Source organism: Ranitomeya imitator, chromosome 3 (genome assembly GCF_032444005.1).
Source record: "Ranitomeya imitator isolate aRanImi1 chromosome 3, aRanImi1.pri, whole genome shotgun sequence".
Lineage (NCBI taxonomy): Eukaryota > Metazoa > Chordata > Amphibia > Anura > Dendrobatidae > Ranitomeya > Ranitomeya imitator.
The window spans coordinates 11,875,876-12,931,515 of record NC_091284.1 but is presented as its reverse complement, the minus strand read 5'-3'; the positions used below and the strand labels follow the sequence as shown (position 1 = coordinate 12,931,515).

Sequence of the window (1,055,640 nt, the reverse complement as noted above, 5' to 3'; positions counted from 1 at the left end):
TGCCCACACAGTAGTATACAGCACTGCCCACAAAGTAGCATACAGCACTGCCTACACAGTAGTGTTATGACCTGGTGGTTAGGACAATAATGGACCTGGTGGTTAAGAGCACCCGGAAAGACCTGATAGCTACAAAAACACAGGACAAGCTCTGGGAAGTGGGAACTCTGCTGACCGCAATCCCTAATCCTATCACACACATTAGAAATAGCCGTGGATTGCTCCTAACGCTCCCTATGCAACTCTTCACAGCCTCAGAACTAGCTAGCCCTAAAGATAGGAAAATAAGCCTACCTTGCCTCAGAGAAATTCCCCAAAGGAAAAGGCAGCCCCCCACATATATTGACTGTGAGTAAAGATGAAAATCAGAAACACAGAGATGAAATAGATTTAGCAAAGAGAGGCCCGACTGACTGAACAGACAGAGGATAGGAAAGGTCACTTTGCGGTCAGCACAAAAACCTACAAAAAGCCACGCAGAGTGTGCAGGAAAAAAAACCTTCCGCACCGACTCACGGTGCGGAGGCGCCACTCTGCATCCCAGAGCTTCCAGCAAGCAAGGCAATATTCACAATAGCAAGCTGGACAGAAAAAATAGCAAACAAGAAAATAGCAAGGAGGAACTTAGCTAGCTTCTGCTGGAGTAAACAGGTAACCAGAACGATCCAGGAGCAAACTAGACCAATAGTACAACATTGACAGCTGGCATGGGACAGAGATCTAAGTGGAGTTAAATAGAGCAACCCGCTAACGAATTAGCCTCGTCACCTGTGGAAGGAAACTCAGAAACACCCACAGCCACCAGAGGAAGTCCATGGACAGAACCAGCCGGAGTACCATTCATAACCACAGGAGGGAGCTTGACAACAGAATTCACAACAGTACCCCCCCCCCCTTGAGGAGGGGTCACCGAACCCTCACCAGAGCCCCCAGGCCGACCAGGACGAGCCAAATGAAAGGCACGAACCAGATCGGCAGCATGAACATCAGAGGCAAAAACCGAGGAATTATCCTCCTGACCATACCCCTTCCACTTGACCAGGTACTGGAGTTTCCGTCTCGAAATACGAGAATCCAAAATCTTCTCCACCACATACTCCAACTCCCCCTCAACCAACAACGGGGCAGGAGGATCAACGGATGGAACCACAGGCGCCACGTATCTCCGCAATAACGACCTATGGAACACATTATGGATGGCAAAAGAAGCTGAAATGGCCAAACTAAATGACACAGGATTGATAACCTCAGAAATCTTATACGGACCAATGAAACAAGGCTTAAACTTAGGAGAGGAAACCTTCATAGGAACATAACGAGACGACAACCAAACCAAATCCCCAACACGAAGTCGGGGACCGACACAGCGCCGGCGGTTAGCGAAACGTTGAGCCTTCTCCTGGGACAATGTCAAATTGTCCACCACATGAGTCCAAATCTGCTGCAACCTATCCACCACAGTATCTACACCATGACAGTTCGAAGACTCAACCTGCCCTGAAGAGAAACGAGGATGGAAACCAGAATTGCAGAAAAACGGTGAAACCAAAGTAGCCGAGCTGGCCCGATTATTAAGGGCGAACTCAGCCAACGGCAAAAAGGACACCCAATCATCCTGATCAGCAGAAACAAAGCATCTCAGATATGTTTCCAAAGTCTGATTAGTTCGTTTGGTTTGGCCATTTGTCTGAGGATGGAAAGCCGAGGAAAAAGACAAATCAATGCCCATCCTACCACAAAAGGATCGCCAAAACCTCGAAACAAACTGGGAACCTCTGTCCGAAACTATGTTCTCCGGGATACCATGTAAACGAACCACATGCTGGAAAAACAATGGCACCAACTCAGAGGAGGAAGGCAATTTAGACAAGGGTACCAAATGGAGGCAGACCTAGCGAACCGCTTAGTGCGCTTAGGACAATCAGAGATAGCATGAGTGGAATCACCACAGTAAAAACACAGCCCATTCCGACGTCAGTGTTCTTGCCATTCAGCTCTGGTCAAAGTCCTATCACATTGCATAGGCTCAGGCCTATGCTCAGATAATACCGCCAAATGGTGCACAGCTTTGCGCTCACGCAAGCGCCGATCGATCTGAATGGCCAAAGACATAGACTCATTCAGACCAGCAGGCATGGGAAACCCCACCATGACATCCTTAAGGGCTTCAGAGAGACCCTTTCTGAAGATTGCTGCCAGGGCACACTCATTCCACTGAGTGAGCACAGACCACTTTCTAAACTTCTGACAATATATCTCCGCTTCATCCTGACCCTGACACAGAGCCAGCAAGATTTTCTCTGCCTGATCCACTGAATTAGGTTCGTCATAAAGCAATCCAAGCGCCAGGAAAAACGCATCAACATCACGCAATGCCGGATCTCCTGGCGCAAGGGAAAATGCCCAGTCTTGAGGGTCGCCACGTAACAAAGAAATAATAATCCTTACTTGTTGAACAGGGTCACCTGAGGAGCGAGGTTTCAAAGCAAGAAACAATTTACAATTATTTTTGAAATTCAGGAACTTAGATCTATCACCAAAAAACAAATCAGGAATAGGAATCCTAGGCTCTGACATCGGATTCTGAACCACAAAATCTTGAATGTTTTGTACCATAGTAGTGAGATTATCCATCCAAGAGGACAGACCTTGAATGTCCATGTCTACACCTGTGTCCTGAACAACCCAGAGGTAAAGAGGAAAAGAGAGACAAAACACACTGCAATGAAAAAAAATGGTCTCAGAACTTCTCTTATCCCTCTATTGAGATGAATTAATACTTTGGGCTAGCTGTACTGTTATGACCTGGTGGTTAGGACAATAATGAACCTGGTGGTTAAGAGCACCCGGAAAGACCTGATAGCTACAAAAACACAGGACAAGCTCTGGGAAGTGGGAACTCTGCTGACCGCAATCCCTAATCCTATCACACACACTAGAAATAGCCGTGGATTGCTCCTAACGCTCCCTATGCAACTCTTCACAGCCTCAGAACTAGCTAGCCATAAAGATTGCAAAATAAGCCTACCTTGCCTCAGAGAAATTCCCCAAAGGAAAAGGCAGCCCCCCACATATAATGACTGTGAGTAAAGATGAAAATCAGAAACACAGAGATGAAATAGATTTAGCAAAGAGAGGCCCGACTGACTGAACAGACAGAGGATAGGAAAGGTCACTTTGCGGTCAGCACAAAAACCTACAAAAAGCCACGCAGAGTGTGCAGGAAAAAAAACCTTCCGCACCGACTCACGGTGCGGAGGCGCCACTCTGCATCCCAGAGCTTCCAGCAAGCAAGGCAATATTCACAATAGCAAGCTGGACAGAAAAAATAGCAAACAAGAAAATAGCAAGGAGGAACTTAGCTAGCTTCTGCTGGAGTAAACAGGTAACCAGAACGATCCAGGAGCAAACTAGACCAATAGTACAACATTGACAGCTGGCATGGGACAGAGATCTAAGTGGAGTTAAATAGAGCAACCCGCTAACGAATTAGCCTCGTCACCTGTGGAAGGAAACTCAGAAACACCCACAGCCACCAGAGGAAGTCCATGGACAGAACCAGCCGGAGTACCATTCATAACCACAGGAGGGAGCTTGACAACAGAATTCACAACAGTACCCCCCCCCCCCTTGAGGAGGGGTCACCGAACCCTCACCAGAGCCCCCAGGCCGACCAGGACGAGCCAAATGAAAGGCACGAACCAGATCGGCAGCATGAACATCAGAGGCAAAAACCGAGGAATTATCCTCCTGACCATACCCCTTCCACTTGACCAGGTACTGGAGTTTCCGTCTCGAAATACGAGAATCCAAAATCTTCTCCACCACATACTCCAACTCCCCCTCAACCAACACCGGGGCAGGAGGATCAACGGATGGAACCACAGGCGCCACGTATCTCCGCAATAACGACCTATGGAACACATTATGGATGGCAAAAGAAGCTGAAATGGCCAAACTAAATGACACAGGATTGATAACCTCAGAAATCTTATACGGACCAATGAAACAAGGCTTAAACTTAGGAGAGGAAACCTTCATAGGAACATAACGAGACGACAACCAAACCAAATCCCCAACACGAAGTCGGGGACCGACACAGCGCCGGCGGTTAGCGAAACGTTGAGCCTTCTCCTGGGACAATGTCAAATTGTCCACCACATGAGTCCAAATCTGCTGCAACCTATCCACCACAGTATCTACACCATGACAGTTCGAAGACTCAACCTGCCCTGAAGAGAAACGAGGATGGAAACCAGAATTGCAGAAAAACGGTGAAACCAAAGTAGCCGAGCTGGCCCGATTATTAAGGGCGAACTCAGCCAACGGCAAAAAGGACACCCAATCATCCTGATCAGCAGAAACAAAGCATCTCAGATATGTTTCCAAAGTCTGATTAGTTCGTTTGGTTTGGCCATTTGTCTGAGGATGGAAAGCCGAGGAAAAAGACAAATCAATGCCCATCCTACCACAAAAGGATCGCCAAAACCTCGAAACAAACTGGGAACCTCTGTCCGAAACTATGTTCTCCGGGATACCATGTAAACGAACCACATGCTGGAAAAACAATGGCACCAACTCAGAGGAGGAAGGCAATTTAGACAAGGGTACCAAATGGAGGCAGACCTAGCGAACCGCTTAGTGCGCTTAGGACAATCAGAGATAGCATGAGTGGAATCACCACAGTAAAAACACAGCCCATTCCGACGTCAGTGTTCTTGCCATTCAGCTCTGGTCAAAGTCCTATCACATTGCATAGGCTCAGGCCTATGCTCAGATAATACCGCCAAATGGTGCACAGCTTTGCGCTCACGCAAGCGCCGATCGATCTGAATGGCCAAAGACATAGACTCATTCAGACCAGCAGGCATGGGAAACCCCACCATGACATCCTTAAGGGCTTCAGAGAGACCCTTTCTGAAGATTGCTGCCAGGGCACACTCATTCCACTGAGTGAGCACAGACCACTTTCTAAACTTCTGACAATATATCTCCGCTTCATCCTGACCCTGACACAGAGCCAGCAAGATTTTCTCTGCCTGATCCACTGAATTAGGTTCGTCATAAAGCAATCCAAGCGCCAGGAAAAACGCATCAACATCACGCAATGCCGGATCTCCTGGCGCAAGGGAAAATGCCCAGTCTTGAGGGTCGCCACGTAACAAAGAAATAATAATCCTTACTTGTTGAACAGGGTCACCTGAGGAGCGAGGTTTCAAAGCAAGAAACAATTTACAATTATTTTTGAAATTCAGGAACTTAGATCTATCACCAAAAAACAAATCAGGAATAGGAATCCTAGGCTCTGACATCGGATTCTGAACCACAAAATCTTGAATGTTTTGTACCATAGTAGTGAGATTATCCATCCAAGAGGACAGACCTTGAATGTCCATGTCTACACCTGTGTCCTGAACAACCCAGAGGTAAAGAGGAAAAGAGAGACAAAACACAGTGCAAAGAAAAAAAAATGGTCTCAGAACTTCTCTTATCCATCTATTGAGATGAATTAATACTTTGGGCTAGCTGTACTGTTATGACCTGGTGGTTAGGACAATAATGAACCTGGTGGTTAAGAGCACCCGGAAAGACCTGATAGCTACAAAAACACAGGACAAGCTCTGGGAAGTGGGAACTCTGCTGACCGCAATCCCTAATCCTATCACACACACTAGAAATAGCCGTGGATTGCTCCTAACGCTCCCTATGCAACTCTTCACAGCCTCAGAACTAGCTAGCCATAAAGATAGCAAAATAAGCCTACCTTGCCTCAGAGAAATTCCCCAAAGGAAAAGGCAGCCCCCCACATATAATGACTGTGAGTAAAGATGAAAATCAGAAACACAGAGATGAAATAGATTTAGCAAAGAGAGGCCCGACTGACTGAACAGACAGAGGATAGGAAAGGTCACTTTGCGGTCAGCACAAAAACCTACAAAAAGCCACGCAGAGTGTGCAGGAAAAAAAACCTTCCGCACCGACTCACGGTGCGGAGGCGCCACTCTGCATCCCAGAGCTTCCAGCAAGCAAGGCAATATTCACAATAGCAAGCTGGACAGAAAAAATAGCAAACAAGAAAATAGCAAGGAGGAACTTAGCTAGCTTCTGCTGGAGTAAACAGGTAACCAGAACGATCCAGGAGCAAACTAGACCAATAGTACAACATTGACAGCTGGCATGGGACAGAGATCTAAGTGGAGTTAAATAGAGCAGCCCGCTAACGAATTAGCCTCGTCACCTGTGGAAGGAAACTCAGAAACACCCACAGCCACCAGAGGAAGTCTATGGACAGAACCAGCCGGAGTACCATTCATGACCACAGGAGGGAGCTTGACAACAGAATTCACAACACAGTAGTATACAGCACTGCCCACAAAGTAGTATACAGAACAGCTCACACAGTAGAGTAGTATACAGCACTGCCCACACAGTAGTATATAGCACTGCCCACACAGCAGTATACAGCACTGCCCACACAGTAGTATACAGCCCAGCCCACACAGACGCCGGTATAGTTCAATGCGGTGGGGGAGTTGGCACTGGAGGCAGGCGGGCCCCCCTGCCTCACAGAGGCCCCATAGCGGCTGCGTGACTTGCCGCTAGCTGGGGACCCCTGGGGTCTGCCTGCCCCTAACACCAGCCCTGGAAGACGGATGAGGATCAGAGGAACATAAATGTCTATAGAATCTGGACAATAAAAAGTATTTAGAGAGGGAAGATGTGACCTAGAGAATATTTAGCACAGGTTGTTAGAAGAGAAAATATTGTGTGAGAAGAATAATCACTGTTACTTGTATCTATCGACCATCAGTCCGTCACACTTAGGCTATGTGCACACATTGCAGATTTGTTGTGGATCCGCAGCGTTTTTTCTGCGCAGAATTGCACCAAATCCACAAAGTACTGCTCAAGCAATGTTAATCAATGGGAATCCAGAATTGGTGTGCACATGCTGCGGAAAATTCCATCCTGATTCACAGCATTTAAATTTTCCACAGCATGTGATTTCTTTTTGCAGATCTGCAGCATTTCTGCACCCATTGACTTCCATTGAGCCAGTCAAATGCGGAGCAAAACCGCAGGTGTAAAAAGGACTGTGGATCTGCCTGCCAAAAACACTGCAGAAAGGAAATGATGTCAGAAGGAGGAAGAGTGAGCGGAGAATATGTGCGTGTCTGTCTGTCTGCGGGTGAGTGTGTACCCAGGTGTCGTCTGATGGGACTACTACTCCCATTCGAATATGTCTGCTGTCACATATAACAATGACAGCATGAGCCGATGATGGGAGAATAATCTCATCATCCGGTGACTGTGTTCAATTGTAAAAAAAATAAAATAAAAACATTTACAGAATTACATACAATGTACATCACCAAACACCTAATCCAAGACATCCGAGTCTCCTGTAAACAATCAAAAGTAATAAACCAACATACCCCCTGTCCGCCGTAGTCCATTCAATACTGAGTGTCTCACGATGATCTCATTTGTCACATCTCGCTCTACCTGTCCACTGGCGATACACTGACAGGTAATTGTTCCTGTATAAGGGGGTTGACTGAAGCCATGAAATGTTATGTTTATTTAATATTTATTTATGCTTTAAAATCTTGTATTGTTTCTAACATGTATTAGGGAGAGCGTAGTACCCTAGCTGACCCACTAGATGGGGGTGGAGAGTTATTCAGCTTGTAAATAGTTAAGTGGGCGGAGCTAATGGCAGTTAACCTGAGAAACATCTGGAAATTTGAATCAGTTGGGCAGGAGCGCCCTGTCAGGGCAGTCAGCTCTGCATAAGTCCAAGGTCCAGTCAGACAGCATCAGGGCCAGGAAGGCCACGAGAGAGAAAGAAGGAAGGCACTGACAGCGCAGTATAAGTGGGACTGTATCTGACAGGGAGGAAAGAACTAAGCAGTACGGATAGGTCACTCCGAATGTGGCGGCTTGCTAAGTGGATGGATGTACTCGGGACCATGGCGAAATGGTTTAGAGGAATCCATACTAAAGTAAGACTGGGCACAGAGGACACTGGAGGACCAATAGGCACAGAGGACGATGAGCACAGTCAGTTCCGGAAGCGAGCTTAGTAAAGATGAAGGAAAGGCAGAGAAAGAGGAGAAGCTGTATAAAGCAAAGCCAGACATAAATGCTGACAAGTAAAGAGAGGAGACAGGGACAGAGAAGGAAACTGTTTAATGTAAAGCCTGCTGTAAATGCTGAAGAGAACCGTTAAGTGCTCGTCTTTAGTAAAGTTTATTGTTCATGCGTTCAGTGGGACTGTGACTGTTTATTCTACTTCGGCTGAGGAGAACGTGCAGTGCATTACAGGAAGCCCCAGAAGTAAAGCAGCAGCAGGTATGCTGACTAGGAGTCGTGGAGTGTATGTGAGGGGAGGTCAAGGTGTGCAAGAGACTTTTACCTCAGCCACGACTACCGCCCTGGTTTACCCTTACACCTGCAGTGTATCTCTGCACCGCCGTGAGAGTTCACCGGAGTTCATCAGCTGATCAGCTCCGGTGCTCTCACTCGCGGCACCACTGCGTGAGAAAATTCTCACGCAGCAGTGCCATAAGTGACAGCACTAGAGCTGATGAACTCCGGTGAACGCTCAGTGATACACTGCAAGAGCAATTACCTCCTGTCACAAATCCGTGGTGTCACTAATTCGTCACGTGTCCGCTCTCACACGTGACTTGGGGTTGTGCCTGCAAGGGTAATCTATCTCCTCACTCTCAGTCCAGCAGCATTCAACCTCTGTCCTATGCTGTAATGGGAGCATAAATCACACACCGACCCAGGCCACACACCCGCTCATACACGCTGCCACCACTCACCGAATACACGAGCGATGAGTCCCGGACTATTATTATTATTATTATTTAATTTATATAGCACCATTAATTCCATGGTGCTGTACATGAGAAGGGGTTACATACAGGGTTATAAATATCGTTTACAGTAAAACAAGTTTACAGTGACAGCCTGGTACAGAGGGGAGAGGACCCTGTCCTTGCTGACTTACATTCTATGGGATAGTGGGGAAGAGACAGAAGGTCAGGGCGAGGCGGCGGCTCTGACGATGGAGAGGCGGCGGCTCTGGCGATGGCGGCTCTGGCGATGCAGCAGAATGGTTATTGCAGGCTGTAGGCTTTCTTGAAGAGATGGGTTTTCAGGTTCCGTCTGAAGTAGCCGAGGGTGGTGGATAGTCAGACGTGTTGAGGCATGGAATTCCAGAGGATGGGGGATATTCTGGAGAAATCTTGGAGGTGGTTGTGTGAGGAACGAATAAGTGTGGAGGAGAGTAGGAGGTCTTGGGAGGATCGGAGATTACGTGACGGAAGATACTGGGAGATTAGTTCAGAGATATAGGGAGGGGACAGGTTGTGGATGGCTTTGTAGATCAGTGTTAGTAGTTTGAACTGGATTTGTTGGGGAATTGGGAGCCAGTGGAGGGATTTGCAGAGGGGAGAAGCAGGGGAGTAGCGAGGAGAGAGGTGGATTAGCCGGGCAGCAGAGTTGAGGACAGACTGGAGTGGTGCAAGAGAGTTAGCGGCGAGGCCACAGAGGAGGGTGTTGCAGTAGTCGGGGGGGGGAGATGATGAGGGCATGCACAAGAGTTTTGGTAGATTGTGGGCTGAGGAAGGAACGGATTCTGGCAATATTTTTGAGTTGGAGGTGACAGGAGGTGGCAAGAGTTTGGACGTGCGGTTTGAAGGACAGAGCAGAGTCGAGAGTAACCCCTAGGCAGCGGATTTCAGGTGTGGGAGAGAGCGTGATGCCGTTTACCATAATAGATAGGTCAGGTAGGGGGGATACGTGAGATGGGGAAAGATGAGGAGTTCGGTTTTGTCTACATTGAGTTTTAGGAAGCGAGAGGTGAAGAAGGAGGATATGGCTGACAGACACTTTGGGATTCTGGACAGCAGAGAGGTGACATCTGGGCCAGAGAGGTAGATCTGAGTGTCGTCCGCATACAGGTGGTACTGGAATACTAATATTGTCTACCACTCATAAGGCTCACACACCTTAGCCTATGGATTCTTTTAGAACATTCAAGGTTCAACTTGTTAAAGTTTTATGCTTTAATACGAAAAAGTTTCAGTGCCTACTATAAGAAAAGGTATACAATATGATAATAAAAAGACATACAACTTGTGCAAAACAGTATAAAAAAATAAACAAGAGAAACTTCCAGAAATTATCTAACTGGTATTTGCTTTCTGCTCCCTGAGGGTAGGACGAATGTAGATTGGATCACACCAGCTTCTCAGGCTGCCCCCATTATGTGAACACAATTCTCTATACAGCCTTAATTTATAGCTTGGTCTAGAGGTCAGGTTTCTGGACCGCCCCTTAGGTTAATATCATAATTGCTGAATATATTATTTTTTTCTTGAGACACCCTGTGTAACGGTTCTCACGGATAGATACCATCAGACCGCAATTAACATCTTCCCTCCAAGAGCTAGGAGGTGTCAAATGTTACCTTTCTTCTTGGCTCTAGCTAGACCCCCTGGTGAGATTTTTAGACAGAGGTCTACTTGTCTCAGGGAAGTACATATTAACACCTGGGTGTGACATGCAGCTTTTCAAGACATATGTTACATTATTGCCAGTGACACAATAAATCTATACATAGTCCGCTGCACACATTGATTATATATATATATGTATATATATATATATATATATATATATATACTGTATATATACACACACACACACACATATTTCACCACATCTCCTGTAAGTGTATCACCGGAGGCAGGGTAGAGCAAGATGTGACTGTTCTACGCATGAGATCGTCATGGGACACTCGGTAATGGCCTACGTCGGACAGGATAATATTATATGTCGCTTTATTTTATTTTTGTTGCAGGAGATGAGGGCGTCGGGGATTAGGCGTTCAACAAGTATGGTAAATTTAGATTCAATAAAGGAGTCTGTAATTATTTCAAATAAAGGACTTTATTCTGGCTGTTACCATGTAACTATGGGGTTAGTAATGTTTAGGTGTCTTATAGACGCCTCTCCATTACTAATCTGTGGGCTTGGTGTCACCTGACCATACAAAGGTGACATCAACCCCACAAATATGAACCCCACATGCTACCGCTACAGGGCAAGTGGGAAGAGCGAGGCTAAGTGCCAGAATTGGCGCATCTATAAGATGCGCCATTTCAGGGACAGCTGAGAGCTGATGTTTTTAGCCTGGGGGGTGCCAATATTCATGGCCCTTTCCCAGGCTATTAAAGTAATAGCTTAGTAAAGGCTAAGTAAACAGCTGTGAGCTGATATTAATAGCCTGGGAACCTTTATGGCTCTTGTCTCCTTCCCAGAATATTAACATCTGCCCTCAGCCGTCGGCTTTCCCTCTGCTGGTTAATAAAATTATGTGGGAGCCCACACAATTTTTTAACTTTTTATTTTGAAAAATAAACAGATATTGCATTTCCCACAGATTTCTGACTGTTGCTTTTTTGTTACAGCATATGTAAGTTAATTATGTTAATGTTCCTACATAGGCTGGTGTGTGTGTGTGTCTTCATTTAATATTAATGAGGGTATCTGGTGAAAGAGGTTGAACAAGGAAATGGCATCTCAATTTTTTTTTTTTATAATATATCTTTGTTTACAAAAATGCCTGAAAATCTGCTTCAAAAATGCATCAAATCCACATAAAAACGGCGCAGATTTTCAACTGCGTTTTCTGCATAGAGAGGCAGATACTGCACAGAATTTTACACATGCAAATCCGCAACGTGTGCACATAGCCTTAGGTTATGTTTCCACGGACCGGATTACATCCGGATTAGTTGCGGATTGAATGCTGAGTACAACCGCAGCGTTCAACCCGCAGTGTCCAGATGTTACAGCATAGTGGAGGGGATTTTATAAAATCTCGTCTCCACTATGCATGCAAACACGCATCCGGCGGCCCTGCGTTTATGGACATGCGGCGCGTCTTTTTAGAATGCTGCTCCGTCGCCGCAAGATAAATCACACTGCCCTATGCATGGGGTGCAGAAATTCCAGATGTGTGCAATGAACACATCCGGAATCACCTCGCGTACAGAAAGGGGCGGAGCGGGTTTTGCGCTCCGTTCAAAGCGCCGTCATTATGGACCGTGAACACGCACCGTCACCGTGTGTCTATAGACCGTCAGTTAGGCACATTTACAATGTATCTATAGATCTCTCAATATCTTCCCTCACGTAATCTCCGGTCCTCCCAAGACCTCCTTCTCTCCTCCACACTTATTCGCTCCTCACCCAATCGCCTCCAAGACATCTCCCGAATATCCCCCATCCTCTGGAATTCTGTGCCCCAACACATCCGGTTATCCACCACATTTAGATCCTTCAAAACAAACCTGAAAACCCATCTCTTCATAGAAGCTTACAGTGTGTAATGACCACACGGCCACCTCAACACCATCGGAGCTACTGCAACCCTCGACCTACTGTCTCCTTCCCCATAATCCTGTAGAATGTAAGCCCACAAGGGCAGGGTCCTCGCCCCTCTGTACCAGTCTGTCATTGTTAGTTTTGTTTACTGTAAGTGATATTTGTATTTTGATGTAACCCCTTCTCATGTACAGCACCATGGAATTAATGGTGCTATATAAATAATAATAATAATAATAATAATAATAATATACATTCAGCCCAGCAAACTTACCACGTATTTGTAGTCCGTCAGTCTGGCACACGTACCGTGTATCTGTAAGGTACCGGAGGGCGGTAACCTTGGACAAACTGCTCTTCCATCACTCCCTGGCACTTTACAGGAAAATCTTGTCCCAATCCCAATGTGACGCTGAGTGTGGGTTGTGTGACAATCACTTGTAGGCCGCAGGCCTCTGGTGTCTTCCAGTCTCCATCTCCAGGAGCCGCTGCACATAAATCAGGGGACTTCCAGTACGTTTCAGCACACAAAAGTTTACTGGACAGTTCCAGTTCATCAGATTGTTACACGCTGTATCGGGCGGCAAATATCTCATGTCTTGTTTCCTTAATACAGTACAATTTCAGCATTCCTTTTCATTCCTCCTGGACTATCCCTACGTTTACTGATTTTTGTCAGCCTCAGGGATTTCCCGTCCAGTTCTGCACTACACACGAGATCCGCTACCTTCCCTCAGAGCTCCCACCAGGAATTTCAGGGCCAACGTTTTTGGGCCCCCATGAGAATGCACTCAGGCTCTACCCCAGCTCCTCCTCCAGGCCTCGAACCTTCCACAGTCCCAACTCCACTTCTTCACTACGTCCTCACCAATCACACATTAACAGTTCCCATCAAACAGCAGATCACATACATAACCATACACTTGTTCTGCATGACAATGTGACATTATACACAGAAGTTCTGTATATAGTGTCAGTGTGCAGGTAATACAGTGACCACCAGTGACATTATACACAGGAACTTTGTATATAATGTACAGATAATACAGTGGTGTGCGGTGACATTATGCACATGACCTCTGTATATAGTGTTCAGGTAATACCGGAATCACCGTTGTCCTTATACACAGGAGCTTTGTACATAGTATACAGTGTATAGTGTCAGTGTACAGGTAACACACTGGGTCACTGGTGATGTCTGTAGTTGAAGTCCTTCATCTTTCCTTTTCTTTTTCATCCAGCGCAGACCGCCATCAATTCTTCAATCCAGGACTTGAAAATCAGTTATTTAGAGCAAATTCCCCATTTTTTCCCAACTTTTACAGTGTGTCACCCTGCACAGTAAGAGGACCTCCCCCTCACTGAAAATAGTATCCTCACAAATAAAATACATCTGTCACAAGGCAGAAATAGCAAAACAGGAGATGAGGTATCTGGGCCCCTGAACTGCCCCTCAGGCTAGGGGAAGCCCTGTCTTTCCTTAACTTGGGGGTACCCTTGAATGTAGGGAGGCCCAAGTCACCAACCTATCCCTGTCTCCTGTTAAACCCTGAATTAAACCCCCAACCCCCACCCCAGGAGGTGAACAGTGTAAACAGCACCACAAAGCAAATAAATAGGAATAAACAATATGAGAGTGAGGGGAACAAGATACCACAAGGTGAATGCACAAACTACAAAGGGACAAAGAAACAATAACACCACACTTAGCTTTCTCTGCTGCAATGCACCGCACAGCAGAGTAAGGCACCAGGAATAAGTATTCAGCTGTAGAACAACAGCACTCAGCAAGCTCCTATTCCAGCAAGGTTGGTATTCAAAGGACCTATATAACCAACAGTCAGCTGATTCACCAGGTGACCTTATAAATAATAATAATCTTTATTTTTATATAGCGCTAACATATTCCGCAGCGCTTTACATTTTGCACACATTATCATCACTGTCCCCGATGGGGCTCACAATCTAAATTCCCTATCAGTATGTCTTTGGAATGTGGGAGGAAACCGGAGTGCCCGGAGGAAACCCACGCAAACACGGAGAGAACATACAAACTCTTTGCAGATGCAAACTCGGCTTTGGGAAAATGGCCGCCACGATCTCTTGTGCGCACGCGTGGCATCCCGCGGCCATTTTCCTGAAGCCCCGTGCAGCAGAGCACTCCATCTGCGCACACGTGGCCCCAGGAAGATGGCCGCCCCCACCGATGAAAGGGATGACAGCGCAGATCGCGCGCTGTGTCTTCACATGGGCGCAGGGAATTCGGAACTTGGACATGCGCACACCACTACGCCACCAACGGAAAGCTGGGGAAGAAAAGAGCGCTGTGAACACGCCCATCCGACCTGACCAGCCTGATTGACAGGCGAAAACAGCGACTTTGGTAATGTATTTCTCAGCATAGGTGGGGAATCAGGGTACACTACATACACTATAGTAACGCACAGCACAGGCCCTATTTAACAGTATTTATAGCTCAATCTGAAAAAATGGGGTAACAGGTTCCCTTTAAGTAGTTGTTGAAAACAACACTGCATTAGGCCTACAAATTGGGTATGTGGTGTAGAGACGGTGTGTTCCACTCCAAGGTGTTCCCCAGGTTTCCTCTCCATTGCTTCAATCTTCTGGCTCTCGTTTAGTAGTTGTTGAAAACAACACTGCATTAGGCCTACTATTTGGGTTGGGGCCTTCTATCTGTGTCAGCCGCTCCTTGCTGTTCTCCTACAGTGAACAAAGCTGTGCCGCCGGTTTACTACTGTTGCCAATTTGGAACTGCATTTAGAATACTTACTGATTTGGGCCTACTCTCTGTGTCAGCCTCTCATTCCAGTTGTCCTCCACTGAACAAAACAATGCCCCCTGGTTAATCCTGTTACCAATTTTGAACTGCATTTAGCCCACTTTATTCTTTGGGCCCATATCTGTTTCCCCCTCATCCTGCCCATTGCCCAGCCAGTGATAGATGAGTCTGCTGGTACATTGACCCATAACGCAACCTTCCCCGTGCACGCTACACTGCAAGATTGTGACCCTGCTGAAAGTCAGGTCCCCCTTCCCGCATACCATACCACCTTACACGGGGACAAAGAGGAAGGTGCAGATGAAGGTGCAGGTTCCTTCATCAGGTAGGGGGAGGAATACTCGTTGGCGATGTCACTGGCACAGGGCCTCTCATAGTACGCAAAAGTGTTGCTGCCGGTGGGAGGCGCCCCCGCCGTGCATACACACCGCTGTACTTTGAGGGGCCCTGTGCCAGTGCCAATGCCAATGAGTGGGCCCCCCTGCTTTCTCAGTATCACAGCACTTGCAAAGTTTAAATACTTACCTCTCCCTGCTCCACTGCCGTGACGCGGTCCAGATTTCCTGGGCCCACTAATTACTTGAACCAGCCCTACCCCCCACAACTTTAGCCAAATGACCCCCAATTTCAAATGCCTTACAATTATTATAAGCTAAATTACGATTGACAAGCTTCAGTAACAAGAATGGATGTTTTTGCCAATACAATGGGCTCTGTACATGATTTCCTGGCCTCTTCTCACTGCCGACTATGCTCTCCCATTGACTTGCATTGGGTTTTGTGTTTCGGTCGATCCCCGACTTTTCGCGATAATCGGCCGATTCCACTCGACTCGACTTTTGAGATAGTCGGGTTTCGCAAAACCCGGCTCGACTCTAAAAAGGTCAAGGTCGCTCAACCCTACCCCCCACCTTCTATACCCCATGTACTGGAGACTACAGGTAAGAGGGTATTACTGGGGTATTATATGTACCCCCAACCTTCTATACCCCATGTACTGGAGACTACAGGTAAGAGGGTATTACTGGGGTATTATATGTACCCCCCACCTTCTATACCCCATGTACTGGAGATTACAGGTAAGAGGATATTACTGGGGTATTATATTTACCCCCCACCTTCTATACCCCATGTACTGGAGATTACAGGTAGGAGGGTATTACTGGGGTATTATATGTACCCCACACCTTCTATACCTCATGTACTGGAGACTACAGGTAAGAGGGTATTACTGGGGTATTATATGTACCTCACACCTTCTATACTCCATGTACTGGAGATTACAGGTAAGAGGATATTACTGGGGTATTATATGTACCCCCCACCTTCTATACCCCATGTACTGGAGATTACAGGTAAGAGGGTATTACTGGGGTATTATATGTACCCCACACCTTCTATACCTCATGTACTGGAGACTACAGGTAAGAGGGTATTACTGGGGTATTATATGTACCTCACACCTTCTATACTCCATGTACTGGAGATTACAGGTAAGAGGATATTACTGGGGTATTATATGTACCCCACACCTTCAATACTCCATGTACTGGAGATTACAGGTAAGAGGGTATTACTGGGGTATTATATGTACCCCACACCTTCTATACCTCATGTACTGGAGATTACAGGTAAGAGGGTATTACTGGGGTATTATATGTACCCAAACCTTCTATACCCCATGTACTGGAGATTACAGGTAAGAGGGTATTACTGGGGTATTATATGTACCCCACACCTTCTATACCCCATGTACTGGAGACTACAGGTAAGAGGGTATTACTGGGGTATTATATGTACCCCACACCTTCTATACCTCATGTACTGGAGATTACAGGTAAGAGGGTATTACTGGGGTATTATATGTACCCCACACCTTCTATACCCCATGTACTGGAGATTACAGGTAAGAGGGTATTACTGGGGTATTATATGTACCCCACACCTTCTATACCCCATGTACTGGAGACTACAGGTAAGAGGGTATTACTGGGGTATTATATGTACCCCCCACTTTCTATACCCCATGTACTGGAGACTACAGGTAAGAAGGTATTACTGGGGTATTATATGTACTCCACACCTTCTATACCCCATGTACTGGAGATTACAGTTGTCGGGGTCGTCACGACAATACCCTTCATCCACCAGTCATTCCAAATCAGATTTAAAGCAGTGGTACCGGAGTGAAGAATGAGTCAGACAAAATGCTGGTTCAAACTCAGTGCCTGCTTATGCTTCCACACGTAGTGGTAACCTCGCAGCAACTGAACTCTTTATTTCATATACACAACATTATATTGTCCATTGGGGAAGGTGTGCAGAGGGCAGGGTTAGGCGGGGTTTAAGCAATGTATCTAGTATTCAGTCCCTCTGGTTGGCCTGACATCATCTGATGAATCTTCCTTTGTCCACATCTTGTTAAGTTTCCATTTCTCCAGAAACGATACTTTAGCTTCAGAAACGAAAGTAGATTCTTGGCAAGTACAAAAACTAAGGCAAAGGTGAATACTGGCAGCCATCTTAAATACAATTACATATGCATTTGGCAAGCAAAGGGGAAAAACTTATTGTTTCACAGCATAAGAATATATATATGTACAAAAGTGTATAAAGATATATATTTTCACCTTGACAATCCCCCTAAACACTAAGTTTTTCCCTAAAAAGAAAGATCCTTCGAGACTGTCCATGTGATGGGGAAAGGGGAGGTGGATTTCTTCATCCAGACACCTCAGAAGCTCTCCCCTTGTGAGAGGCCTCCAGGCAGCTGAACCCTTCACTAGCTTCACATAGAGTTCTCCCGCTGTCCCTAAACTAAATCTCTTAGCATCATCTGAGAGTAAGGGGTATTGTCTATCTTCTTGAGGGGGACATACTTGGGGATCTCCCCTGGATCAGTGCCATCGTACTCTGATGGGTCTACTTCTTGGTTAAGGAAGGTGCCAGTCGGAGTTGCCTCAGTAATAACCTTTTTATACAGGGGAATAACACAACAGAGGATTATCGATCCAACCACAAGGAGAGCAATCAGTACTAGACAAGCTTGTTGAAGGAATCCTTTGAGCCCACCCAACCAGCCGGAAAAGAAAGATGTGTCTACTCCAGCATTAGATTTTAATTCTGCTGCTAACCCATTTATCTTTTTAAGGGCTATCATGGTCTTTCCATTTACCCCAGAGTTCTGAGGGATATAGGTACAACATTCCTCTCCCACCATCCCACAGACTCCTCCTTTCTCAGCTAAAATCATATCGAGGGCTAGTCGGTTTTGGAGGGTCATTCTAGTGTTAGGGCCCAATTCCTCTACTATACCTTGGAAGGCATCACAGGTAAAATTGACAAACCTTTGTTCACTGTAATATATATATATATAATTGATCCAAACAACATTTTTATTAATCTGCACTTGTGGATTAAAGAAGCAAAGCCAGCATAGATCTGATTCTGGGCCTTAAATTGGTCAGGCACCCCCCTTGGCACTCCAATGCCATCGACATATACTAATGGATCTTCTTCATAACTCATATGGAGCTGATCAAGTTTTCTCCTCTTTCGGGTATATTCATCAGGTGTCTCTGGATCCCAAGGTAAAATCTTGAACTGCACAGCTAGTTTAACAAGGGTGCATTGACCTGTCCAGGCATTAGGCAACCTAGATGGAGCTTACCATCTCCACATAATCAATAAATATCGTACATATACTGTGTATGATTAGCTAGCAAGTCAGTATCTAGGGAACTGTTCTCTTTGCAGAAACCTGTCTCGAAGACCCCTACTGATGTACCTGTAGTGTCATGGGAATTATAGCAGGTATAATTATCAGCTAACACAGTTATCCCTCCTGGGACCTTTAATTTAGATGCTTCATGAATTAGTGGGACATAATCTGAGCAATCAGTGGGCTTTAAATCCTTCAACAGATTCATAACGCAGGCAGTGGTATTGTCATCAGGAAAAAACAATGCATATGTGTATAGATGTGTATTCGCTGCAGCACAAGCAATACATCCTACAGAGATATTCTGGACTCGTACATTGTATCTTACCCATTCTAACCATAAATTTGTCCTTGGGGCTGTTTGTGTTTCTATGGAGAAGACTTCTTGCCAACTAAGACCTGGAATGGGGATTACTTCGTTAAATATATTTTACAAACGTTCACCTGGGCCTGTTTTAGCTGTACTGGTAACGGGGGCCTTGGTTGGTCTGAGGCTAATATCCTGGAGCTGTATATGGCCTAAATTCCCATAGTATCCACTATTAAACACATTATGAAAATATCTTCCCAGCACAATTGTTATCTCTGGTAACACATATATAAAACTGGATAATTCCCTCTACCACCCGCTGAGTCTCGGGGCACTTGACTACATTGCAGAAATCAAATCACCAGATATTTACCGGGGCCGTTAGATTTACCCAGAGAATAGTGGCACCGGAATTCTTATTTACAATAGGGGCCGGGGAGGTAGGGGCGAGGATGGCCCCCAGCCTCAGGACCGAAAACAACAGCAACATTTTTCTTTAATCACTGCTGCGACTAGGCGCTGGTCCGGTCTCCTTTGCAGTGTGAAGCGTGGATTCAGGTGCTCTTTCCTTCAAGTTTTACTGACATAGCTTTTCACGACCATAAGACCACCTGGCTTCAAATTGTGACCAATATCGGTTTCTGCTGAATCTGGAAGGGAAAAAGAAACTAAAACATGGGTGTTAGCAACATTTTTTACTAAACTGAATAACATATTGAACAGCACGGTCAGTTTCTTCTGACAACTACTGAGACTGGAAATTTGCAACTGAGAACCTAGCACCAAACAATATCTCATATGGGGACAGGCTATATTTTGAAATAGGGGTAGTACGAATGTGTAAGAGCCCTGGCCATGGAGGTGTAGTCTCCTGCATCATTTTGGTCAATTGTCCCCTCAGTGTGCCGTTCAGCCTCTTAACTTTCCCACTAGATTGTGAATTGCACGGAGTATGGAGGGCTACAGTGGATCCAAGCATTGTCAGAACCTCCTGATACACATGAGAAGGAAAGTCCGGGCCTTGGTCACTTTCAGCAACTTCTGGAACACCATATCTGCATATAACTTCCATCACCAGTTTCTTTGCTGTGGTCTTTGTAGTCACATTGGTAACGGGGAATGCTTCTGGCCAACTGGAGAACATGTCGACAACCACCAGACAATATTCATACCTTCCAGACTTCGGCAATGTGATGAGGTCCACCTGGAGCCTTTGGAAAAGATAGTCGGGCTTAGCAAGGTGCTTCGGGGGTACACGTTGAAGTTGACCGGGATTGCAGGTCTGACAGATACCTCGATGTGTGGGCCCATGCGCCCACATGGCAATAGCAGGGTACATCTGCTTAGGGAGACACACAAGTTGGTCCTTTTTCCAGCGACCATGTCCATACGTGCTCCATCAGCCTTTCACTGCTTCACTTCTTCCTTTGGAGACATTCTCTGCATCGTCATTAAGCGGTCTCGCGGGGTCCGGTAGAAAACCTCAGTCTGTCATAGATCATCAGGTTCCTGTAGAGTCAGTGTTTCTTGTAACTGTTTACGCTGAGAGCGTGTGGTCACCATAGCTGGTATGGTCTGTTCAACGGGTAGAAGAGCAGCGGCTTTTGCTTGCATATCCGCAAAGGTGTTACCAACAGTCTGTGGCCTGTTCCATGGTACCGTGCTCCTTAACTTTGATAATGGCCACCTGAGTAGGTAATTTGATTGAGTCCATGAGGGTTTTAACAGCTTCAGCATTCTTCACTGAGTCCCGGCAGTAGTAACAAATCCTCGATTGGCTCATAGGGCTCCGAAATCATGAGCAATACCAAATGCTTACAGTGAGTCCGTGTATTTATTAGCCCGCCTGTCCTTGGCCAAAGTACATGCAGTAGACAGAGCCTGACGTTCTGCTTCTTGTGCTGACAGGATGGGAGGGAGTGAGTGCAGCTCCGTGTACTACAGTGTCTCCCGTAGTAACAACTTATCCGGTGTGGAGTCTGCCAAAATCATCACCATATCTTGAACAGTCTTTCAGGGCATTGTAGAGAAATTGCATTATGCGGGATGCGTCAGGTATCCACTGACAACAATAAGTACATAGTCCAAGGAAACGCTGGAGCTCAGTCTCATCTTTTGGGAATGGAAGGGAGCTGACGGCTATTTTTCTTTCTTCTGTGAGGTGTCTGGCACCCTGAAGGAGACAGTGACCCAAAAATATCACTTGACCAAGGCAGAACCGAAGTTTCGAGGCCGAAGCCCGACAGTTCAGATCTGCCAGATACTTGCGAAAACTAACAGTGGCAACAATGGCTTCCTGCTCTGTCTGTGCACACAACAAAAAACAAAAAAATTACCCACATACTGAAGCAGCATAACATAAGGATATTCTAACTGCCAGGGTTAGAGACACTATCCCCCCTATTTTTTTTTATTTTTTTTTTTTAACTGATTGGGAAAGGACATGTAAGATACACATCTCATTATATTCATCTGCATAGGGGTTATATAACATAAATACCATCTGACCATCATCTTGGCTCACCAACTCTCTAGGTCTGCTGAGGTGCACTTATACGTCCATCATATTGTCTTTGTCTGTAAAATGGGAAAGGTTTGTTCTCAGGGTCAGCCAATTATTTTAGCGTAGCTAGCTAGTCAGAGGGCTTCCAGGGATAATACTCCTGTATCTGTCTTACACTACCTGATATGGTTGGTTCTCTGGTGGTGGGGGTGACTAGATGACCGGTTGGGTGTGACATGACATGCTGGTCTACAGCTCCTTCCCAAAAGGATTACTGTCAGCCTACTCCCAAAGTTAATGTCCCCAATACCCACAATCCTGTGTCAGCTTCTTATGTCACTACATGTGATCTTATCTGGACAGGAATCAGTGTAGATTGGGTTGCAGCACAGATTATATAAGTATTTCTCCAGTCTGGGTTTGTCTGACCGCAATATTTACAAATCCATCTGTCCTGTCTTGGTCTGAGAATTAACATGGCGAGAGATTTCCAGACACAGGGTTAAAATGAATATTGGAATATGAGACTAGATTTGTGTAAGGGAGGGGGAGCTGGAGCTGAAGTCTTCTGCTTCTTGGGCCACTGATAAGGAACCGAGCTGCGAGCTGTGTGTCCTTGAAGCTGCGGGGGCTAGAGAGCGGTGGGGGCCAGAGAGCAGTGGGGCCAGAGAGCGAGTGAGGATCGCTGCAGCTGCTGATACAGACTGGGTTAAGTTCTTCTGAAAACTTTGGCCCCCCTTTCTCTGGCCCGCAGCACAAAGAGAAGAAGTCAAAAAACAATTCGCGCAGGGGTTCACCCCTCCCATCAGCTACGAACACAGAAATAAAAATTTACAGCATTCCTCAACACAAAAGAAGAAAAACAACAACGCAGCTATTTGACTCCCCCCTCCCATCGGGTGTCTCGGAAAACCACAGTAACGGAATACAGCAATTCTCAGACTCAATTTCTACAAAACCTTCACACAATTCCTATGCCAGAACACCTCAGAAAAACCAATGACTGAGATATTTTATAACCAAACACGGGCTCTGCATCCTTTCATCTTTCCTCTCCATCAACCTTTTTCCTCGTTCTTTAAACCTCGCGCAACTCGCAGATGAGCTTGCACTTGTTCTAACAGTCCTTCATCTTTCAACATTCTTGACTGCCTTCTTGCCCTCCCGTGACTCTACTATTGTCTTGACTTCCACAGCATCCTCATCTAACTCGTGGGGCACGGACTTCTTCTGCCATAAGAGACGCAACATGACTCACAGAATACTACGCCCTTCTGCAGTAGGCCGCTGACAGCGATAACAACACTGGTTTCCCATAGAAAAAAAACACGGAGCCTCGCGTTCGACGTGTTGTCCCTAACCCCATGAACACCAGTGATTAACAGTCTACCCTGTCACGATATTCTAACCAGTCGGGAGGCGGTCTCCTAGTGAGAGCCCTCCACAGAAAAACAGGTGGTCCCCTCTCGGGACGTCTTAATTACCTAGTTGGTACAATATCGCAGAGGCTGCGTCTCCTATCCCTTTCTCAAAGCCGCCCCCAATCCACAAACTTCCTCAATCTTTCACTCTATCACTACTACACAATAGTCACGGGTAGGGTGGTTGAATGGAGTACAATGACCGGTGGAGGAGGTGTGGTGTACACGAGGACACGCAGAGTGCGACGTCTCTCAGTTGCTGGTTCGAAGCGTGGCACGGGATCGCGCTCGGTCTCACCACTCGACCGGTCACTCCCCAGACCCAAGGAGACCACAGACTAACCAATAACGGCTGAAACACTAGCAAGTGTGACACATACATAGTATGTGATCTCCACTTACCGTGCTTAGAGGGTGATCAGTACTCGAGGTCAGCCACTATGGGTGTCGTCCACGGACGTCCAGGCATGGGTCCAGGGGGTCTCGAATCGCGGGCCACGCCCCACGTTGGTTGCACCAAATTGTCGGGGTCGTCACGACAATACCCTTCATCCACCAGTCATTCCAAATCAGATTTAAAGCAGTGGTACCGGAGTGAAGAATGAGTCAGACAAAATGCTGGTTCAAACTCAGTGCCTGCTTATGCTTCCACACGTAGTGGTAACCTCACAGCAACTGAACTCTTTATTTCATATACACAACATTATATGGTCCATTGGGGGAAGGTGTGCAGAGGGCAGGGTTAGGCGGGGTTTAAGCAATGTATCTAGTATTCAGTCCCTCTGGTTGGCCTGACATCATCTGATGAATCTTCCTTTGTCCACATCTTGTTAAGTTTCCATTTCTCCAGAAACGATACTTTAGCTTCAGAAACGAAAGTAGATTCTTGGCAAGTACAAAAACTAAGGCAAAGGTGAATACTGGCAGCCATCTTAAATACAATTACATATGCATTTGGCAAGCAAAGGGGAAAAACTTATTGTTTCACAGCATAAGAATATATATATGTACAAAAGTGTATAAAGATATATATTTTCACCTTGACACAGGTAAGAGGGTATTACTGGGGTATTATATGTACCCCACACCTTCTATACCCCATGTACTGGAGACTACAGGTAAGAGGGTATTACTGGGGTATTATATTTACCCCCCACCTTCTATACCCCATGTACTGGAGATTACAGGTAAGAGGGTAATACTGGGGTATTATATGTACCCCACACCTTCTACACCCCTTGTAATGGAGATTACAGGTAAGAGGATATTACTGGGGTATTATATGTACCCCACACCTTCTATACCCCATGTACTGGAGATTACAGGGAAGAGGGTATTACTGGGGTATTATATGTACCCCCCACCTTCTATACCCCATGTACTGGAGATTACAGGTAAGAGGATATTACTGGGGTATTATATGTACCCCGCACCTTCTATACCCCATGTACTGGAGATTACAGGTAAGGGGGTATTACTGGGGTATTATATGTACCCCACACCTTCTATACCCCATGTACTGGAGATTACAGGTAAGAGGGTATTACTGGGGTATTATATGTCCCCCACACCTTCTATACCCCATGTACTAGAGATAACAGGTAAGAGGGTATTACTGGGGTATTATATGTACCCCACACCTTCTATACCTCATGTACTAGAGATTACAGGTAAGAGGATTTTACTGGGGTATTATATGTACCTCACACCTTCTATACCCCATGTACTGGAGATTATAGGTAAGAGGATATTACTGGGGTATTATATGTACCTCACACTTTCTATACCCCATGTACTGGAGATTACAGGTAAGAGGATATTACTGGGGTATTATATGTACCCCACACCTTCTATACCCCATGTACTGGAGATTACAGGTAAGAGGGTATTACTGGGGTATTATATGTACCCCACACCTTCTATACCTCATGTACTGGAGATTACAGGTAAGAAGGTATTACTGGGGTATTATATGTACCCCACACCTTCTATACCCCATGTACTGGAGATTACAGGTAAGAGGGTATTACTGGGGTATTATATGTACCCCACACCTTCTATACCCCATGTACTGGAGTGTTATGAAAGGTAATTCAGTACCACAATGGACATAGAGGTCAGCGCACATACAGTGACCTGGCAATAACCCAAAAAACAAGAACGAGCTCTGAGACGTGGGAACTCTGTTGACCGCAATCCCTAATCCTCTCCAACCACACTAAAGGCAGCCATGGATTGCGCCTAACGCTCCCTATGCAACTCGGCACGGCCTGAGAAACTAGCTAGCCTGAAGATAGAAAATAAGCCTACCTTGCCTCAGAGAAATACCCCAAAGGAAAAGGCAGCCCCCACATATAATGACTGTGAGTTAAGATGAAAAAACAAACGTAGAGATGAAATAGATTTAGCAAAGTGAGGCCCAACTTTCTGAACAGAGCGAGGATAGGAAAGGTAACTTTGCGGTCAACACAAAACCCTACAAAAACCACGCAAAGGGGGCAAAAAGACCCTCCGTACCGAACTAACGGCACGGAGGTACACCCTCTGCATCCCAGAGCTTCCAGCAAGCAGAAAAAAACAAATTGACAAGCTGGACAGAAAAAAACAGCAAACAAATAGCAAAGAGGAACTTAGCTATGCAGAGCAGCAGGCCACAGGAACGATCCAGGAGGAAACAGGTCCAATACTAGAACATTGACTGGAGGCCAGGATCAAAGCACTAGGTGGAGTTAAATAGAGCAGCACCTAACGACTTCACCACATCACCTGAGGAAGGAAACTCAGAAGCCGGAGTACCACTTTCCTCCACCAACGGAAGCTCACAGAGAGAACCAGCCGAAGTACCACTTGTGACCACAGGAGGGAGCTCTGCCACAGAATTCACAACACTGGAGATTACAGGTAAGAGGGTATTACTGGGGTATTATATGTACCCCACACCTTCTATACCCCATGTACTGGAGATTACAGGTAAGAGGGTATTACTGGGGTATTATATGTACCCCACACCTTCTATACCCCATGTACTGGAGATTGCAGGTAAGAGGGCATTACTGGGGTATTATATGTACCCCACACCTTCTATACCCCATGTACTGGAGATTACAGGTAAGAGGTTGTGAGGCAGTGAGGAGAATAGAATGCGATGGCCGGTATGTGTCCCCCAGGATGTGGGTAGACACATATTAAACCTGCTGGAGTGCATTGTGATTATAGCAAATGTGTGTGATTACAAGGCGGAATAAAAGTGAGTGTGGATGTGGTCAAACTAGTTGTGCTTAATTGTATATATTCTGTTTTATAACAGTTCTGCTTTTGGGATTTATTTGTGCTTGATTTCTTATTGGGATGTTCTTTGTGGGTAAAGCACTTTGATGTTGATGTACATCTTTATATTTGTCCTGTGTGAGAGTCTGGTAGTGGTTCTTCAGCGGTATGGGTGCTGACAGCCTCTTCTTCCACCGGCTTCTTGGGTTCACATGCTTCCATTTCTCTTCTTCTGCGGGTAGATAGAAAGCTGCTTCTCTCTGAGCATCCTGAATAGTTATCTCTACTCTGTCATTATCTTCTACAGGAGCACTGAAAAGTTCTTCTCTCTCCATATTCTGAAGAGATTATTCTGCTCTGCACTTCTCCTGTAGACAGATGATTCCTTGTTTTCATTAGAGAACCCCTGTAAGTGCATCTTGTTCCAAGTGTCTAATGAAAATAAAGAATCTTTTCCTAATTAATATCAGGGAGGACAAATAACTTCCATACACAGTACAATCCACCAAGACCAATACTACCACATACAAGGGAGAAATACAGCCACACCATGACCAGACCACATAATAGCCAAATAATACTACATTCAATGGACACACACTGCCACACGGTGACCAAACCACATAGTGATGAAATAATGCCACGCACAGGGATAAATTCCACATCATGACCAAACCACATATTACAACATAGTGACCGAATTTTACCACACTGATCATTAATAAAGACAACAATACTAACAACACTGTTATTACCATTGGTTACATAACACAGAGCAGCTCTGTATATAGTATGCACTGTGTAGTGTAAGTGTACAGTGACTCACCAATTACATTATACAGAGGAGCTCTGTATATACTATATATAGTGTACAAGTAATACAGGGATCACCAGTTATATTACACACAGAAGTATACAGTGTCAGTGTACAGGTAATACAGTGATCATCAGTGACATAATACACAGTAGCTCTGTATATAGTGTATAGGTAATTCAGTGATCACCGGTCTCATTACACACAGGAGCTCTGTATAAAGTGTCATTGTACAGGTAATACATTGACATTATACTCAGGAGCTCTGTATATAGTGTATAGTGTACAGGTAATACAGTGATCACCATTGACATTATACACAAAAGCTCTGTATGTACTGTCTGTGTACAGGTAATACAGGGATCAACAATGATAATATGCACAGGAGCTCTGTATATAGTGTACAGGTTATTATCAGTGATCACCAGTGACATTATACAGAGGAGCTCTGTATATAGTATTAGTGTACTTGTTTCTGCAGAAAATATCACACAGACATCTCTAGCTGATAGCTTTTATGGCACATTCCTCAACTTATACACTATACTAGATGAAGAAAAAAGCTACATATTGCCGCCGTGCACAGTATCAGGACCCCCCCCTTTTGTTCCCCCATGGAAAACAGTATTCTGAAAAGTAAATTATAGCACAGCAATCCAACACCCTAAGATTCCAGCTGAACCCCTCTATGTTCCTGGCACTGATTTCTCCCCAACCCCTCTATGTCCTTGGTCGCATATCAAGCAGCAAGCGTAAAAGGAGAGGGGAAAAAAAAAAAGATTCTTCCTCAGACACACATTCAGTTGAAACCAATCGGCCCCCTCTATGTCCTACTCGTGGGCCTGCCAAGGACACTGGCCCATCAGAGAATTCTCCTGTGTCCCAGTGAGCCAGTACAACCCTGCTTACAGCCGCCTTTACCCAGCACATGCAGTTTGTCCACAGCTGTCACACTTGCTTCCTGGGGATCTTGCCTGCATTCTCCTCCATCTGTGTTAAATTGGCTCACTTGGCTCCACATAGAGGTAGACACAGGAACGCTGTCTCTTTACGCCTTCCACTGGTTTATTAAAGATACTGCATAAACCAGTGCAAAGTTAGCAATATAAACGACCTTCCTGGCCTAACAGGGAAACAAAACATGACATATGGCACAGTCCTTGTTGCTGCGGGAATCTGCCTCCTTCAGGAACAAACAACAAAAGGTTCAGCTTTCTTTGGAGGGAACCTGTCACCCCCAAAATCGACAATGAGCTAAGCCCACCAGCATCAGGGGCTTATCTCCAGCATTGTGTAATGCATTCTGTAATACTGTAGATAAGCCCCCGATGTAACCTGAAAGATAAGAAAAAGAGGTTAGATTATACTCACCAGGGGCGGTCCCGCTGTGGTCCGGTCCGATGGGCGTCGCGGTCCGGGGCCTCCCAACTTCTTACGATGACGTCCTCTTCTTGTCTTCACGCTGTGGCTCCTGCACAGGCGTACTTTATCTGCCCTGTTGAGAGCAGGGCAAAGTACTGCAGTGCACAGGTGCCGGGAAAGGTCAGAGAGGCTCAGCACCTGCGCACTGCAGTACTTTGCTCTGCCCTTAAGAGGACATATCAGTACGCCGGAGCCGCAGCGTGAAGACCAGAAGAGGACGTCATTGTAAGAAGATGGGAGGCCCCAGACCGTGACGCCCATGGGATTGGACCGCAACGGGACTGCCCCTGAGTGAGTATAATCTAACCTCTTTTTCTCCTCTTTCAGGTTACATCGGGGGCTTATCTACAGCATTACAGAATGCATTACAGAATGCTGTAGATAAGCCCCTGATGCCGGTGGGCTTATCTCACCTTCGATTTTGGGGTGACAGGTTCCCTTTAACATCAAAACTACAGCTCCTGAGTCTTCACCTCCAGACACCCCCAACACTGAACGTATTTATCTGGACTCCTCCCAGTCTACAACTGTTCAATCAACCTATCACTAAACATGGCTGATTATCCCCTCTCAGCACTTAGTATGCTGGAGCATTTTCCTATGTCCATATCACTAAAGCTAACACCCTCAGTGAAACATACCTCCCCTCCAGTTTTTTGCCAGTGACTTTGTCACAATATACAGTGTATATTTTGTTTACGTAATTCCTCTATAGGACTTTAACTTTTATTACTCAGGTAACTGGTGTAATGCTTTATACCTGTTAGTGTTACACTAACAGAAGCCTCTTAGACTGTGTTCCTGGCATGGTCTAACAGGTCTCCATAGTGGAGTTCATCATTTGATTTTGGGTTGCCATAACAACTATTGGCAGTCTGCGATTACGTCTTCTAAATACTGCGATCACTATTGATCGGAGCTTTGAGAGGGTTAAACAGCCGGGGCCGTGCAGCATAATGCACGATCCCCATGAAGTACTGGTACGTTCAATTTCAAGAAGGGCATAAGCATAATTGATGTCATTATATCTGTAAAAGTCCAGTCTATCAAAGTGTATATTTTTTTACCATATCCTGAACCTCCCCAAAACCCTTCAAATGCTAGATTTGTTTTTTTCAGACAGTTTTTCACAAAAAAAAATCATTTTTTTTACTGAATAAAAAAAGTAAGAAATCTATCTAAGTTTGCCACTCACCTAGCCAGATCTCTTACTTTGCACTGCTGAGGATCAATATTCCAAAACACCTCATCTGCAAATTCAGTTTCTGATTTGGCTTATATGCCAGGTCATAATACAAGGCTCGTCAAAGGGTCGATAATGATTTGTAGAATCGCTGCTTCCAACAGGTGACACTAGAGTTCTAGTTCTCTTCCTCTCTGAAGAGGCAATTTGCATATTCCATTTCCCAGAGGAGCATTGCATGGTGAATAAGCCTCCTCACCTTGGCATGCCAGAGCCGGTACGTCAGTCCCCACAAGGAGAAACGTTACCCCTTAGACCTCTATCCAAGTTTTGTATTGCTGTAATTGTACGGAGCTGTTTCCACGTCCTTTTTACTGCACGATGGACTCCGTAAAGCAAAATCCAATAAACAATGATGGAATTGCAGTTTTTTTCACAAGCTCATTCCACTTGGAGTATTTCCCCATTTTTCAGTGCCCTGTCTGGTAGAATGAATGACTCAGAACTACAACTCATCCCGCAGTGTCCAAGGCCCGATGTTGGGATGATAAAATTTGTTGGTCATGAAAGGGTTATTTGCTTTGCAGGTGTAGTCCCTGATGTGGACCCGCAACCATTAGTGGAATTAATTAGTGTAATTTATTGTTTCCTATTCTCTGATGTTATAACCGGGGGGAGTCTTGTGGTCGTAGAAATCTGGTGGTTGCAGTGGATTCTGTTGTCTTCCTGTCTCCGGCCGCTCTGATTCGTCTTCTTTCTCCCATCAGCAGATTTTCCTGTTGTTGCTGTGGTCGTTCCTGTTGTTTTCGTGCTTCTGTTATGGCTGATCGTTTTTGTTGTGATCTTTAAGGTAAGTCGGTTTTGGGCAATTTCATGGATAAATATAAGATATAAATCTGTAGAGGAGACGTGGGATCTACTAGATCTGTGATCTCTTATATTTCTAGTCTAAGAGGAAAATGTTTTTCTATCTACTGGCACGGTACAAAGATATATATCTTTCCTGTAGTGTAAGAGGAAGAAGAAGAGATCGGAGTCCAGGACTGAGGATCTGGAGATGAACCGTCTTCAAAATTATTTTACCGCTCCCTCACTCTCACCCAGCCTCGGCGCTGATCTTGCAGGTGTCGTTATGTTCATGATTATTTTCCTGTTTATCTGATGCTGCATTCCCACTACCATTACCACTAACATTCGTACAGACTAGCGGTGGTCGTCACATAAGGCTACTTTCACACTAGCGTCGGAATCTGCCCGTCGAAATGCGTCGGGCAGAGATTCCGACGCTAGCGTTTGATGCGCCGCACAACGGGTGTAGCAGATGCATTTCTCCGGCACATCCGCTGCCCCATTGTGAGGTGCGAGGAGGTGGGGGCGGCGTTCCGGCCGCGCATGCGTGATCGGAAAAAGCGGTCCGTCGGCAGCAAAAAACGTTACATTTAACGTTTTTGCTCCCGGCGGTCCGCCACAACACGGCGCAACCGTCGCACGACGGTTGCTACGTGTGGCAATGCGTCGCTAATGTTAATCTATGGGGCAAAAACGCATCCTGCAAACAACTTTGCAGGATTCGTTTTTTGCCATAAACGACGCATTGCGACATGTTAAAAAAAACGCCAGTGTGGAAGTAGCCTTACAGATCATGTGATCAGAGGGACGCCGGCTCCAGGAGTCACTGGCAGAACTAGTGGAACTGACAGTATATCGAGGCTTTCACCATGTACATTGATTAACTCCTGGGCCTGTTCAATGCCGGCAAACACCAGACACTACAATCTGATGGACACATGTTCTTCTCCTTTCACCTCAAACCCCTGAAGATGCCACATGGTGAAACATGTTGGGGCAGCCGATGCTATGTGTTATATATATGGCCACCTCTGGTCGGGGGATGTTTTCTTGGGTCAGACAGCAACTACCCGAGACGTCTAGATGGAGGACAACTCTTTATATCTACCTACAAAATATAGGAAAGTGTTACAATCCTACAGATCGGTCTGTTGTGAGTTCTGTTTTTGGGCTCCCTCTGGTGGTTACTGATGGTACTGGGTGACTTGTATTTTCTGCGGTCTCTGGGTTCCACCTGTTCCATCAGGATATGGGAGTTTCCTATTTAACCTGGCTTTCTTGTCATTTCCTGGCCGGCTATCTATGTTATCAGTGTGTCTTGTTGCCTCTGCTACTGGCTTCAGTAATCTTCAGGACAAGCTAAGTTTTTGTTTTTTCTGTTCCACGTTTTGCTTAATTTTGGTCTTAGTCCAGTTTGCAGATATGTGATTCTTTGCTGCTGGTTGCTCTAGTGGGCTGTAATTACTCCTCATGTTCCATGAGTTGGAACATGAGATCAAGTAATTTCAGGATGGTTTTTTGAAGGGTTTTTTGCTGACCGCGCAGTTTACTTTTGTATCCTCTGCTATCTAGCTTTAGCAGGCCTCATTTTGCTGAATCTGTTTTCATACTACGTATGTGCTTCCCTCTCATTTCACCGTCATTATATGTGGGGGGCTGCTATTTCTGTGGGGTATTTCTCTGGAGGCAAGAGAGGTCTGTGTTTCTTCTAATAGGGGAAGTTAGATCTTCGGCTGGTGCGAGACGTCTAGGATCATCGTAGGCACGTTCCCTGGCTATTGCTATTTGTGCGTTTAGGTTCAGGGTCGCGGTCAGCTTAGGTTCCATCACCCTAGAGCTCGTTTGTGTTTGTCCTTTTGTGATTCCCTGCCATTGGGATCATGACATCGGTCCTCCATATTGTATCCTAGTCGGGGGTCAGCGGCCGGATGTTCGTCCTGGCCTGGACCATCTGTTACTGGCAGCCGGATATACACAGTCTGAGGAGTGAGAACAGCGCCATACACTAGGTAGTGGCCATTGTCAGTACTGCAGCTCTGCTCCAATGGAAGTAAATGTGATCTGAGCTGCAGAACATCTGACTACCACCAGAGCTGCTAACAGACGTCAGACCCCCGTCTATCTGACATCAAGGGCTTTTTCCTAAAGATACGTCATGAATAAGAAATTATCGCATACCCCTTTATAGCAGCGGACCCCAACCTTTCTTACCTTGAGGGTCACATTCAACTCTGTGAGATGATCACAGCCAGCCTCGGACTGGCCCACCGGGAAATCGGTGGATCCCCCGATGGGCCCCTGACTCTGACAGTGTCTGGCTTCTCAGCCTCGCTGCATGCACGATTTAAGCCACGCCCATGGTGTGGAACACAATTGTGAAGTTGAACGAAATTTATTGGTTACTTTAAATTTTTGTGGAAATTCAAAAACTGAAAAGTTTGTTTGTGAACAAAATACAAAAGAAAGTGCTGGAAGTGAATGATGGCCTCTGTCTGCGGCACTGCTGTCAGCCAAGCTCTAAGCTCTGTCGTCGGCACTGTCAGGAGGGGGAGGGGAGGCTCAGGAGGAACGCGGGCCTGAAGGGAGTACTGGAGCTTCCTGTTTGTCTCTATCCATTCCTGACTCTCTCCTGTCCTCCATCCCAACAAAAGCTGTTTTTTCCTGTTTGCTGTGCTCTCTCTGCCCCCTCTACCCTGCCTTGTAGTTGATGATATCACAATACCTTCCTCCACTGCTGTTCTGTGATGGTGACTGGGGGTCCCATCTTCTTCATGGCGCTTGCTGCCAGAGATCCATCTTACTTCGTAGAAGGGTATGTTTCCACGCTCAGTATTGGCAGCGCTTTGTACGCACGGTGATTCCGCACGTGTTCATTGAACCGTGCAGAATCTCCGCAAGATAAATAGACATGCTGCGGTCTGGAAAGACGCGCCGCATGTCCGTGTACGCAGGGAAGCCGGAGGCGTCCATACATGCATAGTGGAGATGGGATTTCATAGAATCTCATCCACTATGCTGTAACATCTGGAGGCTTCGGATGTACGCAGCGTCCAACCCGCAGCGTTTCCTGACCGTGGAAACATACCCTAAGGTGTACAAATCACATATATACACTATAAGGCCGACGTCACACTCAGCGTATAAAAATACGGTCCGTAATTTACGGCCATAATACGCAGGAAAGTCCCCAAAATAGTGGTTCGTAGCTCCTCCGTAGGCAGGGTGTCAGCGTATTTTGCGCATGGCATCCTCCGTATGTAATCCGTATGGCATCCGTACTGCGAGATTTTCTCGCAGACTTGCCAAACCGACATATGGACATACAATGGATCCATGTGCTCCCAAAAACATAAAAACATATGTACTGTCTATATATATATTGTCAGTGAGACACATATATGTATATATATTAATATTTCATCCAGCGCGAGATAGCTTTAAAGCCGGTAATTCAATTGCCGGCTTTTGCTTTCTCCTTCCTAAACCCGACATGATATTAGACATAGTTACATACAGTAAACCATCTCATATCCCTTTTTTTTTTTTGCATATTCCACACTACTAATGTTAGTATTGTGTATGTGCAAAATTTGGGCTGTCTAGCTATTAAATTAAAGGGTTAAATGGCGGAAAAAATTGGCGTGGGCTCCCACGCAATTTTCTCCGCCAGAGTAGTAAAGCCAGTGACTGAGGGCAGATATTAATAGCCTGGAGAGGGTCCACGGTTATTGCCTCCCCCCCCTGGCTAAAAACATCTGCCCCCAGCCACCCCAGAACAGGCACATCTGGAAGATGCGCCTATTCTGGCACTTGGCCGCTCTCTTCCCATTCCCGTGTAGCGGTGGGATATGGGGTAATGAAGGGTTAATGTCACCTTGCTATTGTAAGGTGACATTAAGCCAGATTAATAATGGAGAGGCGTCAATTATGACACCTATCCATTATTAATCCAATAGAATGAAATGGTGAAAAAAACACACACAATATTGCAAAGTATTTTAATGAAATAAATACACAGGTTGTAATATTTTATTCCACTCTCAATCCACCTGAAGACCCTCGACCTGTAACAAATTAAAAATAATAAACCAACAATATCTCATATCTTCCGTCGATATGTCCCACGATGTAAATCCATCTGAAGGGGTTAAATTATTTTACAGGCAGGAGCTCTGCTATAATGCAGCTGTGCTCGTGCCTGTAAAACCTCGGGGAATGAATGGAATGTAGGTCATTGACCTGTAGTTACCTCGAGTTGCGGTGATGCGCCCTCTGCTGGATGTCCTCATATGACCTCGAGCGTGGGAACTTTTCTGAATATTTTCCCACGCTCGATGTCATAGGCAGCAGTTTTCCCTGAGTTGTACAGTACCATGTAAGCCTATGGAAGACAAAATCTGTAGTGCACATGCTGCAGAAAAAACTGCGCAGAAACGCAGCGGTTTATATTCCGCAGCATGTCAATTCTTTGTGCGGATTCCGCAGCAGTTTACACCTGCTCCATAATAGGAATCTGGAGCGCCCCCACGTTGCGCAGGGCAGCGGGGTACTCGGCACCGGGTCTCTCTCTCTGTCTCGGTTCGTTCCGGGGATGTCACGGTGGCCCTGCAGAGGGGCGTCCACTTAAAGAGGATTAATTAGTAGTTTGTTTGTCAAGTGTTCATGACGCCACCTGTGGTATTTGGTCAGGGTGACCGACGCTGCTAGGGGTCCGCTGGGGTGATGGAATGGCAGCTAGATGGTATACCTTCCCACAGGTGAAGTATGTCCCCAGGGCTTCCCTTGATGTGTAGGTGGTGATGGTGGATGTTGTAAGGCGCAATGAATAACGAGGACACAATGGGTGCAGTCTCTTTACCTTTTACTGAAGACTTCAGCGTCCACAGTCCAGAGTACCGTTCACAGGGTAGGCAGAGTCCGGCCGGTCCGAAGGCACATCCAGAGTCCCCTTAGCCAGGAAGAAATCAGTAGCCTTCCTACTAGCACCTGTGTGTTGTAGAACCTCCCTGCTGAGCACCACGGGAAAGTCCTCACAACCTTTGTAGATGTTTCTCTCTCTGTCCCCCAGATGGTATGGATAGGACAAACCCGTATGACGGGGTAGGCCTGGAGTTAATTTATAGGGACCCTAGTGATGCCCCTCTCCCACAATTGCCTCTGTTGTCTTCATTAGGTTATTAGATTGGACAGCCAACTTGGAATTAACTGCCCTGCCGTTGTTTGGAGTAATGCGTAGAGTCAGTACTCCCTCGGTGTTCCGGCCACCGGCTACGCGCCTCAGAAGGATGTTGCCACGATCTTACGGCAGGACTCTTCTAGTGTTATCTTCTTGTGATGTGACTTCGGTTCTCACTCTCCACAATATACTTTGCTTCTTGTCCTTTCTTAGGAGGCTGCCGCAATCAGGTGCAGGCGCAGCTCCGTAACGATCTATCTCGTGCTAGGCCGCTGTCAGGATCCCACCCCTGACAGGTCCTCCCTGGGTCTCCCCAGTCAGCTTTCTCTTCTGACTCGATGTTACTTGGGCAGAGCCCAGTCTGCAAACTCTCTAACTTCCTATCCGACTCCCAGTTTTACCCGTGTGTGAGGAGTGGCCTAATAGATAGAACCCTTTGCTCCCCCTGGTGGCCGGAGTGTGAAATGTAGTGTGTGACTGTGATACCTGGCAAGGTGAACTCCTTTAGTGCAATCAGACGTACCATCACTCCCCCTATTGGAGGTGTAAAACCTGTAGGTGGAATCCGCGGGAAAAAATGCGATAAATCCACGGTAAATCCGCAGTGTGGTTTACCTGTGGATGTACCAAAATTAGAGCGGAAAAATCCACACACCATTCCGCAGCGTGTGTACATAACCTGAGATTTAGGGTATGTGCACTCGCTGCGGAAAGGTGTGCGGATTTTTCCGCACTGATTTTGGTAAATCCGCAGGTAAACCGCACTGTGGATTTACCGCAGAATTACAGCGGATTTTCTGCGGTTTTACACCTGCGGATTCCTATAATGGAACAGGTGTAAACCGCTGCAGAATCCGCACAAAGAATAGACATGCTGCGGAATGTAAACAGCTGTGTTTCTGCACAGTTTTTTCTGCAGCATGTGCATTGCGGATTTTGTTTTCCATAGGTTTACATGGTGCTGTACACCGAATGGAAAACTGCTGCGAATCCGCTGCGGCCAATCCTCTGTGGACCATTCCCGGTGACTACCTCTTGAAGTTCATCAAGAGAATGCCAAAAGTGTGCAAAGCAGTCATCAAAGCAAAAGGTGGCTACTTTGAAGAACATAGGATATAAGACATTGTTTTCAGTTGTTTCACACTTTTTTGTTAAGTATATAATTCCACATGTGTTAATTCATAGTTTTGATGCCTTCAGTGTGAATGTACAATTTTCATAGTCATGAAAATACAGAAAAATCTTTACATGAGAAGGTGTGTCCAAACTTTTGGTCTGTACTGTAGTTCAAGTAGACAACTAAACCTTATACCTAAAAAACTGCTTGAACACTAGAATCAAAGCATAATACAAAAAATCATATTCATAATAGCCAGGGCCCCTGTTGAGTGTACAAGGTTTGCTATGCATGAGGGGGGCGGCCGAATCGAATGTTGCTGTTATTGTGGTGTTATAAAAAGAGGCAGCAGCGTCTGTGTCATGGAGGGAAGCTATGTCTGTGAGAGGGAGAAGGGACTCAGAGAGAGATTGTAAATTGTGGTGTTTGAGATTTCGGTGAGGGTGAGTGAGTTTGTGGAGTGGGGGTTGCGCACTAGGGGAGAGGGAAGAAAATGACAGTAGGTTGTGGTCAGACAGGGGGAGAGGTGAATTAGTGAGATTAGTAAAGCAACAGAGGCGGGTGAAGATAAGGTCCAGCATGTGATCATCTTTGTGAGTGACTTCAGAGAACCATTGAGTGAGGCCGAAGGAGGCAGTGAGCAATAAAATTTTAGAGGCAGCTGAGGTGGAAGTGTCAATGGGGATATTGAAGTCACCCGTGATGATTGTGGGGATGTCAACAGAGAGGAAATGAAGTAGCCAGGTGGTGAAGTGGTCGAGAAAGGTGGAGATGGCTAGTTCTGGGGGGCGGTAGATGACACCAGATGGAGGCTGGAGGGGGAATAGATGCGGACAGAGTGCACCTCAAACGAGGGAAGAGTAATGGAGGGTGGTAGTGGGATTGGAGTAAAGGAGCAGGTGTCGGACAGGAGCAAACCAACCCCTCCACCACGTTTGATGCTGGGGCGAGGGGTGTGAGAGAGGTGGAGTCCGCCATAGGAAAGTGCAGCTGGAGAGTTTGTTGGTGATGAAGAGGTCAGGGATAAATGTCAGTTTGTTGCAGACGGAGCGTGCGTTCCATAGTGCTCAAGGTAGTGGGATCGGAGGAGTGGGGGCTGGATGGATGGGTATGAGGTTATCATGGTTGAGAGAACGTGTAGAGGATCGTGGTAGGGGGTTAGAAATGAGTGTGGGGATGTGTTGAGGAGGGCAGGGATTTGGGGATATGTCACCAGAAATGAGGAGTAGTAGAGAGAGCGTTAGAAGGTGGGAGCAGGATAGGACACGATGGGGCCGTGTGTCTCTGGAGAAAGAGGATTGTATGTGGAGGAACAGCTGTGAGGAGGATGGAGGGTGAAACTACTTGTTCCTTACTGGGTGGGGGGATTGCAGGTGGTAGGGAAAAATATAGAGTAGTATAGGTTTGAAAGTGAAAAGAAACTGAAACATTGTAGTGGTTTGATATTTGAAAGATACATGGATTAGACTAAAATCTGGATCAGACCCATGGTTCAGGCTATATCTGGGATTAACCCCTTTTATGACATTAGACGTACTATCCAGTTATGGTGGGGTGGGCCCCTATGACCACCGACGGGATAGTACGTCATACGCGTTTGGCCACGCTCACGGTGGGAGCGCGGCCGAGTGTCAGCTGCCTATCGCAGCTGACATCCGGCACTATGTGCCAGGAGCAGCCACGGACCGCTCCCGACACATTAACCCCCGGCACACCGCGATCAAACATGATCGCGGTGTGCTGGCGGTACAGGGAAGCATCGCGCAGGGAGGGGGCTCCCTGCAGGCTTCCCTGAGCCCCCCGCAGCAACGCAATGTGAGCGCGTTGCTGCGAGGGTCTCCTCACCTCCCTCCCTGCTCCAGGCCCGGATCCAAGATGGCTGCGGTATCCGGGTCCTGCAGGGAGGGAGGTGGCTTCACAGAGCCTGCTCAGAGCAGGCACTGTGAAGCCTGCAGTGCTGCAAGTCAGATCAGTGATCTGTGATGTCCCCCCCGGGACAAAGTTAAAAAAAATTTTTCCAAATGTGAAAAAAAAAAAAATCCTAAATAATGAAAAAAAAAAAAATAGATATTATTCCCATAAATACATTTCTTTATCTAAATAAAAAAACAAAACAATAAAAGTACACATTTAGTATTGCCGCGTCCGTAAGGACCCGACCTATAAAACTGTCCCACTAGTTAACCCCTTCAGTAAACACCGTAAGAAAAGAAAAAACGAGGCAAAAAAACGCTTTATTATCATACCGCCGAACAAAAAGTGGAATAACACGCGATCAAAAAGACGGATATAAATAACCATGGTACCGCTGAAAACGCCATCTTGTCCCGCAAAAAACGAGCCACAATACAGCATCATCAGCAAAGAAATAAAAAAGTTATAGTCCTGAGAATAAAGCGATGCAAAAATTATTATTCTTTCTATAAAAATAGTTTTTATCGTATAAAAGCGCCAAAACATAAAAAAATTATATAAATGAGGTGTCGCTGTAATCGTACTGACCCGAAGAATAAAACTGCTTCATCAATTTTACCAAACGCGGAACGGTATAAACGCCTCCCGCAAAAGAAATTCATGAATAGCTGGTTTTTGGTCATTCTGCCTCACAAAAATCGGAATAAAAAGCGATCAAAAAATGTCACATGCCCGAAAATGTTACCAATAAAAACGTCAACTCGTCCCACAAAAAACAAGACCTCAAAGGACTCTGTGGACTCAAATATGGAAAAATTATAGCTCTCAAAATGTGGTAACGCAAAAAATATTTTTTGCAATAAAAAGCGTCTTTCATTGTGTGACAGCTGCCAATCATAAAAATCCGCTAAAAAACCCACTATAAAAGTAAATCAAACCCCCCTTCATCACCCCCTTAGTTAGGGAAAAATTAAAAAAATGTATTTATTTCCATTTTCCCGCTAGGGTTAGGGCTAGGGTTAGGGCTAGGGTTAGGGCTAGGGTTAGGGCTAGGGTTAGGGCTAGGGCTACGGTTAGGGTTAGGGCTAGGGTAGGGCTAGGGTTAGGGCTACGGTTAGGGTTGGGGCTAAAGTTAGGGTTAAGGCTACAGTTAGGGTTGGGGCTAAAGTTACAGTTAGGGTTTAGATTACATTTACGGTTGGGAATAGGGCTGGGATTAGGGTTAGGGGTGTGTCAGGGTTAGAGGTGTGGTTAGGGTTACCGTTGGGATTAGGGTTAGGGGGTGTGTTAAGATTAGGGTTTCAGTTATAATTGGGGGGTTTCCACTGTTTAGGCACATCAGGGGCTCTCCAAACGCGACATGGCGTCCGATCTCAATTCCAGCCAATTCTGCGTTGAAAAAGTAAAACAGTGCTCCTTCCCTTCCGAGCTCTCCCGTGTGCCCAAACAGGGGTTTACCCCAACATATGGGGCATCAGCGTACTCAGGACAAATTGGACAACAACTTTTGGGGTCCAATTTCTCCTGTTACCCTTGGGAAAATACAAAACTGGGGGCTTAAAAATAATTTTTGTGGGGAAAAAAAAGATTTTTTATTTTCACGGCTCTTTGTTATAAACTGTAGTGAAACACTTGGGGGCTCAAAGTTCTCACAACACATCTAGATAAGTTCCTTAGGTGGTCTACTTTCCAAAATGGTGTCACTTGTGGGGGGTTTCTACTGTTTAGGTACATTAGGGGCTCTGCAAACGCAATGTGACACCTGCAGACCATTCCATCTAAGTCTGCATTCCAAACGGCGCTCCTTCCCTTCCGAGCTCTCCCATGCAGCCAAACAGTGGTTCCCCCCCACATATGGGGTATCAGCGTACTCAGGACAAATTGTACAACAACTTTTGGGGTCCAATTTATTCTCTTACTCTTGGGAAAATAAAAAATTGGGGGCGAAAAGATAATTTTTGTGAAAAAATATGATTTTTTATTTTTACTGTTCTGCATTATAAACTTCTGTGAAGCACTTGGTGAATCAAAGTGCTCACCACACCTCTAGATAAGTTCCTTAGGGGGTCTACTTTCCAAAATGGTGTCACTTGTGGGGGTTTCAATGTTTAGGCACATCAGGGGCTCTCCAAACGCAACATGGCGTCCCATCTCAATTCCTGTCAATTTTGCATTGAAAAGTCAAACGGCGCTCCTTCGCTTCCGAGCTCTGTCATGCGCCCAAACAGTGGTTTACCCCCACATATGGGGTATCGGCATACTCAGGACAAATTGTACAACAACTTTTGGAGTCCATTTTCTCCTGTTACCCTTGGTAAAATAAAACAAATTGGAGATGAAGTAAATTTTTTGTGAAAAAAAAGTTAAATGTTCATTTTTTTTAAACATTCCAAAAATTTGTGTGAAACACCTGAAGGGTTAATAAACTTCTTGAATGTGGTTTTGAGCACCTTGAGGGGTGCAGTTTTTAGAATGGTGTCACACTTGGTTATTTTCTATCATATAGACCCCTCAAAATGACTTCAAATGAGATGTGGTCCCTAAAATAAAATGGTGTTGTAAAAATGAGAAATTGCTGGTCAACTTTTAACCCTTATAACTCCCTAACAAAAAAAATTTTGGTTCCAAAATTGTGCTGATGTAAAGTAGAGATGTGGGAAATGTTACTTATTAAGTATTTTGTGTGACATATCTCTGATTTAATTGCATATAAGTTGGAAAATTGCTAAATTTTCAAAATTTTCGCCAAATTTCCATTTTTTTCACAAATAAACGCAGGTAATATCAAAGAAATTTTACCATTGTCATGAAGTACAATATGTCACGAGAAAACAATGTCAGAATCACTGGGATCCGTTGAAGCGTTCCAGAGTTATAACCTCATAAAGGGACAGTGGTCAGAATTGCAGAATTGTAAAAATTGGCCTGATCATTAATGTGCAAACCACCCTTGGGGGTAAAGGGGTTAACACTGCTCAGCTGTGAGAGAATCTGGGTGTGTGGGGCCAGAACACATGTTCACATTTAAACAAAGGCCATAAAAAGGGTGGAGAGGTTACACTGACCACTCAGATATGCCTGCAGATACCGGAGCAGTGAAATACATAGTGGATACATAGTGATGGGTAAGCACAGCATACCATAGAAAATCAATGCAATATACCGATACATTCAGGAACCAGGGAGAGCTGGGGAAAGTCATTGCATCCCTGTGGGAACAGCTCGATTAGATGGTTCAGATGATGATGATGATAATATTGTAGCAGTGATGAGAGGCCAAATGCATTGTAGAATTCAAGTCTAATTCAGAGTAATGTAATTAGAAATCTGTAATTTGAAAGATACATGGATCAGACTAAAGTCTGGATCAGACCCATGACTCATCATATATCACATTGTATGTGATTGATAAAGGGGGATATTTTGTTTAGGTCTTTTCCTCAGTAATGGGAACCTGTCACCATGAAATGTCGTCCAGTCTGCAGGAGGAGCAGACAGTGAAGGGAACGGCCAAAAATCCCAGAGCAGAGCATTAGATGATTAATGCACGGGTTATACTGAATATGGACTCATGAAATAATCAATCTGCTCAGCTCCCCGGTCTATGACATGGGCTGCACATTGGACAGCAGTTACATTAAGAGGCTCCAGGCTGATAACTGTATTGGATTATCTTCCCTGGAATATTTGGTTGTCGGTATCTGGGGTATGACTGTGCACCCATAGTAGGAGCTCACTGACAAGCATTTATAGTTCTTATGTGAGCACTGGTACTCTCCATTACATGTGGACGTAACCATATTTTGCTCTAACACACTCGTATATATTCTCTCCCTTATATTGAGGAATAATACCTTCTGACACCACTTAGTGGAGACATTGTATCACTAACTCCTTTTTCAGTCAGTATTGGAGAATGTATATACATAAACACATTTTCTCCATATGGATCCACTTAACTGTGTTGTAAACTGTTGAACATTTCTTGTGAAATGCGTTTTATTTGTTTTTATATAGTCTTTTTTGCTGTGGAATTTTTTCAATAAAGATATACTGAGTTAATATACGTTTTACATTGGAGAATTTCTGCGGGCTGCACATTTTGATGGTGACAGGTTCCCAAAGAATCTTGTCAGCGGGAATTTGTTATGTAATCTGAGAGGAGCGTGATGTAGGGGCAGAGACGCCGATAGTAGAAATGTGTCACTTAGGCTACATTCAGACTAGCGTTGTGCGCCGCTGCGTCGGCGACGCGACGCACAACGCACCGAAAAACGCGGCAAAACGCACGCAAAAACGCTGCGTTTTGCGACGCGTGCGTCGGTTTTTGCCGAAAATCGGACGCAAGAAAAATGCAACTTGTTGCGTTTTCTTGGTCCGACGCTTGCGGCAAAAAAGACGCATTTGTTGCAAAACGCAACAAGCAAACACGCATGCGTCCCCCATGTTAAACATAGTGGCGCATGACGCGTGCGTCGCCGCTGCTTCGCCCGACGCGGCGCCGACGCACACTAGCACAACGCTAGTCTGAACGTAGACTTAATGAGCTGCTTCCTGTAGTTTTGATAAAATCCTTGTTTTATCTGCTGTAGATATAGGAGTGCTCAGAATGCAGAGCTCTGTATAACCCCGCCCTCAACACTGATTGGCAGCTTTCTGCCTATACACAGTGTACACAGAAAACTGCCAATCACTTCTGTGGGTTATACAGAGAAAGCTCCCAATCACTGGTGGGGACGGGGTTATACAGAGCACATGAATGTGGAGTAGGGTTGAGCGAAACGGGTCGGCCATTTTCAGAAGTCGCCGACTTTTGGCAAAGTCGGGTTTCATGAAACCCGACCCGACCCCGTGTGGGGTCGGCCATGAGGTCGGCGATCTTCTGAATCTGGAATCGGAATTCCGATACCGATTCCCGATATGTTTAAGATATCAGGAATTGGTATCGGAATTCAGATTTAAGTGTAAAATAAAGAATAAAAATAAAAAATATCGCTATACTCACCCTCGGACGAGCCCTGGTTGTAACCGGGAGCCTTCCTTCCTAAGAATCAGCGCTTGCAGGACCTTTCGATGACGTCACGGCTTCTGATTGGTCGCGTGACGCCCATGTGACCGCTCACACGACCAATCACAAGCCGTGACGTAATCGAAAGGTCCTGCAAGCGCTGATTCTTAGGAAGGAAGGCTCCTGGTTACAACCAGGGCGCGTCCGAGGGTGAGTATGGCAATATTTTTTATTTTTATTCTTTATTTTACACATTAATATGGATCGCAGGGCCTGAAGGAGAGTTTCCTCTCCTTCAGACCCTGGGAACCATTAGAAACCCAATGCACTGCATTGGGTTTCGTGTTTCAGCCGACCCCGACCCGACTTTTCTATAGGATCAACCGATTTCACTCGACCCGACTTTTGAAAAAGTCGGGTTTCGTGAAATCCGACCCGATCCTATAAAAACAAAAGTCGCTCAACCCTAATGTGGAGGACTACATAGCCGTGTCTAGTGATCTGCTGATAACAAAACAGCAAGCAGCCCAATAATTGACACATTGCTGGAAGCAGGGTCTCTGTCTCTACATCAAGTTGCTCTCAAATTAGAGGGCAAAAACCTGCTGACATATTCCCTTTTGAAGAACGGGTCTTCTGTATATTGTGACATCGCTGTGATGATGGATCTGATTGTTTCCTTCAGATCTCATGAGGACGGATGATGACCAGGATTAGGTACGGACTGGGGATGAAATTCAGCCCAATATTTCTAATGATACCCGTGGCTGCTCCATCACAACTCTTAACAGTATGGGTGTCTTGAGAACACCGATTCTGTTAACAACATAGCAGACAAGGCGACCTATGACCAGACAGGCCCTTCTGGCATTTGCCAGAATTGCCAGATGGCCAGTCCGGCTCTGACCAGGATCCTATGATGACAGATGAAGATCAAAGGTACTGTACGTAAATGTCTATAGGATCCAGACAATAAAAAGCATTTAGAGAAGGAAGATGTGACTTAGAGAATATTTAGCACAAGTTGTTAGAAGAGAAAATATTGTGTGAGGAGAATAATCACTGCGTTACTTGTATCTATAAACCATCAGTCCGGCACACTTAGGCTATGTGCACACGTTGCGGATTTGTTGCAGATCCGCAGCATTTTTTTCTATGCGGAATTACACCAAATCCACAAAGTATTGCTCAAGCAATGTTAATCAATGGGAATCCAGAATTGGTGTGCACATGCTGCGGAAAATTCCATCCTGATTCACAGCGTTTTATTTTCCACAGCATGTCAATTCTTTTTGCGGATCTGCAGCGTTTCTGCACCCATTGACTTCCATTGAGTCAGTCAAATCCGCAGCAAAACTGCAGGTGTAAAAATGACCAAAAACTCCGCAGGAAGGAAATGTCAGAAGGAGGAAGAGTGTGTGGGCGGAGAATATGTGCGTGTCTGTCTGTGTCTGTGTGTGTGTGCATCTGTCTCAAGGTGTCTGCGTGTGCGTTTGTCTGCGGGTGTGTGTGTGTACCCAGGCATCGTCTGATGGGACTACTACTCCCATCCGAATATGTCTGCTGTCACTTATAACAGTGACAGCATGAGCTGATGATGGGAGAGCAGTCCCATCATCCGGCGACTGTGTTCAATTGTAAAAAAAATAAAAACATTTACATAATGACATACAATATACATACTCACCAAGCACCTAATCCCAGACGCCCGCGTCTCCTGCAAACAATCAAAAATAATAAACCAACATATACTCCCTGTCTGCCGTAGTCAGGGGCGGATTATCAGAGGGTCAATATGGGCGGTAGCCCAGAGCCCAGTGGTCTGGGGGGGCCCTGGGCTACCGCACAGATTGACCCTCCACTAATTGTCTGAATGCCCGCCGGCATTTGTGTGCCCCCGAACCCGGTGGGCAGAGAGAGGGGGCCCGCATTGGTTGGGAGGTGCGTGTATCAGCCAGTCAGCTGAGAGCTCCGAGTCCCTGCACCAGGCCTGCACAGCAGCACACCACATAATGGCTGCTCTGTGCACAGGACCTGTGATGAGGTCACAGGATGGGAGGAGTCAGGGGTCACATGATCGGGAGGAGGACCTCCGTGTACAGGACTTTGCCGGTTGCCATGGCGCCGGAGGAGGGTAAGGCAGCGTATGTGTGAGGTCAGGAGGTGTTTACAGGGTGGATGTAGCAGAGCCGTGTGTGTACGAGGTGTATGGATCAGAGCAGCGTGTGAAAGGTCTATGGAGCGGAGTCGTGTGTGTACGATGTGTACGGAGCCGTGTGCATGAGGTGTACGGAGCGCAGCCGCGTGTGTACGAGGTGTACGGAGCAGAGCAGCGTGTGTATGAGGTGTACGGAACGGAGTTGTGTGTACAAGGTGTACGGAGCACAGCCGCGTGTGTATGAGGTGTACGGAGCGCAGCCGCGTGCGTACGAGGTGTACGGAGCGGAGCCGTGTGTACGAGGTGTACGGAGCAGAGCAGCGTGTGTATGAGGTGTACAGAGCGGAGCCGTGTGTACAAGGTGTACGGAGCACAGCCGCGTGTGTATGAGGTGTACGGAGCGCAGCCGCGTGTGTATGAGGTGTACGGAGCGGAGCAGCATGTGAAAGGTGTACGGAGTGGAGTCGTGCGTACGAGGTGTACGGAGCGGAGCCGTGTGTACGAGGTGTACGGAGCACAGCCGCGTGTGTATGAGGTGTACGGAGCGGAGCAGCATGTGAAAGGTGTACGGAGCGCAGCCGCGTGTGTATGAGGTGTACGGAGCGCAGCCGCGTGTGTATGAGGTGTACGGAGCGGAGCAGCATGTGAAAGGTGTACGGAGTGGAGTCGTGCGTACGAGGTGTACGGAGCGGAGCCGTGTGTACGAGGTGTACGGAGCACAGCCGCGTGTGTATGAGGTGTACGGAGCGGAGCAGCATGTGAAAGGTGTACGGAGCGCAGCCGCGTGTGTAGGAGTAGCTATGTGTGGCCATTATCATGTGCGGCCAATATACTGTATAGAGCATCATGTGTGGCCATTATACAGTATGGAGCATCATGTGCGGTCATTATACAGTATTATTGAGCATCATGTGCGGTCATTATACAGTATGGAGAATCATGTGTGGCCATTATACACTATGGAGCATCATGTGCGGTCATTATACAGTATGGAGCATCATGTGCGGTCATTATACAGTATGGACCATGATGTGCAGTCATACAGTATGGAGCATCATGTGCGGCTATTATACAGTATGGAACATCATGTGTGGTCATTATACAGTATGGAGCCTCATGTGCGGTCATTATAAAGTATGGAGCCTCATGTGCAGTCATTATACAGTATGGAGCATCATGTGCGGCTATTATACAGTATGGAACATCATGTGTGGTCATTATACAGTATGGAGCCTCATGTGCAGTCATTATACAGTATGGAGCATCATGTGCGGCTATTATACAGTATGGAACATCATGTGCGGTCATTATACAGTATGGAGCATCATGTGTGGCCATTATACAGTATGGAGCATCATGTGCGGTCATTATACAGTATGGAGCATCATGTGCGGTAATTATACAGTATGGAGCAATATGTGTGGCCATTATACAGTATGGAGCATCATGTGGGGCCATTATACAGTATTGAGCATCATGTGGGGCCATTATACAGTATTGAGCATCATGTGGGGCCATTATACAGTATTGAGCATCATGTGGGGTCATTATACAGTATTGAGCATCATTTGTGGCCTTTATACAGTATTGAGCATCATGTGGGGTCATTATACAGTATTGAGCATCATGTGTGGCCATTATACAGTATGGAGCATCATGTGTGGTCATTATACAGTATTGAGCATCATGTGGGGCCATTATACAGTATTGAGCATCACGTGGGGTCATTATACAGTATTGAGCATCATGTGCGGCCATTATACAGTATGGAGCATCATGTGTGGCCATTATACAGTATGGAGCATCATGTGTGGTCATTATACAGTATTGAACATCATGTGCGGCCATTATACAGTATGGAGCATCATGTGTGGCCATTATACAGTATGGAGCATCATGTGTGGCCATTATACAGTATGGAGCATCATGTGTGGTCATTATACAGTATTGAACATCATGTGTGGCCATTATACAGTATTGAGCATCATGTGGTCATGTGGGGTCGTTATACAGTATGGAGCACTGTGTGGCCATTATACAGTATGGAGCACTGTGTGGCCATATTTTTTTTTTATAATTATTCTTTATGAACAGTGTGATCAGCAGTGCTAAATGGGTGTGGTTGAGACATGGATATGGGTGTGACTAGTGAATGGGTGTGGTCAGAGGTGTGGCCTAAAATTTGCTGCGGCGCGCAACGCGCCGCAAACTTTGTCCCTCTTCCCCAATTTCAAAAGTTGGGAGGTATGGTAATATGTGGTCTGGAAATGGTGCGGTGGTATTTGTCCCTTGTATGTGATATTATTGGTCAAGATATACCTAAATTGTATTGCAGATTTTAACAAATATTTCCTAGGTTACAGTAGAATAGGGCCCGGCCCTTTTTCTGGAATAATCTGGTTCGGGTGTATCATGACCCCCGTCACATGACCCCCGTCACATGACCCCCGTCACATGACCCCCGTCACATGACCGGGGGGCCCACAGTGTGTGAACAGCCCGGGGCCCTGGCTACCCTTAATCCACCCCTGGCCGTAGTCCATTTAATACTGAGTGACCTCACGTGTAGAACAGTCACATCTTGCTCTACCTGTCCACAAGCGAAACACTGACAGGAGGTAATCGCTCCTGTGTAAGGGGGTAGACTGAAGCCATGAAATGTTATGCATATTTAATATTTATTTATGCTTTAAAATCTTGTATTGTTTCTAACATGTATTAGGGAGAGCGTAGTACCCTAGTTGACCCACTAGATGGGGTAGAGAGTTATTCAGCTTGTAAATAGTTAAGTGGGCGGAGCTAATGGCAGTTAACCTGAGAAACATCTGGAAATTTGAATCAGTTGGGCAGGAGCGCTCTGTCAGGGCAGTCAGCTCTGCAGAAGTCCAAAGTCCAGTCAGGCAGCTTCAGGGCCAGGAAGGCCACGAGAGAGAGAAAGAAGGAAGGCACTGACAGCGCAGTATAAGTGGGACTGTAGCTGACAGGGAGGAAAGAACTAAGCAGTACGGATAGGTCACTCAGAATGTGGCGGCTTGCTAATTGGATGGATGTACTCGGGACCAGGGCGAGTTTAGATGGTTTAGAGGAATCCCTACTAAAGTAAGACTGGGCACAGAGGACCAATAGGCACAGAGGACGATGAGCACGGTCAGTTCCGGAAGGGAGCGTAGTAAAGATGAAGGAATGGCAGAGAAAGAGGAGAAGCTGTATAAAGCAAAGCCACACATAAATGCTGACAAGTAAAGAGAGGAGACAGGGACAGAGAAGGAAACTGTTTAATGTAAAGCCTGCTGTAAGGCTGGTTTCACATTTGCGTTTGCCGCTGCGTTTTAGCGCAAAAAACATGCGTTTCTTTTCCTATACTTAACATTAAAAACGCATGCGTTTTTTTGCATGCGTTTTGCCGCATTTGACGATGCATGCGTCGTTTCTATGCTTGCGTTTTGTTGCGGAAATGCAACATGTAGTAATTTCTAGAGGCTTTTTTTGCGGCAAAAAAACGTATTGCTGTCTATGTAAACGCATGCGTTTTTAAGCACATGCGTTTGGTTGCATTAAAAACGCATGCGTTTTCATAGAAAAAAAAAACAAGAATACACACTTATAAGCCACCCCCCACCATAAAGGTGATAAAGGGATCCTAACCCTAACCCTAGCTATTTCTGTTTATAGTGGGTTTTCTAGTTGATTTTGATGATTGGCAGCTGTCACACACTTCTCATCTTGCGTTTCAAAAACACAAACGCATGAAAAAACGCATGTAAATGCGTCAAAACGCTGCATTTTTTTACCACATGTAAAAACGTATGCGTCTAAAAAATGCAGCGTTTGCACGCGTTTACATGCGTTTTTTTCACCACCTGCGTTTGCGTTTTAAACGCTGCGTTTTTAAACGCAAATGTGAAACTAGCCTAAATGCTGAAGAGAACCGTTATGTGCTCGTCTTTAGTAAAGTTTATTGTTCAAGCGTTCAGTGGGACTGTGACTGTTTATTCAACTTCGGCTGAGGAGAACGTGCAGTGCATTACAGGAAGCCCCAGAAGTAAAGCAGCAGCAGGTATGCTGACTGGGAGTCGTGGAGTGTATGTGAGGGGAGGTCAAGGTCTGCAAGAGACTTTTACCTTAGCGACTACTACCGCCCTGGTTTACCCTTACACCTGCAGTGTATCTCTGCACCGCCATGAGAGTTCACCGGAGTTCATCAGCTGATCAGCTCCGGTGCTCTCACTTGCGTGCCGCCGTGGGCAGAGTCGAGAGTTACCCCGAGGCAGCAGATTTCAGGTGTGGGAGAGAGCGTGATGCCGTTTACCATAATAGATAGGTCTGATAGTGGGGATATGTGAGATGGGGGAAAGATGATGAGTTCGGTTTTGTCTACATTGAGTTTTAGGAAGCGAGAGGTGAAGAAGGAGGATATGACTGACAGACACTTCGGGATTCTAGACAGCAGAGAGGTGACATCTGGGCCAGAGAGGTAGATCTGCGTGTCGTCCGCATACAGGTGGTACTGGAATACTAATGGAATACTAATATTGTCTACCACTCATAAGGCTCACACACCTTAGGCTATGGATTCTTTTAGAACATTCAAGGTTCAACTTGTTAAAGTTTTATGCTTTAATACTAAAAAGGTTCAGTGCTTACAATAAGAAAAGGTATAAAATATGATAATAAAAAGACATACAACTTGTGCAAAACAGTATAAAAAAACAAACAAACAAGAGAAACTTCCAGAATTTATCTAACTGGTAGTTGCTTTCTGCTCCCTGAGGGTAGGATGAATGTAGATTGGATCACACCAGCTTCTCAGGCTGCCCCCATTATGTGAACACAATTCTCTGTATACAGCCTTAATTTATAGCTTGGTCTAGAGGTCAGGTTTGTAGACCGCCCCTCAGGTTAATATCATAATTGCTGGCTTTTTGATTGGGCCACGGCCGCGCTACTAATGAATATATTATTTTTTTCTTGAGACACCCTGTGTAAAGGTTCTCATGGAAAGATACCATCAGGCCGCAATTAACATCTCCCCTCCAAGAGCTAGGAGGTGTCAAATGTTACCTTTCTTCTTGGCTCTAGCTAGACCCCCTGGTGAGATTTGTAGACAGAGGTCTACTTGTCTCAGGGAAGTACATATTAACACCTGGGTGCGACATGCAGCTTTTCAAGACAGATGTTACATTATTGCCAGTGACACAATAAATCTATACATAGTCCGCTGCACACAATAATATATGTATATATATATCTCAGAACGAAGAAAATGGAGCGCACTCGCCGATCATCTAGTGCAGGTATCTTTATTCAAAAGCTGTGCTATACATCTTCACGACCGGGGGTGCTGAACAAAGATTGCGGCAAAGCTGGACGACGGCCGTTTCGCGCCTGGCTGGCCCCCAGCTCCTCCTCCACGCCTTGAACCTTCCACAGTCCCAACTCCACTTCTTCACTACGTCCTCACCAATCACACATTAAAACAGTTCCCATCAAACAGCAGATCACATACGTAACCATACACTTGTTCCGCATGACAATGTGACATTATACACAGAAGCTCTGTATATAGTGTCAGTGTGCAGGTAATACAGTGATCGCCAGTGACATTATACACAGGAGCTTTGTATATAATGTACAGGTAATACAGTGGTGTGCGGTGACATTATGCACATGACCTTTGTATATAGTGTTCAGGTAATACCGGAATCACCATTGTCCTTATACACAGGAGCTCTGTACATAGTATACAGTGTATAGTGTCAGTGTACAGGTAACACACTGGGTCACTGGTGATGTCTGTAGTTGAAGTCCTTCATCTTTCTTTTTCATCCAGCGCAGACCGCCATCAATTCTTCAATCCAGGACTTGAAAATCACAGTTATTTAGAGCACATTCCCCAATTTTTTCCTAACTTTTACAGTGTGCCAGATAGAGAAAAAAAGCGACAGTGTCACCCTGCACTGTAAGAGGACCTCCCCCTCACTGAAAATAGTATCCTCAAAAATAAAATACATCTGTCACAAGGCAGAAATAGGAAAACAGGAGATGAGGAATCTGGGCCCTTGAACTGCCCCTCAGGCTAGGGGAAGCCCTGTCTTTCCTTAACTTGGGGGTACCCTTGAAGGTAGGGAGGCCCAAGTCACCGACCTGTCCCTGTCTCAGGTTAAACCCTGAACTAAACCCCCAACCCAGGAGGTGAACAGTGTAAACAGCACCACAAAGCAAATAAACAGGAATAAACAATATGAGAGTGAGGGGAACATGATACCACAAGGTGAATGCACAAACTACAAACAGACAAAGAAACAATAACACCACACTTAGCTTTCTCTGCTGCAATGCACCACACAGCAGAGTAAGGCACCAGGAATAAGTATTAAGCTGTAGAACAACAGCACTCAGCAAGCTCCTATTCCAGCAAGGTTGGTATCCAAAGGACCTGTATAACCAACAGTCAGCTGATGCACCAGGTGACCTTATAAAGGATGGTGGGAGTGGTCACAAACATCAGCTGACCCAGCAGCAATGCAATAACACCAGCGGCCACCGGGGGGAGAAAACTGCATTAACCTCCAATGACCAGAAAGGAAAAAAGGTTTAAATCTGAGGGAAACCAGATCTGCCACAGATCCAAACATGGATCGTGACAGTACCCCCCTTTCAATGAGTGGCCTCTGGACACAACATCAGACCTCACCACATAACAACCTATGGTGAGGACGCCTCGATCCACCAATGTTCACCTCAGCAGTCACCTGACTCAGGTTTACGGCAAACGTGGCCTGATGAAAATGCCACCAGTGAGGGCTCCGGAGGCGCCACAAACCTCCAGAGGGCCGACCTGGGGAATGAGTTGTGTATATGCATAACTGGGGGTAACTCCAACTGATAAGTCCCTGGGCTGAGAGTGGCCGACACCTGATATGGCCCAATCACCCTGGAACTCCAGGACCCAGTTGCACACTGCCACCTGATGTTTTTGGTGGAAACCCATACATACTCATTCATACCCAGGTCCGGACCTGAACGTTTATTTCCATGCATGCGTCTGGCACAAGATGGTGAATTCCTAGAGGAATTGACAACAGAGGCGTCTCCCTGTGTCACTAAACTCACACCCCCATTATGCTCAGAGGGAACCACCACCCTCCTCTGACCCCTCCACCTAAGAGGTCTCTGACACACCAGGTTAGCATGTAGTGAGGGACGAGTCTTGCCCCCACTCTCTGACAGCATCTCTGCTGCCCCCATTGGAGAGAAAGGGGTAGGTTGTAGAAGGACGGCAGAGACAGTTGCCCCTGGGCAGCAGCCCTCACATGACTGATACCAGCTGACCACTTCCCTTGACCGCCAATCTATGACCGGGTTGTGTTTTTTCAACCAAGGGAGTCCTAAAACGATGGTTGTTGGTATTCCCCCCAAGACATAGCACAACAGGAACTCCTCATGATGAGTCCCTATACGCAGGTGTATATCATCCACGACTTGGGTCACCCACCCCTGGCTGAGTGGTACGGAGTCAATGGCCTGTACGCTTAGGGGTTTAGTTAGTGTTCTACACCTCAGGCCATGGGTCATAGGCTGAACTGGATGGACAAATGTCTTTTTTCGGCCTTACTAACTATGTTACTATGTTACTATGTTACTATGGGTCTGGACAAAATGAGCATCCACCAGATTGACACCTGCTCCACTGTCCACAAGCACCGGTATACACTCAGTTACCCCGCCAACCACTACTTCAGCTGACAGGTTACACTGAGGAGATATGGAGGAAATATACACTCCCTGGTCGCCTCCCTCCACACGACCAGGGGAATGCGGCTTCTTAGGTGGTACAGGTATTTTGGCGCAAGCCGGGCAGACACCGATAAAATGACCGGTCTGCCCACAGTAAAAACATGCCCCCACACCACGGCGAACCGCAGGCAACCCCATTTGAGAAACCACTCCTCCCACCTGCATGGGTTCATCCACCCGCTCAGGTGTGTCCTCCTCCCTAGCAAGGACTACCAGAGACACATTAGGTGTATGTCTCTCCCTCAAGCGTCTATCTACCCGGATGGCAAGGGACATGGCGGCCTCCATTGACCCGGGGGCTGCATACTGCACAAGAGCATCCTGCAACCTTCGAGACAGACCCTGCCTAAAATGGCTCCTAAGGGCAGGGTCATTCCACTGTGTGTCAGTAGCCCATCTCCTAAACTCCGAGCAGTACTCTCCCTGCTCAATAACAGTGTAAACAGCACCTCAAAGCAAATAAACAATATGAGAGTGAGGGGAACACGATACCAAAAGGTGAATACACAAACTACAAAGGGAAAAAGAAACAATAACACCACACTTAGCTTTCTCTGCTGCAATGCACCGCACAGCAGAGTAAGACACCAGGAATAAGTATTCAGCTGTAGAACAACAGCACTCAGCAAGCTCCTATTCCAGCAAGGTTGGTATCCAAAGGACCTGTGTAACCAACAGTCAGCTGATGAACCAGGTGACCTTATAAAGGATGGTGGGAGTGGTCACAAACATCAGCTGACCCAGCAGCAATGCAATAACACCAGCGGCCACCGGGGGGAGAAAACTGCATTAACCCCCAATGACCAGAAAGGAAAAAAGGTTTAAATCTGAAGGAAAACAGATCTGCCACAGATCCAAACATGGATCGTGACAACATCACAGCAGTAATAATATCTCTTAATCAGCCCCTACAGTAATAATATCCCACATCCTGCTCCCATATGTATTCCATTCTGGAGCCCACACGTCTCATTCCTGGCCCCTTGTGGTGTCTCTTTCTTGGCCTCATATGTTATCATCCTGCCTCCATGTCTCTCCACACTGCCATTATGTAGTCTCCATTCTGTTCTCATGTCTCTCTATACTGCCCCCATGTCTAAACCAAACCGCATACCCAACTTAGGATCTCAATAATACAAATACAATAAAACAAGTTGGCCTGTGCAAAATTTTCGCACATTGGTTGCCGGGGGCGCAGGCAATTTCAGGAAAATCAAGCTGGTCAAATGTAAATGTATGTAATGAGATGATGAACACAGAGAGGTATGTGTCTCATATATATATATATATATATATATGTATATATATATATATATATATATATATATAGACTGTATATATGTTTTCACGAATATTTGAGCCCATGGATCCATTATATGTCCATTTTGCAAGCCGGCGATAGAATCTCGCCATATACTGTAGATGCCATACGGATGTCACACGGAGGCTTACATGCGAGAAAATCGCAGCCTCGCACTGCACAAGGATGACACACGGATCACTGTTCAAGAACATTTCTGAGATTCTGGTCTGTGTAAAACGGACCGATTTGTTTTATATGTTGTGTGTGACTCCAGCCTAAAGGAGATCCCTCAACATTAAACATAATGGTATTTTATTTACTGATCAGAAGGGGTCTGATTGTCAGGACCTTGCAAAAGAACAGGGGCAGCAGCATTTTTCCCCCTCCACAGCAGCACTGCCATCTATCTGCAGTGTAGGGAAGTGCAGCACAGCCCTATGTATGTGAACGGAGCAGCTCCCTGTACAGCAGTGCCTCATAGACAGTAAAAAAGATGAAGGAGAATTGACCCATAACTCAGCGTATTTACACCATTGTATAATAATTGGGAATATCCCTTTAAAAAAGTAATATCTGCAGATTATTTTACCTTTTTTTTTCCTATGGTTGGATTTTTTTTTTCAATTTTTGCAAGGTTGTTTCCACCAATCTGTTTCATTGGGAAACAATGTACAGTCTGAGTTCTGTCAACACTGCAGTTTTTTACTTGGAACCAGAGGTGACTCCAGGTCACCAATAAGCTGCAAGGAAGGAAAATAGACTTTTCAATGACTGTCCAATAATAAGGAAAATCTGATGGTTCAGAACCTGTCCGATCCCTTTTAGGCTTCATTTATATCTTCAGTTTTAAAGCTGAAGTCTTAAACAGAGACAAGAGGAGAAATGATCCAGCTGAAGGCGGAGGCGATTCAAACTTTGTGAAACTTTATTGGACAACTAAAACAATATAGCGTTCTTCAAAAGAATCTATACATAGCGAACACCTAGGCACACCAGTGAGGACGATCAACGCGTTTCAACTATGGAGTCTTACTCATGATCTACCTGCTAGTGCATTGAAAACATATATATAATGTGCACGTGACATTGATTGGACGAACAATTAAAAATGCAAAAAAACATGTATAAATGTAGAAAGAAGTAATTACCGGTTAAGAATATCATGGAAAAAACTTAAATTGACATAATATATACCCTTAAGGAACATTACTTAAACATTAATTAGTATTGTTTAATTAAATCTTGTCTAGCATTGAGACCAAAGGGGATACGTGTGTCAAGCATGAACATCCAGTATGTTTCTCGATTGAAAAGTTTCTGCTGTAAATTCCCTCCTCTCGGAGGTTTGTAAACCTTTTCTATTCCACAGAATCTAAGACTAGTTAAATTAATAGTTAAATTACCTTTGTGCACATTGTAAAAGTGTCTGGACACAGCTGAGGCAGAGAGGGCTTTAGAATTTATGGCATCTGATAGGTGTCATCTAACTCCTACTTTTAGCAGACATGTGGTGCAGCCTATGTACTGGACTTTACATTAATTAAGCAAAAACAGGACTAAAGTCAGCATAGTAAGGGATCCCTAAAGAGAAATCAGAAAATAAAAGATATAACAATGCTGATAAAGATAAGGACACAATAAACGAACTAGTCACTGATATACAATAGAGAGGAGTGGGTCAAAAGACCCCAAAAGTTCCAAAAATAACAACAAAAACTAATAATTTAATATAATTTTATTAATAAAAAAATAGCAAACAGGTAGGGACATGGCGCCGCATAGCGTACAAAAACACCGCACAGTCGTGTATAAATAATAATAATAGTAATAATTTTTATTTATATAGCGCCAACATATTCCGCAGCGCTTTACAAATTATAGAGGGGACTTGTACAGACAATAGACATTACAGCATAACAGAAATCTCAGTTCAAAACAGATACCAAGAGGAGTGAGGGCCCTGCTGCTCGCAAGCTTACAAACTATGGGGAAAAGGGGAGACACGAGAGGTGGATGGTAACAATTGCTATAGTTATTCGGACCAGCCATAGTGTAAGGCTCGGGTGTTCATGTAAAGCTGCAAATGTAAATACTAAGGGCGTACGGAGCCGGGGAATCAACACACCTATATACTTTTCAAGATCTCCACATATCGTTTGGCATTGTTGCCAAAAAGTTCGATTTTGGTTTCATTTGACCAGAGCACCTTCTTCCACATGTTTGGTGTCTCCCAGGTGGCTTGTTGCAAATTTTAAACAACACTTTTTTTTGGATATCTATGAGAAATGGCTTTCTTCTTGCCACTCTCCATAAAGGCCAGATTTGTGCAGTGTACGACTGATTGTTGTCCTATGGACAGACTGTCCCACCTCAGCTGTAGATCTCTGCAGGTCATCCAGAGTGATCATGGGCCTCTTGGCTGCATCTCTGATCAGTCTTCTCCTTGTGTGAGATGAAAGTTTAGAGGGACGGCCGGGTCTTGGTAGATTTGCAGTGGTATGATACTCCTTCCATTTCAATATGATCGCTTGCACAGTGCTCCTTGGGATGTTTAAAGGTTTGGAATTCATTTTGTATGCAAATCCGGCTTTAACCTTCTCCACCACAGTATCACGGACCTGCCTGTTGTGTTCCTTGGTCTTCATGATGCTCTCTGTGCTTCACACAGAACCCTGAGACTATCACAGAGCAGGTGCATTTATACAGAGACTTGATTACACACAGGTGGATTATATTTATCATCATTAGGCATTTAGGACAACACTGGATCATTCAGAGATCCACAATGAACTTCTGCACTGAAAGTAAAGGGGACGAATAATATTACACGCCCCACTGTTCAGTTTTTGAATTTCCACAAAAGTTTAAAATAACCAATAAATTTCATTCAATTTCACAATTGTGTTCCACTTGTTGTTGATTCTTCACCAAAAATTTACATTTGGTATCTTTATGTTTGAAGCACGATATGTGGGAAAAGGTTGAAAAGTTCCAGGGAGCTGAATGATTTCGCAAGGCACTGTGTGTATGTGTATATATATATATATATATTGTAGTGCAGCGGTAGCACACGTGCGCAGTGCAGAGGCAGTGACCCACAAAGTTCCAGCACTAAGTCTCTTTCATGTGTTACTGCACAGAGTCTATCCCTCACAAGTACATAGATTTTATGTTTAGTTGACATAAACATTGCACTACATAATACACGGCATCTTCCAAGTCACAGTCCCTACACACGCCGGACTTCTCTTTGCCCAGTTTCCGTGGGGTGACTGCAGGTTGTGACCAAGTCTGTTACACACACAGCTTCATATGTTGCAGACACTACACGCCACTCCGCCTCTGACTAGTTCCCGTGGGTGTCCTGCACCGCTGTATCACAGTCTCTTTACTCACACAGCTTCTATTCACAACTCCATTGGTTTGTGGCCACTAAACACGCTGGTCCTCCTCTGACCAGTTCCCGTGGCTGGTGGCAGCGCTGTGTTAGCTGTAGATGCCAGGCGTCTCAGCTCCCCTGGCTGCTTGGCTTCGCTCTGTCCTGTGTCACTGCACACCGACAAAGCTCCGCAGAGCCTCTTGCTCTGTCCTCCTTCAAACACCAGCCGGACACTGACTCTGACCCTGACATCTTACATAGTTACATAGTTATTAGGGTTGAAGGAAGACTATAAGTCCATCTAGTTCACCCCATAGCCTAACCTAACATGCCCTAACATGTTGATCCAGAGGAAGGCAAAAAAGAAACATGTGGCAAAGAGTAAGCTCCACATTGGGGAAAAAATTCCTTCCCGGCTCCACATACGGCAATCAGACTAGTTCCCTGGATCAACGCCCTAACAAGGAATCTAGTGTATATACCCTGTAACATTATACTTTTCCAGGAAGGTATCCAGTCCCCTCTTAAATTTAAGTAATGAATCACTCATTACAACATCATACGGCAGAGAGTTCCATAGTCTCACTGCTTTTACAGTAAAGAATCCGCGTCTGTTATTATGCTTAAACCTTTTTTCCTCCAACCGCAGAGGATGCCCCCTTGTCCCTGTTTCAGGTCTATGATTAAAAAGATCATCAGAAAGGTCTTTGTACTGTCCCCTCATATATTTATACATTAAAATAAGATCACCCCTTAGTCTTCGTTTTTCCAAACTAAATAGCCCCAAGTGTAATGACCTATCTTGGTATTGCAGACCCCCCAGTCCTCTAATAACCTTGGTCGCTCTTCTCTGTACCCGCTCCAGTTCAGCTATGTCTTTCTTATACACCGGAGACCAGAACTGTGCACAGTATTCTAAGTGTGGTCGAACAAGTGACTTGTATAGAGGTAAAATTATGTTCTCCTCATGAGCATCTATGCTTCTTTTAATGCATCCCATTATTTTATTTGCCTTCGTAGCAGCTGCCTGACACTGGCCACTGAATATGAGTTTGTCATCCACCCATACACCCAGGTCTTTTTCATTGACGGTTTTGCCCAGAGTTTTAGAATTAAGCACATAATTATACATCTTATTACTTCTACCCAAGTGCATGACCTTACATTTATCCCCATTAAAGCTCATTTGCCATTTATCAGCCCAAGCTTCTAGTTTACATAAATCATCCTGTAATATAAAATTGTCCTCCTCTGTATTGATTACCCTGCAGAGTTTAGTGTCATCTGCAAATATTGAAATTCTACTCTGAATGTCCCCTACAAGGTCATTAATAAATATGTTAAAAAGAAGAGGGCCCAATACTGACCCCTGTGGTACCCCACTGCTAACCACTACCCAGTCCGAGTGTGCTCCATTAATAACCACCCTTTGTTTCCTATCCCTGAGCCAGCTCTCAACCCACTTACACATATTTTCCCCTATCCCCATTATTCTCATTTTATGTATCAACCTTTTGTGTGGCACCGTATCAAAAGCTTTTGAAAAGTCCATATACACTACATCCACTGGGGTCTGACACACCCTTACCCTTTACTGCAGGGTTTTTAACAAACAAACCTGTGGCTTCCTGCCACATGGAAAACCCGGACCAGAAATAAAACGGACTGCACCATTAACATACTGAAGTCAGTTTCATAACACAAAACCCAGAGCAGCCTTCCCTAAATCTGTGTTGGACAAACAGTATGTCCAAGACTAACCTTATTTATTATTACATTTATCCTGCATTGCAGTCAATGCTACGCCCGTGACTGCCATGCACAGCTATGGACTTCAAACGCCTCCATGCACAACCTGGGGAGAACACACAGCGACCCCCTGTGACATTGGTCACTACTTCATCATTGCAATCACAGCTACACCTGCAATTGCAATACCCCCTCATGGCCTCACTACGCCTCTGTGCGCATTCTGGGGAGCATATACATACAGTACAGACTAAAAGTTTGGACACACCTTCTCATTTAAAGATTTTTCTGTATTTTCATGACTATGGAAATTGTACATTCACACTGAAGGCATCAAAACTATGAATTAACACATGTGGAATTATATACTTAACAAAAAAGTGTGAAACAACTGATATTATGTCTTATATTCTAGGTTCTTCAAAGAAACCACCTTTTTCTTTGATGACTGCTTTGCACACTCTTGGCATTCTCTTGATGAGCTTCAAGAGGTAGTCACCGGGAATGGCCTTCCAACAATCTTGAAGGAGTTCCCAGAGATGCTTAGCACCTGTTGGCCCTTTTGCCTTCACTCTGCGTCCAGCTCACCCCAAACCATCTCGATTGCGTTCAGGTCTGGTGACTGTGGAGGCCAGGTCATCTGGCGTAGCCCCCATCACTCTCCTTGTTGGTCAAATAGCCCTTACACAGCCTGGAGGTGTGTTTGGGGTCATTGTCCTGTTGAAAAATAAATGATGGACCAACTAAACGCAAACCAGATGGAATAGCATGCCGCTGCAAGATGCTGTGGTAGCCATGCTGGTTCAGTATGCCTTCAGTTTTGAATAAATCCCCAACAGTGTCACCAGCAAAGCCCCCCCACACCATCACACCTCCTCCTCCATGCTTCACGGTGGGAACCAGGCATGTAGAGTCCATCCGTTCACCTTTTCTGTGTCGCACAAAGACACGGTGATTGGAACCAAAGATCTCAAATTTGGACTCATCAGACCAAAGCCCAGATTTCCACTGGTCTAATGTCCATTCCTTGTGTCTTTAGCCCAAACAAGTCTCTTCTGCTTGTTGCCTGTCCTTAGCAGTGGTTTCCTAGCAGCTATTTTACCATGAAGGCTGCTGCACAAAGTCTCCTCTTAACAGTTGTTGTAGAGATGTGTCTGCTGCTAGAACTCTGTGTGGCATTGACCTGGTCTCTAATCGGAGCTGCTGTTAACCTGCGATTTCTGAGGCTGGCGACTCGGATAAACTTATCCTCAGAAGCAGAGGTGACTCTTGGTCAGGGCCGGACTGGGACTAAAATTCTGCCCTGGCATTTGTAGTTACACAGGCCCACTTGTCACAAGGTGACTGTATAATATCTTTGTACACTTGTAGGCAGGGCCGGTTTTAGGCAAAGTGGGGCCCTAGGCAAAGTTTAAAATGGGGCCCAAAATGCTAACATATTGCACATCACACAAAAGCATTTCGGTTGTATTTACATGCGCTGAGTTCAGGCCGCTAAGTGAGTTTGATCGACAATACTGAAGTTGTTCAACACTTGTTTCCCGGCCTCTTTCCACCAGCTGAGGAATAATGATGGGACAGAACCATCACTAATAGATCACTAACAGATCACCATACAGTATCATGTTATCAGCAGCACATCTACAGTTTACAGCAGCAATGTGCTGCTGAGAACAAGGATTTTTGTTCCGGCAAAAACAATCTGAATATGCAGCATTTTACTTATTTAGTAAAATACACCCCATAGTCCTCCATATATTATAATGTGCACCACAGTCCTCCATATAGTATAATACACTCCCTATAGTCCTTCATATATTAAAATACACTGCTCAGTCCTCCACATAGTATATTACACTCCTCATAGTCCTTCATACAGCATAATACACTCCTCATAGTGCTCCATATAGTATAATGCTCCGACATAGTCATCCATGTAGTACAATTCACTTCCCAGAGTATAATGCACCCCATAGTTCTTCATATAGTATAACGTATTCCCCATAGTCCTCAATACAGTATAATGCAGCCCACATATAGTATAATGCAGCCACCACCCTACAGAGTATAATGCAGCCACACCAGAGTATAATGCAGCCACACCAGAGTATAATGCAGCCACCCCAGAGTATAATGTAACCCTCAAAGAATATAATGCAGCCCCCCATAGAGTATGATGCAATCACCCCTCATAGAATATAAATATAATACAGCCCCCCCATAGAATATAATGTAGCCCCGAATAGAATAGAATACAGCCCACCTCCCCATAGAATATAATGCAGCCCCATCAAAGAGTATGATGCAATCATCCCTCATAAAATCTAATACAGCCCCCTATAGAATATAATGCAGCCCCCCATAGTATATAAGACAGCCTTCCCCATAGAATATAATATACCCTCCATAGTATATAACACGGCCTCCCCCATAGAATATAATATACCTCCCATTGTATATATCAAAGCCCGCATATAATAGCACAACTTGCATAGTATATAGCACAGCCTGCATAATATAGCACAGCCCGTGCAGTAGTATACAGCACAGCCCGCGTAGTAGTATATACAGCACAGCCCGCGTAGTAGTATATACAGCACTGCCCACGTAGTAGTGTACACAGCACAGCCCACACAGTGGTATATACAGCACAGCCCACACAGTGGTATATACACAGCACAGCCCACACAGTAGTATATACACAGCACATCCCACACAGTGGTATATACACAGCACAGCCCACACAGTGGTATATACACAGCACAGCCCACACCGTGGTATATACACAGCACAGCCCACACAGTGGTATATACACAGCACAGCCCACACAGTGGTATATACACAGCACAGCCCACACAGTGGTATATACACAGCACAGCCCACACCGTGGTATATACACAGCACAGCCCACACAGTGGTATATACACAGCACAGCCCACACAGTGGTATATACACAGCACAGCCCACACAGTGGTATATACACAGCACAGCCCACACCGTGGTATATACACAGCACAGCCCACACAGTGGTATATACACAGCACAGCCCACACAGTGGTATATACACAGCACAGCCCACACAGTGGTATATACACAGCACAGCCCACACAGTGGTATATACAGCACAACCCACATCTCATCCCCCCGATAATGGCTCCACACTCTCCTCACCTTTCCTCTTGCCCACGCTGCTCCTGTCTCCTGTCTCGGTGGCTGCAGTCTGCCCGGGACACAGCAGGTGCGCGATGATATGACGTCAATGCACACCCGCAGTGTCAGAGGCAGAGCGGGGAATGATGGGAGAGGGAGCGTCAGCGGACGCTCTCTCCTCCATCATTGCATTGAACTATACCGGCGTCATACTGGCACCGGCCCTTCTGGCATTTGCGAGAAGTGCCCGATGGCCAGTCCAGCCCTGCTCTTGGTCTTCCTTTCCTGGGGCGGTCCTCATGTGAGCCATTTTCTTTGTAGCACTTGATGGTTTTTGCCACTGCCCTTGGGGACACTTTCAAAGTTTTCCCAATTTTTCGGACTGACTGACCTTCATTTCTTAAAGTAATGATGGCCACTCGTTTTTCTTTACTTAGCTGCTTTTTTTCTTGCCATAATACAAATTCTAACAGTCTATTCAGTAGGACTATTATCACGCTACAGAGAGAAGGGAACAACCCGGGAGTGGATCCTCTGGGTCACGGCCCCAGAGCCCCCAAAGGCGAGCAAACCTGGTGGATGCGCCCCCTATACAGGGAGCGTTAGGAGCAGGCCCTAGGAAGATGGAACCGCAACTGCCAGAGCCAAAGGGACGAATGGGTCAAGACGAGGTAGCAGAACGAAAGGAAATATGCAGGAACCAACGAATAGCTGAGTCGGAGAGCTGTAAATGAAACATAAACAGTAAATAACAGTAACACAGAGGACAAACAGACACAGGGTAGGACCATAGGACATGGACAGTACGAGATAGGGAAATGGCGGAAATACTGAAGGCACAGGAGTGGTAACAACCTAACAAAAAGGACAAGGGCATGTAGACTGATAACAGAGAGAACAGGAAGGGCCTGAGGACGACGAAGGGACACCTAAACAAAAGGCGTCACAGCAGCGAAGATTCGCAGGCGACTTACCTGGGTAAGCGCCGGACAGAAATACACGGTGGGCACCGCCATATTGGAGGCGGAGCCACCGGGTCACAACCTCCCAGAATCCCAGGCGGCGGAAGAAGCGCTATGGCTCATGCGCGAACCGCCGAAGCACTTGGAGCCGGAGAAGCCAGGCAGAATGCGACCAGGAGAGACATCGGGAGCACACCGGCCGGACAGGTAAGTATGAGCGGTCGTGACAGTACCCCCTCTCTTACTCCCCCTCTTTTTAAAGCTGGAAAGAAACCTCTTCAAAATATGGGGAGCATTGATATTCTCCCGGGGTTCCCATGACCTTTCTTCAGGACCAAATCCCTTCCTGTCAACTAAAAACAAAGTCCGACCCCTAACAGTCTTTTGGGCAAGAATACCCTTAACCTCGAATATATCATCAGTAGTGGAAAATGAGAGGAACTGAGTTTGGGACGAGTGAAAACGATTGAAGACTGCGGTTTAAGAAGCAAAACATGAAAAGTATTGGGAATTCGCAAAGAGGTAGGCAACTTCAACCTATAGGCCACATCGTTGATCCGACTAGAAATTTCGAAGGGACCAAAGAAACGAGGACCTAGTTTTTGAGAGGGAATCTTTACTCTAATGTAACGAGAAGAAAGCCAGACCTTATCCCCCGGTTGATATGGAGGAGCCTCAAGACGTTTCTTGTCGGCATACTTTTTCATACAATTACCAGCTCTGATAAGAGCTTCTTTAGTGTTAGGTGTCGAGTTCCCGCTTCTGCACAAGGGGAATCTCGAGCCATCTCCGCTGCGGTCTCCCATTCTTCTCCAGCCACAGTGGAGTCTGCTCAGAGGAGACGTCAGTCCCAGCGTCTTGCTCAGTCTCACTCTGTACAAAGAGTTACTGCTGCTTTTCCTGCTTCTGCCATTGAAGTCAGTGTTGGGCAGCAGAGAGCAGATGCTTTTGGGACTAAGTCCTGTTTTTCTCTTTCTGAGCATGCCCAGGGCAAGATCTCCCGTTGGAGATCGAGGGTCACATGCTCAGGTACTGCAGCACATCCCATTGGTCCTCCAGGAAGGTCCTGAAAGGGCAAAACTTCGGTAGCAGCTTCCCATTGGTCCTTTATTGGAAGGTCCTGAACGTGCTGCAACTATATAAGCTGCGCATGACCACACGGCCATGCACTAGTATAGACTTGATAATTGTGTGTGTGTTGTGAGTGAAAGTCGTTCATTAAAATCCCCTCCCTATTGGATGTCTGTTCGCGGAAGGTGGGTGATTGCTATCTAGCGCCCGACTCAGCTACCAGCACGTTACACACTATTCAGCGTCTATTGCTGTGACCACCAGTGCGGCACCGTGCGCTTTCACAGCGCTTTCCTGACCCAAGCCTGGGTGGTTAGTGGCGTCCGCCAGAGCGGCACCGCATGCACTCTCGTGCATATTTTATTATTACTTTGGTTACGCTAACACCCCATTAGCGGTGTTGAGCGCAAGTAGTCTAGTCGGACTCGGATCCCAAGTCTTGGGTCTGAGTTTGGTGACTCCTTGATTGCGCTCTTGTGTGCGGTACCATGGCCCTGTGACTTATCAGGGTTCGCTTCCTTCACACAGGGTGAAGTTAACCCGTGTGTGTATTCACATTGTACCGCCATATAGTCCGTCATTACTTGGCAGCAGGTTTTATCTCTGCACGGTGGACCCCGGGCTGCGAACGCACCTTATCTTATTATTTGGTGTGTTCCGCTAGCCCTAACATTATACTAGCGCCAGGGTCTGGCTAGTAATGACGGACAAACAGCAATCCTTGCGGTATATCCAGCAGCTGGAGGGTAGGTTGGCGGCTCTCGAGAGCTCAACCTCAGCTGTGGATGTTACCGCAGTTGCTGTACAGGCTGCTAGCGTGGCTGCAGCAACCTTGTCCATTGCCACCCCTGTTCCGACATTATCTCGCCTCCCGCTGCCAGAAAAATTTTCTGGTGATAGCAAATTTTGTAGGGGATTCGTGAGTCAGTGCTCTATTCACCTCGAGCTCCTGGCTGCACGGTTTCCCACAGAGCTGGCTAAGGTGGGATTTATAGTGTCTCTCTTGTCGGACAGGGCTACGCCGCTGTGGGAGCGTGGCGATCATGTGGTGCAGAGTGCTCCGCTGTTCCTGAGCACTCTGAAACAGGTCTTTTTAGGACCTCAAGTCACCCATGATACTGCGCTCCAACTGCTGGCATTAACTCAGGGTGAGTCCTTGGTCAGTCATTTTGCCGTCCAATTCTGCACTTTAGCTTCTGAACTGGAGTGGTCGGATAAAGCCCTTATCCCCATATTTTGGAGGGGCCTGGCTGATCACGTTAAGGACGCTCTGGCCACTAGGGAGATTCCTGCCACACTGGAGGAGTTAATAACTGTCTCTACTCGAATTGACCTCCGATTTAACGAGCAGAGGTTAGAGCGAGCCCAGTGTAGGCAGAGGTTTCGGCTGGCTCCTACTTTCGCCAAACCTCTGGAATCTCTGGTCCTGGTTCCTGAGTCACATGAGGCCATGGAAGTATCACGAGCGGGATCTAAGTCCCGGACCGCTTGTGCACTCAAGGTCTGTCATGTTTGCCAGCAGTCAGGACATCTAGCCACCAGATGTCCTCAGCGGTCGATGAAACGTCAGCGTCTAGTGGTAGTAGGTGGAGGTACACTAGACACGGCGACGTTTGCCTCCAAATTGTCCTTTAAGGTGACAATTATTATAGGCTCATTCTCCCACTCGGTAGAGCTCTGCGTGGATTCTGGGGTGGAGGGCAATTTTATGTCTTCTGCCTTCGCCCAACGTCACGCAATACCCCTGGTTATGCTAGCTCAACCAGTAACGGTACGAGTGGTGAATGGGTCGACACTGCCCTCACAGATAACACAGCAGACCATCCCTTTTACTCTGTCCATGTCACCATCTCATCAGGAGATTATTTATCTGCTCATCATTCCTGAGGGAATTGATGAGGTCCTGTTGGGAATACCTTGGCTACGGTACCACTCTCCTCATATCGAGTGGTCCTCAGGCAGAATTCTGGGATGGGGCGAATCTTGTGGGGGTAGGTGTCAGAGGGAGTGCGTTCAGGTTGCTACTACAGAGGTACCCGCAGATCTATCTTCTCTCCCCAAGCAGTATCGGTCTTTTGCAGACGTGTTCTCCAAAAAGGCGGCGGAGACCCTTCCGCCCCATCGCCCCTATGACTGTCCTATTGATCTCTTGCCTGGTGCTGAGCCTCCCCGGGGTCGAGTCTATCCGTTATCTCTCCCGGAGACGGAGGCAATGTCACAGTACATCCAGGAAAATCTGGCAAGAGGATTCATTAGGAAGTCAGTGTCACCTGCTGGGGCAGGGTTCTTCTTCATGCAGAAGATTGGGGAACTACGTCCATGCATAGACTACAGGGGTCTTAACGCCATCACCGTTAAGAATAAGTATCCTTTGCCCTTGATATCTGAGCTCTTCGATAGGCTTCGGGGAGCAAGGGTATTTACTAAATTAGATCTGCGGGGTGCTTACAACCTGATTCGCATCCATGAGGGGGACGAATGGAAGACGGCTTTTAACACCAGGGGTGGGCACTATGAATATCTGGTGATGCCCTCCGGGCTCTGTAATGCCCCAGCCGTTTTCCAAGACTTTGTGAATGACATCTTCCGGGATATGCTTTCCACCTCGGTCGTAGTCTATCTGGATGATATTCTCATCTACTCTCCAGATATTGACTCCCACCGGAGAGATGTTTGCAAAGTCTTCGACCTCCTACGGGCAAACTCCCTCTATGCCAAGTTGGAGAAGTGTATGTTCGAGCAGGAGTCCTTACCTTTCCTATGCTATATCATCTCTGCCCAGGGATTGGCTATGGATCCTGCCAAACTACAGGCTGTGATGGACTGGCAGGAACCCCATTCTCTTAAAGCGGTGCAGCGCTTTATGGGGTTCATTAATTATTATCGCCAGTTCATTCCACACTTCTCAACTTTGGTAGCTCCCTTGGTTGCCCTCACCAAGAAGGGGGCAAATCCCAAATTGTGGTCTGAGGAGGTCTCCAAGGCCTTTAACTCCATAAAGTCACACTTCGCTAGCGCTCCCATCCTACATCGCCCCGATGTAGATAAGCCATTTATCATGGAGGTGGATGCCTCTTCTGTTGGTGCTGGAGCAGTCCTCTTCCAAAAGGATGCTCAAGGGCGGAAGCATCCTTGCTTCTTCTTTTCTAAGACCTTCTCACCAGCAGAGAGGAATTATTCCATCGGGGACAGGGAGTTGCTAGCCATGAAGTTGGCTTTCTCGGAGTGGAGACATCTCTTGGAGGGAGCTCGTTTTCCCTTCCAAGTCTTCACAGACCATAAAAATTTGGTGTACCTGCAGACAGCCCAGCGGTTGAATTCTCGCCAGGCCAGATGGTCCTTATTCTTCTCCCGGTTTCATTTCACCCTCCATTTTCTTTCTGGGGAGAAGAACATTCGGGCCGACGCTCTCTCTCGCTCCGTTGTGTCATCTGCGGAGGAGGAAGAGGAGCCTCGGCTTATTGTCCCCACCGAAAGCTTGAGAACTGTGGCCCCGATTTCGCTAGTCTGTGCCTCCGGGCAAGACTTGTACCATCGAGTTTGCGACCAGAGGTTCTCTCTTGGGCACACTCGTCCAGGGTGGGTGGACATTTTGGTTCCAAAAGGACATCTGAGTTACTGGCGAGGACATGCTGGTGGCCGCATATGGCTCGTGATGTCGCAGAATATGTTCGGGCGTGTGTCTCTTGCGCCAAGAACAAGTCACCTCGGCAACGGCCAGCTGGTTTGCTTTACCTTCTGCCGGTGGCTGACAGGCCCTGGGAGATGGTCGGGATGGACTTTGTGGTGGGCTTACCCAAGTCTCGTAACTGCATAATTATCTGCGTGATCACCGACCATTTTTCCAAAATGGTGCACTTGGTGCCTCTTCCACGGCTACCTTCTGCACGGGCTTTGGCTGTCTTGTTCATCAAACATATCTTTCGCCTACACGGTATGCCAGACCAAATTGTTAGTGACCGGGGTCCCCAGTTTGTGTTTCGATTCTGGAGAGAGCTTTGTCGTCTACTCAGTATTGAGTTGAATCTCTCTTCGGCATATCATCCCGAGACGAATGGGTTGGTAGAGAGGGCCAACCAGACCTTGGTCACATATTTACGACATTTTGTTTCTGCCAGGCAGGATGACTGGGCATCCTTGCTACCGTGGGCAGAGTTTGCGCTTAACAACGCCGTAGCCGACTCCACAGGTCAGACTCCATTCCTCCTAAATTACGGCCAGGATCCGCGTGTCTCTGTGCCCATGCCTGTGTCTTCCGCTGACTCCAGGGTGGCAGACTGGGCTGTGGAGGCACGGGACCGCACTCAGGATGCCATTCGGGCCTCCAAGGAGAGAATGAGGTCCTTCGTCGATGCTCATCGGCGCCCTGCTCCAACCTTTGCTCCTAGCGACTTAGTGTGGCTCTCTGCCCGTAACATCAGGCTGCGTGTTGAGTCCACTAAGTTTGCACCTCTCTACGTGGGTCCCTTCAAGGTCCTCGAACAGGTTAACCCTGTGGTCTACTGTCTGGCCCTTCCTCCACGCTTGGGTATCACCGACACCTTTCATGTGTCCCTCTTGAAACCCGTATACATGTCCCAGTTTTCCGAGTCATCTTCCGGGACATCGGGTTCGTCTACGGACGATTACGAGGTGAACGCTATTTTGGGGTGCAAGGTGGTATGTGGCAAAAAGTTCTATCTGGTGGATTGGAAGGGTTATGGCCCAGAGGACAGGTCCTGGGAGCCTGCTGAAAACATTCGGGCCCCACAGCTCATTGCTGCCTTCGAGCGTAGCGAGGTCCAAGGAGGGGGAGGTCCTAGGAGGGAGGGTAATGTTAGGTGTCGAGTTCCCGCTTCTGCACAAGGGGAATCTCAAGCCATCTCCACTGCGGTCTCCCATTCTTCTCCAGCCGCAGTGCAGTCTGCTCAGCGGAGACGTTGGTCCCAGCATCTTGCTCAGTCTCGCTCTGTTCAAAGAGTTACTGCTGCTTTTCCTGCTTCTGCCATTGAAGTCAGTGTTGGGCAGCAGCGAGCAGATGCTTTTGGGACTAAGTCCTGCTTTTCTCTTTCTGAGCATGCCAAGGGCAAGATCTCCCATTGGAGATCGAGGGTCACATGCTCAGGTACTGCAGCACATCGCATTGGTCCTCCAGGAAGGTCCTGAAAGGGCAAAACTTCGGTAGCAGCTTCCCATTGGTTCTTTATTGGAAGGTCCTGAACGTGCTGCAACTATATAAGCTGCGCATGACCGCACGGCCATGCGCTAGTATAGACTTGATAATCGTGTGTGTGTTGTGAGTGAAAGTCGTTCATTAAAATCCCCTCCCTATTGGATGTCTGTTCGCGGAAGGTGGGTGATTGCTATCTAGCGCCTGACTCATCTAACAGCACGTTACACACTATTCGGCGTCTATTGCTGTGACCGCCAGTATGGCACCGTGCGCTTTCACAGCGCTTTCCTGACCCAAGCCTGGGTGGTTAGTGGCGTCCGCCAGAGCGGCACCGCATGCACTCTCGTGCATATTTTATTATTACTTTGGTTACGCTAACACCCCATTAGCGGTGTCAAGCGCAAGTAGTCTAGTCGGACTCGGATCCCAAATCTTGGGTCTGAGTTTGGTGACTCATTGCTTGCGCTCTTGTGTGCGGTACTGCGGCCCTGTGACTTAACAGGGTTCGCTTCCTTCACACAGGGTGAAGTTAACCCGTGTGTTTATTCACATTGTACCGCCATATAGTCCGTCATTACTTGGCAGCAGGTTCCATCTCTGCACGGTGGACCCCGGGCTGCGAACGCACCTTAATCTATCTTATTATTTGGTGCGTTCCGCTAGCCCTAACATTTAGTCTCTTGCCAAATTTTGGAGAACTCCAAGGACAGAGAATCCGCCGCCGGTATGCCAGAGGTGCAAAGAATGGGAAGAGGAATGCCGGGGTGTTGCCCAAAGACCACAAAAAATGGAGACTTGAAAGAGGATTCGCTGGGATGATTATTGTAAGCGAATTCTGCCCATTGAAGCAAGGAAACCCAATCATTCTGATGAGCATTGGAGAAATGTCGTAGATAGGATGTGAGAACTTGGTTAACATGCTCAACTTGACCATTAGACTGAGGATGATAAGCGGAGGAGAAGTCAAGAGTCATTTTCATTAGACCACATAAAGTCCTCCAGAATCGAGCTGTAAACTGGACTCCTCGATCTGAAACAATATGCAGAGGGAAGCCATGAATTTGGAAAATATAATGGACGAAGATTTTTGCCAATTCAGGAGCAGACGGTAGTCCAGATAAAGGAATGAAGTGGGCCATCTTGGAAAACCGGTCCACAACTACCAAGATAATGGTGCAGTTCGAGGAAGATCCGTGATAAAATCCATAGCAATATGACTCCATGGAACTGAGTGCACAGGAAGCGGATGCAGTAGTCCAGAAGGTAACTGTCGTGGAACCTTGTTTCTGGCGCAAGAGGCGCATGAAACGGTGAAATCCAGGACATCTTGGCGAAGAGTCAGCCACCAATAATGACGTGAAATGAGAGAGGGTCTTCTTACCTCCTGCGTGCCCAGCAAACTTGGAGGAGTGACCCTACTGCAGAACTCTCATTCTGTCACTGCTTGCCACAAAGGTCTTCCCTGGAGGAGGAGAAACAACATTTAAAGGAGCCTAGCAGGATCAATAATATGTGCAGAATCCTCCACTTCATCCAAAGGCTGAAAGGATCTTGAGAGAGCGTCGGCCCTGATGTTTTTATCACCAGGACGAAAGTGGAGCTCAAAGTCAAAACGTCCAAAAAACAGTGACCATCTGGCTTGCCGAGGGATTAGCCTTTGGGAAGACTGAATGTACGCCAGATTTTTATGATCCGTGAAAATGATGAAGGGATGGATAGCCCCTTCGAGAAGATAACGCCACTCCTCTAAAGCCAACAGTTCTTTGTCACTGATGGAATAATTACATTCAGAGGAGGAGAAGGATTTAGAGAAGAAGCCACAGGTGACGATGCGTCCGGAATGGGACTTTTGTAGAAGAACTGCTCCAACTCCTACGGAAGAAGCATCCACCTCAAGAACAAAGGGTTTGTTGGCATCCGGACGGTGCAACGCTGGGGCGGCAGCAAATCTTTGTTTCAGAGTTTGGAAAGCGTCCTCTGCCTCCTGAGGTCAGTTGTTAGAATCGACTCCCTTGCGGGTGAGAGCAGAGATGGGCCTGGTTAAGGAGGAGAAATTAGGAATAAATTGTCTGTAATAATTGACAAAGCCAAGGAAACGTTGAATGGCCTTTACCCCAACGGGCCGTGGCCAATCGAGAACAGCAGACACCTTAGAAAGGGTACACTAGACTGCTCAAAAACACACTTCTCGATCTTGGCGAAAAGATGATTCTCCCTCAGACGTTGTAAGACTAGACGAACGTCACGTCGATGAGTGGAGAGATCCGGAGAGAAGATGAGAATGTCATCCAGATAGACTACGACACTAGAATACAGACAATCTCTGAAGATATCGTTGACGAACTCTTGAAAAACAGCAGGAGCGTTACAGAGACTAAAAGGCATGACTAAGTATTTGTAGTGACCATCACGGGTGTTAAAGGCGGTCTTCCACTCATCCCCTGCACAGATACGAACGAGATTGTAGGCTCCTCGAAGATCAAGCTTAGTAAATATTCGTGCCCCTCTAAGACGGTCAAAAAGCTCGGAGATTAACGGTAATGGGTATTTATTTTTCACTGTAATGTTATTTAAACCTCTGTAATCTATACAAGGACGAAGAGAGCCATCCTTCTTTTTGACGAAAAAGAAGCCGGCACCGGCAGGAGAAGAGGATTTCCGAATGAAGCCTCTGGCGAGATTCTCTTGAACATACTCAGACATGGCTTGAGTCTCTGCTGGCGAACGAGGATAAATTCTTCCTCTCGGAGGCATAGTTCCCGGAAGAAGTTCTATTGGGCAATCGTAGGTGTGATGCGGAGGAAGATTCTCTGCTTCTTTTTTATTGAATACATCAGAAAAGGAACTGTAAACAGAAGGCAAACCAGAAGGATTGAGGGAAGGGCGAGAAACACCAACAAGACGCACCGGCAGCAGATACCGAGCCCAACAGGAATCTCCCCAACGAAGAATGTTGCCATTATGCCAATCCAAAGCGGGTTTGTGGGTCCGCAGCCAAGGTAGGCTGAGGAGTACTGGATGCGACATATTGGCCAAAACATAGAACGTAATTTTCTCTTTGCAGGACCCCTACCTGAAGTTCAACTACCTGCGTAATTTGGGTTACAGTCTCCTGCAGAGGTTTGCCATCCACGGAGGCGAGGAAGAGGGGATTTTCTAAGGTCCTAACAGGCACAGAGAACTTAACTGCCTCTTTCTAGCCTAATAAAATTCCCCGCAGCACCCGAGTCAATATAGGCTAGCAAGGAAAAACGTTTACCATAAACGTGCAGTAAAACAGAAAGAGTGAGGGGTAGAGAGGTATCACATGCACCTAGGGAGGCCTCTCTTACCTGGCCTAGGCGGAGGAGTTTTCCGGACAATCCGGGCAAGCACGAAGAAAATGGGAGGCACTGCCGCAGTAAAAACAAAGACCTTGGGTGCGTCTCTCCTGGCGACGTTGCTCAGACAATTTGAGCCGGTCTACTTGCATTGGTTCCGAGGCCGGTACGGAGGTGGACACCCAGGAACGAGGACTAGGTGGTCTACGAGAAGGCTGGGAAGGCCAAGGATTCCTCCTCTCACGGGCTTGCTCCTGAAATCGAAGGTCAATACGGGGTAGCCAAAGAGATGAGATCCTCTAAATTAGTTGGTGTATCGCGACCCGCTAACTCATCTTTTTTTTTAATCAGATAAATTTTTATTGAACATAATAAATGTTATCTACTTATACAACAAGGTGCATTTGTGTTTTTTATTTTAACAAGAAAATATACCCCTTCTCCCCCCTCCCTCCCTCAGATAACCAACCCCAACTTTCCCCCCCTCCTCCACAAGAAGATCTTCTTTATTACAAACATATTGTATTATTAACATTGTTTTCCACAACCTCTTAATCATTCCCATTTAGCCATGGCTGCCATAGCTTTTGAAAAAACCCCATCCTATTCCTCTTGGTATAGATGCTTTTTTCGAGCTGGACAATATGATTCACTTGTGCAACAAACTCTCGTCTGGTTGGAGGTTCCTCCCTAATCCAGTATCTCCCAATCACTTTCCTTGCAACGAAGAGCAATCTAGCTATTGCCATTTTGGCAGTTTCATCGGCCGACAATTCCTCCACATACCCAAGTATACAAACCACTGGATCCATGGGAACCGCACATCCATAAAGCACCCCAATTTGGTTCAACACTGCTACCCAATACGAAAAGAGCCTGGGGCACACCCACAACATGTGAAGCATACCCGCCTCAGTCTGAGTGCACCTAGGGCACTCCGAATCCAATCTCACTCCGGCTTTGAACAACAAGTCTGGTGTCTTATAGGCCCTATTAACCACATACAGTTGCGACAGTCTCCCAGGCTCACTCATTGACAATTTAGGTATGTATTCCAGAATAGACCCCCATTTATCATCGTCTATTTCCCCCAGTTCGGCCTCCCATTTCTCTCTAGCTTTAATCGGGTAATCCTCCAAGAATGTGTGTAGTAAATCCCCATATACTTCCGATATAGCCCCCTTTGTTCCATTATTATTTAGTATACAATCTAGCATGAGATCCTTCTGAATCACTATGGGCCCCCTTCTCCTCTGTGCCTGAAAAGCGTGCTGAACTCTCCTATATTGATACCATTTCAACCCCGGAAACTGAAATTCCTGCTGCAGCGCATCATAAGACCTAAGACTCCCATTGTGAATCAATTGTCCTAATAGTCTAATGCCCTTTTCTCTCCATTCTCCCATTCCTTCCATATGGTTAAATTCTTGAAGAGATGAGTTATCCCAGATAGGTGAAAATTCCGTGAATCCCCCAATTCCCCTAATTCGCTTCAGCATCTGCCATACTCTATGAATTAAATACATGGTGGGACATCCAGTCCCCAATTTCCTAAATAGTCCTGATTCCAAACCCAAACTCAAGGGCCACACCCCGCTGATATGCGCCAGACTACTGTGACCCATTTCTTCCTCTAACCCTTTCCCCCATCCCCTAAGATGTTGGCTCTGTGCAGCCAGAAAGTACAACCATGGGTTGGGTAACGCAAGCCCCCCCTCATCTTTGGGTCTCTGCAGAGTCTCCTGCCTAATCCTCGGGCTCTTCTTTCCCCACACCAACTCTCCGAATAACGATCTCAGCTTACGGAATGTTCTCATCGGGATCCATACCGGAGAATTATGTAGGACATATAAGATCTGAGGCATCACCACCATCTTGAGGAGATTTACTCTTCCTACCACCGACAAATTTAGTTTACTCCAAGCTGAGATCTTAGTGCGTATCTTAGTTATTAAAGGCTCGAGATTAAGTTCCTCAAATCTGGTTAAGGGAAGAGCTACTTGAATCCCCAAATATTTAAATTGCGTGACCACCCTTAATTTTGTACTTTCTTCCACCTCCCTTGTACAATCCACTTCTCTATCTACCTGCAAAACGCTCGATTTGTCCCAATTAATAACTAGCCCTGAAATTTGCCCAAATCTCTCAATTAATGCTATTACGTTCCTCAATGGTTCCCCAGAGCTCTCAAGAAAAAGCAGTATGTCATCTGCATATAGGGCGATTTTTTCCTCCATCTTCCCATATAAAAACCCCTTCACCATTTGAGACCGTCTGATAGTCGCTGCCAGTGGTTCCACCGCCAAAGCAAACAGTAGCGGGGACAACGGGCACCCCTGCCTTGTACCTCTAGAAAGCTGAAAGCTGTCTGACATCATATTGTTCACCTTGATTTTGGCCACCGGAGACGAGTATAGGAGTCTCACCCATGACATAAAGACTGGCCCAAACCCACAACGACCCAGCACCGACCACAGGTATTGCCATTCTATACTATCAAAGGCCTTATGTGCATCGAGGGAAACCACCACTCTCCTGCCAGCATTATCAGCCGGTATTTGCATATTGAGAAATAGCCTTCTTAAATTAATGGCGGTTGATTTATTAGGCATAAAGCCTGATTGGTCCGAATGAACCACTTTTTCTATCACCCGGGTCAGCCTGTTCGCCAGGGCCTTAGCCAGAATCTTGACATCTGTCGTCAGGAGTGATATCGGTCTATATGACTCCGGTAACCGTGGGTTTTTATCTGGTTTGGGGATGACCACAATAATGGCCTCCCTCATGGAATTAGGCAATATACCTCTCTCCAGCGACTCCTCAAAGACCCCCAACAACTGAGCCATCAGCTCCTCAGCAAGGTCGCCATATATTTCGACAGGAATGCCGTCCGCCCCCGGCGCCTTCCCTCCCGCCATGGATCTCAAGGCCCCCTCCAATTCCTCCACCGTAAACGGCCTATCCAACCAATCTCTATCCTCTGTCTCTATTCTAGGTAAGTCTGCCTCCTCTAGGAACCTGTCAATTCCTTCTTCTCCCTGTTCCAGTCGTGATGTATATAATTTGCTGTAAAATCCCTTAAATCCTTCCACAATTTGGGCCCCCTGTGTGACAATACTGCCATTCTCCAATTCTAGGGCATGTACATGTGCCGATTCCCTTTGCGCCGATGCCACCACCGACAGCAGATGACCCACTTTCTCTCCCTCCGCATAAAATGTGTTATGTCTGCTAATGAAAGGTGTTATGAAGGCAATCCAGAGACACAGTGTGTCTAGCGATCAGAGCGCACACAGTGCTCTGACAAATACCCAAAAACAAAGAAACGAGCTCTGAGACGTGGAAACTCTGTAGACCACACACCTGATCCTATCCTAAACACAACTAAAAGTGGCTGTGGATTGCGCCTAACAACTACCTAGGCAACTCGGCACAACCTAAGAAACTAGCTAGCCTGAAGATAGAAAAATAGGCCTGACTTGCCCCCAGAGAAATACCCCAAAGGAAAAGGCAGCCCCCCACATATAATGACTGTGAGTAAGATGAAAAGACAAAACGTAGGGATGAAATAGATTCAGCAAAGTGGGGCCCGATAATCTTAGACAGAGCGAGGACAGTAAAGCGAACTTTGCAGTCTACAAAAAACCCTAAAGCAAAAACCACGCAAAGGGGGCAAAAAGACCCACCGTGCCGGACTAACGGCACGGCGGTACACCCTTTGCGTCTCAGAGCTTCCAGCAAAACAAAAGACAAGCTGGACAGAAAAAAACAACAAAATAGCAAAAAAGCACTTAGCTATACTGAGCAGCAGGACACAGGAACAATCAGGAGAAGCTCAGATCCAACACTGGAACATTGACTAGGAGCAAGGATAGCAGCATCAGGTGGAGTTAAGTAACGAAGCAGCTAATGAGCTCACCAGAACACCTGAGGAAGGAAGCCCAGAAGCTGCAGTACCACTTGTGACCACAGGAGTGAATTCAGCCACAGAATTCACAACAGTACCCCCCCCTTGAGGAGGGGTCACCGAACCCTCACCAGATCCCCCAGGCCTACCAGGATGAGCCGCATGAAAGGCACGAACAAGATCGGGAGCATGAACATCAGAGGCAAAAACCCAGGAATTATCTTCCTGAGCATAACCCTTCCATTTAACCAGATACTGGAGTTTCCGTCTAGAAACACGAGAATCCAAAATCTTCTCCACAATATACTCCAATTCCCCCTGCACCAAAACCGGGGCAGGAGGCTCAACAGATGGAACCATAGGTGCCACGTATCTCCGCAACAACGACCTATGGAATACATTATGTATGGAAAAGGAGTCTGGGAGGGTCAAACGAAAAGACACAGGATTGAGAACCTCAGAAATCCTATACGGACCAATAAAACGAGGTTTAAATTTAGGAGAGGAAACCTTCATAGGAATATGACGAGAAGATAACCAAACCAGATCCCCAACACGAAGTCGGGGACCCACACGGCGTCTGCGATTAGCAAAAAGTTGAGCCTTCTCCTGGGACAAGGTCAAATTGTCCACTACCTGAGTCCAGATCTGCTGCAACCTGTCCACCACAGAATCCACACCAGGACAGTCCGAAGACTCAACCTGTCCTGAAGAGAAACGAGGATGGAACCCAGAATTGCAAAAAAATGGAGAAACCAAGGTAGCCGAGCTGGCCCGATTATTAAGGGCGAACTCAGCCAACGGCAAAAAGGACACCCAATCATCCTGGTCTGCAGAAACAAAACATCTCAGATATGTTTCCAAGGTCTGATTGGTTCGTTCGGTCTGGCCATTAGTCTGAGGATGGAAAGCCGAGGAAAAGGATAGGTCAATGCCCATCCTACCACAAAAGGCTCGCCAGAACCTTGAAACAAACTGGGAACCTCTGTCAGAAACAATATTCTCAGGAATGCCATGCAACCGAACCACATGCTGAAAGAACAAAGGTACCAAATCAGAGGAGGAAGGCAATTTAGCCAAGGGCACCAGATGGACCATTTTAGAAAAGCGATCACAGACCACCCAAATGACTGACATCTTTTGAGAAACGGGAAGGTCAGAAATGAAATCCATCGAAATATGTGTCCAAGGCCTCTTTGGGACCGGCAAGGGCAAAAGCAACCCACTGGCACGAGAACAGGAGGGCTTAGCCCTAGCACAAATCCCACAGGACTGCACAAAAGTACGTACATCCCGTGACAGAGATGGCCACCAGAAGGATCTAGCCACTAACTCTCTGGTACCAAAGATTCCAGGATGACCAGCCAACACCGAACAATGAAGTTCAGAGATAAGTTTATTAGTCCACCTATCAGGGACGAACAGTTTCTCCGCTGGACAACGATCAGGTTTATTCGCCTGAAATTTTTGCAGCACCCGCCGCAAATCAGGGGAGATGGCAGACACAATGACTCCTTCCTTGAGGATACCCGCTGGCTCAGATAAACCCGGAGAGTCGGGCACAAAACTCCTAGACAGAGCATCCGCCTTCACATTTTTAGAGCCCGGAAGGTACGAAATCACAAAGTCGAAGCGGGCAAAAAATAACGACCAACGGGCCTGTCTAGGATTCAAGCGCTTGGCAGACTCGAGATAAGTCAAGTTCTTATGATCAGTCAATACCACCACGCAATGCTTAGCTCCTTCAAGCCAATGACGCCACTCCTCGAATGCCCACTTCATGGCCAGCAACTCTCGGTTGCCCACATCATAATTACGCTCAGCGGGCGAAAACTTCCTGGAAAAGAAAGCACATGGTTTCATCACTGAGCAATCAGAACCTCTCTGTGACAAAACCGCCCCTGCTCCAATCTCAGAAGCATCAACCTCGACCTGGAACGGAAGAGAAACATCTGGCTGACACAACACAGGGGCAGAACAAAAACGACGCTTCAACTCTTGAAAAGCTTCCACAGCAGCAGAAGACCAATTAACCAAATCAGCACCCTTCTTGGTCAAATCGGTCAATGGTTTGGCAATGCTAGAAAAATTACAGATGAAGCGGCGATAAAAATTAGCAAAGCCCAGGAACTTTTGCAGACTTTTCAGAGATGTCGGCTGAATCCAATCCTGGATGGCTTGGACCTTAACTGGATCCATCTCGATAGTAGAAGGGGTAAAGATGAACCCCAAAAATGAAACTTTCTGCACACCGAAGAGACACTTTGATCCCTTCACAAACAAAGAGTTAGCACGCAGGACCTGAAAAACCATTCTGACCTGCTTCACATGAGACTCCCAATCATCTGAGAAGATCAAAATGTCATCCAAGTAAACAATCAGGAATTTATCCAGGTACTCACGGAAGATGTCATGCATAAAGGATTGAAACACTGATGGAGCATTGGCAAGTCCGAACGGCATCACTAGATACTCAAAATGACCCTCGGGCGTATTGAATGCAGTTTTCCATTCTCCTTGCCTGATTCTCACCAGATTATACGCACCACGAAGATCTATCTTAGTGAACCAACTAGCCCCCTTAATCCGAGCAAACAAGTCAGATAACAATGGCAAGGGATACTGAAATTTAACAGTGATCTTATTAAGAAGGCGGTAATCAATACACGGTCTCAGTGAACCATCCTTCTTGGCTACAAAGAAGAACCCTGCTCCCAGTGGTGATGACGATGGGCGAATATGTCCCTTCTCTAGGGATTCCTTCACATAACTGCGCATAGCGGCGTGTTCGGGCACAGATAAATTAAATAATCGACCTTTAGGGAATTTACTACCAGGAATCAAATTGATAGCACAATCACAGTCCCTATGCGGAGGTAGGGCATCGGACTTGGGCTCTTCAAAAACATCCTGATAATCAGACAAGAACTCTGGGACCTCAGAAGGGGTGGATGACGAAATCGACAAAAATGGAACATCACCATGTACCCCCTGACAACCCCAGCTGGATACCGACATGGAATTCCAATCCAATACTGGATTATGGGTTTGTAGCCATGGCAACCCCAACACGACCACATCATGCAGATTATGCAACACCAGAAAGCGAATAACTTCCTGATGTGCAGGAGCCATACACATGGTCAGCTGGGCCCAGTACTGAGGTTTATTCTTGGCCAAAGGTGTAGCATCAATTCCTCTCAATGGAATAGGACACTGCAAGGGCTCCAAGAAAAACCCACAACGTTTAGCATAATCCAAATCCATCAGATTCAGGGCAGCGCCTGAATCCACAAACGCCATGACAGAAAACGACGACAAAGAGCATATCAAGGTAATGGACAGAAGGAATTTGGACTGTACAGTACCAATGACGGCAGACCTAGCGGACCGCTTAGTGCGCTTAGGACAATTAGAAATAGCATGAGTGGAATCACCACAGTAGAAACATAGCCCATTCAGACGTCTGTATTCCTGCCGTTCAACTCTGGTCATAGTCCTATCGCACTGCATAGGCTCAGGTTCAATCTCAGGCAATACCGCCAAATGGTGCACAGATTTACGCTCGCGCAAGCGTCGACCGATCTGAATGGCCAAAGACAAAGACTCATTCAAACCAGCAGGCATAGGAAATCCCACCATGACATCCTTAAGAGCCTCAGAGAGACCCTTTCTGAACAAAGCTGCCAGCGCAGATTCATTCCACTGAGTGAGTACTGACCATTTCCTAAATTTCTGACAATATACTTCTATATCATCCTGACCCTGGCACAAAGCCAGCAAATTTTTCTCAGCCTGATCCACTGAATTATGCTCATCGTACAGTAATCCGAGTGCCAGGAAAAACGCATCGACACTACTCAATGCAGGGTCTCCTGGCGCAAGAGAAAATGCCCAGTCTTGAGGGTCGCCGCGCAAAAAAGAAATAATAATCAAAACCTGTTGACTAGGATTACCAGAAGAATGAGGTTTCAAGGCCAGAAATAGCTTACAATTATTTTTGAAACTTAGAAACTTCGTTCTATCTCCAAAAAACAAATCAGGAATAGGAATTCTTGGTTCTAGCATATATTTCTGATCAATAGTATCTTGAATCTTTTGTACATTTATAACGAGATTATCCATTGAAGAGCACAGACCCTGAATATCCATGTCCACACCTGTGTCCAGAAACACCCAAATGTCTAGGGGAAAAAAAAAAAATGAACACAGAGCAGAGGAAAAAAAAAAAATGATGTCAGAACTTTTTCTTTCCCTCTATTGAGAATCATTAGTGGCTCCTAGTACTGTTATGTCTGCTAATGAAAGGTGTTATGAAGGCAATCCAGAGACACAGTGTGCCTAGCGATCAGAGCGCACACAGTGCTCTGACAAATACCCAAAAACAAAGAAACGAGCTCTGAGACGTGGAAACTCTGTAGACCACACACCTGATCCTATCCTAAACACAACTAAAAGTGGCTGTGGATTGCGCCTAACAACTACCTAGGCAACTCGGCACAACCTAAGAAACTAGCTAGCCTGAAGATAGAAAAATAGGCCTGACTTGCCCCCAGAGAAATACCCCAAAGGAAAAGGCAGCCCCCCACATATAATGACTGTGAGTAAGATGAAAAGACAAAACGTAGGGATGAAATAGATTCAGCAAAGTGGGGCCCGATAATCTTAGACAGAGCGAGGACAGTAAAGCGAACTTTGCAGTCTACAAAAAACCCTAAAGCAAAAACCACGCAAAGGGGGCAAAAAGACCCACCGTGCCGGACTAACGGCACGGCGGTACACCCTTTGCGTCTCAGAGCTTCCAGCAAAACAAAAGACAAGCTGGACAGAAAAAAAACAACAAAATAGCAAAAAAGCACTTAGCTATACTGAGCAGCAGGACACAGGAACAATCAGGAGAAGCTCAGATCCAACACTGGAACATTGACTAGGAGCAAGGATAGCAGCATCAGGTGGAGTTAAGTAACGAAGCAGCTAATGAGCTCACCAGAACACCTGAGGAAGGAAGCCCAGAAGCTGCAGTACCACTTGTGACCACAGGAGTGAATTCAGCTACAGAATTCACAACAAAAATGCCTCTCTTTGGAAATTCCTTGTCCTTTCTGCTCTACGTAAGTGTAACTTATTCACCTCCTCCTGAGCCTTCTTCATACGTTCTATGGTGTCCTGTGAGCGCAGATCATTCAGTGCAGCCTCCGCTACCCTCAATTCTTCCATTATTGCTTTATCAGATTCCCTTGTTCGTGTTTTGTGCCTAGATATCTCTCTAAATAATATCCCCCTCAAGAATGCCTTCATGGTATCCCACACCACGTATTTCGCTGCACTACCGTTATTAATTTGAAAGAACTCCTCCAGCTCCTCCCCTATCTTTCCCATATCCAGAATTTGCAACCAGAAAGGGTTAATTTTCCACCCCCGTTTAGCTATCTCCCCCTGGCTTTCAATTTTCAGTGTTACCACCAGCGGACTATGGTCCGAGATTACCCTAGTCATGTATTCCACCTCCTCCACTAGCCCGTCCATTCCTTCATTACCTAGGGCCATATCGATGCGAGACAACGAGCCATATGTCGCCGAATAGCAGGAAAAGCAGTATGTGTCAATGTTACGGACTCTCCACAGATCCCTCCATGCCACTTCTTTCAAATAACTGCCAAACGCTGTCTCATTCCCTTCCGCCCTCAGCGGTGCGTGTTGACCCTTATCCCAGTGATCATTAATAATATTGTTGACGTCTCCTATTATAAGCAAAGGAACTCCTCCCCATCTACCGGCTATATTAAGGATTTCCTGCAATTTTTTCCCCGAGTACGGTGGAGGAGTATATACCGACACTACACATAGCAATTTAGCAAATACTTTACATACTAGGAATACATACTGTCCATCACTGTCTATCACCACCTCCACCTCCTCAAACGGTACGCTCGTGTGCACCAGAATTGACACCCCTCTAGCGTCGGCCGAGAATGTCGCGTGGTACGCCTTCCTCACCCATCTTTTATGCAGTATATCCACTTTTTCTTTTACTAAATGGGTTTCCTGAAGGCATATCAGCGAGGGCCTTTGTTTCAAGATATATTGCAAAATCGCCATACGCTTTGTATTTTTTGATAGACCTCTAATGTTCCAGCTCAAAATTTTTACTTTATCTCCCATCATATTGCCAAACAATGAAAATATTCTTCTCCCATCTTTTGATCTTCTTCCCCCCCCCTAAACTGACCCCTCCCACCCCAAACCTCCCTCCAATCCCTCATTATTGCAAAATAACCTGAACCTTACCTCTCCCTCCCTCAATAACCTCCTTCCTCGCAGAACTCCTACTCCCTCTCTATATGAGAAAAAGGGGAACGTATTAACACTCCTACCAGTGACTCAAAAGCTGACACTCACCCACAATAAATTTCCCACTATCCAACAGTCGTTCCCCTCCCCCCGCCCATCTGAAACATAATGTAAAAACAGTTGCGCCGCCGAACACAACCATAGCGCACTAGTCCTACAAAACAAGTTACTCCAGTATTTTGTCACAGTGAACCCGTAACTCAGTTAATTCTGTCAGATGAACACTTTAGACAGAAAATCACTCCTGGTCCTCCTCAGCGGTTCTTTTCCGCTCCAATACGCTTCGCGTTCAGGTCCAGCCAGTGTGACACTTCCTCAGGGCTCTGGAAAAAGTGGACCCTATCCATAGCCACCACGCGTAGTTTTGCCGGATACAACATAGAATAAGCCAGGCCCAGTTCACGCAGACGTCTTTTAGCCTCTCCAAACTTCATCCTAAGCCTCTGCACAATTGTGGAATAGTCAGGATAGATAGATACTCGATTGCCATCGACGGTTAATTCCTCCATATTCCTGGCCTTCCTCATCAGAATATCTCGGTCTCTATAATTCAGGATTTTAGCCAGAAAGGTCCTTGGAGGGGATCCAGGGGGCAGAGGTCTGGACGGCACCCTGTGCGCTCTTTCAACCGCGAATAATTTAGTGAGACTATCTCCTCCCACCTTAGTTTTCAACCATGTCTCAATGAATTCCGTGGGGTTGTTTCCTTCTGCCTTTTCAGGCACACCAACAATTCTCAAGTTATTTCTCGCTAACTCATCTTTAATACGCCCGGATAAGCCCCGCCAAAATGCTCCCACCAAAGCTTCGTTATTCCAGCCTAAATCGGAGGCTACAGTGCGGAATTGAATGGCGTACTGACCCACAGTTAAAGACCCCTGCTGTAAATTAAATAGGGACTCAGTAGTAGAGGCCAGACAACCAGGTTTGTCAAATACTCGATGGAAGGTCTCAAAAAAGTTAGCTAAATGCAAAATTACAGGATCATCATGCTCCCAGAGAGGATTCACCCATGCCAGCGCATCCCCCTCCAGATGAGAAATTATGAAAGCTATCTTGGCCCGATCAGTGGGGTACTGTAAAGGCAGAAGCTCAAAATGGAGGCGGCACTGATTTAAGAATCCCCAACATAATTTGGGATCCCCGTTATAGCGTGGTGGTTTGGCCAGATGGGGAGGAGGGTGAGGAGCCGAGGGAGGAGCGGCAGCAGATGCAGTAGTCTGCATGAGAGAAGTCGAGTATCTACGGAAGCAATGTAACTTAAAATATGAGCCTGAGTGTCTCGCTGTTGCGCCAGCTCTTGTTGTAAGCTGGCCAACTGAGAAGCATTACTGGGGTCAGAAGTCTGAAGAGCGGACAGACGAGAGTCCATGGACTTCATAAAAGACATCATACGGGACTGGTTTTCACGTAAAAAGACTAACTCTTTTTGAGCGGCTGAGGCTCCAGCGGGATCCATGGACTGCGAATACTATCACGCTACAGAGAGAAGGAAACAACCCGGGAGTGGACCCTCTGGGTCACGGCCCCAGAGCCCCCAAGGGCGAGCAAACCTGGTGGATGCGCCCCCTATACAGGGAGCATTAGGAGCAGGCCCTAGGAGGATGGTACCGCAACTGCTGGAGCCAAAGGGACGACTGGGTCAAGACGAGGTAGCAGAACGAAAGGAAATATGCAGGAACCAACGATTAGCTGAGGCGGAGAGCTGTAAATGAAACATAAACAGTAAATGACGGTAAGGGCTTGTTTCCATTTGCGAGAAACACGTCCGTGTCTCGCATGTGGAAACGAAGCTCTGGTGCTGGCACTCCGGAGCGGAGCGTGCGGCACCATGTGTTGCTATGCGGCCGCACGCTACACTCCGGAGTGCCGGCACCAGAGCTTCGTTTCCACATGCGAGACACGGACGTGTTTCTCGCAAATGGAAACAAGCCCTAAAGCCGGCCTCACACTAGCGAGTTTTACGGACGTAAGAGAGGTGCTGAAAATACGGATTGCATACGGTACAATGCTTCTCTATGCCCCTGCTCCTATCAGCCGTATTTTACTGATCCGTATTATACGGTCTTCTACGGCCGTAGAAAATCGCAGCATGCTGCGTTTGTCACCGTATTGCGCAAAAAATCCACCAATGAAAGTCTATGGGGGCCAGAAAAATACGGATTACACACGGACCAGCAGTGTGACTTGCGAGAAATACGCAGCGGTGTTACAGAGAAAAGCCGGCAATTCAGCGCGGAGTACAGTAAAATCACACTGACAGCTTACAATAGAATATGTAGAATGTGTACACATAGAATAGGTATGTATATATATATATATATATATATATATATATATATATATATATATATATGTCATTGAGACACATATATGTATATATATTATTTAATACAGCGCTAGATAGCTTTAAAGCCGGTAATTCAATTGCCGGCTTTTGCTATCTCCTTCCTAAACCCGACATGATATGAGACATGGTTTACATACAGTAAACCATCTCATATCCACATTTTTTTTGCATATTCCACACTACTAATGTTAGTGGTATGTATGTGCAAAATTTGGGCGCTCTAGCTATTAAAATAAAGAGTTAAATTCTGGCACTTGGCCACTCTCTTCCCATTCCCGTGTAGCTGTGGGATATGGGGTAATGAAGGGTTAATGTCACCTTGCTATTGTAAGGTGACATTCAGCCAGATTAATAATGGAGAGGCATCAATTATGACACCTACCCATTATTAATCCAATTGTCTGAAATGGTTAAAAAAAACACACACACATTATTAAAAAGTATTTTAATGAAATAAACCCACAGGTTGTTTTAATATTTTATTGCTCTCTCAATCCACCTGAAGACCCTCGCTCTGTAACAAAGGAAAAATAATAAACCAATAATATACATACTTTCCGATGATCTGTAACGTCCCACGCTGTAAATCCATCTGAAGGGGTTAAAATATTTTACAGGCAGGAGCTCTGCTATAATGCAGCTGTGCTCTGGCCTGTAAAACCCCGGGGAATTAAGGTAATGTAGGTCAATGACCTATAGTTACCTTCAGTCGCGGTGATGCGCCCTCTGCTGGATGTCCTCATATGACCTCGAGCCTGGGAGCTTTCCAGGAACGTTCCCACGCTCGAGTTCATATGAGGACAACCAGCAGAGGGCGCATCACCGCGAATGAAGGTAACTACAGGTCATTGACCTACATTACCTTAATTCCCTGGGGTTTTACAGGCACGAGCACAGCTGCATTATAGCAGAGCTCCTGCCTGTAAAATATTTTAACCCCTTCAGATGGATTTACATCGTGGGACGTTACAGATCAACGGAAGGTATGTATATTATTGGTTTATTATTTCTCCTTTGTTACAGAGCGAGGATCTTCAGGTGGATTGAGAGAGCAATAAAATATTAAAACAACCTGTGTGTTTATTTCATTAAAATACTTTTTAATAATGTGTGTGTGTATTTTTTAACCATTTCGGACAATTGGATTAATAATAGATAGGTGTCATAATTGACGCCTCTCCATTATTAATCTGGCTGAATGTCACCTTACAATAGCAAGGTAACATTAACCCTTCATTACCCCATATCCCACTGCTTCACGGTAATAGGAAGAGAGTGGCCAAGTGCCAGAATAGGTGCATCTTCCAGATGTGCCTTTTCTGGGGTGGCTGGGGGCAGATGTTTTTAGCCAGGGGGGGGCAATAACCATGGACCCTCTCCAGGCTATTAATATCTGCCCTCAGTCACTGGCTTTACTACTCTGGCAGAGAAAATTGCGCGGGAGCCCACGCCAATTTTTTTCGCCATTTAACCCTTTATTTTAATAGCTAGAGCGCCCAAATTTTGCACATACACACTACTAACAGTAGTGTGGAATATGCAAAAAAATGGGGATATGAGATGGTTTACTGTATGTAACCATGTCTCATATCATGTCGGGTTTAGGAAGGAGATAGCAAAAGTCGGCAATTGAATTACCAGCTTTCTGCTATATCGCGCTGAAGTAAATATAAATATATATATATATATATATGTGGCTCAATGACATATATATATATATATATATATATATACACAGTTAGGTCCATATATATTTGGACAGAGACAACATTTTTCTAATTTTAGTTATAGACATTGCCACAATGAATTTTAAACAAAACAATTCAGATGCAGTTGAAGTTCAGACTTGCAGCTTTCATTTGAGGGTATCCACATTAAAATTGGATGAAGGGTTTAGGAGTTTCAGCTCCTTGACATGTCCCACCCTGTTTTTTAAAGGGACCAAAAGAAATTGGACAGATTCAATAATTTTAAATAAAATGTTAATTTTTAGTACGTGGTTGAAACCCCTTTGTTGGCAATCACTGCCTGAAGTCTTGAACTCATGGACATCACCAGACGCTGTGTTTCCTCCTTTTTGATGCTCTGCCAGGCCTTCAGTGCGGTGGTTTTCAGTTGCTGTTTGTTTGTGGGCCTTTCTGTCTGAAATTTAGTCTTTAACAAGTGGAATGCATGCTCAATTGGGTTGAGATCAGGTGACTGACTTGGCCATTCAAGAATATTCTACTTCTTTGCTTTAATAATCTCCTGGGTTGCTTTGACTTTATATTTTGGGTCATTGTCCATCTGTAGTGTGAAACGATGACCAATCAGTTTTGCTGCATTTGGCTGGATCTGAGCACACAGTATGTGTCTGATTACCTCAGAATTCATTTGGCTGCTTCTGTCCTGTGTCACATCATCAATAAACACTAGTGACCCAGTGCCACTGGCAGCCATGCATGCCCGCGCCATCACACTGCCTCCGCCGTGTTTTACAGATGATGTGGTATGCTTTGGATCATGAGCTGTACCGCGCCTTCACCATACTTTCCTCTTTCCATCATTCTGGTAGAGGTTGATCTTGGTTTCATCTGTCCAAAGAATGTTCTTGCAGAACTGTGCTGGCTTTTTTAGATTTTTTTTAGCAAAGTCCAGTCTAGCCTTTTTATTCTTGATGCTTATGAGTGGCTTGCACTGTGCAGTGAACCCTCTGTATTTACTTTCATGCCGTCTTCTCTTTATGGTAGATTTGGATATTGATACGCCTACCACCTGGAGAGTGTTGGTCACTTGGTCGGCTGTTGTGATGGGTTTCTCTTCACCATGGATATTATTCTGCGATCATCCACCACTGTTGTCTTCCAAAAAAGAAAAAAAAAAAAAAAGAGCATGAACCGCACATCCCAAAATCATACGTTGATCTAAAGCCGCTAGGCAAAAATTAATATAACTGAATATGAGGTTTTCAGTTTAACATTCTGATCAGACTGTATGAAGCCCACTGCCCCTTCACGGCAAACCTCGTAGTGGGTCCTATCGCCCTAACGGAGCGGAGCCGTGCGGCGCCCACCGCCACAGCGGCCATGCACCAGCAGGGCGGACGGCCTGTTGCCCCACAGCACCATGCTGCAAGACTGAGTCCCCAAGACTCCAGACCGCGCTGCCCCACCAGCACAAAGCCACAGCAACAATGGCCGCCACACAGCACCAACACCAAAATGAAAGGAGCACTTAAACTCACCTTCCTCCAGCTCTTCAGTGAGAGCCAAAATGGGCTAGACCCCTTACTTTGCAGTCTCCTGTTGTCTTCCGTTGGCGCCCAAGTCTTTTTGCATTGATGAGTTCACCAGTGCTTTCTTTCTTTCTCAGGATGTACCAAACTGTAGATTTTGCCACTCCTAATATTGCAGCAATTTCTCGGATGCGTTTTTTCTGTTTTCGCAGCTTAAGGATGGCTTGTTTCACCTGCATGGAGAGCTCCTTTGACCGCATGTTTACTTCACAGTTAAACCTTCCAAATGCAAGCACCACACGTCAAATCAACTCCAGGCCTTTTAACTGCTTAATTAAGAATGACGTAACGAAGGGATTGCCCACACCTGTCCATGAAATAGCCTCAGAGTCAATTGTCCAATTACTTTTTGTCCCTTTATAAACAGGGTGGCACATGTTAAGGAGCTGAAACTCCTAAACCCTTCGTCCAATTTTAATGTGGATACCCTCAAATGAAAGCTGAAAGTCTGAACTTCAACTGCATCTGAATTGTTTTGTTTAAAATTAATTGTGGTAATGTCTGTAACCAAAATTAGAAAAATGTTGTCTCTGTCCAAATATATATGGACCTAACTATATATATATATATATATATATATATATATATATAGACAGTATATATGTTTTTATGATTTTTTGAGAACATGGATCCATTGTATGTCCGTATGTCGGTTTTGCAAGCCTGGATAAAATCTCGCAGTACGGATGCCATACGGATTACATACGGAGGATGCCATGCGCAAAATACGCTGACACACCCTGCCTACGGAGGAGATACGGACCTCTATTTTGGGGACTTTTCTGCGTTTTACGGCCGTAAATTACGGACCGTATTTTTATACGCTGAGTGTGACGCCGGCCTAACACAGAGGAAAAACACACAGGGTAGGACCATAGGATATGGACAGTACGAGATAGGGAAAGGGCGGAAATAGGGAAGGCACAGGAGTGGTAACAATCTAACAAAAAGGACAAGGGCACGTAGGCTGATAACAGAGAGAACAGGAAGGGCCTGAGGACGACGAAGGGACACCTAAACAAAAGGCGAGTAAAAAGATCAGTGCAGCCCTATTATATCCCATATGGAAACGTCAGCCGGTGCCCAACATTCGGTCTACACTTAGTCTCTGCCATTACGCATTACACAGCCTCATCTAATATGGTGACCATATTTTCTCTTATGACGTCCGGTGCCCCACTTCCGGTTCGTCATATCCGGTCCCTTCCTACTATTACATAAACTAAAGCCTTATCCAATATGGCGACAACACCTTTCCATATGACGTCCGGTGCCCCACTTCCGGTTCGTCATATCCGGCTTCTGCCCGCTCGTTCGGCATGTTTACACAGAGCGGCTAGCATTATCAGCCATAGCGCGTCACTTCCACCCTATTTTGGACGTTGACGCTTCCCGATCCTGACATTTCCGGCAGTTATCCCGCCCTCTGGGCTTATATGCCCTATCCACACAGTTCTTGTTACTTCTACAGCGGTGGACACCGCGGTATCAGCTCTCCTGAAGGTACTGTATTATGGATATTACACCTACTACACACCGACTAGGGCACCTGTTCCCTGACCTCCCTCTCCCCTTTCTCTAGGCTGCATTTAAGAGACTCTCATTTAAGATAGACGCTGTACTCTGGATAACACTGGTAGGCCACAATTGATATGCTTCCCACTGACTTTTACTCCTCACTTTACCAGGACTTACTGGTTCTAGCCATATTTTCACTTTCATTTTAGGCAGCACCTATAGCCATTGGCATTTATGTACCATCCCATTCTTTGGTATGTATCTTTTTTACATCCTCCCACCTACTTTTTGTCTTCTTACCTCACCGGGGCTAACCGGTTATTTGCCATGTTCTCACCTTCATTTTAGGCAACGTATTTAGCCATCAGTATATATCTACTATCCAAACCTTTGGTATGTATCTCTCTACATCTCCCTCTTCACTCACTGTGCCATTATAGTCTTATAGCTCTCATATATCACATACGCTCCACAGACATATTATCTCTCTTGTTTGCCATATACATGTACGGGTGTCCATGTTTATGTTGTATATACTTCATTTATTATTTATGTATTATTTATGATTTGTATATCCCATTTTTTTGTACCTTATTTTGATGTATTATTTTGACAGTCACTGACGAAGGTCACATGTGTGACCGAAACGTTTGAATTATGCGTTGGGATTAAATAAAGTACCCAATTTTCTTCTCACAACAAGTTGAGTGCTGGGTTTTGTAATTAAGTTAACCTAAACAAAAGGCGTCACAGCAGCGAAGATTCGCAGGTCGCCTTACCTGGGTTAGCGCCGGACAGAAATACCCGGTGGGCCCCGCCATATTGGAGGCGGAGCCACCGGGTCACGACCTCCCAGAATCCCAGGCAGCGGAAGAAGCGCTACGGCGCATGCGCGAACCTCCAAAGTGCCTGGAGCCGGAGAAGTCGGGCAGAATGCGACCAGGAGAGACGTCGGGAGCGCGCCGGCCAGACAGGTAAGTATGAGTGGTCGTGACAACTATCAGCTGTGTATCCACCAGACTTCTGCACAACACAACTGATGGTCCGAACCCCATTTATAAGGCAAGAAATCCTACTTATTAAACCAGACAGGGCACACCTGTGAAGTGAAAACCATTCCGGTGACTACCTCTTGAAGTTCATCAAGAGAATGCCAAGAGTGTGCAAAGCAGTCATCAAAGCAAAAGGTGGCTACTTTGAAGAACCTAGAATATAAGACATATTTTCAGTTGTATCACACTTTTTTTGTAAAGTATATAATTCCACATACGTATGTTAATTCATAGTTTTGATGCCTTCGGTGTGTATGTGCAATTTCCTGAAAATACAGAAAAATCTTTAAATGAGAAGGTGTGTCCAAACTTTTGGTCTGTACTGTACATACAGTGGGGCAAAAAAGTATTTAGTCAGTCAGCAATAGTGCAAGTTCCACCACTTAAAATGATGAGAGGCGTCTGTAATTTACATCATAAGTAGACCTCAACTATGGGAGACAAACTGAGAAAAAAAAATCCAGAAAATCACATTGTCTGTTTATTTAACATTTTATTTGCATATTATGGTGGAAAATAAGTATTTGGTCAGAAACAAACAATCAAGATTTCTGGCTCTCACAGACCTGTAACTTCTTCTTTAAGAGTCTCCTCTTTCCTCCACTCATTACCTGTAGTAATGGCACCTGTTTAAACTTGTTATCAGTATAAAAAGACACCTGTGCACACCCTCAAACAGTCTGACTCCAAACTCCACTATGGTGAAGACCAAAGAGCTGTCAAAGGACACCAGAAACAAAATTGTAGCCCTGCACCAGGCTGGGAAGACTGAATCTGCAATAGCCAACCAGCTTGGAGTGAAGAAATCAACAGTGGGAGCAATAATTAGAAAATGGAAGACATACAAGACCACTGATAATCTCCCTCAATCTGGGGCTCCACGCAAAATCCCACCCCGTGAGGTCAGAATGATCACAAGAACGGTGAGCAAAAATCCCAGAACCACGCGGGGGGACCTAGTGAATGAACTGCAGAGAGCTAGGACCAATGTAACAAGGCCTACCATAAGTAACACACTATGCCACCATGGACTCAGATCCTGCAGTGCCAGACGTGTCCCACTGCTTAAGCCAGTACATGTCCGGGCCCGTCTGAAGTTTGCTAGAGAGCATTTGGATGATCCAGAGGAGTTTTGGGAGAATGTCCTATGGTCTGATGAAACCAAACTGGAACTGTTTGGTAGAAACACAACTTGTCGTGTTTAGAGGAAAAAGAATACTGAGTTGCATCCATCAAACACCATACCTACTATAAAGCATGGTGGTGGAAACATCATGCTTTGGGGCTGTTTCTCTGCAAAGGGGCCAGGACGACTGATCCGGGTACATGAAAGAATGAATGGGGCCATGTATCGTGAGATTTTGAGTGCAAACCTCCTTCCATCAGCAAGGGCATTGAAGATGAAACATGGCTGGGTCTTTCAACATGACAATGATCCAAAGCACACCGCCAGGGCAACGAAGGAGTGGCTTCGCAAGAAGCATTTCAAGGTCCTGGAGTGGCCTAGCCAGTCTCCAGATCTCAACACTATAGAAAACCTTTGGAGGGAGTTGAAAGTCCGTGTTGCCAAGCGAAAAGCCAAAAACATCACTGCTCTAGAGGAGATCTGCATGGAGGAATGGGCCAACATACCAACAACAGTGTGTGGCAACCTTGTGAAGACTTACAGAAAACGTTTGACCTCTGTCATTGCCAACAAAGGATATATTACAAAGTATTGAGATGAAATTTTGTTTCTGACCAAATACTTATTTTCCACCATAATATGCAAATAAAATGTTAAAAAAAACAGACAATGTGATTTTCTGGATTTTTTTTTCTCAGTTTGTCTCCCATAGTTGAGGTCTACCTATGATGTATATTACAGACGCCTCTCATCTTTTTAAGTGGTGGAACTTGCACAATTGCTGACTGACTAAATACTTTTTTGCCCCACTGTATATATATATATAGGGTCTTTGAAGCTCCCAAAATCTGGTGATTAACAGTAACAACATATTTAGTGAACAAATAACGGACCATAAATTACTCCCAGCCGTTAACCCACTGGCTCGGGAGCACCATTACCCCACCGGGGTTCAATTGTCCACTTAAACCCTGGAGATCTGGCACCACTGCTGAAATCCCCCCAAAATCACCAGACCAAAACCATATAATAACAATTTAGGAATCCATATCCCCATGGATCCCCAAAACAAATTTAACACCAACTTCAAGACCCCCTCAACCGCCACAACGATGGCATTTGAACACCTCAAATGCCAGAGACCCCACCAGCACGAAATGCTATGTCCCTTTCAATACCATCCTGCAGACCCAGAGCCCATAAATACGATGCCCACAGCATTCAAATGCACTCCGTCTGCTAACCAAAACTCGCCATCCCTTTTTTCCAGATCAAAATGACAAACAGCAACACCCCTACTCCTAACCACAAAACTGGATACAGCTCAATTAACCTTGATTCGCGCCTTGTTAATTTTCTCAATTGACCTCGCGTTGCTCCAACATTTACGTGGAACAATCTCTGACCAAACCACAGTCAATCCTTTTTAAAGATAACCATAACCTAAGCAAATCATGCTTAACGTCCTTTACTAATTCCCGAAACGGACGAACCACCAAATCATTCTCCCCAACATGAAGAACCAATATATCCGGTGACTTATCCAGCCGGGCGCTACCATGTACCTCCTGCAATACTCGGCTCCAACCCATCCCCCTAAACCCCAGCCACCTGATCACCGCCAAGCTTCTGGAAAACCAGAGCTGCCTCCCTTCACGCCGCATGTCTGAATGGCGGGCTCCCCAGTGGACCTAACAGTGGCCCAAAATCCAGACCAACAATGGAACGGAACCTACAATGAAAAAACACAGCAATTTAACACCATAAACTTTTCACAACCGAAATGAAACAACACCCTTCACAAGCGCAGATCAGCCTCAGCCCCTTGAGGCCGAATATAAGACCTATAATGCCTGGAATCCCATCTCCCGATACGCTGAACTATATCAGAACCAAAGCAACCAGCCGCTGCTTCTATTGCCGCCCCGATTCTGAAAGAATGAGACGCAAACCTTGAAGCATCTAAACACAGACACACCAAGGACTCTCGGAACACTAAAACAAACTGGAACCGCGATAAAAAGGAATCATCAGCATGACACAACAATGGCCCATTGCGACAAGGCTGAAAAACATATCCCCGTAAGCAGTGCACTGGACACAACAAGGATCCCTGGACCGAACCTAGCACAACCCGCTTAGCCTTTCCTTTCTGATTGGTTTTTGATCGCCTGATCCAAAACACCAAGCCTCCGTTGACAATCAACACGTCCTTGGCCAGGAGACCTCCCCCTTGTTTCTACTGGGAGACACGAGTTCGCCAACCCGCAATGCCCCAAAGAAGGCAAGGGAAAAAGCGAAATGAAAAAGACAAGCCTCAAAAACTGAAACAAAAACCGTATCCAAACACCCACCTAACCGTTCTAGAATACTAAAAGACACCGGGCGCCCTAAATTTGAGAGCTTGTTTAACCAAAAAATTTTTTGTCAAGTCATCCTGACCCCTAAATTTGAAACCAAAAGCCAACCCCGCACATACCTGCGAGACTTTCAGCACAGACCAACCCTCAGCCGCCCCTTAACTCGACCACAATAAAGCTCCTACCTGATCTGAAACAGAACCCCCAACCTTACATGCCACCAACCATTTCTCCCAGGAACACCACTGTTCTGTCTTCCTCCACGTAGGATGCTGTGTGAATTCCAACATACGGCTAAACCTTCATCCACATCCCAGTAAACAGACTGTGTTGATGCTTAAGTCTTATTTATTAGGGTGATGATAACCAAAACTATAACGTTGAACAACAATGGTGGACGGTATTCATAGTAGATGATCGAATAGTGAATGATGTTGATGTACAAAGAGGATGTTCAGTGAATAATCATAGTGGATGACTGATCATAGTGAATGACTGATCATAGTGGATGACTGGTGAAAAACTGTAAAGAATAACAGCATATCAGTATATGCACATACAGGGTGCAATGACATAAATAACTGGGACATTACAGCAGAAATCATACAGAGTGCATTACACAGTAATTCTGCAGCACTGCCCTATTCTATACAAAGATGCATCTATCTAAATGCAGAGTACACATTAACCTAACTGCAAGCTGCAAAGCACAATCTGCCTAAACTATATTTGACTATAGGAGCTGCATAAGGCTTAAATACTAACACAAACATAAGATGCATTAAACCTTTATAAACGTACCGAGATCCGTTAGGACAGGGGTAAGAAAGTAAGCGAGACAGGAGCACGTGTGCTTATCTCCAGACCAGAGGAAAATGGCTACTGAAGCTTGTCTTCCACAAAAAGAATGAGGGCGGAACTTACCCAGAAGACATTGCTGTTCTAAGTGAAAGATTGGTAAACAACATGAAAAGTAGGTAACTGATGACCTCCAGTGGCCACAACTTGAATAACAAGATAATAAACTCTCTGCACATTAAGATGGGCAGAACACTCCCCGCTTGGCGTCAACAGATGCCACAATTAGGTTCTTTTGGGGAAAATAATAATACAAGCTCGGTAGCGGGCCTGAGGAACAGTTTGTTTTCTCCAAGCTTGCACACTCTGACCTCTACTTTCCGTACTTTCCCATCTTTACTGGGAAGGGTCTTAACGACTAGGCCGAGTGGCCACTCGTTCCGATGTGACTGACTGTCCTTGACGAGTACAACATCGCCAGATTGAATGATTGAATGTTTGGGCGGTCTTTCTGCCACTTTGTCCTGGTTTGCAGAGTGGAGAGATACTGTTTCCTCCATCTATTCCAGAAGACGTTGGACACGCTTTGTACTTGCCTCCATTGTCGTCTGTAGAGGTCTTTGTCATCGAATTCTCCGAGTGGAGCTTTCAGGACACAGGTTTTCTGTGTGAGTAACATTGCAGGAGTAAGGATGGATGGATCTCCAGAATCACTAGAAAGTGCTGTCAGTGGCCTGGCATTCATGATGGCTGAGACCTCTGCCAAGAACGTGGATAAACTCTCTTGTGTAAGTCTGGTGTTAGCTTGCAAGAAGATAGAGTCTAATATTCTGCGTGCTATCCCTATCATCCTTTCCCACGCACCTCCCATGTGCGAAGAGTGTGGTGGATTGAAGGTCCAGGTACATCCTTGCTCACCTAGATACCTTTCCACATTATCGATGTCCAGATTGGAAGGGATTTGGAGTTCTCTTGCCGCTCCGACGAAATTCGTACCTCGGTCAGAACGAATATGCTTCACAAGGCCTCTGATTGCGATGAAGCGTCGAAGTGCATTTATAAAACTTGATGTGTCCATCGATTCGATTACTTCGATATGAACGGCTCTGACGGACAGACACGTGAATAGAACTGCCCAACACTTTGCTTCCGTAAGTATTTTTCTAGTCCGTCGTGTAGCCACAGACCAAGGACCGAATACATCTAGTCCAACGTTGGTGAAGGAAGGTTCAGAACTGAGTCTGTCGGGTGGAAGATTGGCCATCTTCGGATTTTGGAATGTGCCCCGGAGTTTGCGACACGTAACACAGTCGAAGATGAGTTTGCTCACTCTTCTCTTAGCTCCAACTATCCATAGTCCAGCTGCCCTTAGGTTTCCTTCAGTGAACAAACGACCTTGGTGTCTCACCAAGACATGATGGTGTTGAATCAGCAGGGTTGCTACGTGATGACGTCCAGGAATTATCACCGGGTGCTTCTCTGAAACTTCTACCTCAGCTTCTTGAAGACAACCACCGACTCTCAGCAGCCCTTCTTGATCGACAATCGGATCGAGCTTCCTCAGCCCACTGACCTCAGGAATGGGTTGTCCCTTGTTGAGGTTGTCTATTTCTCTGCCATAGGTTTCTCTTTGTACGGCACGAAGTATTATAACCTTGGCTCTTTCCAGGTCGGGAGCAGTAAACGCAAGCCTGCAGTGATGCCAACCTTTACAACGTCTCTGGCTATCAGGTAGTGCTGACTTGTAGGACTGGGTTACATGAAATAGACAAGCTATAGCTCGAACAAGTGACTTCCATGTGGAGAACCTGCTGAACCGGTGAGATTCGAGGTGGCAGCTTGAAATCTCTGTATGTAGAGCAGACACTTGAGGTCGGATCTCTTCGTCTGTGTCTGGACCCACTAGTTCGAAAGTTTCAGGCCTGCTGATGTGGGACATCGAACGGTACAAAGAGGTAGGACCTGTGAACCATGAAGTGTCCTTCAGATGACTGGGTGCAATGGATCTAGTCGCGTGGTCCGCAGGATTGTGGTGAGTAGGTACGTAGTGCCACTGATTAGGGTCGGTGGATCTTCTTACCCGAAGTACCCGGTTGCTGACGTAGACGTAGAAGCGTCGTGTCTCGTTACAGATGTACCCCAGTACCACCTTGCTATTGGTGTAGAACTCTGCATCCTTGATCTTCAGGCTCATCGCATCCGAGATCAGTTCGGCCAACTCAACTGCGAGGACAGCAGCACAGAGTTCCAGTCTGGGTATCGTGTGTTCACGAAGTGGCGCCAATTTCGTCCGGCTCATAACGAACCCGATATGGCATTGTCCGCTTACGTCTGTGGATTTGAGGTACGCTACTGCTGCAATCGCTTTGACTGATGCATCACAGAAAATACAAAGTGTTCGCGTTTTCACCTCTGTGGATGGCACAGGAGCATACGGTCGTTTCACACGAAGGTTGGTCAGGGCTTCAAGAGACTTCCTCCACTCTGCCCACAGGTCAGCCTTTCCCGCTGGAAGTGGATCATCCCAATCAGTAGTGTCTTGGGTGAAGTCCTTGAGCATCAGCTTCCCTTGGATGGTTACTGGAGCTACGAACCCCAAGGGGTCGTATAAACTATTCACGAAGGAAAGAACTCCTCTGCGCGTGAAGGGTTTCTCATCCTTGCTGATCTGAAAGGTGAAGGTATCTGTCTTCAGGTCCCACAGCAATCCAAGGCTCCGTTGCATGGGAAGGGGGTCGATGCTGAGGTCTAAATCCTTTAGATCGCTGGAATAGTCTTCAGAGGGAAAGGCTTCCATCAACTCTCGGCTGTTGGAAGAAATCTTGTGTAACCTTAGGTTAGACTGAGCGAGCATGTCTCGAGTCCTCTTTAGTAGACTGATTGCGGCCTCACTTGTCGGTGTGGACTTCAAACAGTCATCCACGTAAAAATCCTTTTCCACAAAGGACCTGACGTCCGAGCCATACTCTTCTTCACTCTTTTTGGCAGAATGTCGGAGGCCGTAGATTGCGACCGCTGGGGAAGGACTGTTCCCAAAGATGTGTATCCGCATCCGGTACTCTGCGATGTCTTCGTCCGGGTCGTTGTCCCGGTACCAGAAGAACCTCAGGTAGTTTCTGTGTTCCTCTTTGACGAGAAAACAGTGGAACATCTGTTGTATGTCAGCCATAAATGCCACTGAATCTCTACGGAAACAGAGTAATACGTCCAGAAGTCTATTGTTGAGGTCTGGGCCCGCCAGTAAGACATCATTCAATGACACGTCTTCGCATTTGGCACTTGAGTCGAATACCACTCTAATTTGACCTGGCTTCTTAGGATGGTACACTCCGAAGATGGGCAGGTACCAACACTCCTCTCCGTGTCGAAGTGCAGGTGCAATCTCTGCGTGGTTGTTCTGGAATATCTTTCCCATGAAGGCAAAGAAATGTTCCTTCGTCTCAGGTGACTTCTGAAGCTTGTGTCTTAGGGAGATGAATCTGCTGTAGACCAATTCCTTGTTGTTGGGTAGGCGTCTCCTCTGAGGTCGAAATGGTAGAGGTGCGACCCAACTATTCGACGTATCCTTGACTATTTGTTCGTCCATGATGTCCAGGAATATCTTGTCTTCTATAGACATAGCTACCTTGTTGTCTTCCTTCGTCCTGTGGAAGACTGTACATCCTATGTGGTCTTGTTCACCTTCACAGGCGTGGTCTTCGTTGATAGGAACTGAGAAAGGGCAAGGTAGGGGAGTGCTGCTCGGTAGTTCCTTTACCAGCAGACTATTGTGACACGGCTGGAAGAGAGATGGACGTCCATTTTCTAGTGTGCTGGTAAGCATACTGTTGACTGAGACCGGCTTGTGTGCTCCTCCTAGACAGACATCTCCTACAATGACCCATCCAAGGTCTTGCCTCTGCGCGTATGGAGCATTCCGTGAGCCGTTGATATATTCTCTAGTCTTGTGGACTCGTAGTATATCTCTTCCCAGAAGTAAAGCTATTGGGGCTTCTGGTTCCAACTCAGGTATCAGGTGGGCTATACTCTTCAGGTGGGGGTGATACGTTGCCACCTCTGGTGAAGGTATCTCAGACCTGTTGTCAGGAATCTGGTTGCACTCCAGGATGGTCGGTAGTGACAGACAGGTCTGGCCATCCATGGACTCCACTTTGTATCCGGTTGCTTTCCTCCCCGCCGTCTCGACGGTACCTGAACATGTCCTAAGGGAGTAGGGAGAACCGGGGCCTACAATGTTGAAGTTGTCAAAGAAGATGGACCTGGCTAAAGACCTATTACTTTGGTCATCTAGGATTGCATATATCTTGAGCGCTTTGTCTCTGTGGCCTGTTGGATAGACTCGGACAAGGCAGATTTTTGAGCAGGATCTTCCTCCCGTGAGTCCCTTACAGATCTCCGTACATTGAGCGATGACCGCAGGGGTGTCTTCTTCGGTGTTCTTCTGCTTCTCATCGTGCTCCTCTGCTTGTGACAACACTCCTGGAGGTGGTCCAGGATGCAAGGCTGTATTGTGATCCGTGCTGCTGCATTCTGCACATTTCACGCTAGCTCCACAGTTCCTGGCGAAGTGAGAGGTTGTAGCACAGCATTTGAAGCAGATGTTGTTTTCCTTGAGGAAACCTTTGCGATCCTCTAAAGTCTTCTCCCTGAAGGCTCTGCACTTTAGTAAAGGATGTGGTTTCCTGTGTAGAGGACACTGCTTACTGACATCCTGAGGTTTGCTCTCTTCCGTAGGGGGCTTAGTTGTCTTGTGTGGAGGACCTGTGGAATCAATATCAGTTTTATGGACTGCCACGGGTGTCTTACTGGGTTTGACACCAGGGGTAGTGGAACATGACAGAGTGAAATCAAAACTAGGGTCATTTCTGATCTTGGCTTGTTGGGTGACAAACTCAACAAATACAGTAAAAGGAGGGAATGGTACGTTATGAATTTGTTTATACCGTGAACCATGTATAATCCACCTTTCTTGAAGATTGTAAGGAAGTTTTTGTACTATTGGATTGACACCCCTAGCAGTGTCTAAGAATGCCAATCCAGCCAAGTGACCTTCCTTCTGGGCGACCTGTAACTCTATCAATAAATCACTCAATTCTCTAAGTCTTTGATAACCCTTGGGCCCTATCTTAGGGAAATCATCAATTCTTTTGAATAAAGCATTCTCTATTACTTCTACGGACCCATAGCATTCGTCAAGTCTTTCCCAAACTTTACGTAAACCTATGTGTGGGTATTCTATGTTAATGTCTCTTAGTCTTTTAGCATGCTCGACCGATTCAGTTCCAAGCCACTTTACCAGGAGATCTAACTCCTCACTACTAGAAAGGTCCAGTCCCTGAATGGCGTTCTGGAACGAAGCTCGCCACGACCTGTAGTTTTCGGCTTTGTCAGTGAACTTTACAAGTCCTTTTGTTACCAGTTCTCGGCGGGCAAAGAACTTTGCCAAGTCTATGGTGGCTTGATCAGTGTTGGTACGAGCCGGTATGTTATAGCCATGTCTAGTGTGTGGTGCATCACCATACCTGTGAGACGCTCTTGGCTTCGGAGAGTCTGCATAGTACCTTTCTAGTGAAGAAGATGTCTCTTTAAGGCGAGGTGGGAGCTGTACCTTCTTCTCAGTGGAATGGTAGCTGTGGTCGACTCCTCTTTGTTGGATGTCTTCTTGTTTGTAGTAGTGAAGTTCGGGGTTGGATCGATGATAATCGGCGTAGGCTGATCGTTGTAGTCTGTCGAGGGTGTTGTCCATGCTGGAGTGTCGATGAACGTACTCTGCGACGCGCTGAGCTGGATCTTGCTGCTCTAGATCTGTTCCAAGAACGTTGCTGCGTCTCTCATAATCAGGATCCTTCATGGCTTCCAAGCACTCTGCCTTAGCTATTGCAGCTGCTGCCTCTTTGTCTACCATAAGTCTTTCTAGAGACACTTGCAGGCGCGCACCTTCTGCTTCTTGCTCTGCCCGCAAACGTGCGGTTTCAGCCTGCAAACGTGCATTTTCTGCTTCATGCTCTGCTTGTCTCAGCTTTAGATGCATTTCTTTCTCGGCGAAGGAAGACCTCGCTTTGGTTGCTTCAGCTTCAGCACGAGCGACAGCAGCCAGCTCTGCTAATGATGACCTGCTTGAGCTTGCTCGTGACCTCGTCTTGAGTGAGGATGTGCTGTTTCGAGACATTGTGCACTTAGCTGCGTACTGCTGAGTGTTTTGGCGGGAAACTGAGTCTATGTGCGGTGAGCTTCCGCGTGGCGGGAATGATGTAGCTCTTCTTGGCGGGCTGCAGTATAGTCCTGCGGCTGTATGGCGGCTGCTGTAGTACCCAAATGCGGAGCAGTGTGGGTGTTAGCGGTTCCGTACAGTCTGATCAACTACAGCCTGCGACCGGCTATCAGTTTCACTGAAGGCAGCTAATCTGTTCTTACTTTACAAACACCGCCTGCGACTGGCGGTCTCGTTTTTCACTGTTCTGTCTTCCTCCACGTAGGATGCTGTGTGGATTCCAACATACGGCTAAACCTTCATCCACATCCCAGTAAACAGACTGTGTTGATGCTTAAGTCTTATTTATTAGGGTGATGATAACCAAAACTATAACGTTGAACAACAATGGTGGACGGTATTCATAGTAGATGATCGAATAGTGAATGATGTTGATGTACAAAGAGGATGTTCAGTGAATAATCATAGTGGATGACTGATCATAGTGAATGACTGATCATAGTGGATGACTGGTGAAAAACTGTAAAGAATAACAGCATATCAGTATATGCACATACAGGGTGCAATGACATAAATAACTGGGACATTACAGCAGAAATCATACAGAGTGCATTACACAGTAATTCTGCAGCACTGCCCTATTCTATACAAAGATGCATCTATCTAAATGCAGAGTACACATTAACCTAACTGCAAGCTGCAAAGCACAATCTGCCTAAACTATATTTGACTATAGGAGCTGCATAAGGCTTAAATACTAACACAAACATAAGATGCATTAAACCTTTATAAACGTACCGAGATCCGTTAGGACAGGGGTAAGAAAGTAAGCGAGACAGGAGCACGTGTGCTTATCTCCAGACCAGAGGAAAATGGCTACTGAAGCTTGTCTTCCACAAAAAGAATGAGGGCGGAACTTACCCAGAAGACATTGCTGTTCTAAGTGAAAGATTGGTAAACAACATGAAAAGTAGGTAACTGATGACCTCCAGTGGCCACAACTTGAATAACAAGATAATAAACTCTCTGCACATTAAGATGGGCAGAACAACCACCCTGAATTACATGTTGGGAACCAAGGATGCCCGGATCAAAGGTTCTGCAGCCCGGAGGCCACATCCCAAAGCCCAGCCGGGCATTCCAAACTGTCTTCCTCTGCATCCGGGGCCAGAGACCGAAAGCGTTCCCACTGCAAACGAGATAAAGAATCAGCAATTGAATTCTTAGCACCCAGCACATGGGAGACAGTCACATGCGCATTCAAAGACAAACATGTCAAAACCAATTGCCATAAAACACGAATCACAGGAGGCGAAGAAGCATTCAGACTGTTAATAGCACACAATACCCCCATATTGTCACAGTTAAAACGAACCCTCCTGTCCTGAAACTCCTTCCTCCAAAGATACATAGCCAACAGAATCGGAAACCATTCCTCAGGCCACCTAGCTGTGCACCATTGACCTCTGAAATATGCCTTAAAGCCGACACCACCAGATGTATCCGTAAACAAATCCATTTCAACACTTTTAACTGCCTCTGCCATGAGCAACGAACGGCCATTGTACTGTTCCAAGAATCTATCCCACACCTCCAAATCCGCCCTGTGTTCACTGGACAACCACACAAAATGATGTGGAGCGCGGACACCAGCAGTGGTGCTTGCCAAGCACCGAGAAAATACTCTGCCCATCGGGATGATGCTACATGCGAAATTCAACTTCTCTAAAAGCGACTGGAAATCGTGCAATGACAACTTTTTGAGATGCTGGACCCGAGCCACCTCTTCGCAATCTGAATTCCGATGCAACCGAATCTGTCACGATTCCCAAAAATGAAAGGCACGTACAAGGCCCCTCCGTCTTCCCCGGAGCCAACAAGACACCAAAGAGATCCGCCACAAATTCAACCGCCCTCAGAATCCTCTCGCAACACCCTGAATCACCAGGACTTATACACAAAAAATCGTCCAGATAATGTATCAAGGAATCAAAACCAGACACTTCACGGATGACCCATTCGAGAAACGAGCTGAAGGCCTCAAAAAATGCACACGATAAAGAACAACCCATCGGCAAACATCTGTCAACAAAAAACTCCCATCCCCAATAACAACCCAACAATTTAACACTATCTGGATGAACCGGTAGCAATGTAAAAGCAGATTCAATATCTGTCTTAGCCAAAAGCGCCCCTCTTCCACAAGCCCGAACCCAACGTGCTGCTTCGTCAAAAGATGTATAGACCACAGAGCAAAGCTCTGGATCAATCCCATCGTTCACGGACCTCCCACGAGGAAAAGACAAATGATGAATTAGCCTAAATTTATTCGGCTCTTTTTTAGGAACAACTAGCGGAGAAACAACTAAATCCTCAAACGGAAGGGCACTAAATGGACCAGCCATACGACCTAGCATGACCTACTTACTAAGTTTTTCTGACACAACCTCCGCAAATTGGCTAGCTGACCGAAGATTCTTAAGCACCCGAGGTATTTCTAAAGGAGGAGCAGGAATTCTAAAACCATCCCGAAAACCCGACAACAACAATTCCGCCAAAACACTATCCGGATGTCTACTTAGATAAGGGGGGCTAGTTTCACTGGAAACTCCCCCTTTGGGATTACTACTGTCTGCCTTAGCATTGCCTTTTCTAAAACATCTGGCTGCGCCGTGCGATGAACCACTGCAGTGTGAGCACATGTGTTTGAACTTGCAGCTGGCTCCAAATTTGCACTGCCCCTCAATAAATTGCTAGCAGAGACGGGCTTCTGTATTCTGAGCTGCCCAACCTGTCCGCCTGCCCTGTGAGAATTCCCCTGGTTGGTATGCTGCCCCCCCCCCCCCCCCCGTCCCCCAGGAAAGGACTGGCCAAACCTAGTCTGCGCCATAACCCTCAGCCACAAACCAATGTCTTTCTGATCCCACCTTATCGCCGGACGAACAGCCTTCCTCTGTTGAAACTGCTCGTCATAACGAAGCCATGCCTGACCCCCGTATACCCTATGAGCCTCCCCGATAGAATCCATATAGCAAAAAAGAGGAGAGCAATTCTCAGGCGCTTTCTCCCCAATCACACTCGCCAAAATCGCAAACGCCTGCAGCCAATTTGCAAACGTCTGAGGGATCAGGCGCCACCTACGCTTCTCTTCATCCTCTTTTTTGCTATCATACTTTTTCCCTTTATCTAAATTAAACTCAACGTATTCATCTTTCCATATTTTCTCGCACACCTTCTTAAGATGAGCCTCCAATGGACCCTCAAAACAAATGTAAACCTCGCCATGCGCCCTGTCATTTAAATGAATACAAACTGCAGGAGGTGTGGGTTAAATCCACGCTGCCTTAATGATGAAGTTCCAAGGATACTAAATTTAAAAGGTGGTTTATTCAACGCGTTTCAAGGTCAGTGCTACCTCTTCTTCAGGAAATTCCACATACAACATACATGTTGTATGTGGAATTTCCTGAAGAAGAGGTAGCACTGACCTTGAAACGCGTTGAATAAACCACCTTTTAAATGTATTATCCTTGGAACTTCATCATTACGGCAGCGCGGATTTAACCCACACCTCCTGCACAGTTTATATTGTCATACGGCCGTTGATCGGCTTGTGGATCAGCAGCAGCCGAAATCGCTACATGCTCTTCATTCAACAAAATCAGGTGAGCAATTCTAAGAAAGCTCTCTTGGTTATCTAGAGGATAAGACCCTATTTTGCGCTTTGTGTCTCCAATTTTTTTTCCTATAGCATCTAAATGAATACGACATTCCTTCTCTTTCTCCGTCTGCACCGAAACCAACACCGGGTCCAAAACTCTACTTGGCGCGCAAGGACCCCCATTAGCCAGACCTGGACCCAGATATTGTGAACCCATCCACGCGGCTAAAAGCGCCGGAGACATTCTCCCACCTTCCAAACGAGCCAGTAACTCCCTAAGATTCCTAAGGATCTCACTAATCCTATCAACCCCTGGCAAAATGTGAGCCCCCACATCTTGTCCCGCTGCAACCGACTGCAACCCACTACCGCCCCCAATTACTGGGGATCTAACAACAGGGGGAAACACACAAGACATGGAATCATACCAGGCTGTGAGGAAGCTGTGATCCCTCCAGCCACAAATCCCGCATCCTGTGCTGCTCCTTCCCACTGTATCCTCTGGGACCAGAGATCCGAAGCTCCTGGCTCCCACGGGTGCTGCCGAAACTCTACTGGTCTGTTCCAATCCTGACTGTACATGTCCGCTGACAAATCCCAGGCTAGCCAGCTGAACCCGTGAAGGTAAACCCCCAGGTGTCAATCTGCCACCAGATCAAAATACCGACTACTGAGGATGAAGGCTCTCCTGTGCCCCCACAGCTCCTGAAGCAGCACCTGCAGCCCAGGAAAGGGCCGGTAACCTCAGCTGCGGAGGGGTCCCGCCCTCCACTGCGACATCCTGGATAATCCCATTGTCTGTAGCAGAGAAGGCAGGCCGCCGGACTAGGACCTCACCGTGGCGACCCGCCGTGACGTCACCGGAAGTCGCCGTTCTAGCGCATGTAGGCCCCGCCCCTTTTCCGCTCTGAGGCGAAGGCCTACATACCGCCGCGGGACCCAGCCTGGCTCGTGGATTCCTCCCTGCGCGGGACCAGGAACCGCGTGTGGCCAAGAACCTGCGCTGGAGGGTCCCTAGAGGGGCTCCTGCGCCGACGCTGGGTCCGAGGAGCTGTGTCCGGGGATAACCGCTCTGGGGGCCTAGCTTGGCGTGAACACCGCAGACCGGGGGAATCCTCTGGCCTCACACCACTGGCATCGCCCAAGATCCTCGACACCTGCAGCTCCAACCAGCCAGAAGGCTGTGGCTCCGCCGCTGCTCTGAGCCTCTCCAGGATTTGGGCCACAGATCCCATGACGGCAAGACAAGGGGACTGCTCATGAAATCACCGGAGCGGGAACTGAGGTACCCTCCCCAGCAACCAATCTTAAAATACCCCCCAAATTTACATACCCCTCCCTTCTACCCACTACCCCACCCCCTCCAAACCCCTGTCATGCAGGCCTTTGCTTACACCGCAGGGGGAGGGGGCGGTTCGCTCAGGCCTTTCCTGTAGAGCACTTGCATCAATACCTACCACCGCAATAACTCAGGTAGGTGTCTAGACAAGCAATTACACCTAGGGCTAGGTCACTCTTTTCTGCACGTCGGTTGTGAGTGTGTATATCTACCCAAGAATATTTTCACTATTCTATATCAAAGGTACTGTCAATAGTTTTGAGGTATTTTTCTGGGCATACCCCTGTTTACCCTTATTATGGCAGGGGTCTTTCTAGTATTCCTATGTTTTGGTTACTAATTATGTAGATAGCTGAGCTTCAATCTATTATTCTCAGCATCTCTTGTCGTTTTTGGGCCCAGGTTATCAGGCAATTTTTTCAATAAAGAACGATCCCATTTTTAGGTTTTTTTTTAGCATTGGTATATTTAATAAAGATATTTACGTTTTAGGTGTTTTTTTTTAGGTAAGCACCACAATAACTCAAACTAATAATCTGATCTATGAGACTGCCTCAGCAATCATGGAAATGCTTAGCTACACAACCAGCAAGAACAACAGAAGTACGTGCCCCCCTTGGAAAGGAAGACAGGAGACCAAGATCAAGGTGACACAAAGGGAAGTCAGCCAACTAACAGAAATACAGAAGGGTGTAAAGATCAAAAAGATCAAGTTAGACAAGTACAAAGGCCTGACCCCAACTGAAGCCCTAAAGACTGCTAAACAAAGGCTCATAGCACTCGCTGAAAGACTAGGGAGATACACTAGAGAAGCTGAGGCCAAGAAGATAAATGCCCTGTTCTCCAAAGAACCATCCAAGGTGTACGCCCAACTACAGAGTAACAGCACAAAGGCAGCAACTCCACCAATAGCAGAGACTGAACAATACTGGAGGAACATAGGGGAGAAGGAAAAAATACACAACACCAGTGCAATGTGGCTGAAAGATCTGAGAATGAAACACAGCAACCACCTAGAGCAAGAACCAGTCACCATTACAGAAGCAGACATCCAGCAGCGCGTCAAGAACTTGAAGAGATGGACAGCACCTGGCCCAGACATGATCCACATTTACTGGCTAAAGAAATTAACAGCGGTACATGAACATATGGCAAAGCAGATGAACCAACTGCTAGAGGTAGACCACCACCCAGCTTAGCTAACACAAGGAAGAACAGTGCTGATCATGAAGGATCTTCACAAAGGAACAGTTCCATCCAACTACCGCCCAATAACCGGCCTTACAACAACATGGAAACTCCTGTCAGGCAGCATAGCCACCAAGCTACAGAACCATATGAACCAGTACATGAATCCAGCTCAGAAAGGCATTGGGACCAACACCAGAGGCTCTAAGCACCAGAGCAGTCACTCAAGACTCAAGATCCAGACAGACAAAACTCAGCAGAGCCTGGATTGACTACAGGAAAGCCTATGACTCAATGTCACACACATGTATCTGTGAATGCCTGGCTCTCTACAATGTCAACAGGAAATTAAGAACCTTCCTCAAAAACTCAATGGGGCTTTGGAGAACAACATTGGAAGTCAACTCAAGACAACTAGCACAAGTGACCATCAAATGCGGCATACACCAAGGTGACGCACTGTCCCCATTGCTGTTCTGCATAGGCTTGAATCCCCTCAGTCAGATAATTACAGAGTCTGGCTATGGATACAAGTTCAAGAGTGGAAGCCCCATCAGCCACCTCCTCTACATGGATGACATCAAGCTGTATGCGAGAAATGAACAAGAAATCAATTCACTGATCCACCTGACAAGGATCTACAGCGAAGACATCGGGATGTCCTTTGGACTAGAGAAGTGCGGCTGGTTGGTAATAAAGAGTGGGAAGGTAGTCAAGACTGATGCAGTGAAATTATCAGCAGGGCACATAGCAGATGTACAGACAAGCTACAAGTACCTCAGCATCCCACAGGGATACGGTAACCATGATGAGGAGGCAAGGAAAGCAACAACATCCAAATACCATCAAAGGTAAGACAGATCCTGATGAGGCAGCTCAATGGGAAGAATAAAATTTGCGCCATCAATGCATATGCCCTACCAGTTATCAGATACCCTGCTGGCATAGTCTGCTGGCCAAAAGAAGAGATGGAAGCTGCAGATGTGAAGAGTGAAGAGACGAAAGCTCCCCACAATGCATGGAGGTCTTCACCCTAAGTTAAACACACAAAGATTATATGCCAACAGAAAGGAGGGTGCATGAGGCTTGATAGGCATCCAAACCACCATCACAGATGAAACAAGGAGTATCCAGGAATACATCAGAAAAATGGCACCAAAAGATGAGATGCTGACAGAAAGCCTAAGGCAGCAACAACAACAGATCAGGAAGTAACAGGAACATGAAGTGCCATGGCAAGACAAGCTGCTGCATGGTATGTACCATCAACAGATAATGGAGGTGGCTGACATGGAGAAATCCTACCAATGGCTGGAGAAAGCTGTACTCCGAGAGAGCACAGAGGCACTAATCACAGTGGTACAAGAGCAAGCACTAAGTACCAGATCCATAGAAGAAGGTATCTACCACACAAGACAAGACCCAAGATGCAGTCTATGCAAAGAAACCTCAGAAACCGTTCAACACATTGTGGCAGGATGCAAAATTCAAGAACAGCGTATACGGAATGCCACAACCAAGTAGTGGGAACCAACCAGACATTGTGATAGTAGACAAGAAGACAGAAAAGATAATAGATGTGGCAGTGCCAAGTAACAGCAACACCAGAAAGAAGGAATATGAGAAGCTGGAGAAACACCAGGGCCTCAAAGGAGAACTGGAGAAGATGTGGAAGTTGAAGGCAACAGTGATTCCAGTGGTGATAGGAGCACTTGAAGCAGTGACCCCCTAAGCTGGAAGAATGGCTACAATAGATCCCAGGGGTGACCATCTGAGCTCTCTGTCCAGAAAAGTGCAATGCTTGGAACAACTAAGATCCTGCGCAGAACCCTCAAACTCCCAGGCCTCTGGTAGAGGACCCGAGAATGGGAATGGACAACAAATACCACCCCAATTGGGGGTGAGAAGGAAGTATATATATATATATATATATATATATATATAATGTTCTGTCTTCATACACGTTGACACTTTACAACGAATAGAAAAGTATACAGGATGATGCAACTTCTACATATAACTACATACGCTAAGTCCCTGGTAATCACATTTCCTGTGTACTGGCTGCTATACAGTTAATCACATTCTGTACAACACTACATTGCAAGAACAGGGAAAATGATCTTACCGGATAAACTTAAGCGGGATGGCAAGTAAGTGAGGTAGTTCCAACACAACAGAAGAACACATGTGTCCAGGAAGAACACAGAAAATGGAGGTTCCTCATCCCAAAATGCCTTGGTGCAATCCCACAATGCAACACTCTAATTATTACTGAAAAACACAGGTAATAATTTTAACCCCCACTGGGTGGTGCTATAACACAACAAACCAACACTATAGTACCAAACTTTAATGCATCATCCAAAACCCCTGTCCTTCATTAGGATGGACAGAACACTCCCCGCTTGGCATCAACCGATGCCACTTACAGGTTCTTTTGGTGAAAACAGTAAGACAAGTTCTGCCACTGGTCTGAGGAATAGTCTACTCTCCCCGGACTTGCCTACTTTGACCTCAACCTTACGCACCCTCCCATCTTTGCTAGGGAATATTTTAGTGATGAGGCCTAATGGCCACTCATTGCGGTGAGACTGGCTGTCTTTCATGAGAACAACATCGCCGGTTTTGATGTTAGGTTTGTCGGCCTGCCACTTCTTCCTTGGTTGTAAGGTGGAGAGGTACTGCTTCCTCCATCTGTCCCAAAAGGTATTGGAGAGACTTTGAACTTGTCTCCATTGTCGTCTGTAGAGATCCTTGTTGCTAAATTCTCCAGGTGGAGCGCTGAGAACACTGGCTTTCTGAGTAAGTGTTACACGCGGTCTGTTTACTGTACCTCTCTGTCAGGACTCTCGCTCTGTGCCGGCTTCAGGCTGCCTGGACGCAGCCCCCATCTCTCCTTCCCCTCCTGCTTCCTGGCGTGCAGCCAGCAGGTTCCCTGGAAGGGTTCTTAGGACACACGCGCGCCTGCTCCCGGTCTCTTAAAGAGACAGTGTGCATTTTTCAAATGTTGCCTCTAACCAATGGTGTGTGTTTGTCTATTATTTCTAGCCTTTCCACCATAGGGAGGGCGCCGGAGCAACAAGTGTCTACTGTTGCTAACTTCCGGTTCCTGTTATTCTGTGCTTCTGTTTCTGAAGTATCTGCAAGGAACTCCGCTTATTCTGTCTGTTTCCACATATTGTCTGCTACCAGTTACCCGGTTAATCTGGACTGCATCCACAGTATCTACTCTGGACCTGTCTTTTCCTGCCAGTCTGCCAGCCTCACTTCCGAACCACGCCAGTACCACCGGCACCAGCTTCTACACCTGGTATCCTCCAGTCAACTCTGCAATTTATTATTATTATTATACATTTTTATAGCGCCATTTATTCCATGGCGCTTTACATGTGAATATGGGGCAAATATAGACAAATACATTAAACATGAGCAGATAACAAGGCACACGAGTACATAAGGAGGGAAGACCCTGCCCGCGAGGGCTCACAGTCTGCAGGGGATGGGTGAGGATACACTAGGAGAGGGAAGAGCTGGCTGTGCGGCTGTTCAGTAGGTTGAGGATCACTGTAGGCTGTAGGCTTGTCGGAAGAGATGAGTCTTCAGGTTCTTTTTCAAGGTTTCTATGGTAGGCGCGAGTCTGATGTGTTGGGGTAGAGAGTTCCAGAGTATGGGGGAAGCACGGGAGAAGTCTTGGATGCGGTTATGGGAAGAAGAGATGAGAGGGGAGTAGAGAAGGAGGTCTTGAGAGGATCGGAGGTTGCGTGTAGGTAGGTATCGGGAGACCATGTCACAGATGTATGGAGGAGACAGGTTGTGGATGGCTTTGTATGTCAGTGTGAGGGTTTTGAACTGGAGTCTCTGGGCGATAGGAAGCCAGTGAAGGGCTTGGCAGAGAGGAGAGGCCGGGGAATAGCGGGGGGACAGGTGGATTAGTCGGGCAGCAGAGTGTAGGATGGATTGGAGCGGTGCCAGAGTGCTAGAGGGGAGTCCAGAGAGTAGGAGGTTGCAGTAGTCGAGGCGGGAGATGATAAGGGCATGTACTAGAGTTTTTGCAGTGTTGCGGTCAAGGAAAGCACGGATCCGGGAAATATTTTTTAGTTTGAGACGACAGGAGGAGGCAAGGGCTTGGATATGTGGCTTGAAAGAGAGGACAGAGTCGAGGATCACCCCGAGGCACCGGGCGTGTGGGACTGGGGATAGTGAGCAGCCATTGACATTGATGGATAGGTCTGGTGGAGGGGTAGAGTGAGATGGGGGAAAGATGATGAATTCTGTTTTGTCCATGTTCAGTTGTAGAAAGCGAGCAGAAAAGAAGGCTGAAATGGCAGACAGACAGTGCGGGATTTTGGTAAGCAAGGAGGAGAGGTCAGGTCCAGAGAGGTAGATCTGCGTGTCGTCAGCGTAGAGATGGTACTGCATACTGTGGGATTCTATGAGCTGTCCCAGGCCGAAAGTGTAGATTGAGAAAAGTAGGGGTCCTAGAACAGAGCCTTGAGGAACACCGACTGACAAGGGGCGAGGTGAGGAGGTGGTGTGGGGGAGGGAGACACTGAATGTTCGGTCTGTCAGGTATGACGAGATCCAGGAAAGGGCCAAGTCTGTGATGCCAAGAGATGAGAGGATTTGTAGCAAAAGGGAGTGGTCAACAGTGTCAAAGGCAGAAGACAGGTCCAGGAGAAGGAGGATAGAGTAGTGTCGCTTGCTCCTGGCAGTTAGTAGGTCATTGGTGACTTTAGTTAGGGCAGTTTCAGTTGAGTGATGGGAACGGAAGCCTGATTGTAACCGATCAAAGAGGGAGCAGGAGGAGAAGTGGGAGGACAGTTCAAGATGGACGTGTTGCTCCAGCAATTTGGAGGCATAAGGGAGAAGAGATATTGGGTGATAGCTAGACACAGAGGATGGGTCGAGGGAGGGCTTTTTGAGGATGGGTGTGATCTTGGCATGATTGAAGGATGAGGGAAAGACACCTGTTGTGAGTGAGAGGTTGAAGAGGTGCGTTAGGGTTGGGATGAAGACCGTGGAAAGGTTAGGGATGAGGTGGGATGGGAGCGGGTCAAGCGTGCAGGTGGTGAGGTGTGATTTTGACAGGAGGGTGGAGAGCTGATCTTCTGTCATGGTGGAGAAGCTGGTTTTTGAGGAGCAGGATTGAGCAGCTAAGAGGGGCAGTGGGCGCTGTGGGCCAAAGCTTTCTCTGATCGTATCGATCTTCTCTTTAAAGAAAGAGGTGAAGTCATCAGCAGAAATGAGGGGGGAGGGAGGAGGTGCGGGGGGACAGAGTAGAGAATTGAAAGTGTTGAAAAGCTGTTTAGGGTTGTGGGACAGGGAGGATATGAGAGATGAGAAGTAAGTTTGTTTTGCGGCAGTGAGCACAGACTTGAAGCTGGCGAGGGACTGCTTGTATGCGGTGAAGTGGTCGGCAGAGTGGGATCGCTTCCATCTCCGCTCAGCAATCCTGGAAGCCCGTCTCAATTCTTTGGTCAGGCTGGTCAGCCAGGGCTGCCTGTTAATTCTACGAGTTTTACTATGCATGAGCGGGGCAGCCGAATTGAGTGTTGCTGTTATTGTGGTGTTATAAAAAGTGGCAGCAGCATCTGTGTCATGAAGGGAAGCTATGTCTGTGAGAGGGAGAAGGGACTCTGAGAGTGATTGTAGGTTGAGATGTTTGAGATTTCTGCGAGGGTGAGTGAGTTTGTGGAGTGGGGGCTGCACACTAGGAGAGGAGAGGGAAGAGAATGTCAGTAGGTTGTGGTCAGACAGGGGGAGGGGTGTGTTAGTGAGATTAGTAAGTGAGCAGAGGCGGGTGAAGATGAGGTCCAGCGTGTGGCCATCTTTATGGGTGGCCTCAGAGGACCATTGAGTGAGGCCAAAGGAGGCAGTCAGTGATAAAAGTTTAGAGGCAGCTGAGGTGAAAGTGTCAATGGTGACATTGAAATCACCCATGATGATAGTGGGGATGTCAACAGAGAGGAAATGAAGTAGCCAGGTGGTGAAGTGGTCAAGAAAGGTGGAGATGGCTAGTTCTGGGGGGCGGTAGATGACAGCCAGCTGGAGGTTGGAGGGGGATTAGATGTGGATGGATTGCACCTCAAATGAGGGAAGACAAGCGGAGGGTGGTAGCGGGATTGGAGTGAAGGAGCAGGTGTCAGACAGGAGCAAGCCAACTCCTCCACCACGTTTGTTGCTGGGGCGAGGGGTGTGAGAGAGGTGGAGTCCGCCATAGGAGAGCGCAGCTGGAGAGGCCAAGTCAGAGGGGGTGAGCCAGGTTTCGGTGAGGCCGAGGAAGGAGAGCTTGTTGGTGATGAAGAGGTCATGGATAAATGGCAGTTTGTTGCAGACGGAGCGTGCGTTCCATAGTGCTCCAAGTAGGGGGAGCGGGGGCTGGATGAATGGGTATGAGGTTGTCATGGTTGGGAAAACGTGCAGAGGATCGTGGCAGGGGGTTAGAAATGAGTGTGGGGATGAGTTGGGGAGGGCCGGGATTTGGGGATATGTCACCAGCAATGAGGAGTAGCAGACAGATCATTAGAAGGTGGGAGCAGGATAGGACATGATGTGGCCGTGTGTGTCTGGAGAGAAAGGATTGTATGTGGAGGAACAGTTCTGAGGAGAAGGTGAGATGGCTGGGGAGGATGGAGGAAGAAATGACTAGTTCCTTACTAGGTGGAGGGATTGCAGGAGATTGTAAAAAGGAAAGTAGTATGGGGGTGAAAGAGAAAAGAAACCGAAACATTGTAGTGGTCGGTGTTCTGTTACCTTCCAGTCAATTCCAGTCCAATTCCGTCTAATTCAGAATCATAATTAAAAAGATGGAATTTAAAAGATGATTTGCAGCAGACTGAGTCTATAGCAGACTCCTGCATGTGAATATATCCCCAGTTAAGGGCAATCAGGTGTGAATGAGGGGGTGGCTGGGTATGGGAGAGCAGATGTAGAGAGTTAAGCAAAGGTCATAAAGAGAGGGAGGGGTAAGACTGACCACTCAAAGAGATTCCAGGATCACACAATGAGATACATGAAAACAGGTCATGGAAAACAAGCTGATAGGTAAATAAGCATACTAAAAGGATTATATGTGCTGCACCAAGACACTCAGATCTAGGGGAGGCATAGAAAAGTCAATGCAATATACAGAGACATTCGGGAGCCAGGGAGAGCTGGGTAAAGTCAGTGCATACCATGGAAAATCAATGCAGTACACAGAGACATTCGGGAGCCAGGGAGAGCTGGGTAAAGTCAGTGCATACCATGGAAAATCAATGCAGTACACAGAGACATTCGGGAGCCAGGGAGAGCTGGGTAAAGTCAGTGCATACCATGGAAAATCAATGCAGTACACAGAGACATTCGGGAGCCAGGGAGAGCTGGGTAAAGTCAGTGCATACCATGGAAAATCAATGCAGTACACAGAGACATTTGGGAGCCAGGGAGAGCTGAGTAAAGTCAGTGCATACCATGGAAAATCAATGCAGTACACAGACATTTGGGAGCCAGGGAGAGCTGGGTAAAGTCAGTGCATACCATGGAAAATCAATGCAGTACACAGAGACATTCGGGAGCCAGGGAGAGCTGGGTAAAGTCAGTGCATACCATGGAAAATCAATGCAGTACACAGAGACATTCGGGAGCCAGGGAGAGCTGGGAAAAGTCAGTGCATACCATGGAAAATCAATGCAGTACACAGAGACATTCGGGAGCCAGGGAGAGCTGGGTAAAGTCAGTGCATACCATGGAAAATCAATGCAGTACACAGAGACAGTCAGGAGCCAGGGAGAGCTGGGTAAAGTCAGTGCATACCATGGAAAATCAATGCAGTACACAGAGACATTCGGGAGCCAGGGAGAGCTGGGTAAAGTCAGTGCATACCATGGAAAATCAATGCAGTACACAGAGACATTCGGGAGCCAGGGAGAGCTGGGTAAAGTCAGTGCATACCATGGAAAATCAATGCAGTACACAGAGACATTCGGGAGCCAGGGAGAGCTGGGTAAAGTCAGTGCATACCACGGAAAATCAATGCAGTACACAGAGACATTCGGGAGCCAGGGAGAGCTGGGTAAAGTCAGTGCATACCTGTGGGAAGAGGAGAACAGCTCGATTAGATGGTGCAGATGATGATAATATTGTAGTAGTGATGAGTAGCCAAATGCATTCTAGAATTCAGTCTAATTCAGAATCATAATTAAAAAGATGTAATTTAAAAGATGGAAGATAAAAGATGAATTGCAGCAGACTGAGTCTATAGCAGACTCCTGCATGTGAATATATCCCCGCTAACCTTGCTGGCCCGTCTGTTCCGCTGGGACAGCCGCCACGAGTACGGGGTCTAACTGAAGGTAGCACCCGTGTGATCCAGGCATTCCATTCTGTCCCTGTTCGAGGGGACTTACTATGGGTGTCTGGGGCTCACGCAGTAACGCCCCCTTCGGAGCCCCCCGGACTGTGGTCTAGTGGTTCCACATCAAACCTTATTAAATACGAATGTGGACTTCTACATCTGTGCCTCCGTTTCCATTCGTTACAGTAAGTAACATGGCAGGAGTGAGAATGTTCGGATCCCCAGAGTCACTAGAAAGTGAAGTCAATGGTCTAGCATTAATGATGGCCGAAACTTCTGCCAAGAATGTGGTCAAACCTTCATGTGTAAGTCTTGCGCTACCTGCTTGCAAGAAAATGGAGTCAAGGATTCTGCGTGACTTTCTTATCATCCTCTCCCAAGCACCTCCCATGTGAGAAGAGTGTGGCAGATTGAAAGTCCAGGTGCATCCCTGCTCATTCAAGTATCTTTCCACACTGGTGGTGTCTAGGTTGGAAGGAATTCGAAGTTCTTTCACAGCTGCTACAAAGTTGGTACCTCTATCGGAGCGTATGTGCTTCACGGGGCCTCTGATGGCGATGAAACGTCGGAGTGCGTTTATAAACCCTGGAGTGTCCATGGACTCAATTACTTCAATGTGGACTGCTCTGATGGACATACAGGTGAACATAACTGCCCAGCATTTGGCGTTGGCTTGGACTCTTCTAGTGTTCCGTGCAACCACAGACCATGGCCCGAACACATCCAGTCCGACGTTGGTAAAGGGACGTTCTGTACTAAGTCTGTCCGATGGGAGATTGGCCATCTTCGGCTTTTGAGTCCCTCCACGGAGTTTGCGACAAATTACGGAATTGTAAATGAGTTTACTCATGCATCTTTTAGTTCCAACTATCCATAGTCCAGCAGTACGTAGATTCCCTTCGGTGAACAGTCGGCCCTGATGTTTCACCAAAACGTGGTGATGTTGCACAAGCAAGGTCATGACATGATGATGTCCGGGAATAATTACAGGGTGTTTCTCCCCGAATTCCACTTCAGCTTCTTGAAGACGACCTCCAATTCTTAACAGCCCATCTTGATCGATGATTGGATCAAGCTTCTTCAAAACACTGTCTCTAGGAACAGGTTGGCCTTTATTGAGGTTATCTATTTCTTTGGTGTAACATTCACGTTGTATGGCACAAATTATAACCTTCTTGGCATTTTCCATGTTTGGAACGGTAAACGCAAGGTTGCAGTGGTGCCAACCTTTGCAAGGTTTCTGAATGGCAGGTGATGTTGACTTGTAGGATCGAGCCACATGAATTAAACAAACGAAGGCACGAACAAGCGAGTTCCAAGTTGAGAACCTGTTGAAACGGTGGGATTTGAGGGGATTGTCTTTAGTCACCGTATGTAGAACGGATACCTGAGGATGGATTTCCTCATCTGCCTCTGGATCTACCAGTTCAAAGGTGTTTGACTCGTCGATGTATGGCATCGAACGGCATAAGAATGTAGGGCCAGTAAACCAGGTTGTGTTTTTAAGATGTCTTGCTTCAATGGATCTGGTTGCATGGTCCGCAGGATTGTGGTGTGTGGACACATAGTGCCACTGTTTAGGGTCCGTGGATCTCCTGATCCTTAGCACTCGATTGCTGACATAGACATAAAAGCGACGAGTTTCATTGCAAATGTACCCCAGTACTACCTTGCTGTCAGTGTAGAACTCGACTTCTTTGACGTCCAGGTCCATTTCTGTCAAGATAAGTTCAGCTAACTCTACCGCTAGCACAGCTGCACAGAGTTCCAGTCTGGGTACTGTGTGTTCACGGAGTGGGGCCAGTTTTGTCCGGCTCATAACAAGCCTTACATGGGATTGTTCGTTGATGTCGGTAGTTTTCAAATACACTACTGCTGCAATTGCTTTGGTTGAGGCATCGCAGAAGATACAAAGCCTTTGCATCTTGACTTCTGTTGATGGCACAGAAGCATATGGTCGTGCCACGTAGAGACTTGACAGGGCTTCTAAAGAGTTCTTCCATCTTACCCATAAGTCTCTTTTCTCGCTGGGAAGCGGATCATCCCAATCGGACGTCTCTTGGGTGAAGTCTCTCAACAACATTTTACCATGGATAGTTACAGGAGTTACAAATCCCAGAGGATCATACAAGCTGTTTACTACGGACAGGACACCTCTGCGAGTGAAGGGTTTCTCTTCTTCGCTGATCTGGAAGGTGAATGCATCCTTTTTCAAATCCCAGAGTAAACCAAGGCTCCGTTGCATGGGAAGGGAGTCCGTGCTTAAATCCAAGTCTTTTAAGTCGGTTGAGTAATCTTGAGAGGGAAAGGCTGCCATTAGTTTTTTATTAGTTGGAAGCAATTTTGTGCAACCTCAGATTGGACAAAGCGAGCATTTCTTGTGCCCTTTATAGGAGACTGACTGCTGACTCATCTGTGGGTGTGGATCTCAGGCAGTCATCTACGTAGAAATCCTTTTCTACAAACGATCTTACATCCGATCCATACTTTGCTTCACCCTCTCTGGCTGAATGTCTAAGGCCATAGATAGCGACAACAGGGGAGGGGCTGTTCCCGAAGATATGTACCTGTTACGGAGAAGCGGGGTCAGTGGGTGCTCTTGTCCGCTGGCCCGGCTGTCTTTAGCAAGACTGCATGGACCACGGCTCATACCACTGAATGCCCACTCTATCTCCCAGTGGGCAATACACTACACAAACAACACAGGGTTAAGGTAAAACAGTGTGGCAATACTTTATTGAACCACAGCTCACAATAGCAAACAGAGCATTCCCAACATGCCTGGAATTGTATGGGTACATGGGCGCATATAAAATATCACTGCGTCTCCACGTATTTCTAGTATGACACGATGTCAGAGCTCCCAGGGTCGCTACTCCATCTGTGGATGAACGCACAGAGAAGGGGTAACGACAAGCATAGGGAGATGACCAAGAACTGTCCATAGAGTCCATACAAGTTCCAAAGCCAGTCGACACGAGAGTCACCACCTGTCTTATCGGACCATCTCCATGGAACCAGGCGGCCAGCGGGTCCCAACCCTGGCTTTCTCCAAACATATCCATGGTGCAGAGATGGTCACTGGATCAAATCTGTGTCCTTCAAACCGGAGCCGAAAACTCCTAGGTTGTATCCTATAGAATCCTAGACCAGTGTCCCTCATGATGGTGCCATGATGAATTGGCTGCAGTCCTTCTGTCTGTAGTGTGGTTTGCAGAATGTCCGGCTGGTAGCTCTGTATTACTTCAGACTCCCAGGATGTGATCTCAGTCAATTTATACCCAAGGCATGTAAGCTATTTTTAGAATTACCCAGGGTCTTTCAGTCCAACATCAAGATAAGGTAAACAATGGTGATGGGATTAAGTAGCACTATTAGCATATAAGCACACATCAATAAACAAAGCTTAACCCACTCAATGTACAGTCACTATTACAGACTTACACAGTATGTTAGATAGTATATCAGTGGGCAGTCTGTCTTTTTGACCCACCAGACATAAACACCTAAATTCACAAGCCAATCTACAGATTAAAAAAAAACAGTTCTTTTGTTTATGCAAAAAATGTAGCTGTCTGGGTAATTAAGATACAATCTGGTTTCTTCACAGTACCTTCATATGATATTCCAAGATGTCCTTGTAGGGGTCATTATCGTGGTACCAGAAGAACCTCAAGTAGTTTCTGTGTTCTTAACAAGGAAGCAGTGGAACATCTGTTGTATGTCGGCCATAAATGCTACTGCATCTTTGCAGAAACGAAGAAGTACTCCCAGAAGTCTGTTGTTAAGGTCTGGACAAGACAAGAAGACATCGTTTAAAGAGACACTTTCGTATCTGGCACTTGAGTCAAATACTACTCTTATCTGACCTGGTGGATGATACACACCGAAAATAGGTAAGTACCAACATTCCTCAGAATCTTGAAGAACAGGTGCAATTTCCGCGTGGCCACTCTGGAATATTATCTCCATGAAGGTAAAGAAGTGTTCCTTTGTCTCTGGTGTCTTCTGCAGTTTGCGTGTAAGGGAGACAAATCGACTGTAGACAAGTTCTCTGTTGTTGGGTAAGCGTTGCCTCTGTGGTTTGAATGGTAAAGTTGCAACCCAACTCTTTGATTCATCTCTTACTATCTCTCGCTCCATGATGTCCAAGAACAGTCTGTCCTCTATGGACATTGCTACCTGGTTGTCTTCTCTTGTCCTGTGGAAAACTGTGCACCCTATATGATCTTCTTCACCGTCACATGCATGGTCTTCACAGGAAGGATCGGCTAACGGACAAGGTGGAGGGACGTTGTGTGGCAATTCTTTAATCAGGAAACTGCCCTCGCATGGCTGGAAGAGAGACGGACGTCCATTTTCAAGAGTATTGGTGAGCATATTGTTGACTGATGTCGGCCTGTGTGCTCCACCCAAACAGACGTCTACCACGATGACCCATCCTAGGTCAAGTCTCTGAGCATATGGGGCATTTTGTGGGCCATTAATCTGTCCTCTAGCCTTGTGGACCCGTAGTATGTCTCATCCGAGGAGTAAGACGATTGGAGCTCCTTGGTCCAGTTCCGGTATCAGGTGAGCTATACGTTTCAAGTGGGTATGATGAGCTGCTACCTCTGGTGTAGGTATCTCAGACCTGTTGTCGGGAATCTGGTTGCACTCCAGTATTGATGGCAAGGATAAGCAGGTTTGACCGTCCATAGACTCTACTTTGAATCCGGTCGCTTTCCTCCCCGCCGTCTCAACAGTACCTGCACATGTCTTCAAGGAGTACGGAGAGCCGGGACCAGCAATGTTGAAGGTGTTGAAGAAAAAGGACTTAGCTAGAGACCTGTTGCTCTGATCGTCCAAGATTGCATATACCTTGATTGCCTTATCCTGTTGGCTCGCTGAGAATACTCTGACAAGACAGATCTTCGAGCAGGATCTTCCTGCTACAAGTTCCTTGCAGATCTCTGTACACTGAGAAGTGACCACTGGGGTGACTATGTCAGTGTCCATCTGTTTTTCGGCAGACTCTTCTACTCGCGACGATACCCCTGAGGGTGGCCCGGGGTGTAAGGGTGTGTTGTGCTCCACACTACTACATTCGGCGCATTTCACACTGGTTTCACAGTTCTTGGCGAAGTGTGAGGTCGTCGCGCAGCATCTGAAGCATATCTTGTTTTCCTTTAGGAAACTCTTACGGTCTTCTAGAGACTTCTCCCTGAAGGCTCTACATTTTAGTAGAGGATGAGGTTTCTTGTGTAGGGGGCAGTGTTTGCTGAGATCCTGAGGTTTGTCCTCTTCTGGAGAGGACTTACTTGCCCTGTAAGGAAACCCTGTGGAGGTAACGTTAGTTTATGGACTGCCACTGGTGCTTTACTGGGTTTTTCACCAGAGGCAGTGGTACATGACATAGTGAAATCGAAACTGGGGTCATTTCTAACTTTAGCCTGCTGAGCAACAAAGTCTACAAACACCCTGAAAGGAGGAAATGCTACCTTATGAGCCTGTTTGTAACGGGACCCGTGACTGACCCACTTTTCTTGTAAGTTGTAAGGGAGTTTTTGGACAATCGGGTTGACACCCCTGGCGATGTCCAGGAATGCCAACCCTAGTAGGTCACACTCTGCCTGAGCAGCATGTACCTCCATTAACAAGTCGCTCAGTTCCCTGAGCTTTTGGTAACCCTTCTTTGCTATCTTGGGAAAATCGTCAATTCTTTTATACAAAGCGTTTTCTATAGCCTCTATTGACCCATAACATTCTTCAAGTCTCTCCCACACCATACAAAGTCCTGTGTGTGGGTACTTTATGGTAATGTTCCTGATTCTTTTGGCATGTTCAGCTGACTCGTTCCCAAGCCACTTTACCAGTAAATCTAACTCTTCACTACTGGAAAGTTCCAAGTCTCTGATGGCGTTCTGGAAGGAGGCTCGCCATGCTCTATAGCTTTCAGCTCGATCAGTGAACTTTACAAGTCCCTTGGTCACCAGCTCCTGGCGGGTAAAGAACCTTGCAAAGTTCATAGTGGCCGGGTCAGTGCCGACATGAGCTGGTGTGCTGTTGTCATGCGGTGTGTGTGGTGCGTCCTCATACCTGGTTGGAGCTTCTGGCTTAGGAAAGTCTGTATAAAACCGTTCCGAAGCGAAGGGTGTCCCTGTCAGTCTTGGAGGAGGCCGTACCTTCTGTTCTATAAGACGGTAGTGGTGGTCGACGTCGTTTCGCGGTGTTCCTTCCTGCTTCCAGTTCGACTTTTGGAGGAAGGATCTCTGGTAATCTGTATAGGCTGGTTGGTGTAACGGGTCGGAGTTATCGTCTATTCTAGAATGTTGGTGGACATATTCTGAGACGCGTTGAGCTGGGTCCTGTCGATCAAGGTCTGGTACAAGTACGTCGCTGTCTCGCTCAGATTCCGGAAACTCCACGGCTTCTAAGAACTCAGCTTTGGCTAATGCGGCTGCTGCTTCTTTTTCAGCGGAAAGTCTTTCTAAGGTCGCTTGCAGGCGGGCTCTTTCTGCTTCCTGTTCTGCTTGCAGGCGGGCTCCTTCTGCTTGTCTTAATTTTAACTGCATCTCTTGTGCAGTGTAGGAAGATCTTACTTTCGCCGCCTCAGCTTCTGCACGGGCGAGAACGGCAGACTTTTTCGATGACGACTTGCTAGAGCGGCTTGTTTGGGACCTCGTCCCTAGTGAGGATGTAGGACGTCTCAGATCGGGTAGGAATGACCTCAGCATGGACTGAGACGTGTCATGCTTGGTGGGCTGTACTCTCGGTACTTGTGGCTATATGGCGGCCGCTGCGGTATCTGCAGGCAGTGCGGTGTGGTACAAGCGGCTGCGTAAGTGGTCTTTGTTATTGCTGGCGTCCAGCCTGGTTTTACTAGCTACCGCTGGCGTCTAGCCTCCGTTTTACTGTTCTGTCTTCATACACGTTGATACGGTTTGTGATCCAACATACAGCATAAACCACTTTCTGTCCTTAATGGGTCTGAGGTCGAAGGCTTCTCTTCCATGAACCCTTGTGATCGGGGTATAAGGGCTGCTTCTTGGACTGGCACCTCCTTAGGGGACTGTGATGTACTCTCTGGCCAGGATGCCATCAGAGCCATCAGGCGATCTGCCTGCCACAGGGCCTCAGCCACACTGACATGGTCGCCTCCACCTCTGAGCCAGACTCTGAGTCAGGACCTTCGGTGAGACCTCTGGTGACATCACCTAGTAGTGCTCACAGGGCATCCAGTGTACAGCAGATCTAGTAGTGCTCACAGGGCATCCATTGTACAGCAGATCTAGTAGTGCTCATGGGGCGTCCATTGTACAGCAGATCTAGTAGTGCTCACAGGGTGTCCAGTGTACAGCAGATCTAGTAGTGCTCATGGGGCGTCCAGTGTACAGCAGATCTAGTAGTGTTCACAGGGGGTCTAGTGTACAGCAGGTCTAGTAGGGCTCACAGGGTGTCCAGTGTACAGCAAATCTAGTAGTGCTCATGGGGCATCCAGTGTACAGCAGATCTAGTAGTGCTCATGGGGCATCCAGTGTACAGCAGATCTAGTAGTGCTCATGGGGCGCCCAGTGTACAGCAGATCTACTAGTGCTCATGGGACGTCCAGTGTACAGATTTACTAGTGCTCATGGGGCGCCCACTGTACAGCAGATCTACTAGTGCTCATGGGGTGTCCAGTGTACAGCAGATCTAGTAGTGCTCACAGGGCGTCCAGTGTACAGCAGATCTACTAGTGCTCATGGGGTGTCCAGTGTACAGCAGATCTAGTAGTGCTCACAGGGCGTCCAGTGTACAGCAGATCTACTAGTGCTCATGGGGTGTCCAGTGTACAGCACATCTAGTAGTGCTCACAGGGCGTCCAATGTGTACAGCAGATCTACTAGTGCTCACAGGGGTCCAGTGTACAGCAGATCTAGTAGTGCTCACAGGGGTCCAGTGTACAGCAGATCTAGTAGTGCTCACAGGGCGTCCAGTGTACAGCAGATCTACTAGTGCTCATGGGGTGTCCAGTGTACAGCACATCTAGTAGTGCTCACAGGGCGTCCAATGTGTACAGCAGATCTACTAGTGCTCACAGGGGTCCAGTGTACAGCAGATCTAGTATTGCTCATAGGGGTCCAGTGTACAGCAGATCTAGTAGCGCTCACAGGGTGTCCGGTGTACAGCAGATCTAGTAGTGCTCACAGGGTGTCTAGTGTACAGCAGATCTAGTAGTGCTCACATGGTGTCCAATGTATGCTGTATGTCCACTCTGCACTAAGTGCTGCTTTTCTTATATGTGCATCCCCCACCCTCGGATATAGGATCGGCCATTCTAGTCACCTTCGTCCACACCAGTCCCCCCGGCGCTGGCTGCTAGTAGATGTTAGCAGCAGTCAATAATGCCTGTAGAGGGCCGGTCATTGTGACCATACAGGCTGTACACCGGAGCGCCCCCTAGTGTTATATTCCTACACACGGTCCTCCCGCTGCTGGAGATGGGACAACGGTGACCAGTGCGGCGGTTGCACCAGGTGCCGTCCCTGATCTGAGCCGTAATGTAGCCGTAATGTACGATTATTTTTTCTGCTTATATAGCGCCATCATATTCCACAGCGCTGTACAGGAGGAAACCGGGAAACCCCGCAAACATGGGGAGAACATACGAACTCCTCGCAGATGTCGTCCTTGGTGGGATTTGATCCTAGGACTGAACCAGCGAGAAATATATGTCCTCTACCCCATTATTTCTAGGGTCTTACTAACCCTCGGTCATTAACCCTTCCTTCCCTGACAGTTCATGCTTGTGGAGCGTTATCACATTCAGGCTTCTGTAACTTATCATTTCCTTACAGATCGTCCGGAATAGAAGAAAAGATGAAGGGATGAAGAGGATGACATCTATGTAACCAGGCAGCACATTATAGAACTGTTTGTGACTGGCTACATGTATCTGCACAGTGGGGGGGATTCTGCTCTGTGATCTCTCCCCAGTCTCAGGGACACTTCTATCCATATGCACTCAAGCACCTTACTGCAGTTGGGTCATTCCATGTCAAGTGAACCAAAGATTTTTCCTCTATATTTTTAATTCTTTTGAGATTTTGTTATTTGGTAATAGTGTGTCAGAGAATACAAAATGTGAAGAAAAAAATTATATATATATATATATATTTTTTTTATTGGTTTTCAAAATTCGGAAAAAGTGTGAATTTCGGTGTTGCCTGCCTTTACATTTGTCCTCATAACTCAGGCTAGAATAAAGATAGAGAAACAAAATAAACACTATTCTACTCAGAACTGTACAGGCTTTCACCAGATATGTCAGAAGAGTATCTTTGTTAATATTTTGTGTAAATCTTTTTATTGATATAAGTTGTATAAGATTATTCATTACAGATCAGATCATCATTAAACAAATACATAGTGAAATAGTTTTCATTGTAAGCACTTTTGAACAATAAAATGCATTGAAATTTGAAATAAACCTGAGTGGCGATATTCCTTTTGTCTTCCTTAATGTAGATATATAGAATTGGTTAAGGTTCGAGAACTGGAACATCTATGTTGTAGCATCATATAAAAACCTTGAGATAGCTTAAACTTTATTTATGTTTAAGAAGAGAGAGAGAAGATAAGAGATAGAAGAGGGGGAGAGGAGAGGGTTCGGTTCCTGGTTTCCTGTCTACAATCAACTGTTTCTGGTATGCTTATAAAGGTCCTGGGTATAAGTAAGTGTAATTCAAAAAATTTAGTCAGTCAACCCATCCAAGACATCAAGTCCGGAGTCTCTGAACATAATCCATGGAGACCATATGTTTAGAACTTTGTCCAAGGTTCCAGTATCTTGTCGAATCAATTGCTCCATTCTGTATATATGGTTCAATTCCAGGACAAGATTGGAGCGTGAAGGAGATTTTGATTGTTTCCAATAACGGGGTATTAGGTTGCGTGCGGCTGTGAGAAAGTGTCTAAGAAGGCTTCCATTAAATGTGGCAATGGAGAGATCGCATATAGATAGTAAGGCTAGTTCCATTGTAGGCTGTATCTTGTAAAAGGATAATTTATTGTGGAGATCGAAGACGTCCCCCCAAAATTTATGTATAGGTGGGCAAGACCACCAAATATGTGAGTACGATCCCTTCTCTGTCCAACACCTCCAGCATAGATCTGGGGTTGAGGGAAACATGTTGTGGATACTGTCCGGGCATCTATACCATCGGGTCAGTAGTTTATAACTTCTCTCTTGATGGTCAGCACATAGTGAAGATCTGAAGGTGTGAAGGAGGCTCTTGGATCTATCCTCCAGTGATGTTTTATTTAAATCATTCTCCCATTTCACAAAGAATGCAGGAGAGCCAAGTGCTGTTATTTGCTGGTCTTGGAACATCTTGTATAAGAACGATACTAAGTGCGTAGGAGGGTTCGCACCCAAGCAGGCCGACTCGAAGGGAGTGAGGGATCTAAATATATTAGTCTGTTTAGATATCTTGTTAATGTAACTCTTAATCTGTTCATATAAGAGCCATGTGCCAGGAGGTGGGTCTGATTCGGCAAAGAGGGACCGTAAGGGTTTTACTGTGGATTGAGTTACCGTATATACTCGAGTATAAGCCGAGATTTTCAGCCCAAATTTTTGGGCTGAAAGTGCCCCTCTCGGCTTATACTCGAGTCACGGTAGCGGTGGGGTCGGCAGGTGAGGGGGAGAGGGCGCTGAGGCATACTTACCTAGTCCCAGCGATCCTCGCGCTGTCCCTGCCGTCCCACGGGCTTCTGTGCTGCAGCTTCTTCCTCTCTTCAGCGGTCACCGGCACTGCTCATTACAGAAATGAATAAGCGGCTCCACCTCCCATAGGGGCGGAGCCGCCTATTCATTTCTCTAATCAGCGGTGCCGGTGACCGCTGACAGGAAGAGGCTGCAGCACAGAAGACGGGGAGGAAGGCAGGGACAGCGCGAGGATCGCCAGGACTAGGTGAGTATGTTATATTCACCTGTCCACGTTCCAGCCGCCGGGCGTCGCTCCATCCTCCCGGCGCCTCCATCTTCCCGGCGTCTGCGCTCTGACTGTTCAGGTCAGAGGGCGCGATGACGCATATAGTGTGCGCGGCGCCCTCTGCCTGATCAGTCAGAGCAGAGACGCCGGGAAGATGGAGGCGCCGGAACGAGACGCTGGGAGCTGCAATCAAGGGAGGTGAGTATGTGTTTTTTTTTTTTTTTTTTATTGCAGCAGCAGCAGCGGCCATGGCACAGATATATGTGCAGCATCTATGGGGCACAGTGAACGGTGCAGGGCACTATATGGGGGCAGTATGAACGGCACACAGCACTATATGGGGGCAGTATGAACGGCACACAGCACTATATGGGGGCAGTATGAACGGCACACAGCACTATATGGGGGCAGTATGAACGGCACACAGCACTATATGGGGGCAGTATGAACGGCACACAGCACTATATGGGGGCAGTATGAACGGCACACAGCACTATATGGGGGCAGTATGAACGGCACACAGCACTATATGGGGGCAGTATGAACGGCACACAGCACTATATGGGGGCAGTATGAACGGCACACAGCACTATATGGGGGCAGTATGAACGGCACACAGCACTATATGGGGCATCTGTGCAGCATTTATGGGGCAGTATGAACGGCACACAGCACTATATGGGGCATCTGTGCAGCATCTATGGGGCAATATGAACGGCACACAGCACTATATGGGGCATCTGTGCAGCATCTATGGGGCAGTATGAACGGCACACAGCACTATATGGGGCATCTGTGCAGCATTTATGGGGCAGTATGAACGGCACACAGCACTATATGGGGCATCTGTGCAGCATCTATGGGGCAGTATGAACGGCACACAGCACTATATGGGGCATCTGTGCAGCATCTATGGGGCAGTATGAACGGCACACAGCACTATATGGGGCATCTGTGCAGCATCTATGGGGCAGTATGAACGGCACACAGCACTGTATGGGGCATCTGTGCAGCATCTATGGGGCAATATGAACGGCACACAGCACTATATGGGGCATCTGTGCAGCATCTATGGGGCAGTATGAACGGCACACAGCACTATATGGGGCATCTGTGCAGCATCTATGGGGCAATATGAACGGCACACAGCACTATATGGGGCATCTGTGCAGCATCTATGGGGCAGTATGAACGGCACACAGCACTATATGGGGCATCTGTGCAGCATTTATGGGGCAGTATGAACGGCACACAGCACTATATGGGGCATCTGTGCAGCATCTATGGGGCAATATGAACGGCACACAGCACTATATGGGGCATCTGTGCAGCATCTATGGGGCAATATGAACGGCACACAGCACTATATGGGGCATCTGTGCAGCATCTATGGGGCAATATGAACGGCACACAGCACTATATGGGGCATCTGCAGCATCTATGGGGCAATATGAACGGCACACAGCACTATATGGGGCATCTGTGCAGCATCTATGGGGCAATATGAACGGCACACAGCACTATATGGGGCATCTGTGCAGCATCTATGGGGCAATATGAACGGCACACAGCACTATATGGGGCATCTGCAGCATCTATGGGGCAATATGAACGGCACACAGCACTATATGGGGCATCTGTGCAGCATCTATGGGGCAATATGAACGGTGCAGAGCACTATATGGCACAGCTATGGGGAAATAATGATCTATTTTTATTTTTGAAATTCACCGGTAAATGCTGCATTTCCACCCTAGGCTTATACTCGAGTCAATAAGTTTTCCCAGTTTTTTGTGGCAAAATTAGGGGGGTCGGCTTATACTCGGGTCGGCTTATACTCGAGTATATACGGTATATAATCATAGATTATCGGGCAACTATCTTTGCGTTTGTGTAAAAAGGAGACTTTATCCCGTCCAGCGGGAAAATCCTGGTTGTCAATACCCGGAGTCATAGGGCCAGGTATCGAGGTAATGTTAAGTTTTTGGTTACAATTTTTAATGAAAAAAACTAGATTTCTTGTGAGAAAGGGAAGGTCCTCTTTCAATTCCTGTGCGTTTTTCTTTTGCCAAATGTTTGCAATGGGATTAGTCGATGAGAGCTTAGATTCTAGGCTTACCCATTTTTTGCTACATGTGTGATGAAAAAGATCCAAAACACATATTCCTAGAGATGCGTAGTTATAGAATTGGAAGTTTGGAAGGCTTAGTCCTCCTGTCCGTTTAGACCTGCTTAGGAGCTGGTATGATATACGTGAGAGCGCTTGCCAGACCAGATATATCGTGTGATTATAGTCTTAAGTCTGGAGAAGAAGGAAGGCGGGAGAGCCATAGGGATAGTCTGGAAAAAATAGAGGAGGCGTGGCAGCAAGTCCATCTTGATGGAATTAATCCTATCCAGCCAGGATAAGTGTAGTTTGCTCCACTTTTCCAGATCCATCTCTGCTCTGCGGAGGGCTAATCTATAATTGGCCTCATATAACTATGTTGTTTTTGAGGTTAGTGTTATGCCCAAGTATCTAAGGGAGTCCGTTCACCATCTGAACGGAAAGGAGGAGTGCAGCTGAGAGACCAGAGAGGGCGAAAGTGAGATATTTAGTACTTCCGATTTATGTGAATTTATTTTGAAATTGTTCAGAAATCCAAATCTCCGCAACTCTGAGATGATGTTAGGAATAGTAGTTATGGGGGAGGTAATGTATACAAGCACATCATCAGCGAACAGGGCTAATTTGTGTTCTTCTGACTGGATCTCTATTCGCTTTATAGATGGATTATTGCGAATCGCAGTGGCTAAATGTTCCATAGTTAATACGTACAATAAGGGTGAAAGGGGACACCCCTGCCTAGTGCCATTACGAATATGTATAGGGTACGACAGAGACCCATTCACTTTGATCTGTGCCGAGGGGGCTTCATAGAGCGCCATGATACTCCTCAGCATTTTCTTTTTCAACCCAATGCCCTCTAGTGTTCTGTGCATGAATTCCCACCCCACCCTATCGAATGCTTTTTCGGCGTCAATTGAAAATATACACATGGGGTCACCGCCTCTGTTGGCCCTATCAATCAGAGAAATAGATCTTATAGTGTTGTCTCTCGCCTCCCTTCCTGGAATGAAACCGACCTGGTCCTGATTGATTAAATGGGGTAAAATATCGTTTAATCTTTTAGCTATCATTTTGGCGTAAATTTTCATGTCTATATTGATAAGTGAGATGGGGCGATAACTGCTACACAGTGCAGGGTCTTTCTCCGTCTTTGAGACGACCGTTATATGTGCAGCTAGGGCTTGTGGTGGAAAGGACTCTCCTGAGGCTACGAAATTACAAGAGGTTAAAAGCGGAGAACATAGCAGATCCGAGAACTGTTTGTAAAAGCTAGCTGTAAAACCATCGGGTCCAGGGCTTTTACCTAGTTTCAGATCCTTAATCACAGAGGAGACCTCTGCTAATGAAAAATCGTCCTCCAGATCTGCCAGGGACTCCTCTGAAATAGTAGGTAATTGGTTTGACTGGATATAGGACTTGATTTTATCTTGAAGTGAGTGCGAGGGAAGATCTTTAAAGTGACCCTTTATGTTATATAGAGAATTATAATAGTCATGGAAGCCAGAGAGTATGTCCTGCGTGCTATAAACTTTTTTACCCTTGGCGTTTTTGATATATGGAAAGAATGTTTGTGGGCCTCGTGGATGGAGGGCTCTTGCTAAAAATTTGCCACTTTTGTTACCTAGGTGATAGAAGCGACTCTTTATTTTCTCTCGTAAACACCGGGATTTCTGATCTAGAATAGTGAGTAATTTTTGTCTGGCCGTGGACAGGCTTGACAGAGTGAGCGGTGAGAGATCCTGTTTATGCTGCGTTTCTAGTTTGTATATTTGGGAGGAGAGCTCAGCAATTTCTGCAGTGCGTTCTCTTTTAAGGCGAGCACCGTGTGATATGAATACACCCCTTAAGATACACCTTAGGGTCTCCCATTTGATCGAAGGAGACGTGAGGTCGTCAGCATGGTCCGCCACAAAACGTTTCACTTCCGAAACACAGGTCGGATCCTGTAGTAGATTCTCATTTAATCTCCACGAGAACCTGGATCTCACAAGGGGATCCAGCTGTATCGAAAAATAAATAGGTGCATGATCAGACCACAGGACCGACCCCACGTCAGCCTCCACCCCGCGATCCAACAAAGAGTGTGAGATGAAAAAATAGTCAATTCTGCTATATGTAAAATATATTGGAGAATAAAAGCTTTAGTCTTTCACGTCTGGGTGCAACACCCTCCACACATCCATCAACCGCAAATCACTCAACTGCTTCTTCACTTTTTTGATAGAGGATAAGGGGTATGAGGACTTACCCGATGACACATCAATTAGAGGATTCATTGGGAGGTTGAAGTCACCGCCAAGGATTATCGGCGAGTCTCCTGCAAATTTTTCTAGAAGCTTTTTGCATGTAGAGCCAAATTTGTGCTGACCCTGATTAGGGAAATAAACATTTGCTAATATGAATTCACGAGATCTCCAAGCCAGTTTGAAGAAGATAAATCTCTCTTCTGTATCAACTACCGAATCGAGAATCTCTGGGAGGAAAGACTTGTGGAAACCTATAGATTTTGAGTAAGGGTTCGTACTATGGAACCATTTGGGGTAATAATACGATGTACAGTTAGGAGTCACTCCCGTCTTAAAGTGAGTCTCCTGTAGCATTAGTATTGAGACACGTTGCTTGTGGCTAGAGTACAGTACCTGTCTTCTTTTTCCCGGTATGTTAAGCTCTTTGGCATTAAAAGAGCAAAATTTAACTCTAGCCATAATCAGGATGTTGGTTGGATAATTGATTATGAGAACAGTGAAACCAGGTCCATGGTAGGTCCATGTATGTTTTTTGGACGGGGAGTGGGTTAAGGAATTGGGAGAGGAAAACTATGAAGAGGAGGAGAAAGGAACCTACAGAGTATAGGCTAAGAAAGAAAAGTGAAAGTATAGTGATTGAACACCTAAAGGAGGAAATCTTGGTGCGGTGATGCACTTAGATGCCACCACTCGCATCAATTTGGGTGAGGGAGAGCCAAAGGCGAGGCTCGGTCTCCCCGTCACCCCCACGGTCTAAGGGACATATCAACAATTGAATAACATTGTGTAGGATCAAACATCAGATATTGATAACTATACCTGTTTGGGTTAAACTAGAGCTCTAACTAGATAATACAAATGTTGAAGAAGAAAATTAGATTAATAAAACCTCAGTATTATACCAAACATCAATGACAGACACTTAAATTTAACTTGTATGAAGACGGTTCATATAACGGAACATGGCTAATTCCCATCACATAGCAAGCCCAGAGTTAGACCGGCTCAGTAGGGTAAGAGTGATTAATTTAAATCACATTAAGAGCAAACAGGATATAGAAAGCAGACCCTCAGGTCTGATCAGAGGGCGAGTCATGTTTCTTATGTTGCTTGGAGCGTTGGACCTGTAACCATCTCGGTGATATATCTGGAAGCTGAGGGGAGCTTGGCCAGTCAGGCAGGGCAGTCATCGGCAGCTCGAAAGTACCTAGAAAGTTGGCCAGATCACCCAGGTTACGAAAAGTAGCTGTTTTCCCTCCTTTAAAGGCTATCAGTTGGAATGGAAAGCCCCATTTGGAAGGGATGTCTTTTCCCTGGAGGAGAGACAGTAGTGGTCGCAGAGCTCTTCTCAATTGCAGAGTTCGCCTGGATAAATCTGAGAGTATTAGAATCTGCGTTCCACAGAAATGAATTGTGCCCTTCTGTCTAGCAGCCAGCATTATAGATTCCTTAGTTTTATAGTAGCGTACTCTGCAAATGACGTCCCTGGACCTTGAGTCTGATTGTGGTTTTGGGCCAAGGGACCTGTGGATCCGGTCAAATTCTATGGAACCTGTCCCCTCTTCATTTAGGATTTCAAGAAATAATTTCTGAACTGTGGGGTCTAGTTCAGATGGACCTATGAACTTTGGTAGACCACGGATCCTGATGTTGTTACGTCTGTTACGATTTTCTAGGTCCTCCGTTCCAGTTGCTAATTCTTCCAGTCTCAAAGTATGACTTGTTATAACCTCCCTGTGAGTTTGTAGCTTTGGAATACGAGTTCCTGAGTTTTCTCTACCTCTTCCACTCTAGTTGTAAATTCTGATTTTAGAGCATGGAGCTCCTTTTTATAGGAGTTTTCTATTGTAGAAGCAAATTTCTCCAAGTCTATTTTGGTGGGGAGGGTTCTCATAAATTTACTGAGATCCTGTACGTTCAGGTCCTCAGGAAGTTCGTTGCTATCATCGCCTTCCTCTGTTGCCCTTTCAGGAGAGCTGTGTGAGGTCCATTGAGTCTTGTGAGAATAAACGGTCCTCTGAGATCTTAGTGGAGGACTGAGATCTGGTGTTTCTGTGTTGCTTATTAGCAGTTAAGAAGCGATCCATATCTGTAGAGTGGGCTGTAGAGTCCAGAGGTACCTCCGAGCATTTTTTGGATTTGCCCATGAACATTAGCAATTTTTATAAGCTAATAGTTGGCCGTGGGGGGTACTCATGAGACCTGAGGAGCTACATCAAGTATCTCACTCCTCACTTAGCAGAAACCTCTCCCCAGGGAAATTTCCCCTTTATTTATTTAGGGGGATAGTCTGGGGCCTTACAGGTGGTGGGCAGCACAACCAATCCGGCGCTGCACCCAGGGACAGTTCAATGTCCTTGTGGAGGGGCTAAGCTAGCTCCTGTATGTAATGGCGTCGTTTGGTGCCAAAAAGAGGGCTTGGGAAGGAGGGGGGACCAGGACAACCACCGCTCCGGTCTTCCACAGAACTCTGCTCTACACCTGCGCCTGGCAAGAGCGATATGGAGGAGGTAAGCGTGAGGGGACGATAGGGACAGGCAGCGTGAGTGTCCTCGCTCTGCGTGCCGTCTGAGTCACGGCGGCCTCTATGTGAAGATGGCCACCGATGTAACGGGCGGTCTCCCCCTGCTCCGCCGGTGTTCCCAGACTCACCGGGTCCTTCTGCGTTGTGCCGCAATCCCCCTCCTTGCCTCACGTCTCTATGTCCGCTCCGGGGTTCTGTCTCCCGCCGCTCCTTCAACACAGGAGCTCCACGGGGGAGCAGTAATGGCGCCTTCTACCTGAGGTGCTGCGGGCTCCGGCCGGCGACTCCTCCTCAAGAAGCTTCCCTCAGCACGGGGTTCAGGTAGCGCTGGGTGAAGATCTCTGTGTTCTCCAAACTTGTGGGCTTTTTGGAGATTTAGGTGCAGGTTTGGAGCTCCCAGTCTAGGAAATCTGGGGGGCTCGTACCAGCCACGTCTGCTCCGTTCAGTATCTTTGTTAATATTTTACCTATGCGAGCTCAAACGCTAAATTTTAACCCCTTTACCCCCAAGGGTGGTTTGTACGTCAATGACCAGGCCAATTTTTACAATTCTGACCACTGTCCCTTTATGAGGTTATAACTCTGGAACGCTTCAACGGATCCTGGTGATTCTGACATTGTTTTCTCGTGACATATTGTACTTCATGATAGTGGTAAAATTTCTTTGATAGTACCTGCGTTTATTTGTGAAAAAAACGGAAATTTGGCGAAAATTTTGAAAATTTCGCAATTTTCAAACTTTGAATTTTTATGCCCTTAAATCACAGAGATATGTCACACAAAATACTTAATAAGTAACATTTCCCACATGTCTCCTTTACATCAGCATAATTTTGGAACCAAATTTTTTTTTTGTTAGGGAGTTATAAGGGTTAAAAGTTGACCAGCAATTTCTCATTTTTACAACACCATTTTTTTTTTAGGGACCACGTCTCATTTGAAGTCATTTTGAGGGGTCTATATGATAGAAAATGCCCAAGTGTGACACCATTCTAAAAACTGCACCCCTCAAGGTGCTCAAAACCACATTCAAGAAGTTTATTAACCCTTCAGGTGTTTAATAGGAATTTTTGGAATGTTTAAATAAAAATGAACATTTAACTTTTTTACACAAAAAATTTACTTCAGCTCCAATTTGTTTTATTTTACCAAGTGTAACAGGAGAAAATGGACCCCAAAAGTTGTTGTCCAATTTGTCCTGAGTACGCTGATAGCCCATATGTGGCAGTAAACCACTGTTTGGGCGCATGGGAGAGCTCGGAAGGGAAGGAGCGCCGTTTGATTTTTCAATGCAAAATTGACAGGAATTGAGATGGGACGCCATGTTGCGTTTGGAGAGCCACTGATGTGCCTAAACATTGAAACCCCCCACAAGTGACACCATTTTGGAAAGTAGACCCCCTAAGGAACTTATCTGGATGTGTGGTGAGCACTTTGACCCACCAAGGGCTTCACAGAAGTTTATAATGCAGAGCCATAAAAATAAAACAAAATTTTTTTCCCACAAAAATTATTTTTTAGCCCCCAGTTTTGTATTTTCCCTAGGGTAACAGGAGAAATTGGACCCCAAAAGTTGTTGTCCAATTTGTCCTGAGTACGCTGATACCCCATATGTGAGGGGGAACCACCGTTTGGGCGCATGGGAGGGCTCGGAAGGGAAGGAGCGCCATTTGGAATGCAGACTTAGATGGAATGGTCTGCAGGCGTCACATTGCGTTTGCAGAGCCCCTAATGTACCTAAACAGTAGAAACCCCCCACAAGTGACACCATTTTGGAAAGTAGACCCCCTAAGGAACTCATCTTGATGTGTTGTGAGAGCTTTGAACCCTCAAGTATTTCACTACAGTTTATAACGCAGAGCCGTGCAAATAAAAAATATTTTTTTTTCCACAAAAATTATATTTTAGCCCCCAGTTTTGTATTTTTCCAAGGTTAGCAGGAGAAATTGGACCCTAAATGTTGTTGTCCAATTTGTCCTGAGTACGCTGATACCTGATATGTGGGGGGGAACCACCGTTTGGGCGCATGGGAGGGCTCGGAAGGGAAGGAGCATCATTTGGAATGCAGACTTAGATGGATTGGTCTGCAGGCGTCACATTGCGTTTGCAGAGCCCCTAATGTACCTAAACAGTAGAAACCCCCCACAAGTGACCCCATATTGGAAACTAGACCCCTCAATGAACTTATCTAGATGTGTTGTGAGAACTTTGAACCCCCAAGTGTTTCACTACAGTTTATAACGCAGAGCCGTGAAAATAAAAAATCTTTTTGTTTTCCCACAAAAATTATTTTTAGCCCCCAGTTTTGTATTTTCCCAAGGGTAACAGGAGAAATTGGTCCACAAAAGTTGTTGTCCAATTTGTCCTGAGTACGCTGATACCCCATATGTGAGGGTAAACCCCTGTTTGGGCACATGGGAGAGGTCGGAAGGGAAGGAGCACTGTTTTACTTTTTCAACGCAGAATTGGCTGGAATTGAGATCGGACGCCATGTCGTGTTTGGAGAGCCCCTGATGTGCCGAAACAGTGGAAACCGCCCAATTATAATTGAAACCCTAATCCAAACACACCCCTAACCCTAATTCCAACGATAACCTTAACCACACCTCTAACCCTGACACACCCCTAACCCTAATCCCAACCCTATTCCCAACTGTAAATGTAATCTAAACCCTAACCGTAACTTTAGCCCCAACCCTAACTGTAGCCCCAACCCTAACTGTAGCCCCAACCCTAACCCTAGCCCTAACCCTAATCCTAGCCCTAACCCTATTCCCAACTGTAAATGTAATCTAAACCCTAACCCTAACTTTAGCCCCAACCGTAACTGTAGCCCCAACCCTAACCCTAGCCCTAACCCTAGCCCTAACCCTAGCCCTAATGGGAAAATGGAATACATTTTTTTTTTATTTTTCCCTAACTAAGGAGGTGATGAAGGGGGGTTTGATTTACTTTTATAGCGAGTTTTTTAGCGGATTTTTATGATTGGCAGCCGTCACACACTGAAAGACGCTTTTTATTGCAAAAAATATTTTTTGCAATACCACATTTTGAGAGCTATAATTTTTCCATATTTTGGTCTACAGAGTCATGTGAGGTCTTGTTTTTTGCGGGACGAGTTGACGTTTTTACTGAAAACATTTTCGGGCACGTGACATTTTTTGATCGCTTTTTATTCCGATTTTTGTGAGGAAGAATGACCAAAAACCAGCTATTCATGAATTTCTATTGGGGGAGGCGTTTATACCGTTCCGCGTTTGGTAAAATTGATAAATCAGTTTTATTCTTCGGGTCAGTACGATTACAGCGATACCTCATTTATATCATTTTTTTATGGTTTGGCGCTTTTATACGATAAAAACTATTTTACAGAAAAAATAATTATTTTTGCATCGCTTTATTCTCAGGACTATAACTTTTTTATTTTTTTGCTGATGATGCTGTATGGCAGCTCGTTTTTTGCGGGACAATATGACGCTTTCAGCGGTACCATAGTTATTTATATCTGTCCTTTTGATCGCGTGTTATTCCACTTTTTGTTCGGCGGTATGATAATAAAGCGTTGTTTTTTGCCTCGTTTTTTTTTTTTTCTTACGGTGTTTACTGAAGGGGTTAACTAGTGGGACAGTTTTATAGGTCGGGTCGTTACGGACGCGGCGATACTAAATATGTGTACTTTTATTGGTTTCTTTTTTTATTTAGATGAAGAAATGTATTTATGGGAATAATATTTTTTTTTTTTTCATTATTTTGGAATATTTTTTTTTTTTTTTTTTTACACATTTGGAAAAATTTTTTTTTACTTTTTTACTTTGTCCCAGGGGGGGACATCACAGATCAGTGATCTGACAGTTTGCACAGCATTCTGTCAGATCACTGATCTGACATGCAGCGCTGCAGCCTTCACAGTGCCTGCTCTGAGCAGGCGCTGTGAAGCCACCTCCCTCCCTGCAGGACCCGGATCCGCGGCCATCTTGGATCCGGGGCTGGAGGAAGCAGGGAGGGAGGTGAGACCCTCGCAGCAACGCGATCACATCGCGTTGCTCCGGGGGTCTCAGGGAAGCCCGCAGGGAGCCCCCTCCCTGCGCGATGCTTCCCTGCACCGCCGGCACATCGCGATCATGTTTGATCGCGGTGTGCCAGGGGTTAATGTGCCGGGGGCGGTCCGTGACCGTTCCTGGCACATAGTGCCGGATGTCAGCTGCGATAAGCAGCTGACACCCGGCCGCGATCGGCCGCGCTCCTCCCGTGAGCGCAGCCGATCGGCTATGACGTACTATCCCGTCCAGGGTCAGATAAGCCCAGGGCACCTCGACGGGATAGTACGTCTAAGGTCACAGAGGGGTTAAAATGCATTTCCGAAAGAAACGTTTTATTTAAAAATTTCAAAAACTGCACATGTGCCTGCTGTGCTCCTAGCAACATCTGTACCAAATTAAAAGCTGGGATCAGATTTAAAAAAATAAAATTATTACAATGTCAATTCGAAAATCTTGTATTCAGATCTGTTGAGCCTGTGGTGTATAAGTGCGGGGTCCATATTTTCCCAATAATCCATGATTGTTAGATATTACTGTATTATGTTACATCTTAGAAGCAGGAGAGGACAGAGGAGAAGCTTTGTTAGGGCTGAGAATGAGCAGGAGTAGACGGTGACTGCAGAGCAGATGACGGCCGGCAGCTCCAGTCTCCAGAGGCCACATTCACACCAAATCTTATCACCCAGGAAACTCCTCAAATGGAGGGAGAAAAATATTCTTAACATCCAGTTCATGTATTGTACAAACCAGGACTACGAAGAGGAGGAGAGTTTGTGAAAACATCGGTTGCAGGAAGCAGATCCCATCACAGAGACTCCGCAATACCGGACTGTCAGTCCACGTAGTGACACAGAAATAAAAACAAAGACAGTGAAGTCCATGCAGTGGTAGAAGGCGGCACAAGATCGGCCATGGATGACAGAACTGGTGATGTGACCTGTGAATATGATAGGCGCTGGTGGCGGCTCCTGTACTGCTATATGGATTTCCATAATGTCTTCACCGACTGATCTCAGCTGTGTTACCACCTCCATCATGGAGTTCATATGCTCCTGCATGAATAGTTAGTGATTTAAGCTGGATCTTTCATGTCGCTTTCTCAATGCTTCCCACATTCCCTTTGTGGTGTTCTCATTTATTATGTGGATTAATTGACCATCCTCCAATAATTGGGTCTGCCTGCAGTGATTATTACCTCCCATAAATCATCTTTAGACAATAACGTCTCCACTTTGAACTTCCATAACTGATAGTTCTTATTGTTCAGCTTAGCTACTGTGAGTCTCAGCTCTGAACTGCTGCTCATCTTTAACCTATTTGTCTTACTTGTTTGGAGAGAAGTGCTGTTACAGAACCCCCAGCACCAAGAATATGCTATGCTATATATATATTCTGTATAATAGTTTCCATGTGAAATGCATCAGTCCACAGGCTGCGCCCCTGGACAAGATATTCTCTTTCTGACTTCCCCCACCTTTGTAATTCCCACAGTAAATACCAGCAGGCTCCGGCCCCCTGCGGCTATTGTAATGTATGTCTGGCCTGCTTTTTCTATTGGCCTGCCCCGTGTATCTGTGTTATATATTCTGTGTGTTGTAAATAAAGTGTGTTCTTTAGACTGGAAATACGTGGAGAAGCAGTCAGCTTTTATATGCTCCCATGTAGTCAAGAAATTCTAGCCAGCGTCCTTCATTCAGAATCCAAGAAAAGCAGAGTGGACATCATGAAACACGGGGGGTGCTGAAAGAGGTACTACAGCACAGTAGACCCCGTTACAAGTGCTCTGAAGTATTCCTTTGCATTCACCAAGTCCTTTTTGTCTTCTATACTCAGGCCCATAGCCTGCTGCTTAGTTTGGTTGCAGAAGAAACTTGTGAGAGTAGATTATATGGGGTAATTCATCATTTATCTACATAGAACATGAGGTACATGCATCAGCTTCTTAATACAGCATAACAGGAAGGACTTTTTACTAGAGAGAAAGTGAAACCAAAGTACAACAAGTACATGCATTATATTCAACTAAGCATACAACAGTAACAACATCGCCATCTACTGTCAGAAAAGTGTAAACTCCTCCTGCACACAAATAGGTCTGTATCTGTTGTATATCTGCCAACAAGGTTATCACTTAAGTTGTGATTTTAAAAAAAATCCTGAAGGGCTGAGGACATCCCACAACACACCACATGTGAGGTCATCAACGGGGAAAGAGGGGGTATCACAGGTCCTGATAGAATATCAAGGAAAGTGCTGATGTGTGTTCAATGCTGAGGAAGATACATAGTATAGGCTTGATCCCATTAACCAGACATTTTCAATTGGATAGCTTCCATCTGCTAGCTCAGCCATCTCTGTGGTCGGCATAGTAAGTTTTTTATGTCTTATCCTTTTATTTCATGTAATTGTATATGATGTATTATTTTGCTCCTTTGTATGATGTTTTGTATATTTTTATAAACACTGCCTATTGTTTGGATTAAATATAAAATTTAATAGTTCTATTCCTTTTTTTCTGTAAACCGCGCCTCGAAACCATATGCTACCTACCAGGAATCCAGTCGGCTTGAATATAAAAAATGACTGGTGGTGGCAGCTAATGATCTGTCTGAGGTTATTGTGGTGTTCCAGTGACCGTATCTGGGGTACATACTTATATTCCAGGCGTTTGAATCAGAGGTGTATGTTCCATGTTATCACTGTTAGTTTCCCGATAACCAGACTAGAAACAGCCCATGGCCTCCTCCGTTAATTGTTGGTCAATTGGGTAATTGTCTGGACAATAGGGGGCAGCAGAGAGCTGTTTGCTCACAAGATAACAGCGGGTGGGTTAAGTGATGACCCCCTAGATGTAAACAAAAAAATTAAGATATATATGTATAATATCTTCCATAAAAGTTTTATCTTCCAAAGAATAAAGATGTTTAGCCCATACGGTAAACTCCGTAAACAAAAAGGTTGAAACCCCAAAAGTTGCCGCATCTAAAATGGAATAAGAAGTGAACAAATCATATGTACTTCAATAATAAAGTCAGCTCATCACACAAAATAAGTCCTCACAGCCCCACCAAAAGAATGATACAGGTCTTAGAAAATGGTGACACAGAAACATTTAAAAAAAAATCTGAAGTTTTTCACTGCCTAAAAAAAATAAACTATACAGGTTTGCAATTGCAGTAACTGCACTGACCTGTAAAATCACAGGAGCAGGTCACTTTTACCGCACAATGAACACCGGCTCTCTGCTTCTGTTGTGCACTGTGACGAGTCGGACCGCACTTTGTGGAGCAGAACTCGCCGCGGTGTAATCCTACCAGGACTTTGATGTTTGTCCCATTGTCCAGTATGGAGATCGCGACCTTCTATAATCTAACCAGTCACAGTGCGGGTCCCATGGTGCAGAAAACGGGTCCCACACTGATAGAAGGGAATGTGGTGATGAATAAGTATATGAACAACAGCACATTATACATAGTAACAAAGGGAATAAACGTTACATAATTGTGGTCTAAGAAAAAGAGCAACACACGGACTGCAGGTGTAATTGGGCACTGTCTGTCTGTTTCCAGTATAGAAACAAAGGCCCCATTCACCATGATGTTTATATTGTGGTCTAAATCAACTTCAAATGGCGCAATATGATGTCACAACATAAATACATATATTCTGCGGCGTTTGTCTCCATTTATTTCCTGCTCCTCTGATATCGGTGGAGCTGTGGGGGGACGGGTTGTGGCCACTCCTGTGTTACAAATTTACTTAATGTTGTGGTGTACCTTACTACAGAAGAATTATTCCAGTAACATTCCTACCTGCACACCAGTGACTAGATGTCCATTATTCATTAAGTGACTGACATCTATTACTGATTTCGATGCCTCTCATTCCTGCACGCCTCATTCAGACTGGGGTAAGAGACGCCGGTATTAAAGAGGTCGTCTACTGCTCTATCACTGATTGGTCCTTATCATAGGTCATCACTGTCTGGTCACTTGGGATCCAGCACCCCACACCCTGCCAATCCGCTGTTATTGGTATTCAGATCAATAGGAGGCCGATGTGCAGCACCCGGCCACGGACACTATCAGAAGATGGAACCGCTCCGTAATTGAGCATTTCCGGACATGGAGAACAGCAGATCGGCATGGGAGACGGGTGACGGACTCAGACTGATCAGATATTGATGTCCTACCAATTGGGAGAAATATAACCAAAATATTATTTTAGGAAGAACAACTCCATGAATCCACAAAGATGCGAAACCCAGACCAGGATCCTGATGAGCCGCAGGTCTCCTGTAAGAATGACGGTCTGGGCCTGAACGTCCATGTGAGCGGACGGGTGATAGAGCGCTCCCGCTGCTAACGCTGACATTATCCTTATAAGCCGCAGCTGAGCGGCGATTCAAGGCGCTTACCGGCTGCAGGAGAGTCCCGGGAGTGCGGCGGTGTATAGAGGCGGCCCCGAGGTCAATGAGTATGACCAGGAGGAGGCAAAGAGATGCAGGAGCCGGCGAGGCTGGGATCAGCCAAGATGGCGCCGACGCCAGAGAGAAGGCGGAGAAGGACAACGCGGCATGCCAGAAGAGAATGGCGGCGGCGGCAAAGCTCCAGCAGTTTGCTAGAGTGGAGGCCGCAGGGAACTCAGGAAAAGCAGAGGAGGACGCCGGAGCAGACACAGACACAGAAGGAGAGGAGGAAAGTCCAGCAGAGGAACAGGAGGTACAACAGGGGAGCAGGGATGGTGATATGGCGGTGGTAGTAGGGGGATCTGAAGATAAGGAGCCAGGAGCAGAGCCCACCCTTAGAGATGTCTTTGCACTGGTATCATCATGCAAACAATCCCTGACCCAGCAGCTACAGGAGGTTAAGGGGGACACAGCCCAGATAAATGCAGCCCTGCAGAAGATTGACAAACGTGTGGGGGCTGTGGAGGAAAGAGTGAGCACTGCAGAAGACCATATAGTGCAGCTGCAGAAAGCGGAGAGGAAGTTTACTCAGGCAATATCGGAGCTGGCTGCAAAAAATGAGGATCTGGAGAATAGGTCCAGAAGAAATAACATTCGCATAGTGGGTGTCCCTGAAAAAACTGAGGGGAGGAATCCAACGGAATATATTGAAAGCTGGCTCCTTGAGACTTTTGGTGATGCAGCACTGACAAAAGTATTTGCGGTAGAAAGAGCCCACAGGGTCCCACCGAAACCACCTGTCCCTGGAGCAAGTCCCCGTACCATGCTTGCCAAAATCCTAAACTACAGAGACAGAGACATTATCCTGAGGAAGGCTAGAGACATGACAGATCTGACAATTGGAGGTCAAAGAATCGCTATCTACCCCGACTATTCCGCCCTGGTACAGAAACAACGGATGATGTTCACGGGTATCAAGAGACGGCTGAGAGAACTGGGAGTGCAATACTCCATGATGTTTCCGGCACGACTGAGAGTGGTAGCGATGGATAAGATTCACTTTTTCCAGACGCCGGAGGACGCTACCCAGTGGATAGATCTTAACGCTAAAAAGCTTAAAGGGAAAGGAGATTGAAAATGTGGGGCGGGTTAGTCGGGAGGTATTTTAATTCTTTCAAAAAGGAGAAAAAGAGTTTGACTGACAGTACATTGGTAATTGAAATGTGCAGGTTGGAGGGTGGAGCTGGGCATTATTCAGGGAATGCACTGGGTGTGCTGATGCGGCGGAGAAGTACGAGGGAGGAATGGGGTGCAGCGTACTAAAAGTTTATTTAGTTTCTTGTAGTTGTAATGTAATACAGGTTGAATTATATTGTTCTTCTAAGAATTGCGCCGAATTCTGTTATAAACGGTAGCGGGAGGCGGAAGGAGAAGGTTACGTTAACAAGAGTGTTCGCAATGGGTGATGGTGCCCCACTCTTGATAAGAGGCAGAATGTATAGTAATGGGGGTGTGGGGGAGGGGGGGGGGGGTGGGGGAAGGGTGGGAAGGGAAGTTAGACAGCTCAGAACCGGGAGTAACGACATAATTAAAGATGATGAGTCACATAATAGGGGACCGCTTTAAGATATTGAGCTGGAATGTGAGAGGCCTGGCGGATAGGTCCAGGAGAGCTGTGAGCCTGCAGTATGCGAAGGATTAACGGGCCTCTATGATATGCTTGCTAGAGACGCACTTGATACAGGAGAAAGTGGATGTACTGAATAGACGGTGGATACAGAAAGGGTATCATTCTACCTTTTCGACGTACTCAAGAGGGGTGTCAGTGTTGGTGCTGATGGGAGTGCAGTATGAAGAGGTGAAAGTATGCGTGGATGCTGAGGGTCAGTATGTGGTGATACAATGTATATTGTATGGAGTGAGATTGTGTGTTGCGGCAATGTATATTCCACCTCCATATTCAAGTAAGAAGATCAGGGAGGTGTTGGAGAAGGTGGAACGATGGGAACCACTACCACTCTTAATTATTGGGGATTTGAACAATATCTGTGACGACTTTTGGGATAAAAATAAGAACACCCAGAACAGGTCGGAGGGGCACACTACAACATTTGGTACCTATGTGCGTGAAATAGGCATGATTGATTTATGGAGAGTCAGACATGTTGGGGAGAGAGGGTACTCGTGCTACTCGCCGGCTCATGCTACGCTATCCAGAATTGATATGGCGCTGGGTAACCGCCTGTTGGACACAATGGTGGGAGAGGTGCGTTATCTGTCGAGGGCCCTTTCGGATCACAGTCCAATTGAGGTGGAGGTTAGGTTGTTGGGGACACGGACCGCAAGTGGGAGAGAATGGAAGATCCATCCTAACTGGTTACAGAGTATTGACTTGGACGGTATAGGGAAGGAGGTGACGGAATTCTTTGCTTTAAATGATGGGAGTGCAGATGCTCTAACTGTTTGGGATGCAATGAAAGCGTACCTGAGAGGGTTACTATTTAGAGACATTAGTAGGTGTAAGAGGAGGACAAGGGAGGCGGAGAGGGTGGCGATGGAGGAGCTGAAAGCCGCAGAGGACGAGATGGTAGTGCTGGGGACTTCCGAAGCAGAGAAAAGGTTGAGAACAGCGCAAACTCATATGGAGAAGATTCTGTTGGGAAAAGCTGAAAGGAAGCGGGAGTTTCAGAGGGTGACTTATTTTCAGGAGGGAGAAACAATGGGACACATGCTATCGGTGGTAGCCGCGGCTCAGCGTAGTACCTCGTATGTACACTCGTTGGTTTCAGATGGGGGGAGAAGGGTATCTGAAACACCTGAAATTATAAAGGTCTTTGCGGACTTTTACGCGGACTTATATTCCTCCAGGGTCAATGAGTCAGCCGGAGATACGGAGACTTTCCTTGAGAGTCTGGGTCTTCCGAAATTGAGTGAGGAGGATAGGGTGAGCCTAGATGCCCCTATCACCGAGGAGGAACTGAGTCGGGCGCTGAAGTCTATGGCCAATGGGAAGGCACCTGGGGTTGATGGGTTACCAGCTGAAATCTATAAAAGTCTGGAGGAAGTGCTGATTCTAGATTAAAGTTAGTACTGGAGGAGGCTGGACGCCGGGGGTATCTCCCAGCATCTATGAGGGAGGCCACTATAGTGGTTATTCCGAAGGAGGATAAGGATCTGGGGAAGCCTGAGTCATATCGGCCAATCTCTCTGTTAACCATCGATGTCAAGCTCTTGGCCAAGGTGTTAGCTACCCGTCTGTCCAGTGTCATTACTAACCTTGTACATTCGGATCAGTCTGGTTTTATGCCTGACAGGTCTACAGCGGTTAATCTACGGAGGCTGTATATGAACCTGCAGCTGAAGTCTGACAACTGTGGCCGAAGGCAGATGAATAAAACTTGGCACTCAATTTGAGAAGAAAAGCTTCTTAGTTTATTGATGCATCCAGACAAACAAAAGTGCTAAACGTTTTCGGTCCACACCGGACCTTCGTCAGAGCGTTTCTTTGACATTGACTGGATGAGGAAGCCAGAAAGCCTGGATGAGCGTTAGCAAGAACAGAAAATCCAAGAGCTGCAGTATGCTGGAGGATCACAATGGAGAGTGCCGCGTCATGAAAAGGCACAGAGCCTGAGGGGAGTAGCGGCGCTGGATCCTAAGCGCTCAGTGGAGCAGGGCAGAGAGGAGCCCACTGTCGCCCCTTCTGTTTGCCTTAGCTGTGGAACCACTGGCCGCCAAGATACGACAATCGGATGAGGTCCCTGGGTTCAGATATGGGAGTGTTGAGGAGAAGATCGCGTTATATGCAGATGACATCTTACTGTTCCTGGCGGACCCGGATGAAGCCTTGAATGGGGCTATCGAGATCATTGGGAAATTTGGAGACTTGTCGGGATTGAGGATAAATTGGGATAAATCGGTCCTCTTTGAGGTGGATGGGGTGGAGGAGAGCAGAAGTGAGCCATTGGGAGAGGGGCGGCTTAAGGTGGCATCCCTTTTCAAATACCTGGGAATATGGATCTCGATGCCAGTTACGGAGTTTTTGTGTAGGAATTTGACTCCTCTCATGGGCGCCCTTAAAGCAAAAGTGGATGCGTGGAATAAATTGCACCTATCGGTGGTGGGTAGGGTTAATCTCATTAAAATGGTTCTGATGCCCAAATTACTTTACGTCCTACACAATGCGCCAGTTTGGATTCCACGTGGGAAATTCCGGCAGATTAGTGCTCTTTTTAGAAGTCTGATATGGGGGAGGCGGTACCCACGTATTCGCCTGGAGACGCTTCAGCGGCCCAAGGAAGATGGAGGATTGGCTTTACCCAATCCTGAGTTATATTTTCTTGCAGCCCAGAGTCAACATTTGAAGGGCTGGGCGCGGGAGGCGTCTGCCAGTGCGGTACAGCACTTGATGGAGAGGGTGACAGACCGACGACCGGTGGCGCAGTGTCTGGAGGATGGCTCCTTGAAAGTATTGGGGAAATTATACCCAACTATGTTTTTGATACATAAATTATGGACCAGACTGCGACAGATTCGAGGGGGTTACGGGGCTGACTAAATTTACACCGATATGGTTTAATAATAATTTGGTTGAGTTTGCGGCCCTTGGAGTGCTGGCGGAGTGGCAGGCCAAAGGAATCCACTTGGTGGCTCAGATAGTTCAACAACGAGGATTAAAGTCCTTTTCACAGCTGCAAGGGGAGTTTGGATTGAGACCGGCTGGGGAGTATCAATATGCTCAGATGAAACATGCTTTTAAAGCTCAAAACAGGGGCGGTGGTGTTGAGATCCAAGAGGACATAGTTCTGGAATACGTGTGTGGGGAAGGGTCCACAAGGGGAGTCATTACCACCCTTTATAAGGACCTTCTACATGCATATTTTCTAGACTTCCCCCTAAAAGCGAGAGTGAAATGGGAAAGAGATTTAGGCCCAATGGAGGATGAAACCTGGGAGTCGGTGTTGGAGTGGGTTCCACGAGTGTCACTGAGCGAGCCGTATAGACTATCGCAGCTGTACATCTTGCACAGAGTCTATAAATCACCGGAAGTGTTGTGTAGAGCAGGGTTGCGTGCTGACTCTGAATGCCCGAGATGTAAGACTGAGAATGCAGGAATGCAGGAATGCAGGAATATACCATGTCGTGGACATGTCCAAGACTGGCTGCTTTCTGGCTGGTTGTGATGAGCCGGGTGGAAGGGGCGTATAAATGCAGAGTGCCGAGAGATCCGATAGTGTGTATACTAGGATATGTAGAGGAAATTAGAGTGGATAACACCTGGAAGATAGCAATAGCTAGGCTATTATACATGGCAAGGAAGGTAATAGCAAGGAACTGGATCAAGGAGGAACCGCCTACAAGGGGTGAATTCCTGAAGTATGTTAAACATGGTCTCAATCTGGAAAAGGGGGTCTACAAAAGACGTGGGAAAATAGAAACGTTTGATAAAATGTGGTCTCCGTGGCTCGAGCTAGGATGAGTAGTTATGGGAAATGGGAGGATGAGGGCCTCTGAAAGGAAGAGAGTGCTAAAGGAACAAGCGGACATAAGTGAGTCAAATGGCTCAAAGAATCATCAATACTGGTAACAAAAGTATAAATGGCTATGAGCTGTCAGGGGAGGGGGAGGTTTGGGTTTTGTTGGGATTGGAAAATGTAAAAATTTTGTAAAATAATGGAAAAATGCATAAATTGTATTGTTCATATTCGACTTTAATAAAAACCTATTTTATAAAAAAAAAAAAGAATGACAATCTGATGCAATCTGCATATAACAAATATAAGAATATACAGAACATTGCACCAGAGGATCTACTGTGCAGGAAGTAATCAGATGAGAGTGATCAAGTGCGGACAAAAATGGATCAATCCCATCTCAGCAATAAGAGTCACCACACGTATCACCGATTGTGGCGCTTCATCAGGGGTGAGAGCCAAATGAGCACAGGACCCTTTTATTATACAGCTGCATATACATAATGTGTTTACACTTATTAATTCATTCACATCAATTAGCCCCATAACATCTTACATAATATGGAGCAGCGTGTTCAGGTCTCAGGCGTCGGCTCAGCGTCCAGAACTAGTGTAACGCCCAGGTCATATCCGCCGTACGCCTGCGCATAGTGACGACCAGTGTTACCAAGCAGATCACCGCAAGTAGGCACAGACAGGAGAATCTGTAATACTACGTCTGATGAATAATAATCCAGCGATCATTACATGAATAGATCCTGAATCTCTGGTTCTGTCTCATTACAGCGACTGACAAGTAGTGACACTTGTGTCATGTGATGGAGAAATCTGAATCCGCCATCCGTGTACACTGTGGGGTCATCTCCGCTGTGGATGATGGTGGTTCTTATACTATAGGGACCCCCATGTGCCTGAGATGATGGTAACGGGGGCTCCCTGGAGACTTCATAAGTTCATGGTTCTTTGTCTTTTGGACTTTGTTCCCACCTTGTGTATTTTCTCTGTATCACAATTGCAGCGTCTCACAGTCCAGTAAAGTGGATGGAGTCATAGAAATCTTCTGTCCTCCGGGTTTATTCAGCATATTCTGACTCGCGAACTTCACATCCGCAGCTCGTCACTTTCTCTTGTGGATACGCTGAGTTTTATGTGCAGATTTTTCCAATAGATTTACATTAAATATGGAAAATCCATTCGTACAAACACATTTAATCCGCACATGACCGTAGCCATAAAGGTTTGTCAAAGACAAATACCAGGAAGCATCAAAAACAAAGAAGCTTTATTTTAAGAAAAAAAAAAGAGATAAAAACCATATAAAAAACAAAAACGCGATATTAAAGCGTGTAAAGAAAAACGCACAAAAAAACTACAATGAATAAAACACAATTTACCTTCTTTACATCGTATGTGCAGAAATGGTCCAAAAAAATCTGCAACACTGGAAATTCACCAAGTTCTGATCATCGGAACGTCGCCTGGAAAAAAAATCAGAAGTTATTTCTGCTGATATGGGATAAATCCCGATCACTGGACACGAGCACAAACGACCTCCGACTAATGACTGCACCGCCATAAATACAGTAATGTCAGGAGTCAGGTATTATACATGCTGCGTCTCATAACGTCCATCAATATAATGGGTGCATATAATACATACAGTACAGAATACTGACAATATGGCGCCTGTTCATAAAGGATCCATTTGAGTTAACCTCACACCGCGCACCCCCATCCATCAGCCGTTACCAGACCCCGCGGCGTCCAGGTGTAAGCAGTGGACGGGGCAGAACCTCACAGCTCCACACACTGTAGTGGCCGCTCCCGGGTGCTGCAGATCAGCTCCAGTCATACTCGCCCACCACATCCCTGTAGATCTCATGACTTCTTTTTGTGGCGATGGTGACAGGTGACCGCTGCAGACAATTCCTGAAAGAATCCGCAGCGATCAGACAGAGGCATTGACTTCATTGGGGTAAACAGAGCACAAAACATCAATTCTTGGCCTCCATTCATCATGACGCATTGTCAGTCTATTAGGATGAACATGATGGGAAATGTATAAGGTGAATAAATGAAGTGTGACCATAAGGCTGTGTGCACACGTCAGGATTGTCTGCAGAATTTTCCTGAACAAAACCAGAATTTTTCTGCAGGAAATCTGCATCCGGTTTATAATGAGAAGCTAATTACTCCTGGAGGTTCATTATGAGTGATGTCAGCAGTGTGACTCAGTATTTTCTTTATAAATAAAGCTACATCTACATGGATCATCTTCAGGAACCACATCAATTCCAGAAAGCAGAACTCACAGTAGATCTGTTCCCGGCTGTGATCTGTTGTATCTAACAGTGAATCTTTGGGAAGACGACACGGCGATGGCTCTCGGGATCCTCGGGCTGACGGCCGTTTATTCCTCAGGTACCTCCATCCTGTGCTCTCTATGTGCTGTGTGTACGGGGTCCTGTGTGGATTTTTTCCATCTGATCATTAGATTACCGGCTGTGATAACGATCTGCAGTATTAATGTATCAGTGATCCGCTCTTTGGTTGGGGCAGATGATGCGGAATATCCGGCCGTATCCATCACTTCTCCACTTTGTTGGTTTCACTTATTATTGAGGAGACAAAGAATCTTCCCCTGACACCTCATTCTCACCTCTGTGTTCCTTGTATTTTTCTCACAGATAGAACACGTTCCCTTTATTATCTACGGTGCTGTTCACATCTGTAGGGTTTTTTTTTATCAGAATGGATGACAAGGGGCCAAACAAGTCTGTGGAAAACACGACAAGGATGACATTAGTGTACGGTCTGTACGTCCTGTGTGTAACATTGCAACGGAACGAAGAAGTCTTGTGTTTTATTTGAATAGTATTTAGGGTACAATGAATGGTGGCCCTGACCACGAGCTGCGGTTATCACCGTCCTTTACTCCAGCGTCCGTGTCCAGAGATGCCGCACTCCCCCCACTGCTCCTCCGGACATGTACGCTGCAATAAAGGACGGTGATAACCGCAGCTCGTGGTCAGGACCACCATTCATTGTACCTAAATACTACACAGGTTGTTTCCTATTGTGAAGCACCAAGAAATATTCCTGCATTTGGCTATTTGTTTCATACACGAGGACTGAGTACACAGATGAGATATAGGACCGAGTATACAGAAGAGATATAGGACCGTGTACACAGATGAGATATAGGACTGAGTACACAGATGAGATATAGGACTGCGTACACAGATGAGATAGAGGACTGAGTACACAGATGAGATATAGGACTGCGTACACAGATGAGATATAGGACTGCGTACACAGATGAGATATAGGACTGTGTACACAGATGAGATATAGGACTGAGTACACAGATGAGATATAGGACTGCGTACACAGATGAGATATAGGACTGCGTACACAGATGAGATATAGGACTGCGTACACAGATGAGATATAGGACCGCGTACACAGATGAGATAGAGGACTGAGTACACAGATGAGATATAGGACCGCGTACACAGATGAGATATAGGACTGTGTACACAGATGAGATATAGGACTGCGTACACAGATGAGATATAGGACTGCGTACACAGATGAGATATAGGACTGCGTACACAGATGACATATAGGACTGCGTACACAGATGACATATGGGACCGTGTACACAGATGACATATAGGACCGTGTACACAGATGACATATAGGACCGCGTACACAGATGACATATAGGACTGCGTACACAGATGAGATATAGGACTGCGTACACAGATGAGATATAGGACTGAGTACACAGATGAGATATAGGACTGAGTACACAGATGAGATATAGGACTGAGTACACAGATGAGATATAGGACCGAGTATACAGATGAGATATAGGACTGCGTACACAGATGAGATATAGGACTGCGTACACAGATGAGATATAGGACTGAGTACACAGATGAGATATAGGACTGCGTACACAGATGAGATATAGGACCGCGTACACAGATGAGATATAGGACCGCGTACACAGATGAGATATAGGACCGCGTACACAGATGAGATATAGGACTGCGTACACAGATGAGATATAGGACTGAGTACACAGATGAGATATAGGACTGCGTACACAGATGAGATATAGGACTGCGTACACAGATGAGATAGAGGACCGCGTACACAGATGAGATATAGGACCGCGTACACAGATGAGATATAGGACCGAGTACACAGATGAGATATAGGACCGCGTACACAGATGAGATATAGGACTGCGTACACAGATGAGATATAGGACTGAGTACACAGATGAGATATAGGACTGCGTACACAGATGAGATATAGGACTGCGTACACAGATGAGATAGAGGACCGCGTACACAGATGAGATATAGGACCGCGTACACAGATGAGATATAGGACCGCGTACACAGATGAGATATAGGACCGTGTACACAGATGAGATATAGGACCGCGTACACAGATGAGATATAGGACCGTGTACACAGATGAGATATAGGACCGCGTACACAGATGAGATATAGGACCATGTACACAGATGAGATATAGGACTGCGTACACAGATGAGATATAGGACTGCGTACACAGATGAGATATAGGACCGTGTACACAGATGAGATATAGGACCGTGTACACAGATGAGATATAGGACTGCGTACACAGATGAGATATAGGACCGTGTACACAGATGACATATAGGACTGCGTACACAGGTGAGATATGGGATATAAAAAAACCCAAGACATATATTCATGTCGCAAAGCACTTAGGACCCCTTGCATTAATAACAACTGTGCAAAACTCAATAGATTCATCTTTAGTTTTAAATACAGTCTGGACAAAGTGAGACGTTCTGCTATAATTAAAAATCGTCACGTCCTAAGTTCAGATAAAGATGTAAGGCTGGAAACACACGAGAGAGTTTAAAATCGGTCCGGTTTTGATGCAGGAGAGTCGGACGAGTGTCATGCGTTTTTTATGCGAGTATAATCTGATTTTTCACACCTAGCATCCGATTTACATCCGAATACCGTGTGATTGCTATTAGACTGCAATGCGATTTTAACATGAAAAAATACAAAAATATTGAAGGATAGCGGCGCTGTTACGTTTGACAGGGGTGGACTGCAGCAGGTGGACCCTTATATCACTTATAGGGTGAAAGGCTAAAAAGATAAGAACAAATATACACAATAAGTGCATACACACCCGCGCAATGTCCTACGTTGCTTTTAAGTAATCACACTACCGATATGACATTTACCTGCTCGATGAAGTATGTTGGATGATTTTGATAGTGGCACAAATCAAATCAGGGATAATATAAATGTATTTACTAAAAGAAAAAAGTGAGGATATATATTAGACTAGCTGAAGAGCCCGGCGTTGCCTGGGCATAGTAAATATCTGTGGTTAGTTATAGCATCTCACTTCTCTTATTTTCCCATCACGCCTCTCATTTTCCCCATCACATCTTTCATTTTCCCCCTCATATCTCTCATTTTCTCCCTCACTCCTCTCATTCCCCCCTAACACTTGTCATTTCGACCTCACATCTGTCATTTTCCGATCACTCCACTATTTTCCCTCACTCCTCTCATTTTGCACTCACACCTTTTCATTGTCACCTCAGTATATACATGTTTGTCATCTCCCTTATATATAGTATACACCTGTATGTCATCTCCTGTATATAGTATATACCTATATGTCATCTCCCCTGTATATATAATCTACCTGCTGCGTGTCATCTCCCCTGTATATAGTATATACCTGTATGTCATCTCCTCCTATATATAGTATATACCTGTATGTCATCTCCTTCTATATATAGTATATACCTGTATGTCATCTCCTCCTGTATATAGTATATACCTGTGTGTCATCTCCCCTGTATATAGTATATATCTGTGTGTCATCTCCTCCTGTATATAGTATATACCTGTATGTCATCTTCTATATATAGCATATACCTGTATGTCATCTCCTCCTGTATATAGTATATACCTGTAGGTCATCCGCTCCTGTATATAGTATATACCTGTGTGTCATCTCCTCCTGTATATAGTATGTACCTGTATGTCATCTCCTCTATATAGTATATACCTGTGTGTCATCTCTCCTGTATATAGTATATATCTGTGTGTCATCTCCCCTGTATATAGTATATACCTGTGTGTCATCTCCTCCTGTATATAGTATGTACCTGTATGTCATCTCCTCTATATAGTATATACCTGTGTGTCATCTCTCCTGTATATAGTATATACCTGTGTGTCATCTCCCCTGTATATAGTATATATCTGTGTGTCATCTCCTCCTGTATTAGACCTCGTTCACACATTATTTGCTCAGTATTTTTACCTCAGTATTTGTAAGCTAAATTGGCAGCCTGATAAAGCCCCAGCCAACAGGAAGCCCTCCCCCCTGGCAGTATATATTAGCTCACACATACACATAATAGACAGGTCATGTGACTGACAGCTGCTGTATTTCCTATATGGTACATTTGTTGCTCTTGTAGTTTGTCTGCTTATTATTCTAATTTTTATTTTTGAAGGATAATACCAGACTTGTGTGTGTTTTAGGGCGAGTTTCGTTTGTCAAGTTGTGTGTGTTGAGTTGCGTGTAGCGACATGCATGTAGCGACTTTTGTGAGATGAGTTTTGTGTGGCAACATGCATGTAGCAACTTTTTGTGTCGAGTTGCATGTGACAGGTTAGTGTAGCAAGTTGAGTGCAGCAAGTTTTGCGCATGGCGAGTTTTGCGCATGGCGAGTTTTATGTGTGGTGCCTTTTGAGTATGTGCAAGTTGTGTGTGAGGCAACTTTTGCATGTGCTGCAACTTTTGTACATGTGGCAATTTTTCCGCATGTGCAAGTTTTGCGTGTGGCGAGTTTTCCATGAGGTGAGTTTTGCACTTGTTGCGAGTTTTGTGTGAGCCTAGTTTTTGCATGTGGCGAGTTTTGCGCGTGGCGAGTTTTGAGCGCCGACTTTTGTGTTTCGACTTTTATGTGGCGAGGTTGGTGTATGTGTGGTGAAATGTGTGCTGAGGGTGGTATATGTGTTCAAGCACGTGGTAGTGTGTGGCGCATTTTGTGTGTGTCCATATCCCCGTGTGTGGTGAGTATCCCATGTCGGGGCCCCACCTTAGCAACTGTACGGTATATACTCTTTGGCGCCATCGCTCTCACTCTTTAAGTCCCCCTTGTTCACATCTGGCAGCTGTCAATTTGCCTCCAACACTTTTCCTTTCACTTTTTCCCCATTATGTAGATAGGGGCAAAATTGTTTGGTGAATTGGAAAGCGCGGGGTTAAAATTTCGCCTCACAACGTAGCCTATGACGCTCTCGGGGTCCAGACGTGTGACTGTGCAAAATTTTGTGGCTGTAGCTGCGACGCCTCCAACACTTTTCATTTCACTTTTTCCCCATTATGTAGATAGGGGCAAAATTGTTTGGTGAATTGGAAAGCGCGGGGTTAAAATTTCACCTCACAACGTAGCCTATGACGCTCTCAGGGTCCAGACGTGTGACTGTGCAAAATTTTGTGGCTGTAGCTACGAAGCCTCCAACATTTTTCCTTTCACTTTTTTCCCCATTATGTAGATAGGGGCAAAATTGTTTGGTGAATTGGAACGCGAGGGGTTAAAATTTCGCCTCACAACATAGCCTATGACGATCTCGGGGTCCAGACGTGTGATTGTGCAAAATTTTGTGGCTGTAGCTGCCAATCCCGGACATACACACATACATACATATACACACACATTCAGCTTTATATATTAGATATGGATACTAAAATAATCTGTATAGGAACGCTATTATTTTTACACACATTGATAGCGTTGTTCTGCAATCAAGAGCTGGATTGCTCGAATTCAGGGCACTTGTTTTTGCAAAAAATGTAATCTGAAAGAAAAGAAAACTTCTATATACTCCTTAATAGAAATAGCATACTTTTCCCGTTATATGGTTTAAGGGTTAATAGATACCTGTACTTAGCATGAGATAGTGCACATTTCCCAGATCATGGGCTGCTTCATGTAGTTCAATGGGTTAATGTGGAATACACAGAGCTTCAGACAGCGCTATAGTGATGACTCAGAAAACAGTCTGGCATGCGGCACAGCTGCTGATCGCTGTTTAGTGCTGGTACACTGTGGCTAAATAACGGAGTATGGAATGCAGGAGTCTCAGTGGGCGCTGAGGAAGCAGTCAAGCAGACGGTGAAGTGTATGAGATAGAGCTACTTAGCTGAAAAGTTGCTGCTTCCTCCTTGTTCCTTTCGGTAGCTGTATGTGGGAGTCTTCAGCACACGCTGTCCCGGCCGGTGACAGGCGTGTGCATAACTCAGAGATGAACGCCGGGAGTTGAGAAAGACCTGCAGGAGGACCTTCGGTATCCGGGTAACTGAGTCACGTGATCACCAGTCACGTGATGCTTCTCTCTCGAGGTACGGAGCGTGGTGGAAGCCAATAACCTACGCGTTTCGGAATTTCTACGGATTCCTTCCTCAGGAAGTCACCTGTCCCGGACGTCACCAGCGCGGGTGTGTATGCACTTATTGTGTATATTTGTTCTTACGATTTTAACATGAGCTTTTACATAGAGAAATTCTCTAAGTCATTTACACATCATTTTCAAAGGAAATATTCTTCAAAACATATAGATAATAATAATAATTTTATTTATATAGCGCCAACATATTCCGCAGCGCTTTACAAATTATAGAGGGGACTTGTACAGACAATAGACATTACAGCATAACAGAAATACAGTTCAAAACAGATACCAGGAGGAGTGAGGGCCCTGCTCGCAAGCTACAATCTATAGGAAAAGGGGAGACACGAGAGGTGGATGGTAACAATTGCTTTAGTTATTCGGACCAGCCATAATGTGAAGGTACCGTCACACTAAGCGACGCTGCAGCGATACCGACAACGATCCCGATCGCTGCAGCGTCGCTGTTTGGTCGCTGGAGAGCTGTCACACAGACAGCTCTCCAGCGACCAACGATCCCGAGGTCCCCGGTAACCAGGGTAAACATCGGGTAACTAAGCGCAGGGCCGCACTTAGTAACCCGATGTTTACCCTGGTTACCAGCATGAACGTAAAAAAAACAAACACTACATACTTACATTCTGCTGTCTGTCCTCCAGCGCTGTGCTTCTCTGCACTCCTCCTGCACTGGCTGTGAGCGCCGGCCAGCCGGAAAGCAGAGCGGTGACGTCACCGCTCTGCTTTCCGGCTGCTGTGCTCACAGCCAGTGCAGGAGGAGTGCAGAGAAGCACAGCGCCGGGGACAGACAGCGGTAGGTAAGTATGAAGTGTTTTTTTTTTTTTTTTTTACTTTTACGCTGGTAACCAGGGTAAACATCGGGTTACTAAGCGCAGCCCTGCGCTTAGTTACCCGATGTTTACCCTGGTTACCAGTGAAGACATCGCTGGATCGGTGTCACACACGCCGATCCAGCGATGTCAGCGGGAGTCCAGCAACGAAATAAAGTTCTGGACTTTCTTCAGCGACCAACGATCTCCCAGTAGGGGCCTGATCGTTGGTCGCTGTCACACATAACGATTTCCTTAACGATATCGTTGCTACATCACAAAAAGCAACGATATCGTTAAGTGTGACGGTACCTTAAGGCTCGGGTGTTCATGTAAAGCTGCATCACCTAAGTATGTAGCAGTACAGACACAGAGGGCTATTAACTGTATAAAGTGTATGAGAACATGATGGAGGAACCTGATTATGGTTTAAGTTTTTTGAATAGGCCACAGGGATAATTAGGTTAATGCGTTGAGGCGGTAGGCCAATCTGAACAAATGCGTTTTAGGGCATGGTTAAAACTGTGGGGATTGGGGATTAATTGTATTAACCTGTGTAGTGCATTCCAGAGAATCGGCGCAGCATGTGTAAAGTGTTGGAGACAATAGATAGATAGATGAAAAGACAGCATTTCATATGCGGGTACAGTAAAATTACACTGACAGATTAGAATAGCATAGATATGTATAAACATAGAATACACACGTGTGTATATATATATATATATATATATATATATATATATATATATATATGTATCCTAGTCAGAAAAAAGCTGAGGGCACTCACCAGTCTTCAAAGGTCACTTCTTTATTAATATCTGTGCTGCAGGCACAGCGCGAAACGGCCGTCGTCCTCCCCTGCTCACACGAGCTTCGGCTCCTTCTCCACCGGCCATGAATTTTATCTGGAGTTGATATTAATAAAGAAGTGACCTTTGAGGACTGGTGAGTGCCCTCAGCTTTTTTCTGACTAGGATACATGGACAAAAGTTTTTTTTCCCTGAAGGAGCACCCGATGTTCTGGGTCAGCGGCGTGTGGATCAGTTTCGTCTAGTGGCAGACCCTGGGTGTTTTGGTCTCGTGGCATCGTTGGATGTGGGTCTGTGCCGCTCGCATTTTTGTTTCTGTTGCGGGATATATATATATATATATATATATATATGCTGTACATGTCAGTGACACAGTGACACACACACATGCACCGTGTCCCAAATTATTATGCAAATTGGATTTGTGTCATAAAGATTTATTTGCTTTGTTTTTCAAATAAATTTGTGGATGGTATTGTGTCTCAGGTCTCAATGGATCACTGAAATCAATCTTAAACACATGTGATAATTAGTTTTCCAGGTGATTCTTATTAAAGGAAAACTACTTAAAAATTATGTTCCACATTATTAAGCAGCCACAGGTTTCAAGCAATATTGGAAATAAAAAGGATCTCTCTGCTGCCGAAAAGCGTTAAATTGTGCAATGTCTTGGTCAAGGTATGCAAACATTAGATATTTCACGAAAACTTAAGAGTGATCATCATACTGTGAAGAGATTTGTGACTGAATCTGAGCACAGACAGAGTTCATGCAGATAAAGGCATAATGAGGAAGGTTTCTGCCAGACAAATTCATTGGATTAAGAGAGCAGCTGCCAAAATACCATTATAAACCAGCAAACAGATATTTGAAGCTGCTGGTGCCTCTGGAGTCCATCAAACCTCAAGGTGTAGGATCCTTCAAAGGCTTGCCTTGGTGCATAAACCTACTATTCGGCCACCCCTAAACAGTGTTCACAAGCAGAAACGGTTGCAGTGGGTCCAAACATACATGAAGACTAATTTTCAAAGAGTCTTGTTTACTGACGAGTGTCGAGCAACCCTGGATGGTCCAGATGGATGGAGTAGTGGATGGTTGGTGGATGGCCACCATTAGTGATGAGCGAACGTGGGCCTACTAACTGTGTTTCCTTCTCATCCTGCCCATTGCCCAGCCACTGCTAGATGAGTCTGCTGGTACATTGACCCAGACCACTACATTCCCCTTGCACTCTACACAGCCAGAATCTGACCCTGCTGAAAGTGAGGTTCCCCTTCCCGCATACTATACCACCTTTCACAGGGACAAAGAGGAAAGTGCAGATGAAAGTGCAGGTTCCTTCATCAGGTCGGGGGCATACTCGTTGGCGACGTCACTGGCACAGGGCCCCTCATAGTACGCAAAAGTGTCTCTGCCGGTGGGAGGCACCACCCGCCGTCAAACACACCGCCGTACTATGAGGGGCCCTGTGCCAGTGCCAATGCGAACGAGTGGGCACCCCTGCTTGCTCAGGATCACAGCACTTGCAAAGTTGAAATACTTACCTCTCCCGCCTCCACTGCCGTGATGTAGTCCGCGTTTCCTGGGCCCACGAAAAACTTGAACCAGACCTACCCCCCACAACTTTAGCCAAATGACCCCCAATTTTCAATGACTAACTATTATTATAAGGTAAATTAAGATTGACAAGCTTAAGTAACAAGAATTGATGTTTTTGACATTAAAATGGGCACTGTAGGTGTTTTCCTGTCCTCCACTCACTGCCGACTTTGATTCCCCATTGACTTGCATTGGGTTTCGTGTTTCGGTCGGCCCCCGACTTTTCGCAATAATCGGCCGATTTCACCCGACCCGACTTTTGAGAAAGTCGGGTTTCACGAAACCCGACTCGATCCTAAAAAAGTAAAAGTCGCTCAACTCTTCTCTTCCCTTCTAAGCATCGGTACGCTATCAATGACCCTAAATCTCAATTGACTCACTGAATGTTTATTATCGATAAAATGTTTAGGGATTGGTAATTCCACCAATTTAGTCCTGATGGTACTTTTATGTTTACCAACACGTGTTTTACCTTCCATAGTTGTCTCGCCCACATAAGTGAGCCCACATGGGCATACAATCATATACCCTACAAAGCTGGAAGTACATGTGTATCTATCGTTGATATAGATCTTCCTCCCAGTGTGTGGATGATGGTAAAAATCACCTTTCAACATATTGCCTCACCAGGCACACCCAAGACAGGGGAAATTTCCACATCTTGGGGGCCCAATGTCCACTGTACAGAAACCCTTTCATGGCCTATATCTAATTTGACAAGCCTGTCCTTCAGATTCCGTCCCCTTTTAAATGAAAAAATAGGAGGCTGAGTAAATTCATCTATATCTGGAAGACCTTGATGTAACACATGCCAATGTTTAGTAAGAATACCATTAGTGTGACCACTAGCTGTACTAAACGTAGAAACAAAAGGAATGCGCTTATCCTTACTTTTAGCCTTCTTCCTTCTAACATCCAATCTTGTCAAACTCTTTACCTTATTCTTGTAGTCTATCACTTCATTATCAGGATAGCCTCTGTTGGTAATTTTTTGCACATCTCATCCAATCTAGGATCAAGTAATGAGTCATCTGCTATTATTCACCGAACCCTCATCATTTGGCTCCAAGGCAGTGACTCAACCATCTTCCTCGGATGGTGACTGTTAAAATGCAACAAGCTGCTCCTGTCAGTATTTTTGACAAACAAATCAGTCTTCAATGATAGCCCCTCTTTGTAAACCATAGTGTCCAAAAATTGGACAAGTTCACTGGAGTACGTCAATGTAAAATCCAATTCAGTTCCCGATGGAACTCAAGGAGCTCACTCGATTCACCTCCCCACACTACAAAGACATCATCAATGTAGCGCCACCAGGCCCGGACATGGACCAAAAACTGGAGCTGTACACGTACCGGTGCTCTAATACCACCATGTAGATGTTGGCATATGTGGGGGCCACATTTGCCCCCATGGTGGTACCCCTCAACTGTAAGTAGTAATCATCCCCAAAGAGGAAATAATTCCTCCTGAGGATGAACTCAAGCAGTGAGAGGACCAGCCGTGCACACCCCAGTTCCATGTCCGAGCCGGATAGCACCACATCGACCGACGCAAAGCCTCTTGCGTGTTCAATCGAGGTATATAAAGAGACGACATCGAATGACACCAATATCGTATTAGTTGTTACAGTCAAGTTATCAATCTTATCCAAAAAGTCATTAGTGTCTTTGATATATGACTGTGCGGATAAAGCAAATTTAGACAGAATTTTATCCAGAAAAATGGCTACTTTATTAAATATAGAGCCCCTGCCTGACACAATCGGGCATCCTGGGGGGTTAAAATAGTCTTTATGTATCTTGGGCAGAATATATATCAAAGGTCTAATTGGACAATTGACCAATAAATATTTTGACAGCTTAAGGTCAATGAGACCATCTGACAAGGCCTCATTGACAAGAAGCTGTAATTCTTTCTGAAAACGAATCGTAGGATCACCAGACAATTTACAGTATACATTCTCATCAGCCAATTGGCGTAATATCTCCACTTTATATTTAACACTATCCATCACAACCACTGCTCCACCTTTATCCACAGCCTTTATTGTAATGGAAGTGTTCATGGAAAGGCTGTCTATAGCTCTCTTCTTATCAGAGGTTAAATTATGTCGATCACGATTTCTAAAGTTCTTTCTTAATAGTTCAAAATCTCTCTCAACCAATTGAACATACGCCTCCAGAAAAGGGTTCTTAATAGGAGGTTGAAAATTACTCTTATTGTAGAAACCTACGCTTTGAAGAGAAAAATCTACAGAATTACTCATCAATCCAACACTCTCTTATTGTTTATCTGAAAGGACACCTCCTAAAAAAAGAAAATAAATCAGTCTCAAGTTCAAACCAGTCTGGTAAATTAGTCGGACAAAAATATAATCCCTTTTCTAGAACACTCAGTTCAAATTCAGACAGTGCAGTAGATTAAATATTTACCACAGTCTTTTCAGATAATTGTTGATCTTCCGTTTCTTCTCCGTGTTCTTCATTTTCATCGTAGTATTGCGTGTTGCCCTCTGATCTTGTGTTGGCCTTTTTCCTTTTATGTTTCCCCATGTATGCCAACATCTACATGGCGGTATTCGAGGACCGGTACAGCCCCAGTTTTTGGTTCCATGTCCGGGCCTGGTGGCGCTACATTGATGATGTCTTTGTAGTGTGGAAGGTGAATCGAGTGACAGGAACAGCTTGTTGCATTTTAACAGTCACCATCCGAGGAAGATGGTTGAGTCACTGCCTTGGAGCCAAATGATGAGGGTTCGGAGAGTAATAGAAGATGAATCATTACTTGATCCTAGCTTGGATGAGATGTGCAAAAAATTTACCAACAGAGGCCATCCTGATAATGAAGTGACAGACTACAAGAATAAGGTAAAGAGTTTGACAAGATTGGATGTTAGAATGAAGAAGGCTAAAAGTAAGGATAAGCGCATTCCTTTTGTTTCTACGTTTAGTACAGCTAGTGGTCAAATTAATGGTATTTTTACTAAACATTGGCATTTGTTACATCAAGGTCTTCCAGATATAGATGAATTTACTCAGGCTCCAATTTTTTCATTTAAAAGGGGACGTAATCTGAAGGACGGGCTTGTCAAATCAGGTATAGGCCCCGAAAGGGTTTCTGTACAGAGGATGTTGGGGAGGAGATAGAATTAAATTGTTAAAACAAAAGGAACTCAGGTTGATATCTAGGTTGGGATGACCTGGCCCCCCTGCCCCTGCTCGCCCTTATTGAATCTGTCAAATTTGTGATTTGTGTTATTAGGTGTCTCATATTATATTGTGCTGTTCTTTTCCCTCTTTTCCCCTTCTTTTTTCTACATAAGTTGACTATATAGTGTGGTCTGTCATTATACTTTTTATAAAATGTAAATAGTACGAGAGTACGAGTGCTGCTGTTATATACTTTGTACGGAGCGCAAATAAAATCTCGTTATATGCTATACTGATCTGTAGACATTAGGCAATGGTTGCCATGGATATGGCTATATACTTTAGCCGATAGGTTTAAGTGATGTGCTAGGAGGTTTGCGTGCCCTCCGCGTTGTTGTGGCGGCTTTGCGTGGTTGGCATGTGATGTTCTCCTTCTCTTGTGAGTTGAGATACTAGCGCGCCTGTGTGCGGTTGCCGGGGACACAATAGCAGGCGTGTGTGATCTCCCTTGCTGTAGTGACGGTATCACGTGGTTAGCCATGTGGTGTTGTTTACTCCTACGGGTGATCTCATCAGCGCGCCTGCGCACGTGTGCCGGTGATGTACTAGTAGGCGTGCGTGATCTTTCTCGCTGGGGAGGCGGCATCTCCTGGTTGACCATGTGAAGTTGTTTACATTCTTGAGATGAGACTCAGGCGCCTGCGCTTGTATATGCCTGTTACAGATCGGGTTTTGTGATTGGATGATAGCGCTGCATTTAGGTAACATCTATTGGTTTTTAGACATGTGCAGTTTTGGCGCTTAAGTTTTGCAGCCCATCTATTGGTGGAGCAAGTACGTTTACAATATATCCTATGAGACATCTGAAATGATTGGTTCTTGTATACAATGACACACTTTGGAGAAGGTGGTGATTGGCCTTGATGTGCTGATTATATATTGGTGGGATTTTGACATGTGGGCTTCCATTGTGGGAAGGAGTACTTCATTGGTTGACAGCTTATTAGTGTTGAGCATTTCAATACCGCAAGTATTGGGTATTGGCCGATATTTGCGGTATCGGAATTCCGATACCGAGTTCCGATATTTTCAGTATATCGGATACCGGAATGGGAAGTTCCCATAATTCAAAGAGCCAGAATTCAGCCAATGAGGAATGCTTAGAAGTGTAGGCACATCCTGTTCTGCATGGTAGGCATGTAACTACTGGCATGGCTGTGATTGGCTGCTAAAATTATGTCATGATGCACTATAAAAGTCGCCGCCGCCATTTTGGGCTCACTCTGCTGTGAATTCAGTTAGGGACAGGATGCTGTGTTCTGACTGAGGGCCAGTTTAGAGATAGCGATTTGCTTCATTGTCCTTTACCCAGGCTAATTTAGCAGCCGCTGTGTGAGAACCTTGTTTTTGCTTTGCAGCGCTGTTCAAAGCTGTCTGCAAGGTCTCTGTGTGTGTGAGTGCAGCTCACTCTGTCCACAGCCACAGCCGGTTGTGGTCAGCTCAGGGTGCGTCACTGCCTCATACTGTTCAATCCATTGTCCTTTTTTGCAATTAGTGCAGCCTGCTGCACATTTTTTCAAATAATTCCTATTAGTGGCTTTCCATCTGTATCCTGCTAGATTGTGGAAAAACACTATATAGGGTTACATAGAGGAGCTTGTTTTGGCCTTGCAGTGCACGGTCTGTGTGAGTGCAGCTCACTCTGTAGTCAGTTCTGCCAAAAAAAATAAATAAATAAAGTTCACCAAACACACCACTTTACAGTTGTGTAGGCCACATTAGCTCATATTAAAGTCTAGTCCACACTTTAGAAAATTAGTGTTTCTTATACCTGTTAGGAGCTGTTCAGGAATAAGTACAATAAGCCCTTAGTACTTTTCTGCTTATCTTTATCAGTCAACCAAGATGAAGAAGGCAGGGAGTAAAGTGTTCTGATTAGGTAATTCAGAACCACAATGGACTTTGAAGTTCAGAGCACACCAAGTGACCTGACAATAACCAAAATACACAAGACGAGCTCTGAGACGTGGAAACTCTGCTGACCGCAATCCTAATCCTATCCAACCACACTAGAGGCAGCCATGGATTGCGCCTAACGCTACCTATGCAACTCGGCACAGCCTGAGAAACTAGCTAGCCCTAAGAGGAAAATAAGCCTACCTTGCCTCAGAGAAATTCCACAAAGGTAAAGGCAGCCCCCCACATATAATGACTGTGAGTAGAGATGAAAGTACAAACGCAGAGATGAAATAGATTTAGCAAAGCGAGGCCCAGCTTACTGAATAGACCGAGGATAGGAAAGATTGCTTTGCGGTCAACACAAAACCCTACAAACAACCACGCAGAGGGGGCAAAAAGACCCTCTGCACCGACTAACGGTACGAAGGTGCTCCCTCTGCGTCCCAGAGCTTCCAGCAAGCAAGAAAAACCAATAAAGCAAGCTGGACAGAAAAAATAGCAAACAAAACAACACAAGCAAACTTAGCTCATGCAGGAAGACAGGCCACAGGAACGATCCAGGAGGAAGCAGACCAACACTAGAACATTGACTGGAGGCCAGGATCAAAGCACTAGGTGGAGTTAAATAGAGCAGCACCTAACGACCTAACCTCATCACCTGAGGAAGGAAAGTCAGAAGCCGCAGTACCACTCACATCCACCAACGGAAGTCCATAGACAGAATCAGCCGAAGTACCACTTGTGACCACAGGAGGGAGCTCGACCACAGAATTCACAACAGTACCCCCCCTTGAGGAGGGGTCACCGAACCCTCACCAGAGCCCCCAGGCCGACCAGGATGAGCCATATGAAAGGCACGAACAAGATCGGCAGCATGGACATCAGAGGCAAAGACCCAGGAATTATCTTCCTGACCATAACCCTTCCACTTAACCAGATACTGGTGTTTCCGTCTCGAAACACGAGAATCCAAAATCTTCTCCACTATATACTCCAACTCCCCCTCCACCAAATCGGGCAGGAGGATCAACAGATGGAACCATAGGTGCCACGTATCTCCGCAACAATGACCTATGGAATACGTTATGGATGGAAAAAGAATCTGGAAGGGTCAAACGAAAAGACACAGGATTAAGAACCTCAGAAATCCTATACGGACCAATGAAACGAGGCTTAAACTTAGGAGAGGAAACCTTCATAGGCATATGACGAGATGACAACCAAACCAAATCCCCAACACGAAGTTGGGGACCCACACAGCGTCTGCGATTAGCGAAACCTTGAGCCTTCTCCTGGGACAAGGTCAAATTGTCCACTACATGAGTCCAAATCTGCTGCAACCTGTCCACCACAGTATCCACACCAGGACAGTCCGAAGACTCAACCTGCCCTGAAGAGAAACGAGGATGGAACCCAGAATTGCAGAAAAACGGCGAAACCAAGGTAGCCGAGCTGGCCCGATTATTAAGGGCGAACTCAGCCAACGGCAAAAAGGACACCCAATCATCCTGATCAGCAGAAACAAAGCATCTCAGATATGTTTCCAAGGTCTGATTGGTTCGTTCAGTCTGGCCATTTGTCTGAGGATGGAAAGCCGAGGAAAAAGACAAATCAATGCCCATCCTAGCACAAAAGGCTCGCCAAAACCTCGAAACAAACTGGGAACCTCTGTCAGAAACGATGTTCTCTGGAATGCCATGTAAACGAACCACATGCTGGAAGAACAATGGCACCAAATCAGAGGAGGAAGGTAATTTAGACAAGGGTACCAAATGGATCATCTTAGAGAAGCGATCACAAACCACCCAAATGACCGACATTTTTTGAGAGACGGGGAGATCCGAAATAAAATCCATAGAGATATGTGTCCAAGGCCTCTTCGGGACCGGCAAGGGCAAAAGCAACCCACTGGCACGAGAACAGCAGGGCTTAGCCCGAGCACAAATCCCACAGGACTGCACAAAAGAACGCACATCCCGCGACAGAGACGGCCACCAAAAGGATCTAGCCACTAAATCTCTAGTACCAAAGATTCCAGGATGACCAGCCAGCACCGAACAATGAACCTCAGAGATAACTTTACTAGTCCATTTATCAGGGACAAACAGTTTCTCCGCTGGGCAACGATCAGGTTTATCAGCCTGAAATTTTTGCAGCACCCGCCGCAAATCAGGGGAGATGGCAGACACAATTACTCCCTCTTTGAGAATACCCGCCGGCTCAGACAAACCCGGAGAGTCGGGCACAAAACTCCTAGACAGGGCATCCGCCTTCACATTTTTAGAGCCCGGAAGGTACGAAACCACAAAGTCAAAACGGGAGAAAAACAGCGACCAACGAGCCTGTCTAGGATTCAACCGTTTGGCAGACTCGAGATAAGTCAAGTTCTTGTGATCAGTCAAGAACACCACGCGATGCTTAGCTCCTTCAAGCCAATGACGCCACTCCTCGAATGCCCACTTCATGGCCAGCAACTCTCGATTGCCAACATCATAATTTTGCTCCGCAGGTGAAAACTTCCTGGAAAAGAAGGCGCATGGCTTCATCACCGAGCAATCAGAACCTCTTTGCAACAAAACAGCCCCCGCTCCAATTTCAGAAGCATCAACCTCGACCTGGAACGGAAGCGAAACATCTGGTTGACACAACACAGGGGCAGAAGAAAAACGACGCTTCAACTCCTGAAAAGCCTCCACAGCAGCAGAAGACCAATTGACCACATCAGCACCCTTCTTGGTCAAATCGGTCAATGGCTTAGCAATACTAGAAAAATTACAGATGAAGCGACGATAAAACTTAGCAAAGCCCAGGAACTTTTGCAGACTCTTCAGAGATGTCGGCTGAGTCCAATTATAAATGGCCTGGACCTTAACAGGGTCCATCTCGATAGCAGAAGGGGAAAAAGTGAACCCCAAAAATGAAACCTTCTGAACACCAAAGAGGCACTTTGATCCCTTCACAAACAAAGAATTAGCAAGCAGGACCTGGAACACCATTCTGACCTGCTTCACATGAGACTCCCAATCATCCGAGAAGACCAAAATATCATCCAAGTATACAATCAGGAATTTATCCAGGTACTCTCGGAAGATGTCATGCATAAAGGACTGAAATACTGATGGAGCATTGGCAAGTCCGAATGGCATAACTAGGTACTCAAAATGACCCTCGGGCGTATTAAATGCAGTTTTCCATTCATCGCCCCGCTTAATACGCACAAGATTATATGCACCACGAAGATCTATCTTGGTGAACCAACTAGCCCCCTTAATCCGAGCAAACAAATCAAATAGCAGCAGCAAGGGATACTGAAATTTGACCGTGATTTTATTTAGAAGGCGGTAATCAATACAAGGTCTCAGCGAACCATCCTTCTTGGCCACAAAAAAGAACCCTGCTCCCAATGGCGATGACGACGGGCGTATATGACCCTTCTCCAAGGATTCTTTTACGTAACTCCGCATAGCGGCGTGCTCAGGTACAGATAAATTAAACAGCCGACCCTTAGGAAACTTACTACCGGGAATCAAATCGATAGCACAATCACAATCCCTATGCGGAGGTAGGGCATTGGACTTGGGCTCATCGAATACATCCCGGTAATCAGTCAAGAACTCTGGAACCTCAGAAGGGGTGGATGATGAGATAGACAGAAATGGAACATCACCATGTACCCCCTGACAACCCCAGCTGGACACAGACATAGATTTCCAATCTAATACTGGGTTATGGACTTGTAGCCATGGCAACCCCAACACGACCACATCATGCAGATTATGCAACACCAGAAAGCGAATATCCTCCTGGTGCGCAGGAGCCATGCACATGGTCAGCTGGGTCCAATACTGAGGCTTATTCTTGGCCAAAGGCGTAGCATCAATTCCTCTCAATGGAATAGGACACTGCAAGGGCTCCAAGAAAAACCCACAATGCCTAGCATACTCCAAGTCCATCAAATTCAGGGCAGCACCTGAATCCACAAATGCCATGACAGAATAGGATGACAAAGAGCAGATCAAAGTAACGGACAAAAGAAATTTCGATTGTACCGTACCAATTGTGGCAGACCTAGCGAACCGCTTATTGCGCTTAGGACAATCAGAGATAGCATGAGTGGAATCACCACAGTAGAAACACAGCCCATTCTGACGTCTGTGTTCTTGCCGTTCAGCTCTGGTCAAGGTCCCATCGCACTGCATAGGCCCAGATTTACGCTCAGACAACACCGCCAAATGGTGCACAGATTTACGCTCACGCAAGCGTCGACCGATCTGAATGGCCAAAGACATAGACTCATTCAGACCAGCAGGCATAGGAAATCCCACCATGACATCCTTAAGGGCTTCAAAGAGACCTTTTTTGAAAATAGCTGCCAGCGCACATTCATTCCATTGAGTGAGCACGGACCACTTTCTGAACTTCTGACAATAAATCTCAATCTCATCCTGACCCTGACACAGAGCCAGCAAATTTTTCTCAGCCTGATCCACTGAATTAGGTTCATCGTACAGTAATCCGAGCGCCAGAAAAAACGCATCAACATTACATAATGCAGAATCTCTTGGAGCAAGGGAAAATGCCCAGTCCTGAGGGTCGCCACGTAATAAAGAAATAATGATCTTTACTTGTTGAACTGGGTCACCAGAGGAGCGAGGTTTCAAAGCCAGAAACAGTTTGCAATTATTTTTGAAACTCAGAAATTTAGCTCTATCTCCAGAAAACAAATCAGGAATAGGAATTCTTGGTTCTAACATAGAATTCTGAGCCACAAAGTCTTGAATCTTTTGTACTCTTGCAGTGAGATGATCCACACATGAAGACAGACCTTTAATGTCCATCACTACACCTGTGTCCTGAACCACCCAGATGTCTAGGGGGAAAAAAGGCAAAACACAGTGCAAAGAAAAAAAAATGGTCTCAGAACTTCTTTTTTCCCTCTATTGAGAAGCATTAGTACTTTTGGCCTCCAGTACTGTTCTGATTAGGTAATTCAGAACCACAATGGACTTTGAAGTTCAGAGCACACCAAGTGACCTGACAATAACCAAAATACATAAGACGAGCTCTGAGACGTGGAAACTCTGCTGACCGCAATCCTAATCCTATCCAACCACACTAGAGGCAGCCGTGGATTGCGTCTAACGCTACCTATGCAACTCGGCACAGCCTGAGAAACTAGCTAGCCCTAAGAGGAAAATAAGCCTACCTTGCCTCAGAGAAATTCCCCAAAGGTAAAGGCAGCCCCCCACATATAATGACTGTGAGTAGAGATGAAAGAATAAACGCAGAGATGAAATAGATTTAGCAAAGCGAGGCCCAGCTTACTGAATAGACCGAGGATAGGAAAGATTGCTTTGCGGTCAACACAAAACCCTACAAACAACCACGCAGAGGGGGGCAAAAAGACCCTCCGCACCGACTAACGGTACGAAGGTGCTCCCTCTGCGTCCCAGAGCTTCCAGCAAGCAAGAAAAACCAATAAAGCAAGCTGGACAGAAAAAATAGCAAACAAAACAACACAAGCAAACTTAGCTCATGCAGGAAGACAGGCCACAGGAACGATCCAGGAGGAAGCAGACCAACACTAGAACATTGACTGGAGGCCAGGATCAAAGCACTAGGTGGAGTTAAATAGAGCAGCACCTAACGACCTAACCTCATCACCTGAGGAAGGAAAGTCAGAAGCCGCAGTACCACTCACATCCACCAACGGAAGTCCATAGACAGAATCAGCCGAAGTACCACTTGTGACCACAGGAGGGAGCTCGACCACAGAATTCACAACAGTAATGGTACCTTCACACATAACGATATCGTTAACGATATCGTTGCTTTTTGTGACGTAGCAACGATATCGTTAACAAAATCATTATGCGTGACAGCGACCAACGATCAGGCCCCTGCTGGGGCTCAGGACTTTATTTTGTCGCTGGATCACCCGCTGACATCGCTGAATCGGCGTGTGTGACGCCGATTCAGCGATGTCTTCACTGGTAACCAGGGTAAATATCGGGTTACTAAGCGCAGGGCCGCGCTTAGTAACCCGATGTTTACCCTGGTTGCCATTGTAAAAGTAAAAAAAAAACACTACATACTCACATTCCTGTCACGTCCCTCAGCGTCAGCTTCCCTGCGTCCCCCAGTGTCAGCGCCGGCCGGCCGTAAAGCAGAGCACAGCGGTGACGTCACCGCTCTGCTTTCCGGTCAGCGCGCTTACACAGTGCAGGGAAGCTGACGCTGGGGGACGCGACAGGAATGTAAGTATGTAGTGTTTTTTTTTTTTACTTTTACAATGGTAACCAGGGTAAACATCGGGTTACTAAGCGCGGCCCTGCGCTTAGTAACCCGATGTTTACCCTGGTTACCCGGGGACTTCGGCATCGTTGGTCGTTTGAGAGCTGTCTGTGTGACAGCTCTCCAGCAACCACACAACGACTTACCAACGATCACGGCCAGGTCGTATCGCTGGTCGTGATCGTTGGTAAATCGTTAAGTGTAACGGTACCTTAAGGGTATACTATCATTAACCCTTAAAGTGCTAATCAACAGTTTCCTTATCTCTCTCTACACATGCAGGACTATCTGTCTATCCCCACGGGCCTACTGCATTTTCTTTTTGTAAAACCTAGCATTTAATTTAACTTCAATTTTATTCAAAGTACATCTCTTTAAATTATTTCCTATTCTAAACATCAAACATTCTATACTAACTAGCTTCTAGCCACATACCATCTGCTATGTGAACATTATTACCCTTTAGCAAGGTGCAACAAGTAAACATTCCCTTTAAGAGGGAAACTGAAGTCTTTGTCGAGGTAGTGCAAACAATCAACAAGTCATTTATCACTTTTAAACAGCAAAACTTTCACGAAGTCCTCAGGAACAGTTTCTTTGCAAGGGCTTCTTTTTGTAAAACCAGTAGAGAGCACCTTTAAGGTGCAAACTATGTACAACAGACTGTTTGTGAACCATTCATCGTCCATGATTCCAATGTTCTTTAGAAACAATGATCAACTTGTACAAAACTTGAAACAATAGGGATCCCGGGTAAACAAAGGGATCCCTTTAAGTGTTAACCCAGGACGGGTTTTAAAGCAAAGAAACAGGGAAAGTTTTAAAAGAACTATTTACATTTTCAGGGTTTCGAGGTTTATTGGAGTTCTCGAGGTAGCAATGGTCGAGGTAGCCCGGCTGGATACTGGCGGCTACCAGGTGCTACATAGGGGGCTCCCTCACTCCAGCTGGGGGTTTGCGTGCCCACAGTCTTCTGTTTAGGAGCAGCTGGAGCACAGGCCATCACCGAAGTCAACTCTTTGGCCACCACAGTGCTAGTAGTGGTGACGGTACATGTCGTGGTCCTGATGATGGTACACGTCGGGGAAACGGTTGTGGTCTTCGTAATAGCAGTAGTCTGGACGCAAGGTGGCACTGTTGCCACAGGAGACGATTGGGCTGGAGCTTTGGCATGGTGCACCGCAGGGTTTCTCTTTTTGTGCACGTTTAAGGCGAACCAGCCCTTCTCACCTCGCCTCCTGAGGAAGAACTGCGAAACGCGCGTCGGAGCACCAGGTTGGGGTCCAGGTCTCTGTTTGGAAGTAAGTTAAAGTTGGATATATTTGGAACTTGGAGTTCTGTTAGCACTAATAGCGGGATTATTACGCTGCACTGGCAGCTTATTTTTCAGCCTCCTAGTTGCTGTAATTAGCATTTGGGATAAACTTAATGTTATACAAGTATCCTTGCCACTCTTACTTACTTCCTCTTAAAGGGCCAGACACAATTTTCGGTTTCCTATAGTTTACAGCAACTTTGCACAAAAATTGATACGGATATATATGAAACCTTATTTATGGTCTGGGCATTTATGTTTACTGTATATAATAATATTTATTAAATTTTGATGGTATGAATTGCCTTTTGTAATATACCTGGTTCTATTCCCCTGTAAACCTGTTTGGTGGGTGGTACTCTACTTCCATATAAGTGAATTTTGTCTATGTATAATAAAGTATTTATATTGAAAAAAACTCTTTACCTCATTGATTAATATACAATTGGGGTTTTAGTGTTATAGTTTATTTAGAGTTAAATTGATATCTAATTGTGAGATCCTATGGTATTTAACTTTTCACCAAAGTGCCTGGTGTAGGTGACGGTGTCTCCCAGGTAAAGATCTCGGTCTGGATGGCCTTCCCAAAGGTGGGATTCCACGTCCCTCCTATTTACAAAGACCTCGGCGTACAGTCCTTGCTCTTTGATGAAGCCCCATCCTCCTCGGAGTTTGAAGGCTACAACTGTGCCCGGCTTACGCGGGGCCTGGTGAGTGTTGCGGTCCTTGCGGGCCTGGGTCTTGACTGCTAGGTCCCGTTGGTCATGAGCCTGGCGTTGGGCCTGGTATTCCTCCTTCTCCTCCCACTTTTGGGCAAGTTGGGCCTGGTAATCCTCCTAACTTAGAACTTCCACCGTCTCTCCCTTTTGTTGTTCTGCCCCGGGGAACCCCATGAAATTTGATCCGGGATTCACCCAGCGGTACACAGTCCGCTCCGCATAGACCTCACCCGGCAGGGTGGTGGGTGAAATTGGGGCCTTCAGGAATTGCTCCATGCCCGTGGTCTGGTCCCAGGGCTCGAGGCACTGGAGGCGGTGAGCACCGCGGGAAGGTGGCGCTGCGAAAGGGCCCACTAGCAGGTCCTCAGTTACCGGGCAAGGTGCAGCGTCCTTACCTGCCACCACAGTGTCCTGGGTGTCGACTGGCTCTGCCGGCGGCAGTGTCCGCGATGGTGTCGGTAGCAGCTCCGGTAGCGGTGCAGGGAGTGATGTCAGCGCCGGTGGATCTTCTACAGGCGCCACCTGGTAGGAGGCCCTGGTCTTCACCTGCAGCTGCAGGAGTTGGTCTATCAGCTCCTCCATCCCAATCTGCAGGGAGTCAGCGTCAGCGGTGAAGGTTTGGCTGCGGTGCCCTTCCGGGTAGCTGGGGGAGTCCTCTGCTTCGACCCCACGCTCTGGCTCCGGGGTGCTGGCCAAGGCGTCCTCCACATGGCTCACTTCCTTGTCCTTTTCCCGCTCTCTCCTCCGAGGGCGGTTCCTGTTTTGTTGTCTCCGCCCGCCATTGAGGATCAGGAGGCGGATCTCGGCTGCTGACGGACATGTCCTCAAGGTACAGAGATATTTAGACTTGGTGGCCATTGTTTTTTGCGCTTCTTGTCGGGGTCGTCACGACAATACCCTTCATCCACCAGTCATTCCAAATCAGAATAAAGCATGTTGGTACCGGATAAGAATGAGTCAGACACAATGCTGGTTCAAACTCATAGCATGCTCGTGTGTAACGTCACAGCAACAACTGAACTTTATTTCCTGATACACAACATTACATGATCTATTGGGGGAAGGTGTGCAGAGGGCAGGGATAGGCGGGGTTTAAGCAATGTATCTAGTATTCAGTCCTTCTGGTTGGCCTGACGTCATCTGATGAATCTTCCTTTGTCCACATCTTGTTAAGTTTCCATTTCTCCAGAAATGATACTTGTCCTTCTGGAATGCGAAACTTTCTTTCTTCAGCAGAGCGAATCTGGGACAAAGGTGAATACTGGCAGCCATCTTAAATACAATTACATATGCATTTGGCAAGCAAAGGGGAAAAACTTATTGTTTCACAGTATAAGAATACATAAAGTACAAAAGAGTATAAAGACATATATTTTTACCTTGACAATCCCCCCTAAACACTAAGTTTTTCCCTAAAAAGAAAGTTCCTTCGAGACTGTCCATGTGATGGGGAAAGGGGAGGTGGATTTCTTCATCCAGACACCTCAGAAGCTCTCCCCTTGTGAGAGGCCTCCAGGCAGCTGAACCCTTCACTAGCTTCACATGGAGTTCTCCCGCTGTCCCTAAACTAAATCTCTTAGAATCATCTGAGAATAAAGGGTATTGTCTATCTTCTTTTTTTTTTAACCAATCAAATTTTTATTGTAGAAAGGATTTACAATAATAACATAAGGAAAGACAGGGAAAGGGGAATAAGAGGGAAATACCACCATTAACAGTTTACAAAAATGCGGCAAGAATAGAGATACTTGAGATACATATGAGTACATTATTATAAACAGCATTAAACATAAGACAATACTACTAATTTGTAGGTCTGGGCAGTAGATCGCTGGGTAATGACATCAGAGGAGAGGTAATCCAAGGATCCCACCAGGTGAGGACCTTATTCTTTTTGAAAAGGGAGCCAGCTGTGATCAGTTCATAGCTGAAGTGTAGGTTGATTCTCGCAACTAGTTCAATTTTGGAGGGAACTATAAGGGATTTCCAATATTTTGTGATACAATATCTGGCTGCAATAAGGATGTTGGAGGTTATGGGTTGGAGGGGCTTGGGGAGAGTCAGAAGCGAAATCCCCAAAACAGCTAATGGGCCAGTTAAGTCAAGAGGGAGATGGGTGACCTCTGATATAATGGACTCAACCTGACGCCAGAACAATTGAATACGCGGACATTCCCACCATACATGAGCTAGGGAACCATTGGAGTTACAACCTTTCCAACATTGGGGAGAGGAGGAGAGGTGAAATTTGGCCAATTTGATAGGAGTAAGGTACCACTGTAGGTGTATTTTTTTGATTTGTTCTAAATGTCCGATACAGGAGGAGAATTTGGATGGGTGTATCATAGCAAAGTGCCAGTCGTCTGGGGATGCCGAAAATGAAAGGGCAGCTTCCCAAGAGGACATAAAGGGGAGTTTATCCGCCATGTCATGAGACAGAAGAGCTTTGTAAATGATTGAGATACCATGGGGAATCAAGGTATTTGGCCTGAAAAATCTTTGGATTGGAGTTTCCTTTGCCAGGATGGAGGTGAGCGCCCCGAATAGACCGGAGCTTTTCAAAAGGCTACGCAATTGAAAATATTGGAAGAAACACCTACCAGATAGAGAGTACCGGGTAGCTAGCTCCGAGAATGGTATCAAGCCATTGGAATCGTATAGATCCCGTATCCATAGTAACATAGTAACATAGTTAGTAAGGCCGAAAAAAGACATTTGTCCATCCAGTTCAGCCTATATTCCATCATAATAAATCCCCAGATCTACGTCCTTCTACAGAACCTAATAATTGTATGATACAATATTGTTCTGCTCCAGGAAGACATCCAGGCCTCTCTTGAACCCCTCGACTGAGTTCGCCATCACCACCTCCTCAGGCAAGCAATTCCAGATTCTCACTGCCCTAACAGTAAAGAATCCTCTTCTATGTTGGTGGAAAAACCTTCTCTCCTCCAGACGCAAAGAATGCCCCCTTGTGCCCGTCACCTTCCTTGGTATAAACAGATCCTCAGCGAGATATTTGTATTGTCCCCTTATATACTTATACATGGTTATTAGATCGCCCCTCAGTCGTCTTTTTTCTAGACTAAATAATCCTAATTTCGCTAATCTATCTGGGTATTGTAGTTCTCCCATCCCCTTTATTAATTTTGTTGCCCTCCTTTGTACTCTCTCTAGTTCCATTATATCCTTCCTGAGCACCGGTGCCCAAAACTGGACACAGTACTCCATGTGCGGTCTAACTAGGGATTTGTACAGAGGCAGTATAATGCTCTCATCATGTGTATCCAGACCTCTTTTAATGCACCCCATGATCCTGTTTGCCTTGGCAGCTGCTGCCTGGCACTGGCTGCTCCAGGTAAGTTTATCATTAACTAGGATCCCCAAGTCCTTCTCCCTGTCAGATTTACCCAGTGGTTTCCCGTTCAGTGTGTAATGGTGATATTGATTCCCTCTTCCCATGTGTATAACCTTACATTTATCATTGTTAAACCTCATCTGCCACCTTTCAGCCCAAGTTTCCAACTTATCCAGAGAATCCCACACTCCCCCCAGGCAGAGAGAGACAAACCATCAACAGCAGATTCAAGGGCATGGAGGGATAAATAATGGGAAAGATTTGCGAGGTGAGTGGGACCAAGTTCCAACCAAATTTTTGTAGCGGAGAACATTGATTTAAGGAAGGAGCCACGTGGAATAGAACGGAGCAAACCGAGTTCCAGCAAATTTTTAAGGGACCGACTAGGAGCAAAGTGTGATTCGATGCTAAACCATCTGAGCGAAGAGCCTCCCTCCCACCAAATTTTGAGGGGTTCTAGGAGAGCGGCTTTATGGTACGATTGAATTTTGGGGGCTCCAAGACCCCCTTGTGAGTATGGGAGTGACATTAAAGAACGTTTAATTCTATAGGGTTTACCGTTCCAGATGAATCGATCAATCAGTGATTGGAATGCTGAGATATATTTAGATGGGATAATGAGGGGGAGGCATCTAAAAAGGTAAATAAGTTTGGGAAGAATTAGCATTTTACAGGTTTGAATTCTAGCCATCCAGGAGAGATGAGAATTAGTAAGTTGGTCTATCTCTTTTTTAATCTCTGATAGGGATGTGTCACAATTAACACGTACGATGTTGTTGGTGTGCGTTATTTGAATACCTAAATAGGTAAATCCGAGGGGAGACCAGATAAAAGGAAATTTAGCTTGGATATGTTGTTGGAGAGGAGTTGGGAGGAACAGAGGGAAGATTGTAGACTTGGATAAGTTTAGTTTATAATATGAGGCCGCAGCGAATTGGGTAAGGATATTGGAAATCGCATTAAGGGAGTCAAGGGGGGCTGAGCAGGTCAGAACCACGTCGTCTGCATATAGACCGATTTTATGTTCATGGTCTCCCACACTTATTCCCCGCACTTCCGGACACTGTCTCACAATGGCGGCGAGAGGTTCCATGATGAGAGCAAAGATGATGGGGGAGAGAGGACAGCCCTGACGAGTGCCATTAGAGATAGGAAAGGTTCTAGATTTAAAACCAGCTGAGCGGACAGAGGCACAAGGATTAGAATAAAGGGCCATAATAGCTCTAATAATTTGGCCAGATAGGCCGAATTTTTGAAGGGTAAGTTCGATATACCCCCAGTGCACTCTGTCGAACGCTTTTTCTGCGTCAAGGGATAGGAACACACAGGGAAGACTCCTCCTCTCCACCACATCCAGCAGGTCAATCAAGCGCCTCGTGCCATCTCTAGTTTGTCTTCCGGGAACAAACCCAACCTGGTCTGGATGGACCAGGGAGGGAAGGATCGACATAAGCCTATTAGCCCAGATCTTGGCATAGATTTTAACGTCGCAATTTAAAAGAGCTATAGGGCGGAAATTCCCTGGAGAGGTCAAAGGTTTCCCCGGTTTAGGGAGGGTTGTGTTATGTCTGCTAATGAAAGGTGTAATGAAGGCAATCCAGAGACACAGTGTGCCTAGCGATCCGAGCGCACACAGTGATCTGACAAATACCCAAAAACAAAAGAACGAGCTCTGAGACGTGGAAACTCTGTAGACTGCACACCTGATCCTATCCTAAACACAACTAAAAGCGGCTGTGGATTGCGCCTAGCAACTACCTATGCAACTCGGCACAGCCTAAGAAACTAGCTAGCCTGAAGATAGAAAAATAGGCCTGACTTGCCCCCAGAGAAATACCCCAAAGGAAAAGGCAGCCCCCCACATATAATGACTGTGAGTAAAATGAAAAGACAAAACGTAGGGATGAAATAGATTCAGCAAAGTGGGGCCCGATAATCTTAGACAGAGCGAGGATAGTAAAGCGAACTTTGCAGTCTACAAAAACCCCTAAAGCAAAAACCACGCAAAGGGGGCAAAAAAGACCCACCGTGCCGAACTAACGGCACGGCGGTACACCCTTTGCTTCTCAGAGCTACCAGCAAAACAAAAGACAAGCTGGACAGAAAAAAAGCAACAAAATAGCAAAAAAGCACTTAGCTATACAGAGCAGCAGGTCACAGGAACAATCAGGAGAAGCTCAGATCCAACACTGGAACATTGACAAGGAGCAGGGATAGCAGCATCAGGCGGAGTTAAGTAACGAGACAGCTAACGAGCTCACCAGAACACCTGAGGGAGGAAGCTCAGAAGCTGCAGTACCACTTGTGACCACAGGAGTGAACTCAGCCACAGAATTCACAACAGTACCCCCCCCTTGAGGAGGGGTCACCGAACCCTCACCAGAGCCCCCAGGCCGACCAGGATGAGCCGCATGAAAGGCACAAACAAGATCGGGAGCATGAACATCAGAGGCAAAAACCCAGGAATTATCTTCCTGAGCATAACCCTTCCATTTAACCAGATACTGGAGTTTCCGTCTAGAAACACGAGAATCCAAAATCTTCTCCACAATATACTCCAATTCCCCCTCCACCAAAACCGGGGCAGGAGGCTCAACAGATGGAACCATAGGTGCCACGTATCTCCGCAACAACGACCTATGGAATACATTATGTATGGAAAAGGAGTCTGGGAGGGTCAAACGAAAAGACACAGGATTGAGAACCTCAGAAATCCTATACGGACCAATAAAACGAGGTTTAAATTTAGGAGAGGAAACCTTCATAGGAATATGACGAGAAGATAACCAAACCAGATCCCCAACACGAAGTCGGGGACCCACACGGCGTCTGCGATTAGCGAAAAGTTGAGCCTTTTCCTGGGACAAGGTCAAATTGTCCACTACCTGAGTCCAGATCTGCTGCAACCTGTCCACCACAGAATCCACACCAGGACAGTCCGAAGACTCAACCTGTCCTGAAGAGAAACGAGGATGGAACCCAGAATTGCAAAAAAATGGAGAAACCAAGGTAGCCGAGCTGGCCCGATTATTAAGGGCGAACTCAGCCAACGGCAAAAAGGACACCCAATCATCCTGGTCAGCAGAAACAAAACATCTCAGATATGTTTCCAAGGTCTGATTGGTTCGTTCGGTCTGGCCATTAGTCTGAGGATGGAAAGCCGAGGAAAAGGATAGGTCAATGCCCATCCTACCACAAAAGGCTCGCCAAAACCTTGAAACAAACTGGGAACCTCTGTCAGAAACAATATTCTCAGGAATGCCATGCAACCGAACCACATGCTGAAAGAACAAAGGTACCAAATCAGAGGAGGAAGGCAATTTAGCCAAGGGCACCAGATGGACCATTTTAGAAAAGCGATCACAGACCACCCAAATGACTGACATCGTTTGAGAAACGGGAAGGTCAGAAATGAAATCCATCGAAATATGTGTCCAAGGCCTCTTTGGGACCGGCAAGGGCAAAAGCAACCCACTGGCACGAGAACAGCAGGGCTTAGCCCTAGCACAAATCCCACAGGACTGCACAAAAGTACGCACATCCCGCGACAGAGATGGCCACCAGAAGGATCTAGCCACTAACTCTCTGGTACCAAAGATTCCAGGATGACCAGCCAACACCGAACAATGAAGTTCAGAGATAAGTTTATTAGTCCACCTATCAGGGACGAACAGTTTCTCCGCTGGACAACGATCAGGTTTATTCGCCTGAAATTTTTGCAGCACCCGCCGCAAATCAGGGGAGATGGCAGACACAATGACTCCTTCCTTGAGGATACCCGCTGGCTCAGATAAACCCGGAGAGTCGGGCACAAAACTCCTAGACAGAGCATCCGCCTTCACATTTTTAGAGCCCGGAAGGTACGAAATCACAAAGTCGAAGCGGGCAAAAAATAACGACCAACGGGCCTGTCTAGGATTCAAGCGCTTGGCAGACTCGAGATAAGTCAAGTTCTTATGATCAGTCAATACCACCACGCGATGCTTGGCTCCTTCAAGCCAATGGCGCCATTCCTCGAATGCCCACTTCATGGCCAGCAACTCTCGGTTGCCCACATCATAATTACGCTCAGCGGGCGAAAACTTCCTGGAAAAGAAAGCACATGGTTTCATCACTGAGCAATCAGAACCTCTCTGTGACAAAACCGCCCCTGCTCCAATCTCAGAAGCATCAACCTCGACCTGGAACGGAAGAGAAACATCTGGCTGACACAACACAGGGGCAGAACAAAAACGACGCTTCAACTCCTGAAAAGCTTCCACAGCAGCAGAAGACCAATTAACCAAATCAGCACCCTTCTTGGTCAAATCGGTCAATGGTTTGGCAATGCTAGAAAAATTACAGATGAAGCGACGATAAAAATTAGCAAAGCCCAGGAACTTTTGCAGACTTTTCAGAGATGTCGGCTGAATCCAATCCTGGATGGCTTGGACCTTAACTGGATCCATCTCGATAGTAGAAGGGGTAAAGATGAACCCCAAAAATGAAACTTTCTGCACACCGAAGAGACACTTTGATCCCTTCACAAACAAAGAATTAGCACGCAGGACCTGAAAAACTATTCTGACCTGCTTCACATGAGACTCCCAATCATCTGAGAAGATCAAAATGTCATCCAAGTAAACAATCAGGAATTTATCCAGATACTCACGGAAAATGTCATGCATAAAAGACTGAAAAACAGATGGAGCATTGGCAAGTCCGAACGGCATCACTAGATACTCAAAATGACCCTCGGGCGTATTGAATGCAGTTTTCCATTCATCTCCTTGCCTGATTCTCACCAGATTATACGCACCACGAAGATCTATCTTAGTGAACCAACTAGCCCCCTTAATCCGAGCAAACAAGTCAGATAACAATGGCAAGGGATACTGAAATTTAACAGTGATCTTATTAAGAAGGCGGTAATCAATACACGGTCTCAGCGAACCATCCTTCTTGGCTACAAAGAAGAACCCTGCTCCCAGTGGTGATGACGATGGGCGAATATGTCCCTTCTCCAGGGATTCCTTCACATAACTGCGCATAGCGGCGTGTTCGGGCACGGATAAATTAAATAATCGACCTTTAGGGAATTTACTACCAGGAATCAAATTGATAGCACAATCACAATCCCTATGCGGAGGTAGGGCATCGGACTTGGGCTCTTCAAATACATCCTGATAATCAGACAAGAACTCTGGGACCTCAGAATGGGTGGATGACGAAATCGACAAAAATGGAACATCACCATGTACCCCCTGACAACCCCAGCTGGATACCGACATGGAATTCCAATCCAATACTGGATTATGGGTTTGTAGCCATGGCAACCCCAACACGACCACATCATGCAGATTATGTAGCACCAGAAAGCGAATAACTTCCTGATGTGCAGGAGCCATGCACATGGTCAGCTGGGCCCAGTACTGAGGTTTATTCTTGGCCAAAGGTGTAGCATCAATTCCTCTCAATGGAATAGGATACCGCAAAGGCTCCAAGAAAAACCCACAACGTTTAGCATAATCCAAATCCATCAGATTCAGGGCAGCGCCTGAATCCACAAACGCCATGACAGAAAACGACGACAAAGAGCATATCAGGGTAATGGACAGAAGGAATTTGGACTGTACAGTACCAATGACGGCAGACCTAGCGGACCGCTTAGTGCGCTTAGGACAATCAGAAATAGCATGAGTGGAATCACCACAGTAGAAACACAGCCCATTCAGACGTCTGTATTCCTGCCGTTCAACTCTGGTCATAGTCCTATCGCACTGCATAGGCTCAGGTTTAACCTCAGGCAATACCGCCAAATGGTGCACAGATTTACGCTCGCGCAAGCGTCGACCGATTTGAATGGCCAAAGACAAAGACTCATTCAAACCAGCAGGCATAGGAAATCCCACCATGACATCCTTAAGAGCCTCAGAGAGACCCTTTCTGAACAAAGCTGCCAGCGCAGATTCATTCCACTGAGTGAGTACTGACCATTTCCTAAATTTCTGACAATATACTTCTATATCATCCTGACCCTGGCACAAAGCCAGCAAATTTTTCTCAGCCTGATCCACTGAATTAGGCTCATCGTACAGTAATCCGAGCGCCAGGAAAAACGCATCGACACTACTCAATACAGGGTCTCCTGGCGCAAGAGAAAATGCCCAGTCTTGAGGGTCGCCGCGCAAAAAAGAAATAATAATCAAAACCTGTTGAATAGGAGTAGTGTATAATAGCCAGGTTTCGTCAAACTCAATCTGACAGGTGCCCCGCCCCTATCAAAGTGTATCAAAGTGTGTAACCCCTCCCCTCCCCTTGTCTGACGGCTGGTATCCAGCTGTCCCTCCTTGTTTGATTTTCCCTTTTGATATAGTTTAATATAGTTTAATTTGTTGTAGTTTTGATATTATTCCCGTATTTTGTGGAATAACACATGTTTATAATTATAGCCTAGTCGTGTATTTATTTTACACGTGGTTTATAACACCTTTCTCATTTGTTTTATAATAGATTTTATACGTAGCCCCGAGTTTGATTCTGTAAGCTTTTGTTTTATTCACAGTGTATCCATATAGTGAATAGGGCTGATGTTTCTGTATGCAATCCTACATCCTGTTATGTGAAAAGTATTCTCAAACACTAACTAAATGGTGAACATTACCTAAATTAGGTTAACTGTGGGTCAGAGGTTTATAGCACCTAGGTCAAGCAATTGTTGTTGTATTTGCGTACCCCATAAATGTTTATTCTCACAAACAGAAAAGTTATTGTGTCCTGAAGATGGCATCTGAGGTTATTTGTTTTTTGTATTAGCTTTCTCAGAAAACAGCTGTGTTATCTGAGGGTCAGATATTTTTGTACAAACTCATGCTGTTTGGTGATCTTTGTGAAGCAGAACTTTGTTTTATAACACATTTGTACTTGTATTGTACCTGAATTGATATTTGCTTTCTCTTTTTTGTGTCCTGAAGAATCACATTGTAGCAGATTTTCCCCTTGTGGCTGCCTTATATACACAGAAGCGATATGCACCAATGTCACAACACAAGTTATAATATGACCCAATGTTACAACACAAGTAAAACCAAAGACACGATATTGTAAAAAATTTAAAAAGATTTATTTCTCACAATAAAACAGCATCTCAAAGACATTTCATTACTATAAAAATTCATACAGAATATAAAAAGTAAAAACATTAAAATAGTACAATGAACATTCATCATTACACTTCTTACAAAATAATTAATATAGAGTTACAAGGCAAGTACAGCATTTTAGCCAGTACATTCTTTACATCGTGAGCCACATGGTTTGCAGCATCGGTAGAGACCTTTTTTAGGTAGCAGAGTTCCACGTGTGGTACCTAATGACGGGGAATGTAAAGATTGAATTGTACGGGGAACCGCCGCTAACTTCAGCGGTGTAGATACAGAGCGTGTCTCACTGTTGGTAATTTTTAATTCATCTAAAAGTTTCCTAGTAGCGGTGTTACCCACAACTGTAGACGGCATATTTAGTTCGGCCATAGCCTGCATAAATGAATCCCAACCCGGTGGTAAATTTCTACTGTTCAGAGCATGGCTCTGCGTTGTACTACGTACCAAATCCAGTAAGTTAGACCCTGGTATTACGGATCCTTTGAAAATAAATTCAGCATTATTATTCCATGCTGTGACATTTTTATTCTGCAGCAGCCTGCTTAGTAAAAATTCAGCATTCTTTTTATATCTCTGGTTTATATGGCTGACAATTTCAGCGATCTCATGATTTTTATCAGAGTCGGTATGATTTTTATCAGAGTCGGTATTTGGCAATTGATATATATATATATATATATATATATATATATATATATATAAAATATGACCCAATGTTACAACACAAGCAAGTAAGAAGCGGTATGTTTTATACGAATAAAAAAACCAAAGACACGATATTGTAAAAATATAAAAAGATTTATTTCTCACAATAAAACAACAGCTCAAATTTTAACATGAAATAGACATTTAGGACTTATTTATGTTATTATCTTTATGCACGTTGCCTGTGCTGTCTATAATTTGACTCTATCCTTGTTTTGTTGAAAATAACTGGACATACATAAGAAACCGGGCAATATATCTTTATAGAAATAACACTTCTGCACTCTTTGTGCATTTCTATCAGTTTTATTCATGCATTTATAACACACCATGTTTGATATTGGTAATTTGATTCTGGGAACACATTTTAAGTTACTTCTGCACATGTATTACTGTTTTTTAGGCCATATAAATAGAAAATTATGTAGAAACCCAAAGTTTTGATAAGTGTATGAAAATACACCAATATTAACTATTTGTGCTATTTTAGGCGTAAATTTGTGCTATATGTATAGCAGTCAGGAGTTGGGGCGATGAAATATGTGTTACAAGCGTAGTGAATTGCAGATATATTCTACAGTGTATGTCATTTTGAGAAATGTGTGGCATAACTAATTACCTATTACGGACACATTTCTATGCAGTGTATTTTAGAACCAGTGTTTCTGGCTGCAGACTGTAATGTGTAAGGTATTCTCATTTTTATATATTGTATTTTATAACACACCATGCCGTTTATATAATAATCACAGTTGTGTCTCTACAGGACAACGTGGCTTACAAAGACATTTCATTAATATAAGTGTGAAACTGACAGACAAGCACAGCTGTGTCTCTACAGGACATGCTGGTCACTAGACAGCCAGAGTTTCTGTGGGGGAGATATACTAACAGAGGTTCTGTTGACCCAATAAACCGGTGTAGAACGTACACAGAGAGCAACTTACAATATTTACTAAGGTAGCGGAAATGAGTTTACTGCAGTTATCAGAGCATTGTATTTTATTTGACAGCCACAAGTCACACAGGTCATGATGATAGTGTATCTGCAGCATGTTATTTGGAAATAAAGAAGCCTTTTTTGTATTCGCCCGCATTTTATATAAAATCTGCATAAAAAAAATCTTCTTGGCTACACCAAAACACGTAAGAAACAAATGTATAACTTTTAGATCTACCGCATCCACAGATATTATTTCAGCGTTCTTTAATTCTACATTATTTTAGCACATATTAATTTCACAACTTTTATATGATATTTATAACACTCATTTTATATGAGTTTTCTAACACATTCTCACGGGAATATTATATATATATATTTTGTGTTTTGCGCAATTATTTGACACTGTAATTCGCATTTTATATAAAATATGCATAAAAAAATCTTCACATTCTCACGGGAATATTATATATATATTTTGTGCTCTGCATCATTATTTGACACTGTAATTCGCATTTTATATAAAATCTGCATAAAAAATCTTCTTGGCTGCACCAAAACACGTAATAAACAAATGTATAACTTTTAGCGCTGTCGCATCCGCAGATATTATTCCAGCGTTCTTTAATTCTATATTATTTTATCACATATTCATTTCACAACTTTTATATGATATTTATAACACATTCTCATTTATAAGGGATTTATAACACAATATTGTAAAATCATTTATTGGTTCGCGGCCTTACTAATATCCTTTGAAAATAAATTCAGCATTATTATTCCATGCTGTAACATTTCTATTCTGCAGCCTCCTGTTTAGTAAAAATTCAGCATTCTTTTTATATCTTTGGTTTATATTATATTAGCTTTTTGATAATCCCGGGAGTGCCATCTATCTAGCCCTAGTATTTTTGTTATCTCAAAAGGGTGTGACACAGTCCCATATATTATTCCAGCATTCTTTAATTCTACATTATTTTAGCACATATTAATTTCACAACTTTTATATGATATTTATAACACTCATTTTATATGAGTTTTCTAACACATTCTCACGGGGATATTATATATATATATACAGTGGGGCAAAAAAGTATTTAGTCAGTCAGCAATAGTGCAAGTTCCGACACTTAAAAAGATGAGAGGCGTCTGTAATTTACATCATAGGTAGACCTCAACTATGGGAGACAAACTGAGAAAAAAAAATCCAGAAAATCACATTGTCTGTTTTTTTAACATTTTATTTGCATATTATGGTGGAAAATAAGTATTTGGTCAGAAACAAACAATCAAGATTTCTGGCTCTCACAGACCTGTAACTTCTTCTTTAAGAGTCTCCTGTTTCCTCCACTCATTACCTGTGGTAATGGCACCTGTTTAAACTTGTTATCAGTATAAAAAGACACCTGTGCACACCCTCAAACAGTCTGACTCCAAACTCCACTATGGTGAAGACCAAAGAGCTGTCAAAGGACACCAGAAACAAAATTGTAGCCCTGCACCAGGCTGGGAAGACTGAATCTGCAATAGCCAACCAGCTTGGAGTGAAGAAATCAACAGTGGGAGCAATAATTAGAAAATGGAAGACATACAAGACCACTGATAATCTCCCTCGATCTGGGGCTCCACGCAAAATCCCACCCAGTGGGGTCAGAATGATCACAAGAACGGTGAGCAAAAATCCCAGAACCACGCGGGGGGACCTAGTGAATGAACTGCAGAGAGCTGGGACCAATGTAACAAGGCCTACCATAAGTAACACACTACGCCACCATGGACTCAGATCCTGCAGTGCCAGACGTGTCCCACTGCTTAAGCCAGTACATGTCCGGGTCCGTCTGAAGTTTGCTAGAGAGCATATGGATGATCCAGAGGAGTTTTGGGAGAATGTCCTATGGTCTGATGAAACCAAACTGGAACTTTTTGGTAGAAACACAACTTGTCGTGTTTGGAGGAAAAAGAATACTGAGTTGCATCCATCAAACACCATACCTACTGTAAAGCATGGTGGTGGAAACATCATGCTTTGGGGCTGTTTCTCTGCAAAGGGGCCAAGACGACTGATCCGGGTACATGAAAGAATGAATGGGGCCATGAATCGTGAGATTTTGAGTGCAAACCTCCTTCCATCAGCAAGGGCATTGAAGATGAAACGTGGCTGGGTCTTTCAACATGACAATGATCCAAAGCACACCGCCAGGGCAACGAAGGAGTGGCTTCGTAAGAAGCATTTCAAGGTCCAGGAGTGGCCTAGCCAGTCTCCAGATCTCAACCCTATAGAAAACCTTTGGAGGGAGTTGAAAGTCCGTGTTGCCAAGCGAAAAGCCAAAAACATCACTGCTCTAGAGGAGATCTGCATAGAAGAATGGGCCAACATACCAACAACAGTGTGTGGCAACCTTGTGAAGACTTACAGAAAACGTTTGACCTCTGTCATTGCCAACAAAGGATATATTACAAAGTATTGAGATGAAATTTTGTTTCTGACCAAATACTTATTTTCCACCATAATATGCAAATAAAATGTTAAAAAAACAGACAATGTGATTTTCTGGATTTTTTTTTCTCAGTTTGTCTCCCATAGTTGAGGTCTACCTATGATGTAAATTACAGACGCCTCTCATCTTTTTAAGTGGTGGAACTTGCACTATTGCTGACTGACTAAATACTTTTTTGCCCCACTGTATATTTTGTGTTATGTACCATTATTTGACACTGTAATTCGCATTTTATATGCCGCTGCTTTTTCTTGTTTTTTGTGTAAAAATCTCTGGCAGACAGGCACAGCTGTATCTCTACAAGACATGCGGGACACATCAGAGACATTGGAAATTGGGGGTTATAATGTCGAATTCAGAAAATAACCATTTTATATTGAATGACTAATGATTTCTATAGGCCTACTTTACTATGAAATTATGCATAAAAAATCTTCTTGGTTAACCCAAAACCGTAAGAAACAAACGCATAACTTTTAGCTCGAGCACATCAGCATATATTATTACAGTTTTTTGCTGAATTAAAAATTATACAGTTATTTCATATTTTTGGGGCTTCATGACAGGAGAAATTATTGATAGAAACCCAGAGTTTTGATACGTGTATGAAAATACACCAATATTAACTATTTGTGCTATTTTTGGCACAAATTTGGTCTATATGCATAACAGGCAGGAGTTGGGGCGAAGAAATATGTGTTACATGCGTAGTGAATTGCAAATATATTCTGAAGTGTATGGCATTTTGAGAAATGTGTAGCATAACCAATTACCTATCACGGTCACTAGATGGCAGAATATCATATTAATTATACATTGGGGTTTACTTTTGGAAGCTTATAAAGGCGGTGTGTATGTGCACAGGATGACTTATTTTGTTTTTATAGTCACTAATATCCATATTAAATGACTCTTTAGCTTTATGAGTAAGAGACAACATACAAATAGAATCCTTTTCCCTAGTAGTTTTATATTCTATGTCTGATATATTTCTACACAAAGCTACAAAACTATTTTGTAGTTTATAATGTATCACAGTAGTTTCATGTGAAGTTACATCTTAGGTTCTGTTCAGACTATTGTAATATCTATAGCTTAAAATAGAGCCAAATAGCTACTTTCAAACACGGACATACACCATTGATTTTCGTCACAAATGGATCCAATATATCTCGTGTCACGGTTTATTTTTACCGCGTTGCGGTTTAAAGTTATAAGCATTTAAATAATAATTTTCTCATTAGACATGTGACTCGCGATATTTATTTGCTTAGGTTAGATCATTTTCAGTTTAACAATACATTTTATCACAAAAATGACCTTATCTGGGGCCCTAGAAACAACATAGCAGCATTAGTAAGCCCCTTTCTTTTTAGATTATCAAGAATCCTTGGGTTAAGATAACGTAAGTTTATATGCATAAAGCATTTAATATAGTGCACCAAACATGATATGGTTTTTGATTTCTATGAACTGTCGCGGTCTAAAATGTAATCGCACTATACACTATGTGTGTTGTGTGTGATGCATGTGTTGTATGTGTTCTGTGTGTTGTGTGTGTGTGTGTATGTTTGTCGTGTGTGTTGTATGTGTTGTGTGTGTTTTGTATGTTGTGTGTTTGTTGTGTGTGTGTGTGTTCTGTATGTTGTGTATGTATGTTTGTTGTATGTGTTGTGTGTGTGTGTTTTGTATGTTATGTGTGCTTGTGGTGTGTGGGTTCTGTGTTGTGTGTGTGTGTGTGTGTTCTGTATGTTGTGTATGTATGTTTGTTGTATGTTATGTGTGTTTGTTGTGTGTGTGTGTGTGTGTTCTGTATGTTGTGTGTGTGTGTGTGTGTTCTGTATGTTGTGTATGTATGTTTGTTGTATGTGTTGTGTGTGTGTGTTTTGTATGTTATGTGTGTTTATGGTGTGTGGGTTCTGTGTTGTGTGTGTGTGTGTGTTCTGTATGTTGTGTATGTATGTTTGTTGTATGTGTTGTGTGTTTTCTGTATGTTATGTGTGTTTGTTGTGTGTGTGTGTTTGCCTGCAGCCATCTCCTTTCTGTAATTCTCCTCTCTCTTTACAGCTCCATAAATCTATAATGGCCAATTCATTTACCCATATTTATATAGAAAAGGTAAAAATCACAACTGAGGAAGAAACCAGTAGTACATGAACAAAAGTAACACCCGGAAAATAAAATACTGTAAACAATAGTAAAACATTATATTCAATAATAGTGTTCTGTATGTTGTGTATGTATGTTTGTTGTATGTGTTGTGTGTGTGTGTGTTTTGTATGTTATGTGTGCTTGTGGTGTGTGGGTTCTGTGTTGTGTGTGTGTGTGTTCTGTATGTTGTGTATGTATGTTTGTTGTATGTTATGTGTGTTTGTTGTGTGTGTGTGTGTTCTGTATGTTGTGTGTGTGTGTGTGTGTTCTGTATGTTGTGTATGTATGTTTGTTGTATGTGTTGTGTGTGTGTGTTTTGTATGTTATGTGTGTTTGTGGTGTGTGGGTTCTGTGTTGTGTGTGTGTGTGTGTTCTGTATGTTGTGTATGTATGTTTGTTGTATGTGTTGTGTGTTTTCTGTATGTTATGTGTGTTTGTTGTGTGTGTGTGTTTGCCTGCAGCCATCTCCTTTCTGTAATTCTCCTCTCTCTTTACAGCGCCATAAATCTATAATGGCCAATTCATTTACCCATATTTATATAGAAAAGGTAAAAATCACAACTGAGGAAGAAACCAGTAGTACATGAACAAAAGTAACACCCGGAAAATAATATACTGTAAACAATAGTAAAACATTATATTCAATAATATTCATATTTTTAACCTTATATGATTTGTTTGCGACAGTTCATAGAAATCAAAAACCATATCATGTTTGGTGCGCTATATTAAATGCTTTATGCATATAAACTTACGTTATCTTAACCCAAGGATTCTTGATAATCTAAAAAGAAAGGGGCTTACTAATGCTGCTATGTTGTTTCTAGGGCCCCAGATAAGGTCATTTTTGTGATAAAATGTATTGTTAAACTGAAAATGATCTAACCTAAGCAAATAAATATCGCGAGTCACATGTCTAATGAGAAAATTATTATTTAAATGCTTACAACTTTAAACCGTAACGCGGTAAAAATAAACCGTGACACGAGATATATTGGATCCATTTGTGACGAAAATCAATGGTGTATGTCCGTGTTTGAAAGTAGCTATTTGGCTCTATTTTAAGCTATAGATATTACAATAGTCTGAACAGAACCTAAGATGTAACTTCACATGAAACTACTGTGATACATTATAAACTACAAAATAGTTTTGTAGCTTTGTGTAGAAATATATCAGACATAGAATATAAAACTACTAGGGAAAAGGATTCTATTTGTATGTTGTCTCTTACTCATAAAGCTAAAGAGTCATTTAATATGGATATTAGTGACTATAAAAACAAAATAAGTCATCCTGTGCACATACACACCGCCTTTATAAGCTTCCAAAAGTAAACCCCAATGTATAATTAATATGATATTCTGCCATCTAGTGACCGTGATAGGTAATTGGTTATGCTACACATTTCTCAAAATGCCATACACTTCAGAATATATTTGCAATTCACTACGCATGTAACACATATTTCTTCGCCCCAACTCCTGCCTGTTATGCATATAGACCAAATTTGTGCCTAAAATAGCACAAATAGTTAATATTGGTGTATTTTCATACACGTATCAAAACTCTGGGTTTCTATCAATAATTTCTCCTGTCATGAAGCCCCAAAACTATGAAATAACTGTATAATTTTTAATTCAGCAAAAAACTGTAATAATATATGCTGATGTGCTCGAGCTAAAAGTTATGCGTTTGTTTCTTACGGTTTTGGGTTAACCAAGAAGATTTTTTATGCATAATTTCATAGTAAAGTAGGCCTATAGAAATCATTAGTCATTCAATATAAAATGGTTATTTTCTGAATTCGACATTATAACCCCCAATTTCCAATGTCTCTGATGTGTCCCGCATGTCTTGTAGAGATACAGCTGTGCCTGTCTGCCAGAGATTTTTACACAAAAAACAAGAAAAAGCAGCGGCATATAAAATGCGAATTACAGTGTCAAATAATGGTGCATAACACAAAATATATATATATATATAATATCCCCGTGAGAATGTGTTAGAAAACTCATATAAAATGAGTGTTATAAATATCATATAAAAGTTGTGAAATTAATATGTGCTAAAATAATGTAGAATTAAAGAATGCTGGAATAATATATGGGACTGTGTCACACCCTTTTGAGATAACAAAAATACTAGGGCTAGATAGATGGCACTCCCGGGATTATCAAAAAGCTAATATAATATAAACCAAAGATATAAAAAGAATGCTGAATTTTTACTAAACAGGAGGCTGCAGAATAGAAATGTTACAGCATGGAATAATAATGCTGAATTTATTTTCAAAGGATATTAGTAAGGCCGCGAACCAATAAATGATTTTACAATATTGTGTTATAAATCCCTTATAAATGAGAATGTGTTATAAATATCATATAAAAGTTGTGAAATGAATATGTGATAAAATAATATAGAATTAAAGAACGCTGGAATAATATCTGCGGATGCGACAGCGCTAAAAGTTATACATTTGTTTATTACGTGTTTTGGTGCAGCCAAGAAGATTTTTTATGCAGATTTTATATAAAATGCGAATTACAGTGTCAAATAATGATGCAGAGCACAAAATATATATATAATATTCCCGTGAGAATGTGAAGATTTTTTTATGCATATTTTATATAAAATGCGAATTACAGTGTCAAATAATTGCGCAAAACACAAAATATATATATATAATATTCCCGTGAGAATGTGTTAGAAAACTCATATAAAATGAGTGTTATAAATATCATATAAAAGTTGTGAAATTAATATGTGCTAAAATAATGTAGAATTAAAGAACGCTGAAATAATATCTGTGGATGCGGTAGATCTAAAAGTTATACATTTGTTTCTTACGTGTTTTGGTGTAGCCAAGAAGATTTTTTTTTATGCAGATTTTATATAAAATGCGGGCGAATACAAAAAAGGCTTCTTTATTTCCAAATAACATGCTGCAGATACACTATCATCATGACCTGTGTGACTTGTGGCTGTCAAATAAAATACAATGCTCTGATAACTGCAGTAAACTCATTTCCGCTACCTTAGTAAATATTGTAAGTTGCTCTCTGTGTACGTTCTACACCGGTTTATTGGGTCAACAGAACCTCTGTTAGTATATCTCCCCCACAGAAACTCTGGCTGTCTAGTGACCAGCATGTCCTGTAGAGACACAGCTGTGCTTGTCTGTCAGTTTCACACTTATATTATTGAAATGTCTTTGTAAGCCACGTTGTCCTGTAGAGACACAACTGTGATTATTATATAAACGGCATGGTGTGTTATAAAATACAATATATAAAAATGAGAATACCTTACACATTACAGTCTGCAGCCAGAAACACTGGTTCTAAAATACACTGCATAGAAATGTGTCCGTAATAGGTAATTAGTTATGCCACACATTTCTCAAAATGACATACACTGTAGAATATATCTGCAATTCACTACGCTTGTAACACATATTTCATCGCCCCAACTCCTGACTGCTATACATATAGGACAAATTTACGCCTAAAATAGCACAAATAGTTAATATTGGTGTATTTTCATACACTTATCAAAACTTTGGGTTTCTACATAATTTTCTATTTATATGGCCTAATTAGCAATACTATTCAGTTACATTCTGAGATATATATATATATTAATGTACACTCTGCACGCCATCATGCCTGAACAAAACAGAAATGTAGATTTTTTGCGAATTTATTAAAAAGAAAACTGAAATATCACACGGTCATAAGTATTCAGACCCTTTGCACAGTATTGAGTGCAATATTACACTCAGTCATTCCGCCTGTTACTGTATACATTGGTTATGCCACACATTTCTCAAAATGACATACACTGTAGAATATATCTGCAATTCACTACGCTTGTAACACATATTTCATCGCCCCAACTCCTGACTGCTATACATATAGCACAAATTTACGCCTAAAATAGCACAAATAGTTAATATTGGTGTATTTTCATACACTTATCAAAACTTTGGGTTTCTACATAATTTTCTATTTATATGGCCTAAAAAACAGTAATACATGTGCAGAAGTAACTTAAAATGTGTTCCCAGAATCAAATTACCAATATCAAACATGGTGTGTTATAAATGCATGAATAAAACTGATAGAAATGCACAAAGAGTGCAGAAGTGTTATTTCTATAAAGATATATTGCCCGGTTTCTTATGTATGTCCAGTTATTTTCAACAAAACAAGGATAGAGTCAAATTATAGACAGCACAGGCAACGTGCATAAAGATAATAACATAAATAAGTCCTAAATGTCTATTTCATGTTAAAATTTGAGCTGTTGTTTTATTGTGAGAAATAAATCTTTTTATATTTTTACAATATCGTGTCTTTGGTTTTTTTATTCGTATAAAACATACCGCTTCTTACTTGCTTGTGTTGTAACATTGGGTCATATTATATATATATATATATATATATATATATATATATCAATTGCCAAATACCGACTCTGATAAAAATCATACCGACTCTGATAAAAATCATGAGATCGCTGAAATTGTCAGCCATATAAACCAGAGATATAAAAAGAATGCTGAATTTTTACTAAGCAGGCTGCTGCAGAATAAAAATGTCACAGCATGGAATAATAATGCTGAATTTATTTTCAAAGGATCCGTAATACCAGGGTCTAACTTACTGGATTTGGTACGTAGTACAACGCAGAGCCATGCTCTGAACAGTAGAAATTTACCACCGGGTTGGGATTCATTTATGCAGGCTATGGCCGAACTAAATATGCCGTCTACAGTTGTGGGTAACACCGCTACTAGGAAACTTTTAGATGAATTAAAAATTACCAACAGTGAGACACGCTCTGTATCTACACCGCTGAAGTTAGCGGCGGTTCCCCGTACAATTCAATCTTTACATTCCCCGTCATTAGGTACCACACGTGGAACTCTGCTACCTAAAAAAGGTCTCTACCGATGCTGCAAACCATGTGGCTCACGATGTAAAGAATGTACTGGCTAAAATGCTGTACTTGCCTTGTAACTCTATATTAATTATTTTGTAAGAAGTGTAATGATGAATGTTCATTGTACTATTTTAATGTTTTTACTTTTTATATTCTGTATGAATTTTTATAGTAATGAAATGTCTTTGAGATGCTGTTTTATTGTGAGAAATAAATCTTTTTAAATTTTTTACAATATCGTGTCTTTGGTTTTACTTGTGTTGTAACATTGGGTCATATTATAACTTGTGTTGTGACATTGGTGCATATCGCTTCTGTGTATATAAGGCAGCCACAAGGGGAAAATCTGCTACAATGTGATTCTTCAGGACACAAAAAAGAGAAAGCAAATATCAATTCAGGTACAATACAAGTACAAATGTGTTATAAAACAAAGTTCTGCTTCACAAAGATCACCAAACAGCATGAGTTTGTACAAAAATATCTGACCCTCAGATAACACAGCTGTTTTCTGAGAAAGCTAATACAAAAAACAAATAACCTCAGATGCCATCTTCAGGACACAATAACTTTTCTGTTTGTGAGAATAAACATTTATGGGGTACGCAAATACAACAACAATTGCTTGACCTAGGTGCTATAAACCTCTGACCCACAGTTAACCTAATTTAGGTAATGTTCACCATTTAGTTAGTGTTTGAGAATACTTTTCACATAACAGGATGTAGGATTGCATACAGAAACATCAGCCCTATTCACTATATGGATACACTGTGAATAAAACAAAAGCTTACAGAATCAAACTCGGGGCTACGTATAAAATCTATTATAAAACAAATGAGAAAGGTGTTATAAACCACGTGTAAAATAAATACACGACTAGGCTATAATTATAAACATGTGTTATTCCACAAAATACGGGAATAATATCAAAACTACAACAAATTAAACTATATTAAACTATATCAAAAGGGAAAATCAAACAAGGAGGGACAGCTGGATACCAGCCGTCAGACAAGGGGAGGGGAGGGGTTACACACTTTGATACACTTTGATAGGGGCGGGACACCTGTCAGATTGAGTTTGACGAAACCTGGCTATTATACACTACTAATAGGATTACCAGAAGAATGAGGTTTCAAGGCCAGAAATAGCTTACAATTATTTTTGAAACTTAGAAACTTAGTTCTATCTCCAAAAAACAAATCAGGAATAGGAATTCTTGGTTCTAACATAGATTTCCGATCAATAGCATCTTGAATCTTTTGTACATTTATAACGAGATTATCCATTGAAGAGCACAGACCCTGAATATCCATGTCCACACCTGTGTCCAGAATCACCCAAATGTCTAGGGGAAAAAAAAAAATGAACACAGAGCAGAAAAAAAAAATGATGTCAGAACTTTTTCTTTCCCTCTATTGAGAATCATTAGTTTGGCTCCTTGTACTGTTATGTCTGCTAATGAAAGGTGTAATGAAGGCAATCCAGAGACACAGTGTGCCTAGCGATCCGAGCGCACACAGTGATCTGACAAATACCCAAAAACAAAAGAACGAGCTCTGAGACGTGGAAACTCTGTAGACTGCACACCTGATCCTATCCTAAACACAACTAAAAGCGGCTGTGGATTGCGCCTAGCAACTACCTATGCAACTCGGCACAGCCTAAGAAACTAGCTAGCCTGAAGATAGAAAAATAGGCCTGACTTGCCCCCAGAGAAATACCCCAAAGGAAAAGGCAGCCCCCCACATATAATGACTGTGAGTAAGATGAAAAGACAAAACGTAGGGATGAAATAGATTCAGCAAAGTGGGGCCCGATAATCTTAGACAGAGCGAGGATAGTAAAGCGAACTTTGCAGTCTACAAAAAACCCTAAAGCAAAAACCACGCAAAGGGGGCAAAAAAGACCCACCGTGCCGAACTAACGGCAGGGCGGTACACCCTTTGCTTCTCAGAGCTACCAGCAAAACAAAAGACAAGCTGGACAGAAAAAAAGCAACAAAATAGCAAAAAAGCACTTAGCTATACAGAGCAGCAGGTCACAGGAACAATCAGGAGAAGCTCAGATCCAACACTGGAACATTGACAAGGAGCAGGGATAGCAGCATCAGGCGGAGTTAAGTAACGAAGCAGTTAACGAGCTCACCAGAACACCTGAGGAAGGAAGCTCAGAAGCTGCAGTACCACTTGTGACCACAGGAGTGAACTCAGCCACAGAATTCACAACAGGGTTGCAATAGAGGCTTCCAGGCCTTCGCTTTTGATGTCGCCTGTAGAAAGCCAGTGATTAAAAAGGCGTAGAAGATAAGGGGACAGAGTTGGGAGAAACTGAGCATAATAGGGAAGGGAAAAGCCATCCGGGCCAGGGGCCGAACGTTTCTTTGCCTCCTTAATGATTTGAGCTATTTCAGAGGGCACAATCGGGGCATTAAGGAAGGATAGTTGATCTGAAGTAATTGAGGGAAGGTCCGCTTTGTCCAAAAAAGAGGCTATGGAAGCCTGGGACGGTTGAGGAATATTGGGATCTGATTTAAGATTATACAGGGAGGAGTAATATGATGCGAATTCCTCTGCTATATGGATGGGATTATAGATACGAGAACCATCTGATCTTTGTATATAATGTATCTTAGACTGAACCTCCTTTTTTTTTTGACACGTTTGGCCAGCAACGCACCCGCCCGATCACCCATTGAGTAGAATTTGGCTTTAGATTTCCTGAGTGCATGTTCAGTTTTACAGAGGAGCAGTTGGCGGAGGTGAAGACGGGATGTAGAGAGGTCTGTGAATAATTGCGGAGATGGAAGTAGCTTGTGCTGGGCCTCTAGGAGGCCTATCTTATTCAGGGCCGCAAGTAGACTCGCGTTATATTTCCGTTTAGCAAGAGTAGCCATTTTAATAAAGTGGCCACGAATCACCGCCTTGTGAGCAAACCAGAGAGAGTCATCACGTATTTCCGCAGAGTCATTTAAGGGGAAAAACTCCTTTAGAGATGCCTCTATTACTTGTGAATTCGATTGGTCGTTTAGGAGAAGCTCATTAAGCCGCCACTGTGAGGGTGCTCTAATTGCCATAGGGTCACTCAGGGAGATCGAGACAGGCGCGTGGTCGGACCAAGTAATATTGCCTATTTCCGCAGAGATACATTGGGGGAGGGCTACATCATCTACCAAAATGTAATCAATTCTGCTATAAGAACTATGTCTGGGGGACCAGAATGTATAATCGCGCTCGTTGCAGTGGAAGTATCTCCAGACATCATGTAGATTAGAGGTGCTAATGAGTTGAGCGGCTTCGCCCCTGGATAGTGAGGCGGACGAGCAGTCCAGATTTTTAGATACGGGAATGTTAAAGTCGCCTGCGATCAACTTATAACCATGATTAAAACCATTCAGTGTCTGAAAGAATGCCGTTAGAAATTTGATTTGACCGAAGTTAGGGGCATAGACTGAAGCAATAGTATAGGGGGAGTTGTTAATTAGACACAGTACTATAAGGAATCTGCCCATAGGGTCAGCTACAGATTTGATCAATTGGAAAGAGTTCGCTTTGCTGAAAAAGATGTTGGCAAAGAATTGATGTGGAAATAGGTCTGAGTGCATTCTAAAGTTGTCGCACTCAAGCAAGTGGGTTTCTTGAATGCATATGATGTCGTGGCGGGTCTTAAAAAGTTGGCGCCAAACCAGCGACCTCTTCCCAGGAGAGTTAAGGCCGTTGACATTAATAGAATAGAGTGAGATACTCATTATCAGTGTTAAGGGGGATGCTAATTATGTTTTGTACTCTGGTGAGATGTGAAATCTTATAACAGCAAAGCGGACCAACCAGGTTTACCAGCAAATAGAATGGTGGGTTGGGGGTAGGAAGGGAGGAAAGGAGGGAAGGATGTAATAACAGGGTAAACATCAGAACATGAAAGTCCATTCAGGCACAACCTGAATCCAAAGGTGAAAATCTACAAACAGTCCACCTGTGGGGCAAAAAAACTGAGGTAGACCCAGCAGAGAGCTACTCTCAGTAGTGAAAAAAGTTTAAAAGGGGGAATGGGAAGCAAATAAAGGAAAAATAAGAAAATGTGAAGAAAAAAGAAAAACAAAAGTTATGCGGGAAGAGGAAAAAAAGAATTCCAGCCAGGAACCAATATGAATGAGAAGTCAGGCGACCTTCCAGTCAGGGATGATCCGGCGTCTTCCAGGTTTAGCGCCTCCGGGCCCAGGAGTAGCCGAGGAAGGAGGAGGGTTGGGAAGATTTAGTCCCCATTGGGCTAGGGTCTTCGCAGCTTGAGCAGGGCTTGAACACGTGGTAACTGAGCCATCTTTGCGGATGCAGAGTTTAGTGGGAAAACCCCAACGGTATAAAATGCCATTTTCTCTCAGGGCTGTAGTATAGGGCAAGAAGGCTTTACGCTGAGCCAGAGTTCCGGGGGACAAGTCTGGGAAGACGGAGATGCTGGCAAACCGTTCCGGGAGTGTTGGTTTGCCTCTTAGTGCTTGTAGAAATTCCTCCTTCATGATGAAGAAATGTATACGAGCCAGCACGTCTCTGGGAACGGTGGGTCCTAGTCCTGAAGGCTTGGGGATCCGGTGGATGCGATCAATGATAATGCCCTCTTTAGTTGCATTAGGGAGGACTGCTAGTATAAAATCTTGTAAGAAGGATCTAAGGTCTTCTGAAGGCACTGCTTCATCAATGCCTCTGAGCTTAACATTGTTTCTTCTGGATCTGTCCTCCAAGTCCAGAGTTTTAGAATACATTTTAGTGGCAAGAGAAGATAATTCTTCATGAGCATCCCATAGCTCATTGTGTGAGGCCACAAGCTCTGTCATTTTTTGCTCTAAGTGATCTGTGCGACCTCCCAGCTCCTCCACCTCCCCTTTAAGGTCTGCCAGCATGGCGCGCATATCTTCCTGCAAGGAAGTGCGGAGGTCTCCCAGCATGTCCCTCATCAAGGATGCTGTGATCGGAGCGTCGGCGGGGTCGGCTGCAGCCACGCTCGAGGAGGAGGATTGTGAGCTCCGCCGCGCTGAGCGGGAAGATCTGGGTGACAGCGGCGCCATCTTGGATTTCTGGCGCTGCTGGGGAGAGGCGGCGAAGAAATCCACAATGCGCCTGGCAGGGTCCCGGGAATCAGCCTTCGCTTTCCCCATGTACTCACAGGCGGGTGAGGGACTGGAGCGGGCAGCAGCAGGACCGGAAGGGCCAAGGGTATGTCGTTATGTGCCGCTTGGTTCTATCTGGCAGTGGAGCTCCCGCGCTATGCGACCTGCTCCATCAGCGGTCAGGCCACGCCCCGGTATTGTCTATCTTCTTGAGGGGGACGTACTTAGGGATCTCCCCTGGATCAGTGCCATCATATTCTAGTGAGTCTACCTCTTGGTTGAGGAAGGTGTCAGTCGGAGTTGCCTCAGTGATAACCTTTTTATACAGGGGAATAACACAACAGAGGATTATCGATCTAACTACAAGGAGAGCAATCAGTACTAGACAAGCTTGTTGGAGAAATCTTTTGAGCCCACCCAACCAACCGGAAAAGAAAGATGTGTCTACTCCAGCATTAGTTTTTAATTCTGCTGCTAACCCATTTATCTTTTTAAGGGCTATCATAGTCTTTCCATTCACCCCAGAGTTCTGAGGGATATAGGTACAACACTCCTCTCCCACCATCCCACAGACTCCTCCTTTCTCAGCTAAGATCATATCAAGGGCTAGTCGGTTTTGGAGGGTCATTCTAGTGTTAGGGCCCAATTCCTCAACTATACCTTGGAAGGCATCACAGGTAAAATTGACAAACCTTTGTTCACTGTAATATCTATAATTGATCCAATCAACATTTTTATTAATCTGCACTTGTGGATTAAAGAAGCAAAGCTAGCACAGATCTGGTTCTGGGCTTTAAATTGGTCAGGCACCCCCCTTTGCACTCCAATGCCATCGACATATACCAATGGATCTTCTTCATAACTCATGTGGAGCTGATCGAGACTTCTCCTCTTTCTGGTTTATTCATCAGGTGTCTCCGGATCCCAAGGTAAAATCTTGAACTGCATAGCTAGTTTAACAAAGATGCATTGACCTATCCAGGCATTAGGCAACCTAGGATGGAGCTTACCATCTCCACATAACCAATAAATGTCGTACATATACTGTGTATGATTAACTAGCAAGTCAGTGTGTAGGGAACTGTTCTCTTTGCAGAAACCTGTCTCGAAGACCCCTACTGGTGTACCTTTGGTGTCCTGGGAATTATAGCAGGTATAATTATCAGCTAATACGGTTATCCCCCCTGGGACCTTTAGTGTGGGTTCTTCATGAATTAGTGGGACATAATCTGACATTGTATCTTACCCATTCTAACCATAAATTTGTCCTTGGGGCTGTTTGTGTTTCTATGGAGAAAACTTCTAACCAACTAAGACCTGGAATGGGGATTACTTCGTTAACTATATTTTGCACCTGGAGCTGTATATGGCCTAAATTCCCATAGTATCCACTATTAAACACATTATGAAAATATCTTCCCAGCACAATTGTTATCTCTGGTAACACATATATAATACTGGATAATTCCCTCTACCACCCGCTGAGTCTCGGGGCACCTGACTACATCGCAGAAATCAAATCACCAGATATTTACCGGGGCCGTTAGATTTACCCAGAGAATAGTGGCACCGGTATTCTTATTTACAATAGGGGCCGAGGAGGTAGGGATGAGGATGGCCCCCAGCCTCAGGACCAAAAACAACAGCAACATTTTCCTTCGATCATCACTGTGACTAAGCGCTGGTTCGGTCTCTTTTGCAGTGTGAAGCGTAGATCCAGGTGCTCTTTCCTTCAAGTTTTACTGACATAGCTTTTCACGACCATAAGACCACCAGACTTCAAGTTGTGACAAATATCGGTTTCTGCTGAATCTGGAAGGGAAAAAGAAACTAAAACATGGGTGTTAGCAACATTTTTTACTAAACTGAATAACATATTGAACAGCACGGTCAGTTTCTTCTGACAACTACTGAGACTGAAAATTTGCAACTAAGAACCTAGCAAACAATATCCTATGGGGACAAGCCATGTTTTGCAATAGGGGTAGTACGAATGTGTAAGAGCCCTGGCCATGGAGCCGTAGTCTCCTGCATCAATTTGGTCAATTGTCCCTTCAGCGTGCCGTTCAGCCTCTTAACTTTCCCACTAGACTGTGGATGGTACGGAGTATGGATGGCTACAGTGGATCCAAGCATTGTCAGAACCTCCTGATACACATGAGAAGAAAAGGCCGGGTCTTGGTCACTTTCAACAACTTCTGGAACACCATATCTGCATATAACTTCCATCACCAGTTTCTTTGCTGTGGTCTTTGCAGTCACGTTGGTAACGGGGAATACTTCTGGCCATCTGGAGAACATATCGACAACCACCAGACAATATTCATACCTTCCAGACTTAGGCAACGTGATGTGGTCCTCCTGGAGCTTTTGGAAAGGATAGTCGGGCTTAGCAAGGTGCTTCGGGGGCACACGTTGAAGTTGACCGGGATTGCAGGTCTGACAGATACCTCAATGTGTGGGCCCATGCGCCCACGTGGCAATAGCAGGGTACATCCGCTTAGGGAGACACACAAGTTGGTCCTTTTTCCAGCGACCATTGTCCATACGTGCTCCATCAGCTTTCCAGTGCTTCACTACTTCCTTTGGAGACATTCTCTGCATCGTCATTAAGCGGTATCGCGGGTTCCGGCAGAAAACCTCAGTCTGTCGTAGATCATCAGGTTCCTGTAGAGTCAGTGTTTCTTGTAACTGTTTACGCTGAGAGCGTGTGGTCACCATAGCTGGTATGGTCAGTTCAACGGGTAGGAGAGCAGCGGCTTTTGCTTGCATATCCGCAAAGGCGTTACCACCAGTCTGTGGTCTGTTCCATGGTACCGTGCTCCTTAACTTTGATAATGGCCACCTGAGTAGATAATTCGATTGAGTCCATGAGGGCTTTAACAACTTCAACATTCTTCACTGGAGTCCCGGCAGTAGTAACAAATCCTCGATTCGCTCATAGGGCTCCGAAATCATGAGCAATACCAAATGCATACTGTGAGTCCGTGTATTTATTAGCCCGCCTGTCTTTGGCCAGAACACATGCAGTAGACAGATCCTGACGTTCTGCTTCTTGTCCTGACAGTGAGGGAGGGAGTGCAGCTCCGTGCACTACAGTATCTTCCATAGTAACAGCGTATCCGGTGTGGAATCTGCCAAAATCATCAGCATATCTTGAACAGTCTTTCAGGGCCTTGTAGAGAGGTTGCATTATGCGGGATGCGTCCGGTATCCACTGACAACAATAAGTACATAATCCAAGAAAACGCTGGAGTTCAGTCTCATCTTTTGTAGCTGACGGCTATTTTTCTTTCTTCTGTGAGGTGTCTGGCACCCTGAAGGAGACAGTGACCCAAAAATATCACTTGACCAAGGCAGAACCGAAGTTTCAAGGCCGAAACCCGACAGTTCAGATCTGCCAGATACTTGCGAAAACTAACAGTGGCAACAATGGCTTCCTGCTCTGTCTGTGCACACAACAAAAAACAAAAAAAATTACCCACATACTTTAGCAGCATAACATAAGGATATTCTAACTGCCAGGGTTAGAGACACTATCCCCCCTATTTTTTATTTTTTTAAACTGATTGGGAAAGGACATATGAGATACACATCTCATTATACTCATCTACATAGGGGTTATATATAACGTAAATACCATCTGACCATCATCTTGGCTCACCAACTCTCTAGGTCTGCTCAGGTGCACTTATACGTCCATCATATTATCTTTGTCTATATATTGGGAAAGGTTTGTTCTCAGGGTCAGCCAATTATTTTAGCGTAGCTAGCTAGACAGAGGGCTTCCAGGGATAATACTCCTGTATCTGTCTTACACTACCTGATGTGGTTGGTTCTCTGGTGGTGGGGGTGACATGATGACCGGTTGGGGGTGACATGACATGCTGGTCTACAGCTCTTTCCCAAAAGGATTACTGTCAGCCTACTCCCAAAGTTAATGTCCCCACTACCCACTATCCTGTGTCAGCTTCTTATGTCACTACATGTGATCTTATCTGGACAGGAATCAGTGTAATTCACTTAGGTTGGGTTGCAGCACAGATTATACAAGTATTTCTCCAGTCTGGGTTTGTCTGACCGCAATATTTACAAATCCATCTGTCTTGTCTTGGTCTGAGAATTAACATGGCGAGGGAGATTTCCTGACACAGGGTTAAAATAAATATTGGAATATGAGACTGGATTTGTGTAAGGGAGGGGGGCTGGAGCTGAAGTCTTCTGCTTGGGCCACTGATAAGGAATGGAGCTGCCAGTGGTGTCCTTGAAGCTGCGCGGTGGGGGCTAGAGAGCGGTGGGGGCCAAGAGCGCAGCTGCTGATACAGAATAGGTTAAACTCCTCTGGACTCAGCGCGTACTGAACCAAGGACAGAATATACACAACTCCATATTCTTCAGCGCAGCTGGCCCCCCTTTCTCTGGCCCGCAGCACAATTTACAGCATTCCTCAACACAGAAGAAAAACAACAACGCAGCTATTTGACTCCCCCCTCCCATCGGGTGTCTCGGAAAACCACAGTAACGGAATACAGCAATTCTCAGACTTAATTCATTTCTACAAAACCTTCACACAACTCATATACCAAAACACCTTAGAAAAAGTAATGATTGAGATATTTTATAACCAAACACGGGCTCTGCATCCTTTCATCTTTCCTCTCCATCAACCTTTTTCCTCGTTCTTTAAACCTCGCGCAACTCGCAGATGAGCTTGCACTTGTTCTAACAATCCTTTCTCTTTCAACATTCTTGACTGCCTTCTTGCCCTCCCGTGACTCTACTATTGTCTTGACTTCCACAGCATCCTTACTTAACTCGTGGGGCACGGACTTCTTCTGCCATAAGAGACGCAACATGACTCACAGAATACTACGCCCTTCTGCAGTAGGCCGCTGACAGCGGTAACAACACTGGTTTCCCATCGAAAAAAACACGGAGCCTCGCGTTCGACGTGCTGTCCCTAACCCCATGAACACCAGTGATTAACAGTCTACCCTGTCACGATATTCTAAACGTTGGGAGGCGGTCTCCTAGTGAGAGCCCTCCACAGAAAAACAGGTGGTCCCCTCGTCTTAATTACCTATCTGGACAATATCACAGAGGCTGCGTCTCCTATCCCTTTCTCAAAGCCGCCCCCAATCCACAAACTTCCTCAATCTTTCACTCTGTCACTACTAGGCAACAGTCATGGGTAGGGTGGTTGAATGGAGTACAATGACCGGTGGAGGAGGCGTGGTCTACACGAGGACGCGCAGGGTGTGACGTCTCTCAGTTGCTGGTTCGAAGCGTGGCACGGGATCGCGCTCGGTCTCACCACTCGACTGGTCACTCCCCAGACCCAAGGAGACCACAGACTAACCAATAACGGCTGAAACACTAGCAAGTGTGACACATACATAGTATGCGATCTCCACTTACCGTGTTTGGAGGGTGATCAGTCCTCGAGGTCAGCCACTACGGGTGTCATCCACGGACGTCCAGGCATGGGTCCAGGGGGTCTCGGATCACCGGCCACGCCCCACGTTGGTTGCGCCAAATTGTCGGGGTCGTCACGACAATACCCTTCATCCACCACTCATTCCAAATCAGAATAAAGCATGTTGGTACCGGATAAGAATGAGTCAGACACAATGCTGGTTCAAACTCATAGCATACTCGTGTGTAACGTCACAGCAACAACTGAACTTTATTTCCTGATACACATTACATGATCTATTGGGGGAAGGTGTGCAGAGGGCAGGGATAGGCGGGGTTTAAGCAATGTATCTAGTATTCAGTCCTTCTGGTTGGCCTGACGTCATCTGATGAATCTTCCTTTGTCCACATCTTGTTAAGTTTCCATTTCTCCAGAAATGATACTTGTCCTTCTGGAATGCGAAACTTTCTTTCTTCAGCAGAGCGAATCTGGGACAAAGGTGAATACTGGCAGCCATCTTAAATACAATTACATATGCATTTGGCAAGCAAAGGGGAAAAACTTATTGTTTCACAGTATAAGAATACATAAAGTACAAAAGAGTATAAAGACATATATTTTTACCTTGACATTCTCAGTTCGTTCACGCCCACAACTCCACGCCCTTTTTTTTCTCCAGCGTTCCTCGTGGCGCGGTAATGGCGGTGATTTTGGCGGGAATTTTTGGCGGTAAATAGCAATACACAGTCGTTAAGCACAAACAGTTCAAACACAATTCTGGCACAGTTCTTAGGCGCACATGACCCAATTTTCAGGCTTAAGTAGATCCTGTTCATGATGCCAAACTTGGATCGCCCCCACGTTAGGGCAATGGGGTACTCGGTACCGGGCCCCTTCTGTAGTCGGTGGAGATGTCACAGTGGCTGGACCCGGCTCGTGGCCCTTTAAAGGGCGTCCAATAAAAGGACAACAGTTTATAGGATAGTGTTCATGACGCCACCTGTGGTATTCGGTCAGGGTGACCGACGATGCTTAGGGGTCCACTGGAGTGATGTTATGGCAGCTAGATGGTATACCTTCCCACAGGTGAAGTATGTCCCCAGGGCTTCCCAGAGTGTAGATGGTGGATGGTGCAGGGTGCAGTGAATAACGAGGACACAAGGGTGCAGTCTCTTTACCTTTACTGAAGGCTTCAGCATCCACAGTCCAGGGTAGGCACCACAGGGTAGGCAGAGTCCGGCAGGTCTGAAGGCAAATCCAGAGTCCCCTTATCCAGGAGGAATTCAATAGCCTTCCCCTAGTGCACAGTAACACAGTAGGCCCCTACTTGCATAAGCTCCAATAAGGTCCTCACTGTTATTAATCCTCTCTGTCCCCCAGCTGGTGTGGATAGGACAAACCCGTATGACTGATGGCCTGAGGCTTTTTATAGGGACCCTAGAGACGCCCCGACCCCCACAAGTTGCCACCGTGTCTTCTTAGGTATTAAGGTCGGGCAGCTAATGTGGAATTAACTGTCCTGCCAGCCTCTGAAGTAACGGCATAGAGCTCTTTACTCCCTCTGTGTTCTGGCCACTGGATCTGCGCTTCAGATAGAGGCAGCCTGCTTCTAGCTGGTCTCCCACTGATGTTTCACTCCTGTTGCTATGACTTCTTTTCTCACTCACTACAGCACAATTCTCTTCGTGTCCTTTCCTGGGATGCTGCCGCATGGGATGCAGGCGCAGCTCCATGTACCCTCGTCCTCCTCAGACCGTAGTCTGGATCTGACTGGACATCACTCTAGCGAAACAGCCGGTTCCTATATATAATAAAACTTAGCTTTTATTAAATACTCATAAAAGAAAAAATACCAAACACAATAGTGCAAAAAAGTGCCAGGTGCAAACAGACAGACACAAAATACGCTAAAAGATCACCGCCAAGGAATTATAACCGCTATAGTATTATTTTTCGGTTATTCCAATACCACATTTTTTTGGTAACTTACTATATATTTAGCAGGGTCCCCAGCCCTTAGTTTTCATCATGTTTCGCTATAAAGATTTTTGGTTCTTATACCATTGAGAGTCTAGCTGCTAATTGACATCACTCTAGCCAGCTCGACCTGGAGACCTTTTCTCGTCGGTCCCCAGCCAGAAACTCTCTAACTTCTTCCCCAACCTACCAGTTTTACCCTAGTGTGAGGAGTGGCCTAATAGATAGAACATTTGCTCCCCCTGGTGGACTGGAGTGTGAAGTGTGTGTGTGGCTGTGATACCTGGACAGAAGATCTCCTTCATTGCCTTCAGACGTAACATCACTCCCCCTGGTGGAAGAATAACATTACTGCAACGAACCAGGACTCTGGGGCGCTGCAGTTGCTGCCCGGAAGTGCTGTTTGCACAGAGAAAAACACTCGCTCCTGTGTTAGTGGGGTTCAGTAACGCCAGCTGCTCCCCTGCTGTGTATCTGGCAGTGTGTACTGCGACCGCCATGCTGACACTCCAACAGATGTTAAACTGTGTCAAGTGCAGGCTTCGGCCTACACTCTGCTCCTCCTGCTGACCCTGGGCTCCAACACCGCTGGTTGCTGCCTGGAAGTGCTGTTTGCACAGAGAAATACACTTGCTCCTGTGTTAGTGGGGTTCAGTAACGCCAGCTGCGCCCCTGCTGTTTGCGGCAATAACTCTAGCCTGCTCCTCCTGCTGTCCCTGGGCTCCAACACCGCTAGTTGCTGCTCAGAAGTGTCTTTGGCACAGGTACTCCCTCCTGCCCAGCCCGGTTACAGCACGCCAGCTGTTTCCGGGTAGTGTCGAGGTCACTTGGCCGCCAACACGTTGTCCTGTTGGGTTGAGGTCAGGTTAGCCGACTCCATGGTGCCTGCAGTTTAGGTGCTTCCTATGTGGACTGCAGGAACTGGCAATCAAGGCTGGTTCAGTAGTGCCAATAGGACAAGCTCCCCTTTTAGGACTGTGGATTTTTGGTAACCACGGCCGGCTCGCGGCCTAGCTACTTTTGTTTTTCCAGTGGCCCTTCTTCTGCCTATCTGAGTTCCAGCACCATTAGCTGGTTCTTAGGAAGACAATCTTGAATAGGTCCCCCTGGATCCACTACCGTCCGCTGGTTCCGGGCAAATCCTTTGGCTTAGGTGCCTCCTCCTGGGTATCCGAGTTCCACCAACATCAGGTGGTCCTTGGTAGTGCTTTTTGGCACTGGTACCTCCTGCTTAGTAACCAGGTTCCAATACCGTCAGCTGGTCCTCGGTTGTTCCATTGGCTCTTTTACCTTCTGCTACCCATTCCGGGTTCCAGTACCGTCAGCTGGTTCTCGGCAGGGTCTTTTGCTCTTGTACCTTCTGCTCCCCATCCTGATTCCTGTACCGTCAGCTGGTTCTGGGCAGAACCTTTGGCTTAGGTGCCTCCTTCTGGGTATCCAAGTTCCACCAACGTCAGGTGGTCCTTGGTAGTGCTTTCTGGCACGGGTACCTCCTGCTTAGTAACCGGGTTCCAGTATCGTCAGCTGGTCCTCGGTAGTTCCATTGGCTCTTGTACCTTCGGCTAGCCATCCGGGTTCCAGTACCGTCAGCTGGTTCTTGGCAGTGCCTTTTGCTCTTGTACCTTCTGCTACATTTCCAAGTTCAAGACCCTAAAGATGACGACCCTGAAGACCGAGAAGCAGAAGAACAAGAAGCTGCAGAACAAAAAGCTGAAGAACATTAAGCATAAGACTATAATAACTGTAATAACCTGCAGGTACTGAGTATGTCACCACGGAACAGACAGACAAACAGTTGAAGGGTTTAATAACAGTAATAAGGTTCTTCTCGCAGGGAGGAAGCAATGGGGAAAATAACTAGCAATAAAACAGTGCAAAAATATGGGAGTCAAACAGTGTAACAGAATTAAGCAGGATTTTCTTGAGAAAAGAGCACTTATCCGTCTGATGAGGACTTGCTTGAAGGGTCGTCTTCTCCAACGTAGGCGCCGAGAAACAGCAGCACTTGTCGTCCCTCTGTTGTCCGTGGGTTGAGTAGTCTCTAGGAGCCTGCTGCCTGGGGTTTTCGGGAGTTAATGTGATATGCACAGGCTCTGAGTCTTTAGATTTTACAGAACAGCAGGAATCAGGGGCTCTGCACTGTTAAGTCTCTGTACCAGGAATCAGGGGCTCTGCACTGTCGAATCTCTCACCAGGAATCACAGTCTCTATATGGGCGAATGTCTCTACATGGGTCTCAAAGCGCCCCTCACCAGTCACAGCAGAGTCTGCTTTCAGGTACTCACAAGATGCAGTCTTTCCTGTCTTCTGAGAACTGGAAACTCTGGGGTTAAACCTGTGCAGTCTTTTCTCTTCAAAGTGAAATTGGAACCAGGAAGTAGCACAGTCTCGTCAGTCACTGCTGCAGGATTCTCTGTAAGCCTGGCAGCTTCTCTGTAGTAAAGATGTCACACACACACTGGGCAGTTACTTATTACACTCAAGGATCTTTGCTTGTCACTGCGGTCACCAGGGCTGCGGTCACCAGGGCTGCACTCGAGTCACTGTCTCTGCACTGTCAGGGGAAGAGTCTTCTCAGATTATGGAGGCTTCCAAGTCCCCACTCTCACTCCAGCCTTAGTGCCCTCACGGGGAGCACTCTGTCATGGGGAGCACTCTGTCATGGGGAGCACTCTGTCATGGGGAGCGCGACGCTGCAGCCTGCCCTCTTTCTGTGCAGCTGTCCCCTCTGTCTGGCGCGCTCTGCTCTCCCGCACTTTTCTGACCACACCTCCCTCTCTTCCTCCCTGCCCCAGCCGTCACATGGTCTCTAGTGTCCAGAGCAGAAAGTCTTCCCCCGGACAACCCAGCTGTCTGACTAAGTTGTTCCAGGTAAGGAGCAGGGACAGCAACCTCCTTACAGTGCCCCTGGATAAAGCCTGCTGCTGCAGGCCAAACTGAACGCGGACAAATACTGTTGTAACTCTTTTGTGACAGGCAGAACGGAAGGTGTAATCTTCAAACTTTTATAGATAACAACTACAGGAATGCCTGTCACAAATAAGAATATGATGAAGAAGTAGAATATGAAGAATAATAATTGAATAAAAAGAATATGAAGAATGTAACAAAAAAGAATAATAGGTGGAAGATGAAGAAGAATGTGAATAAGGTGAAGAAGAAGTTGATGTAAAAGATGCTGCTGCTGAGGATGATGAAGAAGAAAGTGTGGGAGAAGTAAAAAAGAAGGTGAAGAGCATGGAAGTAGTGAATCATCAATATCTGACAAAAAATAAAAAATCTTAACATAGTCAATATCTTTGTAACTCCGAACGTCTTAAAAAAAATAAAAATCCTGCTATTCCATTTGATTGGGCTAAACCTCTATGCCTTTAATGTCTCCTCCACCTCCCCCAATACATCCTACATTATTCTTAGTTGTTTTCCTTCATGTAGAATTAACCTACAAGGAAAGAAAGGGTTTATTTTAATTCCGATATTTTGGTCCCATTGACTTGCATTGGTATCGGGTATCGGCGATATCCGATATTTTTTGAATATCAGCCGATCCAATCCGATACCGATACTTTTGGATATCGGAAGGTATCGCTCAACACTACAGCTTATGCATATATGAGACAGATATACCCCACATTGGTGAAACTACATCCTTGATGGGAAACACTTCACATTTGTGTACCTTAAAGAGCTCACTTCAAAAGCTCCATTTTGTGTTGCCTGGTTGCTCAAATTGGACACAATACACCATATAAATTTGTTAAAGCACTGCTGTTAGTTTGGCTCAGTAGTTGATTAAAAATAGAGCTTTGTCCACTATATTAGTTTCTCTCCTTGCGAGCCTTAACTTTAGCTGCCTCGAATGTACAAATGGAGAATGTACAAATGGCGATTTGTAAACAAGATTGAAATACTGTATACCGAATGTATTCAGACAATCACATAGCTGCATTACTTGTAAAACATTTACAGATGTGACAGACAATGCTCATAGTGACACAATCTTGATAAATGTTTGTTTACTCACTTCACAAACAGTTCAAAGTCTCTATATGTTTGCTGTTTGTCATTGTAAAACATTAAGGTTTACTGAAACTATGCCGGTGGTGGCTTTTATTTTCTTGGGGTTTATGGCCCCTTGTCTGATGACTCCATGATATGTCAGTTTCATACAACCTTGAAAAGTGGCCACTTGAAGGTGTGGGTGAAACTAGAGTTAGTACATAGTGTTATTCAGTATATAATACCAGAGAAACATGACTAAGACAGATGCCAAAACTGGGGTACCTGTACATGTACAGTGTGCTGATACCTGCATAATTTGGGATGCCCATGCAGTGTAGGTAATCTCCCAGAGGTTCTCTGTCTTGGTGTTGCTTCTCGGATATTTCAGACGGATGATGCTTAAAAGCCTCTTGGTGATGATCTAAGTGTACTGTATGTAGTTAATCTTCATATATACGTAATCACTATATTTATTTAATCCTTATATGTACTTATTATTAACCTTTGCATGTTATTGTTAACATATACAAAAATGTACACACTCACACTATTCAATCTTAATTATCCTTGAATTTTGTAGTTTGCAATTAAATTGCTTTGTATTGCAAGGATTTGCCTTTTTATCTGAACCTTAGTGTTAAAAACATGGCAAACACAATTGCCAAATTCTCCTGTAAATAATTCTGCAAAGAAGGAACCATCATACCATTAAAAAAATACGAGTTAATTTTCCTGGGCACATCCAGTATGTGGGTTCCAAGGCCTAATGGGGTGCATATGACTGACTATGCAGCAGGGCTCGCCTTCCTGCCAATGTGTAAAACAAAGAAGTACAGGAGCACAAAATGCATATTGTGAAGTGGATTTTCATGGGCCCATCCAGTATGTGGGTTCCAAGGCCTATTGGAGTCCATATGACTATGCAGCAGGGCAGGCCTTGCTGCCATTGTGTAGAACAAAGGAGTACAGGAGCACAAAATGCATATTGTGAGTTGATTTTCATAGGCCCATCCAGTATGTGGGTTCAAAGGCTTATTGGGGGGCATATGAATTAGTAGCAGGGCAGGCCTTGAATTCAATGCAACACTTTTTCAGGAGTCCCCCCTGGACATCTTATGACAGGAGTATTGTGGAGCGTCGTAATTCTTGGCAGCCCATCCACTCACAGCTCATAGGCTACAACAGCTTAGGAGACCCACTGTTTAATAATGGCCCTTTAAGAAGATTAATGCCGCCTGATGCACCAGTAAAAATAGGCTCTGTGATTTTAAGAGTCCCTCCTTCGTACATGAAACAAGATGGGTCTGCTTATGTGTCACACACCACATGGCCAGCTAGGGGGGTTACATGTTACAATGACATTTCCCAGTGAATACATTTGTAGTGGTTGAAAGCATTTCTAAAGTTGAAAAACGCTTCAAAAATGCTGCGTCTGAACTAAGCCTAAGTGGGAGAGGGAATTTTCGTTCGGGGTTATATTTGGCCTTAGAGGCAAGTCATTAACCTGCAAAGGATGTACCTTGACATATTTCCCAGCAAAACCGTTTTGGTTTCGTTCTCATGTGCTTTTTGTGGCACCGGGAAAAATTGCATGAATCTTGGAAAAAAATTATTAAAGCTGTGAACTAGGAGTCAGGCATGCTTCCAGGGGCAATCCCCATGAGGTCCCTGTGTCATTTGAGCAGTGTTTCCATCATTTTCAGACGTTTTTAGACCTTAAAAGGACCCCCGGGGAGATCGCGGTAAAAATACTCGGGTCTCCCATAGACTTACATTGGGCTCATTGTTCTGGCCGAGTACCCGAGTATTCCAATCTGCTAATTATTTTTTCTATAAAAGTTTTTATTGTATAAAAGCGCCAAAACATAAAAAAATGATATAAATGAGGTATCACTGTAATCATACTGACCCGAAGAATAAAACTGATTTATCCATTTTACCAAATGCGGAACGGTATATACGCCTTCCCCCAAAAGAAATTCATGAATAGCTGGTTTTTGGTCATTCTGCCTCACAAAAATCAGAATAAAAAGCGATCAAAAAATGTCACATGCCTGAAAATGTTACCAATAAAAACGTCAACTCGTCCCGCAAAAAACAAGACCTCACATAACTCTGTGGACCAAAATATGGAAAAATTATAGCTCTCAAAATGTGATAATGCAAAAAATATTTTTTGCAATAAAAAGCATCTTTTAGTCTGTGACGGCTGCAAATCATAAAAATCCACTAAAAAAGCTATAAAAAGTAAATCAAACCCCCATTCATCACCCCCTTAGTTAGGGAAAAATTAAAAAATTAAAAAAATGTATTTATTTCCATTTTCCCATTAGGGTTAGGGCTAGGGTTAGGGCTAGGGTTAGGGTTGGGGCTACAGTTAGGGTTGGGGCTAAAGTTAGGGTTAAGGTTGGTGCTAAAGTTAGGGTTAGGGTTTAGATTACATTTACGGTTGGGAATAGGGTTAGGGGTGAGTCAGGGTTAGAGGTGTGGTTAGGGTTACCATTGAGATTAGGGTTAGGGGTGTGTTTGGATTAGGGTTTCAGTTATAATTGGGGGGTTTCCACTGTTTAGGCACATCAGGGGCTCTCCAAACGCAACATGGCATCCGATCTCAATTCCAGCCAATTCTGCGTTGAAAAAGTAAAACAGTGCTCCTTCCCTTCCGAGCTCTCCCGTGTGCTCAAACAGGGGTTTACCCCAACATATGGGGTATCAACGTACTCAGGACACATTGTGTTAGGGCTAGCGGAACGCACCGAGAAAATAGAGATGTTTATTATAAATGGTGCGTTCGCAGCCCGGGGTCCACTGTGCAGGAGGAACCTGCTGCTAGCGAATGGCGGCACTGTTTGGCGGTATAGACTAGCTCTGTTACTCCACAGAGTAGCCGTGAAAGGGAAGCACTGCGCCCTGTTAGCCTCACAGGAGCACAAGCTTACTGCCAAGCTGATAACAGTCAGTGGTTATGCGACATGCAATCTCCTTACCGGAGAAGCCGGTATTCTAGGGGCTTATTTCAGCCGGGTCCCTGAACACACTCATGCATAACCACACTGGCGCAAAGCACATATATGAATTGACACTAGCGCATGGCCGTGCGGCCATGTGAGCCTTATTTAGCTGCAGCAAGTAAAAGACCTTCCTAGAAGGACCAATGAGAGACTGCCATACCTGAGAATGTGACCCTAAATCTCCACTGAGAGATCTTGCCCTGGGCATGCTCAGTTTGTGCAAAGCAGGACTTAGTCCTAGCACTTAAAGGACCTTCCTGAAAGGACCAATGGACTTAGCTGCAGTATCTGACCATGTGACCCTCGATCTCCACTGAGAGATCTTACTCAGGGCATGCTCAGAACAAGAAAAGCAGGACTTAGTCCCAGAAGCGTCTGCTCGCCGCTGCCCAGCAGTAGTGACTTCAATGGCAGAAGCAGGAAAAGAAGCAGTAACTCTTTGTACAGAGTGGGACTGAGCAAGACGCTAGGACCGACGTCTCCGCTGAGCAGGCTCCACTGCGGCAGGAGAAGAATGGGAGACCGCAGCGGAGATGGCCTGAGATTTTCCCTGTGCAGAGGGGGGAACTCGACCCCTAACATTACCCCCCTCCTAGGGCCCCCCCCCTCCTTGGGCCTCGCTACGCTCAAAGGCGGCAATGAGCTGCGGAGCCCGAATGTGCTCAGCAGGCTCCCAGGACCTGTCCTCAGGACCAAAACCCTTCCAATCCACCAAATAAATTTTTTTGCCACGTACCACCTTGCACCCCAAAATAGCATTCACCTCGTAATCGTCCGTAGACGAACCCAATGTCCCAGCAGATGACTCGGAAAATCATGACATGTATACGGGTTTCAAGAGGGACACATGAAAGGTGATACCCAGGCGTGGCGGAAGGGCCAAACGATAGACCACAGGATTAACCTGTTCGAGGACGTTGAAGGGACCCAAGTAGCAAGGTGCAAACTTAGTGGACTCGACCCGCAGCCTGATGTTATGGGCGGAGAGCCACACCAAGTCGCCAGGAGCAATGGTCGGAGCGGGGCGCCTATGTGCATTGGCGGAGGACCTCATTCTCTCCTTGGAGGCCCGAATGGCATCCTGAGTGCGGTCCCAAATATCCCGTGCCTCCACAGCCCAGTCTGCCACCTTGAAGTCGGCGGAAGACACGGGCATAGGCACAGGTACCCGCAGATGCTGACTATAGTTGAGGAGGAATGGGGTTTGTCCAGTGGAGTCGGCTACGGCGTTGTTCAGTGCAAACTCTGCCCATGATAGCAAGGATGCCCAGTCATCCTGCCTGGCTAAGACAAAATGTCGCAGATATGTGACCAAGGTCTGGTTGGCCCTCTCTACCAACCCTTTCGTCTTGGGATGATATGCGGAAAAGAGATTTAACTCAATGCTGAGAAGACGACAAAGCTCTCTCCAGAACCGAGACACAAACTGGGGACCCCGGTCACTGACAATTTTGTCTGGCATACCATGTAGGCGGAAGATGTGTTTTATTAACAACGCTGCCAAGGCCCGTGCAGAAGGTAACCGTGGTAGCGGCACCAAATGCACCATTTTCGAGAAATGATCGGTGATGACCCAAATGATGGTACAACCGCGAGACTTGGGTAAACCCATAACAAAGTCCATCCCGACCATCTCCCAGGGCCAGTCTGCCACCGGCAAGGGATAGAGTAACCCAGCTGGCCGTTGACGAGGAGATTTATTTTTGGCGCAGGAGACACTTGCCTGAATATAATCTCTGACATCCCGGACCATATGTGGCCACCAGTACGTCCTCGCCAGCAGCTCAGATGTCCTCTTTGTCCCAAAGTGTCCACCCACCCTGGACGAATGAGCCCAAGAGAGAACCTCCGGTCGCAAATTAATGGGCACAAAAGTCTTGCCCGGTGGCACAGACTCTAGCGAATCCGGCGCTACGGTTCTCAGGCTCTCTGAAGGGACAATAAGCCGAGGCTCCCCTTCCTCCTCCTCAGATGACACAACAGAGCGAGAGAGAGCGTCAGCATGAATGTTCTTCTCCCCAGCGAGATAATGAAGGGTGAAGTGGAACTGAGAGAAGAACAAGGACCATCTGTCCTGGCGAGAATTTAGCCGCTGGGCTGTTTGCAGATATAACAAATTTTTGTGGTCCGTGAAGACTTGAAAGGGAAAACGAGCCCCCTCCAAAAGATGTCTCCATTCTGAGAAACCCAGCTTCATCGCTAGCAACTCCCTGTCCCCAATGGAATAATTTCTCTCCGCAGGTGTGAAGGTCTTGGAGAAGAAGAAGCACGGATGCTTCCGACCTTGAGCATCCTTTTGGAAGAGGACTGCTCCTGCCCCAACGGAAGAGGCATCCACCTCCATTATGAACGGCTTATCAACATTGGGACGATGTAGGATGGGAGCGCTAGCAAAATGGGACTTAATAGAAGAAAAGGCCCTGGAGACCTCTTCAGACCACAATTTGGGATTTGCTCCCTTCTTGGTGAGGGCTACCAAGGGAGCTACCAAAGTTGAGAAGTGGGGAATGAACTGGCGGTAATAATTAATGAACCCCATAAAGCGCTGCACCGCTTTAAGAGAATGGGGTTCTTGCCAGTCCATCACAGCCTGTAGTTTGGCAGGATCCATAGCCAATCCCTGGGTGGAAATAATATAGCCCAGGAAAGGTAAAGACTCCTGCTCAAACATACACTTCTCCAACTTTGCATAGAGAGAATTTGCCCATAAGAGGTCGAAGACTCTGCCAACATCTCTCCGGTGGGCGTCAATATCTGGAGAAAAGATGAGAATATCATTCAGATAGAATAGACTACAACCGAGGTGGAAAGCATATCCCGGAAGATGTCGCTGACAAAGTCTTGGAAAACGGCTGGGGCATTACAGAGCCCGAAGGGCATCACCAGATACTCATAGTGCCCATCTCTGGTGTTAAACGCCATCTTCCATTCGTCCCCCTCACGGATGCGAATCAGGTTATAAGCACCCCGCAAATCTAATTTGGTAAATACCGTAGCTCCCCGTAGCCTATCAAAAAGCTCAGAAATCAGGGGCAGCGGATACTTATTCTTAACGGTGATGGCGTTAAGACCCCTGTAATCTATGCAAGGACGTAATTCTCCGTTCTTCTTCTGCACGAAGAAGAACCCTGCCCCTGCTGGTGACACTGACTTCCTAATGAACCCTCTTGCCAAATTCTCCTGGATGTATTGGGACATAGCCTCCATTTCCGGGAGAGAGAGGGGATAGACACGTCCCCGAGGAGGTTCTGCTCCAGGCAAGAGATCTATGGGACAGTCATAGGGATGGTGAGGTGGAAGGGTCTCCGCAGCCTTTTTGGAGAAGACGTCTGCATAGGACCAATAGTATTTGGGAAGAGAAGAGAGATCTGCGGGTATCTCAGTGGTGGAAACCTGAACGCACTCTTTCACACATCTGCCCTTACAGGATTCACTTCAACCCAATATCCTCCCAGAGGTCCACTCAATATGTGGGGAGTGGAAACAGAGCCAGGGTATTCCCAGCAGAATCTCATCCATTCCCTCGGGAAGGACAAGAAGGGAAATTATCTCCTGGTGGGATGGGGACATAGCTAACGTGAAAGGGACAGTCTGGTGTGTGATCTGAGATGGAAGTGTTGACCCGTTCACTACTCTAACAGTCACCGGTTTGGCGAGCATCACCAGAGGTATTGCATGGCGCAGAGCAATAGCCGAGGACATGAAATTCCCCTCTGCTCCAGAGTCTACACAAAGCTCGACTGTTAGAGAGTAAGAGCCTAATATGATTGTTCCCTTGAAGGACAGCTTGGAGGAAAATGCCGTTGTGTCTAGAGAACCTCCTCCAACGGTTACTAGACGCGATCGTTTACCCAATCGCCGTGAACATTTATTGGCATAATGTCCTTCTTGTTGGCAATTTCTGCAAACCACATGTACTCGAGCGGTCCAAGACTTAGGTCCCGCTCGAGAAACCTCCATGGCCTCATGGGAGTCGGACGCCTGAACGGAAGATTCTAGAGGTCTGGCAAAGGTGGGAGCCAGCCGAAACCTCTGCCTACACTGGGCCCGCTCCAACCTCTGCTCGTTAAAACAGAGGTCGATGCGGGTAGATATAGAAATAAGCTCCTCCAGTGTGGCGGGAATCTCCCTGGTGCCAAGGCGTCCATCACATGGTCTGCCAGTCCTCTCCAGAACACCGGAATAAGGACTTTATCCGGCCACTCCAGCTCAGAGACCAGAGTCCGGAATTGGACGGCGAACTGGCTGACCATGGACGAACCCTGGGTTGTTGCCAACAATTGGAGCACGGTATCGTGGGTGACACGATGTCCCAAAAAGACCTGTTTCAGAGCGTCCAGTAAGAGAGGAGCACTCTGCACCACATGATCATTGCGCTCTCATAGCGGCATTGCCCACTCCAACACTCTGACCGACAAGAGGGATAAAATAAATACCACTTTCGCCCGTTCCGTAGGAAAACGTGCAGCCAGAAGCTCAAGATGTATGGAGCACTGACTCACGAGTCTCCGACATTGCTTACGGTCACCAGCAAACTTGTCTGGAAGCGGGAGACGGGATAAAGTCGGAGCAGGGGTGGCAGAGGACAAACTGGCTGCAGCTACACTTGCTGCCTGAACAGCGACTGCGGTAACATCCACAGCTGAGGTTGTGCGCTCGAGAGCCGCCAACCTACCCTCCAGCTGCTGGATGTACCGCTGTAAACGCTGATCGTCCGCCATTTACTAGCCAGACCCTGGCACTAGTGTACTGTTAGGGCTAGCGGAACGCACCGAGAAAATAGAGATGTTTATTATAAATGGTGCGTTCGCAGCCCGGGGTCCACCGTGCAGGAGGAACCTGCTGCTAGCGAATGGCGGCACTGTTTGGCGGTATAGACTAGCTCTGTTTCTCCACAGAGTAGCCGTGAAAGGGAAGCACTGCGCCCTGTTAGCCTCACAGGAGCACAAGCTTACTGCCAAGCTGATAGCAGTCAGTGGTTATGCGACATGCAATCTCCTTACCGGAGAAGCCGGTATTCTAGGGGCTTATTTCAGCCGGGTCCCTGAACACACTCATACAATCTCCTCACCGGAGGTGCCGGTATTCTAGGGGCTTATTTCAGCCGGGTCCCTGAACACACTCATGCATAAGAAAGTCAATCTCCAAGAAACGCAGTAGCCCGCACCACCTCCTAATTGCACAGCTGAGCTCTCACGCCTGAAACAGGGATGTGACCGCCGGACCTCGGGTGCTTCTGCCGACAACACATTCCAATAGATCCGATAAAGATAAAGAAAGGCAGCACTCACCGATCCTTCCAACTGACCTGTAGAAGCGCCAGGAGGGCGCGAAACGGCCGTCGTCAGGCCTGCTGCACTCTATTCATCTGTACCCCCGGCCGTGAAGACTTTTAATGTTACAATAAAGATACCTGTCTTGGAAGGATCGATGAGTGCTGCCTTTCTTTATCTTTATCGGATCTACACTCATGCATAACCACACTGGCGCAAAGCACATATATGAATTGACACTAGCGCAAGGCCGTGCGGCCATGCAAGCCTTATAAAGCTGTAGCAAGTAAAAGACCTTCCTAGAAGGACCAATGAGAGACTGCCATACTTGAGCATGTGACCCTAAATCTCCACTGAGAGATCTTGCCCTGGGCATGCTCAGTGTGTGCAAAGCAGGACTTAGTCCTAGCACTTAAAGGACCTTCCTGAAAGGACCAATGGACTTAGCTGCAGTATCTGACCATGTGACCCTCGATCTCCACTGAGAGATCTTACTCAGGGCATGCTCAGAATGAGAAAAGCAGGACTTAGTCCCAGAAGCGTCTGCTCGCCGCTGCCCAGCACTGACCTCAATGGCAGAAGCAGGAAAAGCAGCAGTAACTCTTTGTACACAGTGAGACTGAGCAAGACGCTGGGACCGACGTCTCCGCGGAGCAGACTCCACTGCGGCAGGAGAAGAATGGGATACCGCAGCGGAGGTGGCCCGAGATTCCCCCTGTGCAGAGGTGGGAACTCGACCCCTAACACATTGGAGAACAACTTTTGGGGTCCAATTTCTCCTGTTACCCTTGGGAAAATGCGAAACTGGGGGCTAAAAAAAAATTTTTGTGGGGAAAAAAAGGATTTTTTTATTTTCACGGCTCTGCGTTATAACCTGTAGTTAAACACTTGGGGATTCAAAGTTCTCACAACACATCTAGATAAGTTCTTTGGGGGGTCTAGTTTCCAATATGGGGTCACTTGTGGGGGTTTCTACTGTTTAGGTACATTAGGGGCTCTGCAAACGCAATGTGACGCCTGTAGAACATTCCATCTAAGTCTGCATTCCAAATGGCGCTCCTTCCCTTCCGAGCTCTCCCATGCGCCCAAACGGTGGTTCCCCCACATATGGGGTATCAGCGTACTCAGAACAAATTGGACAACAACTTTTGGGGTCCAATTTCTCCTGTTACCCTTGGGAAAATACAAAACTGGGGGCAAAAAAATAATTTTTGTGGGAAAATTTTTATTTTTTTATTTTCACGGCTCTGCGTTATGAACTGTAGTGAAATACTTGGGGGTTCAAAGCTCTCACAACACATCTAGATGAGTTCCTTAGTGGGTCTACTTTCCAAAATGGTGTCACTTGTGGGGGGTTTCAATGTTTAGGCACATCAGGGGCTCTCCAAATTCAACATGGCATCCCATCTCAAGTCCAGTCAATTTTGCATTGAAAAGTCAAATGGCGCTCCTTCCCTTCCGATCTCTCCCTTGCGCCCAAACAGTGGTTTACCCCCACGTATGGGGTATCAGCGTACTCAGGACAAATTTTACAACAACTTTTGGGGTCCAATTTCTTCTCTTACCCTTGGTAAAATAAAAAATTGGGGCGAAAAGATAATTTTTGTGAAAAAATATGATTTTTTATTTTTACGGCTCTGCATTAAAAACTTCTGTGAATCACTTAATGGGTCAAATTGCTCACCACACATCTAGATAAGTTCCTTAGGGGGTCTACTTTCCAAAATGGTATCACTTGTGGGGGGTTTCAATGTTTAGGCACATCAGGGGCTCTCCAAACGCAACATGGTTGTCCCATCTCAATTCCAGTCAATTTTGCATTGAAAAGTCAAATGGCGCTCCTTCCCTTCCGAGCTCTGCCATGCACCCAAACAGTGGTTTACCCCCACATATGGGGTATCGGCGTACTCAGGACAAATTGTACAACTTTTGGGGTCCAATTTCTCCTGTTACCCTTGGGAAAATACAAAACTGGGGGCTAAAAATAATTTTTGTGGGAAATTTTTTATTTTCACGGCTCTGCGTTATGAACTGTAGTGAAACACTTAGGGGTTCAAAGCTCTCACAACACATCTAGATGAGTTCCTTAGGGGATCTACTTTCCAAAATGGTGTCACTTGTGGGGGGTTTCAATGTTTAGGCACATCAGTGGCTCTCCAAATGCAACATGGCGTCCCATCTCAAGTCCAGTCAATTTTGCATTGAAAAGTCAAATGGCGCTCCTTCCCTTCCGAGCTTTGCCATGCGCCCAAACAGTGGTTTACCCCAACATATGGGGTATCAGCGTACTCAGGACAAATTGTACAACAACTTTTGTGGTCCATTTTCTCCTTTTACCCTTGGTAAAATAAAACAAATTGGAGCTGAAGTAAATTTGTTGTGAAAAAAGTTAAATGTTCATTTTTATTTAAACATTCCAAAAATTCCTGTGAAACACCTGAAAAGTTAATAAACTTCTTGAATGTGGTTTTGAGCACCTTGAGGGGTGCAGTTTTTAGAATGGTGTCACACTTGGTTATTTTCTATCATATAGACCCCTAAAAATGGCTTCAAATGAGATGTGGTCCCTAAAAAAAAATGTTGTAAAAATGAGAAATTGCTGGTCAACTTTTAACCCTTATAACTCCCTAACAACAAAAATTTTGGTTCCAAAATTGTGCTGATGTAAAGTAGACATGTGGGAAATGTTACTTATTAAGTATTTTGTGTGACACATCTCTGTGATTTAATTGCATAAAAATTAAAAGTTGGAAAACTGCAAAATTTTCAAAATTTTTGCCAAATTTCCATTTTGTTCACAAATAAACGCAGGTAATATCAAAGAAATGTTACCACTATCATGAAGTACAATATGTCACGAGAAAACAATGTCAGAATCACCAGGATCCGTTGAAGCGTTCCAGAGTTATAACCTCATAAAGGGACAGTGGTCAGAATTGTAAAAATTGGCCCGGTCATTAACGTGCAAACCACCCTTGGGGGTAAAGGGGTTAAGGTTCCTGAAGGTGTGAAAATGACCTCTGCAAAGTATATAGAGTTTCTGACTGACAACTTTCTTCCATGATCTAAAAAGCAGAAACGTGTCTTCAGGAGCAAAATCATCTTCATGCTGACAATGCCCCATCTCAGGCCGGCGTCACACACAGCGTATGAAAATACGGTCCGTATATTACAGCCGTAATACGCTGAAAAGTCCCGAAAATAGTGGTCTGTAGCTCCTCCGTAGGCAGGGTGTGTCACCGTTTTTTGTGCATGGCATCCTCCGTATGTAATCCGTATGGCAACCGTAATGCGTGTTTTTATCGCAGGCTTGCAAAACCGACATACGGCTATACAAGGGATCCATGTGTAAAAAAATAAATAAAATAAAATATATATATATATATATATATATATATATAGACAGTATATATATGTCAGTAGACACATATATGTATATATATATTAATATTTCATCCAGCGCGATATAGCAGAAAGCCGGTAATTCAATTACCGGCTTTTGCTTTCTCCTTCCTAAACCCGACATGATATGAGACATGGTTACATACAGTAAACCATCTCATATCACCATTTGTTTTGCATATTCCACACTACTAATGTTAGTAGTGTGTATGTGCAAAATTTGGCTATTCTAGCTAGTAAATTAAGGGGTTAAATGGCGGAAAAAATTGGCGTGGGCTCCCGCACAATTTTCTCCGCCAGAGTAGTAAAGCCAGTGACTGAGGGCAGATATTAATAGCCTGGAGAGGGTCCACGGTTATTGGCCCCCCCCTGGCTAAAAGCATCTGCCCCCAGCCACCCCAGAAAAGGCACATCTGGAAGATGCGCCTATTCTGGCACTTGGCCACTCTCTTCCCATTCCCGTGTAGCGGTGGGATATGGGGTAATGAAGGGTTAATGCCACCTTGCTATTGTAAGGTGACATTAAGCCTAATTAATAATGGAGAGGCGTCAATTATGACACCTGTTGTGGGTTCTGTTTTTGGGCTCCATCTGGTGGTTACTAATGGTACTGGGTGACTTGTGTTCTCTGCGGTCTCTGGTGTCCACCTGTTCCATCAGGTTATGGGAGTTTCCTATTTAACCTGGCTTTTTTGTCATTTCCTCGCCGGCTATCAATGTAATCAGCGTGTCTTTTTACCTCTGCTACCTGCGTCTGTTATCTTCAGGACAAGCTAAGTTTTGATTTTCCTGTTCCACGTTTTGCTTAATTTTTGTCTTAGTCCAGCTTGCAGATATGTGATTCCTTGCTGCTGGTTGCTCTAGTGGGCTGAAATTACTCCTCATGTTCCATGAGTTGGCACATGAGTTCAAGTAATTTCAGGATGGTTTTTTGAAGGGTTTTTCGCTGACCGCGCAGTTCACTTTTGTATCCTCTGCTATCTAGCTTTAGCGGGCCTCATTTTTGCTGATTCTATTTTCATAACTACGTATGTGCTTTCCTCTCATTTCACCGTTATTACATGTGGGGGGCTGCTATTTCTGTGGGGTGTTTCTCTGGAGGCAAGTGAGGTCTGTGTTTCTTCTAATAGGGGAAGTTAATCCTTTGGCTGGCGCGAGACGTCTAGGAATCATCGTAGGCACGTTCCCCGGCTACTGCTAGTTGTGTGTTTAGGTTCAGGATCGCGGTCAGCTCAGGTTCCATCACCCTAGAGCTTGTTTTGTTTTTGTGCTTGTCCTTTTGTGATCCCCTGCCATTGGGATCATGACAGTATAGCCGGCCCGAAAAAATTTGTCATCGTTTTGGCTGAAGTAGGAGGAAAAGTAGTCTGAGGAAGTTTTTTTTTTTTTTTCCCCCTCCTCAGTGTTTGCTGCCTAGCCTTAATTGCAGCTTGGCTGCTTCTTTCCTCCTCTTAATCCTTGAATGGCTCTGACCTCAGCTGTTTATCATGGACGTCCAGAGTTTGGCTTCCAGCCTGAATAATCTTGCTGCTAAGGTTCAAAATATACAAGATTTTGTTGTACATACTCCTATGTCTGAACCTAGAATTCCTATCCCAGAGTTTTTTTCTGGAGATAGATCTAGTTTTCTGAATTTTAGGAGCAATTGCAAGTTGTTTCTTTCTTTGAAATCTCGCTCCTCTGGAGACCCTGCTCAGCAGGTCAAGATTGTTATATCTTTCCTGCGGGGTGACCCTCAGAATTGGGCATTTGCATTGGCACCAGGGGATCCTGCGTTGCTCAATGTGGATGCGTTTTTTCTGACATTGGGTTTGCTCTATGAGGAACCTAACCTAGAGATTCAGGCTGAAAAAGCTTTATTGGCTCTCTCTCAGGGGCAAGATGAAGCAGAAATATATTGTCAGAAATTTCGGAAATGGTCGGTGCTTACTCAGTGGAATGAGTGCGCTCTGGCTGCAAAATTCAGAGATGGCCTTTCTGAGGCCATTAAAGATGTTATGTGTTATGTCTGCTAATGAAAGGTGTAATGAAGGCAATCCAGAGACACAGTGTGCCTAGCAATCAGAGCGCACACAGTGATCTGACAAATACCCAAAAACAAAGAACGAGCTCTGAGACGTGGAAACTCTGTAGACTGCACACCTACCTATCCTAAACACAACTAAAAGCGGCTGTGGATTGCGCCTAGCAACTACCTATGCAACTCGGCACAGCCTAAGAAACTAGCTAGCCTGAAGATAGAAAAATAGGCCTGACTTGCCCCCAGAGAAATACCCCAAAGGAAAAGGCAGCCCCCCACATATAATGACTGTGAGTAAGATGAAAAGACAAAACGTAGGGATGAAATAGATTCAGCAAAGTGGGGCCCGATAATCTTAGACAGAGCGAGGATAGTAAAGCGAACTTTGCAGTCTACAAAAAAGCCTAAAGCAAAAACCACGCAAAGGGGGCAAAAAAGACCCACCGTGCCGAACTAACGGCACGGCGGTACACCCTTTGCTTCTCAGAGCTACCAGCAAAACAAAAGACAAGCTGGACAGAAAAAAAGCAACAAAATAGCAAAAAAGCACTTAGCTATACAGAGCAGCAGGTAACAGGAACAAGCAGTAGAAGCTCAGATCCAACACTGGAACATTGACAAGGAGCAGGGATAGCAGCATCAGGCGGAGTTAAGTAACGAAGCAGTTAACGAGCTCACCAGAACACCTGAGGGAAGAAGCTCAGAAGCTGCAGTACCACTTGTGACCACAGGAGTGAATTCAGCCACAGAATTCACAACAGTACCCCCCCTTTGAGGAGGGGTCACCGAACCCTCACCAGAGCCCCCAGGCCGACTAGGATGAGCCGCATGAAAGGCACGAACAAGATCGGGAGCATGAACATCAGAGGCAAAAACCCAGGAATTATCTTCCTGAGCATAACCCTTCCATTTAACCAGATACTGGAGTTTCCGTCTAGAAACACGAGAATCCAAAATCTTCTCCACAATATACTCCAATTCCCCCTCCACCAAAACCGGGGCAGGAGGCTCAACAGATGGAACCATAGGTGCCACGTATCTCCGCAACAACGACCTATGGAATACATTATGTATGGAAAAGGAGTCTGGGAGGGTCAAACGAAAAGACACAGGATTGAGAACCTCAGAAATCCTATACGGACCAATAAAACGAGGTTTAAATTTAGGAGAGGAAACCTTCATAGGAACATGACGAGAAGATAACCAAACCAGATCCCCAACACGAAGTCGGGGACCCACACGGCGTCTGCGATTAGCGAAAAGTTGAGCCTTCTCCTGGGACAAGGTCAAATTGTCCACTACCTGAGTCCAGATCTGCTGCAACCTGTCCACCACAGAATCCACACCAGGACAGTCCGAAGACTCAACCTGTCCTGAAGAGAAACGAGGATGGAACCCAGAATTGCAAAAAAAATGGAGAAACCAAGGTAGCCGAGCTGGCCCGATTATTAAGGGCGAACTCAGCCAACGGCAAAAAGGACACCCAATCATTCTGGTCAGCAGAAACAAAACATCTCAGATATGTTTCCAAGGTCTGATTGGTTCGTTCGGTCTGGCCATTAGTTTGAGGATGGAAAGCCGAGGAAAAGGATAGGTCAATGCCCATCCTACCACAAAAGGCTCGCCAAAACCTTGAAACAAACTGGGAACCTCTGTCAGAAACAATATTCTCAGGAATGCCATGCAACCGAACCACATGCTGAAAGAACAAAGGTACCAAATCAGAGGAGGAAGGCAATTTAGCCAAGGGCACCAGATGGACCATTTTAGAAAAGCGATCACAGACCACCCAAATGACTGACATCTTTTGAGAAACGGGAAGGTCAGAAATGAAATCCATCGAAATATGTGTCCAAGGCCTCCTTGGGACCGGCAAGGGCAAAAGCAACCCACTGGCACGAGAACAGCAGGGCTTAGCCCTAGCACAAATCCCACAGGACTGCACAAAAGTACGTACATCCCGTGACAGAGATGGCCACCAGAAGGATCTAGCCACTAACTCTCTGGTACCAAAGATTCCAGGATGACCAGCCAACACCGAACAATGAAGTTCAGAGATAAGTTTATTAGTCCACCTATCAGGGACGAACAGTTTCTCCGCTGGACAACGATCAGGTTTATTCGCCTGAAATTTTTGCAGCACCCGCCGCAAATCAGGGGAGATGGCAGACACAATGACTCCTTCCTTGAGGATACCCGCTGGCTCAGATAAACCCGGAGAGTCGGGCACAAAACTCCTAGACAGAGCATCCGCCTTCACATTTTTAGAGCCCGGAAGGTACGAAATCACAAAGTCGAAGCGGGCAAAAAATAACGACCAACGGGCCTGTCTAGGATTCAAGCGCTTGGCAGACTCGAGATAAGTCAAGTTCTTATGATCAGTCAATACCACCACGCGATGCTTAGCTCCTTCAAGCCAATGGCGCCATTCCTCGAATGCCCACTTCATGGCCAGCAACTCTCGGTTGCCCACATCATAATTACGCTCAGCGGGCGAAAACTTCCTGGAAAAGAAAGCACATGGTTTCATCACTGAGCAATCAGAACCTCTCTGTGACAAAACCGCCCCTGCTCCAATCTCAGAAGCATCAACCTCGACCTGGAACGGAAGAGAAACATCTGGCTGACACAACACAGGGGCAGAACAAAACCGACGCTTCAATTCCTGAAAAGCTTCCACAGCAGCAGAAGACCAATTAACCAAATCAGCACCCTTCTTGGTCAAACCGGTCAATGGTTTGGCAATGCTAGAAAAATTACAGATGAAGCGACGATAAAAATTAGCAAAGCCCAGGAATTTTTGCAGACTTTTCAGAGATGTCGGCTGAATCCAATCCTGGATGGCTTGGACCTTAACAGGATCCATCTCGATAGTAGAAGGGGTAAAGATGAACCCCAAAAATGAAACTTTCTGCACACCGAAGAGACACTTAGATCCCTTCACAAACAAAGAATTAGCACGCAGGACCTGAAAAACCATTCTGACCTGCTTCACATGAGACTCCCAATCATCTGAGAAGATCAAAATGTCATCCAAGTAAACAATCAGGAATTTATCCAGATACTCACGGAAGATGTCATGCATAAAAGACTGAAACACAGATGGAGCATTGGCAAGTCCGAACGGCATCACTAGATACTCAAAATGACCCTCGGGCGTATTGAATGCAGTTTTCCATTCATCTCCTTGCCTGATTCTCACCAGATTATACGCACCACGAAGATCTATCTTAGTGAACCAACTAGCCCCCTTAATCCGAGCAAACAAGTCAGATAACAATGGCAAGGGATACTGAAATTTAACAGTGATCTTATTAAGAAGGCGGTAATCAATACACGGTCTCAGCGAACCATCCTTCTTGGCTACAAAGAAGAACCCTGCTCCCAGTGGTGATGACGATGGGCGAATATGCCCCTTCTCCAGGGATTCCTTCACATAACTGCGCATAGCGGCGTGTTCGGGCACGGATAAATTAAATAATCGACCTTTAGGGAATTTACTACCAGGAATCAAATTGATAGCACAATCACAATCCCTATGCGGAGGTAGGGCATCGGACTTGGGCTCTTCAAATACATCCTGATAATCAGACAAGAACTCTGGGACCTCAGAAGGGGTGGATGACGAAATCGACAAAAATGGAACATCACCATGTACCCCCTGACAACCCCAGCTGGATACCGACATGGAATTCCAATCCAATACTGGATTATGGGTTTGTAGCCATGGCAACCCCAACACGACCACATCATGCAGATTATGTAGCACCAGAAAGCGAATAACTTCCTGATGTGCAGGAGCCATGCACATGGTCAGCTGGGCCCAGTACTGAGGTTTATTCTTGGCCAAAGGTGTAGCATCAATTCCTCTCAATGGAATAGGACACCGCAAAGGCTCCAAGAAAAACCCACAACGTTTAGCATAATCCAAATCCATCAGATTCAGGGCAGCGCCTGAATCCACAAACGCCATGACAGAAAACGACGACAAAGAGCATATCAAGGTAATGAACAGAAGGAATTTGGACTGTACAGTACCAATGACGGCAGACCTAGCGGACCGCTTAGTGCGCTTAGGACAATCAGAAATAGCATGAGTGGAATCACCACAGCCCATTCAGACGTCTGTATTCCTGCCGTTCAACTCTGGTCATAGTCCTATCGCACTGCATAGGCTCAGGTTTAACCTCAGGCAATACCGCCAAATGGTGCACAGATTTACGCTCGCGCAAGCGTCGACCGATTTGAATGGCCAAAGACAAAGACTCATTCAAACCAGCAGGCATAGGAAAACCCACCATGACATCCTTAAGAGCCTCAGAGAGACCCTTTCTGAACAAAGCTGCCAGCGCAGATTCATTCCACTGAGTGAGTACTGACCATTTCCTAAATTTCTGACAATATACTTCTATATCATCCTGACCCTGGCACAAAGCCAGCAAATTTCTCTCAGCCTGATCCACTGAATTAGGCTCATCGTACAGCAATCCGAGCGCCAGGAAAAACGCATCGACACTACTCAATGCAGGGTCTCCTGGCGCAAGAGAAAATGCCCAGTCTTGAGGGTCGCCGCGCAAAAAAGAAATAACAATCAAAACCTGCTGAATAGGATCACCAGAAGAATGAGGCTTCAAGGCCAGAAATAGCTTACAATTATTTTTGAAACTTAGAAACTTTGTTCTATCTCCAAAAAACAAATCATGAATAGGAATTCTTGGTTCTAACATATTTTTCCGATCAATAGCATCTTGAATCTTCTGTACATTTAAAACGAGATTATCCATTGAAGAGCACAGACCCTGAATATCCATGTCCACACCTGTGTCCAGAATCACCCAAATGTCTAGGGGAAAAAAAAAAAAATGAACACAGAGCAGAGAAAAAAAAAAAAAAAAAAAATGATGTCAGAACTTTTTCTTTCCCTCTATTGAGAATCATTAGTTGGCTCCTTGTACTGTTATGTCTGCTAATGAAAGGTGTAATGAAGGCAATCCAGAGACACAGTGTGCCTAGCAATCAGAGCGCACACAGTGATCTGACAAATACCCAAAAACAAAGAACGAGCTCTGAGACGTGGAAACTCTGTAGACTGCACACCTACCTATCCTAAACACAACTAAAAGCGGCTGTGGATTGCGCCTAGCAACTACCTATGCAACTCGGCACAGCCTAAGAAACTAGCTAGCCTGAAGATAAAAAAATAGGCCTGACTTGCCCCCAGAGAAATACCCCAAAGGAAAAGGCAGCCCCCCACATATAATGACTGTGAGTAAGATGAAAAGACAAAACGTAGGGATGAAATAGATTCAGCAAAGTGGGGCCCGATAATCTTAGACAGAGCGAGGATAGTAAAGCGAACTTTGCAGTCTACAAAAAACCCTAAAGCAAAAACCACGCAAAGGGGGCAAAAAAGACCCACCGTGCCGAACTAACGGCACGGCGGTACACCCTTTGCTTCTCAGAGCTACCAGCAAAACAAAAGACAAGCTGGACAGAAAAAAAGCAACAAAATAGCAAAAAAGCACTTAGCTATACAGAGCAGCAGGTAACAGGAACAAGCAGTAGAAGCTCAAATCCAACACTGGAACATTGACAAGGAGCAGGGATAGCAGCATCAGGCGGAGTTAAGTAACGAAGCAGTTAACGAGCTCACCAGAACACCTGAGGGAAGAAGCTCAGAAGCTGCAGTACCACTTGTGACCACAGGAGTGAATTCAGCCACAGAATTCACAACAGTTATGGTGGGGTTCCAGGCGCCTACAGGTCTGAATGAGTCCATGACTATGGCTATTCAGATTGATCGGCGTTTACGGGAGCGCAAACCTGTGCACCATTTGGCGGTGTCTTCTGAACAGGCACCTGAGATAATGCAATGTGATAGAATTCAGTCCAGAAGTGAACGGCAAAATTATGGGCGGAAAAATGGATTGTGTTTTTATTGTGGTGATTCAGCTCATGTTATATCAGCATGCTCTAAACGCACAAAAAAGGTTGATAAGTCTGTTGCCATTAGTACTTTACAGTCTAAGTTCATTCTGTCTGTGACTCTGATTTGTTCATTATCATCCATTTCCGTCGATGCCTATGTGGATTCAGGCGCTGCCCTGAGTCTTATGGATTGGTCATTTGCCAATCGCTGTGGGTTTAGTCTGGAACCTCTGGAAGTTCCTATTCCTTTGAAAGGAATTGACTCTACACCTTTGGCTATGAATAAACCTCAGTACTGGACACAAGTGACCATGCGTATGACTCCCGTTCATCAGGAGGTGATTCGCTTCCTGGTACTGTATAATTTACATGATGTCTTAGTGCTTGGTCTGCCATGGTTACAAACTCATAACCCAGTCCTGGACTGGAAAACAATGTCTGTGTTAAGCTGGGGATGTCAGGGGGTTCATGATGATGCATCTCCGATTTCTATCGCTTCTTCTACTCCTTCTGAGGTTCCGGTATTTTTGTCTGATTATCGGGAGGTTTTTGAGGAGCCTAAGCTCAGTTCGCTTCCTCCTCACAGGGATTGTGATTGTGCTATAGATTTGATTCCTGGCAGTAAATTCCCTAAAGGTCGTTTGTTCAATCTGTCAGTGCCAGAGCATACTGCTATGCGGAATAATGTTAAGGAGTCCTTGGAAAAGGGACATATCCGTCCATCTTCGTCCCCTTTGGGTGCAGGTTTTTTTTTCGTGGCCAAAAAAGATGGTTCCTTGAGGCCTTGCATAGATTATCGTCTTTTGAATAAGATTACAGTCAAATATCAGTATCCTTTGCCATTGTTGACTGATTTGTTCGCTCGCATTAAGGGGGCTAAATGGTTCACTAAGATTGATCTTCGGGGTGCGTATAATCTTGTGCGGATAAGGCAGGGTGATGAGTGGAAAACCGCATTTAATACGCCTGAGGGCCATTTCGAGTATTTGGTGATGCCTTTTGGACTTTCTAATGCTCCTTCTGTCTTCCAGTCTTTTATGCACGATATTTTCCGTGAATATCTGGATAAATTTATTATCGTGTATTTGGATGATGTTTTGGTTTTTTCTGATGACTGGGAGTCTCATGTTCAGCAGGTCAGGAAAGTGTTTCAGGTCCTGCGGGCCAATTCTTTGTTTGTAAAAGGTTCTAAATGTCTCTTTGGAGTCCAGAAGATTTCATTTTTGGGGTATATTTTTTCCCCTTCTACTATTGAGATGGATCCCGTCAAGGTTCAGGCTATTTGTGACTGGACGCAGCCTACATCTCTTAAGAGTCTACAGAAGTTCTTGGGCTTTGCTAATTTTTATCGTCGCTTCATAACTAATTTTTCTAGTGTTGTTAAGCCTTTGACGGATTTGACTAAGAAGGGTGCTGATGTTACTGATTGGTCTCCTGCGGCTGTGGAGGCCTTTCAGGAACTTAAGCGCCGGTTTTCTTCTGCTCCTGTGTTGCGTCAGCCAGATACGTCGCTTCCTTTTCAGGTTGAGGTTGATGCTTCCGAGATCGGAGCGGGGGCGGTTTTGTCACAGAGAAGCTCCGATGGCTCAGTGATGAAGCCATGTGCGTTCTTTTCTAGAAAATTTTCGCCCGCTGAACGGAATTATGATGTTGGTAATCGGGAGCTTTTGGCCATGAAGTGGGCATTTGAGGAGTGGCGTCATTGGCTTGAGGGTGCTAGACATCGTGTGGTGGTCTTGACTGATCACAAAAATCTGATGTACCTTGAGTCTGCCAAGCGTCTGAATCCTAGACAGGCTCGTTGGTCACTGTTTTTCTCCCGTTTCAATTTTGTGGTTTCATACCTGCCAGGTTCAAAGAATGTGAAGGCGGATGCTCTTTCTAGGAGTTTTGTGCCTGACTCCCCTGGAAATTCTGAGCCCACTGGTATCCTTAGGGATGGGGTGATTTTGTCGGCTGTCTCCCCAGACTTGCGACGTGCTTTGCAGGAGTTTCAGGCGGATAAACCTGATCGTTGTCCGCCGGAAAGACTGTTTGTTCTGGATAATTGGACCAGTAGAGTCATCTCCGAGGTCCATTCTTCTGTGTTGGCAGGTCATCCTGGAATATTTGGTACTAGAGACTTGGTGGCCAGGTCTTTTTGGTGGCCTTCCTTGTCGAGGGATGTGCGTTCTTTCGTGCAGTCTTGTGGAGTTTGCGCTCGGGCTAAGCCTTGCTGTTCTCGGGCCAGTGGATTGTTGTCACCTTTGCCTATCCCGAAGAGGCCTTGGACGCACATTTCCATGGACTTTATTTCGGATCTCCCTGTCTCTCAAAAAATGTCCGTCATATGGGTTGTGTGTGACCGCTTTTCTAAGATGGTTCATCTGGTACCCTTGCCTAAGTTACCTTCCTCCTCTGAGTTGGTCCCTCTGTTTTTTCAAAACGTGGTCCGTTTGCATGGCATTCCGGAGAACATCGTTTCTGACAGGGGATCCCAGTTTGTGTCTAGATTTTGGCGGACGTTCTGTGCTAAGATGGGCATTGATTTGTCCTTTTCGTCTGCATTCCATCCCCAGACGAATGGCCAGACGGAACGAACTAATCAGACTTTAGAAACTTATTTAAGGTGTTTTGTTTCTGCTGATCAAGATGACTGGGTTTCCTTTTTGCCGCTTGCCGAGTTTGCCCTTAATAATCGGGCTAGTTCTGCTACCTTGGTTTCTCCTTTCTTTTGTAATTCGGGGTTTCATCCTCGTTTTTCCTCTGGTCAGGTGGAGCCTTCTGATTGTCCTGGAGTGGACATGGTGGTGGATAGGTTGCATCAGATTTGGAGTCATGTGGTGGACAATTTGAAGTTGTCCCAGGAGAGGGCTCAGCAGTTTGCTAATCGCCGTCGCCGCGTGGGTCCTCGACTTCTTGTTGGGGACTTGGTGTGGTTGTCTTCTCGTTTTGTTCCTATGAAGGTCTCTTCTCCTAAGTTCAAGCCTCGGTTCATCGGTCCCTATAGGATCTTGGAAGTTCTTAACCCTGTGTCGTTTCGTTTGGATCTCCCGGCATCGTTTGCTATTCATAATGTGTTCCATCGGTCGTTGTTGCGGAAGTATGAGGTACCTGTTGTTCCTTCGCTTGAGCCTCCTGCTCCGGTGCTGGTGGAGGGTGAATTGGAGTATGTTGTGGAGAAGATCTTGGATTCTCGTGTTTCCAGACGGAAACTCCAGTATTTGGTCAAGTGGAAGGGTTATGGTCAGGAGGATAATTCTTGGGTGATTGCCTCTGATGTTCATGCTGCCGATTTGGTCCGTGCTTTTCATAGGGCTCATCCTGGTCGCCCTGGTGGTTCTCGTGAGGGTTCAGTGACCCCTCCTCAAGGGGGGGTACTGTTGTGGGTTCTGTTTTTGGGCTCCCTCTGGTGGTTACTGATGGTACTGGGTGACTTGTGTTCTCTGCGGTCTCTGGTGTCCACCTGTTCCATCAGGTTATGGGAGTTTCCTATTTAACCTGGCTTTTTTGTCATTTCCTCGCCGGCTATCAATGTAATCAGCGTGTCTTTTTACCTCTGCTACCTGCGTCTGTTATCTTCAGGACAAGCTAAGTTTTGATTTTCCTGTTCCACGTTTTGCTTAATTTTTGTCTTAGTCCAGCTTGCAGATATGTGATTCCTTGCTGCTGGTTGCTCTAGTGGGTTGAAATTACTCCTCATGTTCCATGAGTTGGCACATGAGTTCAAGTAATTTCAGGATGGTTTTTTGAAGGGTTTTTCGCTGACCGCGCAGTTCACTTTTGTATCCTCTGCTATCTAGCTTTAGCGGGCCTCATTTTTGCTGATTCTATTTTCATAACTACGTATGTGCTTTCCTCTCATTTCACCGTTATTACATGTGGGGGGCTGCTATTTCTGTGGGGTGTTTCTCTGGAGGCAAGTGAGGTCTGTGTTTCTTCTAATAGGGGAAGTTAATCCTTCGGCTGGCGCGAGACGTCTAGGAATCATCGTAGGCACGTTCCCCGGCTACTGCTAGTTGTGTGTTTAGGTTCAGGATCACGGTCAGCTCAGGTTCCATCACCCTAGAGCTTGTTTTGTTTTTGTGCTTGTCCTTTTGTGATCCCCTGCCATTGGGATCATGACAGACACCTATCCATTATTAATCCAATACTAGTAAAGGGTTAAAAAAACACACACACATTATTAAAAATTAATTTAATGAAAAAAACACAAAGGTTGTTGTATTAATTTATTCTACTCTCAATCCACTCACTGAAGACCCTCGATCTGTAAATCAAAGAGCTCGAGATCATAAGAGGGCACCCTCTGCTGGTTGTCCTCATATGAACTTGAGCCAGGGAGCTTTCTAGGAAAGTTCCCACGATCTAGGAACAGCCAGCAGAGGGCGCCTCACCGCAAATGAAGCTAAATATAGGTCATTGACCTACTTTACCTTCATTCGCTGGGGTTTTGCCGGCAGGAGTAGCGCTGCATTAGCAGAACTCCTGCCTGCAAAATATTTAACCCCTTCAGATGGATTTACATCGTTGGACCTTACAGATCCTCAGAAGGTATGTATATTCTTGGTTTATTATTTTTTTTTTATTTACAGATCGAGGGTCTTCAGTGAGTGGATTGAGAGTAGAATAAATTAATACAACAACCTTTGTGTTTTTTTTCATTAAATTAATTTTTAATAATGTGTGTGTTTTTTTTTAACCCTTTACTAGTATTGGATTAATAATAGATAGGTGTCATAATTGACGTCTCTCCATTATTAATTAGGCTTAATGTCACCTTACAATAGCAAGGTGACATTAACCCTTCATTACCCCATATCCCACCACTACACGGGAATGGGAAGAGAGTGGCCAAGTGCCAGAATAGGCGCATCTTCCAGATGTGCCTTTTCTGGGGTGTTTTTAGCCAAGGGGGGGCCAATAACCATGGACCCTCTCCAGGCTATTAATATCTGCCCTCAGTCACTGGCTTTACTACTCTGGCGGAGAAAATTGTGCGGGAGCCCACGCCAATTTTTTCCGCCATTTAACCCCTTAATTTACTAGCTAGAACGGCCAAATTTTGCATATACACACTACTAACATTAGTAGTGTGGAATATGCAAAAAAAATGGGGATATGAGATGGTTTACTGTATGTAAACCAGGTCTCATATCATGTCGGGTTTTAGGAAGGTGAAAGCAAAAGCCGGTAATTGAATTACCGGCTTTCTGCTTTATCGCGCTGGATGAAATATTAATATATATACATATATGTGTCTCAATGACATTATATATATATATATATATATACCTATTCTATGTGTACACATTTATTCTACCTATTCTACTATAAGCTGTCAGTGTGATTTTACTGTACACCGCACTGAATTACCGGCTTTTCTCTCTAACACCGCTGCGTATTCCTCGCAAGTCACACTGCTGGTCCGTGTGTAATCCGTATTTTTTGGGCTTCCATAGACTTTCATTGACATTTTATTTGCGCAATACGGTGACAAACGCAGCATGCTGCGATTTTCTACGGCCGTAGAAAGCCGTATAATACTGATCAGTTTAATACGGCAGATAGGAGCAGGAGCATAGAGAATAATTGTGCCGTATTTTTTGCGAGTTTTACGGACGTAGTTTCTGCGCTCTTACGTCCGTAAAACTCGCAAGTGTGACGCCGGCCTCATGCTGCAAAGAAACCTCTGAGTCATTGGCTGCTATGGGCATAAAAGGAGAAAAACTCATGGGGCGGCCATCATCTTCCCCTGACCTCAACCCTATAGAGAACCTTTGGAGTATCATCGAGCAAAAGATCAATGAGGGTGGGAGGTCGTTCACATCAAAACAGCAGCTCTGGGAGGCAAAGAAATACAAGCAGAAACTCTCCAAAAACTCACAAGTTTAGTGGATGCAAGAATTGTGCAGGTGAAATCAAAGAAGGCTCCTATGTTACATGTAACTTGGCCTGTTAGGAGGTTTGGAGTTTCAGTGGAATTTCAGCTTTTTTGTTCAGTGAATGTGACCTCCTAATGCTGCAAATTCCACAAATGAGCATTTTCAGTTCTTTATATCAAATGTTTAGAAATTCTACTGCGAGTAATAATTTGGAACAGTGCATTGTGGGGTTTTATTCATTGTGGAGATTATACTGTTATCATTGGGAGGTTTCTTCAATAAAATTTGATGTATAATCTAACGGGTGATGACTTTTATTAGACTGTCATTTGCACCGATCATTTAGGAAAATCTGAGAAAAATGTCATCTGCATAATAATTTGGAACACAGTGTATATGTATATATATTACATAGATAGAAGAAAAGCCGGTAATTCAGCACCCGCTGTAGTGTAAAATCACTGCAGGATCCGACAGGATAGAAGAAATGCATCACACACAGTAAATAAATATAGAATAGGTAGATATATAGATGTCAGTGACAAAATACAATTAGTACATTGCGTGTGCAAATTACTGTACATGTATTTGTCATGATATGTACTTTTGCCCTGTCCTGTATTTGAATAATATGCCATTTGATGTATGTAACTGTTCTCTGGTTTCTATTAGCTGTAATTTATGTATTTTCTTGTGCTGGGAGTTCACCTGTAACAATATGTCTCCTTCCCCCAATACTTGCAGCCCTAAGCTATAATGTAATTAAGCTTTGTCAACATCACTAGTGGAGGAATAGCCATTCTTCCTCACAGCAGGTGGCTAGTCAAATGTACATACTACATAGACTAAGCAGAGCCCACCAGTCTAGAACCTTCTGGTGGACCCAACCATTGAATAGAAGGTGTGACCCCTACCCCCCTTCATGGGCGGATCCCAGGAGCTCAGACAATCCATTCTTATTTTGAGATCAGATGTGAGTTGATCCTTAAAGGAGAAGGAGTGGGGATTCTTAGCTGAGGAAAGACCCCATGTTCATCTGTGACTGCGGAAGCGAACGGTGCGAGACTTGAGCCGAGGACATATCTCGTCGTTCATGGGATTGTTTTGGGATCCCTTGGACTCGTGTGGACTATTGCTTTGTTAGCTGGCACAAGGATTATCGGGAGGTGCCCCCGAATCTGTTCCGTTGGACTAATTGTGGACTCTGTAGATCTACCTGCATGTGTTGTTCCAGCGTTCTTGATGATAAATCTGTTGAATCATCCCTCGGCCTGTTGTCCCTTCTTGCTCTGCCGTACACCCCGTCACAAACTGGTTGGCAGCAGAGGGATCAGAGCAGAAGGAATGGAGGACAATGGCCCAACATTGGGAACCAACACCGCAGAGTACAAGAACTGGACTTTGGGGAGCCTCCAATCAAAGGCCCGTGAAGTAGGCGTCCGTTTTAAAGGACTCTCCAAGGAGCAGCTAATTGAGGCTTTGGAAGGAGTTCGCCTGCAAGATGACGCTGAGGAAGGATCCTCACAGCAAATGGAGGAAGGACTGCAGCCAGAGGTAAATACCCAAAAAAGTCAGTGGGTTGTGTGGTACGAGGAGGAGTTGGCATTGCTGGGAGAAGAGGCTACCATAGACGATAAGAGGGAGGCCATTCACAGAGCCGAGGAGAGGGAGGCCATTCACAGAGCTGAGGAGAGGGAGAGGGAGGCCATTCACAGAGCCGAGGAGAGGGAAAGGTGTTATGATCCGGTGACCTTGGAGCCGCATGAATAACTTTCACTGGAGTAGGTGGTAACTGTACTGACCGCAAATCCTGATCAAAAACTCTGGAATTTCAGAAGAGGAAGAAGAGGAGATTGACATCAAAGGAACATCATTATGAACGCCCTGACAACCCCAACTAGTCACAGACATGGACTTCCAATCCAACACAGGATTATGTACCTGCAACCACGGAAATCCCAGCACGATAGCATCCTGCAAATTATGCAACACCAGAAATCGACAATCTTCCTGATGGGCTGGCGACATGCGCATGGTCACCTGTGTCCAAAACTGGGGCTTATTTTTAGCCAAGGGTGTAGCATCAATGCCCCTTAAAGGAATAGGGTTTTGCAAAGGCTGCAAGGGAAAACCACAACGCCTGGCAAACTCAAAGTCCATTAAGTTCAAGGCGGCACCTGAATCCACAAACGCCATGACAGAAAATGATGACAATGAGCAGATCAAGGACACAGATAACAGAAATTTAGGTTGTACAGTGCTGATGGTAAATGAACTAGCGATACTCTTTGTCCGCTTAGAGCAGACTGAAATGACATGAGAAGCGTCGCCACAATAATAACACAACCTATTCTGACGTCTGAATCATAGTAACATAGTAACATAGTAACATAGTTAGTAAGGCCGAAAAAAGACATTTGTCCATCCAGTTCAGCCTATATTCCATCATAATAAATACCCAGATCTACGTCCTTCTACAGAACCTAATAATTGTATGATACAATATTGTTCTGCTCCAGGAAGACATCCAGGCCTCTCTTGAACCCCTCGACTGAGTTCGCCATCACCACCTCCTCAGGCAAGCAATTCCAGATTCTCACTGCCCTAACAGTAAAGAATCCTCTTCTATGTTGGTGGAAAAACCTTCTCTCCTCCAGACGCAAAGAATGCCCCCTTGTGCCCGTCACCTTCCTTGGTATAAACAGATCCTCAGCGAGATATTTGTATTGTCCCCTTATATACTTATACATGGTTATTAGATCGCCCCTCAGTCGTCTTTTTTCTAGACTAAATAATCCTAATTTCGCTAATCTATCTGGGTATTGTAGTTCTCCCATCCCCTTTATTAATTTTGTTGCCCTCCTTTGTACTCTCTCTAGTTCCATTATATCCTTCCTGAGCACCGGTGCCCAAAACTGGACACAGTACTCCATGTGCGGTCTAACTAGGGATTTGTACAGAGGCAGTATAATGCTCTCATCATGTGTATCCAGACCTCTTTTAATGCACCCCATGATCCTGTTTGCCTTGGCAGCTGCTGCCTGGCACTGGCTGCTCCAGGTAAGTTTATCATTAACTAGGATCCCCAAGTCCTTCTCCCTGTCAGATTTACCCAGTGGTTTCCCGTTCAGTGTGTAATGGTGATATTGATTCCCTCTTCCCATGTGTATAACCTTACATTTATCATTGTTAAACCTCATCTGCCACCTTTCAGCCCAAGTTTCCAACTTATCCAGATCCATCTGTAGCAGAATACTATCTTCTCTTGTATTAACTGCTTTACATAGTTTTGTATCATCTGCAAATATCGATATTTTACTGTGTAAACCTTCTACCAGATCATTAATGAATATGTTGAAGAGAACAGGTCCCAATACTGACCCCTGCGGTACCCCACTGGTCACAGCGACCCAGTTAGAGACTATACCATTTATAACCACCCTCTGCTTTCTATCACTAAGCCAGTTACTAACCCATTTACACACATTTTCCCCCAGACCAAGCATTCTCATTTTGTGTACCAACCTCTTGTGCGGCACGGTATCAAACGCTTTGGAAAAATCGAGATATGCCACGTCCAATGACTCACCGTGGTCCAGTCTATAGCTTACCTCTTCATAAAAACTGATTAGATTGGTTTGACAGGAGCGATTTCTCATAAACCCATGCTGATATGGAGTTAAACAGTTATTCTCATTGAGATAATCCAGAATAACATCCCTCAGAAACCCTTCAAATATTTTACCAACAATAGAGGTTAGACTTACTGGCCTATAATTTCCAGGTTCACTTTTAGAGCCCTTTTTGAATATTGGCACCACATTTGCTATGCGCCAGTCCTGCGGAACAGACCCTGTCGCTATAGAGTCACTAAAAATAAGAAATAATGGTTTATCTATTACATTACTTAGTTCTCTTAGTACTCGTGGGTGTATGCCATCCGGACCCGGAGATTTATCTATTTTAATCTTATTTAGCCGGTTTCGCACCTCTTCTTGGGTTAGATTGGTGACCCTTAATATAGGGTTTTCATTGTTTCTTGGGATTTCACCTAGCATTTCATTTTCCACCGTGAATACCGTGGAGAAGAAGGTGTTTAATATGTTAGCTTTTTCCTCGTCATCTACAACCATTCTTTCCTCACTATTTTTTAAGGGGCCTACATTTTCAGTTTTTATTCTTTTACTATTGATATAGTTGAAGAACAGTTTGGGATTAGTTTTACTCTCCTTAGCAATGTGCTTCTCTGTTTCCTTTTTGGCAGCTTTAATTAGTTTTTTAGATAAAGTATTTTTCTCCCTATAGTTTTTTAGAGCTTCAGTGGTGCCATCCTGCTTTAGTAGTGCAAATGCTTTCTTTTTACTGTTAATTGCCTGTCTTACTTCTTTGTTTAGCCACATTGGGTTTTTCCTATTTCTAGTCCTTTTATTCCCACAAGGTATAAACCGCTTACACTGCCTATTTAGGATGTTCTTAAACATTTCCCATTTATTATCTGTATTCTCATTTCTGAGGATATTGTCCCAGTCTACCAGATTAAGGGCATCTCTAAGCTGTTCAAACTTTGCCTTCCTAAAGTTCAATGTTTTTGTGACTCCCTGACAAGTCCCCCTAGTGAAAGACAGGTGAAACTGCACAATATTGTGGTCGCTATTTCCTAAATGCCCAACCACCTGCAGATTTGTTATTCTGTCAGGTCTATTAGATAGTATTAGGTCTAAAAGTGCTGCTCCTCTGGTTGGATTCTGCACCAATTGTGAAAGATAATTTTTCTTGGTTATTAGCAGAAACCTGTTGCCTTTATGGGTTTCACAGGTTTCTGTTTCCCAGTTAATATCCGGGTAGTTAAAGTCCCCCATAACCAGGACCTCATTATGGGTTGCAGCTTCATCTATCTGCTTTAGAAGTAGACTTTCCATGCTTTCTGTTATATTTGGGGGTTTGTAACAGACCCCAATGAGAATTTTGTTACCATTTTTCCCTCCATGAATTTCAACCCATATGGACTCGACATCCTCATTCCCTTCGCTAATATCCTCCCTTAAAGTGGACTTTAGACAAGACTTTACATAGAGACAAACCCCTCCTCCTCTCCGATTTTTACGATCCTTTCTAAACAGACTGTAACCCTGTAAGTTAACTGCCCAGTCATAGCTTTCATCTAACCATGTCTCGGTTATTCCCACTATGTCAAAGTTACCTGTAGATATTTCTGCTTCTAGTTCTTCCATCTTGTTTGTCAGGCTTCTGGCGTTTGCGAGCATGCAGTTTAGAGGATTTTGTTTTGTTCCAATCTCCTCACTGTGGATTGTTTTAGAAATGTTCTTACCTCCCTTCTGAGTATGTTTTCCTGGGTCGTCTTTGTTCGAGTCTAATGTTTTTCTTCCCGTCCCCTCCCGAATCCTCGTCGTTCCGTTCTAGACAGAATCCTATCACACTGCATTGGCTCAGGAATCTGCTCTGAGGACAACGACACAGCGCGCACAGTTCTGCGCTCCCGCAAGCGCCGGTCAATCTGAATGGCCAGAGACATAGAATCACTCAGACCGGAAGGCATGGGAAACCCCACCATAACATCTTTAACGGATTCAGAAAGACCCTTTCTGAAAATTGCCGCCAAAGCATCATTATTCCATTTAGTCAACACAGACCATTTTCTGAATTTCTGACAATACAATTCTGCCGCCTCTTGACCCTGAGACAGGGCCAACAAGGTCTTCTCAGCTTGATCCACAGAATTAGGTTCATCATATAATAATCCTAAAGCCTGAAAAAAGGAGTCTACATTAAGCAAAGCCGGATTCCCAGATTCCAGGGAAAACGCCCAATCCTGCAGATCGCCACGCAGCAGGGAGATGACGATTTTAACCTGCTGAATGGAATAACCGGAGGATCGAGGTCTCAGAGCAAAAAACAGTTTACAGTTGTTTTTAAAACTCAAAAATTTGGACCTGCCATTAAAAAACAAATCAGGAGTAGGAATCTTCGGTTCTAAAACAGGAGTCTGAACAATATAATCAGAAATACCCTGTATCCTAGCAGCAAGCTGGTCTACACGAGAAGCTAATTCCTGAACATCCATGCTAGCACAAGGCTCCTCAGCCACCCAGAGATAAAGAGGGAAGAGAAGATAAAGCAGACTGCAGAGAAAAAAAAATGGCTCAACACCTTTCTTCCCTTCTTCTGAGATGCATTTAACTCATTATTGGCCAGTTGTACTGTTATGATCCGGTGACCTTGGAGTCGCATGAATAACTTTCACTGGTGTAGGTGGTAACTGTACTGACCGCAAATCCTAATCTAACACCGCAACTAGAAGTAGCCATGGGGTGTGCCTAACAAACCCTAGACACCTCGTCATAGCCGGAGGACTAAATACCCCTATAGATGGAAATAGGAATACTATCTTGCCTCAGAGCAGAACCCCAAAGGATAGGCAGCCCCCCACAAATATTGACTGTGAGTAGGAGAGGAAAGACACACACAGGCAGAAAACAGGATTTAGCAAAAGAGGCCACTCTAGCTAAAATAGGAAAGGATAGGACAGAATACTGTGCGGTCAGTATTAAAACCCTTCCAAAAATATCCACAGCAGATTATACAAAAAATTCCTCCATCTAACTAAAGACGTGGAACGTATGTCTGCAACTCCAGAGAATCCTACACACAGAGCAGAAATACAATCAAAAATCCAGCACACAGCATGTGTGCCAAAGAAAAAAAAACCAGACACTTATCTTTGCTGAATTGGCAGCTAAGCAGGAGAAACCAGACAGAGGTCCAACACCTCCCAATAACCATTGACAACTGGCAAGGACTAATGAATCCTGCAAACCTAAATACCCCAGTCAGAATTGCAATCAGCAGATACACCTGACCAGGACTACAGTCCAGGGACAACTGCATTACCACCTACAACCACCGGAGGGAGCCCAAAAGCAGACTTCACAACAGTACCCCCCCTTGAGGAGGGGTCACCGAACCCTCACCAGAGCCCCCAGGCCGATCAGGACGAGCCAGATGAAAGGCACGAACCAAATCAGCGGCATGGACATCAGAGGCAAAAACCCAAGAATTATCCTCCTGGCCATAACCCTTCCATTTGACAAAGTACTGAAGCCTCCGCCTCAAAAAACGGGAATCCAAAATCTTCTCAACAACATAATCTTCTCAACAACAATTATCTTTCACAATTGGTGCAGAATCCAACCAGAGGAGCAGCACTTTTAGACCTAATACTATCTAATAGACCTGACAGAATAACAAATCTGCAGGTGGTTGGGCATTTAGGAAATAGCGACCACAATATTGTGCAGCTTCACCTGTCTTTCACTAGGGGGACTTGTCAGGGAGTCACAAAAACATTGAACTTTAGGAAGGCAAAGTTTGAACAGCTTAGAGATGCCCTTAATCTGGTAGACTGGGACAATATCCTCAGAACCAATAATACAGATAATAAATGGGAAATGTTTAAGAACATCCTAAATAGGCAGTGTAAGCGGTTTATACCTTGTGGGAATAAAAGGACTAGAAATAGGAAAAACCCAATGTGGCTAAACAAAGAAGTAAGACAGGCAATTAACAGTAAAAAGAAAGCATTTGCACTACTAAAGCAGGATGGCACCATTGAAGCTCTAAAAAACTATAGGGAGAAAAATACTTTATCTAAAAAACTAATTAAAGCTGCCAAAAAGGAAACAGAGAAGCACATTGCTAAGGAGAGTAAAACTAATCCCAAACTGTTCTTCAACTATATCAATAGTAAAAGAATAAAAACTGAAAATGTAGGCCCCTTAAAAAATAGTGAGGAAAGAATGGTTGTAGATGACGAGGAAAAAGCTAACATATTAAACACCTTCTTCTCCACGGTATTCACGGTGGAAAATGAAATGCTAGGTGAAATCCCAAGAAACAATGAAAACCCTATATTAAGGGTCACCAATCTAACCCAAGAAGAGGTGCGAAACCGGCTAAATAAGATTAAAATAGATAAATCTCCGGGTCCGGATGGCATACACCCACGAGTACTAAGAGAACTAAGTAATGTAATAGATAAACCATTATTTCTTATTTTTAGTGACTCTATAGCGACAGGGTCTGTTCCGCAGGACTGGCGCATAGCAAATGTGGTGCCAATATTCAAAAAGGGCTCTAAAAGTGAACCTGGAAATTATAGGCCAGTAAGTCTAACCTCTATTGTTGGTAAAATATTTGAAGGGTTTCTGAGGGATGTTATTCTGGATTATCTCAATGAGAATAACTGTGTAACTCCATATCAGCATGGGTTTATGAGAAATCGCTCCTGTCAAACCAATCTAATCAGTTTTTATGAAGAGGTAAGCTATAGGCTGGACCACGGTGAGTCATTGGACGTGGTATATCTCGATTTTTCCAAAGCGTTTGATACCGTGCCGCACAAGAGGTTGGTACACAAAATGAGAATGCTTGGTCTGGGGGAAAATGTGTGTAAATGGGTTAGTAACTGGCTTAGTGATAGAAAGCAGAGGGTGGTTATAAATGGTATAGTCTCTAACTGGGTCGCTGTGACCAGTGGGGTACCGCAGGGGTCAGTATTGGGACCTGTTCTCTTCAACATATTCATTAATGATCTGGTAGAAGGTTTACACAGTAAAATATCGATATTTGCAGATGATACAAAACTATGTAAAGCAGTTAATACAAGAGAAGATAGTATTCTGCTACAGATGGATCTGGATAAGTTGGAAACTTGGGCTGAAAGGTGGCAGATGAGGTTTAACAATGATAAATGTAAGGTTATACACATGGGAAGAGGGAATCAATATCACCATTACACACTGAACGGGAAACCACTGGGTAAATCTGACAGGGAGAAGGACTTGGGGATCCTAGTTAATGATAAACTTACCTGGAGCAGCCAGTGCCAGGCAGCAGCTGCCAAGGCAAACAGGATCATGGGGTGCATTAAAAGAGGTCTGGATACACATGATGAGAGCATTATACTGCCTCTGTACAAATCCCTAGTTAGACCGCACATGGAGTACTGTGTCCAGTTTTGGGCACCGGTGCTCAGGAAGGATATAATGGAACTAGAGAGAGTACAAAGGAGGGCAACAAAATTAATAAAGGGGATGGGAGAACTACAATACCCAGATAGATTAGCGAAATTAGGATTATTTAGTCTAGAAAAAAGACGACTGAGGGGCGATCTAATAACCATGTATAAGTATATAAGGGGACAATACAAATATCTCGCTGAGGATCTGTTTATACCAAGGAAGGTGACGGGCACAAGGGGGCATTCTTTGCGTCTGGAGGAGAGAAGGTTTTTCCACCAACATAGAAGAGGATTCTTTACTGTTAGGGCAGTGAGAATCTGGAATTGCTTGCCTGAGGAGGTGGTGATGGCGAACTCAGTCGAGGGGTTCAAGAGAGGCCTGGATGTCTTCCTGGAGCAGAACAATATTGTATCATACAATTATTAGGTTCTGTAGAAGGACGTAGATGTGGGTATTTATTATAATGGAATATAGGCTGAACTGGATGGACAAATGTCTTTTTTCGGCCTTACTAACTATGTTACTATGTTACTATGTTACTATATATTCCCACTCCCCATCAACCAACACAGGGGCCGGAGGATCAACAGAGGGAACAACGGGCTCCACATATTTCCGCAATAAAGATCTATGGAAGACATTATGGATCGCAAAAGAGGCCGGAAGCGCCAGTCGAAAAGACACCGGATTAATAATCTCAGAAATCCTCTAAGGACCAATAAACCAAGGCTTAAACTTAGGAGAAGAAACCTTCATAGGAACATGACGGGAAGACAACCAGACCAGATCCCCAACCCAAAGCCGGGAACCAACACACCGACGACGGTTAGCAAAACGTTGAGCCTCCTCCTGAGACAACACCAAATTGTCCACCACATGAGCCCAAATCTGCTGCAACCTGTCAACCACAGAATCTACACCAGGACAGTCAGAAGGCTCAACCTGCTCAGAAGAAAAACGAGGATGAAAACCAAAATTACAAAAGAAAGGCGAAACCAAAGTAGCCGAACTAGCCCGATTATTAAGGGCAATGGCAAGAAAGCCACCCAATCATCCTGATCAGCAGACACAAAGCATCTCAAATAAGTCTCCAAAGTCTGATTAGTTCGCTCGGTCTGGCCATTTGTCTGAGGATGAAACGCAGAAGAAAAAGACAAATCAATGCCCAGCCTAGTACAAAAGGCCCGCCAAAACCTAGAAACAAACTGGGAACCTCTGTCGGACACAATATTCTCCGGAATACCATGCAAACGGACCACATGCTGAAAGAACAACGGAACCAAATCCGAAGAGAAAGGCAATTTAGGCAAAGGCACCAAATGAACCATCTTAGAGAACCGGTCACAAACAACCCAGATAACCGACATCCTCTGGGAAACCGGAAGATCAGAAATAAAATCCATAGAAATATGCATCCAGGGCCTCTCAGGGACCGGCAATGGCAAAAGCAACCCACTAGCACGGGAACAACAAGGCTTGGCCTGCGCACAAGTCCCACAGGACTGCAGCACAAAAGAACGCACATCACGCGACAAAGAAGGCAACCAAAAGGACCTACCAACCAAGTCTCTGGTACCAAAAATGCCAGGATGACCAGCCAACATGGAACAGTGAACCTCAGAAATCACTCTACTAGTCCATCTGTCAGGAACATTTTCCCCACAGGACAGCGGTCAGGTCTGTCAGCCTGAAATTCCTGAAGAACCCGTCGTAAATCAGGGGAAATGGCAGAAAGGACCACCATTTCTTTCAGAATACCGACCGGTTCCAAGACCTCAGGAGAATCAGGCAAAAAACTCCTAGAGAGGGCATCAGCCTTAATGTTCTTAGAACCTGGAAGGTACGAGACCACGAAATCAAAACGGGAAAAAAACAAGGACCATCAAGCCTGTCTAGGATTCAGCCGTTTGGCAGACTCGAGGTAAATCCAATTCTTATGATAGGTCAAGACCACAATACGATGCTTAGCTCCCTCAAGCCAATGTCGCCACTCCTCAAACGCCCACTTCATAGCCAACAACTCCCTATTGCCGACATCATAATTGCGTTCAGCAGGCGAAAACTTACGAGAAAAGAAGGCACACGGTTTCATTAAAGAACCAACAGGATCCCTCTGAGACAAAACGGCCCCTGCCCCAATCTCAGAAGCGTCAACCCCTTTATGAGGCTGCAGGCAACATTGAGGGCTTCTTCCGGGACTTTGAGCATCAGTGTCGATTATTGGAAGTCCCGGAACGGGAGCGAGTCCGACATCTGGTGGGGCTCTTAGAGGGTGGAGCTGCCGCAGCCTATAGAGCTATGGACCCTCGGGGGAACTGTGAGTATGCGGAGATTAAACGGACTATTCTAGAACATTATGCTGTTACCCCAAACACTTACAGGACTCAGTTCCGTACTTTAGCCTGTGATGAGGAAGTGTCTTTCAAGATGTATGCCCACAGACTCAAACAAATATGTCATCGCTGGCTGGAGGCAGAGGGGGCCTTAACCTGGGAGACCTACCTCCAGGTTATCCTAAAAGAGCAGTTTTACTTCAAGTGCCCTGCTGAGATCCAGGAGGATCTAGCTGATGAGGCTCTCACCATCAAGCCTCAGTGGAGGGTTCTGTTGGAGGATGGAGAGAGGCCTACCAGCTCCACAACACCGGTGGCCCCCTGTTCTTCTGTCCCCATTGTTCCCCGTTCCTCTAAGCCACCACCTCATGCTGATACCCGTGTAAATGTGCCTCCAGTTGCTTCTACTGCGTTTTCTGGAATACGACGAGGAGAGGAAGTAGCAGAGCGCAGGTGTTATGGTTGTGGGCATCCGGGGCATCTGCAGGCCTCATGCCCAGCCAGCCCATGGAGGAGTCATCCTCAAAACCCTACAGCACCTTCAGGTGGGGGCCGGCCTCCAGGTTCCCTTACCCCTCGCCAAAGAGGTCGCCTTGGATGGAGTGAGACCCAGCACAGATGCTATCGATGTGGACAGCCGGGGCATCTGCAAGCCTCCTGCCCAGCTGTTCAAATGAGGATTAATCCTGTACCCAGTCGTATTATTAATTATGTACAGCCAAGTGCCATGGAAAACGACGTGTCACCACTACGTGAGGACTGGCCTAGTGCCTCACCCACCCATGTTGCACCACTAGGAGTTTATGGTGTGCGACCCGCAGCTATGACGACTTCTGCTCATCGAGGTAAGCAATTGCAGTAGGTCGTGCTGGATGGACAGACTTATTGGATTTTGTGACTCAGGGGCTTTCCTCACACTGGCTGATCCCCGAGTGGTTCGGCCTGAGGCAATCCATCAAGGACCTGGGATTGTCATTGAACTGGCTAGTGAACAATGGAGGACTATTCCCACAGCCACTGTGGATCCGAACTTTGGTTTTGGGGTCAGGCGATGTGTGGTTGGGGTGATGGGTGGTCTGCCTGCAGATGTTCTCCTGGGCAATGATGTGGGAGAGCTACGATGCCAATTCGTGGCTGCATGAAGCCACATGTAAGTTACGCTCTGCCTGTGTGTACTTAACCAGCGACCTGTAGAGGTCCCTAGTACGTACACAAATTGGGAGGGGAAGGGATTGTCATGATATGTACTTTTGCCCTGTCCTACATAGTAACATAGTAGCATAGTTAGTAAGGCTGAAAAAAGACATTTGTCCATCCAGTTCAGCCTATATTCCATCATAATAAATCCCCAGGTCTACGTCCTTCTACAGAACCTAATAATTGTATGATACAATATTGTTCTGCTCCAGGAAGACATACAGGCCTCTCTTGAACCCCTCGACTGAGTTCGCCATCACCACCTCCTCAGGCAAGCAATTCCATATTCTCACTGCCCTAACAGTAAAGAATCCTCTTCTATGTTGGTGGAAAAACCTTCTCTCTTCCAGACGCAAAGAATGCCCCCTTGTGCCCGTCACCTTCCTTGGTATAAACAGATCCTCAGCGAGATATTTGTATTGTCCCCTTATATACTTATACATGGTTATTAGATTGCCCCTTAGTCGTCTTTTTTCTAGACTAAATAATCCTAATTTCGCTAATCTATCTGGGTATTGTAGTTCTCCCATCCCCTTCATTAATTTTGTTGCCCTCCTTTGTACTCTCTCTAGTTCCATTATATCCTTCCTGAGCACCGGTGCCCAAAACTGGACACAGTACTCCATGTGCGGTCTAACTAGGGATTTGTACAGAGGCAGTATAATGCTCTCATCATGTGTATCCAGACCTCTTTTAATGCACCCCATGATCCTGTTTGCCTTGGCAGCTGCTGCCTGGCACTGGCTGCTCCAGGTAAGTTTATCATTAACTAGGATCCCCAAGTCCTTCTCCCTGTCAGATTTACCCAGTGGTTTCCCGTTCAGTGTGTAATGGTGATATTGATTCCTTCTTCCCATGTGTATAACCTTACATTTATCATTGTTAAACCTCATCTGCCACCTTTCAGCCCAAGTTTCCAACTTATCCAGATCCATCTGTAGCAGAATACTATCTTCTCTTGTATTAACTGCTCTACATAGTTTTGTATCATCTGCAAATATTGATATTTTACTGTGTAAACCTTCTACCAGATCATTAATGAATATGTTGAAGAGAACAGGTCCCAATACCGACCCCTGCGGTACCCCACTGGTCACAGCGACCCAGTTAGAGATTATACCATTTATAACCACCCTCTGCTTTCTATCACTAAGCCAGTTACTTACCCATTTACACACATTTTCCCCCAGACCAAGCATTCTCATTTTGTGTACCAACCTCTTGTGCGGCACGGTATCAAACCGTCCTGTATTTGAATAATATGCCATTTGACGTATGCAACTGTTCTCTGGTTTCTATTAGCTGTAATTTATGTATTTTCTTGTGCTGGGAGTTCACCTGTAACAATATGTCTCCTTCCCCCAATACTTGCAGCCCTAAGCTATAATGTAATTAAGCTTTGTCAACACCACTAGTGAAAGAATAGCCATTCTTCCTCACAGCAGGTGGCTAGTCAAATGTACATACTACATAGACTAAGCGGAGCCCACAAGTCTAGAATCTTGGATGGGCGGATCCCAGGAGCTCAGACAATCCATTCTTATTTTGAGATCAGATGTGAGTTGATCCTTAAAGGAGGAGTGGGGATTCTTAGCTGAGGCAAGACCCCATGTCCATCTGTGACTGCGGAAGCGAACGGTGCGAGACTTGAGCTGAAGACATATCTCGTCGTTCGTGGGATTGTTTTGGGATCCCTTGGACTCGTGTGGACTATTGCTTTGTTAGCTGGCACAAGGATTATCGGAAGGTGCCCCCGAATCTGTTCTGTTGAACTAATTGTGGACTCTGTAGATCTACCTGCATGTGTTGTTCCAGCGCTCTTGATAATAAATCTGTTGAATCATCCCTCGGCTTGTTGTCCCTTCTTGCTCTGCCTTACACCCCGTCACAGTATTTAATTATTAAAAGATTATTTTTCGGGAAAAATTGGTGTGGGCTCCCATGCAATTTTCAAAACCAGCAGAGGGAAAGCCAGCAACTGGAGGCAGATGTTTATAGCCTGGGAAGGGGGTAATACCCAAGGAGCTTCCCAGGCTATTAACATCAGCTCACAGCTGTATACTTAGCCTTTACTGTCTATTAAAATGGGGACCCCAAAACAAAAATGACGTGGGGTCCCCCTATAATTAATAACAAGCAAAGGCTATGAAGACAGCTGTGCGCTGATATTAATAGCATAAGAAGGGGCCATGGATACTGGTCTACCCAGCTAAAAACATCAGCTCTCAGCCACCCCAGAAAAGGTGCAGCTCTAAGGTGCACCAATTCTGGCACTTTGGTTGGCTCTTCCCACTTGCTCTGTAGCGGTGGCAAGTGGGGTTCATATTTGTGGGGTTGATGTCACCTTTGTTTTGTCTGGTGACATCAAGCCCATGGGCTTAGTAATGGAGAAGCGTCAATAAGATGCCTATCCATTGCTAATCCTATATTTCTATGGTAAATACACAGCCAGAATATACGTACGCTACTCACCTGGTAGCAGTGTTTTTTCAGGAGCCATGACAGCACAACGAGAGAGGGGATCCGCCCTTCAGGGACAGGAAACCTACAGACATAAAAAGGGCGGCACCTCTCTCCCACGTCAGTTGTTTCCAGAGCATGAGAGGACCACCTTGGTTAATAACACAGATGCAGTATATACATGAATACTTTTTATTATGCAAGTGAACATAAACTTTAACTCAAGATTAACAGGGTGTTGCATCATCCAAAAATATAGGGTAGGGAATCTAAGGGTGCTGTCATGGCTCCTGAAAAAACACTGCTACCAGGTGAGTAGCGTACGTATTTATTCAGTCGCCATGACAGCACAACGAGAGACTTTCAGAGACGAAAGATTTAGGGGGGGATAATAGCTTCTAGCACTCTTCTCCCAAACGTAAGGTCTGAGGAACTACCCAGATCTAATCTGTAATGTCTAAGAAAGGTAGAAGGGGAAGACCATGTGGCCGCCTTACATATGTCTTCGATTGACACTTCTGACCTCTCCGCCCAGGAAGATGCCATGGCTCGCGTGGAGTGTGCCTTTATACCATCTGGAACTTCGTTGCCACCTGCGGTATAAGCGAGAGAGATTGCCTCCCTAATCCATCTGGCTAGAGTGTTTTTAGATACTCTAAGACCTTTCCTTACCCCTTGATAGGCTACAAATAAAGAGTTATCTTTTTTCCAGGAATCTGAAACTGTAATATATCTAAGGAGGCATCTCCTCACATCTAAGCAATGGAATTTACGTTCTTTATCGTTAGTAGGATTGGAGCAAAAGGAGGGAAGGACTACCTCCTGAACCCTGTGAAATTTAGACGCAACTTTAGGCAGATATAGGGGATCGGGTTTTAATATGACCCTATCCTCCCTAACTTGCATGTATGGTGGATGTCTGGAGAGTGCCTGCAGATCACTAACCCTCCTAGCAGATGTGAGAGCAACTAACAGGGCTGTTTTGATTGACAGGATCTTCACAGGAATAGTATCAATGGGCTCGAATGGGGCTTGCGTCAGGGCTGAGAGTACCAAATTTAGGTCCCATGGGACTAACCTTTGTTTAATAATTGGTCTAGACCTGGTGACTGCTTTAAAGAATCTAGCAATCCAGTGATTACTGGCTAAATTAAGATTATATAACGCTCCCAGCGCTGACACCTGAACTCTAAGAGTACTTGTGGCCAAGCCCATTTCCAGGCCTTTTTGTAAAAATTCAAGAACCTGGTTAATACATGGTTCTTGGTCAATTTGAGCCCCTGAAAAAGATAAAAATTTTCTCCATACTCTCACATAAATGCCCGTTGTAGATGGTTTTCTACTTTTAAGGAGAGTATTAACCAGATTCTGAGAGAATCCTTTCCCCCTCAGTAAGGACCTCTCAAGTTCCATGCCGCTAGGTGTAAGTTGGCTACTTGAGGATGGAGGATTGGTCCCTGGGAGAGCAGATCTGGTAGCTCTGGAAGAATCCATGGTTGGCAGACAGACATCTTTCTCAGCCAAGGAAACCAAGCCCTCTTGGGCCAAAATGGAGCTACCAAGATTACCCGGGCCTTGTCCTCCCAAATCTTCCTCAGGACTAGGGGAATTAGATTTAGAGGGGGAAAAGCATACGCGAGCCTGAAGTGCCAAGATATCAGCAGAGCGTCCACAGCGTATGGGTTGTCTTTTGGATTTAGGGAGCAGAATTGATGTAATTTTTTGTTCCCTCTGTTGGCAAAAAGGTCTATCTCCGGACAACCCCATAACTGGATGATCTGACTGAAAATGGCTGGATTTAACGACCACTCCCCCTGTCTGAGCATGTTGCGGCTTAGATAGTCGGCTTTGGTGTTGATACTTCCTTTTATATGAAGCGCCGTCAGGGAGAGAAGATGTACTTCGGCCACCTGAAAGATATGATTTGCGACCTCCATCAATGTACTGGATCGCGTGCCACCTTGACGATTAATGTAGGCCACAGTTACCCGATTGTCTGACAAAAGCCTGACGTGTCGACCCTGTAGGGGTACAAGGAATCTATTTAAGGCATGTTTTACTGCCAACAGTTCTTTCAAGTTGGAGGAAGAGTCCTGTTCAGACAGAGACCATAGTCCCTGAATCCAATCCTCCCCTAAGTGAGCCCCCCACCCTTTGGGGCTAGCGTCCGTAGTCAGCACCCTAGATATGTGATTTATCCAAGGGACCCCCCTGTGTAAATTCGAAGTGTGAGTCCACCAACCAAGCGAATGTACAGTCTCCGCAGAAAGTGTGAATTTACTGTCGAGGTGAGCATTTAGGCGACGGGAATTGTGTAACACGTCCCACTGTAAAGCCCTCGTGTGGAACTGTGCCCAGAGAACTGCCGGGATGCAGGATGTAAGAGAACCCAAGATTGACATCGCACTTCTGACTGATACTAAGGGATTATTTATTGCCCTGGTGACCAAATGCTTAATCTTCGCAACCTTTGTGTCCGGCAGGCGACATTCCTGCTGACTAGAGTCTATAACATATCCCAGGAATTCTTGTACTTTTAGGGGCTGAAGGCGCGATTTTTTTATATTGATCATCCAGCCCAATTTGTGTAACGCATCCATAACTTTCTGTAGTTGGTCTGAGCAATGCGACTCAGAATGACCCACAATTAGCAAATCATCCAGGTACGGGACTATTAATATATCCTGTTCATGCAAGTGCGCCATAACCTCCACCATGATTTTTGTGAACACCCTGGGTGCAACTGCGACTCCGAACGGAAGTGCCTGATATTGAAAGTGTTCTACTGTGCCAGCTAGTGAGACCGCCACCCTAAGAAATCTCTGATGATCAATATGAATTGGTACATGGTAATAGGCGTCTTTGAGATCTAAGACAACCATAAAACAGTGGTGAAAGAGTAATTTTATTGCTGTCTTAACCGACTCCATTTTGAAGGAGGGTATGAACAGAAAATTATTCAGGCCTTTTAAATTAATAATGGTGCGATATGAACCATCAGGTTTTTTGACCAGGAACAGAGGGGAATAAAACCCCCTACCTTCCTCGCCTGCAGGGACTCTGACTAGAACATTCTTCTGTTGGAGCTCCCGGACCTCAGACTCTAGTGCCAACTGCTCTGTAGAGGAGGAACGAACAGGTGTTAACATAAATTTGTCCCGAGGAGTATGGTGGAAGTCTAAGGTTAGGCCTTTCTCCACAATGCCTAGAATCCATGGATTGTTTGTAATCTGCACCCAGGCTGGGTAGAAGGCCGAAAGCCTACCCCCCACCTGGTCCGCTAGTCATTGTGGTTTCTTAACCTCTCGTGAAGGATTAAACATAAATCCTCTACCCCTTCTTCTGCTGTTGTCATATCTAGTAGATTCTCTGTTGGAGTCTCTATATGGTCTTCTGCGGTTGGACCATCCTCTATTATAGTCCCGTCTGTAGAAGGGTCTTCCTAGGAAGGGAAAGCGTTTTTTACTATCCCCTGCTTTTTCCAATAGCTCGTCTAGGACTGGTCCGAACAAGTGAGCTCCTTCACAAGGAATGCTACATAATTTTGTTCTAGCTTGTAAGTCCCCTGGCCAGCATTTTATCCATAGTGCTCTCCTGGCTGCATTGGATAATGCCGAGGACCTGGCGGCCAACCTGACCGAATCTGCTGAAGCATCTGAGAGGAAGGCTGCGGCATCCTGGATTGTGGACATAGAGGACAATATTTCCGACCTAGGGACTTTATCTCTGAGCTGATCTTCGAGGTGACCCAACCAAACCATCAAGGATCGAGCGGTACAAGTGGCTGCAATGGCTGGCCTCAGAGACCCTGCTGAAGTCTCCCAAGCTCCCTTAAGGAAGATGTCGGCTTTCCTATCTAACGGGTCTTTCAAATTTCCCAAGTCGTCGAAGGGGAGAGACGACTTTTTGCATGCCTTAGCGACTGCCGCATCCAACTTCGGGACTTTATCCCATGAGGACGAAGCCGCTTCTTCAAAGGGATACCGTCTTTTAAAGGCTGGCGGAAGCGACCCCTTCCTTTCTGGTTTCTTCCATTCTTTTGAGATTAACGATTTGATCTTGTCAATCACTGGAAAGGCTCTTCGGGATTTTCGCTCAATACCCCTGAACATAACATCCTGAATGGAACATTCCGATTGGGTATCTTCTATCCCCATTGTGCTGTTAACTGCTTTGACCAGATGGTTAACCCTTTCTAGGGACAAACAGGCTCGAGCAGACTCCTGATCCTCAGAGGAGGAAGTGGACGGAAGAGACCCTGAGCTCAGCTCACCCGAATCCGAATCTACCTCAGATAAAGGGGATGACCTTTTAGCTTCTGCCCCCCGAGATTTGGATCTCTCGGCACCTTTAATTTCCTGTCTCACCATCTCTCTTATTGTAGAGGTTAGATCAGGCGCCTCCTCCTCCAGTAAACGTTGAATACATATTTTACATAACTTCCTCAAATGTCCATCTGGAAGCGGCTCTGCACATTCGGCACACTGCCTATGTTTGGCTTTGGACAAACTTTTCCTCCCCTGATAGAGGAAAAAAGACAAGGGGAACACAACCATCACTAAGTGGACTTTCACGAAGCTCACTTACCCCGTCCAGTAATGAGTGGTACCGTAGATGGGGGATCCTTCGAAGCCGGCAAATCTTTACGGGCTGAGGATTTTGGTATAGAGATCCGTGCCTCCTTAGCTCCACCAGCGCGGCTACTGCCACTAGACCGACGCTGGGAGCTTCTACGAGGCTTATCTGACAGCTGCTGCGGCTCCTGCTGCTGCTGGCTGGTAGTTCCTTCTGGCGACTCCATTATGGAATGGGTGAGGAACTCTGATTATCCCAGCTTGCCGCATTAAATACCCCCAAGGTACCGCCCCCGGATGGGGGCCAGCAGGGAATCCCAGGTGGCCATTAAACCGTCTGCCGCTGTGCTGCGCTACCCCTCCCTGAAGCCCAGACTGATCCCGCAGCTGGGCGCCGCCATTAGCCGGAGATGACGCTACTGCGCATGCCCAGCCGCGTCATCCGGCCGCGCCGCCCGCCGCGTCATTCGGACACGCCCCCTTCAGGACGCAGCGGCGGCGCCAAGCCGACACGCGGACCAGGACGCCAGCAAACCCCCCGGACCAATGCCGCGTCCCCGCCCGGACCAGCCATGACTCCCGGGACCCTGAGTTGCCAAGCACCTCCATAGGTATGTGCGGTTGCCTGAGAAGCTAGCCTATCAGAGGCTGCTTCCTCCTGCTGTCACCTACACCGCGCAGTGCCCCTGCCGTGTGGTGCTTCCTGCCCCCTGGACGGGCCGAGGTAGGGGACCCCCGCTACCTGTACCGGGCCGCCAGGAGTGGGGAGTCTTCTTACTTCGACCCTCTTGTCAGGGCCTGTCTGCAAGAGGTTCCGCTGTCAGGGACAGGAAACCAAACTGACGTGGGAGAGAGGTGCCGCCCTTTTTATGTCTGTAGGTTTCCTGTCCCTGAAGGGCGGATCCCCTCTCTCGTTGTGCTGTCATGGCGACTGAATAAAAAATCCTTTATTTGAAAGAAACACAGACTATATTATTCTTAATTAAACTATACTTACAACCCCAAGTAATTCCTGCAAAGCCCTCGATCTCCTGAAATAAAAGTAAAATAATAAATCAACAATATACCATATCTGTGTGAAGTTGGGTCCCACGCAGTAATCCATATCTGGGGGATATACAATTTTCAACATGGATGGTGCCAAGATGTGACCATCCCAGCTGAAAACCTCTCAGCCAGCCTGAACTGCGGTCAACTCTGGACCGTGGGAAAATGCACAAGCTTTTTCCCACAGTCCTGAGGTCACCGCAGTTTAGCCTGGCCGTGATGATGTCACCGCTGGGGAATTATACTGCGCTCTCAGCATCTCATTCACCAGTGGTTTTCAGCTGGGTCGGTCGCATCTTGGCACCGTCCTGGTTGAAAATTTTATATCCCCCAGATATGGATTACGGCGTGGGACACAGCGATGAGGAGTTATGGTATATTGCTGATTTATTATTTTATTTTATTACAGGGGATCGAGGGCATTGGGGAATTAGGTGTTAAAGTATGGTTTAATTTAGAACTTTAAAGGGGTCTGTATTTATTTCAAATAAAAGCCTTTATTCTGTCTCTGTCTTTATTTAACATTACAAGTTCAACTATAGGATTAGTAATGGAGAGGTGTCTTATAGATGCACCTTTTCTGCAGCTGCGGGCTGCTGTTTTTAGGCTGGGGGCTATATCAATGGCCTCTTACCAGTCTGAGAATAGCAGCCCCCAGCTGTGAGCTTAGCAAGGCCGGTTGTCCAAAATGGGGGGGACCCAACGCCGTTTTTTTAAATTCTAACAGTGACTCTAGCTGCACGCAGCACAACAGCTCCATCTAGTCCCAACGGCTCCAGCTCCACACAGCACAACAGCTCCATCTAGTGCCCACAGCTCCATCTCCACGCAGCACAACAGCTCCATCTAGTGCCCACAGCTCCATCTCCACGCAGCACAACAGCTCCATCTAGTGTCCACTGCTCCATCTTCACACAGCACAACAGCTCCATCTAGTGCCCACAGCTCCAGTTCCACGCAGGACTACAGCTCCATCTAGTGCCCACAGCTCCAGCTCCAGGCAGCACAACAGCTCCGTCTAGTGCCCACAGCTCTATCTCTACACAGCACAACAGCTCCATCTAGTGCCCACAGCTCCATCTCCACGCAGCACAACAGCTCCATCTAGTGTCCACAGCTCCATCTCCACACAGCACAACAGCTCCATCTAGTGCCCACAGCTCCAGCTCCACGCAGCACAACAGCTCCATCTAGTGCCCACAGCTCCAGCTCCACGCAGCACAACAGCTCCATCTAGTGTCCACTGCTCCATCTCCACACAGCACAACAGCTCCATCTAGTGCCCACAGCTCCAGTTCCACGCAGCACAACAGATCCATCTAGTGCCCACAGCTCCAGCTCCATGTAGCACAACAGCTCCATCTAGTGCCCACAGCTCCATCTCCACTCAGCACAACAGCTCCATCTAGTGTCCACAGCTGCAGCTCCACACAGCACAACAGCTCCATCTAGTGTCCACAGCTGCAGCTCCACGCAGCACAACAGCTCCATCTAGAGCCCACAGCTCCAGCTCCAGACAGCACAACAGCTCCATCTAGTGTCCACTGCTCCATCTCCACACAGCACAACAGCTCCATCTAGTGCCCACAGCTCCAGTTCCACGCAGCACAACAGCTCCATCTAGTGCCCACAGCTCCAGCTCCACGCAGCACAACAGCTCCATCTAGTGCCCACAGCTCCAGCTCCATGCAGCACAACAGCTCCATCTAGTGCCCACAGCTCCATCTCCACTCAGCACAACAGCTCCATCTAGTGTCCACAGCTGCAGCTCCACACAGCACAACAGCTCCATCTAGTGCCCACAGCTCCAGCTCCACACAGCACAACAGCTCCATCTAGTGCCCACAACTCCATCTCCACACAGCACAACAGCTCCATCCAGTGTCCACAGCTGCAGCTCCACGCAGCACAACAGCTCCATCTAGTGCCCACAGCTCCAGCTCCACACAGCACAACAGCTCCATCTAGTGCCCACAGCTCCAGCTCCACACAGCACAACAGCTCCATCTAGTGCCCACAGCTCCATCTCCATGCAGCACAACAGCTCCATCTAGTGCCCACAGCTCCAGCTCCATGCAGCACAACAGCTCCATCTAGTGCCCACAGCTCCAGCTCCATGCAGCACAACAGCTCCATCTGGTGCCCACAGCTCCATCTCCACACAGCACAACAGCTCCATCTAGTGCCCACAGCTCCAGCTCCATGCAGCACAACAGCTCCATCTGGTGCCCACAGCTCCATCTCCACACAGCACAACAGCTCCATCTAGTGCCCACAGCTCCATCTCCATGCAGCACAACAGCTCCATCTAGTGCCCACAGCTCCAGCTCCATGCAGCACAACAGCTCCATCTGGTGCCCACAGCTCCATCTCCACACAGCACAACAGCTCCATCTAGTGCCCACAGCTCCAGCTCCACACAGCACAACAGCTCCATCTGGTGCCCACAGCTCCATCTCCACACAGCACAACAGCTCCATCTAGTGCCCACAGCTCCAGCTCCACACAGCACAACAGCTCCATCTGGTGCCCACAGCTCCAGCTCCACACAGCACAACAGCTCCATCTAGTGCCCACAGCTCCAGCTCCACACAGCACAACAGCTCCATCTGGTGCCCACTGCTCCAGCTCCACACAGCACAACAGCTCCATCTAGTGCCCACAGTTCCAGCTCCACACAGCACAACAGCTCCATCTAGTGCCCACAGCTCCAACTCCACACAGCACAACAGCTCCATCTAGTGCCCACAGCTCCAGCTCCAGGCAGCACAACAGCTCCATCTTGCCTCGCCAACAAAATGGACGAATTAGAACTAATGTTGTTGGAGCATAATTATGACATGGTGGGGATATCTGAAACGTGGCTGGATGAGAGCCATGACTGGGCTGTTAACTTGCAGGGCTATAGCCTGTTCAGAAATGACCGTACAGATAAGCGAGGGGGTGGGGTGTGTCTATATGTAAAATCGTCCTTAAAACCCATCCTGCGCGATAATATAGGTGAATTTAATGAAAATGTAGAATCCCTGTGGGTGGAGATAAGGGGAGGGGGAAAAATAATAAATTACTGATAGGGGTTTGTTATAAATCTCCAAAAATAATGGAAGCAATGGAGAATATCCTCGTAAAGCAAATAGATGAAGCTGCGACTCAAGGAGAAGTCATTATTATGGGGGACTTCAACTACCCTGAAATAGATTGGGGAACAGAAACCTGCAGTTCCAGCAAAGGTAATCGGGGTCTGACAACTATGAGAGACAATTACCTTTCACAACTGGTTCAGGACCCAACAAGAAGGGGGGCACTGCTAGACCTAATATTAACCAACAGGCCCGACTGTTATGAACTGGTGATTCAGAACCACAATGGACCTAGTGGTCAAGAGCACACAAAGCGACCCGACAGTAAAGGCCCCTTCACATTAAGCGACGCTGCAGCGATACCGACAACGATCCGGATCGCTGCAGCGTCGCTATTTGGTCGCTGGAGAGCTGTCACACAGACCGCTCTCCAGCGACCAACGATGCCGGTAACCAGGGTAAACATCGGGTAACTAAGCGCAGGGCCGCGCTTAGTAACCCGATGTTTACCCTGGTTACCATCCTAAAAGTAAAAAAAACAAACACTACATACTTACCTACCGCTGTCTGTCCCCGGCGCTGTGCTTCTCTGCACTCCTCCTGTACTGGCTGTGAGCACAGCTGCCGGAAAGCAGAGCGGTGACGTCACCGCTCTGCTTTCCGGCTGACCGACGCTCACAGCCAGTACAGGAGGAGTGCAGAGCACAGCGCTGGAGGACAGACAGCGTTAGGTAAGTATGTACTGTTTGTTTTTTTTACTTTTACGATGGTAACCAGGGTAAACATCGGGTTACTAAGCGCGGCCCTGCGCTTAGTTACCCGATGTTTACCCTGGTTACCAGTGAAGACATCGCTGGATCGGTGTCACACACGCCGGTCCAGCGATGTCAGCGGGAGTCCAGCGACGAAATAAAGTTCTGGACTTTGTTCAGCGACCAACGATCTCCCAGCAGGGGCCTGATCATTGGTCGCTGTCACACATAACGATTTCATTAACGATATCGTTGCTACGTCACAAAAAGCAACGATATCGTTAACAATATCATTATGTGTGAAGGTACCTTTAGCAATGACATAGGACGAGCTCTGAGACGTGGGAACTCTGCTGACCGCAATCCCTGATCCTATCATACCACACTAAAGGTAGCCGTGAAGCGCTCCTGACAATTCCTAGGCGCCTCGAGCACAGCCTGAGAAACTAGCTAGCCCTGAAGATAGAAATATCAGCCTACCTTGCCTCAGAGAAATTCCCCAAAGGAAAAGGCAGCCCCCCACATATAATGACTGTGAGTTGAGATGAAAATACAAACACAGAGATGAATTAGATTTTAGCAAAGTGAGGCCCGACTTACTGAACAGACCGAAGATAGGAAAGATAGCGTTGCGGTCAACACAAAACCCTACAAACAACCACGCAGAGGGGGCAAAAAGACCCTCCGTACCGACTAACGATACGGAGGTGCTCCCTCTGCATCCCAGAGCTTCTAGCAAGCGAGAAAAACCAATAAAGCAAGCTGGACAGAAAATATTGCAAAACAAAAGTAACACAAGCAAAACTTAGCTTATGCAGGATAGGCAGGCCACAGGAACGATCCAGGAGAGAGCAAGACCAACACAAACATTGACTGGAGGCAATGAGCAAAGCACTAGGTGGAGTTAAATAGAGCAGCATCTAACGACTTCACCTTGTCACCTGAGGAAGGAGACTCAGAAGCCGCAGCCCCACTCACATCCACCAAAGGAAGCTCATAGACAGAACCAGCCGAAGTACCACTCACGACCACAGGAGGGAGCCTGACCACAGAATTCACAACACCCGACCGCATATCAAATATAAGGGTTGGGGGTCACTTGGGAAATAGCGATAACAAAATAATAAGTTTTCATGTATCCTTTAAAAAGATGTGTAATAGAGGGGTTACAAGGACACTAAACTTCAGGAGGGCAAATTTCCAACGGATGAGAGAGGATCTTGGTGCAATTAACTGGGACGATATCCTGAGACACAAAAATACACAAAGTAAATGGGAGACATTTATTAGCATCCTGGATAGGACCTGTGCACAGTATATACCGTATGGGAATAAACATACTAGAAATAGGAGGAAACCAATATGGCTAAATAGAGCTGTAAGGGGCGCAATAAGTGACAAAAAGAAAGCATTTAGAGAATTAAAGGAACTAGGTAGTGATGAGGCATTAAATAAATACAAAAAATTAAATAAATTCTGTAAAAAGCAAATCAAGGCAGCAAAGATTGAGACAGAGAGACTCATTGCCAGAGAGAGTAAAAATAATCCTAAAATATTCTTTAACTACATAAATAGTAAGAAACTAAAAAATGATAGTGTTGGCCCCCTTAAAATAGTCTGGGTGAAATGGTGGATGAGGATGAGGAAAAAGCCAATATGCTAAATGACTTTTTTTCATCAGTATTTAGGGTATGTGCACACGTCAGGATTGCATCAGGATTTGGTTAGGATTTTTCATCAGGATTTGTAAGCCAAAACCAGGAGTGGAACAATTAGAGGAAAAGTATAATAGAAACCTATGCACCACTTCTGCATTTTTCACCCACTCCTGGTTTTGGCTACAAATACTGATGAAAAATCCTGACCAAATCCTGATGCAATCCTGAACGTGTGCACATACCACACAAGAAAATCCCATGGCAGACAAAATGACTAGTGATAAAAATTCCCAGTTAAATGTCACCTGCTTAACCAGCAGGAAGTGCGGCGGCGTCTAAAAATCACTAAAATTGACAAATCTCCGGGCCCGGATGGGATACACCCCCGAGTACTGCAGGAATTAAGTACAGTCATTGATAGACCATTATTTTTAATCTTTAAAGACTCCATAATAACAGGGTCTGTGCCACAGGACTGGCGTATAGCAAATGTGGTGCCAATATTCAAGAAGGGGACAAAAACTGAACTCGGAAATTATAGGCCAGTAAGCTTAACCTCTACTGTGGGTAAAATCCTGGAGGGCATTCTAAGGGACGCTATACTGGAGTATCTGAAGAGGAATAACCTCATGACCCAGTATCAGCACGGGTTTACTAGGGACCGTTCATGTCAGACTAATCTGATCAGCTTCTATGAAGAGGTAAGTTCCGGACTGGACCAAGGGAACCCAGTGGACGTAGTGTATATGGACTTTTCAAAAGCTTTTGATGCGGTGCCACACAAAAGGTTGATACATAAAATGAGAATAATGGGGATAGGGGAAAATATGTGCAAGTGGGTTGAGAGCTGGCTCAGGGAAAGGAAACAAAGGGTGGTTATTAATGGAGCACACTCGGACTGGGTAGCGGTTAGCAGTGGGGTACCACAGGGGTCAGTATTGGGCCCTCTTCTTTTTAACATATTTATTAATGACCTTGTAGGGGGCATTCAGAGTAGAATTTCAATATTTGCAGATGACACTAAACTCTGCAGGGTAATCAATACAGAGGAGGACAATGTTATATTACAGGATGATTTATGTAAACTAGAAGCTTGGGCTGATAAATGGCAAATGAGCTTTAATGGGGATAAATGTAAGGTCATGCACTTGGGTAGAAGTAATAAGATGTATAATTATGTGCTTAATTCTAAAACTCTGGGCAAAACCGTCAATGAAAAAGACCTGGGTGTATGGGTGTATGACAAACTCATATTCAGTGGCCAGTGTCAGGCAGCTGCTACAAAGGCAAATAAAATAATGGGATGCATTAAAAGAGGCATAGATGCTCATGAGGAGAACATAATTTTACCTCTATACAAGTCACTTGTTCGACCACACTTAGAATACTGTGCACAGTTCTGGTCTCCGGTGTATAAGAAAGACATAGCTGAACTAGAGCGGGTGCAGAGAAGAGCGACCAAGGTTATTAGAGGACTGGGGGGTCTGCAATACCAAGATAGGTTATTACACTTGGGGCTATTTAGTTTGGAAAAACGAAGACTAAGGGGTGATCTTATGTTAATGTATAAATATATGAGGGGACAGTACAAAGACCTTTCTGATGATCTTTTTAATCATAGACCTGAAACCGGGACAAGGGGGCATCCTCTGCGTTTGGAGGAAAAAAGGTTTAAGCATAATAACAGACGCGGATTCTTTACTGTAAGAGCAGTGAGACTACGGAACTCTCTGCCGTATGATGTTGTAATGAGTGATTCATTACTTAAAGGGGGACTGGATACCTTTCTGGAAAAGTATAATGTTACAGGGTATATACACTAGATTCCTTGATAGGGCGTTGATCCAGGGAACTAGTCTGATTGCCGTATGTGGAGTCGGGAAGGAATTTTTTTCCCCAATGTGGAGCTTACTCTTGCCACATGGTTTTTTTTTGCCTTCCTCTGGATCAACATGTTAGGGCATGTTAGGTTAGGCTATGGGGTGAACTAGATGGACTTATAGTCTTCCTTCAACCTTAATAACTATGTAACTAGTGCCCACAGCTCCACGCAGCACAATAGCTCCATCTAGTGCCCACAACTTCAGCTCCACAAAGCACAACAGCTCCGTCTAGTGCCCACTGCACCATAGCCAGGCAGCATAACAGCTCCATCTAGTGTCCACTGCTCCATCTCCACGCAGCACAATAGCTCCATCTAGTTTCCACAGCTCCATTCTGCACAGCAGCTACATCTAGTGTCCACAGCTCCACGCAGCACAACTCCATCTAGTGCCCACAGCTCCACACAGCACAACAGCTCCATCTAGTGCCCACAGCTCCAACTCCACACAGCACAACAGCTCCATCTAGTGCCCACAGCTCCACACAGCACAACAGCTCCATCTAGTGCCCACAGCTCCACACAGCACAACAGCTCCATCTAGTGCCCACAGCTCCACACAGCACAACAGCTCCATCTAGTGCCCACAGCTCCAACTCCACACAGCACAAGAGCTCCATCTAGTGCCCACAGCTCCAACTCCACACAGCACAACAGCTCCATCTAGTGCCCACAGCTCCACACAGCACAACAGCTCCATCTAGTGCCCACAGCTCCAACTCCACACAGCACAACAGCTCCATCTAGTGCCCACAGCTCCACACAGCACAACAGCTCCATCTAGTGCCCACAGCTCCACACAGCACAACAGCTCCATCTAGTGCCCACAGCTCCAACTCCACACAGCACAAGAGCTCCATCTAGTGCCCACAGCTCCAACTCCACACAGCACAACAGCTCCATCTAGTGCCCACAGCTCCACACAGCACAACAGCTCCATCTAGTGCCCACAGCTCCAACTCCACACAGCACAACAGCTCCATCTAGTGCCCACAGCTCCACACAGCACAACAGCTCCATCTAGTGCCCACAGCTCCAGCTCCACACAGCACAACAGCTCCATCTAGTGCCCACAGCTCCATCTCCACGCAGCACAACAACTCCATCTAGTGCCCACAGCTCCAGCTCCACGCAGCACAACAACTCCATCTAGTGCCCACAGCTCCAGCTCCATACAGCACAACAGCTCCATCTAGTGCCCACAGCTCCAGCTCCACACACAGCTCCATCTAGTGCCCACAGCTCCAACTCCACACAGCACAACAACTCCATCTAGTGCCCACAGCTCCAGCTCCACACAGCACAAGAGCTCCATCTAGTGCCCACAGCTCCAGCTCCACGCAGCACAACAACTCCATCTAGTGCCCACAGCTCCAGCTCCATACAGCACAACAGCTCCATCTAGTGCCCACAGCTCCAGCTCCACACACAGCTCCATCTAGTGCCCACAGCTCCAACTCCACACAGCACAACAACTCCATCTAGTGCCCACAGCTCCAGCTCCACACAGCACAACAGCTCCATCTAGTGCCCACAGCTCCAGCTCCACGCAGCACAACAACTCCATCTAGTGCCCACAGCTTCAGCTCCACAAAGCACAACAGCTCCGTCTAGTGCCCACAGCTCCAGCTCCATTCAGCACAGCAGCTACATCTAGTGCCCACAGCTCCAGCTCCACGCAGCACAACAGATCCATCTAGTGCCCACAGCTCCAGCTCCACACAGTACAACAGCTCGATCTAGTGCCCACTGCTCCAGCTCCATGCAGCACAACAGATCCATCTAGTGCCCACAGCTCCAGCTCCACACAGTACAACAGCTCCATCTAGTGTCCACTGCTCCATCTCCACACAGCACAACAGCTCCATCTAGTGCCCACAGCTCCATCTAGTGCCCACAGCTCCAGCTCCACCCAGCACAACAGCTCCATCTAGTGCCCACAGCTCCTGCTCCACGCAGCACAACAGCTCCATCTAGTGCCTACATCTCCATCTCCACACAGCACAACAGCTCCATCTGGTGCCCACAGCTCCACACAGCACAAAAGCTCCATCTAGTGCCCACAGCTTCAGCTACACACAGCACAACAGCTCCGTCTAGTGCCCACTGCACCATAGCCAGGCAGCACAACAGCTCCGTCTAGTGTCCACTGCACCATAGCCAGGCAGTACAAAAGCTCCATCTAGTGCCCACAGCTCCACACAGCACAACAGCTCCATCTCCACACAGCACAACAGCTCCATCTCGTGCCCACAGCTCCAGCTCCACGCAGCACAACAGCTCCATCTAGTTTCCACAGCTCCATATCCATTTAGCACAGCAGCTCCATCTAGTGCCCACAGCTCCAGCTCCACGCAGCACAAGAGCTCCATCTAGTGCCCACAGCTCCAGCTCCACGCAGCACAGCTCCACCTAGTGCCCACAGCTCCAGCTCCACGCAGCACAACAGCTCCATCTAATGCCCACAGCTCCAGCTCCTTTCAGCACAACAGCTCCATCCAGTGCTGTCACGATTCACATCGTGACCGTCACCTCCACATCACAGATCGGGGTGACTTTAGGCCAACAGACGGCTATCACATGTGCAGGGGGGCTTATCTTAGTTATCCCTCCACTGCTACAATGTGATGAAAAAAACACACACAATTCTATGGACCTCTTAGTTTACAGCAGCGGCTTATTCTAGTTATCCCACTGCTCTTCAATATACCATGAACTGCAGGGATTTATGTCTATCCCGCTTTACAGTTCTGCTTGAACTTGCAGCTCTCTAGCACCCCCCATACCCTAAGGTCAGATTAGGTACTGCACCTAGGGTAATTAGTCGCCAGAAAGGCTGCCTGCTATGTACTGGCTATTGGGCACGCTGCAACGAGGCGATATATCTACTCCCGCTCAGGCAGGAACAATAATTATCAATGCCGCAGTCGCTACAACGACTCCCAAAGGCACAGAACAAAGGTATGCTGCTACCAGCTTCAATTAAACGGGTCCGAAGCTAACCCAAAACAGTAGCGTAATTCCCTTCAGAAGACTTAGGGTACGTTTTAGAGCAACAGAACGAATCTAGTATTTTAAATATTATACTCCATCAAAGATTTAAGGCAGTGTTTACAAAAAGTTATATAAAGATGTTACAATATGAGACAATTGAAAATATGTACAAGGTAATTATAAAATAAAGGGATTAAAAGAGAAATTAACACTTACATGTGTTCAGGTCATTTCAGGCAAAACCAGGCTAGTGGGCGGAGCTCCCAATTGTCCCAATGCATCAGGACTGGCAGTGAGGGCTCCTCAAGTCAGACTCAGACAGACTCTCCAGACTCTGAAGGCTGGGTATAGTGGAGTCACTTAAATAACCACAGCCTCGTGACATCACTAACAGGGCTGATTTCCTCAGACCCTCCTATCTCTTCAGCCTTACTAAATTTAACACGTTTGTCTAAAGCCTGTATCTCCACTACAGAACATGTCAGAACCATAACACACCCAGCATTCATCTTGCATTAACATTGGCCTTCCAATGAGACCAAATTTGCTCTTGATGGGATACATAGTTTCAGAGAAATCCATACTCTGTCCCTGTTGGAACTAGAAGCCCGCGCTTACCGTGGCTGAAAAATGCATCGATGGAGATTTCCAAACTGGACGTAATATTTTCCTAGCCTAAACCATTGGCCCAATATCTCACTATAATGGAACAAAGGACTTCTTGCCTTTAAAGAAGATCAAACCAGTTTCTGCAGGAGGAAGGTTTGAGCCAAAACCAGCGATTGTAAAAAATCTTTTGGGAGGGGCAGGAGAAGTAAGTTGCTTAAAGTCAGGAATTTGCAGCAAGGAGCCATAAAAGCTCTTCTACACCCATTGAAAAGAAAAGCAAAACCCTGAAGTAAAGGGGGGTCAACGCCCACCCTATATGTGCTGGCAGAGAAACTAAACTTATTATATACATTTTCCTCACAAGTACCCACAGCTCCAGCTCCACGCAGCACAACAGCTCTATCTAGTGCCCACAGCTCCACGCAGCACAACAGCTCCATCTACTGCCCACAGCTCCAGCTTCACACAGAACAACAGCTCCATCTAGTGCCCACAGCTCCAGCTCCATGCAGCACAACTGCTCCATCTAGTGCCCACAGCTCCAGCTCCACACAGCACAACAGCTCCATCTAGTGCCCACAGCTTCAGCTCCACGCAGCTCAACAGCTCCATCTAGTGCCCACAGCTCCATCTCCACACAGAACAACAGCTCCATCTAGTGCCCACAGCTCCAGCTCCATGCAGCACAACAGCTCCATCTAGTGCCCACATCTCCAGCTCCATGCAATACAACAGCTCCATCTAGTGTCCACAGCTCCAGCTCCACGCAGCACAACAGCTCCATATAGTGCCCACAGCTCCAGGCAGCACAACAACTCCATCTAGTGCCCACAGCTTCAGCTCCATGCAGCACAACAGCTCCATCTAGTGCCCACAGCTCCACGCAGCACAACAGCTCCGTCTAGTGCCCAAAGCTTCAGCTCCACAGCACAACAGCTCCATCTAGTGCCCACAGCTCCAGCTCCATGCAGCACAACAGCTCCATCTATTGCTCACAGCTTCAGCTCCACGCAGCTCAACAGCTCCAGTTAGTGCCCACAGCTCCATCTCCACACAGAACAACAGCTCCATCTAGTGCCAACAGCTCCATATCCACAGCACAACAGCTCCATCTAGTGCCCACAGCTCCAGCTCCATGCAATACAACAGCTCCATCTAGTGTCCACAGCTCCAGCTCCATGCAGCACAACAGCGCCATCTAGTGTCCACTGATTCATCTCCACACAGCACAACAGCTCCATCTAGTGCTCACTGCTCCTGCAGCACAACAGCTCCATCTAGTGCCCACAGCTCCATCTCAATGCAGCACAACAGCTCCATCTAGTGCCCACAGCTCCATCTAGTGTCCACAGCTCCAGCTCCATGTAGCACAACAGCTCCATCTAGTGTCCACTGCTCCATCTCCATGCAGCAAAACAGCTCCATCTAGTGCCCACAGCTCCATCTCCATGCAGCACAACAGCTCCATCTAGTGTCCACTGCTCCATCTCCACACAGCACAACAGCTCCATTTAGTGCTCACAGCTCCATCTCCACACAGCACAACAGCTCCAGCTGGTGCCCACAGCTCCAGCCCCACGCAGCACAACAGCTCCATCTTGTGTCCACTGCTCCATCTCCACTCAGCACAACAGCTTCAACTAGAGCACACAGCTCCAGCTCCACGCAGCACAACAGCTTCAACTAGAGCACACAGCTCCAGCTCCACGCAGCACAACAGCTTCAACTAGAGCACACAGCTCCATCTCCACGCAGCACAACAGCTACATCTAGTGCCCACTGCACCATAGCCAGGCAGCACAACAGCTCCGTCTAGTGTCCACTGCACCATAGCCAGGCAGTACAAAAGCTCCATCTAGTGCCCACAGCTCTATCTCCACACAGCACAACAGCTCCAGCTGGTGCCCACAGCTCCAGCCCCACGCAGCACAACAGCTCCATCTTGTGTCCACTGCTCCATCTCCACTCAGCACAACAGCTTCAACTAGAGCACACAGCTCCAGCTCCACGCAGCACAACAGCTCCATCTAGTGCCCACAGCTTCAGCTACACACAGCACAACAGCTCCGTCTAGTGCCCACTGCACCATAGCCAGGCAGCACAACAGCTCCGTCTAGTGTCCACTGCACCATAGCCAGGCAGTACAAAAGCTCCATCTAGTGCCCACAGCTCCACACAGCACAACAGCTCCATCTAGTGCCCACAGCTCCATCTCCACACAGCACAACAGCTCCATCTCGTGCCCACAGCTCCAGCTCCACGCAGCACAACAGCTCCATCTAGTTTCCACAGCTCCATATCCATTTAGCACAGCAGCTCCATCTAGTGCCCACAGCTCCAGCTCCACGCAGCACAAGAGCTCCATCTAGTGCCCACAGCTCCAGCTCCACGCAGCACAGCTCCACCTAGTGCCCACAGCTCCAGCTCCATGCAGCACAACAGCTCCATCTAGTGCCCACAGCTCCAGCTCCTTTCAGCACAACAGCTCCATCCAGTGCTGTCACGATTCACACCGTGACCGTCACCTCCACATCACAGATCGGGGTGACTTTAGGCCAACAGACGGCTATCACATGTGCAGGGGGGCTTATCTTAGTTATCCCTCCACTGCTACAATGTGATGAAAAAAACACACACAATTCTATGGACCTCTTAGTTTACAGCAGCGGCTTATTCTAGTTATCCCACTGCTCTTCAATATACCATGAACTGCAGGGATTTATGTCTATCCCGCTTTACAGTTCTGCTTGAACTTGCAGCTCTCTAGCACCCCCCATACCCTCAGGTCAGATTAGGTACTGCACCTAGGGTAATTAGTCGCCAGAAAGGCTGCCTGCTATGTACTGGCTATTGGGCACGCTGCAACGAGGCGATATATCTACTCCCGCTCAGGCAGGAACAATAATTATCAATGCCGCAGTCGCTACAACGACTCCCAAAGGCACAGAACAAAGGTATGCTGCTACCAGCTTCAATTAAACGGGTCCGAAGCTAACCCAAAACAGTAGCGTAATTCCCTTCAGAAGACTTAGGGTACGTTTTAGAGCAACAGAACGAATCTAGTATTTTAAATATTATACTCCATCAAAGATTTAAGGCAGTGTTTACAAAAAGTTATATAAAGATGTTACAATATGAGACAATTGAAAATATGTACAAGGTAATTATAAAATAAAGGGATTAAAAGAGAAATTAACACTTACATGTGTTCAGGTCATTTCAGGCAAAACCAGGCTAGTGGGCGGAGCTCCCAATTGTCCCAATGCATCAGGACTGGCAGTGAGGGCTCCTCAAGTCAGACTCAGACAGACTCTCCAGACTCTGAAGGCTGGGTATAGTGGAGTCACTTAAATAACCACAGCCTCGTGACATCACTAACAGGGCTGATTTCCTCAGACCCTCCTATCTCTTCAGCCTTACTAAATTTAACACGTTTGTCTAAAGCCTGTATCTCCACTACAGAACATGTCAGAACCATAACACACCCAGCATTCATCTTGCATTAACATTGGCCTTCCAATGAGACCAAATTTGCTCTTGATGGGATACATAGTTTCAGAGAAATCCATACTCTGTCCCTGTTGGAACTAGAAGCCCGCGCTTACCGTGGCTGAAAAATGCATCGATGGAGATTTCCAAACTGGACGTAATATTTTCCTAGCCTAAACCATTGGCCCAATATCTCACTATAATGGAACAAAGGACTTCTTGCCTTTAAAGAAGATCAAACCAGTTTCTGCAGGAGGAAGGTTTGAGCCAAAACCAGCGATTGTAAAAAATCTTTTGGGAGGGGCAGGAGAAGTAAGTTGCTTAAAGTCAGGAATTTGCAGCAAGGAGCCATAAAAGCTCTTCTACACCCATTGAAAAGAAAAGCAAAACCCTGAAGTAAAGGGGGGTCAACGCCCACCCTATATGTGCTGGCAGAGAAACTAAACTTATTATATACATTTTCCTCACAAGTACCCACAGCTCCAGCTCCACGCAGCACAACAGCTCTATCTAGTGCCCACAGCTCCACGCAGCACAACAGCTCCATCTACTGCCCACAGCTCCACACAGAACAACAGCTCCATCTAGTGCCCACAGCTCCAGCTCCATGCAGCACAACTGCTCCATCTAGTGCCCACAGCTCCAGCTCCACACAGCACAACAGCTCCATCTAGTGCCCACAGCTTCAGCTCCACGCAGCACAACAGCTCCATCTAGTGCCCACAGCTCCATCTCCACACAGAACAACAGCTCCATCTAGTGCCCACAGCTCCAGCTCCATGCAGTACAACAGCTCCATCTAGTGCCCACATCTCCAGCTCCATGCAATACAACAGCTCCATCTAGTGTCCACAGCTCCAGCTCCACGCAGCACAACAGCTCCATCTAGTGCCCACAGCTCCAGGCAGCACAACAACTCCATCTAGTGCCCACAGCTTCAGCTCCATGCAGCACAACAGCTCCATCTAGTGCCCACAGCTCCACGCAGCACAACAGCTCCGTCTAGTGCCCAAAGCTTCAGCTCCACAGCACAACAGCTCCATCTAGTGCCCACAGCTCCAGCTCCATGCAGCACAACAGCTCCATCTATTGCTCACAGCTCCAGCTCCACACAGCACAACAGCTCCATCTAGTGCCCACAGCTTCAGCTCCACGCAGCTCAACAGCTCCAGTTAGTGCCCACAGCTCCATCTCCACACAGAACAACAGCTCCATCTAGTGCCAACAGCTCCATATCCACAGCACAACAGCTCCATCTAGTGCCCACAGCTCCAGCTCCATGCAATACAACAGCTCCATCTAGTGTCCACAGCTCCAGCTCCATGCAGCACAACAGCGCCATCTAGTGTCCACTGATTCATCTCCACACAGCACAACAGCTCCATCTAGTGCTCACTGCTCCTGCTCCATGCAGCACAACACCTCCATCTAGTGCCCACAGCTCCATCTCAATGCAGCACAACAGCTCCATCTAGTGCCCACAGCTCCATCTAGTGTCCACAGCTCCAGCTCCATGTAGCACAACAGCTCCATCTAGTGTCCACTGCTCCATCTCCATCTAGTGCCAACAGCTCCAGCTCCATGCAGCACAACAGCTCCATCTAGTGCCCACAGCTCCATCTCCATGCAGCAAAACAGCTCCATCTAGTGCCCACAGCTCCATCTCCATGCAGCACAACAGCTCCATCTAGTGTCCACTGCTCCATCTCCACACAGCACAACAGCTCCAGCTGGTGCCCACAGCTCCAGCTCCACGCAGCACAACAGCTCCATCTAGTGCCCACAGCTCCATCTACACACAGCACAACAGCTCCATCTAGTGCCCACAGCTCCAGCTCCACGCAGCACAACAGCTCTATCTAGTGCCCACAGCTCCAGCTCCACACAGCACAACAGCTCCATCTAGTGCCCACAGCTTCAGCTCCACGCAGCACAACAGCTCCATCTAGTGCCCACAGCTCCATCTCCACACAGAACAACAGCTCCATCTAGTGCCCACAGCTCCAGCTCCATGCAGTACAACAGCTCCATCTAGTGCCCACATCTCCAGCTCCATGCAATACAACAGCTCCATCTAGTGTCCACAGCTCCAGCTCCACGCAGCACAACAGCTCCATCTAGTGCCCACAGCTCCAGGCAGCACAACAACTCCATCTAGTGCCCACAGCTTCAGCTCCATGCAGCACAACAGCTCCATCTAGTGCCCACAGCTCCACGCAGCACAACAGCTCCGTCTAGTGCCCAAAGCTTCAGCTCCACAGCACAACAGCTCCATCTAGTGCCCACAGCTCCAGCTCCATGCAGCACAACAGCTCCATCTATTGCTCACAGCTCCAGCTCCACACAGCACAACAGCTCCATCTAGTGCCCACAGCTTCAGCTCCACGCAGCTCAACAGCTCCAGTTAGTGCCCACAGCTCCATCTCCACACAGAACAACAGCTCCATCTAGTGCCAACAGCTCCATATCCACAGCACAACAGCTCCATCTAGTGCCCACAGCTCCAGCTCCATGCAATACAACAGCTCCATCTAGTGTCCACAGCTCCAGCTCCATGCAGCACAACAGCGCCATCTAGTGTCCACTGATTCATCTCCACACAGCACAACAGCTCCATCTAGTGCTCACTGCTCCTGCTCCATGCAGCACAACACCTCCATCTAGTGCCCACAGCTCCATCTCAATGCAGCACAACAGCTCCATCTAGTGCCCACAGCTCCATCTAGTGTCCACAGCTCCAGCTCCATGTAGCACAACAGCTCCATCTAGTGTCCACTGCTCCATCTCCATCTAGTGCCAACAGCTCCAGCTCCATGCAGCACAACAGCTCCATCTAGTGCCCACAGCTCCATCTCCATGCAGCAAAACAGCTCCATCTAGTGCCCACAGCTCCATCTCCATGCAGCACAACAGCTCCATCTAGTGTCCACTGCTCCATCTCCACACAGCACAACAGCTCCAGCTGGTGCCCACAGCTCCAGCTCCACGCAGCACAACAGCTCCATCTAGTGCCCACAGCTCCATCTACACACAGCACAACAGCTCCATCTAGTGCCCACAGCTCCAGCTCCACGCAGCACAACAGCTCTATCTAGTGCCCACAGCTCCAGCTCCACACAGCACAACAGCTCCATCTAGTGCCCACAGCTCCAGCTCCACGCAGCACAACAGCTCTATCTAGTGCCCACAGCTCCAGCTCCACACAGCACAACAGCTCAATCTAGTGCCCACAGCTCCATCACCACGCAGCACAACAGCTCTATCTATTGCCCACAGCTCCAGCTCCACACAGCACAACAGCTCCATCTAGTGCCCACAGCTCCAGCTCCACACAGCACAACAGCTCCATCTAGTGCCCACAGCTCCAGCTCCACACAGCACAACAGCTCCATCTAGTGCCCACAGATCTAGCTCCACGCAGCACAACAGCTCCATCTAGTGCCCACAGCTCCTGCTCCACGCAGCACAACAGCTCCATCTAGTGCCCACAGCTCCAGCTCTACGCAGCACAACAGCTCCATCTAGTGCCCACAGCTCCAGCTCTACGCAGCACAACAGCTCCATCTAGTGCCCACAGCTCCAGCTCTACGCAGCACAACAGCTCCATCTAGTGCCCACATCTCCAGCTCCACCCAGCACAACAGCTCCATCTAGTGCCCACAGCTCCAGCTCCACCCAGCACAACAGCTCCATCTAGTGCCCACAGCTCCAGCTCCACCCAGCACAACAGCTCCATCTAGTGCCCACAGCTCCAGCTCCACGCAGCACAACAGCTCATCTAGTGTCCACAGCTCCAGCTCCAGGCAGCACAACAGCTCCATCTAGTGGCCACAGCTCCATCTCCACATAGCACAACAGCTCCATCTAGTGCCCACAGCTCCAGCTCCAGGCAGCACAACAGCTCCATCTAGTGCCCACAGCTCCATCTCCACACAGCACAACAGCTCCATCTAGTGCCTACTGTCACGGGGAAGCTAGGTAGGCTAAAGCTAATAACCCGGGCCCCTGCAATTTCCCTAAGACTATGGAAACCCTGTCTGTCCCTCTCCCAGAGATTACTCTGATGGTGTGCTTGTCTGGGCCGCCAGGCCTGACCCTGACTCCTGATTCAGTACTAAACTGAAACCTCAACCCTCCACCCAGTGATAATCTTCACACCAACCCTTACAGAAAGCACAGACAGGGAAAAACCAAAAATGCACCACGCCGCAAACACACTCAGGAAAACACTATAATGTGCACAAGGCAAAATAAAACAGGAATATAGGAAGGAGAAATATGACAAAGCATCATACACCACCAGATATGATATTTCCACTCCAAGACCACCACTCCGAACCAAGATCACCAGGCACAAGCTATAATCGGCGATGCCCAAACTTCAGAAGAACTATTTAAAGGCCGTGGGCGTGCCCCAGCCTCCAATCCGTGTACCAGCTAGATTAACCCCGGACAACCTAGATAAAATCTAGCCGGCGCCACTGAGCGCATAGTGGACGAATGCAGAATTACCGCTGTCTGTCGGACACCCTAGTGTCAATAGTGTCCGACATGACAGTATCCGCCTTCTACGAGGGACCCCAGGGCCCTCACGACTTATAGGACCTGGCTTGTCTGGATGGCGGCGGTGAAACATACTGACTAGCCGGTCCGCATGAATATCCGAGGCTGGTACCCAAGACCTCTCCTCAGGCTCATAACCACGTCAGTGTACCAGGTATTGTAAAGTGCAGCGCACCACTCGAGAGTCAACCACCTTGGAGACTTCAAACTCTAAATTGCCATCCATCAAAACTGGATGTGGCATCGGCGCGTGTCTGAGACCGGCCAGTCCGATGGCACATCCAGAGTTCCCTTCACAGGTGTAAATCGTTGCCTACCAATAGCGCCTGTGTGTTGCAGTGCTAGCCTGCTGAGCATTCGGAATAGTCCTCACAACTTCTGTTCTCGTTCGTTCTAGTTCTTTCTAATTCGCTCCAGATCTTCCTAGTTCTCCGTCCCCCAGGTATGTTATGGCTAGGACGCACCCGTTTGACGGGTAGGCTCGGAGCTCTTCCGGGACCCTAGAGATGCCCCTCTCCACGCGTTGCCCCCTATGTCTGCGTAGGTGATGTAAGGTAGACAGCCAACCTATAATTAACTGTCCTGCAGAGTTTGAAGTAAGGCATAGTCAGTTACTTCCTCGGTGTTCCGGCCACCGGCTACGTGCCTCAGTAGGATGTTGCCGTTCTCGGGGCACGACTCCTACTGGCTCTCCTTTGTGCTTGATCTCGTTTCTCACTGTTACACAATATCCTTCGCTTCGTGTCTCTTTCTTAGGATACCGCCGCAAGGTAGTGCAGGCGCGGTTCCGTAACGTTCTGTTCTAGTCGCTAGGTACCTGCCAGGTTCCCACGCCTGGCAGGGACCCCCCTGTGTCTTCTCCCTGCAACACCCCCTGCCACGGGATGTTGCCTGAATCCAACCCAGTCAGCTTCTGAACTAACTTCCTATCCAACACCTAGTTTTACCAGTGTGAGGAGTGGCCTAATAAATAAAACCTTTTGCTCCCCCTAGTGGCCGGAGTGTGAAGTGTAATGTATGCTTGTGATACCTGGTCAGAAGAACTCCTTTAGTGCCATCAGACGTACCATCACTCCCCTTAGTGGCAGAGCGATGTTACTGCAACGACCAGATCTCTGGGGCGCTGCACTTATATACTGTAGGGAGCTCCAATTGGTAGGCTACCGGGTTAATGATGGCAGTGACCCTAAACGGACCAATAAACCTAGGACCCAATTTAAGGGATGGTATTTTGAGTCTTATGTTTTTTGTGGACAACCACACCCAGTCACCCACACTCAGGTCCGGACCCGGCACACGTTTACAGTCAGCCACACGTTTGTACCTTGCCCCCACACTCAACAGGTGCTGTTTCACCCTCCTCCAGACTGATAACAGTTGTGCTCCTAACTGGTCCTCCTCCGGGACGCCGGAAGAGCCCCCCTGACTCAAAGTACAAAATTGAGGATGGTGCACAAAAAAACAGAGACTCCCCAGAAGATTCCTGGCGGTGATTATTTATGGCAAACTCAGCCAAAGGAAGGAACATCGACCACTCCTCCTGGTTGTCAGAAACAAAGCAGCGTAAATACTGCTCCAAATTTTGGTTCATCCGCTCGGTCTGGCCATTTGACTGAGGATGAAATGCCTTGGCAATCTCAGCCTCCATCTCGGTTGTGAGAGCCGAGACTACTACACCCTTTTGGAGGATGGGTACGGGTTCTTCCCGAGGTTCTCCCCCTGGAAAACACCTGGACAAAGCATCTGCCTTAGTGTTCTTAGACCCAGGTCGGTAAGTAACAAAAAAGTTGAACCGCGAGAGAAACAATGCCCAGCGAGCCTGCCTGGGGGACAGACGCTTGACAGACTCCAAATAAAGCAAATTCTTATGGTCGGTAATAACAGTAACCTGGTGAACCGACCCCTCCAAAAAGTGCCGCCATTCCTCAAAGGCCAACTTGATAGCCAACAACTCCCTGTTGCCGATATCGTAGTTACGTTCGGCGGGCGACAATTTCATGGAGAAATAGGCGCAAGGACGCAACTCGCTCAAGGATGAGCCTTGTGACAGCACCGCCCCCACATCAACCTCAGACGCATCGACTTCCACGGTAAATGGTTTTGATACATGCGGCTGCACCAGAATGGGGGCCGAAGCAAAACTGTTCTTAAGAAATTCAAATGCGCACACAGCAGCCTCAGGCCAGACAGAGAAATTGGTACCCTTTTTCGTCATGTCAGTAAGCGGTTTAGCAATGATCGAAAAATCCTTGATAAACTTCCTATAGTAGTTAGAAAACCCAAGGAACCGCTGGAGCGCTTTTAGGTTATCAGGCCGTTCCCAACGCAGTACCGCTTGCACCTTAGCGGCGTCCATTTTAAACCCAGAAGCGGACACAATATAACCCAAGAAAGGCAACTCCTGAACCGAAAATACACATTTCTCAAGTTTTGCATAAATCTTATTCTCTCTGAGAAGCTGTAACACCTGCCTGACATGCTCTAAATGAGTATCACGGTCGCAGGAATATATGAGAATGTCATCAAGGTACACAATAACGAATTTCCCTAAAACATGCGAGAACACATCATTTATGAAATGTTGAAATACTGCAGGCGCGTTTGTCAACCCAAATGGCATCACCAGATTCTCAAAATGACCCTCAGGGCTATTAAAAGCCGTCTTCCACTCATCACCTTGACGGACTCTTATGAGGTTGTACGCCCCTCTGAGGTCAAGCTTGGTAAACCACTTAGCACCAGCCACCTGGTTGAACAAATCAGGTATCAGTGGCATAGGGTATGGATCACGAACCGTCATCTGGTTTAGCTCCCTGAAATCCAGACACGGGCGTAGTCCGCCATCTTTCTTCTTAACGAAGAAGAACCCCGCTGCCCTGATGTGCCCTTTGCTCAAACTTTCAGCAATGTAGTCCTTTAACGCTCGCCTCTCAGGACCAGAGATGTTAAACATTCTTGCTTTCGGCAATTTGGCCCCTGGTTTAAACCTGATAGTACAGTCATAGGGTCAATGTGGTGGCAATTCTGAGCAACCCTTCTCAGAAAACACATCCGCGAAATCCAGCAATGACTCAGAAATGCTAGGAGTCACAGCAGACACACATGTGGCCAGGCAATTCTCCTGGCAAAATTCGCTCCACTGAATTATGTGCAGGAAGATTACTGAGCACCCTACATGTAACCTGCTCAGAATGAAGGACCACAATGTGGAGTTTAACCTCAGCCACAAACTCAGTAATCTCCCCTGTGGGAGAGGAGCAGCATTGATGGTGACGACCCGGATAGGATGAGGCAGTTTATCGACCATGAACCCGGCTGTGCGCGCAAACTCCTCATCAATGAGATTAGTGGCAGAACCACTATCCACAAAAACAGTGATTGGCAGCTCTCTGCCAGCGACCACAACTCTGGCAGGGAGCATACATTGAGAGACCCCCATGGGGGATATGCATAAGCTCAGATTGGCCTCCTCCACACCCTCTGAGCTTAGTAGTTTTCCGCCGTTGCGCTTTTCTTAGATAGCAGAGGACAAGTATTTACATAATGACCAGTTTTACCACAGCAAAAACAGGCTCCCTGCTTCCTGAGCAGAGGGGCTCGAAGTTTAACATGTGACACCCCTGCGATTTGCATTGGCTCCGTGGGCTCACCTGCAGCAACCACACGTGCACCTACGCCCTCCCCCATAAACGGCGTCTCTTGCGCCCCCTGACGCAAACGGCGATCAATGCGGACAAGACTCATAGCGGACTCTAGAGAATCAGGAGTCTCGTACATCAGGAGGGCTTTTTTAACCCTTGCTGAGACCCCATGAACAAACTGACTCCGTAGCACGGGATCATTCCATTGTGTGTCCACCGCCCAGCAGCGAAATTCCGAACAGTAATCCTCCGCCATACGCTCCCCCTGGCGGATAGCGCAAATTTTAGACTCTGCTAGAGCCATTCTGTCAGGATCATCATAAATGAGTCCAAGAGCAGAAAAAAAACTCTCCACTGAGTTAAATGCAGCTGAATCAGATGGTAACGAAAACGCCCATGCTTGGGGGTCCCCGTTGAGTAATGACAACACCAGGCCCACACGCTGAGCCATCATTACCTGAGGAGATCGGGCGCATATGAAAATAAAGCTTGCAAGCTTCACGAAAAGTAACAAACTTACTGCGTTCCCCAGCAAACCTTTCAGGTAAAGGGAACTTAGGCTCTGCAACTCTCCCTGCAGATTCAGCTTGCACATTAGATACTACTAGACCCTGTTGTTGAACTGCCCCCTTCAACTCAGTGACCTGTAGGGACAGCGCCTCCAACTGGCGGGTTATGGAACTCATGGGATCCATGGAATACAAAAATATGGGCCAATTATAATGTCACGGGGAGCCTAGGTAGGCTAAAGCTAATAACCCGGGCCCCTGCGATATCCCTCAGACTAGGGAAACCCTGTCTGTCCCTCTTCCAGAGATTACACTGATAGTGTGCTTGTCTGGGCCGCCAGGCCTGACCCTGACTCCTGATTCAGTACTAAACTGAAACCTCCACCCTCCACCCAGTGATAATCTTCACACCAACCTTACAGAAAGCACAGACAGGGAAAACCAAAAACGCACCACGCCGCAAACACACTCAGGAAAACACTATAATGTGCACAGGGCAAAACAAAACACAAATAGGAAGGAGAAATATGACAAAGATCATACACCACCAGATATGATACTTCCACTCCAAGACCACCACTCCGAACCGAGATCACCAGGCACAAGACACAAGCTATAATCGGTGACACCCAAAGTTCAGAAGAACTGTTTAAAGGCCGTGGGCGTGACCCAGCCTCCAATCCGAGTACCAGCTAGATTAACCCTGGACAACCTAGATAAAATCTAGCCACTGAGCGCATAGTGGACAAATGCAGAACTACCGCTGTCTGTCGGGCACCCTAGTGTGAATAGCGTCCGACATGACACCCACAGCTCCACGCAGCACAACAGCTCCTTCTAGTGTCCACAGCTCCAGCTCCACGCAGCACAACAGCTCCATCTACACTGTGTTCCAAATTATTATGCAAATGATATTTTTCTCGGATTTTCCTAAATGGTCGGTGCAAATGACAATCAGTCTAATAAAAGTCATGTACTGCCCACAGTTCCAGCTCCACGCAGCACAACAGCTCCATCTAGTGCCCACAGCTCCAGCTCCACACAGCAAAACATCTCCATCTAGTGCCCACAGCTCCAGCTGCACGCAGCACAACAGCTCCATCTAGTGCCCACAGTTCCAGCTCCAGGCAGCACAACAGCTCCATCTATTGCCCACAGCTCCAGCTCCACACAGCACAACAGCTCCATCTAGTGCCCACAGCTCAAGCTCCAGGCAGCACAACAGCTCCATCTAGTGCCCACAGCTCCAGGCAGCACAACAGCTCCATCTAGTGCCCACAACTCCAGCTCCACACAGCACAACAGCTCAATCTAGTGCCCACAGCTCCAGCTCCACACAGCACAACAGCTCCATCTAGTGCCCACAACTCCAGCTCCACACAGCACAACAGCTCCATCTAGGGCCCACAACTCCAGCTCCACACAGCACAACAGCTCCATCTAGTGCCCACAACTCCAGCTCCACACAGCACAACAGCTCCATCTAGTGCCCACAGCTCCTGCTCCACACAGCACAACAGCTCCATCTAGTGCCCACAGCTCAAGCTCCACACAGCACAACAGCTCCATCTAGTGCCCACAGCTCAAGCTCCAGGCAGCACAACAGCTCCATCTAGTGCCCACAGCTCCAGGCAGCACAACAGCTCCATCTAGTGCCCACAACTCCAGCTCCACACAGCACAACAGCTCAATCTAGTGCCCACAGCTCCAGCTCCACACAGCACAACAGCTCCATCTAGTGCCCACAACTCCAGCTCCACACAGCACAACAGCTCCATCTAGGGCCCACAACTCCAGCTCCACACAGCACAACAGCTCAATCTAGTGCCCACAGCTCCATCTCCACGCAGCACAACAGCTCCATCTAGTGCCGACAGCTCCTGCTCCACACAGCACAACAGCTCCATCTAGTGCCCACAGCTTCATCTCCACACAGCACAACAGCTCCATCTAGTGCCCACAGCTCCAGCTCCACACAGCACAACAGCTGCATCTAGTGCCCACAGCTCCATCTCCACATAGCACAACAGCTCCATCTACTGCCCACAGCTCCAGCTCCACAGAGCACAACAGCTCCATCTAGTGGCCACAGCTCCAGCTCCACACAGCACAACAGCTCCATCTAGTGCCCACAGCTCCAGCTCCACACAGCACAACAGCTCCATCTAGTGCCCACAGCTCCAGCTCCACACAGCAAAACAGCTCCATCTAGTGCCCACAGCTCCAGCTCCACACAGCACAACAGCTCCATCTAGTGCCCACAGCTCCAGCTCCACACAGCAAAACAGCTCCATCTAGTGCTCACAGCTCTATCTCCACACAGCACAACAGCTCCATCTAGTGCCCACAGCTCCAGCTCCACGCAGAACAACAGCTCCATCTGGTGCCCACAGCTCAATCTCCACGCAGCACAACAGCTCCATCTAGTGCCCACAGCTCCAGCTCCACACAGAAAAACAGCTCCATCTAGTGCCCACAGCTCCTGCTCCACGCAGCACAACAGCTCCATCTAGTGCCCACAGTTCCAGCTCCATGCAGCACAACAGCTCCATCTAGTGCCCACAGCTCCAGCTCGACACAGCAAAACAGCTCCATCTAGTGCCCACAGCTCCAGCTCCACACAGCAAAACAGCTCCATCTAGTGCCCACAGCTCCATCTCCACACAGCACAACAGCTCCATCTAGTGCCCACAGCTCCACATCCACACAGCACAACAGCTCCATCTAGTGCCCACAGCTCCAGCTCCACGCAGCACAACAGCTCCTTCTAGTGCCCACAGCTCCAGCTCCACGCAGCACAACAGCTCCATCTAGTGCCCACAGCTCCATCTCCACGCAGCACAACAGCTCCATCTAGTGCCCACAGCTCCAGCTTCACGCAGCACAACAGCTCCATCTAGTGCCCACAGCTCCAGCTCCACACAGCACAACAGCTCCATCTAGTGCCCACAGCTCCATCTCCACACAGCACAACAGCTCCATCTAGTGCTCACAGCTCCATCTCCAGGCGGCACAACAGCTCCATCTAGTGCCCTCAGTTCCAGCTCCACGCAGCACAACAGCTCCATCTAGTGCCCACAGCTCCAGCTTCACGCAGCACAACAGCTCCATCTAGTGCTCACAGCTCCATCTCCAGGCGGCACAACAGCTCCATCTAGTGCCCTCAGTTCCATCTCCAGGCGGCACAACAGCTCCATCTAGTGCCCACAGTTCCAGCTCCACGCAGCACAACAGCTCCATCTAGTGCCCACAGCTCCACACAGCACAACAGCTCCATCTAGTGCCCACAGCTCCATCTCCAGGCGGCAAAACAGCTCCATCTAGTGCCCACAGCTCCAGCTCCACGCAGCACAACAGCTCCATCTAGTGCCACAGCTCCAGCTCCATGCAGCACAACAGCTCCATCTAGTGCCCACAGCTCCATCTCCACACAGCACAACAGCACCATCTAGTGCCCACAGCTCCAGCTCCACACAGCACAACAGCAACATCTAGTGCACACAGCTCCAGCTCCACACGGCACAACAGCTCCATCTAGTGCCCACAGTTCCAGCTCCATGCAGCACAACAGCTCCATCTAGTGCCCACAGCTCCAGCTCCACGCAGCACAACAGCTCCATCTAGTGCCCACAGCTCCAGCTCCATGCAGCACAACAGCTCCATCTAGTGCCCACAGTTCCAGCTCCACGCAGCACAAGAGCTCCATCTAGTGCCCACAGCTCCAGCTCCATGCAGCACAACAGCTCCATCTAGCGCCCACAGCTCCTGCTCCATGTAGCACAACAGCTCCATCTAGTGCCCGCAGCTCCTGCTCCATGCAGCACAACAGCTCCATCTAGTGCCCACAGCTCCTGCTCCATGCAGCACAACAGCTCCATCTAGTGCCCACAGCTCCATCTCCATGCAGCACAACAGCTCCATCTAGTGCGCACAGCTCCAGCTCCATGCAGCACAACAGCTCCATCTAGTGCCCTCAGTTCCAGCTCCATGCAGCACAACAGCTCCATCTAGTGCCCACAGCTCCAGCTCCACGCAGCACAACAGCTCCATCTAGTGCCCACAGCTCCAGCTCCATGCAGCACAACAGCTCCATCTAGTGCCCACAGTTCCAGCTCCACGCAGCACAAGAGCTCCATCTAGTGCCCACAGCTCCAGCTCCATGCAGCACAACAGCTCCATCTAGCGCCCACAGCTCCTGCTCCATGTAGCACAACAGCTCCATCTAGTGCCCGCAGCTCCTGCTCCATGCAGCACAACAGCTCCATCTAGTGCCCACAGCTCCTGCTCCATGCAGCACAACAGCTCCATCTAGTGCCCACAGCTCCATCTCCATGCAGCACAACAGCTCCATCTAGTGCGCACAGCTCCAGCTCCATGCAGCACAACAGCTCCATCTAGTGCCCTGTTGTGAAGTCTGTGGCTGAATTCACTCCTGTGGTCACAAGTGGTACTGCAGCTTCTGAGCTTCCTTCCTCAGGTGTTCTGGTGAGCTCATTAGCTGCTTCGTTACTTAGCTCCACCTGATGCTGCTATCCTTGCTCCTAGTCAATGTTCCAGTGTTGGATCTGAGCTTCTCCTGATTGTTCCTGTGACCTGCTGCTCTGTATAGCTAAGTGCTTTTTTGCTATTTTGTTGTTTTTTTTCTGTCCAGCTTGTCTTTTGTTTTGCTGGAAGCTCTGAGACGCAAAGGGTGTACCGCCGTGCCGTTAGTCCGGAACGGTGGGTCTTTTTGCCCCCTTTGCGTGGTTTTTGCTTTAGGGTTTTTTGTAGACTGCAAAGTTCGCTTTACTGTCCTCGCTCTGTCTAAGATTATCGGGCCCCACTTTGCTGAATCTATTTCATCCCTACGTTTTGTCTTTTCATCTTACTCACAGTCATTATATGTGGGGGGCTGCCTTTTCCTTTGGGGTATTTCTCTGGGGCAAGTCAGGCCTATTTTTCTGTCTTCAGGCTAGCTAGTTTCTTAGGCTGTGCCGAGTTGCATAGGTAGTTGTTAGGCGCAATCCACAGCCGCTTTTAGTTGTGTTTAGGATAGGATCAGGTGTGCAGTCTAAAGAGTTTCCACGTCTCAGAGCTCGTTCTTTGTTTTTGGGTATTTGTCAGATCACTGTGTGCGCTCTGATCGCTAGGCACACTGTGTCTCTGGATTGCCTTCATAACACCTTTCATTAGCAGACATAACAGTACTAGGAGCCAACTAATGATTCTCAATAGAGGGAAAGAAAAAGTTCTGACATCATTTTTTTTTTTTTTTTTTTCCTCTGCTCTGTGTTCACTTTTTTTTTTTTTTCCCCTAGACATTTGGGTGTTTCTGGACACAGGTGTGGACATGGATTTTCAGGGTCTGTGCTCTTCAATGGATAATCTCGTTATAAATGTACAAAAGATTCAAGATACTATTGATCAGAAATATATGCTAGAACCAAGAATTCCTATTCCTGATTTGTTTTTTGGAGATAGAACTAAGTTTCTAAGTTTCAAAAATAATTGTAAGCTATTTCTGGCCTTGAAACCTCATTCTTCTGGTAATCCTAGTCAACAGGTTTTGATTATTATTTCTTTTTTGCGCAGCGACCCTCAAGACTGGGCATTTTCTCTTGCGCCAGGAGACCCTGCATTGAGTAGTGTCGATGCGTTTTTCCTGGCACTCGGATTACTGTACGAGGAGCCTAATTCGGTGGATCAGGCTGAGAAAAATTTGCTGGCTTTGTGCCAGGGTCAGGATGATATAGAAGTATATTGTCAGAAATTTAGGAAATGGTCAGTACTCACTCAGTGGAATGAATCTGCGCTGGCAGCTTTGTTCAGAAACGGTCTCTCTGAGGCTCTTAAGGATGTCATGGTGGGATTTCCTATGCCTGCTGGTTTGAATGAGTCTTTGTCTTTGGCCATTCAGATCGGTCGACGCTTGCGCGAGCGTAAATCTGTGCACCATTTGGCGGTATTGCCTGAGGTTAAACCTGAGCCTATGCAGTGCGATAGGACTATGACCAGAGTTGAACGGCAGGAATACAGACGTCTGAATGGGCTATGTTTCTACTGTGGTGATTCCACTCATGCTATTTCTGATTGTCCTAAGCGCACTAAGCGGTTCGATAGGTCTGCCGTCATTGGTACTGTACAGTCCAAATTCCTTCTGTCCATTACCCTGATATGCTCTTTGTCGTCGTTTTCTGTCATGGCGTTTGTGGATTCAGGCGCTGCCCTGAATCTGATGGATTTGGATTATGCTAAACGTTGTGGGTTTTTCTTGGAGCCTTTGCGGTGTCCTATTCCATTGAGAGGAATTGATGCTACACCTTTGGCCAAGAATAAACCTCAGTACTGGGCCCAGCTGACCATGTGCATGGCTCCTGCACATCAGGAAGTTATTCGCTTTCTGGTGTTGCATAATCTGCATGATGTGGTCGTGTTGGGGTTGCCATGGCTACAAACCCATAATCCAGTATTGGATTGGAATTCCATGTCGGTATCCAGCTGGGGTTGTCAGGGGGTACATGGTGATGTTCCATTTTTGTCGATTTCATCATCCACCCCTTCTGAGGTCCCAGAGTTCTTGTCTGATTATCAGGATGTATTTGAAGAGCCCAAGTCCGATGCCCTACCTCCGCATAGGGATTGTGATTGTGCTATCAATTTGATTCCTGGTAGTAAATTCCCTAAAGGTCGATTATTTAATTTATCCGTGCCCGAACACGCCGCTATGCGCAGTTATGTGAAGGAATCCCTGGAGAAGGGACATATTCGCCCATCGTCATCACCACTGGGAGCAGGGTTCTTCTTTGTAGCCAAGAAGGATGGTTCGCTGAGACCGTGTATTGATTACCGCCTTCTTAATAAGATCACTGTTAAATTTCAGTATCCCTTGCCATTGTTATCTGACTTGTTTGCTCGGATTAAGGGGGCTAGTTGGTTCACTAAGATAGATCTTCGTGGTGCGTATAATCTGGTGAGAATCAGGCAAGGAGATGAATGGAAAACTGCATTCAATACGCCCGAGGGTCATTTTGAGTATCTAGTGATGCCGTTCGGACTTGCCAATGCTCCATCAGTGTTTCAATCCTTTATGCATGACATCTTCCGTGAGTACCTGGATAAATTCCTGATTGTTTACTTGGATGACATTTTGATCTTCTCAGATGATTGGGAGTCTCATGTGAAGCAGGTCAGAACGGTTTTTCAGGTCCTGCGTGCTAACTCTTTGTTTGTGAAGGGATCAAAGTGTCTCTTCGGTGTGCAGAAAGTTTCATTTTTGGGGTTCATCTTTACCCCTTCTACTATCGAGATGGATCCAGTTAAGGTCCAAGCCATCCAGGATTGGATTCAGCCGACATCTCTGAAAAGTCTGCAAAAGTTCCTGGGCTTTGCTAATTTTTATCGTCGCTTCATCTGTAATTTTTCTAGCATTGCCAAACCATTGACCGATTTGACCAAGAAGGGTGCTGATTTGGTTAATTGGTCTTCTGCTGCTGTGGAAGCTTTTCAGGAGTTGAAGCGTCGTTTTTGTTCTGCCCCTGTGTTGTGTCAGCCAGATGTTTCTCTTCCGTTCCAGGTCGAGGTTGATGCTTCTGAGATTGGAGCAGGGGCGGTTTTGTCACAGAGAGGTTCTGATTGCTCAGTGATGAAACCATGTGCTTTCTTTTCCAGGAAGTTTTCGCCCGCTGAGCGTAATTATGATGTGGGCAACCGAGAGTTGCTGGCCATGAAGTGGGCATTCGAGGAGTGGCGTCATTGGCTTGAAGGAGCTAAGCATCGCGTGGTGGTATTGACTGATCATAAGAACTTGACTTATCTCGAGTCTGCCAAGCGCTTGAATCCTAGACAGGCCCGTTGGTCGTTATTTTTTGCCCGCTTCGACTTTGTGATTTCGTACCTTCCGGGCTCTAAAAATGTGAAGGCGGATGCTCTGTCTAGGAGTTTTGTGCCCGACTCTCCGGGTTTATCTGAGCCAGCGGGTATCCTCAAGGAAGGAGTCATTGTGTCTGCCATCTCCCCTGATTTGCGGCGGGTGCTGCAAAAATTTCAGGCGAATAAACCTGATCGTTGTCCAGCGGAGAAACTGTTCGTCCCTGATAGGTGGACTAATAAACTTATCTCTGAACTTCATTGTTCGGTGTTGACTGGTCATCCTGGAATCTTTGGTACCAGAGAGTTAGTGGCTAGATCCTTCTGGTGGCCATCTCTGTCACGGGATGTACGTACTTTTGTGCAGTCTTGTGGGATTTGTGCTAGGGCTAAGCCCTCCTGTTCTCGTGCCAGTGGGTTGCTATTGCCCTTGCCGGTCCCAAAGAGGCCTTGGACACATATTTCGATGGATTTCATTTCTGACCTTCCCGTTTCTCAAAAGATGTCAGTCATTTGGGTGGTCTGTGATCGCTTTTCTAAAATGGTCCATCTGGTGCCCTTGGCTAAATTGCCTTCCTCCTCTGATTTGGTACCTTTGTTCTTTCAGCATGTGGTTCGGTTGCATGGCATTCCTGAGAATATTGTTTCTGACAGAGGTTCCCAGTTTGTTTCAAGGTTCTGGCGAGCCTTTTGTGGTAGGATGGGCATTGACCTATCCTTTTCCTCGGCTTTCCATCCTCAGACTAATGGCCAGACCGAACGAACCAATCAGACCTTGGAAACATATCTGAGATGTTTTGTTTCTGCAGACCAGGATGATTGGGTGTCCTTTTTGCCGTTGGCTGAGTTCGCCCTTAATAATCGGGCCAGCTCGGCTACCTTGGTTTCTCCATTTTTTTGCAATTCTGGGTTCCATCCTCGTTTCTCTTCAGGACAGGTTGAGTCTTCGGACTGTCCTGTTGTCGATTCTGTGGTGGACAGGTTGCAGCAGATCTGGACTCAGGTAGTGGACAATTTGACCTTGTCCCAGGAGAAGGCTCAACTTTTTGCTAATCGCAGACGCCGTGTGGGTCCCCGACTTCGTGTTGGGGATCTGGTTTGGTTATCTTCTCGTCATATTCCTATGAAGGTTTCCTCTCCTAAATTTAAACCTCGTTTTATTGGTCCGTATAGGATTTCTGAGATTCTCAATCCGGTGTCTTTTCGTCTGACCCTCCCAGACTCCTTTTCCATACATAATGTATTCCATAGGTCGTTGTTGCGGAGATACGTGGCACCTATGGTTCCATCTGTTGAGCCTCCTGCCCCGGTTTTGGTGGAGGGGGAATTGGAGTATATTGTGGAGAAGATTTTGGATTCTCGTGTTTCTAGACGGAAACTCCAGTATCTGGTTAAATGGAAGGGTTATGCTCAGGAAGATAATTCCTGGGTTTTTGCCTCTGATGTTCATGCTCCCGATCTTGTTCGTGCCTTTCATGCGGCTCATCCTGGTAGGCCTGGGGGATCTGGTGAGGGTTCGGTGACCCCTCCTCAAGGGGGGGGGGGGTACTGTTGTGAAGTCTGTGGCTAAATTCACTCCTGTGGTCACAAGTGGTACTGCAGCTTCTGGGCTTCCTTCCTCAGGTGTTCTGGTGAGCTCATTAGCTGCTTCGTTACTTAGCTCCACCTGATGCTGCTATCCTTGCTCCTTGTCAATGTTCCAGTGTTGGATCTGAGCTTCTCCTGCTTGTTCCTGTGTCCTGCTCCTCTGTATAGCTAAGTGCTTTTTTGCTATTTTGTTGTTTTTTTTCTGTCCAGCTTGTCTTTTGTTTTGCTGGAAGCTCTGAGACGCAAAGGGTGTACCGCCGTGCCGTTAGTCCGGAACGGTGGGTCTTTTTGCCCCCTTTGCGTGGTTTTTGCTTTAGGGTTTTTTGTAGACTGCAAAGTTCGCTTTACTGTCCTCGCTCTGTCTAAGATTATCGGGCCCCACTTTGCTGAATCTATTTCATCCCTACGTTTTGTCTTTTCATCTTACTCACAGTCATTATATGTGGGGGGCTGCCTTTTCCTTTGGGGTATTTCTCTGGGGGCAAGTCAGGCCTATTTTTCTGTCTTCAGGCTAGCTAGTTTCTTAGGTTGTGCCGAGTTGCCTAGGTAGTTGTTAGGCGCAATCCACAGCCGCTTTTAGTTGTGTTTAGGATAGGATCAGGTGTGCAGTCTACAGAGTTTCCACGTCTCAGAGCTCGTTCTTTGTTTTTGGGTATTTGTCAGATCACTGTGTGCGCTCTGATCGCTAGGCACACTGTGTCTCTGGATTGCCTTCATAACACCTTTCATTAGCAGACATAACAGTGCCCACAGTTCCAGCTCCATGTAGCACAACAGCTCCATCTAGTGCCCACAATTCCAGCTCCATGCAGCACAACAGCTCCATCTAGTGCCCGCAGCTCCTGCTCCATGCAGCACAACAGCTCCATCTAGTGCCCACAGCTCTAGCTCCACGCAGCACAACAGCTCCATCTAGTGCCCACAGCTCCATCTCCTGGCAGCACAACAGCTCCATCTAGTGCCCACAGTTCCAGCTCCACGCAGCAAAACAGCTCCATCTAGTGCCCACAGCTCCATCTCCAGGCAGCACAACAGCTCCATCTAGTGCCCACAGCTCCAGCTCCACGCAGCACAACAGCTCCATCTAGTGCCCACAGCTCTATCTCTACACAGCACAACAGCTCCATCTAGTGCCCACAGCTCCAGCTCCACGCAGCACAACCGCTCCATCTAGTGCCCACAGCTCCAACTCCACGTAGCACAACAGCTCCATCTAGTGCCCACAGCTCCAGCTCCACGCAGCACAACAGCTCCATCTAGTGCCCACAGTTCCAGCTCCACGCAGCAAAAGAGCTCCATCTAGTGCCCACAGCTCCATCTCCAGGCAGCACAACAGCTCCATCTAGTGCCCACAGCTCCAGCTCCACGCAACACAACAGCTCCATCTAGTGCCCACAGCTCCAACTCCACGTAGCACAACAGCTCCATCTAGTGCCCACAGCTCCAGCTCCACGCAGCACAATAGCTCCATCTAGTGCCCACAGCTCCAGCTCCAGGCGGCACAACAGCTCCATCTAGTGCCCACAGTTCCAGCTCCACGCAGCACAACAGCTCCATCTAGTGCCCACAGCTCTAGCTCCACGCAGCACAACAGCTCCATCTAGTGCCCACAGCTCCATCTCCTGGCAGCACAACAGCTCCATCTAGTGCCCACAGTTCCAGCTCCACGCAGCAAAACAGCTCCATCTAGTGCCCACAGCTCCATCTCCAGGCAGCACAACAGCTCCATCTAGTGCCCACAGCTCCAGCTCCACGCAGCACAACCGCTCCATCTAGTGCCCACAGCTCCAGCTCCACGCAGCACAACAGCTCCTTTTAGTGCCCACAGCTCCAGCTCCAGGCGGCACAACAGCTCCATCTAGTGCCCACAGTTCCAGCTCCATGCAGCACAACAGCTCCATCTAGTGCCCACAGCTCCAGCTCCACGCAGCACAACAGCTCCATCTAGTGCCCACAGCTCTAGCTCCACGCAGCACAACAGCTCCATCTAGTGCCCACAGCTCCATCTCCTGGCAGCACAACAGCTCCATCTAGTGCCAACAGTTCCAGCTCCACGCAGCAAAACAGCTCCATCTAGTGCCCACAGCTCCATCTCCAGGCAGCACAACAGCTCCATCTAGTGCCCACAGCTCCAGCTCCACGCAGCACAACCGCTCCATCTAGTGCCCACAGCTCCAGCTCCACGCAGCACAACAGCTCCATCTAGTGTCCACAGCTCCAGCTCCAGGCAGCACAACAGCTCTATCTGGTGCCCACAGCTCCAGCTCCAAACAGCACAACAGCTCCATCTAGTGCCCACAGCTCCAGCTCCACACAGCACAACATCTCCATCAAGTGCCAACAGCTCCATCTCCAGGCGGCACAACAGCTCCATCTAGTGCCCACAGCTCCATCTCCAGGCAGCACAACAGCTCCATCTAGTGCCCACAGCTCCATCTCCAGGTAGCACAACAGCTCCATCTAGTGCCCACAGCTCCAGCTCCACACGGCACAACAGCTCCATCTAGTGCCCACAGTTCCACGCAGCACAACAGCTCCATCTAGTGCCCACAGTTCCAGCTTCACGCAGCACAACAGCTTCATCTAGTGCCCACAGTTCCAGCACCATGCAGCACAACAGCTCCATCTAGTGCCCACAGCTCCAGCACCATGCAGCACAACAGCTCCATCTAGTGCCCACAGCTCCAGCTCCAGGCAGCACAACAGCTCCATCTAGTGCCCACAGCTCCAGCTCCATGCAGCACAACAGCTCCATCTAGTGCCCACAGCTCCAGCTCCAGGTAGCACAACAGCTCCATCTAGTGCCCACAGCTCCATCTCCAGGCAGCACAACAGCTCCATCTAGTGCCCACAGCTCCAGCTCCACACGGCACAACAGCTCCATCTAGTGCCCACAGTTCCACGCAGCACAACAGCTCCATCTAGTGCCCACAGTTCCAGCTTCACGCAGCACAACAGCTTCATCTAGTGCCCACAGTTCCAGCACCATGCAGCACAACAGCTCCATCTAGTGCCCACAGCTCCTGCTCCACGCAGCGCAACAGCTCCATCTAGTGCCCACAGCTCCACATCCACGCAGCACAACAGCTCCATCTTGTGCCCACAGCTCCAGCTCCACACAGCACAACAGCTCCATCTTGTGCCCACAGCTCCTGCTCCATGCAGCACAACAGCTCCATCTAGTGCCCACAGCTCCACGCAGCACAACAGCTCCATCTAGTGCCCACAGCTCCATCTCCAGGTGGCACAACAGCTCCATCTAGTGCCCACAGCTCCAGCTCCAGGCAGCACAACAGCTTCATCTAGTGGCCACATCTCCATCTCCACACAGCACAACAGCTCCATTTAGTGCCCACAGCTCCTGCTCCACGCACACAACAGCTCCATCTAGTGCCCACAGCTCCATCTCCACACAGCAGAACATCTCCATCTGGTGCCCACAGCTCCAGCTCCACGCAGCACAACAGCTCCATCTAGTGCCCACAGTTCCAGCTCCATGTAGCACAACAGCTCCATCTAGTGCCCACAGCTCCAGCTCCACGCAGCATAACAGCTCCATCTAGTGCCCACAGCTCCACGCAGCACAACAGCTCCATCTAGTGCCCACAGCTCCATCTCCAGGTGGCACAACAGCTCCATCTAGTGCCCACAGTTCCAGCTCCACGCAGCACAACAGCTCCATCTAGTGCCCACAGTTCCAGCACCATGCAGCACAACAGCTCCGTCTAGTGCCCACAGCTCCACGGAGCACAACAGCTCCATCTAGTGCCCACAGTTCCAGCTCCACGCAGCACAACAGCTCTATCTAGTGCCCACAGCTCCAGCTCCACGCAGCACAACAGCTTCATCTAGTGCCCACAGCTCCAGCTCCACACAGCACAACAGCTCCATCTAGTGCCCACAGCTCCAGCTCCACACAGCACAACATCTCCATCAAGTGCCCACAGCTCCATCTCCAGGCGGCACAACAGCTCCATCTAGTGCCCACAGTTCCAGCACCATGCAGCACAACAGCTCCATCTAGTGCCCACAGCTCCATCTCCAGGTAGCACAACAGCTCCATCTAGTGCCCACAGTCCCAGCTCCATGCAGCACAACAGCTCCATCTAGTGCCCACAGCTCCAGCTCCACACAGCACAACATCTCCATCAAGTGCCCACAGCTCCATCTCCAGGCGGCACAACAGCTCCATCTAGTGCCCACAGCTCCACGCAGCACAACAGCTCCATCTAGTGCCCACAGCTCCATCTCCAGGTGGCACAACAGCTACATCTAGTGCCCACAGTTCCAGCTTCACGCAGCACAACAGCTTCATCTAGTGCCCACAGCTCCAGCTCCACACAGCACAACAGCTCCATCTAGTGCCCACAGCTCCAGCTCCACACAGCAAAACAGCTCCATCTAGTGCCCACAGCTCCAGCTCCACGCAGCACAACAGCTCCATCTGGTGCCCACAGCTGCAGCTCCACGCAGCACAACAGCTCCATCTGGTGCCCACAGTTCCAGCTCCACACGGCACAACAGCTCCATCTAGTGCCCACAGCTCCAGCTCCAGGCAGCACAACAGCTCCATCTAGTGCCCACAGCTCCAGCTCCACACAGCACAACATCTCCATCAAGTGCCCACAGCTCCATCTCCAGGCGGCACAACAGCTCCATCTAGTGCCCACAGTTCCAGCTCCACACGGCACAACAGCTCCATCTAGTGCCCACAGTTCCAGCTCCATGCAGCACAACAGCTCCATCTAGTGCCCACAGCTCCATCTCCACGCAGCACAACAGCTCCATCTAGTGCCCACAGCTCCATCTCCAGGTGGCACAACAGCTCCATCTAGTGTCCACAGCTCCAGCTCCACGCAGCACAACAGCTCCATCTAGTGCCCACAGCTCCACACAGCACAACAGCTCCATCTAGTACCCACAGCTCCAGCTCCACGCAGCACAACAGCTCCATCTAGTGCCCACAGCTCCATCTCCAGGTGGCACAACAGCTTCATCTAGTGCCCACAGTTCCAGCTCCATGCAGCACAACAGCTCCATCTAGTGCCCACAGCTCCATCTCCACACAGCACAACAGCTCCATCTAGTGCCCACAGCTCCATCTCGAGGCAGCACAACAGCTCCATCTAGTGCCCACATCTCCAGCTCCACACGGCACAACAGCTCCATCTAGTGTCCACAGCTCCATGGAACTAGAGAGAGTACAAAGGAGGGCAACAAAATTAATAAAGGGGATGGGAGAACTACAATACCCAGATAGATTAGCGAAATTAGGATTATTTAGTCTAGAAAAAAGACGACTGAGGGGCGATCTAATAACCATGTATAAGTATATAAGGGGACAATACAAATATCTCGCTGAGGATCTGTTTATACCAAGGAAGGTGACGGGCACAAGGGGGCATTCTTTGCGTCTGGAGGAGAGAAGGTTTTTCCACCAACATAGAAGAGGATTCTTTACTGTTAGGGCAGTGAGAATCTGGAATTGCTTGCCTGAGGAGGTGGTGATGGCGAACTCAGTCGAGGGGTTCAAGAGAGGCCTGGATGTCTTCCTGGAGCAGAACAATATTGTATCATACAATTATTAGGTTCTGTAGAAGGACGTAGATCTGGGGATTTATTATGATGGAATATAGGCTGAACTGGATGGACAAATGTCTTTTTTCGGCCTTACTAACTATGTTACTAGCTCCAGGCAGCACAACAGCTCCATCTAGTGCCCACAGCTCCAGCTCCACACAGCACAACATCTCCATCAAGTGCCAACAGCTCCATCTCCAGGCGGCACAACAGCTCCATCTAGTGCCCACAGTTCCAGCTCCACACAGCACAACAGCTCCATCTAGTGCCCACAGTTCCAGCACCATGCAGCACAACAGCTCCATCTAGTGCCCACAGCTCCATCTCCAGGCAGCACAACAGCTCCATCTAGTGCCCACAGCTCCAGCTCCACACGGCACAACAGCTCCATCTAGTGCCCACAGTTCCAGCTTCACGCAGCACAACAGCTCCATCTAGTGCCCACAGCTCCAGCTCCATGCAGCACAACAGCTCCATCTAGTGCCCACAGCTCCAGCTCCAGGTAGCACAACAGCTCCATCTAGTGCCCACAGCTCCATCTCCAGGCAGCACAACAGCTCCATCTAGTGCCCACAGCTCCAGCTCCACACGGCACAACAGCTCCATCTAGTGCCCACAGTTCCACGCAGCACAACAGCTCCATCTAGTGCCCACAGTTCCAGCTTCACGCAGCACAACAGCTTCATCTAGTGCCCACAGCTCCAGCTCCACACGGCACAACAGCTCCATCTAGTGCCCACAGTTCCACGCAGCACAACAGCTCCATCTAGTGCCCACAGTTCCAGCTTCACGCAGCGCAACAGCTCCATCTAGTGCCCACAGCTCCACATCCACGCAGCACAACAGCTCCATCTTGTGCCCACAGCTCCAGCTCCACACAGCACAACAGCTCCATCTTGTGCCCACAGCTCCAGCTCCATGCAGCACAACAGCTCCATCTAGAGCCCACAGCTCCACGCAGCACAACAGCTCCATCTAGTGCCCACAGCTCCACGCAGCACAACAGCTCCATCTAGTGCCCACAGCTCCATCTCCAGGTGGCACAACAGCTCCATCTAGTGCCCACAGCTCCAGCTCCAGGCAGCACAACAGCTTCATCTAGTGGCCACATCTCCATCTCCACACAGCACAACAGCTCCATCTAGTGCCCACAGCTCCAGCTCCACGCAGCATAACAGCTCCATCTAGTGCCCACAGCTCCATCTCCACACAGCACAACAGCTCCATCTAGTGCCCACAGCTCCAGCTCCACGCAGCACAACAGCTCCATCTAGTGGCCACATCTCCATCTCCACACAGCACAACAGCTCCATCTAGTGCCCACAGCTCCAGCTCCACGCACACAACAGCTCCATCTAGTGCCCACAGCTCCATCTCCACACAGCACAACAGCTCCATCTAGTGCCCACAGCTCCAGCTCCAGGCAGCACAACAGCTTCATCTAGTGGCCACATCTCCATCTCCACACAGCACAACAGCTCCATCTAGTGCCCACAGCTCCAGCTCCACGCACACAACAGCTCCATCTAGTGCCCACAGCTCCATCTCCACACAGCAGAACATCTCCATCTGGTGCCCACAGCTCCAGCTCCACGCAGCACAACAGCTCCATCTAGTGCCCACAGCTCCAGCTCCACACAGCACAACAGCTCCATCTAGTGCCCACAGCTCCAACTCCACACAGCACAACAGCTCCATCTAGTGCCCACAGCTCCAGCTCCACGCAGCATAACAGCTCCATCTAGTGCCCACAGCTCCATCTCCACACAGCACAACAGCTCCATCTAGTGCCCACAGTTCCAGCTCCATGCAGCACAACAGCTCCATCTAGTGCCCACAGCTCCAGCTCCATGCAGCACAACAGCTCCATCTAGTGCCCACAGCTCCACGCAGCACAACAGCTCCATCTAGTGCCCACAGCTCCATCTCCAGGTGGCACAACAGCTCCATCTAGTGCCCACAGCTCCATCTCCACACAGCACAACAGCTCCATCTAGTGTCCACAGTTCCAGCTCCACGCAGCACAACAGCTCCATCTAGTGCCCACAGTTCCAGCACCATGCAGCACAACAGCTCTATCTAGTGCCCACAGCTCCAGCTCCACGCAGCACAACAGCTCCGTCTAGTGCCCACAGCTCCACGGAGCACAACAGCTCCATCTAGTGCCCACAGCTCCATCTCCAGGCGGCACAACAGCTCCATCTAGTGCCCACAGTTCCAGCACCATGCAGCACAACATCTCCATCTAGTGCCCACAGCTCCATCTCCACACAGCACAACAGCTCCATCTAGTGCCCACAGTTCCAGCTCCACACGGCACAACAGCTCCATCTAGTGCCCACAGTTCCAGCTCCACACGGCACAACAGCTCCATCTAGTGCCCACAGCTCCAGCTCCACGCAGCACAACAGCTCCATCTAGTGCCCACAGTTCCAGCTCCACACGGCACAACAGCTCCATCTAGTGCCCACAGTTCCAGCACCATGCAGCACAACAGCTCCATCTAGTGCCCACAGCTCCATCTCCAGGTAGCACAACAGCTCCATCTAGTGCTCATAGCTCCAGCTCCACACAGCACAACAGCTCCATCTAGTGCCCACAGCTCCATCTCCAGGTAGCACAACAGCTCCATCTAGTGCTCATAGCTCCAGCTCCACACAGCACAACATCTCCATCAAGTGCCCACAGCTCCATCTCCAGGTGGCACAACAGCTCCATCTAGTGCCCACAGCTCCACGCAGCACAACAGCTCCATCTAGTGCCCACAGCTCCATCTCCAGGTGGCACAACAGCTCCATCTAGTGCCCACAGTTCCAGCTTCACGCAGCACAACAGCTTCATCTAGTGCCCACAGCTCCAGCTCCACACAGCACAACAGCTCCATCTAGTGCCCACAGCTCCATCTCCAGGTGGCACAACAGCTCCATCTAGTGCCCACAGCTCCACGCAGCACAACAGCTCCATCTAGTGCCCACAGCTCCATCTCCAGGTGGCACAACAGCTCCATCTAGTGCCCACAGTTCCAGCTCCACGCAGCACAACAGCTCCATCTAGTGCCCACAGTTCCAGCACCATGCAGCACAACAGCTCCGTCTAGTGCCCACAGCTCCACGGAGCACAACAGCTCCATCTAGTGCCCACAGTTCCAGCTTCACGCAGCACAACAGCTTCATCTAGTGCCCACAGCTCCAGCTCCACGCAGCACAACAGCTCCATCTAGTGCCCACAACTCCATATCCACGCAGCACAACAGCTCCATCTGGTGCCCACAGTTCCAGCTCCACACGGCACAACAGCTCCATCTAGTGCCCACAGTTCCAGCTTCACGCAGCACAACAGCTTCATCTAGTGCCCACAGCTCCAGCTCCAGGCAGCACAACATCTCCATCTAGTGCCCACAGCTCCATCTCCAGGCGGCACAACAGCTCCATCTAGTGCCCACAGTTCCATCTCCACACAGCACAACAGCTCCATCTAGTGCCCACAGCTCCAGCTCCAGGTAGCACAACAGCTCCATCTAGTGCCCACAGCTCCATCTCCAGGCGGCACAACAGCTCCATCTAGTGCCCACAGTCCCAGCTCCACGCAGCACAACAGCTCCATCTAGTGCCCACAGCTCCATCTCCAGGTGGCACAACAGCTCCATCTAGTGCCCACAGTTCCAGCTTCACGCAGCACAACAGCTCCATCTAGTGCCCACAGCTCCATCTCCAGGTAGCACAACAGCTCCATCTAGTGCCCACAGCTCCATCTCCAGGCGGCACAACAGCTCCATCTAGTGCCCACAGCTCCATCTCCAGGTGGCACAACAGCTCCATCTAGTGCCCACAGCTCCATCTCCAGGCGGCACAACAGCTCCATCTAGTGCCCACAGTTCCATCTCCACACAGCACAACAGCTCCATCTAGTGCCCACAGTCCCAGCTCCACGCAGCACAACAGCTCCATCTAGTGCCCACAGCTCCATCTCCAGGTGGCACAACAGCTCCATCTAGTGCCCACAGTTCCAGCTTCACGCAGCACAACAGCTCCATCTAGTGCCCACAGCTCCAGCTCCAGGTAGCACAACAGCTCCATCTAGTGCCCACAGCTCCATCTCCAGGCGGCACAACAGCTCCATCTAGTGCCCACAGTCCCAGCTCCACGCAGCACAACAGCTCCATCTAGTGCCCACAGCTCCATCTCCAGGTGGCACAACAGCTCCATCTAGTGCCCACAGCTCCAGCACTATGCAGCACAACAGCTCCATCTCGTGCCCACAGCTCCAGCTCCACACAGCACAACATCTCCATCAAGTGCCCACAGCTGCAGCTCCACACAGCAGAACATCTCCATCTGGTGCCCACAGCTCCATCTCCACGCAGCACAACAGCTCCATCTAGTGCCCACAGCTCCATCTCCACACAGCAGAACATCTCCATCTGGTGCCCACAGCTCCAGCTCCACGCAGCACAACATCTCCATCAAGTGCCCACAGCTGCAGCTCCACACAGCAGAACATCTCCATCTGGTGCCCACAGCTCCATCTCCACGCAGCACAACAGCTCCATCTAGTGCCCACAGCTCCATCTCCACACAGCAGAACATCTCCATCTGGTGCCCACAGCTCCAGCTCCACGCAGCACAACAGCTCCATCTAGTGCCCACAGCTCCATCTCGAGGCAGCACAACAGCTCCATCTAGTGCCCACAGTTCCAGCTCCACACGGCACAACAGCTCCATCTAGTGTCCACAGCTCCAGCTCCAGGCAGCACAACAGCTCTATCTGGTGCCCACAGCTCCAGCTCCAAACAGCACAACAGCTCCATCTAGTGCCCACAGCTCCAGCTCCACACAGCACAACATCTCCATCAAGTGCCAACAGCTCCATCTCCAGGCGGCACAACAGCTCCATCTAGTGCCCACAGTTCCAGCTCCACACGGCACAACAGCTCCATCTAGTGCCCACAGTTCCAGCACCATGCAGCACAACAGCTCCATCTAGTGCCCACAGCTCCATCTCCAGGTAGCACAACAGCTCCATCTAGTGCCCACAGCTCCATCTCCAGGCAGCACAACAGCTCCATCTAGTGCCCACAGCTCCAGCTCCACACGGCACAACAGCTCCATCTAGTGCCCACAGTTCCACGCAGCACAACAGCTCCATCTAGTGCCCACAGTTCCAGCTTCACGCAGCACAACAGCTCCATCTAGTGCCCACAGCTCCAGCACCATGCAGCACAACAGCTCCATCTAGTGCCCACAGCTCCAGCTCCAGGCAGCACAACAGCTCCATCTAGTGCCCACCGCTCCATATCCACACAGCACAACAGCTCCATCTAGTGCCCACAGCTCCAGCTCCACGCAGCACAACAGCTCCATCTAGTGCCCACAGCTCCATCTCCACACAGCACAACAGCTCCATCTAGTGCCCACAGCTCCAGCTCCACAGAGCACAACAGCTCCATCTAGTGCCCACATCTCCACATCCATGTAGCACAACAGCTCCATCTGGTGCCCACAGCTCCACGCAGCACAACAGCTCCATCTAGTGCCCACAGCTCCACATCCACGCAGCACAACAGCTCCATCTAGTGCCCACAGTTCCAGCTCCATGCAGCACAACAGCTCCATCTAGTGTCCATAGCTCCAGCTCCAGGCAGCACAACAGCTCAATCTAGTGCCCACAGCATCTGCTCCATGTTGCACAACAGCTCCATCTAGTGCCCACAGCTCCAGCTCCACACAGCACAACAGCTCCATCTAGTGCCCACAGCTCCATCTCCACATAGCACAACAGCTCCATCTAGTGCCCACAGCTCCAGCTCCACACAGCACAACAGCTCCATCTAATGCCCACAGCTCCATCTCCAGGCAGCACAACAGCTCCATCTAGTGCCCACAGCTCCAGCTCCACACAGCACAACAGCTCCATCTAGTGCCCACAGCTCCAGCTCCAGGCAGCACAACAGCTCCATCTAGTGCCCACCGCTCCATGTCCACATAGCACAACAGCTCCATCTAGGGCCCACAGCTCCACGCAGCACAACAGCTCCATCTAGTGCCCACAGCTCCAGCTCCACGCAGCACAACAGCTCCATCTAGTGCCCACAGCTCCACACAGCACAACAGCTCCATCTAGTGCCCACAGCTCCATATCCACATAGCACAACAGCTCCATCTAGTGCCCACAGCTCCACACAGCACAACAGCTCCATCTAGTGCCCACAGCTCCAGCTCCATGTAGCACAACAGCTCTATCTAGTGCCCACAGCTCCACACAGCACAACAGCTCCATCTAGTGCCCACAGCTCCTGCTCCATGTAGCACAACAGCTCCATCTAGTGCCCACAGCTCCTGCTTCACACAGCACAAGAGCTCCATCTAGTGCCCACAACTCCAGCTCCACAGAGCACAACAGCTCCATCTAGTGCCCACAGCTCCAGCTCCACACAGCACAACAGCTCCATCTAGTGCCCACATCGCCACATCCATGTAGCACAACAGCTCCATCTGGTGCCCACAGCTCCACGCAGCACAACAGCTCCATCTAGTGCCCACAGCTCCATATCCACATAGCACAACAGCTCCATCTAGTGTCCACAGCTCCTGCTCCATGCAGCGCAACAGCTCCATCTTGTGCCCACAGCTCCAGCTCCATGCAGCACAACAGCTCCATCTAGTGCCCACAGCTCCATCTCCACACAGCACAACAGCTCCACCCAGTGCCCACAGCTCCAGCTCCATGCAGCACAACAGCTCCATCTAGTGTCCACAGCTCCAGCTCCACGCACACAACAGCTCCATCTAGTGCCCACAGCTCCATCTCCACACAGCACAACAGCTCCATCTAGTGCCCACAGCTCCATCTCCACACAGCACAACAGCTCCATCTAGTGCCCACAGCTCCAGCTCCACGCAGCACAACAGCTCCATCTAGTGCCCACAGCTCCAGCTCCACGCAGCACAACAGCTCCATCTAGTGCCCACAGCTCCAGCTCCAGGCAGCACAACAGCTCCATCTAGTGCCCACCGCTCCATGTCCACATAGCACAACAGCTCCATCTAGTGCCCACAGCTCCACGCAGCACAACAGCTCCATCTTGTGCCCACAGCTCCAGCTCCAGGCAGCACAACAGCTTCATCTAGTGGCCACATCTCCATCTCCACACAGCACAACAGCTCCACCCAGTGCCCACAGCTCCAGCTCCATGCAGCACAACAGCTCCATCTAGTGTCCACAGCTCCAGCTCCACGCACACAACAGCTCCATCTAGTGCCCACAGCTCCATCTCCACACAGCACAACAGCTCCATCTAGTGCCCACAGCTCCATCTCCACACAGCACAACAGCTCCATCTAGTGCCCACAGCTCCAGCTCCACGCAGCACAACAGCTCCATCTAGTGCCCACAGCTCCAGCTCCACGCAGCACAACAGCTCCATCTAGTGCCCACAGCTCCAGCTCCAGGCAGCACAACAGCTCCATCTAGTGCCCACCGCTCCATGTCCACATAGCACAACAGCTCCATCTAGTGCCCACAGCTCCACGCAGCACAACAGCTCCATCTAGTGCCCACAGCTCCAGCTCCACAGAGCACAACAGCTCCATCTAGTGCTCACAGCTCCATATCCACATAGCACAACAGCTCCATCTAGGGCCCACAGCTCCACGCAGCACAACAGCTCCATCTAGTGCCCACAGCTCCAGCTCCACGCAGCACAACAGCTCCATCTAGTGCCCACAGCTCCATATCCACATAGCACAACAGCTCCATCTAGGGCCCACAGCTCCTGCTCCATGCAGCACAACAGCTCCATCTAGTGCCCACAGCTCCACACAGCACAACAGCTCCATCTAGTGCCCACAGCTCCAGCTCCATGTAGCACAACAGCTCTATCTAGTGCCCACAGCTCCTGCTCCATGTAGCACAACAGCTCCATCTAGTGCCCACAGCTCCATCTCCAGGCGGCACAACAGCTCCATCTAGTGCCCACAGCTCCTGCTCCATGCAGCACAACAGCTCCATCTAGTGCCCACAGCTCCAGCTCCACGCAGCACAACAGCTCCATCTAGTGTCCACAGCTCCAGCTCCATGTAGCACAACAGCTCCATCTAGTGCCCACAGCTCCAGCTTCACGCAGCACAACAGCTCCATCTAGTGCCCACAGTTCCAGCTCCATGCAGCACAACAGCTCCATCTAGTGCCCACAGCTCCAGCTTCACGCAGCACAACAGCTCCATCTAGTGCCCACAGTTCCAGCTCCATGCAGCACAACAGCTCCATCTAGTGCCCACAGCTCCACGCAGCACAACAGCTCCATCTAGTGCCCACAGCTCCTGCTTCACACAGCACAAGAGCTCCATCTAGTGCCCACAACTCCATATCCACGCAGCACAACAGCTCCATCTAGTGCCCACAGCTCCAGCTTCACGCAGCACAACAGCTCCATCTAGTGCCCACCGTTCCAGCTCCATGCAGCACAACAGCTCCATCTAGTGCCCACAGCTCCAGCTCCATGCCGCACAACAGCTCCATCTAGTGCCCACAGCTCCAGCTTCACGCAGCACAACAGCTCCATCTAGTGCCCACAGTTCCAGCTCCATGCAGCACAACAGCTCCATCTAGTGCCCACAGCTCCAGCTTCACGCAGCACAACAGCTCCATCTAGTGCCCACAGTTCCAGCTCCATGCAGCACAACAGCTCCATCTAGTGCCCACAGCTCCACGCAGCACAACAGCTCCATCTAGTGCCCACAGCTCCATCTCCAGGCGGCACAACAGCTCCATCTAGTGCCCAAAGTTCCAGCTCCATGCAGCACAACAGCTCCATCTAGTGCCCACAGCTCCAGCTCCACACGGCACAACAGCTCCATCTAGTGCCCACAGTTCCAGCACCATGCAGCACAACAGCTCCATCTAGTGCCCACAGCTCCAGCTCCACGCAGCACAACAGCTCCATCTAGTGCCCACAGCTCCACGCAGCACAACAGCTCCATCTAGTGCCCACAGCTCCATCTCCAGGTGGCACAACAGCTCCATCTAGTGCCCACAGTTCCAGCTCCACGCAGCACAACAGCTCCATCTAGTTCCCACAGTTCCAGCACCATGCAGCACAACAGCTCTATCTAGTGCCCACAGCTCCAGCTCCACGCAGCACAACAGCTCCATCTAGTGCCCACAGCTCCAGCTCCACGCAGCACAACAGCTCCATCTAGTGCCCACAGCTCCAGCACCATGCAGCACAACAGCTCCATCTAGTGCCCACAGCTCCAGCTCCACACGGCACAACAGCTCCATCTAGTGCCCACAGCTCCAGCACCATGCAGCACAACAGTTCCATCTAGTGCCCACAGCTCCAGCTCCACGCAGCACAACAGCTCCATCTAGTGCCCACTGTCACGATATGGTATGAAATATCATAAGTTTAGTTGCTCGTCAGCTCATGAGGTGGGCTAAACCCCCCCCCCCTTCACTAGCTGACTCTACTTGTTTCTCTCTGGGCTACGGACTGTATGCTAGAAGGGGGTTTTATTGCCCTGGGGTCGTAAATTCCAGGCTCAGAGGAAAGTCCCTCACCCCTCCCACCTTCACTAGTCAGAACTGGTAAAGTGGCTCCAAAATTCATGAAAGATCCTTTGTTTGGTTTTGGTACGATATTATGCACCATGTTTAAGCTAGGAACATGAAAATATATATTCATAGTCTCACTCGGTGTATCTACACCTCCCATGAAACTTGGGTTTCTAACTCCGTCTGGTAAAGAAGTAGGGTTTTCTCTGTAAATATGTATCCCAGATAGGACATATTTGATCTCATTAGAATGCTCACGTTAATCCGAGATGAATGATAGGTTTGGTCTGACTCTGTCATGTTTTGTAGTGAAGTTATAGAAATTAGAGAGAATAGTTTAAAGTTTAGGCAGAATGTAGAGAGAGGAGGGTCTGAATAAGCCAGCCCTTCTGTGATGTCAAAGCCTTAAGGTATTAAGTTTGTGGCAGGAGCCCCAGCTCAGTCTCTTCTGCTGATGTCTCCTGCTGGACTGCTTGTCTTCTGAAGCCAGCAGCACGTCCAAATGAGCTGGGACATATGGAAAAACTCCACTAGCCTGGATGCCTGTCATGCTTTAAACATGTGAGTGTTGCTTTTCTCATTTATTCCCTTTATGTTATAATTACCCATGTACATAATTGCAATTGTCTCATTTGTAACTTCTTTATAAAATATTTTTGATAAAGCACTGCCTAATTAATTTTAAATGGGATATACTATTATATATTAGTTCGTTCTCCTGTTCTAAACCGTACCCTAAGTCTCTTGAAGGGAAAATACGCTACTGTTACTGTTGTGTTGGGTTAGCTTCGGACCCGTTTAATCGAAGCTGGTGGCAGCGAAAGTGCGCTGACTGTTGGATTATGCTGAAGCAACTGCGGGTTTGATAATTATTGTTCCTGCCTGAGTGGGAGTAGTTATCGCGTCGCTGCAGCGTGCCCAATAGCCAGTACATAGCAGGCAGCCTTTCTGGCGACTAATTACCCTAGGTGCAGTACCTAATCTGACCTGAGAGTAAGGGGGGCGCCAGAGAGCTGCAAGTGTTAAGTAACATAGTAACATAGTAACATAGTTAGTAAGGCCGAAAAAAGACATTTGTCCATCCAGTTCAGCCTATATTCCATCATAATAAATACCCAGATCTACGTCCTTCTACAGAACCTAATAATTGTATGATACAATATTGTTCTGCTCCAGGAAGACATCCAGGCCTCTCTTGAACCCCTCGACTGAGTTCGCCATCACCACCTCCTCAGGCAAGCAATTCCAGATTCTCACTGCCCTAACAGTAAAGAATCCTCTTCTATGTTGGTGAAAAAACCTTCTCTCCTCCAGACGCAAAGAATGCCCCCTTGTGCCCGTCACCTTCCTTGGTATAAACAGATCCTCAGCGAGATATTTGTATTGTCCCCTTATATACTAATACATGGTTATTAGATCGCCCCTCAGTCGTCTTTTTTCTAGACTAAATAATCCTAATTTCGCTAATCTATCTGGGTATTGTAGTTCTCCCATCCCCTTTATTAATTTTGTTGCCCTCCTTTGTACTCTCTCTAGTTCCATTATATCCTTCCTGAGCACCGGTGCCCAAAACTGGACACAGTACTCCATGTGCGGTCTAACTAGGGATTTGTACAGAGGCAGTATAATGCTCTCATCATGTGTATCCAGACCTCTTTTAATGCACCCCATGATCCTGTTTGCCTTGGCAGCTGCTGCCTGGCACTGGCTGCTCCAGGTAAGTTTATCATTAACTAGGATCCCCAAGTCCTTCTCCCTGTCAGATTTACCCAGTGGTTTCCCGTTCAGTGTGTAATGGTGATATTGATTCCCTCTTCCCATGTGTATAACCTTACATTTATCATTGTTAAACCTCATCTGCCACCTTTCAGCCCAAGTTTCCAACTTATCCAGATCCATCTGTAGCAGAATACTATCTTCTCTTGTATTAACTGCTTTACATAGTTTTGTATCATCTGCAAATATCGATATTTTACTGTGTAAACCTTCTACCAGATCATTAATGAATATGTTGAAGAGAACAGGTCCCAATACTGACCCCTGCGGTACCCCACTGGTCACAGCGACCCAGTTAGAGACTATACCATTTATAACCACCCTCTGCTTTCTATCACTAAGCCAGTTACTAACCCATTTACACACATTTTCCCCCAGACCAAGCATTCTCATTTTATGTACCAACCTCTTGTGCGGCACGGTATCAAACGCTTTGGAAAAATCGAGATATACCACGTCCAATGACTCACCGTGGTCCAGTCTATAGCTTACCTCTTCATAAAAACTGATTAGATTGGTTTGACAGGAGCGATTTCTCATAAACCCATGCTGATATGGAGTTAAACAGTTATTCTCATTGAGATAATCCAGAATAACATCCCTCAGAAACCCTTCAAATATTTTACCAACAATAGAGGTTAGACTTACTGGCCTATAATTTCCAGGTTCACTTTTAGAGCCCTTTTTGAATATTGGCACCACATTTGCTATGCGCCAGTCCTGCGGAACAGACCCTGTCGCTATAGAGTCACTAAAAATAAGAAATAATGGTTTATCTATTACATTACTTAGTTCTCTTAGTACTCGTGGGTGTATGCCATCCGGACCCGGAGATTTATCTATTTTAATCTTATTTAGCCGGTTTCGCACCTCTTCTTGGGTTAGATTGGTGACCCTTAATATAGGGTTTTCATTGTTTCTTGGGATTTCACCTAGCATTTCATTTTCCACCGTGAATACCGTGGAGAAGAAGGTGTTTAATATGTTAGCTTTTTCCTCGTCATCTACAACCATTCTTTCCTCACTATTTTTTAAGGGGCCTACATTTTCAGTTTTTATTCTTTTACTATTGATATAGTTGAAGAACAGTTTGGGATTAGTTTTACTCTCCTTAGCAATGTGCTTCTCTGTTTCCTTTTTGGCAGCTTTAATTAGTTTTTTAGATAAAGTATTTTTCTCCCTATGGTTTTTTAGAGCTTCAATGGTGCCATCCTGCTTTAGTAGTGCAAATGCTTTCTTTTTACTGTTAATTGCCTGTCTTACTTCTTTGTTTAGCCACATTGGGTTTTTCCTATTTCTAGTCCTTTTATTCCCACAAGGTATAAACCGCTTACACTGCCTATTTAGGATGTTCTTAAACATTTCCCATTTATTATCTGTATTCTCATTTCTGAGGATATTGTCCCAGTCTACCAGATTAAGGGCATCTCTAAGCTGGTCAAACTTTGCCTTCCTAAAGTTCAATGTTTTTGTGACTCCCTGACAAGTCCCCCTAGTGAAAGACAGGTGAAACTGCACAATATTGTGGTCGCTATTTCCTAAATGCCCAACCACCTGCAGATTTGTTATTCTGTCAGGTCTATTAGATAGTATTAGGTCTAAAAGTGCTGCTCCTCTGGTTGGATTCTGCACCAATTGTGAAAGATAATTTTTCTTGGTTATTAGCAGAAACCTGTTACCTTTATGGGTTTCACAGGTTTCTGTTTCCCAGTTAATATCCGGGTAGTTAAAGTCCCCCATAACCAGGACCTCATTATGGGTTGCAGCTTCATCTATCTGCTTTAGAAGTAGACTTTCCATGCTTTCTGTTATATAAGTGGAACTGTAAGCGGGATATACATAAATCCCTGCAGTTCGTGGTATATAGAAAAGCAGTGGGATACCTAAAATAAGCCCCTGCTGTAAACTAAGAGGTCAATAGCCTTGTGTGTGGTTTTTCATCACATTGTTAGCAGTGGAGGGATAACTAAGATAAGCCCCCCTGCACATGTGATAGCCGTCTGTTGGCCTAAAGTCACCCCGACCCGTGACGTAGGGGTGACGGTCACGGTGTGAATCCTGACCAATTGGTGACAGCGGTCAGGGGAATCATGACAATTGGTGGCGAGGCGGTGGGATATCTTAGAGCATTAGTGATTTGGTTTGAGTAATCATTCCTCTCACTAAAAACTTGCAGAAAGTTCTTGCGAGGACTCTGCGCAAATAAGTTTGGAGAACGAACTCAGTGCTTTTTAGTTGTGAGACAATTGCGTACTGGTAATTATCCCCTCCCTTTCTCTTCGTTTTTCTATCCTATCTTTTATTTGGCAACCATGGCTGCGAAAGGGGAAGCCTGGTACAACCAGCAGAAGAAGGACTTTCTTGCTGGGATATGCACGTGCCATGGCCTGAACCCCCAGGGGAAGACCAAGACTCAAATGGTCGCTGAACTGGTGCAATTTGAAGCAGACCAAGCCAGGTCACAGAGCCCAGAGGCCGCAGAAGCCAGTACAAGCGAACATGGTGCTGCAGCAGAGGTCCAACCACTGAATACGGGCCCTACTGGCAACCAGGGGGGTGCAGACCTCCTCCTGCAGATGGCTCTGCAACAATGCTCCGCAGATGACCTAGAGAGGCGTCTGCAGCTGATCCAGCAATACCAGGAGCGAGCCGAGCGAGAGGCCGAGCGATCTGAGCGGAAGGCTGAGAGAGCCGAGCGCCGAGCCCAGCGAGAACATGAACTGGAGATGCTCCGGCAGGGGGGGATGCCCTCCACCGCCCAGAGACGTGAGCCCAGCAGCGCTCAGATACCTAAGCCCCGGCCCGATCACTTTCCTGTTATGGAGAAGGACGGGGACTTGGACACTTTTTTGCGGGCCTTTGAGAAAGCCTGCAGGCAGTACCAGCTGCCTACAGATGAATGGGCCCGATACCTGACACCAGGGCTGAGAGGTAAAGCTCTGGAGGCGTTTGCTGCCCTCCCTCAAGAACAAGATGGTGACTATGAGACCATCAAAAAGGCTCTGATAGCCAAGTACCAGCTTACACCCGAGGTGTACCGTAGAAAGTTCCGGACCCTCCAACGTGGCCCACACGACAGTTACAGTGATGTGGTGCATGGAATGGGGACCCACTTTGACCAGTGGACCCAAGGACTGTCAGTGACCACCTTTGCACAGCTGCGAGACCTGATGATCAAAGACCAGTTCTTTCATCTTTGCCCAGCTGAGGTGCGACAGTTCGTGATGGACAGAGAACCCAAAGACGTGACGAAAGCAGCGCAGATTGCCGATGCCTATGAGGCCAACCGTAGATCGGAAGTGCGGAAGCCAGTCACCACCAGCTGGAGAGGGGGTAAGCCTGCAACCAACGCCAGTACCCCTGCCAGCCAACACACCAGAGGTCCTGTCCCCGTGGCCAACAGCACCAGACCGACCACCGAACCTCGCACGTGTTACACCTGCCATCAGACTGGTCATATCAGTCCCTCCTGCCCAACCAAGCAGAAGAACACCCCAGCCAAGGCCTCAGGGCCTAATGCAGCAGTTCTTTTGGTGGGTGGTGTGGTTGGGAGGGTGTGTGACAACGTACAGCACGTCACTGTGGGAGGCCATGTTGCTACAGGCCTCAAGGACACCGGGGCTCCCCCCCTTCACTAGCTGACTCTACTTGTTTCTCTCTGGGTTACGGACTGTATGCTAGAAGGGGGTTTTATTGCCCTGGGGTCGTAAATTCCAGGCTCAGAGGAAAGTCCCTCACCCCTCCCACCTTCACTAGTCAGAACTGGTAAAGTGGCTCCAAAATTCATGAAAGATCCTTTGTTTGGTTTTGGTACGATATTATGCACCATGTTTAAGCTAGGAACATGAAAATATATATTCATAGTCTCACTCGGTGTATCTACACCTCCCATGAAACTCGGGGTTCTAACTCCGTCTGGTAAAGAAGTAGGGTTTTCTCTGTAAATATGTATCCCAGATAGGACATATTTGATCTCATTAGAATGCTCACGTTAATCCGAGATGAATGATAGGTTTGGTCTGACTCTGTCATGTTTTGTAGTGAAGTTATAGAAATTAGAGAGAATAGTTTAAAGTTTAGGCAGAATGTAGAGAGAGGAGGGTCTGAATAAGCCAGCCCTTCTGTGATGTCAAAGCCTTAAGGTATTAAGTTTGTGGCAGGAGCCCCAGCTCAGTCTCTTCTGCTGATGTCTCCTGCTGGACTGCTTGTCTTCTGAAGCCAGCAGCACGTCCAAATGAGCTGGGACATATGGAAAAACTCCACTAGCCTGGATGCCTGTCATGCTTTAAACATGTGAGTGTTGCTTTTCTCATTTATTCCCTTTATGTTATAATTACCCATGTACATAATTGCAATTGTCTCATTTGTAACTTCTTTATAAAATATTTTTGATAAAGCACTGCCTAATTAATTTTAAATGGGATATACTATTATATATTGGTTCGTTCTCCTGTTCTAAACCGTACCCTAAGTCTCTTGAAGGGAAAATACGCTACTGTTACTGTTGTGTTGGGTTAGCTTCGGACCCGTTTAATCGAAGCTGGTGGCAGCGAAAGTGCGCTGACTATTGGATTATGCTGAAGCAACTGCGGGTTTGATAATTATTGTTCCTGCCTGAGTGGGAGTAGTTATCGCATCGCTGCAGCGTGCCCAATAGCCAGTACATAGCAGGCAGCCTTTCTGGCGACTAATTACCCTAGGTGCAGTACCTAATCTGACCTGAGAGTAAGGGGGGCGCCAGAGAGCTGCAAGTGTTAAGTGGAACTGTAAGCGGGATATACATAAATCCCTGCAGTTCGTGGTATATAGAAAAGCAGTGGGATACCTAAAATAAGCCCCTGCTGTAAACTAAGAGGTCAATAGCCTTGTGTGTGGTTTTTCATCACATTGTTAGCAGTGGAGGGATAACTAAGATAAGCCCCCCTGCATATGTGATAGCCGTCTGTTGGCCTAAAGTCACCCCGACCCGTGACGTAGGGGTGACGGTCACGGTGTGAATCCTGACCAATTGGTGACAGCGGTCAGGGGAATCGTGACACCCACAGTTCCAGCTGCATGCAGCACAACAGCTCCATCTAGTGCCCACAGTTCCAGCACCATGCAGCACAACAGCTCCATCTAGTGCCCACAGCTCCAGCTCCACGCAGCACAACAGCTCCATCTAGTGCCCACAGTTCCAGCTCCACGCAGCACAACAGCTCCATCTTGTACCCACAGTTCCAGCTCCACGCAGCACAACAGCTCCATCTAGTGTCCACAGCTCCAGCTCCAGGCAGCACAACAGCTCCAGCTCCACACTGCACAACAGCTCCATCTAGTGCCCACAGTTCCAGCTCCACGCAGCACAACAGCTCCATCTAGTGCCCACAGCTCCAGCTCCACACAGCAAAACAGCTCCATCTAGTGCCCACAGATCCAGCTCCACGCAGCACAATAGCTCCATCTAGTGTCCACAGCTCCAGCTCCAGGCAGCGCAACAGCTCCATCTAGTGTCCACAGCTCCAGCTCCAAGCAGCACAACAGCTCCATCTAGTGCACACAGCTCCAGCTCCACACAGCACAACAGCTCCATCTAGTGCCCACAGTTCCAGCTCTACGCAGCACAACAGCTCCATCTAGTGTCCACAGCTCCAGCTCCAGGCAGCACAACAGCTCTATCTGGTGCCAACAGCTCCAGCTCCACGCAGCACAACAGCTCCATCTAGTGCCCACAGCTCCATCTTCACACAGCACAACAGCTCCATCTAGTGCCCACAGCTCCAGCTCCACGCAGCACAACAGCTCCATCTAGTGCCCACAGCTCCAGCTCCACGCAGCACAACAGCTCCATCTAGTGCCCACAGCTCCAGCTCCAGGCAGCACAACAGCTCCATCTAGTGCCCACCGCTCCATGTCCACATAGCACAACAGCTCCATCTAGTGCCCACAGCTCCACGCAGCACAACAGCTCCATCTAGTGCCCACAGCTCCAGCTCCACAGAGCACAACAGCTCCATCTAGTGCTCACAGCTCCATATCCACATAGCACAACAGCTCCATCTAGGGCCCACAGCTCCACGCAGCACAACAGCTCCATCTAGTGCCCACAGCTCCAGCTCCACGCAGCACAACAGCTCCATCTAGTGCCCACAGCTCCATATCCACATAGCACAACAGCTCCATCTAGGGCCCACAGCTCCTGCTCCATGCAGCACAACAGCTCCATCTAGTGCCCACAGCTCCACACAGCACAACAGCTCCATCTAGTGCCCACAGCTCCAGCTCCATGTAGCACAACAGCTCTATCTAGTGCCCACAGCTCCTGCTCCATGTAGCACAACAGCTCCATCTAGTGCCCACAGCTCCATCTCCAGGCGGCACAACAGCTCCATCTAGTGCCCACAGCTCCTGCTCCATGCAGCACAACAGCTCCATCTAGTGCCCACAGCTCCAGCTCCACGCAGCACAACAGCTCCATCTAGTGTCCACAGCTCCAGCTCCATGTAGCACAACAGCTCCATCTAGTGCCCACAGCTCCAGCTTCACGCAGCACAACAGCTCCATCTAGTGCCCACAGTTCCAGCTCCATGCAGCACAACAGCTCCATCTAGTGCCCACAGCTCCAGCTTCACGCAGCACAACAGCTCCATCTAGTGCCCACAGTTCCAGCTCCATGCAGCACAACAGCTCCATCTAGTGCCCACAGCTCCACGCAGCACAACAGCTCCATCTAGTGCCCACAGCTCCTGCTTCACACAGCACAAGAGCTCCATCTAGTGCCCACAACTCCATATCCACGCAGCACAACAGCTCCATCTAGTGCCCACAGCTCCAGCTTCACGCAGCACAACAGCTCCATCTAGTGCCCACCGTTCCAGCTCCATGCAGCACAACAGCTCCATCTAGTGCCCACAGCTCCAGCTCCATGCCGCACAACAGCTCCATCTAGTGCCCACAGCTCCAGCTTCATGCAGCACAACAGCTCCATCTAGTGCCCACAGTTCCAGCTCCATGCAGCACAACAGCTCCATCTAGTGCCCACAGCTCCAGCTTCACGCAGCACAACAGCTCCATCTAGTGCCCACAGTTCCAGCTCCATGCAGCACAACAGCTCCATCTAGTGCCCACAGCTCCACGCAGCACAACAGCTCCATCTAGTGCCCACAGCTCCATCTCCAGGCGGCACAACAGCTCCATCTAGTGCCCAAAGTTCCAGCTCCATGCAGCACAACAGCTCCATCTAGTGCCCACAGCTCCAGCTCCACACGGCACAACAGCTCCATCTAGTGCCCACAGTTCCAGCACCATGCAGCACAACAGCTCCATCTAGTGCCCACAGCTCCAGCTCCACGCAGCACAACAGCTCCATCTAGTGCCCACAGCTCCACGCAGCACAACAGCTCCATCTAGTGCCCACAGCTCCATCTCCAGGTGGCACAACAGCTCCATCTAGTGCCCACAGTTCCAGCTCCACGCAGCACAACAGCTCCATCTAGTTCCCACAGTTCCAGCACCATGCAGCACAACAGCTCTATCTAGTGCCCACAGCTCCAGCTCCACGCAGCACAACAGCTCCATCTAGTGCCCACAGCTCCAGCTCCACGCAGCACAACAGCTCCATCTAGTGCCCACAGCTCCAGCACCATGCAGCACAACAGCTCCATCTAGTGCCCACAGCTCCAGCTCCACACGGCACAACAGCTCCATCTAGTGCCCACAGCTCCAGCACCATGCAGCACAACAGTTCCATCTAGTGCCCACAGCTCCAGCTCCACGCAGCACAACAGCTCCATCTAGTGCCCACTGTCACGATATGGTATGAAATATCATAAGTTTAGTTGCTCGTCAGCTCATGAGGTGGGCTAAACCCCCCCCCCCCCTTCACTAGCTGACTCTACTTGTTTCTCTCTGGGCTACGGACTGTATGCTAGAAGGGGGTTTTATTGCCCTGGGGTCGTAAATTCCAGGCTCAGAGGAAAGTCCCTCACCCCTCCCACCTTCACTAGTCAGAACTGGTAAAGTGGCTCCAAAATTCATGAAAGATCCTTTGTTTGGTTTTGGTACGATATTATGCACCATGTTTAAGCTAGGAACATGAAAATATATATTCATAGTCTCACTCGGTGTATCTACACCTCCCATGAAACTTGGGTTTCTAACTCCGTCTGGTAAAGAAGTAGGGTTTTCTCTGTAAATATGTATCCCAGATAGGACATATTTGATCTCATTAGAATGCTCACGTTAATCCGAGATGAATGATAGGTTTGGTCTGACTCTGTCATGTTTTGTAGTGAAGTTATAGAAATTAGAGAGAATAGTTTAAAGTTTAGGCAGAATGTAGAGAGAGGAGGGTCTGAATAAGCCAGCCCTTCTGTGATGTCAAAGCCTTAAGGTATTAAGTTTGTGGCAGGAGCCCCAGCTCAGTCTCTTCTGCTGATGTCTCCTGCTGGACTGCTTGTCTTCTGAAGCCAGCAGCACGTCCAAATGAGCTGGGACATATGGAAAAACTCCACTAGCCTGGATGCCTGTCATGCTTTAAACATGTGAGTGTTGCTTTTCTCATTTATTCCCTTTATGTTATAATTACCCATGTACATAATTGCAATTGTCTCATTTGTAACTTCTTTATAAAATATTTTTGATAAAGCACTGCCTAATTAATTTTAAATGGGATATACTATTATATATTAGTTCGTTCTCCTGTTCTAAACCGTACCCTAAGTCTCTTGAAGGGAAAATACGCTACTGTTACTGTTGTGTTGGGTTAGCTTCGGACCCGTTTAATCGAAGCTGGTGGCAGCGAAAGTGCGCTGACTGTTGGATTATGCTGAAGCAACTGCGGGTTTGATAATTATTGTTCCTGCCTGAGTGGGAGTAGTTATTGCGTCGCTGCAGCGTGCCCAATAGCCAGTACATAGCAGGCAGCCTTTCTGGCGACTAATTACCCTAGGTGCAGTACCTAATCTGACCTGAGAGTAAGGGGGGCGCCAGAGAGCTGCAAGTGTTAAGTAACATAGTAACATAGTAACATAGTTAGTAAGGCCGAAAAAAGACATTTGTCCATCCAGTTCAGCCTATATTCCATCATAATAAATACCCAGATCTACGTCCTTCTACAGAACCTAATAATTGTATGATACAATATTGTTCTGCTCCAGGAAGACATCCAGGCCTCTCTTGAACCCCTCGACTGAGTTCGCCATCACCACCTCCTCAGGCAAGCAATTCCAGATTCTCACTGCCCTAACAGTAAAGAATCCTCTTCTATGTTGGTGAAAAAACCTTCTCTCCTCCAGACGCAAAGAATGCCCCCTTGTGCCCGTCACCTTCCTTGGTATAAACAGATCCTCAGCGAGATATTTGTATTGTCCCCTTATATACTAATACATGGTTATTAGATCGCCCCTCAGTCGTCTTTTTTCTAGACTAAATAATCCTAATTTCGCTAATCTATCTGGGTATTGTAGTTCTCCCATCCCCTTTATTAATTTTGTTGCCCTCCTTTGTACTCTCTCTAGTTCCATTATATCCTTCCTGAGCACCGGTGCCCAAAACTGGACACAGTACTCCATGTGCGGTCTAACTAGGGATTTGTACAGAGGCAGTATAATGCTCTCATCATGTGTATCCAGACCTCTTTTAATGCACCCCATGATCCTGTTTGCCTTGGCAGCTGCTGCCTGGCACTGGCTGCTCCAGGTAAGTTTATCATTAACTAGGATCCCCAAGTCCTTCTCCCTGTCAGATTTACCCAGTGGTTTCCCGTTCAGTGTGTAATGGTGATATTGATTCCCTCTTCCCATGTGTATAACCTTACATTTATCATTGTTAAACCTCATCTGCCACCTTTCAGCCCAAGTTTCCAACTTATCCAGATCCATCTGTAGCAGAATACTATCTTCTCTTGTATTAACTGCTTTACATAGTTTTGTATCATCTGCAAATATCGATATTTTACTGTGTAAACCTTCTACCAGATCATTAATGAATATGTTGAAGAGAACAGGTCCCAATACTGACCCCTGCGGTACCCCACTGGTCACAGCGACCCAGTTAGAGACTATACCATTTATAACCACCCTCTGCTTTCTATCACTAAGCCAGTTACTAACCCATTTACACACATTTTCCCCCAGACCAAGCATTCTCATTTTATGTACCAACCTCTTGTGCGGCACGGTATCAAACGCTTTGGAAAAATCGAGATATACCACGTCCAATGACTCACCGTGGTCCAGTCTATAGCTTACCTCTTCATAAAAACTGATTAGATTGGTTTGACAGGAGCGATTTCTCATAAACCCATGCTGATATGGAGTTAAACAGTTATTCTCATTGAGATAATCCAGAATAACATCCCTCAGAAACCCTTCAAATATTTTACCAACAATAGAGGTTAGACTTACTGGCCTATAATTTCCAGGTTCACTTTTAGAGCCCTTTTTGAATATTGGCACCACATTTGCTATGCGCCAGTCCTGCGGAACAGACCCTGTCGCTATAGAGTCACTAAAAATAAGAAATAATGGTTTATCTATTACATTACTTAGTTCTCTTAGTACTCGTGGGTGTATGCCATCCGGACCCGGAGATTTATCTATTTTAATCTTATTTAGCCGGTTTCGCACCTCTTCTTGGGTTAGATTGGTGACCCTTAATATAGGGTTTTCATTGTTTCTTGGGATTTCACCTAGCATTTCATTTTCCACCGTGAATACCGTGGAGAAGAAGGTGTTTAATATGTTAGCTTTTTCCTCGTCATCTACAACCATTCTTTCCTCACTATTTTTTAAGGGGCCTACATTTTCAGTTTTTATTCTTTTACTATTGATATAGTTGAAGAACAGTTTGGGATTAGTTTTACTCTCCTTAGCAATGTGCTTCTCTGTTTCCTTTTTGGCAGCTTTAATTAGTTTTTTAGATAAAGTATTTTTCTCCCTATGGTTTTTTAGAGCTTCAATGGTGCCATCCTGCTTTAGTAGTGCAAATGCTTTCTTTTTACTGTTAATTGCCTGTCTTACTTCTTTGTTTAGCCACATTGGGTTTTTCCTATTTCTAGTCCTTTTATTCCCACAAGGTATAAACCGCTTACACTGCCTATTTAGGATGTTCTTAAACATTTCCCATTTATTATCTGTATTCTCATTTCTGAGGATATTGTCCCAGTCTACCAGATTAAGGGCATCTCTAAGCTGGTCAAACTTTGCCTTCCTAAAGTTCAATGTTTTTGTGACTCCCTGACAAGTCCCCCTAGTGAAAGACAGGTGAAACTGCACAATATTGTGGTCGCTATTTCCTAAATGCCCAACCACCTGCAGATTTGTTATTCTGTCAGGTCTATTAGATAGTATTAGGTCTAAAAGTGCTGCTCCTCTGGTTGGATTCTGCACCAATTGTGAAAGATAATTTTTCTTGGTTATTAGCAGAAACCTGTTACCTTTATGGGTTTCACAGGTTTCTGTTTCCCAGTTAATATCCGGGTAGTTAAAGTCCCCCATAACCAGGACCTCATTATGGGTTGCAGCTTCATCTATCTGCTTTAGAAGTAGACTTTCCATGCTTTCTGTTATATAAGTGGAACTGTAAGCGGGATATACATAAATCCCTGCAGTTCGTGGTATATAGAAAAGCAGTGGGATACCTAAAATAAGCCCCTGCTGTAAACTAAGAGGTCAATAGCCTTGTGTGTGGTTTTTCATCACATTGTTAGCAGTGGAGGGATAACTAAGATAAGCCCCCCTGCACATGTGATAGCCGTCTGTTGGCCTAAAGTCACCCCGACCCGTGACGTAGGGGTGACGGTCACGGTGTGAATCCTGACCAATTGGTGACAGCGGTCAGGGGAATCATGACAATTGGTGGCGAGGCGGTGGGATATCTTAGAGCATTAGTGATTTGGTTTGAGTAATCATTCCTCTCACTAAAAACTTGCAGAAAGTTCTTGCGAGGACTCTGCGCAAATAAGTTTGGAGAACGAACTCAGTGCTTTTTAGTTGTGAGACAATTGCGTACTGGTAATTATCCCCTCCCTTTCTCTTCGTTTTTCTATCCTATCTTTTATTTGGCAACCATGGCTGCGAAAGGGGAAGCCTGGTACAACCAGCAGAAGAAGGACTTTCTTGCTGGGATATGCACGTGCCATGGCCTGAACCCCCAGGGGAAGACCAAGACTCAAATGGTCGCTGAACTGGTGCAATTTGAAGCAGACCAAGCCAGGTCACAGAGCCCAGAGGCCGCAGAAGCCAGTACAAGCGAACATGGTGCTGCAGCAGAGGTCCAACCACTGAATACGGGCCCTACTGGCAACCAGGGGGGTGCAGACCTCCTCCTGCAGATGGCTCTGCAACAATGCTCCGCAGATGACCTAGAGAGGCGTCTGCAGCTGATCCAGCAATACCAGGAGCGAGCCGAGCGAGAGGCCGAGCGATCTGAGCGGAAGGCTGAGAGAGCCGAGCGCCGAGCCCAGCGAGAACATGAACTGGAGATGCTCCGGCAGGGGGGGATGCCCTCCACCGCCCAGAGACGTGAGCCCAGCAGCGCTCAGATACCTAAGCCCCGGCCCGATCACTTTCCTGTTATGGAGAAGGACGGGGACTTGGACACTTTTTTGCGGGCCTTTGAGAAAGCCTGCAGGCAGTACCAGCTGCCTACAGATGAATGGGCCCGATACCTGACACCAGGGCTGAGAGGTAAAGCTCTGGAGGCGTTTGCTGCCCTCCCTCAAGAACAAGATGGTGACTATGAGACCATCAAAAAGGCTCTGATAGCCAAGTACCAGCTTACACCCGAGGTGTACCGTAGAAAGTTCCGGACCCTCCAACGTGGCCCACACGACAGTTACAGTGATGTGGTGCATGGAATGGGGACCCACTTTGACCAGTGGACCCAAGGACTGTCAGTGACCACCTTTGCACAGCTGCGAGACCTGATGATCAAAGACCAGTTCTTTCATCTTTGCCCAGCTGAGGTGCGACAGTTCGTGATGGACAGAGAACCCAAAGACGTGACGAAAGCAGCGCAGATTGCCGATGCCTATGAGGCCAACCGTAGATCGGAAGTGCGGAAGCCAGTCACCACCAGCTGGAGAGGGGGTAAGCCTGCAACCAACGCCAGTACCCCTGCCAGCCAACACACCAGAGGTCCTGTCCCCGTGGCCAACAGCACCAGACCGACCACCGAACCTCGCACGTGTTACACCTGCCATCAGACTGGTCATATCAGTCCCTCCTGCCCAACCAAGCAGAAGAACACCCCAGCCAAGGCCTCAGGGCCTAATGCAGCAGTTCTTTTGGTGGGTGGTGTGGTTGGGAGGGTGTGTGACAACGTACAGCACGTCACTGTGGGAGGCCATGTTGCTACAGGCCTCAAGGACACCGGGGCTCCCCCCCTTCACTAGCTGACTCTACTTGTTTCTCTCTGGGTTACGGACTGTATGCTAGAAGGGGGTTTTATTGCCCTGGGGTCGTAAATTCCAGGCTCAGAGGAAAGTCCCTCACCCCTCCCACCTTCACTAGTCAGAACTGGTAAAGTGGCTCCAAAATTCATGAAAGATCCTTTGTTTGGTTTTGGTACGATATTATGCACCATGTTTAAGCTAGGAACATGAAAATATATATTCATAGTCTCACTCGGTGTATCTACACCTCCCATGAAACTCGGGGTTCTAACTCCGTCTGGTAAAGAAGTAGGGTTTTCTCTGTAAATATGTATCCCAGATAGGACATATTTGATCTCATTAGAATGCTCACGTTAATCCGAGATGAATGATAGGTTTGGTCTGACTCTGTCATGTTTTGTAGTGAAGTTATAGAAATTAGAGAGAATAGTTTAAAGTTTAGGCAGAATGTAGAGAGAGGAGGGTCTGAATAAGCCAGCCCTTCTGTGATGTCAAAGCCTTAAGGTATTAAGTTTGTGGCAGGAGCCCCAGCTCAGTCTCTTCTGCTGATGTCTCCTGCTGGACTGCTTGTCTTCTGAAGCCAGCAGCACGTCCAAATGAGCTGGGACATATGGAAAAACTCCACTAGCCTGGATGCCTGTCATGCTTTAAACATGTGAGTGTTGCTTTTCTCATTTATTCCCTTTATGTTATAATTACCCATGTACATAATTGCAATTGTCTCATTTGTAACTTCTTTATAAAATATTTTTGATAAAGCACTGCCTAATTAATTTTAAATGGGATATACTATTATATATTGGTTCGTTCTCCTGTTCTAAACCGTACCCTAAGTCTCTTGAAGGGAAAATACGCTACTGTTACTGTTGTGTTGGGTTAGCTTCGGACCCGTTTAATCGAAGCTGGTGGCAGCGAAAGTGCGCTGACTATTGGATTATGCTGAAGCAACTGCGGGTTTGATAATTATTGTTCCTGCCTGAGTGGGAGTAGTTATCGCATCGCTGCAGCGTGCCCAATAGCCAGTACATAGCAGGCAGCCTTTCTGGCGACTAATTACCCTAGGTGCAGTACCTAATCTGACCTGAGAGTAAGGGGGGCGCCAGAGAGCTGCAAGTGTTAAGTGGAACTGTAAGCGGGATATACATAAATCCCTGCAGTTCGTGGTATATAGAAAAGCAGTGGGATACCTAAAATAAGCCCCTGCTGTAAACTAAGAGGTCAATAGCCTTGTGTGTGGTTTTTCATCACATTGTTAGCAGTGGAGGGATAACTAAGATAAGCCCCCCTGCACATGTGATAGCCGTCTGTTGGCCTAAAGTCACCCCGACCCGTGACGTAGGGGTGACGGTCACGGTGTGAATCCTGACCAATTGGTGACAGCGGTCAGGGGAATCGTGACACCCACAGTTCCAGCTGCATGCAGCACAACAGCTCCATCTAGTGCCCACAGTTCCAGCACCATGCAGCACAACAGCTCCATCTAGTGCCCACAGCTCCAGCTCCACGCAGCACAACAGCTCCATCTAGTGCCCACAGTTCCAGCTCCACGCAGCACAACAGCTCCATCTTGTACCCACAGTTCCAGCTCCACGCAGCACAACAGCTCCATCTAGTGTCCACAGCTCCAGCTCCAGGCAGCACAACAGCTCCAGCTCCACACTGCACAACAGCTCCATCTAGTGCCCACAGTTCCAGCTCCACGCAGCACAACAGCTCCATCTAGTGCCCACAGCTCCAGCTCCACACAGCAAAACAGCTCCATCTAGTGCCCACAGATCCAGCTCCACGCAGCACAATAGCTCCATCTAGTGTCCACAGCTCCAGCTCCAGGCAGCGCAACAGCTCCATCTAGTGTCCACAGCTCCAGCTCCAAGCAGCACAACAGCTCCATCTAGTGCACACAGCTCCAGCTCCACACAGCACAACAGCTCCATCTAGTGCCCACAGCTGCAGCTCCACACAGCAAAACAGCTCCATCTAGTGCCCACAGCTCCAGCTGCACACAGCACAACAGCTCCATCTAGTGCCCACAGCTCCATCTCCACGCAGCACAACAGCTCCATCTAGTGCCCACAGTTCCAGCTCTACGCAGCACAACAGCTCCATCTAGTGTCCACAGCTCCAGCTCCAGGCAGCACAACAGCTCTATCTGGTGCCAACAGCTCCAGCTCCACGCAGCACAACAGCTCCATCTAGTGCCCACAGCTCCATCTTCACACAGCACAACAGCTCCATCTAGTGCCCACAGCTCCTGCTCCATGCAGCACAACAGCTCCATCTAGTGTCCACAGCTCCAGCTCCAGGCAGCACAACAGCACCATCTAGTGCCCACAGTTCCAGCTCCATGCACACAACAGCTCCATCTAGTGCCCACAGCTCCAGCTCCACGCAGCACAACAGCTCCATCTAGTGCCCACAGCTCCAGCTCCACGCAGCACAACAGCTCCATCTAGTGCCCACAGCTCCAGCTCCACGCAGCACAACAGCTCCATCTAGTGCCCACAGCTCCAGCTCCACACAGCACAACAGCTCCATCTCGTGCCCACAGCTCCAGCTCCAAGCAGCACAACAGCTCCATCTAGTGCGCACAGCTCCAGCTCCACACAGCACAACAGCTCCATCTAGTGCCCACAGTTACAGCTCCATGTAGCACAACAGCTCCATCTAGTGCGGCAGTTCCCACAGCTCCATGCAGCACAACAGCTCCATCTAGTGTCCACAGCTCCAGCTCCAGGCAGCACAACAGCTCCAGCTCCACACTGCACAACAGCTCCATCTAGTGCCCACAGTTCCAGCTCCACGCAGCACAACAGCTCCATCTAGTGCCCACAGCTCCAGCTCCACACAGCAAAACAGCTCCATCTAGTGCCCACAGATCCAGCTCCACGCAGCACAATAGCTCCATCTAGTGTCCACAGCTCCAGCTCCAGGCAGCGCAACAGCTCCATCTAGTGTCCACAGCTCCAGCTCCAAGCAGCACAACAGCTCCATCTAGTGCACACAGCTCCAGCTCCACACAGCACAACAGCTCCATCTAGTGCCCACAGCTGCAGCTCCACACAGCAAAACAGCTCCATCTAGTGCCCACAGCTCCAGCTGCACACAGCACAACAGCTCCATCTAGTGCCCACAGCTCCATCTCCACGCAGCACAACAGCTCCATCTAGTGCCCACAGTTCCAGCTCTACGCAGCACAACAGCTCCATCTAGTGTCCACAGCTCCAGCTCCAGGCAGCACAACAGCTCTATCTGGTGCCAACAGCTCCAGCTCCACGCAGCACAACAGCTCCATCTAGTGCCCACAGCTCCATCTTCACACAGCACAACAGCTCCATCTAGTGCCCACAGCTCCTGCTCCATGCAGCACAACAGCTCCATCTAGTGTCCACAGCTCCAGCTCCAGGCAGCACAACAGCACCATCTAGTGCCCACAGCTCCAGCTCCACACAGCACAACAGCTCCATCTAGTGCCCACAGCTCCAGCTCCACGCAGCACAACAGCTCCATCTACTGCCCACAGCTCCAGCTCCACACAGCACAACAGCTCCATCTAGTGCCCACATCTCCACATCCATGTAGCACAACAGCTCCATCTAGTGCCCACAGCTCCACACAGCACAACAGCTCCATCTAGTGCCCACAGCTCCTGCTCCATGTAGCACAACAGCTCCATCTAGTGCCCACAGCTCCAGCTCCACACAGCACAACAGCTCCATCTAGTGCCCACAGCTCCAGCTCCACGCAGCACAACAGCTCCATCTAGTGCCCACAGCTCCAGCTCCACGCAGCACAATAGCTCCATCTAGTGTCCACAGCTCCAGCTCCACGCAGCACAACAGCTCCATCTAGTGCCCACAGCTCCAGCTCCACACAGCACAACAGCTCCATCTAGTGCCCACAGCTCCAGCTCCACGCAGCACAACAGCTCCATCTAGTGCCCACAGCTCCAGCTCCACGCAGCACAACAGCTCCATCTAGTGCCCACAGTTACAGCTCCATGTAGCACAACAGCTCCATCTAGTGCGGCAGTTCCCACAGCTCCATGCAGCACAACAGCTCCATCTAGTGCCCACAGCTCCAGCTCCACACAGCACAACAGCTCCATCTAGTGCCAACAGCTCCAGCTCCAAACAGCACAACAGCTCCATCTAGTGCCCACAGCTTCAGCTCCACGCAGCACAACAGCTCCATCTAGTGCCCACAGCTCCATCTTCACACAGCACAACAGCTCCATCTAGTGCCCACAGCTCCTGCTCCATGCAGCACAACAGCTCCATCTAGTGTCCACAGCTCCAGCTCCAGGCAGCACAACAGCACCATCTAGTGCCCACAGTTCCAGCTCCACGCACACAACAGCTCCATCTAGTGCCCACAGCTCCTGCTCCACGCAGCACAACAGCTCCATCTAGTGCCCACAGCATCTGCTCCATGTAGCACAACAGCTCCATCTAGTGCCCACAGCTCCTGCTCCATGTAGCACAACAGCTCCATCTAGTGCCCACAGCTCCAGCTCCACGCAGCACAACAGCTCCATCTAGTGCCCACAGCTCCAGCTCCACGCAGCACAACAGCTCCATCTAGTGCCCGCAGCTCCAGCTCCACACAGCACAACAGCTCCATCTCGTGCCCACAGCTCCAGCTCCAAGCAGCACAACAGCTCCATCTAGTTCCCACAGCTCCAGCTCCAGCTCCACGCAGCACAACAACTCCATCTGGTGCCCACAGCTCCATCTCCACATAGCACAACAGCTCCGTCTAGTGCCCACAGCTCCACGCAGCACAACAGCTCCATCTGGTGCCCACAGCTCCATCTTCACATAGCACAACAGCTCCATCTAGTACCCACAGTTCCAGCTCCAGGCAGCACAACAGCTCCATCTAGTGGCCACAGCTCCATCTCCACACAGATTTGCAGAGCTGCCTGGTCCTCGGTCCATTCCTTTACTAAACATTACAAATTAGATTTGTTCTGTCCCTACATGAGGCGAATGGAGGTATGGTTGATTAATAAGCGTTGTGAGAGAGAATCGTACCTTCGTATTTTCTCAAAATGAGGCAGACAGGACCAATGCTGCTCAGCGTCCGAAGAGATGATGCACACCAGGGATTTATTTGGAAATCTGGACATACAGGGTATAACTGGTAATACAGTACTTTCTCCAGAAATGCAGGTGTAGACAAGGTTCAGTAAGATGTAGCACCAAGTGTGATTGCAAGTGTGAGCAACAAAAGAGAGTGAGTGGTCGAAAGACTGATGCCTTCCTAAGCCAGTTAAAGAGCGTGTCCTCTCACAACAGAAAGTAAACTGAAAATGGCTGCCAGAGGAAGAGAAGACTTGACCCCTGAACCAGAAGTGAAAGACATACCCACAAGAAATAATGAATAACAAGCTGCCATGCGGAAAAAGGCCATTGGGTGGCAGCAGAGTTAAATATAACAACATACACAGCATGAAGATGCATAAAACTAAAGAATACAACTTACACGGAACAGCACACTACCTGTCTGAAATTCCGTAAGGGATTTCACTATATTAATGTCCTTGAAATAAAGTCCATCCACCTAGAAAATGAAACCAAACATGCATGCAATGCAATAACAACGTTAAACAAGATAAGACATTAAGTCAGTTCCTGAGATAATCCAAAGGAAAACCCATCTTCGGATCAGAGAAGCCGCACTAGGCCAAACTATCTCTGACCCACTGTAATCCAATGGACAAAGTACTAGTGCAGTGTTCTGTTCATAGTTTATCCTACCGGAATGTCCTTAGTAGAGAGTGGTTTTTGGCAGACATGCCAACCGTGACACTTTGTCTCCTTGTGAATTGTGATGAGATCTCGCAATGTGGATTAACCTTGCAATAGTCTTGACGAGTTACATCCAACTGGAGAAGCGTTCGAAGCGCTGGCAACCGTAGGTGGAGGTTGGTTTAGCGTTCGTGGCCAGAGCACTGACCTAGGAGCGGACTTCTGGATCATCATCCGGATCCTGGATGCTAAAGACTTCCTGGACACATTCACTTCCCTTCTGTTCCAGCAGAAACTTTGGACCTGAAAGCCAAGAAGAGTTAGCAAAAGAATTTATAGACATAGGTCTAGTGGCATGGTCGGCTGGATTAAGTTCAGATGGGATATAGTGCCACTGTTCAGGTTTGGAAGATCTTCTTATTCTCTCGATGCGGTTAGTGACGTACACGTAGAAGCGCCTTGTTTGGCTGTAGATGTAACCGAAGACAACTTTACTGTCACTGTAGTATTGTACATCATCTATGTGAGTGTCCTGAATAAAGTTTGCAACTTCTACTGCAAGCTCAGCCCCACAGAGTTCAAGCCTGGGAATAGTGTGGTCAAGCTTGGGAGCCAACTTAGCCTTGCCGAAAACGAAACCAACGTGATCTTGGTTGTCGGATCCCGTCACCGTCAGGTAGGCAACAGCTGCAATGGCCTCCGTGGATGCATCCGAGAACACATGGAGTTCCGTCCTAGTGCTAGTGCAGCGCCCCAGAGACCTGGTCGTTGCAGTATGGCACTCTGCCGCTAAGGAGAGTGGCGGTACGTCTGATGGCACTAAAGAGTTCTCCTGACCAGGTATCACCAGAACACATTACACTTCACACTCCGGCCACTAGGGGGAGAAAAAGGCTTTATTTATTGGGCCACTCCTCACACTGGTAAAACTAGGGGCTAGGGAGGAAGTTAGTCAGAAGCTGACTGGGTTGGAACCAGGCAACATCCCGTGGCAGGGGGTGTTGCAGGGAGAAGGCACAGGGGGGTCCCTGTCAGGCGTGGGAACCTGGCAGGTGCCTAGCGTACAGAACAGAACGTAACGGAACCGCGCCTGCACACCCTGCAGCGGTATCCAGGAGAGAGACACGAAGGGAAGGATATTGTGGAACAGTGTAAACGAGATCAAGCACAAAGGAGAGCCAGTAAGAGTTGTGCCGAGAGAGAGAGGCAACATCTTACTGAGGCGCGTAGTCGGTGGCCGGATCACCGTAGGAGTAACTGACTTCAGGCCTTACTTCAAATTCCACCGGACAGTTAATTATAGGTTGGCTGTCTACCTTACTACACCTACGAAGACATAGGGGGCAACGCGTGGAGAGGGGCATCTCTAGGGTCCCGGAAGAGCTCCGAGCCTTCCCGTCAAACGGGTGGCGTCCTAGCCATAACATATCTGGGGGACATTAGAAACTAGTAACATCTGGAACCAAAGAACGAGAGAGAGAGAGAGAGCTGTAGAGAACGAACGAACGGGAACAGCAGTTGTGAGGACTATTCCGAATGCTCAGCAGGGTAGCACTACAACACACAGGCGCTAGTGGTAGGCAACGATTTCCATCTGCGAAGGAAACTCTGGATGTGCCCATCGGACCGGCCGGTCTCTGATAGCCCGGTTAAACGTGCTCTGGATTGAGGATCCTGAAGTCTTCAGTAAAGAGGTAAAGAGACTGCAACCTTGTGTCCTCGTTATTGCCTGCACCTCACACCATTACCATCTACCTTACTGGAAAGCCCTGGGGACATACTTCACCTGTGGGAAGGTATACCATCCAGCTGCCATTCCATCACCCCAGCGGACCCCACAGCAGCGTCGGTCACCCTGACCGAACACCACAGGTGGCGTCACGAACCCCTGACAGACTCTATCACCACCTTTATTGGACGCCCCTTAGCAGGGTCACGACCGGGTCCAGCCACCGTGACAACCCCAGAACTGAGACAGAAAGGACCGGTGCCGAGTAACCCGTAGCCCTGTGTCTGGGGGCGCTCCACTAGCAGCAAGTGAGATTCCAGCGTAGCATCTCGGTTTATGGATTTCATCCAAAGCACACAAAGACTGCTTCCAGGTTTCCCATTTTGGTTCCTTATCAGGAGGTAGTGGGGTATCCCAGTCCTTGACGGTTTTGGAAAGCTGTCTCAGAAGGGATTTACCTTGTATGGTAATTGGTGCCACGAATCCCAGTGGGTCATATAGGCTATTTACCACTGACAGGACACCACGTTTAGTGAATGGTTTGTCTGCACAGTTGATTTGGAAACCGAAGGTGTCGGCTGACAGGTTCCACGTCAGGCCTAAGCTTCTTTGCACAGGCGGACGGTCTGGTCCTAGGTCTATGTCCTTGAATCCAGGTGCGTGGTCACTTGACTCAAAGGCTCTCATGACAGCCGAGCTGTTTGAAGCAATTTTGTGCAGTCTAAGCTTCACCAGGTACAGCATATGTTGGGTCCTTTTAAGTAGGTCGATTGCCACTTCTTCTGTGGGTAGAGATTTAAGTCCATCATCTACGTAAAAGTCTTTCTCTACAAAGTCTCTGGCGTCTGTTCCATACTCGGATTCTCCTTCTAGTGCAGTTCTCCGCAGGCCATATGTTGCCACTGCGGGTGAAGGGCTGTTCCCAAATACGTGCACCCGCATGCGATACTCCACCATCTCTTTGCTGGGGTCATTGTCCTTGTACCATAGGAACCTGAGGAAATTCCTCTGGTCTCTCTATGAAACAGTGGAACATCTGTTCAATGTCGGCGGTGATGGCAATGGGCTTTTTCCTGAACCTCATCAACACTCCTACTAGGTTGTTCGTTAGATTAGGACCTGTGAGGAGGACATCATTGAGAGACACGCCTTGATGTTTGGCGCTTGAATCAAAGACAACTCAAATTTGTTTAGGCTTCTTCGGGTGATATACTCCAAATGAGGGTAGGTACCAGCACTCCTCGTTTTCCTTTAAGGGAGGCGCTGGCTCCGCATGGTTGTTATGGAATATTTTGCCCATAAAGGTGACGAAGTGTTCTTTCATCTCTGGTGAGTGTGCGCTGGAGAGAGTTGAATCTGGACAAGGCTTGTTCATGATTGTTTGGGAGCCTTACCCTGGTAGCTCGGAAGGGTAAGGGGAAAACCCAGTGATTAGTCTTGTCCTTGAGGAACTCATTGTCCATTATCCTGACAAATTCCTTGTCTTCCATAGACGGGGCTACTTTGTTGTTATCCTTAGTGGTACGAAACACAGATTTTCCCAAGTCGTCTGCATAGGGAGAAGGGATAACATCAGGCAGCTGTACAGGATCTTGAAGCTTTTCCTTCACCTCATAGTGATGAGGACATGGTTTGCAGAAAGTAGTGCGCCCGTCTTGGCGTACGTAGGTCTTAAAGGAATGGACTCCTGTTCAAGCATACATTTCCTATGACTACCCACCCCAAGTCAAGTCTCTGGGCGTAGGGGGCATAGTCGGGACCATTACACTGTTGGCGGACCTTATGTATACTCAAATTGTCTCTGCCAAGCAGAAGTAGGATTTCAGCGTCTGTGTCCAAAGGTGGGATAACGCTGGCTAGATGCCTTAAGTGTGGTTGGTGGAAAGCAGCTTCCGGGGTAGGGATCTCATCCCTTTTGTTGCGTATTTGATCGCATTCGATTAGCGTAGGTAGGGGTATTTCTACGTCTCCATTGACAGGAGAAGCGATGAAACCTTGTGCTCTTCTACCGCTAGTCTCTATGCGCCCCAAGCAAGTATTCAGAGTGTAGGGCGTTGCTAGTCCCTTGATTCTGAAGGCTTCAAAGAACTCAGGTCCAGCTAGGGATCGATTGCTCTGATCATCAATGATGGCGTACATTTTTACTGCCTTCTCTGGTTGCCCTTCTGGATAGATTCTGATTAGGCATATCCTGGCACAGCATTTAGCACTTTGATTCTCCCCACATACCTCTGAGCATGAGCAGGAAACAGCTGTGGTGGACTTGATGTGATTCTGTGGCTCCCCGCCATGGTTTGTAGCGGGACTAGAGGTAACTGCAACTGCTGGATCGCCGGTGACTGAGGCTGGGTGCAAAGCTGATGGGTGTCTGTCGCTGTGACACTCTTCACACTTAATGACAGATTTACAGTCCTTGGCCATGTGTTCTGATGAAGCGCAGTACTTGAAACATACCCCAAGTTCACTGAGGATTCTCTTGCGCTCCTGCATGGTTATGGATCTGAAGCCTCTACATTTGTTCAGTTAGTGTGGTCTTTTATGAATGGGAAACTCACGATTGAAAGACTTATCCCTCGACGGAATAGTGTACTGCTTATCGGCAGGTACTGCAGGTGATGGCAGGTTAGTCTTTCTGACGCTTACACTGTTCCTTGAGTCCTTGCGTCTATGTGTGATGCTCTCATACCTTGATGAAGGTGTTGCTAGAGCTGCAGTGTTAGACTCCAGGAAGTCGAGGCTAGGGTCGTTCCTCATTTGGGCTTGTTCGTCAATGAACTTGCAGAACTGAATGAACGGAGGAAAGGTGACGTCATGTGATCTTTTATACCTGGAGACGCACACTGCCCACTTCTCTTGCAGACTATGTGGCAGCTTTGAGACGATCGGGTTCACCCCATGGGCAGTGTCCAGGTAGCACAGTCCAGACAGATGAGGGTCTCTTTTAGCAAGATCCAGCTCCATAAGCAGGTCACTTAAGTCCAGAAGCTTGTGGGCTTCCTTAAGGTTGATCCTTGGAACGTTCTGCAGTCTCTTGAATAGGGACTTTTCTATGGCTTCAGCGCTGCCGTAAGTTCTTTCAAGTCTCTGCCAGGCCGCAGCGAGGCCTGCTTCAGCTTGCCCCACATAGATGGTCCTAAGACTCTTAATACGATTTGTGGATTCGGGACCCAACCATTTTACCAGGAGGTCGAGCTCCTGCTCCGCGGATAGGTTGAGATCGGCAATGGCGGCCTTGAAGGTTGCTTTCCAGGCTCTGTAGTTCTCTGCACGGTCATCAAATTTTGAGAGGCTAGTGCTGATTAGCTCCCTGCTCACCATGAACCTGGCAAACTCGGACATGTCCGATCCTTCACTCCTTGTTACCGTATCAGCTTGTGGTGCCCCTCGGGCGTATAAGCTCTGTGGCGTGGAAGGGTGAATTGTTCCCGGGTAGAATGATGTTGCTGCAGGGTTGAGCTGTGGTTTAACCTCTGGAGATTCTGATGACTGCTGCTTGAACTGTGGAGGCGGGTTGGAGTGTGCCTTGCGGTCGTCTTGCGGTGATGACTGCTCCTGAGGGTTTGCATCACGGCGTTGGTCTTGGGTCTCTGTCGGGGCTGTGGGCGATACTGGCACCATAGGTTGGGCTGACTTGGACGTTTCCACAATGTTGGGTTGAACGTCACTGGAGAAGGTGTGCGCTGCAGGTATCTGTTTCTGCACGTAGTCTCTGGTACGAACAGCTGGGTCGTCTTCTTCCTGTGGTGGCAGGGATATTGGGTCGAGGTTATGCTTCAATGCTTGCTCGAGTATTTTTACTTCAACTAATGCGATTTCTTCCTCCATTTCTGTTTGAAGAATCTTTGCTCTAGCCTCTGCTTCTGTTTGAAGAATCCTTGCTTGAGCCTCTGCTTCTGTTTGAAGAATCTTTGCTCGAGCCTCTGCTTCTGCTTTCTTTGCTTCTGCTTTAGCCTCTGCTTCTGCTTTCTTTTCTGTGTATGAACGTCTTAGTTTGGACCGTTCTGCATTTAAACGGGCCTCTAGGATTCTGTCGCTGAGGGCTGAAGTTCTTCAGCAGGATGATTTGTATGACCGAACAGAGTGTTTAGACGAGGCTGACCTGTGCGATCTAGTTTCTTGCAGATGGGCGATACGAAGCTCTGCTTTATCTTTGGCATCTTGCACGGCAGCGTCCCTTTCTCTGTCTATGGAATCTGCCTTGCTTAACTCTGATAGGGCTTCGCCGATTTTAGAGTCTTTTAGGAAGGCAGCATACTTTGCGATCTCTTGTATCTGCTGTGGGCCGTGTCTAGCTGTCTTATAGTGTCCTGTAAACTCGCTGCATCATCTTTGTGGCGTTGGACGCTTGACATGAGGGAGGTGACTCGCCCCCATGAGTCGTCCAGGTTGTCATTGAACTCATCCCTTGTGGAACAGTAATTCTCGAGGACCTTTAATGTTGGCTTGATCGAGCGTACTGGTCGTGTATCTGGGTCTGCTGCGGAAGCAGGCTCTGCTTCCCGGTCTTCATAATGGACAGTATCGGGTTGTATCACTGTATCACATTACAGTGATGAATATGCGGCTCCACCTCCCATAGGGGTGGAGCCGCATATTCATCACTGTAATAAGCGGCACCACGTGACCATTCATACAGGAAGAGCTGCGACACTGAGAGGATGGAAGCGTCGAGGGAACTGGGTAAGTATTTTAATGCCAGCAGGCGGGCGCACAGGGGGTGGGAGGGGGGTGATTACCGGGAACTTTATTTTAACAACAAAAATTTAAAAAAAAAAAATGATTTTTCATTCCTTCTCTCCAGCGAACGCTGCTGGGAAGAAGGAATGAATTCTGGATTCAGCACCCAAAGCAGGGGACAGCGCTTAACTCTAGCACTGTCTCCTGCACGGTGCGTGTGGTACCCAGTCGCCACACAGATGACACACAGCTGCCGCACGTGTGCCACACTGATGTGCCACGTGAGTACACGGACACGGATAACTCCAGTACCGATTTTTACGGTACCGGAATTATCTGGACGTGTGGGACATGCCTTACCAGTAATTCGGTTTCTAAGACCCTCAATGACAGCACGGGTAATTTTGCCCCCTAAGAATGTTATGTTCACTTGATTCCTTGCGATTCATTCTGTGGGGTTCTTGGTTTAACACTGAGGATGGAGGGAGGGGAGGGCTACTTAAACGTCTCGTGTTTCCTGTCCCTAATTAGAATAGGGAGGCAACCTCCTGTGTGCCGTCATGGAGGGTCTTAGAAACCAAGTTATGGTAAGTGTAATTCTGTTTTTATGCCATTCCTCGTGCGGTATTAGGTGACTTTATTCTTCGGGTCGGTGCAATTACAGTGATACCAGATTTATATCGGGTTTTTATGTTTGGCTGCTGTCTCACACTAAAAGACGCTTTTTATGAGAAAACTAGTTTTTGCGTCACCGTACTTAGAGAGGTATAACTTTTTTACTTTTGTGCTGATCACGCTGTATGGCAGCTTGATTTTTGCGGGATAAAATGACGTTTTCAGCGGTACCATTTTAATTTACATTCATCTTTTTTATCACATTTTATTCTTCTTTTTGTTAGGCGGTATGATGATACGGAAATTGTTTTCTGCCTCGCTTTTTTATTTTTTTTTATGGTGTTCATATTTATTTATGGGTCTAATATATTTTATATTATTTTTTACTTCTTCCCACTATGGGACTTTCACTTTTTTGCAGTCTGATCGTAGTAATAAAGCGTAGTAATGCAGGAGCATAGTTATAATGTATAGCCTGTGAGTGCTGCAGACACAAGTTAGTGCACTGCACATGATCTAACTAACTTCATAGTGTCTGGTGACCCGGATGTCATCATGATGACGTGGAGGGCAATGATCAGGACCCCACAATTGCCTCGCGGGGTTCTCCGATCCAAGGGCAGAGGGGCTTTCTTCCTTTTGCCTGCTCTCTAAAGCTGTGATCACACCACTCCTGGGATTGAGATCCGGGTGTCACCTGTCAGAATCAGTGGCCACCTGGGGCAATCGCTGGCGCACATCCCCCTGTATGCGGGAGATCGCCATCATGTACATGTACTGCCAATGTTGGGAATGGGATTAAAAAGGCGGAACACCCTAGTGCCACATGAAAGGCAATACATTTGTAGGCAGCTTGTGACGTATATCTCCAGGACATCTAAATCGCCTTGTACACTCTTCCTATTTTTGTGAGTGATTTTTTTTATACACAAGTTGACTGCAGCCTAACGCCGCTGCTTCTTTATGCCACTTACTAATTTTTAGCCTGATGATTTTGGCTGATAGCAGAAAAACCCTCTGTCTGCATCGCCCATTGTGGCCACCATTTATCTCTTCTGCATCGCCCATTGTGGCCACCATTTATCTCTTCTGTATCGTCCATTGTGGCCACCATTTATCTCTTCTGTATCGCCCATTGTGGCCGCCATTTATCTCTTCTGTATCGCCCATTGTGGCCACCATTTATCTCTTCTGCATCGCCCATTGTGGCCACCATTTATCTCTTCTGTATCGTCCATTGTGGCCGCCATTTATCTCTTCTGTATCGTCCATTGTGGCTGCCATTTATCTCTTCTGTATCGCCCATTGTGGCCGCCATTTATCTCTTCTGTATCGTCCATTGTGGCTGCCATTTATCTCTTCTGTATCGCCCATTGTGGCCACCATTTATCTCTTCTGCATCGGCCATTGTGGCCGCCATTTATCTCTTCTGTATCGTCCATTGTGGCCGCCATTTATCTCTTCTGTATTGCCCATTGTGGTCGCCATTTATCTCTTCTGAGTTCCCTGTTGGTAACAGTGAGCAGAGGTGAAAGAACTGGGGAAGGTGGAGGCAGATCGCTGATCTGTGTTAGATGAAGGGAAATCTGCTACCAGCGTCTCTTCTCTACAGATAATTCCCACAAACCGATCATCCTCTTGTGTCTACACAGGTCTCGTTATCCTGACCGCAGTACAACTGTCATCAGGAGAAGTCTATGTGCGGAGAGGATCGAACATCACTGACTGCAGCATGAAATGTCCTCATACTGACGGGGTCCTGCAGCTGTACAGAGACTGTGGAGGAGAGGAGACCCAACTACTGGAGCTGTGGTGTGATACGATGTGGCTCCATAATCGCTATAAGCCCAGACTCCTCTATAACAATAGCACCGGGTGCTGGAGCCTGAGAGACGCCGGGAAGAACGACTCCTGTGTGTACATTGTGGTGTATGACAACGGAACGATATCCCGGAAAACGTTACACGTCACTGTACTAGGTAAGAGCCGCTGATGACCCCAGAGCTCACGCTCTACGGGGAACGAGCGTAACTGCTGTATTTGGAATTTGCTTCCAAAGATGGGGAAATTATTATATGCCTCATAGGGGTTTTACTTTTACTCTGGATAAATATGTTACAGATCTGAAGAGTCTTATGTCTTATCTTCAACCTTAAAAACTATGAAGAAATGAGCTGCATATTCCAGATGAGTACGCATGAATGCTAAGTGGTTATATTACGTCTCTGTCACACAAGTCCATGCCAATTATAATCCGTGACAATATCCTGCTCATCTTATAAGTCGCTGATTGACATTGTCCTGTTAATTAATCTGTGATCTGCAAGTGACTCTCCTAGTTTTACTCTCTCTAGTACAAAGTCCAAAAACCATAGATCCACAGCTGCTCTATAGTAACGCTCTGTATATACTATATATCCACAACTCCTCTCTGTAGTCACACGCTCTGTATATACTGTTATGTCTGCTAATGAAAGGTGTTATGAAGACAATCCAGAGACACAGTGTGCCTAGCGATCAGAGTGCACACAGTGATCTGACAAATACCCAAAAACAAAAGAACGAGCTCTGAGACGTGGAAACTCTTTAGACTGCACACCTGAACCTATCCTAGACACAACTAAAAGCGGCTGTGGATTGCGCCTAACAACTACCTATGCAACTCGGCACAGCCTAAGAAACTAGCTAGCCTGAAGATAGAAAAATAGGCCTGACTTGCCCCCAGAGAAATACCCCAAAGGAAAAGGCAGCCCCCCACATATAATGACTGTGAGTAAGATGAAAAGACAAAACGTAGGGATGAAATAGATTCAGCAAAGTGGGGCCCGATATTCTTAGACAGAGCGAGGACAGTAAAGCGAACTTTGCAGTCTACAAAAAACCCTAAAGCAAAAACCACGCAAGGGGGGCAAAAAGACCCACCGTTCCGGACTAACGGCACGGCGGTACACCCTTTGCGTCTCAGAGCTTCCAGCAAAACAAAAGACAAGCTGGACAGAAAAAAAGCAACAAAACAGCAAAAAAGCACTTAGCTATACAGAGCAGCAGGTCACAGGAACAATCAGGAGAAGCTCAGATCCAACACTGGAACATTGTCAAGGAGCCAGGATAGCAGCATCAGGCAGAGTTAAGTAACGAGACAGCTAACGAGCTCACCAGAACACCTGAGGAAGTAAGCTCAGAAGCTGCAGTACCACTTGTGACCACAGGAGTGAATCCAGCCACAGAATTCACAACAGTACCCCCCCCTTGAGGAGGGGTCACCAAACCCTCACCAGAGCCCCCAGGCCGACCAGGATGAGCCACATGAAAGGCACGAACAAGATCGGGAGCATGAACATCAGAGGCAAAAACCCAGGAATTATCTTCCTGAGCATAACCCTTCCATTTAACCAGATACTGGAGTTTCCGTCTAGAGACACGAGAATCCAAAATCTTCTCCACAATATACTCCAATTCCCCCTCCACCAAAACCGGGGCAGGAGGCTCAACAGATGGAACCATGGCAACCCCAACACAACCACATCATGCAGATTATGCAACACCAGAAAGCGAATAACTTCCTGATGTGCAGGAGCCATGCACATGGTCAGCTGGGCCCAGTACTGAGGTTTATTCTTGGCCAAAGGTGTAGCATCAATTCCTCTCAATGGAATAGGACACCGCAAAGGCTCCAAGGAAAACCCACAACGTTTAGCATAATCCAAATCCATCAGATTCAGGGCAGCGCCTGAATCCACAAACGCCATGACAGAAAACGACGACAAAGAGCATATCAAGGTAATGGACAGAAGGAATTTGGACTGTACAGTACCAATGACGGCAGACCTAGCGGACCGCTTAGTGCGCTTAGGACAATCAGAAATAGCATGAGTGGAATCACCACAGTAGAAACACAGCCCATTCAGACGTCTGTATTCCTGCCGTTCAACTCTGGTCATAGTCCTATCGCACTGCATAGGCTCAGGTTTAACCTCAGGCAATACCGCCAAATGGTGCACAGATTTACGCTCGCGCAAGCGTCGACCGATCTGAATGGCCAAAGACAAAGACTCATTCAACCCAGCAGGCATAGGAAATCCCACCATGACATCCTTAAGAGCCTCAGAGAGACCCTTTCTGAACAAAGCTGCCAGCGCAGAATCATTCCACTGAGTGAGTACTGACCATTTCCTAAATTTCTGACAATATACTTCTATATCATCCTGACCCTGGCACAAAGCCAGCAAATTCTTCTCAGCCTGATCCACTGAATTAGGCTCATCGTACAGTAATCCGAGCGCCAGGAAAAACGCATCGACACTACTCAATGCAGGGTCTCCTGGTGCAAGAGAAAATGCCCAGTCTTGAGGGTCGCTGCGCAAAAAAGAAATAATAATCAAAACCTGTTGAATAGGATTACCAGAAGAATGAGGTTTCAAGGCCAGAAATAGCTTACAATTATTTTTGAAACTTAGAAACTTAGTTCTATCTCCAAAAAACAAATCAGGAATAGGAATTCTTGGCTCTAACATAGATTTCTGATCAATAGTGTCTTGAATCTTTTGTACATTTATAACGAGATTATCCATTGAAGAGCACAGACCCTGAATATCCATGTCCACACCTGTGTCCAGAATCACCCAAATGTCTAGGGGAAAAAAAAAAATGAACACAGAGCAGAAAAAAAAAAAAAAATGATGTCAGAACTTTTTCTTTCCCTCTATTGAGAATCATTAGTTGTGGCTCCTTGTACTGTTATGTCTGCTAATGAAAGGTGTTATGAAGACAATCCAGAGACACAGTGTGCCTAGCGATCAGAGTGCACACAGTGATCTGACAAATACCCAAAAACAAAAGAACGAGCTCTGAGACGTGGAAACTCTGTAGACTGCACACCTGAACCTATCCTAGACACAACTAAAAGCGGCTGTGGATTGCGCCTAACAACTACCTATGCAACTCGGCACAGCCTAAGAAACTAGCTAGCCTGAAGATAGAAAAATAGGCCTGACTTGCCCCCAGAGAAATACCCCAAAGGAAAAGGCAGCCCCCCACATATAATGACTGTGAGTAAGATGAAAAGACAAAACGTAGGGATGAAATAGATTCAGCAAAGTGGGGCCCGATATTCTTAGACAGAGCGAGGACAGTAAAGCGAACTTTGCAGTCTACAAAAAACCCTAAAGCAAAAACCACGCAAGGGGGGCAAAAAGACCCACCGTGCCGGACTAACGGCACGGCGGTACACCCTTTGCGTCTCAGAGCTTCCAGCAAAACAAAAGACAAGCTGGACAGAAAAAAAGCAACAAAACAGCAAAAAAGCACTTAGCTATACAGAGCAGCAGGTCACAGGAACAATCAGGAGAAGCTCAGATCCAACACTGGAACATTGTCAAGGAGCCAGGATAGCAGCATCAGGCGGAGTTAAGTAACGAGACAGCTAACGAGCTCACCAGAACACCTGAGGAAGTAAGCTCAGAAGCTGCAGTACCACTTGTGACCACAGGAGTGAATCCAGCCACAGAATTCACAACAGTACCCCCCCCTTGAGGAGGGGTCACCGAACCCTCACCAGAGCCCCCAGGCCGACCAGGATGAGCCACATGAAAGGCACGAACAAGATCGGGAGCATGAACATCAGAGGCAAAAACCCAGGAATTATCTTCCTGAGCATAACCCTTCCATTTAACCAGATACTGGAGTTTCCGTCTAGAGACACGAGAATCCAAAATCTTCTCCACAATATACTCCAATTCCCCCTCCACCAAAACCGGGGCAGGAGGCTCAACAGATGGAACCATAGGTGCCACGTATCTCCGCAACAACGACCTATGGAATACATTATGTATGGAAAAGGAGTCTGGGAGGGTCAGACGAAAAGACACAGGATTGAGAACCTCAGAAATCCTATACGGACCAATAAAACGAGGTTTAAATTTAGGAGAGGAAACCTTCATAGGAATATGACGAGAAGATAACCAAACCAGATCCCCAACACGAAGTCGGGGACCCACACGGCGTCTGCGATTAGCGAAAAGTTGAGCATTCTCCTGGGACAAGGTCAAATTGTCCACTACCTGAGTCCAGATCTGCTGCAACCTGTCCACCACAGAATCCACACCAGGACAGTCCGAAGACTCAACCTGTCCTGAAGAGAAACGAGGATGGAACCCAGAATTGCAAAAAAATGGAGAAACCAAGGTAGCCGAGCTGGCCCGATTATTAAGGGCGAACTCAGCCAACGGCAAAAAGGACACCCAATCATCCTGGTCTGCAGAAACAAAACATCTCAGATATGTTTCCAAGGTCTGATTGGTTCGTTCGGTCTGGCCATTAGTCTGAGGATGGAAAGCCGAGGAAAAGGATAGGTCAATGCCCATCCTACCACAAAAGGCTCGCCAAAACCTTGAAACAAACTGGGAACCTCTGTCAGAAACAATATTCTCAGGAATGCCATGCAACCGAACCACATGCTGAAAGAACAAAGGTACCAAATCAGAGGAGGAAGGCAATTTAGCCAAGGGCACCAGATGGACCATTTTAGAAAAGCGATCACAGACCACCCAAATGACTGACATCTTTTGAGAAACGGGAAGGTCAGAAATGAAATCCATCGAAATATGTGTCCAAGGCCTCTTTGGGACAGGCAAGGGCAAAAGCAACCCACTGGCACGAGAACAGCAGGGCTTAGCCCTAGCACAAATCCCACAGGACTGCACAAAAGTACGTACATCCCGTGACAGAGATGGCCACCAGAAGGATCTAGCCACTAACTCTCTGGTACCAAAGATTCCAGGATGACCAGCCAACACCGAACAATGAAGTTCAGAGATAAGTTTATTAGTCCACCTATCAGGGACGAACAGTTTCTCCGCTGGACAACGATCAGGTTTATTCGCCTGAAATTTTTGCAGCACCCGCCGCAAATCAGGGGAGATGGCAGACACAATGACTCCTTCCTTGAGGATACCCGCTGGCTCAGATAAACCCGGAGAGTCGGGCACAAAACTCCTAGACAGAGCATCCGCCTTCACATTTTTAGAGCCCGGAAGGTACGAAATCACAAAGTCGAAGCGGGCAAAAAATAACGACCAACGGGCCTGTCTAGGATTCAAGCGCTTGGCAGACTCGAGATAAGTCAAGTTCTTATGATCAGTCAATACCACTACGCGATGCTTAGCTCCTTCAAGCCAATGACGCCACTCCTCGAATGCCCACTTCATGGCCAGCAACTCTCGGTTGCCCACATCATAATTACGCTCAGCGGGCGAAAACTTCCTGGAAAAGAAAGCACATGGTTTCATCACTGAGCAATCAGAACCTCTCTGTGACAAAACCGCCCCTGCTCCAATCTCAGAAGCATCAACCTCGACCTGGAACGGAAGAGAAACATCTGGCTGACACAACACAGGGGCAGAACAAAAACGACGCTTCAATTCCTGAAAAGCTTCCACAGCAGCAGAAGACCAATTAACCAAATCAGCACCCTTCTTGGTCAAATCGGTCAATGGTTTGGCAATGCTAGAAAAATTACAGATGAAGCGACGATAAAAATTAGCAAAGCCCAGGAACTTTTGCAGACTTTTCAGAGATGTCGGCTGAATCCAATCCTGGATGGCTTGAACCTTAACTGGATCCATCTCGATAGTAGAAGGGGAAAAGATGAACCCCAAAAATGAAACTTTCTGCACACCGAAGAGACACTTTGATCCCTTCACAAACAAAGAATTAGCATGCAGGACCTGAAAAACCATTCTGACCTGCTTCACATGAGACTCCCAATCATCTGAGAAGATCAAAATGTCATCCAAGTAAACAATCAGGAATTTATCCAGATACTCACGGAAGATGTCATGCATAAAAGACTGAAACACAGATGGAGCATTGGCAAGTCCGAACGGCATCACTAGATACTCAAAATGACCCTCGGGCGTATTGAATGCAGTTTTCCATTCATCTCCTTGCCTGATTCTCACCAGATTATACGCACCACGAAGATCTATCTTAGTGAACCAACTAGCCCCCTTAATCCGAGCAAACAAGTCAGATAAAAAAGGCAAGGGATACTGAAATTTAACAGTGATCTTATTAAGAAGGCGGTAATCAATACACGGTCTCAGCGAACCATCCTTCTTGACTACAAAGAAGAACCCTGCTCCCAGTGGTGATGACGATGGGCGAATATGTCCCTTCTCCAGGGATTCCTTAACATAACTGCGCATAGCGGCATGTTCGGGCACGGATAAATTAAATAATCGACCTTTCGGGAATTCACTACCCGGAATCAAATTGATAGCACAATCACAATCCCTATGCGGAGGTAGGGCATCGGACTTGGGCTCTTCAAATACATCCTGATAATCAGACAAGAACTCTGGGACCTCAGAAGGGGTGGATGACGAAATCGACAAAAATGGAACATCACCATGTACCCCCTGACAACCCCAGCTGGATACCGACATGGAATTCCAATCCAATACTGGATTATGGGTTTGCAGCCATGGCAACCCCAACACGACCACATCATGCAGATTATGCAACACCAGAAAGCGAATAACTTCCTGATGTGCAGGAGCCATGCACATGGTCAGCTGGGCCCAGTACTGAGGTTTATTCTTGGCCAAAGGTGTAGCATCAATTCCTCTCAATGGAATAGGACACCGCAAAGGCTCCAAGGAAAACCCACAACGTTTAGCATAATCCAAATCCATCAGATTCAGGGCAGCGCCTGAATCCACAAACGCCATGACAGAAAACAACGACAAAGAGCATATCAAGGTAATGGACAGAAGGAATTTGGACTGTACAGTACCAATGACGGCAGATCTAGCGGACCGCTTAGTGCGCTTAGGACAATCAGAAATAGCATGAGTGGAATCACCACAGTAGAAACACAGCCCATTCAGACGTCTGTATTCCTGCCGTTCAACTCTGGTCATAGTCCTATCGCACTGCATAGGCTCAGGTTTAACCTCAGGCAATACCGCCAAATGGTGCACAGATTTACGCTCGCGCAAGCGTCGACCGATCTGAATGGCCAAAGACAAAGACTCATTCAACCCAGCAGGCATAGGAAATCCCACCATGACATCCTTAAGAGCCTCAGAGAGACCCTTTCTGAACAAAGCTGCCAGCGCAGAATCATTCCACTGAGTGAGTACTGACCATTTCCTAAATTTCTGACAATATACTTCTATATCATCCTGACCCTGGCACAAAGCCAGCAAATTCTTCTCAGCCTGATCCACTGAATTAGGCTCATCGTACAGTAATCCGAGCGCCAGGAAAAACGCATCGACACTACTCAATGCAGGGTCTCCTGGTGCAAGAGAAAATGCCCAGTCTTGAGGGTCGCTGCGCAAAAAAGAAATAATAATCAAAACCTGTTGAATAGGATTACCAGAAGAATGAGGTTTCAAGGCCAGAAATAGCTTACAATTATTTTTGAAACTTAGAAACTTAGTTCTATCTCCAAAAAACAAATCAGGAATAGGAATTCTTGGCTCTAACATAGATTTCTGATCAATAGTGTCTTGAATCTTTTGTACATTTATAACGAGATTATCCATTGAAGAGCACAGACCCTGAATATCCATGTCCACACCTGTGTCCAAAATCACCCAAATGTCTAGGGGAAAAAAAAAAAATGAACACAGAGCAGAAAAAAAAAAAAAAAAAAAAATGATGTCAGAACTTTTTCTTTCCCTCTATTGAGAATCATTAGTTGTGGCTCCTTGTACTGTTATGTCTGCTAATGAAAGGTGTTATGAAGACAATCCAGAGACACAGTGTGCCTAGCGATCAGAGTGCACACAGTGATCTGACAAATACCCAAAAACAAAAGAACGAGCTCTGAGACGTGGAAACTCTGTAGACTGCACACCTGAACCTATCCTAGACACAACTAAAAGCGGCTGTGGATTGCGCCTAACAACTACCTATGCAACTCGGCACAGCTCTGGCTGCGAGAGTCTGGCGACTCCCCAAGTCGCAGGATACCGGTGGAGGTCCCTCCGCGACTAGGTAGAGCTGTGTGCTCCCATGGGCTGCCCCATCCCCTCACAAAAGGGGCTCTGAGGCAGCAGCTGCGGCGGCGGTGTCCGGCGCTCCCTCAGGCTCCACGTGCGGTCGGTGCTGGCATCGCTCCCCTGACTTCCGGTCCGGCACTCCAGTCGGAGGTGACGACTTCCGGGGGGCGTGGCTGGATTCCCGGGGTCGGCGACGCCGATGCATTTCCGGGTGCGCCTGGGAGCTGCAGGGGGAAAGCAGAGCCGCAACAATGTCTGGATCATGCGCCGGAATCTAGGTCCCAGGCTGGTCAGCGTGCGTTCCAGATGACGCATGCGCAGTACAGCTGGGAACCTGAAATCACCGTGGAGGCCAGCAGCTGAGCTCGGAAGGAGGACGAATCAGATGTCTTGAAGCTGGGTAAGACTGACTACTTAATGACTGACATCTGACAGCACATTTGACCCAGTAAGATGGAAGGTGCTACTCGCCCAGACGTCAAATCCTTAGAGCTACACACGGACCATGTGAGTAGTACGTGGTATGGGATGCATTACAGAACTTTAGTTCCGTAGCTACAGGGATCTCCTTTACATTTACAGGATAAGGACATTCCCAAGAGGCCAACTACTAAAAAAAGGACTAGTAGATGTCCATTGTGCACCAACAAGCTCCCAGATGGCTATAAAAAGAAGTTATGCGAAAAATGCATCGCTAAACTTCTAAAAGACGAACAGGCTTCGCTGTTAGATAATATCAAATCTATGATTAGAGACGAAGTCCAAGCTACGGTGTCTACAATGGTGCCACCCCAGTCTCCGCGGCCTAAAAAGCCTAGATGGGATATGAATTTAAGTTCTGAGGAAGGAGAGGTCTCGGGTTATTCCGATCCGGGCTCAAATGAAGAGGATAATACATTGGCTGTGCTTCCAGAAGAACGGAAGAAATACCTGTTCTCATCCGAAAATACGGATGTGCTGCTAAAGCAGTGAGGAGCACTATGAAATAGAAGACTCGTCTGAGCCACTATCGGTTCAAGACGAAATGTTTGGGGGCCTGAGAACTCGCAGGAATAGGGTTTTTCCGGTCAACAATCACATATCAGCAATGATAATGGAAGAGTGGGAAGATGTGGGAAAAAAATTAGTAGTCCCAAGAGACTTCAAATACCGTCTTCCCTTTGACCCAGAAGAAACTAAGGTCTGGGAATCGGTTCCAAAAATTGATATTCCTGTGGCCAAAGTTACAAGGAAAACAGCTATTCCCTTCGAGGACTCATCAGGGTTAAAAGACCCAATGGATAAAAGGTCAGAAGATCTTCTTAAGAAAGCCTGGGAGTCGTCAGCCGCCATTATGAAGACGAATATAGCGGCTACCTCTGTAGCAAGGTCCATGAGTCTTTGGGTGGACGAGCTGGAGAGTCATATTAGAAACACAACTCCAAGAGAGGAAATGCTTAAATCTTTTTCAGTTCTGAAAATGGCGACTGATTTCATGGCAGATGCTTCAGCGGAATCTGTACGTTTTGCTGCCCGGAATAATGCGCTGTCAAACGCAGCGAGAAGGGCCTTATGGCTGAGATCGTGGACGGGAGATACCCAATCCAAGAACAAGCTGTGTTCGATTCCATTCTCAGGATCTCACGTCTTTGGTCCAGTCCTTGACGAGCTACTCGAAAAAGCGTCCAATAAGAAAAAAGGCTTCCCTGAAGAGAAGCCAAAGAAACCACAATTCTTCCGGAAACCTCGCTCCCACCCAAGACAGGACTACAGAGGAAAAGGGAAGTCCGGCAGGTGGAGCTACCCTAAAGAGGGCAGAGGAAGAGGTTCCTTTCGAGACCAGTCAACAGGACCCAGCAAACAATGACGCCAACAATATAGGAGGAAGACTACAATACTTCCAAGAAGGATGGCTGAACATAACTCAGAATCAGTGGATTCTACAGACAGTTGCACAGGGTTACAAGATAGCGTTTACTCATCTACCCCCCAAGAGATTCTGCTTAACACAGATAGAGTCGTCAGCAGTACATCAAAGGCTGCTAACAGACATACAGGAACTCTTAGAATTAAACATCATAATACCGGTACCCCATCATCAACATTTTCAGGGGCATTACTCCAGTCTGTTCTCCATAAAAAAAAAAAACGGAGATTACCGAACAATAATAAACTTAAAACCATTAAACAAATGGGTGGCGTACAAACGCTTCAAGATGGAATCTCTCAAATCAATTACACCGTTAATAAAAAAGAACTCGGTAATGTGCACGCTAGATCTCAAACATGCATACAATCATGTTCCCATCCATCCCTCAGATCAAAAATTCCTCAGATTTGCAATAAGAAACCACAAGAAAATACTTCATTTCCAGTTTCAGTGCCTACCATTTGGTCTCTCCTCTGCCCCAAGGATATTTACGAAGCTCATGACGGAGGTCATGGCCTATTTAAGAGAAAAAGAAGTTCTCATCGCACCATATCTGGACGATCTGTTGCTGATCGCAGATTCATCCCAATAGATGGAAGAATCCTTAAAAATTACCATGTCACTCCTGAAACGTCTGGGGCGGGTAATACATGCAAAAAAGTCGAGTCTCGAACCAGAGACGCAGAAGATATTTCTGGGGGTACTACTAAATTCCGAACTAGAATACTCCTTCCTACCAGACCAAAAACAACGGTCAATCAAAAAAGAACTTCAATCAATAAAAAGACGGAAATATATTTCCATCAGGAAAGCGATGAGGATTCTAGGATTCTGATGACCTCATGCATTCCCAGCGTACAGTGGAGCCAGTTTCACTCCAGAACGCTTCAAAGGGAAGTTCTTTCGGTATGGAACGGAAGAAAAGATTCATTAGACAACAGCATGTGGTTACCCAGCGAGGTAAAGCAGTCCCTCTCATGGTGGATCGACATAAAAAACCTCAAAAGAGGAAAACCATGGAAAATATCTCCATGCGTAAACATAACCACCGATGCAAGCTCAAGGGGCTGGGGAGCCCACATAGAAGGTCGATACCTTCAGGGGGCATGGCCACCGTCGGTACGCGACAGTTCCTCCAATTACAGGGAACTCAGGGCAGTCTGGGAAGCACTAAAGAGGTGCCAACACGAGATTCAGGGACACCACATCCGAATCTTCTCAGACAACTCGACCACGGTAGCTTTTCTCCTACATCAGGGAGGATCAAGACACCGTCCACTTCAAACACTAGCAGAAACAATATTCTCCTGGGCGGAAGATACTGTGAAGTCCATCACAGCAGTACATCTAAAAGGTTCACAGAACCAAATAGCGGACTTTCTCAGCAGAGAGAAAGTACAGCCGTCAGAGTGGTCTCTAAACGGAGAAGTCTTTACTCAGCTAATTCAACAATGGGGCACTCCACAAATAGATTTATTCGCCTCAAAGGGCAATACAAAAATGGAAAAATTATTTTCGTTAAATCCAAGAGACAATCCAACCGGCATAGATGCCTTGGCTCAACATTGGGACATGGAACTTGCATACGCGTTCCCTCCACTAGTCCTTATTCCCAGAGTTTTGAGGAAAATTCAGGAAAGTCTAGCTGTAGTGATCCTAATAGTGCCATATTGGCCCAAGAGGAGCTGGTTTCCTCTGCTAAAGTGGATGGCGGTGGAAGACCCAGTGCTGCTACCACTGACACGGGATCTTCTAATACAGGGACCACTTGTCCATCAAAATCTAAAGATGCTACAACTCTCAGCGTGGATCTTGAAAGGGAGATCTTGAGATCAAAGGGACTGTCTGAGTCAGTTATCTCAACCATGAAAAAAAGTAGAAAGCCGGTGACCTCGGCTATATACCAGAAGATTTGGAAGAAATTTTGTGCGCAGAGCAATACTCCAATATCCGTTCTCCAACAACCAGATATTCCTCAAATTCTAAATTTTCTCCAAACAGGCTTTGATATGGGCTTGAGACCTAGTACGCTAAAAGTACAAATCTCAGCTTTAACTGCCTTTTATGATTATCCACTAGCGAATCATCCCTGGATAATGAGATACATCAAAGCTACACAAAATATCAGACCAACAATACGAAGCTCAGTACCCTCATGGAACCTCACTTTGGTACTAAATGAGCTACGAAAAGCTCCATACGAGCCACTTGATCAAGTCTGTGACATTCAAGGCTGTCTTCCTTGTCGCAATAACGTCAGCAAGGCGAATAGGCGAAATTCAAGCCCTGTCCATAACACATCCATACTTAAAGATACAAGAAGATTGCATCGTTTTAAAGTTGGATCCCTCATTTCTTCCAAAAGTTGTGACGGACTTTCACAGAAACCAGGAAATAATTTTGCCTACGTTCTGTCAGAACTACAATAACGAGAAAGAACGTTCTCTTCATTCCCTGGATGTTAAGAGAACAGTATTGCAGTATCTAAAACTTACAGACAGCTGGAGAATTGACTCAAACCTCTTTATCCAGATGTCTGGGAAGAATAGAGGCAAAAAAGCCTCAAAAGCGACTCTGGCCAGATGGATTAAATCTACCATTTGCGCTGCGTATACTTCAGCTGGTGAATCTCCTCCAGATCACCTAAAAGCCCACTCACTGAGAGCAGTATCTGCTTCATGGGCAGAGAGTGCGGGTGCATCCATGGACCAAATTTACCTTTTGCAAACACTACAAGCTGGACGTTCTTTCAAAGCAACAAACTAGCTTTGGAAGAAAAGTCCTCCAAGTTGTAATCCCGCCCTAATAGGAGTTATTTGGTATTTCTCTTATGGTGCTGTCATGAGGGACGACCTGGAAACTAGGAGTTAGTCATACCGGTAACGGTATTTCCAGGAGTCCATCATGACAGCACCCATTATTTGCCCTCCCTTGAACTCCTGTCTGATGTGTGATATGAACATGTATAGAGAGGAAGCTCAATAAAATTGTGTTGTATCCATCCTGGTGTGGTATTTTGTAAAATCACTGAAGGGTGGAGGTGGGGAGGGGCTATTTAACCTCTTCCTTCCTGTCCCTATCGAGGATATGAAGAGCAACCTCCTGTGGTACTGTCATGATGGACTCCTGGAAATACCGTTACCGGTATGACTAACTCCTAGTATCCACAGCTCCTCTCTGTAGTCACACGCTCTATATTCAGTACTATATATCCACAGCTCCTCCCTGTAGTCACATGCTCTGTATATACTATATATCCACAGCTCCTCTCTATAGTCACGCTCTATATACAGTACTATATATCCACAGCTCCTCTCTGTAGTCACACGCTCTGTATATAGTATATATCCACAGCTCCTCTCTGTAGTCACGCTCTATATACAGTACTATATATCCACAGCTCCTCTCTGTAGTCACACGCTCTGTATATAGTATATATCCACAGCTCCTCTCTGTAGTCACACGCTCTGTATATACTATATATCCACAGCTCCTCTCTGTAGTCACACGCTCTATATACAGTACTATATATCCACAGCTCCTCTCTGTAGTCACACGCTCTATATACAGTACTATATATCCACAGCTCCTCTTTGTAGTCACACGCTCTGTATACACTATATATCCACAGCTCCTCTCTGTAGTCACACGCTCTGTATATACTATATATCCACAACTGCTCTCTGTAGTCACACGCTCTGTATATACTATATATCCACAGCTCCTCTCTGTAGTCACACTCTCTATATATAATATATATCCACAGCTCCTCCCTGTAGTCACATGCTCTGTATATACTATATATCCACAGCACCTCTCTGTAGTCACACGCTTTGTATATACTATATATCCACAGCTCCTCTCTGTAGTCACACGCTCTATATTCAGTACTATATATCCACAGCTCCTCCCTGTAGTCACATGCTCTATATATACTATATATCCACAGCTCCTCTCTGTAGTCACACGCTCTGTATATACTATATATCCACAGCTCCTCTGTAGTCACACACTCTATATACAGTACTATATATCCACAACTCTTCTCTGTCGTCACACGCTTTGTATATACTATATATCCACAACTCCTCTCTGTAGTCAAATGCTTTGTATATACTATATATCCACAGCTCCTCTGTAGTCACACGCTCTGTATATACTATATATCCACAGCTCCTCTCTGTAGTCACACTCTCTGTATATACTATATATCCACAGCTCCTCTGTAGTCACACACTCTATATACAGTACTATATAGCCACAGCTCCTCTCTGTAGTCACACGCTCTGTATATACTATATATCCACAGCTCCTCTGTAGTCACACGCTCTATATTCAGTACTATATATCCACAGCTCCTCTCTGTAGTCACATGCTGTGTATATATTATATATCCACAGCTCCTCTCTGTAGTCACACGCTCTGTATATTCTATATATCCACAGCTCCTCTCTGTAGTCACATGCTCTGTATATACTATATACTATATATCCACAGCTCCTCTCTGTAGTCACATGCTCTGTATATGCTATATATCCACAGCTCCTCTCTGTAGTCACCTGCTCTGTATACACTATATTTCCACAGCTCCTCCCTGTAGTCACACGCTCTGTATATACTATATATCCACAGCTCCCCTCTGTAGTTTTCACACTCTGTATATACTTTGTGGCCACAGCTCCTCTCTGTAGTCACACGTTCTATATTTACTTTGTGGCCACAGCTCCTTTCTGTAGTCACACGTTCTATATATTCACAGCTTCTCTCTGTAGTCACACGTTCTGTATATACTATATATCCACAACTCCTCTCTGTAGTCTCATTATCCTGACCATGCTACAACTCTCATCAGAAGGTGTAACCATTCCAGTGGTTAAAAGAAGGAATTCCGTATTTAGGGATAATGTTGACAACTACAGATCAGATAATAAAAGTAAATTTTACAAATCTACATTTACAAATTAAAACTTTACTAGAAGATATGCATAAAATCACCACTTCTTGGAAAGCCCGTATTAATGCTTTTAAAATGATAGCCTTACCAAAGATCTTGTACTATTTCAGAACCCTCCCCCTAAATATTCCTAAAAAATATATTTATGACCTACAATTATTAGTTAGTAAATATATATGGGCGTATATGAAACCACGCGTAGCAAAGGCAACACTATATCTACCTATGGAAGAAGGGGGGATGGGAGTTCCGGATTTAATGGCATATCATAGAGCCTCAATATTAGTGGGTTTAAAAGAATGGTGGCAGATGACTGGAAACCATAGATGGATGCAGATAGAAAAATTTTACTCTAGACGGGGTTCCACACGTCTGGCGTTAGAGACAGAGTTAATTCAAACCGGACCCTCCTCCCCCTTATTGCCAACAATGCAGGCGGCAATCCAGTTATGGAGACTGTTATTGCCCTCGTTGCTAGGGATACCATGTGAAACATTATCAATATATGCTCTGTATGTACTATATATCCACACGCTCTGTATATACTATATATCCACAGCTCCTCTCTTTAGTCACACGCTCTGCATATATTATATATCCACAGCTCCTCTCTGTAGTCACATGCTCTGTATATACTTTATATCACATCTCCCCTCTGTAGTCACACGTCCTGTATATACTATATATCCAGAGTTCCCCTCTGTAGTTGCACGCTCTTATGCACTATGTATCTACAGCTCCCCTCTGCAATCGCACAGTTTACATATTCTATATATCCACTGCTCTCCTCTGTAGTCACATGCCCTGTATATACTATATATCCACAGCTGCTCTGTAGTCGCACATTCTGTATATACTATATAGCCACAGCTCCACTGTAGTCAAATGCTCTGTATATACTATATATCCACAGCTCCTCTGTAATCACACACTCTGTATAAACTATATATTCACAGCTCCCCTCTGTAGTCGCACTCTCTGTACTTACTATATATCCACAGCTCCTTGTCACGGATCTCACTGTGCTGCCACCAATATGTCATGGTTCACGGTGAGGATACCTTTATCATCCCCACCACTCACAACAATTTGTCATGAACGGGGTTGTTTGGTTAACCCTGGTTCCTTCTGAAGGGGATTTATCTATATCCCACTTCCCAGTTCCGGTTTGGAACTTGCAGATCTCTGGCGCCCCCTTACCCTCAGGTCAATCAGGGTATTACAACTAGGGTAATTAGTCGCCAGAAGGGCTGCCTGCTATGTTCTGGCTATTGGGCACGCTGCAGCAAGGGCAATGTAACTACTCCCACACAGGCGGGAACAAAAACTCTCAACGCCGCCGGTAGCTGCAAAGACGCCCGATTGCACAGGACAAAGTATGCTGCCACCAGCTCCGATTAATGGGTCCAGAGTCAACCCAAATCAGTAGCATAATTCACTTCAAGGGATGCCACAGTTAGTTTGGAGCTGGGAGAGACAAGCTAGTAATTTTATATTTTACTCCAAAAAAGGTAGGCAGTGTTTACAAAGTATAAAAAGATGTTATAAAAAGACAAATCATTTGTACATTACAATTACAAATAACAAGGGATTAAAATTGAAAAGAACACTTACATTTCTCTCAGATCATTTCATGTCATGACAAACCATGTGGTTCGGGGGAAGGGGAAACATATGTCCCAGTGCATAAAAGACTCTCAGCTAGCTTCCTGGTCAAAGGCTAGTGAAACCTGAACTCCCAGGGTCTTATACCTCTTGGTCATGACATCACTAAGTGGGCAGAGCTATCCAATGCTCTTCTACTTTCTCAGAGGGACTCAGAGGTATAAAATATTCATATCCCCCATAGTTCCAGGATGCAACCTCGTATAGCAATCACAGAACTACCCTTGATCTTATTTTGCGACTAGCATTCTATTAAGACCAAATATGATCTCTCTTGGCACAGCAAGTAAGCAGTAATTCGTTTCTCCATATCCGCTAGGCGCTGCGCCTAGAAAACACACTATGTGATGGCCCGGCCGGTGCACATACAAAATATATAACTCCCATATCGCTGTCACTAATTGGGTTCAAGTTATGCCTTACTATTAAGTTGTACATGAGCAAGACAGCACATGGTTTTCAGACAAAATGATTTGTACACCCTCCTGCGTTCGAGAGGGAGGAGGGGGACAGAGTCCCACACTGGAGTTTCAATTTACACAGTGTATCTGCCATAGGGCTTTGCTTGTTGTGTGAGCAAATGCAGAGGGGGAGAAAGGGAGATCAATTCTGCAGTGTGTGCCTGGAAAGCCATGTAACCTTCTGAACTAAATTCACAATATGACATTTTTACATTATCGTGACACCATCCCCTTCCTCTCGGTACTCCTCAAAGCGCACTTCAGTAGGTTCACCCTGGCGGGACAGTCCATCTGCATTCCCATGCTCCCTTCCCATTTTGTGTTCAATGGTGAAGTCGAACTGCTGAAGGGCAAGGCTCCAGCGTAGCAACCTGCCGTTGGTTCCACACATGGCGTTTAGCCAGCGCAGAGGGTTGTGGTCGGTCACCACAGTGAAGGTGCGACCGTACAAGTAGGGCTGCAAGCGTTGCAGGGCCCAGACTACGGCCAGGCACTCCTTCTCGATGGTGGAGTAGGCCACTTCCCTCGGCAAAAGTTTCCAGCTCAGGTATAACACGGGGTGCTCTTGGTCCTCCGAGTCAATCTGGCTTCAGGGTGTTCCCGCCTACCCGGTGCCCCAGGTAGTGAACCTCCATCATGCCCATCTGGCACTTTCCTGACTTGATAGACTTCTCCAGTCCCTGAAGCAGGAGGTTGACCATCCGCTGGAAAGTGGCAGGGGCATTCTTCATGCCGAAGGGCATGACCGTGGACTCGTACAGTCCAAAGGGTGTGATAAAGGCGGACTTCTCCTGCGCCTCGGGGCTCAGGGGAATCTGCCAGTATCCTCTACTCAGATCCATTATGGTCAGGTATTTTGCGCCAGCTAACTTCTCAAGCAGCTCCTCGATGCGCGGCATTGGGTGCGCGTCAGAGGCTGTGATGGCGTTGAGCCCCCTGTAGTCCACGCAGAACCGGGTGGTCCGGTCTTTCTTTGGCACGAGAACTACAGGTGATGCCCACGCGCTCTTTGACCGTCGAATCTCTCCCAGCTGTAACATCTCATCGATCTCTTGGCGCATAATCTGCTGCACCTGGTCAGAGATTCGATAGGGTGTTCGCCGTAGTGGGGCGTGATTCCCGGTGTCCACCTCGTGGACTGCTAACTGAATCCTCCCAGGTCGGTTGGAGAACACGACCCGGAAGGGTTCCAGTGTGGTTTGCAACTGCAACCGCTGGGGTTCCGTTAACGAGGCGCTTACCTCCACGTCCTCGATGGACCCATTGGTCTTGGCTTGGGCCAGCATGTTCAGGAGGGTGTCTTCCTCCCCGTCTTCGGGCAAGCTGCAGACTGGTAGGACGAAAGGTTCACGTTCGTGAGGAGCCTTCATGTTGACGTGAAAGGCCTTTCGCCTACCCTGAGCGTGGTCAAGCGTGACCACGTAAGTGACCGGGTTGAGCTGTTGGTGGACGACGTACGGGCCCTCCCAGGCTGCGTGAAGCTTATCCTTTGGTACGGGGACCAGCACCCACACCTTTTGACCCACGTGGTAGGTCAGCTCTCGGGCGTTCTGGTCGTACCAGTGCTTCTGGTCAGCCTGAGCCTGCGTCATATTGTCATGCACCAACTGCGTCAAGGTCTGCATCTTGTCACGGAAGCGCATGACATACTCCACTATGGACACTTCAGAAGGGTTCGGCTCCTCTTCCCAGGATTCTCTTACCAACCCAAGGGGTCCCCGGACTCGCCTGTCGTACAGGAGCTCGAAGGGGGGAGATCCCCGTCGAGGCCTGTGGAACCTCTCGGTAAGCGAACAGCAGGTGTGGGAGGTACCGCTCCCAGTCGCGCCCTTGAGTCTCAACCAGCATGCGTCGCATCTTTTTGAGGGTACCATTGAAGCGTTCACACAAGCCATTGGTCTGTGGGTGATACGCACTCGATACCAGGTGCTTCACCTGCATTCTCTTACAGAGAGCTTCCATTAGGCGAGACATAAATTGGGTCCCTTGATCAGTAAGCTTTTCCCTGGGAAATCCTACACGTGAAAAGATGGCCAACAGGGCATCCGCCACCTTATCTGCCCTAGTTGACGACAGAGCTACTGCCTCTGTGTACCGGGTAGCGTAGTCTACCACAGTAAGGATACATTGCTTTCCAGAGCTGCTGGGGACGGCCAGCGGGCCCACAATGTCCACCGCGATTCTCTGGAAAGGCTCCTCTATCACTGGCAACGGGATCAGGGGAGCCTTAAGAGCAGGCCCCGCCTTCCCCACTCTTGGACAGGTGACACAGGAGCGGCAGTAGTTTGACACATCTGTCCCCATCTTAGGCCAATAGAAGTGTTGAGACAGTTGGGCCTTCGTTTTGCTGATCCCCAAGTGTCCAGCTAGCGGGATCTCATGGGCAATGTCATGATTCCAATGGCAGGGAATCACAAAAGGACAAGCACCAACGAGCTCTAGGGTGATGGAACCTGAGCTGACCGCGACCCTAAACCTGAACACACAAATAACAATAGCCGGGGAACGTGCCTACGTTGATCCTAGACGTCTCGCACCAGCCGAAGATCTAACTTCCCCTATTAGAAGAAACACAGACCTCTCTTGCCTCCAGAGAAATCCCCCACAGAAATAGCAGCCCCCCACATATAATGACGGTGAAATGAGAGGAAGGCACATACACAGTATGAAAACAGATTCAGCAAAATGAGGCCCGCTAAAACTAGATAGCAGAGGATACAAAAGTAAACTGCGCGGTCAGCAAAAAACCCTTCAAAAAACCATCCTGTAATTACTTGAACTCATGTTCCAACTCATGGAACATGAGGAGCAATTACAGCCCACTAAAGCAACCAGCAGCAAAGAGACAATTATATGCAAGCTGGACAAGACAAAAATAAAGCAAAACGTGGAACAAGAAAATCAAAACTTAGCTTGTCCTGAAGATTACTGAAGCCAGAAGCTGAGGTAACAAAACACTCTGATAACCTTGATAGCCGGCGGGGAAATGACAAGAAAGCCCGGTTAAATAGGAAACTCCCAAATCCTAATAGAACAGGTGGACACCAGAGACAGCAGAACACAAATCACCCAGTACCATCAGTAACCACCAGAGGGAGCCCAAAAACAGAACTCACAACAGTACCCCCCCTTGAGGAGGGGTCACCGAACCCTCACGAGAACCACCAGGGCGACCAGGATGAGCCCTATGAAAAGCGCGGACCAAATCATCAGCATGAACATCAGAGGCAACCACCCAAGAATTATCCTCCTGACCATAACCCTTCCACTTGACCAAATATTGGAGTTTCCGTCTGGAAACACGAGAATCCAAGATCTTCTCCACAACATACTCCAATTCTCCCTCCACCAGCACCGGAGCAGGAGGCTCAAGCGAAGGAACAACAGGTACCTCATACCTCCGCAACAACGACCGATGGAACACATTATGAATAGCAAACGATGCCGGGAGATCCAAACGAAACGACACAGGGTTAAGAATTTCCAAGATCCTATAAGGACCGATGAACCGAGGCTTGAACTTAGGAGAAGAGACCTTCATAGGAACAAAACGAGAAGACAACCACACCAAGTCCCCAACACGAAGTCGAGGACCGACGCGGCGACGGCGATTAGCAAACTGCTGAGCCTTCTCCTGGGACAACTTCAAATTGTCCACCACATGACTCCAAATCCAATGCAACCTATCCACCACCATGTCCACTCCAGGACAATCAGAAGGTTCCACCTGACCAGAGGAAAAACGAGGATGAAACCCCGAATTACAAAAGAAAGGAGAAACCAAGGTAGCAGAACTAGCCCGATTATTAAGGGCAAACTCGGCCAGCGGCAAAAAGGTAACCCAGTCATCCTGATCAGCAGAAACAAAACACCTCAAATAAGTTTCCAGGGTCTGATTAGTTCGCTCCGTCTGGCCATTCGTCTGAGGATGGAATGCAGACGAAAAGGACAAATCAATGCCCATCTTAGCACAGAACGTCCGCCAAAATCTAGACACAAACTGGGATCCCCTGTCAGAAACTATGTTCTCCGGAATCCCATGCAAACGAACCACGTTCTGGAAAAACAGAGGGATGTTAAAAATCGTTATTGCGCAAAAATATCTAATCAAGACTTAACCAGGTGCGTTATTCTTAAAAGAAAAATGTCATGATTTTCTGAAGAAAGTATAGTGGTTTATTGACTAGTCCACAGAAAAACCAAATTGCAGAAAACATAAAAATAGATTGTCCATGTGTAGATATCAGCGCTTTTCTTATTACCCATCTTTCCAAGGTCCTGAATGGTAGAAGTCATCTGTCTGTGTGGAGTTTGAAGTCATCATGGCATGGAGTAGCTAACAGCTGTTGTTCCTCGTGTCTTGTCCCATGTCCATGGAGAATGATGGTGAAGGAAGGGAGGTGACCGTCCCACGTGACAAAAAGCCCCCCACCCCCTCCTAAGAGACGTTTATATATGGTTTCTACAGATCACGTGTTCCCTGTATATGGAGTTAACTTATACTCTGAGCTACATACACAGAAATAGCTTTGGATAATGTCAGCAAGAAACCATGTGCTCGGTACAGAATAAAAATAAGAATAATTAATATTTAACAATTCCCCCTTTTGAGGGTGACAGACATTGATTGGAACCCTCAAATTAAAATAATAATAAAATCTACTTTCTTCTTTGGCAAAATGATGTAATAAATAATATCAATAATAATATTGTTATATGTTCTCAATAATATAATGATATGTAAATTCATGTTATGGTAAGCCGTGACCAATATTCATATAAAATATATATATATATATTATACTTCCCTATATCTACTTGAAGTATCTCAGGTCTGATGTCATCTGGTCTTCATATTGATGTCTTCTTCTTTTAAAACAATCTTTATTATAAGTCTTTTGTAATAGATGATAGCATGTAGATATGTAGAGACTGTGTGTCATGTGTCAATCAAAGTCCATAAATTCAAATGTTGATAAGAAAACAAAGTTCATAGATGAAATGAAGCTTTAATATCTGTGCAGTGTCACCTTTAGAGACCTGGACTTACATTGGCTCGCCTTGAAATCATCTGGAATCCTCATATCATCCGCACTGGTCTTCGGACAGGTGTGACGTCTTTGGTCAGCACAGCAAGGGTTACATTGACTCTTCCTTGCCAAACATAGCACCATAACCAGTCCTTAGTGCACAGGACACATGTCAGGGTTGTAGCGTCCTGACAATTACCTGAGTGTTCACCAGCTTTCATGGAAGTCTTATAGGTGATAGGAAACCACTGGATCGTGATAAGAACGTAATAACACAGTTCATCTTTGATACTGTACTCAGTTGTCAGTGATGGATGCTGTAGTTGTTGTCAGTAGTGACATGAATTGTATTTGACACAGTCTATTATTACTCAGAAATCATAGCATTGTTACCTTGTGGAACTTCTGGATAACGGCTTTTCTTCTTGTAACTTTTAAGAATCAATTGAATTTAGAAAAATGTAAAATCTTTATTAACGTCTTTAGTATCTTGATTGAAGTCTTCATTCCCTATTCTATACCAAATCTGGTAATTTCCCTAACTGATAATATCACAGCGTACCATAGCAATCAATAATATCCATATAATTATTAAATGATATTAAAATGGAATTTATATTTGGAAAAATAAAATAATAATAATAATAATAAATTATAAATGATAGTATATTATTAACCATATTCTTCATGTGATTGGACATTTTTATGTCATAGGTGTAATTTCTTTTTGAACCCATAGATGTCAGTGTGTCTTTTATGTAACAAGTGCTGATATTTATTAAAACTTTATTAATTTATGTTCAGTAGACCAATAATATGTAAGTATGTATAGCCATGAACCAAAATAAGAATATATATATATAAATGAATGAATGAGTGAAAGAATTGTTGTATTTAACTCAGAATTGAAATTTTCTTATATGAAACAAAATGATCACTATATTTGATAAAGCAATATGCTTGTAGACATTACTCTATTAAATATTGATTTTTCCTTGATGAAAAATAAGAATGAAAAATAAAAATTGAAAGAAAAGTGGAAAAAAATGAAAAATAAAAATGAGAATAAAAAATAAAAATAAGGCCTTTATATGTTGATGACAAATGCTGAGATTATGTCTTAGTAACACATTCCCTTAATATTTTTGTAGATGTTGTCATAACCTTGGATTACCAAAATATTGGAATTATGCAGCTTTGCATATAATACCCTTCATTAGAGGAAAAAAATGACTTTTATAATATTTATTGTTATTGTACCCAATAATACCTTATTCATATTTCTTCTTTATTAAAATGTGTGAAGAAGAGGTATTGTTGAAATGTGATGATGTGATCAGGATCAAAAACACATTTCCCCCTTAATATCAAAAAATATTATTTTATGAAAAAAATTAATTTGTAAAAACCCAAGTGAAAAATGATTCTTTTTATAACTGTCATATCAACTTGTGCCATATATTTGTTTGAAGATGTGTACTCATTTATGTAAATATAAAAAACACTGAAATATGAAAAAATTATCATTAGGAAAAAATGTTCTAAATGTATATTTCCTTGATAAACCATATTGATGTGTTTTATACTTATTAAATAATAATAATCACTAAAGAAATATATGTTGAAAAATAATATTTAAATATATCTTAATATTCTAATAATTTAACTGAATCTTATTTATTAAACACAAAGTTGTTTTTTTATTCTTTCAAACATACCATAAATCACGACTGAGGCCTCTGTCAAACTGTGCATACACATTCCACATTCCACATTCCACGCTCCGGTCACTCTTGCATTACATCTCATGTCAAATTCACTCAGCAGCTGCTCATATGTTCTCTCACCTGTCACATGTGACTCACATAGACGTTCACAATACATTTCACATACAAAGAATAAAAAACATGTATATTAACCCAAAATATTGTATCCTAATTATCAATCAATGCGCATTGTAATCTATTAAATTTAGTATTCTAATATTCCTTTGAATATTCCCCAAATATTATCTAACACTATGTTTTAACCTATAGAAAAGACTCCTCCATTTACAAGAAACCCGAGTTGAATGTTTCACAGCTAATCCTGGAACAAGCCTGTAACTGAATCCGGTTGAATGCAAAGCCTGAGGAAAATTTCTAAAACTAAAACAAGGCTATATGATATCCCTTAACTCACAGCTGTCACGTCATGCACCATGCAGTGGAAAAAAAACATAATGTTACAGAAAAATATGTAGTACACACATTTTAGGTTTTTAGTAATTATTTTAAGTGTTAAATATATATATATCATGCAGTTAATATAGCTTCCTGTGTGAATAAGACGTAAATTCATGAAACAGGTATTTTTTGTTCAATCCTCGCTTTGAAAGTAAAATTCTAAGTGAAAATGAAAGATAAAAGTTAATTTCATATTTATTTCAAAACAAAATAATTTAGATATCTTATACATATGTATATATTTAATAAATGTATTTAATTGTAATTCTAAATATTTTTTACTGGAGTAAATTTTAATTATTTCACTATATATATAAAAATGCAGTTAATATAATCTCTACTTATACAAATATGCTACAGTATTTACTGTATACTATATTAATATATATAACTGCAGAATTATATTGAATAAAATAATTACATTAATAAATAATACATTGTATAACTCATCATATAATATAATTAATTTTTAGCCAATTCCTATCCCAAAATTTAGCTGTCTGTCGATAATTTGCTGAAATGCTAAATTTAGTAAGGTCAGTTTTAACCCTATGGACTCTTTGAAGAGCTGCTGCGATAATGGAGTGTTCAGCTGAGCTCCCCCTGGGATACTCACCTGCTTCCGTCTGTCAGTCTCCGCCATCTTTAGAGACAGATCTGAGCCTTCAGATTTTAACCCTTTCAAAGGAATTTCTTTAATTGATTCCTGAATCGTTTCATAGGGTTTGTAGCAAATATGTAATTTTCTTCGTACTTCATAGATTTGATTTTGGATCAGATTTGAAGATTTTGATTTTGGCTTTTGATAAGATTGAATTCTGCCTGGTTTCAAAAACTTAGTAAAATGTGTTTTCCTTTCAAGATTCTCGTGTTTTCTAGAAAAATCAAGGGATTGGGCGCATTCGTATAAAGAATTTTTCTGTGTAGCAATTATACGAGATACAGGATTTAAGAATTTAAACTTGTTTACAAAACAATTTATCATGGATTGTTGATTCAAATTCGTACAGACCAATTTATAAATCCTTTCAAAAATGGCCATAAAAATAAACGTACATTCTTCCCGGCCAATCTTCAATTTTAGAAGAATATCAAGATCTGGATAATTTTCTTTCAATCCACAGAAAATCAAAATTCTTAATCTTTCTACATCAGTCATATTTTCATGGAACTCATCAGTCTGAATTTTTAATGAATATCTTCTCATAAAATGTCCCGGAATCCAAATTTTAAACAAATTATTTTTCCCCTGATTAGTCAAATCAAACTTATCAGCAAAACTTTCAAATATCTCTGAATTTCTGCACACATGGATTTTGTCATCATATGCAGGAATGGTTTTGCATAATTTTAGCAGGATTTTCCTAGATTTAAGTTGGAGTTGGGCCTCTGAGTCGTCTATTTTTAAGGGCAATGGTACATCTGTCCCTCGTAGATCATCTTTGTCAGTTGTCATCTCTCCTACGCTTCCTCCATCTTGTTTTTCATCATGTGACACGTCAATGTCACCTTGGGCGGCCACACACACGTGTGTCACATCTTCCTCACTCTTCTCATTACAGTCAATCTTGGGAACATCATTAGTTTCCTTAGAAATTCTTTCTACACTGTCTTTTTTGGACTTCTCTATGACAAACTCGTTAAATACATAAACCATATGTAAAATATTTTTAAGTTGCTCTTTTTCTTTTTTCTTAGACATTAGCTTAGAATCCAATTTCAAATTCGAATTCGCTATTCTGCATTCTGCAAATAAATTAGACCAAAATATTTCTAAGCTAGATCCGTACAAACTTACATATTTTATCTGACTTGATTTAGCATATGAATTAATCAAATCCATTTGTCTTACCTTGAAATCTCAGCTTGTAGTTCCTTTGCTGTACAACGCTGGGCTCCGGACTTCAGCACGGCTATTTTTAGCACGTCTGTTCTTCAGCTACTGCTTGTCAATCCGTCTGACACCTGTTAGTCTCCGTCATTCGTAGGTTCTTGTGAGATCTTTGTGACTTGTAGTTTTGAAGTGGAATTCCTGAATACTTGCACAATCTAGCGGAACTGTTCTGTCTTCCCCCGTGTGCAAGAAGAAGGAAATTCACGCAAAAATAGCACAAAAAATCAAAACTGGCTGGCTTGGCCAAATGTTAAAAATCGTTATTGCGCAAAAATATCTAATCAAGACTTAACCAGGTGCGTTATTCTTAAAAGAAAAATGTCATGATTTTCTGAAGAAAGTATAGTGGTTTATTGACTAGTCCACAGAAAAACCAAATTGCAGAAAACATAAAAATAGATTGTCCATGTGTAGATATCAGCGCTTTTCTTATTACCCATCTTTCCAAGGTCCTGAATGGTAGAAGTCATCTGTCTGTGTGGAGTTTGAAGTCATCATGGCATGGAGTAGCTAACAGCTGTTGTTCCTCGTGTCTTGTCCCATGTCCATGGAGAATGATGGTGAAGGAAGGGAGGTGACCGTCCCACGTGACAAAAAGCCCCCCACCCCCTCCTAAGAGACGTTTATATATGGTTTCTACAGATCACGTGTTCCCTGTATATGGAGTTAACTTATACTCTGAGCTACATACACAGAAATAGCTTTGGATAATGTCAGCAAGAAACCATGTGCTCGGTACAGAATAAAAATAAGAATAATTAATATTTAACAAGGGACCAACTCAGAGGAGGAAGGCAACTTAGGCAAGGGTACAAGATGAACCATTTTAGAAAAGCGGTCACACACAACCCAGATGACAGACATTTTTTGAGAGACAGGGAGATCCGAAATAAAGTCCATGGAAATGTGCGTCCAAGGCCTCTTCGGGATAGGCAAAGGTGACAACAATCCACTGGCTCGAGAACAGCAAGGCTTAGCCCGAGCACAAACCTCACAAGACTGCACAAAAGAACGCACATCCCTCGACAAGGAAGGCCACCAAAAAGACCTGGCCACCAAGTCTCTAGTACCAAATATTCCAGGATGACCTGCCAACGCAGAAGAATGGACCTCGGAGATGACTCTACTGGTCCAACTATCCGTAACAAACAGTCTCTCAGGCGGACAACGATCAGGTTTACCCGCCTGAAACTCCTGCAAAGCACGTCGCAAGTCTGGGAAGACGGCCGACAAAATCACCCCATCCCTAAGGATACCAGTGGGCTCAGAATTTCCAGGGGAGTCAGGCACAAAACTCCTAGAAAGAGTATCCGCCTTCACATTCTTTGAACCTGGCAGGTATGAAACCACAAAATTGAAACGAGAGAAAAACAGTGACCAACGAGCCTGTCTAGGATTCAGACGCCTGGCAGACTCAAGGTAAATCAGATTTTTGTGATCAGTCAAGACCACCACACGATGTCTAGCACCCTCCAGCCAATGACGCCACTCCTCAAATGGCCACTTCATGGCCAAAAGTTCCCGATTACCCACATCATAATTCCGCTCAGCGGGCGAAAATTTTCTAGAAAAGAACGCACATGGCTTCATCACCGAGCAATCGGAGCTTCTCTGCGACAAAACCGCCCCCGCTCCAATCTCGGAAGCATCAACCTCAACTTGGAAAGGAAGCGAAACATCAGGACGCAACACAGGAGCAGAAGAAAACCGGCGTTTAAGTTCCCGAAAGGCCTCCACAGCCGCAGGAGACCAATCAGCAACATCAGCACCCTTCTTAGTCAAATCCGTCAAAGGCTTAACAACACTAGAAAAATTAGTTATAAAACGACGATAGAAATTAGCAAAGCCTACGAACTTCTGCAGACTCTTAAGAGATGCAGGCTGCGTCCAGTCACAAATAGCCCGAACCTTGACGGGATCCATCTCAATAGTAGAAGGGGAAAAAATATACCCCAAGAAAGAAATCTTCTGGACTCCAAAGAGACACTTTGAGCCCTTTACAAACAAGGAATTAGCCCGCAGGACCTGAAACACCTTCCTGATCTGCTGAACATGAGACTCCCAGTCATCAGAAAAAAACAAAATATCATCCAAATACACAATCATAAATTTATCCAGATATTCACGGAAAATATCGTGCATAAAGGACTGGAAGACTGAAGGAGCATTAGAAAGTCCGAAAGGCATTACCAAATACTCAAAATGGCCCTCAGGCGTATTAAATGCGGTTTTCCACTCATCACCTTGCTTTATTCGTATAAGATTATACGCACCCCGAAGATCAATCTTAGTGAACCATTTAGCCCCCTTAATGCGAGCAAACAAATCAGTCAACAAAGGTAAAGGATACTGATATTTTACGGTAATCCTATTCAAAAGACGATAATCTATACAAGGCCTCAAGGACCCATCTTTTTTGGCCACGAAAAAAAACCCTGCTCCCAAAGGGGACGAAGATGGACGGATATGTCCCTTTTCCAAGGACTCCTTAACATAATCCCGCATAGCAGTATGCTCTGGCACTGACAGATTGAACAAACGACCTTTAGGAAATTTACTACCAGGAATTAAATCTATAGCACAATCGCAATCCCTGTGAGGAGGAAGCGAACTGAGCTTAGGCTCCTCAAAAACATCCCGATAATCAGACAAAAATACAGGAACCTCAGAAGGAGTAGATGAAGCGATAGAAATCGGAGGTGCATCATCATGAACCCGCTGACATCCCCAGCTTAACACAGACATTGTTTTCCAGTCAAGGACTGGATTATGAGTTTGTAACCATGGCAGACCAAGTACTAGAACATCATGTAAATTATACAATACCAGGAAGCGAATCACCTCCTGATGAACGGGAGTCATACGCATGGTCACTTGTGTCCAGTACTGAGGTTTATTCATAGCTAAAGGTGTAGAGTCAATTCCCTTCAAAGGAATAGGGACTTCCAGAGGCTCAAGACTAAACCCACATCGCTTGGCAAATGACCAATCCATAAGACTCAGGGCAGCGCCTGAATCTACATAGGCATCGAAGGAAATGGATGATAATGAGCAAATCAGAGTCACAGACAGAATGAACTTAGACTGTAACGTACTAATGGCAACAGACTTATCAACCTTTTTTGTGTGTTTAGAGCATGCTGATATAACATGAGCTGAATCACCACAATAAAAGCACAACCCATTTTTCCGCCTATAGTTTTGCCGTTCACTTCTAGACTGAACTCTATCACATTGCATTGTCTCAAGTGCCTGTTCAGAAGACACCGCCAAATGGTGCACAGGTTTGCGCTCCCGTAAACGCCGATCAATCTGAATAGCCATAGTCATAGACTCATTCAGACCCGTAGGCGCAGGGAACCCCACCATAACATCTTTAATGGCCTCAGAAAGGCCATCTCTGAACTTTGCAGCCAGGGCGCACTCATTCCACTGAGTAAGCACTGACCATTTCCGAAATTTTTGACAATATATTTCTGCTTCATCTTGCCCCTGAGAGAGAGCTAATAAAGCTTTTTCAGCCTGAATCTCCTGGTTAGGTTCCTCATAGAGCAAACCCAATGCCAGAAAAAACGCATCCACATTAAGCAACGCAGGATCCCCTGGTGCCAATGCAAATGCCCAATTTTGAGGGTCACCCCGCAGGAAAGATATAATAATCTTAACCTGCTGAGCAGGGTCTCCAGAAGAGCGAGATTTCAAAGAAAGGAACAGCTTGCAATTGTTCCTAAAATTCAGAAAACTAGATCTATCTCCAGCAAAGAACTCTGGAATAGGAATTCTAGGTTCAGACATAGGAGCATGTACAACAAAATCTTGTATATTTTGAACCTTAGCAGCAAGATTATTCAAGCTGGAAGCTAAACTCTGGACGTCCATGATAAACAGCTAAGGTCAGAGCCATTCAAGGATTAAGAGGAGGAAAAAAAAAAAAAAAAAAATCAGCCTGGCTGCAATTAAGGCTAGGCAGCAACCTCAGAGGAGAGAAACAAAAAAAAAAAAACTTCCTCAGACTACTTTTCCTCCTACTTCAGCCCAAACATTTTGGCCGGCTATACTGTCATGATTCCAATGGCAGGGAATCACAAAAGGACAAGCACCAACGAGCTCTAGGGTGATGGAACCTGAGCTGACCGCGACCCTAAACCTGAACACACAAATAACAATAGCCGGGGAACGTGCCTACGTTGATCCTAGACGTCTCGCACCAGCCAAAGATCTAACTTCCTCTATTAGAAGAAACACAGACCTCTCTTGCCTCCAGAGAAATCCCCCACAGAAATAGCAGCCCCCCACATATAATGACGGTGAAATGAGAGGAAGGCACATACACAGTATGAAAACAGATTCAGCAAAATGAGGCCCGCTAAAACTAGATAGCAGAGGATACAAAAGTAAACTGTGCGGTCAGCAAAAAACCCTTCAAAAAACCATCCTGTAATTACTTGAACTCATGTTCCAACTCATGGAACATGAGGAGCAATTACAGCCCACTAAAGCAACCAGCAGCAAAGAGACAATTATATGCAAGCTGGACAAGACAAAAATAAAGCAAAACGTGGAACAAGAAAATCAAAACTTAGCTTGTCCTGAAGATTACTGAAGCCAGAAGCTGAGGTAACAAAACACTCTGATAACCTTGATAGCCGGCGGGGAAATGACAAGAAAGCCCGGTTAAATAGGAAACTCCCAAATCCTAATAGAACAGGTGGACACCAGAGACAGCAGAACACAAATCACCCAGTACCATCAGTAACCACCAGAGGGAGCCCAAAAACAGAACTCACAACAGGGCAATCCGCAACAACTCACCCCGGAATTGCTGCGGGACGACCAGCTGTCTTTCCCTCAACCACTCCTTTTGTGATTCTCCGGGTACTGTCTCCCGGTACAACCTTCCTCGTTCCCAGAACACCTTCTCGTTATCAATCTCGGAGAAGAGCGTCCCGGTAAGTTGTCTCAAACTCTCTAGGCTCGCATCTGTGTGCAGAGCGGCCTGAAACTCCTGGCTAGGGGAAGCCAAAAGCGACGTCAGGGTCCCTTCCCCACGGGAACCCTCTTGGACCTGCTCTGGGTCCACCTCTGGTTCAGTCACACTGATGACTGAGGAGGGTCCGGAAGGCAGACAGTTCTCTGCGTTCCGGGTACTCTGACTGCGGGTGACAGCAGCTACATAGGCTGTCTCCCCGGGGGTTTCTACAGACCCATCAGCCGGCGCTGCTATGGGCTCTACCTCCCCATCCACCCCCAACACTCCAGGGGCAGTGCTACTTATGGGCCAGTTACGTTCCTCTGTGGCACTGGTCTCCTGCATGGCATCACCTTCCTCACGGTTCCCATGCATCTCCCCATTTCCTGTAGCACCGACACTTGCCCCTGTTAGGGGTTCCTCAGCCGTCTCTGTTGTGAATTCTGTGGCAGAGTTCACTCCTGTGGTCACAAGTGGTACTTCGGCTGATTCTCTCTGGGAGCTTCCGTTTGTGGAGGAAAGTGGTACTGCAGCTTCTGAGTTTCCTCCCTCAGGTGATCTGGTGAGGTCGTTAGCTGCTTCTCTACTTAACTCCACCTAATGCTTTGATCCATGCTTCCTGTCAATGTTCTAGTGTTGGACTTGTGTTTCTCTGGATCATTCCTGTGGCCTGCTGCTCTGCATAGCTAAGTGCTTATTTGCTATTTGTTGCTATTTTTTCTGTCCAGCTTGTCTATTTGTTTTGCTGGAAGCTCTGGGACGCAAAGGGTGTACCTCCGTGCCGTTAGTTCGGTACGGAGGGTCTTTTTGCCCCCTTTGCGTGGTTTTCTTTAGGGTTTTGTGTAGACCGCAAAGTTATCTTTCCTATCCTCGTTCTGTCTAGAATATCGGGCCTCACTTTGCTGAATCTATTTCATCCCTACGTTTGTCTTTTCATCTTACTCACAGTCATTATATGTGGGGGGGCTGCCTTTTCCTTTGGGGTATTTCTCTGAGGCAAGGTAGGCTTATTTTCCTATCTTCAGGCTAGTTAGTTTCTCAGGCTGTGCCGAGTTGCATAGGGAGCGTTAGGCGCAATCCACAGCTGCCTCTAGTTGTGTTTGGAGAGGATCAGGAATTGCGGTCTACAGAGTTCCCACGTCTCAGAGCTCGTTCTATTATTTTGGGTTATTGTCAGATCACTGAATGTGCTCTGATCGCTGTGTACATTGTGTTACTGAATTGCCTATCACAGCAGTACAGGAAGCCCCAAGTACTAATGATTCTCAATAGAGGGAAAAAAGAAGTTCTGAGACCATTTTTTTACCTTTGCACTGTGATTTGTCTTTTTTTTCCCCTAGACATTTGGGTGGTTCAGGACACAGGTGTTACAATGGACATTAAAGGTCTGTCTTCATGTGTAGATCAGCTCATGGCAAGAGTTCAAGATATTCAAAATTTTGTGGTTCAGAATTCTTTGTTAGAACCGAGAATTCCTATTCCAGATTTGTTTTTTGGAGATAGAACTAAATTTCTGAGTTTCAAGAATAATTGTAAACTGTTTCTGGCTTTGAAACCTCGCTCCTCTGGTGACCCAGCGCAACAGGTTAGGATCGTCATTTCTTTTTTGCGTGGCGACCCTCAGGACTGGGCATTTTCTCTTGCGTCAGGAGATCCTGCATTAAGTAATATCGATGCGTTTTTCCTGGCGCTTGGATTGCTGTACGATGAGCCTAATTCAGTAGATCAGGCAGAAAAAAATTTGCTGGCTCTTTGTCAGGTTCAGGATGAGATAGAGCTATATTGCCAGAAATTTAGAAAATGGTCCGTGCTCACTCAATGGAATGAATCTGCGCTTGCAGCCATTTTCAGAAAGGGTCTCTCTGAAGCCATTAAGGATGTCATGGTGGGATTTCCTATGCCCGCTGGTCTGAATGAGTCTATGTCTTTGGCCATTCAGATCGGTCGACGCTTGCGTGAGCGTAAATCTGTGCACCATTTGGCGGTATTACCTGAGATTAAACCTGAGCCTATGCAGTGCGATAGGACTATGACCAGAGTTGAACGGCAAGAACACAGACGTCTGAATGGGCTGTGTTTCTACTGTGGTGATTCCACTCATGCTATCTCTGATTGTCCTAAGCGCACTAAGCGGTTTGCTAGGTCTGCCGCCATTGGTACTGTACAGTCAAAATTTCTTCTGTCCGTTACCTTGATATGCTCCTTGTCGTCGTATTCTGTCATGGCGTTTGTGGATTCAGGCGCTGCCCTGAATTTGATGGACTTGGATTATGCTAAACGTTGTGGGTTTTTCTTGGAGCCCTTGCAGTGTCCTATTCCATTGAGAGGAATTGATGCTACACCTTTGGCCAAGAATAAGCCTCAATACTGGACCCAGCTGACCATGTGCATGGCTCCTGCACATCAGGAGGTTATTCGCTTTCTGGTGTTGCATAATCTGCATGATGTGGTCATGTTGGGGTTGCCATGGCTACAAGACCATAATCCAGTATTGGATTGGAATTCCATGTTGGTGTCCAGCTGGGGTTGTCAGGGGGTACATGGTGATGTTCCATTTCTGTCAATTTCGTCATCCACCCCTTCTGAGGTTCCAGAGTTCTTGTCTGATTACCGGGATGTATTTGATGAGCCCAAGTCCGATGCCCTACCTCCGCATAGGGATTGTGATTGTGCTATCAATTTGATTCCTGGTAGTAAATTCCCAAAAGGTCGACTGTTTAATTTATCCGTGCCTGAGCACACCGCTATGCGCAGTTATGTGAAGGAATCCCTGGAGAAGGGGCATATTCGCCCGTCATCATCGCCATTAGGAGCAGGGCTCTTTTTTGTAGCCAAGAAGGATGGTTCGCTGATGGTTCGTGTATAGATTACCGCCTTCTTAATAAGATCACTGTTAAATTTCAGTACCCCTTGCCATTGTTATCTGATTTGTTTGCTCGGATTAAGGGGGCTAGTTGGTTCACTAAGATAGATCTTCGTGGTGCGTATAATCTGGTGAGAATCAGGCAAGGCGATGAATGGAAAACTGCACTTAATACGCCCGAGGGTCATTTTGAGTATCTAGTGATGCCGTTCGGACTTGCCAATGCTCCATCAGTGTTTCAATCCTTTATGCATGACATCTTCCGTGAGTACCTGGATAAATTCCTGATTGTGTACTTGGATGACATTTTGATCTTCTCGGATGATTGGGAGTCTCATGTGAAGCAGGTCAGAACAGTTTTTCAGGTCCTGCGTGCTAATTCTTTGTTTGTGAAGGGATCAAAGTGTATTTTTGGTGTGCAGAAGGTTTCATTTTTGGGGTCCATCTGGTACCCTTGTCTAAATTGCCTTCCTCCTCTGATTTGGTGCCTTTGTTCTTCCAGCATGTGGTTCGTTTGCATGGCATTCCAGAGAATATTGTTTCTGACAGAGGTTCCCAGTATGTTTCGAGGTTTTGGCGAGCCTTTTGTGGTAGGATGGGCATTGACTTGTCTTTTTCCTCGGCTTTCCATCCTCAGACTAATGGCCAGACCGAACAAACCAATCAGACCTTGGAAACATATCTGAGATGCTTTGTTTCTGCTGATCAGGATGACTGGGTGTCCTTTTTGCCTTTGGCTGAGTTCGCCCTTAATAATTGGGCCAGCTCGGCTACCTTGGTTTCGCCGTTTTTCTGCAATTCTGGGTTCCATCCTCATTTCTCTTCAGGACAGGTTGAGTCTTCGGACTGTCCTGGTGTGGATACTGTGGTGGACAGGTTGCAGCAGATTTGGTCTCAGGTAGTGGACAATTTGACCTTGTCCCAGGAGAAGGCTCAACTTTTCGCTAATCGCAGACGCCGTGTGGGTCCCCGACTTCGTGTTGGGGATCTGGTTTGGTTATCTTCTCGTCATATTCCTATGAAGGTTTCCTCTCCTAAATTTAAACCTCGTTTTATTGGTCCGTATAGGATTTCTGAGGTTCTTAATCCTGTGTCTTTTCGTCTGACCCTCCCAGATTCTTTTTCCATACATAACGTATTCCATAGGTCATTGTTGCGGAGATACGTGGCACCTATGGTTCCATCTGTTGAGCCTCCTGCCCCGGTTTTGGTGGAGGGGGAATTGGAGTATATTGTGGAGAAGATTTTGGATTCTCGTGTTTCAAGACGGAAACTCCAGTATCTGGTTAAATGGAAGGGTTATGCTCAGGAAGATAATTCCTGGGTTTTTGCCTCTGATGTCCATGCTCCCGATCTTGTTCGTGCCTTTCATGTGGCTCATCCTGGTCGGCCTGGGGGCTCTGGTGAGGGTTCGGTGACCCCTCCTCAAGGGGGGGGTACTGTTGTGAATTCTGTGGCAGAGTTCACTCCTGTGGTCACAAGTGGTACTTCGGCTGATTCTCTCTGGGAGCTTCCGTTTGTGGAGGAAAGTGGTACTGCAGCTTCTGAGTTTCCTCCCTCAGGTGATCTGGTGAGGTCGTTAGCTGCTTCTCTACTTAACTCCACCTAATGCTTTGATCCATGCTTCCTGTCAATGTTCCAGTGTTGGACTTGTGTTTCTCTGGATCATTCCTGTGGCCTGCTTGTTGTGAATTCTGTGGCAGAGTTCACTCCTGTGGTCACAAGTGGTACTTTGGCTGATTCTCTCTGGGAGCTTCCATTTGTGGAGGAAACTGGTACTGCAGCTTCTGAGTTTCCTCCCTCAGGTGATCTGGTGAGCTCGTTAGCTGCTTCTCTACTTAACTCCACCTAATGCTTTGATCCATGCTTCCTGTCAATGTTCCAGTGTTGGACTTGTGTATCTCTGGATCATTCCTGTGGCCTGCTGCTCTGCATAGCTAAGTGCTTCTTTGCTATTTGTTGCTATTTTTTTTGTCCAGCTTGTCTTTTTGTTTTGCTGGAAGCTCTGGGACGCAAGGGGTGTACCTCCGTGCCGTTAGTTCGGTACGGAGGGTCTTTTTGCCCCCTTTGCGTGGTTTTCTTTAGGGTTTTGTGTAGACCGCAAAGTTATCTTTCCTATCCTCGTTCTGTCTAGAATATCGGGCCTCACTTTGCTGAATCTATTTCATCCCTACGTTTGTCTTTTCATCTTACTCACAGTCATTATATGTGGGGGGCTGCCTTTTCCTTTGGGGTATTTCTCTGAGGCAAGGTAGGCTTATTTTTCTATCTTCAGGCTAGTTAGTTTCTCAGGCTGTGCCGAGTTGCATAGGGAGCGTTAGGCGCAATCCACAGCTGCCTCTAGTTGTGTTTGGAGAGGATCAGGAATTGCGGTCTACAGAGTTCCCACGTCTCAGAGCTCGTTCTATTATTTTGGGTTATTGTCAGATCACTGAATGTGCTCTGATCACTATGTACATTGTGTTACTGAATTGCCTATCACAACAGTACAGGAAGCCAAAAGTACTAATGATTCTCAATAGAGGGAAAAAAGAAGTTCTGAGACCATTTTTTTTCCTTTGCACTGTGATTTGTCTTTTTTTTCCCCTAGACATTTGGGTGGTTCAGGACACAGGTGTTACAATGGACAATAAAGGTCTGTCTTCATGTGTAGATCAGCTCATGGCAAGAGTTCAAGATATTCAAAATTTTGTGGTTCAGAATTCTTTGTTAGAACCGAGAATTCCTATTCCAGATTTGTTTTTTGGAGATAGAACTAAATTTCTGAGTTTCAAGAATAATTGTAAACTGTTTCTGGCTTTGAAACCTCGCTCCTCTGGTGACCCAGCGCAACAGGTTAGGATCGTCATTTCTTTTTTGCGTGGCGACCCTCAGGACTGGGCATTTTCTCTTGCGTCAGGAGATCCTGCATTAAGTAATATCGATGCGTTTTTCCTGGCGCTTGGATTGCTGTATGATGAGCCTAATTCAGTAGATCAGGCAGAAAAGAATTTGCTGGCTCTTTGTCAGGCTCAGGATGAGATAGAGGTATATTGCCAGAAATTTAGAAAATGGTCCGTGCTCACTCAATGGAATGAATCTGCACTTGCAGCCATTTTCAGAAAGGGTCTCTCTGAAGCCATTAAGGATGTCATGGTGGGATTTCCTATGCCCGCTGGTTTGAATGAGTCTATGTCTTTGGCCATTCAGATCGGTCGACGCTTGCGTGAGCGTAAATCTGTGCACCATTTGGCGGTATTACCTGAGATTAAACCTGAGCCTATGCAGTGCGATAGGACTATGACCAGAGTTGAACGGCAAGAACACAGACGTCTGAATGGGCTGTGTTTCTACTGTGGTGATTCCACTCATGCTATCTCTTATTGTCCTAAGCGCACTAAGCGGTTCGCTAGGTCTGCCGCCATTGGTACTGTACAGTCAAAATTTCTTCTGTCCGTTACCTTGATATGCTCCTTGTCGTCATATTCTGTCATGGCGTTTGTGGATTTAGGCGCTGCCCTGAATTTGATGGACTTGGATTATGCTAAACGTTGTGGGTTTTTCTTGGAGCCCTTGCAGTGTCCTATTCCATTGAGAGGAATTGATGCTACACCTTTGGCCAAGAATAAGCCTCAATACTGGACCCAGCTGACCATGTGCATGGCTCCTGCACATCAGGAGGTTATTCGCTTTCTGGTGTTGCATAATCTGCATGATGTGGTCGTGTTGGGGTTGCCATGGCTACAAGCCCATAATCCAGTATTGGATTGGAATTCCATGTTGGTGTCCAGCTGGGGTTGTCAGGGGGTACATGGTGATGTTCCATTTCTGTCAATTTCGTCATCCACCCCTTCTGAGGTTCCAGAGTTCTTGTCTGATTACCGGGATGTATTTGATGAGCCCAAGTCCGATGCCCTACCTCCGCATAGGGATTGTGATTGTGCTATCAATTTGATTCCTGGTAGTAAATTCCCAAAAGGTCGACTGTTTAATTTATCCGTGCCTGAGCACAACGCTATGCGCAGTTATGTGAAGGAATCCCTGGAGAAGGGGCATATTCGCCCGTCATCGTCGCCATTAGGAGCAGGGTTTTTTTTTGTAGCCAAGAAGGATGGTTCGCTGAGACCGTGTATAGATTATCGCCTTCTTAATAAGATCACTGTTAAATTTCAGTACCCCTTGCCATTGTTATCTGATTTGTTTGCTCGGATTAAGGGGGCTAGTTGGTTCACTAAGATAGATCTTCGTGGTGCGTATAATCTGGTGAGAATCAGGCAAGGCGATGAATGGAAAACTGCATTTAATTCGCCCGAGGGTCATTTTGAGTATCTAGTGATGCCGTTCGGACTTGCCAATGCTCCATCAGTGTTTCAATCCTTTATGCATGACATCTTCCGTGAGTACCTGGATAAATTCCTGATTGTGTACTTGGATGACATTTTGATCTTCTCGGATGATTGGGAGTCTCATGTGAAGCAGGTCAGAACGGTTTTTCAGGTCCTGCGTGCTAATTCTTTGTTTGTGAAGGGATCAAAGTGTCTCTTTGGTGTGCAGAAGGTTTCATTTTTGGGGTTCATCTTTTCCCCTTCTACTATCGAGATGGATCCGGTTAAGGTCCAAGCCATCCATGATTGGACTCAGCCGACATCTCTGAAAAGTCTGCAAAAGTTCCTGGGCTTTGCTAATTTTTATCGTCGCTTCATCTGCAATTTTTCTAGTGTTGCCAAACCATTGACCGATTTGACCAAGAAGGGTGCTGATTTGGTCAATTGGTCTTCTGCTGCTGTGGAGGCTTTTCAAGAGTTGAAGCGTCGTTTTTCTTCTGCCCCTGTGTTGTGTCAACCAGATGTTTCTCTACCGTTCCAGGTCGAGGTTGATGCTTCTGAGATTGGAGCAGGGGCTGTTTTGTCACAGAGAGGTCCTGGTTGCTCAGTGATGAAACCATGCGCTTTCTTTTCCAGGAAGTTTTCGCCTGCTGAGCGAAATTATGATGTGGGCAACCGAGAGTTGCTGGCCATGAAGTGGGCATTCGAGGAGTGGCGTCATTGGCTTGAAGGAGCTAAGCATCGCGTGGTGGTATTGACTGATCATAAGAACTTGACTTATCTCGAGTCTGCCAAGCGCTTGAATCCTAGACAAGCTCGTTGGTCGTTGTTTTTTGCCCATTTTGACTTTGTGATTTCGTACCTTCCGGGCTCTAAAAATGTGAAGGCGGATGCTCTGTCTAGGAGTTTTGTGCCCGACTCTCCGGGTTTATCTGAGCCGGCGGGTATCCTCAAGGAAGGAGTAATTGTGTCTGCCATCTCCCCTGATTTGCGGCGGGTGCTGCAGAAATTTCAGGCTAATAAACCTGATCGTTGCCCAGCGGAGAAACTGTTTGTCCCTGATAAGTGGACGAATAGAGTTATCTCTGAACTTCATTGTTCGGTGTTGGCTGGTCATCCTGGAATCTTTGGTACCAGAGAGTTAGTGGCTAGATCCTTTTGGTGGCCGTCTCTGTCGCGGGATGTGCGTACTTTTGTGCAGTCCTGTGGGATTTGTGCTCGGGCTAAGCCCTGCTGTTCTCGTGCCAGTGGGTTGCTTTTGCCCTTGCCGGTCCCGAAGAGGCCTTGGACACATATCTCTATGGATTTTATTTCTGACCTTCCCGTTTCTCAAAAGATGTCAGTCATTTGGGTGGTCTGTGATCGCTGTTCTAAGATGGTCCATCTGGTACCCTTGTCTAAATTGCCTTCCTCCTCTGATTTGGTGCCTTTGTTCTTCCAGCATGTGGTTCGTTTGCATGGCATTCCAGAGAATATTGTTTCTGACAGAGGTTCCCAGTTTGTTTCGAGGTTTTGGCGAGCCTTTTGTGGTAAGATGGGCATTGACTTGTCTTTTTCCTCAGCTTTCCATCCTCAGACTAATGGCCAGACCGAACGAACCAATCAGACCTTGGAAACATATCTGAGATGCTTTGTTTCTGCTGATCAGGATGACTGGGTGTCCTTTTTGCCTTTGGCTGAGTTCGCCCTTAATAATTGGGCCAGCTCGGCTACCTTGGTTTCGCCGTTTTTCTGCAATTCTGGGTTCCATCCTCATTTCTCTTCAGGACAGGTTGAGTCTTCGGACTGTCCTGGTGTGGATACTGTGGTGGACAGGTTGCAGCAGATTTGGTCTCAGGTAGTGGACAATTTGACCTTGTCCCAGGAGAAGGCTCAACTTTTCGCTAATCGCAGACGCCGTGTGGGTCCCCGACTTCGTGTTGGGGATCTGGTTTGGTTATCTTCTCGTCATATTCCTATGATGGTTTCCTCTCCTAAGTTTAAACCTCGTTTTATTGGTCCGTATAGGATTTCTGAGGTTCTTAATCCTGTGTCTTTTCGTCTGACCCTCCCAGATTCTTTTTCCATACATAACGTATTCCATAGGTCATTGTTGCGGAGATACGTGGCACCTATGGTTCCATCTGTTGAGCCTCCTGCCCCGGTTTTGGTGGAGGGGGAATTGGAGTATATTGTGGAGAAGATTTTGGATTCTCGTGTTTCAAGACGGAAACCTCCAGTATCTGGTTAAATGGAAGGGATATGCTCAGGAAGATAATTCCTGGGTTTTTGCCTCTGATGTCCATGCTCCCGATCTTGTTCGTGCCTTTCATGTGGCTCATCCTGGTCGGCCTGGGGGCTCTGGTGAGGGTTCGGTGACCCCTCCTCAAGGGGGGGGTACTGTTGTGAATTCTGTGGCAGAGTTCACTCCTGTGGTCACAAGTGGTACTTCGGCTGATTCTCTCTGGGAGCTTCCGTTTGTGGAGGAAACTGGTACTGCAGCTTCTGAGTTTCCTCCCTCAGGTGATCTGGTGAGCTCGTTAGCTGCTTCTCTACTTAACTCCACCTAATGCTTTGATCCATGCTTCCTGTCAATGTTCCAGTGTTGGACTTGTGTATCTCTGGATCATTCCTGTGGCCTGCTGCTCTGCATAGCTAAGTGCTTCTTTGTTATTTGTTGCTATTTTTTTTGTCCAGCTTGTCTTTTTGTTTTGCTGGAAGCTCTGGGACGCAAGGGGTGTACCTCCGTGCCGTTAGTTCGGTACGGAGGGTCTTTTTGCCCCCTCTGCGTGGTTTTCTTTAGGGTTTTGTGTAGACCGCAAAGTTATCTTTCCTATCCTCGTTCTGTCTAGAATATCGGGCCTCACTGTGCTGAATCTATTTCATCCCTACGTTTGTCTTTTCATCTTACTCACAGTCATTATATGTGGGGGGCTGCCTTTTCCTTTGGGGTATTTCTCTGAGGCAAGGTAGGCTTATTTTTCTATCTTCAGGCTAGTTAGTTTCTCAGGCTGTGCCGAGTTGCATAGGGAGCGTTAGGCGCAATCCACAGCTGCCTCTAGTTGTGTTTGGAGAGGATCAGGAATTGTGGTCTACAGAGTTCCCACGTCTCAGAGCTCGTTCTATTATTTTGGGTTATTGTCAGATCACTGTATGTGCTCTGATCGCTATGTACATTGTGTTACTGAATTGCCTATCACAACACCTGCTGCTCTGCATAGCTAAGTGCTTCTTTGCTATTTGTTGCTATTTTTTCTGTCCAGCTTGTCTATTTGTTTTGCTGGAAGCTCTGGGACGCAAAGGGTGTACCTCCGTGCCGTTAGTTCGGTACGGAGGGTCTTTTTGCCCCCTTTGCGTGGTTTTCTTTAGGGTTTTGTGTAGACCGCAAAGTTATCTTTCCTATCCTCGTTCTGTCTAGAATATCGGGCCTCACTTTGCTGAATCTATTTCATCCCTACGTTTGTCTTTTTATCTTACTCACAGTCATTATATGTGGGGGGCTGCCTTTTCCTTTGGGGTATTTCTCTGAGGCAAGGTAGGCTTATTTTTCTATCTTCAGGCTAGTTAGTTTCTCAGGCTGTGCCGAGTTGCATAGGGAGCGTTAGGCGCAATCCACAGCTGCCTCTAGTTGTGTTTGGAGAGGATCAGGAATTGCGGTCTACAGAGTTCCCACGTCTCAGAGCTCGTTCTATTATTTTGGGTTATTGTCAGATCACTGTATGTGCACTGATCGCTATGTACATTGTGTTACTGAATTGCCTATCACAACACGTCTCACTCCGCAGAGCGACGTGGCTGGGCACGCCTGTACCTATGGACACAGTAACCTTCACAGAAAAATCATTATCAGGTTCAGTTGGCACAGGAACAACATTTTCACCATCAATCCTAGGAAAAAAATCATTATTAGATGCATCATTACAAGATACAGCATGGTCAGGTAACACATGCGATTTCCCATCATCGTCATCATCATCAGGGTTAACGTTACCCTTATTAGCAGATTGGGGAGGGGCGTCCGGGACGTAGTATGCAACCATCCTCCCCAAATCAGTCCCCAACAAAACATCAGTGGGCAAATTATCAGACAGCCCCACTTCCTTCACCCCGCTCCCAGCACCCCAATCAATATAAACCCGGGCCATCGGTAAGGGACAGCTGATGCCCCCAATCCCAGTGACAGTTAGGGTTTTCCCCGGAATGATTTCTTCAGGGGCCACCAGTTCGGGTCGGATGAGGGTTCGTTCAGCCCCGGTGTCCTTGAGGCCTGTAGCAACATGGCCTCCCACAGTGACGTGCTGTACGTTGTCACACACCCTCCCAACCACACCACCCACCAAAATAACTGCTGCATTAGGCCCTGGGGCCTTGGCTTGGGGGTTCTTCGGCTTGGCTGGACAGTAGGTACTGATATGACCAGGCCTATTGCAGAAGTAACACTGGCGAGGTTCGGTGGTAGGCCTGGTGTTGTTGGCCACGGGGGCAGGACCTTTGGTGTGTTGGCTGGCAGGGGTACTGGCGTTGGTTGCAGGCTTACCCCCTCTCCAGCTGGTGGTGACCAGCTTCCGCACTTCCGATCTACGGTTGGCCTCATAGGCATCGGCAATCTGCGCTGCTTTTGTCACGTCTTTGGGTTCTCTGTCCATCACGAACTGTCGCACCTCAGCTGGGCAAAGATGAAAGAACTGGTCTTTGATCATCAGGTCTCGCAGCTGTGCAAAGGTGGTCACTGACAGTCCTTGGGTCCACTGGTCAAAGTGGGTCCCCAGTCCATGCACCACATCACTGTAACTGTCGTGTGGGCCACGTTGGAGGGTCCGGAACTTTCTACGGTACACCTCGGGTGTAAGCTGGTGCTTTGCTATCAGGGCCTACTTGATGGCCTCATAGTCTCCATCTTGTTCTTGAGGGAGGGTAGCAAACGCCTCCAGAGCTTTACCTCTCAGCCCTGGTGTCAGGTATTGGGCCCATTCATCTGTAGGCAGCCGGTACTGTCTGCAGGTTTTCTCAAAGGCCCGCAGAAACGTGTCCAAGTCTCCGTCCTTCTCCATAACAGGGAAGTGATCGGGCCGGGGCTTATGTATCTGAGCGCTGCTGGGCTCACGGCTCTGGGCGGTGGAGGGCATCTCCCCCTGCCGGAGCATCTCCCGTTCATGTTCTTGCTGGGCTTGGCGCTCGGCTCTCTCAGCCTCCCGCTCGGCTCTCTCAGCCTCCCGCTCGGCTCGGGCCTCTCTCTCGGCTCGCTCCTGGTATTGCTGGATCAGCTGCAGACGTCTCTCTAGGTCATCTGCGGAGCCTTGATGCAGAGCCAGCTGCAGGAGGAGGTCTGCGCCCCCCTGGTTGCCAGTAGGGCCCGTATTCAGGGGTTGGACCTCTGCTGCAGCACCATGTTCGCTTGTGCTGGCTTCTGCGGCCTCTGGGCTCTGTGGCCTGTCTTGGTCTGCTTCAAATTGCACCAGTTCAGCGACCATTTGAGTCTTTGTCTTGCCCTGGGAGTTCAGGCCATGGTACGTGCATATCCCAGCAAGAGCGTCCTTCTTCTGCTGGGCGTACCAGGCCTCTCTTTTCGCAGCCATGGTTGCCAAATAAAAGATAGGATAGAAAAACGAAGAGAAAGGGAGGGGATAATTACCAGTACACAATTGTCTCACGACTAATAAACACTGAGTTCGTTCTCCAAACTTATTTGCGCAGAGTCCTCGCAAGAACTTTGCAAGTTTTTAGTGAGAGGAATGATCACTCAAACCAAATCACTAATGCTCTAAGATATCCCACCGCCTTGCCACCAATTTGTCACGATTCACACCGTGACTGTCACCCGTACGTCACAGATCGGGGTGACTTTAGGCCAACAGACGGCTATCACATGTGCAGGGGGGCTTATCTTAGTTATCCCTCCACTGCTAACAATGTGATGAAACAACACACACAAGGCTATTGACCTCTTAGTTTACAGCAGGGGCTTACTTTAGGTATCCCACTGCTCTTCACTATACCATGAACTGCAGGGATTTATGTATATCCCGCTTACAGTTCCACTTAACACTTGCAGCTCTCTGGCGCCCCCCTTACACTCCGGTCAGATTAGGTACTGCACCCTGGGTAATTAGTCGCCAGAAAGGCTGCCTGCTATGTACTGGCTATTGAGCACGCTGCAGCGATGCGATAAACTACTCCCACTCAGGCAGGAACAATAATTATCAACGCCGCAGTCGCTACAACAACACCCAACTACCCAGTACAAAACGTATGCTGCCACCAGCTTCGATTAAATGGGTCAGAAGACAGGGTACGTTTTAGAGCAGAAGAACAAACTAGTATTAAATATTATACCCCATAAAGTTTTAAGGCAGTGTTTATCGAAAAATATTACAAGGATGTTACAAAAGAGACAATTGAAAATGTACAAGATAATTATGAAATAAACAGGGATTAAATAAGAAAAGGTACAACTCACATGTTCTCATTTCATATCAGTCCAGGCAAAAAAACCATGCGGCATGCACAGCCCAGATGTCCCAATGCATAGTACAGATCGAGTCCTCAGGCAACAAAACTCCAACTGCCGGCTGGGTTAAGTGTGGGGGCTTATATACTCCAGCCTTGGGACATCACTAATGATATTCACTGAGGTCTCCGAGATATTTACGTTTTGAGACTCTCCAGACAAAAACATTCCTGACTAAGAAGGGAGGGACCACAGGTGGCTTTGCAGGATTGGTCACCTGCAGGTTAAAGCCACACCATGCTCACACACAGCTTCAGGTTACCTAGTGTCTGCCCTAGGGCTGGTTGGTGGTATTCAGGAAGGGGAAAGAGAGGGGGGTTTTACAGCTACCATGTGTTTTTCTGCACCATGGTTAGAAGTGCAAAATTCCCTCAGCTATGGTGCTAAAAGGCAGAGAAACTACTACTGATATTATACATTTTCCTCACAGACACAGTTTTTATAAGGTAGTTTTTTAAATATAATAATAAAAGTTATTTTTTATAATTTTTTTCTCTGTGCTGTTAGCCAGGCTTTAGCGATAGCCACATCTAATTTTGGGGCTTTCTCCCAGAAGAAGCACAAAGGGGTATTTTCTTTTGGGGGTGAGAATGCCCTTTTTTCAGTTTTTTTCCCATTCTTTTTTAATTAAGTCTTGGACTTTTTCGTTCAATGGGAAAGATCTTCTGGATTTTTGTTCAAGCCCGCTAAACATTATGTCTTGAATCGTTTTATTTGGTCCTGAATCTACTAGACCCATAGTGGATCTAATTACTTTGATTAAGTTATCTGTTTGCGCTATTGGAAAACAGCACCGACCATCCTCAGAAGAAGATGACGAAGCAGAAGAATGTGAGCTATCAGAATCTGACTCACTCCTGCTCTCTGAACTACCGGACTCAGAAACAGGGGAAATGTACTTAGTTTTCTGATGTTTTTTCCCTGTCTTTTTTAAGGATTTAAGGGAATCCTCCACCTGGTTTTTAATTAGGGACCTAAGGTTTTCGGCGAAGTTTGGCGCTTCCTCCGAAACGGTTTGCTGGATACAAAAGCTACACAGCCTCTTCACCCAAGTAGTGGGTAGATCCTCTTCTCATAGTGCCCATATACTGTGTTTAGTCTTGGTGGTAAATTTCTTCCCCTATAAGACAAGAGGAATAGGCCCTAATTACAGAGTGACTTTCACAAAGTCCACTTACCACCCAGCAGAGAACGGAAGGATACCGGATACGATGACCCTTTATTTGAAGATGGACTTTCCTTCCCGCTGACTACCGTGCTAGGGCTCTTACTATGTTGAGAGCCTGAACGGTTGCTGTTGCTGCGTCTATGGGAAGGATCCTTCTCCGTTCGTCTCTTCTGCTGTCGTGGCTGCTGCTGCTGTGGCTGCTGCTGCTGAAGGCTTGACCGAGAGAAACTCTGGCTGGGAGAGTGACCCAAAGGGGCCTGCTCTTCTGGGAGCTCCTAGTCGCTCATACCTGGTAGGAATGGCGACTCACTGAGAAGCGCCTGCTTGAAACTCAGAATGGATTAAAAAGCTGCTCCAGGACCTCCCCCAGCCTCCATTCCATTAAGGCAATGTTGCTTGCCTCCATTACAGTGTTCCCAGCAATGCACTGCGTGCCTGATGTCATCGGGATCCTGCACAAGGGCCGGGAGAGGTGATCTTCTGTTACTTCTTCTGCCATCTCTCCCCGCACACCCTCAATGGCCCGCTGACCCTGGTGGTGGCGCTTCGGAAACCGCCCCAGTCGAGGCAGGGAACCCCCTGCCTGCAGTGAACTGACCGTCCTCGGAATCTGCGGTGACAGAGGTACGCTGAAGGAGCTGTATAGTTCCCTCGGGACAGGAAACCAACTGATGCAGACGAGGGGTACCGCCTTTTTATCTGTAGGTTTCCTGTCCCGACAGGGCGGATCCCCTCTCTCCGTGGTGCCATCATGGGGGCGAGAGAGAAAAGCATCTATCTGCTGGTCTTGTGTCACCACACAGCAATATACGGTAATTTGTTTGGTCTTCTATCAGTGATGGCCAAAAGGGCGTAAACTCCAAGGAGGCCGCACACCGCTCTGTGTTCAGAGAGTGCGACTGTTATGGTCCAATACACCCCAGTATCTAGAAGGATGAATCTCGAATCTTGCACAAAATCCCAGATCTCCTTTTGTCTCTTATTCGTTTTTTGTTTTGTTTTTTTAAAGAGCAAAAAGTTGACTGATCGTTCAAAATGTTGCATGTTGGACTTAATCTGTGCAAAAATAACATAGCACGATTTTGTACTTCACAAGGGCAGTCACAAATGATGTATTGGGTTATGACTTCTGGTTCACCAAAGTCATGTCCACATGAAAAACAATAATCTTATTTGGTATCGTCTCTTATCTCCTGGTGAACGACCTTCTCCTTATACTTCCAGATCCAGTTCGCATCTCTAGCATCACCAGTAACAGCACCCAGCAGGGTGAAGACATCGCTGTGAGCGTCCAGTTCTCTGGAGAGGAGACGGCTGTGACCTGGGAGGTGGACGGGGGGCTTCTCCCTGACCGATATCGGCTGATAGATGATAACAGGACGGTGATTATCCCGAGAGCCCAGAGAGACGACACCAAGAAGAGATTCTGTGTCCGGATCACAAACCCAGTCAGTGAGGCGACCGGGGAATACCAGCTGGAGATTACAGGTAAGAGGATATTACTGGGGCATTATATGTACCCCGCACCTTCTATACCCCATGTACTGGAGATTACAGGTAAGAGGATATTACTGGGGCATTATATGTACCCCGCACCTTCTATACCCCATGTACTGGAGATTACAGGTAAGAGGGTATTACTGGGGTATTATATGTACCCCACACCTTCTTTAAACCATGTACTGGAGATTACAGGTAAGAGGATATTACTGGGGTATTATATGTTCCCACACCTTCTATACCCCATGTACTGGAGATTACAGGTAAGAGGATATTACTGGGGTATTATATGTACCCCACACCTTCTATACCCCATGTACTGGAGATTACAGGTAAGAGGGTATTACTGGGGTATTATATGTACTCCACACCTTCTATACCTCATGTACTGGGGATTACAGGTAAGAGGGTATTACTGGGGCATTATATGTACCCCACACCTTCTATACCTCATGTACTGCCTCCTACTACAGATCCTCTCCTCCTTTGGCATCAAAGACCTCGCCCTATCCTGGATCGCCTCGTACCTTTCCAACCGCACATTCAGCGTCTCCCACTCCCATACTACCTCCTCATCCCACCCTCTCTCTGCAGGAGTCCCCCAAGGCTCTGTTCAAGGACCCCTACTCTTCTCAATCTATACACTTGGCTTGGGACAACTCATAAAGTCCCATGGATTCCAGTACCACCTCTATGCTGATGACACTCAGATCTACCTCTCTGGCCCAGACGTCACCGCTCTGCTGTCCAGAATCCCAGAGTGCCTATCAGCCATATCCTCCTTCTTCTCCTCTCGCTTCCTCAAACTCAATGTGGACAAATCTGAACTCATCATCTTTCCTCCATCCCACAAATCTTCCTTACCTGACCTATCTATCGTAGTCAATGACATCATGCTTTCCCCCGTACCCGAAGTCCGCTGCCTCGGATTAACTCTGCCCTGTCCTTCAAACCACACATCCAAGCTCTTTCCACCTCCTGTCGCCTCCAGCTCAAAAATATCTCCAGAATCAGTCTTTTCCTCAACCCCCAATCTACTAAAATGCTTGTGCACGCCCTCATCATCTCCCGCCTTCACTACTGCAACATCCTTTTCTGTGGCCTCCCTGCTAACACCCTTGCACCTCTCCAGTCCATCCTTAACTCTGCTGCCCGACTAATCCATCTCTCTCCTCGCTACTCCTCCGCTTCCCCCCTCTGCAAATCTCTTCACTGGCTCCCATTCCCTCAGCGTATCCAGTTCAAATTACTAATACTGACCTACAAAGCCATCCACAACCTGTCTCCTCCATATATCTCTGAACTTATCTCCCGATATCTTCCCTCACGTGATCTCCGGTCCTCCCAAGACCTCCTTCTCTCCTCCACACTTATTCGCTCCTCATCCAATCGCCTCCAAGACTTCTCCCGAATATCCCCCATCCTCTGGAACTCTCTGCCCCAACACATCCGACTATCAACCACAGTCGGATCCTTCAGACGGAACCTGAAAACTCATCTCTTCAGGAAAGCCTACAGCCTGCACTGACACCGCTGCTGCCTCATCACTATCGAGCTACCGCCTCACCAACACCGGAGCTACCGCCTCACCAACACCGGAGCTACCGCCTCACCAACACCGGAGCTACCGCCTCACCAACACCGGAGCTACCGCCTCACCAACACCGGAGCTCCTGCAACCCTCAACCTACTGTCTCCTTCCCCATAATCCTGTAGAATGTAAGCCCGCAAGGGCAGGGTCCTCGCCCCTCTGTATCAGTCTGTCATTGTTAGTTTGTTTACTGTATGTGATATTTGTAACTTGTATGTAAACCCTTCTCATGTACAGCACCATGGAATCAATGGTGCTATATAAATAAATAATAATAATAATAATACTGGAGATTACAGGTAAGAGGGTATTACTGGGGTATTATATGTACAGCACACCTTCTATACCCCATGTACTGGAGATTACAGGTAAGAGGGTATTACTGGGGTATTATATGTACTCACACCTTCTATACCCCATGTACTGGAGATTACAGGTAAGAGGATATTACTGGGGTATTATATGTACCCCACACCTTCTATACCCCATGCACTGGAGATTACAGGTAAGAGGGTATTACTGGGGTATTATATGTACCCAGACCTTCTATACCCCATGTACTGGAGATTATAGGTAAGAGGGTATTACTTGGGTATTATATGTAGCCACACCTTCTATACCCCATGTACTGGAGATTACAGGTAAGAGGGTATTACTGGGGTATTATATGTAAACCACACCTTCTATACCCCATGTCCTGGACATTACAGGTAAGAGGGTATTACTGGGGTATTATATGTACCCCACACCTTCTATACCCCATGTACTGGAGATTACAGGTAAGAGGGTATTACTGGGGTATTATATGTACTCACACCTTCTATACCCCATGTACTGGAGATTACAGGTAAGAGGGTATTACTGGGGTATTATATGTACTCACACCTTCTATACCCCAGGTACTGGAGATTACAGGTAAGAGGGTATTACTGGGGTATTATATGTACTCACACCTTCTATACCCCATGTACTGGAGATTACAGGTAAGAGGGTATTACTGGGGTATTATATGTACCCCACACCTTCTATACCCCATGTCCTGGACATTACAGGTAAGAGGGTATTACTGGGGTATTATATGTACCCCACACCTTCTATACCCCATGTCCTGGACATTACAGGTAAGAGGGTATTACTGGTGTATTATATGTACCCCACACCTTCTATACCCCATGTCCTGGACATTACAGGTAAGAGGGTATTACTGGTGTATTATATGTACCTCACACCTTCTATACCCCATGTACTGGAGATTACAGGTAAGAGGGTATTACTGGGGTATTATATGTACCCCACACCTTCTATACCCCTTGTACTGGAGATTACAGGTAAGAGGGTATTACTGGGGTATTATATGTACCCCACACCTTCTATACCCCTTGTACTGGAGATTACAGGTAAGAGGGTATTACTGGGGTATTATATGTACCCCACACCTGCTATACCCCATGTACTGGAGATTACAGGTAAGAGGGTATTACTGGGGTATTATATGTACCCCACACCTTCTATACCCCATGTACTGGAGATTACAAGTAAGAGGGTATTACTGGGGTATTATATGTACCCCACACCTTCTATACCCCATGTACTGGAGATTACAGATAAGAGAGTATTACTGGGGTATTATATGTACCCACACCTTCTATACCTCATGTACTGGGGATTACAGGTAAGAGGTTATTACTGGGGTATTATATGTACCCCACATCTTCTATACCCCATGTACTGGAGATTACAGGTAAGAGGGTATTACTGGGGTATTATATGTACCCCACACCTTCTATACCCCATGTACTGGAGATTACAGGTAAGAGGGTATTACTGGGGTATTATATGTACCCCACACCTTCTATACCCCATGTACTGGAGATTACAGGTAAGAGGATATTACTGGGGTATTATATGTACCCCACACCTTCTATACCCCATGTACTGGAGATTACAGGTAAGAGGGTATTACTGGGGTATTATATGTACCCCACACATTCTATACCCCATGTACTGGAGATTACAGGTAAGAGGGTATTACTGGGGTATTATATGTACCTCACATCTTCTATACCCCATGTACTGGAGATTACAGATAAGAGGGTATTACTGGGGTATTATATGTACCCCACACCTTCTATACCCCATGTTCTGGAGATTACAGGTAAGAGGGTATTACTGGGGTATTATTATATGTACCCCACACCTTCTATACCTAATGTACTGGAGATTACAGGTAAGAGGGTATTACTGGGGTATTATACAGTTAGGTCCATATATATTTGGACAGAGACAACATTTTTCTAATTTTGGTTATAGACATTACCACAATGAATTTTAAACAAAACAATTCAGATGCAGTTGAAGTTGAGACTTTCAGCTTTCATTTGAGGGGATCCACATTAACATTGGATGAAGGGTTTAGGAGTTTCAGCTCCTTAACATGTGCCACCCTGTTTTTAAAGGGACCAAAAGTAATTGGACAGATTCAATAATTGGAAATAAAATGTTTATTTCTAGTACTTGGTTGAAAACCCTTTGTTGGCAATGACAGCCTGAAGTCTTGAACTCATGGACATCACCAGACGCTGTGTTTCCTCCTTTTTAATGCTCTGCCAGGCCTTCACTGTGGTGGTTTTCAGTTGCTGTTTGTTTCTGGGCCTTTCTGTCTGAAGTTTAGTCTTTAACAAGTGAAATGCTGCTCAATTGGGTTGAGATCAGGGGACTGACGTGTCCATTCCAGAATATTCCTCTTCTTTGCTGTAATAAACTCCTGGGTTGCTTTGGCTTTATGTTTCGGGTCATTGTCCATCTGTAGTATGTAGTTTGGCTGGATCTGAGCACACAGTATGGCGGCTCTGATGACCTCAGAATTCATTCTTCTGTCCTGTCACATCATCGATAAACACTAGTGACCAAGTGCCACTAGCAGCCATGCATGCCCGCGCCATCACACTGCCTACGCTGGGTTTATGCATGCCCGCGCCATCACACTGCCTCCGCCGGGTTTATGCCTGCCCGCGCCATCACACTGCCTCCGCCGGGTTTATGCATGCCCGCGCTATCACACTGCCTCCGCCGGGTTTACAGATGATGTGGTATGCTTTGGATCATGAGCTGGACCGCGCCTTCACCATACTTTTCTCGCTCCATCATTCTGGTAGAGGTTGATCTTGGTTCCATCTGTCCATAGAATGTTCTTCCGGAACTGTGCGGCTTTGTTAGATGTATTTATCCTTTTTATTCTTGATGCTTATGAGTGGCTTGCACCGTGCAGTGAACCCTCTGTAGTTACTTTCATGCAGTCTTCTCTTTATGGTAGATTTGGATATTGATCGCCGACCTCCTGGAGAGTGTTGGTCACTTGGTCGGCTGTTGTGAAGGGGTTTCTCTTCACCATGGAGATTATTCTGCGATCATCCACCGCTGTTGTCTTCCGTGGGCGCCCAGGTCTTTTTGCATTGATGAGTTCACCAGAGCTTTTTTTCTTTCTCAGGATGGACCAAACTGTAGATTTTGCCACTCCTAATATTGTAGCAATTTCTCTGATGGTTTTTTTCTGTTTTCGCAGCTTAAGGATGGCTTGTTTCACCTGCATGGAGAGCTCCATTGACCGCATGTTTACTTCACAGCAAAACCTTCCAAATGCAGCACCACACCTCAAATCAACTCCAGGCCTTTTATCTGCTTAATTGAGAATGACATAACGAAGGAATTGCCCACACCTGTCCATGAAATAGCCTTGGAGTCAATTGTCCAATTACTTTTGGTCTCTTTAAAAACAGGGTGGCACATGTTAAGGAGCTGAAACTCCTAAACCCTTCATCCAATTTTAATGTGGATACCCTCAAATGAAAGCTGAAAGTCTGAACTTCAACTGCATCTGAATTGTTCTGTTTAAAATCCATTGTGGTAATGTCTATACCCAAAATTAGAAAAATGTTGTCTCTGTCCAAATATATATAGACCTAACTGTATGTACCCCACACCTTCTATTCCCCAGGTACTGGAGATTACAGGTAAGAGGGTATTACTGGGGTATTATATGTACCCCACACCTTCTATACCCCATGTACTGGAGATTACAGGTAAGAGGGTATTACTGGGGTATTATATGTACCCCACACCTTCTATACCCCATGTACTGGAGATTACAGGTAAGAGGGTATTACTGGGGTATTATATGTACCCCACACCTTCTATACCTCATGTACTGGAGATTACAGGTAAAAGGGTATTACTGGGGTATTATATGTACTCCACACCTTCTATACCCCATGTACTGGAGATTACAGGTAAGAGTGTATTACTGGGGTATTATATGTACCCCACACCTTCTATACCCCATGTACTGGAGATTACAGGCAAGAGGGTATTACTGGGGTATTATATGTACCCCACACCTTCTATACCCCATGTACTGGAGATTACAGGTAAGAGTGTATTACTGGGGTATTATATGTACCCCACACCTTCTATACCCCATGTACTGGAGATTACAGGCAAGAGGGTATTACTGGGGTATTATATGTACCCCACACCTTCTATACCCCATGTACTGGAGATTACAGGTAAGAGTGTATTACTGGGGTATTATATGTACCCCACACCTTCTATACCCCATGTACTGGAGATTACAGGTAAGAGGGTATTACTGGGGTATTATATGTACCCCACACCTTCTATACCCCATGTACTGGAGATTACAGGTAAGAGTGTATTACTGGGGTATTATATGTACCCCACACCTTCTATACCCCATGTACTGGAGATTACAGGTAAGAGGGTATTACTGGGGTATTATATGTACTCCACACCTTCTTTACCCCATGTACTGGAGATTACAGGTAAGAGGGTATTACTGGGGTATTATATCTACCCCACACCTTCTATACCCCATGTACTGGAGATTACAGGTAAGAGGGTATTACTGGGGTATTATATGTACCTCACAAATTCTATACCCCATGTACTGGAGATTACAGGTAAGAGGATATTACTGGGGTATTATATGTACCCCACACCTTCTATACCCCATGCACTGGAGATTACAGGTAAGAGGGTATTACTGGGGTATTATATGTACAGCACACCTTCTATACCCCATGTACTGGAGATTACAGATAAGAGGGTATTACTGGGGTATTATATGTACCTCACAAATTCTATACCCCATGTAACATAGTAACATAGTAACATAGTTAGTAAGGCCGAAAAAAGACATTTGTCCATCCAGTTCAGCCTATATTCCATCATAATAAATACCCAGATCTACGTCCTTCTACAGAACCTAATAATTGTATGATACAATATTGTTCTGCTCCAGGAAGACATCCAGGCCTCTCTTGATCCCCTCGACTGAGTTCGCCATCACCACCTCCTCAGGCAAGCAATTCCAGATTCTCACTGCCCTAACAGTAAAGAATCCTCTTCTATGTTGGTGGAAAAACCTTCTCTCCTCCAGACGCAAAGAATGCCCCCTTGTGCCCGTCACCTTCCTTGGTATAAACAGATCCTCAGCGAGATATTTGTATTGTCCCCTTATATACTTATACATGGTTATTAGATCGCCCCTCAGTCGTCTTTTTTCTAGACTAAATAATCCTAATTTCGCTAATCTATCTGGGTATTGTAGTTCTCCCATCCCCTTTATTAATTTTGTTGCCCTCCTTTGTACTCTCTCTAGTTCCATTATATCCTTCCTGAGCACCGGTGCCCAAAACTGGACACAGTACTCCATGTGCGGTCTAACTAGGGATTTGTACAGAGGCAGTATAATGCTCTCATCATGTGTATCCAGACCTCTTTTAATGCCCCCCATGATCCTGTTTGCCTTGGCAGCTGCTGCCTGGCACTGGCTGCTCCAGGTAAGTTTATCATTAACTAGGATCCCCAAGTCCTTCTCCCTGTCAGATTTACCCAGTGGTTTCCCGTTCAGTGTGTAATGGTGATATTGATTCCCTCTTCCCATGTGTATAACCTTACATTTATCATTGTTAAACCTCATCTGCCACCTTTCAGCCCAAGTTTCCAACTTTTCCAGATCCATCTGTAGCAGAATACTATCTTCTCTTGTATTAACTGCTTTACATAGTTTTGTATCATCTGCAAATATCGATATTTTACTGTGTAAACCTTCTACCAGATCATTAATGAATATGTTGAAGAGAACAGGTCCCAATACTGACCCCTGCGGTACCCCACTGGTCACAGCGACCCAGTTAGAGACTATACCATTTATAACCACCCTCTGCTTTCTATCACTAAGCCAGTTACTAACCCATTTACACACATTTTCCCATGTACTGGAGATTACAGGCAAGAGGGTATTACTGGGGTATTATATGTACCTCACACCTTCTATACCCCATGTACTGGAGATTACAGGTAAGAGGGTATTACTGGAGTATTATATGTACTCCACACCTTCTATACCCCATGTACTGGAGATTACAGGTAAGAGGGTATTACTGGGGTATTATATGTACCTCACACCTTCTATACCTCATGTACTGGAGATTACAGGTAAGAGGGTATTACTGGGGTATTATATGTACCCCGCACCTTCTATACCCCATGTACTGGAGATTACAGGTAAGAGGGTATTACTGCGGTATTATATGTACCCCACACCTTCTATACCCCATGTACTGGAGATTACAGGTAAGAGGGTATTACTGGGGTATTATATGTACCTCACACCTTCTATACCCCATGTACTGGAGATTACAGGTAAGAGGGTATTACTGGGGTATTATATGTACCCCACACCTTCTATACCCCGTGTACTGGAGATTACAGGTAAGAGGGTATTACTGGGGTATTATATGTACCCCGCACCTTCTATACCCCATGTACTGGAGATTACAGGTAAGAGGGTATTACTGCGGTATTATATGTACCCCACACCTTCTATACCCCATGTACTGGAGATTACAGGTAAGAGGGTATTACTGGGGTATTATATGTACTCCACACCTTCTATACCCCATGTACTGGAGATTACAGGTTAGAGGGTATTACTGGGGTATTATATGTACAGCACACCTTCTATACCCCATGTACTGGAGATTACAGGTAAGAGGGTATTACTGGGGTATTATATGTACAGCACACCTTCTATACCTCATGTACTGGGGATTACAGGTAAGAGGGTATTACTGGGGTATTATATGTACCTCACAAATTCTATACCCCATGTACTGGAGATTACAGGCAAGAGGGTATTACTGGGGTATTATATGTACCTCACAGCTTCTATACCCCATGTACTGGAGATTACAGGTAAGAGGGTATTACTGGAGTATTATATGTACCCCACACCTTCTATACCCCATGTACTGGAGATTACAGGTAAGAGGGTATTACTGCGGTATTATATGTACCCCACACCTTCTATACCCCATGTACTGGAGATTACAGGTAAGAGGGTATTACTGCGGTATTATATGTACCCCACACCTTCTATACCCCATGTACTGGAGATTACAGGTAAGAGGGTATTACTGGGGTATTATATGTACCCCACACCTTCTATACCCCATGTACTGGAGATTACAGGTAAGAGGGTATTACTGCGGTATTATATGTACCCCACACCTTCTATACCCCATGTACTGGAGATTACAGGTAAGAGGGTATTACTGGGGTATTATATGTACTCCACACCTTCTATACCCCATGTACTGGAGATTACAGGTAAGAGGGTATTACTGGGGTATTATATGTACCCCACACCTTCTATACCCCATGTACTGGAGATTACAGGTAAGAGGGTATTACTGGGGTATTATATGTACCCCACACCTTCTATACCCCATGTACTGGAGATTACAGGTAAGAGGGTATTACTGCGGTATTATATGTACCCCACACCTTCTATACCCCATGTACTGGAGATTACAGGTAAGAGGGTATTACTGGGGTATTATATGTACTCCACACCTTCTATACCCCATGTACTGGAGATTACAGGTAAGAGGGTATTACTGGGGTATTATATGTACCCCACACCTTCTATACCCCATGTACTGGAGATTACAGGTAAGAGGGTATTACTGCGGTATTATATGTACCCCACACCTTCTATACCCCATGTCAGGGCCGGCGTCAGCACCCGGCACAGCGGGCAAATGCCGGGGCCTTGGGAAGAAAGGGGGGCCCACTAGCAGCTGGGAGAGCAGAGCAGGAGATAACATGCTCTCTCCGCCCACAAAGTCACTGCTGGCTGCGTTCTCTTAACCCCTATGTGCCAGCTCTGACACAAGCATCTTCTCACTCAGTCAGTGCAGCCAGGCAGGCACACAGAGGGGTTAAGAGAAGGCAGCCAGCGTGACTGTTTGTGGGCGGAGAGAGCACGTTCTCTGCTCTCCCCCCTGGCTGGCTGCAGACAGTGCTGCTGAGCTGAACTTATCAGGAAGATTCCGGAGGAGCTAGTCCTACCAGAGTGCAAAGGTATCCAGCAATAATTGCAGTTGGTCCTGTGGCTCAGTCTGCTGCTGTCTGTCTCCGCTGCCTAAAAATGTGGGTGATGTCTGGAGGAGCAGCTGGTGGGGTGCAGCCTGCAGCCGCCCAGCTCTCCCAGAACCCCAGAATACATGCATGCTGCACCAAACCTGCACCAGTGGGGTAGGAAGAAGCTTAACCCCTTCCCATCTGTATGAAGGTTATTGCTAAACCTTAAATATAACAATCTGACCCGCATAAATGGGGTTAACCAGATGCCAGGAGGAAGGGGAGCTGCTGCCATGTGGGCTGTAGGTTGGGGCCCGTGGCCCCATGCTGGTGACTGGAGGGACTCTGCCCAGTGCTGGCATGTGGGTGATTTCTGCTCCGGAGTCTCAGCTTCTCTCCTCCAGGTCACACTGTGCAGTCACAGCAACATTGGTTGTGTCTGTCCAGGTCCAGCAGCTGCCACTGGTCCCACCACGGACATGGCATCACTTAACCCTTCCCCTGCAGCCTCCGGCAACAAATCCACATTATTCCTTGATTAAATCAGGTTCCAACCCAATAGAGGAGCAGACATTTCCTGCTGCCATTAGGGTCCGGGAGGGGTGACATTGGCTGCCCTGCTACTCTGTAGTGGGGGGTGACAAGTGTAACATGGGGTAACGATGACGGAGAAATGCACAGGATAATAGTGAGAGCGACAGAGGGCAGTGTATGGTATGGAGCAGTCAGGGGGTGGGCTGCAGGATCCCCCCATACTGTACATGACTGCTCGGGACAGGGAGGCGTTTAATGAGCTTCTAATGACGGGGCACTAATTGGGTCATTAGGGTTTGTGGAAAGGATTCAGCATCAGGTCCCTCATTAATGCCCGAGCGATGTTACTTTGTAGCACAGATCTGTTAGGGCCGCAAAACCAAACAACGTTGTTTATGTAGAAAAGTCTTTGTTTCATAGAAAAACTCAAAACAGAAAAGATTTTCTGATACAACAACGCCCTGCTCACGACACTGCACAGCACCTCTCCTGTATATATACACTGCACAGCACCTTTCCCCCTGTATATATACACTGCACAGCACCTTTCCTCCTGTATGTATACATTGCACAGCACCTCTCCTGTATATATACACTGCACAGCACCTTTCCTCCTGTATATATACACTGCACAGTACCACTCCTCCTGTCCTGTATATATACACTGCAGAATTTACAATAGCTGTCACTCATGTAAGAAGTGAAATCTGGCATTGTACTATACATTTCTCTGCCATATCTGTGCATCATAAATCGGGTATGTGTTAAAGGGGGGGGGCCCACTGAGACTCTTTCGCCCGGGGCCCTCAAAAACCTGGAGCCGGCCCTGCCCCATGTACTGGAGATTACAGGTAAGAGGGTATTACTGCGGTATTATATGTACTCCACACCTTCTATACCCCATGTACTGGAGATTACAGGTAAGAGGGTATTACTGGGGTATTATATGTACCCCACACCTTCTATAGCCCATGTACTGGAGATTACAGGTTAGAGGGTATTACTGGGGTATTATATGTACAGCACACCTTCTATACCTCATGTACTGGAGATTACAGGTAAGAGGGTATTACTGGGGTATTATATGTACCCCGCACCTTCTATACCCCTTGTACTGGAGATTACAGGTAAGAGGTTATTACTGGGGTATTATATGTACCCCACACCTTCTATACCTAATGTACTGGAGATTATAATAATAATAATAATAATTTTTATTTATATAGCGCCAACATATTCCGCAGCGCTTTACAACTTATAGAGGGGACTTGTACATACAATAGACATTACAGCATAACAGAAATACAGTTCAAAACAGATACCAAGAGGAATGAGGGCCCTGCTCGCAAGCTTACAAACTATGAGGAAAAGGGGAGACACAAGAGGTGGATGGTAACAATTGCTATAGTTATTCGGACCAGCCATAGTGTAAGGCTCGGGTGTTCATGTAAAGCTGCATGAACCAGTTAACTAGGTTTTTTTTTTTTTTTTTATTAGGCCACACAGGGATCGTTAGGTTAATGCATTGAGGCGGTAGGCCAGTCTGAACAAATGAGTTTTTAGGGCACGCTTAAAACTGTGGGGATTGGGGATTAATCGTATTAACCTAGGTAGTGCATTCCAAAGAATCGGCGCAGCACGTGTAAAGTCTTGGAGACTGGAGTGGGAGGTTCTGATTATAGAGGATGCTAACCTGAGGTCATCAGCGGAGCGGAGGGCACGGGTAGGGTGGTAGACTGAGACCAGAGAGGAGATGTAGGGTGGTGCGGAGCCATGGAGCGCTTTGTGGATGAGGGTAGTAATTTTGTACTGGATTCTTGAGTGGATGGGTAACCAGTGTAATGACTGGCACAAGGTAGAGGCATCGGTGTAACGGTTGGTGAGGAATATAATCCTGGCAGCAGCATTCAGGACAGATTGGAGCGGGGAGAGTTTGGTAAGAGGGAGGCCGATTAGTAGAGAGTTACAATAGTCCAGACGAGAATGAATAAGTGAAACAGTAAGAGTTTTTGCAGAGTCGAAAGTAAGAAATGGGCGAATTCTAGAAATGTTTTTGAGATGCAGATAAGAAGAGCGAGCCAGTGATCGGATGTGGGGGGTGAATGAAAGGTCAGAATCAAGGATGACCCCAAGGCAGCGGGCATGTTGCTTTGGAGTAATGGTGGAACCGCACACGGAGATGGCAATGTCAGGCAAAGGTAGGTTAGTAGAGGGAGAGAACACGAGGAGTTCAGTTTTTGACAGGTTTAGTTTCAGATAGAGGGAGGACATGATGCTAGAGACAGCGGTAAGACAATCACTGGTGTTTTCTAATAAGGCAGGCGTGAGATCAGGAGAAGAAGTGTATAATTGGGTGTCGTCAGCATAGAGATGGTACTGGAAGCCAAATCTACTGATCGTTTGTCCAATAGGGGCAGTGTACAAAGAGAAAAGGAGGGGGCCTAGGACTGATCCTTGAGGAACCCCAACAGTAAGGGGAAGGTGAGAGGAGGAGGAACCAGCAAAACATACAGTGAAGGATCGGTCAGAGAGATAGGAGGAGAACCAGGAGAGAACGGTGTCCTTGAGGCCGATAGAGCGGAGCATAGTGAGGAGGAACTGATGATCCACAGTATCAAATGCTGCAGAGAGATCCAAGAGAATTAGCATGGAGTAGTGACCATTAGATTTAGCTGTTAGTAGGTCATTAGAGACTTTAGTGAGGGCAGTTTCAGTAGAGTGTAAAGAGCGGAAGCCAGATTGAAGAGGGTCGAGAAGAGAGTTATCTGAGAGATAGCGGGTAAGACGGGAGTGGACCAGGCGTTCGAGGAGTTTAGAGATGAAGGGAAGATTAGAGACAGGTCTATAATTAGCGGCACAGTTTTGATCGAGGGATGGTTTTTTAAGTAATGGATGTATGATGGCATGCTTAAATGAGGAGGGAAAAATACCGGAAGTGAGGGAAAGGTTGAATATTTTTGTTAGGTGAGAGGTGACAGCCGGGGAAAGGGACTGGAGGAGATGTGACGGAATGGGGTCACTGGTGCAAGTGGTCGGGCGAGAAGATGCAAGGAGCCTGACTACTTCATCTTCTGTAACTGCTTCAAAGTCAGAGAGTGAACTAGATGCAGTGGGGGAGGGAGGACAGTGCATGGTATGAAGAGATTGGGAGATGATTTCCTGTCGAATATGGTCAATTTTTTCTTTGAAGTAATTGGCCAGATCGTCAGCACGGAGATCCGTGGTTGGGGCCTGCGCTCTTGGGTTGAGTAGGGACTGGAACGTGTCAAAGAGACGTTTAGGGTTATTGGACAGGGAGGTGATGAGGGTGTTGAAGTAGGTTTGTTTGGAGAGGTGAAGGGCAGAATTGTATGTCTTTAGCATGAACTTATAATGGATGAAATCTTCGGGTAGATTAGATTTTCTCCACAGACGTTCTGCGCACCTGGAGCACCGCTGCAGGAAACGTGTTTGCAGCATGTGCCACGGTTGTTGCCGTCTGTGCCGGGTTGTTTTATGTATAGGAGGAGCAGCTTCATCCAGGGCACTTTGCAGGGTTTCGTTGTAATGCTTCAGAGCAGAATCAGGACATGAGATGGAGGAGATTGGGGCCAATGAGGACTGCAAGTTCTTCATAAGTTCCTGGGTGTTAATGGCCTGTATGTTTCTATAAGTGTGGAAAGTGGGGGTGACCTGAGCGGGATGGCAGTTCTTGATAGAGAATGAAAGAAGGTTGTGGTCAGAGAGTGGGAGAGGGGAGTTTGTGAAATCATCCACTGAGCAAAGCCGGGAGAAGACCAAGTCAAGGGAGTTTCCATCTTCATGTGTTGGCGAGTTAGTATGCTGCAAGAGGCCGAAAGAGGAGGTTAGAGCCAAAAGGTGAGAAGCAGATGGGGAGAGGGGAGAGGCAATAGGGATGTTGAAATCACCCATGATAAGGGTGGGGGTGTCACAGGAGAGAAAGTGTGGAAGCCAGGTGGCAAAGTGATCCAGGAACTGATGAGAGGGGCCGGGAGGACGATACACCACCACCACTCGCATGGAGAAGGGGACGTAGAGTCTGACCACATGGACCTCAAAGGAAGGGAAGACAAGTGAGGGTACTTGGGGGATAACTTGGAAAGTACATTTTGGTGAAAGGAGCAGACCAACGCCTCCGCCTGCTCTGTTGTCTGATCTTGGGGTATGAGAAAAATGTAGTCCACCATATGAAAGAGCAGCAGCAGTGGTGGTGTCTGACTGCTGGATCCAGGTTTCAGTAAGAGCCAGGAGATTAAGAGAATTAGAAAGAGATTACAGGTAAGAGGGTATTACTGGGGTATTATATGTACAGCACACCTTCTATACCTCATGTACTGGAGATTACAGGTAAGAGGGTAATACTGGGGTATTATATGTACCTCACAAATTCTATACCCCATGTACTGGAGATTACAGGTAAGAGGGTATTACTGGGGTATTATATGTACCCCACACCTTCTATACTCCATGTACTGGAGATTACAGGTAAGAGGGTATTACTGGGGTATTATATGTACCCCCCACCTTCTATATCTCATGTACTGGAGATTACAGGTAAGAGGGTAATACTGGGGTATTATATGTACCTCACAAATTCTATACCCCATGTACTGGAGATTACAGGTAAGAGGGTATTACTGGGGTATTATATGTACCCCACACCTTCTATACCCCATGCACTGGAGATTACAGGTAAGAGGGTATTACTGGGGTATTATATGCACCCCACACCTTCTATACCCCTTGTACTGGAGATTACAGGTAAGAGGGTATTACTGGGGTATTATATGTACCCCACACCTTCTATACCTAATGTACTGGAGATTACAGGTAAGAGGGTATTACTGGGGTATTATATGTACAGCACACCTTCTATACCTCATGTACTGGAGATTACAGGTAAGAGGGTAATACTGGGGTATTATATGTACCTCACAAATTCTATACCCCATGTACTGGAGATTACAGGTAAGAGGGTATTGCTGGGGTATTATATGTACCCCACACCTTCTATACCCCATGTACTGGAGATTACAGTTAAGAGGGTATTACTGGGGTATTATATGTACAGCACACCTTCTATACCTCATGTACTGGAGATTACAGGTAAGAGGGTATTACTGGGGTATTATATGTACCCACACCTTCTATACCCCATGTACTAGAGATTACAGGTAAGAGGGTATTACTGGGGTATTATATGTACCCCACACCTTCTATACCTCATTTACTGGAGATTACAGGTAAGAGGGTATTACTGGGGTATTATATCTACCTCACAAATTCTATACCCCATGTACTGGAGATTACAGGTAAGAGGGTATTACTGGGGTATAATATGTACCCCACACCTTATATACCTCATGTACTGGAGATTACAGGTAAGAGGGTATTACTGGGGTATTATATGTACCCCACACCTTCTATACCCCATGTACTGGAGATTACAGGTAAGAGGGTATTACTGGGGTATTATATGTACCCCACACCTTCTATACCTCATGTACTGGAGATTACAGGTAAGAGGGTATTACTGGGGTATTATATGTACAGCACACCTTCTATACCTCATGTACTGGAGATTACAGGTAAGAGGGTAATACTGGGGTATTATATGTACCTCACAAATTCTATACCCCATGTACTGGAGATTACAGGTAAGAGGGTATTGCTGGGGTATTATATGTACCCCACACCTTCTATACCCCATGTACTGGAGATTACAGTTAAGAGGGTATTACTGGGGTATTATATGTACAGCACACCTTCTATACCTCATGTACTGGAGATTACAGGTAAGAGGGTATTACTGGGGTATTATATGTACCCACACCTTCTATACCCCATGTACTAGAGATTACAGGTAAGAGGGTATTACTGGGGTATTATATGTACCCCACACCTTCTATACCTCATTTACTGGAGATTACAGGTAAGAGGGTATTACTGGGGTATTATATCTACCTCACAAATTCTATACCCCATGTACTGGAGATTACAGGTAAGAGGGTATTACTGGGGTATAATATGTACCCCACACCTTATATACCTCATGTACTGGAGATTACAGGTAAGAGGGTATTACTGGGGTATTATATGTACCCCACACCTTCTATACCCCATGTACTGGAGATTACAGGTAAGAGGGTATTACTGGGGTATTATATGTACCCCACACCTTCTATACCTCATGTACTGGAGATTACAGGTAAGAGGGTATTACTGGGGTATTATATCTACCTCACAAATTCTATACCCCATGTACTGGAGATTACAGGTAAGAGGGTATTACTGGGGTATAATATGTACCCCACACCTTATATACCTCATGTACTGGAGATTACAGGTAAGAGGGTATTACTGGGGTATTATATGTACCCACACCTTCTATACCCCATGTACTGGAGATTACAGGTAAGAGGACATTACTGGGGTATTATATGTACCCCACACCTTCTATACCTCATGTACTGGAGATTACAGGTAAGAGGGTATTACTGGGGTATTATATGTACAGCACACCTTCTATACCCCATGTACTGGAGATTACAGGTAAGAGGGTATTACTGGGGTATTATATGTACCTCACAAATTCTATACCCCATGTACTGGAGATTACAGGTAAGAGGGTATTACTGGGGTATTATATGTACCTCACACCTTCTATACCCCATGTACTGGAGATTACAGGTAAGAGGGTATTACTGGAGTATTATATGTACTCCACACCTTCTATACCCCATGTACTGGAGATTACAGGTAAGAGGATATTACTGGGGTATTATATGTACCCCACACCTTCTATACCCCATGTACTGGAGATTACAGGTTAGAGGGTATTACTGGGGTATTATATGTACAGCACACCTTCTATCCCTCATGTACTGGAGATTACAGGTTAGAGGGTATTACTGGGGTATTATTTATACCCACACCTTCTATACCCCATGTACTGTAGATTACAGGTAAGAGGGTATTACTGGGGTATTATATGTACCCCGCACCTTCTATACCCCTTGTACTGGAGATTACAGGTAAGAGGTTATTACTGGGGTATTATATGTACCCCACACCTTCTATACCTAATGTACTGGAGATTACAGGTAAGAGGGTATTACTGGGGTATTATATGTACAGCACACCTTCTATACCTCATGTACTGGAGATTACAGGTAAGAGGGTAATACTGGGGTATTATATGTACCTCACAAATTCTATACCCCATGTACTGGAGATTACAGGTAAGAGGGTATTACTGGGGTATTATATGTACCTCACAAATTCCATACCCCATGTACTGGAGATTACAGGTAAGAGGGTATTGCTGGGGAATTATATGTACCCCACACCTTCTATACCCCATGTACTGGAGATTACAGTTAAGAGGGTATTACTGGGGTATTATATGTACAGCACACCTTCTATACCTCATGTACTGGAGATTACATGTAAGAGGGTATTACTGGGGTATTATATGTACAGCACACCTTCTATACCTCATGTACTGGAGATTACAGGTAAGAGGGTATTACTGGGGTATTATATCTACCTCACAAATTCTATACCCCATGTACTGGAGATTACAGGTAAGAGGGTATTACTGGGGTATAATATGTACCCACACCTTCTATACCCCATGTACTGGAGATTACAGGTAAGAGGGTATTACTGGGGTGTTATATGTACCCCACACCTTATATACCTCATGTACTGGAGATTACAGGTAAGAGGGTATTACTGGGGTATTATATGTACCCACACCTTCTATATCCCATGTACTGGAGATTACAGGTAAGAGGACATTACTGGGGTATTATATGTACCCCACACCTTCTATACCCCATGTACTGGAGATTACAGGTAAGAGGACATTACTGGGGTATTATATGTACCCCACACCTTCTATACCCCATGTACTGGAGATTACAGGTAAGAGGGTATTACTGGGGTATTATATGTACCCCACACCTTCTATACCTCATGTACTGGAGATTACAGGTAAGAGGGTATTACTGGGGTATTATATGTACCCCACACCTTCTATACCCCATGTACTGGAGATTACAGGTAAGAGGGTATTACTGGGGTATTATATGTACAGCACACCTTCTATACCCCATGTACTGGAGATTACAGGTAAGAGGGTATTACTGGGGTATTATATGTACCTCACAAATTCTATACCCCATGTACTGGAGATTACAGGCAAGAGGGTATTACTGGGGTATTATATGTACCTCACACCTTCTATAACCCATGTACTGGAGATTACAGGTGAGAGGGTATTACTGGGGTATTATATGTACAGCACACCTTCTATACCCCATGTACTGGAGATTACAGGTAAGAGGGTATTACTGGGGTATTATATGTACCTCACAAATTCTATACCCCATGTACTGGAGATTACAGGCAAGAGGGTATTACTGGGGTATTATATGTACCTCACACCTTCTATACCCCATGTACTGGAGATTACAGGTAAGAGGGTATTACTGGAGTATTATATGTACTCCACACCTTCTATACCCCATGTACTGGAGATTACAGGTAAGAGGATATTACTGGGGTATTATATGTACCCCACACCTTCTATACCCCATGTACTGGAGATTACAGGTAAGAGGGTATTACTGGGGTATTATATGTACCTCACAAATTCTATACCCCATGTACTGGAGATTACAGGTAAGAGGGTATTACTGGGGTATAATATGTACCCCACACCTTCTATAACCCATGTACTGGAGATTACAGGTAAGAGGGTATTACTGGAGTATTATATGTACTCCACACCTTCTATACCCCATGTACTGGAGATTACAGGTAAGAGGGTATTACTGGGGTATTATATGTACCTCACAAATTCTATACCCCATGTACTGGAGATTACAGGCAAGAGGGTATTACTGGGGTATTATATGTACCTCACACCTTCTATACCCCATGTACTGGAGATTACAGGTAAGAGGATATTACTGGGGTATTATATGTACCCCACACCTTCTATACCCCATGTACTGGAGATTACAGGTTAGAGGGTATTACTGGGGTATTATATGTACAGCACACCTTCTATCCCTCATGTACTGGAGATTACAGGTTAGAGGGTATTACTGGGGTATTATTTATACCCACACCTTCTATACCCCATGTACTGTAGATTACAGGTAAGAGGGTATTACTGGGGTATTATATGTACAGCAGACCTTCTATACCTCATGTACTGGAGATTACAGGTAAGAGGGTATTACTGGGGTATTATATGTACCCCGCACCTTCTATACCCCTTGTACTGGAGATTACAGGTAAGAGGTTATTACTGGGGTATTATATGTACCCCACACCTTCTATACCTAATGTACTGGAGATTACAGGTAAGAGGGTATTACTGGGGTATTATATGTACAGCACACCTTCTATACCTCATGTACTGGAGATTACAGGTAAGAGGGTAATACTGGGGTATTATATGTACCTCACAAATTCTATACCCCATGTACTGGAGATTACAGGTAAGAGGGTATTACTGGGGTATTATATGTACCTCACAAATTCCATACCCCATGTACTGGAGATTACAGGTAAGAGGGTATTGCTGGGGAATTATATGTACCCCACACCTTCTATACCCCATGTACTGGAGATTACAGTTAAGAGGGTATTACTGGGGTATTATATGTACAGCACACCTTCTATACCTCATGTACTGGAGATTACAGGTAAGAGGGTATTACTGGGGTATTATATGTACCCCACACCTTCTATACCCCATGTACTGGAGATTACAGGTAAGAGGGTATTACTGGGGTATTATATGTACCCCACACCTTCTATACCCCATGTACTGGAGATTACAGGTAAGAGGGTATTACTGGGGTATTATATGTACCCCACACCTTCTATACCCCATGTACTGGAGATTACAGGTAAGAGGGTATTACTGGGGTATTATATGTACCCCACACCTTCTATACCCCATGTACTGGAGATTACAGGTAAGAGGGTATTACTGGGGTATTATATGTACCCCACACCTTCTATACCCCATGTACTGGAGATTACAGGTAAGAGGGTATTACTGGGGTATTATATGTACCCCACACCTTCTATACCCCATGTACTGGAGATTACAGGTAAGAGGGTATTACTGGGGTATTATATGTACCCCACACCTTCTATACCTCATGTACTGGAGATTACAGGTAAGAGGGTATTACTGGGGTATTATATGTACAGCACACCTTCTATACCTCATGTACTGGAGATTACAGGTAAGAGGGTATTACTGGGGTATTATATGTACCCCACACCTTCTATACCCCATGTACTGGAGATTACAGGTAAGAGGGTATTACTGGGGTATTATATGTACCCCACACCTTCTATACCCCATGTACTGGAGATTACAGGTAAGAGGGTATTACTGGGGTATTATATGTACCCCACACCTTCTATACCCCATGTACTGGAGATTACAGGTAAGAGGGTATTACTGGGGTATTATATGTACCCCACACCTTCTATACCCCATGTACTGGAGATTACAGGTAAGAGGGTATTACTGGGGTATTATATGTACCCCACACCTTCTATACCCCATGTACTGGAGATTACAGGTAAGAGGGTATTACTGGGGTATTATATGTACCCCACACCTTCTATACCCCATGTACTGGAGATTACAGGTAAGAGGGTATTACTGGGGTATTATATGTACCCCACACCTTCTATACCCCATGTACTGGAGATTACAGGTAAGAGGGTATTACTGGGGTATTATATGTACCCCACACCTTCTATACCCCATGTACTGGAGATTACAGGTAAGAGGGTATTACTGGGGTATTATATGTACCCCACACCTTCTATACCCCATGTACTGGAGATTACAGGTAAGAGGGTATTACTGGGGTATTATATGTACCCCACACCTTCTATACCCCATGTACTGGAGATTACAGGTAAGAGGGTATTACTGGGGTATTATATGTACCCCACACCTTCTATACCTCATGTACTGGAGATTAAAGGTAAGAGGGTATTACTGGGGTATTATATGTACCCCACACCTTCTATACCCCATGTACTGGAGATTACAGGTAAGAGGGTATTACTGGGGTATTATATGTACCCCACACCTTCTATACCCCATGTACTGGAGATTACAGGTAAGAGGGTATTACTGGGGTATTATATGTACCCCACACCTTCTATACCTCATGTACTGGAGATTACAGGTAAAAGGGTATTACTGGGGTATTATATCTACCTCACAAATTCTATACCCCATGTACTGGAGATTACAGGTAAGAGGGTATTACTGGGGTATAATATGTACCCCACACCTTATATACCTCATGTACTTGAGATTACAGGTAAGAGGGTATTACTGGGGTATTATATGTACCCACACCTTCTATACCCCATGTACTGGAGATTACAGGTAAGAGGACATTACTGGGGTATTATATGTACCCCACACCTTCTATACCCCATGTACTGGAGATTACAGGTAAGAGGGTATTACTGGGGTATAATATGTACCCCACACCTTATATACCTCATGTACTGGAGATTACAGGTAAGAGGGTATTACTGGGGTATTATATGTACCCACACCTTCTATACCCCATGTACTGGAGATTACAGGTAAGAGGGTATTACTGGGGTATTATATGTACCCCACACCTTCTATACCCCATGTACTGGAGATTACAGGTAAGAGGGTATTACTGGGGTATTATATGTACCTCACAAATTCTATACCCCATGTACTGGAGATTACAGGTAAGAGGGTATTACTGGGGTATTATATGTATCCCACACCTTCTATACCCCATGTACTGGAGATTACAGTTAAGAGGGTATTACTGGGGTATTATATGTACCCACACCTTCTATACCCCATGTACTGGAGATTACAGGTAAGAGGGTATTACTGGGGTATTATATGTACCCCACACCTTATATACCTCATGTACTGGAGATTACAGGTAAGAGGGTATTACTGGGGTATTATATGTACCCACACCTTCTATACCCCATGTACTGGAGATTACAGGTAAGAGGACATTACTGGGGTATTATATGTACCCCACACCTTCTATACCTCATGTACTGGAGATTACAGGTAAGAGGGTATTACTGGGGTATTATATCTGCCTCACAAATTCTATACCCCATGTACTGGAGATTACAGGTAAGAGGGTATTACTGGGGTATAATATGTACCCCACACCTTATATACCTCATGTACTGGAGATTACAGGTAAGAGGGTATTACTGGGGTATTATATGTACCCACACCTTCTGTACCCCATGTACTGGAGATTACAGGTAAGAGGACATTACTGGGGTATTATATGTACCCCACACCTTCTATACCCCATGTACTGGAGATTACAGGTAAGAGGGTATTACTGGGGTATTATATGTACCCCACACCTTCTATACCCCATGTACTGGAGATTACAGGTAAGAGGGTATTACTGGGGTATTATATGTACCTCACAAATTCTATACCCCATGTACTGGAGATTACAGGTAAGAGGGTATTACTGGGGTATTATATGTATCCCACACCTTCTATACCCCATGTACTGGAGATTACAGTTAAGAGGGTATTACTGGGGTATTATATGTACCCACACCTTCTATACCCCATGTACTGGAGATTACAGGTAAGAGGGTATTACTGGGGTATTATATGTACCCCACACCTTCTATACCTCATGTACTGGAGATTACAGGTAAGAGGGTATTACTGGGGTATTATATGTACTCCACACCTTCTATACCCCATGTACTGGAGATTACAGGTAAGAGTGTATTACTGGGGTATTATATCTACCCCACACCTTCTATACCCCATGTACTGGAGATTACAGGTAAGAGGGTATTACTGGGGTATTATATCTACCCCACACCTTCTATACCCCATGTACTGGAGATTACAGGTAAGAGGGTATTACTGGGGTATTATATGTACCTCACAAATTCTATACCCCATGTACTGGAGATTACAGGTAAGAGGATATTACTGGGGTATTATATGTACCCCACACCTTCTATACCCCATGCACTGGAGATTACAGGTAAGAGGGTATTACTGGGGTATTATATGTACCTCACAAATTCTATACCCCATGTACTGGAGATTACAGGCAAGAGGGTGTTACTGGGGTATTATATGTACCCCACACCTTCTATACCCCATGTACTGGAGATTACAGGTAAGAGGGTATTACTGGAGTATTATATGTACTCCACACCTTCTATACCCCATGTACTGGAGATTACAGGTAAGAGGGTATTACTGGGGTATTATATGTACCCACACCTTCTATACCCCATGTACTGGAGATTACAGGTAAGAGGGTATTACTGGGGTATTATATGTACCCCACACCTTCTATACCCCATGTACTGGAGATTACAGGTAAGAGGGTATTACTGGGGTATTATATGTACAGCACACCTTCTATCCCTCATGTACTGGAGATTACAGGTTAGAGGGTATTACTGGGGTATTATATGTACCCACACCTTCTATACCCCATGTACTGTAGATTACAGGTAAGAGGGTATTACTGGGGCATTATATGTACAGCACACCTTCTATACCCCTTGTACTGGAGATTACAGGTAAGAGGTTATTACTGGGGTATTATATGTACCCCACACCTTCTCTACCTAATGTACTGGAGATTACAGGTAAGAGGGTATTACTGGGGTATTATATGTACAGCACACCTTCTATACCTCATGTACTGGAGATTACAGGTAAGAGGGTAATACTGGGGTATTATATGTACCTCACAAATTCTATACCCCATGTACTGGAGATTACAGGTAAGAGGGTATTACTGGGGTATTATATGTACCCCACACCTTCTATACCCCATGCACTGGAGATTACAGGTAAGAGGGTATTACTGGGGTATTATATGCACCCCACACCTTCTATACCCCTTGTACTGGAGATTACAGGTAAGAGGGTATTACTGGGGTATTATATGTACCCCACACCTTCTATACCTAATGTACTGGAGATTACAGGTAAGAGGGTATTACTGGGGTATTATATGTACAGCACACCTTCTATACCTCATGTACTGGAGATTACAGGTAAGAGGGTATTACTGGGGTATTATATGTACCCCACACCTTCTATACCCCATGTACTGGAGATTACAGGTAAGAGGGTATTACTGGGGTATTATATGTACAGCACACCTTCTATACCTCATGTACTGTAGATTACAGGTAAGAGGGTATTACTGGGGTATTATATGCACCCCACACCTTCTATACCCCTTGTACTGGAGATTACAGGTAAGAGGGTATTACTGGGGTATTATATGTACCCCACACCTTCTATACCTAATGTACTGGAGATTACAGGTAAGAGGGTATTACTGGGGTATTATATGTACAGCACACCTTCTATACCTCATGTACTGGAGATTACAGGTAAGAGGGTATTACTGGGGTATTATATGTACCCCACACCTTCTATACCCCATGTACTGGAGATTACAGGTAAGAGGGTATTACTGGGGTATTATATGTACAGCACACCTTCTATACCTAATGTACTGGAGATTACAGGTAAGAGGGTATTACTGGGGTATTATATGTACCCCACACCTTCTATACCCCATGTACTGGAGATTACAGGTAAGAGGGTATTACTGGGGTATTATATGTACCCCACACCTTCTATACCTAATGTACTGGAGATTACAGGTAAGAGGGTATTACTGGGGTATTATATGTACAGCACACCTTCTATACCTCATGTACTGGAGATTACAGGTAAGAGGGTATTACTGGGGTATTATATGTACCCCACACCTTCTATACCCCATGTACTGGAGATTACAGGTAAGAGGGTATTACTGGGGTATTATATGTACCCCACACCTTCTATACCTCATGTACTGGAGATTACAGGTAAGAGGGTATTACTGGGGTATTATATGTACCCCACACCTTCTATACCTCATGTACTGGAGATTACAGGTAAGAGGGTATTACTGGCGTATTATATCTACCTCACAAATTCTATACCCCATGTACTGGAGATTACAGGTAAGAGGGTATTACTGGGGTATTATATCTACCTCACAAATTCTATACCCCATGTACTGGAGATTACAGGTAAGAGGGTATTACTGGGGTATAATATGTACCCCACACCTTATATACCTCATGTACTGGAGATTACAGGTAAGAGGGTATTACTGGGGTATTATATGTACCCAGACCTTCTATACCCCATGTACTGGAGATTACAGGTAAGAGGACATTGCTGGGGTATTATACGTACCCCACACCTTCTATACCCCATGTACTGGAGATTACAGGTAAGAGGGTATTACTGGGGTATTATATGTACCCCACACCTTCTATACCTCATGTACTGGAGATTACAGGTAAGAGGGTATTACTGGGGTATTATATGTACCTCACAAATTCTATACCCCAAGTACTGGAGATTACAGGTAAGAGGGTATTACTGGGGTATTATTTGTACCCCACACCTTCTATACCCCATGTACTGGAGATTACAGGTAAGAGGGTATTACTGGGGTATAATATGTACCCCACACCTTATATACCTCATGTACTGGAGATTACAGGTAAGAGGGTATTACTGGGGTATTATATGTACCCAGACCTTCTATACCCCATGTACTGGAGATTACAGGTAAAAGGACATTACTGGGGTATTATACGTACCCCACACCTTCTATACCCCATGTACTGGAGATTACAGGTAAGAGGGTATTACTGGGGTATTATATGTACCCCACACCTTCTATACCTCATGTACTGGAGATTACAGGTAAGAGGGTATTACTGGGGTATTATATGTACCTCACAAATTCTATACCCCAAGTACTGGAGATTACAGGTAAGAGGGTATTACTGGGGTATTATTTGTACCCCACACCTTCTATACCCCATGTACTGGAGATTACAGGTAAGAGGGTATTACTGGGGTATTATATGTACCCACACCTTCTATACCTCATGTACTGGAGATTACAGGTAAGAGGGTATTACTGAGGTATTATATTGTCGGGGTCGTCACGACAATACCCTTCCTTCACCAGTCATTCCAAATCAGAATAAGAGCATTGGTACCGGAGTGAAGAATGAGTCAGACCAAAGCTGGTTCAATCTCAGTGTACGCTCGAGCTTCCACACGTAGTGGCAACGTCACAGCAACTGACTGTTTATTTCATATACACAACATTATATGGTCCATTGGGGGAAGGTGTGCAGAGGGCGGGGTTAGGCGGGGTTTAAGCAATATGTCTAGTATTCAGTCCCTCTGGTTGGTCTGACGTCATCTGATGGATCCTTCTGTCTCCACGTCGCTCTAAGTTTCGATTTCAAGAGAAATGATACTTGGCTTCTGGAATGTGAAACTTTCTTCTTTAGCAGAATCAGAATTTAGGGCAAAGGTGAATACTGGCAGCCATGTTAATTACAGTTACATTTGCATTAGCAAGCAAAGGGAAGAAAAACTTATTGTTTCGCAGCATAAGAATATAAAAGTACAAAAGTATATAAAGAAAATATATTTTCACCTTGACAATCCCCCCTAAACACTAAGTTTTTCCCTAAAAAGAAAGATCCTTCGAGACTGTCCATGTGATGGGGAAAGGGGAGGTGGATTTCTTCATCCAGACACCTCAGAAGTTCTCCCCTTGTGAGAGGCCTCCAGGCAGCTGAACCCTTCACTAGCTTCACATGGAGTTCTCCTGCTGTCCCGAAACTAAATCTCTTAGCATCATCTGAGAATTGGGGGTTTTGTCTAACTTCTTGAGGGGGATGTACTTGGGGATCTCCCCTGGATCAGTGCCATCATACTCTGGTGGGTCTACTTCTTGGTTGAGGAAGGTGCCAGTCGGAGTTGCCTCAGTGATAATCTTTTTATACAGGGGAATAACACAACAGAGAATTATCGATCCAACTACAAGAAGGGCAATCAGTACCAGACAAGCTTATTGAAGAAATCCTTTGAGCCCACCCAACCAACCGGAAAAGAAAGATATGTCTACTCCAGCATTAGTTTTTAATTCTGCTGCTAACCCATTTATCTTTTTAAGGGCTATCATGGTCTTTCCATTTACCCCAGAGTTCTGAGGGATATAGGTACAACACTCCTCTCCCACCATCCCACAGACTCCTCCTTTCTCAGCTAAGATCATATCAAGGGCTAGTCTGTTTTGGAGGGTCATTCTAGTATTAGGGCCCAATTCCTCAACTATACCTTGGAAGGCTTCACAGATAAAATTGACAAACCTTTATTCACTGTAATATATATAATTGATCCAATCAACATTTTTGTTAATCTGCACTTGTGGATTAAAGAAGCAAAGCTAGCATAGATCTGGTTCTGGGCTTTAAATTGATCAGGCACCCCCCTTGGCACTCCAATGCCATCGACATATACTAATGGATCTTCTTCATAACTCATATGGAGCTGATCGAGACTTCTCCTCTTTCTGGTATATTCATCAGGTGTCTCTGGATCCCAAGATAAAATCTTGAACTGCATGGCTAGTTTAACAAGGGTGCATTGACCTATCCAGGCATTAGGCAACCTAGGACGGAGCTTACCATCTCCACATAACCAATAAATGTCGTACATATACTGTGTATGATTAGCTAGCAAGTCAGTATCTAGGGAACTGTTCCCTTTACAGAAACCTGTCTCGAAGACCCCTACTGGTGTACCTGTATTGTCATGGGAATTATAGCAGGTATAATTATCAGCTAATACGGTTATCCCTCCTGGGACCTTTAATTTGGGTTCTTCATGAATTAGTGGGACATAATCTGAGCAATCAGTGGGCTTTAGACCCTTCAACAGATTCATAACGCAGGCAGTGGTATTGTCATCAGGAAAAAACAATGCATGTGTGTATAGATGTGTATTTGCTGCAGCACAAGCAATACATCCTACAGAGATATTCTGGACTCTTACATTGAATCTTACCCATTCTAACCATAAATTTTTCCTTGAGGCTGTTTGTGTTTCTATGGAGAAAACTTCTTGCCAACTGAGACCTGGAATGGGGATTACTTCGTTAACTACATTTTGCAAACGCTCACCTAGGCCTGTTTTAGCTGTACTGGTAACGGGGGCCTTAGTTGGTCTGAGGCTAATATCCTGGAGCTGTATATGGCCTAAATTCCCATAGTATCCACCATTAAACACATTATGAAAATATCTTCCCAGTACAATTGTTATCTCTGGTAACACATATATAATACTGGATGATTCCCTCTACCACCCGTTGAGTCTCGGGGCACCTGACTACATCGCAGAAATCAAATCGCCAGATATTTACCGGGGCCGTTAGATTTACCCAGAGAATAGTGGCACCGGAATTCTTATTTACAATAGGGGCCGAAAAGGTAGGGGCGAGGATGGCCCCTGGCCCTAGGACCAAAAACAACAACAACATTTTCCCTTCAATCACTGCTGTGACTAAGCGCTGGTCCGGTCTCTTTTACAGTGTGAGGCGTGGATCCAGGTGCTCTTTCCTTCAAATTTTACTGACATAGGAGTGATGAGGAGGACCTGGTAGGGACCGTCATACAAGGGTTCTAGTCCGTGTTTTCTGACATGCCTTTTCACGACCACAAGACCACCAGACTTCAAATTGTGACCAGTGTCGGTTTCTGCTGAATCTGAAAGGAAAGAAGAAACTAAAACATGGGTGTTAGCAACATTTTTACTAAGCTGAATAACATATTGAACAGCACGGTCAGTTTCTTCTGACAACTACTGAGACTGAAAATTTGCAACTGAGAACCTAGCACCAAACAATATCTCATATGGGGACAGGCCATGTTTTGCAATAGGGGTAGTACGAATATGTAAGAGCCCTGGCCATGGAGCCGTAGTCTCCTGCATCATTTTGGTCAATTGTTCGTTCAGTGTGCCGTTCAGCCTCTTAACTTTCCCACTAGATTGTGGATGGTACGGAGTATGGAGAGCTACAGTGGATCCAAGCATTGTCAGAACCTCCTGATACACATAAGAAGAAAAGGCCGGGCCTTGGTCACTTTCATCAACTTCTGGAACACCATATCTGCATATAACTTCCATCACCAGTTTCTTTGCTGTGGTCTTTGCAGTCACGTTGGTAACGGGGAATGCTTCCGGCCAATTGGAGAACATGTCGACAACCACCAGACAATATTCATACCTTCCAGACTTAGGCAACATGATGTGGTCCACCTGGAGCCTTTGGAAAGGATAGTCGGGCTTAGCAAGGTGCTTTCGGGTTACACGTTGACGTTGACCGGGATTGCAGGTCTGACAGATATTACATGCACGGTTGAGTGCTGTCAGGACTGTAGAAATACCTGGAGCCCAGTAGAATTTTTGTACCAGGGCTAGGGCCTGTTTTTTTTTCCTCGATGTGTGGGCCCATGTGCCCACATGGCAATAGCAGGGTACATCCGTTTAGGGAAACACACAAGTTGGTCCTTTTTCCAGAGACCATTGTCCATACATGCTCCATCAGCTTTCACTGCTTCACTTCTTCCTTTGGAGACATTCTTTGCATCGTCATTAAGCGGTCTCACGTGTTCCGACAGAAGACCTCAGTCTGTCGTGGATCATCAGGTTCCTGTAGAGTCAGTGTTTCTTGTAACTGTTTACGCTGAGAGCGTGTGGTCACCATAACTGGTATGGTCTGTTCAACGGGTAGGAGAGCAGCAGCTTTTGCTTGCATATCCGCAAAGGCGTTACCAGCAGTCTGTGGACTGTTCCATAGTACCGTGCTCCTTAACTTTGATGATGGCCACCTGGGTAGGTAATTTGATTGAGTCCATGAGGGTTTTAACAAACCCTCGATTGGTCCATAGAGCTCCGAAATCATGAGCAATACCAAATGCATACTGTGAGTCCGTGTATATATCAGCCCGCCTGTCTTTGGCCAGAACACATGCAGCAGACAGACAGAGCCTAATGTTCTACTTCTTGTCCTGACAGGGAGGGAGGGAGTGCAGCTGCGTGCACTACAGTGTCTTCCGTAGTAACAGCGTATCCGGTGTGGAATCTGCCAAAATCATCACCATATCTTGAACAGTCTTTCAGGGCCTTGTAGAGAGGTAGCATTATGCGGGATGCGTCCGGTATTCACTGACAACAACAAGTACATAGTCCAAGAAAACGCTGGAGTTCAGTCTCATCTTTTGTCGCTGACGGCTATTTTTCTTTCTTCTGTGAGGTGTCTGGCACCCTGAAGGAGACAGTGACCCAAAAATATCACTTGACCAAGGCAGAACCGAAGTTTCGAGGCCGAAACCCGACAGTTCAGATCTGCCAGATACTTGTGAAGACTAACAGTGGCAACAATGGCTTCCTGCTCTGTCCGTGCACACAACAAAAGATTACCCACATACTGAAGCAGCGTGACATAAGGATATTCTAACTGCCAGGGTTAAAGACACTCGCCCATATTTTTTTTTTTTTTTTTTGGTTCAAACTGATTGGGAAAGGGCGTGTAAGATACACATCTCATTATATTCATCTGCATAGGGGTTATATAACGTAAATACCATTTGACCATCATCTTGGAATTATATTCTGGAGTGAACTGTGATAATAAATCTGCCCTCAATAAATTTGCCGAACATAAAGGAGAGATTACAAACTGAGCAATAACTTCAGGGAAAGATCCCACAGAGATGGGTTTTGTGAGAGTATATTTATTGGGTCTGCCATCTACTCTAATTAAAACAAGCTCTTGGTCTGAGAATTAACATAGCGAGGGAGATTTCCAGACACAGGGTTAAAATTGATATTGGAGTATGAGACTGGATTTGTGTAAGAGAGGGGGGCTGGAGCCTGGGCCACTGATAAGGAACCAGCTGCGTCCTTGTACTACGGTGGGGGCTAGAGAGCGCAGCTGCTGATTTAACCTCTAATTTCACTACTGATACAGAATGGGTTAAGTTCTTCTGAAAACTTTGTACTACTTTTTTCTTCAATGCATCGTCCGGAGTGGAACAAATCTCTCGATTCGCTGCTATTTGTCTATAGAAGGCCATGGGGGATGTTCGGGCTGATAATAAATGCTTCACCCATACACAGAGCAAGGCTTAGGTTAGTGGCGCTTCCCACATCAATATATAAACCAATCCGAATAATCGGGAACAAAAGCCAATGTAAAATTTCAAAACTTTATTATGAACAAAAATAAGAAAGGATAAATCACATACATGTAAATTAAAATAGAGGATACTGCTGCACAATACAGCCGCCTTCCCAGGTAGCATACCCCTCTAATATCCTAACTATCATAGAAGGTTAACGCCCATTTGGCTAAACACCACACAGATATTTAGTACCTCTAGCTATAGGTGAACATAATTAAATTCGTTAAGGAGGCCAGAAAAAAGCACTCCATGTGTAGTGCTAACAGTATGCAGGAATTAATTGCTGAAAAATAATGTTACCACATGATATAAGAGTATAGGCTGACACAGCTCATGTGCTAGATATAGCTAAGTGTAGCAGGGTAACACAATTCTCATCTATTGATAGCGTGGCAATCACAAGTGTGTGGCTGACCGTAAACAATGCCTGTAGTGTTCAAAGTCAGGGCAAGTGCCCCAATATAGCCACTGAGTGGCACACATAGGCACAGTATGCAGCCAGCAAAGCCGGAGCAAACAAATCCAATATAACAATAGTAACGACCACATATGAGATCAGTCTAAATGAAAGATATAGGGGGGCTACACGACCTGGTATAGCGGAGTGGATCCCCGACGCGCGTTTCGCGTGTTGCTTCTTCCTGGGGGATTCTTACCGTATAGGTGAGCGTTTCTAGCATGCTTTTATATCCCCATATTCAGTGGTGGCAGTGGTATGAGCGGCGCTTCCGCCCACAAACCGGGCATGACGTAGGTCCATGTCAGCGTCACGTGCCGGCGGCGCGCACACCCCCGTCCGACGCGTCAGGATGAAGGGGCGGAGCCGGCAGCAGTACAGACGCGTCTCCAGGACTACACATACCCGGAAGTCCGCGGGAGCGCTCACCGCTGCAGAATGCAAGATGTGTGAGTCTGTGTATTCCCTATGCTAAACAGCTATGCTGTTCTCAGGATGGATATTGTTATGAGAAATCCATAAAAGCCAAACTGGCCCAAAGTGACAGTATACTCAGGATAAAAACATAAATGGTACATATTGATCTAAAGTGCATATGTAAAAGATATAAATAGGAGGTCGGACCCGTAAGTCGTACCATATATAAAGATAGTGCACTTATAAAAAGATATTGCACGTTTAAGTGAGTGAGTTATTTATCATTAAGGGTGCATAAAGTGTACTTATAAGATAACATTCCCTGTCTCAAGTGTTACCTCGGGGGTGAAAAAAAATATATATAAAAAAACTACAAGATAAAATATCATTTAGATCGATCTCATAAAGTGCATAAGTGCAAGACAAAAAAAATAAGGATAAGAAAAGAAAAATATACAGTATACATAAGGATAATTATGATATACCAAAAAAACCATAAAAACTAGACTCACTGTCCATCAACATTCAGCAACATTATATATCATAGTACGGCATCTAGAATATATGATCCTCTTATAAAATAGATGAAACAGATGAAAAATTGGATATTCAGAGATTTAGCTGGGCTAATTATCCATATAACCCTCTTATAAAGTAGATGAAACCAAAAAAAGGATTGAGTGTCCAGGAGATTAGCCGGACTTTCTTCGATGGTCTACGGTTATTTAGGATCTTTCTTCTGACAAGATATATAACAACTCCGATCTTTTGCTGAGTTCCATGGGTCCATACAGAAGCTCATTAGCCCACCACCGGGGACGAGAAAGCACGGTAGGTTAAAGATATACTAGAAAAAAGAGAAGAAAATAAAAACCTTGGTAAAATATAATAAAAACATGTATAAAACAATTTTTTCAACACCTATTGAAGAGGCCTGCACATATTAGAGAAAGGAGGCATAACTAAGAACCTCGTTTAGCCCTTTAGGTTTAACCGTATCAATTTTGGCGATCCATTTTGCCTCCAATTGGGCCAGGTCCCTCCTCCAGTTTCCACCCCTTTGGTCTATGTGCACCTTATCGATCCCTATTACTTTCAAGAGTCTCCCATCACTGTCATGGAATTGCCTGAAATGTCTGGCTACTGGTTTCAAATTAGTTGTATCCTCAATTTCTTTAGTCTTAATTATGTCCCTGTAGTGTTCCCTTACGCGGATTTTTAAAAGTCTAGAGGTTAGGCCGACGTAAATTTTTCCACAGGGGCATGTGGCGTAGTAGACTACCCCAATACTGTTACAGGTGATATGTTGTGTGATCATAAATGTCCTAGTTCCTGTACTGGACTCAAAGGTGGTAGCCTTCACCATGTTGGGGCATGCTATGCAGCCCCGACATGGAAAAAAAACCCATCTTTGCCCCTTGCAACCAAATGCTGTTTCTGGTGTTGGTCCCTTGTAATAAATATGGACCAATTGGTCCCTTAAGTTACTGGACCTCCTGTAAGTGATTGAGGGCCGGTCATTGATGTGTTTGCCCAGGGTTTTGTCAGTCAACAGTAAGGGCCAGTATTTTTCAAGGGCCGCTCTTGCTTCAGACCATTTCTCCCTATAAGTTGAGATAAATCTTACTTTAGGTTCGGTTCATTCTTTAGCCTTGGGTGCCAATAGATCCATTTGTGTTGTTTTGCGCGCTTTCTTAAATCCTCTTTTAATGCTGCGCTTTGAATATCCTCTATCTTCAAACCTAGATGATAGGATCTCTGCTTGTTCTGCAAAGGCATCCTCATTAGAGCATATCCTCCTGGCTCTCAAGAACTGACCCGTTGGGATTCCATTAATTAAAGGTCGTGGGTGCGAGGATGTTGCATGGAGTATAGAGTTGACTGCCGTGTCTTTTCGATAGACATTAGTTTCCAGTATTCCATGTGGGCCTTTTTGAATCTGGATGTCGAAAAAATCGATTGATGCCTGGCTGCGTTTACATGTCAGTTTAATGTTCATATTGTTGTTATTTAGGGCATCCACAAATTCAAGAAGGTCCTGCTCCGAGCCCTGCCATATCATGAGGATGTCATCGATATAGCGGACCCAGAACAGGACCCTCTCAATGTAGGCTATAGGGTTCACGAAAAAAATTGACCTTTCCCACATACCTAAAAATAGGTTTGCGTATGAGGGGGCAAAAGCTGCCCCCATAGCAGTCCCTTGTTTTTGCAGGTAGATCGTGTCCTTAAACATAAAGTAGTTGTGGTTTAGAACAAATTCAAGAAGAATCAGGAGGAAATTAATAAATTCTGGCTCATGGTCAGTCATCAATAGGAACGTCTTGGTGGCCAGTATCCCATCATGGTGGTGTATTGATGTGTATAAAGATTCCACATCTAAGCTCACTAACCACATGTCATTATCCATTGGGATGCCTTCTACCTTCTTCAGGACATCTCCTGTGTCCTTTACATGTGATGGTAGGTCAAGTACCAACGGTTTCAAATAGAAGTCGAGATACTTAGAGATCGTCTCACATAGGCTCCCATTGCCCGACACAATGGGACGTCCAGGTGGTGTTGTCAGGCTCTTATGGATTTTTGGGATAAAATAAATACACCCCACTTTTGGGAATGTGGGTATCAGATTGTTTCTCAGTTCTTTACTTATAATCCCCTTTTGGAAAGCTTCTTCCAAGATGTCTGTTATTTCATCCTGATAAGTTATTGTGGGGTTAAATGTTAGCCTTTGGTAGCACATGTTGTTCCTCAGTTGCTTAAAGGCCTCTTTCTCGTATAGTTTAGTAGGCCACACCACCACATTTCCCACTTTATCAGCGGGTTTAATCACTGCTCCCTTAAGTGCTTTTAGTTCTCTCAACGCGTTCCTCTGGGCATAGGTCAAATTGCCTCGTGTGATCTTCTCCGAGATTTTCTCAAATTCAATAGACACCAATTTCACAAATAACTCCACATTAGAATAAAGGTTGAGAGGGGGAAACTTCTTTGGGGTGGGAGGTATAAACTTACCCCTCGTGGTGGAATTATCCTGTTCCTCACTCAATTCTTCTAATATTGATATAGCTTCCAACTCCTTTTCGTTCCATTCCTCACCCGTTGTTGGTTTCTCATGTGGCTTCTTCAACACCAATTTTCGCGCAAACAGGTGGAGGTCTTTTATGGCTAAAAAAGAATTAAATGGAGCAGTGGGTGAGAAGGATAGGCCCAGGCTTAGAACTTCCAGTTGGGGTTTGGTAAGTTCAATTTCCGTTAGATTAATTACCTGAAGTTTAGATGTAGATGGAGTGTCCATTCTCCTTTCCCTGCTTTTGTAGTTGTCATTCCTTCTCCAGTTGGTATGCTTTCTTAGATTATATTTACGATTCACCGGTGTGGTTTCATCCTCTCTGGAGGAAAGCGATGAGAATGAAGACGTCCTCACACTGTTCGTTCCTTTGTTATTTGTTGATTGCCATCTGTACACGGTGCCATTTTTGAAATCCAACAGATCCCTTTGGAATTTCTTGGCTTTGCTCTCCTTTACCTCCTTTTCCCAAATGATAAACTGTGCGTCTATATCTTTATTTAATGTTTCCACCTCAGACCCTGACAAATTTTCAAGCAGTTTTGTCCTCGTCGACTCGATTTCCACGTCCATTTTCTCTAAACTTTTTTTGTTATTACCAATTAATAGCTCAATCAAAGATCTGGAGCATGTGTTACACGCTTCTTCCCATCTAGTCTGAAAGGTAGCATCCTCAATTGGCTAAGATGGCATTATACGTACTCTCAGACCACGGGGGATTAAACTCTTAGCGAGGTAGTTCTCCAGTGATGCTTTATTCCACCACATACGTGTTCTCCTCTTCAACAGGTATTTGATACAATTTTTCAATTCAGATTTTTGCCCACCATTGGTGGAATCATTATGCAGAGTATCTCCATTAAACACTGTATCCATACAGGATAACCAGTTTTGGTCTCTGGTTTTGATATCCATTCTAGCCTGATAAACACTGTAACAAAGTACAGAAACAATATAGTTCACCCATACACAGAGCAAGGCTTAGGTTAGTGGCGCTTCCCACATCAATATATAAACCAATCCGAGTAATCGGAAACAAAAGCCAATGTAAAATTTCAAAACTTTATTATGAACAAAAATAAGAAAGGATAAATCACATACATGTAAATTAAAATAGAGGATACTGCTGCACAATACAGCCGCCTTCCCAGGTAGCACACCCCTCTAATATCCTAACTATCACAGAAGGTTAACGCCCATTTGGCTAAACACCACACAGATATTTAGTACCTCTAGCTATAGGTGAACATAATTAAATTCGTTAAGGAGGCCAGAAAAAAGCACTCCATGTGTAGTGCTAACAGTATGCAGGAATTAATTGCTGAAAAATAATGTTACCACATGATATAAGAGTATAGGCTGACACAGCTCATGTGCTAGATATAGCTAAGTGTAGCAGGGTAACACAATTCTCATCTATTGATAGCGTGGCAATCACAAGTGTGTGGCTGACCGTAAACAATGCCTGTAGTGTTCAAAGTCAGGGCAAGTGCCCCAATATAGCCACTGAGTGGCACACATAGGCACAGTATGCAGCCAGCAAAGCCGGAGCAAACAAATCCAATATAACAATAGTAACGACCACATATGAGATCAGTCTAAATGAAAGATATAGGGGGGTACACGACCTGGTATAGCGGAGTGGATCCCCGACGCGCGTTTCGCGTGTTGCTTCTTCCTGGGGGATTCTTTGTACTACTTTTTTCTTCAATGCATCGTCCGGAGTGGAACAAATCTCTCGATTCGCTGCTATTTGTCTATAGAAGGCCATGGGGGATGTTCGGGCTGATAATAAATGCTGTCAGCGTTTACCAAGGGAAAGGTGGGGGCTACAACTCCGGATCTTCTTGCTTCACAATTGTAACAGACATCTTTCCACTGAGAATTAGTAACTCTGCATACATCACAAATCCACCCGGCAGGATCATAGGGTGGGGGCGCACTAAGTTTTGGCAACCCAGGATATATTGAAGCTTTGGGGTTAAGGGGCATAGGGCTTACAGTCGGGAGAAGAGACTTAATTTCCTGGGGAGGGACCATATTACCCAACAGGGAGCACCCCTGTTTCAGATTATTATTTTTAATTATTTGTCTTTCTAACACATTACCCTCAATCACTTTCTCAGTTCCCTCTTGCACCACAAACATCCAGTTTTTGTCATAGTAATAGACAACTTTCCTTTTTCAACATAACAAAAACAAATCCAAATTCACATCCTTTGTTAATCCTTAATTTGCTATATATCAACCACTCAACTTGAAGCAGGTGAATCTTTTACCAATCTTTCAATCACACTGATAACCAAACAATCTCTTACAAGTTTTCTTCTAAAACAAAACACCACATTTCACTTTAAACTTACAAGAATTCTTACTACACAAGGAGAGGACGCAGCGACTCGCCCCCTCCATACCAGAAACACGGAACAGAAAAGAACATCACAGCATTCCTCAACACAAAAGAAAGCAATAGCGCAGCTGTTTGACCCCTCCCATCGGGTGTCTCGGAAAACCACACAGAATAACGGAATACAGCAGTTCTCAGACTCAATTGATTTCTACAAAACCTTCACACAATTCATATGCCAGAACACCTTAGAAAAACCAATGATTGAGACATTTTATAACCAAACACGGGCTCTGCATCCTCCCTCTCCATCAACCTCTTTCCATTCTTCATTCTTTAAGCCTCGCGCAACTCACAGATGAGCTTGCGCTTGTTCTAACAATCCTTTCTCTTTCAACATGCCCTTTTTGTTCTCTATGAGATGGTGCCATGTAGACGGCTGCAATCTCCCTGATGAGGGCAATCCTACATGCTTGTACAACCTCTCAACATTCTTGACTGCCTTCTTCCCCTCCCATGACTCTACTATTGTCTTGACTTCCACAGCATCCTCATCTAACTTATGGGGCACGGACTTTTTCTGCTTCAAGAGACGCAACATGACTCACAGAATACTACGCCCTTCTGCAGCAGGCCGCTGACAACGACAACAACACTTGTGTCCTAAACATGGAGCCTCGCGTTCGACGTGCTATGAATAAAGAGCCTCGCGCTCAATATCCTGTCCCTAACCTGAACACCAGTGATTACAGTCTGCCCTGTCACGATATTCTAAACAGTCGGGAGGCGGTCTCCTAGTGAGAGCCCTCCACAGAAATACAGGTGGTCCCCTCTCGGGACGTCTTAATTACCTAGTTGGTACAATATCACAGAGGCTGCATCTCCTGTCCCTTTCTCAAAGCCGCCCCCAATCCACAAACTTCCTCAATCTTTCACTCTATCACTACTAGGCAATAGTCACGGGTAGGGTGGTTGAATGGAGTACAATGACCGGTGGAGGAGGTGTGGTGTACACGAGGACGCGCAGAGTGCGACGTCTCTCAGTTGCTGGTTCGAAGCGTGGCACGGGATCGCGCTCAGTCTCACCACTCGACCGGTCACCCCTCGGACCCAAGGAGACCACAGACAAACCAATAATGGCTGAAACACTAGCAAGTGTGACACATACATAGTATGTGATCTCCACTTACCGTGTTTAGAGGGTGATCAGTCCTCGAGGTCAGCCACTACGGGTGTCGTCCATGGACGTCCAGGCATGGGTCCAGGGGGTCTCGGATCGCGGGCCACGCCCCACGTTGGTTGCGCCAAATTGTCGGGGTCGTCACGACAATACCCTTCCTTCACCAGTCATTCCAAATCAGAATAAGAGCATTGGTTCCGGAGTGAAGAATGAGTCAGACAAAAGCTGGTTCAATCTCAGTGTATGCTCGAGCTTCCACACGTAGTGGCAACGCCACAGCAACTGACTGTTTATTTCATATACACAACATTATATGGTCCATTGGGGGAAGGTGTGCAGAGGGCGGGGTTAGACGGGGTTTAAGCAATATGTCTAGTATTCAGTCCCTCTGGTTGGTCTGACATCATCTGATGGATCCGTCTGTCTCCACATCGCTCTAAGTTTCGATTTCAAGAGAAATGATACTTGGCTTCTGGAATGTGAAACTTTCTTCTTTAGCAGAATCAGAATTTAGGGCAAAGGTGAATACTGGCAGCCATGTTAAATACAGTTACATTTGCATTAGCAAGCAAAGGGAAGAAAAACTTATTGTTTCGCAGCATAAGAATATAAAAGTACAAAAGTATATAAAGAAAATATATTTTCACCTTGACAATATGTACCCCACACCTTCTATACCCCATGTGCTGGAGATTACAGGTAAGAGGGTATTACTGGGGTATTATATGTACCCCGCACCTTCTATACCCCATGTACTGGAGATTACAGGTAAGAGGGTATTACTGGGGTATTATATGTACCCACACCTTCTATACCTCATGTACTGGAGATTACAGGTAAGAGGGTATTACTGGGGTATTATATGTACCCACACCTTCTATACCCCATGTACTGGAGATTACAGGTAAGAGGATATTACTGGGGTATTATATGTACCCACACCTTCTATACCTCATGTACTGGAGATTACAGGTAAGAGGGTATTACTGGGGTATTACATGTACCCCACACCTTCTATACCTCATGTACTGGAGATTACAGGTAAGAGGGTATTACTGGGGTATTATATGTACCCACACCTTCTATACCTCATGTACTGGAGATTACAGGTAAGAGGTTGTGAAGCAGTGAGGAGAATCGTATTCGAGGGCCAGTATGTGTCCCTCAGGATGTGGGTAGAGACATATTAAACCTGCTGGAGCGCATTGTGATTATAGCAAATGCGTGTGATTACAAGGCGGAATAAAAGTGAGTGTGGATGTGGTCAAACTAGTTGTGCTTAATTGTATATATTCTGTTTTATAACAGTTCTGCTTTTGGGATTTATTTGTGCTTGATTTCTTATTGGGATGTTCTTTGTGGGTAAAGCACTTTGATGTTGATGTACATCTTTATATTTGTTCCGTTGTCCTGGTAGCGGTTCTTCAGCGGTATGGGTGCTGACAGCCTCTTCTTCCACCAGCTTCTTGGGTTCACATGCTTCCATTTCTCTTCTTCTGCGGGTTGATAGAAAGATGGTTCTCTCTGAGCATCCTGAATAGTTATCTCTACTCTGTCATTATCTTCTACAGAAACACTGAAAAGTTCTTCTCTCACCATATTCTGAAGAGATTCTTCTGCTCTGCCCTTCTCCTGTAGACAGGTGATTCCTTGTTTTCATTAGAGAACCCCTGTAAGTGCATCTTGTTCCAAGTGTCTAATGAAAATAAATAATCTTTTCCTAATTAATATCAAGGAGGACAAATAACCGCCATACACAGTACAATCCACCAAGACCAATACTACCACATACAAGGGAGAAATACCGCCACACCATGACCAGACCACATAATAACCAAATAATACTACATTCAATGGACACACACTGCCACACGGTGACCAAACCACATAGTGATCAAATAATGCCACGTACAGGGATAAATTCCACATCATGACCAAACCACATATTACAACATAGTGACCGAATTTTACAACACTGATCATTAATAAAGACAACAATACTAACAACACTGTTATTACCATTGGTTACATAGCATAGAGCAGCTCTGTATATAGTATGCACTGTGTAGTGTAAGTGTACAGTGACTCACCAATTACATTATACAGAGGAGCTCTGTATATACTATATATAGTGTACAAGTAATACAGGGATCACCAGTTATATTACACACAGAAGCTCTGTATACAGTATCAGTGTACAGGTAATACAGTGATCACCAGTGACATTATACACAGTAGCTCTGTATATAGTGTATAGGTAATTCAGTGATCACCGGTCACATTACACACAGGAGCTCTGTATAAAGTGTCATTGTACAGGTAATACATTGACATTATACTCAGGAGCTCTGTATATAGTATATAGTGTATAGTGTACAGGTAATACAGTGATCACCATTGACATTATACACAGGAGCTCTGTATGTACTGTCTGTGTACAGGAGCTCTGTATATAGTTTACAGGTTATTACCAGTGATCACCAGTGACATTATACAGATGAGCTCTGTATATAGTATTAGTGTACTTGTTTCTGCAAAAAATATCACACAGACATCTCTAGCTGATAGCTTTTATGGCACATTCCTCAACTTGTACACTATACTAGATGAAGAAAAAAGCTACATAGTGCCGCCCTACACAGTATCAGGACCCCCATGGAAAACAGTATTCTGAAAAGTAAATTATAGCACAGCAATCCAACACCCTAAGATTCCAGCTGAACCCCTCTATGTTCCTGGCACTGATTTCTCCCCAACCCCCCTATATCCTTGGTCCCATATCAAGCAGCAAGCGTAAAAGGAGAGGGAAAAAAAAGATTCTTCCTCAGACACACATTCAGTTGAAACCAATCGGCCCCCTCTGTCCTACTCGTGGGCCTGCCAAGGACACTGGCCCATCAGAGAATTCTCCTGTGTCCCAGTGGGCCAGTACAACCCTGCTTACAGCCGCCTTTACCCAGCACATGCAGTTTGTCCACAGCTGTCACACTTGCTTTCTGGGGATCTTGCCTGCATTCTCCTCCGTGTTAGATTGGCTCACTTGGCTGCACATAGAGGTAGACACAGTGACGCTGTCTCTTTACGCCTTCCACTGGTTTATTAAAGACACTGCATAAACCAGTGCAAAGTTAGCAATATAAACGACCTTCCTGGCCTAACAGGGAAACAAAACATGACATATGGCACAGTCCTTGTTGCTGCGGGAATCTGCCTCCTTCAGGAACAAACAACAAAAGGGTCAGCTTTCTTTAGAGGGAACCTGTCACCCCCAAAATCGACAATGAGCTAAGCCCACCAGTATCAGGGGCTTATCTAAAGCATTCTGTAATGCATTCTGTAATACTGTAGATAAGCCCCCGATGTATCCTGAAAGATAAGAAAAAGAGGTTAGATTATACTCACCAGGGGCGGTCCCGCTGCGGTGGGCGTCACGGTCCGGGGCCTCCCAACTTCTTACGATGACGTCCTCTTCTTGTCTTCACGCTGCGGCTAAAGCGCAGGTGTACTGATCTGTCCTGTTGAGGGCAGAGCAAAGTACTGCAGTGCACAGGTGCGCACTGCAGTACTTTGCTCTGCCCTCAAGAGGACATATCAGTACGCCTGCGCCAGAGCCGCAGCATGAAGACAAGAAGAGGACGTCATTGTAAGAAGATGGGAGGCCCCGGACCGGACCGCGACACCCATCGGATTGGACCGCAACGGGACCGCCCCTGGGTGAATATAATATAACCTCTTTTTCTCATCTTTCAGGATACATCGCGGGTTATCTACAGCATTACAGAATGCATTACAGTATTCTGTAGATAAGCCCCTGATGCCGGTGGGCTTAGCTCATCGTCGATTTTGGGGGTCACAGATTCCCTTTAACATCAAAACTACAGCTCCTGAGTCTTCACCTCCAGACACCCCCAACACTGAACGTATTTATCTGGACTTCTCCCAGTCTACAACTGTTCAATCAACCTATCACTAAGCATGGCTGATTAACCCCTCTCAGCACTTAGTCTGCTGCAGCATTTTCCTATGTCCATATCACTAAAGCTAACACCCTCAGTGAAACATACCTCCCCTCCAGTTTTTTGCCAGTGACTTTGTCACAATATGCAGTGTATATTTTGTTTACGTAATTCCTCTATAGGACTTTTATTACTCTGGTAACTGGTGTAATGCTTTATACCTGTTAGTGTTACACTAACAGAAGCCTCTTAGGCTGTGTTCCTGGCATGGTCTAACAGGTCTCCATAGTGGAGTTCATCATTAGATTTTGGGTTGCCATAACAACTATTGGCAGTCTGCGATTACGTCTTCTAAATACTGCGATCACTATTGATCGGAGCTTTGAGAGGCTTAAACAGCCGGGGCCGTGCGGCATAATGCATGATCACCATGAAGTACTGGTACGTTCAATTTCAAGAAGGGCATAAGCATAATTGATGTAATTATATCTGTAAAAGTCCAGCCTATCAAAGTGTATATTTTTTACCATATCCTGAACCTCCGCAAAACCCTTCAAATGCTAGATTTGTTTTTTTCAGACAGTTTTTCACTAAAAAAATTCATTTTTTTTACTGAATAAAAAAAGTAAGAAATCTATCTAAGTTGGCCTCTCACCTAGCCAGATCTCTTTGCACTGCTGAGGATCAATATTCCAAAGCATCTCATCTGCAAATTCAGTTTCTGATTTGGCTTTTATCCTAAGTCATATTACAAGGCTCGTTAAAGGGTCGATAATGATTTGTAGAATCGCTGCTTCCAACAGGTGACACTAGAGTTCTAGTTCTCTTCCTCTCTGAAGAGGCAATTTGCATATTCCATTTCCCATAGGAGCATTGCATGGCGAATAAGCCTCCTCACCTTGGCATGCCAGAGCCGGTACATCACTCCCCACAAGGAGAAACGTTACCCCTTAGACCTCTATCCAAGTTTTGTATCTCTGTAATTGTACTGAGCTGTTTCCACGTCCTTTTTACTGCACAATGGACTCCGTAAAGCAAAATCCGATAAACAATTGTGGAATTGCAGTTTTTTTCACAAGCTCATTCCACTTGGAGTTTTTCCCCATTTTTCAGTGCCCTGTCTGGTAAAATAAATGACTCAGAACTACAACTCATCCCACAGTGTCCAAGGCCCGATGTTGGGATGATAAAATCTGTTGGTCATGAAAGGGTTATTTGCTGCGCAGGTGTAGCCCCTTCTGTGGACCCGCAACCATTAGTGGAATTAATTAGTGTAATGTATTGTTTCCTATTCTCTGATGTTATAACCGGGGGGGCGTCTTCTGGTCCTAGAAATCTGGTGGTTGTAGTAGATTCTGTTGTCTTCGTGTCTCCGGCCGCTCTAATTTGTCTTCTTTCTCCCATCAGCAGATTCTCTTGTTGTTGCTGTTGTTGCAGGGGTTGTTCCTGTTGTTTTCGTGCTTCTGTTATCGCTGATCGTCTTTGTTGTGATATCTTGGGTAAGTCGGTTTTGGGCAATTTCATGGATAAATCTAATATATAAAGCTGAATGTGTGTATGTATGTATGTATGTATGTATGTGTGTGTGTGTGTATGTATGTGTATGTCCGGGATTGGCATCTGCACCGTCGCAGCTACAGCCACAAAATTTTGCACAGTCACACGTCTGGACCCTGAGAGCGTCATAGGCTATATTGTGAGGTGAAATTTGAACCCCGCGCTTTCCAATTCACCAAACAATTTTGCCCCTATCTACATAATGGGGAAAAAGTGAAAGGAAAAGTGTTGGAGGCAAATTGACAGCTGCCAGATGTGATCAAGGGGGACTTAAAGAATGAGAGCGATGGCACCAAAGAGTATATACTGTACAGTTGCTAAGGTGGGGCCCCAACATGGGATACTCACCACACACGGGGATATGAACACACACACAAAATGCGCCACACACTACCACGTGCTTGAACGCATGTACCACCCTTAGCACACATTTCACCACACATACACCAACCTCGCCACATAAAAGTCGAAACACAAAAGTCGCCACTCAAAACTTGCCAAGCGCAAAACTCGCCACATGCAAAACTAGGCTCACGCAAAACTCGCCACACGTGCAAAACTCACCTCATGGAAAACTCGCCACACGCAAAACTTGCACACGCGGAAAAATTGCCACATGCAAAAGTTGCCTCACACAAAACTTGCACATACTCAAAACGCACCACACATAAAACTCACCACGCGCAAAACTCGCCATGCGCAAAACTTGCTGCACACAACTTGCTACACTAACCTGTCACATGCAACTCGACACACAAAAAGTTGCTACACGCATGTCACCACACAAAACTCATCTCACAAATGTCGCTACACGCATGTTGCCACGCAAAACTCATCTCACAAAAGTCGCTACATGCATGTCGCCACATGCAACTCAACACACACAACTTGACACACGAAACTCGCCCTAAAAAACACACAGGTCTGGTATTATAATTCAAAAATAAAAATCTGATTAATAAGCAGACAAACTACAAGAGCAACAAATGTACCATATAGGAAATATGGCAGCTGTCAGTCACATGACCTGTCTATTATGTGTATGCGCGAGCTAAAATATATACTGCCAGGGGGGAGGGCTTCCTGTTGGCTGGGGATTTATCAGGCTGCCAATTTAGCTTACAAATACTGAGGTAAAAATACTGAGCAAATAACGTGTGAACGCGGTCTAATACAGGAGGAGATGACACACAGATATATACTATATACAGGAGGAGATGACACACAGGTATATACTAAATACAGGAGAGATGACACACAGGTATATACTATATACAGGAGGAGATGACACACAGGTATATACTATATACAGGAGCAGATGACACACAGGTATATACTATATACAGGAGCAGATGACACACAGGTATATACTATATACAGGAGGAGATGACTTACAGGTATATACTATATACAGGAGGAGATGACACACGTATATACTATATACAGGAGGAGATGACATACGGGTATATACTATATACAGGAGATGACACACAGGTATATACTATATACAGGAGGAGATGACACAGGTATATGCTATATACAGGAGGAGATGACACACACATGTATACTATATACAGGGGAGATGACACACAGGTATATACTATATACAGGAGGAGATGACATACAGGTATATACTATATACAGGAGGACATGACACACAGGTATATACTATATACAGGAGGAGATGACACACAGGTATATACTATATACAGGAGGAGATGACAACCTGGTATATACTATATACAGGGGAGATGACATACAGGTACATACTATATACAGGGGCGATGACACAGGTATATACTATATACAGTGGAGATGACACACAGGTATATACTATATACAGGAGAGGAGGAGATGACACACAGGTATATACTATATACAGGAGCAGATGACTTACAGGTATGTTATAGCTGTTTTTCATTCTGACCCAAATGTCAGCTGACAGATCACCAGTGAAACCAAATTGTGGAGTTACGCCCATCATTTTACAAGCGCGCTTGGAGACAAAAAGACACCTCACACATATCACTTTTATCTGAAGTAATAGAGCAAGAGGCAATATTATATACCATTTACAACAACTGTGGCTGTCAACGTCGCCATGTAGCCCCCACCATCACCCAGGGTCATACTGACCTTTATTCTCTAACGTACCCAGAACATGTTGTGACTGACTATTGGGAACATACATGATAAGAAGTATGGTCTCCTTGAAGTGGAGACACTAAGACTACTGCATCAACAGGTTCTAGCAATTGTAGCAATTAAAGGCAAAAGGCACTTAAAGGCAAACTATTAACCCTTCTATATCAATTTCCCCCTTTTGTAAATGGTATAACCTCTGCTACGGGGTCAGCTTATGTCCACAAAGGAGCTACTGTCTCATGGGTCTAGTACCCACAAGGGGACTTCCTACCTGCTTCACCCATCCACCCTCAGTGTGGACACTCACCTCCCCCGTCAACAGTGGCCATACTACATGATATACTACAGAAGGTTCAGCCTTAGGGTTTTTTTCTACACATACATTATTCCATAGGTAATACATATATTAGCGCTTTTACGGCTACATAAAACAATAAGCAAAGCAACAAAATTTGCATATAAGTCTGTAAAATACCAAAAATAATCCTTCCCGCTAAGCCAATTGGCTGGATTAAAAAGCAGTCTCTATATTGTATTAGTCTCATTAAGAGCCTTAAGAAACCTGGAAAATCTGAGTCCAAGTCTCACTGTGCATGCAGTGGGGTGCTAATACCTTCCTTGGCTCCTGGGGTAAGGCTAAGTACAGCATAGTCCTTGCAGATACTGGGCTGTGTGCACAGACCCAACAGTCCAGCAGGTTTTGTTTTTCCGCGTCTTTTATAAGAAAAGCAAGATGTTGAATAAGTTTGTTTATCTAGTGTCTCTGTAAGGTGCAAACATCCTGCCATTGCCAGCAAGGTGATTAGGAGAACCGTCATTCTGCTGGTGAAAAGATCTTTTTGCAGTGACTGGCATGGATCCAGGTGGGCTTTCCCTCAAGTTTCCCTGAGGTGAATGTGGTCAGCTGGACTTTAGAATGGGCCGTCAAATCGTGGATCTAGGCTCCTTCTCACGTGTCTGTGTATGACCACCAATCACCTGGATTCAGCTGATGTACGTCTGTGTATGACCACCAATCACCTGGATTCAGCTGATGTACGTCTGTGTATGACCACCAATCACCTGGATTCAGCTGATGTACGTCTGTGTATGACCACCAATCACCTGGATTCAGCTGATGTACGTCTGTGTATGACCACCAATCACCTGGATTCAGCTGATGTACATCTGTGTATGACCACCAATCACCTGGATTCAGCTGATGTACATCTGTGTATGACCACCAATCACCTGGATTCAGCAGATGTACGTCTGTGTATGACCACCAATCACCTGGATTCAGCAGATGTACGTCTGTGTATGACCACCAGTCACCTGGATTCAGCTGATGTACGTCTGTGTATGACCACCGATCACCTGGATTCAGCAGATGTACGTCTGTGTATGACCACCAGTCACCTGGATTCAGCAGATGTACGTCTGTGTATGACCACCAATCACCTGGATTCAGCAGATGTACGTCTGTGTATGACCACCAGTCACCTGGATTCAGCTGATGCACGTCTGCGTATGACCACCAGTCAGCTGATGCACGTCTGCACTGGCATTAGTATCTGGAATGGATGAAAACACATGTTTATGCACCACATTAAGTCTTTTCTGTAAGGCCTGGACATGGGCTGTCATAGCACCGTGTTGCTTTTGTAGCACCTGTGGGAAGTACAGACCAGCCTCTGGCAAACTACTAAACAGGACTTCAAAAGGACACAAGCCTGTCTCTCTATTTGGAGTGTGCCTGACTGACATGAGTGCAAGAGACAAACACTCTACCCCGCTCTTTCCTTTGTCTGCCATGGCCTTTGGTTTTCCAGTTTAAGTGTCCCGTTTAGTCTCATCACTTTCCCACTACTTTGTGGTCTATATGGTGCATGATATGCTTGCTGTACTCCCAGGACCTGCATGACTTCCCTCATTATTTCTCTCGTGAAGTGTGTGTCCCTATCGCTGTCTATGGTTTCTAGGACACCATACCTGCAGATCAGTTTTTTTCATGAGTTTGTCTGCAGTTGCTTTAGTATTTGCACATTTTACCAGATAGGCTTCCAGCCAACCTGAGAAGAGATCTACACATACTAGGATATTTTTCACACACTCCTACCTTGGGTAGCTGTATGTAGCCAGTCTGCAGTCTCTGAAACGGGTAGAGAGGCCTGGGTGTCGCTTTCTTAGGGATTTTTACTGTTTTACCTGGGTTGTGCTGTGCACAGATGAGGCATGACCGTACGAGCTTTGCGGCTGCGTAACTGAAACCAGGAGCGATGCAGGAGGCATCTTGTGTTGCTTGCGCCATGATTGGGAGCAGGGATCTTGGTATATACGATTTATCCTTATTCTCCCATACTCTTTCTGAGTTCAGCTCAGCTCCCATTCTCTCCCAGTGTTCCTTCTCTGTTTGGGCAGCTGGAGGGATTTCAGGACATCTAGGCTCAGTGTGGCTGGAATATGCTGACTCCCCGCCACCGTCCACTGCTCCCTAGGCCGCCTTGCTGCTACTTTAGCAGCCTCGTCTGTCCTTCTGTTGCCCTTTTCCTCCACAGAGTCACTGTCCGTGTGTGCTTTTTACCTTGACGATGCCAACCTGGACTGATAACGTCAATGCCTCCACTAATTGTTTCACCAGCTCTGCAATTTTAATGGGCTTACCGGCTGATGTAAGAAACGTTCTGCTTCTCCAGATAGGGCAATAATCATGGGATATTCCCCATGAACAATTTGAATCTGTGTAACTGTTAGCGACTTTACCTGCAGCAACTCTACACGCCTCAGTGAGTGCCTTCAACTCTGCCTCCTGCACCGACATGTGAGGAGCGAGTGGTTCAGCTCGGATTACCTCATGTGAGGAGCGAGTGGTTCAGCTCGGATTACCTCATGTGAGGAGCGAGTGGTTCAGCTCGGATTACCTCATGTGAGGATACTACTGCATATCCAATGTAGCGTCGCCCATTCTGGTGGTATCTGGAGCCATCTACAAAAATAAAAAACCTCAAAATATGCATTAGAAACAGGTTTTTTTCTTCCCACGAACATATGTAAAACCCACTGTCTCCTGACTCATCAGTTCCTATGCAGTCATGTTCGTGCGTCATGTCAACGTCATGTTATGTTCTCTTTCCCACCTGCCAATGCTGTCACCAATTCCCCCTTTTCTGAATCCACAGGCAGATGAGTGGCTGGATTCAGAACATTATGTCTTTTGAGGGTGACATATTCAGGAATTAGTATTAGAGCACATTCAAGTCTGATCTGTCTGATCTGTCTATTCATGGGAGGCCCGGGTACAGGTATTTTGGTTGAACTTGTACGAGTATGGCATTAATGTCACGTGGGGAACAAATTGTCAAAAAGAAAAAGTCAGTGTGATCTCACATGCCTTTCAGTAATACAGCAGCTCTTACAGCACAGACACATGTAGAAGACCCTCTAATCACTGGGTCTAATTGTGCTAAGTAGTAAGCTATCGGTCTCTGTTTCTCTCCATGTTGTAGTGTCAGTACTGCGATAGCATGTCCACCCTGCTCTGTGAAAAATAAGAAAAATGGCTGATCCTAGTTTGGAATGTCTGACACAATGAGCAGCTTGAGAGAGTGGAAGGAGTCAATTGCTTCTTGAGTGAGATTGTAGGGGTCTGATGGCAAACAGTCATAGAGTGGGTGCATCATTTGTGAAGCAGACCTTATCCAAGGCCTACAGTAGGTCACCAAACCTAGAAAAGTGCGTAGATGCTGGTGTGACCTGGGTAAAGACAGATTTGTATTGCCTGTTTTCTGTCTTCAGTCAGGTGTCTTGTACCTTCAGCAATACAATGTCCTAAAAATGTCACCTTTTGTTTGCAATCAGACTCTGCAACCCTTTCCTGCTAAAACACACAGCAAGGAAACTGTAGCTTCCTTGCAGGACGTCTGGTCCGGGCAGCAGAGCAAGAGGTCATCCACGTACTGTAATAGTACAATCTGTGGATGAGGTGGTTGCCACTGACAGTCAGAGTGCAGTGGTACAGAGAAGAATGCATTAGCCAAATCAATAACTGTGAAACATTTTGACATCGCGGGGATCTGTGACCGTACGGTGTGTGTATTAGGGACAGTTGAGGTCACACTCACTGTAACATCATTAATAGCTCGTTAGTCATGAACTATTCTGTAAGTGTCAGGGGAACCCTTGGGTCCTTTTTTTTTTCTTAACGGGATACAAAGGGGTGTTGCAGGGGGAATATCTCTGCACTAGAACCCCTGCCTTAACATACTCTGTAATATTACTGCTCAGGGCCATTGATCTGACTAGACTTAAGGGGTATTGCCTTAACCAAAGAGGAGTGATTACTTCTCTTGATTTATCATGACAGGGGGAATGGGCAGCCGACCCATATCAGATTTTCCCCTTTCCCAAACGGTGTCTGGTACCTGACTCTTTTCCCTGTCCTCAGACATTCTGGTGTCAGGTGTTACTTTCACTACTCTTGCCATATACACCATTTCTGCAATATTACACAAGTGTTTATATAAGTCATATATTAATGTCCAAATATTTATACCCGTATTTGATTGGGTAGAGTATCCCTTAAAAAAACTAAATTTGATTCACAAAATGTTACCAAAAGAAAATTATATATGTAATTAAGAAAGATACTGAGTCATAAAATGGGGGAGCACAATGCCATAGGTCACAGCAAAGCACAAGCTTATTCTAAGAAAGTAGCAGCCCTATATAAATCCATAACTAACAGTTCCAAATACAAAAAGAAGGAATTTGAAAAATACCAAATATCAATGCCAGTTGCCTGCGATAAGGTATAAGGACTGGAAAAGACAAATAAACAGTGACTATGGTTTGAGCCAATATAATGAATGGCTAAAAAAAACTATATATCATATGAAGACAACCTAGAAATACACAGTAACTATACCATCTTGTGTAAGGAAACTACTAAAACTGGCAAATGAATGGAATTAAGTGTAACTATACTAGGGCATGATTTACCTGTGGTATAATGTGCACGTGGAAGACCCTGGCGTCCCTCTGCCACAAGTGTTTATATGAAAAGGGGACTTGTGACTGTAATACCCTCAGGAGAGTACTGTATAGTGCCTAGACAGCACTCAACTCTGCTCCCAGCAAATTCATAGGGGTATTGTCACTAACACTAAGTTTGTAAGCACCTCTTGGCTGTCTCGTGACTCTAGTCTTTTCTTGTTTAGTCATAGGTGCTTCAGTCGCTTGTTCCCCTACCCTCATGTATTCCACAGTCTCGTCAGTAATCATGTCTGGCAGTATCAAGTCTTTATGTACTAGTCCCAGCTGCCCCAGTGTCGGTCAAGAATTCTGTCTATTTCCCTCCCAGCATTGGTATGGTGGTCATCAAAGCAGGACCAGGTCTGAAGGGGACAAGAACAGGGCACACATTTGTCACTGGGTTGTCAGTTTCCTAGTCTGAAGGTGAAGGAGGTGGAAGATTGGTCTGAGTGTCCATTTTCTCCACAATTCCAGCACTTCACTGTTTCTAAGTCCTTAGGCCCCTTACTACGTCTCTACTGTTTTCCTTGTGCTCCAGCATACATGACACATCGTCTTATTGTCCTAGTTTCTTCAACTCCTGAGCAACCTTCAGGAGGTCTTTGGATCTACATTTCTCCATTTAGGTCTGGCTGTCTGTTCTGCGTCTCGTAAGCCTTTGTCATACCGTCAATGAATGTATTTACCAATATTTTAACATTGAGTGGGTTTACTGGACTTTACCCCATGTCTGCCCATTTCAGCTGTAACCGTCCAGAGTACATCTCTACACTCTCTCCTTTTGCCACATCTGTAAAAGTCTTAATTTGCATCCTAGTACGTCACCTGCTTTGGTGCTCACCAACTCTCTAGGTCTGCTCAGGTGCACTTATACGTCCATCATATTGTCTTTGTCTGTAAAATGGGAAAGGTTTGTTCTCAGGGTCAGCTGTTGTGAATTCTGTGGTCAAGCTCCCTCCTGTGGTCATGAGTGGTACTTCGGCTGGTTCTGTCCATGGGCTTCCTCTGGTGGATGTGAGTGGGGCTGCGGCTTCTGAGTTTCCTTCCACAGGTGACGAGGTTAAGTCGTTAGGTGCTGCTCTATTTAACTCCACCTAGTTCTTTGCTCCTTGCCTCCAGTCAATGTTCCAGTATTGGTCTTGCTCTCTCCTGGATCGTTCTTGTGGCCTGTCTTACCTGCATAAGCTAAGTTCTGCTTGTGTTTCTTTTTGTTTGCTATTTTTTCTGTCCAGCTTGCTATTTTGGTTTGTCTTGCTTGCTGGAAGCTCTGGAACGCAGAGGGAGCACCTCCGTACCGTTAGCCGGTGTAGAGGGTCTTTTTGCGCCCTCTGCGTGGTCTTTTGTAGGTTTTTGTGCTGACCGCAAAGCTATCTTTCCTATCCTCGGTCTATTCAGTAAGTCGGGCCTCACTTTGCTAAATCTATTTCATCTCTGTGTTTGTATTTTCATCTTTACTCACAGCCATTATATGTGGGGGGCTGCCTTTTCCTTTGGGGAATTTCTCTGAGGCAAGGTAGGCTTATTTTTCTATCTTCAGGGCTAGCTAGTTTCTTAGGCTGTGCCGAGGCGCCTAGGTCTGGTCAGGAGCGCTCCATGGCTATTTCTAGTGTGGTGTGATAGGATTAGGGATTGCGGTCAGCAGAGTTCCCACGTCTCAGAGCTTGTCCTATGTTATTAGTAACTATCAGGTCATTTTGTGTGCTCTTAACCACCAGGTCCATTGTTGTTCCAACTACCAGTTCATAACAGTACTGGAGGCCCAAAGTACTAATGCTTCTCAATAGAGGAAAAAGAGAAGTTCTGAGACCATTTTTTTTTCTTTGCCCTGTGTTTTGTCTTTCTTTTCCCCTAGACATTTGGGTGGTTCAGGACACAGGTGTGGTAATAGGACTTTGACCAGAGCTGAACGGCAAGAACACAGACGTCGGAATGGGCTGTGCTTTTACTGTGGTGATTCCACTCATGCTATCTCCGATTGTCCTAAGCGCACCAAGCGTTTCGCTAGGTCTGCCACCATTGGTACGGTACAGTCGAAATTTCTTTTGTCCGTTACTTTGATCTGCTCTTTGTCATCCTATTCTGTCATGGCATTTGTGGATTCATGCGCTGCCCTGAATTTGATGGACTTGGAGTTTGCTAGGCGCTGTGGGTTTTTCTTGGAGCCCTTGCAGTATCCTATTCCATTGAGAGGAATTGATGCTACGCCTTTGGCCAAGAATAAGCCTCAGTACTGGACCCAACTGACCATGTGCATGGCTCCTGCGCATCAGGAGGAAATTCGCTTTTTGGTGTTGCATAATCTGCATGATGTGGTCGTGTTGGGGTTGCCATGGCTACAGGTCCATAACCCAGTATTGGATTGGAAATCTATGTCTGTGTCCAGCTGGGGTTGTCAGGGGGTACATGGTGATGTTCCATTTCTGTCTATTTCATCATCCACCCCTTCTGAGGTCCCAGAGTTCTTGTCGGATTACCGGGATGTATTTGATGAGCCCAAATCCAGTGCCTTACCTCCGCATAGGGATTGCGATTGTGCTATCGATTTGATTCCTGGTAGTAAGTTTCCTAAAGGTCGACTGTTCAATTGGTCTCTGCCTGAGCACGCCGCTATGCGGAGTTATGTAAAGGAATCCTTGGAGAAAGGTCATATTCGCCCGTCGTCGTCGCCATTGGGAGCAGGGTTATTTTTTGTGGCCAAGAAGGATGGTTCGTTAAGACGTTGTATTGATTACCGCCTTCTTAATAAAATCACAGTCAAATTTCAGTACCCCTTGCCGCTGCTGTCTGATTTGTTTGCTCGGATTAAGGGGGCTAGTTGGTTCACCAAGATAGATCTTGTGCGTATTAAACAGGGCGATGAATGGAAAACAGCATTTAATACGCCCGAGGGCCATTTTGAGTACCTGGTTATGCCATTCGGGCTTTCCAATGCTCCATCAGTATTTCAGTCCTTTATGCATGACATCTTCCGAGAGTACCTGGATAAATTCCTGATTGTATACTTGGATGATATTTTGATCTTCTCGGATGATTGGGAGTCTCACGTGAAGCAGGTTAGAATGGTGTTCCAGGTCCTGCGTGCGAATTCTTTGTTTGTGAAGGGGTCAAAGTGTCTCTTTGGTGTTCAGAAGGTTTCATTTTTGGGTTTCATTTTTTCCCCTTCTACTATCGAGATGGACCCTGTTAAAGTTCAGGCCATTTATGATTGGACTCAGCCGACATCTCTGAAGAGTCTGCAAAAGTTCCTGGGCTTTGCTAATTTTTATCGTCGCTTCATCAATAATTTTTCTAGTATTGCTAAACCGTTGACTGATTTAACCAAGAAGGGTGCTGATGTGGTCAATTGGTCTTCTGCTGCTGTGGAAGCTTTTCAGGAGTTGAAGCGTCGTTTTTCTTCTGCCCCTGTGTTGTGCCAGCCAGATGTTTCGCTCCTGTTCCAGGTCGAGGTTGATGCTTCTGAGATTGGAGCAGGGGCTGTTTTGTCGTAAAGAAGTTCTGATGGCTCGGTGATGAAACCATGTGCCTTCTTTTCCAGGAAGTTTTCGCCTGCTGAGCGTAATTATGATGTTGGCAATCAAGAGTTGCTGGCCATGAAGTGGGCATTCGAGGAGTGGCGTCATTGGCTTGAAGGAGCTAAGCATCGCGTGGTGGTCTTGACTGATCACAAGAATTTGACTTATCTCGAGTCTGCCAAACGGTTGAATCCTAGACAGGCTCGTTGGTCGCTGTTTTTCTCCCGTTTTGACTTTGTGGTTTCGTACCTTCCGGGCTCTAAGAATGTGAAGGCGGATGCCCTGTCTAGGAGTTTTGTGCCCGACTCTCCAGGTTTGCCTGAGCCGGCGGATATTCTCAAAGAGGGGGTAATTTTGTCTGCCATCTCCCCTGATTTGCGGCGGGTGCTGCAAAACTTTCAGGCTAATAGACCTGACCGTTGCCCAGCGGAGAAACTGTTTGTCCCTGATAAATGGACGAGTAGAGTTATCTCTGAGGTTCATTGTTCGGTGTTGGCTGGTCATCCTGGAATCTTTGGTACCAGAGATTTGGTGGCTAGATCCTTTTGGTGGCCGTCTCTGTCGCGGGATGTGCGTTCGTTTGTGCAGTCCTGTGGGACTTGTGCTCGGGCTAAGCCCTGCTGTTCTCGTGCCAGTGGGTTGCTTTTGCCTTTGCCGGTCCCGAAGAGGCCCTGGACACATATCTCTATGGATTTTATTTCGGATCTCCCTGTCTCTCAAAAGATGTCGGTCATTTGGGTGGTTTGTGATCGCTTCTCTAAGATGGTCCATTTGGTACTCTTGTCTAAATTACCTTCCTCCTCTGATTTGGTGCCATTGTTTTTCCAGCATGTGGTTCGTTTACATGGCATTCCGGAGAACATCGTTTCGGACAGAGGTTCCCAGTTTGTTTCGAGGTTTTGGCGAGCCTTTTGTGCTAGGATGGGCATTGATTTGTCTTTTTCATCGGCTTTCCATCCTCAGACAAATGGCCAAACTGAACGAACCAATCAGACCTTGGAAACATATCTGAGATGCTTTGTTTCTGCTGATCAGGATGATTGGGTGTCCTTTTTGCCTTTGGCTGAGTTCGCCCTTAATAATCGGGCCAGCTCGGCTACTTTGGTTTCGCCGTTTTTCTGCAATTCTGGTTTCCATCCTCGTTTCTCTTCAGGGCATGTTGAGCCTTCGGACTGTCCTGGTGTGGATACTGTGGTGGATAGGTTGCAGCAGATTTGGACTCATGTAGTGGACAATTTGACATTGTCCCAGGAGAAGGCTCAATGTTTCGCTAACCGCAGGCGCTGTGTGGGTCCCCGACTTCGTGTTGGGGATTTGGTTTGGTTGTCGTCTCGTTATATTCCTATGAAAGTTTCCTCTCCTAAGTTTAAGCCTCGTTTCATTGGTCCGTATAGGATTTCTGAGGTTCTTAATCCTGTGTTGTTTCGTTTGACCCTTCCAGCTTCTTTTTCCATCCATAATGTGTTCCATAGGTCGTTGTTGCGGAGATACGTGGCACCTGTGGTTCCATCCGTTGATCCTCCTGCCCCGGTTTTGGTTGAGGGTGAGTTGGAGTATGTGGTGGAGAAGATTTTGGATTCTCGTATTTCGAGACGGAAACTCCAGTACCTGGTTAAGTGGAAGGGTTATGGTCAGGAAGATAATTCCTGGGTCTTTGCCTCTGATGTTCATGCTGCCGATCTGGTTCGTGCCTTTCATTTGGCTCATCCTGGTCGGCCTGGGGGCTCTGGTGAGGGTTCGGTGACCCCTCCTCAAGGGGGGGTACTGTTGTGAATTCTGTGGTCAAGCTCCCTCCTGTGGTCATGAGTGGTACTTCGGCTGGTTCTGTCCATGGGCTTCCTCTGGTGGATGTGAGTGGGGCTGCGGCTTCTGAGTTTCCTTCCACAGGTGACGAGGTTAAGTCGTTAGGTGCTGCTCTATTTAACTCCACCTAGTTCTTTGCTCCTTGCCTCCAGTCAATGTTCCAGTATTGGTCTTGCTCTCCCCTGGATCGTTCTTGTGGCCTGTCTTACCTGCATAAGCTAAGTTCTGCTTGTGTTTCTTTTTGTTTGCTATTTTTTCTGTCCAGCTTGCTATTTTGGTGGTTTGTCTTGCTTGCTAGAAGCTCTGGGATGCAGAGGGAGCACCTCCGTACCGTTAGCCGGTGTAGAGGGTCTTTTTGCGCCCTCTGCGTGGTCTTTTGTAGGTTTTTGTGCTGACCGCAAAGCTATCTTTCCTATCCTCGGTCTATTCAGTAAGTCGGGCCTCACTTTGCTAAATCTATTTAATCTCTGTGTTTGTATTTTCATCTTTACTCACAGTCATTATATGTGGGGGGCTGCCTTTTCCTTTGGGGAATTTCTCTGAGGCAAGGTAGGCTTATTTTTCTATCTTCAGGGCTAGCTAGTTTCTTAGGCTGTGCCGAGGCGCCTAGGTCGGGTCAGGAGCGCTCCACGGCTATTTCTAGTGTGGTGTGATAGGATTAGGGATTGCGGTCAGCAGAGTTCCCACGTCTCAGAGCTCGTCCTATGTTATTAGTAACTATCAGGTCATTTTGTGTGCTCTTAACCACCAGGTCCATTGTTGTTCTAACCACCAGTTCATAACAGTCAGCCAATTATTTTAGCGTAGCTAGCTAGTCAGAGGGCTTCCAGGGATAATACTCCTGTATCTGTCTTACACTACCTGATGTGGTTGGTTCTCTGGTGGTGGGGGTGACTAGATGACCGGTTGGGGGTGACATGACATGCTGGTCTACAACTCCTTCCTAAGGATTACTGTCAGCTTACTCCCAAAAGTTAATGTCCCCACTACCCATTAACCACAATCCTGTGTCAGCTTCTTATGTCAATACATGTGATCTTGTCTGGACAGGATTCAGTGTAATTCACTTAGGTTGGGTTACAGCACAGATCATACAAGTATTTCTCCAGTCTGGGTTTGTCTGACCGCAATGTTTACAAGTCCATCTGTCTTGTCTTGGTCTCTGGTTATACAAAGGTATAACGGTAACAGTAATGTGTCAGTCATAGTCGGACTTTTAAGCATGAAAACATTCATAATACACCTTACTTCTGTCCTGCTGCACTCTCTCAGATGCCATTTATTCACATGCTATTTTCCTCATTTGTCTGTGCCTTTTTGAACTTCCAAACATCCATCCACTCACTGGCATTTTTGCCTGTTTCAATATTGGTCTCACATCTTTCACTGCTTCCTTTTTCCAATCTGTACAGCAGTTTTTCCAATCTGTACAGCGGTTTTTGGATCCCATTGGGGGCCCTGACTGCACACAGAATAAGTTGCCCATGGCTTCAACTTATCCGCTCAACACCGAGCAGGTTCCCTACCTACCACTCGGTGGCACCGAGCAGGTGCACTATCTACCACTCGGTGGACTTAAAGGATTTTACCGAGCAGGTGCACTACCTACCACTTGGTAAATCAGCTGGCTAGCACAGCTCCATGGACGGCAAGGTTACACCACCTAATGCCGTAGACTGACTGTAGCAGGTTACTCCGTACACTACATCAGCCGTGCGGTTGGCTACCTCCTCTGTTGATCCTCAATTTGCTATATCAATCACTCAACTTGAAGCAGGTGAATCTTTTACCAATCTTTTCAATCACAAGTTTCCTCTAAAATAGGCACAATTCTTTCACTTTCAAATTCCAACTTAAACTTACAATATTTCTTTCTACTTCAATACATACAGTACTGTTGCTTTAAACACAAATCTCTCAGCGCGTACTGAACCAAGGACAGAATATGCACAGCTCCATATTCAGCACAGCTGCATGGCCCCCCCTTTCTCTGGCCCGCAGCACAAGGAGGAGAAATCACAAAATTTGCGCAGGGGTTTGCCCCTCCCATCAGGTATAAACACAGATAAGAGGCTTGTTGTCTTACACGCACAGAAACAGAATGCAGCAGTTTTCAGACTTAATCTCTACAAAATATTCATTCTCTCGGAATTAAAAACAGTTTCTCTATACAGGCAGATCACTGCACAACTTGAATAAGCTGATTCTGACCGCGTCCGGCCAAAACACATATAGAAATCTATCCAATGTCAAACCATATATAACAAGGGTTTCACTGAATCTCAGATGTAAATTAAATGTACATTAAAAATATCCACAACTCATTCATCCTGGACAATTAACAACAGTTAGATAAGTAATGATAATTATGTGATCACTCATACATACATGCTCATTCAGGGATTGTTGTTTCTTTTCCTTTCACTTTTACAAGAAGAAAATCCCTTATCTCAATCACTCCACCTAATTCAGCTCATTCAGAGTTCTCATAGACATACAAGGTTCACACAGCCTGCCTATTTTGCACTTTGGAATTAACACAACTCTATATAACAAAAACTGCAGCAGTGTCCACTGACACTCTGAAAGCACTTTAAGGCGAAACAACAAAAACCACAGCTCTAATACAAAATGCAGCTTCATATAATGTACTGCCAATCCAAAATGACCAAAATAACAACACTGCACAGAGTCTTCTATCCCAGCTCTGTATTACACACTACACAAATGCACAACCAATTAGGATACTGACAAATAATACAGATAACAATTATCATCTTATAACTCTATTATTCACTTCTCATACGGACATAAACAGACAAAACACAAAACTCACTGGTGATGTGGAATCTTTGAACCATGTTCGCAGCCTTTTACCCAGAGGTATGGAGAGATCCAGATGAGAGATTTCAAGTGCAAAACAGGTTTGTAAGAATAATATTTCTCACCTTGCTGCAGCTGGTGTTTTGCATGTCCAATCTCTCCGAAAAGCTCCCCCATACGGATTCCGAATAGGCTGGTCACACGGCCCCACGTTGGGCGCCAAAACTGTTATAGCTGTTTTTCATTCTGACCCAAATGTCAGCTGACAGATCACCAGTGAGACCAAATTGTGGAGTTACGCCCATCATTTTACAAGCGTGCTTGGAGACAAAAAGACACCTCACACATATCCTGTGAGCAAGTCACTTTTATCTGAAGTAATAGAGCAAGAGGCAATATTATATACCATTTTCAACAACTGTGGCTGTCAACGTCGCCATGTAGCCCCCACCATCACCCAGGGTCATACTGACCTTTATTCTCTAACGTACCCAGAACATGTTGTGACTGACTATTGGGAACATACATGATAAGAAGTATGGTCTCCTTGAAGTGGAGACACTAAGACTACTGCATCAACAGATTCTAGCAATTGTAGCAATTAAAGGCAAAAGGCACTTAAAGGCAAACTATTAACCCTTCTATATCAGGTACATACTATATACAGGAGGAGATGACACACGTATATACAATATACAGGAGGAGATGACATACAGGTATATACTATATAAAAGAGGAGATGACACATAGGTATATAGAGGAGGAGATGACATACAGCAGGTATATACTATATACAGGGGAGATGACATACAGGTATATACTTTATACAGGAGATGACATACAGGTATATACCATATACAGGAGGAGATGACATACAGGTATATAGTATATACAGAAGAGATGACATACAGGTATATAATATATACAGGAGGAGATGACACATTGGTATATACAATATACAGGAGGAGATGACATACAGCAGGTATATACTATTTACAGGGGAGATGACATACAGGTATATACTATATACAAGAGAAGACATACAGGTGTATACTAAAAATAAGGGAGATGACAAACATGTATATACTGAGGTGAAAATGAGGGGTGTGAGGTGAAAATGAAAAGGTGTGAGTGCAAAATGAGAGGAGTGAGGGAAAATAGTGGAGTGATCGGAAAATGACAGATGTGAGGTCGAAATGACAAGTGTTAGGGGGGAATGAGAGGAGTGAGGGGGAAAATAAGAGGAGTGAGGGGGAAAATGAGAGGTGTAAGGGAGAAAATGAGAGGTGTAAGGGAGAAAATGAGAGGCGTGATGGGAAAATAAGAGACGTGAGGTGCTATAACTAACCACAAATATTTACTATGCCCAACGCCGGGCTCTTCAGCTAGTATAAGATATAAATTTGTAGAGGAGACGTGGGATCTACTAGATCTGTGATCTCTTATATTTCTAGAAGCACATGAAGAAAAGGACAGCACCACAGCAATTGTGAAAAGACAGCTCCAAAGTTTATTCTGCCATCTGCAACGTTTCGGTCCGTGGACCTTTTTCAAGCTTGTCTTTTCACAATTGCTGTGGTGCTGTCCTTTTCTTCATGTGCTTCTGGATTTACCTACTGGGATGGATCCCCTGGTGAGGACGTGCACTCTGCTATCCATAGAGACATTGCCATTATAGGGTGCGGCTTTACTATTTATATTTGATACTCTTATATTTCTAGTCTAAGAGGAAAAATGTTTTTCTATCTACTGGCACGGTACAAAGATATATATCTTTCTTGTAGTGTAAGAGGAAGAAGAAGAGATTGGAGTTCAGGACTGAGGATCTGGAGATGAACCGTCTTCAAAATTATTTTGCTGCTCCCTCACTCTCACCCAGCCTCGGCGCTGATCTTGCAGGTGCCGTTATGTTCATGATTATTTTACAGTTTATCTGATGCTACATTCCCACTACCATTACCACTAACATTCACACACATAGTGATGGTTGTCACATGACTGATCACGTGATCGGAGGGACGCCATCTCCAGGAGTCACCGGCAGAACTAGTAGAATTGTCAGTATATCGAGGCTTTCACCATGTACACTGATTAACTCCTGGGCCTGTCCAATGCCGGCAGACACCAGACACTACAATCTGGTGGACACATGTTCTTCTGAAGATTCCACATGGTGAAACAAGTCGGGGTGGCCGATACCACATGTTAAATATATATATATTGCCACCTCTGGTCGGGGGTTGTTTTCTTAGGTCAGACAACAGCTACCTGAGACGTCTCGATGGAGGACAACTCTTTATATCTACCTGCAAAATATAAGAAAGTGTTACAATCCTACAGATCGGTCCTCCATATTGTATCCTAGTCGGGGGTCAGCAGCCGGATGTTCATCCTCGCCTGGATCATCTGTTACTGGCAGCCGGATGTACACAGTGTGAGGAGTGAGAACAGCGCCATACACTAGGTAGTGGCCATTGTCAGTACTGCAGCTCTGCTCCTATGGAAGTAAATGTGATCTGAGCTTCAGAACATCTGACTACCAGAGCTGCTAACAGGTGTCAGACGCCCATGTATCTGACATTAAGGACTTTTTCCTAAGGATACGTCATGACTAAGAAATTATCGCACACCCCCTTATAACAGCGGACCCCAACCTTACTTACCTTGAGAGTCACATTCAACTCTGTGAGATGATCACAGCCTCGGACTGGCCCACCGGGAAATCGGTGGATCCCCCGGTGGGCCCCTGACTCTGACAGTGTCTGGCTTCTCAGCCTCGCTGCATGCACGATTTAAGCCGCGCCCATCCCCGCTCAACAGAAGAGGACAGAACAGCTGAGCCCCTGTATTGCCGTGTCTAACCTAGGGTGGGAATCAGAGGCTCAGCTACAGCATAGGAATATGCGGGCTGGATCTCTTCCCTCTCTGGCTAGCCTGGATGTAGGGGGGACGCTCAGCACAGCCATTCCCCATCTGTTCCTGGAGCTTCACAACATTAAGCTCCGCCCACCAGCACGGACTGGGTCAGGCTGATGGAGCATGCGTGCCATCACTGCTCCTGAAGAAAGTGCTGGTAGTGAATGATGGCCTCTGTCTGCGGCACTGCTGTCAGCCAAGCTCTAAGCTCTGTCGTCGGCACTGTCAGGAGGGGGAGAGGAGGCTCAGGAGGAACGCGGGCCTGAAGTGAGTACTAGAGCTTCCTGTTTATGTCTCTATCCTGACTCCTGTCCTCCATCCAAACAAAAGCTGTTTTTTCCTGTTTGCCCCACAGAGCTGCTCTCCCTGCCCCATCTACCCTGCCTTGTAGTTGATGATATCACAATACCTTCCTCCACTGCTGTTCTGTGATGGTGACTGGGGGTCCCATCTTCTTCATGGCGCTTTCTGCCAGAGCTCCATCTTACTTCGTAGAAGGGTATGCTTCCACGCTCAGTATTGGCAGCGCTTTGTACGCACGGTGATTCCGCATGTGTTCATTGAACCGTGCAGAATCTCCGCTGAGGAGGAGCAGAGGCGGGTTGATTACCTATTCATCGGTGGCAGCGGCCATCTTCCCGAGGCCGCGCGTGCGCAGATGGAGTGCTCTGCTTCACGGGGCTTGAGGAAAATGGCCGCAGGAGGCCGCGCGTGCGCAGATGGAGATCGCAGCGGCCATTTTCCTGAAGCCGAGATTGCAGATTTAGATCTGGTGCACACATCGCATTCCTGGCCGCTGCGTCACCTCACCGGTGGAAGGGACCATGCGCACGCCATACCACACCTCTGCCGCCGCTGCACCACCACTGCTGCAACCCCCCCATGGACACCAGGCTGTGGCGTCACCCGCCTAAGCAGGAAGGGACCCTGCTCAGGTGCACACCGCACGCCACACCGCATCACCCCACCTCTGCCGACACCATGCCTCCTGTAACATAGTAACATAGTAACATAGTTAGTAAGGCCGAAAAAAGACATTTGTCCATCCAGTTCAGCCTATATTCCATCATAATAAATACCCAGATCTATGTCCTTCTACAGAACCTAATAATTGTATGATACAATATTGTTCTGCTCCAGGAAGACATCCAGGCCTCTCTTGAACCCCTCGACTGAGTTCGCCATCACCACCTCCTCAGGCAAGCAATTCCAGATTCTCACTGCCCTAACAGTAAAGAATCCTCTTCTATGTTGGTGGAAAAACCTTCTCTCCTCCAGACGCAAAGAATGCCCCCTTGTGCCCGTCACCTTCCTTGGTATAAACAGATCCTCAGCGAGATATTTGTATTGTCCCCTTATATACTTATACATGGTTATTAGATCGCCCCTCAGTCGTCTTTTTTCTAGACTAAATAATCCTAATTTCGCTAATCTATCTGGGTATTGTAGTTCTCCCATCCCCTTTATTAATTTTGTTGCCCTCCTTTGTACTCTCTCTAGTTCCATTATATCCTTCCTGAGCACCGGTGCCCAAAACTGGACACAGTACTCCATGTGCGGTCTAACTAGGGATTTGTACAGAGGCAGTATAATGCTCTCATCATGTGTATCCAGACCTCTTTTAATGCACCCCATGATCCTGTTTGCCTTGGCAGCTGCTGCCTGGCACTGGCTGCTCCAGGTAAGTTTATCATTAACTAGGATCCCCAAGTCCTTCTCCCTGTCAGATTTACCCAGTGGTTTCCCGTTCAGTGTGTAATGGTGATATTGATTCCCTCTTCCCATGTGTATAACCTTACATTTATCATTGTTAAACCTCATCTGCCACCTTTCAGCCCAAGTTTCCAACTTATCCAGATCCATCTGTAGCAGAATACTATCTTCTCTTGTATTAACTGCTTTACATAGTTTTGTATCATCTGCAAATATCGATATTTTACTGTGTAAACCTTCTACCAGATCATTAATGAATATGTTGAAGAGAACAGGTCCCAATACTGACCCCTGCGGTACCCCACTGGTCACAGCGACCCAGTTAGAGACTATACCATTTATAACCACCCTCTGCTTTCTATCACTAAGCCAGTTACTAACCCATTTACACACATTTTCCCCCAGACCAAGCATTCTCATTTTGTGTACCAACCTCTTGTGCGGCACGGTATCAAACGCTTTGGAAAAATCGAGATATACCACGTCCAATGACTCACCGTGGTCCAGCCTATAGCTTACCTCTTCATAAAAACTGATTAGATTGGTTTGACAGGAGCGATTTCTCATAAACCCATGCTGATATGGAGTTAAACAGTTATTCTCATTGAGATAATCCAGAATAACATCCCTCAGAAACCCTTCAAATATTTTACCAACAATAGAGGTTAGACTTACTGGCCTATAATTTCCAGGTTCACTTTTAGAGCCCTTTTTGAATATTGGCACCACATTTGCTATGCGCCAGTCCTGCGGAACAGACCCTGTCGCTATAGAGTCACTAAAAATAAGAAATAATGGTTTATCTATTACATTACTTAGTTCTCTTAGTACTCGTGGGTGTATGCCATCCGGACCCGGAGATTTATCTATTTTAATCTTATTTAGCCGGTTCCGCACCTCTTCTTGGGTTAGATTGGTGACCCTTAATATAGGGTTTTCATTGTTTCTTGGGATTTCACCTAGCATTTCATTTTCCACCGTGAATACCGTGGAGAAGAAGGTGTTTAATATGTTAGCTTTTTCCTCGTCATCTACAACCATTCTTTCCTCACTATTTTTTAAGGGGCCTACATTTTCAGTTTTTATTCTTTTACTATTGATATAGTTGAAGAACAGTTTGGGATTAGTTTTACTCTCCTTAGCAATGTGCTTCTCTGTTTCCTTTTTGGCAGCTTTAATTAGTTTTTTAGATAAAGTATTTTTCTCCCTATAGTTTTTTAGAGCTTCAATGGTGCCATCCTGCTTTAGTAGTGCAAATGCTTTCTTTTTACTGTTAATTGCCTGTCTTACTTCTTTGTTTAGCCACATTGGGTTTTTCCTATTTCTAGTCCTTTTATTCCCACAAGGTATAAACCGCTTACACTGCCTATTTAGGATGTTCTTAAACATTTCCCATTTATTATCTGTATTCTCATTTCTGAGGATATTGTCCCAGTCTACCAGATTAAGGGCATCTCTAAGCTGTTCAAACTTTGCCTTCCTAAAGTTCAATGTTTTTGTGACTCCCTGACAAGTCCCCCTAGTGAAAGACAGGTGAAACTGCACAATATTGTGGTCGCTATTTCCTAAATGCCCAACCACCTGCAGATTTGTTATTCTGTCAGGTCTATTAGATAGTATTAGGTCTAAAAGTGCTGCTCCTCTGGTTGGATTCTGCACCAATTGTGAAAGATAATTTTTCTTGGTTATTAGCAGAAACCTGTTGCCTTTATGGGTTTCACAGGTTTCTGTTTCCCAGTTAATATCCGGGTAGTTAAAGTCCCCCATAACCAGGACCTCATTATGGGTTGCAGCTTCATCTATCTGCTTTAGAAGTAGACTTTCCATGCTTTCTGTTATATTTGGGGGTTTGTAACAGACCCCAATGAGAATTTTGTTACCATTTTTCCCTCCATGAATTTCAACCCATATGGACTCGACATCCTCATTCCCTTCGCTAATATCCTCCCTTAAAGTGGACTTTAGACAAGACTTTACATAGAGACAAACCCCTCCTCCTCTCCGATTTTTACGATCCTTTCTAAACAGACTGTAACCCTGTAAGTTAACTGCCCAGTCATAGCTTTCATCTAACCATGTCTCGGTTATTCCCACTATGTCAAAGTTACCTGTAGATATTTCTGCTTCTAGTTCTTCCATCTTGTTTGTCAGGCTTCTGGCGTTTGCGAGCATGCAGTTTAGAGGATTTTGTTTTGTTCCAATCTCCTCACTGTGGATTGTTTTAGAAATGCTCTTACCTCCCTTCTGACCCTGCTCTGCCACCGCCAGCCCTCAGGTAAGAATCTTACCGTTAGATACTGTAAATTCGGACAATAAGACGGACCCCCATCTTATAAAAAAATGTTTTCTGCAATTTTCACCCCAAATTTGGGGTGCGCCTTATGGTCCGGTGCGTCTTATAGTCCGAAAAATACGGTAATTATATTAGTTCGGCCCTCTAAAACCATCCCACTTTCTCATGCGGCCCCATGGCAAAATTAATTGCCAACCCCTGCCCTGAGGTGTACAAATCACATATATACACTATAAAACTAAGTACAGTGCAATGCATTTATGTGAATGTGAATACTTGTGACATTTCTAGTGATAGTCAGACATTAAAAAGCATACATGGTTTAGTTAAAAGCGCCACAAAAAATGTACCTTTAAAAAAAAATACCTGGCATTTTTATATGCAGAATGAATAATTAATATATCTATAATGTTATTTATAGCAAAAATATAATCGTAAAAAAAAATGCCATCTCCCATGCCCCAAGAAGTTAATAAAAGTAGATAATTAAAAGGGTTGTCCCATTTTAAAAATGAACCATAAGCTCAGGGGTATGAAAAAAAAAACAACCCACAGACAACTGAGGCTCTGTGCACACACTGCGGATTTGACACTGCGGATCTGCAGCAGTTTTCCCTGAGTTGTACAGTACCATGTAAACCTATGGAAGGAAAAATCTGTAGTGCACATGCTGCAGAAAAAACTGCGCAGAAACGCAGCGGTTTATATTCCGCAGCATGTCAATTCTTTGTGCGGATTCCGCAGCGGTTTACACCTGCTCCATAATAGGAATCTGGAGCGCCCCCATGTTGCGCAGGGCAGCGGGGTACCCGGCACCGGGTCTCTCTCTGTCTCGGTTCGTTCCGGGGATGTCACGGTGGCCCAACCCGGTCCGTGGCCCTGCAGAGGGGTGTCCACTTAAAGAGGATTAATTAGTAGTTTGTTTGTCAAGTGTTCGTGACGCCACCTGTGGTATTCGGTCAGGGTGACCGACGCTGCTGTGGGGTCCACTGGGATGATGTGATGGCAGCTAGATGGTGTACCTTCCCACAGGTGAAGTATATCCCCAGGGCTTCCCAGACGTGTAGGTGGTGATGGTGGACGTTGTAAGGCGCAATAAATAAAGAGGACACAAAGGTTGCAATTTCTTTACCTTTTACTGAAGACTTCAGCGTCCAGAGTACCGTTCACAGGGCTGGCTGAGTCCGGCCGGTCCGAAGGCACATCCAGAGTCCCCTTAGCCAGGAAGAAATCAGTAGCCTTCCTACTAGCACCTGTGTGTTGTAGAACCTCCCTGCTGAGCACCACGGGATAGTCCTCACAGCCTTTGTAGATGTTTCTCTCTCTGTCCCCCAGATGGTATGGATAGGACAAACCCGTATGACGGGGTAGGCGTGGAGTTACTTTATAGGGACTCTAGTGACGCCCCTCTCCCACAATTGCCTCCGTTGTCTTCATTAGGTTGGACAGCCAACTTGGAATTAACTGCCCTGCCGTTGTTTGAAGTAATGCATAGAGTCAGTACTCCCTCGGTGTTCCGGCCACCGGCTACGCGCCTCAGAAGGATGTTGCCACGATCTTACGGCAGGACTCCTACTGGTTCTATCTCCTTGTGCTGTGACTTCGGTTCTCACTCTCCACAATATACTTCGCTTCTTGTCCTTTCTTAGGAGGCTGCCGCAATCAGGTGCAGGCGCAGCTTATAACGATCTATCTCGTGCTAGGCCGCTGTCAGGATCCCACCCCTGACAGGTCCTCCCTGGGTCTCCCCAGTTAGCTTTCTCTTCTGACTCGATGTTACTTGGGCAGAGCCCAGTCTGCAAACTCTCTAACTTCCTATCCGACTCCCAGTTTTAGCAGAGTGTGAGGAGTGGCCTAATAGATAGAACCCTTTGCTCCCCCTGGTGGCCGGAATGTGAAGTGTAGTGTGTGACTGTGATACCTGGTCAGGTGAACTCCTTTAATGCAATCAGACGTACCATCACTCCCCCTATTGGAGGAGCGATGTTACTGCAACGACCAGGACTCTGGGGCGCTGCAAATCCGCAGGTGTAAAACCTGCAGGTGGAATCCGCGGAAAAAAATGCGATAAATCCACGGTAAATCTGCAGTGTGGTTTACCTGTGGATGTACCAAAATTAGAGCGGAAAAATCCGCACACCATTCCGCAGCGTGTGCACAGTTAGCCATTAAAAGGTATCAACCACTGAGGACTCTCAATTCTAAATATTTTTCTGCACATAACCTGAGATTTAGGGTATGTGCACATGATTTTTTGCGGTTTTTGTGCGGATTCCACCTGCGGTTTTACACCTGCGGTTTCCTATAATGGAGCAGGTGTAAACTGCTGCAGAATCCGCACAAAGAATAGACATGCTGCGGAATGTAAACAGCTGCGTTTCTGCGGATTTTGTTTTCCATAGGTTTACATGTTGCTGTACACCGCATGAAAAACTGCTGCAAATCCGCTGCGGATCCTGTGGACCATTCCCGGTGACTAACTCTTGAAGTTCATCAAGAGAATGCCAAGAGTGTGCAAAGCAGTCATCAAAGCAAAAGGTGGCTACTTTGAAGAACCTAGAATATAAGACAAAATTTCAGTTGTTTCACACTTTTTTGTTAAGTATATAATTCCACATGTGTTAATTCATAGTTTTGATGCCTTCAGTGTGAATGTACAATTTTCATAGTCATGAAAATACAGAAAAATCTTTAAATGAGAAAGTGTGTCCAAACTTTTGGTCTGTACTGTAGTTCAAGTAGACAACTAAACCTTATGCCTAAAAAACTGCTTGAACACAAGAATCAAAGCATAATACAAAAAATCATATTCATAATAGCCAGGGCCCCTGTTGAGTGTACGAGTTTTACTATGCATGAGCGGGGCGGCCGAATTGAGTGTTGCTGTTATTGTGGTATTATAAAAAGTGGCAGCAGTATCTGTGTCATGAAGGAAGCTATGTCTGTGAGATGGAGAAGGGACTCCGAGAGTGATTGTAGGTTGAGATGTTTGAGATTTCTGCGAGGGAGTTTGTGGAGTGGAGGCTGCGCATTAGGAGAGGAGAGGGACGAGAATGTCAGTAGGTTGTGGTCAGGCAGGGGGAGGGGTGTGTTAGTGAGATTAGTAAGGGAGCAGAGGCAGGTGAAGATGAGGTCCAGCGTGTGGCCATCTTTGTGAGTGGCCTCAGAGGACCATTGAGTGAGGCCGAAGGAGGCAGTCAGTGATAGAAGTTTAGAGGCAGCTGAGAGGGAAGTGTCAATGGGGATATTGAAGTCACCCATGATGATAGTGGGGATGTCAACAGAGAGGAAATGAAGTAGCCAGGTGGTGAAGTGGTCGAGAAAGGTGGAGATGGCTAGTTCTGGGGGGCGGTAGATGACAGCCAGCTGGAGGTTGGAGGGGGAATAGATGCGGACAGAGTGCACCTCAAACGAGGGAAGAGTAATGGAGGGTGGTAGTGGGATTGGAGTAAAGGAGCAGGTGTCGGACAGGAGGAAGCCAACCCCTTCACCACGTTTGATGCTGGGGCGAGGGGTGTGAGAGGTGGAGTCCGCCATAGGAAAGTGCAGCTGGAGAGTTTGTTGGAGATGAAGAGGTCATGGATAAATGTCAGTTTGTTGCAGACGGAGCGTGCGTTCCATAGTGCTCCAGGTACGGGGATCGGGGCTGGATGGATGGGTATGAGGTTATCATGGTTGAGAGAACGTGTTGAGGATCGTGGTAGGGGGTTAGAAATGAGTGTGGGGATGTGATGAGGAGGGCCAGGATTTGGGGATACATCACCAGAAATGAGGAGTAGCAGAGAGAGCGTTAGAAGGTAGGAGCAGGATAGGACACGATGGGGCCATGTGTGTCCGGAGAAAGAGGATTGTATGTGGAGGAACAGCTGTGAGGAGGATGGAGGGTGAAACTACTTGTTCCTTACTGGGTGGGGGGATTGCAGGTGGTAGGGAAAAATAGAGTAGTATAGGTGTGAAAGTGAAAAGAAACTGAAACGTTGTAGTGGTTTGATATTTGAAAGATACATGGATCAGACTAAAATCTGGATCAGACCCATGGTTCAGGCTATATCTGGGATTAACACTACTCAGCTGTGAGAGAATATGGGTGTGTGGGGCCAGAACACATGTTCACATTTAAACAAAGGCCATAAAAAGGGTGGAGAGGTTACACTGACCACTCAGATATGCCTGCAGATGCCGGAGCAGTGAAATACATAGTGGATACATAGTGATGGGTAAGCACTGCATACCATAGAAAATCAATGCAATATGCCAAGACATTCAGGAACCAGGGAGAGCTGGGGAAAGTCATTGCATCCCTGTGGGAAGAGGAGAACAGCTCGATTAGATGGTACAGATGATGATGATGATGATATTATTGTAGCAGTGACGAGTGGCCAAATGCATTCTAGAATTCATGTCTAATTCAGAGTAATGTAATTAGAAATCTGTAATTTGAAAGATACATGGATCAGACTAAAGTCTGGATCAGACCCATGACTCAGCATATAACACATTGTATGTGATTGATAAAGGGGGATATTTTGTTTAGGTCTTTTCCTCAGTAATGGGAACCTGTCACCATGAAATGTCGTCCAGTCTGCAGGAGGAGCAGACAGTGATTGGAACGGCCAAAATCCCAGAGCAGAGGATTAGATGATTAATGCACGGGTTATACTGAATATGGACTCATGAAATAATCAATCTGCTCAGCTCCCCGGTCTATGACATGGGCTGCACATTGGGTGGCATTTTCATGGAGAGGGTCCAGAGTGGTAAATGTATTGGATTATCTTCCCTGGAATATTTGGTTGTCGGTATCTGGGGGATGACTGTGCACCCATAGTAGTGGCTCACTGACAAGCATTTATAGTTCTTCCTTATGTGAGCACTGGCACTCTCCATTACATGTGGACGTAACCATATTTTGTTCTAACACATTCATATATATTCTCTCCCTTATATCTATATACATAACTAGATTGTGGCCCGATTCTAACGCATCGGGTATTCTAGAATATGCATGTCCCCGTAGTATATAGACAATGATGATTCCAGAATTCGTGGCAGACTGTGCCCGTCGCTGATTGGTCGAGGCAACCTTTATGACATCATCGTCGCCATGGCAACCATTATGACATCATCGTCGCTGTGCCCGTCGCTGATTGGTCGAGGCCGCCAGGCCTGCCACGCCAGGATGACATCATCGTCGCCATGGCAACCATTATGACATCATCGTCGCTGTGCCCGACCAATCAGAGACGCGGGATGTCTACGTCCTTTATGACATCATCGTCGCTGTGCCCGTAGCTGATTGGTCGAGGCCTGGCGGCCTCGACCAATCAGAGACGCGGGATTTCCAGGACAGACAGACAGACAGACAGACGGAAAAACCCTTAGACAATTATATATATAGATTGTCTAAGGGGTACTTCCGTCTGTCTGTCTCTCCTTCTGTCACAGATATTCATTGGTCGTGGCCTCTGTCTATCATGGAAATCCAAGTCGCTGATTGGTCGCCGCAAAACAGCCATGACCAATCAGCGACGGGTACAGTCCGGAAGAAAATGGCCGCTCCATACTCCCCGCAGTCAGTGTCCCCGACGCTCCGCTCCCCGCAGTCAGTGTCCCGGCGCTCCGCTCCCCGCAGTCAGTGTCCCCGGCGCTCCGCTCCCCGCAGTCAGTGTCTCCGGCGCTCTGCTCCCCGCAGTCAGTGTCTCCGGCGCTCCGCTCCCCGCAGTCAGTGTCCCCGGCGCTCCGCTCCCCGCAGTCAGTGTCCTGTTGTGAATTCTGATTTTGAGCTCCCTCTGGTGATAGCAGATGGTAATGCAGTTGTTCCTGGGCTGCAGTCTTGGACAGGTGTGTTATGGTCTGGTGATTATGGAGCGACATGAGACTCAGTACCCCCCACCTTGAGGAGGGGTCACCGAACCCTCACCAGAGCCCCCAGGCCGATCAGGACGAGCCAAATGAAAAGCACGAACCAAATCGGCGGCATGAACATCGGAGGCAACAACCCAAGAATTACCCTCCTGGCCATAACCCTTCCACTTGACAAGATACTGAAGCTTCCGCCTCGAAAAACGAGAATCCAAAATTTTCTCAACCACATATTCCAACTCCCCCTCAACCAACACCGGGCAGGAGGATCAACAGATGGAACAACAGGCTTCACATAGCTCCGCAACAAAGATCTATGGAAAACATAATGAATGGCAAAAGAGGCTGGAAGAGCCAAACGAAAAGACACAGGATTGATAATCTCAGAGATCTTCTAAGGACCAATAAACCGAGGCTTGAACTTAGGGGAAGAAACCTTCATAGGGACATGACGAGAGGATAACCAGACCAAATTCCCCACACGAAGCCGAGGACCAACACACCGACGGCGGTTAGCAAAACGCTGAGCCCTTTCCTGGGACAATGTCAAATTGTCCACCACATGAGCCCAAATCCGCTGCAACCTGTCCACCACAGAATCCACACCAGGACAATCAGAAGGTTCAACCTGCCCCGAAGAAAAACGAGGATGGAAACCAAAATTACAAAAGAAAGGCGAAACAAAAGTAGCCGAACTGGTCCGATTATTAAGGGCAAACTCGGCCAACGGCAAAAAAGTCACCCAATCATCCTGATCAGCAGACACAAAGCATCTCAAATAGGTTTCCAAGGTTTGATTAATTCGCTCAGTTTGGCCATTTGTCTGAGGATGGAACGCCGAAGAAAAAGACAAATCAATACCCATCCTAGCACAAAAGGCCCGCCAAAACCTGGAAACAAACTGGGAACCTCTATCAGACACAATATTCTCCGGAATGCCATGCAAATGAACCACATGTTGAAAAAACAATGGAACCAAATCAGAGGAGGAAGGCAATTTAGGCAAAGGTACCAAATGGACCATTTTAGAGAACCGGTCACAAACCACCCAGATAACAGACATCCTCTGGGACACAGGAAGATCTGAAATAAAATCCATGGAAATATGCGTCCAAGGCCTCTCCGGAATGGGCAAAGGTGAAAGCAACCCACTAGCACGGGAACAGCAAGGCTTAGCCCGGGCACAGGTCCCACAGGATTGCACAAAAGCACGCACATCCCGCGACAAGGAAAGCCACCAAAAAGACCTAGCAACCAAATTTCTGGTACCAAAAATTCCAGGATGACCGGCCAACACAGAACAATGGACCTCAGAAATTACCTTACTTGTCTATCTATCAGGAACAAACAGCTTCCCCACAGGACAGCGGTCAGGCTTATCAGCCTGAAACTCCTGAAGCGCCCGCCATAAATCAGGGGAGATGGCAGATAAAATCACCCCTTCTCTAAGAATGCCAACCGGCTCAAGGAGTCCAGGAGAATCAGGCAAAAAACTCCTAGAGAGGGCATCTGCCTTAACATTCTTAGATCCCGGAAGATACGAGACCACAAAATCAAAACGGGAGAAAAACAGGGACCACCGAGCCTGTCTAGGGTTCAGCCGCTTGGCCGACTCAAGGTAAATCAGATTCTTATGATCGGTCAAGACCACAATGCGGTGCTTGGCTCCCTCAAGCCAATGACGCCACTCCTCAAATGCCCACTTCATAGCCAACAACTCCCGATTGCCGACATCATAATTGCGTTCCGCAGGCGAAAATTTCCGAGAAAAGAAGGCACACGGCTTCATCAAGGAACCATCAGAATTCCTCGGTGACAAAACGGCCCCTGCCCCAATCTCAGAAGCGTCAACCTCAACCTGAAAAGGAAGAGACACATCCGGCTGACGCAAGACAGGGGCAGAAGTAAATCAGCGTGTAAGTTCCTGAAAAGCCTCAACAGCCTCAGAGGACCAGTTAGTCACATCAGCGCCTTTCTTAGTCAAATCGGTCAGGGGTTTAACCACACTAGAGAAGTTAGCAATGAAACGGCGATAAAAATTAGCAAAGCCCAAAAATTTTTGAAGGCTCTTCACAGATGTCGGCTGAATCCAGTCATGAATGGCCTGGACCTTAACAGGATCCATTTCTATAGACGAAGGGGAGAAAATAAACCCCAAAAAAGAAACCTTCTGAACTCCAAATAGGCACTTAGACCCCTTCACAAATAGAGCATTATCACGAAGGATCTGGAACACCATCCTGACCTGCTTCACATGAGACTCCCAATCATTAGAAAAAATCAAAATATCATCCAAATACACAATCAAGAATTTGTCAAGAAAATTGCGGAAAATATCATGCATAAAGGACTGAAATACAGAAGGAGCATTAGAAAGCCCGAAAGGCATCACAAGGTATTCAAAATGGCCTTCGGGCGTATTGAATGCAGTTTTCCATTCGTCACCCTTTCTAATACGAACAAGATTATATGCCCCTCGAAGGTTAATCTTGGTAAACCAACTAGCCCCCTTAATCCTAGCAAATAAATCAGAGAGCAAAGGCAATGGATATTGGAATTTGACCGTGATCTTATTAAGAAGGCGATAATCAATACAGGGTCTTAAGGAGTCATCCTTCTTAGCAACAAAAAAGAATCCCGCTCCCAATGGTGACGAAGACGGCCGAATATGCCCCTTCTCTAAAGACTCCTTAACATAACTCCGCATGGCGGCATGCTCTGGCACAGACATATTGAAAAGTCGGCCCTTAGGGAACTTACAGCCAGGAATCAAGTCAATAGCACAATCACAGTCCCTATGTGGAGGAAGGGAACTGGACTTGGGCTCATCGTATACATCCTGGAAATCTGACAAAAATTCAGGAACATCAGAAGAGGGGGAACTAGTCACAGACATTGATTTCCAATCCAGCACTGGATTGTGTACTTGTAACCATGGAAAACCCAGTACAACATCATCATGTAAATTATGCAACACCAGAAAACGGCAATCTTCCTGATGTGCAGGAGCCATGCAAATAGTCAGCTGAGTCCAATACTGAGGTTTATTCTTGGCCAATGGTGTAGCATCCTTTCCTCTCAGGGGTATGGGACTCTGCAAAGGCTGCAAAGAAAAACCACTGCGCCTAGCGAATTCTAAGTCCATTAAGTTCAGAGCAGCGCCTGAATCCACAAATGCCATGACAGAAAAAGATGACAATGAGCAAATCAGGGTCACAGACAGGAGAAATTTAGGGTGCACAGTACTAATGGTAACAGATCCGGCGACCCTCTTAATACGCTTAAGGCAATCAGAAATAGCATGAGCTGAATCACCACAGTAAAAACACAACCCATTCTGACGTCTGTATCCCCTCTGTTCCGCTCTAGTCAAAATCCTATCACATTGCATGTTAGGAGTCGAGTTTCCTCTGCTGCACAGGGGGAATCTCGATCCGTGTCTGCTGCGGTCTCCCATTCTGCATCGGCCGCAGTCGGGTCTGCTCAGCGGAGACGTCGCTCCCAGCGTCTAGCTGAAGCTGATTCTGTGCATAGGGTCACTACTGCCTTTTCTGGCTTTCCTATGGTACCCTGCACTGATCTGCGGCGAGCAGGCTTCTCTGGGATTAAGTCCTTATTTACACACACTGAGCATGCCCAGGGCAAGATCTCCCGTTGGAGGTCGAGGGTCACATGCTCAGGTACTGCAGCGCATCCCATTGGTCCTCCAGGAAGGTCATGGAAGGGCAAAACTTCGGTAGCAGCTTCCTGTGCTGCAACTATATAAACTGCGCATGACTGCACGGCCATGCGCTAGTACTGTCTTGATTATATGTGTGTGTGTTGTGAGTGAAAGTCGCTCTTTAAATAACCCTCTCTATTGGATGACTGTTCGCGGAAGGTGTATGTTTGCTATCTAGCGCCCGACTTATCCAACAGCACGTTACACACATCACAGCTTCCAGTTGCTGTGTCCTCCAGTACGGCGCCGTGCGCTTTCTGGGTGGTTAGTGGCGTCCGTCAGTGCGGCACCGCACGCACTCTCGTGCCTTTATATATTATTATTTATGTTTCTCTGACACCCCGGTTGCGGTGTCGAGCGCATGAGGTCTTCTGAACTCAAATCCTCAGTCTCGGGTTTGAGATTAGAGACTCCTTGCTTGTGCTCTATGTGCGGTACCGTGGTCCTGTGACGCAACAGGGTCGCTTCCTTCACACAGGGTGAAGTTAACCCATGTGTGTATTCTTATAGTACCGCCATATAGTCCGTCTTTACTAGCAGCAGGGTTTTTTACCTGCACGGTGGACCTCGGACTGCGAACGCACCTAGTTCCATATCATCTTATACTTGGTGCGTTCCGCCAGTCCTTAACATTGCATGGACTCAGAACTCTGCCCAGAGGACACTGCCATATGGTGCACCACCCTGCGTTCACGCAGGCGGCGATCAATCTGAATGGCTAGAGACATAGATTCGCTCAAACCAATAGGCATGGGAAACCCCACCATAACATCTTTAAGGGCTTCAGAAAGACCCTTCCTGAAAATGGCTGCCAGAGCATCCTTATTCCATGCAGTGAGCACAGACCATTTTCTAAATTTCTGGCAGTATAACTCTGCTGCTTCCTGACCCTGACACAGGGCCAACAGTGTTTTCTCAGCATGCTCTACAGAGTTAGGTTCGTCATACAATAATCCGAGCGATTGAAAAAATGCATCTACATTAAGCAATGCCGGATTCCCTGACTCAAGAGAGAATGCCCAGTCCTGAGGATCGCCACGTAGCAGAGAAATAACAATTTTGACTTGCTGAGTGGGATCACCAGAGGAACGGGGTTTCAGAGCAAAAAACAATTTGCAATTATTTTTAAAGTTCAGAAACTTAGATCTATCCCCATAAAACAAATCCGGAGTAGAAATTCTAGGCTCTAAGGCCGGAGTCTGAACAACAAAATCTTGAATATTCTGTACTCTTGCAGCAAGCTGATCCACACGAGAAAATAACCCTTGAATATCCATGCCTGCATCCAAATCACCCAGAGATCAAGAGGAAAAAAAAAGGCAAAACAAACCAGAGAAAAAAAAAACTCAAAACTCCTTTTCTTTTCCTTCTTTTGAGAGGCATTCAGTTCAATTTTGGCCAGTTGTACTGTTATGGTCTGGTGATTATGGAGCGACATGAGACTAGCTCTGAGCAGGTGGTATCTATACTGACCGCAGACCCTAAGCTCAACACACAACTAGAAGCAGCCGTGGATTGCTCCTAACGCTCCCTATGCAACTCGTCACAGCCTAAGAGCTAAATACCCCCAAAGATAGAAACAGGAAAACTATCTTGCCTCAGAGAAAATCCCCAAAGGAAAGATAGCCCCCCACATGTAATGACTGTGAGAGGAGAAGGAAATGACATACGTAGTATGAAACAAGATTGAGCACAGGAGGCCACTTCTAGCTAGAAAGGAAAGTAAAGAAAAGAGCTCTGTGCGGTCAGTAGAAAAAACTATAAAAGTCCACCGCAGAGAAATGCAAAAATCCCCACACCTAACTAAAGGTGTGGAGGGCAAACTCTGCTGCCCAGAGCTTCCAGTTTAGCTAAATAGATCCATACTGATAAACTGGACAAATGAGCAAAAACAAGACAGTACAAAACAACAAGTCCACAATAAGTGAACTGCAAAGGACATGGAAGAACTTAGCTTAGCAGAACTTGGTCAGAGTGTCAGGAAAGTCCAAAGAGCAATGACTCCAGGCAGAGACAATTGTCAACTGGCATTGAATGAGGGCTAAGGCCAGACTAATATAGCCGAGCCCAAAAGACAATCAAAGGAAACAGCTGAGAAGCAAAATCCAAGAAGCAGCAATACCACTAAAGACCACAGCAGGAGCCCAAGAGCAGAACTCTCAAAAATACTACTTCAACCAAGAACGGAATTCACAACACAGGTGTATCTGCTAATTGCAGTTCTGACTGGGCTATTTAGGCTTGCAGGACTCATTAGTCCTTGCCAGTTGTCAATGTTTTTTGGGACATGATGGATATCTGTCTGGCTTTTCCTGCTTGGCTGCCATTTCAGCAAAGATAAGTGTTTGCTTCTTTTTCTGTGGCAGACTTGCTGTGTGCTTATTTTTGATTGTATTCCTGCTCTGATTGTAGGATTCGCTGGAGTTGCAGATTTACGCTCCTACGTCTTTAGTTAGATGTAGGAAGTTTTTGTATATTCTGCTGTGGATATTTTGAAGGGTTTTAATACTGACTGCACAGAACTCTGTCCTATCTTGTCCTATTTTAGCTAGAGTGGCCTCCTGTGCTAAATCCTGTTTTTCAGCCTGTGTATGTTTTTTCCTCTCCGACTCACCGCCAATATTTGTGGGGGGCTGTCTATTCTTTGGGGTTCTGCTCTGATGCAAGATAGTATTCCTATTTCCATCTTTAGGAGTATTTAGTTCTCCGGCTGTGAAGAGGTGTCTAGGATTGGTTGGGTACACTCCACGTCTACTTCTAGTTGCGGTGTTAAGATCAGGATTTGCAGTCAGTATAGTGGCCACCTACTCCAGTGAAAGTTCTCATGATGCTCCAAGGTCACCGGATCATAACAGTACAACTGGCCTATAATGAGTTAAATGCCTCTCAGAAGAAGGGAAGAAAGGTGTTGAGCCATTTTTTTTTCTTCAGTCTGCTTTCTGTTCTCTTCCCTCTTAATCTCTTGGTGGCTGAGGAGCGTTGTGCTAGCATGAATGTTCAGGAATTAGCTTCTCGTGTAGACCAGCTTGCTACCAGGGTACAGGGTATTTCAGATTATATTGTTCAGACTCCTGCTTTAGAACCGAAGATTCCTACTCCTGATTTGTTTTCTGGTGACAGGTCTAAATTTTTGAGTTTTAAAAACAACTGTAAACTGTTTTTTGCTCTGAGACCTCGATCCTCCGGTGATTCCATTCAGCAGGTAAAAATCGTAATCTCCCTGCTGCGTGGCGACCCGCAGGATTGGGCGTTTTCCTTGGAATCTGGGAATCCGGCTTTGCTTAATATAGACTCCTTTTTTCAGGCTTTGGGATTATTATATGATGAACCTAATTCTGTGGATCAAGCTGAGAAGACCTTGTTGGCCCTGTCTCAGGGTCAAGAGGCGGCAGAATTGTATTGTCAGAAATTCAGAAAATGGTCTGTGTTGACTAAATGGAATAATGATGCTTTGGCGGCAATTTTCAGAAGGGGTCTTTCTGAATCCGTTAAAGATGTCATGGTGGGGTTTCCCATGCCTTCTGGTCTGAGTGATTCTATGTCTCTGGCCATTCAGATTGACCGGCGCTTGCGGGAGCGCAGAACTGTGCGCGCTGTGGCGTTGTCCTCAGAGCAGATTCCTGAGCCAATGCAGTGTGATAGGATTCTGTCTAGAACAGAACGACAAGGATTCAGACGTCAAAATGGGTTGTGTTATTATTGTGGCGATGCTTCTCATGTCATTTCAGTCTGCCCTAAGCGGACAAAGAGGATCGCTAGTTCATTTACCATCAGTACTGTACAACCTAAATTTTTGTTATCTGTGTCCTTGATCTGCTCATTGTCATCATTTTCTGTCATGGCGTTTGTGGATTCAGGTGCCGCCTTGAACTTAATGGACTTTGGGTTTGCCAAGCGTTGCGGTTTTTCCTTACAGCCTTTGCAGAACCCTATTCCTTTAAGGGGCATTGATGCTACAACCTTGGCTAAAAATAAGCCCCAGTTTTGGACAAAGGTTACCATGCGCATGGCGCCAGCCCATCAGGAAGATTGTAGATTTCTGGTGTTGCATAATTTGCATGATGTTGTTGTGCTGGGTTTTCCGTGGTTGCAGGTACATAATCCTGTGTTGGATTGGAAGTCCATGTCTGTGACTAGTTGGGGTTGTCAGGGGGTTCATAATGATGTTCCTTTGATGTCAATCTCCTCTTCTTCCTCTTCTGAAATTCCAGAGTTTTTGTCTGATTTTCAGGATGTATTCAATGAGCCCAAGTCCAGTTTCCTTCCACCGCACAGGGACTGCGATTGTGCTATTGACTTGATTCCAGGTTGTAAGTTTTCTAAGGGTCGACTTTTTAACCTGTCTGTGCCTGAACATACCGCCATGCGGAGCTATATTAAGGAGTCTTTGGAGAAAGGACATATTCGGCCATCTTCTTCACCGTTGGGAGCGGGATTCTTTTTTGTCGCTAAAAAAGATGGTTCCTTGAGACCCTGTATTGATTATCGCCTCTTGAATAAAATCACGGTCAAGTTTCAATATCCTTTACCTTTGCTTACCGATTTGTTTGCTAGAATTAAGGGAGCTAGTTGGTTTACTTTGATTGACCTTCGGGGGGCATATAATCTTGTTCGTATTAAGCAGGGTGATGAATGGTAAACTGCGTTTAACACGCCCGAAGGCCATTTTGAATACCTTGTGATGCCATTCGGGCTCACTAATGCTCCATCTGTTTTTCAGTCCTTCATGCATGATATCTTCCGGACTTATATTGATAAGTTCTTGATTGTATATTTGGACGATATTTTGATTTTTTCAGATGATTGGGAGTCTCATGTGGAACAGGTCAGGATGGTATTTCAGATCCTTCGTGACAATGCCCTGTTTGTGAAAGGGTCTAAGTGTCTCTTTGGGGTGCAGAAGGTCTCTTTTTTGGGCTTTATTTTTTCTCCCTCATCTATAGAGATGGATCCGGTTAAGGTTCAGGCTATTCATGATTGGATTCAGCCCACATCTGTGAAGAGCCTTCAGAAATTTTTGGGTTTTGCAAATTTTTATCGCCGTTTCATTGCTAATTTTTCTAGCGTGGTTAAACCCTTGACCGATTTGACGAAGAAAGGCACGGATGTGGCGAATTGGTCCTCTGCGGCTGTCTCTGCCTTTCAGGAGCTTAAACGTCGATTTACTTCTGCTCTGGTGTTGCGCCAACCGGATGTTTCTCTTCCGTTTCAGGTTGAGGTTGACGCTTCTGAGATTGGGGCAGGGGCCGTTTTGTCTCAGAGGGATCCTGTTGGTTCCTTAATGAAACCGTGTGCCTTCTTTTCCCGTAAGTTTTCGCCTGCTGAATGCAATTATGATGTCGGCAATCGAGAGTTGTTGGCTATGAAGTGGGCGTTTGAGGAGTGGCGACATTGGCTTGAGGGAGCTAAGCACCGTATTGTGGTCTTGACTGATCATAAGAATTTGATTTACCTCGAGTCGGCTAAAAGGCTGAATCCTAGACAGGCTCGATGGTCCTTGTTTTCTTCCCATTTTGATTTTGTGGTCTCGTACCTTCCGGGTACTAAGAACATTAAGGCTGATTCCCTCTCTAGGAGTTTTTTGCCTGATTCTCCTGAGGTCTCGGAACCGGTCGGTATTTTGAAGGAAGGGGTGGTCCTTTCTGCCATTTTCCCTGATTTACGACGGGTTCTTCAGGAATTTTAAGCTGATAAACCTGATCACTGTCCTGTGGTGAAATTGTTTATTCCTGACAGATAGACTAGTAGAGTGATTTCTGAGGTTCACTGTTCCGTGTTGGCTGGTCATCCTGGCATTTTTGGTACCAGAGACTTGGTTGACAGGTCCTTTTGGTGGCCTTCTTTGTCGCGTGATGTGCGTTCTTTTGTGCAGTCCTGTGGGACTTGTGCGCGGGCCAGGCCTTGTTGTTCCCGTGCTAGTGGGTTGCTTTTGCCATTGCCGGTCCCTGAGAGGCCCTGGACGCATATTTCTATGGATTTTATTTCCGATCTTCCGGTTTCCCAGAGGATGTCGGTTATCTGGGTTGTTTGTGACCGGTTCTCTAAGATGGTTCATTTGGTGCCTTTGCCTAAATTGCCTTCCTCTTCGGATTTGGTTCCGTTGTTTTTTCAGCATGTGGTCCGTTTGCATGGTATTCCGGAGAATATTATGTCCGACAGAGGTTCCCAGTTTGTTTCTAGGTTTTGGCGGGCCTTTTGTGCTAAGCTGGGCATTGATTTGTCTTTTTCTTCTGCGTTTCATCCTCAGACAAATGGTCAGACCGAGCGAACTAATCAGACTTTGGAGACTTATTTGAGATGTTTTGTGTCTGCTGATCAGGATGATTGGGTGGCTTTCTTGCCATTGGCCGAGTTTGCCCTTAATAATCGGGCTAGTTCGGCTACCTTGGTTTCGCCTTTCTTTTGTAATTTTGGTTTTCATCCTCGTTTTTCTTCTGGGCAGGTTGAGCCTTCTGACTGTCCTGGTGTGGATTCTGTGGTGGACAGGTTGCAGCAGATCTGGGCTCATGTGGTGGACAATTTGGTGTCGTCTCAAGAGGAGGTTCAACGTTTTGCTAATCATCGTCGGTGTGTTGGTTCCCGACTTCGGGTTGGGGATCTGGTCTGGTTGTCTTCCTGTCATGTTCCTATGAAGGTTTCTTCTCCTAAGTTTAAGCCTCGGTTTATTGGTCCTTATTGGTCCTTATAGGATTTCCCCCATCCTCTGGAACTCTTTGCCCCAACACGTCCGACTATCAACCACAGTCGGATCCTTCAGACGGAACCTGAAAACTCATCTCTTCAGGAAAGCCTACAGCCTGCACTGACACCGCTGCTGCCTCATCACTATCGAAGCTACCGCCTCACCAACACCGGAGCTACCGCCTCACCAACACCGGAGCTACCACCTCACCAACACCGGAGCTCCTGCAACCCTCAACCTACTGTCTCCTTCCCCATAATCCTGTAGAATGTAAGCCCGCAAGGGCAGGGTCCTCGCCCCTCTGTATCAGTCCGTCATTGTTAGTTTGTTTACTGTATGTGATATTTGTAACTTGTATGTAACCCCTTCTCATGTACAGCACCATGGACTCAATAGTGCTATATAAATAAATAATAATAATAATAATAATAATTTCTGAGATTATTAATCCGGTGTCTTTTCGATTGGCGCTTCCGGCCTCTTTTGCTATCCATAATGTCTTCCATAGATCTTTGTTGCGGAAATATGTGGAACCTGTTGTTCACTCTGTTGATCCTCCGGCCCCTGTGTTGGTTGATGGGGAGTTGGAATATGTTGTTGAGAAGATTTTGGATTCCCGTTTTTCGAGGCGGAAGCTTCAGTACCTTGTTAAATGGAAGGGTTATGGCCAGGAGGATAATTCTTGGGTTTTTGCCTCTGATGTCCATGCTGCTGATTTGGTTCGTGCCTTTCATCTGGCTCATCCTGATCGTCCTGGGGGCTCTGGTGAGGGTTCGGTGACCCCTCCTCAAGGGGGGGTACTCTTGTGAATTCTGCTTTTGAGCTCCCTCTGGTGGTAGCAGATGGTAATGCAGTTGTTCCTGGGCTGCAGTCTTGGACAGGTGTATCTGCTAATTGCAGTTCTGACTGGGCTATTTAGGCTTGCAGGACTCATTAGTCCTTGCCAGTTGTCAATGTTTTTTGGGACATGATGGATCTCTGTCTGGCTTCTCCTGCTTGGCTGCCATTTCAGCAAAGATAAGTGTCTGTTTCTTTTTCTGTGGCACACTTGCTGTGTGCTTATTTTTGATTGTATTCCTGCTCTGATTGTAGGATTCGCTGGAGTTGCAGATTTACACTCCTACGTCTCTAGATGTAGGAAGTTTTTGTATATTCTGCTGTGGATATTTTGAAGAGTTTTAATACTGACCGCACAGAACTCTGTCTTATCTTGTCCTATTTTAGCTAGAGTGGCCTCCTGTGCTAAATCCTGTTTTTCAGCCTGTGTATGTTTTTTCCTCTCCGACTCACCGCCAATATTTGTGGGGGGCTGTCTATCCTTTGGGGTTCTGCTCTGAGGCAAGATAGTATTCCTATTTCCATCTTTAGGGGTATTTAGTCCTCCGGCTGTGACGAGGTGTCTAGGATTGGTTAGGTACACTCCACGGCTACTTCTAGTTGCAGTGTTAAGATCAGGATTGCGGTCAGTATAGTGGCCACCTACTCCAGTGAAAGTTCTCATGCTGCTCCAAGGTCACCGGATCATAACAGTGCCCCCGGCCCCCGCTCCATACTCCCCTCCGGTCACCGCTAACACAGGGTTAATGCCGGCGGTAACGGACCGCGTTATGCCGCGGGTAACGCATTCCGTTACCGCCGCTATTAACCCTGTGTGTCCCCAACCTTTTACTAATGATGCTGCCTATGCGGCATCAATAGTAAAAGAAAGTAATGTTAAAAATAGTAAAAAAAAACAAAAAACCTGCTATACTCACCCTCCGTTGTCCGCTGAGCCGCTCGCGCCTGCCGCCATCTTCCTTTCCCAGCGATGCTTTGCGAAATTACCCAGAAGACCTAGCGGTCTCGCGAGACCGCTAAGTCATATGGGTAATTTCGCAAAGCATCCTGGGAACGCAAGATGGCGGCAGCCGCGTGCTGTGTGTTGGATCCCAGGAAGCGCAGAGACGGGATGCTGAGGAGCAACGACCAGAATGGTGAGTATGTTCAACTACAAGGGGCCCTCGGATCGTTGGGTGAGTATGTTTATTTTTTATTTTTTTAACCTGTGACATACTTGGCTCGGTAATATACTACGTGACTCTGTGCTGTATACTACAAGGCTGGGCAATATACTACGTCACTGTGCAGTATACTACGTAACTGGACAATATACAACGTGGACATGCATATTCTAGAATACCTGATGCGTTAGAATCAGGCCACCATCTAGTAGAGGAATAATACCTTACCTTCTGACACCACTTAGTGGAGACATTGTATCACTAACTCCTTTTTCAGTCAGTATTTGAGAATGTATACACATAAACACATTTTCTCCATATGGATCCACATAACTGTGTTGTAAACTGTTGAAAATTTCTTGTGAAATGCATTTTATCTGTTTTTTATATAGTCTTTTTTGCTGTGGAATTTTTTCAATAAAGATGTACTGAATTAACATATATGTTTTACATGGGAGTATTTCTGTGGGCTGCACATTTTCATGGTGACAGGTCCCCAAGGAATCTTGTCAGCGGGAATTTGTTATGTAATCTGAGAGTAGCGTGATGTAGGGGCAGAGACGCCGATAGTAGAAATGTCACTTAATGAGCTGCTTCCTGTAGTTTTGATAAAATCCCTGTTTTATCTGCTGTAGATATAGGAGTGCTCAGAATGCAGAGCTCTGTAGAACCCCGCCCTCACCAATGATTGGCAACTTTCTGCCTATACACAGTGTACACAGAAAACTGCCAATCACTTCTGTGGGTTATACAGAGAAAGCTGCCAATCACTGGTGGGGACGGGGTTATACAGAACACATGATTGTGGAGGACTACATAGCCGTCTCTAGTGATAATCTGCTGATAACACTACAGCAAGCAGCCCAATAATTGACACATTACTGGAAGCAGGGTCTCCGTCTCTACATCAAGTTGCTCTCAAATTAGAGGGCAAAAACTTGCTGACATATTCCGTTTTGAAGAACGGGTCGTCTGTATATTGTGACATCGCTGTGATGATGGATGTAATGACCAGAGGTCCGAATAAGATCCAGTGAGTCACAAACCAAGACCAAGGCAGAAATCTCCAACGGTATTTACTCAAAAGCAAAATAAATAAGGTAATATGGAGAATATTAAGGCAGATGCACCCCAAAGATACACTAGCTCAGCAGCAGCTGAAATCACTGTGCCACTCCAAGGTCTCCTGAGAACTGTTTCTATAACAGAATAGTAAGAAATTTACCTAACAGAGTAACTAAAAACAGGAAACAAGTGTAAATTGAATGTAGTGTTATCAAGGGAGCCCCTGGAACGGCACACTGAGTATAACTTACACAACTCTAATACAAGATACACCTCTAAAATAACCATTAAACACTCAGAGCAGAGATACCCAGGTATCTATAACTATGGTACCGTATCCTGAGATAGATTTCCTCTCAGGCAGGAATCCGCACAGGCTGCAGCCAGTCCATATCTTTAGCGCCAATAAGTTACAGCAAGCTCCTCTTGTCTTGTCGGCCGATGCCGAGCCCAAACGCCGGGGACTTAGTTAGTGGTCTCACGATGTTGTCTCTGCTTCTGTAGCTCCTAGGAATGCTTCCACGACAACCTGTCCATCTCTGTATCAGCAGTCTGCCCAGACTTGTTTCTCCACTCAATGCACAGGGAATCCACAGCCTTCCAAATACGTACTGGGTTTAGTAAAGTCTCAGTCTTTTCTTAGATCAAGGGTTAGCTCTTCTCCAGGAAACGTTAGCAGCAAAAGTCTCTCAAAAGCTTCTTTTCCTCCAAACACACTCGCAGTCAATCCACACACAGTCTCTTTTTAAGATCTCACAGCAGCTTCTGCCTTTTCTTCCCGCCTTTTTCTCTCAGCTCTCACTTCCTTGTTTCACTTTACACACAAGACACCAGACCCCACCCCCCAGCACACATTGTCTCCGGGAGTTTTGCAGGGTCTGTCCTCTGCTGCAGCAGGCAAAAACCACAGGGTCCTACTGCCCTCTCAGTGGGACTACAGTTCACTCTCTTACATGCCACCCCACTAGAGGTTGGCGTCCTCGACATACCTTCCCACTCAAATTCATCTTGAGCATATCGCTGAGGCGGTATTCCAGCCGTAGATCGTGTAGTTCTCCTGAGTCCTACATCAACAGGTGCAACCTTAGAGGGAGCTAAAGTCTCTTCCGTGGTCGTGTTAGTGGGCGCAAGTGGAGTTGTCTCCTCCTGCGGCTCGATGTCCTGTGATACAGCGTCAGGACCAAACAGTTGACCTGATGCACTCTCCTCAACAACATCCTCCATATCCCCAACATTCTCATCACCCGAGGCCAGATCGGTCACAGGGGGCAAATAAGCAGGCGCAGGAGTAAGCACACCATCAAACTCAAGATCATTCAGAGTTCCCGCCCCTTGGAACATGGCCTCTGGCTCTAGGGGGGTAGGCGCCGAATCTTCAAACCAGCACCGTTGTAACATGTTACGATGCAAATTACGGGTTGGCCCCCCTGTCCCCACCGGTTCGACCTCGTACACTGGAATCTCAGGGTTCACCTGTTTTTTTTATCAGATACGGTATCGCCTCCCATCGGTCACTCAGCTTTCCTGACCGTCGTTTTGTCCTCACCAACACTCTGTCTCCCGGAGAGAACAGCTCTGTTTGTACAGGTCACGTGTCTTTATGGACCACCTGGCGAAGGCGGTCGCCCACCACCTGATGCACCACCCTCAACCGCCGCCGATGCTCTCGTACCCACTTGGATGCAGTCCGAAGGGGGGCGGAGGAGGGATCTGGCATGTTCAAATCCTCAATGTCTCGGCCAGGTCTACCAAACATCAACATGTGTGGTGAGTAACCAGTAGTACTGTGCACCCTGTTATTGTAAGCCCACATCAATTCGGGGAGATACTCAGGCCAGCATGTCTGTTGCTGACTCTCTAAGGACCTCAACATTTGCAACAAGGTCCGATTAAAACGCTCACACGCCCCGTTACCCTGAGGGTGGTAAGGCGTTGTTCTCGACTGCTCGATACCATAAAGCTGGTGCAACTCTTTCATCAGCATCCCCTGAAAGCAGGCCCCTTGATCTGAATGTATTCTCTGCGGACACCCGAACACTTGGAAGAAATGTCGGCACACTGCCTCAGCCGCCGACTTGGCCGTCTGATCTCTTGTCGGCACCGCTACAGCATACTTGGTAAAGTGATCTGTCATCACCAGGCAATAGGAGTACCCTGACGTAGAGTACCCTATCAACACGTAGTCAATCATGAGTAGCTCCAGTGGAGCTGAAGTCTTAATAGACTGTGTGGGAGCTCGCTGTTCAGGGCTTTTGTTGAGCCCACAAATTCGGCATTGCCGACACGCGTCGGCCACCATCCCTCCCAACTCAGGGCAGTAGAGGATTCGCTGCAACCACTGAAGTGTCTTTTCACTTCCAAAATGGGCCCCCTTCTCATGCGCCTCACGAGCGACCACTGGACCCATCCCCACAGGAATTATCAGTTGGTACCGATGCTGCAGCTCCGATGGCAGGTACACCTTACGATACAACAGACCTTGTTCCACACACAATTTATCCCATTGTCGAAGGAGTTTCATTCCTTCCATGGACGACTGAGCCTTGTCCTCTGCACTGGGCCAGACCTTGTTTTGTACCCAACGGCGCACAAGTGCAACGTCCGGACACTCATCCTGGGCTCTTGTCCAATCTGAGGGTGTTTTACCCAGGACACAGGGCATCCCGGTGGCCACCCCACTTGAGTGTACCACACTTTGGAAGATAGGTATCTGCCCCAAAGCTGGAGTTTCAGTATCCTCAAGTTGTTCGTCCACATCTTCCCCTGATGACCCAAGGGGCACTCTTGACAATGCATCTGCATTGCCGTTCTCTCGACCAGAGTGAAATTTAATGCGGTAATTGAACTTGGCCAGTCTGGCGACCCACCGCTGCTCCAACGCCCCCAGCTTTGCATTCTCTAAGTGAGCTAGCGGGTTGTTATCTGTCATGACTAGCACCTCAGCTCCTGTTAGATTCTCGGCGAAGCGTTCTGTCATTGCCCACACCAGAGCCAGCAATTCCAGCCGGAATGAGCTGTAGTTAGCCGGATTTCGCTCGGAGTCTCTTAAAGATCTGCTGCCATAAGAAATCACTCGCTCTCGGCCGTCCTGCACCTGTGCTAGTACTGCCCCCAACCCATGAAGACTACCATCGGTATACAACAAAAAAGGGGTGTCAAACCGGGCGTAGGCCAGCAATGGGGCACTCGCTAGGGTGGTTTTCACTTCATCAAATGCCTTTTTCTGTAGGGGCCCCCATGGAATGGGGCGATTTCGAGGACCCAGCGCTGTCCCTCTCAAAAGTTCATTCAAGGGACTCACCACTTGTGAGAATTTAGGCACAAACCGCCGATAGTATCCTGCTAGGCCCAGGAAGGCCCGCACTTCTCGCAGGTCACAAGGAGGTGGCCACTCTTGTACCGCCTTAATCTTACTGGCTAACGGTAGTACCCCGTCCGGGGTCACCAGATGCCCCAAGCATTCAATCTGGTTTCGTAACAGTTGACATTTTTTTGGCTTTATTTTCAGGCCGTAGCTCTTGAGCCGCCGGAGAACTTGACGCAGCTTCTCCAGATGATCTTCAAATGAGGTTCCGAACACCACAATGTCGTCTAGATATATCAGGACTGATTCAAAATTTAGATCGCCCAAGCAATGTTCCATCAGGCGTTGGAAGGTTCCCGGGGCAGTAGCGAGGCCAAAGGGCATCCGGTTGAACTCAAAGAGCCCCATTGGCAAGACAAACGCCGTCTTGGCCCGATCTTTTTCAGCCATTGGGACCTGCCAGTATCCGCTTGCCAAATCCAACTTTGAGAAATACTTGGCCCGACCCAGGGCCGACAGGGATTCTTCAATACGGGGTAAAGGATATGCGTCCCGTACGGTGTGGGCATTCAATTTCCGATAGTCCACACAAAATCGGAGTGTCCCATCCTTCTTGCGGACCAAGACTACAGGGGCCGCCCAGGCGAATGTCCAGGATGACTGTTGGTCTGGTCGCAATTCGAACCCTGCATTTTCTGGCACCTTCTCTGCCGGCACGAACAGTTCAGCCAGTATGGTCCCAGCGGGAATTGCAACAGCTTCATCTAAAACATTGATGCATCGGACCGGCACTTGTCCATTCTTCACAATCGCCAAAGACCGGGCCACATGTACCTTGGCAAATGAGGACTCCTCCCGGGCGGGCTCAAGTAGCACTTCAAGCCCATTCAATCTCTGTGCAGCTCCCACAGGCAGCATTAAGAGTTCCTCTTGTCTGGGTCCCAGCAGGATCGGGGACCTCGAAGTCACTCGGACCCGGCCCACCCGGCCACCTGGGACCGCACTTTTCAGCAAGTCGCAACTCAGCACTAGACGGTGTAGAATTCTCTGTGTGGGTCGGTGTCTTGTCGCACGGGCCCAGTATCGGGGTCCTTCACTGGCATACATCTGGTGATTCAAGTCTCGCAGCACGTTCATTCCGAGCGTCACTTCCATCCCTCTTCTAGGGGGGTGATCCACCAGTACTACCCCTTTCTGCCCGAGCTCTTGACCAAACATTTTTAGTTGCATCCACACGATTCCCCTAAGACTGACAATTGACCATTATTTGCGGCAGTCAGTCGTATCACTCGGCCATCCTCTGGCACCACTAGTCGACTGAAGTATCTCTCATATACTTCTAGAGGCATTATAGTACATTCGGATCCCGTGTCAACCAAGCACCTCATCTTCCGCCCTTCAAACTCTGCTTCTATCACTGGACTACATGCAAACAAATCTTGTTCATTCCGTCGAGGGCTTTGTGTGTGTGGGGCCGCTGCTGCTTGCCCTCTCATGGCAGCGGCCGGAAGTTTAAAGCCGGCGCCGGGGTTTCTGGGGCTATACGCGTCCGGCAGTAACGCGAGATGTGTCCCTGGCGACCACACTTCCAGCAGGTGATTGTTCCTTGTGGACGAGGGCTTGACTCATTCTGATAGGACGACCTGGCCATTTGCGGGGTCACCGTTCCAGGGGGTGGGGCAGGAGGTCCCCGTGAGGGGGTAGAGGTGGGACCAACTGTCAGTTGAGACAATGTCTGCTTCAACTCCTTCACCTCAGCACGCAAAGCTTGTACCACGCTTACCAGCCCCTCTTCCCCCGACCCTGATGACCCACCTTCCTCCAGCTGGGCACTGTTCACTGACCCCTCGGGAACATAGGCTGATTTCTCTTCCCTTTCCACTGCAGCTCGGTAAATCTGCCAGAAAGATAACTCTGGTGCAACCCAGGCCTTTTCCAACAGTTTGTCCCGGAGAAGTCTATTGGCTAAACCGGTGATGAATTGGTCTCGGAGCAAGCGGTCTACCTCCCGGAACGCCCCCATGGCCCCCGGGTCTAGTCGCTGCATCTCATTCAACGTCTCTTGCAAGATATTAGAGTACTGCATCAGGGACTCACACTCCCTTTGGGGACGATTAAAGAATAGGGACCGAAGCTGAGCCACACGCGCTCGGCCCCCCAAACTCCCCTCTAACAGTTCCAAAATCTTTTCTAACGTGTCCCTCTCTGATTCTGGGCGCACCATCACCATACGCCTAATATCACCCTCCAGTGCATTTAATGCCAGCTCAGCGCGTAACGCGGGGGTCAAATTACACATGCGCAGAATACTCCGGATTCTCTCAGCCCAATCTTGCAACGCCATATTGCGCCCATCGTATTTCGGCATGTGCTGAAGTAAAGCTCCTACAGGCACATACCCTCCCGGAGTCGCCGCGGCTGCCAGGGGAACCCCAACCCCCGAGGAGGATGCGGATACAGCGGGGTCATTTCCACCCTCGCCTCTGTCCATGACAAACACTGGATCCTGCCGACTACGCCAAAAATGTAATGACCAGAGGTCCGAATAAGATCCAGTGAGTCACAAACCAAGACCAAGGCAGAAATCTCCAATGGTATTTACTCAAAAGCAAAATAAATAAGGTAATATGGAGAATATTAAGGCAGATGCACCCCAAAGATACACTAGCTCAGCAGCAGCTGAAATCACTGTGCCACTCCAAGGTCTCCTGAGAACTGTTTCTATAACAGAATAGTAAGAAATTTACCTAACAGAGTAACTAAAAACAGGAAACAAGTGTAAATTGAATGTAGTGTTATCAAGGGAGCCCCTGGAACGGCACACTGAGTATAACTTACACAACTCTAATACAAGATACACCTCTAAAATAACCATTAAACACTCAGAGCAGAGATACCCGGGTATCTATAACTACACTCGCTACACTCATCAGGAGGGCGTTAAACTAGAAGAAGAGGGGACGGGAAGAAAAACATTAGACTTGAACAAAGAAGACCCAGGAAAACATACTCAGAAGGGAGGTAAGAACAATTTTAAAACAATCCACAGCGAGGAGATTGGAACAAAACAAAATCCTCTAAACTGCATGCTCGCAAACGCCAGAAGCCTGACAAACAAGATGGAAGAACTAGAAGCAGAAATATCTACAGGTAACTTTGACATAGTGGGAATAACCGAGACATGGTTAGATGAAAGCTATGACTGGGCAGTTAACTTACAGGGTTACAGTCTGTTTAGAAAGGATCGTAAAAATCGGAGAGGAGGAGGGGTTTGTCTCTATGTAAAGTCTTGTCTAAAGTCCACTTTAAGGGAGGATATTAGCGAAGGAAATGAGGATGTCGAGTCCATATGGGTCGAAATTCTTGGAGGGAAAAATGGTAACAAAATTCTCATTGGGGTCTGTTACAAACCCCCAAATATAACAGAAACCATGGAAAGTCTACTTCTAAAGCAGATAGATGAAGCTGCAACCCATAATGAGGTCCTGGTTATGGGGGACTTTAACTACCCGGATATTAACTGGGAAACAGAAACCTGTGAAACCCATAAAGGCAACAGGTTTCTGCTAATAACCAAGAAAAAATATCTTTCACAATTGGTGCAGAATCCAACCAGAGGAGCCGCACTTTTAGACCTAATACTATCTAATAGACCTGACAGAATAACAAATCTGCAGGTGGTTGGGCATCTAGGAAATAGCGACCACAATATTGTACAGTTTCATCTGTCTTTCACTAGGGGGACTTGTCAGGGAGTCACAAAAACACTGAACTTTAGGAAGGCAAAGTTTGACCAGCTTAGAGATGCCCTTAATCTGGTAGACTGGGACAATATCCTCAGAAATAAGAATACAGATAATAAATGGGAAATGTTTAAGAACATCCTAAATAGGCAGTGTAAGCGGTTTATACCTTGTGGGAATAAAAGGACTAGAAATAGGAAAAACCCAATGTGGCTAAACAAAGAAGTAAGACAGGCAATTAACAGTAAAAAGAAAGCATTTGCACTACTAAAGCAGGATGGCACCATTGAAGCTCTAAAAAACTATAGGGAGAAAAATACTTTATCTAAAAAACTAATTAAAGCTGCCAAAAAGGAAACAGAGAAGCACATTGCTAAGGAGAGTAAAACTAATCCCAAACTGTTCTTCAACTATATCAATAGTAAAAGAATAAAAACTGAAAATGTAGGCCCCTTAAAAAATAGTGAGGAAAGAATGGTTGTAGATGACGAGGAAAAAGCTAACATATTAAACACCTTCTTCTCCACGGTATTCACGGTGGAAAATGAAATGCTAGGTGAAATCCCAAGAAACAATGAAAACCCTATATTAAGGGTCACCAATCTAACCCAAGAAGAGGTGCGGAACCGGCTAAATAAGATTAAAATAGATTAATCTCCGGGTCCGGATGGCATACACCCACGAGTACTAAGAGAACTAAGTAATGTAATAGATAAACCATTATTTCTTATTTTTAGGGATTCTATAGCGACGGGGTCTGTTCCGCAGGACTGGCGCATAGCAAATGTGGTGCCAATATTCAAAAAGGGCTCTAAAAGTGAACCTGGAAATTATAGGCCAGTAAGTCTAACCTCTATTGTTGGTAAAATATTTGAAGGGTTTCTGAGGGATGTTATTCTGGATTATCTCAATGAGAATAACTGTGTAACTCCATATCAGCATGGGTTTATGAGAAATCGCTCCTGTCAAACCAATCTAATCAGTTTTTATGAAGAGGTAAGCTATAGGCTGGACCACGGTGCCTCATTGGACGTGGTATATCTCGATTTTTCCAAAGCGTTTGATACCGTGCCGCACAAGAGGTTGGTACACAAAATGAGAATGCTTGGTCTGGGGGAAAATGTGTGTAAATGGGTTAGTAACTGGCTTAGTGATAGAAAGCAGAGGGTGGTTATAAATGGTATAGTCTCTAACTGGGTCGCTGTGACCAGTGGGGTACCGCAGGGGTCAGTATTGGGACCTGTTCTCTTCAACATATTCATTAATGATCTGGTAGAAGGTTTACACAGTAAAATATCGATATTTGCAGATGATACAAAACTATGTAAAGCAGTTAATACAAGAGAAGATAGTATTCTGCTACAGATGGATCTGGATAAGTTGGAAACTTGGGCTGAAAGGTGGCAGATGAGGTTTAACAATGATAAATGTAAGGTTATACACATGGGAAGAAGGAATCAATATCACCATTACACACTGAATGAGAAACCACTGGGTAAATCTGACAGGGAGAAGGACTTGGGGATCCTAGTTAATGATAAACTTACCTGGAGCAGCCAGTGCCAGGCAGCAGCTGCCAAGGCAAACAGGATCATGGGGTGCATTAAAAGAGGTCTGGATACACATGATGAGAGCATTATACTGCCTCTGTACAAATCCCTAGTTAGACCGCACATGGAGTACTGTGTCCAGTTTTGGGCACCGGTGCTCAGGAAGGATATAATGGAACTAGAGAGAGTACAAAGGAGGGCAACAAAATTAATAAAGGGGATGGGAGAACTACAATACCCAGATAGATTAGCGAAATTAGGATTATTTAGTCTAGAAAAAAGACGACTGAGGGGCGATCTAATAACCATGTATAAGTATATAAAAGGACAATACAAATATCTCGCTGAGGATCTGTTTATACCAAGGAAGGTGACGGGCACAAGGGGGCATTCTTTGCGTCTGGAGGAGAGAAGGTTTTTCCACCAACATAGAAGAGGATTCTTTACTGTTAGGGCAGTGAGAATCTGGAATTGCTTGCCTGAGGAGGTGGTGATGGCGAACTCAGTCGAGGGGTTCAAGAAAGGCCTGGATGTCTTCCTGGAGCAGAACAATATTGTATCATACAATTATTAGGTTCTGTAGAAGGACGTAGATCTGGGGATTTATTATGATGGAATATAGGCTGAACTGGATGGACAAATGTCTTTTTTCGGCCTTACTAACTATGTTACTATGTTACTATGTTACTATGGTACCGTATCCTGAGATAGATTTCCTCTCAGGCAGGAATCCGCACAGGCTGCAGCCAGTCCATATCTTCAGCGCCAATAAGTTACAGCAAGCTCCTCTTGTCTTGTCGGCCGATGCCGAGCCCAAACGCCGGGGACTTAGTTAGTGGTCTCACGATGTTGTCTCTGCTTCTGTAGCTCCTAGGAATGCTTCCACGACAACCCGTCCGTCTCTGTATCAGCAGTCTGCCCAGACTTGTTTCTCCACTCAATGCACAGGGAATCCACAGCCTTCCAAATACGTACTGGGTTTAGTAAAGTCTCAGTCTTTTCTTAGATCAAGGGTTAGCTCTTCTCCAGGAAACGTTAGCAGCAAAAGTCTCTCAAAAGCTTCTTTTCCTCCAAACACACTCGCAGTCAATCCACACACAATCTCTTTTTAAGATATCACAGCAGCTTCTGCCTTTTCTTCCCGCCTTTTTCTCTCAGCTCTCACTTCCTTGTTTCACTTTACACACAAGACACCAGACCCCACCCCCCAGCACACATTGTCTCCGGGAGTTTTGCAGGGTCTGTCCTCTGCTGCAGCAGGCAAAAACCACAGGGTCCTAGTGCCCTCTCAGTGGGACTACAGTTCACTCTCTTACATGGATCTGATTGTTTCCTTCAGATCCCATGAGGGCGGATGATGACCAAGATCCCATGAGGACGGATGATGACCAGGATCCCATGAGGACGGATGATGACCAGGATCCCATGAGGACGGATGATGACAAAGATCCAATGAGGACGAATGATAACCAGGATCAGGTACGGACTAGGGATGAAATTCAGCCCAATATTTCTAATGATACCTGTGGCACAACTCTTAGTGATGGGTATCTTGAGAACACCGATTCTGTTAACAACATAGCAGACAAGGCAGCCTATGACCAGACAGGCCCTTCTAGCATTTGCCAGAATTGCCAGATGGCCAGTCCGGCTCTGACCAGGATCCTAGGATGACAGATGAAGATCAAAGGTACTGTACGTAAATGTCTATAGGATCCAGACAATAAAGAGCATTTAGAGAAGGAAGATGTGACCTAGAGAATATTTAACACAAGTTGTTAGAAGAGAAAATATTGTGTGAGGAGAATAATCACTGTTTTACTTGTATCTATAAACCATCAGTCCGGCACACTTAGGCTATGTGCACACGTTGCGGATTTGTTGCAGATCCGCAGCATTTTTTCTATGCGGAATTACACCAAATCCGCAAAGTATTACTCAAGCAATGTTAGTCAATGGGATTCCAGAATTTGTGTGCAGATGCTGCGGAAAATTCCATCCGGATTCACAGCGTTTTATTTTCCGCAGCACTGCAATTCTTTTTGCGGATCTGCAGCGTTTCTGCACCCATTGACTTCCATTGAGTCAGTCAAATCCGCAGCAAAACCGCAGGTGTAAAAAGGACCAAAAACTCAGCAGGAAGGAAATGATGTCAGAAGGAGGAAGAGTGTGTGGGCGGAGAATATGTGCGTGTCTGTCTGTCTGTGCATCTGTCTGCGTGTGCGTTTGTCTGCGGGTGTGTGTGTGTACCCAGGCATCGTCTGATGGGACTACTACTCCCATCCGAATATGTCTGCTGTCACATATAACAAGGACAGCATGAGCTGATGATGGGAGAGTAGTCCCATCATCCGGCGACTGTTCAATTGTAAAAAAAAATAAAAACATTTACATAATTGCATACAATATACATACTCACCAAGCACCTAATCCCAGATGCCCGCGTCTCCTGCAAACAATCAAAAATAATAAACCAACATACTCCCTGTCTGCCGTAGTCCATTTAATACTGAGTGACCTCACGTGTAGAACAGTCACATCTCGCTCTACCCGTCCACTGGGGATACACTGACAGGAGGTAATCGCTCCTGTGTAAGGGGGTTGACTGAAGCCATGAAATGTTATGTATATTTAATATTTATTTATTCTTTAAAATCTTGTATGGTTTCTAACATGTATTAGGGAGAGCGTAGTACCCTAGCTGACCCACTAGATGGGGGTGGAGAGTTATTCAGCTTGTAAATAGTTAAGTGGGCGGAGCTAACGGCAGTTAACCTGAGAAACATCTGGAAATTTGAATCAGTTGGGCAGGAGCGCCCTGTCAGGGCAGTCAGCTCTGCAGAAGTCCAAGGTCCAGTCAGGCAGCTTCAGGGCCCGGAAGGCCACGAGAGAGAAAGAAGGAAGGCATTGAAAGGGTCACTGATAGCACAGTATGAGTGGGACTGTAGCTGACATGGAGGAAAGAACTAAGCAGTACGGATAGGTCACTCCGAATGTGGCGGCTTGCTAAGTGGATGGATGTACTCGGGACCAGGGCGAGTTTAGATGGTTTAGAGGAATCTCTACTAAAGTAAGACTGGGCACAGAGGACCAATAGGCACAGAGGACGATGAGCACGGTCAGTTCCGGAAGCGAGCTTAGTAAAAATGAAGGAAAGGCAGAGAAAGAGGAGAAGCTGTGTAAAGCAAAGCCAGACATAAATGCTGACAAGGAAAGAGAGGAGACAAGGACAGAGAAGGAAACTGTTTAATGTAAAGCCTGCTGTAAATGCTGAAGAGAACTGTTATGTGCCCGTCTTTAGTAAAGTTTATTGTTCAAGCGTTCAGTGGGACTGTGACTCTGTTTATTCTACTTCGGCTGAGGAGAACGTGCAGTGCATTACAGGAAGCCCCAGAAGTAAAGCAGCAGCAGGTATGCTGACTGGGAGTCGTGGAGTGTATGTGAGGGGAGGTCAAGGTCTGCAAGAGACTTTTACCTCAGCCACAACTACCGCCCTGGTTTACCCTTACACCTGCAGTGTATCTCTGCACCGCCATGAGAGTTCACCGGAGTTCATCAGCTGATCAGCTCCGGTGCTCTCACTCGTGGCACCACTGCGTGAGAAAATTCTCACGCAACAGTGCCATAAGTGACAGCACTAGAGCTGATGAACTCCGGTGAACGCTCAGTGATACACTGCAAGAGCAATTACCTCCTGTCACAAATCCCTACTCTGTGGTGTCACTAATTCGTCACGTGTCCGCTCTCACACGTGACTTGGGGTTGTGCCTGCTAGGGTTATCTATCTCCCCACTCTCAGTCCAGCAGCATTCAACCTCTGTCCTATGCTGTAATGGGAGCATAAATCACACACCGACCCAGGCCACCCACCCACTCATACACGCTGCCACCACTCACCGAATACATAGGCGATGAGTCCCGGACTATTATTATTATTATTTAATTTATATAGCATCATTAATTCCATGGTGCTGTACATGAGAAAGGGGTTACATACAGAGTTATAGATATCGTTTACAGTAAACAAGTTTACAGTGACAGCCTGGTACAGAGGGGAGAGGACCCTGTCCTTGCGGACTTACATTCTATGGGATACTGGGGAAGAGGCAGAAGGTAGGGGCGAGGCGGCGGCTCTGGCGATGGCGAGGCAGCTCTGGTGATGCGGCAGAATGGTTATTGCAGGCTGTAGGCTTTCTTGAAGAGATGGGTTTTCAGGTTCCGTCTGAAGTAGCCGAAGGTGGTGGATAGTCGGACGTGTTGAGGCATGGAATTCCAGAGGATGCGGGATATTCAGGAGAAATCTTGGAGGTGGTTGTGTGAGGAACGAATAAGTGTGGAGGAGAGTAGGAGGTCTTGGGAGGATCGGAGATTACGTGAGGGAAGATACTTGGAGATTAGTTCAGAGATATAGGGAGGGGACAGGTTGTGGATGGCTTTGTAGATCCGTGTTAGTAGTTTGAACTGGATTTGTTGGGGAATTGGGAGCCAGTGGAGGGATTTGCAGAGGGGAGGAGAGAGGTGGATTAGCCGGGCAGCAGAGTTGAGGACAGACTGGAGTGGTGCAAGAGAGTTATCAGGGAGGCCACAGAGGAGGGTGTTGCAGTAGTCGGGGCGGGAGATGATGAGGGCATGCACAAGAGTTTTGGTAGATTGTGGGCTGAGGAAGGAACGGATTCTGGCAATATTTTTGAGTTGGAGGCGACAGGAGATGGCAAGAGTTTGGACGTGCGGTTTGAAGGACAGGGCAGAGTCGAGAGTTATCCCGAGGCAGCAGATTTCAGGTGTGGGAGAGAGCGTGATGCCGTTTACCATAATAGATAGGTCAGATAGTGGGGATACATGAGATGGGGAAAGATAAGGAGTTCGGTTTTGTCTACATTGAGTTTTAGGAAGCGAGAGGTGAAGAAGGAGGATATGGCTGACAGACACTTCGAGATTCTAGACAGCAGAGAGGTGACATCTGGGCCAGAGAGGTAGATCTGAGTGTCGTCCGCATACAGGTGGTACTTGGATACTAATGGAATACTAATATTGTCTACCACTCAAAAGGCTCACACACCTTAGGCTATGGATTCTTTTAGAACATTCAAGGTTCAACTTGTTAAAGTTTTATGCTTTAATACGAAAAAGGTTCAGTGCTTACAATAAAAAAAGGTATACAATATGATAATAAAAAGACATACAACTTGTGCAAAACAGTATAAAAAAATAAACAAGAGAAACTTCCAGAAATTATCTAACTGGTAGTTGCTTTCTGCTCCCTGAGGGTAGGACGATTGTAGATTGGATCACACCAGCTTCTCAGGCTGCCCCCATTATGTGAACACAATTCTCTATACAGCCTTAATTTATAGCTTGGTCTAGAGGTCAGGTTTCTAGACCGCCCCTCAGGTTAATATCATAATTGCTGGCTTTTTGATTGGGCCACGGCCGCGCTACTAATGAATATATTATTTTTTTCTTGAGACACCCTGTGTAACGGTTCTCACAGATAGATACCATCAGACCGCAATTAACATCTCCCCTCCAAGAGCTAGGAGGTGTCAAATGTTGCCTTTCTTCTTGGCTCTAGCTAGACCTCCTAGTGAGATTTTTAGACAGAGGTCTACTTGTCTCAGGGAAGTACATATTAACACCTGGGTGCGACATGCAGCTTTTCAAGACAGATGTTACATTATTGCCAGTGACACAATAAATCTATACATAGTCCGCTGCACACATTGATATATATATATATATATATATATATATATATATATATATATACAGTGGGGCAAAAAAGTATTTAGTCAGTCAGCAATAGTGCAAGTTCCACCACTTAAAAAGATGAGAGGCGTCTGTAATTTACATCATAGGTAGACCTCAACTATGGGAGACAAACTGAGAAAAAAAAATCCAGAAAATCACATTGTCTGTTTTTTTATCATTTTATTTGCATATTATGGTGGAAAATAAGTATTTGGTCAGAAACAAACAATCAAGATTTCTGGCTCTCACAGACCTGTAACTTCTTCTTTAAGAGTCTCCTCTTTCCTCCACTCATTACCTGTAGTAATTGCACCTGTTTAAACTTGTTATCAGTATAAAAAGACACCTGTGCACACCCTCAAACAGTTTGACTCCAAACTCCACTATGGTGAAGACCAAAGAGCTGTCAAAGGACACCAGAAACAAAATTGTAGCCCTGCACCAGGCTGGGAAGACTGAATCTGCAATAGCCAACCAGCTTGGAGTGAAGAAATCAACAGTGGGAGCAATAATTAGAAAATGGAAGACATACAAGACCACTGATAATCTCCCTCGATCTGGGGCTCCACGCAAAATCCCACCCCGTGGGGTCAGAATGATCACAAGAACGGTGAGAAAAAATCCCAGAACCACGCGGGGGGACCTAGTGAATGAACTGCAGAGAGCTGGGACCAATGTAACAAGGCCTACCATAAGTAACACACTATGCCACCATAGACTCCATAGACTCAGATCCTGCAGTGCCAGACGTGTCCCACTGCTTAAGCCAGTACATGTCCGGGCCCATCTGAAGTTTGCTAGAGAGCATTTGGATGATCCAGAGGAGTTTTGGGAGAATGTCCTATGGTCTGATGAAACCAAACTGGAACTGTTTGGTAGAAACACAACTTGTCGTGTTTGGAGGAAAAAGAATACTGAGTTGCATCCATCAAACACCATACCTACTGTAAAGCATGGTGGTGGAAACATCATGCTTTGGGGCTGTTTCTCTGCAAAGGGGCCAGGACGACTGATCCGGGTACATGAAAGAATGAATGGGGCCATGTATCGTGAGATTTTGAGTGCAAACCTCCTTTCATCAGCAAGGGCATTGAAGATGAAACGTGGCTGGGTCTTTCAACATGACAATGATCCAAAGCACACCGCCAGGGCAACGAAGGAGTGGCTTCGTAAGAAGCATTTCAAGGTCCTGGAGTGGCCTAGCCAGTCTCCAGATCTCAACCCTATAGAAAACCTTTGGAGGGAGTTGAAAGTCCGTGTTGCCAAGCGAAAAGCCAAAAACATCACTGCTCTAGAGGAGATCTGCATGGAGGAATGGACCAACATACCAACAACAGTGTGTGGCAACTGTTGTGAATTCTGTGGTCAAGCTCCCTCCTGTGGTCACAAGTGGTACTTCGGCTGGTTCTATCTGTGAGCTTCCTTTGGTGGATGTGAGTGGTACTGCGGCTTCTGAGTTTCCTTCCTCAGGTGACGAGGTTAAGTCTTTAGGTGCTGCTCTATTTAACTCCACCTAGTGCTTTACTCCTGGCCTCCAGTCAATGTTTCAGTATTGGTCTTGCTCTCTCCTGGATCGTTCCTGTGGCCTGTCTATCCTGCATAAGCTAAGTTTTGCTTGTGTTACTTTTTGTTTGCTATATTTTCAGTCCAGCTTGCGTTATTGGTTTTTCTTGCTTGCTGGAAGATCTGGGACGCAGAGGGAGCACCTCCGTACCCTTAGTCGGTACGGAGGGTCTTTTTGCCCCCTCTGTGTGGTTGTTTGTAGGGTTTTGTGTTGACCGCAAAGCTATCTTTCCTATCTTCGGTCTGTTCAGTCATTCGGGCCTCACTTTGCTAAAATCTATTTCATCTCTGTGTTTGTATTTTCATCTCAACTCACAGTCATTATATGTGGGGGGCTGCCTTTCCCTTTGGGGAATTTCTCTGAGGCAAGGTAGGCTTATTTTCCTCTCTTCAGGGCTAGCTAGTTTCTCAGGCTGTGCCCGAGGCGCCTAGGACTGGTCAGGAGCGCTCCACGGCTACCTCTAGTGTGGTATGATAGGATTAGGGATTGCGGTCAGCAGAGTTCCCACGTCTCAGAGCTCGTCCTTGTTATTGGTAACTGTCAGGTCACTTTGTGTGCTCTTAACCACTAGGCCCATTGTGGTTCTGAATCACCAGGTCATAACAGTACTGGAGGCCCAAAGAACTAATGCTTCTCAATAGAGGGAAAAGAGAAGTTCTGAGACCATTTTTTTTTCTTTGCACTGTGTTTTGTATTTCTTTTCCCCTAGACATTTGGGTGGTTCAGGACACAGGTGTAGTGATGGACATTAAAGGTCTGTCTTCATGTGTGGATCATCTCACTGCAAGAGTACAAAATATTCAAGACTTTGTGGTTCAGAATTCTATGTTAGAACCAAGAATTCCTATTCCTGATTTGTTTTCTGGAGATAGAGCTAAGTGTCATGATTCCAATGGCAGGGAATCACAAAAGGACAAGCACCAACGAGCTCTAGGGTGATGGAACCTAAGCTGACCGCGACCCTAAACCTGAACACACAAATAACAATAGCCGGGGAACGTGCCTACGTTGATCCTAGACGTCTCGCACCAGCCGAAGATCTAACTTCCCCTATTAGAAGAAACACAGACCTCTCTTGCCTCCAGAGAAATACCCCACAGAAATAGCAGCCCCCCACATATAATGACGGTGAAATGAGAGGAAGGCACATACACAGTATGAAAACAGATTCAGCAAAATGAGGCCTGCTAAAACTAGATAGCAGAGGATACAAAAGTAAACTGCATGGTCAGCAAAAAACCCTTCAAAAAACCATCCTGTAATTACTTGAACTCATGTTCCAACTCATGGAACATGAGGAGCAATTACAGCCCGCTAGAGCAACCAGCAGCAAAGAAACAATTATATGCAAGCTGGACAAGACAAAAATAAAGCAAAACGTGGAACAAGAAAATCAAAAACTTAGCTTGTCCTGAAGATTACTGAAGCCAGAAGCTGAGGTAACAAAACACTCTGATAACCTTGATAGCCGGCGGGGAAATGACAAGAAAGCCCGGTTAAATAGGAAACTCCCAAATCCTAATAGAACAGGTGGACACCAGAGACAGCAGAACACAAATCACCCAGTACTATCAGTAACCACCAGAGGGAGCCCAAAAACAGAACTCACAACAGTACCCCCCCCTTAAGGAGGGGTCACCGAACCCTCACGAGAACCACCAGGGCGACCAGGATGAGCCCTATGAAAAGCGCGGACCAAATCATCAGCATGAACATCAGAGGCAACCACCCAAGAATTATCCTCCTGACCATAACCCTTCCACTTAACCAAATATTGGAGTTTCCGTCTGGAAACACGAGAATCCAAGATCTTCTCCACAACATACTCCAATTCTCCCTCCACCAGCACCGGAGCAGGAGGCTCAAGCGAAGGAACAACAGGTACCTCATACCTCCGCAACAACGACCGATGGAACACATTATGAATAGCAAACGATGCCGGGAGATCCAAACGAAACGACACAGGGTTAAAAATTTCCAAGATCCTATAAGGACCGATGAACCGAGGCTTGAACTTAGGAGAAGAGACCTTCATAGGAACAAAACGAGAAGACAACCACACCAAGTCCCCAACACGAAGTCGAGGACCCACGCCGCGACGGCGATTAGCAAACTGCTGAGCCTTCTCCTGGGACAACTTCAAATTGTCCACCACATGACTCCAAATCTGATGCAACCTATCCACCACCATGTCCACTCCAGGACAATCAGAAGGCTCCACCTGACCAGAGGAAAAACGAGGATGAAACCCCGAATTACAAAAGAAAGGAGAAACCAAGGTAGCAGAACTAGCCCGATTATTAAGGGCAAACTCGGCCAGCGGCAAAAAGGTAACCCAGTCATCCTGATCAGCAGAAACAAAACACCTCAAATAAGTTTCCAAGGTCTGATTAGTTCGCTCCGTCTGGCCATTCGTCTGAGGATGGAATGCAGACGAAAAGGACCAATCAATGCCCATCTTAGCACAGAACGTCCGCCAAAATCTAGACACAAACTGGGATCCCCTGTCAGAAACGATGTTCTCCGGAATCCCATGCAAACGAACCACGTTCTGGAAAAACAGAGGGACCAACTCAGAGGAGGAAGGCAACTTAGGCAAGGGTACAAGATGAACCATTTTAGAAAAGCGGTCACACACAACCCAGATGACGGACATTTTTTGAGAGACAGGGAGATCCGAAATAAAGTCCATGGAAATGTGCGTCCAAGGCCTCTTCGGGATAGACAAAGGTGACAACAATCCACTGGCTCGAGAACAGCAAGGTTTAGCCTGAGCACAAACCTCACAAGACTGCACAAAAGAACACACATCCCTCGACAAGGAAGGCCACCAAAAAGACCTGGCCACCAAGTCTCTAGTACCAAATATTCCAGGATGACCTGCCAACGCAGAAGAATGGACCTCGGAGATGACTCTACTGGTCCAACTATCCGGAACAAACAGTCTCTCAGGCGGACAACGATCAGGTTTACCCGCCTGAAACTCCTGCAAAGCACGTCGCAAGTCTGGGAAGACGGCCGACAAAATCACCCCATCCCTAAGGATACCAGTGGGCTCAGAATTTCCAGGGGAGTCAGGCACAAAACTCCTAGAAAGAGCATCCGCCTTCACATTCTTTGAACCTGGCAGGTATGAAACCACAAAATTGAAACGAGAGAAAAACAGTGACCAACGAGCCTGTCTAGGATTCAGACGCCTGGCAGACTCAAGGTAAATCAGATTTTTGTGATCAGTCAAGACCACCACACGATGTCTAGCACCCTCCAGCCAATGACGCCACTCCTCAAATGCCCACTTCATGGCCAAAAGTTCCCGATTACCCACATCATAATTCCGCTCAGCAGGCGAAAATTTTCTAGAAAAGAACGCACATGGCTTCATCACCGAGCAATCGGAGCTTCTCTGTGACAAAACCGCCCCAGCTCCAATCTCGGAAGCATCAACCTCAACTTGGAAAGGAAGCGAAACATCAGGCTGACGCAACACAGGAGCAGAAGAAAACCGGCGTTTAAGTTCCTGAAAGGCCTCCACAGCCGCAGGAGACCAATCAGCAACATCAGCACCCTTCTTAGTCAAATCCGTCAAAGGCTTAACAACACTAGAAAAATTAGTTATAAAACGACGATAGAAATTAGCAAAGCCCAAGAACTTCTGCAAACTCTTAAGAGATGCAGGCTGCGTCCAGTCACAAATAGCCCGAACCTTGACGGGATCCATCTCAATAGTAGAAGGGGAAAAAATATACCCCAAGAAAGAAATCTTCTGGACTCCAAAGAGACACTTTGAGCCCTTTACAAACAAGGAATTAGCCCGCAGGACCTGAAACACCTTCCTGACCTGCTGAACATGAGACTCCCAGTCATCAGAAAAAAACAAAATATCATCCAAATACACAATCATAAATTTATCCAGATATTCATGGAAAATATCGTGCATAAAGGACTGGAAGACTGAAGGAGCATTAGAAAGTCCGAAAGGCATTACCAAATACTCAAAATGGCCCTCAGGCGTATTAAATGCGGTTTTCCACTCATCACCTTGCTTTATTCGTATAAGATTATACTTCTAGACTGAACTCTATCACATTGCATTGTCTCAAGTGCCTGTTCAGAAGACACCGCCAAATGATGCACAGGTTTGCGCTCCCGTAAACGCCGATCAATCTGAATAGCCATAGTCATAGACTCATTCAGACCCGTAGGCGCAGGGAACCCCACCATAACATCTTTAATGGCCTCAGAAAGGCCATCTCTGAACTTTGCAGCCAGGGCGCACTCATTCCACTGAGTAAGCACTGACCATTTCCGAAATTTTTGACAATATATTTCTGCTTCATCTTGTCCCTGAGAGAGAGCTAATAAAGCTTTTTCAGCCTGAATCTCTTGGTTAGGTTCCTCATAGAGCAAACCCAATGCCAGAAAAAACGCATCCACATTAAGCAACGCAGGATCCCCTGGTGCCAATGCAAATGCCCAATTTTGAGGGTCACCCCGCAGGAAAGATATAATAATCTTAACCTGCTGAGCAGGGTCTCCAGAAGAGCGAGATTTCAAAGAAAGGAACAGCTTGCAATTGTTCCTAAAATTCAGAAAACTAGATCTATCTCCAGCAAAGAACGCTGGAATAGGAATTCTAGGTTCAGACATAGGAGCATGTACAACAAAATCTTGTATATTTTGAACCTTAGCAGCAAGATTATTCAAGCTGGAAGCTAAACTCTGGACGTCCATGATAAACAGCTAAGGTCAGAGCCATTCAAGGATTAAGAGGAGGAAAAAAAAATCAGCCAGGCTGCAATTAGGGCTAGGCAGCAACCTCAGAGGAGAAAAAAAAAAAAAAAAACTTCCTCAGACTACTTTTCCTCCTACTTCAGCCCAAACATTTTTTGGCCGGCTATACTGTCATGATTCCAATGGCAGGGAATCACAAAAGGACAAGCACCAACGAGTTCTAGGGTGATGGAACCTAAGCTGACCGCGACCCTAAACCTGAACACACAAATAACAATAGCCGGGGAACGTGCCTACGTTGATCCTAGACGTCTCGCACCAGCCGAAGATCTAACTTCCCCTATTAGAAGAAACACAGACCTCTCTTGCCTCCAGAGAAATACCCCACAGAAATAGCAGCCCCCCACATATAATGACGGTGAAATGAGAGGAAGGCACATACACAGTATGAAAACAGATTCAGCAAAATGAGGCCCGCTAAAACTAGATAGCAGAGGATACAAAAGTAAACTGCGCGGTCAGCAAAAAACCCTTCAAAAACCCATCCTGTAATTACTTGAACTCATGTTCCAACTCATGGAACATGAGGAGCAATTACAGCCCGCTAGAGCAACCAGCAGCAAAGAAACAATTATATGCAAGCTGGACAAAACAAAAATAAAGCAAAACGTGGAACAAGAAAATCAAAAACTTAGCTTGTCCTGAAGATTACTGAAGCCAGAAGCTGAGGTAACAAAACACTCTGATAACCTTGATAGCCGGCGGGGAAATGACAAGAAAGCCCGGTTAAATAGGAAACTCCCAAATCCTAATAGAACAGGTGGACACCAGAGACAGCAGAACACAAATCACCCAGTACCATCAGTAACCACCAGAGGGAGCCCAAAAACAGAACTCACAACAGCTAAGTATCTGAGGTTTTAAAATAATTGTAAACTGTTTCTGGCTTTGAAACCCCGCTCCTCTGGTGACCCAGTTCAACAAGTTAAGATCATTATTTCTTTATTACGTGGCGACCCTCAGGACTGGGCATTTTCCCTTGCGCCAGGAGATCCTGCATTGCGTGATATTGATGCATTTTTTCTGGCGCTCGGATTGCACTATGATGAACCTAATTCAGTGGATCAGGCAGAGAAAAATTTGCTGGCTCTGTGTCAGGGTCAGGATGAGGTAGAGGTATATTGTCAGAAGTTTAGGAAGTGGTCTGTGCTCACTCAATGGAATGAATGTGCGCTGGCAGCAATTTTCAGAAAGGGTCTCTCTGAAGCCCTTAACGATGTCATGGTGGGATTTCCTATGCCTGCTGGTTTGAATGAGTCTATGTCTTTGGCCATTCAGATCGGTCGACGCTTGCGTGAGCGTAAAACTGTGCACAATTTGGCGGTATTATCTGAGTATAAACCTGAGCCTATGCAGTGCGATAGGACTTTGACCAGAGCTGAACGGCAAGAACACAGACGTCAGAATGGGCTGTGTTTCTACTGTGGTGATTCCACTCACGCTATCTCAGATTGTCCTAAGCGCACTAAGCGGTTCGCTAGGTCTGCCACCATTGGTACGGTACAGTCGAAATTTCTTTTGTCCGTTACTTTGATCTGCTCTTTGTCATCCTATTCTGTCATGGCATTTGTGGATTCAGGCGCTGCCCTGAATTTGATGGACTTGGAGTATGCTAGGCGTTGTGGGTTTTTCTTGGAGCCCTTGCAGTGTCCTATTCCATTGAGAGGAATTGATGCTACGCCTTTGGCCAAGAATAAGCCTCAGTACTGGACCCAGCTGACCATGTGCATGGCTCCTGCACATCAGGAGGATATTCGCTTTCTGGTGTTGCATAATCTGCATGATGTGGTGGTGTTGGGGTTGCCATGGCTACAAATCCATAACCCAGTATTGGATTGGAAATCAATGTCTGTGTCCAGCTGGGGTTGTCAGGGGGTACATGGTGATGTCCCATTTCTTTCTATTTCGTCATCCACCCCTTCTGAGGTCCCAGAGTTCTTGTCAGATTACCGGGATGTATTTGATGAGCCCAAGTCCGATGCCCTACCTCCGCATAGGTATTGTGATTGTGCTATCGATTTGATTCCTGGTAGTAAGTTTCCTAAAGGTCGACTGTTTAATTTATCTGTGCCTGAGCACGCCGCTATGCGGAGTTACGTAAAAGAATCCTTGGAGAATTGTCATATTTGCCCGTCATCATCGCCATTTGGAGCAGGGTTCTTTTTTGTGGCCAAGAAGGATGGTTCGCTGAGACCTTGTATTGATTACCGCCTTCTAAATAAAATCACGGTCAAATTGCAGTACCCCTTGCCGCTGCTGTCTGATTTGTTTGCTCGGATTAAGGGGGCTAGTTGGTTCACCAAGATAGATCTTCGTGGTGCGTATAATCTTGTGCGTATTAAACGGGGCGATGAATGGAAAACTGCATTTAATACGCCCGAGGGCCATTTTGAGTACCTGGTTATGCCATTCGGGCTTTCTAATGCTCCATCAGTGTTTCAGTCCTTTATGCATGACATCTTCCGAGAGTACCTGGATAAATTCCTGATTGTATACTTGGATGATATTTTGGTCTTCTCGGATGATTGGGAGTCTCATGTGAAGCAGGTCAGAATGGTGTTCCAGGTCCTGCGTGCGAATTCTTTGTTTGTGAAGGGGTCAAAGTGTCTCTTTGGTGTTCAGAAGGTTTCATTTTTGGGGTTCATTTTTTCCCCTTCGACTATCGAGATGGACCCTGTTAAAGTTCAGGCCATTTATGATTGGACTCAGCCGACATCTCTGAAGAGTCTGCAAAAGTTCCTGGGCTTTGCTAATTTTTATCGTCGCTTCATCAATAATTTTTCTAGTATTGCTAAACCGTTGACTGATTTGACCAAGAAGGGTGCTGATGTGGTCAATTGGTCTTCTGCTGCTGTGGAAGCTTTTCAAGAGTTGAAGCGTCGTTTTTCTTCTGCCCCTGTGTTGTGCCAACCAGATGTTTCGCTCCCGTTCCAAGTCGAGGTTGATGCTTCTGAAATTGGAGCAGGGGCTGTTTTGTCGCAAAGAAGTTCTGATTGTTCGGTGATGAAACCATGTGCCTTCTTTTCCAGGAAGTTTTCGCCTGCTGAGCGAAATTATGATGTTGGCAATCGAGAGTTGCTGGTCATGAAGTGGGCATTCGAGGAGTGGCGTCATTGGCTTGAAGGAGCTAAGCATCGCGTGGTGGTCTTGACTGATCACAAGAACTTGACTTATCTCGAGTCTGCCAAACGGTTGAATCCTAGACAGGCTCGTTGGTCGCTGTTTTTCTCCCATTTTGACTTTGTGGTTTCATACCTTCCGGGCGGATGCCCTGTCTAGGAGTTTTGTGCCCGACTCTCTCCGGGTTTGCCTGAGCCGGCGGGTATTCTCAAAGAGGGGGTAATTTTGTCTGCCATCTCCCCTGATTTGCGGCGGGTGCTGCAAAAATTTCAGGCTAATAGACCTGACCGTTGCCCAGCGGAGAAACTGTTTGTCCCTGATAGGTGGACGAATAGAGTTATCTCTGAGGTTCATTGTTCGGTGTTGGCTGGTCATCCTGGAATCTTTGGTACCAGAGATTTAGTGGCTAGATCCTTTTGGTGGACGTCTCTGTTGCGGGATGTGCGTTCTTTTGTGCAGTCCTGTGGGATTTGTGCTCGGGCTAAGCCCTGCTGTTCTCGTGCCAGTGGGTTGCTTTTGCCCTTGCCGGTCCCGAAGAGGCCTTGGACACATATCTCTATGGATTTTATTTCGGATCTTCCCGTCTCTCAAAAAATGTCGGTCATTTGGGTGGTTTGTGATCGCTTCTCTAAGATGATCCATTTGGTACCCTTGTCTAAATTGCCTTCCTCCTCTGATTTGGTGCCATTGTTCTTCCAGCATGTGGTTCGTTTACATGGCATTCCAGAGAACATCGTTTCTGACAGAGGTTCCCAGTTTGTTTCGAGGTTTTGGCGAGCCTTTTGTGCTAGGATGGGCATTGATTTGTCTTTTTCCTCGGCTTTCCATCCTCAGACAAATGGCCAGACTGAACGAACCAATCAGACCTTGGAAACATATCTGAGATGTTTTGTTTCTGCTGATCAGGATGATTGGGTGTCCTTTTTGCCTTTGGCTGAGTTCGCCCTTAATAATCGGGCCAGCTCAGCTACTTTGGTTTTGCCGTTTTTCTGCAATTCTGGGTTCCATCCTCGTTTCTCTTCAGGGCAGGTTGAGTCTTCGGACTGTCCTGGTGTGGATACTGTGGTGGACAGGTTGCAGCAGATTTGGACTCATGTAGTGGACAATTTGACTTTGTCCCAGGAGAAGGCTCAACGTTTCGCTAACCACAGGCGCTGTGTGGGTCCCCGACTTCGTGTTGGGGATTTGGTTTGGTTGTCATCTCGTTATATTCCTATGAAAGTTTCCTCTCCTAAGTTTAAGCCTCGTTTCATTGGTCCATATAGGATTTCTGAGGTTCTTAATCCTGTGTCTTTTCGTTTGACCCTTCCAGCTTCTTTTTCCATCCATAACGTATTCCATAGGTCATTGTTGCGGAGATACGTGGCACCTGTGGTTCCATCCGTTGATCCTCCTGCCCCGGTTTTGGTTGAGGGGGAGTTGGAGTATATAGTGGAGAAGATTTTGGATTCTCGTGTTTCGAGACAGAAACTCCAGTATCTGGTTAAGTGGAATGGTTACGGTCAGGAAGATAATTCCTGGGTCTTTGCCTCTGATGTCCATGCTGCCGATCTGGTTCGTGCCTTTCCTATGGCTCATCCTGGTCGGCCTGGGGGCTCTGGTGAGGGTTCGGTGACCCCTCCTCAAGGGGAAGTACTGTTGTGAATTCTGTGGTCAAGCTCCCTCCTGTGGTCATGAGTGGTACTTCGGCTGGTTCTGTCTGTGAGCTTCCTTTGGTGGATGTGAGTGGTACTGCGGCTTCTGAGTTTCCTTCCTCAGGTGACGAGGTTAAGTCGTTAGGTGCTGCTCTATTTAACTCCACCTAGTGCTTTGCTCCTGGCCTCCAGTCAATGTTTCAGTATTGGTCTTGCTCTCTCCTGGATCGTTCCTGTGGCCTGTCTATCCTGCATAAGCTAAGCTTTGCTTGTGTTACTTTTTGTTTGCTATATTTTCAGTCCAGCTTGCGTTATTGGTTTTTCTTGCTTGCTGGAAGCTCTGGGACGCAGAGGGAGCACCTCCGTACCGTTAGTCGGTACGGAGGGTCTTTTTGCCCCCTCTGTGTGGTTGATTGTAGGGTTTTGTGTTGACCGCAAAGCTATCTTTCCTATCTTCGGTCTGTTCAGTCAGTCGGGCCTCACTTTGCTAAAATCTATTTCATCTCTGTGTTTGTATTTTCATCTCAACTCACAGTCATTATATGTGGGGGGCTGCCTTTTCCTTTGGGGAATTTCTTTGAGGCAAGGTAGGCTTATTTTCCTCTCTTCCGGGTTAGCTAGTTTCTCAGGCTGTGCCCGAGGCGCCTAGGACTGGTCAGGAGCGCTCCACGGCTACCTCTAGTGTGGTATGATAGGATTAGGGATTGCGGTCAGCAGAGTTCCCACGTCTCAGAGCTCGTCCTTGTTATTGGTAACTGTCAGGTCACTTTGTGTGTTCTTAACCACTAGGCCCATTGTGGTTCTGAATCACCAGGTCATAACAGGCAACATTGTGAAGACTTACAGAAAACGTTTGACCTCTGTCATTGCCAACAAAGGATATATTACAAAGTATTGAGATGAAATTTTGTTTCTGACCAAATACTTATTTTCCACCATAATATGCAAATAAAATGATAAAAAAAACAGACAATGTGATTTTCTGGATTTTTTTTTCTCAGTTTGTCCCCCATAGTTGAGGTCTACCTATGATGTAAATTACAGACGCCTCTCATCTTTTTAAGTGGTGGAACTTGCACTATTGCTGACTGACTAAATACTTTTTTGCCCCACTGTATATATATATATATATATATATATATATATATATATATATATATAGATATATACACACACACATACACACACACATATTTCACCACATCTCCTGTAAGTGTATCACCGGAGGCAGGGTAGAGCAAGATGTGACTGTTCTGCGCATGAGATCGTCGTGGGACACTCAGTAATGGCCTACGTCGGACAGGATAATATTATATAGTAACATAGTAACATAGTAACATAGTTAGTAAGGCCAAAAAAAGACATTTGTCCATCCAGTTCAGCCTATATTCCATCATAATAAATCCCCAGATCTACGTCCTTCTACAGAACCTAATAAATGTATGATACAATATTGTTCTGCTCCAGGAAGACATCCAGGCCTCTCTTGAACCCCTCGACTGAGTTCGCCATCACCACCTCCTCAGGCAAGCAATTCCAGATTCTCACTGCCCTAACAGTAAAGAATCCTCTTCTATGTTGGTGGAAAAACCTTCTCTCCTCCAGACGCAAAGAATGCCCCCTTGTGCCCGTCACCTTCCTATATTTACCTTCATTCGCGGTGAGGCGCCCTCTGCTGGTTGTCCTCATATGAACTCGAGCCTGGGAGCTTTCTAGGAAAGTTCCCATGATCTAGGAACAGCCTGCAGAGGGCGCCTCACCGCAAATGAAGGTAAATATAGGTTATTGACCTACTTTACCTTCATTCCCCGGGGTTTTGCAGCAAGGAGCAGCCTGCATTAGCAGAGCTCCTGGCTGCAAAATATTTTAACCCTTTACATCGTGGGACCTTACAGATCTTCAGAAGGTATGTATATTGTTGGTTTATTATTTTTTATTTGTTACAGAGCGAGGGTCTTCAGAAGGATTGAGATATTTGTATTGTCCCCTTATATACTTATACATGGTTATTAGATCGCCCCTCAGTCGTCTTTTTTCTAGACTAAATAATCCTAATTTCGCTAATCTATCTGGGTATTGTAGAGCTCCCATCCCCTTTATTAATTTTGTTGCCCTCCTTTGTACTCTCTCTAGTTCCATTATATATAAATGTTGGTTTATTTTATTTTTGTTGCAGGAGATGAGGGCGTCGGGGATTAGGCATTCAACAAGTATGGTAAATTTAGATTCAATAAAGGAGTCTGTAATTATTTCAAATAAAGGACTTTATTCTGGCTGTTACCATGTAACTATGGGGTTAGTAATGTTTAGGTGTCTTCTAGACGCCTCTCCATTACTAACCTGTGGGCTTGGTGTCACCTGACCATACAAAGGTGACATCAACCCCACAAATATGAACCCCACATGCTACCGCTACAGGGCAAGTGGGAACAGCGAGGCTAAGTGCCAGAATTGGCGCATCTATAAGATGCGCCATTTCAGGGACAGCTGAGAACTGATGTTTTTAGCCTGGGGGTGCCAATATTCATGGCCCCTTCCCAGGCTATTAAAGTAATAGCTTAGTAAAGGCTAAGCAAACAGCTGTGAGCTGATATTAATAGCGTGGGAACCTTTATGGCTCTTGTCTCCTTCCCAGAATATTAACATCTGCCCTCAGCCGTCGGCTTTCCCTCTGCTGGTTAATAAAATTATGAGGGAGCCCACACAATTTTTTTAATTTTTTTTTTGAAAAATAAACAGATATTGCATTTCCAACAGATTTCTGACTGTTGCTTTTTTGTTACAGCATATGTAAGTTAATTATGTTAATGTTCCTACATAGGCTGGTGTGTGTGTGTCTTCATTTAATATAAATGAGGGTATCTGGTGAAAGAGGTTGAACAATGAAATTACATCTCAATTCTTATTTTTTTAATAATATATCTTTGTTTACAAAAATGCCTGAAAATCTGCTTCAAAAACACATCAAATCCACATAAAAACGGCACAGATTTTCAACTGCGTTTTCTGCATAGAGAGGCAATACTGCACAGAATTTTACACATGCAAATCCGCAACGTGTGCACATAGCCTTAGGTTATGTTTCCACGGGCCGGATTACATCCGGATTAGTTGCGGATTGAATGCTGAGTACAACCGCAGCGTTCAACCCGCAGTGTCCAGATGTTACAGCATAGTGGAGGGGATTTTATAAAATCTCATCTCCACTATGCGTGCGAACACACATCCGGCGGCCCTGCATTTATGGACATGCGGCGCGTCTTTTTAGAACGCTGCTCCGTCGCCGCAAGATAAATCACACTGCCCTATGCATGATGTGCAGAGATTCCAGATGTGTGCAATGAACACATCCGGAAACACCTCGCGTACAGAAGGGGGCGGAGCGGGTTTTGCGCTCCGTTCAAAGCGCCGTCATTACAAACCGTGAACACGCACACTCACCGTGTATCTATAGACCGTCAGTTAGGCACATTTACCATGTATCTATAGATCTCTCAATATCTTCCCTCACGTAATCTCCGGTCCTCCCAAGACCTCCTACTCTCCTCCACACTTATTCGCTCCTCACCCAATCGCCTCCAAGATTTCTCCCGAATTTCCCCCATCCTCTGGAATTCTGCGCCCCAACACATCCGGTTATTCACCACATTTAGATCCTTCAAAACAAACCTGAAAACCCATCTCTTCAAGGAAGCTTACAGCCTGTAATGACCACACGGCCACCTCAACACCATCAGAGCTACTGCAACCCTTGACCTCCTGTATCCTTCCCCATAATCCTGCAGAATGTAAACCCGCAAGGGCAGAGTACTCGCCCCTCTGTACCAGTCTGTCATTGTTAGTTTACTGTAAGTGATATTTGTATTTTGATGTAACCCCTTCTCATGTACAGCACCATGGAATTAATGGTGCTATATAAATAATAATAATAATATACAGTCAGCCCAGCAAACTTACCACGTGTTCGTAGTCCGTTAGTCTGGCACACTTATGGTGTATCTATAGTCTGTCAGTCCGGCACACGTACCGTGTATCTGTAAGGTACCGGAGGGCGGTAACCATGGACAAACTGCTCCTCCATCACGCCCTGGCACTTTACAGGAAAATCTTGTCCCAATCCCAATGTGATGCTGAGTGTGGGTTATGTGACACTCACTTGTAGGTCGCAGGCCTCTGGTGTTTTCCAGTCTCCATTTCCAGATGCCGCTGCACATAAATCAGGGCACTTCCAGTATGTTTCAGCACACAGAAGTTTACTGGACAGTTCCAGTTCATCAGATTGTAACCACGCAGTATCGGGCGGCAAATATCTCATGTCTTGTTTCCTTAATACAGTACAATTTCAGCATTCCTATTCATTCCTCCTGGACAGTCCCTACGTTTACTGATTTTTGTCAGCCTTATGGATTTTCCGTCCAGTTCCGGACTACACATGAGATCCGCTACCTTCCCTCAGAGCTGCCACCAGGAATTTCAGGGCCAACGTTCTTGGGCCCCCATGAGAATGCGCTGAGGCTCTAAACCAGCTCCTCCTCCAGGCCTCGAACCTTCCACAGTCCCAACTCCACTTCTTCACTACGTCCTCACCAATCACACATTAACAGTTCCCATCAAACAGCAGATCACATACATAACCATACACTTGTTCCGCATGACAATGTGACATTATACACAGAAGTTCTGTATATAGTGTCAGTGTGCAGGTAATACAGTGATCACCAGTGACATTATACACAGGAGCTTTGTATATAATGTACAGATAATACAGTGGTGTGCGGTGACATTATGCACATGACCTCTGTATATAGTGTTCAGGTAATACCGGAATCACCGTTGTCCTTATGCACAGGAGCTTTGTACATAGTATACAGTGTATAGTGTCAGTGTACAGGTAACACACTGGGTCACTGGTGATGTCTGTAGTTGAAGTCCTTCATCTTTCCTTTTCTTTTTCATCCAGCGCAGACCGCCATCAATTCTTCAATCCAGGACTTGAAAATCAGTTATTTAGAGCAAATTCCCCAATTTTTCCCAACTTTTACAGTGTGCCAGATAGAGAAAAAAGCGACAGTGTCACCCGGCACAGTAAGAGGACCCCCCCTCACTGAAAATAGTATCCTCACAAATAAAATACATCTGTCACAAGGCAGAAATAGCAAAACAGGAGATGAGGTATCTGGGCCCCTGAACTGCCCCTCAGGCTAGGGGAAGCCCTGTCTTTCCTTAACTTGGGGGTACCCTTGAATGTAGGGAGGCCCAAGTCACCAACCTATCCCTGTCTCCTGTTAAACCCTGAACTAAATCCCCAACCCCCACCCCAGGAGGTGAACAGTGTAAACAGCACCACAAAGCAAATAAATAGGAATAAACAATATGAGAGTGAGGGGAACAAGATACCACAAGGTGAATGCACAAACTACAAAGGGACAAAGAAACAATAACACCACACTTAGCTTTCTCTGCTGCAATGCACCGCACAGCAGAGTAAGGCACCAGGAATAAGTATTCAGCTGTAGAACAACAGCACTCAGCAAACTCCTATTCCAGCAAGGTTGGTATTCAAAGGACCTGTATAACCAACAGTCAGCTGATGCACCAGATGACCTTATAAAGGATGGTGGGAGTGGTCACAAACATCAGCTGACCCAGCAGCAATGCAATAACACCAGCGGCCACCGGGGGGAGAAAACTGCATTAACCCCCAATGACCAGAAAGGAAAAAACGTTTTAATCTGAGGGAAACCAGATCTGCCACAGATCCAAACATGGATCGTGACAGTACCCCCTTTCAATGAGTGGCCTCTGGACACTCAACTTCAGACCTCACCACATAACCTATGGTGAGGACGCCTCGATCCACCAATGTTCACCTCGGCAGTCACCTGACTCAGGTTTACGGCAAACGTGGCCTGATGAAAATGCCACCAGTGAGGGCTCCGGAGGCACCACAAACCTCCAGAGCGCCAACCTGGGGAATGAGTTGTGTATATGCATAACTGGGGGTAACTCGAACTGATAAGTCCCCGGGCTGAGAATGGCTGACACCCTATATGGCCCAATCACCCTGGAACTCCAGGACCCAGTTGCACACTGCCACCTGATGTTTTTGGTGGTAACCCATACATACTCATTCACACCCAGGTCCGGACATGAACGTTTATTTCCATGCATTCGTCTGCCACAAGATGGTGAATTCCTAGAAGAATTGACAACAGAGGCGTCCCCCTGTGTCACCAAACTCACACCCCCATTATGCTCAGAGGGAACCACCACCCTCCTCTGACCCCTCCTCCTAAGAGGTCTCTGACACACCGGGTTAGCATGTAGTGAGGGTAGAGTCTTGCACCTACTGTCTGGCAGCATCTCTGCTGCCCCCACTGGAGAGGAAGGGGTAGGTTGTAGAAGGACGGCAGAGACAGTTGCCCCTGGGCAGCAGCCCTCACGCGACTGATCCCAGCTGACCACTTCCCTTGACCGCCAATCTATGACCGGGTTGTGTTTTTTCAACCAAGGGAGTCCTAAAACGATGGGTGTTGGTATTCCCCCCAAGACATAGCACGACAGGAACTCCTCATGACGAGTCCCTATACGCAGGTGTATATCATCCACGACTTGGGTCACCCACCCCTGGCTGAGTGGTATGGAGTCAATGGCCTGGACACTTAGGGGTTTAGTTAGTGTTCTACACCTCAGGCCATGGGTCTGAACAAAATGAGCATCCACCAGATTGACACCTGCTCCACTGTCCACAAGCACCAGTATACACTCAGTTACCCCGCCAACCACTACTTCAGCTGACAGGTTACACCGAGGAGAAGATATGGAGGAAATATACACTCCCTGGTCGCCTCCCTCCACACAACCAGGGGAATGCGGTTTCTTAGGTGGTACAGGTTTTTTGGCGCGAGCTGGGCAGACACCGATAAAATGACCAGTCTGCCCACAGTAAAAACATGCCCCCACATCACGGCGAACCGCAGGCAAACCCATTTGAGAAACAATTCCTCCCACCTGCATGGGTTCATCCACCTGCTCAGGTGTGTCCCCCTCCCTAGCAAGGACTACCAGAGACACATTAGATGTATGTCTCTCCCTCAAGCGTCTATCTACCCAGATGGCAAGGGACATGACGGCCTCCAATGACCTGGGGCGGCATACTGCACAAGAGCATCCTGCAACCTTGGAGACAGACCCTGCCTAAAATGGTTCCTAAGAGCAGGGTCATTCCACTGTGTGTCAGTGGTCCATCTCCTAAACTCCGAGCAGTAATCCTCAGCCGGCCGAGCCCCCTGCTTGATTTTACGCAGTCGGGATTCTGCCAGGGAGACGCCGTCAGGGTCCCCATACACAAGCGCCAAGGCCGCAAAAAACTCGTCCACCGACCGTAAAGATGAAGAACCGGCCGGCAGGGAGAAAGCCCAGGATTGAGGATCACCCTTAAGAAGGGAGGTTATAATCCCCACACGCTGCTCCTCACTCCCTGATGAACGAGGGCGGAGCCTGAAGCATAGTTTACAGGCTTCCTGAAAAACCAAAAATGTATCTCTCCCTCCAGAGAACCTGTCAGGAAGAGATATCTTGGGCTCTGGTTGAGCATGAACCTGGGCCGAAGCCCGAAACCCCACCAACTGCTGCAGCTGCTGCACCACCTCACCACGCAGCACCTTAAACTCGTCGGTGAGGGTCTGAAGCAATTGGGCAAAGGCCTGCATTTGAGCCATAGCTCACCAGAAAAAAAAATGGGTTGGTTATAATGTCACGAGGCAGAAATAGGAAAACAGGAGATGAGGAATCTGGGTCCCTGAACTGTCCCTCAGGCTAGGGGAAGCCCTGTCTTTCCTTAACTTGGGGGTACCCTTGAAGGTAGGGAGGCCCAAGTCACCGACCTATCCCTGTCTCCTGTTAAACTCTGTACTAAACCCCCAACCCCCACCCCAGGAGGTGAACAGAGAAAACAGCACCACAAAGCAAATAAACAGGAATAAACAATATGATAGTGAGGGGAATACGATACCAAAAGGTGAATGCACAAACTACAAAGTAACAAAGAAACAATAACACCACACTTAGCTCTCTCTGCTGCAATGCACCACACAGCAGAGTAAGGCACCAGGAATAAGTATTCAGCTGTAGAGCAACAGCACTCAGCAAGCTCCTATTCCAGCAAGGTTGGTATTCAAAGGACCTGTATAACCAACTACAAGCCGAACCGCGCGTGCGCAGATCAAAGTATACCAGCAAAAGATCTGAGCAGCTGGTGAATAAGGGAGGCGGGGAAACAGAGCTCCCATTGGCCAGTGCGCGTCCGCAGCTGGGCCACAGAGCTCCCATTGACCAGTGCGTGTCCGCAACCTGGCCATGAAAAACCCAACTGCGCAACTGCGCAAACATCCAGGCCGCCCTATTGTGGCCAGTATTGGAAGTTTATGCGAAAAAATCTGCATATATGTTGACCATTTTTTGCAGCCCCTGGTTAAGATGCTACCTTCGTTTATATTGGACTCTTCTCATTTCATCAGGAGGTGCCAGGGCATCACGTTGCCTTCTGATGCTTTTCTGGTTACGTGTGATGTACAGGCTCTCTACTCAACCTGTTGTGAATTCTGTGGTCAAGCTCCCTCCTGTGGTCATGAGTGGTACTTCGGCTGGTTCTGTCTATGAGCTTCCTTTGGTGGATGTGAGTGGTACTGCGACTTCTGAGCTTCCTTCCTCAGGTGACGAGGTTAAGTCGTTAGGTGCTGCTCTATTTAACTCCACCTAGTGCTTTGCTCCTAGCCTCCAGTCAATGTTCCAGTATTGGTCTTGCTCTCTCCTGGATCGTTCCTGTGGCCTGTCTTTCCTGCATAAGCTAAGTTGTGCTTGTGTTATTTTTGTTTGCTATATTTTCTGTCCAGCTTGGTATATTGGTTTGTCTCGCTTGCTGGAAGTTCTGGGACGCAGAGGGAGTACCTCCGTACCGTTAGTCGGTACAGAGGGTCTTTTTGCGCCCTCTGCGTGGTTGTTTGTAGGGTTTTGTGTTGACCGCAAAGCTATCTTTCCTATCTTCGGTCTGTTCAGTAAGTTGGGCCTCACTTTGCTAAAATCTATTTCATCTCTGTGTTTGTATTTTCATCTCAACTCACAGTCATTATATGTGGGGGGCTGCCTTTTCCTTTGGGAAATTTCTCTGAGGCAAGGTAGGCTTATTTTTCTATCTTAGGGCTAGCTAGTTTCTCAGGCTGTGCCCGAGGCGCCTAGGACTGGTCAGGTGCGCTCCACGGCTACCTCTAGTGTGGTTTGATAGGATTAGGGATTGCGGTCAGCAGAGTTCCAACGTCTCAGAGCTCGTCCTATGTTATTGGTAACAGTCAGGTCACTTTGTGTGCTCTTAACCACTAGGCCCATTGTGGTTCTGAATCACCAGATCATAACAGTGCTGGAGGCCCAAAGTACTAATGCTTCTCAATAGAGGGAAAAGAGAAGTTCTGAGACCATTTTTTTTTCTTTGCACTGTGTTTTGTCTTTTTTTTCCCCTAGACATTTGGGTGGTTCAGGACACAGGTGTAGTGATGGACATTAAAGGTCTGTCTTCATGTGTGGATCATCTCACTGCAAGAGTACAAAATATACAAGACTTGGTGGTTCAGAATTCTATGTTAGAACCAAGAATTCCTATTCCTGATTTGTTTTCTGGAGATAGAGCTAAATTTCTGAGTTTTAAAAATAATTGTAAACTCTTTCTGGCTTTGAAACCCCGCTCCTCTGGTGACCCAGTTCAACAAGTTAAGATCATTATTTCTTTATTACGTGGCGACCCTCAGGACTGGGCATTTTCCCTTGCGCCAGGAGATCCTGCATTATGTAATATTGATGCGTTTTTTCTGGCGCTCGGATTGCTCTATGATGAACCTAATTCAATGGATCAGGCAGATAAAAATTTGCTGGCTCTGTGTCAGGGTCAGGATGAGGTAGAGGTATATTGTCAGAGGTTTAGAAAGTGGTCTGTGCTCACTCAATGGAATGAATGTGCGCTGGCAGCAATTTTCAGAAAGGGTCTCTCTGAAGCCCTTAAGGATGTCATGGTGGGATTTCCTGTTGTGATTAGGTAATTCAGAACCACAATGGACTTTGAAGTTCACAGCACACCAAGTGACCTGACAATAACCAAAATACATATGACGAGCTCTGAGATGTGGAAACTCTGCTGACCGCAATCCCTAATCCTATCCAACCACACTAGAGGCAGCCGTGGATTGCGCCTAACGCTACCTTTGCAACTCGGCACAGCCTGAGAAACTAGCTAGCCCCAAGAGGAAAATAAGCCTACCTTGCCTCAGAGAAATTCCCCAAAGATAAAGGCAGTGACATCTAATGACTGTGAGTAGAGATGAAAGTACAAACGCAGAGATGAAATAGATTTAGCAAAGCGAGGCCCAGCTTACTGAATAGACCGAGGATAGGAAAGATTGCTTTGCGGTCAACACAAAACCCTACAAACAACCACGCAGAGGGGGCAAAAAGACCCTCCGCAACGACTAACGGTACGAAGGTGCTCCCTCTGCGTCCCAAAGCTTCCAGCAAGCAAGAAAAACCAATAAAGCAAGCTGGAAAGAAAAAATAGCAAACAAAAACAACACATGCAAACTTAGCTCATGCAGGAAGACAGGCCACAGGAACGATCCAGGAGGAAGCAGACCAACACTAGAACATTGACTGGAGGCCAGGATCAAAGCACTAGGTGGAGTTAAATAGAGCAGCACCTAACGACTTAACCTCATCACTTGAGGAAGGAAAGTCAGAAGCCGCAGTACCACTCACATCCACCAACGGAAGCCCATAGACAGAATCAGCCGAACTACCACTTGTGACCACAGGAAGGAGCTTGACCACAGAATTCACAACAGTACCCCCCCTTGAGGAGGGGTCACCGAACCCTCACCAGAGCCCTCAGGCCGACCAGGATGAGCCATATGAAAGGCACGAACAAGATCGGCAGCATGAACATCAGAGGCAAAGACCCAGGAATTATCTTCCTGACCATAACCCTTCCACTTAACCAGATACTGGAGTTTCCGTCTCGAAACACGAGAATCCAAAATCTTCTCCACTATATACTCCAACTCCCCCTCCACCAAAACCGGGGCAGGAGGATCAACAGATGGAACCATAGGTGCCACGTATCTCCGCAGCAATGACCTATGGAATACGTTATGGATGGAAAAAGAATCTGGAAGGGTCAAACGAAAAGACACAGGATTAAGAACCTCAGAAATCCTATACGGACCAATGAAACGAGGCTTAAACTTAGGAGAGGAAACCTTCATAGGAATATAACGAGATGACAACCAAACCAAATCCCCAACACGAAGTCGGGGACCCACACAGCGTCTGCGATTAGCGAAACGTTGAGCCTTCTCCTGGAACAAGGTCAAATTGTCCACTACATGAGTCCAAATCTGCTGCAACCTGTCCACCACAGTATCCACACCAGGACAGTCCGAAGACTCAACCTGCCCTGAAGAGAAACGAGGATGGAACCCAGAATTGCAGAAAAACGGCGAAACCAAGGTAGCCGAGCTGGCCCGATTATTAAGGGCGAACTCAGCCAACGGCAAAAAGGACACCCAATCATCCTGATCAGCAGAAACAAAACATCTCAGATATGTTTCCAAGGTCTGATTGGTTCGTTCAGTCTGGCCATTTGTCTGAGGATGGAAAGCCAAGGAAACATACAAATCAATGCCCATCCTAGCACAAAAGGCTCGCCAAAACCTCGAAACAAACTGGGAACCTCTGTCAGAAACGATGTTCTCTGGAATGCCATGTAAACGAACCACATGTTGGAAGAACAATGGCACCAAATCAGAGGAGGAAGGTAATTTAGACAAGGGTACCAAATGGATCATCTTAGAGAAGCGATCACAAACCACCCAAATGACTGACATTTTTTGAGAGACGGGGAGATCCGAAATAAAATCCATAGAGATATGTGTCCAAGGCCTCTTCGGGACCGGCAAGGGCAAAAGCAACCCACTGGCACGAGGACAGCAGGGCTTAGCCCGAGCACAAATCCCACAGGACTGCACAAAAGAACGCACATCCCGCGACAGAGACGGCCACTAAAAGGATCTAGCCACTAAATCTCTAGTACCAAAGATTCCAGGATGACCAGCCAGCACCAAACAATGAACCTCAGAGATAACTTTACTAGTCCATTTATCAGGGACAAACAGTTTCTCCGCTGGGCAACGATCAGGTTTATCAGCCTGAAATTTTTGCAGCACCCGCCGCAAATCAGGGGAGATGGCAGACACAATTACTCCCTCTTTGAGAATACCCGCCGGCTCAGACAAACCCGGAGAGTCGGGCACAAAACTCCTAGACAGGGCATCCGCCTTCACATTTTTAGAGCCCGGAAGGTACGAAACCACAAAGTCAAAACGGGAGAAAAACAGCGACCAACGAGCCTGTCTAGGATTCAACCGTTTGGCAGACTCGAGATAAGTCAAGTTCTTGTGATCAGTCAAGACCACCACGCGATGCTTAGCTCCTTCAAGCCAATGACGCCACTCCTCGAATGCCCACTTCATGGCCAGCAACTCTCGATTGCCAACATCATAATTTCGCTCCGCAGGCGAAAACTTCCTGGAAAAGAAGGCGCAAGGCTTCATCACCGAGCAATCAGAACCTCTTTGCGACAAAACAGCCCCCGCTCCAATTTCAGAAGCATCAACCTCGACCTGGAACGGAAGCGAAACATCTGGTTGACACAACACAGGGGCAGAAGAAAAACGACGCTTCAACTCCTGAAAAGCCTCCACAGCAGCAGAAGACCAATTGACCACATCTTGCAGATTATGCAACACCAGAAAGCGAATATCCTCCTGGTGCGCAGGAGCCATGCACATGGTCAGCTGGGTCCAATACTGAGGCTTATTCTTGGCCAAAGACGTAGCATCAATTCCTCTCAATGGAATAGGACACTGCAAGGGCTCCAAGAAAAACCCACAACGCCTAGCATACTCCAAGTCCATCAAATTCAGGGCAGCACCTGAATCCACAAATGCCATGACAGAATAGGACGACAAAGAGCAGATCAAAGTAACGGACAAAAGAAATTTCGATTGTACCGTACCAATGGTGGCAGACCTAGCGAACCGCTTAGTACGCCTAGGACAATCAGAGATAGCATGAGTGGAATCACCACAGTAGAAACACAGCCAATTCTGACGTCTGTATTCTTGCCGTTCAGCTCTGGTCAAGGTCCTATCGCACTGCATAGGCTCAGATTTATGCTCAGATAATACCGCCAAATGGTGCACAGATTTACGCTCACGCAAGCGTCGACCGATCTGAATGGCCAAAGACATAGACTCATTCAGACCAGCAGGCATAGGAAATCCCACCATGACATCCTTAAGGGCTTCAGAGAGACCTTTTTTGAAAATAGCTGCCAGCGCACATTCATTCCATTGAGTAAGCACGGACCACTTTCTGAACTTCTGACAATAAATCTCAATCTCATCCTGACCCTGACACAGAGCCAGCAAATTTTTCTCAGCCTGATCCACTGAATAAGGTTCATCGTACAGTAATCCGAGCGCCAGAAAAAACGCATCAACATTACATAATGCAGGATCTCCTGGCGCAAGGGAAAATGCCCAGTCCTGAGGGTCGCCACGTAATAAAGAAATAATGATCTTTACTTGTTGAACTGGGTCACCAGAGGAGCGAGGTTTCAAAGCCAGAAACAGTTTGCAATTATTTTTGAAACTCAGAAATTTAGCTCTATCTCCAGAAAACAAATCAGGAATAGGAATTCTTGGTTCTAACATAGAATTCTGAGCCACAAAGTCTTGAATCTTTTGTACTCTTGCAGTGAGATGATCCACACATGAAGACAGACCTTTAATGTCCATCACTACACCTGTGTCCTGAACCACCCAGATGTCTAGGGGAAAAAAAGGCAAAACACAGTGCAGAGAAAAAAAAATGGTCTCAGAACTTCTTTTTTCCCTCTATTGAGAAGCATTAGTACTTTGGGCCTCCAGTACTGTTGTGATTAGGTAATTCAGAACCACAATGGACTTTGAAGTTCAGAGCACACCAAGTGACCTGACAATAACCAAAATACATTTGACGAGCTCTGAGATGTGGAAACTCTGCTGACCGCAATCCCTAATCCTATCCAACCACACTAGAGGCAGCCGTGGATTGCGCCTAACGCTACCTATGCAACTCGGCACAGCCTGAGAAACTAGCTAGCCCCAAGAGGAAAATAAGCCTACCTTGCCTCAGAGATATTCCCCAAAGGTAAAGGCAGCCCCCCACATCTAATGACTGTGAGTAGAGATGAAAGTACAAACGCAGAGATGAAATAGATTTAGCAAAGCGAGGCCCAGCTTACTGAATAGACCGAGGATAGGAAAGATTGCTTTGCGGTCAACACAAAACCCTACAAACAACCATGCAGAGGGGGCATAAAGACCCTCCGCACCGACTAACGGTACGAAGGTGCTCCCTCTGCGTCCCAGAGCTTCCAGCAAGCAAGAAAAACCAATAAAGCAAGCTGGAAAGAAAAAATAGCAAACAAAAACAACACAAGCAAACTTAGCTCATGCAGGAAGACAGGCCACAGGAACGATCCAGGAGGAAGCAGACCAACACTAGAACATTGACTGGAGGCCAGGATCAAAGCACTAGGTGGAGTTAAATAGAGCAGCACCTAACGACTGAACCTCATCACCTGAGGAAGGAAAGTCAGAAGCCGCAGTACCACTCACATCCACCAACGGAAGCCCATAGACAGAATCAGCCGAAGTACCACTTGTGACCACAGGAGGGAGCTCGACCACAGAATTCACAACAATTTCCTATGCCTGCTGGTTTGAATGAGTCTATGTCTTTGGCCATTCAGATCGGTCGACGCTTGCGTGAGCGTAAAACTGTGCACCATTTGGCGGTATTATCTGAGTATAAACCTGAGCCTATGCAGTGCGATAGGACTTTGACCAGAGCTGAACGGCAAGAACACAGACGTCAGAATGGGCTGTGTTTCTACTGTGGTGATTCCACTCATGCTATCTCTGATTGTCCTAAGCGCACTAAGCGGTTCGCTAGGTCTGCCACCATTGGTACTGTACAGTCGAAATTCCTTTTGCCCGTTACTTTGATCTGCTCTTTGTCATCCTATTCTGTCATGGCATTTGTGGATTCGGGCGCTGCCCTGAATTTGATGGACTTGGACTATGCTAGGCGTTGTGGGTTTTTCTTGGAGCCCTTGCAGTGTCCTATTCTATTGAGAGGAATTGATGCTACACCTTTGGCCAAGAATAAACCTCAGTATTGGACCCAGCTGACCATGTGCATGGCTCCTGCACATCAGGAGGATATTCGCTTTTTGGTGTTGCATAATCTGCATGATGTGGTCGTGTTGGGGTTGCCATGGCTACAAGTCCAACACCCTGTATTGGATTGGAAATCAATGTCTGTGTCCAGCTGGGGTTGTCAGGGGGTACATGGTGATGTTCCATTTCTTTCTATTTCGTCATCCACCCCTTCTGAGGTCCCAGAGTTCTTGTCAGATTACCGGGATGTATTTCATGAGCCCAAGTCCAATGCCCTACCTCCGCATAGGGATTGTGATTGTGCTATCGATTTGATTCCTGGTAGTAAGTTTCCTAAAGGTCGACTGTTTAATTTATCTGTACCTGAGCACGCCGCTATGCGGAGTTACGTAAAAGAATCCTTGGAGAAGGGTCATATTCGCCCGTCATCATCGCCATTGGGAGCAGGGTTCTTTTTTGTGGCCAAGAAGGATGGTTCACTGAGACCTTGTATTGATTACCACCTTCTAAATAAAATCACGGTCAAATTTCAGTACCCCTTGCTGCTGATGTCTGATTTGTTTGCTCGGATTAAGGGGGCTAGTTGGTTCACCAAGATAGATCTTCGTGGTGCGTATAATCTTGTGCGTATTAAACGGGGCGATGAATGGAAAACTGCATTTACCGTATATACTCGAGTATAAGCTGACCCGAGTATAAGCCGACCCCCCTAATTTTGCCACAAAAAACTGGGAAAACTTATTGACTCGAGTATAAGCCTAGGGTGGAAATTCAGCATTTACCGGTGAATTTCAAAAATAAAAATAGATCATTATTTCCCCATAGCTGTGCCATATAGTGCTCTGCACCGTTCATATTTCCCCATAGCTGTGCCCCATATAGTGCTCTGCACCGTTCATTGTGCCCCATAGCTGTGCCCCATATATAGTGCTCTGCACCGTTCATTGTGCCCCCTAGCTGTGCCATATACGGTGCTCTGCACCGTTCATTGTGCCCCATAGATGTGCCATATACGGTGCTCTGCACCGTTCACTGTGCCCCATTGCTGTGCCATATACGGTGCTCTGCACCGTTCATTGTGCCCCCTTGCTGTGCCATATACGGTGCTCTGCACCGTTCACTGTGCCCCATAGCTGTGCTGTGCCATATACGGTGCTCTGCACCGTTCACTGTGCCCCATAGCTGTGCTGTGCCATATACGGTGCTCTGCACCGTTCACTGTGCCCCATAGCTGTGCTGTGCCATATACGGTGCTCTGCACCGTTCACTGTGCCCCATAGCTGTGCTGTGCCATATACGGTGCTCTGCACCGTTCACTGTGCCCCATAGCTGTGCTGTGCCATATACGGTGCTCTGCACCGTTCACTGTGCCCCATAGCTGTGCTGTGCCATATACGGTGCTCTGCACCGTTCACTGTGCCCCATAGATGTTCCACATAAATTTGTGCCGCCGCTGCCGCAATAAAGAAAAAAAAACACATACTCACCTCCCTTGATTGCAGCTCCCGGCGTCTCGTTCCGGCGCCTCCATCTTCCCGGCATCTCTGCTCTGACTGATCAGGCAGAGGGCGCCGCGCACACTGTATGCGTCATCGCGCCCTCTGCCTGAACAGTCAGAGAGCAGAGACGCCGGGAAGATGGAGGCGCCGGCCGGGAAGATGGATCGGCGCCCGGCGGCTGGAACGTGGACAGGTGAATATAACATACTCACCTAGTCCTGGCGATCCTCGCGCTGTCCCCTCCTGTCTTCGGCGCTGCAGCTTCTTTCTCTATCGGCGGTCACCGGCACCGCTGATTAGAGAAATGAATAAGCGGCTCCGCCCCTATGGGAGGTGGAGCCGCTTATTCATTTCTGTAATGAGCGGTCCCACGTGACCGCTGAAGAGAGGAAGAAGCTGCAGCGCCGAAGCCCGTGGGACGGCAGGGACAGCGCGAGGATCGCTGGGACTAGGTAAGTATACCTCAGCGCCCTCTCCCCCTCACCTGCCGACCCCACCGCTACCGTGACTCGAGTATAAGCCGAGGGGGGCACTTTCAGCCCAAAAATTTGGGCTGAAAATCTCGGCTTATACTCGAGTATATACGGTAATACGCCCGAGGGCCATTTTGAGTATCTGGTTATGCCATTCGGGCTTTCTAATGCTCCATAAGTGTTTCAGTCCTTTATGCATGACATCTTCAGAGAGTACCTGGATAAATTCCTGATTGTATACTTGGATGATATTTTGGTCTTCTCGGATGATTGGGAGTCTCATGTGAAGCAGGTCAGAATGGTGTTCCAGGTCCTGCGTGCGAATTCTTTGTTTGTGAAGGGGTCAAAGTGTCTCTTTGGTGTTCAGAAGGTTTCATTTTTGGGGTTCATTTTTTCCCCTTCTACTATCGAGATGGACCCTGTTAAAGTTCAGGCCATTTATGATTGGACTCAGCCGACATCTCTGAAGAGTCTGCAAAAGTTCCTGGGCTTTGCTAATTTTTATCGTCGCTTCATCAGTAATTTTTCTAGTATTGCTAAACCGTTGACTGATTTGACCAAGAAGGGTGCTGATGTGGTCAATTGGTCTTCTGCTGCCGTGGAAGCTTTTCAAGAGTTGAAGCGTCGTTTTTCTTCTGCCCCTGTCTTGTGCCAACCAGATGTTTCGCTTCCGTTCCAGGTCGAGGTTGATGCTTCTGAAATTGGAGCAGGGGCTGTTTTGTCGCAGAGAAGTTCTGATTGCTCGGTAATGAAACCATGCGCCTTCTTTTCCAGGAAGTTTTCGCAAGCTGAGCGAAATTATGATGTTGGCAATCGAGAGTTGCTGGCCATGAAGTGGGCATTCGAGGAGTGGCGTCATTGGCTTGAAGGAGCTAAGCATCGCGTGGTGGTCTTGACTGATCACAAGAACTTGACGTATCTTGAGTCTGCCAAACGGTTGAATCCTAGGCAGGCTCGTTGGTCGCTGTTTTTCTGCCGTTTTGACTTTGTGGTTTCGTAACTTCCGGGCTCTAAAAATGTGAAGGCGGATGCCCTGTCTAGGAATTTTGTGCCCGACTCCCCGGGTTTGCCTGAGCCGGCGGGTATTCTCAAAGAGGGGGTAATTTTGTCTGCCATCTCCCCTGATTTGCGACGGGTGCTGCAAAAATTTCAGGCTAATAGACCTGACCGTTGCCCAGCGGAGAAACTGTTTGTCCCTGATAGGTGGACGAATAGAGTTATCTCTGAGGTTCATTGTTCGGTGTTGGCTAGTAATCCTGGAATCTTTGGTACCAGAGATTTAGTGGCTAGATCCTTTTGGTGGCCGTCTCTGTCGCGGGATGTGCGTTCTTTTGTGCAGTCCTGTGGGATTTGTGCTCGGGCTAAGCCCTGCTGTTCTCGTGCCAGTGGGTTGCTTTTGCCCTTGCCGGTCCCGAAGAGGCCTTGGACACATATCTCTATGGATTTTATTTCGGATCTCCCCGTCTCTCAAAAAATGTCGGTCATTTGGGTGGTTTGTGATCGCTTCTCTAAGATGATCCATTTGGTACCCTTGTCTAAATTGCCTTCCTCCTCTGATTTGGTGCCATTGTTCTTCCAGCATGTGGTTCGTTTACATGGCATTCCAGAGAACATCGTTTCTGACAGAGGTTCCCAGTTTGTTTCGAGGTTTTGGCGAGCCTTTTGTGCTAGGATGGGCATTGATATGTCTTTTTCCTTGGCTTTCCATCCTCAGACAAATGGCCAGACTGAACGAACCAATCAGACCTTGGAAACATATCTGAGATGTTTTGTTTCTGCTGATCAGGATGATTGGGTGTCCTTTTTGCCTTTGGCTGAGTTCGCCCTTAATAATCGGGCCAGCTCGGCTACTTTGGTTTCACTGTTTTTCTGCAATTCTGGGTTCCATCCTCGTTTCTCTTCAGGTCAAGTTGAGTCTTCGGACTGTCCTGGTGTGGATACTGTGGTGGACAGGTTGCAGCAGATTTGGACTCATGTAGTGGACAATTTGACTTTGTCCCAGGAGAAGGCTCAACGTTTCGCTAGCCGCAGGCGTTGTGTGGGTCCCCGACTTCGTGTTGGGGATTTGGTTTGGTTGTCATCTCGTTATATTCCTATGAAAGTTTCCTCTCCTAAGTTTAAGCCTCGTTTCATTGGTCCGTATAGGATTTCTGAGGTTCTTAATCCTGTGTCTTTTCGTTTGACCCTTCCAGCTTCTTTTTCCATCCATAACGTATTCCATAGGTTATTGTTGCGGAGATACGTGGCACCTGTGGTTCCATCCGTTGATCCTCCTGCCCCTGTTTTGGTTGAGGGGAAGTTGGAGTATATTGTGGAGAAAATTTTGGATTCTCGTGTTTCGAGACGGAAACTCCAGTATCTAGTTAAGTGGAAAGGTTATGGTCAGGAGGATAATTCCTGGGTCTTTGCCTCTGATGTCCATGCTGCCGATCTGGTTCGGGCCTTTCATATGGCTCATCCTGGTCGGCCTGGGGGCTCTGGTGAGGGTTCGGTGACCCCTCCTCAAGGGGGGGTACTGTTGTGAATTCTGTGGTCAAGCTCCCTCCTGTGGTCATGAGTGGTACTTCGGCTGGTTCTGTCTATGAGCTTCCTTTGGTGGATGTGAGTGGTACTGCGGCTTCTGAGCTTCCTTCCTCAGGTGATGAGGTTAAGTCGTTAGGTGCTGCTCTATTTAACTCCACCTAGTGCTTTGCTCCTAGCCTCCAGTCAATGTTCCAGTATTGGTCTTGCTCTCTCCTGGATCGTTCCTGTGGCCTGTCTTTCCTGCATAAGCTAAGTTGTGCTTGTGTTATTTTTGTTTGCTATATTTTCTGTCCAGCTTGCTATATTGGTTTGTCTCGCTTGCTGGAAGCTCTGGGATGCAGAGGGAGTACCTCTGTACCGTTAGTCGGTACGGAGGGTCTTTTTGCGCCCTCTGCGTGGTTGTTTGTAGGGTTTTGTGTTGACCGCAAAGCTATCTTTCCTATCTTCGGTCTGTTCAGTAAGTTGGGCCTCACTTTGCTAAAATCTATTTCATCTCTGTGTTTGTATTTTCATCTCAACTCACAGTCATTATATGTGGGGGGCTGCCTTTTCCTTTGGGGAATTTCTCTGAGGCAAGGTAGGCTTATTTTTCTATCTTAGGGCTAGCTAGTTTCTCAGGCTGTGCCCAAGGCGCCTAGGACTGGTCAGGTGCGCTCCGCGGCTACCTCTAGTGTGGTTTGATAGGATTAGGGATTGCGGTCAGCAGAGTTCCCACGTCTCAGAGCTCGTCCTATGTTATTGGTAACAGTCAGGTCACTTTGTGTGCTCTTAACCACTAGGCCCATTGTGGTTCTGAATCACCAGATCATAACATCAAACATTGATCATGGTGATGCGGTCAGGGCAGTTCTATATTTTTTTGGCCAGCTGTGGCATTCTGATAGAATGCATGATTCGTTAATTGTGGATCTCATGGAATTTATCCTCAAGCACAATTATTTTACGTTTGACAGAACATATTACCTCCAGACCTCAGGCGTGGCCATGGGGGCTAGATGCGCCCCTGCTCTCGCCAATCTATTTTTAGGATGGTGGGAGGCAACCGGGGTGTATGTGCTTGACATATTCAGGGACAAGCTGCGCCATTGGATGCGCTTTATTGACGACGTATTCTTCGTATGGTCTGGGACAGTGGCTGAGTGTAGGGGATTTATAGACTTGTTGAATAATAATTCACACATTTTTTTTGACATATTCGATGTCTTCCTCCTCAGTCACGTTTCTGGACTTGGAAGTTATGGTGGAAAATGGCACTGTTATTACCAAGCTGTATCACAAACCAACAGCAACCAACAGCCTTCTGGATTTCAGAAGCTTCCACCCTCAACATACGAAGAATGGAGTCCCCACCAGGCAGTTTTTAAGATCATGAAGAAACTGTACACACGATGAGGATTTTCGGTCTGAGGCCCTGACACTTACTTCCCGTTTCAGAGAAAGAAATTACCCCCAGAGATGCATATCCTTGGCATTCCAGAGTGCAAGGACCCAGACATAGGAGTCTCTATTGAGTACGGAACGTAAGGTACGGGATAATGCTCCAAAGTTTATAACAAATTACAACACACATTGGTCACAAATAGGAGGCATTTTGCGGAGACATTGGGGCATCCTGACCACGGAACTTAACACATCCAACATCGTCGGTGAGCGACCTCTTCTTGTGGCCAGGAGAGCGCCCAATTTGAGGGACCTCCTGGTTAAAAGCCATTATATAGATGGCAGACCATCAGACTCAATCGTGGGGTCAGACTCAGGGGGTCTTTTCCCTGTGGGGATTGTAACATCTGTTATGATCCGGCAGTTTAGGAACAACATGAGACAAGCTCTGAAGGAGGTCGTATCTGTACTGATCGCAAACCCTGAACCTAGCAGCGCAACTAAAAATAGCCGTGGGGGGTATCTAACGCTCCCTAGACCCCTCGGCACAGCCTAAGATCTAACTTTCCCTAAAGATGGAAACAGGAAACCTATCTTGCCTCAGAGAAAATCCCCAAAGGAAAGATAGCCCCCCACAAATATGGACGGTGAGAGGAGGGGAAAATAACATACGCAGAAATGAAATCAGATTTTAGCATAGGAGGCCAGTCTAGCTTGATAGATAGGACAGGAAAGGATACTGTGCGGTCAGTATAAAAACTACAAAACAATGCACACAGAGTTTACAAAAATCTCCACACCTGACTAAAGGTGTGGAGGGTAAACCTGCTTCCCAGAGCTTCCAGCTAACAGAAATAATCCATACCGACAAGCTGGACAAATATAGAATGCACAGAACAATAAGTCCACAACATGTGGACTGAAATGAGCAAAGCCAGAACTTATCTTTGCTGAACTGGTCAGGAAACCAGGAAAATCCAAGCAGAGATGTGAATCCAGCCAGGAAACATTGACAAGTGGCACTGGCTGAAGGAAAGAGCCAGGCATAAATAGCCGAGCAGAAAGACTATTAGTGGAAGCAGCTGCAGACTGCTAAATCCAAGGAGCAGCCATTCCACTTAAAACCACCGGAGGGAGCCCAAGAGCAGAACTCACAAAAGTGCCACTTACAACCACCGGAGGGAGCCCAAGAGCGGAATTCACAACAGTACCCCCCCTTGAGGAGGGGTCACCGAACCCTCACCAGAGCCCCCAGGCCGATCAGGACGAGCCAAGTGAAAAGCACGAACCAAATCGGCAGCATGGACATCGGAGGCAGCAACCCAAGAATTATCCTCCTGGCCATAACCCTTCCACTTGACAAGATACTGAAGCCTCCGCCTCGAAAAACGAGAATCCAAAATTTTCTCAACCTCATATTCCAACTCTCCCTCAACCAACACCAGGGCAGGAGGATCAACCGAGGGAACAACGGGCACCACATATCTCCGTAACAAAGATCTATGGAAAACATTATGAATGGCAAAAGAGACTGGAAGAGCCAAACGAAAAGACACCGGATTGATAATTTCAGAAATCTTATGAGGACCAATAAACCGAGGCTTAAACTTAGGGGAGGAAACCTTCATAGGAACATGACGAGAAGACAACCAAACCAAATCCCCCACACGAAGCCGGGAACCAACACACCGACGGCGGTTAGCAAAACGTTGAGCCTTTAGGGAACTTGCAGCCAGGAATCAAGTTAATAGCACAATCACAGTCCTTGTGCGGTGGAAGGGAACTGGACTTGGGCTCATCAAATACATCCTGGAAATCCGACAAAAACTCAGGGACCCCAGAAGAGGGGGAAGAGGAAATTGACATTAATGGAACGTCACTATGTACCCCTTGAAAACCCCAACTAGTCACAGACATAGTTTTCCAATCCAGCACCGGATTATGTTCCTGTAACCATGGAAAACCCAGTACAACAACATCATGCAGGTTACGCAACACCAGAAAACGGCAATCTTCCTGATGTGCTGGAGCCAGGTACATAGTCATCTTCGTCCAGTACTGAGGTTTATCCTTGGCCAATGGTGTAGCATCAATACCCCTCAAAGGAATAGGGCTCTGCAAAGGCTGCAAGGAAAACCCACAGCGCCTGGCGAATTCTAAGTCCATTAAGTTCAGGGCAGCACCTGAATCCACAAATGCCATGACAGAAAAGGACGACAATGAGCAAATCAGGGTCACAGACAAGAGAAATTTAGGCTGTATAGTACTAATGGTAACAGACCTAGCGACTCTCTTAGTACGCTTAGGGCAATCAGAGATAACATGAGCAGAATCACCACAGTAAAAACACAGCCTATTCTGACGTCTGAATTCCTGCCGTTCAGTTCTAGTCAAAATCCTATCACATTGCATGGGCTCAGGACTCCGCTCAGAGGACACTGCCATATGGTGCACAGCTTTGCGCTCGCGCAGACGCCGATCAATATGAATGGCTAGAGACATAGATTTGCTCAAACCGGCAGGCGTAGAGAAGCCCACCATAACATCTTTAAGGGCTTCAGAAAGACCTTTTCTGAAAATTGCAGCCAGAGCCTCCTCATTCCATTTAGTGAACACAGACCATTTTCTAAATTTCTGGCAGTATAATTCTGCCGCTTCCTGACCTTGACACAAGGCCAACAGGGTTTTTTCTGCATGATCCACAGAATTAGGTTCCTCATACAATAAACCGAGCGCTTGAAAAAATGCGTCTACGTTCAATAATGCCGGATCCCCTGATTCAAGAGAAAAAGCCCAGTCTTGAGGGTCACCACGCAGGAAGGATATGATGATTTTTACTTGCTGAATGGGATCACCAGAAGAACGGGGTTTCAAAGCAAAAAACAATTTGCAGTTATTTTTAAAGTTCATAAACTTGGATCTGTCCCCAAAAAACAAATCAGGAGTAGGAATTCTAGGCTCTAAAGCCGGAGTCTGGACAACATAATCTTGGATACTCTGTACTCTTGCAGCAAGTTGATCCACACGAGAAAACAAACCCTGAACATCCATGCCAGAGCATAAATCCTGAACCACCCAGAAATCAAGAGGAAAAAAGAGACAAAACAGAGCACAGAAAAAAAAATGGTTCAGAACTTTCTTTTCCTTCTTTTGAGATGCGTTTAATTCATTTTTGGCCACTTGTACTGTTATGATCCAGCGGTTTAGGAACAACATGAGACAAGCTCTGAAGGAGGTGGTATCTGTACTGACCGCAAACCCTGAACCTAGCAGCGCAACTAAAAATAGCCGTGGGGGGTATCTGACGCTCCCTAGACCCCTCGGCACAGCCTAAGATCTAACTTCCCCTAAAGATGGAAACAGGAAACCTATCTTGCCTCAGAGAAAATCCCCAAAGGAAAGATAGCCCCCCACAAATATGGACGGTGAGGAGGGGAAAATAACATACGCAGAAATGAAATCAGATTTTAGCATAGGAGGCCAGTCTAGCTTGATAGATAGGACAGGAAAGGATACTGTGCGGTCAGTATAAAAACTACAAAACAATCCACACAGAGTTTACAAAAATCTCCACACCTGACTAAAGGTGTGGAGGGTAAATCTGATTCCCAGGGCTTCCAGCTAACAGAAATAATCCATACTGACAAGCTGGACAAATATAGAATGCACAGAACAATAAGTCCACAACATGTGGACTGAAATGAGCAAAGCCATAACTTATCTTTGCTGAACTGGTCAGGAAACCAGGAAAATCCAAGCAGAGATGTGAATCCAGCCAGGAAACATTGACAAGTGGCACTGGCTGAAGGAAAGAGCCAGGAATAAATAGCCGAGCAGAAAGACAATCAGTGGAAGCTGCTGCAGACTGCTAAATCCAAGGAGCAGCCATTCCACTTAAAACCACCGGAGGGAGCCCAAGAGCAGAACTCACAAAAGTGCCACTTACAACCACTGGAGGGAGCCCAAGAGCAGAATTCACAACAAACATCTGTCCCCACATGGGCCCAATTAGGGAGTCCTTTGAAAACCCCATTGATGGTAAAATATACAAAATTGGGGGCTATATCAACTGCAGGACCAGATGTGTCATTTATGCTCTCATTTGTCCATGTCAGATGGTCTATGTAGGCCAGACCTCTCAAGAACTGCAACGGAGGGTCCAATAGCATTTTTCCACGATCAATTTGGCCAGAAATGATGTTGAGAAAGGGAAGACTCTTACTCTGGTGGTGGCCCACTTTCTAGCATACCATTCAGGTAGTGTTGTTAACACACGGGTGGTTGGATTGGAGAAGATTTTCATGTCTGAGAGGGGGGCCACCCCCAAAAAACGGCTACTTCAAGGTGGATTTTTAATTTGGGATCTGTTACTCCTGCAGGTTTGAACGAGGAGCTGTTATTCACCGGATTCCTTGGCTGAAGCCACATACATATATGGGCTATGTGTGTATATGTCCTCTCTGTGGAGTTGGAGCATTGATGGACGACATGCAAGATCTTGGACACGAAGGACGTATTGTGGATATGGACCTCGTTTGGGATTTCATTTAACTGGAGATAATTTTGGAGCCTGGACTGTCTATGGATTTTTAAACTATTGGTTATAATGCCCATTACATGTTTTGGTCCCTATTGGCGGTATACCTCATTAATATTGCTTCTAGGGGACTACTCCAGGTTCTGCTCATTTAATTGGCTCATGGGGTTGGTGTGAGTGGCTAGGCTCTGGCTCATGGGGTTGGGCATTGTATGCATGGTTTCTGCATAGGAACCAGTACGCTCCTCAGATTCTATAGGACCATGTCCTATGGGGTGGCTTACGGTCTTGAATAGGGCTTTGGGATTTACGGAGGTTAGGCTGGGCTCTAATTTATAAATCAACCCAGTATTTTAGATTGACTACATTCCGGTTTCTTATAAAGGGACCTTGTTGGTTGGTGGGATATTTATATTTCCACACCCACCTGTTTTAGGTGTGTTCAATTTTACTGGATCTTTTCAGTAAACCCCTGGAATTTTTCTCCATACATATTGTATGTGATATCCCGATAACAAGACGGGATTGCTGGATCTCTTGGGCACATGTATTATGTTCCCATTTTATTTATATATAATAAAATGCCTATTTATAGTAAAATTGGTTGCCTATAACTTATATGGCCTTTTTCCTCAGTGGAGCATGAGTGGCTGTCTGCTGGATCCCCGGAGATATGTGTATCTCTGATTGTGTGGATGTGGGTTACCCTTTGCATGCCAGATTGGTTCTCTCTGGCACACATAGATATTATTCATCATGCCCCCTTACCTTGGCCATGCCTTATAACCTTATACTGCGTGTGTGTGTGCATATACACGTGTGTGCGTGCGTGCGCACGTGTGTGTGTGTGTGTGTGTGTGGGCGCATTTGCACGCAGTCTCACACATGTTTATCCCTTGCATTGTATCAATCTATATAGCCTTTAACAGAGCGTTCCAGCAACACCTTGTTCTCCCCGCTTCCAGGATGGGTTTGGAAACACGATCTATAGATCCTTCTTGTATTCACTTTATATGGGCCTTATTGTCTCCAGTGCTTTTCCTATCCTTACACATTTCTGCGCTGCCCCCTGGCTGCGCTTGCGCAGGGTTCTGGTTCCCGCGCATGCGCAGTTGGGTTGTTCATGGTCAAGTTGCGGACGCACACTGGTCAATGGCAGCTCTGTGGCCCAGCTGCGGAAGCGCACTGGCCAATGGGAGCTCTGTTTCCCCGCCTCCCTTATTCACCAGCTGCTCAGATCTTTTGCTGGTATACTTTGATCTGCGCACGCGCGGTTCGGCTTGTAGTTGCGCATGCGCCGTTTTTACTTATTTGCGCACGCGCGTTCTGTCGTGTGGCTGCTTATGTTCTCCACACGCTATCTCATCTCTCACCTTATGGGCGCATGCGCATTACGTGCTCCACTTCTCAGGCTCTTATGGCACGTCAGTTCCGGACTTATGGCGGCATGTTAGTTCCGGTTCCATGTCGGTATGCGGTTTCACACCGGTAGGTGATTAAACACTGATTATGTATGTATATATACACTTGTGAATCGGCAGTCTTTACACTTCCCCTGACGAAGCCTCATTCGGGAGGCGATACGCGTGGGGCTATGGCCCACTAGTCTTCCTGGGTACTCCAGCTTGTCCCTCTATAGGCCGGTTTGTATTACATTACAGCTTTTCAATCTATATGACTCCACACTGGCATTTGGGGATTCCTTTGCTACCATTACATGGGTAGCTTGGTGTTTATTTACCTTTTGGGGCTTAGGTAATTATCATGCCCTATATATGCTCCTAGATACCCCATGAGCCGCTAGGTAGGTTGGTATGATTTCATATTTTTTCATTCCACTGTTGTAATTGACAGGCTGTACATTGGTACTTGTAGGGATTTACATCATGTACCAGGGGCGGATACAGACTGCAATGGGCCCCTGTGCAGGAAATCTTACCGGGCCCCCCGCCCCCTCCATAGGTTGTAATATTTATTATCCGTTTAGAACACAACTATCAACTCTAAATAATAAATTTAAGTTCCATACTTAATAACTGAATATAACACAAAGCAGTCATGCAATTGATGTCATATCTGCACAGAAGACACTTGCAGATCATCCCGTCAGCCAATCACAGATGTGCTTGTAAGGCTAGGTTCACACTGCGTTAACAGCAGCCCATTCAACACATGCGTTAAACGGGCTGCGTTAACACAAGTGCAGACATGCCATCACGCTAGTGCAGATAGAGGACACAAAAGAGGACAGTGGGGCCAAAAGTACTCTGTTGTAAAAAAAAATCACAGTAATAAGAAAGTGCTAGTCAAAAGATGGAAAAAAAACGGTATTTAGTGGATAAGTTTTTTTGCAAAAAAAAAAAAGTATACTAAGCTGCTCCACCAATCGTCAAGGTATACCCATATGGAGCAGTCCTAACTAATGTATATAATCCCTATCTGATGTATTTAAAAACCTGATCATCTATATAGTACCTGTATAAGCAGGGTTCAGAGAGGGAATATCCATGTGGGCAATTATAGAACCAGAAACACATGGGCTACTTGCACATTGAACAAGTCTGTAGGAACACGTTCACACATTGTGCTCTTTTGTGTCTTCAAGTTTTTTGGTGGTGTGAATGGGTTCCTACAGACTTGTTCAATGTGCAAGTAGCCCATGTGTTTCTGATTCTATAATTGTTTTCTTGTTTCTACAAGACTGGGGAGTCCATCACTCCTTATGGGTCATTTGCATCAAAGCTGTTCCATCCAGCATGTCCACATGGATATTCCTTCTCTGAGCCCTGCTTATACAGGTACTATACAGATGATCAAGTTTTTAAATACATCAGATAGGGATTATATACATTAGGTAGGACTGCTCTATAAGGGTATACCTTGAAGACTGGTGGGGCAGCTTAGTATACATTTTTTTGCAAAAAAAAGTATCAACTAAATACTCTGTTTTTTTTCCATCTTTTGACTAGCACTTGCTTATTACTGTGATTTTTTTTATAACAGTATTTTTGGCCTCACTGTGCTCTTTTGTGTCTTCAAGTTTCTTGGTGGTGTGAACGTGTTCCTAAAGACTTGTTCAATGTGCAAGTAGCCCATGTGTTTCTGGTTCTAGTGCAGATAGAGCATCTGCTTGCTCTATCTGCGCTAGCGGTGACGAACCCAGAAACGCTGCAGCCCGCGTCCCAGGGTTCGTTACTCAATGATGGCACATCGCTAGTGCACGCCCATTTTGGACGTGCGCTAGCGATACTTCCAACATAGGGCTTAATGGCGGCGTTAATGGACTGCGTTACACCGCGTTATGCCATGGTGTAACGCAGTCCGTCTAATGGACTACGGAAACGTAATGTGAACCCAGCCTAAGGCAGTGTGTGATTGTCTGAGAGGTAACCATGCACAAATGTCACTGTGCACTCCATATAACCTTAAACATGTACCAGGCGCTCTGTAGATCTCTATCCCCATCCACCCCCTATATGGTGGATCGATCATTTTAATATTTATTTCAGGGGGGGGGCTGTTGTGAATTCTGTGGTCGGGCTCCCTCTTGTGGTCACAGGTGGTACTTCGGCTGATTCTGTCTATGAGCTTCCGTTGGTGGAGGTGAGTGGTACTGCGGCATCTAAGTTTCCTTCCTCAGGTGATGAGGTGAAGTCGTTAGGTGCTGCTCTATTTAACACCGCCTAGTGCTTTGCTCATTGCCTCCAGTCAATGTTCTAGTGTGGATCTTGCTCTCTCCTGGATCGTTCCTGTGGCCTGTCCTTCCTGCATAAGTTAAGTTTTGCTGGTGTTACTTTTGTTGCTATATTTTCTATCCAGCTTGCGATATTGGTTTTTCTGCTTGCTGGAAGCTCTGGGACGCAGAGGGGGTACCTTCGTACCGTTAGTCGGTGTGGAGGGTCTTTTTGCGCCCTCTGCGTGGTTGTTTGTAGGGTTTTGTGTTGACCGCAAAGCAATCTTTCCTATCTTCGGTCTGTTCAGTCAGTCGGGCCTCACTTTGCTAAAATCTATTTAATCTCTGTGTTTGTACTTTCATCTCAACTCACAGTCATTATATGTGGGGGGCTGCCTTTTCCTTTGGGGAATTTCTCTGAGGCAAGGTAGGCTTATTTTCCTCTCTTAGGGCTAGCTAGTTTCTCAGGCTGTGCTCGAGGCGCCTAGGCCTGGACAGGAGCGCTCCACGGCTATCTTTAGTGTGGTATGATAGGATTAGGGATTGCGGTCAACAGAGTTCCCACGTCTCAGAGCTCGTCCTTATTTTTGGTAACTGTCAGGTCACCTTGTGTGCTCTTAACCACTAGACCCATTGTGGTTCTGAAACACCAGATCATAACAGTACTGGAGGCCCAAAGTACTAATGCTTCTCAATAGAGGGAAAAAAGAAGTTCTGAGACCATTTTTTTTTCTTTGCACTGTGTTTTGCCTTTTTTTTCCCCTAGACATTTGGGTGGTTCAGGACACAGGTGTAGTGATGGACATTAAAGGTCTGTCTTCGTGTGTGGATCATCTCGCTGCAAGAGTACAAAATATTCAAGACTTTGTGGCTCAGAATTCTATGTTAGAACCAAGAATTCCTATTCCTGATTTGTTTTCTGGAGATAGAGCTAAATTTCTGAGTTTCAAAAATAATTGTAAACTGTTTCTGGCTTTGAAACCTCGCTCCTCTGGTGACCCAGTTCAACAAGTTTAGATCATTATTTCTTTATTACGTGGCGACCCTCAGGACTGGGCATTCTCTCTTGCGCCAGGAGATCCTGCATTATGTAATATTGATGCGTTTTTTCTGGCGCTCGGTTTGCTCTATGATGAACCTAATTCAATTGATCAGGCAGAGAAAAATTTGCTGGCTCTGTATCAGGGTCAGGATGAGGTAGAGGTAAATTGTCAGAGGTTTAGAAAGTGGTCTGTGCTCACTCAGTGGAATGAATGTGCGCTGGCAGCGATTTTCAGAAAGGGTCTCTCTGAAGCCCTTAAAGATGTCATGGTGGGATTTCCTATGCCTGCTGGTTTGAATGAGTCTATGTCTTTGGCCATTCAGATCGGTCGGCGCTTGCGTGAGCGTAAATCTGTGCACCATTTGGCGGTATTTTCCGAGCATAAACCTGAGCCTATGCAGTGTGATAGGACTTTGACCACAGCTAATCGGCAGGAACACAGACGTCAGAATGGGCTGTGTTTCTACTGTGGTGATTCCACTCATGCTATCTCTGATTGTCCTAAGCGCACTAAGCGGTTCGCTAGGTCTGCCACCATTGGTACGGTACAGTCAAAATTTCTTTTGTCCGTTACTTTGATCTGCTCTTTGTCATCTTATTCTGTCATGGCATTTGTGGATTCAGGCGCTGCCCTGAATTTGATGGACTTGGAGTATGCTAGGCGTTGTGGGTTTTTCTTGGAGCCCTTGCAGTGTCCTATTCCATTGAGAGGAATTGATGCTACGCCTTTGGCCAAGAATAAGCCTCAGTACTGGACCCAGCTGACCATGTGCATGGCTCCTGCACATCAGGAGGATATTCGCTTTCTGGTGTTGCATAATCTGCATGATGTGGTCGTGTTGGGGTTGCCATGGCTACAAGTCCATAACCCAGTTTTGGATTGGAAATCAATGTCTGTGTCCAGCTGAGGTTGTCAGGGGGTACATGGCGATGTCCCATTTTTGTCTATTTCGTCATCCACCCCTTCTGAGGTCCCAGAGTTCTTGTCTGATTACCGGGATGTATTTGATGAGCCCAAGTCCAATGCCCTACCTCCGCATAGGGATTGTGATTGTACTATCGATTTGATTCCTGGTAGTAAGTTTCCTAAAGGTCGACTGTTTAATTTATCTGTGCCTGAACACGCCGCTATGCGGAGTTACGTAAAAGAATCCTTGGAGAAGGGTCATATTCGCCCGTCATCATCGCCATTGGGAGCAGGGTTTTTTTTTGTGGCCAAGAAGGATGGTTCACTGAGACCTTGTATTGATTACCGCCTTCTAAATAAAATCACGGTCAAATTTCAGTACCCCTTGCCGCTGCTATCTGATTTGTTTGCTCGGATTAAGGGGGCTAGTTGGTTCACCAAGATAGATCTTCGTGGTGCGTATAATCTTGTGCGTATTAAACGGGGCGATGAATGGAAAACTGCATTTAATACGCCCGAGGGCCATTTTGAGTACCTGGTTATGCCATTCGGACTTGCCAATGCTCCATCAGTATTTCAGTCCTTTATGCATGACATCTTCCGAGAGTACCTGGATAAATTCCCGATTGTATACTTGGATGATATTTTGGTCTTCTCGGATGATTGGGAGTCTCATGTGAAGCAGGTCAGAATGGTGTTCCAGATCCTGCGTGCTAATTCTTTGTTTGTGAAGGGATCAAAGTGTCTCTTTGGTGTTCAGAAGGTTTCATTTTTGGGGTTCATTTTTTCACCTTCTACTATCGAGATGGACCCTGTTAAGGTCCAGGCCATTTATGATTGGACTCAGCTGACATCTCTGAAGAGTCTGCAAAAGTTCCTGGGCTTTGCTAATTTTTATCGTTGCTTCATCTGTAATTTTTCTAGTATTGCTAAGCCATTGACCGATTTGACCAAGAAGGGTGCTGATGTGGTCAATTGGTCTTCTGCTGCTGTGGAAGCTTTTCAAGAGTTAAAGCGTCGTTTTTCTTCTGCCCCTGTGTTGTGTCAACCAGATGTTTCGCTTCCGTTCCAGGTCGAGGTTGATGCTTCTGAATTTGGAGCGGGGGCTGTTTTGTCGCAAAGAGGTTCTGATTGCTCTGTGATGAAGCCATGCGCCTTCTTTTCCAGGAAGTTTTCACCTGCTGAGCGAAATTATGATGTTGGCAATCGAGAGTTGCTGGCCATGAAGTGGGCATTCGAGGAGTGACGTCATTGGCTTGAAGGAGCCAAGCATCGCGTGGTGGTCTTGACTGATCACAAGAACTTGACTTATCTCGAGTCTGCCAAACGGTTGAATCCTAGACAGGCTCGTTGGTCGCTGTTTTTCTCCCGTTTTGACTTTGTGGGTTCGTACCTTCCGGGCTCTAAAAATGTGAAGGCGGATGCCCTGTCTAGGAGTTTTGTGCCTGACTCTCCGGGTGTTCCTGAGCCGGCGGCTATTCTCAAAGAGGGAGTAATTTTGTCTGCCATCTCCCCTGATTTGCGGCGGGTGCTGCAAAAATTTCAGGCTAATAAACCTGATCGTTGCCCAGCGGAGAGACTGTTTGTCCCTGATAGGTGGACGAATAGAGTTATCTCTGAGGTTCATGGTTCGGTGTTGGCTGGTCATCTGGAATCTTGGGTACCAGAGATTTAGTGGCTAGATCCTTTTGGTGGCCGTCTCTGTCGCGGGATGTGCGTTCTTTTGTACAGTCCTGTGGGATTTGTGCTCGGGCTAAACCCTGCTGTTCTCGTGCCAGTGGGTTGCTTTTGCCCTTGCCGGTCCCGAAGAGGCCTTGGACACATATCTCCATGGATTTTATTTCGGATCTCCCCGTCTCTCAAAAAATGTCGGTCATTTGGGTGGTTTGTGATCGCTTCTCTAAGATGATCCATTTGGTACCCTTGTCTAAATTACCTTCCTCCTCTGATTTGGTGCCATTGTTCTTCCTGCATGTGGTTCGTTTACATGGCATTCCAGAGAACATCGTTTCTGACAGAGGTTCCCAGTGTGTTTCGAGGTTTTGGCGAGCCTTTTGTGCTAGGATGGGCATTGATTTGTCTTTTTCCTCGGCTTTCCATCCTCAGACAAATGGCCAGGCTGAACGAACCAATCAGACCTTGGAAACATATCTGAGATGCTTTGTTTCTGCTGATCAGGATGATTGGGTGTCCTTTTTGCCGTTGGCTGAGTTCGCCCTTAATAATCGGGCCAGCTCGGCTACCTTGGTTTCGCGGGTTTTTCTGCAATTCTGGGTTCCATCCTCGTTTCTCTTCAGGGCAGGTTGAGTCTTCGGACTGTCCTGGTGTGGATACTGTGGTGGACAGGTTGCAGCAGATTTGGACTCATGTAGTGGACAATTTGACCTTGTCCCAGGAGACGGCTCAACGTTTCGCTAACCGCAGGCGCTGTGTGGGTCCCCGACTTCGTGTTGGGGATTTGGTTTGGTTGTCATCTCGTTATATTCCTATGAAGGTTTCCTCTCCTAAGTTTAAGCCTCGTTTCATTGGTCCGTATAGGATTTCTGAGGTTCTTAATCCTGTGTCTTTTCGTTTGACCCTTCCAGATTCTTTTTCCATCCATAACGTATTCCATAGGACATTGTTGCGGAGATACGTGGCACCTATGGTTCCATCTGTTGATCCTCCTGCCCCGGTTTTGGTGGAGGGGGAGTTGGAGTATATAGTGGAGAAGATTTTGGATTCTCGTGTTTCAAGACGGAAACTCCAGTATCTGGTTAAGTGGAAGGGTTATGGTCAGGAAGATAATTCCTGGGTCTTTGCCTCTGATGTCCATGCTGCCGATCTTGTTCGTGCCTTTCATATGGCTCATCCTGGTCGGCCTGGGGGCTCTGGTGAGGGTTCGGTGACCCCTCCTCAAGGGGGGGTACTATTGTGAATTCTGTGGTCGGGCTCCCTCTTGTGGTCACAGGTGGTACTTCGGCTGATTCTGTCTATGAGCTTCCGTTGGTGGAGGTGAGTGGTACTGCGGCTTCTAAGTTTCCTTCCTCAGGTGATGAGGTGAAGTCGTTAGGTGCTGCTCTATTTAACTCCGCCTAGTGCTTTGCTCATTGCCTCCAGTCAATGTTCTAGTGTGGATCTTGCTCTCTTCTGGATCGTTCCTGTGGCCTGTCCTTCCTGCATAAGATAAGTTTTGCTGGTGTTACTTTTGTTGCTATATTTTCTGTCCAGCTTGCAATATTGGTTTTTCTGCTTGCTGGAAGCTCTGGGACGCAGAGGGGGTACCTTCGTACCATTAGTCGGTGCCGAGGGTCTTTTTGCGCCCTCTGCGTGGTTGTTTGTAAGGTTTTGTGTTGACCGCAAAGCAATCTTTCCTATCTTCGGTCTGTTCAGTCAGTCGGGCCTCACTTTGCTAAAATCTATTTCATCCTGTAGAATGTAAGCCCGCAAGGGCAGGGTCCTCGCCCCTCTGTATCAGTCCATCATTGTTAGTTTGTTTACTGTATGTGATATTTGTAACTTGTATTTAACCCCTTCTCATGTACAGCACCATGGAATCAATGGTGCTATATAAATAAATAATAATAATAATAATCTCTGTGTTTGTACTTTCATCTCAACTCACAGTCATTATATGTGGGGGGCTGCCTTTTCCTTTGGGCAATTTCTCTGAGGCAAGGTAGGCTTATTTTCCTCTCTTAGGGCTAGCTAGTTTCTCAGGCTGTGCTCGAGGCGCCTAGGCCTGGACAGGAGCGCTCCACGGCTATCTTTAGTGTGGTATGATAGGATTAGGGATTGCGGTCAACAGAGTTCCCTCGTCTCAGAGCTCGTCCTTATTTTTGGTAACTGTCAGGTCACCTTGTGTGCTCTTAACCACTGGACCCATTGTGGTTCTGAATCACCAGATCATAACAGGGGGCAGCCCTTCCCCTACCTAGACTAGTGATTGATTAATTCATTCCTCCCCTCACCCCCCTATTTTCATGTGTACTGTAAAGACCCAGTCCCGCGGATCACTGAGGCTCTGGGAAGAGTGCACAAACTACTGCACGTGCACAGCAGCAGTGAGTCACAAGCAGAGCAAGCTTCAGTGACTCACTGACTGAGAGGCCCTCCCCCTCCCTCCTCTCTTCCTGGTCCAGCGTCTGCCACCCGTCACCTCACCGCAGACCGCATCAGTGACAGCTGGCAGGACGGCAGCATAATATATGCTAGCAGGTGAGGAGGGGGGCCCGTTTAACTGACATATCACGGGCAGCACGGTAGCGCAGTGGATAGCACAGAAGCCTTGCAGCGCTAGAGTCCTGGGTTCAAACCCCACCAAGGACAACATCTGCAAAGAGTTTGTATGTTTTCTCCGTGTTTGCGTGGGTTTCCTCCGGGTTCTCCGGTTTCCTCCCACATTCCAAAGACATACTGATAGGGAATTTAGATTGTGAGCCCCAATGGGGACAGCAACAATAATGTGTGCAAAACTGTAAAGCGCTGCGGAATATGTTAGCGCTATAAAAAAATAAAGATCATTATTATTATTATTATCACATGCGTGCAGCAGAGCGGGCCCCCTGCTTCTCCTGTTAGCAGTAATACTGTCGCTGGCTGTCATTCACATTCATTGCTTTGTATGTCCGTTGGGGGCCCCCTCCCGCTCTGGGCCCCTGTGCCCATGTCATGTACCCAGGTTGTTCATAGTGGCATAGTGATTTTATTATGTTTTTATTATGTATGCCAATAAAGTGTTTTGTTATATATGATTACTGGGTGGTGTGCATATTGTAACAGTGTCTTTTCTTCCCCTTTTTTCTTGTTGGTTTATTCTGCTGCTTGCACCCCCTGTCTATATATACTGTTTATGGTTGTGCACCGGTTTCTTGAATTTCATGGTCATAGACAGTAAAAAAGATGAAGGAGAATTGACCCCATAACTGAGCGTATTTACACCGTTGTATAATAATTGGGAATATCCCTTTTTAAAAAAAGTAATATCTGCAGATTATTTTACCTTTTTTTCCTATGGTTGGATTTTTTTTTTCAATTTTTGCAAGGTTGTTTCCACCAATCTCTTTCATTGGGAAACAATGTACAGTCTGACTTATGTCAACACTGCAGTTTTTTACTTGGAACCAGAGGTGACTCCAGGTCACCAATAAGCTGCAAGGAAAGAAAATAGACTTTTCAATTACTGTCCAATAATACGGAAAATCTGATGGTTCAGAACCTGTCCGATCCCTTTTAGGCTGCATTCATTTATATCTTCAGTTTTAAAACTGAAGTCTTAAACAGAGACAAGAGGAGAAATGATCCAGCTGAAGGCGGAGGCGATTCAAACTTTGTGAAACTTTATTGGACAACTAAAACAATATAGCGTTCTTCAAAAGAATCTATACATAGCGAACACCTAGGCACACCAGTGAGGACGATCAAGGCGTTTCAACTATGGAGTCTTACTCATGATCTACCTGCTAGTGCATTGAAAACATATATATAATGTGCACGTGACATTGGACGAAAAATTAAAAATGCAAAAAAGCATGTATAAATGTAGAAAGAAGTAATTACCGGTTAAGAATATCATGGAAATAACTTACATTGACATAATATATACCCTTAAGGAACATTACTTAACCCCTTAGTGACCGAGCCAAATTTTTGAAATCTGACCAGTGTCACTTTATGTGGTAATAACTCTACAACGCTTCAACAAATCCCAGTGATTTTGAGATTGTTTTTTCGTGACACATTATACTTTATGATAATGGTAAATTTTGTTCAACATTTTTTGTGTTTATTTATAAAAAATATCAAAAATTTTAGAAAAATGTTAAAAAATTAGCAATTTTCTAAATTTGAATGATTATCCCTTTAATCCAGATAGTCATACAACAGCAAACCATTAATAAATAACATTTCCCACATGTCTGCTTTACATCAGCACCATTTGTAAAATGTTATTTTATTTTGTTAGCATTTTAGGAGGTTTAAAAATGTAGCAGCAATTTTTCATTTTTTCAAAGAAATTTACAAAATTTATTTTTTTAGGGACTTATCCATGTTTGAAGTGACTTTAGGGGTCCCATATATTGGGAAACCCACAAACGTGATACCATTTTAAAAACAGCACCCCTAAACATATTGAAAACTGCTGTCAGGTAGTTTATTAACCCTTCAGGTGCTTTACAGGGATTAATGCAAAGTGGTATGACAGAAATGAAAATGTGTATTTTTACCACCTAAATGTTGCTAACTTCTAAACAGATTACTATAGCCGTCAGACTCTAAGGCCGCTATTTTGTCATGAATTGCCATGGCAAACATCAGGACAACAAAATCATGATCTGAGGGCACCAATTGTGACAAAGAAGAAGCCCCCACACTCTGTTAACCATTTATAATGATGTAGTCACTATTGACAGCAGCATCTAAGGGGTTAAACAGATTTAGATGGTGCAAATACTGATCGTGGCTGGTACAGCAAGATGTCAGCTATAGTGTACAACCGACAGATGCTGGATTGTCATCTGTATGGGGAGGCTATTCTCTTATATCTCAGGTCAGTTAAAAGACGTATTGGCGGTCATTAAGGGGTTAAACATTAATTAGTATTGTTTCACAAACTTTGAATCGCCTCCGCCCTCAGCTGGATCATTTCTCCTCTTGTCTCCATTTGGCGTGAGCGCTCACCCCGATCCCTGCTGGGCGTTGGCAGGTCTGGGGATTTCTCTGAAGACCGGTAAGCTGACTACATTTTTTTCTCTATATTATTCACTGGAAGTCTTAAACAGGTACAGTTTTACTTTTATTCTACTTCCACATATGTAGCAAATATTTCATACAGTGCCTTGCGAAAGTATTCGGCCCCATGGAACTCTTCAACCCTTTCCCACATATCATGCTTCAAACATAAAGATACAAATGTAAATTTTTGGTGAAGAATCAACAACAAGTGGAACACAATTGTGAAGTTGAACGAAATTAAAAGGTTTATTTTAAATTTTTGTGGAAATTCAGAAACTGAAAAGTTTATTTGTGAACCATTCCACTGAAGATTTTGCTTTGTTTTGGATCATTGTCTTGGAAGACAAATCTCCGTCACAGTCTCAGGTCTTTTGTAGACTCCAACAGGTTTTCTTCAAGAATGGTCCTGTATTTGGCTCTGTCCATCTTCCCACCAATTTTAACCATCTTCCCTGTCCCTGCTGAAGAAAAGCAGGCCCAAACCATGATGCTGCCACCACCATGTCTGACAGTGGGGATGGTGTGTTCAGGGTGATGAGCTGTGTTGCCTTTACGCCAAACATATCGTTTGGCATTGTTGCCAAAAAGAGAAAAAAGTAAACGAAAACCCTGATGTAACTAAGTAAAAAAGGAAAAGTGCATTTAAATAGGAGTTTTTAGTAATACTGTTTTTTGATCAAAAAATAGCACAAAAGTCATCCCACCTCGTCACAGTAACTCTGATCGGGACAGTACTACACTGTCTAATATTAAAACCTTACATTGTGTCAATGTTGACCTCAGTGTGAATAAGGGCAGACGAAAGGACTGAGCCCAACCAGTGAAACTGGTATTGTTGTATTCTGTGCAAGCCGGGGTGTGGCCTCCCTGTTTCTGAGCTAGAGACTATATAAGGCTTCCCCAGTCTAGTGTTTCACTGGTTGGACCCAGTCCTTTTGTCTGCCCTTATTCACACTGAGGTCAACATTGACATTGACATTAATGGGTCTGTGTAATCCGTGCGCTCCCACGAACACTGACATGTCTCCGTGTTTGGCACACGGAGACACGGTCCGCAAAAAATCAATGACATCTGAAAAGATGCATTGATTTTTATGTGTCTACGTGTGTCAGTGGCTCCGGTACATGAGGAAACTGTCACCTCACGTACCGGAGACACTGACGTGTGAAACCGACCTAATACAAATTCTAACAGTCTATTCAGTAGGACTATCAGCTGTGTATCCACCAGACTTCTGCACAACACAACTGATGGTCCCAACCCCATTTATAAGGCATGAAATCCCACTTATTAAACCTGACAGGGCACACCTGTGAGGTGAAAACCATTCCCGGTGACTACCTCCTGAAGCCCATCAAGAGAATGCCAAGAGTGTGCAAAGCAGTCAAAGCAAAAGGTGGCTAATTTGAAGAACCTAGAATATAAGACATATTTTCAGTTGTTTCACACTTTTTTGTTAATCATATAATTCCACATATGTTAATTCATAGTTTTGATGCCTTCAGTGTGAATGTACAATTTTCATAGTCATGAAAATACAGAAAAATCTTTAAATGAGAAGGTGTGTCCAAACTTTTGGTCTGTACTGTATATATATATATATATATATATATATATACAGTGGGGCAAAAAAGTATTTAGTTAGTCAGCAATAGTGCAAGTTCCACCACTTAAAAAGATGAGAGGCGTCTGTAATTTACATCATAGGTAGACCTCAACTATGGGAGACAAACTGAGAAAAAAAAATCCAGAAAATCACATTGTCTGTTTTTTTAACATTTTTTTTGCATATTATGGTGGAAAATAAGTATTTAGTCAGAAACAAACAATCAAGATTTCTGGCTCTCACAGACCTGTAACTTCTTCTTTAAGAGTCTCCTCTTTCCTCCACTCATTACCTGTAGTAATGGCACCTGTTTAAACTTGTTATCAGTATAAAAAGACACCTGTGCACACCCTCAAACAGTCTGACTCCAAACTCCACTATGGTGAAGACCAAAGAGCTGTCAAAGGACACCAGAAACAAAATTGTAGCCCTGCACCAGGCTGGGAAGACTGAATCTGCAATAGCCAACCAGCTTGGAGTGAAGAAATCAACAGTGGGAGCAATAATTCAACAGAGAATCATGAAGCATAACAATGTTACAAGGCCGAGAGTAGTACAGTGTACCTCTCCCACTCGTAATACCCAGATAAACTGGCTTAGCGGGGCCACTCCAGGAATCATATATTATAGCAAAAAAATGGAGTAAGAAAATCCCAGATATCATAATAAAAACAAATAGCTTTATTAACATACAAAAATTACAAAAAATTGGACATCAATAAAATTGCAAATATGCACCATAACTTATGGTGCATATTTGCAATTTTATTGATGTCCAATTTTTTGTAATTTTTGTATGTTAATAAAGCTATTTGTTTTTATTATGATATCTGGGATTTTCCTACTCCATTTTTTTGCTATAATATAGTGGGAGCAATAATTAGAAAATGGAAGACATACAAGACCACTGATAATCTCCCTCGGTCTGGGGCTCCATGCAAAATCCCACCCTGTGGGGTCAGAATGATCACAAGAACGGTGAGCAAAAATCCCAGAACCACGCGGGGGTACCTAGTGAATGAACTGCAGAGAGCTGGGACCAATGTAACAAGGCCTACCATAAGTAACACACTACGCCACCATGGACTCAGATCCTGCAGTGCCAGACGTGTCCCACTGCTTAAGCCAGTACATGTCCGGACCCGTCTGAAGTTTGCTAGAGAGCATTTGGATGATCCAGAGGAGTTTTGGGAGAATGTCCTATGGTCTGATGAAACCAAACTGGAACTGTTTGGTAGAAACACAACTTGTCGTGTTTGGAGGAAAAAGAATACTGAGTTGCATCCATCAAACACCATACCTACTGTAAAGCATGGTGGTGGAAACATCATGCTTTGGGGCTGTTTCTCTGCAAAGGGGCCAGGACGACTGATCCGGGTACATGAAAGAATGAATGGGGCCATGTATCGTGAGATTTTGAGTGCAAACCTCCTTCCATCAGCAAGGGCATTGCAGATGAAACGTGGCTGGGTCTTTCAACATGACAATGATCCAAAGCACACCGCCAGGGCAACGAAGGAGTGGCTTCGTAAGAAGCATCTCAAGGTCCTGGAGTGGCCTAGCCAGTCTCCAGATCTCAACCCTATAGAAAACCTTTAGAGGGAGTTGAAAGTCCATGTTGCCAAGCGAAAAGCCGAAAACATCACTGCTCTAGAGGAGATCTGCATGGAGGAATGGGCCAACATACCAACAACAGTGTGTGGCAACCTTGTGAAGACTTATAGAAAACGTTTGACCTCTGTCATTGCCAACAAAGGATATATTACAAAGTATTGAGATGAAATTTTGTTTCTGACTAAATACTTATTTTCCACCATAATATGCAAATAAAATGTTAAAAAAACAGACAATGTGATTTTCTGGATTTTTTTTTCTCAGTTTGTCTCCCATAGTTGAGGTCTATCTATGATGTAAATTACAAACGCCTCTCATCTTTTTAAGTGGTGGAACTTGCACTATTGCTGACTGACTAAATACTTTTTTGCCCCACTGTAAATATATATATATATGTACTTTTTATGCCCCGCCATTTGTTCTTATAACTGTTTATAATAACATATATATTTTTTATTATTATCATTTTTGCTGTAATTTTGTAATTTTATTCTTTCCAAGTACCGACACATTCTATTATTGCTACCAGTTGCCAATCAAATAAAGGCATTTTTATTGGATTATTTTATTGTAGGGTTGAGCGAAACGGATCGGTCAATTTCAGAAATCGCCGACTTTTGGCAAAGTCGGCTTTCGTGAAACCCGACCCGATCCCACAGTGGGATCGGCCATGAGGTCGGCGATCTGCGCGCCAAAGTCGCGTTTTGTATGACGCTTTAAGTGCCATTTCTCAGCCAATGAAGGTGCCCGCAGAATGTGGGCAGAGTGATGACATAGGTCTCGGTCCCCACAATCTTAGAGAAGGACATTGCAGTGATTGGCATGCTTTCTGCGGCGTCACAGGGGCTATAAAGGGGCGTGCACGCCGACCGCCATCTTCTGCCGATCTGAGCATAGGGAGAGGTTGCTGCCGCTTCGTCAGAAGCAGGGATATACTTAGGCAGGGAATATTAAGGCCCAAACCGCTTGTGCTGTAGCGATTTCCACTGTCCAACACCACCTTTTCTTTGCAGAGACAGTGTTTTTTTTTTTGTGGGTGCATCAGCTCTGTAGCTTCTTAGGCTGCATTCTATGGCTCCCTGATAGCTGCATTGCTGTGTGTATGCCGCTGTGCAAACCAACTGCTTTTTTCAGCAGTCTGTGCAGCAGTCCTTTTTATTGCTGCCATACTTGTCCTTTGATCATTGTAGGGCGATTGAAATTCTACTCCAGCCCTTGTATTTTTTTATATATCTGCCAGCCACGTTCTGCCTTGTACATTGTGTGGTGTAATACACAGAGCCTTTTTTTTTCCTGCAGTCTCCCGTCCCCCCCAAAAAAAGGGAGCTTTACATTGCCACTAAGTGGATCTACGTGAGTTCTGTGTGGTGTATATCTGCCTACCACGTTCTGCCTTGTCCATTGTGTGGTGTAATACACAGGGCCTGTTTTTTCCTGCAGTCTCCCGTCCCCCCCAAAAAAAGGGAGCTTTACATTGCCACTAAGTGGATCTATGTGAGTTCTGTTTGGCGTATATCTGCCAGCCACGTTCTGCCTTGTCCATTGTGTGGTGTAATACACAGGGCCTGTTTTCTCCTGCTGTCTTCCCGCCATAAAAAGGAGATATAAATTCTCCAATAGTTAATATACACCTTCTACCTTGTGTAACAATACCATATAACGCTTGTTATTTTGGTAACATTTCTGCAAAAATGAGGAAGTCTGGTGGAAGAGGCCGTGGGCGGTCGTTGCCAGCTGGTACTGATGGTTGTGGTGGTAGTGGAGCATCTGGTGGTACTGGGAAAAGCAAGATAGCACCAAATGCTCGAGGTGTAGAGGCAGCGTCATTGTCTGGCTACACAAAGCCTAGAAGGCTCCCTTATCTCGGAGTAGGAAAACAGCTTTTAAAACCAGAGCAGCAGGAACAAGTTTTGGCTTTCCTTTTTGACTCAGCCTCCAGCTCTTTCACCTCCTCTTCAGAAGCTTCGAAATCTAAAACCAGCGAGTCGTCAGTGGATGCTCCAGATCCGGAAAAAGTTGCTTCCTTGTGTCCTTCACCCAAAACAAAAGTGAAGGATGCGGCAGGCGACACTCCAGTTTACTCCATGGAGCTCTTTACACATACCGTGCCTGGGTTAGAGAGGGAAATTGTTAAAAGCCCATTACAAGATGAATCGGACATGGAGTGCACAGATGCACAGCCACAGCTTGATTATTATGCTGTTCCATTGACTCCGATCACAACTTTACCCTCGCAGTGTACTGAGCCCGAATCTGACCCTGATGAGACTATGGTGGCCAGTCCTGAACGCTATAGCACCTTACACGGTGACACAGAGGACGGTGCACATGACATTGAAGAGGAGGTGACAGATGACCCAGTTGTTGACCCAGATTGGCAGCCATTGGGGAAAGAGGATGCCACAGCTTGGAGCTCAGGAGCGGAGGAGGATGATCTGCAGCAGCCATCCACATCGCAAAAGTTGTCATCTGGCAGGCCCGTGTCAGGTCCAAAACGTGTGTCAAAAACCACAACAGGTGTAGGACAGCGTTGCAATCCGGTGGCAGTAGCACGGCGTGCAAAGCCTGACAAGGTATTCCATAGTAGGAAAAGAAAGTACTCTTCCTCCCATCCGCTTACACAGGGTTTTGCTACATTGCTCGACTAATCTCGTTAGAGATTATGCCCTACCGTTTGGTTGAAAGCAAAGCTTTCAAAGCCCTGATGGCCTACGCAGTACCATGCTATGACCTACCCAGTCGACACTTCTTTGCAAGAAAAACCATCCCAGCACTCCACCAACATGTCAAAGAACGCATTGTCCATGCACTCAGGCAATCGGTCAGTAGAAAGGCGCACCTCAAAACAGATGCATGGACCAGTAGGCATGGCCAGGGACGTTACGTGTCCATTACCGCACACTGGGTTAATGTGGTGGATGCAGGGTCCACAGGGGACAACAATACTGGCACAGTTCTGCCTAGCCCACGGTCTAGGAAACAGTTGGCTGTAGGCGTTTGCTCCTCCTCCTCCTCCAGAAGTGAAAGCTTGTCCACAGAGCACAGTCGCACGACCACTCCATCCGCAGCTGTCAGTCTTGCACCCGTGGTGTCCCATTATGGAACAGCTAGTGGGAAGCATCAACAGGCTGTGCTGCAAATGAAGTGTTTGGGCGACAACAGACACACCGTGGAAGTACTGGCCGAGTACTTGCAGCAACAAACTCAGTCATGGCTGGGCAGTGTACATCTTGAGGCAGGCAAGGTAGTCAGTGATAACGGAAGGAATTTTATGGCTGCCATAGCCCTTTCAGAACTGAAACACATACCTTGCCTGGCTCAGACATTGAACCTAGTGGTGCAGTGTTTCCTCAAGAATTACCCAGATTTACAAGCCCTGCTCCTGAAGGTGCGCAGACTTTGCTCGCACATCCGCCGGTCGCCCATACACTCCAGCCGTATGCTTAACCATCAGCAATCACTGAATCTTCCCCAGCACTGCCTAATAATCGACGTAGCAACAAGGTGGAACTCCACACTGCACATGCTTCAGAGGCTGTGCGAACAGAGGCGTGCTGTCATGTATTTGTGGGAGGATACACATACATGGGCAGGCAGTTGGATGGCAGACATGGAGTTGTCTGGTGCAGTGGTCGAAGCTCCAAGACCTCTGTCAAGTCCTTCAGTGTTTTGAGGAATGCACACGGCTGGTCAGTGTGGACCACGCCATCATAAGCATGAGCATCCCACTAATGCGTCTGCTGATGCAAAGTTTGACACACATCAAGGAGCAGGCGTCTGCGACAGAGGAGGAGGGAAGCCTTGATGACAGTCAGCCATTGTCTGCTCAGGGAACTTTCCTGGACGAGGTGGCGGACGAAGCGGAGGAGGAGGATGATGATGGGGCTGAATATTTATGGGAGGAGGATGCTTCACAGGGGGCAATAGAAACTGGTGGCATTGCAAGGTCAGGTACAGGGTTTATGTGGGCCACAAGTGATGTAGATTTTCAAGAAAGTGCTCCTCAACCCAGCACAAGCAGTGAATTGACACCTGGAACTTTGGCCCACATGGCAGAGAATGCCTTGTGTATACTAAAACGGGACCCCCACCTTATCAAAATGATGACCGATGACGATTACTGGTTGGCCTGCCTCCTGGATCCACGATACAAAGGCAAATTACAAAGTATCATGCCACATGAGAACCTTGAGCAAATATTGGCTACTAAACAAGCAACTCTTATAGACCATTTGGTTCTGGCATTCCCAGCACACAGCGGCGCTGATGGTTCTCACACGAGCTGTAGGGGGCAACATGGCAGAGGTGTTAGAGGTGCACAAAGCCGAAGTGGCGTTGGACAGAGGGGTTTTATGACCAGGTTGTGGAGTGATTTCGCAATGACCGCAGACACGACGGGTACTGCTGCATCGATGCAAAGTGACAGGAGACAGCATTTGTCCAGTATGGTTACCAACTATTTTTCCGCCATTATCGATGTTCTCCCTCACAGGTCATTCCCCTTTGATTACTGGGCATCTAAACTAGACACCTGGCCCGAATTGGCAGAATATACATTACAGGAGCTCGCTTGCCCAGCTGCTAGTGTGCTTTCAGAAAGAGTCTTCAGTGCTGCTGGTTCAATACTGACCGAAAAAAGGACACGTCTGGCTCCCCGAAATGTTGATGATCTAACCTTCATTAAAATGAACCAATCATGGATTTCAAATTATTTTGCCCCACCTTCACCTGCAGACACGTAGCTTGCCTGAAAAATTTCTTGTATTTGACCTCCTCTTACTGACTGCTCCAATTCCGCCATTTGCAGGTGCCGAATGTCCACCATAGGCCATTTTTAAACCTCCCTAAATGGGCTGACTCCCCCCACAGGTCCGTGGTCACAACTTGGTGCAAGCACTTATGCGAGTGCCGTTTGCCTGGACAGGTGTGTGTGCCCACTCTTGGGCGACGGCACTGGCACAGGGTCCCACATAGTACAATGAAGTGTCTCTGACGGTGGTGGTGCACAACCAACGTCAGACACACCGTCGTAATATGAGGTGCCCTGTGCCAGTACCGCCGCCCATGAGAGAGTGTTCCCCCCAGCTCGAACTGTGCTCTACCACTTGCAAAACTTACCTGCCCCACCACTGTGTAGTCTGTGCTGTTAAATCCTTAAATGGCACTGCCATTACAAATTTGTTAAAATGATAAATGATAGTTAAATTATACAGGGGAACTGGCCTCCATTTAGACCCCTTAATGCTTTGCGCCAACTACCACTGTCTGCAACTCTGCCCACCCCTGTACCTCGCTATGCTACCAGTTTATTTACGACCAATTCACTGGCTGACTGTCACGCCGTAAGCGGCGTTAAAGGGGCAGGACGGCGTACTAGGACCCGCACCTGTCCTTACCACTTTAATGGGGCCCTGGCTTTCCCTTATCTTGGGGGTACCTATGAAGGTAAGGAGGCCCGAGCTGCCAGCATATCCCTGTCTCCTGTACAGGCTCTATTAGTGGCCCCCTATCCCCCCAAAGGAGGTGGACTGCACCAGTGTAATTATACAACAAATAACAGGGTAAACAGACAAGGTAACTAAAAGATTCAAACTCACTAAATGCTCATACAACCACAGAGGAAACACAGAGAAGGGAAGAGAAGGAATAAACTTAGGAAGGAAAACAGGTTTAACATGCAACCAAAACTGCAGACACCAATCTCTGTAAATAAACCTCCAACACCAACACCTCTCTCCATCAACCTCCAAGCCAGGCAGTAGAACTGATCACTGACAATAGCTGAAGTCAGGACTGGGTCTATATAAAGGATCAGATTACAAGATCCATTTCAGCTGAGAGACCCAGCTCTCAGCAACTCAGAAATAAGGGTTAACTCCTGCACTGCTGGCACAAAGCAGCTAGGTCAGAAAACAGGTGAAGAGCTTCTGTTCACTGTGTGTGAACAAGGCCCAGAGCGCTGCGGTTCTCTGGAACCTCTCTGTTGCGATAGCCCCGTGACATTGACATTTAGCTAACTTTAGTATTTTGGCCTACTAACTGTGTCAGCCACTTATAACAGTTGTCCTCCGCTGAACAAAGCTATGCCACCTGAGTAATCCTGTTACCAATTGTGAACTGCATTTAGCCACCTTTTTTTATTTTAGGCCTCTGTCTGTCTGTCTGTCTGCGCCGCACATTACAACTGTCCTCCCCTGAAACAAGCAAGGCCACCTGGTTAGTCCTGGTAGCAGTTATGAACTGCATTTTGCCACCTTTTTTTATTTTAGGTCTCTGTCTGTCTGTGCCACACAGTACAACTCTCCCCCCCCCCCTGAAACAAGCTAGGCCGCCTGGTTAGTCCTGCTAGCAGTTTTGAACTGCATTTTGCCACCTTTTTTTGTTTTAGGCCTCTGTCTGTCTGTCTGCGCCACACATTACAACTCTCCTCCTCTTTAACAAGCTAGGCCGCCTGGTTAGCCCTGGTAGCAGTTATGAACTGCATTTTGCCACCTTTTTTATTTTAGGCCTCTGTCTGTCTGTCTGCGCCACACATTACAACTCTTCCCCCCTGAAACTAGCTAGGCCGCCTGGTTAGTCCTGGTAGCAGTTTTGAACTGCATGAAGCCACCGTTTTTAATTTTAGGCCTCTGTCTGTCTCTACGTCTGTCTGTCTGTGCCACACATTACAACTGTCCTCCGCTTTACAAAGCTATGCCGCCTGTGTACTACTCAAACTAATTTTGAACAGACATTAGCCACCTTTTTTTATTTTAGGCCTCTGTCTGTCTGTCTGTCTGCGCCACACATTACAACTCTCCCCCCCTGAAACAAGCTATGCCGGCTGGTTAGTCCTGGTTGCAGTTTTGAACTGCATTTTGCCACCTTTTTTCATTTTAGGCCTCTGTCTGTCTGTCTTTCTGCGCCACACATTACAACTCTCCCCCCCCCTGAAACTAGCTAGGCCGCCGGGTAAGTCCTGGTAGCAGTTTTGAACTGCATGAAGCCACCTTTTTTAATTTTAGGCCTCTGTCTGTCTTTAGGTCTGTCTGTCTGTGCCACACATTCAATCTGTCCTCCGCTTTACAAAGCTATGCCGCCTGTGTACTACTCAAACTAATTTTGAATTGAGATTAGCCTACTTTTTTTATTTTAGGCCTACTCTGTATGTCTGAGCCACTTATTACAGTTGTCCTCCTCCGCTGAACCAAGCTATGCCGCCTGTGTACTCCTCCGACCAATTTAGAACAGCATTTAGCCTACTTACTTATTTTGTCCTAGTAACTGTGTCAGACTCTCACAACAGTTGTCCTCCACCGCTGAACCCAGCAATGCCGCCTCTGTAGTCCTCTTAGCAATTGTGAACAGAATATAACCTTATTTTTTATTTTAGGCCTACTCAGTGTGTCAAAGCCACTAATTATTATTATTATTTATTGTTATAGCGCCATTTATTCCATGGCGCTTTACATGTGAGGAGGGGTATACATAATAAAAACAAGTACAATAATCTTGAACAATACAAGTCATAACTGGCACAGGAGGAGAGAGGACCCTGCTCGCGAGGGCTCACAATCTACAAGGGATGGGTGGGAATACAGTAGGCGAGGATAGAGCTGGTCATGCAGCGGTTTGGTCAATCGGTGGTTACTGCAAGTTGTAGGCTTGTCGGAAGAGGTGGGTCTTCAGGTTCTTTTTGAAGGTTTCGATGGTAGGCGAGAGTCTGATGTGTTGTGGTAGAGGGTTCCAGAGTAGGGGTGATACGCGAGAGAAATCTTGTATACGATTGTGGGAAGAGGAGATAAGAGGGGAGTAGAGAAGGAGATCTTGTGAGGATCGGAGGTTGCGTGTAGGTAAGTACCGGGAGACGAGGTCACAGATGTATGGAGGAGACAGGTTGTGGATGGCTTTGTATGTCATGGTTAGGGTTTTGTACTGGAGTCTCTGGGCAATGGGGAGCCAGTGAAGGGATTGACAGAGGGGAGAGGTCGGGGAATAGCGGGGGGACAGTGTTATGATCCGGTGACCTTTGAGCAGCATGAGAACTTTCGCTGGAGAAGGTGGCCACTATACTGACCGCAATCCTGAACTTAACACCGCAACTAGAAGTAGCCGTGGAGTTTACCTAACAAACCTAGACACCTCGTCACAGCTGGAGGACTAAATACCCCTGAAGATGGAAATAGGAATACTATCTTGCCTCAGAGCAGATCCCCAAAGGATAGACAGCCCCCCACAAATATTGGCGGTGAGTAGGAAAGGAAAAAACACACAGGCAGAAAAACAGGATTTAGCACAGGAGGCCACTCTAGCTAGATAGGACAGGATAGGACAGATTTCTGTGCGGTCAGTATTAAAACCCTTCAAAAAATATCCACAGCAGAATATACAAAAACTTCCTATAACTAAAGATGTAGGAGCGTATATCTGCAACTCCAGCGAATCCTACAAAAGAGCAGGAATACAAACAAAAACAAGCACACAGCAGTGTGCCACAGAAACCAAAACCAAACACTTATCTTTGCTGAATTTGGCAGCTAAGCAGGAGAAGCCAGAAAGTGATCCAACACTTCACAAGGAACATTAACAACTGGCAAGGGCTAATGAATCCTGCACACCTAAATATCCCAGTCAGAATTGTAATCAGCAGATACACCTGGCCAGGACTGCGACTCAAAGACAACTGCATTCCCATCTACAACCACTGGAGGGAACCCATGAGCAGAATTCACAACAGTACCCTCCCCCCTTGAGGAGGGGTCACCGAACCCTCACCAGGGCCCCCAGGACGATCAGGATGAGCCAGATGAAAGGCACGGACCAAGTCAGCAGCATGGACATCAGAGGCAAAAACCCAAGAATTATCCTCCTGGCCATAACCCTTCCATTTGACCAGGTACTGAAGCTTCCGCCTCGAAAAACGGGAGTCCAAAATCTTCTCAACAACATATTCCAGCTCCCCATCAACCAACACAGGGGCCGGAGGATCAACAGAGGGAACAACGGGCTCCACATATTTGAGCAACAAAGATCTATGGAAGACATTATGGATAGCAAAAGAGGCCTGAAGCGCCAGTCGAAAAGACACCGGATTAATAATCTCAGAAATCCTATAAGGACCAATAAACCGAGGTTTAAACTTAGGAGAAGAAACCTTCATAGGAACATGACGGGAAGACAACCAGACCAGATCCCCAACCCGAAGCCGGGAACCAACACACCGAAGACGATTAGCAAAACGTTGAGCCTGCTCTTGAGACAACACCAAATTGTCCACCACATGAGCCCAAATCTGCTGCAACCTGTCCACCACAGAATCCACACCAGGACAGTCAGAAGGCTCAACCTGCCCAGAAGAAAAACGAGGATGAAAACCAAAATTACAAAAGAAAGGCGAAACCAAGGTAGCCGAACTAGCCCGATTATTAAGGGCAAACTCGGCCAATGGCAAGAAAGCCACCCAATCATCCTGATCAGCAGACACAAAGCATCTCAAATAAGTCTCCAAAGTCTGATTAGTTCGCTCGGTCTGGCCATTTGTCTGAGGATGAAATGCAGAAGAAAAAGACAAATCAATGCCCAGCCTAGCACAAAAGGCCCGCCAAAACCTAGAAACAAACTGGGAAACTCTGTCGGACACAATATTCTCCGGAATACCATGCAAACGAACCACATGCTGAAAAAACAACGGAACCAAATCTGAAGAGGAAGGCAATATAGGCAAAGGCACCAAATGAACCATCTTAGAGAACCGGTCACAAACAACCCAGATAACAGACATCTTCTGTGAGACCGGAAGATCAGAAATAAAATCCATCGAAATATGCGTCCAGGGCCTCTCAGGGACTGGCAATGGCAAAAGCAACCCACTAGCACAGGAACAACAAGGCTTGGCCCGCGCACAAGTCCCACAGGACTGCACAAAAGAACGCACATCACGCGACAATGAAGGCCACCAAAAGGACCTACCAACCAAATCTCTGGTACCAAAAATGCCAGGATGACCAGCCAACACGGAACAGTGAACCTCGGAAATCACTCTACTAGTCCATCTGTCAGGAACAAACAGTTTCCCCACAGGACAGCGGTCAGGTTTGTCAGCCTGAAATTCCTGAAGAAACCGTCGGAAATCATGGGAAATGGCAGAAAGGACCACCCCCTCTTTCAGAATACCGACTGGCCCCAAGACCTCAGGAGAATCAGGCAAAAAACTCCTAGAGAGGGCATTAGCCTTAATATTCTTAGAACCCGGAAGGTACGAGACCACGAAATCAAAATGGGAAAAAAACAAGGACTATCGAGCCTGTCTAGGATTCAGCCGTTTAGCAGACTCGAGGTAAATCAAATTCTTATGATCGGTCAAGACCACAATACGATGCTTAGCTCCCTCAAGCCAATGTCGCCACTCCTCAAACGCCCACTTCTGTTGTGAATTCCGCTCTTGGGCTCCCTCCGGTGGTTCTAAGTTGCACTTTTGTGAGTTCTGCTCTTGGGCTCCCTCCGGTGGTTTTAAATGGAATGGCCTTACTCCTTGGATTTAGCAGTCAGCAGCTGCTTCCACTGATTGTCTATTCTGCTCGGCTATTTAGCCTGGCTCTTTCCTTCAGCTTGTGCCACTTGTCAATGGTTCCTGGTTGGATTCACATCTCTGCTTGGATTTCCCTGATATCCTGACCAGTTCAGCAAAGATAAGTCCTTGCTTTGCTCTTTTCTGTCCACATGTTGTGGACTTAATTGTTCAGTACATTCTATGTTTTTGTCCAGCTTGTCAGTATGGATTTATTCAGTTAAGCTGGAAGCTCTGGGAAGCAGATTTACCCTCCACACCTTTAGTCAGGTGTGGAGATTTTTGTAAACTCTGTGTGGATTTTTCTAGTTTTTAATACTGACCGCACAGTATTCCGTCCTGTCCTATCTATCTAGCTAGACTGGCCTCCTTTGCTACATCCTGGTTTCATTCTACGTATGTCTTTTCCCTCTCCACTCACAGTCATTATTTGTGGGGGGCTATCTGTCCTTTGGGGATTTTCTCTGAGGCAAGATAGCTTTCCTGTTTCTATCTTTAGGGGTAGTTAGTTCTCAGGCTGTGACGAGGTGTCTAGGGAGTAACAGGAACATCCCACGGCTACTTCTAGTGTTGTGTTGAGCTTAGGAACTGCGGTCAGTACAGGTACCACCTCCTTCAGAGCTCGTCCCATGTTGCTCCTAAACCACCAGTTCATAACAGTACAAGTGGCCAAAAATGAATTAAATGCATCTCAAAAGAAGGAAAAAGAAATTCTGAGCCATTTTTTTTCTGCACTCTGTTTTGTCTTTTTTTTCCTCTTGAACTCTGGGTGGTTCAGGATTTTGGCGCTGGCATGGATGTTCAGGGTTTGTTTTCTCGTGTGGATCAACTTGCTGCAAGAGTACAGAGTATCCAAGATTATGTTGTCCAGACTCCGGCTTTAGAGCCTAAAATTCCTACTCCTGATTTGTTTTTTGGGGACAGATCCAAGTTTTTGAACTTTAAAAATAACTGCAAATAGTTTTTTGCTTTAAAACCCCGTTCTTCTGGTGATCCCATTCAGCAAGTTAAAATCATCATATCCTTGCTGCGTGGTGACCCTCAGGACTGGGCATTCTCCCTTGAATCAGGGGATCCGGCATTGCTGAATGTAGATGCATTTTTTCAAGCGCTCGGATTATTGTATGACGAACCTAATTCTGTGGATCATGCAGAAAAAACCCTGTTGGCCCTGTGTCAAGGTCAGGAAGCGGCAGAATTATACTGCCAGAAATTTAGAAAATGGTCTGTACTCACTAAATGGAATGAGGATGCTCTGACTGCTATTTTCAGAAAAGGTCTTTCTGAAGCCCTTAAAGATGTTATGGTGGGCTTCCCTACGCCTGCTGGTTTGAGCGAATCTATGTCTCTAGCCATTCAGATTGATCGGCGTCTGCGCGAGCGCAAAGCTGTGCACCATATGGCAGTGTCCTCTGAGCAGAGTCCTGAGCCTATGCAATGTGATAGAATTTTGACTAGAACAGAACGGCAGGAATTGAGACGTCAGAATAGGCTGTGTTTTTACTGTGGTGATTCTGCTCATGTTATTTCTGATTGCCCTAAGCGTACTAAGAGGGTCGCTAGGTCTGTTACCATCAGTACTGTACAGCCTAAATTTCTCTTATCTGTGACCCTGATTTGCTCATTATCGTCCTTTTTTGTCATGGCATTTGTGGATTCAGGCGCTGCCCTGAACTTAATGGACTTAGAATTCGCCAGGTGCTGTGGTTTTTCCTTGCAGCCTTTGCAGAGCCCTATTCCGTTGAGGGGCATTGATGCTACACCATTGGCCAAGGATAAACCTCAGTACTGGACGAAGATGACCATGTACATGGCTCCAGCACATCAGGAAGATTGCCGTTTTCTGGTGTTGCATAACCTGCATGATGTTGTTGTACTGGGTTTTCCATGGTTACAGGAACATAATCCGGTGCTGGATTGGAAAACTATATCTGTGACTAGTTGGGGTTGTCGAGGAGTACATAGTGACGTTCCTTTGATGTCAATTTCCTCTTCCCCCTCTTCTGAGGTCCCTGAGTTTTTGTCGGATTTCCAGGATGTATTTGATGAGCCCAAGTCCAGTTCCCTTCCACCGCACAGGGACTGTGATTGTGCTATTGACTTGATTCCTGGCTGCAAGTTCCCTAAGGGCCGACTTTTCAATCTGTCTGTGCCAGAGCATGCCGCCATGCGGAGTTATGTTAAGGAGTCTTTGGAGAAGGGGCATATTCGGCCGTCTTCGTCACCATTGGGAGCGGGTTTCTTTTTTGTTGCTAAGAAGGATGGCTCCTTGAGACCCTGTATAGATTATCGTCTTCTTAATAAGATCACGGTCAAATTCCAATACCCCTTGCCTTTGCTTTCTGATTTGTTTGCTCGGATTAAGGGGGCTAGTTGGTTTACTAAGATTGACCTTCGAGGGGCATATAATCTTGTTTGTATTAAACAGGGTGACGAATGGAAAACTGCATTTAATACGCCCGAAGGCCATTTTGAATACCTTGTGATGCCATTCGGGCTCTCTAATGCTCCATCTGTGTTCCAATCCTTCATGCATGATATTTTCCGCAATTATCTTGATAAATTCATGGTTCTATATTTGGATGATATTTTGATTTTTTCCGATGATTTGGAGTCCCATGTGAAGCAGGTCAGGATGGTATTCCAGATCCTTCGTGATAATGCTTTATTTGTGAAGGGGTCTAAGTGCCTATTCGGAGTTCAGAAGGTCTCTTTTTTGGGTTTTATTTTTTTCCCCCTCGTCTATGGAAATGGATCCTGTTAAGGTCCAAGCCATTCATGACTGGATTCAACCCACATCTGTGAAGAGCCTTCAGAAATTTTTGGGCTTTGCTAATTTCTATCGCCGTTTCATTGCCAACTTTTCCAGTGTGGTTAAGCCCCTTACTGATTTGACGAAGAAAGGCGCTGATGTGACGAATTGGTCCTCTGAGGCTGTTGAGGCCTTTCAGGAGCTTAAACGCCGATTTACTTCTGCCCCTGTGTTGCGTCAGCCGGATGTTTCTCTTCCTTTTCAGGTTGAGGTTGACGCTTCTGAGATTGGGGCAGGGGCCGTTTTGTCTCAGAGGAATTCTGATGGTTCTTTGATGAAACCGTGTGCTTTTTTTCCCAGAAAGTTTTCGCCTGCGGAGCGCAATTATGACGTCGGCAATCGTGAGTTGTTGGCTATGAAGTGGGCATTTGAGGAGTGGCGACATTGGCTTGAGGGAGCCAAGCACCGCGTTGTGGTCTTGACTGATCATAAGAATCTGATTTACCTCAAGTCGGCCAAGCGGCTGAACCCTAGACAGGCTCGATGGTCCCTGTTTTTCTCCCGTTTTAATTTTGTGGTCTCGTATCTTCCGGGATCTAAGAATGTTAAGGCTGATGCCCTCTCTAGGAGTTTTTTTGCCTGATTCTCCTGGAGTCCTTGAGCCGGTTGGCATTCTTAAGGAAGGGGTGATTCTTTCTGCCATCTCCCCTGATTTGCGGCGGGTGCTTCAGGAATTTCAGGCTGATAAACATGACCGCTGTCCAGTGGGGAAGCTGTTTGTTCCTTATAGATGGACAAGTAAGGTAATTTCTGAGGTTCATTGTTCAGTGTTGGCTGGTCATCCTGGGATTTTTGGTACCAGAGATTTGGTTGCTAGGTCCTTTTGGTGGCCTTCCTTGTCGCGGGATGTGCGTGCTTTTGTGCAGTCCTGTGGGACTTGAGCCCGGGCCAAGCCTTGCTGTTCCCGCGCTAGTGGGTTGCTTTTGCCTTTGCCGGTCCCTGAGAGGCCCTGGACGCATATTTCCATGGATTTTATTTCGGATCTTCCTGTTTCCCAGAAGATGTCTGTTATCTGGGTGGTTTGTGACCGGTTCTCTAAAATCGTCCATCTGGTACCTTTGTCTAAGTTGCCTTCCTCCTCAGATTTGGTTCCATTGTTTTTTCAGCATGTGGTTCGTTTGCATGGCATTCCGGAGAATATTGTGTCTGACAGAGGTTCTCAGTTTGTTTCTAGGTTTTGGCGGGCCTTTTGTGCTAGGATGGGCATTGATTTGTCTTTTTCTTCGGCGTTTCATCCTCAGACAAATGGCCAAACTGAGCGAACTAATCAGACCTTGGAAACCTATTTGAGATGCTTTGTGTCTGCTGATCAGGATGATTGGGTGGCTTTCTTGCCATTGGCCGAGTTTGCCCTTAATAATAGGGCTAGTTTGGCTACTTTGGTTTCACCTTTCTTTTGTAATTTTGGTTTTCATCCTCGTTTTTCTTCGGGGCGGGTTGAGCCTTCTGATTGTCCTGGTGTGGATTCTGTGGTGGACAGGCTGCAGCAGATTTGGACTCATGTGGTAGACAATTTGACGTCTCAGGAAAAGGCTCAACGTTTTGCTAACCGCCGTCGGTGTGTTGGTCCCCGGCTTCGTGTGGGAGATTTGGTTTGGTTGTCTTCTCGTCATGTTCCCATGAAGGTTTCTTCCCCTAAGTTGAAGCCTCGGTTTATTGGTCCTTATAAGATTTCTGAAATTATCAATCCTGTGTCTTTTCGTTTGGCTCTTCCAGCCTCTTTTGCCATTCATAATGTTTTCCATAGATCTTTGTTGCGGAGATATGTGGTGCCCGTTGTTCCCTCGGTTGATCCTCCTGCCCCGGTGTTGGTTGAGGGAGAGTTGGAATATGAGATTGAGAAAATTTTGGATTCTCGTTTTTCGAGGCGGAGGCTTCAGTATCTTGTCAAGTGGAAGGGTTATGGCCAGGAGGATAATTCTTGGGTTGTTGCCTCCGATGTTCATGCCGCTGATTTGGTTCGTGCTTTTCACTTGGCTCGTCCTGATCGGCCTGGGGGCTCTAGTGAGGGTTCGGTGACCCCTCCTCAGGGGGGGGTACTGTTGTGAATTCCACTCTTGGGCTCCCTCCGGTGGTTGTAAGTGGCACTTTTGTGAGTTCTGCTCTTGGGCTCCCTCCGGTGGTTTTAAGTGGAATGGCTGCTCCTTGGATTTAGCAGTCTGCAGCTGCTTCCACTGATTGTCTTTCTGCTCGGCTATTTATGCCTGGCTCTTCCCTTCAGCCAGTGCCACTTGTCAATGGTTCCTGGTTGGATTCACATCTTTGCTTGGATTTCCCTGATATCCTGACCACTTCAGCAAAGATAAGTCCTTGCTTTGCTCTTTTCTGTCCACATGTTGTGGACTTATTCATTCTGTGCATTCTATGTTTTGTCCAGCTTGTCAGTATGGATTAATTCAGTTAAGCTGGAAGCTCTGGGAAGCAGATTTACCCTCCACACCTTTAGTCAGGTGTGGAGATTTTTGTAAACTCTGTGTGGATTTTTGTAGTTTTTAATACTGACCGCACAGTATTCTATCCTGTCCTATCTAGCTAGCTAGACTGGCCTCCTGTGCTACATCCTGGTTTCATTCTGTGTATGTCTTTTCCCTCTCCACTCACAGTCGTTACTTGTGGGGGGCTATCTATCCTTTGGGGATTTTCTCTGAGGCAAGATAGCTTTCCTGTTTCTATCTTTAGGGGTAGTTAGTTCTCAGGCTGTGACGAGGTGTCTAGGGAGTGACAGGAACATCCCACGGCTACTTCTAGTGTTGTGTTGAGCTTAGGAACTGCGGTCAGTACAGGTACCACCTCCTTCAGAGCTCGTCCCATGTTGCTCCTAAACCACCAGTTCATAACACACTTCATAGCCGACAACTCCCGATTGCCGACATCATAATTGCGTTCAGCAGGTGAAAACTTACGGGAAAAGAAGGCACACGGTTTCATTAAGGAACCAACAGGATCCCTCTGAGACAAAACGGCCTCTGCCCCAATCTCAGAAGCGTCAACCTCAACCTGAAACGGCAGAGAAACATCCGGTTGGCGCAACACCGGAGCAGAAGTAAATCGACGTTTAAGCTCCTGAAAGGCAGAGACAGCCGCAGAGGACCAATTCGCCACATCAGCGCCTTTCTTCATCAAATCGGTCAAGGGTTTAACCACGCTGTAAAAATTAGCAATGAAACGACGATAAAAATTTGCAAAACCCAAAATTTTTTGAAGGCTCTTCACGGATGTGGGCTGAATCCAATCATGAATGGCCTGAACCTTAACCAGATCCATCTCTATAGACGAGGGAGAAAAAATAAAGCCCAAAAAAGAAACCTTCTGCACCCGAAGAGACACTTAGACCCTTTCGCAAATAAAGCATTGTCACGGAGGATCTGAAATACCATCCTGACCTGTTGCACATGAGACTCCCAATCATTGGAAAAAATCAAAATATCGTCCAAATATACAATCAAGAATTTATCAAGATAAGTCCGGAAGATATCATGCATGAAGGACTGAAAAACAGATGGAGCATTAGAGAGTCCGAATGGCATCACAAGGTATTCAAAATGGCCTTCGGGTGTGTTAAACGCAGTTTTCCATTCATCACCCTGCTTAATACGAACAAGATTATATGCCCCTCGAAGGTCAATCTTCGTAAACCAACTAGCTCCCTTAATCCTAGCAAACAAATCAGAAAGCAAAGGTAAAGGGTATTGAAACTTGACCGTAATTTTATTCAAGAGGCGATAATCTATACAGGGTCTCAAGGAACCATCTTTTTTAGCAACAAAAAAGAACCCCGCTCCCAACGGTGAAGAAGATGGTCGAATATGCCCTTTCTCCAAAGACTCCTTAACATAGCTCCGCATGGTGGTATGTTTAGGCACGGACAGATTGAACAGTCGACCCTTAGGAAATTTACAGCCTGGAATCAAGTCAATAGTACAATCGCAGTCCCTGTGCGGTGGAAGGAAACTGGACTTGGGTTCATCGAATACATCCTGAAAATCAGACAAAAACTCTGGAATTTCAGAAGAGGAAGAAGAGGAGATTGACATCAAAGGAACATCATTATGAACCCCCTGACAACCCCAACTAGTCACAGACATAGACTTCCAATCCAACACAGGATTATGTACCTGCAACCACGGAAAACCCAGCACGATAGCATCATGCAAGTTATGCAACACCAGAAATCGACAATCTTCCTGATGGGCTGGCGCCATGCGCATGGTCACCTGTGTCCAAAACTGGGGCTTATTTTTAGCCAAGGGTGTAGCATCAATGCCCCTTAAAGGAATAAGGTTCTGCAAAGGCTGCAAGGGAAAACCACAACGCTTGGCAAACTCAAAGTCCATTAAATTCAAGGTGGCGCCTGAATCCACAAACGCCATGACAGAAAATGATGACAATGAGCAGATCAAGGACACAAATAATAAAAATTTAGGTTGTACAGTACTGATGGTAATTGAACTGGCAATCCTCTTTGTCCGCTTAGGGCAGACAGAAATGACATGAGAAGCGTCGCCACAATAATAACACAACCTATTTTGACGTCTGAAACCTTGTCGTTCTGTTCTAGACAGAATTCTATCACACTGCATAGGTTCAGGAATTTGCTCTGAGGATAACGCCATAGCGCGCACAGTTCTGCGCTCCCGCAAGTGTCGGTCAATCTGAATGGCCAGAGACATAGAATCACTCAGACCAGAAGGCGTGGGAAACCCCACCATAACATCTTTAACGGATTCAGAAAGCCCCTTTCTGAAAATTGCCGCCAAAGCATCATTATTCCATTTAGTCAACACAGACCATTTTCTGGATTTCTGACAATACAATTCTGCCGCCTCTTGACCCTGAGACAGGGCCAACAAGGTCTTCTCTGCTTGATCCACAGAATTAGGTTCATCATATAATAACCCCAAAGCCTGAAAAAGTCAATATTAAGCAAAGCCGGATTCCCAGATTCCAGGAAAAATGCCCAATCCTGCGGGTCGCCACGCAGCAGGGAGATTACGATTTTTACCTGCTGAATGGAGTCACCAGAGGATCGAGGTCTCAGATCAAAAAACAGTTTACAGTTGTTTTTAAAACTCAAAAATTTGGACCTGTCACCAGAAAACAAATCAGGAGTAGGAATCTTCGGTTCTAAAGCAGGAGTCTGAACAATATAATCAGAAATACCCTGCACCCTAGCAACAAGCTGGTCTACACGAGAAGCTAATTCCTGAACATTCATGCTTGCACCAGGCTCTTCAGCCACCCAGATATTAAGAGGGAAGAGAACACAAAACAGACTGGAGAAAAAAAATGGCTCAAGAGCTTTCTTCCCTTCTTCTGAGATGCATTTAACTCATTGTTAGCCAGTTGTACTGTTATGATCCGGTGACCTTTGAGCAGCATGAGAACTTTCACTGGAGAAGGTGGCCACTATACTGACCGCAATCCTGAACTTAACACCGCAACTAGAAGTAGCCGTGGAGTGTACCTAACAAACCTAGACACCTCGTCACAGCCGGAGGACTAAATACCCCTAAAGATGGAAATAGGAATACTATCTTGCCTCAGAGCAGATCCCCAAAGGATAGACAGCCCCCCACAAATATTGGCGGTGAGTAGGAGAGGAAAAAACATACACAGGCAGAAAAACAGGATTTAGCACAGGAGGCCACTCTAGCTAGATAGGACAGGATAGGACAGAGTTCTGTGCGGTCAGTATTAAAACACTTCAAAAAATTTCCACAGCAGAATATACAAAAACTTCCTACATCTAACTAAAGATGTAGGAGCATATATCTGCAACTCCAGCGAATCCTACAAAAGAGCAGGAATACAAACAAAAACAAGCACACAGCAGTGTGCCACAGAAACCAAAAACCATACACTTATCTTTGCTGAATTTGGCAGCTAAGCAGGAGAAGCCAGAAAGTGATCCAACACTTCACAAGGAACATTGACAACTGGCAAGGGCTAATGAATCCTGCACACCTAAATATCCCAGTCAGAATTGTAATCAGCAGATACACCTGGCCAGGACTGCGACTCAAAGACAACTGCATTCCCATCTACAACCACTGGAGGGAACCCATGAGCAGAATTCACAACAGGACAGGTGGATTGGTCGGGCAGCAGAGTTTAAAATAGATTGGAGGGGTGCGAGAGTGTTAGAGGGGAGGCCACAGAGCAGAGCTAATTACACTTCTCCTCCTCCGCTTTACCACGCTATGCCGCCTGTGTACTCCTCGTACCAACTCTGAAATGCAATTAGCGACCTTTTTTAATTGTGGGCCTACTCTGTCTCTCTGAGCCATTTCTTACAGTTGTCCTCTGCTGAACAAAGCTATGCCGCCTGTGTACTCCACTTACCTATTTTGAACTGCTTTTTGCCTACTTACTTATTAAGGCCTACTAACTGTGTCTGCCTCCCATTACTGTTGTCCTCCACTGAACAAAGCTGAGCTTCAATTTTCATCCGGTGTCAGACATTTAACTGCACTTGGCCTACTTCTTTGGTTGGGGCTACAAATGGTGTGTGCCGCAGCTTGGTTTTCTCCACAGAATAAAGGTGATCTTAAATTTACAGTCTTTCAGCCTATGTCAAATATTAAACTGCATTTGGCCTACTTGTTTGGTTGGGCCTACTAGCGGTGTCTGCCGCTGCTTGGTGTTCTCCTCCACTTTACAAAGCTGAGCTTCAATCTTCAGGCTTTCAGCCTACATCACATATTACACTGCATTTAGGCTACTTGTTTGGTTGGGCGTACTAACGTTGTCTGCCGCTGCTTGGTGTTCTCCTACACTTTACAAAGCTGAGCTTCCATCTTAAGGCTTTCGGCCTACATCACATATTACACAGTATTTGGGCTACTGGATTGGTTGGGTGTACTAATGGTGTCTGCTGCTGCTTGGTGTTCTCCTCCACTTTACAAAGCTGAGCTTCTATTTTCAGACTTTCGGCCTACATCACATATTACACTGCATTTGGGCTACTGGTTTGGTTGGGCGTACTAACGTTGTCTGCCGCTGCTTGGTGTTCTCCACTTTACAAAGCTGAGCTTCGATTTTCAGGCTTTCGGCCTACATCACATATTACACTGCATTTGCGCTACTGGTTTGGTTGGGCGTACTAATGTTGTCTTCCACTGCTTGGTGTTCTCCACTTAACAAAGCTGAGCTTCAATCTTCAGGCTTTCGGCCTACATCACATATTACGCTGCATTTGGGCTACTGGTTTGGTTGGGCGTACTAACGTTTTCTGCGTCTGCTTGGTGTTCTCCACTTTACAAAGGTAAGCTTCAATCTTCAGGCTTTCGGCCTACATCACATATTACACTCCATTTGGGCTACTGGTTTGGTTGGGCGTACTAACGTTGTCTGCCGCTGCTTGGTGTTCTCCACTTTACAAAGCTGAGCTTTAATCTTCAGGCTTTCGGCCTACATCACATATTACACTCCATTTGGGTTACTGGTTTGGTTGGGCGTACTAACATTGTCTGCCACTGCTTGGTGTTCTCCACTTTACAAAGCTGAGCTTCAATCTTCAGGCTTTCGGCCTACATCACATATTACACTGCATTTGGGCTACTGGTTTGGTTGGCCGTACTAATAGTGTCTGCGGCTTCAATTTTCAGGCTGTGATGCAGCGGTAGGACCATACACATTGAAACGGCAGTGACCCAAGCAAGTTCAAACAAAACGTTCTTTTATTGTGTTACTTCACACAGTCAATATAGTATACAGCTTCTTCATACAGTCCATTACTAATGCATGGCTATATGATGCAGTCAATACACAGGCTGAACTTCCCTCTGTCCAGTTTCCCTGGATTACCGCACGCCGGTAACAAGTCTCTGTACTCACTCAGCGCACTGCACTCTTTATCCTCTGGAGTGCAGCCGGGTACACATAAGACAGCCCAAGACGCAGGGTGTCAGTCTCTTTGGCTCCTTTAGCCTCTGTGCTGCTCCACACAGAGAGAGCTCTGCAGAAAACTGCCCTGTCTGCTTTGAAGTACACACTGACACCCTTCCTCCAGTACTACAGGGCTTTTAATCAGTCACTGCTTCACTATTCTAATTACAGACACAGCTGTGTCTGTAGTACGCCCTCATGGCCTCACTACGCTTCCTTGCACATTCTGGAGAGCACATACAGCGCCCCCTAGCTGTAACAGGGGTCACTGCCTCACAAGGCTTTCGGCCTACATCACATTTTACACTGCATTTGAGCTACTGGTTTGGTTGGGCGTACTAACGGTGTCTGCCGCTGCTTGGTGTTCTCCACTTTACAAAGCTGAGCTTCAATCTTCAGGCTTTCGGCCTACATCACATATTACACTGCATTTGGGCTACTGGTTTGGTTGGGCATAATAATGGTATCTGCCGCTGCTTGGTGTTCTCCTCCACTTTACAAAGCTGAGCTTCGATTTTCAGGCTTTCTACCTACATCACATATTACACAGCATTTGGGCTACTAGCTTGGTTGGGCGTACTAATGGTGTCTGCGGCTGCTTGGTGTTCTCCACTTTACAAAGCTGAGCTTCGATTTTCAGGCTTTCGGCCTACATCACATATTACACTGCATTTGGGCTACTGGTTTGGTTGGGCGTACTAACGGTGTCTGCCGCTGCTTGGTGTTCTCCTCCATTTTACAAAGCTGAGCTTCAATCTTCAGGCTTTCGGCCTACATCACATATTACACTGTATTTGGGCTATTATTATTTATTGTTATAGCGCCATTTATTCCATGGCGCTTTACATGTGAGGAAGGGTATACATAATAAAAACAAGTACAATAATCTTAAACAATACAATTCATAACTGGTGCAGGAGGAGTGAGGACCCTGCCCGCGAAGGCTCACAATCTACAAGGGATGGGTGAGGATACAGGAGGAGAGAGGACCCTGCCCGCGAAGGCTCACAATCTACAAGGGATGGGTGAGAATACAGTAGGTGAGGATAGAGCTGGTCATGCAGCTTTTTGGTCGATCGGTGGTTACTGCAGGTTGTAGGTTTGTCGGAAGAGGTGGGTCTTCAGGTTCTTTTTGAAGGTTTCGATGGTAGGCGAGAGTCTGATTTGATGTGGTAGAGGGTTCCAGAGTAGGGGTGATACGCGAGAGAAATCTTGTATACGATTGTGGGAAGAGGAGATAAGAGGGGAGTAGAGTAGGAGATCTTGTAAGGATCGGAGGTTGCGTGTAGGTAAGTATTGGGAGACAAGGTCACAGATGTATGGAGGAGACAGGTTGTGGACGGCTTTGTATGTCATGGTTAGGGTTTTGTAGTGGAGTCTCTGGGCAATGGGGAGCCAGTGAAGGGATTGACAGAGGGGAGAGGCAGGGGAATAGCGGGGGGACAGGTGGATTAGTCGGGCAGCAGAGTTTAGAATAGATTGGAGGGGTGCGAGAGTGTTAGAGGGGAGGCCACAGAGCAGGAGGTTGCAGTAGTCAAGGCGAGAGATGATGAGGGCATGGACTAGGGTTTTTGCAGATTCATGGTTGAGGAATGAACGGATTCGTGAAATATTTTTGAGTTGAAGTCGGCAGGAAGTGGAAAGGGCTTGTGTTGTGAATTCTGTGGCTGAATTCACTCCTGTGGTCACAAGTGGTACTGCAGCTTCTGAGCTTCCTCCCTCAGGTGTTCTGGTGAGCTCGTTGGCTGCTTTGTTATTTAACTCCACCTGATTCTGTCTTCCTTGCTCCTTGTCAATGTTCCAGTGTTGGATCTGAGCTTCTGGATCTTTCCTGTGGCCTGCTGCTCTGCTTAGATAAGTGCTTCTTTGCTTTTGTTGCTGTTTTTTCTGTCCAGCTTGTCTATTCATTTTTGCTGGAAGCTCTGAGACGCAAAGGGTGTACCGCCGTGCCGTTAGTTCGGCACGGTGGGTCTTTTTGCCCCCTTTGCGTGGGTTTTTGCTTTAGGGTTTTTTGTAGACTGCAAAGTTCTCTTTGCTATCCTCGCTCTATCTAGAATATCGGGCCTCACTTTGCTGAATCTATTTCATCCCTACGTTTTGTCTTTTCATCTTGCTAACAGTCATTATATGTGGGGGGCTGACTTTTCCTTTGGGGTATTTCTCTGAGGCAAGTCAGGCTTGTATTTCTATCTTCAGGCTAGTCAGTTCCTCAGGCTGTGCCGAGTTGCATAGGTAGTGTCAGGCGCAATCCACAGCTGCCTTTAGTTGTGTTTAGGATAGGTTCAGGTCTTGCGGTCTACAGAGATTCCACGTCTCAGAGCTCGTTCTATTGTTTTTGGGTTATTATCAGATCACTGTATGTGCTCTGATTGCTGGCACACTGTGTCACTGGATTGCCTACATAACAGTACAAGGAGCCTAAATAATGATTCTCAATAGAGGGAAAAAAGAAGTTCTGACATCATTTTTTTTTCTCAGCTCTGTGTTCAGTCTTTTTTTTCCCCTAGACATTTGGGTGTTTCAGGACACAGGTGTGGACATGGATATTCAGGGTCTGTGCTCTTCAATGGATAATCTCGTTACAAATGTACGAAGGATTCAAGATACTATTGATCAGAAATCTATGTTAGAACCAAGAATTCCTATTCCTGATTTGTTTTTTGGTGATAGAACTAAGTTTCTTAGTTTCAAAAATAATTGTAAGCTATTTCTGGCCTTGAAACCTCATTCTTCTGGTAATCCTATTCAACAGGTTTTGATTATTATTTCTTTTTTGCGCGGCGACCCTCAGGACTGGGCATTTTCTCTTGCGCCAGGAGACCCTGCATTGAGTAATGTCAATGCGTTTTTCCTGGCGCTCGGATTACTGTACGATGAGCCTAATTCAGTGGATCAGGCTGAGAAAAATTTGCTGGCTTTGTGCCAGGGTCAGGATGATATAGAAGTATATTGTCAGAAATTTAGGAAGTGGTCAGTACTCACTCTGTGGAATGAATCTGCGCTGGCAGCTTTGTTCAGAAAGGGTCTCTCTGAGGCTCTTAAGGATGTCATGGTGGGTTTTCCTATGCCTGCTGGTTTGAATGAGTCTATGTCTTTGGCCATTCAGATCGGTCGACGCTTGCGCAAGCGTAAATCTGTGCACCATTTGGCGGTATTGTCTGAGATTAAACCTGAGCCTATGCAGTGCGATAGGACTATGACCAGAGTTGAACGGCAAGAACACAGACGTCTGAATGGGCTGTGTTTCTACTGTGATGATTCCACTCATGCTATTTCTGATTGTCCTAAGCGCACTAAGCGGTTCGATAGGTCTGCCGTCATTGGTACTGTACAATCCAAATTCCTTCTGTCCATTACCTTGATATGTTCTTTGTCATCGTATTCTGTCATGGCGTTTGTGGATTCAGGCGCTGCCCTGAATCTGATGGATTTGGATTATGCTAAACGTTGTGGGTTTTTCTTGGAGCCTTTGCGGTGTCCTATTCCGTTGAGAGGAATTGATGCTACACCTTTGGCCAAGAATAAACCTCAGTACTGGGCCCAGCTGACCATGTGCATGGCTCCTGCACATCAGGAAGTTATTCGCTTTCTGGCGCTACATAATCTGCATGATGTGGTCGTGTTGGGGTTGCAATGGCTGCAAACCCATAATCCAGTTTTGGTTTGGAACTCTATGTCGGTATCCAGCTGGGGTTGTCAGAGGGTACATGGTGATGTTCCATTTTTGTCAATTTCGTCATCCACTCCTTCTGAGGTCCCAGAGTTCTTGTCTGATTATCAGGATGTATTTGAAGAGCCCAAGTCCGATGCCCTACCTCCGCATAGGGATTGTGATTGTGCTATCAATTTGATTCCTGGTAGTAAATTCCCTAAAGGTCGATTATTTAATTTATCCGTGCCTGAACACGCCGCTATGCGCAGTTATGTGAAGGAATCCCTGGAGAAGGGACATATTCGCCCATCATCATCACCACTGGGAGCAGGGTTCTTTTTTGTAGCCAAGAAGGATGGTTCGCTGAGACCGTGTATTGATTACCGCCTTCTTAATAAGATCACTGTTAAATTTCAGTATCCCTTGCCATTGTTATCTGACTTGTTTGCTCGGATTAAGGGGGCTAGTTGGTTCACTAAGATAGATCTTCGTGGTGCGTATAATCTGGTGAGAATCAGGCAAGGAGATGAATGGAAAACTGCATTTAATACGCCCGAGGGTCATTTTGAGTATCTAGTGATGCCGTTCGGACTTGCCAATGCTCCATCTGTGTTTCAGTCTTTTATGCATGACATCTTCCGTGAGTATCTGGATAAATTCCTGATTGTTTACTTGGATGACATTTTGATCTTCTCAGATGATTGGGAGTCTCATGTGAAGCAGGTCAGAATGGTTTTCCAGGTCCTGCGTGCTAATTCTTTGTTTGTGAAGGGATCAAAGTGTCTCTTCGGTGTGCAGAAAGTTTCATTTTTGGGGTTCATCTTTTCCCCTTCTACTATCGAGATGGATCCGGTTAAGGTCCAAGCCATCCAGCATTGGACTCAGCCGACTTCTCTGAAAAGTCTGCAAAAGTTCCTGGGCTTTGCTAATTTTTATCGTCGCTTCATCTGTAATTTTTCTAACATTGCCAAACCATTGACCGATTTGACCAAGAAGGGTGCTGATTTGGTTAATTGGTCTTCTGCTGCTGTGGAAGCTTTTCAGGAGTTGAAGCGTCGTTTTTGTTCTGCCCCTGTGTTGTGTCAGCCAGATGTTTCTCTTCCGTTCCAGGTTGAGGTTGATGCTTCTGAGATTGGAGCAGGGGCGGTTTTGTCACAGAGAGGTTCTGGTTGCTCAGTGTTGAAACCATGTGCTTTCTTTTCCAGGAAGTTTTCGGCTGCTGAGCGTAATTATGATGTGGGCAACCGAGAATTGCTGGCCATGAAGTGGGCATTCGAGGAGTGGCGTCATTGGCTTGAAGGAGCTAAGCATCGCGTGGTGGTATTGACTGATCATAAGAACCTTACTTATCTCGAGTCTGCCAAGCGCTTGAATCCTAGACAGGCCCGTTGGTCGTTATTTTTTGCCCGCTTCGATTTTGTGATTTCGTACCTTCCGGGCTCTAAAAATGTGAAGGCGGATGCTCTGTCTAGGAGTTTTGTGCCCGACTCTCCGGGTTTATCTGAGCCGGCGAGTATCCTCAAGGAAGGAGTCATTGTGTCTGCCATCTCCCCTGATTTGCGGCGAGTGTTACCAAAAATTCAGGCGAATAAACCTGATCGTTGTCCGGCGAGTAACTGTTCGTCCCTGATAGGTGGACTAGTAAAGTTATCTCTGAACTTCATTATTCGGTCTTGGCTGGTCATCCTGGAATCTTTGGTACCAGAGAGTTAGTGGCTAGATCCTTCTGGTGGCCATCTCTGTCACGGGATGTACGTACTTTTGTGCAGTCCTGTGGGATTTGTGCTAGGGCTAAGCCCTGCTGTTCATGTGCCAGTGGGTTGCTTTTGCCTTTGCCGGTCCCAAAGAGGCCTTGGACACATATTTCGATGGATTTCATTTCTGACCTTCCCGTTTCTCAAAAGATGTCAGTCATTTGGGTGGTCTGTGATCGCTTTTCTAAAATGGTCCATCTGGTGCCCTTGGTTAAATTGCCTTCCTCCTCTGATTTGGTGCCTTTGTTCTTCCAGCATGTGGTTCGTTTGCATGGCATTCCTGAGAATATTGTTTCTGACAGAGGTTCCCAGTTTGTTTCAAGGTTTTGGCGAGCCTTTTGAGGTAGGATGGGCATTGACCTATCTTTTTCCTCGGCTTTCCATCCTCAGACTAATGGCCAGACCGAACGAACCAATCAGACCTTGGAAACATATCTGAGATGTTTTGTTTCTGCTGACCAGGATGATTGGGTGTCCTTTTTGCCGTTGGCTGAGTTCGCCCTTAATAATCGGGCCAGCTCGGCTACCTTGGTCTCTCCATTTTTCTGCAATTCTGGGTTCCATCCTCGTTTCTCTTCAGGACAGGTTGAGTCTTCGGACTGTCCTGGTGTGGATTCTGTGGTGGACAGGTTGCAGCAGATCTGGACTCAGGTAGTGGACAATTTGACCTTGTCCCAGGAGAAGGCTCAACTTTTCGCTAATCGCAGACGCCGTGTGGGTCCCCGACTTCGTGTTGGGGATCTGGTTTGGTTATCTTCTCATCATATTCCTATGAAGGTTTCCTCTCCTAAATTTAAACCTCGTTTTATTGGTCCGTATAGGATTTCTGAGATTCTCAATCCTGTGTCTTTTCGTCTGACCCTCCCAGACTCCTTTTCCATACATAATGTATTCCATAGGTCGTTGTTGCGGAGATACGTGGCACCTATGGTTCCATCTGTTGAGCCTCCTGCCCCGGTTTTGATGGAGGGGGAAGTGGAGTATATTGTGGAGAAAATTTTGGATTCTCGTGTTTCTAGACGGAAACTCCAGTATCTGGTTAAATGGAAGGGTTATGCTCAGGAAGATAATTCCTGGGTTTTTGCCTCTGATGTTCATGCTCCAGATCTTGTTCGTGCCTTTCATGTGGCTCATCCTGGTCGGCCTGGGGGCTCTGGTGAGGGTTCGGTGACCCCTCCTCAAGGGGGGGGTACTGTTGTGAATTCTGTGGCTAAATTCACTCCTGTGGTCACAAGTGGTACTGCAGCTTCTGAGTTTCCTCCCTCAGGTGTTCTGGTGAGCTCGTTGGCTGCTTTGTTATTTAACTCCACCTGATTCTGTCTTCCTTGCTCCTTGTCAATGTTCCAGTGTTGGATCTGAGCTTCTGGATCTTTCCTGTGGCCTGCTGATCTGCTTAGATAAGTGCTTCTTTGCTTTTGTTGCTGTTTTCTCTGTCCAGCTTGTCTATTCGTTTTTGCTGGAAGCTCTAAGACGCAAAGGGTGTACCGCCGTGCCGTTAGTTCGGCACGGTGGGTCTTTTTGCCCCCTTTGCGTGGGTTTTTGCTTTAGGGTTTTTTGTAGACTGCAAAGTTCTCTTTGCTATCCTCACTCTATCTAGAATATCGGGCCTCACTTTGCTGAATCTATTTCATCCCTACGTTTTGTCTTTTCATCTTGCTAACAGTCATTATATGTGGGGGGCTGCCTTTTCCTTTGGGGTATTTCTCTGAGGCAAGTCAGGCTTGTATTTCTATCTTCAGGCTAGTCAGTTCCTCAGGCTGTGCCGAGTTGCATAGGTATTGTCAGGCGCAATCCACAGCTGCCTTTAGTTGTGTTTAGGATAGGTTCAGGTATTGCTGTCTACAGAGATTCCACGTCTCAGAGCTCGTTCTATTGTTTTTGGGTTATTATCAGATCACTGTATGTGCTCTGATTGCTGGCACACTGTCACTGGATTGCCTACATAACAGGCTTGGATATGTGGTTCGAAGGAGAGATCAGTGTCAAGGATTACCCCGAGGCAGCGAGCTTGTGGGACTGGGGAGAGTGGGCAGCCATTTACTGTAATGGATAGGTTCGTTGGGGGGGTTGCGTGAGATGGGGGAAAGATGATGAATTCTGTTTTGTCCATGTTAAGTTTCAGAAATCTAGCGAAGAAGAAGGATGAAATAATGGACAGACATTGAGGGATTCTGGTTAGAAGGGAGGTGATATCTGGTCCAGAGATGTAGATCTGTGTGTTGTCAGCATAGATGTGATACTGAAAGCCATGAGATTGTATGAGCTGTCCCAGGCCAAAGGTGTAAATGGAGAAGAGCAGGGGCCCAAGGACTGAACCTTGTGGGACTCCGACAGATAGAGGGCGAGGTGAGGAGGTGGTGTGTGAGTGGGAGACGCTAAATGTCCGATCTGTTAGGTATGATGAGATCCAGGATAGGGCCAAGTCTGCGATGCCAAGGGATGGGAGGGTCTGTAATAATAGGGAATGGTCCACTGTGTCAAAGGCAGCAGACAGGTCGAGGAGGAGTAGGACAGAGTAGTGTCGCTTGCTCTTGGCGGTTAAGTGGTCATTGGTGACCTTAGTTAGGGCCGTTTCAGTGGAATGGTGTGACCGGAAGCCAGATTGTAGGCGGTCAAAGAGGGAGCAAGAAGAGAGATGGGAGGACAGTTCAAGGTAAACGTGTTGTTCCAGTAGTTTGGAGGCATAGGGGAGAAGTGATATAGGGTGATAGCTAGATACAGAGGATGGGTCAAGAGAAGGCTTTTTGAGCATAGGTGTGATGGAGGCATGTTTAAAGCTTGAGGGGAAAACACCAGTTGTTAGTGATAGGTTGAAGAGATGGGTTAGGGTTGGGATGAAGACTGTGGTGAGGTTTGGGATGAGGTGGGATGGGAGCGCGTCAAATGCACAGGTGGTGAGATGCGATTTTGAGAGTACAGTAGAGAGTTGATCTTCTGTAATGGTGGAGAAGTTGGCTACTGGTTTGGTTGGGCGTACTAACGGTGTCTGCGGCTGCTTTGTGTTCTCCTCCACTTTACAAAACTGAGCTTCAATCTTCAGGCTTTCGGCAATACATCAGATATTACACTGCATTTGGGCTACTGTTTTGGTTGGGCGTACTAACGTTGTCTGCTGCTGCTTGGTGTTCTCCTCCACTTTACAAAGCTGAGCTTCAATATTCAGGCTTTCGGCCTACATCACATATTACACAGCATTTGGGCTACTGGTTTGGTTGGGCGTACTAATGGTATCTGCGGCTGCTTGGTGTTCTCCTCCACTTTACAAAGCTGAGCTTCAATCTTCAGGCTTTCGGCCTACATCACATATTACACTGCATTTGGGCTACTGGTTTGGTTGGGCGTACTAACGTTTTCTGCCGCTGCTTGGTGTTCTTCTCCACTTTACAAAGCTGAGCTTCAATCTTCAGGCTTTCGGCCTACATTACATATTACACTGCATTTGGGCTACTGGTTTGGTTGGGCGTACTAACGTTGTCTGCGGCTGCTTGGTGTTCTCCTACACTTTACAAAGCTGAGCTTCAATCTTCAGGCTTTTGGCCTACATCACATATTACACTGCATTTGGGCTACTGGTTTGGTTGGGCGTACTAACGGTGTCTGCCGCTGCTTGGTGTTCTCCTCCACTTTACAAAGCTGAGCTTCAATTTTCAGGCTTTCGGGCTATATCACATATTACACTGCTTTTGGGCTACTGGTTTGGTTGGGCGTACTAATGGTGTCTGCGGCTGCTTGGTGTTCTCCTCCACTTTACAAAGCTGAGCTTCAATTTTCAGGCTTTCGGCCTACATCACATACTACACAGCATTTGGGCTACTGGTTTGGTTGGGCGTACTAATGGTGTCTGCGGCTGCTTAGTGTTCTCCACTTTACAAAGCTGAGCTTCAATCTTCAGGCTTCCGGCCTACATCACATATTACACAGCATTTGGGCTACTGGTTTGGTTGGGCGTCCTAATGGTTTCTGCTGCTGCTTGGTGTTCTCCTCAACTTTACAAAGCTGAGCTTCAATCTTCAGGCTTTCGGGCTATATCAGATATTACACTGCATTTGGGCTACTGGTTTGGTTGGGCGTACTGATGATGTCTGCGGCTGCTTGGTGTTCTCCTCCACTTTACAAAGTTGAGCTTCAATTTTCAGGCTTTCAGCCTACATCACAAATTACACAGCATTTGGGCTACTGGTTTGGTTGGGCGTCCTAATGGTTTCTGCTGCTGCTTGGTGTTCTCCTCCACTTTACCAAGCTGAGGTTCAATCTTCAGGCTTTCGGCCTACATCACATTTTACACTGAATTTGGGCTACTGGTGTGGTTGGGCGTACTAATGGTGTCTGCCGCTGCTTGGTGTTCTCCTCCACTTTACAAAGTTGAGCTTCAATTTTCAGGCTTTCGGCCTACATCACATATTACACAGCATTTGGGCTACTGGTTTGGTTGGGCGTACTAATGGTGTCTGCGGCTGCTTGGTGTTCTCCTCCACTTTACAAAGCTGAGCTTCAATCTTCAGGCTTCCAGCCTACATCACATATTACACTGCATTTGGCCTACTTGTTTGGTTGGGCCTACTAGTGGTGTCTGCGGCTGCTTGGTGTTCTCCTCCAATTTACAAATCTGAGCTTCAATTTTCAGGCTTTTGGCCTACATCACATATTACACTGCATTTGGGCTACTGGTTTGGTTGGGCGTACTAATGGTTTCTGCTGCTGCTTAGTGTTCTCCTCCACTTTACAAAGCTGAGCTTCAATCTTCAGGCTTTCGGGCTATATCAGATATTACACTGCATTTGGGCTACTGGTTTGGTTGGGCGTACTAACATTGTCTGCCGCTGCTTGGTGTTCTCCTCCACTTTACAATGCTGAGCTTCAATCTTCAGGCTTTCGGCCTACATCACATATTACACTGCATTTGGAATACTGGTTTGGTTGGGCGTTCTAACGGTGTCTGCGGCTGCTTGGTGTTCTCCTCCACTTTACAAAGCTGAGCTTCAATCTTCAGGCTTCCGGCCTACATCACATATTACACTGCATTTGGCCTACTTGTTTGGTTGGGCCTACTAGTGGTGTCTGCGGCTGCTTGGTGTTCTCCTCCAATTTACAAAGCTGAGCTTCAATTTTCAGGCTTTTGGCCTACATCACATATTACACTGCATTTGGGCTACTGGTTTGGTTGGGCGTACTAATGGTTTCTGCTGCTGCTTAGTGCTCTCCTCCACTTTACAAAGCTGAGCTTCAATCTTCTAGCTTTCGGCTATATTGGCGATATTACACTGCATTTCGGCTACTGGTTTGGTTGGGCGTACTAACGGTGTCTGCCTGCTTGTTGTTCTCCTCCACTGAACAAAGCTGTGCCGCCTGTTTACTCCTGTTACCAATTTTGAACTGCATTTAGCCCACTTTATTCTTTGGGACTATATCTGTGTCTCCTCCTCATCCTGCCCATTGCCCAGCCACTGCCACATGAGTCTGCTGGTTCATTGACCCAGACCACTACATTCCCCTTGCACTCTACACAGCCAGAATCTGACACTGCTGAAAGTCAGGTTCCCCTTCCCGCATACTATACCACCTAACACAGGGACAAAGAGGAAGGTGCAGATGAAAGTGCAGGTTCCTTCATCAGGTGGGGGGGGAATACTCGTTGGCGACGTCACTGGCACAGGGCCTCTCATAGTACGCAAAAGTGTCTCTGCCAGTGGGAGGCGCCCCGCCATCAAACACACCGCCGTACTTTGAGGGGCCCTGTGCCAGTGCCAATGCGAACTAGTGGGCCCCCCTGCTTGCTCGGGATCACACGGGATCACAGCACTTGCAAAGTTTAAATACTTACCTCTCCCTGCTCCACCGACGTGACATAGTTTCCTGGGCCCACTAAAATCTTGAGCCAGCCCTACCCCCCACAACTTTAGCCAAATGACCCCCTGTTTACTCCTGTTACCAATTTTGAACTGCATTTAGCCCACTTTATTCTTTGGGACTATATCTGTGTCTCCTCCTCATCCTGCCCATTGCCCAGCCACTGCCACATGAGTCTGCTGGTTCATTGACCCAGACCACTACATTCCCCTTGCACTCTACACAGCCAGAATCTGACCCTGCTGAAAGTCAGGTTCCCCTTCCCGCATACTATACCACCTAACACAGGGACAAAGAGGAAGGTGCAGATGAAAGTGCAGGTTCCTTCATCAGGTGGGGGGGGAATACTCGTTGGCGACGTCACTGGCACAGGGCCTCTCATAGTACGCAAAAGTGTCTCTGCCAGTGGGAGGCGCCCCGCCATCAAACACACCGCCGTACTTTGAGGGGCCCTGTGCCAGTGCCAATGCGAACTAGTGGGCCCCCCTGCTTGCTCGGGATCACACGGGATCACAGCACTTGCAAAGTTTAAATACTTACCTCTCCCTGCTCCACCGACGTGACATAGTTTCCTGGGCCCACTAAAATCTTGAGCCAGCCCTACCCCCCACAACTTTAGCCAAATGACCCCCTGTTTTCAATGCCTAACTATTATTATAAAGTAAATTAAGATTGACAAGCTTAAGAAATAAGAATTGATGTTTTTGGCATAAAAATGGGCACTGTAGGTGTTTTCCTGACCTCCACTCACTGCCGACTTTGATTCCCCATTGACTTGCATTGGGTTTCGTGTTTCGGTCGATCCACGACTTTTCGCAATAATCGGCCGATTTCACCCAACCCGACTTTGTCAGCGAAACCTGACTTGATCTTAAAAAAGTAAAAGTCGCTCAACTCTACTCATGGGGTGTCCAGTGTACAGATCTAGTAGTGCTCACAGGGTGTCCAGTGTACAGCGGATCTAGTAGTGCTCATGGGGTGTCCAGTGTACAGCAGATCTACTAGTGCTCACGGGTCGTCCAGTGTACAGCAGATCTAGTAGTGCTCATGGATCGTCCAGTGTACAGCAGATCTAGTAGTGCTCATGGGGTGTCCTGTGTACAGATCTAGTAGTGCTCACAGGGTGTCCAGTGTACAGCAGATCTAGTAGTACTCATGGGTCGTCCAGTGTACAGCAGATCTAGTAGTGCTCACGGGGTGTCCTGTGTACAGATCTAGTAGTGCTCATGGGGTGTCCAGTGTACAGCAGATCTACTAGTGCTCACGGGTCGTCCAGTGTACAGCAGATCTAGTAGTGCTCATGGGGTGTCCTGTGTACAGATCTAGTAGTGCTCATGGGGTGTCCAGTGTACAGCAGATCTACTAGTGCTCACGGGTCGTCCAGTGTACAGCAGATCTAGTAGTGCTCATGGGGTGTCCTGTGTACAGATCTAGTAGTGCTCATGGGGTGTCCAGTGTACAGCAGATCTAGTAGTGCTCATGGGGTGTCCAGTGTACAGCAGATCTACTAGTGCTCACGGGTCGTCCAGTGTACAGCAGATCTAGTAGTGCTCATGGGGTGTCCTGTGTACAGATCTAGTAGTGCTCATGGGGTGTCCAGTGTACAGCAGATCTAGTAGTGCTCATGGGGTGTCCAGTGTACAGTAGATCTAGTAGTGCTCATGGGGTGTCCAGTGTACAGCAGATCTAGTAGTGCTCATGGGGTGTCCAGTGTACAGTAGATCTAGTAGTGCTCATGGGGTGTCCAGTGTACAGCAGATCTAGTAGTGCTCATGGGGTGTCCAGTGTACAGCAGATCTAGTAGTGCTCATGGGGTGTCCAGTGTACAGCAGATCTACTAGTGCTCACGGGTCGTCCAGTGTACAGCAGATCTAGTAGTGCTCATGGGGTGTCCTGTGTACAGATCTAGTAGTGCTCATGGGGTGTCCAGTGTACAGCAGATCTAGTAGTGCTCATGGGGTGTCCAGTGTACAGCAGATCTAGTAGTGCTCATGGGGTGTCCAGTGTACAGTAGATCTAGTAGTGCTCATGGGGTGTCCAGTGTACAGCAGATCTAGTAGTGCTCATGGGGTGTCCAGTGTACAGCAGATCTAGTAGTGCTCATGGGGTGTCCTGTGTACAGATCTAGTAGTGCTCATGGGGTGTCCAGTGTACAGCAGATCTAGTAGTGCTCATGGGGTGTCCTGTGTACAGATCTAGTAGTGCTCATGGGGTGTCCAGTGTACAGCAGATCTAGTAGCGCTCACAGGGTGTCCAATGTATGCTGTATGTCCACTCTGCACTAAGTGCTGCTTTTCATATATGTGCATCAGCATCCCCCACCCTCGGATATAGGATCGGCCATTCTAGTCACCTTCGTCCACACCAGTCCCCCCGGCGCTGGCTGCTAGTAGATGTTAGCGGCAGTCATTAATGCCTGTAGGGGGCCGGTCATTGTGACCATACAGACTGTACACCGGAGCGCCCCCTAGTGTTATATTCCCACACACGGTCCTCCCGCTGCTGGAGAAGTGACATCGGTGACCAGTGCGGCGGTTGCACCAGGTGCCGTCCGTGATCTGAGCCGTAATGTAGCCGTAATGTATGATTATTTTTTCTGCTTATATAGCGCCATCATATTCCACAGCGCTGCACAGGAAACCGGGAAACCCCGCAAACACGGGGAGAACATACGAACTCCTCGCAGATGTCGTCCTTGGTGGGATTTGATCCTAGGACTGAATCAGATAGTAATATATGTCCTCTACCCCATTCTTACTAGGGTCTTACTAACCCTCGGGCATTAACCCTTCCTTCCCTGACAGTTCATGCTTGTGGAGCTTTATCACATTCAGGCTTCTGTAACTTATCATTTCCTTACAGATCGTCCGGAATAGAAGAAAATATGAAGAGGACGACGGGATGAAGAGGATGACATCTATGTAACCAGGCAGCACATTATAGAACTGTTTGTGACTGGCTACATGTATCTGCACAGTGGAGGGGATTCTGCTCTGTGATCTCTCCCCAGTCTCAGGGACACTTCTATCCATATGCATTCAAGCACCTTACTGCAGTTGGGTCATTCCATGTCAAGTGAACCAATGATTTTTCCTCTATATTTTTAATTCTTTTGAGATTTTGTTATTTGGTAATAGTGTGTCAGAGAAAACAAAATGTGAAGAAAAAAATTATATATATATACTGTATATATATTTTTTTTAATTGGTTTTCAAAGTTCAGAAAAAGTGTGAATTTCGGCGTTGCCTGCCTTTACATTTGTCCTCATAACTCAGGCTAGAATAAAGAGAGAGAAACAAAATAAACACCATTCTACTCAGAACTGTACAGGCTTTCACCAGATATGTCACAAGAGTATATTTGTTAATATTTTACCTATGCGAACACAAACGCTAAATTTTAAAATGCATTTCCTTAAGAAACGTTTCATTTAAAAATTTTAAAAACTGCACATGTGCCTGCTGTGCGCCTAGCAACATCTGTACCAAAATAAAAGTTAGGATCAGATTTAAAAAAATAAAATTATTACAGTGTCAATTCGAAAATCTCGAATTCAGATCTGTTGAGCCTGTGGTGTAAAAGTGCGGGGTCCATATTTACCAAATAATCCATGATTGTTAGATATTACTGCATTATGTTACAGCTTAGAAGCAGGAGAGGACAGAGGAGAAGCTTTGTTAGGGCTGAGAATGACCAGGGGTAGACGGTGACTGCAGAGCAGATGACGGCCGGCAGCTCCAGTCTCCAGAGGCCACATTCACACCAAATCTTATCACCCAGGAAACTCCCCAAATGGAGGGAGAAAAATATTCTCAACATTCAGTCCATGTATTGTACAAACCAGGACTACGAGGAAGAGGAGGAGAGTTTGTGAAAACATCGGTTGCAGGAAGCAGAACCCATCACAGAGACTCCGCAATACCGCACTGTCATCCCATGTAGTGGAAATAAAGACAGTGAGGTCCATGCAGTGGTAGAAGGCGGCACAAGATCGGCCATGGATGACAGAACTGGTGATGTGACCTGTGAATATGATCGGCGGTGGTGGCGGCTCCTGTACTGCTATATGGCTTTCCATAATGTCTTCACCGACTGATCTCAGCTGTGTTACCACCTCCATCATGGAGTTTATATACTCCTGCATGAATAGTTAGTGATTTAAGCTGGATCTTTCATGTCGCTTTCTCAATGATTCCCACATTCCCTTTGCGGTGTTCTCATTCCTCATGTGGATTAATTGACCATCCTCCAATAATTGGGTCTGTCTGCAGTGATTATTACCTCCCATAAATCATCTTTAGACAATAACGTCTCCACTTTGAACTTCCATAACTGATAGTTCTCATTGTTCAGCTTAGCTACTGTGAGTCTCAGCTCTGAACTTCTGCTCATCTTTAACCTATTTGTCTTACTTGTTTGGAGAGAATTGCTCTGAAGTATTCTTTTGCATTCACCAAGTCCTTTTTGTCTTCTATGCTTGGCCTATTATAATCTGCTAAATAGTTTGGTCGCAGAAGAAACTTGTGAGAGTAAATTATATGGGGTAATTCATCATTTATCTACACAGAACATGAGGTACATGCATCAGCTTCTTAATACAGCATAACAGGAAGTCTGAAGGACTTTTTACTAGAGAGAAAGTGAAACCAAAGTACAACAAGTATATGTATTATATTCAACTAAGCATACAACAGTAACAACATCGCCATCTACTGTCAGACAAGTGTAAACTCCTCCTGCACACAAATAGGTCTGTATCTGTTGTATATCTGCCAACAAGGTTATCACTTAAGTTGTGAATTTAAAAAAATCCTGAAGGGCTGAGGACATCCCACAACACACCACACATGAGGTCATCACCGGGAAAAGAGGGGTATCACAGGTCCTGATAAAAGATCAAGGCAAGTGCTGATGTGTGTTCAATGCTGAGGAAGATACATAGTATAGGCTTGATCCCATTAACCAGACATTTTCAATTGGATAGCTTCCATCTGTTAGCTCAGCCATCTATGTGGTCGGCATAGTATGTTTCTTATGTTTTATCCTTTTATTTCATTAAATTGTATATGATGTATTATTTTGTTCCTTTGTATAATCTTTTGTATATTTTTATAAACACTGCCTATTGTTTGGATTAAATATAAAATATAATAGTTCTATTCCTTTTTTTCTGTAAACCGCGCCTCGAAACCATACGCTACCTACCAGGAATCCAGTCGGCTTAAATATAAAAAATGACTGGTGGTGGCAGCTAATGATCTGTCTGAGGTTATTGTGGTGTTCCAGTGACCGCATCTGAGGTACATACATATATTCCAGGCGTTTGAATCAGAGGTGTATGTTCCATATTATCACTGTTAGTTTCCCGATAACCGGCCTAGAAACAGCTCATGGCCTCCTCCGTTAATTGTTGGTCAATTGGGTAATTGTCTGGACAATAGGGGGCAGCAGAGAGCTGTTTGCTCAGAAGATAACAGCGGGTGGGATAAGTGACGACCCCCTAGCTGTGATCCTTGACAGGGGGCTATACACTTATTCTCCAGTGTTGTGAAAGAGCAGTTCTGTGGAATAATGCCCCTTAACAGCTTCTGTGATAAAGCATATTGGGTAAAATAAAATAAAAAATATATTAAAAAAAAAAAAATATATATATATATATAATATCTTCCATAAAAGTTTGATCTATCAAAGAATAAAGATGTTTAGCCCATACGGTAAACACCGTAAACAAAAAGATTGAAACCCCAAAAGTTGCCGCATCTAAAATGGAATAAGAAGTGACCAAATCATATGTACTTCAATAATAAAGTCAGCTCATCACACAAAATAAGTCCTCACAGCCCCACCAAGAGAATGATACAGGTCTTAGAAAATGGTGACACAGACACATTTAAAAAAAATCTGAAGTTTTTCACTGCCTAAAAAAATAAACTATACAGGTTTGCAATTGCAGTTACTGCACTGACCTGTAATATCACAGGAGCAGGTCACTTTTACTGCACAATGAACACCGGCTCTCTGCTTCTGTTGTGCACTGTGACGAGTCGGACCGCACTTTGTGGAGCAGAACTCGCCGCGGTGTAATCCTACCAGGACTTTGATGTTTGTCCCATTGTCCAGCATGGAGATCGCGACCTTCTATAATCCAACCAGATACAGTGCGGATCCCATGGTGCAGAAAACGGGTCCCACACTGATAAAGGGGAATGTGGTGATGAATAAGTATATGAACAACAGCACATTATACATAGTAACAAAGGGAATAAACGTTACATAATTGTGGTCTAAGAAAAAGAGCAACGTACTGACTGCAGGGTAATTGGGCACTGTCTGTTTCCAGTATAGAAACAAAGGCCCCGATTCACCATGGTGTTTACATTGTGGTCTAAATCAACTTCAAATGGTGCAATATGATGTGATGTCACAACATAAATACATATATTCTAGGGCTTTTCCAGCTCCTCTAATATTGGTGGAGCTGTGGGGGGTTGTGGCCACTCGTGTGACAAAATCACTGGAAGTTGTGGTGTACCTTACTACAGAAGGGTCATTCTAGTGTTATTCTAGACTGCGGTAACATTCCTGACCAGGTGCACACCAGTGACTAGATGTCCATTATTCATTAAGTGACTGACATCTATTACTGATTTCGATGCCTCTCATTCCTGCACGCCTCATTCAGACTGGGGTAAGACACGCCGGTATTAAAGAGGTCGTCTACTGCTCGATCACTGATTGGTCCTTATCATAGGTCATCACTGTCTGGTCAGTTGGGATCCGGCACCCCCGCCAATTCGCTGTTATTGGTATTCAGATGAATAGGAGGCCGATGTGCAGCACCCGGCCACGGACACTATCAGAAGATGGAGCAGCTCCGCGACTGAGCATTTCTGGACATGGAGAACAGCAGATCGGCATGGGAGACGGGTGACGAACCCTGACTGATCAGATATTGATGTCCTACCAATTGGGACAAATATAACCAAGATATTATTTTAGGAAGAACAACTCCATGAATCCACAAAGAGGCGAAACCCGGACCAGGATCCTGATGAGCCGCAGGTCTCCTGTAAGAACGACGGTCTGATGCAATCTGCATACAACAAATATAAGAATATACAGAACATTGCACCAGAGGATCTACTGTGCAGGAAGAAATCAGATGAGAGTGATCGAGTGCGGCCAAAAGTGGATCAATCCCATCTCAGCAATAAGAGTCACCACACGTATCACCGATTGTGGCGCTTCATCAGGGGTGAGAAAATGAGCACAGGACCCTTTTATTATACAGCTGCATATACATGATGTGTTTACACTTTATTATTATTATTTATTGTTATAGCGCCATTTATTCCATGGCGCTTTAAATGTGAGGAGGGGTATACATAATAAAAACAAGTACAATAATCTTAAACAATACAAGTCATAACTGGTACAGGAGAAATGAGGACCCTGCCCACGAGGGCTTACAATCTACAAGGGATGGGTGAGGATACAGTAGTTGAGGGTAGAGCTGGTCGTGCAGCGGTTTGGTCGATCGGTGGTTACTGCAGGTTGTAGGCTTGTCGGAAGAGGTGGGTCTTCAGGTTCTTTTTGAAGGTTTCGATGGTAGGTGAGAGTCTGATGTGTTGTGGTAGAGAGTTCCAGAGTAGGGTTGATACGCGAGAGAAATCTTGTATGCGATTGTGGGAAGAGGGGAATAGAGAAGGAGATCTTGTGAGGATCGGAGGTTGCGTGTAGGTAAGTACCGGGAGACGAGGTCACAGATGTATGGAGGAGACAGGTTGTGGATGGCTTTGTATGTCATGGTTAGGGTTTTGTACTGGAGTCTCTGGGCAATGGGGAGCCAGTGAAGGGATTGATAGAGGGGAGAGGCTGGGGAATAGCGGGGGGACAGGTGGATTAGTCGGGCAGCTGAGTTTAGAATAGATTGGAGGGGTGTGAGAGTGTTAGAGGGGAGGCCACAGAGCAGGAGGTTGCAGTAGTTAAAGCGAGAGATGATGAGGGCATGGACTAGGGTTTTTGCAGATTCTTGGTTGAGGAATGAACGGATTCGTGAAATATTTTTGAGTTGAAGTCGGCAGGAAGTGGAAAGGGCTTGGATATGTGGTTTGAAGGAGAGATCAGTGTCAAGGATTACCCCGAGGCAGTGAGCTTGTGGGACTGGGGAGAGGGGGCAGCCATTTACTGTAATGGATAGGTTCGTTGGGGGGGTCGCGTGAGATGGGGGAAAGATGATGAATTCTGTTTTGTCCATGTTAAGTTTCAGAAATCTAGCGGAGAAGAAGGATGAAATAGTGGACAGACATTGAGGGATTCTGGTTAGTAGGGAGGTGATATCTGGTCCAGAGATGTAGATCTGTGTCAGCAGCATAGAGGTGATACTGAAAGCCATGAGATTCTATGAGCTGTCCCAGGCCAAAGGTGTAAATGGAGAAGAGCAGGGGCCCAAGGACTGAACCTTGTGGGACTCCGACAGATGGGGGGCGAGGTGAGGAGGTGGTGTGTGAGTGGGAGACGCTGAATGTCCGGTCTGTTAGGTATGATGAGATCCAGGATAGGGCCAAGTCTGCGATGCCAAGGGATGAGACACTTATTAATTTGTTCACATCAAATAGCCCCATAACATCTTACGTAATGTGGAGCAGCGTGTTCAGGTCGCAGGCGTCGGCTCAGCGTCCAGAACTTGTGTAACGCACAGGTCAGACCCACCGTACGCCTGCGCATAGTGATGACCAGTGTTACCAAGCAGATCACCACAAGTAGGCACATAGCTGCTCAGCGCCCTCCATGAGGCACACAGTGGTAACTGAGCGCACAGACGGACGCATGCACAGTATAGGCAAACACTCAATAAACACCAATAAGAGCCCTGTGGGTGCCGTAGTGATGGGCAGTCCGGCTCTTTTTGGTGATCCAGCTCTCATGGCTCCAAAAAGAGCCGGCTCTTTCGGCTCACAAAACGGCTCTTTTTGGATCCTAAATGGATCCCCATTGAATGTGTGTTTAGGTTCCCGAAACCACGCCCACCTACTGCAGAAACTCCGCCCACTTGCTAGGAACCAATTAAATTGATGAGTGTGTGGTGTTTTGCCCAGGTGGGCGGGTTTACTCCTGCCGAAGTATGGGATTTTACGCCCAGTGAGAGCCATTCAGGGATTTTAGTGCCTCTCAGGCCGGCGTCACACTAGCGAGTTTTTCCGCCATTTAACCCTTTAATTTAATAGCTAGAACGGCCAAATTTTGCATATACACACTACTAACATTAGTAGTGTGGAATATGCAAAAAAAAAAGGTGATATGAGATGGTTTACTGTATGTAACCAGGTCTCATATCATGTCGGGTTTAGGAAGGAGAAAGAAAAAGCCGGCAATTGAATTACCGGCTTTAACCCCTTCAAGACCCAGCCTATTTTGACCTTAAAGACCTTGCCGTTTTTTGCAATTCTGACCAGTGTCCCTTTATGAGGTAATAACTCAGGAACGCTTCAACGGATCCTAGCGGTTCTGAGATTGTTTTTTCGTGACATATTGGGCTTCATGTTAGTGGTAAATTTAGGTCAATAAATTCTGCATTTATTTGTGATAAACACGGAAATTTGGCGAAAATTTTGAAAATTTCGCAATTTTCACATTTTGAATTTTTATTCTGTTAAACCAGAGAGATATGTGACACAAAATAGTTAATAAATAACATTTCCCACATGTTTACTTTACATCAGCACAATTTTGGAAACAAAATTTTTTTTTGTTAGGAAGTTATAAGGGTTAAAATTCCACCAGCGATTTGTCATTTTTACAACGAAATTTACAAAACCATTTTTTTTAGGGACCACCTCACATTTGAAGTCAGTTTGAGGGGTCTATATGGCTGAAAATACCCAAAAGTGACACCATTCTAAAAACTGCACCCCTCAAGGTACTCAAAACCACATTCAAGAAGTTTATTAACCCTTCAGGTGCTTCACAGCAGCAGAAGCAACATGGAAGGAAAAAATGAACATTTAACTTTTTAGTCACAAAAATTATCTTTTAGCAACAATTTTTTTATTTTCCCAATGGTAAAAGGAGAAACTGAACCACGAACGTTGTTGTCCAATTTGTCCTGAGTACGCTGATACCTCATATGTGGGGGTAAACCACTGTTTTGGCGCACGGCAGGGCTTGGAAGGGAAGGAGCGCCATTTGACTTTTTGAATCAAAAATTGGCTCCACTCTTTAGCGGACACCATGTCACGTTTGGAGAGCCCCCGTGTGCCTAAAAATTGGAGCTCCCCCACAAGTGACCCCATTTTGGAAACTAGACGCCCCAAGGAACTTATCTAGATGCATAGTGAGCACTTTGAACCCCCAGGTGCTTCACAAATTGATCCGTAAAAATGAAAAAGTACTTTTTTTTCACAAAAAAATTCTTTTAGCCTCAATTTTTTCATTTTCACATGGGCAACAGGATAAAATGGATCCTAAAATGTGTTGGGCAATTTCTCCTGAGTACACCAATACCTCACATGTGGAGGTAAACCACTGTTTGGGCACATGGTAAGGCTCGGAAGGGAAGGAGCGCCATTTGACTTTTTGAATGAAAAATTATTTCCATCGTTAGCGGACACCATGTCGCGTTTGGATAGCTCCTGTGTGCCTAAACATTGGCGCTCCCCCACAAGTGACCCCATTTTGGAAACTAGACCCCCCAAGGAACTAATTTAGATGCCTAGTGAGCACTTTAAACCCTCAGGTGCTTCACAAATTGATCTGTAAAAATGAAAAAGTAATTTTTTTTCACAAAAAAATTCTTTTCGCCTCAATTTTCTCATTTTCACATGGGCAGTAGGATAAAATGGATCATAAAATTTGTTGGGCAATTTCTCCCGAGTACGCTGATACCTCATATGTGGGGGTAAACCACTGTTTGGGCACTCGGCAGGGCTCGGAAGAGAAGGCGCGCCATTTGACTTTTTGAATGGAAAATTAGCTCCAATTGTTAGCGGACACCATGTCGCGTTTGGAGAGCCCCTGTGTACCTAAACATTGGAGCTCCCCCACAAGTGACCCCATTTTGGAAACTAGACCCCCCAAGGAACTTATCTAGATGCATATTGAGCACTTTAAACCCCCAGGTGCTTCACAGAAGTTTATAACGCAGAGCCATGAAAATAAAAAATAATTTTTCTTTCCTCAAAAATGATTTTTTAGCCTGGAATTTCCTATTTTGCCAAGGATAATAGGAGAAATTGGACCCCAAATATTGTTGTCCAGTTTGTCCTGAGTACGCTGATACCCCATATGTGGGGGTAAACCACTGTTTGGTCGCACGGCAGGGCTCGGAAGGGATGGCACGCCATTTGGCTTTTTAAATGGAAAATTAGCTCCAATCATTAGCGGACACCATGTCACGTTTGGAGAGCCCCTGTGTGCCTAAACATTGGAGATCCCCCAGAAATGACACCATTTTAGAAACTAGACCCCCAAAGGAACTAATCTAGATGTGTGGTGAGGACTTTGAACCCCCAAGTGCTTCACAGAAGTTTATAACGCAGAGCCATGAAAATAAAAAAAAAAATTATTTTCTCAAAAATGATCTTTTAGCCTGCAATTTTTTATTTTCCCAAGGGTAACAGGAGAAATTTGACCCCAAAAGTTGTTGTCCAGTTTCTCCTGAGTACGCTGATACCCCATATGTGGGGGTAAATCACTGTTTGGGCACATGCCGGGGCTCGGAAGTGAAGTAGTGACGTTTTGAAATGCAGACTTTGATGGAATGCTCTGTGGGCGTCACGTTGCGTTTGCAGAGCCCCTGATGTGGCTTAACAGTAGAAACCCCCCACAAGTGACCCCATTTTGGAAACTAGACCCCCAAAGGAACTTATCTAGATGTGTGGTGAGCACTTTGAACCCCCAAGTGCTTCATAGAAGTTTATAATGCAGAGCCGTGAAAATAATAAATACGTTTTCTTTCCTCAAAAATAATTATTTAGCCCAGAATTTTTTATTTTCCCAAGGGTTACAGGAGAAATTGGACCCCAAAAGTTGTTGTCCAGTTTCTCCTGAGTACGCTGATACCCCATATGTGGGGGTAAACCACTGTTTGGGCACACGTCGGGGCTCAGAAGTGAAGTAGTGACTTTTGAAATGCAGACTTTGATGGAATGGTCTGCGGGTGTCACGTTGCGTTTGCAGAGCCCCTGGTGTGCCTAAACAGTAGAAACCCCCCACAAGTGACCCCATTTTAGAAACTAGACCCCCCAAGGAACTTATCTAGATATGTGGTGAGCACTTTGAACCCCCAAGTGCTTCACAGACGTTTACAACGCAGAGCCGTGAAAATAAAAAATCATTTTTCTTTCCTCAAAAATTATGTTTTAGCAAGCATTTTTTTAGATTCACAAGGGTAACAGGAGAAATTGGACCCCAGTAATTGTTGCGCAGTTTGTCCTGAGTATGCTGGTACCCCATATGTGGGGGTAAACCACTGTTTGGGCACACGTCAGGGCTCGGAAGTGAGGGAGCACCATTTGACTTTTTGAATACGAGATTGGCTGGAATCAATGGTGGCGCCATGTTGCGTTTGGAGACCCCTGATGTGCCTAAACAGTGGTAACCCCTCAATTCTACCTCCAACACTAACCACAACACACCCCTAACCCTAATCCCAACTGTAGCCATAACCCTAATCACAACCCTAACCCCAACACACCCCTAACCACAACACTAACCCCAACACACCCCTAACCCTAACCACAACCCTAATTCCAACCCTAACCCTAAGGCTATGTGCCCACGTTGCGGATTCGTGTGAGATATTTCCGCACCATTTTTGAAAAATCTGCGGGTAAAAGGCACTGTGTTTTACCTGCGGATTTTCCGCGGATTTCCAGTGTTTTTTGTGCGGATTTCACCTGCGGATTCCTATTGAGGAACAGGTGTAAAACGCTGCGGAATCCGCACAAAGAATTGACATGTTGCGGAAAATACAACGCAGCGTTCCCGCGCGGTATTTTCCGCACCATGGGCACAGCGGATTTGGTTTTTCATATGTTTACATGGTACTGTAAACCTGATGGAACACTGCTGCGAATCCGCAGCCAAATCCGCACCGTGTGCACATAGCCTAATTCTAAAGGTATGTGCACACGCTGCGGAAAACGCTGCGGATCCGCAGCAGTTTCCCATGAGTGTACAGTTCAATGTAAACCTATGGGAAACAAAAATCGCTGTACACATGCTGCGGAAAAACTGCCTGGAAACGCAGCGGTTTACATTCCGCAGCATGTCACTTCTTTGTGCGGATTCCGCAGCGGTTTTACAACTGCTCCAATAGAAAATCGCAATTGTAAAACCGCAGTGAAATGCGCAGAAAAAAACGCGGTAAATCCGCCATAAATCCGCAGCGGTTTAGCACTGCGGATTTATCAAATCCGCAGCGGAAAAATCCGCAGAGGACCAGAATACGTGTGCACATACCGAAACCCTAACCCTAACCCTAGCCCTAACCCTAACCCTAGCCCTAACCCTAGCCCTACCCCTAGCCCTACCCCTAACCCTACCCCTACCCCTACCCCTACCCCTAACCCTAACCCTAGCCCTAACCCTAACCCTAGCCCTAACCCTAGCCCTAACCCTAACCCTAGCCCTAACCCTACCCCTAACCCTACCCCTAGCCCTACCCCTAACCCTACCCCTAACCCTACCCCTACCCCTAACCCTACCCCTAACCCTACCCCTACCCCTAACCCTACCCCTAACCCTAACCCTACCCCTAACCCTAACCCTATTCTAACAGTGGAGAAAAAAAAAATTTCTTTATTTTTTTATTGTCCCTACCTATGGGGGTGACAAAGGGGGGGGGGGGGGGTCATTTATTATTTTTTTTATTTTGATCACTGAGATAGATTATATCTCAGTGATCAAAATGCACTTTGGAACGAATCTGCCGGCCGGCAGATTCGGCGGGCGCACTGCGCATGCGCCCGCCATTTTGGAAGATGGCGGCGCCCGGGAGAAGACGGACGGGACCACGGCTGGATCGGTAAGTATGATAGGGGGGGGATCGGAGCACGGGGGGGGGGAATCGGAGCGCGGGAGGGGTGGAACGGAGCGCGGGGGGCGTGGAACGGAGCACGGGGGGGCTGGAATGGAGCACGGGGGGGTTGAACGGAGCACGGGGGGGTGGATCGGAGTGCAGGGGGGGTGATTGGAGCACGGGGGGGTGATTGGAGCACGGGGGGAGCGGGCACGAGCACGGGGGGGGAGCGGAGCACTGGACGGAGGGGAGCCGGAGCAGTGTACCGGCCAGATCGGAGGGCTGGGGGGGCGATCGGTGGGGTGGGGTGGGGGCACACTAGTATTTCCAGCCATGGCCGATGATATTTCAGCATCGGCCATGGCTGGATTGTAATATTTCACCCGTTATAATGGGTGAAATATTACAAATCGCTCTGATTGGCAGTTTCACTTTCAACAGCCAATCAGAGCGATCGTAGCCACGAGGGGGTGAAGCCACCCCCCCTGGGCTAAACTACCACTCCCCCTGTCCCTGCAGATCGGGTGAAATGGGAGTTAACCCTTTCACCCGATCTGCAGGGACGCGATCTTTCCATGACGCCGCATAGGCGTCATGGGTCGGAATGGCACCGACTTTCATGACGCCTACGTGGCGTCATGGGTCGGGAAGGGGGTTAAAGCTATCTAGCACTGTATGAGATATATATATACATATATGTGTCTACTGATATATATATATATATATATATATATATATATATATAGACAGTATATATATATATATATATATTTTTTTTTTGACACATGGATCCCTTGTATATCCGTATGTCGGTTTTGCAAGCCTGCGAGAAAAACACGCAGTACGGATGCCATACGGATTACATATGGAGGATGCCATGCGCAAAAAACGCTGATACACCCTGCCTACGGAGGAGCTACGGACCACTATTTTCGGGACTTTTCAGCGTATTACGGCCGTAATATACGGACCGTATTGTCTTACGCTGAGTGTGAAGCCGGCCTCACTGGCGAGCTGGCTCCCATCGTTCACAGCAGGGAGCCGGCACTTTCTGTCGGATCGTTCGCGAATGACACATCACTATCGTGCCGGAATTGGGGGAAGATGGGGAGAAATGAAAGGTTCATTACACTGCAGGATTATCAAATTATTCCTAGCAACGCTCGTTTCTTGATAATGGAGCAGTGTAAACAGGCTGGGAAAAATTATATTTTGGTTTTCTAAAAAGATCATTGTCATTGGCAGCACATTGTCCTGTGTAACCTGGTAACGTGCTGCCGAGAACCATGGCAGCCTGTGTGCACAGAATAACTATTACTGTATGAAGCGAGGGCAGACGGTTGTAAGGGCAGTGACTGGCTGAGATGTGGCCCTAAACACGAATACCGGGGCCCCTCCTATTGTGTGCGCCGTGTCTCGCCGGACCCCGTCACCAGCACCGAACCGACCTATTACTTCTCCTGACACCAGGAACTAAGTCTCCTCTCAGCTGCCACATCTTCCATCCCTGAGGCGGTGACATTCCTGTTCTTCCCAGATGTCGAGCCTCAGCCTGCTGCTGCTGCTTCTGCGAAAAGGGAGAATCTGTAATAATAGGTTACACAATTCACAGTAATTATAGATTATAACAAGTGTTTATAAATCACTTGAATCTTATCATGAAGAGAAATCAGCCATAATACATGAGTGACCTGGAGCGATCTCACAGGTTGTGGGCACGAGGCCGGGAAATACAGTCCCTGAGTTCAACAGTTACCACATCTATAATAGTAATGATCCAGCGATAATTACATGAATAGATCCTGGATCTCTGGTTCTGTCTCATTACAGCGACTGACAAGTAGCGACACTTGTGTCATGTGATGGAGAAATCAGAATCCGCCACCCGTGTACACTGTGGGGTCATCTCCGCTGTGGATGATGGTGGTTCTTATACTATAGGGACCCCCATCTGCCTGAGATAATGGTAACGGGGGCTCCCTGGAGACTGTTCATGGTTCTTTGTCTTTTGGACTTTGTTCCCACATTGTGTATTTTCTCTGTATCACAATCGCAGCGTCTCACAGTCCAGTAAAGTGGATGGAGTCATAGAAATCTTCTGTCCTCCGGGTTTATTCAGCATATTCTGACCCCCGGAGCTTCACATCCGCAGCTCGTCACTTTCTCTTGGGGATACACTGAGTTTTATGTGCAGATTTTTCCCATTGACTTGCATTAAGTATGTAAAATTCACAGGTAAAAACACATGTAATCTGCACTTGACTGTATCAATAAAGTTTTTATAAAAGCCAAATACCAGGAAGCATAAAAAACAAAGAAGCTTTATTAAACCCCTTAGTGACCAAGGCAATTTTGACCTTAATGACCAGAACAAATTTTTGAATTCTGACCACTGTCACTTTATGAGGTTATAACTCTGGAACACTTCAACATATCCCATGGATTCTGAGATTGTTTTTTCATTCCTTATTTTACTTCATGATAGTGGTAACATTTGTTGGATAGTACTTGCTTTTATTTGTGAAAATATCAGAAATTTGTCAACAATTTCACCGTTTTCAAATTTTTATTTCTTATGCTCTTAAATCAGAAAGTTATGTTGCACAAAATAGTTAATACATAACATTTCCCACGTCTACTTTACATCTGCATCATTTTTTAAACATTTTTTTTGTTAGTAAGTTATAAGGGTTAAGTTTTCCAGCGATTTCTCATTTTTTTAACAAAATTTACAAGTTGAAGTGACTTTGAGGGTCTTTAAATATGGCAGAAAATACTCAAAAGAGAAACCATTATAAAAACCGCACCCCTCAAAGTGCTCAAAATCACATTCAAGAAGTTACTTAACCCTTCAGATGGTTCACAGGAACTGAAGCAATGTGAAAGGAAAAAATGAACATTTAATTTTTTTCACAAAAACTTTATGTGGAGAAGCGGGGTCAGTGGGTGCTCTTGTCCGCTGGCCCGTCTGTCTTTAGCAAGACTGCATGGACCAGGGCTCATACCACTGAACGCCCGCTCTATCTCCCAGTGGGCAATACACTACACAGACAACACAGGGTTAAGGTAAAACAGTGTGCCAATACTTTATTGAACCACAACACACAATAGCAAACAGAACAATCCCAACATGGCTGGGATTGCTTGGTTACATGGGCGCATATAAAAGATCACTGCGTCTCCACGTATTTCCAGTATGGCATGATATCAGAGCTCCCAGGGTCGCTATTCCACCTGTGATACACACACAGAGAAGAGGTAACGACAAGCGTAGGAAGATGACAGAACTGTCCATAGAGTCCATACAAGGTCCAAAGCCAGTTGACACGAGAGTCACCACCTGGCTTATCTGACCATCTCCATTGACCCAGGCGACCAGCGGGTCCCAACCCTGGCTTTCTCCAAACATATCCATGGTTCAGAGATGGTCACTGGATCAGATCTGTGTCCTTCCAACCGGAGCTGAAAACCCCTAGGTTGTTTCCTATAGAATCATAGATCAGTGTCCCTCGTGATGGTGCCATGATGAATTGGCTGCAGTCCGTTCTCTTGTCTGTTGGGTGGTTTGGAGAATGTCCGGCTGGTGGCTCTGTGTTACTTCCGTCTCCCAGGATCTGATCTCTGAGTCTTTTTATACCCAAAGCATGTAAGCTATTTTTAGAATTACCCAGTGTCCTTCAGTCCAACATCAAGATAAGGTAAACAATGGTGATGGGATCTATTAGCATATCAGCACACATCAATAAACTAAGCTTAACCACCCTATGTACAGTCACTATTACAGACTTAAGGTACCGTTACACTAAACAACTTACCAACTATCACGAGCAGCGATACGACCTGGCCGTGACCATTGGTAAGTCGTTGTGTGGTCGCTGGGGAGCTGTCACACAGACGGCTCTCTCTAGCGACCAACGATCAGGGGAACGACTTTGGCATCATTGAAACTGTCTTCAACGATGCCGAAGTCCCCAGGTAACCAGGGTAAACATCGGGTTACTAAGCGCAGGGCCGCCCTTAGTAACCCGAAAAGAAAAAAAAAACACTACATACTCACATTCCGATGTCTGTCACGTCCACCGCCGTCAGCTTCCCGCACTGACTGTGTCAGCGCCGGCCGTAAAGCAGAGCACAGCGGTGACGTCACCGCAGGGCCACGCTTAGTAACCCGATATTTACCCTGGTTACAATTGAACAGCGATGACAGCGGGTGATCAGCGACCAAAAAAAGGTCCTGATCATTCCCCAACGATCTCCCAGCAGGGGCCTGATCGTTGGTCGCTGTCACACATAACGAGATCGTTAGGGGGATCACTGCTACGTCACAAAAAGCGTGACGTTGCAATGATATCGTCAACGAAATCGTTATGTGTGAAGGTACCTTTACACAGTATGTTAGATAGTATATCAGTTGGCAAGTCGGTCTTCTTGACCCACCAGCCATAAACACGTAAATTCACAAGCCAATATACAGATAAAAAGCCAGTTCTTTTGGTTTGCAAAAACATGATTGTCTGGGAAATTAAGATACAATCTGGTTTCTTCACACTTTACTTTAGCTCCAAATTTATTATTTTCACAAGGGTACCAGATGAAAATGGACCCCAAAATTTGTTGTTCTCCTGAGTATGCTGATACCCCATATATATGTTTGGGTGCACAGAAGGGCTCGGAAGGGAAGTAGTGACGTTTGACTTTTTGAACACAAGAAGAGCTGGAATCGAGAGCGGACACCAATTTGTCCTCAGTATGTGAATACCCCATATGTGGAAAACTACTGTATGGGAGCATGGCAGAGCTCGTAAAGGAAGGAGTGACGTTTTGAAACTCGGACTTTGATGGAATGGTCTGTGGACGCCATGTCGCGTTTAGAGAGCTCCTGATGTTCCTAAACAGTGAAAAACTCCCACAAGTGACCCCACTTTGGAAAGTACACCCCTGAAAGATTTTATTCACAGATATAGTGAGCATTTTGAACCCACAGGTACTACACAGAATTTTATAAAATTTTCATTTTTTTCACAAAAAATGTTTTAACCCCAAATTTGTAATTTTCACAATGGATAACAGGAGAAAACAGACCCCATAATTTGTTGCGCAATTTGTCCCGAATGAGACAATACCCCATATGTGGTCAAAAACATCTGCTTGGGCACATGGCAGGGCTAGAAATGGAAAGAGTACTATTTACCTGGGATAGATTGTGAATGCCATGTCGTATTTGAAGAGCCAGTAACATGTGAAAACAGCAAAACCTCCATTTTGTGACCCCATTTTGGAAACTAAACCCCTCAAGGAATTCATCTTGGGATTATAGTGAGTATTTTGAACTCAGAGGTGCCTATGGCATATGACATTTTAGTGATAAAAATGTAATTTTTGTATTTGCGGAAAATGTTTCAGGTACACAAGGGTTAATAGGTGAAACAAGCCCCCACAATTTAATGCAACATTTTTCCCAAATGCAGTGCTGCCCCATATGTTGTCAGAAATTACTGTTAGGCTACATGTCAGGGCTGAGAAGGAAGGAGCGCTATTTGGCTTTTGGAGCACATATTTTGATAGAACAGTTTGGGGGCGACATTTGTGGAGCCCCAAAAACCTCCAAAGTGACCCCATTGTAGAAATTGCACCTCTCAATGAATTTATCTATGGCTGCAGTGACTATTTCATCCACGCCATACTTTATTCTGGAGAATTGCAAATCTGCCAGTCTGGCGCCCAGGCACGCCATCAGGGCATAACTGTCCTTACTGCTGTATGACGCCGGTGAACAGAAGTAAAGAGGTGGGCCCAGATTCCCCTCTTGTGCTTCTGGTCACCGGGCCCCAGGTATCCTGTGTCGGCGGGACACTACCGGCTGCATATATCTCAGCACAGGTTTGGAGCTCTCACAGCCATGTAGCTCCAAGGGAGTCCCTCCACCTCCTCTGTAACGTGCTGCTGACGCGTGTACATGACATCATCACGTACGTGCGGTCATGTAAGAGAAGCAGGATGCCAGTCCGGAAGTTAAGCTGCAGAGGATCGTATAAGAGAAAAATATGAAAAACTTTTTTACATTTTTTATAGTATTAATTAACTGGTCTTGGGGGACAGCAAGTGATGATTTGGGAGTGGGGGATGGGGATAGCGAATGACAAATTTGGAGTGGTGGATGGGGAGAGCAAATTATGAATTGGGAGTGGGGGATGGGGAGAGCAAATTATGATTTGGGAGTGGGGGAGAGCAAATGATGAACTGGGAATGGGGGAGAGCAAATTATGATTTGGGACTCACCAACTTCAAACTCAAAACTTTACTTGCTTCTGTTCGCAGAACATTCTTCTCAGTTATATTTACAGCAATGGGTTCTGTACAGTCCACATCCTCCACTTTCCCTGCTTCTCCTCTTACAGCCTTCAGCACATGCCCAGGTCATACCGTCTCTCGCAGTAATGCAGCGTCCCCCCTGTCCAAACTCACTGCTCTTGGGAGTTCCCACAGCCGTTTAGCGCCAGTTATGAGGGAATCGGCCTATGCTGATAAGTTGCCACAATATGGTGCCACCTGCACCTCGTACTGTCCTGGCCCTGCTTTCAGCCTTCGTTCCACCACTGCTGCAAGCCCGCTGCTCAGCTCTACTTCTGTCCCAGTGGGCCCTGGATTGCTGGGTCCTGTACCTTAAAGTTACTGAGATACTGGGTAGCTTGGGCTTTGGTGCCCTTCCCAGGTGCCTGGGTGTTATGGAGGCAATGCAGTGACACAGTGTACCAGCGATCAGAGCACATACAGTGATCTGACAATAACCCAAAAACAATAGAACGAGCTCTGAGACGTGGAATCTTTGTAGACCGCAATACCTGAACCTATCCTAAACACAACTAAAGGTGGCTGTGGATTGCGCCTGACGCTACCTATGCAACTCGGCACAGCCTGAGAAACTGACTAGCCTGAAGATAGAAAAACAAGCCTGGCTTGCCTCAGAGAAATACCCCAAAGGAAAAGGCAGCCCCCCACATATAATGACTGTGAGTAAGATGAAAAGACAAAACGTAGGGATGAAATAGATTCAGCAAAGTGAGGCCAGATATTCTAGATAGAGCGAGGATAGCAAAGAGAACTTTGCAGTCTACAAAAAACCCTAAAGCAAAAACCACGCAAAGGGGGCAAAAAGACCCACCGTGCCGAACTAACGGCACGGCGGTACACCCTTTGCGTCTCAGAGCTTCCAGCAAAACAAATAGACAAGCTGGACAGAAAATATAGCAACAAAAAGCAAAGAAGCACTTATCTAAGCAGAGCAGCAGGCCACAGGAAAGATCCAGAAGCTCAGATCCAACACTGGAACATTGACAAGGAGCAAGGAAAACAGAATCAGGTGGAGTTAAATAACGAAGCAGCTAACGAGCTCACCAGAACACCTGAGGGAGGAAGCTCAGAAGCTGCAGTACCACTTGTGACCACAGGAGTGAATTCAGCCACAGAATTCACAACACCTGGGCTCCCCGGCCCCTACTGACTCTAACTAGGAAACTGTTCCTACCTTACCCATAACTTACACATAACTGCGCATAGCGGCGTGTTCAGGCACGGATAAATTAAATAATCGACCTTTAGGGAATTTACTACCAGGAATCAAATTGATAGCACAATCACAATCCCTATGTGGAGGTAGGGCATCGGACTTGGGCTCTTCAAATACATCCTGATAATCAGACAAGAACTCTGGGACCTCAGAAGGAGTGGATGACGAAATTGACAAAAATGGAACATCACCATGTACCCCCTGACAACCCCAGCTGGATACCGACATAGAGTTCCAATCCAATACTGGATTATGGGTTTGCAGCCATGGCAACCCCAACACGACCACATCATGCAGATTATGTAGCACCAGAAAGCGAATAATTTCCTGATGTGCAGGAGCCATGCACATGGTCAGCTGGGCCCAGTACTGAGGTTTATTCTTGGCCAAAGGTGTAGCATCAATTCCTCTCAACGGAATAGGACACCGCAAAGGCTCCAAGAAAAACCCACAACGTTTAGCATAATCCAAATCCATCAGATTCAGGGCAGCGCCTGAATCCACAAATGCCATGACAGAATACGATGACAAAGAGCATATCAAGGTAATGGACAGAAGGAATTTGGACTCTACAGTACCAATGACGGCAGACCTATCGAACCGCTTAGTGCGCTTAGGACAATCAGAAATAGCATGAGTGGAATCACCACAGTAGAAACACAGCCCATTCAGACGTCTGTGTTCTTGCCGTTCAACTCTGGTCATAGTCCTATCGCACTGCATAGGCTCAGGTTTAATCTCAGGCAATACCGCCAAATGGCGCACAGATTTACGCTCGCGCAAGCGTCGACCGATCTGAATGGCCAAAGACATAGACTCATTCAAACCAGCAGGCATAGGAAAACCCACCATGACATCCTTAAGAGCCTCAGAGAGACCCTTTCTGAACAAAGCTGCCAGCGCAGATTCATTCCACTGAGTGAGTACTGACCACTTCCTAAATTTCTGACAATATACTTCTATATCATCCTGACCCTGGCACAAAGCCAGCAAATTTTTCTCAGCCTGATCCACTGAATTAGGCTCATCGTACAGTAATCCGAGCGCCAGGAAAAACGCATCGACACTACTCAATGCAGGGTCTCCTGGCGCAAGAGAAAATGCCCAGTCCTGAGGGTCGCCACGCAAAAAAGAAATAATAATCAAAACCTGTTGAACTGGATTACCAGAAGAATGAGGTTTCAAGGCCAGAAATAGCTTACAATTATTTTTGAAGCTCAGAAACTTAGTTCTATCACCAAAAAACAAATCAGGAATAGGAATTCTTGGTTCTAGCATAGATTTCTGATCAATAGTATCTTGAATCTTTTGTACATTTATAACGAGATTATCCATTGAAGAGCACAGACCCTGAAAATCCATGTCCACAGCTGTGTCCTGAAGTACCCAAATGTCTAGGGGGAAAAAAAGACTGAACACAAAGCTGAGAAAAAAAAATGATGTCAGAACTTCTTTTTTCCTCTATTGAGAATCATTAGTATTGGCTCCTTGTACTGTTATGAAGGTAATCCAGTGACACAGTGTACCAGCGATCAGAGCACATACAGTGATCTGACAATAACCCAAAAACAATAGAACGAGCTCTGAGACGTGGAATCTCTGTAGACCGCAATACCTGAACCTATCCTAAACACAACTAAAGGTGGCTGTGGATTGCGCCTGACGCTACCTATGCAACTCGGCACAGCCTGAGAAACTGACTAGCCTGAAGATAGAAAAACAAGCCTGGCTTGCCTCAGAGAAATACCCCAAAGGAAAAGGCAGCCCCCCACATATAATGACTGTGAGTAAGATGAAAAGACAAAACGTAGGGATGAAATAGATTCAGCAAAGTGAGGCCAGATATTCTAGATAGAGCGAGGATAGCAAAGAGAACTTTGCAGTCTACAAAAAACCCTAAAGCAAAAACCACGCAAAGGGGGCAAAAAGACCCACCGTGCCGAACTAACGGCACGGCGGTACACCCTTTGCATCTCAGAGCTTCCAGCAAAACAAATAGACAAGCTGGACAGAAAATATAGCAACAAAAAGCAAAGAAGCACTTATCTAAGCAGAGCAGCAGGCCACAGGAAAGATCCAGAAGCTCAGATCCAACACTGGAACATTGACAAGGAGCAAGGAAAACAGAATCAGGTGGAGTTAAATAACGAAGCAGCTAACGAGCTCACCAGAACACCTGAGGGAGGAAGCTCAGAAGCTGCAGTACCACTTGTGACCACAGGAGTGAATTCAGCCACAGAATTCACAACACCTGGGCTCCCCGGCCCCTACTGACTCTAACTAGGAAACTGTTCCTACCTTACCCATAACTTACACATAACTGCGCATAGCGGCGTGTTCAGGCACGGATAAATTAAATAATCGACCTTTAGGGAATTTACTACCAGGAATCAAATTGATAGCACAATCACAATCCCTATGCGGAGGTAGGGCATCGGACTTGGGCTCTTCAAATACATCCTGATAATCAGACAAGAACTCTGGGACCTCAGAAGGAGTGGATGACGAAATTGACAAAAATGGAACATCACCATGTACCCCCTGACAACCCCAGCTGGATACCGACATAGAGTTCCAATCCAATACTGGATTATGGGTTTGCAGCCATGGCAACCCCAACACGACCACATCATGCAGATTATGTAGCACCAGAAAGCGAATAATTTCCTGATGTGCAGGAGCCATCCACATGGTCAGCTGGGCCCAGTACTGAGGTTTATTCTTGGCCAAAGGTGTAGCATCAATTCCTCTCAACGGAATAGGACACCGCAAAGGCTCCAAGAAAAACCCACAACGTTTAGCATAATCCAAATCCATCAGATTCAGGGCAGCGCCTGAATCCACAAATGCCATGACAGAATACGATGACAAAGAGCATATCAAGGTAATGGACAGAAGGAATTTGGACTCTACAGTACCAATGACGGCAGACCTATCGAACCGCTTAGTGCGCTTAGGACAATCAGAAATAGCATGAGTGGAATCACCACAGTAGAAACACAGCCCATTCAGACGTCTGTGTTCTTGCCGTTCAACTCTGGTCATAGTCCTATCGCACTGCATAGGCTCAGGTTTAATCTCAGGCAATACCGCCAAATGGCGCACAGATTTACGCTCGCGCAAGCGTCGACCGATCTGAATGGCCAAAGACATAGACTCATTCAAACCAGCAGGCATAGGAAAACCCACCATGACATCCTTAAGAGCCTCAGAGAGACCCTTTCTGAACAAAGCTGCCAGCGCAGATTCATTCCACTGAGTGAGTACTGACCACTTCCTAAATTTCTGACAATATACTTCTATATCATCCTGACCTGGCACAAAGCCAGCAAATTTTTCTCAGCCTGATCCACTGAATTAGGCTCATCGTACAGTAATCCGAGCGCCAGGAAAAACGCATCGACACTACTCAATGCAGGGTCTCCTGGCGCAAGAGAAAATGCCCAGTCCTGAGGGTCGCCACGCAAAAAAGAAATAATAATCAAAACCTGTTGAACTGGATTACCAGAAGAATGAGGTTTCAAGGCCAGAAATAGCTTACAATTATTTTTGAAGCTCAGAAACTTAGTTCTATCACCAAAAAACAAATCAGGAATAGGAATTCTTGGTTCTAGCATAGATTTCTGATCAATAGTATCTTGAATCTTTTGTACATTTATAACGAGATTATCCATTGAAGAGCACAGACCCTGAAAATCCATGTCCACAGCTGTGTCCTGAAGCACCCAAATGTCTAGGGGGAAAAAAAGACTGAACACAAAGCTGAGAAAAAAAAATGATGTCAGAACTTCTTTTTTCCTCTATTGAGAATCATTAGTATTGGCTCCTTGTACTGTTATGAAGGTAATCCAGTGACACAGTGTACCAGCGATCAGAGCACATACAGTGATCTGACAATAACCCAAAAACAATAGAACGAGCTCTGAGACGTGGAATCTCTGTAGACCGCAATACCTGAACCTATCCTAAACACAACTAAAGGTGGCTGTGGATTGCGCCTGACGCTACCTATGCAACTCGGCACAGCCTGAGAAACTGACTAGCCTGAAGATAGAAAAACAAGCCTGGCTTGCCTCAGAGAAATACCCCAAAGGAAAAGGCAGCCCCCCACATATAATGACTGTGAGTAAGATGAAAAGACAAAACGTAGGGATGAAATAGATTAAGCAAAGTGAGGCCCGATATTCTAGATAGAGCGAGGATAGCAAAGAGAACTTTGCAGTCTACAAAAAACCCTAAAGCAAAAACCACGCAAAGGGGGCAAAAAGACCCACCGTGCCGAACTAACGGCACGGCGGTACACCCTTTGCGTCTCAGAGCTTCCAGCAAAACAAATAGACAAGCTGGACAGAAAATATATCAACAAAAAGTAAAAAGCACTTATCTAAGCAGAGCAGCAGGCCACAGGAAAGATCCAGAAGCTCAGATCCAACACTGGAACATTGACAAGGAGCAAGGAAAACAGAATCAGGTGGAGTTAAATAACGAAGCAGCTAACGAGCTCACCAGAACACCTGAGGGAGGAAGCTCAGAAGCTGCAGTACCACTTGTGACCACAGGAGTGAATTCAGCCACAGAATTCACAACACCTGGGCTCCCCGGCCCCTACTGACTCTAACTAGGAAACTGTTCCTACCTTACCCCAGCTAGCTCCTCCTATGATTAACTTTTTACACCACTTATAATCATACAGTGTCATGGGCCCCATCTAGTGAGCCAAACAGGGTACTACTCTTTCCCTATGCTCATCATTAAGTATTAGCAAAACATAAATATGTACATATGTAAGGAGGTGAAGTACAAGAAGAGTCTGGGGGCGGTTACCTTCTCGGCTCCGTGCCTGGAATCATTGAGCTGTGCTACAGGTTCCCCAGGGGGCAGACTTAGAGACCGGGACAGGAAGGAAGCCGAGCAGAGAGCGGGAAAGTCGCACGCGCAAGGGTCAGAGCAGTGTAAGCAGCGGTCAGAGCAGGACACAGCTGCACTCCGGGAAAGAGAGAGAGCTCCCGGTCAGAGGACAAATACAGGGAGATCGCCCAAAAAGACTGCATCTTGTGAATGCATGAAAGCAGACTCTACTGTGACTGGAGAGGGGCGCCTTGACACCCGTGTGGAGACAGTGGCCCGTGCAGAGACTGTGACCCCTGGTACCGACGGTACCAGTGCAGAGCCCTTGATTCCTGTTGAGAGAATTAATAATAGACTGACCATCGTTTTCCCGGGATAGGCTGTGCATTAAAAGTTAAAGACTCAGAGCCGGTGTATATCACATTAATTCCCGAAACCCCAGGCAGCGTGTTCCTACAGACTACTCAGCCCACAGACAACAGAGGGATGACAAGTGCTGCTGTATCTCGGCGCCTACGTTGGAGAAGATGCCCCTTCAAGCAAGTCCTCATCAAACTGATAAGTGTTTTTCCCAAGAAATTCCGTTTTCTACTGTTACACTGTTTGACTCCCATATTTTTGCACTGTTATATTGTTAGTTATATTCCACTGCTTCCTCCCTGCGAGGAGAACCTGATTCCTGTTAATAAACGCCTCAACTGTTGGTCTGTCTGTTCCGTGGTGACACACTCAGTGCCTGCATACTATTACACATACACAGTTTCACATGAAGGTAACATTTACATGGTGGAAAGGAGTAGAGTATCACACGGTCCCGGTATATCCGTTACACTTGTGCTTCTGGTGATACACACCCGTAATATCAGTGCCTTCTCTCCATTACCATAATGCCAAACATGTGTCCTTTTACTGTGGTTTAGGAATGGTAGGGCTCAGGAGGTGAGGGGGCATTTGGATTAAGGAGCATATAATTCACTGGATTTTATTTGGGGGGGTGTTGGAGCCATGTCGCTTTTCCAGAGTCTTTGTTCTACCAGTAACGTGGGAAACCCCTATATATCCAGTGACAGATGACAGACTTGAGTTTTGTGCGGGATAAATTAGGGTTTTTATTGGTAACATTTTGGGGTACATTATATTTTTTGATCTCTTCTTCTGTTCTACGCTGAGCACTTACCTTGAGGTTTCTGTAACAATCCCACAAAAATGCGATTCAGACGAAACCCTAATGCAACCTCCCACAATGAGGTAGATGGAGACACTTTGTACTCTGTTTGGCGTGTGGTATCCATCTTTTTAGGCATGCACAGATCTGTAGTCGTCCACACTTGTGCGCTACAAATATGCCTAAAATGATGGGACAGCACTGGAGCACAGACCAGTCCAAAGTGACTCCATCTGCCTCTTAAGTGAGTGGTTCTGTCTGGGGTTTTGTCTGAAATGCGGGTTTGGGCAAGTTACACGGAAGCCCCAACATAAGCGCTCAGTGGAGAGCGCAGGATAAATGTGAGCCAAGCCTTATTCCAATTTTTGGGAGGTAGAATGAATAAATAGACAGCAATACGAGAATAGTTATTTTTACTTTTGCACGGTTAACCGTGCAGTATAAGTTCGATCACATCACCTCAGCGTACCATGGTAACCATCGGAACCCGCGTTTCTCTTGTGACCCCGTTGCAACAACTTAAATACGGCTGTCGTGATTGACAGTGGCATCTAAGAGGTTAGATGGCCCCGACTGGTGGCAAAGCTAGCCGGAGCCGATACTGCAGGGTGTCAGCTGTCATATACATATACATATACAGCTGACACCCGAAGGAATTGCCGCCGCCTGGTGTCGCTGTTCCCTTATTCACAATCACCGTTTCAAGACAGCGATGTGGTAATAAGTGACCTGTAAGACTCATGCTGGTGTGGTAGTTGGAGGCAGGTATATCTCGCCCAGGTGTTTGTCCTATGTGAATTAGGCCACTCAGTATCTTCAGGGTGCTAATGGGTTAATGATTGCAGGAATAAAAGATGACCAGCTGGGTGTTTCCAGTGTCTGCCTGGGGCACACAGATTGCCTGCCTGTGTGAGACAAACGTGAGTGAAGAGCTCTGCTCAAGATCTGTATGATGTTAGCTGGGTGGGAGAAGCCCCCCCAGTTGTTGAGATAGCTACGTATTTGTTTAGTTAGTGCCGGACAGGCTAGGATTTATTTTTATGTTTTGTTTTTGTGTTGCTTTCACGTTAATAAATCTGACCTGAGGTCAGCCTGCTCAGAAACCTGCTGTACGCCTCAGATTCAATGCACAAACCACGTGTCCTTTGACCCCAGCAAAGGCGATCCCAGAGTGTTTTGTCACATTGTGGTGGAGAACGCGGGCATACCGTGGCACAGGCGACAGCATGGAAGACGTGGTGAAAGCCTTAGTACAGTCCACTGCCGTACAGCAGCAGGCCACTGCCGCACAGCACGAAGCTAATCGCTTGATGGCCGCACAGCTGAAGGAGTTAGTGGACATGACGGTTGCAGACCGCCAACTTCTCCAACAGGTGGCGCAGCGCCTGGTGAGCATGCCTGACGCTGACCCGGAAGCAGAGTCCAGAAGGATCCATGTGAGTCGATACTGGCAAAAGCTGACTGCAGAAGATGACGTCGAGGCATACCTGACAACGTTTGAGCGGACGGCGTTGAGAGAGAAGTGGCCGAAGGCACGATGGGCCGATTTGATCGCCCCGTTTCTCTCCGGCGAGGCCCAAAAAGCTTACCATGATTTGGACCCGGAGGTCGCTCAGGACTTTGAGAAACTGAAAGCTGAGATCCTGGCCCGGCTGGGTGTGACGACGGCTGTCCGGGCACAGAGGGTACATCAGTGGACATACCAGCAAGATAAACCGGCGCGGTCTCAGATGTTCGACCTGATCTACTTAACAAAGAAATGGCTGCAACCCGAGGTACTGACAATACCCGAAATAATCCAGCGGGTTGTCCTGGACAAGTACCTGAGAGTACTACCCCCAGCGCTGAAAAGGTGGGTAAGCCAAGGAAATCCCACGACAGCGGATCAACTTGTGGAGTTGGTCGAGCGTTATTCCGTGGCAGAAGGACTTCCCGACGACACCGCCAACCCCCGGTCTGTGCCTCCTCCTCGTGGAACCGGTAAGACTGTTCCAGGGACCACGGGTGAAGGAAAATCGCTTAAAACTGTGGGGGAGGAACCCGGGACTGCTCGTACTCCGAGACCAAGAGTATTGGACGGTGGTCTCAGTAGGGGACCTGTTAGGTGTTTCCGCTGCCATGAGAAGGGTCATGTTTCTGCGAACTGTCCTGTTACCGCTGAACCCATGCAGTGCGACGTTATAGACTCTAGAAAACGCATATCTTTGGTTACACACCTAGTGAGTGTGAATGCGGGTCAAAATGATACAGCAAAACACCTGTGTGAATTATCTGTTGATGGGAAAAATGTTGTGGCATTACTAGACTCTGGAAGTGTGGTGACTCTGGTGAAAGCTAGTCTGGTGGCACTTCCGTCTGGTCTGTCTGACAAGTTTTCTGTGACGTGTGTGCATGGTGACACCCGCTCGTACTTAACAGCCGTCATATGGATTTCTACTCCCTATGGGTCAGTGCAGCACAAAGTGGGACTCGTTCCCGCATTGTTACAGGATGTAATCCTGGGCAGGGATTTTCCATATTTCTGGCAGTTGTGGGAGAATCAGTTGCTCCTTCACGGTAGCTGTACCCGTGAATCTTCTCCCATGCCATCTGGAGGTCCTGAGTCCCTAGAGGAGACCCCACAGGAAGATGTTGCTGGGGAGATTAGTGAATCTAACCTTCAGTTCCCCTTCTCCGTCATGGCGGGGGAAACAGAGGAAACTGAGGAACCTCAGAGAGAGGCGGAGGCAGACAGCCATCCGGCACCCTGCCTGCCAGATTTGGGAGTCCAGGTGGATGACTTCCACAGCGAGCAAATGAAAGATCCTACCCTGACTCCGGCTAGGAAAAATGTAAAAATGATAGATGGGGTACCCGTAGAACCTGACACTAGGCTAGCGTACCCGTATATGGTTCTTGAAAATGATTTGCTCTACCAGGTAGAAAAAAAAGGGGAAGACACAGTGCAACGGTTAGTGGTACCCAAACCTTATCGGCGGAAGGTACTGGATTTGGCCCACGGACATATAATGGGGGGACATCTGGGGGTACAGAAAACCACAGAAAGGATATTGCATTGTTTTGTGTGGCCTGGAATACATTGTGATGTGCGTAACTATTGTGAGTCCTGTCCAGAGTGCCAAATCGCGGCCCCTAAATCTCAGTTCCGTAGCCCTTTGGTACCCCTTCCTATCATCGGGGTCCCTTTTGAGAGAATTGGGATGGATTTGGTTGGGCCCCTTCCACGATCCGCACGTGGGCACCAACATATCCTCGTCATCGTGGACTATGCCACTCGTTACCCGGAAGCCGTCCCTTTGCGTAACACAGCTACCAAGACGATCGGCAAGGAATTGGTACAAGTGTTTAGTCGGGTGGGAATTCCAAAACAGATACTCACCGACCAGGGGACTCCCTTTATGTCGAGGGTAATGAAGGAGCTCTGCAGGCTCTTACAAATAGACCCGTTGCGTACGTCTGTCTATCACCCTCAAACAGATGGCCTGGTTGAGCGCTTCAACAAAACCTTAAAACAGATGCTCCGGAAGGCGATAGACAAAGATGGGAAGAACTGGGATTACTTGTTACCCTATTTGCTGTTTGCCATTAGGGAAGTTCCCCAGTCTTCCACAGGGTTTTCGCCTTTCGAACTGTTGTACGCCCGTCGTCCCCGGGGACTGCTGGACGTCGCAAAAGAAACCTGGGAAGGTCAAGTCACTCCCTTTAAAACGGTGATCGACCATGTAACACAAATGCAGGATCGTATTGCCGCTGTCATGCCCATTGTTAGGGACCATATGTTACAGGCCCAGGGAGCCCAGAGGCAAAGTTATGATAGAGGCGCTAAGGTCCGTACATTTGCACCCGGCGATAGGGTGTTGGTCCTAATCCCTACGGTGGATAGTAAATTCCTGGCGAAATGGCAGGGCCCATTTGAGGTCCGAGAAAGAGTTGGTGAAGTGAACTATAAAGTGTACCAGCCGGGTAAGAGAAAACCGGAACAGATTTATCATGTGAATCTGATAAAATCCTGGAAAGACCGCTCTGCCCTAACGGCGGATCTGCCCCGTCCGGGTTGTTCACCTACTGTACCAGAGGTGCAGGTTGCTGAGACTCTCTCAGAACGACAAAAATCTGAGGTTAAGCAATTTTTGTTACAGAACCGACAGTTTTTCTCCGAAAAACCTGGCCGGACTAAGTTGGTGAAACATGAGATTGTCACAGAGCCTGGCGTCACTGTTCATGTGAAGCCCTACCGGATTCCGGAAGCCCGCCTTGAAGCCGTCTCCCGGGAAGTGATGGCAATGTTGGACTTAGGAGTCATTGAGGAGTCACACAGCGCCTGGTCCAGTCCAATTGTGTTGATACCTAAACCGGATGGCTCCATCCGGTTTTGTAATGACTTTAGGAAACTGAATGCAGTTTCTAAATTTGATGCGTACCCTATGCCCCGGGTCGATGAGTTGATCGACCGGCTTGGTAAAGCCCGATACATTACGACCCTGGATTTAACAAAGGGGTACTGGCAGATTCCTCTGGCCGAGGCGGCCAGAGAGAAGACGGCATTTGCTACACCGGAAGGTCTGTTCCAGTATGTCTATATGCCGTTTGGACTTCACGGAGCTCCTGCAACGTTCCAGAGATTGATGGATCGAGTCTTGAGGCCTCACAGACAGTACGCCTCTGCCTACCTGGATGACATCGTAATTTACAGCATGGACTGGGAAACTCATCTCCAGAAGGTACAAGCGGTGATTGATGACCTGCGAGATGCAGGTTTAACGGCAAACCCCAAGAAATGCCACATCGGGCTTGAAGAAGCCCGATACTTGGGCTACGTGATTGGCCGAGGAGTGGTTAAACCCCAGATCGATAAAATACAGGCAATTCAGGGCTGGCCACAACCAGTGAACAAGAAACAAGTGCAGGCTTTCCTGGGGATTGCCGGCTATTATCGCCGGTTCATACCCAATTTTGCAGCCATGGCTACTCCCTTGACGGATCTTACCAAGGGGAAGGGTTCCGTCATGGTAAAATGGACCTCAGCTGCTGAAGAGGCCTTCCACAGCCTGAAACGGGCTTTGTGCTCTCAGCCCGTACTAGTGACTCCTGATTTCAGCAGCGAGTTTGTGGTACAAACTGATGCCTCTGATACTGGTGTCGGAGCTGTACTTTCCCAGGTGAGGGATGGAGTCGAACACCCGGTCCTCTATCTCAGTCGGAAACTGAATGTACATGAGCAGAGATATGCGGTGGTTGAAAAAGAGTGCCTAGCCATTAAATGGGCTCTCGACTCCCTCAAGTATTACCTGGCTGGTAGGAAGTTTAGGCTGGTCACAGACCATGCCCCTCTCAAGTGGATGCACCTCCACAAGGACCGTAATAGTCGGGTAACCCGGTGGTTCCTTGCCCTGCAGGCTTACTCTTTTACGGTGGAGCACCGACCTGGGGTGCAGATGGGGAACGCCGATGCCCTATCCCGAGTGCACTGTTTCAAAAGTGTTCTTGCTCGACCGGAGTGGTCTGAGCAAGGGGGGGGATATGTAAGACTCATGCTGGTGTGGTAGTTGGAGGCAGGTATATCTCGCCCAGGTGTTTGTCCTATGTGAATTAGGCCACTCAGTATCTTCAGGGTGCTAATGGGTTAATGATTGCAGGAATAAAAGATGACCAGCTGGGTGTTTCCAGTGTCTGCCTGGGGCACACAGATTGCCTGCCTGTGTGGGACAAACGTGAGTGAAGAGCTCTGCTTAAGAATTGTGTGATGTTAGCTGGGTGGGAGAAGCCCCCCCAGTTGTTGAGATAGCATCGTATTTGTTTAGTTAGTGCCGGACAGGCTAGGATTTATTTTTATGTTTTGTTTTTGTGTTGCTTTCACGTTAATAAATCTGACCTGAGGTCAGCCTGCTCAGAAACCTGCTGTACGCCTCAGATTCAATGCACAAACCACGTGTCCTTTGACCCCAGCAAAGGCGATCCCAGAGTGTTTTGTCACAGACCTTAACAATCTCCATTTTAATGGGTTAAGAAAAAAATAAAAAAGATAAAAACTGTAATGTCAAAAACACAATGAAAAAAAATGTAAAAAAAACAAAAAAAACCCGCATTAAAAAACAAAATGAAAAAAAAAAAAAAACACAAGTTACCTTCTTTACATCGTACGTGCAGAAATGGTCCCAAAAAATCTGCAACACTGGAAATTCACCAAGTTCTGATCATGGGAACGTCGCCTGAAAGAAGAATCAGAAGTTATTTCTGCCGAAGTGGAATAAATCCCGATCACTGGACATGAGACGAGGCTGAAGTTGGTTTCTTATTCGTCAGTTTCTTATTCGGCAATTTTTTCTTTTCTGTTTTTTATAGGTGTAACAACAAAAAATGAGCATCACAATAATAACAAACAATGCCCTGATGTGAATACACTTAAAAACAGCTACAAAAACAATAAAACGGGCACAAAAATGGGCATCAAAGAGCGTTGAAGAAAGGGTTAAATGACTTTGGGCCACTGATCTCACACTGCAGACATATAGAACATCAAAACCAGGTATCTACAGCCTGGCCCAAATGGGTTCTGGGCATCAGAACTGGCATCAAAGTGGGCAAAAAGCCAATTTTGGCCATTTGAATAAGTAACTGGTGTTTTTAAAGGGTTAAATGATTTTGGGCCACTGAAATCACAGTAAGAATACATAGATGTAATTTAACCCCTTTAAAACACCTGTTACTTATACAAATCTGTGAATATCGTCTGTCTGCCCACTTTGATGCCAGTTGTGATGCCCAGAACCCATTTGGGCCAGGCTGGAGGAACCTGTTTTTAATGTGGGGCTCCCTGTGTCTGCAGTGTGAGATCAGTGGCCCAAAGGCAATTAACTCTTTGATTAACGCACTTTGAAGCCCATTTTTGTGACAGTTTTAGGGTATGTGCACATATTGGGCATTCATGTGCGGATTTTTCTGCGCAGATTCTGAAAAATCTGCAGGTAAAACGCCCTGCATTTTACCTGTGGATTCCCTGCAGATTTACCACGGATTTTGTGCAGATTTTGTGCGGATTCGACCTGCGGTTTTACGCCTGTGGATTCCTATTTTGGAGCAGGTGTAAGACGCTGCTGAATCCGCACAAAGAATTGACATGCTGCAGAATAAACAACGCTGCGTTTCCGCGCAGAATTTTCCGTAGCTTGTGCACTGCGGATTTTGTTTTCCATGGGTTAACATGGTACTGTACAACGCATGGAAAACAGCTGCAGACCCGCAACAAAATCCGTAACGTGTGCACATAGCCTTATAGTTTTTGTAGCTGTTAAGTGTATTCACATCAGGGCTCCTCGCTGCAGTGTGTTTTATTATTGTGATGATTATTTTTTGGCATTAAACCTATAAAAAACAGAAAAGAATAAATTGCCGAATAAGAAACTGACGAATAAGAAACCAACTTCAGCCTCGTGGACGCGAGCACTTAGGACCTGTGACTAATGACTGCACCCCCATAAATTCAAGAGCAGTAATGTCAGGAGTCAGGTATTATATTGACACATACATGCTGCATCTCATAATGTCCATTTATATAATGGGTGCATATAATACAGAATACCGACAATATGGCGCCTGTTCTTAAAGGATCCGTTTCAATCAACAATGTGAGAGACGATTCTTCCTTTTTGATGTATAAACCTTCGAATAGCTGATCAGTAGTGTTGAGCGATACTTTCCGATATTGGGAAATATCGGGATCGGATTGGATCAGCCGATATCCAAAAAATATCGGATATCGCCGTTACCGGAAACCAATGCAAGTCAATGGGACACAAATATCGGAACGAAAATAAGCCCTTTATGTCCTTCTATATCCTGTTCCGGAGGGGGGAAGAGTGTGGGCAGTGCGTAGGCGGAGACTGCGTGTCTGTGTGGGACCATGGGGGGGTCTGTACAGGCCTGTGCGGGCTGCCGGGGGTCTGTGCGGGCCTCTCAGGGGTCTGTGCGGCCTGCCGGAGGTTTGTGTGGCCTGCCGGAGGTTTGTGTGGCCTGCCGGGGGTCTGTACGGGCCTCTCGGGGGTCTGAGTGGCCTGCCGGGTGTCTGTGTGGCCTGCAAGGGGTCTGTACGAGCCTCTCGGGGGTCTGTGTGGCCTGCCTGGGGTCTGTACGGGCCTCTCAGGGGTCTGTGCGGCCTTCCGGGGGTCTTAGTGTTTGTGTGCAGGCATCGTCCGATGGAACTACAAGTCCCATTGGGCTATGCCTGCTACAAAGGCAGTGATTGACACATTAGCCAATGATGGGACAGCAGTCCCATCATCCGGCTAATGTGTTGAATGTAAAAAAAACAACACACAAACATACATACTACATACAGTACATACTACATACATACAGTACAGACCAAAAGTTTGGACACACCTTCTCATTTAAAGATTTTTCTGTATTTTCATGATTATGAAATTTGTACATTCAAACTGAAGGCATCAAAACTATGAATTAACACATGTGGAATTATAGACTTAACAAAAAAGTGTGAAACAACTGAAATTATGTCTTATATTCTAGGTTCTTCAAAGTAGCCACCTTTTGCTTTGATGACTGCTTTGCACACTCTTGGCATTCTCTTGATGAGCTTCAAGAGGTAGTCACCGGGAATGGTCTTCACTTCACAGGTGTGCCCTGTCAGGTTTAATAAGTGGGATTTCTTGCCTTATAAATGGGATTGTGACCATCAGTTGTGTTGTGCAGAAGTCTGGTGGATACACAGCTGATAGTCCTACTGAATAGACTGTTAGAATTTGTATTATGGCAAGAAAAAAGCAGCTAAGAAAAGAAAAACGAGTGGCCATCATTACTTTAAGAAATGAAGGTCAGTCAGTCCAAAAAATGAAGTGCAGTGGCAAAAACCATCAAGCGCTACAAAGAAACTGGCTCACATGAGGACCACTGTTGTGAATTCTGTTGTCGAGCTCCCTCCTGTGGTCATGAATGGTACTTCGGTGAGTTCTGTCCGTGGGCTCCCTCTGGTGGCTGTGAGTGGAGCTGCTGCTTCTGAGGTTCCTTACACAGGTGACGTGGTTTATCCTTTGGCTGGCTTCTCTATTTAACTCCACTCAGATCGTTTCTCCATGCCAGCTGTCAATGTTTTAGCATTGGTTCAGTTCGCTCCTGGATCTGTCTGGTGTCCTGTCTTCTCCTGCAGAAGCTAAGTTCCTGATTGTTATTATTGTTCTTGTTTCTTGTCCAGCTGGTTATCTTGATTTTGTCTTGCTAGCTGGAAGCTCTGGGATGCAGGGTGGCACCCCCGCACTGTGAGTCGGTGCGGAGGACCCTTTTGCACACTCTGCGTGGTCTTTTGTAGGTTTTTGTGCTGACCGCAAAGATTCCTTTCCTATCCTCTGTCTATTTAGTAAGTCGTGCCTCCCTTTGCTGAAACCTATCTCATTTCTGCGTTTGTGACTTTCATCTTTACTCACAGTCATTACATGTGGGGGGCTGCCTATTCCTTTGGGGAATTTCTCTGAGGCAAGGTAGGCTTTATTTTCTTCTCTAGGGCTAACTAGCTCTTAGGCTGTGACGAGGCGCATAGGGAGCGTCAGGAGCGCTCCACGGCTATTTCTAGTGTGTGCGATAGGATTAGGGCTTGCGGTCAGCAGAGCTCCCACATCCCAGAGCTCGTCCTGTATGAGTTTAACTATCAGGTCGGGTGCTCCTAACCACCAGGTCATAACAGTACAGCTGACCCAAAGTATTAATGCATCTCAATAGAGGGATAAGAGAAGTTCTGAGACCATTTTTTTTTCTTTGCACTGTGTTTTGTCTTTCTTTTCCCCTAGACCTTTGGGTGGTTCAGGACACAGGTGTAGAGATGGACATTCAAGGTCTGTCCTCTTGTGTGGATCATCTCACTGCAAGGGTACAAAACATTCAAGATTTAGTGGTTCAGAATCCGATGTTAGAGCCTAGAATTCCTATTCCTGACTTATTTTCTGGGGATAGAGCTAAGTTTCTGAATTTCAAAAATAATTGCAAACTGTTTCTAGCTTTGAAACCCCGCTCCTCTGGTGACCCCGCTCAACAAGTAAAAATCATTATTTCTTTATTACGTGGTGACCCTCAAGACTGGGCATTTTCCCTTGCGCCAGGAGATCCTGCATTGCGTGATGTTGATGCGTTTTTTCTGGCGCTAGGATTGCTTTATGATGAACCAAATTCCATGGATCAGGCAGAGAAAATCTTGCTGGCTTTGTGTCAGGGTCAGGATGAAGCGGAGGTGTACTGTCAGAAGTTTAGAAAGTGGTCTGTGCTTACTCAGTGGAATGAATGTGCCCTGGCAGCAATTTTCAGAAAGGGTCTTTCTGAAGCCCTTAAGGATGTCATGGTGGGATTTCCCACGCCTGCTGGTCTGAATGAGTCTATGTCATTGGCCATTCAGATCGATCGGCGCTTGCGTGAGCGCAAAGCTGTGCACCATTTGGCGGTGTTCTCTGAGAATAGGCCTGAGCCTATGCAGTGTGATAGGACTTTGACCAGAGCTGAACGGCAAGAACACAGACGTCAGAATGGGCTATGTTTTTACTGTGGTGACTCCACTCATGCTATCTCCGATTGTCCTAAGCACACTAAGCGGTTCGCTAGGTCTGCCACCATTGGTACGGTACAGTCAAAATTTCTTTTGTCCGTTACTCTGATTTGCTCTCTGTCGTCATATTCTGTTATGGCATTTGTGGATTCAGGCGCTGCCCTGAATTTGATGGACTTGGAGTTTGCCAGGCGCTGTGGTTTTTCCTTGGAGCCCTTGCAGCATCCTATTCCATTGAGAGGAATTGATGCTACGCCTTTGGCCAAGAATAAACCTCAATACTGGACGCAATTGACCATGTGCATGGCTCCTGCACATCAGGAGGATATTCGCTTTTTGGTGTTGCATAATCTGCATGATGTGGTCGTTTTGGTGTTGCCATGGCTACAGGTCCATAATCCAGTGTTGGATTGGAAATCTATGTCTGTGTCCAGCTGGGGTTGTCAAGGGGTACATGGTGATGTTCCATTGTTGTCAATTTCGCCTTCCACTCCTTCTGAAGTCCCTGAGTTTTTATCAGATTACCGGGATGTATTTGAGGAGCCCAAATCCGGTGTCCTACCTCCTCATAGGGACTGCGATTGTGCTATTAATTTGATTCCCGGTAGTAAGTTTCCTAAGGGCCGACTGTTTAATCTATCTGTGCCAGAGCACGCTGCTATGCGGAGTTATATAAAGGAATCCTTAGAGAAAGGCCATATTCGCCCGTCGTCGTCACCATTGGGAGCAGGGTTCTTTTTTGTGGCCAAGAAGGATGGCTCTTTAAGACCTTGTATTGATTACCGCCTTCTTAATAAGATCACAGTCAAATTTCAGTATCCTTTGCCGCTGATGTCTGATCTGTTTGCTCGAATTAAGGGGGCTAGTTGGTTCACCAAGATAGATCTTCGAGGGGCGTATAATCTGGTGCGAATTAAACAGGGCGATGAATGGAAAACAGCATTTAATACGCCCGAGGGCCATTTTGAGTACCTGGTTATGCCATTCAGGCTTTCTAATGCTCCATCTGTGTTTCAGTCCTTTATGCATGACATCTTCCGAGAGTACCTGGATAGATTCATGATTGTATATTTGGATGACATTTTGGTCTTTTCGGATGATTGGGAGTCTCATGTGAAGCAGGTCAGAAAGGTGTTCCAGGTTCTTCGTGCTAATTCCTTGTTTGTGAAGGGGTCTAAGTGTCTCTTTGGAGTTCAGAAGGTTCCATTTTTGGGTTTCATTTTTTCCCCTTCTACTATCGAGATGGACCCTGTTAAGGTCCAGGCCATTTATGATTGGACTCAGCCGACATCTGTGAAGAGCCTACAGAAGTTCCTGGGCTTTGCTAATTTTTACCGTCGCTTCATCGCTAATTTTTCTAGTGTTGCTAAACCGTTGACTGATTTGACCAAGAAAGGTGCTGATGTGGTCAATTGGTCTTCTGCAGCTGTAGAGGCTTTTCAGGAGTTGAAGCGTCGTTTTTCTTCTGCCCCTGTGCTGTGCCAGCCAGATGTTTCGCTTCCGTTTCAGGTCGAGGTTGATGCTTCTGAGATTGGAGCAGGGGCTGTTTTGTCGCAAAGAAGTTCTGATGGCTCGGTGATAAAACCATGTGCCTTCTTTTCTAGAAAATTCTCGCCTGCTGAGCGCAATTATGATGTTGGCAATCGAGAGTTGTTGGCCATGAAATGGGCATTCGAGGAGTGGCGACATTGGCTTGAAGGAGCTAAACATCGCGTGGTGGTCTTGACGGATCACAAGAATTTGACTTATCTCGAGTCTGCCAAACGGTTGAATCCTAGACAGGCTCGATGGTCGCTCTTTTTCTCCCGTTTTGATTTTGTGGTTTCATACCTTCCGGGATCTAAGAATGTGAAGGCTGATGCCCTGTCAAGGAGTTTTGTGCCTGACTCTCCGGGTGTTCCGGAGCCGGCGGGTATTCTTAAAGAGGGGGTAATTTTGTCTGCCATCTCCCCTGATTTGCGGCGCGTGCTGCAGAAGTTTCAGGCTGATAGACCTGACCGTTGTCCTACGGAGAAACTGTTTGTCCCTGATAGATGGACTAGTAGAGTTATCTCTGAGGTTCATTGTTCGGTGTTAGCTGGTCATCCTGGAATCTTTGGTACCAGGGATTTGGTGGCTAGATCCTTTTGGTGGCCGTCTTTGTCACGGGATGTGCGTTCTTTTGTGCAGTCCTGTGGGACTTGTGCTCGGGCTAAGCCCTGCTGTTCTCGTGCCAGTGGGTTGCTTTTGCCCTTGCCGGTCCCGAAGAGGCCTTGGACGCATATTTCCATGGATTTTATTTCTGATCTCCCTGTTTCTCAAAGGATGTCGGTCATTTGGGTGGTTTGTGATCGCTTCTCTAAGATGGTCCATTTGGTACCCTTGTCTAAATTGCCTTCCTCCTCTGATTTGGTGCCATTGTTTTCCCAGCATGTGGTTCGTTTGCATGGCATTCCGGAGAACATCGTCTCGGACAGGGGTTCCCAGTTTGTTTCAAGGTTTTGGCGGTCCTTTTGTGCTAAGATGGGCATTGATTTGTCTTTTTCTTCAGCTTTCCATCCTCAGACTAATGGCCAAACTGAACGAACTAATCAGACTTTGGAGACATATCTGAGATGCTTTGTTTCTGCTGATCAGGATGATTGGGTGTCCTTTTTGCCTTTGGCTGAGTTCGCCCTTAATAATCGGGCCAGCTCGGCTACTTTGGTTTCTCCTTTTTTCTGCAATTCTGGTTTCCATCCTCGTTTCTCTTCAGGGCAGGTTGAGCCTTCGAACTGTCCTGGTGTGGATACTGTGGTGGACAGGTTGCAGCAGATTTGGACTCATGTGGTGGACAATTTGGCATTGTCCCAAGAGAAGGCTCAACGTTTCGCTAACCGCCGACGCTGTGTTGGTCCCCGACTTCGGGTTGGGGATTTGGTTTGGTTGTCATCTCATCATGTTCCTATGAAGGTTTCCTCTCCTAAGTTTAAGCCTCGTTTCATTGGGCCATATAAGATTTCTGAAATTCTTAATCCTGTGTCATTTCGTTTGGACCTTCCAGCTTCTTTTGCCATCCATAATGTGTTCCATAGGTCGTTGTTGCGGAGATACGTGGCGCCTATGGTTTTCTCCGTTGATCCTCCTTCCCCGATGTTGGTCGAGGGGGAGTTGGAGTATGTGGTGGAAAAGATCTTGGATTCTCGTGTTTCAAGACGGAAACTCCAGTACCTGGTCAAGTGGAAGGGTTATGGTCAGGAGGATAATTCCTGGGTTTTTGCCTCTGATGTTCATGCTGCCGATCTAGTTCGTGCCTTTCATTTGGCTCATCCTGATCGGCCTGGGGGCTCTGGTGAGGGTTCGGTGACCCCTCCTCAAGGGGGGGGTACTGTTGTGAATTCTGTTGTCGAGCTCCCTCCTGTGGTCATGAATGGTACTTCGGTGAGTTCGGTCCGTGGGCTCCCTCTGGTGGCTGTGAGTGGAGCTGCTGCTTCTGAGGTTCCTTGCACAGGTGACGTGGTTTATCCTTTGGTTGGCTTCTCTATTTAACTCCACTCAGATCGTTTCTCCATGCCAGCTGTCAATGTTTTAGCATTGGTTCAGTTCGCTCCTGGATCTGTCTGGTGTCCTGTCTTCTCCTGCAGAAGCTAAGTTCCTGATTGTTATTATTGTTCTTGTTTCTTGTCCAGCTGGTTATCTTGATTTTGTCTTGCTAGCTGGAAGCTCTGGGATGCAGGGTGGCACCCCCGCACCGTGAGTCGGTGCGGAGGACCCTTTTGCACACTCTGCGTGGTCTTTTGTAGGTTTTTGTGCTGATCGCAAAGATTCCTTTCCTATCCGCTGTCTATTTAGTAAGTCGTGCCTCCCTTTGCTGAAAGCTATCTCATTTCTGCGTTTGTGACTTTCATCTTTACTCACAGTCATTACATGTGGGGGGCTGCCTATTCCTTTGGGGAATTTCTCTGAGGCAAGGTAGGCTTTATTTTCTTCTCTAGGGCTAGATAGCTCTTAGGCTGTGACGAGGCGCATAGGGAGCGTCAGGAGCGCTCCACGGCTATTTCTAGTGTGTGCGATAGGATTAGGGCTTGCGGTCAGCAGAGCTCCCACATCCCAGAGCTCGTCCTGTATGAGTTTAACTATCAGGTCGGGTGCTCCTAACCACCAGGTCATAACAGACCACCCCAGGAAAGGAAGACCAAGAGTCACCTCTGCTTCTGAGGATGTTTATCTGAGTCACCAGCCTCAGAAATTGAAGGTTAACAGGAGCTCAGATTAGAGACCAGGTCAATGCTACACAGATTTCTAGCAGCAGACACATCTCTACAACAACTGTTAAGAGGAGACTTTGTGCAGCAGGCCTTCATGGTAAAATAGCTGCTAGGAAACCACTGCTAAGGACAGGCAACAAGCAGAAGAGACTTGTTTGGGCTAAAGAACACAAGGAATGGACATTAGACCAGTGGAAATCTGTGCTTTGATCTGATGAGTCCAAATTTGAGATCTTTGGTTCCAATCACCGTGCAGAAAAGGTGAACGGATGGACTCTACATGCCTGGTTGCCATCGTGAAGCATGGAGGAGGACGTGTGATGGTGTGGGGGTGCTTTGCTGGTGACACTGTTGGGGATTTATTCAAAATTGAAGGCATACTGAACCAGCGTGGCTACCACAGCATCTTGCAGCGGCATGCTATTCCATCTGGTTTGAGTTTAGTTGGACCATCATTTATTTTTCAACAGGACAATGACCCCAAACACACCTCCAGGCTGTGTAAGGGCTATTTGACAAAGAAGGAGAGTGATGGGTTGCTACGCCAGATGACCTGGCCTCCACACTCACCAGACCTGAACGCAATCGAGATGGTTTGGGGTGAGCTGGACCACAGAGTGAAGGCAAAAGGGCCAACAAGTGCTAAGCATCTGTGGGAACTCCTTCAAGATTGTTGGAAGACCATTTCCGGTGACTACCTCTTGAAGCTCATCGAGAGAATGCCAAGAGTGTGTAAAGCAGTAATCAAAGCAAAAGGTGGCTACTTCTCATCTCTCATGTCCTCTCTGTCTCACAACCCTAAACAGTTATTCAACACCTTCAATTCTCTCCTCCGTCCCCCAGCACCTCCTCCCTCCCCACTTATCTCCGCTGAAGACTTTGCCTCATTTTTCAAGCAGAAGATTGATAGCATCAGAGACAGTTTTGGTCAACAACCCCAGTGCCCTTCCTCCCGACTTCCCAGCCCTCCACCTCCAAAACCAACTTCTCCACCATTACAGAAGATCAACTCTCCACTCTACTCTCAAGATCGCATCTCACCATCTGTGCACTTGACCCGCTCCCATCCCACCTCATCCCAAACCTCACCACAGTCTTCATCCCAACCCTAACCCATCTCTTCAACCTATCACTAACAACTGGTGTTTTCCCCTCAAGCTTTAAACATGCCTCCATCACACCTATCCTCAAAAAGCCTTCTCTTGACCCATCCTTTGTATCTAGCTATCGCCCTATATCTCTTCTCCCCTATGCCTCCAAACTACTGGAACAACACGTTTACCTTGAACTGTCCTCCCATCTCTCTTCTTGCTCCCTCTTTGACCGTTTACAATCAGGCTTCCGGTCACACCATTCCACTGAAACTGCCCTAACTAAGGTCACCAATGACCTCTTAACCGCCAAGAGCAAGCAACATTACTCTGTCCTCCTCCTCCTCGACCTGTCGGCTGCCTTTGACACAGTGGACCATTCCCTATTATTACAGACCCTCAAATCCCTTGGCATCACAGACTTGGCCCTATCCTGGATCTCGTCATATCTAACAGACCGGACATTCAGCGTCTCCCACTCACACACCACCTCCTCACCTCGCCCCCTATCTGTCGGAGTCCCACAAGGTTCAGTCCTTGGGCCCCTGCTCTTCTCCATTTACACCTTTGGCCTGGGACAGCTCATAGAATCTCATGGCTTTCAGTATCACCTCTATGCTGATGATACACAGATCTACATCTCTGGACCAGATATCACCTCCCTACTAACCAGAATCCCTCAATGTCTGTCCACTATTTCATCCTTCTTCTCCGCTAGATTTCTGAAACTTAACATGAACAAAACAGAATTCATCATCTTTCCCCCATCTCACGCGACCCCCCCAACGAACCTATCCATTACAGTAAATGGCTGCCCACTCTCCGCAGTCCCACAAGCTCGCTGCCTTGGGGTAATCCTTGACGCTGATCTCTCCTTCAAACCACATATCCAAGCCCTTTCCACTTCCTGCCGACTTCAACTCAAAAATATTTCACGAATCCGTTCATTCCTCAACCATGAATCTGCAAAAACCCTAGTCCATGCCCTCATCATCTCTCGCCTTGACTACTGCAACCTCCTGCTCTGTGGCCTCCCCTCTAACACTCTCGCACCCCTCCAATCTATTCTAAACTCTGCTGCCCGACTAATCCACCTGTCCCCCCGCTATTCCCTGGCCTCTCCCCTCTGTCAATCCCTTCACTGGCTCCCCATTGCCCAGAGACTCCACTACAAAACCCTAACCATGACGTACAAAGCCATCCACAACCTGTCTCCTCCATACATCTGTGACCTCGTCTCCCGGTACTTACCTACACGCAACCTCCGATGCTCACAAGATCTCCTTCTCTACTCCCCTCTTATCTCTTCTTCCCACAATCGTATACAAGATTTCTCTTGCGTATCACCCCTACTCTGGAACCCTCTACCACAACACATCAGACTCATGCCTACCAACGAAACCTTCAAAAAGAGCCTGAAGACCCACCTCTTCCGACAAGCCTACAACCTGCAGTAACCACCGATTGACCAAACCGCTGCATGACCAGCTCTACCCTCGCCTACTGTATCCTCACCAATCCCTTGTATATTGTGAGCCCTCGCGGGCAGGGTCCTCACTCCTCCTGTACCAGTTATGACTTGTATTGTTTAAGATTATTGTACTTGTTTTTATTATGTATACCCCTCCTCACATGTAAAGCGCCATGGAATAAATGGCGCTATAACAATTATTATTATTATTATACATTATTATACATTTTTATAGCGCCATTTATTCCATGGCGCTTTACATGTGAATACGAGGCAAATATAGACAAATACATTAAACATGAGCAGATAACAGGCACACGGGTACATAAGGAGGGAGGACCCTGCCCGCGAGGGCTCACAGTCTGCAGGGGATGGGTGGTGAAACACTAGGAGAGGGTAGGGCAGGTTGCGCGGCGGTTCAGTAACTTCAGGATCACTGTAGGCTGTAGGCTTGTCGGAAGAGGTGGGTCTTCAGGTTCTTTTTGAAGGTTTCTATGGTAGGCGAGAGTCTGATGTGTTGGGGTAGAGAGTTCCAGAGTAAGGGGCAAGCACGGGAGAAGTCTTGGATGCGGTTGTGGGAAGAAGAGATGAGAGGGGAGTAAAGAAGGAGGTCTTGAGAGGATCGGAGGTTGCGTGTAGGTAGGTACCGGGAGACCATGTCACAGATGTATGGAGGAGAAAGGTTGTGGATGGCTTTGTATAAATAATAATAAATAATAATAATAATACTTTGAAGAACCTAGGATATAAGACATAATTTCAGTTGTTTCACACTTTTATGTTAAGTATACGAGTACGTTTTTCACGTTTTCTTCATTGAGGGACGTGGATGGGCATCTTTCACGATGTTTATCTTCCGTCGATGTTCTTCCTAGCTTAAATTCCTTGGCCCAGCGTGTAGGAAAAAAGTATTTTAATATTCTTCATTTCCCCATACTTACCATACTTCAGCGCCTGCAAAAAACATAAAATAATAAACCGTATACTACCTGTCCGCCTTAGTCCAATTAATAACGAGTGTCCCACGACGATCTCCCCTATAGAACAGTGACATCGGGTGATGTCACTGCTCTATAGGACCCTCAGTGACACACTGACAGGAGACAATGGCTCCTGCAGTGCATCACTGAGGTTACTATAGTTCAGAGTCTCACTTTATGGAAATTGCTGCGTGGGAAAAATTCTCACACAGCAATGCCAAAGTGAGACTAGGGACTATTTTTTTACAGCGGCGGAGGAATACAGTGCGGAAGGATACCTTCCTCCCGTCATTGTGTTCCTGGAGCCCCTAGAGAGCGGCCGCATCAGCTGATGCTGCCGTTCTCCACGGGAGATCGTCGTGGGACACTCGTGGATTTCTGCGGATCAGGGAGTATATTGGTTGTTTGTTATTTTAATCTTTTTTACAGATGACATTGGCTTTGGGGAACAAAGTGACAAGTGATGGTGAGTATGTATTCTATGTTATATGTACTGTATGTCTATGAGTATGTAATGTATGAATGCATTGTATGTAGTATGTAGTATGTTGTATGTATGTATGTATGTATGTAGTATGTTTGTTGTATGTATGTATGTAGTATGTATGTATGTAGTATGTATGTAGTATGTATGTTGTATGTATGTAGCATGTATGTAGCATGTATGTTGTATGTATGATCTATGTAGTATGTTGTATGTATGTAGTATATATGGTGTATGCATGTAGTATGTATGTTGTATGTATGTAGCATGCATGTTGTATGTATGTATGTAGTATCTATGTAGTATCTTGTATGTATGTATTATATATGTTGTATGTATGTAGTATATATGTTGCATGTATGTATGTAGTATGTATGGTGTATGTTGTATGTATGTAGCATGTATGTAGCATGTATGTATGTAGTATATATGGTGTATGTAGTATATATGTAGTGTATATGTAGTATATATGTAGTATGTATGTAGTATGCATGTATGTAGTATGTCGTATATATGTAGTATGTATGTATGTATGTTGTATGTAGGTAGTATGTATGTAGTATGTATGCAGTATGTATGCATGTAGTATGTATGTAGTATGTATGTAGTATGTATGTTGTGTGTAGTATGTATGTAGTATGTATGTAGTATGCATGTAGTATGTATGTATGTTGTATGTACGTAGTATGTATGTAGTATGTATGCAGTATGTATGCATGTAGTATGTATGTAGTATGTATGTAGTATATATGTAGTATGTATGTAGTATGTATGTAGTATGTATGCATGTAGTATGTATGTAGTATGTATGTTGTGTGTAGTATGTATGTAGTATGTATGCATGTAGTATGTATGTAGTATGTTGTATGTATGTAATGTAGGAATGGATTGTATGTATGTAGTATGTATGTAGTATGTTGTATGTATGTAGTATGTTGTATGTTTGTGTTTTCTTTTTTTACATTTACGGATGATGGGACTACTACTGTCTCATCATTGGCTAATGTGTCAATCACTGTAATTGTAGCAGGCATAGCCCGATGGGACTTGTAGTCCCATCCAGGGGCGGACATACCGCATGTTCAGCCGGTGCGGCTGCACAGGGGCCCGGAGGAGGAGGGGGCCCCTGCAGGACAGCTAATAATGATGGCAATCTGGTCAGTTTATCTGGCTCCGAGGCTCCGGAGGGACCCTGGCCAGACTACCCTCATGTGCTGCGGGCAGGGAGCCATCCGTCCTGCTCCCTTCCTGGCTTCCTGTCTCTCACTCTGCAGCGCGGCCGGGCGCTGCTGTGCCAGAGAGGAAGCTGCCGGTGACTGTGATCCAAGGAGAGATAGGCGTGTGTGTCATTGTATCCATGGAGTGCAGGGGGGCTTGACTTGATGATTCTGCAGTCTTCTTCCTGTACAACTTCACTTCAACTCAGACAACACTCCTGCTCTGCATGTGCTGATGAAGCCAATCAAAGGACAGTGAAGTCACATTAGTCCCAGGAGAATGTGCTGGGGGGAGGTAAGGAGAGAAGGGGGGGCTCCTCCCTGTGCATTCACTTTACTGAGTGTGCCATAACAAAGAACGGCCAAATTGCTGCCATAGAAAAACTTTACATCCAAAGCTTTGTAGCAGTCATATGCAGCAGGGCCAGGCTCCTTCTAGGAGGCGCAGCAGCTGTGGAGGAGGCTGGCAGCAGGTCCTCAAGGAGAGCTGTGTGCAGGGTCTCTCCAGTGCAATAGGTGCAGGGGTCGTCCACTGCAGAGCATCCCCTCTGCGACCTGCTGCTGCACTCATATGGCAGCAATGGAACCAGGGAATAAGATGCACAATAAATGGGATTTTACTATCTGTCCATATATCTGTCTGTCTGTCTATTAATATTATTATTATTATTATTTATTGTTATAGCGCCATTTATTCCATGGCGCTTTACATGTGAGGAGGGGTATACATAATAAAAACAAGTACAATAATCTTAATACAAGTCATAACTGGTGCAGGAGGAGAGAGGACCCTGCCTGCGAGGGCTCACAATCTACAAGGGATGGGTGAGGATACAGTAGGTGAGAGGACCCTGCCCGCGAGGGCTCACAATCTACAAGGGATGGGTGAGGATACAGGAGGAGAGAGGACCCTGCCCGCGAAGGCTCACAATCTACAAGGGATGGGTGAGGATACAGGAGGAGAGAGGACCCTGCCCGCGAGGGCTCACAATCTACAAGGGATGGGTGAGGATACAGGAGGAGAGAGGACCCTGCCCGCGAGGGCTCACAATCTACAAGGGATGGGTGAGGATACAGTAGGAGAGAGGACCCTGCCCGCGAGGGCTCACAATCTACAAGGGATGGGTGAGGATACAGGAGGAGAGAGGACCCTGCCCGCGAGGGCTCACAATCTACAAGGGATGGGTGAGAATACAGTAGGTGAGGGTAGAGCTGGTCATGCAGCGGTTTGGTCGATCGGTGGTTACTGCAGGTTGTAGGCTTGTCGGAAGAGGTGGGTCTTCAGGTTCTTTTTGAAGGTTTCGATGGTAGGCGAGAGTCTGATATGTTGGGGTAGAGGGTTCCAGAGTAGGGGGGATGCACGGGAGAAATCTTGTATACGATTGTGAGAAGAGGAGATAAGGGGGGAGTAGAGTAGGAGATCTTGTGAGGATCGGAGGTTGCGGGTAGGTAAGTACCGGGAGACGAGGTCACAGATGTATGGAGGAGACAGGTTGTGGATGGCTTTGTATGTCATGGTTAGGGTTTTGTACTGGAGTCTCTGGGCAATGGGGAGCCAGTGAAGGGATTGACAGAGGGGAGAGGCCGGGGAATAGCGGGGGGGACAGATGGATTAGTCGGGCAGCAGAGTTTAGAATAGATTGGAGGGGTGCGAGAGTGTTAGAGGGAAGGCCACAGAGCAGGAGGTTGCAGTAGTCAAGGCGGGAGATGATGAGGGCATGGACTAGGGTTTTTGCAGATTCATGGTTGAGGAATTAACGGATTTGTGAAATATTTTTGAGTTGAAGTCGGCAGGAAGTGGAAAGGGCTTGGATATGTGGTTTGAAGGAGAGATCAGCGTCAAGGATTACCCCGAGGCAGCGAGCTTGTGGGACTGGGGAGAGTGGGCAGCCACTTACTATAATGGATAGGTTCGTTGGGGGGGGGGGTCGCATGAGATGGGGGAAAGATGATGAATTCTGTTTTGTTCATGTTAAGTTTTAGAAATCTAGCGGAGAAGAAGGATGAAATAGTGGACAGACATTGACGGATTCTGGTTAATAGGGATATCTGGTCCAGAGATGTAGATCTGTGTGTCGTCAGCATAGAGGTGATACTGAAAGCCATGAGATTCTATGAGCTGTCCCAGGCCAAAGGTGTAAATGGAGAAGAGCAGGGGCCCAAGGACTGAACCTTGTGGGACTCCGACAGATAGGGGGCGAGGTGAGGAGGTGGTGTGTGAGTGGGAGACGCTGAATGTCCGGTCTGTTAGGTATGATGAGATCCAGGATAGGGCCGAGTCTGTGATGCCAAGGGATGAGAGGGTCTGTAGTAATAGGGAATGGTCCACTGTGTCAAAGGCAGAGGACAGGTCCAGGAGGAGGAGGACAGAGTAATGTAGAATGCAGCCGACAGGTCCAGGAGGAGGAGGAGGACAGAGTGGTGTCGCTTGCTCTTGGCGGTTAATAGTTCATTGGTGACTTTAGTTAGGGCAGTTTCGGTGGAGTGGTGTGACCGGAAGCCTGATTGTAGGCGGTCAAAGAGGGAGCAAGAAGAGAGATGGGAGGACAGTTCAAGATGGACGTGTTGTCTATCTATCTATCTCATTATCTATCTATCTATATATTATCTATCTATCTATTATCTATCCCATTTCTATCTATTTATTATCTAGCTATCATCTATTATATATCATCTATCTATTATCTGTCTATATATTATCTACTTATTATTTATCTATTATCTATATATTTATTTATTATCTATCTAAATATTATCTATCCATGTATCTACCCCCAACAATGACAGCTCCTGGTGTTTTGGGGATCTTGGGCAATGGAGACTCACTGGACCAGCTATGAGACTCATACTAAGGCCGGGATCACACATGCAAGAAACACGTCCGTGTCTTGCATGTGAAATCCAAGCTCTGGCACCGACACTCCAGAGCGGAGCGTGCTGCTGCATAGCAACACATGGAGCCGCACGCTCCGCTCTGGAGTGCCGGTGCCAGAGCTTGGATTTCACATGCAAGATACGGACGTGTTTCTCACATGTGTGATCCCGGCCTAAAGGTCTCTGTGCACATTAGAGAGAAATCAACACAATTTCATCATTTTTGCAGGTCCAAGAGAGCAATAAATGTATAACCAGACCTCCCGAATCTCCCCAGAGGTGGAGAAAAGGATCAGGCTCTTTGAACATCAACTACTGATCCTCTTCCTCTCCTGTGAGATAATCCACTATCAGTGTCTGGTAATGACTTAATGACTTACTCCCCACTCCTATTGGAAGCCCGTACGTTGCCCGTACGGGTGGTGGAGGAGGAGGAAATGATGGACGTGGTGGAATGAGCAATGATGAGGGTGGTAGTGGAAAGGACAATGATGGTGGAAAGAGCAATAATTGGAGTGGTGGGGAGGGGGAAATGGTGGAGGTGGTGGAATGGGCAATGATGGGGTGGTGGGGGAGAAAGCAATGATGGGGGTGGTGAGGGAGAGGACAATAATGGTATGTGGGGGGGCAGGACAATGAGGGGTGTGGGGGATTGAGATGTGAGGAAAGGGGATTTATAATGAATTTAGGAACAGAGGGAGATGGAGGAAGATGTTATTATCGCTTATTATGTCTAACCCAGCCCGTTAGTATATAGTGTACTCACTTATGTATAGCACAGTCTCTTAGTATAGTGTACTCGATTATTATGTATAGTGCCATCCCTCAGTATATAGTGTAGTCACTTTTTATGATGCCATCCCTTATTATATAGCTTTTTCTGCTGTTATGTACAGTGCTTTCTCTTACATAGTGTATTCTTGTTATTCACAGCGCCCTCTTTTATTACACAGTCCCCTCTCTTTTTATATATAAAATGACTGCTGATGGAGGAACCGGTGACCAGACGATCAGTCCATCAGCTCCTCCTTTAGAAAGGAAGCTTTCCCATGCTCCATCAGCCATCATTGCATTATACAGCTAGCAAGACAGGACAGTATGTAATAAAAAACGGGGCTTTATATAATCCTATATGTAAGGGACGGTGCTGTACCTAACAAGAGAGGGCACTGTATAATAAGGGACGGCAATAAACATAATGAAGGAGACTATGTAATATATGTACATGTATGTATGTGTAGCTGTATATATACAGTTAGGGCCAGAAATATTTGGACAGTGACACAAGTTTTGTTATTTTAGCTGTTTACAAAAACATGTTCAGAAATACAATTATATATATAATATGGGCTGAAAGTGCACACTCCCAGCTGCAATATGATAGTTTCCACATCCAAATCGGAGAAAGGGTTTAGGAATCATAGCTCTGTAATGCATAGCGTCCTCTTTTTCAAGGGACCAAAGGTAATTGGACAATGGACTCTAAGGGCTGCAATTAATTCTGAAGGCGTCTCCCTCGTTAACCTGTAATCAATGAAGTAGTTAAAAGGTCAGGGGTGGATTCCAGGTGTGTGGTTTTGCATTTGGAAGCTGTTGCTGTGAGCAGACAACATGCGGTCAAAGGAACTCTCAATTGAGGTGAAGCAGAACATCCTGAGGCTGAAAAAAAAGAAAAAATCCATCAGAGAGATAGCAGACATGCTTGGAGTAGCAAAATCAACAGTTGGGTACATTCTGAGAAAAAAGGAATTGACTGGTGAGCTTGGGAACTCAAAAAGGCCTGGGCGTCCACGGATGACAACAGTGGTGGATGATCGCCGCATACTTAATTTGGTGAAGAAGAACCCATTCACAACATCAACTGAAGTCCAGAACACTCTCAGTGAAGTAGGTGTATCTGTCTCTAAGTCAACAGTAAAGAGAAGACTCCATGACAGTAAATACAAAGGGTTCACATCTAGATGCAAACCATTCATCAATACCAAAAATAGACAGAAAAACACCTCAAGAAGCCAGCTCAGTTCTGGAAAAGTATTCTATGGACAGATGAGACAAAGATCAACCTGTACCAGAATGATGGGAAGAAAAAAGTTTGGAGAAGAAAGGGAACGGCACATGATCCAAGGCACACCACATCCTCTGTAAAACATGGTGGAGGCAACGTGATGGCATGGGCATGCATGGCTTTCAATGGCACTGGGTCACTTGTGTTTATTGATGACATAAGAGCAGACAAGAGTAGCCGGATGAATTCTGAAGTGTACCGGGATATACTTTCAGCCCAGATTCAGCCAAATGCTGCAAAGTTGATTGGACGGCGCTTCATAGTACAGATGGGGCAGCACGGTGGCGCAGTGGTTAGCACTGCAGCCTTGCAGCGCTGGGGTCCTGGGTTCTAATCCCATCCAGGACAACATCTGCAAAGAGTTTGTATGTTCTCTCCGTGTTTGCGTGGGTTTCCTCCGGGCACTCCGGTTTCCTCCCACATTCCAAAGACATACTGATAGGGATTCTAGATTGTGAGCCCCATCGGGGACAGTGATGATAATGTGTGCAAACTGTAAAGCGCTGCGGAATATGTTAGCGCTATGTAAAAAAAAATAAAGATTATTAAAAATAAAGATTATTATTATTATTATGGACAATGACCCCAAGCATACAGCCAAAGCTACCCAGGAGTTCATGAGTGCCAAAAAGTGGAACATTCTGCAATGGCCAAGTCAATCTCCAGATCTAAACCCAATTGAGCATGCATTTCACTTGCTCAAATCCAGACTTAAGACGGAAAGACCCACAAACAAGCAAGACCTGAAGGCTGCGGCTGTAAAGGCCTGGCAAAGCATTAAGAAGGAGGAAACCCAGCGTTTGGTGATGTCCATGGGTTCCAGACTTAAGGCAGTGATTGCCTCCAAAGGATTTGCAACAAAATATTGAAAATAAAAATATTTTGTATGGGTTATGTTTATTTGTCCAATTACTTTTGACCTCCTAAAATGTGGAGTGTTTGTAAAGAAATGTGTACAATTCCTACATTTACTATCAGATATTTTTGTTCAACCCTTCAAATTAAACGTTACAATCTGCACTTGAATTCTGTTGTAGAGGTTTCATTTCAAATCCAATGTGGTGGCATGCAGAGCCCAACTCGCGAAAATTGTGTCACTGTCCAAATATTTCTGGCCCTAACTGTATATATATATAGATATATATATAGATATATATATAGATATATATATAGATATATATATATATATAATGTAGCTTTGTCGCCATAGATGTTGAGGGGCCCAGACACATTTCTTGCACAGGGGCCCCAAGCTGTCAGTGTCCGCCCCTGGTCCCATCGGACAATGCCTGCACACACAGACACGCAGCGAACAGACAGAGGCATTGACCTCATTGGGGTAAACAGAGCACAAAACATCAATTTTTGTCCTCAATTCTTCCTTCCTTCTATCAGCGATCATCTTATCTCTCAGATGCATAGTCAGTCTATTAACCCCCTCATGACCCAGCCTATTTTGACCTTAAAGACCTTGCCGTTTTTTGCAATTCTGACCAGTGTCCCTTTATGAGGTAATAACTCAGGAACGCTTCAACGGATCCTAGCGGTTCTGAGATTGTTTTTTTGTGACATATTGGGCTTCATGTTAGTGGTAAATTTAGGTCAATAAATTCTGCGTTTATTTGTGATAAAAACGGAAATTTGGCGAAAATTTTGAAAATTTCGCAATTTTCACATTTTGAATTTCTATTCTGTTAAACCAGAGAGTTATGTGACACAAAATAGTTAATAAATAACATTTCCCACATGTCTACTTTACATCAGCACAATTTTGGAAACAAAATTTTTTTTTGCTAGGAAGTTATAAGGGTTAAAATTTGACCAGCGATTTCTCATTTTTACAACGAAATTTACAAAACCATTTTTTTAGGGACCACCTCACATTTGAAGTCAGTTTGAGGGGTCTATATGGCTGAAAATACCCAAAAGTGACACCATTCTAAAAACTGCACCCCTCAAGGTGCTCAAAACCACATTCAAGAAGTTTATTAACCCTTCAGGTGCTTCACAGCAGCAGAAGCAACATGGAAGGAAAAAAATGAACATTTAACTTTTTAGTCACAAAAATTATCTTTTAGCAACAATTTTTTTATTTTCCCAATGGTAAAAGGAGAAACTGAACCACGAAAGTTATTGTCCAATTTGTCCTGAGTACGCTGATACCTCATATGTGGGGGTAAACCACTGTTTGGGCGCACGGCAGGGCTTGGAAGGGAAGGAGCGCCATTTGACTTTTTGAATGAAAAATTGGCTCCACTCTTTAGCGGACACCATGTCACGTTTGGAGAGCCCCCGTGTGCCTAAACATTGGCGCTTCCCCACAAGTGACCCTATTTTGGAAACTAGACCCCCCAAGGAACTTATTTAGTTGCCTAGTGAGCACTTTGAACCCCCAGGTGCTTCACAAATTGATCCGTAAAAATGAAAAGGTACTTTTTTTTCACAAAAAAATTCTTTTAGCCTCAATTTTTTCATTTTAACATGGGCAATAGGATAAAATGGATCATAAAATTTGTTGGGCAATTTCTCCCGAGTACGCCGATACCTCATATGTGGGGGTAAACCACTGTTTGGGCACACGGCAAGGCTCGGAAGGGAAGGCGCGCCATTTGACTTTTTGAATGGAAAATTAGCTCCAATTGTTAGCGGACACCATGTCGCGTTTGGAGAGCCCCTCTGTGCCTAAACATTGGAACTCCCCCACAAGTGACCCCATTTTGGAAACTGGACCCCCCAAGGAACTTATCTAGATGCATATTAAGCACTTTAAACCCCCAGGTGCTTCACAGAAGTTTATAACGCAGAGCCATGAAAATAAAAAATAATTTTTCTTTCCTCAAAAATGATTTTTTAGCCTGGAATTTCCTATTTTGCCAAGGGTAATAGGAGAAATTGGACCTCAAATGTTGTTGTCCAGTTTGTCCTGAGTACGCTGATACCCCATCTGTGGGGGTAATCCACTGTTTGGGCGCACGGCAGGGCTCGGAAGGGATGGCACACCATTTGGCTTTTTAAATGGAAAATTAGCTCCAATCATTAGCGGACACCATGTCACGTTTGGAGAGCCCCTGTGTGCCTAAACATTGGAGATCCCCCACAAATGACCGCATTTTGGAAACTAGACCCCCAAAGGAACTAATCTAGATGTGTGGTGAGAACTTTGAACCCCCAAGTGCTTCACAGAAGTTTATAACGCAGAGCCATGAAAAAAAATATATATATTTTCTCAAAAATGATCTTTTAGCCTGCAATTTTTTATTTTCCCAAGGGTAACAGGAGAAATTTCACCCCAAAAGTTGTTGTCCAGTTTCTCCTGAGTGCGCTGATACCCCATATATGGGGGTAAATCACTGTTTGGGCACATGTCGGGGCTCGGAAGTGAAGTAGTGACGTTTTGAAATGCAGACTTTGATGGAATGCACTGCGGGCATCACGTTGCGTTTGCAGAGCCCCTGATGTGGCTAAACAGTAGAAACCCCCCACAAGTGACCCCATTTTGGAAACTAGACCCCGAAAGGAACTTATCTAGATGTGTGGTGAGCACTTTAAACCCCCAAGTGCTTCACAGAAGTTTATAATGCAGAGCTGTGAAAATAATACATTTTCTTTCCTCAAAAATAATTATTTAGCCCAGAATTTTTTATTTTCCCAAGGGTTACAGGAGAAATTGGACCCCAAAAGTTGTTGTCCAGTTTCTCCTGAGTACGCTGATACCCCATGTGTGGAGGTAAACCACTGTTTGGGCACACGTCGGGGCTCAGAAGGGAAGTAGTGACTTTTGAAATGCAGACTTTGATGGAATGCTCTGCGGGCGTCACGTTGCGTTTGCAGAGCCCCTGGTGTGCCTAAACAGTAGAAACCCCCCACAAGTGACCCCATTTTAGAAACTAGACCCCCCAAGGAACTTATCTAGATATGTGGTGAGCACTTTGAACCCCCAAGTGCTTCACAGACGTTTACAACGCAGAGCCGTGAAAATAAAAAAGAATTTTTCTTTCCTCAAAAATGATGTTTTAGCAAGCATTTTTTTATTTTCACAAGGGTAACAGGAGAAATTGGACCCCAGTAATTGTTGCGCAGTTTGTCCTGAGTATGCTGGTACCCCATATGTGGGGGTAAACCACTGTTTGGGCACACGTCAGGGCTCAGAAGTGAGGGAGCACCATTTGACTTTTTACAAGATTGGCTGGAATCAATGGTGGCGCCATGTTGCGTTTGGAGACCCCTGATGTGCCTAAACAGTGGAAACCCCTCAATTCTAACTCCAACACACCCCTAAACCTTATCCCAACTGTAGCCGTAACCCTAATCACAACCCTAACCCCAACACACCCGTAACCCCAACACACCCCTAACCCTAACCACAACCCTAATTCCAACCCTAACCCTAAGGCTATGTGCCCACATTGCGGATTTGTGTGAGATTTTTCAGCATCATTTTTAAAAAATCCGCGGGTAAAAGGCACTGCGAATTTACCGCGGATTTCCAGTGTTTTTTGTGCGGATTTCACCTATGGATTCCTATTGAGGAACAGGTGTAAAACGCTGCGGAATCCGCACAAAGAATTGACATGCTGCGGAAAATACAACGCAGCGTTTCCGCGCGGTATTTTCCGCACCATGGGCACAGAGGATTTGGTTTTCCATATGTTTACATGGTACTGTAAACCTGATGGAACACTGCTGCGAACCCGCCGCGGCCAATCCGCACCGTGTGCACAGAGCCTAATTCTAAAGGTTTGTGCACACGCTGCGGAAAACGCTGCGGATCTGCAGCAGTTTCCCATGAGTTTACAGTTCAATGTAAACCTACGGGAAACAAAAATCGCTGTGCACATGCTGCGGAAAAACTGCACAGAAACGCAGCGGTTTACATTCCGCAGCATGTCACTTCTTTCTGCGAATTCCGCAGCGGCTTTACAACTGCTCCAACAGAAAATCGCAGTTGTAAAACCACAGTGAAATGCGCAGAAAAACCGCAGTAAATCCGCCATAAATCCGCAGCGGTTTAGCACTGCGGATTTATCAAATCCGCAGCGGAAAAATCCGCAAAGGAACAGAATACGTGTGCAGATCCCGAAACCCTAACCTAACCTTAGTGGAAAAAAAAATAAAATAAAATAATAAAATATATCTCAGTGATAAAAATGCACTTTGGAACGAATCTGCCGGTCGGCAGATTCGGCGGGCGCACTGCGCATGTGCCCGCCATTTTGGAAGATGGCGGCGCCCATGGAGAAAACGGACGGACCCCGGCAGGATCAGTAAGTATGATGGGGCGGGGGGGAGCACCGGGGGGGGATCGGAGCATGGGGGGGGTGGATCGGAGCACGGGGGGGTGGATCGGAGCACGGGGGGTGATTGGAGCACGGGGGGAGCGGACAAGAGCACGGGGGGAGTGGAGCTCAGGACGGAGCGGTGGGGGCACATTAGTGTTTCCAGCCATGGCCGATGATATTGCAGCATCGGCCATGGCTGGATTGTAATATTTCACCAGTTTTAATAGGTGAAATATTACAAATCGCTCTGATTGGCAGTTTCACTTTCAACAGCCAATCAGAGCGATCGTAGCCATGGGGGGGGGGGGGGGTGTTGAAGCCACCCCCCCTGGGCCAAACTACCACTCCCCCCCCTGCAGATCGGGTGAAATGGGTGTTAACCCTTTCACCGGATCTGCAGGGACGCGATCTTTCCATGACGCCACATAGGCGTCATGGGTCGGATTGGCACCGACTTTCATGACGCCTACGTGGCGTCATGGGTCGGGAAGAGGTGAAGGCTATGTGCACATGTTTAGGAATTTTCACATTTTTTCACTATAAAAACGCGATAAAACCGCAAAAAAACCTCACACATTCAGCATTCTATTATTAGAATGCATTCCGCATTTTTTGTGCACATGTTGGGTTTTTTTCTGCGGCGGGATCACATTCCAGAAAAATACGCAGCATGCTCATTCTTTGTGCAGAATCGCGAGGATTCCGCACACATAGGAATGCATTGATCCGCTTACTTTCCGCATGTGGCTGTGCCCACTATGCAGGAAGTAAGCGGATCATGTGCGGTTGGTACCCAGGGTGGAGGAGAGGAGACTCTGGGCACCATATATTTGTAAAAAAAAAAAAAATTATTAAAATAAAAAATTATTATATTCTCACCTTCCGGCATCCCCGGCAGGCTTCCTGCTCCTCGTGATGTTTCCGTTCCCAATAATGCATTGCGGCATAGACCTGTGATGAAGTAGCGGTCTCGCGAGACCGCTACTTCATCTGGGGTCATTGCCGCAAAGCATTACTGGGACAGGAGCGTTGTGAGGAGCAGGAAGGCTGCCGGGGATGCCGGAAGGTGAGAATATAATGATTATTTTTTTTAATTATTTTTAACATTATATCTTTACTATGTTTGACAAGTGTGACCAAGCTGTCAATCAGTTTTCCAAGCGATGCTACAGACCACATTCTGCAAGCTAATTACTCTTGTAACACGCTAGTGTTTAGCGGGAATACGCATGCCAATTCCACATGCGATATACCGCGGCAGGAGTTACAGAATTGCCATGGAAATTTCTACGGCAATTCTGCAATGAGTGCACATAGCCTTAAGATGAAAATGATGGGAAATAAATGAGGTGTGACCATAAAGGTATTCAGGGTGGGGAGGACGTCTCCAGGCGTGTGATAACGAGAAGCTTGTTATATCTGGAGCCACATTAGATTGATGATACCTGAAGTTTGGCTCAGTACTTTATAAACAAATCTACAACATCTGTGTTGAGCGCAGCAGCGGATCACATCAATTCCAGAAATCAGAACACGCAGGAGATCTGTTCCCGGCTGTGATCTGTCGTCTGTAACAGTGAATCTTTGGGAAGACGATACGGTGATGGCTCTCAGGATCCTCGGGCTGACGGCCGTTTATTCCTCAGGTACCTCCATCTGTGCTCTCTATGTGCTGTGTGTACGGGGTGGTGTGTGGATTTTTTCCATCTGATCAGTAAATTACCGGCTGTGATAACGATCTACAGCATTAATGTATCTGCGATCCGCTCTTTGGTTGGGGCCGACGATGCGGAATATCCGGCCGTATCCATCACTTCTCCACTTTGTTGGTTTCACTTATTATTGAGGAGACGGAGAATCTTCTCTCTAGGTCTCGTTCTCACCTCTGTGTTACACGTATTTTTCTCACAGATAGAACACGTTCCCTTTATTATCTATGGGGCTGTTCATATTTCTGGGGTTTTTTCATCAGCACAGATGACAGGGGCCAAACAAGTCTGTGGAAAACACGACAAGGATGACATTAGTGTACGGTCTGTGTGCAACATTGTAAAGGAAAGAAGACGATTTGTATTTTATGTGAATAGTATTTTAGGTACAATGAATTGTGCCCCAACCACGAGCTGCGGTTATCACCGTCCTTTACTCCAGCGCACAGTACAGAGATGCCGCACTCCCCCCACTGCTCCTCCGGACATGTACGCTGGAATAAAGGACGGTGATAACCGCAGCTCGTGGTCAGGGCCACCATTCATTCTACCCTAAATAATATTCATGTTGTTTCCTATTGTGAAGCACCAAGAAATATTCCTGCATTTGGATATTTGTTTCATACACGAGGACCGAGCACACAGATGAGATATAGGACTGTGTACACAGATGAGATATAGGATCGCGTACACAGATGAGATATAGGACCGCGTACACAGATGAGATACAGGACTGCGTACACAGATGAGATATAGGACAGCGTACAGAGATGAGATATAGGACCATGTACACAGATGAGATATAGGACTGTGTACACAGATGAGATATAGGACTGCGTACACAGATGAGATATAGGACATCGTACACAGATGAGATATAGGACTGAGTACACAGGTGAGATATAGGACCGCGTACACAGATGAGATATAGGACCGCGTACACAGATGAGATATAGGACAGCGTACACAGATGAGATATAGGACTGCGTACACAGATGAGATATAGGACTGTGTACACAGATGAGATATAGGACTGTGTACACAGATGAGATATAGGACTGCGTACACAGATGAGATATAGGACCGCGTACACAGATGAGATATAGGACTACGTACACAGATGAGATATAGGACTGCGTACACAGATGAGATATAGGACCGTGTACACAGATGAGATATAGGACTGTGTACACAGATGAGATATAGGACTGCGTACACAGATGAGATATAGGACCGCGTACACAGATGAGATATAGGACTGTGTACACAGATGAGATATAGGACTACGTACACAGATGAGATATAGGACTGCGTACACAGATGAGATATAGGACTGTGTACACAGATGAGATATAGGACAGCGTACACAGATGAGATATAGGACTGCGTACACAGATGAGATATAGGACCGTGTACACAGATGAGATATAGGACTGTGTACACAGATGAGATATAGGACTGCGTACACAGATGAGATATAGGACTGCGTACACAGATGAGATATAGGACCGTGTACACAGATGAGATATAGGACCGTGTACACAGATGAGATATAGGACTGTGTACACAGATGAGATATAGGACAGCGTACACAGATGAGATATAGGACTGCGTACACAGATGAGATATAGGACCGTGTACACAGATGAGATATAGGACTGTGTACACAGATGAGATATAGGACTGCGTACACAGATGAGATATAGGACCGCGTACACAGATGAGATATAGGACTACGTACACAGATGAGATATAGGACTGCGTACACAGATGAGATATAGGACCGTGTACACAGATGAGATATAGGACTGTGTACACAGATGAGATATAGGACTGCGTACACAGATGAGATATAGGACCGCGTACACAGATGAGATATAGGACTGTGTACACAGATGAGATATAGGACTGTGTACACAGATGAGATATAGGATTGTGTACACAGATGAGATATAGGACTGCGTACACAGATGAGATGTAGGACCGCGTACACAGATGAGATATAGGACTGAGTACACAGATGAGATATAGGACCGAGTACACAGATGAGTTATAGGACTGTGTACACAGATGAGATATAGGACTGCGTACACAGATGAGATATAGGACCGCATACACAGATGAGATATAGGACCGCGTACACAGATGAGATATAGGACTGAGTACACAGGTGAGATATAGGACTACGTACACAGATGAGATATAGGACTGCGTACACAGATGAGATATAGGACTGCGTACACAGATGAGATATAGGACCGCGTACACAGATGAGATATAGGACTGTGTACACAGATGAGATATAGGACTGTGTACACAGATGAGATGTAGGACCGAGTACACAGACTAGATATAGGACCGAGTACACAGATGAGTTATAGGACTGAGTACACAGATGAGATATAGGACCGAGTACACAGACTAGATATAGGACCGAGTACACAGATGAGTTATAGGACTGAGTACACAGATGAGATATAGGACCGTGTACACAGATGAGATATAGGACTGCGTACACAGATGAGATATAGGACCGCGTACACAGATGAGATATAGGACCGCGTACACAGATGAGATATAGGACTGAGTACACAGGTGAGATATAGGACTACGTACACAGATGAGATATAGGACTGCGTACACAGATGAGATATAGGACTGCGTACACAGATGAGATATAGGACCGCGTACACAGATGAGATATAGGACTGTGTACGCAGATGAGATATAGGACCGAGTACACAGACTAGATATAGGACCGAGTACACAGATGAGTTATAGGACTGAGTACACAGATGAGATATAGGACCGTGTACACAGATGAGATATAGGACTGCGTACACAGATGAGATATAGGATTGCGTACACAGATGAGATATAGGACTGTGTACACAGATGAGATATAGGACCGAGTACACAGATGAGATATAGGACTGTGTACACAGATGCGATATAGGACTGTGTACACAGATGAGATATAGGACCGAGTACACAGACTAGATATAGGACCGAGTACACAGATGAGATATAGTACAGTATGTACACCGGTGTCAGTACAAGATTTACTGAAACACCAAATGTATCTGCAGAGAGAGTTCCAGCAAAGGATCCCACCATGTAGTGTGAAAATATAATTAATAGGGAGAAGCACACAATACCTCCAATCTAATAAGCAGGATCAGCCGAGTCCTTGTGTAGCGCACCCCGACGCGCGTTTTGGATTTAACTCCTTCGTCAGGGGTGTACATACTGTGGCTGGACTGATTACTTTAGGTGTATACACTGCCATCTTGTGGATTTTGTTCACCTTGCCGCTTTGCACATTTTTTTACATAGCACCTTATATAGATTTTTACTGGGTTGATTTTTATCTTATTAATTGCTGACTTTGCACATATTTTTCACCTAGCACTTTACAAATACAACTCTATAACATACAATTATATATTTAATTATTTATTCCTGTTTTAAGGAGTTGGTATTTGGGTAATTATCTATTTTTTGTCACGCCACACGTCAGTTTATCTGATTTTTTTACTTATATATACTACCTCAGTAATTTAATCTATGTTCAAGCGTTTTTTGTTTTTCCATATATTTACCCATATATGTATCCATATATTTTTTATTATATGTTCTTAGGGGTAGCACCTACTCTATAAATATACAAATTTATTTGGGTCAGTCCTTTCCATTTTCCTTGTTTTTATACATTGTTTTTATATATATATTTTTTGTCCTGTTGTGCGCACATTTTTATAATATTATATATTTTTTGCCATCTAGATGTAATAAAGGCATTTTATATCTACTTCTTCTCTGGTGTCTTTCTCTGGTTTTATCTATATATTGGTTGTGGTTGCCCCTTCTCCTCTGTTAGTGGTTTGGTCCACATATTTTCCACAGAACACTGGTCACTGAAATGAACTATTATTAGGTTTTATTGCTAATCATGGCACGGGTATAAGCAAACAGTGTTTGGTGTATCTGTGGTTTTGTCTAAACAGATGAGATATAGGACCGCGTACACAGATGAGATATAGGACTGTGTACACAGATGAGATATAGGACAGCGTACACAGATGAGATATAGGACCGCGTACACAGATGAGATATAGGACCGTGTACACAGATGAGATATAGGACCGCGTACACAGATGAGATATAGGACTGTGTACACAGATGAGATATAGGACCGAGTACACAGATGAGATATAGGACTGCGTACACAGATGAGATATAGGACCGCGTACACAGATGAGTTATAGGACAGCATACACAGATGAGATATAGGACTGTGTACACAGATGAGATATAGGACCGCGTACACAGATGAGTTATAGGACAGCATACACAGATGAGATATAGGACTGTGTACACAGATGAGATATAGGACTGTGTACACAGATGAGATATAGGACCGCGTATAGAGATGGGATAGAGGACCGTGTACACAGATGAGATATAGGACCACGTACACAGATGAGATATAGGACTGTGTACACAGATGAGATATAGGACTGCGTACACAGATGAGATATAGGACCGCGTATAGAGATGAGATATAGGACCGCGTACACAGATGAGATATAGGACTGCGTACACAGATGAGATATAGGACCGCGTACACAGATGAGATATAGGACTGTGTACACAGATGAGATATAGGACTGTGTACACAGATGAGATATAGGACCGCGTATAGAGATGGGATAGAGGACCGTGTACACAGATGAGATATAGGACTGCGTACACAGATGAGATATAGGACCACGTACACAGATGAGATATAGGACTGTGTACACAGATGAGATATAGGACTGCGTACACAGATGAGATATAGGACCGCGTATAGAGATGAGATATAGGACCGCGTACACAGATGAGATATAGGACTGTGTACACAGATGAGATCTAGGACTGTGTATACAGATGAGATATAGGACTGTGTACACAGATGAGATCTAGGACTGTGTATACAGATGAGATATAGGACCGTGTACACAGATGAGATATAGGACTGTGTATACAGATGAGATTTAGGACCGCGTATAGAGATGAGATAGAGGACCGTGTACACAGATGAGATATAGGACCGCGTATAGAGATGAGATAGAGGACCGTGTACACAGATGAGATATAGGACCGCGTATAGAGATGAGATAGAGGACTGCATACACAGATGAGATATAGGACCGCGTACACAGATGAGATATAGGACTGCGTACACAGATGAGATATAGGACTGTGTACACAGATGAGATATAGGACTGCGTACACAGATGAGATATAGGACTGCGTACACAGATGAGATATAGGACTGCGTACACAGATGAGATATAGGACTGTGTACACAGATGAGCTATAGGACTGCGTACACAGATGAGATATAGGACTGCGTACACAGATGAGATATAGGACTGTGTACACAGATGAGATATAGGACCGCGTACACAGATGAGATATAGGACCGCGTACACAGATGAGATATAGGACCGCGTACACAGATGAGATATAGGACCGCGTACACAGATGAGATATAGGACCGCGTACACAGATGAGATATAGGACCGCGTACACAGATGAGATATAGGACTGCAGATAACTTCGCTCTGCGTTAATCTCCGTGCACTTGTCTGCATATTGGATGATATGAGTGGATGAGCTTTCTGCCGTTTACATGCGCGTCTGCTCTGTAGATCGACCAATGTGGTGCATACTGATTTTTTTTTTTCTATGCAGATTCTTGGTTAATGTGGAAAATCGACCATGTGCACTGGATCTTTGGCTATAATGTGTGTAGCATAGAATCCTAGAATGTTAGAGTTCGTAGGGACCTCCTGGGTCATCGTGTCCAACCCCCGGCTCATAGCAGGATTCACTAATCTCAGCCTGATGTCTGTTCTGCCTCTGTGTGAAGACTTTCAACAAATGTTCCCTCTACTGTGACAGTGGAACGCCTGCCAGGGCAATGGGGAACTCGGTACAGAGTCCGGTACTTAAAGGGGATGTCACGGTGGAGGCAACCTGGTCTGTGGCCCTGGGCGCCCAAGTAAAAGGGAATGTCCTTAAAGGGGTTTTGATTAAAGTTTATGTTCGTGACGCCACCTGTGGTTCTCGGTCAGAAGTCACAGATGCTGCTTAAAGGAGTCCACTGGGGTGATGTTATGGCAACTGGAATGGTATGGCTTCCCACAGGTGAAGCTGGGTCCCCAGGGCTCCCGGTGTCTACATGAGGATGGTGAGTGGTGCGGTAAGAAACGGAGGACACAGGTTTGCAGTCTCTTTACCTGGTTTACTGAAGACTCCAGGCAGCCGCAGTCCAGAACACCGGATCACAGGTACAGGTAGAGTTCGGCCGGCTTGGAAGCGATGTCTGCGCTCTGTAGGGAGGTAGCCCAGTCGCAGCTATTCTCCCCAGTTCTCACTCTCCTGCGCTTCACTTCTCCTACACGCTCTCTACAATCCGTGCGGCTTTCTCTTTCTCGGAGCTGCAGCACTGCTCATGGCTGCACGGCCCCTCTACTCCCTTCTCCTCTGTCTCTCTGACAGGAACTTATTAATTTTCCCTCCAGACCAGAATATATATAGGGGAGCCACCCACAAGCTGGATCAGAGCTCCCCCTTCTGGACTGGAGTGTGAACATGTTGCATGCTTGTGATTACCTGATAAAGAAGATCCTTCCTCAATTCCAAGCATGACATCACTCTCCCCGTGAGGAAAGCCATGCCACTGTGACAACCAGGATCCTGGAGTGTCATAACAGCCCTTCATATATTTGTAGACGGCTATTAAGTCTCCTCTTAGCTTCTTTTTTGCAGCTAAACCTTCCCAGATACTGGGACTTCTTTTTTCCAGGAGTTTTCAAAGATTCAGGCTAGTATCTTTCAGCATCTTAGGATGAATGTGCTCTCCATGTGTGGTCTAAGTTGAACACCTACAGCAAACATCTCTATAAGACATTCCTCTGAACAAGCCTTTGTAGGCACAAACAGGAGAGGTGGAGATGCAGTGCAATGGCCTCCAGCAGTGACTCCATCTCCACACAACACAACAGCTCCATCTAGTGCCCACAGCTCCATCTCCACACAGCGCAACAGCTCCACCTAGTGCCCACACCTCCATCTCCACACAGCACAACAGCTCCACCTAGTGCCCACAGCTCCATCTCCACACAGCACAACAGCTCCATCTAGTGCCCACAGCTCCATCTCCACACAGCACAACAGCTCCATCTAGTGCCCACAGCTCCAGCTCCACGCAGCACAACAGCTCCATCTAGTGCCCACAGCTCCATCTCCACACAGCACAACAGCTCCATCTAGTGCCCACAGCTCCATCTCCACACAGCACAACAGCTCCACCTAGTGCCCACAGCTCCATCTCCACACAGCACAACAGCTCCACCTAGTGCCCACAGCTCCATCTCCACACAGCACAACAGCTCCACCTAGTGCCCACAGCTCCAGCTCCACGCAGCACAACAGCTCCATCTAGTGCCCACAGCTCCATCTCCACACAGCACAACAGCTCCATCTAGTGCCCACAGCTCCATCTCCACACAGCACAACAGCTCCATCTAGTGCCCACAGCTCCATCTCCACACAGCACAACAGCTCCACCTAGTGCCCACAGCTCCATCTCCACACAGCACAACAGCTCCATCTAGTGCCCACAGCTCCATCTCCACACAGCACAACAGCTCCATCTAGTGCCCACAGCTCCATCTCCACACAGCACAACAGCTCCACCTAGTGCCCACAGCTCCAGCTCCACGCAGCACAACAGCTCCATCTAGTGCCCACAGCTCCAGCTCCACACAGCACAACAGCTCCATCTAGTGCCCACAGCTCCAGCTCCACGCAGCACAACAGCTCCATCTAGTGCCCACAGCTCCAGCTCCACACAGCACAACAGCTCCATCTAGTGCCCACAGCTCCAGCTCCACACAGCACAACAGCTCCACCTAGTGCCCACAGCTCCATCTCCACACAGCACAACAGCTCCACCTAGTGCCCACAGCTCCAGCTCCACGCAGCACAACAGCTCCATCTAGTGCCCACAGCTCCATCTCCACACAGCACAACAGCTCCATCTAGTGCCCACAGCTCCATCTCCACGCAGCACAACAGCTCCATCTAGTGCCCACAGCTCCATCTCCACGCAGCACAACAGCTCCATCTAGTGCCCACAGCTCCATCTCCACACAGCACAACAGCTCCACCTAGTGCCCACAGCTCCATCTCCACACAGCACAACAGCTCCACCTAGTGCCCACAGCTCCAGCTCCACGCAGCACAACAGCTCCATCTAGTGCCCACAGCTCCATCTCCACACAGCACAACAGCTCCATCTAGTGCCCACAGCTCCATCTCCACGCAGCACAACAGCTCCATCTAGTGCCCACAGCTCCATCTCCACGCAGCACAACAGCTCCATCTAGTGCCCACAGCTCCATCTCCACACAGCACAACAGCTCCATCTAGTGCCCACAGCTCCAGCTCCACACAGCACAACAGCTCCATCTAGTGCCCACAGCTCCATCTCCACGCAGCACAACAGCTCCATCTAGTGCCCACAGCTCCATCTCCACACAGCACAACAGCTCCACCTAGTGCCCACAGCTCCAGCTCCACGCAGCACAACAGCTCCATCTAGTGCCCACAGCTCCATCTCCACGCAGCACAACAGCTCCATCTAGTGCTCACAACTCCATATCCACACAGCACAACAGCTCCATCTAGTGCCCACAGCTCCAGCTCCACACAGCACAACAGCTCCATCTAGTGTCCACAGCTCCATATCCACACAGCACAACAGCTCCATCTAGTGTCCACAGCTCCATCTCCACACAGCACAACAGCTCCATCTAGTGCCCACAACTCCATATCCACACAGCACAACAGCTCCATCTAGTGTCCACAGCTCCATCTCCACACAGCACAACAGCTCCATCTAGTGCCCACAGCTCCATCTCCACGCAGCACAACAGCTCCATCTAGTGCCCACAGCTCCATCTCCACACAGCACAACAGCTCCATATAGTGCCCACAACTCCATCTCCACACAGCACAACAGCTCCATCTAGTGCTCACAGCTCCAGCTCCACGCAGCACAACAGCTCCATCTAGTGCCCACAACTCCATATCCACGCAGCACAACAGCTCCATCTAGTGCTCACAGCTCCAGCTCCACGCAGCACAACAGCTCCATCTAGTGCCCACAGCTCCAGCTCCACGCAGCACAACAGCTCCATCTAGTGCCCACAGCTCCATCTCCACACAGCACAACAGCTCCATCTAGTGCCCACAGCTCCAGCTCCACACAGCACAACAGCTCCATCTAGTGTCCACAGCTCCAGCTCCACACAGCACAACAGCTCCATCTAGTGCCCACAGCTCCATCTCCACACAGCACAACAGCTTCATCTAGTGCTCACAGCTCCATCTCCACGCAGCACAACAGCTCCATCTAGTGCCCACAGCTCCAGCTCCACGCAGCACAACAGCTCCATCTAGTGCCCACAGCTCCATCTCCACACAGCACAACAGCTCCATCTAGTGCCCACAGCTCCAGCTCCACACAGCACAACAGCTCCATCTAGTGTCCACAGCTCCAGCTCCACACAGCACAACAGCTCCATCTAGTGCTCACAGCTCCATCTCCACGCAGCACAACAGCTCCATCTAGTGCCCACAGCTCCAGCTCCACGCAGCACAACAGCTCCATCTAGTGCCCACAGCTCCATCTCCACACAGCACAACAGCTCCATCTAGTGCCCACAGCTCCAGCTCCACACAGCACAACAGCTCCATCTAGTGCTCACAGCTCCATCTCCACACAGCACAACAGCTCCATCTAGTGCCCACAGCTCCAGCTCCACGCAGCACAACAGCTCCATCTAGTGCCCACAGCTCCATCTCCACACAGCACAACAGCTCCATCTAGTGCCCACAGCTCCAGCTCCACACAGCACAACTGCTCCATCTAGTGCTCACAGCTCCATCTCCACACAGCACAACAGCTCCATCTAGTGCCCACAGCTCCAGCTCCACACAGCACAACAGCTCCATCTAGTGTCCACAGCTCCAGCTCCACACAGCACAACAGCTCCATCTAGTGCTCACAGCTCCATCTCCACACAGCACAACAGCTCCATCTAGTGCCCACAGCTCCATCTCCACACAGCACAACAGCTCCATCTAGTGCCCACAGCTCCATCTCCACACAGCACAACAGCTCCATCTAGTGCCCACAGCTCCAGCTCCACACAGCACAACTGCTCCATCTAGTGCTCACAGCTCCATCTCCACGCAGCACAACAGCTCCATCTAGTGCTCACAGCTCCATCTCCACGCAGCACAACAGCTCCATCTAGTGCCCACAGCTCCATCTCCACGCAGCACAACAGCTCCATCTAGTGCCCACAGCTCCATCTCCACGCAGCACAACAGCTCCATCTAGTGCCCACAGCTCCATCTCCACACAGCACAACAGCTCCATCTAGTGCCCACAGCTCCATCTCCACACAGCACAACAGCTCCATCTAGTGCCCACAGCTCCATCTCCACGCAGCACAACAGCTCCATCTAGTGCCCACAGCTCCATCTCCACGCAGCACAACAGCTCCATCTAGTGCTCATAGCTCCAGCTCCACACAGCACAACAGCTCCATCTAGTGCCCACAGCTCCAGCTCCACACAGCACAACAGCTTCATCTAGTGCCCACAGCTCCACATCCACACAGCACAACAGCACCATCTAGTGCCCACAGCTCCAGATCCACACAGCACAACAGCTCCATCTAGTGCCCACAGCTCCATCTCCACGCAGCACAACAGCTCCATCTAGTGCCCACAGCTCCATCTCCACGCAGCACAACAGCTCCATCTAGTGCTCATAGCTCCAGCTCCACACAGCACAACAGCTCCATCTAGTGCCCACAGCTCCAGCTCCACACAGCACAACAGCTTCATCTAGTGCCCACAGCTCCACATCCACACAGCACAACAGCTCCATCTAGTGCCCACAGCTCCAGCTACACATAGCACAACAGCTCCATCTAGTGCCCACAGCTCCACACAGCACAACATCTCCATCTAGTGCCCACAGCTCCAGCTACACACAGCACAACAGCTCCATCTAGTGCCCACAGCTCCAGGCAGCACAACATCTCCATCTAGTGCCCACAGCTCCAGCTCCACACAGCACAACAGCTCCATCTAGTGCCCACAGCTCCAGCTACACAAAGCACAACAGCTCCATCTAGTGCCCACAGCTCCACATCCACGCAGCACAACAGCTCCATCTAGTGCCCACAGCTCCATCTCCACACAGCACAACAGCTCCATCTAGTGCCCACAGCTCCATCTCCACACAGCACAACAGCTCCATCTAGTGCCCACAGCTCCACATCCACACAGCACAACAGCTCCATCTAGTGCCCACAGCTCCAACTCCACGCAGCACAACAGCTCCATCTAGTACCCACAGCTCCATCTCCACACAGCACAACAGCTCCATCTAGTGCTCACAGCTCCATCTCCATGCAGCACAACAGCTCCATCTAGTGTCCACAGCTCCATCTCCACACAGCACAACAGCTCCATCTAGTGCCCACAGCTCCACATCCACACAGCACAACAGCTCCATCTAGTGCCCACAGCTCCATCTCCACACAGCACAACAGCTCCATCTAGTGCCCACAGCTCCATCTCCACACAGCACAACAGCTCCATCTAGTGCCCACAGCTCCATCTCCACACAGCACAACAGCTCCATCTAGTGCCCACAGCTCCACATGGCACAACAGCTCCATCTAGTGCCCACAGCTCCATCTCCACACAGCACAACAGCTCCATCTAGTGCCCACAGCTCCATCTCCACACAGCACAACAGCTCCATCTAGTGCCCACAGCTCTACACAGCACAACAGCTCCATCTATTGTCCACAGCTCCATCTCCACACAGCACAACAGCTCCATCTAGTGCCCACAGCTCCATCTCCACACAGGACAACAGCTCCATCTAGTGCCCACAGCTCCATCTCCATGCAGCATAACAGCTCCATCTAGTGCCCACAGCTCCAGCTCCATGCAGCACAACAGCTCCATCTAGTGTGTTGTGAATTCTGCTTTTGGGCTCCCTCCAGTGGTTGTAGGTGGTAATGCAGTTGTTCCTGGGCTGCTGTCCTGGACAGGTGTATCTGCTGATTGCAATTCTGACTGGGGTATTTAGGTTTGCAGGACTCTTTAGTCCTTGCCAGTCGTCAATGTTTCTTGGGAGGTCTTGGACCTCTGTCTGGCTTCTCCTGCCTAGTTGCCAATTCAGCAAAGATAAGTGTCTGTTTCCTTTTCTATGGCACACATGCTGTGTGCTTGTTTTTTTATTGTATTCCTGCTCTGAGTGTAGGATTCTCTGGAGTTGCAGATATAGGTTCCACGTCTTTAGTTAGATGGAGGAATTTTTGTATAATCTGCTGTGGATATTTTTGGAAGGGTTTTAATACTGACCGCACAGTACTCTGTCCTATCCTTTCCTATTTTAGCTAGAGTGGCTTCTTGTGCTAAATCTTGTTTTCTGCCTGTGTGTCTTTCCTCTCCTACTCACAGCCAATATTTGTGGGGGGCTGCCTATCCTTTGGGGTTCTGCTCTGAGGCAAGGTAGAATTCCTATTTCCATCTATAGGGGTATTTAGTCCTCCGGCTGTGACGAGGTGTCTAGGGTTTGTTAGGTACACTCCACGGCTACTTCTAGTTGCGGTGTTAAGATCAGGATTTGCGGTCAGTACAGTTACTGTTATGTCTGCTAATGAAAGGTGTAATGAAAGGCAATCCAGAGACACAGTGTGCTTAGCAATCAGAGCGCACACAGTGATCTGACAAATACCCAAAAACAAAGAACGAGCTCTGAGACGTGGAAACTCTGTAGACTGCACACCTACCTATCCTAAACACAACTAATAGCGGCTGTGGATTGCGCCTAGCAACTACCTATGCAACTCGGCACAGCCTAAGAAACTAGCTAGCCTGAAGATAGAAAAATAGGCCTGACTTGCCCCCAGAGAAATACCCCAAAGGAAAAGGCAGCCCCCCACATATAATGACTGTGAGTAAGATGAAAAGACAAAACGTAGGGATGAAATAGATTCAGCAAAGTGGGGCCCGATAATCTTAGACAGAGCGAGGATAGTAAAGCGAACTTTGCAGTCTACAAAAAACCCTAAAGCAAAAACCACGCAAAGGGGGCAAAAAAGACCCACCGTGCCGAACTAACGGCACGGCGGTACACCCTTTGCTTCTCAGAGCTACCAGCAAAACAAAAGACAAGCTGGACAGAAAAAAAGCAACAAAATAGCAAAAAAGCACTTAGCTATACAGAGCAGCAGGTCACAGGAACAAGCAGTAGAAGCTCAGATCAAACACTGGAACATTGACAAGGAGCAGGGATAGCAGCATCAGGCGGAGTTAAGTAACGAAGCAGTCAACGAGCTCACCAGAACACCTGAGGGAAGAAGCTCAGAAGCTGCAGTACCACTTGTGACCACAGGAGTGAATTCAGCCACAGAATTCACAACAGTACCCCCCCCTTGAGGAGGGGTCACCGAACCCTCACCAGAGCCCCCAGGCCGACCAGGATGAGCCGCATGAAAGGCACGAACAAGATCGGGAGCATGAACATCAGAGGCAAAAACCCAGGAATTATCTTCCTGAGCATAACCCTTCCATTTAACCAGATACTGGAGTTTCCGTCTAGAAACATGAGAATCCAAAATCTTCTCCACAATATACTCCAATTCCCCCTCCACCAAAACCGGGGCAGGAGGCTCAACAGATGGAACCATAGGTGCCACGTATCTCCGCAACAACGACCTATGGAATACATTATGTATGGAAAAGGAGTCTGGGAGGGTCAAACGAAAAGACACAGGATTGAGAACCTCAGAAATCCTATACGGACCAATAAAACGAGGTTTAAATTTAGGAGAGGAAACCTTCATAGGAATATGACGAGAAGATAACCAAACCAGATCCCCAACACGAAGTCGGGGACCCACACGGCGTCTGCGATTAGCGAAAAGTTGAGCCTTCTCCTGGGACAAGGTCAAATTGTCCACTACCTGAGTCCAGATCTGCTGCAACCTGTCCACCACAGAATCCACACCAGGACAGTCCGAAGACTCAACCTGTCCTGAAGAGAAACGAGGATGGAACCCAGAATTGCAAAAAAAATGGAGAAACCAAGGTAGCCGAGCTGGCCCGATTATTAAGGGCGAACTCAGCCAACGGCAAAAAGGACACCCAATCATCCTGGTCAGCAGAAACAAAACATCTCAGATATGTTTCCAAGGTCTGATTGGTTCGTTCGGTCTGGCCATTAGTCTGAGGATGGAAAGCCGAGGAAAAGGATACGTCAATGCCCATCCTACCACAAAAGGCTCGCCAAAACCTTGAAACAAACTGGGAACCTCTGTCAGAAACAATATTCTCAGGAATGCCATGCAACCGAACCACATGCTGAAAGAACAAAGGTACCAAATCAGAGGAGGAAGGCAATTTAGCCAAGGGCACCAGATGGACCATTTTAGAAAAGCGATCACAGACCACCCAAATGACTGACATCTTTTGAGAAACGGGAAGGTCAGAAATGAAATCCATCGAAATATGTGTCCAAGGCCTCCTTGGGACCGGCAAGGGCAAAAGCAACCCACTGGCACGAGAACAGCAGGGCTTAGCCCTAGCACAAATCCCACAGGACTGCACAAAAGTACGTACATCCCGTGACAGAGATGGCCACCAGAAGGATCTAGCCACTAACTCTCTGGTACCAAAGATTCCAGGATGACCAGCCAACACCGAACAATGAAGTTCAGAGATAAGTTTATTAGTCCACCTATCAGGGACGAACAGTTTCTCCGCTGGACAACGATCAGGTTTATTCGCCTGAAATTTTTGCAGCACCCGCCGCAAATCAGGGGAGATGGCAGACACAATGACTCCTTCCTTGAGGATACCCGCTGGCTCAGATAAACCCGGAGAGTCGGGCACAAAACTCCTAGACAGAGCATCCGCCTTCACATTTTTAGAGCCCGGAAGGTACGAAATCACAAAGTCGAAGCGGGCAAAAAATAACGACCAACGGGCCTGTCTAGGATTCAAGCGCTTGGCAGACTCGAGATAAGTCAAGTTCTTATGATCAGTCAATACCACCACGCGATGCTTAGCTCCTTCAAGCCAATGGCGCCATTCCTCGAATGCCCACTTCATGGCCAGCAACTCTCGGTTGCCCACATCATAATTACGCTCAGCGGGCGAAAACTTCCTGGAAAAGAAAGCACATGGTTTCATCACTGAGCAATCAGAACCTCTCTGTGACAAAACCGCCCCTGCTCCAATCTCAGAAGCATCAACCTCGACCTGGAACGGAAGAGAAACATCTGGTTGACACAACACAGGGGCAGAACAAAAACGACGCTTCAACTCCTGAAAAGCTTCCACAGCAGCAGAAGACCAATTAACCAAATCAGCACCCTTCTTGGTCAAATCGGTCAATGGTTTGGCAATGCTAGAAAAATTACAGATGAAGCGACGATAAAAATTAGCAAAGCCCAGGAATTTTTGCAGACTTTTCAGAGATGTCGGCTGAATCCAATCCTGGATGGCTTGGACCTTAACTGGATCCATCTCGATAGTAGAAGGGGTAAAGATGAACCCCAAAAATGAAACTTTCTGCACACCGAAGAGACACTTAGATCCCTTCACAAACAAAGAATTAGCACGCAGGACCTGGAAAACCATTCTGACCTGCTTCACATGAGACTCCCAATCATCTGAGAAGATCAAAATGTCATCCAAGTAAACAATCAGGAATTTATCCAGATACTCACGGAAGATGTCATGCATAAAAGACTGAAACACAGATGGAGCATTGGCAAGTCCGAACGGCATCACTAGATACTCAAAATGACCCTCGGGCGTATTGAATGCAGTTTTCCATTCATCTCCTTGCCTGATTCTCACCAGATTATACGCACCACGAAGATCTATCTTAGTGAACCAACTAGCCCCCTTAATCCGAGCAAACAAGTCAGATAACAATGGCAAGGGATACTGAAATTTAACAGTGATCTTATTAAGAAGGCGGTAATCAATACACGGTCTCAGCGAACCATCCTTCTTGGCTACAAAGAAGAACCCTGCTCCCAGTGGTGATGATGATGGGCGAATATGTCCCTTCTCCAGGGACTCCTTCACATAACTGCGCATAGCGGCGTGTTCGGGCACGGATAAATTAAATAATCGACCTTTAGGGAATTTACTACCAGGAATCAAATTGATAGCACAATCACAATCCTTATGCGGAGGTAGGGCATCGGACTTGGGCTCTTCAAATACATCCTGATAATCAGACAAGAACTCTGGGACCTCAGAAGGGGTGGATGACGAAATCGACAAAAATGGAACATCACCATGTACCCCCTGACAACCCCAGCTGGATACCGACATGGAATTCCAATCCAATACTGGATTATGGGTTTGTAGCCATGGCAACCCCAACACGACCACATCATGCAGATTATGTAGCACCAGAAAGCGAATAACTTCCTGATGTGCAGGAGCCATGCACATGGTCAGCTGGGCCCAGTACTGAGGTTTATTCTTGGCCAAAGGTGTAGCATCAATTCCTCTCAATGGAATAGGACACCGCAAAGGCTCCAAGAAAAACCCACAACGTTTAGCATAATCCAAATCCATCAGATTCAGGGCAGCGCCTGAATCCACAAACGCCATGACAGAAAACGACGACAAAGAGCATATCAAGGTAATGGACAGAAGGAATTTGGAATGTACAGTACCAATGACGGCAGACCTAGCGGACCACTTAGTGCGCTTAGGACAATCGGAGATAGCATGAGTGGAATCACCACAGTAGAAACACAGCCCATTCAGACGTCTGTATTCCTGCCGTTCAACTCTGGTCATAGTCCTATCGCACTGCATAGGCTCAGGTTTAACCTCAGGCAATACCGCCAAATGGTGCACAGATTTACACTCGCGCAAGCGTCGACCGATTTGAATGGCCAAAGACAAAGACTCATTCAAACCAGCAGGCATAGGAAAACCCACCATGACATCCTTAAGAGCCTCAGAGAGACCCTTTCTGAACAAAGCTGCCAGCGCAGATTCATTCCACTGAGTGAGTACTGACCATTTCCTAAATTTCTGACAATATACTTCTATATCATCCTGACCCTGGCACAAAGCCAGCAAATTTCTCTCAGCCTGATCCACTGAATTAGGCTCATCGTACAGCAATCCGAGCGCCAGGAAAAACGCATCGACACTACTCAATGCAGGGTCTCCTGGCGCAAGAGAAAATGCCCAGTCTTGAGGGTCGCCGCGCAAAAAAGAAATAACAATCAAAACCTGCTGAATAGGATCACCAGAAGAATGAGGCTTCAAGGCCAGAAATAGCTTACAATTATTTTTGAAACTTAGAAACTTTGTTCTATCTCCAAAAAACAAATCAGGAATAGGAATTCTTGGTTCTAACATAGATTTCTGATCAATAGTATCTTGAATCTTCTGTACATTTATAACGAGATTATCCATTGAAGAGCACAGACCCTGAATATCCATGTCCACACCTGTGTCCTGAATCACCCAAATGTCTAGGGGAAAAAAAAAAAATGAACACAGAGCAGAGAAAAAAAAAAAAAAAATGATGTCAGAACTTTTTCTTTCCCTCTATTGAGAATCATTAGTTGGCTCCTTGTACTGTTATGTCTGCTAATGAAAGGTGTAATGAAAGGCAATCCAGAGACACAGTGTGCCTAGCAATCAGAGCGCACACAGTGATCTGACAAATACCCAAAAACAAAGAACGAGCTCTGAGACGTGGAAACTCTGTAGACTGCACACCTACCTATCCTAAACACAACTAATAGCGGCTGTGGATTGCGCCTAGCAACTACCTATGCAACTCGGCACAGCCTAAGAAACTAGCTAGCCTGAAGATAGAAAAATAGGCCTGACTTGCCCCCAGAGAAATACCCCAAAGGAAAAGGCAGCCCCCCACATATAATGACTGTGAGTAAGATGAAAAGACAAAACGTAGGGATGAAATAGATTCAGCAAAGTGGGGCCCGATAATCTTAGACAGAGCGAGGATAGTAAAGCGAACTTTGCAGTCTACAAAAACCCTAAAGCAAAAACCACGCAAAGGGGGCAAAAAAGACCCACCGTGCCGAACTAACGGCACGGCGGTACACCCTTTGCTTCTCAGAGCTACCAGCAAAACAAAAGACAAGCTGGACAGAAAAAAAGCAACAAAATAGCAAAAAAGCACTTAGCTATACAGAGCAGCAGGTCACAGGAACAAGCAGTAGAAGCTCAGATCAAACACTGGAACATTGACAAGGAGCAGGGATAGCAGCATCAGGCGGAGTTAAGTAACGAAGCAGTCAACGAGCTCACCAGAACACCTGAGGGAAGAAGCTCAGAAGCTGCAGTACCACTTGTGACCACAGGAGTGAATTCAGCCACAGAATTCACAACAAGTTACCACCTACTCCAGTGAAAGTTTTCATGCTGCTCCAAGGTCACCGGATCATAACAGTACAACTGGACCATAATGAGTTAAATGCATCTCAGAAGAAGGGAAGAAAGGTGTTGAGCCATTTTTTTTCCTTTAGTCTGCTTTGTCTTCTCTTCCCTCTTTCTTTGGGTGGCTGAGGAGTCTTGTGCTAGCATAGATGTTCAGGAATTAGCTTCTCGTGTAGACCAGCTTGCTGCTAGGGTACAGGGTATTTCTGAGTATATTGTTCAGACTCCTGTTTTAGAACCGAAGATTCCTACTCCTGATTTGTTTTTTGGTGACAAGTCCAAATTTTTGAGTTTTAAAAACAACTGTAAACTGTTTTTTGCTTTGAGACCTCGATCCTCCGGTGATTCCATTCAGCAGGTTAAAATCGTCATCTCCCTGCTGCGTGGCGATCCGCAGGATTTGGCGTTTTCCCTAGAATCTGGGAATCTGACTTTACTTAATGTAGACTCCTTTTTTCAGGCTTTAGGATTATTATATGATGAACCTAATTCTGTGGATCAAGCTGAGAAGACCTTGTTGGCCCTGTCTCAGGGTCAAGAGGCGGCAGAATTCTATTGTCAGAAATTCAGAAAATGGTCTGTGTTGACTAAATGGAATAATGATGCTTTGGCGGCAATTTTCAGAAAGGGTCTTTCTGAATCCGTTAAAGATGTCATGGTGGGGTTTCCAACGCCTTCCGGTCTGAGTGATTCTATGTCTCTGGCCATTCAGATTGACCGGCGCTTGCGGGAGCGCAGAACTGTGCGCCCTGTGGCGTTGTCCTCAGAGCAGATTCCTGAGCCAATGCAGTGTGATAGGATTCTGTCTAGAACGGAACGACAAGGATTCAGACGTCAGAATAGGTTGTGTTACTATTGTGGCGATGCTTCTCATGTCATTTCAGTCTGCCCTAAGTGGACAAAGAGGATCGCTAGTTCATTTACCATCAGTACTGTACAACCTAAATTTCTGTTATCTGTGTCCTTGATCTGCTCATTGTCATCATTTTCTGTCATCTCCACATGGAGAGAAATAGAACCGGAGAATAGAAGCCGCGCAGACCACAATAAAGGTATCAGAGTTACACACACACTCTGTTTATTAGCCTACGCGTTTCGTGGCCAACAGGCCACTTCATCAGGGCATCAAAATTCATCAGTAAAAACAGGTATATATACCTACAAATACAATCAAAAAAATATACAAACATGTATAAGCCCCACCTTCTTACGACATCACTTCTGGTGAGAACGCCCACTTTAAATAAAAAATTTGTAAATACACCCATAACATTAATTACAAAACATTAAAATACATAAAACACAATAATCAATCATTTAGAACTAAAAATATTAATCAATAAATAATAAAAACAAATATATATAAACATTTCTGGTATCCAGATCAACCAGGATCAGAACTCACATATGAAGAAACCTAAAAACTATCCTCCAGAGAATAAACCTCCATCTTATACCACTAAACCACCTGGTGGTCTTAGGTGAGGGCAACTATTTATCCTGGAACCACCAGTTAAACCCATTCAAAACACTATCATATGTTGACCCATAATAAAGGAAAAACAAACAGAGGGCTCATATAAGGTAACAACATTACATAATATAAAGTAAAAAAGTAAGGGAAAGAATGGGTTCCCATATGCTCAATTTCAACAACTCTTTTCGGATATGAACCCATATGATCTAGAGGTCTATAAACACTACAAAGAAATAAGCAGCACCTCAAACCAGTTGGCCACCAGAGTTCATGAAAAAAGGGGGGGCACTGTGGTCAATAGTCTCTCCCCACACCGACACACGGAGGAACTCCTACAATCAAGAAAATCCATCACAGAAGAATCTCCGTGAGGTAAAACTCATGATATTAATTACTTATTGGTACCTAGAAGAGGTCACTTACCTCATTCAATCCACCAGGGCTTAAGGTGCCCAACTTAAATATCCAATATGTTTCTCTTTTACCCAGGACCTCCAATCTCCTAGGTGTATTAACAGGCACATGGTCAATGGGGGTAACAGATAATTTAACATTCCCATGATGAACTATGGTACAATGTCGCGACAATCCATGTTTAGAAAAACCTCTAAGAATATTAAACCTATGGGAGTTGACACGTTTGTGAAGAGGTTGAGAAGTTCTTCCCACATACTGTTTACCACAGTTGCACTGAATCAAATAGATTACGTAATCTGTCTGACACGTCATTCTAAAATTGATCTTAAAAGCCTTCCCTTTTTTTACAAACGGCGTGAAGCTGTCAACATTGTTACTAATAGATCTACAACATTTACACCTACGTCCATTACATCGGTAAGAACCGTAACAGCCAATCCATTCATTACCTACTAAAGTGCATCCAGAGGTGGAAATCTTAACTACACTGGGTGCCAAAACATTTTTTATGGTAGGAGCCCTTTTAAATGTTACTGTTGGTTTCCTGGGAACCACCTTATTAAGGATCGGATCATTTAAGATCACACCCCAATGTTTTTCTAATATATTCCGTATTTGTACATTTTGTGATGAAAAAGTAGTAATAAAATTTGTTTCAAAAAGGTTTTTCTTAACACCCTTATATTTGTCAAGATGTATAAGCTCATTTTGGGAACAACCCTTAACGAAATTGTAAGCCTTTTTAACAAGCTTCACCGGATATTCTTTTTCTTGAAATCTCTCCCTAAGAATTTTACTTTGTTCCCTAAATGCTGTATCAGAAGTACAATTTTTTTCTAATCCTATAATACTGATTCCTTGGGATGTTCCTAAGCCATGGTCTGTGATGGTTACTTTCATAGTGAACATACCCATTGGCATCCACTCTTTTAAAATGGTTTTTGGTCATGATCTCTCCGGCATCATCAATATAGATGTTCAAGTCTAAAAAGGTGACACTTTTACTTTCCACGCAGGGAGTCAGCTCCAAACCCCAATGATTATCCCTAATAGCATCAAGGAAATCAAAAACCGTATTATCTGCATTATTATAGATAATAAATATATCATCTATAAAACGTTTATATAGAACCAGATTCTGTTTATGTTTACAATGGAGGACATACCAGGACTCAAAGGCAGCCATAAATAAGTTAGCATACGTAGGCGCTGCCTTCGACCCCATGGCAGTCCCCCGTATCTGGTGATAAATAGTCTCCCCGAAACGCGTAGGCTAATAAACAGAGTGTGTGTGTAACTCTGATACCTTTATTGTGGTCTGCGCGGCTTCTATTCTCCGGTTCTATTTCTCTCCATGTGGATTTGTTCTGCTTGCCGGGAGCTTGCTGCGACCATACGTGCTTATCCAAGGGAGTTGTGACCTGTCACAACCAGACCAGGTGAGTCTGTTTTGTGGGGGTCCACGTGATTGCGACACCTGAAGGTATTACTCTATGTGCGCTTCTTTTTCTTGTTTTTAGAGATCTCTCTGAAGGTTCTCCCAAACCCTTCTTTCGGGGAGCAGCACTGAGTAACTCGAAATGGACTATTTTCAACATAGACTTACCTCAAGGGAGAGACTCATTATCCAGTCTGTGCAACTGGGGAGTCTATATGAGGACAGAGACATTGAGGTTGAATCTTTGTTTTCTAAAGAAGAGACTGCGGGGATGAAAAAGAACTTTAATAAGCTTGAGAATTTGTTGAAAGATGAATTACATTATCAATTGGATGCTCGCTTTTTATCTATTTATATGGATGAGAAAATATGTCCGAGGGGTTTGAGGGTGGAAAGAAGTTCCCCCTTTCCTCATGATGTAGCGTTCACTGATGAGTGGGACACTATTCTTAAAGAATGCATGTTTAACTTACTAGGATGTCTATTCCATAAAAGGATTACTCTGGTTGAGAAATTTGTAGAAAGAATTAACGCCACGTCTAAAGAGCTACTAGAGTTCAGTACTCAACCGGAATTTAGTAGGATAAATTCTGACATTACAACTAGAATATTGAGATTAGAACAAGAGATTATAGGTAGAAAATCGAAGAAATTACAACGGGACAGAGCGGATTATAAAAAATTGAAAAAGCTAACCAAGGACTCTTTTGATCCACAGAAGCAACCACCTCATGATGTGGGAGCAGCCCCCATCGCCACATCGAAGGTAGGTTTGAATGTGGAGGGCAACTCAAGAGTCTTTAGAAAAGGGCCTGACCATGGAACGAATTCCAATGGTGGCACCATGGATTCCGGTGCTGTTTCTAGTCTTACACAGGCTGTTATTCCGGATGGTGTGAGTTCTATGACCGATTCGGTTGTGGAACCACATGGAGGGGATCTTGAGAGGGGCATACGAAATAAAGAAAATAAGATTAGACAGAACAAGATTAAAAGAAAGAAAAATATGTCACACCCACATGATCTTGGTAAGGATCAGGTGAGTGAAGACATAGTAAGGGGTACAATTGATAGTAAGGATAAAGATATCTCTGTCAATTTGGAGCAGGTTAAGCTCCAAATGGAAAGAATAAGGAAGGATAATTTATTGGATTTGAACTCCACTGGCCAAATTATTCCGTTGGGTGTGTTGGTCTCGCTTGCTAATGAGGGCAATGGAGGTGAGGCCAACATATTTGACTGCCTGCTAGATGAGGAAACCAATGACGGGACACCTCCCCAAATATTAACACCTAGAGTAGGGGATAATTTTAACTTAATAGACATTCGGGAGAATGAGATGCAAGTAAATAATATAAAGCAGAGTTTAGTTGTGGATGATTCCAGGTCTGGATCTCCCTCTGTTTGTTTTTTACCAAAGGTTGTAGAAAACAACCACAGTATAACGAAATATTTTCTTCCGATATCACAAAAAAGAAAAAAACTAGAAGAGGAACCCGAGGGAAGAAAAAGAATAAAAATAAAAAAGTATGCAACATCAAGACCAATTTAAACATTATGGAGCAACCAGTGCAGGTTTTTGTGAATAAAAATGGATGTAAGCTTGAAAGAAGAGGTAATATTTTTAATCTTTCTAAACACAAACTCACCATAGGTGAAACAAAGGTTTTAAATAGGGGCCTGTCTTTTTGCCCAAATAATAAATCTAAAGATGTTGATCTTTTTATGGACCTTCAACATTTCATCCGTAAATTAACTTTAAAAAGACATTTCTGCATAAAAGATGATAGAAAAGAGACGGTTGAGATGGATGGTGATAACATCAAACATTGTCAACTAAAGGATAAATCTAAATTTTACCCCTTCCATAGCCAGGGCCACCATCTAAAAACCTACGTAGACTTGGTTTTGAATGACTTCGAGTCCTTGAATTTTAAGCGAGGATCGATTAACAATCTGACAACAATTGAAATTGAGGGCATTAAGACTCTCAAAAATGATGTAAATTTGGTAATAAAATCTGCTGATAAGGGTGGAGGAGTGGTATTACAGGATTTGGATGCTTATATCCGAGAGGCTAATAGGATTTTGTCAGATGAGGGGACTTATAATATTTCCAATAGGGCTGAATATGAGAATGCGATAATAAAATATAAGGAGTTAGTTAAAACAGCTGATGAAATGGGAATTCTGAATAAGAGCGAGAGAGAATTCCTTGGGGTAAAAAACCCAAAGATGGCAGTTTATTACCATCTCCCGAAGGTTCATAAGGATGAGTTTAACCCACCTGGACGACCTATTATAGCGGGGATTAACTCTTTAACATCAAATCTAGCAGCATTTGTGGACTCCTTTATGAATGAGTCTGTCAGAAATTTGGGTTCTTATCTCAGGGACTCTACCCACCTTATACAGGAATTGCAGGGACTTATATGGGGTGATGATTTTTTGTTTATATCTATTGACGTGACTGGTTTATATTCTAATATTGACCACACTATTGGCCTTCAATGTTTTAAATTATACATTGATAGATTATCGAATGTGACCACGGCCCAAAGAGAGTTTCTGATGAAAAGCATGACTTTTATTTTAGAGAACAATTTTTTTACATTCGGGGAGACTATTTATCACCAGATACGGGGGACTGCCATGGGGTCGAAGGCAGCGCCTACGTATGCTAACTTATTTATGGCTGCCTTTGAGTCCTGGTATGTCCTCCATTGTAAACATAAACAGAATCTGGTTCTATATAAACGTTTTATAGATGATATATTTATTATCTATAATAATGCAGATAATACGGTTTTTGATTTCCTTGATGCTATTAGGGATAATCATTGGGGTTTGGAGCTGACTCCCTGCGTGGAAAGTAAAAGTGTCACCTTTTTAGACTTGAACATCTATATTGATGATGCCGGAGAGATCATGACCAAAAACCATTTTAAAAGAGTGGATGCCAATGGGTATGTTCACTATGAAAGTAACCATCACAGACCATGGCTTAGGAACATCCCAAGGAATCAGTATTATAGGATTAGAAAAAAATTGTACTTCTGATACAGCATTTAGGGAACAAAGTAAAATTCTTAGGGAGAGATTTCAAGAAAAAGAATATCCGGTGAAGCTTGTTAAAAAGGCTTACAATTTCGTTAAGGGTTGTTCCCAAAATGAGCTTATACATCTTGACAAATATAAGGGTGTTAAGAAAAACCTTTTTGAAACAAATTTTATTACTACTTTTTCATCACAAAATGTACAAATACGGAATATATTAGAAAAACATTGGGGTGTGATCTTAAATGATCCGATCCTTAATAAGGTGGTTCCCAGGAAACCAACAGTAACATTTAAAAGGGCTCCTACCATAAAAAATGTTTTGGCACCCAGTGTAGTTAAGATTTCCACCTCTGGATGCACTTTAGTAGGTAATGAATGGATTGGCTGTTACGGTTCTTACCGATGTAATGGACGTAGGTGTAAATGTTGTAGATCTATTAGTAACAATGTTGACAGCTTCACGCCGTTTGCAAAAAAAGGGAAGGCTTTTAAGATCAATTTTAGAATGACGTGTCAGACAGATTACGTAATCTATTTGATTCAGTGCAACTGTGGTAAACAGTATGTGGGAAGAACTTCTCAACCTCTTCACAAACGTGTCAACTCCCATAGGTTTAATATTCTTAGAGGTTTTTCTAAACATGGATTGTCGCGACATTGTACCATAGTTCATCATGGGAATGTTAAATTATCTGTTACCCCCATTGACCATGTGCCTGTTAATACACCTAGGAGATTGGAGGTCCTGGGTAAAAGAGAAACATATTGGATATTTAAGTTGGGCACCTTAAGCCCTGGTGGATTGAATGAGGTAAGTGACCTCTTCTAGGTACCAATAAGTAATTAATATCATGAGTTTTACCTCACGGAGATTCTTCTGTGATGGATTTTCTTGATTGTAGGAGTTCCTCCGTGTGTCGGTGTGGGGAGAGACTATTGACCACAGTGCCCCCCCTTTTTTCATGAACTCTGGTGGCCAACTGGTTTGAGGTGCTGCTTATTTCTTTGTAGTGTTTATAGACCTCTAGATCATATGGGTTCATATCCGAAAAGAGTTGTTGAAATTGAGCATATGGGAACCCATTCTTTCCCTTACTTTTTTACTTTATATTATGTAATGTTGTTACCTTATATGAGCCCTCTGTTTGTTTTTCCTTTATTATGGGTCAACATATGATAGTGTTTTGAATGGGTTTAACTGGTGGTTCCAGGATAAATAGTTGCCCTCACCTAAGACCACCAGGTGGTTTAGTGGTATAAGATGGAGGTTTATTCTCTGGAGGATAGTTTTTAGGTTTCTTCATATGTGAGTTCTGATCCTGGTTGATCTGGATACCAGAAATGTTTATATTTCTTTTTATTATTTATTGATTAATATTTTTAGTTCTAAATGATTGATTATTGTGTTTTATGTATTTTAATGTTTTGTAATTAATGTTATGGGTGTATTTACAAATTTTTGATTTAAAGTGGGCGTTCTCACCAGAAGTGATGTCGTAAGAAGGTGGGGCTTATACATGTTTGTATATTTTTTTGATTGTATTTGTAGGTATATATACCTGTTTTTACTGATGAATTTTGATGCCCTGATGAAGTGGCCTGTTGGCCACGAAACGCGTAGGCTAATAAACAGAGTGTGTGTGTAACTCTGATACCTTTATTGTGGTCTGCGCGGCTTCTATTCTCCGGTTCTATTTCTCTCCATGTGGATTTGTTCTGCTTGCCGGGAGCTTGCTGCGACCATACGTGCTTATCCAAGGGAGTTGTGACCTGTCACAACCAGACCAGGTGAGTCTGTTTTGTGGGGGTCCACGTGATTGCGACACCTGAAGGTATTACTCTATGTGCGCTTCTTTTTCTTGTTTTTAGACATTTTCTGTCATGGCATTTGTGGATTCAGGCGCCGCCTTGAACTTAATGGACTTTGAGTTTGCCAGGCATTGTGGTTTTCCCTTGAAGCCTTTGCAGAACCCTATTCCTTTAAGGGGCATTATTGCTACACCATTGGCTAAAAATAAGCCCCAGTTTTGGACACAGGTGACCATGCGCATGACGCCTGCCCATCAGGAAGATTTCTGGTGTTGCATAATTTGCATGATGCTATCGTGCTGGGTTTTCCGTGGTTGCAGGTACATAATCCTGTGTTGGATTGGAAGTCCATGTCTGTGACTAGTTGGGGTTGTCAGGGGGTTCATAATGATGTTCCTTTGATGTCAATCTCCTCTTCTTCCTCTTCTGAAATTCCAGAGTTTTTGTCTGATTTTCAGGATGTATTCGATGAGCCCAAGTCCAGTTTCCTTCCACCGCACAGGGACTGCGATTGTGCTATTGACTTGATTCCAGGCTGTAAGTTTCCTAAGGGTCGACTTTTCAACCTGTCTGTGCCTGAACGTACCGCCATGCGGAGCTATATTAAGGAGTCTTTGGAGAAAGGGCATATTCGGCCATCTTCTTCACCGTTGGGAGCGGGGTTCTTTTTTGTTGCTAAAAAAGATGGCTCCTTGAGACCCTGTATTGATTATCGCCTCTTGAATAAAATCATGGTCAAGTTTCAATACCCTTTACCTTTGCTTTCCGATTTGTTTGTTAGGATTAAGGGAGCTAGTTGGTTTACGAAGATTGACCTTCGGGTGGCATATAATCTTGTTCGTATTAAGCAGGGTGATGAATGGAAAACTGCATTTAATACGCCCAAAGGCCATTTTGAATACCTTGTGATGCCATTCGGGCTCACTAATGCTCCATCTGTTTTTCAATCCTTCATGCATGATATCTTCCGGACTTATATTGATAAGTTCTTGATTGTATATTTGGACGATATTTTGATTTTTTCCGATGATTGGGAGTCTCATGTGGAACAGGTCAGGATGGTATTTCAGATCCTTCATGACAATGCCCTATTTGTGAAAGGGTCTGAATGTCTCTTTGGGGTGCAGAAGGTTTCTTTTTTGGGCTTCATATTTTCTCCCTCGTCTATAGAGATGGATCCGGTTAAGGTTCAGGCCATTCATGATTGCATTCAGCCCACATCCGTGAAGAGCCTTCAGAAATTTTTGGGTTTTGCAAATTTTTATCGCCGTTTCATTGCTAATTTTTCCAGCGTGGTTAAACCCTTGACCGATTTGACGAAGAAAGGCGCTGATGTGGCGAATTGGTCCTCTGCGGCTGTCTCTGCCTTTCAGGAGCTTAAACATCGATTTACTTCTGCTCCGGTGTTGTGTCAACCGGATGTTTCTCTTCCGTTTCAGGTTAAGGTTGACGCTTCTGAGATTGGGGCAGGGGCCGTTTTGTCTCAGAGGGATCCTGTTGGTTCCTTAATGAAACCGTGTGCCTTCTTTTCCCGTAAGTTTTCGCCTGCTGAACGCAATTATGATGTCGGCAATCGGGAATTGTTGGCTGTGAAGTGGGCGTTTGAGGAGTGGCGACATTGGCTTGAGGGAGCTAAGCACCGTATTGTGGTCTTGACCGATCATAACAATTTGATTTACCTCGAGTCTGCCAAACGGCTGAATCCTAGACAGGCTCGACGGTCCTTGTTTTTTTCCCGTTTTGATTTCGTGGTCTCGTACCTTCCGGGTTCTAAGAACATTAAGGCTGATGCCCTCTCTAGGAGTTTTTTGCCTGATTCTCATGAGGTCTTAGAACCGGTCGGTATTGTGAAAGAAGGGGTGGTCCTTTCTGCCATTTCCCCTGATTTGCGACGGGTTCTTCAGGAATTTCAGGCTGACAAGCCTGACCCCTGTCCTGTGGGGAAACTGTTTGTTCCTGACAGATGGACTAGTAGAGTGATTTCTGAGGTTCACTGTTCCGTGTTGGCTGGTCATCCTGGCATTTTTGGTACCAGAGACTTGGTTGGTAGGTCCTTTTGGTGGCCTTCTTTGTCGCGTGATGTGCGTTCTTTTGTGCAGTCCTGTGGGACTTGTGCGCGGGCCAAACCTTGTTGTTCCCGTGCTAGTGGGTTGCTTTTGCCATTGCCGGTCCCTGAGAGGCCCTGGACACATATTTCTATGGATTTTATTTCAGATCTTCCGGTTTCCCAGAGGATGTTGGTTATCTGGGTTGATTGTGACCGGTTCTCTAAGATGGTTCATTTGGTGCCTTTGCCTAAATTGCCTTCCTCTTCAGATTTGGTTCCATTGTTTTTTCAGCATGTGGTCCGTTTGCATGGTATTCCGGAGAATATTTTGTCCGACAGAGGTTCCCAGTTGTTTCTAGGTTTTGGCGGGCCTTTTGTGATAGGCTGGGCATTGATTTGTCTTTTTCTTCTGCGTTTCATCCTCAGACAAATGGTCAGACCGAGCGAACTAATCAGACTTTGGAGACTTATTTGAGATGCTTTGTGTCTGCTGATCAGGATGATTGGGTGGCTTTCTTGCCATTGGCCGAGTTTGCCCTTAATAATAGGGCTAGTTCGGCTACTTTGGTTTCGCCTTTCTTTTGTAATTTTTGTTTTCATCCTCGTTTTTCTTCTGGGCAGGTTGAGCCTTCTGACTGTCCTGGTGTGGATTCTGTGGTGGACAGGTTGCAGCAGATTTGAGCTCATGTGGTGGACAATTTGGTGTTGTCTCAGGAGGAGGCTCAACGTTTTGCTGTCGGTGTGTTGGTTCCCGGCTTCGGGTTGGGGATCTGGTCTGGTTGTCTTCCCGTCATGTTCCTATGAAGGTTACTTCTCCTAAGTTTAAGCCTCGGTTTATTGGTCCTTATAGGATTTCTGAGATTATTAATCAAGTGTCTTTTCGACTGGCGCTTCCGGCCTCTTTTGCGATCCATAATGTCTTCCCTAGATCTTTATTGCGGAAATATGTGGAGCCCGTTGTTCCCTCTGTTGATCCTCCGGCCCCTGTGTTGGTTGATGGAGAGTTGGAATATGTTGTTGAGAAGATTTTAGATTCCCGTTTTTCGAGGCGGAAGCTTCAGTACGTTGTCAAATGGAAGGGTTATGGCCAGGAGGATAATTCTTGGGTTTTTACCTCTGATGTCCATGCCGCTGATTTGGTTCGTACCTTTCATCTGGCTCATCCTGATCGGCCTGGGGGCTCTGGTGAGGGTTCGGTGACCCCTCCTCAAGGGGGGTACTGTTGTGAATTCTGCTTTTGGGCTCCCTCCGGTGGTTGTAGGTGGTAATGCAGTTGTCCCTGGGCTGCAGTCCTGGACAGGTGTATCTGCTGATTGCAATTCTGACTGGGGTATTTAGGTTTGCAGGACTCATTAGTCCTTGCCAGTTGTCAATGTTTCTTGGAAGGTGTTGGACCTCTGTCTGGCTTCTCCTGCTTAGCTGCCAATTCAGCAAAGATAAGTGTCTGTTTCTTTTTCTATGGCACACTGGCTGTGTGCTTGTTTTTTGATTGTATTCCTGCTCTGAGTGTAGAATTCTCTGGAGTTGCAGATATACGTTCCACGTCTTTAGTTAGATGGAGGAATTTTTGTATAATCTGCTGTGGATATTTTTGGAAGGGTTTTAATACTGACCGCACAGTACTCTGTCCTATCCTTTCCTATTTTAGCTAGAGTGGCCCCTTTTGCTAAATCCTGTTTTCTGCCTGTGTGTGTCTTCCCTCTCCTACTCACAGCCAATATTTGTGGGGGGCTGCCTATCCTTTGGTGTTCTGCTCTGAGGCAAGGTAGAATTCCTATTTCCATCTATAGGGGTTTTTAGTCCTCCGGCTGTGACGAGGTGTCTAGGGTTTGTTAGGTACACTCCACGGCTACTTCTAGTTGCGGTGTTAAGATCAGGATTTGCGGTCAGTACAGTTACCACCTACTCTAGTGAAAGTTTTCATGCTGCTCCAAGGTCACCGGATCATAACACACAGCTCCATCTCCACACAGCACAACAGTTCCATCTAGTGTCCACAGCTCCATATCCATACAGCACAACAGCTCCATCTAGTGTCCACAGCTCCAACTCCACGCAGCACAACAGCTTCATCTGGTGCCCACAGCTCCACATCCACGCAGCACAACAGCTCCATCTAGTGCCCACAGCTCCATCTCCACGCAGCACAACAGCTCCATCTAGTGCCCACAGCTCCAACTCCACGCAGCACAACAGCTCCATCTAGTGCCCACAGCTCCATCTCCACGCAGCACAACAGCTCCATCTAGCGCCCACCGCTCCAACTCCACACAGCACAACAGCTCCATCTAGTGCCCACAGCTCCAGTTCCACGTAGCACAACAGCTCCATCTAGTGCCCACAGCTCCACACAGCACAACAGCTCCATCTAGTGCTCACAGCTCCATCTCCACACAGCACAACAGCTTCATCTAGTGCCCACAGCTCCAGCTCCACACAGCACAACAGCTCCATCTAGTGCCCACAGCTCCATCTCCACACAGCACAACAGCTCCATCTAGTGTCCACAGCTCCATCTCCACACAGCACAACAGCTCCATCTAGTGCCCACAGCTCCAGCTCCACACAGCACAACAGCTCCATCTAGTGCCCCCAGCTCCATCTCCACACAGCACAACAGCTCCATCTAGTGCCCACAGCACCAGCTCCACACAGCACAACAGCTCCATCTAGTGCCCCCAGCTCCATCTCCACGCAGCACAACAGCTCCATCTAGTGCCCACAGCTCTACACAGCACAACAGCTCCATCTAGTGTCCACAGCTCCACATCCACGCAGCACAACAGCTCCATCTAGTGCCCACAGCTCCAGCTCCACACAGCACAACAGCTCCATCTAGTGCCCACAGCTCCATCTCCACACAGCACAACAGCTCCATCTAGTGCCCACAGCTCCACATCCACACAGCACAACAGCTCCATCTAGTGCCCACAGCTCCAGCTCCACACAGCACAACAGCTCCATCTAGTGCCCACAGCTCCATCTCCACACAGCACAACAGCTCCATCTAGTGCCCACAGCTCCAGCTCCACACAGCACAACAGCTCCATCTAGTGCCCACAGCTCCAGCTCCACACAGCACAACAGCTCCATCTAGTGCCCACAGCTCCAGCTCCACACAGCACAACAGCTCCATCTAGTGCCCACAGCTCCATCTCCACACAGCACAACAGCTCCATCTAGTGCCCACAGCTCCACCTCCACACAGCACAACAGCTCCATCTAGTGCCCACAGCTCCACCTCCACACAGCACAACAGCTCCATCTAGTGCCCACAGCTCCATCTCCACACAGCACAACAGCTCCATCTAGTGCCCACAGCTCCACCTCCACACAGCACAACAGCTCCATCTAGTGCCCACAGCTCCAGCTCCACACAGCACAACAGCTTCATCTAGTGCCCACAGCTCCAGCTCCACACAGCACAACAGCTCCATCTAGTGCCCACAGCTCCATCTCCAGACAGCACAACAGCTCCATCTAGTGCCCACAGCTCCACATCCACACAGCACAACAGCTCCATCTAGTGCCCACAGCTCCACATCCACACAGCACAACAGCTCCATCTAGTGCCCACAGCTCCAGCTCCACACAGCACAACAGCTTCATCTAGTGCCCACAGCTCCATCTCCACGCAGCACAACAGCTCCATCTAGTGCCCACAGCTCCAGCTCCAGCTCCACACAGCACAACAGCTCCATCTAGTGCCCACAGCTCCTGCTCCACGCAGCACAACAGCTCCATCTAGTGTCCACAGCTCCACATAGCACAACAGCTCCATCTAGTGCCCACAGCTCCACACAGCACAACAGCTCCATCTAGTGCCCACAGCTCCATCTCCACGCAGCACAACAGCTCCATCTAGTGTCCACAGCTCCACATAGCACAACAGCTCCATCTAGTGTCCACAGCTCCATCTCCACACAGCACAACAGCTCCATCTAGTGTCCACAGCTCCACACAGCACAACAGCTCCATCTAGTGCCCACAGCTCCATCTCCACACAGCACAACAGCTCCATCTAGTGCCCACAGCTCCACATCCACACAGCACAACAGCTCCATCTAGTGCCCACAGCTCCAGCTCCACACAGCACAACAGCTCCATCTAGTGCCCACAGCACCAGCTCCACACAGCACAACAGCTCCATCTAGTGCCCCCAGCTCCATCTCCACGCAGCACAACAGCTCCATCTAGTGCCCACAGCTCTACACAGCACAACAGCTCCATCTAGTGTCCACAGCTCCACATCCACGCAGCACAACAGCTCCATCTAGTGCCCACAGCTCCAGCTCCACACAGCACAACAGCTCCATCTAGTGCCCACAGCTCCATCTCCACACAGCACAACAGCTCCATCTAGTGCCCACAGCTCCACATCCACACAGCACAACAGCTCCATCTAGTGCCCACAGCTCCAGCTCCACACAGCACAACAGCTCCATCTAGTGCCCACAGCTCCATCTCCACACAGCACAACAGCTCCATCTAGTGCCCACAGCTCCAGCTCCACACAGCACAACAGCTCCATCTAGTGCCCACAGCTCCAGCTCCACACAGCACAACAGCTCCATCTAGTGCCCACAGCTCCAGCTCCACACAGCACAACAGCTCCATCTAGTGCCCACAGCTCCATCTCCACACAGCACAACAGCTCCATCTAGTGCCCACAGCTCCACCTCCACACAGCACAACAGCTCCATCTAGTGCCCACAGCTCCAGCTCCACACAGCACAACAGCTTCATCTAGTGCCCACAGCTCCATCTCCACACAGCACAACAGCTCCATCTAGTGCCCACAGCTCCACCTCCACACAGCACAACAGCTCCATCTAGTGCCCACAGCTCCATCTCCACACAGCACAACAGCTCCATCTAGTGCCCACAGCTCCACCTCCACACAGCACAACAGCTCCATCTAGTGCCCACAGCTCCAGCTCCACACAGCACAACAGCTTCATCTAGTGCCCACAGCTCCAGCTCCACACAGCACAACAGCTCCATCTAGTGCCCACATCTCCAGCTCCACACAGCACAACAGCTCCATCTAGTGCCCACAGCTCCACCTCCACACAGCACAACAGCTCCATCTAGTGCCCACAGCTCCACCTCCACACAGCACAACAGCTCCATCTAGTGCCCACAGCTCCATCTCCACACAGCACAACAGCTCCATCTAGTGCCCACAGCTCCACCTCCACACAGCACAACAGCTCCATCTAGTGCCCACAGCTCCAGCTCCACACAGCACAACAGCTTCATCTAGTGCCCACAGCTCCATCTCCAGACAGCACAACAGCTCCATCTAGTGCCCACAGCTCCACATCCACACAGCACAACAGCTCCATCTAGTGCCCACAGCTCCACATCCACACAGCACAACAGCTCCATCTAGTGCCCACAGCTCCAGCTCCACACAGCACAACAGCTTCATCTAGTGCCCACAGTTCCATCTCCACGCAGCACAACAGCTCCATCTAGTGCCCACAGCTCCAGCTCCAGCTCCACACAGCACAACAGCTCCATCTAGTGCCCACAGCTCCTGCTCCACGCAGCACAACAGCTCCATCTAGTGTCCACAGCTCCACATAGCACAACAGCTCCATCTAGTGCCCACAGCTCCACACAGCACAACAGCTCCATCTAGTGCCCACAGCTCCATCTCCACGCAGCACAACAGCTCCATCTAGTGTCCACAGCTCCACATAGCACAACAGCTCCATCTAGTGTCCACAGCTCCATCTCCACACAGCACAACAGCTCCATCTAGTGTCCACAGCTCCACACAGCACAACAGCTCCATCTAGTGCCCACAGCTCCATCTCCACGCAGCACAACAGCTCCATCTAGTGCCCACAGCTCCATCTCCACACAGCACAACAGCTCCATCTAGTGCCCACAGCTCCATCTCCACACAGCACAACAGCTCCATCTAGTGCCCACAGCTCCATCTCCACACAGCACAACAGCTCCATCTAGTGCCCACAGCTCCATCTCCACACAGCACAACAGCTCCATCTACTGCCCACAGCTCCATCTCCACACAGCACAACAGCTCCATCTAGTGCCCACAGCTCCATCTCCACACAGCACAACAGCTCCATCTAGTGCCCACAGCTCCATCTCCACACAGCACAACAGCTTCATCTAGTGCCCACAGCTCCATCTCCACGCAGCACAAGTGTGGACAAGTGCTGTGGCTAATGATGTGTCACCTGAACAGCATCCAGGAGGGCTACTTGCCTGTCCCCCCTTTGGGCAAGTATCCTGATCAGCTGTTATATATGCAGCTCAGCCTAGCTGAGCTGCACAAAGTCCTTTATAGGCTGAACTGGATGGACAAATGTCTTTTTTCGGCCTTACTAACTATGTTACTATGTTACAACAGCTCCATCTACTGCCCACAGCTCCATCTCCACACAGCACAACAGCTCCATCTAGTGCCCACAGCTCCATCTCCACACAGCACAACAGCTCCATCTAGTGCCCACAGCTCCATCTCCACACAGCACAACAGCTCCATCTACTGCCCACAGCTCCATCTCCACACAGCACAACAGCTTCATCTAGTGCCCACAGCTCCAGCTCCACGCAGCACAACAGCTCCATCTACTGCCCACAGCTCCATCTCCACACAGCACAACAGCTTCATCTAGTGCCCACAGCTCCAGCTCCACGCAGCACAACAGCTCCATCTAGTGTCCACAGCTCCATCTCCACACAGCACAACAGCTCCATCTAGTGCCCACAGCTCCACGCAGCACAACAGCTCCATCTAGTGCCCACAGCTCCATCTCCACACAGCACAACAGCTCCATCTACTGCCCACAGCTCCATCTCCACACAGCACAACAGCTCCATCTAGTGCCCACAGCTCCATCTCCACACAGCACAACAGTTCCATCTAGTGCCCACAGCTCCATCTCCACACAGCACAACAGCTCCATCTAGTGCCCACAGCTCCATCTCCACACAGCACAACAGCTCCATCTAGTGCCCACAGCTCCAGCTCCACACAGCACAACAGCTCCATCTAGTGCCCACAGCTCCACGCAGCACAACAGCTCCATCTAGTGCCCACAGCTCCATCTCCACACAGCACAACAGCTCCATCTAGTGCCCACAGCTCCATCTCCACGCAGCACAACAGCTCCATCTACTGCCCACAGCTCCATCTCCACACAGCACAACAGCTCCATCTAGCGCCCACAGCTCCATCTCCACACAGCACAACAGCTCCATCTACTGCCCACAGCTCCATCTCCACACAGCACAACAGCTCCATCTAGTGCCCACAGCTCCATCTCCACACAGCACAACAGCTCCATCTAGCGCCCACAGTTCCATCTCCACACAGCACAACAGCTCCATCTACTGCCCACAGCTCCATCTCCACACAGCACAACAGCTCCATCTAGTGCCCACAGCTCCATCTCCACACAGCACAACAGCTCCATCTAGTGCCCACAGCTCCATCTCCACACAGCACAACAGCTCCATCTAGTGCCCACAGCTCCACGCAGCACAACAGCTCCATCTAGTGCCCACAGCTCCATCTCCACACAGCACAACAGCTCCATCTACTGCCCACAGCTCCATCTCCACACAGCACAACAGCTCCATCTAGTGCCCACAGCTCCATCTCCACACAGCACAACAGCTCCATCTAGTGCCCACAGCTCCATCTCCACACAGCACAACAGCTCCATCTAGTGTCCACAGCTCCAGCTCCACACAGCACAACAGCTTCATCTAGTGCCCACAGCTCCATCTCCACACAGCACAACAGCTCCATCTAGAGCCCACAGCTCCATCTCCACACAGCACAACAGCTCCATCTAGTGTCCACAGCTCCAGCTCCACACAGCACAACAGCTCCATCTAGTGCCCACAGCTCCAGCTCCACACAGCACAACAGCTCCATCTAGTGCCCACAGCTCCATCTCCACGCAGCACAACAGCTCCATCTAGTGCCCACAGCTCCATCTCCACACAGCACAACAGCTCCATCTACTGCCCACAGCTCCATCTCCACACAGCACAACAGCTCCATCTAGTGCCCACAGCTCCATCTCCACACAGCACAACAGTTCCATCTAGTGCCCACAGCTCCATCTCCACACAGCACAACAGCTCCATCTAGTGCCCACAGCTCCATCTCCACACAGCACAACAGCTCCATCTAGTGCCCACAGCTCCATCTCCACACAGCACAACAGCTCCATCTAGTGTCCACAGCTCCAGCTCCACACAGCACAACAGCTCCATCTAGAGCCCACAGCTCCATATCCACACAGATCTGCAGAGCTGCCTGGTCCTCGGTCCATTCCTTTACTAAACATTGCAGATTAGATTGAATGTCTATAGAGATCTAGCCTGTGGCAGGATAGTCCTCCAGGCTTTTGTCCCTCCTCAGGTGTTATTCTTTGGTATTTCTCCTGTGTGCTGTCGTGAAGGAGATTAAAGAAAATAGAATTACACTTACCAGTAATTCGGTTTCTAAGACACTCAATGACAGCACTAGTAATTTTGCCCCCTAAGAATGTTATGTTCACTTTATTCCTTGCCATTCATTCTGTGCGGTCCTTGGAAAAACACTGAGGATGGAGTGAGGTGAGGGCTACTTAACCAAATGTCTCATGTTTCCTGTCCCTAATTAGGATGGGGAGGCAACCTTCTGTGTGCTGTCATGGAGGGTCTTAGAAACCAAGTTATGGTAAGTGTAAGGCCGGTTTCACACGTCAGTGGCTCCGGTACGTGAGGTGACAGTTTCCTCACGTACCAGAGACACTGACAAACGTAGACACATAAAAATCAATGCATCAGTGCAGATGTCATTGATTTTTTGCGGACCGTGTCTCCATGTGCCAAACACGGAGACATGTCAGTGTTCATGGGAGCGCACGGATTACACGGACCCATTAAAGTCAATGGGTCCGTGTAAAACACGTACCGCACACGGACGTTGTCTGTGTGCAGTCCGTGTGCCGTGCAGGAGACAGCACTACATTAAGCGCTGTCCCCCCCACTGGTGCTGAAGCCGCGATTCATATATTCCCTGCAGCAGCGTTTGCTGCAGAGAAGATATGAATAATAGTGTTTAAAATAAAGATCTATGTGCCAAACCTGTGCGCACCCCCTGTGCGTCCCCCGCTGTTCTGAAAATACTCACCAAGCTCCCTCGTTGGCTGTCGCTGCTTCCTGTTCTGGCCGCATCTTCTCCTGTATGCGGTCACGTGGGGCCGCTCATTTACAGTAATGAATATGCGGCTCCACCCCTATGGGAGGTGGAGCCGCATATACATGAGTGTAATCGGCGGCCCCACGTGACCGCATACAGGAGAAGATGCGGCCAGAACAGGAAGCAGCGACAGCCAACGAGGGAGCTTGGTGAGTATTTTCAGAACAGCGGGGGGGCGCACAGGGGGTGGGAGGGCGGGGGGCACATAGATCTTTATTTTAAACACTATTATTCATATCTTCTCTGCAGCAAACGCTGCTGCAGGGAATATATGAATCGCGGCTTCAGCACCAGATGCTGGTACGTGTGGTACCCAGCACGGAGCGTGTGGTACCCAGTGGGCACACGGGCGGCACACGTGTGCCACACTGATATGCCACAGAAACGTAGGGGCACACGGACATGGATAATGCCGGTACCGATTTTTCCCGGTAGCGGAATTATCTGGACGAGTGAGACTGGCCTAATTCTGTTTTTACGGCGTTCCTCGTGTGGTATAAGTGATTAGGTGACTTTATTCTTTGGGTCGGTGCGATTACAGCGATACCAGATTTATAGCGGGTTTAAAAGACGCTTTTTATTTAGAAAACTAGTTTTTGCTTCACCGTACTTTGAGAGCTATATATTTTTTACTTTTGTGCTGATCACGCTGTATGGCAGCTTGATTTCTGCGAGATAAAATGAGGTTTTCAGTGGTACCATTTTAATTTACATTCATCTTTTTTATCACATTTTATTCCACTTTTTGTTAGGCGGTATGATGATACAGAAATCGTTTTCTGCCTCGTTTTTTTTTATTTTTTTTACGGTGTTCATATTTATTTATGGGTCTAATATTTTTTATATTATTTTTTACTTCTTCCCACTATGGGACTTTCACTTTTCGCAGTCTTATTGCAGTTATAAACCGTAGTAATGTAGGAGCATAGTTATAATGACATAACTGTCAGTGCTGCAGACACAAGTTTCTTAGATCATGCACTGCACATGATCTAACTAACTTCCTAGTGTCTGGTGATGTCGTCATGATGACTTGGATGGCAATGATCATAACTAGCGATGAGCGATATACTCGGTCCTCGGTTTTCCAGAGCACGCTCGGGTGGTCTCCGAGGATTTGTTAGTGTGTGGAGATTTAGTTTTCATCATGGCAGATGAATGATTTACAGCTACTAGCCAGGCTGAGTATATGTGGGGGTTGCCTGGTTGCTAGGAAATCCCCACATGTAATCAAACTGTCTAATAATCGCAAATCATCCAACTGCGGCAGGCAAGGAAAACGAATTCTCCAAGCAGTCGCAAATACTCGGAGACCAACCGAGCAACGAGTATACTCGCTCATCACTATCCTGATCATAGATGCCATCCAGGTCACCAAATACTAGGAAGTTAATTAGATCATGTGCAGTGCATAATTGCGTCGCAGGGTCTCTGATCCAAGGGCAGAGGGGCTTTCTTCCTTTTGCCTGCTCTCTAAAGCTGTGATCACACCACTCCTGGGATTGAGAGCCGGGTGTCACCTGTCAGAATCAGCGGCCACCTGGGGGAATCGCTGGCGCACAGCCCCCGGTGTGCGGGAGATCGCCATCATGTACATGTACTGCCATTGTCGGGAATGGGATCAATAAGGCGGAACACCCTTTAGTGCCACATGAAAGGCAATACATTTGTAGGCAGCTTGTGACGTATATCTTTAGGACATCTTGTGAAGGAGAAAATGGCTAATGAAATCATTTAAACTAGCACTCAGCTTATATTTGGTCAGGTACAAGCAATCATATACATCTCACTTTAAGGCCAGTCTCACACGTCCAGATAATTCCGGTACCGGAGAAAACGGTACAGGAGTTATCCATGTCCGTGTGTCCGTGTGCTCACGTGGCACATCAGTGTGGCACACGTGCGGCAGCCGTGTTCCGCCTGAGGACCACACGGACCATGCAGGAGAGACAGCGCTAGAGTAAGCGCTGTCCCCAGCGTGTGGTGCTAAAGACGGCATACATCTCTTGTCCCCTGCAGCGCTCGCAGGAGAGAAGAGAAGAAAAATCTTTTTTCTTTTTTGTTAAAAATAAAGTTTGGGGGTCACCTCCCACCCCCCTTGCGCCCGCCTGCTTGCAAAGAAATACTCACCCAGCTCCCGCGATGCCTCCTCTCAGCGCCGGCAGCTCGTCCTGTGTGAGCGGTCACGTGGTACCCCTCATTACAGTGATGAATATGCGGCTCCACCTCCCATAGGAGCTGCCGGCGCTGAGAGGAGGCATCGCTGGAGCTGAGTGAGTATTTCTCTGCAAGAGGGCGGGCGGTGGGAGGCGGGAGGTGACCCCCAAACTTTATTTTTAACAAAAAAAAAGATTTTTCTTCTCTTCTCTCCTGCGAGCGCTGCAGGGGACAAGAGATGAATGCCGCTTTCAGCACCACACGCTGGGGACAGCGCTTACTCTAGCGCTGTCTCTCCTGCACAGTCCGTGTGGTCCTCAGGCAGCACACGGGCGGCACACGGACAGCATCTGTGTGCGGTACGTGTTTACACGAACCCATTAACTTTAATGGGTCCGTGGGATCCGTGCGTTCCCACAAACACTGACATGTCTCCGTGTTTTTCAAACGGACACACGGTCCGTGAAAACACGCTGACATCTGCAGAGACACATTCGAATGTGTCTACATGAGTCAGTGTCTCCGGTATGTGAGGAAACTGTCGCCACACGTACCGGAGCCACTGATGTGTGAAACCGGCCTAAGAGATCACTCCCACAATGTATCTATGCTATTTATGATCTCTCTAATATATGTAATATTATTGTCATCTATCTCTGCATATAATGTTGATTATTGCTTTTGTAAACTAGCTTTAAATTACATAGAAAATTAGTGTAAAAGATGTTAAAAACTCATTGCATACGGACGGTGAGGAAAAAAAATCGCATTGTACACTCGTCCTATTTTTGGAAGTGATTTTTATACACTAGTTGACTGCAGCCTAAGGCCGGTTTCACATTTTTGCGTTTGTGTCCGCAGCGTTTCTACCGCATATATCCGCATGCGTTTTGTATTGCTATATTTAACATTAGGTACGCATGCGTTTGTGATTGTTCGCGTTTTGCCGCGTTTGACGACGCATGCATCGTTTTGTCGTTTGCGGCTTGGCGCGGAAATGCAACATGTAGTAATTTTTAGAGGCGTCAATTTGCTGCCTGGAAATGCATGCGGTCGATTGCACAAGGTTTGCGACCAAAAAATGCATTGCTGTCAATATAAACACATGCGTTCAGAAGCACATGCGTTTGGTTGCGTTCGTGAACGCATGCATTTCAAGTGAAAAAAACATGTCTAGACACTGATAAGCCACCCCCCACATAGTAGGTGATAAAGGGAGGTAGTGGACATTTGCAGGTCACTACTCAGCAGACACTGAAGCAGAGCAGACAGACACAAGCACCTTGGAGGAAACCAGACTCTGAACAATGTGAGGATATCCTAGCCAATGCCTTTATTTTCTATTTTCTGTCTCTACATGTCCTAATTTCTGCCATTTCTTTCTTTCTACATGCATCAGAAAGTCTTCTTCTTTGGCTTCTTCTCATGAGGAGTTTCTTCCTGGGACGTCGAAGTCGAGCATGTCAGTGAGGTGAGTACTTGCCTCATCAGATTGGTAAGTATTCACTGTCACATCCACACATGGGACAATTTTTGTTTTTAATTTTTTTAGAGCTCTTCTTCATCTGCGGCAGAGACTGGGCAGGAGCAGCGGAGTCAAGGTCGGGTGGAAAGACGGCAGCGGGTACGTATACAAGGCTGACTGTTATGTATCCTCAGTGTAATATTCTTGAATCTTCCTTTCTTTCCATTCCTATTTCTTTACTTTTTTCTTCTGGAATGCTTTTGTATGTTGACTTTCCTATTCATGCCATTTCTCTGCATCTTTTTTCTTTCTTTTCCTTATGTTATTGACCAAACTTTAATGACTTTATTTAATTTTTAGGTTCCACAACGGGAGGATGATCTGATTGAAAATGAACTCTTCATCTCCCTGGTCCAGGAGCGAGTCGTGTTGTGGGACACCCGGGATCCACTGCACTCAAACAACGTCACGCTTCGGCACCTATGGAATGAGGTGGCCAAAGAGCTGTGGGATGGCTGGGACAACGCCCCGACTCGGGTCCGAACTGCATTTGGTAAGTATTGCAATGCAGTGTGAAGCAGCAGAGACCTTGGCCGTGCTCACTCAACTGTGTGATGAAAGAAACTCTCAGGAGTTTCTGTCATCACACACAGTTGTGTGAGCACGGCAAAAAGTCCTTTTTGTGCCAATTTTAATTTTTTTTAACAGTGGCCAAAGTAAACACGTTGGCGTTCGATGAAGGACCGCTTCAACAAGGACCTGCATCAAGAGAGCCGTGTTCCCAGTGGTTCAGGAGCAAGGATCCGAACGTACAATTACCATCGCGTTCTGTAATTTTTAAGACCGGTCCTTGCCCAGAGAACGTAAGTATTTCTCCTGTGCATTAGGTTGTATTGTATTGCCATAATCTGTATGTTTCTATTTCACAGGATTTTGTGTCTTGTTAATATTTGGTATTAATTTTCTTTTTCCTATTTTCACAGCACATGGAGCACTACTGTTGGCCCAGGTTCTGGAGCGGTCCTTCATCCGACAGCCGCGGACCCGTCCCAGCCATCCAGCAGCGCAGCAGCAAGTGGGCCTGCCACACAAACTGGAGACCAGGGAGCTGGTCCATCAGGTCTTCCCCTTTCGCAGTCCTCTTCCACTGCCCCCTTTTTTGGGGGCTCCTCCTGGCAGCGGCAGAGGGCTTCGGACAGGTCACTCATGCCCGAGTTTTTGCACTTGAGCTCGGTTTTACACGAAGCAATCAAGGCTTTGGGTGACCGAATGGATGTTTCACATAACCTCTTGAATACACGAATCCAGGAGGTCACCAAAAGCCTTGACCAAGTGAAAGCCGACCTCCAGAGGCCAGCTCATCATTTTTTTTAACCAAATTGAGCAGGGCATGTCGGAACACCTTAAGGTACCGTCATATTTAGCGACGCTGCAGTGATCTAGATAACGATCCCGATCGCTGCAGTGTCGCTGTGTGGTCGCTGGATAGCAGTCACACAGACAGCTCTCCAGCGACCAACTATGCGAAGTCCCCTGGTAACCAGGGTAAACATCGGGTTACTAAGCGCAGGGCCGCGCTTAGTAACCCAATGTTTATCCTGGTTACCAGCGTAAATGTGAAAAAACAAACAAACACTACATACTTACATTCCTTTGTCTGTCCCCCGGCGCTGTGCTTCTCTGCACTGTGTAAGCGCCGGCCAGAAAGCAGAGCGGTGACGTGCTTTCCGGCTGGCGCTCACAGTCAGTGCAGAGAAGCACAGCACCGGGGGACAGACACCGGAATGTAAGTATGTAGTGTTTGTTTTTTTTTACCTTTACGCTGGTAACCAGGATAAACATCGGGTTACTAAGCGCGGCCCTGCGCTTAGTAACCCGATGTTTACCCTGGTTACCAGTGAAGACATCGCTGAATCGGCGTCACACACGCCAATTCAGCGATGTCTGCGGGAGTCCAGCGACAAAATAAAGTTCTGGACTTTCTGCTCCGACCAACGATGGCACAGCAGGATCCTGATCGCTGCTGCATGTCAAACTCAACGATATCGCTATCCAGGATGCTGCAACGTCACGGATCGCTAGCGATATCGTTCAGTGTGACGGTACCTTTACTCCTGATCTCCAGCTTAGTGTCATGCAGGCCTGCAATGCTGCTTACGTGCAGGCTATGCAGCAGAGTCGGTATTTTCAGCAGACAGTGGCGGCATATCCAACTGTGCCTTCACTGTTACGATTAACCTCAATGCCGACCTCTGCTGCATACCACTGCACGGCCACCTCTATTCCTAGCACTGCCGGACACCACTACAGCACCACCATGCCAAGTGCAGTTGGACATCCCACCACCACCACCATGACAACCGCTGCTCCTGCTTGGACCAACACTGACACCACGATGCAGCAGGACCCTGGCATGGCCTTCCGTACCGCCACCACCACGATGCAGCAGGACCCTGGCATGGCTTTCCATACCGCCACCACCACGATGCAGCAGGACCCTGGCATGGCCTTCCGCTCTACGAGTGCTATGGACTCTGGCATGGCTGCACGCTCTACGAGCACTATGGACTCTGGCATGGCTGCACGCTCTATGAGCACTATGGACTCTGGCATGGCTGAACGCTCTATGAGCACTATGGACTCTGGCATGGCTGCACGCTCTACGAGCACTATGGACTCTGGCATGGCTGCACGCTCTACGAGCACTATGGACTCTGGCATGGCTGCACGCTCTACGAGCACTATGGACTCTGGCATGGCTGAACGCTCTATGAGCACTATGGACTCTGGCATGGCTGCACGCTCTACGAGCACTATGGACTCTGGCATGGCTGCACGCTCTACGAGCACTATGGACTCTGGCATGGTGCAGCCGGACCCTGACAGGTCACCCACCACCACGCCACATGAGCCCACCAATACCTCCCAAAACCCGTCAAACTAAAAAAAACACACACACAAAAAAGACAGAGAACTCTTAGCATTCCTCCCCCTTCACCTCCCAATCTGTCTGTAATGTCAGGTTTGTCTCACCCTTCCAGTGCGTCTCAAGCCTCTCATGTGTCAAGCCCCATCCCCGAACTACCAGACCCCACTAGTTTCATTGCCCCTTCTCCTGTCACCTCAGCGTCGTCCACGGTTAGCCAGGCCTCAGTGCTTTACACCCCCCGTTAACATCACTCTACCCCAAGCCGGCGCAGTTAAATAAAATTTTTTGGTTGTTAAAAAAATAAATACAATTTGATTTGCCACAATTATGTTTGGTTTATTGTGTCTATCGCCGCCGGCAACACACACCGTGCGCCAAGAAACTTCGCCACACACTTTATTCTTGGGCCACATCATATCTCCAGTAGTTATAAAAAAAAGACTGCAGCTTTGTTTGTCTTCAGTATAAAGATATGAGGTGGGCCCAAAAATAATAGATGTATTATCTCTATAATCTCTTCTTTCTGCTGTGACTAGTGTGGCAGTCTGAAGAGAAAAGGGCGGAAATACAGTGCAGAACTCAAAGTGTCAAAAAAACTAATTAGTTGGGAAAACTGACCTGGTGAGTAGAAAACTGCCTTGTATAACCTCCATTTTCTCTTCTGTGTACATAATCTATTCCACACAAATTGAAGGGACGATGGCGATCACACGGCATATCTATGCTCACCTGCCCAGGTGACAGAAATAGTGAATTCATGAGGCTGTTATATGTGCATCATGAATTCATTATTTCTGACACCTGACTTGATGAGTATAGATAGTGTGACAGTGATTGTCTCTTCAGTCTGTGTCCAATGGATGCTGCAGAACAGAATCAGGACGCAATGACGTCAACAAGCGTAAAGCAACATGGCTGCCATTACTAGCAGTATGTGGTCAGTGTTTTATATCAGTATTTGTAAGCCAAAACAAGGAGTGGAGCAATTAGAGGTCAATTACGTTATTAACATAATAACTAGCACCTCTGCCTTTATCACCCACTCCTGGTTTTGGATTACAAATACTGATATTAAATACAGACCAAATACTGCCAGTTTGAGGACAGCCTTGGTTTGTAGAGGAAAAACATAGGAGACACGGTCAACACAACCAAAACTAAAGTTTATTAATGAGAAATATTATTATCATTGTAGAAAATTACTGGTGCAGATGTAATTACAACAGGACATTTACACAACATTGTCCTGCCATGACACCCGTCCAATATCTGAATCAAAAAAGGCGGCAAATTGGTCCCGCAAGTGACCAACTTCAGCAGTTGACCGCAGCGGGTGATGCTGGACATCGGGCAGTGGGTGAGCAACTGGTTCATCCAGTTCAATGATGGGTCGCTCCTTAGCCATTATATAATTGTGCAGAACCACACAGGCTTTGACCACCTCGTCGACTGTCTCCATTTTTAGATTTATGGCTGATGCAAGAATGCGCCATTTAGAGACCAAAATGCCAAAGGTACACTCTACTGTTCTTCGGGCCCTGGTCAGTCTGAAGTTAAAGATCCTTCTAGTGTGGTTCAAGTCCCGACTGGAATATGGCTTCAGTAGGTTTTCACACATCTGGAAGGCCTCATCCCCAACCATAACAAATGGCATCGGTGGACCTTGAGTGTTGGGGAGAGGTTGTGGCGGGGTAAAATTAAAATTTTTGCCATACACACGGCGCCCCATATCCGAGTTCTTGAAAGTCTGTGAATCGTTGCCACGGCCAAAAGCTCCAATGTCCACGGCGATGAAGCAACAATTCACATCGGCTATTGCCATGAGCACAACAGAAAAATATTTTCTTATAGTTGAGAAACTCCGATCCTGTTCTGGCAGGTTTTATAATGCGGATGTGCTTTCCATCAACCGCTCCTAAACAGTTTGGGAAATTACACACACTCCAGAATTTTTCAGCTATTTCAAGCCACATGTTCTCGGTGGGTAGGTGTATAAACTCATCCCGGAGAACATTCCACAAAGCCCGGCAGGTGTCTGCAACTATTCCAGACAGGGTGGAAATTCCAAGCCGGTATTGGAAGTGGAGGGATGATAAACTCTCTCCGGTTGCCAGAAATCTGGAAGAAAATAATCAACAAAAAAAAATTTACAATCTATTTATGGTGTGTTTACGCTAAAGAAAGCTAGGAAAATACCCAAAACATACATGTCAGAAAACCCAAAATTTGGACTGTCGTTGGTTTAGATTTGGAACGTACCTTAATGTAACCAGCAGACGTTCCTCGGGTGGAATCCCTCTACGGAGCTGGGTGTCATGTCTCCTTGGACACGAGCAAGCAAATCCCGGAACGAGTCTTGCGACATCCTTGTATATTCATGGAATTTTTCCGGGTTGGCATTAAGCTCGCCATGCAGCGTGTGATAGGTTCCCCGGCTCTCACGTAGTTCGATAATGTGGTGCCTCCAAAAACGCCGACGTTGTCTCCTTCTCCATCTTTCGCGATTTCTGTCTTGCTCCCAAGCAAAAGCACAGGCAAGAAACAGCTTGATGCTTAAATCCAGGTTGAAATAAAAGCTCTCCATGCGAAGATCCATCATGACATAGGATACAGGAGCAAAATCTGAATATTATAGCTGTTCAGGGGTCTATATAAAGAAATCCCATAATACATGCCCTCAGTAGTCACATTGGCGGTGTCTGGTTGTCTAGATTTTTCTCTTGTGAAATTTCTCATCATGCGCACAAAAAACGCAAACGCAGGAAAAAACGCATATAAACGCGTACAAAAGCGGCGTTTTTTTTACCGCATGCGGTACCGCATGGGTCTAAAAAACGACGCGTTTGTACGCGTTTATATGCGTTTTTTCCACCCCTTGCGGATGCGTATTAAACACTGCGGATTTAAACACAATTGTGAAAGTAGCCTAACACCGCTGCTTCTTTATGCCACTTACTACTTTGTAGCCGATCGCAGAAAACCCCTCTGTCTGTATCGCCCATTGTGGCCGCCATTTATCTCTTCTGATTTCCCTGTATATTGGTAACAATGAGCAGAGGTGAAAGAACTGGGGAAGGTGGAGGATAATTCCCACAAACCGATCATCCTCTTGTGTCTACACAGGTCTCGTTATCCTGGCCGCAGTACAACTCTCATCAGGAGAAGTCTATGTGCGGAGAGGATCGAACATCACTGACTGCAGCATGAAATGTCCTCATACTGACGGGGTCCTGCAGCTGTACAGAGACTGTGGAGGAGAGGAGACGCCACTACTGGAGCTGTGGTGTGATAATAAGTGGCACTATAATCGCTATAAGCCCAGACTCCTCTATAACAATAGCACCGGGTGCTGGAGCCTGAGAGACGCCGGGAAGAACGACTCCTGTGTGTACAATGTGGTGTATTATGGGGATAATGGAAGATTCCTGACCACGTTACCCGTCACTGTACTAGGTAAGATGATGATGACCCCAGGGGAACGAGCGTAACTGCTGTATGTGGAGTCAGGAAGGAATTTGTTTCCAAAGATGGGGAAATTATTATATGCCTCATAGGGTTTTTGCTTTTACTCTGGATAAATATGTTACAGATCTCAAGAAACTTATGTCTACCTTCAACCTTAAGGCTATGTGCACATGTTCGGGATTTCTTGCAGATATTTCCAGAGTAAAACAGGACATTTTCTGCAAGAAATCTGCATGCGTTTTTACCACATTTTTGTTGCCTTTTTTTGCGTATTTTTCCGGAGGTTCCCAATCCAATAATATAGTGGGAAATCCGCAAAAAATCCATAAAATTAATGAACATGCTGCGTTTTTTACCGCAATGCGTTTTTTTTTCGCAGCAAAAAACGCATCATGTGCACAAAAATTGCGGAATGCATTCTAAATGATGGGATGCATCATGTATGCGTTTTTATAGCGAAAAAAACGCGAAAAATCTGCAACGTGTGTACACAGCCTAAAACTATGAAGAAATGAGCTGCATATTCCATGAGGACACACTAATGCTAAGTGGTCATATTACATCTCTGTCACACAAGTCTATGGCAGTTATACTCTGTGACAATATCCTGTTCATCTTAGAAGTCGCTGATTGACATTGTGCTGTTAATTAATCTGTGATCTGCAAATGACTCTTCTAGTGTTAAGGTACCTTCACACTGAACGATATCGCTAGCGATCCGTGACGTTGCAGCGTCCTGGCTAGCGATATCGTTCAGTTTGACACGCAGCAGCGATCAGGCCCCTGCTGTGATGTCGTTGGTCGGAGCAGAAAGTCCAGAACTTTATTTGGTCGCTGGATCTCCCCGCAGACATCGCTGGATCGGCGTGTGTGACGCCGATTCAGCGATGTCTTCACTGGTAACCAGGGTAAACATCGGGTTACTAAGTGCAGGGCCGCGCTTAGTAACTCGATGTTTACCCTGGTTACCATCGTAAAAGTAAAAAAAACAAACGCTTCATACTTACCTTCCGCTGTCTGTCCTCCGGCGCTGTGCTTTCCTGCACTGACTGTGAGCGCCGGCCAGCCGGAAAGCAGAGCGGTGACGTCACCGCTCTGCTTTCCGGCCGCTGTGCTCAGAGCCAGAGCAGGAAAGCACAGCGCCGGGGACAGACACGGAAGATAAGTATGTAGTGTTTGTTTTTTTTGCTTTTACGATGGTAACCAGGGTAAACATCGGGTTACTAAGTGCAGGGCCGCGCTTAGTAACTCGATGTTTACCCTGGTTACCATCGTAAAAGTAAAAAAAACAAACGCTTCATACTTACCTTCCGCTGTCTGTCCTCCGGCGCTGTGCTTTCCTGCACTGACTGTGAGCGCCGGCCAGCCGGAAAGCAGAGCGGTGACGTCACCGCTCTGCTTTCCGGCCGCTGTGCTCAGAGCCAGAGCAGGAAAGCACAGCGCCGGGGACAGACACGGAAGATAAGTATGTAGTGTTTGTTTTTTTTGCTTTTACGATGGTAACCAGGGTAAACATCGGGTTACTAAGCGCGGCCCTGCGCTTAGTAACCCAATGTTTACACTGGTTACCGGCATCGTTGGTCGCTGGAGAGCTGTCTGTGTGACAGCTCTCCAGCGACCAAACAGCGACGCTGCAGCGATCCGGATCGTTGTCGGTATCGCTGCAGCGTCGCTGAGTGTGAAGGTACTTTTACTCTCTAGTACAAATTCCAAAAACCATACATCCACAGCTCCTCTCGGTAGTCACGCTCTGTATATACTGTATATCCACAGCTCCTCTCTGTAGTCACACTCTGTATATACTATATATCCACAGCTCCTCTGTAGTCACACGCTCTGTATACACTATATATCCACAGCATCTCTCTGTAGTCACACTCTCTGTATATACTATATATCAACAGCTCCTCTGTAGTCACATGCTCTGTATATATTATATATCCACAGCTCCTCCGTAGTCACACGCTGTGTATATACTATATATCCACAGGTCCTCTCAGTAGTCACACGCTCTGTATATAAGATATATCCACAGCTCTTCTCTATAGTCTCACGTTCTGTATATACTATATATCCACAGCTCCTCTCTGTAGTCACACGCCCTGTATATACTGTATATCCACAGCTCCTCTCTGTAGTCACGCGCTCTGTATACTATAAATATACACCTCCTCCCTGTAGTCACACTCTGTATATACTATATATCCACAGCTCCTCTCAGTAGTCACACACTCTGTATATAGTGTATATCCACATCTCCTCTCTGTAGTCACACGCTCTGTATACTATATATATATACACAGCTCCTCCCTGTAGTCACACTCTGTATATCCTATATATCCACAGCTCCTCTCAGTAGTCACACGCTCTGTATATACTGTATATCCACAGCTCCTCTCTGTAGTCGCTTGCTCTGTATACTATATATACACAGCTCCTCCCTGTAGTCACACTCTATATATTCTATATATCCACAGCTCCACTCTGTAGTCACATGCTCTGTATATACTGTATATTCACAGCTCCTCTCTATAGTCACATGCTCTGTATATACTACATATATACACAGCTCCTCTCTGTAGTCACATTCTCTGTATATACTATATATCCACAGCTCCTCTGTAGTCACACGCTCTGTATATATTATATATCCACAGCTCCTCTGTAGTCACAGGTTCTGTATATACTATATATCCACAGCTCCTCTCAGTAGTCACATGCTCTGTATATACTGTATATCCACAGCTCCTCTCTGTAGTCACATGCTCTGTATATACTATATATATACACAGCTCCTCTCTGTAGTCACACTCTCTGTATATACTATATATCCACAGCTCCTCTCTGTAGTCACACGCTCTGTATACTATATATATACACAGCTCCTCCCTGTAGTCACACTCTGTATATCCTATATATCCACAGCTCCTCTCAGTAGTCACACGCTCTGTATATACTGTATATCCACAGCTCCTCTCTGTAGTCACAAGCTCTGTATATACTATATATCCACAGCTCCTCTCAGTAGTCACACGCTCTGTATATACTGTATATCCACAGCTCCTCTGTAGTCACACGCTCTGTATACTATATATATATATACACAGCTCCTCCCTGTAGTCACACTCTGTATATACTATATATCCACAGCTCCTCTCTGTAGTCACACTCTATATATTCTATATATCCACAGCTCCACTCTGTAGTCACATGCTCTGTATATACTGTATATCCACAGCTCCTCTCTATAGTCACATGCTCTGTATATACTACATATATACACAGCTCCTCTCTGTAGTCACATTCTCTGTATATACTATATATCCACAGCTCCTCTGTAGTCACACGCTCTGTATATATTATATATCCACAGCTCCTCTGTAGTCACAGGTTCTGTATATACTATATATCCACAGCTCCTCTCAGTAGTCACACGCTCTGTATATACTGTATATCCACAGCTCCTCTGTAGTCACATGCTCTGTATATACTATATATACACAGCTCCTCTCTGTAGTCACACTATCTGTATATACTATATATCCACAGCTCCTCTGTAGTCACATGCTCTGTATATATTATATATCCACAGCTCCTCTGCAGTCACACGCTCTGTATATACTATATATCCACAGCTCCTCTCAGTAGTCACACGCTCTGTATATACTATATATCCACAGCTCCTCTCTGTAATCACACGCTCTGTATATACTATATATCCACAGCTCCTCTCTGTAATCACATGCTCTGTAGATACTATATATCCACAGCTCCTCTTTGTAATCACACGATCTTTATATACCGTATATCCACAGCTCCTCTCTGTAGTCACATGCTCTGTATATACTATATATCCACTGCTCCTCTCTGTAGTCACACTCTGTATATACTATATATTCACAGCTCCTCTGTCGTCACATGCTCTGTATATATTATATATCCACAGCTCCTCTGTAGTCACACACTCTGTATATACTATATATCCACAGATCCTCTCAGTAGTCACACGCTCTGTATATACTGTATATCCACAGCTCCTCTCTGTAGTCACATGCTCTGTATATACTATATACAGTATATATATATACACAGCTCCTCTGTAGTCACACTCTATGTATATACTATATATCCACAGCTCCTCTGCAGTCACACGCTCTGTATATAATATATATCCACAGCTCCTCTCAGTAGTCACACGCTCTGTATATACTATATATCCACAGCTCCTCTGTCGTCACATGCTCTGTATATATTATATATCCACAGCTCCTCTCAGTAGTCACACGCTCTGTATATACCGTATATCCACAGCTCCTCTCTGTAGTCACATGCTCTGTATATACTATATATATACACAGCTCCTCTCTGTAGTCACACTCTCTGTATATACTATATATCCACAGCTCCTCTCTGTAGTCACACGCTCTGTATACTATATATATACACAGCTCCTCCCTGTAGTCACACTCTGTATATCCTATATATCCACAGCTCCTCTCAGTAGTCACACGCTCTGTATATACTGTATATCCACAGCTCCTCTCTGTAGTCACAAGCTCTGTATATACTATATATCCACAGCTCCTCTCAGTAGTCACACGCTCTGTATATACTGTATATCCACAGCTCCTCTGTAGTCACACGCTCTGTATACTATATATATATATACACAGCTCCTCCCTGTAGTCACACTCTGTATATACTATATATCCACAGCTCCTCTCTGTAGTCACACTCTATATATTCTATATATCCACAGCTCCACTCTGTAGTCACATGCTCTGTATATACTGTATATCCACAGCTCCTCTCTATAGTCACATGCTCTGTATATACTACATATATACACAGCTCCTCTCTGTAGTCACATTCTCTGTATATACTATATATCCACAGCTCCTCTGTAGTCACACGCTCTGTATATATTATATATCCACAGCTCCTCTGTAGTCACAGGTTCTGTATATACTATATATCCACAGCTCCTCTCAGTAGTCACACGCTCTGTATATACTGTATATCCACAGCTCCTCTGTAGTCACATGCTCTGTATATACTATATATACACAGCTCCTCTCTGTAGTCACACTATCTGTATATACTATATATCCACAGCTCCTCTGTAGTCACATGCTCTGTATATATTATATATCCACAGCTCCTCTGCAGTCACACGCTCTGTATATACTATATATCCACAGCTCCTCTCAGTAGTCACACGCTCTGTATATACTATATATCCACAGCTCCTCTCTGTAATCACACGCTCTGTATATACTATATATCCACAGCTCCTCTCTGTAATCACATGCTCTGTAGATACTATATATCCACAGCTCCTCTTTGTAATCACACGATCTTTATATACCGTATATCCACAGCTCCTCTCTGTAGTCACATGCTCTGTATATACTATATATCCACTGCTCCTCTCTGTAGTCACACTCTGTATATACTATATATTCACAGCTCCTCTGTCGTCACATGCTCTGTATATATTATATATCCACAGCTCCTCTGTAGTCACACACTCTGTATATACTATATATCCACAGATCCTCTCAGTAGTCACACGCTCTGTATATACTGTATATCCACAGCTCCTCTCTGTAGTCACATGCTCTGTATATACTATATACAGTATATATATATACACAGCTCCTCTGTAGTCACACTCTATGTATATACTATATATCCACAGCTCCTCTGCAGTCACACGCTCTGTATATAATATATATCCACAGCTCCTCTCAGTAGTCACACGCTCTGTATATACTATATATCCACAGCTCCTCTGTCGTCACATGCTCTGTATATATTATATATCCACAGCTCCTCTCAGTAGTCACACGCTCTGTATATACCGTATATCCACAGCTCCTCTCTGTAGTCACATGCTCTGTATATACTGTATATCCACAGCTCCTCTCTATAGTCACATGCTCTGTATATACTATATATATACACAGCTCCTCTGTAGTCACACTCTCTGTATATACTATATATCCACAGCTTCTCTGTAGCCACATGCTCTGTATATATTATATATCCACAGCTCCTCTGCAGTCACACGCTCTGTATATACTATATATCCACAGCTTCTCTGTAGTCACATGCTCTGTATATACTATATATCCACAGCTCCTCTGTTGTGAATTCTGTGGTCGAGCTCCCTCCTGTGGTCACAAGTGGTACTTCGGCTGATTCTGTCTATGGGTTTCCGTTGGTGGATGTGAGTGGTACTGCGGCTTCTGAGTTTCCTTCCTCAGGTGATGAGGTTAAGTCGTTAGGTGCTGCTCTATTTAACTCCACCTAGTGCTTTGATCCTGGCCTCCAGTCAATGTTCTAGTATTGGTCTTGCTTCCTCCTGGATCGTTCCTGTGGCCAGTCTTTCCTGCATAAGCTAAGTTTTGCTTGTGTTGTTTTTGTTTGCTATTTTTTCTGTCCAGCTTGCTTTATTGGTTTTTCTTGCTTGCTTGAAGCTCTGGGACGCAGAGGGAGCACCTCCGTACCGTTAGTCGGTGCGGAGGGTCTTTTTGCCCACTCTGCATGGTTGTTTGTAGGGTTTTGTGTTGACCGCAAAGCTATCTTTCCTATCCTCGGTCTATTCAGTAAGTCGGGCCTCACTTTGCTAAAATCTGTTTCATCTCTGTGTTTGTATTTTCATCTTAACTCACAGTCATTATATGTGGGGGGCTGCCTTTTCCTTTGTGGAATTTTTCTGAGGCAAGGTAGGCTTATTTTTCTATCTTCAGGGGTGGTTAGTTTCTCAGGCTGTGCCGAGTTGCATAGGGAGCGTTAGGCGCAATCAACGGCTACCTCTAGTGTGGTATGATAGGATTAGGGATTGCGGTCAGCAGAGTTCCCACGTCTCAGAGCTTGTCCTATGTTATTTGTAACTATCAGGTCACTTGTGTGCTCTTAACCACCAGGTCCATTGTGGTTCTGAATTACCTATTCATAACACTCCTCTCAGTAGTCACACGCTCTGTATATACTGTATATCCACAGCTCCTCTCTGTAGTCACATGCTCTGTATATATTATATATATACACAGCTCCTCTCTGTAGTCACACTCTTTGTATATACTATATATCCACAGCTCCTCTGTCGTCACATGCTCTGTATATATTATATATCCACAGCTCCTCTGTAGTCACACACTCTGTATATACTATATATCCACATCTCCTCTCAGTAGTCACACGCTCTGTATATACTGTATATCCACAGCTCCACTCTGTAGTCACATGCTCTGTATATACTATATATATACACAGCTCCTCTGTAGTCACACTCTCTGTATATACTATATATCCACAGCTCCTCTCAGTAGTCACACGCTCTGTATATACTGTATATCCCAGCTCCTCTCTGTAGTCACATGCTCTGTATATACTATATATATATACACAGCTCCTCTGTAGTCACACACTCTGTATATACTATATATCCACAGCTCCTCTGTAGTCACATGCTCTGTATATATTATATATCCACAGCTCCTCTGTAGTCACACACTCTGTATATACTATATATCCACAGCTCCTCTGCAGTCACACGCTCTGTATATACTATATATCCACAGCTCCTCTCAGTAGTCACACGCTCTGTATATAAGATATATCCACAGCTCCTCTCTGTAGTCACACGCTCTGTATATACTATATATCCACAGCTCCTCTCTGTAGTCACACGCTCTGTATAAACTATATATCCACAGCTCCTCTCTGTAGTCACACGCTCTGTATATACCATATATCCACCACTTCTCTCTGTAGTCACACTCTGTGTATACGATATATCCACAGCTCCTCTCTCTAGTCACACTCTGTACATACTATATATCCACAGCTCTTCCCTGTAGTCACACGCTCTGTATATATTATATATCCACAGCTCCTCTGTAGTCATACGCTCTGTATACACCATATATCCACAGCTCCTCTGTAGTCACACGCTCTGTATATGCTACACATCCACAGCTCCCCTCAGTAGTCACACATTCTGTATATACTATATATCCACAGATCCTCTCTGTAGTCACACGCTCTGTATATACTATATATTCACAGCTTCTCTGTAGTCACATGCTCTGTATATATTATACATCCACAGCTCCTCTGCAGTCACACGCTCTGTATATACTATATATCCACAGCTCCTCTCAGTAGTCAGACGCTCTGTATATACCGTATATCCACAGCTCCTCTCTGTAGTCACATGCTCTGTATATACTGTATATATACACAGCTCCTCTCTGTAGTCACACTCTGTATATACTATATATCCACAGCTCCTCTGTCGTCACATGCTCTGTATATATTATATATCCACAGCTCCTCTGTAGTCACACACTCTGTATATACTATATATCCACAGTTCCTCTCAGTAGTCACACGCTCTGTATAAACTGTATATCCACAGCTCCTCTCTGTAGTCACATGCTCTGTATATACTATATATATATATACACAGCTCCTCTGTAGTCACACTCTCTGTATATACTATATATCCACAGCTCCTCTCAGTAGTCACACGCTCTGTATATACTATATATCCACAGCTCCTCTCTGTAGTCACATGCTCTGTATATACTATATATATACACAGCTCCTCTGTAGTCACACTCTCTGTATATACTATATATCCACAGCTTCTCTGTAGTCACATGTTCTGCATATATTATATATCCACAGCTCCTCTGCAGTCACACGCTCTGTATATACTATATATCCACAGCTCCTCTCAGTAGTCACACGCTCTGTATATAAGATATATCCACAGCTCCTCTTTGTAGTCACACGCTCTGTATATACTATATATCCACAGCTCCTCTTTGTAGTCACACTCTGTGTATAAGATATATCCACAGCTCCTCTGTCTAGTCACACTCTGTATATACTATATATCCACAGCTCTTCCCTGTAGTCACACGCTCTGTATATATTATATATCCACAGCTCCTCTGTAGTCACACACTCTGTATACACCATATATCCACAGCTCCTCTCTGTAGTCACACGCTCTGTATATACTACACATCCACAGCTCCCCTCAGTAGTCACACATTCTGTATATACTATATATCCACAGATCCTCTCTGTAGTCACACGCTCTGTATATACTATATATCCACAGCTCCTCTCTGTAGTCACACGCTCTGTATATACTATATATCCACAGCTCCTCTCTGTAGTCACACTCTCTGTATACACTATATATCCACAGCTCCTCTCTGTAGTCACACTCTCTGTATACACTATATATCCACAGCTCCTCTCTGTAGTCACACATTCTGTATATACTATATATCCACAGATCCTCTCTGTAGTCACACGCTCTGTATATACTATATATCCACAGCTCCTCTCTGTAGTCACACGCTCTGTATATACTATATATCCACAGCTCCTCTCTGTAGTCACACTCTCTGTATACACTATATATCCACAGCTCCTCTCTGTAGTCACACTCTCTGTATACACTATATATCCACAGCTCCTCTCTGTAGTCACACATTCTGTATATACTATATATCCACAGCTCCTCTCTGTAGTCACACACTCTGTATATACTATATATCCACAGCTCCTCTCTGTAGTCACACGCTCTGTATATACTATATATCCACAGCTCCTCCCTGTAGTCACACTCTCTGTATACACTATATATACACAGCTCCTCTCTGTAGTCACACTCTCTGTATATACTATATATCAACAGCTCCTCTGTAGTCACATGCTCTATATATATTATATATCCACAGCTCCTCCGTAGTCACACGCTGTGTATATACTATATATCCACAGGTCCTCTCAGTAGTCACACGCTCTGTATATAAGATATATCCACAGCTCTTCTCTGTAGTCACACGCTCTGTATAAACTATATATCAACAGCTCCTCTCTGTAGTCACACGCTCTGTATATACCATATATCCACAGCTCCTCTCTGTAGTCACACTCTGTGTATACGATATATCCACAGCTCCTCTCAGTAGTCACACGCTCTGTATATACGATATATCCACAGCTCCTCTCTCTAGCCACACTTTGTATATACTATATATCCACAGCTCTTCCCTGTAGTCACACGCCCTTTATATATTATATATCCACAGCGCCTCTGTAGCCACACACTCTGTATATACTATATATCCACAGCTCCTCTCTGTAGTCACACTCTGTATACACTATATATCCACAGCTCCTCTCTGTAGTCACATGCTCTGTATATACTATATATCTACAGGTCCCCTCTGTAGTCACACGCTCTGTATATACTACATATCCACAGCTCCCCTCAGTAGTCACACATTCTCTATATACTATATATCCACAGCTCCTCTCTGTAGTCACACGCTCTGTATATACTATATATCCACATCTCCTCTCTGTAGTCCCACGCTCTGTATATACTATATATCCACAGGTCCCCTCTGTAGTCACACATTCTGTATATACTATATACCCACAGCTCCTCTCTGTAGTTACACGCTCTGTATATACTAGATATCCACAGGTCCCCTCTGTAGTCACACGCTCTGTATATACCATATATCCACAGCTCGTCTCTGTAGTCGCACTCTTTGTATACACTATATATTCACAGCTCCTCTCTGTAGTCACACGCTCTGTTTATACTATATATCCACAGCTCCTCTTTGTAGTCACACTCTCTGTATATACTATATATCCACAGCTCCTCTCTGTAGTTACATGCTCTGTATATACTATATTTCCACAGCTCCTCTGTAGTCACACGCTCTGTATACACTATATATCCACAGCTCCTGTTTGTAATCACATGCTCTGTATATATTATATATCCACAGCTCCTCTCTGTAGTCACACTCTCTGTATATACTATATATCCACAGCTCCTCTCTGTAGTTACAAGCTCTGTATATGCTATATATCCACAGCTCCTCTGTAGTCACACGCTCTGTATACACTACATATCCACAGCTCCTCTCTGTAGTCACACGCTCTGTATATAAGATATATCCACAGCTCTTCTCTGTAGTCTCACGTTCTGTATATACTATATATCCACAGCTCCTCTCTGTAGTCACATGCTCTGTATATACCATATATCCACAGCTCCTCTCTGTAGTCACACACTCTGTATATACTATATATCCACAGCTCCTCTCTGTAGTCACACGCTCTGTATATACTATAAATCCACAGCTCCTCTCTGTAGTCACACGTTCTGTATAAACTATATATCCACAGCTCCTCTCTGTAGTCACATGCTCTGTATATACTATATTTCCACAGCTCCTCTGTAGTCACACGCTCTGTATACACTACATATCCACAGCTCCTCTCTGTAGTCACACGCTCTGTATATACTATATATCCACAGCTCCTCTCTGTAGTCACACTCTGTATATACTATACATCCACAGCTTCTCTCTGTAGTCACACGCTCTGTATACACTATAGATCCACAGCTCCTTGCTGTAGTCACACTCTCTGTATATACTATATATCCACAGCTCCTCTGTAGTCAAATGCTATGTATATACTGTACGATATATCCACAGCTCCTCTCTGTAGTCACACGCTCTGTATATTCTATATTGTAACACCCCAGGTTCCTTGTTGTTACAGTAACATTGCGTTCCTCATGGGGAGAGTGATGTCACACTTGGAAGCGATGAAGGATCTCTTTATCAGGTATTCACAAACATGCAACATATGCTCATACTCCACACTCTGTATATACTATATATCCACAGCTCCTCTTTGTAGTCACACGCTCTACTATATATCCACAGCTCCTCTCTGTAGTCACACTCTGTATATATTCACAGCTCCTCTATGTAGTCACACACTCTATATACTATATTTCCACAGCTCCACTCTGTAGTCACACGCTCTTTATATACTACATATCCACAGCTCCTCTGTAGTCACACACTCTGTATATACTATATATCCACAGCTCCTCTCTGTAGTCGCACGCTCTGTATATACTATATATCCACAGCTCCTCTATGTAGTCACACACTCTATATACTATATTTCCACAGCTCCACTCTGTAGTCACACACTCTGTATATACTATATATCCACAGCTCCTCTGTAGTCACACACTCTGTATATACTATATATCCACAGCTCCTCTCTGTAGTCGCATGCTCTGTATATACTATATATCCACAGCTCCTCTATGTAGTCACACACTCTGTATATAATACATAGCCACAGCTTACCTCTGTAGTCACACTCTATATATACTATATATCCACATCTCTCTGTAGTCACATGCTCTGTATATACTATATATCCACAGCTCCTCTCTGTAGTCACACACTCTGCATATACTATATACTGTATCTACAGCTGCTCTCTGAAGTCACAGTATCTGTATATACTATACATCCACAGCTTCTCTCTGTAGTCACACACTCTGTATATACTATATGTCCACAGCTCCCCTCTGTAGTCACAGTGTCTGTATATACTATATATCCACAGCTCCTCTTTGTAGTCATGCTGTCTGTATATATTATATGTCAGGCACATGAGGTATTTGACTGTCTATGATCATGCACACTGAGCTCTGCTATGTCCCTTAAAGTTGAGCGCAGACAGGCTGTGGGCCATTCCGAACCCCCTCTTCTCACTCTGCCTGCTGCCTATGTGTGTAATTCAAAACCCTCACTAGAATCACTGAAGAAGTTTTATGGCTTTTAGCTGCATCAGACAAGTCTCCCTAAACTACTCATTTTTTCCTGACAACCAATACCAGCCAAAACTGGTATATCCACTTTCAAACTGCAGGGATCTCTTTGTTCTATTACAGTGATATATATGGGCACCGATCTGGGCTAGAGATATAAGAATTATATACTCCGGATGTCCATCAATAGATCTGTCACTCACTGAAAGCGCTAGCAACTAAACGCAACAAGTTCAAAGAGTGGATTTCTCCGTAAGCGGCTCAGTGAATTGCTCCATGTTAAAAGAATCGCCCCGACGTGGCGCACCTCATGATCCAGGGGTGTTTTTCAGATATGAGAATCCTACAGCGAGCTAGGCATAAAAATAGTTTGCCTACGTCTAAGTAAAGGGGAGGTTTCAGCCTCTAAGTGATGTCACCACAGGGGGAGTGCCTGGGTCTTAGGCTAGGAAATATCTGTGTGAAGCAGGAGTCTTCAGTGTCTTTTGTCCGGGGTCTAGTTGCTCTACAGATGTGACATGCTGTAACGCTTGCACCCTGACTGGTTGGTGCGGGCATCCGAGGGTGTGGCCCCACTGGACCGCTGACCAGACTACCCTGGAAGGGGCATAACTAAGTAGCTTCCTAGGTGTTCGCTGGAGCCTCTGATGGTGAGGTCAGACTTGTGTGGCAGGTAGCTACCAGGTACCACTCCAGGGTGGTGTCTGGCTGTGGCTGCTGATCCCACCGGGGGACAGGACACAGGCAGGCACGGCTGTGACACTTACAGGAAGACAGGTACTATAGAGACACTGGCGGGCAATCGGGCACGACAGACACTGGCAGGCAGGTGGGCATGGCTGACACTCTGGCAGACAGGCGGGCACGGCTTGCACACTGGCAGGACTGGCAGACAGGGCTGGAACTCTGGCAGGTCAGGTAGGTACCGGAATATATACTTTGTATATGGAAGCAGCTAGGAACCTGTTCAGACAGGAGAGTATAGCAGAACAGGTAGGAACCTGTTCAGACAGGAGAGTATATAGGAACCTGTTCAGACAGAAGAGTAAATGGAAACAGGTTGGAACCTGTTCAGACAGGAGCAGAAACGTAGGAGCGGAACAAGGCAGAACCGCAAGGAGTGGAGCACGAGAGCAGAGTGGAGCCGCAGAGTGCAGAGCCGAGAGCAAAGCGAAACCACAGAGTGCAGATCTGAGAGCAGAGCTAAGCCACAGAGTGCAGAGCCGAGAGCAGAGTAAAGCCACAGAGTGCAGAGCCGAGAGCAGAGCAAAGTCACATAGTGTAGAGCCGAGAGCAGAGCAAAGTCACAGAGTGTAGAGCCGAGAGCAGAGCAAGGCCATAGAGTGCAGAGCAAAGCCGAGAGCAGAGAGGTGCAGAGCCACAGGTAGTGGCGAACAGAGCAGAGAAGTGCAGAGCCAAGGATAGTGACGAGCAAAGGAGTGAATACAGAGGTACACACAGCAGAGTGGGAATGGAAAACACACAAAGAAACAACAGGAACGGACATAGACCAGAGTTCAGACAGGAACAGACATGGATACGGATACTAGAACTAGACACAGATAGGCCTGCATATTGCAGCCCTCAGAGCCAGGAAACAGAACACGACCTGGCAGCTCAATAGCAAATACTGAGGGAAATTGTTTGCTCAGGCATCCTCTAATGGGTGAGGACGGCTTAAGTATCAGAGGCCTCTAGGCAATTGGCCGGGGACACCATAGGGAGGTGCACGCAGTCTAAATAAGAATCTGGATTTGCCAGCGCTGCCCCCCTATGCACACAGCCAGGAAATGTACACAGAGCGAGCACCCATGAGGCACACGGCATGGAGCTGGCAGCAGACAGAACTCACAGCCTGGCTCAGGGTCAGTTGATGTATCAGGCAGGTGGGGGATGGAAAGCCATGCAGTGATGCCGGCAGGGTTGTTACACATGCATTTGGATGTGTCTCCTGAGCACATGGGCAACCAGGAGGGGAAATGATGTGCAAGTGTTCTTTTTTCAGTTTTAATCCTTTTTTTATTTGTAATTGTATTGTACATATGTTAATGTCTCCATTATAATATATTTTTATATTTTGTAAACACTGCCTACTTTTTTGGGGGGTAAAATCTACAATCTATTAGCTTGTCTCTCCTTGTTCTATAGGGAACTGTCGTGTCCTCTGAGGTGAATTACGCTACTGATTTGGATTAGCTCCGGACCCGTTAACAAATAAGTGAATCAGAGCTGGTGGCAGCATACTTTGTCCTGTGCAATTGGGCGTCATTGCAGCGACCGGCGGCATTGATAATTATTGTTCCCGCCTGTGTGGGAGTAGTTATATCACCCTCACTGTCCAATGGCCAGTACATAGCAGGCAGCCTTTCTGACGACTAATTACCCTAGGTGCAGTACCCTGACTGACCTGAGGGTAAGGGGGTTGCCAGAGAGCTGCAAGTCCCAAACCGGAACTGGGAGATGGGATATAGATAATAATAGGTAATCAAGGAATTCCAGCCATCGTCCTTCATTCAAACTCCAGCCAAAGCAGAGTGGACTTCCTGAAACACGGGGTGGTACTGAAAGAGGTACCACAGCTTGGTAGACCCCGTTACAGAAGGTAACTGCCCCATAAGTAGCACTGCCCCTGAGGTAATGGGGGTGGATGAGGAGGTAGTACCCATAGCAGCGCCGGCTGACGAGTCTGTAGAAATCCCCGGGTAGACAGCCCACATAGCTGCTGTCACCCGCAGTCAGAGTGCCCGGAACACAGATAACTTTCTGCCTTCTGGACCCTCCTCCGTCACAGGCGTGACTGGACCAAAAATGGACAAGAGCAGGTCCCAGAGGGTTCCCGTGAGGAAGAGACCCTGATGTCGCTTCTGGCTGCCCCTAGCCAGGAGTTCCAGGCCGCTCTGCACTCAGATGCGAGCCTGGAGAATTTGAGACACCTCGCCTTGACGCCCACCTCCGTGACTGATAAGGAGAGGGTGTTCTGGGAACGAGGGAGATTGTACCGGGAGACAGCACCCGGAAAATCCCAAAAGGAGTGGTTGAGGGAAAGACAGCTGGTCATCCCGCGCCAATTCAGGAGTGAGTTGTTGCAGATTGCCCATGAGATCCCGCTCGCTGAACTCTTGGGGATCAGCAAAACTAAGGCCCGTCTGTCTCAACACTTCTATTGGCCCAAGATGGGGACAGATGTGACAAACAACTGCCGCTCCTGTATCACCTGCCAAAGAGTGGGGAAGGCGGAGCCTGCTCTTAAGGCTCCCCTGACATCTTTGCCAGTGATAGAGGAGCCTTTCCAGAGGATCGAGGTGGACATTGTGGGCCCGATGGCCGTCCCCAGCAGCTCTGGAAAGCCATACATCGTCACTGTGGTAGACTCTTCTACCCAGTACCCAGAGGCAGTGGCTCTGTCCTCAACCAGGGCAGATAAGGCGGCAGATGCACTGTTGGCCATCTTTTCACAGGTAGGAGTTCCCAGGGAGATGCTTACCGATCAAGGGACCAAATTCATGTCTCGCCTAATGGAGGCTCTCTGTAAGAAAATGAAGGTGAAGCGTCTGGTATCGAGTGCGTATCACCCACAGACCAATGGCTTGTGTGAACGCTTCAATGGTACTCTCAAACAGATGCTAAGCATGCTGGTTGAGACTCAAGGACGCGATTGGGAGCGGTACCTCCCACACCTGCTATTCGCTTACTAAGAGGTTCCCCAGGTCTCGACGGGGTTCTCCTCCTTCGAACTCCTGTACAGCAGGCGAGTCCGGGGACCCCTTGAGTTGGTAAGAGAATCCTGGGAAGAGGAACCGAACCCTTCTGAAGTGTCCATAGTGTCCATAGTGGAGTATGTCATGCACTTCCGTGACAAAATGCAGACCTTGACGCAGTTGGTGCATGACAACATGACGCAGGCTCAGGCTGATCAGAAGCACTGGTACGACCAAAACACCCGGGAGCGGACCTACCAGGTGAGTCAAAAGGTGTGGGTGCTGGTCCCCGTACCAAAGGATAAGCTTCAGGCAGCCTGGGAAGGCCCGTAAGTCGTCCACCAACAGCTCTACCAAGTCATCTACATGGTCACGCTTGACCACACTCGAGGTAGGTGACAGGCCTTTCACGTCAACATGATGAAGGTTCATCGCGAACGTAAAGCTTACATCCTACTGGTCTGCAGCCTGCCCGAAGACGGGCAGTGAGACCCCCTCCTGGACAAGCTGGCCCAAGCCATGGCCATTGGGTCCATTGAGGAATTGGAGATAAGCACCTTGTTAACCGAACCCAAGTGGTCGCAGTTGCGGACTACGCTGGAACCCTTCCGGGCCGTGTTCTCCAACCCACCTGAACAGACTGTGTTAGCGGTCCACGAGGTGGACACCGGGAATCATACCCCACTACGGCGAACACCCTATTGGATCTCTGATGAGGTGCAGCAGGTTATGCGCCAGGAGATCGATGAGATGTTACAGCTGGGGGTGATTCAAAGGTCAAAGAGCGTGTGGGCCTCACCTGTAGTTCTCGTGCCAAAGAAGGATCGAACTACCCGGTTCTGCATGGACTACAGGGGGCTCAATGCCATCACAGCCTCTGACGCACACCCAATGCCGTGCATCGAGGAGCTGCTTGAGCGCTTAGCTGGCACAAAATATCTGGCCATAATGGATCTGAGTCAAGGATACTGGCAGATTCCCCTGAGCACTGAGGCACAGGAGAAGTCTGCCTTTATCACAGCCTTTGGACTGTACGAGTCCACGGTCATGCCCTTCAGCCACTTTCCAGCGGATAGTCAACCACCTGCTTCAGGGACTGGAGAAGTACGCGGTGGCGTATCTGGATGACATAGCCATCTTCAGTTCCTTCTGCAGCATCTCCAGGAGGTGCTCAGGCAAATTCACCAAGCTGATCTGACCATCAAGCCAGGAAAGTGCCAGATGGGCATGAGAGAGGTCCACTACCTGGGGCTCCGGGTAGGTAGGAAGTCCATAAAGCCAGAGCCTGGGAAAGTGGACGCGATCGTGTCCTGGTCCACCCCCCAGGACCAAGAAACAGGTGATGTCCTTCCTGGGCACTGCAGGGTACTATAGGCGCTTTGTAAAGAACTATAGTAGCCTGGCAAAACCCTTGACGGACCTCACCAGGAAGGAGCTACCCCACAAAGTCGACTGGACCGATGTCTGTGAGGGGGCCTTCCAGGCATTGAAAACAGCCCTGTGCAATACTCCTGTGTTGAAAGCAGTCGACCGTTCTTGGTGCAGACCGACGCCAGAGATTTGACCTTGGTGCTTTGCTCAGCCAGGTGAACTCGGGGAACCACCTGCTTCAGGGACTGGAGAAGTACGCGGTGCTCAGCCAGGGAACCACGAGCACCCCGTGTTGTACCTGAGCCAGAAACTTCTGCCAAGTGAAGTGGCCTATTCTACCATCAAGAAGGAGTGCCTGGCCATAGTCTGTGCCCTGCAATGTTTGCAGCCCTACCTGTACGGTTGCACCTTCACTGTGGTGACGGACCACCATGCTCTGCGCTGGCTACAAGCCATGTGTGGAACCAACGGAAGGTTGCTATGCTGGAGCTTTGCCCTCCAGCAGTACAACTTTACAATCAAACACAAAATGGGCAGGGAGCATGGCAATGCAGATGGATTGTCCCGCCAGGGCAAACCTGCCGACGTGCACATGGAGGAGTACTGAGAGGTCCTGCCTCCATAGCGCAGTCCAAAAGGAGGAGGTGTCAGGAACATGAGGTAATTGACTGTCTATGATCACGCACACTGAGCTCTGCTACGTCCTTTAAAGCTGAACACAGACACGCTGTGGGCCTTTTCGACCCCCCCTATTCTCACTCTGCCTGCTGCCTATGTTTGTAAATCAAAACCCTCACTAGAATCACTGAAGACGTTTTATGGCTTTTAGCTGCAGCAGACAAATCTCCCTAAACTACTTATTCCCTCCTCACAACCAACACCAGACAAAACTGGTATAATAATAATAATAATAATTTTTATTTATATAGCGCCAACATATTCCGCAGCGCTTTACAAATTATAGAGGGGACTTGTACAGACAATAGACATTACAGCATAACAGAAATACAGTTCAAAACAGATACCAGGAGGAATGAGGGCCCTGCTCGCAAGCTTACAAACTATGAGGAAAAGGGGAGACACGAGAGGTGGGTGGTAACAATTGCTTTAGTTATTCGGACCGGCCATAGTGTAAGGCTCGGGTGTTCATGTAAAGCTGCATGAACCAGTTAACTGCCTAAGTATGTAGCAGTACAGACACAGAGGGCTATTAACTGCATAAAGTGAATGAGAACATGATGCGAGGAACCTGATTGTTTTTATTTATTTATTTATTTTTTTAAATAGGCCACACAGGGATCGTTAGGTTAATACATTGAGGCGGTAGGCCAGTCTGAACAAATGAGTTTTTAGGGTACGCTTAAAACTGTGGGGATTGGGGATTAATCGTATTAACCTAGGTAGTGCATTCCAAAGAATCGGCGCAGCACGTGTAAAGTCTTGGAGACGGGAGTGGGAGGTTCTGATTATTGAGGATGCTAGCCTGAGGTCATTAGCGGAGCGGAGGGCACGGGTAGGGTGATAGACTGAGACCAGAGAGGAGATGTAGGGTGGTGCTGAGCCATGGAGTGCTTTGTGGATGAGGGTAATAGTTTTGTACTGGATTCTGGAGTGGATGGGTAGCCAGTGTAATGACTGGCACAGGGTAGAGGCATCGGTGTATCGGTTGGTGAGGAATATGATCCTGGCAGCAGCATTCAGGACAGATTGGAGCGGGGATAGTTTGGTAAGAGGGAGGCCGATTAGTAGAGAGTTACAATAGTCCAGACGAGAATGAATAAGTGAAACAGTAAGAGTTTTTGCAGAGTCGAAAGTAAGAAAAGGGCGAATTCTAGAAATGTTTTTGAGATGCAGGTAAGAAGAGCGCGCCAGTGATCGGATGTGGGGGGTGAATGAAAGGTCAGAATCAAGGATGACCCCAAGGCAGCGGGCATGTTGCTTTGGAGTAATGGTGGAACCGCACACGGAGATGGCAATGTCAGGCAAAGGTAGGTTAGTAGAGGGAGAGAACACGAGGACTTCAGTTTTTGACAGGTTTAGTTTCAGATAGAGGGAGGACATGATGTTAGAGACAGCGGTAAGACAATCCCTGGTGTTTTCTAAAAAGGTCGGCATGACAACAGGAGAAGAGGTGTATAATTGGGTGTCGTCAGCATAGAGATGGTACTGGAAACCAAATCTACTGATTGTTTGTCCAATAGGGGCAGTATACAACGAGAAGAGGAGGGGGCCTAGGACTGATCCTTGAGGAACCCCAACAGTAAGGGGAAGGTGAGAGGAGGAGGAACCAGCAAAACATACAGTGAAGGATCGGTCAGAGAGATAGGAGGAGAACCAGGAGAGAACGGTGTCCTTGAGGCCGATGGAGCAGAGCATAGTGAGGAGGAGCTGATGATCCACAGTATCGAATGCTGCAGAGAGATCCAAGAGAATTAGCATGGAGTAGTGACCATTAGATTTAGCTGTTAGTAGGTCATTAGAGACTTTAGTGAGGGCGGTTTCAGTAGAGTGTAAAGAGCGGAAGCCAGATTGAAGAGGGTTGAGAAGAGAGTTATCTGAGAGATAGCGGGTAAGACGGGAGTGGACCAGGCGTTCGAGGAGTTTAGAGATGAAGGGAAGATTAGAGACAGGTCTATAATTAGCGGCACAGTTTTGATCGAGGGATGGTTTTTTAAGTAATGGATGTATGATGGCATGCTTAAATAAGGAGGGAAAAATACCGGAAGTGAGGGAAAGGTTGAATATTTTTGTTAGATGAGAGGTGACAGCCGGGGAAAGGGACTGGAGGAGATGTGACGGAATGGGGTCGCTGGTGCAAGTGGTCGGGCAAGAAGATGCAAGGAGCCTGCTTACTTCTTCTTCTGTAACTGCGTCAAAATCAGAGAGTGAGCTAGATGCAGTGGGGGAGGGAGGACAGTGCATGGTATGAAGAGATTGGGAGATGATTTCCTGTCGAATGTGGTCATTTTTTCTTTGAAGTAATTGGCCAGATCGTCAGCACGGAGATCCGTGGTTGGGGCCTGCTCTCTTGGGTTGAGTAGGGACTGGAACGTGTCAAAGAGACGTTTAGGGTTATTGGACAGGGAGGTGATGAGGGTGTTGAAGTAGGTTTGTTTGGAGAGGTGAAGGGCAGAATTGTATGTCTTTAGCATGAACTTATAATGGATGAAATCTTCGGGTAGATTAGATTTTCTCCACAGACGTTCTGCGCACCTGGAGCACCGCTGCAGGAAACGTGTTTGCAGCGTGTGCCACGGTTGTTGCCGTCTGTGCCGAGTTGTTTTATGTATAGGAGGAGCAGCTTCATCCAGAGCACTTTGCAGGGTTTCATTGTAATGCTTCAGAGCAGAATCAGGACATGAGATGGGATGGAGACGATTGGGGCCAATGAGGACTGCAAGTTCTTCATAAGTTTCTGGGTGTTAATGGCCTGTATGTTTCTATAAGTGTGGAAAGTGGGGGTGACCTGAGCGGGATGGCAGTTCTTGATAGAGAATGAAAGAAGGTTGTGGTCAGAGAGTGGGAGAGGGGAGTTTGTGAAATCATCCACTGAACAAAGCCGGGAAAAGACCAAGTCAAGGGAGTTTCCATCTTCATGTGTAGGAGAGTTAGTATGCTGTGAGAGGCCGAAAGAGGAGGTTAGAGATAAAAGGCGAGAAGCAGATGGGGAGGGGGGAGAGGCAGTGGGGATGTTGAAATCACCCATGATAAGGGTGGGGGTGTCACAGGAGAGAAAGTGTGGAAGCCAGGTGGCAAAGTGATCCAGGAACTGATGAGAGGGGCCGGGAGGACGATACACCACCGCCACTCGCATGGAGAAGGGGACGTAGAGTCTGACCACATGGACTTCAAAGGAAGGGAAAACAAGTGAGGGTACTTGGGCGATAACTTGGAAAGTACATTTGGGTGAAAGGAGCAGACCAACGCCTCCACCTGCTCTGTTGTCCGATCTTGGGGTATGAGAAAAATGTAGTCCACCATATGAAAGAGCAGCAGCAGCGGTGGTGTCTGACTGCTGGATCCAGGTTTCAGTAAGAGCCAGGAGATTAAGAGAATTAGAAAGGAAGAAGTCATGAATGAAGGAGAGTTTATTACACACAGAGCGAGAATTCCAAAGGGCACAATTCAAAGAGACAGAAGGCATGCAGGGAATATTAATAAGGTTAGAGGGGTTTCTGGGTGTAACAATTGGGAGATTTGACTGGCTATAACATGGGGGGCCGGGGTTTGGAGAAATGTCTCCAGCGACTAGGAGAAGGAGGATCGAAAGAGTGAGCAGATGGTTAAGTGATTTGTGAGAGCGTCTCTTGTGTTGGATGGTGGGACTGAATGGATCTGTGCTGTTAAGCAATGTGAACAGAGCATGAGTGCTATACATAGGAGAGGCAAGGACAGAGGGGCCGATATGGATGGAGTGTAGAGAGTTAATGCAAGGGCGGTGAATGTGAGTGAATGCAGCAGCCAGGATATAGATTATACAAATAAATATGGTGAGTATTTGTGCTATTTCAAGTGAATAGGGAATAGATTTAGATTGTCTTACCTGTCTCCTGCCCTGTCTAACTGCCATGTTATAACTGCCGAGTACTTAGAAAAAAAGTACTTTGAATAAAAAAAACACGAATACTAAGGCACGAATGCACCCCTGCACGAATGCATCCCCAAGCTAAGTCTACATTTATAGAAGGCTAGCCCTTAGATCTCACTTTTTTTTTTTTTTGGTGTTAAAGCTCATTAGCAATCAATCTAACTCAGTGGTATAGCCACTTCCAAACTGCAGGGATCTCTTTGTTCTATTACAGTGAAATATATGGGCACGGTTTCGGGCTAGAGCTATAAGAATTATATATTCCAGATGTCCATCGATAGATCTGTCACTCACTGAAAGCGCTAGCAGCTAAACGTAATGAGTGCAAAGCGTGGATTTCTACGTAAGTGGCTCAGGTAATTGCTCCATGTTTACACTTAAAAGAATCGCCCCGATGTGGCGCACCTCGTGATCCGGGTGTATTTTGGATTCGAGATTCCTACAGCGAGCTAGGCATAAAAATAGTTTTCCTAAGTCTAAGTAAAGGGGAGGTTTCAGCCTCTAAATGATGTCACCACAGTAGGAGTGCCTGGGTCTTAGGATAGGAAATATCTGTGTGAAGCAGGAGTCTTTGGTGTCTTTTGTCCGGGGTGTAGCTGCTCTACAGATGTGACATGCATCTTGATGTGTCTCCTGAGCACATGTGCAACCAGGAGGGGAAATGATCTGAACGACCTGTAAGTGTTCTTTTTTCAATTTTAATCCTTTTTTATTTGTAATTGTATTTTACATATGATAATCTCTCATTTATAATATATTTTTATACTTTGTAAACACTGCCTACCTTTTTTTGGAGTAAAATATACAATTTATTAGCTCGTCCTCTGAGGTGAATTACGCTACTGATTTGGGTTGGCTCAGGACCCGTTAACAATTAAGAGAATCGGACCTGGTGACAGCATATTGTTAGAATTTGAACCTGTGACTCTTTGTTTGTTAGTCTGTTCCTTTGCTTGAGGAGCTATTCAGAACTTGCTTGACTTCTGTCTGAAACCATATGAATTTCATCTGGATAGAGATCATCACTGCCCTGTTGATATGTCCCCGCCCTGACTGAGCTTGATTGGACCTGCTATATATACCTGGCCCTGTGCAGCTTCCTGTTGCTGAGTATTTTGGGTGCTCAGTCTAACTGAGTGAAGCAATCTCTGAGCTCCTGGTTGGAAGGTGTCTTTCTGGCATCTCTCTGCTTCTTACTGATATTCTGCTGCTACTACCCTGAACTCCTGCTGCTCATACGGACTTGAACTATTACTGCCATATATTGCATCTCCAGAGGTCTGTCCACGGTCCGGTCACTTGTATAATAATAATAATCTTTATTTTTATATAGCGCTAACATATTCCGCAGCACTTTACAGGTTGCACACATTATCATGACTGTCCCCGCTGGGGCTCACAATCTAAATTCCCTATAAGTATGTCTTTGGAATGTGGGAGGAAACCGGAGTACCCGGAGGAAACCCACGCAAACACGGAGAGAACATACAAACTCTTTGCAGATGTCCTTGGTGGGGTTTGAACCCAGGACTCCAGCGCTGCAAGGCTGCTGTGCTAACCACTGCGCCACCGTGCTGCCCATTATATACATCTGCTTCAGCCACTGACCTTCAGTCCTGTATCACCAGTAACGTGACACATATTTTGTCCTGTGCAATATGGCGTCTTTGCAGCGACCGGCGGCATTGATAATTGTTTCCGCCTGTGTGGGAGTTGTTATATCGCCCTCGCTGCAGCGTGCCTAATAGCCAGTACATAGCAGGCAGCCTTTTTGGCGACTAATTACCCTAGGTGCAGTACCCTGACTGAAATGAGGGTAAGGGGCGCCAGAGAGCTGCAAGTTAAAAACAGGAACTGGGAAGTGGGATATAGATAAATTCTCTTCAGAAGGAACCAGGGGCAACCAAACAACCCCGGTTTGTGACAAATTGGTGTGAGTGGTGGGGACAATATAATAGTATCTTCCCCGTGAACAGTGACAGATTGGTGGGATCCCTGACATCTCTGGTGGGACCCTTGACATTACATATCCACAGCTCCTTTCTGTAGTCACATGCTCTGTATATACTATATAGCCACAGCTCCTCTGTAGTCACACGGTCTGTATATAGTATGTATCCACAGCTCCTCTCTGTAGTCGCACGCTCTGTATATACTATATATCCACAGCTCAATTTTGTAGTCACACACTCTGCATATAATATATATCCACAGCTCCTTTCTGTAGTCACATGCTCTGTATATACTATATATCCACAGATCCTCTCTGTAGTCACACGCTCTGTATATACTATATATCCACAGCTCCTCTCTGTAGTCGCACGCTCTGTATATACTATATATCCACAGCTCAATTTTGTAGTCACACACTCTGCATATAATATATATCCACAGCTCTTCTTTATTGTCACACACTCTGTATATACTATATAGCCACTATTGTTGAGCGATACCTTCCGATATCGGGAAATATCGGATCGGATTGGATCGGACCGATACCCAAAAAATATCGGATATCGCCGATTCCTATACCGGAAACCAATGCAAGTTAATGGAACACAAATATCGTAATGAAAATAAACCCTTTCTTTCCTTGTAGGTTAATTCTACATGAAGGAAAACAACTAAGAATAATGTAGAATGTATTTGGGGAGGTGGAGGAGACATTAATGGTATAGAGGTTTAGCGCAATCAAATGGAATAGCAGGAATTATTTTTTTTTAAGACATTCAGAGTTACAAAGATATTGACTATGTTAAGCTTTTTTATATTTTGTCAGATATTTTTGTTTCACTACTTCCATACTCTTCACTTTCTTTTTTTACTTCTCACACACTTTCTCCTTCATCATCCTTAGCAGCAGCAGCATCTTTTTCATCAACTTCTTCTTCACCTTATTCATCTTCTTCTTCTTCACCTTCTTCCTATTATTCTTTTTTTTACATTCTTCATTTTCTTATTCAACTATTATTATTCTTCATATTCTACTTATTCATCTTCTTCATATTCTTCTTCTTCATCATATTCGTATTTGTGACAGGCATTCCTGTAGTTGTTATCTATAAAAGTTTGAAGATTACACCTTCCGTTCTGCCTGTCACAAAAGATTTACAACAGGATTTGTCCATGTTCAGTTTGGCATGTAGCAGCAGGTATTTTCCAGGGGCACCACGAGGAGGAATAGACTCACCCCCATACACTGCTTAGTCTTCTTCTGCTTATAATTTAGATAATATCTTTTGCTCTGATTTTTAGTATTATGCTTAATGTTCTTCTGCTTTTTGTTCTGCAGCTTCTTGTTCTTCTGCTTCTTGGTCTTCTGTCTCTTGTTCTTCTGTATCTTGGTGGTTGTCTTCTTGTTCTTTGTCCTCTTGGTCATCTTCTTCAGGGTCATCTTCTTGGTCTTCTTTGGGGTGGTCTTCAGGGTCGACGTCTTCGGGGTCTTCATCTTCGGGGTCGTCGTCTTCTTCGGGGTGGTCTTCAGGGTCATCGTCTTCGGGGTCGTCGGCTTCTTTGGGGTGATCTTCAGGGTCGTCTTCTTCAGGGTCATCATCAGGGAGATCCAGAGTGATTACCAAAAAAACATTTCAAAAAGCTTGAACTTGGAAATGTAGCAGAAGGTACAAGAAGGCTGAGGAACTGCCAAGAACCAGCTGACGGTACTAGGGATGGGTAGCAGAAGGTTCAAGAGCCAATGGAACTAACGAGGACCAGCTGATGGTACTGGAACCCGGTTACTAAGCAGGAGGTACCTGTGCCAGAAAGCACTACCAAGGACCAGCAGATGTTGTGGAACTCGGATACTGAGAAGGAGGCACCTAAGCCAAAGGCGCTGCCTGAAACCAGCTGATGTTACTGGAATCCAGGGGGACATATTCAAGATTGACTTCCAAAGAACCAGCTAATGGTACTGGAACTCAGATAGGCAGCTGAAGGTACACATGAAAAAAAGTTGCAAGGCCGTGAGCCAGCCGGAGTTACCGAAACCCACAGTCCTACAGGGGGTGCTTGTCCTATTGGCACTATGGAACCAGCCTTCATTGCCAGATGCTGCAGCCCACATAGGAAGCACCTAAACTGCAGGCACCATAGAGTCGGCTAACCCGACCGCAACCCGAAAGGACAACGTATTGGAGGCAAAGTGACGTTGACACTACCCGGAAACAGCTGGCGTGCTGGAACCAGGCTGGGCAGGAGGGAGTACCCGTGCCAAAGACACTGCTGGGAAACAGCTGGCGGTGTTGGAGCCCAGGGTAAATACTAGAAACAGAGTGTAGCCAGAGGCTTAATTGGAGCAAGTTTAAAATCAGTAGTAGTGTGAATGTGGACAGAGCAGGAGAAATTGCCGGACACACAGCAGGGGATCAGCTGACGTTACTGAACCCCAATTACACTGGAGCATGTGTTGACTGTGCAGACAGCACTTCTGAGCAGCAACTGGCGGTTTTGGAGCCCAGGGATTACAGTTCAGGTGGTAGAAATATGAACACAACAGGAGACCGGGATACTGTTGCCAACCAATTATTAAATCTGGAAGAGGACTGGCAAATTCCTGCGAGATCCAAGCCTTGTTCATTTTCAGAAAAGTAAGCTGATCAACATTATCGGAGGATAGTCGCATGCGACGGTCTGTTAGTACACCACCTGCGGCACTAAAGACGCGTTCCGATAATACACTAGCAGCAGGGCAAGCCAGCACCTCCAATGCATACTGGCTAAGCTCTGGCCATGTATCCAGCTTAGAGACCCAAAACTTGAAGGGGGAAGAGCCGTCTGGGAGAACACTGAGAGAGCAAGACATGTAGTCTGTCACCATCTGACGGAAACGTTGCCTCCTGCTGACTGGAGCCGTCTGTGATGGTGTAGACATTTGTGGTGGGGACACAAAACTTTGCCACATTTGTGCCATACTGGTCTTGCCTTGTGCTGAGGCGCTGCTTCTGCTCCCTCTTTGTGCAGAGCTTCCTCCACTGCCTCGACGCACTGAGCTGCTTTGTAAAGCACTAGCAGCACTGCTCTTGGGTAGAATGGAGAACCATGATGGAATGCACCAATGTGTCTTGGTACTCCCGCATTTTACACTCCCGGTTCAACGGTGTTATGAGGCTTTGTAAGTTGTCCCGGTAGCGAGGATCTAGGAGGGTGGACACCCAATAATCAGCCGTGTTGAGAATGTGGGCGATGCGGCGGTCGTTTCTCAGGCACTGCAGCATGAAATCAACCATGTGCTGCAGACTGCCAACTGGCCAAGAAACGCTGTCCCCTGCTTGAGGCGTCATCTCTGCCTGCTCTGCATCACCCCACCCTCGGTCTACATACTGACTACTAAAGCATTGTGTAACTCCCTCCTCTGTACAGATGTCTTTCTCCTCCAGTGACTCCTCCTCATCCTCACAAAGTGTCCCCTGCCTAGGCCTTTGTGAGGAACCATGTTGCGCAGACTGTCCAGAAGCAGATGGCATTTGTGACTCCTCATCCTCCACCTCTTCCAAAACCTCCTCCCTTAGTGCTTGCAGAGTTTTTTCAAGCAGGCAGATAAGGGTGATAGTCATGCTGACTAGTGCATCATCTGCACTTGCCATCCGCGTGGAATCATCGAAGGCACGCAAAACGTGGCAGATGTCCTTCATAGAGGCCCACTCAGTGATGGTGAAGTGTGAACGGCGCGGGGTGCATCTTGTTTGCACCTGATGCAGCTGGTACTCCATTACTGCTGCCTGCTGCTCACACAACCTCTCCAACATACAGTATGTAACGTTGAATTCCACCTGATGGGTAGGTCACATATGATGCGATGTTCCGGAAGGCAGAATCAGCGCTGCACAGCTGCAATGCGCGATCTTGCCATGTTGGAACGCCACAAGTGAGCTCACTCTATGCGTACCTTGTGCAGCAGTGCATCAAGATCTGGATAGTCCCTCAACAAACTCTGCATGACTAAGTTGAGCACATGTGCCAGACATGGGATGTGAATGAGGTTGCCTAGGCCCAGAGCTGCCACCAGATTTCGGCCATTGTCTGTCACACACTACCATGCCTGGCTGGAGATTCACTGGCACAAACCACAGGTTGCTCTGCTGCTTACTGGTCCACGCATCGGTGGTCAGGTGGACCTTGCTACTGATGGCGTTTAGTAGCGCATGTTTAATTTTTCCCTCCACATGCTTTTGCAGGGCAGGGACGGCTTGCCTGCTGAAATAAAAGCGGCTGGGCACGTTGTATTGTGGGACTGCCAATGCCATGAACTTACGGAAGGTGTCAGTCTCCACCAGCCTGAATGAGAGCATTTCAAGGGACAGTAGTTTTGCAATGCCAGCATTCAGAGCCTGTGCTCAGGTGTGGTTTGCCGAGTATGGGTGCCTTTTCTCCCATGCCTGTGCTACCGATGGCTGTAGACTGGCCTGGGAGTGTGAGGATGACAGGGAACGTGGTGCTGTGGGTGGAATGACACTGTACCTCTGTACAACAGTGCCAGAGGTTCTTCCATGGCGATCTTGTGAGGAAGCCTGTGAGGACAAGGCTACAACACCAGCTGAAGAGGTGGTAGGTGGAGCTGTAGGTTGGCCTAGGTCTTCAGTGTGTCTTTGTAACTCTACCATGTGCTTGGTCCGCACATGTTTCCACATATTTGTGGTATTGAGGTTGCTGACACTTTTCCCTCTTTTCACTTTGTGATTACACAGCTTGCATTTGACAAAGCAAATGTCATCTGCAACTGTGTCAAAAAAGGACCAGCCACTGCAAGTCTTGGGAGCGCCCGTTTTGGGTTTTGGAAGATGCATTCTCCTAATGGGTGCCGAAGTGGAGGCTACAGGCACCCGAGTCTGCCCTCTCCCTCTCCCTCCTTTTTTGGCCGGGGAATCTCTTCCACAGAGCTGCTCCCACCACCTTCCTGTACCTCACGCCATGATGGGTCAAGGACCTCATCATCTAAACTACCCTCTTCAAACAACTGCTTCTCCTGGGTAGTCTCGACAGCACAGTACGCACCAGAAAGTGGCACATGAGTCTCATCATCAGATGCGTACTGAGGTGTGCTGACCATAGGCACTGGCCCACCCGCCTCTTCAGATTCAGAGAGACAAAGCTGTTGTGCATCACTGCATACTACCTCTTCTTCAAATTCTCGAATGCTTCTTGGCTGGCCCCCTCTTTCCAAGCCAACATATTCAGAGAACAAAAGTAGAGATGGCTCCTGTCTGGGGCTCTTTGACTGCCAGGACAATTTGGCAGGTGGTGAAGAGACAGATGGGTGCTCTTCAGTGCTCTGGACCTGAGAGGATCTGGAACTAATTAAAGTCGATGCATTAGCTGCCATCCATCCGACAATGGCTTCAATTTGTTCGTCCCGCAGCAGTGGGGTAGGGCGAGCGCCTACAAAGCTGTGCATAAAGGACTGTTCCCTGGTAAAACTGGGGGATGCTGAGTCACTGGTGCCCACAGCAGGCACAGAATCCCCACATCCTCTCTCTGCAGAAACTCCACACCCACGACCATGTGCCCTAGTCCCTGCCTTCTTCATCTTGGTAGACTGATAAAGATAGGCAGAAAAGTACTAAGGGCTTAGCGTGCTTATTCCTGAACAGCTGCTAACAGGTATAAGAAACACTAATTTTATAAAGTGTGGACTAGACTTTAATATGAGCTAATGTGACCTACACAACTGTAAAGTGGAGTGTTTGGTGAACTTTATTAACTTTTTTTTTTTTCTTCACAAAAATACACTGGATGTGCCCAAAGATGTAAAACCAATATTATCACAAACTTTTTTGTAGCTATTACAATGCAGGAAAGTAACCTACAATGCAATAGACGAGGCGCCAAAAAATAGGCTAATACTAATCTGGCTGGGGCTGCAGGGCACAAGCCAGCAGAAAGGCTCCTCTATCTACTTCTAAATAGTGTTTGCAAGCAATCTAGCTGGATATAGATGGAACCACACTAATAGGAGAAATCAGGAAAAATGTGCAGCACTAATGCAAAGAAGGACAATGTATGAGGCAGTGACGCACGCTGAGCGGACTACAACCGGAGGTGGCTGCAGAACACACTACAGCACGAGCTGCACTCACACAGAGACCTGGCAGAAAGTTGTGAAGAGTGCAGAGAACTGTGCACTATCGCTGCAAGGCTGCAGAAATGCTCCTCTATCTACTCCTATATAGTGTTTGCAAGCAATCTAGCTGGATATGGATGAAACCACACTAAGCGGTTGCTAAAGTAGCCTGGGTAAAGCACAATAAAGCAAATCGCTAGCTCAAACTGTCCCTCAGAGTCAGAACAGCAGCGTCCTGTCCCTAAGTAAATTTACAGCAGAGTGAACCCAAAATGGCAGCGGTGGCTTTTATAGTGCATCATGACATCATTTCAGCAGCCAATCACAGCCATGCCATTAGTTAACATACCTAACATGCATAACAGGATGTGCCAACACTTCGTAGTAATCCTCATTGGCTGAATAAAATCAAACTGGCTCATTGCATTATGGGAACTTCCGATTCCGGTATTCGATATTCTAAAAGTATCGGAACTCAGTAGCGGAACTCCGATACCGCGAATATCGGTCAATACCCGATATTTCAGTATCGGAATGCTCAACACTAATCATAAAGCAGATAAGAGTCTATCTGCTGGTCTTGTGTCACCTCACAGCAATATATGGTAATTGGTTTGGTCTTCTATCAGTGATGGCCAAAAGGGCGTAAACTCCAAAGAGGCCACACACCACTCTGTGTTCAGAGAGTATGTCATGATAATATGAATATGTCATGTTTTGAGTATATACCTAAAAGGTCCATGGCTTTTCAGACACACGCTGTGGGCTTTTCTGATCCCCCCTCCCCCTTCACTCTGCCTAGAAAGTTCTTCTCTTTTTGCCTGCAGGCAACTCCCTCCCCCCTGCTATATAGTTGTAATGTGAGACTAGCCCGCACATTCACTGAAAAATTTTTATGGCTTGGTGCTGCGAAAGCCAGTCTCCCTAAACCCTTCATTCCCCCTCCCGCCTAATACCAGCCAAAACTGGTGCAGAAACTGCATTGGAACTCTTTTGTTCTTTAAAGTTATGTATACCAGCACCGATCAGGGCTAGAGAGATAAGGATTATATATTCCGGATGTCCACTGAGAGATCTATAGCTCACTGAAATCGCTAGGAGCTAAACCCAATGAGTTGCAAGGAGCAGATTTCTCCGTAAGGCTAGTTTCACACATCAGTTTTTTGCCTTCAGGCATAATCCGTCTATTTTTGAAAAAAAAAAACGGATCCGGTGCAAATTGTGAAAAACTGATGCGCCGGATCCGTTTTTTGGCTAGATTCTTTTTTGATTATCGGGTATACAATTTGGACTTCCTGCTTTGGGAAGGAGAGAGAGAGAGAGATGCATGATTTCTGTACAAAAACTGTATCCGGTGGCTGGATTCGCCAACTTCTTCTTGCGTTTCATACATTTTTGGTCGGATCAGTCATTGTGCGGTTTTCCGCCGGACTGAAAAAACGTTCCACTGGACGTTTTCTCCATCCGCCGGAAAATAAATTTTGGACGGATCTGGCTAAAAACTGATGAAACGTTGGGACATCAGACAAAATCCAGCGCTAATGCAACTCTATGGGAAAAAAACGAATCAGTCGGAGAAAAAAAACGGATTCTTTTTTTGAAAATTTGCCGGATTGTGCCTGATGCGAAAAACCTAATGTGTGAAAGTAGCCTAAGCAGGTCATGTAACTACGCCGTGTTTATACTTGAAAGAACCCCCTCTGACGTGGTGAACACCCTGATCATTGTGTCTTTCTCATACGAGGTTCATACAGCGAGTTATGTATAAAAATGGTTTGTCATAACTCTAAGAAAGGGGAGTATTCAGCCTCTGAGTGAGGTCACCACAGGGGGAGTGCCTTGGTTTTGGGCTGGGAGATGAGTGAGGCATCAGTCTTCACTGTCTTTTCCCTGGGTCTAGCTGCAAAACAGAAGTGATGCATCTAGATGTGTGCCCCACCCTCACAGCACGCGGTCAGCCATGAGATGAAATGATATGAACGAAATGTAAGTGTTTTTCAACTTTAATCCCATTTTATTTGTAATTGTACTGTACATACAATACTTGTCTACTTTTATAATATCTTTTTATACTTCCGTAAACACTGCCTACCTTTTTAGAGTAAAATATATAAAATTACTAGCTTTGTCTCTCCTTGCTCTATAACATACTGTCACGTCCTCTGAAGTAAATTATGCTACTAATTTGGGTTTGCTCCAGACCCGTTATTAATTAAGAAATTGAAGCTGGTGGCAGCGGATTTGTCCTGTGTTTGGGAGACTTTGCAGCGATGGCGGCGTTGATAACTGCCTAAGTAGGAGTAGTTATATTGCCCTAGCTGCAGTGTGCCCTTTAGCCAGTACAAAGTAAGGCAGCCTTTCTGGTGACTAATTATCCTAGGTGCAGTACCCGGTCTGACCTGAGGGTAAGGGGGGGCCAGAGAGCTGCAAGTTCCAAACCAGAACTGGGAAGAGGGATATAGATAAATCCCCTTCAGAAAAGGACTGGGCAACCAAACAACCCCGGTTCATGACAAATTGGTGTGAGCGGCGGGGATGATAAACGTATCCTCCCCGTGAACCATGACAGACTAAGACTGTTATGGTCCAATACACCCCGGTATCTAGAAGAATAAATCTCTAATCTTGCACAAAATCCCATATGCTCCTTTTGTCTCTTAGGCTAGTTTCACATTTGCGTTAGTATCCGCAGTGTTATGTTTGCTAATGACAGGTGTTATGAAGGCAATCCAGAGACACAGTGTGCTTAGCGATCAGAGCGCACACAGTGATCTGACAAATACCCAAAAATACAAGAACGAGCTCTGAGACGTGGAAACTCTGTAGACTGCACACCTGATCCTATCCTAAACACAACTAAAAGCGGCTGTGGATTGCGCCTAACAACTACCTAGGCAACTCGGCACAGCCTAAGAAACTAGCTAGCCTGAAGATAGAAAAATAGGCCTGACTTGCCCCAGAGAAATTCCCCAAAGGAAAAGGCAGCCCCCCACATATAATGACTGTGAGTAAGATGAAAAGACAAAACGTAGGGATGAAATAGATTCAGCAAAGTGGGGCCCGATATTCTAGGACAGAGTGAGGACAGTAAAGCGAACTTTGCAGTCTACAAAAAACCCTAAAGCAAAAACCACGCAAAGGGGGCAAAAAAAAAACCACCGTGCCGAACTAACGGCACGGCGGTACACCCTTTGCGTCTCAGAGCTTCCAGCAAAACAAAAGACAAGCTGGACAGAAAAAAAGCAACAAAATAGCAAAAAGCACTTAGCTATACAGAGCAGCAGGTCACAGGAACAATCAGGAGAAGCTCAGATCCAACACTGAAACATTGACAAGGAGCAAGGATAGCAGCATCAGGCGGAGTTAAGTAATGAAGCAGTTAACGAGCTCACCAGAACACCTGAGGGAGGAAGCTCAGAAGCTGCAGTACCACTTGTGACCACAGGAGTGAATTCATCCACAGAATTCACAACAGTACCCCCCCCTTGAGGAGGGGTCACCGAACCCTCACCAGAGCCCCCAGGCCGACCAGGATGAGCCGCATGAAAGGCACGAACAAGATCGGAAGCATGAACATCAGAGGCAAAAACCCAGGAATTATCTTCCTGAGCATAACCCTTCCATTTAACCAGATACTGGAGTTTCCGTCTAGAAACACGAGAATCCAAAATCTTCTCCACAATATACTCCAATTCCCCCTCCACCAAAACCGGGGCAGGAGGCTCAACAGATGGAACCATAGGTGCCACGTATCTCCGCAACAACGACCTATGGAATACATTATGTATGGAAAAGGAGTCTGGGAGGGTCAAACGAAAAGACACAGGATTGAGAACCTCAGAAATCCTATACGGACCAATAAAACGAGGTTTAAATTTAGGAGAGGAAACCTTCATAGGAATATGACGAGAAGATAACCAAACCAGATCCCCAACACGAAGTCGGGGACCCACACGGCGTCTGCGATTAGCGAAAAGTTGAGCTTTCTCCTGGGACAAGGTCAAATTGTCCACTACCTGAGTCCAGATCTGCTGCAACCTATCCACCACAGAATCCACACCAGGACAGTCCGAAGACTCAACCTGTCCTGAAGAGAAACGAGGATGGAACCCAGAATTGCAAAAAAATGGAGAAACCAAGGTAGCCGAGCTGGCCCGATTATTAAGGGCGAACTCAGCCAACGGCAAAAAGGACACCCAATCATCCTGGTCTGCAGAAACAAAACATCTCAGATATGTTTCCAAGGTCTGATTGGTTTGTTCGGTCTGGCCATTAGTCTGAGGATGGAAAGCCGAGGAAAAGGATAGGTCAATGCCCATCCTACCACAAAAGGCTCGCCAAAACCTTGAAACAAACTGGGAACCTCTGTCAGAAACAATATTCTCAGGAATGCCATGCATCCGAACCACATGCTGAAAGAACAAAGGTACCAAATCAGAGGAGGAAGGCAATTTAGCCAAGGGCACCAGATGGACCATTTTAGAAAAGCGATCACAGACCACCCAAATGACTGACATCTTTTGAGAAACGGGAAGGTCAGAAATGAAATCCATCGAAATATGTGTCCAAGGCCTCTTTGGGACCGGCAAGGGCAAAAGCAACCCACTGGCACGAGAACAGCAGGGCTTAGCCCTAGCACAAATCCCACAGGACTGCACAAAAGTACGTACATCCCGTGACAGAGATGGCCACCAGAAGGATCTAGCCACTAACTCTCTGGTACCAAAGATTCCAGGATGACCAGCCAACACCGAACAATGAAGTTCAGAGATAAGTTTATTAGTCCACCTATCAGGGACGAACAGTTTCTCCGCTGGACAACGATCAGGTTTATTCGCCTGAAATTTTTGCAGCACCCGCCGCAAATCAGGGGAGATGGCAGACACAATGACTCCTTCCTTGAGGATACCCGCTGGCTCAGATAAACCCGGAGAGTCGGGCACAAAACTCCTAGACAGAGCATCCGCCTTCACATTTTTAGAGCCCGGAAGGTACGAAATCACAAAGTCGAAGCGGGCAAAAAATAACGACCAACGGGCCTGTCTAGGATTCAAGCGCTTGGCAGACTCGAGATAAGTCAAGTTCTTATGATCAGTCAATACCACCACGCGATGCTTAGCTCCTTCAAGCCAATGACGCCACTCCTCGAATGCCCACTTCATGGCCAGCAACTCTCGATTGCCCACATCATAATTACACTCAGCGGGCGAAAACTTCCTGGAAAAGAAAGCACATGGTTTCATCACTGAGCAATCAGAACCTCTCTGTGACAAAACCGCCCCTGCTCCAATCTCAGAAGCATCAACCTCGACCTGGAATGGAAGAGAAACATCTGGCTCACACAACACAGGGGCAGAACAAAAACGACGCTTCAACTCCTGAAAAGCTTCCACAGCAGCAGAAGACCAATTAATCAAATCAGCACCCTTCTTAGTCAAATCGGTCAATGGTTTGGCAATGCTAGAAAAATTACAGATGAAGCGACGATAAAAATTAGCAAAGCCCAGGAACTTTTGCAGACTTTTCAGAGATGTCGGCTGAATCCAATCCTGGATGGCTTGGACCTTAACTGGATCCATCTCGATAGTAGAAGGGGTAAAGATGAACCCCAAAAATGAAATTTTCTGCACACCGAAGAGACACTTTGATCCCTTCACAAACAAAGAGTTAGCACGCAGGACCTGAAAAACCATTCTGACCTGCTTCACATGAGACTCCCAATCATCTGAGAAGATCAAAATGTCATCCAAGTAAACAATCAGGAATTTATCCAGATACTCACGGAAGATGTCATGCATAAAAGACTGAAACACAGATGGAGCATTGGCAAGTCCGAACGGCATCACTAGATACTCAAAATGACCCTCGGGCGTATTGAATGCAGTTTTCCATTCATCTCCTTGCCTGATTCTCACCAGATTATACGCACCACGAAGATCTATCTTAGTGAACCAACTAGCCCCCTTAATCCGAGCAAACAAGTCAGATAACAATGGCAAGGGATACTGAAATTTAACAGTGATCTTATTAAGAAGGCGGTAATCAATACACGGTCTCAGCGAACCATCCTTCTTGGCTACAAAGAAGAACCCTGCTCCCAGTGGTGATGACGATGGGCGAATATGTCCCTTCTCCAGGGATTCCTTCACATAACTGCGCATAGCGGCGTGTTCGGGCACGGATAAATTAAATAATCGACCTTTAGGGAATTTACTACCAGGAATCAAATTGATAGCACAATCACAATCCCTATGCGGAGGTAGGGCATCGGACTTGGGCTCTTCAAATACATCCTGATAATCAGACAAGAACTCTGGGACCTCAGAAGGGGTGGATGACGAAATCGACAAAAATGGAACATCACCATGTACCCCCTGACAACCCCAGCTGGATACCGACATGGAATTCCAATCCAATACTGGATTATGGGTTTGTAGCCATGGCAACCCCAACATGACCACATCATGCAGATTATGCAACACCAGAAAGCGAATAACTTCCTGATGTGCAGGAGCCATGCACATGGTCAGCTGGGCCCAGTACTGAGGTTTATTCTTGGCCAAAGGTGTAGCATCAATTCCTCTCAATGGAATAGGACACCGCAAAGGCTCCAAGAAAAACCCACAACGTTTAGCATAATCCAAATCCATCAGATTCAGGGCAGCGCCCGAATCCACAAACGCCATGACAGAAAACGACGACAAAGAGCATATCAAGGTAATGGACAGAAGGAATTTGGACTGTACAGTACCAATGACGGCAGACCTAGCGGACCGCTTAGTGCGCTTAGGACAATCAGAAATAGCATGAGTGGAATCACCACAGTAGAAACACAGACCATTCAGACGTCTGTATTCCTGCCGTTCAACTCTAGTCATAGTCCTATCGCACTGCATAGGCTCAGGTTTAACCTCAGGCAATACCGCCAAATGGTGCACAGATTTACGCTCGCGCAAGCGTCGACCGATCTGAATGGCCAAAGACAAAGACTCATTCAAACCAGCAGGCATAGGAAATCCTACCATGACATCCTTAAGAGCCTCAGAGAGACCCTTTCTGAACAAAGCTGCCAGCGCAGATTCATTCCACTGAGTGAGTACTGACCATTTCCTAAATTTCTGACAATATACTTCTATATCATCCTGACCCTGGCACAAAGCCAGCAAATTTTTCTCAGCCTGATCCACTGAATTAGGCTCATCGTACAGCAATCCGAGCGCCAGGAAAAACGCATCGACACTACTTAATGCAGGGTCTCCTGGCGCAAGAGAAAATGCCCAGTCTTGAGGGTCGCCGCGCAAAAAAGAAATAATAATCAAAACCTGTTGAATAGGATTACCAGAAGAATGAGGTTTCAAGGCCAGAAATAGCTTACAATTATTTTTGAAACTTAGAAACTTAGTTCTATCTCCAAAAAACAAATCAGGAATAGGAATTCTTGGTTCTAACATAGATTTCTGATCAATAGTATCTTGAATTTTTTGTACATTTATAACGAGATTATCCATTGAAGAGCACAGACCCTGAATATCCATGTCCACACCTGTGTCCAGAATCACCCAAATGTCTAGGGGAAAAAAAAAAGTGAACACAGAGCAGAAAAAAAAAAATGATGTCAGAACTTTTTCTTTCCCTCTATTGAGAATCATTAGTTTGGCTCCTTGTACTGTTATGTTTGCTAATGACAGGTGTTATGAAGTCAATCCAGAGACACAGTGTGCTTAGCGATCAGAGCGCACACAGTGATCTGACAAATACCCAAAAATACAAGAACGAGCTCTGAGACGTGGAAACTCTGTAGACTGCACACCTGATCCTATCCTAAACACAACTAAAAGCGGCTGTGGATTGCGCCTAACAACTACCTAGGCAACTCGGCACAGCCTAAGAAACTAGCTAGCCTGAAGATAGAAAAATAGGCCTGACTTGCCCCAGAGAAATTCCCCAAAGGAAAAGGCAGCCCCCCACATATAATGACTGTGAGTAAGATGAAAAGACAAAACGTAGGGATGAAATAGATTCAGCAAAGTGGGGCCCGATATTCTAGGACAGAGCGAGGACAGTAAAGCGAACTTTGCAGTCTACAAAAAACCCTAAAGCAAAAACCACGCAAAGGGGGCAAAAAAAAAACCACCGTGCCGAACTAACGGCACGGCGGTACACCCTTTGCGTCTCAGAGCTTCCAGCAAAACAAAAGACAAGCTGGACAGTAAAAAAGCAACAAAATAGCAAAAAGCACTTAGCTATACAGAGCAGCAGGTCACAGGAACAATCAGGAGAAGCTCAGATCCAACACTGAAACATTGACAAGGAGCAAGGATAGCAGCATCAGGCGGAGTTAAGTAATGAAGCAGTTAACGAGCTCACCAGAACACCTGAGGGAGGAAGCTCAGAAGCTGCAGTACCACTTGTGACCACAGGAGTGAATTCAGCCACAGAATTCACAACACCGCAGCGTTTAATCCGCAACCGCAAATGAAGGAAAAACCGCATGGAAACGCATACAAATGCAGCAGTTTTCAGACGCATACGGTAATGCATGCTCTTTAAAAAAAAGCAGTGTTTTCATGCTTTTGCATGCATTTTGCATGCGTTTGCGTTTTTTGTGTGCATGGAGGAAAATTTTACAGGAGAAAAATCTAGATAACAAGACACCGCCAATGGGACTACAGAGGGCGTGTATTATGGGATATCTATATATAGACCCTAGAACTGCTGAAATCTTCAGATTTTGCTCCTGTATCCTGTGTCATAATGGATCTTCGCATGGAGAGCTTTTATTTCAACCTGGATTTAAGCATCAAGCTGTTTCTTGCCTGTGCGTTTGCTTGGGAGCAACAAAGAAATAGAGAGAGAGAAGGACACGGTGTCGGCATTTTTGGAGACACCCCATTATCGAACTCTGGGAGAGCCGTAGAGCCTATCACACGCTATATGGCGAGCTTAATGCCAACCCGGACAAATTCCCGGAGTATACCAGGATGTCGGAAGACTCTTTTTGGGATTTGCTTGGTCATGTCCAAGGAGCCATCCGGAGACAGGACACCCAGCTCCGTAGAGAGATTCCTGCAGAGGAACGTCTGCTGGTTACATTAAGGTACGTAATAATTCTAAACAAATGCCAGTCATAATTATTGTTGGTCTGACATGTATTATTTGTATTTTCCTTTATATCTTTAGCAGCACAACACCATAAATAGAATTGATTATAATTTATTTTTTATTTATTTTATTTCAGATTTCTGGCAACCGGAGAGAGCTTATCATCCCTCCGCTTCCAGTACTGACTTGGAATTTCCACCCTGTCTGGAATAGTTGCGGACACCTGCTGGGCTTTGTGGAATGTTCTCCGGGATGAATTTATACCCTACCCACCGAGGACATGTGGATGGAAATTGCAGAGAAATTCTGGAGTGTGTGTGATTTCCCCAACTGTTTGGGAGCGGTGGATGGAAAGCACATACACATTATCAAACCCGCAAGAACTGGATCGGAGTACTTCAACTACAAAAAATATTTTTCTGTTTTGCTCATGGCAATAGCCGATGCGGACTGTCGCTTCAGCGCCGTGGACATTGGAGCTTTTGGCTGTGGCAACGATTACCAGACTTTCAAGAATATGGGCCGACGTGTGTATGGCAAAAATTTTAATTTTCCACGGCCACGACCTCTCCCCAACACTCAAGGCCCACTGATGCCATTTGTTATGGTTGGGGATGATGCCTTTCAGATGTGTGAAAACCTACTGAAGCCATATTCCAGTTGGGACTTGAACCACACTAAAAGGATCTTTAAGTACAGACTGACCAGAGCCCAAAGAACAGTAGAGTGTATCTTTGGGATTCTAGTCTCAAAATGGTGCATTCTTGCAACAGCCATTAATCTAAAAATGGAGACAGTCGATGAGGTAGTCAAAGCCTGTGTGGTTCTCCACAATTACATTATGGCTAAGGAGCGACCCAACATTGAACTGGATGAACCAGTTGCAAACCCATTGCCAGATTACCAGCATCACCAGCTGCGGTTAACTGCTGAAGTTGGCCACATGCGGGACCAATTTGCTGCCTTTTTTGATTCTGATATTGGACGTGTGGCATGGCAGGACAATATTGTGTAAGATTTCCTGTTGGGTTTGGGTCTGTACCAGTTATGTTTTAAATGTTACTAATATTTGTTGTTAATAAACTACGTGTTTTGTTATCTTGACCGTGTCTCCTATGTATTTCCTCTACAAACCACTTAGGTTGTTAGTGGAAAGGTTGTTGACGTCATTGCGTCCTGATTCTGTTCTGCAGTATCTATTGGACGTAAACTGAAGAGACGATGGCTGTTTACAAAACAGATCTATACTCATCATGTCAGGTGTCAGAAATAATGAATTCATGACGCACAAATAACAGCCTCATGAATTCACTATTTCTGACACATGTCCAGGTGAGTATAGCTATGCCTTGTATGACCTCCATCATCCCTTCACTTTGTGTGAAATAGATTACGCACACAGAAGAGAAAGTGGAGGTTATACAAGGCAGTTTTCTACTCACCAGGTTAGGTGTCCTAACTAATGAGTTTTTGGACACATGACCTGTTGAGTATAGTTCTGCTTTGTATTACCGCCATTTTCTCTTCAGTCTGCAACACAAAGCCACAGAGTAAGCAGAAGGAAGAGATTATGGAGAAAATACAAGTATTATTTTTTGGGGGCACCTCATATCTCTATACCAAACACACACAAAGCTGCAGTGTTGTACTTACTAACTACTGGAGCTATGAGGTGGCAAAAAAATAAAGTGTGCGGCGCAGTGTTTTATTCGGCGCACAGTGTGTGTTGCCGGCGGCTAAATACACAATTAACCAAACATTATTAGGGGCAAAAAACATTATTATTTATTTTTACACAAAAAATAATTAACTGCGCCTGCTTGGGGTAGAGTGCCATAAATGGGGGGTATGTAGCTGTGAAGCTTGACTAACTGTGGACGACGCTGGGGTGGCAGGAGAAGGGGCAATTAAATTACTGAGGTCTGGCAGTTCAGGGATGGGGCTTGATGCATGAGAGGGCAGAGACACACTGGAAGGGTGAGACAAACCAAACATTACAAATTTAAAAAAACTGACCGTCACATCCAAACATAGACTAAGTGTGAACAGGTGCTGAACCTAGAGTCACCAACTCGTATACAGTCAAATAAATAAGGCAGCACACTGCGGCGCTAAAACATGCAAACATGAAAATTTAACTGCATTACTGCACTAGAAATATGAAAAAATGAGAGCGTTTAGCACATAAAGTGGCCAATTCATGTGTACCTGGTAGCCACATTAGGGCATCTCTCGTATACCAGGTCCTACACTTTCCTTTCCTCGCTGAGAATAAACGTCTTCAGTGGAATGGGTACCTGTGAAACCTCTTCCTAGACTAAATTTCTCTCTCTCTGTGGAGGGGTAATGGACCTGCAGCGATTAAAACACCTGTGGCTAAGGACCTGGTATGCGAGAGATGCCCTAATGTGGCTACCAGGTACACATGAATTGGCCAATTTATGCGCTAAACGCTCCATTTTTTCATATTTCTAGTGCAGTAATGCAGTTCAATTTTCATGTTTGCATGTTTTAGCGCCGCAGTGTTCTACCTTATTTATTTGACTGTATACGAGTTGGTGACTCAAGGTTCAGCACCTGTTCACACTTAGTCTATGTTTGGATGTGACAGTCAGTTTTTTGAAATTTGTATTCATTAGCCTTCTGACTGAGCACTCCGCCTCTTAGCCACAGGTGTTTTAATCGCAGCAGGTTCATTACCCCTCCACAGAGAGACAGAAATTTAGTCTAAGGCCATGTTCACACTATGCGGTTTTTACTGCGGAACCGCGGCGATTTTGCCGCTGCGGGTCCGCAGCTGTTTTCCATGCAGGGTACAGTACAATGTTACCCTATGGAAAACAGAAACCGCAGTGCACATGATGCGGAAAAACCCAAAAAAAAGCGCGCAGAATTGCTGCGGAAAAAAAGGACCATTTCACTTCTTTGTGCAGAATCGCAGCGATTCTGCACCCATAGAAATGCATTGATCCGCTTACTTCCCACATGGGGCTGTGCCCACCATGCGGGAAGTAATGCGGATAATGTGCGGGTTATACCCGGGGTGGAGGAGAGGAGACTCTCCTCCAGGCCCCGGGAACCATATTTGTATTAAAAAAAAAGAATTAAAATAAAAAATCATGTATACTCACCCTCGGAAGTCTCAGCGCTGCGCGCGGCCGTCCGGTCTCAGGTTTGCTATGCGACCAGGACCTTCGGTGACGTCGCGGTCACATGACCGTGACGTCACTGAAGGTCCTGGTCGCACAGCATCTTTGGAACCGGACCGCCGCCTGCAGCGCCCAGGAGATCGGGACGTCAGAGGGTGAGTATACCATGATTTTATTATTTTTAACACTACTATTGATGCTGCATATTGCTGCATATGCAGCATCAATAGTAGGGGTAAATCTCGCAGCGGAACCCGCAGCGGAACCCGCAGGACAAACCGCGATAAATCTGCAGGGCTAACCGCAGCGGGTTTGCCCTGCAGATTTATCAAATCCGCTGCGGGAAAACCCACGGGACAAAACGGAACGTGTGAATGTGGCCTAAGAAGAGGTTTCACAGGTACCCATTCAGATGAAGACGTTTATTCTCAGCGAGGAAAGGAAAGTGTAGGACCTGGTATACGAGAGATGCCCTAATGTGGCTACCAGGTACACATGAATTGGCCAATTTATGCGCTAAACGCTCTCATTTTGTCATATTTCTAGTGCAGTAATGCAGTTCAATTTTCATGTTTCATGTTTGCATGTTTTAGCGCCGCAGTGTGCTACCTTATTTATAAACCAGACATTACAGACACATTAGGAGGTGAGGGGTGTTATGATAGGCAATTCAGTAACACAATGTACATAGCGATCAGAGCACATACAGTGATCTGACAGTAACCCAAAATAATAGAACAAGCTCTGAGACGTGGGAACTCTGTAAACCGCAATTCCTGATCCTCTCCAAACACAACTAGAGGCAGCCGTGGATTGCGCCTAACGCTACCTATGCAACTCGGCACAGCCTGAGAAACTGACTAGCCTGAAGATAGAAAAATAAGCCTACCTTGCCCCAGAGAAATACCCCAAAGGAAAAGGCAGCCCCCCACATATAATGACTGTGAGTAAGATGAAAAGACAAACGTAGGGATGAAATAGATTCAGCAAAGTGAGGCCCGATATTCTAGACAGAACGAGGATAGAAAGATAACTTTGCGGTCTACACAAAACCCTAAAGAAAACCACGCAAAGGGGGCAAAAAGACCCTCCGTACCAAACTAACGGCACGGAGGTACACCCTTTGCGTCCCAGAGCTTCCAGCAAAACAAATAGACAAGCTGGAAAGAAAAAATAGCAACAAATAGCAAAGAAGCACTTAGCTATGCTGAGCAGCAGGCCACAGGAATGATCCAGAGAAACCAAGTCCAACACTGAAACATTGACAGGAAGCATAGATCAAAGCATCAGGTGGAGTTAAGTAGGGAAGCAGCTAACGAGCTCACCAGATCACCTGAGGGAGGAAACTCAGAAGCTGCAGTACCACTTTCCTCCACAAACGGAAGCTCCCAGAGAGAATCAGCCGAAGTACCACTTGTGACCACAGGAGTGAACTCTGCCACAGAATTCACAACAGAGGGGGAGGGATAACGATAGTCCCCTGTTTCTTTTTTCCTTTCCCTTTTTGGGATCGGCGCTGCGGTCTGAGGAGCTTCGTTGGGCTCATTTCTACAGGCCTGGCCGTGGTGGCCGACCTGTCAGGGTCCGTGTGCCGCAGCATGGTTGTGGTGGTGGGGAAGGCCATGCTAGGGTCCGGCTGCTGCTCAGGGCCAGATTTAATTGTTGGGTGGCCTGGGGCCCATTTTGGAGGGAGGCCCATTTTTCTTCATGGTGGTGTCAATGGAAGAGGTCCAAGCAGGAGCAGCAGTTGTCATGGTGGTGGTCGCGGTGGGTTGTCCAACAGCACTCGGCATGGTGGTGGTGCTGTTGTGGTGTCCGGCAGTGATTGGAATGGAGGTGGCCATGCAGTGGTATGCAGCAGAGCTTGGCATTGAGGTCAAGCATGACAGTGTAGGCACAGGTGGATATGCCGCCACTGTCTGCTGAAAATACCGACTTTGCTGCATAGCCTGCACATAAGCAGCATTGCAGGCCTGCATGACACTAAGCTGGAGATCAGGAGTAAGGTGTTCCGACATGCCCTGTTCAATTTGATTAAAAAATGATGTGCTGGCCTCTGGAGGTCGGCTTTCACTTGGTCAAGGCTTTTGGTGACCTCCTGGATACGTGTATTCATATGGCTAATGGCAGTATCCAGTCGGTCACCCATCGCCTTGAGTCCAACATGAAAGACCGAGCTCAAGCGCAAAAACTCAGGCATGAGTGACCTGTCCAAGGCCCTCTGCCGCTGCCAGGAGGAGCCCCCAAAAAAGGGGCAGAGGTAGAGGACTGGGAAAGGGGAACACCTGATGGACCAGCTTCCTGGTCTCCAGTTTGTGTGGCAGGCCCACTTGCTGCAGCGCTGCTGGTTGGCTGGGACGGGTCCATGGCTTTCTGATGAAGGACCGCTCCAGAACCTGGGCCAACAGTAGTGCTCCATGTGCTGTGAAAAAAGAAGAAAAAAACACATTACTACCAAACATTTACAAAAGTTAAGCGTCAACTCCTGTGGAATAGAAACATACAGATTAAGGCAATACAACACAACCTAATACACCAAAAAAAACTTATGTTGTCTGGCAAGGACCGGTCTCAAAAATGCCAGAATGCGGTGGTATTTATATTTTCGGATCCTTGCTCCAGAACCACTAGGAACCCGGCTCTCTTGACGAAGGTCCTTGTTGAAGCGATCCTTAATCGAATGCCAACGTGTTTTGACTTTGAGCACTGTTGAAAAAACAAAAAACAATGGTTAGGCTAGGTTCACATTGCGTTAGGGCAGTCCGTTTAGCGCATAGCGCTACGGACTGCGCTAACGCAATGTCCCAAAAGGGATCGCGTTTGCCGATCCCGCTAGCGCAGATGCCCGAACTGCGCTAGCGAGGGACGGACCGCGAACACTGCAAGCAGCGTTCGAGGTCCATCACTCAAATGACGGCACATCTCTAGCGCATGCCCAATGTGGGCGTGTGCTAGCGATGCGTTCACCATTACAAGCAATGGTGGCGTTAACAAATTACGTTACACCGCGTTATGCCGCGGTGTAACGTAGTCCATTTAACGGGTTCACATAACGCAATGTGAACCTACCCTAAACAATTGACTTTTGGCCGTGATCACACAACTGTGTGTGATGAGAGAAACTCCTGAAAGTGTGATCATGGCCAAGGTCACTGCTGCATCATACTGCATTGCAATACTTAGAAAATGCATTTCGGACCCGAGTCGGGGCATTGTCCCAGCCATCCCACATCGCTTTGGCCACCTCATTCCATAGGCGCCGGATCGTTACGTTGTTTTAGAGCAGTGGATCCCGGGTGTCCCACAACGGGACTCACTCATGGACCAGGGAGATAAGGAGGTCATTTTCAATGAGGTCCTCATCCCATTCTGGAACCTAAAAATAAATGAAGACATTAATGTTGGATACATTAACATAAGGAAAAGAAAGAAAACAGACAGAAAACTGGCATGAATATTGAAAGTCAAGAAACAAAAGGAGTCAAGAATAAAAAGGGAGAGAAAGAGGAAAGTAAAGAAATGAACATCCAAGAGTAAAGTGAGGATACAATAAACAGTCAGCCACGTATACGTACATGCTGCCGCCTTGCCACCCGACCGTGACCCCACTGCTCCTGCTCAGCCTCTGCCGCAGTGGAAAAAGTGCTCTAAAAAAAAGGAAAAAAAAATTGTCACATGTGTAGATGTGACAGTGAATACTTACCAATCTGAGGAGGTCAGTACTCACTTCACTGACATGTTCGGCTCGTGCAGGCCCAGGATGTTGCTCCTCAGAAGAAGAAGATGACATTCTGATGCATGCAGAAAGAAAGAAATGGTAGAAATCAGGACATGTAGAGACAGAAAATAGAAAATAAAGACATTGGCGAGGATATACTCACATTGTTCAGAGTGTAGATTCCTTCCTGTGTCTGCTCTGCTGCGTCTACTCTTGTTCACTGTCTGCTGAGTAGTGACCTGCAAATGCCCACTCCCTCCTTTTATCACCTTGTATGTGGGGGGTGGCTAATCAGTGTCTAGACATGTTTTCCAGTGGTGCAACGCATGCGTTCAGAAACGCAAGCAAACGCATGTGCTTGCGAATGCATGCGTTCACATAGACCGTAATGCGTTTTTTTGCCGCATTCCTTCCGCTAACAACCGCATACGTTTCTAGGCGGCAAACTGACGCCTCAAAAATTACTACATGTAGCGTTTACCGTGCCAAACCGCAGATGATGAAACGACACGTGAGTCGTCAAACGCGGCAAAACGCAACCGATTGCAGACACATGTGTCTCTAATGTTAAATATAGGAATACACGACGCATGCGGGTAATTGCTGAAGAAACGCTGCGGACACAACCGCAAATGTCAAAACAGCCTTATTCGTCTTTTTTTTTTTTTTAAAGAGCAAAAAGTTGCCTGATCGTTTAAAATGTTGCACGTTGAACTTAATTCATGCAAAAATAACATAGCAAGATTTTCTAATTCACAAGGGGGGTCACAAATGATGTATTGGGTTATAACTTCTGGTTCACCAAAGTCATGTCCACATGAAAAAAAATAACCCTACTTGGTTTTGTCTCTTATCTGCTGGTGACCGACCTTCTCCTTATACTTCCAGATCCAGTTCTCATCTCCAACATCACCAGTAACAGCAGCCGGAAGGGTGAGGACATCGCTGTGAGCGTCCAGTTCTCTGGAGAGGGGACGGCTGTGACCTGGGAGGTGGATGAGGGGCTTCTCCCTGACCGATATCGGCTGACAGATGATAACAGGACAGTGATTATCCCGAAAGCCCCGAGAGACGACATTGGGAGAAGATTCCGTGTCCGGATCACAAACCCAGTCAGTGAGGCGACCGGGGAACACCAGCTGGAGATTACAGGTAAGAGGGTATTACTGGGGTATTATATGTACCCCACACCTTCTATACCCCATGTACTGGAGATTACAGGTAAGAGGATATTACTGGGGTATTATATGTACCCCGCACCTTCTATACCCCATGTACTTGAGATTACAGGTAAGAGGGTATTACTGGGGTATTATATGTACCCCGCACCTTCTATACCCCATGTACTGGAGATTACAGGTAAGAGGGTATTACTGGGGTATTATATGTACCCCGCACCTTCTATACCCCATGTACTGGATATTACAGGTAAGAGGGTATTACTGGGGTATTATATGTACCCCACACCTTCTATACCCCATGTACTGGAGATTACAGGTAAGAGGGTATTACTGGGGTGTTATATGTACCCCCACACCTTCTATACCTCATGTACTGGAGATTACAGGTAAGAGGGTATTACTGGGGTATTATATGTACCCACACCTTCTATACCCCATGTACTGGAGATTACAGATAAGAGGGTATTACTGGGGTGTTATATGTACCCCACACCTTCTATACCTCATGTACCGAAGATTACAGGTAAGAGGGTATTACTGAGGTATTATATGTACCCCACACCTTCTATACCCCATGTACTGGAAATTACAGATAAGAGGGTATTACTGGGGTATAAATATGTACCTCACACCTTCTATACCCCATGTACTGGAGATTACAGGTAAAAGGGTATAACTGGGGTATTATATGTACCCACACCTTCTATACCTCATGTACTGGAGATTACAGGTAAGAGGGTATTACTGGGGTATTATATGTACCCCACACCTTCTATACCCCATGTACTGGAGATTACAGGTAAGAGGGTATTACTGGGGTGTTATATGTACCCGACACCTTCTATACCTCATGTACTGGAGATTACAGGTAAGAGGGTATTACTGGGGTGTTATATGTACCACTTTCTATACCCCATGTACTGGAGATTACAGGTAAGAGGGTATTACTGGGGTATTATATGTACCCCACACCTTCTATACCCCATGTACTGGAGATTACAGGTTACAGGTAAGAGGGTATTACTGGGGTATTATATGTACCCCACACCTTCCATACCCCATGTACTGGAGATTACAGGTAAGAGGGTATTACTGGGGTATTATATGTACCCCACACCTTCTATACCTCATGTACTGGAGATTACAGGTAAGAGGGTATTACTGGAGTATTATATGTACCCCACACCTTCTGTACCCCATGTACTGGAGATAACAGGTAAGAGGGTATTACTGGGGTATTATATGTACAGCAAACCTTCTATACCCCATGTACTGGAGATTACAGGTAGGAAGGTATTACTGGGGTATTATATGTACCCCACACCTTCTATACCTCATGTACTGGAGATTACAGGTAAGAGGGTATTACTGGGGTATTATATGTACCCACACCTTCTGTACCCCATGTACTGGAGATAACAGGTAAGAGGGTATTACTGGGGTATTATATGTACAGCAAACCTTCTATACCCCATGTACTGGAGATTACAGGTAGGAGAGTATTACTGGGGTATTATATGTACCTCACACCTTCTATACCTCATGTACTGGAGATTACAGGTAAGAGGGTATTACTGGGGTATTATATGTACCCACACCTTCTATACTCCATGTACTGGAGATTACAGGTAAGAGGGTATTACTGGGGTATTATATGTACCCACACCTTCTATACCTCATGTACTGGAGATTACAGGTAAGAGGGTATTACTGGGGTATTATATGTACCCACACCTTCTATACCCCATGTACTGGAGATTACAGGTAAGAGGGTATTACTGGGGTATTATATGTACCCCGCACCTTCTATACCCCATGTACTGGAGATTACAGGTAAGAGGGTATTACTGGGGTATTATATGTACCCCACACCTTCTATACCCCATGTACTGGAGACTACAGGTAAGAGGGTAATACTGGGGTATTATATGTACCCCACACCTTCTATACCCCATGTACTGGAGATTACAGGTAAGAGGTTTATTACTGGGGTATTATATGTACCACCTTCTATACCCCATGTACTGGACTGGAGATTACATGTAAGAGGGTATTACTGGGGTATTATATGTACCCCGCACCTTCTATACCCCATGTACTGAAGATTACAGGTAAGAAGGTATTACTGGGGTATTATATGTACCCCGCACCTTCTATACCCCATGTACTGGAGATTACAGGTAAGAGGGTATTACTGGGGTATTATATGTACCACCTTCTATACCCCATGTACTGGACTGGAGATTACATGTAAGAGGGTATTACTGGGGTATTATATGTACCCCGCACCTTCTATACCCCATGTACTGGAGACTACAGGTAAGAGGGTATTACTGGGGTATTATATGTACCCCACTCCTTCTATACCCCATGTACTAGAGATTACAGGTAAGAGGGTATTACTGGGGTATTATATGTACCCCACACCTTCTATACCTCATGTACTGGAGATTACAGGTAAGAGGGTATTACTGGGGTATTATATGTACCCCACACCTTCTATACCTCATGTACTGGAGATTACAGGTAAGAGGATATTACTGGGGTATTATATGTACCCCGCACCTTCTATACCCCATGTACTGGCCTGGAGATTACAGGTAAGAGGGTATTACTGGGGTATTATATGTACCCCGCACCTTCTATACCCCATGTACTGGAGATTACAGGTAAGAGGGTATTACTGGGGTATTATATGTACCCCACACCTTCTATACCCCATGTACTGGAGACTACAGGTAAGAGGGTAATACTGGGGTATTATATGTACCCCACACCTTCTATACCCCATGTACTGGAGATTACAGGTAAAAGGTTTATTACTGGGGTATTATATGTACCACCTTCTATACCCCATGTACTGGACTGGAGATTACATGTAAGAGGGTATTACTGGGGTATTATATGTACCCCGCACCTTCTATACCCCATGTACTGGAGATTACAGGTAAGAAGGTATTACCGGGGTATTATATGTACCCCGCACCTTCTATACCCCATGTACTGGAGATTACAGGTAAGAGGGTATTACTGGGGTATTATATGTACCACCTTCTATACCCCATGTACTGGACTGGAGATTACATGTAAGAGGGTATTACTGGGGTATTATATGTACCCCGCACCTTCTATACCCCATGTACTGGAGATTACAGGTAAGAGGGTATTAGTGGGATATTGTATGTACCCCACACCATCTATAGATGATAATAGGATGGTGATTACCCTGAAAGCCCCGAGAGACGACATTGGGAGAAGATTCCGTGTCCGGATCACAAACCCAGTCAGTGAGGCGACCGGGGAACACCAGCTGGAGATTACAGGTAAGAGGATATTACTGGGGTATTATATGTACCCCGCACCTTCTATACCCCATGTACTGGAGATAACAGGTAAGAGGATATTACTGGGGTATTATATGTACCACCTTCTATACCCCATGTACTGGAGATTACAGGTAAGAGGGTATTACTTGCGTATTATATGTACCTTACACCTTCTATACCTCATGTACTGGAGATTACAGGTAAGAGGGTATTACTTGTGTATTATATGTACACCACACCTTCTATACCCCATGTACTAGAGATTACAGGTAAGAGGGTATTACTGGGGTATTATATGTACCCCCCACCTTCTATACCCCATGTACTGGAGATTACAGGTAAGAGGGTATTACTGGGGTATTATATGTACCACCTTCTATACCCCATGTACTGGACTGGAGATTACATGTAAGAGGGTATTACTGGGGTATCATATGTACCCACACCTTCTATACCCCATGTACTGGAGATTACATGTAAGAGGGTATTACTGGGGTATTATATGTACCCACACCTTCTATACCCCATGTACTGGAGATTACATGTAAGAGGGTATTACTGGGGTATCATATGTACTCCACACCTTCTATACCTCATGTACTGGAGATTACAGGTAAGAGGGCTGAGTAGTCTCTAGGAGCCCGCTGCCTAGGGGTTTCGGGAGTTAATGTGAAATGCACAGGCTCTGAGTCTTTAGCTTTTATAGCACAGCCTATCCCGGGAAAACGATGGTCAGTCTATTATTAAGTCTCTCACCAGGAATCAGGGGCTCTGCACGGATACCGTGGGTACCAGGGGTCACAGTCTCTGTACTGATACTGCGAGTACCAGGGGTCGCAGTCTCTACACGGGCCAATGTCTCTACACGGGTCTCAAAGCGCCCCTCTCCAGCAAAGTCCGCTTTCATGTACTCACAATATGCAGTCTTTCTGGGCAATCTCCCTGTATTTGTCCTCTGACCGGGAGCTCTCTCTCTCTCCCGGAGCGCAGCTGCACCCTGCTCACGCTGCTCTGTTCCTTGCGCGCATGCCTTACCCGCTCTCTGCCCGGCTTCCTTCCTGTCCCAGTCTCTAAGTCTGCCCCCTGGGGAACCTGTAGCACAGCTCAATGGTTCCAGGCATAGAGCCGAGAAGGTAACTGCCCCTGGACTCTTCTTGTGCTTCACCTCCTTACATCCCCCCCTCTTTCTGCTTGCCATTCCACGGGCGAGATTTTCAGGAGTTCCTGTTGGCTATCTTCCAGTCCTTGCACAGTCTGCTGCCAGATGAACTCGTCCTGATTGTAGCGAACAGGGGGTACACCAGCCATTGAATGTTCAGAGCGTCTCAAATCAGCAGGGGCGGAAGTGTCAACTGCTGTGGGAGGAGTCGAGGTTTCCTCCAATACGTTGGTAGTTTCAGGCACCAGCCCTGTTTCTGCGTTCCCAGGGAGAGATTGGGAGTCTTCCTCGTCTTCCACATCTACATTGATCGCTGGCGCAGCCGGTGGGGGCGCTAGAGCCAATTGGACTGATTCAGGATCTCGAGACAAACAGGGACGCAACATATTCCTGTGCAGTGTGCGGGTGGGAGTCCCCTCTTCCGTTTTGGGCTGGACCTCATAAACGGGAACCCCGTTGCCAAGCCGTCGCTTCACTCGGTACGGTCTTTTCTCCCACCGGTACTCTAGTTTGTTGTGTGGGCCTTTTCCCTCACTAAGACTCGGTCTCCAGGCCGCAGGGCTGTCCTCTTTTGAGGAGCTACCTGGGGATGCTCAAATTCTTGCAGTCGTTTCTGCACTAGACATTGAATTGTCCGTAGCCGACGACGATGTTCTTGAACCCAGGAGTACACCCCCGTCCGTGGGTAGTCCTCCTCGGGTTCCAGCTCCAGCTCTGCCAGCCCCTTCCCGGGTCGGCCAAAGAACAAAGAGTAGGGGGTGAATCCGGTGGTGCTGTGTTTCCGATTGTTATACGCCCACACTAGAGTTGAGCGACTTTTACTTTTTTAGGATCGAGTCGGGTTTCGCGAAACCCGACTTTGTCAAAAGTCGGGTCAGGTGAAATCAGCCGATTATTGCGAAAAGTCGGGGATCGGCCGAAACACGAAACCCGATGCAGGTCAAAGGGGAATCAAAGTCGGCAGTGAGTGGAGGACAGGAAAACACCTACAGTGCCCATTTTAATGCCTAAAACATCAATTCTTGTTACTTAAGCTTGTCAATCTTAATTTACCTTATAATATTAATAATAATCTTTATTTTTATATAGCGCTAACATATTCCGCAGCGCTTTACAGTTTTGCACACATTGTCATCACTGTCCCCGATGGGGCTCACAATCTAGAAATAATAGTTAGTGATTGAAAATTGGGGGTCATTTGGCTAAAGTTGTGGGGGGATAGGGCTGGTTCAAGTTTTTCATGGGCCCAGGAAATGCGGACTACGTCACGGCGCAGGAGCAGGGAGACGTAAGTATTTCAACTTTGCAAGCAAGGGGGGGCCACTCGTTCGCATTGGCACTGGCACAGGGCCCCTCAAAGTACGGCGGTGTGTTTGACGGCAGCGGCGCCTCCCACCGGCAGAGACACTTTTGCGTACTATGAGGGGTGTTATGACCTAGTGGTCAGGACAATAATGGACCTGGTGGTTAAGAGCACACGGAATGACCTGATAGTTACTGATAATATAGGACGAGCTCTGAGACGTGGGAACTCTGCTGACCGCAATCCCTAATCCTATCACACACACTAGAAATAGCCGTGGATTGCTCCTAACGCTCCCTATGCAACTCGACACAGCCTAAGGAACTAGCTAGCCCTAAAGATAGAAAATAAAGCCTACCTTGCCTCATAGAAATTCCCCAAAGGAAAAGGCAGCCCCCCACATATAATGACTGTGAGTAAAGATGAAAATTACAAACACAGAGATGAAATAGATTTAGCAAAGTGAGGCCCGACTTACTGAACAGACAGAGGATAGGAAAGATAGCTTTGCGGTCAGCACAAAAAACTACAAAAAGGCCACGCAGAGGGCGCAAAAAGACCCTCCGCACTGACTCACGGTGCGGAGGCGCTCCCTCTGCGTCCCAGAGCTTCCAGCAAGCAAGACAACAATCAAAATAGCAAGCTGGACAGAAAAATAGCAAACCAGAGAAAAACAAGCAGGAACTTAGCTTCTGCTGGGAAGACAGGTCACAAGAACGATCCAGGAGTGAACTAGACCAATACTGGAACATTGACAGGTGGCATGGAGCAATGATCTAGGTGGAGTTAAATAGAGCAGCCAGCTAACGAATTAACCTCGTCACCTGTGGAAGGAACCTCAGAAGCCGCAGCCCCACTCACCACCACCAGAGGAAGCCCATGGACAGAACCAGCCGAAGTACCATTCATGACCACAGGAGGGAGCTGGACAACAGAATTCACAACAGTACCCCCCCCCCTTGAGGAGGGGTCACCGAACCCTCACCAGAGCCCCCAGGCCGACCAGGACGAGCCAAATGAAAGGCACGAACCAGATCGGCAGCATGAACATCGGAGGCAAAGACCCAGGAATTATCTTCCTGACCTAACCCCTCCATTTGACCAGGTACTGGAGTTTCCATCTCGAAATACGAGAATCCAAAATCTTCTCCACCACATACTCCAACTCCCCCTCAACCAACACCGGGGCAGGAGGATCAACGGATGGAACCACAGGCGCCACGTATCTCCGCAACAATGACCTATGGAATACATTATGGATGGCAAAAGAAGCTGGAAGGGTCAAACGAAACGACACAGGATTGAGAACCTCAGAAATCTTATACGGACCAATGAAACGAGGCTTAAACTTAGGAGAGGAAACCTTCATAGGAACATAACGAATCGACAACCAAACCAAATCCCCAACACGAAGTCGGGGACCCACACAGCGCCGGCGGTTAGCGAAACGTTGAGCCTTCTCCTGGGACAATGTCAAATTGTCCACCACATGAGTCCAAATCTGCTGCAACCTATCCACCACAGTATCTACACCAGGACAGTCCGAAGACTCAACCTGCCCTGAAGAGAAACGAGGATGGAAACCAGAATTGCAGAAAAACGACGAAACCAAAGTAGCCGAGCTGGCCCGATTATTAAGGGCGAACTCAGCCAAATGCAAAAAAGACACCCAATCATCCTGATCAGCAGAAACAAAGCATCTCAGATATGTTTCCAAAGTCTGATTAGTTCGTTCGGTTTGGCCATTTGTGTGAGGATGGAAAGCCGAGGAAAAAGACAAATCAATGCCCATCCTAGCACAAAAGGCTCGCCAAAACCTCGAAACAAACTGGGAACCTCTGTCCGAAACGATGTTCTCCGGAATGCCATGTAAACAAACCACATGCTGGAAAAACAATGGCACCAAATCAGAGGAGGAAGGCAATTTAGACAAGGGTACCAAATGGACCATCTTAGAGAAGCGATCACAAACCACCAAAATGACCGACATCTTTTGAGAGACAGGGAGATCCGAAATAAAATCCATAGAGATATGCGTCCAGGGCCTCTTCGGGACCGGCAAGGGCAAAAGCAACCCACTGGCACGAGAACCGCAGGGCTTAGCCCGGGCACAAGTCCCACAGGACTGCACAAAAGAACGCACATCCCGCGACAAAGACGGCCACCAAAAGGATCTAGCCACCAAATCTCTGGTACCAAAGATTCCCGGATGACCAGCCAACACCGAACAATGAACCTCAGAGATAACTCTACTAGTCCATTTATCAGGGACAAACAGTTTCTCTGCTGGGCAACGGTCAGGTCTATCAGCCTGAAATTTTTGCAGCACCCGCCGCAAATCAGGGGAGATGGCAGACAAAATTACCCCCTCTTTGAGAATACCCGCCGCCTCAGGAACACCCGGAGAGTCGGGCACAAAACTCCTTGACAGGGCATCAGCCTTCACATTCTTAGAGCCTGGAAGGTACGAAACCACAAAATCAAAACGGGAGAAAAATAGCGACCAACGAGCCTGTCTAGGATTCAACCTTTTGGCAGACTCGAGATAAGTCAAATTCTTGTGATCCGTCAAGACCACCACGCGATGCTTGGCTCCTTCAAGCCAATGACGCCACTCCTCGAATGCCCACTTCATGGCCAACAACTCTCGATTGCCAACATCATAATTGCGCTCAGCAGGCAAAAACTTTCTAGAAAAGAAGGCACATGGTTTCATCACCGAGCCATCAGAATTTCTTTGCGACAAAACAGTCCCTGCTCCAATCTCAGAAGCATCAACCTCGACCTGAAACGGAAGCGAAACATCTGGCTGGCACAACACAGGGGCAGAAGAAAAACGACGCTTCAACTCCTGAAAAGCTTCCACAGCCGCAGAAGACCAATTGACCACATCAGCACCCTTCTTGGTCAAATCAGTCAATGGTTTAGCAACACTAGAAAAATTACTGATGAAGCGACGATAAAAATTAGCAAAGCCCAGGAACTTTTGCAGACTCTTCACAGATGTCGGCTGAGTCCAATCATAAATGGCCTGGACTTTAAAAGGGTCCATCTCGATAGTAGAAGGGGAAAAAATTAAACCCAAAAATGAAACCTTCTGAACTCCAAAGAGACACTTTGACCCCTTCACAAACAAAGAATTCGCACGAAGGACCTGGAACACCATTCTGACCTGCTCCACGTGAGACTCCCAATCATCCGAGAAGACCAAAATATCATCCAAATATACAATCAGGAATTTATCCAGGTACTCTCGGAAGATGCCATGCATAAAGGACTGAAATACTGATGGAGCATTGGAAAGCCCGAATGGCATAACCAGGTACTCAAAATGGCCCTCGGGCGTATTAAATGCTGTTTTCCATTCATCGCCCTGTTTAATACGCACAAGATTATATGCACCACGAAGATCTATCTTGGTGAACCAACTAGCCCTCTTAATCCGAGCAAATAAATCAGACAGCAGCGGCAAAGGGTACTGAAATTTGACTGTGATCTTATTAAGAAGGCGGTAATCAATACAAGGTCTCAAGGAACCATCCTTCTTGGCCACAAAAAAGAACCCTGCTCCCAATGGTGACGACAACGGGCGAAAATGACCTTTCTCCAAGGATTCCTTTACATAACTCCGCATAGCGGCGTGCTCTGGCACAGATAAATTGAACAGTCGGCCCTTAGGAAACTTACTACCAGGAATCAAATTGATAGCACAATCGCAATCCCTATGAGGAGGTAGGGCACTAGATTTGGGCTCATCAAATACATCTCGGTAATCCGACAAAAACTCCGGGACTTCAGAAGGGGTGGATGACGAAATAAACAAAAATGGAACATCACCATGTACTCCCTGACAACCCCAGCCGGACACAGACATAGATTTCCAATCCAATACTGGATTATGGACCTGTAGCCATGGCAACCCCAAAACGACCACATCATGCAGATTATGCAACACCAAAAAGCGAATATCTTCCTGATGTGCAGGAGCCATGCACATGGTCAATTGGGTCCAGTACTGAGGCTTATTCTTGGCCAAAGGCGTAGCATCAATTCCTCTCAATGGAATAGGATACTGCAAGGGCTCCAAGAAAAAACCACAGCGCCTAGCAAACTCCAAGTCCATCAAATTCAGGGCAGCGCCTGAATCCACAAATGCCATAACAGAATAGGATGACAAAGAGCAGATCAGAGTAACGGACAAAAGAAATTTCGACTGTACCGTACCAATGGTGGCCGACCTAGCGAAACGCTTAGTGCGCTTAGGACAATCGGAGATAGCATGAGTGGAATCACCACAGTAAAAACACAGCCCATTCCGACGTCTGTGTTCTTGCCGTTCAGCTCTGGTCAAAGTCCTATCACATTGCATAGGCTCTGGTCTATGCTCAGATAATACCGCCAAATGGTGCACAGCTTTACGCTCACGTAAGCGTCGATCGATCTGAATGGTCAAAGACATAGACTCATTCAGACCAGCAGGCATGGGAAATCCCACCATGACATCCTTAAGGGCTTCAGAGAGACCCTTTCTGAAAATTGCTGCCAGGGCACATTCATTCCACTGAGTGAGTACAGACCACTTCCTAAACTTCTGACAATATATCTCTACCTCATCCTGACCCTGACACAGAGCCAGAAAGATTTTCTCTGCCTGATCCACTGAATTAGGTTCATCATAAAGCAATCCGAGCGCCAGAAAAAAACGCACCAACATCACGCAATGCCGGATCTCCTGGCGCAAGGGAAAATGCCCAGTCTTGAGGGTCACCACGCAACAAAGAAATAATGATTTTCACTTGTTGAACAGGGTCACCTGAGGAGCGAGGTTTCAAAGCAAGAAACAATTTACAATTATTTTTGAAATTCAGAAACTTAGATCTATCCCCAAAAAACAAATCAGGAATTGGAATCCTAGGCTCTAACATTGGATTCTGAACCACAAAATCTTGAATGTTTTGTACCCTTGCAGTGAGATTATCCATACAAGAGGACAGACCTTGAATGTCCATATCTACACCTGTATCCTGAACCACCCAGAGGTAAAGGGGAAAAGAGAGACAAAACACACTGCAAAGGGAAAAAAATGGTCTCAGAACTTCTCTTATCCCTCTATTGAGATGCATTAGTACTTTGGGCCACCTGTACTGTTATGACCTAGTGGTCAGGACAATAATGGACCTGGTGGTTAAGAGCACACGGAATGACCTGATAGTTACTGATAACATAGGATGAGCTCTGAGACGTGGGAACTCTGCTGACCGCAATCCCTAATCCTATCACACACACTAGAAATAGCCGTGGATTGCTCCTAACGCTCCCTATGCAACTCGACACAGCCTAAGGAACTAGCTAGCCCTAAAGATAGAAAAATAAAGCCTACCTTGCCTCAGAAAAATTCCCCAAAGGAAAAGGCAGCCCCCCCCCCATATAATGACTGTGAGTAAAGATGAAAATTACAAACACAGAGATGAAATAGATTTAGCAAAGTGAGGCCCGACTTACTGAACAGACAGAGGATAGGAAAGGTAGCTTTGCGGTCAGCACAAAAAACTACAAAAAGGCCACGCAGAGGGCACAAAAAGACCCTCCGCACCGACTCACGGTGCGGAGGCGCTCCCTCTGCGTCCCAGAGCTTCCAGCAAGCAAGACAACAATCAAAATAGCAAGCTGGACAGAAAAATAGCAAACCAGAGAAAAACAAGCAGGAACTTAGCTTCTGCTGGGAAGACAGGTCACAAGAACGATCCAGGAGTGAACTAGACCAATACTGGAACATTGACAGGTGGCATGGAGCAATGATCTAGGTGGAGTTAAATAGAGCAGCCAGCTAACGAATTAACCTCGTCACCTGTGGAAGGAACCTCAGAAGCCGCAGCCCCACTCACCACCACCAGAGGAAGCCCATGGACAGAACCAGCCGAAGTACCATTCATGACCACAGGAGGGAGCTTGACAACAGAATTCACAACAGAGGGGCCCTGTGCCAGTGACGTCGCCAACGAGTATGCCCCCCCAGCTGATGAAGGAACCTGCACTTTCATCTGCACCTTCCTCTTTGTCCCCATGTAAGGTGTTATAGTATGCGGGAAGGGGAACCTGACTTTACACAGCCAGAATCTGACCCTGCTGAGAGTGCAAGGGGAATGTAGTGGTCTGGGTCATTGTACCAGCAGACTCATCTAGCAGTGGCTGGGCAGGATGAGGAGGAAACACAGATATAGGCCCAAAATAAAAAAGTAGGCTAAAAGCAGTTCAAAATTGGTAAAAGGACTAAACAGGCGGCACTGTTTTGTTCAGTGGAGGAGAAAAGCAAGGAGTGGCAGACACCGTTAGTAGGCCCAACCAAACAAGTAGGCCAAATGCAGTTTAATTTCCGAAACAGGATGAAAATTGAGGCTCAGCTTTGTTCAGTGGAGGAGAAAAGCAAGGAGCGGCAGACACCGTTAGTAGGCCCAACCAAACAAGTAGGCCAAATGGAGTTTAATATTCACAACAGGATGAAAATTGAGGCTCAGCTTTGTTCAGTGGAGGAGAAAAGCAAGGAGCGGCAGACACCGTTAGTAGGCCCAACCAAACAAGTAGGCCAAATGCAGTTTAATATTCGAAACAGGATGAAAATTGAGGCTCAGCTTTGTTCAGTGGAGGAGAAAAGCAAGGAGCGGCAGACACCGTTAGTAGGCCCAACCAAACAAGTAGGCCAAATGCAGTTTAATATTTGAAACAGGATGAAAATTGAGGCTCAGCTTTGTTCAGTGGAGGGGAAAAGCAAGGAGCGGCAGACACCGTTAGTAAACCCAACCACACAAGTAGGCCAAATGCAGTTAAATATCCAAAACAGGATGAAAATTGAGGCTCAGCTTTGTTCAGTGGAGAACAACAAGCAGCGGCAGACACCGTTAGTGGGCCCAACCAAACAAGTAGGCGAAATGCAGTTTAATATTTGAAACAGGAGTAAACTGGCGGCTCAGCTTTGTTCAGTGGAGGACAACTGTAATGGGAGGCAGACACAGTTAGTAGGCCTAAATAAGTAAGTAGGCTAAATGCAGTTCAAAATTGGTAACTGGAGTACACAGGCGGCATAGCTTTGTTCAATGGAGGACAGCTGTAATGAGTGGCGCAGACAGACTTAGTAGGCCTAAAATAACCTGGACCCGTTGAAGCGCTTTGCGTGAAACGGCCGTAGTCCTTACCGTTTCCCCGCACCCTCTCCTGTTCACGTCCTGCCGCCTCTCCATGTGTACCTGATTGCTGTTTGTAGCAAATAAAGGACTTCATCACAGCATTTCTAGGGGTGAGTGCCATATTTTCTCTTCTGATATACCGTCAGTGAAGCCTTTGGTCCTCTGTGGATTGTTCTGTGAGCACCACCCTGAGCTGTTTTCTCTGGATAGTGTTGCAGCGGACGCTGCCGCCGCTCATCCACACACCTGTGAAAAGTTGTGGTTCTAGTGCCGCACGGCTACCATTCTTTGGTTTGGTTCTGGTTCCTAAAATAAAAAAGTTGGCTAAATGCAGTTCAAAATTGGTAACAGGAGTACACAGGCGGCATAGCTTTGTTCAGCGGAGGACAACTGTAATGAGAGGCTGACACAGTTACTATGCCCAAATAAGTAAGTAGGCTAAATGCAGTTCAAAATTGGTAACAGGAGTACACAGGCGGCATTGTTTTGTTCAGTGGAGGACAACTGTAATAAGTGGCTCAGACAGACTTAGTAGGCCTAAAATAAAAGAGTAGGCTAAATGCAGTTCACTGTTGGTAACAGGAGTACACAGGCGGCATAGCTTTGTTCAATGGAGTACAGCTGTAAAGAGTGGCACAGACAGACTTAGTAGGCCTAAAATAAAAAAGTAGGCTAAATGCAGTTCAAAATTTGTAACGCAGGCGGCATAGCTTTTTTCAGTGGAGGGCAACTGTAAGCACTGGCTGACCTGGGTTACTAGGCCCAAATAAGTAAGTAGGCTAAATGCAGTTCACATTTGGTAACGGGAGTACACAGGCGGCATAGCTTTGTTCAGTGGAGGACAGCTGTAAGGAGTGGCGCAGACAGACTTAGTAGGCCTAAAATAAAAAAGTTGGCTAAATGCAGTTCAAAATTGGTAACAGGAGTACACAGGCGGCATAGCTTTGTTCAGCGGAGGACAACTGTAATGAGAGGCTGACACAGTTACTATGCCCAAATAAGTAAGTAGGCTAAATGCAGTTCAAAATTGGTAACAGGAGTACACAGGTGGCATAGCTTTGTTCAGTGGAGGACAGCTGTAAGGAGTGGCGCAGACAGACACAGGTAGTAGGCCTAAAATAAAAAACTAGGCTAAATGCAGTTCAAAATTGGTAACAGGAGTACACAGGTGGCATTGCTTTGTTCAGTGGAGGACAACTGTAATAAGTGGCTGACACAGTTAGTAGGCCAAAATAATAAAGTGGGCTAAATGTCAGCCCATAAATAAACTGGTGGCATAGCTAGGTACAGGGGTGGGCTCCTCTGCTGAGTAGCAGACAGTGGTAGTTGGCGAAAAGTATTAACTGGTCTAAATGGAGGCCAGGGCCCCTGTATATTTTTACTATCATCTATCATTTCAACAAATTTGTATTGGCAGTGCCATTGAAGGATTTAACAGCACAGACTACACAGTGGTGGAGCAGGGAGAGGTAAGTTTTGCAAGTGGTAGAGCACTGTTCGAGCGGGGGGGGGGGGGACACTCTCTCGTGGGCAGCGGAACTGGCACAGGCTCCTCATATTGCGACGGTGTGTCTGACGTTGGTTGTGCACCACCACCGTCAGAGACAATTCATTGTACTATAAGGGACCCTGTGCCAGTGCCGTCGCCCAAGATTGGGCGCACCCACCTGTCCAGGCAAACGGCACTCGCACTGGTGCTTGCGCCAAGCGGTGACCACGGCCCTGTGGGGGGAGTCAGCCCATTTAGGGAGGTATAAAAATGGCCTATGGTGGACATTCATCAGCTGCAAATGGATGAATTGGAGTAGTCATTAAGAGGAGGCCAAAAGCAAGACATTTTTCAGGCAAGCTACGTGTCAGCAGGGGAAGGTGGGGCAAAATAATTTTAAATCCATGATTGGTTCATTTTAATGAAGGTTAGATCATCAACATTTCGGGTAGCCAGACGTGTCCTTTTTTAGGTCAGTATTGAACCAGCAGCACTGAAGACACTTTCTGATAGCACACTAGCAGCTGGGCAAGCAAGCTCCTGCAATGCATATTCTGCCAATTCAGGCCAGGTGTCTATTTTAGATGCCCAGTAATCATAGGGGAATGACCTGTGAGGGAGAACATCGATAAGGGAGGAAAAATAGTTAGTAACCATACTGGACAAATGCTGTCTCCTGTCACTTTGAATCCATGCAGCAGTACCTGTCGTGTCTGCGGTCATTGCGAAATCACTCCACAACCTGGTCATAAAACCCCTCTGTCCAATGCCACTTCTGATTTGTGCACCTCTAACACCTCTGCCATGTTGCCCCCTAAGGCTCGTGTGAGAACCATCACCGCCTCTGTGTGCTGGGAATGCCTGAACCAAACGGTCTACAAGAGTTGCTTGTTTGGTAGCCAATATTTGCTCCAGGTTCTCATGTGGCATGATATTTTGTAATTTTCCTTTGTATCGTGGATACAGGAGGCAGGCCAACCAGTAATCATCATCGGTCATCATTTTGATAATGCGGGGGTCCCTTTTTAGGATACGCAAGGCATACTCTGCCATGTGGGCCAATGTTCCAGGTGTCAATTCACTGCTTGTGCTGGGTTGAGGAGCACTTTCTTGCAAATCAACTTCACTTGTGGCCCGCAAAAACTCTGTACCTGAACTTGCAACGCCACCAGTTTCTATTGCCCCCCGAGAAGCATCCTCCTCCCATAAATATTCATCCCCATCATCCTCTTCCTCCTTCTGCTCTTTGTCCGCCACCTCGTGCAGGAGAGTTCCCTGACCAGATAATGGCTGACTGTCATCAAGGCTTCCCTCCTCCTCGGCTGCAGACGCCAGCTCCTTAATGTGCATCAAACTTTGCATCAGCAGACGCATTAGGGGGATGCTCATGCTTATGATGCCGTCGTCTGCACTTACCAGCCGTGTGCATTCCTCAAAACACTGAAGGACTTGACAGAGGTCTTGGAGCTTCGACCACTGCACACCAGACAACTCCATGTCTGCCATCCAACTGCCTGCCCGTGTATGTGTATCCTCCCACAAATAAATGACAGCACGCCTCTGTTTGTACAGCCTCTTAAGCATGTGCAATGTGGAGTTCCACTTTGTTGCCACGTCGATTATTAGGCGGTGCTGGGGAAGATGGAGCGATCGCTGATGGTTCAGCATATGGCTGGAGTGTACGGGTGACCGGCGGATGTGCGAGCAAAGTCTTCGCACCTTCAGGAGCAGGGCTGGTAACTCCAGATAATATTTCAGGAAGCACTGCACCACCAGGTTCAAGGTGTGAGCCAGGCAAGGAATGTGTTTCAGTTGTGAAAGGGCTATGGCAGCCATAAAATCCCTTCCGTTATCACTGACTACCTTACCTGCCTCAAGATGTACACTGCCCAGCCATGACTGAGTTTCTTGCTGCAAGTACTCGGCCAGTACTTCCGCAGTGTGTCTGTTGTCGCCCAAACACTTCATTTGTAGCACAGCCTGCTGGGGCTTACCCCTAGCTGTTCCATAATGGGACACCTCGTGTGTAACACTGGCAGCTGCGGATGGAGTGGTCGTGCAACTGCACTCTGTGGGAGAGCTTTCACTTCTGGAAGAGGAGGAGGGGGAGGGGGTGAACGCCTACAGCCAACTGTTTCCTAGACCGTGGGCTAGGCAGAACTGTCCCACTATGGCTGTCCCCTGTGGACCCTGCATCCACCACATTAACCCAGTGTGCCGTGATGGACACGTAACATCCCTGGCCATCCTACTGGTCCATGCATCTGTTGTGGGGTGCACCTTTCTACTGACTGATTGCCTCAGTGCATGGACAATGCAGTCTTTGACATGCTGGTGGAGGGCTGGGATGGCTTTTCTCGCAAAGAAGTGTCGACTGGGTAGGTCATAGCGTGGTACTGCGTAGGCCATCAGAGCTTTGAAAGCTTCGCTTTCAACCAAACGGTAGGGCATCATCTCTAACGAGATTAGTCTAGCAATGTGGGCATTCAAACCCTGTGTACCAGGATGACAGGATGAGTACTTTCTTTTCCTAGCGAGAGTCTCTTGTAGGGTGAGTTGGACTGGAGAGCTGCATATGGTGGAACTAGCGGGGGTGGTGGTGGACATGGCAGATTGAGAGAGGGTTGGTGATGGTATTCTTGATGTTGGCCTACCTACAGTGTTTCCTACCAAGAACCTTTTGATTCCCTGACTGCTTTGGCCTTGCGACGATACCTCCACATTTGCTGCTGGTGGTGTCCTAACCGGTGGGCTTACTGTGAGGGAAGCAATGTAGCATTGCTGACTACCTTCATTCTGAGCAGGTGCACCAACGGTACTGGACGTTTGGTAGTTAGTCCAGGCTTGCAAGTGCATGCTGGTTAAATGTCTACGCATGCACGTTGTATTTAAATTTAGGAGATTCTTCCCTCTGCTAAAGGTCTTTGAGCACTTCTTACAACTTTGCACTGATCATTCGGATCTTGGTTAAAAAATGCCCACACTGCACTCTTCCTACTATGGATTACCTTTTCAGGCATTGCACGCTGTGCTACTTTCACCAGATGGCCACGGTGTCCTAAAACTGTTGCTGTTGCGATGTAGATGGCTGCTGTGGATCATCCTCCTCCGCTTCAGAGCTACTGGCAGCGGCACCCTCTTCCCCCAATGGCTGCCAATCTGGGTCAACAACTGGGTTATCTATCATCTCCTCTTCAATTTCATTTGCACCGTCCTCTGTGTCACCGTGTAAGGTGCTATAGCGTTCGTGACCGGGCACCATAGTCTCATCAGGGTCAGATTCTGGCTCAGTACACTGCGAGGGCAATGTTGTGATTTGAGTCAATGGAACAGCATAATAATCTAGCTGTGGCTGGGCATCTGTGCACTCCATGTCCGATTCATCTTGTAATGGGCTTTTAACAATTTCCCTCTCTAACCCAGGCACGGTATGTGTAAAGAGCTCCATGGAGTAAACTGTACTTTCGCCTGCCGCATCTTTCACTTGTGGTTTAGGTGAAGGACACAAGGAAGCGACTTGTTCCTGACCGGGAGCATCCACTGACGACGCTTTTAGATTTCGAACCTTCTGAAGAGGAGGCGAAAGAGCTAGAGGCTGAGTCAGCAAGGAAAGCCAAAACTTTTTCCTGCTGCTCCGGCTTTAAAAGTGGTTTTCCTACTCCCAGATAAGGGAGCCTTCGAGGCCTTGTGCAGCCAGACGATGACGCTGGCTCAACACCTCGAGCCTATGGTGCTATTTTGCTTTTCCCACTACCACCAGATGCTCCACCACCACCAACACCACCATCAGTACCAGCTGGCAACACCCGCCGACGGTATCTTCCACCAGACTTCCTCATTTTTGGAAAAATCTAACCAAAATAACAACCGTTATATGGTACTGTGAAACAAGGTAGAAGGTGTATATAAACTTGTGGAGAATTTTAATCTCACTTTTTTTTTTGGGGGGGGAGACTGCAACAAAACTCAGGCGTAGTGTATTACACTACACAATGTAAGTGGCAGAACGTGGCTGGAAGATGTACGACAAACAGAACTGATGTATAGAAGCTTGTTGGCAGTTTAAAACTCCCTTTTTGGGGGGGAGACTGCAGCAAAAAACAGGCCCTGTGTATTACACTACAAAATGTAAGTGGCAGAACGTGGCTGGCAGATATACGACTAACAAAACTGATGTATAGAAACTTGCTGGCAATTTAAATCTCCCTTTTTTTTGGGGGGGAGACTGCAACAAAAAACAGGCCCTGTGTATTACACTACACAATGTAAGTGGCAGAACGTGGCTGGAAGATGTACGACTAACAGAACTGACGTATAGAAACTTGTTGGCAATTTAAATCTCCTTTTTTTGGGGGGGGGGGGGCGAGACTGCAGCAAAAAACAGGCCCTGTGTATTACACTACGCAATGTAAGTGGCAGAACGTGGCTGGCAGATATACGACTAACAGAACTGACGTATAGAAACTTGTTGGCAATTTAAATCTCCCTTTTTTTTTTGGGGGGGGGGGGAGACTGCAGCAAAAACCAGGCCCTGTGTATTACACTGCACAATGTAAGTGGCAGAACGTGGCTGGCAGATATATAAAAAAAATACAAGGGCTGTAGTTCAATTTCAATCTCCCTACAATGATCAAAGGACAAGTATGGCAGCAATAAAAAGGACTACTGCACACAAAAGTGTGGACAAAGAAACAAGAGAACTGTGCAGAAAGGAGCAACAGGATTTTTGCTGTTAAAAAAGCAGTTGGTTTTCACAGTGGCGTACAAACAGCAATGCAGCTATCAGGGAGCCTTATACGGCAGCCTAATAAGCTACAGAGCTGATGCACACAAAAAAAAACTCCACTGTTCCTGCAAAGAAAAGGAGGTGTTGGACAGTGGAAATCGCTACAGCACAAGCAGTTTCGGCGTTAGTCTTCCCTCCCTAACTATATCCCTTCTTCTGATGAAGCTGCAGCAACCTTTCCCTATGCTAAGATCGGCAGAAGTAAGATGGCGGTCGGTGTGTACGCCCCTTTATAGCCCCTGTGATGCCGCAAAAAGCAAGTCAATCACTGTAATGCCCTTCTCTAAGATGGTGTTGACCGAGACCTACGCTACCCACACTCTGCATCCTCCTTCATTGGATGAGAAATGGCGCTGAAAGCGTCATACGAAACGTGACTTTGGCACGATGATCGCTGACCTCATGGCCGATCCCACACTAGGATCGGGTCGGGTTTCATGAAACCCAACTTTGCCGAAAGTCGGCGACTTTTGAAAATGTCCGATCCGTTTCGCTCAACCCTAGCCCACACCAATTCAGGGACGGACTCAGTCCACTTCACCTTCTGGTCCTCTTCCAGGGTCCTGAGCATTTGAATCAGAGTGTGGTTAAATCTATCACAAGCCCCATTTCCCTGTGGATAATAAGGGGTGGTCTGGGACTTATCGATTTTGTACAGCTGGTGCAGCTCCTCCATCACTCTTCCGAGGAAGCAGGCCCCTTGATCAGAATGGATTTGAACAGGACACCCGTACACCTGTATGAAGTGTTTGCAAATTGCGTGAGCAGCAGACTCGGCAGTCTGGTCCCGAGTGGACTACGGCAAATTTAGTAAAGTGGTCTATCATCACTAAACAATGCTCATAGCCTTGGTGTGCTGGTCCAATTGTCAAGTAATCTATTGCGAGCAGGTCCATGTGGCCAGAAGACCTCACCATCTCTGTGGGGGCTCGTTGTTCTGGTGGTTTGACCAGCTCACAACTTCTGCATTGCTGACATACTTTCTCCACAATGTTCCTTAAGTTGGGATGATAAAATAGGCGCTGTAACCACTGGAAAGTTTTTTCTGGCCCAAAGTTGCTCCTTTCTCATGTGCTTCCTTAGCCACTTGATCTATCAAGGACGAGGGAATCACCGTCTGCCATACAAGACTGAGTTCTGTTTGCAGGAATACCTTCCAGTACAGGATACCATCTCGCAACTGGAGCCTCTCCCACTGGTGTAGCATCTTCAATACTTTAGGTGACATGAACCTCCTCTCGTACCTATTGGGCATTTGTTCAGGCACAACCCACCTTCTCAACTGAGCTATCTCTGGATCCCCCTGCTGCACTCGGACCCACTCATCGCGCTGCTCCAGCAAATTCACACAGGCCTCTTCCTGTTCAATTTCCCACGTCGCTGCCACCGTCCTGGCAGTCTCTCCAAAACCTGGAACCTCCACATCTTCCAGTTGTTCATCCTGGCTGGGAGCTGGTTTGCGATAGTTTACTCAGGAGAGGACATCCGCATGAACAGCTCCTGTTTTATACGAAATTCTGTATCGGAACTTGGCCATTCGGGCTACCCAACGTTGTTCTAGGGCCCCTAACTTGGCATTCTCGAGATGGGCAAACGGATTGTTATTGGTACGTACATGAACTTCTGAGCCAGCCAGATATTCCACGAACTTCTCAGTCATTGCCCACACCAGCGCCAACAACTCCAGCTTAAACGAACTGTAGTTTTCTGGATTCTTTTCCGAGTCATGCAAAGACCGACTGGCGTATGCAATGACGCGCTCTTTCCCGTCCTGCATCTGCGATAGTATGGCCCCGAGGCCCTGCAGGCTCCCATCAGTGTGCAAGATGAACGGTTGTGTGAAGTCAGCATAGGCCAGCACGGGTGCCTCCGTCAAAGCCTTCTTCAAAGCCAAGAATGCCTCCTCCTGATGCTTCCCGCACTGTATGTTCCTGTTTTTGGTGCAAGAGGGCACTCCCCTCACCAACTCCTGGAGTGGATTAGCAAGGCGGGAAAAGTCTTTTACGAAGCGTCTGTAGTATCCTGTGAGTCCCAGGAACGCACGCACATCTTTCACAGTTTTTGGAGTTGGTCACTCTTGTACCGCAGCGATCTTCTCCTGGGAAGGCCTCACCCCCTCAGCGGAGACAACGCTGGGGTTTCACTTTCAAGCCATACTTCTGTAGCCGACTCAGAACTTGCTCTAGTCTCTGCAGATGCTCCTCAAAGGTGGGGGCAAAGACGATGATATCATCCAAGTAAATCAAAGTGGATTCAAAGTTCAGGTCCCCCAGGCATCTCTCCATGAGTCGCTGAAATGTTCCTGAGGTGTTTGCTAGGCCGAAGGGCATCCGCTCGAACTCATACAGTCCCATCGGAAGGATGAAAGCTGTCTTGGCTCGGTCTTGCTCAACATGGGCACCTGCCAGTAGCTGCTGGCCAAGTCTAATGTGGAGAAATATATATGGCATTCCCTAGTGCCGTCAGGGATTCCTCTATCCTGGGCAGTGGGTACGAGTCCCGCACTGTGCAAGCGTTGAGCCGGCTATAGTCCACACAGAACCGCAAGGACCCATCTTTCTTTCTCACCAAGACAATAGGGGCAGCCCACGGGCTCTGACTCTCGTGTATAACTCCCTTCTTCAGCATGTGTGACAGCATTCCCTTCACTTCCTGGTACATCTGTGGGGGTATTTGGCGGTACCGTTCCCGGATTGGTGCCGCATCCCCGGTGGGTATCTTGTGGTTGATGGCCGTGGTACATCCAAAGTCATCTTCATCTTTAGCGAACGCCTCCTGAAATTTCCCCAATACGGCTTCCACCTGAGGTACCTGCTGCGGAGTAAGTTCTGAGAGCTCCGCCCTCATGCGTTCCAGTATCTGGCACCCTTCTTACAGTAATCTAGGGTCCGGAGCTGCCTCCGGCCTTGACGGTAACCTGCCATGGATCTTCTGGCCTTGCGGTCAGCTGTACCGCCTCAGTTGGGACCAACTCGTCTGGGAGGCACAGGGCTTGGGCGACTTCACTTCTAGGGGGCAAAGTTGTATCTGTCTCCCCCAAATTTATGCAGCGCACAAGGACAGTTCCATCCCGCACGGTAGCCAGGGACCGCGCGACCAATATTCCTGATGGCAGCAGGTCGGCTCTGCTGGGCTCAATTTGGACTTTGACCCCATCCAGCGGGATGCCGGCTCATATAGGCAGGGGAAGCACCATCTGCCAAGGGGGCAACACTCGAGGTGGGGGCGACGACTTTGCCCAGTTCCTTTCCGTCGCTGTATGCTTCCCAGACCTGGGCGGTCAGTATCAGTTGTTGAAAGACCCTTCTCTGGGGGTTTGGTAACTCCATTGTTGCAGGAACTGTTCCAGGGACTCGTTGAAAACCAGGCTTCCGAGGTCTTTTAACACATTCATGCCCAGGGTCACGGTATGGTCTTTAGCTACCTCTACATCCACCAGTACCAATCCTCTTCTCCCGAGGTCTTTTCCGCAGACCTCTATGTTCAGCCATACCACCCCTGCGACCGGGATGGGCAAGTGATTGGCTGCCATAAGTTTGATCACAGGGCCCCATTCGGGCCCTAGCGCCTCTGTGAAGTGACGGCGGAAATATCTCTCAGGCATGGTGGTCACTTGTGAGCCGGTGTCTATCAAGCACCGCACTGCTCTTTCATTGATTTCTGACCAGACCAGTGGGCATGTGGAAACAAGGCTGTGGGGACTTTTAATCCTCCTCCACTGTTCTTCACGCTCCGAGCGGTGCCCCTCGAGCTCAGAGCCACCTAGTTTAAAGGAGGACGTGGGGATGGTCGGCTCCGCCGGGGACACCATCGAGCAATGTGGCCGGATTCTCCACAAGTGTAGCATGTAAGAGGGCTTCTCCTCCTGGTAGTTTCACCCTCCTTTCAGGGAGCAGCTTCTCTGTCTCGCACCAGAGGGCTGGGCCCTTCTGCCTTAGTTCTTCTGGAGGCCTACATTTCTTCACGGACCTGTCTAATCTCCATTCTCAGGTCCTCCACCCACTGGGGAATATTGTCTGCGGTGGTGGTTACCTCCCCGCTCTGCACCCTTCCCACCAGCTCCTTGTTCTTGTTCTCGCACACGCGCCTCACTGCCAACCTCAGAGAAAGTCATATCTGGCTTTACTCGCATGTGCTCTCGCAGTGCCTGTTTCATCATTGCGTCATGCAGTCCCGTCACCAGCTGATCTCTGAGCACCACATCAACTGACCCAACCCCTACACCGTCCTTTCGTCTGATAGCAGTGTGAAGCACTTGTAGGGTGTTCATGAATTGGGTCACAGTCTCCCCCTCCCGTTGTACCCGGTGAAAAAGTCGCATGCGAAGTTCCCCTACGTCAGTGGGGTCCCCATGCGTCTCCTCAAGTACGCACAGCACTTTGTCCAGGGTATCTCTCTCCCGGGGGGACCTATGCATGACAGAATCCCGCGCCTCCTCCTCCAGGGCCATCAATGCAATTTCTGCCTCCAGGGCTGGTGTCATGGGATGCATCATTCCCCGGATACGCTCCGTCCAACTCCACAGCATTACATTGTTCCCAGTGAACCTTGGCAAATTATTCAACATGGTTCCTAGGGAAATGCTAGACCTGGGAACTTCCCCAGCTGCTTGGTCTGCCCTGTCCGCGCTACTGTGTGACATCCTGCCGACTATGTCAAATGTAATAGTATGCAGGTACTGAGTATGTCACCACAGAACAGACAGACCAACAGTTGAGGGGTTTAATAACAGGAATCAGATTCTCCTCGCAGGGAGGAAGCAATGGAATATAACTAGCAATAAAACAGTGCAAAAATATGGGAGTCAAACAGTGTAACAGAAGTAAGCAGGATTTTCTTGAGAAAAGAGCACTTATCAGTCTGATGAGGACTTGCTGGAAGGGTCGTCTTCTCCAACATAGGCGCCGAGAAACAGCGGCACTTTTCGGCCCTCTGTTGTCCGTGGGCTGAGTAGTCTCTAGGAGCCCGCTGCCTGGGGTTTCGGGAGTTAATGTGAAATGGAGAGGATCTGAGTCTTCAGTTTTTACAGCACAGCCTATCCCGGGAAAACGATGGTCAGTCTATTATTAAGTCTCTCGCGAGGAATCAGGGACTCTGCACTGATACCATGGGTACCAGGGGTCACAGTCTCTGTACTGATACCGCGGGTACCAGGGGGTCGCAGTCTCTACACAGGCCAATGTCTCTACACGGGTCTCAAAGCGCCCCTCTCCAGTCACAGCAGAGTCCGCTTTCATGTACTCACAAGATGCAGTCTTTCTGGGCAGTCTCCCTGTATTTGTCCTCTGACCGGGAGCTCTCTCTCTCCCGAAGTGCAGCTGTACCCTGCTCTGACTGCTGTTCACGCTGCTCTGCTCCTTGCGCGCGCGCCTTTCCCGCTCTCTGCCCGACTTCCTTCCTGTCCCAGTCTCTAAGTCTGCCCCCTGGGAAACCTGTAGCACAGCTCAATGGTTCCAGGCACGGAGCCGAGAAGGTAACCGCCCCCGGACTCTTCTTGTGCTTCACCTCCTTACAGGGGTATTATATGTACCTCACACCTTCTATACCTCATGTACTGGAGATTACAGGTAAGAGGGTATTACTGGGGTATTATATATACCCCGCACCTTCTATACCCCATGTACTGGAGATTACAGGTAAGAGGGTATTACTGGGGTATTATATGTATCCCACACCTTCTATACCCCATGTGCTGGAGATTACAGGTAAGAGGGTATTACTGGGGTATTATATGTACCTCACACCTTCTATACCCCATGTACTGGAGATTACAGGTAAGAGAGTATTACTGGGGTATTATATGTAGTTGGCCGACCCGGAGGTTGGTTGTCATTTGATTTTGGGTTTCCATGACAACCACTGGCAGTCTACAATTACGTCTCCTAAATACTGTGATCGCTTTTGATCACAGGTTTGAGAGGGTTAAACAGCCGGGGGATGCGGGCTCCTCTCCTGGCTTTGTCTGCTGGAGTTCAGCTGCTGTGCCCTCCAAATCGCCAGAACTTACCTATATATTCAATTTCAGGAAGGGGATAAGCATAATTGGTGTCATTATGTCTGTAAAAGTCCAGTCTATCAAAATGTATATATATATATTTTTAACCATATTCTGAATTTTCCCAAAAAAAAGGTTGAAATGCCAGATTTGGTTTCTAAGGCTGTTTTTCACCAGAAAAATCCAATTTTTTTTACTGAATCAAAAAAATAAAAAATTCATCCACGTTTGCCTCTTACCTAGTCAAATCAGTTCTCATACTTTGCACTGATGAGGATCAATACTCTGAAACACCTTGTCTGCAAATTGAGTTTCTGATTTGGCTTATATGCTAGGTCATATTACAAGGTTCGTTAAAGGGTCGATGATGATTTGTAGGATCGCTGCTTCCAACAGGTGGCCCTAGAGTTCTAGTTCTCTTCCTCTCTGAAGAGGCAATTTGCATATTCAATTTCCCAGAGGAGCATTGCATGGTGAATAAGCCTCCTCACCTTGGCATGCCAGAGCGTCAGTCTCCACGAGGAGAAACCTTACCCCTTAGGCGTCTATCCATGTTTTGTATCGTTGTAATTGTACGGAGCTGTTTCGACGTCCTTTTTACTGCACGATGGACTCCGTAGAATTGTGGTATTTTTTAAACATTGCACTTGGATTTTTTTCCCCAATTTCAGTGCCCTGTCTAGTAGAATGAATGACTCAGAACTACAACTGATCCCGCAATGTCCAAGGCCTCTTACAATGTTGGCATCTCTTCTTTCTCCCATCCGAAGATTTTCCTGTTGTTGGTGTTCTTGTTCCTGTTGTTGGTGTTCTTGTTGCTGTTCTGATCGTCTTTGCTGTAGTCTTTTTGGTAAGTCAGTGTTTTGGGCGATTTCCTGGATAAATATAAGATATAATTCTGTGGAGGAGACGAGGGATCTACTAGATCTGTGATCTCTTATGTTTCTAGTGTCTGAGGAAGAAGAGATTGGAGTCCAGGACTGAGGATCTGGAGATGAACAGTCAAGGAAATTATTGTCTCGCCCCCTCAACCACCCCTGGAGCCAGTCCCGCAGGTGTCATTATGTTCATGATTATTCTACAGTTTATCTGATGCTACATTCCCAATACCATTACCACTAACATTCACACACAATAGGGGTAGTACAACCCCTGGCAAAAATTCTGGAATCACCGGCCTTGGAGGATGTTCATTCAGTTGTTTAATTTTGTAGATAAAAAGCCGATCACAGACGTGGCACAAAACTAAAGTCATTTCAGATGGCAACTTTCTTTAAGAAACTCTCAAAGAAATCAAGAACAAAAATGTGGTAGTCAGTAATGGTTACTTTTTAACCAAGCATAGGGAAAAAATTTTGGAACCACTCAATTCTGAGGAAAAAATTATGGAATCACCCTGTAAATTTTCATACCCAAAACTAACACCTACATCAGATTAGATCTGCTCGTTAGTCTGCATCTAAAAAGGAGTGATCACACTTTGGACAGCTGCTGCACCAAGTGGACTGACATGAATCATGGCTCCAACACGAGAGATGTCAATTGAAACTGAGGATTATCAAACTCTTAAAAGAGGGTAAATCATCACGCAATGTTGCAAAAGATGTTGGTTGTTCACAGTCAGCTGTGTCTAAAATCTGGAACAAATACAAACAACATGGGAAGGTTGTTAAAGGCAAACATACTGGAAGACATCAAAGTGTCAAGACCGGAAACTTAAAGCAATATGTCTCCAAAACAGGAAATGCACAACAAAACAAATGAGGAACGAATGGGTGGAAACTGGAGTCAACGTCTGTGACCGAACTGTAAGAAACCGCCTAAAGGAAATGGGATTTACATACAGAAAAGCTAAACGAAAGCCATCATTAACACCTAAACAGAAAAAACCAAGGTTACAGTGGGCTAAGGAAAAGCAATGGTGGCCTGTGGTTACTGGATGAAAGTCATATTCAGTGATGAATCGCGAATCTGCATTGGGCAAGGTGATGATGCTGGAAACTTTGGTTTGGGGCCGTTCCAATGAGATTTATAAAGATGTCTGCCTGAAGAGAACATGCAACTTTCCACAGTCATTGATGATATGGGGCTGCATGTCAGGTAAAGGCACTGGGGAGATGGCTGTCATTATATCTACTTTATAATCGTCTAATTCTGTCTCTAACGGAAATCCCGCGTTGTTGATTGGTCGCGGCAGCTTCCCGAGACCAATCAGCGACAGGCGCAGTTCTGTCAGTCACAGTGCCACGCACAAATATATTATAGTGTCGATGTACTTCTTTCTTCCGATGATTTATTTAAATACAGTTAGATATTCATGTAATGGTTTATATATTTTGACGATGTGTTTAATAATTTCGTTCAGTTGTATTAAGTTCTATGAGCAATAAAATTTAATGCTAATGTATATATTTTACCCGGAAAATCCTGTGTATTCATTGCATTGTTTTTAAATCTTCATAAATAAACTACATACATATTCTAGAACACCCGATGCGTTAGAATCGGGCCACAATCTAGTCTATATATATATAATTGTCTAGGGGGTACTTCCGTCAGTCTGTCTGCAACTTCCATCTCGGAAATCGCGCGTCGCTGATTGGTCTCGCCGGCTACCGCGACCAATCAGCGACGGCCACAGCCCGGCCGAGAATTAGCCCCTCCCTACTCCCGTCCAGCCAGTGCCCGGCGCCCGCTCCATACTCCCCTCCAGTCAGCGCTTACACAGGGTTAATGACAGCGCTAATGGACCTCGTTATGCCGCGGGCAACGCACTCCGATAACGCTGCTATTAACCCTGTGTGACCAACTTTTTACTATTGATGCTGAATATGCAGCATCAATAGTAAAAAGATCTAATGTTAAAAATAATAAAAAAACAAAAAACCTGCTATTCTCACCTTCCGTTGTCCGCCAGCTTCCGACCGCTAAGTCATCTGGGTAATTTCGCAATGCATCCTGGGAACAGAGCTGGCGGCAGCCGCGCACGCAGTGGGACAGCTTCACTGCACGCCGGAGGGTGAGTATATAACTATTTTCTATTTTAATTATTTTTTTAAACAGGAATATGGGGCCCACACTGCTATATACTACGTGGGCTGTGTTATATACTGCATGGCTGCTATATACCACATGGGCAGTGTTATATACTGCGTGGGCTGTGTTATATACTGTGTGACCTGTTATATACTGCGTGGCCTGTTATATACTGCGTGGCCTGTGTTATACACTGCGTGGTCTGTGCTATATACCACGTGGACAGTGTTATATACTGCGTGGGCTGTGTTATATACTGCATGGGCTGTGCTATATATTACGTGGGCTGTGTTATATACTGCATGGCCCGTGTTATATACTGCGTGGGCTGTGTTATATACTGCGTGGGCTGTGCTATATACTGCGTGGGCTGTGCTATATACTGCGTGGGCTGTGCTATATTCTGCATGGGCTGTGCTGTATTCTGCGTGGGCTGTGTTATATACTGCGTGGGATGTGTTATATACTGCGTGGGATGTGCTATATACTATGTGGCTGCTATATACTACGTGGGCAGTGTTATATACTACGTGGACAATGTTATATACTGCATGGCCTGTGTTATATACTGTTTGGTACGTAGCCTGTGCTATATACTATGTGGCGGCTATATACATACATACATACATATTCTAGAATACCTGATGCGTTAGAATCGGGCTACCATCTAGTCTTCAATAAATGCACAAGTTTATGTTGATATTTTGGACACTTTTCTTATCCCATCAATTGAAAGGATGTTTGGGGATGATGAAATCGTTTTTCAAGATGATGATGTATCCTGCCATAGAGCAAAAACTGTGCAAACATTCCTTGAAAAAAAGACACATAAGGTCAATGTCATGGGCTGCAAATAGTCCGGATCTCATTCCAATTGAAAATCTTTGGTGGAAGTTGAAGAAAATGGTCGATGACAAGAATCCAACCTGCAAAGCTGATCTGGAGACAGCAATCAGAGAAAGTTGGAGGCAGATTGATGAAGAGTCCTGTGTGACCCTCATTAAGTCCAGGCCTCAGAGACTGCAAGCTGTTAGAAAAGCCAGAGGGGGGGCAACAAAATACTAGTGATGTGTTGGAGGGTTTTTTTGTTTATTTTTTATGATTCCATAATTTTTTCCTCAGAATTGAGTGATTCCATAATTTTTTCCCTATGTTTGGTTAAAAAAAGCAACCATTACTGACATCCACATTGTTTGTTCGTGATCTCTTTTAGTGTTTCTTAAGGCCAGAAAGTTGCCATTTGAAATGACTTTAGTTTTGTGTCATGTCTGTGATCGGCTTTTTTTCTACAAAATTAAACAACTGAGTGAACGTCCTCCAAGGCCGATGATTCCAGAATTTTTGAAGGGGTTATAGTCACATGACTGATCACGTGATCGAAGGGACACCAGCTCCAGGAGTCACCGGCAGAACTAGTGGAACTGTCAGTATATCGAGGCTTTCACCATATACACTGATTAAAGGGAACCTGTCACCCCGAAAATCGCGGGTGAGGTAAGCCCACCGGCATCAGGGGCTTATCTACAGCATTCTGTAATGCATTCTGTAATGCTGTAGATAAGCCCCCGATGTTACCTGAAAGAGGAGAAAAAGACGTTAGATTATACTCACCCAGGGGCGGTCCCACTGCGGTCCGGTCAAACGGGCGTCTCTGGTCCGCTGCGGCGCCTCCCATCTTCATTACAAGACGTCCTCTTCTGATCTTCAGCCACGGCTCCGGCGCAGGCGTACTTTGCTCTGCCCTGTTGAGGGCACCATCTGGAGACCATCGCTTCATAGTACGCTGCCAGCTTGATGCACCAGATCTAGCAGACAGTCACAAGCCACACGTCTAGGGCCCACAAGCCGCAGGTTGGAGACCACCGCATTATAGCGATGGAAACCATAGACCTGCCATCCTACATCCGAGTGCGGCAGAACGATGAACACACATCACTAATACAAGCTCCGCACAGCTGGATCACGGCTCTCAGGACGACGTTCTGGGGCTTCTTTTTATTCAGAATATAATAAAGGATACACAATGTATGTGACAGAGGGGAGAGGTCGGGGAATAGCGGGGGGACAGGTGGATTAGTCGGGCAGCAGAGTGTAGGATGGATTGGAGGGGTGCGAGAGTGTTAGAGGGGAGACCACAGAGCAGGAGGTTACAGTAGTCAAGGCGAGAGATGATGAGGGCATGGACTAGGGTTTTTGTGGTGTTGCGGTCAAGGAATGCGCGGATCCGGGAAATGTTTTTGAGTTGGAATCAGCAAGAGGAGGAAAGGGATTAGATATGTGGCTTGAAAGAGAGGGCAGAGTGGAGGATCACCCCGAGGCACCGAGCACGCAGGACTGGGGAAAGTGAGCAGCCACTGACATTGATGGATAGGTCGGGTGGAGGGGTAGAATGAAGAGGGGGAAAGATGATGAATTCTGTTTTGTCCATGTTCAGTTTTAGAAAACGAGCAGAAAAGAAGGATGAAATGGCGGATAGACAGTGCGGGATTTTGATCAGTAAGGAAGTGAGGTCGGGTCCAGATAGGTAGATCTGCGTGTCATCGGCGTAGAGATGATATTGTAAACCGTGGGATTCTATGAGCTGTCCCAGGCCAAAGGTTTAAATGGAGAAGAGCAGGGGTCCTAGAACAGAGCCTTGTGGAACTCCGACAGATAGAGGGCGAGGTGAGGAGGTGGTTTGTGGGAGGGAGACACTGAATGTCCGGTCTGTTAGGTATGACAAGATCCAGGATAGGGCCAAGTCTGTGATGCCAAGGGATGAGAGGGTCTGTAATAATAGGGAATGGTCCACTGTGTCAAAGGCAGAGGACAGGTCCAGGAGAAGGAGGACAGAGTAGTGTAGAAGGCAGAGGACAGGTCCAGGAGAAGGAGGACAGAGTAGTGTAGAAGGCAGAGGACAGGTCCAGGAGAAGGAGGACAGAGTAGTGTAGAAGGCAGAGGACAGGTCCAGGAGGAGGAGGACAGAGTAGTGTAGAAGGCAGAGGACAGGTCCAGGAGAAGGAGGACAGAGTAGTATAGAAGGCAGAGGACAGGTCCAGGAGAAGGAGGACAGAGTAGTGTAGAAGGCAGAGGACAGGTCCAGGAGGAGGAGGACAGAGTAGTGCAGAAGGCAGAGGACAGGTCCAGGAGAAGGAGGACAGAGTAGTGTAGAAGGCAGAGGACAGGTCCAGGAGAAGGAGGACAGAGTAGTGTAGAAGGCAGAGGACAGGTCCAGGAGAAGGAGGACAGAGTAGTGTAGAAGGCAGAGGACAGGTCCAGGAGGAGGAGGACAGAGTAGTGTAGAAGGCAGAGGACAGGTCCAGGAGAAGGAGGACAGAGTAGTGTAGAAGGCAGAGGACAGGTCCAGGAGAAGGAGGACAGAGTAGTGTAGAAGGCAGAGGACAGGTCCAGGAGGAGGAGGACAGAGTAGTGTTGCTTGCTCTTGGCGGTTAAGAGGTCATTGGTGACCTTAATTAGGGCAGTTTCAGTTGAGTGATGTGTTCGGAAGCCAGATTGTAAGTGGTCAAAGAGGGAGCAGAAGGAGAGGTGGGAGGACACGTATTGTTCCAGTAGTGTCCAGCAATGTGTCAATTATTGGGCTGCTTGCTTGTGTTATCAGCAGATTATCACTAGACACTGCTATGTAGTCCTCCACATTCATGTGTTCTGTATAACCCCGTCCCCACCAGTGATTGGCAGCTTTCTCTGTATAACCTCGCCCTCAACACAGGTTGGCAACTTTCTGCCTATACACAGTGTACACAGAAAACTGGCAATCACTTCTGTGGGTTATACAGAGAAAGCTGCCAATCACTGGTGGGGCGGGGTTATACAGAACACATGAATGTGGAGGACTACATAGCCGTGTCTAGTGATAATCTGCTGATAACACTACAGCAAGCAGCCCAATAATTGACACATTGCTGGAAGCAGGGTCTCTGCTTCTACGTCAGGCTGCTCTCAAATTAGAGGGCAAAAACCTGTGGACATATTCCCTTTTGAAGAACGGGTTGTCTGTATATTGTGACATCGCTGTGATGATGGATCTGATTGTTTCCTACAGATTCTATGAGGACAGATGATAACCAGGATCCCATGAGGACGGATGATCACCAGGATCCCATGAGGACGGATGATCACCAGGATCCCATGAGGACGGATGATAACCAGGATCCCATGAGGACGGATGATAGCCAGGATCCCATGAGGACGGATGATAACCAGGATCCCATGAGGACGGATGATAACCAGGATCCCATGAGGACGGATGATAACCAGGATCCCATGAGGACGGATGATAACCAGGATCCCATGAGGACGGATGATAACCAGGATCCCATGAGGACGGATGATAACCAGGATCCCATGAGGACGGATGATAACCAGGATTCCATGAGGACGGATGATAACCAGGATCCTAGGAGGACGGATGAGGATCAGAGGTACATACTGTAAATGTCTATCGGATCCAGACAATAAAAAACTAGAGAATATTTAGCACAAGTTGTTAGAAGAGAAAATATTATGTGACAAGAATAATCACTGTTTTACTTGTATCTATCGACCATCAGTTCGGCACACTTCGGCTATGTGCACACGTTGCAGATTTGTTGCGGATGCACAGCGTTTTTTCTGCGCAGAATTGCACCAAATCTGCAAAGGAGTGCTCAAGCAATGTTAATCAGTGGGAATCCAGAATTGGTGTGCACATGCTGTGGAAAATTCCATCCTGATTCACAGTGTTTTATTTTCCGCAGCATGTCAGTTCTTTTTGTGGATCTCCAGCGTTTCTGCACCCATTGACTTCCATTGAGTCAGTCAAATGCACAGCAAAACCACAGGTGTAAAAAGGGCTGCGGATCTGCCTGCCAAAAACACTGCAGAAAGGAAATGATGTCAGAAGGAGGAAGAGTGAGCGGAGAATATGTGCGTATATGTCTGTGTGCATTTATGTGTGCGTTTGTCTGCGGGTGTGTGTGTGTGTCTGTCTGTGGGTGTGTGTGTGTGAGTGTGTACCCAGGCGTCGTCTGATGGGACTACTACTCCCATCCGAATATGTCTGCTGTCACATATAATAGTGACAGCATGAGCCGATGATGGGAGAATAATCTCATCATCCGGCAACTGTGTTCAATTGTAAGAAAAAAAAAAAAAACATTTACATAATGACATACAATGTACATCACCAAACACCTAATCCCAGACGCCCGCGTCTCCTGCAAACAATCAAAAACAATAAACCAACATATACTCCTTGTCTGCCGTAGTCCATTTAATACTAAGTGTCCCATGACGATCTCATGTGTAGAACAGTCACATCTTGCTCTAGCCGTCTGCCGGCGAAACACTGACAGGAGGTAATCGCTTCTGTATAAGGGGGTTGACTGAAGCCATGAAATTTGAAATATGAAATCCCATCTCCACTATGCGTGAAAACACGCTTCTGGTGGCCCTGCGTTTACAGACATGCGGCGCGTCTTTTTAGAACGCAGCATGTCTGTTTACCTTGCAGCGACGCTCCATCGCCTCAAGGTAAATCACAGTGTCCTATGTATGGGGTGCGGAGATTCCGGATGTGTGCAATGAACACAGAAGGGGGCGGCACTTTGGGAGGAGAGAGTTTTCTGCTCCATCCAAAGCGCCATAATTACGGACCGTGGACACGCACCCTTACCGTGTATCTTTAGACCCTCAGTTAGGCATATTTACCGTGTATCTATAGATCTCTCAATATCTTCCCTCACGTAATCTCCGGTCCTCCCAAGACCTCCTTCTCTCCTCCACGCTTATCCGCTCCTCACCCAACCACCTCCAAGACTTCTCCCGAACATCCCCCATCCTCTGGAATTCTGTGCCCCAACACGTCCGACTATCAACCACATTTGGATCCTTCAAAACAAACCTGAAAACCCATCTCTTCAAAGAAGCTTACAGCCTGTAAAGACCACACGGCCACCTCAACACCATTGGAGCTACCGCAACCCCTGACCTACTGTCTCCTTCCCCATAATCCTGTAGAATGTAAGCCGGCAAGGGTCCTCGCCCCTCTGTACCAGTCTGTCATTGTTAGTTTACTGTAAGTCATATCTGTAACTTGTATGCAACCCCTTCTCATGTACAACACCATGGAATCAATGTAGCTATATAAATTAAATGATAATAATAATAGACTGTCAGTCCGGCACATTTACCGGGCATCTATAATCTGTCAGCCCGGCAAATTTACCATGTATCTGTGGCGCCCCATGGTCCTGGTCATCACAGTAATGTTGCTTTCCTCACGGGGAGAGTGAGGCAAGAAAGGATAACTGTCACCAGGTAACCACAAGCATTCAACACATTCACACTCCAGGCCACAAGGGGGAGCTTTTGATCCTATTTATTAGGTGACTCCCCCATATATATATTGTGGTTTTGGAGGAAAAGTAGTTAGTTCCTCAGACAGCGAGTGACTGCCAGACTGCAGGCTAGAGCAGTCTGAGGAGAGGGGGTTTACGGAGCTGTGTAAGCCACATTGCTGCAGCTCCTGGGAAGAGACTATACAGAAAGCGGAAGGTACTGCAGTGAGCGTGCAGGAGAGCAAAGCACAGGAGATGATACCAGGGGGAGACCAGCCCCGAGCAGGCTGCCTCCTTCTGAGGCACAGAAAACCGGTAGCCAGAACACCGAGGTTGTAAGGACCTCTACGACTTACATCAGAGACCGGCAGGACAGCTGAACTGTAAGTTACCTGTCCGCACCAATACCCAGGAGGCACGGTGGCACCCCTCAGAGGCTGGGGCATGCTAGAGTCCCTATAAACCGCCTCAAGCCACCAGTCATACGGGTTACGTCCTATCCAATCCAGGGGACAGAGAGAGAGATAACATCTGTAAGGACCTTATGTGAAGCCATAGGCAGTAAGGGACTACACCTCCATGGCGCAGAGGAAGGCTTTTATTTTCACCTGGATAAGGGGACTCTGGACTTGCCTCCAAGCCGGCCGGACCCTGCCTGCCCTGTGATCTGGTGCCCTGGACTGTGGCTGCTGAAATCAACAGTAAACAAGGTAAAGAGACTGCAACCCTGTGTCCTCGCTCTCTAGCCCTGGGGATATACTTCACCAGTGGGAAGTTATACCATCTAGCTGCCTTAACATCACCCCAGAGGACCCCTTAAAGCAGTGTCGGTCTCCACTGACCAAATACCACAGGTAGCGTCACGAACATAAACTTTATCCCTTAAAAGACCTTTCCCTTTTACATGGGCGGACCGGGTCGCCGCCATGACATCCCCCTGTGACGTAGTGGACCCGGTACCGAGTACCCCATGGCCCTGGCGGGCGACTCATCTTCGTAGTCTGTTAGTCTGGCACACTTACGGTGTATCTATAGTCCATCAGTCTGACACACTTACCATGTATCTGTAAGGTACCGGAGGGCGGTAACCATGGACAAACTGCTCCTCCATCACGCCCTGGGACTTTACAGGAAAAAGCCGGATTACTTACCGGTAATGCCCTTTTAATGAGCCACGACAGCACCCACAATGAGAGAGGGATCCGCCCATAGGAACAGGAAACCTACAGAGATAAAAGGGGCGGTCCCCCTCTCCTCCTCAGTTGTTTTTCAGAGTACAAGAGGAACCGCCGTTGTTAAATTAGTATAAATATATCCACAATTTGTTTGTATGTTATCTATATTCACCCATGAGAATATCTTGTATTAATAACTATTAGGGTGGGAAGTGACAGGGTGCTGTCGTGGCTCATTAAAAGGGCATTACCGGTAAGTAATCCGGCTTTTTACCCTTCGCCACGACAGCACCCACAATGAGAGATTTTCAGAGAACCTTCACCTGGGTGGGATCACCGTACTAAGGACGGCTCTCCCGAATGCCAAGTCAGATGCAGAAGACAGATCAAGTCTATAATGTCTATAGAAAGTAGAAGGCGACGACCAGGTTGCGGCCTTACATATGAGCTCGATTGAGATGTCTTTATTCTCCACCCACGAGGATGATACGGCTTGAGCTGAATGCACCTTTACTCCCTCTGGAGGATCTTTGCCCTTTGACAAGTATGCAAGATGGTTAGCCTCTCTGATCCACCGGGACAAAGTAGCTTTTGTGACCCCGTGGCCTTTCCGGTGACCCCGAAAAGATACAAACAGAGCCCTACTCTGTCTGCAGGACTGGGTTCTCTCTATGTAGCTTAGGACTGCTCTTTTAACGTCTAACATATGCAGTTTCTCTTCCTCTGGATTTAGTGGATTATCGAAAATGGAAGGTAAGAAAATTTCCTGAGATCTATGGTATTTTGTCGCTACTTTAGGGAGATATGATGGATCTGGTTTGAGAACCACCCTGTCCTGATATGTCTTTAAGAATGGAGGGTCTATGGAGAGGGCTTGGATGTCTCCTACTCGTGTGGCCGATGTTAAGGCTATCAGTAAAGCTACCTTGTATGTGACATTTTTTAGAGGGATAGAATCTAAGGGCTCAAAGGGAGGTCCAGTTAAGGCGTCTAGAACTAGATTCAAGTCCCAGGGTGGTAGACGTGGGACATGAACCGGAGTACATCGTTCACATGCCCTAACAAATCTTGCTATCCATCTATTACCCGCTATGTTAGCACTATAGAGGGCTCCTAGGGCAGACACTTGAACTCTCAAGCTATTAACAGATAATCTCATCTCATGACCTTTTTGTAAAAATTCAAGGATGGCTGTAATAGGAACCTTGTTAGAGAAGGGTTCCATATGAAAGTTGAGAAATTTCCTCCATACTCTGCTATATATAAGAGTCGTGGATCTCTTTCTACTTAGCAGTAAAGTACTAATCAGTTCTTGTGAGAACCCTCTTAATGTTAGAATCTGCCTCTCAAGTTCCACGCCGTGAGGTGGAGGCCCTTCACTTGTGGATGGTAGAATGGACCCTGAGACAGTAGGTTTGGTGTCATTGGCAGAATCCAGGGATCGCAGACTGACATCGCTTGAAGACAGGAGAACCAGGGCCTCTTTGGCCAAAATGGTGCTATCAATATTACTCTTGCTTTCTCCTCCCTTATCTTTTTGATGACTAATGGGATTAGCATCATTGGTGGGAAAGCATATGCCAGATTGTAATTCCACGGATACTGGAGCGAGTCTATCATGTCTGGATTGTCTGCCACATTCAAGGAAGTGAATGCTCGTACCTGTCTGTTGTTCCTGGTTGCAAATAAATCTATCTGCGGAAGACCCCACATGTCCACTATGTTTTTGAATATTTGAGGGTTGAGGGTCCATTCTCCCTGACGTCGCGTGTGGCGACTTAGAAAGTCGGCCCTTGAATTTTCTATACCTCTGATGTGGACAGCTGTGAGTGATAGAAAATTGAGCTCTGCTAAGTCGAAGATGTTTGCTGCTGACAAAATCAGACTTTTTGATCGAGTTCCGCCTTGATGATTTAAATATGCGACGACCGTCGTGTTGTCTGACAGGATTTTGATATGAGATCCTCGGAGCTGGGGAAGGAAAAAATTTAAGGCATAATGGACTGCGTTCAACTCTTTCCAGTTGGAGAACTGCTGGATCTCTGATGAATTCCAGCGACCTTGAGCTACATACTTATCCAGATGGGCCCCCCACCCTTCTGGTCCTGCGTCAGTAGTGACTAATTTAGATGGTGTTATTGACCATGAGACTCCTCTGGACAAATGGGTTCTATTTAACCACCAGTGAAGTGACTCCAGCACATCTTTAGATAGAGTAATTTTCGTATTTTAATGACCATGGCAACGAGATTGCGCATGGAGTGTCTGGTGCTGTAGGGCTCTGGTATGGTATTGAGCCCATTGTACGGCAGGAATGCAGGAGGAAAGTGAGCCCAAGAGAGACATGGCATCTCTAAGGGACATTTGAGGTTTTGCCCTTGCCATAGAGATTTTTGAAATTATTGTTAATTTTTTTAATTCTGGTAAAAAGCATTTTTGACTTACAGAGTCCAAAACTAGTCCTAGGAAGGACTGACGGATTTCCGGATGTAGTCTGGACTTTTTGAAGTTCACTATCCAACCCAAAGCCTGTAACGATGAAATAGTATTAGTCAATCGCTATTTACACTGAGAGGCTGAATTTCCAATTATGAAAAAATCATCTAGATAAGGTACAAATAGCGTCTCCTGATGACGCAAATAAGCCATCACCTCGAGCATAACTTTTGTAAAAACCCGAGGAGCCACGGACAGGCCGAACGGCATGGCTGTAAATTGAAAGTGACGGATCCGGCCTTGTAGGACTACCGCCACTCTGAGGTACTGTTGATGCTCCGCATAAATGGGAAGATGGTAGTACGCATCCTTCAAATCTAGACCCGTCATAAAGCACCTAGGAAACAAAAGTTTAATCATAGATCTTATTGATTCCATTTTAAACGTATGATTGTACAGAAAGGAATTTAGTCTTTTTAGATTAATTATAGTACGAAAAGTACCATCTGGTTTTGGAACCATAAATAAAGGGGAATAAAATCCACTCCCTTCCTGATTTTTTGGTACTTCTACGAGAACATTCTTAGCCAGAAGGCTTAGAATTTCTAATTGAAGCGCTTTTTGCTGTTCCGACGCTTTCAGTGATGTGATAATGAAAGCATCCTGCGGAAATTTAAATAATTCTAATTTTAATCTGGATTTTACTAGGCAGAGAATCCACTGATTTGAAGTTACATGTTTCCATTGATGGTAAAAAAAAACTTCAGTCTTCCACCCACCGGAATTTCATCATTGATGGTATCTGCCACGTTTAGATGTTTCGGGATTACCGAATAAGGCACCTTTCGGTTTCTCTTTCTTTTCCCAACTCTCTCTTTGCGGCTCGTACGGCCTTCTCCTATTAAATGGCCGTCTCCTAAACGCTCTCCTATCAGAAGGAAGAAACTGTTTAGGGAATCCCTTCCTTCTTTCTCCTGCTTTATTAAGGAGGTCATCCAGAACCTTCCCAAACAGGAACTCACCCTGGCACGGGATTGTACATAATCTTTAGATTGTGCATCGCCTTTCCATCCCTTTAACCAAAGGGCACGCCGGGCTGCATTGACAAGGCCCGCTGATCTTGCTGCCAGCCGCAAGGAGTCCACTGAAGCATCTGTTAAGAATGCTGTAGAGCTTTTAATTAAAGGAATTGCTTGCAAGATCTTTTCTCTTGCTACTTTACCCTTAATCTGCTGCTCCAGCTGGTCAATCCATACCAATAGTGACCTAGCTGTGCAAGTACCCGATATGGCGGGTTTAAAGGCCCCTGTATTTGTCTCCCATGACTTTTTAAGAAGAGCTTCAGTCTTGCGGTCTAATGGGTCGAGTAAGATTCCTGCATCTTCCACAGGGAGGGACGATTGTTTTAAGGTGGATGCCACCGCCACGTCCACTTTTGGCACCTTGGACCAAATCTCTAACTCTTCGTCACTGAAGGGGTAACGCCTTTTTGAAGAGGAGGGAAGGAACCCTTTCCCCTGCTTGTCCCATTCTTTTTTTTACAAGATCTTTCACAGTGGAGACAACTGGGAAAGTTCGCCGTTTTTTGTGACCTAGGTCTGCGAACATAATTTCCTGGGCCGATTTGACCCCCTTAGTGTCTGGACAACCCATGGTATTCCTTACTGATTTTATAAGGTTATTTATGCTGTCCAGCGGAAAACATGCTCTGCTCTCATCCTCAGAAGAACCAGATGATGATTCCGAGGTGTTAGAGGAGCGTATTAACCCCTCTTCTGACTCTGAACTAGAAGGAAGGGGACGGCTTTTACTCCCATGTTTTTTCTGGGATTTCGATCCTAGAGACTGGATCTCCTGTCTAATTATGGCCCTGATGTTAGTGGTGGTAACTGCAGCCTCATCCTTTAGGGTTTGCTGTATGCAATCTTGACACAACCTCTTTGGATATGAATCCGGCAAGGGTTGTGTACATAGGGCACATTCTTTATGTTTTGTTTTACTGGTCCTTTTAGCCTATGGGGAGAGGGTAGAGAAGGAAGGGATCAGCTTATAGGTAGAGGATTAAATACACTCGCCCAGTGAAGCATTCATTGCACCGATCTTGGAGGAGGGGACGCTGTGCGGCTTCTAAGTAGATCGGATTCTCTACTCCTTCTAAAACGAGTGTCAGACTCCATAACAGGGCGACCACTCTTCTTTCCTGCTGTGGACTTTGAGGCTTTAGCGCTGCTGTCTTTACCAGCACTCACCTGCTCCACCGCTGGTGGATGCTCCTCATGCGTTGGGGACGACATTTCGAGCACAATCGCTCTGTGTCCCGGCTCCATTTTAAAAGGGCGGTGATTTCCGCGCTCCAGGCCGCGAACCGGAAGTGCTTTCACTACTTCCGGTTCAAGCAGGGCAGAGCGCACTTACCCGGAGACGCTGCTGCCGCCGGCCTCTAGAAGCGCTGCTCCTGCGTCCTCCTCACCATAGGCCGGGCTTAGCGCCCGAAACCTGCCGGGAACATAATCAGACGAGGGGGGAGGCTGGAAACAGTGGCTCCCCCGACGCTGCTACTGACGCCGCAACCCCTGCTGCTCACCAGGAGACTGAACAGGCGGGTGCATGGGTCAGGTATGATGGAGGTGCTCCAACCACCTTGTGCTGTAGGTTATCCAGGGATTTCCGATAGGAACAGGAAACCAACTGAGGAGGAGAGGGGGACCGCCCCTTTTATCTCTGTAGGTTTCCTGTTCCTATGGGCAGATCCCTCTCTCATTGTGGGTGCTGTCGTGGCGAAGGGTAAAATCTTGTCCCAATCCCAATGTGAAGCTGAGTGTGGGTTGTGTGACACTCACTTGTAGGCCGCAGGCCTCTGGTGTCTTCCAGTCTCCATCTCCAGATGCCGCTGCACATAAATCAGGGGACTTCCAGTACGTTTCAGCATACAGAAGTTTACTGGACAGTTCCAGTTCATCAGATTGTAACACGCAGTATCGGGCGGCACAATTCTCACATCTTGTTTCCTTAATATAGTACAATTTCGGCATTCCTATTCATTTCTCCTGGACTATCCCTATGGTTACTAAGTTTTGTCAGCCTCCATTTCCTGTCCAGTTCTGCAATACACATGAGATCCGTTACCTCCCCTCAGAGCTGCCACCAGGAATTTCAGGGCCAACGTTTTTGGGCCCCCCATGAGACTGCACTCAGGCTCTACCCCAGCTCCTCCTCCAGGCCTCGAACCTTCCACAGTCCCACCTCCACTTCTTCACTACGTCCTCACCAATCACACATTAACAGTTCCCATCAAACACCAGATCACATACATAACCATAGCCTTGGTCCGCATGACAATGTGACATTATACACAGAAGCTCTGTATATAGTGTCAGTGTGCAGGTAATACAGTGATCACCAGTGTCATTATACACAGGAGCTCTGTATATAGTGTCAGTGTACAGGTAATACAGTGATCACCAGTGACATTATACACAGGAGCTTTGTATATAATGTACAGGTAATACAGTGGTGTGCGGTGACATTATGCACAGGACCTCTGCATATAGTGTTCAGGTAATACCGGAATCACCATTGTCCTTATACAGGAGCTCTGTACATAGTATACAGTGTATAGTGTCAGTGTACAGGTAACACACTGGTGATGTCTGTAGTTGAAGTCCTTCAGCTTTTCTTTTCTTTTTCATCCAGCGCAGGCCGCCATCAATTCTTCAATCCAGGAAAATCACAGTTATTTAGAGCACATTCCCCAATTTTTACCCAACTTTTACACTGTGCCGCATAGAGAAAAAAAAACGACAGTGTCGCCCTGCACAGCAAGAGGACCTCCCCCTCACTGAAAATAGTATCCTCAAAAATGCGTCCCCATCCTTATGTGCTGCTGCATCCTGCGTCCCCATCCTTATGTGCTGCTGCATCCTGCGTCCCCATCCTTATGTGCTGCTGCATCCTGCGTCCCCATCCTTATGTGCTGCTGCATCCTGCGTCCCCATCCTTATGTGCTGCTGCATCCTGCGTCCCCATCCTTATGTGCTGCTCCATCCTGCGTCCCCATCCTTATGTGCTGCTCCCCTCCTGCGTCCCCATCCTTATGTGCTGCTCCATCCTGCGTCCCCATCCTTATGTGCTGCTGCATCCTGCGTCCCCATCCTTATGTGCTGCTGCATCCTGCGTCCCCATCCTTATGTGCTGCTGCATCCTGCGTCCCCATCCTTATGTGCTGCTCCATCCTGCGTCCCCATCCTTATGTGCTGCTCCATCCTGCGTCCCCATCCTTATGTGCTGCTTCATCCTGCGTCCCCATCCTTATGTGCTGCTCCATCCTGCGTCCCCATCCTTATGTGCTGCTCCATCCTGCGTCCCCATCCTTATGTGCTGCTCCATCCTGCGTCCCCATCCTTATGTGCTGCTGCATCCTGCGTCCCCATCCTTATGTGCTGCTCCATCCTGCGTCCCCATCCTTATGTGCTGCTCCATCCTGCGTCCCCATCCTTATGTGCTGCTCCATCCTGCGTCCCAATCCTTATGTGCTGCTCCATCCTGCGTCCCCATCCTTATGTGCTGCTCCATCCTGCGTCCCCATCCTTATGTGCTGCTCCATCCTGCGTCCCCATCCTTATGTGCTGCTCCATCCTGCGTCCCCATCCTTATGTGCTGCTCCATCCTGCGTCCCCATCCTTATGTGCTGCTCCATCCTGCGTCCCCATCCTTATGTGCTGCTCCATCCTGCGTTCCCATCCTTATGTGCAGCTCCATCCTGCGTCCCCATCCTTATGTGCTGCTCCATCCTGCGTCCCCATCCTTATGTGCTGCTCCATCCTGCGTCCCCATCCTTATGTGCTGCTCCATCCTGCGTCCCCATCCTTATGTGCTGCTCCATCCTGCGTCCCCATCCTTATGTGCTGCTCCATCCTGCGTCCCCATCCTTATGTGCTGCTCCATCCTGCATCCCCATCCTTATGTGCTGCTCCATCCTGCGTCCCCATCCTTATGTGCTGCTCCATCCTGCGTCCCCATCCTTATGTGCTGCTCCATCCTGCGTCCCCATACTGCCTCTGACCCGCTCGGCGCCGAGTGCTGGGGGGCATGAGCAGGCGGGGACACCGGCACGCTGTGGGGGTCAGGTGCCGGTATCTCCGCCAGCTCAGGCCCCCCCCAGCACTTACTATACTCACCTGTCCCCGTTCCATCGCTGAGCGCCGCCATCTTCCCGGTCTCCTGGCTGTGACTGTTCAGTCAGAGGGCGGCGCCGGCACGCACTAAGCGCGTCATCGCGCCCTCTGAACTGAAGGTTACAGGCCGAAGACCGGGAAGATGGCGCCGCTCAGCGATGGAACGGGGACAGGTGAATATAGGCCGATACTCACCCTCCTGGCGGTCCCTGCTTCTGCGGTGGAGATCGCGGTGTGCGTTCAGTGTGAACGCACACCGCGATCTCCCGGGAGCGTCGCTCTGTGAGGCCCAGACTGCGCCGGCGCTTGCGCAGTCTATAGAGGCTTCGGACAGAGTGACGCTCACAGCGTTATATTATAGATATATATAGATAGATATATATATATAGATATATAGATATATAGATATACAGTTAGGGCCAGAAATATTTGGACAGTGACACAATTTTCGCGAGTTGGGCTCTGCATGCCACCACATTGGATTTGAAATGAAACCTCTACAACAGAATTCAAGTGCAGATTGTAACGTTTAATTTGAAGGGTTGAACAAAAATATCTGATAGAAAATGTAGGAATTGTACACATTTCTTTACAAACACTCCACATTTTAGGAGGTCAAAAGTAATTGGACAAATAAACATAACCCAAACAAAATATTTTTATTTTCAATATTTTGTTGCAAATCCTTTGGAGGCAATCACTGCCTTAAGTCTGGAACCCATGGACATCACCAAACGCTGGGTTTCCTCCTTCTTAATGCTTTGCCAGGCCTTTACAGCCGCAGCCTTCAGGTCTTGCTTGTTTGTGGGTCTTTCCGTCTTAAGTCTGGATTTGAGCAAGTGAAATGCATGCTCAATTGGGTTTAGATCTGGAGATTGACTTGGCCATTGCAGAATGTTCCACTTTTTGGCACTCATGAACTCCTGGGTAGCTTTGGCTGTATGCTTGGGGTCATTGTCCATCTGTACTATGAAGCGCCGTCCAATCAACTTTGCAGCATTTGGCTGAATCTGGGCTGAAAGTATATCCCGGTCCACTTCAGAATTCATCCGGCTACTCTTGTCTGCTCTTATGTCATCAATAAACACAAGTGACCCAGTGCCATTGAAAGCCATGCATGCCCATGCCATCACGTTGCCTCCACCATGTTTTACAGAGGATGTGGTGTGCCTTGGATCATGTGCCGTTCCCTTTCTTCTCCAAACTTTTTTCTTCCCATCATTCTGGTACAGGTTGATCTTTGTCTCATCTGTCCATAGAATACTTTTCCAGAACTGAGCTGGCTTCTTGAGGTGTTTTTCTGTCTATTTTTGGTATTGATGAATGGTTTGCATCTAGATGTGAACCCTTTGCATTTACTGTCATGGAGTCTTCTCTTTACTGTTGACTTAGAGACAGATACACCTACTTCACTGAGAGTGTTCTGGACTTCAGTTGATGTTGTGAACGGGTTCTTCTTCACCAAATTAAGTATGCGGCGATCATCCACCACTGTTGTCATCCGTGGACGCCCAGGCCTTTTTGAGTTCCCAAGCTCACCAGTCAATTCCTTTTTTCTCAGAATGTACCCAACTGTTGATTTTGCTACTCCAAGCATGTCTGCTATCTCTCTGATGGATTTTTTCTTTTTTTTTCAGCCTCAGGATGTTCTGCTTCACCTCAATTGAGAGTTCCTTTGACCGCATGTTGTCTGCTCACAGCAACAGCTTCCAAATGCAAAACCACACACCTGGAATCCACCCCTGACCTTTTAACTACTTCATTGATTACAGGTTAACGAGGGAGACGCCTTCAGAGTTAATTGCAGCCCTTAGAGTCCATTGTCCAATTACTTTTGGTCCCTTGAAAAAGAGGACGCTATGCATTACAGAGCTATGATTCCTAAATCCTTTCTCCGATTTGGATGTGGAAACTATCATATTGCAGCTGGGAGTGTGCACTTTCAGCCCATATTATATATATAATTGTATTTCTGAACATGTTTTTGTAAACAACTAAAATAACAAAACTTGTGTCACTGTCCAAATATTTCTGGCCCTAACTGTATAGACTGTATATATGTTTTCACGAATATTTGAGCCCATGGATCCATTATATGTCTATTTTGCAAGCTGGCGATAGAATCTTGCCATACGGATGTCACACGGAGGCTTACATGCGAGAAAATCGCAGCCTCGCACTGCACAAGGATGAAATACGGATCACTGTTCAAGAACATTTCTGAGATTCTGGTCTGTGTAAAATGGACCGATTTTTTTTATATGTTGTGTGTGACTCCAGCCTAAAGGAGATCCCTCAACATTAAACATAATGGTATTTTACTTACTGATCAGAAGGGGTCTGATTGTCAGGACCTTGCAAAAGAACTTGGGCAGCAGCATTTTTCCCCCTCCACAGCAGCACTGCCATCTATCTGCAGTGTAGGGAAGTGCAGCACAGTCCTATGTATGTGAACGGAGCAGCTCCCTGTACAGCAGTGCCTCATAGACAGTAAAAAAGATGAAGGAGAATTGACCCATAACTCAGCGTATTTACACCATTGTATAATAATTGGGAATATCCCTTTAAAAAAAAAGTAATATCTGCAGATTACTTTACCTTTTTTTCCCTACAGTTGGATTTTTTTTTTTTTTAATTTTTGCAAGGTTGTTTCCACCAATCTCTCCCATTGGGAAACAATGTACAGTCTGAGTTCTGTCAACACTGCAGTTTTTTACTTGGAACCAGAGGTGACTCCAGGTCACCAATAAGCTGCAAGGAAGGAAAATAGACTTTTCAATGGCTGTCCAATAATAAGGAAAATCTGATGGTTCAGAACCTGTCCGATCTCTTTTAGGCTGCATTCATTTATATCTTCAGTTTTAAAACTGAAGTCTTAAACAGGTAAAGTTTTACTTTTATATCTTCAGTTTTAAAACTGAAGTCTTAAACAGGTAAAGTTTTACTTTTATATCTTCAGTTTTAAAACTGAAGTCTTAAACAGGTAAAGTTTTACTTTTATTCTACTTCCCCATATGTAGCAAATATTTCATACAGTGCCTTGCGAAAGTATTCGGCTCCTGGAACTTTTCAGCCTTTTCCCGCATTTCGTGCTTCAAACAAAGATACCAAATGTCAATTTTTGGTGAAGAATCAACAACAAGTGGAACACAATTGTGAAGTTGAACGACATTTATTGGTTATTTTAAATTTTTGTGGAAATTCAAAAACTGAAAAGTTTATTTGTGAACCATTCCATTGTAGATTTTGCTTTATGTTTGGGATCATTGTCTTGTTGGAAGACAAATCTCCGTCCCAGTCTCAGGTCTTTTGCAGACTCCACCAGGTTTTCTTCAAGAATGGTACTGTATTTGGCTCCATCCATCTTCCCATCAATTGTATCCATCTTCCCTGTCCCTGCTGAAGAAAAGCAGACCCAAACCATGATGCTGCCACCACCATGTTTGACAGTGGGGATGGTGTGTTCAGGGTGATGAGCTGTGTTGCCTTTATGCCAAACATATCGTTTGGCATTGTTGCCAAAAAGTTTGATTTTGGTTTCATCTGACCAGAGCTCCTTCTTCCACATGTTTGGTGTCTCCCAGGTGCCTTGTTGCAAACTTTAAACGACACTTTTTATAGATATCTTTGAGAAATGGCTTTTTTCTTGCCACTCTCCATAAAGGCCAGATTTTTGCAGTGTACGACTGATTGTTGTCCTGTGGACAGACTGTCCCACCTCAGCTGTAGATCTCTGCAGTTCATCCAGAGTGATCATGGGCCTCTTGGCTGCATCTCTGATCAGTCTTCTCCTTGTGTGAGATGAAAGTTTAGAGGGACGGCCGGGTCTTGGTAGATCTGCAGTGGTATGATACTCCTTCCATTTCAATATGATCGTTGCACTGTGCTCCTTGGGATGTTTAAAGTTTTGGAAATCATTTTGTATCCAAATCCGGCTTTAAACTTCTCCACCACAGTATCACGGACCTGCCTGTTGTGTTCTTTGGTCTTCATGATGCTCTCTGTGCTTCACACAGAACCCTGAGACTATCACAGAGCAGGTGCATTTATACGGAGACTTGATCACACACAGGTGGATTATATTTATCATCATTAGGCATTTAGGACAACATTGGATCATTCAGAGATCCACAATGAACTTCTGGAGGGAGTTTGCTGCGCTGGAAGTAAAGGGGCCGAATAATATTGCACGCCCCACTTTTCAGTTTTTGAATTTCCACAAAAATTTAAAATAACCAATAAATTTCGTTCAACTTCACAATTATGTTCCACTTGATTCTTCACCAAAAATTTACATTTGGTATCCTTATGTTTGAAGCCTGATATGTGGGGAAACGTTGAAAAGTTCAAGGGAGCTGAATACTTTATATATATATACATATTGTAGTGCAGCGGTAGTACACGTACGCAGTAAAGAGGCAGTGACCCACAAAGTTCCAGCACTAAGTCTCTTTCATGTGTTACTGCACACAGTCTATCCCTCACAAGATTTTATGTTTAATTCACATAAACATTGCACTACATAATATACGGCATCTTCCAAGTCACAGTCCCTACACACGCCGGACTTCTCTTTGCCCAGTTTCCACGGGGTGACTGCAGGTTGTGACCATGTCTCTTACACACACAGCTTCTTATGTTGCAGACACTACACACACCACTCCGCCTCTGACTAGTTCCCGTGGGTGTCCTGCACTGCTGTATCAGAGTCTCTTTACTTACACAGCTTCTACTCACAACTCCATTGGTTTGTGGCCACTAAACACGCTGGTCCTCCTCTGACCAGTTCCCGTGGCTGGTGGCAGCGCTGTGTTAGCTGTAGATGCCAGGCATCTCAGCTCCCCTGACTGCTTGGCTTCGCTCGGTCCTGTGTCACTGCACACCGACAAAGCTCCGCAGAGCCTCTTACTCTGTCCTCCTTCAAACACCTGCCAGACACTGACTCTGACCCTGACATCTGACCCACCCTTACCCTTTACTGCAGGATTTTTAACAAACAAACCTGTGGCTTCCTGCCACATGGAAAACCCGGACCAGAAATAAATTGGACTGCACCATTAACATACTGAAGTCAGTTTCATAACATAAAACCCAGAGCAGGTTTTCCCTAAATCTGTGTTGGACAAACAGTTTGTCTAAGACTAACCTTATTTATTATTACATTTATCCTGCATTGCAGTCACTGCTACGCCCTTGACTGCCATGCACAGCTACGGACTTCATACGTCTCCTTGCACAACCTGGGGAGAACACACAGCGACCCCCTGTGACATTGGTCACTACTTCACCATTGCAATCACAACTGCACCTGTGACTGCAATACCCCCTTATGGCCTCACTGTTATGATCCGGTGACCTTGGAGCAGCATGGGAACTTTCACTGGAGTAGGTGGTAACTGTACTGACCGCAAATCCTGATCTTAACACCGCAACTAGAAGTAGCCGTGGGATGTACCTAACAAACCTAGACACCTCGTCACAGCCGGAGGACTAAATACCCCTAAAGATGGAATTAGGAATACTATCTTGCCTCAGAGCAGAACCCCAAAGGATAGACAGCCCCCCACAAATATTGGCGGTGAGTCGGAGAGGAAAAAACATACACAGGCAGAAAAACAGGATTTAGCACAGGAGGCCACTCTAGTTAAAATAGGACAGGATAGGACAGAGTTCTGTGCAGTCAGTATTAAAACCCTTCAAAAATATCCACAGCAGAATATACAAAAACTTCCTCCATCTAACTTAAGACGTAGGAGCGTAAATCTGCAACACCAGCGAATCCTACACTCAGAGCAGGAATACAATCAAAAACAAGCACACAGCAGTGTGCCACAGAAAAAGAAACAGACACTTATCTTTGCTGAAATGGCAACCAAGCAGGAGAAGCCAGAAAGAGATCCATCATATCCCAAAACACATTGACAACTGGCAAGGACTAATGAGTCCTGCAAGCCAAAATACCCCAGTCAGAACTGCAATTAGCAGATACACCTGTCCAAGACTGCAGCCCAGGAACAAGTGCATTACCATCAACTACCACCAGAGGGAGCTCAAAAGCAGAATTCACAACACCTCACTACGCCTCTGTGTGCATTCTGGGGAGCACAAACAGCGCCCCCTAGCTGTAACAGGGGTCACTGCCTCACATACTGTATACCAAGGTGACGCACTGTCCCCATTGCTGTTCTGCATAGGCTTGAATCCCCTCAGTCAGATAATTCCAGAGTCTGGCTATGTATACAAGTTGTTCAAGAGCGGAAGACCCATCAGCCACCTCCTCTATATGGATGACATCAAGCTGTATGCGAGAAATGAGACATCAATTCACTAGTCCACCTGACAAGGATCTACAGCGAAGACATCGGGATGGCCTTTGGACTAGAGTGCGGCCGGTTGGTAATAAAGAGTGGGAAGGTAGTCAAGACTGATAGAGTGGAATAACCAGCAGGGCACAGAGCAGATGTACAGACAAGCTACAAGTACCTCGTCATCCCACAGGGAAACAGTTACCATGATGAGGAGGCAAGGAAAGCAGCAACATCCAATTACCATCAAAGGTAAGACAGGTCCTGAAGAGTCAGCTCAATGGGAAGAATAAAATCCGCGCCATCAATGCATATGCCCTACCAGTTATCAGATACTCTGCTGGCATACTGTGCTGGCCAAAAGAAGAGATGGAAGCTGCAGATGTGAAGACACGAAAGCTCCCCACAATGCATGGAGGTCTCCACCCTAAGTCTAACACAGAAAGATTATATGCCAACAGTGAGGAGGGTGCACGAGGCTTGATAAGCATCCAAGCCACCATCACGGATGAAATGAGGAGTATCCAGGAATACATCAGAAAAATGGCACCAAAAGATGAGATGCTGAGAGAAAGCCTAAGGCCGGGGACACACACAACGTATAAAAATACAGTCCATTTTACACGGACGAGAATCGCACAAATAATTACAAAACAGTGATCTGTGTGCAGTGCGAGGATGCGATTTCCTCGCAACAAATTATCCGTGTGGCATCCGTACGGCGAGATTTTCTCACCGGCTTGCAAAACAGACATAGAATGGATCCATGGCCTCAAATATTAGTAAAAACATATATACAGTCTAAATATTTATATATATATGTCAGTGAGACACATAGTAACATAGTTAGTAAGGCTGAAAAAAGACATTTGTCCATCCAGTTCAGCCTATATTCCATCATAATAAATCCCCAGATCTACGTCCTTCTACAGAACCTAATTGTATGATACAATATTGTTCTGCTCCAGGAAGACATCCAGGCCTCTCTTGAACCCCTCGACTGAGTTCGCCATCACCACCTCCTCAGGCAAGCAATTCCAGATTCTCACTGCCCTAACAGTAAAGAATCCTCTTCTATGTTGGTGGAAAAACCTTCTCTCCTCCAGACGCAAAGAATGCCCCCTTGTGCCCGTCACCTTCCTTGGTATAAACAGATCCTCAGCGAGATATTTGTATTGTCCCCTTATATACTTATACATGGTTATTAGATCGCCCCTCAGTCGTCTTTTTACTAGACTAAATAATCCTAATTTCGCTAATCTATCTGGGTATTGTAGTTCTCCCATCCCCTTTATTAATTTTTTTGCCCTCCTTTGTACTCTCTCTAGTTCCATTATATCCTTCCTGAACACCGGTGCCCAAAACTGGACACAGTACTCCATGTGCGGTCTAACTAGGGATTTGTACAGAGGCAGTATAATGCTCTCATCATGTGTATCCAGACCTCTTTTAATGCACCCCATGATCCTGTTTGCCTTGGCAGCTGCTGCCTGGCACTGGCTGCTCCAGGTAAGTTTATCATTAACTAGGCTCCCCAAGTCCTTCTCCCTGTCAGATTTACCCAGTGGTTTCCCGTTCAGTGTGTAATGGTGATATTGATTCCTTCTTCCCATGTGTATAACCTTACATTTATCATTGTTAAACCTCATCTGCCACCTTTCAGCCCAAGTTTCCAACTTATCCAGATCCATCTGTAGCAGAATACTATCTTCTCTTGTATTAACTGCTTTACATAGTTTTGTATCATCTGCAAATATCGATATTTTACTGTGTAAACCTTCTACCAGATAATTAATATATATATATATGTATATATATTTATATTTCATCATCATCATCAATCACCGGCTTTTGCTTTCTCCTTCCTAAACCCGACATGATATAAGACATGATTACATACAGTAAACCATGTCATATCCCCATTTTTTTTGCATATTCCTCATTACTAATGTCAGTAGTGTGTCTATGCAAAATTTGGCCGTTCTATCTACTAAATTAAAGGGTTAAATGGCGGAAAAAAATGGCGCCTATTCTGGCACTTGGCCACTCTCTTCCCATTCCCGTGTAGCGGTGGGATATGGGGTAATGAAGGGTTAATGTCACCTTGCTATTGTAAGGTGACATTAAGCCAAATTAATAATGGAGAGGCGTCAATTATGACACCTATCCATTATTAATCCAATAGTATGAAATGGTTAATAAAGCACACACATTAGGAAAAAATTATTTTAATGAAATAAAGACACAGGGTGTTGTTAGGGTATGTGCACACATTCAGGTTTTTTCGGGGTTTTTTTGCGATAAAAACGCATTAAAAATGCATGCATATGCATCCTATCATTTAGAATGCATTCTGCAATTTTTGTGCATATGATTCGTTTTTTTTCCGTGAAAAAAATGCATCGTGGTAAAAAAAAAAAGCAGCATGTTCATTAATTTTGTGGATTTTTTGAGTTTTTCCCACTATTCTATGCATTGGGAAAAAACACACAAAAAACGCGAAAAAATCACATGCGGATTTCTGGCAGAAATGTCCGGTTTTTGTCAGGAAATTTCTGCAAGAAATCCTGATGTGTGCACATACCCTAAGGCTATGTGCACACGTTCAGGATTTCTAGCAGAAATTTCCTGACAAAAACCGGACATTTCTGCCAGAAATCCGCATGTGATTTTTTTGCGTTTTTTTTTTTTTGCATTTTTGACACGTTTTTGTGCGTTTTGCTCGTTTTTTTGCATTTTTCCAAATGCATACATTAGCGGGAAAAATGCGAAAAATCCGCATGACATAAAACGGACATTTCTGTCAGAAATCCGCATGCTTTTTTCCTGCGTTTTTTATGCGTTTTTTGCGGTTTTTTGTGCGTTTTTCCCCAATGCATAGAATAGCGGGAAAAACGCGAAAAATCCGCAAAATTAATGAACATGCTGCTTTTATTTACCGCGATGCGTTTTTTTTTTTTTCCGGAAAAATGCATCATGTGCACAAAAATTGCAGAATACATTCAAAATGATAGGATACATATGTATGCGTTTTTTAATGAGTTTTTATAGCGTTTTTATTGCAAAAAAACACGGAAAAAACCTGAACGTGTGCACATACCCTAATAGATTATTAAACGCTCAATCCAATTGAAGACCCTTGTCACCTGAAACAAAGTTAAAATAAAAAAACAACAATATCCCATACCTCTCCGGCGTTACAGTCAAGTCCCACAATGTAAATCCATCAGAAGGGGTTAAATAATTTTACAAGCAGGAGCCTGCTAATGCAGCCGCCCCTGCCTGTAAAATCTTGGGAATGAATGGAAAGCAGGGGAATGTAGTTACCTAAACTTGCGGTGCTGCGCCCCCTGCTGGTATAAACTCATATGAACTCGACCGTGAGAAAAGATTCAGAAAAATTCCCACGCTGGAGTTCATATGAGTTTATGCCAGCAGGGGGCGCAGCACCGCAAGTCTAGGTAGCTACGTGGGATATTGGGATATTGTTATTTTTTTATTTTAACTTTGTTTCAGGTGACAAGGGTCTTCAATTGGATTGAGAGTATAATAAACTATTCCAACACCCTGTGTCTTTATTTCATTAAAACAATTTTTTCCTAATGTGTGTGTGTGTTTTATTAACCATTTACTAGTATTGGATTAATAATGGATAGGTGTCTTATTGACGCCTCTCCATTATTAATTTGGCTTAATGTCACCTTACAATAGCAAGGTGACATTAACCCTTTATTACCCCATATCCCACCGCTACACGGGAATGGGAAGAGAGTGGCCAAGTGGCAGAATAGGCGCATCTTCCAGATGTGCCTTTTCTGGGGTGGCTGGGGGCAGATGTTTTTAGCCAGGGGGGGCAATAACCATGGACCCTCTCCAGGCTATTAATATCTGCCCTCAGTCACTGGCTTTACTACTCTGGCGGAGAAAATTGCGCGGGAGCCCACGCCAGTTTTTTCCGCGATTTAACCCTTTATTTTAACACCTAGAGTCCCCAAATTTTGCACACAGACACTTCTAACATTAGTAGTGAGGAATATGTAAAAAAATAAGGGATATGAAATAGTTTACTGGATGTAACCATGTCTCATATCCTGTCGGGTTTGGGAAGGAGATAGCAAAAGCCGGCAATTGAATTACGGACTTTTCTGCTATATCGCGCTGTATGAAATATAAATATATATATATATATATATATATATATATATATATATGTGTCTCACTGACATATATATATATACCTATACTATGTGTAGACATTAATTTTATTTGTTCTATTCAAACCTGTCAGTGTGATTTTACTGTACACCGCGCTGAATTGCCGGCTTATCTTTAGAACACCGGTGCGTATTTCTCGCAAGTCACACTGATGTTCTGAGTGTAATTCGATTTTTTCTCACCCCCATAGACTTTCATTGGCGATTCTCGGCCGAGATACGCTGACAATCGCACCATGCTGTGATTTCACTCGGATCCTGAATACGGCCGAGAAAAGAACAGATATTAGGAGCTGCCCCCTAGATTAACATTGAGCTGAGTGCTATGTGATTTTTTTATCGCATTGCACTCGGCCATATTACGGTCTAGTGTGACTCCGGCCTAAGGCAGCAACAACAACAGATCAGGAAGTAACAGGAACATGAACCGCCATGGCAAGACAAGCCGCTGCATGGGCTGTACCATCGACAGATAATGGAGGTGGCTGACATGGAGAAATCCTACAAATGGCTGGAGAAAGAGCACATTAATCATAGTGGTACAAGAGCAAGCACTAAGTACCAGATCCATAGAAGAAGGTATCTACCACACAAGAGAAGACCCAAGGTGCAGACTATGCAAAGAAACCTCAGAAACTGTCCAACACATAGTAGCAGGATGCAAAATGCAAGAACAGCGTATACCGAATGCCACAACCAAGTAGCGGGAATTGTATACAGGAACATCTGCACAGCATATGGGCTAAGTCCCCCTAAGTCGAGGTGAGAGACCCCAGAGAAAGTGGTGGAGAATGAAAGGGCTAAAATCATGTGGGACTTCAAGATCCAGACGGATAATCAGGTGTTGGCTAACCAACCAGACATTGTGATAGTAGACAAGAAGACAGAAAAGATAATAGATGTGGCAGTGCCAAGAGACAGCAACATCAGAAAGAAGGAATATGAGAAGCTGGAGAAACACCAGGGCCTCAAAGGAGAACTGGAGAAGATGTGGAAGGTGAAGGCAACAGTGATTCCAGTGGTGATAGGAGCACTTGGAGCAGTGACCCCTAAGCTGGAAGAATGGCCACAACACATCCCAAGAGCAACAGGAGGTGTCTGTCCAGAAAAGTGCAATGCTGGGAACAACTAAGATCCTGCGCTGAACCCTGAAACTCCCAGGCCTCTTGTAGAGGACCCGAGAATGAGAAAGGACAACAAATACCACCCCAGTTGGGGGTGAGAAGGAAATATATATATATATATACAGTGGGGCAAAAAAGTATTTAGTCAGTCAGCAATAGTGCAAGTTCCACCACTTAAAAAGATGAGAGGCGTCTGTAATTTACATCATAGGTAGACCTCAACTATGGGAGACAAACTGAGAAAAAAAAATCCAGAAAATCACATTGTCTGTTTTTTTAACATTTTATTTGCATATTATGGTGGAAAATAAGTATTTGGTCAGAAACAAACAATCAAGATTTCTGGCTCTCACAGACCTGTAACTTCTTCTTTAAGAGTCTCCTCTTTCCTCCACTCATTACCTGTAGTAATGGCACCTGTTTAAACTTGTTATCAGTATAAAAAGACACCTGTGCACACCCTCAAACAGTCTGACTCCAAACTCCACTATGGTGAAGACCAAAGAGCTGTCAAATGACACCAGAAACAAAATTGTAGCCCTGCACCAGGCTGGGAAGACTGAATCTGCAATAGCCAACCAGCTTGGAGTGAAGAAATCAACAGTGGGAGCAATAATTAGAAAATGGAAGACATACAAGACCACTGATAATCTCCCTCGATCTGGGGCTCCACGCAAAATCCCACCCCGTGGGGTCAGAATGATCACAAGAACGGTGAGCAAAAATCCCAGAACCACGCGGGGGGACCTAGTGAATGAACTGCAGAGAGCTGGGACCAATGTAACAAGGCCTACCATAAGTAACACACTACGCCACCATGGACTCAGATCCTGCAGTGCCAGACGTATCCCACTGCTTAAGCCAGTACATGTCTGGGCCCGTCTGAAGTTTGCTAGAGAGCATTTGGATGATCCAGAGGAGTTTGGGGAGAATGTCCTATGGTCTGATGAAACCAAACTGGAACTGTTTGGTAGAAACACAACTTGTCGTGTTTGGAGGAAAAAGAATACTGAGTTGCATCCATCAAACACCATACCTACTGTAAAGCATGGTGGTGGAAACATCATGCTTTGGGGCTGTTTCTCTGCAAAGGGGCCAGGACGACTGATCCGGGTACATGAAAGAATGAATGGGGCCATGTATCGTGAGATTTTGAGTGCAAACCTCCTTCCATCAGCAAGGGCATTGAAGATGAAACGTGGCTGGGTCTTTCAACATGACAATGATCCAAAGCACACCGCCAGAGCAACGAAGGAGTGGCTTCGTAAGAAGCATATGAAGGTCCTGGAGTGGCCTAGCCAGTCTCCAGATCTCAACCCTATAGAAAACCTTTGGAGGGAGTTGAAAGTCCGTGTTGCCAAGCGAAAAGCCAAAAACATCACTGCTTTAGAGGAGATCTGCATGGAGGAATGGGCCAACATACCAACAACAGTGTGTGGCAACCTTGTGAAGACTTACAGAAAACGTTTGACCTCTGTCATTGCCAACAAAGGATATATTACAAAGTATTGAGATGAAATTTTGTTTCTGACCAAATACTTATTTTCCACCATAATATGCAAATAAAATGTTAAAAAGCAGACAATGTGATTTTCTGGATTTTTTTTTCTCAGTTTGTCTCCCATAGTTGAGGTCTACCTATGATGTAAATTACAGACGCCTCTCATCTTTTTAAGTGGTGGAACTTGCACTATTGCTGACTGACTAAATACTTTTTTGCCCCACTGTATATATATATATATATATATATATATATATATATATATAATCACTCAAAAAAGAGGCAGCACTCCATAGTTTAAGTGAAAAATGTGGAAGGTTTAATCGACCCACATAACCGGGCAACGTTTCAGCTCCATCTGAGCCTTTATCAAGCCTTAATAAAGGCTCAGATGGAGCTGAAACGTCGCCCGGTTATGTGGGCCGATTAAACCTTCCACATTTTTCACTTAAACTATGGAGTGCTGCCTCTTTTTTGAGTGTCTGTAAACTTGGTGCAATCGCTGGACTGGATGCTTGAGGCCCTGCACCTGAAGATAAGTATTATAGTTGTGCTGTTCCTTTTTTTCTATTATATATATATATATATATATATATATATATATATAGTTGGAGCACCCCCAGACGCAGGGCAACGGGTTACTCGGTACCGGTCCTCTGCTGGCTCCGTTCTGGGGATGTCACGGTGGCTGGACCCGGTCCGTGACCCTGCTAAGGGGCGTCCAATGAAAGGTGATAGGAGTCTGTCAAGGTTTCGTGACGCCACCTGTGATGTTCGGTCAGGGTGACCGACGCTGCTTGGGGTCCACTGGGGTGATGTGATGGCAGCTAGCTGGTGTAACTTCCCACAGGTGAAGTATGTCCCCAGGACTTCCCAGTAAGGTTCTGTTTTCGTTCGTTCTAGTTCTTTCTAATTCTTTCTCTTTCGTTCCAGATGTTTCTAGTTTCTCGTCCCCCAGGTATGTTATGGCTAGGACGCACCCGTTTGACGGGAAGGCTTGGAGCTCTTTCGGGACCCTAGAGACGCCCCTCTCCACGCGTTGCCCCCTATGTCTGCGTAGGTAAATTAAGGTAGACAGTTAACCTATAATTAACTGTACTGCGGAGTTTGAAGTAAGGCATAGAGTCAGTTACTTCCTCGGTGTTCCGGCCACCGGCTACACGCCTCAGTAGGATGTTGCCGTTCTCGGGGCACGACTCCTACTGGTTCTCATTGTGCTGATCTCGTTTCTCACTGTTCCACAATATCCTTCGGTTCGTGTCTCTTTCTTAGGATACCGCCGCAAGGTAGTGCAGGCGCGGTTCCGTAATGTTCTGTTCTGTTCGCTAGGTACCTGCCAGGTTCCCACGCCTGCCAGGGACCCCCCTGAATCTTCTCCCTGCAGCACCCCCGGCTAAGGGATGCTGCCTGAATCCAACCCAGTCAGCTTCTGATCTAACTTCCTATCCAACCCCTAGTTTTACCAGTGTGAGGAGTGGCCCAATAAATAAAGCCTTTTTCTCCCCCTAGTGGCCGGAGTGTGAAGTGTAATGTGTGCTGGTGATATCTGGTCAGTAGAACTCCTCAGTGCCATCGGACGTACCGCTACTCGCCTTGGGGCCATACTGCAACGACCAGATCTCTGGGGCGCTGCATATATATACAGTACAGACCAAAAGTATGGGCACACCTTCTCATTTAAATATTTTTCTGTATTTTCATGACTATGAAAATTGTACATTCACACTGAAGGCATCAAAACTATGAATTAACACATGTGGAATTATATACTTAACAAAAAAGTGTGAAACAACTGAAATTATGTCTTATATTCTAGGTTCCTCAAAGTAGCCACCTTTTGCTTTGATGACTGCTTTGCACACTCTTGGCATTCTCTTGATGATCTTCAAGAGGTAGTCACAGGGAATGGTTTTCACTTCACAGGTGTGCCCTGTCAGGTTTAATAAGTGGGATGTCTTGCCTTATAAATGAGGTTGGGACCATCAGTTGTGTTGAGCAGAAGTCTGGTGGATACACAGCTGATAGTCCTACTGAATAGACTGTTAGAATTTGTATTATGGCAATAAAAAAGCAGCTAAGTAAAGAAAAACGAGTGGTCATCGTTACTTTAAGAAATGAAGGTCAGTCAGTCTGCAAAATTGGGAAAACTTTGAAAGTGTCCCCAAGTGCTGTGGCAAAAATCATCAAACGCTACAAAGAAACTGGCTCACATGAGGACCGCCCCAGGAAAGGAAGACCAAGAGTCACCTCTGCTTCTGAGGATAAGTTTATCCGAGTCACCAGCCTCAGAAATCGCAGGTTAACAGCAGCTCAGATTAGAGACCAGGTCAATGCCACACAGAGCTCTAGCAGCAGACACATCTCTGTTATGATAAGGCAATTCAGTACCACAATGGACATAGAAGCCAGAGCACACACAGTGACCTGACAATAACCCAAAAACATAGAACGAGCTCTGAGACGTGGAAACTCTGCTGACCGCAATCCCTAATCCTCTCCAACACACACTAGAGGCAGCCGTGGATTGCGCCTAACGCTCCCTATGCAACTCGGCACAGCCTGAGAAACTAGCTAGCCTGAAGATAGAAAATAAGCCTACCTTGCCTCAGAGAAATACCCCAAAGGAAAAGGCAGCCCCCACATATAATGACTGTGAGTAAGATGAAAAGACAAACGTAGAGATGAAATAGATTTAGCAAAGTGAGGCCCGACTTTCTGAACAGAGCGAGGATAGGAAAGGTAACTTTGCGGTCAACACAAAACCCTACAAGCAACCACGCAAAGGGGGCAAAAAGACCCTCCGTACCGAACTAATGGCACGGAGGTACACCCTCTGCGTCCCAGAGCTTCCAGCAAGCAAGAAAAAACAAACAAGCAAGCTGGACAGAAAAAAACAGCAAACAAAATAACAAAAGCGGAACTTAGCTATGCAGAGCAGCAGGCCACAGGAACGATCCAGGAGGAAGCAAGTCCTATACTAGAACATTGACTGGAGGCCAGGATCAGAGCACCAGGTGGAGTTAAATAGAGCAGCACCTAACGACTTCACCACATTACCTGAGGAAGGAAACTCAGAAGCCGCAGTACCACTCTCCTCCACCAACGGAAGCTCACAGACAGAATCAGCCGAAGTACCACTTGTGACCACAGGAGGGAGCTCTGCCACAGAATTCACAACAGTACCCCCCCTTGAGGAGGGGTCACCGAACCCTCACCAGAGCCCCCAGGACAACCAGGATGAGCCATATGAAAGGCACGAACAAGATCGGGAGCATGGACATCAGAGGCAAAGACCCAGGAATTATCTTCCTGAGCATAACCCTTCCACTTAACCAGATACTGGAGTTTCCGTCTCGAAACACGAGAATCCAAAATCTTCTCCACAATATACTCCAACTCCCCCTCCACCAAAACCGGGGCAGGAGGATCAACAGATGGAACCATAGGTGCCACGTATCTCCGCAACAATGACCTATGGAATACGTTATGGATGGAAAAAGAATCTGGAAGGGTCAAACGAAAAGATACAGGATTAAGAACCTCAGAAATCCTATATGGACCAATGAAACGAGGCTTAAATTTAGGAGAGGAAACCTTCATAGGAATATGACGAGATGACAACCAAACCAAATCCCCAACACGAAGTCGGGGACCCACACAGCGTCTGCGATTAGCAAAACGTTGAGCCTTCTCCTGGGACAAGGTCAAATTGTCCACTACATTAGTCCAGATCTGCTGCAACCTGTCCACCACAGTATCCACACCAGGACAGTCCGAAGACTCAACCTGCCCTGAAGAGAAACGAGGATGGAACCCAGAGTTGCGGAAAAACGGCGAAACCAAGGTAGCCGAGCTAGCCCGATTATTAAGGGCGAACTCAGCCAAAGGCAAAAAGGACACCCAGTCACCCTGATCAGCAAAAACAAAGCATCTCAGATATGTTTCCAAGGTCTGATTGGTTCGTTCGGTCTGGCCATTAGTCTGAGGATGGAAAGCCGAGGAAAAAGACAAGTCAATGCCCATCCTAGCACAAAAGGCTCGCCAAAACCTTGAAGCAAACTGGGAACCTCTGTCAGAAACGATATTCTCCGGAATGCCATGTAAATGAACCACATGCTGGAAGAACAATGGCACCAAATCAGAGGAGGAAGGTAATTTAGACAAGGGTACCAAATGTACCATCTTAGAGAAGCGATCACAAACCACCCAAATGACTGACATTTTTTGAGAGACGGGAAGATCTGAAATAAAATCCATAGAGATATGTGTCCAAGGCCTCTTCGGGACCGGCAAGGGCAAAAGCAACCCACTGGCACGAGAACATCAGGGCTTAGCCCGAGCACAAATCCCACAGGACTGCACAAAAGAACGCACATCCCGTGACAGAGATGGCCACCAAAAGGATCTAGCCACTAACTCTCTGGTACCAAAGATTCCAGGATGACCAGCCAACACCGAACAATGAACCTCAGAGATAACTCTATTCGTCCACCTATCAGGGACAAACAGTTTCTCCGCTGGGCAACGATCAGGTTTATTAGCCTGAAATTTTTGCAGCACCCGCCGCAAATCAGGGGAGATGGCAGACACAATTACTCCCTCTTTGAGAATACCCACCGGCTCAGATAAACCCGGAGAGTGGGGCACAAAACTCCTAGACAGGGCATCCGCCTTCACATTTTTAGAGCCCGGAAGGTACGAAACCACAAAGTCGAAACGGGAGAAAAACAGCGACCAGCGAGCCTGTCTAGGATTCAACCGTTTGGCAGACTCGAGATAAGTCAAGTTCTTATGATCAGTCAAGACCACCACGCGATGCTTAGCTCCTTCAAGCCAATGACGCCACTCCTCGAATGCCCACTTCATGGCCAGCAACTCTCGATTGCCAACATCATAATTTCGCTCAGCAGGCGAAAACTTCCTGGAAAAGAAGGCGCATGGTTTCATCACCGAGCAATCAGAACTTCTCTGCGACAAAACAGCCCCCGCTCCAATTTCAGAAGCTTCAACCTCGACCTGGAACGGAAGCGAAACATCTGGCTGACATAACACAGGGGCAGAAGAAAAACGACGCTTCAACTCTTGAAAAGCTTCCACAGCAGCAGAAGACCAATTGACCACATCAGCACCCTTCTTGGTCAAATCGGTCAATGGTTTAGCAATACTAGAAAAATTGCAGATGAAGCGACGATAAAAATTAGCAAAGCCCAGGAACTTTTGCAGACTCTTCAGAGAAGTTGGCTGAGTCCAATCATGGATGGCCTGGACCTTAACAGGATCCATCTCGATAGTAGAAGGGGAAAAAATGAACCCCAAAAATGAAACCTTCTAAACACCAAAGAGACACTTTGATCCCTTCACAAACAAAGAATTAGCACGCAGGACCTGGAACACCATTCTGACCTGCTTCACATGAGACTCCCAATCATCCGAGAAGACCAAAATATCATCCAAGTACACAATCAGGAATTTATCCAGGTATTCTCGGAAGATGTCATGCATAAAGGACTGAAACATTGATGGAGCATTGGCAAGTCCGAATGGCATAACTAGGTATTCAAAATGTCCCTCGGGCGTATTAAATGCAGATATCCATTCATCGCCTCGCTTTATACGCACAAGATTATATGCACCACCAAGATCTATTTTGGTGAACCAACTAGCCCCCTTAATCCGAGCAAACAAATCAGATAACAGCGGCAAGGGGTACTGAAATTTGACCGTGATCTTATTTAGAAGGCGGTAATCTATACAAGGTATCAGCTAACCATCCTTCTTGGCCACAAAAAAGAACCCTGCTCCTAATGGCGACGATGACGGGCGAATATGCCCCTTCTCCAAGGAATCCTTCACATAACTTCGCATAGCGGCGTGCTCAGGCACAGACAAATTAAATAGTCGACCTTTTGGGAATTTACTACCAGGAATCAAATCGATAGCACAATCACAATCCCTATGCGGAGGTAGGGCATCGGACTTGGGCTCATCAAATACATCCCGGTAATCAGACAAGAACTCTGGGACCTCAGAAGGGGTGGATGACGAAATAGACAGGAATGGAACATCACCATGTACCCCCTGACAACCCCAGCTGGACACAGACATGGATTTCCAATCTAATACTGGATTATGGACTTGTAGCCATGGCAACCCCAACACGGCCACATCATGCAGATTATGCAACACCAGAAAGCGAATATCCTCCTGATGTGCAGGAGCCATGAACATGGTCAGCTGGGTCCAATACTGAGGCTTATTCTTGGCCAAAGGCGTAGCATCAATTCCTCTCAGTGGAATAGGACACTGCAAGGGCTCCAAGAAAAACCCACAACGCCTAGCATACTCCAAGTCCATCAAATTCAGGGCAGCGCCTGAATCCACAAATGCCATGACAGAATAGGATGACAAAGAGCAGATCAAAGTAACGGACAAAAGAAATTTTGACTGTACTGTACCAATGGTGGCAGACCTAGCGAACCGCTTAGTGCGTTTAGGACAATCAGAGATAGCATGAGTGGAATCACCACAGTAGAAACACAGCCCATTCTGACGTCTGTGTTCTTGCCGTTCAACTCTGGTCAAAGTCCTATCGCACTGCATAGGCTCAGGTTTATGCTCAGATAATACCGCCAAATGGTGCATAGATTTACGCTCACGCAAGCGTCGACCGATCTGAATGGCCAAAGACATAGACTCATTCAGACCAGCAGGCATAGGAAATCCCACCATGACATCCTTAAGGGCTTCAGAGAGACCCTTTCTGAAAATAGCTGCGAGCGCACCTTCATTCCATAGAGTGAGTACGGACCACTTTCTAAATTTCTGACAATATACCTCTATCTCATCCTGTGCCTGACACAGAGCCAGCAAATTTTTCTCTGCCTGATCCACTGAATTAGGTTCATCGTACAGCAATCCGAGCGCCAGGAAAAACGCAACAATATTACCTAATGCAGGATCTCCTGGCGCAAGAGAAAATGCCCAGTCCTGAGGGTCGCCACGTAAAAAACAAATAATGATCCTAACTTGTTGAACTGGGTCACCAGAGGAGCGAGGTTTCAAAGCCAGAAATAGTTTACAATTATTTTTGAAACTCAGAAACTTAGTTCTATCTCCAAAAAACAAATCAGGAATAGGTATTCTAGGTTCTAACATATATTTCTGATCAATAGTGTCTTGAATCTTTTGTACTCTTGCCGTGAGCTGATCCACACATGAAGACAGACCTTTAATGTCCATCGCTACACCTGTGTCCTGAACCACCCAAATGTCTAGGGGAAAAAAAAGGCAAAACACAGTGCAGAGAAAAAAAAAAGGTCTCAGAACTTCTTTTTTCCCTCTATTGAGAATCATTAGTACTTTAGGCCTCCAGTACTGTTATGATAAGGCAATTCAGTACCAAAATGGACATAGAAGCCAGAGCACACACAGTGACCTGACAATAACCCAAAAACATAGAACGAGCTCTGAGACGTGGAAACTCTGCTGACCGCAATCCCTAATCCTCTCCAACACACACTAGAGGCAGCCGTGGATTGCGCCTAACGCTCCCTATGCAACTCGGCACAGCCTGAGAAACTAGCTAGCCTGAAGATAGAAAATAAGCCTACCTTGCCTCAGAGAAATACCCCAAAGGAAAAGGCAGTCCCCACATATAATGACTGTGAGTAAGATGAAAAGACAAACGTAGAGATGAAATAGATTTAGCAAAGTGAGGCCCGACTTTCTGAACAGAGCGAGGATAGGAAAGGTAACTTTGCGGTCAACACAAAACCCTACAAACAACCACGCAAAGGGGGCAAAAAGACCCTCCGTACCGAACTAACGGCACGGAGGTACACCCTCTGCGTCCCAGAGCTTCCAGCAAGCAAGAAAAAACAAACAAGCAAGCTGGACAGAAAAAAACAGCAAACAAAATAACAAAAGCGGAACTTAGCTATGCAGAGCAGCAGGCCACAGGAACGATCCAGGAGGAAGCAAGTCCTATACTAGAACATTGACTGGAGGCCAGGATCAGAGCACCAGGTGGAGTTAAATAGAGCAGCACCTAACGACTTCACCACATTACCTGAGGAAGGAAACTCAGAAGCCGCAGTACCACTCTCCTCCACCAACGGAAGCTCACAGACAGAATCAGCCGAAGTACCACTTGTGACCACAGGAGGGAGCTCTGCCACAGAATTCACAACAATCTCTACAACAACTGTTAAGAGGAGACTTTGTGCAGCAGGCCTTCATGGTAAAATAGCTGCTAGGAAACCACTGCTAAGGACAGGCAACAAGCAGAAGAGACTTGTTTGGATGAAAGAACACAAGGAATGGACATTAGACCAGTGGAAATCTGTGCTTTGGTCTGATGAGTCCAAATTTGAGATCTTTGGTTCCAACCACCGTGTCTTTGTGCGATGCAGAAAAGGTGAACGGATGGACTCTACATGCCTGGTGCCCACCGTGAAGCATGGAGGAGGAGGTGTGATGGTGTGGGGGGGCTTTGCTGGTGACACTGTTGGGGATTTATTTAAAATTGAAGTCATACTGAACCAGCATGGCTACCACAGCATCTTGCAGCGGCATGCTATTCCATCCGGTTTGCGTTTAGTTGGACCATCATTTATTTTTCAACAGTACAATGACCCCAAACACATCTCCAGGCTGTGTAAGGGCTATTTGACCAAGAAGGAGAGTGATGGGTAGCAGGTTTAATAAGATGTAAATAAGTTAGAGCCTTCAAACTTCAAACAAGAGCAGGATTTATTAACAGATGCATAAATCTTACAAACCAAAAAGTTTTGTTGCTCAGTTAAATTTTTATAAATTTTAAACATAAAAGTGTGGGTCAATTATTATTCAACCCCTAGGTTTAATATTTTGTGGAATAACCTTTGCTTGCAATTACAGCTAATAATCGTCTTTTATAAGACCTGATCAGGCCGGCACAGGTCTCTGGAGTTATCTTGGCCCACTCCTCCATGCAGATCTTCTCCAAGTTATCTAGGTTCTTTGGGTGTCTCATGTGGACTTTAATCTTGAGCTCCTTCCACAAGTTTTCAATTGGGTTAAGGTCAGTAGACTGACTAGGCCACTGCAACACCTTGATTTTTTGCCTCTTGAACCAGGCCTTGGTTTTCTTGGCTGTGTGCATTGGGTCGTTGTCTTGTTAGAAGATGAAATGACGACCCATCTTAAGATCCTTGATGGAGGAGCGGAGGTTCTTGGCCAAAATCTCCAGGTAGGCCGTGCTATCCATCTTCCCATGGATGCGGACCAAATGGCCAGGCCCCTTGGCTGAGAAACAGCCCCACAGCATGATGCTGCCACCACCATGCTTGACTGTAGGGATGGTATTCTTGGGGCCGGATGCAGTGCCATCCAGTCTCCAAACGTCACGTGTGTGGTTGGCACCAAAGATCTCGATCTTGGTCTCACCAGACCAGAGAACCTTGAACCAGTCAGTCTCAGAGTCCTCCAAGTGATTATGAGCAAACTGTAGACGAGCCTTGACATGACGCTTTGAAAGTAAAGGTACCTTACGGGCTCGTCTGGAACGGAGACCATTGCGGTGGAGTACGTTACTTATGGTATTGACTGAAACCTTCCTTGTTGTCCTTGGGTTAGCCTTGACTCTTCGGACAAGCCTGGCCTCGGCACGGGAGGAAACTTTCAAAGGCTGTCCAGGCCGTGGAAGGCTAACAGTAGTTCCATAAGCCTTCCACTTCCGGATGATGCTCCCAACAGTGGAGACAGGTAGGCCCAACTCCTTGGAAAGGGTTTTGTACCCCTTGCCAGCCTTGTGACCCTCCACGATCTTGTCTCTGATGGCCTTGGAATGCTCCTTTGTCTTTCCCATGTTGACCATGTATGAGTGCTGTTCACAAGTTTGGGGAGGGTCTTAAATAGTCAGAAAAGGCTGGAAAAAGAAATAATTAATCCAAACATGTGAAGCTCATTGTTCTTTGTGCCTGAACTACTTCTTAATACTTTAGGGGAACCAAACAGAATTCTGGTGGGTTGAGGGGTTGAATAATAAATGACCCTCTGAAAAGACTTTTCACAATTTAAAAAAAAATAAAAATAAAAAAAAAGAAATAACATTCTTTTTTGCTGCAGTGCATTTCACATTTCCAGGCTGATCTACAGTCCAAATGTCACAATGCCAAGTTAATTCCAAATGTGTAAACCTGCTAAATCTGCAGGGGGTTGAATACTACTTGTAGGCACTGTATGTGTGTGTGCCATGTATCTATGTGTGTGTGTGCCATGTATGTGTGTGTGCCATGTATGTATGTGTGTGTGCCATGTACATGTGTGTTCTATATACGTATGTTCCATGTACTGTATGTATGTGTGTGTGCCCTGTACATGTGTGCCATGTACCTGTACTGTATGTGTGTACCATGTACAGGTGTGTGCCTTATACTATATACATGTGCAATGTATATGTGTGCAACATGTACTGTATGTGTGAACCATGTACATGTACTGTATGTATACGCCATGCATGTGTGCCATGTACGTGTGTGCAACATGTACTGTATGTGTGTACCATGTACGTGTGTGCGATATGTACATGTACTGTATGTATGTGTGTGTGCCATGTACATGTACTGTATGTATACATTTTTGCACATGTCACTTATTGGGGTCAGTCATCAGCACTACAAATCGACAGTGAATTCAAAACAATGGGTCAACGAATACTGATGTGTTGTGATGCTGCAGCCTGCAACCCATTTTGCCCTTTTACAAATGTTCTACGTTAATACTTTCTAATGTTTACTTTAAGGATGTGTGCACACGTTCAGGATTTTTTGCGTTTTTTCCGCAAATTTCTCTATAAAAACGCAGAAAAAACGCATACATTAAGCATCCTATTATTAGAATGCAATCTGCAATTTTTGTGCACACGTTGCGTTTTTTTCTGTGGCGGAATCGCATTCTGGAAAAAAACGCAGCATGTTCATTCTTTGTGCGGAATCGCGGGGATTCCGCACACATAGGAATGCATTGATCCGCTTACTTTCCGCATGTGGCTATGCCCACCATGCGGGAAGTAAGCGGATCATGTGCGGTTGGTACCCGGGGAGGAGGAGAGGAGACTCTCCTCCAGGCCCTGGGAGCCATATAATTGTTAGAAAAAAAAAAGAATTAAAATAAAAAATCATGATATTCTCACCTTCCGGCGTCCCCGGCAGCCTTCCCGCTCCTCGCGATGCTTTCATTCCCAATAATGCAGTGCGAAAATGACCTGTGATGACGTAGCGGTCTCGCGAGACCGCTACTTCATCTGGGGTCATAGCTGCAATGCATTATTGGGACCGGAGCATCGCGAGGAGCGGGAAGGCTGTTGGGGACGCCGGAAGGTGAGAATATCATGATTTTTTATTTTTTTAACGTTCTATCTTTTTACTATTGATGCTGCGTAGGCCGCATCAATAGTACAAATGTTGGTCACACTTGTCAAACACTGTCAATCAGTTTTCCAAGTGATGCTACAAATCGTTTGGAAAACGCTAGCATTACGCTAATTACGCTTGTAAAACGCTAGTGTTTAGCGGGAAAACGCATACCAATTCCGCATGCGATATACCCGCGGCAGGAGTTGCAGAATTACCGTGGAAATTTATGCAGCAATTCTGCAACATGTGCACAGAGCCTAAAAAGTTTTCCATTAAAAAATTGTCATATTCAATGTATGCAGTTTTTTCTTTGCAGCAAGTTCAGCTAACAATAAAATGCCTACTGGTAACTGAGGAAGAGGGAGTAGGTCACAAAAATTGGCAAATAAGGGGATGACTTCTATAAAGCCCCTCTGCTGTATGGTACTGTAGAATTTACAATAGCTGTCACTCATTTAAGAAGTGAAATCTGGAATTGTACTATACCTATATTTCTCTGCCGTATCTGTGATTCACGAATTGTGGTATGTGTTAAAGGGGGGGCCCAGTGAGACTCTTTCGCCCGGGGCCCTCAAAAACCTGGAGCCGGCCCTGCGTTCATGTACGATTATTTTTGCTGCTATTATAGGCGCCATCATATTCCACAGCGCTGCAAAGGGGGAAACTGAGAAACCAGGCAAATGCAGGGAGAACATACGAACTCCTCGCAGATGTCGTCCTACGTGGGATTTGATCCTAGGACTGAACTAGCGAGTAATATATGTCCTCTACCCCATTCTTACTAGGGTCTTACTACCCCTCGGGCATTAACCCTTCCTTCCCCAGCCCCTCCTTCTCCTGGAGCTTTATCACATTCAGGCTTCTGTAACTTATCATTTCCTTACAGATCATCTTGAAGAGAAGAAAAGGAGATGAAGAGGAGGACGGGATGAAGAGGACAACCTCTATGTAACAGAGCATCACATTATAGAACTGTTTGTGACTGGCTACATGTATCTGCACAGTGGAGGGGATTCTGCTCTGTGATCTCTCCCCAGTCTCAGGGACATTTCTATCCATATGCACTCAAGCACCTTACTGCAGTTGGGTCATTCCATGTCAAGTGAACCATTGATTTTTACCTCTATATTTTTAACTAGATGGTGGCCCGATTCTAACGCATCGGCTATTCTAGAATATGCATGTCCCCGTAGTATATGGACAATGATGATTCCAGAATTCGCAGCAGACTGTGCCCGTCGCTGATTGGTCGAGGCAACCTTTATGCCATCATCGTCGCCATGGCAACCATTATGACATCTACGTCGATACTGTGCCCATCGCTGAATCAGAAACGTGGGATTTCTACGTCCTTTATGACATCATCGTCGCTGTGCCCGTTGCTGATTGGTCGAGGTCTGGCGGCTTCGACCAATCAGCGACGCAGGATGTCTACGTCCTATATGACATCATCGTCGCTGTGCCCGTCGCTGATTGGTCGAGGCCTGGCGGCCTCGACCAATCAGAGACGCAGGATTTCTACGTCGATACTGTGCCCGTCGCTGATTGGTCGAGGCCTGGCGGCCTCGACCAATCAGAAATGCTGTAGATAAGCCCCCGATGTATACTGAAAGATGAGAAAAAGAGGTTAGATTATACTCACCTAGGGGCGCTCCTGGTGTGGTCCGGTCCGATGGGCGTCGCGGTTCGGGGACTCCCATCTTCTTACGATGACGTCCTCTTCTTGTCTTCTTGCCATGGCTCCGGTGCAGGTGTACTGATCAGTCCTGTTGAGGGCAAAGGAGAGTACTGCAGTGCGCAGGTGCTGGACCTCTCTGACCTTTCCCGACGCATGCGCACTGCAGTACTTTGCTCTGCCCTCAACAGGACTGATCAGTACACCTGCACCGGAGCCGCGACAAGAAGACAAGAAGAGGACGTCATCGTAAGAAGATAGGAGGCGCCGGACCAGGACGGTGACGCCCATCGAATCGGACAGGACCGTAGCGGGACCGCCCCTGGTTGAGTATAATCTAACCTCTTTTTCTCATCTTTCAGGATACATCGGGGGCTTATCTACAGCATTACAGAATGCATTACAGAATGCTGGAGATAAGCCTCTGATGCCGGTGGGCTTATTTTATAGGCCATTTTTGGGGTGACAGATTCCCTTTAAGTGAAGCTCAATTTTTTGTTTTTTCTATGAAATAATCAGATGAGAGTGATCGAGTGCGGCCAAAAATGGATCCATCCCATCTTAGCAATAAGAGTCACCACACGTATCACCGATTGTGGCTCTTCATCAGGGGTGAGAGCCAAATGAGCACAGGACCCTTTTATTATACAGCTGCATATACATGATGTGTTTACACTTATTAATTCGTTCACATCAATTAGCCCCATAACATCTTACATAACGTGGACCAGTGTGTTCAGGTCGCCGGCGTCGGCTCAGCGTCCAGAACTAGTGTAATGCACAGGTCAAACTCGACGGCCTGCGCATAGTGATGACTAGTGTTGAGTAGTGTTGAGCGATACCTTCCGATATCGGAAAGTATCGGTATCGGTTTGGATCGGCCGATATTCAAAAAATATCGGATATCGCCGATACCGATACCCGATCCCAATGCAAGTCAATGGGACCAAAATATCGGAATTAAAATAAACCCTTTCTTTCCTTGTAGGTTCATTCTACCTGAAGGAAAACAACTAAGAATAATGTAGGATGTATGGGGGAGGTGGCGGAGACATTAAAGGCAATGAGGATTAGTCCAATCAAATAGAATAGCATGTTTTTTGTTTTTTTTTAAAGAAGTTCGGATTGAAAAAGATATTGAGTATGTAAATTTTTTTTATTTTGTCAGATATTGATGTTTCACTATTCCACGCCCTTCCCCTTCTTTTTTTTCTTTTTTTTTTTTTTCTTTTCCCACACTTTCATCTTCATCATCATCAGCATCCTTGACATCAACTTCTTCACCTTATTCATCTTCTTCTTCATCTTCTACCTATTTTTTTTTTTATTACATTCTTCATATTCATTTTCTTCAACTATTATTATTCTTCCTATTCTACATATTCTTTTTATTCCACTGTTATTATTCTTCCTATTCTACTTCTTCATCATATTCTCATTTGTGACAGGCATTCCCGTAGTTGTTATCTATAAAAGTTGGAAGATTACACCTTCCGTTCTGCCAGTCACAAAAGTTACATTTGTCCGCGTTCAGTTTGGCCTGCAGCATCAGGCTTTATCCAGGGGCACCACGAGGAGGAACGGACTCACCCCCATACACTGCTTAGTCTTCTTCTGCATATAATTTAGATAATATCTTTTGCTCTGATATTAAGTCTTATGCTTAATGTTCTTCTGCTCTTTGTTCTGCAGCCTCTTGTTCTTCTGCTTCTCGGTCTTCCATGTTGTCGTCTCCAGGGTCTTCGTCTCCAGTGTCGTCATCTCCGCCGTCGTCGTCTCAGCCGTCGTCGTCTCCGCCGTCGTCGTCGTCGTCGTCATCGGGGTGGTCTTCCGGGTCGTCGTCATCGGGGTGGTCTTCCGGGTTGTCGACGTTAGGGTCTTCAACTTGGAAATGTAGCAGAAGGTACAAGAAGGCTGAGAAAATGCCAAGAACCAGCTGATGGAACTGGAACTCGGATGGCTACCCGAAGGTTCAAGAGCCTATGGAACTACCGAGGACCAGCTGACGTTACTGGAACCCGGTTACTAAGCAGGAGGTACCCGTGCTAAAAAGCACTACCAAGGACCGCCTGACGTTGGCGGAACTCGGATACCCAGAAGGAGGCACCTAAGCCAAAGGCTCTGCCCGGAACCAGATGACGTTACTGGAACCAGGATGGGGAGCAGAAGGTACAAGAGCAAAAGACACTGCCGAGAACCAGCTGACGGTACTGGAACCCGGATGGGTAGCCGAATGTCCAAGAGCCAATGGAACTACCAAGGACCAGCTGACGTTACTGGAACCCGGTTACTAAGCAGGAGGTACCCGTGCCTGAAAGCACTACCAAGGACCACCTGACATTGGTGGAACTTGGATACCCAGAAGGAGGCACCTAAGCCAAAGGCTCTGCCCGGAACCAGCTGACGGTACTGGAACCAGGATGGGGAGCAGAAGGTACAAGAGCAAAAGACACTGCCGAGAACCAGCTGACGGTGCTGGAACCAGGTGGTGGACCCGAAGGCCCACAGGAGAGGAGAGAACAGCTAGGCCGCGAGGCAGCCGCAGTTACCGAACCCCAACAGTCCTACAGGGGGAGCTGGGCCTACTGGCACTACAGAACCAGCCTTGACTACCAGTTCACGCAGCCCACATAGGAAGCTCCTAAACTGGAGGCACCCTGGAGTTGGCTAACTCGACCGCCCCACGACGGGGCAAGCATAGGCGTCTCAGTGAAGTTGACACAACCCGGAAACAGCTGACGGTGCTGAAACCAGGCTTGGCACGAGGGAGTACCTGTGACAAGAACACTGCCGAGAACCAGCTGGCGGTGCTGGAACTCGGATGCGTTGCCCCAGTGTGCAAGAGCCAATGGCACGACCGAGGACCAGCTGACGGTGCTGGAACCCGGTTACTAAGCTGTAGGTGCCCGCGCTTAAAAGCACTACCAAGGACCGCCTGGCGTTGGCGGAACTCGGATACCCAGGAGGAGGCACCTTAGCCAAAGGCTCGGCCCGGAACCAGCTGACGGTGCTGGAACCAGGTGGTGGACCCCAAGGCCCACAGGAGAGGAGAGAACAGCTAGGCCGCGAGGCAGCCGCAGTTACCGAACCCCAACAGTCCTACAGGGGGAGCTGGGCCTACTGGCACTACAGAACCAGCCTTGACTACCAGTTCACGCAGCCCACATAGGAAGCTCCTAAACTGGAGGCACCCTGGAGTTGGCTAACTCGACCGCCCCACGACGGGGCAAGCATAGGCGTCTCAGTGAAGTTGACACAACCCGGAAACAGCTGACGGTGCTGAAACCAGGCTTGGCACGAGGGAGTACCTGTGACAAGAACACTGCCGAGAACCAGCTGGCGGTGCTGGAACTCGGATGCGTTGCCCCAGTGTGCAAGAGCCAATGGCACGACCGAGGACCAGCTGACGGTGCTGGAACCCGGTTACTAAGCTGTAGGTGCCCGCGCTTAAAAGCACTACCAAGGACCGCCTGGCGTTGGCGGAACTCGGATACCCAGGAGGAGGCACCTTAGCCAAAGGCTCGGCCCGGAACCAGCTGACGGTGCTGGAACCAGGTGGTGGACCCCAAGGCCCACAGGAGAGGAGAGAACAGCTAGGCCGCGAGGCAGCCGCAGTTACCGAACCCCAACAGTCCTACAGGGGGAGCTGGGCCTACTGGCACTACAGAACCAGCCTTGACTACCAGTTCACGCAGCCCACATAGGAAGCTCCTAAACTGGAGGCACCCTGGAGTTGGCTAACTCGACCGCCCCACGACGGGGCAAGCATAGGCGTCTCAGTGAAGTTGACACAACCCGGAAACAGCTGACGGTGCTGAAACCAGGCTTGGCACGAGGGAGTACCTGTGACAAGAACACTGCCGAGAACCAGCTGGCGGTGCTGGAACCCGGATGCGTTGCCCCAGTGTGCAAGAGCCAATGGCACGACCGAGGACCAGCTGACGGTGCTGGAACCCGGTTACTAAGCTGTAGGTGCCCGCGCTTAAAAGCACTACCAAGGACCGCCTGGCGTTGGCGGAACTCGGATACCCAGGAGGAGGCACCTTAGCCAAAGGCTCGGCCCGGAACCAGCTGACGGTGCTGGAACCAGGTGGTGGACCCCAAGGCCCACAGGAGAGGAGAGAACAGCTAGGCCGCGAGGCAGCCGCAGTTACCGAACCCCAACAGTCCTACAGGGGGAGCTGGGCCTACTGGCACTACAGAACCAGCCTTGACTACCAGTTCACGCAGCCCACATAGGAAGCTCCTAAACTGGAGGCACCCTGGAGTTGGCTAACTCGACCGCCCCACGACGGGGCAAGCATAGGCGTCTCAGTGAAGTTGACACAACCCGGAAACAGCTGACGGTGCTGAAACCAGGCTTGGCACGAGGGAGTACCTGTGACAAGAACACTGCCGAGAACCAGCTGGCGGTGCTGGAACTCGGATGCGTTGCCCCAGTGTGCAAGAGCCAATGGCACGACCGAGGACCAGCTGACGGTGCTGGAACCCGGTTACTAAGCTGTAGGTGCCCGCGCTTAAAAGCACTACCAAGGACCGCCTGGCGTTGGCGGAACTCGGATACCCAGGAGGAGGCACCTTAGCCAAAGGCTCGGCCCGGAACCAGCTGACGGTGCTGGAACCAGGTGGTGGACCCCAAGGCCCACAGGAGAGGAGAGAACAGCTAGGCCGCGAGGCAGCCGCAGTTACCGAACCCCAACAGTCCTACAGGGGGAGCTGGGCCTACTGGCACTACAGAACCAGCCTTGACTACCAGTTCACGCAGCCCACATAGGAAGCTCCTAAACTGGAGGCACCCTGGAGTTGGCTAACTCGACCGCCCCACGACGGGGCAAGCATAGGCGTCTCAGTGAAGTTGACACAACCCGGAAACAGCTGACGGTGCTGAAACCAGGCTTGGCACGAGGGAGTACCTGTGACAAGAACACTGCCGAGAACCAGCTGGCGGTGCTGGAACTCGGATGCGTTGCCCCAGTGTGCAAGAGCCAATGGCACGACCGAGGACCAGTTGACGGTGCTGGAACCCGGTTACTAAGCTGTAGGTGCCCGCGCTTAAAAGCACTACCAAGGACCGCCTGGCGTTGGCGGAACTCGGATACCCAGGAGGAGGCACCTTAGCCAAAGGCTCGGCCCGGAACCAGCTGACGGTGCTGGAACCAGGTGGTGGACCCCAAGGCCCACAGGAGAGGAGAGAACAGCTAGGCCGCGAGGCAGCCGCAGTTACCGAACCCCAACAGTCCTACAGGGGGAGCTGGGCCTACTGGCACTACAGAACCAGCCTTGACTACCAGTTCACGCAGCCCACATAGGAAGCTCCTAAACTGGAGGCACCCTGGAGTTGGCTAACTCGACCGCCCCACGACGGGGCAAGCATAGGCGTCTCAGTGAAGTTGACACAACCCGGAAACAGCTGACGGTGCTGAAACCAGGCTTGGCACGAGGGAGTACCTGTGACAAGAACACTGCCGAGAACCAGCTGGCGGTGCTGGAACTCGGATGCGTTGCCCCAGTGTGCAAGAGCCAATGGCACGACCGAGGACCAGCTGACGGTGCTGGAACCCGGTTACTAAGCTGTAGGTGCCCGCGCTTAAAAGCACTACCAAGGACCGCCTGGCGTTGGCGGAACTCGGATACCCAGGAGGAGGCACCTTAGCCAAAGGCTCGGCCCGGAACCAGCTGACGGTGCTGGAACCAGGTGGTGGACCCCAAGGCCCACAGGAGAGGAGAGAACAGCTAGGCCGCGAGGCAGCCGCAGTTACCGAACCCCAACAGTCCTACAGGGGGAGCTGGGCCTACTGGCACTACAGAACCAGCCTTGACTACCAGTTCACGCAGCCCACATAGGAAGCTCCTAAACTGGAGGCACCCTGGAGTTGGCTAACTCGACCGCCCCACGACGGGGCAAGCATAGGCGTCTCAGTGAAGTTGACACAACCCGGAAACAGCTGACGGTGCTGAAACCAGGCTTGGCACGAGGGAGTACCTGTGACAAGAACACTGCCGAGAACCAGCTGGCGGTGCTGGAACCCGGATGCGTTGCCCCAGTGTGCAAGAGCCAATGGCACGACCGAGGACCAGCTGACGGTGCTGGAACCCGGTTACTAAGCTGTAGGTGCCCGCGCTTAAAAGCACTACCAAGGACCGCCTGGCGTTGGCGGAACTCGGATACCCAGGAGGAGGCACCTTAGCCAAAGGCTCGGCCCGGAACCAGCTGACGGTGCTGGAACCAGGTGGTGGACCCCAAGGCCCACAGGAGAGGAGAGAACAGCTAGGCCGCGAGGCAGCCGCAGTTACCGAACCCCAACAGTCCTACAGGGGGAGCTGGGCCTACTGGCACTACAGAACCAGCCTTGACTACCAGTTCACGCAGCCCACATAGGAAGCTCCTAAACTGGAGGCACCCTGGAGTTGGCTAACTCGACCGCCCCACGACGGGGCAAGCATAGGCGTCTCAGTGAAGTTGACACAACCCGGAAACAGCTGACGGTGCTGAAACCAGGCTTGGCACGAGGGAGTACCTGTGACAAGAACACTGCCGAGAACCAGCTGGCGTTGCTGGAACTCGGATGCGTTGCCCCAGTGTGCAAGAGCCAATGGCACGACCGAGGACCAGCTGACGGTGCTGGAACCCGGTTACTAAGCTGTAGGTGCCCGCGCTTAAAAGCACTACCAAGGACCGCCTGGCGTTGGCGGAACTCGGATACCCAGGAGGAGGCACCTAAGCCAAAGGCTCGGCCCGGAACCAGCTGACGGTGCTGGAACCAGGTGGTGGACCCCAAGGCCCACAGGAGAGGAGAGAACAGCTAGGCCGCGAGGCAGCCGCAGTTACCGAACCCCAACAGTCCTACAGGGGGAGCTGGGCCTACTGGCACTACAGAACCAGCCTTGACTACCAGTTCACGCAGCCCACATAGGAAGCTCCTAAACTGGAGGCACCCTGGAGTTGGCTAACTCGACCGCCCCACGACGGGGCAAGCATAGGCGTCTCAGTGAAGTTGACACAACCCGGAAACAGCTGACGGTGCTGAAACCAGGCTTGGCACGAGGGAGTACCTGTGACAAGAACACTGCCGAGAACCAGCTGGCGGTGCTGGAACCCGGATGCGTTGCCTTGCCTATTAAAGATTGTCTTCCTAGAGCCCCAACTAGCGGTGTTGGAGCAAAGGGTAAGCAGGGGGAGATGAGTGTAGGCCGAAGCCTGCACTGGAGGCAGCTTTGTGTCTGCGTTGCGTTTGCAGGACACTTTGCCGGCTACACACTGGGGGAACAGCTGGCGTTGCTGAACCCCACTAACACAATGGCGTGTGTTTTTATCTGTGCAGCTAGCACTTGCGGGCAAAAACTTGCGATGTTAGAGCCCGTGTTGAAGCAGGAGGAGGAGGAGAGGAGCAGAGTGTAGGCCGAAGCCTAGTTGAACCAATTTCAAAGGAAACCTTTAACCCCCCCCTCAGGTGTTACAAAGTACAAGAGACACACCTTGTGCAGTATTAATGCTGCACAAGTGAAAGGTTGCTCTATTAATTTGTCTACTTGCACACGCTGAATGAAAGACATACACAATTTACCCCATTCTACAGTCAAACTGTAGTGGATGCGTGACTTGGTTTTTTGATGAGACGCAGCACAGGTGTCCAAAATAACGCCTTGGTGCTTGGCGCAGCTTCCTGAGCGTTGTTATTTGCTGTACAGGAGTCTGCGCTCTTGTGTTATCCCTTGGCAATGCCCTGTTAGCGCTGCCCATCTTATGACCTCATTTCATGTTGGCCGGTGCGGTTAACGATGGCCATAAATCCCAGACCCACAGTGTCTTTTCATAAAGCCACACTGCGGTGCTGGGATTCGTGGCCTTGAGCAGTAAATATTTTGGCCGCTCACACACGTCCTTACACCTGCTTCAGACTGGGCGGCCTCTGCTGATCCCTTCTCGCATGCCGCGGCCATGAGGCTGCACAGTCTGAAGAAGGCGGAAGGAGATGAGTTAAGACAGGCGAAGATATGCACTGCTCGTGCCCATCAATCACACCCTCGCAGTCAAAATAATTAAGACAACGAGGAGCATTTTATTCAGGCAGGGCGGACGAACAGGCGCAAGTAGCCAACCAATGATGTCAGAAGACGGGAAGCGCTACCAAGGGGGGTGCTGCGTATCATTAGAAAGGAAAGTCACACCTCAGGGACAGTGGAATGGTCTCAAAGAGACACATTTTGTACGTGTTGAGTTCCACGTGGGCAAGGAGAAAACGTCAGCCACCTTGTACAAATGCAGCAGTACTGCTGTACAAGGTGGCTGTTATACATAGAAACACCTGGGGGTGGTGGCCAGGCTCCCTTCAATTTCAGTTCATGTGCCTGCGTGGCGTTTGCAGGTCACGTTGCAAGCTACACAGCAGGGGAACAGCTGGCGTTGCTGAACCCCACTGACACATTGACTGGTGTTTTTCTCTGTGCAGATTGCATGTCCGGGCAAAAACTAGCGGTGTTAGAGCCCAGGGTCAGCAGGAGGAGGAGGAGAGGAGCAAAGTGTAGGCCGAAGCCTGCACTGGTGGCAGCTTTTGGTCGGTTGTGCCAGCGTGGCTTGTGCTGGACACGATGCCGGCTACACAGCGGGGGAACAGCTGGCGGTGCTGAACCACACTAACACATTGGCTGGTGTTTTTCTCTGTGCAGCTAGCATGTCCGGGCAGAAACTGGCGTTGTTTGAGCCCAGGGTCAGCAGGAGGAGGAGAGGAGCAAAGTGTAGGCCGAAGCCTGCACTGGTGGCAGCTTTTGTTCTGTTGTGCCAGCGTGGCTTGTGCTGGACACGTTGCCGACTACACAGCAGGGGAACAGCTGGCGGTGCTGAACCCCACTAACACATTGGCTGGTGTTTTTCTCTGTGCAGCTAGCATTTCCGGGCAAAAACTAGCGGTGTTTGAGCCCAGGGTCAGCAGGAGGAGTAGAGGAGCAGAGTGTAGGCCGAAGCCTAGTTGAACCAATTTCAAAGGTTACCTTTAACCCCCCCCTCAGGTGTTGCAAGGTACAAGAGCCACACCTTGAACAGCATTAATGATGCACAAGTCAAAGGTTGCTCTATTTAATTTTGCTCCTTGCACACGCTGAATTAAACACGTACACTATTTAGCCCATTATACTGTCAAACAGTTGTGGAGGCGTGACTTGTCTTTTTAACGAGACGCAGCACAGGTGTCAAAATTTGCACCTAGGTACTGGGCGCAGATTCCTGAGCGTTGTTATTTGCTGTACAGGAGTCTGCGCTCTTGTGTTATCCCTTGGCAATACCCTGTTAGTGCAGGCCGTCTCATGACCTCATTTCATGTTGGCCGGTGCGGTTAACGATGGCCATAAATCCCAGACCCACAGTGGCTTTTCCTAAAGTCACACTGCGGTGCTGGGATTCGTGGCCTTGTGCAGTAAATATGTTCGCCGCTCACACATGTCCTTACACCTGCTTCAGACTGGGCGGCCTCAGCTGATCCCTTATCGCATGCCGCGGCCATGAGGCCGCACAGTCAGAAGAAGGCGGAAGGAGGGGAGTGAAAACAGGGGAACATATGCACTGCTCGTGCCCATCAATCACACCCTCGCAGTCAAAATATATGAGACAACGGGGGGCGTTGTGTCGGGCAGGGGGGACGCACAGGCACAGCCAGCCAACCAATGATGTCAGGAGACGGGCAGCGCTAACAATGGGGGTGCTGCGTGTCATTACAAAGGAAAGTCACACCTCAGGGACATTGTAATGGTCTCTAATGAGACACATTTTGTACGTGTTGAGTTCCACGTGGGCAAGGAGAAAAAGTCAGCCACCTCGTACAAATGCAGCAGTACTGCTGTACAAGGTGGCTGATATACATAGAAACACCTGTGGGTGGGGGGCAGGCTCCCTTCAATTTCAGTTCATGTGCCTGCGTGGCGTTTGCAGGTCACGTTGCAAGCTGCACAGCAGGGGAACAGCTGGCGGTGCTGAACCCCACTAACACATTGGCTGGTGTTTTTCTCTGTGCAGCTAGCATGTCCGGGCAGAAACTGGCGTTGTTTGAGCCCAGGGTCAGCAGGAGGAGGAGAGGAGCAAAGTGTAGGCCGAAGCCTGCACTGGTGGCAGCTTTTGTTCTGTTGTGCCAGCGTGGCTTGTGCTGGACACGTTGCCGACTACACAGCAGGGGAACAGCTGGCGGTGCTGAACCCCACTAACACATTGGCTGGTGTTTTTCTCTGTGCAGCTAGCATTTCCGGGCAAAAACTAGCGGTGTTTGAGCCCAGGGTCAGCAGGAGGAGTAGAGGAGCAGAGTGTTGGCCAAAGCCTAGTTGAACCAATTTCAAAGGTTACCTTTAACCCCCCCCTCAGGTGTTGCAAGGTACAAGAGCCACACCTTGAACAGCATTATTGATGCACAAGTCAAAGGTTGCTCTATTTAATTTTGCTCCTTGCACACGCTGAATTAAACACGTACACTATTTAGCCCATTATACTGTCAAACAGTAGTGGAGGCGTGACTACTAGTCTTTTTAAGGAGACGCAGCACAGGTGTACAAATTTACACCTAGGTGCTGTGCGCAGATTCCTTACCGTTGTTATTTGCAGTACAGGAAACTGCGCTCTTGTGTTATCCCTTGGCAATACCCTGTTAGTGCAGGCCGTCTCATGACCTCATTTCATGTTGGCCGGTGCGGTTAACGATGGCCATAAATCCCAGACCCACAGTGGCTTTTCCTAAAGTCACACTGCGGTGCTGGGATTCGTGGCCTTGTGCAGTAAATATGTTCGCCGCTCACACATGTCCTTACACCTGCTTCAGACTGGGCGGCCTCAGCTGATCCCTTATCGCATGCCGCGGCCATGAGGCCGCACAGTCAGAAGAAGGCGGAAGGAGGGGAGTGAAAACAGGGGAACATATGCACTGCTCGTGCCCATCAATCACACCCTCGCAGTCAAAATATATGAGACAACGGGGGGCGTTGTGTCGGGCAGGGGGGACGCACAGGCACAGCCAGCCAACCAATGATGTCAGGAGACGGGCAGCGCTAACAATGGGGGTGCTGCGTGTCATTACAAAGGAAAGTCACACCTCAGGGACATTGTAATGGTCTCTAATGAGACACATTTTGTACGTGTTGAGTTCCACGTGGGCAAGGAGAAAAAGTCAGCCACCTCGTACAAATGCAGCAGTACTGCTGTACAAGGTGGCTGATATACATAGAAACACCTGTGGGTGGGGGGCAGGCTCCCTTCAATTTCAGTTCATGTGCCTGCGTGGCGTTTGCAGGTCACGTTGCAAGCTGCACAGCAGGGGAACAGCTGGCGGTGCTGAACCCCACTAACACATTGGCTGGTGTTTTTCTCTGTGCAGCTAGCATGTCCGGGCAGAAACTGGCGTTGTTTGAGCCCAGGGTCAGCAGGAGGAGGAGAGGAGCAAAGTGTAGGCCGAAGCCTGCACTGGTGGCAGCTTTTGGTCGGTTGTGCCAGCGTGGCTTGTGCTGGACACGATGCCGGCTACACAGCGGGGGAACAGCTGGCGGTGCTGAACCACACTAACACATTGGCTGGTGTTTTTCTCTGTGCAGCTAGCATGTCCGGGCAGAAACTGGCGTTGTTTGAGCCCAGGGTCAGCAGGAGGAGGAGAGGAGCAAAGTGTAGGCCGAAGCCTGCACTGGTGGCAGCTTTTGTTCTGTTGTGCCAGCGTGGCTTGTGCTGGACACGTTGCCGACTACACAGCAGGGGAACAGCTGGCGGTGCTGAACCCCACTAACACATTGGCTGGTGTTTTTCTCTGTGCAGCTAGCATTTCCGGGCAAAAACTAGCGGTGTTTGAGCCCAGGGTCAGCAGGAGGAGTAGAGGAGCAGAGTGTAGGCCGAAGCCTAGTTGAACCAATTTCAAAGGTTACCTTTAACCCCCCCCTCAGGTGTTGCAAGGTACAAGAGCCACACCTTGAACAGCATTAATGATGCACAAGTCAAAGGTTGCTCTATTTAATTTTGCTCCTTGCACACGCTGAATTAAACACGTACACTATTTAGCCCATTATACTGTCAAACAGTTGTGGAGGCGTGACTTGTCTTTTTAACGAGACGCAGCACAGGTGTCAAAATTTGCACCTAGGTACTGGGCGCAGATTCCTGAGCGTTGTTATTTGCTGTACAGGAGTCTGCGCTCTTGTGTTATCCCTTGGCAATACCCTGTTAGTGCAGGCCGTCTCATGACCTCATTTCATGTTGGCCGGTGCGGTTAACGATGGCCATAAATCCCAGACCCACAGTGGCTTTTCCTAAAGTCACACTGCGGTGCTGGGATTCGTGGCCTTGTGCAGTAAATATGTTCGCCGCTCACACATGTCCTTACACCTGCTTCAGACTGGGCGGCCTCAGCTGATCCCTTATCGCATGCCGCGGCCATGAGGCCGCACAGTCAGAAGAAGGCGGAAGGAGGGGAGTGAAAACAGGGGAACATATGCACTGCTCGTGCCCATCAATCACACCCTCGCAGTCAAAATATATGAGACAACGGGGGGCGTTGTGTCGGGCAGGGGGGACGCACAGGCACAGCCAGCCAACCAATGATGTCAGGAGACGGGCAGCGCTAACAATGGGGGTGCTGCGTGTCATTACAAAGGAAAGTCACACCTCAGGGACATTGTAATGGTCTCTAATGAGACACATTTTGTACGTGTTGAGTTCCACGTGGGCAAGGAGAAAAAGTCAGCCACCTCGTACAAATGCAGCAGTACTGCTGTACAAGGTGGCTGATATACATAGAAACACCTGTGGGTGGGGGGCAGGCTCCCTTCAATTTCAGTTCATGTGCCTGCGTGGCGTTTGCAGGTCACGTTGCAAGCTACACAGCAGGGGAACAGCTGGCGTTGCTGAACCCCACTGACACATTGACTGGTGTTTTTCTCTGTGCAGATTGCATGTCCGGGCAAAAACTAGCGGTGTTAGAGCCCAGGGTCAGCAGGAGGAGGAGGAGAGGAGCAAAGTGTAGGCCGAAGCCTGCACTGGTGGCAGCTTTTGGTCGGTTGTGCCAGCGTGGCTTGTGCTGGACACGATGCCGGCTACACAGCGGGGGAACAGCAGGCGGTGCTGAACCCCACTAACACATTGGCTGGTGTTTTTCTCTGTGCAGCTAGCATGTCCGGGCAGAAACTGGCGTTGTTTGAGCCCAGGGTCAGCAGGAGGAGGAGAGGAGCAAAGTGTAGGCCGAAGCCTGCACTGGTGGCAGCTTTTGGTCGGTTGTGCCAGCGTGGCTTGTGCTGGACACGTTGCCGACTACACAGCAGGGGAACAGCTGGCGGTGCTGAACCCCACTAACACATTGGCTGGTGTTTTTCTCTGTGCAGCTAGCATTTCCGGGCAAAAACTAGCGGTGTTTGAGCCCAGGGTCAGCAGGAGGAGTAGAGGAGCAGAGTGTAGGCCGAAGCCTAGTTGAACCAATTTCAAAGGTTACCTTTAACCCCCCCCTCAGGTGTTGCAAGGTACAAGAGCCACACCTTGTGCAGCATTAATGCTGCACAAGTAAAAGGTTGCTCTATTTGTTTTGCTCCTTGCACACGCTGACTAAAACACGTACACTATTTAGCCCATTATACTGTCAAACAGTTGTGGAGGCGTGACTTGTCTTTTTAACGAGACGCAGCACAGGTGTCAAAATTTGCACCTAGGTACTGGGCGCAGATTCCTGAGCGTTGTTATTTGCTGTACAGGAGTCTGCGCTATTGTGATCCCTTGGCCATGCGCTGTGAGCGCTTCCTGTCTTCTGACCTCATTTCATGTCGGCCGTTGCGGTTAGCGATGGACATGAATCCCAGACCCACAGTGTGTTTTCAAAAAATCACACTGCGTGGCTGGGATTCGTGGCCTTGTGCAGTAAATAGGTTTGCCGCTTACACATGTCCTTACACCTGCTCCAGACTGGGCGGCCTCAGCTGATCCCTTATCGCCTACCACGGCCAGGAGGCCGCACAGTCTGAAGAAGGCGGAAGGAGATGAGTTAAGACAGGCGAACATATGCACTGCTCGTGCCCATAAACCACACCCTCGCTGACAAAATAAATATGACAACGAGGGGCGTTGTTTCTAGCAGGGCGGATGCACAGGCGCAGCCAGCTAACCATGATGACAAAAGACGGGAAACGCTACCAAGGGGGGTGCTGCGTATCATTACAAAGGAAAGTCACACCTCAGGGACAGTGGAATGGTCTCAATGAGACACATTTTGTACGTGTTGAGTTCCACGTGGGCAAGGAGAAAAAGTCAGCCACCTTGTACAAATGCAGCAGTACTGCTGTACTAGGTGGCTGTTATACATAGAAACACCTGGGGGGGTGGGGCCAGGTTCCCTTTTAATTTCAGTTCCTGTGCCTGCATGGCGTTTGCAGGTCACGTTGCCGGCTACACAGCAGGGGAACAGCTGGCGTTGCTGAACCCCACTAACACATTGGCTGGTGTTTTTCTCTGTGCAGCTAGCACTTCCGGGCAAAAACTAGCGGTGTTTGAGCCCAGGGTCAGCAGGAGGAGGAGAGGAGCAGAGTGTAGGCCGAAGCCTGCACTGGTGGCAGCTTTTGTTCTGTTGTGCCAGCGTGGCTTGTGCTGGACACGTTGCCGACTACACAGCAGGGGAACAGCTGGCGGTGCTGAACCCCACTGACACATCACCTAGTGTTTTTTTCTGTGTAGACAACACTTCCAGGTGGCAACTGACAGTGTTGAAACCCAGGGAATCAAAGAGGAGCAGAGTGTAGGCCGAAGCCTGCAGTGGAGCAAGTTGAAAGGGAACTTTTAACCCCCCCCCCCAGGCATTTGTTGCTGAAAGAGCCATCTTGTACAGCAGTAATACTGCACATGGAAAATGGTGGCTCCGAAAATTATGCTCCTTGCAAACGCTGAAGTACACACTCATATAATGTGTCCCCTCACACCGTCAAACCATCCCGGAAGTGGGACTTTCCTTTGTAATGTGACACAGCACAGCCGTCATTCCAACCCCCTTGGTGCCGGGCACCACCTCCTCAACGTTGTTTGGTTCTGTCACGGAGCCCGCACTGTAATGTTATCCCTTGGCCATGCACAGTTAGCGGTGCCCGTCTTCTGACATCATGTAGGTGTCAGGCTGGCAGTGCCTGTGCGTCCAAGCTGCCCGAGATCCAACCTTGCAGTGTCATCTAATGTAGTCCCACTGCGGGCCAGGGATCCATGGGCATGCGCAGTGCATATCATCGCCTCTCACTCACCTCCTTCCTGCTTCTTCAGACTGTGCGGCGTCACGGCCGTGGCATGCTATTAGGGATCAGCTGACGCCGCCTAGTCTGAAGAAGCGTGAAGAAGGGGAGTGAGAGGCTAGTATATGCACTGCGCATGGCCATGGATACCAGGCCCACTGTGGGATCACATTAGACGACACTGCGAGGTGTGATTTCGGGCAGCGTGGACGCACAGGCGCAGCCAGGACGACAACAAATGATGTCAGAGGACGGGCAGCGCAAACTGTGCATGGCCAAGGGATAACATAACAGCGCAGGGTCCATGACGGAATCAAACAACGCTAAGGAGGCAGCGCACGGTGCCAAGGGGGTAGCAATGACGGCTGTGCTGCGTCACATTACAAAGGAAAGTCCCACCTCCAGGACGGTTGGACGGTGTGAGGGGACACATTACATGAGTGTGTAGTTCAGCGTTTGCAAGGAGCATAATTTCAAGAGCGACCTTTCCCTTGTGCAGTATTAGTGCTGCACATGGTGGCTCTTTCAGTAACAAACGCCTAGGGGGGGGGGGGGGACAGGTCCCCTTACATTTTAGTTGTGCCAGCGTGGCGGTCGCATGACACGTTGCCGGATACACAGCTGGGGATCAGCTGACGTTACTGAACCCCAATAACAGAGGAGCGACTGTTGACTGTGCACACAGCACTTCCAGGCACCAACTGGCGGTGTTAGAGCCCAGGGACAGCAGGAGGAGCAGATTGGAGGTATTGCCGCACACACAGCTGGGGATCAGCTGACGTTACTGAACCCCAATAACAGAGGAGCGACTGTTGACTGTGCACACAGCACTTCCAGGCACCAACTGGCGGTGTTAGAGCCCAGGGACAGCAGGAGGAGCAGATTGGAGGTATTGCCGCACACACAGCTGGGGATCAGCTGACGTTACTGAACCCCAATAACAGAGGAGCGACTGTTGACTGTGCACACAGCACTTCCAGGCACCAACTGGCGGTGTTAGAGCCCAGGGACAGCAGGAGGAGCAGAGGAACAGAGTGTAGGCCGAAGCCTGATTGGAGCAAGTTGAAAGGAAACCTTTAACCCCCCCCCCCAAGACGTTTGTAGCTGAAAGAGCCATGTTGTGCAGCACTAAGGATGCAAAAGGAAAAGGTTGCTCTTTTAATTATGCTCCTTGCAAACACCGAAGTAAACACTAAAAATGTGTCCCTTTATACCGTTAAACCGTTCCGGAGGTGCGAATTTCCTTCGTAATGGGACACAGCACAGCTGTCATTCCTATCCCCTTGATGCCGTGCGCTGCCTCCTCAGCGTTGTTTTAAGCTGCCACGGAGCCTGCGCTGTTCTGTTAGCCCTTGGCCATGCCCAATTAGCGCTGCCTGTCTTCTGACATAATTTGGTGTCAGGCTGTCAGTGCCTGTGCGTCCACGCTGCTCCAGATCCCACCTCGCAGTCTCATCTAACGTAATCCCACTGCGGGCCTTGGAACCATGGGCATGCACAGTGCATAACCTCGACTCTCACTCCCCTCCTTCCCTCTTCTTCAGACTGTGCGGTGTCACGGCCGTGGCATGCTAGGGATCAGCTGACGGCGCACAGTCTAAAGAAGGCGGAGGGAAATGAGCGAGAGCCCGAGGGGAAGATATGCACTGCGCATGCCCATGGATCCCAGGCCCGCAGTGTGACTCAATCAGAAGACACTGCGAGGCGGGATCTCGGGCACCGCGGCCGCACAGGCGCAGCCAGCCTGACACCAAATTATGTCAGAAGACAGGCAGCGCAAATAGGGCATGCCCAAGGGATAACAGAACAGCGCAGGCTCCGTGACAGCTTAAAACAACGCTGAGGAGGCAGCGCATGGCACCAAGGGGGTAGGAATGACGGCTGTGCTGCGTCACATTACGAAGGAAAGTCCCAGCTCCGGGACGGTATAACGGTATCAGTGAACACATTTTATAAGTGTTAAGTTCTGCGTGTGCAAAGAGCTAAAAAAAAAGAGCTACCTTTTCCTTGTGCAGCATTACTGCTGCACAAGATGGCTCTTTCAGTAACAAACGACGGGGGGGGGGGGGGGACAGGTTCCCTTACATTTAGGTTGTTGTGCCAGCGTGGCGGTCGCAGGACACATTGCCGGCTACACAGCTGGGGATCAGCTGACGTTACTGAAACCCAATAACACTGGGTCGTATGTTTTTACTGTGCAGCCTGCACTTCTGAGCCGCAACTGGCGGTGTTGGAGCCCAGGAATAGCAGTTCAGGTGGTAGAAAGATGAACACAGCAGGAGACCTGGATGACACCCAATTACTTAATCAGGCAGAGGAGTGGCAAATTCCTGCGAGATCCAGGCCTGGTTCATTTTCAGGAAAGTAAGCCGGTCAACGTTATCGGAGGATAGTCGCATGCGACGGTCTGTTAGTACACCACCTGCGGCACTAAAGACACGTTCCGATAAGACACTAGCCGCAGGGCAAGCCAGCACCTCCAATGCATACTGGCTTAGCTCTGGCCATGTATCCAGCTTAGAGACCCAAAACTTGAACGGGGAAGAGCCGTCTGGGAGTACAGTAAGAGGGCAAGCCATGTAGTCTGTCACCATCTGACGGAACCGTTGCCTCCTGCTGACTGGAGCCGCCGGTGATGGTGTACACATTTGGGGCGGGCACACAAAAGTGTGCCAGAGTTGTGCCATACTGGGCTTGCCTTGGGCAGAGGCACTGCTTCTGCTCCCTCTTTGGGCAGAGCCTCCCCCACTGCCTCGACGCACTGAGCTGCTTTGTAAAGCACTAGCAGCACTCCTCTCAGTTGGACAGGAGAAGATGATGGAATTCACCAGTGTGTCGTGGTACTCCCGCAATTTACGCTCCCGGGTCAACGCAGGGATGAGGTTTTGGACGTTGTCCCGGTAGCGAGGATCGAGGAGGGTGAACACCCAATAATCAGGCATGTTGAGAATGTGGTCGATGCGGCGGTCGTTTCTCAGGCACTGCAGCATGAAATCCACCATGTGCTGCAGAGTGCCAACCGGCCCAGAAACGCTGTCCCCTGCTTGAGACATGATCTCTGCCCGCTCGTCATCACCCCACCCTCGCTGTACACACTGACCACTGGACAATTGTGTCGCTCCCTCCTCTGGACGGAGCTCTTCCTCCTCCATTGACTCCTCCTCATCCTCCTCACAAATTGGCCCCTGCGTACCCCTTTGTGAGGAACCACGTGGCGCTGACTCTCCAGAAGCTGATGGAAAAGGTGACTCCTCATCCTCCACCTCTTCCACCACATCATCCCTTAACCCTTGCAAAGTTTGCTGAAGCAGGCAGATAAGGGGGACAGTCATGCTGACTAGTGCATCATCTGCACTTGCCATCCGCGTGGAATAATCAAAAGGACGCAAAACCTGGCAGACGTCCTTCATAGTGGCCCACTCTGTGGTTGTGAAGTCTGATCGGCGCTGACTGCGACTTCTTTGCGCCTGATGCAGCTGGTACTCCATAACTGCTTGCTGCTGCTCACACAACCGCTCCAACATATGTAACGTGGAATTCCACCGGGTAGGTAGGTCACATATGATGCGGTGTTCCGGAAGGCGGAATCGGCGCTGCAGAGCAGCAATGCGGGATCTGGCCAAGCTGGAACGCCGCAAGTGAGCACACTCTAGGCGGACCTTGTGCAGCAGGGCATCAAGATCCGGATAGTCCCTCAGAAAACTCTGCACAACCAAATTGAGCACATGTGCCAGACATGGGATGTGAGTGAGGTTGCCAAGGGCCAAAGCTGCCACCAGATTTCGGCCATTGTCACACACTACCATGCCTGGCTGGAGATTCGCTGGCAGTAACCACACATCGCTCTCCTGCTTTATAGCATTCCAGAGCTCCTGCGCTGTGTGGCTTCGATGCCCCAATGAAACTAGTTTCAAGACGGCCTGCTGACGTTTGGCCACGGCTGTGCTCATGTCGGTCATAGGTAAACGTTCACGGGTCCATGTGGGGGTGGACTGTGACGGATCCTGCAGAGAGGAATCAGAGGAACTGGTGTAAGAGGAGGAGTCGATGCGTACAGACTGGATTCCTGCAATCCTTGGAGTGGGCAGGACACGTCCTGCGCCACTCGCACGATCTGTACCTGGCTCAACAACATTAACCCAATGGGCAGTGAGGGAAACATATCGCCCCTGTCCATGCTGACTGGTCCACGCATCGGTGGTGAGGTGGACCTTGCTACTGACGGCGTTCAGTAGCGCATGTTTTATGTTTGCCTCAACATGCCTGTGCAGGGCAGGGACAGCCTGCCTGCTGAAGTAAAAGCGGCTGGGCACCTTGTACTGTGGGACTGCCAATGCCATCAAGTCACGGAAGCTGTCAGTCTCCACCAGCCTGAACGAGAGCATTTCCAGGGACAACAGTTTGGCAATGCCTGCATTCAGAGCCTGTGCTCGGGGGTGGTTGGCCGAGAATGCCCGCCTTTTCTCCCATGCCTGTACTACCGATGGCTGTAGAGTAGACTGGGAGTGTGAGGATGACTGGGAAGGTGGTGCTGTGGGTGGAATTACACAAGGTCTCTGGGAGGAAGCCAAACCAGCTGTGCGTGAGCTGGAGGAAGAGGCAACACGAGCTGAAGAGGTGGTAGCTGCCGCTGTTGGTTGGCCTACATCTTCAGTGTGTTTCTGTAACTCCACCGCGTGCCTGGTCCGCACATGTTTCCACATATTTGTGGTATTGAGGTTGCTGACATTTTTCCCTCTTTTTACTTTATGATGACACAGCTTGCATTTGACAAAACAAATGTCATCTGCAACTGTGTCAAAAAAGGACCAGGCACTGCAAGTCTTGGGAGCGCCCTTTTTGGCTTTGGAAAGAGACAGGCTCCTAACGGGTGCCAAAGTGGAGGCTACAGGCTCCGCAGTCTTCCCCCTCCCTCTCCCTCTTTGGCCCGTAAGAGGAAGCTCTTCCTCTGAGCTGCTCCCACCACCTTCCTGTTCCTCACGCCACGATGGGTCAAGGACCTCATCATCTCCACTACCCTCTGCCACCAACTGCTCCTCCTGGGTAGTCTCAGCAGCACAGTACGCACGAGAAAGCGGCACCTGAGTTTCATCATCAGATGCGTACTGCGCTGTGGTCACCGGAGGCACTGGCCCACCTGCCTCTTCAGAGTCAGAGAGAAAAAGGTGTTGGGCATCACTGCACACTGCCTCTTCTTCCATTTCTCCAATGCTGCTTGGCTGGCCCCCTGTTTCCAAGCCAAGAGATTCAGAGAACAGAAGTAGAGACGGCTCCTGTCCTGGGCTCTCTGACTGCCTGGCCAATTTGGCAGGTGGTGAAGAGACAGATGGCTGCTCTCCAGTGCTCTGTGCCTGAGAGGATGTGGCACTAACTGAAGTCGATGCCGAGGCGTTAGCTGCCATCCACCCGACAACGGCTTCAATTTGGTCTTCACGCAGCAGCGGTGCACGGCGCTCTCCGACAAAGCTGCGCATGAAGGACTGTTCCCTGCTGAAACTGAGTGACGACGAGTCACCGGCGCCCGCAGCAGGCTCAGAATCACCACGTCCTCTCCCTGCTCCTCTCCCTGCTCCGCGCCCACGCCCACGTGCCTTACTCCCTGCCCTCTTCATCTTGGTTGACAGATAAAGATAAGCAGAAAAGTACTAAGGCCTTAGTGTGCTTATTCCTGTAATGCTCCTCCTAACAGGTGTAAGAAACACTAATGTTGTAAATTGTGGACTAAACTTTATTATTTTTCAAATGTGGCCTACACAAGTGTAAGTTGTGTTTGGTGAACTTAACCTTTTTTTTGGTGCAGATCGGGCTACAGAGCTAGTTTAAATCACACGGAGACCGTGCAGACAGCCGTAAACGGCGCTGCAAGGCCAAGAAACCCTCCTCTCGGTTATCCTATATAGTGTTTTTCCACTATTTAGCTGGATACGAGTGGAAAGACACTAATAGGAATTTTTTTTTTCAAATTTTAAACTGGCTGCACTATTTGAAAAAAAGGAAATTGTTTTTCAAGGTATGAGGCAGTAACGCACCCTGAGCTGAATCCAACCGGCTATGGCTGCACACAGACTACAGGGCGAGCTGCGCTCACACAGAGACCGTGCAGACAGCCGTAAACGGCGCTGCAAGGCCAAAAATCCCTCCTCTAGGTTATCCTATATAGTGTTTTTCCACTATTTAGCTGGATACGAGTGGAAAGACACTAATAGGAATTTTTTTTTTCAAATTTTAAACAGGCTGCACTATTTGAAAAAAAGGAAAATTTTTCTCAAGGTATGAGCCAGTAACGAACCCTGAGCTGAATCCAACCGGCTATGGCTGCACACAGACTACAGGGCGAGCTGGGCTCACACGGAGACCGTGCAGACAGCCGTAAACGGCGCTGCAAGGCCAAAAAACCCTCCTCTCGGTTATCCTATATAGTGTTTTTCCACTATTTAGCTGGATACGAGTGGAAAGACACTAATAGGAATTTTTTTTTTCAGATTTTAAACAGGCTGCACTATTTGAAAAAAAGGAAAATTTTTCTCAAGGTATGAGCCAGTAACGAACCCTGAGCTGAATCCAACCGGCTATGGCTGCACACAGACTACAGGGCGAGCTGGGCTCACACGGAGACCGTGCAGACAGCCGTAAACGGCGCTGCAAGGCCCAAAAACCCCCCTCTAGGTTATCCTATGTAGTGTTTTTCCACAATAGAGCTGGAGACTGGTGGAAAAACACTAATAGGAAATTTGAGAAAAAATGTGCAGCAGGCTGCACTAAGAGCAAAAAAGAACAACTGTGTGAGGCAGTGTGAACCCCCCCTGAGCTGAATACAACCGGGTATATGGCTGCACACAGACTACAGAGTGAGCTGCACACACACACACACACAGAGACCTTGCAGAACGCTGTTAAAACAGCGCTGCAAGGCAAGAGCAAGGAGAACAGTGAAGAACACACAGCGTTTTGCTAAATTAGCCTTTGGAAAGGAAAATAAAGCAATTAGCTAGCTCGACTGGCCCTCAGTTAGAACACAGCGTCCTGTCCCTAACTGAAATCACAGCAGAGTGAGCGCAAAATGGCGGCAGCGCTTTTTTATAGTGCAGAGTGACATCATTTCAGCAGCCAATCCCAGCCTTGCCAGTACTTACATGCCCACCATGCTAAACAGGATGTGCCCACACTTTCATTCATTCCTCATTGGCTGCTGCGTTCAATTTGAATTCTGGGAACTTCCGATTCCGGTATCCGATACGCGGGAAGTATCGGAATTCAGTATCGGAATTCCGATACCGCAAATATCGGCCGATACCCGATACTTGCGGTATCGGAATGCTCAACACTAGTGTTGAGCGATACCTTCCGATATCGGAAAGTATCGGTATCGGTTTGGATCGGCCGATATTCAAAAAATATCGGATATCGCCGATACCGATACCCGATCCCAATGCAAGTCAATGGGACCAAAATATCGGAATTAAAATAAACCCTTTCTTTCCTTGTAGGTTCATTCTACCTGAAGGAAAACAACTAAGAATAATGTAGGATGTATGGGGGAGGTGGCGGAGACATTAAAGGCAATGAGGATTAGTCCAATCAAATAGAATAGCATGTTTTTTTTTTTTTTTTAAAGAAGTTCGGATTGAAAAAGATATTGAGTATGTAAATTTTTTTTATTTTGTCAGATATTGATGTTTCACTATTCCACGCCCTTCCCCTTCTTTTTTTTCTTTTTTTTTTTTTTCTTTTCCCACACTTTCATCTTCATCATCATCAGCATCCTTGACATCAACTTCTTCACCTTATTCATCTTCTTCTTCATCTTCTACCTATTTTTTTTTTTATTACATTCTTCATATTCATTTTCTTCAACTATTATTATTCTTCCTATTCTACATATTCTTTTTATTCCACTGTTATTATTCTTCCTATTCTACTTCTTCATCATATTCTCATTTGTGACAGGCATTCCCGTAGTTGTTATCTATAAAAGTTGGAAGATTACACCTTCCGTTCTGCCAGTCACAAAAGTTACATTTGTCCGCGTTCAGTTTGGCCTGCAGCATCAGGCTTTATCCAGGGGCACCACGAGGAGGAACGGACTCACCCCCATACACTGCTTAGTCTTCTTCTGCATATAATTTAGATAATATCTTTTGCTCTGATATTAAGTCTTATGCTTAATGTTCTTCTGCTCTTTGTTCTGCAGCCTCTTGTTCTTCTGCTTCTTGGTCTTCCATGTTGTCGTCTCCAGGGTCTTCGTCTCCAGTGTCGTCATCTCCGCCGTCGTCGTCTCAGCCGTCGTCGTCTCCGCCGTCGTCGTCGTCGTCGTCATCGGGGTGGTCTTCCGGGTCGTCGTCATCGGGGTGGTCTTCCGGGTTGTCGACGTTAGGGTCTTCAACTTGGAAATGTAGCAGAAGGTACAAGAAGGCTGAGAAAATGCCAAGAACCAGCTGATGGAACTGGAACTCGGATGGCTACCCGAAGGTTCAAGAGCCTATGGAACTACCGAGGACCAGCTGACGTTACTGGAACCCGGTTACTAAGCAGGAGGTACCCGTGCTAAAAAGCACTACCAAGGACCGCCTGACGTTGGCGGAACTCGGATACCCAGAAGGAGGCACCTAAGCCAAAGGCTCTGCCCGGAACCAGATGACGTTACTGGAACCAGGATGGGGAGCAGAAGGTACAAGAGCAAAAGACACTGCCGAGAACCAGCTGACGGTACTGGAACCCGGATGGGTAGCCGAATGTCCAAGAGCCAATGGAACTACCAAGGACCAGCTGACGTTACTGGAACCCGGTTACTAAGCAGGAGGTACCCGTGCCTGAAAGCACTACCAAGGACCACCTGACATTGGTGGAACTTGGATACCCAGAAGGAGGCACCTAAGCCAAAGGCTCTGCCCGGAACCAGCTGACGGTACTGGAACCAGGATGGGGAGCAGAAGGTACAAGAGCAAAAGACACTGCCGAGAACCAGCTGACGGTGCTGGAACCAGGTGGTGGACCCGAAGGCCCACAGGAGAGGAGAGAACAGCTAGGCCGCGAGGCAGCCGCAGTTACCGAACCCCAACAGTCCTACAGGGGGAGCTGGGCCTACTGGCACTACAGAACCAGCCTTGACTACCAGTTCACGCAGCCCACATAGGAAGCTCCTAAACTGGAGGCACCCTGGAGTTGGCTAACTCGACCGCCCCACGACGGGGCAAGCATAGGCGTCTCAGTGAAGTTGACACAACCCGGAAACAGCTGACGGTGCTGAAACCAGGCTTGGCACGAGGGAGTACCTGTGACAAGAACACTGCCGAGAACCAGCTGGCGGTGCTGGAACTCGGATGCGTTGCCCCAGTGTGCAAGAGCCAATGGCACGACCGAGGACCAGCTGACGGTGCTGGAACCCGGTTACTAAGCTGTAGGTGCCCGCGCTTAAAAGCACTACCAAGGACCGCCTGGCGTTGGCGGAACTCGGATACCCAGGAGGAGGCACCTTAGCCAAAGGCTCGGCCCGGAACCAGCTGACGGTGCTGGAACCAGGTGGTGGACCCGAAGGCCCACAGGAGAGGAGAGAACAGCTAGGCCGCGAGGCAGCCGCAGTTACCGAACCCCAACAGTCCTACAGGGGGAGCTGGGCCTACTGGCACTACAGAACCAGCCTTGACTACCAGTTCACGCAGCCCACATAGGAAGCTCCTAAACTGGAGGCACCCTGGAGTTGGCTAACTCGACCGCCCCACGACGGGGCAAGCATAGGCGTCTCAGTGAAGTTGACACAACCCGGAAACAGCTGACGGTGCTGAAACCAGGCTTGGCACGAGGGAGTACCTGTGACAAGAACACTGCCGAGAACCAGCTGGCGGTGCTGGAACTCGGATGCGTTGCCCCAGTGTGCAAGAGCCAATGGCACGACCGAGGACCAGCTGACGGTGCTGGAACCCGGTTACTAAGCTGTAGGTGCCCGCGCTTAAAAGCACTACCAAGGACCGCCTGGCGTTGGCGGAACTCGGATACCCAGGAGGAGGCACCTTAGCCAAAGGCTCGGCCCGGAACCAGCTGACGGTGCTGGAACCAGGTGGTGGACCCCAAGGCCCACAGGAGAGGAGAGAACAGCTAGGCCGCGAGGCAGCCGCAGTTACCGAACCCCAACAGTCCTACAGGGGGAGCTGGGCCTACTGGCACTACAGAACCAGCCTTGACTACCAGTTCACGCAGCCCACATAGGAAGCTCCTAAACTGGAGGCACCCTGGAGTTGGCTAACTCGACCGCCCCACGACGGGGCAAGCATAGGCGTCTCAGTGAAGTTGACACAACCCGGAAACAGCTGACGGTGCTGAAACCAGGCTTGGCACGAGGGAGTACCTGTGACAAGAACACTGCCGAGAACCAGCTGGCGGTGCTGGAACCCGGATGCGTTGCCCCAGTGTGCAAGAGCCAATGGCACGACCGAGGACCAGCTGACGGTGCTGGAACCCGGTTACTAAGCTGTAGGTGCCCGCGCTTAAAAGCACTACCAAGGACCGCCTGGCGTTGGCGGAACTCGGATACCCAGGAGGAGGCACCTTAGCCAAAGGCTCGGCCCGGAACCAGCTGACGGTGCTGGAACCAGGTGGTGGACCCCAAGGCCCACAGGAGAGGAGAGAACAGCTAGGCCGCGAGGCAGCCGCAGTTACCGAACCCCAACAGTCCTACAGGGGGAGCTGGGCCTACTGGCACTACAGAACCAGCCTTGACTACCAGTTCACGCAGCCCACATAGGAAGCTCCTAAACTGGAGGCACCCTGGAGTTGGCTAACTCGACCGCCCCACGACGGGGCAAGCATAGGCGTCTCAGTGAAGTTGACACAACCCGGAAACAGCTGACGGTGCTGAAACCAGGCTTGGCACGAGGGAGTACCTGTGACAAGAACACTGCCGAGAACCAGCTGGCGGTGCTGGAACTCGGATGCGTTGCCCCAGTGTGCAAGAGCCAATGGCACGACCGAGGACCAGCTGACGGTGCTGGAACCCGGTTACTAAGCTGTAGGTGCCCGCGCTTAAAAGCACTACCAAGGACCGCCTGGCGTTGGCGGAACTCGGATACCCAGGAGGAGGCACCTTAGCCAAAGGCTCGGCCCGGAACCAGCTGACGGTGCTGGAACCAGGTGGTGGACCCCAAGGCCCACAGGAGAGGAGAGAACAGCTAGGCCGCGAGGCAGCCGCAGTTACCGAACCCCAACAGTCCTACAGGGGGAGCTGGGCCTACTGGCACTACAGAACCAGCCTTGACTACCAGTTCACGCAGCCCACATAGGAAGCTCCTAAACTGGAGGCACCCTGGAGTTGGCTAACTCGACCGCCCCACGACGGGGCAAGCATAGGCGTCTCAGTGAAGTTGACACAACCCGGAAACAGCTGACGGTGCTGAAACCAGGCTTGGCACGAGGGAGTACCTGTGACAAGAACACTGCCGAGAACCAGCTGGCGGTGCTGGAACCCGGATGCGTTGCCCCAGTGTGCAAGAGCCAATGGCACGACCGAGGACCAGCTGACGGTGCTGGAACCCGGTTACTAAGCTGTAGGTGCCCGCGCTTAAAAGCACTACCAAGGACCGCCTGGCGTTGGCGGAACTCGGATACCCAGGAGGAGGCACCTTAGCCAAAGGCTCGGCCCGGAACCAGCTGACGGTGCTGGAACCAGGTGGTGGACCCCAAGGCCCACAGGAGAGGAGAGAACAGCTAGGCCGCGAGGCAGCCGCAGTTACCGAACCCCAACAGTCCTACAGGGGGAGCTGGGCCTACTGGCACTACAGAACCAGCCTTGACTACCAGTTCACGCAGCCCACATAGGAAGCTCCTAAACTGGAGGCACCCTGGAGTTGGCTAACTCGACCGCCCCACGACGGGGCAAGCATAGGCGTCTCAGTGAAGTTGACACAACCCGGAAACAGCTGACGGTGCTGAAACCAGGCTTGGCACGAGGGAGTACCTGTGACAAGAACACTGCCGAGAACCAGCTGGCGGTGCTGGAACTCGGATGCGTTGCCCCAGTGTGCAAGAGCCAATGGCACGACCGAGGACCAGCTGACGGTGCTGGAACCCGGTTACTAAGCTGTAGGTGCCCGCGCTTAAAAGCACTACCAAGGACCGCCTGGCGTTGGCGGAACTCGGATACCCAGGAGGAGGCACCTTAGCCAAAGGCTCGGCCCGGAACCAGCTGACGGTGCTGGAACCAGGTGGTGGACCCCAAGGCCCACAGGAGAGGAGAGAACAGCTAGGCCGCGAGGCAGCCGCAGTTACCGAACCCCAACAGTCCTACAGGGGGAGCTGGGCCTACTGGCACTACAGAACCAGCCTTGACTACCAGTTCACGCAGCCCACATAGGAAGCTCCTAAACTGGAGGCACCCTGGAGTTGGCTAACTCGACCGCCCCACGACGGGGCAAGCATAGGCGTCTCAGTGAAGTTGACACAACCCGGAAACAGCTGACGGTGCTGAAACCAGGCTTGGCACGAGGGAGTACCTGTGACAAGAACACTGCCGAGAACCAGCTGGCGGTGCTGGAACTCGGATGCGTTGCCCCAGTGTGCAAGAGCCAATGGCACGACCGAGGACCAGCTGACGGTGCTGGAACCCGGTTACTAAGCTGTAGGTGCCCGCGCTTAAAAGCACTACCAAGGACCGCCTGGCGTTGGCGGAACTCGGATACCCAGGAGGAGGCACCTTAGCCAAAGGCTCGGCCCGGAACCAGCTGACGGTGCTGGAACCAGGTGGTGGACCCCAAGGCCCACAGGAGAGGAGAGAACAGCTAGGCCGCGAGGCAGCCGCAGTTACCGAATTCAAGCTTCAGGAGGCTAATTTGCATATTCCAGGTGCCTTCTGGGAGAAGCGAAGTCTCCCTAAGCTAGAAGATCGTTGGGTACAGCCGGGACCAGCTGCTTCGAAAGCATCACCAAACCAGGGATTCAAGCTTCAGGAGGCTAATTTGCATATTCCAGGTGCCTTCTGGGAGAAGCGAAGTCTCCCTAAGCTAGAAGATCGTTGGGTACAGCCGGGACCAGCTGCTTCGAAAGCATCACCAAACCAGGGATTCAAGCTTCAGGAGGCTAATTTGCATATTCCAGGTGCCTTCTGGGAGAAGCGAAGTCTCCCTAAGCTAGAAGATCGTTGGGTACAGCCGGGACCAGCTGCTTCGAAAGCATCACCAAACCAGGGATTCAAGCTTCAGGAGGCTAATTTGCATATTCCAGGTGCCTTCTGGGAGAAGCGAAGTCTCCCTAAGCTAGAAGATCGTTGGGTACAGCCGGGACCAGCTGCTTCGAAAGCATCACCAAACCAGGGATTCAAGCTTCAGGAGGCTAATTTGCATATTCCAGGTGCCTTCTGGGAGAAGCGAAGTCTCCCTAAGCTAGAAGATCGTTGGGTACAGCCGGGACCAGCTGCTTCGAAAGCATCACCAAACCAGGGATTCAAGCTTCAGGAGGCTAATTTGCATATTCCAGGTGCCTTCTGGGAGAAGCGAAGTCTCCCTAAGCTAGAAGATCGTTGGGTACAGCCGGGACCAGCTGCTTCGAAAGCATCACCAAACCAGGGATTCAAGCTTCAGGAGGCTAATTTGCATATTCCAGGTGCCTTCTGGGAGAAGCGAAGTCTCCCTAAGCTAGAAGATCGTTGGGTACAGCCGGGACCAGCTGCTTCGAAAGCATCACCAAACCAGGGATTCAAGCTTCAGGAGGCTAATTTGCATATTCCAGGTGCCTTCTGGGAGAAGCGAAGTCTCCCTAAGCTAGAAGATCGTTGGGTACAGCCGGGACCAGCTGCTTCGAAAGCATCACCAAACCGCGCGCCGTAATTTTTGCCTGTAGGACATTATTGCAAGAGAGCTTGGCTGAGTAGATTACACAAGAAGGAAAACACACAGCAAGTCAGCAGGATCTAGGAGCAACATGGCAGATGTGACAACCTACATGGTGAGCTGCAGCATGTGCTACATGTTCACAGATCGACCAGAAGAAGAATCCAATTTCACCTGTCAGAAGTGTAGACTAGTGGCCCTTTTAGAAGAAAAGGTGCGGGGTCTGGAAGAAAGAATAGCAACTTTGAAACTCATCAAAGAGAATGAAGACTTTCTAGACAGAACAGAAGCATCTCTACTGGTCACAGAAGGTGCAAAAAGTGTCAGAGAACCTCCAAAAGCAGATGAGTGGAAGCATGTGACCAAAAGAAGCAAGAAGACCATGGAGAAATCACCAACCACACAACTGAAGAACCGATATCAAATCTTTGTAGAGGATGAAGATGGCACACCTAAGAATGAAGCAATACCAGCAAGCAAAAAAGAAAAGGGCACACAGCAACAAGTGACAGCAAAAAGTACAGCCAAGAAGCAACGAAGAGTGGTGGTGGTGGGAGACTCACTACTGAGAGGCACAGAAGCAGCCATCTGCAGACCGGACATAACTGCAAGAGAAGTATGCTGCCTTCCAGGTGCGATGATCAAGGATGTGACCGATAGGATACCAAAGCTCTTCAGCTCCAAGGACGTCCACCCATTTCTTCTGATACATGTTGGCACGAATGACACGGCAAGGAAGGACCTACCGACAATCTGCAAGGACTTTGAAGAGTTGGGGAAGAAAGTAAAGGAACTGGATGCACAGGTAGTTTTTTCTTCTATCCTTCCAGTAGATGGGCATGGCACCAGGAGATGGAACAGGATCCTTGATGCAAACAACTGGCTAAGACGATGGTGCAGACAACAAGGATTTGGATTCCTGGACCACGGTGTGAATTACTGGTATGATGGACTCCTCGCCAGAGACGGACTACACCTCAACAAACCTGGGAAACACACATTCGCCAGAAGACTCGCTACACTCATCAGGAGGGCGTTAAACTAGAAGAAGAGGGGACGGGAAGAAAAACATTAGACTCGTACAAAGACGACCCAGGAAAACATACTCAGAAGGGAGGTAAGAACATTTCTAAAACAATCCACAGTGAGGAGATTGGAACAAAACAAAATCCTCTAAACTGCATGCTCGCAAACGCCAGAAGCCTGACAAACAAGATGGAAGAACTAGAAGCAGAAATATCTACAGGTAACTTTGACATAGTGGGAATAACCGAGACATGGTTAGATGAAAGCTATGACTGGGCAGTTAACTTACAGGGTTACAGTCTGTTTAGAAAGGATCGTAAAAATCGGAGAGGAGGAGGGGTTTGTCTCTATGTAAAGTCTTGTCTAAAGTCCACTTTAAGGGAGGATATTAGCGAAGGGAATGAAGATGTCGAGTCCATATGGGTTGAAATTCATGGAGGGAAAAATGGTAACAAAATTCTCATTGGGGTCTGTTACAAACCCCCAAATATAACAGAAAGCATGGAAAGTCTACTTCTAAAGCAGATAGATGAAGCTGCAACCCATAATGAGGTCCTGGTTATGGGGGACTTTAACTACCCGGATATTAACTGGGAAACAGAAACCTGTGAAACCCATAAAGGCAACAGGTTTCTGCTAATAACCAAGAAAAATTATCTTTCACAATTGGTGCAGAATCCAACCAGAGGAGCAGCACTTTTAGACCTAATACTATCTAATAGACCTGACAGAATAACAAATCTGCAGGTGGTTGGGCATTTAGGAAATAGCGACCACAATATTGTGCAGTTTCACCTGTCTTTCACTAGGGGGACTTGTCAGGGAGTCACAAAAACATTGAACTTTAGGAAGGCAAAGTTTGAACAGCTTAGAGATGCCCTTAATCTGGTAGACTGGGACAATATCCTCAGAAATGAGAATACAGATAATAAATGGGAAATGTTTAAGAACATCCTAAATAGGCAGTGTAAGCGGTTTATACCTTGTGGGAATAAAAGGACTAGAAATAGGAAAAACCCAATGTGGCTAAACAAAGAAGTAAGACAGGCAATTAACAGTAAAAAGAAAGCATTTGCACTACTAAAGCAGGATGGCACCATTGAAGCTCTAAAAAACTATAGGGAGAAAAATACTTTATCTAAAAAACTAATTAAAGCTGCCAAAAAGGAAACAGAGAAGCACATTGCTAAGGAGAGTAAAACTAATCCCAAACTGTTCTTCAACTATATCAATAGTAAAAGAATAAAAACTGAAAATGTAGGCCCCTTAAAAAATAGTGAGGAAAGAATGGTTGTAGATGACGAGGAAAAAGCTAACATATTAAACACCTTCTTCTCCACGGTATTCACGGTGGAAAATGAAATGCTAGGTGAAATCCCAAGAAACAATGAAAACCCTATATTAAGGGTCACCAATCTAACCCAAGAAGAGGTGCGAAACCGGCTAAATAAGATTAAAATAGATAAATCTCCGGGTCCGGATGGCATACACCCACGAGTACTAAGGGAACTAAGTAATGTAATAGATAAACCATTATTTCTTATTTTTAGGGACTCTATAGCGACAGGGTCTGTTCCGCAGGACTGGCGCATAGCAAATGTGGTGCCAATATTCAAAAAGGGCTCTAAAAGTGAACCTGGAAATTATAGGCCAGTAAGTCTAACCTCTATTGTTGGTAAAATATTTGAAGGGTTTCTGAGGGATGTTATTCTGGATTATCTCAATGAGAATAACTGTTTAACTCCATATCAGCATGGGTTTATGAGAAATCGCTCCTGTCAAACCAATCTAATCAATTTTTATGAAGAGGTAAGCTATAGGCTGGACCACGGTGAGTCATTGGACGTGGTATATCTCGATTTTTCCAAAGCGTTTGATACCGTGCCGCACAAGAGGTTGGTACACAAAATGAGAATGCTTGGTCTGGGGGAAAATGTGTGTAAATGGGTTAGTAACTGGCTTAGTGATAGAAAGCAGAGGGTGGTTATAAATGGTATAGTCTCTAACTGGGTCGCTGTGACCAGTGGGGTACCGCAGGGGTCAGTATTGGGACCTGTTCTCTTCAACATATTCATTAATGATCTGGTAGAAGGTTTACACAGTAAAATATCGATATTTGCAGATGATACAAAACTATGTAAAGCAGTTAATACAAGAGAAGATAGTATTCTGCTACAGATGGATCTGGATAAGTTGGAAACTTGGGCTGAAAGGTGGCAGATGAGGTTTAACAATGATAAATGTAAGGTTATACACATGGGAAGAAGGAATCAATATCACCATTACACACTGAACGGGAAACCACTGGGTAAATCTGACAGGGAGAAGGACTTGGGGATCCTAGTTAATGATAAACTTACCTGGAGCAGCCAGTGCCAGGCAGCAGCTGCCAAGGCAAACAGGATCATGGGGTGCATTAAAAGAGGTCTGGATACACATGATGAGAGCATTATACTGCCTCTGTACAAATCCCTAGTTAGACCGCACATGGAGTACTGTGTCCAGTTTTGGGCACCGGTGCTCAGGAAGGATATAATGGAACTAGAGAGAGTACAAAGGAGGGCAACAAAATTAATAAAGGGGATGGGAGAACTACAATACCCAGATAGATTAGCGAAATTAGGATTATTTAGTCTAGAAAAAAGACGACTGAGGGGCGATCTAATAACCATGTATAAGTATATAAGGGGACAATACAAATATCTCGCTGAGGATCTGTTTATACCAAGGAAGGTGACGGGCACAAGGGGGCATTCTTTGCGTCTGGAGGAGAGAAGGTTTTTCCACCAACATAGAAGAGGATTCTTTACTGTTAGGGCAGTGAGAATCTGGAATTGCTTGCCTGAGGAGGTGGTGATGGCGAACTCAGTCGAGGGGTTCAAGAGAGGCCTGGATGTCTTCCTGGAGCAGAACAATATTGTATCATACAATTATTAGGTTCTGTAAAAGGACGTAGATCTGGGGATTTATTATGACGGAATATAGGCTGAACTGGATGGACAAATGTCTTTTTTCGGCCTTACTAACTATGTTACTATGTTACTATGTTACTATGAACCCCAACAGTCCTACAGGGGGAGCTGGGCCTACTGGCACTACAGAACCAGCCTTGACTACCAGTTCACGCAGCCCACATAGGAAGCTCCTAAACTGGAGGCACCCTGGAGTTGGCTAACTCGACCGCCCCACGACGGGGCAAGCATAGGCGTCTCAGTGAAGTTGACACAACCCGGAAACAGCTGACGGTGCTGAAACCAGGCTTGGCACGAGGGAGTACCTGTGACAAGAACACTGCCGAGAACCAGCTGGCGGTGCTGGAACTCGGATGCGTTGCCCCAGTGTGCAAGAGCCAATGGCACGACCGAGGACCAGCTGACGGTGCTGGAACCCGGTTACTAAGCTGTAGGTGCCCGCGCTTAAAAGCACTACCAAGGACCGCCTGGCGTTGGCGGAACTCGGATACCCAGGAGGAGGCACCTTAGCCAAAGGCTCGGCCCGGAACCAGCTGACGGTGCTGGAACCAGGTGGTGGACCCCAAGGCCCACAGGAGAGGAGAGAACAGCTAGGCCGCGAGGCAGCCGCAGTTACCGAACCCCAACAGTCCTACAGGGGGAGCTGGGCCTACTGGCACTACAGAACCAGCCTTGACTACCAGTTCACGCAGCCCACATAGGAAGCTCCTAAACTGGAGGCACCCTGGAGTTGGCTAACTCGACCGCCCCACGACGGGGCAAGCATAGGCGTCTCAGTGAAGTTGACACAACCCGGAAACAGCTGACGGTGCTGAAACCAGGCTTGGCACGAGGGAGTACCTGTGACAAGAACACTGCCGAGAACCAGCTGGCGGTGCTGGAACCCGGATGCGTTGCCCCAGTGTGCAAGAGCCAATGGCACGACCGAGGACCAGCTGACGGTGCTGGAACCCGGTTACTAAGCTGTAGGTGCCCGCGCTTAAAAGCACTACCAAGGACCGCCTGGCGTTGGCGGAACTCGGATACCCAGGAGGAGGCACCTTAGCCAAAGGCTCGGCCCGGAACCAGCTGACGGTGCTGGAACCAGGTGGTGGACCCCAAGGCCCACAGGAGAGGAGAGAACAGCTAGGCCGCGAGGCAGCCGCAGTTACCGAACCCCAACAGTCCTACAGGGGGAGCTGGGCCTACTGGCACTACAGAACCAGCCTTGACTACCAGTTCACGCAGCCCACATAGGAAGCTCCTAAACTGGAGGCACCCTGGAGTTGGCTAACTCGACCGCCCCACGACGGGGCAAGCATAGGCGTCTCAGTGAAGTTGACACAACCCGGAAACAGCTGACGGTGCTGAAACCAGGCTTGGCACGAGGGAGTACCTGTGACAAGAACACTGCCGAGAACCAGCTGGCGGTGCTGGAACTCGGATGCGTTGCCCCAGTGTGCAAGAGCCAATGGCACGACCGAGGACCAGCTGACGGTGCTGGAACCCGGTTACTAAGCTGTAGGTGCCCGCGCTTAAAAGCACTACCAAGGACCGCCTGGCGTTGGCGGAACTCGGATACCCAGGAGGAGGCACCTAAGCCAAAGGCTCGGCCCGGAACCAGCTGACGGTGCTGGAACCAGGTGGTGGACCCCAAGGCCCACAGGAGAGGAGAGAACAGCTAGGCCGCGAGGCAGCCGCAGTTACCGAACCCCAACAGTCCTACAGGGGGAGCTGGGCCTACTGGCACTACAGAACCAGCCTTGACTACCAGTTCACGCAGCCCACATAGGAAGCTCCTAAACTGGAGGCACCCTGGAGTTGGCTAACTCGACCGCCCCACGACGGGGCAAGCATAGGCGTCTCAGTGAAGTTGACACAACCCGGAAACAGCTGACGGTGCTGAAACCAGGCTTGGCACGAGGGAGTACCTGTGACAAGAACACTGCCGAGAACCAGCTGGCGGTGCTGGAACCCGGATGCTTTGCCTTGCCTATTAAAGATTGTCTTCCTAGAGCCCCAACTAGCGGTGTTGGAGCAAAGGGTAAGCAGGGGGAGATGAGTGTAGGCCGAAGCCTGCACTGGAGGCAGCTTTGTGTCTGCGTTGCGTTTGCAGGACACTTTGCCGGCTACACACTGGGGGAACAGCTGGCGTTGCTGAACCCCACTAACACAATGGCGTGTGTTTTTATCTGTGCAGCTAGCACTTGCGGGCAAAAACTTGCGATGTTAGAGCCCGTGTTGAAGCAGGAGGAGGAGGAGAGGAGCAGAGTGTAGGCCGAAGCCTAGTTGAACCAATTTCAAAGGAAACCTTTAACCCCCCCCTCAGGTGTTACAAAGTACAAGAGACACACCTTGTGCAGTATTAATGCTGCACAAGTGAAAGGTTGCTCTATTAATTTGTCTACTTGCACACGCTGAATGAAAGACATACACAATTTACCCCATTCTACAGTCAAACTGTAGTGGATGCGTGACTTGGTTTTTTGATGAGACGCAGCACAGGTGTCCAAAATAACGCCTTGGTGCTTGGCGCAGCTTCCTGAGCGTTGTTATTTGCTGTACAGGAGTCTGCGCTCTTGTGTTATCCCTTGGCAATGCCCTGTTAGCGCTGCCCATCTTATGACCTCATTTCATGTTGGCCGGTGCGGTTAACGATGGCCATAAATCCCAGACCCACAGTGTCTTTTCATAAAGCCACACTGCGGTGCTGGGATTCGTGGCCTTGAGCAGTAAATATTTTGGCCGCTCACACACGTCCTTACACCTGCTTCAGACTGGGCGGCCTCTGCTGATCCCTTCTCGCATGCCGCGGCCATGAGGCTGCACAGTCTGAAGAAGGCGGAAGGAGATGAGTTAAGACAGGCGAAGATATGCACTGCTCGTGCCCATCAATCACACCCTCGCAGTCAAAATAATTAAGACAACGAGGAGCATTTTATTCAGGCAGGGCGGACGAACAGGCGCAAGTAGCCAACCAATGATGTCAGAAGACGGGAAGCGCTACCAAGGGGGGTGCTGCGTATCATTAGAAAGGAAAGTCACACCTCAGGGACAGTGGAATGGTCTCAAAGAGACACATTTTGTACGTGTTGAGTTCCACGTGGGCAAGGAGAAAACGTCAGCCACCTTGTACAAATGCAGCAGTACTGCTGTACAAGGTGGCTGTTATACATAGAAACACCTGGGGGTGGTGGCCAGGCTCCCTTCAATTTCAGTTCATGTGCCTGCGTGGCGTTTGCAGGTCACGTTGCAAGCTACACAGCAGGGGAACAGCTGGCGTTGCTGAACCCCACTGACACATTGACTGGTGTTTTTCTCTGTGCAGATTGCATGTCCGGGCAAAAACTAGCGGTGTTAGAGCCCAGGGTCAGCAGGAGGAGGAGGAGAGGAGCAAAGTGTAGGCCGAAGCCTGCACTGGTGGCAGCTTTTGGTCGGTTGTGCCAGCGTGGCTTGTGCTGGACACGATGCCGGCTACACAGCGGGGGAACAGCTGGCGGTGCTGAACCACACTAACACATTGGCTGGTGTTTTTCTCTGTGCAGCTAGCATGTCCGGGCAGAAACTGGCGTTGTTTGAGCCCAGGGTCAGCAGGAGGAGGAGAGGAGCAAAGTGTAGGCCGAAGCCTGCACTGGTGGCAGCTTTTGTTCTGTTGTGCCAGCGTGGCTTGTGCTGGACACGTTGCCGACTACACAGCAGGGGAACAGCTGGCGGTGCTGAACCCCACTAACACATTGGCTGGTGTTTTTCTCTGTGCAGCTAGCATTTCCGGGCAAAAACTAGCGGTGTTTGAGCCCAGGGTCAGCAGGAGGAGTAGAGGAGCAGAGTGTAGGCCGAAGCCTAGTTGAACCAATTTCAAAGGTTACCTTTAACCCCCCCCTCAGGTGTTGCAAGGTACAAGAGCCACACCTTGAACAGCATTAATGATGCACAAGTCAAAGGTTGCTCTATTTAATTTTGCTCCTTGCACACGCTGAATTAAACACGTACACTATTTAGCCCATTATACTGTCAAACAGTTGTGGAGGCGTGACTTGTCTTTTTAACGAGACGCAGCACAGGTGTCAAAATTTGCACCTAGGTACTGGGCGCAGATTCCTGAGCGTTGTTATTTGCTGTACAGGAGTCTGCGCTCTTGTGTTATCCCTTGGCAATACCCTGTTAGTGCAGGCCGTCTCATGACCTCATTTCATGTTGGCCGGTGCGGTTAACGATGGCCATAAATCCCAGACCCACAGTGGCTTTTCCTAAAGTCACACTGCGGTGCTGGGATTCGTGGCCTTGTGCAGTAAATATGTTCGCCGCTCACACATGTCCTTACACCTGCTTCAGACTGGGCGGCCTCAGCTGATCCCTTATCGCATGCCGCGGCCATGAGGCCGCACAGTCAGAAGAAGGCGGAAGGAGGGGAGTGAAAACAGGGGAACATATGCACTGCTCGTGCCCATCAATCACACCCTCGCAGTCAAAATATATGAGACAACGGGGGGCGTTGTGTCGGGCAGGGGGGACGCACAGGCACAGCCAGCCAACCAATGATGTCAGGAGACGGGCAGCGCTAACAATGGGGGTGCTGCGTGTCATTACAAAGGAAAGTCACACCTCAGGGACATTGTAATGGTCTCTAATGAGACACATTTTGTACGTGTTGAGTTCCACGTGGGCAAGGAGAAAAAGTCAGCCACCTCGTACAAATGCAGCAGTACTGCTGTACAAGGTGGCTGATATACATAGAAACACCTGTGGGTGGGGGGCAGGCTCCCTTCAATTTCAGTTCATGTGCCTGCGTGGCGTTTGCAGGTCACGTTGCAAGCTGCACAGCAGGGGAACAGCTGGCGGTGCTGAACCCCACTAACACATTGGCTGGTGTTTTTCTCTGTGCAGCTAGCATGTCCGGGCAGAAACTGGCGTTGTTTGAGCCCAGGGTCAGCAGGAGGAGGAGAGGAGCAAAGTGTAGGCCGAAGCCTGCACTGGTGGCAGCTTTTGTTCTGTTGTGCCAGCGTGGCTTGTGCTGGACACGTTGCCGACTACACAGCAGGGGAACAGCTGGCGGTGCTGAACCCCACTAACACATTGGCTGGTGTTTTTCTCTGTGCAGCTAGCATTTCCGGGCAAAAACTAGCGGTGTTTGAGCCCAGGGTCAGCAGGAGGAGTAGAGGAGCAGAGTGTTGGCCAAAGCCTAGTTGAACCAATTTCAAAGGTTACCTTTAACCCCCCCCTCAGGTGTTGCAAGGTACAAGAGCCACACCTTGAACAGCATTATTGATGCACAAGTCAAAGGTTGCTCTATTTAATTTTGCTCCTTGCACACGCTGAATTAAACACGTACACTATTTAGCCCATTATACTGTCAAACAGTAGTGGAGGCGTGACTACTAGTCTTTTTAAGGAGACGCAGCACAGGTGTACAAATTTACACCTAGGTGCTGTGCGCAGATTCCTTACCGTTGTTATTTGCAGTACAGGAAACTGCGCTCTTGTGTTATCCCTTGGCAATACCCTGTTAGTGCAGGCCGTCTCATGACCTCATTTCATGTTGGCCGGTGCGGTTAACGATGGCCATAAATCCCAGACCCACAGTGGCTTTTCCTAAAGTCACACTGCGGTGCTGGGATTCGTGGCCTTGTGCAGTAAATATGTTCGCCGCTCACACATGTCCTTACACCTGCTTCAGACTGGGCGGCCTCAGCTGATCCCTTATCGCATGCCGCGGCCATGAGGCCGCACAGTCAGAAGAAGGCGGAAGGAGGGGAGTGAAAACAGGGGAACATATGCACTGCTCGTGCCCATCAATCACACCCTCGCAGTCAAAATATATGAGACAACGGGGGGCGTTGTGTCGGGCAGGGGGGACGCACAGGCACAGCCAGCCAACCAATGATGTCAGGAGACGGGCAGCGCTAACAATGGGGGTGCTGCGTGTCATTACAAAGGAAAGTCACACCTCAGGGACATTGTAATGGTCTCTAATGAGACACATTTTGTACGTGTTGAGTTCCACGTGGGCAAGGAGAAAAAGTCAGCCACCTCGTACAAATGCAGCAGTACTGCTGTACAAGGTGGCTGATATACATAGAAACACCTGTGGGTGGGGGGCAGGCTCCCTTCAATTTCAGTTCATGTGCCTGCGTGGCGTTTGCAGGTCACGTTGCAAGCTGCACAGCAGGGGAACAGCTGGCGGTGCTGAACCCCACTAACACATTGGCTGGTGTTTTTCTCTGTGCAGCTAGCATGTCCGGGCAGAAACTGGCGTTGTTTGAGCCCAGGGTCAGCAGGAGGAGGAGAGGAGCAAAGTGTAGGCCGAAGCCTGCACTGGTGGCAGCTTTTGGTCGGTTGTGCCAGCGTGGCTTGTGCTGGACACGATGCCGGCTACACAGCGGGGGAACAGCTGGCGGTGCTGAACCACACTAACACATTGGCTGGTGTTTTTCTCTGTGCAGCTAGCATGTCCGGGCAGAAACTGGCGTTGTTTGAGCCCAGGGTCAGCAGGAGGAGGAGAGGAGCAAAGTGTAGGCCGAAGCCTGCACTGGTGGCAGCTTTTGTTCTGTTGTGCCAGCGTGGCTTGTGCTGGACACGTTGCCGACTACACAGCAGGGGAACAGCTGGCGGTGCTGAACCCCACTAACACATTGGCTGGTGTTTTTCTCTGTGCAGCTAGCATTTCCGGGCAAAAACTAGCGGTGTTTGAGCCCAGGGTCAGCAGGAGGAGTAGAGGAGCAGAGTGTAGGCCGAAGCCTAGTTGAACCAATTTCAAAGGTTACCTTTAACCCCCCCCTCAGGTGTTGCAAGGTACAAGAGCCACACCTTGAACAGCATTAATGATGCACAAGTCAAAGGTTGCTCTATTTAATTTTGCTCCTTGCACACGCTGAATTAAACACGTACACTATTTAGCCCATTATACTGTCAAACAGTTGTGGAGGCGTGACTTGTCTTTTTAACGAGACGCAGCACAGGTGTCAAAATTTGCACCTAGGTACTGGGCGCAGATTCCTGAGCGTTGTTATTTGCTGTACAGGAGTCTGCGCTCTTGTGTTATCCCTTGGCAATACCCTGTTAGTGCAGGCCGTCTCATGACCTCATTTCATGTTGGCCGGTGCGGTTAACGATGGCCATAAATCCCAGACCCACAGTGGCTTTTCCTAAAGTCACACTGCGGTGCTGGGATTCGTGGCCTTGTGCAGTAAATATGTTCGCCGCTCACACATGTCCTTACACCTGCTTCAGACTGGGCGGCCTCAGCTGATCCCTTATCGCATGCCGCGGCCATGAGGCCGCACAGTCAGAAGAAGGCGGAAGGAGGGGAGTGAAAACAGGGGAACATATGCACTGCTCGTGCCCATCAATCACACCCTCGCAGTCAAAATATATGAGACAACGGGGGGCGTTGTGTCGGGCAGGGGGGACGCACAGGCACAGCCAGCCAACCAATGATGTCAGGAGACGGGCAGCGCTAACAATGGGGGTGCTGCGTGTCATTACAAAGGAAAGTCACACCTCAGGGACATTGTAATGGTCTCTAATGAGACACATTTTGTACGTGTTGAGTTCCACGTGGGCAAGGAGAAAAAGTCAGCCACCTCGTACAAATGCAGCAGTACTGCTGTACAAGGTGGCTGATATACATAGAAACACCTGTGGGTGGGGGGCAGGCTCCCTTCAATTTCAGTTCATGTGCCTGCGTGGCGTTTGCAGGTCACGTTGCAAGCTACACAGCAGGGGAACAGCTGGCGTTGCTGAACCCCACTGACACATTGACTGGTGTTTTTCTCTGTGCAGATTGCATGTCCGGGCAAAAACTAGCGGTGTTAGAGCCCAGGGTCAGCAGGAGGAGGAGAGGAGCAAAGTGTAGGCCGAAGCCTGCACTGGTGGCAGCTTTTGGTCGGTTGTGCCAGCGTGGCTTGTGCTGGACACGATGCCGGCTACACAGCGGGGGAACAGCAGGCGGTGCTGAACCCCACTAACACATTGGCTGGTGTTTTTCTCTGTGCAGCTAGCATGTCCGGGCAGAAACTGGCGTTGTTTGAGCCCAGGGTCAGCAGGAGGAGGAGAGGAGCAAAGTGTAGGCCGAAGCCTGCACTGGTGGCAGCTTTTGGTCGGTTGTGCCAGCGTGGCTTGTGCTGGACACGTTGCCGACTACACAGCAGGGGAACAGCTGGCGGTGCTGAACCCCACTAACACATTGGCTGGTGTTTTTCTCTGTGCAGCTAGCATTTCCGGGCAAAAACTAGCGGTGTTTGAGCCCAGGGTCAGCAGGAGGAGTAGAGGAGCAGAGTGTAGGCCGAAGCCTAGTTGAACCAATTTCAAAGGTTACCTTTAACCCCCCCCTCAGGTGTTGCAAGGTACAAGAGCCACACCTTGTGCAGCATTAATGCTGCACAAGTAAAAGGTTGCTCTATTTGTTTTGCTCCTTGCACACGCTGACTAAAACACGTACACTATTTAGCCCATTATACTGTCAAACAGTTGTGGAGGCGTGACTTGTCTTTTTAACGAGACGCAGCACAGGTGTCAAAATTTGCACCTAGGTACTGGGCGCAGATTCCTGAGCGTTGTTATTTGCTGTACAGGAGTCTGCGCTATTGTGATCCCTTGGCCATGCGCTGTGAGCGCTTCCTGTCTTCTGACCTCATTTCATGTCGGCCGTTGCGGTTAGCGATGGACATGAATCCCAGACCCACAGTGTGTTTTCAAAAAATCACACTGCGTGGCTGGGATTCGTGGCCTTGTGCAGTAAATAGGTTTGCCGCTTACACATGTCCTTACACCTGCTCCAGACTGGGCGGCCTCAGCTGATCCCTTATCGCCTACCACGGCCAGGAGGCCGCACAGTCTGAAGAAGGCGGAAGGAGATGAGTTAAGACAGGCGAACATATGCACTGCTCGTGCCCATAAACCACACCCTCGCTGACAAAATAAATATGACAACGAGGGGCGTTGTTTCTAGCAGGGCGGATGCACAGGCGCAGCCAGCTAACCATGATGACAAAAGACGGGAAACGCTACCAAGGGGGGTGCTGCGTATCATTACAAAGGAAAGTCACACCTCAGGGACAGTGGAATGGTCTCAATGAGACACATTTTGTACGTGTTGAGTTCCACGTGGGCAAGGAGAAAAAGTCAGCCACCTTGTACAAATGCAGCAGTACTGCTGTACTAGGTGGCTGTTATACATAGAAACACCTGGGGGGGTGGGGCCAGGTTCCCTTTTAATTTCAGTTCCTGTGCCTGCATGGCGTTTGCAGGTCACGTTGCCGGCTACACAGCAGGGGAACAGCTGGCGTTGCTGAACCCCACTAACACATTGGCTGGTGTTTTTCTCTGTGCAGCTAGCACTTCCGGGCAAAAACTAGCGGTGTTTGAGCCCAGGGTCAGCAGGAGGAGGAGAGGAGCAGAGTGTAGGCCGAAGCCTGCACTGGTGGCAGCTTTTGTTCTGTTGTGCCAGCGTGGCTTGTGCTGGACACGTTGCCGACTACACAGCAGGGGAACAGCTGGCGGTGCTGAACCCCACTGACACATCACCTAGTGTTTTTTTCTGTGTAGACAACACTTCCAGGTGGCAACTGACAGTGTTGAAACCCAGGGAATCAAAGAGGAGCAGAGTGTAGGCCGAAGCCTGCAGTGGAGCAAGTTGAAAGGGAACCTTTAACCCCCCCCCCCAGGCATTTGTTGCTGAAAGAGCCATCTTGTACAGCAGTAATACTGCACATGGAAAATGGTGGCTCCGAAAATTATGCTCCTTGCAAACGCTGAAGTACACACTCATATAATGTGTCCCCTCACACCGTCAAACCATCCCGGAAGTGGGACTTTCCTTTGTAATGTGACACAGCACAGCCGTCATTCCAACCCCCTTGGTGCCGGGCACCACCTCCTCAACGTTGTTTGGTTCTGTCACGGAGCCCGCACTGTAATGTTATCCCTTGGCCATGCACAGTTAGCGGTGCCCGTCTTCTGACATCATGTAGGTGTCAGGCTGGCAGTGCCTGTGCGTCCAAGCTGCCCGAGATCCAACCTTGCAGTGTCATCTAATGTAGTCCCACTGCGGGCCAGGGATCCATGGGCATGCGCAGTGCATATCATCGCCTCTCACTCACCTCCTTCCTGCTTCTTCAGACTGTGCGGCGTCACGGCCGTGGCATGCTATTAGGGATCAGCTGACGCCGCCTAGTCTGAAGAAGCGTGAAGAAGGGGAGTGAGAGGCTAGTATATGCACTGCGCATGGCCATGGATACCAGGCCCACTGTGGGATCACATTAGACGACACTGCGAGGTGTGATTTCGGGCAGCGTGGACGCACAGGCGCAGCCAGGACGACAACAAATGATGTCAGAGGACGGGCAGCGCAAACTGTGCATGGCCAAGGGATAACATAACAGCGCAGGGTCCATGACGGAATCAAACAACGCTAAGGAGGCAGCGCACGGTGCCAAGGGGGTAGCAATGACGGCTGTGCTGCGTCACATTACAAAGGAAAGTCCCACCTCCAGGACGGTTGGACGGTGTGAGGGGACACATTACATGAGTGTGTAGTTCAGCGTTTGCAAGGAGCATAATTTCAAGAGCGACCTTTCCCTTGTGCAGTATTAGTGCTGCACATGGTGGCTCTTTCAGTAACAAACGCCTAGGGGGGGGGGGGGACAGGTCCCCTTACATTTTAGTTGTGCCAGCGTGGCGGTCGCATGACACGTTGCCGGATACACAGCTGGGGATCAGCTGACGTTACTGAACCCCAATAACAGAGGAGCGACTGTTGACTGTGCACACAGCACTTCCAGGCACCAACTGGCGGTGTTAGAGCCCAGGGACAGCAGGAGGAGCAGATTGGAGGTATTGCCGCACACACAGCTGGGGATCAGCTGACGTTACTGAACCCCAATAACAGAGGAGCGACTGTTGACTGTGCACACAGCACTTCCAGGCACCAACTGGCGGTGTTAGAGCCCAGGGACAGCAGGAGGAGCAGATTGGAGGTATTGCCGCACACACAGCTGGGGATCAGCTGACGTTACTGAACCCCAATAACAGAGGAGCGACTGTTGACTGTGCACACAGCACTTCCAGGCACCAACTGGCGGTGTTAGAGCCCAGGGACAGCAGGAGGAGCAGAGGAACAGAGTGTAGGCCGAAGCCTGATTGGAGCAAGTTGAAAGGAAACCTTTAACCCCCCCCCCCAAGACGTTTGTAGCTGAAAGAGCCATGTTGTGCAGCACTAAGGATGCAAAAGGAAAAGGTTGCTCTTTTAATTATGCTCCTTGCAAACACCGAAGTAAACACTAAAAATGTGTCCCTTTATACCGTTAAACCGTTCCGGAGGTGCGAATTTCCTTCGTAATGGGACACAGCACAGCTGTCATTCCTATCCCCTTGATGCCGTGCGCTGCCTCCTCAGCGTTGTTTTAAGCTGCCACGGAGCCTGCGCTGTTCTGTTAGCCCTTGGCCATGCCCAATTAGCGCTGCCTGTCTTCTGACATAATTTGGTGTCAGGCTGTCAGTGCCTGTGCGTCCACGCTGCTCCAGATCCCACCTCGCAGTCTCATCTAACGTAATCCCACTGCGGGCCTTGGAACCATGGGCATGCACAGTGCATAACCTCGACTCTCACTCCCCTCCTTCCCTCTTCTTCAGACTGTGCGGTGTCACGGCCGTGGCATGCTAGGGATCAGCTGACGGCGCACAGTCTAAAGAAGGCGGAGGGAAATGAGCGAGAGCCCGAGGGGAAGATATGCACTGCGCATGCCCATGGATCCCAGGCCCGCAGTGTGACTCAATCAGAAGACACTGCGAGGCGGGATCTCGGGCACCGCGGCCGCACAGGCGCAGCCAGCCTGACACCAAATTATGTCAGAAGACAGGCAGCGCAAATAGGGCATGCCCAAGGGATAACAGAACAGCGCAGGCTCCGTGACAGCTTAAAACAACGCTGAGGAGGCAGCGCATGGCACCAAGGGGGTAGGAATGACGGCTGTGCTGCGTCACATTACGAAGGAAAGTCCCAGCTCCGGGACGGTATAACGGTATCAGTGAACACATTTTATAAGTGTTAAGTTCTGCGTGTGCAAAGAGCTAAAAAAAAAGAGCTACCTTTTCCTTGTGCAGCATTACTGCTGCACAAGATGGCTCTTTCAGTAACAAACGACGGGGGGGGGGGGGGGGACAGGTTCCCTTACATTTAGGTTGTTGTGCCAGCGTGGCGGTCGCAGGACACATTGCCGGCTACACAGCTGGGGATCAGCTGACGTTACTGAAACCCAATAACACTGGGTCGTATGTTTTTACTGTGCAGCCTGCACTTCTGAGCCGCAACTGGCGGTGTTGGAGCCCAGGAATAGCAGTTCAGGTGGTAGAAAGATGAACACAGCAGGAGACCTGGATGACACCCAATTACTTAATCAGGCAGAGGAGTGGCAAATTCCTGCGAGATCCAGGCCTGGTTCATTTTCAGGAAAGTAAGCCGGTCAACGTTATCGGAGGATAGTCGCATGCGACGGTCTGTTAGTACACCACCTGCGGCACTAAAGACACGTTCCGATAAGACACTAGCCGCAGGGCAAGCCAGCACCTCCAATGCATACTGGCTTAGCTCTGGCCATGTATCCAGCTTAGAGACCCAAAACTTGAACGGGGAAGAGCCGTCTGGGAGTACAGTAAGAGGGCAAGCCATGTAGTCTGTCACCATCTGACGGAACCGTTGCCTCCTGCTGACTGGAGCCGCCGGTGATGGTGTACACATTTGGGGCGGGCACACAAAAGTGTGCCAGAGTTGTGCCATACTGGGCTTGCCTTGGGCAGAGGCACTGCTTCTGCTCCCTCTTTGGGCAGAGCCTCCCCCACTGCCTCGACGCACTGAGCTGCTTTGTAAAGCACTAGCAGCACTCCTCTCAGTTGGACAGGAGAAGATGATGGAATTCACCAGTGTGTCGTGGTACTCCCGCAATTTACGCTCCCGGGTCAACGCAGGGATGAGGTTTTGGACGTTGTCCCGGTAGCGAGGATCGAGGAGGGTGAACACCCAATAATCAGGCATGTTGAGAATGTGGTCGATGCGGCGGTCGTTTCTCAGGCACTGCAGCATGAAATCCACCATGTGCTGCAGAGTGCCAACCGGCCCAGAAACGCTGTCCCCTGCTTGAGACATGATCTCTGCCCGCTCGTCATCACCCCACCCTCGCTGTACACACTGACCACTGGACAATTGTGTCGCTCCCTCCTCTGGACGGAGCTCTTCCTCCTCCATTGACTCCTCCTCATCCTCCTCACAAATTGGCCCCTGCGTACCCCTTTGTGAGGAACCACGTGGCGCTGACTCTCCAGAAGCTGATGGAAAAGGTGACTCCTCATCCTCCACCTCTTCCACCACATCATCCCTTAACCCTTGCAAAGTTTGCTGAAGCAGGCAGATAAGGGGGACAGTCATGCTGACTAGTGCATCATCTGCACTTGCCATCCGCGTGGAATAATCAAAAGGACGCAAAACCTGGCAGACGTCCTTCATAGTGGCCCACTCTGTGGTTGTGAAGTCTGATCGGCGCTGACTGCGACTTCTTTGCGCCTGATGCAGCTGGTACTCCATAACTGCTTGCTGCTGCTCACACAACCGCTCCAACATATGTAACGTGGAATTCCACCGGGTAGGTAGGTCACATATGATGCGGTGTTCCGGAAGGCGGAATCGGCGCTGCAGAGCAGCAATGCGGGATCTGGCCAAGCTGGAACGCCGCAAGTGAGCACACTCTAGGCGGACCTTGTGCAGCAGGGCATCAAGATCCGGATAGTCCCTCAGAAAACTCTGCACAACCAAATTGAGCACATGTGCCAGACATGGGATGTGAGTGAGGTTGCCAAGGGCCAAAGCTGCCACCAGATTTCGGCCATTGTCACACACTACCATGCCTGGCTGGAGATTCGCTGGCAGTAACCACACATCGCTCTCCTGCTTTATAGCATTCCAGAGCTCCTGCGCTGTGTGGCTTCGATGCCCCAATGAAACTAGTTTCAAGACGGCCTGCTGACGTTTGGCCACGGCTGTGCTCATGTCGGTCATAGGTAAACGTTCACGGGTCCATGTGGGGGTGGACTGTGACGGATCCTGCAGAGAGGAATCAGAGGAACTGGTGTAAGAGGAGGAGTCGATGCGTACAGACTGGATTCCTGCAATCCTTGGAGTGGGCAGGACACGTCCTGCGCCACTCGCACGATCTGTACCTGGCTCAACAACATTAACCCAATGGGCAGTGAGGGAAACATATCGCCCCTGTCCATGCTGACTGGTCCACGCATCGGTGGTGAGGTGGACCTTGCTACTGACGGCGTTCAGTAGCGCATGTTTTATGTTTGCCTCAACATGCCTGTGCAGGGCAGGGACAGCCTGCCTGCTGAAGTAAAAGCGGCTGGGCACCTTGTACTGTGGGACTGCCAATGCCATCAAGTCACGGAAGCTGTCAGTCTCCACCAGCCTGAACGAGAGCATTTCCAGGGACAACAGTTTGGCAATGCCTGCATTCAGAGCCTGTGCTCGGGGGTGGTTGGCCGAGAATGCCCGCCTTTTCTCCCATGCCTGTACTACCGATGGCTGTAGAGTAGACTGGGAGTGTGAGGATGACTGGGAAGGTGGTGCTGTGGGTGGAATTACACAAGGTCTCTGGGAGGAAGCCAAACCAGCTGTGCGTGAGCTGGAGGAAGAGGCAACACGAGCTGAAGAGGTGGTAGCTGCCGCTGTTGGTTGGCCTACATCTTCAGTGTGTTTCTGTAACTCCACCGCGTGCCTGGTCCGCACATGTTTCCACATATTTGTGGTATTGAGGTTGCTGACATTTTTCCCTCTTTTTACTTTATGATGACACAGCTTGCATTTGACAAAACAAATGTCATCTGCAACTGTGTCAAAAAAGGACCAGGCACTGCAAGTCTTGGGAGCGCCCTTTTTGGCTTTGGAAAGAGACAGGCTCCTAACGGGTGCCAAAGTGGAGGCTACAGGCTCCGCAGTCTTCCCCCTCCCTCTCCCTCTTTGGCCCGTAAGAGGAAGCTCTTCCTCTGAGCTGCTCCCACCACCTTCCTGTTCCTCACGCCACGATGGGTCAAGGACCTCATCATCTCCACTACCCTCTGCCACCAACTGCTCCTCCTGGGTAGTCTCAGCAGCACAGTACGCACGAGAAAGCGGCACCTGAGTTTCATCATCAGATGCGTACTGCGCTGTGGTCACCGGAGGCACTGGCCCACCTGCCTCTTCAGAGTCAGAGAGAAAAAGGTGTTGGGCATCACTGCACACTGCCTCTTCTTCCATTTCTCCAATGCTGCTTGGCTGGCCCCCTGTTTCCAAGCCAAGAGATTCAGAGAACAGAAGTAGAGACGGCTCCTGTCCTGGGCTCTCTGACTGCCTGGCCAATTTGGCAGGTGGTGAAGAGACAGATGGCTGCTCTCCAGTGCTCTGTGCCTGAGAGGATGTGGCACTAACTGAAGTCGATGCCGAGGCGTTAGCTGCCATCCACCCGACAACGGCTTCAATTTGGTCTTCACGCAGCAGCGGTGCACGGCGCTCTCCGACAAAGCTGCGCATGAAGGACTGTTCCCTGCTGAAACTGAGTGACGACGAGTCACCGGCGCCCGCAGCAGGCACAGAATCACCACGTCCTCTCCCTGCTCCTCTCCCTGCTCCGCGCCCACGCCCACGTGCCTTACTCCCTGCCCTCTTCATCTTGGTTGACAGATAAAGATAAGCAGAAAAGTACTAAGGCCTTAGTGTGCTTATTCCTGTAATGCTCCTCCTAACAGGTGTAAGAAACACTAATGTTGTAAATTGTGGACTAAACTTTATTATTTTTCAAATGTGGCCTACACAAGTGTAAGTTGTGTTTGGTGAACTTAACCTTTTTTTTGGTGCAGATCGGGCTACAGAGCTAGTTTAAATCACACGGAGACCGTGCAGACAGCCGTAAACGGCGCTGCAAGGCCAAGAAACCCTCCTCTCGGTTATCCTATATAGTGTTTTTCCACTATTTAGCTGGATACGAGTGGAAAGACACTAATAGGAATTTTTTTTTTCAAATTTTAAACTGGCTGCACTATTTGAAAAAAAGGAAATTGTTTTTCAAGGTATGAGGCAGTAACGCACCCTGAGCTGAATCCAACCGGCTATGGCTGCACACAGACTACAGGGCGAGCTGCGCTCACACAGAGACCGTGCAGACAGCCGTAAACGGCGCTGCAAGGCCAAAAAACCCTCCTCTAGGTTATCCTATATAGTGTTTTTCCACTATTTAGCTGGATACGAGTGGAAAGACACTAATAGGAATTTTTTTTTTCAAATTTTAAACAGGCTGCACTATTTGAAAAAAAGGAAAATTTTTCTCAAGGTATGAGCCAGTAACGAACCCTGAGCTGAATCCAACCGGCTATGGCTGCACACAGACTACAGGGCGAGCTGGGCTCACACGGAGACCGTGCAGACAGCCGTAAACGGCGCTGCAAGGCCAAAAAACCCTCCTCTCGGTTATCCTATATAGTGTTTTTCCACTATTTAGCTGGATACGAGTGGAAAGACACTAATAGGAATTTTTTTTTTCAGATTTTAAACAGGCTGCACTATTTGAAAAAAAGGAAAATTTTTCTCAAGGTATGAGGCAGTAACGCACCCTGAGCTGAATCCAACCGGCTATGGCTGCACACAGACTACAGGGCGAGCTGGGCTCACACGGAGACCGTGCAGACAGCCGTAAACGGCGCTGCAAGGCCCAAAAACCCCCCTCTAGGTTATCCTATGTAGTGTTTTTCCACAATAGAGCTGGAGACTGGTGGAAAAACACTAATAGGAAATTTGAGAAAAAATGTGCAGCAGGCTGCACTAAGAGCAAAAAAGAACAACTGTGTGAGGCAGTGTGAACCCCCCCTGAGCTGAATACAACCGGGTATATGGCTGCACACAGACTACAGAGTGAGCTGCACACACACACACACACAGAGACCTTGCAGAACGCTGTTAAAACAGCGCTGCAAGGCAAGAGCAAGGTGAACAGTGAAGAACACACAGCGTTTTGCTAAATTAGCCTTTGGAAAGGAAAATAAAGCAATTAGCTAGCTCGACTGGCCCTCAGTTAGAACACAGCGTCCTGTCCCTAACTGAAATCACAGCAGAGTGAGCGCAAAATGGCGGCAGCGCTTTTTTATAGTGCAGAGTGACATCATTTCAGCAGCCAATCCCAGCCTTGCCAGTACTTACATGCCCACCATGCTAAACAGGATGTGCCCACACTTTCATTCATTCCTCATTGGCTGCTGCGTTCAATTTGAATTCTGGGAACTTCCGATTCCGGTATCCGATACGCGGGAAGTATCGGAATTCAGTATCGGAATTCCGATACCGCAAATATCGGCCGATACCCGATACTTGCGGTATCGGAATGCTCAACACTAGTGATGACCAGTGTTACCAAGCAGATCACAACAAGTAGGCACAGAGCTGCTCAGCGCCCTCCATGAGGCTCACAGTGGTAACTGAGCGCACAGACGGACGCATGCGCAGTACAGGCAAACACTCAATAAACCGGAATTGGGGGAAGATGGGGAGAAATGAAAGGTTCATTACACTGCAGGATTATCAGATTATTCCTAGTGACGCTCGTTTCTTGATAATGGAGCCGTGTAAACCGGCTGCCGATCACCAAACTATTGAGGATAATGCTAGATTCATGGGAAAAATAATATTTTGGTTTCCTGAAAAGATCATTGTCATTGGCAGCACATCGTCCTGTGTAACCTGGAAACGTGCTGCCGAGAACAATGGCAGCCTGTGTGCACAGAATAACTATTACTGTATGAAGTGAGGGCAGACGGTTGTAAGGGCCGTCACTGGCTGAGATGTGGCCCTAAACACGAATACCGGGGCCCCTCCTATTGTGTGCGCCGTGTCTCGCCGGACCCCGTCACCAGCACCGAACCGACCTATTACTTCTCCTGACACCTGGAGCTAAGTCTCTTCTCAGCTGCCACATCTTCCATCCCCGAGGCGGTGACATTCCTGTTCTTCCCAGATGTCGAGCCTCAGCCTGCTGCTGCTGCTGCTGCGAAAAGGGAGAATCTGTAATAATACGTTACACAATTCACAGTAATTATAGATTATAATAAGTGTTTATAAATCACATGAATCATATCATGAAGAGAAATCAGTCATAATACATGAGTGATAATGACATACCAGAACTGACCATATATTATGACCATAATAAAGGGAAAACTCAAAAAAGCTATAAGGAAAACATAAGAAAACCAAGAGTCTTTAAATCCAAAAGTATAAACAAGTACTAATAATAATGAAAGATAGTCCAAGAAAAGTAATCACTATCAAAATATCTTTAATAATAATACAAAAACACAAATAGGACATAAAAAACACATACAATACAATACAAAAAAAATAATATAATTGGATAGGTCTAATGAACAATAATGCAAAACTGGCAGAGGGTAATCAAATTCACAATAAGAGGGAGAGCACGGTACTCAAAAAAATATATGAATATATAATCAATTCCAGCAATAGTATATGTCAGCTGGAAAGCACAAGTGTGCATAAATACTGAGGCAAAGGAGTGACCATACACTAACCCTCATATCATGTGGGAAAGACGCACGAGGGATCACAGGGGCCACTCTATAATAGTATAAGCCATGTGGCAGGAAGATCAAACCCCCATGACTCCCCGAATAAAAGTGCCAATAGTACGCTTATGTGCAAAATAGCATGTGTCTTACCACGGGAAACCGAACACCCACCGCACAGGTACCCCAACGCGCGTTTCACCGCTGCTTCTTCAGGGGCAGTGTCCCTGAAGAAGCAGCGGTGAAACGCGCGTTGGGGTACCTGTGCGGTGGGTGTTCGGTTTCCCGTGGTAAGACACATGCTATTTTGCACATAAGCGTACTATTGGCACTTTTATTCGGGGAGTCATGGGGGTTTGATCTTCCTGCCACATGGCTTATACTATTATAGAGTGGCCCCTGTGATCCCTCGTGCGTCTTTCCCACATGATATGAGGGTTAGTGTATGGTCACTCCTTTGCCTCAGTATTTATGCACACTTGTGCTTTCCAGCTGACATATACTATTGCTGGAATTGATTATATATTCATATATTTTTTTGAGTACCGTGCTCTCCCTCTTATTGTGAATTTGATTACCCTCTGCCAGTTTTGCATTATTGTTCATTAGACCTATCCAATTATATTATTTTTTTTGTATTGTATTGTATGTGTTTTTTATGTCCTATTTGTGTTTTTGTATTATTATTAAAGATATTTTGATAGTGATTACTTTTCTTGGACTATCTTTCATTATTATTAGTACTTGTTTATACTTTTGGATTTAAAGACTCTTGGTTTTCTTATGTTTTCCATAATACATGAGTGACCTGGAGCGATCTCACAGGTTGTGGGCAGGAGGCCATGAAATAAGGTCCCTGAGTTCAACAGTTACCACATCTATAATAGTAATAATCCAGCGATCATTACATGAATAGATCCTGGATCTCTGGTTCTGTCTCATTACAGCGACTGACAAGTAGCGACACTTGTGTCATGTGATGGAGAAATCAGAATCCGCCATCCGTGTACACTGTGGGGTCAGCTCCGCTGTGGATGATGGTGGTTCTTATACTATAGGGACCCCCATATGCCTGAGATGATGGTAACGGGGGCTCCCTGGAGACTGTTCATAAGTTCATGGTTCTTTGTCTTTTGGACTTTGTTCCCACATTGTGTATTTTCTCTGTATCACAATCGCAGCGTCTCACAGTCCAGTACAGTGGATGGAGTCATAGAAATCTTCTGTCCTCCGGGTTCATTCAGCATATTCTGACCCCCGAGCTTCACATCCGCAGCTCGTCACTTTCTCTTGTGGATACGCTGAGTTTTATGTGCAGATTTTTCCCATAGATTTGCATTAAATATGTATGCTTATGCAGCATCAATAGTAAAAAGATCTAATGTTAAAATAATACAAAAAATAAAAAATAGTTATATACTCACCATCCGTCGACCCCTCGGATCCAGAACAGGCCTTTCCCGCTCCTCGCGATGCTCCGGTGACCGCTCCATGCATTGCGATCTCGCGAGATGATGACAGCCGCTACGTCATCATCTCGCGAGACCGCAATGCACTCTTGACACTGGAGAGCGCGAGGAGCGTCGGTAAACGCTTCCTGGATCCGGGGGCCAACGGAAGGTGAGTATATAACTATTTTTTATTTTAATTCTTTTTTTTAACAGGAATATGATTTCTACATTGCTATATACTACATGGGCTGGGCAATGTACTGCGTGGCTGTGGTATATAATACGTGTATGGGCTGTTATATACTACATGAGCTGTGTTATATGCTATGTCGGCTGTTATACACTCCGTGGGCTGTGCTCTATACTACGTGGCTATGCAATATACTACGTGGCTGTGCAATATACTACGTGACTGTGCTATTTCCTCCGTGGGCTGTTATATACTAAAATATCCTATAGAGAGAATGGCTACAAATAAGGCACTTCCCAAACTCAAGAAACACCTACAAAATGCGGAAGCCAATGCCAGATATCCAAATAAAGTTTAACAAAATATCTTTACTAAATAATAAAATTTAAAAATTACACAAAACCGGAGATACATATGCAAAAACATACACAGGATAATAGTATTAACAAGACATATATACAGAAATCCACATACTAATAGTTGATTTAGTTAAGTAACATATCAAACTGACATCAAAGTCTGAAAAAAGACGCAAAGAATCACAATCTTAATCCTTATAACCAAGGTAAAAAACCTTTACATAAATATCCTGGATAAATTAGCCAAAAGTGCAGTGCTTATATAGGGATAATACAAAAAGTGCTTAGTGCCATATCAATGATTGCAATAGTGCAAATAAGTTTATATATCCCAGACTGTTATGATCATACCACTACTGCCATAGCCATACTGATATAAAGACTATCAAAGGGTAAAGTGCAAATGCTCCATAAATAAGCGCCTAAATGTCAAACTATAGTAGAAAAAAGTAAATACATAACCTGTATATGCGGTGCCTTCCCCGACGCGCGTTTCGCGTTTAGCTTCTTAGGCGGACTTTTTGGCACATTGTAGCTGCTCGTTCTATTTATAGTCCTGCTTTTACATTGGTGACAGCGGTGTAATAATGACACTCACGCCCGTGTTCCTGAATGCCACGCCTGCGCAGATCGGCGTCACACGTCACTGGTCCAAACCCACCATCCGACGCGTCAGAATGGAGGGGCGGAGTCAGATGACACGATATCACGCATTGCCACGGAGACGCCAGCATCCGGACACCGGCCGAGCGCACTCACCACTGAGAAGACTGGGTGTGTGAACTATGCGCAGAGAGACTAAGCGCATAAAGGTGGAGGGAACTATTAACATAATAGGAAGGTCCCCACTGAATATACAGTTAGGGCCAGAAATATTTGGACAGTGACACAAGTTTTGTTATTTTAGCTGTTTACAAAAACATGTTCAGAAATACAATTATATATATAATATGGGCTGAAAGTGCACACTCCCAGCTGCAATATGATAGTTTCCACATCCAAATCGGAGAAAGGGTTTAGGAATCATAGCTCTGTAATGCATAGCGTCCTCTTTTTCAAGGGACCAAAAGTAATTGGACAATGGACTCTAAGGGCTGCAATTAACTCTGAAGGCGTCTCCCTCGTTAACCTGTAATCAATGAAGTAGTTAAAAGGTCAGGGGTGGATTCCAGGTGTGTGGTTTTGCATTTGGAAGCTGTTGCTGTGAGCAGACAACATGCGGTCAAAGGAACTCTCAATTGAGGTGAAGCAGAACATCCTGAGGCTGAAAAAAAAGAAAAAATCCATCAGAGAGATAGCAGACATGCTTGGAGTAGCAAAATCAACAGTTGGGTACATTCTGAGAAAAAAGGAATTGACTGGTGAGCTTGGGAACTCAAAAAGGCCTGGGCGTCCACGGATGACAACAGTGGTGGATGATCACCGCATACTTAATTTGGTGAAGAAGAACCGTTCACAACATCAACTGAAGTCCAGAACACTCTCAGTGAAGTAGGTGTATCTGTCTCTAAGTCAACAGTAAAGAGAAGACTCCATGACAGTAAGTACAAAGGGTTCACATCTAGATGCAAACCATTCATCAATACCAAAAATAGACAGGCCAGAGTTAAATTTGCAAGAAGCCAGCTCAGTTCTGGAAAAGTATTCTATGGACAGATGAGACAAAGATCAACCTGTACCAGAATGATGGGAAGAAAAAAGTTTGGAGAAGAAAGGGAACGGCACATGATCCAAGGCACACCACATCCTCTGTAAAACATGGTGGAGGCAACGTGATGGCATGGGCATGCATGGCTTTCAATGGCACTGGGTCACTTGTGTTTATTGATGACATAAGAGCAGACAAGAGTAGCCGGATGAATTCTGAAGTGTACCGGGATATACTTTCAGCCCAGATTCAGCCAAATGCTGCAAAGTTGATTGGACGGCGCTTCATAGTACAGATGGACAATGACCCCAAGCATACAGCCAAAGCTACCCAGGAGTTCATGAGTGCCAAAAAGTGGAACATTCTGCAATGGCCAAGTCAATCTCCAGATCTAAACCCAATTGAGCATGCATTTCACTTGCTCAAATCCAGACTTAAGACGGAAAGACCCACAAACAAGCAAGACCTGAAGGCTGCGGCTGTAAAGGCCTGGCAAAGCATTAAGAAGGAGGAAACCCAGCGTTTGGTGATGTCCATGGGTTCCAGACTTAAGGCAGTGATTGCCTCCAAAGGATCTGCAACAAAATATTGAAAATAAAAATATTTTGTTTGGGTTATGTTTATTTGTCCAATTACTTTTGACCTCCTAAAATGTGGAGTGTTTGTAAAGAAATGTGTACAATTCCTACATTTTCTATCAGATATTTTTGTTCAACCCTTCAAATTAAACGTTACAATCTGCACTTGAATTCTGTTGTAGAGGTTTCATTTCAAATCCAATGTGGTGGCATGCAGAGCCCAACTCGCGAAAATTGTGTCACTGTCCAAATATTTCTGGCCCTAACTGTATATCATGCATATCATATACTCAACATAATAGTAGTGAGTGTACTAATGAATATACTAAAAAAAATAGCATATTAAAGTGCATAAGAATAATAATATATAAAAAGTAAAAAATTATTAAATTCATGGCACATATAAAAACCACCAAGTTCAAGAATATATTCAATACATAATAAAGTGCATATTTGACCATATTTTCACATGGAATATTATTACGATGTGCATATCCAAATAATGAACATAGATAAAAAGAAAAAAATAAGAAAAGAAATACAAAATAACCAAAACAATGTATGATAATACAATGAAATTTATATAGTGCATAATTAAGTGCATATTTTAACATATTATCAGAGATCACACAGAGTATTATTAAAATGTCCATATCTAAATAATGGACAAAAATTATATAAATAAATAAAATAAAAATATATGTAGACATATAAACAGAAAGACAGAAAAACAGAAAAGAAGGGCTCCCTTGATCTTCTCATTCATAATTCTTCCTTCTGTTTCTTTCCATTTACGGACATAGATAGCATTAGACCACCATTTGATAATTTCTCCAGGCATCTCCAGATAAGTAACTCCATCCCAGTCACCAAAGAGGACAAAAAGTTAATTTTCAAATAGAATAAGTATAGAACTAAAATAGAAAAAAACAAAAATACAAGTATTAATAAAAGCAAGATATTAAAAACACGAGCTAAAATACTAAAAACACAACAGATTACAGGAAAGGGGCGAAACTAAGGACTTCATTTAAGCCATACGGTTGAACAGAGTTGATTTTCATAATCCATCTTGCCTCTAATTGTGCCAGGGTTTTTCTCCAATGGCCAACTCTTAGATCTATAAATACTTTATCAATTCCTGATATTTTTAGAAGTTTAGCATTACAGTCATGGGCAAGTTTAAAATTTCTCGGTACTGGTTTTAACTCCGAGATATTATCTACTTCACGTGCATTGATTATGTCCCTATAGTGTTCTCTAACTCTGATTTTGAGTTGCCTCGACGTAAGGCCCACATAAATTTTTCCGCATGGGCAGGTGGCATAATATATCACACCTATAGTGTTGCATGTGATATGTTGGGTAATGGTATACGTTTTCAAGCCATCACTCGATTCAAATGTCAGTGCTCTTTGCATATTAGGGCATGAAATGCAATCATTACACGGATAGAAGCCCCACTTAGGTCCTTTCGAGCCAAATGCTTTATTCACATCTTCTCCAGCATGATAGCTGTGTACCAGCATATCTTTTAGGTTGCGGGACCTTCTATAAGTGATAGATGGAACATCACTCACATGTTTGGTAATGGTAGAGTCAGTTTTCAGTATAGCCCAATATTTGTTGAGAGCCTGTCTCATATCTGCCCATTTACCACTGTAGGTAGATATGAATCTTACCTTAGGTTCCTCTTTAGTTGTTCTCATTTTCGGTTGTATTAGATCAGTTCGTCTTTTCGCTACTGCCTTCTTATAACCTCTTTTGATACTCCTGTTGGAATACCCTCTGTTTTGAAATCTCTCTGTAAGGTCTACGGCCTGTTTGTTGAATATGGCATCATTCGAACAGATTCTTCTGATCCGTAGAAATTGGCCAGTAGGTATTCCATTCACCAATGGATGGGGATGTGAAGATGATGCATGTAGTAATGAGTTTGTAGCAGTACTTTTTCGAAAAACATCAGTTTCTAATAGATTTTGGGGTCCCTTAGCGATCAAAATGTACAAGAATTCTATACTGCATTGGTTGTATTTGCAAGTTCATTTAATATTCATGGGGTTGTTGTTGAGTATTTCCACAAAAGAGAGAAGGTCCTGTTCTGAACCCTGCCAAATCAAAAGAATATCATCAATGAAACGTGCCCAGAACAGGACTCTCTCAATGTATGCTATTGGATAAGGCTGTTTTCACATTTGCGTTTAGAAACGCAGCGTTTAAAACGCAAACGCATTTGGTGAAAAAACGCGTTTAAACGCGTTTAAACACAGCGTTTTTTAGGCGCATGCGTTTTTGCATGTTTTAACGCAAACACGGCGTTTTGACGCGTTTAAACGCGTTTTTTCCTGCGTTTGCGTTTTTGAAATTCATGATGAGAAGTGTGTGACAGCTGCCAATCATCAAAATCAACTAGAAAACCCACTATAAAAATAAATACCTAGGGTTAGGGTTAGGGTTAGGATCCCTAGTAACCCTAGGGATCCTAACCCTAACACAAACTCTAACACAAACTCTAACACAAACTCTAACACAAACCCTAACACAAACCCTAACCCAAACTCTAACCCTAACACAAACCCTAACACAAACTCTAACACTAACTTTAACACAAACTTCAACACAAACTCCAACACAAACTCTAAACCTAACCCTAACTCTAACCCTAACCCTAACACAAACTCTAACACAAACTCTAAACCTAACCCTAACACAAACTCTAACCCTAACCCTAACCCTAACACAATTTCTAACACAAACCCTAACACAAACCCTAACCCTAACCCAAACTCTAACCCTAACACAAACTCTAACCCTAACTCTAACCCTAACCCTAACACAAACTCTAACACAAACTCTAAACCTAACCCTAACCCTAACTCTAACCCTAACACAAACTCTAACCCTAACTCTAACCCTAACCCTAACACAATTTCTAACACAAACCCTAACATAAACCCTAACCCTAACCCAAACTCTAACCCTAAAACAAACTCTAACCCTAACTCTAACCCTAATCCTAACACAAACTCTAACACAAACCCTAACACAAACCCTAACCCAAAGTCTAACCCTAACCCTAACCCAAACTCTAACCCTAACCCTAACACAAACTCTAACACAAACTCTAACACAAACTCTAACCCTAACAGAAACTCTAACAGAAACTCTAACAGAAACTCTAACACAAACTCTAACACAAACCCTAACCCAAAGTCTAACCCTAACCCAAACTCTAACCCTAACCCTAACACAAACTCTAACACAAACTCTAACACAAACTCTAACACAAACTCTAACCCTAACAGAAACTCTAACAGAAACTCTAACACAAACTCTAACACAAACTCTAACACAAACTCTAACACAAACTCTAACACAAACTCTAACCCTAACCCAAATCTATCTCTAACCCTAGCCCTAACCCTAGGGATCCTAACCCTAACCCTAACCCTAGGGATCCTAACCCTAACCCTTAGGGTTAGGATCCCTAGGGTTAGGGTTAGAGTTCGGGTTAGGGTTTGTGTTAGGGTTTGTGTTAGAGTTTGTGTTAGAGTTTGGGTTAGAGTTTGGGTTAAAGTTTGGGTTAGGGTTAGGGTTAGAGTTTGGGTTAGGGTTAGGGTGTATTCTTGTGTTTTCTATAAAAACGCATGCAAACGCATGTGCTTAAAAATGCATGCGTTTACATAGACATCAATACTTTTTTTGCCGCGAAAAAACGCATGCTTTTTTTGCGGCAAAAAAACGCCGCTAAAATTACTACATGTTGCATTTCTGCAACACAACGCATGCAGAGAAAAAACGCATGCGTCGTCAAAATGCATCAAAATGCATGCAAAATAACGCATACGTTTTTAATGTTAAGTATAGGGAAAAAAACGCAAATGTGAAACCAGCCTTAGTGAAAAAGATTTTCCTCTCCCATGCCCCCAGAAATAAATTTGCATATGAGAAGGCACCGCATATACAGTCATGGACAAAAATTTTGAGAATGAGACAAATATAAATTTTTCCAAAGTCTACTGCTTCATTTTTTCTAATGGCAATTTGCATATACTCCTGAATGTCAGAGTGATCAGCTTAACAGCAATTACTGTACTTGCAAAGTCAATATTTGCCCAGAAAATGAACTTTAACCCCCAAAACACATTTCAACATCATTGCAGTCCTGCCTTAAAAGGAGCAGCTAACATCGTTTTAGTGATTGATCCATTAACACAGGTGTGGGTGTTGATGAGGACAGGGCTTGCGATCAATCAGTCATGATTAAGTAAGAATGACATCACGGGACACTTTAAAAGGAGGCTGGTGCTTGGTATCATTGTCTCTCTTCAGTTAACCATGTGTTGTGAATTCTGTGGCAGAGCTCCCTCCTGTGGTCACAAGTGGTACTTCGGCTGGTTCTCTCTGTGAGCTTCCGTTGGTGGAGGAAAGTGGTACTGCGGCTTCTGAGTTTCCTTCCTCAGGTGTGGTGGTGAAGTCGTTAGGTGCTGCTCTATTTAACTCCACCTAGTGCTTTCATCCTGGCCTCCAGTCAATGTTCTAGTATTGGACCTGTTTCCTCCTGGATCGTTCCTGTGGCCTGCTGCTCTGCATAGCTAAGTTCCTCTTTGCTATTTGTTTGCTGTTTTTTCTGTCCAGCTTGTCAATTTGTTTTTACTGCTTGCTGGAAGCTCTGGGACGCAGAGGGTGTACCTCCGTGCCGTTAGTTCGGTACAGAGGGTCTTTTTGCCCCCTTTGTGTGGTTTTTGTAGGGTTTTGTGTTGACCACAAAGTTACCTTTCCTATCCTCGCTCTGTTCAGAAAGTTTGGCCTCACTTTGCTAAATCTATTTCATCTCTACGTTTGTCTTTTCATCTTTACTCACAGTCATTATATGTGGGGGCTGCCTTTTCCTTTGGGGTATTTCTCTGAGGCAAGGTAGGCTTATTTTCTATCTTCAGGCTAGCTAGTTTCTCAGGCCATGCCGAGTTGCATAGGGAGCGTTAGGCGCAATCCACGGCTGCCTTTAGTGTGGTTTGTGAGGATTAGGGATTGCGGTCAACAGAGTTCCCACGTCTCAGAACTCGTTCTTGTTTTTTGGGTTATTGCCAGGTCACTGTATGTCCGCTGACCTCTATGTCCATTGTGGTACTGAATTACCTTTCATAACAGTACTGGAGGCCCAAAGTACTAATGATTCTCAATAGAGGGAAAAAAGAAGTTCTGAGACCATTTTTTTTTCTCTGCACTGTGTTTTGCCTTTTTTTTCCCCAAGACATTTGGATGGTTCAGGACACAGGTGTAGCAATGGACATTAAAGGTCTGTCTTCATGTGTGGATCAGCTCACGGCAAAAGTACAAAGTATTCAAGACTTTGTGGTTCAGAATTCTATGTTAGAACCGAGAATTCCTATTCCTGATTTGTTTTTTTGGAGATAGAACTAAATTTCTGAGTTTCAAAAATAATTGTAAACTATTTCTGGCTTTGAAACCTCGCTCCTCTGGTGACCCAGTTCAACAAGTTAGGATCGTTATTTCTTTTTTGCGTGGCGACCCTCAGGACTGGGCATTTTCTCTTGCGTCAGGAGATCCTGCATTAAGTAATATCGATGCATTTTTCCTGGCGCTCGGATTGCTGTACGATGAACCTAATTCTGTGGATCAGGCAGAGAAGAATTTGCTGGCTCTGTGTCAGGGTCAGGATGAAATAGAGGTATATTGTCAGAAATTTAGAAAGTGGTCCGTACTCACTCAGTGGAATGAAGGTGCGCTCGCAGCTATTTTCAGAAAAGGTCTCTCTGAAGCCCTTAAGGATGTCATGGTGGGATTTCCTATGCCTGCTGGTCTGAATGAGTCTATGTCTTTGGCCATTCAGATCGGTCGACGCTTGCGCGAGCGTAAATCTGTGCACCATTTGGCGGTATTACCTGAGCTTAAACCTGAGCCTATGCAGTGCGATAGGACTTTGACCAGAGTTGAACGGCAAGAACACAGACGTCTGAATGGGCTGTGTTTCTACTGTGGTGATTCCACTCATGCTATCTCTGATTGTCCTAAGCGCACTAAGCGGTTCGCTAGGTCTGCCACCATTGGTATGGTACAGTCAAAATTTCTTCTGTCTGTTACCTTGATCTGTTCTTTGTCATCGTATTCTGTCATGGCATTTGTGGACTCAGGCGCTGCTCTGAATTTGATGGACTTGGAGTATGCTAGGCGTTGTGGGTTTTCTTGGAGCCCTTGCAGTGTCCTATTCCATTGAGAGGAATTGATGCTACGCCTTTGGCCAAGAATAAGCCTCAGTACTGGACCCACCTGACCATGTGCATGGCTCCTGCACATCAGGAGGTTATTCGCTTTCTGGTGTTGCATAATCTGCATGATGTGGTCGTGTTGGGGTTGCCATGGCTACAAGTCCATAATCCAGTATTAGATTGGAAATCCATGTCTGTGTCCAGCTGGGGTTGTCAGGGGGTACATGGTGATGTCCCATTTCTGACTATTTCGTCATCCACCCCTTCTGAGGTTCCTGAGTTCTTGTCTGATTACCGGGATTTATTTGATGAGCCCAAGTCCGATACCCTACCTCCGCATAGGGATTGTGATTGTGCTATCGATTTGATTCCTGGTAGTAAATTCCCAAAAGGTCGACTGTTTAATTTATCTGTGCCAGAGCACGCCGCTATGCGGAGTTATTTGAAGGAGTTTTTGGAGAAGGGGCATATTCGCCCGTCATCGTCGCCATTAGGAGCAGGGTTCTTTTTTGTAGCCAAGAAGGATGGTTCACTGAGACCTTGTATAGATTACCGCCTTCTAAATAAGATCACGGTTAAATTTCAGTACCCCTTGCCATTGTTATCTGATTTGTTTGCTCGGATTAAGGGGGCTAGTTGGTTCACCAAGATAGATCTTCGTGGTGCGTATAATCTTGTGCGTATTAAGCGAGGCAATGAGTGGAAAACTGCATTTAATACGCCCGAGGGCCATTTTGAGTATCTAGTAATGCCATTCGGACTTGCCAATGCTCCATCAGTGTTTCAGTCCTTTATGCATGACATCTTCCGAGAGTACCTGGATAAATTCCTGATTGTGTACTTAGATGACATTTTGATCTTCTCGGATGATTGGGAGTCTCATGTGAAGCAGGTCAGAACGGTGTTTCAGGTCCTGCGTGCTAATTCTTTGTTTGTGAAGGGATCAAAGTGTCTCTTTGGTGTTCAGAAGGTTTCATTTTTGGGGTTCATCTTTTCCCCTTCTACTATCGAGATGGACCCTGTTAAGGTCCAAGCCATCCATAATTGGACTCAGCCGACATCTCTGAAAAGTCTGCAAAAGTTCCTGGGCTTTGCTAATTTTTATCGTCGCTTCATCTGCAATTTTTCTAGTATTGCTAAACCATTGACCGATTTGACCAAGAAAGGTGCTGATTTGGTCAATTGGTCTTCTGCTGCGGTGGAAGCTTTTCAAGAGTTGAAGCGTCGTTTTTCTTCTGCCCCTGTGTTGTGTCAACCAGATGTTTCGCTTCCGTTCCAGGTCGAGGTTGATGCTTCTGAGATTGGAGCAGGGGCTGTTTTGTCGCAGAGAAGTTTTGATTGCTCGGTGATGAAACCATGCGCCTTCTTTTCCAGGAAGTTTCCGCCTGCTGAGCGAAATTATGATGTGGGAAATCGAGAGTTGCTGGCCATGAAGTGGGCATTCGAGGAGTGGCGTCATTGGCTTGAAGGAGCTAAGCATCGCGTGGTGGTCTTGACTGATCATAAGAACTTGACTTATCTCGAGTCCGCCAAGCGGTTGAATCCTAAACAAGCTCGTTGGTCGTTGTTTTTTGCCCGTTTTGACTTTGTGATTTCATACCTTCCGGGCTCTAAAAATGTGAAGGCGGATGCTCTGTCTAGAAGTTTTGTGCCCGACTCTCCGGGTGTATCTGAGCCGGCGGGTATCCTCAAAGAGGGAGTAATTGTGTCTGCCATCTCCCCTGATTTGCGGCGGGTGCTGCAAAAATTTCAGGCTAATAAACCTGATCGTTGCCCAGCGGAGAAACTGTTTGTCCCTGATAGGTGGACGAATAAAGTTATCTCTGAGGTTCATTGTTCGGTGTTGGCTGGTCATCCTGGAATCTTTGGTACCAGAGAGTTAGTGGCTAGATCCTTTTGGTGGCCATCTCTGTCGCGGGATGTGCGTACTTTTGTGCAGTCCTGTGGGATTTGTGCTCGGGCTAAGCCCTGCTGTTCTCGTGCCAGTGGGTTGCTTTTGCCCTTGCCGGTCCCGAAGAGGCCTTGGACACATATCTCTATGGACTTTATTTCAGATCTTCCCGTCTCTCAAAAGATGTCAGTCATTTGGGTGGTCTGTGATCGCTTCTCTAAGATGGTCCATTTGGTACCCTTGTCTAAATTGCCTTCCTCCTCTGATTTGGTGCCATTGTTTTTCCAGCATGTGGTTCGTTTACATGGCATTCCAGAGAATATCGTTTCTGACAGAGGTTCCCAGTTTGTTTCGAGGTTTTGGCGAGCCTTTTGTGGTAGGATGGGCATTAACTTGTCTTTTTCCTCGGCTTTCCATCCTCAGACTAATGGCCAGACCGAACGAACCAATCAGACCTTGGAAACATATCAGAGATGCTTTGTTTCTGCTGATCAGGATGACTGGGTGTCCTTTTTGCTTTTGGCTGAGTTCGCCCTTAATAATCGGGCCAGCTCGGCTACCTTGGTTTCACCGTTTTTCTGCAACTCTGGGTTCCATCCTCGTTTCTCTTCAGGGCAGGTTGAGTCTTCGGACTTTCCTGGTGTGGATACTGTGGTGGACAGGTTGCAGCAGATTTGGACTCATGTAGTGGACAATTTGACTTTGTCCCAGGAGAAGGCTCAACGTTTCGCTAATCGCAGACGCTGTGTGGGTTCCCGACTTCGGGTTGGGGACTTGGTTTGGTTATCTTCTCGTCATATTCCTATGAAGGTTTCCTCTCCTAAGTTTAAACCTCGTTTTATTGGTCCGTATAGGATTTCTGAGGTTCTTAATCCTGTGTCTTTTCGTCTGACCCTTCCAGATTCTTTTTCCATACATAACGTATTCCATAGGTCATTGTTGCGGAGATACGTGGCACCTATGGTTCCATCTGTTGATCCTCCTGCCCCGGTTTTGGTGGAGGGGGAGTTGGAGTATATTGTGGAGAAGATTTTGGATTCTCGTGTTTCAAGGCGGAAACTCCAGTATCTGGTTAAGTGGAAGGGTTATGCTCAGGAAGATAATTCCTGGGTCTTTGCCTCTGATGTCCATGCTCCCGATCTTGTTCGTGCCTTTCATGTGGCTCATCCTGGTCGCCCTGGGAGCTCTGGTGAGGGTTCGGTGACCCCTCCTCAAGAGGGGGGTACTGTTGTGAATTCTGTGGCAGAGCTCCCTCCTGTAGTCACAAGTGGTACTTCAGCTGGTTCTCTCTGTGAGCTTCCGTTGGTGGAGGAAAGTGGTACTGCGGCTTCTGAGTTTCCTTCCTCAGGTGTGGTGGTGAAGTCGTTAGGTGCTGCTCTATTTAACTCCACCTAGTGCTTTCATCCTGGCCTCCAGTCAATGTTCTAGTATTGGACCTGTTTCCTCCTGGATCGTTCCTGTGGCCTGCTGCTCTGCATAGCTAAGTTCATCTTTGCTATTTGTTTGCTGTTTTTTTCTGTCCAGCTTGTCAATTTGTTTTTACTGCTTGCTGGAAGCTCTGGGACGCAGAGGGTGTACCTCCGTGCCGTTAGTTCGGTACGGAGGGTCTTTTTGCCCCCTTTGCGTGGTTTTTGTAGGGTTTTGTGTTGACCACAAAGTTACCTTTCCTATCCTCGCTCTGTTCAGAAAGTTTGGCCTCACTTTGCTAAATCTATTTCATCTCTACGTTTGTCTTTTCATCTTTACTCACAGTCATTATATGTGGGGGCTGCCTTTTCCTTTGGGGTATTTCTCTGAGGCAAGGTAGGCTTATTTTCTATCTTCAGGCTAGCTAGTTTCTCAGGCCGTGCCGAGTTGCATAGGGAGCGTTAGGCGCAATCCACGGCTGCCTTTAGTGTGGTTTGTGAGGATTAGGGATTGCGGTCAACAGAGTTCCCACGTTTCAGAGCTCGTTCTTGTTTTTTGGGTTATTGCCAGGTCACTGTATGTGCGCTGACCTCTATGTCCATTGTGGTACTGAATTACCTTTCATAACAACCATGGTTATCTCTAAAGAAACACGTGCAGCCATCATTGCACTGCACAAAAATGGCCCAACAGGGAAGAATATCGCAGCTACAAAGATTGCACCTCAGTCAACAATCTATTGCATCATCAAGAACTTCAAGGAGAGAGCTTCCATTGTTGTCAAAATGGCTCCAGGGCGCCCAAGAAAGACCAGCAAGCGCCAGGACCGTATCTTCAAACTGTTTCAGCTGCGGGATCGGACTACCAGCAGTGCCGAGCTTGCTCAGGAATGGCAGCAGGCTGGTGTGAGTGCTTCTGCACGCACTGTGAGGCGGAGACTCTGTGAGCAAGGCCTGGTTTCAAGGAGGGCAGCAAAGAAGCCACTTCTCTCCAGAAAAAACATCAGGGACCGACTGATATTCTGCAAAAGGTACAGGGAATGGACTGCTGAGGACTGGGGCAAAGTCATTTTCTCTGATGAATCCCCTTTTCAATTGTTTGGGACATCTGGAAAACAACTTATTCGGAGAAGAAGAGGTGAGCGATACCACCAGTCTTGTCTCATGCCAACTGTAAAGCATCCTGAAACCATTCATGTGTGGGGTTGCTTCTCAGCCAAGGGAATCGGCCTAAAAACACAGCCATGAATAAAGAATGGTACCAGAATGTCCTCCAAGAGCAACTTCTCCCAACCGTCCAAGAGCAGTTTGGCGCCCAACAATGCCTTTTCCAGCATGATGGAGCACCTTGCCATAAAGCAAAGGTGATAACTAAATGGCTCATGGAACAAAACATAGAGATTTTGGGTCCATGGTCTGGAAACTCCCCAGATCTTAATCCCATTGAGAACTTGTGGTCAATCATCAAGAGACGGGTGGACAAACAAAAACCAACAAATTCTGGCAAAATGCAAGCATTGATTATGCAAGAATGGACTGCTATCAGTCAGGATTTGGTCCATAAGTTGCTTGAGAGCATGCCAGGGAGAATTGCAGAGGTCTTGAAGAAGAAGGGTCAACACTGCAAATATTGACTTGCTGCATTAACTCATTCTAACTGTCAATATAACCTATTGGTACTCATAATTAGTGTTGAGCATTCCGATACTGCAAGTATCTGGTATCGGCCGATACTTGCGGTATCGGAATTCCGATACCGAGTTCCGATACTTTTGTGGTATCGGGTATCGGTATCGGATCCATAGTAATGTGTAAAATAAAGAATTAAAATAAAAAATATTGATATACTTACCTCTCCGGAGGCCCCTGGACATCACCGCGGGTAACCGGCAGCCTTCTTTGTTTAAAATGAGCGCGTTTAGGGACTTCCATGACGTCACGGCTTCTGATTGGTCGCGTGCCGCTCATGTGACCGCCACGCGACCAATCACAAGCCGCGACGTCATTCTCAGGCACTAAACTCCTCATTCTAGGAATTTAGGACCTGAGAATGATGTTGCGGCTTCTGATTGGTCGCGTGGCGGTCACATGAGCGGCACGCGACCAATCAGAAGCCGCGACGTCATTCTCAGGTCTTAAACGCGCTCATTTTAAACAAAGAAGGCTGCCGGTTACCAGCGGTGATGTCCAGGGGCCTCCGGAGAGGTAATTATATCAATATTTTTTATTTTAATTCTTTATTTTACACATTAACATGGATCCCAGGGCCTGAAGGAGAGTTTCCTCTCCTTCAGACCCTGGGAACCATCAGGATACCTTCCGATACTTGGTGTCCCATTGACTTGTATTGGTATCGGGTATCGGTATCGGCGATATCCGATACTTTTCGGGTATCGGCCGATACTATCTGATACCGATACTTTCAAGTATCGGACGGTATCGCTCAACACTACTCATAATATGATTGCAATTATATTTCTGTATGTGATATAAACATCAGACACACACTAATAAAAACCAGAGGGCAGCAGATCATGTGAAAATATAATTTTGGTGTCATTCTCAAAAATTTTGGCCATGACTGTACAGGTTATGTATTTACTTTTTTCTACTATAGTTTGACATTTAGGCGCTTATTTATGGAGCATTTGCACTTTACCCTTTGATAGTCTTTATATCAGTATGGCTATGGCAGTAGTGGTATGATCATAACAGTCTGGGATATATAAACTTATTTGCACTATTGCAATCATTGATATGGCACTAAGCAGTTTTTGTATTATCCCTATATAAGCACTGCACTTTTGGCTAATTTATCCAGGATATTTATGTAAAGGTTTTTTACCTTGGTTATAAGGATTAAGATTGTGATTCTTTGCGTCTTTTTTTCAGACTTTGATGTCAGTTTGATATGTTACTTAACTAAATCAACTATTAGTATGTGGATTTCTGTATATATGTCTTGTTAATACTATTATCCTGTATATGGCGGTACTATGTTTTTGCATATGTATCTCCGGTTTTGTGTAATTTTTAAATTTTTATTATTTAATAAAGATATTTTGTTAAACTTTATTTGGATATCTGGCATTGGCTTCCGTATTTTGTAGGTGTTTCTTGTGTTATATACTATGTGGCTGTGCTATATACTCCATGGGCTGTGCTATATACTCCATGGGCTGTGTTATATACTACGTGGCTCTGCTATATACTATGTGGCTGGGCAATATACTACATTGCTGGACAAGATACTACGTGGTTGGGCAATATACTATGTGGCTGGGCAATATATTACGTGACTGGGCAATATACTACGTGACTGTGCAATATACTACGTGACTGGGCAATATACTACGTGACTGGGCAATATAGTACGGGGCTGGGCAATATACTACGTGGCTGGGCAATATACTATGTGGCTGGGCAATATACTACGTGACTGGGCAATATACTACGTGACTGGGCAATGTACTACGTGGCTGGGCAATATACTACGTGACTGGGCAATATACTACGTGGCTGGGCAATATACTACGTGGCTGAGCAATATACTACGTGGCTGGGCAATATACTACGTGACTGCGCAATATAGTACGGGGCTGGGCAATATACTACGTAACTGGGCAATATACTACGTGACTGGGCAATATAGTACGGGCCTTTGCTATTTACTACGTGGCCGGCCGCAGACAATCAGCGACAAGCGCAGTCCGGCCGCGAATTGGCTCGGGATTTGAACCACGCTTCACTAATTGGTCGCGGCCGACCGAATCCTGTGTATTCAATGTATTATTGTAAAATCTTCATAAATAAACTACATACATATTCTAGAATACCCAATACGTTAGAATCAGGCTACCATCTAGTAATACATACGTACAGAATACCGACAATATGGCGCCTGTTCATAAGGATCCATTTCAGTTAACAACCTGGGAGACGATTCTGCCTTTTTGATGTATAAACCTTGGAATAGGTGATTAGTTATAGACCGGTGAGGGTCTCACACCCCGCACCCCCATCCATCAGCCGTTACCAGCTCCCGCGGAGTCCAGGTGTAAGCAGTGGACGGGGCAGAACCTCACAGCTCCACACACTGTAGTGGCCGCTCCCGGGTGCTGCAGATCAGCTCCAGTCATACTCGCCCACCACATCCCTGTTGATCCCATGACTTTTTTTTGTGGCGATGGTGACAGGTGACCGCTGCAGACAATTCCTGAAAGAATCCGCAGAGATCAGACAGAGGCATTGAGCTCATTGGGGTAAACCGAGCACAAAACATCAATTTTTGGCCTCAGTTCATCCTTCTTTCTATCAGAGATCATCTTATCTGCCAGACACATCGTCCGTCTATTAGTAGGAATATGATGGGAAAAGTACAAGGTGAATAAATGAGGTGTGACCAAAAAGGTATTCGGGACGGGGAGGACGTCTCCAGGCGTGTGATAACAAGAAGCTAATTATATCTGGAGCCACATTAGATTGATGATACCTGAAGTTTGGCTCAGTACTTTATAAACAAAACTATAACATCTGTGTTAAGCGCAGCAGCGGATCACATCAATTCCAGGAAGCAGAACCCGAGGTAGATCTGTTCCCGGCTGTGATCTGTCGTCTCTAACAGTGAATGTTTGGGAAGACGACACGGTGATGGCTCTCAGGATCCTCGGGCTGACGGCCGTTTATTCCTCAGGTACGTCCATCCTGTGCTCTGTATGTGCTGTGTGTACGGGGTCCTGTGTGGATCGTTTCCATCTGATCAGTAAATTAACGATCCGCTCTTTGGTTGGGGCAGACGATGAGGAATATCCGGCTGTATCCATTACTTCTCCACTTTGTTGGTTTCGGTTCACACTGCGTTATGGTGATCCGTTAAACGGACTACGTTACACCGCGCCATAACGCGGTGTAACGTAGTCCGTTAATGCCGGCATTGAAAGCAATGTCGGACGCATCGCTAGCGCACGCCCACAATGGGCGTGCCCTAGGGATGTGCCGTCATTGAGTGATGGACCCGAGACGCGGGCTGCAGCGTTTCCGGGTCGGTCACTGATAGCGCAGATAGAGCTAGAGGATGCGCTATGTGCGCTAGCGTAATGCAAACGTCGGCACTTGCATTACAGCAGCCCGTTAGCGTAGGTGCTGAACGGGCTGCTGCTAGCGCAGTGTGAACCAGACGGAGAAACTTCCTCATTCACACCTCTGTGCTGCATGTATTTTTTTTTCCACAGATAGAACACGTTCCCTTTGTAATCTATGGTGCTGTTCACGGTTGTTGATTTTTTCAGCAGATGACAATGGAAGGTGCCCCTGACCACGAGCTGCAGTTATCACCGTCTACTAATCCAGCGTACAGTACAGAGATGCCGCACTCCCCTCACCGCTCCTCCGGACATGTACGCTGGAATAAAGGACGGTTATAACCGCAGCTCGTGGTCAGGGCCACCATTCATTGCACACTAAATAATATTCATGCTGTTTCCTATTGTGAAGCATCAAGAAATATTTCTACCTTTGGATATTTGTTTCATAGTCGAGGGTCACGTACACAGATGAGATATAGGACTGTGTACACAGATGAGATATAGGACAGCGTACACAGATGAGATATAGGACCGCGCACACAGATGAGATATAGGACAGCGTACACAGATGAGATATAGGACAGCGTACACAGATGAGATATAGGACATCGTACACAGATGAGATATAGGACTGCGTACACAGATGAGATATATGACTGCGTAAAAAAGATGAGATATAGGACTGTGTACACAGATGAGATATAGGACTGCGTACACAGATGAGATATAGGACTGCGTACACAGATGAGATATAGGACTGTGTACACAGATGAGATATAGGACAGCGTACACAGATGAGATATAGGACCGCGTACACAGATGAGATATAGGACTGCGTACACAGATTAGATATAGGACTGCGTACACAGATGAGATATAGGACTGCGTACACAGATGAGATATAGGACAGCGTACACAGATGAGATATATGACTGCGTACACAGATAAGATATAGGACTGCGTACACGGATGAGATATAGGACCGCGTACACGGATGAGATATAGGACAGCGTACACGGATGAGATATAGGACTGCGTACACAGATGAGATATAGGACTGCGTACACAGATAAGATATAGGACTGCGTACACAGATGAGATATAGGACTGTGTACACAGATGAGATATAGGACAGCGTACACAGATGAGATATAGGACCGCGTACACAGATGAGATATAGGACTGCGTACACAGATTAGATATAGGACTGCGTACACAGATGAGATATAGGACAGCGTACACGGATGAGATATAGGACAGCGTACACAGATGAGATATAGGACCGCGTACACAGATGAGATGTAGGACCGCGTACACAGATGAGATGTAGAACTGCGTACACTGATGAGATATAGGACCACGTACACATATGAGATAGAGGACTGTGTACACTGATGAGATATAGGACTGTGTACACAGATGAGATATAGGACAGCGTACACAGATGAGATATAGGACAGCGTACACAGATGAGATGTAGAACTGCATACACAGATGAGATAGAGGACTGCGTACACAGATGAGATAGAGGACTGCGTACACAGATGAGATATAGGACCACGTACACAGATGAGATAGAGGACTGTGTACACTGATGAGATATAGGACCGAGTACACAGATGAGATATAGGACAGTGTACACAGATGAGATGTAGAACTGCATACACAGATGAGATAGAGGACTGTGTACACAGATGAGATATAGGACTGCGTACACAGATGAGATATAGGACTGCGTACACAGATGAGATATAGGACCGCGTACACAGATGAGATATAGGACTGCGCAACCAGATGAGATATAGGATAGTGTTATGAAGGCAATCCAGTGACACAGTGTGCCAGCAATCAGAGCACATACAGTGATCTGACAATAACCCAAAAACAATAGAACGAGCTCTGAGACGTGGAATCTCTGTAGACCGCAATACCTGAACCTATCCTAAACACAACTAAAGGCAGCTGTGGATTGCGCCTGACGCTACCTATGCAACTCGGCACAGCCTGAGAAACTGACTAGCCTGAAGATAGAAAAACAAGCCTGGCTTGCCTCAGAGAAATACCCCAAAGGAAAAGGCAGCCCCCCACATATAATGACTGTGAGTAAGATGAAAAGACAAAACGTAGGGATGAAATAGATTCAGCAAAGTGAGGCCCGATATTCTAGATAGAGCGAGGATAGCAAAGAGAACTTTGCAGTCTACAAAAAACCCTAAAGCAAAAAAACCACGCAAAGGGGGCAAAAAGACCCACCGTGCCGAACTAACGGCACGCCGGTACACCCTTTGCGTCTCAGAGCTTCCAGCAAAACAAATAGACAAGCTGGACAGAAAATATAGCACAAACAGCAAGAAGCACTTATCTAAGCAGAGCAGCAGGCCACAGGAAAGATCCAGAAGCTCAGATCCAACACTGGAACATTGACAAGGAGCAAGGAAAACAGAATCAGGTGGAGTTAAATAACGAAGCAGCTAACGAGCTCACCAGAACACCTGAGGGAGTAAGCTCAGAAGCTGCAGTACCACTTGTGACCACAGGAGTGAATTCAGCCACAGAATTCACAACAGTACCCCCCCTTGAGGAGGGGTCACCGAACCCTCACCAGAGCCCCCAGGCCGACCAGGATGAGCCACATGAAAGGCACGAACAAGATCGGGAGCATGGACATCAGAGGCAAAAACCCAGGAATTATCTTCCTGAGCATAACCCTTCCATTTAACCAGATACTGGAGTTTCCGTCTAGAAACACGAGAATCCAAAATTTTCTCCACAATATACTCCAATTCCCCCTCCACCAAAACCGGGGCAGGAGGCTCAACAGATGGAACCATAGGTGCCACGTATCTCCGCAACAACGACCTATGGAATACATTATGTATGGAAAAGGAGTCTGGGAGGGTCAGACGAAAAGACACAGGATTGAGAACCTCAGAAATCTTATACGGACCAATAAAACGAGGTTTAAATTTAGGAGAGGAAACCTTCATAGGAATATGACGAGAAGATAACCAAACCAGATCCCCAACACGAAGTCGGGGACCCACACGGCGTCTGCGATTAGCGAAAAGCTGAGCCTTCTCCTGGGACAAGGTCAAATTGTCCACTACCTGAGTCCAGATCTGCTGCAACCTGTCCACCACAGAATCCACACCAGGACAGTCCGAAGACTCAACCTGTCCTGAAGAGAAACGAGGGTGGAACCCAGAATTGCAGAAAAATGGAGAAACCAAGGTAGCCGAGCTGGCCCGATTATTAAGGGCGAACTCAGCCAACGGTAAAAAGGACACCCAATCATCCTGGTCAGCAGAAACAAAACATCTCAGATATGTTTCCAAGGTCTGATTGGTTCGTTCGGTCTGGCCATTAGTCTGAGGATGGAAAGCTGAGGAAAAAGATAGGTCAATGCCCATCCTACCACAAAAGGCTCGCCAAAACCTTGAAACAAACTGGGAACCTCTGTCAGAAACAATATTCTCAGGAATGCCATGCAAACGAACCACATGCTGGAAGAATAAAGGCACCAAATCAGAGGAGGAAGGCAATTTAACCAAGGGCACCAGATGGACCATTTTAGAAAAGCGATCACAGACCACCCAAATGACTGACATCTTTTGAGAAATGGGAAGGTCAGAAATGAAATCCATCGAAATATGTGTCCAAGGCCTCTTTGGGACCGGCAAGGGCAAAAGCAACCCACTGGCACGAGAACAGGAGGGCTTAGCCCTAGCACAAATCCCACAGGACTGCACAAAAGTACGTACATCCCGTGACAGAGATGGCCACCAGAAGGATCTAGCCACTAACTCTCTGGTACCAAAGATTCCAGGATGACCAGCCAACACCGAACAATGAAGTTCAGAGATAACTTTAATAGTCCACCTATCAGGGACGAACAGTTTCTCCGCTGGAAAACGATCAGGTTTGTTCGCCTGAAATTTTTGCAGCACCCTCCGCAAATCAGGGAAGATAGCAGACACAATGACACCTTCCTTGAGAATACCCGCCGGCTCAGATAACCCCGGGGAGTCGGGCACAAAACTCCTAGACAGAGCATCCGCCTTCACATTTTTAGAGCCCGGAAGATACGAAATCACAAAGTCGAAGCGGGCAAAAAATAACGACCAACGGGCCTGTCTAGGATTCAAGCGCTTGGCAGACTCGAGATAAGTCAAGTTCTTATGATCAGTCAATACCACCACGCGATGCTTAGCTCCTTCAAGCCAATGGCGCCACTCCTCGAATGCCCACTTCATGGCCAGCAACTCTCGGTTGCCCACATCATAATTACGCTCAGCGGCCGAAAACTTCCTGGAAAAGAATGCACATGGTTTCATCACTGAGCAACCAGAACCTCTCTGTGACAAAACCGCCCCTGCACCAATCTCAGAAGCATCAACCTCGACCTGGAAGGGAAGAGAAACATCTGGCTGACACAACACAGGGGCAGAACAAAAACGATGCTTCAACTCCCAAAAAGCCTCAACAGCAGCAGAAGACCAATTAATCAAATCAGCACCCTTCTTGGTCAAATCGGTCAATGGTTTGGCAATGCTAGAAAAATTACAGATGAAGCGACGATAAAAATTAGCAAAGCCCAGGAACTTTTGCAGACTTTTCAGAGATGTCGGCTGAGTCCAATCCTGGATGGCTTGGACCTTCACCGGATCCATCTCGATAGTAGAAGGGGAAAAGATGAACCCCAAAAATGAAACTTTCTGCACACCAAAGAGACACTTTGATCCCTTCACAAACAAAGAATTAGCACGCAGGACCTGAAAAACCATTCTGACCTGCTTAACATGAGACTCCCAATCATCTGAGAAGATCAAAATGTCATCCAAGTAAACAATCAGGAATTTATCCAGATACTCACGGAAAATGTCATGCATAAAAGACTGAAACACAGATGGAGCATTGGCAAGTCCGAACGGCATCACTAGATACTCAAAATGACCCTCGGGCGTATTAAATGCAGTTTTCCATTCATCTCCTTGCTTTATTCTCACCAGATTATACGCACCACGAAGATCTATCTTAGTGAACCAACTGGCCCCCTTAATCCGAGCAAACAAGTCAGATAACAATGGCAAGGGATACTGAAATTTAACAGTGATCTTATTCAGAAGGCGGTAATCAATACACGGTCTCAGTGAACCATCCTTCTTGGCTACAAAAAAGAACCCTGCTCCCAGTGGTGATGACGATGGGCGAATATGTCCCTTCTCCAGGGATTCCTTCACATAACTGCGCATAGCGGCGTGTTCAGGCACGGATAAATTAAATAATCGACCTTTAGGGAATTTACTACCAGGAATCAAATTGATAGCACAATCACAATCCCTATGCGGAGGTAGGGCATCGGACTTGGGCTCCTCAAATACATCCTGATAATCAGACAAGAACTCTGGGATCTCAGAAGGAGTGGATGACGAAATTGACAAAAATGGAACATCACCATGTACCCCCTGACAACCCCAGCTGGATACCGACATAGAGTTCCAATCCAATACTGGATTATGGGTTTGCAGCCATGGCAACCCCAATACGACCACATCATGCAGATTATGTAGCACTAGAAAGCGAATAACTTCCTGATGTGCAGGAGCCATGCACATGGTCAGCTGGGCCCAGTACTGAGGTTTATTCTTGGCCAAAGGTGTAGCATCAATTCCTCTCAACGGAATAGGACACCGCAAAGGCTCCAAGAAAAACCCACAACGTTTAGCATAATCCAAATCCATCAGATTCAGGGCAGCGCCTGAATCCACAAACGCCATGACAGAATACGATGACAAGGAGCATATCAAGGTAACGGACAGAAGGAATTTGGACTGTACAGTACCAATGACGGCAGACCTAGCGAACCGCTTAGTGCGCTTAGGACAATCAGAAATAGCATGAGTGGAATCACCACAGTAGAAACACAGCCCATTCAGACGTCTGTGTTCTTGCCGTTCAACTCTGGTCATAGTCCTATCGCACTGCATAGGCTCAGGTTTAATCTCAGGCAATACCGCCAAATGGCGCACAGATTTACGCTCACGCAAGCGTCGACCGATCTGAATGGCCAAAGACATAGACTCATTCAAACCAGCAGGCATAGGAAAACCCACCATGACATCCTTAAGAGCCTCAGAGAGACCCTTTCTGAACAAAGCTGCCAGCGCAGATTCATTCCACTGAGTGAGTACTGACCACTTCCTAAATTTCTGACAATATACTTCTATATCATCCTGACCCTGGCACAAAGCCAGCAAATTTTTCTCAGCCTGATCCACTGAATTAGGCTCATCGTACAGTAATCCGAGCGCCAGGAAAAACGCATCGACACTACTCAATGCAGGGTCTCCTGGCGCAAGAGAAAATGCCCAGTCCTGAGGGTCGCCGCGCAAAAAAGAAATAATAATCAAAACCTGTTGAACTGGATTACCAGAATAATGAGGTTTCAAGGCTAGAAATAGCTTACAATTATTTTTGAAGCTCAGAAACTTAGTTCTATCACCAAAAAACAAATCAGGAATAGGAATTCTTGGTTCTAGCATAGATTTCTGATCAATAGTATCTTGAATCTTTTGTACATTTATAACGAGATTATCCATTGAAGAGCACAGACCCTGAAAATCCATGTCCACAGCTGTGTCCTGAAGCACCCAAATGTCTAGGGGAAAAAAAAGACTGAACACAGAGCAGAGAAAAAAAAATTATGTCAGAACTTCTTTTTTCCCTCTATTGAGAATCATTAGTATAGGCTCCTTGTACTGTTATGAAGGCAATCCAGTGACACAGTGTGCCAGCAATCAGAGTACATACAGTGATCTGACAATAACCCAAAAACAATAGAACGAGCTCTGAGACGTGGAATCTCTGTAGACCGCAATACCTGAACCTATCCTAAACACAACTAAAGGCAGCTGTGGATTGCGCCTGACGCTACCTATGCAACTCGGCACAGCCTGAGAAACTGACTAGCCTGAAGATAGAAAAACAAGCCTGGCTTGCCTCAGAGAAATACCCCAAAGGAAAAGGCAGCCCCCCACATATAATGACTGTGAGTAAGATGAAAAGACAAAACGTAGGGATGAAATAGATTCAGCAAAGTGAGGCCCGATATTCTAGATAGAGCGAGGATAGCAAAGAGAACTTTGCAGTCTACAAAAAACCCTAAAGCAAAAAACCACGCAAAGGGGGCAAAAAGACCCACCGTGCCGAACTAACGGCACGGCGGTACACCCTTTGCGTCTCAGAGCTTCCAGCAAAACAAATAGACAAGCTGGACAGAAAATATAGCACAAACAGCAAGAAGCACTTATCTAAGCAGAGCAGCAGGCCACAGGAAAGATCCAGAAGCTCAGATCCAACACTGGAACATTGACAAGGAGCAAGGAAAACAGAATCAGGTGGAGTTAAATAACGAAGCAGCTAACGAGCTCACCAGAACACCTGAGGGAGTAAGCTCAGAAGCTGCAGTACCACTTGTGACCACAGGAGTGAATTCAGCCACAGAATTCACAACAGGATAGCTCCTGCTGCACTGATCGCCGCCTGTCTGCCTTCCGGTACTCCCACCTTCTGCCTCCTGCTCCCCCCACCGTCCAATCCCCCCCCCGCCTTCCGGTCCCCCCGACCTCCACTCCCTCCCACGCCCCAGAAATCACCCCCTGCCCAGTGATCACCCTTTACTGCTGCAGGCTCCTACATCTCAACTGCCCCCTCCTTTTTCCCGCTCCTGACAGCACCCTTCTGCCTTCCGGTGATCACCCCCCCCCTGCTGCTGCCAGCTCCTGCATCTCCTCAGGCCCCTTCGCATGACAGCTCCCTCCTGCCCCACTGATCGCCCCCCATTCCCCGCTGATCGCCCCCGTGCCCCGCTGATCGTGCCAGTGCCCCGCTGATCGCTCCCATGTCCCGCTCCCCTTACTGCTGCCGGCTCCTGCATCTCATCAGCCCCCCATGCCTGAAAGCCCCCTCCTGCAGTAGAAAGTTTCACTAAACACTCGCACATACACACACACGCACACTATAATAAAGTTTAGTTTTTTTACACACACACACCAACCTAGGGGGCACTGCTAGACCTAATATTAACCAACAGGCCAGACCGCATATCAAATATAAGGGTTGGGGGTCACTTGGGAAATAGCGATCACAAAATAATAAGTTTTCATGTATCCTTTAAAAAGATGTGTAATAGAGGGGTTACAAGGACACTAAACTTCAGGAGGGCAAATTTCCAACGGATGAGAGAGGATCTTGGTGCAATTAACTGGGACGATATCCTGAGACACAAAAATACACAAATAAAATGGGAGACGTTTATTAGCATCCTGGATAGGACCTGTGCACAGTATATACCGTATGGGAATAAACATACTAGAAATAGGAGGAAACCAATATGGCTAAATAGAGCTGTAAGGGGCGCAATAAGTGACAAAAAGAAAGCATTTAGAGAATTAAAGGAAGTAGGTAGTGAGGAGGCATTAAATAAATACAAAAAAATAAATAAATTCTGTAAAAAGCAAATCAAGGCAGCAAAGATTGAGACAGAGAGACTCATTGCCAGAGAGAGTAAAAATAATCCCAAAATATTCTTTAACTACATAAATAATAAGAAACTAAAAAATGATAGTGTTGGCCCCCTTAAAAATAGTCTGGGTGAAATGGTGGATGAGGATGAGGAAAAAGCCAATATGCTAAATGACTTTTTTTCATCAGTATTTACACAAGAAAATCCCATGGCAGACAAAATGACTAGTGATAAAAATTCCCCATTAAATGTCACCTGCTTAACCCAGCAGGAAGTGCGGCGGCGTCTAAAAATCACTAAAATTGACAAATCTCCGGGCCCGGATGGGATACACCCTCGAGTACTGCAGGAATTAAGTACAGTCATTGATAGACCATTATGTTTAATCTTTAAAGACTCCATAATAACAGGGTCTGTACCACAGGACTGGCGTATAGCAAATGTGGTGCCAATATTCAAAAAGGGGACAAAAACTGAACTCGGAAATTATCGGCCAGTAAGCTTAACCTCTACTGTGGGTAAAATCCTGGAGGGCATTCTAAGGGATGCTATACTGGAGTATCTGAAGAGGAATAACCTCATGACCCAGTATCAGCACGGGTTTACTAGGGACCGTTCATGTCAGACTAATCTGATCAGCTTCTATGAAGAGGTAAGTTCCGGATTGGACCAAGGGAACCCAGTGGATGTAGTGTATATGGACTTTTCAAAAGCTTTTGATACGGTGCCACACAAAAGGTTGATACATAAAATGAGAATAATGGGGATAGGGGAAAATATGTGTGAGTGGGTTGAGAGCTGGCTCAGGGATAGGAAACAAAGGGTGGTTATTAATGGAACACACTCGGACTGGGTAGCGGTTAGCAGTGGGGTACCACAGGGGTCAGTATTGGGCCCTCTTCTTTTTAACATATTTATTAATGACCTTGTAGGGGGCATTCAGAGTAGAATTTCAATATTTGCAGATGACACTAAACTCTGCAGGGTAATCAATACAGAGGAGGACAATTTTATATTACAGGATGATTTATGTAAACTAGAAGCTTGGGCTGATAAATGGCAAATGAGCTTTAATGGGGATAAATGTAAGGTCATGCACTTGGGTAGAAGTAATAAGATGTATAATTATGTGCTTAATTCTAAAACTCTGGGCAAAACCATCAATGAAAAAGACCTGGGTGTATGGGTGGATGACAAACTCATATTCAGTGGCCAGTGTCAGGCAGCTGCTACAAAGGCAAATAAAATAATGGGATGCATTAAAAGAGGCATAGATGCTCATGAGGAGAACATAATTTTACCTCTATACAAGTCACTAGTTCGACCACACTTAGAATACTGTGCACAGTTCTGGTCTCCAGTGTATAAGAAAGACATAGCTGAACTGGAGCAGGCGCAGAGGAGAGCGACCAAGGTTATTAGAGGACTGGGGGGTCTGCAATACCAAGATAGGTTATTACACTTGGGGCTATCTAGTTTGGAAAAACGAAGACTAAGGGGTGATCTTATTTTAATGTATTAATATATGAGGGGACAGTATAAAGACCTTTCTGATGATCTTTTTAATCATAGACCTGAGACAGGGACAAGGGGCATTCTCTGCGTTTGGAGGAAAAAAGGTTTAAGCATAATAACAGACGCGGATTCTTTACTGTAAGAGCAGCGAGACTATGGAACTCTCTGCCGTATGATGTTGTAATGAGTGATTCATTACTTAAATTTAAGAGGGGACTGGATACCTTTCTGGAAAAGTATAATGTTACAGGGTATATACACTAGATTCCCTGATAGGGCGTTGATCCAGGGAACTAGTCTGATTGCCGTATGTGGAGTCGGGAAGGAATTTTTTTTCCCAATATGGAGCTTACTCTTTGCCACATGGATTTTTTTGCCTTCCTCTGGATCAACATGCTAGGGCATGTTAGGTTAGGCTATGGGTTGAATTAGATGGACTTATAGTCTTCCTTCAACCTTAATAACTATGTAACTATGTAACCTGACGTACACTACACCACATGTACACTACACACCAACCTGACGTACACTATGTATGTCAGAAAGTCAAATGGCGCTCCTTCCCCTCCGAGCCTTGCCGTGTGCCGAAACAGTGGTTTACCCCCACATATGAGGTGTCAGTGTACTCAGGAGAAATTGCCTAATAAATTTTAGGATCCAATTTATCCTGTTACCCATGTGAAAATGAAAGAATTGAGGCTAAAAAATATTTTTGTGAAAAAAAAAAGAACTTTTTCATTGTTACGGATCACTTTGTGAAGCACCTGGGGGTACAAAATGCTCATTATGCATCTAGATAGGTTCCTTGGGGGGTCTAGTTTCCAAAATGGGGTCACTTGTGGGGGAGCTCCAATGCTTAGGCACACAGGGGCTCTCCAAACGAGACATGGTGTCCGCTAAAGATTGGAGCCAATTTTTCATTCAAAAAGTCAAATGGCGCTCCTTCCCTTCCAAGCCCTGCCGTGCGCCCAAACAGTGGTTTACCCCCACATATGAGGTATCGGCGTACTCGGGAGAAATTGGACAACAACTTTTAGTGTCCAGTTTCTCCTTTTACCATTGGGAAAAATAAACAAATTGTTGCTAAAAGATAATTTTTGTGACTAAAAAGTTAAATGTTCATTTTTTCCTTCCATGTTGCTTCTGCTGCTGTGAAGCACCTGAAGGGTTAATAAACTTCTTGAATGTGGTCTTGAGCACCTTGCGGGGTGCAGTTTTTAGAATGGTGTCACTTTTGGGTATTTTCAGCCATATAGACCCCTCAAACTGACTTCAAATGTGAGGTGGTCCCTAAAAAAATTGGTTTTGTAAATTTTGTTGTAAAAATGAGAAATCGCTGGTCAAATTTTAACCCTTATAACGTCCTAGCAAAAAAAAATTGGTTTCCAAAATTGTGCTGATGTAAAGTAGACATGTGGGAAATGTTATTTATTAACTATTTTGTGTCAGATAATTCTCTGGTTTAATAGAATAAAAATTCAAAATGTGAAAATTGTAAAATTTTCAACATTTTCCCCAAATTTCCAATTTTTTCACAAATAAACGCAAAAATTATCGACCTAAATTTACCACTAACATGAAGCCCAATATGTCACGAAAAAACAATCTCAGAATCGCTAGGATCCGTTGAAGCGTTCCTGAGTTATTACCTCATAAAGGGACACTGGTCAGAATTGCAAAAAATGGCAAGGTCTTTAAGGTCAAAATAGGCTGGGTCATGAAGGGGTTAACTCAGCTGCCAGCACACATGTTATGAAGAATCCAGAAGAGACTTTGATTTCTTTAACCCTTTCTGACCGTACGGGATAGTACGTCCAAGGTCAGATCCCCTGCTTTGATGCGGGCTCCGCGGTGAGCCCGCATCAAAGCCGGGACATGTCAGCTGTTTTGAACAGCTGACATGTGCCCGTATTAGGCGCGAGCAGAATCGCGATCTGCCCGCGCCTATTAACTAGTTAAATGCCGCTGTCAAACGCAGACAGCGGCATTTAACTACCGCATGCGGCCGGGCGGCCGGAAATGGCGTCATCGCCGACCCCCGTCACATGATCGGGGGTCGGCGATGCGTCTCCATTGTAACCATAGAGGTCCTTGAGACCACTATGGTTACTGATCGCCGGTGGCTGTGAGCGCCACCCTGTGGTCGGCGCTCACAGCACACCTGATTTTCTGCTACATAGCAGCGAAAATCAGATCGCTGCTAGGGTTGAGCGAAATGGGTCGTTCATTTTCAAAAGTTGCCGACTTTTGGCAAAGTCGGGTTTCATGAAACCCGATCCAACCCCCGTGCGTGGTCGGTCATGCGGTACGCGACTTTCGCGCCAAAGTCGCGTTTCAATGACGCGAAAAGCGCCATTTCTCAGCCAATGAAGGTAAACGCAGAGTGTGGGCAGCGTGATGACATAGGTCCTGGTCCCCACCATCTTAGAGAAGGGCATTACAGTGATTGGCTTGCTGTCTGCGGCGTCACAGGGGCTATAAAGGGGCGTTCCCGCCGACCGCCATCTTACTGCTGCTGATCTGAGCTTAGGGAGAGGTTGCTGCCGCTTCGTCAGAAGCAGGGATAGCGTTAGGCAGGGTCCATTAACCACCAAACCGCTTGTGCTGTAGCGATTTCCACTGTCCAACACCACCTTCGGTGTGCAGGGACAGTGGAAGCTACATTTTTTCCCCCTCAGCGCTGTAGCTCATTGGGCTGCCCTAGAAGGCTCCCTGATAGCTGCATTGCTGTGTGTACGCCGCTGTGCAAACCAACTGCTTTTTTCAAAGCACAAATCCTCTTGTTCCTTCCTTTCTGCACAGCTATCTTGTTTGTTTGTCCACACTTTTGATTTAATTTGTGCATCAGTCCACTCCTTATTGCTGCCTGCCATACCTGGCTGAGATTACTGCAGGGAGATAGTAATTGAAGGACAGTTCCTTTTTTTTTTTTTTTTTGTGGGAGATTAAGATTGGCATTTCTGCTAGAGTGCCATCCCTGTCTGTGCCATCTCTCACTCAGTGGGCCATAGAAAGCCTATTTATTTTTTTGGTTGATTTGGGTTCTAAATTCTACCTGAAAAAATCAATAAATCAATCAGTGGGAGATAAATATTGGCCTCTGGGCTTGTGTGCCACTCCTGACTCCTGTGTGCGTCATCTCCACACTCAGTGGGCCATAGAAAGCCTATTTTTTGTTTTATTTGTTTTCTAAATTCTCCCTGAAAAAATCATTTTATTTTATTTGGTTTCTAAATTCTTCCTGAAAAAAATCATTTTATTTTATTTTATTTTTTTCTAAAGTCTCCCTGAAAAAAAAAAAAAAAATCAGTGGGAGATTAATATTGCCCTTTCTGCTTGTGTGCCAGTCTTGACTCCTGGGTGTGCCATCTCTCTCTCTCTCTCTCTCTCCAATTGTGGGCCATAGAAAGCCTATTATTTTTTTTGCTTGATTTGGGTTCCAAAATCTACCTGAAAAAATCACTACATCAATCATTGGGAGAAAAATATTGGCCTCTGGGCTTGTGTGCCACTCCTGACTCCTGTGTGTGGCATCTCTCACTCACTGGGGCATAGAAAGCCTTTTTGTTTGTTTTTTATTTTTATTTGGTTTCTAAATTGTCATTGGAAAAATCATTTTATGTTATTTGGTTTCTAAATTCTTCCTGAAAAAATCATTTTATTTTATTTTGTTTGTAAAGTCTCCCTGAAAAAAAAAAATAAAATAAAAAAAAACAGTGGGAGATTAATATTTACATTTGTGCTTCAGTGACAGTCCTGCGTGTGTGGCATCTCTCTCATTTGGTGCCACCAAAAACAGAGTGTGTAACATTGTGCCTGATTTTCGTTGTGGTCTCACCCACCTGTAAAGGGGTAGCTAAATCATACTGAAGTTATAGCTCACCGTGTAAGTTGTGTGACAGCAACAAATACCGTTAGTTTGGTTATGTTTTTAAAACAATGAGGAAGTCTGGTGGAAGAGGTCGTGGCCGGGGGCGTTCATTGTCAGCTGGTAATGAGGGTAGTGGTAGTGGTGGAGCATCAGGTGGTCGTGGGAAAAAAAATATTGCACCTAAGTCTGGAGCTGTGGAGCCAGGTTCGTCGTCTGGCTACACAAGGCCTCGAACGCTCCCTTTTCTGGGAGTAGGAAAACCGCTTTTAAAGCCGGAGCAGCAAGAGCAAGTTTTGGCTTATCTTGCTGACTCAGCCTCTAGCTCTTTTGCCTCCTCTCGTGAAACTGGTAAATGTAAAAGCAGCGCGTCGTTAGTGGATGTTCACGGTCAGGGACAAGTCGCTTCCTTGTCCTCTTCAGCAAAAACAACAACAGAGAAGAATGCAGCAGGCGACACAACGGGTTACTCCATGGAGCTCTTTACACATACCGTCCCTGGCTTAGAAAGTGAAGCAGTTAACAGTCCATGCCCATTACAAGTTGAATCTGACATGGAGTGCACTGATGCACAGCCACAGCCAGACTACTATGCTGGTCCTTTGACTCAGACCACAACATTGCCCTCGCAGGGTAATGATCAAGAATCAGACCCTGATGAGACTATGTTGCCCCGTCACGAACGCTCTCCCACCGACTTACACGGTGACACAGACGGAGTTGCGCACGAGCTAGAAGAGGAGGTCATAGATGACCCAGTTGTTGACCACGATTGGCAGCCATTGGGGGAACAGGGTGCAGGCGGCAGCAGTTCTGAAGCGGAGGAGGAGGGGCCGCAGCAGGCATCAACATCGCAACAGGTTCCATCTGCCGGGCCCGTATCTTGCCCAAAACGCGTGGCAAAGCCAAAACATGTTGGAGGACAGCGTGGCCATCCGGTTAAAGCTCAGTCTGCAATGCCTGAAAAGGGATCCAATGCTAGAAAGAGTGCAGTCTGGCATTTTTTTTAAACAACATCCAATTGATCAGCGCAAAGTCATCTGTCAAAAATGTTCAACTACCTTAAGCAGAGGGCAGAATCTGAAAAGTCTCAATACAAGTTGCATGCATAGACATTTAACCACCATGCATTTGCAAGCTTGGACTAACTACCAAACGTCCCTTAAGGTTGTAGCACCCTCGGTCAATGAAGCTAGTCATCAACGCAACATCCCTTCCGGCAGTGTAGGGCCACCATTTTCCGCACCACCTGCAGTATCTGTGCAGGTTTCTTTGCCAGGCCAAAGCAGTCAGGGTCAGGGAATCACCAGTTTCGTAGTAGGAAACACTGCATCTAGGGCACCGGCGGCAACAATACCATCTCCCACCGTCTCTCAGTCTGCCATGTCCACCGGCACCCCCGCTAGTTCCACGATCTCCAGCTCTCCAGTCCAGCTCACCCTACATGAGACTATGGTTAGAAAAAGGAAGTACTTAGCCTCGCATCCGCGTACACAGGGTTTGAACGCCCACATAGCTAGACTAATCTCGTTAGAGATGATGCCCTACCGGTTAGTTGAAAGCGAAGCTTTCAAAGCCCTGATGGACTACGCTGTACCACGCTACGAGCTACCCAGTCGACACTTCTTTTCCAGAAAAGCCATCCCAGCCCTCCACCAGCATGTTAAAGAGCGCATCGTCCATGCACTCAGGCAATCTGTGAGCACAAAGGTGCACCTGACAACAGATGCATGGACCAGTAGGCATGGCCAGGGACGTTACGTGTCCATCACGGCACACTGGGTGAATGTTGTGGATGCAGGGTCCACAGGGGACAGCAATTTTGGGACAGTTCTGCCTAGCCCACGGTCTAGGAAACAGTTGGCTGTAGCCGTTCGCACCCCCTCCTCCTCCTCCTCCTCGTCCTCCTGCAGAAGCGAGAGCTCGTCCACAGACCGCAGTCGCACAACCACTCCATCCGCAGCTGCCACTGTTGCACACCAGGTCTCCCATTATGGGGCAGCTACTGGCAAACGTCAGCAGGCTGTATTGGCTATGAAGTGTTTGGGCGACAACAGACACACCGCGGAAGTTCTGTCCGAGCTCTTGCAGAAAGAAACGCAGTCGTGGCTGGGCACTGTAGATCTTGAGGCAGGCAAGGTAGTGAGTGATAACGGAAGGAATTTCATGGCTGCCATCTCCCTTTCCCAACTGAAACACATTCCTTGCCTGGCTCACACCTTAAACCTGGTGGTGCAGTGCTTCCTGAAAAGTTATCCGGGGTTATCCGACCTGCTCCTCAAAGTGCATGGACTTTGCTCACATATCCGCCATTCGCCCGTACACTCCAGCCGTATGCAGACCTATCAGCGGTCTTTGAACCTTCCCCAGCATCGCCTAATCATAGACGTTGCAACAAGGTGGAACTCAACACTGCACATGCTTCAGAGACTGTGCGAACAGAGGCGGGCTGTTATGTTTTTGTGGGAGGATACACATACGCGGGCAGGCAGTAGGAAGGCAGACATGGAGTTGTCAGGTGTGCAGTGGTCGAAGATTCAAGACATGTGTCAAGTCCTTCAGTGTTTTGAGGAATGCACACGGCTGGTTAGTGCAGACAACGCCATAATAAGCATGAGCATCCCCCTAACGCGTCTGCTGATGCAAAGTTTGACGCACATAAAGGATCAGGCGTCTGCAGCTGAGGAAGAGGAAAGCCTTGATGACAGTCAGCCATTGTCTGGCCAGGGCAGTGTACAGGACGAGGTAGCGGGCGAAGAGGAGGAGGAGGACGAGGAGGATGATGGAGATGATTATATTTTTAATGAGGAAGCTTTTCCGGGGCCACTGGAAATTGGTGGCGCGGCAAGGCCGGGTTCTGGTTTTTTGAGGGACACAAGTGACGTGGATTTGCCTGAAACTGCCCCTCAACCGAGCACAACCGCAGATTTGAGAACTGGAACTTTGGCCCACATGGCGGATTATGCCTTACGTATCCTCAAAAGGGACACACGCATTACTAAAATGATGAACGATGACGATTACTGGTTGGCCTGCCTCGTTGATCCTCGCTATAAAGGCAAATTGCAAAATATAATGCCACATGAGAACTTGGAAATAATATTAGCAACCAAACAATCAACTCTTGTTGACCGTTTGCTTCTGGCATTCCCTGCACACAGCACCCGTGATCGTTCTCACACGAGCTGCAGGGGCCAGCAGACCAGAGGTGTTAGAGAGGCAGAAATCAGAAGTGGCGTTGGCCAGAGGGGTTTTCTGACCAGGTTGTGGAGTGATTTTGCTATGACCGCAGACAGGACAGGTACTGCAGCATCAAAGTGACAGGAGACAACATTTGTCCAGTATGGTTACAAACTATTTTTCATCCCTTATCGACGTTCTCCCTCAACCGTCATTCCCATTTGATTACTGGGCATCCAAATTAGACACCTGGCCAGAATTGGCAGAATATGCATTGCAGGAGCTTGCTTGCCCGGCAGCTAGTGTCCTATCAGAAAGAGTATTCAGTGCTGCAGGTTCAATACTAACAGAAAAAAGGACTCGTCTGGCTACCCAAAATGTAGATGATCTAACCTTCATTAAAATGAACCACAACTGGATTTTGAAATCTTTTGCCCCACCTTGCCCGGCTGACACCTAGCTTTCCTATGAAAAGGTCTTGCCTGTGGACTATTATGAATGACTTTTCCAATCTCGTAATTTGCAGCAGCTCATTGTCCATCATACGACATGTTTACACCTCCCTAAATGGCCAAACTCCCCACACGGGGCCGTGGTATCGCCACTTGGCACCAGCACCCGTGAGAGTGCTGTTTTTTTTCTGAAGAGGTGGGTGTGCCTGCTTTTGGTCGACGGCACTGCCACTGGGTCCCTCATAGTACAATAAAGTGTCTCTGGCGGTGGTGGTGCGCACCCAACGTCAGACAGACCGTTGTAATATGAGGGGCCCTGGGCCTGTACCGCCGGCCACAAGACAGTTCCCCCCCCCCAGCTCAAACAGTGCTCTACCACTTGCAAAATTATCTCTCACAGCTCCACCAATGTTTAGTCTATGCGCTGACATCCTTCAATGCCTGGCACTGACAATACCATTGTATTGACATTTTTGTTATGTTAGGCCTTCGAAGCCTGTCTGCGGTCCCTCCTTCCATTAGGCCTCCACTGACCATTGTACTGCTGCCCTTGTACCCCTGGAACCAATTTTAAATTGCCAACAGCCCTATTTTTTTATGTTAGGCCTTCGAAGCCTGTCTGCGGTCCCTCCTCCCACTAGGCCTCCACTGACCATTGTACTGCTGCCCTTGTACCCCTGGAACCAATTTTAAATTGCCAACAGCCCTATTTTTTTATGTTAGGCCTTCGAAGCCTGTCTGCGGTCCCTCCTTCCACTTGGCCTCCACTGACCATTGTACTGCTGCCCGTGTACCCCTGGAACCAATTTTAAATTGCCAACAGCCCAATTTTGTTATGTTAGGCCTTCGAAGCCTGTCTGCGGTCCCTTCTTTCTACTACTACTACACTGACCAGACCACTGCTGCCCGTGTATCCCTGGAACCAATGTTAAATTGCCTGCACCCCTATTTTTGTTATGTTAGGCCTTCGAAGCCTGTCTGCAGTCCCTTCTTCCACTAGGCCTCCACTGACCATTGTACTGCTGCCCGTGTACCCCTGGAACCAATTTTAAATTGCCAACAGCCCTATTTTTTTATGTTAGGCCTTCAAAGCCTGTCTGCCGTCCCTCCTTCCACTAGGCCTCCACTGACCATTGTACTGCTGCCCTTGTACCCCTGGAACCAATTTTAAATTGCCAACAGCCCTATTTTTTTATGTTAGGCCTTCGAAGCCTGTCTGCGGTCCCTTCTTTCTACTACTACTACACTGACCAGACCACTGCTGCCCGTGTACCCCTGGAACCAATGTTAAATTGCCTGCACCCCTATTTTTGTTATGTTAGGCCTTCGAAGCCTGTCTGCGGTCCCTCCTTCCACTTGGCCTCAACTGACCATTGTACTGCTGCCCGTGTACCCCTGGAACCAATTTTAAATTGCCAACAGCCCTATTTTTTTATGTTAGGCCTTCGAAGCCTGTCTGCGGTCCCTCCTTCCACTTGGCCTCCACTGACCATTGTACTGCTGCCAGTGTACCCCTGGAACCAATTTTAAATTGCCAACAGCCCTATTTTTTTATGTTAGGCCTTCAAAGCCTGTCTGCAGTCCCTCCTTCCACTTGGCCTCCACTGACCTGTCTACTGCTGCCCGTGTACCCCTGGAACCAATGTAAAAGTGCCTACAGCCTGTCCAATTTGTTATGTTAGGCCTTCGAAGCCTGTCTGCGGTCCCTTCTTTCTACTACTACTACACTGACCAGACCACTGCCGCCCGTGTACCCCTGTAACCTATTTTAAAGTGCATACAGCCAATTTTTTTTCTCTATTTTACAATTATAAAGCCCAGATGGACTACGCTGTACCACGGTAAGAGCTACCCAGTCGTCACTTCTTTTGCGAGAAAAGCCATCCCAGCACTACAGCATCATGTAAAAATCTGCATTGTCCATGCTCTCTGGCTATCTAATAGTAGAAAGGTGCACCTGACAACAGATGCATGGACCAGTAGGCATGTCCACGAAAGGTTAGATGTCCATTACGGCGCACTGGGTTAATGTTGTGGATGCATGGTCCACAGGGGACAGCCTACAAAGTCTGTCTGCAGTCCCAAATATAAATTGTCCTCCGCTTACCACACCAATGCTGCCTGTGTACCCCTGGAATATTTCATAAACTCCATTGACCAAAATTTGGGGTTTACAGCCTACTACCAGTGTCTGCCGCTCCAAGGTGTTCCCCGGGTTGCCTTTTCTGAGCTTTGATCTTCAGGCTCTTCTTAAGTAGTTGTTGAAAACAACACTGCATTCGGCCTACAAGTTGGGTCTGGGGTGTAGAGATGGTGTGTTCCACTCCAAGGTGTTCCCAAGGTTTCCTCGCCATTGCTGCGATCTTAATGCTCTCGTTTAGTAGTTGTTGGAAACTACACTGCATTAGGCCTACTAGTTGGGTATGGGGTGTAGAGAGATGGTGTGTTACACTCCAAGGTGTTCCCCAGGTTTCCTCTCCATTGCTTCGATCTTCCTGCTCTCGTTTAGTAGTTGTTGGAAACTACACTGCATTAGGCCTACAAATTGGGTATGGGGTGTAGAGAGACGGTGTTTTACACTCCAAGGTGTTCCCCAGGTTTCCTCTCCATTGCTTCGATCTTCTGGCTCTCGTTTAGTAGTTGTTGGAAACTACACTGCATTAGGCCTACAAATTGGGTATGGGGTGTAGAGAGATGGTGTGTTACACTACAAGGTGTTCTCCAGGTTGCCTTTCCTGAGCTTCTATCTTCAGGCTCTCATTAAATTGTGGTTAAATGGAACAACTGCATTTGGCGTACTAGTTGGGTTGGGGCCTACTATCGGTGTCTACCACTCCTTGCTGTTCTCCTGGTTTCCTGTCCTGAAATTCCATTTTCAGGCTCTCGTTAAGTAGTTGTTAATGTTAGACTGCATTTGGCCTACTAGTTGGGTTGGGGCCTACTATCGGTGTCTGCCACTCCTTGCTGTTCTCCTCCACTGAACAAAGCTGTGCCGCCTGTTTACTACGGTTGCCAATTTTGAACTGCATTTCGACTACTTACTGATTTGGGCCTACTCTCTGTGTCAGCCTCTCATTCCAGTTGTCCTCCACTGCAATGCCCCCTGGTTAGTCCTGTGTTACCAATTTTGAACTGCATTTAGCCAACTTTATTCTTTGGGCCTATATCTGTGTTTCCTCCTCATCCTGCCCATTGCCCAGCCAGTGATAGATGAGTCTGCTGGTACATTGACCCATAACGCTAAATTCCCCGTGCACGCTACACAGCAAGATTGTGACCCTGCTGAAAGTCAGGTTCCTCTTCCCGCATACCATACCACCTTACACGGGGACAAAGAGGAAGGTGCAGATGAAAGTGCAGGTTCCTTCATCAGGTGGGGGGAGGAATACTAGTTGGCGACGTCACTGGCACAGGGCCTCTCATAGTACGCAAAAGTGTTGCTGCCGGTGGGAGGCGCCCCCGCCGTGCAAACACACCGCTGTACTTTGAGGGGCCCTGTGCCAGTGCCAATGCCAACGAGTGGGCCCCCCTGCTTGCTCAGGATCACAGCACTTGCAAAGTTGAAATACTTTCCTCTCCCTGCTCCACTGCCGTGACGTGGTCCAGATTTCCTGGGCCCACTAATTACTTGAACCAGCCCTACCCCCCACAACTTTAGCCAAATGACCCCCAATTTCAAATGCCTTCCAATTATTATAAGCTAAATTACGATTGACAAGCTTCAGTAAAAAGAATGGATGTTTTTGCCATTAAAATGGGCACTGTAGGTGTTTTCCTGGCCTCCACTCACTGCCGACTATGCTCCCCCATTGACTTGCATTGGGTTTCGTGTTTCGGGCGATACCCGACTTTTCGCGATAATCTGCCGATTCCACTCGACTCGACTTCTAAGATAGTCGGGTTTTGCGAAACACGGCTCGACTCTAAAAAGGTCAAGGTCGCTCAACCCTAATCGCTGCTATGTAGCAGAGCCGATCGCGTTGTGCCTGCTTCTAGCCTCCCATGGAGGCTATTGAAGCATGGCAAAAGTAAAAAAAAAAAAGTTTAAAAAAAATGTGAAAAAAATAAAAAAAGTATAAAAGTTTAAATCACCCCCCTTTCGCCCCAATCAAAATAAATCAATAAAAAAAAAATCAAACCTATACATATTTGGTATCGCCGCGCTCAGAATCGCCCGATCTATCAATTAAAAAAAAGCATTAACCTGATCGCTAAACGGCGTAGCGATAAAAAAATTAGAAACGCCAGAATTACGTTTTTTTGGTCGCCGCAACATTGCATTAAAATGCAATAACGGGCGATCAAAAGAACGTATCTGCACCAAAATGCTATCACTAAAAACATCATCTCGGCACGCAAAAAATAAGCCCTCAACTGACCCCAGATCATGAAAAATGGAGACGCTACGAGTATCAGAAAATGGCGCAATTGTTTTATTTTTTTTAGCAAAGTTTGGAATTTTTTTTCACCACTTACGTAAAAAATAACCTAGTCATGTTAGGTGTCTATGAACTCGTACTGACCTGGAGAATCATAATGGCAGGTCATTTTTAGCATTTAGTGAACCTAGCAAAAAAAGCCAAACAAAAAACAAGTGTGGGATTGCACTTTTTTTTGCAATTTCACCGCACTTGGAATTTTTTTCCCGTTTTCTAGTACACGACATGGTAAAACCAATGATGTCGTTCAAAAGTACAACTCGTCCCGCAAAAAAATAAGCCCTCACATGGCCAAATTGACGGAAAAATAAAAAAGTTATGGCTCTGGGAAGGAGGGGAGCGAAAAACGAACACGGAAAAACGAAAAATCCCAAGGTCATGAAGGGGTTAAGAATCCTTGTTGAATGCATAAACAGCAGCAGGTAAAAAAGACTTTCTTTGAGACAGGCTGAAAGCACATGTGCCTCTAATGAAGCCAAGATAGCGACTGAGACACAGGGAGAAGAAGAAGAAAGTGACATGATACCCAGCAGAGGGAGACAGGGAGAGAGAAGGGACAAACCTCATGGAAAGGGAGGATTTCAGCTCTGCAAAACACAGGAACACATAGCAACAATAAACAATATGAGAATTGCAATACAGCATGTGAAATGTACAGGGCAGTCTGTAAAATGTCTCATTCATGGGACATCACACTTTTCAGTATGATCGCTTGCACAGTGCTCCTTGGGATGTTTAAAGTTTTGGAAATCATTTTGTATCCAAATCCAGCTTTAACCCCTTTCTGCCATTAGACGTACTATTCCGTCCATGTGGGGTGGGCCTTACTTCCCAAGGACGGGACAGTACGTCCAGCGCGATTGGCCGTGCTCACGGGGGGAGCGCGGCCGATCGCGGCCGGGTGTCAGCTGTCTATCGCAGCTAACATCCGGCACTATGTGCCAGGAGCGGTCACGGACCGCCCTCGGCACATTAACCCCCGGCACACCGCGATCAAACATGATCGCGGTGTGCCGGCGGTATAGGGAAGCATCGCGTAGGGAGGGGGCTCCCTGCGGGCTTCCCTGAGGCCCCCACAGCAACGCGATGTGATCGCGTTGCTCCGAGGGTCTCCTACCTCCTTCCTCGCTGCAGACCCCGGATCCAAAATGGCTGCGGCATCCGCATCCTGCAGGGAGGGAGGTGGCTTACCAAGTGCCTGCTCAGAGCAGGCACTGTGAAGCCTGCAGTGCTGCATATCAGATCGGTGATCTGACAGAGTGCTGTGCAAACTGTCAGATCATCGATCTGTGATGTCCCCCCCTGGGACAAAGTAAAAAAGTTTTTAAAAAAATTTCCACATATAGTTACATAGTTATTAAGGTTGAAGGAAGACCATAAGTCCATCTAGTTCAACCCATAGCCTAACCTAACATGCCCTAACATGTTGATCCAGAGGAAGGCAAAAAAAAACCCATGTGGCAAAGAGTGAGCTCCACATTGGGAAAAAAATTCCTTCCCGACTCCACATACGGCAATCAGACTAGTTCCCTGGATCAACGCCCTATCAAGGAATCTAGTGTATATACCCTGTAACATTATACTTTTCCAGAAATGTATCCAGTCCCCTCTTAAATATAAGTAATGAATCACTCACTACAACATCATATGGCAGAGAGTTCCATAGTCTCACTGCTCTTACAGTAAAGAATCCACGTCTGTTATTATGCTTAAACCTTTTTTCCTCCAAACGCAGAGGATGCCCCCTTGTCCCTGTTTCAGGTCTATGATTAAAAAGATCATCAGAAAGGTCTTTGTACTATCCCCTCATATATTTATACATTAACATAAGATCACCCCTTAGCCTTCGTTTTTCCAAACTAAATAGACCCAAGTGTAATAACCTATCTTGGTATTGCAGACCCCCCAGTCCTCTAATAACCTTGGCTCATTGCCATTTATCAGCCCAAGCTTCTAGTTTACATAAATCATCCTGTAATATAAAATTGTCCTCCTCTGTATTGATTACCCTGCAGAGTTTAGTGTCATCTGCAAATATTGAAATTCTACTCTGAATGCCCCCTACAAGGTCATTAATAAATATGGTTAAAAGAAGAGGGCCCAAAACTGACCCCTGTGGTACCCCACTGCTAACCGCTACCCAGTCCGAGTGTGCTCTGTTATGACCTGGTGGTTAGGACAATAGTGGACCTGGTGGTTAAGAGCACCCGGAAAGACCTGATAGTTACAAATCATAGGACAAGCTCTGGGAAGTGGAAACTCTGCTGACCGCAATCCCTAAGCCTATCACACACACTAAAAATAGCCGTGGATTGCTCCTAACGCTCCCTATGCAACTCGTCACAGCCTCAGAAACTAGCTAGCCCTAAAGAGGAAAACAAAGCCTACCTTGCCTCAGAGAAATTTCCCAAAGGAAAAGGCAGCCCCCCCACATATAATGACTGTGAGTTAAGATGAAATCACAAACACAGAGATGAAATAGATTTAGCAAAGAGAGGCCCGACTTACTAAATAGACAGAGGATAGGAAAGGCAACTTTGCGGTCAGCACAAAAACCTACAAAAAACCACGCAGAGAGTGCAGGGAAAAAAAACCTTCCGCACCGACTCACGGAGCGGAGGTGCCCCTCTGCGTCCCAGAGCTTCCAGCAAGCGAGGCAATATTCACAATAGCATGCTGGACAGAAAAAATAGCAAACAAGAAAATAACAAGAGAACTTAGCTTCTGTTGGAGTAAACAGGTAACCAGAACGATCCAGGAGCGAACTAGACCCATAGAACAACATTGACAGGTGGCGTAGAGCAAAGCTCTAGGTGGAGTTAAATAGAGCAGCCCGCTAACGAATTAACCTCGTCACCAGTAGAAGGAAACTCAGAAACACCCACAGCCACCAGAGAAAGTCCATGGACAGAACCAGCCGAAGTACCATCCATGACCACAGGAGGGAGCTTGACAACAGAATTCACAACAGTACCCCCCCTTGAGGAGGGGTCACCGAACCCTCACCAGAGCCCCCAGGCCGACCAGGATGAGCCAAATGAAAGGCACGAACCAGATCGGCAGCATGAACATCAGAGGCAAAAACCCAGGAATTATCTTCCTGACCATAACCCTTCCACTTGACCAGGTACTGGAGTTTCCGTCTCGAAATACGAGAATCCAAAATCTTCTCCACCACATACTCCAACTCCCCCTCAACCAACACCGGGGCAGGAGGATCAATGGATGGAACCACAGGCGCCACGTATCTCCGCAACAATGACCTATGGAACACATTATGGATGGCAAAAGAAGCTGGAAGGGCCAAACGAAATGACACAGGATTGAGCACCTCAGAAATCTTATACGGACCAATGAAACGAGGCTTAAACTTAGGAGAAGAAACCTTCATAGGAACATAGCGAGATGACAACCAAACCAAATCCCCAACACGAAGTCGGGGACCCACACAGCGCCGGCGGTTAGCGAAACGTTGAGCCTTCTCCTGGGACAATGTCAAATTGTCCACCACATGAACCCAAATCTGCTGCAACCTATCCACCACAGTATCCACACCAGGACAGTTCGAAGACTCAACCTGCCCTGAAGAGAAACGAGGGTGGAAACCAGAATTGCAGAAAAACGGCGAAACCAAAGTAGCCGAGCTGGCCCGATTATTAAGGGCGAACTCAGCCAAAGGCAAAAAGGACACCCAATCATCCTGATCAGCAGAAACAAAGCATCTCAGATATGTTTCCAAAGTCTGATTAGTTCGCTCGGTCTGGCCATTTGTCTGAGGATGGAAAGCCGAGGAAAAAGACAAATCAATGCCCATCCTAGCACAAAAGGACCGCCAAAACCTCGAAACAAACTGGGAACCTCTGTCCGAAACGATGTTCTCCGGGATACCATGTAAACGAACCACATGCTGGAAAAACAATGGCACCAAATCAGAGGAGGAAGGCAATTTAGACAAGGGTACCAAATGGACCATCTTAGAAAAGCGATCACAAACCACCCAAATGACCGACATCTTTTGAGAGACGGGGAGATCCAAAATAAAATCCATAGAAATATGCGTCCAGGGCCTCTTCGGGACCGGCAAGGGCAAAAGCAACCCACTGGCACGAGAACAACAAGGCTTAGCCCGAGCACAAGTCCCACAGGACTGCACAAAAGAACGCACATCCCGCGACAAAGACGGCCACCAAAAGGATCTAGCCACCAAATCTCTGGTACCAAAGATTCCAGGATGACCAGCCAACACTGAACAATGAATCTCAGAGATAACTCTACTAGTCCATTTATCAGGGACAAACAGTTTCTCCGCTGGGCAACGGTCAGGTCTATCAGCCTGAAATTTCTGCAGCACCCGCCGCAAATCAGGGGAGATGGCAGACAAAATTACCCCCTCTTTGAGAATACCCGCCGACTCAGGAACACCCGGAGAGTCAGGCACAAAACTCCTTGACAGGGCATCAGCCTTCACATTCTTAGAGCCCGGAAGGTACGAAACCACAAAATCAAAACGGGAGAAAAATAACGACCATCGAGCCTGTCTAGGATTCAACCGTTTGGCAGACTCAAGATAAGTCAAATTCTTGTGATCTGTCAAGACCACCACGCGATGCTTGGCTCCTTCAAGCCAATGACGCCACTCCTCAAATGCCCACTTCATGGCCAACAACTCTCGATTACCAACATCATAATTGCGTTCAGCAGGCGAAAACTTTCTAGAAAAGAAAGCACATGGCTTCATCACCGAGCCATCAGAACTTCTTTGCGACAAAACAGCCCCTGCTCCAATCTCAGAAGCATCAACCTCAACCTGAAACGGGAGCGAAACATCTGGCTGGCACAACACAGGGGCAGAAGAAAAACGACGCTTCAACTCCTGAAAAGCTTCCACAGCCGCAGAAGACCAATTGACCACATCAGCACCCTTCTTGGTCAAATCAGTCAATGGTTTAGCAACACTGGAAAAATTAGCGATGAAGCGACGATAAAAATTAGCAAAGCCCAGGAACTTTTGCAGGCTCTTCACAGATGTCGGCTGAGTCCAATCGTAAATGGCCTGGACTTTAACAGGGTCCATCTCGATAGTAGAAGGGGAAAAAATGAACCCCAAAAATGAAACCTTCTGAACTCCAAAGAGACACTTTGATCCCTTCACAAACAAGGAATTCGCACGAAGGACCTGGAACACCATTCTGACCTGCTTTACATGAGACTCCCAATCATCCGAAAAGACCAAAATATCATCCAAATACACAATCAGGAATTTATCCAGGTACTCTCGGAAGATGTCATGCATAAAGGACTGAAATACTGATGGAGCATTGGAAAGCCCGAATGGCATAACCAGGTACTCAAAATGGCCCTCGGGCGTATTAAATGCTGTTTTCCATTCATCGCCCTGCTTAATACGCACAAGATTATACGCCCCTCGAAGATCTATCTTGGTGAACCAACTAGCCCCTTTAATACGAGCAAAAAAATCAGACAGCAGCGGCAAAGGATACTGAAATTTGACTGTAATTTTATTAAGAAGGCGGTAATAAATACAAGGTCTCAAAGAACCATCCTTCTTGGCCACAAAAAAGAACCCTGCTCCTAACGGTGATGACGACGGGCGAATATGGCCTTTCTCCAAGGATTCCTTTATATAACTCCGCATAGCGGCGTGTTCTGGCACAGATAAATTGAACAATCGGCACTTAGGAAACTTACTACCAGGAATCAAATTAATTGCACAATCGCAATCCCTATGAGGAGGTAGGGCACTAGCTTTGGGCTCATCAAACACATCCCGATAATCCGACAAAAACTCCGGAACTTCAGAAGGAGTGGAAGACGAAATAGACAAAAATGGAACATCACCATGTACCCCCTGGCAACCCCAGCTGGACACAGACATAGATTTCCAGTCCAATACTGGATTATGAACCTGTAGCCATGGCAACCCCAAAACGACCACATCATGCAGATTATGCAACACCAAAAAGCGGATATCCTCCTGATGTGCAGGAGCCATGCACATGGTCAATTGGGTCCAGTACTGAGGCTTATTCTTGGCCAAAGGCGTAGCATCAATTCCTCTCAATGGAATAGGATACTGCAAGGGCTCCAAGAAAAACCCACAGCGCCTGGCAAACTCCAAGTCCATCAAATTCAGGGCAGCGCCTGAATCCACAAATGCCATAACAGAATAGGATGACAAAGAGCAAATCAGAGTAACGGACAATAGAAATTTAGACTGTACCGTACCAATGGTGGCAGACCTAGCGAACCGCTTAGTGCGCTTAGGACAATCGGAGATAGCATGAGTGGAATCACCACAGTAAAAACACAGCCCATTCCGACGTCTGTGTTCTTGGCGTTCAGCTCTGGTCAAAGTCCTATCACATTGCATAGGCTCAGGCCCATGCTCAGATAGTACCGCCAAATGGTGCACAGCTTTACGCTCACGCAAGCGTCGATCGATCTGAATGGCCAAAGACATAGACTCATTCAGACCAGCAGGCATGGGAAATCCCACCATGACATCCTTAAGGGCTTCAGAGAGACCCTTTCTGAAGATTGCTGCCAGGGCACATTCATTCCACTGAGTGAGCACAGACCACTTTCTAAACTTCTGACAATATATCTCCGCTTCATCCTGACCCTGACACAGAGCCAGCAAGATTTTCTCTGCCTGATCCACTGAATTAGGTTCGTCATAAAGCAATCCAAGCGCCAGGAAAAATGCATCAATATTACATAATGCAGGATCTCCTGGCGCAAGGGAAAATGCCCAGTCTTGAGGGTCACCACGTAATAAGGAAATAATGATCTTTACTTGTTGAACAGGGTCACCTGAGGAGCGAGGTTTCAAGGCAAGAAACAATTTACAATTATTTTTGAAATTCAAGAACTTAGATCTATCACCAAAAAACAAATCAGGAATTGGAATCCTAGGCTCTGACATCGGATTCTGAACCACAAAATCTTGAATGTTTTGTACACTTATAGTGAGATTATCCATCAAAGAGGACAGACCTTGAATGTCCATATCTACACCTGTGTCCTGAACCACCCAGAGGTAAAGGGGAAAAGAGAGACAAAACACAGTGCAAAGAAAAAAAAAATGGTCTCAGAACTTCTCTTATCCCTCTATTGAGATGCATTAATACTTTGGGCCACCTGTACTGTTATGACCTGGTGGTTAGGACAATAGTGGACCTGGTGGTTAAGAGCACACGGAAAGACCTGATAGTTACAAATCATAGGACGAGCTCTGGGAAGTGGAAACTCTGCTGACCGCAATCCCTAAGCCTATCACACACACTAAAAATAGCCGTGGATTGCTCCTAACGCTCCCTATGCAACTCGTCACAGCCTCAGAAACTAGCTAGCCCTAAAGAGGAAAACAAAGCCTACCTTGCCTCAGAGAAATTTCCCAAAGGAAAAGGCAGCCCCCCACATATAATGACTGTGAGTTAAGATGAAATCACAAACACAGAGATGAAATAGATTTAGCAAAGAGAGGCCCGACTTACTGAATAGACAGAGGATAGGAAAGGCAACTTTGCGGTCAGCACAAAAACCTACAAAAAACCACGCAGAGAGTGCAGGGGAAAAAAACCTTCCGCACCAACTCACGGAGCGGAGGTGCCTCTCTACGTCCCAGAGCTTCCAGCAAGCGAGGCAATATTATTCACAATAGCATGCTGGACAGAAAAAATAGCAAACAAGAAAATAACAAGAGAACTTAGCTTCTGTTGGAGTAAACAGGTAACCAGAACGATCCAGGAGCGAACTAGACCCATAGAACAACATTGACAGGTGGCGTAGAGCAAAGCTCTAGGTGGAGTTAAATAGAGCAGCCCGCTAACGAATTAACCTCGTCACCTGTAGAAGGAAACTCAGAAACACCCACAGCCACCAGAGAAAGTCCATGGACAGAACCAGCCGAAGTACCATCCATGACCACAGGAGGGAGCTCGACAACAGAATTCACAACAGTGCTCCATTAATAACCACCCTTTGTTTCCTATCCCTGAGCCAGCTCTCAACCCACTTGCACATATTTTCCCCTATCCCCATTATTCTCATTTTATGTATCAACCTTTTGTGTGGCACCGTATCAAAAGCTTTTGAAAAGTCCATATACACTACATCCACTGGGTTCCCTTGGTCCAGTCCGGAACTTACCTCTTCATAGAAACTGATCAAATTAGTCTGACATGAACGGTCCCTAGTAAACCTGTGCTGATACTGGGTCATGAGGTTATTCCTCTTCAGATACTCCAGTATAGCATCCCTTAGAATGCCCTCCAGGATTTTACCCACAGTAGAGGTTAAGCTTACTGGCCTATAATTTCCGAGGTCAGTTTTTGTTCCCTTTTTGAATATTGGCACCATATTTGCTATACGGACAAAAGGCAGGGAGCCAGCACACCGAGGAAATGCAGGAAGCACGGATCTCCGTCCTGACGTGACGTGAAGAATATCCAAAAAACGAAAAGATGATCCAGCTTCCAAATAAAATATAAAAGTTTAATCCAACATATTAAAATAAGGAGACAACTCCTGGGACAGCATCATACACATAGTAAGGCGAGCGACGCGTTTCGACCAAGCGGTCTTTATCACAGCTGATCTGCTAAATGACATATCCGGTATATATACAATATAGCACCAATCAAATGCTAGAAAAATGTCATGTGATACATAGGTAAAAAAAAAAATAAAATAAAAAAAAAAAAAAAAATTCACAAATGTACCCAATAAATTCAAAACAATAATGTGCAGAAGGATATATACAATAGATAATGAACAATAAACAATGCACAATGAATAAGAATAAAGACATAAAGAAAATGAAGAAATACAGAGGAGGGACATTGCTAGTAATGAAACATTAGTTCATTTCGTTTGTTCAAACCACCTGGAAACCTTGTACCTAGATTAAAGATCCAGAACGCTTTTCTGGTAAGTAACTTACTTACTTTATGTCTTTATTCTTATTCATTGTGCATTGTTTATTGTTCATTATCTATTGTATATATCATTCTGCACATTATTGTTTTGAATTTATTGGGTACATTTGTGAATTTTTTTTATTTTTTTTTTTTATTTTATTTATTTTTTTTTACCTATGTATCACATGACATTTTTCTAGCATTTGATTGGTGCTATATTGTATATATACCGGATATGTCATTTAGCAGATCAGCTGTGATAAAGACCGCTTGGTCGAAACGCGTCGCTCGCCTTACTATGTGTATGATGCCGTCCCAGGAGTTGTCTCCTTATTTTAATATGTTGGATTAAACTTTTATATTTTATTTGGAAGCTGGATCATCTTTTCGTTTTTTGGATATTTGCTATACGCCAGTCCTGTGGCACAGACCCTGTTATTATGGAGTCTTTAAAGATTAAAAATAATGGTCTATCAATGACTGTACTTAATTCCTGCAGTACTCGAGGGTGTATCCCATCCGGGCCCGGAGATTTGTCAATTTTAGTGATTTTTAGACGCCGCCGCACTTCCTGCTGGGTTAAGCAGGTGACATTTAATTGGGAATTTTTATCACTAGACATTTTGTCTGCCATGGGATTTTCTTGTGTAAATACTGATGAAAAAAAGTCATTTAGCATATTGGCTTTTTCCTCATCCTCATCCACCATCTCACCCAGACTATTTTTATGGGGGCCAACACTATCATTTTTTAGTTTCTTACTATTTATGTAGTTAAAGAATAGTTTAGGATTATTCTTACTCTCTCTGGCAATGAGTCTCTCTGTCTCAATCTTTGCTGCCTTGATTTGATTTTTACAGAATTTATTTAATTTTCTGTATTTATTTAATGCCTCCTCGCTACCTACTTCCTTTAATTCTCTAAATGCTTTCTTTTTGTCCCTTATTGAGCCCCTTACAGCTCTATTTAGCCATATTGGCTTCCTCCTATTTCTAGTATGTTTATTCCCATACGGTATATACTGTGCACAGGTCCTATCCAGGATGCTAATAAACGTCTCCCATTTTCTTTGTGTATTTTTGTGTCTCAGGATATCATCCCAGTTAATTGCACCAAGATCATCTCTCATCCGTTGGAAATTTGCCCTCCTGAAGTTTAGTGTCCTTGTCACCCCTCTACTACAAATCTTTTTAAAGGATACATGAAAACTTATTATTTTGTGATCGCTATTTCCCAAGTGACCCCCAACCCTTACATTTGCTATGCGGTCTGGCCTGTTGGTTAATATTCGGTCTAGCAGTGCCCCCCTTCTTTTTTTTTTTCCAGTAAATATATTTATTGAAATTTTAAACAGGAAAAACAATAAAATGAATCATTACAATGTCCAGAACTATACATTACGCCTCTGAGCACTCAGCACAAGTGTAGTTGAACAAGGACTCTGGCACATAAAGGGTACATGCTTCTCATCTTGAGAATCACCTCGAGTGCCCCCCTTCTTGTTGGGTCCTGAACCAGTTGTGAAAGGTAATTGTCTCTCATAGTTGTCAGACCCCGATTACCTTTGCTGGAACTGCAGGTTTCTGTTCCCCAATCTATTTCAGGGTAGTTGAAGTCCCCATAATAATGACTTCTCATTGAGTCGCAGCTTCATCTATTTGCTTTACGAGGATATTCTCCATTGCTTCCATTATTTTTGGAGATTTATAACAAACCCCTATCAGTAATTTATTATTTTTTCCCCCTCCCCTTATCTCCACACACAGGGATTCTACATTTTCATTAAATTCACCTATATTATCGCGCAGGATGGATTTTAAGGATGATTTTACATATAGACACACCCCTCCCCCTCGCTTATCTGTACGGTCATTTCTGAACAGGCTATAGCCCTGCAAGTTAACAGCCCAGTCATGGCTCTCATCCAGCCACGTCTCAGATATCCCCACCATGTCATAAATATGCTCCAACAACATTAGTTCTAATTCGTCCATTTTGTTGGCGAGGCTTCTGGCATTAGTATACATGCACTTGATGTTCCTCACTGTACCTCTATTGTTTCTTAAATTATTACCTGTTCTAACCCCACCCCCCATGCCACCGCCACCCTCAACTTCCTTATTTGTGCCCAGGTCTCTGTCTGCACTATCTTCCCCTCCTATAAATTGAATACCCTCCCCCCCAATTCCTAGTTTAAACAGGTGACACTGGCTTATTATTATTATTTATTATTATAGCGCCATTTATTCCATGGCGCTTTACATGTGAGGAGGGGTATACATAATAAAAACAAGTACAATAATCTTAAACAATACAAGTCATAACTGGTACAGGAGGAATGAGGACCCTGCCCGCGAAGGCTCACAATCTACAAGGGATGGGTGAGGATACAGTAGGTGAGGGTAGAGATGGTCATGCAGCGGTTTGGTCGATCGGTGGTTACTGCAGGTTGTAGGCTTGTGGGAAGAGGTGGGTCTTCAGGTTCTTTTTGAAGGTTTCGATGGTAGGTGAGAGTCTGATGTGTTGTGGTAGAGGGTTCCAGAGTAGGGGTGATACGCGAGAGAAATCTTGTATACGAATGTGGGAAGAGGAGATAAGAGGGGAGTAGAGAAGGAGATCTTGTGAGGCTTCAGGGATCAAAGTGACAAGTGATGGTGAGTGTGTACTCTATGTTTAATGTACTGTATGTCTGTATGTATGTGTTGTATAGTGTATGTTTCATGTTGTATGGTGCATGTCAAATGTTGCATGTCGCATGCTGTCGCATGTTGTATGCCGCATGTCGTTGCATGTTGTTGCATGTTGTCGCATGTTGCACGTCGTCGCATGTTGTTGCATGGTGTATGTCGCATGGTGTATGTTGTATGGTGTGTGTTGTATGTTGTGTTGTATGTGCACACAGTGTAGACGAGTCCAGCTCTGCTACATCTGGATGCCTGACATCTAGATGTAGCAGAGCCGGTAGATGATTGTCGGAGATAACTCTCCAGCGATCACCTACTATACACTGCAGCGTTCTCACAATCAGCTGATCAGCTGTTTGCGAGAACCAGACTAGTGACCGGAGATAAGTCCCGGTCACGTGCACGGCAGTTCTCGCCATAAGATAAGTTATCGCGAGAACTGCAGTGGACGAGTGACTTCCGGCGGCGGCACAGGTGAGCCGGCAGACATGCGTAGTAAGCTGCGGTGATGCGCCCTCTGCTGGATGTCCTCATATGAACTCGAGCCTGGGAACTTTTCAGAATATTTTCCCAGGCTCGAGTTCATATGAGGACATCCAGCAGAGGGCGCATCACCGCGAATGAAGGTAACTACAGGTCATTGACCTACTTTCCATTCATTCGCTGGGGTTTTACAGGCAGGAGCACAGCTGCATTATAGCAGAGCTCCTGCCTGTAAAATAATTTAACCCCTTCAGATGGATTTACATCGTGGGACATATCGACGGAAGGTGTGAGATATTGTTGGTTTATTATTTTTACTTTGTTACAGAGCGAGGGTCTTCAGGTGGATTGAGAGAACAATAAAATATTACAACAACCTGTGTGTTTATTTCATTAAAATACTTTGTAATATTGTGTGTGTGTTTTTTTAACCATTTCATGCTATTGGATTAATAATGGATGGGTGTCATAATTGACGCCTCTCCATTATTAATGTGGCTTAATGTCACCTTACAATAGCAAGGTGGCATTAACCCTTCATTACCCCATATCCCACCGCTACACGGGAATGGGAAGAGAGTGGCCAAGTGCCAGAATAGGCGCATCTTCCAGATGTGCCTTTTCAGGGGTGGCTGGGGCAGATGTTTTTAGCCAGGGGGGGGGGGGGGGGCAATAACCATGGACCCTCTCCAGGCTATTAATATCTGCCCTCAGTCACTGGCTTTACCACTCTGGCGGAGAAAATTGCGCGGGAGCCCACGCCAATTTTTTCCGCCATTTAACCCTTTAATTTAATAGCTAGAGAGCCCAAATTTTGCACATACACACTACTAACATTAGTAGTGTGTAATATGCAAAAATATGGGGATATGAGATGGTTTACTGTATGTAACCATGTCTCATATCATGTCGGGTTTAGGAAGGAGATAGGAAAAGCCGGCAATTGAATTACCGGCTTTAAAGCTATCTCGCGCTGTATGAAGTAATAATATACATGTATATACTTATATGTGTCTACTGACATATATATATATATATATATATATATATATATATATATATACCTATTCTATGTGTACACATTTATTCTACCCTAGCGGTGTGCGCTTCTTCCGGCCAGCTTGTCCTGGTTGCCGTGGATACGCGTCCTTTGTGCGTCGCACGTCTGGTCCCTCCCACTGACGCGTCAGTGCGGGGCGCGGATGTGTGACGTAGGACGCCGACTCCGCCGCTTCCGGCCATTGCAGTGCCTGGGTAAGCGCCGCCATTACCGCTTAGGGCGCTTATGCTGGGGATATAAGGAGACCACCTGTCCTCTTCACACTAGCGCCCCCCGAGGAAGCAGCATCTGCGAAACGCGCGTCGGGGCTCCTCTCTCCACACACGGCTGCAGGTTGGTACTCCCTGTACGTACCTTCTAATCAGTAGTATGAAGGCATATTTTAGGTCCCACCTATTTCACTATATGGGATTTTCCCTCTATGATTCATTTATGCCTTAGGTCTTGGGAAGCATGAACCATAGCGTATATCCTGCTACATTTAGCTTGCACTAAGCACTTTACTGGTATCACTTAAATATACATTTTATTGCACCAGGCACCTTACGTGATATTTTCCTGCATACTGTGTATCTCCCTGCATTTGCACTTTATTTGTCAGCATTTACTATATGTTTACTACTTTTGGTTGTAACGTGTTCGGCCATTTATTTATGTATAATACATCAGTATGGTTCTTATTGTTTGCACAACGCATTATATATTATCCGACTGACTGATGTATGTTATTTTGTACTCATGGCATTAGTATAACTGACCGCTTCTTGCTCTATAGTGTAATTTTACGCCCGTGTGTGGCACTAGTGTCGCCTTGTTATCATATTTTTATTTTTTTCATTGCATCTCTTTATTTGGTTTCTATTCATATTATTTGTATTTTTTAACATGGTTCTTCAATAAAATTGTTATATTTTAGCTCTAGTGTCCATTTCTCTTTCGGGTTTCTATTCTACTGTAAGCTGTCAGTGTGATTTTACTGTACACCGCACTGAATTACCGGCTTTTCTATAGAACACCGCTGCGTATTTCTCGCAAGTCACACTGCTGGTCTGTGTGTGATCCGTATTTTTCTTGCCCCCCATAGACTTTCATTGGCGTATTTTTTGCGCAATACGGTGACAAACGCAGCATGCTGTGATTTTGTACGGCCGTAGAAAGCCGTATAATACGGATGCGTAATATACGGCTGATAGGACCTGACCCATAGAGAATCATTGGGCCGTGTGTAATGCGTGTTTTACGGACGTATTTTATGCGCTCATACGTCTGTAAAACTCGCCGGCCTAAACAGACATGCTGCGTTCTGAAAAGCCATGCTGCATGTCTCGTTATGCCGGTCTGCCGCCTGCGTGTTTTACTGCATAGTGGAGATGGGATTTCATGGTTCCACTATGCTGTAACATCTGGACGCTGCATGTTTGACGCTGCGGCTCTACGCAGCGTCAAACACGTAGCGTTTCATGAACGTGGAAACATACACATATAAAATGATTTTACTTAGAGTCTGTGGCGAGATCCAGTACAGCTCCAATCATATAGAGTTACGCTGGTTTAACACTTGTATATTTTGCAATCTGTGCGACAATAGCTGCAGACAGATGCGTTTTCATCTCCATTGACTTTCTGTGGTGACAGATGGGTTCTGCGTGTTCATCCAGTTGACACCGTTTTCCCACGGATCCGTGTATCTGCATATTTTACCAGACGCACAAAAACGCAATTTATTGCAGTTTTGTGTTGTCTGAAAAACACGCAGGGACACGGACGGAGCCGGGGCTACACGTCTGGAATTACCATGGAGCACGGATCCAGGACAACACGGATCCGTGTGCTTCCATGTGGAGGGATCTGTTATGCGGGACTGAGCATGCTCAGAAGCAAGGGATGTGCTGTATGGGAAAGTGATGACACTCACTCTGCCTTCACACTAACGCTTTGTTATGGTGCATTGTGATGTGTAGCAATCCTGATGCATCCTGATCTAGATTACATCCCTACACTTAACATAGGGACGCATAGACCTGCGTTTGCATCAGGATTTCTCATGTGCTCCCAAAACGCTGCTTGTTGCGAAATTCGGGTGTTAAAAAAATCTGCAGACGTCCTGGTACGTGGCAGTGCGTGCAAAAAACATCTGATTGTCCATGTAGACCCCCGAATCAGGATGCCTGTGTCCGATCTGCATGTGGATGTCACACTGCGCAGGAGCGGGGAACCACTTTATTTCCTTTCACCAGTCTCTCCTCTCTCCCCTCTCCCCCAGAAATCAGAATTTCACATTCCCAACCAGATCCTGATCAGGACGCAGTTCCGTGCACAGAAAATATACAGCTGCAGATAAATTGTGTCCAAGAGGGAATGACCACAGCAATGTACAAAAACCGCCGCCACATATTAGGCTACGTTCACATTAGCGTCTTTGGGCGCAGCGTTGTCGACGGATACCGATGCATGCGTCATGCGTCCCTATCTTTAAAATGGGGGGCTCATGGGCATGCGCTGGTATGCGTTGTCATGCGTTGTATGACGCATGCATTTTTTTGGCGCACCAGACAGGGTGCGGACGACGCTACAGGCTGCAGTTTTGATGCGTCACATTTCCGAAGAAAAACGCATGCAACGCACCTGCGTCGTAAATGCGCCAAAAAAACACATTAGTGTCTATGAAAAACGCATAGAATCAAACCAAGCAAGCTAAGGGCGCACAGCTATATATAATAAATGAAAAATCCTGAGGGTGCAAAAAACAGTAATAAAAGACTAACAGGTAAACCAAAGAAAAAGGTATTACTGTAAACAAATGCACACACCCAATAAATAAATACAAAATTAAATATAAACATAGGCTAATTTTATTCACAGATCAAAACACACAACATAGACCATAAAAACATAGTTAAAAACATGAAAACAACATCAAGAGCACACAGGAAATGCATATAGTAACTCAGTATAGTTAGGTAACCCAAATGTGCTGCTCAGTTTATTATGATAGACTTTCAGCCATACATGGACATTATGTAGTGCTAATAAGCCTGGTTCTATCATTTGTTATACTTTGCTGCCATCTACTGGCCGTTTGCTATATCACTGTAATATTTGTTATGGAATTTTCCCACAACACCTTTCTGTCTTTAGCTCCTCCTATCTTTTTCCTTCTCTTCCTGTTTTGTGCTCCGTGCCATCTTGGATCCCACATGTGCTGCAGAGCTGGAGAAAGGATTCTCTTGTTACCTCTAACCTGAAGCTTCTATTCTCTCTATCTGGTGATTCTGTAACAGCTCTAACCTACAGTCCTCACTCTCACCAAGGTACTGTAAATAAACCTGTTGAATGTATCACTGCATCATCCTTCCGGATCACCACGCGCGGCTGATAGAGACTGGTGGCACAGGTTGGCGAGTAACGCTACCTGCCATTGTTTATATAGCGATTTGTGATCACATCCCTCAGACACATCTCATCCACGTATATCGGTGGCAGAATAGTAACAAGAGACCTAAGTCTACAGTGTCTGTGTGCATATGCATTGTCTGCTAGCAAGTCTTAACCGTCCGCCATCTTAGCTAAAACATGTCCACAAAGGGCACCGTGGACCCATCTGCAAGTGAAGCACATCAGGTTCCCGACACCATAGATGCTGCAGAGCAGGACGTACGACCCAAACGTGTAACCAAGCCAACACAAAAGGCCAGAGAGAACTTTGAGACTACTAGAGACGAGTTCCATGATAACCTAGAACATTTATGGGGCAGAGTTGATCACTATTTAGCAGCTCTTCCACGCTATCACAGTGACGCTGCAGGTTTAACCGCCACATTGAAGAGTTTATCTGCCGCCTATGATCGCTACCAGAGACTGTCTGCAAAGTACATCACATTCCTGAGTAACTGTGACATAGAAGATGCCCCAGCAGAAGTAACTGAAAGGGAAACTCTTCTCCAAGAAAAGACCTCATTAGTGCGAGATGCCCAGGATAAAGCAGAACTCCGCATCACTCACCTCCAAGAGGTTAAGTCACATCGCACAACATCGACCAAAATCACAGCTCGGTCTTCCAGATCATCTCACTCCAGGAAGTCAACATTGTCCGACAAGCTACTGGAGATCCGTGCAGCTGCAGAGGAAGCTAGGGTAAAAAGCTCCTTTGCTAAAAGGGAGGCTGAAGTGGAAGTGGAAGCTCAAAGAAATGAGATGGAAGCTCAAAGGAAATTAAAAATACTCCAAGCAGAAAGGGAAGAAGCAACAGCCCTTGCTAAACTGAAGGTCCTTGAACAAGCACTGGGACAAGATGATAATCCGGACTGTCTTATTCCAGAAGAAATGGAAGACGCAGCTGATCGAACTTCAGACTACGTGCTAAGACATGCAACATCTGCACCAGCACCACCTCCAGTTTCTAACACGGATGCGCCCGCAAGTCAAGAAATGTCGCCACCTACTGCCGACAAGGTAACTTCCAGCTCTGACTCACAATTTAGGCCACAGCCAGCAGAACCTATAGAGACTAAACCACAGTTTAACCCTTATGCCGCATCATTTCGTCCTGATTTGTCGCAGTCATATAAGCCAGAGAACTTACATTCCCTACGGATACCACAAGTTCATCCTGCAACAATGACCGGGAGATCGGATATGTCTGACTTCGCCAGATACATGATTCGCCGGGAGTTAATAAACATTAGTCTCTCAAAGTTTGATGATCGTGCTGAGAATTATAGAGCCTGGAAATCCACCTTTCAAGCAGTGATCCAAGACCTTAATCTCACCGGCAAGGAACAACTGGATTTGCTTGTTAACTGGTTAGGCCCTGAATCAGCAGAGCGCATAAAGACAATAAGGGCAGTTCATGTGGACTATTCAGGTGCAGGTCTTATTGCAGCCTGGGAGAGACTAGAACAAACCTATGGCAGCTCAGAAGCCATAGTATGTGCCTTATTTAAAAGACTACAAACCTTCCCAAAGATAACTAACAAGGACAATAGAAAACTTCAAGATCTGAGCGACCTGCTAAAGGAAATAGAATTGGCAAAATTAGACCCACGTCTTTCAGGACTGAGCTACCTAGACACTGCTCATGGCGTTAATCCAATAGTGTCCAAGTTGCCACACGGCATGCAGGATAAATGGGCAGACCACGGCTCACGGTATAAAAGGCAGTATAATGTGTCCTTTCCCCCCTTTTCATATTTTTCCAGGTTCATCAGTGACCAAGCTCGGAAGAAGAGTGATCCCAGCTTCGACTTCACTGAGCCTACTCCACCAGCATCATCATCATCTACAAGGTATGATAACATTGCCAAACGTAGAGATTCAAGGAACACAGTATCTGTGAGAAAGACTGACGTTCCACTTACTACACCTGCCTTCACTAAGACAAATAATGTTGCTCCTAAAGTCATGGACAGTAACCGTATGTGCCCTATCCACAAAAGGCCTCACCCACTTAAAGAATGCCGTGGATTCAGAGCAAGGACTTTGCAGGAGCGTATTGATACCCTCAAGGAGCTTGGGATATGTTATAAGTGTTGCACCTCCTCAGACCACCTCGCTAAGGAGTGTAAGGCCGCCATTAAGTGCACTGAATGCAGCAGTGATAAACACGTCACAGCCATGCATCCCACGCCAGCTCCATACAACTCACAACCTTCTGCAGCATCTAACCCTGCTCAAAAGCATGGCGGGGAGCCACAGGTCCCTGACCCAACTGCAACCGCTGTTTCCTCCTCATGTACTGAGGTATGTGGAGAAGGGACTGATCCTAAATGCTGTGCCAAGGTATGTCTGATTGAGGTCTATCCAGAAGGACAACCCGACAAGGCCTCCAAAATGTATGCCATAATAGATGAGCAAAGTAACCGATCTCTAGCAAGGCCCAAATTCTTTGAGATCTTCAACATAAAGGGACAAACGACTCCATACATCCTCAACACCTGCTCTGGTCGTGTTGAGACTTCTGGCAGGAGAGCCTCTGGGTACATAGTCTCTTCAATCAAGGGAAACGTGCATATACCCTTGCCAACCCTAATTGAATGTGACCAGATACCTGATAACAGGGAGGAGATTCCCACTCCGGAAGCCGCACTTCATCATCGCCACTTGAGGCACCTGACTAATGAAATTCCTCCTCTGGACATGAATGCTGATATTCTAATCCTACTCGGAAGGGACATTCTGAAGGTCCACAAGGTACGCCAACAATGCAACGGCCCAGATGATGCTCCATACGCCCAAAGACTCGACCTAGGCTGGGTAATCGTGGGCGATGTATGTCTGGATAGGAGTCACAAGGCATCCGAAGTCAACGCCTGTAAAACGTATGTGCTCCAAAATGGTCGAGCAACTCACTTTAAGCCATGCCTTCATCACTACGAAGTGAAAGAGAGGTTCTCTGATTGCATCCAGGAGCCTGACATCATTCCCACGCCCTACGGTGATGACTTAGGGAGAACAGTGTTTCGCACAACAAAAGATGACAACAAAGTTGCCTTATCCATAGAAGACAAGGAGTTTCTTAAAATCATGGACAGTGGATTCTTCAAAAATGAATCTGACCGCTGGGTTGCTCCCTTACCCTTCAAGGCTTCAAGGACCAGGCTTCCTAACAACAGAGAACAGGCCTTATCTAGATTCATCTCACTGCAGAGAACATTAAGGAACAAGCCTGAAATGAAGGAACATTTCATAGCTTTTATGGACAAGATATTTCGCAATGATCACGCAGAGCCAGCTCCACCATTGCAAGCTGATGAAGAATGCTGGTATCTACCTTCCTTTGGAGTGTATCATCCAAGAAAGCCGAAACAAATCAGGGTGGTGTTCGATTCAAGCGCCAAACATGACGGCGTATCTCTGAATGACGTTCTCCTCACTGGTCCGAACCTGACTAATAACCTGGTGGGAGTGCTCATGAGATTCAGAAAGGAACCGGTCGCCATTACCGCCGACATAGAACAAATGTTCCATTGTTTCATCGTGCAACAAGATCACAGAAATTATCTCCGTTTTCTATGGCACCGAGACAACGACACCAACAAGGAAATGATCGAATACCGCATGAAGGTGCACGTTTTCGGAAACAGTCCTTCTCCTGCAGTCGCCACCTACGGCCTACGTAGGACCGCCTCCGATGGTGCAGCAGAGTTCGGGAAGGATGCTCAACAGTTCGTTGAAAAGGACTTCTACGTGGACGACGGTCTTATATCCTTTCCTACAGTGGAGGAAGCCATAGATCTGCTCCAACGGACACAAGGTATGCTTTCTAAAGCTCATTTAAGATTGCATAAAATTGCCTCCAATAGTGCTGTTGTCATGAAGGCCTTTCACCCTAATGATCATGCCGCAGAATTTAGGGACTTGAACCTAGGCTCAGACAATCCACCAGTACAGAGAAGTCTAGGCCTGAGGTGGAACTTGCTAAATGACTCCTTCAGCTTTCAGGTTAGTGGTGCAGAAAAATCATTTACTAAGCGTGGGGTTCTGTCAGTGGTGAACAGTCTATATGATCCACTTGGGTTTGTCGCACCCCTGACTATACAAGGCAAGCTCCTGCTGAGACAACTCTCAGAGTACATTAAGGACTGGGATATACCACTCCCTGCAGACAAACAACTAATGTGGAAGTCATGGAGAGAATCTCTTTGCGCCTTGGATAAGATCCACATACCACGTTGTTACACTCCAGCATCCCTAACTACAAGTCAAAGGAAGGAGATTCATGTATTCGCTGATGCCTCCACTGAAGCTATTGCCGCTGTCGCTTACTTGAAGGTTGTAGACTCTAACAATGAAGCCCATGTTGGATTTCTGTTTGGAAAGGCTAAACTGGCTCCTAAACCCGAGCACACCATACCCAGACTCGAGCTCTGTGGGGCTGTACTAGCCATAGAGATTGCAGACTTCATACAGAGCGAACTAGCTATTCACGTGGATGACATAAGATTCTACACAGACAGTAAGGTAGTTCTGGGCTACATATACAACCAGACGAAACGCTTCTACGTCTATGTCAGTAACCGAGTGGAAAGGATCAGGAAATCCTCCAAACCCCAGCAATGGCAGCACGTCCCATCCCATCTTAACCCTGCGGACCTTGCTACTAGACCATTGTCTATTGGTGCCTTCGCAAGCTCTTCTTGGTTGACCGGACCGGAGTTCCTTCACGAACAGTGCAAAGAGACTGCCGTTGAAGACAGCTTCAGCCTTGAGGATCCAGATGTCGACCCAGAGATCCGTCCTGATGTCAGCACCTTCATCACCAAACTCAAGGAGAAGGTTGGCTTGGACTGTCAGCGTTTTGATCGCTTCTCAAGATGGACGAGGCTGGTTCGTGCCATTGCAAGGTTAGTACACATTGTACAATGCTATCGCAATAAGGACAGTAACACTGATTGTCATGGTTGGCATATCTGCCATAAGCCTCTCTCTGCAGAAGACATTCCTCTGAGTGAACTCATTGTGATACGCAATGTGCAGCAGAATGTTTTTCACAAGGAACTGGAATCTATGCTGATGGACTCAAATCTTTCAAGACTCACTCACGAGACCTTGACCACTTTCTTAGCAGAAGTCTCTGCTATAGTAAACTCAAGACCTCTTGTACCCATATCTACGGATCCAGAATCTCCTACAATTCTCACTCCGGCAACTCTCCTCACCCAGAAACTTGGAACTGTTCCTAACCCGCCTGAAGACTCTGTGTCCGGTAACAAATATCAGAGATGGTGGAAATATGTGCAACATCTGGCTAATTGTTTCTGGAATAGATGGAAGAGGGAGTACCTGACACTTCTCCAAAAACGAAGAAAATGGCAACAAGTAAAGCCAAATTTACAAGTAGATATCCTCATGAAAGACCAGAAGGAGGAAAGAAACAAATGGCCTATGGGACTTATATCTAAAACCTTTCCAAGTGACGATGGCAAGGTACGCAAGGTAGAAGTGACAGTTGCTAAGCAAGGTGACCCCAAAACTTTCATTAGGCCTATATCAGAGATTATTTTACTCATACCGGTTGAGGATTGATCATCCAATCAGTAGGAACTCTTTCAAGGAACTTCAACCTTTGGATTACAAATGGGTTGGAGAAAGTTTGGCCTAGCGCGGCTTCTCCAATCCGAAGATGGGTTATCCTTTGGATTACTTCAAGAAATCGTTCTAGACTTGTTATTCAATATGTTATTGTTGCATTGCATGCGTTGTTTTTATCTTAAAGGTTGAGGTATCCCTCCATGCACTTCTGGTGAACACTCCCAATTCGAGACTTATGGTATAGTGAAATCCAAGGATTTCAGACGGGGAGTGTGCTGCTCAGTTTATTATGATAGACTTTCAGCCATACATGGACATTATGTAGTGCTAATAAGCCTGGTTCTATCATTTGTTATACTTTGCTGCCATCTACTGGCCGTTTGCTATATCACTGTAATATTTGTTATGGAATTTTCCCACAACACCTTTCTGTCTTTAGCTCCTCCTATCTTTTTCCTTCTCTTCCTGTTTTTGTACTCGGTGCCATCTTGGATCCCACATGTGCTGCAGAGCTGGAGAAAGGATTCTCTTGTTACCTCTAACCTGAAGCTTCTATTATCTCTATCTGGTGATTCTGTAACAGCTCTAACCTACAGTCCTCACTCTCACCAAGGTACTGTAAATAAACCTGTTGACTGTATCACTGCATCATCCTTCCGGATCACCACGCGCGGCTGATAGAGACTGGCGGCACAGGTTGGCGAGTAACGCTACCTGCCATTGTTGATATAGCGATTTGTGATCACATCCCTCAGACACATCTCATCCACGTATATCGGTGGCAGAATACCCCCCAAAAAAAAACCAATGGCTCATGGGATGTAGCGCAAGGATATACAACCAAAGGGACAGTGCGAAAATAGCTCGTATGGCTGCAGCTACAAAACAGAGCAAGCAGACAATAGCAAGCGCACAGAAATGTCCTAGGTAACATAGTAACATAGTAACATAGTTAGTAAGGCCGAAAAAAGACATTTGTCCATCCAGTTCAGCCTATATTCCATCATAATAAATATCCAGATCTACGTCCTTCTACAGAACCTAATAATTGTATGATACAATATTGTTCTGCTCCAGGAAGACATCCAGGCCTCTCTTGAACCCCTCGACTGAGTTCGCCATCACCACCTCCTCAGGCAAGCAATTCCAGATTCTCACTGCCCTAACAGTAAAGAATCCTCTTCTATGTTGGTGGAAAAACCTTCTCTCCTCCAGACGCAAAGAATGCCCCCTTGTGCCCGTCACCTTCCTTGGTATAAACAGATCCTCAGCGAGATATTTGTATTGTCCCCTTATATACTTATACATGGTTATTAGATCGCCCCTCAGTCGTCTTTTTTCTAGACTAAATAATCCTAATTTCGCTAATCTATCTGGGTATTGTAGTTCTCCCATCCCCTTTATTAATTTTGTTGCCCTCCTTTGTACTCTCTCTAGTTCCATTATATCCTTCCTGAGCACCGGTGCCCAAAACTGGACACAGTACTCCATGTGCGGTCTAACTAGGGATTTGTACAGAGGCAGTATAATGCTCTCATCATGTGTATCCAGACCTCTTTTAATGCACCCCATGATCCTGTTTGCCTTGGCAGCTGCTGCCTGGCACTGGCTGCTCCAGGTAAGTTTATCATTAACTAGGATCCCCAAGTCCTTCTCCCTGTCAGATTTACCCAGTGGTTTCCCGTTCAGTGTGTAATGGTGACATTGATTCCTTCTTCCCATGTGTATAACCTTACATTTATCATTGTTAAACCTCATCTGCCACCTTTCAGCCCAAGTTTCCAACTTATCCAGATCCATCTGTAGCAGAATACTATCTTCTCTTGTATTAACTGCTTTACATAGTTTTGTATCATCTGCAAATATCGATATTTTACTGTGTAAACCTTCTACCAGATCATTAATGAATATGTTGAAGAGAACAGGTCCCAATACTGACCCCTGCGGTACCCCACTGGTCACAGCGACCCAGTTAGAGACTATACCATTTATAACCACCCTCTGCTTTCTATCACTAAGCCAGTTACTAACCCATTTACACACATTTTCCCCCAGACCAAGCATTCTCATTTTGTGTACCAACCTCTTGTGCGGCACGGTATCAAACGCTTTGGAAAAATCGAGATATACCACGTCCAATGACTCACCGTGGTCCAGCCTATAGCTTACCTCTTCATAAAAACTGATTAGATTGGTTTGACAGGAGTGATTTCTCATAAACCCATGCTGATATGGAGTTACACAGTTATTCTCATTGAGATAATCCAGAATAACATCCCTCAGAAACCCTTCAAATATTTTACCAACAATAGAGGTTAGACTTACTGGCCTATAATTTCCAGGTTCACTTTTAGAGCCCTTTTTGAATATTGGCACCACATTTGCTATGCGCCAGTCCTGCGGAACAGACCCTGTCGCTATAGAGTCACTAAAAATAAGAAATAATGGTTTATCTATTACATTACTTAGTTCTCTTAGTACTCGTGGGTGTATGCCATCCGGACCCGGAGATTTATCTATTTTAATCTTATTTAGCCGGTTTCGCACCTCTTCTTGGGTTAGATTGGTGACCCTTAATATAGGGTTTTCATTGTTTCTTGGGATTTCACCTAGCATTTCATTTTCCACCGTGAATACCGTGGAGAAGAAGGTGTTTAATATGTTAGCTTTTTCCTCGTCATCTACAACCATTCTTTCCTCACTATTTTTTAAGGGGCCTACATTTTCAGTTTTTATTCTTTTACTATTGATATAGTTGAAGAACAGTTTGGGATTAGTTTTACTCTCCTTAGCAATGTGCTTCTCTGTTTCCTTTTTGGCAGCTTTAATTAGTTTTTTAGATAAAGTATTTTTCTCCCTATAGTTTTTTAGAGCTTCAATGGTGCCATCCTGCTTTAGTAGTGCAAATGCTTTCTTTTTACTGTTAATTGCCTGTCTTACTTCTTTGTTTAGCCACATTGGGTTTTTCCTATTTCTAGTCCTTTTATTCCCACAAGGTATAAACCGCTTACACTGCCTATTTAGGATGTTCTTAAACATTTCCCATTTATTATCTGTATTCTCATTTCTGAGGATATTGTCCCAGTCTACCAGATTAAGGGCATCTCTAAGCTGTTCAAACTTTGCCTTCCTAAAGTTCAATGTTTTTGTGACTCCCTGACAAGTGCCCCTAGTGAAAGACAGGTGAAACTGTACAATATTGTGGTCGCTATTTCCTAAATGCCCAACCACCTGCAGATTTGTTATTCTGTCAGGTCTATTAGATAGTATTAGGTCTAAAAGTGCTGCTCCTCTGGTTGGATTCTGCACCAATTGTGAAAGATAATTTTTCTTGGTTATTAGCAGAAACCTGTTGCCTTTATGGGTTTCACAGGTTTCTGTTTCCCAGTTAATATCCGGGTAGTTAAAGTCCCCCATAACCAGGACCTCATTATGGGTTGCAGCTTCATCTATCTGCTTTAGAAGTAGACTTTCCATGCTTTCTGTTATATTTGGGGGTTTGTAACAGACCCCAATGAGAATTTTGTTACCATTTTTCCCTCCATGAATTTCAACCCATATGGACTCGACATCCTCATTCCCTTCGCTAATATCCTCCCTTAAAGTGGACTTTAGACAAGACTTTACATAGAGACAAACCCCTCCTCCTCTCCGATTTTTACGATCCTTTCTAAACAGACTGTAACCCTGTAAGTTAACTGCCCAGTCATAGCTTTCATCTAACCATGTCTCGGTTATTCCCACTATGTCAAAGTTACCTGTAGATATTTCTGCTTCTAGTTCTTCCATCTTGTTTGTCAGGCTTCTGGCGTTTGCGAGCATGCAGTTTAGAGGATTTTGTTTTGTTCCAATCTCCTCACTGTGGATTGTTTTAGAAATGTTCTTACCTCCCTTCTGAGTATGTTTTCCTGGGTCGTCTTTGTTCGAGTCTAATGTTTTTCTTCCCGTCCCCTCTTCTTCTAGTTTAACGCCCTCCTGATGAGTGTAGCGAGTCTTCTGGCGAATGTGTGTTTCCCAGGTTTGTTGAGGTGTAGTCCGTCTCTGGCGAGGAGTCCATCATACCAGTAATTCACACTGTGGTCCAGTTAGATAGACCAAACAGCAACAAGCCAAAAAACGGCATCACGTCACCAGGTGGTATTATATGGGAGGCTTCTCCTGCTTATATGGTGTGTCTCAGTTATACTATTATGTATAGGTGACCCGTTTATATGCCGTTTTTTGGCTTGTTGCTGTTTGGTCTATCTACCTAGGACATTTCTGTGCGCTTGCTATTGTCTGCTTGCTCTGTTTTGTAGCTGCAGCCATACGAGCTATTTTCGCACTGTCCCTTTGGTTGTATATCCTTGCGCTACATCCCATGAGCCATTGTTTTTTTTTTTTTTTGGGTTACCTAACTATACTGAGTTACTATATGCATTTCCTGTGTGCTCTTGATGTTGTTTTCATGTTTTTAACTATGTTTTTATGGTCTATGTTGTGTGTTTTGATCTGTGAATAAAATTAGCCTATGTTTATATTTAATTTTGTATTTATTTATTGGGTGTGTGCATTTGTTTACAGTAATACCTTTTTCTTTGGTTTACCTATGAAAAACGCATAGGGCGCAGGTGCCTGCGTTGAGCCGCGTTTTTTTGACGCATGCGCCTTTTGACTAAGGCTAGGGTCACATTGCGTTAGTGCAATTCATTTAGCGCTAGCGGATTGCGCCAACGCAATGTTTTTAATAGGGGCCGCATTTCGGGGTCGCGTTAACGTCCCCGCTCTCGCAGATCCGCGATCTGCGAGAGCGGGGAACGGACCGCGGGCGCGCCTCGGACGCTGCAAGTAGCGTCCGCGGTGCGCCAGGAAACACCGGCACATCGCTAGCGCGTGCCGAACATGGCACGTGCTAGTGCTGCGTGTTCCCATTGCCGTGAATGGGCGTGCTAACGGACGTGTTGCACGGCGTTAATTTCGCCGTGCAACGCTGTCCGTTAGCGCGGTCCCATTAACGCAATGGGAGCCTAGCCTAAATGTATTCTTTTTTGGGGCGTTTTTATCTTCAATTGTATAGGACAACGCATGCGTCAAACAAGGCAAATGTGAACGTAGCCTTATAGAGAATAACACGTTACTACAACCGAGCAGCAGAGGGCGCTGTGCACAAGAGCGAACAATCTGGGGAAACAGCAATGCTGAACACTGTCCTGCTCCACTAGATATTATCCAGGTGTATAATGAGGCCGCACTGTGCAGGGAAACACCGGGAGCCAGGACCGTGGAAAACGCATTTCTATTAAAAAAAAAAAAGAACCGGATCGTGAGAAGAATGAACCAGAAAGAGCCGGCGGACTGCTCATCACAGAAACCACTGCCCTCTAGTGACTGGGAGGAGCGAGTGCAGAAGGCTGTCTCCAGTCACCATGGTAACCAGTCTCCGCCCTCACCACGTTACGTAGTTCCTGTCTGGGGACGTCACTTCCGTCTTCTTCCCAGAGAAGGTGGCTGGCCGCCGCTGCGCAGTGTTCTTAGGAGAAAACGATGTCGCCGACCGCTTTGCTCCGGTTTGCTCGGTTCCCATCCCCCCACGGGAAGCCGCACCCTATGCCCCTCCTACAGGGCGGGGATAAAGGAGGAGTCTGGTGTCCACTAGCTGAAGAACAATCGAGAAGTAAAGCGAAACTGGAGCGGGAGAAAACGGAGGTGAGGGGCGGGGCTGCTGCTCAGGCTCCTCCTCCATATACAGGAGGCCGCGCGCACTGACCCCTCCTCTGTCCGCTCCCCGGTGATGATGGCGCCTGCGCTCCAGACCCCGCTGCTCCCAGGTACCGGCACCCCCAGTGTCATGTATGGCGGTGACCGGCGCTCTGTGTCCCCGGGCAGGTTGTGTACTCCGGAGTCTCCACAGCTTCTGAAACTGACTGCTGCCGAGGGGGGGAGGGGGCGCCACTGACTGCTGCCGAGGGGGGGAGGGGGCGCCACTGACTGCTGCCGAGGGGGGGAGGGGGCGCCACTGACTGCTGCCGAGGGGGGGAGGGGGCGCCACTGACTGCTGCCGAGGGGGGGAGGGGGCGCCACTGACTGCTGCCGAGGGGGGGAGGGGGCGCCACTGACTGCTGCCGAGGGGGGGCGCCACTGACTGCTGCCGAGGGGGGGCGCCACTGACTGCTGCCGAGGGGGCGCCACTGACTGCTGCCGAGAGGGGGCGCCACTGACTGCTGCCGAGAGGGGGCGCCACTGACTGCTGCCGAGAGGGGGCGCCACTGACTGCTGCCGAGGGGGGGCGCCACTGACTGCTGCCGAGAGGGGGCGCCACTGACTGCTGCCGAGAGGGGGCGCCACTGACTGCTGCCGAGAGGGGGCGCCACTGACTGCTGCCGAGAGGGGGCGCCACTGACTGCTGCCGAGAGGGGGCGCCACTGACTGCTGCCGAGAGGGGGCGCCACTGACTGCTGCCGAGAGGGGGCGCCACTGACTGCTGCCGAGGGGGGGCGCCACTGACTGCTGCCGAGGGGGGGCGCCACTGACTGCTGCCGAGGGGGCGCCACTGACTGCTGCCGAGAGGGGGCGCCACTGACTGCTGCCGAGGGGGGGCGCCACTGACTGCTGCCGAGAGGGGGCGCCACTGACTGCTGCCGAGGGGGGGCGCCACTGACTGCTGCCGAGGGGGGGCGCCACTGACTGCTGCCGAGGGGGGGCGCCACTGACTGCTGCCGAGGGGGGGCGCCACTGACTGCTGCCGAGAGGGGGCGCCACTGACTGCTGCCGAGAGGGGGCGCCACTGACTGCTGCCGAGGGGGGGCGCCACTGATTGCTGCCGAGGGGGGAGAGGGGGCGCCACTGACTGCTGCCGAGAGGGGGCGCCACTGACTGCTGCCGAGAGGGGGCGCCACTGACTGCTGCCGAGAGGGGGCGCCACTGACTGCTGCCGAGAGGGGGCGCCACTGACTGCTGCCGAGAGGGGGCGCCACTGACTGCTGCCGAGAGGGGGCGCCACTGACTGCTGCCGAGAGGGGGCGCCACTGACTGCTGCCGAGAGGGGGCGCCACTGACTGCTGCCGAGAGGGGGCGCCACTGACTGCTGCCGAGAGGGGGCGCCACTGACTGCTGCCGAGGGGGGGCGCCACTGACTGCTGCCGAGAGGGGGCGCCACTGACTGCTGCCGAGAGGGGGCGCCACTGACTGCTGCCGAGAGGGGGCGCCACTGACTGCTGCCGAGAGGGGGCGCCACTGACTGCTGCCGAGGGGGGGCGCCACTGACTGCTGCCGAGAGGGGGCGCCACTGACTGCTGCCGAGGGGGGGCGCCACTGACTGCTGCCGAGAGGGGGCGCCACTGACTGCTGCCGAGGGGGGGCGCCACTGACTGCTGCCGAGAGGGGGCGCCACTGACTGCTGCCGAGGGGGGGCGCCACTGACTGCTGCCGAGAGGGGGCGCCACTGACTGCTGCCGAGAGGGGGCGCCACTGACTGCTGCCGAGGGGGGGCGCCACTGATTGCTGCCGAGGGGGGAGAGGGGGCGCCACTGACTGCTGCCGAGAGGGGGCGCCACTGACTGCTGCCGAGGGGGGGCGCCACTGACTGCTGCCGAGGGGGGGCGCCACTGACTGCTGCCGAGAGGGGGCGCCACTGACTGCTGCCGAGGGGGGGCGCCACTGACTGCTGCCGAGAGGGGGCGCCACTGACTGCTGCCGAGGGGGGGCGCCACTGACTGCTGCCGAGAGGGGGCGCCACTGACTGCTGCCGAGAGGGGGCGCCACTGACTGCTGCCGAGAGGGGGCGCCACTGACTGCTGCCGAGAGGGGGCGCCACTGACTGCTGCCGAGGGGGGGCGCCACTGATTGCTGCTGAGGGGGGAGAGGGGGCGCCACTGACTGCTGCCGAGGGGGGGCGCCACTGACTGCTGCCGAGGGGGGGCGCCACTGACTGCTGCCGAGAGGGGGCGCCACTGACTGCTGCCGAGGGGGGGCGCCACTGACTGCTGCCGAGGGGGGGCGCCACTGACTGCTGCCGAGGGGGGGCGCCACTGACTGCTGCCGAGAGGGGGCGCCACTGACTGCTGCCGAGAGGGGGCGCCACTGACTGCTGCCGAGGGGGGGCGCCACTGACTGCTGCCGAGAGGGGGCGCCACTGACTGCTGCCGAGGGGGGGCGCCACTGACTGCTGCCGAGAGGGGGCGCCACTGACTGCTGCCGAGGGGGGGCGCCACTGACTGCTGCCGAGAGGGGGCGCCACTGACTGCTGCCGAGGGGGGGCGCCACTGACTGCTGCCGAGAGGGGGCGCCACTGACTGCTGCCGAGAGGGGGCGCCACTGACTGCTGCCGAGGGGGGGCGCCACTGATTGCTGCCGAGGGGGAGAGGGGGCGCCACTGACTGCTGCCGAGAGGGGGCGCCACTGACTGCTGCCGAGAGGGGGCGCCACTGACTGCTGCCGAGGGGGGGCGCCACTGACTGCTGCCGAGGGGGGGCGCCACTGACTGCTGCCGAGAGGGGGCGCCACTGACTGCTGCCGAGGGGGGGCGCCACTGACTGCTGCCGAGAGGGGGCGCCACTGACTGCTGCCGAGGGGGGGCGCCACTGACTGCTGCCGAGAGGGGGCGCCACTGACTGCTGCCGAGAGGGGGCGCCACTGACTGCTGCCGAGAGGGGGCGCCACTGACTGCTGCCGAGGGGGGGCGCCACTGATTGCTGCCGAGGGGGGAGAGGGGGCGCCACTGACTGCTGCCGAGGGGGGGCGCCACTGACTGCTGCCGAGGGGGGCGCCACTGACTGCTGCCGAGGGGGCGCCACTGACTGCTGCCGAGGGGGGGCGCCACTGACTGCTGCCGAGGGGGGGCGCCACTGACTGCTGCCGAGAGGGGGCGCCACTGACTGCTGCCGAGAGGGGGCGCCACTGACTGCTGCCGAGGGGGGGCGCCACTGACTGCTGCCGAGGGGGGGCGCCACTGACTGCTGCCGAGGGGGCGCCACTGACTGCTGCCGAGAGGGGGCGCCACTGACTGCTGCCGAGGGGGGGCGCCACTGACTGCTGCCGAGAGGGGGCGCCACTGACTGCTGCCGAGGGGGGGCGCCACTGACTGCTGCCGAGAGGGGGCGCCACTGACTGCTGCCGAGAGGGGGCGCCACTGACTGCTGCCGAGGGGGGGCGCCACTGACTGCTGCCGAGGGGGGGCGCCACTGACTGCTGCCGAGGGGGGGCGCCACTGACTGCTGCCGAGAGGGGGCGCCACTGACTGCTGCCGAGGGGGGGCGCCACTGACTGCTGCCGAGGGGGGGCGCCACTGACTGCTGCCGAGGGGGGGCGCCACTGACTGCTGCCGAGGGGGGGCGCCACTGACTGCTGCCGAGAGGGGGCGCCACTGACTGCTGCCGAGGGGGGGCGCCACTGACTGCTGCCGAGAGGGGGCGCCACTGACTGCTGCCGAGAGGGGGCGCCACTGACTGCTGCCGAGGGGGGGCGCCACTGATTGCTGCCGAGGGGGGAGAGGGGGCGCCACTGACTGCTGCCGAGAGGGGGCGCCACTGACTGCTGCCGAGAGGGGGCGCCACTGACTGCTGCCGAGGGGGGGCGCCACTGACTGCTGCCGAGGGGGGGCGCCACTGACTGCTGCCGAGGGGGGGCGCCACTGACTGCTGCCGAGGGGGGGCGCCACTGACTGCTGCCGAGAGGGGGCGCCACTGACTGCTGCCGAGGGGGGGCGCCACTGACTGCTGCCGAGAGGGGGCGCCACTGACTGCTGCCGAGGGGGGGCGCCACTGACTGCTGCCGAGAGGGGGCGCCACTGACTGCTGCCGAGAGGGGGCGCCACTGACTGCTGCCGAGAGGGGGCGCCACTGACTGCTGCCGAGGGGGGGCGCCACTGATTGCTGCCGAGGGGGGAGAGGGGGCGCCACTGACTGCTGCCGAGGGGGGGCGCCACTGACTGCTGCCGAGGGGGGGCGCCACTGACTGCTGCCGAGAGGGGGCGCCACTGACTGCTGCCGAGGGGGGGCGCCACTGACTGCAGCCGAGAGGGGGCGCCACTGACTGCTGCCGAGGGGGGGCGCCACTGACTGCTGCCGAGAGGGGGCGCCACTGACTGCTGCCGAGGGGGGGGCGCCACTGACTGCTGCCGAGAGGGGGCGCCACTGACTGCTGCCGAGAGGGGGCGCCACTGACTGCTGCCGAGAGGGGGCGCCACTGACTGCTGCCGAGAGGGGGCGCCACTGACTGCTGCCGAGAGGGGGCGCCACTGACTGCTGCCGAGAGGGGGCGCCACTGACTGCTGCCGAGAGGGGGCGCCACTGACTGCTGCCGAGGGGGGGCGCCACTGATTGCTGCCGAGGGGGGAGAGGGGGCGCCACTGACTGCTGCCGAGAGGGGGCGCCACTGACTGCTGCCGAGGGGGGGCGCCACTGACTGCTGCCGAGGGGGGGCGCCACTGACTGCTGCCGAGGGGGGGCGCCACTGACTGCTGCCGAGGGGGGGCGCCACTGACTGCTGCCGAGAGGGGGCGCCACTGACTGCTGCCGAGGGGGGGCGCCACTGACTGCTGCCGAGAGGGGGCGCCACTGACTGCTGCCGAGAGGGGGCGCCACTGACTGCTGCCGAGGGGGGGCGCCACTGACTGCTGCCGAGGGGGGGCGCCACTGATTGCTGCCGAGGGGGGAGAGGGGGCGCCACTGACTGCTGCCGAGGGGGGGCGCCACTGACTGCTGCCGAGAGGGGGCGCCACTGACTGCTGCCGAGGGGGGGCGCCACTGACTGCAGCCGAGAGGGGGCGCCACTGACTGCTGCCGAGAGGGGGCGCCACTGACTGCTGCCGAGAGGGGGCGTCACTGACTGCTGCCGAGGGGGGGCGCCACTGATTGCTGCCGAGGGGGGAGAGGGGGCGCCACTGACTGCTGCCGAGAGGGGGCGCCACTGACTGCTGCCGAGAGGGGGCGCCACTGACTGCTGCCGAGAGGGGGCGCCACTGACTGCTGCCGAGAGGGGGCGCCACTGACTGCTGCCGAGAGGGGGCGCCACTGACTGCTGCCGAGAGGGGGCGCCACTGACTGCTGCCGAGAGGGGGCGCCACTGACTGCTGCCGAGGGGGGGCGCCACTGACTGCTGCCGAGAGGGGGCGCCACTGACTGCTGCCGAGAGGGGGCGCCACTGACTGCTGCCGAGGGGGGGCGCCACTGATTGCTGCCGAGGGGGGAGAGGGGGCGCCACTGACTGCTGCCGAGGGGGGGCGCCACTGACTGCTGCCGAGAGGGGGCGCCACTGACTGCTGCCGAGGGGGGGCGCCACTGACTGCAGCCGAGAGGGGGCGCCACTGACTGCTGCCGAGAGGGGGCGTCACTGACTGCTGCCGAGGGGGGGCGCCACTGATTGCTGCCGAGGGGGGAGAGGGGGCGCCACTGACTGCTGCCGAGAGGGGGCGCCACTGACTGCTGCCGAGAGGGGGCGCCACTGACTGCTGCCGAGAGGGGGCGCCACTGACTGCTGCCGAGAGGGGGCGCCACTGACTGCTGCCGAGGGGGGGCGCCACTGATTGCTGCCGAGGGGGGAGAGGGGGCGCCACTGACTGCTGCCGAGAGGGGGGCGCCACTGACTGCTGCCGAGAGGGGGGCGCCACTGATTGCTGCCGAGGGGGGAGAGGGGGCGCCACTGACTGCTGCCGAGAGGGGGGCGCCACTGACTGCTGCCGAGGGGGGGCGCCACTGATTGCTGCCGAGGGGGGAGAGGGGGCGCCACTGACTGCTGCCGAGAGGGGGCGCCACTGACTGCTGCCAAGAGGGGGCGCCACTGACTGCTGCCGAGGGGGGGCGCCACTGACTGCTGCCGAGGGGGGGCGCCACTGACTGCTGCCGAGGGGGGGCGCCACTGACTGCTGCCGAGGGGGGGCGCCACTGACTGCTGCCGAGGGGGGGCGCCACTGACTGCTGCCGAGGGGTGGCGCCACTGACTGCTGCCGAGGGGGGGCGCCACTGACTGCTGCCGAGGGGGGGCGCCACTGACTGCTGCCGAGGGGGGGCGCCACTGACTGCTGCCGAGGGGGGGCGCCACTGACTGCTGCCGAGGGGGGGCGCCACTGACTGCTGCCGAGGGGGGGCGCCACTGACTGCTGCCGAGGGGGGGCGCCACTGACTGCTGCCGAGGGGGGGCGCCACTGACTGCTGCCGAGGGGGGGCGCCACTGACTGCTGCCGAGGGGGGGCGCCACTGACTGCTGCCGAGGGGGGGCGCCACTGACTGCTGCCGAGGGGGGGCGCCACTGACTGCTGCCGAGGGGGGGCGCCACTGACTGCTGCCGAGGGGGGGCGCCACTGACTGCTGCCGAGGGGGGGCGCCACTGACTGCTGCCGAGGGGGGGCGCCACTGACTGCTGCCGAGGGGGGGCGCCACTGACTGCTGCCGAGGGGGGGCGCCACTGACTGCTGCCGAGGGGGGGCGCCACTGACTGCTGCCGAGGGGGGGCGCCACTGACTGCTGCCGAGGGGGGGCGCCACTGACTGCTGCCGAGGGGGGGCGCCACTGACTGCTGCCGAGGGGGGGCGCCACTGACTGCTGCCGAGGGGGGGCGCCACTGACTGCTGCCGAGGGGGGGCGCCACTGACTGCTGCCGAGGGGGGGCGCCACTGACTGCTGCCGAGGGGGGGCGCCACTGACTGCTGCCGAGGGGGGGCGCCACTGACTGCTGCCGAGGGGGGGCGCCACTGACTGCTGCCGAGGGGGGACGCCACTGACTGCTGCCGAGGGGGGGCGAGGGGACGCCACTGACTGCTGCCGAGGGGGGGCGAGGGGACGCCACTGACTGCCGTGGATAATGTAGAGGTTGAAAACATTTGCTGATTTGTAAAATAAGAAAGACAGACGGTCCTCACCCCCCACTACATGCTCCCCTGCACTAACCGGAGGGGGAGGTCAGCTGATGAGGTAGTCATTCTTGACTCCTGGACTGGTTGATATGTCGGCCATGGCTACCTGCGCCCGGCTCTGGGGATATAAGGAGATAATTTGAAGGACTCTGCAGCGCTCACGAGCCTTAGACCAGCCGGGGCCGAGTGTGATCCACGGGTCTCTTAACCAGCGGGAAGCAGAAGATCATCTGTAGATTGAAGCCTTTTAGTTATTTTCTGTCCTCTCACACTTATATTATTATTTTCCACACATGTGCATCACCTTATTTTTTTCTTTCCATTTTTCTTATATTTGCTGTACCAATTATATTAAAGCCTAAAACTTTGGGTCCTGACGAGCGGTAAAGAATCCTCAGCCTTTCAGAGCGTGTATTGGACTTTTAACCCCTTCACTGCTTATGTCGTATATTTTGGTATGGACTGTAAGACTCATGCTGGTGTGGTAGTTGGAGGCAGGTATATATCGCCCAGGTGTTTGTCCTATGTGAATTAGGCCACTCAGTATCTTCAGGGTGCTAATGGGTTAATGATTGCAGGAATAAAAGATGACCAGCTGGGTGTTTCCAGTGTCTGCCTGGGGCACACAGATTGCCTGCCTGTGTGAGACAAACGTGAGTGAAGAGCTCTGCTCAAGACCTGTGTGATGTTAGCTGGGTGGGAGAAGCCCCCCCAGTTGTTGAGATAGCAACGTATTTGTTTAGTTAGTGCCGGACAGGCTAGGATTTATTTTTATGTTTTGTTTTTTGGGTTGCTTTCACGTTAATAAATCTGACCTGAGGTCAGCCTGCTCAGAAACCTGCTGTACGCCTCAGATTCAATGCACAAACCACGTGACCTTTGACCCCAGCAAAGGCGATCCCAGAGTGTTTTGTCACATTGTGGTGGTGAACGCGGGCATACCGTGGCACAGGCGACAGCATGGAAGACGTGGTGAAAGCCTTAGTACAGTCCACTGCCGTACAGCAGCAGGCCACTGCCGCACAGCACGAAGCTAATCGCTTGATGGCCGCACAGCTGAAGGAGTTACTGGACATGACGGTTGCAGACCGCCAACTTCTCCAACAGGTGGCGCAGCGCCTGGTGAGCATGCCTGACGCTGACCCGGAAGCAGAGTCCAGAAGGATCCATGTGAGTCGACACTGGCAAAAGCTGACTGCAGAAGATGACGTCGAGGCATACCTGACAACGTTTGAGCGGACGGCGTTGAGAGAGAAGTGGCCGAAGGCACGATGGGCCGATTTGATTGCCCCGTTTCTCTCCGGCGAGGCCCAAAAAGCTTACGATGATTTGGACCCGGAGGTCGCTCAGGACTTTGAGAAGCTGAAAGCTGAGATCCTGGCCCGGCTGGGTGTGACGACGGCTGTCCGGGCACAGAGGGTACATCAGTGGACATACCAGCAAGATAAACCGGCGCAGTCTCAGATGTTCGACCTGATCTACTTAACAAAGAAATGGCTGCAACCCGAGGTACTGACAATACCCGAAATAATCCAGCGGGTTGTCCTGGACAAGTACCTGAGAGTACTACCCCCAGCGCTGAAAAGGTGGGTAAGCCAAGGAAATCCCACGACAGCGGATCAACTTGTGGAGTTGGTCGAGCGTTATTCCGTGGCAGAAGGACTTCCCGACGACACCGCCAGCCCCCGGTCTGTGCCTCCTCCTCGTGGAACCGGTAAGACTGTTCCAGGGACCACGGGTGAAGGAAAATCGCTTAAAACTGTGGGGGAGGAGTCCGGGACTGCTCGCACTCCGAGACCAAGAGTATTGGACGGTGGTCTCAGTAGGGGACCTGTTAGGTGTTTCCGCTGCCATGAGAAGGGTCATGTTTCTGCGAACTGTCCTGTTACCGCTGAATCCATGCAGTGCGACGTTATAGACTCTAGAAAACGCATGTCTTTGGTTACACAGCTAGTGAGTGTGAATGCGGGTCAAAATGATACAGTGAAACACCTGTGTGAATTATCTGTTGATGGGAAAAATGTTGTGGCATTACTAGACTCTGGAAGTGTGGTGACTCTGGTGAAAGCTAGTCTGGTGGCACTTCCGTCTGGTCCGTCTGACAAGTTTTCTGTGACGTGTGTGCATGGTGACACCCGCTCGTACTTAACAGCGGTCATATGGGTTTCTACTCCCTATGGGTCAGTGCAGCACAAAGTGGGACTCGTTCCCGCATTGTTACAGGATGTAATCCTGGGCAGGGATTTTCCCTATTTCTGGCAGTTGTGGGAGAATCAGTTGCTCCTTCACGGTAGCTGTACCCGTGAATCTTCTCCCATGCCATCTGGAGGTCCCGAGTCCCTAGAGGAGACCCCACAGGAAGATGTTGCTGGGGAGGTTAATGAATCTAACCTTCAGTACCCCTTCTCCGTCATGGCAGGGGAAACAGAGGAAACTGAGGAACCTCAGCGAGAGGCGGAGGCAGACAGCCATCCGGCACCCTGCCTGCCAGATTTGGGAGTCCAGGTGGATGACTTCCACAGCGAGCAAATGAAAGATCCTACCCTAACTCCGGCTAGGAAAAATGTAAAAATGATAGATGGGGTACCCGTAGAACCTGACACTAGGCTAGCGTACCCGTATATGGTTCTTGAAAATGATTTGCTCTACCAGGTAGAAAAAAAAGGGGAAGACACAGTGCAACGGTTAGTGGTACCCAAACCTTATCGGCGGAAGGTACTGGATTTGGCCCACGGACATATAATGGGGGGACATCTGGGGGTACAGAAAACCACAGAAAGGATATTGCATTGTTTTGTGTGGCCTGGAATACATTATGATGTGCGTAACTATTGTGAGTCCTGTCCAGAGTGCCAAATCGCGGCCCATAAATCTCAGTTCCGTAGCCCTTTGGTACCCCTTCCTATCATCGGGGTCCCTTTTGAGAGAATTGGGATGGATTTGGTTGGGCCCCTTCCCCGATCCGCACGTGGGCACCAACATATCCTCGTCATCATGGACTATGCCACTCGTTACCCGGAAGCCGTCCCTTTGCGTAACACAGCTACCAAGACGAACGCCAAGGAATTGGTACAAGTGTTTAGTCGGGTGGGAATTCCAAAACAGATACTCACCGACCAGGGGACTCCCTTTATGTCGAGGGTAATGAAGGAGCTCTGCAGGCTCTTACAAATAGACCCGTTGTGTACGTCTGTCTATCACCCTCAAACAGATGGCCTGGTTGAGCGCTTCAACAAAACCTTAAAACAGATGCTCCGGAAGGCGATAGACAAAGATGGGAAGAACTGGGATTACTTGTTACCCTATTTGCTGTTTGCCATTAGGGAAGTTCCCCAGTCTTCCACAGGGTTTTCGCCTTTCATAGTAACATAGTAACATAGTTAGTAAGGCCGAAAAAAGACATTTGTCCATCCAGTTCAGCCTATATTCCATCATAATAAATAACCAGATCTACGTCCTTCTACAGAACCTAATAATTGTATGATACAATATTGTTCTGCTCCAGGAAGACATCCAGGCCTCTCTTGAACCCCTCGACTGAGTTCGCCATCACCACCTCCTCAGGCAAGCAATTCCAGATTCTCACTGCCCTAACAGTAAAGAATCCTCTTCTATGTTGGTGGAAAAACCTTCTCTCCTCCAGACGCAAAGAATGCCCCCTTGTGCCCGTCACCTTCCTTGGTATAAACAGATCCTCAGCGAGATATTTGTATTGTCCCCTTATATACTTATACATGGTTATTAGATCGCCCCTCAGTCGTCTTTTTTCTAGACTAAATAATCCTAATTTCGCTAATCTATCTGGGTATTGTAGTTCTCCCATCCCCTTTATTAATTTTGTTGCCCTCCTTTGTACTCTCTCTAGTTCCATTATATCCTTCCTGAGCACCGGTGCCCAAAACTGGACACAGTACTCCATGTGCGGTCTAACTAGGGATTTGTACAGAGGCAGTATAATGCTCTCATCATGTGTATCCAGACCTCTTTTAATGCACCCCATGATCCTGTTTGCCTTGGCAGCTGCTGCCTGGCACTGGCTGCTCCAGGTAAGTTTATCATTAACTAGGATCCCCAAGTCCTTCTCCCTGTCAGATTTACCCAGTGGTTTCCCGTTCAGTGTGTAATGGTGATATTGATTCCCTCTTCCCATGTGTATAACCTTACATTTATCATTGTTAAACCTCATCTGCCACCTTTCAGCCCAAGTTTCCAACTTATCCAGATCCATCTGTAGCAGAATACTATCTTCTCTTGTATTAACTGCTTTACATAGTTTTGTATCATCTGCAAATATCGATATTTTACTGTGTAAACCTTCTACCAGATCATTAATGAATATGTTGAAGAGAACAGGTCCCAATACTGACCCCTGCGGTACCCCACTGCTCACAGCGACCCAGTTAGAGACTATACCATTTATAACCACCCTCTGCTTTCTATCACTAAGCCAGTTACTAACCCATTTACACACATTTTCCCCCAGACCAAGCATTCTCATTTTGTGTACTAACCTCTTGTGCGGCACGGTATCAAACGCTTTGGAAAAATCGAGATATACCACGTCCAATGACTCACCGTGGTCCAGTCTATAGCTTACCTCTTCATAAAAACTGATTAGATTGGTTTGACAGGAGCGATTTCTCATAAACCCATGCTGATATGGAGTTAAACAGTTATTCTCATTGAGATAATCCAGAATAACATCCCTCAGAAACCCTTCAAATATTTTACCAACAATAGAGGTTAGACTTACTGGCCTATAATTTCCAGGTTCACTTTTAGAGCCCTTTTTGAATATTGGCACCACATTTGCTATGCGCCAGTCCTGCGGAACAGACCCTGTCGCTATAGAGTCACTAAAAATAAGAAATAATGGTTTATCTATTACATTACTTAGTTCTCTTAGTACTCGTGGGTGTATGCCATCCGGACCCGGAGATTTATCTATTTTAATCTTATTTAGCCGGTTTCGCACCTCTTCTTGGGTTAGATTGGTGACCCTTAATATAGGGTTTTCATTGTTTCTTGGGATTTCACCTAGCATTTCATTTTCCACCGTGAATACCGTGGAGAAGAAGGTGTTTAATATATTAGCTTTTTCCTCGTCATCTACAACCATTCTTTCCTCACTATTTTTTAAGGGGCCTACATTTTCAGTTTTTATTCTTTTACTATTGATATAGTTGAAGAACAGTTTGGGATTAGTTTTACTCTCCTTAGCAATGTGCTTCTCTGTTTCCTTTTTGGCAGCTTTAATTAGTTTTTTAGATAAAGTATTTTTCTCCCTATAGTTTTTTAGAGCTTCAATGGTGCCATCCTGCTTTAGTAGTGCAAATGCTTTCTTTTTACTGTTAATTGCCTGTCTTACTTCTTTGTTTAGCCACATTGGGTTTTTCCTATTTCTAGTCCTTTTATTCCCACAAGGTATAAACCGCTTACACTGCCTATTTAGGATGTTCTTAAACATTTCCCATTTATTATCTGTATTCTCATTTCTGAGGATATTGTCCCAGTCTACCAGATTAAGGGCATCTCTAAGCTGTTCAAACTTTGCCTTCCTAAAGTTGAATGTTTTTGTGACTCCCTGACAAGTCCCCCTAGTGAAAGACAGGTGAAACTGTACAATATTGTGGTCGCTATTTCCTAGATGCCCGACCACCTGCAGATTTGTTATTCTGTCAGGTCTATTAGATAGTATTAGGTCTAAAAGTGCTGCTCCTCTGGTTGGATTCTGCACCAATTGTGAAAGATAATTTTTCTTGGTTATTAGCAGAAACCTGTTGCCTTTATGGGTTTCACAGGTTTCTGTTTCCCAGTTAATATCCGGGTAGTTAAAGTCCCCCATAACCAGGACCTCATTATGGGTTGCAGCTTCATCTATCTGCTTTAGAAGTAGACTTTCCATGGTTTCTGTTATATTTGGGGGTTTGTAACAGACCCCAATGAGAATTTTGTTACCATTTTTCCCTCCATGAATTTCAACCCATATGGACTCGACATCCTCATTCCCTTCGCTAATATCCTCCCTTAAAGTGGACTTTAGACAAGACTTTACATAGAGACAAACCCCTCCTCCTCTCCGATTTTTACGATCCTTTCTAAACAGACTGTAACCCTGTAAGTTAACTGCCCAGTCATAGCTTTCATCTAACCATGTCTCGGTTATTCCCACTATGTCAAAGTTACCTGTAGATATTTCTGCTTCTAGTTCTTCCATCTTGTTTGTCAGGCTTCTGGCGTTTGCGAGCATGCAGTTTAGAGGATTTTGTTTTGTTCCAATCTCCTCGCTGTGGATTGTTTTAGAAATGTTCTTACCTCCCTTCTGAGTATGTTTTCCTGGGTCGTCTTTGTTCGAGTCTGTTTTTCTTCCCGTCCCCTCTTCTTCTAGTTTAACGCCCTCCTGATGAGTGTAGCGAGTCTTCTGGCGAATGTGTGTTTCCCAGGTTTGTTGAGGTGTAGTCCGTCTCTGGCGAGGAGTCCATCATACCAGTAATTCACACCGTGGTCCAGGAATCCAAATCCTTGTTGTCTGCACCATCGTCTTAGCCAGTTGTTTGCATCAAGGATCCTGTTCCATCTCCTGGTGCCATGCCCGTCTACTGGAAGGATAGAAGAAAAAACTACCTGTGCATCCAGTTCCTTTACTTTCTTCCCCAACTCTTCAAAGTCCTTGCAGATTGTCGGTAGGTCCTTCCTTGCCGTGTCATTGGTGCCAACATGTATCAGAAGAAATGGGTGGACGTCCTTGGAGCTGAAGAGCTTTGGTATCCTATCGGTCACATCCTTGATCATCGCACCTGGAAGGCAGCATACTTCTCTTGCAGTTATGTCCGGTCTGCAGATGGCTGCTTCGGTGCCTCTCAGTAGTGAGTCTCCCACCACCACCACTCTTCGTTGCTTCTTGGCTGTACTTTTTGCTGTCACTTGTTGCTGTGTGCCCTTTTCTTTTTTGCTTGCTGGTATTGCTTCATTCTTAGGTGTGCCATCTTCATCCTCTACAAAGATTTGATATCGGTTCTTCAGTTGTGTGGTTGGTGATTTCTCCATGGTCTTCTTGCTTCTTTTGGTCACATGCTTCCACTCATCTGCTTTTGGAGGTTCTCTGACACTTTTTGCACCTTCTGTGACCAGTAGAGATGCTTCTGTTCTGTCTAGAAAGTCTTCATTCTCTTTGATGAGTTTCAAAGTTGCTATTCTTTCTTCCAGACCCCGCACCTTTTCTTCTAAAAGGGCCACTAGTCTACACTTCTGACAGGTGAAATTGGATTCTTCTTCTGGTCGATCTGTGAACATGTAGCACATGCTGCAGCTCACCATGTAGGTTGTCACATCTGCCATGTTGCTCCTAGATCCTGCTGACTTGCTGTGTGTTTTCCTTCTTGTGTAATCTACTCAGCCAAGCTCTCTTGCAATAATGTCCTACAGGCAAAAATTCGGCGCGCGGTTTGGTGATGCTTTCGAAGCAGCTGGTCCCGGCTGTACCCAACGATCTTCTAGCTTAGGGAGACTTCGCTTCTCCAGAAGGCACCTGGAATATGCAAATTAGCCTCCTGAAGCTTGAATCCCTGGTTTGGTGATGCTTTCGAAGCAGCTGGTCCCGGCTGTACCCAACGATCTTCTAGCTTAGGGAGACTTCGCTTCTCCCAGAAGGCACCTGGAATATGCAAATTAGCCTCCTGAAGCTTGAATCCCTGGTTTGGTGATGCTTTCGAAGCAGCTGGTCCCGGCTGTACCCAACGATCTTCTAGCTTAGGGAGACTTCGCTTCTCCCAGAAGGCACCTGGAATATGCAAATTAGCCTCCTGAAGCTTGAATCCCTGGTTTGGTGATGCTTTCGAAGCAGCTGGTCCCGGCTGTACCCAACGATCTTCTAGCTTAGGGAGACTTCGCTTCTCCAGAAGGCACCTGGAATATGCAAATTAGCCTCCTGAAGCTTGAATCCCTGGTTTGGTGATGCTTTCGAAGCAGCTGGTCCCGGCTGTACCCAACGATCTTCTAGCTTAGGGAGACTTCGCTTCTCCCAGAAGGCACCTGGAATATGCAAATTACCCTCCTGAAGCTTGAATCCCTGGTTTGGTGATGCTTTCGAAGCAGCTGGTCCCGGCTGTACCCAACGATCTTCTAGCTTAGGGAGACTTCGCTTCTCCCAGAAGGCACCTGGAATATGCAAATTAGCCTCCTGAAGCTTGAATCCCTGGTTTGGTGATGCTTTCGAAGCAGCTGGTCCCGGCTGTACCCAACAATCTTCTAGCTTAGGGAGACTTCGCTTCTCCCAGAAGGCACCTGGAATATGCAAATTAGCCTCCTGAAGCTTGAATCCCTGGTTTGGTGATGCTTTCGAAGCAGCTGGTCCCGGCTGTACCCAACGATCTTCTAGCTTAGGGAGACTTCGCTTCTCCCAGAAGGCACCTGGAATATGCAAATTAGCCTCCTGAAGCTTGAAGCCCTGGTTTCGAACTGTTGTACGCCCGTCGTCCCCGGGGACTGCTGGACGTCGCAAAGGAAACCTGGGAAGGTCAAGTCACTCCCTTTAAAACGGTGATCGACCATGTAACACAAATGCAGGATCGTATTGCCGCTGTCATGCCCATTGTTAGGGACCATATGTTACAGGCCCAGGGAGCACAGAGGCAAAGTTATGATAGAGGCGCTAAGGTCCGTACATTTGCACCCGGCGATAGGGTGTTGGTCCTAATCCCTACGGTGGATAGTAAATTCCTGGCGAAATGGCAGGGCCCATTTGAGGTCCGAGAAAGAGTTGGTGAAGTGAACTATAAAGTGTACCAGCCGGGTAAGAGAAAACCGGAACAGATTTATCATGTGAATCTGATAAAATCCTGGAAAGACCGCTCTGCCCTAACGGCGGATCTGCCCCGTCCGGTTTGTTCACCTACTGTACCAGAGGTGCAGGTTGCTGAGACTCTCTCAGAACGACAAAAATCTGAGGTTAAGCAATTTTTGTTACAGAACCGACAGTTTTTCTCCGAAAAACCTGGCCGGACTAAGTTGGTGAAACATGAAATTGTCACAGAGCCTGGCGTCACTGTTCATGTGAAGCCCTACCGGATTCCGGAAGCCCGCCGTGAAGCCGTCTCCCGGGAAGTGATGGCAATGTTGGACTTAGGAGTCATTGAGGAGTCGCACAGCGCCTGGTCCAGTCCAATTGTGTTGATACCTAAACCGGATGGCTCCATCCGGTTTTGTAATGACTTTAGGAAACTGAATGCAGTTTCTAAATTTGATGCGTACCCTATGCCCCGGGTCGATGAGTTGATCGACCGGCTTGGTAAAGCCCGATACATTACGACCCTGGATTTAACAAAGGGGTACTGGCAGATTCCTCTGGCCGAGGCGGCCAGAGAGAAGACGGCCTTTGCTACACCGGAAGGTCTGTTCCAGTATGTCTATATGCCGTTTGGACTTCACGGAGCTCCCGCAACGTTCCAGAGATTGATGGATCGAGTCTTGAGGCCTCACAGACAGTACGCTTCTGCCTACCTGGATGACATCGTAATTTACAGCATGGACTGGGAAACTCATCTCCAGAAGGTACAAGCGGTGATTGATGACCTGCGAGATGCAGGTTTAACGGCAAACCCCAAGAAATGCCACATCGGGCTTGAAGAAGCCCGATACTTGGGCTACGTGATTGGCCGAGGAGTGGTTAAACCCCAGATCGACAAAATACAGGCAATTCAGGGCTGGCCACAACCAGTGAACAAGAAACAAGTGCAGGCTTTCCTGGGGATTGCCGGCTATTATCGCCGGTTCATACCCAATTTTGCAGCCATGGCTACTCCCTTGACGGATCTTACCAAGGGGAAGGGTTCCGTCATGGTAAAATGGACCTCAGCTGCTGAAGAGGCCTTCCACAGCCTGAAACGGGCTTTGTGCTCTCAGCCCGTACTAGTGACTCCTGATTTCAGCAGCGAGTTTGTGGTACAAACTGATGCCTCTGATACTGGTGTCGGAGCTGTACTTTCCCAGGTGAGGGACGGAGTCGAACACCCGGTCCTCTATCTCAGTCGGAAACTGAATGTACATGAGCAGAGGTATGCGGTGGTTGAAAAAGAGTGCCTAGCCATTAAGTGGGCTCTCGACTCCCTCAAGTATTACCTAGCCGGTAGGAAGTTTAGGCTGGTCACAGACCATGCCCCTCTCAAGTGGATGCACCTCCACAAAGACCGTAATAGTCGGGTAACCCGGTGGTTCCTTGCCCTGCAGGCTTACTCTTTTACGGTGGAGCACCGACCTGGGGTGCAGATGGGGAACGCCGATGCCCTATCCCGAGTGCACTGTTTCAAAAGTGTTCTTGCTCGACCGGAGTGGTCTGAGCAAGGGGGGGGATATGTAAGACTCATGCTGGTGTGGTAGTTGGAGGCAGATATATATCGCCCAGGTGTTTGTCCTATGTGAATTAGGCCACTCAGTATCTTCAGGGAGCTAATGGGTTAATGATTGCAGGAATAAAAGATGACCAGCTGGGTGTTTCCAGTGTCTGCCTGGGGCACACAGATTGCCTGCCTGTGTGAGACAAACGTGAGTGAAGAGCTCTGCTCAAGACCTGTGTGATGTTAGCTGGATGGGAGAAGCCCCCCCAGTTGTTGAGATAGCAACGTATTTGTTTAGTTAGTGCCGGACAGGCTAGGATTTATTTTTATGTTTTGTTTTTTTGTGTTGCTTTCACGTTAATAAATCTGACCTGATGTCAGCCTGCTCAGAAAACCTGCTGTACGCCTCAGATTCAATGCACAAACCACGTGACCTTTGACCCCAGCAAAGGCGATCCCAGAGTGTTTTGTCACAGGACTCTCACGTTGAGTCCCATCCGCCATCTGTCCCGACACATGACGGCTGATCTTGATTTGCCTTAACAGCATAGCTCCACCCGCGGCTGTTAACCAGTGAAGTCCCGCTGTCAATCACTTTACTGTGGGATTTAACATGGAAGTGTGTTATTCATCCCACCAATTGGCACCCCTGTCATATGATAGGGGGTCACTGATGGGCTGTCATTACGATCCTCCTGTGATTGGCGGCCAGTCTTCGTCATTCATAGATTACATTTCTGCTATACGGAGCAGTGCTGATGATCTGTTATTTATGTATATACAGCTGAAACCAGACGTTTCCATCCAGTATATATAAAGACTGCCGCCACCACCACATTACAATATGAGGCGATCAAAACATCACATCTGCCCAAAATGGCATCCATAAAAATGTCAGTTTAGGGCTCAAAAAATAAGCTCTCGCCAATCCCCAAATCCCGAAGACTGAAACTGTTCAAGGTATCAGAAAATGGCGACCAAAGCAAAAATGTTGTTTTACATCCAAATATCCACTTTTTTTTTTTCACCACTTAAAAACCCACAAACTATCCATGTTTGGCTTCTCCATGCTCCTACTAACCTGGAGAATCCTATTGCCAGGTCAGTTGTGCCAAATTGTGAACGTGATAAATTTAAAAAAAATGCTAATAACAACCCTTTTCTTTTTTGCAATTTTACCGCATTTCGAATTATTTTCCCCCCCGTTTTCCAGTGCTTCACATGATAAAATGAATGGTGTAATGGTTGCCCGATCGGTCCTCTCTCCTGCGCTGCCCCTTGCGTCCTCTGTCCTGCGCTGCCCCTTGCGTCCTCTCTCCTGCGCTGCCCCTTGCGTCCTCTCTCCTGCGCTGCCCCTTGCGTCCTCTCTCCTGCGCTGCCCCTTGCGTCCTCTGTCCTGCGCTGCCCCTTGCGTCCTCTGTCCTGCGCTGCCCCTTGCGTCCTCTGTCCTGCGCTGCCCCTTGCGTCCTCTGTCCTGCGCTTTCCTTTACGTGACTCTGCTGAGCGCTCGTTCGGGTGGGCGCCACAAAACCTCTGTCAAGCAATGAAGCAGAGCGGCAGCGCAGGAGCGGAGCTGTTGGGTCAGTAACACTGCTTGTTCTGCTTTATGCCACTTACCTGTGACTTTTACCGATTTCACAACTCCCCTCTGTCTGCATCGCACATTGTGGCCTCCATTTATATCTTCTGATCGGCCTCACAAATCTCCCTGTATATTGGTGAAATAATTGGAGAAGTTGGAGGCAGATCGCTGATCTGTGCCAGATGAAGAGAAATCTGCTACCAGCGTCTCTTCTCTACAGATAATTCTCACAAACTGCTCCTCTTGTGTTTACACAGGTCTCATTGTCCTGACCGTACTACAACTCTCATCAGAACTATATGTGCGGAGAGGATCAGACATCACTGACTGCAGCATGAAATGTCCGCATGCAGACGGCGTCCTGCAGCTGTACAGAGAATGTGGAGGAGACGTGACGCCATTGCTGGTGCTGTCGTGTAGTGAGGGTGATCTCTTAAAACAGTCTGAGTGGTACCATAATTATTACCATCCCAGACTCCTTGATAACAGGAACACCGGGTGCTGGAGCCTGAGAGACGCCGGGAAGAACGACTCCTGTGTGTACATTGTGGTGTATGACAACGGAACGAGATCCCGGAAAACGTTACCCGTCACTGTACTAGGTAAGAGCCACTGATGACCCCAGAGCTCACGCTCTACAGGGAACGAGCGTAACTGCTGTATGTGGAGTCGGGAAGGAATTTGTCCCCTAATATGGAGCTATTCACCTCTGCCCCCTGAGGATTTGCGCTTACTCTGGATCAACATGTTATATGTTGTTCTCAATGGACTGATGTCTACCCTCAACGTTAAAGGGGTACTCCAGGGAGATAAAAAAATGTTTGTATGGTCCCTGCCCTCTCATACTATAACGAAGAGATTCCCAGAGCAGTTTTTGATCTTTATAACCCTTGTAATTCAATGCGACATGAGCTGCTCCTCACTGTTCACCCCCCCTCCCGTCTGGGTCATTACATCGTATGCTAGTGTTCAGCTTCTGTCAGTAACGGCCAGCCTGAGAAGAGGGGGTGGGGCCAGGCCAGCCTGAGAAGAGGGGGTGGGGCCAGGCCAGCCTGAGAAGAGGGGGTGGGGCCAGGCCAGCCTGAGAAGAGGACACTGCTGTAATGTCCCTGACAGAGAGGTGAGCAGTGAAGATAAGCTGCTGTCACAGCAGCCCCCTGAAAATGGCTCCCTGTCTGCAGGGCTACTGGCAGGGAGCAGGCCACTCCTCACCTCAGACTGCGGGCCTGTGTGACAGCAGCTGCTCTTCACTGCACTGCTCAACCCCTGGGACATTACAGAAGCTGCTGTTGTACAGTTACTAGGATTATAAATATCATAAAGCTGTACTTGGCATCGCATCTTTATAGTCTGTGAGGGGCAGGGAGAGTACAAAAAATTCTTTCTCCCTGGAGTACCTCTTTAAAGAGAACCTGTCAACCCCAAAATCGATGGTGAGCTAAGCCCACTGGCATCAGGGGCTTATCTCCCGCACTCTGTAATGCATTCTGGAATGCTGTAGATAAGCCCCCGATGTATCCTGAAAGATGAGAAAAAGAGGATAGATTATACTCACCCAGGGGCGGTCCCGGTGCAGTCTGGTCAGATGGGCGTCGTGGTCCAGTCCGGGGCCTCCTATCTTATGACGTAGTAATAATAATAATTTTTATTTCTATAGCGCCAACATATTCCGCAGCGCTTTACAAATTATAGAGGGGACTTGTACAGACAATAGACATTACAGCATAACAGAAATCATAGTTCAAAATAGATACCAAGAGGAGTGAGGGCCCTGCTGCTCGCAAGCTACAAACTATAGGAAAAGGGGAGACACGAGAGGTGGATGGTAACAATTGCTTTCGTTGTTCGGACCGGCCATAGTGTAAGGCTCGGGTGTTCATGTAAAGCTGCATGAACCAGTTATCAGCCTAAGTATGTAGCAGTACAGACACAGAGGGCTAATAACTGTATAAAGTGAATGAGAACATGATGCGAGGAACCTGATTATGGTTTTGTTTTTTTTATATAAATAGGCCACATAGGGATCGTTAGGTTAATGCGTTGAGGCGGTGGCCAATCTGAACAAATGAGTTTTTAGGGCACGCTTAAAACTATGGGGATTGGGGATTAATCGTATTAACCTAGGTAGTGCATTCCAAAGAATCGGCGCAGCACGTGTAAAGTCTTGGAGACGGGAGTGGGAGGTTCTGATTATTGAGGATGCTAACCTGAGGTCATTAGCGGAGCGGAGGGCACGGGAAGGGTGGTAGACTGACACCAGGGAGGAGATGTAGGGTGGTGCAGAGCCATCGGTGTAACGGTTGGTGAGGAATATGATCCTGGCTGCAGCATTCAGTACAGATTGGAGCGGGGAGAGTTTGGTAAGAGGGAGACCGATTAGTAGAGAGTTACAATAGTCCAGACGAGAATGAATAAGTGAAACAGTAAGAGTTTTTGCAGAATCTAAAGTAAGAAAAGGGCGAATTCTAGAAATGTTTTTGAGATGCAAATATCAAGAGCGAGCCAGTGATCGGATGTGGGGGGTGAATGAAAGCTCGGAATCGAGGATGACCCCCAAGGCAGCGGGCATGCTGCTTTGGAGTAATGGTGGAACCGCACACGGAGATGGCAATGTCAGGCAAAGGTAGGTTAGTAGAGGGAGAGAACACGAGGAGTTCAGTTTTTGACAGGTTTAGTTTCAGATAGAGGGAGGACATGATGTTAGAGACAGCGGTAAGACAATCACTGGTGTTTTCTAAAAAGGTCGGTGTGATAACAGGAGAAGAAGTGTATAATTGGGTGCCGTCAGCATAGAGATGGTACTGGAAACCAAATCTACTGATTGTTTGTCCAATAGGGGCAGTATACAACGAGAAGAGGAGGGGGCCTAGGACTGATCCTTGAGGAACCCCAACAGTAAGGGGAAGGTGAGAGGAGGAGGAACCAGCAAAACATACAGTGAAGGATCGGTCAGAGAGATAGGAGGAGAACCAGGAGAGAACGGTGTCCTTGAGGCCGATGGAGCGGAGCATAGTGAGGAGGAGCTGATGATCCACAGTATCGAATGCTGCAGAGAGATCCAAGAGAATTAGCATGGAGTAGTGACCATTAGATTTAGCTGTTAGTAGGTCATTAGAGACTTTAGTGAGGGCAGTTTCAGTAGAGTGTAAAGAGCGGAAACCAGATTGAAGAGGGTCGAGAAGAGTTATCTGAGAGACAGCGGGTAAGACGGGAGTGGACCAGGTGTTCGAGGAGTTTAGAGATGAAGGGAAGATTAGAGACAGGTCTATAATTAGCGGCACAGTTTTGATCGAGGGATGGTTTTTTAAGTAATGGATGTATGATGGCATGCTTAAATGAGAATGGAAAAATACCGGAAGAGAGAGAGAGGTTGAATATTTTTGTTAGGTGAGAGGTGACAGCCAGGGAAAGGGACTGGAGGAGATGTGACGGAATGGGGTCACTTGTGCAAGTGGTTGGGCGAGAAGATGGAAGGAGCCTGCTTACTTCTTCTGTAACTGGTTCAAAGTCAGAGTGAACTAGATGCAGTGGGGGAGGGAGGACAGTGCATGGTATGAAGAGATTGGGAGATGATTTCATGTCGGATGTGGTCAATTTTTTTCTTTGAAGTAATTGGCCAGATCGTCAGCGTGGAGATCCGTGGTTGGGGCCTGCACTTTTGGGTTGAGTAGGGACTGGAAAGTGTCAGAGACGTTTAGGGTTATTGGACAGCGAGGTGATGAGGGTGTTGAAATAGGTTTGTTTGGAGAGGTGAAGGGCAGAGTTGTATGTTTTTAGCATGAACTTATAATGGATGAAATCTTCGGGTAGATTAGATTTTCCTCTTCTTGTCTTCACGCTGCTGCTCCGGCGCAGGCGTACTGATCTGTCCTGTTGAGGGCAGAGCAAAGTACTGCAGTGCACAGGCGCCGGGAAAGGTCAGAGAGGCCCAGAGGATGGAGGATATTCGGGAGAAGTCTTGGCGGAGGTTGGGTGAGGAGCGAATAGGCGTGGAGGAAAGAAGGTCTTGGGAGGACCGGAGATTACGTGAGGGAAGATATCGGGAGATTAGTTCAGAGATATATGGAGGAGACAGGTTATGGATGGCTTTGTAGGTCAGTATTAGTAATTTGAACTGGATACACTGAAGGTATGGGAGCCAGTGAAGAGATTTGCAGAGGGGGGAAGCGGAGGAGTAGCGAGGAGAGAGATGAATTAGTCGGGCAGCAGAGTTAAGGACGGACTGGAGAGGTGCGAGAGTGTTAGCAGGGAGGCCACAGAAATGGATGTTGCAGTAGTCAAGGATGGGGAGATGATGAGGGCATGCACAAGCATTTTAGTAGATTGACGTTGAGGAAAGGACTGAGATTGAGAAGAGATGGGGTCCTAGAACAGAGCCTTGGGGGACTCCCACAGAGAGAGGGTGGGATAAGGAGGTAGTGTGGGAGATGCTGAATGTGCGGTTGGAAAGGCAGGAGGAGATCCAGGATAGGGTGAGGTCTTTGATGCCAAATGAGGAGAGCATCTGTAGTACGAGGCAGTGGTCAACTGTCGAAAGCAGAGGACAGGTCTAGAAGGAGGAGTACAGAGTATTGTCCATTAGCTTTCGCGGTAAGTAGATTGTTAGTGATTTTGGTCAGCGCTGTCTCAGTTGTGTGGGGATGGAAGCCAGATTGTAGATTGTCAAAGAGCAAGTTAGATGAGAGGTGGGAGGAAAGTTCAGCGTGGACGTGCTGCTCCAGGATTTTGGAAGCGAATGGGAGCAGTGATATTGGGTGATAGCTGGACATAGCAGTTGGATCAAGGGTTGGCTTTTTAAGGATAGGTGTGATTGTGGCAAGTTTGAAAGCAGAAGGGAGGGTGCCAGAAGTTAGTGATAGGTTGAAGAGATGGGTTAGGGATGGGATTAGTGTGGTGGTGAGGAGATGGGATGGGGTTGAGCGCACAGGTGGTTAGGTGCGATTTGGAGAGGAGACAATTAAGCATCCCTTCAGTGATGTTGGATAGGGAGGTTATGGGGTTTGGACATTGGTCTGGTATACAAAGGGGTTGTGGTGGTTGAACAATGAAGACTTGCCTTGTTTGGTCGATCTTATTTTTGAAGTGTGTGGCAAAGTTCTCGGCAACAATTAGGGAACTCGGAGGGGGCAGTGGTGGGTGGAGGAGGGAGTTAAAGGTTTTGAAAAACTGTTTGGGGTTGTAGGATAAGGAAGATATGAGGGTTGTGAAGTAGACCTGTTTAGCAGAGGTGAGAGCTGATTTGAATGTTAGTGTTGCCTGTTTGAATGCAGTGAAGTCGTCTTGCGAATGTGTTTTCTTCCAACGCAGTTCTGCAACCCTGGACACTTGCCGGAGCTTTTTAATGACGTTATTGTGCCAAGGTTGTCTATTGATACGTTGCACTCTGCCATGAATGAGAGGGGCGACCATGTCAATAGCTGATGCGAGAGTGGCATTGTAGAAAGCAGTGTCTGTGTCGTGGAGTGAGATGGATGCTAGTGGTAGGATAGTCAGTGTGTGGGTGTCTAGGTGTACGAGGTTCCTGCGTGGGTGCACATATTACTTGACATGGGTGACCGGTGAGGAGGACAGGGATGAGAAAGTGAGCAGATGGTGGTCGGAGAGAGGGAGAGGGTAGGTTGTGAAGTTAGAGAGCAGAGATGGGTGAAGACCAGGTATACAGAACCGTTCAGTAATTCTACTTTCTCTGGATCCTCAGTCACCAACTCCCCATCACCACTACATCTGCAGATCGTGGGTTTTTTGTATGTACAGAATGTTTGGGGATCTCTCTTGCTTTCCTTGTCACTTGTATTTTTTTCTAAGTTCTCTTTTATATATATATATATATATATATATATATATATATATATATATATATATATATATATATATATATATATATATTATATTCATCTCTTAATAGAGGAGTGCCTGACCCAACCCAAGATTACCAATGTTGTAGACGCCCTTTTGCCATTAATATTCTTCCCAGCCGTAGGAAGAATGCGTGTTACCTAGAGGAAGATGTTTTGCACTCTGACCAATATAGATGTAAAGCTCCCACATATCATGTGTATCACTATATGGGCAACACAGTGGCTAGCACTATACTACATATAGGGTTGCTTAGTGGTTAGCACTGTACTACATATAGTATACACAATGGCAACATGATGGCGCTATATAAAGGGCTGTGGAACATGATGGCGCTATATAAAGGGCTGTGGAACATGATGGCGCTATATAGAGGTAGTGGTAGTGGATGTCCCGCTGCTGCAGCTGTCTCTACATTTTCTTCCCTCCCTGCTTTGTAGTAAATGGTTCTGCACAGACCTCCGCTCAGATAAGCTTCAATGTATCATAAAGCAGATAAGCGTCTGCTGGTCTTGTCATCACAAAACAGTAGAATTGGTCTGATCTTCTATCGAATAAACCCCGGTGTCTGGACGGATGAATGTTGAATCTTCCACAAAATCCTATCTGCTCCTTTTGTCTCCTATACGTTTTCTTTTTTCTTCTTCTTTTAGAGCAAAGTTTGCTTATCGTCCATTATGTTGCCTGTTTGTTGTTCTGTGCAGTAATAACACTTCACAAGGGCAGTCACAAGTGATGAATTAGGCTAAAACTGCTGGTTCAACAAAATTCTGTCCACATGAATAAAAATAACCTTACTTGGTTTTGTCTCTTATCTGCTGGTGACCGACCTTCTGATACTTCCAGATCCAGTTCTCATCTCCAACATCACCAGTAACAGCAGCCGGCCGGGTGAGGACATCGCTGTGAGCGTCCAGTTCTCTGGAGAGGGGACGGCTGTGACCTGGGAGGTGGACGGGGGGCTTCTCCCTGACCGATATCGGCTGACAGATGATAATAGAACGGTGATTATCCCGAGAGATGAAGCCAGGAGGAGACTCTGTGTCTGGATCACAAACCCAGTCAGTGAGGAGACCCGGGAATACCAGGTGAACATTACAGGTAAGAGGATATTACTGGGGTATTATATGTACCCACACCTTCTATACCCCATGTACTGGAGATTACAGGTAAGAGGGTATTACTGGGGTATTATATGTACCCCACACCTTCTATACCTCATGTACTGGAGATTACAGGTAAGAGGGTATTACTGGGGTATTATATGTACCCCCCACCTTCTATACCCCATGTACTGGAGATTACAGGTAAGAGGGTATTACTGGGGTATTATATGTACCCCACACCTTCTATACCCCATGTACTGGAGATTACAGGTAAGAGGGTATTACTGGGGTATTATATGTACCCCACACCTTCTATACCCCATGTACTGGAGATTACAGGTAAGAGGATATTACTGGGGTATTATATGTACCCCCACACCTTCTATACCCCATGTACTGGAGATTACAGGTAAGAGGATATTACTGGGGTATTATATGTACCCCACACCTTCTATACCCCATGTACTTGAGATTACAGGTAAGAGGGTATTACTGGGGTATTATATGTACCCACACCTTCTATACCTCATGTACTGGAGATTACAGGTAAGAGGGTATTACAGGGATATTATATGTACCCCACACCTTCTATACCCCATGTACTGGAGATTACAGGTAAGAGGGTATTACTGGGGTATTATATGTACCCCACACCTTCTATACCCCATGTACTTGAGATTACAGGTAAGAGGGTATTATATGTACCCCACACCTTCTATACCCCATGTACTGGAGATTACAGGTAAGAGGGTATTACTGGGGTATTATATGTACCCCACACCTTCTATACCCCATGTACTGGAGATTACAGGTAAGAGGGTATTACAGGGATATTATATGTACCCCACACCTATACCCCATGTACTGCAGATTACAGGTAAGAGGGTATTACTGGGGTATTATATGTACCCACACCTTCTATACCCCATGTACTGCAGATTACAGGTAAGAGGGTATTACTGGGGTATTATATGTACCCACACCTTCTATACCCCATGTACTGGAGATTACAGGTAAGAGGGTATTACTGGGGTATTATATGTACAGCACACCTTCTATACCCCATGTACTGGAGATTACAGATAAGAGGGTATTACTGGGGTATTATATGTACCCCACACCTTCTATACCCCATGTACTGGAGACTACAGGTAAGAGGGTATTACTGGGGTATTATATGTACCCCCCACCTTCTATACCCCATGTACTGGAGATTACAGGTAAGAGGGTATTACTGGGGTATTATATGTACCCCACACCTTCTATACCCCATGTACTGGAGATTACAGGTAAGAGGGTATTACTGGGGTATTATATGTACCCCACACCTTCTATACCCCATGTACTGGAGATTACAGGTAAGAGGGTATTACTGGGGTATTATATGTACCCCACACCTTCTATACCCCATGTACTGGAGATTACAGGTAAGAGGGTATTACTGGGGTATTATATGTACCCCACACCTTCTATACCCCATGTACTGGAGATTACAGGTAAGAGGATATTACTGGGGTATTATATGTACCCCACACCTTCTATACCCCATGTACTGGAGATTACAGGTAAGAGGGTATTACTGGGGTATTATATGTACCCCACACCTTCTATATCCCATGTACTGGAGATTACAGGTAAGAGGGTATTACTGGGGTATTATATGTACCCCACACCTTCTATACCCCCATGTACTGGAGATTACAGGTAAGAGGGTATTACTGGGGTATTATATGTACCCCACACCTTCTATACCCCATGTACTGGAGATTACAGGTAAGAGGATATTACTGGGGTATTATATGTACCCCACACCTTCTATACCCCATGTACTGGAGATTACAGGTAAGAGGGTATTACTGGGGTATTATATGTACCCCACACCTTCTATATCCCATGTACTGGAGATTACAGGTAAGAGGGTATTACTGGGGTATTATATGTACCCCCACACCTTCTATACCCCATGTACTGGAGATTACAGGTATTATATGTACCCCACATCTTCTATACCCCATGTACTGGACTGGAGATTACAGGTAAGAGGGTATTACTGGGGTATTATATGTACCCCACACCTTCTATACCCCATGTACTGGAGATTACAGGTATTATATGTACCCCACATCTTCTATACCCCATGTACTGGACTGGAGATTACAGGTAAGAGGGTATTACTAGGGTATTATATGTACCCCGCACCTTCTATACCTCATGTACTGGAGATTACAGGTAAGAGGGTATTACTGGGGTATTATATGTACCTCACACCTTCTATACCCCATGTACTGGAGATTACAGGTAAGAGGGTATTACTGGGGTATTATATGTACCCCGCACCTTCTATACCCCATGTACTGGAGATTACAGGTAAGAGAGTATTACTGGGGTATTATATGTACCCCACACCTTCTATGATCTGGTAGAAGGTTTACACAGTAAAATATCGATATTTGCAGATGATACAAAACTATGTAAAGCAGTTAATACAAGAGAAGATAGTATTCTGCTACAGATGGATCTGGATAAGTTGGAAACTTGGGCTGAAAGGTGGCAGATGAGGTTTAACAATGATAAATGTAAGGTTATACACATGGGAAGAGGGAATCAATATCACCATTACACACTGAACGGGAAACCACTGGGTAAATCTGACAGGGAGAAGGACTTGGGGATCCTAGTTAATGATAAACTTACCTGGAGCAGCCAGTGCCAGGCAGCAGCTGCCAAGGCAAACAGGATCATGGGGTGCATTAAAAGAGGTCTGGATACACATGATGAGAGCATTATACTGCCTCTGTACAAATCCCTAGTTAGACCGCACATGGAGTACTGTGTCCAGTTTTGGGCACCGGTGCTCAGGAAGGATATAATGGAACTAGAGAGAGTACAAAGGAGGGCAACAAAATTAATAAAGGGGATGGGAGAACTACAATACCCAGATAGATTAGCGAAATTAGGATTATTTAGTCTAGAAAAAAGACGACTGAGGGGCGATCTAATAACCATGTATAAGTATATAAGGGGACAATACAAATATCTCGCTGAGGATCTGTTTATACCAAGGAAGGTGACGGGCACAAGGGGGCATTCTTTGCGTCTGGAGGAGAGAAGGTTTTTCCACCAACATAGAAGAGGATTCTTTACTGTTAGGGCAGTGAGAATCTGGAATTGCTTGCCTGAGGAGGTGGTGATGGCGAACTCAGTCGAGGGGTTCAAGAGAGGCCTGGATGTCTTCCTGGAGCAGAACAATATTGTATCATACAATTATTAGGTTCTGTAGAAGGACGTAGATCTGGGTATTTATTATGATGGAATATAGGCTGAACTGGATGGACAAATGTCTTTTTTCGGCCTTACTAACTATGTTACTATGTTACTATGTATGTTACTATACCCCATGTACTGGACTGGAGATTACAGGTAAGAGGGTATTACTAGGGTATTATATGTACCCCGCACCTTCTATACCTCATGTACTGGAGATTACAGGTAAGAGGGTATTACTGGGGTATTATATGTACCCCGCACCTTCTATACCCCATGTACTGGAGATTACAGGTAAGAGGATATTACTGGGGTGTTATATGTACCCCACACCTTCTATACCCCATGTACTGGAGATTACAGGTAAGAGGGTATTACTAGGGTATTATATGTACCCCACACCTTCTATACCTCATGTACTGGATATTACAGATGAGAGGGTATTACTGGGGTATTATATGTACCCCACACCTTCTATACCCCATGTACTGGAGATTACAGGTAAGAGGGTATTACTGGGGTATTATATGTACCCCCCACCTTCTATACCCCATGTACTGGAGATTACAGGTAAGAGGGTATTACTGGGGTATTATATGTACCCCGCACCTTCTATACCTCATGTACTGGAGATTACAGGTAAGAGGGTATTACTGGGGTATTATATGTACCCCGCACCTTCTATACCCCATGTACTGGAGATTACAGGTAAGAGGATATTACTGGGGTGTTATATGTACCCCGCACCTTCTATACCCCATGTACTGGAGATTACAGGTAAGAGGATATTACTGGGGTGTTATATGTACCCCACACCTTCTATACCCCATGTACTGGAGATTACAGGTAAGAGGGTATTACTGGGGTATTATATGTACCCCCCACCTTCTATACCCCATGTACTGGAGATTACAGGTAAGAGGGTATTACTGGGGTATTATATGTACCCCACACCTTCTATACCCCATGTACTGGAGATTACAGGTAAGAGGGTATTACTGGGGTATTATATGTACCCCACACCTCCTATACCCCATGTACTGGAGATTACAGGTAAGAGGGTATTACTGCGGTATTATATGTACCCACACCTTCTATACCCCATGTACTGGAGATTACAGGTAAGAGGGTATTACTGGGGTATTATATGTACCCCACACCTCCTATACCCCATGTACTGGAGATTACAGGTAAGAGGGTATTACTGCGGTATTATATGTACCCCACACCTTCTATACCCCATGTACTGGAGATTACAGGTAAGAGGGTATTACTGGGGTATTATATGTACCCCACACCTTCTATACCCCATGTACTGGAGATTACAGGTAAGAGGCTATTACTGGGGTATTATATGTACCCCACACCTCCTATACCCCATGTACTGGAGATTACAGGTAAGAGGGTATTACTGGGGTATTATATGTACCCCACACCTCCTATACCCCATGTACTGGAGATTACAGGTAAGAGGGTATTACTGCGGTATTATATGTACCCCACACCTTCTATACCCCATGTACTGGAGATTACAGGTAAGAGGGTATTACTGGGGTATTATATGTACCCCACACCTCCTATACCCCATGTACTGGAGATTACAGGTAAGAGGGTATTACTGCGGTATTATATGTACCCCACACCTTCTATACCCCATGTACTGGAGATTACAGGTAAGAGGGTATTACTGGGGTATTATATGTACCCCCCACCTTCTATACCCCATGTACTGGAGATTACAGGTAAGAGGGTATTACTGGGGTATTATATGTACCCCCCACCTTCTATACCCCATGTACTGGAGATTACAGGTAAGAGGGTATTACTGGGGTATTATATGTACCCCGCACCTTCTATACCTCATGTACTGGAGATTACAGGTAAGAGGGTATTACTGGGGTATTATATGTACCCACACCTCCTATACCTCATGTACTGGAGATTACAGGTAAGAGGGTATTACTGGGGTATTATATGTACCCCACACCTTCTATACCCCATGTACTGGAGATTACAGGTAAGAGGGTATTACTGGGGTATTATATGTACCCACACCTTCTATACCTCATGTACTGGAGATTACAGGTAAGAGGGTATTACTGGGGTATTATATGTACCCCACACCTTCTATACCCCATGTACTGGAGATTACAGGTATTCTAATTGGTCTTTTCTTGTATCAATGTGACCTGTCAGGTGTAATCTTCCAAGGAGACCGCACACCGCTCTGTGATCAGAGTACGACCGGGTTATGGTCCAATAAACCCCTGGTTCTGGATGAATGAAGGTCGAATGTTGCACAAAATCATAGTCTCTGATTCATCTTTTTTTTTTCTTAGGCTGTGTGCACACGATGCAGAAGGTGGAGAAAAATCTGCTGCAGTTCTGCACTAAATCTGCATCTCCTGGCAGAATCTGCAGGTGCGTTTTTGATGCGTTTTTTGAGCACAAATCTGCACAAAAAACACATCAAAAACGCACCTGCAGATTTCTATTATGGAGGGGTGCAGAAACGCTGCAGAACTGCACAAAAGAAGTGACATGCACTTCTTTGAAATCTGCAGCGTTTCTGCGCATATTTTTCTGCACCATGTGCACAGCTTTTTTTTTTTCACATTGATTTACATTGTACTGTGATCACAGTGCAGTTCTGCAGCGTTTGTGCTGCAGAAAAATCTGCTGCAGTTCTGCACTAAATCTGCATCGTGTGCACATACCCTTAGAGTAAAAAGTTTCCTGATCGTCCATTATGTTGTATGTTTCTCTTATTCTGTGAGCAAAAATAACATTAAACGATTTTGTACCTCACAAGGGAAGTAGCAAATGATGAAATAAGTTTAAAACAAAACCATCAGCTGCCCTAACCCCCCCCATCTACCAATATCTTTATAACCCTTTATCTACCTTTTAATGCCCCTTTTATTAGCTTATTTATCACCATAAAATCAATTTTCAATCTGCTGTTGATTTTATCATTATTCCTGGATTTGCCCAGTGACGCTGGTTGTGCGCTGCTCGGCTTCATCAGTGCACTTTGTACGTCCAGGCAGGCAGAATATCGTATGGAAGGTACAGGCGCATCTCTCAAAATTAGAATATCATCACAAAGTGAATTTATCTCAGTTCTTCAATACAAAAAGTGAAACTCATGTATTCTATAGAGTCATTACACACAGAGTGATCTATTTCATGTGTTTATTTCTGTTACTGTTGATGATTATAGCTCACAGCCAATGAAAACCCAAAAGTCATTATCTCAATTAGAATACTTTATAACACCAGCTTGAAAAATGATTGTAAAATCTGAATTGTCGGCCTACTGAAATGTATGTTCAGTAAATGCACTCAGTACTTGGTCACGGCTCCTTTTGCATCAATTACTGCATCAATGTGGCATGGAGGTGATCAGCCTGTGGCACTGCTGAGGGGTTATGGAAGCCCAGGTTGCTTTGATAGCATCCTTCAGCTCGTTTGCATTGTTGGGTCTGGTGTCTCTCATCTTCATGATACTCCATAGATTCTCTATGGGGTTAAGGTCAGGTGAGTTTGCTGCCAATCAAGCCCAGTGATACTGTTGTTTTTACACCAGGTATTGGTACTTTTTGGCAGTGTGGACAGGGGCCAAGTCCTGCTGGAGAATGACATTTCCATCTCCATAAAGCTTGTCGGCAGAGGGAAGCATGAAGAGCTGTAAAATGTCCTGGTAGACGGCTGCGCTGACTTTGGTCTTGATAAAACACAGTGGACCTACACCAGCAGATGACATGGATCCCCAAACCATCACTGATTGTGGAGACTTCACACCAGACCTCCAGCAGCTCGGATTGTGGCCTCCACTCTTCCTCCAGACTCTGGGACCTGGATTTCTAAGGTCTGGTGTGAAGTCTCCACAATCAGTGATAGTTTCGGGAGCCATGTCATCTGCTGGTGTAGGTCCACTGTGTTTTATCAAATAAACACGTGAAATAGTCTTTACAAACACTGATCTATCTAATGAGTTTCACTTTTTGTATTGAACTGAAATAAAGTAACATTTTGATGATCTAATTTTGTGGTGTGTGTGTTTTCTCTAACCCTGGACATTTCATATTTTACTGCAGACTTTGTGTTTCTCTCCCCAGATCCTGAATTCTCTGTATCTTTTCCTGGTGCATATGTTACTATTGGAATAGGGTTTACAGTCGTGGTGATGACTTGCGTCGCTCTGCTAGTAGAGGTGAGTGTTTCTGTATCATCCAGCACTGACCTCCCCGATGCCGGTCACTACTCCTCATCGTCCATCTCTGACCAACCTGTTGCCAGACACTGCATCTCGCCCATCATCCAGCACTGACCTCACGGATGCCGGTCACTGCACATTCCTTATCCTCTCCTGTTCGTCTCCATTATGGCGCCTTCTCCAGTACAGACCGGTGACGGCAGTGCTAGTTGTGGTCTCTGGGACTCGGCCTCTATACGATGCACAGAGCAGAATACACTCTTGTATTTCAGAGAACGGATAATGAATTTCTCGCCCCGGTATTGTCCATTATCTTCATCCAGCTCTAGTGTGAGACCAGTTACAGTAATTATAAATGTCTTACAAGAAAACAGTCTCCACACAATGTCATCACAGCCCGTCCTATAAAGTATCATCTGTACCAGTGTTTCCCAAACTCCTGTCCTCCCAGAGCCCAACAGGTCATGTTTTCAGGATTTCCTTAGTATTGCACAGGTGATGGAAGTATCAGGAGTTCTCTCACTTGTGCAGCACCATGGAAATCCTGAAAACATGACCTGTTGGAAGCCGTGAGTACTGGAGTTTAGGAAACACTGATCTATACCAAAAGGAAAGAGAACTGGAGTAAATGAAACAATTAGTGATATTTCAATTTTACTCAGTTTTTGCTGGAACAAAATGCTGCCGAACAATAAAGAAAACCCCGACCTCCGTACAAGTCGATCAATAAAAGAATAAAACCCGCGGTCAGAGTCCACTGCCCCCGGACCCTTTCATTACATTCATTTCATTGCGGTTGTGAAGACTGTGAATAAAGATGTTTACAAAATGTGTAGATAACTGAGGGTCAGTGATGATTGTTTCCATGAGAATCTGTATATGGGACCAGTGCGAAAACAAGGATGTCTGCACAGGAACCTGGGAGGTGATAACTAATGACCGGACTAGATGTGGAGGTGACCGGTGTCTTTTCTTATAGTGCCGGTGTTGTAAGAAGACCGAAGATATGGAGAGACGCCCAGAAGAAACCGGAGGACGGATCAGCTCCTCACAGACCGGTACTGATCACATCTGTGTATAGTGATTGTAGGGAGGACGGATCAGCTCCTCACAGACCGGTACTGATCACATCTGTGTATAGTGATTGTAGGGAGGTCGGATCAGCTCCTCACAGACGGGTACTGATCACATCTGTATATAGTGATTGTAGGGAGGACGGATCAGCTCCACACAGACGGGTACTGATCACATCTGTGTGTAGTGATTGTAGGGAGGACGGATCAGCTCCTCACAGACGGGTACTGATCACATTTGTGTATAGTGATTGTAGGGAGGACGGATCAGCTCCTCACAGACGGGTACTGATCACATCTGTGTGTAGTGATTGTAGGGAGGTCGGATCAGCTCCTCACAGACCGGTACTGATCACATTTGTGTATAGTGATTGTAGGGAGGACGGATCAGCTCCTCACAGACCGGTACTGATCACACCTGTGTATAGTGATTGTAGGGAGGACGGATCAGCTCCTCACAGACGGGTACTGATCACATCTGTGTATAGTGATTGTAGGGAGGACGGATCAGCTCCTCACAGACGGGGACTGATCACATCTGTGTATAGTGATTGTAGGGAGGACGGATCAGCTCCTCACAGACCGGTACTGATCACATTTGTGTATAGTGATTGTAGGGAGGACGGATCAGCTCCTCACAGACGGGTACTGATCACATCTGTGTATAGTGATTGTAGGGAGGACGGATCAGCTCCTCACAGACCGGTACTGATCACATTTGTGTATAGTGATTGTAGGGAGGACGGATCAGCTCCTCACAGACCGGTACTGATCACATTTGTGTATAGTGATTGTAGGGAGGTCGGATCAGCTCCTCACAGACCGGTACTGATCACATCTGTGTGTAGTGATTGTAGGGAGGACGGATCAGCTCCTCACAGACGGGTACTGATCACATCTGTGTATAGTGATTGTAGGGAGGACGGATCAGCTCCTCACAGACGGGGACTGATCACATCTGTGTATAGTGATTGTAGGGAGGACGGATCAGCTCCTCACAGACCGGTACTGATCACATCTGTGTATAGTGATTGTAGGGAGGACGGATCAGCTCCTCACAGACCGGTACTGATCACATTTGTGTATAGTGATTGTAGTGAGGACGGATCAGCTCCTCACAGACCGGTACTGATCACATTTGTGTATAGTGATTGTAGGGAGGACGGATCAGCTCCTCACAGACAGGTACTGATCACACCTGTATATAGTGATTGTAGGGAGGACGGATCAGCTCCTCACAGACAGGTACTGATCACACCTGTATATAGTGATTGTAGGGAGGACGGATCAGCTCCTCACAGACGGGTACTGATCACATCTGTGTATAGTGATTGTAGGGAGGACAGATCAGCTCCTCACAGACGGGTACTGATCACACCTGTATATAGTGATTGTAGGGAGGACGGATCAGCTCCTCACAGACGGGTACTGATCACATCTGTGTATAGTGATTGTAGGGAGGACGGATCAGCTCCTCACAGACAGGTACTGATCATATCTGTGTATAGTAACATAGTTAGTAAGGCCGAAAAAAGACATTTGTCCATCCAGTTCAGCCTATATTCCATCATAATAAATCCCCAGATCTACGTCCTTCTACAGAACCTAATAATTGTATGATACAATATTGTTCTGCTCCAGGAAGACATCCAGGCCTCTCTTGAACCCCTCGACTGAGTTCGCCATCACCACCTCCTCAGGCAAGCAATTCCAGATTCTCACTGCCCTAACAGTAAAGAATCCTCTTCTATGTTGGTGGAAAAACCTTCTCTCCTCCAGACGCAAAGAATGCCCCCTTGTGCCCGTCACCTTCCTTGGTATAAACAGATCCTCAGCGAGATATTTGTATTGTCCCCTTATATACTTATACATGGTTATTAGATCGCCCCTCAGTCGTCTTTTTTCTAGACTAAATAATCCTAATTTCGCTAATCTATCTGGGTATTGTAGTTCTCCCATCCCCTTTATTAATTTTGTTGCCCTCCTTTGTACTCTCTCTAGTTCCATTATATCCTTCCTGAGCACCGGTGCCCAAAACTGGACACAGTACTCCATGTGCGGTCTAACTAGGGATTTGTACAGAGGCAGTATAATGCTCTCATCATGTGTATCCAGACCTCTTTTAATGCACCCCATGATCCTGTTTGCCTTGGCAGCTGCTGCCTGGCACTGGCTGCTCCAGGTAAGTTTATCATTAACTAGGATCCCCAAGTCCTTCTCCCTGTCAGATTTACCCAGTGGTTTCCCGTTCAGTGTGTAATGGTGATATTGATTCCCTCTTCCCATGTGTATAACCTTACATTTATCATTGTTAAACCTCATCTGCCACCTTTCAGCCCAAGTTTCCAACTTATCCAGATCCATCTGTAGCAGAATACTATCTTCTCTTGTATTAACTGCTTTACATAGTTTTGTATCATCTGCAAATATCGATATTTTACTGTGTAAACCTTCTACCAGATCATTAATGAATATGTTGAAGAGAACAGGTCCCAATACTGACCCCTGCGGTACCCCACTGCTCACAGCGACCCAGTTAGAGACTATACCATTTATAACCACCCTCTGCTTTCTATCACTAAGCCAGTTACTAACCCATTTACACACATTTTCCCCCAGACCAAGCATTCTCATTTTGTGTACCAACCTCTTGTGCGGCACGGTATCAAACGCTTTGGAAAAATCGAGATATACCACGTCCAATGACTCACCGTGGTCCAGTCTATAGCTTACCTCTTCATAAAAACTGATTAGATTGGTTTGACAGGAGCGATTTCTCATAAACCCATGCTGATATGGAGTTAAACAGTTATTCTCATTGAGATAATCCAGAATAACATCCCTCAGAAACCCTTCAAATATTTTACCAACAATAGAGGTTAGACTTACTGGCCTATAATTTCCAGGTTCACTTTTAGAGCCCTTTTTGAATATTGGCACCACATTTGCTATGCGCCAGTCCTGCGGAACAGACCCTGTTGCTATAGAGTCCCTAAAAATAAGAAATAATGGTTTATCTATTACATTACTTAGTTCTCTTAGTACTCGTGGGTGTATACCATCCGGACCCGGAGATTTATCTATTTTAATCTTATTTAGCCAGTTTCGCACCTCTTCTTGGGTTAGATAGGTGACCCTTAATATAGGGTTTTCATTGTTTCTTGGGATTTCACCTAGCATTTCATTTTCCACCGTGAATACCGTGGAGAAGAAGGTGTTTAATATGTTAGCTTTTTCCTCGTCATCTACAACCATTCTTTCCTCACTATTTTTTAAGGGGCCTACATTTTCAGTTTTTATTCTTTTACTATTGATATAGTTGAAGAACAGTTTGGGATTAGTTTTACTCTCCTTAGCAATGTGCTTCTCTGTTTCCTTTTTGGCAGCTTTAATTAGTTTTTTAGAGCTTCAATGGTGCCATCCTGCTTTAGTAGTGCAAATGCTTTCTTTTTACTGTTCATTGCCTGTCTTACTTCTTTGTTTAGCCACATTGGGTTTTTCCTATTTCTAGTCCTTTTATTCCCACAAGGTATAAACCGCTTACACTGCCTATTTAGGATGTTCTTAAACATTTCCCATTTATTATCTGTATTCTTATTTCTGAGGATATTATCCCAGTCTACCAGATTAAGGGCATCTCTAAGCTGTTCAAACTTTGCCTTCCTAAAGTTGAATGTTTTTGTGACTCCCTGACAAGTCCCCCTAGTGAAAGACAGGTGAAACTGTACAATATTGTGGTCGCTATTTCCTAGATGCCCGACCACCTGCAGATTTGTTATTCTGTCAGGTCTATTAGATAGTATTAGGTCTAAAAGTGCTGCTCCTCTGGTTGGATTCTGCACCAATTGTGAAAGATAATTTTTCTTGGTTATTAGCAGAAACCTGTTGCCTTTATGGGTTTCACAGGTTTCTGTTTCCCAGTTAATATCCGGGTAGTTAAAGTCCCCCATAACCAGGACCTCATTATGGGTTGCAGCTTCATCTATCTGCTTTAGAAGTAGACTTTCCATGGTTTCTGTTATATTTGGGGGTTTGTAACAGACCCCAATGAGAATTTTGTTACCATTTTTCCCTCCATGAATTTCGACCCATATGGACTCGACATCCTCATTTCCTTCGCTAATATCCTCCCTTAAAGTGGACTTTAGACAAGACTTTACATAAAGACAAACCCCTCCTCCTCTCCGATTCTTACGATCCTTTCTAAACAGACTGTAACCCTGTAAGTTAACTGCCCAGTCATAGCTTTCATCTAACCATGTCTCGGTTATTCCCACTATGTCAAAGTTACCTGTAGATATTTCTGCTTCTAGTTCTTCCATCTTGTTTGTCAGGCTTCTGGCGTTTGCGAGCATGCAGTTTAGAGGATTTTGTTTTGTTCCAATCTCCTCGCTGTGGATTGTTTTAGAAATGTTCTTACCTCCCTTCTGAGTATGTTTTCCTGGGTCGTCTTTGTTCGAGTCTAATGTTTTTCTTCCCGTCCCCTCTTCTTCTAGTTTAACGCCCTCCTGATGAGTGTAGCGAGTCTTCTGGCGAATGTGTGTTTCCCAGGTTTGTTGAGGTGTAGTCCGTCTCTGGCGAGGAGTCCATCATACCAGTAATTCACACCGTGGTCCAGGAATCCAAATCCTTGTTGTCTGCACCATCGTCTTAGCCAGTTGTTTGCATCAAGGATCCTGTTCCATCTCCTGGTGCCATGCCCGTCTACTGGAAGGATAGAAGAAAAAACTACCTGTGCATCCAGTTCCTTTACTTTCTTCCCCAACTCTTCAAAGTCCTTGCAGATTGTCGGTAGGTCCTTCCTTGCCGTGTCATTGGTGCCAACATGTATCAGAAGAAATGGGTGGACGTCCTTGGAGCTGAAGAGCTTTGGTATCCTATCGGTCACATCCTTGATCATCGCACCTGGAAGGCAGCATACTTCTCTTGCAGTTATGTCCGGTCTGCAGATGGCTGCTTCTGTGCCTCTCAGTAGTGAGTCTCCCACCACCACCACTCTTCATTGCTTCTTGGCTGTACTTTTTGCTGTCACTTGTTGCTGTGTGCCCTTTTCTTTTTTGCTTGCTGGTATTGCTTCATTCTTAGGTGTGCCATCTTCATCCTCTACAAAGATTTGATATCGGTTCTTCAGTTGTGTGGTTGGTGATTTCTCCATGGTCTTCTTGCTTCTTTTGGTCACATGCTTCCACTCATCTGCTTTTGGAGGTTCTCTGACACTTTTTGCACCTTCTGTGACCAGTAGAGATGCTTCTGTTCTGTCTAGAAAGTCTTCATTCTCTTTGATGAGTTTCAAAGTTGCTATTCTTTCTTCCAGACCCCACACCTTTTCTTCTAAAAGGGCCACTAGTCTACACTTCTGACAGGTGAAATTGGATTCTTCTTCTGGTCGATCTGTGAACATGTAGCACATGCTGCAGCTCACCATGTAGGTTGTCACATCTGCCATGTTGCTCCTAGATCCTGCTGACTTGCTGTGTGTTTTCCTTCTTGTGTAATCTACTCAGCCAAGCTCTCTTGCAATAATGTCCTACAGGCAAAAATTGGTTTGGTGATGCTTTCGAAGCAGCTGGTCCCGGCTGTACCCAACGATCTTCTAGCTTAGGGAAACTTCGCTTCTCCCAGAAGGCACCTGGAATATGCAAATTAGCCTCCTGAAGCTTGAATCCCTGGTTTGGTGATGCTTTCGAAGCAGCTGGTCCCGGCTGTACCCAACGATCTTCTAGCTTAGGGAAACTTCGCTTCTCCCAGAAGGCACCTGGAATATGCAAATTAGCCTCCTGAAGCTTGAATCCCTGGTTTGGTGATGCTTTCGAAGCAGCTGGTCCCGGCTGTACCCAACGATCTTCTAGCTTAGGGAGACTTCGCTTCTCCCAGAAGGCACCTGGAATATGCAAATTAGCCTCCTGAAGCTTGAATCCCTGGTTTGGTGATGCTTTCGAAGCAGCTGGTCCCGGCTGTACCCAACGATCTTCTAGCTTAGGGAGACTTCGCTTCTCCCAGAAGGCACCTGGAATATGCAAATTAGCCTCCTGAAGCTTGAATCCCTGGTTTGGTGATGCTTTCGAAGCAGCTGGTCCCGGCTGTACCCAACGATCTTCTAGCTTAGGGAAACTTCGCTTCTCCCAGAAGGCACCTGGAATATGCAAATTAGCCTCCTGAAGCTTGAATCCCTGGTTTGGTGATGCTTTCGAAGCAGCTGGTCCCGGCTGTACCCAACGATCTTCTAGCTTAGGGAGACTTCGCTTCTCCCAGAAGGCACCTGGAATATGCAAATTAGCCTCCTGAAGCTTGAATCCCTGGTTTGGTGATGCTTTCGAAGCAGCTGGTCCCGGCTGTACCCAACGATCTTCTAGCTTAGGGAGACTTCGCTTCTCCCAGAAGGCACCTGGAATATGCAAATTAGCCTCCTGAAGCTTGAATCCCTGGTTTGGTGATGCTTTCGAAGCAGCTGGTCCCGGCTGTACCCAACGATCTTCTAGCTTAGGGAAACTTCGCTTCTCCCAGAAGGCACCTGGAATATGCAAATTAGCCTCCTGAAGCTTGAATCCCTGGTTTGGTGATGCTTTCGAAGCAGCTGGTCCCGGCTGTACCCAACGATCTTCTAGCTTAGGGAAACTTCGCTTCTCCCAGAAGGCACCTGGAATATGCAAATTAGCCTCCTGAAGCTTGAATCCCTGGTTTGGTGATGCTTTCGAAGCAGCTGGTCCCGGCTGTACCCAACGATCTTCTAGCTTAGGGAGACTTCGCTTCTCCCAGAAGGCACCTGGAATATGCAAATTAGCCTCCTGAAGCTTGAATCCCTGGTTTGGTGATGCTTTCGAAGCAGCTGGTCCCGGCTGTACCCAACGATCTTCTAGCTTAGGGAGACTTCGCTTCTCCCAGAAGGCACCTGGAATATGCAAATTAGCCTCCTGAAGCTTGAATCCCTGGTTTGGTGATGCTTTCGAAGCAGCTGGTCCCGGCTGTACCCAACGATCTTCTAGCTTAGGGAAACTTCGCTTCTCCCAGAAGGCACCTGGAATATGCAAATTAGCCTCCTGAAGCTTGAATCCCTGGTTTGGTGATGCTTTCGAAGCAGCTGGTCCCGGCTGTACCCAACGATCTTCTAGCTTAGGGAGACTTCGCTTCTCCCAGAAGGCACCTGGAATATGCAAATTAGCCTCCTGAAGCTTGAATCCCTGGTTTGGTGATGCTTTCGAAGCAGCTGGTCCCGGCTGTACCCAACGATCTTCTAGCTTAGGGAGACTTCGCTTCTCCCAGAAGGCACCTGGAATATGCAAATTAGCCTCCTGAAGCTTGAATCCCTGGTTTGGTGATGCTTTCGAAGCAGCTGGTCCCGGCTGTACCCAACGATCTTCTAGCTTAGGGAAACTTCGCTTCTCCCAGAAGGCACCTGGAATATGCAAATTAGCCTCCTGAAGCTTGAATCCCTGGTTTGGTGATGCTTTCGAAGCAGCTGGTCCCGGCTGTACCCAACGATCTTCTAGCTTAGGGAGACTTCGCTTCTCCCAGAAGGCACCTGGAATATGCAAATTAGCCTCCTGAAGCTTGAATCCCTGGTTTGGTGATGCTTTCGAAGCAGCTGGTCCCGGCTGTACCCAACGATCTTCTAGCTTAGGGAGACTTCGCTTCTCCCAGAAGGCACCTGGAATATGCAAATTAGCCTCCTGAAGCTTGAATCCCTGGTTTGGTGATGCTTTCGAAGCAGCTGGTCCCGGCTGTACCCAACGATCTTCTAGCTTAGGGAGACTTCGCTTCTCCCAGAAGGCACCTGGAATATGCAAATTAGCCTCCTGAAGCTTGAATCCCTGGTTTGGTGATGCTTTCGAAGCAGCTGGTCCCGGCTGTACCCAACGTAGTGATTGTAGGGAGGACGGATCAGCTCCTCACAGACCGGTACTGATCACATCTGTGTATAGTGATTGTAGGGAGGACGGATCAGCTCCTCACAGACGGGTACTGATCACATCTGTGTATAGTGATTGTAGGGAGGTCGGATCAGCTCCTCACAGACCGGTACTGATCACATCTGTGTATAGTGATTGTAGGGAGGACGGATCAGCTCCTCACAGACGGGTACTGATCATATCTGTGTATAGTGATTGTAGGGAGGACGGATCAGCTCCTCACAGACCGGTACTGATCACATCTGTGTATAGTGATTGTAGGGAGGACGGATCAGCTCCTCACAGACGGGTACTGATCACATCTGTGTATAGTGATTGTAGGGAGGTCGGATCAGCTCCTCACAGACGGGTACTGATCACATCTGTGTATAGTGATTGTAGGGAGGACGGATCAGCTCCTCACAGGCCGGTACTGATCACATCTGTGTATAGTGATTGTAGGGAGGACGGATCAGCTCCTCACAGACGGGTACTGATCACATCTGTGTATAGTGATTGTAGGGAGGTCGGATCAGCTCCTCACAGACGGGGACTGATCACATTTGTGTATAGTGATTGTTGGGAGGACGGATCAGCTCCTCACAGACCGGTACTGATCACATTTGTGTATAGTGATTGTAGGGAGGACGGATCAGCTCCTCACAGACGGGTACTGATCACACCTGTGTATAGTGATTGTAGGGAGGACGGATCAGCTCCTCACAGACGGGTACTGATCACATTTGTGTATAGTGATTGTAGGGAGGACGGATCAGCTCCTCACAGACCGGTACTGATCACATCTGTGTATAGTGATTGTAGTGAGGACGGATCAGCTCCTCACAGACTGGGACTGATCACATCTGTGTATAGTGATTGTAGGGAGGTCGGATCAGCTCCTCACAGACCGGTACTGATCACATCTGTGTATAGTGATTGTAGGGAGGACTGATCAGCTCCTCACAGACCGGTACTGATCACATCTGTGTGTAGTGATTGTAGGGAGGACGGATCAGCTCCTCACGGACGGGTACTGATCACATCTGTGTATAGTGATTGTAGGGAGGACGGATCAGCTCCTCACAGACCGGTACTGATCACATTTGTGTATAGTGATTGTAGGGAGGTCGGATCAGCTCCTCACAGACGGGGACTGATCACATTTGTGTATAGTGATTGTAGGGAGGACTGATCAGCTCCTCACAGACGGGTACTGATCACATCTGTGTATAGTGATTGTAGGGAGGACGGATCAGCTCCTCACAGACCGGTACTGATCACATCTGTGTATAGTGATTGTAGGGAGGTCGGATCAGCTCCTCACAGACGGGTACTGATCACACCTGTGTATAGTGATTGTAGGGAGGTCGGATCAGCTCCTCACAGACCGGTACTGATCACACCTGTGTATAGTGATTGTATTGAGGACGGATCAGCTCCTCACAGACGGGTACTGATCACACCTGTATATAGTGATTGTAGGGAGGACGGATCAGCTCCTCACAGACAGGTACTGATCACATCTGTGTATAGTGATTGTAGGGAGGACGGATCAGCTCCTCACAGACGGGTACTGATCACATCTGTGTATAGTGATTGTAGGGAGGTCGGATCAGCTCCTCACAGACGGGTACTGATCACATCTGTGTATAGTGATTGTAGGGAGGACGGATCAGCTCCTCACAGACCGGTACTGATCACATTTGTGTATAGTGATTGTAGTGAGGACGGATCAGCTCCTCACAGACCGGTACTGATCACATCTGTGTATAGTGATTGTAGGGAGGACGGATCAGCTCCTCACAGACCGGTACTGATCACATTTGTGTATAGTGATTGTAGGGAGGTCGGATCAGCTCCTCACAGACGGGTACTGATCACATCTGTGTATAGTGATTGTAGGGAGGACGGATCAGCTCCTCACAGACCGGTACTGATCACATCTGTGTATAGTGATTGTAGGGAGGACGGATCAGCTCCTCACAGACCGGTACTGATCACATTTGTGTATAGTGATTGTAGGGAGGTCGGATCAGCTCCTCACAGACGGGTACTGATCACATCTGTGTATAGTGATTGTAGGGAGGACGGATCAGCTCCTCACAGACCGGTACTGATCACATTTGTGTATAGTGATTGTAGGGAGGTCGGATCAGCTCCTCACAGACGGGTACTGATCACATCTGTGTATAGTGATTGTAGGGAGGACGGATCAGCTCCTCACAGACCGGTACTGATCACATCTGTGTATAGTGATTGTAGGGAGGACGGATCAGCTCCTCACAGACGGGTACTGATCACATCTGTGTGTAGTGATTGTAGTGAGGACGGATCAGCTCCTCACAGACGGGTACTGATCACATTTGTGTGTAGTGATTGTAGGGAGGACGGATCAGCTCCTCACAGACGGGTACTGATCATATCTGTGTGTAGTGATTGTAGGGAGGACGGATCAGCTCCTCACAGACGGGTACTGATCACATCTGTGTATAGTGATTGTAGTGAGGACGGATCAGCTCCTCACAGACGGGGACTGATCACATCTGTGTATAGTGATTGTAGGGAGGACGGAGGTGATGAGATCCGGGGGTCTTGTCTCCCGGTCACCACCTAGTATACACATATACTGTAATATATAGTAAATCTGTGGAGAGATCTGCTGCACAATCCACAGATGTCGGCGCTGTAACCCAGAGTGTTGTGATGGAGGGGGCTGTGATATGTGAGAATGAGGCCATCGGAAGATGACCATACAGAGCGCCCCCTAGTGATATAACCTCATACACCGTTCTCCCGCTGGATGTGATGGCTGCAGTCGGTGCTGCTTCGTCTGGCGCGGTCCCCGATCTTCTGAGCTATAACACAATCCTCTCCACCTATGTCCTCTCTCCTGGTTGTCTCCGTCCTATCCTGTTATTACTGGGGTCTTGTCATCCCTCAGACATTACCCCTTCCGTCTTGTGGAGATTTATCACACAGAGGCCTCTAATCGATTTTATTTTATTTCCTTATAGATCGTCCTGGAGAGAAGAGGAGTCTCCTCATCAGGATCCGCAAAATATGGGGGAGAATAATTGGGAATCCAGAGTATGAAGAAACCCTGCAGAGAGATGTAGAGATGTCGGACATCCACTCTGTACCAGCGGCAGAGACCGGGAGGGGTACACTGTAACACTACATGTACTTGTCGCTATTCACTTGGATTACTGGATGTAAAACTTTGGGGTTTTGCACATGAAATTGTCCTAGCAATAAGTTTTTTTCCCCAGATAACTTGTATTTCTATCAGCATTTTAATAACTTTAATAAATATTTATTATAATTTTATACTGTATATGTATGTTCACTGTATATATAGACAGTTGTGTGTTTGACTTGTTATAAAGAGAGATTTCTAGATCAATGTTCATATAATAGAGAATAAAATGTTCCTCGTCCAGGAGTCTTTCGTATCGCCTAATTTCTTCACCTGCAGTAGATCATCAGTAGAGGTTAGGTATTGGGGGCTTCATGGTTTATTTGCCTCAATGACAATTTAAGAGCTTTTAGGAAATATTTTAGTAAATCTGCCATATAATCGTCTAATTTTGTCTGTAACGGAAATCCCGCGATGCTGATTGGTCGCACCCGCGACCAATCAGCGACAGGCGCAGTCCGCAACTAGTTCTGCCAGTCACAGTGCCATGTAGTTCAGTCACGTTTACGGAATATTCTTAAATCTTCATAAACTACATACATATTCTAGAATACCCGATGCATTGGAATCGGGCCACAATCTAGTCTACTATATAATCGTCTAATTCTGTCTGTTTGTCTGTAACTGAAATCCCGCTTTGCTGATTGGTCGCGGCCGGCCAGGCGTGACCAGTCGGCGATATTGGCGCGGAATTTAACCCCAACTCACAGTGCCACGTAGTTCAGTCACGTTTACTGGACAAGTTCTGTCAGTCAGTGTGATGTATTGTTAACAAATATATTAGTGTCGACGTACTTCGTCCGATTTATTTAAAAACAGTTAGATATTCATGTAATGGTTTATATGTTTTGATGATCTGTTTAATAATTTTGTTCAGTTGTATTAAGTTCTATGAGCAATAAAATTTAATGATAATGTATATATTTTACCCGGAAAATCCTGTGTATTCATTGCATTGTTCTTAAATCTCATAAATACACTACATATATATATTCTAGAATACCTGATGCGTTAGGCTAGGTTCCCATTGCGTTAATGGGACCGCGCTAACGGACAGCGTTGCACGGCGAAATTAACGCCGTGCAACACGTCCGTTAGCGCACCCATTAACAGCAATGGGGACGCGCATCACTAGCATGTGCTATTTTCGGCACGCGCTAGCGATGTGCCGGTGTTTTGTGGCGCGCTGCGGACGCTGCTTGCAGCGTCCGAGGCGCGCCTGAGGTCCGTTCCCCGCTCTCGCAGATCGGAGACGTTTAACGCGACCCCTTTACAAAACATTGCGTTAGCGCAATCCGCTAGCGCTAGGCGCTAAACGGATTGCACTAACGCAATCTGAACCTAGCCTTAGAATCGGGCCACCATCTAGTCTACTATATAATGGTCTAATTTTGTCTGTAACGGAAATCCCACATTGCTGATTGGTCGCGCCAGCCGCCTGTGACCGATCAACGACAGGCGCAGTTCGCAACAAATTCACAGTCACAGTGAGAATTTGTCCAGTAAACGTGACTGAACTACATCAGTCGGTCACAGTACCACGTAGTTCACTCACGTTTACTGAACAAGTTCTGTCAGTCACAGTACCACGTAGTTCACTCACGTTTACTGAACAAGTTCTGTCAGTCACAGTGCCACGTAGTCCACTCACGTTTACTGAATATTCTTAAATCTTCATAAACTACATACATATTCTAGAATACCCGATGCGTTAGAATCGGGCCACCATCTAGTATTTTAATAAATGGCTGAGCACCTTAACCCCTTCACCCCCAGCCTGTTTCCACCTTCATGACAGGACAATTTTTTTCAGTGTTCTGACCAGTGTCACTTTGTGGTAATAACTCTGGAGCTTCAACTTATCCCAGTGATTCTGAGATTTTTTTTAGGTCATGTACAACATGTTAGTGGTAGCTTTTGGTGGATATAATTTGCATTTATAAAAATATCAAGCATTTGTCAAATTTGAAAATGTAGCAATTTTTAAAGGGAAGGTACCGCGTTTGTAGGTCATTAATAAATCACTGTAATGTAGCATAACATGCTGCTATAACCAAGTTTGAAATGCATGTGAAACAGATTTCATGTGTTCTATGAGTTTAAAGAATGCACTGGGGGCTGACATCTTGGTTTTGCAGCAGTAGCAGGGCACTATCAGTGTCAGATTACATTGCAGCACTGACCTTATCTGTAACATTGAAGCAGCATTAGCAGTGAGCTGGGCACGCCTCTGTGGGCTGCACAGCTCACTGCTGTAGGTGTGACTAGCTGCCATTTTATTATAGCCCTGTGCTCTCTATCACAGGACAGAAGAAGCCCTCACTGCTCCTCTGTACTCCAAGCAGGCACACATCCTCTGCTCCTCACAAGCTGCCCTGTGTGCTTCTGCTGTGTCTCTGCCTCCCCCTCACACACAGTCCCTGTGATCTCAGGTAAGCTGCACTCACAGCCTGCAGAGAGAGAGCAGGGCAGCTGACAGGACAGGGATTAAGGTGGGGGAAGGGGGATGGCAAGAATGTTATTCACAAAAAATGCTGCTGAGCCCACTGTGTTCTGCTCCTGTGTAAACAAGCTGTGCCTCTGATGCAGTAACTGCTGGTGATAGCACGTCACAGGGCAGTCACACACAAAATGGCTCTGCCCTGTGATGCTGCTCTTCATTCTTACTGTTAGCCACAAAATTGGGGCAGTAACTGCTGACATCAGCATTTCCCTCCCCTTTTGGGTGGTCTAATATCCCTGGGGCAGAGCTGCTAAATCTTACTATAGCTGCTTGAGGTCTAAAACGGAAAATGCCCCCCCTAGTGGTAAATATGTATATTTGTAGAAAAATATATAATATTTTTCATATAGAAATGTTTGCAAACAGTGCAAACATTCCATTAATACATTTTAATTACTATTTTAAGCTTAATTTCACACAAAAAAAACAAAATACAAGAAAACTGGTGGCACCTTCCCTTTAATACTCTTGCCCTTAACCAGAGAGATGTCACACAAAATAGTTATTAACAATTCCCATATGTCTACTTCTCATATGCTTTATTTCTTCTATGCCTCATTGGGGGACACAGGACCATGGGTGTTACGCTGCTACGACTAGGAGGACACTAAGTAAACACACAAAGCATTAACTCCTCCTCTGCAGTATACACCCCTTGACTGGCCAGCAATGACCCAGTTCTTGCTTAGTGTCTGTAGGTGGCACTTGGGTCTGTTTTCAGACCCCAACATTTTTATTTTTTTCTGTAAATTTTTATTTTTTAATTAACGGAGTGAGGGGGGCGGCGGATTCCTTTCTAGGGTCCGCTCCCCCGAACCATCAACAGGCGAGTATACCTCCCCGTACCTCTCCTGCGACGACTGGGGCACGCTTAATCTATGCCAGGGCGACAGTTCCTATACGGTCCCAAACTCCCCCCTGTAAGATGGCGAGCACATAGCTCTTATGTGCATCTCCCGGGCTCCTCTGCGCCCTGTATGGTGCGTCTATATGACGCATGCTTCATAAAACGCAGTACAACGCATACCGGCGCATGTCCATGCGCCCCCATGTTAAAGATAGGGGCGCATGATGCATGCGTCGACGACGCTGCGCCCAACAACGCAAATGTGAACGTAGCCATAGAGGTATGGGTGACTCCTGTATGCTTAAACAAGTCTCTCCACGGACAGACTGAGGAGCCAGGGCCTGAAAGCACTCAGCTTCTTTCTGCACAGAGGGGTCCAGGTGAGCTCACCAAATATGGTGGCGCAAGTCTCCAGGGGGGTGCCTGATCTCCGGGGCTCAGGCTGACACAGCACCAGTCTCAGAAGCGCCAGACCCAGGGGAGCGGCTTCAGCTAATGGCGCCACTGTACCGCACACGTCAGGCGGACAAGTCTCCAGCGACCAGCTTCCTGATGGTGACAGCGGCGGGAGACCAGATCGTTGGGAGACTCGACCGGAGGGGGGAACGTCACAACTCCGATGCACCTCGCCAATAGGTGAGTACCTAGTGGAGCACTGTCTCTGTAGACAGGGTGCTTGGGCCGTGTTAGACACTAGGTGGAGGGACGGGCGGGAAGCACCGCCGGTGGCGCTGCGGGACACACACCCTCTGCAGTCCTTCTTACCTCCTCCAGGCGCCACAGCTCGTTCCGGACAGTTCACCGGGGCCCTATATGTATAGGGGGGATTCACCACCGCAGACTGGGTTAAGCAGAATCTACTTCAGGCGCGACCCTCAGTTGGCGGGAAGATAAATCTTCTAGCAGGCTCCAGGTCAGCCTGTAGGCCTCAGCTTCTCGTTGCGCTTAATGAGTGACACCTTTCAATCGTATGGATGGGTCTTCAAAGTCGTAAATTTAGGTAGATAAATACAGCTAGCAGAGGAGCTCGGGGAGAACACGTCTTGCTCCTTCAGCAGCTAGCCACGCCCCCCCCTAACCCATCTCTTCAACCTATCACTAACAACTGGTGTTTTCCCCTCAAGCTTTAAACATGCCTCTATCACACCTATCCTCAAAAAGCCTTCTCTTGACCCATCCTCTGTATCTAGCTATCGCCCTATATCACTTCTCCCTTATGCCTCCAAACTACTGGAACAACACGTCCATCTTGAACTGTCCTCCCATCTCTCTTCTTGCTCCCTCTTCGACAGCTTACAATCTGGCTTCCGGTCACACCATTCCACTGAAACTGCCCTAACTAAGGTCACCAATGACCTCTTAACCGCCAAGAGCAAGCGACACTACTCTGTCCTCCTCCTCCTGGACCTGTCCTCGGCCTTTGACACAGTGGACCATTCCCAATTATTGCAGACCCGCTCATCCCTTGGAGTCCCGCAAGGTTCAGTCCTTGGGCCCCTGCTCTTCTCCATTTACACCTTTGGCCTGGGACAGCTCATAGAATCTCACGGTTTTCAGTATCATCTCTATGCTGATGACACACAGATCTCTGGACCAGATATCACCTCCCTACTAACCAGAATCCCTCAATGTCTGTCCACTATTTCATCCTTCTTCTCCGCTGGATTTCTGAAACTTAACATGGAAAAAACAGAATTCATTGTCTTTCCCCCATCTCACGCGACCCCCCCCAACGAACCTATCCATTACAGTAAATGGCTGCCCACTCTCCCCAGTCCCACAAGCTCGCTGTCTCAGGGTAATCCTTGACGCTGATCTCTCCTTCAAACCACATATCCAAGCCCTTTCCACTTCCTGCCGACTTCAACTCAAAAATATTTCACGAATCCGTACATTCCTCCACCAAGAATCTGCAAAAACCCTAGTCCATGCCCTCATCATCTCTCACCTTGACTACTGTAACCTCCTGCTCTGTGGCCTCCCCTCTAACACTCTTGCACCCCTCCAATCTATTCTAAACTCTGCTGCCCGACTAATCCACCTGTCCCCCCGCTATTCCCCGGCCTCTCCCCTCTGTCAATCCCTTCACTGGCTCCCCATTGTACAGAGACTCCACTACAAAACCCTAACCATGACATACAAAGCCATCCACAACCTGTCTCCTCCATACATCTGTGACCTCGTCTCCCGGTACTTTCCTGCACGCAACCTCCGATCCTCACAAGATCTCCTTCTCTACTCCCCTCTAATCTCCTCTTCCCACAATCGTATACAAGATTTCTCTCGCGTATCACCACTACTCTGGAACCCTCTACCACAACACATCAGACTGTCGCCTACCATCGAAACCTTCAAAAAGAACCTGAAGACCCACCTCTTCCGACAAGCCTACAACCTGCAGTAAACAGCGATCGACCAAACCGCTGCATGACCAGCTCTATCCTCACCTACTGTATTCTCACCCATCCCTTGTAGATTGGGAGCCCTCGCGGGCAGGGTCCGCTCTCCTCCTGTACCGGTTATGACTTGTATTGTTTAAGATTATTGTACTTGTTTTTATTATGTATACCCCTCCTCACATTTAAAGCGCCATGGAATAAATGGCGCTATAACAATAAATAATAATAATATCTTCGCCTCTTACTCATCTCCGTCCGCCTTCTTCAGACTGTGCGGTGTCACGGCTGTGGCATATGATTAGGGATCAGCTGACGCCGCACAGTCTGAGGAAGCAGAAACACATGGGCCACTTGCACATTGAACATGTCTGTAGGAACCTGTTCACACCACCAAGAAACTTGAGGACACAAAAGAGCAGTGAGGTAAAAAATACTCTGTTGTAAAAAAAAATCACAGTAATAAGCAAGTGCTAGTCAAAAGATGGAAAAAGCAGGGTATTTAGTTGATACTTTTTTGCAATAAAATGTATACTAAGCTCATCCACCAATCGTCAAGGTATACCCATATAGAGCAGTCTGTTCTCTTGTTTCTACAAGACTAGGGAGTCCACCACTCCTTATGGGTCATTTGCATCAAAGCTGTTCCATCCAGCATGTCCACATGGATATTCCGTCTCTGAACCCTCTGAACCCTGCTTATACAGGTACTATACAGATTATCAGGTTTTTAAATACATCAGATAGGGATTATGTACATTAGGTAGGACTGCTCTATATGGGTATACCTTGACGATTGGTGGAGCAGCTTAGTATACATTTTTTTTTTAAAAAAACGTATCAACTAAATACCCTGTTTTTTCCATCTTTTGACTAACACTTGCTTATTACTGTGAAATTTTTTTTTACAACAGAGTATTTTTGACCTCACTGTGCTCTTTTGTGTCTTCAAGTTTCTTGGTGGTGTGTGAACAGGTTCCTACAAACTTGTTCAATGTGCAAGTAGCCCATGTGTTTCTGGTTCTGTAATTGTTCTCTTGTTTCTACAAGACTGGAGTGTCCACCACTCCTCTGTGGGTCATTTGCATCAAAGCTGTTCCATCCAGGATGTCCACATGGATATTCCTTCTCTGAACCCTGCTTATACAGGTACTATACAGATGATCAGGTTTTTAAATACATCAGATAGGGATTATATACATTAGGTAGGACTGCTCTATATGGGTATACCTTGACGATTGGTGGAGCAGCTTAGTATACATTTTTTTGTAAAACAACGTATCAATTAAATGCCCTGTTTTTTCTATCTTTTGACTAGCACTTGCTTATTACTGTGATTTTTTTTACAACAGAGTATTTTTGACCTCACAGTCTGAGGAAGGCGGAAGGAGATGAGTGAGAGGCGAAGATATGCACTGTGTATGCCCATGAATCCCAGCCCCACAGTGTGACTAAATCAGAAGACAGTTTTACAAAAGAAAAACCCCCCGTAAAATTGTATACTTTATTAATACCAAAACAAAAATAAATAAATTCACTATACCCAGAGAAGTTACCCTACGTAATGGATCAAACAATAACGGGAAATAGTCCCCCAGAAAAACGTCTGGACTGATAAAAGATACAGTCAAAGACAACCTCAGTTTAAAGGATAAGAAATAAATATATGTATCCTACTTAAGATATAATATCAGTGATACACACTTGTTGTCCTATACTTAGTACCAAGGGTGTACGGATATATGTGAGGTATCCCTAGAAGCTGCAAAAAACCTATAGATGTGCGCCTACCTAGATGCGGAGGTTGGCACCCTAAGAGAAAAAACGAGAATGTCGCCCCCGCTCGTGCGATGGCTGTCCCTAATCTTCTATCTACTCCCCATAAGGAATAAAGTAAGAAAAAGAAGGCCAGGCGGCTTGTAATATCATATGATCATATGTGATGTTCTATGAACAAAATATAAGGCCCTCCCTTCAATGTGATGTGAGAAAAAGGGGATAGAAATAGTAAATCATAACCTATACATCAATAAACACATAGCAGAGGTCCAGGTTTACTGCAGCATAATAGTACCCTCAGCAAGTACAGTACCAGGATGCAATTAATAAAGTCATTCTGTGCTGGCTGATACTCCTATATCCAAGTATGTTTGCCGTAAGAAGAATTTCAAAAATTGTAGAGGTTTCAACGTGGTTTATTCTACGCGTTTCAGGGTTCAGGTGACCCCTTCATCAGGACATACCACAAATATAGGCTTAGGTGCCTCCTTCTGGGTATCAGAGTTCCACCAACATCAGGCGGTCCTTGGTAGTGTTTTGTAGCACGGGTACCTCCTGCTTAGTAACCGGGTTCCAGTACCGTCAGTTGGTCCTCGGTAGTGCCATTGGCTCTTCTACCTTCGGGTAGCCATCCGGGTTCCAGTACCGTCAGCTGGTTCTCGGCAGTTCCTCAGCCTTCTTGTACCTTCTGCTACATTTCCAAGTTCAAGACCTTAAAGATGACGACCCTGAAGACCGAGACGCAGAAGAACAAGAAGCTGCAGAACAAAAAGCTGAAGAACATTAAGCATAAGACTAAAAATCAGAGCCAAAGATATTATCTAAATTATAAGCAGAAGAAGACTAAGCAGTGTATGGGGGTGAGTCCATTCCTCCTCGTGGTGCCCCTGGATAAAACCTGCTGCTGCAGGCCAAACTGAACGCGGACAAATCCTGTTGTAACTCCTGTGACAGGCAGAACGGAAGGTGTAATCTTCAAACTTTTATAGATAACAACTACTGGAATGCCTGTCACAAATAAGAATATGATGAAGATGAAGAAGAGGAATATGAAGAAGAATAATAGTTGAATAAAAAGAATATGAAGAATTTAAAAAAATAATAGGAAGAAGGTGAAGAAGAAGATGAATAAGGTGAAGAAGAAGTTGATGAAAAAGATGCTGCTGCTGAGGATGATGAAGAAGAAAGTGTGGGAGAAGTAAAAAAGAAGGTGAAGAGCATGGAAGTAGTGAAACAAAAATATCTGACAAAATCTAAAAAATCTTAACACAGTCAATATCTTTGTCACTCCGAACGTCTTAAAAAAAAATTAATTCCTGCTATTCCATTTCATTAGATAAAACCTCTATGCCTTTAATGTCTCCTCCACCTCCTCCAATACATCGTACATTATTCTTAGTTGTTTTCCTTCATGTGGAATTAACCTACAAGGAAAGAAAGGGTTTATTTTAATTCCGATATTTGTGTCCCATTGACTTGCATTGGTGTCGGGTATCGGTATCGGCGGTATCTGATATTTTTTCTATATCGGCCGATCCAATCCGATACCGATATTTCCGAATATTGGAAGGTATCGCTCAACACTACTAGTGACACGTGATGGGACGTGTCTCCATTATCATTTCAGTGGCTAGTATATTATGAATCTAGATATGGCTGAAATGCTGGCAGCATGGTATCACCTGTGAGTCCCGGGACAGCTTCTCACACACTTTATATTAACTTGCCTCCGTCACCCTTTAATTATTGGGTCATTCATGTAAGTGACTCAGAGGTTACCTCACACAGCCTGTGTAATCTGGACTCATAGGCTGCCTTCACACTAGCAGTATTTGGTCAGTATTTTACATCAGTATTTGTAGCCAAACCCAGGAGTAGAACAATCAGAGGAGAAGTATAAGGCCAGGTTCACATTGCATCAGTCCGTTAACACCGCCATTAAGCCCTATGCTGGACGCATTGCTAGCGCACGCCCACAATGGGCGTGCACTAGCGATGTGCCATCATTGAGTGACGGACTCTGGGATGCGGGCTGCAGCGTTTCCGTGTCCGTCACCGCTAGCGCGATCACATTTCGGCACTTGCGTTAACGCAGCCTGTTTAACACATGTGTTGAACGGGCTGCATTAACGCAATGTGAACCCGGCCCAATAGAAACACGTCACCACTTCTGCATTTATCACCCACTCCTGGTTTTGGCTACAAATACTGATGTAAAATACTGACCAAATACTGATAGTGTGACGGCAGCCTGAGTCTTCACGATGTTTACTTGTCTTTTTATCATGTTTGTAGTGTTTTTTTTATGGAGTGTTGCACTTGTTGTTGCCAAGAAAGCTTTTTGCACTTTTAAGGCTTCTTTCACATTTCTGTCGGTCGGGGTGCATCCTCATGCAGTGAAGCGACGCATCGACGGACGTTTTGAAAATAGTGGAAAACGTGTGCAACGCATTCAGTGTTATGACGGAAGCGTCGAAGCAGTTCCTGCCTGCATTTTCAGGTATAAAAAAACCCTTCCGGGCATGCTCAGAATGAAAAAACGTGATTCGTCACTGGATTCCTGTGTTTGATGGTCAGCGACGGATCCTGCGCCCATAGGCTTCCATTGTAGCCGACGACGGGCAGTGCAGGACCCGTCGCTGAGCGATTTTCCAACGTGCAGAAAAAACGTTACTCTGAATGTTTTCTCCACATGACGGACAACAATTTTCTGATGGATCCAGTGCACGACGGATGAAACGGACCACCATCCGTCACAATCCGCCGCTAATACAAGTCTATGGGAAAATGTAGGATCCTGTTTTTTCAAAAATCGACGGATTGAGATGGGAGGAAAAAGATGGAAGTGTGAAAGAGGCCTTACTCGTGGTGCGCGCGCTGCTCTTTGGCGCAGCCGCAGATCCAATCAGAGTGAGTGAGTGATGTGTCGTTCGTGAACAATCCGATACAAAGAGCCGGCTCCCTGCTGTGAATGAAAGGAGTCGGTGCTGCAGTGTGAGTGAGCCGAGTGTGTTTTTTTTTTCTTTCCTGGCTGGTGCCTGCAGCTTATCAGGTGAAGTGTGAGGCTGCCGTCACACTATTATTATTATTATTTTTATTATTATTATTATTATTTTTTTATTTTATTTTATTTTATTATTATTTTTATTATTATTATTATTATTATTTAGTATTATTATTACACTATCAGGATTTGGTCAGTATTTTACATCAGAATTTGTAGCCAAAACCAGGAGTGGGTGATAAATACAGAAGCGCTGACGGGTTTCTATTATACTTTTCCTCTGATTGTTCCACTCCTGATTTTGTCTACAAATACTGCTAGTGTGACGGCAGCCTGACTGTGACTCCTGTGGGAGGAGCAGTGAGGAGAGAAGTAGATGTGGACTAGTGATGGGCAGTCCGGCTCTTTTTGGTGATCCGGCTCTTTCGGCTCGCGAACCGGCTCTTTTTCTAAATAAATATGCGTTTTCCACAGTCCTCGCTCCAGGTGTTTGCCTGTAGAGTGACAGCCTCATTATACACCTGTATAAGTCTCTAGTGAAGCAGTACAGACTGTTTTTAGCATTGCTGTTTCTTCAGATTGTCAGCTCTTGTGACCAGGCCCTGCTACTTGGTTGTAGTCTTTGCGGCATTTTTTGTACATGTCCTTTCTGAATTAGTAAGTGGTGTGATGTACTGGTGCTGTATGAGGTTATATTTCATAAAAATACAGGCATGTTACAAGCACTGGTGAAAGTGAAAGAAAATAAAGATTAAGCTCCGAGCCTGCGAGCATGAAATTCGCAGTCATCCTGATTCGGGGGCGTCTACATTGACAATCATATGGTTTTTGGATGCGCTGCCATGTACCAGGACGTCTGCAGATTTTTTAACACCCAAAATTCGCAACAAGCTGCGTTTTGGGAGCACATGACAAATCCTGATGCAAACGCAGCTCCATGCGTCCCTATGTTAAGTATAGAGATGTAATCTGGATCAGGATTGCTACACATCACAACGCACCGCACCAAAGCGCTAGTGTGAAAGCAGCCCCACCCATGCAGCCCCTAACCAGGAGCCCCCATCTATATACATAATTGTCTAAGGGTCACTTCTGTCCGTCTGTCTCCTTCTGTCACGGTTATTCGTTCGCTGATTGGTCTCGGCAGCTGCCTGTCATGGCTGCCGCGACCAATCATCGACAGGCACAGTCCGATTAGTCCCTCCCCTACTCCCTTGCACTCACTGCCCGGCGCCCGCTCCATAATCCCCTCCACTCACCGCTCACACAGGGTTAATGGCAGCGGTAACGGCCCGCGGTGTAACGCACTCCGTTACCGCTGCTATTAACCCTGTGTGTCCCCAACTATTTACTATCGATGCTGCCTATGCAGCATTAATAGTAAAAATATGTCATGTTAAAAATAATAATAATTAAAAAAAACCTGCTATACTCACCCTCCGCCGCCTTTCTCGCTCCTCGGGACGCTCCCGGGATCGCTCCTTTGCAAGCGGCAGCTTCCGGTGAGGTACCGTCCCAGGGCTGGTGTGCGACAAGGACCTGCCGTGACGTCATCATAGGTCCTGCTCAGACCAGCCCTGGGACCGGAAGCTGCGGCTTGCAATGGAGCGGTCCCGGGAGCGTGGCGAGGAGCGGGAAAGATGGTAAGTATAGCAGGACTTCAACGGGCTATAGGTGAGTATATGTTTATTTTTTTTTTTAAGTCTCTATACTACGTTGCTCTGTGCTGGCCAATATACTACGTGACTGGGCAATATACCGTACTACGTGGGCTGTGCTATATACTATGTGGCTGGCCAATATATATTACGTGGCTCTGCTATATACTACGTGACTGGGCAATATACTACGTGGCTGGACAATATACTACATCGCTGGACAATATACTATGTGGCTCTGCTATATACTACGTGACTGGGCAATATACTACGTGGCTGGACAATATACTACATCGCTGGACAATATACTATGTGGCTCTGCTATATACTACGTGACTGGGCAATATACTACGTGGCTCTGCTATATACTATGTGGCTGGGCAATATACTACGTGACTGGGCAATATACCGTACTACGTGGCTGTGCTATATACTATGTGGCTGGACAATACGTGACTGGGCAATATACTACGCGGCTGGGCAATATACTACGTGGCTGGGCAATATACTACGCGGCTGGGCAATATACTACGTGGCTGGGCAATATACTACGTGGCTGGGCAATATACTACGTTACTGGGCAATATACTACGTGGCTGGGCAATATACTACGTTACTGGGCAATATACTATGTGGTTGGGCAATATACTACATGGCTGCGCAAAATACTAGGTGACTGGGCAATATACTACGTGACTGGACAATATACTACGTGACTGGGCAATATACTACGTGACTGGACAATATACTACGTGGCTGGGCAATATACTACGTGGCTGGGAAATATACTATGTGGCTGGACAATATACTACGTGGCTGGGCAATATACTACGTGGCTTGGCAATATACTACGTGACTGGGCAATATACTACGTGACTGGACAATATACTACGTGACTGGACAATATACTACGTGGCTGGACAATATACTACGTGACTGGGCAATATACTACGTGGCTGGACAATATACTACGTGGCTGGGCAATATACTACGTGACTGGGCAATATACTACGTGGCTGGACAATATACTACGTGGCTGGGCAATATACTACGTGGCTGGGCAATATACTACGTGACTGGGCAATATACTACGTGACTGGGCAATATACTACGTGGCTGGGCAATATACTACGTGGCTGGGCAATATACTACGTGGCTGGGCAATATACTACGTGACTGGGCAATATACTACGTTACTGGGCAATATACTATGTGGTTGGGCAATATACTACGTGACTGGGCAATATACTACGTGACTGGGCAATATACTACGTGGCTGGGCAATATACTACGTGACTGGGCAATATACTACGTGGCTGGACAATATACTACGTGGCTGGGCAATATACTACGTGGCTGGGCAATATACTACGTGACTGGGCAATATACTACATAACATAGTAACATAGTAACATAGTTAGTAAGGCCGAAAAAAGACATTTGTCCATCCAGTTCAGCCTATATTCCATCATAATAAATACCCAGATCTACGTCCTTCTACAGGACGTATATTGCCTACGTATATTGCCTAACGTATATTGCCTACGTTACTGGGCAATATACTATGTGGTTGGGCAATATACTACGTGGCTGCGCAAAATACTAGGTGACTGGGCAATATACTACGTGACTGGGCAATATACTACGTGACTGGACAATATACTACGTGGCTGGGCAATATACTACGTGACTGGGCAATATACTACGTGGCTGGACAATATACTACGTGGCTGGGCAATATACTACGTGACTGGGCAATATACTACGTGGCTGGGCAATATACTACGTGACTGGGCAATATACTACGTGACTGGGCAATATACTACGTGGCTGGGCAATATACTACGTGGCTGGGCAATATACTACGTGACTGGGCAATATACTACGTGACTGGGCAATATACTACGTGGACATGCATATTCTAGAATACCCGATGCATTAGAATTGGGCCACCATCTAGTGTTATATACATGCTCCCAATCCATGTTATTACCATTAGATTAGATCCGTGCGTGGCCCTGTGTGTTTTTCAGATGACACAAAGCTGCAACAAGTTGCGTTTTTCTGTGTCTGGTAAAACATGGAGACACATGGATCTGTGGGAAAACGGTGACAACTGGATGCACACGCAAGGCCCATCTGTCACCACTGAAAGTAAATGGAGACGAAAACGGATCTGTGTGCAGCCATTGTCACACGCAATGCGAAATATGCAATTGTGAAACCAGCGTAACGCTATATAATGATTGGAGCTGTGCTAGATCTCACCACAGGTTCCGCCTAATATCACTTTATATTACCCTCAGCAGCAACAACCGACGCCGTCCATCCTCCACCCTGTATGTTCCTGTCCTGAATCCTCCTCAGTCCTGACTAATACTATGCTACCAAACAATCTGCTGAGTCCCTCCTCCTATACATACATAGATAGAAATATTTATATAGATATATATCAGTATATAATGACATGGATGAGGTCAGTAAAGTATATCTTTATTTGGGACTAAGGTAGCTCATATCCTGACTCCAGCACTGAAGGATGGTGTTACACTAATCCTTGCAGTCTGGGGGCACTTAAGGGTTAACAGTCCACAGCTCCCTCTCTCCTCACTGCTCCTCCCACATGAGTCACAGTCACTTCACTACCCTGAATCTGATAAGCTGCAGGCACCAGCAGCTAAGAAAGAAAAAAAAAAAGACTCGGCTCACTCACGCTGCAGAGCCGACTCCTTTCGTTCACAGCAGAGAGCCGGCTCTTTGTGTCGGATCGTTCACGAACGACAGATCACTAATGTGGACTGTTAGGCCGGGATCACACACAGTCAGATACGGCCGAGTCTCGCAGGTTTAAAACAAGCTCTGGCACCGGCACTCCGGAGCAGAGCGTGCGGCCGCACAGCAATACATGGAGGCGCACGCTCCGCTCCAGAGTGCCAGTGCCAGAGCTTGTTTTTAACCTGCGAGACTCGGCCGTATCTCGCTGTGTGTGACTCCGGCCTCAATGTGAGAACTGGAGAAATGGTGCAGACAAGCACAGGACAGGGTGGATGGGAAAAGAAAAAGGTTTCCTATTGTTAACCCTTCAGTGCCCTCAGACTGCAAGCATTAGTGTTACACCATCCTTCAGTGCTGGAGTCAGGATGTGAGTTACCTTAGTCTCAAATAAAGATATAGTTTACTGACCTCATCCATGGCCTATACTGTCTACATTGTGTATAGGAGGAGGGACTCAGCAGATTGTTTGGTATCATGGTATTAAGGTACTGTCACACTGAACGATATCGCTAGCGATCCGTGACGTCACCGCTGTGCTTTACGGCCGCTGTGCTTACACAGTGCAGAGAAGCAGAGCGCCAGAGGACAGACAGCGGAAGGTAAGTATGTACTGTTTGTTTTTTTTAACTTTTACGCTGGTAACCAGGGTAAACATCGGGTTACTAAGCGCGGCCCTGCGCTTAGTAACCCGATGTTTACCCTGGTTACCAGGGGACTTTGCATAGTTGGTCGCTGGAGAGCTGTCTGTGTGACAGCTCTCCAGCGACCACACAGCGACGCTGCAGCGATCGACATCGTTGTCGGTATTGCTGCAGCGTTGCTTAGTGTGACGGTACCTTTAGCCAGGACTGAGGAGGATTCAGGGCAGGAACATACAGGGAGGAGGGAGGAGGATGGATCAGTTGTTGCTGCTGAGGGTAATAAGTAATATAAAGTGATTTTAGGCGGAACCTGTGGGGAGATCTAGCACAGCTCCAATCACTATATAGAGTTACGCTGGTTTCACACTTGTATATTTTGCAATCTGTGTGACAATGGCTGCACACGGATGGATCTGTTTTCATCTCCATTGACTTTCAGTGGTGACAGATGGGTTCTGCGTGTTCATCCAGTTGTCACCGTTTCCCATGGATCCGTGTATCTGCATATTTTACCAGACGCAGAAAAATGCAACTTGTTGCAGTTTTGTGTTGTTTGAAAAACATGCAGGCACAGGGACCCGCACGGACACGTGGCTACACGTCTAGAATTACCATGGAGCACGGATCCCGGACAACACGGATCTGTGTGCTTCCATGTGCAGGGATCTGTTATGCGGAACTGAGCATGCTCAGAAGCAAGGGATGTGCTGTATGGGAAAGTGATGACACTGTGTGGGAGCGGGATGCAGACATAATGTAGACTCTAAAACCAAAAACATTTTGCATTGTAGCTGTTCCATCTCGCATGTTCAATGTGGATATTTTCTCTCTGAACCCTGCTTATACAGGTACTATACAGATGATCAGGTTTTTAATACATCAGATAGGGATTATATACATTAGACAGGACTGCTCTATTATGGGTATACCTTGGCGATTGGTGGAGCAGCTCAACATACTTTTTTTGCAAAAATACGTATTAACTAAATACCCTGTATTTTTTCATTTTTTGACTAGCACTTGCTTATTTACTGTGACTTTTTTACAACAGAGTATTTTTTGACCTCTCTGTGCGCTTTTGTGTTTTCATAATGGAGACTCTGCGTGCTGTGCTGTCATACAGTGAGCGGCCGCACTAGAAGGGTTTGTGCCCTATGTTACAGCGTGCTAATGGTAATAAAGTGTATTGGGAGCCTGTATACAACATGGGGGCTGTAGGGGCTGCTTTCACACTAACGCCTTGGTACGGTGTGATGTGTAGCAATCCTGATGCATCCCTACATTTAAGGCTATGTGCACACGTTGCAGATTCTCTGCGGATTCGCAGCGTTTTTTGTGGTGCAGAAACGCTGCAGATCCGCAATTCATTTACAGTACAATGTAAATCAATGAGAAAAAAAAATGCTGTGCACACTGCGGAAAATCCGCTGTGGTTTAACCACTTCCCGACCTTTGACGCATACGCTGCGTCATAAAAGTCGGTGCCATTCCGACCCATGACGCAGCATATGCGTCATGGAAAGATCGCGTCCCTGCAGATCGGGTGAAAGGGTTAACTCCAATTTCACCCGATCTGCAGGGACAGGGGGAGTGGTAGTTTAGCCCAGGGAGGGTGGCTTCACCTCCCCCCGTGGCTACGATCGCTCTGATTGGCTGTTGAAAGTGAAACTGCCAATCAGAGCGATTTGCAATATTTCACCTAAAAAAATGGTGAAATATTACAATCCAGCCATGGCCGATGCTGCAATATCATTGGCCATGGCTGGAAACACTAATGTGCACCCACCCCACCCCTCCGATCGCCCCCCCAGCCCTCCGATCTGTGGTCCGCTCCCCTCGGTCCTGTGCTCCGCTCCCCCGTCCTCCTGCCCGCTCCCCCCGTGCTCCAATCACACCCCCCGTGCTCCAATCAAACCCCCCCGCACTCCGATCCCCCCCGCACAGCGATCCCCCCCCCCCCGTGCTCCGATCCACCCGCCCGCACAGCGATCCCCCACTCCGTGCTCCAATCCACCCCCCCGTGTTCCGATCCACCCCCCCGTGCTCCGACGCCCCCCCCGTGCCCTGATCTCCCCCCCCTTATACTTACCTGGCCTCCCGGGGACCGTCCGTCTTCTTTCCTGGGCGCCGCCATCTTCCAAAATGGCGGGCGCATGTGCAGTGCGCCCGCCGAATCTGCCGGCCGGCAGATTCGTTCCAGAGTGAATTTTGATCACTGAGATATAACCTATCTCAGTGATCAAAATAAAAAAAAAAGTAAATGACCCCCCCCTTTGTCACCCCCATAGGTAGGGACAATAAAAAAAATAAATATATATTTTTTTTTCCACTAAGGTTGGGGTAAGAACTAGGGTTAGGGGTAGGGTTAGGGGTAGGGTTAGGGGTAGGGTTAGGGGCAGGGTTAGGGTTCGGGATGTGCACACATATTCTGGTCCTATGCGGATTTTTCCGCAGAGGATTTGATAAATCCGCAGTGCTAAACCGCTGCGGATTTATGGCGGATTTACCATGTTTTTTCTGCGCATTTCAATGCGGTTTTACAACTGCGATTTTCTATTGGAGCAGTTGTAAAACCGCTGCGGAATCCGCAGAAAGAAGTGACATGCTGCGGAATGTAAACCGCTGCGTTTCCGTGCAGTTTTTCCGCAGCATGGGCACAGCGATTTTTGTTTCCCGTAGGTTTACATTGAACTGTAAACTCATGGGAAACTGCTGCGGATCCGCAGCGTGTGCACATACCTTTAGAATTAGGCTATGTGCACACGGTGCGGATTGGCCGCTGCGGATTCGCAGCAGTGTTCCATCAGGTTTACAGTACCATGTAAACATATGGAAAGCCAAATCCGCTGTGCCCATGGTGCGGAAAATACCACGCGGGAACGCTGCGTTGTATTTTCCGCAGCATGTCAATTCTTTGTGCGGATTCCACAGCGTTTTACACCTGTTCCTCAATAGGAATCCGCAGGTGAAATCCGGACAAAAAACACTGGAAATCCGCGGTAAATCCGCAGGTAAAACGCAGTGCCTTTTACCTGCGGATTTTTCAAAAATGGTGCTGAAAAATCTCATACGAATCCGCAACGTTGGCACATAGCCTTAGGGTTAGGGTTGGAATTAGGGTTGTGGTTGTGGTTAGGGGTGTGTTGGGGTTAGGGGTGTGTTGGGGTTACGGGTGTGTTGGGGTTAGGGTTGTGATTAGGGTTATGGCTACAGTTGGGATTAGGGTTAGGGGTGTGTTGGGGTTAGTGTTGGAGTTAGAATTGAGGGGTTTCCACTGTTTAGGCACATCAGGGGTCTCCAAACGCAACATGGCGCCACCATTGATTCCAGCAAATCTTGTATTCAAAAAGTCAAATGGTGCTCCCTCACTTCCGAGCCCCGACGTGTGCCCAAACAGTGGTTTACCCCCACATATGGGGTACCAGCATACTCAAGACAAACTGCGCAACAATTACTGGGGTCCAATTTCTCCTGTTACCCTTGAGAAAATAAAAAATTGCTTGCTAAAACATCATTTTTGAGGAAAGAAAAATGATTTTTTATTTTCACGGCTCTGCGTTGTAAACGTCTGTGAAGCATTTGGGGGTTCAAATTGCTCACCACATATCTAGATAAGTTCCTTGGGGGGTCTAGTTTCCAAAATGGGGTCACTTGTGGGGGGTTTCTACTGTTTAGGTACACCAGGGGCTCTGCAAACGCAACATGACGTCCGCAGACCATTCCATCAACGTCTGTATTTCAAAAGTCACTACTTCCCTTCTGAGCCCCGACGTATGCCCAAACAGTGGTTTACCCCCACATATGGGGTATCAGCGTACTCAGGAGAAACTGGACAACAACTTTTGTGGTCCAATTTCTCCTGTTACCCTTGGGAAAATAAAAAATTCTGGGCTAAAAAATTATTTTTGAGGAAAGAAAACGTATTTATTATTTTCACGGCTCTGTGTTATAAACGTCTGTGAAGCACTTGGGGGTTCAAATTGCTCACCACATATCTAGATAAGTTCCTTGGGGGGGTCTAGTTTCCAAAATGGGGTCACTTGTGGGGGGTTTCTACTGTTTAGGCACACCAGGGGCTCTGCAAACGCAACGTGACGCCTGCAGACCATTCCATCAAAGTCTGCATTACAAAAGTCACTACTTCCCTTCTGAGCCCCCACGTGTGCCCAAACAGTGGTTTACCCCCACACATGGGGTATCAGCTTACTCAGGAGAAACTGGACAACAACTTTTGTGGTCCAATTTCTCCTGTAACCCTTGGGAAAATAAAAAATTCTGGGCTAAAATATTATTTTTGAGGAAAGAAAACGTATTTATTATTTTCACTGCTCTGTGTTATGAACTTCTGTGAAGCACTTGGGGGTTCAAAGTGCTCACCTCACATCTAGATAAGTTCCTTTCGGGGTCTAGTTCCCAAAATGGGGTCACTTGTGGGGGGTTTCTACTGTTTAGCCACATCAGGGGCTCTGCAAACGCAACGTGACGCCCGCAGAGCATTCCATCAAAGTCTGCATTTCAAAACGTCACTACTTCACTTCCGAGCCCCAGCATGTGCCTAAACAGTGGTTTACCCCCACATATTGGGTATCAGCGTACTCAGGAGAAACTGGACAACAACTTTTGGGGTCAAATTTCTCCTGTTACCCTTGGGAAAATAAAAAATTGCGGGCTAAAAAATCATTTTTGAGAAAAGAATTTTTTATTTTCATGGCTCTGCGTTATAAACTTCTGTGAAGCACTTGGGGGTTCAAAGTCCTCACCACACATCTAGATTAGTTCCTTTGGGGGTCTAATTTCCAAAATGGGGTCATTTGTGGGGGATCTCCAATGTTTAGGCACACAGGGGCTCTCCAAACGCGACATGGTGTCCGCTAATGATTGGAGATAATTTTCCATTTAAAGAGCCAAATGGCGTGCCTTCCCTTCTGAGCCCTGCCGGGCGCCCAAACAGTGGTTTACCCCCACATATGGGGTATCTGCGTACTCAGGACAAACTGGACAACAACATTTGTGGTCCAATTTCTCCTATTACCATTGGCAAAATAGGAAATTCCAGGCTAAAAAATCATTTTTGAGAAAAGAAAAATTATTTTTTATTTTCATGGCCCTGCATTATAAACTTCTGTGAAGCACCTGGGGGTTTAAAGTGCTCATTATGCATCTAGATAAGTTCCTTGGGGGGTCCAGTTTCCAAAATGGGGTCACTTGTGGGGGAGCTCCATTGCATAGGCACACAGGGGCTCTCCAAATGCGACATGGTGTCCGCTAACAATTGGAGCTAATTTTCCATTCAAAAAGTCAAAAGGCGCGCCTTCCCTTCCGAGCCCTGCCGTGTGCCCAAACAGTGGTTTACCCCCACATATGAGGTATCGGCGTACTCGGGAGAAATTGCTCAACAAATTTTAGGATCCATTTTATCCTATTGCCCATGTGAAAATGAAAAAATTGAGGCGAAAAGAAATTTTTTGTGAAAAAAAAGTACTTTTTCATTTTTACGGATCAATTTGTGAAGCACCTGAGGGTTTAAAGTGCTCACTAGGCATCTAGATAAGTTCCTTGGGGGGTCTAGTTTCCAAAATGGGGTCACTTGTGGGGGAGCTCCAATGATTAAGCACACAGGGTCTCTCCAAACGCGACATGGTGTCCGCTAACGATGGAGATAATTTTTCATTCAAAAAGTGAAATGGCGCTCCTTCCCTTCCGAGCCTTACCATGTGCCCAAACAGTGGTTTACCCCCACATGTGAGGTATCGGTGTGCTCAGGAGAAATTGCCAAACAAATTTTAGGATCCATTTTATCCTGTTGTCCATGTGAAAATGAAAAAATTGAGGCTAAAAGAATTTTTTTTGTGAAAAAATAGTACTTTTTCATTTTTACGGATCAATTTGTGAAGCAGCTGGGGGTTTAAATTGCTCACTAGGCATCTAGATAAGTTCCTTGGGGCGTCTAGTTTCGAAAATGGGGTCACTTGTGGGGGAGCTCCAATTTTTAGGCACACGGGGGCTCTCCAAACGTGACATGGTGTCCGCTAAAGAGTGGAGCCAATTTTTGATTCAAAAAGTCAAATGGCGCTGCTTCCCTTCCAAGCCCTGCCGTGCGCCCAAACAGTGGTTTACCCCCACATATGAGGTATCAGCGTACTCAGGACAAATTGGACAACAACTTTCGTGGTTCTGTTTCTCCTTTTACCATTGGGAAAATACAAAAATTGTTGCTGAAAAATCATTTTTGTGACTAAAAAGTTAAATGTTCATTTTTTCCTTCCATGTTGCTTCTACTGCTGTGAAGCACCTGAAGGGCTAATAAACTTCTTGAATGTGGTTTTGTGCCCCTTGAGGGGTGCAGTTTTTAGAATGGTGTCACTTTTGGGTATTTTCAGCCATATAGACCCCTCAAACTGACTTCAAATGTGAGGTGGTCCCTAAAAAAAATGGTTTTGTAAATTTCGTTGTAAAAATGACAAATCGCTGGTCAAATTTTAACCCTTATAACTTCCTAACAAAAAAAATTTTGTTTCCAAAATTGTGCTGATGTAAAGAAGACGTGTGGGAAATGTTATTTATTAACTATTTTGTGTCACATATCTCTCTGGTTTAACAGAATAAAAATTCAAAATGTGAAAATTGCGAAATTTTCAAAATTTTCACCAAATTTCCGTTTTTATCACAAATAAACGCAGAATTTATTGACCTAAATTTACCACTAACATGAAGCCCAATATGTCACGAAAAAACAATCTCAGAACCGCTAGGATCCGTTGAAGCGTTCCTGAGTTATTACCTCATAAAGGGACACTGGTCAGAATTGCAAAAAACGGCCAGGTCTTTAAGGTCAAAATAGGCTGGGTCATGAAGGGGTTAAAAGAAGTAGCATGTCACTTCTATTTTGTGAATCTGCAGCGTTTTTGTACCCATTCCATTAGATATTATCCAGGTGTATAATGAGGCCTCACTGTACAGGGAAACACCGGGAGCCAGGACCGTGGAAAACGCATTTCTATTAAAAAAAAAAAAAGAACCGGATCGTGAGAAGAACGAACCAGAAAGAGCCGGCGGACTGCTCATCACAGAGACCACTGCCCTCTAGTGACTGGGAGGAGCGAGCGCAGGAGCCTGCCTCCAGTCACCATGGTAACGCGTCTCCGCCCTCAGCACGTTACGTAGTTCCTGTCTCCGGACGTTGCTACCGTCTTTCCAGAAGGTGACTGCCGACGCTGCGCAGTGTTCTAGAAAACGATGTCGCCGACCGCTGTGGCCCGGTTTGCTCGGTTCCCATCCCCCCACGGGAAGCCGCTTGTACAGGGCGGGGATAAGGGAGGAGTCTGGTGTCCAATAGCCGAAGAACCGAGAAGTAAAGCGAAACTGGAGCGGGAGAACAACACGGAGAGCGAGACCATAAAGGTAAGGGGGCGGGGCTGCTGCTGCTCAGGCTCCTCCTCCACTATACCAGGCCGTACACACTGACGTCACGCCTCCTCAGCCTCTGACTCCCGTGCGATGATGGCGGCTGCGCAACAGACCCTGCTGTTCCCAGGTACAGGCCCCCTCCCTACTGTCATCTATGGCGGTGACCGGCGCTCTGTAGGGGCCACGGATTTCTGCCGGGGGGGGGGGGGGTGATCTGACTACTGCTGGATGGGGGGGAGGGGCGCTGACTACTGCTGGATGGGGGGGAGGGGCGCTGACTACTGCTGGATGGGGGGGAGGGGCGCTGACTACTGCTGGATGGAGGGGAGGGGCGCTGACTACTGCTGGATGGGGGAGACGGGCGCTGACTACTGCTGGATGGGGGGGAGGGGCGCTGACTACTGCTGGATGGGGGAGACGGGCGCTGACTACTGCTGGATGGGGGGGAGGGGCGCTGACTACTGCTGGATGGGGGGGAGGGGCGCTGACTACTGCTGGATGGGGGGGAGGGGATCTGACTACTGCTGGATGGGGGGGAGGGGCGCTGACTACTGCTGGATGGAGGGGAGGGGCGCTGACTACTGCTGGATGGGGGAGAGGGGCGCTGACTACTGCTGGATGGGGGGGAGGGGCGCTGACTACTGCTGGATGGGGGGGAGGGGCGCTGACTACTGCTGGATGGGGGAGACGGGCGCTGACTACTGCTGGATGGGGGGGAGGGGCGCTGACTACTGCTGGATGGGGGGGAGGGGATCTGACTACTGCTGGATGGGGGGAGGGGCGCTGACTACTGCTGGATGGAGGGGAGGGGCGCTGACTACTGCTGGATGGGGGAGAGGGGCGCTGACTACTGCTGGATGGGGGAGACGGGCGCTGACTACTGCTGGATGGGGGGGAGGGGCGCTGACTACTGCTGGATGGGGGAGACGGGCGCTGACTACTGCTGGATGGGGGGGAGGGGCGCTGACTACTGCTGGATGGGGGGGAGGGGCGCTGACTACTGCTGGATGGGGGAGAGGGGCGCTGACTACTGCTGGATGGGGGAGACGGGCGCTGACTACTGCTGGATGGGGGAGAGGGGCGCTGACTACTGCTGGATGGGGGAGACGGGCGCTGACTACTGCTGGATGGGGGGGAGGGGCGCTGACTACTGCTGGATGGGGGAGACGGGCGCTGACTACTGCTGGATGGGGGGGAGGGGCGCTGACTACTGCTGGATGGGGGGGAGGGGCGCTGACTACTGCTGGATGGGGGAGAGGGGCGCTGACTACTGCTGGATGGGGGAGACGGGCGCTGACTACTGCTGGATGGGGGGGAGGGGCGCTGACTACTGCTGGATGGGGGAGAGGGGCGCTGACTACTGCTGGATGGGGGAGACGGGCGCTGACTACTGCTGGATGGGGGGGAGGGGCGCTGACTACTGCTGGATGGGGGAGAGGGGCGCTGACTACTGCTGGATGGGGGAGACGGGCGCTGACTACTGCTGGATGGGGGGGAGGGGCGCTGACTACTGCTGGATGGGGGAGAGGGGCGCTGACTACTGCTGGATGGGGGAGACGGGCGCTGACTACTGCTGGATGGGGGGGAGGGGCGCTGACTACTGCTGGATGGGGGGTAGGGGCGCTGACTACTGCTGGATGGGGGGTAGGGGCGCTGACTACTGCTGGAGGGGGGGAGGGGCGCTGACTACTGCTGGATGGGGGGGAGGGGCGCTGACTACAGCAACTGCTGGAGGGGGGGAGGGGCGCTGACTACAGCAACTGCTGGATGGGGGGGAGGGGCGCTGACTACTGCTGGATGGGGGGGAGGGGCGCTGACTACTGCTGGAGGGGGGAGGGGCGCTGACTACTGCTGGATGGGGGGGAGGGGCGCTGACTACTGCTGGATGGGGGGAGGGGCGCTGACTACTGCTGGATGGGGGGGAGGGGCGCTGACTACTGCTGGATGGGGGGGAGGGGCGCTGACTACTGCTGGATGGGGGGGAGGGGCGCTGACTACAGCAACTGCTGGATGGGGGGGAGGGGCGCTGACTACTGCTGGAGGGGGGGAGGGGCGCTGACTACTGCTGGAGGGGGGAGGGGCGCTGACTACAGCAACTGCTGGAGGGGGGGAGGGGCGCTGACTACTGCTGGAGGGGGGGAGGGGCGCTGACTACTGCTGGAGGGGGGAGGGGCGCTGACTACTGCTGGAGGGGGGGAGGGGCGCTGACTACTGCTGGATGGGGGGAGGGGCGCTGACTACTGCTGGATGGGGGGGAGGGGCGCTGACTACTGCTGGATGGGGGGAGGGGCGCTGACTACTGCTGGATGGGGGGGAGGGGCGCTGACTACTGCTGGATGGGGGGGAGGGGCGCTGACTACTGCTGGATGGGGGGGAGGGGCGCTGACTACTGCTGGATGGGGGGAGGGGCGCTGACTACTGCTGGATGGGGGGGAGGGGCGCTGACTACTGCTGGAGGGGGGGAGGAGCGCTGACTACTGGATGGGGGGAGGGGCGCTGACTACTGGATGGGGGGAGGGGCGCTGACTACTGCTGGAGGGGGGGAGGGGCGCTGACTACTGCTGGAGGGGGGAGGGGCGCTGACTACTGCTGGAGGGGGGGAGGGGCGCTGACTACTGCTGGAGGGGGGGAGGGGCGCTGACTACTGCTGGAGGGGGGAGGGGCGCTGACTACAGCAACTGCTGGAGGGGGGAGGGGCGCTGACTACAGCAACTGCTGGAGGGGGGGAGGGGCGCTGACTACTGCTGGAGGGGGGAGGGGCGCTGACTACTGCTGGAGGGTGGGAGGGGCGCTGACTACTGCTGGAGGGGGGAGGGGCGCTGACTACTGCTGGAGGGGGGGAGGGGCGCTGACTACAGCAACTGCTGGAGGGGGGGAGGGGCGCTGACTACTGCTGGAGGGGGGGAGGGGCGCTGACTACTGCTGGAGGGGGGGAGGGGCGCTGACTACAGCAACTGCTGGAGGGGGGAGGGGCGCTGACTACTGCTGGAGGGGGGGAGGGGCGCTGACTACTGCTGGATGGGGGGGAGGGGCGCTGACTACTGCTGGATGGGGGGGAGGGGCGCTGAGTACTGCTGGATGGGGGGGAGGGGCGCTGACTACTGCTGGATGGGGGGGAGGGGCGCTGACTACTGCTGGATGGGGGGGAGGGGCGCTGACTACTGCTGGATGGGGGGGAGGGGCGCTGACTACTGCTGGATGGGGGGGAGGGGCGCTGACTACTGCTGGATGGGGGGGAGGGGCGCTGACTACTGCTGGATGGGGGGGAGGGGCGCTGACTACTGCTGGATGGGGGGGAGGGGCGCTGACTACTGCTGGATGGGGGGGAGGGGCGCTGACTACAGCAACTGCTGGAGGGGGGAGGGGCGCTGACTACTGCTGGATGGGGGGGAGGGGCGCTGACTACTGCTGGATGGGGGGAGGGGCGCTGACTACTGCTGGAGGGGGGGAGGGGCGCTGACTACTGCTGGATGGGGGGGAGGGGCGCTGACTACAGCAACTGCTGGAGGGGGGGAGGGGCGCTGACTACAGCAACTGCTGGAGGGGGGAGGGGCGCTGACTACTGCTGGAGGGGGGGAGGGGCGCTGACTACTGCTGGATGGGGGGGAGGGGCGCTGACTACTGCTGGAGGGGGGAGGGGCGCTGACTACTGCTGGAGGGGGGGAGGGGCGCTGACTACTGCTGGAGGGGGGAGGGGCGCTGACTACTGCTGGATGGGGGGAGGGGCGCTGACTACTGCTGGAGGGGGGGAGGGGCGCTGACTACTGCTGGAGGGGGGGAGGGGCGCTGACTACTGCTGGAGGGGGGAGGGGCGCTGACTACTGCTGGAGGGGGGAGGGGCGCTGACTACTGCTGGAGGGGGGAGGGGCGCTGACTACTGCTGGAGGGGGAGGGGCGCTGACTACTGCTGGAGGGGGGAGGGGCGCTGACTACTGCTGGAGGGGGGAGGGGCGCTGACTACTGCTGGAGGGGGGGAGGGGCGCGGACTACTGCTGGAGGGGGGGAGGGGCGCTGACTACTGCTGGAGGGGGGGAGGGGCGCTGACTACTGCTGGAGGGGGGGAGGGGCGCTGACTACTGCTGGATGGGGGGGAGGGGCGCTGACTACTGCTGGATGGGGGAGAGGGGCGCTGACTACTGCTGGATGGGGGAGAGGGGCGCTGACTACTGCTGGATGGGGGAGAGGGGCGCTGACTACTGCTGGATGGGGGGGAGGGGCGCTGACTACTGCTGGATGGGGGAGAGGGGCGCTGACTACTGCTGGATGGGGGAGACGGGCGCTGACTACTGCTGGATGGGGGGGAGGGGCGCTGACTACTGCTGGATGGGGGAGACGGGTGCTGACTACTGCTGGATGGGGGGGAGGGGCGCTGACTACTGCTGGATGGGGGGGAGGGGCGCTGACTACTGCTGGATGGGGGAGAGGGGCGCTGACTACTGCTGGATGGGGGAGACGGGCGCTAACTACTGCTGGATGGGGGAGAGGGGCGCTGACTACTGCTGGATGGGGGAGACGGGCGCTGACTACTGCTGGATGGGGGGGAGGGGCGCTGACTACTGCTGGATGGGGGAGACGGGCGCTGACTACTGCTGGATGGGGGGGAGGGGCGCTGACTACTGCTGGATGGGGGGGAGGGGCGCTGACTACTGCTGGATGGGGGAGAGGGGCGCTGACTACTGCTGGATGGGGGAGACGGGCGCTGACTACTGCTGGATGGGGGGGGAGGGGCGCTGACTACTGCTGGATGGGGGAGAGGGGCGCTGACTACTGCTGGATGGGGGAGACGGGCGCTGACTACTGCTGGATGGGGGGGAGGGGCGCTGACTACTGCTGGATGGGGGAGAGGGGCGCTGACTACTGCTGGATGGGGGAGACGGGCGCTGACTACTGCTGGATGGGGGGGAGGGGCGCTGACTACTGCTGGATGGGGGGTAGGGGCGCTGACTACTGCTGGATGGGGGGTAGGGGCGCTGACTACTGCTGGAGGGGGGGAGGGGCGCTGACTACTGCTGGATGGGGGGGAGGGGCGCTGACTACAGCAACTGCTGGAGGGGGGAGGGGCGCTGACTACAGCAACTGCTGGATGGGGGGGAGGGGCGCTGACTACTGCTGGATGGGGGGGAGGGGCGCTGACTACTGCTGGAGGGGGGAGGGGCGCTGACTACTGCTGGATGGGGGGGAGGGGCGCTGACTACTGCTGGATGGGGGGAGGGGCGCTGACTACTGCTGGATGGGGGGGAGGGGCGCTGACTACTGCTGGATGGGGGGGAGGGGCGCTGACTACTGCTGGATGGGGGGGAGGGGCGCTGACTACTGCTGGAGGGGGGAGGGGCGCTGACTACTGCTGGATGGGGGGGAGGGGTGCTGACTACAGCAACTGCTGGAGCGGGGGAGAGGCGCTGACTACTGCTGGATGGGGGGGAGGGGCGCTGACTACTGCTGGATGGGGGGGAGGGGCGCTGACTACAGCAACTGCTGGATGGGGGGGAGGGGCGCTGACTACTGCTGGAGGGGGGGAGGGGCGCTGACTACTGCTGGAGGGGGGAGGGGCGCTGACTACAGCAACTGCTGGAGGGGGGGAGGGGCGCTGACTACTGCTGGAGGGGGGGAGGGGCGCTGACTACTGCTGGAGGGGGGAGGGGCGCTGACTACTGCTGGAGGGGGGGAGGGGCGCTGACTACTGCTGGATGGGGGGAGGGGCGCTGACTACTGCTGGATGGGGGGGAGGGGCGCTGACTACTGCTGGATGGGGGGAGGGGCGCTGACTACTGCTGGATGGGGGGGAGGGGCGCTGACTACTGCTGGATGGGGGGGAGGGGCGCTGACTACTGCTGGATGGGGGGGAGGGGCGCTGACTACTGCTGGATGGGGGGAGGGGCGCTGACTACTGCTGGATGGGGGGGAGGGGCGCTGACTACTGCTGGAGGGGGGGAGGAGCGCTGACTACTGGATGGGGGGAGGGGCGCTGACTACTGGATGGGGGGAGGGGCGCTGACTACTGCTGGAGGGGGGGAGGGGCGCTGACTACTGCTGGAGGGGGGAGGGGCGCTGACTACTGCTGGAGGGGGGGAGGGGCGCTGACTACTGCTGGAGGGGGGGAGGGGCGCTGACTACTGCTGGAGGGGGGAGGGGCGCTGACTACAGCAACTGCTGGAGGGGGGAGGGGCGCTGACTACAGCAACTGCTGGAGGGGGGGAGGGGCGCTGACTACTGCTGGAGGGGGGAGGGGCGCTGACTACTGCTGGAGGGTGGGAGGGGCGCTGACTACTGCTGGAGGGGGGAGGGGCGCTGACTACTGCTGGAGGGGGGAGGGGCGCTGACTACTGCTGGAGGGGGGGAGGGGCGCTGACTACAGCAACTGCTGGAGGGGGGGAGGGGCGCTGACTACTGCTGGAGGGGGGGAGGGGCGCTGACTACTGCTGGAGGGGGGGAGGGGCGCTGACTACAGCAACTGCTGGAGGGGGGAGGGGCGCTGACTACTGCTGGAGGGGGGGAGGGGCGCTGACTACTGCTGGATGGGGGGGAGGGGCGCTGACTACTGCTGGATGGGGGGGAGGGGCGCTGACTACTGCTGGATGGGGGGGAGGGGCGCTGACTACTGCTGGATGGGGGGGAGGGGCGCTGACTACTGCTGGATGGGGGGGAGGGGCGCTGACTACTGCTGGATGGGGGGGAGGGGCGCTGACTACTGCTGGATGGGGGGGAGGGGCGCTGACTACTGCTGGATGGGGGGGAGGGGCGCTGACTACTGCTGGATGGGGGGGAGGGGCGCTGACTACTGCTGGATGGGGGGGAGGGGCGCTGACTACTGCTGGATGGGGGGGAGGGGCGCTGACTACAGCAACTGCTGGAGGGGGGAGGGGCGCTGACTACTGCTGGATGGGGGGGAGGGGCGCTGACTACTGCTGGATGGGGGGAGGGGCGCTGACTACTGCTGGAGGGGGGGAGGGGCGCTGACTACTGCTGGATGGGGGGGAGGGGCGCTGACTACAGCAACTGCTGGAGGGGGGGAGGGGCGCTGACTACAGCAACTGCTGGAGGGGGGAGGGGCGCTGACTACTGCTGGAGGGGGGGAGGGGCGCTGACTACTGCTGGATGGGGGGGAGGGGCGCTGACTACTGCTGGAGGGGGGAGGGGCGCTGACTACTGCTGGAGGGGGGGAGGGGCGCTGACTACTGCTGGAGGGGGGAGGGGCGCTGACTACTGCTGGATGGGGGGAGGGGCGCTGACTACTGCTGGAGGGGGGAGGGGCGCTGACTACTGCTGGAGGGGGGGAGGGGCGCTGACTACTGCTGGAGGGGGGAGGGGCGCTGACTACTGCTGGAGGGGGGAGGGGCGCTGACTACTGCTGGAGGGGGGAGGGGCGCTGACTACTGCTGGAGGGGGAGGGGCGCTGACTACTGCTGGAGGGGGGGAGGGGCGCTGACTACTGCTGGAGGGGGGAGGGGCGCTGACTACTGCTGGAGGGGGGGAGGGGCGCGGACTACTGCTGGAGGGGGGGAGGGGCGCTGACTACTGCTGGAGGGGGGGAGGGGCGCTGACTACTGCTGGAGGGGGGGAGGGGCGCTGACTACTGCTGGATGGGGGGGAGGGGCGCTGACTACTGCTGGAGGGGGGAGGGGCGCTGACTACTGCTGGAGGGGGGGAGGGGCGCTGACTACTGCTGGAGGGGGGGAGGGGCGCTGACTACTGCTGGATGGGGGGGAGGGGCGCTGACTACTGCTGGAGGGGGGAGGGGCGCTGACTACTGCTGGAGGGGGGAGGGGCGCTGACTACTGCTGGAGGGGGGAGGGGCGCTGACTACTGCTGGAGGGGGGGAGGGGCGCTGACTACTGCTGGATGGGGGGGAGGGGCGCTGACTACTGCTGGAGGGGGGAGGGGCGCTGACTACTGCTGGAGGGGGGGAGGGGCGCTGACTACTGCTGGAGGGGGGGGAGGGGCGCTGACTACTGCTGGAGGGGGGAGGGGCGCTGACTACTGCTGGAGGGGGGAGGGGCGCTGACTACTGCTGGAGGGGGGGAGGGGCGCTGACTACTGCTGTTATCGTTTAACAATTAGAAAATTGCGAAATTTTCAAAATTTTTGCCAAATTTCCATTTTTTTCACAAAAACGCAAAAATTATCGATTTAAATTTACCACTAACATGAAGCCCAATATGTCATTAAAAACCAGTCTCAGAACCGCTAGGATCCGTTGAAGCGTTCCCGAGTTATTACCTCATAAAGGGACACTGGTCAGAATTGCAAAAAACGGCCAGGTCTTTAAGGTCAAAATAGGCTGGGTCATGAAGGGGTTAATACATGGGAAAAAGGGTTGTCTGAACTGTGGGACGTCAGGGTGAGCGGTAGATAGAAGTGACCAGTTCCTGCATATAGCTTTATGGATAATATATGTGAAGGGGTGGAATGTATGCACAAACGGAATACATTTAGGCTATGTGCACACGTTCAGGATTTCTCGCAGAAAATTCCTGAGAAAAACCTGAAATTTTCTGCAAGACATCTGCATGCGTTTTTGATGCGTTTTTTTTCCGGACATTTCCCAATGCATTTTGTAGTGGGAAATCCGCAAAATTAATGAACATGCTGCGGTTTTTTTTTTTACCGTGATGCGTTTTTTTTTCACGGAAAAAAACGCATCATGTGCACAAAACATGCGGAATTCATTCTAAATGATGGGATGCTTCTTGTATGCGTTTTTTTTTTTTTTGCGGTTTTATAGTGTTTTTATCAGAAAAAACGCGAAAAAACAGCAACGTGTGCACACAGCCTTAGTGGTATTCCGTTGTATATTGCTGGTGAGAGCCCTGGATTCATTCAACAGGGTAGGTGGGTAGCCCCTTGTAAGGAATTTGTCAGTCATTTCACCCAGGCGCTGGTCTCTAATAGTAGGGTCTGTAACGATGCGTTGTACCCTGTGAAATTGTGACCTGGGAACGGACTTTTTTGTAGAGGGGGGTGTAGGCTTTGGAAATGGAGAATGCTGTTCCGGTCAGTTCGTTTAGTGTAGAGATCTGTACAGAGGGTGCCTTCAGAATCTTTGATTACCATGGTGTCTAGAAAATTAACACGCCATAGGTTGTGTCCCATGGTGAATCCAATCCCCGGCCAGGAGCAAGTAAGGAAGTCAAGAAACTGCAAAAGGGACTCCAATGGGCCCCCCAGATGCAAAAAAACATCGTCTATATAGCATTTCCATATAATAACGTTGTTGCAAAATAGATCATTGTTGTATACAATATATTGTATACGAGGAAAAAGCTAACATATTAAACACCTTCTTCTCCACGGTATTCACGGTGGAAAATGAAATGCTAGGTGAAATCCCAAGAAACAATGAAAACCCTATATTAAGGGTCACCAATCTAACCCAAGAAGAGGTGCGAAACCGGCTAAATAAGATTAAAATAGATAAATCTCCGGGTCCGGATGGCATACACCCACGAGTACTAAGAGAACTAAGTAATGTAATAGATAAACCATTATTTCTTATTTTTAGTGACTCTATAGCGACACGGTCTGTTCCGCAGGACTGGCGCATAGCAAATGTGGTGCCAATATTCAAAAAGGGCTCTAAAAGTGAACCTGGAAATTATAGGCCAGTAAGTCTAACCTCTATTGTTGGTAAAATATTTGAAGGGTTTCTGAGGGATGTTATTCTGGATTATCTCAATGAGAATAACTGTTTAACTCCATATCAGCATGGGTTTATGAGGAATCGCTCCTGTCAAACCAATCTAATCAGTTTTTATGAAGAGGTAAGCTATAGACTGGACCACGGTGAGTCATTGGACGTGGTATATCTCGATTTTTCCAAAGCGTTTGATACCGTGCCGCACAAGAGGTTGGTACACAAAATGAGAATGCTTGGTCTGGGGGAAAATGTGTGTAAATGGGTTAGTAACTGGCTTAGTGATAGAAAGCAGAGGGTGGTTATAAATGGTATAGTCTCTAACTGGGTCGCTGTGACCAGTGGGGTACCGCAGGGGTCAGTATTGGGACCTGTTCTCTTCAACATATTCATTAATGATCTGGTAGAAGGTTTACACAGTAAAATATCGATATTTGCAGATGATACAAAACTATGTAAAGCAGTTAATACAAGAGAAGATAGTATTCTGCTACAGATGGATCTGGATAAGTTGGAAACTTGGGCTGAAAGGTGGCAGATGAGGTTTAACAATGATAAATGTAAGGTTATACACATGGGAAGAGGGAATCAATATCACCATTACACACTGAACGGGAAACCACTGGGTAAATCTGACAGGGAGAAGGACTTGGGGATCCTAGTTAATGATAAACTTACCTGGAGCAGCCAGTGCCAGGCAGCAGCTGCCAAGGCAAACAGGATCATGGGGTGTAGAGTTGAGCGACCTTGACCTTTTTAGAGTCGAGCCGGGTTTTGCGAAACCCGACTATGTCCAAAGTCGGGTCGAGTGAAATCGGCCGATTATGACGTAAAGTCGGGATCGACCGAAACACGAAACCCAATGCAAGTCAATGGGGCAGCATAGTCGGCAGTGAGTGGGGGCCAGGAAAACACCTAGAGTACACATTTTAATGTCAATACCATCCATTCTTCTTAATGAAGCTTGTCAAACGTAATTTACCTTATAATAATTGGAAGGCATTTGAAATTGGGGGTCATTTGGCTAAAGTTGTGGGGGGTAGGGCTGGTTCAAGTAATTAGTGGGCCCAGGAAATCTGGACCACGTCACGGCAGTGGAGCAGGGAGAGGTAAGTATTTCAACTTTGCAAGTGCTGTGAACCTGAGCAAGCAGGGGGGGCCCACTCGTTGGCATTGGCACTGGCACAGGGCCCCTCAAAGTACAGCGGTGTGTTTGCACGGCGGGGGCGCCTCCCACCGGCAGCAACACTTTTGCGTACTATGAGAGGCCCTGTGCCAGTGACGTCGCCAACTAGTATTCCTCCCCCCACCTGATGAAGGAACCTGCACTTTCATCTGCACCTTCCTCTTTGTCCCCGTGTAAGGTGGTATGGTATGCGGGAAGAGCAACCTGACTTTCAGCAGGGTCACAATGTTGTTGTGTAGCGTGCACGGGGAATGTTGCGTTATGGGTCAATGTACCAGCAGACTCATCTATCACTGGCTGGGCAATGGGCACGATGAAGTGGAAACACAGATATAGGCCCAAAGAAGAAAGTGGGCTAAATGCAGTTCAAAATTGGTAACACAGGAATAACCAGGGGGCATTGCAGTGGAGGACAACTGGAATGAGAGGCTGACACAGAGAGTAGGGCCAAATCAGTAAGTAGTCGAAATGCAGTTCAAAATTGGCAACCGTAGTAAACAGGCGGCACAGCTTTGTTCAGTGGAGGAGAACAGCAAGGAGTGGCAGACACCGATAGTAGGCCCCAACCCAACTAGTAGGCCAAATGCAGTCTAACATTAACAACTACTTAACGAGAGCCTGAAAATGGAATTTCAGGACAGGAAACCAGGAGAACAGCAAGGAGTGGCAGACACCGATAGTAGGCCCCAAACCAACTAGTACGCCAAATGCAGTTGTTCCATTTAACCACAATTTAATGAGAGCCTGAAGATAGAAGCTCAGGAAAGGCAACCTGGGGAACACCTTGGAGTGTAACACACCATCTCTCTCCACCCCATACCCAATTTGTAGGCCTAATGCAGCCTACTTTCCGACACCTACTAAACGAGAGCATGAAGATCGAAGCTCAGGAAAGGCAACCTGGGGAACACCTTGGAGTGTAACACACCATCTCTCTCCACCCCATACCCATTTTTTAGGCCTAATGCAGTGTACTTTTCTACAACTACTAAACGAGAGTCGGAAGACCGAAGCAATGGCAAGGAAACCTGGGGAACACCTTGGAGTGTAACACACCATCTCTCTCCACCCCATTCCCCATTTTTTAGGCCTAATGCAGCCTACTTTCCGACACCTACTAAACGAGAGCATGAAGATCGAAGCTCAGGAAAGGCAACCTGGGGAACACCTTGGAGTGTAACACACCATCTCTCTCCACCCCATACCCATTTTGTAGGCCTAATGCAGCGTACTTTTCTACAACTACTAAACGAGAGCATGAAGATCGAAGCTCAGGAAAGGCAACCTGGTGAAAACCTTGGAGTGTAACACAACCTGTCTCTACACCCCATACCAAATTTGTAGGCCTAATGCAGCGTAGTTTCCACCAACTACTAAACGAGAGCCGGAAGATCGAAGCTCATGAAAGGCAACCCGGGGAACACCTTAGTGTAACACAACCTCTCTCTACACCACGAAAGGGCTGATTCTTAGGAAGGAAGGCTGTTGTAAATAAGCATTGCGCGTCCGAGGGTGATTATATTCTTATTCGGTATCTACTCACCCTCGGACGCGCCATGCTTCTTGATTTGTAATTAATGTTTATTTGCAATGTGCTTTTGACTTACTCAATTAATTTTTTAATTATTGATTTTATTAAATTAATAGTTTAACATCTTATTGGAAATAATTTAAAGGAGACGCGACAGGACAACACTCGGTGGATGCCATATCTGTGTTAACAACTCCAAAAAACTTTCAGTTAACTTCTTGCAGGAGAAAGAAATTGTAGCTGTTGGACCTTTGTAGTACAGTTCCAGATATTTGATGTGTGTTTGTTTTGATTGTTAAAATGTCTGCATTTGAGATCTCAACACGATCTTATTTTTTATAATCAAATTAATTTTTAAAATATTTTATTAGGTTGGTTCAAGGGGTACACGGGCCGCAGTAGACAGGTCAGTGGAGGCCTAGTGGAAGGAGGGACCGCAGATGCGCCACTGTTTCACCCATACACAATTAGTAGGCCTAATGCAGCGTAGTTTCCAACAGCTACTAAACGAGAGCCGGAAGATCGAAGCTCAGGAAAGGCAACCTGGGGAACACCTTGGAGTGTAACACAACCTCTCTTTACACCACGGAAGGGCTGATTCTTAGGAAGGAAGGCTGTTTTAAATAAGCATTGCGCGTCCGAGGGTGATTATATTCTTATTCGGTATCTACTCACCCTCGGACGCGCCATGCTTCTTGATTTGTAATTAATGTTTATTTGCAATGTGCTTTTGACTTACTCAATTAATTTTTTAATTATTGATTTTATTAAATTAATAGTTTAACATCTTATTGGAAATAATTTAAAGGAGACGCGACAGGACAACACTCGGTGGATGCCATATCTGTGTTAACAACTCCAAAAAACTTTCAGTTAACTTCTTGCAGGAGAAAGAAATTGTAGCTGTTGGACCTTTGTAGTACAGTTCCAGATATTTGATGTGTGTTTGTTTTGATTGTTAAAATGTCTGCATTTGAGATCTCAACACGATCTTATTTTTTATAATCAAATTAATTTTTAAAATATTTTATTAGGTTGGTTCAAGGGGTACACGGGCAGCAATAGACAGGTCAGTGGAGGCCTAGTGGAAGGAGTGACGGCAGACAGGCATCAAAGGCCTAACATTGGGCTGGCTGTAGGCAAGTTAAAATTGGTTCCAGGGGAACACGGCCATCAGTGGCCTGGTCAGTGTAGTTGTAGTTGAAAGAACGGGACGCAGACAGGCTTCGAAGGCCTAACATAATAACATAGGGCTGGCTGTAGGCAAGTTAAAATTGGTTCCAGGGGAACACGGCCATCAGTGGCCTGGTCAGTGTAGTTGTAGTTGAAAGAACGGGACGCAGACAGGCTTCGAAGGCCTAACATAACAAACTTGGGCTGGCTGTAGGCACTTTTAAATTGGTTCCAGGGGTACACGGGCAGCAGTGGTCTGGTCAGTGGAAGTCTAGTGGAAGGAGTGACCGCAGACAGGCTTCTAAGGCCTAACATAACAAACTTGGGCTGGCTGTAGGCACTTTTAAATTGGTTCCAGGGGTACACGGGCAGCAGTGGTCTGGTCAGTGGAAGTCTAGTGGAAGGAGTGACCGCAGACAGGCTTCCAAGGCCTAACATAACAAACTTGGGCTGGCTGTAGGCACTTTTAAATTGGTTCCAGGGGTACATGGGCAGCAGTGGTCTGGTCAGTGGAAGTCTAGTGGAAGGAGTGACCGCAGACAGGCTTCCAAGGCCTAACATAACAAACTTGGGCTGGCTGTAGGCACTTTTAAATTGGTTCCAGGGGTACACGGGCAGCAGTGGTCTGGTCAGTGGAAGTCTAGTGGAAGGAGTGACCGCAGACAGGCTTCCAAGGCCTAACATAACAAACTTGGGCTGGCTGTAGGCACTTTTAAATTGGTTCCAGGGGTACACGGGCAGCAGTGGTCTGGTCAGTGGAAGTCTAGTGGAAGGAGTGACCGCAGACAGGCTTCCAAGGCCTAACATAACAAACTTGGGCTGGCTGTAGGCACTTTTAAATTGGTTCCAGGGGTACACGGGCAGCAGTGGTCTGGTCAGTGGAAGTCTAGTGGAAGGAGTGACCGCAGACAGGCTTCCAAGGCCTAACATAACAAACTTGGGCTGGCTGTAGGCACTTTTAAATTGGTTCCAGGGGTACATGGGCAGCAGTGGTCTGGTCAGTGGAAGTCTAGTGGAAGGAGTGACCGCAGACAGGCTTCCAAGGCCTAACATAACAAACTTGGGCTGGCTGTAGGCACTTTTAAATTGGTTCCAGGGGTACATGGGCAGCAGTGGTCTGGTCAGTGGAAGTCTAGTGGAAGGAGTGACCGCAGACAGGCTTCCAAGGCCTAACATAACAAACTTGGGCTGGCTGTAGGCACTTTTAAATTGGTTCCAGGGGTACACGGGCAGCAGTGGTCTGGTCAGTGGAAGTCTAGTGGAAGGAGTGACCGCAGACAGGCTTCCAAGGCCTAACATAACAAAATTGGGCTGACTGTAGGCACTTTTAAATTGGTTCCAGGGTAACACGGCCAGCAGTGGCCTGGTCAGTGTAGTAGTTGTAGAAAGAAGGGACCGCAGACAGGCTTCGAAGGCCTAACATAACAAAAATGTCAAAACAATGGTATTGTCAGTGCCAGGCATTGAAGGATGTCAGCGCCTAGACTACACATTGGTGAAGCTGTGAGAGATAATTTTGCTAGTGGTAGAGCACTGTTTGAGCTGGGGGGGGGGAACTGTCTTGTGGCCGGCGGTACAGGCACAGGGCCCCTCATATTACAACGGTGTGTCTGACGTTGGGTGCGCACCACCACCGCCAGAGACACTTTATTGTACTATGAGGGACCCAGTGGCAGTGCCGTCGACCAAAAGCGGCCACACCCACCTCTTCAGACAAACAGCACTCTCAAGGGTCCAAGCGCAAAGTGTCGATAGCACGGCCCCGTGTGGGGAGTTTGGCCATTTCGTGAGGTGGAAACATGTCGTATGCTGGACAATCAGGTGAAGAAAATTACGAGATTGGAAAAGTCATTCAGAATAGTCCACAGGCAAGACCTTTTCATAGGAAAGCTAGGTGTCAGCCGGGCAGGGTGGGGCAAAAGATTTTGAAATCCAGTTGTGGTTCATTTTAATGAAGGTTAGATCATCTACATTTTGGGTAGCCAGACGAGTCCTTTTTTCTGTTAGTATTGAACCTGCAGCACTGAATACTCTTTCTGATAGGACACTAGCTGCCGGGCAAGCAAGCTCCTGCAATGCATATTCTGCCAATTCTGGCCAGGTGTCTAATTTGGATGCCCAGTAATCAAATGGGAATGACGGTTGAGGGAGAACGTCGATAAGGGATGAAAAATAGTTTGTAACCATACTGGACAAATGTCTCCTGTCACTTTGAATTGATGCTGCAGTACCTGTCCTGTCTGCGGTCATAGAAAAATCACTCCACAACCTGGTCAGAAAACCCCTCTGGCCAACGCCACTTCTGATTTCTGCCCCTCTAACACCTCTGGTCTGCTGGCCCCTGGAGCTCGTGTGAGAACGATCACGGGCGCTGTGTGCAGGGAATGCCAGAAGCAAACGGTCAACAAGAGTTGATTGTTTTGTTGCTAATATTAGTTCCAAGTTCTCATGTGGCATAATATTTTGCAATTTGCCTTTATAGCGAGGATCAAGGAGGCAGGCCAACCAGTAATCGTCATCGTTCATCATTTTTGTAATGCGTGTGTCCCTTTTGAGGATACGCAAGGCATAATCCGCCATGTGGGCCAAAGTTCCCGTTGTCAAATCTGCGGTTGTGCTTGGTTGAGGGGCAGTTGCAGGCAAATCTACGTCACTTGTGTCCCTCAAAAAACCAGAACCCGGCCTTGCCACGCCACCAATTTCCCGTGCCCCCGGGAAAGCTTCCTCATTAAAAATATACTCATCCCCATCATCCTCCTCATCCTCCACCTCCTCTTCGCCCGGTACCTCGTCATGTACACTGCCCTGACCAGACAATCGCTGACTGTCATCAAGGCTTTCCTCTTCCTCTGGTGCAGACGCCTGATCCTTTATGTGCGTCATTTTTGCATCAGCAGACGCATTAGGGGGATGCTCATGCTTATTATGGCGTTGTCTGCACTAACCAGCCGTGTGCATTCCTCAAAACACTGAAGGACTTGACACATGTCTTGAATCTTCGACCACTGCACACCTGACAACTCCATGTCTGCCATCCTACTGCCTGCCCGTGTATGTGTATCCTCCCACAAAAACATTACAGCCCGCCTCTGTTCGCACAGTCTCTGAAGCATGTGCAGTGTTGAGTTCCACCTTGTTGCAACGTCTATGATTAGGCGATGCTGGGGAAGGTTCAAAGAACGCTGATAGGTCTGCATACGGCTGGAGTGTACAGGCGAACGGCGGATATGTGCGCAAAGTCCACGCACTTTGAGGAGCAGGTCGGATAACCCCGGATAACTTTTCAGGAAGCACTGCACCACCAGGTTTAAGGTGTGAGCCAGGCAAGGAATGTGTTTCAGTTGGGAAAGGGAGATGGCAGCCATGAAATTCCTTCCGTTATCACTCACTACCTTGCCTGCCTCAAGATCTACAGTGCCCAGCCACGACTGCGTTTCTTGCTGCAAGAACTCGGACAGAACTTCCGCGGTGTGTCTATTGTCGCCCAAACACTTCATAGCCAATACAGCCTGCTGACGTATGCCAGTAGCTGCCCCATAATGGGAGACCTGGTGTGCAACTGTGGCAGGTGCGGATGGAGTGTTTGTGCGACTGCGGTCTGTGGACGAGCTCTTGCTTCTGCAGGAGGACGAGGAGGAGGAGGAGGGGGTGCGAACGGCTACAGACAACTGTTTACTAGACCGTGGGCTAGGCAGAACTGTCCCAAACTTGCTGTCCCCTGTGGACCCTGAATCCACCACATTTACCCAGTGTGCCGTGATGGACACGTAACGTCCCTGGCCATGCCTACTGGTCCATGCATCTGTTGTCAGGTGCACCTTTGTGCTCACAGATTGCCTGAGTGCATGGACGATGCGCTCTTTAACATGCTGGTGGAGGGCTGGGATGGCTTTTCTGGAAAAAAAGTGTCGACTGGGTAGCTCGTAGCGTGGTACAGCGTAGTCCATCAGGTCTTTGAAAGCTTCGCTTTCAACTAACCGGTAGGGCATCATCTCTAACGAGATTAGTCTAGCTATGTGGGCGTTCAAACCCTGTGTACGCGGATGCGAGGCTAAGTATTTCCTTTTTCTAACCATAGTCTCATGTAGGGTGAGCTGGACTGGAGAGCTGGAGATCGTGGAACTAGCGGGGGTGCCGGTGGACATGGCAGACTGAGAGACGGTGGGAGATGGTATTGTTGCCGCCGGTGCCCTAGATGCAGTGTTTCCTACTACGAAACTGGTGATTCCCTGACCCTGACTGCTTTGGCCTGGCAAAGATACCTGCACAGATACAGCAGGTGGTGCGCTAAATGGTGGTCCTACACTGCCGGAAGGGATGTTGCGTTGATGACTAGCTTCATTGGCCGAGGGTGCAACAACCTTAAGGGACGTTTGGTAGTTAGTCCAAGCTTTCAAATGCATGGTGGTTAAATGTCTATGCATGCAACTAGTATTGAGACTTTTCAGATTCTGACCTCTGCTTAAGGAAGTAGAACATTTTTGACAGATGACTTTGCGCTGATCAATTGGATGTTGTTTAAAAAAATGCCAGACTGCACTCTTTCTAGCATCGGATACCTTTTCAGGCATTGCAGACTGAGCTTTAACCGGATGGCCACGCTGTCCTCCACCAGGTTTTGGCTTTGCCACGCGTTTTGGGCAAGATACGGGCCCGGCAGATGGAACCTGTGGCGATGTTGATGCCTGCTGCGGCCCCTCCTCCTCCTCTGCTTCAGAACTGCTGCCGCCTGCACCCTGTTCCCCCAATGGCTGCCAATCGGGGTCAAGAACTGGGTCATCTAATAACTCTTCTTGTACCTCCTGCGCAACTTCGTCTGTGTCACCGTGTCGTTCGGTGGTATAGCGTTCGTGATGGGGCAACATAGTCTCATCAGGGTCTGATTCTTGATCAGCACCCTGCGAGGGCAATGTTGTGGTCTGAGTCAAAGGACCAGCATAGTAGTCTGGCTGTGGCTGTGCGTCAGTGCACTCCATGTCAGATTCAATTTGTAATGGGCATGGACTGTTAACTGCTTCACTTTCTAAGCCAGGGACGGTATGTGTAAAGAGCTCCATGGAGTAACCCGTTGTGTCGCCTGCTGCATTCTTCTCTGTTGTTGTTTTTGCTGAAGAGGACAAGGAAGTGACTTGTCCCTGACCGTGAACATCCACTAACGACGCGCTGCTTTTACTTTTACCAGTTTCACGAGAGGAGGCAAAAGAGCTAGAGGCTGAGTCAGCAAGATAAGCCAAAACTTGCTCTTGCTGCTCCGGCTTTAAAAGCGGTTTTCCTAATCCCAGAAAAGGGAGCGTTCGAGGCCTTGTGTAGCCGGACGACGAACCTGGCTCCACAGCTCCAGACTTAGGTGCAATATTTTTTTCCCCACGACCACCTGATGCTCCACCACTACCACTACCCTCATTACCAGCTGACAATGAACGCCCCCGGCCACGACCTCTTCCACTAGACTTCCTCATTGTTTTAAAAACGTAACCAAACTAACGGTATTTGTTGCAGTCACACAACTCACACGGTGAGCTATAACTTCAGTATGATTTAGCTACCCCTTTACAGGTTGGTGAGACCACAGCGAAAATCAGGCCCAATGTTACACACTCTTTTTTTGGTGGCTGCAAATTAGAGAGATGCCCCACACGCAGGACTGTCACTGAAGCACAAATGTTAATATTAATGTCACACTATTATTTTTTTTTTATTTTTATTTTTTCAGGAACACTTTAGAAACCGCAAAAAAAAAAAAAATAGATTTTTGCAGGGAGAATTTAGAAAACAAATGTAACAAACTATATGCTTTCTATGGGCCACTGAGTGAGAGATGACGCACACAGAAGTCAGGAGTGGCACACAAGCCCAGAGGCCAATATTTTTCTACCAATGATTGATGTAGTTATTTTCTCTGGTAGATTTTGGAACCCAAATCAAGGAAAAAAAATATAGGCTTTCTATGGACCACAAATGGGGAGAGAGAGAGAGAGAGAGAGAGATGGCACACCCAGGAGTCAAGACTGGCACACAAGCAGAAAGGCCAATATTAATCTCCCACTGTTTTTTTTGGTTGTTTTTTTTTTTTTTTTTTCAGGGAGACTTTAGAAAAAAAAATTATAAAAAAAATATGATTTTATCAGGAAGAATTTAGAAACCAAATAAAATAAAATGATTTTTTCAGGGAGAATTTATAAAACAAATAAAAACAAAAATAGGCGTTCTATGGCCCACTGACTGAGAGATGACGCACACAGGAGTCAGGAGTGGCACACAAGCCCAGAGGCCAATATTTTTCTACCAATGATTGATGTAGTTATTTTCTCTGGTAGATTTTGGAACCCAAATCAAGGAAAAAAAATATAGGCTTTCTATGGACCACAATTGGAGAGAGAGAGAGAGAGAGAGAGACAGATGGCACACCCAGGAGTCAAGACTGGCACACAAGCAGAAAGGCCAATATTAATCTCCCACTGTTTTTTTTGGTTGTTTTTTTTTTTTTTTTTCAGGGAGACTTTAGAAAAAAAAATAATAAAAAAAATATGATTTTATCAGGAAGAATTTAGAAACCAAATAAAATAAAATGATTTTTTCAGGGAGAATTTATAAAACAAATAAAACCAAAAATAGGCGTTCTATGGCCCACTGACTGAGAGATGACGCACCCAGGAGTCAAGACTGGCACACAAGCAGAAAGGCCAATATTAATCTCCCACTGGTTTTTTTTTTTTTTTTTTTTTTTTTCAGGGAGACTTTAGAAAAAAAAATAATAAAAAAAATATGATTTTATCAGGAAGAATTTAGAAACCAAATAAAATAAAATGATTTTTTCAGGGAGAATATATAAAACAAATATAACCAAAAATAGGCGTTCTATGGCCCACTGACTGAGAGATGACGCACCCAGGAGTCAAGACTGGCACACAAGCAGAAAGGCCAATATTAATCTCCCACTGGTTTTTTTTTTTTTTTTTTTTTTTTTTCTCAGGGAGACTTTAGAAAAAAAAATAATAAAAAAAATATGATTTTATCAGGAAGAATTTAGAAACCAAATAAAATAAAATGATTTTTTCAGGGAGAATTTAGAAAACAAATAAAACCAAAAATAGGCGTTCTATGGCCCACTGACTGAGAGAGAGAGAGAGATGGAACGCTTAGTACTGGCACACAAGCCCAAAGGGCAATATTAATCTCCCTTTTTTTTTTCAGGGAGAATTTCTAAAACCCAAAAAAAAAAAAAAATAGGCTTTCTATGGCCCACTATTTGTGAGAGAGATGGGACGCTCAGGACTGGCACAGATGGCACGCTCAGGACTGGCACAGAAGCCCAGAGGCCAATATTAATCTCCCTTTTTTTTTCAGGGAGAATTTCTAAAACCCCAAAAAAAAAAAAATAGGCTTTCTATGGCCCACTATTTGTGAGAGAGATGGGACGCTCAGGACTGGCACAGATGGCACGCTCAGGACTGGCACAGAAGCCCAGAGGCCAATATTAATCTCCCTTTTTTTCTGGGAGAATTTATAAAACCAAAAAAATATTTAAATAGGCTTTCTATGGCCCACTATTTGTGAGAGAGATGGCACGCTCAGGACTGGCACAGATGGCACGCTCACAACTGGCACACAAGCCCAGAGGCCAATATTAATCTCCCTTTTTTCAGGGAAAATTTATAAAACCAAAAAAAAAATTAAATAGGCTTTCTATGGCCCACTATTTGTGAGAGAGATGGCACGCTCAGGACTGGCACAGATGGCACGCTCACAACTGGCACACAAGCCCAGAGGCCAATATTAATCTCCCTTTTTTCAGGGAAAATTTATAAAACAAAAAAAAAATTAAATAGGCTTTCTATGGCCCACTATTTGTGAGAGAGATGGCACGCTCAGGACTGGCACAGATGGCACGCTCACAACTGGCACACAACCCCAGAGGCCAATATTAATCTCCCTTTTTTTCAGGGAGAATTTATAAAACCAAAAAAAAAAATTAAATAGGCTTTCTATGGCCCACTATTTGTGAGAGAGATGGCACGCTCAGGGCTGGCACAGATGGCACGCTCACAACTGGCACACAAGCCCAGAGGCCAATATTAATCTCCCTTTTTTCAGGGAGAATTTATAAAACCCAAAAAAAAATAAAATAGGCTTTCTATGGCCCACTATTTGTGAGAGAGATGGCACACTCAGGACTGGCACACAAGCCCAAAGGCCAATATTAATCTCCCACTGTATTTTTATCAGGGAGAATTTATACACCCCACAAAAAAAAATACAGAAAAATGAAAAGGCTTTCTATGGCCCACTATGTGAGAGAGATGGCACACACAGGGATGGCACTCTAGCAGAAATGCCAAATTGCCAATCTTAATCTCCCACCAAAAAAAAAAAAAACAGGGAATGTCCTACAATTACTATCTCCCTGCCTGCAGTAATCTCAGCCAGGTATGGCAGGCAGCAATAAGGAGTGGACTGATGCACAAATGAAATAAAAAGTGTGGACAAACAAAAAAGATAGCTGTGCAGAAAGGAAGGAACAAGAGGATTTGTGCTTTGAAAAAAGCAGTTGGTTTGCACAGCGGCGTACACACAGCAATGCAGCTATCAGGGAGCCTTCTAGGGCAGCCCAATGAGCTACAGCGCTGAGGGGAAAAAAAAAAAAAAAAACTTCCACTGTCCCTGCACACCGAGGGTGGTGTTGGACAGTGCAAATCGCTGCAGCACAAGCGGTTTTGTGGTTAATGGACCCTGCCTAACGCTATCCCTGCTTCTGACAAAGCGGCAGCAACCTCTCCCTAAGCTCAGATCAGCAGCAGTAAGATGGCGGTCGGCGGGAACGCCTCTTTATAGCCCCTGTGACGTCGCAGACAGCAAGACAATCACTGCAATGCCCTTCTCTAAGATGGTGGGGACCAGGACCTATGTCATCACGCTGCCCACACTCTGCGTTTACCTTCATTGGCTGAGAAATGGCGCTTTTCGCGTCATTGAAACGCGACTTTGGCGCGAAAGTCGCGTACCGCATGGCCGACCCCGCACAGGGGTCGGATCGGGTTTCATGAAACCCCGACTTAGCCAAAAGTCGACGACTTTTGAAAATGTTCGACCCGTTTCGCTCAACCCTAATGGGGTGCATTAAAAGAGGTCTGGATACACATGATGAGAGCATTATACTGCCTCTGTACAAATCCCTAGTTAGACCGCACATGGAGTACTGTGTCCAGTTTTGGGCACCGGTGCTCAGGAAGGATATAATGGAACTAGAGAGAGTACAAAGGAGGGCAACAAAATTAATAAAGGGGATGGGAGAACTACAATACCCAGATAGATTAGCGAAATTAGGATTATTTAGTCTAGAAAAAAGACGACTGAGGGGCGATCTAATAACCATGTATAAGTATATAAGGGGACAATACAAATATCTCGCTGAGGATCTGTTTATACCAAGGAAGGTGACGGGCACAAGGGGGCATTCTTTGCGTCTGGAGGAGAGAAGGTTTTTCCACCAACCTAGAAGGGGATTCTTTACTGTTAGGGCAGTGAGAATCTGGAATTGCTTGCCTGAGGAGGTGGTGATGGCGAACTCAGTCGAGGGGTTCAAGAGAGGCCTGGATGTCTTCCTGGAGCAGAACAATATTGTATCATACAATTATTAGGTTCTGTAGAAGGACGTAGATCTGGGTATTTATTATGATGGAATATAGGCTGAACTGGATGGACAAATGTCTTTTTTCGGCCTTACTAACTATGTTACTATGTTACTATGTATATGGTACTTGCTTCAAAGATGGCCATATAGGCATTAGCATAGGAGGTGCCACATTGGAGCCCATCGTGGTCCCGCGTACCTGTAAGAAAAACTCATCTTGGAAACAGAAATAATTGGAGGGGAGTACAAGTGTAAGAAGGTCGATGCACATCTGTATTTGATCCCTGTCCATATCTGTGGCTGACAGAAGTCTGTGTGGAAACTATACCTTCTAGATGGGGAATGGAGGTATATAAATCTTTAACATCTAGGGTTACTAGTAGTGCATCCACTGGTATAGAGCCTATTTGTCGTATGGTAGGAAGGTGTTTGTGTCAAGCAAATAGGTTTTTGTCCGTTCTATCAGGTGGTAAGGATTTTTTTTCAGGTATATCGCTAGTGGTGACAGGATTGAGTCAGTCACTTGACTGTGGGCTTTAACATGGAAGAGTGTTATTCATCCCACCAATCAGCACCCCTGCCTTCGACACAGTTGACCACTGCCTCCTACTATAGATCCTCTCTTCCTTTGGGGTCTTGGATCTCCCCACACCTTACCAACCGCACATTCAGCGTCTCCCACTCTCACACTACCTCCTTATCCCACCCTCTCTCTGTTGGAGTCCCCCAAGGCTCTGTCCTAGGACCCTTACTCTTCTCAATCTATACACTCGGCCTGGGACAGCTCATAAGGTCCTATGGCTTCCAGTACCATCTACAGGTCCTTCTCAAAAAATTAGCATATAGTGTTAAATTTCATTATTTCCCATAATGTAATGATTACAATTAAACTTTCATATATTATAGATTCATTATCCACCAACTGAAATTTGTCAGGTCTTTTATTGTTTTAATACTGATGATTTTGGCATACAACTCCTGATAACCCAAAAAACCTGTCTCAATAAATTAGCATATTTCACCCATCCAATCAAATAAAAGTGTTTTTTAATAACAAAAAAACCATCAAATAATAATGTTCAGTTATGCACTCAATACTTGGTCGGGAATCCTTTGGCAGAAATGACTGCTTCAATGCGGCGTGGCATGGAGGCAATCAGCCTGTGACACTGCTGAGATGTTATGGAGGCCCAGGATGCTTCAATAGCCGCCTTAAGCTCATCCAGAGTGTTGGGTCTTGCGTCTCTCAACTTTCTCTTCACAATATCCCACAGATTCTCTATGGGGTTCAGGTCAGGAGAGTTGGCAGGCCAATTGAGCACAGTAATACCATGGTCAGTAAACCATTTACCAGTGGTTTTGGCACTGTGAGCAGGTGCCAGGTCGTGCTGAAAAATGAAATCTTCATCACCATAAAACATTGACCCTGCCCTTGATGAAACACAGTGGACCAACACCAGCAGCTGACATGGCACCCCACACCATCACTGACTGTGGGTACTTGACACTGGACTTCAGGCATTTTGGCATTTCCTTCTCCCCAGTCTTCCTCCAGACTCTGGCACCTTGATTTCCGAATGACATGCAAAATTTGCTTTCATCAGAAAAAAGTACTTGGGACCACTTAGCAACAGTCCAGTGCTGCTTCTCTGTAGCCCAGGTCAGGCGCCTCTGCCGCTGTTTATGGTTCAAAAGTGGCTTTACCTGGGGAATGCGGCACCTGTAGCCCATTTCCTGCACACGCCTGCGCACGGTGGCTCTGGATGTTTCCACACCAGACTCAGTCCACTGCTTCCTCAGGTTCCCCAAGGTCTGGAATCGGTCCTTCTCCACAATCTTCCTCAGGGTCCGGTCTCCTCTTCTCGTTGTACAGCGTTTTCTGCCACATTGTTTCCTTCCAACAGACTTACCATTGAGGTGCCTTGATACAGCACTCTGGGAACAGCCTATTTGTTGAATAATTTCTTTCTGGGTCTTAGGGTACCGTCACACTATACGATTTACCTACGATCACGACCAGCGATATGACCTGGCCGTGATCGTAGGTAAATCGTAGTGTGGTCGCTGGGGAGCTGTCACACAGACAGCTCTCCAGCGACCAACGATGCCGAGGTCCCTGGGTAACCAGGGTAAACATCGGGTAACTAAGCGCAGGACCGCGCTTAGTTACCCGATGTTTACCCTGGTTACAAGGGTTAAACTAAAAAAAAACAAACAGCACATACTTACATCTGGTGTCCGTCACGTCCCTTGCCGTCTCTGCTTCCCGCACTGTGACTGCCGGCTGTAAAGTGAAAGTGAAAGCACAGCCGCTGTGCTCTGCTTTCACTTTACGGCCGGCAGTCAGTGAGTGCGGGAAGCAGAGACGGCAAGGGACGTGACGGACACCAGAATGTAAGTATGTGCTGTTTGTTTTTTTAGTTTAACCCTTGTAACCAGGGTAAACATCGGGTAACTAAGCGCGGTCCTGCGCTTAGTTACCCGATGTTTACCCTGGTTACAAGCGAACGCATCGCTGGATCGCATCGCTAGATCGGTGTCACACACCGATCTAGCGATGACAGCGGGAGATCCAGCGATGAAAGAAAGTTCTAAACGATCTGCTACGACGTACGATTCTCAGCAGGATCCCTGATCGCTGCTGCGTGTCAGACACAGCGATATCGTAACGATATCGCTGGAACGTCACGAATCGTACCGTCGTAGCGATCGAAATGTTATAGTGTGACGGTACCCTTACCCATGATGGGGGTTTTGAGTAATGAACCAGGCAGGGAGTTTATAAAAGCCTCAGGTATCTTTTGCATGTGTTTAGAGTTAATTAGTTGATTCAGAAGATTAGGGTAATAGGTCGTTTAGAGAACCTTTTCTTGATATGCTAATTTATTGAGACAGTTTTTTTGGGTTATCAGGAGTTGTATGCCAAAATCATCAGTATTAAAACAATAAAAGACCTGACAAATTTCAGTTGGTGGATAATGAATCTATAATATATGAAAGTTTAATTGTAATCATTACATTATGGGAAATAATGAAATTTAACACTATATGCTAATTTTTTGAGAAGGACCTGTATATGCCGATGACACTCAGATCTATCTCTCTGGCCCAGATGTCACCTCTCTGCTCTCCAGAATCCCAGAGTGGCTATCAGCCATATCCTCCTCCTTCTCCTCTCGCTTCCTCAAGCTCAATGTGGATAAATCTGAACTAATTATCTTTCCTCCATCTCGTATATCTTCCCTACCTGATCTATCTATCAAAATAAATGAAATCACTCTTTCCCCTGTCCCCAAAATCTGCTGCCTCGGAGTAACCCTTGACTCTGCCCTGTCCTTCAAACTGCACATCCAAGTTCTCGCCACCTCCTGTCGCCTCCAGCTCAAAAATATTTCCAGAATCCGTCCTTTCCTCGACCCACACTCTACCAAAATGCTTGTGCACGCCCTAATCATCTCCCGCCTGGACTACTGCAACATCCTCCTCTGTGGCCTACCTTCTAACACTCTCGCATCCCTCCAGTCCGTCCTTAAGGCCGGCGTCACACTAGCGAGTTTTACGGACGTATGAGCGCATAAAATACGTCCGTAAAACACGCATTACACACGGCCCAATGATTCTCAATGGGGCAGGTCCTATCAGCCGTATATTACGCATCCGTATTATACGGCTTTCTACGGCCGTAGAAAATCGCAGCATGCTGCGTTTGTCAGCGTATTGCGCAAAAGATACGCCAATGAAAGTCTATGGGGCGCGCAAAATACGGAATGCATACGGACCATGCGTGTGACTTGCGAGAAATACGCTACTCTCAGGCAGGTGTCAGGAATTGTCCAAAGAGCTCAATCAGGAAGCTGAGACATGCTAATTAGCTAAAAAAAATGCCAGACAGTGAACCCGGAAGTCTGCTGCACGCCTCCACGGAGTGAGATTCACCATGTCTCACATTATCAATGTGGATATGCTCCTAATTTTGGTGTAAGAAAGGCCAGTAATTTGGGACCAGAGAGATCCCAACTATGCCAACAGGGCCCAAAAAGATGCCGCATGGAGGAGTGTGTGTGGGTCCCTATTCCCACATTATGAGCAGCAGCCACGTGAGGCACAGAGACAAATAAGTAAGTACACTCATGTTTGTAATTTATTTTTCGTGTGAAACAGTAGTAGCTAACTCCTTAGAATTGGTATACATGAATTTTTTAATTATTACAGTTCTTAATTTAAAGCACACCAGTACCTACATGGTGTTGTACATAATAAACGGATTAAAATAATGGTTGGAACAGACGTCCCTTACAGTGTTAACCAGAAAAATACCATTCCTGGATAGAGGGTAGCGGACTCTGTCCTTGTGGCCTTACATACAAATTGTATTATTTGATCTCAATTACTAATAAATGTATTCCACAAATGCATATTTCTATGCTACACTAAAGGTACCGTCACATTTAGCGACGCTGCAGCGATCTAGACAACAATCCCGATCGCTGCAGCGTCGCTGGAGAGCTGTCACACCGACAGCTCTCCAGCGACCAACTATGCGAAGTCCCCTGGTAACCAGGGTAAACATCGGGTTACTAAGCGCAGGGCCACGCTTAGTAACCCGATGTTTACCCTGGTTACCAGCGTAAACGTTAAAAAAACAAACAAACACTACATACTTGCCTTCCGTGTCTGTCCCCTGCAATCTGCTTCCCTGCACTGTGAGCGCCGGCCAGCCGTAAAGCACAGCGGTGACGTCACCGCTGTGCTTTCCGGCCGGCGCTCAGTCAGTGCAGAGAAGCACAGCGCCGGGGGACAGACACCAGAATGTAAGTATGTGTTTGTTTTTACGCTGGTAACCAGGGTAAACATCGGGTTACTAAGCGCGTCCCTGCGCTTAGTAACCCGATGTTTACCCTGGTTACCAGTGAAGACATCGCTGAATCGGCGTCACACACGCCAATTCAGCGATGTCTGCGGGAGATCCAGTGACAAAATAAAGTGACAGGAGTGACAGGAGTGGGGCAGGCGCACCTCCGAAGAAGAAAAAATATATATATTTTGATTGCTTAACATTCTTGAATCCCAGCATGGACCTCAGACCGTAAGTACAAACCTCACAACACATTTCCCTCTTTCCCTTTTAAAAAAAAACAAAGAATATTAAAATTTGCACAAATATTTAATTACAGAACACAGTCTAACCTCACTGACAGGGTTGGATTCAGAGTTGGTCATAGACCCAGTTGGGGAAGGAGAAGAGGTGGCTGGCCCATCTTCTGATCCGTCAGGCTCCATCCCTCCAGGATCATCGACATCTGACCAGCCAGCTCCAGCAGCACCAGCCCAAGAAGATGCCCCACCATCAACATCAGCAGCAGCACAAGGTAGCCAGGATGACCCTGCTAACAGCAGCAGCTCTACTGTTGCCCTGGAGCGCTCACCACAGGCTGCAGTCATCTCCCAGCGTGCTCGCCGCAGAAGAGAGCTACTCCAAAGTAGGAGAAATGTGGATGCTGGGGTGTTGAACTACCTGGCAAGGGTTCGTGAGGATGATGGTGAGGAGGGCTTTACGAGGCGCCTGGCCCAGTATTTACGGCCCCTAGAGCGGGAGGCTTGGCTTCGTGTGAGGGGTTGCTTTCAGATCCTTATTGATGCATGCACCCCCCCAAACAACCCATACCAGCTTATGGAGACTATTGAAAGTTGGCAGCTGTCACCACAAAATCTCCTGCGGCTGCAAAGATGTCCACAGGTGCATGCTCAACAGGGATCTGAACCACCCCCTCCACGTGAGCCTACACCTCAATCCATACCCACACCCAACCCACCATGGCAACCTCAGGCCCATATGGCAGGCTATCGGCAGCCATCCCAATATGGCTACTTGTCCAGACCCAGTGCTGGAGGCTGGTCCCAACCTGGGTTTGGACGACATGGCCATATTGGGTTTGGATATGATTCCAGGCCATATTTTCAGGAGCATTAGGGATTTCCTCAAAATCCTTATGGCCATTACCCAACTGGCCCACATGAGTCCAGGCAGAATGTGCCTCCAGACCCACACATCATCCACACAGGGTGAAGGACAATTTGGCCGACAAAGGCCACCTGCTGATGCCCAAGATCTAAACCCATCTCCACCACCTACGTATCAAGATCTGTGACTTTTGTTCGCTTTTTTTTTTTTGTTTTGCGGACGTTTTCATGTCTTGATTATGTTTGTGCTAACATAGCACTTTGTTCTTATGTTATTGTTTTAGGCATATATTGGCCAAAAAATTTATTGCCTTAAAAGAGGTAAAAAAGAGTTTTTTGCTTAAAAAAAACATAAGAGGCATTTCATTTAAGTAGAAATGAACATTTAAAAAGCCTAATTATGGTTGTCGTCAAATCATTATTACATCACACACACATGCTAGCCTCAGAACCATATGTGAATTAAGAAAAGACAACACACAGTAGCTTTAGTTTGAAAATAAAATTTTAAAGAAAATATGTGAAATATTTCCAAAGACAACAAATCAAACATCAACAATTGCATAATCTTGCCTAAGAGTGGCACCTTGAGGAGAAACAAAAAAATTTGTGAATACATCCCTAACTTTTAGCCCAGAAAGGGGATGGCGCGGAGGAGGGCCATATGGGGTAGGCCTAATCACATTGCTCATCAGGTGTTCACCAATATCAGCTGAGGAACAATCATGTATGCGGGTAAAATTGTGCAAAATAACACAGGCTTTTATCACTTCATTCACTGTAGCCTCACTGAGCTGATTGGCCATTTTGCCACAAGAATCCCAAAGACGCACTCCACCAGTCTCCGCGCCCTGGAAAGCCTCATATTAAAGACCCTCCGCCAGTGGTCCAGGTTGCGCCTGGGATAAGGCCTCATGACACGCCTTGTCAGTTGGAAAGCCTCATCTCCAACCAAAACAAAAGGCAGTGCTTCCGCAGTGGAGCCTGGGAGTTGTTGTGGTGGTGGGAGGTTTAACTGGTTGTCACGTAGCCGCCAACCCATTATGGACGAATTGAAGACCCTAGAGTCTCCAGTTCGCCCATAGGCCCCAATGTCTACAATATAAACCTGTAGTTACTGTCAGCAACAGCTGACGCACCCTGATATGTTTCCCATCCACAGCTCCAATGCAGTTAGGCAAGTCACAAGTGTTCTGGAATCCACGGGTGAATTTTAAGCTAATCCTCCTGTTTGGGCTCAGGCATCACAAGTTCATGAAGTTTCTCCCATATTTGATAACAGGTTGAACGAACAATGCCAGAAATTGTCGACCGCCCAATCAGAAACTCCAGGTGTAGTCCCGCATAGGACACGCCTGTGGACAGGAAGCTGAAAGACAAAGAAAGATAATAGTTATTTTGCATGAGTATAAATAAAACATGAACAAGCACAAGTGCATAGTATATTTACAAAGACATTATTTTCATTTTTACATTAAAAATAACCTGGGTTACTTTACTACAACATTCCCCACAGTTTTGGTGAAGTGCTTGTGCCATAATGCCCACAAATACTTACCAAAACATGCTAAAACACAACATTCCTAAAAAAAACTTCATCAACATACAGTATGTGAGAATGTGGAATACATACCGTAAGGTTAGGAGAAGACGCTCCTCCGCAGAGATGGCTTTTCGCATCCTTGTGTTCTGATAGGTGATACCTGGACGTATGATCTCCCACAAGATATCAAAGGTCCTGATGGTCATGCGACAGTACAGATAGAACGTGTCAGGATGTGACCTCAAAGCTGTATATAGCCTCTCAAAATGTCCTTTACTCAGGCGTTGGGTCAATAGAGGATGCACCCACAATCTTCGACTCCTCCTTCGCGGATCAACATTCACCGGATATAGCTGACCAAAGCGACGCGACAACAGCCAGTGAAACAACACCCGCTGAGTTGTGCTTAAAGACACATGGTCAGACATGTTTGGAAGGTACAACCAACACAGCCAAAATAAGCTCAACAAATAAATGGGCAGGTGGGAGGGTTCCACCTGTTGGAGAGGGCTTAAATAGTGATGTTAATGATGATCTGAATTATTTGCAGGCCAGAAAACCGTTAAATGTCCACTTTGTGATGTTGCGTGAAAAATACGCCCTACGGATCACACACGCAACAGTACATGCGCAAAATACGCGACGACACCTAGGCAACGGATTACCTACGGAACAATATTTCAAATTTTGTATTACGCGCGTAAAATGCGGACCGTATTGTCTTACGCCGAGTGTGACGCCGGCCTAACTCTGCTGCCCGACTAATTCATCTCTCTCCTCGCTACACTCCTGCTTCCCCTCTTTGCAAATCCCTTCACTTTCCCAGCGTATCCAGTTTAAACTACTAACACTGACCTACAAAGCCATCCATAACCTTTCTCCTCCGTATATTTCCACACTAATCTCTCAATATCTTCCCTCACGTAATCTCCGGTCCTCCCAAGACCTCCTTCTCTCCTCCACACTTATTCGCTCCTCACCCAACCACCTCCAAGACTTCTCCCGAATATCCCCCATCCCCTGGAATTCTGTGCCCCAACACGTCCGGTTATCCATCACATTTGGATCCTTCAAAAGAAACCTGAAAACCCACCTCTTCAAGGAAGCTTACAGCCTGTAAAGACCACACGGCCACCTCAACACCATCGGAGCTACTGCAACCCCCGACCTACTGTCTCCTTCCCCATAATCCTGTAGAATGTAAGCCCACAAGGGCAGGGTCCTCTCCCCTCTGAACCCATCTGTCATTGTTTTGTTTACTGTAAGTGATATTTGTATTTTGATGTAACCCCTTCTCATGTACAGCACCATGGAATCAATGGTGCTATATAAATAAATAATAATAATATGATAGGGGGGTCACTGATGGGCTGTCACGACAGCCAGGGATCAACTGATGACACCCGTGCCTGTCATTACGATCCTCCTGTGATTGGCGGCCAGTCTCCGTCGTTCATAGATCGAGTTTCTGCTATACAGAGTAGTGCTGATGATCTGTATATATATATATATATATATATATATATTTAGATGGTGGCCCGATTCTAACGCATCGGGTATTCTACAATATGTATGTATATAGCAGCCACATAGTATATAGCACAGGCCACGTAGTATATAGGAGCCATGTAGTATATAGCAGACAAATACTACGTGGCCTGTCCTATATACTATGTGGCTGCTATATACATACATACATACATACATACATATATACATATTGTAGAATACCCGATGCGTTGTATATAACGCAGCCCACGCAGTATCTAACAGGACACGTAGTATACAGCTGCCATGTAGTATATAGTACTGCCCACGTAGTATATAGCAGCCATGTAGTATATAGTACTGTCCACGTAGTATATAGCAGCCATGTAGTATATAGCAGCCATGTAGTATATAGCAGCCATGTAGTATATAGTACTGTCCACGTAGTATATAGCAGCCATGTAGCCCACGTAGTATTTAGCAGTGTGGGCACATATCCCTGTTAAAAAAAAAAAAAAAAAATTAAAATAAAAAATTGTTACATACTCACCCTCTGGGATCAAATGGCGCTGTGGCGATGGGCGCGCGGCTGCCGCCATCTTCGTTCCCAGGATGCATTGCGAAATTACCCAGAAGACTGCTAAGTCTTCTGGGTAATTTTGCAATGCATCGCTGGGAACGGAAGATGGCGGCAAGCGCGTGCGGCTCAGCGGACAACGAAGGGTGAGAATAGCAGGTTTTGTTTTTTTTATTATTGTTAACATTACATTTTTTTTACTTATGATGCCGCATAGGCAGCGTCAATAGTAAAAAGTTGGGGACACACAGGGTTAATAGCGGCGGTAACGGAGTGCGGTACCCGTGGCATAACGCGGTCCGTTACCGCCGGCATTAACTCTGTGTTAACGGTGACCGGAGGGGAGTATGCAGGCGCCGGGCACTGACTGCCGGGAGGAAGGAGCGGCCATTTTCTTCCGGACTGTGCCTGTCGCTGATTGGTCGTGGCAAAACAATCAGCGACTTGGATTTCTTTGACAGAGGCTGCGACCAATGAATATCTGTGACAGAAAGACAGACAGAAAGACGGAAGTGACCCTTAGACAATTATATAATAGATATACAGCTGAAACCAGAAGTTTCCATCCACTATACGTAAAGACACATCTGCAGGTTGTTCTCAATATCTGACATGTAATCATAATAAACCTTTCCTGTTATAGATGACTTAGGATTTCCAGTAATTATTAATATTCGACAAATGCCAGAATGAGAGGTTTATTCTGATTTCATGTCAGATATTGAGAAAATCCTGCAGATGTGTCTTTATGTATAGTGGATGGAAACTTCTGCTTTCAGCTGTGCGTGTACAAGCGATTGGAGAGCCTTTTACCCCATTGAAAATTAACTAATATAAAAAGTCACACATATTTGGTATCACTGTGTTCAGAAACTTCCAATCTATGAATATTAATCCGATTGGTAAATGCCGTAACACGAAAAAAAAAAAATGCCAAAATGGGGGGGAGGTTTGCGTGCCGCCACCACATTGCAATAAGAGGCGAACACAATGTCACATCTGTCCAAAATGGCATCCATAAAAACGTCAGTTTAGGGCGCAAAAAATAAGCTCTCACTGATCCCCCAAATCCCCAAAAATGAAACTGTTACAGGTATCAGAAAGTGGCGACCAAAGCAAAAATGTTGAATTACATCCAAATATCCACTTTTCTTACCACTTAAAAAAAAAACCCACAAACTATCCATGTCTGGCTTCTCCATACTCCTACTAACCTGGAGAATCCTATTGCAAGGTCAGTTGTGCCAAATTGTGAACGTGGTAAATTAAAAAAAAAATGCTAATAACTTTTTCGCAATTTCACCGCATTTTGAATTAACTCCCCCCCCCCCCCCCCCTGTTTTTCCAGTGCTTCACATGATAAAATGAATGGTGTAATGGCTGCCCAATCGGTCCTCTGTCCTGCACTGCCCCTTGCGTCCTCTCTCCTGCGCTTTCCTTTACGAGACTCGTTCGGCTGAGCGTCATAAAGCCTCTGTCGAGCAATGAAGCAGAGCGGCAGCGCAGGAGCGGAGCTGTTGGGTCAGTAACACTGCTTGTTCTGCTTTATGCCACTTACCTGTGACTTTTACTGATTTCACAACTCCCCTCTGTCTGCATCGCACATTGTGGCCTCCATTTATATCTTCTGATCGGCCTCACAAATCTCCCTGTATATGGGTGATATAATTGGAGAAGGTGGAGGCAGATCGCTGATCTGTGCCAGATGAAGAGAAATCTGCTACCAGCGTCTCTTCTCTACAGATAATTCTCACAAACCGATCATCTTGTGTTTTCACAGGTCTCGTTATCCTGACCGTACTACAACTCTCATCAGAACTATATGTGCGGAGAGGATCAGACATCACCGACTGCAGCATGAAATGTCCGCGTGCAGACGGCGTCCTGCAGCTGTACAGAGAATGTGGAGGAGACGTGACGCCATTGCTGGTGCTGTCGTGTAGTGAGGGTGATCTCTTAAAACAGTCTGAGTGGTACCATAATTATTTCCAGCCCAGACTCCTCGATAACAGGAACACCGGGTGCTGGAGCCTGAGAGACGCCGGGAAGAACGACTCCTGTGTGTACATTGTGGTGTATGACAACGGAACGAGATCCCTGAAAACGTTACCCGTTACTGTACTAGGTAAGAGCCACTGATGACCCCAGAGCTCACGCTCTACAGGGAACGAGCGTAACTGCTGTGTGTGGAGTCAGGAAGGAATTTGTCCCCTAATATGGAGCTATTCACCTCTGCCCCCTGAGGTTTATCCCCTTCCTCTGGATCAACATGTTATACAGTTATATGAAAAAGTTTGGGCACCACTATTAATCTTAAGCTTAATGTTTTATAAAAAATAGTTTTTTTTGCAACAGCTATTTCAGTTTCATATATCTAATAACTGTTGGACACAGTAATGTTTCTGCCTTGAAATGAGGTTTATTGTACTAACAGAAAATGTGCAATCTGCATTCATACAAAATTTGACAGGTGCATAAGTATGGGCACCCTTATCGTCTTGTTTTAACTACTCCTACCTACTTTTTACTGACTTACTAAAGCACTTTTTTTGGTTTTCTAACCTCATTGAGCTTTGAACTTCATAGCCAGGTGTATGCAATCATGAGAAAAGCTACTTAAAGTGGCCACTTGCAAGTTGTTCTCCTGTTTGAATCTCCTCTGAAGAGTGGCATCATGGGCTCCTCAAAACAACTGTCTAATGATCTGAAAACAAAGATTATTCAACATAGTTGTTCAGGGGAAGGATACAAAAAGCTGTCTCAGAGATTTAACCTGTCAATTTCCACTGTGAGGAACATAGTAAGGAAATGGAAGAACACAGGTACAGTTCTTGTTAAGGCCAGAAGTGGCAGGCCAAGAAAAACATCAGAAAGGCAGAGAAGAAGAATGGTGAGATCAGTCAAGGACAATCCTCAGACCACCTCCAGAGAGCTGCAGCATCAACTTGCTGCAGATGGTGTCACTGTGCATCGGTCAACTATACAACACACTTTGCACAAGGAGAAGCTGTATGGGAGAGTGATGCGAAAGAAGCCGTTTCTGCCAGCACGCCACAAACAGTCGGCTGAGGTATGCAAAAGCAGATTTGGAGAAGCCAATTTCTTTTTGGAAGAAGGTCCTGTGGACTGATGAAACCAAGATTGAGTTGTTTGGTCATACAAAAAGGCGTTATGCATGGCGGCCAAAAAACACAGCATTCCAAGAAAACACTTGCTACCCACAGTAAAATTTGGTGGAGGTTCCATCATGCTTTGGGGCTGTGTGGCCAATGCCGGCACCGGGAATCTTGTTAAAGTTGAGGGACGCATGGATTCCTCTCAGTATCAGCAGATTCTTGACAATAATGTTCATGAATCAGTGACAAAGTTGAAGTTATGCAGGGGATGGATCTTTCAGCAAGACAATGATCCAAAACACCGCTCCAAATCTACTCAGGCATTCATGCAGAGGAACAATTACACTGTTCTGGAATGGCCATCCCAGTCCCCAGACCTGAATATCATTGAACATCTGTGGGATTGTGATGAGGGAACAGCCGCCATCTTGGAACAGGCATACTACCAGATTGGCGTGACTCCATTTTGTCTCCTGGTCACAGGTCTGCAGCGAGGAACGCTTCTGGCCCCCACCTTTTCTAATGAATAAAGTTCCTATTAGTATGCTAACGGGCTGAGCTCAGTGTAAACTGTAGACGGTATTTCAAAGCTCAATGAGGAAACCATGCCAGCAGGGGGCTTGGAGATGCTTGGGGGCTTAATTAAAACACGCCTGCCAAGTGGCCACTGGATACACATCTATTATGGCAGCCCAGTCGAATCGTCTCCAACATGGAATAGTGAATTATGGACGCATCGTCCGAGGTACCGGCTCATAAAAAATATTCTCCTCGCCCTAAAGAAAATGTGCATCTAACAGTGCGACTCCCGTGGCGGTGGGAGGTCTGAAACCCGAGATATAGGGATCAGCCTCCCACAGGGACCGAATGGGTCCAGGTTTGATCCCAGTACGACCGGCAGAACAAACCACAGGCGCTGGTACTGCCCGTGTGGTGATCCGATCATCCTGAGGGAAGTTATCCCATATATTAGATATTGGAATAAATCTTGCAGGGAGGCAGAGGGGGTGGAGATTGCTAAGCCCACCCAGCTGCAGGCAGGGGGGCTCAGCCAGGTTTAAGAAGAAGCTGAGGTCACTGGGAGGAGGCACTCCACAGAAGAAGATGATGATGATGATGATGACATCTTAAGGAACAGGGTATGCCAGCCAGAGGGGAGCAAGCACACGCTTTCTGGGGGCTGCCCGGTAACTAAGTTTTGGACCTGCGGAATGCTGCGCGCCCCCAGCTTCCACAAGCGACCTTCAACCTGGTAAATTGACCTCCAGCTTTATACCTTTAAGCCTTGTATTATTATTGTTATATTGTACTCTGACTGTAATTCTTTATATATTTTGACTGTATATTTCTTGTAATTATCTAGTGCGCCCTTAAGGCAATTAAATCATAAATTAATTTTGGGCTGATCCTTTTACTCTGATTGCGAATCTTAGAATACCCAGTGTGGGTAACAGGGCAGTCTCCCTGGCGGCCATTTGCTCTAGGTGCAGTTCCTTTACTGACCTGAGAGACAAAGAGGGCGCCGGAGAGCTGGGCCTGTGTAGTGACGTCACGGATTGCTGACGTGGGAGGAAGGGGTAATCCTTCACAGGGATCATTTGAAGAGGGCTGTCCATGCTCGGCGGCCATCAAACTTAACTGAACTGGAATTGTTTTGTAAAGAGGAATGGTCAAAAATACCTTCATCCAGGATGCAGGAACTCATTAAAAGCTACAGGAAGCGACTAGAGGCAAAAGGAGGATCTACTAAATATTAATGTCACTTTTCTGGTGGGGTGCCCAGACTTATGCACCTGTCAAATTTTGTTTGAATGCAGATTGCACATTTTCTGTTAGTACAATAAACCTCATTTCAAGGCAGAAACATTACTGTGTCCAACAGTTATTAGATATATGAAACTGAAATAGCTGTTGCAAAAAAAACAATTTTTTATAAAACATTAAGCTTAAGATTAATAGGGGGGCCCAAACTTTTTCATATAACTGTATGTTCTTCTCAATGCACTGATGTCTACCGTCAACATTAAAGGGGTACTCCAGGGAGATAAGAAAATGTTTGTATGGTCCCTGCCCTCACATACTATAACGAAGAGATGCCCAGTGCAGTTTTTGATCTTTGTAACTCTTGTAATCCAGTGTGACATGAGCTGCTCCTCACTGTTAACCCCCCCTCCCGTCTGGGTCATTACATCGTATGCTAGTGTTCAGCTTCTGTCAGTAACGGCCAGCCTGAGAAGAGGACACTGCTGTAATGTCCCTGACGGAGAGGTGAGCAGTGAAGATAAGCTGCTGTCACAGCAGCCCCCTGAAAATGGCTCCCTGTCTGCAGGGCTACTGGCAGGGAGCAGGCCACTCCTCACCTCAGACTGCGGGCCTGTGTGACAGCAGCTGCTCTTCACTGCACTGCTCAACCCCTCCGTCTAGGACATTGCAGAAGCTGCTGTTGTACAGTTACTAGGGTTATAAATATCATAAAGCTGTACTTGCATCTTTTTTTTTTTATCAGATAGATTTTTATTATCCGCAAAGAATAAACAATCAGAATATTTCTCATGGCAATGTTTCATTAAACATTTACAGATAACTTTTTCCCCCCCGACCCAGAGCCCCCCCACCCTGCCCAACCCGAGACCTCAGCCAGAGCCACCCCACTTCCCATCATCATACAACCATTTGAATAAACATCCGTTATATTTCCATTGAATACTAGGTTCCCTATATTCTCATTTATCATCCTAATTCAAGTCCATCCACGGTTGCCACAGCTTGTGGAAGATGTCCAGCTTATTCCTTTTGGTGTAGATACTTTTCTCCAAAGTAAGTATATGCTCCGCTTGCTTAAGAAAGTCTCTTCTTGTTGGAGGTTCCTCTCTAATCCAAAATTTGGCGATCAATTTCCTAGCAATGAATAACAATCGTGCAATAGCTATTTTAAACATGTTGTCCGTAACAATTTCCTCCACATATCCCAATATGCAAGTCAGTGGAACCCTAGGGACAGAACATCCATACACCAGTTCAATACGATTTAAAACAACTATCCAGAAGGAGGACAGTCTAGGGCACTGCCACATCATATGCAATATCCCCGCCTGGGATTGTGAGCACCGAGGGCAGTCCGAGTTCTGCCTAAGCCCAGCCTTGAACAACCTGTCAGGGGTTCTATAGGCCCTATGGATTACGAATAACTGTGATAGCCTGCCTGGTTCACTCATTGATATCTTGGGCACATATTCTAGGACCGACTCCCATCTATCATTGTCAATTATTCCCAATTCAGCTTCCCATTTCCCTTTGGCTCGGATGGGATATTTTTCCAGGAAAGAAAAAAGTAGAAACCCATATATTTCTGAAATCGCCCCCTTCGTGCAGCTATTCTTAAGGATATAGTCGATCATGAGATCAATCTGTACCACTATGGCTCCCCTTTTATTCTGTGCCTGATAAGCATGAGAGATACGATTATACTGGAACAATTCAGACCGTGGCAACTGAAATTCTTCCTGCAACTCCTCAAATGTTTTAAGTCTGCCCTGACTTATCAGCTGCCCCAGCCATTTAATACCTGCTGCAGACCAAAAGTGAAAACCCTCCCTCTGCCTAAATTCCGGTAGATAAATGTTGTCCCAAATAGGCGAGAATCTGGTGAACCCACTCACTTCCCTAATGAGTTTGACTTTTTCCCATACTCTGTGAATTAATTTGATAGTGCACCCATGTGAACCCATTTTTTTGAATTGTCCTCCCTCCAAACTGTCACTCAAAACGTCTGCCTGTAGTAAGAACCTCAAGCTATTAGGTATTTGCACACTCCCTGCCTCCTCCCCCCATCCTTTGAGATGTTGACACTTTGCTGCTAAGAAGTATAGCCATGGATTAGGAAGTGCAAGACCCCCCTCTGTTTTGGCCCTCTGAAGTATCTCCTGTTTAAACCTAGGACTCTTTCCTCCCCATATTAATTCCCCAAACAAAGACCTAATCTTACGGAATCTGCATTGTGTAATCCAAATGGGAGAGTTATGTAGCACGTACAACAACTGTGGCATTACAATCATCTTTAAGAGGTTCACCCTACCAACCACCGATAAATGTAATTTGTTCCATGCCGCAATCTTGGTACGAATTTTCTGCATTAATGGACTTAAATTCAATTCCTCAAAGGTAGTTAGAGGAAGAGCAATCTGAATACCCAAATATTTGAATTTTTGAACAATCTTTAATTTTGTGGTTATCGCCCTCTCTCCACTGCCCATACTGTCCCCCTCAATCAACAACATACAAGACTTATCCCAGTTTATTGTGAGACCCGAAAACCGACCAAACTCCTCAATCAAAGCAACCGCATTGCACAGGGACCTTTCAGAATCCTCCAGGAACAACAAAATATCATCAGCATATAATGCAATTTTGTCTTCCCTCCTACCATAGATGTAACCTCTAACCTCCTGAGCACCTCTTATTTTAGCCGCTAACGGCTCCACGGCCAGAGCGAAGAGCAACGGGGACAGCGGACACCCCTGTCTGGTACCCCTAAACAGCGGGAAACTCTCTGACAAATTATTATTAACTCTAATTTTTGCCATTGGGAACGAGTACAGCAACTTAACCCAGGAGATGAATTTTGGACCAAACCCCAGGCGATCCAGTACCGACCACAAGTAACTCCACTCCACACAATCAAAGGCCTTGTGGGCATCTAAAGACACCACAACTCTTTTTCCGGCATTGTCTGCAGGAATTTGCATATTTAAAAATAGCCTTCTCAAGTTAATTGCCGTGGATTTATTGGGCATAAAGCCAGACTGGTCTGGGTGAATCAATTTATCGATCACTTGGGTCAGCCTGTTCGCCAGGGCCTTCGCCAAAATCTTTATGTCAGCCGTTAGAAGTGAAATTGGTCTATACGACTCCGGCTGTTGAGGATCTTTATCAGCTTTAGGAATAACCACCACGATGGCCTCTCTCATTGATGGGGGCAGCACTCCCCTCTCCAACGACTCAGAGAACACTCGCTCCAATTTGGGCATTAACTCTGCATTAAGAATTTTATAAACCTCTACTGGGATACCGTCCGTCCCCGGAGCCTTGCCCCCCGCCATATTCGCCAAAGCCGCCTTCAATTCTTCCTCCCCAAGCGGTCTATCCATCCACTCCCTTTCCTCTCTACCTAGTCTGGGTAAGTCAACCTCTTTCAGATATCTATTCATTTCCTCAGGACTTTTATCCACCCTAGAGGAATATAATTTACTATAAAATCTCCGAAAAACGTCTAAAATTTCCCCCCCCTGAGTAACCGTTTTACCTTCCTCTGTTCTTATGGAGTATACATGTGAAGAATCCCGCTGCGCAGAAACCACCACCGAGAGCAAATGTCCTACCTTCTCTCCCTCAGAATAAAATGTTTCCTTTTGAAAGGCTCTCAACCTATCTGCCCTACGCATATGGAGTTCATCGACCGCTACCTGAGCCGCCCTCATACGAAGTTGTGCTTCTCTTGAATTCTGAGAGGCCAGTGTCTCTTCCGCCACCCTCAGTTCCTCCATCACTGTATTGTCTTGAATTTTAGACTTAGTTTTATGTCTCGAGATGTCCCGGAATAAAATTCCTCTCAGGTATGCCTTCATGGTGTCCCACACTACAAGATTCCCCGCACTCCCTTCATTTATCCTGAAAAACTCCCCGAGTTCAGTTCCCACCTGTTCCATATCCAAATACTGTAGCCAGGAGGGGTGAAATTTCCATCCCAACCCCGTCAGACCACTCTTCCCAGTCATTTGTACAGAGACCAGTACTGGGCTATGGTCCGATATTACTCTAGGCCTATACTCCACCTCATGTATTAGATTATTCACCCCCCCATTTCCCAAAGCCACATCAATGCGAGATAAAGATCCGTATGTTGCTGAATAACATGAGTAGGCATATGTCCTAGGATTACGCACCCGCCACAAATCTATCCATCCTATTTCTCTTAGATAATTTCCAAAAGGAGTAGAGTTCCCTTCACTTCTCAACTCTGCATGTCTACCCTTGTCCCAGTGATCATTAGATATATTGTTCACATCCCCCACTATAAGGAGGGGCACCCCATCCCACCTACCCGTAATTTCCAGAATCTCCTGTATCTTTTTCTTGGAATATGGTGGTGGAATATAAATTGACACAATACAAATTAACCTGTTAAATATCTTGCATACTAAAAACACAAATTGGCCGTCTTTATCGGTGGTTACCTCAATCTCTTCAAACGGAACACTAACGTGTATCAAAATTGACACACCTCTGGCATAATTTGAGAACGTTGAGTGATACGCCTTTCTCACCCATCTCTTCTGTAGAATAGCAACCTTTTCCTTCACTAGGTGAGTTTCCTGCAGACATATCACTGAAGGCCTCTGTTTCAGTACATATTGGAAAATAGCTGTTCTTTTAGTAGCATTTGCAAGGCCCCTAACATTCCAACTTAGGATTTTAACCTCCCCACCCATTATAGCTTATAGAAACAATGAATGAGTTCAAGCTCCCTAAGGTCTCAACCCCAACTCCCACCCCCTCCCTCCTCCCCCCCCCCATCCCCAATTCCCAACTGAAATAACTCTCTATCTCTCCCCTCTCTTTAAGCCCACCCAACTCCTCTCTACTCTTAGAATATCAAAATAAACTCTCCCTCTCAATTTGAGATCTGGGAACGCTGTTTCACAGCCTAACGATAAAAACTCTGCGTTCCTTCAGCTCCCCCGCCCACCATAGCCAAAATGCAAATTTCGTTGCGCCGCCGAACACAACCTGATGATATCAATATACCATAAAGTCACAGTATAAGTACCAGTTAACTATCAAACCAAACATAACAGTGAAGGGTTAACAATTGCCTCAGTAGCACTTAAATCAGTTTCAGCGGGTCTGCCCCGTTTTGACATGCTTAGTATTGAGATCCAGCCATTGTGACGCCTCCTCTGGATTTTGGAAAAAATGCACCCGATCCAGAGCCACCACCCTTAATTTTGCTGGGTAAATCATTGAATAACGGACATCTAAGTCTCGCAACCTCCTCTTGACCTCTCCAAACTTCATCCGAAGCTTTTGGACCGCCGCAGAATAATCCGGATAAAGGGAGACCCGATTACCATCAATGGTCAGCTCATCACAATTCCTGGCTTTCCTCAACAAAATGTCTCGGTCCTGATAGTTCAGAATTTTAGCCAAGATAACTCTTGGGGCCGAGCCGGGGGGGAGGGGTCTGGTGGGTACACGGTGCGCTCTTTCAACGGCAAACATCTTAGTAAGGCCATCTCCACCCACAGCGTTTTTTAGCCATGCCTCAATATAAGCCGTGGGGTTGCTCCCTTCCGCCTTTTCTGGGACCCCCACAATCCTTAGGTTGTTCCTGCGGGATCGGTTTTCAAGGTCATCAGTCTTAAACTCCAGATCAGCAATACGTTGAATATACTTTTTTTCCCTGTTTAACAATTCACCAATCCGATCTTCTGCACTCCCAACCCTTTCTTCCACCTCTTCCACTCTCTTTTCAACTTTACGCATAGCAGAGTTTAAAGCGACCATCTCTCCCTTTAATTCATCCGCTCGTAGGTTTAGAGCCCCCAGGGCAGACTTACAGTACATCACCACTGAAAATATGTCCTTCAGAGTCGGCTCCTCCATTTCTGGCATGTCAGATTGTGCAGGCAGAACAGCTCCTGCGGCCCTTGTAGGAGATCCCTGGTCTGACCCACTGCACTGTAGCTGAGCCCCTCCTTCCTGCTGATCTCCGGGGGCACCAGCTGCTCCAGACTCCACACTTCCAGCCTCTGACTGTAGATTTACAGCCTCCTCTGACCTGGCAAATCGCTCCAACTTAGCAATCACATCCATCTTCCTCTGATAAGCAGCGCTTGCCCTCGCCGCCTCCTCTGCAGTCTCAGCGCCATCTTGGGCCTGTGAGCTTCCCGCAGCTGTCAGCTCCTTCTGTCTCCTGCGTGTCATCCTCAGATAAGATTCCGTTCCTTCGGGTCACACCTCGCTCCCCGAGACTATGTGCACTCCTGAGAGTATGATTTGCGCTCGGCGGCGCCTCTAAGGGGTTAATACAGAGATAATGAAGCGGGAGAGCTCTGTTGCACGTCTGTTCACATCGCCTGCTAGGCCACGCCCCCGTACTTGCATCTTTATAAGGGCAGGGACAGTACAAAAAAATTTCTCCCTGGAGTACCCCTTTAAAGGGAACCTGTCACCCCCAAAATCAAAGGTGAGCTAAGCCCACCGGCATCAGGGGCTTATCTACAGCATTCTGTAAGGCTAGGTTCACATTGCGTTAATGTCCGCTAATGGACTCCGTTACATGGTGCAATTGTCGCAATTAACGCTATGTAACGGATCCGTTAGCGCACCCATTGACTGCAATGTGCTAACGGATTCCTAACGCATCGCAAACGTATGCCATTTTTGGCATGCGTCAGCGATGTGCCGTTAGTTTCGGACGGACCTCGAACGCTTCTTGCAGCGTTCAGGGTCCGTTCCTCGCTAGCGCAGATCGGGCATCTGCGCTAGCGGGATTGCCGAACGCAATCCCTTTTTGGACATTGCGTTAGCGCAATCCGTTAGCGTATCCGCTAAACCAGAGGTCCCCAACTCCAGTCCTCAAGGCCCACCAACAGGTCATGTTTTCAGGATTTCCTTTGCATTGCACAGGTGATGCAATTATTACCTGGGCAAGACTAAGGAAATCCTGAAAACATGACCTGTTGGTGGGCCTTGAGGACTGGAGATGGGGACCTCTGCGCTAAACGGATTGCACTAACGCAATGTGAACCTAGCCTAATGCATTCTGTAATGCTGTAGATAAGCCCCCGATGTAACCTGAAAGATGTTAAATAAAAGTTATATTATACTCACCCAGGGGCGATCCGATGGGCGTTGCGGTCTGTTCCGGGGCCTCCAATATTCTTACGATGACGTCCTCTTCTGGTCTTCATGCTGCGGCTCCGGCACGGGCGTACTTTGTCCTGTTGAGGGCAGAGCAAAGTACTGCAGTGCGCAGGCGCTGAGAAAGGTCAGAGAGGCCCAGCACCTGCGCACTGTAGTACTTTGCTCTGCCCTCAACAGGACAAATCAGTACACCGGAGCCACGGCGTGAAGACCAGAAGGACGTCATCGTAAGAAGATAGGAGGCCCCGGACCGTGACGCCCATCAGACCAGAACCGCAGCGGGACCGCCCTTGGGTGAGTATAATATAACCTCTTTTTCTCATCTTTCAGGATACATCGCGGGTTATCTACAGCATTACAGAATGCATTATAGAATGCTGGAGATAAGCCCCTGATGCCGGTGGGCTTAGCTCATCGTCGATTTTGGGGTGACAGATTCCCTTTAATACTATGGAGAACTGAGCTACATATTCCAGATGAGGACGCACTAACGTGAAGTCGCTTTACATCCAAGTCACGCGAGTCCATGCCACATAATCTGCACGAGGCAGTGGTCAACTGTGTCGAAAGCAGAGGACAGGTCTAGAAGGAGGAGTATAGAGAATTGTCTGTTACCTTTGGCTGTAAGTAGGTTGTTAGTGATTTTGGTCAGGGCAGTCTCAGTTGTGTGATGGGGACAGAAACCAGATTGTCAAAGAGCAAGTTAGATGAGAGGTGGGAGGAGAGTTCAGCGTGGACGTGCTGCTCCAGGAGTTTGGAAGCGAATGGGAGCAGCGATATGGGGCGATAGCTGGACATAGCGGTTGGATTGAGGGTTGGCTTTTTAAGGATCGGCGTGATTGTGGCATGTTTCAAAGCAGAAGGGAAGGTGCCAGAAGTTAGTGATAGGTTGAAGAGGTGGGTTAGGGATGGGATAAGTGTGGTGGTGAGATGGGGTCGAGCGCACAGGTGTGAGGTGCGATTTGGAAAGGAGACAGTTAAGCCGCCCTTCAGTGGTGTTGGATAGGGAGCTTAGTAGAGTTTGGGCATTGGTCTGGTATACAAAGGGGTTGAGGTGGTTGAACAATGAAGACTTGCCTTGTCTGGTCGATCTTATTTTTAAAGTGTGTGGCAAAGTCCTCAGCAGAGATGAGGAAGGTTGGAGGGGGCAGTGGTGGGCAGAGGAGGGAGTTAAAGGGTTTGAATAACTGTTTGGGGTTGTAGGATAGGGAAGATACGAGGGTTGTGAAGTTGCCTGTTTAGCAGAAGTAGGAGATGATTTGAATGCGAGTGTTGCCTGTTTGAGTGCAGTGAAGTCGTCTTGCGAATGTGTTTTCTTCCAACGCTGCTCTGCAACCCTGGACACTTGCTGGAGCTTTTTAGTGATGTTATTGTGCCAGGGTTGTCTGTTGATACATTGCTCTCTTCCATGAGGGGCGACCATGTCAATAGCTGATGCGAGAGTGGCATTGTAGAAAGCAGTGTCGTAGAGTGAGGATATGGATGCCAGTGGTAGGATAGTCAGTGTGTGGGTGTCTAGGTGTGCGAGGTTTCTGCGGGGGTGCGCATGTTGCTGGACATGGGTGACCGGTGAGGAGGACAGGGATGAGAAAGTGAGTAGATGGTGGTCGGATAGAGGGAGAGGGGAGGTTGTGAAGTTAGAGAGCAGAGATGGGTGAAGACCAGGTCTAATGTATGTCCGTCTGTGTGGGCGGCTGAGGAGGATCACAAAAGATGAAGTAAGGGACAGGAGTTTAGAGGCTGCTGACTGAAGGGTATCAGTGGGGATGTTGAGGTCACCCATGATGATGGTGGGAATGTCAGCAGAGGGAAAGTGAAGAAGCCAGGTGGAGAATTGGTCAATAAAGGCAGTGGCCCGGTGTAATGAAATATGTATAAATATGTGTGCAGTGAACTATGTAAGGGTTTATTGTGTAACTAGTAATAATTGAACATCTGTCTTGAAGGCTGCAGGTTTCACACAGGTGTTAATATGTATTTTCATGAGACAGCAGACTTCTGTCTCCAATCTCACCAGGGGGTAGTGCTGGGAACCAAGAAGAAAGGGGACATTTGAGACGTCCTGGCTCTTTGAAGAGAGAGGGGGGGGGGGGGGGTTGGGGAGGGTTAGATGATCAAAGGCGCTGGGCCTGGCTACAACCATATGCTGTAACACGTTGCACCAGATAACCTCTCCTGTGGCCCCAGCATAGATACACAGCAGTGAGTACAATGCAACAAATGGATTTAGCACACATTCAGCAGGCACTGTTATATACCATTAAAGGGAATGTTGCAAGATAAGCCGCAGATGACAGCAAGCAGATATTGTACCATTAAAGGAAATGTTGCAGGATAACCAGCAGATGACAGCAAATAGTGATTGTACCACTAACCCTGCTGTTCTGTTGGCATTTGCTATACACTTGTACTGTTCCTGGGTCAATATGACCCGACCTATTAATTCTTGATTTTTATTTTCTCTAAATGTACCGTTACACTAAACGACTTACCAACGATCACGACCAGCGATACGACCTGGCCGTGATCGTTGGTAAGTCGTTGTGTGGCCGCTGGGGAGCTGTCACACAGACCGCTCTCTCCAGCGACCAACGATCCGGGAAAAGACTTCGGCATCGTTGAAACTGTCTTCAACGATGCCGAAGTCCCCGGGTAACCAGGGTAAACATCGGGTTACTAAGTGCAGGGCCGCGCTTAGTAACCCAATGTTTACCCTGGATACCATTGTAAAAGTAAAAAAAAAAAAAACAGTACATACTCACATTCCGATGTGTCACGTCCCCCGCCGTCAGCTTCCCTGCACGGACTGTGTCAGCGCCGGCCATAAAGAAGAGCACAGCGGTGACGTCATCGCTGTGCTCTGCTTTCCGGCCGGCGCTGACAGTCAGTGCAGGGAAGGTGACGCCGGGGGACGTGACACATCAGAATGTGAGTATGTACTGTTTTTTTTTTTTTTTACTTTTACAATGGTATCCAGGGTAAACATTGGGTTACTAAGCGCGGCCCTGCGCTTAGTAACCCGATATTTACCCTGGTTACAAGTGAACACATCGCTGGATCGGCGTCACACACGCCGATCCAGCGATGACAGCGGGTGTTCAGCGACCAAAAAAAGGTCCTGATCATTCCCCAGCGACCAACGATCTCCCAGCAGGGGCCTGATCGTTGGTCGCTGTCACACATAACGAGATCGTTAACGGGATCATTGCTACGTCACAAAAAACGTGACGCTGCAACGATATCATTAACGATATCATTATGTGTGAAGGTACCTTAAGTGTTTTATTTGAATACTTTTTTCATTATTATACTGTATGTGAACATGGTTGATCATAAACAAATGAAAAATTTTAATTTAAACTTAATAATTTATTTTTTTTCATGAAAAGGTTACACAGGCTTTTTACAATTATCTTTGATTGTTGGCATTCTGCACACAAATAACAAAGAAGCTTTATATTACTATTACTAAAACATGAAATTTAACTTTTTGAAAACAATATTTATAAATCAACAAATGAAAAATTATAAAAACTTCAACCTTTTTAGAAAGAAAAACTGAACATGTTGATGCGTTTTTGCACTGAACACAATAATAAGACACATGTCCTTTACACAGATATTTTGATCATCCAGCACATGTCAGATTAGTCTTATTGTCGTAGGAAGATGGACAGAAGCTACTTCTCTTCCTTTTCTTGCTGGTAGCTGTGCTGCTGGTAGCTGTGCTGCTGGTGGCTGTGCTGGTGGAGGCCGTGGATGTGGAGTCTCTTCCTTTCTTTGCTGGTAGCTGTGCTGTGCTGGTGGAGGCTGTGCTGGTGGAGGCTGTGCTGCTGGTAGCTGTGCTGGTGGAGGCCGTGGATGTGGAGCCTCTTCCTTTCTTTGCTGGTAGCTGTGCTGTGCTGGTGGAGGCTGTGCTGGTGGAGGCTGTGCTGCTGGTAGCTGTGCTGGTGGAGGCCGTGGATGTGGAGTCTGTTTCTTTTTTTGCTGGTAGCTGTGCTGTGCTGGTGGAGGCTGTGCTGCTGGTAGCTGAGCTGCTTGTGGCTGTGCTGGTGGAGGCCGTGGATGTGGAGTCTCTTCCTTTTTTTGCTGGTAGCTGTGCTGCTGGTGGCTGTGCTGGTGGAGGCCGTGGATGTGGAGTCTCTTTCTTTTTTTGCTGGTAGCTGTGCTGGTGGAGGCCGTGGATGTGGAGTCTCTTCCTTTTTTTGCTGGTAACTGTGCTGCTGGTAGCTGTGCTGGTGGAGGCCGTGGATGTGGAGTCTCTTTCTTTTTTTGCTGGTAGCTGAGCTGCTGGTGGCTGTGCTGGTGGAGGCCGTGGATGTGGAGTCTCTTCCTTTCTTTGCTGGTAGCTGTGCTGTGCTGTGCTGGTGGAGGCTGTGCTGCTGGTAGCTGAGCTGCTGGTGGCTGTGCTGGTGGAGGCCGTGGATGTGGAGTCTCTTCCTTTTTTTGCTGGTAGCTGTGCTGGTGGAGGCCGTGGATGTGGAGACTCTTTCTTTTTTTGCTGGTAGCTGAGCTGCTGGTGGCTGTGCTGGTGGAGGCCGTGGATGTGGAGTCTCTTCCTTTCTTTGCTGGTAGCTGTGCTGTGCTGTGCTGGTGGAGGCTGTGCTGCTGGTAGCTGTGCTGGTGGAGGCCGTGGATGTGGAGTCTCTTTCTTTTTTTGCTGGTAGCTGAGCTGCTGGTGGCTGTGCTGGTGGAGGCCGTGGATGTGGAGTCTCTTCCTTTCTTTGCTGGTAGCTGTGCTGTGCTGTGCTGGTGGAGGCTGTGCTGCTGGTGGCTGTGCTGGTGGAGGCCGTGGATGTGGAGTCTCTTTCTTTTTTTGCTGGTAGCTGTGCTGCTGGAGGCCGTGGATGTGGAGTCTCTTCCTTTTTTTGCTGGTAGCTGTGCTGGTGGTAGCTGTGCTGGTGGAGGCTGTGGATGTGCAGTCTCTTCCTTTTTTTGCTGGTAGCTGTGCTGGTGGAGGCTGTGCTGTGGAGGCCGTGGATGTGGAGTCTCTTCCTTTTTTTGCTGGTAGCTGTGCTGCTGGTAGCTGTGCTGGTGGAGGCCGTGGATGTGGAGTCTCTTCCTTTTTTTGCTGGTAGCTGTGCTGGTGGAGGCCGTGGATGTGGAGTCTTTCTTTTTTTGCTTGTAGCTGTGCTGTGCTGTGCTGGTGGAGGCTGTGCTGCTGGTGGCTGTGCTGGTGGAGGCCGTGGATGTGGAGTCTCTTCCTTTCTTTGCTGGTAGCTGTGCTGTGCTGGTGGAGGCTGTGCTGCTGGTAGCTGTGCTGGTGGAGGCCGTGGATGTGGAGTCTTTCTTTTTTTGCTGGTAGCTGTGCTGGTGGAGGCCGTGGATGTGGAGTCTCTTTCTTTTTTTGCTGGTAGCTGTGCTGCTGGTAGCTGTGCTGGTGGAGGCCGTGGATGTGCAGTCTCTTCCTTTTTTTGCTGGTAGCTGTGCTGGTGGAGGCTGTGCTGGTGGAGGCCGTGGATGTGGAGTCTCTTCCTTTTTTTGCTGGTAGCTGTGCTGTGCTGTGCTGGTGGAGGCTGTGCTGCTGGTAGCTGTGCTGCTGGTAGCTGTGCTGGTGGAGGCCGTGGATGTGGAGTCTCTTCCTTTTTTTGCTGGTAGCTGTGCTACTGGTAGCTGTGCTGGTGGAGGCCGTGGATGTGGAGTCTCTTCCTTTTTTTGCTGGTAGCTGTGCTGTGCTGTGCTGGTGGAGGCTGTGCTGCTGGTAGCTGTGCTGCTGGTGGCTGTGCTGGTGGAGGCCGTGGATGTGGAGTCTCTTCCTTTTTTTGCTGGTAGCTGTGCTGGTGGAGGCCGTGGATGTGGAGTCTCTTCCTTTTTTTGCTGGTAGCTGTTCTGCTGGCAACTGTGCTGGTGGAGGCCGTGGATGTGGAGTCTCTTTCTTTTTTTGCTGGTAGCTGTGCTGTGCTGGTGGAGGCTGTGCTGCTGGTAGCTGTGCTGGTGGAGGCCGTTGATGTGGAGTCTCTTTTTTTGCTGGTAGCTGTGCTGGTGGAGGCCGTGGATGTGGAGTCTCTTCCTTTTTTTGCTGGTAGCTGTGCTGGTGGAGGCCGTGGATGTGGAGTCTCTTTTTTTGCTGGTAGCTGTGCTGTGCTGTGCTGGTGGAGGCTGTGCTGCTGGTAGCTGTGCTGGTGGAGGCCGTTGATGTGGAGTCTCTTTCTTTTTTTGCTGGTAGCTGAGCTGCTGGTGGCTGTGCTGGTGGAGGCCGTGGATGTGGAGTCTCTTCCTTTCTTTGCTGGTAGCTGTGCTGTGCTGTGCTGGTGGAGGCTGTGCTGCTGGTGGCTGTGCTGGTGGAGGCCGTGGATGTGGAGTCTCTTTCTTTTTTTGCTGGTAGCTGTGCTGCTGGAGGCCGTGGATGTGGAGTCTCTTCCTTTTTTTGCTGGTAGCTGTGCTGGTGGTAGCTGTGCTGGTGGAGGCTGTGGATGTGCAGTCTCTTCCTTTTTTTGCTGGTAGCTGTGCTGGTGGAGGCTGTGCTGGTGGAGGCCGTGGATGTGGAGTCTCTTCCTTTTTTTGCTGGTAGCTGTGCTGCTGGTAGCTGTGCTGGTGGAGGCCGTGGATGTGGAGTCTCTTCCTTTTTTTGCTGGTAGCTGTGCTGGTGGAGGCCGTGGATGTGGAGTCTCTTTCTTTTTTTGCTGGTAGCTGAGCTGCTGGTGGCTGTGCTGGTGGAGGCCGTGGATGTGGAGTCTCTTCCTTTCTTTGCTGGTAGCTGTGCTGTGCTGTGCTGGTGGAGGCTGTGCTGCTGGTAGCTGTGCTGGTGGAGGCCGTGGATGTGGAGTCTTTCTTTTTTTGCTTGTAGCTGTGCTGTGCTGTGCTGGTGGAGGCTGTGCTGCTGGTGGCTGTGCTGGTGGAGGCCGTGGATGTGGAGTCTCTTCCTTTCTTTGCTGGTAGCTGTGCTGTGCTGGTGGAGGCTGTGCTGCTGGTAGCTGTGCTGGTGGAGGCCGTGGATGTGGAGTCTTTCTTTTTTTGCTGGTAGCTGTGCTGGTGGAGGCCGTGGATGTGGAGTCTCTTTCTTTTTTTGCTGGTAGCTGTGCTGCTGGTAGCTGTGCTGGTGGAGGCCGTGGATGTGCAGTCTCTTCCTTTTTTTGCTGGTAGCTGTGCTGGTGGAGGCTGTGCTGGTGGAGGCCGTGGATGTGGAGTCTCTTCCTTTTTTTGCTGGTAGCTGTGCTGTGCTGTGCTGGTGGAGGCTGTGCTGCTGGTAGCTGTGCTGCTGGTAGCTGTGCTGGTGGAGGCCGTGGATGTGGAGTCTCTTCCTTTTTTTGCTGGTAGCTGTGCTACTGGTAGCTGTGCTGGTGGAGGCCGTGGATGTGGAGTCTCTTCCTTTTTTTGCTGGTAGCTGTGCTGTGCTGTGCTGGTGGAGGCTGTGCTGCTGGTAGCTGTGCTGCTGGTGGCTGTGCTGGTGGAGGCCGTGGATGTGGAGTCTCTTCCTTTTTTTGCTGGTAGCTGTGCTGGTGGAGGCCGTGGATGTGGAGTCTCTTCCTTTTTTTGCTGGTAGCTGTTCTGCTGGCAACTGTGCTGGTGGAGGCCGTGGATGTGGAGTCTCTTTCTTTTTTTGCTGGTAGCTGTGCTGTGCTGGTGGAGGCTGTGCTGCTGGTAGCTGTGCTGGTGGAGGCCGTTGATGTGGAGTCTCTTTTTTTGCTGGTAGCTGTGCTGGTGGAGGCCGTGGATGTGGAGTCTCTTCCTTTTTTTGCTGGTAGCTGTGCTGGTGGAGGCCGTGGATGTGGAGTCTCTTTTTTTGCTGGTAGCTGTGCTGTGCTGTGCTGGTGGAGGCTGTGCTGCTGGTAGCTGTGCTGGTGGAGGCCGTTGATGTGGAGTCTCTTTCTTTTTTTGCTGGTAGCTGAGCTGCTGGTGGCTGTGCTGGTGGAGGCCGTGGATGTGGAGTCTCTTCCTTTCTTTGCTGGTAGCTGTGCTGTGCTGTGCTGGTGGAGGCTGTGCTGCTGGTGGCTGTGCTGGTGGAGGCCGTGGATGTGGAGTCTCTTTCTTTTTTTGCTGGTAGCTGTGCTGCTGGAGGCCGTGGATGTGGAGTCTCTTCCTTTTTTTGCTGGTAGCTGTGCTGGTGGTAGCTGTGCTGGTGGAGGCTGTGGATGTGCAGTCTCTTCCTTTTTTTGCTGGTAGCTGTGCTGGTGGAGGCTGTGCTGGTGGAGGCCGTGGATGTGGAGTCTCTTCCTTTTTTTGCTGGTAGCTGTGCTGCTGGTAGCTGTGCTGGTGGAGGCCGTGGATGTGGAGTCTCTTCCTTTTTTTGCTGGTAGCTGTGCTGGTGGAGGCCGTGGATGTGGAGTCTCTTTCTTTTTTTGCTGGTAGCTGAGCTGCTGGTGGCTGTGCTGGTGGAGGCCGTGGATGTGGAGTCTCTTCCTTTCTTTGCTGGTAGCTGTGCTGTGCTGTGCTGGTGGAGGCTGTGCTGCTGGTAGCTGTGCTGGTGGAGGCCGTGGATGTGGAGTCTTTCTTTTTTTGCTGGTAGCTGTGCTGCTGGTAGCTGTGCTGGTGGAGGCCGTGGATGTGCAGTCTCTTCCTTTTTTTGCTGGTAGCTGTGCTGGTGGAGGCTGTGCTGGTGGAGGCCGTGGATGTGGAGTCTCTTCCTTTTTTTGCTGGTAGCTGTGCTGTGCTGTGCTGGTGGAGGCTGTGCTGCTGGTAGCTGTGCTGCTGGTAGCTGTGCTGGTGGAGGCCGTGGATGTGGAGTCTCTTCCTTTTTTTGCTGGTAGCTGTGCTACTGGTAGCTGTGCTGGTGGAGGCCGTGGATGTGGAGTCTCTTCCTTTTTTTGCTGGTAGCTGTGCTGTGCTGTGCTGGTGGAGGCTGTGCTGCTGGTAGCTGTGCTGCTGGTGGCTGTGCTGGTGGAGGCCGTGGATGTGGAGTCTCTTCCTTTTTTTGCTGGTAGCTGTGCTGGTGGAGGCCGTGGATGTGGAGTCTCTTCCTTTTTTTGCTGGTAGCTGTGCTGCTGGCAACTGTGCTGGTGGAGGCCGTGGATGTGGAGTCTCTTTCTTTTTTTGCTGGTAGCTGTGCTGTGCTGGTGGAGGCTGTGCTGCTGGTAGCTGTGCTGGTGGAGGCCGTTGATGTGGAGTCTCTTTTTTTGCTGGTAGCTGTGCTGCTGGTGGCTGTGCTGGTGGAGGCCGTGGATGTGGAGTCTCTTCCTTTTTTTGCTGGTAGCTGTGCTGGTGGAGGCCGTGGATGTGGAGTCTCTTTTTTTGCTGGTAGCTGTGCTGTGCTGTGCTGGTGGAGGCTGTGCTGCTGGTAGCTGTGCTGGTGGAGGCCGTTGATGTGGAGTCTCTTTTTTTGCTGGTAGCTGTGCTGCTGGTGGCTGTGCTGGTGGAGGCCGTGGATGTGGAGTCTCTTCCTTTTTTTGCTGGTAGCTGTGCTGGTGGAGGCCGTGGATGTGGAGTCTCTTTTTTTGCTGGTAGCTGTGCTGTGCTGTGCTGGTGGAGGCTGTGCTGCTGGTAGCTGTGCTGGTGGAGGCCGTTGATGTGGAGTCTCTTTTTTTGCTGGTAGCTGTGCTGCTGGTGGCTGTGCTGGTGGAGGCCGTGGATGTGGAGTCTCTTCCTTTTTTTGCTGGTAGCTGTGCTGCTGGTAGCTGTGCTGCTGGTAGCTGTGGATGTGGAGTCTCTTTTTTTGCTGGTGGCTGTGCTGGTGGAGGCCGTGGGTGTGGAGTCTCTTTTTTTGCTGGTAGCTGTGCTGGTGGAGGCCGTGGATGTGGAGTCTCTTCCTTTTCTTGCTGGTAGCTGTGCTGCTGGTAGCTGTGCTGGTGGAGGCCGTGGATGTGGAGTCTCTTTTTTTGCTGGTAGCTGTGCTGGTGGAGGCCGTGGATGTGGAGTCTCTTCCTTTTCTTGCTGGTAGCTGTGCTGCTGGTAGCTGTGCTGGTGGAGGCCGTGGATGTGGAGTCTCTTTTTTTGCTGGTAGCTGTGCTGCTGGTGGAGGCCGTGGATGTGGAGTCTCTTTTTTTTGCTGGTAGCTGTGCTGCTGGTGGCTGTGCTGGTGGAGGCCGTGGATGTGGAGTCTCTTTCTTTTTTTTGCTGGTAGCTGTGCTGGTGGAGGCCGTGGATGTGGAGTCTCTTTCTTTTTTTTGCTGGTAGCTGTGCTGGTGGAGGCCGTGGATGTGGAGTCTCTTTCTTTTTTTTGCTGGTAGCTGTGCTGGTGGAGGCCGTGGATGTGAAGTCTCTTTTTTTGCTGGTAGCTGTGCTGCTGGTAGCTGTGCTGGTGGAGGCTGTGGATGTGGAGTCTCTTCCTTTTTTTGCTGGTAGCTGTGCTGGTGGAGGCCGTGGATGTGGAGTCTCTTCCTTTTCTTGCTGGTAGCTGTGCTGCTGGTAGCTGTGCTGTGCTGGTGGAGGCTGTGCTGCTGGTAGCTGTGCTGCTGGTAGCTGTGCTGGTGGAGGCCGTGGATGTGGAGTCTCTTTTTTTGCTGGTAGCTGTGCTGCTGGTGGAGGCCGTGGATGTGGAGTCTCTTTTTTTGCTGGTAGCTGTGCCGCTGGTGGCTGTGCTGGTGGAGGCCGTGGATGTGGAGTCTCTTTTTTTTGCTGGTAGCTGTGCTGCTGGTGGCTGTGCTGGTGGAGGCCGTGGATATGGAGTCTCTTTCTTTTTTTTGCTGGTAGCTGTGCTGGTGGAGGCCGTGGATGTGGAGTCTCTTTCTTTTTTTTGCTGGTAGCTGTGCTGGTGGAGCCCGTGGATGTGGAGTCTCTTCCTTTTTTTGCTGGTAGCTGTGCTGGTGGAGGCCGTGGATGTGGAGTCTCTTTCTTTTTTTTGCTGGTAGCTGTGCTGGTGGAGGCCGTGGATGTGGAGTCTCTTTTTTTGCTGGTAGCTGTGCTGCTGGTAGCTGTGCTGGTGGAGGCCGTGGATGTGGAGTCTCTTTTTTTGCTGGTAGCTGTGCTGCTGGTAGCTGTGCTGGTGGAGGCTGTGGATGTGGAGTCTCTTCCTTTTTTTGCTGGTAGCTGTGCTGGTGGAGGCCGTGGATGTGGAGTCTCTTCCTTTTCTTGCTGGTAGCTGTGCTGGTGGAGGCCGTGGATGTGGAGTCTCTTCCTTTTCTTGCTGGTAGCTGTGCTGCTGGTAGCTGTGCTGTGCTGGTGGAGGCTGTGCTGCTGGTAGCTGTGCTGCTGGTAGCTGTGCTGGTGGAGGCTGTGGATGTGGAGTCTCTTCCTTTTTTTGCTGGTAGCTGTGCTGGTGGAGGCCGTGGATGTGGAGTCTCTTCCTTTTCTTGCTGGTAGCTGTGCTGGTGGAGGCCGTGGATGTGAAGTCTCTTTTTTTGCTGGTAGCTGTGCTGGTGGAGGCCGTGGATGTGGAGTCTCTTCCTTTTTTTGCTGGTAGCTGTGCTGGTGGAGGCCGTGGATGTGGAGTCTTTCTTGAGCATGATGGACACTTTTTACAATGGCGGTTGCTCCTTCACTTCTGGGGGTCAGTTTTCTGCTCCCAATATATGGCCTAACCAGGGATTTGCCCAATTCCTCAAGAAATAATCGTCTTTTATGCAGCTTATTCCGGTTCCAATCGGGGTCGATTTCTCTCCATAAGACAAATGCATTGTATGCAGAAACGTCCAGTATGTTATAAAATAAAATCATTGGCCACCGATCGGTTTTGCGTTTGCATGTATATGTTGATATTGCTTGGTCTAAAGTATAAACTGCCCCCTTTGTGGCATTATAATCCAAAATAATGTCCGGCTTTCAGTCTTCTCTATCACTTGCGGCATTGTCATGGTGCATTGTGCTCATTACAATTACCGGCTTGGTATTTTTGGAACATAAGAAACAACAGTTGTATTTTCCGAAAAAAAAAAAGTAGAACTGTACACCTCTCTCTTTGCTAGGGATACCTTGCGGTAGTTCAGGTTTGTTTTCTCTTATAGTACCCAGCATGGTAAGTTCTTTTTTTCTTCAACATCTGGCCTAGTTGATGGGATGTAAAAAGTTGTCACGTGTGACATTTTGTCCTTTTAGTCCATGAGTCAAATTGAGAACACGCATACCCGGATTTTTTTCAGGTCTTTCACCAGGGTTTTTCCTGTATACACTTGAACATTTAGAGCATATGAACATAAATACTTGATTACTGATGACAGTGAAACCCCCAGCCTTTGAATGATAGAGAACCAGTCTCCTCTCTCACAAACAGCAAATGGATAATACTAGATAATTACTTGTTTACTGATAAGAACAGTGAAACCACCACCATTTTGAGATGAAGTACACATAAAAAACATAACTTTTGCGGTCAGAAATAATCAAGAGTCCTGTAGAACAGTATAAAATGGTATTGGGTCATATTGACCCCAACAGTACAAGGGTAACCATCAGCGTGTAGCAAAAAGTAAACAAAAAAAAAAATATAGAGAGCTCCACAAATGAGAAATCAAGATACCACTAGTTTCAAATCCTCATATAAAAAAATCTACAGGGTCTCAAAAATAAATTTGGGTCATATTGACCTGAACAGTACAGAAGGGTTAAAGGGAATGTTGCAGGATGATAAGCAGCAGATGCCAGCAAGCGGAGATTGTATCTGTGTGAAGACAGGAGATGGATGTTAATTCCCGGCCGTTGAAATAACTGCAGCTTCACGATGCTTTAGGTGCACTGAAACTTTTGCTGCAGGGAGACGCGTGCAAAACCCCACACACATATACAGAACCGTTCAGTAATTCTACTTTCTCTGGATCCTCAGTCACCAATTCCCCATCACCTCTACATCTGCAGATGTTGGGGTTTTTGTATGTATAGAATGTTTGGGGATTTCTCTTTCCTTCCTTGTCAACTTGTTAAAAACCTACCAGGAACACAATAAATGAACAATTGTGATCCACAAAAGTGCAGCAGAAGTATATTAAAAACAAATTATTTTTTTAACAAGAAGTACAATAGACAACATACATAAAAATACTAAGGTGCCTCTGTACAACCTGAACACAAAAAAAACGGACAGCTAGAGGAAGACACTAATTAATATCAAGAGCAAAAAAATGGGCACGTATAAATCCCAAAGTACAGATATTATTGGGTACAGGAGCAGAAAAATACTAGGAATATATCCAATTGACAGAATAATATCCAATTGAAAAAATAGCAAGCCATGCCGATAGTTCCCTATCCAGTATAAATGTCACAATAATACGTACCTAATTCCGTGTGCAAGACTGGCAGGATAATATCACCTATAATTCACATATATGACTCTAATTCACCTGCACTTGTCATCATATAATATCCGCAATAGCTAAATGGTACTATGCGCCCCTAACAAGACAGTGTGGTGAGCTTCCTGTCCTACAATACAATCTACTCATGCTGCCGTACGTACAACTTACAATAAGCATGCGACTTAAATTAACCCCCATTCACCCTAGTGCAATGTCCGCTGTAGCTGAATGCTACTGTATGCCTCCAACAAACAAGTGCGGTAAGCTTCTAATCCAATGCATATTACCTGTACAAGCTGCCGTACGTGTCAGCCAATAAAGCCATAATGAGCCCCCTGTCCCACACGTATTATCTGCTCCGTGTCTCCTCGTAGAATGCCTAGCCGAAGTGGCGTGCTGAATCCGCCTGCCCCGACGCGCGTTTCGCGTGATGCTTCTTCCTGGGGGTGTGTCTTAGGCGGTGAGTCTCATAGGACGTCCAATCAGAATGGTAACAGGCAGGGCTACAAAATGCTCGTCATATTGCACCTACCCACTGATTTCCAAAGCATCGACCGTATAATAGATCCTAATAACTAGTTCAAGTACTATCTTGAATATTCCGGATATCTAGGCAAGATGTTAATAGTCTCAGTGTTCCGGAACCTGATATATTGATAAATTAACAATTTTCCCGGTTATTGATTGATATGTGGTTCCATAGCACGTATTAACATTGTGTCACATCCATCCAATGGAGACAATACAAATCACTACTGGTGTAACACCAAGAAATGTTTTCCGAAAAACTGAGACATATCCATATAAACATATACATTATCTTTGATCAAAACGCTACAGGCTAGAGACAATGTAGTCTAAACAAGGGGGGGAGCTGACTGTGATTATACCAAAATAAAACAAATGAGTCATGAAAAATGCATTATAAAGTGATAGATAATGCTAAAATAAAAAAATAATAATAAATTATAAATAAAATAACACCAAATAAATATGTGCAGTGTAGCAATAAAAATAATGTGAGAATAAAAACATATACAACCATTGTGCCTGTGAGTTGGATTAATTAGTGGACTATATGAACATGATGAAGCCTCGTGCAGGTTCATAAAGTGATACGGCTCCCATGTGAATACATTATCGGAATATATATAACTATAATACTGGTCACAATGTTCCAGGTGCGATATAGGGCGGAACTCACACACCCCCCCCCCCCCCCTGCAGAAAGGGGGCGGAAAACGCCACCACCAGCCACCATTGGAACAAAACCAGAAATGTGCACCCACTTATTGTCATTGTGATTAATATAAAAATTAAAAAAAAATAAATTAATAAAATAAACAAAAAAACAAAACAAAACGTGAAACCAAATTCTTGGTGATATGAAATTTAATGTGCAAACCTAATATGTTAACAGTGAAAGTGAAAATTACTAAAACACCTCAATAAGGTGCTATATGAGCAGTTAATATATCATAAGGTGACAAACCCATCAATACGTTCGATATGCTTCATATTCGCATTATCTGCAATCCAATTGAAACGTGAATCAATAATAATGACCCCAATATCTCTGGTGTCCGTAAAATTTAGCTCACTTGGGAAGATTAAAAAATGTCTTTTATCAAGGCATAATCTAAAATACAGTCAAAACTCCACAGATGATCTTATATCACAACAATATACCATACAGTCTGTAGAATAAGATATATATATATATATATATCTCCACAATAAGATGTCCCAAATAGTCCACAAATGTCTCTTCTCCTGATAAATTATCCTGTCACGATATTGTCCATCAATGGGTCGATGCTTGGAATCAGCTTCTTAAAGGAACATGTCCATAAATTCCCAGATTTGTCCTCGGCATCCTAGTTATTAATAGATTTAGTAGGTCAGAAGTTATTGCCATTTGTTCTTTCTTTCTCTCTTTTTCTTCCAAATCCATCCAACAACCAGATGGACCAAAGAATATAGCCCAAAACCAAGGTTGACCGTGTATATGACCGAAACATACCTAAATAAACAAATTGAAATTAAAAATTGCACCATGTGACAAATAGATAAAACAGCTATGGGAAAACCCACCGTACTAAATAAAACCGATGCTGAACAAACACAAAGAGAGAACCTATTATAGAAATCTAATAAAACCACAAAAGTACATAAACTCCCTCACAAAAATGCACTGAAACCCAAATTCTCATTTAGGCCCTGTGGGGTCAATGTACCTAATCTATAGATCCATCGACTTTCGACCTGGGCAAGGACTTTGCCCAGGTCACCTCCTCTGGGTCCCAATGTAACCACGTCAATACCCTTCATCTTCATGAGGTAGGGATTAGAATCATGAAACTTCTTATAGTGTCGAGGGATGGTTTTTAAGGTGGAGATGTCATCTGTCGTTTTTGCCTTTGCTATATCAAGATGATGTTCCCGAACTCGAATCCTCAGTTTGCTGGTTGTGAGGCCTATATATATCTTGCCACATGGGCAAGTTAAATGATATATGACCCCTTTAGTTGTGCAAGTGATAAGCTTTCTAATATCATAACTTCTGGACCCATTGAAATTGGTAAATGTCTTGGCTTTGACACAATTGGCACACACCTTACAACGGCCACACGGAAAGAAACCCATGATATTTGAGTCCCGTCCTTTTGTCATTTTTCCATTACCTACATAATGGCTATGCACCAGAATATCGCCAAGGTTTCTAGATCTCTTGGCCACTAAAGAGGAGGCAGCAGGTAAACACAGTCTCAGAGTAGGATCCGTATGTAAAACCGACCAGTGTTTTTGAATTATACGCCTAAATTCGAACCATTTATTGTGGTGCCCCGTGATGCACCGAATCTGATTATCATTGTCCCTCTTAGTTTTAATCTGATTATTGTACAAAAGCATGTTTCTAGGCGTATTTTTGGCCCTAATATACCCTTTCCGTATCATTTTGTGACTGTAACCCCGCACCTTAAATCTATCGGTCAGTTCCCTAGATTGTTTCTCAAAATCATTCGTATCTGAACAAATACGTTTAACCCGCAGAAACTGACCGATAGGGATGCCCTGTATAGTAGATTGTAGATGGGCTGAGTGCGCATGTAGTACAGAATTCGTGGCTGTCTTCTTGCGGAAGACATCAGTAACAATGTCCCCGTTGGGCAAGGCACGTATCCGCAGATCCAAGAAATCCACCATCCTGCCACTCACAAAGGTAAGCTGGATATTAAGACTATCCTGATTGAGGCTATTCATGATATTCAGGTCAACTGCTCTTCCCTCCCATACGAACCGGATATCATCAATATATCTCATCCACTCTTGGATGAGACACGCCTGGGGGATGGGATTGCAAAGGAAAATGTCCCTTTCCCATGCCCCCAGGAACCGGTTTGCATAGGAGGGAGCACAGCAGGCACCCATGGCGGTTCCCTGCATCTGCAGATACGTGCCCCGCCCAAAGACAAACACATTGTGTGTCAACACAAACTCCAGAAGCTTGAGAAGCAATTGAACAAGATCTCTGTCCAAATTGCTCGACTCCAGATATGACGCCACCGCCTTGATACCATCCGCGTGTCTTATGGATGTGTACAAGGCCTCCACATCGGCCGTTACCATGACACTATTGGGGCCAAGATGTAAGTTGTCCAACCTGCGCAATGCTGTGGTGGTATCTTTTATATATGATGGGAGTTCACTCACCAACGGTTTGAGATAGTGATCCAAGATCTGTGTAATGACCTCACATAAGCCCCCATTGCCAGAGACTATGGGTCTCCCAGGTGGGTCACTTGGATTTTTGTGAATCTTGGGAATTAAATATAGTGTTGGCATACGCGGGTGCATTTTTTCAATCAAATCAACCAATCGTTTGGGAATAATCCCATCAGCAAAAGCTTCCTCCAGGATACCACACAATTCATCCTGGAATGTTTTGATGGGATTGGTACTCATCTTTTTATAACACTCCTTGTTGTCCAACAATATATATGCCTGTTTCTCGTATAAATGATGTGGCCACACGACAAGGTTACCACCTTTGTCGGCGGGTTTGAAGACCACATCATCCCAACTTTTTAGATTTTCCAATGCTTGTCTATCTGATTGGGTCATGTTTGAGTGACCAAACCCTTTCTGAGAAAATTGTTCAATATCCCTAGACACTAGTTTGGTAAAAATATCTACCGCTGGGCACATATTTAGAGATGGAAATTTTTTGGATTTGCCAATTAAATGGTTTGGGAAATTGCTTACCTTACCAAGATTATTTTCTAAAGCCAAGGCCTCCAAATTGGCCAAGGCTTCCTTCTCCTCATCAGTAGTAAAATCCTCATCACCTTGACCTTTATAATGAAGTTTTCTCAAGATTAATTTTCGTGAAAAGAGATGCAGGTCCTTAATCAATGTAAATATGTCTGGGGAATATGAAGGACAAAAAGTAAGACCCTTTTCAAGAATACCAATCTGCTGTTCAGATAATATATGTGACGACAAATTAATCACCTTGTAGTGGTCATTCCTTTTAAATGTTTTCTTTTTAAAGAAGTCATTGGTTTTAGGATTGCCCCCATGTCTGGTACGTCCAATCCAAGGTGTAATTTCCCCTATTTGCTTTGAAGGCCCAGCGTCTGACATAGATGATACTGAACTGAAAGAGGCACTTCTAGATAATTTGTCTGTCTCACCCGATTTAAGTCCTTGCCATTTATATACTCTGTTGTTCTCGTAATCTGAGACATCCCTTTGATATTTTTTACTTTTAATAGAGCATATATCTTTTTCCCATTTTTCCAAATCATTACCAATATCTTTGAGGAAGGCATCAACATTCTTTTTTCATATCTTTCTTAAAAGTATCCTCCAATTTTCTTAGCTCCTCCTCAATTTTTTATTTTTTTTGATAGATGTGGTATTGCTATCAATAATTATTTGGAAAAATTCAAGTGAGCACATGGTAGCAGCCCTTGTCCAGCGATCTATCAATCCTTGTTCCCCAAGATCAAATGTCGGAAACAGTTGCACCCTTAGACCTCTAGGGATAATCTTTTGGCTGACATAGTTTTCCAATGCAGTTTTTGTCCACCAAATTTTTGTTTTTTTTATGTACAAAGTTCTTATATTGTTTCATTAGATCTCTCTCTGTGTTTGTAGCATCCATTGAAGGTTGTGAGGCACCTGCACGAAACATATCCGACGCTTTTTGTCGCCATGAGGATTCTCTGGCGGAAAAGTCCATTCTAGTAACGTGGGCCAACTGTCTGAAGACAGAAATATAAACTGTAAGCATAATGCCCAATCCCATAACCCCTTTACAAGGGGAGTAGGCAACACTTTATATAGATCAAACACCTACCAGGAACACAATAAATGAACAATTGTGATCCACAAAAGTGCAGCAGAAGTATATTAAAAACAAATTCTTTTTTTAACAATAAGTACAATAGACAACATACATAAAAATACTAAGGTGCCTCTGTACAACCTGAACACAAAAAAACGGACAGCTAGAGGAAGACACTAATATCAAGAGCAAAAAAATGGGCACATATAAATCCCAAAGTACAGATATTATTGGGTACAGGAGCAGAAAAATACTAGGAATATATCCAATTGACAGAATAATATCCAATTGAAAAAATAGCAAGCCATGCCGATAGTTCCCTATCCAGTATAAATGTCACAATAATATGTACCTAATTCCGTGTGCAAGACTGGCAGGATAATATCACCTATAATTCACATATATGACTCTAATTCACCTGCACTTGTCATCATATAATATCTGCAATAGCTAAATGCTACTATGCGCCCCTAACAAGACAGTGTGGTGAGCTTCCTGTCCTACAATACAATCTACTCATGCTGCCGTACGTACAACTTACAATAAGCATGCGACTTAAATTAACCCCCATTCACCCTAGTGCAATGTCCGCTGTAGCTGAATGCTACTGTATGCCTCCAACAAACAAGTGCGGTAAGCTTCTAATCCAATGCATATTACCTGTACAAGCTGCCGTACGTGTCAGCCAATAAAGCCATAATGAGCCCCCTGTCCCACACGTATTATCTGCTCCGTGTCTCCTCGTAGAATGCCTAGCCGAAGTGGCGTGCTGAATCCGCCTGCCCCGACGCGCGTTTCGCATGATGCTTCTTCCTGGGGGTGTGTCTTAGGCAGTGAGTCTCATAGGACGTCAAATCAGAATGGTAACAGGCAGGGCTACAAAATGCTCGTCATATTGCACCTACCCACTGATTTCCAAAGCATCGACCGTATAATAGATCCTAATAACTAGTTCAAGTACTATCGTGAATATTCCGGATATCTAGGCAAGATGTTAATAGTCTCAGTGTTCCGGAACCTGATATATTGATAAATTAACAATTTTCCCGGTTATTGATTGATATGTGGTTCCATAGCACGTATTAACATTGTGTCACATCCATCCAATGGAGACAATACAAATCACTACTGGTGTAACACCAAGAAATGTTTTCCGAAAAACTGAGACATATCTATATAAACATATACATTATCTTTGATCAAAACGCTACAGGCTAGAGACAATGTAGTCTAAAAAAGGAGGGGAGCTGACTGTGATATTTTATTTATATTGGTGGTGTTTTATTTATAATTTATTATTATTTTTTTATTTTAGCATTATCACTTTATAATGCATTTTTCATGACTTATTTGTTTTATTTTGGTATAATCACAGTCAGCTCCCCCCCTTTTTGAGGAGACCCAGGAATACCAGCTAAGAGGGTATTACTGGGGTAGTATATGTACCCCACACCTTCTATACCCCATGTACTGGAGATTACAGGTGCAGTCATGGCCAAAAGTATTGACACCCCTGCAATTCTGTCAGATAATACTCAGTTTCTTCCTGAAAATGATTGCAAACACAAATTATTTGTTATTATTATCTTCATTTAATTTGTCTTAAATGAAAAAACACAAAAAAAATGTCCTAAAGCCAAATTGGATATAATTCCACACCAAACAAAATAAAGGGGGTGGACAAAAGTATTGGCACTGTTAAGGCCCCTTCACATTAAGCGACGCTGCAGCGATACCGACAACGATCCGGATCGCTGCAGCGTCGCTGGAGAGCTGTCACACAGACCGCTCTCCAGCGACCAACGATGCCGGTAACCAGGGTAAACATCGGGTAACTAAGCGCAGGGCTGCGCTTAGTAACCCGATGTTTACCCTGGTTACCATCCTAAAAGTAAAAAAAACAAACACTACATACTTGCCTAACGCTGTCCGTCCTCCAGCGCTGTGCTCTGCACTCCTCCTGTACTGTCTGTGTGAGCACAGCGGCCGGAAAGCAGAGCAGTGACGTCACCGCTCTGCTTTCCGGCTGACTGACGCTCACAGCCAGTACAGGAGGAGTGCAGAGCACAGCGCTGGAGGACAGACAGCGTTAGGTAAGTATGTAGTGTTTGTTTTTTTTACTTTTAGGAAGGTAACCAGGGTAAACATCGGGTAACTAAGCGCGGCCCTGCGCTTAGTTACCCGATGTTTACCCTGGTTACCAGTGAAGACATCGCTGGATCGGTGTCACACACGCCGATCCAGCGATGTCAGCAGGAGTCCAGCGACGAAATAAAGTTCTGGACTTTATTCAGCGACCAACGATCTCCCAGCAGGGGCCTGATCGTTGGTCGCTGTCACACATAACGATTTTATTAACGATATCGTTGCTACATCACAAAAAGCAACGATATCGTTAACAATATCGTTATGTGTGAAGATACCTTTAGAAAAATCCTGTGATGCTTCTGTAATTAGTGTAATTAACAGCACCTGTAACTTAAGGTACCTTCACACATAACGATATTGTTAACTTTATTTCGTCGCTGGACTCCCTGCAGACATCGCTGGATCGGCGTGTGTGACACCGATCCAGCGATGTCTTCACTGGTAACCAGGGTAAACATCGGGTAACTAAGCGCAGGGCCACGCTTAGTAACCCGATGTTTACCCTGGTTACCATCCTAAAAGTTAAAAAAAACAAACAGTACATACTTACCTACAGCTGTCTGTCCTCCAGCGCTGTGCTCTGCACTCCTCCTGTACTGGCTGTGAGCGTCGGTCAGCCGGAAAGCAGAGCGGTGACGTCACCGCTCTGCTTTCCGGCCGCTGTGCTTACAGCCAGTACAGGAGGAGTGCAGAGCACAGCGCTGGAGGACAGACAGCTGTAGGTAAGTATGTACTGTTTGTTTTTTTTAACTTTTAGGATGGTAACCAGGGTAAACATCGGGTTACTAAGCGCGCCCCTGCGACCAAACAGCGACGCTGCAGCAATCCGGATCGTTGTCGGTATCGCTGCAGCGTCGCTTAATGTGAAGGGGCCTTTACCTGTGGCACCTAACAGGTGTTGGCAATAACAAAATCACACTTGCAGCCGGTTGACCTGGATTAAAGTTGACTCAACCTCTGTCCTGTGTCCTTGTGTGTACCACATTGAGCATGGAGAAAAGAAAGAAGACCAAAGAACTGTCTGAGGACCTGAGAAACCAAATTGTGAGGAAGCATGAGCAATCTCAAGGCTACAAGTCCATCTCCAAAGACCTGAATGTTCCTGTGTCTACCATGCGCAGTGTCATCAAGAAGTGTAAAGCCCATGGCACTGAGGCTAACCTCCCTAGATGTGGACGGAAAAGAAAAATTGACAAGAGATTTCAACGCAAGATTGTGTGGATGTTGGATAAAGAACCTCGACTAACATCCAAACAAGTTCAAGCTGCCCTGCAGTCCGAGGGTACAACAGTGTCACCCCGTACTATCCGTCGGCGTCTGAATGAAAAGGGACTGTATGGTAGGAGACCCAGGAAGACCCCACTTCTTACCCCGAGACATAAAAAAGCCAGGCTGGAGTTTGCCAAAACTTACCTGAAAAAGCCTAAAACATTTTGGAAGAATGTTCTCTGGTCAGATGAGACAAAAGTAGAGCTTTATGGACAAAGGCATCAACATAGAGTTTACAGGAGAAAAAAAGAGGCATTCAAAGAAAAGAACATGGTCCCTACAGTCAAACATGGCGGAGGTTCCCTGATGTTTTGGGGTTGCTTTGCTGCCTCTGGCATTGACCTGCTTGACCGTGTGCATGGCATTATGAAGTCTGAAGACTACCAACAAATTTTGCAGCATAATGTAGGGCCCAGTGTGAGAAAGCTGGGTCTCCCTCAGAGGTCATGGGTCTTCCAGCAGGACAATGACCCAAAACACACTTCAAAAAGCACTAGAAAATGGTTTGAGAGAAAGCACTGGAGACTTCTAAGGTGGCCAGCAATGAGTCCAGACCTGAATCCCATAGAACACCTGTGGAGAGATCTAAAAATGGCAGTTTGGAGAAGGCGCCTTCAAATATCAGGGACCTGGAGCAGTTCGCCAAAGAAGAATGGTCTAAAATTCCAGCAGAGCATTGTAAGAAACTTATTGATGGTTACCGGAAGCGGTTGGTCGCAGTTGTTTTGGCTAAAGGTCGTGCAACCAAGTATTAGGCTGAGGGCGCCAATACTTTTGTCTGGCCCATTTTTGGAGTTTTGTGTGAAATGATCAATGCTTGGCTTTTTGCTTCATTCTCTTTTGTGTTTTTTCATTTAAGACAAATTAAATGAAGATAATAAATAATTTGTGTTTGCAATCATTTTCAGGAAGAAACTGAGTATTATCTGACGGAATTGCAGAGGTGTCAATACTTTTGGCCATGACTGTAAGTGGGTATTACTGGGGTATTATATGTACCTCACACCTTCTATACCCCATGTACTGGAGATTACAGGTAAGAGGGTATTACTGGGGTATTATATGTACCCCACACCTTCTATACCCCATGTACTGGAGATTACAGGTAAGAGGATATTACTGGGGTATTATATGTACCTCACACCTTCTATACCCCATGTACTGGAGATTACAGGTAAGAGGGTATTACTGGGGTATTATATGTACCCACACCTTCTATACCCCATGTACTGGAGATTACAGGTAAGAGGGTATTACTGGGGTATTATATGTACCCCACACCTTCGATACCCCGTGTACTGGAGATTACAGGTGTTGTAATTGGTCTCTTCTTGTATCAATGTGACCTGTCAGGTGTAATCTTTCAAGGAGGCCGCACACCGCTCTGTGATCAGAGTACGACCGGTTTATGGTCCAATAAACCCCGAGGTTCTGGATGAATGAAGGTCGAATGTTGCACAAAATCATAGTGTCTGATTCATCTTTTTTTTTTTTTTTTTTTCAGAGGGAAGCATGAAGGGCTCTAACATTTCCTGGCTGACGGCTGCGCTGACTTTGGTCTTGATAAAACACAGTGGACCTACACCAGCAGATGACATGGCCCCCAAACCATCACTGATTGTGGAGACTTCACACCAGACCTCCAGCAGCTCGGATTGTGGCCTCCACTCTTCCTCCAGACTCTGGGATCTGGATTTCTAAGGTCTGCTGTGAAGTCTCCACAATCAGTGATGGTTTCGGGAGCCGTTTCATCTGCTGGTGTAGGTCCACTGTGTTTTATCAAATAAACACATGAAATAGTCTTTACAAACAATAATCTATCTAATGAGTTTCACTTTTTGTATTGAACTGAAATAAAGTAACATTTTGATGATCTAATTTTGTGGTGTGTGTGTTTTCTCTAACCCTGGACATTTCATATTTTACTGCAGACTTTGTGTTTCTCTCCCCAGATCCTGAATTCTCTGTATCTTTTCCTGGTGCATATGTTACTATTGGAATAGTGTTTACAGTCGTGGTGATCACTTGCATTGCTCTGCTAGTAAAGGTGAGTGTTTCTGTATCATCCAGCACTGACCTCCCCGATGCCGGTCACTACTCCTCATCGTCCAGCCCTGACCAACCTGTTGCCAGACACTGCATCTCGCCCATCATCCAGCACTGACCTCACGGATGCCGGTCACTGCACATTCCTTATCCTCTCCTGTTCGTCTCCATTATGGTGTCTCCTGTACAGACCAGTGACGGCAGTGATAGTTGTGGTCTCTGGGGCTCGGCCTCTATACGATGCACAGAGCAGATCTCTCGCCCCGGTGAATTCACTGCCCCGGTATTGTCCATTATGTTCATCCAGCTCAAGTGTGAGACCAGTTACAGTAATTATAAATGTCTTACAAGAAAACAGTCTCCACACAATGTCATCACAGCCCGTCCTATAAAGTATCATCTATACCAGTGTTTCCCAAACTCCTGTCCTCCCGGACCCCAACAGGTCATGTTTTCAGGATTTCCATGGTGCTGCACAACTGAGAGAACTCCTGATACTTCCATCACCAGTGCAATACTATCAGGAGTTCTCTCAGTTGTGCAGCACCATGGAAATCCTGAAAACATGACCTGTTGGGGTCCGGGAGGACAGGAGTTTGGGAAACACTGATCTATACCAAAAGGAAAGAGAAAACTGGAGTAAATGAAACAATTAGTGATATTTCAATTTTACTCAGTTTTTGCTGGAACAAAATGCTGCCGAACAATAAAGAAAACCCCCGACCTCCGTACAAGTCGATCAATAAAAGAATAAAACCCGCGGTCAGAGTCCACTGCCCCCGGACCCTTTCATTACATTCATTTCATTGTGGTTGTGAAGACTGTGAATAAACGTGTTTACAAAATGTGTAGATAACTGAGGGTCAGCGATGATTGTTTCCATGAGGATTTCACTGAATCTATATATGGGACCAGTGCGAAAACGAGGATGTCGGCACAGGATGCTGGGAGGTGATAACTAATGACTGGACTAGATGTGGAGGTGACCGGTGTCTTTTCTTTTAGTGCTGGTGTTGTAAGAAGACCGAAGATATGGAGAGACGCCCAGAAGAAACCGGAGGACGGATCAGCTCCTCACAGACAGGTACTGATCACATCTGTGTATAGTGATTGTAGGGAGGATGGAGTTGATGAGGTCCGGGGGTCTTGTCTCCCGGTCACCACCTGGTATATACATAAATTTGTGGCCAGATCTGCTGCACAATCCACAGATGTCGGCGCTGTAACCCAGAGTGTTGTGATGGAGGGAGCTGTGATATGTGAGAATGAGGCGACCATACAGAGCGCCCCCTAATTATATAATCTCATACACCGCTCCCGCTGGATGTGATGGCTGCAGTCGGTGCTGCTTCGTCAGGCGCTGTCCCCGATCTTCTGGGCTATAACACAATCCTCTCCCACCTATGTCCTCTCTCCTGGTTGCCTCCTTCCTATCCGGTTATTACTGAGGTCTTGTCGTCCCTCAGACATTACCCCTTCTGTCTTGTGGAGATTTATCACACAGAGGCCTCTAATAACCGATTTTATTTACTTATAGATCGTCCTGGAGAGAAGAGTCTCCTCATCAGGATCCGCAAGATATGGGGGAGAATAAGGGGGAATCCAGAGTATGAAGAAACCCTGCAGAGAGATGTAGAGATGACGGACGACCACTCTGTACCAGCGGCAGAGACCGGGAGGGGAACCCTGTAACACTACATGTACTTGTCGCTATTCACTGGGATTACTGGATGGAGAACTCTGGGGTTTTGCTCTTAGTGTTTTGTACATGGAATTGTCCTGGCAATTATTTTTTTTCCCCAGTCAGACAATTTGTATTTTTATCAGCATTTTCATAACTACCATATATACTTGAGTATAAGCCGAGATTTTCAGCCCAAAGTGCCCGTCTCGGCTTATACTCGAGTCACGGTAGCGGTGGGGTCAGCGGGTGAAGGGGAGAGAGCATGTCGCATACTCACCTAGTCCTGACGCTCCCCCTGCCGTCCCACGGTCTTCGGTGCTGCAGCTGTTCCCCCTATTCAGCAGTCATGTGGGACCGCTCATTAGAAAAATGAATATGGACTCCACTCCTACAGGGGTGGAGCCGCATATTCATTTCTCTAATGAGCGGTAACGGTGACTGCTGATAGAGGAAGAAGCTGCGGCACCCGGAGACCAGCTGTCCGGGAGAAGGAGCCAGGGACGCCAGGAGCAGGTAATTATCGCATATTCACCTATCCCCGTTCCACACGCCGGGCGCCGCTCCATCTTCCCGGCGTCTCTCAGCTCTGACTGTTCAGGTCAGAGGGCGCGATGACGCATATAGTGTGCGCCGCCCTCTGCCTGATCAGTCAGCGCGGAGAGACGCCGGGATCGGACGCTGGGAGCTGCAAGCAAGAAAGGCGAGTATGGCATTTTTTTTTTTTTTATTGCAGCAGCCGCAGCAGCGGCACAGATTTATGTGGAGCATCTATGGGGCAATAATGAAGGGTGCAGAGCACTATATGGCACAGTTTTATATGGCACAGCTTTCTATGGGGCAATAATGAACGGTGCAGAGCACTATATGGCACAGCTTTCTATGGGGCAATAATGAACGGCGCAGAGCACTATATGGCACAGTTTTATATGGCACAGCTTTCTATGGGGCAATAATGAACGGTGCAGAGCACTATATGGCAGAGCTTTCTATGGCACATCTATGGGGCAATAATGAACGGTGCAGAGCACTATACGGCAGAGCTTTCTATGGCACAACTCTGGGGCAATAATGAACAATATGGAGCATTATATGTGGCACAGCTTTATACGGAGCATCTATGGGGCAATAATGAACGGTATGGAGCATCTATTTTTATTTTTTAAATTCACCGGTAGCTGCTGCATTTCCTACTCTAGGCTTATACTCGAGTCAATAAGTTTTCCCAGTTTTTTTGTGGCAAAATTAGGGGGGTCGGCTTATACTCGGGTCGGCTTATACTCGAGTATATACGGTATTTAATATATTTTTAGATATGTATATATTCACTGTATATATAGACAGATGTGACAGGTGTATTTGTGATGTTTGCCCTTTTTATAAAGAGAGATTTCTATGTCTACATCTATATGATGGAGAATAAAATGTTTCTCGTCTTGGAGTCGTTCTGATTACCGCCTCATTTCTTCACCTGCAGTAGATCGTCAGCAGAGGGAAAGTATTGGGGGCTTCACGATTTATTTGCCTCGATGACAATTTAAGAGCCTTTAGGAAATATGGATGTAATTTGTGTTAATATATGAAAATGTCAAACATTTGACAAACTTGAAAATGTAGCAATTTTTAATACTTATGCCCTTAACCAGTGAGATGTAGCACAAAATAGTTAATAACATTTCCCACATACTACTTATCATATGCGTTATTTTTAAAAACATTTTTCTCTAATCACCTCCCCCGACAGCACACAGGAGGTTGCCTCCCCATCCTAATTGGGGACAGGAAACAAGAGGTTTTAAATGGCCCTCCCTTTCCCTCAATCCTCAGTGTTTTCAGTGTCCCTAAGGGATGAAGTAGGTTTTTTGTGCGTTCCTGAGAGTGGGCCGGTGACTCTCTTGTATGTACCTTTAAACCTGGCAGCCTGGGTCAATCGTCCCGGACCTTCCTCACACAGCTGCTCCTGCCTCGGGCGGGACTACACAGTCCTCTGGCTCCTTGTGAAGATTACCAGGTTTTTCCTATCACCACAACAGCACCCCTACGAGAGAGGAGATCCGCCCTCCATCTGGACAGGAACCTACAGGATTTAAAGGGGCGGTCCCCCTCAC

General features: G+C 46.8%; 4 protein-coding genes across 9 annotated transcripts; 3 read left to right on the top strand and 1 right to left on the bottom strand.

Moving 5' to 3' along the window:
* Positions 1-151,494: 151,494 nt before the first annotated feature.
* Positions 151,495-725,144, top strand: LOC138671517 (uncharacterized). The gene is made up of 4 exons (XM_069759692.1): positions 151,495-151,608; positions 336,080-336,406; positions 724,325-724,588; positions 725,134-725,144. Exons 1-4 carry the CDS (start codon positions 151,566-151,568, stop codon positions 725,142-725,144), a joined length of 645 nt encoding a protein of 214 aa, XP_069615793.1. The 5' UTR covers positions 151,495-151,565.
* LOC138672484 (lamina-associated polypeptide 2, isoforms alpha/zeta-like) lies at positions 255,573-258,191 on the bottom strand. The gene is made up of 2 exons (XM_069760492.1): positions 257,753-258,191; positions 255,573-257,663 (listed from the first exon to the last, which is right to left on the bottom strand). Exons 1-2 carry the CDS (start codon positions 257,942-257,944, stop codon positions 256,428-256,430), a joined length of 1,428 nt encoding a protein of 475 aa, XP_069616593.1. The 5' UTR covers positions 257,945-258,191; the 3' UTR covers positions 255,573-256,427.
* A 2,678-nt stretch (positions 725,145-727,822) lies between the features above and the next one.
* On the top strand, positions 727,823-961,088 carry LOC138672485 (RNA polymerase-associated protein LEO1-like). Of its 6 annotated transcripts, none has more exons than XM_069760495.1 (6): positions 727,823-727,940; positions 933,818-934,162; positions 940,263-940,517; positions 947,908-948,002; positions 948,985-949,063; positions 959,979-961,088. In XM_069760495.1, exons 1-6 carry the CDS (start codon positions 727,832-727,834, stop codon positions 960,134-960,136), a joined length of 1,041 nt encoding a protein of 346 aa, XP_069616596.1. In that variant the 5' UTR covers positions 727,823-727,831; the 3' UTR covers positions 960,137-961,088. The 6 variants fall into 6 exon arrangements, with proteins under 6 accessions (XP_069616596.1, XP_069616601.1, XP_069616600.1 ...); XM_069760496.1 differs by lacking the exon at positions 727,823-727,940 and adding an exon at positions 864,053-864,253; XM_069760498.1 differs by lacking the exon at positions 727,823-727,940 and adding an exon at positions 914,303-914,506.
* Positions 961,089-983,263: 22,175 nt separating this feature from the next.
* LOC138671891 (uncharacterized) lies at positions 983,264-1,054,939 on the top strand. Its single transcript, XM_069760019.1, has 5 exons — positions 983,264-983,297; positions 1,017,672-1,018,016; positions 1,051,758-1,051,852; positions 1,052,857-1,052,935; positions 1,053,389-1,054,939. The coding sequence occupies exons 1-5, from the start codon at positions 983,264-983,266 to the stop codon at positions 1,053,541-1,053,543; spliced, it is 708 nt and encodes a 235-aa protein (XP_069616120.1). The 3' UTR covers positions 1,053,544-1,054,939.
* The last annotated feature ends 701 nt before the right edge of the window (positions 1,054,940-1,055,640 follow it).

Coding starts and splice junctions, on each gene's coding strand:
- LOC138671517 (XM_069759692.1), top strand. CDS start 151,566: ATGGCTCTCGGGATCCTCGGGCTGACGGCCGTTTATTCCTCAG. Junction 151,609..336,079: donor GACGGCCGTTTATTCCTCAG/GTACCTCCATCC, acceptor GTGTCTACACAG/GTCTCGTTATCCTGACCGCA. Junction 336,407..724,324: donor GTTACACGTCACTGTACTAG/GTAAGAGCCGCT, acceptor TTATACTTCCAG/ATCCAGTTCTCATCTCCAAC.
- LOC138672484 (XM_069760492.1), bottom strand. CDS start 257,944: ATGGAGTCGCCAGAAGGAACTACCAGCCAGCAGCAGCAGGAGCCGCAG. Junction 257,664..257,752: donor CGAAGGATCCCCCATCTACG/GTACCACTCATT, acceptor TTCCTCTATCAG/GGGAGGAAAAGTTTGTCCAA.
- LOC138672485 (XM_069760495.1), top strand. CDS start 727,832: ATGGTGATTACCCTGAAAGCCCCGAGAGACGACATTGGGAGAAGATTC. Junction 948,003..948,984: donor GCGTCGCTCTGCTAGTAGAG/GTGAGTGTTTCT, acceptor CTTTTCTTATAG/TGCCGGTGTTGTAAGAAGAC. Junction 949,064..959,978: donor GATCAGCTCCTCACAGACCG/GTACTGATCACA, acceptor ATTTCCTTATAG/ATCGTCCTGGAGAGAAGAGG.
- LOC138671891 (XM_069760019.1), top strand. CDS start 983,264: ATGGCGGCTGCGCAACAGACCCTGCTGTTCCCAG. Junction 983,298..1,017,671: donor ACAGACCCTGCTGTTCCCAG/GTACAGGCCCCC, acceptor GTGTTTTCACAG/GTCTCGTTATCCTGACCGTA. Junction 1,018,017..1,051,757: donor GTTACCCGTTACTGTACTAG/GTAAGAGCCACT, acceptor TTCTCTCCCCAG/ATCCTGAATTCTCTGTATCT.